The sequence below is a fragment of the Macaca thibetana genome, chromosome X (assembly GCF_024542745.1).
Source record: "Macaca thibetana thibetana isolate TM-01 chromosome X, ASM2454274v1, whole genome shotgun sequence".
Classification (NCBI taxonomy): Eukaryota; Metazoa; Chordata; class Mammalia; order Primates; family Cercopithecidae; genus Macaca; species Macaca thibetana.
In genome coordinates, this window is record NC_065598.1 from 149,435,870 (window position 1) to 150,567,835 (window position 1,131,966).

At 39.1% G+C, this 1,131,966-nt stretch overlaps 22 protein-coding genes, 2 long non-coding RNA genes, 2 other non-coding genes and 2 pseudogenes across 48 annotated transcripts; 15 read left to right on the forward strand and 13 right to left on the reverse strand.

Annotated features, from left to right (window-relative positions):
* The first annotated feature begins 693 nt into the window (after positions 1-693).
* DKC1 (dyskerin pseudouridine synthase 1) lies at positions 694-14,546 on the forward strand. The gene is made up of 15 exons (XM_050775440.1): positions 694-930; positions 2,784-2,851; positions 3,325-3,411; positions 3,789-3,880; positions 4,092-4,276; positions 4,891-4,955; positions 5,151-5,277; positions 6,070-6,200; positions 6,610-6,753; positions 8,328-8,448; positions 10,680-10,798; positions 11,454-11,557; positions 12,055-12,133; positions 13,049-13,186; positions 13,668-14,546. Exons 1-15 carry the CDS (start codon positions 915-917, stop codon positions 13,734-13,736), a joined length of 1,545 nt encoding a protein of 514 aa, XP_050631397.1. The 5' UTR covers positions 694-914; the 3' UTR covers positions 13,737-14,546.
* On the forward strand, positions 6,296-6,427 carry LOC126947022 (small nucleolar RNA SNORA36 family). The gene has a single exon (XR_007722876.1). It is a non-coding gene; the product is annotated as a small nucleolar RNA SNORA36 family (small nucleolar RNA).
* Positions 11,855-11,983, forward strand: LOC126947027 (small nucleolar RNA SNORA56). The gene has a single exon (XR_007722881.1). It is a non-coding gene; the product is annotated as a small nucleolar RNA SNORA56 (small nucleolar RNA).
* Positions 14,547-15,509: 963 nt separating the features above from the next.
* Positions 15,510-42,362, reverse strand: MPP1 (MAGUK p55 scaffold protein 1). Of its 2 annotated transcripts, XM_050775459.1 has the most exons (12): positions 42,093-42,362; positions 28,392-28,535; positions 28,041-28,119; positions 27,256-27,341; positions 26,215-26,283; positions 23,278-23,474; positions 22,190-22,296; positions 21,413-21,493; positions 20,444-20,524; positions 18,551-18,753; positions 18,154-18,228; positions 15,510-16,175 (listed from the first exon to the last, which is right to left on the reverse strand). In XM_050775459.1, the coding sequence occupies exons 1-12, from the start codon at positions 42,192-42,194 to the stop codon at positions 15,999-16,001; spliced, it is 1,401 nt and encodes a 466-aa protein (XP_050631416.1). In that variant the 5' UTR covers positions 42,195-42,362; the 3' UTR covers positions 15,510-15,998. The 2 variants fall into 2 exon arrangements, with proteins under 2 accessions (XP_050631416.1, XP_050631417.1); XM_050775460.1 differs by lacking the exon at positions 26,215-26,283 and having other exon boundaries at positions 42,093-42,331.
* Positions 42,363-68,592: 26,230 nt separating this feature from the next.
* On the reverse strand, positions 68,593-76,615 carry SMIM9 (small integral membrane protein 9). Of its 2 annotated transcripts, XM_050775521.1 has the most exons (4): positions 76,323-76,615; positions 74,449-74,689; positions 73,270-73,399; positions 68,593-68,744 (listed from the first exon to the last, which is right to left on the reverse strand). In XM_050775521.1, exons 2-4 carry the CDS (start codon positions 74,588-74,590, stop codon positions 68,717-68,719), a joined length of 300 nt encoding a protein of 99 aa, XP_050631478.1. In that variant the 5' UTR covers positions 74,591-74,689; positions 76,323-76,615; the 3' UTR covers positions 68,593-68,716. The 2 variants fall into 2 exon arrangements, with proteins under 2 accessions (XP_050631478.1, XP_050631477.1); XM_050775520.1 differs by lacking the exon at positions 76,323-76,615 and having other exon boundaries at positions 74,389-74,815.
* Positions 76,616-78,970: 2,355 nt separating this feature from the next.
* On the reverse strand, positions 78,971-277,959 carry F8 (coagulation factor VIII). Of its 7 annotated transcripts, XM_050775409.1 has the most exons (27): positions 277,805-277,959; positions 275,886-275,972; positions 246,613-246,734; positions 244,103-244,225; positions 234,625-234,837; positions 230,621-230,689; positions 228,106-228,222; positions 206,165-206,386; positions 202,832-203,093; positions 201,234-201,405; positions 194,502-194,595; positions 190,080-190,294; positions 188,134-188,284; positions 181,962-182,171; positions 152,522-155,627; positions 135,910-136,063; positions 134,299-134,511; positions 133,785-134,013; positions 133,395-133,577; positions 130,691-130,807; positions 130,013-130,084; positions 128,489-128,574; positions 124,775-124,930; positions 96,602-96,746; positions 95,249-95,397; positions 94,090-94,266; positions 78,971-81,454 (listed from the first exon to the last, which is right to left on the reverse strand). In XM_050775409.1, exons 2-27 carry the CDS (start codon positions 275,921-275,923, stop codon positions 81,299-81,301), a joined length of 6,951 nt encoding a protein of 2,316 aa, XP_050631366.1. In that variant the 5' UTR covers positions 275,924-275,972; positions 277,805-277,959; the 3' UTR covers positions 78,971-81,298. The 7 variants fall into 7 exon arrangements, 6 of the variants coding, with proteins under 6 accessions (XP_050631366.1, XP_050631365.1, XP_050631367.1 ...); XM_050775408.1 differs by lacking the exon at positions 277,805-277,959 and having other exon boundaries at positions 275,886-276,483; XM_050775410.1 differs by lacking the exon at positions 277,805-277,959 and having other exon boundaries at positions 275,908-275,961.
* On the forward strand, positions 112,823-113,525 carry LOC126945510 (histone H2A-Bbd type 2/3-like). Its single transcript, XM_050775522.1, has one exon. It carries the CDS (start codon positions 113,005-113,007, stop codon positions 113,350-113,352), a length of 348 nt encoding a protein of 115 aa, XP_050631479.1. The 5' UTR covers positions 112,823-113,004; the 3' UTR covers positions 113,353-113,525.
* On the forward strand, positions 114,395-306,493 carry FUNDC2 (FUN14 domain containing 2). Of its 2 annotated transcripts, XM_050775496.1 has the most exons (6): positions 114,395-114,687; positions 279,008-279,070; positions 285,200-285,350; positions 298,108-298,183; positions 303,483-303,614; positions 305,985-306,493. In XM_050775496.1, the coding sequence occupies exons 1-6, from the start codon at positions 114,429-114,431 to the stop codon at positions 306,060-306,062; spliced, it is 759 nt and encodes a 252-aa protein (XP_050631453.1). In that variant the 5' UTR covers positions 114,395-114,428; the 3' UTR covers positions 306,063-306,493. The 2 variants fall into 2 exon arrangements, with proteins under 2 accessions (XP_050631453.1, XP_050631454.1); XM_050775497.1 differs by lacking the exon at positions 114,395-114,687 and having other exon boundaries at positions 278,669-279,070.
* On the reverse strand, positions 236,119-239,136 carry LOC126945480 (selenide, water dikinase 1-like). Its single transcript, XM_050775481.1, has one exon. It carries the CDS (start codon positions 239,008-239,010, stop codon positions 237,832-237,834), a length of 1,179 nt encoding a protein of 392 aa, XP_050631438.1. The 5' UTR covers positions 239,011-239,136; the 3' UTR covers positions 236,119-237,831.
* Positions 306,494-312,958: 6,465 nt separating the features above from the next.
* Positions 312,959-853,714, reverse strand: CMC4 (C-X9-C motif containing 4). 4 transcript variants are annotated; one of them, XM_050775529.1, is made up of 4 exons: positions 853,705-853,714; positions 322,346-322,456; positions 315,352-315,419; positions 312,959-313,329 (listed from the first exon to the last, which is right to left on the reverse strand). In XM_050775529.1, exons 3-4 carry the CDS (start codon positions 315,407-315,409, stop codon positions 313,181-313,183), a joined length of 207 nt encoding a protein of 68 aa, XP_050631486.1. In that variant the 5' UTR covers positions 315,410-315,419; positions 322,346-322,456; positions 853,705-853,714; the 3' UTR covers positions 312,959-313,180. The 4 variants fall into 4 exon arrangements, with proteins under 4 accessions (XP_050631486.1, XP_050631483.1, XP_050631484.1 ...); XM_050775526.1 differs by lacking the exon at positions 853,705-853,714 and having other exon boundaries at positions 322,076-322,738; XM_050775527.1 differs by lacking the exon at positions 853,705-853,714 and having other exon boundaries at positions 322,346-322,674.
* MTCP1 (mature T cell proliferation 1) lies at positions 315,353-319,313 on the reverse strand. Its single transcript, XM_050775525.1, has 4 exons — positions 317,301-319,313; positions 317,014-317,184; positions 316,881-316,932; positions 315,353-316,794 (listed from the first exon to the last, which is right to left on the reverse strand). Exons 1-3 carry the CDS (start codon positions 317,403-317,405, stop codon positions 316,885-316,887), a joined length of 324 nt encoding a protein of 107 aa, XP_050631482.1. The 5' UTR covers positions 317,406-319,313; the 3' UTR covers positions 315,353-316,794; positions 316,881-316,884.
* BRCC3 (BRCA1/BRCA2-containing complex subunit 3) lies at positions 322,803-371,936 on the forward strand. Of its 2 annotated transcripts, none has more exons than XM_050775486.1 (11): positions 322,803-323,032; positions 323,708-323,724; positions 324,796-324,850; positions 328,591-328,710; positions 330,011-330,098; positions 339,364-339,452; positions 340,826-340,881; positions 364,817-364,948; positions 365,493-365,536; positions 368,838-369,007; positions 370,104-371,936. In XM_050775486.1, the coding sequence occupies exons 1-10, from the start codon at positions 322,910-322,912 to the stop codon at positions 368,987-368,989; spliced, it is 876 nt and encodes a 291-aa protein (XP_050631443.1). In that variant the 5' UTR covers positions 322,803-322,909; the 3' UTR covers positions 368,990-369,007; positions 370,104-371,936. The 2 variants fall into 2 exon arrangements, with proteins under 2 accessions (XP_050631443.1, XP_050631442.1); XM_050775485.1 differs by having other exon boundaries at positions 322,807-323,032; positions 324,793-324,850.
* On the forward strand, positions 386,335-396,635 carry LOC126945939 (phosphatidylinositol-binding clathrin assembly protein-like). Its single transcript, XM_050775888.1, has 9 exons — positions 386,335-386,413; positions 388,400-388,542; positions 389,954-390,029; positions 391,022-391,124; positions 391,283-391,376; positions 391,495-391,606; positions 392,526-392,632; positions 393,745-393,786; positions 396,462-396,635. Exons 1-9 carry the CDS (start codon positions 386,335-386,337, stop codon positions 396,633-396,635), a joined length of 930 nt encoding a protein of 309 aa, XP_050631845.1.
* LOC126945522 (uncharacterized) lies at positions 405,744-446,324 on the forward strand. Of its 2 annotated transcripts, none has more exons than XR_007722471.1 (5): positions 405,744-405,825; positions 410,568-410,698; positions 410,807-410,837; positions 443,088-443,195; positions 446,016-446,324. It is a non-coding gene; the product is annotated as an uncharacterized LOC126945522 (long non-coding RNA). The 2 variants fall into 2 exon arrangements; XR_007722470.1 differs by lacking the exon at positions 405,744-405,825 and adding an exon at positions 406,952-407,047.
* Positions 450,213-473,055, forward strand: VBP1 (VHL binding protein 1). 2 transcript variants are annotated; one of them, XM_050775501.1, is made up of 6 exons: positions 450,213-450,407; positions 453,902-454,026; positions 460,571-460,637; positions 461,716-461,814; positions 469,459-469,597; positions 472,006-473,055. In XM_050775501.1, the coding sequence occupies exons 1-6, from the start codon at positions 450,213-450,215 to the stop codon at positions 472,074-472,076; spliced, it is 696 nt and encodes a 231-aa protein (XP_050631458.1). In that variant the 3' UTR covers positions 472,077-473,055. The 2 variants fall into 2 exon arrangements, with proteins under 2 accessions (XP_050631458.1, XP_050631459.1); XM_050775502.1 differs by having other exon boundaries at positions 450,289-450,407; positions 453,906-454,026.
* Positions 493,255-498,984, reverse strand: RAB39B (RAB39B, member RAS oncogene family). The gene is made up of 2 exons (XM_050775508.1): positions 498,469-498,984; positions 493,255-495,694 (listed from the first exon to the last, which is right to left on the reverse strand). Exons 1-2 carry the CDS (start codon positions 498,681-498,683, stop codon positions 495,268-495,270), a joined length of 642 nt encoding a protein of 213 aa, XP_050631465.1. The 5' UTR covers positions 498,684-498,984; the 3' UTR covers positions 493,255-495,267.
* Positions 523,471-561,429, reverse strand: CLIC2 (chloride intracellular channel 2). Its single transcript, XM_050775498.1, has 6 exons — positions 560,978-561,429; positions 548,725-548,834; positions 548,474-548,599; positions 527,188-527,294; positions 526,405-526,586; positions 523,471-525,297 (listed from the first exon to the last, which is right to left on the reverse strand). The coding sequence occupies exons 1-6, from the start codon at positions 561,032-561,034 to the stop codon at positions 525,136-525,138; spliced, it is 744 nt and encodes a 247-aa protein (XP_050631455.1). The 5' UTR covers positions 561,035-561,429; the 3' UTR covers positions 523,471-525,135.
* On the forward strand, positions 572,195-579,264 carry LOC126945520 (uncharacterized). The gene is made up of 2 exons (XR_007722468.1): positions 572,195-573,220; positions 573,905-579,264. It is a non-coding gene; the product is annotated as an uncharacterized LOC126945520 (long non-coding RNA).
* On the forward strand, positions 601,096-601,780 carry LOC126945513 (histone H2A-Bbd type 2/3-like). Its single transcript, XM_050775524.1, has one exon. The coding sequence runs from the start codon at positions 601,257-601,259 to the stop codon at positions 601,602-601,604; it is 348 nt and encodes a 115-aa protein (XP_050631481.1). The 5' UTR covers positions 601,096-601,256; the 3' UTR covers positions 601,605-601,780.
* Positions 601,796-602,590, reverse strand: LOC126945940 (uncharacterized). Its single transcript, XM_050775889.1, has 2 exons — positions 602,432-602,590; positions 601,796-602,238 (listed from the first exon to the last, which is right to left on the reverse strand). The coding sequence occupies exons 1-2, from the start codon at positions 602,475-602,477 to the stop codon at positions 601,796-601,798; spliced, it is 489 nt and encodes a 162-aa protein (XP_050631846.1). The 5' UTR covers positions 602,478-602,590.
* On the forward strand, positions 602,697-604,398 carry LOC126945483 (40-kDa huntingtin-associated protein-like; annotated as a pseudogene). Its single transcript, XR_007722461.1, has one exon. The product of XR_007722461.1 is annotated as a 40-kDa huntingtin-associated protein-like (transcript).
* F8A3 (coagulation factor VIII associated 3) lies at positions 635,923-637,863 on the reverse strand. The gene is given in 3 exon segments (XM_050775483.1): positions 635,923-636,852; positions 636,855-637,313; positions 637,316-637,863. Coding segments are annotated over 3 exon segments (1,125 nt in total). The 5' UTR covers positions 637,628-637,863; the 3' UTR covers positions 635,923-636,498.
* Positions 638,532-639,228, reverse strand: LOC126945511 (histone H2A-Bbd type 2/3-like). The gene has a single exon (XM_050775523.1). It carries the CDS (start codon positions 639,053-639,055, stop codon positions 638,708-638,710), a length of 348 nt encoding a protein of 115 aa, XP_050631480.1. The 5' UTR covers positions 639,056-639,228; the 3' UTR covers positions 638,532-638,707.
* Positions 663,711-769,071, reverse strand: TMLHE (trimethyllysine hydroxylase, epsilon). 3 transcript variants are annotated; one of them, XM_050775477.1, is made up of 9 exons: positions 768,899-769,071; positions 767,145-767,274; positions 710,285-710,466; positions 689,508-689,684; positions 685,080-685,359; positions 683,215-683,334; positions 679,319-679,555; positions 667,055-667,193; positions 663,711-666,367 (listed from the first exon to the last, which is right to left on the reverse strand). In XM_050775477.1, the coding sequence occupies exons 3-9, from the start codon at positions 710,463-710,465 to the stop codon at positions 666,236-666,238; spliced, it is 1,266 nt and encodes a 421-aa protein (XP_050631434.1). In that variant the 5' UTR covers position 710,466; positions 767,145-767,274; positions 768,899-769,071; the 3' UTR covers positions 663,711-666,235. The 3 variants fall into 3 exon arrangements, with proteins under 3 accessions (XP_050631434.1, XP_050631433.1, XP_050631435.1); XM_050775476.1 differs by lacking the exon at positions 767,145-767,274; XM_050775478.1 differs by lacking the exons at positions 663,711-666,367; positions 667,055-667,193; positions 767,145-767,274 and adding an exon at positions 677,124-678,321.
* On the forward strand, positions 768,357-934,391 carry SPRY3 (sprouty RTK signaling antagonist 3). Of its 3 annotated transcripts, none has more exons than XM_050775488.1 (3): positions 768,357-768,754; positions 919,965-920,139; positions 925,719-934,391. In XM_050775488.1, the coding sequence occupies exon 3, from the start codon at positions 925,825-925,827 to the stop codon at positions 926,689-926,691; it is 867 nt and encodes a 288-aa protein (XP_050631445.1). In that variant the 5' UTR covers positions 768,357-768,754; positions 919,965-920,139; positions 925,719-925,824; the 3' UTR covers positions 926,692-934,391. The 3 variants fall into 3 exon arrangements, with proteins under 3 accessions (XP_050631445.1, XP_050631447.1, XP_050631446.1); XM_050775489.1 differs by lacking the exon at positions 768,357-768,754 and adding an exon at positions 921,429-921,866 and having other exon boundaries at positions 919,771-920,139; XM_050775490.1 differs by lacking the exon at positions 768,357-768,754 and having other exon boundaries at positions 919,739-920,139.
* LOC126945503 (60S ribosome subunit biogenesis protein NIP7 homolog) lies at positions 891,686-896,509 on the forward strand. The gene has a single exon (XM_050775510.1). The coding sequence runs from the start codon at positions 895,524-895,526 to the stop codon at positions 896,064-896,066; it is 543 nt and encodes a 180-aa protein (XP_050631467.1). The 5' UTR covers positions 891,686-895,523; the 3' UTR covers positions 896,067-896,509.
* Positions 934,392-972,263: 37,872 nt separating the features above from the next.
* LOC126945942 (S-adenosylmethionine decarboxylase proenzyme-like) lies at positions 972,264-978,958 on the reverse strand (annotated as a pseudogene).
* Positions 978,959-1,057,461: 78,503 nt separating this feature from the next.
* Positions 1,057,462-1,116,949, forward strand: VAMP7 (vesicle associated membrane protein 7). 3 transcript variants are annotated; one of them, XM_050775506.1, is made up of 7 exons: positions 1,057,462-1,057,612; positions 1,071,664-1,071,721; positions 1,074,138-1,074,275; positions 1,076,496-1,076,586; positions 1,091,990-1,092,057; positions 1,112,936-1,113,028; positions 1,115,085-1,116,949. In XM_050775506.1, exons 1-7 carry the CDS (start codon positions 1,057,482-1,057,484, stop codon positions 1,115,151-1,115,153), a joined length of 648 nt encoding a protein of 215 aa, XP_050631463.1. In that variant the 5' UTR covers positions 1,057,462-1,057,481; the 3' UTR covers positions 1,115,154-1,116,949. The 3 variants fall into 3 exon arrangements, with proteins under 3 accessions (XP_050631463.1, XP_050631462.1, XP_050631464.1); XM_050775505.1 differs by lacking the exon at positions 1,057,462-1,057,612 and adding an exon at positions 1,065,591-1,065,744; XM_050775507.1 differs by lacking the exon at positions 1,057,462-1,057,612 and adding an exon at positions 1,065,684-1,065,765.
* The last annotated feature ends 15,017 nt before the right edge of the window (positions 1,116,950-1,131,966 follow it).

Sequence of the window (1,131,966 nt, forward strand, 5' to 3'; positions counted from 1 at the left end):
TTGGTTCCAGCTTCCAGCCCTGCTGCCTATCATGATACCCAGGCTCATCCTGTTTCTATGAGATTTAGTGCCAGTGCTTTGTCTCTGCTGTTTGGCGTGAAGCCCGGTCGTGGAGTTCGAATTGAAGTGTGCCGTGAGCATAAACGCACACTCCGGAAAGTCTTCGTGAGGGGACAAAAAAAAAATGTAAAATATCCTATTCATACTGTTGTGTTTTGCCTATATGTGGAAATGATAATATTTCGGATACGCTGGGTTAAAAAAATTCATTATAAAAATCATTTTCACCTTTTTCTTTTTACTCTTCTTTCATGTTGCTGCTGGAAAATTTAAAAGTCAACATGCAGCACGCACTCTACTCCTATTGGCCATCTGCTCTAGCTGGATGGGAACTGCAAGCAGCAAAGGGCTTTCAACCTCTCCGAGCTTTAACATGTTCACTTATTAATCAGGACTGATCCAACACCAACCTGAAAGGGTCGGTGTGAGAAAGCAAAGAAAGAAGTACTGTTTACGGAGCGTTCAGCCGTGAGCCCAGGCGCAGGCGCGGAGCTAAAACCGGAGGTGAACCAGTTACAGCTGAGGCCACGCCCACCGACTCCAGGCTGCCGGGGCGGGCGGCAGTCGCGCTTCCAGCCTGGGCCAACCGGGCTGGTTGAGGCTCGATGCGCACGCGCGGTCGCGCCCTCCGTACTGGCCAAGCCAACAAATCGCATTGCGCGGACTACCAGCGCGCGCCTCGGATTCCGCCCCCGGGATGGCCCCGCCCCCTCCCGCCCCGCGGCAAGGCACGCACAGGGCGGTGCGCGGGTGGGTGGGTCCTAGCAGCGCGGCCTGACGGGACCGAGGCGGCGGGAGTCTGCGGTCGGTCTCTCAGCTGTGGTCCGGGCTGCACGCACGCGGTGCAGGATAACATGGCGGATGCGGAAGGTAAGGGCTGCAGGCGTCCGGGCCGTGCTAACTCCGGGCGACTCGGGGAGCTGGGGGTGGGGGGATGGTATCGGGGCCCGCGCACGCCTCCTTCTGGTTCCCGCCGGCGTGTCGGCCTCTTCTTCGCCAGGCTTTAAGCCGGCCTTGTCGCTCGGTACTGGCTCCATGGCAAGGGCGCGAGAGTGGAAGCCCCTCGTGGTGACTTAGTATGATGGGGCTCGGCTCTCTCACCTCTCTGGGGTCCGGGTCGCCGTCGAAGGACCTCTGCCGTGCTGCCCACCCTGTGGTGGTGGGGGACGTGGCAGTGTCTGTGCTGCTGCCAGCCCGGACAGCGCCGTTACAGCTCCATGCGACTAGGGGGGCAAGGGTAGTGGAAAGGGGCCGAGAAGAAAAGGAGCCGAGGGACCTCGGAGCAGGGATAGAGCTCCAAGTTGCAAGAAAGTTCTAGAGGCCACAAGCCCGTGGGGACAGTCGAGTGGTCGCTTGTGGAACTTTCCGGCCCGCTGCCTGAGTGCTTCTGTTGGGTATTTAAGCCCTGCCATAGCCACGTGGTGAACCGGAAGGGAAGCAGACACGTGCAGTAGCCTGCAGTCAGTTACCCAGCCGTGCGACCCATTTATTTGGCCTTACACACTTTGTTTTCTCGCTTACCTACGGATATACGTTCTGAGAAATGGGTCGTTAGGCGATTTCATCATTGTATGAACATCAGAGGACTCTTACACAAACCTTGATGGCACAGGCTACTACACACCTGGGCTGTATATGGTGTAGCGTATGGCTCCTAGGCTACAAACCTGGACAGCATTGTACTGTGCGGAATGCTGTAGGCAGTTGGAACACAGCATCGAGAGTTTGTGTATTTAAACATGTCTAAGCAGAAAAAGGACAGTGAAAATATAGCACAGGGCTGGGCGCGGTGGCTCAGGCCTGTAATCCCAGCACTTTGGCAAGCCCAGGCGGGCGGATCACCTGAGGTCAGGAGTTCAAGACCAGCCTGGCTAACATGGTGAAACCCCGTCTCTACTAAAATTACAAAAAAATTAGGTGGGCGTGGTGGTACACGCCTGTAATCCCAGCTACTTGGGAGGCTGAGGCAGGAGAATTGCTTAAGAACCGGGAGACCGAGCCTGGGGAAAGAGGGTCCCCCCACTCAAAAAAAAAAAAAAAAAAATATATATATATATATATACACACACATATATATAGTACACAAGGTTATAAGTGGTGCACCGGAGGGCACTTACCATGAATAGAGCTTGCTGGGCTGGAAGTTGCCCTGGCTGAGTCGGTGACTGAATGTGAAGGCCTCAGACTGAAGACTACTGAAGACTTTGTAATCTGTATACCTAGGCTACACCAAATTTATAAAAATATATTTTTCTTCAGAATAAATCAACCTTAGCTTACTGTAACTTCATAAACTTTTTACTTCGACTATTGTAATAGTACTTAGCTTAAAACAAACACATTATTCAGCTGTACATAAATATTTTCTGTTTATATCCTTATAAGTTTTCTATTTAAATATTTTTTAATTTTTTTCTTAAAAAAAAATTTTTTTTGTTGTTAACTAAGGCACAAACACACACAACACACACAGTAGCCTTGACCTACACAGGGTCAGGATCATCAAGACATCACTAGGAGATAGGAATTTTTCAGCTCTGTTATAATCTTATAGAGGCCACTGTCACATACGCAGTCTGTCCTTGCAAAACATTATGTGACATGTAACTGTAATCGTAGACCTAAAATACATTTCCTGCCTGACCTAATTTCGGTCTTTATTTTAAACTCTTGTTTCATTTATTCTTGGGGAAAATTCCCGAATCCTGTGTTTGTTTTTTTAGTAATTATTTTGCCAAAGAAACATAAGAAGAAAAAGGAGCGGAAGTCATTGCCAGAAGAAGATGTAGCTGTGAGTAGTAATGTGTTTGACTTCACTTTGACTAAAAAGGTTTACTTAAATAACAAACTAAAAGAAAGAGGTGTTTTTAAAGGTTTCCAAGGAATGGGCCAGCATTGGTGGTCATTGTGTAGATTTGAAAAAGCATTGAAATGAGAGCCCCAGACAGTCCAAGTGTCCTTCAGGCATAGCTTACTAAGTGATGCCGGCCTTAACCAACTGCTCTCTCTGAATTTCTCTTCTTTATGCCACCCACAGACCCACCATCCCCCTTTCTCTTTAAATGTTTGGACCTATCTTAGTGGCATTTCACTTCCCCTCTGTACTCCTGGTTCATTTCTTCTCTCTCTTTCCCTTGGAGGTCCCAGTGAAAATACATAGGAAGCCTTATTTTCTATTTAAAAGGCATACATTTCCATGGCAGTAATGGAATTGTTCAAAATCGGGTGGGAAGTTTAATAGGTTATGTTTCTGTCCTGTCGAAGGAAATACAACACGCTGAAGAATTTCTTATCAAACCCGAATCCAAAGTTGCTAAGTTGGACACGTCTCAGTGGCCCCTTCTGCTAAAGGTATGTGGTTAAAATCGTGCATCAGGTGAATGCCTGCTTTTATGTTATTTCCAAGTGTTAAGCAATTGATTGAGAATGCTTACTGCTGGCATCCTTGACTTTAGGAAATGCCCACTGATACAGTTTAAAGCAGGATTCCTTAAGGTATCTGAAATGAAGAACCAAGTTTTTTAAAAAATTTGCAGTGCACTTGACACTGTTGTAGAATAAATATCCCCACAATGTTAAATTGCTAAGTTTGTAAACAGTTCTCAGTTTTTGTACTTAGTCCATCCTGCAGACCTATGCCAGTTTGTGGGCCACATAGTGGTACTGACTCTTTTTTTACATGTGCTCACGACATGGTATTTTGTTTTGTTTGTGTCGTTGCTTTGTAGAATTTTGATAAGCTGAATGTAAGGACAACACACTATACACCTCTTGCATGTGGTTCAAATCCTCTGAAGAGAGAGATTGGGGACTATATCAGGTAAGTGTTGGGAGGAGGCACTGTGCAAACTTACTTTCTTTTGAAAATGCTTTCACACTAGCTATTCAAGAAGGCAGTGACATGCCAGAATAGCTTTGTCTTGAATATATAACCTGTACCCACAGTGAATTCTTTTTCTTTTAACTCTAGATGTGTTGTTTCATTGGCGCACAGGAGTGGGTTATACATTAATTTTTTTTTTTCATTCTAGGACAGGTTTCATTAATCTTGACAAGCCCTCTAACCCCTCTTCCCATGAGGTGGTAGCCTGGATTCGACGGATACTTAGGGTGGAGAAGACAGGGCACAGTGGTACTCTGGATCCCAAGGTGACTGGTTGTTTAATCGTGTGCATAGAACGAGCCACTCGCTTGGTGAAGTCACAACAGAGTGCAGGTATTTGGGAGAGGGAGGGAAGGACTGGCTAGAGTGGAAAGCTTTCTGTATTTCCCTTCTATGTTTTGTCTGCTGGAAACTATTTCTTCGTTAGGGAAAAAAAAAATCCTAAAGCAGAGATACTGTTGGTTTCTGTGTACCTTCTGTCCCCTGCCAGATCTTGGTGGTCCACCCTTTTTGGAATTCCACATACTAAGCATGTATTCATCAAGCTGATGGGATCCATTTGTAGCCTGGAGGCAGAACTCTGTCCAGGTTCAGCTCTCAGCTTGTCACTCTAGGCTTCTCACTCTGTGCCACTGCTTCTGCCTAAAGTATCCTTCCTTCATTTTTATCTGAGAAAAGCCTGCTGATCTTGCAAGGCTTTTTCCAGGCAGGTTCTACACTGGGTACTCCCAACTGTCCCTGTCAGTACATTGAATTCCCAGTGAGAGAGTATCTTCATTCTTTCCTACATCATCACCATGAAATCTGTCTTCATGCAGATTTTATAGAAACACAAGGTCAAGCTGCCTGCTTTTCCTGTTGTGCAAAATGGGAGTGACTGAGCATATAAGAAATATGAAAAACAGAAAACTCAGTGGCCAAACCTGACTACTCTTGTCATTTTTCAGGCAAAGAGTATGTGGGGATTGTCCGGCTGCACAATGCTATTGAAGGGGGGACCCAGCTTTCTAGGGTAAGTCTGCAATTGTAGGGAGGACACCCTTTGTTGATTTGGATCTCTGAGCCCCTAAACATCTGGAGATGGGTTAGCTGTCCTGGCTGACTCCTTTTGTGCCCTTTTCAGTCAGCTGCCACAGCCAGCCTGGACCAGTGACTGCACATTTACATTCTGATGAGGGTGTTTGTTTTGCTTTGTGTTTGTTCTTAGGCCCTAGAAACTCTGACAGGTGCCCTATTCCAGCGACCCCCACTTATTGCTGCAGTAAAGAGGCAGCTCCGAGTGAGGACCATCTACGAGAGCAAAATGATTGAATACGATCCTGAAAGAAGATTAGGTGGGTCATTAGGTCTGTGAGTGGGTATGAACACATTCTTCAGGATTCTGTTCTCTTGTTAAAAGTAGATGCCCTCGAAGTTGAAGACTTTCTGAAACCTGCGCTACAGCTGGGATATTGTCTGTGGGCAATAGTTTTTATTATCTTTTGTTAAACAGTGAACAGTGCCTAGTAAAGTGAGATGGCTTTTGTACTTTTTATGATGACTGCTTCTGCTGGAATTGAAATATTTTCATTCTGCATTTGTGTAGTTCGGTGCTTTGTTCAAAGGTGTTTTCAGCAAAGTATGTTTTGCATGTGTTTTTTACTTGTTGCAATTTTGACTGCTTAGAAGTTTCTGTTGTACAAAACATCATTTAAAAGGTTTTTCTGTTGAATCCAGAGTATTCTCCAGATTGAAGCCTACGTGTAAAATGCTACCAAATGGCAAAAAGCAACAATAAACAGTTGTATTGTACTTTTCTTTTAAACATAGCAATACTTAGCAGGGCTGGTCAGATTAAGTTGTCAGAAGTAAATTTAAGACAATGCCTATTTTCCGCCCATCCATGAAACATACCATGCTGAATATACCTGCAACTAAGTGTTAAAAATTCTGTTAATATCAGAATTACAGATCTTTAAATACAACAAATGCTTATATTTTAAGAAGTGGTTGCCCTTGGCATATTGTGTTAGTCATGCCCTCTGTCTGTCACCTCTAGTCTTGATGGCTCAGATGAAGGATAACCATTTCTCAACCAGTGATGTATTTATAGTAGGTGCTGCTTTTCTTTTGTGTGTATATCTTAGGAATCTTTTGGGTGAGTTGTGAGGCCGGCACCTACATTCGGACATTATGTGTGCACCTTGGTTTGTTATTGGGAGTTGGTGGTCAGATGCAGGAGCTTCGGAGGGTTCGTTCTGGAGTCATGAGTGAAAAGGTATGTGTTACGGGGCTAGAAGTTTTAGAGCTTGTTCTTAACATCTGCCAGCCTTTGGTGGCACTCCACTTGCTTCATGTTGTGGGAAAGGCGCTTTCCAAAGTGTTGAGTTCAGTCCAGGGCAGCTTCCCTGTTCTGTTAATTAAACTTTGGGACATTAAAATGGACTAAGGGAGATGATTGGGTAGGAAGTATTATTCTATTCATTTGCCTCCCAGCCTACAAAAATGCCTGCTTGGGATCTAATACGTCAGTGGTTAAAGATGCCTGGAAGAGCCAGGACTGAAGAGGCTGAAGACATAATGAGCTTGGACTAGTAGACAAGTTACATTCAGTTTTAGGAAGTTTGGGATCTGATGGGCCGAGATGCAAAAAAACTGAATTATTTTCATACATGGCTGCTTTTCAGGACCACATGGTGACAATGCACGATGTGCTTGATGCTCAGTGGCTATATGATAACCACAAGGATGAGAGTTACCTGCGGCGAGTTGTTTACCCTTTGGAAAAGTTGTTGACATCTCATAAACGGCTGGTTATGAAAGACAGTGCAGTAAGTTCCGGGTTAGGAGTTTATATTTGGACAGAACATACTCCAAAGATGAGGCTTGCTCTTTTTATTGTTTTCCTTGGGTTTTATTTATTTATTTTTTCAAGTCCAAACCAAGTATACTAATTTAAAGTAAAAGTTTAATGGTAGGAATACTTAAAAATAAGGCACATTAGGCTGGGCACAGTGGCTGATGCCTGTAATCCCAGCACTTTGGCAGGCTAAGACAAGAGGATCACTTGAGCCCAGGAAGGAGTTTGAGACCAGCCTGAGCAACATAGTAAGACCCTGTCGTCACAAAAATAAAAAATAGCCAGGTGTAGTGGCACATGTCTATATTCCCATCTACTTGGGAGGCTGAAGTGGGAGAATCGCTTGAGCCCAGGAGATCAAGGCTGTGAGCTGTGTTTTTATGATGATCAGAGAGTTGGCCTTTTATAAATTAAAGCATACTCTCTTTTCTCTAACTTGAGGGATAAAAATTTCTGGATATTTAAAATGTTTGTAGTTGGTAATTATTTATATTCAAATCTTGTACAGATGTTTGCATATTTTGTATGTGTATACGCTGTAATAAATACTGAAAGATGGCACCATAATAGTTGAAAAAACTCAGTCACAAAACAGTGGACAACATAAATGTGATAACCTCTCCTTATCAAACCATTGGCTTCTGGGTGAATGTAAAGGGAGGGTCAAATGTGATCAGCAAAAGAGATCTAGGTGAGTGGAGATGGCATGAGGCAGATGGGTGCCTTGGGCACCATTGAACTTCTGGAGAGGAAGCCTTAAGTTGTACCTACTGATCTATAAATTCTGCACCAAGACTTTTGTGTGATTGGTTCAACAGGCCTCAGTAATCTTGTTTTCAAGTTCTTTAGGAGCCTGTTATTGCCTGGATCTCTAGTAAATCTATTCTTTCTCCTGATAAGGAGGAGAGAGGAGCAGTTAAGGAATGCCAAGGCTATTTTTATGTTTAAAATGAAAATACCGACCAGGTGCAGTGACTCACACTTGTAATCCCAGCACTTTGGGAGGCCAGGCCAGGCAAATTGCTTGAGCTCAGGAGTTTGAGACCAGCCTGGGCAATATGGTGAAACCCCGTCTCTATTAAAAATACAAAAATTAGCTGGGCGTGGTGGCGCATGCCTGTAATCCCAGCTACTTGGGAGGCTGAGGCACGAGAATCACTTGAACTCTGTAGGTGGAGGTTGCAGTGAGCTGAGAACGTGCCACTCCACTCCACCCTGGACGACAGAGGGAGGTTCTGCCAGAAAACAAAAAATAAAAAAATAAAATGAAAATACCTGTGAGTCTCTAGAACCTGAAAACCTGAAAGTCTTCTTTACGACTTTTAAGTCGTGTGTGTAAAGTGCAGAGAGTGGTGCCTAGCACAGTGAGGTGGCTGTTGCTCTTCTGAGTCCCTTCATGCCCCTTGCAGCTAGTGGGCTATCAGTCAGTGCCATCCCTGTTTCATGGAGTCAGACCCCACCCCCTTGTTGTCTTCCTTTACTGTGGTGTGGGAGTGGGGTGGAAGGCAGCAGCTGGGCCCCTCACACATGGTGCCATCTCTGCAGGTAAATGCTATCTGCTATGGGGCCAAGATCATGCTTCCAGGTGTTCTTCGATATGAGGATGGCATTGAGGTCAATCAGGAGATTGTGGTTATCACCACCAAAGGAGAAGCAATCTGCATGGGTAAGAGGGGATGTTTATTTTTTAAATTGTAAATGTTTGTGGTTACATAGTAGGTGTATATATTTATGGGGTTCATGAGATGTTTTGACACAGGCATGCAATACATAATAATCACATCGTGGAGAATGGGGCGTCCATCTTAAGCATTTCTCCTTTGTGTTACTAACAATCCTATTTTACTGTTAGTTATTTATCTATCACCTTAGTTATTTTAAAATATACACTTAAGCTATTGATTATAGTCACCCTGTGACTATAATCTATCAAATAGTAGGCTATCAAATAGTAGGTCTTACTCGTCTTGTTCATTCATTTGATTTTTTTGTTTTTGTTGTTGGTGTTTTGTTTTTGTTTTTGCTTTTTAAGAAGACAAGAGTCTTGCTCTTTCACCCAGACTGGAGTGCAGTGACGTGACTTTGGCTCGCTGCAACCTCTGCTTCCCAGGTTCAAGCAATTCTCGTGACTCAGCCTTCCGAGTAGCTAGGATTACAGGTGCACACCATGACACTTGGCTAATTTTTTGTATTTTTAGTAGAAATGGGGTTTTGCCATGTTGGTCAGGCTGGTCTTGAACTCCTGACCTCAGGTGATCTGCCTTTATTTTTTTTTTTGTACCCATTAACCATCCCTACCTCCCTGCCAGCCTCCAACTACCCTCCCAGTCTCTGGTAACCATTCTTTTACTCTTCTCTGTCCATGAGTTCAATTGTTTCGATTCTTAGCTCCCACAAATAAGTGAGAACATGCAATGTTTGTCTTTCTATGCCTGACTGATTACACTTAACATGATCTTCAGTTCCATCCATGTTATTGGAAATGACAGGATCTCATTTTTTTTTTAAGGCTGAATAGTATTCCATCGTGTATATGTACCACATTTTCTTTATCCATTTATCTGTTGATGGGCACCTCGGTTGCTTCCAAATCTTGGCTATTGTGATCTCTTTGATAACACTAATTTCCTTTATTTGGGGTATATACCCAGCAGTGGGATTGCTGGATCCTATGGTAGCTCAGTTTAGTTTTTCGAGGAACCTCCTAACTGTTCTCCATAGTGGTTGTATCAATTTACCTTCCCACCAACAATGTACAAAGGTTCCCTTTTCTCCACATCCTTTCCAGCATTTGTCATTGTCTGTCTTTTGGATATAAACCATTTTAACTGGAGTGAAATGATATTTCATTGTAGTTTTGATTTGCATTTCTCTGGTGATCAGCGTTGAGCACCTTTTCATATGCCTGTTTGCCATTTATTTATCTTCTTTTGAGAAGTGTCTATTCAAATATTTTGCCTGTTTTTTGATTGGATTATTAGATTTTTTTCCTATAGCGCCGAGTTCGTTATATATTCTGGTTATAAATCCTTTGTCAGATGGGTAGTTTGCGGATATTTTGTCCCGTTCTTATGCATATGGATATCTAGTTTTCCCAGCACCATTTATTGAAGAGACTGGTTTTTACCCAGTGTATGTTGTTGGTACCTTTGTCAAAAATGAGTTCAATGTGGCTGTGTGGATTTGTTTCTGGGTTCCCTATTCTGTTCCATTGGTTTATGTGCCTGTTTTTATGCCAGTACCATACTATTGTGGTTACTGTAGCTCTATAGTATAATGTGAAGTGAGGTAATGTGATTCCTCTAGGTTTGTTCTTTTTGCTTAGGATCACTTTGGCTAGTTTGAGTCTTTTGTGGTTCCATGTAAAGTACCAGTGTTTTTTAACTCGTGAAAGCTTAGCTACTGTTGGATTGTCTCTTAAGACTTTAAATGCTCTGCACCCTCTTAGCGAATGAACCTTAGAGCTATTCATTTAATGGGTCCAATATGTACCAGAAGTAAGCATGTCATCAGGATTCCTTAGCTCTGTGAGCAGGCAGGCCAGCCATGGCCTATGGACAGCAGCAGAAAAGGAATCCTTAAAACTTCAAAGGTTCTGTGGCCGCAAAGGGAGTGTGCATGCCATTCCTATAGATGTCTTGAGCTGCAAGCCTGTTATGTGTATCGTTAGGTGCTTTGGTTAGGTGTTTTTTAACTTGAGAAGTTTAACATCATTTCAGAAGCCTCCTTCTCATAATGGGGGATTTCTTCCATATGCATATCCTGAGCAAAGGAAACCCCAATTAAAGTAGTAGAGCTCAGAGTTTTAAAAGTGGCATACAACAGTAGAGTTGGGGCTCATCAATTATCAATTCTTTCCCCCTTCAAATAATTCTTTTCTTTATTCAATGCCTGTAGCTATTGCGTTAATGACCACAGCGGTCATCTCTACCTGCGATCATGGTATAGTAGCAAAGATCAAGAGAGTGATCATGGAGAGAGACACTTACCCTCGGAAGTGGGGTTTAGGTCCAAAGGTAAGTGGTACTGGGTTGCGTGCTCTGCCAGGTTCTTTTGTTTGGCATTGTTGAATACTTGGGCAGCTATTGGTGTATTTCACCACCACAGCCTTGTATTGTGCTGGGCTCTGGATTGTTGATGAGTGGAAACAGGCCCTGTCTTGGGCCTTAGAGATTTCAGTCTGAGGGGAAACAGTTGGGCATTACTTACGTAATCACACAGTGGAATGGCAAATTTCATTCATGTTAGTGGCTACCAAGAAGTGCAGAGAGGTGGCTGTCACCTGGAGTGTCCACAGTGCTCAAGGAGTCTGGGCAAGAGATCATCTGTTAAGCCACACCAGTGTGAAGAGTGGATTAGGTGTTGATGAAGTGAAGAGGGGAGGGGAGAGTTCAGGGCAGTGGGAGGCAGCAAGCAGCATGTGCAAAAGCAAAAGAGTAGAGTGGCTGTGGTGGGGACATATGTCTGCAGAGGCTCTCACTAATAAGCTTTGTGACCTTCAACAAGTCCTGTGTGTGTTGGAGTTAGTGGGCGAATTCTGAATGCTCTGGAGAGGAGTTTGAGGCCCTGCTGAGAATACACCAGGGAGGAACCTTGTTCTATTCTTTGCAGTCACCATGCCCGCTTCCGCATTGACACCATTCTAATGTTGACACCTTGATGTTCCACCAGGCAAGTCAGAAGAAGCTGATGATCAAGCAGGGCCTTCTGGACAAGTACGGGAAGCCCACAGAGAGTACGCCTGCCACCTGGAAGCAGGAGTATGTTGACTACAGGTGAGGGCAGGATGTTTCAGAGCCAGGGGTGGGTAGAGACAGCACACATGCTGCCTTGATGCAGGAGTACGTCAACAACAGGTGAGGATGGGAGGGTAGAGAGTGCCCACTTGCCATTTGGATGCAGGAGTACATAGACGACAGGTGAGGGACAGGTGAGCACGGAGGTTGTAGAGCCCAGGGGAGGGGGAGTCACTTGGTTTGGGGCAAACTTGCTAAATGCAGGACCACAGGAACCAGCTCTTTGGCTCCCATGAAGTCTTGGCTGCCCAGGCCAGTTAGGGGTGTGGGCCTGCACGGCAGACAGTTACCCCTTTCTAGTCTGGCTCGTGGGACTCTAGAGGGAGTCAGTCTGCAACAGTAAGTGGTGAGTTCTTCTGTCCAGCGTCAGTATTTTGATGGTGGTTTGAGACTTGCCAGATAACACTACATAACATCAGTACTGCCGTGGAAAGCCATTCAGTGAATTTGACCTATTGCTACCTCTTCTCTTTCAGTGAGACTGCCAAAAAAGAGGTGGTTGCTGAAGTGGTAAAAGCCCCGCAGGTAGTTGCCGAAGCAGCAAAAACTGCGAAGGTGAGTGGCATATGCTGTAATCAGTTTGGAATGTGCTTAGGGAGATAATCCTAAGAGGCACTGGCATTCGTCTTACTTTGTGACTGTCTGCAGTCTAGCCATATACCCTGGCGTCAGAGGTGTAGTGCATACACAGGTAATGCTGCCTTATACCCTGGGGTGCTTGTTTGGGCTCTGCAGGCTCCTCTGATTTGTATTCCCTGTCGTATCTGCTGGGAGGAGGAATGTGGGCTCAGGAATCAGATCGGCCTCGACTCCTACCTCAGCTATGGCAGCAACACAGGGATAGAATGGGTGCTGGTGTGTGTGTCATTCTGGCCCCCACCCTGGGTCAAATGGTAGGACACATGTGTTGAAATCAGAGGCCATGGCTGTTGGACACTCGAGGCCATACGAAATTCAGCAGAGAACAGAATTGCATTTTAACTCGGCACCACCTGGTGTTGAAAGAGTCAGTCAAGCATGGGGTGGCAACTCCACCCCATGTTGCTGCTGGCATTAGCGCACAGAATGACAGGTCTGTACTCAGAAACGGGGGGCGGTACTGAGTATCCTGCACAAGACTGTGTGGGAGGAGCTTCTGACTTGTCAGATGTGAATTCCTGCTTTGCCTGCTTTCTGTGAGAGGTCCTTGCAGTCGTGAAAGAAACAGCTTCTCTGGGCCTTTCCATCCCCAAGCCCCATGCTGCTGCTGTGCTGCTCCTCTCTGCCTGCCTCAAGGCTTCTTGGATTTGGGGGATGAGACTGTCTTCAAATCCTCAGTAAACTAAAGCCCTGTCCGGGTTTGTAGTCACAAAACGTCCTGTTGGATTCAGTTGGGATCTTTCTCGGTGCCTCACTACCTTTTGACTCACTGAACCTTTCTTGTCCATTATTGCCCAATATCTAACACTTAACCAATTGCTTTCATCTCAGCGGAAGCGAGAGAGTGAGAGTGAAAGTGACGAGACCCCTCCAGCAGCTCCTCAGTTGATCAAGAAGGAAAAGAAGAAGAGTAAGAAGGACAAGAAGGCCAAGGCTGGTCTGGAGAGCGGGGCCGAGCCTGGAGATGGGGTGTGTGGAGATATGTTCAGGTTCCTTGGGCTGGCTTAGTCCCTCCATGGGGAAAGAATTACCCAGGTGGTACCAGCTTTGTTACTCTTCTTGGAGGAGCTGTGGCCTGGGGGTGGCATGCGACTGAGTGCCTTTAGTGCTTCCCCATGTTCCTGGACTGCTTTTGCCCTCCCTGTGGAATGGACAGATAGAGGTACTCGGCATCTACCACTTACACTTACAGCTCTATTGATGGTGGGGTGGAGAGGATGTGTAGGATGGTGATCTGAATGTTTCTACTTCCAAAAGTAGACCACTAGGGTGTCACTGAAAGGTTCGCAGAACTTTGTGTCACATGTAGTATTTAACCCAAAATATCCTTACAGGTCCTGAAAAAAGGCTTGCTTGACTGTGGACCTTTACCAGATTTCCTTCTGGGAGAGTGATAGCTTTGTTAGTGGATCCCACGGTATCTATAAGCTTTCATTCTCTTTCTTTCTAGGACAGTGATACCACCAAGAAGAAGAAGAAGAAGAAGAAAGCAAAAGAGGTGGAATTGGTTTCTGAGTAGTGAAGGCCACTTGAAGCATTGTGTCCAGCTGGAGGAGAAACTAAAGCCTTATTAAGAAAACATGTTATAGATCCTTTTGTTGCTGAGAGAGTGGAACATAGGTCCTAGACAGGGTGAAGATTTCCGGCACATTTTAGCTGCTACTTTGAGACCTCGGTGATGTTACCTGGTGTGGTCATCCCATCTTGTCCTGTTTTAAGGATATGGGTGATGAAAGAGGCAGAGTTTATCCCAATGACTTCTCGGTTTGAGCCTCACCTTCAGACCCAGTAACTGTCCGCAGCTGTCTGCTAGTGGTTGTCTTAACATCATAGTCCTAGTTTGCATTTTTTTATCCCCTCTGTTTATAAGGTTTGTAAAACAAAACAAAACAAAAAACTAAGTCTGCTCAGTGAAATGGTGTAGAACCAACCGTAAATAAGTGATAGAAGAGTGTCACTGAATTTTGTCTCTGAATTCAGTATAACTGAGTTTTGTCCATGCTGGTGTCTGACGGGCCTGGTAGTTTTCCATCTTGTTCTGGCCTAGAGGTCAGTCCTTTGCACTTCCTCAAAGCTTCTGTACAGTGTTCACCTAAATCCATCTGACTACTTGTTCCTGTGCCGTCTTGTTTTAGGCCTCGTTTACTTTTAAAGAATGAAATTGTTCATTGCTGGGAGAAGAATGTTGTAATTTTTACTTATTAAAGTCAATTTGTTAAGTTTTTAATGTATTCCTGTTGGGTTTTCTTGTTGGTGATCTCATGCTAGCAGAGCAAAAATTGTAAAATATTTTGATTAAAAATCTAGGGACCTTTATGTTCTATTTGAAGTGTGATGCTTTTATGTTTTCTGGTTTTTACATTTTCGTTCTGTATCTTACACAGTTCACCTTGGGCCCTGTCATCTGATGTGAGTACTCAGAGGCAGTGATTACCACAAAACCAGTGATCTGTAGAAGAACAGAGGAGAGGGTTGATGTATTTATACATAGTGGGCCTGGCAGGAGGGAGGCAGGGTGAGTCGGGAGAAGGAAGCTGAAAGTTAGGGACATTCAGGAATCTGAAGGCCTTGGTGACAGATTAGTGGAAGAAAGGTCTAGGGTTGCTTCCAATTTGGTATTAAGAGCCAAGAAAGAGGCCGGGTGTGGTGGCTTACACCTGTAATCCCATCAACTTTGGGAGGCTGAGGCGGGCAGATCACCTGAGGTCAGGAGTTTGAGACCAGCCTGGTTAACATGGCAAAACCCATCTCTACTAAAAATACAAAAATTAGCCAGGTGTGGTGGTGGGCACCTGTAATCCCAGCTACTTGGGAGGCTGAGGCAGGAGAGTCCCTTGAACCTGGGAGGTGGAGGTTGCAGTGAGCCGAGATCCTGCCACTGCACTCCAGCCTGGGCAAAGCAGTGAGACTGTCTCAAAAAAAAAAAAAGTGTCGCTTCCTGGGGGAGTCCTTGGATGCAGTGAGGAGAGGCCCTGAGCTGTAGCCACATTATGAGCCAGGCGTGCAGAGTGGACCCCAGCCCTGGCTCAGTGACCAGCCTCCACTGTACCACGGGACCCCAGGCTAGGATTTTCTCTAAATATGTGCCCACAATGGGCTTTCCTCCAGATATGACAACCTTAGGGTGTTTTTCTACATGGGCACTAGCCAGTAGAGACCTGCAGTGGGGGCACAGAGAATGGGGATTCTTCAAGGGCACTGGTGTTTATCATCTTGTGTTAATGCCGTTGTCCAGGAGCTTAAGTGAAATGGACCACATTTCTTTGTGTGGAAACCCAGAGTTACAAGGTCATTGGCATTTTAACACAGCATTTTTATTGCTTTTGAAGGTTTCCCTAGAGCAGACGTCATTCTGTTGCACAGATGTGTCATTTTGGCATTATAGAAAGTTGCAGTTAAAAACGCTTTCTCCAAAATAAAAAGACAAACGAGATACAGTTGAAGGCAAAGGAGGGCAGGCTTTAGAGGGATGGGGTTGTTGCTTTTGCTGTGCATCATCCTTGATCTAGCAGTTACGTTTTGGTAGTACTGCTTACCCCCAATTTGTAGAAATCCTTTTGAAATCCAGATTACTGGGGCCCCATCTATCAGGAAAATCAAATCCCAACCCTTCAGGAGCCTGAGCAAGAAGACTGAACCCTACTGGCTTAATTAGGATAGCTGCAGAGAGCTGGAAGCTGACACAAAACTAGTTGGAGCAGCCCTGTTTGTCTTAAAGCAAGGGGGGTGGAGTTCCAAATGCTGGAGAGGGGCATACAGTGGGTTCCCCCATTCTATGAGCTTAGTAAACCCAGGAGACAGGCACCCACTGTGGAGAACTGCACGCTTGGTCGAAGGCTTCTTGTAATTTCTTAAGGGTTTCATCAACACTATTATTGACCAGTGAGAGGTCAAAGTAGTGAGCGTACTGGCTGCGGATGGCCTCAGAGTCCTTCTGCAGCTGCTGCAGGGCTTCTGTCTGCAAAGAAGAAAGCCACAGATGAAGCAAGCTGCACCACCCCCAGCCCAGAGAGGCCAGTGACAGATTTTAAAGAGCAATTGTTAGCGCTGCTCAGCTGTGCATCATACTTGAAGAGTCAAACTTGGAAGACATTGTGAAAGAATGTTAATATAGGGCATGAAGAGGCAATCTCAAAAGACCATGGCAATTCTCAGAGGATCTCAAGCTAACCCTGACCAATCAGAGCCCTCTGGAGAACCAATAGCTATGCAGAGACAGCATGGACTTCACCAGCATCTCCTATTAATGCCCTTTGAACATGGAAGAGCCATTTCAACGAGCACCAGAGCTGCAATACTAAAACAAAGATAAAGGTGATTTTGTTTTGTTTTGTTTTGAGATAGAGTCTTGCTCTGTGGCCCAGGCTGGAGTACAGTGGCACAATCTTGGCTCACTGCAACCTCTGCCTGCTGGGTTCAAGCAATTCTCGTGCCTCAGTCTCCCGAGTAGCTGGGATTACAGGCATGTGCCACCACATCTGGCTAATTTTTGTATTTTTAGTAGAGACAGGGTTTTGCCATGTTGGCCAGGCTGGTCTCGAACTTCGGACCTCAGGTGATCCACCCACCTCGGCCTCTTAAAGTGCTGGGATTACAGGCGTGAGCCACTGCACCCAGTCAGATAAAGGCGATTTCTAATCCCAGAGCACACCTGTAATCCCAGCACTTCGGAAGGCCGAGGCAAGATGATTGCTTGAGCACAGGAGTTCAAGACCAGCCTGGACAACACAGTGAGACCCCATTTCTACAAAAAACAAACAAAATTTAAAAATGTGTGTGTATATATCTCACGACTCTTTCTTTGACCTAAAACCAAGCAGCCATGAAAGACAAATCATGTAACTACATAAAAGTAAAAATGTCTGCATAGCAAAAAGACATGCCAAATTGGGAAAAAAAAAATTACAGCTGATATTACAAAGGGCTAATTACCCTAATACAGACTTCCTATACATCAAAGGCCAATAACTCAGCAGAAAAATGAGCTAAGGACATGACCAGATAATTCTCAGAAAAGGCAATACAAATTGCTCTTCATATGAAAAAGTACCCAATCATCTCTTTTAGTAAAAAAAAATGAGATACCATTTTTCCCGCCAGTAGCCTGGCAAAAAAAGAAAAGACAACATGCTACAGGCAAAGAGAAACAAGCACTCTCACAGGTGGTTGGAGGGACTACAAATCCTGAAGGAGTGTAGTTTGGCAGTCCCTGTCCAAATTCTAAGTGCATGTGCTCTTGGACCCAGTGATCCTACTTGGGAGTTTTTCCTACAGATATATTTGCACACATATGCTATATGCACGGGCTACTGATTGCAGTATTCTTTATAATCAGTGTTTGAAAGCAACCCAAATGGCCATCAACAGGTGAATGGTTAAGTAATTACACATGCATGCAGTAGAAGACCATGCAGCTATTGAGAAAAATAGTTCCTCACACCCTGATAGGGAAAGGTGTCCATTGTTCAATGAAAAAGCACAGTGTAGCAAAGTGCATGGGTAGGGCTGGGCAGAGGAGCAGGGTAGGCTTTTCAATATATTCCTGGCCCCTCTGTCTTTCCTCACAGCCATACTGCACCCCAGGGCAGGTTCAGTGCCACCTCTGTCCATCACAGCTTCCCCTGCCAGAGCCTGCATCCCACCAGTATCAGGATCTGCTCAACTGTCCATCTCTACCCCTGGAACTGTGTGCCTCTGGGACAATGACTGGGTCTGGTTTGTTTTGTCCCCATTACCCGTCATGGGCACCGGCCTAGGTAGTGGTTTAAGAGCTCGAATGAATGTGCATGCCCTTTGGCTTCTTGGCCCTGGAGAAGAAGCCCAGCTGGAGCTGTGACCTCCAGCCAGCACTCTGGCCAATGACCTGGACTGAGGTCCTCGTCTGGGCAGGCCCGGAGAAAGTGAATTCCTACCCAACCCGCACAACCTCTCCTCACCTGAGTGCCCTGGTCAGTAGGTGCAATGAATACAATGAAAGGTGAAAGTTCTGCTGTCCGAACAATTTTCAGGGTCTAGGAAAAAAAAAAAAAAAAAAAAAAAAGAAGGGGAGGAAGGAAGAAAAGGAAAGTGAAAACAAAAAACAAAACAAAACAAAAAACCTACATAGCTGTCGTAATGGATTCCTTCTAAATAAGCAGCTTTGAGCTTTACCCCAATACTACTTTCCAGCTTTCCCAGTACTACTGTTCTTGTTCCAGGCTGACCCCATTAAAAGTGCTGAAGCAATCCTGAGCCCCCAGAAGATTCCCAAGGAGCACTATCTTTTTCAGCACTCTGTTTGCCATCCCTTGTGTGGCTGAGCCCATCCGTCCCTGCCCTTCCATGCCTACCCACCTGGGGCTCAATGTCAAGGATGGCAATCTTGTCTTGCTTATGAATCTGGTGCACTGTTTCAAATTTGGTGCCAAACATGTTGCCTTGGTAGCTGCCAAACTCCAAGAACTCATTGGCAGAGATGTTCCTTGTCATCTCCTCTGTTGAGATAAAGTGGTACTCCTTCCCATCTTCCTCACTCTTCCTTGGCGGCCGTGTTGTATCTGTGTACAAGAGCCCAGATCCCTGACAAACTCCAGGTCCTCACCCTTTCATGAGGGCTTGGACCATGGTTGTCTGTATTGAAACCCTAGCTGCCTTTGGTGCATTGACTTTAATACAGGGGTTCCTGAAGAGCTGATGCTCGAAAGTGATGTACACCAGGAAATCCCTCCATCTGCCCAGGACACATTCAATTTTTAAGGGGCAAAGCCTAACATAGAAAATTCCTATTATCATTTTCCCTAGATGAAGTTACATCTCTCACACTTCCAAATCTAGGAATATTGAAACTCAGAAATGAAAACAGCAGAAAATATTTTTAAAACAGATCTATAGACTATGCTCAGGATCTCTTGGAAATATATTTAAGGTTTCCTTTTCATGACTTGGAAAGAAGAGTACTTTGGTTTACTCTCAGCTCATGTTGTTAAAAATTGGACTATTTTCTATTACTCGTATAAATTGTCTAATCAGTAAAATATGCTCCAGATATTGTAGTTTGAAACACAATCCTCCCAACCTCCCCTCTTTCCATCTTCCATTGACTGTCTACTTTGCCTCCCAGATCACACTTGTCTCTCACCTGGCCCCTTCTCCTCAATCTACAACCACGTGTGATTCTCTTGAAGGAGGAGCCTGTACTGGTTATTTCTGCTTCCCCACTCACTCCTGGGGCCATTTGCTTTCTGCTCCTAATGCGAACCTGGAATAAGTCTACGTCCCTCCGGCAAGGAGACAACTTTCAATGATCCATGTGTAAAAAAGCAAAATGAAGAAAGAATAATAAAAAAAAAACCTAATATGAGGTTTAGAATCTGGTTTTCTATTTTGCTTAGCAGTACAGTAATTCCTCACTTAATATTATTATCAGTAGGTTCTTAGAAAATGTGAGTTTAAGTGAAATCACATGCAGTTGGTCCTTGAATAACACGGTTTAGTTCAACTTCATTTCATTGTATTGTTGATGAGTAAAAAAACTGTTTCTTGTTATATGTCATTTCACTTAAAGTCACAGTCTTCGAAGAGCCTATTGACAATATTAAGCGAGGAATGACTGTATTTCTTTCTGGGAACATACACAACTATACCATGCAGCATCACTTCTGGGAATGGAAGAGTTATCAAATTCACCTGATCACTGGCGCTACTCTTCTCCATATCTAGGACTGCTGTTGAGATAGTTTGGGCCTTTCCTAGGCACTGCTTTGATTTAGAAGACATTCCATGAAAATGAGAGGCAGCCTGAATATGAAGAGTGGGATAGCCAAGGAAATCTACCAAGGACATCCACTCAGTGGACTATAAAACCATTCTCAAAGAGAATTAGGCAAATTGCAGGGGAACATGAGAAAATGTTTAAAAAGTAAAATGACAAAGTTATATGTATAAACTTTAATACTTAGTAATTTTTAAGGCGGTATAAAATGTTTACTACAGCTTCTGTTATGTAGACAAACAGCACGAATAACAATAAGAAAACAGTTATTCTGTTAGGTGGAGGAATTGTGGGCACAAATTTTTATCTTTCCATATTTTGTTTAGTTTTAATAATCAAACATTTAAAATAAAATAATTTTAAAAAATAAAATAACACTATGGTATTTCAGATGGAGAGTGGTACTGTGATAAAAAGTGCTACTGATGCCCTGTCCGCCTGTCACCTCCCCTCCACAGTGCCTATGAGCTACTTACATGGGGCAGGGTACACAAACTTCTCCGGATTCTGGCTGAGCAGGGCATTCTTAATGTGGCTGCGACCCACCCCACTGGCTCCTGTGTAGAGAGAGAACATCTTTTGGAAAGCGGGGAGAGGAGCAGGGATCGGGGATAAGATACAGATTTTCCTCTCTCGGCACTCAAAGCTGCCAACAGGTGAACATGAGTTCGGGTTCCATGTGGGCTGGAGTCAGGGCCTTTAAGCTGTCAGAAGATTTGGGGCCACCAAGGGGCTTCAGGTCCTTTTTTCCATTTCGGGGAGAAGGCTCTTTCTGAGGACTAAGGGTTGGGACTCAGAATGTAACTGTCACTTCTGCAGAGGAGCCAGCGAACACAGGAGGCTTTCTGGTTATTTTCTAAAATTTCTTCAAAATTAATGGAACTGAATTTAAGCCAGTGTTTTTACTAGAAATTTTACCAAAACCTTAATGTAGATCCTCTAACCAACTAAAGTTTCAACTCTAAAGACAGGAAGGTGAGCAGCCCGCCAGAGGCAAAGCCTACATACCTGGGTTTGAAGCAAGGACTTACTCTGTTTCAGGTCAGAGTCACTGCTTGGGGGAAGCTTCCAAGGCTTATATGGGTGACTGACAGTTCAGAATACTAACAAAATGCTAGCGAAGCTCTCCAACATATTTGCTTTAAAAAGCATATCACTGCCAGTGGACAGATGAACAAAGAGCAAAACCTTGTTTCGGACCTGCCAGCATGAAACCTAACCAAAGAGAATTCGTTGCTAAATAGTAGAGAAACTTATAAGGTTTAGTTTCACTTGTGAGGTGGACCCAGATGGGGTGCATGTGAGGATTCAGAAAATTCCTTACACCTGCTCTATGTGGAGAACCCAAGAGACCTCACTTATTTTCTTCCTCACTGCCTTTTTCTGGGGTGGGCACATGATGCAGGCAGGAAAATAAAGACAGAAATGTGCAAATGAGAAGATACCGATCAGCACCAGGGTCTTCCTCTTGAATGCAGGGAGCCGAACGACTTCCTCGTAGGAAACAACATCCAACTGATCAAAAACTAGAGACAAAGAAAACCAAGCAGTGTTCATTTCCAGAGCTGAGAAGAACAGTGTTCCACACTCTGAAGTGGGAAAGAACCTCACGATATCTCAACAAGCAGGGAGGAAGTGACTAGAGATGAGGCTATTGACCCAGCTGCTCAAGATGGAGACCTGGTGTCATCCTGACTCTCCACCCCCTCACCTGCTCACAACCCAAGACTGCCATGATCATTCCCTGGCTGGTGGTGTGCATGTGACATCTCAGAAAGAGAAATGCAGATGGAAAGCTGACCGTGTGAATTCTCTGCTCAAAACCCTTCACTAGCTCCACAGTCTGTAGTACAAAATTGAAAACGCTAGGGAGGGTGCACGAAGCTCCTATGACCTGGTCCTGGCCTCTCCCTCTGGCCTGTGTTCTTGCCCCACTTCTCCTCTCCCACCACAGATGTTCTGGCCACATCTACTTCTGTGTGAGGGGTGGGGTGATGAGTAGGTGTAGGCAGACCACTAGTCCTCCTTTACCTCCACTGGTCTGACTGCGGCAAGCTTGTGAAGATGGATTCAATAAAAAGAAACCAGAAGAAATTATATGCTTTATGTAGAATGTGCCTTCCGCTGCACACTGCACCACCTCCCCTTTTCTGCTGGTTACAGAGACTGGGAAACACACGAATGCTGGAGGAGCCTGGGGCAAGAAGGCTCAGAAAGCTTACTCGAGCTGTGCTTGGCCAGATATTTGTCTTTGTACTTCTTCTTCTTCCCAAAGGGACTGCAGCTCGGGGCTTCGCTAGGAGCTGACTGAGCTATACTTGCCACTCGCCTGGTAGGAAAAGACAATCAAGGGGTCAGCTTTCCTCCCCCTCCCCTCATAACCCCCTAGTCACTCATTCCCTAATGCCCTTCACTCTCTGAGTGTCCGTTACAGTGGGACATAATGTGTGCAAAGCGCCCCATACGCTGTTTGGTGCATCTTGCACTGTGCCCTGCCCTCAGTCAGGGACCTGGCCCCTTGAGTCTGTGTCATCCAGTACCTGTCAGCACATTCTGGACACAACGCACAAACAACGTGCTTTCTTTGGTCTAGACCATCAAGGTCTCAAACCTTTATGACCCTAAGAAATACACTGTACATTGCAAGCCAGTATTATACATACATCTATAAACAAAACACATACACACACCCCACATATATATATCTAAAACAACTGCTTCACAAAACAATAACTTGTATTACTACATGTAATAGATTCTAATATTTCTATTCAATGTCAACCCCACAAGGGTTGTAATCTTTACACTGGGGTAATTTTGCACAGGCAGAGGGAGGCTCAGTGTTGGATATGTTATAGGTTGGAACTGTTTTGTGAATTTTTTTGGGAGCAATCTGACTCAGGGACAGGAATTATTTTTTCTATGTACCAGAAATGTGCCTAAAGGACACATACTTAAATGTGACTGTTTTCTGCAGGACTCCAAGGAAATCCCAGAAACAGTATGGCTGGTAGAAGTGCACTAGCTTGGGAGATAGGAGACCAGGGAGGGCTCCGTCCCAGCACTGTCACGTGCTTTGTAACTATGGGGAAAACGTTTAAGGAAGCAAGAGGCCCACATAGGAATGAAGAGCTATTTGGGCTCCCTTGCCTGTAGTTGCCTCTTTAACCCTCCCCCACCCATTATGCCAGGAAATCTAGGAGGTCTCCTTGGTCAAGAAACAGAAACTACAAACAAAATGACAGATTTTCTGAAGCTAAGTTATTTGTGGCAGGCACATGGCCCTTCCGCCTGCACAAAAATGGCTCACCATTCCTGTAGTTCAGGGGAAGGGATCAATCCTGCTGACTCCTTGGAGGAGCCTTCCACCCGTCCCTGCCACCAATTGCTGTCATCCTTGTTGATAATCTGGATAATGTCCCCAGTAGCAAACTTCAGTCCCGCCTCCTTGCAAGGGATCAGGTTGTCCTTTTTGGGATCATAGTCAAACTGCGCTCTCATGAACACCTAAAAAGAAGGCAAAAGGAACTGCAGGCGGCAGCTTCAAAAGAAACACCAGCATCAGAGCATGTCCTGCTGTAAACAAATTGGGTCAAGATACACAAATCTGACAAGAATCTTACAATTTCTCTCTGCAACAGAGATGTAAAAACGCCAAACAAAATATTAGCAAGTCAAATTTAGCTATGTATAAAAAGTATAATAAATCACACCCAAACAGGATCTAGTTCAGCAATATAAGAAGGTTTACTACCTGAAGGCCAATAAATTCACCACATTAACATAAAAATGGAAAAAGATCATATGATCCCCTCAACAGATGCAGAAAAAGCCTATGATAACATTCAAAACCCATTCAAGATTAAAATTCTTAGCAAACTTGGAATAGAAGGGAAGTTCTTTATTGTGAGAAAGAATACCTACAAAAACCCTACATCCAGCGTCATACTTCTCAGTGAAAGATTAAAAGCTTTACCCCCTTTTTTTTTTAAAGGACATGGGTCTTGCTATGTTACCCAGGTTGGTCTCGAACTCCTGGGCTCAAGCAATCCACCCGCCTTGGCCTCCCAAAGTGCTAGGATTACAGGCGTGAGCCACCACACCTGGCCAGCTTTCCTTTTAAGATGGAAAAATAAACAAAAATGCCTGCTATCATCACTTCCACTGAGATATGGTGCAGATGCCTCTTTTATCCAAATTGACATGCAGGTTTGGCATAGGGATAAACAAACAGTACAATGGAAAAGAATAAATAGGCCTGTAAATATCACTCATGACAAAAGTGATGGTGTACAGTAAATGATACTGGTTCAATTGGTATCCATATGGAAAAACTGGAATCTTGACCTCTTACCTTACAATATGTATAACAATGAATCCCAGATGGGTTGTGGATCCAAATGTGAAAAATCAAACAAGTAAGCATTTAGAAGAAAACATAGGAGAATATCTTAACCTTGTAGTAAGTACAAACTTTTAAAACAAGACGTAAAAAGTGCTAATCAGAAAAAAGTGGTAGATTGGATTTCATTAAAATTGAGAGTTTCTAGTCATTAACAGGAACCATGAAGAAAATAAGCCACAGAAGAAGAGAACATACTTGGGATGCATATGACAAAGGACTCTTATCCAGAATATATGAGGAACTCCTACAAATCAGTGAAAAGCCTTGAATTGGCATCTTACAAAAGAGGATACCCAAGTGGAAAAAAAACATATAAAAAGGAGTTTACCCTCACTAGTCATTAGAGAATTTTTAGAATCACAATGTGATACCACCATCAGGATGGCCAAAGGGCGAAAAAAAAAACCAAACAAATCAGACAATGGTAAGTATTGGTGAGAATATAGAATAACCAGAACTGTCATACTATGCAGCTGGGGATGTCACATGGTTCAGCTACTATTTGGCAATATCATCTAAAGATGAAGACACACATATACTACAACCTGGCAATTCTACTCTCAAAAGAAAGGCATTTTTCTCCATTTTTCTGTTAACGTGGTGAATTCATTGCCCTTCAGGCAGTAAATCTTCTCGTATTGCTGAATTAGATCCTGTTTGGTTAATGGCAGCACTACGTAAGACCAAAAAAGCTGACTGAATAAATTGTAGCATGTTCATACAATGAATGAATGAGAATGAAGCAATATAGGCGATTCTCATAAACATAATACTAAGTGAATAAAATGAGACACCAAAGAATTCATACTGCATAATTCAATGTTAATACATTTCAAAAAGGGGCAAAACTCATCCCTGCTGTTAGAAGTCAGGGTTATGGTGGGCCTTGAGGAAACAGGCATGGTGGGGCTGGGGGCGGTGGTCTTAGGCTGCTGGCATATTCTGTCTCTTGAGCTGGGTGCTGGTTGCATGGGTGTGTTCAGTTTGTGAAAAATTCATCCAGTTTTATACTTGTGATGTGTGCCCTTTGTTGAATATATACCCATATATGCCAAAACTTCAATTTAAAAGTTTACTTAAGAAAATTATACCATCATACTACAAGTAACCTGCAATAGAAACTTCAGATGTATTCTTTTAAATATCTCCTTCTTCCACATTGACTTGCCATGGCCCTGTCCAATCTATTCCTCTACTGGCTGATGAGCTGTGTGCAAACTGGGAACCATTTCTCTTTATGTCACCTCCATGTTCTAGCACAGTACTTTGTACATGGTAGATCCTCAATAAATTGTCAATGAGTGCTCAACAGATTCTATCTTCTTTCTTTCTTTACTTCGCCACTATCAATCACAGGGCTTTATTATTGCTATTTTAAAAGTTATTTGCCAATTTGCTTGGTGAAAACTGGTGTCCCATGCATATTTCAATTTGCATTTCTTTGATGACAGGTAAGATAAAATATTTTTTTCATATGTTCAACGCTCATTTGTAGTTTTCGTCCTGTGAATGATCTCTTCATTCCCTTTACCCATTTTCCTCTTGGAGTTGTATTGATTCCTTACCATCTGTAGAATAAGATTACCCTCTCCCTTCCTACCTGATCACTAGCAGCAAAGGCTCATTCATTCTCTACTACTGTCGTCACTATGTTCTCCCTTGAGGAAAGGGGAATGAGCTCCTGTATTTTATACCAGGCAGGGAATAATGGGACCCTGAGCCAAGCAGCTACACACTTGTGAGATACTTAGAACTTATCCCTTATAATCAAATTTCAAAGAATACAAGACAAATGGCCCAACTCCTGCCATCATGACAACAGAGAAAATGGTGCCCACCCACCTGTAGTGCAGGAAGACGGCTTTGCTGGTTGGGAATTACTTTTAATGAGATCATTCCTTTGGTTTCTTTCTATTTAAAAAAATGGACATAAAATTGTACAGAAAACTCAGTTGAATGATGTGATCATTCATTCAAAGTCCCAGGTTTTTTTCCCCAACAACCATCTTTATATTTTGAGATTCTGTAGGACAATTCCTCCTTTAATACAAAAGTATCATGTGCCCCATAAAGCAGCATAACAATATGAAGACATGCAAAGAGTAACAAAGAAAAGCTAACTAAAGACTTTTCCGAGCTGGGCACGGTGGCTTACGCCTGTTGTAATCCCAGCTCTTTGGGAGGCTGAGGTGGGTGCATCGTCTAAGATCAGGAGTTCGAGACTAGCCTGGCCAACATGGTGAAACCCCGTCTCTACTAAAAATGCAAAAATTAGCCAGGCGTGATGGTGGGTACCTGTAATCCCAGCTACTCGGGAGGATGAGGCAGGAGAATCGCTTGAACCCAGGAAGCGGAGGTTGCAGTGAGCCGAGATCGCGCCATTGCACTCCAGCCTGGGTGACAGAGCGAAACTCCATCTCAAAAAAAAAAAAAATAAATAAATAAATAAATAAAAACTTTTCCTCCCCAAAAAGTCCCGAAGAAGTTCCTAAAAATGAACTATGGCACATATATATCCAAGCCTTTCCCTATACCAATAAAAGCATTACAAATATTTATATACATTATACATATACATACATATGTATTGTTTGTTTTTAACAAAATGGGATTCTACTATACACATGATAACTTGCTTTACTTCATTTGGCATTACTTCATGGAATACCAGATTGATGCTCCGGGTTATTTGCCCTGCTTTAGAATTTTATGAAATAAAGGCAGAAAATTATCATTTCTTACACAAAATAAAGACTAGCAGTGAAAAGAGCCCCCTCAAGAAGGTACAAATACTTTGACAGAAAGACAAGGTCACTGATACCAATGTGGATCAGCACTTATGGAGACAATGGAAGGTCTTCATCTAGCATAGAAAATACCCACCATCGCCTTCTGCAGCTGATCCACTGAATGATTAGTCACATTTGTGCCATTGATTTCTAGGATCTCATCCCCCACGTGAAGAGAGCCTGCCATGAAATGAAAAATCAATCCACAAAAGAACAAAGGTTCAAACAGGAGCTGTTGATGTAACTCAAGATACCACAGAAGAGAAACCAGGATTTACAGCATGTTATGAAACAGATTGCGTCAAATACTCAGGATTGAAAACATTTGACTTGACAGTTTAAGATGGTCTCATCCTCCTTGGCCTCAGTAGTCCAACAGCACAGTAAAACACCTTGTCCTCAAATTCCTGGAACTAGAGTGGCTACTGACTCCAGACTATGATACAGATGTATATACTAAAAAGAATAACAAAGCAAGGCAAAGAACTCAGTACTCCTCTTTCACCAGCAAGCTCCGTGTTTCTTTGTTGTTTAGCTCAAACCCCAAAATGCTACCAAATGGTACTGCTGTCCTTTCCGAGTCTAATGCAATGGGTGGCATGTGGCAATTGTTCAAATATTAACTACTAGAAAAATATTGGTATAAATAGGTGTGAAAGAAGGCTCAGATAGAGAGATGGTCGCACTGGGCAATTCACATAGAGATCTTATCATGTAGTGATTCTACAGAGCCAGTTATTAAGCCACAAAAAGTCTCTTGGCACACTCACAAAAATGCTACCAGTTTGGAGGATTGTAAGCTTCATGCCCCACACCACTGAACAGGGAGTAAATTATTAATCCCTGAATAAAACCCCACCCAGAGCTCCCACAGAGCACCTTGTCTATGGATCATGCCACCGTGAAGAATTCTGGCCACTGTACAGGACTGTTTTTCATTCAGCTTCAGAGTGATTCCCTGAAATAAAGATAATGGCATGATAAGCTTTATTTTAAGGTCTTTCTGAGGTTACTTTAGAAATAACTTATGGCAATTTCGCAGGAAAAGCATTTTCTATTTATACTCAGGATAGTCCTCAGCTAGAACAGGCATGAAGCCTGCTTTGAGGAGGAATTTGAGATGAGGATGAAAAGACAATATTGGGGTTGGCCAATTCCCTAACTCCATGAGCAGCCTCCTTCACTGGGCCAGAAGAGTCACTGGTGGGCAACAATAGGACGAGGGATTACCATGGGCTCCTCTGTGACCTTCTCAATCTGTATGAGTCGCACTTTCCGCACCTCCTGTCCCTTGACTTGGGCAGGGCTACCTGGGGCAGGAGACCCGTTGGTGTACATGTCCTCGGTCACAGTATTCAATGGATGCGATACAGCCTGTCAAGTCAAAACAACAAAGCAATGTATGAAATCAGGAGCAAGGCCCACAGTCAGTCCACAATCTGCAATTCTAACATTCAAGAGGCTCTGAAAACTTATTTCATAAGTTTGGCCTCATTCTTATTTGAATTAACATGAAGCTGTTTGTAAGCTTTATTTCTCCAACTTAATAGACATGTTAGCCAAGTGTGGTAGTATGCACCTGTAGTCCCAGCTATAGTCCCAGGGCAACAGAGCGAGACCCTGTCTCTAAAAATAAGTAAAACAGACATGTTTATCTAGGTTGCTGCAGAAATATTAATGTGCCTTGATTTACATGGTGCTCCCCTGGATCCTACTTGGGAGATTACATAATATATAACAAAATTAGAAAGATTCTGAATCCTGCAGCACCTCAGGCTCCAAGGGTTTCTGGCATGTCCCCTTCTCCTCTGTATTTCCTTGAACAACCTGATGCTCTCAGTCACACAGCAGCAAAGGTAATTCAGGTTAACATCAGTTTCTCATGAATCACCTCTTAGGCTACAAAGAACTTCTACCTGTAGAATTAGGTGCTTAGGACTGGGCCCCAAACCACGGTGATGACAATAATACATTGCCACTGTGACTCCTTCCCCTAATCTCAAAGACAGCAAAGCTAAATGAGTTACTCTACCAGGCAGCAAGACCTCTTCATTATAAATCTAAAGTGATTTAAGGCACTGTGGTAAGAAGAAAGATAAAAGACCAATGTAACAGAACAGAAAGTGCAAAAACAGAGCCACACATTTATAGTCAGGTGACTCTGCAGTGAACTCAAGCCAATGACGTGCATGCTGAAGCTTTCAGGGGTAAAGTGCTCTGATATCTGAAAATTATTTGAAATACCAGGAAAAAAAGGTGGACAGATGGGCAGTTTTTGGATAGAAATGTGATAAAGCAAACATAGCAACATGTTAATTGTAGAATCTAGGAGGTGTGGCTATATGGGTGTTACTATAAAATTCTTTCATCTTTTTGGCGCCATTCCAAGAGCAGCCAGTACCCTTTAAAAATGTTATAAAATTCAATTTTGAACCATTTGAGCTTAATCTGAAGACTTTATTTTCCTTTACCCATAAGTGTCTCTACATGTTAGGAATGAGCATTTTCAAAACTGAAAATTTAACATTGACACAATATTGTCATCTGGTCCTCAGTTCATATTTAAATTTTGCCAACCCTTTCAAGAATGTCCTTTATAGCTATATATTTCTTCCCCAGTACAGAATCCAATCTAGGACTTTTTGGTCCCAGAATCCAATCTAGGACCAGAATCCAATCATGCATTTTTCACATTTCCTTACTCTTCCTTAATTTGGAAAATTTCTTCTTTCATGACCTTGACATTCTTGCAGAGTACACACCTGTTATTTTGTAGATGTCTCTCAGTTTGGGTTTATCATCTGATGTTTTTTTAAAGATTAGATTGGGATTTTGCATTTTTGGCAGGAATTCCAGGAAAGTAGTGGTGTGCCCTTTCCAGAACAACACTATTCTTAAAAGCCCAAACCTGAAAATACCCCAAAAGTCCATCACCAGTAGAATGGATAAACTGTGGCATATCCAGTGGATATCCCACATCAATGGGAATGAATGGCTACTGCTCCACCACAACATGGTGGATCACCTGTGGATCACTCACAGGTGATTGCTCTCTTCTCCTTAAAACACTCCTTCTCAGTTTGCTTTGCTGGTCTTTCCTCATCTTACTGATCTGTTAATGTCTAAGAAGCCCAGGGCCTGGGGTAAGAGCAATCACAATGGGGAAAAACTATGGAAACCTCTGAAAACGCTCCCTTCCCACCCCAGATAAAATATTAAATCAAAAATAATATAGCCACCTGGAGGAGGAGGAGGAGGAGGAGGAGGAGGAGGAGGAGGAGGTATATGCCTGAAGTGGGCTTATGGAAGGATCTGCTGAAAATAGAGGATAGCTGCATTCCAGTCATACCCAGAGGTGACCCTCAAAACAGTAAGGAGGGAAGATCTTCCCAATAGGCAGAACTGTGAGGAGTGTGCCATTCACTGTGTGGGGAAGGAGAAGGGTCCCTAGAAGGGAATACATGTATTCCTGAGCAGTGTCCACTGGCCTGCCCAAAGCCTAGAAAAGGACTAGAAGACGAGAGACAAGGAAGTCTGGAGTAGAGGCTTACATCATTTCTAAGGGACTCTGATTTCTAAGTAGAAACTTTGATAAGATAGTGAGGTTTGGGCCAGGTGCAGTGGTTAACACCTGTAATCCCAGCACTTTGGGAGGCCAAGGTGGGGAGATCGCTTAAGCCCAGGAGTTTGAGACCAGCCTGGGCAACATGGTGAAACTCCTGCCTCTATAAGAAATTTTAAAATTAGCCGGGTGTAGTGGTGCAAGCCTGTGGTCCCAGCTACTCGGGAGGCTGACGCAGGAGGATTGCTTGAGCTCAGGAGTTGAAGGCAGCAGTGAGCCACGATCATACCACTACACTCCAACCTGGGCAACAGAGGAAGACCCTGTCTCAGAAAAAAAAAAAACAAAAACAAACAAACAAAAAAAACACAACATGGTGAGGTTTGAAGTAATGTTCACTATCAGGTGACCTCAATGAGGGAAGTACTGAGAAAGAGAAACTGCCTTGTCTAGCAACTAGAAACTGCCTTGTCTAGCAACTAGAACTTCAAAAAACTCACATGACACCAAGTCATATGGCATTGCTGTTATAACAAAATTGTCTAAGATAGGCTTATATTAAAAAATTGACTTATGATACCTGGGATACACCATGCAGGTATGAAAAGGAGGTTCTGAGGGTAATCTTGAAGATTTATTGTTAAGCAAAAAATAATAATAATGTGATGAAGGGTATATTAGCTTCATCATAAAGAGTGAAAGAATGATTATATTCATATTTGCTTAAAAATTCATAAACTGGCCAGGCGCAGTGGCTCACACCTGTAATCCCAGCACTTTGGGAGGCTGAGGTGGGAGGATCACTTGAGCCCAGGAGTTTGAGACAAGCCTAGGCAACATAGTAAAACCTTGTCTCTACAAAAAATAAAAAAATTAGCCGGGCATGGTGGTGTGCACCTGTAATCCTAGCTACTCGGGAAGCTGAGGCGGAAGGATTGCTTGAGCCCAGGAGGTCAAGGCTGCAGTGAGCTGTGATTATGCCACTGCACTCTAGCCCGGGTGACAGAGTGAGACCCTGTCTCAAAAAATAAAATAAATAAAATAAAATAAATGAAAATACATAAACTATGTCTGGAAGGAGACATAAGAAACAGTGGTTACTTCTAGGGAGAGGAACTGGGTGGCTATAAGATGGGGTGAGAAGGAAATTGTTTTCACTGTGTATCAAGTTATACCTTTCAAATTATGTATTATGTGCTTGTGTTACTTTAATAAAAGAAATTAGTAAAAGAAGTTTCCAAAGTGATTGGGACTCAGGTTCAAGTACTTGTATGGATCTTGTCCTGCCTCAGCCTTGACCCTGTTTAAGGTGAGGAGGGAAATAGAAACCCACAAAAAGTCATCAGGGTTGAAGGATTTCTTTCTCTTCTTTACTTTTCTTTCTTTCTTTTCTTTTTTATTTTTTTTGAGAAAGAGTCTCACTCTGTCGCCCAGGCTGGAGTGCAGTGGCGTGATCTTGGCTCACTGCAACCTCCACCTTCCGGGTTCAAGCGATTCTCCTGCCTCAGCCTCCAGAGTAGCTGGGATCACAGGCATGTACCACCATACCTGGCTAATTATTGTATTTTTAGTAGAGATGGGGTTTCACCATGTTGGCCAGGCTGGTCTCCAACTCCTGACCTCAGGTAATCTGCCTGCCTCGGCCTCCCAAATCTACTGGGGTTACAGGCATGAGCCACCGCGCCTGGCCAGGATTTCAATAGCTTTCTAGAAGACAGAAAGCAGATGGAGGAACGACCAAGGAGAGTTGAGACAGCTAGAGCCTAGAATGTGCATACCGGAGGCACCAGCCAAGGGGATAACTGTGCCCTCTGCAGAATACAACAGATTCAGGGCTCAGAGACCCCCAAAAGAAGTGAGGCTTGTGGTTCTTGTCTCATTGGCCAGAACTGTGGAACACGGCCGTCCCAGCTAAAAAAGAGGCTGGGAAGATTAGTTTAGTTGAGCATCTTGCCATCCCAAACAAGATCAGGGATCTATAAGTGAGAAGTGGGATGTTGGATCGGCAACCAGTTATAACAATATAAAAACCACTTACTGATTTTTACTTTTTAGAACTCACTTAGAAACAAATCATGAAACAAATAACAGACTGTAAATATCACCACCATGACAATATTAAGGTACATATGTACATGATAGGAAGTTGGCAGGTAAAAAGGGGAGAAAAAAATGAAGGGAAGAGACCTGTAATCTTGTTCTGTTACAAAGTGGGGATTCAAGAAGTAGTATCTGCATTGGTTGGACAATAAATGAAGGAATGAATGCATAATTTAAAGTTCCAAGCCAGGTGTGGTGGCGTGTGCCTGTAGTCCTAGTTACTTGTGAGGCTGAAGCAGCAGGATTGTTTGAGCCCAGGAGGTCAAGGCTGCAGTGAGCTATGATAGCACCACTGCACTCTAGCCTGGGCAACAGAGTGAGACCCTATTTCCAGAAAAAGAAAAGAAAAAGCTCCAAGGGTAACCACCAAAGCAGAAGTTGCAAACTGTTTTATTTCAACCACATGTCTCTGTTTTGTTTAGTAAAAATCAGGGGACTATAACTTCTTTTTTTTTTTTTTTTTTTTTTGTTGAGACAGAGTCTTGCTTTGTCGCCCAGCCTGGAGTGCAGTGGCCGGATCTCAGCTCACTGCAAGCTCCGCCTCCCGGGTTCACGCCATTCTCCTGCCTCAGCCTCCTGAGTAGCTGGGACTACAGGCGCCCGCCACCTCGCCCGGCTAGGTTTTTGTATTTTTTAGTAGAGACGGGGTTTCACCATGTTAGCCAGGATGGTCTCGATCTCCTGACCTTGTGATCCGCCCGTCTCGGCCTCCCAAAGTGCTGGGATTACAGGCTTGAGCCACCGCGCCCGGCCAACTTCTTTTTAAAGTACCGGAAAATCTGGCACCGCTCTCCAGGTGGCCCCAGCTCTCACATTCCCTACTGATGCCTCATCCAGAAGCCAGTGTTGGCTACCGATCATCCTACACTTGGGGTGTTATTTTTCTTATACATAAGAGTTTTCACTCACTTGGTCCATGTAGGTTACACTAAAAGCACGTCTAGACTTGCCCCTTTAAAAATCATATACATGATGGAAAGGTACAGGCCCATGAAAAGCTAAAACAATTTTGAAAAACAAGACAGTAGGAAGACCCAGTCTGCACAGTTTTGAAACTGACTGTAGTATAGTCTCAATAAAGACTACATGGTATAGACACGCAGATCAATGGAACAGGACAGGGAACCCAGAAACAGATCCACAGAGATATGCCCAGTTGATTTTTAACAAAGATGCAAAAGCAACTCAATGGTGCTGCAGCAATTGGAAACTCACTGCCAAAAAGGGAAATGCTGACCTGAACCCTACCTTCTAAAATGGATATGGACTTACATGTAAAGTGCAAAACTAGAAAATATTTTTGGAAAAAATAGAAGAAACTTGTCAGGATCCAGAGCTAGGCAAACAGTTCCTATACATGACACCAAAAGCAAGATCCATAAAAGGGAAAATTGGTAAATTGGACCGCATCAAAATGAAAAACTCTTGTTCTGTGAAAGCCCATGTGAAGATTATGAAAATACAACAAGCTACAGACTGGCAGAAACATTTACAAAGCACATATCCAATAAAAGACCGGTATATAGAATATAAAAAGAGAGTACTCAATACTCAACAGTAAAAACAATCTAATTAGAAAATGGGCAAAAAACATGAACAGATATTTCACCAAAGAGGATATATAAAGATGGCAAATGAGGATATAAAAAGATATTCAACATCATTAGCCATCAGGGAGAAATGCAAATTAAAAAAACAATGATATGTCACTACACATCTATCAGAACAGCTGAAATAAAAAATAGTGACAATACTCATAACTGGTGAAGCTGAGGGGAAATTGGGCATCTCATACATTGCTGGTGGGAATGTAAGTGATATGGCTTCCTTAGAAAATAGTTGAACACTTTATTAAAAAACCAAACACGGCCGGGCGCGGTGGCTCAAGCCTGTAATCCCAGCACTTTGGGAGGCCGAGACGGGCGGATCACGAGGTCAGGAGATCGAGACCATCCTGGTGAACACGGTGAAACCCCGTCTCTACTAAAAAATACAAAAAACTAGCCGGGCGAGGCGGCGGGCGCCTGTAGTCCCAGCTACTCGGGAGGCTGAGGCAGGAGAATGGCGTAAACCCGGGGGGCGGAGCTTGCAGTGAGCTGAGATCCGGCCACTGCACTCTAGCCCGGGCGACAGAGCCAGACTCCGTCTCAAAAAAAAAAAAAAAAAAAAAAAAAAAAAAAACCAAACACATAACTACCATACAACCCAGGGATGGCACCTAGAGAAATGGAAATTCATGTCCGCTCAAAAGCCTATACATGAATGCTCATAACAGCTTTATTTACAACAGCCAAAACCTATAAAGAACCAAAATATAGGTGAACAGTTAAACTGTAGTACATCCATACCATAGAACACCTCTCAGCAATTAAAACAAAAAACACTATTGATAGTAAAACAACTTGGGATCCATCTCAAAGGCATTATCCTGACTGAAAGCAAGCTAATCTATCTCAAAACATCACATACTATATGATTCCACTTATATAACAGTCCTGAAATGACAAAATCATAGAGACATTGAACAGAGTAGTGGCTGCAAGGGGTTGCGGGGATGGAGTAGGGAGGAGGACAAGTGTGAGTATGAAGCGACAGCAGGAGGGAGGTCTTTGTGGTGATAGAACAGTTCTGTATCTTCATTGTGGTGGTGGGTAGAGGAATTTTATTTTATTTTATTTTATTTATTTTTTGAGGCAGAGTCTTGCTTTTGTTGCCCAGGCTGGAGGGCAATGGCACGATCTCAGCTCACTGTAACCTCAGCTCACTGTAACTAGTTGAACTCCTTCAACTAGTCCCCACGTCTCCTCATTACTGACGTATCATAGGAGAAAAGATATGCAGAATTCAATCAATTCTCCTGCCTCAGCCTCCCGAGTAGCTGGGATTACAGGCATGCACCACCACACCCAGTTAATTCTGTATTTTTAGTAGAGACGGGGTTTCTCCATGTTGGTCAGGCTGGTCTCAAACTCCCAACCTCAGGTGATCCACCCGCCTCAGCCTCCCAAAGTGCTGAGATTACAGGTGTGAGCCACCATGCCCAGCTATGTTATATTCTTCTTATCCAGCTTTATTACAGTGATTGCTTTTTACATGTCAGCCTTTAAATTAAATTAAAGACTCAGCAAAGCTTAGTAAAGGCAGAACACATTCCAGCTAGAAAAGTTCAAGAGTTGCTATCCCAAAGGTTGGTCTTTCAGATGTGCTTATCCATCAAGATGTTCCTCTTTGCGATGACTAAGAGTCATTATCACGCTTACCCAGAAGTTGCAAATGATGACTAAGAAAAACGGAAACTTTCAACGTGGTAACTAAAGTACACACTTGCAACAATAAGTTTTCCAAAAGCAAAGCACAATTTTCTCCCCCATCAACTTGTCCCTGAGCCACCCTGTCTTCATGAGACTCTCAGAAAGGGAGGGTCAGCTTCTCTGAGACCTCATCTTACAGAACTCCTTCAACTAGTCCCCACGTCTCCTCATTACTGACGTATCATAGGAGAAAAGATATGCAGACATATACTGTAAGTGACATGAGTAATGCTGAACAAATAATAAAGGTCAAAGGTACTAGATTCTATTTCTCAGAGGTCACTTCACAACCTCCACATCATCCCCTCAAAGCAGCCACCATCATCTCTACTGGATACAGGAGGCCACAGAGCTATGGCAGGCCTGCCCCTGACCAGTGACAAGGCAGGGCGGAAGTGGCTCTGTTAAGGATGACTGCTGGGATTCAGGAGGAGCCAGGGAATAAACACCCACCCATGACTCCATGTCTGGCCTTTGTTCTGCCGCATCTGGCCTTTAATCAGACAAAGTGCTGGAGTGGCAATGCCTGCCGCTCTGAAAGCCCCTGCGGAGGAAACATCTGCAGGGTTCAAAGGGCAGAGGCAGTTGCTCAAAGGAAGTTGGAATTTAAAAAGAGATGAAAAACAAACTGGGTGGGGGCAGGTGGTAGTGGGGGTAAATAGAGCAGGGGCAACTGAAGTTGGCTTTCTAATCCAAACAATTAGATTAAGTGACAGTGAACATAGGAAAGAACAAACATTTGCTCAGCCTACTGTTAGGCTTTTTGCCAACTGCTCCCACGTGGAGACTTAGAAAGCCAAGTCCAAGACGGCGAGAGGATGCCAGACAGCTGCCCAGCAAGCCCTGGCCCCAGGTGCCCGCAAATTCCCTCTCTTTGCATGGGCAGTATCCTATTCCACTTTGGGAAAAAAACAAGAGAAACTGAGAAAGCCAAGGGTATTCTGAAGTATTAGAAAAGGATTAGCAATGTTTAACCACAAATGAGAGGAATTAGGGAGAGAGGAAGGCCTAAGAGCCAGGATATTCTTGCAGGTACTGTAAAATCATACATTAACCAGGTGCTTTGCTTCTCAGGTACTAAATCCATCTGGGAACACACACATCAACCTAAAGGCCAAGTCTCTAGAGATCCCTTTCCAACGAGCTTTATCTACCCCATGCTTTCAGTACACATGCAAAGGCTTTTGCTTTCACTGGGCCGGGACGGAGGTGGGGAAACAACAGGAAACTCAAGTAGCACCGGTCCACACAGAAGAAACACAAGGCTGCAGATACCTGGTGCTGAGTCCGCCATTAAACCAGTGCCAGAGCTGTGTGCAAATAACAACACTCGTTAAATCAAATGCTCATCCCCATTCTATGGTCAATATTTGAAGACATGAAATGGTTCAGAAACCTGTCTGAGCTTAAAGGATGAGTAAGCCTCAGACTCCAGAAGTTAAACTATAAGCATGGACTTTGGAGTTTGTGCAGGTACAAGGAGAGAATGCAGGTGCTGTGTCGCTCACATAAAGGCTGCCTCTGCACTGTGCAGAATATTCAGAGATGATGACAGGTGCTAAGGAGGAAAATAAAGCAGAAAAGGCCTCGCAAGGAAGATAACTTTTGAGGGAAAACCTATTATGAGTTTTGTTCATGTATATTTCTTCATATGAAAGAAAAAAAGAAAAGCAAAACTCTATGTTATGAAAGTTCCTCTTCCCCTCCTCTGGCGTCACTTCCCCTACCCCAGCCAATCTTGGAAATATGGCTATTTATTTTTGCCTTTCTACACTCCACACTCAGAGTTCTTTTTTAGCAACGTTGAAAGGTTAGAGGCAATTCACTGCTTCTGAGAAAACTCTCTGCATCGACTAATTTTGTCTCCCCTCCTGACACTGTCTCAGGACATTTTTGATGGTCACAACTTAGCGGCGAGATATTACTTTTTACAACAGAATTATCAGACCCAAAATGTTAACAGTGCCCAGGTTGGCAAACTCCAATTTAAGGGAATTGATCTTAACCTGAAATATCTGTTCCTGATATTCTATTATACTTCAGTGTCTTGAGTAGGGAGAACAAATGAGTTAGAAAAGAATAGAACGTTCATGATGAAACTCGAATCTACTTAGCCACAATAAAAGCAGATTCTTATCTACAAGGTATCCTAAGCCCTTCTGGTGTTGAAAAAAAAGTCATGAAAGGCCAGGGATGCTGGCTTATACCTGTAATCCCAGCACTTTGGGAGGCCAAGGCAGGCGGATCACCTGAGATCAGAAGTTTGTGACCAGCCCGGCCAACATGGCGAAAACCCATCTCTACCAAAAATCAAAAATTAGCTGGGTGTGCTGGCAGGTACCTGTAATCCCAGCTAGCTGGGAGACTGAGGCAGGAGAATCGTTTGAAAGTAGGAGACAGAGGTTGCAGTGAGCCAAGACCACGTCACTACACTCCAGCCTGGGTGACAGAGCAAGGCTGTGTCTCAAAAAAGAAAAAAGAAAAAAAAAAAAAAAAAAAAAGAACAGAAGAAAAGTCATGAAGTTCCTGGAACTGAAGGATAGGAAAGGCAGACTGGCTGAGACCACACCACATACTGGGGAAACTGGGCAGAGGATTGCATAATTTGAAAATTACACTTTACTTTCTAGTATCAGGTCTGTGAAAAGAGAAACCTTGAACAGAAACATTTCCTTTGCAAATGAAACAGCAAGATCCAAGTCTGGAGCAAAAGTTCTTTCTCAGGTGAAATTATAACTAGTCAGAAGCAGAGTCAGTGATCATGCACACCATAGACTCGACCTCCTCCCATCGCAGAAGGTGCCACACCTGGCATGCACCTTGGTGTCTGTGCACAGGCTATTCCCTCTGCCCGAGTGCTACTTGCCAGTTACAGCCTAGGTACTGGGAAATGCAAGAGCCCCACCGTGCTGGGTGCCCCTCCTTGCTCCACAGCGCTCCACGCCTGCCTCTATCACATCACCACCACACTACTCTGTATTTGTTTCTATGTCTGTGTCCTTCCTTATTTGCCTCCTAGCTCCAGCAGCAGACCTGGAGTAGGCAACAAACAACACTGCGTCACACTCAATGACCACCAGCAGGGAGTAATGCTGCATGTGATGGCCCTAAGAGCCAAGAAACAGGTTTTCTTAGTGGAAATTTGCCTGGAGCCTGACTTATCTGTTAGGTGATTTTTTTGATGTGGGATAGGCCTAAGTGAATTTTCAGGGATTCGCAACCTATTGCTTCAGGTCCTGGGGAAAGTGTTGCTTCAAACAGGCCCAAAGAGGAAAGCAGTAACAGGAATTTTACAACTACTTTTATGTGCATTAATGGGTGCTACTGTGAAGAACAAGGCCAGAGAGAGCTAATAAAATTAGTTTCTCCATCAACCTGCCTAGACCACATTGAAAAAAAAATAGTTTATCTAAGGAAGGAGATATACTTAAATAGGGGAGACAGGCTACATTCAAACCTATTGCAAAATTATCTTTAGACAATATTTTTTCAGTATTAAATGTGGATTATAATTGGAAGTGAAACTTTGTGTTTTGAATTGGTAGCCTTTTTCCATAAAGTGACACCTTTAATGAAACTTTCAGCAAAATAATTTTATAATTTCTATTGAAGCCAACAACTTCCTCACAGGTTTTCCTGCTTCAACTCTTGCCACTATAGAAAACCTTTCTGACTGCTACTACTGGGCAGGCAGCTCCTAGGGGATACTGAGTCATTATCCTGGATGTCCCAGTGTGGCTCAAGGTCCTTGTCAAGTATTACCTCACGTAAATGTTGCCACAACCTTCCAGACTTGCCAGTTTCATAAAGGAGAGAAACCTAAGGTACAGAGAGCTTCAGCAGCTTGCCCAAAGCCACGTAGCAAGTGAAAGGCAGAGCTTGGTGCTGCAGCAAAGACTGGTAAGAGCCCCAAAGGGAAGGTGAACCTAAAGAAATAAGAAGCTGCAGGTTTGTGGAGTCAAGCCACACTTCATCATGTGAAGATTCTCCCTCAGATGCTCACTTTGGCACAGCTGGATGCTATTTCATTCAGGGATTTAGTAAGTTTTCTTATTTGATCTTCTTCAAATCCTTTAATAAAGACCAAACAAATTAGCTAACTGGTAGACTATCTCCAATATTATAGTATAAACTCAAAGCCCCACAAAACATGCTGTTTACTCAGGGGGTGTGCCCACAACATAACACTGGTGGTGACAGGGCCTCTTTTCGAAAAGGCAATCTTTCAAGCATGCCCATAAGAGAACACATAGGTTTACATAAGAACCCCGACACAAAATACATCATACTGTAGGATTCTATTTATATAAAATTCCAGAAAAGGCAAATCTATAGTGATAGATCAGTGGTTGCCAGGTTCCAGGTGGAGGAAAGTGACTGACTGCCAAGGCCCACAGGCGAACTTTCTGGAACCCTGAAAATGTTTATTCTTTGTCATGATTGTGATTGTCGTTACATGACTGTATACATTTGTGAAATGTCATCAAACTGCACAATTAAATTTCATGAATTCTACTGTATGCTAACTGTACCTCAATAAGACTTCCAAAAATAAATAAAGAGATTTTAAAAAAATAGTTGAGGCTCAGCCAAGTGAGTACTGACTGTGGGGAAGAAAAAAAATTACAAGTCCAAGTTCATGGGGAATCAGGTAACAGAACTTGTAATTTTGTCTTGTCATCTGTATAACAATAGCATCTTTCACGTCTGTATTATTTCTGCACTCATGTAAATCCAGGCTGTTGCAATCCGGATTTGAAATGACAGGCAGGTGTGAATGCCTCACTCCGAGTGGAATATAAAGGGAAAGGCAATGCGGCGCAGCAGAAAGTACACTGACCTTTGACTCCGCAGACACAAAATCTAGCCTCAGTTCTGATGCCCATTACTTGTTTCCTTGAGTTAATGCCACTCAGCCCAAAGAGTCTACAGCTCTACTGTTTGCCTTACGTTGCAGGGATCTTCAGTTTTCTCATCTGTGAAATTGGAGGGTTACTCTAAATCCCAAATGTCCACCTCTTCAGTCATTTAGTAATTGAGGCCTTGCAGTCTAGGAAGGATGTTCATGCTGTGACTTCTAAGCTTCTGCCTGGCTCTCTGGTTCTCTCTGGACATTTTCCCCTTGGGACCTGGCCAGCATGCTGTGAGGAAGGCCAAGCCACAGGGAGAGGCTGCTGGTTGATTTTCCGGCTCATGGCTCCAAATGAGAGCCAGCATCAACCTCCAGATGAGTAAGTGAGCCGTGTCCCCACCTGACAGACCCTGAATGACGACCACCTTGCTGGGCCCAACCAAAACGAACTATGAGAGACAAGAAAATGCTCAGTGTTGTAAACCAGCGAGTTTGGGAGAGATTTGCCAGCAACAGATAAGCACAACCTACCCTTAGGGCATCTTTGAGGACACAGGTTAATAGCTATTTACCAGCCATCCATCCCTGGAATCTGGATTCCTTGTTCCACCCGCAAATACACACTGGCCACCCTCTTTGCACCACAGCACAAGGGGACCTGCCTAAATGAAGAGGAACAGTGAGTGAGCTGTTTAGAACCAGAAGCTGGCTTTTACAATCATTTGTGCGGATCCAAACACAAGTACTTCAACAACAACCAGGCAGACCTACTCCTTGATGTGTTCCTTAAAGACTTTCTGTTACTCTGACTTCCGTCCACGAGGAAGTTTTCCTTGACCTTAATAAGCTCATTGTCCAGGCCGCTGTCTCTCCTGATTTCCAACTAGAAGGACTGCTGGGGGCAAGGATCCACTGCACCAGCAGCCCGGTAGGAACCCGGCCGCGCGCTGGCCTTGTCCCCACCCCGCTGGCTATCGCGGCCTCCGGCCTATGGCCAGGATCCGCAAGGTCAGGCCCCCCGAGGACACGGCCCCAGACAGGGAAAGTCCCGAGATGAATAGCCGAGCCCCGGCCCAGTACCCTTGAGACTCGCGGAGCCCGCTCACCTCTGGCCGACTACGCTTCTGCAGCAAGTGCTCCAGGTAGAGGTCGGAGAGCGCCGTGTGCATGCTGCCCCCACTCTCGCCCTCGCTCGCCTTGAGCGTCATCTCGCAGAAGCTGGAACACTGGAACCCAAGACAGGGCAGCGCTGAGAATGAGAGGGCCCGGGGCCTGCCGGGCTGCAGAGACCGCGGGAGACGCGGTGCGGCTGGGCCAGTCACCGCCCAGCAGGCGGTGCGCCGGGCGGGCGTGGACGGAGCTCCGCCCACGCTCCACCCACTCCTGCCCTCGCTCCGCCCATGGAACCCTCCCACGCCCCGGACTGCGCAGCGCCCTGCGCTCTGGGAAGCGGCCCTTAAAGGGCCTGAGGAAGTCGTAGCTGTAAGTGGCCGCGTGAGACGAATCCCCGAAAGATAAGAACGGGGAGGGGGCCCCCAGTTTCTGGCTGGTTGAGCACACGGCCCACGCCCCGTTGGGCCTGAGCCGCCCGGGTGCCCGGCCAAATTCGTGGGGATTGCAGAAAGGCAACAAGGGAAGTCGGAATCGGCCGGCTTAGAGGAGTCTGAAGGATGTAGGTGAACTCTAGACTCTTCCCATAAATTGATGCGGGCGCAGCATTACCCTTTGAGATCTGGACATTGCGAAAATGCCTTTAAGGCTCCTGTGCTGCTGCACCCTGTCATTTAATTGCTGTATGCTGTTCGATGATGAAACATCTTACTGCCTTCAAAACCAAACTGTTTTTACTTAGGGCAGATCTCCTGCTGTAAATGCCACAAAATTTTTCCGGCTCAGCGAAAGCAAAGGGAGCAAACATTCCTTAGGAACCGTAGAGGAGAATTCCTTAGCATCCTAACGCGTTGGAGACATTCAAACACCAGTCACAGTGATGGAAGGCTTTCTGAACAAAACAAACATGTAATGGACTTGTAGGGCTCTTGGTCCCCTACCCCAAGCTAGTAGCCTCACAGTATTAGAAGCAGTTCATCACTACATGTAATCTTATTCTGACCTTCCTCAAAGCTTCCTGGGAAGGAGGAGCTCATAGCCAAGAGGAGAAAATCCAAGGGCAACAGTTTAGAGCTGCATTGCCCAGTTTTCTCTACAAAGAGGCTGAACTCATGTGAATGACGGTTCCCTTCCACAAGATCACGCTAAACGAACGAGGCGGGGGCGGGGTAGAGATTGAAGTTAACACTGTGATATTGATGCACGGATAGACTAACTGAGCAATGGCGTAGAATAGAGAACCCAGAAACCCATCCATGCCAGTATAGAAATGCGGTATATGATAGAAGTGGCATGTTAGGTAAGTAAACAGGGACATTTTATTAACTGATGGTGGAAAATGGTTATTTATATTGGAAAAGATGAAATTCGAACCCTCATTCATGTGATATGGAAAATAATAATAATCTATTCCAGATGGATTAAGGAATTAAATGTCAAAAACATACCCTTAAAGCTCTTGACAGGAAACATAATCAAGAAACTTTTAGACTTTGGGATAAAGATTTCTAAACAATGTGGACAAACCATTGACCATAGAATGGAACAGTGGTAACTTTGACTTTAAGAATTTTAATTTATGAAGACACCATAAAGAGCAAAAAACACAGCTGTGCATTGGGGGAAAATATTTTCAATACAGATAAGTGGCAAGGAATTCCAATTGTGAATATATAAAGGACTACAAATTATTAAGAAAAACACAATCCAGTAAAGAAGTGGGCAAAACACATGAATAGACATTTCACCAACGGAGAGACACATATGGCCAATAAACATATAAAGAGATGTTCGACATCATTAGTGATCAGGAAAATGCAAAGCAAAACTACAATGAAATACCACTGTTCACCCATTCAGTTGTCAAAAATTTAAAAGTCTAACAGTATCAAGTGTTGGGGAGGATGTAAATCCATATGATTTGTTGAATATTGCTGGTGGGAGTCTAAATTGGTACCAGTTGTAAGGAAAATGGGTTTCCATTATCTCTTACAGTTGAACATACATCTACCCTCTGAGCCAGCAATTCTACTCCTAGAGGGAACAACTATTCCCAGTTTGGTCTGTAAGGTCTCCCTCTGTGCATCTGCAAAATATTCAGGACTAGAGTTGCCTTGTTTGTCCAGGTATGAAAACCATAGTATGCATGACCTTGCTCCAATTTATACTCCTTCCATATTTTCTCAGCCTTATCTACTTCCCAGGCCATCAGGCACTTGATCAATGGAAATCCCTGACTGCCACTGCCTTTTTCACATCTCCTGACATTTCTGACTCCTTCACTTTTCTAAAGTGAGGGCTGGGTTCTGAAATGTCCTCTACTGCACTCACTGCAGCAGAAGCTTCTGCACTCAAGCTCATCCTGACTAGATCCATGGAGGCTCTGATGACTCCTACCACTTTTGGACTCAGGATTGAACTGTGGTGTGTGGGATCTGGCTTTCCTACTGACTACCAGGACCAAGGTAACACAACAACTCAGAGGTGTGAGGAAACTAACAAACACCCAATAGGGTGAACTTTGACCACTGACAGAAATGAGACAAACACCTGTAGGCAGATCAATTCCTTTCCTCAACCATTTCAAGATGCTGTGATTCTATACAACTCGTCTAGAAGCATTCAGGAAGACTGTGAAACAAGGTGTGTTTTCTTGAGTAACAGTGGCGAACTCAGTAGCACACCAAAGTATATTTTATTTCCATCCTTCCCTACCTCACTTCATTTATTCCTTCACTCTTACACCCATGGGATTGCATCCTTCACTAAAGCTTTACCACATATGTTTTGCTCCAGGCTTTGCTTTCTGCTGAACATAGGCTAAGAAAACAGGTGTCAGAAATGGGGTGGCCTCAGAAAACAGACCCTCAGGATAGGACTTTTTCTATACAAATACATGGACATTAAATAATCTGCTCTTGAATGATCTTTGGGTCAACAATGAGATCAAGATGGAAATTAAAAATGTATTTGAGCTGAACAGTAACAGGGACACAACTTATCAAAACCTCTGGGATACAGCAAAAGCAGCACTAAGAGGAAGGTTCATAGCATTAAATGCCAAATCAAAAAGTCTAAAACAGCACAAATAGATAATCTAAGGTCACATTACCTGACTTCAAACTATACTACAAGGCCATAGTTACCAAAACAGCGTGGTACTGCTATAAAAATAGGCATGTAGACCAATGGAACAAAATAGAGAACCCAGAAATAAAGCCAAATACAAACAACTGATCTCTGACCTAACAAACAAAAACATAAAATGGGGAAAGGACACCCTGTTCAATGAATGGTGCTGGGAAAATTGGCAAGCCACATGTAGACAATTGAAACTGGATCCTCATCCCTTGCCTTGTACAAAAATCAACTCCAGATGGATCTAAGATTTAAATCTAACACCTGAAACCATAAAAATTCTAGGAGATAACATTGGTAAGGCTCTTCTAGACATTGGCTTAGGCAAAGAGTTCGTGACCAAGAACCCAAAAGCAAATGCAACAAAAACAAAAATAAATAGGTGGGACCTGATTAAACTGAAAAGCCTCTGCACAGCAAAAGAAATAATCAGCAGAGTAAACAGACAACCCACAGAACGAGAGAAAATATTTGCAAACAATACATCTAACGACAAAGGACTAATATCCAGAATCTACAAGGAACTCAAACAAATTAGCAAGAAAAAAATAACCCCATCAAAAAGTGGGCAAAGGAATGAATAGACAATTCTCAAAAGAAAATATACAAATGGCCAATAAACATATGAAAAACTGTTCAACATCACCAATTATCAGGGAAATGCAAATTAAAACCATAATGAGATACCACCTTACTCCTGCAAGAATGGCCATAATAAAAAAATAAAAAAAGAATAGATATTGGTGTGAATGTGGTGAAAAGAGAAGACTTTTACATTGCTGGTGGGAATGTAAACTAGTACAACCACTGTGGAAAACAGTACCAAGATTCCTTAAAGAACTAGAGGTAGAACTACCATTTAATCCAGCAGTTCCACTACTGGATATCTACCCAGAGGAAAATAAGTCATTATGTGAAAAAGACACTTGCACACGCATATTTATAGCAGCACAATTTGCAATTGCAAAGATGTGGAACCAGTCAAATGCCCATCAACCAATGAGTGGATAAAGAAAGTGTGGTATATATATATTATACTATGGAATACTATTCAGCCATAAAAAAGAACAAAATAATGGCAACCCACAGATGGAGTTGGAGACCATTATTCTAAGTGAAATAACTTGGGAATGGAAAACCAAATATCGTATGTTCTCACTTATAAGTGGGAGCTAAGCTATGAGGACAAATGGCATAAGAATTATACAATGGACTTTGGAGACTCAGGGGAAAGGATGGGAGGGAGATGAGGGACAAAAGACTACACATTGGGTGCAGTGTACACTGCTGAGGTGATGGGTGCACCAAAATCTCAGAAATTACCACTAAAGAACTTATCCATGTAACTAAAAACCACCTCTACCCAAATAATTTTGAAATAAAAAATAAAAATATTTTAAAAGAACTCTTTAAAATAAATAATGAAAAGCACCAACAGACTTATGAACAGGCAATATAAAAAATGAGAAATAGAAAAGAATACAAATAAAAGTACAGAAAAAGATACCACACTGGTAATTTGAAATACAGATTGAAATAATGCAAAACAAACAAACAAAAAAAAAAGGCAATTTCTGGCACCATGGCAGACCAGGTACCTGGATGACTTTGTTGGTGAAAACAACTGAAAATGCTAGTTAAAATATATTAACACATTCTTGAATACAGTCATGGCCAAAGGAAGTCACATGACTAAGCCCACCGTCAAGGAGTGAGAAAGTATTTTCTTTTTCTTTCTTTTTTTTTTTTTTTGAGACGGAGTCTCGCTCTGGAGTGCAGTGACCGGATCTTGGCTCACTGCAAGCTCCACCTCCCGGGTTTACGCCATTTTCCTGCCTCAACCTCCCGAGTAGCTGGGACTACAGGCACCCGCCACCTCGCCTGGCTAGTTTTTTTGTATTTTTTAGTAGAGACGGGGTTTCACTGTGTTAGCCAGGATGGTCTCGATCTCCTGACGTCGTGATCCGCCCGTCTCGGCCTCCCAAAGTGCTGGGATTACAGGCTTGAGCCACCGCGCCCGGCCGAGAAAGTATTTTCTACCTACCACGAGGCCAGGGCAAGGGTATGCACTTAAAATTCTATTACAATAGTCAAGAATTAGACCACTAGCTTTTTTTTTCCTTCTGTTCATTGAATACAGTCACTGTGCATTTTACATACTTTCATTTAGTTTTATGACAATCCTATGAAACAAGTACTTTTTAAAAAATTGAGATAACAGTTGCATACCGTGAAATTCATCCATTTAAAGTGAACAACTCGCAGGTGCAGCTAGCTCAGTCATCAGAGCATAAGACTCTTAAAGTGAAAAATTCAGTGGTTTTTAGTATATTCACAGAATTGTGCAACCATTGCTACTATCTAATTGGTCTTAGTCTGTTTGGGCTGCCATAACAAAATACCACAAATGGGATAGCTCATAAACAACAGGCATTTATGGCTCACAGTTCTAGAGGCTGGAAGTGCAAGATTAAGATGCCAGCAGATTCTGTGTCTGCTGAGGGCCTGTTCCTCATAGAAGGTGGCCTCTTGCTGAATTCTCACATGGTGGAAGGGGGAAAACAAGCTTGCGTGGGCCTCTTCAATCCCAAAGGCCCCACCTCTAAAAAGCCCCACTTCTGAATACCATTACATTGATAATTAGGTTTCGGCATAGGAATTTGGGGGAACACAAATATCCAGACTGTAGCATAATTCCAGAACAGATTCATTACCCACGGAGACCCCAGCCCCATTAGTAGTCACTCCCCATTCCTAGTCCCTGGCAACCACTAATCTACTTTCTGTGGGACCACTAACTGAATCTACCACAAGGGACTAATGAAAACCCTGCCCTGAGAATTCATAAGTACAAGTTGGCCCTTGCTCTGGTTGGCAGCTCAAAGTTGCACTACCTGAGTAACCTGACAAACCTTAAGTAGAGAATTTAACTTCAAGTGTTTTCTTGACTGATAGAGCCCCGAGGTGCCTGGCAAAGCAAAACATGTCTTTTTGAAGGAGTCCTCATTGATACCAGACCTTAAATTCCATACATATCCATAGACGAATAAATCACTAAATAATCAAGGAAACAAAGTCCTGTGAGTGAGATCCAGCAGAAACTACAGATAACCAAACTGGACCAAAAACTTCAGATACTGAAATTCAAGATTAGTTAACACTAGAAAATTTATTAATCCAATTTACCATATTTATGGAGAAACTCATATTATCTCAGTAGGTGGAAAATATTCAATGTAATTCAATATCTATTAATGATAAAAAAATCTTTTATCAAATTAGGCATAGAAAGAACCATCTTTAGTCGGGCGTGGTGGCTCACACCTGTAATCCCAGCACTTTGGGAGGCCGAGATGGGTGTATTGCTTGAGGTCAGGAGTTTGAGACAGCCTGGCCAACATGGTTAAAAACGATCTCTATGAAAAATACAAAAATTAGCTGGACGAGGTGGCAAGCACCTGTAGTCCCAGCTCTTTGGGAGACTGAGGCAAGAGAATCGCTTGAACCCAGGAGGCGGAGGTTGGAGTGAGCTGAGATCATGCCACTGTACTTCAGCCTTCAGCCTGGGTGACAGTGAGATTCTGTCTCAAAACAAACAAACAAAAATTCCCTCTTTAATCTGATTTTTAAAAACTATTTGTAAAACATCTAAAACACCTACAACAAATATAGTATTGAAAAGCTGAATGTATTTCCTTTAACATTTTGAACAAGACAAAGATGCCTCTATAACCACTTTTCTCTGTGTTGTATTATAAGTTCTATCCGGCAGAATAAGGCAAAAATAAATGTATCATGGTATAAAGACTGGGAGGGCAGAAACAAAATTGTTGTTATCAATGGATATATTATTGTCTATGTAGAATATTTAAAAATCTACAGATAAATTACTAAAATTAATAAATGCTATTACCAAGGTTGTTAGCTACAGTCATATAATCAATTGTATTTCTATACACCAATGACACACAGAAAATATAATTTTAAAAGACTCCATTTCGTTATGACATCTAAAATGATCAAATACCTAGGAACAAATCAAACCATATATAGGTACTGTATGGAGAGAATTATAAAATTCTGTCCGCATACATTGAAGAAGAGCTAAAAATTGAAAGAGAAATCATGTTCATGGTTTGGAAGGCTTAATTTTATTAAGATGTAGGTTCTCCTGAAATTGGCCTAAAGATTCAATGCAATCCTGATAAAAATCTCAATAGGTATGTTTTGTGAAACTTGACAATCTAATTTCAAAATATGTGTAGAGTTGTCAACAGTAAGACTAGCCAAAGAAGAACAAAGTGGGGGACCTGTCTTGCAGATAGCAAGACCTTAATAAAGCTATGGTAATTAAGAGTGTGGTATAGGCACAGAAATAGACCAATGGACCAGAAAGAAGAGGCTAGAAACAGAGTTATGCATATTTAGACACTTGATAATATGACAGGTAAATCAGTAGGAAAGGACAGACTTACACCAAGTGGTACTGGGCGTACTGGGTATTCATAGCATCAAAATGGAAACCGAAACTAGATAGAGGTGAAGGAAGGTAAGCACTTTACCTAAACTACTGTAGTCAGAAGAACAGAAGAGGGAGTGACTCCTTGAGCGAAACTTGGTTTTTACTGAGGCAAAGCTCAGAGTAGAAAAGTACTGCAACAGCAAGTCGGTTGCCTCAGAGGCTGGGTGGTCATACAGCTTGTCTTTTTTCAACATTCCGATGCCTTTTTATGGTCAGCCAGCTGTGGTTCAAGGTGATCATGTTCAAAATCTGATTTTGCTCCTTCGAATTTATTGCTTCTTGGAATTTATTGCAACTATCTGCTATTCACAGTTCCTAGAACTGCCTTTAGGTACAGCAGTTCAGTTCGAAGTTCATGAGTGGAAAGTTACAACTTTTCACAATATAAAAAAATGACATTGGACTCTACCTCACACCATATAAAAAATCAATTCCAAGTAGCTTAAGGAGCTAAATATAAAAGGCAATATAAAAGTTTTGTCTTCCAAAACTTTTGGAAGACAAATATAATCCTCAAACTGGAAGAAAGTATTTTCCACACACATAGCCTACAAAACATTAGTGTATCAGGTATATAAAGAATTCCTATCATCAATAAAGAATAAGCAAAACTACTAATTAGAAAAATGGGCAAAATCCATTAACATGATTTTCAGAGAAGATAGACAAATGATCTATAAACACAAGAAAAAGTCTTCAATCTCATCAGTTATCAGGGAAATACAAATTAAGAAAACAATGGGACATAATTTCTCATTCACCAGATTGACAAACAATTAAAAGGCTGATGATATTGCATATTATCAAGGATATGGGATAATGGCAACATTCACATACTGCTGGTAGGAGTGTAAATTGATGCAATGTCTTTGGGAAGCTGGCATTGTATCATAAAATGGAACATTTGCTTACCCTTTGACCCAGCTATTCAATCACAGGGTATATTCCTTGCAGAAACTTGCACATGTGCACTGTGAGACATGTGCAAGAATATTTATGGAAGCTTTACTTAGAATAGAAAAAAACCATAGGATCAATACAAATATCCTTCTGCAGTTGATAGTCTAAATGAGTAGCGTTCTCTTCATACTATGGGACATTATGCAGAATGAGTGAAAATGGACTAACTGCAACTACAAGCATCAACATGGAAGAATATCAAAACGTTATATGAATAAAGCAAGAAAATCACAGAATACATATGTATAGCTTAGTTTTTATAAAATTTTAAAATGGGAAAGGTTATGTGTTAGATGAAAGGATAAGGGCTGCTTTGGGGGTTAGGAGGGGCTGGTGACATGGAGGGGGAGGGGAGGAGGAATTTATTATCTTTGTGGTAACTCTTTGAGCTACATACATATGATCTGCATTCTTTCCTGTATGTATATTTCAAAAATAAATTTAAAAGTTCTAGGGCACCAAGCAGAGGAACACTTCAAGAATTTTTTAAAATACAGGCAAAATTAAATAATATATTGCCAAACATATTAGCAAAAAATGTAAAGAAAAACAAGGAAATAATATTAGGGACAGAGGGAGGAGGGCTGTGAGTGTGGAATGTAAATTGGTATAACCATTATGTGGAACAATATAAAAACCTTAATATGGTGATAGTCTATAACCCAACAATTCCACATTCAGCAATTTGTAGTAAGGAACAACTTGGACAAGAGTATAAAGACTATAAAGCTATGTGTAAGGTTACTCAACAAATTGCTGTGTGAGTAGCAGGGTTCCAAATGCCCCTAACACCAAAACTCAGATGTTCACAGAAAGTGCAACTCTTCTGTTTTATTATAACTTATTGACTTCCCCCACAAGCTCCCACCTGTTGGTTAGTGAAAAAGAATTTAAGTAAATATCACTCTGATTTAAAGTTTAGTGTAAATTGATAAATTAAACAGTCATTGCAGATAGTCTCTGATAAGAATGATAGTCTCTTTCTACCATCTGGATGTATGGGACAAAGGGTGTGTGGCTAATATGCTATGGGGAAATTGGTCCCCTCACATCAGCTTGCAAATGCGACCTGGCACCCACTGGTGTCCACAGGGATGTCTCTTGTTCCCCAGTCTTTCTCTCTGTTGGTCTCTAATGCGGCCCATCATATTTTGGTTTGAGCAATGCTCTCAGTAGCTCCCAACTGGCAGCAGTACCTTAAGCTTCTGTCAGGTCCTCCCCCTAACTGACCACTCCTAGTCTTTTAAAAAAAGTTTTCGCCTCCAATTTTATTGAGATATAATTGACAAAATTTTATATATATAAGGTACACATTGTGACGATTGATATACATGTATATTGTGAAATGATCATCACAACGAAGTTAGTTAACACATGCATCACCTCATATAGTTACCACATTTTTGTGGTAAGAACATTTAAGATCTTCTCTCGCCATACTCCATGCAAATGGTAACCCAAAGAGAGCAGGGTGGCTATATTTATATCAGACAAAATAGACTTTCAGTCAAAATCTGTCACAAGAGACAAAGAAGGTCTTTATATAATGATAAAGGGATTGTGAATCCCAAATATCTGAGACAGGTCTCTGTCAGTTTAGATAATTTGTTTTGCCAAGGTTAAGGAGACACCCATGACACAGTCTCAGAAGGTTCTGACGACATGTGCCCAAGGTGGTTGGGGCACAGCTTGGTTTTATACATTTTAGGGAGACAGGAGACATCAATCAATATATGTAAGATGTACATTGGTTTCATCCAGCAAGGTGGGACAACTGCAATAGAGGAGGGAGCTTCCAGGTCATAGGTAGATAAGAGAAAAATGGTTGCATTCTTTTGAGTTTCTGATTAGCCTTTCACTGGATACACAATTTACAGGAATAGTCAATTATGCCTTATGCACTGAGTCTGGCTCAGTGCAACAGTAGGGCAAAAGAAGTAATCAGATATGCATTTGTATCATGTGAGTAGAGGGATGACTTTGAGTCCTGCCTGCCATTTGTTTCACAAGGAATTTCCTTGTGGGCAAATTGTGAGGGAGGCATGTAGCTTATTTATTTGTTTGTTTGTTTGTTTATTTATTTATTTATCTTTATAGCTATCTTATTTAGGAATAGAATGGGGGGGGGGACATTTACCTAATGCAGTTCCCTGCTTGACTTTTCCCTTTGGCTTGGTGATTTTGGAGAGATTTATTTTCCTTTCATATTCTCCCCTTTTCCTTTTAAAATCTTTCAGAGAAAGCATTTTAGAAGAAAATGAGTCTCTGGTCTCAGCTTTTGTCTGATCTGTCATGGCTAGGATGCTTTATTCCCAGACAGATAGATCCCACATTATTAGGAAAGCTCATTTTTAGCAGGTTGTGAAGTCTCATGTCCTACAAAGGGAAAATAGGGGTAGGAAGGGAGAAAAACAACAACAAACAGACATAAATTGAAGAACAATCCTGGAAAATCGATATAGGCCATATTCCTCTGAAGTCCATACATCAGTAGGCAGGTATGAAATTGGTTTATGTATAATATGTAAATAGGTTGCTGTTATTTTCTTTCTTCTGAAGTTTAAGTTGTCTAGCTTTAGTTTACAGAGCTTTAAGAAAGCACAGCTTAATTTTTAAATTTCAAATCAGGAAAAATGGGAAAAAAGGAGACTTGTAGCCAGAAAAAATTTTAGAATTCAGCCCAAACTGCAGAAAATAATAAAAAATGAAAAATGTTAGGCAAGACCAGAATCTAATTAATAATTATTTGCCATATAGGCTCCTCTTTTTTTAAATTGGCTTTGCTGGAACTTTATTCCATAAGCAATCTCGGATTTGAATTTAATGTCTTAAGCCCAGCCTATGTCTGCAAATACCTGTGTTAATTGGGTGAATTCCTTACCTTGAGGTTCCAAGAAAACTTGGGGATCCTGGGCCAGTCAGAAAGTGACATTTTTTACTTACCACAAGTCAGGAACCTGTATAGGGACTGCACAGACAAGGTGTGAGGCCAGTTTTCCCAAGGGGCTTTTATTGGCTCTATAAGTCAACTTTGATTACATGAAGGAATCTGTATTTGAAAGCATGTTATTCCAGTCAAAACCTTGCTAAAAGAACCAGTGTGTCTCCAATTGTGTCCTGTTACAAAAGAAAGCAGGTTCTTATTATACTTAGGCAAATAACAATATTGCCATAAGTTGAGAATACTCACAACTACTTTCCAAATTTTGGAGAAATCAGGTAGAGAGAAATGTGCTCCAAATTTTCTTTATAGGAATATATTTTACTCAATTGTCAAAAGCTTCAAAAAGTGTCTTTGGCTCTGAAAAACAAACAAAAGATCAGCAATGTTTTAAGCAAAAAGTCATAAAAGGATTTATTTCAGTCTTCTATTAGTTTAGTCCATGCAGTTAACTCCTGTTCTGCTTGATATTCGTGAATATTTCAGCTCTCTATGGGAGTCTTGGGAAGTTTTTCCTCTATTGTAGTGTCACTATCTCCAATGTTATCAGAAACCTGCACTCAAGAGCACCTGTCAGAGTCCTATGTTGATTATAAAACCACCTTTTGAAAAGGATAAAAATAAAACAACTGTGGATAACAAAAGTCTTAGAATAGTCATAGTTAAACACACAATTGACAAGAAAATTTGGTTATTTCTGTGGCATACAACAGTTTTACATAATAAACATAATTACTGCTGATAACATATGCTAAGACATCAGAATCACAGGAATTTCATACAATTCTGGAACATTCACTAATAACACAGTTATATAAACATAATCCAAAGAAGCTTAAACACTGTTTCATATTTGACAATACTTCCTGTTTGATTTTATTATATCAAATAAGCTGAATATGTCTCTTCTGAACTTCAGAGGACTAACATAAAACATTAATGAGTACTGAAGTTAAAATTTGATTTGGGAAAGTCTGTCAAATATAAAAAGTTTAAAACACTTGATATCACAAAATAGGATCACAGGTCATTGTAAAATAAGTCATTCATTTAGCCAAAGTGATAACTCAAAGTTTTTTTTTAAAGGTAAAAATCTTTAGTCTTTGAGAGAGGAGACTTAATTTTCCAAACAATAAGCCCTAATAAAGACAGCATGAGGCCAATTAAATTTTTTTCAAAATTTTATAAACAATCTATAAAATGTTAACCATCTTGACCCTAAGATATAATTTCCATAGCCTTTTTATAACCTTTATAATCTTTTATTAAGGAGTGGTTTAATGCTCCAAGAAAACCTTGTTAATCTGACACAGGGACCCATACACTACATCAGTGTGCCTTCAACATTAATGGTTAATTTATAGAGAAACTGAACTTACTTTATCTCTCAAAATCAGCCCTTAGAATCTCATGTGCTCACCTCTTCCACGATAGTCCCTGGACCTTGAGGAGTTAAATAGCTTTAATTTCTGGCCATGTGTCTCATGAACAAAGTTTATTTTGATTGGCATCTTCTATGGGGTCTGGAGATGAGGATTTAATTGCTGTCAGTGTTTAATATTTAGCAGGACTTGGGGTTCTTTTTAGACCCAGTAGTCATAGCCCTGTAACTTAGTGGCACAAGAATTTTAAAAGCACATATAGAAAGTCATATGGATGTAATAACCTTAATTTTAAAAAAAGTTTTAATCTCAGTTTTTTCCCTAAGCAAATCAAAACTTAGTAATAATGACATAGAAATTATTTTGATAAAGCGTAAAATCTGTTTATCAGGCCAGTTACCCAAAGGCAAAAGACATCTTCTGCAGTGTGACTGCTGTTCCCTATGGGGAGTTTCATTTAGATAACTTCAAGTCAAAACTAATGAAATGGGTACTTGAATTAGTTAGACATAGGAAGAATGTTTTCTGGATCATAAATGCAAATTTTCAGATTCATAAAACAATTTAAAGCCAAGAGCACTGAATATTATGTTGGAAGGAAACATTTTCTTTAGACCTTTAAGATAAAACACTTTTAGCATCAGACCACAACAAACAGAAACCAAAGGAGGGAAAAAAAAGAAATGTACAGGAGCTGAAAATGAGTTGAAGGAGAGTTATTATTTCAGACTTTTAAAAGGGGAGAGAAAGCTGAAAAAGTGAGACACAATTAAAGTTGAACTCTGCATTAAAAAAATCATAATGTCTTATGATTTTATTAAGGGTAAAGCAAATACCTTAAGAAAATACCATTTTTCTAATCGATCCTTTAGTGTATAAGTGTTTTTTCTTTAAATATCAAAACCCGATCTCTAGCAAGACCATTATAAATGATTTCCCTTTAATTATAGACAACTTGATCATACAAGATTTGATCCCACATTTTTTTTTTCTTAAAAGGAGGAACTGAGCTGTGGCCAGACCATTCATGATATGCTTGGACTTTCTGGTTTGTCTTGACCTTCCCTCTTTCTTAAATAACCAATCATTTTATTCTGGCACACAAAAAAATACCATATAAGATTCTTTATCATATAAAATTATTTTTAAGCTGTTTTACCAAAAATACTTCTTTATTTCTATACCTTTCTTTACGTATCTCTTATTTCCCCATTCTTTTTACTTGTTTTATACATAACCTTTAAATAAGCTTTGAATTAGACAAAAATTATTCACCTTTTAATAAGAACACACATGTTTTTTAGAAAAAATGTTTTCCTACAATATATATTTTTTAATTAGAAAATACCCATTTAATGAAGTATCTATTATTTAACTTTAGATTCTAAATTATGGCAAGTTTATCTACAAGTATTTATCCCATCACATTTACCTAATTATTTTATTTTAATAGTTTACCTAGATTATTTATGAGAACTGCAATAGTCACCAAAGTTATTTTCCTGTCAACCATTTTATAGCTTGTGAATTTCAGGCATTTATCTGAGTTAGAATCTTAAGATTGAATATATGGTTATTTTATCAAATAATTCAGGATATAGCTGTTTTCATTAAACCAATAATAATGTCTTTTTTGTGAAAGATTACACAGGCAAAGATCATTCTGTTTTGGGTTCGGTTTATTGTTTAATAACCTTTATGACGGCTGGGCACAGTGGCTCAGGCCTGTAATCCCAGGACTTTGGGAGGCTTAGGCGGGCGGATCACGAGGTCAGGAGATGAGACAATCCTGGCTAACACGGTGAAACCCCGTCTCTACTAAAAATGCAAAAAATTAGCTGGGTGGGTGGTGGGCACCTGTAGTCCCAGCTACTCGGGAGGCTGAGGCAGGAGAATGGCGGGAACCTGGGAGGCAGAGCTTGCAGTGAGCCGAGATGGCGCCACTCACTCCAGCCTGGGCGACAGAGCGAGACTCCGCCTCAAAAAAAAAAAAAGTAAAATAAACTTTACGACAAGTTTTTTTTTCTTTTTTTCTTTTTTTTTAAAAATTAATTAATTAATTAATTATTATTATTATACTTTAAGTTCTAGGGTACATGTGCATAATGTGCAGGTTTGTTACATATGTATACTTGTGCCATGTTGGTGTGCTGCACCCATCAACTCGTCAGCACCCATCAACTCGTCATTTACATCAGGTATAACTCCCAATGCAATCCCTCCCCCCTCCCTCCTCCCCATGATAGGCCCCGGTGTGTGATGTTCCCCTTCCTGAGTCCAAGTGATCTCATTGTTCAGTTCCCACCTATGAGTGAGAACATGCGGTGTTTGGTTTTCTGTTCCTGTGATAGTTTGCTAAGAATGATGGTTTCCAGCTGCATCCATGTCCCTACAAAGGACACAAACTCATCCTTTTTTATGGCTGCATAGTATTCCATGGTGTATATGTGCCACGTTTTCTTAATCCAGTCTGTCACTGATGGACATTTGGGTTGATTCCAAGTCTTTGCTATTGTGAATAGTGCCACAATAAACATACGTGTGCATGTGTCTTTATAACAGCATGATTTATAATCCTTTGGGTATATACCCAGTAATGGGATGGCTGGGTCATATGGTACATCTAGTTCTAGATCCTTGAGGAATCGCCATACTGTTTTCCATAATGGTTGAACTAGTTTACAATCCCACCAACAGTGTAAAAGTGTTCCTATTTCTCCACATCCTCTCCAGCACCTGTTGTTTCCTGACTTTTTAATGATCGCCATTCTAACTGGTGTGAGATGGTATCTCATTGTGGTTTTGATTTGCATTTCTCTGATGGCCAGTGATGATGAGCATTTTTTCATGTGTCTGTTGGCTGTATGAATGTCTTCTTTTGAGAAATGTCTGTTCATATCCTTTGCCCACTTTTTGATGGGGTTGTTTGTTTTTTTCTTGTAAATTTGTTTGCGTTCTTTGTAGGTTCTGGATATTAGCCCTTTGTCAGATGAGTAGATTGCAAAAATTTTCTCCCATTCTGTAGGTTGCCTGTTCACTCTGATGGTAGTTTTCTTTTGCTGTGCAGAAGCTCTTTAGTTTAATTAGATCCCATTTGTCAATTTTGGCTTTTGCTGCCATTGCTTTTGGTGTTTTAGACATGAAGTCTTTGCCCATGCCTATGTCCTGAATGGTACTACCTAGGTTTTCCTCTAGGGTTTTTATGGTATTAGGTCTAACATTTAAGTCTCTAATCCATCTTGAATTAATTTTCGTATAAGGAGTAAGGAAATGATCCAGTTTCAGCTTTCTACTTATGGCTAGCCAATTTTCCCAGCACCATTTATTAAATAGGGAATCCTTTCCCCATTTCTTGTTTCTCTCAGGTTTGTCAAAAATCAGATGGCTGTAGATGTGTGGTATTATTTCTGAGGACTCTGTTCTGTTCCATTGGTCTATATCTCTGTTTTGGTACCAGTACCATGCTATTTTGGTTACTGTAGCCTTGTAGTATAGTTTGAAGTCAGGTAGCGTGATGCCTCCAGCTTTGTTCTTTTGACTTAGGATTGTCTTGGAGATGTGGGCTCTTTTTTGGTTCCATATGAACTTTAAAGCAGTTTTTTCCAATTCTGTGAAGAAACTCGTTGGTAGCTTGATGGGAATGGCATTGAATCTATAAATAACCTTGGGCAGTATGGCCATTTTCACAATATTGATTCTTCCTATCCATGAGCATGGTATGTTCTTCCATTTGTTTGTGTCCTCTTTTATTTCACTGAGCAGTGGTTTGTAGTTCTCCTTGAAGAGGTCCTTTACATCCCTTGTAAGTTGGATTCCTAGGTATTTTATTCTCTTTGAAGCAATTGTGAATGGAAGTTCATTCCTGATTTGGCTCTCTGTTTGTCTGTTACTGGTGTATAAGAATGCTTGTGATTTTTGCACATTAATTTTGTATACTGAGACTTTGCTGAAGTTGCTTATCAGCTTAAGGAGATTTTGGGCTGAGACAATGGGATTTTCTAAATATACAATCATGTCATCTGCAAAGAGGGACAATTTGACTTCTTCTTTTCCTAACTGAATACCCTTGATTTCTTTCTCTTGCCTGATTGCCCTGGCCAGAACTTCCAACACTATGTTGAATAGGAGTGGTGAGAGAGGGCATCCCTGTCTTGTGCCGGTTTCCAAAGGGAATTTTTCCAGTTTTTGCCCATTCGGTATGATATTGGCTGTGGGTTTGTCATAAATAGCTCTTATTATTTTGAGATACGTTCCATCAATACCGAATTTTTTGAGCGTTTTTAGCATGAAGGGCTGTTGAATTTTGTCAAAAGCCTTTTCTGCATCTATTGAGATAATCATGTGGTTCTTGTCTTTGGTTCTGTTTATATGCTGGATTATGTTTATTGATTTGCGAATGTTGAACCAGCCTTGCATCCCAGGGATGAAGCCCACTTGATCATGGTGGATAAGCTTTTTGATGTGCTGCTGAATCCGGTTTGCCAGTATTTTATTGAGGATTTTTGCATCGATGTTCATCAGGGATATTGGTCTAAAATTCTCTTTTTTTGTTGTGTCTCTGCCAGGCTTTGGTATCAGGATGATGTTGGCTTCATAAAATGAGTTAGGGAGGATTCCCTCTTTTTCTATTGATTGGAATAGTTTCAGAAGGAATGGTACCAGCTCCTCCTTGTACCTCTGGTAGAATTCAGCTGTGAATCCATCTGGTCCTGGACTTTTTTTGGTTGGTAGGCTATTAATTATTGCCTCAATTTCAGAGCCTGCTATTGGTCTATTCAGGGATTCAACTTCTTCCTGGTTTAGTCTTGGAAGAGTGTAAGTGTCCAGGAAATTATCCATTTCTTCTAGATTTTCTAGTTTATTTGCATAGAGTTGTTTATAGTATTCTCTGATGGTAGTTTGTATTTCTGTGGGGTCAGTGGTGATATCCCCTTTATCATTTTTTATTGCGTCTATTTGATTCTTCTCTCTTTTCTTCTTTATTAGTCTTGCTAGCGGTCTGTCAATTTTGTTGATCTTTTCAAAAAACCAACTCCTGGATTCATTGATTTTTTTTGGAGGGTTTTTTGTGTCTCTATCTCCTTCAGTTCTGCTCTGATCTTAGTTATTTCTTGCCTTCTGCTAGCTTTTGAATGCGTTTGCTCTTGCTTCTCTAGTTCTTTTAATTGTGATGTTAGAGTGTCAATTTTAGATCTTTCCTGCTTTCTCTTGTGGGCATTTAGTGCTATAAATTCCCCTCTACACACTGCTTTAAATGTGTCCCAGAGATTCTGGTATGTTGTATCTTTGTTCTCATTGGTTTCAAAGAACATCTTTATTTCTGCCTTCATTTCATTATGTACCCAGTAGTCATTCAGGAGCAGGTTGTTCAGTTTCCATGTAATTGAGCGGTTTTGATTGAGTTTCTTAGTCCTGAGTTCTAGTTTGATTGCACTGTGGTCTGAGAGACAGTTTGTTACAATTTCTGTTCTTGTACATTTGCTGAGGAGTGCTTTACTTCCAATTATGTGGTCAATTTTGGAATAAGTGCGATGTGGTGCTGAGAAGAATGTATATTCTGTTGATTTGGGGTAGAGAGTTCTATAGATGTCTATTAGGTCTGCTTGCTGCAGAGATGAGTTCAATTCCTGGATATCCTTGTTAACTTTCTATCTCGTTGATCTGTCTAATGTTGACAGTGGAGTGTTGAAGTCTCCCATTATTATTGTATGGGAGTCTAAGTCTCTTTGTAAGTCTCTAAGGACTTGCTTTATGAATCTGGGTGCTCCTGTATTGGGTGCATATATATTTAGGATAGTTAGCTCTTCCTGTTGAATTGATCCCTTTACCATTATGTAATGGCCTTCTTTGTCTCTTTTGATCTTTGATGGTTTAAAGTCTGTTTTATCAGAGACTAGTATTGCAACCCCTGCTTTTTTTTGTTCTCCATTTGCTTGGTAGATCTTCCTCCGTCCCTTTATTTTGAGCCTATGTATGTCTCTGCGTGTGAGATGGGTCTCCTGAATACAGCAGACTGATGGGTCTTGACTCTTTATCCAGTTTGCCAGTCTGTGTCTTTTAATTGGAGCATTTAGTCTATTGACATTTAAGGTTAATATTGTTATGTGTGAACTTGATCCTGCCATTATGATATTAACTGGTTATTTTGCTCGTTAGTTGATGCAGTTTCTTCCTAGCCTAAATAGTCTTTACATTTTGGCATGTTTTTGCAATGGCTGGTACCGGTTGTTCCTTTCCACGTTTAGTGCTTCCTTCAGGGTCTCTTGTAAGGCAGGCCTAGTGGTGACAATATCTCTAAGCATTTGCTTATCTGTAAAGGATTTTATTTCTCCTTCACTTATGAAACTTAGTTTGGCTGGATATGAAATTCTGGGTTTAAAATTCTTTTCTTTAAGAATGTTGAATATTGGCCCCCACTCTCTTGTGGCTTGCAGAGTTTCTGCCGAGAGATCTGCTGTTAGTCTGATGGGCTTCCCTTTGTGGGTAACCCGACCTTTCTCTCTGGCTGCCCTTAAGATTTTTTCCTTCATTTCAACTTTGGTGAATCTGGCAATTATGTGTCTTGGAGTTGCTCTTCTCGAGGAGTATCTTTGTGGCGTTCTCTGTATTTCCTGGATTTGAATGTTGGCCTGCCCTACTAGGTTGGGGAAGTTCTCCTGGATGATATCCTGAAGAGTGTTTTCCAACTTGGTTCCATTTTCCCCCTCACTTTCAGGCACCCCAATCAGACATAGATTTGGTCTTTTTACATAATCCCATACTTCTTGCAGGCTTTGTTCATTTCTTTTTCTTCTTTTTTCTTTTGGTTTCTCTTCTCGCTTCATTTCATTCATTTGATCCTCAATCGCTGATACTCTTTCTTCCAGTTGATCGAGTCGGTTACTGAAGCTTGTGCATTTGTCACGTATTTCTCGTGTCATGGTTTTCATCTCTTTCATTTCGTTTATGACCTTCTCTGCATTAATTACTCTAGCCATCAATTCTTCCACTTTTTTTTTCAAGATTTTTAGTTTCTTTGCGCTGGGTACGTAATTCCTCCTTTAGCTCTGAGAAGTTTGATGGACTGAAGCCTTCTTCTCTCATCTCGTCAAAGTCATTCTCCATCAAGCTTTGATCCGTTGCTGGCAATGAGCTGCGCTCCTTTGCCGGGGGAGATGTGCTCTTATTTTTTGAATTTCCAGCTTTTCTGCCCTGCTTTTTCCCCATCTTTGTGGTTTTATCTGCCTCTGGTCTTTGATGATGATGGTGACGTACTGATGGGGTTTTGGTGTAGGTGTCCTTCCTGTTTGATAGTTTTCCTTCTAACAGTCAGGGCCCTCAGCTGTAGGTCTGTTGGAGATTGTTTGAGGTCCACTCCAGACCCTGTTTGCCTGGGTATCAGCAGCAGAGGCTGCAGAAGATAGAATATTGCTGAACAGCCAGTGTACCTGTCTGATTCTTGCTTTGGAAGCTTCCTCTCAGGGGTGTACTCCACCCTGTGAGGTGTGGGGTGTCAGACTGCCCCTAGTGGGGGATGTCTCCCAGTTAGGCTACTCAGGGGTCAGGGACCCACTTGAGCAGGCAGTCTGTCCCTTCTCAGATCTCAACCTCCATGTTGGGAGATCCACTGCTCTCTTCAAAGCTGTCAGACAGAGTCGTTTGCGTCTGCAGAGGTTTCTGCTGCTTCTGTTGTTGTTTACTGTGCCCTGTCCCCAGAGGTGGAGTCTACAGAGACAGGCAGGTTCCCTTGAGCTGCTGTGAGCTCCACCCAGTTCGAGCTTCCCAGCAGCTTTGTTTACCTACTTAAGCCTCAGCAATGGTGGGCGCCCCTCCCCCAGCCTCGCTGCTGCCTTGCCGGGAGATCGCAGACTGCTGTGCTAGCAATGAGGGAGGCTCCGTGGGCGTGGGACCCTCCTGGCCAGGTGTGGGATATAATCTCCTGGTGTGCCTGTTTGCTTAAAGCGCAGTATTGGGGTGGGAGTTACCCGATTTTCCAGGTGTTGTGTGTCTCAGTTCCCCTGGCTAGGAAAAGGGATTCCCTTTCCCCTTGCGCTTCCCAGGTGAGGCAATGCCTCGCCCTGCTTCAGCTCTCGCTGGTCGGGCTGCAGCAGCTGACCAGCACCGATTGTCCGGCACTCCCTAGTGAGATTAACCCAGTACCTCAGTTGAAAATGCAGAAATCACCGGTCTTCTGTGTCACTCACGCTGGGAGTTGGAGACTGGAGCTGTTCCTATTCGGACATCTTGCTGCGCCCCTCCTTCCGACAAGTTTTGACACCTTATAATATTTGGCAGGGGTAAGTATGAAATCTCTTGATCAATAAGTGCAAACAAAAATGTATGCTGACATTTCTGAAGATATTTGTAATATTACTCTACCAATAATTTCAAAGCTAGCTTATTAAAAGTTCTACTTAAGTCATCTGAGCTTGAAAAGCATTTGGGCTTATTATTTAATTTATGAGTACTCTTTAAGCCAAATTTGGTACCTTGTGGCAGAAAACATATAACAAAATACGTCTACATACACATAAACACACACATACACACTCATATAAACAAATATCCTAGAGCATTTACTTCAGAACTCTAGCCATGAGATATTAATAACAACTCATTGGTTTGCAAACCCTAGGCCACAGCTCAGTTCCTCCTTTTAAGAAAAAAAAAATGGGGAAACACATCATCTAAGAATGAGGAAAGGCAAGGAGAACAACCCCCCCCCCTTGGAACCCCATTTGGTTTTATGGCTCCTCGACTTGCAAGTAGCTGTGTAAATAGAAGGGCATGCCAGACTTAAGTCTGTTGTTACTTTTCTACTGAGATAAAATCCACTGTTTGCACCTAACCATTTCTAATACTCCAGCTGGTTACATGTTAGGTCTGTTCTTGTGCACATTTTAAACTGACAAGCAAATTACATCAAGGAAAATTCAGAGCCTGAAGGTCGATTGCAACTATAAAGCTCCTAAGTTCTCTATCTCTTTTGCAAACCAATGAGTATGTAGACGTATTTAATGTGGTGGGTCAAAGTGTGCTGGTTGTGGACAGGACTCCCCAGTGCATCACCTCTGAATCGCTTCGGTCCTCTTCTGTGTCTCAGTTTCTCTCTCCAGAGGTCTAGCACCCCTGGGAGGGCTCAAAGCTTGGGGTGAGCAGCTCCTATATGTGCTCCCTGGATGAACCTTTTAAAACTAATTTTTTTTTTTTTTTGAGACGGAGTCTCTCTCTGTCACCCAGGCCGGAGTGCAGTGGCGCGATCTCGGCTCACTGCAAGCTCCGCCTCCCGGGTTCCCGCCGTTCTCCTGCCTCAGCCTCCGGAGTAGCTGGGACCACAGGCGCCGCCACCACGCCCGGCTAGTTTTTTGTGTATTTTTAGTAGAGACGGGGTTTCACCGTGTTAGCCGGGATGGTCTCGATCTCCTGACCTCGTGATCCGCCCTTCCTAAAACTAATTTTGTTGGCAGTTCCCTGTAGGTCTACTGCACATCAAAGGGAGGCAACCCCCAGACACTCCCACTTGGCCTCCAGTCACTGAGGAGCACCTTTTTTGACTGGGAGGAGCAAAATGCCCTTTCTCTTTGGAGTTGAGGAAACTCAGTCTCATTTATCTATGAAAGTGACAGTGCAGTTCCTCATGCAAATATGCAGACAAGCCAATGGACATTAATTTGGGGAGGAAAGGCAACAGAGAAGACTCTTTAGAATGTACCTCTGAATTAGAATTGAGATCCTAAACAACTTCCTAGGAGGAAAAAAACCCAGCCAAGACCACCTTCTGTAAACTGTCCTCGGCCACCTTTAACTGTAGCTCTTGTCTGCTATTACACATGCCAAGGTCAAATCCTCTCACAGCACAAGGTAATCTCTGGTACCCCTGATACAGGACTTAAGAAGAAATCACTTGGGCAGATAGTAAGGGTATGGGGTAAGGTTTTTGTGTTTAATGAAAAGCAGCCCCAAATAATTTTCTAACAAAGAGCAGCCTGTAAAGTCCAGCTGCAGACATAGAGAGGCAAGATGGCTCTAATCAACTGGAAAGTCTATTTGCATAATAATATTCAGCTGGGGCCACCAGCCTTCCCCATGCACCATGTAAACATCATACCTGATCGAACCAATCTGTGAGCCCTATGTAAATCAGACACCGCCTCCTCAAACCTGACTAAAATTTGGCGCATCCACCACCTGCTGGTCCTTTCCACTGGGAGACCCCTTTCTGTATAGAGAAAGCTGCTCTCTTTCTCTTCTCTTTTGCTCATTAAACCTCTGCTCCTAAACTCCTTGTGTGTGTCCATGTCCTAAATTTTCCTGGTGCATGACAACGAACCCCAGGGTGTATACCCCAGACAACGTAGCCACTTCACCCCCAAAAGCCGAAGAGATCAGGTAATGCAATACAGGAGAGGAGAGCTTTAGACCTAACAAGACTCTGCCCATGACTCTTGAAACTCCACAAAGAAAACAGAACACCCCCAGAGGAGTGAATGGTGTCTTTGTCCTGAGTTCTTTAAAGGGTTAAAGTCATTAGATGCCTTCTTTAGATTCTTCTTGGTACCAAAGATGGCGAGAGGAGAAGGAGGAATAGGGTGGAAGAAAAGTAAATGAAAGAACAATTATTTTTTTAAGACAGGGAGCAAACACACAAAGCAAGTGCATGTTTGGTCATTTTTTTCTCTTTTGCAGCTGCAAGGAATTTTAGCCAATTCAGAGATACCTTGTTACCCATTATTTGGAATTCTCATTCGGATTTTACCAAGTCCAGTAGAATTGGCCAAATGTGATGGGAGAAATACTGGAACAAACAACAAAAGAACCCCAACAATATGATTACTGAGTCCTCTAATGGTAAGGAGAAATTAAGACCAGCTGACTGTTAACCATAACTTTAGCCAAGACAAAACTCCAATTCAGCTTCTTACCTAGGAGTGGGTCTCAGGCTGAAGACTGCTCTCTACCATCCCAGAAGCAGGAAAAAACTCTAACTCACCTTCCCTGTTGGAAGTGAGCTCAAATTCCAGAATGCAGTTATCTGCCTTTCATTGTCATGGAAGCAGGAAAACTTGCCTTCCTTGTTGGAAGCAAGCAAAACTCCAGAAAAGTAGTTGTACAGCAAAATGAACTTTAGATCTCAACCAAATTTTGGGAGATGAGGGATTCTCTGGAGGGAGAGGAGCTCCCAGGCCTCAGCAAATTGTTCTATTGGTTTGAGCTCAAGTTGGTACCAAGTACTGATAGGAGATTTGTCAAAGGTCAGGGCCACCTCCACTCAGTCTCTTTGTGGTCACCAAATGTGTACCTCGAATATCTGAGACACGTCTCAGTGAATTTAGAAAGTTTATTTTGCCAAGGTTAAGGACATGCACATGACACAGCCTCAGGAGGTCCTGATGCCATGTGCCTAAGGCTTGGTTTTATACATTTTAGGGAGACATGAGACATCAATCAGTATATGTAAGATATGCAATGGTTTGGTCCAGAAAGGTAGGACAACTTGAAGTGGGGAGGGGGCTTCCAGGTCATAGGTAGATAAGAAACAAATGGTTGCATTCTTTTGAGTTTCTGATTAGCCTTTCACTGAATACACAATTTACATGTGAGAGCAGGAATAGTCACTTATGTTTTAGTCTGACTTTGTGAAACAATAGGGCAAAGGAAGCAATCAGATATGCATTTGTCTCATGTGAGCAGAGGGATAACTTTGAGTTCTGCCTGTCCTTTGTTTACAAGGAATTTCTTCATGGGCAAATTGTGAGGAAGGTATGTAGCTTTAAAAAAATATATTTGTAGTTATTTTATATAGGAGGCAGGTTTGCCTAATGCACTTCCCAGCTTGACTTTTCCCTTTGGCTTGGTCATTTGGGGGAGATTTATTTTCCTTTCAATCCATCAAGAAGACATAACAACTGTAAATATATATATGTGTGTATATATATATATATATGTATGCACCCAACATTGGAGTAGCTAAATATATAAATATATAAATATATAAAGCAAATATTTACAGAACCCAAGGGAGAAATTGACAGCAACACGGAGACTTCAACACCCCACTCTCAACAGTGGACACATCATCCAGAAAGACAGTCAATAAGGAAACATTGGACTTAAACAAAACTCGAAGTCTTTTCTGAGTTCACCTTGGCTTTCTCTGTAGTAAATTCCTAACCTCCTGCAGTTTTCTCTAGCTCAACAAATGACAACCCCATTCTTTCATTTGCTCAGGCCAAAAACCTGGGAGGCATCCTTGAAGCCTCACTCTCTCTCTCTCATCTCATCCAAATCCTAATCAAATCCCATCTGCTCTCCCTTCACATCCCTCCTCTGATCTAAACCTTCTGTTGGCCCCTGCTATGGCCCCCAGGAAGAGCCTAAATCCTTTCAATGGCTCACAATATCTGCTCTGCCCCTCGCTTAATCTGGTTTTTCTGCTACCACTCAAATATGCTAGGGATGCTCTTGCCTCAGCACCATGTGGCTGTTTGAAGGATCTGAATCCTCACATTAGCATGGTGGCTCCACAAGAGCTGGGCAGAGGGGGGAGGGGGGGTTAGATAGTGCCATTGCACTCCAGCCTGGGTGACAGAGCAAGACCCCATCTGTTTGTTACCTGTCCAGTATCTGTCTCACAGTAGGTGATCAACAAGTGTCTGTTGAATGAATGATTTCAAACTCAGAACAGCAAAAAGGAAAAGCAAATTAATATATCTATTTTTTGAGACACGGTCTTGCTCTGTCACCCAGGCTGCAGTGCAATGGCAGTATCTCAGCTCACCGCAGCCTCCACCTCCCAGGTTCAAGCAAGTCTCCCACCTCAGCCTCCTGGGTAGCTGGGATCACAGGGGCGCGCCACCACGGCCAGCTAATTTTTGCATTTTTAGTAGAGATGGGGTTTCACCATGTTGGCCAGGCTGGTCTCCAACTCCTGACCTCAGGTGATCCACCCGCCTCAGCCTTCCAAAGTGCTGGGATTACAGGCGTGAGCCACTGCACCTGGCCAATAATTTTTAATAATATTACCTGTATTACATTTATAATACTGAATAAATAGAAACACCTTAAATAATTATTACATAGGGAGGTGGTTAAATGACTCATGTCATATCCACTACATTAAAAAAAATTTCATGTTTAAATTAGTTTGGGAACTGCTATATATTATACTCACTTGTGGAGATTAATATTAGCCTGTTAAAAGTTCTTAGAAGTCCTGGAGCAAAGAAAAATAGGTTTAATGTGTTTAAATGTGTTTAATCCAGCATTTCCCAAACATAACTGACCACAGGGCCCTCACTGTTTTGTGACTTTTATTAAAACGAACTATTGTTTCACAGAACAGACTTTGGAAAACTTGTAATACATATATAGAAAAAAATTGAAGGGAGGTACATCAAGATGTTAATGATGTTTATTTCTGGGTGCTAGAATTATGAAAACTTACTCTTTTCTCTGTATTTCTCAACTTTTTTTTGCAATAAATATGTGTTACTATTATAATCAAAACAGTAATAAGGATATTCACATTTTAAAATTGCAACTTTTGAAGGAGAAAATGAAGGCAAAGATAATTCAAGTTGGAAGACAATTTAATTTTAACTGATAGATACTTCCTCATTTTAAGCAGATAGCAAATGCCCCACTCTTTTGGAGTCCAACCGGAGAGACCACATGTGCCCTGTTGAATCTTCTAGTTCTTCACTGGACTGGGTCAACTACAAGAATGCTGGGAAAAGAAGATAAAATGGTAAATGCTCTGCACAGAGTTACTATGTAATTATATCCCTTTTTCAAAGATTGGATTTTTCACCACTTTTTCTCTTAATATGAACCAAATAATTCCATACAAACAAAATGCTTTGATGAAAAAGCAGAATGTGTTTCCAGTACAGTGGGGCTTGGAGGTAGTGGTATAAGTATGGTTAGGTAGTTTTTCTTCTTTTGTTTTTAAAGTATCTTTTAAAAAATGAACTGACCAAACAAGATAGCTCGTTGTAGAAAGATCAGAAAGTGCAATTAGATGGGGAAAAAAAAGTTAACACCACCACCAATAATAATAAAACAATCTACTCACTACCACAAGGAGATAACCAATGTCTAATACTTCGGTAAGGTTCTTAGAGGCTTTCCCCCTATATGATTAGTTTTTAAAAAGAAATTAGACTAAACTATGTATCTTCTGTTATAATCTGTTTTTTCCACTCAATGATATTTCATGAATATCTTTCCGTGTAATTATTCTTAGTACTCATTGTATGAATGTGCAATGCTTTCTTTAGCCAGCCCCAGACTGATGGACATTTAAGTTTTCATTTCTTCACTATTGAAAACCATACTAAAAATTCCTTGTACACATATCTTTGTGGACTTGTTAGAGCCTGTCAGTCCTCCTGATTGCCACCTCTGCTTCTGGAATGCTGGGAGATTAGCCAAGCTTTCATGTGCCTCAGGTAATAAGCAGCTTGCTTAAGCCTTCATTACAGCTGCAGCTAATGGTATATACAGGTGAGTATAGAGGAGGAAGAATGAGGCACAGAAAGACTGCAATCCTCACTGTGAAATGTCTTAATTAAAAATCAACAAGTATTACTGAGAGTCTACTATGTGCCCAGTACCAAGTCCCAATTTTTCCTGGGAATTGATGTGTCCTTTATGACCACAGACTTCAGTCTTCTTTAATTCCTGCAACACTTAAAAAATTATAACTTGACCAGACTCTGTGACTCACGCCTGTAATCCCAGCACTATGGGAGGCTGAGGCGGGTGGATCACGAGGTCAGGAGTTGGAGACCAGCCTGACCAACATGGTGAAACCCCATCTCTACAAAAAAGACAAAAATTAGCCAGGCGTGGTGGCGCGTGCCTGTAATCCCAGCTACTCAGGAGGCTGAGGCAGGAGAATCGCTTGAACTCGGGAGGCAGAGGTTGCAGTGAGCTGAGATGGCGCCACTGCACTCCAGCATGTGTGACACACTGAGACTTAATCTCAAAAAAAAAAAAAAAAAGAAAAAGAAAAAATTATAACTTTTTCTTCTGTTGGATTATTTTGGTTCTCTTAATCAAAGAAATCATTCTGTGCCTCCTATATCTACCATTTCTTCTCTAATCTTACTTTCACCAAACTGTTTAATACTGCTTGCCTATGTAATCCTGTTTTGCATATTTTCTTTCATATTTTGTACCAATGTCTCTCTTTCTTCATGGTTCCTCATTTTGGTGATAGTTTTACTTTTTGTCTTTTACATTTTTCTTGGGATTTTCCATCTAATTTTCATCTTCTCCTTTTGTTTTAGTATACCTTATCTGCCCTGTTTTATTTCTGCATATAGCTTTTATTATTATTATTATTATTATTATTATTATTGAGATGAGGTCTTGCTGTGTTCCCAGGCTGGTCTCGAACTCCTGGCCTTAAGCAATCCTCCCGCCTCAGCCTCTCAAAGTGCTGGGATTACAGGCATGTGCCACCATGCCCGACCTTAGCTATTATTTTATATTTTGTATCAAATGTTTTGAATTTATGGCAATATGTTAGTACACAGTTTTTATCTGCCCTGAGATATTTTTCTAGTGAGTATTCCTCATCTGCCATTTCTTGCTTATATGTTTCTTGTCTTTTCCATACAGTAACTCAGTATAGATCTGGTGCTGTTTCCTGTTGAATGAGATAAACTCTTACTGGACCAGTTATTTACAGGAGATTTGCACAAGTCACCAGCGCTATACTTTAGACTAACAAATTACCTTCATGATGCTGAGGTATGTGTAAGCTCTTATAGCCTTTACTTCTTTCCAGCCAAGTGAGAGCAGCAGCTGTAGGTCTGAGCATAAAGAAGTTTCAGACTTCACCTTCTTGCCTCAACAGACTGCTTCTTAAAAATATGGCTTGCCTATATGCTTATTCATTCAAATTTATCTGTTAGGCTTCTACTTGGTGCCCAGTTGGGTCCAGAAATGTTTCTTTCACTAGTTAGCTTGCTTGTTCCCAGTAAGGGCTTATTGGCTTTTCTCTTCAGGTTAAGCCATCTACTTCAAAGAAGGAATTATTTTTGTTGGCATATAGTCTGCCTTATCTTCACAGAAGTCCCTCTGAATGTGCATGGTTAACCAATACTTCTGATGCTTTTGATACCGCTTACCTGCCGACCACAGTTTGAGTAACAGTGACTTCAAAGATGTGGAACCAGACATATCTTATTTGAGTTCCAGCTTCCTTGGTTGGTTACTAGGTATGCTATTCAGGGATATTCAGGTGCTATAACCGTCCTGAGGTCTTAGTAGCTTAACACAATAAAATTGATCCTTCACTCATGACTCATTCTGATGTAGGTTAAGTTCTCCTCCATGAGGTGATTCAGGGATCCCAGCTCCTTCCATCATGTGACTTCACCACCTTAGAGTCCTTCAGTTGAAGCCATGCATATGCGAAAGAGAGAGGTAGCATGGACACATGTGCAAGACATTTTATGTCATACATTCCTTTTGCTCATATTTTACTGGCCAAATCTCAGTACTGTGGTCCCAGCCTAGTTGGAAGGAAGGTTGGGAATATAATGTTACTCTGTGCTTGGGGAAGAAGGAACAGGATTGCTGAACAAATAGCCAGTCTCTGTTACAGTCTGTCTTTCTGATCATCCAGTATCTGTTTCACTTTTCTTTTCATATGTGGAACACAGCCACCCTGTCATGCATATGGAAATATTCCACCCATATTTCTGCTTGAGAAAGGCCTTATTTCCCTAGCTGCTGAGAGTGTTGTCAGCAGAGAGCCTCTACCTGTTAGCTCATTCAGAGGCTGCCTCAGCTGCAGAGAGCTTCCATGTACTTTCTGGGAACAGCCCACATCCAGTGAATGATCTAGGTGGGGTTAGAGAGGTCCAGCCATTTCAGCCATGTGGGACAACTCTGATGGGGCTGACTGAGTCTTTGTTGGGCTTGCAAGACAGTTTGATTTCTCCCTTCCACCCCATATCTTCCACAGGCGTTGATCATTAATAATACCCTGAATGCCAAATTCTGGTCTCCCTGTCTACTTTCAGAATACCTGACTTGTGGCAAACCCTTTCCTCAGGACTAAATCTCATTTATCACTGTGTCCAGCTCAAAGTCCAGAGTATCTGGTGATGCTGAGTTCTCTCAAGTCTGGGGGTGGCTCTGCTTGGTTAAGTGATCTGCTCCTGATCTCTACAACCCAGAATAACGATGGAACAGGAAGAGGATAAGCACCATAAACATTCCTATTTGAAAAGAGGAAGAACGAGAGACACACAGCAGTCATTGCTCTGTGGCAATCCTGGAGTCCTGGTGGGTAGGCATCGATTAGACCCAAATCCTGCTTTCAAAGGGTGGCTCTGTGGCCCTTTGTCCGTTCTCTGGGAGGCTCTTCTGATCCATTATTCTTCTGAAGCAAATGTTGGGACCTTCAAAGCTGGTGTCCTTCTTTTTCATGGAAGGTTGGAGGCCTAACTATTGTTCACAACTGATGGCTCATTTAGTTCTGGCTTATGGTTTCTCTGGCAATAAGCTTCTCTCAAAAGCTTAGCTGATATCTAATCTATTTGCCTCCAATCAGTTCCATGTGCCAGTAACCACATCCAAGGTTGCTTCCTAGACACAGTTCTTGATCCTGTGATCATTTCGAGGTTACAGGAGCCATAGGTGATGCCACACCCTTGATCTGATCTTTATCCTCAGCCACTTTCCTTAGATTTTTGAGCTCTTTTAATTGCTTTCTTTCTCTGTCTTTCTAGCAACCAGCACACAGACAGGCAAGTAGTCATTTGTCGGTAAATACTGACTGAATTAACAAAATTTAGCTCAACTATTTTGTTTTCCTCAGGATTCTTTTGGCTTCATATGATTTATGTAGATAAATATTATGGTAAATTTTGAGGAAATTGAGAGCACAGCTAATTATATATTTTCTATGTATAGTTCTTGAGCCACAGGGAAGAAAAATTAGGAGTTAATAAAGTTGATAAAAGAAATGACCAGTTGTAAACACTGGTCATTAAATGTGACCTGTCAGTCATTGGTAACAAATGGAGCAAGTTGGAGGAAATAAAAGAGAAAGTAGAGAAGACATTTTAAAAAGGGGTTGCATGACCTTTCACAGTTTTCCTCCCAGAATTGAATTTCTTAAAACTTTCCCTTAATTACAGATATGCAGGCTGGTGAGCAACCTGTTTCTGTTCCCGCCCCCCTTCATGTTCCCTCTCTCCTCCTCGTCTCTTCTTCCCGCAGAAGCTTACGTGAAGCAGCAGAGGATCCCCATTAGTGCTGAGGTGAGAAGAAAAGCAACAATGGCTGCTGGAGGTAAGGCACTCTTGATAAGTTGCCATAAGTAATCCCTGAAGTTGTTCAGCCAGGACCTGTCATTACCTGCAGAAAGAGCATAGATGTTCATTGAGGAGAGGTCAAGTAAATGATAGGGCTGGCGTTTGAATCCAAATTCAAGTTCAAATAGTTGTCCCAGATATCATGTTCTTATAGTTGTCCAGAGCCCATATCCTAAACTACTTTGCTGTGCTGGCTGTAAGATGTTCAAAGGGCAAACATTTTGTTTTTAAAGTATCCTTAGATGGATATAATTTTTTGCCTCCTTGTAAGTCAAATAGGATCAATAATTGTTGTTTCAGATACCTTAAGGGTTGTTTCGAGTATATTGGGTACTTTTTGAAAGAGAAGCATGAATTGATAACAAGAAAGTCTTTACTAAAGTGTTGCTGCCTAGAGTATATCTCTGGGAGTCCTGCAGGAGGCTAAGGGGAGGGAGTATCCCAGGAAGAGAAAGGAGAAGGCCACCAGCCCTAAGAGCAGAGGAGGAAGGGGCCAGGGAAACTGGAATAAGGACCTCTAGGGGGAGTTTGCTGATCAATGTAAGGCTCGGGCTGTTGGGTCTTTTCATTAGCAACTGGGGGAGGAAAGTACAGTGCTTTGACCCTAAAGAAAGAAGTAGGGGAAAATGAAAGTGTCTGCAGCATGGAGTTGAGAGGATTCACCACTAACCAGCAAGACACTTGAATAGCATGTTGGAACCTAGATTGTGGATCAGTGGACCATCAGGTTTATTGTCAATTTCACCACCTTTGTCAAGTCTTTCCTGACCCCTCCCCAAAAACAGTTTAAATGATCCCCTTGTCCGCTGGGACATTGATCATGCTCCATGGAAGGTTGGCATCTATGGCTTTGTCTGCCTATCCGTGAGCTCCTTCATAACAGAGGCTGTTCAATTCCTAATCCATGTAGTTCAGAAAAGGACTTGGTACATAGTAGGTAGGTTAATGCTTGTTGAACTAAATTGAACCAAACCAGAATAGTTTGCTTTCCTATGAACATTCTTTTTAAACATGAAATTCATTTTACCTGACCTGAAACATGAATCTTAAGTCCTATGAAGAAAGGAACATTCATCCTAACAGCAAACACACCCCCTGAGCGTGGTTTCGATCCTGTTTTTTCTTGTATTCCCAAGGCAGACAAAGGCGAAGGAGAGGAAGCTACTGTCTCCAACAAGAGGCAAGTTAGAGAGCATAGCAGAAATCCAGTTAGCAGCAGCTTCTGGGGTTCCATGGATGCCCGCCTTCAGCTGCGGCTGAAGAGATGGTAATCCTAGCTCACTCCGCCAAGGAGAGATGTCTTTGTCCGTAGCTCTTTCCACAGAAACTTTGTCTGAAAAGTTAGACAATGATGGTTTAGTTCATATTCCAAAAATCTTCTCACCATTATGAACATAAGGATAATTGACCGACTTACACAGGTGACTCCTGAAAATGGTCAGTTTCCAAAGCAAAATGTATCCCCTCCAAGAAAACAAAACAAAACCTCTATCAGGTCAGATACCTGACATTCCCTCCCACCCCTGATACCTTTTCAATCGTCCCCAAGTCAATTAGTAGAAACTGTTTCATCTGTTCAGGCCAAAAAAAGTATATTCACATTGTTGTGCAACAGATCTCTAGAACTTTTTCAACTTGGAAAACTGAAACTGTAAACAGCTCCTCATTAACCCCTCCCCTTCAGGTCCTGGTAACCACATTCTACTTTTTGTTTCTATGAATTTGACTACTTTAGATACCAAATATAATAAATTTCTATATATCCATATATTTTTAACTCCATAATATATTTTATATATTCAAGTAACAAACTTTTATATTGCTTTAAAAAGTAAATGTTTGTTTAGGTTTACATATAATGACTCTTCTTTTTCTTTCATACACTTTATCCATCAGAAGTGTCTAGTCACCTTTACTCACAAAACGTATCCAGAATCCTGCCACTTCACACCACCTCCACTGCTACCTACCATCATCTCTGTCTTTCTGCTTCCATCCTTGCCTCCCTTAAGCCTCTTCTCCAGTGAGTGGTCAAAGAGATCTTGGTAAGTTGTAGGTCAGATTATGTCCTAGTTACTGCTGACCACATATCCTACCAGTCTCCTCTTGATCATCACTCCAACTTAGCCTCATTTCATTTTGAACAAGCTAGGCGTGTTCCTACCTTGGGGCTTTTTCACTTGCTTTTCCCTTTCCAGGGAATGCCTTTCCCCCAGGTATTCTCAGAATTTATTCCCTCACCTCCTTTGATTACTCAAATATCACCTTCTCAATGAGGATTTTCCTTAGATCCCATTGTTAAAATTGTACCACCCTCCTACAAACTTCCTAATTGTCTTACCTGCTTGATTTTTCTCCAAAACCTCATTAGAACCTAGTAGAATATATTTTACTTTACTTTATTATATGTATCTCCTGAATATAATGTAAGCTGTATGAGTGCAGGGATTTTTGTCTGTTTTGTTCACTGCTAAACAGTACCTAGCACATAGGGTATCCAGGTGCTCAATAAATATTTTTTGAATGAATGGTGACTTTTGGCGGATATTGTTCCCACCCGTTTTTCATTTACTACGTCCAACTAGATAAGCTGAAAAAGCTGAATCCTCCCGTTCTCAGCCATCCTTGAAGTTAGGCTTGGCTATGTGACATAGCTCTAGATAATGAAACATAAGGGCAATCTGATGGGTAGCTTTTGGGAAGGCTTTTTGCTGTCTTGATAAAAGAGATGATGCTGCCTTGAATGTTGTTTAAGAAATGTTGCCTGAAGTTGCTCTGACAATTTCAAGCCAATAAACTAACACCTGTAGCTCCTCACCTCTGGACTACATGGTATGAGAAAAATATACTCTTATTTGAGCCATTATAATTTGGGCCTCCTATTACTTAAGACATTTATAACTGATACACTCACCTACTGTTTGCTAGGGCTTAAAGAGACCCACATCCAGTGGGAAACCACTTACCTGAAAATGGACTTAGCACCACGGAATTCAAAGAAACCAGTGGAATTAGGCCTTAGTCTTTAGAGAGCAGGTCTTCAGAAGAAGCTGGTCAGTCTTCTCCTTAGGTCTCTGAAGTTCCAAATAGAATTCCACGACTCCTTATGATATCATCGATTACATTTAACTCTCCCCCAGTCTCCTTATTCGACAGCTAAGCACACAGACATCAATTTCTGTCTATGTATAAACATCTGTGTTATACCAAAACCCATCCTTACAGTAGTTGTATCCTCTTAGGCTTGAAGAATTCTAAGATATTTTATTCACCACATGGTATCTAACTATGCCTTATAATAACATATATATAGAACTTCAATAGATGGTAAATATGGCATTTCATATTGGGGAAAAAGACATTATTTAATGTGATGTTGGGTGTGAGCCCTTTGCCATGCTATGCAAAATAGAAATTCTAGATGGATCAAGGACTAAACAAAAATAAAATCATATATAAAATATGACATTTTCTGTCATACTTTTATGATAGAAAATTCTATGAGTGGATATTTTTATAATCTTGGTGCAGAATAAGCTACTCTAAGCATGTCATAAAACCCAAAGCCATAAATGAAAATACTGATAAATTTATAACATAAAAATGTAAAGCTTTCATATAGCAAAACATTGTTTAAAAAAGATAAAAGATTAATGACAAATTAAGTAATTTCACAGCATATACGACAGACATTCAATTAAGATTGTTAATGTACAAAGAACTCTTATAAACTAATTTAAAAAAAAATAGTTCTGGCTGACGCCTGTCATCCCAGCACTTTGGGAGGCTGAGGCAGAAGGATAGCTTGAGCTCAGGAGTTTGAGACCAGCCTGAGCAACATAGCGAGATCCTGTCTCTACAAGACATTTAAAAATTAGCCAGGTGTGGTGGTGCACGCCTGTAGTCCCAGTTACTCTGGAGGCTGAGGCAGTAGCCTGCCTTGAGCCTGGGAGATTGAGGCTGCAGTGAGCTATGATCATGCCACTGCACTCCAGCCTGGGTGACATGTGGGGCTTATAACCTAGATGACGGGTTGATGGGTGCACCCAACCATCATGGCATATGTATACCTATGTAACAAACCTGCATGTTCTGCACATGTATCCCAGAACTTAAAGTTTAAAAAAATGCAAATCAAGTCTAGGCAACATAGCAGGAGCCTGTCTCTACAAAATATAAAATATTTTAAAAATTTAAAAAAAATAGTTATCCATAGAAGAACGGCAAAAATGGTATCTCAGTTAGGGGTCTATCAGAAAACAGGGCTCCCAGGAAATACATAAAATGAAAGTTTTTGTAGAGTCCTCCAGTCTCTCCCAGTTTCTTGCTATGTCATGATAGAAAATCATGGAGTGGCTTGACCATTCTGTGACCCAGCCAGCAGGCCTGAATGAAAATTGGGACCTTGAACATTCCCAGGCACTGATAAAGGTATCTAGGTTGTGACCCAAAACACTGAAAGAAACTGGAGGATCTACTTCCAAGATGGTGCACTCACATGACTATTGCTAGATGACCAAAAGTCCCAGCTTGCCTGGGACTCAGGATTGGCTTCATGGGAGTTTGATCTATGCCGGTCCACAGGGCCTCACACCCTGAGGGGCCCTATGTTTTGTTTGCTCTGATGTCACTGTCTTGAAATTCTTAATAATTTTATCTTTGATCTTGTGTTTTGTAAGGGAAGTTTAATGAGACTGCCTATTTCATCACATTCGTTTTCCCCTCCCCACTAACTTTGTTAACATTCTTCTCCCTTTGAGTCTCACTGAACTCCAATGCATTGTGGGTCCACTGGAATGTTATGCTCATGGGCATCGTGTACATTCTTTGCTATTCTATTTGCACATAGTGTTTACAATGCATTTTTACATTGTGGTAAAATTGTAGTAAGAACACAACATGGTAACTGCTCTCTTGACACATTTTTCAGTGCCCAGTATGGTATTGTTAGCTATATGCACAATGTTGTACATTAGATCTGTAGAACTTATTTCATCTTGCATAACTGAAACTTTTTTTTTTTTTTTTGAGATGGAGTCTCACTCTGTTGCCCAGGCTGATGGAATGCAATGGCATGATCTCGGCTCACTGCAACCTCCACCCGCCTCCTGGGTTCAAGCAATTCTTGTGCCTCAACCTCCCAAGTAGCTGGGACTACAGGCGTGTGCCACAATGCCCAGCTAATTTTTATATTTTTAGTAGAGATGGGATTTTGCCATGTTGGCTAGGCTGGTCCCGAACTCCTGACCTCAGGTGATCCGCCTGCCTTGGCCTCCCAAAATGCTGGGATTACAGGTGTGAGCCACCATGCCCAGCAGCATAACTGAAATGTTATGCCCATTGAACAGAAACTCCCATTTCTCTCTCAGTCTCTTTCTCTCTCCATATAAGCTGTTCGCCTGGATTGAGACTCCATTTCTGATTTATTTTATTCAGCCTCTCATGAATTAAATCATTTTTACTCTGAGTTCAATTTAATCTGGTTTTCTAACTCACTAATTTGGTTTTCTAGAGTGTCCATCTTGCTATTCAGTGCCCCTATTTGTTTTACAAATATCAGTGCTCACATTTTTATTTCCAGTGTAAAAACACAATTCTCAAAGGCATTTGTTTATATGTGTCAATGTTTTATTTAACTCATTACTGAAGAAACCAGCAGGAAAATAAAAGAACTAGTTCCATTAACATTTGAGAAATAGAGATGTATATAGTCAATGGGAAAAGAATGCCAAAACAAGATTGCCAAGTTAAACATAACAGGAAATAAAACCATATCACCTTTGGGGTTAACTCTTCTACCGGGCTATAAAACAAAACAACTTATTCATTTCTGTAAGTTAGCCTCTAAATGTTAAGAACTTCACAGGGCTATAAACCATTTTCACCTTTATCATTTGTGGATTGTGACTATACTGTGACAGCTATGTTATAGTTTCCAAAGCGGTCAGCTCAGAATCAAGCAGGATTATTAGAAAATACTCCAGCATAGAAAATAAGTAGCCATTCTTTTGCCTTTTCTCAGATTGGGATCCATTTTTCTTTCATATTAGGATCTCCTATTTTCAAATTGCCCTGGGTTGCAATCTTCAGATGCTTCCTCCAACTGCTCTATAACTTATCCTTGCCTCCAGTCCCCTTTACTAAATCAGGAGATTCTGTGTAGTCTTAGTGAAGGGGTCAGGCAGATGGAAGGAGCAGTAAACCCTTCGCAATATTATTGGGGTGGAGGGCAAGATGGGGAATCCTACTGTGTGGTGACATGGCAGGCTGGAGTGTTTTTTCAGTTTTCACCAGTCCAATTTTCTTCTGACCTCCTTGATACTTCAACTATGTAAGTGGGACTCTAGTTTTCAGTCATGGTATAAAATTTCCCATTACATTTTTGTTGTGTTATTTTCAGCAGGAAATTAGTAGAGGGAGAGAGTAAACTGAGTGCATTATTATAGCACAGTAAGCACTCATAGGGCAGACTATGCTGTTGTTGTGTTGTGTCACAGGGCGAACCTCAAAGCTGGGGTTCAACTTGAGAAGTCACATAGGTTATTGGCTTTGCACAGGAAGGAATTCAAGAGCGAGCTGACAGACTTAAGTGACAGCAAATTATTAAGACATAAAAGAATGAAAGGTTGGCTACTCCATAGGCTGGTTTGCTATTTTTATGATTATTTCTTGATCACCTGCTAGACAAGGGGTGGATTATTTATGAGTTTTCCAGGAATGGGGTATGGAATTCCTGGAACTGAGGGTTCCTCTTCCTTTCAGACCATGTACAGTAACTTCTGGATGTTGCCATGGCATTTGTAAACTGTCGTGGTGCTGGTGGTAATGTCTTTTAGCATGCTAATGCGTTATGATTAGTGTATAACGAGCAGTGAGGACCACCAGAGGAAGCTTTTGCTGCCATCTTGGTTTTGGCAGGTTTGGCCAGCTTCTTTACTGCATCCTGTTTTATCTGCAGAGTCTGTTGAACTCCTATCTCAGGGCATGTGCCTCTTAGTACAGCAGATGTCAACAAAATTTTGAACTGTTTGCTATCAGTTCCTTTTCTTCCTGTCCCCCCAGGATTCATTATGGAAATTTATGATTTTTCAAAGAATTTGCTAGATCTTTAGGACTTTATGTGGCACTACCTCAAAGATTTAAAAAATCCATCTGCATTTATTACAAAGTAGGCCAAATACAAAATACAAAGTTTGTATCTCCTATCCCAGATAACCATGGATTTTCCTCATATTTTAACAGAAATATTAAATATATGTCCTTAGAAGCCTATTATCATCATCATTTTCTTTCTTGGCCATCACAAATTTCAAGAAGACATAGTTATTTTGTTTCAAAGCTTTCAACAATTCCATCCTCCTGACTTATTTTTTATTGGTCAGAGTTAAGACCAAATGGTTTTATGTCTACATCTTTCTGAGATTAAATCTATGGACACTCGTCAGAAAAATGCACATTTGCATTTATACAGAATGTCCCATATAATTTCAGGAAACTTAGGGATTCTTGAACCCTATCTATAATTCTCAGTTTAAGACTGCTAGTTTTGGAGATAAGAATGTGCCCCTCATGACTAAATAACATAATTATGTCTATGTGTAAGGAAGCAAAAACAACTTTTTGCCTAGTTACATTGGAAGGAAGGAATAATCTGGGAGCAGCTGCAGAAAATAGGTAAGAGTTAAGTTAAATTGGATGCACCCTCCTGGCCCCCCACCAAATAAATGCAGGATTAATGATAGTTAATTCAGGAGGCTTCAAGGCAGTGTCTGCTAGGACTGTATAGTTTAAATACATAGCAAAATAATGGGGCCATGGACAATGTGGGGCAGGAAGTAAACCGAAGGTCAGCACAAAGGTAGAAGGCAAGCCAGGAAGGGACACTGCCCTGGAGCTGAGGAGGGAGGGGTGCGGGCACTGGCAGGTGCTGCTGTGGCCACTCTCAGTAGAGCTCCTGTGCCTCGCAGCCCAGAACCTCTATCCTCAGGGCAATCTGGTGCACCCAACTCTGGGGATGAATTCGAAGGTAGCGAGTCAGTAACGGTGAGTCTAGAGAGTTCACCACAGGTGTGAAGGAGTCTTGATTTCCCTGAAAAACCTGAAAGAGGAAAGATAGCATTTATTGATTGTCTGACAGGACAGTGGTCACTGCAAAGCACAGATGCTTTTCTCACTTCTAGTTGTTTCCAGTAGTCCAGGATTAAATCCTGGAAGATGACTAGATTACTCTGTCCCATGCATCTGGGACATCTAGAATTAAGAGCACCCTGCTTTGGAGGCCTTCACTCTAGCTAGGCTTTATATCTAGAATGTTCTCACCCACTTTCCAAACCTCGGTGATATTAAGTGCTTTGTCCCGGGTCACACACAGCACCTGTGTTGGATCATCTGGAGATGAGAGTCAGGCTTTGGCCAGCAGACTCCCTTGTCAATGCATTTGCTGTGGCAAGAAGAGTATACAGTAAGAGCTCAGAAAATGGTAGCTATCATTACTAGTTAGATAAACTGGTTTCCCACATGTTGGTGACAACTTTAGAATGATAACGAATGCAACACAGCAAGGCATGCAATTTAATGTGGCTGGGCAACCTTGGCAGGAGGGGATACAGAGAGAAAGAAGTGGGAAGACAGTCTAAGACTCAAGGCATCTTGCTACTCCAGGACTTTGGAGCAAAGGCCACCTATAACTGGGTGGATGTTTGGGAAAATGAAGATCTGAATGTTCAAGTGTGTAATTCAAGGCAACTCTAAAACCCTGTGGGTTTTGTGTGGATTCTGAGGTAAACCTACAGAAGAAAGTCCAGCCAAATGGTGAGAATACGCAAGAGTCTTGGAGAAAAAGGAACAGAATGAAGGTAATGTCCTACCATAGTGCATGCTCTTGCAAGGACAGACACCATGATATCCTTAGGATCTCCTGAGGCAGTTTGTGTGTAAGGAGGCAACTTGCCGCCATACCGGAAAGAAGTGGTTAAATAGCAACAAAAGGGCTCCTGCTTCCTGGGACTATTGGGTGACATTTTCCTCTAACAATCCTGGCATCTTCAAGTGTGGTGTCGGTTTAACTTCAGATTCCAAATGGGAAGAGACTTTTCCTGGCGAATGCACTGTAAAGTAGCACTGTGTTCCTACAGAGAGTTTAGGTATCAGAACAAAAGAAGTTTGGGCCATCTTCATTAATCTAGCTACATGTCCCCCCTAGGTTCCCAACCCTGGCTGCTTATTGGAATCGCCTTTGGAGCTTTTAAAAAATGATGCATGGGCTAGCTCCCTGCCCCCCACCCCCCGGGGAGAAATGCCAATTTAATTGGTTTGTTCCCACCTTGGCCCCCTTATTCTGGTCTCCAAGCTCTGCCTAATATAGCCCCAGCCCAAGTCTCTGATCTATTCTCCCACTGCATTCCTCCTATTCTACTGCATCGCAGATAAACTAATCTTTTAGTTTCTCAACAATGTCAACTCTTGTTTTATTTAACATGAGAGCCTTTGTATATGTGATTCCCTCTGCTTGGAAGGCTCTTACCCCTTCTGTTTCTTCTTTTATCCATGTTTTTTTACCCTTCGGGTCTCAGTTTAAATACTACCTCTTAAACTAGGCATAGTGGCATGCCCCTATAGTCTCAGCTACTCAGGAGGCTGAGGCAGGAGGATTGCTTGAGCCCAGTAGTTTGAGACAAGCCCAGGCAACATAGCGAAATTCTGCCTCAATTTTTTTTTCTTTTTTTGAGATGGAGTCTCGCTGTGTCGCCCAGGCTGGAGTGCAGTGGCACAATCTCAGCTCACTGCGAGCTCCGCCCCCCCGGGTTCACACCATTCTCCTGCCTCAGCTTCCCGAGTAGCTGGGACTACAGGTGCCCCCCACCAGGCCCTGCTAATTTTTTTTTTTTTTTGTATTTTTAGTAGAGACGGGGTTTCACTGTGTTAGCCAGGATGGTCTCAATCTCCTGACTTTTCCTAACAATTTGTGGAGTGAGACTTTGTGATCATGCAAATATTCTGTTTCACAACAAGCTTTTATCCAATGGTATTAGCAACCCTTAAAGTTCTTTACAAGTATTCAATAGTATATTGATGGTTGCAAACTGATTTTCCGATTATGATCCATTACCCTCATTATTCCTTTTGATGCTCAAATTGTCTCAAATCTAGCCAACAGGAAGCCCTTCGGGCCAGTTGCTGTGTTCTTTTCCCATGATCCCATTTATCTTCTGGCACATCAAGATCACCAAGATCATCTAAGATCACCTGGCAGTTTCCTTGATCCAGCCTTGAAAAAGTCATTTCTCTAGGGAGCTCAGATTCTTTTGAATGGAAAATGGCAGTTAGAGACCAAGATTTGGGCATGCGATGGGCTTGTTATTACTGCAGTGTAATTACTTCTAGATTTCTTCAGTGAACAGTGCTAAGAATATGCTTTTTTAATTCCTAAGTTCTCACTGACACTTCTAATTCAACTCTAATATTGTTTTTGCTAGTATTAGATTTCTAGGGCTACTGTAACAAATTCACTACACACTTGGTGCCTTTAAAACAAAATAAATTTATTCACTCATCATTCTAGAGGCTCAAAGTCTGGAGCCTGGAGCAGTGGCACAAGAGTGTCAAACACAAAATCACATTTAAAGCTTCTGTTTGGAAGTGGTATATGTCATGTCCAATCACATTCTATTGATCAAAATGAGTCACATGGCCATGCCTAAAGTTGATGAGGTTTTCAAGGAAAGAGGGAATAAAAACTCAAGAACATTAATACCATCTGCCTCATGTGCTATTTTCTATTCATTTAGAAATTCCTTACATTTTCTTGTTTCAGCAAAAGAGGTGATTTATGTAGGCAGACATGAGGGCTGGGTGCCTTACTAGGTTTCTGAGCCAGGAGTACGCTCTACTGTTGATAAATGGAAGTGCAATTTATTTAACAGATGGGACCAAAGAGGTCTGTGGGTCTTGTGATTTCGTGATTCACTTTTGTTTTTATAGGACAGTTAAGTTCCAACATTTGCTTTCTTCTTTCTTCCTTTTTTTTTTTTTTTTTTTTTTTTGAGACAGGGTTTCTCTCTGGAGCAAGGTTGTCTAGATTTGTAGATTTATTTTCTACTTGTAAATATAAACTTTCAGTACTTTTTATCTTCTGGTTATTCTGTAGATGGGTTATGGGTGGTTTTAGTCATAATTTAAAATTGTGTGTGTGTATGTGTATGTATGGTTTTTGAAGACTGTGTGGAGAGATTTAGGCAGCTGCCATTATCTGACAGGAATGTGTGACTCGTGCTTGGAATTTTAAAATGCTATTTAAAACTATTTTCCCAACTGTTTCTGGTATACAGAAATACAATTAATTTTGGTATTTATTTTGTTTTCAGCAAGCTTGAAAAATTTTTTAAATTCTAATAATTTATATATAAATTCCTTTGGATTTTCTATCTATGCCATCATATCTTCCATATACAATGAGTTTTCCCCTTTGATCATATTAAATCCTTACATATTTTCCTTCTTTTTCTCATCTTATTGCACTGTTTAGGATATCCAATATGTATAATCCTTCAGTCTATCACTGTGATAAATTATATCAGTTTTCTAATGTATAAGCCAACCTTACATTCCTAACATAAATCCAATTTGGATCCATATTGCTAACATTTTGTTTGGGATTTATATTTATGAATAAAATGGGCCTATTATCTTCCTTTCTAATACTGTTCATGTTGGGTTTGGTTGTCAATGTTATGCTATTATTATAAGAGAATTGAATAACATACCATCTTTTTCCATTTTCTGGAAGAAGTTTTGTAAGGTTAATATTATTTCTCCCTTGAAAAACTGGTAGAATGTAGTTAGTGTAGCCATCTGGATCTGGATTTTTTTTTTGCGGGAAGATTTTTGAATACAAATTCAGTTTCTCAAAGGTTTTAGGAGTTTCAAGGTTTTTATTCATTCTTGTTGTATTTACCAGGGATTAATCCATTTTACCTAATTTTCCAAACTTACTGTTAAAAGATTAATAAGTATTCTCATTTTTTATATTGGCAGAAATTTTTGTGGGATCTTTATTGATGTCCAATTTTTTAAAGTTTCTGATATCATTTGTGCCTTCTTTTCATCTTGATTGCTCTTGCCAGAAGTTTGTCAATTTCAAGGAACCAACTTTTGGTTTTGTTTATTCTCTCTATTGTATGTTTCTTTTTTACTTCATTTACTTCATATCTTTATTATTTCCTTGCTTCTACTTCCTTTTGGTTTATTTTGCTGTTCCCCTAGCTTCTTGAGACATACCTTAGCTCATGAATTTTCAGGCTTTCTTCTTTTCTAATATATGTTTTTAAGGCTATACATTTCCTTCTAAGTATTGCTTTAGCTGATTCCCACATTTTAATATGTCATGCCTTGTTATCATTCAGTTTAAAATATTTTCTAATTTATGATTTCTTCTTTGACATATGGGTTTAAAAGTATATTTCTTGATTTCTAACATAGGAAGATTTTATAGTTATCTCTTTCTTACTTATATCTACTTTAATTGTATTGTGACCAGAAAACATGTTTTATATTATCTGAAATTTGAGACTACTTTATTTGTAGCTTAAAATGGAAAATTTTAACATGTTTCCTTTGTGTACTTCCAAAGAATGTGTAATTCTGCAATTTCAAGGTGCTATTTTCTAAATATGTCTATAAGATCAAACTTGTGAATTGTTAACTGTTCTATTTCTATACATTGTTCCATCACTTGATGAGAAATGTGTTAAAATCTAGCACTCTAAATTGTGAATTTGTCCATTTTCCTTTTTCTATCAGTTTCTGCTTTAAATATTTTGAAGCTATGTAATTACATAATATAAATTCAAATTTTATTTTCTCAGAGACCTTTGATTATTATGAAATCACTTTTCTTTTTTTTTTTTTTTTTTGAGACGGAGTCTCACTCTGTCGCCCAGGCTGGAGTGTAGTGGCGTCATCTCTGCTCACTGCAAGCTCCACCTCCTGGGTTCATGCCATTCTCTTGCCTCAGCCTCCTGAGTAGCTGGGACTACAGGCACCCGCCACCATGCCCGGCTAATTTTTTGTATTTTTTTTTTTTAGTACAGATGGGGTTTCACCTTGTTAGCCAGGATGGTCTTGATCTCCTGACCTCGTGATCTGCCCGCGTTGGGCTCCCAAAGTGCTGGGATTACAGGCGTGAGCCACCACATCTGGCCATGAAATCACATTCTTAATCTCTAGTAATACTTTCTTGCTTTAAAGTCTATTTTTCTGCTATCAATAGAGCTGCAATCGATATCTTTTAGATATTTGCATAACTTCTTTTCCTATCTTTGTCTTGCAACTTTTCTGTATCTAATGTTTTAGATATGCCTTTTATAAAATGCACACGATTTGCTTTTGCTTTTTTTTTTTTTTTAAATAGGATACAATTTTATTTTTATTTTTTAGAAATGGAGTCTCACTCTGTCAACCAGAGGTTGAAACACAATAATAAAGACAAAAAAGAGGTTACTATGTGTGTAAATCTAAACAAACATTTACCTTTTAAACAATATAAAAGTTTGTTACTTGAATATATAAAATATATATTATATATAATATATATAAAAAAATATATATATTATGGAGTTAAAAATATATAGATATATAGAAATTTATTATATTTGGTATCTAAAGTAGTCAAATTCATAGAAACAAAAAGTAGAATGTGGTTACCAGGGCCTGGAGGGGAGCGGGTAATGAGGAGCTGTTTAGAGTTTCAGGTCTTCCTTTTTATATTTGCTCATTATTCACCTCTCTCTGCTATGATTTCAGCTCATTATTTTAAAATGGAAGTTTGTGGGGTTTTTTTTGATGAGGGGGCTGGAGATTCCCCTTTCTTTGCCAAATACAACAATGTATTGTCAGTGATATAGCCTTTTTTGTTGTTGTACAATATACATAAAATTTACCATTTTAATCATTTTAAGTGTACAATTTAGTGGTATTAAGTATATTCACAATATTGTGCACCCATTACCACTATCCATTTCCAGAACTTTTTCATCACCCCAAACAGAAACTCTGTACTCATTAAAAATAACTCTCCATTTCCTCCCCATTCCAAGCCCCTGGTAACCTCTTTTCTACTTTCTGTCTTTATGAATTTGCCTACTCTAGATACCTCATTATGGTGGTTAATTTTATGTGTCAACTTGACTGGGTCATGGGGTGCCCATATATTTGATTAAACTTTATTTTATGTGTGTCTGTGAGAGTGTTTTGTGGTGAGATTAACATTTGAGTTGATAGACTAAGTAAAGCAGATTGTCCTCCCCAGTGTAGGTGGAACTTATCCAATCAGTTGAAGGGCTAAATATAACAAAAAGGCTGACTGTCCTCTTAGTAAGAGACAGTTCCTTCTATTTGACTACCTTTAAACTGGGACTTCGGTTTTGTTTTTTTTCTGCCTTTGGCCTCAAACTAAAACATTTTAACTCTTTCTAGGTCTGCAGCCTGCTGATCTTTGAACTGGAACTACAAATCAGCTCTCAGGGGTCTCTAGGTTGCCAACTCATCCTGCAGATCTTGAGACTTGTCAGACTCCATAATCACATGAGCTAATTCCTTATAAGTGTGTGTGTGTGTGCGCGCGCGCGTGCGCGCGTGTGTCTCCTCTTGGTTCTGTTTCTTTGGGAACCATGACTAATATAGATTTTCACACCAAGAGTGATTCTAAAGGAACAGAACTTCAAGGATAAATTTTATACATTTGTTATTGGATTTCTGGAATTGGTTCTGTAATCTGATGAAATTAAAGACACTACTGACTATTTTCAGTAGTAAAAATTGTCCACGGCATGATCTGGTAATAGAAATATGCAGGCCAGGCTGGGCGCAGTGGCTCACGCCTGTAATCCCAGCACTTTGGGAGGCCGAGGCGGATGGATCACCTGAGGTCAGGAGTTCGAGAGCAGCCTGGCCAACATGACAAAACCCTGTCTCTACTAAAAACACAAAAATTAGGCAGGTGCCTGTAATCCCAGCTACTCGGGAGGCTGAGGCATGAGAATCCCTTGAACCTGGTAGATGGAGGTTGTAGTGAGCTGAGATCACGCCACTGCACTCTGGCCTGGGCGACAGAGTGAGACTCCATCTCAAAATATATGTATATGCAAAATATCTCCATTGGATACTCCTAATAACTACTTATAAGAAGCAAGGGTCTTGGTGACTATGTATATTGACATTTATGAACATATTTGTCAAACTAATGAAATGATGAGATTAGTCGGTTGCTGCTAATGTTGCTGGAAAAAGTGATGAAAGAAAAGGAGGAGCTCAGAAATTTGAATTCCCAGCTCAAGAGCTGCATAAATGACCTGACAGATTCTATGTATGCCCTGAAGGAGACCCTTATCTACTGTAGCCACAGAGCTGAGATTGCTGAAAATCAAATGCCAAATCTCATCCCGTGACTAACTGAATTACAAAGCAAGTCAAACTTCCAGCTTTGCAGGGTTTCTACTGTTAAAGCAAGGGCATTGATTGGGAAAGAATGGGGCACTATAAGTTGGATTAGGTATGTGTGGAAGACCCTGATTAAGCTGGGGACATTGAGCTCCTAAATATTGATGAGTCTTCTTTGCCAGTGAAAGTTGTCTCTCCATCCCTGTGGTGGCAGTGTCTCCACTCCAGTCTAAGTGGATTAACCCTGCACTGCCTGCGGAAACTGTAATGGCCTCCCCTGAGGCAACTGCCATGCAAGATAATGCTGATTGCCTTCAGGACCCACCCTACCACCCCTCTTTGTTATTAGATCTCTAACTACACTCAAGTCCCAGCAGGCGAGGTGAGGTATGAAGGTGACCCATGACAAGATGCACTACACTCCAAAAGAATGACTTGAGTTTTCTAATTTACACAAACAGGAATCCAGAGGATATGTATAGGAATGGGTACTAAGGATGTGAGATAATAGTGGAAGGCACATAAAGTTGGATTAGGCCAAATTTATTGACATGGGCCCACTAAGCAGACATTCTGGATTTAATGTTGCATCTCAGGGAATTAGGAAGGCCTCTAACGGTTTAATTGGTTGACTGAAACACAGACCAAAAGATGGCCCACAGTGAGCAAACTAGAAATTTCAAACTTGCCCTGGTTTAACGTAGAAGAAAGGAGATTGAAATGCTTGAGTTAATTTGTCATTTAAGACCTACTCACCAACACTGGGAGAGTTCAGAAGACACAGATCTCACCATTACTTTGAGAAATAAATTTGTCAGAGGAACCTCAGCATCCTCGAAGGGCTCTGTGATCACTCTTCTCTGTAGGTGACACCTTACAGCAGGACTTGCATTCACTGAATTAGAAAACCTAAATACGATGGGAATAATTGGATCCTGGGGTGACAGGGGAAAAGGGGCAGCACTCAACTGCCAAAGGCAAGGTAAGTGTGGTTACCATAAGGGATAGCAGAGTCAAAGCAGCAATTAGAATAGTATGACTATGGTGTTGGCTAGTAGATTATAGTGTTCCTAGATGAGATATAGATAGAATGCCTACCAAATACTTGATCTGTATAAGCGGAAAAGTTCTAGGTCAAGTGAACAAAAGTCTAACTTGAATAATAAAAACAGAGTTACGGCCTCTCAATCAATTCCCAGACTTGAGCAAGTTTACAGATCCAGCACTACTTGAATGAAGGGGAGGCTCAGTCTCCTTGAGGAAGGACTCTGGTACACTGCCAAGAATACTGTTACTTTCTCTCAGCCTTCCCCAAAGGGACATATGGCCTTTCTATCAGAATAACTGTGCATTGAAGAAAAATACTTAATCAGACCTTTTAGGGACTACTGGACAATGGCTCTGAACTGGCACTAATTTCTGGAGACCCAAAATGTCACTGTGGTCCACCAGTCAAGAGTATGGGCTTATGGAGGGTCAAATGATCAATGGAATTTTAGCTCAAGTCCATCTCAAAGTGGATGCAGAGGATCTGTGAGCCTATCTTGTGGTTATTTCCCCAGTCCTGGAACGCGTAATTGGAACAGATACATTGAGCAGCTAGCAGGATCTTCACATTGGTTCCCTGACTTATGGAGCAGGGGCTATTATAGTGAGAAATCCTCCTGTAATCCTCTGTGAATAGCTATTCTCCTTTTGTGAGTAGCTCTTGGCCTACAACTGGGCCTTAGTAGATACTGAATGCTTAGCCACAGACCACCAAGTTGCCATGTGACCTGAACTGCCCATCATGAACTAGGTGTTATCTGATCTACCAAGCCATAAAGTTCGGTATGAATAATGGCACTCCATCATCAAATGGAAGTGGTATATACATGGTTAGGTCTGAGCAGGTCCTGAAGGCACATGTAAATTACATTAAGAAGTAGCCCAAATGTCCATGGTGCCTGTTTCTGCTACCCTGCCTTCTCTCTCCCAGCCTGCACTTATGGCCTCATTGGGAGTTCCCTATGATCAGTTTACAGAGGAAGAGGAGTCTTGGACCTGGTTTACCAATGGTTTTGCATGATATGCAGGTACTACACAAAAGTGGACAGTCTGTATCTGAGATATCCATGAAGGACAGTGGGCAGAATTTTAGGCAGTGTACCTGGTTGTGGACTTTGCTTAGAAGAAGAAATGGCCAGGTGTGCAATTACATGTCAAATTATGGGCTGTAGTCAGTGCTTTGTCCAGATATGGACTTGGAAGGAACATGATTAGAAAACAGGTGACAAAGAAATTTGGGGAAGAGGTATGCAGACAGATCTCTCTGAATGGGCGAAGGATGTGAAGATATTTATGTCCCATGTGAGTGCTCAACAAAGGGTGACCTCAGCAGATAAAGATTTCAGTAATCAAGTAAATATGATGAGCCGGGTGCAATGGCTCACACCTGTAATCCCAGCACTTTAGGAAGCAAAGGCAGGAAGATCACCTGAGGTCAGGAGTTCAAGACCAGCCTGGCCAACATGGTGAAACTCTGTCTCTACTAAAAATACAAAAATTAGCCAGGTGTGGTGATGTGCACCTGTAGTCCCAGCTACTTGGGAGGCTGAGGCATGAGAAATGCTTGAACCCGGGAGGCAGAGGTTGCAGTGAGCCGAGATCGTGCCATTGCACTCCAGCCTGGGTGACAGAGCAAGACTCCATCTCAAAAAAAAAAAAAAAAAAAAAAAAAGTAGATATGATGACCTGTTCTGTGGATACCAGTCATCCTCTTTACTCAGCCACCTATGTCACTGCCTGATGGGCTCATGAACAAAGTAGCCATGGTGGCAGGGATAGAGGTTATGCGTGGGCTCAGCAACATGGACTTCTATTCAACAAGGCTGACCTGTCTATGGCCACTGCTAAGGGCCCAATCTGATAGCAGTAGAGACAAACACAGAGTCCCCAGTATGGCAGTATTTCCCAGGATGATCAGCCAGCTATCTGGCAGCAGGCTGATTACACTAGAATATGTTAATCATGGAAGGGGCAGCGTTTTGTCCTTCCTGGAAGGAAACTGGACTACTACTTCACAATGGAGGTATGGAAGAGTGTGTCTAGAATATAATAGATCCCTTAGAGTATCTCTTACTATTACCACACCCTATGATTCTGGTCAATGGGAAACTACAGCAACCCAATCCATGCAGGACTACTAATGGCCCACGCTCTTCAGGAATAAAGGTTCGGGTCACCCCATCAGGTAAAGAACCACAATCAGCTGAGATGCTTGCTGAAGGCAAAGTCAACACAGAATGGGTAGTAGAAGAAGGTAGTTATCAATACCAGTCAAGTTTTGTCATATCATGTTAGGTGGAATTAGGACCTCATTTCTGTCTCTATTTAGAGATAAAGGAGATGTGTATGGTGGGTGCTACATTGACAAGGGGTGGACTTGTGATGGTTATTTTTATGTATCTACTTTACTTGGTTATAAGGTGCCCAGATATTTACTCAAACATTATTCTGAGTATTTCTCCGAGGGTGTTTTTGAATTAGATTAACACTGAAGTCAGTAGACTGAGTAAAGCAGATTGCCCTCCCTAATGTGGACAGGCATCATCCAATTAGTTGAAGGCCTGAATAGAACAAAAAGGCTGAGTCTTCCCCAAGTAAGAAAGTATTTTTGCTGCCTGACTGCCTTTGGACTGGAACATCTGCTTTTTCCTGCTTTCAGTCTTGAACTGAAAGAGTTTAGCTCATCCAGAGAGAGAAGGCAGACAGACAGACAGAATCTCCTATTGGTTCTGTTTCTTTGGATATCCCTGACTAACACACTCATATAAGTAGAATCATACAATATCTATATCCTTTTATGTCTGGCCTATTCACTTAGCATATTGTCTTCTTTTTTTTTTAGACTGAGTTTCACTCTGTGGCCCAGGTTGGAGTGCAGTGGCGCAATCTCAGCTCACTGCAAGCTCCGCCTCCCGGGTTCACGCCATTCTCCTGCCTCAGCCTCCTGAGTACCTGGGACTACAGGCGCCCGCCACCACGCCCGGCTAATTTTTTGTATTTTTAGAAGAGACAGGGTTGTACTGTGTTAGCCAGGATGGTCTCGATCTCCTGACCTCGTGATCCACCCTCCTCGGCTTCCCAAAGTGCTGGGATTACAGGCATGAGCCACCGCGCCCGGCCTTCGCTTAGCATATTTTCAAAGTTCGTCATGTTGTGGCACTAATCAGAGATATAACCTTTTTTAAATGGGAATTTCTTCTAGAATGTCCAATGTCTAGACTTTAGTTCACCAAACTGCCAGTTTGGTGAAGTCTTTAATCCAGCCTTGATGGATAAGGGAATTCTTCTTGAACATGATGTTTATCTGAGACTTAAAGAATGAGTCAGGTGAAAGTGGCAGTAGTGCGCAGCTAGAAAAATGTTCCAGGTAGAAGAAATAGTATCTATTTAAAAGCCTGATATGAGATACAATGTGCTGTGTTTAGTGACCTGAGAATTTCTTTTTTTCTTTTTTTTTTTGAGACAGAGTCTCGCTCTGTCGCCCAGGCTGGAGTGCAGTGGCCGGATCTCAGCTCACTGTAAGCTCCGCCCCCCGGGTTCCCGCCATTCTCCTGCCTCAGCCTCCCGAGTAGCTGGGACTACAGGCGCCGCCACCTCGCCCGGCTCATTTTTTGTATTTTTTAGTAGAGACGGGGTTTCACCACGTTAGCCAGGATGGTCTCGATCTCCTGACCTCGTGATCCGCCCGTCTCGGCCTCCCAAAGTGCTGGGATTACAGGCCTGAGCCACCGCGCCCGGCCGAACTTCTTAGTATGGATGGAGCTTAAAGAGCCAAGTGGCAAGAGACGATATTAGAGAGATTGGTAAGGACCACATCATGGTTAACTCTTAGTGAACAAAGAATATAGAAAATACCAAAGAGAGGAACTATTCCTTCCCCCATTACTCATGGGATGATAAGAGTTTATGTCATGTCTTTTCATCAGCACAATTTGTTGAATTATCCAGTAAACCCAGATTAAGAATGAAGACTTCCTGGACCACTAAAGTTAAAGGTCAAAAAGGCTTGGGAATCAAGGTGCTGATGAGGAGAATCAACTCTTGGATCTACTCTGCCCTTTTCTCAGTACTTTACCTTTTTCTTAAAGTCACCGTGTTCTCTCAGAATGCCTTTTACAATGTCTTGCTACCTTAGGTACTTAATAAATGTTGCCCTGAAAGTTTGGTCATATATCAACCTTGTTATGTTATGCTAAGCTCTAGGAGAGGTGGTTTTTTTTTTTTCCTTTCTTTCCAAGGAGACCAGCATACCTTTACTTTGCCATTCTGAAAGAAGAGAGTCCAGTGATGGCCATCTTGACTGCTGGAGATGAGGAACTCCTTCACATACATGCTGGTAAGTAGAGATTTTACTCCCTGAGTAGTTATTCCTGTGACTTTCATTGTCTTCTGGAAGTCCACTTGCAGCCACTCTTTTGGATTATTCACCTGAGGGCAATAGAGTTGGATTAGTAGCCTCTTGGTAACCATTTACTCCCAGAAATTCCCAAATCCCTCTTAACCATACCACAGCATTTCTCACTCTACTTTCTTTTTTGGAGATGGAGTCTCGCTTTGTCACCCGGGCGGGAGTGCAATGGCACGATCTCAGCTCACTGAACCTCTGCCTCCCAAGTTCAAGCGATTCTCCTGCCTCAGCCTCCCGAGTACCTGTGGTTACAGGTACCCACCACCATGCCCGGATAATTTTCTATTTTTAGTAGAGATGAGGTTTCACCAGGTTGGCCAGGCTGGTCTTGAACTCCTGACTTCAGGTGATCTGCCACCTAGGCCTCCCAAAGTGCTAGGATTACAGGAGTGAGCCACTGTGCCCAGCCTCACTCTTTCTTTCTTTCTTTTTTTTTGAGACGGAGTCAGGCACGGTCGCCTGGGCCAGAGTACAATAGCGTGATCTCAGCTCACTGCAACGTCCGCCTCCCAGGTTCATGTGATTATCCTGCCTCAGCAAAAGACTGGTCTCGAACTCCTGACCTTGTGATCAGCCCGCCTCAGCCTCCCAAAGTGCTGGGATTACAGGCATGAGCCACCGCGCTGCCAGGCCTCTACTTTCTATTGGCTAATCAGTCTCTCTTATTCAACTCTAAGCAACTTCAGGGCCAAAATTTTTCACAATTCACCTTTGTATCCCTAGACGCATCCTGGGGATACTAAGATGCACAGTAAATGTTTACTTTCCATTGATGTAATGAGAAACCTGGAAAGAAAGCTAATTGTTGATATTTATATGTAAAATGGACTTTAGCTTCTACAATTCTTTGACAGATATTAGCCCATAATCAAACTTCCTTGACACTCTTTTTAGGACTAACAGTTGACAGAAATACCTCGGAAGAAACAGTCAAGGGCTTCCCCCATTTTTTCCCCAACCACTGCTTTGAGTCAGTTACAGAGTAAATCTGTTGCCTCTTACCTGAGGTCTCCAGGCATTACTCCTTCCTTGGAGGTTAAGTCGAGCTTTTGAAGGAGACCAGGTGGCAAACATATTGGTGAAGTAGGATGAAGCAGTAATCTGTGCATCTGATATTGCTTTACTCTCCATTCCCAACGGCATGCTGCAACCTCAAAGAAAAGAAAAAAGAAGGTTATCACAAGGACATGCTTCAGCATCAGTTATACTGAGCAGCCTCCACTGATATTCTAGGGCTACTGTCATCATAATATCATTTCTCAGGTGTTAACTTTTGCATAGATTCTGTTATTGGTTTTTTGTTTTGTTTTGTTTTTTGAGATGGAGTCTCGCTTTGTTACCCAGGCTGGAGTGCAGTGGCGTGATCTCGGCTCACTGCAACCTCCACCTCCCGGGTTCAAGTGATTCTCTTGCCTCAGCCTCCAGAGTAGCTGGGACTACAGGCGCACGCCACCATGACCAGCTAATTTTTTGTATTTTTAGTACAGATGGGGTTTCACCGTGTTAGCCAGGATGGTCTTGATCTCCTGACCTCGTGATCTGCCCACCTTGGCCTCCCAAAGTGCTGGGATTACAGGTGCGAGCCACCACGCCCAGCCAATTCTGTTATTGTTATCTGTTTTCTGGCCAGCTCTTCCCACTTTGTGTGACTCTTTAATTTTCCTTGTTTCTTTTCTTCTTCTACTTTTATTTTAGGTTCTAGGGGGTATATGGGTAGGTTTGTTGCATGGGTAAATTGCATGTCACTGAGGCTTGGTGTATGAATGATCCCCTCACCCAGGTAGTGAGTGTAGTACCCAATACGTAACCTTCGAACCCACACCCCCCTCCCAACCTCTCCCTGCCTGAGTTTCCATTATTGTGTCCATGTGCATTTAATGTTTAGCTCCCATTTATGAGAACAGGTGATATTTGGTTTTCTGTTCTTGCATTAGTTCATTTATGATAATGGCCTCTAGCTGCATCTATGTTGCTGAAAAGGACATGAACTCATTCTTTTTTATGGCTGCATAGTATTCCATGGTATGTATGTACCACATTTTCTTTATCCAGTCTGTTGTTGATGGGCATTTAGGTTGATTCCATGCCTTTGCTATTGTGAATCGTGCGGAAATGAATATATGTATACATGTGTCTTTATGACAGAATGATTTATATTCCTTTGAGTATACACCCAGTTATGGCGTTGCTGGGTTGAATGGTATTTCTGGGTTTGCCCAGGACTGCGCTGGTTTTAGCACTGACAATTTTGTGTCCTGATACTGGGAACCCTCCCCCAGTCTCAGGATAACTAGAACAGTTAGTCGCCCTACCCACAGTTGAGGGAAGAAGGATATAGGATGACTTGGCACTTACTATTTAAATCACAGCCCATCAACTCCATGCGAAGAGTGCTGCGAATGCTATAATGAGTTGGGTGCAAACGGATGTATCGAGCAATAATTGGAGGGTTAAAAATATTGTGTTTTATCCCAGATGAATCCACATTGCCAAAGAAGACCTGTATGGAGAGATTAGCACAAATACATGGAAAGTGAATACACAGTAAAAAACAATTTCTGTCAATCACATCTTCCTTCTAATTTGCTTTGTGCATTTCTCAACAGCAACCAACATCTACGTAAGACAACTATGGTTAGATGAGTGTTACGATGGTAGACACAAAGGAGGAAAGCACCAAGAAGAAGTGGGAACAAGGGAAATTATTAGGTCTGGGGCAAGTGAAGTCATTTTCTACTGCAAACTGAACAACCTGCTCCTGAATGACTACCAGGTAAATAATGAAATGAAGGCAGATGTAAAGCTGTTCTTTGAAACCAAGGAGAACGAAGACACAACGTACCAGAATCTCTAGGGCACATTTAAACCAGTGTTTAGAGGGAAATTTATAGCACTAAATGCCCACAAGAGAAAGCAGGAAATATTGAAAATTGACACCCTAACATCAAAATTAAAGAATTAGAGAAGTAACAGCAAACAAATTCAAAAGCTAGCAGAAGACATGAAATAACTAAGATCAGAGCAGAACTGAAAGAGATAGAGACACGAAAAACTCTTCAAAAAATCAATGAATCCAGGATCGTGATCTGCCTGCCTTGGCCTCCCAAAGTGCTGGGATTACAGGCGTGAGCCACCGCGCCTGGCCTTCACTTAGCATATTTTCAAAGTTCATCATGTTGTGGCACTAATCAGAGATAAAACCTTTTTTAAATGGGAATTTCTTCAACAAAATAGATAGACTGCTAGCCAGACTAATAAAGAAGAAAAGAATCAAGTAGATGCAATAAAAAATGATATTGGTGATATCACCACTGATCCCACAGAAATACAAACTACCATCAGAGAATACTATAAACACATCTATGAAAATAAACTAGAAAATCCAGAAGAAATAGATAAATTCCTGGACACATACACTCTCCCAAGTCTTAGCCAGGAAGAAGTCAAATCACTGAATAGACCTATAACAAGTTCTGAAATTGAGGCAGTAATTAATAGCCTACCAACCAAAAAAAAAAAAAATCCAGGACCAGACAGATTCACAGCTGAATTCTACCAGAGGTACAAAGAGGAGGTGGTACCATTCCTTCTGAAACTATTCCAAACAATAGAAAAAGAGGGAATCCTCCCTAACTCATTTTATGAGGCCAGCATAATCCTGATACCAAAACCTGGCAGAGACACAACAAAAAAAGAAAATTTCAGGCCAATATCCCTGATGAACATCAGTGCGAAAATCCTCAATAAAATACTGGTTAACTGAATTCAGCAGCACATCAAAAAGCTTATCCTCCACAATCAAGTTGGCTTCATCCCTGGGATGCAAGGCTGGTTCAACATATGCAAATCAATAAACATAATCCATCACATAAAGAGACCCAAAGACAAAAACCACATGATTATCTCAATAGATGCAGAAAAGGCCTTCGATAAAATTCAATACCTCTTCATGCTAAACACTCTCAATAAACTAGGTATCGATGGAACATACCTCAAAATAATAAGAGCTATTTATGACAAACCCACAGCCAATATCACATGGAATGGGCAAAAACTGGAAAAATTCCCTTTGAAAACTGGCACAAGACAATGATGCCCTCTCATACCACTCCTATTCAACATAGTATTGGAAGTTCTGGCCAGGGCAATCAGGCAAGAGAAAGCAATAAAGCGTACTCAAATAGGAAAAAAGAAAGTCAAATTGTCTCTCTTTGCAGATGACATGATTGTATATTTAGAAAATCCCATCATCTCAGCCAAAAACCTCCTTAAGCTGATAAGCAACTTCAGCAAATTCTCAGGATACAAAGTCAATGTGCAAAAATCACAAGCATTCCTACACACCAATAACAGACAAACGGATAGCCAAATCATGAGTGAACTCCCATTCACAATTGCTACAGAGAATAAAATAGCTAGGAATACAACTTACAAGGGATGTGAAGGACCTCTTCAAGGAGAACTACACACCACTGCTCAACGAAATAAAAGAGGACACAAACAAATGGAAGAGCATTCCATACTCATGGATAGGAAGAATCAATATCGTGAAAATGGCCATACTGCCCAAAGTAATTTATAGATTCAATGCTATCTCCATCAAGCTACCACTGACTTTCTTCACAAAATTGGAAAAAACTACTTTAAACTTCAGATGGAACCAAAAAAGAGCCCACATAGCCAAGACAATCCTGGGCAAGAAGGACAAAGCTGGAGGCATCATGCTACCTGACTTCAAACTACAGTACAAGACTACAGTAACCAAAACAGCATGGTACTGGTACCAAAACAGAGATATAGACCAATGGAACAGAACGGAGGCCTCAGAAATAACACCACACAGCTACAACCATCTTTTCTTTGACAAACCTGACACAAACAAGCAATGGGGAAAAGATTCCCTATTTAATAAATGGTGTTGGAAAAACTGGCTAGCCATATGCAGAAAACTGAAACTGGACCCCTTCCTTACACCTTTTACAAAAATCAACTCAAGATGGATCAAAGACTTAAATGTAAGACCTAGGACCATAAAAATCCTAGAGGGAAACCTGGGTAATACCATTCAGGACATAGGCATGGGCAAAGACTTCATATCTACAACACCAAAAGCAATGACAACAAAAGCCAGAATTGACAAATGGGATCTAATCAAACTAAGGAGCTTCTGCACAGCAAAAGAAACTATCATCAGAGTGAACAGGCAACCTACAGAATGGGAGAAAATTTTTGCAATCTATCCATCTGACAAAGGGCTAATATCCAGAATCTACAAAGAACTTAAAACAAATTTACAAGAAAAAAACAACCCCATCAAAAATGGGCAAAGGATATGAATAGACACTTCTCAAAAGAAGACATTTATGCAGCCAACAGACATATGAAAAAATGCTCATCATGACTGGGTATTAGAGAAATGCAAATCAAAACCACAATGAGATACCATTTCGTGCAGGTTTGTTACATATGTATACTTGTGCCATGTTGGTGTGCTGCACCCATCAACTCGTCATTTACATCAGGTATAACTCCCAATGCAATCCCTCCCCCCTCCCCCCTCCCCATGATAGGCCCCGGTGTGTGATGTTCCCCTTCCTGAGTCCAAGTGATCTCATTGTTCAGTTCCCACCTATGAGTGAGAACATGCGGTGTTTGGTTTTCTGTTCTTGCGATAGTTTGCTGAGAATGATGGTTTCCAGCTGCATCCATGTCCCTACAAAGGACACGAACTCATCCTTTTTTTTTGGCTGCATAGCATTCCATGGTGTATATGTGCCACATTTTCTTAATCCAGTCTGTCACTGATGGATATTTGGGTTGATTCCAAGTCTTTGCTATTGTGAATAGTGCCGCAATAAACATACGTGTACATGTGTCTTTATAGCAGCATGATTTATAATTCTTTGGGTATATACCCAGTAATGGGATGGCTGGGTCATATGGTACTTCTAGCTCTAGATCCTTGAGGAATCACCACACTGTTTTCCATAATGGTTGAACTAGTTTACAATCCCACCAACAGTGTAAAAGTGTTCCTATTTCTCCACATCCTCTCTAGCACCTGCTGTTTCCTGACTTTTTAATGATTGCCATTCTAACTGGTGTGAGATGGTATCTCATTGTGGTTTTGATTTGCATTTCTCTGATGGCCAGTGATGATGAGCATTTTTTCATGTGTCTGTTGGCTGTATGAATGTCTTCTTTTGAGAAATGTCTGTTCATATCCTTTGCCCACTTTTTGATGGGGTTGTTTGTTTTTTTCTTGTAAATTTGTTTGAGTTCTTTGTAGGTTCTGGATATTAGCCAACATGGCACAAGTATACATATGTAACAAACCTGCACGTTATGCACATGTACCCTAGAACTTAAAGTATTAAAAAAAAAGTTATGTTAAAAGAAAGACTGAAATGAAAGCAATAGTTGCTTGGAATTAGGGGTGGTAGTGGGAATTTACTGCATATGGGCTGAGGGAAGTTTTTGAGATGATGAAAATGCTCTAAAACCATAAATTTACTAAAAAATAATGTATACAGTTACAATGGGCACATTTTATGATATGTAAATTATACCACAATAAAGCTTTATGTACCATTAAAAAAAAAAAAAAAGAGATACCATTTCATGCCAGTTAGAATGGTGATCATTAAAAAGTCAGGAAACAACAGATGCTAGAGAGGTTGTGGAAAAATAGCAACGCTTTTACACTGTTGATGGGAGTGTAAATTAATTCAACCATTGAGGAAGACAGTTTGGCGATTCCTAAAGGATCTAGAACTGGAAATACCATTTGACCCAGCAATCCCATTACTGGGCATATGCCCAAAGGATTATAAATCATTCTACGATAAAGACACATGCACATGTATGTTTATTGTGGCACTATTCACAATAGCAGAAGACTTGGAACCAACCCAAATGTCCATCAATGATAGACTGGATTAAGAAAATGTAGCACATATACACCATGGAATACTATACCGCCATTAAAAAGGATGAGTTCATGTCCTTTGCAGGGACATGGATGAAGCTGGAAACCATCATTCTCAGCAAACTATCACAAAATCAGAAAACCAAACACTGCATGTTCTCACTCATAAGTGGGAGTTGAACAATAAGAACATATAGAAGCAGGGAGGGGAACATCGCACACCAGGGCCTGTTGGGGGGTGGGGGGTTAGGAGAGGGATAACATTAGAAGAAATACCTGATGTAGGTGACGGGTTGATGGGTGCACCAAACCACCAGGGCACATGTATACCTATGTAACAAAACTGCACGTTCTGCACATGTACCCCAGAACTTCAAATATAATTTAAAAAAATAAATAAATAAAATAAGCATCCAAATAGGAGAGAATAGTAAAATCATCTCTTTTTGCAGATGACACGATCGTACATGTAGAAAACTCTAAAGACTCAACAAAAAATTATTAGAACTAATACACGAATTCTGTAAAGTTGCAGGATACAAAATCAACATACAGAAGTCAGTGGTGTTTCTATACACTATAAACTATCCCAAAGGAAATTAGAAAATAATCTTATTTACAATAGCAACAAAAGAATAAAATACTTATGAATAGACTTAACCAAAGAAATGAAAGACTTGTACAATGAAAATATAGAAAACATTTATGAAGGAAATTAAAGAAGACACAGATAAATAGAAGATATTCCATATTCCTAGATTGAAAGAATTAGTATTGTTAAAATGTCCACAATACCCAAAGTAATCTATAGATTTGATGTGATCTGTATCAAAATCTCAAAATCTCAATGGTGTTCTTCACAGAAATAAAAAAAAAATTTAAATTAATATGAAATCACAAAAGACCCCAAGAGGGCAAAGCAATTTTTTTTTTTTTGAGACAGAGTATTGCTCTGTCACCCAGGCTGGAGTGCAGTGGTACAATCTCGGCTCACCACAACCTCTGCCTCCCAGGTTCAAGTGATTCTCCTGCCTCAGCTACCACACCTGGCTAATTTTTGTATTTTTTCAGTAGAGACGGGGTTTTACCATGTTAGTGAGGCTGCTCTTAAACTCCTGACCTCAAGTGATCAACCCATCTCAGCCTCCCAAAGTGCTGGGATTACAGGTGTGAGCCACCACATGCAGCCAGGCAAAGCAATCTTAAGAAGAACAAAGCTAGAGGAATCATACTTCCTGATTTCAAAATATACTACAAGTCTCCAGTAATCAAAATAGTATGGTGCTGGCATAAAAATAGACACATCAACCAAGGGAACAGAATAGAAAAGCCCAGAAATAAATTCACACATTTACTGTCAACAGATTTTTGACAAGGGTGCCAAGAACACACAACAGGAAAAAGAGAGTCTCTTCAATAAATGATATTGGGAAAACTGAATTTCCACATGCAGAAGAAAGAAATTGGGCCCTTTTCTCAAACTATACATAAAATTCAACTCTAAATTGATTAAACACTTGTATATAAGACCTGAAACTATAAAACTCCTAGAAGAAAACAGGAAAAAAACTTCCTGATATTGATTTGGGCAATACTTTTTTTATATGACACCAAAATCACAGGCAACAAAAACAAAAACAGACAACTGGGATTGCATCAAACTAAAAACTTTCTACACAGCAAAAGAAATAATCAACAGAGTGAAAAGGCAACCTATGGAATGGATGAAAATATTTGCAAACTGTATATCTGATAATGGGTAAGAAACTCAAACAACTCATTAGTAAGAAACAAACTACAGACACTTCTCAAAAGAAGACATTCATAACAGCCAACAGACACATGAAAAAATGCTCATCATCACTCGCCATCAGAGAAATGCAAATCAAAACCACAATGAGATACCATCTCACATCAGTTAGAATGGCAATCATTAAAAAATCAGGAAACAACAGGTGCTGGAGAGGATGTGGAGAAATAGGAACAGTTTTACACTGTTGGTGGGACTGTAAACTAGTTCAACCATTGTGGAAAACAGTGTGGCGATTCCTCAAGGATCTAGAACTAGAAATACCATTTGACCCAGCCATCCCATTACTGGGGATATACCCAAAGGATTATATGTCATGCTGCTATAAAGACACATGCACACGTATGTTTATTGCGGCACTATTCACAATAGCAAAGACTTGGAATCAACCCAAATGTCCATCAGTGACAGACTGGATTAAGAAAATGTGGCACATATACACCATGGAATACTATGCAGCCATAAAAAGGATGAGTTCGTGTCCTTTGTAGGGACATGGATGCAGCTGGAAACCATCATTCTCAGCAAACTATTGCAAGAACAGAAAACCAAATACCTCGTGTTCTCATTTATAGGTGGGAATTGAACAATGAGATCACCTGGACACAGGAAAGGGAGCATCACACACCGGGTCCTATTGTGGGGAGGGGGGAGGGAGGAGGGATAGCATTAGGAGATATACCTAATGTAAATGATGAGGTAATGGGTACAGCACACCAACATGGCACATGTATACATATGTAACAAACCTGCATGTTGTGCACATGTACCCTAGAACTTAAAGTATAATAATAAAAAAAAAAGAAACAAACAACCCAATTAAAAATGGGCAAAGGACCCAAATAGAATTTTTCAAAAGAAGAAATATAAAAGGCCAACAGATAAATGATGCTCAGCATCACTAACCCACAGGGAAATGCAAATCAAAACACAATGAGATATTCCCTCACATCTATTAGAATAGTGTCTTAGTCTGTTATTATGGACTATAACTTATTATGGACTATAATTTATTATGCTGATATGACAGAATACCACAGACTGAGTAATTTGTAGTGAACAGAAATGTATTTGGCTCACAGTTCTGGAGGCTGGGCAGTCCAAGATCAAGAGGCCAACATCTGGCAGAGGCTTTCTTTCTGTATCATAACATGGCAGAAGGGCAAAAAGAGGGCAAGAGACAGCAAGAGTTCAAATTCACAGCCTTAGGTGCTTTTGTAACTGGCATTAATCCATTCATGAGGGTGGAGTCCTCATAACCTAAACACCTCCCATTCGGCCCTACCTCCCAACACTGTTGCATTGGGAATTAAGTTTCCAACACATGTTTTTTTGGGGAAAACACTCAAACCAGAGCAAATAGCTATTATCAAAATGATAAAAAGATGACAAATGGTGGTAATGTGAAGAAAAGGAAACCCTTGTATGCTGTTGCTGCAAAAATAAATTGGTACAGCCATTATGAAAAACATCATAGAGTTTCCTCAAAAAACTAAAACTAGAATACCATATGATCTGGCAATCTCACTTCTGGTATATATCCAAAGGATATAAAATCAGTATGTTGAATATCTGCACTCCCATGTTCACTGTAACAGTATTCACAATAGCCAAGATATGCAAACAACCTAAGTGTGTTCATTGATGGATAGAGGGATAAAGAAAATCTGATATATATCATATATCATATATATATATCATATATATATATCATATATATATCATATATATATCATATATATATCATATATATATCATATATATATCATATATATCATATATATTATATATATCATATATATCATATATATCATATATATATATATATCTGATGGAATATGCCCACAATTATAAAATATTATTCAGACTTAAAATAGAAGAAAATCCTGCCACTTGTGATAACATGGATGAAGCTGGAAAATATTATGCTAAGTGTAATAAGCCAGACACAGAAAGAAAAATACTTCATGACCTCATATGTGGAATCTAAGATGGTCAAACTCCTAAAAGCAGACAGTAGAATGTTAGGTGCTAGGGACCGTGGTGTGGGGGAAACAGGAAGATGTTGATCAAAGGGTACAAAATTTCACTTATGCAAGATAAATTAGTTCTGGAGATCTAATGTACGATATAGTAACTATAGTAAACAATACTGTATTGTATACTTGAAATTTGCTAAAACAGAAAGTCATAAATGTTCTCACCACAAAAAAGGTAGCTAGGCAAAGAGATAGATATATCTTAATTAGCTTGCTTGTGGTGACCATTTCACAATGTATCAAACATCATATATCAAAAACAACATAAATCGAAACATCTTAAATATATGTACCTCTTAAATATATGCAACTTTTATTTGTCAATTATATCTAAGTAAAGATTTTTAAAAAGAGATGCAGTTTCTTGGGCACCAAGTCAGGTCTACTGAATCAGAATCTAAATTTTAATAAGATCCTTAGGTGTTTCATGAGCACACTAAAGTTTGAAAAACACTGGCAGAGGACAGAGACAGCTGTGAAAGAGTACTGGGAATGCACAGCCTATCCTCCACACTGGTCTCAGAATGATCTTCTAAGAATGTAGTGTGTACGTGTGTGTGTGTGTAGAGAGACAGAGAGAGAGTCTACAATGTGGGCATTAATGAATGATCCCACTGTATGAATTAATGAGACACATATTAGTATCCAAAACATAGGATTTCGTACCTTGACATGTCTGGGTTCTGGACAAAATTATATAACATATTCAAGGGAAAGGGAATACAGTTTGAGAAATATGGTAGTAATGCCAATTTGAAAGGCCTAGATTTAAACCATGGCATACAGCATAAGAAATACTGAAAATGATATAACTCGCAGAACACTTGGGATTTTTTTATCTGCTTGAATACACTAAAATAGGAATCAATGTAAGTCTATTATATGATCACACATCAGAGTTTAGTATCATGGGAAATTTTTAAAAATTATTCTGCCATGTAGCATTTTTTCTTCCCATGGAATAGAAAATATTAATAAATTTGTGGCTTTGTTCCTAAACAAGTTACACCAGAAATCACAACATTCTTTTTTATAAATATGTCTGTATTGGGGGGTTAAAATAGAATGAATAAAATATTCAAATCATAGAACTTTATTTAAAGATTTACCAAGGATTTTGTTTTCTCTGCTGCTCTCCTCTCTATATAGGAGAAGATTTGACCTTCTATTTTATGGCCTTGCAAGAGCTTGCAAGACTTGGCTCTTGCAAGAGCTAGTATAATTAAATCCCAGGTAATAAGTAAACACTCCAACCCACCTCTCTGGGGTGGGATGGTGCAAAATTATTTGTAGAAAGCCACCTGTTTCGTCTAGCTACCTCCTGCATAAGTGGGTACTGGCAGCTCTTGGGGGCCTGAATTTTATGTCTCATTTTGACTAAAATAATGAATGTGTAGTCTGACTCCAAAAGGGGATAGTCATCTTTGATTTGAGATAGGTCTCGTTGTGTTTCCAAATTTCTGATTTAAAAGAAATTTGTTGCTACAGAATAATCATTGAGAAGTAGAAAAAGTTTTGAAATGAAGTATATATCAATGTAAAATGCCATTCCGTTTTATCAGCATCTGAAAAGTTTATGTTGAACTTAAGAGTATTATATAGCTAATAAATGTTGATCATTAACTTGTGACTAAACTGTATGTGCTAGGAAGAATATGATCTCCCAGTGATGTCCACATTTTAATCCCCAGAACATTTGACTATGTTATGTTGCATGGCAAGAGGGACTTAAGGTTGCAGATGGAATTAAGTTTGCCAATTAGCTGATGTCAAAATAGGGAGAATATCCTGGATTATCCAGGTCTGCCCAATGTAATCACAAGAGGCCTTGAAAGTGAAAGAGAGAGGTAGAAGAGGAGAGTCGAAGGGAGATGTGACTACTTAAGAATAGTCAGAAAGGTGCAATGTTACTGGCTTCGAAGATGGAGGAAGGAGACCATGAGTTAATGAATGTGTGTGGCCTCTAGAAGCTGGAAAAGAAAGGAAAAAGGATTCTTTCTTTTTTGAGACAGAGTCTCACTCTGTCGCCCAGGCTGGAGTGCAGTGGTGCGATCTTGGCTCACTGCAAGCTCTGCCTCCCAGGTTCACACCATTCTCCTGACTCAGCCTCCCAAGTAGCTGGGACTACAGGCTCCCGAAAAAGGATCCTTTCCTAGAGCTTCCAGAAAGAAATGCAGCCCTGATGACACCTTGATTTTAGCCCACTGAGACTTGGGTCAGTCTTCTGCCCTATAGAACTGTAAGATAATAAACTTGTGTTGTTTTAAGCCATAGTAAGTTTGTGGTAATTTGCCACCCCAGTATTAGAAAACTAATACCCTACATACATTGACTTTGCTTTCATTCATTACTCAATCTTTGTGCCTTGATTAGAAACCTGCTTGGGGAGACAATTTATTAATTCAACAAATAGTTAATGACTGACTACATAAATCCTAGATTCCATATATTATGTACCAGGCATTGTGCTAGAAGGCCTCACTGGTAAATTCTACTAAATGTTTGAGGAAGGATTAACATTAATCCTTCTTAAACTCTTCCAAGAGATAGAAAAGGAGAGTAAACTTTACAACTCATACTATGAGGCCACCATTATCTTGACATCAAAGCCAGACAAATATATCACAAGAAAAGAAAATTACAAATTGCATGCAATTGAATATGTGAATATAATATTCCCTTAGGCATATAGATGCAAAAATCTTCAACAAAATATTAGCAAACCAAATCCAGCAGCATGTTATAAAGGTTATATCCCATGCTCAAGTGGAAATTATCCCAATAATGCAAGAGTGGTTCAGCATAAGACAATCAATCCACCAGTCAACTCCACATTAATAAAATATAGGGGAAAAAAATCCTGCAAGTTTATTCTGGTTGATGCAGAAAAATCACTTGATAAAGCTGAACACTTTTTCATGACAAGAAAAAAAAAAAACCAGTAAGCAAACTAGAAATAGAAGAGAAAATCCACAACATGATAAAGAGCATTCATAAAATACCCAAAACTAACATCACACTCAATGGTAGAAGACTGAAAGATATTTCCCTAACATCAGAAATGAGACAAGAATGCCTGCTGTTATGACTTCTATTCAAAATTGTATTGGAAGTCTTAGCCAGAGCAATTAGGAAAAAAAGAAATAAAAGCCTTCCAAATTGAAAAGGAATAAGTAAAGCTATCTTATTCTCAGATGAACATGAGCTTATATATGGAAAACCCCAAAGAATCCACAAAACACTATAGAGCTAATAAATGAATTCAGCAAAGTTGCAGGATATAAGATCAACACGCAAAAATCAGTTGTATTTCTACACACTAGCAATGAACAATCTGTGATGAAATTAACAAAATAAAAAATAATTCTATTTAAAATAGCATCAAAAAGAAGAAAATACTTAGGAATAAATTCGGCCAAGGAGGTACAAGACTTGTACATTGAAAACTACAAAACATTGCTGAAAGATATTAGAGACAGCATAAAGAAGTGGAAATATATCCTGTGTTCATGAATTAGAAGACAATATTATTATGATGATGGTACTACCCAAAGTGATCTACAGATTTAATACAATCTGCATCAAAATCCCAGTGACCTTTTTTTTTTTGGCAGAAATGGAAAAGCCAGTCTTAAAATTCATGTGTGATTGTGTGGGACCTCAAATAGCCAAAATAATCTTGGAAAATAACAAAGCTGGAGAACTCACATTTCCCAAATTCAAAACTTCTTATAAGGCTACAGTTATCAACACTTTGTGGTACAGGTGTAAGGACAGACATATATATATATAAATGGAATAGAATTAGGAAGCAAGAAATAAACCCGTAAATGTATTCATGGGTATGTACCTCAAATATGAATGGTTTCCAGCTTATAATGGTTGGACTTACAATGTTTTGACTTTATGATGGTATGAAAGCAACATGCATTCAGTAGAATGTATACACATAAAAGTACTTAAAATACACATACAACCACATACAACCATTCTGTATTTCACTTTCAGTGCAATGTTTAATAAATTACATGAGATAGTCAATACTTCATTATAAATTTGACTTTGTGTTATATGATTTTGCCCAACTGTAGCCTAATTGTAAGTGTTCTGAGCATGTTTAAGGTAGGCTGGGCTAAACTATGATGATTGGTAGGTTAGCTGTTGATATGGTTTGACTCTGTATCCCCACCCAAATCTCATGTCAAATTGTAATCCCCATGTGTCAGAGGAGAGGCCTGGTGGGATGTCATTGGATCATGGGGGTGGATTTCCCCTTGCTGTTCTTGAGACAGTGAGTGAGTTCTCATGAGATCTGATGGTTTAAAAGTGTATGACATTTCCCCACTTCACTCACTCTCTCTTCTGCTCCACCATAGTAAGGCGTGCTTGCTTCCCCTTCACCTGCTGCTGTGACTGTAAGTTTCCTGACGCCTTGCAGTTATGCTTCCTGTTAAGCCTGCAGAACTGTGAGTCCATTAATAAATGCTTCATAAATTACCAAGTCTCAGGTAGTTATTTATAGCAGTGTGAGAATGGACTAATATAGCTGTATTAAATGAATTTACACTAATAATGGTTTTAACTAACAATGGGTTTATCAGGATGTAATACCATTCCAAGTTGAGGAGCATCTGTAATTTAAAACAGCTGTTCAAACACTTGTACAGGAGCGTTCATGGCAACACTATTCACACTATCCAATCAGTAATGTAGGGGATCAAATGCCACCTCAAAATATGCCACTTTGGCATATTGATTATTTTGAGTTTAAAGGCACTTGAAAATAGCAGATGCAAGAAGAGCATGCTGACCTTCCTTTTTTTTTCATGAAAGGAAGAGATGAAACTCTGATGTGAAAGGTATTATCTGTATACCAGGAAGAAGAAACACATTCTTATTGCCCCAGATGGGGAGTCCAGGTTTGAGGGAAAGCTGCTCCAAAAAAACCTTGTTAAACAACTCTTACCTTCTTAGTGACTTTTCCACAATTAACTCTCCTAGCCCAAACCCCATTGTCTTGTTATGTTTTCACAATTTAACACACTTTTTCCACCCTAGTATGTAAGTATTCAGCTGTAATTGCTCATTTGAGTCTTCGTATTTCTTACGAGGGCTCCCATGTACATGTAAAAAAATTTTGTATGCTTTTCTTTTGTTAATCTGTCTTATTTAAGTCCTAGCTGGAGAATCTAAGAAGATAGAGGGCAACATTTACCTCCTCTGCCATGGAAATCACTTAATGAACTGTTCATCAACTGATGAGTAGATAAACAAAATCTGGCCTATTTAAACAACAGAGTATTTCTCACTGGTGTTGTCTCAATGCTTAACACAGTATGCCTGGCGCTACCCTTCAATATTTTTTGAAGAATGAGACAATGAATTATCATGTCTCCAGCTAGGTTCGCCAGTATGAGTAATATGTAGTGAGTGCCTACTGTGTGCCATTTTACTACCTAAACTTTGCATGGACTCTGTCCCCTAATCTTATCTACCAATGCCATTGTCTTAGTTGAGATATCTGTCATTTCTAGACTGGTATAATACAGCAGCTTTCTAATTCCAATCTCAGTCCTCTCTGTTCTATTCTCCACACACAATCCTCTCTGTTCAATTCTCCATGCAGCTTCCAGAGTGATCCTTCTAGAGGCAAATCAGACCATGTCACTCCCAAGCTGAAAGACCACAGTGGGTTCAGTGTAGCCTACAGGGTATTCTAAACCCTGAGCATGGTATAATAGAGCCTCCATGTCTTGGCTCCTGCCTACCTCTTTCCCAGCCACATCAACCACTACTACTCCACTGGCATCCTACTCTCCAGCCTTAATGAATTGGTTGCAACTCCCCTCCTCCCACCAGTGCCTTGGCTTCTCATCATGCTACAGACTCTTTAACACACGCACTGTCCTCCAAGAAGCTTGCCAGATCCACTCCTATTCTTTCAACGAAATGTTTATTGACCACTCTTTATACACTATGACCAAACAGGATTTATCCCACAAATGTAAGGTTGGTTCAACATGTGAAAATCGGTTTATATAATACACCATATTAATGGTTGGTTCAACATGTGAAAATCAACTTATATAATACACCGTATTAACAGAATGCATGGTGGAGCGGCGGGGGGCGCGGGGTGGGGGAGACTCATGGTCATCTTAATCATGTACAAAAAGGATCATCTGACAAAACGCAATACCCTTTCATGAAAGTACATTCAACAAACCAGGAATAGAAAGAAACTTCTTCAACCTGGTAGAGGGCATCCATGAAAAACCCAGAGATAATATCATACTTAATGGTGAAAGACTGGTTGACTTCCCCCTAAGATCAGGAATGAGAAAAGGATGTCTTCTCTTGCCACTTCTAATTCAACATCGTACTCAAAGTTCTAGTCTGGGCAATTAGTCGAGAAAAAGAAATAAAAGGCATCCAGATTGGAAAGGAACAAGTAAAACCATCTCTATTCATACGTGCGTAGATGGCATGTTCTTATATAGAGGACACTAAAGAGTCCATCAAAAGGAAAAAAAAGAAAAACCCGAGATGGTTTGGCTCTGCGTCCCCACCCAAATCTCATGTCGAATTGTAATCCCCACCTGTTGAAGGAGGGGCCTGGTGGGAGGTGACAGAATCACGGGGGCGGACTTCCCCCTTGCCATTCTTGTGATAGAGTTCTCACAAGATCTGATCGTTTGAAAATGTGCAGCCCTTCCCCCTTCGCGCACGTTCTCTCTCTCTTCCTCCTGCTCCAATATGTGAAGAAGGTGCTTGCTTCCCCTTCGCCTTCCGCCATGATTGCACGTTTCCTGAGGCCTGCCCAGAAGCAGAAGCCTGTACAGCCTGCAGAACCATGAGGCAATTCAACCTCTTTTCTTTATGAATTACTCATTCTCAGGCAGTTCTTTATAGCAGTGTAGAAACGGACTAATACGCCAACCCTATCTGAGTATGCTCAGCAAAGCTGCAGTACCCAAGATCAATCTGCAACAATCAGTGGTATTTCCATACTCTAGCAGTGAATAACATGGATGAACCCTGATGAAACCATTATGCTAAGTGAAAGCAGCCAGACACACAAGGCCTCACATTTGGTCGTACGATTCCATCTATAGGAAATCTCCAAAACAGGCTAACCTCTACCGACAGAAAGCAGATTGACAAGTGGTTGCCAGGGACTATCGGGAACGTGCGTATGGGCAGGGGGGGGGAGAGGGCTGTGTGTGGCGGGGTGTGGGGGTTGGTAGTGGCGGTGTGGAAGGAGGCGTGTGGCAAGTGACTGCTTATAGGTGCAGGGGTTTCAGTTTCTTTTGAGGGTGTTGAAAATGTTTTGGAACTAGGTGGTTGTGACGGATGTGCAACATTGTGAAGGCGTGGTACCCACTCTCCCCTCGCCCACCCCTCTGTCTTTCCCACAATGTTCCCATCCAGTAGAAAGGGAGAGTCCCCACTGGCAGAGAGAGGGTCACGAGCGGGATTCCCCTCCCCAAACCATGGCCCTCCAGTCACTTCTAGGCCCAGGCCTGCTCCCTCGAGGCCAATGGGAAAGCGCTCAGGTCACCTGATGGACGTGTCCCTTGTGAGGCCGTCACCGCGTGCGTGCCCGTCACCGCGTGCGTGCCCGTCACCGCGTGCGTGCCCCTCACCGCGTGCGTGCCCGTCACCGCGTGCGTGCCCCTCACCGGACGTGCGTGCCCCTCACCGGACGTGCGTGCCCCTCACCGCGTGCGTGCCCCTCACCGCGTGCGTGCCCCTCACCGCGTGCGTGCCCCTCACCGCGTGCGTGCCCCTCACCGCGTGCGTGCCCCTCACCGCGTGCGTGCCCCTCACCGGACGTGCGTGCCCATTGGTTTCGGCTCCCCAGCCAATGAGGGGCTGGGCCCTGGTCGCTAGGATACACAGTACTGGACGCGGTAACTGTCATCTTGAGAGCCATCTTGTCTAGCTAGGGCAAGCCGAGATAGCACACTCAACGCCCAGCATGTCGGAGAGGAGGAGCCATCGCCGGTCCTCCAGGGCTGGTGGCCGGGGGCGGACCCGCTCTCGCACCGTCCGAGCGGAGCTTTCGTTTTCGGTGAGCCAGGTGGAGCGCGGTCTACGGGAGGGCCACTACGCTCAGCGCCTGAGTCCCACGGCGCCGGTCTACCTCGCTGCGGTTATCGAGTACCTGACGGCCAAGGTCCTGGAGCTGGCGGGCAACGAGGCCCAGAACAACGGAGAGAGGAACATCACTCCACTGCTGCTGGACATGGCGGTTCACAACAACAGGCTGCTGAGCACCCTTTTTGACACAACCACCATCTCTCAAGTGGCTCCCGGCGGCGACTAGCTTCTGACGCCCGGCCCCTGGGACCTGGCAGGTCCACTCGTCCACCCACCCAGCCCCAAACTCCCCGGCCTCAAATCCCCCCGCCCGAACCCCCGGCCTTAAATCAACCCCCACCACCCGGGCCCCAAAGTCTTGGGTCTTCATTAATTCTGTCAATAAAATGTTTAAAGGAACCCACCTGCCTGCTTCAGTCACTTTGCCTTGGGGTGGGGGGGGGCGTGGGCGGTGAGATCGGTGGGGGGGGTGGGTGGTGACATGGGGTGGGGGGCTGGGCGGTGACATGGGGTGTGTTGGGGGCGTGGGCGGTGAGTGGGGTGGGGGGTTGTGAGACCTCCACAGCTGGAGGGATGGAGAGGTGGTGGGGGTCTGGGGTTGGGTGGGAGTCGGGGATGGCACAGAGGAGCGGTCCCTCCCGGTGACAGTGCAGGGGACTGGCCCTGGGTGGGAAGGGGACACCCCCGCTGGTTCTGAGCAAGTCAGGGCCTGCCCGGGAAAGTCCTCAGCATGATGGCGTTCGTTGGGGCGGGTGGGCCTCAAGACCATGACTGCAGCGTTGCGACAGGATGGACTCCTAAAGGCAACCGGGCTGGGGACGGAGAGGTGGACCCGGCGCTTGGCAAGGGGCCCTGGACAGGAAGATGGAGGAGTGAGCGGTGGGGGGAAAACAGTCGAGAAATGCACGGACACGGAATTAGGGTCACGAGTTTAGTTTGGGTCATGTTCAGATGGAGAGGCTGTGGGAGGCCTTCAGCAAGCGAGACCATCTGCATTGCAGCCGAGCTAGCAGCAGCTGGCGCCCGGCCAGGCCCCGCGTACCTTCCCAGGGTCTTGGCTCCGCATCCCCGAGACCCTGGATTTGCATGCGCCGCTCACAGCCCGGCCAGGCCCCGCCTCCGATCCCGCTCTTTGCACATCACCAGGGCAAGGGGCACGCTCGGGCTGGGGAGCGGGCGCCGGCACGCCTGCAGCCCGCCAAGGGGGACGCAGGGCACGTCGCCCCGCCCCGCCCCGCCCCGCCCCGCCCCGCCCGTCCGCCAGCTGCCGCAGCGCGTCCGGAAGTGCCTGGGGCGGCGAGCATGGCGGCGGCGGCGGCCGGCCTGGGCGGCGGCGGCGGCGCCGGCCCGGGACCCGAGGCCGGGGACTTCCTGGCCCGCTACCGGCTGGTATCGAACAAGTTGAAGAAGCGGTTCCTGCGGAAGCCGAACGTGGCGGAGGCCGGCGAGCAGTTCGGACAGCTGGGCCGGGAGCTGCGCGCCCAGGAGTGTCTGCCGTACGCGGCCTGGTGCCAGCTGGCGGTGGCGCGCTGCCAGCAGGCGCTCTTCCACGGGCCCGGGGAGGCGCTGGCCCTCACCGAGGCCGCCCGCCCTCTTCCTGCGGCAGGAGCGCGACGCGCGCCAGCGCCTGGTCTGCCCCGCCGCCTACGGGGAGCCGCTGCAGGCCGCCGCCAGCGCCCTGGGCGCCGCGGTGCGTCTGCACCTCGAGCTGGGCCAGCCGGCCGCCGCCGCCGCCCTCTGCCTCGAGCTGGCCGCCGCCCTGCGCGACCTGGGCCAGCCGGCCGCCGCCGCCGGTCACTTCCAGCGCGCCGCCCAGCTCCAGCTGCCCCAGCTGCCCCTGGCCGCGCTGCAGGCGCTGGGCGAGGCCGCCTCCTGCCAGCTGCTGGCGCGCGACTACACCGGCGCCCTGGCGGTCTTCACGCGCATGCAGCGCCTGGCGCGGGAGCACGGCAGCCACCCGGTGCAGTCACTGCCGCCGCCCCCGCCGCCGGGGCCCCAGCCCGGGCCCGGGACCGGGGCGACCCCCGCCCTACCGGCCGCGCTGCTTCCTCCAAACTCCGGCTCGGCGGCGCCCTCTCCCGCCGCCCTGGGCGCCTTCTCGGACGTGCTGGTCCGCTGCGAGGTGTCCCGCGTGCTGCTGCTGCTCCTCCTACAACCACCGCCGGCCAAGCTGCTGCCGGAGCACGCCCAGACCCTGGAGAAGTACTCCTGGGAGGCTTTTGACAGCCACGGGCAGGAGAGCAGCGGCCAGCTTCCCGAGGAGCTCTTTCTGCTGCTCCAGTCTTTGGTCATGGCTGCCCACGAAAAGGACACGGAAGCCATCAAGTCGCTGCAGGTGGAGATGTGGCCACTGTTGACTGCTGAGCAGAACCACCTCCTTCACCTCGTTCTGCAAGAAACCGTCTCCCCCTCAGGACAGGGAGTCTGATCCATCCCATTCACCCAGTGACTTTTTGCCCAGACCGGCAGGGGATTCCCATCAGTCACGTGAACCAGATGACTTTGCCTGTTACCAAACCTCACACATCCACGTTTGCATCTGGGGAGGAATAAAAAAGACATCGTTCCCGCTTCTGCGTTTTGTTATTCCTGTTGCCGCCATAGGAATTATTTCGTTGGCTGAACGTTACCTGCATCCCAAGAACACACTTTGATAGAATCAGAGTAGAGGACACCGCCGTCTTCTAAAAAGCCACGACATGAAAATGACAGTCCCTTTCGTCTCCTTCCTCTGCTTCTTCCACCCAACGCAGCCTCCTGCCTCCGCCTTTGTTTCATAGTGAGGATTTTATTTTGCACGGCACTCTCCCTCTAAATACCTACCCTAGATGATTTCATCCTGCCCCTCATTTCTGAACGTATTTCTGTGTCTTTGTAATGGCCACATTTCTCCTTCCACTCGTCCGCACAGTACGTCTTCGTGGCAGGGGAGTCATTTTATTCCTTACAGCTTCCTTGTAACCACAGCCCTAAATCCATGATAAAGCTACTCTTGCACTCCTCATGTGTGGTTTTGGTGTCCCTCGTCTATAAAATGTGACTCTCTTCCCTACTTGTCAGGAGGCCAGAAGCAGAACCAGATAGCTCTTTGGGCTCCAGGATGTGTTCCTTCCTTTGAAATTTGCACTATGCCTGCCTCCTATGTGGGCAACGAACCTGCCTCAGGGCAACGAACCTGCAGAGATCATCTGTGATGTGCTCCGTACTGGGGTGACTGCAATGCAAACGTGTCCAATGCAGCGGGTCCGGTGCCCATGCATCAATTTGCATTGGAATTCACGGTTCCGGTTCTTTTCCCAGAGGTATATGCAGTGTGGATCACAACAGCTTTTATTTGTAATAGGGATTCCCCCCGCCCCCCATCCCCGAGATGGAGTCTCACTCTGTCACCCAGGCTGGAGCACAGTGGCGTGATCTCGGCTCACTGCAACCTCCGCCTCCTGGGTTCAAGCGATTCTCCTACCTCGGCCTCCAGAGTACCTGGGATTACAGGCGCGCACCACCATGCTAGGCTAATTTTTGTATTTTTAATAGAGACGGGGGTCTCACCATGTTGGCCAAGCTGGTCTCCAACTCCTGACCTCAAATGAGCCACCCTCCTCGGGGTCCCAAAGTGCTGGGATTACAGGCATGAGCCACCACGCCTGGCCTGTAATAGGGATTTTGCTGCAACTTTTAGTTAAGTGGGTGAAATCAGAGTGCGTGGCCCTTTGGTGGTGTGCGATCATGTGACTGCAAGGCAGCCTCCGTGTTCCCCAAAAGCAGGATGGCGTTCCATTTGAAAACACTTAAGTTTCCAAGGCTTACTGGCTCAAATGGAGCATGCAACCCAACTAAGCTGTTTTTTCTTATTTATTGCGTCTTTTTGATCCTTTTGATGGTGACAACAAGAACCCTTTGGAATATAGCCTCTTTCTCAGACTTTCAACCCTGGGGAAATGCATCCTTTGGGCCGAAGTGGCACACAATACTGATCTTCAGGGCTGAGATATAAGGACACAGTTTGGAGTAGGTGTTTTTGTTATGCGTCTTTTTGCGGGGGAGAGGTGTGGAGGGTTGTCACTGTGAGTTGAGTGCCTCAAAATGGGTGGGACTTGTAGGGTGTTCTTTTCTGCTTCTACTTCTATTTCAACAGTGTGGAAGTAACGGGAAGCACCGTCATTCCTCTTTCTCTCACTCTCACTTGGCTGCCAGGAAGGGTCCTACGGAGCCCTGAACGCCTAGCCCAAATTATTGTAAAAGCGGTTGAAGGGCTCATGGTCCTTTGCTCTTTGGCTGTTTCCTGGTATGCTCCTCTTAACCCGGGCTGCAGACCTGGCCGGCTGGCTTATTGTCAGGTTTAGGAGTTACGGAGCATGACTGGTGACCAGTTTGGGATTTGGGCTTCAGGAGAAGCCCCCTTAGGCCTCTGGTCCAAACTCCTTGCATCAGGGAGGTGAAGGGAAGGATAACCAGACAGTCAGGTACTGGGTAGCTGAGCATAATTCTAGGAAACACTGAAACTCCTCATTTTCCATTTGCCGTGGGCTCATTCATGTATCTCCCTCAGAAACTTAAGAGCAGTGATAACTGGGCCGGGGCCAGATTTCAGCATTTTTGAGAATTCCCTCCTAATGTACCACATCAGTATCAAAAGTCAACACTGATTTATAGCATGCCAAAAGCAAATATTTTCAGAGGACATGATTCCTTTGCTTTTTAACTTGAAAACAATTCCAGATCCACATTTAAAACAGTGTAAACCGTCGGAAATGGTGGCAGCGAAGCAGTGAACCCTTAAAGGGTGTTGGGGTTCCCCTTCTCCCCATTATGAGGCACTCCTAAAAGGAGAAGTGTTGCTTATGAAAGAATATTTTATACGCGAATAGCACAAAGACAAAGACGTTTGAGAACCGCTACGCCGGAGGAAGGTGATCAAGACTGAAATTAGTGTATTAGGCAAGATCTGGTTCCTAGGTGCTGAGGATTCTGGTGCCAAGGATTAATGTTAACCGTGTAGGCATCTCTACCACCGTTAGAGGAGACCAGCAGCCCACAGACTCTTTCTGTCAAGGGCCAGATAGAAATGTGTTAGTCTTTACAGACCGCAGATGATCTCTGTTGCACAGTCTTCTTTGTTTCTTTGTATGTTTGTCTTTGCAATCCTTTAAACGTGTAAAAACTATTCTTAACTCTCAGTCCGTACAAAAGCAGGCTGTGGGCCAAATTCTGGGGCTATAGTTTGCCCACCCCTGAATTAGAACCCAGAACATAGTAGTTGCTCAGTGGCTGTTCAAGGAATGAACCTCATGAGAGTAGTTAATAACTATAACTAATTTATCCTTATCATTAAAGGACAAAGATTGAAGAATAAGTGAACTAAGCATTCACCTCCAGATTGTAGAGAACAAACAAAATAAACCAAAAGAAAGGAAAATAGAATTTTTAAAGTTTTGAACAGAGATTGATGAACTAGAAACACCTCTTTCAAAACCAGGTTTGAGTTTAAAACTGAGCTGATTCTTTGACAAATTAATAGAATAGACAAACACTTGCCAACTCTTGCTACAGAGGGGAAAAAAGGAGAAAAGACATATGTATGTATACAGATATAGATGTATGGCACAGGAAGGGATATATGACTCTAATGTGCACATTTGCAGACATTAACTCAAGGCAACACAAATGAGAATAGCAATAATCACATAAGGATTGGAAAATATAGCCTAGTATCTCTCACTAAATAAAGCACATGGCTCACATGGCTTTTTCATTTACTCTCATTAAATACTGGATTCCTACATTAAATAAGCTATTCTAGAGCAATAGTTTCATGGAAAAAATGGAAGCTTTCCCATTTTATTTTCAAGTTTAATATAACTCTCATGCCAAAACCTGATAAGTAGAGCTACTGAAGAAGTTAAACCCATTTCATCCATGAATATAGATATAGAAATTATAAATAAAATGTTGGCAAATTGGATCCAGCTAAGTTTTAAATGACTAACACACTATGACTGATGAAAGTTTTCCCAGGAATGGAGCACAGTAGTTCTCTTGCACTGGTCTGTGAGAGCCAATTGTAAGTAAGCATCTCTTCCCACCCCTGGGGCCAGGCATGATGGGAGTATTATTTATGTCAGGGATATCTGCCAATGCTATAAATCAAGGCCTTTACTTCCTAACCTCCTCTCACTTTGCTCCCCTGTGGGTTGCTAATTTATTGTCAGCACACTACTGAATGTTAAGTATAATCTGACAATACAAAAGAGAAATGTGACCATGTCAAAGATGCTGGAAAAGCATTTGATAAAATTCAGTTGCCACTGCAAATAGGAATAGAAGAAAACTTTTTAGACGTCATAAAAAGTATTTGAAACTAACAGTGAACATTATATTAAACAATGAAACACAGGTTACATTCTCATTAAAGTCAGGAACAAGATAGGCTTATTTGTTATGTTTACCAGGTCCTGTCAGTGTAATGTCATCAGTGTAATGGACAGGCATGGTGCTTGTGGGATGTAAAGATGTTTGAGGTCACTTGAGTCTATATTATGATAGAAAACAAAAGAGCTAACATTGCCCTGATGCATGGACAGTAAACTTAATACTCTTGTTCCTACTTGGTAAATTCAAATGTATTCTGATTTTACTAATGCATGGAAATGAAGAAAAAGCATTTTCTAGGTAAATACTTCTATATCAGGCTCCTGGGCCTGTGTAAATTTGCTTCAACAGAGATATGATATCTGGAATTGCAATTTTTTTTTGGCATCACCACCTGATTAAATTTGTGATGCTCTGCTGTCATATTCCGTGACTCGCCTGGCTTTTGTAGTGGCCAAACAGGCTCTCTAAGGAGAACAGTCACTGGTTTGTGAGGCACCTATCCCAGTTATAGCCACTGAAAGGCTTTTATGCAAAAGAGGGATGACTGCTTCAGAGACTGGTGAGTGGTTGCCTCCTCAGGCAAAGGAGGTTCAGGGGAATTTGGAGGTTTGCAATTCTCAGCCTCATCCATGTCTGCCTAAATGCCTCCATCTCAAATGGAGGTGGAGTTTCAATGGAGGCCTCAGAGTTTCACTCCTTCCCACCAGTACTCTTACCACAGCACAGTAGATCTGGTAGAGTTGAGCATTTAATTGTCACTGCAGCTCTGCAACTTATGCTCAGCCCTTAAGTCGTATCTGCCTACAACCACAGGATGTGGAGGATTCCTCAAAAGCTCTATGTATGCATCCTGATTTTCCATGTATGTTCATCAGTGTTCTTATTTTGTATTGAAAGGACACAAAGATAGATGTGTACCCGCTCCCCCCCGCTACACCCTTTGTTCTGCTCTCTAATCTTTGCACATACCAGAGATTTCGTAAGTTCTGTGAGTACCTGTTTTTCTGCACGTACCAGAGATTTTGTTTTGCACATACCAGAGATTTCGTAAGTTCTGTGAGTACCTGTTTTTCTGCACGTTCTGAGATTTTGTAAGTTCTGAGGCAAGGTCACAAGACGTGTTTAAGTAAGATAAACTCTTGCTGCCATAAACCTGCTCTCCCGCCTCAAAGGTTGAACCGAAATATCAGAAATGGCGGGAACCAATCATAGTTAGCCAAATCGCCTTGTTCAAACACTAGCCAATCATATATCTGATTTGTGTAATAACTCTATGCCCACTTTTCTTAGACTGTATAACACTGCTCGGAGCTCAGTGGGGGAGCTCTCCTGCCCGTCTCGTTTTGCGAGTGAGTGAGAGTTCCAGGTTCGAACCTGTAATAAAGATCATTGCTGCTTAGCTTTGACTCTGGACTCTGGTGGTCTTCTTTGGGGAATAAACGGTCTGGGCATAACAGTATATAGTCACATTTCATTTCTTTTTCCATGTGTATGTCCTCTAGGGCTGTAAGAAGACAGACCATTCTACAATCAGGTAATGGCTATGTTTGTTGCCACAGTGACTAAATGCCACTGTCATTTAATCTCCCCAGTGTCTTACTTGCCATCTGCAACTCATCCCATAGTATCACTGGTGATAATCTGAGAAACTATAATACTAACACATGTCATGGATTCCCTAACTGCTTATTTTCTTCCTAGGCAAATATGTTATCTCTGTGTTTCTTGAATATATTAGCAATGTAACCTTAGAATTGCATTTTGAAAATCTGTTTCCTGGGGTTTCTTCTAGCACCAATTACTGTATGAAACAAGGGATCCAGCAAGGAACAGAAAACATGGAAATTAGGATAATTTGTGGAAGATTTAATAAATATACTAGTTAGGAGGGTGGGAACAGAGTATTACCATCCCGTAAACCCAAAATAAAATTCTAATCCCCCCAACCATCTGAATGAACCCTTCCTTTCAGCAAAGGGCATTCCAAAGTTAACCTGAAAAACTAGTTCAGGCCATGATGAGAAGGTGGGGATCAAACATGCCTCATTATACCCTCCTCCCTTTTGGAATTCAGAAAAATCTGACCAGCATTAACATCAACACAGACCTTAAGACGGATAGAAAAGACTCTTTAAGTCTGATAAGAAACATTTACAATGTATTCTCTCTGAAGCCTGCTACCCGGAGGCTTCATCTGCATGACAAAACCTTGGTCTTCACAATCCCTTATCTTAACCCAGATGTTCCTCTCTATTGATTCTAAGTCTTTACACAATAACTTAACTCTTTCAACTAATTGCCAATCAGAAAATCTTTGAATCTACCTACGACCTGGAAGCCCCACCTCGCTTCCAGTTGTCCTGCCTTTCCAAACTCAATGAATATACATCTTACATCTATTGATTTATGTCTTATGTCTCCCTAAAATGTGTAAAACCAAGTTGTAGCCAGACCACGTTGAGTACGTGTTCTCAGGATCTCCTGAGGGCTGTGTCACAGGCCACTGGTCTCTCATATTTGGCTCATAATAAATCTCTTCAGGTATTTTACAGGGTTTAACTTTTTGTTTGTTGACAATCCCTAAACCTGAAAGGATCAGAAGAGACAGAAACATCCTGAAAGAGAGAATTGGATAGATTATTGTAGTGGCTTTTAAAAATGACCATCAATTATTTAACATTTCTCCCATTAAAAATTAGGGTCTATGTCTCTTCCCCTTGAATCTAGGTGGATATGTGATTTGCTTATAACCAATAGAATGTATTGAAAGTGAGGACTAAACTCTGATTTTTTTTTATCTTGCCCAAATTCCTATCTAAGGGGCCTGGGGAGTCATGCCCTACAAATCATAAATTCTCATCAGATGGGTTTTATTTAACCTTTATATATCATGATTTACTTTCCAACCTGACTCTGGAATAACATTGTGAGACAAGGAAGAAAATAAAAATATTTTGCCCCATAACATGTTTCTTTGCCATATTTTTAAATGGCCCTGCAAAGCTGTTCTTTGTAGGGGGAAATTTGCATCTGTAAAGAATCTCTATTAACATAGCTAGATCTTTTTCTTCCAGCCCCTCCCAATCCTAAAGAGATTAACTAAGATCTGAATACAAAACATTTGTCATCTATTGTCTCTAAGGGCAGCCACTATAAGACTTCAAAAGAACTTTGGTCTCCACAATGTTTATCTTAACCTGAACATTCCCTTTCTATCAATCCCAGGTCTTTAGACAAACTCAACCAATTGTCAACTAGAAAATGTTTAAATTCACCTGTAGCCCGGAAGCCCCCAGATTGAGTTGTCCCGCCTTCTGGACCAAATCAATGTATTTCTTAAATGTATTTGATTGATGTCTCAAGCCTCTCTAAAATGTATAAAACCAAGCTGTGCCCCGACCATCTTGGGCACATGTTCTTAGGACCTCCTGAGGGCCGTGTCATGGGCCATACTCACTCATATTTGGCTCAGAATAAATCTCTTAAAATATTTTACAGAGTTCAACTCTTTTTGTTGACAAAAGTGATGCTACATAACTTAAAGACTAGGGCAGAAAAGGTTATGTAGTCTTCACCTTGTTAACTGTAACACTCACACTTGGAGGCCCTAAAATGGTGTATAAGAAGTCCAACTACAGGCTGGGCACGGTGGCTCACGCCTGTAATCCCAGCACTTTGGGAGGCTGAGGCAGGCGGATCACCTGAGGTCAGGAGTTCAAGACCAGCCTGGTCAACATGGCAAAACCCGTCTCTACTAAAAATACAAAAATTAGCTGGGTGTGGTGGCATGAACCTGTAGTCCCAGCTACTCAGGAGGCTGAGGCAGGAGAATCACTTGAACCCGGGAGGCAGAGACTGCAGTGAGCCGAGATCACACCACTGCACTCCAGCCTGGGCAACAAAGTGAGACTCTGTCCTCCTCCCACCCTCCCTGCCCCACAAAAAAGAAGTCCAACTACCTTGAAACACGCTGTAAGGAAGCCCAGGCCTCAGGGAAAATCCATGTAAAGTTACATCAGTCAATAACCCCAGATTCTGTCCTAGCTGACAGTCAGCACCAACCACCAGAAAAGCAAGAGAAGGAACTTCCAGATGATTCTAGCACCCAGCTGTTAAATATTCCTAACTGAGGCTCCAGAAACCACCCATCCCCACTGTGTCCCAAAGTCTTGATCTACAGAATCTGTGAGTAAAACATAATGGTTTTTGTTATGACACTAAGTTTTGAAGTGGGTTGGTACACAGCAATAGTAACTAGTACAGGTTGAAAAAGCCACTCTGAGGGAAACAGTGACCTTAAGTGGAGAGAGAGAGTGAACTCCTCTACAAGGGGAAAGTCGGAAGAATAAATATGCCAATCTTTTGCCAGTGCTCCCTGTTGGTGAAATCCAACCAAAAGCTGGAGGACAAGGTAGCCTGTTGATGTATTCTATACAAGCTCACCTCACAGAACAAGAAGCAGGATAGAGAAGCAGGAAAATGGATCTAAAGGGGCAAACAAAAGTTATCTTGCTTGGGGTCATTTGAAGACTTTGAACTTTATTCTGAAGACAATGGGAAGATATTGAAAAGTTTTAGACAGGCAACTGATGCTTATCCTGAAAATGATGTGCAGCCTTTGTTGGAGAATAGATTAGAAACAGGGGAAGACTAGTTAGGAATGTAAAACAATAGATCAAGTGTGAGGTGATGGGACCCTGGGCTGTGGCAACAGTGGTATAAATGGAAACAGAAGAAAGATGTGAGAGGCATTACAAATAAAGGATTGACCAGATTTGTGGGCATAAAAATGAGGGAAGAGTAGACAATAACGCTGAGGTTTTAAGCCTTTAAGGGTCTTGAGCTCACCTCTAGAGAATTCATCAATTCCCAAAGTTTCACCCATCCTTTTATGTGGAAGTCATAAATCTTCATCTCCATCCATGGTTTTGCCCCCTAAACTTGTCTTTCACCTACTGCCTGCTGGACATTTCAACCTGATTGTCCTACTATAACCTCAAACCTAGGATATCAATAAGCAAGCTCACAATCATCAATCCACACAATCCTGAATCACATAATTCTGTCAATACAGCATCTTTTCATTTCTATCATCTATGAGCCTTGACACTACTACATTTTTGCTGATATGTCCGTAATAACTCCTATTGTTTATAAGTGAAAAAGTATTTTTTGGAGTTAAGTTTGTAGAAGCTAAGAGTGTTTGTCCAATATCTGAAATCTGCCAAAATTCTTTAAAGTATTCAGGCATTCCTTTTACATGACTAATTACATACCATTAAGGTTCCAGTGGAATTTCCTCGATAAGTCTGCCACTTTTTCCCATCAAGACTATACATGATGATAAACTGAGAGATGTAGAGGCTGGAGAACTTCTGACGGGCACCCTGGGTCTTGATGCCGTGAATAATCATTGGTGCCAACAGATCCACCTACCAATTAAAACAATACTTTATTTCAACCTATTTTTAAATGTATGTACTACCTCCTGAAACTAATTATTAGCTTAGGAAGAATCTACATTGCTACAGATGTGTCCATCATTACCTGACATGTGCAAGTGAAGCAGTCACCAATGTTGAAATGTGCATGTGTGTGTGAAGCTGTGGGATAAACAATAGAAATGAATAGAAAAATGCTTATTGAGTTCCCAGCCTGCTTCTTGACAAACCAAACCACTACCAAATCATTGAGTCCCCATTTCCTACACACACACACACACACACACACACACACACACACACACCCCTTTTGTGGACTCACATAAGCTAATGGACCCACATAAGCTAATGCTTTGCCCACACCTCAGTCTCAGACTAAAGCCAATTTCCTGCCCTCTTCCCAAACCAGACCCAGCCCAACATCACTGTCAGTGATGAACTGCTACACCTCCTTTGAGTGTTAGTTCAGAAACTATTTTTCCTGGTTAGCCTGCTCTGACTCACCCAGACAAATTTAGTGCTGCTTCTTCTATGCTTCTACTTCACTTTGTATATAACTTTATTATAGCAAATTATTGCACCATATTATAAGGTTGCTTTGCTTTTCTGCTTTTCTTATTAGACTGAGATCCTTAAGGCAATGAACCTAAACTTTCTGTGTCTCAATTTATCTGTAAAGTGAAGATAATATTAGTTTTTATCTCAAAGGGCTGCCATAAGGGTTAAAGAGTTAATACATGTAATGTGCTGAGTTCAGTGCCTAGTGCATACTAAACACTCGATCAATGTTAGCTTTTATATTCTCTCTAGCCCCAGCACCTAATATGGTATCTGGTGTAATACTGCTATATAGCAAATGCTTTGGAATGAATGAGTGAATAATGGAAAAGTAGTATAGAATGGACACTTCTTAAAGAAGAGGTCGTGGACTACAAGAACATTAGAAGTATCAGTTACTGTCCTAACAAGCAAGTCAAATTTAGCATGTTTTCACAGATGCCTGACACACACAAATTGGACTGGTCATGACTCTTGTGCTTAATAACTGCCTCCTTCAGCTCACTGTAAGTTCCATTCATACACTCATCCAAAGAATATTTTTTTAGCACTTGCTATGTGCCAAGCACTGTTTTAGGTACAGGGAATAGAGTAGTAAACAAGAAACAAGGCCCTGCCCTCATGGAACTTACAGTTGAGTAGGGGAAATAGACCTTATATCATATATGTTTTTATTTGTTTATAGCCTCAAGTAGTGATAAATGCAGGAGAAAAATGAAGCAGGGTAACAGGACAGAGTGTCAAGGTCTTCAGAAGTTGCAGCACTGTCTTTTTCCAGATTAGATGGTATTCCCATTCAAAGACACTTCATTTTAACATCTTGGTATTATGGCATAAAAAAGTGAAAGCAACAGGCACAAAAATCATGATTTTTACTGAATTGACTTTTACTGTTTCTTCATATAGATAGAGTATAAGAGTTTTTTCTTGGACCAGTGATTATTGTATTTTCTAGCAGCCTTGCTAGAATAAAGCTGCAATAGAACCAGGCTACAATAAAGCCTTGGCAGCCTACCTACATTCTGCAACTGACGAATGCTTGGCAACTGATGAATGCTTGACAAACTGCCAGGCTTATCTACTTCATCTTCTTGTGCCTCTTCTACATTATAATTGACACCTGGGAGCAGTTTGACAATTACAGACTCAATAGCTTCACCTATGTGCACCAGCTGGGTGTTTCAGTGTAACTACAAGACACATCTGTCTACTAGGAAGTAAGCAAGGGGGTAATGAGTTTCATTGTATAAAAGTACAAATATTGCAGCTGCGTATCTCCATGGAGCCTGCTGACTTCCCCCTGTGCATTGCCTGGTCTTGGTCACCTGGTGCTCCTCAAGCCAGCCCAGTGCTCTTGTGGCCAGGCTGTTGTGCACTCTTCAGGCCTTCTCACGAGAATAGATGCCTTCTCCAACTCCCTTCCTTGTCAGCACGCCTTTCAACTCCATCTCCATGGTTTATTTTAAAGTTACAAGATATATAAAAAGTCTAGCTGGACCTTAGTAGGACAGATGGCAAAAACCACCTTGAAGATAAGGTGATTTAATAGTGGTAGATGATAACATAACTAGGTGGATTTGTAACTGGTTTAATTTCCATAAGTAAACAGTGACAGTTAATAGATGGTTATCAACTTAAAGGGAGCATTCTGGAAACAGTGTAGTACAATGGTTACCAACTAGGGTTCTGGAGCCCAACCATCAGAATTTGAATTTTGGCTCAGTCACTTACTAGCCATGTGACTTGGGCCTCTCTATGCTTCAATGTGACTTGGACCTCTCTATGCTTCAATTTCATTATCTGAAATGAAGATGATAGTAACATCTAGCTTGCTTAGTATTGTGCACATACTAAGGAAGTCTTATCTACTTCAATACTTTGATCATGACTTTGCTGCAGTATTACAAAGTTTACTGATCAAATCAGTAACTGGAAAAACTAGGAAACACTTTGGGATACTGAAGATTGGCAAACTGAAACAATGGGCCAAATCTAGTAAGTGGAAACAACAGGGTATATTGTTCAGGGTTCATTGGCTAGGCACAGACAGGACACTCTATTTACTAGTCTTATCAGGTTGTATCTAGGGAGGAAGATATAATTCCCCCCTCCCAAATAAGAATGTTATTACAAAAAATTAAATAGCACAGACACAGGGCGGCCAAATAGATAAATATGTCCTCTATATAGGGATACATTTAAGGTTGAAAATAACCATAGAAATACAAGGTGAAGAACATAACATGTTGTTTGGCAGAAGCACAAACAAACAAAAAATACTTAGGGATTAGTGAACAGCAGCTCAGATTGAGTCAAAATTGGCAGTGTCTACAAAACAATGCTGTGGCATTAATAGACATGCTATTTACAAAGATGGAAACCAAAATGTTTTCTCCATTTCCTGTTTAGGTGGAGAGGCTGAGTAGGCACTGCCAAGCTGCCCTCAGCTTTTGTGAGGCATGGAAGAGACCCAGAAGTTTCCATCATCTGTCTGCCTGTGAAGGGGCCCGATTGATCAAATGTTGAAATGATAGTATTTTCAGATATGTTGAGTTAAATAAAATGTATTATTAAAGTGAATTTCACATTTTTGAAAACGTGGCTGCTAGAAAATGTAAAATTACACATGTGGTTTGCATTTGTGAACCATTGTTTTATGTTAAAATAAAGGGGATTGGAGTACTTAAGGACACCTGGGCGGTTGGCAGCATCTAATAATAACATATACTGTATTGAGAGATGATGAGTTCAATATTATAGAAAATATTCAGAAAATATTCAGTAGAAGGACTAAAATACAGAAATACAACATATCAGTATACTCAATTCTATCCCCATATCTCTTTGTTCATGACTGCTTTCATACAAATCATAAGGCATTCTGTTCTTTAGTTTTCTCATATTCATAGAATCCTTTGAGCTTACAGGAGGAATAAGTAATGCAATTGACTGAATGTGATACATTTCCCACCATTGATTAAATTTTCTAACCTTGATCCAAGAAAAGGGCTCCTTGGTGCTCCAGGCATTGATTGATCCGGAATAATGAAGTCTGGCCAGCTTTGGGGCCCACTGTCCTTTGCCGAAGTAAAGAAACAGAGATTAAATCAGCTGGGTTGGTCCTAGACACTTGAGAATAAAATTATTGTCTTGAGAAAGATTAATCTAAGCTGTGGTGAAAATAGAGAAAAACATAAAGGCTTTATGGCATACCAGTATCAATTACTATCTAAGGATACTGCTTATCCTTGTTGTCCATTTTATTTTCTAAAATTTATAATTTTGTTAATTGTTAGCACCGCTAATTAGCTGATACTGCAATTTGTTACCGACACTACCAAATAATAATATTATTATTTCTTTTCTTTTCTTTTTTTTCTTTTTTTGAGATAGAGTCTTGCTCTGTTGCTTAGTCTCGCTCAGGCTGGAATGCAATGGCGTGATCTTGGCTCACTGCAACCTCCACCTCCTGAGTTCAAGCAATTCTCCTGCCTCAGTCTCCCGGATAGCTGGGACTACAATTGCGCACCACCATGCCCGACTAATTTTTGTATTTTTAGTAGAGATAGGGTTTCACTATGTTGGCCAGGCTGGTCTTGAACTCCTGACCTCAGGTGATCTGCCTGCCTCAGCCTCGCAAAGTGCTGGGATTACAGGCGTGAGCCAACATGCCTGGCCTATTATTTATTATACAATTTATATTCATTGTAGAAAAATCAGAAAATGAAAAGTAAAAATAAAAATAAGTAAAAATACAAATAAAAGAAATTTTAAAATGTAACCCTTCCACCTAGTGAAAAATGTTACTATTTTGGTATACAACTCTTAAGCCTCTTTTTCAAGGGGATTTTTTACCCCACAAAAACATAGGTTGGCAAACTTTTTTTGTAAAGGGCCAGATAGTAAATCATTTAGGCTTTGCATATTATATGGTCTCTGTTGCAACTATGTTACTGCTGCTGTAGCCATAGATGTAAATTAATGGACATGGCTGTGTTCCAAAATAAGACTTTATTATGGATGCTGAAATTTGAATTTTATAATTTCACGTCGTAAAATAGTCTTCATCTTTTTGTCAATTATTTAAAAATGGAAAATCTGTTCATAGCTCACATGCCATACAAAAACAGGCAGTGTGCTGCATTTTGCCTGTGGGCAGTAGTGCTCTAAAACAATTTTTGAGAATTCTCTATAGACCCTAGTCAAACGTTACCATTACTGCTCACAGGAAAGTGTAGCTTCCTGCTACAGTGAAAAGAATTGACTCAAGGAAGGAATAGTGAAGGTAGGGAGGATATTTAAGGAGGCAGTGTCATTGCCCAGGTAAGAAATGATAGTGACCAGAGTTAAGATGGCCACAGTGGGAAGTGGAGAGGAGGAGATGTATTTGAGAGGCACTTATGGAATAGAGCAAATAGAAGCATGGAGATGGATTCATTATCTGAGATTCTCCAACAGATTATTAAAAAAGATATAATCAGCCCAGGTTCTTGGAGCAAAAATAATAGTATTTACCATATTGTCCTGAAGCTGTAATCTGAAAATCTCTAATGCGTCCAGAAGCCATTCCCAGGGGAGTCTGACACTCTGAAATGAAACAGGTGGAACACAGTAACTAGAAGTGCACAAAATTCAGCTTCTCAAATGTAAGTCAATGAAAATGGGAGAATGTCAACAAATGCTAATATTTTTTAGTGTTTAAATGTGCCAAGAACTGTACTAAATGTTTTACTGTATTAGTTCATTTAATTAATCCTAACGGGTGCTAGAATGATTCACATTTTACAGCTGAAAAAACTGGGGTCCATACATAAATAGACCAGTGGTTCTCTTACTTGTTTAGGGTTAAATCTCCAAACTCTTCCAAGTAATATTTCTAAATTATCTGGTAACTAAATCAACATTAAATTCCAAAATCTGCTAGTGGAGATCTTAGAGCTTTACCAAGTTGTGAAAATGAGGTGTTTTTCTGGTCAATTATTTAGAGCTTCAGGTTCAAAGTGTTCAAAGCTTCAAGTATATCTGCCCTCCTCTGAGAACTCTGATGATTTCTACCAGCAATATTCTTTTTAAATTTGATAATGATGTAAGCTTGTATTTATTTCCTGACACAAGCAACCATTCGAGAAAGGAGGAAAGCTGTAAAGAAGTAGGCTGAGTGGGTAGGGAACCTCTGCCCACATGGCTACTCACTGTTGCTGTACACCAGAAAAAGTGTGCTCATCCCAGCATGTAGGTGCTCGCCAATAAGGCATTCCACCCGCCAAATTCCAGCTTTGGATGGTAACATTTCAACTGTCTCAAAAACACCTTATAAAAACCAAAAGGAACACAAATTATTTCTTTTCACTAAAAAATGAGCATAAGATACATTGGTTTATGTGAAATATCAGGGTAGACCTACCAAATTTGGTAGTTCCACTATTCTTGGACCCCTCAAACCCAAAGTGCTTGCTAGGTGACCCTTACAGTTGGGAGTCATGGAGATTGAGTTCTGACTACTCCCCTCCCCCCAGGAAATGAGAAACAGGGTGACTGAATTCTTTGATGATAGGGACAGGAGAATGCTACTGCATTATGATTGACCTACATCCCCAGGGTTTTTCCAAGCAAAAGGTGTGTTTCCCATTGGCCAGATGTGGACTCTGTGAAAGAGATAAGTCAGGGTGAGTTCCCACTGGATCCAGTCCACTAGGGCTGCCTACAAGGGTAAAGTTACCCCAGCAACAAGAAGCTGCAGGTGAACACTGAGGGCTGAGAAATCAGTCACAAGTGACCACCCAGAATAAAGGTGGAAGAAACCATGTCAAGGGGATTTCATGACAGTCATGTAAGGGAGTCTCTAAAGAGTTCCCTGAAAGTGCCCTGCAGGAGAAAGAGTCAACTTTAAGTATTGCCAGGCACAAACAGTGTTAAGCTAGTTTACAACAATGGTGCCAGCTGTAAATAGGTAAGAACTATCTTATCCCCTTACCTTTAACCTATCCATGTTGGAGTTCAAAACAGCAGCTATAAAGGGGCTGTTGCAAAGCATGATCATCACAAGGTACAGACACAGAGGACTCAACCATGTCTCCCTTTTCCAGTGCAGACTTCCAGCCTGATGCAGGCTCAAGTTGGAGGGGAGATTGAAGTTAAATCAAGTTCAGAACTTTGATTAATATCTTGAGATGGACATTGTAATTTCTGATTCGAACTGTATTTGTGATATAAAGTGACTTTAGTCCTGTTTATTACTTAAGGGCGAGGAGAAAGTTACAGGGCTTATCAGAATTTTTATGAAGAAATAGGGTAAGTTTACCCCCACTCTTAAACCAGATTTTTTTTTTTTTAGAGACAGGGTCTAAATCCAGTCTGTCATTGATGGACATTTGGGTTGGTTCCAAGTCTTTGCTATTGTGAATAGTGCTACAGTAAACATATGTGTGCATGTGTGTTTATAGCAGCATGATTTATAATCCTTTGGGTATATACCCAGTAATGGGATGGCTGGGTCATATGGTACTTCTAGTTCTAGATCCTTAAGGAATGGCCACACTGTCTTCCACAATGGTTGAACTAAAAAATGTGGCACATATATACCATTGAATACTATGCAGCCATAAAAAGGATGAGTTCATGTCCTTTGTAGGGACATGGATGCAGCTGGAAACCATCATTCTCAGCAAACTATCGCAAGAACAGAAAACCAAACACTGCATGTTCTCACTCATAGGTGGGAACTGAACAATGAGAACACTTGGACACAGGAAGGGAAACATCACACACCAGGGCCTGTCGTGGGGTGGGGGTAGCAGGGAGGAATAGCATTAGGAGATATACCTAATGTAAATGACGAGTTAATGGGTGCATGCAGCATGCCAACATATGTAACAAACCTGCATGTTGTGCACATGTACCCTAGAACTTAAAGTATAATAAAAAATTTAAAATAAAATAAAATAAAATAAAAATTCAATAATTGTTAGTATATACATAGAGTTGTGTAGTCATCTGTGATCAACCTTACCTAGTAGTGTTAAGGGGCAAAGTAAGATGAAAACTGTGGCCTGTGACTTTAGATAGTGGTATGGTAGAATTTAGAGTCAGATTGCAATGGATTAAGGAGAAAGTAGAAAGTGAACAAGCAAAGAAAACAAATGTGGACTATTCTTTATTACAAAGATGAAGAGAGACATAGCTCTGGGGGATGTGAGATCACAAAGTTTTGATTGATTTTTATGATTTAAAATATGTCAATACTTTTCTAAACTGAGAGGAAGGAGCCATTTCATCCAATTGCATTGGAAAAGGGAGACATGGCTGAGTCCTCTGTTTCTGTACCTTGTGATGATCATGCTTCCCCAAAGCCCCTTTATAGATGCTGTCTTTCATAGCTCACTGCAGCAATCCTCCCACCTTGGCCTCCCAAAGTGCTGGGATTACAAGTGTGAGCCACTGCACCTGGCCAAACCTATTTTAAAGGGACAGTGGAGAACCAAAATAGAATTGTGTTGTGATCAACATTATGAGTAGTGCTTAATCAATATATTGGTTACATACATAAACAAATCACTCTTTGGATGACTACTGGTGCCCTATGGGATTTGAGATGGTAAATGATAAAGGAATAAATTCCTTTTCCCTAGGAAAGTACTATGACATTAATTATCCATTTATTATGTTCTATTTCCTTTTTAGCAATTTTTCTATATGTGAAATTATCTTGTTCATTTGCTAATTTATTTATCTCCCTGTAGGTTTGAAAAAGTGTTACTTGAGAGCATGAAGAAGTGTTACCTGAGAGCATGGAGCTTGTCTGCTTTGTTCACTGATTGTGTTCCCAGTGCCTAGACCATTTAAAGTAAGTACTCAACAAATAGAGTAGGTAGAAGAAAGAACGCAAACGAGCTCATACCTGGATAGAGATTGTACACTGCCATTTTATACTCCTCTTTTTTTCGTACAGTGAACACATGTCCACTAAAATGAATAGAATGGATGTTTTCATTGCTGCCCATGCTGAGCAGATACCATCGAATCCTTTGATCCTGAGCCATTACTAAGCCAGGTAGTGTATCCATTATGTAGCCATTGATTGCTGGAGAAGGACACAGAGAAGCCTGTTAAAATCTATTATATAAGTTTCTTTCCCTCCACTCCACCAAAAAAACTGACATCTATCAGGATTCCACTCCCACAGATATACTCTAAATAAATACAATGTTTAAGGCACTGGATCAAGTCTCATTTGTCAAAGTGCAATCTGCATTTCACAGTGATAATGTTTGGATGTGGGATATATTACCATGGAAGCGATAATTCTCTTTAAAAGTGGGATCTTCCATCTGGATATTGCAGGGAGCCCTGCAGTTTCTTTCTGTGTTTTCAGTGAAGTACCAGCTTTTGGTCTCATCAAAGATAGTGAAAAACAGAGCAAATTCCTGTACTGTCACTTGTCTCCCATGAGCAGGGTTCAGTGTGTTAGTGTGGCAGACCAGAAGGGGTCCAATCAGGCCTGAGTGCACATCTTTTTCCTAGGGAGGGAAGACATCAATCCCATGAGTATAAGCTCTCTCACCTATGAACCAGAGTGGATTTCTCATCAATTTTTATGCCACTCCAACCTGCCTCCCATCTTCCAAAAATATAATCCATCCTCTTCAGTAGATTCCAGAATGACATTTCTAAAACACAAATATAGTGATCAACTCCCTATTTAAAGCTTCTCATTGCATGTAGGATAAAAACCAAAATTCTTAGCACACAAAGACCATTTCTTTTAAACCAAAAAGTGGTCAGTACAATAGACACCTGCTTACCAGGTCAACATCAGAGAAATAAGCCCAGGCTTTGCAGTCAAACTCATCTTTAGTGGGCGCCATATGATGTTGCACTTTCCAAAAGTAAGTTTTGGTTTCATTAGGCTTGACAAAATTTTTTCTAGGTTCTGCTCCTTGCCTCTGATCTTCCTCATAAGAAATAAGGCTAGAATAGAAGGAATAGGGACGAGAGGCCTGATTTTTGAAAGTTACCTGCAGAACAATAACGACAAAAAAAAAAAAAGCAAGAATAATCTTCTAGGATCTTAAAGTCCTTAGGGTTTACATCCCTAAAAGAAATACCTGTCTTTTGGTCTTTATCAAAGTTTTTAATACCCTGGAAGAAGTGGTACAGATGGATGCTGTTAGAACCCAAACCTAATCCTGAGGAGGTTTTGTATTCTAAATTTAAGGCATGAACTCAAAGTTGCAAAGGAGAAAACTCCTAAACACTTAAAGGCAATTCCAGAGTAAAAGGGAAAATGTCACTGCAGGGGTTATAAGAGACCATAACGCCAGTAGTTGATATGTAAGTTAAGGTTCTTCATGACAAATTCTAGAATGAATGCATATTATCTTTTTAAAAAGGTTTATTTTCCAGATTAAAAATTATACATATTTATCATAGAATATATGGAAAGTCAAATAAAATGTAAGGCAAAAATTGCCCACAATTCCATAATTTTAGATCCTTCTACATCCTTAATATAAACAATCAATTAATTGAAACAATGAATAGATATTTTCAGGAAAAAATAAAACTACTTTGATCTTTGGTTCACACAATGCACCAAAATAAATTTTAGTCTACAGGAAGTATTAAAAAGTTAAATGTAAAAAATTAAACTGTAAGAGAAAAACTGAAGAAAGTATAGCTGTTTTTAAAAAAGTCTCTGGATAGGCATGAATTTTTATAAACATAAAAGCAATCAAAGTGTCAAAAAGTAAAAATTGATGGGTTATTATCTAAAAATTAAAACTTGTTTTATTTCAAAAACCATCGTTTATAAAATTAAGAGAAAACAAAAACTTGAAAAAGTACTTTTCATTAAAATGTTCAGTGGTTTACTATCTAATATATAAGGCAACGTAATTAATAAGAAAAGCACTTCCTCCACGAAAGACAAATGTGCAAGGGACGTTACCAAATAATTAATAAGAAAAACTCTTAAGATGCTCAAATACATTGCACTTCTGGAATTTTAATCTTAGAAAAACTGTTGTGATTACAGCGTTATTTATATAGTGAAAAAAGAAACTGTCTAAAAGGTTGTTCAAATAAATGGTTACATAAACTATGGTTCCAAAAATTCATATAATAGACTATTATGCAGTATTTTAAAAACATACATAGGAAGTGTTTTTAATGACATAAGAAATGTTTATGATGTGATATTTAGTTAAAAAACAAGAATCAGAATTCTGTATGGTATAATTTGAATATATAAGGAGAAAAATACACAGGAAAAATATAAGAACATATACAAACATGATAATTATGGAATTATTTTTCTATACTTAAACATTTCAAAAAGTGGGAATACATTATAGTCAGCAAGAAAATAAATATATAAAATTAATTTTCTTGTAATTCCATTATCCTTAACTCACCATGATATTATCTTCAACTTCTGCTCTTATATATGGCCCCAGGAGTCCCAAATGTTCATTTAGTTCTCCACGGTATAAGGGCTGAGTAAAGGAGCCATCAGTAAATTCCTGGAAAACAACTTTCTTGAACTGAGGGACACTGCCACTCTGAGCCCTGGAGAAAAGAAAGCAGAGGAAAAGCAATAATTTTATGTACCAAGTGGGTAGAAATGCCTCACATCCTCATTTTCCTAGGTGTCTGAGAAGCATTTTGCATAGTTAACCACTTTATCTTCCTTGAAATATACTTTTGCCAAGCTTTATTAGTATGTAAGTTCCATGAAAACTGGGGTTTTGTCTATTTTGTTCACTGTTGTATTCCCAGCACCTGTAATGGTGCTTGGCACAAAGTAGTAGCTCAAAAAATATTTGTTGAATGTTGAATGAATGTAGAGTTTATAAACATACTCCAAATATAAGAGAGTCCCATGGTCAAGCCCTTGGACCTCTTTTCTTTTTACTTTTAAAAATCCTATTAAAATTGTGAACTAAAAAAAATTGTGAACTAAAACATGTACAATAAAGTGCATAAAACACAAATGCCTTTGGTACAAAAATGCAATCATCACCCAGATCAGTAACATTGTCAGTAACCCACAAGACTCACTGAATGTCCCTTTTCAATCATACTTTCTCCCTTCCCACTGAAGGTATCCACCATTCTGATCTTTATGATAATCGTACATCCTTTAAAAATATAGTTTAGTTTTGCCTGTTTTGAAGTGTGTAAATAAAACATACTACATATATTCTTTTGTTTCTTCTTTCACTTAGCATTCTGGTTGTGAGATTCATCTATATTATTGTATGTAGCTATAGTTTGTTCATTCCTATTGTTGTATAGTATTATATGAATATACCCTAATCACGGACATTTGAGTCGTTATAATCTTTGGTGCTTTCAAATGGGCCTGCTAGAACCTTCTGGTGCATATCTTTTGGTGAACATATATGTGCATTTCTGTTGGGCACATACACAGTGGTGGAATTGCTAGGTATGCATGTGTTCGACTTTGGTAGGTATTGCCACACTGTTTTCCAAAGCAGCTGCACCATTTTCCATTTTCATTAGCAATGTATGAGAGTTCCATTTGCTCCAAATTATTACAAATACCTGGTATTGACTGTGTTTTTACATTTTTTGATGTTCTGTCAGGTTGAGCATCTTTTCTTATGAGTAGCAGTCATTTGGATTTCCTCTTTTGCGGAGCACCTATCCAAGTTTTTTTCTGCTAAGTTTTCTCTTGAATAATCTGCTTTTTTCTTTTTGAATCAAAATAGTACCCTATATATCCTTGATTGCTGGAGAAGGAGGACACAGAGAATCCTGTTAAAATCTATTATATAAGTTTCCTTTGTGTGTTCTTTGTGTTATGTATTGCAAACATTTACCATTCTGTGGCTACTCTTTCCTTCTTTTTATGTTATCTTTTGATGAGCATAAGTTTGTAATTTTAATGTGTGGAATTTATTTTAAAAATCCTTATTGGCTAGTGCTTTTGTATCTTGATGTCAATTCTCTTTCTTTCCCTACCCTGTGGTTATTAATATATTCTTTTACTTTTTCTTTCTAAAATGTTTATGATTTTATATTTCACTTTTAGACTTGTAATGCAACATGAATGGATTTTTGTGTATGGTGTGAGTTAGGAATCCAGTGTAATGTTTTGTCTATATAGATACCAACATTTTTCAGCATCTTTTATTGAAACTCTTCTTCTGTGACACCTTTGTCATAAATTAAGTGTCTATGTGCGTTAGACTAGTTTTGAATTTTCTATTCAATTTCATTTACCTGTTTGATTATCCCTATACCAATTGCTACACTGTTTTAATTATTATAGTTTTAAAATAAGTCTCAAGATATTATACAACAATTACTCTCATCTTATTCTTCCTCTTCAAGAAGGACTTGGCTATTCATAAACCTTTACATTGTCATATTAATTTTAGAATCAGCTTGTTGAGCTCTACAAAAGGAAAGGCTTGGGATTTTCATTCAGGTTGCACTGAATCTATAAATCAGTTTGGGAATAACTGACAGTTTCAAATATCATGTTTTCCAATTCATGTATGTGGTGTATCTTGAAAGTTATTTAGGTACTCTTTAAAGTTTCTCAGTAAATTTCCATAGTTTTTTTTCCATAGACATCTTGCATATTTTTAGCTAGACTTATTTCTAGGTACTTGTTAGTATTTTATTCCACTGTTTATTTTGTTTTTACTTCATCATTGTGTCTCACCTAGCTGACACACTCAAACTTAACCTTCCCCCTGGTCAGGACTCTCCTAGAAAGTGGCTATCTTGGCTTATGACCATTCTCAAGGGAGAGACCTCAAGACTAAACTAGAAAGAAACCATAGAAATAAAAATCACAATGGGGGTCATCTTCCAGCTTCTAACCAGAAGGAAATCAACCACCTTCAGCTCAGCAAACCTGCAAGCAATGTGAGCTGTGTGACAATCCAACACAGGTGGAGAGCCAGCACTGATTTGGCCTGGATGGTTCAGGATAATCACTTGAGCAGTGAAGCCAGCTACTTCCGTTGGTGAGTCATTTTTGCTGTCACAAGCCATATTGCCATGATGAACATCTTGGCAATGTGGGCTTCAGAGAAAGCATAGGTGTTTTTTTAAAAAAACCTCTGGATAGGCAGGAATTTTTACAAACAATATACTACAATTCAAGATGAGACTTGGGTGGGGACACAGAGCCAAACCATATCATTCCACCCATAGTCCCTCCAAAATCTCATGTCCTCACATTTAAAAACAGAATCATGCCTTTCCAACAGTTCCCCAAAGTGTTAGCTCATTCCAGCATTAACCCAAAAGTCCAAGTCCAAAGTCTCATCTGAGACAAGGTAAGTCCCTTCCGCTTATAAGACTGTAAAATCAAAAGCAAGTTAGTTACTTCCTAGATACAATAGGGGTACAGGTGTTGGGTAAATACAGTCATTCCAAATGAGAGGAATTGGCCAAAACAAAGGGGCTACAGGCCCCATGCAAATCTGAAATCCAATAGGGCAGTCATTAAACCTGAAAGTTGCAAAATATTCTCCTTTGACTCCATGTCTCACATTTAGGTCACCCTGATACAAAAGGCAGGCTCCCACAGCCTTGGGCAGCTCTGCCCCTGTAGCTTTGCAGGGTACAGCCCTGCTCCTGGCTGCTTTCATGGGCTGGCATTGAGTGCCTATGGCTTTTCCAGGTGCATGGTGCAAGCTGTCAGTGGATCTACCATTCTGGGGTCTGGAGGACAGTGGCCCTCTTCTCACAGCTCCACTAGGCAGTGCCCCAGTGGCGACTGTTGGGGGCTCCCACCCCACATTTCTTTTCCTCGCTGCCCTAGGAGAGGTTCTCCATGAGGGCTCTGCCTCTGCAGCACACCTCCGCCTGGATATCCAGGCGTTTCCACACATCCTCTGAAATCTAGGCGGATGTTCCCAAACCTCAATTTTTGTCTTCTGTGCACCCACAGAACAAAGGCTGGGGGCTTGCACCCTCTGAAGCCATAGCCCAAGCTGTACTTTGGCCTCTTTTAACTGGGGTGGCTAGGACACAGGGCACCAAGTCCCAGGCTGAACACTGCAGGGGGGCCCTGGACTCATCCCACGGAAGCATTTTTCCCTCCTAGGCCGCCAGGCTTGTGACGGGAGGGTCTGCTGCGAAGATCTCTAACATGCCCTGGACACATTTTCCCCATTATCTTGGCGAATAACATTTGGCTCCTTGTTACTTATACAAATTCTTGTAGCTGGATTGAATTTCTCCCCAGAAAATGGGTTTGTCTTTTCCACTGCATCATCAGGCTATTTGTTGAATAGCTTTCACCAAAATGCTGATAGTGATATGGACAATGAAACTGCCCCCATGACCCAATCACTTCCCACTGGGTCCCTCCCATGACATGTGGGGATTATGGGAACTACAATTCAAGATGAGATTTGGGTGGGGACACAGCCAAACCATATCTGGGTCTTTTGTGGTTCTGTACAAATTTTAAGATTGCTTTTTCTATTTCTGTGAAAAATGTTATTGGCATTTTGATAGGTAATACATTAAATCTGGTAGTACTGATATTTTAACAATATGAATTCTTCCATTCTATGAACATGGGATAGATACCTTTTCATTTTGTGTGTGTCTTCTTCAATTCCTTTCATCGATGTTTTACAGTTGTCAGGATACAGATATTTCACCTCTTTGGTTAAATTTATTCCTAGATATTTATTTTTATTGTAGCTATTATAAATGAAAATGCTTTTATGATTTCTCTCTCAGATTGTTAGCTCTTGGTATATAGAAATGCTACTGATTTTTATATGTTGGTTTTGCATCTTGCAACTTTACTGAATTTGTTATCAGTTCTAACAGTTTTTTGGTGGAGTGTTTAGGTTTTTCTAAATATAACATTGTATCTTCTGCAAACAAGGGGAATTTGATTTCTTTTTTTCTAATTTGAAGGCCTTTTGCTTAATTCCTGCATCTTGGACTTCTAGGACTACATTTAATAGAATTGATAAAAGTGGGCATACTTGTCTTGTTCCAGATATTAGAGGAAAGGCTTTCAATTTTTTCCCATTCAGTATAATGTTAGCTGTGCGTTTGTCATATATAACATTTACTGTTTTGAGATATGCTCCTTTTAAATCAAGTTTGTTGAGAGTTTTTATCATGAAGGGATGTTGAATTTTATTCGATGCTTTCTTGACATTTATTGAAATAAAGATATGGTTTTTGTCTTTCCTTCTGTTAATGTGGTATATCACATTTATTGATTTCCATATGTTGAACTATCTTTGTATTCCTAGGATGAATCCCCCTTGAGCATGACAAATACTCATTTTAATGTGTTGTTGAATTTAGTTTGCTAGTAGTTTGTTGAGGATTTTTGCATCTATATTCATCAGTGATGTTGGCCTGTAGTTTTCTTTTTCAGGTACACTGAGAATACATACGCTGTTCCATTTGATGGTGTCCCATAAGTCTCTTAAGCTATCTTTGCTCTTTTGTTCTTTGTTTCTTTTGATCTTTGGATTAAATGATTTTCAGTGACCTGTCTTTGAGTTAACTGATCCTTTCTTCTGCTTGATCTAGTCTGCTTTGAACCTCTCTACTGAATTTTTCTGTTTAGTTATAGTATTCTTTAACTCTGTGATTTCTGTTTGGTACTTTTTAATACTTTTTATCTTTTTGATGAAATTCTAAATTTTTTTCTTGCATTTCTCTCCTGATTTTAGGGAACATCTTTATGACCATTGTTTCAAATTCCCTTTTGGGTAAATCACATATCCCTACTTCACTCGGGTAGGTTTTTGTAGGTTTATCTTGTTTTCATTTTGAATGTATTTATTTGTTTCTTCATTTTCCTTGGCTCCCTGTGTTGGTGTCTGCACATAAGATAAGAAAACTGCCTCTCCCAGTCGTGTCAGACATGCCTCATGTAGGAGAAGGATCTCACCAGTTGGTCCAGCTGGAGACTTTAAGGTGCCTCACAAATCTTTGTGTTTGGCCAAAGTGCTGTCTCTGTTTTTGGTGGTCCCCTGGAGATTAGAATTTGCCACGTCCTGTCAGTACCCTGTGACCAGTAAAGTAGAAGGCAGACCCTCTAGATGTGACTGGAAAGGCCGGGGCATTGGATATGTATTCCAGTTCCTTCTATCCTCATGGTGAAGCTGAGTGCAGGGTTTATCTCCAACTCTCTGTACTAAGATGGAGAGAAAATCTGTGGCAAATGCCTGTATATTCAGGCTGTACCTTCTGATCCTGGGGAGATGGCTGCTGGAATTTGGCCTGTTGTATGTTCACCTCTTTTTTTTTCTGTGGTCTATGGCCACTTGGGAGCACAAAGCCTCATTGACTCCCAGAGCTTGGTTGTATAGGAGACAGTCTTTTGGGTGGAAGCTATAGAAGTTGTGCTTGTGCATGGACAAATTTCTTCCAGGTAGAATGAGGACTTTAATTTATCACTGGGGTGAGCCAGAGGAAAGGCTCAGGAATTGCTGAGTTTCTGCTCAGGCTGCCTGAGGGCTACTGTTCTTCTGCCCTTTTAGCTCCCTGATGCAATTTCATTAGAATCTAGGTTGTCAAGTAGTCACCGGAATAGTGTGAAGTAAACCCCTTCTGGAAAGAAAATGGGAGTTGTGTTTTCCAGCCTCTTTTCTGCACAGTTCTCAGTGGGTATAGCCTCTGGAAGTGTTTGCATGCCCATTTAAAACCATCTCTTTCTGTGATCTAGGAAGACTTGCATATGCCTAGTCCTTTTCCCTCCCAGAGCCAGATTTAGGATGCATTCCTCAGGTAATAGCTGTAAACGTTTGGGTGCTCAACATGTGCCATAAACCCCTTCCAGGGAAAAATAGGAAGTTGTATTTTTATACACTACTCCCAGGGGATGAAGCCCCTGGAAGTACTGGTGAGTCTGTATAAAATTGCTGCTTTTTTCCCCTGTGGTATTGAGAAAGTCATGTTTGCCTAGTCTCTTCTGCTCTCAAAGCTAGGAGAGTTAGGATGCAGTCCCTCAGGTGGAAGCTGTAAAGCAAAAGTTCGGACACTGGATGTATGGACAAATTCTTTCAGGAGGGATTAACAGATCTGGAGTTATCATTGGGATGAGCTGAAGGAGAAGGTTTGGGAAGTACCAATTTGCTCCTCAGGCTGCCAGCAGGCTACTATTTGTCTGTCTTCAGCTCCTTGATGCAAGTTAATTAGAAGCCAGGCCACAAAGTAGCTACTGGAAGAATGTGTCATAAACTCTTTCTGGACAAAAATAGGGAGCCACATTTTTTTTCTATGGCCCTTCTCTGTACTGCTCCCTGGGGATGAGGCCCCTGGGAGTGCTTACAGACTCACACAAAACCACCACATTTTTCTTATAGTATAGAGATAATTGTATATGCTTAATATCCTCTGTTCTCAGAGTTGGTGATTTAAGAGCCAAACCGTGGGTAGCCTCAGAGTTAGGGACTTATATGTAATGTCCAAACCCTCCTCTCCACAGAGGGAATCTGGGTGCTGGGGATTCTTTTCCCAATTGTATGGTGCAGTGCCTGGGGCAGGGCTCATGCCTCAGCTTTTCCTACCCATTTGATGTAGAATTTTGCTCAGTTGCCCAGTGGGTAGAAGTCCCTTGACTGATTTCTGACTTTCCCTCAGAAGGAAATGATCTGTGAATAGATGTTTATTTGGTACATCCGTGGGTGGAGGGAGAGTCAGGAGCCTTCTATTCCACCATGTTCTTCTATCTTTCTTTTTTTTTTCTTTTCTTCTTCTTCTTTTTTTTTTTTTTTGAGATGGGACCTTGCTATGTTGCCCAGGCTGGTCTTGAATTCCTGGGCTCAAACAATCCTCCTGTCTCAGCCTTCCAAATAGCTGGGAATACAAGCATGTGCCACTGCACCCAGCTTCTATCTTTAATTAGTACTATTGAAAACTTGCCTGTCTGCATCTCATTTGAGAGTGTGTCTTTTTTCTTTGGTTACTTTGAAGAGTTTTCTCTTGGGTTTCTGCAGTTTCACTCTGATGGAATATGCCTTTGTGTTTATTTTTTATTTATCCTGGTTGGGATTTGTTGAGCTCCCTGAACCTGTGTATTGATATATTTTTTAAATTCTGGAAAATATTAAGCCATTGCCTCTGCAAATATTGCTTCTTTTCTAATCCCTCTTTCCTTTCCTCCTGAGATTTCAATTAAACACAGTTTAGTCCTCCTCACTCTGTCCTCCATGTGTCTCTTCTGGTTATCTGTTGCTGTATCAAAAACTACCTCTAAATGTTAGTTGCTTAAAACAGCAACCATTTTATTATAGTACTGATTTTTTGTGAGTCAGGAATTCCAACAGGGGTTGGCTAGGTAATAGTTTTGCTCCTCATGGTGTGAAATGAAGTCACTCAGTAATATAGAGCTGGCATCTGGGCTAGTATGGAGGGTCTAAAATGGCTTCATTCACATGTCTGGTGTCTTAGTAGAGAATGCTAGAAAGCTGGGCTCAGCTGGGACTCTTGACCAAAGGGCCTACATGTGAACTGTGGCACCAGGGTCAGACTTTTTATGTGGTGGCTACATTTTTCCAGAGAGAAAATCCCAAGAGAACCAGGTATAGGCTGCATGGTATTTTCTGGCCTAGCTTCAGGGATCACACAACATCACTTCCACCACATCCACAGGTTGCAATTTTTTGTTCCATTCTATTGGTCACACAGGAGTTGTAATGCCAGGCCAGATCAAGGGGAGGAGAATTATACTCTACTCCTTGAATGACAGAGTGGCAAGGTCACATTGTACAAGAGCATGTAGGACAGGCTTTATTGCCACATCAATTTTTAGAAAATACAATTAGCCATAGTATCTCATTATATCTTTTGTATTTTTCCACTTAAAAAACTCTACATGCTGTATTTCACAGTATTTCTTTTTTACTTACCTACCAACCCACCAATTCTTTCTTCATGTTTTAATAATGGTATCTGATGATTCCAAGATCTTAGGTCTGTGAGTTTATTTTGGTTCTCTGTTGTTTCTGTTATGTCTTGCTTATTTTTTCTTATTTGTTTTTGTACCTAATATCGTTCTGTTCTGGGTATTGTATTTGAAACATTTATGAAAATAATTTGAGTTCTAGAAAGTTGATTTCTTCTTTAAATTTTATATTTTCTTCTGCCAGATGCCTGGGAACACTGCCAATCAGAAATTGGCTTAAATTATGATCAAGAATAGAGGTTTCAAATTCCACATGTTCTCACTTATAAGTGGGAGCTAAATGATGCGAACACATGGACACATAGAGGGGAACAACACATATTGGGGCCTGTTGGAAGGTGGAGGGTGCAAGGAGGGAGAGGATCAGGAAAAATAACTGATGGGCACTAGGCTTAATTCCTGGGTAATGAATAATCTGTTCAACAAACCCCCATGATGTAAGTTTACCTATGTAAGAAACCTGCACTTGTACCTCTGAACTTAAAATAAAAGTTCGAAAAAAATTCCCAGACCTTAGCGACTTCCTGATCATATGCTCCACTTGGGGAAAATTCAGATCAGTATTATAAACTGCCAACAGACACCAGTTCCCAAACACATGGACCATTCTTGCCTCTGAGAATCACAGAATGAAATAAAATGATTGAGAAGAAGCTCAGGAAGTATTCCACCAGCCCAGACAATAGTTGTATCAGACAACTATTGTCCAGAACATCAGCCCTGCAATTCAATCTAAGGGTCTGACACCCCTTTAGAGAGGGCCAGAAAAATTTGGAAAGGCCAGAAGGGCAAGAAAGCAAAACAAAACAAAAGGTCCAGTGAGCAAGATTTGAAGGAATAGGAGCTATTTTGCTGGGACAGAAGAGTTACCTAAGATAGAAGTATCTGAAAAGCTGTTATGTGGAGGAGATATTGGGTCTGTGCTGTGTAGGATGTGGGGCGGGTGCAGGGGGGCGGGTACGTCCAGGGATCCACAATTAGCACAATCCAAAAAATAAAGTGAGCTGTTTTGGAAAGTCACCATAGTGGCTGGAATAACCACACACAAAAAAAGAATAGAGGTTTAACAGACAACACAGATGATAGAAAACTGGACTGTAAGTTAACGAAGTGAAAGTTAACTGATTCACCATTATCTTGAGGATATTTCTCTTTAGGGACTGATATGGTTTAGCTGTGTCCCCACCCAAATCTCATCTTGAATTGTAACTCCCACAATTCCCACGTGTCTTGGGAGGGACCCGTTGGGAGGTAATTGAATCACGGGGGCAGATCTTTCCCGTGCTGTTCTCATGATAGTGGATAAGTGGAGACTTATCCACTATCATGAGATCTGATGGTTTTATAAGGGAGACTTTCCTTGCACAAGCTCTCTTCTTGCCTGCTGCCATCCATGTAAGATGTGACTTGCTCCTCCTTGCCTTCCAGCATGATTGTGAGGCTTTCCCAGCCATGTGGAACTGTAAGTCCATTAAACCTCTTTCTCTGGTAAATTGCCCAGTCTTGGGTATGTCTTTATCAGCAGTGTGAAAACGAACTAATACAGGGACCAAGCTTAAAGTTAGAGTGGTTTACATCTATTTGTATTTCCTTGCTTACCCCATTAAGTGTTATTTGAATGCTATCTATGTGCTTATGACTCCTAAATTTATATCTTTAGCACAGACCTCTTCCTTAACTATCCAGACTCATACATCAAGCTACCTACTAAACATCTCAATTTAGATATCTAATTGGCATCTCAAACCTAATATGCAAAAAACAGACCCTTCAGTGTTTCCTCAAATAAATCTGTTCTACCTCAAGCCTTCCATATCTCACTAAATGACACCATCATTCACCTACTTGCTCAGGACAAAACTTAAAAATGTTCTTTACATCCTCTCTCCTCATTCTTCCCATACTCAATTAACAGCCAGTCTCATATGCTTATCTTAAATTATACCCAACATCCTTCCATTTCTTTCCATTTCTATCACCACCACACTGGTCTAAATAACTGTCTTCTTTTATCTGTATGACTGCAATAGCATCTTAACTGGTATCTCTGCCTCCATTCTTGCCCATGGATGCTGTGTTCCATATAATTGGTCTTTCCTAGAGTCCTAGAGTTTGGACATAAATGGGAGACCTGCTTTTGTCTCCCTACATTTATCATTTACTAATTCATTCAACATACATTTATTTGAACATCTACCATGTGCCAGGCACTGTTCAAAGTTCTGGGGACACACTATTAAACAATACCTCCAAAGTTTGTGTTCTTAATGAGCTTAACTTATAGTCAGAGAAGATAGACAATAAAGAAATAAATATATAATATTTCAGGCACTGTTAAGTGCATTGAAAAAAAATGATGGGAGTAATATTTACACACAGTGTTTAGGGAAAGCCTCACTGATAAAATGAAATTTGAGCAGCGTCTTGAAGGAAGTAAGAGAACTAGCATTAGAGTATCAGGGGACATAATTTTAAATATAGATAACAGAAATTGTAATGGTCTAGAGACAGGAGCATATCTGGTCCATTTGAGAAGAACAAGGAGGTCAGTGTGGCTGGGGCAGGATTAACAGGAGACAATGGTAACAGATGAGGGCAGAGAGGTTGCAGAGGGTCAAATTTCACAGGGTCTTGAAGGCCATGGTGAAGTCTTTGGAATTTACTGAGTGAGATGAAAATCCACTGGAGGATTTGAAGCAGAGAACAGTGATCAGAATTGCAATTTGAAAAACTACTTTAGATGCAATGTTGGGAAAAGACTATATGAGGGTAAGGTTGGAAGCAGGAAGGCTTTCTATCAACTCTCATCTGGATTACTGCAATGGCTTCCTGCAATAATTCAGATGAGAGTTGATGATAGTTTAGATCTGGATGGTAGTCACTGAGGTGTAGAGAAGAGGCTGGGGTGTGTGTGTGTGTGTGTGTGTGTGTGTGTGTGTGATTTATAGACTTGATTATTTTAGTACCCTTTTATTATTACAGAAGCAGTGCATATGCAGTGTAGATAATTTGAAAATATAGGCAAATAACATTCAAAAAATAAAAACATCACTTTTATGGCATCCGAAGTGACACTGTATCCTCTCTTGGCTTGTAACCTGCTTTCCCTGGTCAATTATCTTCATCGTTCCATTTCGGTACATTTTCATCTTATTCAATACTAAGTCCATAATCAACCCTGATTATTTTTTGAAATTATAGCCAACAGGATCTGATATGGTTTGGCTGTGTCCCCACCCAAATCTCATCTTGAATTCCCATGTGTTGTGGGAGGGACCTGGTGGGAGGTAATTGAATCATGGGGGCAGGTCTTTCCTGTGCTGTTCTTGTGATAGTGAATACGTTTCATGAGAGCTGATGGTTTTAAAAATAAGAGTTTTTGGCCGGGCACGGTGGTTCTCACCTGTAATCCCAGCACTTTGTGAGGCTAAGGTGGGTGGATCATAAGGTCAGGAGTTAGAGACCAGTCTGGCCAATATGGTGAAACCCCATCTCTACTAAAAATACAAAAATTAGCTGGGCATGGTGGCACATGCCTGTAGTACCAATTACTTGGAAGGCTGAGGCAGGAGAATCACTTGAACCCGGGAGGTGGAGGTTGCAGTGAGCTGAGATCACGCCACTGACTCCAGCCTGGGTGACAGAGCAAGACTCCATTTAAAAAGAAAAAAAAAAAAAAAAAAGAGGAGTTTTCCTGCACAAGTGTTCTCTCTTTGCCTGCTGCCATCCATGTAAGACATGACTTGCTCCTCCTTGCCATCTGCCATAATTTTGAGGCCTCCCCAGCCATGTGGAACAGTAAGTCCATAAAACCTCTTTCCTTTGTAAATTTCCCAGTCTCAGGCATATTTTTATCAGCAGTGTGAGGACAGACTAATACAGTAAGTTGGTACCAGTAGAGTGGGGTGCTGCTGAAAAGATACCTGAAAATGTGGAAGCGACTTTGGAACTGGGTAACAGGCAGAGGTTGGAACAGTTTGGAGGGCTCAGAAGAAGACAGGAAAATGTGGGAAAGTTTGGAACTCCCTAGAGACTTGTTGAATGGCTTTGACCAAAATGCTGATAATAATATGGACAATGAAATCCAGGCTGAGATGGTCTCAGATAGAGATGAAGAAGTTCTTGGGAACTGGAGCAAAGGTAACTCTTGTCATGTTTTAGCAAAGAGACTGGTGGCATTTTGCCCCTGCCCTAGAGATTTGTGGAACTTCAAATTTGAAAGAGATGATTTAGGTTATCTGGTAGAAGAAATTTTTAAGCAGCAAAGCATTCAAGAGGCAACTTGGGTGCTATTAAGGGCATTCATTTTCATAAGGGAAGCAGAGCACAAAAGTCTGGAAAATTTGCAGCCTGACAATGTTATAGAAAAAAAAAATTCCATTTTCTGAGGAGAAATTCAAGCCGGCTGCAGAAATTTGCATAAGCAATGAGGAGCTGAATGTTAATCCCCAAGACAATGGGGAAAATGTCTCCAGGGCATGTCAGAGGTCTTCACAGCAGCCCCTCCCATCACAGGCCCAGAGGCCTAAGAGGAAAAAGTTGTTTCACGGGCCAGGCCCAGGGTCCCTGTGCTGTGTGCAGCCTAGGGACTTGGTGCCCTGTGTCCCACCTGCTACAGCCATGGCTGAAAGGGGCCAATGCAGAGCTCCAGCCATGGCTTCAGAGGCTGCAAGTCCCAAGCCTTGGCAGCTTCCACATGATGTTGAGCCTGTGAGTGCACAGAAGTCAAGAATTAGGGTTTGGGAACGTCTGCCTAGATTTCAGAAGATGTATGAAAATGCCTGGATGCCTAAGCAGAAGTTTGCTGTGGGGGTTGGCCCTCATGTAGAACCTCTGCTAGGGCAGTGCTGAAGGGAAATGTGGGCTCAGAGCACCCACACAGAGTCCCTACTGGGGTGGAGCTGTGAGAAGAGGGCCACCGTCCTCCAGACGCCAGAACGGTAGATCCACCAAAAGCTTGCACCAGCATCCGGAAAAGCTACAGACAATGCTAGCCCATGAAGGCAGACACGAGGGAGGCTGTACCCTGCAAAGCCACAGGGGTGGAGCTGCCCAAGACCATGGGCACCCACCTCTTGCATCAGCATGACCCAGATGCAAGACATGGAGTCAAAGGAGATCATTTTAGAGATTTAAGATTTGACTGCCCCATAGAATTTCAGACTTACATGGGGCCTGTAGGCCCTTTGTTTTGGCAAATTTCTCCCATTTGGAATGGCTGTATTTACCCAATGCCTATACCCCATTGTATCTAGGAAGTAACTAACTTGCTTTTGACTTTACATGCTCGTAGGTGGAAGGGACTTGCCTTGTCTCAGATGAGACACTGGACTGTGGACTTTTGAGTTAATGCTGAAATGAGTTATGACTTTGGGGGACTGTTGGGAAGGCATGATTCATTTTGAAATGTGAGGACATGAGATTTGGGAGGGGACAGGGTGGAATGATATGGTTTGGCTGTGTCCCTACCCAAATCTCATCTTAAATTCCCACGTTTTGTCGGGGGGACCTGATAAGAGGTAATTGAATCATGGCAGCTGGTCTTTCCCTTGCTGTTCTTGTGATAGTGAATAAGTCTCACAAGATCTGATGGTTTTAAAAAGAGGAGTTTCCCTGCACAAGCTCTCTCTCTTTGCCTGTGCCATCCGTGTAAGACATGACTTGCTCCTCCCTGCCTTCTGCCATGATTGTGAGGCCTCCCCAGCCATGTGGAACTGTGAGTCCATTAAACTTTTTTCTTTTGTAAATTGCCCAGTCTCAGGTAAGTCTTTATCAGCAGTGTGAAAATGGACTAATACAGGATCCTTTACAGATTAGATGTTAATGTAAGAAAAAAAAAAGTTGGAGAACTTCAAGGTCTGTGAACTGAATAACTGAAATAGGAAATGGTTTTATTTATTTATTTATTTATTTATTTATTTGAGACCAAGTCTGACTCTGTCGCCCAGGCTGGAGTGCAGTGAGGCCATCTCAGCTCACTGCAACCTCCGCCTCCCCAGTTCAAGCGATTCTCGTGCCTCAGCCTCCCGAGTAGCTGGGACTACAGGTGTGCACCACCATGCCTGGCTAATTTTTGTATTTTTAATAGAGATGAGGTTTCACCATGTTGCCCAGGCTGATCTTGAACTCCCGGGCTCAACCAATCCACTTGCCTCAGCTTCCCCAACTGCTGGGATTACAGGAATGAGCCACTATGCCTAGCCAGGAATGGTTTTTGATTGCCATGGAGAAGGCTGGGCAATCAGCAGGTTTGGGGAAGGGGTAGGAATTAAGAGTCTAATTGTGTACATGTTAAGGTAGGGAGTTGATATGTAAATTTTGACTTCAGGAGAGAGATCTGAGAATATCTCCAGATATTCAACTGGAATTATCTGCAGATAGATAGTACTTAAAATCATGAGGCTAAACAATATCATCACAGAGTGAGTAAAAACACAATAAAGGAGAAGTTGGACAACTAATCCCTGGAGCACTCTAACCTTTAAAGATTAGGGGGATGAAGAAGGACTCACAAAGTTGACAAAGATTGGCAGTGAGTTTAGTAGAAAAGTGAAGAAAAGTGGTGTTAGAGAAACCAAGTGAGAACCTGTATCAAGGATGGAGTAATCCCCTCTCAAATACTACTGAGAATTCAAATAAGATGAGGACTAGGAATTAGTAATGTAAAGATCAATAATGACCTTGAAAATGTAGTTCTTATAAAATAATAGCGATAACAGCTTCTTTGGGGTGGGTTAAAGAGGAGAGAATGGCAGGAAAAGATGCAAAGGCTGCAAGCAGGGACAATTATTTTAAGATGGTTTCTGTAAAGATAGGGGAGGAAATAATAGCATAATTGATGTTGATGAGATTAATCTAGTGGAGAGAGAAATTGATGATGTAAGGGAGAAACGGAGAAATTGCTGGAGCAACATTTTTTATGAAGGGAGAAGAGATGGGAATCAAGTACAAAACTGGAGAGGTTGGCCTTAGGAGCACATATATTCTATTTATTGTAATAAGTGTGCAGGCAGAGTATATGGGTACAAATGCCAGTAAATGTGATGCTGGGAGTCTATGGAGGTTCATTGCACAGCATCAGCTAAGAGTGAAAATGGGCATTGGAGAATGGAAAAAAGGTGTTTTAGATGTAAGGAAAACAGAAAATCTAAGATAGAGGTCCAGGAGAATGAGAAAGTCAGTGGACTAAGGAAATATTCTATGGTTGCTGTGCAGCAATAAGGGCTTAGTTGAGCTAGAAAGCAAGGTGGGAAAGTGACAAGTCATGCTTGTCCCTTCTTGTTCCTCAAACATGCTAAACTTTTTCCATTCTCAGGGCCTTTGCATTTTCTGTTCCCTCTGTCTGGAAACGTCTTCTCTCAGAGCTCCATCAGCTGGCCTCTTATCATCATTTAGGTCTCAACTCCTCAAAGATTATTTCTGTGACCACCACAGCTAATGTAACACTCTACCATATTACTCCATCATATTATTCTCTCTACCATATTATTCTATTCTATCTTCTGAATAACACCATTGAGATTGCCTTATTTAGTTTTGTACTAACTTGTCTCTTGCTCTTTCCAACAGAATATAAGCTCCTGCTGTGCTGCACTCCAATGTGTACAAAAGTGTCTGGCATGTAGCAGGTGCTCCATAAATATTTGCTGACTGACTGACTCTCCTTATGTTTATATTCCACATTTCTCTGTGGTACTTGACCGCTCAACCTCCCTCTACTCACCTAAAAATAAAATCCTCCTACTTTGCCCTCTGGATCCCCAGTATCATGAAAACCAATCCTCCACAAGTCCTTAACCTCTTTAACATGAACTCACTTCTTCTGCCTCGCTTAAAGTTCTCTGATGAGACTAAGATCTCCCCTGCAGCTCATAAGGTTGATAGGTGAGGTTGACTTTCTTCCTGCTCCACATTGCTCCTTCTTGACCCTGATTCCTCTACCCTCTTGTAAACCTCTCTTCTATCTCACCAGAGTTAAGAGTTTCAAGCCACCTTGATTTTTCATCCTCTAACTCTCATTGTTGGTATCATCATCTGGTAAAGTCAAATGTCACAAGAGCAGAGCAAAGGAGTAACCAATGAATTCATACCTGTTTCTTAGAACATGCGGGGAACTACTCATCCCATAATCCCAGAGCCGCTCCACTGCAGCAATAAAATAGTGTCGTGTTTTCTTTTGAAAGCTGCGGGGGCTCTGATTTTCATCCTCACCATAAATGTCAAAATCTTCCTTCTTCATTTCAACTGAGATGGTATCATCATAGTCAATTTCCTCTTGATCTGACTGAAGAGTATTAAGAGTTATTTCCCTTTGATGACGTTTCAAGACTGGTGGGTTTTGAGAGCACAGCCTTTCAGTCCCACCTTGCTTTGCCCAGGTGACTTCTATTTGGGGCTCATTTTGTTCCTCATTTACTGCTGCTATTGTATGATTGCTTTCACAAGGGTTCAGGGGCAAAATGGTATCCTTTTTCTTAAAAGCTGTGTTTTCTGGTGACTTCTCTTGGGATTTCCACTCTTCTTTTGGTATCTGAGTACCATAGTGGTTATCCCAAGCAAGAGGATCCAATAGCTTGGAAGGAGTCTTTGCAGAGCTTTCTGTTGCTCCTCTCAGAAAGGGAATTTTTCCAGGTCTATTTGCTTCCTTCCACTTAATTGCTCCCTCTGTTTCCTGAAGAAGGCTCCCTTCCATGAGATCCAGATGGCCAGGAGACCCACTGCTAGTTTCTGTAGGGAAAAGGTCCTTCTGATAAATGCGAACTTTTGGAAGCAATTCAACTTTGCCAGATGTTTCGGGCAAGCCTGGTTTCAAGAAAGCAGTGTTCTCAACTTTCTTGTACGTGACTGAATTTGTAGCACTTGTCACCAGGGAGCCAACCTCTCTTTGATCACCAATCATCTCCAAGGTTAGAATGGCTAAAGAAAGGTTATTTTTTTTGACTCCTTGTAAGAAATGACTGCTTTCTTGGACCCCAGAATCTTTCTTTCTGTAAGATGGTGCTGGAAGATGAGAAAAGTTGTCTTGGAATAGGACCCTGGTCAGATCCATAGGTCTAATAGATGGAAATGATGATACCTTTGCAATGGGTAATGGAGATCTATTTGCTTGAGTGATGCTATGACTCCTCGTAAGACAATCTGATAAGGGAGACTGAGTAATGGCTCCTTTCTCCTTCTCATTGTAGTCTATCTGTGTGAGGGTGCTGGGGGTCAAATGTTTTATGTTTTTGGACCACTGGGTTGAGGTCTCCTCCACAATTAGCCTTTTTTCAAGTTCTGTTTCTTCTAGTGGGAGTCTGAATTGTTTCAAAGCTCTCTTACCACGTTGCGTGACAAAATTTTGCTGGTTTGGATTAGGAGATATCCTTGTGGTGTGTGGATATTTCTCTACAATTTGCTTGGTTTGATTTCCCAAACCTTCCAAGTTTTCTTCCTCCCCTTTTTCTGAGAAATGAGCCATGTGGTTCTTTGTTCTATTTGTTGAATCACTTAATGACCTAAAATCTTGAAGTACTGGAGCATATGCCCCCTCATATGAACCTTCTACATTTTGCCTAGTGCTCAGTAAGAAAAGGTTCTTCATGAAATTCTTAGTGCCAGTCACTGTATGTATCTGAGGCAAAACTATATTATCTTGGATTAATGTTTCCTTTCTTTCTATTTCTTCCTGAATTTTTTTTTCTTGATTGTGTGTATTATTTTCATGTAAATTATCCAAGTTAGTAAGAAATAGGTTTCTGCTGCTTGGAAAAACTATCTCTTTGAGTCCTATATCCTTTGTAAGTTCACCCTTTCCTACTACCACTTTATTTTTCTCAGACAAGAAATTCTGACCTTCCACAGAGTTTTCTGGTCCTAAGGATATGAATAGTTTTGCACTGGGGCCTTGCCCCGAGTTCAGGGAGTTCTTTCCATGAGTCCTTTGTATCCAATTTGCTGATTCTGGTAAGAATAGCATCTTAAAGAATGACATATCTGGATTTTCTGCATCTGGTAGTATGGGGCCCTCTATTTTTTGTTGGACCATTTCCATGTTTTTCGATGAAGTAGTTTTATTTGACATATGATTTAGCCTCAAAGCTGTAGTATTTTTGTCTGTAAGCATTCTGTCATGAATCAAAGGTGTCACTTTTTGAAACTCAGTATCACTTTCTAATATATTTTGCCAGACTGATGGACTATTCTCAACTAATAATGATGGGCCATCAATGTGAGTCTTTCTATTAGTTGCTGAATTATTGGAAGTTTTGTTTATCTTTAACAAAGAGATGCTAACTTTGAATAAGGCATTATCTTTAGTCAACAAAGCAGGTCCATGAGCTCTTTTCTCTTTAAATAACCTACCACTCTCTGTTGACCATACATTTTTTCCCCATGAACTTTCTTGGCTATTCATTAAACCTGATTCTAACAACTTTGAATCATTATTTTCTTCACTCAAACTCAGAGGTCCACCAGACTCAATAAGGGGAGATGACTTTTTGCCAGACAGAGTGGTATCTAATTGACTCTCATAATGAACTGGTATATTTGGGGGTCCTAAGGAACTTGTATTATCATTACCTGCTGCCAAATTGTCTGACGGAATTGTTGAAATCAGACTATTTGATGAACTAGAAACTTTAAAATCAAATTTTTTCAACTCTGTTGCTACAGTTGTCCCCAGTTTCTCATTTAATCTTAATTGGAGGTCTGGCTCAGGGGTAAATACCATGTCCCCACTGTGATGGGGCTGTGGCCTGAGGTGTGTCATTTTAGAAAGGTTGTTATTAGTGTCTATTGCTCCAGGTGATGGATCATCAGAAAAAGTCTCATATTCGGCTTCTTGGAGATCAGATAAGGATAGCCCATGTGGAGTAGGACTCTGTCGCAAGAGCATCAGCAAATCACTAGAGGAGACATTCTGTACTTTAGGCATTGGTGTTCTGTGTGCAAACCAAGGGTCAGTCTTCTCTATGTCATTTTTGGGAATTGTGGTGGCATTAAATTGCTTTTGCCTAGGGCTAGGGTGTCTTGAATTCTGGGAGAAACTTCTTGGCTCAATGGCATTGTTTTTACTCAGCAAGTATGTTGAAATATCTTCATAACTGTCCTCGTAATAATCACCAGTGTTCTTGTCACAACTAGAAACCTTCAGTAAGGCGGTCATGCCTCTGTTCCGAAAGTCTGAGTTGTGGCACCCCAGAATCCATAGGCCTGGAGATGAGGAAGAATAAGACTCTGGTTACTCATAACACAGATTCTAAAACGTTCTGTTAGAGGTTCTCTCCCATTCCCAGATAAATGAAAAAAATACTAGTCAGTATCATTATATCACAGGTCATTGGGTTAAATCCCTGGAACATGTAATATAAAAGTGGTTTTTGCATTGCTGCTGTTGTTCTATGCCTATTTCTGACCATAAGAAAAGACTGTGATAAAAATGAATAGATATTGGGATTAAAATGGGGAAATGTAATTAATATACACAATAGTGGAGGGTCTTAATAGTGACACAGAACTCTGAATATGACAGTGATTTAATTCAGGAAAGTATATTAGCTAGATGTTATTGCTATATCACATAGTGGCACAGGTTCCTCTTGAATCCATCAGATTGCCTGGATTCAAATCCCAGTTCTACCATTCACCAGCCATGTGACTTTGAGAAAGTTACTTAAGCTTTCTGAACAATAGGTTTCTAATTTGCAAATGAGGCTAATAGTATCTACCCCATCATATAATACAATGAAATCACATTACACAATACCTAGCATCCACCGTCACCTACTTGCAGAATACGTAAGCACAAGGAAGAAGCATTTAGGTCTAGGATCCAGCTAATATAAAATTCTACCATGATACTAGCAATACTAATTTCTACCATGGCTGGGCATGGTGGCTCACGCCTGTAATCCCAGCACTTTGGGAGGCTGAGGCGGGTGGTCAGGAGATGGAGACCATCCTGGCTAATGCAGTGAAACCCTGTCTCTACTAAAAATACAAAACATTAGCAGGGCATGGTGGTGCATGCCTGTAGTCCCAGCTACTTGGGTGGCTGAGGCAGGAGAATGGCGTGAACCCAGAGGCGGAGCTTGCAGTGAGCCCAGATTGCACGCCACTGCACTCCAGCCTGGGTGACAGAGCAAGACTCCGTCTCAAAAAATAAAATAAAATAAAAATAAAAATAAAAAATAAAATATAAAATTTCTACCATGAACAAGATTAGCTGACTGAAGGAATGCAATAAATTATAATAGGCTAATTCCATGGTGGTAAAGTAGATGCATAAACGTAAGAGACAAGATATACCTTTACCAAGCTACCCGTTGGGTACCTCAACAGCCTTGTCATTTCACACAGTCTTTGCTGGGAAGATCTTAACTGTATCTATCTTCTCCTCAAGGGAAGCTGCTCCCAAAAGCCCTGTGAATGCCTACATTCTATGTGCAGCCAAATTATCAATCAAGTGGCAAAGGAGAATAAAAACATATTCTAACATATAAAGACTCAGAAAATCTACCTCAAATGTCACCATTCTCAGGAAGTGATTACGGAATGTTTGCCACCAAAATAAAGGAGTATATCAAACAAGAGAAAGACCTGGTATCCAAGAACCAGGTACCTATCCTGAGGGAGGATAAATAAAAGTCCCAAGTTGATAACTGAGCCTCAGGCCTAGAGAGAACCAGCTCAGACTGGAGTAGGGGGATGCATGCCTCTAGGAGGTCAATCTGTAAGCAAAAAGGAATACATCATATGATGGAACTCTTGAAAAAAAGAGGATAATTCAAAGGAAGACATTATAAGAAAAACAGGGAAACAATGAAAGATTCTGGTTAAACTAGTTACCAAAATGGACTTTTACTTACCCTCCCCTCTGAGAAGGGCCTGGTATTAGGAATGGTGATCAAGCTGGAGTTTAGTTTTAACTGCTTGGGTTAAAATTTTGTAATGAAAATATCTTTTTGTATTGTATGTGTGACTAATGGTAAATTTAAAACAATATAATTAATTAACACATTTCAATCCAAGTGCTTAAAGAAGAGTTGGTTGTTTGATGAAGAAGTCAATAAAATAAATAGCCAAACAAAAATTAAGAAATTTCACATATACAAAATTTGAATAAAAGGGATATAATTACAGACACAAAGAAAATGAAAATAATTGTAATTCCCTTGGAGACACCTCAGCTGTCAATCTCCTCCTCCAACTTTTGACACAGGTACAAGCTACCTGGCCAAGTTTGGGGTCTAGTCAGCACTACAAATATAGCTCAGTCTCTGCCTCTGTGATCAAACCAGGGCTTTCACTGAACTAATTAATTCTGTAAGCTATTATCTGATCTTGAAACTAGTAATACTACCAAAGCAACTCAGAGAGACAGAGCCCAGCTGATCACATCCTGCACAGACAGTAAAGGAAGTAAGAGGAGAGAAGCCACCATAGAAGACATATAAAAGTCCAGTAGAAACTAGATATTGGACTGGGGTTAGTTTATCTTAACCTTTCTTCTAGTTGTTGAGTTGAGAAGGGAATTCAACATCCATTAAGTAGACAGAGAGTTAAGCTAAGAGCAAGCCACTTATCCTCTCTGCTAGCAAACCTTGATCAGAACATTTTTGTACCTTGTTTAAGGATAAGAGAAGACATGCAATCTATAAAGATACTACAGAACAGGGAGAAGGAAACAGAAGTCAGGAAACTTAGAAGCAATACCTACTTTTGAAAGTAATCCACTGCAGATTCTAGAGGAAAAATAAGAACAAATATCTTGCCATGCTAAAACACAAGAAGACACAGCTTCCATAATTTAAAACCACAAAGACATAGCTTCTATAATTTAAGACTGGAAAGGGCATACACAAGATGAAATGGTAGTTCAACTAGACAAAATAGAAAAGAATAATTATAAGAAAACTTAACACAAAACAAGAGATGATCAGTTTATGTGTGTATGGGTTCCAATAAAGCCTTACAAAAATAGACAGGAGACCAGACTACCCAAGGCCCATAGTTTGCCCACTCCTGAGGTAGATGGTCACCCACTGTGCCTTTCATGGGGTTTCAAAAGATGACCAGTTTTTAAAGTGGCAAAGAAAGGTCTGGTCTTTCTTCTTGCTCCTTTCAGAAATTGCTGCAAATAATTAAAGACAGAGCACAATTAAGCTGGAAGATATCTGAAGCCATGAAACCACAAAATAGAAGTATAGTTAATATAAAATGGGTATCAAAAGATACAAAGAGTGGAGGCTCATGGCTGGCAGATTTCAGAAAAGTCCAAGAAGACATCCTTCTTCATATCTTATACCTCCATATCTTCCCCATTTTTTATATCAAAGTCTAATTATTCCTCCTACTTCAGCCTCCCAAAGTGCTGGAATTACAGGCGTGAGCCACTGCTCCAGGCCTTGTTTCTTTCTTCTGTCAAGGTGTAAGTATGACACTTTGATATGAAAAACAGTTAGTCATTCATTATAACAATGGGACGGGTCTACAAGCTGGCATCGGTGGTTTTACTGGACTCCTTTCAACACAAGTCTCAAAAGGTAGGAAAGATGGGACCAGAACAAATAATCACACTGACAAGCCATTTTTGCAGTGAAAGTCTGTTTTGTAAGGTGGGGAGGGGAGGAAAGAAATTCTGAAGTGTAAACAACTCTGCAGCTTTGATCTTGATGGGCTAGAGAGAAGTAAAGGCTGAAAACTCACACATACAATCAATACCTTTCATAAGAGAATTCCTGCTAATCTAAAACTCACTCCTAATGCCTCATTAATATTAATATATCCACATAAACTTTCCGCAAAAAGTTTATTTAGGACAAACTCACCTCAATGATAAATAATAAGCAAAAAGGATCAACATACTACAAGATAAAAGGAAGAAAGGAACAACAAGGCCAGGTGCAGTAGCTCATACTGGTAATCCCAGCACTTTGGGAAGCTGAGGTTGGAGGATTGCTTGAGCCCAGGAGTTCAAGACCAGCCCAGGCAACAAAGCAAGACCCTGTCTCTACAAAAAATAAAAAACTTAGCCTGGCATGATGGTGCATGCCTGTAGTCCCACTACGTGGGAGGCTGAGGTGGGAGGATTGCTTGAGCTCAGGAGATTGAGGCTACAGTGAGCCATGATGATACCACTTACTCCACCCTGGGCAACAGAGTAAGACCTTGTCTCAAAAAAAGAGAAAGTAACAACAAAAACAAATAAAAGAAGAGCAGTAATCAAAAAAATGTTGCCAAGGAGAAGATAAAACTTGTAACCAAACATGTCACCATAATCTAATGAGATTACCACATCTGAAAACCAAAGTCTAATGTAGAATTAGCTATAAGAATTTATAGAAGACATATGGGTCACTGGAACAGAATGGAGAGTTCAGAAACAAGTTCTCACATTTATGGTCAATTGATTTTCAACAAGGGTGTCAAGATGACTTAATGGGAAAAGAATCATATTTTCAACAAATGGTGCCAGGACAACTGGATATTTACATGCAAAAGATAAAAAAGAGGTTAGACCTCTTCTTCACACCATACACAAAAATTTATTCAAACTAGATCATAGACATATATGTAACAGCTAAAACTGTCAAACTCTTAGAAGAAAATATGGAAGTAAATGTGGCCTTGGGCGAGGCAAAGCCTTCCTAGATGTGACATCAAAAGTACAAGTGACACAAGAATAAAAAGATAAATCGTATGCCATCTATGAGTTCATCAGTTAACTCAACAACCCAGGAAACAATTATTGAAGTAAAAATAGGTCAATAAATGGGAACAAAACTGAACAACTAGAAGGAAAAATAGTGAGAAAACAAACTAGAACAGTGTACTCAAGAACTGTGTGACAAATTGAACAGTATAACATATGTAAATGCGATACCAGAAGAAGAGAAAAAATTAGAAACAATATTTGAAGACACAGATGATAAATATTTTTCAAAATTAATGAGATACCAAATCACAGATTGAAGAAGCCTAGAGAATGCCAAAGTAGAACACACACACACACACACACGAAAATCAAAGTAAAGAGCTTGAAGGCATCCAGATTTTTAAAAACAGATACATTATATACAGTTGAACACAAATGGGAATTACAGCAAACTTATTGTGAAAAACTATGCAAGCAGAAACAATGGAGTGGCATTTTTAAAGTGCTGAGGGAAAACCAATAAAACAAAATGTAATAAAACAAAAACAACAACCACAAACCCAGAATTCTATACAAGGCAAATATATAATTCAAAAACATAAATAAAGACTTTTCAGAGAAGCAAAACCTGACAAAATTAATTAACCAACAGACTTGCACTACAGAAAATGTTAAAAAAAAAGACACACTGTAAATATAAGGATACAGATAGGTTGAAAAGAAAAGAATGGGAAACATATACCACACAAACATTAACCAAAATAAAGATGATAGTGCAGGTGCATAAATTTTAGACAATGCAGACATTTAAGGCAACAAGTAGTACTTCAGACAAAAAGGACATTTCACAAAGATGAAAGAATTGATCTAATAAGAATACAATCTTAAATTTGTAAGCACCTGATTTTATTTTGCCTTATTTATTTTGAAACATCTTACTAACAAATACAAACAGCAAAATAACAAACTCAACAATCATAGAGATGTCACAGTTTCCTCCATGTCTGTCAGAAACGACAAAATATCAGGAAGTTTATAAGGATTTTAAAAACATGATAAAGCAACTTGACATAATAGACAAATATATGACACTCTACCCAACAACAGCAGAGACATATTTGTTTCAAATGCAGTGGGCCATTTATCAAATTAAATTATTTACTGGGCATACAGCAAGTCTCAACAAATTTCAAACGATTGAGATAATACAGAGTATGTTATGTGATCACAGTAAAACAAGTAAATCAGCAACAGAGAGAGAGTCAGAAAATCTCCATATGTTGGGAAATTAAAACACTGTAAAATAACTGTGAATAAAACAAGAAATAACGTAAAAATTATAAAATATTTTAAACTCAATGATACTAAAAATATGACTCATCAAAATTTGTGATATGGGGTTAGAGCAGTATATAAAGATAAATGTATAGCACTTTTAACAAGTAAGAAATGTTGAAAATCGATGAACCAAGTTTTAATCTGAAGAAGTCAAGAAGAAAAAGAAAACTGAATCCAAAGAAAGTATTGGAATAATAACAAAAGACCAGAAATAAATGAAATGAAAAGCAAAATAAAAATAAAAATTCAACATAGAAAATAAACAAAGTAAAAAAATGTTTTAAAATTCCATGACCTGCTGAACAAAGCAAAAATTTGATCCTATGGTAGGATTAGTAAATTTGATGAACCTATAACAAAGCTGATAAACTTAAAATAGTTAAAATATAAATTAAAATATCAGGTATGAAAAGGGAGGCATCAGCACAGACATTATAAGGATGACAAAAGAACATTACAAATAACTTACTTCAAGTAAATTAAACAACTTAGTTGAAATGGACATATTTCTAGAAAAACACAACTGATAAAAACTGATACCAGAAGAAATAGAAAATAACATTAAATACGAAAGAATAAATTTTACAAAAATGTGCAAGACCTGTACACTAAAATTTTACAAAAATATTGCCAAGAGAAAATTTAAAAGATCTAAATAAATAAATAAATAAATAAATAAATAAATAAACAAACAAACAAACTATGCTCATGGACAGGAATGCTCAATATTGTTTAGATGTATGCTCCCCCAAATGGATCTATAGAGTCAATGTAATTCCTATCAAAACCTCAGAAGATATTTTTGTTGATAAAATTAACAAGATGATTCTAAAATTTATATAAAAATCAAAGAGAGAAAAGTTGGAGGAATTATACTAACAAATATTAAAACTTACTATAAAGTAATACGTTACTGGTACAAAGACAGACCAATAAGTCAATGGAATATAAGAGATCAGGGGTTGGCAAACTTTTTCTGTAAAAAGCAACATAGTAAATATTTTAGGTTTGTAGATACATATGGTCCATGATACATATTATTTGTTTTTTTGCTGTCTTTTTGTTTTGTGTGACAATTCTTTAAAAATGTAAAAAAATTCTTAGCTCAATGCCATATAAAAACAGGCTGCAAATTTGGCTTGTGGAACATAACCTACCCCTAAAATAGAGTACAGAAACAAAGCTATAGTGATATGGTCATCAGATTCATGGCAAAGACAACAGTGCAATTCAGTGAGGAAATTATTTTTTTCCAACAATTGGTGCTAAAGCAATTGAATATCCATATGGAAAAATGAACTTTTATCTGCATCGCTCCATCAAAATTCATTAAAAATGAATCATAAACTTAATTGTGAACAATAGAACAATCAGACTTCTAGAAGAAAATATTTAAAATATGTAGAAAGAATATATAGAAGGATGGCATCATGTTCTTAGGATAGGCAAAAATTTCTGAAACAGAATACAAAACGCACTAACCATAAAAAACTGAAAAATAAGAATTAATTAAATGTAAGAACTTCTATTAACCATAATGCACCCTTAAAGGAGTGAAAAGACAAACCACAGACTGGGAGAAAACATTCACAATACATAAATCCAACCAAGGACTTGTATCTAGGCAAAATAAAGACCCATTCTGACCAAAAACTGACAGGGAAATTTTACCAGCCAACCCACACTGAAGGAAGTTCCAAAGAAGTTTCTTCAGACAAAAAGAAAATGATCATAGATGGAAGCAAGAAATGCAGAAAAGAATGAAAGAAATGAAAGGTGTAAATATATATATATATACACACACACACACACACACACACAAATGATATTGATTACATAAAACAATAATAATGTCTTATGGGGTTTAAAATAGATATAGAATTCAAATAAATGACAAGAGTACAAAAGGTAGGAGTAAGAAATGGCGTCATGTTGTTTGAAAGTCTTTGCATTGTCTGGGAAGTGGTAACAAATTAAATTAGACTTTAGTAAGTCAAGAATGCATGCCGTAACCTTTAAGATATCCCATATGAAACAGTAGAAGAATGTAAACTAACAAATGAATAGAGTGAAAATGAAATAATAAAATAATAATAAATAATAATAAAGACTCAATTCCAAAGGAAAGAAAGCAGAGAAAAACGATAATAAAACAGGTGGGACAACTAGAAAGCAAATAAGATGCGAGATTTAAATCCAAATATATCAGTAAATCCACTGAGCGTAAAGGATCAATTACATCAACTAAAAGATCAATATTATCAGACTGGATAATAAAATAAAAACCAATTATTTGTTGTTTACAAGAGACGCATGCAACTGTAAGAATGGGGAAAGACTGCAAATAAAAGTAAGGAAAAAAGAAATACTGTACACAAACTAAAATAAAGCATATGTAATAATATCAGACAAAGTAGATTTTAAGATGATGAACATTAGTAGATTTAAAGAGGAGGATTTTATAATGACAAAAGGGGCATACCCCAAAGGATATAACAATTATACATTTGTACATACTAGTAATACAGTCTCAAAATATATTTTAAAATTGACAGAATTAGATAGACAAAATCACAATATAGTAGGAGATATTAACACATCACTCTAACTGATAGAAGAAACAAAACTTAATTGGAATTTTTATGTAGAAAATCACTGTCTTTGGTTCTCCTTTCTTACTGAACCAAAGACAGTGATTTTCTAGAAGTCAAGTGAAGAAAGTTTCAAGAAGAAAGTGACCAACTCCATCAACTGATGCTGAGAGGTCTGGTAGGTCAAGGTTTGGGAATTGTTGAAATTGGCAAGTTAGAGGTCAATTTTGACTTATTCCTTGAAAAGAACTTGTTCAGTGGAATGGTGCAAATGAAAGCCTCAACTGTACCCTCAAGTACACTAGGACATAAAATTATGATTTTTATTTTATTTTATTTTGAGATGGAGTCTTGCTCTTGTCGCCCAGGTTGGAGGGCAATGGCATGATATCAGCTCACTGCAACCTCTGCCTCCCGGGTTCAAGTGATTCTCCTGCCTCAGCCTCCAGAATAGCTGGGATTACAGGCACACACCACCACGCCCAGCTAATTTTGTATTTTTAGTAGAGACTGGGTTTCTCCATGTTGGTCAAGCTGGTCTCGAACTCCTGACCTCAGGTGATTCGCCTGCCTTGGCCTCCCAAAGTGCTGGGATTACAGGTGTGAGCCACCATGCCTGGCCAAAATTATGATTCTTATGGGCAAGTTTTCTCAAACCTTCAAGAAATCCATGGTTCCTGGATTATTTAAACTGTTTTGGAACATAGAAAAAATGGTATGCTTGTGATTTCTGTACAAAGCTAGTATAATTCTAATATTAAAAATATTAAAATGGCACAAAAAGGCAAAGGAGTTAATCTCATTTATTAATATAGATGTACATTATTCTAAATAAAATATAAAAATAGTGCTTAACAATATATTAAAAGAGTAATATACCCTTAGCTCATATTCTAAGATAATTCTCAGAAGACAAGGTTTGATTTGCTTTTTTAGAAAGGAGAAATATTGTTAAATATATATACCTCTCTTCCACCCATTCTCTCAATATTATATCACAAGTTTTGGTTAAATCAATTTCTGGTATTCATATCATTATAACTATGTAAACATTTGTTCACAGATGAGCCATGTAGTGTACTATGCTTAAATATTTTTCTTGTAAAATTTTGTTTATACTGGGGTTAATAATTGGCTCATTTTTTGTTTTACTAGTTTTTCTGTATACTTATTACTACTTCACCCTTAAACTGACAGAACCATGAAACTCCTTTCAACACAATTATCTTATCATCTGCCAAATCAGCTCAATGTCTCCTGTATTTTCATCACCTTTAGACTTTGTTTTGCTTCTCCCATATAGACTGGTTGTTCAATTAAGCCTGCTACACAGGTGTTAGTCTGGGATCTTCATTGACCCTCCTCCTGGGAATTCGCTTTGCCTGTCTATTGTGTTGCATACCCTGAATCCTGGATCCCAAGATTTTCCTTTTCATTGATTCGCTTTATCATCTTGGTAGAGTACATCCTCTAGTATTTTCCCAAGAATATAAAAATTGCACAGGAGATAAATTTTTCAGAGTTTGCTGACAAGTTTTGTAGAGAAGTGGCATTTTGTAGAGAAGTGGCAGGCAATGATCATCCCAGAACAAAAAGGGGGAAGAGAAAAAAGCAGAACTCTAAATAGTTTTTTCTAATCCATTTTCTCATTGTTGCATACAATGCCCTGCTCTTCATTTTGCAGCCACCCACCTCCCCTACATACATATCATTTCAATACAACCATAAAAAGGGGCAGCTGTTGTGGAAAACATTCTGGCAGTTAGTTCCTGAAAAAGTTAAACATAGAATTGCCATGTGACTCAGAAATTCTACTCCTGAGTACATACCTCAAATAATTGAAAACAAGTGTTTAAACAAATACTTGTACATGAATTTTCATAATAGCACTACTCACAATAGCCGAAAGGTGAAAATGACCCAACTATTCATCAATAGATGAGTGGATAAGCAAAATGTTTTCTATCCATACAATGGACTACTATTCATCCATAAAAAGAATGATGTACTGATACATGCTACAGTGTGAATGAATCTTGAAAACAATATGCTAAGTGAAATAAATCAGATACAGAGGGCAAATATTGTATGGTTCCATTTATATGAAATGTCCAGAATAGAGAAATCTACAGACAGAAAGTAGATCAGCAGTTGCCAGGGGCTGGGAGAGGAGGAAATAGGGAGTGACTTCATAATGGGTATGGGGTTTCAATAAAATAAACAAATAAAAGGGACCAGACTTTACCATATTAAACACAGGAAATCTTCCTTAGGCATTTTGTTTAGTTTGAGCTTTGTAATCAATGATACTATATTAAAATTTCCCATCAAAGAATATAAAACAGAGTTTTAATTTGTCTTTAGAAGTAAGTGATCACCAAAGTAGCTTAAATGTTTCTCAAATTATTGATATCTAATATTTTTCTCTGCCTACACAAACACACACACATTTTCTCTCTTTGTTTTAGACAATTACAACCATATTATACATATCATTCTATAATAGGTTTATTATATTGTATATATGTTTTTCCACCTAGTTGTGAATATTTTCAATGTCATTAGATATTCTTCCATTTAATCATTTTTAATGGCTTCACAGGATTCTTACAATATGGACAAGCCACACTTAACTAATCCCCTATTGTTGGACATTTACATTTCCTCCAAGTGTTTACTAGTCCCTTTATAGGTAGTTCTGCCATATATACCCTTGTATACAATCTTTTTGCATTTATTTATTTGTTTATTTATTTAGAGACAAAGTCTCACTCTGTCGCCCAGGCTGGAGTGCAGTGGCATGATCTCAGCTCACTGCAACCTCCGTCTCCTGGGCTCAAGCAATTCTCCTGCCTCAGCCTCCTGAGTAGCTGGGATTACAGGCGCCTGCCACCTCGCCAAGCTAATTTTTTTTGTATTTTTAGTAGAGACAGGGTTCTCCCATGTTGGCCAGGCTGGTCTCAAACTCCTGACCTCAGGTGACCCGCTCACCTCGGCCTCCCAAAGTGCTGGGATTATAGGCGTGAGCCACTGTGTCCGGCCCATTCATTTATTTTTACATATTTTTAAAGTATCTACTATATGCCAGGCACCATAGATATTGGGGATATGGTGATTAACAAGATAGACTAGGTCTCTGCTCTCAGAGAGCTTACAACTTAGTTGGGAGACAGATAAAGACATAAACACACAAACATAAATAAGCAAGATACTTTCAGAGATGTTACTGGGGTTCTTCCAGGTTCCTCACTCACTTCCCACAAAAATATATCACTTGAAGTAATATAAGTTTCCAGGTATGAAAGTAAATGTGTGATTATGTATGATGACATTAGTTTTTATTCTCTAGAAACTTCCCCATGAGCACTTATCTCCAGAAATGCTGTAAGAGTAAGACAGTAACTACAATCTGCAGGTAGTTCTATGTTCTTCCCTCTGTAGATGGTGGGGGTTGGAGGGGCCAGGAAGCATGCACTGGCCTAGTGCTTGTTAGTAAGCTGCGTGAACATAGAAGTCTGTGTTGGACTTAGGGTTGATAGTCTCAAAAGCCTTGCAGTGGTTATTGAGGGAGAGAGAGAAAGAGATGCTGAAAGCCACATTTGTTCTGGAGGCCTCACAGTGGTTTGGGGATATATGTGCAGAAGATTACTATGCATTTCCCAAGGTCTTCTAGGTGGTATTTATCCAGCAATACCAATGTTCACAAGGCACATACAAATATTCACAAGCCTTGTGAAAATGAGGTTCACATGTTCATTGCATATTTAAATATATGTTTACAACTATAGTTTAGCAAACACATTTGAAAATTAGGCTTTTCAGTGGGCTTGAGGTATACTCCAGTGTGACACCAGCTGTAGTGGCCATGGGAGTGCCTGTGCCACTCCTTCCTGAACTCCAGGTGATGCAGTGCAGGGAAACACAGCTTCCACTTGGGAGAAGGAGAGGGAAGAATACAGAGGACTTTGTCTCGCAACTTGGGTACCAGCTCAACTACAGTAAAATAAAGCACCAGGCAGATTTTTGAACCCCCCAATCCTAGGCCTTTGCTTCTGGATGGCATTTCTAGACCCACCCTGGGCCAGAAGGGGATTCACTGCCCTGGAGGGATAGACCAAGTCCAGGCAAGATTTACCACCTGATAGCTAAAGTGGCCTTGGGCCTTGAATAAACAGCAGCAGTAACTGGGCAGTAGCAGTCATGGGCCTTGGGGAGCCTAGGTATTGCACTGGCCTGAGAGACTATGGGATTCAGGTGCAACCCACCACAATGCCAGCTGTGGTGACCATGGGAATGCTTGCATCACCCCTCCCCCAACTTCAGGCAAGCCAGCATGGAGAGAGACTCCTGCCTGGAGGAAAGTGAGGGAAGAGAGTAAGAGACTTTTCCTGGGAATCCAAGGAATTCTCCCTTATCTTCCCCAAGTCCACCAAGTCTGTATATCTAGGAGTCTGCAAAAGTTGCAGCATTCCTGGGCTTAGAGTACCCCCAAGTGCTGAAATGACCATAGTCATCTAAATAACAACACTCAATCCCCTTTGAATTTTTGGAAAGCCCTCTCAAGGATGGGTACAAATAAGCCCAGCCTGTGAAGTTTGGAATAAATACATAACTCTTCAATGACCAGACATGAATGAACACCCACAAGTATAAAAAACAACAAAGAAAATATGACCTCACCAAATGGACTAAATAAGGCACCAATGACCAATCCTGGAGTGATGGAGATATGTGACCTGTCAGACAGGGAATTCAAAGTAGCTGTCTTGGCTGGGCATGGTGGCTCATGCCTGTAATCCCAAAACTTTGGGAGGCCAAGACAGGTGGATCACTTGAGCCCAGGAGTTTGAAACCAGCCTGAACAATAGGGCAAAACCCTGTCTCTACTATTTTCTATCTATCTATCTATCTATCTATCTATCTATCTATCTATCTATCTATCTATCCATCCATCCATATACTGGGTGTGGTGGCACACACCTATAGTCCCAACTACCTGGGAGGCCGAGGTGAGAGAATCACCAAATCACCTGAGCCAGGGAAGTCGCGGCTGCAGGTTACAGAGTAAGACATATATATATGTGTATATATAGTAAGACATATATATAGTAAGACATATATATATGTGTGTGTATATATATATATAGCTGTCTTGAGGAAGTTCAATGAACTTCAAGATAACACAAAGGAGGAATTCAGAAATCTACCACAGAAACTTAACAAAGACATTGAAATGATTTTAAAAATCAAGAAGAAATTCTAGAGCTGAAACATTTACTAGACAAACTGAAAAATGAATGAGTCTCTCAACAGCAGAATTGATCAAGCAGAAGAAAGAATTAGTGAGTTTGAAGACAGGCTATATGAAAATACATAGAGGAGAAAAAAGAAAAAAAGTTAAAAAAGAAGAAAGCATGCCTACGAGATCTAGAAAATAGCCCACAAGGGCAAATCTAAGAGCTATTGGCCTTAAAGAGGATGTAGAGAAAAAGATCATGGTAGAAAGTTTATTAAAAGAAATAATAATAGAGCTCTTCCAAGATGGCCAACTAGATATAGTCAGGAAGAGGATCTCCCAACAAGAAACCAGATTATCGAGAAGACACTCCAAGCAGATCTATGGGAAGGAAGGCATTGAGAGTGGACTGAGGGAGGATACAGACCCTGGGCTGAAGGGGAAGGAATCTTGGAACCCTGCATGGGGGCTGCCAAGCACCAGGACTCATTCCTGGCCCCAAGTAGCTCCTGGTGAATGGATGAGTTAAATAGGCAAGGAGTGGCTCATTCTCACCACGGACCCCCAGAATCCTAGCTGAAGAAGACTCCTTGACCCCCATGGGCATTTCAACTGACAGGGAGAGCTGCTTGGAGAGGTGGACAGGACAGAATTCCAGCCTTTGCGGAGCCTAGAGGGTTTGGCATGGGAAGGGTTGCAGTGGAGCACGGCCAGGGATGCCCATCCCCCAAGGCTCACCATGTTCTTCTAGGTGGCTTCGGCCTTTGTTGACTATCAGACCTGGACAGAGCAGGGCAGTCTTGCCTGTGGGATGGGGCCAGTCTGATCTGAGCACCCTCTGTCTGCCAGCCTCTGTTGGGGTCCCTACGTGGCTGCACCCACTTGCAGTGCAGCCTTGGATGCTCAACCAGGGCACTTCCTGGTGGCCACCACCATAGCTCCTTTACTGGCAGACCCTGCCTAATCATTGGAGAGCTTCAGTAGATGGGCCTCTGCCAACTCACACCCACTCACCTGCAGCCTCCCCTCACCACTTTGCCGGCATAAACTCGGCCACAGCCTCCCTCCACTGCTTTGCTGATGCGCAGGGCATGTGGACCTTATCATCCTGTTGCCACCAGTGCACGTGCATGTGAATGTTGCTACCACTCCTTTTCCCTCACCAGCATGTGCACACACACACCCTGCTGTGATTGGCACACATGCACCCTGCCACACTACCATCAGAATACACACAAGCATATAGCCCACTGCCACTGCCCCAATGAAGCAATTTGGCTGGCACCGTCCCCCTCCCCCCCCACCATTGGAGTGTTCTCGCCAGTGGACTGGGAACACCTCAACTCCTCCAGTGCAGCAGGTGCTTAACCTCAAAGGGCCAGAGAACAAAGCTGTGGGCCTGGTACCAGCACCCCTGGGATAGAGCACATAGCCCAGGTGTGCTGAACTGAGCCTTGGCCCCCTGAAATTTTCCAGAAACGAAGCCAGTCAGCTGAACCCAATTTATATCACAGTCAAACCCTCACTGGCCTCAAAGAATATGAAAGCAAAAACAGAAACTTCAAAGATTAAAGGAACATTAGCCCACACAGATGAGAAAAAAACCTGTTCAGTAATTCTGGCAACTAAAAAAGCCAGAATGTCTTCTTATATCCAAATAACTGCACTAGCTCCCCAGCAATGGCTCTTAACCAGGCTGAAATGGCTGAAATGACAGGCATAGAATTCAGAACCTGGATAGGAACAAAGATCATCAAGATTCAGGAGAAAGTGGAAACCTAATGCAAGGAATCTAAGGAATCCAATAAAACGATACAAGAGATGAAAGATGAAATAGCAATTTAAAAAAGAACCAAACCGATCTGATAGAGTTGAAAAACTCACTACAAGAATTCCAGTAATAAAATCAGAAGTATTAACAGCAGAATAGATGAAGCTGACGAAAGAATCTCAGAACTCGAAGACTGGTTTATTGAATCAACTCAGTCAAACAAAAATTTTAAAAAGAATGAACAAAACCTCTGAGAAATATAGGATAACTGAAGCAATCCCAAGAAAAAGAACAAAGCCAGAAGCATCGTGCTACCCAACTTCAAACTACACTACAAGACTACAGTAACCAAAACAGTATGGTACTGGTACAAAAACAGATGCATAGACCAATGGAACAGATTAGAGAACCCAGAAATAAAGCTACACACCTACAACCATCTTATCTTTGACAAAGTCAACAAAAACAAGCAATGGGGAAAGGACTTTCTATGCAATAAGTGATGCTAGGATAAATGGCTAGTTGTATGCAGAAGATTGAAACTGGACCTCTTCCTTATACCATATACAAAAATCAACTCCAGATGGATTAAAGACTTAAATGTAAAACCTAAAACTATAAAAATCCTAGAAGAAAGCCTAGAAAATACCATTCTGGGCAAAGTCCCTGACAAAGATTTCATGGCAAAGACCCCAGAAGCAATTGCAACAAAACCAAAAATTGAAAAGTGGGGCCTAATTAAACTACAGAACTTCTGCACAGTAAAAGAAATTATCAATATCAACAGAATAAACAACAAACCAATAGAATGGGAGAAAATATTTGCAAACTAAGTATCTGATAAAGGTCGAATATCCAGAATCTATGAAAAACTTAAATTAACAAGCAAACAAAAATTTTTACAAAGGGCATAGGACATGAACAGACACTTCTCAAAGAAGATAACGCATGTGGCCAACAAATATATGTAAAATTGCTCAACATCACTAATCATTTGAGAAATGCAAATGAAAACCACAATGAGATACCATCTACCAGTCAGAATGCCTGTTATTACAAAGTCAAAAAATAACAGATGCTGGTCAGGTTTTGGAGAAAGGGAACACTTACACACCGCTGGTGGGAATGTAGATTAATTCAGCCACTGTAGAAAGCAGTCTGGAGATTTCTCAAAGAACTTATAAGAGAATTACCATTTGACTGAGCAATCTCATTACTCATTACATACCCAGAAGAATATAAATCATTCTACTATAAAGACACATGCATGTATATGTTCATTGCAGCACTATTCACACTACCAAAGACATGGTTTCAACCTAAATTCCCATCAATGGTGAACTAGATAAAGATATTGTGGTACATATACACCATGGAATATTACACAGCCACAAAAAACAAGATCATGTCCTTTACAGCAACATGGATGGAGTTGGAGGCCATTATCCTAAGCGAATTAATGCAGGAACAGAAAACCAAATACTGCATGATCTCACTTATAAGTGGATGCTAAACATTGAGTACACATGGACACAAAGAAGAGAACAATAAGATGCTGGGGTCTACTTGAGGGTTGAGGGGTGAGGATGAAAAAACTACCTATTCAGTACTATGCTTGTTACCTGGGTGACAAAATAATCGGGCCACCAAACCCCCATGAAATGCAATTTACCCATGTAACAAACCTGCAGGTGTACCCCCTGAAGCTAAAATAAAGTTGGAAAGAAAAAAAAGAAAGAATGACAGAACTTTCCAAACCTAGAGAAAGATATGAATATCCAGGCACAAGAAGTTCAAAGAACATCAAGAAGATTCAACCCAAATAAGACTACCTCAAGGCATATAGTAATGAAATCTTAGAGGTCAAAAAAAGTATCTAAATGCAGTAAGGGAAAAGAAGCAAATACCATGTAAAGGAACTCCAATATGTCTAGCAACAGTCATAATAACAGAAACCTTATAGGCCAGGGGTAAATGGGATAACCTATTCAAAATGTTGAAGGTAAAAGACTTCCAAACTAGAATATTATATCCAGAAAAGTAATTCTTCAAACATTAAGGAGAAATAAAGACTATTCCAGACAAATAAAAGCTAAGGAATTTAATCAACACTGGACCTATCTTATAAGAAATGGTAAAGAGAGTTCTTCAATCTGAAAGAAAAGGATGGCAAAGAGTAAGAAGAAAGGATCTGAAGGCACAAAACTCACTGGCAATAGTAAGTACACAGACAAATACAGAATACGCTAGCACTGTAATTGCAGTGTGTAAACTACTCATATCTTTAGTATGAAGACTAAAAGAAAAGCCTAACAAAAATAAGAGTAACTATAATACAAAATTTTGTTAAGAGACAATGTAAAAAGACATAAATTGAGACAACAAAAAGTCAAAAAGAGGCAGGGGATGGACTTAGATAAAACTAAAAACTATCTTTTTAAGTCCATCCAACTATCTTTTTATGTTTTTTTTTCTTTGAATTGTGACTCAGAGTTAAGTTGTCAGCAGTTTAAAATAGTTGGTTATAAAATGTTACAAGCCTCATGATAACTACAAAGCAGAAACCTATAATAGATACACACACAAAAAATAAGAGATTAAAACATACTACTAGAGGAAATCACTTTTATAGAAAGACAGACAGGAAAGGAAGAAGAGAGGACTAATAAAACAACCATGAATCAAATAACCAAGTGGCACTAGTAACTGCTTACCTAACAATAGTAACATTGAGTGTAAATGAACTAAATTATTGAATGAAAAGACAAAGAGTGGCTGAATGGATGAAAACAAGATTCAACCGTATGCTGCCTGCAAGAAACTCACTTTACCTTATAAAGAAATGCAGACTGAAAATGAAGGCATGGAAAAAGATATTCCATGCAAATAGAAACAAAAAAGCAGGAGTAGCTATATCAGATAAAATAGACTTCAATCCAAAAACAGTGAAAAGAGACAAAGAAGGTCATTATATAATGATAAAGGGGTCAATTCAGCAAGATGAGATAATAATTCTAAATGTATATGCACCCAACACTGGAGCACTGAGATACATAAAGCAAATATTATTAGAACTAAAAAGAGAGATAGACCCCATTACAATAATTGGGCATTTCAATACCCACTTTCAGCACTAGACAGATTACTAGATAGAAAATCAACAAAGAAACATCACACTTAATATGCACTATACACCAAATGGACCTAATAGACACTTACAGAATATTTCATCCAATAGCCACAGAATACACATTTTTTTTCTCCTCAGCATATGAAACATTCTCAAAGACAGATTACATATTAGGCCACAAAACAATTAAAAATATTCCCCCAAAATGAAATCATATCTAGTATCTTTACTGATCTTAATGGAATAAAACTAGAAATCAATAACAAGAGGAACTTTGGAAACTATACGAATACATGGAAATTAACAACATGATTCTGAATGACCATTGGGTCAATGAAGAAATTAGGAAGAAAATTGGCCAGGAGCGGTAGCTCATGCCTGTAATTCCAGCATTTTGGGAGGCCGAAGCGGGTGGATCATGAGGTCAGGAGATCGAGGCCATCTTGGCTAACATGGTGAAACCCCATCTCCACTAAAATACAAAAAATTAGCTGGGTGTGGTGGCAGGCGCCTATAGTCCTAGCTACTCGGGAGGCTGAGGCAGGAGAATGGCGTGAACCTGGGAGGTGGAGCTTGAAGTGAGCCAAGATCGCGCCACTGCACTCGAGCCTGGGCGAGAGTGAGACTCCATCTCAAAAAAAACAAACAAACAAAAAACAAAAAACAAAACAAAACAAAAAAACAAAACAGAAATTAGGAAGAAAATTAAAAAAATTTTTAAACAAGTGAAAATGGAAATACAACATATCAAAACCTATGAAATATAGTAAAAGCAGGACTAAAGGAAAATTGTTAACAATAAATGCCTACATCAAAAAAGTAAAAGAACCTCAAATAAACAGCACAATGATATATTTTAAAGAACTAGAAAAGCAAGAGCAAACCAAACCCACAATTAGTAGAAGGAAAGAAATAATAAAAATGAGAGCAGAAATAAATGAAATTGAAACTAAAATAACAGTAAAAAGATCGGTGAAATGAAAAGTTGGTTTTTAGAAAAGATAAACAAAATTGAGAAACCTCTAGCTAGACTAAGAAAAGAAAAAGATAAGACAGAAATAATTAAAATCATAGACAAAAAAGTAGACATTACAAATGATATCACGGAAATTCAAAGGATCATTAGAAGCTACTATGAGGAAATATATGCCAATAAATTGGAAAACATAGACGAAATGGATAAATTACTATACATATACAACTTACCAAGATTGAACATAAGAAATACAAAACTTGGGCCAGGCACAATGGCTCATGCCTGTAATCTCAGTACTTTGGGAGGCCAAGGAGGGTGGATCGCTTGAGGCCAGGAGTTCGAGACCAGCCTGGCCATCATGGCAAAACCCCATCTCTACTAAAAATACAAAAATTAGCCAGGTGTGGTGGTGCACACCTGTAATCCCAGCTACGTGGGAAGCTCAGGCACAAGAATAACTTGAACCTGGGAGGCAGAGGTTGCAGTGAGCTTAGATTGAATGCACTCCAGCCTGGGTGAAGAACAAGATTTTTAAAAAAAAGAAAAGAGAAGAAAAGAAAAGAAAAGAAAAGAAAGGAAAAGAAAAGAAGAGAGAGAGAGAGAGAGAAAGAAAGAAAGAAAGAAAGAAAGAAAGAAAGAAAGAAAGAAAGAAAGAAGGAAGGAAGGAACTTGAATAGATTAATAACAGTGATGAGCTAGAAATAGTAAAAAAAAAAGTCTCCCAACAAAGAAAAGCTCAGGACCTGATGGCTTCATTGCTGAATTCTACTGAACATTTTTTTTTTTAAAAGAACAAATACCAACTCTCCACAAACTATCCCAAAAATCAAGGAGGAGTAAATACTTCCAAACTGATTCTACAGGCCAGTATTACCCTGAAACCAAACCAGACAAAGACACACACATACACAAAAAGAAACTACAGGCCAATATCTCTGATGAACATTGATGCAAAAATCCTCAACGAAATACTAACAAACCATATTCAACAACACAGTAAAAGATCATTCATCATGATCAAGGGGGATTCATCCCAGGGATGCAAGGATGGTTCAACATATGGAAATGAATCAATGTGATACATCATATCAACAGAATGAAGGACAAAAAACATATGATCATTTCAATTGATGCCAAAAAGATTAAATTCAACATCCCTTCAGGATAAAACTCTCAACAAACCAGGTACAGAAAGCATACCTCAAAACAATAAAGGCCATACATGACAAACTATGGCTAATATCATACCAAATGTGGAAAACTGAAAGCCTTTTCTCTAAGATCTGAAACAAGATAAGGATGCCCACTTTCACCAATTCTATTAAACGTAGTCCTGGAAGTCCAAGCCAGAGCAAGTAATCAAGATAAAGAAATAAAGGGTATCCAAATTGGAAAGGAAGAAGTAAAATTCTCCTTGTTTATAGATGACATAATCTTGTATTTCACATAAAAAAACTAAAGACTCCATCAAAAAGCTATTAGAACTGATAAGCAAATTCAGTAAAGTTGCAGGATACAAAACCAACATGCAAAAGCAGTAGCATTTCTATATATCAAGAGCTAACAACCTGAAAAAGAAATTTTTAAAAAATCACAGAAATACAAACTACCATCAGAGAATACTATAAACACCTCTGTGCAAATAAACTGGAAAATCTAGAAGAAATGGATAATTTCCTGGACACTTACACTCTTCCAAGACTAAACCAGGAAGAAGTTGAATCCCTGAATAGACCAATAGCAGGCTCTGAAATTGAGGCAACAATTAATAGCCTACCAACCAAAAAAAGTCCAGGACCAGATGGATTCACAGCTGAATTCTACCAGAGGTACAAGGAGGAGTTGGTACCATTCCTTCTGAAACTATTCCAATCAATAGAAAAAGAGGGAATCCTCCCTAACTCATTTTATGAGGCCAACATCATCCTGATACCAAAGCCTGGCAGAGACACAACAAAAAAAAGAGAATTTTAGACCAATATCCCTGATGAACATCGATGCAAAAATCCTCAATAAAATACTGGCAAACCGGATTCAGCAACACATCAAAAAGCTTATCCACCATGATCAAGTGGGCTTCATCCCTGGGATGCAAGGCTGGTTCAACATTCGCAAATCAATAAACATAATCCAGCATATAAACAGAACCAAAGACAAGAACCACATGATTATCTCAATAGATGCAGAAAAGGCTTTTGACAAAATTCAACAGCCCTTCATGCTAAAAACGCTCAATAAATTCGGTATTGATGGAACGTACGTCAAAATAATAAGAGCTATTTATGACAAACCCACAGCCAATATCATACTCAATGGGCAAAAACTGGAAAAATTCCCTTGAAAACTGGCACAAGACAGGGATGCCCTCTCTCACCACTCCTATTCAACATAGTGTTGGAAGTTCTGGCCAGGGCAATCAGGCAAGAGAAAGAAATCAAGGGTATTCAGTTAGGAAAAGAAGAAGTCAAATTGTCCCTGTTTGCAGATGACATGATTGTATATTTAGAAAACCCCATTGTCTCAGCCCAAAATCTCCTTAAGCTGATAAGCAACTTCAGCAAAGTCTCAGGATACAAAATTAATGTGCAAAAATCACAAGCATTCTTATACACCAGTAACAGACAAACAGAGAGCCAAATCAGGAATGAACTTCCATTCACAATTGCTTCAAAGAGAATAAAATACCTAGGAATCCAACTTACAAGGGATGTAAAGGACCTCTTCAAGGAGAACTACAAACCACTGCTCAGTGAAATAAAAGAGGACACAAACAAATGGAAGAACATACCATGCTCATGGATAGGAAGAATCAATATCGTGAAAATGGCCATACTGCCCAAGGTTATTTATAGATTCAATGCCATCCCCATCAAGCTACCAATGAGTTTCTTCACAGAATTGGAAAAAACTGCTTTAAAGTTCATATGGAACCAAAAAAGAGCCCGCATCTCCAAGACAATCCTAAGTCAAAAGAACAAAGCTGGAGGCATCACGCTACCTGACTTCAAACTATACTACAAGGCTACAGTAACCAAAACAGCATGGTACTGGTACCAAAACAGAGATATAGACCAATGGAACAGAACAGAGTCCTCAGAAATAATACCACACATCTACAGCCATTTGATCTTTGACAAACCTGAGAGAAACAAGAAATGGGGAAAGGATTCCCTATTTAATAAATGGTGCTGGGAAAATTGGCTAGCCATAAGTAGAAAGCTGAAACTGGATCCTTTCCTTACTCCTTATACGAAAATTAATTCAAGATGGATTAGAGACTTAAATGTTAGACCTAATACCATAAAAATCCTAGAGGAAAACCTAGGTAGTACCATTCAGGACATAGGCATGGGCAAAGACTTCATGTCTAAAACACCAAAAGCAACGGCAGCAAAAGCCAAAATTGACAAATGGGATCTCATTAAACTAAAGAGCTTCTGCACAGCAAAAGAAACTACCATCAGAGTGAACAGGCAACCTACAGAATGGGAGAAAATTTTTGCAATCTACTCATCTGACAAAGGGCTAATATCCAGAACCAACAAAGAACTCAAACAAATTTACAAGAAAAAAACAAACAACCCCATCAAAAAGTGGGCAAAGGATATGAACAGACATTTCTCAAAAGAAGACATTCATACAGCCAACAGACACATGAAAAAATGCTCATCATCACTGGCCATCAGAGAAATGCAAATCAAAACCACAATGAGATACCATCTCACAGCAGTTAGAATGGCAATCATTAAAAAGTCAGGAAACAACAGGTGCTGGAGAGGATGTGGAGAAATAGGAACACTTTTACACTGTTGGTGGGATTGTAAACTAGTTCAACCATTATAGAAAACAGTATGGCGATTCCTCAAGGATCTAGAACTAGATGTACCATATGACCCAGCCATCCCATTACTGGGGGTATATACCCAAAGGATTATAAATTATGCTGCTATAAAGACACATGCACACGTATGTTTATTGCAGCACTATTCACAATAGCAAAGACTTGGAATCAACCCAAATGTCCATCAGTGACAGATTGGATTAAGAAAATATGGCACATATACACCATGGAATACTATGCAGCCATAAAAAAGGATGAGTTTGAGTCCTTTGTAGGGACTTGGATGCAGCTGGAATCCATCATTCTTAGCAAACTATCACAAGAACAGAAAACCAAACACCGCATGTTCTCACTCATAGGTGGGAACTGAACAATGAGATCACTCGGACTCAGGAAGGGGAACATCACACACCGGGGCCTATCATGGGGAGGGGGGAGGGGGGAGGGATTGCATTGGGAGTTATACCTGATGTAAATGACGAGTTGATGGGTGCAGCACAGCAACATGGCACAAGTATACATATGTAACAAACCTGCACGTTATGCACATGTACCCTACAACTTAAAGTATAATAATAATAAATAAATTAAAAAAATAATAATAAAAAAATAAAAATAAATAAAAAATCATTTACAATAGCTACAATAAAACTAGATATCTCTATAATGAAAACTAAAATACTGATAAAGGGAATTGAAGAACACACAAAAAAATGAAAAGGTATCTATCCCATGTTAATGGGCTGGAAAAACTCATATTGTTAAAGTAGCAATGCTACCACACTTAATGTAATACCTATCCAAATACCAATGAAGTTTTTCACAGAAATAGAAAAAAGAATCTTAAAATTTGTATGGAACCACAAAAGACTCCAAACAGCCAAAGCAAACCTGAGCAAAATGAACAAAGCTGGAGGCACGACACTACTTGACTTCAAACTATACTACAAAGCTGTAGTAACTAAAACAGCATGGTACTGGCATAAAACCAGAAACATATGCCAGTGGAACACAACAGAGAACCTAGAAATAAATCCACACATTTATAGCCAAACTCATTTTTGACAAAGTACCAAAAACATGCACCAGTGAAAGAGTAGTCTCTTCAATAAATGGTGTGGGAAAACTGGATATACACATGCAGAAGAATGAAACTAGACCCCTATTTCTCACTATATACAAAAATAAAATAAAAATGGCTTAGAGACTTAAATATAAAACCTGAAAGTATGAGACTACTGGAAGAAAACATTGGGGGCATGTGCCAGGACATTGGTGTGGGAAAGATTTTGCAGGTAAGACCTCAAAAGCACAGGGAACTAAAGCAAAAGTAGACAAATGGGATTATATCAAGCCATAAGCTTCTACACAGCAAAAGAAACAATTAACAAAGTGAAGAGATAATCTTAGGATGGGATGAAATATTTGCAAACTATACAACTGAGAGGACGTTAATAACCACAATATATAAGAAACTCTAGTCAACAGCAAAAAAACAAAGAACCCTATTAAAAATGGACAACGATCTGAATAGACATTTCTCAAAAGAAGACATACAGGCCGGGCACAGTGGCTCACGCCTGTAATCCCAGCACTTTGGGAGACTGAGGCCGGTGGATCACGAGGTCAGGAAATCGAGACCATCCTGGCTAACACGGTGAAACCCCGTCTCTACTAAAAATATAAAAAATTAGCTGGGTGTAGTGGTGGGCACCTGTAGTCTCAGGTACTCGGGAGGCTGAGGCAGGAGAATGGCGTGAACCCGGGAGGTGGAGCTTGCAGTGAGCCGAGATCGCACCACTGCACTCCAGCCTGGGCAACAGAGTGAGATTCCATCTCAAAACAAAACAAAAAAAAAAACAAGAAGAAGACATACACATGGTCAACAGGTATATGAAAAAGTGCTCAACATCAATAATTACCAGAGAAATGCAAACCAAAGGCACAATGAGATATTTCACTTCAGTTAAATGGCTTTTATCAAAAAGACAAAAAAATTAATGAATGCTGCTGAGGATGTGGCAAAAGGGGAATGCTTGTACACTGTTGGTGGGAGTGTAAATAAGTACAAATACTGTGGAAAAGAGTAAGGAATTTCCTCAAAAAACTAAAAACTAAAAATAGAACTACTATGTGATCCAGCAATCCCACTGCTGGATATATATCCAAAGACAGGAAATCAAGGTATCAAAGAGAGAGCTGCACACCAACACTTACTACAGCACCATTCACAATAGCTAGGATATAAAATCAACCTAAGTATACATCAACAGATGAATGGATAAAGACAGTGTGGTATATGTACACAATAGAATATTACTCAGCCATTAAAAAGAATGAAATCCTGTCATTTGTGGCAACATGTGTGAGCTTGGATGTCATTATATTAAGTGAAATAAGCCAGGCATAGAAAGACAAATATCACATGTTTTCACTTACATATGAGAGCTTAAAAAGTGGATCTCACAGAGATAGAGAGTAGAATGGTGCTTAACAGAGTTTGGGAAGGGTACGTTGGATGGGGTAGAATGAAGAGAGGTTGATTAATAGGTATAAAATTACACTTAAATAGAAGGAATAAGTTGTAGTGTTCGATATTACAGTAGGGTGACTATAGTTAACAATAATTTATTGTGTAATTCAAAATAACTAGAAGAGTGGAATTGGAATGTTCCTAACAGAAATAATAAGTTTTTGAGGTGATGAATATCCCAGTTACCCTAATTTGATCATTACACATTGTATGCTTGTATGAAAATATCACATGTACCCCCTAAATAGGCACAACTATTATGTATCCATAAAAATTGTAAAAATTAGCCCTTGGCATGTGAAGGCACTTTTTAGAGCAAAGACTCTTAAGTTAAGTACTTGAGTGGGTGCTGTCATTAAAATGCCTGGCAATTACCAGAATCACTTGAACATGTGAGTTACTGGGCAAAAGAGCATATGAATGACTAGTGAAGCATTCACAGCTGTTGGTACAAGAATAATATACATAACTAACCTGGGTTTTCCATCGACATGAAGACAGTTTCTCCTGAGAATGGGAATAGGGTAAGTGTGTCTTCATAGACCATTTTGTGTTTGAAGGTATATCCAGAGAAGAAGACAGAAAGGAAGTCAGTCTGTGCTCCAATGCTTAGAATGTACCAGTATGCCACCTCATGCAAACAAACTGACAACTGCAGACTATCAAAAACATAGCCATTGATGCCTGCAAAAACAATGGGGAAAAAGAGATTTAGTCATATCACAGATTTAGTATTTTGGATTGTGATTGTCATGATACAATTAGGAATTATTGTATGTTATGCCCATTATCTTATTCCCAGGAAGAGATATTATGTCTTCAAAAAAAGTAGATTGTTAATAATCAGTTGGGCCACAATCCCAATGTGAGGAGATAGTCATAAACCATCATGATAAAGATTAATTTGGATGTTTTATGGGAGGCATTTTGATGAGTAGCAGGATGTTTGCATGGTCTTAAAGTATATCCCTTCAAACCATTTATTAATTGCAAGGGTGAAAATGGTAACTACACAGAGGAGAAACCAGAAAAAAAACCTTTGGGTGCTTAAAGTTACCTTAAAGTTATCAAGGTCCAGATTCAAGGAAATTAAAGAAGCAGGACAAGTAGTTACTTGTAGTAGATCCCTGTACCTCAAGGAAGAAATGCCATAAATGACAGCATTGGTTGATACAACTGGAATACCAGCTGTAAATTACAGAAATGTGTTTTATCATTTTGAAGTGTCTGTAATTTCATAACATCATTCTGTTTATGTAAAAGAATATCTTTATTCACAGGAAATGTGCATTAAAGTATCGAGAGGTAAAGGGGTGTGATGTCTGTAACCCATTTTCAAATGGAAAATAAGTAACAGAAGTGTGTATATAAAGAAAAGAAAATCAAAAACAAAATTGCAAAATGTTAAACATTTGTGAATCTGGGTAAAGGGTGTATGCAAGTTCCCTGTATTATTCTTGTAACTTTTCTGTACATTTTAAATTATTTCAAACTAAAGAGCTAAGCAAAAGTAACATTGGCCTTAGACTATAAAGGGAATTGTTTCTGAAAGCCTCTTCCACACATCCATCCATCCATCCATTCAATAAACACTTGTCTACTCTGTTACTAGGTACTGTGTAAGATGGTTGCCCACAAACCACTAAGCAATACTCAGACATTGGCTTAGTATAACTAATTAATAATTGAAGTTTTTTCCTATACAGCATTAAGAGATATTATAAAGATATTATAATTAAAGATGCAGTCTTAATGCAGAATAGATAAATATATCAAACAGAATATAGAGTCCAGAAACTGACAAGATATAAGTGGAAACTTAATATATAATAAAGGCAGCATCTCCAACCAGTACAGTAAAAAAATGAGCTATTTGGTAAATGATAATAGAACATATGACTATCCACTTGGAAAAAATAGATTCCTCTTCGTTTCACATAGCTAACAAAAATAAACTCCTTTTAAATTAATCTGAATTTGGCCTAAGGGTACCTTTGCACTTGAGTCCTTGCACAGCAAAGTTGCAGCCTGGTTTGGTTGATGAACTAACTGAAAGCCTAATTTAGGAATATGCTTTTATAACAAACAGCTCAGTCTCAACCGACTATAGCAGCTGAACTTCCATCAATTGCAGGCGACCAACACCTTCAAATAAGGCAAAAATGCCCAACTGTAATCACTTAAGATGTCTCTAAACCTCACTTCCAATTTCTATCCATACTACGTTGCTGGTTGCTGTTCTGTATTTGGTTCTGAGGGCTATCTGATTCTAGAACCATGTATAAAAGCCAATTATAATCTTTAAAGTACGTTTGTTGTATTTTTGCCTTTTGACACTCCACATGGATTAAATAATTACATGTCTTTTGTAAAATATGTACACACTACTTTTGGCTGCTGTACTAGTCTGCTAGGGCTGCCATAACAATACACCACAGACTGGGAGGCTTAAATAACAGGAATGTGTTTTCTCACAGTTTTGAACACTAAAATTCCAAGATCAAGGTGTTGGCAGGTTTGGTTTTTACTGAGGCCTCTCCTTGGCTTGGTCTTTCCTCTGTGCATATGCATCCCTGGTGTCTCTGTGTGTACACATTTCCTCCTCCTCCTCCTCCTCCTCCTCCTCCTCCTCCTCCTCCTCCTCTTCCTCCTCCTCCTCCTCCTCTTCCTCCTCCTCCTCCTCCTCCTCCTCCTTCTTTTTTGAGATGGAGTCTTGGTCAGTCCACCAGGCTGGAGTGCAGTGGCGTGATCTCAGCTCACTGCAACCTCTGCCTCCTGGGTTCAAGCGATCTCCTGCCTCAGTCTCTCGAGTAGCTGGGACTACAGGAGCTTGCCACCATGTCCAGCTAATTTTTGTATTTTCAGTAGAGACGGGGTTTCACTGTGTTAGCCAGGATGGTCTTGATCTCTTTACCTCGTGATCTGCCCGCCTTGGCCTCCCAAAGTGCTGGGATTACAGGCGTGAGCCACCGCGCCTGGCCCACATTTCCTCTTCTTATAAGGGCCACTAGTCATATTGGATTGGGGCCCATCATAACAACCTCATTTTAACTTAATAAACCCCTTAAAGACCCTATCTCCAAATACAGTCACATTCTGAAATATCAGTGTTAGGGCTTCAGCATATGAATTCTAGGGGACATGATTCAGGTATATACTAGGAGTAGATTTCCTGAGTCAATAGGGTATGCCTATGTTTGGCTTTAGATACTCCCAAAGTAAGTGCACAAATTTCCATCCTGACCAGAAATGTATGAGAGTTCTGATTACTCCACATCTTTACCAATACTTGGTATGGACAGTCTTTTTAATTTTAGCCATTCTGATGTATCTCATTGGTGGTTTTGTTTTTTTTAATATCATACTATCCAGTTTATTCTTTAACTTGCATAATGGTTATCTGAAATCAGGCTTAATTACTAGAATGGCTGATTCTTCTCTATCCAATCTTTTTAAATTTATTTTTTAATTGACAGGGAAAAATAGAATATGTTATGATGTACATCACAATGTTTATATATTTATATATTGGAATGGGTAACTTATTAACTGTAGTCACCATAGTGTACAATAGATGTCTTTAATTTATTCCTCTTGTCTAACTGGAAATGTGTGGCAAAGTCTTTATCTCTCTGCATTTCTGAAGGACACATTTTCTGAATAAAGTTTTCTCAATACTTGGAATATATCATCCCACCCTCTTCTGACCTGTAAAATTTCTGCCTTATTGGAATTTCCTTATATGTGGTTTGCTCCTTTTTTGTTGTTGCTTTCAGGATTCTCTCTTTGTCTTTGATATTTGACAGTTTGATTGTAATGTGTCCTCATATAGTCTTGTTTGAATCTAATCTGACTAGCGATCCTTGATCTTCTTGTACGTGGATATATACATCTTTCCCCAGATTTGGAAAGTTTTTTGCTATCATTTCTTTAAATACACTTTCTTCCATTTTGTCTGTCTCTTCTCCTAGTTACCCACATCAGAAATTTGGTAATCATCCTTGAATCCTCTTAGTCCTTTACCAAACATAGCTAATTATTTACCAAATCATGTGCATTCTATCTTCTAAACTTGTCCCTTCCTCTTCATTCCTACTGAAATTTCCCTATCATTTGTAGGATCCATCTACAAAATAAATCCTACAATTTTTTTAAAACACAAAATTATAAAACAAACGTCTAGGTCATGAAATACAATATTACTGGTATCCCCACAAAACACATGTGTTTATTCTCAAATGAACTCTTCTAAGAGGTAGCCACTATCCCATCTTTTATGATAATCATGTCCTTACTAACCTTTATACTTTTCTTCCTCTGTATCCCTAAACTATGTAAGTTCATTTTGCCCATTGTTGAACTTTATGTAAATAATATAATACTGTATATATTCTTTTGAGACTTACCATTTTACTAAAAATTGTCTTTGTGATACTTATTCATATTGTTGTGTATAGCTTTATTTTTGTGAATCTTCATTGTCACATAGTATTTCATTGTATGAAAATAGATTATCCATTTTACTGCTAATGGAAATAGGAGTGGTTTATGGTTTGGGTCTCTCTCCTCCTGGTCCTTTTTTTGTTCTTCTTTTCTTATACCTCTGTCTTAGCATCTTTCTCCCTGGACTCTTCCTCTGAAGATCCTTCCCCCGTGTCTCTTGGTCTCTGCCTTTGTGTCTCTCCCTGTGCTTTCCCAGACTCTTTTTCTCAACTCCAATCTCTTCTCTCTCGATTTCAGACTCTTATCTCCACCAAAAGCTATATTAGAAATCCCAGAGGAAAAAAAATTTGTTTTCTCCCAATACCTATATATCATTTTCAGTGAAAATGTTTTTTGGCTCTACTTATGTCACTATATCTCTTTTGTTTTAACCACTGTCTCCATGAAAATGAGATGGTTTAACTGTCTAGATACTGTGACAGGTGCACATCCTACTTGGAAAAATATGTGGTGGGAAAGGGAGCAATTATGAATAGAAAAAATAAAATAAAATAAAAGAACAATACCCTGCACTATGTAAAAAATAAAAATGCAACTCAAAGGACTAAACAACCTTAAAATTTTTAGAATAATGGATAGTAAAGTACTTTAACTCTGGAGAATAATATATCACTATTACTAGAAATTCAAACTAAATATGAGGCTCAACCCAAAGTTAAAGGGCTAAAGCTTTGAGATGAGGGGAATAGAATTGTAACATATGCCACATTCTGGTAGGTGAGTATAACCCACATTACAACTTTTCAAGGTTCCCATGCATTTTGTTCAGGATTTTTTTTTTTTTTTTTTTTTTTTTTTTTTTTTTTTTTTTTTTGAGACAGTCTCGCTCTGTCGCCCAGGCTGGAGTGCAGTGGCACAGTCTCAGCTCATTGCAAGCTCCACCTCCCGGGTTCACGCCATTCTCCTGCCTCAGCCTCCCGAGTAGCTGGGACTACAGGCGCCCGCCACCACACCTGGATAATTTTTTGTATTTTTAGTAGACACAGGGTTTCACTGTGTTAGCCAGGATGGTCTTGATCTCCTGACCTCATGATCCGCCCGCCTCGGCCTCCCAAAGTGCTGGGATTACAGGAGTGAGCCACTGCGCCTGGCCTCTTCAGGATTTTTAGTTGCATCCAGTGGGACACACAGGGAAATGTGTGCTCACTCCATCTTAAACATCTTAATAATCAGAATTTCGAAAGGCATATATTGGTTTTGAAAAGACTATACTACTTATCCACTAATATAGCATGAGAACATTCTTTTATCCACAAGCCCACTAGTAATTATAATTTTGGCAGTTTGATGGGTATAAAGTGCTATCTCATTGTTATCCTATTTCGCATTTCCCTGTAGCATATAGTGCAATTGGAATTTTTCACTATATTTTTGACCATTCAGATTTGTGGGTATATATAAACATATACACATGTGTATGTACACAATGGGCTGAATTGTGTTCCCCCATCCCATACTTATACCTTGCAGTCCTAAACCCCAGTACCGCAGCATGTGACTATACTTGGAGATAGTGTCTTTAAATAGGTAGTTAGTTAAAATAAGGTCATTACGGGGGGCACTAGCCCAACATTACGGGCATCTTTATTAGAAGAGGAGATTAGGACAAAGATATATAAAGGAGAAACCATGTGAAGACAAGGGAGAAAGCCATCTACAAGACAAGGAGAGAAGCCTCAGAAGAAACCAATGCTGCCCACATCCTGATCTCAAGCCTCCAGAGTTGTAAGACAATAGATATCTGCTGGTTAAGCCACCCAGTCTGCAGTACTTTGTTATGGCAGCATTAGAAGACTAATACAATGTATGTATGTGTTTATATATGATTATATAATTATAGAGAAAATATGTCTTAAAATATTACCTGGGCATGGAATGGTTGGTGAAAAGACATAATATAGAAGGAGATGGGGAATTAAAAGGGAGGGGAAACCAAGTAAACATTGAAAGGAAAAAATGGTGACTGGATTTTTAAAATATGGATTATATGATCACGTGTATTTGAGTAAAAATTACAATTTATAGGTAACACAATTGTTAAATTTATATACACATACAATTCATTCATTATCTGGACATCACTTTGATTACATCGATTTTTCTTTATTCACCACCCACTGGACTTAAGTGCTGCTTTACTCACTGTGCATGATGTTGGAGGCTTGGAACTCTGGATCCTCAAGCTGCACTCCAACTGGATTGGGGAGAAAGCGTTGTATATTCTCTGTGAGGTACCAGCTTTGGTTCTCATCAAAAACAGAAAACAGGATGACATTCCTCTTGTCTGACATTATCTGTTAATTACATATATTGAAAAGGGTAAAGAAATGCTGCTGATGTTGTCACGTAGGAGCTAGCAGTCTATGATGAAAGCGATGGCATGCATGTGATATATCTAATCCGTTGGTTTAATTCCATTTCCTCTTAGGCATGTACCAGGGCTTGGGAGTTGGGGGTGGGTGCTATGAGCAGTGAGTATATGCTTACAACAAATGTGTCCCCAGGACAAAAGGGTGACTGACCCACTGAACTTAGTTTTTCTGCACCCAAGGACATATGCTGCTTGATTTTTTTGGTACAGTCTGTAGCCTTATTCTCCTCATGTTCAGATTAGAAGATTTAACTCCTTAAAGAATCAAGTGATTATTCAGTGCCTTTCTTAAGTTAGTTAAGTCCAATGAGATACTGATTTTCCTAAACTTCCATCTAGCAACTGACCTTCCACAAGGCTATAAAAAATTAAAAATAGAAAAACAGAAATCAAATAAGAAAGATAAGGTGAACCACAAAAATGTCGAACAACACTAATACCTTAAATTTTCTGTTTAAAACATTCAAATTTTTTTCAGAAGAGCAGTTTGTATATGAACCAGATTTATGAATTAGATTTATGAATTGCTAATTGGATCTGCTAAGATTTCATATGTAAACCTCACTAATACGTATAAACTTTATTTTTTATAACCTATAGCTATATAAACCAAAATACTGAAGAGAGGAGATTGGAGAATATAGAATAATATTTCAGTTATCTTCCCAAAAGTGATGAAAAAACTAAAATTAGGAAAAATTGGTCAGGACAAGTACTTGGCAAAATTTATACTTCTCTGAGTTTATGTGCCACGTGTTTTATTGGCACCAAAGTTCATATACTTTACTCTCTAAACAAATGAAATGTTTTCAGACTAGTAGGGATCTTATGTATCATAAATATAATCAAATGGACACATAGTCAAGCCTCAGCAATATGGCAACGAGTTATTCTGGGGCCAAGCAATGAGTTTTTGTGAAGAACTAAGTTTTTCTTGTTCAGAGAATGTAGTTTTATTTTTTAAAGCAGTAGAAATGATCCAAATTCTAGCCATATTTTGAAATATTTTATATCTTTCCTGATGTTTTGCCCAAAAGTATTTATTAAGCTTTTTTTTTTTTTTCTGAGACAGGGTGTGGCTTTGTCACCCAGGCTCACTGCAGCCTTGACCTCCTGGGCTCAAGCTATCTTCCCACCTCAGCCTCCTGAGTAGGTGGGACTACAGGCACATGCCACTATGCCCAGCTAAATTTTTTTTTTGTAGAGACAAAGTCTAGGATGGTCTCCAAATCCTGAGCTCAAGCAATTCTCCCGCCTCGGCCTCCCAAAGTGCTGAGATTACAGGCGTGAGCCACTGTACCTAGCCTATTAGGCTCTTACTAAGTGCCATACACTGTGCTACATGCTGCAGACATGTTAATTTTGAGGTGCTTTTGAATCACCCATAATGAGATGCCCATGGAAGAAATCTAGGCTGTAGATACAAATTTGTGGGTCATCTGAAAGTAGACATGTAAAAATGGGGAGGATCACCTAGAGAGAGCTAAATCCCAGACTAGGAAAAATCTAGGGCCTACATTCTATGGCCTATCCATCCAGCAGGCATGTTTACTACACCAAACTCAAATTCAGTAAAAGCTAAGCTCATTTCTTTTACTGACCTATATTGCAAACCATTATATTTTCTTCAGGTTATAAGGGGACATACACTGAGAATTTATGTGCATCTCGCCTCATTTTTAGCTTCAAATCCAGCACTTGGAAAGGCAAGAACTCACCTGGTTTCCTCTTTGATCTACAGATTCTTTGTAGCAGATGAGGAGAGGGCCAATGAGTCCTGAAGCTAGATCTCTCTCCATATTAATGAAACTAGAGTAATAACGGGTCAGGCACCGAGGATCTGATTTAGTTGGCCCATCTTCTACAGTCACTGTCCATTTATATTTGAATATTTCTCCTGGCAGAATTGGAAAATCCTTCAAATGTTTTACACCTATCCACAAGCAAACCCAGAAATAGCTCAATTAGAGTACAACAAGCCACATATCGGTAATCATGTTGTTGTTGCAAGAGTTCTACAAATCTGTATGTACATATGAAGTTTCTCAGGAAGTGGAAGCTAAAGTTGCGCCTATTATAATTTTAAGATTCACACAATTTTTCAGAAAAGTAAAAAAGCTATAATTGATTATCCAGTCGACTGTGAAAGTTTCAGGCCTGAATATATGTCAAAGAGCTTGGCACTGGAGTTTTAGGACACAGTCTCTGACTTCTATGAGGAAAGGGAGCAAGAACTGAGATCTGCCCTCAGGGCAATGGGTCCTCAGGACAAGAACTAATTTTAGTAATTAAGTCTCATTCTGGGTATGTTTAATACCTGAAGATCCAATCTAAATCAAAATTTTAATTTTATATTCATTCTAAGCTCTTCCTCACCTCACTAAGTTATGCCTGACCTATGGTTAGAGAACCCATAGAAAGGGAACGGTGTTGAGGTCAGGAGTTTGAGACCAGCCTGGTCAACATGGTGAAACCCCATCTCTACTGAAAATACAAAAATTAGCCAGGTGTGGTGGCAGGCACTTGTAATCCCAGCTACTTGGGAGGCTGAGGCATGAGAATCGCTTGAAACCGGGAGACAGAGGTTGCAGTGAGCCGATATCACACCAATGCACTCCAGCCTGTGGGATAGAGTGAGACCCTGTCTCGAAAAAAAAAAAAAAAAAAGGAAAGAGAATGGTGTAGTATGTTCTTTCAATATTTCTCAGCCTTCTCTTCCCTTTTTCAGGAGCTGGGGGTGAGGGAGGGTAGGTAATAAAAGAAAGGGCAAACAGACTCTTGTTTAACAGGTCCTGCTGCTCTATCTTTGATAACACTATTTGGTCATCAAAGTTCTCTGTGTGGGAGGTGCCCAAATGCTGGTCTTTTCATAGGACCCATGTATGGTTTCTTTAGAGTTACCATGGGGACCTCAGCACTACATAGTTCCATGACATGAGAGATGTTTCTTTCAGCTATCCTTCTGCAACTCTCCTTTCCCCATCAGCTCTTCTTACTTCCAGGGATACATCCAATACTCTATTGGTTCTGCTATCCCTTTAGCATGCCTAACTGCCTTCTTGGGCAGAATATCTTCAAAAAGGGTAAAGCCCAGCTACTTTCAACAGCATTCACTTGTTACAGAAGAAACTCATGTCAAACAGCAGAAAGGTAAACTGCTCCACTCTTGCCCTCTCTTCTTGCCCACTATTATGGGCATTACAGCCTTCAAAATTCTCCATGGAAAAAGCAGTTTACCAGTAACTGTATCCATGTATGCCTCCAAATTTCAGGATACACATTCAAAATCTCCCCAGTACTCTGTACTATGCCTTCTTCTATAAAGAAATGCAAATAAAGAATTCTTATCAGCAATAAGGAATATTAGAAAACAGGGGAAGGATTTTTTTTTTTTTTTTGAGATGCAGTCTTGCTCTGTTGCCCAGGCTAGAGTGCAATGGTATGATCTTGGCTCACTGCAACCTTTACCTCCCAGTTTCAAGCAATTCTCCTGCCTCAGCCTCCTGAGTATCTGGGATTACAGGCACACGCCACAGTACCCGACTAATTTTTTTTTTTGTATTTTTAGTAGAGATGGGTTTTCACCATATTGGCCAGGCTGGTCTTGAACTCCTGACCTCAAGTGATCCACCCACCTTGGCCTCCCAAAGTGCTGGGATTACAGGCATGAGCCACTGCACCCAGCGGGAAAATTTTTATAACCAGTCTTTCTGCCCATGATGTGATACTGAAGGATTCAGAAAGTTCACCCTCTGTGTACCACATATTTAGAAGTTACTTGAGAATATACTTCCAGAAAAACAAAAGAAGAAATCAAAAAATAGAAATGTACAAGAGAAAAGAAGTTAATGCTATTAACTGCAAGAATGTCTTTAAAAAGAAAAATATTTGGTTCCAGCACTTTGGGAGGCTAAGGTAGGCAGATCACTCGAGCTCAGGAGTTCGAGACCAGCCTGGGCAACAAGGTAACACCCCATTTCTACAAAAAATTTAAAAAAAATTAAAAAATTAGCTGGGCATGGTGGTGTGTGCCTATGGTCCCAGCTACTCAGGAGGCTGAGGTGGGAGGATAGCCTGAGCCTGGGAGGTGGAGGTTGCAGTGAGCCAAGATCGTGTCACTGTACTCCAGCCTGGGTGACAGAGCGAGACCCTGTCTCAAAAAAAAAAAATAAAAGATTTGGATACTAAGCAATAAACAGAATGATTAAGAAGCTGAAGGGCCTAAGAAATAGGGTTGAAGAAGCATACATTTCTTTTCCTAATAAAAGGAAACAAAGTCTTACTTCAGGATACAGACACAAAAATTATAAGATCAATATGGTCCTAATACAAAAGCTAAAATTGAGCATGATATCAAACTACTGATGAGGAATAATGAAGGAGAATCTATTTGATCTTTTTATTTTTAAATTGACACATGATAATTGCACATATTTATGGGGTACAGAGTAATATTTCAATACATGTATACATGTGTAATGATTAAACCAGGGTAATTAGTACATACCCATCATCTTAAACATTTATCATTTCTTTGTGTTGGGAACATTCCAAATCCTCTCATCTAGCTATCTGAAAATATATGTCATTGTTGACTACAGTCACCCTACAGTGCTATAGAACATTAAGACTTACGCCTCCTATCTAGCTGGAATTTAGCATTCATTAACCAATGTCTCCTTATTTCCCCCTCCCCTTCCCCTCTTTAGCCTCTAGTAACCACTATTTTATCTCTACTTCTGTGAGATCAACTTTTTTCCTTCCACATATTATTTTATCTTAATAGTAAAATCACTTGAGCTGTAGAAAAGAGAGCAATCATAGCATATTACCTAGTTCTGCAGTTAACATTTATAAAAAGAAACTTGCATACTAAAATAATACAATGCTGTTTTTTAATTTTTTAAGCTTTAGAAAAAATATATAGACAAAGCAAGGAAGAGTTATTTCAAATTACGGTATAAAATGTAAATGTTATCAAGTTTAGTTTTGTAAAAGTAAAGGAATGGCTAGCAGCAGTGGAGAAAAGAAAGGTTTGGGGAAAGGAAAAGTGAGGGGTACAGTTTTTAATATCCTTAATTTATGAAGTATGGAGTCAAAAGATATTTTCCAATCATGATTGGAAAAATCCAATCATGGATTGAAAATATATTACTAAAAGTTGATGTTTAGTATATTTTTAAAGTTCTAATGATAGCCAATGGAACTGAAAACACTGATAAAACTGAAATAACTTGAATGGAAAGAAGCACAAAACAAAGTAACTATATAGTGTCTAAAGTTGAAAAACAAAGAGTTAGCAGTATAAGTAACTTTTTAGAGATGTAGAGATAACCACCAAAAATCAAAACAGAAATTCTTAAAAATGGAATCCTCTAGGGAGGCAGTCCTTTTGTAGTTTTAAGCATACACATCTATTATTTTGATAAATATTCATCCAAAATTAAATAATAGAAAGAATACATATAACATCCAATCTACTAAAAGAAAAAATAAATCTTTAAACAACAAACAATATAGTAAATAAAAACTGGAGTTGTGAACTATTTAGAAATGAATATGCGAAGAACCCTGAAAATATCAAACTAGATACCAAAAGTGAGAGTGAAACCCTGTCGAGAGAGAGAAAGAGAGTGAGAGAGAGAGAGAGAACAAGGAAGAGCAATAACATGGAAGTTGCAGCAAAGAATCCTGAAAATATCAAACTAGATACCCAAAGTGTGGAATACCACACTAGATACCAAAAGTGTGGAATACCACACTAGATACCAAAAGTGTGGAATGTAGCTGAAAACTGTACTCAGAAAAAAAAAATTATCTTAAGTGCCAGAAGAATCAGCTTCAAGATTTTAGGGCATTTATAGTAGTTGCAGTGGAAAAGAGACAATCTAATTGGCTGTGCAATATTTGAACATCACCACTAGGTAATAGGAAAAACACATCAGGTGACTCTTCACTAATTTACATGAAACATCACCTGAGGATTCCTATAATTGATTTTTATAACTTTAGACTGGAGCTTGAGGTCCAGCCAACAGTTGGAGAAAGGACCAACATGATTTTAGCTGTTATTGATGATATTGATTTAATCTGTATCTACAGGTAAAAAAGAGCTATAAATTGAGGGAATACTTACTTACCTTTTGGTAATCTCCTTGAATACAAAGGACGGACATCAGTGATTCCGTGAGGGTAGATGTTATATGGTCTGCTTGCTTGATTCTTAAATATAATCTGAAAGTATAAGTGAGATCTAAGATCAAATCCTAAAACAACTAGGATCAACAAGAAAACTGTGGTCTAACTCCAGATAAATAAAAGCGGCCTCTATCTACATTATAGTAATTTGAGGCTAGATAAAACTCAAAATATTTGGTCTTTTCATGAAATTGTCCCTTGGCATGCATGGGGGATTGGTTCCAGGACCCCCGCAGATACCAAACTCTGTGATGCTCAAGTCTCTAATATAAAATGATGTAGTATTTGCATATAACCTATGCACATCCTCTCATGCACTTTAACTCATGTCTAGATTTCTTATAGTACATAATATAATGTAAATGCTATGTAAATAGTTGTTATACTGTATTGTTTCTTTGTATTATTATTTATTGTTGTATTATTATCTTTTATTGTTTTGGGTTGTTTTTTGAATACTTTCAATTGATGGTTGTTTGAATATGAGACTAGAAACCCAATGATACTGAAAAATAAAAATAAAATCTTAAACATCCCCAAACAACTGAAGAGACCCCTTTCTTGACCGAGGAGACCCCAGAGATGGCTTAAAAACTGAGTTTCTGACCATGATGGGATGGGAGATCAGGCATGCCTTGTTACATTCCCTCCCTCCCTAATCTGCTGTTAGACTTTCTTTCTTAAGGGTTAAACATAAACCAGTCCTTTCTAAAGACGTGCTGGATTCCCCTCCCTTTGTGCAGTTTTGACACAACGACTGACCAGCATTCCTTCCTGATGCGAGACCACTGACCATGGACTGGCTCTGGCCAGTTTACAGAGGCTGCCTCTGTGTCCTCTGTTTCATCTTTTGACATATACAGCCTAATTTTCATGCAACTAAATGTTAAGTCTCCACCCCAAAGTGAACATGGAATGTATGTAATATGCATGTTTGCATGTGCCCCATCATAAATATTCACAGCTCTTCCTGGAACCTGTTAAATATGTATACTTAGCCAACTCATTCAGCATAAATCCCTAACTCATCCTTCCTTCTTCAAAGTGCTTGCTTCCAGTTGCTGCCAGAGGCTACACTTCCCAGCCTGCAACCCTTTCCACTCCAAATTTACAAACTTATGATTCTTCAGTTGACAATGTGGAGGGCGACAGTACTTAGGTTTCTCTCTAAAGGCCCCTTTCCATTTCTTTAAAAATTGTTTCAATTGCTTCAGGAAGTGTTCTCTGCACCTTCTCACACTAATTGAAATTTGGATGTCTGCTGAGGACACTGCTTCCTTTCAGCCTTTTTCACTATTTGGGCATTAAATTCACTGATAATAGAGAAAGAGACAGTGTTTCAGGAGATAAAATCTTCAGTGAATGAGCAGGCATGACCAAGAGGACAGTTGATTACAGTATTAAGCAAGGGTGGCAGGTGGTATTGCCTGATTGCACCAGCTGTAAAAGAAAACAAAGGCCTACGTGCAGTGGCTTGTGCCAGTACTTTGGGAGGCTAAGGCAGGAGGATCGTTTGAGCCCAGGATTTCAAGACCAGCCTGGGTAACATAGTGAGATCTCATCTCTACCAAAAAATTTAAAAATTAGCTGGGCATGGTGGTGCATGCTTGTAGTCCCAGCAATTTGGGAGGCTGAGGTGGGAGGATCACTTGAGCCCAGGAAGTCGAGGCTGCAGTAGTGAGCTGTGATCACACCACAGCACTCCAGCCTGGGTGACAGAATGAGACCCTATCGAGAGAGAGAGAGAGAGAGGAAAGCTGCAGTGAAGAACCCTTAAAATATCAATCCCACCTCCAGATCTGAGCTGTGTGATATGAGGATAAAAATACAACTTCCACTTCTGCTCTTGTCTTAAAACCCAGTCATTTGTTAAGCCCACGAAGCAGCTGATTCCTTACCTGCATCTAAGCAGCAGAATGATACTTCGAATAACAGCAGTTTTGCTTCTTTCCAATATTAAAATGCTTTTTTTCCATTTTTTTCGCCCTAAGAATACTCACTAGGATTTCCAATATAATATTAAGTAGAGATGGTGATATCTGTCACCTGTGTCTTGTCCTGATCTTAAACAGAAGGATTTCTGACTGTCACCACCAAGTACAATGGTTACAAGTTTTTTGCAGATCTTTATCAGGATAATGATAATTATTTCCTTGTAATCCCAATTTCCCGTGAGTTTTTATTATGAATGGATGTTGAATTTTGACAAATGCTTTTTCAGAAGCTATTGGAATTATCAAATTATATTTTTCCTTTTATGTGTTAATATGGTAGATTGCCACATTTGATTTTCTAATGTTAATCTAGTACTCCTGGGATAAGTCAACTTCATAATATGTATTATCTTTTTAATATATTGCTGTATTAGGTTTATAAAATTTTGTTTAGGATTTTTTGAACCCATGTTTATAATGAAATTGGTCTGTAATTTTTAATTTTCCTTTCTCATGGTGACATAGTCAGGTTTATAACCAAATGTTATACTAGCCTAATAAAAATAATTGATCTTTCATTTTTTATACTCTACATTTTAAATTTTAATATAAAGTTATTTATTTATTGAATATTGATATAAATTGCCAATAAAATGGCAATTCTTGCTAGGTTGATATTTTCTTTTAACACATGAAAGATATGATTTAATTGTCTTCTTACTTTCTTTTTTGCTCTAGAGAAGTAAGCTATCAGTCTATGTGGCAATTTAAAACATGGTCTGCAATTCTTTGGCTCTTCTCTCATCAAGAAGTAGATCAAATTTTCCCTCTTCTTGATTCGAGGTGGGTTTTGGCTGCTTTCAACTAACAGATTATGGCATAAAGTGCTGTGTGACTTCTGATGCTGATTGCAAAAAGTGAGGCATTTTCTGCTTTATTAACTAGAATACACAGTTAGAGCCTTGAGTCACCATATAAGAAGTCCCACTACCCTGAGGCTGCCACAGTGTGAAGAAGCCAAACAACATGGACAGACAACATGTAGGTGCTCTGGTTGGTAGTTCTAATTGTCAAGTCATTGCTACTCAGGTACCAGATATATGAGTGAAGCGGTCTTGGTCCCTCAAGATCCACTGATCAACATCAAGTGACCTTGGTCAATGATAAATAACTGCCCAGCTGAGCCTGAACTCCTGACACAAATAATCTATAAGAATAATAAAACAGCTGTTGTTTTAACCATTAAATGTAGAGGTAATTAAGTATACTACATTAATAATCATAACAGTTTAATTATCATTTCTTTGAATATAGTCTGCTTTTTCTGTCTGATTATTTGTCCACTTAAAATATGTTTATTGAAGAATAATTTATATGCTGCAAAATTCACACATTATAAGTATACAATTAAATGGTTTTTAGTAAACGTATGGAGTTGTGCAATCATTGCCACAATCCAGAATTAGAATATTTCCATCACCCCAGGAAGATTCTGCATGCTGGCTTGCAGGCATTCCCTGCTTCCACTCCCAGCCCCTGGCAATCACTGAAGAGATTTCTGCTCTATAAATTGGTCTTTTCTGTATATTTTATATAAGTTACATCATGCAATATGTAAGTCTTTTGTCTGACTTCTTTAACTTACAATGTTTTGAGTTTCATCTATATTTATCGTGTATAATTAGTTCTTTTCTTTTAATTGCTGAATAGAATTCCAATTATATGTATATACCATATTTTATTTATCCATTCACCATTTGGTGAATGTTTGAATGGTTTTCAGTGTGGGGCTATGAACATTTGCATACAAGTCTTTGTGGGTACCTATGTTTCCATTTCCCTTAGGTATATCTCTAGGAGTGGAAGTGCCAGGTCATATAATAACTCCATTTTGAACATTTTGAGGAATAGCCAAGCTGTTTTCCAAAGTGGCTTTACTATTTTGCATTCCCTTCATAAATTGATGAAGGCTACAATTTCTCCATGTCCTCACCAACACTTAACATCTGTCTTCTTGATTATACTTATTCTAGTGGTCGTGAAGTAGTATTGCACTGTGGTTTGAATTTTCATTTCCCTGACATGCAGCATTTTTTCAACTGCTTATTGGACACTTTGTATATAACCTTTGGAGAAATGTCTGTATAAACCCTTTGCTCATTTTTCCATTTGGGTCATTTGCCTATTTATTATTGAGTTGAAAGAGTCCTTTATATATTTTGAATACTACATCCTTATCAGATAAAAAATTTGCAAGCATTTTCTCCAGTTCTATGCATTGTCTTTGCATTTTCTGGGCGTCCTTTGAAGCACAAAAGTTTTTGAGTATGATGAAGCACAATTATCTATGTTTTTCTTTTGTTGCTTGTTGGTTTTGGTGTCATATCCAATAAACCATTGTCTAATTCAGGATCACAAAGATTTATTTTGTTATTTTCTTATAATTTTGTAGTTTTAGCTCTTACATTTTATCTTGGATCCATTTTGAGTTAATGTTTAAGTGTAGGATTCAGCAAGGTATCCAGAGCATAACCTGAATAAATCAAAGAATGAGGTAGATCTTTATATGTTGACATGAAATGATATCCAAAATATATTGTTACTTTTTATTATTACTATTATTTTTAGACAGAGTCTTGCTCTGTTGCCCAGGGTGGAGTGCAGTGGTGTGATCTCAGCTCAATGCAACCTCCGCCTCCCAGATTCAAGCGATTCTCCTGCCTCAGCCTCCAGAGTAGCTGGGACTACAGGCATGCACCACCATGCCCGGCTAATTCAAAATATATTGTTACTTTTTAAAAATCAAGGTACAGACTAATTTACACTGCTCTTGTTTTTGTGTGAAACACCCTCACACACACACACACACACACACACACACACATTCATACATGTATGCACTATTTCTGGAGGGGAGTATACAAACCCACAGCAATGACTGTCTGTCAGACTATGGGGTTGGAAGTCCAAGAGGGAGGAAAATTTACATTTTATTGTATGCTCTTGTTTACCCATTTTTAAATTAGCCAGTAAAAGTAACTCAAAATACACACCTATAAGTATGTACAATTATTGTGTCATTATGCATTTTTAAAATTAATGAATAAAAATAAAAGTATACAATCTTCAAAAACATCAATAAAAGAAAAATATGTAAACAAAATTTATGAAGAAAAATTGTACAAGAATAGCTAATAAAATTTTTGAAGAAGTACAATGAAAGAAGATGTCATACAGATATCAAACATATTACAAAGTTGAAGTCATTAAAACAGTGTGGCAACAGATTAGTTAAGGAGAATTAAAAATCCCAGATTTTAGCAATTTAGTATATGATAAAGAAGACATTTTCAAATTAATGAAAAAAGGATTGGCTATGTGAGCTGCCATTTGGGAAAATTTCTATTTGAATTATGCACTATATCCAAAAGTAACTTCCAGGGCAATTAGATTGTTCACTGTAAAAATAAAGCTATATAAGTAAGAGAATAAAATAGAGACTATTTTTATAATTTCTTGGAGCTGGCAAAGACATTCTTAGGCAGAAAATAAAAGTGAAAAAGATCCAGAGAAAGTTAAATGAAAAGATTGATAAAAGACAGGAGGTTTTGACTATATAAAGATAAAAAATCTTTGAAGGACAAAAAAATATCATAAAGGAGTGACAAAAAGTACAAGTGACAATGTGAGGAAACCATTTGAAAGATAAATCACAATGTGTCAATATCCGTAATCTATAAAGGCCTTTTACAAATACATAAGCAAAAGATGACTACCCAAATAGAAAACTGGACAAAATTTACAAGCAGGCAATTCACAGAGGGAGTTATACAAATAGCCAACAAACATGAAACAATATACAATTTGACTACTAACCAGGGAAATGCAAATGAAGACAACATATAAACATTTTGCTCATCAAATTGAAAACTTTTTCTGAAGGTTTATAATATATGTTGTTGGCAATGGTGTGGGGAAAAGGGCAGTCATATACTTATGGTAGGGGATATAAATTGGTACAAAATTGCTGAAAGTCAGTTTGGCAGTATCTAAAAAAACTCCACATCTAAAAACCAGTGTTCTTCATGACATTCTTGAGCAACTGAATTTATGCAACCGACGACCTATCTTCAAATTTCTTGTGAAGAAAATAAACCCTTATTTATTTAAACCACTGTCCATTGAGTATTCTGTTACTTACACCATACTCATTCTTAATATCCTAGATCAGGCGCAAGCAAGCATTTTTTGGAAAAGGCTGGATAGTAAATACTCTAAAATTGTGAGCCCTATTTAGCCTCTGTCACATATTCTCTTCCTCCTCCACCTTCTCCTCCCCTTCCTCCCATGCTCATTTCTTTTCTTTACAATATTTCAAAAATGTAAAATCTTACCTAAGCTCATAGACTATTCAAAAGCAGACCACAAGCCAAATTTGGTTCATAGGCCATAGTCTGCTGACTCCTATACGACATAATTAATGGGGAAAGATCTGGAAGGATATGTATCAAAGTCTAAGCAGTATTTCAAAGGAGTGTCGAGTTTAATGGGTGACATTAAATTTTTATTCTATATACTCATACTTCAAATATGTGCAATCAGCTATTATTTGTGTAACATTTACAGCTTTTAAAAGATCATGTCCATTGGAGACAAGGCTGAATTATGAAGTATTTTAGAAACTCAAAACTCTCTAGACTTTTTCTTCTTACCAGACCTTAAATCTTTTCCTCAACTTACCAACAGTGTGTCTCCAACTTCCCCATAAAGTAAAGGTCCCAAGATTCCTGATTCATACTGAATAGCTTCACGAGTCTTAAAGGTTTCATCTGTGTATGCCATAAATCGGACTTTTTTGTACTTCCTACCAATCCGCTGAGAGCCATTGTTCAAATATTGACTTTTATAACTTCTGTATAAGAGAAAAAAAAGATGCGAGGTTGGGAAGAAAAATTCTAGGTATGCTCAAATCCAACTCTAAAACAGCTTATATGATTCAATCAAGGCAAGGAATGAGAAAAATACAAGCTTCTCTGATGCTCTGCTATGTTAGTTTCCAAATGCAGACCTAATGCCGTAAAAACCCTAGAAGAAAACCTAGGTAATACCATTCAGGACATAGGCATGGGCAAGGACTTCATGTCTAAAACAACAAAAGCAATGGCAACAAAAGCCAAAATTGACAAATGGGATCTAATTAAACTAAAGAGCTTCTGCACAGCAAAAGAAACTACCATCAGAGTGAGCAGGCAACCTACAGAATGGGAGATAATTTTTGCAATCTATCCATCTGACAAAGGGCTAATATCCAGAATCTACAAGGAACTCAAACAAATTTACAAGAAAATAACAAACAACCCCATCAAAAAGTGGGCAAAGGATATGAACAGACATTTCTCAAAAGAAGACATGCATACAGCCAACAGACACATGAAAAAATGCTCGTCATCACTGGCCATCAGAGAAATGCAAATCAAAACCACAATGAGATACCATCTCACACCAGTTAGAATGGCAATCATTAAAAAGTCAGGAAACAACAGGTGCTGGAGAGGATGTGGAGAAATAGGAACACTTTTACACTGTTGGTGGGATTGTAAACTAGTTCAACCATTATGGAAAACAGTATGGCAATTCCTCAAGGATCTAGATCTAGAAGTACCATATGACCCAGCCATCCCATTACTGGGTATATATCCAAAGGATTATAAATCATGCTGCTATGAAGACACATGCACACGTATGTTCATTGCGGCACTCTTCACAATAGCAAAGACTTGGAATCAACCCAAATGTCCATCAGTGACAGACTGGATTAAGAAAATGTGGCACATATACACCATGGAATACTATGCAGCCATAAAAAAGGATGAGTTTGTGTTCTTTGTAGGGACATGGATGCAGCTGGAAACCATCATTCTCAGCAAACTATTGCAAGAACAGAAAACCAAACATCGCATGTTCTCACTCATAGGTGGGAACTGAACAATGAGATCACTTGGACTCGGGAAGGGTAACATCACACACCGGGGCCTATTATGGGGAGGGGGGAGGGATTGCACTGGAGTTATACCTGATGTAAATGACGAGTTGATGGGTGCTGATGAGTTGATGGGTGCAGCACACCAACATGGCACAAGTATACATATGTAACAAACCTGCACGTTGTGCACATGTACCCTAGAACTTAAAGTATAATAAAAAAAAATACTCTTGCCATTTGATTCCATACCCATACCTAACCTTAAACATGGCTTCAGGATTTGTTGGTTTGAATAACTGGTAAGAACTTTTTGAGTATGGGGAAGAGAGAGTACCAATAGTCAAAAAATGCTTACCTGTCATCAGGGGCGAGGACTGAGGGAGCATAGTCCCAGACCTCCTCTTCAGCAGCAATGTAATGTACCCAAGTTTTAGGATGCTTCTTGGCAACTGAGCGAATTTGGATAAAGGAAGGAGAGTTGTCATCATCAAACCTGACCACATCCATTTCAGAATCAGCAAGATCATCATCATAGTCTTCCGCTTCTTCACTATTTTTCATTCGTAGTTGGGGTTCCTCTGGGCAACTGTCTACTTTGACATAAGCTTCCATGCCATCTGGAGTCAGACAAACCAAACAATGTCAGAGTGTCCCGCTGTATTAGGCTGTTCTTGCATTGCTATAAAGAAATACCAGAGACTGGGTAATTTATAAAGAAGAGATTGAATTGGCTCATAGTTCTGCAGGCTATATGGGAAGCATGGTGCTGGCATCTGCTTGACTTCAGGGAGGTCTCAGGAAGCTTATAATCATGGGGGTAGGTGAAGGGGGAGGAGACATGTCACATGGTGAAAGCAGGAGCAAGACAGAGAGTGCAAGTTGTCACACATTTCTGAATGACCAAATATCATGAGAACTCACTATTATGAAGACAGCATCAAGCCATGAGGGATTCACCCCCATGATCCAAACATCTGCCACCAGACCCCACCTCCAGCACTGGAAATTACAATTCAACATGAGATTTCAGTGAAGACAAATATCCAAACTATATCACTTACCTTAACTTTTAGGACTCTTTCTCTCTTATTAGGCCTTCCAGGCTCTCCCCTAAGCACCCCCCTTTCCACATCACTTTCCCTTCTTGCCACTTTCCTATATATACTTATTTCTATATGGATTATCTGGTACTTGCTTGTTTCTTCCTCTGGTCTTTGCACTCACCATTTCCCTTCTGCCTGATCCTTCTCTATATATGTTTTACCTCCTTTTCAAAAGTTATTCATTTGCTCTTATAATATGTATTACTATTTCCCTTCTGGAACTGGTTTTGAGCCTATCATTGCCCTACAGCCAAATGATAAACAAAGAGACTTGAAGAACTGCGTATTTTCAGCATTTCGAAGCCTAGACCAGACCAGCTCCCCATCCCCATAGTCACCTAATGATTTCTATATTTACCCTATTGGATTATAATACAAATCATTGATTTAATAACAGCTTATTGGGAAAAATGTTAGTGTAGATATAAACTTTAAGACATGTTCCAAGTTCATAAAAACATGACAAGATACAACTTAAAATCAAGGAGATATGTATTTTAAGAGCATGTCTGCCTGTGACTAGTTGTAAACCCTACAGCAAATCTATTCAACATTCTCAGTCTCATCTTTATGGTTTGTAAAATGGATAATAATAATTCCTGCTGTATTTATAACATAGGGCAATTTTGAAGATCAAATACTTCTAAGAAGGGAGACCTGTTTACTTGATTATGAGGAACAGGGCAGGTTTTAGGAGCAGCAAACAACTAGTCTGAGGTTCATGTAGCCTTAAACATAATTCAGTTTGCATCTAAAAACGAAGTGTTTTGTCTGAGGTTCAATAAGATAAAGCATTATTTTTCTGAAAAATAAAGATTAAAATCAGTGGATAGAATCTGTGAAAGTAAAAAAACAAAACAAAAAACAAACTGTTAAACTGAATCAGGCTCCAACTGGACAATGATTGATTGACAATGATCATATACAAGTAAATGACCTATTCCTCTGTGCCTGCAAGAATTTTGTTTGTGCATCAACTTCCTGTTACTCATTCAGTATGACACTTTTTGTCCACTAAGGTCTTGTCAAAATTCCATAAATATTATGTGATGGATGGGGAAAAGAGATTTCTATTCTTAATCACTACAGAGGACTATAAACAAGGTCACTAATAGAACATAAGGAGGAAAATGGTGGATACATGGCAAGATCAAATCTCTTTTCTAAGTCAACCAACGAACCTGAGGAGAATGTTAATATGAGAGTACTAGGAAGAAAGAAATGCTGTTAAATATAAAAGATTAGGCCTCTCTGACATTTTTCTCCAACAGCTCTTGCTATGGTTTGAATGTCTGTCCCCTCCAAAACTCACATTGAAATTTAATTATCATTGTGATGGTGTTGAGAGGTGAACATATAAAGGTGTTTAGGTCACAAGGGTTCCACTCTCATGAATGGACTAATGCAGTTATCTGGGGAAAGGGTTCATGGGAGTGGATTCATTATCACAGGAGTGAGTTCACCCTCCTTTTGCTCTCTCTCTCTCTCACCCTTTCTTTGCCGTTTTGTCATGTAATGCCTTCCACCATGTTAAGACGCAGCAAGAAGGCCTTTGCTAGTTGCTGGCAACTTGATATTGGACCTCCCAGCCCCCAGAACTGTGAGCCAATAAGTTTCTGTCCATTATAAATTACTCATTCTGTGGTATTCTGTTATTGCAGCACAAACTGACTAAGCCTTCAATGGCCACAAGAGGGGTAGAGAAAGAGGGTTATTAGGTTGATCCAAGATTAAGAGTTAGCAGAATAAATACAAAAGTAAGGAAAATTGGGGTGAAATGATGATGCAATCTGAATTTGCACAACTAGCAGTTACAAATAAAGTTACATTAACAATAATTTAAAACTGTAGTTACCATCATCCTAATTTGCTTACACAGAACCTTTGACCCTTTGCAAAGTTCCCACCCAATAGTCCTTGAAAACCTCATGTGGTGCTTCACATATGCTGACCAGCTTTCAATCCCATGTTACTTGTCCTAAAAATCACTAGCTCCTTACCTGCCCTCAGTTTCACAGGTGTCTCTCATATACTGCCAGGTATCTACAGAGTGCCTCTAGCTGTCTGGTGCCTGAAGTCAAGCTTGCTCTACAATAGCCTGTCATATTTGCTATTTACTGCTCTGGGCATTACTACTGATATACTGGAGCCCTTACAGTTGCAACCTGGGCAATGCCTTTCTTCCATTTCCCTAGATTTCTCAAAAAAAAAAAAAAAATCTCTTCAGCTACAACCTGCAGTTCCTCTCTCAATATTGGAGCGTAGTTAATGGGAGAAGGCTGAGAAACCAAGGGCATACTATTCTCCTCATTTTCCCACCTCAGTCATCCATAAGCCATCTTTTCTCCATCACAGACATTTAACTAAAAATCCATGAGTCCTACTAATACTCAAGCCCTTTTATAGTCAAGGTAAAAACTTTACACTGGAAGCTAGAAACTAGGGGATCTTAGTTGAGGTCTAACACAGTAACTCTAAAATGCCCCCTTCAGCAACACACTATATTCCTGTACATTGTCCAGTAAATTCTATTAAAAGTAGGACTGGATATTTATAATACTCATTTTAAAGATCCAAGATATTACCATGTTGGTGGGAAGAGATATGACAAAACAGTAGAAACTGTCCAAGGTCCATCAAGAGTGTTTGAGCAGTAAGGAAAGTTATTGGTGAGATTTCCAAGGAGGCCTGGCGATGGTTCCTCACAAGAAATGTGTGACCTTCGAGGAATATTGAGTGCACTTCAGGAGTGGTGCCCATTCCAATCACATGCCAATAGACTGACTTCCTGTGGCATCCAATCAGACCTGTAAAGTAGGAATAAGACACGTATGGCTAAGAAGTAGAGAATTTGAAATGGAAAACACTTGCTAGGACAGAATGGACAAATTGATTTTAGACACTTGATTGCTACCTTGACTTGTAAACAAATTTATCTAGAATATTGGGCTACTATCAAACCAACAGCTCTTGCCAAGGTCATCAATCACTATCATGCTGCTAAATCCAATGGACATTTTTCAGTCTTTATTTGCATCTGTTGACCATTCATTCCTTCTTAAAACTCTCTCTTCCCTTGGCCTCTGTGCCAACATCTTTCTGGGTTTTTTTCTCCTACTTCTCAGACTGCTCCTTCTGTCTCCTCTCCTGAACTCTTCTGGAACTTCAGGCTCATACAGCCAATCACTTTCTCAACATCTCCACCTAGATATCTCAAAAAACCCACATGTTCAAAACTAAATTTACACTTTTCATCACTTCCTTCTCTTCCAGAGTTTTTTATAACAGTGAATGGCAGCATCCTGCATTCGAATATGCAAGCAAGAATTATCCTTTTTACCATTCTCATCTCCCATATGCAATTTGACACTGACCAGGGCAATATAATCAATAATAGCTAATATTTATTGAGCACTTGTTTAATGTCAAGCACTGTCCGAAGTATTTTACAAGTTTTAATTCATTCATTCCTCATAACAACCCTATGAATGTAGAAACCATTATCATCCATGTCTTGCAGGAGAAGAAATGGATGCCCAGAGAGGTTGATTAATTTTCTCAGTATTTGAACCTAAGTGTTCAGATCCCACACTGGTAACTACAAGGGCACAGCTGCCTCCTACTTTGGCTCTAAAAGCTTTCAAATGTATCTATTTTTTCACTATTACTACTACCACTATCTTAATCCAACTTACCATTATCTCGTCTGAGCTACTGATAAACTTGTTTTACAGTTCTCCCTGTAACTGGTCATATTCCCCTCTAAGACTTTTACCCACAAAGAAACTGGTGTAATATTTCTGCATTCCAGATCTGATTGTAGTATCCACCAGCCTAAAACCCATCGCAGGCTGTCATTTCACATAGAATAAAGTCCAGACTGCCTACTAAGGACTAGAAGGCCCCAGTAGGTTTGATTCCTAATACCTCTAACAGCTTCATCTCACATTGCCTCATTTTCCCAGTTTCAAAGCTAAATTCAAGGGGTACTTGCTTAGGGAAGCCTTCTCTGATTCCCCAGTCTAGGTCAGATTCTTTTATTATAGGCTTATATAGAATTATGTAATTTTCCTTCAGAGTAATGGTCAGTTTGTAATTTTGCATGTATTATTATGCTTATTTGACTACAACCCGTCTCTCCACTATAAGGTATGTGAGAACAGGAACTTGCATGTTGTCAAAACTAATTTCTTTTTTAATTATAAAATTATGCATGTTTATTATCAAATTACTGGAAAATACAGTAAAGAACTAAGGAGAAAACATCCCTCTCATACTTCATTATTCTCTTGGGTTGCTGAATCTCCCAAATTCCTCCTTTCTGTAGTTTCTGGTTTTACTATAGTACACATTCAGTGACTATTAAGGCCCTCTATATCTGAAAATGTCTTTTTTCTTCCCCCAAAATTGATTCAAAGTTTGACTAAAAATTCTAGGTTCAAAATAATTTTTCCCTTAGATCTTTTACAATATTGCTTAATTATATTGTCAGTCTAATTCCCATTCTTTTGTATGCATCCTGTTTCTCTCAGAAGAAGCTTTTTTTGTTGTTTGTTTGTTTGTTTTTTTGAGACGGAGTCTTGCTCTGTCGCCCAGGCTGGAGTGCAGTGGCACGATCTTGGCTCACTGCAAGCTCTGCCTCCCGGGTTCACGCCATTCTCCTGCCTCAGCCTTCCGAGTAGCTGGGGCTACAGGAGCCGCCACCATGCCCGGCTAGTTTTTTGTATTTTTAGTAGAGACGGGGTTTCACTGTGTTAGCCGGAATGGTCTCCATCTCCCGACCTCGTGATCCTCCCGTCTCAGCCTCCCAAAGTGCTGGGATTACAGGCCTGAGCCACCGCACCTGGCCACAAGAAGCTTTAAGTATCTTCTCTTTGTGCTCTGAAATGCTACAATGATAATTTTGTGTGGGGGTCTTTTTATTTATCCTAATGGGAAATTTTATTTTTTAAACTGTATTACTTTTTATTGACACATAAATAATTGTACACATTTATGGGTACAATGTGATGTTTTGATACATGTATACATTGTGTAATTATTCAAATTAGGGTAATTATCATATCCATCACCTTAAATGTTTGTCATTTCTTTGTTGTGAGAACATTCAAAATCCTCTCTTCTATTTGAAATATACAATATATTATTGTTGGCTATTGTCACCCTACTGTGCAATAGAGTACCAGAACTTATTCCTTCTATCTACCTGTAACATTGTACCCATTGACCAACCTCTCCCCATCTCCCACTTCCCCCTAATCTTCCCAGAATCACTAATTTCAACTACTATGAGATCAAATTTTAAAGATTGTACATAGGAGTGATATCATGCAATATTTGTCATTCTCTGTCTGACTTATTTCACTTAACATAATGTCCTTCAGGCTCATCCACATTGTTGCAAATGACAGGATTTCATCTTTTTTAAATGGATGAATAGTATTCCATTGTGTATATATACCACAGTTTCTTTATCCATTCATCCATTGATGGGCATTTAAGTTGATTTTATATCTTGACTATTGTGAATAATGCTGTCATAAACATGGGGATGCAGATGTTTTTTCAACATACTGATTTCATTTCTTTTTGGTATATACCTACTAGTGGGATTGCTAGAAAATATGATAGATCTATTTTTAATTTTTGAGGCATCTCTATACCGTTATCTCTAATGGCTTAACTAATTTATATTCCCACCAACAGTGTATAGGAGTTTCTTTGTCTCCACATCCTTGCTAGCATTTGTTATTTTGTTGTCTTTTTTATAATAGTCATTCTAACAGAGGTAAGTGATATCTCATTGTAGTTTTGATTTTAATTTTCCTGATGGTTAGTGATGTTGAGCATTTTTCATATACCTGTTGGCCATTTGTATGTCTCCTTTGGAGAAATGTCTATTCAGGTCTTTTGCTCATTTTTAGTAGGATTATTTGGATTTTTGCTATTGAGTTGTTTGAGTTCCTTATACATTATAGATATAAATCCCTTGTCAGATGTATAATCTGCAAATATTTTCTCCCATTCTATAGGTTGTCTCTTCACTCTGTTGATTGTTTCCTTTGCTGTGCAGAAGCTTTCTAGTTTGATGTAATCCAATTTATTTTTGCTTTTGTTACTCATGATTTTGAGGTCTTGTCTAACAAATTCTTGCCCAAATTGTCTAACACATTCTTGCCCAAAGTGATGTCATGAAATGTTTACACTATGTTTCAAATTTAACTCCTTAATCTATTTTCCTTTCCTTCCCTCCCCTCCCCTCCTGTCTTGTTCCCTTCCCTTCCCTTCCCTTCTCTCCCTTCCCCTGTCTTGTTCCCTCTCCTCTCCTCCCCTCTCTTGTCTCTCTTCTCTTCTCTTTTCTTCTTTTGAGACAGAGTCTCACTCCGTTACCCAGGCTGGAGTGCAATAGCACGATCTAGGCTCACTGCAACTTCCACCTCCAGGGTTCAAGTGATTCTCCTGCCTCAGCCTCCCAAGTTGCTGGGACTGTAGGCATGCCACCACACCTGGCTACTTTCGTATTTTTAGTAAAGATGGGGTTTCACCATGTTGGCCAGGCTGGTCTCAAACTCCTGACCTCAAGTGATCTGCCCGCCTTGGCCTCCCAAAGTGCTGGGATTACAGGCATGAGCCACTGTGCCTGGCCTATTTGATTTTCATACATGTTGAGAGATAGGGGGTCTAGGTTCATTCTTTTGCATATGGATATCCAGTTTTCCCAGCACCATTTATTGAAAAGACTGCCCTTTACCCATCATGTGTTCTTGTCAACTATGTAGAATATCAGTTGGCTTTAAATGTGTGGGTGTATTTCTGGGCTCTCTATTTTGTTCTATTGGTCTATATGTCTGTTTTTAAGTCAACACAATGCTGTTTTGGTTACTATAGCTTTGTAGTATAATTTGAAATCAGGTAGTGTGATGCCTCCAGGCTTATTCTTTTTGCTCAAGACTACTTTGGCTATTTGGGATTTTTTGTGGTTCCACACAAATCTTAGGATTGTTTTTGTATTGCTGTGAAGAATGACATTGGAATTTTGATAGGAATTGTATTGAATCTGTAGATTGCTTTGGCTTTAATAATATTAATTCTTCAATCGATGAACATGAAATATCTTTTCATTTATTTGTGTCTTATTCAATTTCTTTCATCAATATTTTATAGTTTTCATTATAGAGATATTTCACTTCCTTGGTTAATTTATTTCCGGATATTTTTTGTAGCTATTGTAAACGTGATTGCTTTCTTGATTGCTTTTTCAGATTGTTCACTGTCGGCATACAGACACGCTATCAATTATTGTATGTTGATTTTGTAGACTACAACTTTACTACATCCATTTATTAGCTCTAACAGTTTTTTGGTGTAGTTTTGGCGGTTTTCTATATATAAGATCATGTCATCTGTAAACAGGGACAATTTTTTTTTTTTTTTTTGAGACGGAGTCTCGCTCTGTTACCCAGGCTGGAGTGCAGTGGCAGGATCTCCCCTCACTGCAAGCTCCGCCTTCCGGGTTCACGCCATTCTCCTGCCTCAGCCTCCCGAGTAGCTGGGACTACAGGCGCCCGCCACCTCGCCCGGCTAGTTTTTTGCATTTTTTTAGTAGAGACGGGGTTTCACCGTGTTAGCCAGGATGGTCTCGATCTCTTGACCTCGTGATCCGCCCGTCTCGGCTTGTTTTTGTTTTGAGACAGTGTTTCACTCTGTTGCCCAGGTTGGAGTGCAATCTTGGCTCACCACAACCTCCGCCTCCGGGGTTCTAGTGATTCCCCTGCCTCAGCCTCCCGAGTAGCTGGGACTACAGGAGTGCACCACCATGCCTGGCTAATCTCTGTGTGTGTGTGTGTGTGTGTGTGTGTGTGTGTGTGTGTGTATGTGTATTTTTAGTAGAGACGGGGTTTCACCATATTGGCCAGGCTGGTCTCGAACTCTGGACATCAAGTGATCTGCCTGCCTTGGCCTCCCAAAGTGCTGGGATTACAGGCATGCGCCATTGAGCCTGGCCAAACAGGGACAATTTGACTTCCTTCTTTCCAATTTGGATGTCTTACCTAATTGCTCTGGCTAGGACTTCCAGTACTGTGTTGAATAGAAGTGGTGAGAGTGGATATCCTTGTCTTATTCCAGTTCTTAAAGGGAAAGCTTTCAACTTTTCCTCACTCAGTATCATTTTGTTTGCAGGTTTATCATACAGGTATGTTCCTTCTATACTTTGTTGAGAATTTTTATCATGAAGGGATATTGAATTTTATCAAATGCTTTTACTGTGTCTATTAAAATGATAATATAATTTTTATCCTTCATTTTTAATTTGCATATGTTAAACCATCCTTACATCACTGGGATAAATCCCACCTGATCATGGTAAATGATCTTTTTAATGTGCTGTTGAATTCTATTTCTAGTATTTTGTTGAGGATATTGGCCTGTAGTTGTTTGTTGTTATTGCGCCCTTGTCTGGTTTTGGGATCAGGATAATGATGGCCTCCTAAAATAATTTTGGAAGAGTTTCTTCCATTTCAATTTTTTGAATAGTTTGTGAAGAATTGGTATTAGTTCTTTAGATGTTTGGTAGAATTCAGCAGTGAAGCCATCAGGTAGTGAACTTTTCTTTGATGGGAGACTTTTTATTTTTGCTTCAATCTCGTTACTCATTGTTGATTTGTTCAAATTTTCCATTTTTTCTTGATTCAACCTTGGTAGGTTGTATGTGTCCAGGAGTTTATCCATTTCTTCAAGGCTTTTCAATTGGTTGGCATATAGTTGTTCATAGCAGTTTCTTATAGTTCCTTGTATTTCTGTGTTATCAGTTGTAATGTCTCCTTTTTCATGTCTGATTTATTTCTGTTTTTCTTCTTTATAATCACTTAATCTGGCTAGAAGTTTACTGACTTTGTTTATCCTTTCAAAGAACTAAGTAACTCATTATACTGATCTTTTGTATTTTTTAGTTTCTATTTTGATTATTTGTGCTCTCATCTGTATTCATTCATTTCTTCTAATAATTTGGAGTTTTGTTTGTTCTTGTTTTTCTAGTTCCATGAGATGCATCATTAGGTTGTTTATTTGATTTTTTTTGGATGCAGACATTTATTGCCATAAACTTTTCTTTAAGGACTACTTTTGCTGTATCCCATAGGTTCTGGCATGTTATGTTTCCATTTTCATTTGTCTCAAGAAATTTTTTAATTTCTCCTTTAATTTCTTCATTGACCCATTGTTTGTTTAGGGGCATGTTCTTTAATTTCCATGTATTTGTACAGTTGTTCCTCCTGTTGTTGATTTATAGTTTTATTCCATTATTGGCAGGAAAAAAATACTTATTTTTAAAAAGTTAGTTAAGACTTGCTTTGTGGCCTAATGTATCATCTCCTGGACAATGTTCCATGTGCAGTTGAAAAGAATGTGAATTGTGTAGCTGTTGGAAGGAATGTTCTGTGTCTGTTTGCTCCATTTGGTCTACAGTGCAGCTTAAGTCCAGTGTGTGTTTGTTGATATTTTGTCTGGATGATCTGTCCGTTGGTGAAAGTGGGGTGTTAAAGTCTCCTACTATTATTTCATTGCTGTCTTCATTTCCCCCTTGGTCTATTAATGTTTGCTTTATATTAGGTCAGTGCAAAAGTAATTGTAGTTTTTGCCGTTATTTTTAATGAGACTAGAAAATACAAAGATCAAACATTAATATATTTAGATGCTCCAATGTTGAGTGTATATATATTTATGCTTGTTACATTCTCCTGTTGTATTAATTTCTTTACTATTATATAATGGCCTTGTCTGTCATTTTTTTTTTTTTTTGATGGAGTCTCGCTCTGTTGCCCAGGCTGGAGTGCAGTGGTGCAATCTTGGCTCACTGCAAGCTTTGCCACCCGGGTTCAAATGATTCTCCTGCCTCAGCCTCCTGAGTAGCTGGGACTACAGGCACCTGCCACCATGCTCGCCTAATTTTTGTATTTTTAGTAGAGATGAGGTTTCACCATGTTGGCCAGGTTGGTCTCGAACTCCTGACTTCAGGTGATCCACCCACCTCAGCCTCCCAAAGTGCTGAAATTACAGGCATGAGCCACCACGTCTGGCCGTTTGTCTCTTTTTATAGTTTCTGACGTGAAGTCTATTTTATCAGATATAAGTATAGCTATTCCTGCTTTCTTTTTGTTTACATTTGCATGGAATATCTGTTTCTATCCCTTCACTTTCAGTCTATGTGTGTCCTTACAGGTAAAGTCTTTCTCGTAGGCAGTATATAGTTAGATCTTCTTTTAAAAAAAAATCATTCAGCCACTCTATGTCTTTTAGTTGGAGAATTTAACCCATTTGTATTCAAGGTAATTTTTGATAGGTAAGAACTTGGTAGTACCATGTTTTTACTTGTTTTCTAGTTGTGTAGATCCTTTGTTCCTTTCTTCCTCTCTTAATATCTTCCCTTGTGGTTAAGTGATTTTTCTATCAGTATGTTTTAATCCCTTGCTTTTTATTTTTAGTGTATCTATTATAAATTTTTTTTGCTTTGTAATTACCATGAGGCTTACACAGAATACCTTATAGTTACAACAAGTTAGTTTGAACTGATAACAACTTAATTTTGATTGCAAGAAAATTTTTTTTTAAAATCTACTCCCAAATTTTGTGTTTTTGATGTCATCATTTACATCTTTTTATATTGCTTATTCTTTAACAGGTTATGGTAATTATTTTTATATGTTTTGTTTTTTAATCTTCCTACTAAGGATATAAGTGATTTATGTTCTACAATTACTGTGTTAGAGAATTCTGAATTTGTTGGGATACTTACTTTTACCCGTGGGTTTTATACCTTCATATGTTTTCATGTTACACATTAGGACCTTTTTCTTTCAGTTTGAAAAACTCCCTTTAGCATTTCCTGTAAAGCAGATCAGGTTGCAATGAATTTCCTCAGTTTTTTTCTTTTTTTTTTTGTCTGAAAATGTTTTTATCTCTCTTTCATTTATGAAGGATAATTTTGCTGTGTACAGTATCCTTGGCTGTCAGGTGTTTTTTTTTTCTCTCATTCTCTCCTGGCTTATAAAGTTTCTGCTGAGAAATTCACTGTTAGTCTGATAGCAGCTCCTTTATAGGTGACTATATGCTTTTCTCTTGCTGTTTTTAAATTTTTCTCTTTGACTTTTGATAGTTTGACTATAATGTGCCCTGCAGAAGACCTTTTTGCATTGTATTTATTTGGGTATTTTTGAGCCTTCTTTATCTGGATGTGTAAATCTCTTGGTAGACTTGGAAATTTTTTCATCTAATATTTCATTAAATAGGATTTCTAACCTCTTCATTTTCTCTTTATAGTGCCTAACATGTCATGAAATCTTTGGTCATTATTTTTTATTCTTTTTTTTTTTTATTTTTGTCTGATTGGGCTATTTCAAAAGATCTGTATTTCAGTTCTGATATTCTTCTGCTTGGTTCAGTCTATTGTTGAACCTTTCAAATGTATTTTATATTTCATTCAATGAATTCTTTGGTTCCAGAATTTTGTTTGGTTCTTTTTTGATATCTATGTCTTTGGTAAATTTCCGTTTCATATCCTTAATTGTTTTTCTGTGTTCTTTGTATTTTTTTTTTGTTCAAAATTCTCTTGTATCTCACTGAGTTTCTTTAGTATCAAATTTTGGAATTATTTTTCCAGGATTTCATAAATTTTTAAAGAGATGTTGGCCAGTTTACTTAAAAACCAAAGGTCACATATACTGTTCTGTTTGTAAACTATGATTTTTTTATTTTGTGGATACATAGTAGGTGTATATATTTAGGGAACACATGAGATGTTTTGATACAGGCATGTGATGTGAAACAAACACATTATGGAGAATGAGGTATCTACACCCTCAAGCACTTATCCTTTGAGTTATTAACAATCCAATTACACTCTTTAAGTTATTTTAAAATGTACAATTAAGTTATTATTAACTATAGTCACTGTGTTGCGCTATAAAATAGCAGGTCTTATTCATTCTTTCTAACTATTTTTTTGCACCCATCTTAAAATTTTTTTATTTGGATCTATTGCTACAGAATTATTGTGCTCCTTTGGAGTGTCATATTTCCTTGATTTTTCATGTTTTCTGTGTCCTTACATTGATATCTGCACATCTGGTATAATAATCACTTTTTCCAATTTTTAAAATTTGCTTTTATAGGAAAGAACTTTTTCCTGAAGATGTATCTATAGTGTTGCTTGGGTAGAGCACTTTGGTTTTGATTCTGAGTGAATGCAGTAGTCTCTGTATAAGACTCTAAACAGCATTAGTGATATTTGTGATTTTCTCAATGGCTTAGGGTGTGGTTATTAGTGGAGGCTGTGGTGAAGTTTTACTGAGAACTGGGATGCCAGGTAGGCCTGTCTTCAGGCCCCAGTGGTGGCAGCGGTGGGCTGAGCGTGCTTTTCTTTGGTGTACCATGGTGGCATATGATTGCACTGGTTTTAGGTCCAGGCAGGTTGATTTGTGGGTCTCCCAGTGGTTTACTTGGGTGCCAGAAATGGTATTGATGGATCACGTGGGTGGGTGGGTTCTCAAGTTCCTGGGCAGCAAAGTGGCATGGTTGATGGCAATCATAGTAATGAAACAACCTTCTGAATCTCAAGTGGTCTGTGCTGGCATTGGTGGTGGCTGCTATGGATTGCATGGGCCAGTCCCCAGGCCCTCAAGTGGTGCATGCAATGAGTGCTAACTGTGGCAGTAGTGGCAGGTTGGGTGGGCCTGGCCTCAGACCCCAGGAGGTTCTCAGAAGCTACCAGTGGTGGACAGGGCTAAGTGATCCCTAGGCCCCTGGATGATATGCTTGGGTACTAGGGGCAGGAAGAGCTGGGCTAGGTGAACCTGCCCTCAGGCTCCTTGGTGGTGTGTGAGGTGCTGGTTGTGCTATGCAGGGGTGGGGTGATACCCAGGTCACGAGCAAAATGCTCAGGTTGGCATGCAGCAGCAGCTGTGCTATGGCCCTGCTCTTGGTGAAGGTAGGGTTGCTTTCTCTGGGAGCAGCTGTAGGCAGGCAGCTTGGAAGCACAAGCTTCACTGGTGTTTTGGCCCCACAACAGCCTGCAGCAGCAGTGTTGTAGGTAGTGGAATGTGTTCTTGGAATATGTGAAAATGCATGGGCACTCCTCTGCTGGGTGGGGCAGGATCACTGCTCAGGGCTCCTGCCTAAGTCACGGCCATTATAGCAGGGCAGGATGTGTGGGCTGTGCTCTCAAAATGGTGCTGTGCTGCAGCTGCTTGGGAGATTTGCAGAACCCAGCGTGAGCTCTCTGTTGCAATGCCTTCACATGGTCTTTAGGCAACTTCCTATGCTAGTCTCTGCGCTGTCAAGGAATAAGGGGCTCTCCTGCGGCTAGGACTGCAAGAGTCCTTGGTGAAAATGAGGAACACTAAGGGTCTCTTACCCTTTTCCCACATTAGGAAGCTGTTCCAGACTCCCAGCCAATCCCAGGCAAACAGGCCGTATTTCTCTCTCCTCCCTTGCTTTCAATGCTTCCTATCTCTGTTGAATTCCAGTGTTCTCTCTTAGATGACCTATTCAAAGTATAATTATCTACTTGCTACTTTGGTTCCTCTCCATGGAAGGGATGAACACTAGATGCATCTAGTCAACCATCCTGGAGCCCCTCCTGATTGTATTTTTGGATAGCCTGTCTTTGAGCTTGCTGATTCTTTCTTCTGCCTGATCAATTCTGTTGTTGATGTCCTGTATTGCGTGTGTCATTTTTTATTATACTTTTCAGTTCCAGGATTTCTCTCTTACTTTTTTTATTCCTTCAATTTCTCTGTTAAATTTCTTTGACAAATTTCTGAATTGTTTCTCTGTGTTTTATTAAAGTTTGTTGAGTTTTCTTAAAATAGCTATTTTGAATTCTTTGTCTACAAGATCATTCACTTGCATGTCTTTAGGATTAGTCACTGGCACGATTTTTTGTTCATTTGGTGAGGCCATCTTTCTTAGGTTATTCTTATTCTTTGTAGACGTGTGTCCCTGTCTACACATTGAAGAATTAGGTATTTATTCTCATGTTCATTCTGGGTTTGTTTGTGACTGCTCTATTTCAGTAAGCTCGTTTAGAAATTGAGTGGGGCTGACTGTGGTGGCTCATACTTGTAATCTAGCACTTTAGGAGGCTGAGGCTGGAGGATTGCTTTAGGTCAGGAGTTCAAGACCAGCCTGAGCAACACAGCAATACCCCAATCTCCATACACACACACACACACACAACCAAAATTTAGCTAGGCATAGTGGCACACACCTGTAGTCCCACTCTGGAGGCTGAGGTGGGGAGACCGCGTGAGCCCAGGAGTTCGAGACTGCAGTGAGCTATGATCGCACCACTGCACTTCAACCTAGGCAACAGACTGAGACCATATCAAAAAGAAAGTGGACTGGCTGTTGTATTTCCTTTTAGCACTAGACACTAGAGGGCACTCTAAGCCCAGGTTAGACGCAAGTCTCATGCTGGCTTTGCTACTAATGCAGTGTCCAGCCTGGATGGGCCCATGGGAATCCACAGAGGGCACCCAGGCCATACCGGAGAGCCCGTCAGGCTCTCAAGTCCAGAGGATCTGGGAACCATGCTTCCCATGGCCTGGTATGGTATCTCCTCTGGCAGGGATGGAGAGCCACTGCCAAGTTCTGCTTGCTTGCTACCACTAGCCCCGCCCCCTTTCTTTGTACATAGCTGGTCTCAGGTGGTTCAACCCAGTTGATACTCGCAGTGCTCCCCATGAACTGGTGCAGGAGTGAGTCTCCTACAGAAGGACCTAGGATGGTGGAGAAGCCAAATGTCTGCCTCCGGCTCACTTTTTTTCCGGTGTAAAAACCATGGGTCCATGGTGACTTTCCGCCTGTGGTACTGCAGTGGCTTGGGGGTGGGGTCTCAGTCATAAAGAACCAATCCCCTTAACTTCCAACTATGGTTTTGCTCGTCTTTGCAGTCCAAAAGGGCTTCACAGTCTTGCTCATGGGTTCGGGTTTTCTTAACTCTTCTGATGGTAATTTCACGCATCAAGTTGTTAACTTGATGTTTCTGTGAGGAGATGATTGCTGAAGAGTCCTACTCCACCACTTTGCTCTACCCAGCATGCATTATTTACTTTAGACATCTGGAGATGAAGTCCTGGAAAGAAGACAATAGAAGCCCAAACCCCTCTCCCCAACCTTTATCTAGTAGACCACAGTGTCCTTATAATTCAGTAGTCAGCACCTTTTCTGATAAACGCCAAATGGAAGAGATGCATATATAAGGAAGGGTATGTGGGAAGGGGCGTGGGACCAGCCACTCTCCAGGAACCTCCATGTGTTCAGCTACTCAGAAGCTCCTGATGGGCAATTTTAATATGAATATCTTTAAATTCTTATCATTTTTCTATATTTCTTGATGTTAAAATCTGCTTTAAAATATACAGTTGACTCCTGAACAACACAGGTTTGAACTGCATGAGTCCACTTATATGCAGTTTTTTTTCAATAAATATACTGAAATTTTTTTTGGAAATTTGTGATAATTTGAAAAAACTTTCAGATGAACCACATAGGGGAAAAATATCAAAAAAATTAAGAAAAAGGTATGTTATGAATGCAAAAAATATATGTAGATGGCCGGTTGAGGTGGCTCACACTTATAATCCCAGCACCTTGGGAGGCCGAGATGGGTGGATCATGAGGTCAGGAATTCAAGACCGGCCTGGCAAACGTGGTGAAACCCCATCTCTACTAAAACTACAAAAATTAGGTGGGCGTGATGGTGCATACCTGTAATCCCAGCTACTTGGGAGGCTGGGGCAGGAGAATCACTTGAACCCAGGAGGTGGAGGTTGCAGCGAGCTGAGATCATGCCACTGCACTCCAGCCTGGGCAACAGAGCAAGACTCCGTCTCAAATATATATATATATGTATGTATATATATATGTTGATACTGGACTATTTTATCATTTATTACCATAAAATATATAAAAATCTATTATAAAAAGTCAAAATTTATAAAAACTTACATACACAAACCCTTACAACCATACATGGCACCATTCCCAGTTGGGACAAATGTAAACAAATGTAAAGATCCAGTATTAAATCATAACTGCATAAAATTAACAGTAGTAGCCATCTCCTACTGTTATTGTGGTGAGCTCAAGTGTTGCAGGCATCCACTTAAAACTCTGCATGATGCTAATAATCTCTCCATAAACTTTGAATGATACTTGGGACCCATATAAAGTGCCACTAGTGATGCTGGAAGTGCTCCCAAGAAGCAGAGAAAGGTCATGACCGTACAAGAAAACACTGACTTGCTTGATATGTACCATAGATTGAGGTCTGCAGCTGTGGTTGCCCACCATTTCAGACTAATGATTCAACTTATAGATGATAAACTTACGTTGTCTACAAATACAGTACAGTATTGTAAATGTATTTTCCCCATGCTTTTTAAAATAACATTGTCTTTTCTCTAGCTTACTTTATTGAAAAAATACAGTATATAATACATATACAAAATATTTGTTGTTTATGTTATTGATAAGGCTTCTGATCAACAATAGGTCATTAGTACTTGAATTTGGGGGGAATCAAAAGTTATACATGGGGCCGGGCGCGGTGGCTCAAGCCTGTAATCCCAGCACTTTGGGAGGCCAAGACGGGCGGATCATGAGGTCAGGAGATCGAGACCATCCTGGCTGACACAGTGAAACCCCGTCTCTACTAAAAAATACAAAAAAACTAGCCGGGCGAGGTGGCGGGCGCCTGTAGTCCCAGCTACTCGGGAGGCTGAGGCAGGAGAATGGCGTAAACCCGGAAGGCGGAGCTTGCAGTGAGCCAAGATCACGCCACTGCACTCCAGCCTGGGCGGCAGAGCGAGACTCTGTCTCAAAAAAAAAAAAAAAAAAAAAAAAAAAAAGTTATACATGGATTTTTGACTGTGCAGGGGGTCAGTACCCCAACCCCCACATTGTTCAAGGGTCAACTATATTGTTACTTTATTTTTAAATTTCTTTTTATTGATGTAAAATATACATATATAATTTGCCATCTTTACCATTTTTAAGTGTACAGTTCAGTGGTAATAAATACATTTATATTCTCTTTTTCCCTTCATCATCCCCACCCTCCCCACCCCAGACTATGGTAACCATGATTCTACTCTCTATTTTCGTGAGATCCACTCTTTTAGCTCCCACATATGAGTGAGAACATGTGGTATTGCCCTCCAGTGCCACCTATGTTGATGCAAATGAAAATATTTCATTCTTTTTTATGGCCAAATAGTATTCCATTGTGTATATATACCATGTTTTCTTTATCCAGTCATCCATTGATTACTTAGTTTGATTCCATATTTTGGCTATTGTAAATAGTGCTGCAATAAACATGGGAGTGAAGATATCTCTTTGATATATTGATATCATTTCTTTTGAATATATACCCGGTAGTGGAATTGCTGGATCATATGGTAGTTCTCTTTTTTTTGGAACCTCAATACTATTGTCTATAGTATTGAGTACGGCATTAGTGACTATACTGATTTATATTCCCATTAACTGTGTACGAGGGTTCCCCTTTCTCCACATCCTTACCAGCATCTGTTATTGCCTGTCTTTTTGATGCAAGCCATTTTAACTGAGATGAGATGATATCGAATTGTGGTTTTGGTTTGTATTTCTTTGATGGTTAATGATGTTGAGCATGTTTTCATATACCTGTTGGCCATTAGTATATCTCTTTTGAAACATATCTGTTTAGATCTTTTACCCATTTTTAATCAGAGTATTTGTTGTATTGCCATTGAGTTGTTTGAGCTCTTCATATATTCTGGTTATTAATCCCTTGTCAGATAGATGGTTTGAAAATATTTTTCCCATTCTGTGGGTTGTCTCTTTACTTTGTTCATTGTTTCTTTTACTGTGCAGAAGATTTTTAGCTTGATATAATTCCAATATTTGCTTTGATTGTCCGTGCTTTTGAGGTCTTACCCAAAAAAATCCTTGGCCAGGTCAGTGGCCTAGAGCATTTCCCCAGTGTTTTCTTCTAATAGTTTCATGTCTTAGATTTAAGTCTTTAATCCATTTTTATTTGATTTTGTGTATGGTAAGATATAAAGGTCTAGTTTTATTCTGCATATAGTTATTCAATTTTTCCAGCACTATTTATTGAAAAGATTGTTCTTTCCTTAATATATGTTCTTTGCGCCTTTGTTGAACATGAGTTAGTTGTAAATGTGTGGACTTATATCTGTGTTCTCTATTCTGTTCCACTGGTCTATGTATCTATTTTTATGCCAATACCATGCTATTTTGATTACCATAGCTGAGTAGTAAATTTTGATATCAGGTAGTGTGATACGTCCAGCTTCGCTCTTTTTGCTCAGGATTGCTTTAGCTATTTGGGGTCTTTTGTGGTTCCATATAAGTCTTAGGATCTTTTTTTCTATGAAGAATGTCATTGGTATTTTGACAAGGATTGCACTGAATCTGTAAATTGCTTTGGGTAGTATTGTCATTTTAACAATATTAATTATTCCAATCCATGAGCATGGAATATATTTAAATTTTGTGTATGTCCTCTTCTATTTCTTTCATCAGAGCTTTGTAGTTTTCCTTGAATAGATCTTTTATGTCTTTGGTTAGATTGATTCCCAGGTATTTTATATTTTTATAGCCAATAAATAGTTTTATTGATTTCTTTTTCAGATATTGGCTGCTGGCATATATAAATGCTACTGATTTTGGTGTATTGATTTTGTATCCTGCAACTTTACTAAATTTATCATTTTGAACAGTTTTTTGGTGGAGTCTTTAGGTTTTTCTAGATCATGTTGTCTGCAAGCAAGGCTAATTTGACTTCTTCCTTTCCAATTCGGATGCCCTTTATTTCTTTCTCTTGCCTAACTGCTCTGTCCAGGACTTCCACTATTATGCTGAGTATGGTGAAAGTAGGCATCCTTCTGTTGTACGAGTCTTTAGAGGAAAGGCTTTTGATTTTTTCCACATTCAGTATGTTAGCCATGGGTCTGTCATTAATGGCCTTTATTATTTTGAGGTGTGTTCCCTCTATATCCATGTTGATGAAGGTTTTTATCATAAAGGGATATTGAATTTTATCAAATGGCTTTTTAGAATCGAATGAAATAATCAGCTTGTAATCCCAACACTTAGGGAGGTAGAGGCGGGTGGATCACTTGAGGTCAGGAGTTCAAGACCAGCCTGGCCAACATGGTGAAACCCTGTCTCTACTAAAAATACAAAAATTAGCTGGGCATGGTGGCTCACACACCTGTAATTCCAGCTACTCGGGAGGCTGAGGTACGAGAATATCCCTGATGAACAGCGAAGTGAAAATTCTCAATAAAATACTGGCAAACCGAATCCAGCAGCACATCAAAAAGCTTATCCACAACAATCAAGTCTGCTTCATCCATGGAATACAAGACTGGTTCAACATACGCAAATCAATAAATGTAATCCATCACATAAAGAGAACAAATGACAAAAACCACATGATTATCTCAATAGATGCAGAAAAGGCCTTCGATAAAATTCAACACCCCTTCATGCTAAAAACTCTCAATAAACTAGGTATCGATGGAACATACCTCAAAATAATAAGAGCTGTTTATGACAAACTCACAGCCAATATCATGCTGAATGGGCAAAAACTGGAAGCATTCTCTTTGAAAACCAGCACCAGACAAGGATGCCCTCTCTCACCACTCCTATTCAACATAGTATTAGAAGTTCTGGCCAGGGCAATCAGGTAAGAGAAAGAAATAAAGGGTATTTAAATGGGAAAAGAGGAAGTCAAATTGTCTCTCTTTGCAGATGACACGATTGTATATTTAGAAAACCCCATCATCTCAGCCCAAAATCTCCTTAAGCTGATAAGAAACTTCAGCAAAGTCTCAGGATACAAAATCAATGTGCAAAAATCATAAGCATCCCTATACACCAATAACAGACAAACAGAGAGCCAAATCATGAGTGAACTCCCATTCACAATTGCTACAAAGACAATAAAATACCTAGGAATACAACTTACAAGGGATGTGAAGGACCTCTTCAAGGAGAACTACAAACCACTGCTCAATGAAATAAAAGAGGACACAAGCAAATGGAAGAGCATTCTATGCTCATGGATAGGAAGAATCAGTATCATGAAAATGGCCATACTGCCCAAAGTAATTTATAGATTCAATGCTATCCCCATCAAGCTACCACTGACTTTCTTCACAGAATTGGAAAAAACTACTTTAAACTTCAGATGGAACCAAAAAAGAGCCCACATAGCCAAGACAATCCTGGGCAAGAAGGACAAAGCTGGAGGCATCATGCTACCTGACTTCAAACTACAGTACAAGACTACAGTAACCAAAACAGCATGGTACTGGTACCAAAACAGAGATATAGACCAATGGAACAGAACGGAGGCCTCAGAAACAACACCACACAGCTACAACCATCTTTTCTTTGACAAACCTGACACAAACAAGCAATGGGGAAAAGATTCCCTATTTAATAAATGGTGTTGGAAAAACTGGCTAGCCATATGCAGAAAACTGAAACTGGACCCTTTCCTTATACCTTATACAAAAATCAACTCAAGATGGATCAAATATTTAAATGTAAGACCTAGGACCATAAAAATCCTAGAAGGAAACCTGGGTAATACCATTCAGGACATAGGCATGGGCAAAGACTTCATGTCTAAAACAACAAAACTAATGGCAACAAAAGCTAAAATTGACAAATGGGATCTAATCAAACTAAGGAGCTTCTGCACAGCAAAAGAAACCATCATCAGAGTGAACAGGCAACCTACAGAATGGGAGAAAATTTTTGCAATCTACTCATCTGACAAAGGGCTAATATCCAGAATCTACAAAGAACTTAAACAACCTTTACAAGAAAAAAAAAAAAACAACCCCATCAAAAAATGGGCAAAAGATATGAACAGACACTTCTCAAAAGAAGACATTTATGCAGCCAACAGACATATGAAAAAATGCTCATCATCACTGGTCATTAGAGAAATGCAAATCAAAACCACAATGAGATACCATCTCACACCAGTTAGAATGGCAATTGCTAAAAAGTCAGGAAACAACAGATGCTAGAGAGGTTGTGGAAAAATAGGAACACTTTTATACTGTTGGTGGGAGTGTAAATTAATTCAACCATTGTGGGAGACAGTGTGGCAATTCCTCAAGGATCCAGAACTAGAAATACCATTTGACCCAGTAATCCCATTACTGGGCATATACCCAAAGGATTAGAAATCATTCTACAATAAAGACACATGCACACGTATGTTTATTGTGGCACTATTCACAATAGCAAAGACTTGGAACCAACCCAAATGACCATCAATGATAGACTGGATTAAGAAAATGTGACACATATACACCATGGAATACTATACAGCCATAAAAAAGGATGAGTTCATGTCCTTTGCAGGGACATGGATGAAGCTGGAAACCATCATTCTCAGCAAACTATCACAAGATCAGAAAACCAAACACTGCATTTTCTAACTCATAAGTGGGAGTTGAACAATAAGAACACATGGACACAGGGAGGGGAAGAGCATACACTGGGGTCTGTGGATGTTGGGGGGCTAGGGGAGGGATAACATTAGGAGAAATACCTAATGTAGGTGACAGGTTGATGGGTGCAGGAAACCACCATGACACGTGTATACCTATGTAACAAAATTGCACATTCTGCACATGTAACCCAGAACTTTAAGTATTATAATAATAATAATAATAATAAAATTTACTTCTTAATTTCTTCATTGACCCATTGGCCGTTTAAGAGCATGTTGTTTAATTTCTGTGTTTTTATGTATTTTCTGAGGTTCCTCTTGTTATTAATTTTTAGTTTTATTCCATTGTGGTCAGAAAAGATACTTGATACAATTTCTGTTTTTTGAATTTGTACAGACTTGTTTTGGGGCCTTGGGTATGGTGTATTCTGGAAAATGTTTTATGTCCTGATGAAAAGAATGTGTATTCTGCAGCAGTTAAGTAAAATGTTCAGTAAATGTCAGTTAGGACTATTAGATCTAGTGTGTAGTTTAACTCCATTGTTTCTTTATTGATTTTCTGTACGGATGATCTGCCCATTAGTGAGACTGGGGTGTTAAAGTCCCATACTATTATTGTATTGCAATCTGTCTCTCCCTTTAGATCTATTAATGATTGCTTTATATACTTGGGAGTTCCTGTTTTGGGTGTATAGATATTTATAACTATTATATCCTCTTGGCCGGACGTGGTGGCTCATGCCTGTAATTCCAGCACTTTGGGAGGCTGAGGCGGACAGATCACAAGGTCAGGAGATCGAGACCATCCTGGCTAATACGGTGAAACCCCATCTCTACTAAAAATACAAAAATTTACATATTTTTATATTACCTATATCCTAACAGGCTGCTGTAGCTATTACAGTTGTTGATAGATGTGTACTTTGGGCTTCATACTACAGTTATGAGTGGATTGCACACCACAAATACAGTAATAGAGTATTCTGAGTGTGCCCATGTATTTAATTTTACTAGTTGGTAAAATTAAATTAAACCAGGTTTTATACTTGAAAAGTTTTCTTTTGCACATTAGTATTCTTTTTTTTTCAGATTGTAGAACTCTCTAGCATTTCTTGCAAGATGAGTCCAGTGTTTGAGTTCACTGATTCTTTCCTCTGCTTGATCCTCTAATGATCTACTCAGTTCATCAAATGCAGTCATCAGTTTCAAGATGTGTTTTTTTTATTGTTTCAATCTCTATGTTAAATTTCTCTGAGAAATTTTTGAATCAATTTTCTGTGTTATCTTAGGTATCTTTGAATTTCCTTAAAATTGCTACTTTGAATTATTGATCAGAGAGTTCACAAATCGCCATCTCATTAGGGTTAGTCACTGGGTTTTTGCTTTGTCTTTTTGGGAAGCTCATGGTTGCCTGTTTGCTATTGTTTCTTGTGGATATACATCTATGTGTTTACATTGAAGAATTAGCTATTTATTTCAGTTTTCTCTGACTTGTTTTTGTTTTATTGGATACATTTGCTTAGTGAATCTTCACTGCTAGTTCACTGTCCTTTATTTTGGCTCTAGGTGGCACCTAAGTCCAGGTTCACCTCAGCTCTAGTTTTTTTTTTTTTTTTTTTTTTTTTTTTTTTTTTTTGAGATGGAGTCTGGCTCTGTCGCCCAGGCTGGAGTGCAGTGGCCTGATCTGGGCTCACTGCAAGCTCCGCCTCCTGGGTTCACGCCATTCTCCTGCCTCAGCCTCCTGAGTAGCTGGGACTACAGGCTCCTGCCACCACGCCCGGCTAATTTTTTGTAGTTTTGGTAGAGACAGGGTTTCACCGTGTTAGCTAGGATGGTCTTGATCTCCTGACCTCGTGATCCACCCGCCTCGGCCTCGCAAATGTGCTGGGATTACAGGCGTGAGCCACCGCGCCTGGCCACCTCAGCTCTAGTAAGTGGTCAGAGCCCTGCTTGTCCCAAGTGGGTGAGGTCCCAAAGGTATTATCTTAGCAGTATTGGAAGGTCGGCTAGGCATTCATGCCAAGGTGACCTGCAGGATAAACCTGCTACAGCATGGTGCTGCTGAACGGCCATTCTGAATTTGCATGTCCTTTGGTCAAGTTATAGAGTAGAATTTCCAGGGCTGGGGATGGTAGTCCTTCCTTCCTCATTTGTCTCTGCCTGTACTCTGGGATATTTCTGCCTTCAGACAGTCATGATGCTTTCTGTGGGTTAAGGCAAGGACAAATCTCCTCCCAGGGAACCCAAGAAGGTGGAGAAGCTGGTTGAACACCTCAATGTCACTTTTTCCAGTGTAGAAACCATGAGTTGGGGGAGATTTTCTATACACTTGGTGCCAGGCAGAATAGGAAGACGGAGAGTCATGGATGTGGAAGTCTGATTGTCAAAGTTTTTGAATTTCTCTGTAGTTCCGGGAACTGTCTCATCCTCACATGTGAGCTCTGGGTTGTTGTTGGTGTAGATATTGGTACTGTACGTTTGGTTTTGGTTTTCTCTGGGAGGGAGTAAAGCGAGCCTGCCTCTATGCCCCTATTTTAAAACTGGAAATCATTTTATTGTTACTTTATTGATGCAGTATCTTCTTGAATCATGAAAATAGTAATAAGAGCTTCTGATGAGTTCTGTTCTGAGCAATAGCTCTTTTTATTCTGGGATTATTGTTTTCTTTGTTCATCTTTGCATATCCCTTCAATATTTTAGGCTCTTTTTGAATGTCTGTTCATCCTTGGTTGCCCACTCACATTTAAGAAAAGGAAAGAAAAATCTGACTGTGGGCTGTATGTACATGGGTAAGCCTTCATTTTCAGGTGACCAAAAGAGGAATTGCCTACTATACATTAAGATCCCCAGAGGCCAGAGATCTTAAAGTATTCAGTGGGTTATATCCTCTGGGATGCAGAGCTGTTTGTGAACTGAAGTACAGAACTCTGGTGCTGAATATGGAAGACCCTGAGGATTGTTGAGCAGATGTGTACATACCTGGTAGAGACCTGTTTACATAACCATTGACTGTGTGCATTTTAGGCCAGGCCCGAGCAGATGCATCATCCCTATCCTGCATCAAGGAGTTCTTTGTTTCTGAGTGCCAACTTTTCCCTGATGAGAGAGAAGGCAAAAATAAAGTCAGCTAAGCATGTGTCTCATGAATGACGCCCCTCCCCTTTCTCCTTCCCCACTCCCAGTGTGCTCACACCTTAAGCATTTTTGTCAGCAAAGTAGGCACAGAGCACTTATCCTCACAAAGTCAGTGTGAGGGAGGGAGAAGATAATTATCTAAAGGCAGACATCTCTTGCTCGAACTGATTTTCTCTCCCTCTATTTGTCCATGACAATAAGTGGGAACAGACAATAATAGAAGACAGAATATTAGTTAGCTTGAGGCATAAGGATTCGATTCTTTTTATTAGCTGACTTATCTAAAAGGAATCTTATGAAAATCATCCTAGGGGCTGGGCGCGGTGGCTCATGCCTGTAATCCTAGCACTTTGGGAGGCTGAGGCAGGTGGATCACTTCAGGTCAGGCATTTGAGAGTACCCTGGCCAACATAGTGAAACCCGATCTCTACTAAAAATACACAGATTAGGTGGGCACGGTGGCATGTGCCTGTAATCTCAGCTACTCAGGAGGCTGAGGCAGGAGAATCACTTGAACCTGGAAGGTGGACGTTGCAGTGAGCCGAGATTCTGCCACTGCACTCCAGCCTGGGCAACATAGTGAGACTCGATCTCAAAAAAAAAAAAAGAAAAAAGAAAATTGTCCTAGGAAAAAGGCTGTCTGTTGGTCCCTGTCTCTGTTATAATTGTCTCATCCCAGCTTATATTTATGAAACCACAGGAACCTGAAAGCTCCCTAACACTGTCTCTGAAATTGATAAGGGCTGAAGCACTGGAAATACTATTGAAACTTTATGAGGCAGCCATTCATTTGTTCAGTCATTCAAACACATATTTATTGAGCACTACTGATTGTAGGCACTGATGATAGAGAGGAAGATACAGCCTGTGCTTTCAAGGTGCTTACACTCTAGCTGGAATAGTCAGAGAACCTGATAATTATAATAAAGAGTAAAGAGTGATATAATAAAGATGAGAGTAGGGTGTTATAGGGAGCAGAGAGAAGAAATTTCATTTTGCTTGAAGGGAAAAAGATATGAGATCAAAGAAGATAAATATTAAATAAATAAAGTAGAAAATACTGATATAGTATGATAAGGAGTAAGCTCAAGATGCTGTGGAAATATAAGCAGGCATCTAATCCAGACTAGAGGTCATTCTGGGAGAAGGAGTTAAGGAAGGGGATAACCGAAGTAAGTCAGACTTAAAGAAAAAGGAGAAGCTTGCTTAGTGTAAAGAGGGAGACAGATTTTTCTAGGCAGAGGGAACTGCATAAGCAGAGGTCTCATGTAAGAAAAAGCATTACATGTTTGGGTGACATGGAAGATAAGGCAGGAAATGGAACACAACAAGGCTGGAAACGTCACCAGGGAATAAATAATGCATTTTGCACTTTACCTTGAAATTGAATTATTTTATTTGTTTTGTTGTTTTGTTTTGTTTTGTTTTTTGAGATAGGGTCTGGCTTTATCACCCAGGCTGGAGTGCAGTAGTGCAATCACAGTTCACTGCAACCTTCACCTCCTGGGCTCAAGTGATCCTCCCACCTCAGCCTCCCAAGTAGCTGGAGTACAGGTACCTGCCACCATGACCAGCTGATTTTTAAATTTTTTTGTAGAGATGTGGTTTCACCCTGTTGCCCAGGCTGGTCTCAAACTCCTGGGCTCAAGCAATCCACCCACCTCAGCCTCCCAAAGTGCTGGGATTACAGACATGAGCCACCACACTTGGCAAACTGAAGTATTTTAGAGGCTGGAGTGACAAGATCAGATACTCACTTCAGTAAACTTCCTTTGGGAGTTACGAGACAGATCATAAGGGTCTCAATTAAGAAGATGGCAATGTAAATTGATAAGGGGGTAAGAAGAAGATTATGTTATTGTTATTGATTACATAATGATTACATTAGGAGGAGGTGGAGGCGGAGGTACTAACACTATCGAGGGCCTACTCTATGCCACACATTGCTCTAGGTTACTTAAGTGAAAACACTCAGCGCTCACAACAATCTTATGAAAGACGTACTATTATTTCAATTTAGGAAACCGAGACACAGAGAGGTTAAATAACTTGCCAAACGTTGCGCACTTAATAATAGATGAAGATAAGAGAAAGCATTTAGAAAGTAGAGCCCAAAGTATTTGTTGATGGTCTTAATGAGGCGGATGAGGTCAATCCATTATCCAACTCCTCTATCTTCTTACCTCATAGCTGCCAATGGAACTGAGGTTACATTTTGTTTTCTTGGAATTCATTTTTAACCCCATCTCCTTCATTCCTGAACAGTAATGTAATTTATGACCTTTCTATAATCACCTCCTCTTAATAGTAGCAGAAGATTTCTTTCAGGAATCCAAAATTCAGATTAAGACTCACTAACCTTCATCAAATACAGCAAAAAGTAGTACAAATTTGTGCAAGGTCTGTGTCTTTTCCTTGGCCAGACTCCCTGGAAAAGAAGTGAGAACATTTATCTTCTATTTTAAAATCTCATGTAGGAAATTGTCACTAGCAGGAGACATTTCTTCATCAGTTACTTGAGAGTAAGAACAAATGTAGTCTTCTGTCTCTTGTTAACTTTGCTTTGTTGTTAGGTCTCCTACACCAGTATTTCTAAAACTATCTGGAACAAAGAGTTTTTTTATTTCAACTTTGATGAAGACCACTACTTGCGTAAAATATGATAAAAATGAATTACTAAAGAAAAAAATTTAAAACATTTACAAAATACAAGCCCTCATACACACACATCACAGAGAAAAAGAAAAATTACAGCAACAGTACACATTGCTTCTGAAAAAAGGTGTGTATAAGCAATTAATATACATAATTTCTGTTACTCTTATAACTTTTTATATTTCTGCAATTGTAAATTAAAAGTTTTGAGTAAAATAATAATTGTCCATATTAAACATCTATACTCATATTTTTTTCAATAGCCCACAGTGCTTTTAATTATACTCACATTTTAAATGAATACCGTGTATATCAATAGCTAAAGTTTTTAATGGAACAAACTAGCTTGTTTCATGCTTTAACTGTTGAGCTTGTTGGCTATCTTTCTTAGCCTTATATATTTTTTAAATTTGGGAACTTTTGTTTGCAGGCTTATTTTGAGTAGAAAGATTTTTGTTTATGACATTTTGCCTTTCTTTCTCTCTCTTGCACCCTTAATGCTTAGAAATAAAAATTAGCTTGAACTAAGAAGGTAACAGTATGTGTGCTGCTACTCATCAGGCTGGGTAAAAGACATAGGTAAAGCTAACTACAGAGTTAACAACACCATTTCTCCCAAGGACACATTGCCACTGTACAAACTCACTGAATACCAACTATTTGCTTTGATTATCTCTTGATTTCTTACTCAATTGAATTGTTTGTTCTTGGAATTCACAGCCTACCAGAAATGTCTGAACTAATAGCAATAAGAATGAAACATCTCATTCTTTCCTAGGTCATCTAAATTACTTTGACATGAAGCAGCAGCTCAATTTAAAGCTCAAGCTTCAGGTAAGGGATGCCTTGACTTAACATTTCATGTCTATGTTAACTTTTTACTTAACCAGGACACTTCACAGTCTAGACCTCATGGTTATTTCTTTACACACAACTCTACTGTGCTTCATCTAAATATTACCTAACCTCCACCCTTCCCCCAAATTCTTTACTAACTCTATATAGTATTTTCCTTTGTTTAGGGAGGTGTCCACAGTCTCTTGTTGCCATGAGCCAATAAATCTGACTTTGTTGAACTATAGTGATCTTTGCTGTCCCTTGTGATCATTGGTTGATTAAACAAAGGATGTGTTCACTATTCTCTATCTAGCAAATCACACCCTAGAATGGAATTTTGGAGATACTGGCTAATGGAAATCTTGGGGATATTTCAGATTCCCCCACTGAACCGAGAAAACTTAGTTCCTATTCTAGGACTGGGTTTGCCAGTTATGTCATTGGCAAATATTTTCTCCCACTCTATAGTTTGTTGTTTCCTTTCTTCTGCTTGATTTGGGTTTGCTTTGCTCTTCTTTTTCTAGTGTCCTGGGGTGGAAATTTAGATTATCGAGTTGATATTTTTCTAATACAAGTGTTTAATTCTATAAAATTCCCTCTAAGCCCTGCTTCAGATATAAACCAAACATTTATTATTATTATGTGGTCTGTGGTTTCAGTGTCAGATCAGTTTTAAACCCTTTGCTGTGCCATTGACTCCAACACAGTGGCCAGTCTGGTACGTGAGGGGAAATCTCAGTTTCACAGTCTTCAGCATGCTAATTAGGATTCCATCCAGATATGTGTAGGTTGGGGGTAAATCCAGGAGTTAATGCACAACTTTATGGGTTTACTTTCCTGGGATCTTTTCTCTCTGTCATCTATAAACTTTCCAGTTCTGTGAGCTCCTTTTTTTGGTTTTCTAACCAGAAGCTTCCAACTTCCACAACTACATCATAGCTAAGGTCAAGCAACGGAAGGGGAAAGACAGAGAGAAAAGTAATGTGCTTTTGCCCCAGGGTCTTAGATCTGTAGCTGTACTGAATGAAGGATAATGTTCCCCTCCCTAAGTTTTTACTCGTGCAGGCTTCTGTTGCCAGCCACTGTCACTGGCACAGGCAACCTTGGACTGAAGCTTGAGAGAATGGTGGAAAAGAGGACAAAAACCCTAGGGGATTTCCCCTTCCATGCTCTTTGTGCATTTAGAGTTACCTTTCCCACTCCTTGAAACCCTAGAGGGTTTCTCCTGGAGCTCTCTTTGCAACATAGTACTCACTTCCAAGTCTCCAGTTATGTTTTAATTCAGGTTAAGGAATACTAGAGTGGGGAAAAACGTATACTCCCCCACAAGTTTGGTAACACTTTGAATTTTAGTGCCTTTTCTCTATTTACTTGTTCTATTTGCCTTTTAGAAATTTTTAAATATCTGGGCTTTGCATTTTGTCAAGGTTTTATAGATAAGTTCAATGGGAAATAAAGGGTGGAGTGTGTTTATCCATTTTACCCGGAGCTAGAACCTCTGTTGACTCTTTAATTCAACTCTGTGTCAAAGAATTATTTGGGTTTTTAACTTATTTCTTTATATGTCATATGTAAACACTAATGTTTTGATTATGTCCTTGTTCAATTAGCCTTTACATCTCATAAATAACACACTGTGGTTTTGGCACTTTCTCATTAATTATGACTATGAAACTGAACTTAGTATATGAAAAATCATACTTTCATCTGAAACTATTATAAACTACAAACCTTTCTCATGTTCTCCACTCCCCACTCCCATCTTTTTTTTGAATCACATTCATCACCATTCAGAAAGACTATGGTGATTCCTGTTAATAAATTCTTTGCCTATTCCCCATCAAAAGGTGGAGTCCCCCTCTATAGACTGGTCTTAGTGATGCATTCTAACTAATAGAATGTATGTTATGTGAGTGATTTCCAAGGTTACATTAGAAAACATGAAACAGTTTCTAATGGGCTCTCTCAGGACCATATAAGAAGTCTGGCTACCCTGTAAGACCCATGTGAGAGAGACCATGTGGACAGTACCATCAAGCCAAGGTTAAAGACATGTGAATAAAGTCAACTCTGGGATGATTTCAGCTCTGGCCACTGTTTGACTATAGCCCTCATGAGACACACTTAGATAGACCAAGTCAAAACACTCCCAAATTCCATGAGACCCACAGAAACCATGAGCAATAATAAGTGATTGTTGTTGTTTTAAGCCACTAAATTGTGGAGTTATGCAGTAAAAGATAACTGGAATAAGAAAAAGGTACAGTGAAGCTGATTTCACCATAAAAAAATAGGGTGAAAAACAAATTATGCAAAATTTACTTCCCTAATTTAATTTATGCTAAGGTATAAATTAAAAACAGGTTTGATTAGAATTATTTTAGAATATATTAATTCAATCCAAATTAATTAATTTTCAATAACATATATAAATAAATGCTGACTTTTCTTAGATTTTTATATACTTTTGGTCTGCAAATGACAAACTAACCACCTGAACCAGTCTATATGTGTTCACCTTCATGAAGCTTTCAAGGAACATAGCTCAATGTTTGCAAAAGGCAGAGGACGGTAGAAATCACTACTGATAAAGCCCACAGATTTGAAGAGGGAAACAGCAATGCTTTGAGGAGAGAGATTTAAGTCTGGAACTCAGCTGCTCCTGATCCCAGCTTAGAATTTATTGTGGTTATATAGGATGCATATCTGCTTCTCTCAGAAACTGGATTATTCTCCTTTCTATGAGCATGATGCTAGAGTAAAGAAGCCTCTTTCAGGTTAAGGAACACAAATGCTAACTGTTATGGATAGATTCAGTTGTTTGTACTTCTCTGCTTATTTCATCTCAATCATACACTTTCATACACTTACCTTCTCTACATACTAGTAGGGCTCCAATGAGGCCCGAATTCAAGTCTTTTACCAGGTCCACATGAGAAAGATACGAGTAGGTAAGGCACAGCGGGTCAGAGGCCATTGGACCATTCTCTTTCAGGACCTGCCAGACATATGTATGGCTTCCACCAGGAAAGACTTTATCATCTTCTTTCTCCCTTTGACTGGTCTGATCATCATATTCAGCTCCTATAGCAGGAAGAAATAAAATTGTCCTTTCTATACCCATTGTCCACTTAAAGAAACATGTCAAGTTTACTGTCACCAATAGGTTCTACATAAGAAACAGACTTTTTGCATCTTTGTTGTTGTTGTTGTTTTGAGACGGAGTCTCACTCTGTTGCCCAGGATGGAGTGCTGTGGCACGATCTCGGCTCACAGCAACCTCCGCCTCCCAGATTCAAGTGATTCTCCTGCCTCAGACTCCTGAGTAGCTAGGATTACAGGCACACACTACCATGCCTGGTTAATTTTGTATTTTTAGTAGAGACAGAATTTCATCATATTGGTCAGGCTGGTCTTGAACTCCTGACCTTGTGATCCACCCACTTCAGCCTCCCAAAGTGCTGGGATTACAGGTGTGAGCCGCCACCTCTGGCCTACTTTCTGCATCTTAATTTGAAAAACTAACAAGTAGCAGCCACAAATGGGGAGAAGCCTCATATATTCCAGAGGATCTTGAGATCACTAACCGTAGTATGAGTAGTAAAAACTAGGTTCTGGTTGAGATCTCCACATTCTGTTAAATAATAAAATTGCTTCCATTATCGCATCTTTTTGCCTAATTCAATTCAACAACAAATACACTTTGTCACAGACTCTTTGGTAGGCACTAGTGAGGGTCAGGAAAGGGTAAGAAAGAGAGATTTAAGAAAATTTCTTAAACTTTGTTCTTTCCTAGTGGTACAACACTATGTTTGGTGGGGGACATAGACATATAAAGATATAATTATAATACCATGTGGAAATATTCACCTATTTATTCACAAATATTTATTGAGTTCTTATTCTTTACCAGACTCAGTTACAAGCTGAAAATATAAAGATCGAGATAGAAGTCTCTGCTTATGGAGCGAGCAACCCAGTGGATAAAAAAAGCAGTAAACAACTTCCTACTCTTCAGTAATGCTTGATGGAGGTGGAATTTGAGATGAATCTTAAAAGATAGATATATTTGCGTTATTTTTCATGTGTTTAATATAAAGAATTTAATGTTTTTGTGAGTGGATATTAGAAAATTATTCTTGGAATTGCATTGCTACTTTCACTTTTTTCTTTCAACACACTTTTTATGATGATGCATTTTAATGTACATTACAAATTTCATGACAGTCCACTCCTATATACTTTAGAAGTCATCTTTAAAAAAAATTTTCCCACATACACAAAATGACACTAGCACACCCGATCCAGTTAATATCACCTAATATCAATGCAATATTCAAAATTTTTTTTTTTTTTTTACTCAGAGGTTTCCAACACATTTTATTTTGCAGACCACTGGTTTGTAGCTTTTGAGGACCAACATCTGTATATCAATTCCTATAAAATGTCCAACCAATTTCAGTTCCATAGCAGGCTCTTCCAAACTGCACACTATGCTTATGGGTGGAGGTCCAGTTACACATGCATAAAGGCTGCCCTGCCCGCTGGTTCCCAGAGGAGGTCGCGTCGGAGTTAAAGCCCCTTCCAGGAGCTTGATCTTCCCAGGGGTCATTTCCTTTGGCAAGAAGTCAGTTTACACGTGCGGCTTTGATGCCTGTGAGCTAGAAGCACCAGAAACATGCAGGATGTGCTGCTTTTTCTCTCATGAAGGTGGGCACTCGAGGATCCAGTGCCCTCGTGCTTAGTGACAGGAATCCCTCCTCTTTGCTCAGTAGGTTAAAATATAAGGAAGCCTCCACTTTACGAAACACAGATAACACCTTTTTAGGTTGCCTATTTATTCTAGAACTACAAAATTTAATTCAAGAAAATATAGGTCCCATGAAAGACTTAAAAGTTTTATAAAACTAAAATCTAGTTTTTCCCGATAAATTGTACTTCAGGCAAAACCCTCCCAATGCTTCTAAAATAATACTAAAAGGGGCATCTGATTATACAAGAGCAATTTAAAAAATTAAATATTTATTTGAATAACAAGTTTTAAGTTTGAGCTGCAACGTTGGCAGTGCAGGTTTTTAACACAGATCACGAAAAGGGTGCACAAAAAAGTACTGGTGCAAAGGACAAAATAATGCTAAGAATTAGGCTAAACAGCTGCTGATTTTAAGAAAACAAAAGGCCTGAAATCACTATACAAAATATAAAATGTATTAAACACTACCATCCACAGAACAGTCTTTATTATTGATTATATTTAAAAATTATTTGCGTAATTATATATTGAATTATAAATGAGTATTATACATCAACCTCCATTCGGAAGGCAATTCCTTGTAGCACTATAGAACATCTAATTACATTGCAAAAAGTATCCTTTTTTGCTATTGATAAAACAGTTAATATTACTGTAAATATCAGGAAGGCTACAAAAAAAGAAGTAAGATTTCTTTTTTGTCTTCAAAGGGTTTTCCATGCAGTGAAGCACTTGCCATGTTGAACTGAATGCACTACTGGAGAATGTTCTGGGTTCAAGATGCTCTTGAGAGACAAGACTAGGCTTTTCAAATCAAACACTCAAAGGAATCATGCAACCCTCCTATGACTGGGATATGACTGGGATACCATCATGTGCCACTTACCAGTGCTGGCTCTCCAGAAAACCATTCAAGACGCTTAAAAAAAAAAAATCAGACTTATATGATAAATATACATAAAATGAAGACACCAACTGCTATTTGACATGACTACTGGTAATGTCTGTGCTATGTGAAAGCACCTTTAAAAAGAGCCTATGCGGCAAGAGATAAGTGTCTAAAGATTCAAAATGAATCAACAGTATTGGATAACAATATAATTCTCAACTCAGAGGCTGCCTCAAGATTAGGTGCATCTTCAGTTAATGTAACAGGAAAAAAGGCAATGGATTTTATTTTATTAATTGTATCCACTTACAAACAGACCTAAGGTCACCCCGATGTGTAGACACAATGAGATTTTTGTTGTTTATAGTCTTTAATTGAAGTGGTAAGGGAAACAGATCTATTTAAAATCAAAACCAAACAACTATTTCTGTCTAGATTAAGAGGTGGCCCCAGGTGTGGGATTCACCTTTTGAGTGGCCACTTGTGGTGCGACCTCGATGATCCGGGGTTTGTCTATCATTCTTGTTGTGCGGTTGTCCTTGTCTACAATCCCAATAATCCATGCTTGGTGGCCTTCACCATATTTGGGGGACTTTATCTCTGCATAGAACCGAGCTGCTTGCTCACGTGGTAAACAGATCAGAAGGCCGCCTGAGGTCGCTGGGCAGGTCCCGTGCATGAGGCCGAACATGTTTCCACAGGCTTTGCTCACCGCAGCCATCTTGGCCAGCACCGGGAGGCTGTGAATTACAAACGACACCTCGTTCCTCTGCTGCTTGACCAGGTTCTGCACATGGCCCCAAATCCCGAAGCCCGTGATGTCAGTGGCCGGGTGGGCACTGAACGTGTGCATAAGTCCTGCAGCTGTCTTGTTGAGCCTCGCCATGTTCATCATTGCCTCCTGGTAGGCCAGCTCTACATCTTCTTGGGTGATCACTAGTTTAATCTCATTCCATTTCTCAGGAATATCCAGCCACTGGTGCACAGCCACTGCCACCTGTGTCCCCAGGGGTTTTGTCAACACCAACACGTCCCCTGGCACTGCATTGTCTGGCATGATAAATTCATTGGGCTGACAGACAGTGGTAGCAACTCCTCCCAGGACAATCCAGGGGTTTAGTACTGTTTGGCCACCTGTTACAGACGTTTCTGTTTCCTCAGCTGCGTCTTTAAAACCTTCGATAATCAGAGGCATCACTTTATCCCTTTCCCTGTCGGTCATTTTATTACCGACTCCAAGGAGCATCAGCATATTGTCACATTCCGTGACCCCCGTTGTGTAGAGGTCACTGAGGACATTGGCACATGCTATCCTGCCCATCATGTAAGGGTCGTCTACGATCGGGTAAATGTAATCTGTGGTTTGAACCAAGGAAAGCCCACCGTGCCTCAAAGGAATTACACAAGTATCCATTCCAATGCCAAGCCTTGGCATAACGGCTCCCAGAAACTGCTCATCTTCTTGGAAGTGGTTCTCTTGTAAAGATTCCAGCAATTTTTGCAGGACATCTTGGGGCACTTTGCAGCCTGTGCCCTTCAGTTCAGTGAATCTGGTTAGCCGGAAGCTTTTGTCCAATTCGTAACTTTTCGGGTTAAACGACTCCCGCATAGACATGGTTCTTGGGCCCCGCTCTCCTCACAGCTCAGCCCCTCCCCTACCTCTGCGGGTTGGCTGGGTTCTTTATGGATCCACCGGCTCGCTTTGCGCCCTCCGCCGCCTCCCGAAAACGGGCCGCGGGCCGCTCCCACAATGCACCGGGCGCGGCCGGGCTCCCTTAAGCGTCGCCGGAATAAAAATGCCGCGCCCCGCGGCTGCGGCGCAGGCCCGCGCCTGAGCGCCCCAGGGGCTCGCCTGACTCGGCGCGGCCCTGCGGGAGCCGGGCCGCCGCGCTCCCGCCGGCTGGGCGCGCCTCAAATTTTCTTAATTGCTTCAAAGGCATCCTTTGTAGCTAGTTGGTCCAAATCAGAATTCAACCTAAGACTGCACATTGCATCTGGTTGTTTAGGCCCACACTCTCTTTTAGTACGGAGTAGTCCCTTTTTTCCTGACACTCATTTAGTGAAAGAAAGTTGGCTTGCAGTCCTGTAGAATATCTCATGCTATTGAATATACCTAAGTTCCGATTAGATTCAAGTTAAGTAAGTTTTTTGGCTAAAATACATCAAAGATGATGCTGAGTCCTTCATATTGTGCCATATCGGGGCAGATAATATCTGGCCATCCCATCCTTAGTGACACTAAATTTGACCCGTGGATTAGCCTGATACCTCCATTCTAAAGTTAACATTTCCAGTAGCAATCAAAAAGAAATCTCTGAGATATTATTTTGGCACCATACAAATGTCAAATTCCACATCAGCAATTCACCCAATGATTGTAACATCAGCTGGATGTGTTTGAAGTCAATCCTAGATAGGATGTCATTTCATTTATGAGTATTTCAATATATATCTCTATTATATAAGGGCTCCTTTTAATGCGATCATTATTTTTTCAATGATCAATTACTTTGAACTTTGACAATGAGAACCCTTTCCTGCCAGCCCCATGGAGGGTTACAGACTGTATGTAAAATGTTTAATTTTGTAAAATACATTAAGCAAAGATGACAAAATGTTAACATCTGGCAAAGTGAGGTGATGGGCACATGTTTGTTTGTTATATTATTTTCTGTATCTATCTTTGTTTGAAATATTTCATTAGGAAAAAAATACCCTTTGTCCTAAGGCTCAGACTGTGGTGGGGGCAGGGGCGGGAGCGCATGCTGGAGGTTCGATGAGAAGCTAAGAATGTGTGAAAGCTAAGAAGCTAAGAATGTGTGGATTAGGGGAAATGTAGCAGTAGAATGAAATGTAGCAGTAGAATGCTTCAATGCTGAAGGCCCACCTGAGGTGAGACATCATTCAGTGTGATTGCATGATTTTATTTCAGCTATGTCCATCTGTTTGGTTGTTGGTAGAATAGGTGGAGAACAGATGTAACCAAGGTAAGTGACCCAGCTCAGAAAGATTTGAGTCTCTTCCTCTCCAGGAATGGGTTGAACCTAGTTTTCCTTGGACAGAAGAACTTGGCCATATCTGAGATGAGCCACTGCATCAGGAGCAGTAACTTCAACATATGCTAAACATTTCACTGGAAATGTACAGATGAGTGCTGTTCAATAGAAATATAATGCAAACCACATATGTAATTTTAAATTTTCTGGTAGTCACATCAAGAAAAGTAAAAAGAAATAGGTGAAATTATTTTAATAATGTATTTCATTTAACCTAGTATATCCAAATATAAGCATTTCAACTCGTATTTATAAACAGTGAATGAGATATTTTTCATCTTTTTTGTACTTAGCCTTTGAAATCTGGTGTGTATTTTACAGTATGTCTCAAGTAGGACTCACCACATTTCAAGTGCCTGATAGCTCGTGGCTACCATTTGAAGTGTGCAGTATAGACTCTATGGCTGGTGTCTCCTCATTGGATAAGATGTGGCCATTTGGGGGTCCTGAAAGGTGTTACCTTTTCTGATGGGTTTAACTTGAGCTAGACTTTAAAATATTATTTCCCCATAATTATGATTTTAAAAGCTCTTATCTCTCTCCCTGATGTCAGCAGAAAAGAGAAAGATAAAATTGCATTGGCCACTCTTTCCTCCACCAATTTTTGGAAAATTTCACCAATGTTGAACCACGATTATATGTAACTCTTTTTTTTTTTTTCTTTATTGTGATACTTTCTTTTATTTATTTATTTATTTATTATTATTATACTTTAAGTTGTAGGGTACATGTGCATAACGTGCAGGTTTGTTACATATGTATACTTGTGCCATATTGGTGTGCTGCACCCATCAACTTGTCATTTACATCAGGTATAACTCCCAATGCAATCCCTCCCCTCCCCCCCCCCTCCCCCCTCCCCATGACAGGCCCCTGTGTGTGATGTTCCCCTTCCTGAGTCCAAGTGATCTCATTGTTCAGTTCCCACCTATGAGTGAGAACATGCGGTGTTTGGTTTTCTGTTCTTGTGATAGATTGCTAAGAATGATGGTTTCCAGCTGCATCCATGTCCCTACAAAGGACACAAACTCATCCTTTTTGATGGCTGCATAGTATTCCATGGTGTATATGTGCCACATTTTCTTAATCCAATCTGTCACTGATGGACATTTGGGTTGATTCCAAGTCTTTGCTATTGTGAATAGTGCTGCAATAAACATACGAGTGCATGTGTCTTTATAGCAGCATAATTTATAATCCTTTGGGTATATACCCAGTAATGGGATGGCTGGGTCATATGGTACATCTAGTTCTAGATCCTTGAGGAATCGCCATACTGTTTTCCATAATGGTTGAACTAGTTTACAATCCCACCAACAGTGTAAAAGTGTTCCTATTTCTCCATAACTCTTTAAGATATAGCCAAGTCCAGACCCTCCAGATTTGCCATGGCTTCCTGTCTCTGATTATACACCTACATGTTTAGGGTAGGATCAGTAGTATAGAAGGAGCAGATAAAGGTAGGTTGTCCTGCCTTTGCACCATGCCTGCAACTATGAAAAGGACAAGACCAACACCCCCTTAAGACTCCTATAAGATCCATGGCCCACAAGATATGAAGTAGTAGAATCTTGGTTTTATTATATATTTGGGCTCCATCCACTAAGTATAGGATTACCTGGTAATAGTAGGTCCTTTTTCTCACAAATTTCAAAATGCTGGCGGAAGTACTCTCATTGGCCTAGTTTGGGTAAGGTGCCCATCTCTGGACCGATCAACTGTGGCCAAGGAGGTGGGATACCAGTGTCAACTGCTCACCCCTAGATTAATTGCTATGGTCAGGGAGGCATGGGCTTTAAGAAAATGGCAGGTTCTGTTTGAAGTACATTCAGAAAAGCAATTCTGAGGGGGTACACAGGTGAGAAATGTTTAATTTTAGGAAGAAAAAGTGACTGGTGCCCACTGCACCCTCATTCTTGCATTGAGTATCCACTATAGGGTAGGCAGTATGTTATATGCTAAGGACACAGCAATAAATAAGACGAATTTCCCTATCTTGAGATATTTATGATCTAGTAAATGTTAAGAAACACACATAATGTTCAGTTAGGACCTTAAAAGAGTTGAAAGAATTTGGTTCCAAGTCTTTGCTATTGTGAATAGTGCCGCAATAAACATACGTGTGCATGTGTTTTTATAGCAGCATGATTTATAATCCTTTGGGTATATACCCAGTAATGGGATGGCTGGGTCAAATGGTATTTCTAGTTTTAGATCCTTGAGGAATCGCCACACTGTCTTCCACAATGGTTGAACTAGTTTACAGTCCTACCAACAGTGTAAAAGCGTTCCTATTTCTCCACATCCTCTCCAGCACCTGTTGTTTCCTGATTTTTTTAATGATCGCCATTCTAACTGGTGTGAGATGGTATCTCATTGTGGTTTTGATTTGCATTTCTCTGATGACCAGTGATGATGAGCATTTTTTCATGTGTCTGTTGGCTGCATAAATGTCTTCTTTTGAGAAGTGTCTGTTCATTTCCTTTGCCCACTTTTTGCACTCTAGCTTGCCCACATCAATCTCCAGACCATGTTCATTTGTATCAAAGAGGTCTGTGTGACCAGGTAAAGCAGAAAATTTGGAGATTTGGAAATTCAGGGAGATATTTTCATAGAGGTGGAAAATATAGTTGTCTGTCTCAAATCAAGATGCCCTACAAGCAAATTAACTTTAACTACCTCTCAAATAACTAACACTGCAACTCTATTGGGCTTCGTAAAACAATATGTCCTTGGTGTGGAGACTACTAGGTCTCTCAGTTTGTTACACATGTATACGTGTGTCATGTTGGTGTGCTACATCCATTAACTTGTCATTTACATTAGTTATATCTCCTAATGCTATCCCTCCCCCAACTCCACCACAGTCCCCGGTGCGTGATGTTCCCCTTCCTGTGTCCAAGTGTTCTCATTGTTCAATTCCCACCTATGAGTGAGAACATGGGGTGTTTGGTTTTCTGTTCTTGCGATAGTTTGCTGAGAATTATGGTTTTCAGCTCCTTCTATCAGAACCCTTTCTCAAGAGAGAGCTGAAGAACTCCATCATCCTGGCCATTGTCATTGGACTGGGTGAGACTGATGCTGCCTCTTGCTTTCTAACTCTTCCATACCACTCAACATCAAGAAATACTGGGATAGAGGCTTGCTTCCCACTCCTGGATCACAATCTGTAAGAATGAGATAAGCCTTGAGCTCCCAGTGGCTATCTTTGCCATCATATTAGAAAAGCCTGCCTTAGAATGAAAACAAAAAGGACAGCCCAGCTGAGATGGTGGGAGAAAAATGGTCACAATGCTGAAAGTATCACTTGAATCCTTGGATCCAGCCATACTTGACTGACTCCATGGAACTTTTCAGTTACATGAACCAAATTCAACATTATTTATATGAATGCTTGCACTGTAGCACAGTGGTTCCAAGTATAAGTTCTGGAGTTAGATGGAGTTAGGTTTGAATCCTGATTCCACCACTTATTAGCTGTACAACCTTCAACTCAATACATATTAGTCATTATTGTTGTTATTATTATTTTTCAGTAAGTTTGTATTTAAGAGAATGGATCCAACTCCAGGTGTGCCACCATTACAAAGCACACACATCTCACTGTTCTATTCCTAGAATGACAGGACAATAGGAGGGTATTTAACTCACCCTCAGAAGCTTTCCAGTAGGATACACCAACAGCATGAAGACTGACAGGATGGGAAGCCATGTTCTTAAGTGTAATGACCACTGTGTCATAAACCTCAGCCTGGATAGTAGGACCCAGCAGACCTGTAAGAATGAGATGTCCAGCAAAGGTCACTTGGGGATAGTACTCCAGAAAACCTGTTATCACAAAAGTTAAAGTCAAGGTCACAGTGGAGAAGCATGCCCCTGTAATTATTGATAAAAGGTAGTATTTGCTTGCCAACATCAGCCTAACCTTATGGTTGCTCTGAGGAAAGATTTCTGGCAATCATTCAATTCATTCATTCATTCATTCATTCATTCATTCATCTAGAGTTCCTACTATATTCTAGGAACTGTCTTATGCACTGGAGGTGCAGTAGCAAACAGGACAGATCATGGAGATCATATTCTCAAGATATTAATCATATAAAAAAATGAAAAAGAAAAATTCAAGTTGTTATAAATATTATAAAAGATAGTGGTCTGCTAGAAAATGATGAGGCAGGAGGTAGAGGATACTTTCAGTGTAGTAGTCAGGAAGGGCATCTCTGAGGAGGTGACATTTGAGTAGAGATCTGACTAATGAAAAAGAAGTAAGATTTTCAAAGATTTAGTGGAAGAGCATTGCAAGCAGATAAAACAAATGCAAAAGTCCAGAGGCAGAAATAAGCTTGGTCTAGTCGAGTAAAATGTGGCTGAAGCACAGTGAATCAGCAGGGGAGTAACAGAAAATATGGTCAAAAAGGAAACATAACATGTAGGACCTTGCAGGCCACAGGAATTTGGATGAATTTGGATTTTACAAGAAGTGAAATAAGAAGACTTGGAACTTGTTTTGGAGTAACAGTCAACAGGACTTGCTCATAAATATGATGCTGGAGATAGAAAAAAAGAGAGAGTAGTCAAAGAAAACTCCTATGATTTTGGCTTGTGCAACTGGGTTGTTAGTAAGGCCATGACAGAAAATCAAGAGGAAAATTAAGAGCTCCACTTTATGAATACACTAAATATAAAATGCCTATAAACAGTGTATTGAATGAACTGGATTTAGTGGGATAAAAACATAAAATAGCCTTATTTTTCTTAGACCACTGTTTTTAATTACATTATGTGAGGTCTCCCTTTTCCTGCACTTTGGCTGATCCCAGATCTTTTCCAGTAACCTTCAGATATTAACCAACAGTATCACTTTTAGGTTCTAACAAGTCCAGTCCAGTCTAATACCAAAGTTTTGATGTCTTCTGCAATTGCAAGTCCCCTTCCTTCTGCAGCTACGTTCTGACAGCCCCAGAAATTTGCAATATGTAAAATTAATTTTTTTGGCAGCTTCGCTGCTTTCCCATCTTCCGCCCCAACTCACCTTTCTGCCTCTGGACCCTCCATGGTAGGAGCAAGTGGGAAGGATGGCTGGACGGAGGGTGGGGGGAGGTAAAAAAAAAATAGGCACAACAACAAACTCTTTCTTGATAATGTGGCATTAGTACTCCCTAGTTGTGACACATACCAAAATTCTGCCTTTCTTTCTTAGGGAACTTATGAGTTCTTTGGAGACCTCTCCCTGCCAACATGGAGACACCCCACTGCACCTGATCTTAGCATGGGATATACCTTCTCCTGCTGGTCACTTGTATCTCTCCTCTCAGATTCTGCTTCTGGCAGTACAACCCACACAGGCTTTTTCTGTTGAGGTTATCTAACCCCGGCAGGAAGACCTCTCAGACAGAGTCTTTGTAAGACAAGTCCCATTCAGTGGCCTTCCTGGCCTTACACCTAACAGTGGTAGTGCAGTTAGCTCCCACTACAGCCCACTCCCCCTGCTATTCCATCAGAAGCCCTTTTGGCCTCTGACCTTGAAAATTTGTCCAGATAAAAACCAGGCAGTAGTCAGTGTCTCCCAAGTTCCATAGGTACCTTGTCCAGTCTTCTAAGTGGTTCTCCCGAGGTCTCCTTGATTATAACTTGACATGAGGGACAGGCCTCCCATCCCCCATGGGGTAAGCAACACATAAAACACCAAAGAGGCTCTCCAAAGAAATATTCAAATCTAAAGTTTTTCATAAGTTCCCAGCCTTTTTTTAAATACAAGGTTGGAGGTGAGTCAGGGGCTAAGGGTTGCAGAACCAATTGTGGACTGTTACCTGAACAAGTTCTAAATCGATAGGCTGATACCTCTCTTTAGAATAAGGGGATACTTCCCACCTGTAATTCTCAGCAACAATTCTAGGACAGAAAATATCCTATCATAACATGTTGTTACATATTTTATTTGACATCTAAGTAGAGGTAAGCAGTTGGCATAGACCAAGCAGAGGAAGATGGCCCAGTAAAAAGACAGAAAATGCAGTCAGTGTATTTCCCTATAGGTAGCAGTTAGGGAAACATTCTCTTTGGCAGCTGCACTTTTTAACTGCAACCTCAAGATTGGGGAATCTGTGATAGAAAATAAGATACCCAATTTCATAATTAGCATTCAACATTGTTTTTATTACCCATCCAAGGTGGCCTTGGCTTAGCGATGTTGAAAAGGTGATCCGTGAATTCTACAAACACAGTCTTTTTGTACATGACTGAGGTGTTGAATGGAAAAGATCTTGGCACTCTAGGAGGAAATCTGTGAAGAAAGGAAAAAGTCGTTCATTTTGGTGGACGCTTCAAAAAGCAGCTGGAAGTAATGCTTCCATACTACTCTTTTCTACTATTAACAAGGAGGTAAATTTGAAGTTGTATATAAATCCCTAACATCCATTAAACTGAAACACTGTTTTCACAAGTCAACTGACACATTAGGTGTCATGTGATAAGAATCATAAAATCAGTAACCATACACTGCATCAGCCAAAAATCCTTTGCCAAAGCAATAGCTACTGCATCCTTCAATTTAATCTCTAAAACAGGCTATAACTTTCATCTAAGTACTCTGTATTCAAATTTTGTCAGTATGTACCTAAAATTATACTTCCCTCCTTAGGGATACCAGGAATATCACAGAGAGAATTACCTTTCAGCAGACTATGTATATTGAAACCTACTAGTGCCAGGAGCTGTAATTCAGAATCAGTCCTACATTAATGCTCATTCTTGTCTCCACTCAGATACTCCCAATTACTCATTTATTCATGAACCAGCTACTGAATCAGAAATTATATAATTACTTATATAAATGTTCCCAAAATGTTATTATTTGCCTCCATTGTCAAAGCCGTTTTAAGTGAAAGCTGGTTCCCAACTTTTCCTCTCTCCCTGTGTGACAGTTTAGCATGTCGGGGGCCTCCTCAAGCCAAATAATCAAAAGGACCAATGTGAATCTTGGTGAATAAGGGACACTGGCCCCAAGTGAATTGGTAGAAATTACAAAGTGGTTGAAGGTGACTATCTCCACTCACTAGTTTCATGTGCTGATGAGTTTTGCACACCATGGAGCAGTTCTGCAGCTTTCTCTATGCCACAAAGAGCCTCTCTTCCTGACTTTTATGCTTCTGGACATCTGACTTTTATCTCCCATCGGATTTTACCAATTGGTATCATTTCAACAAGCCAAAGGCACAACACACGGGCATTTGGGTAATTAAGGGCTTAGTCGGAGAAAGCAAGGCTCCTGCCCTGGAAAAAAAGCTTTCATGTATAGATCTAAAATTGAGCATTCGCCCTCCACAGATGTACATTGATTCACTTATGAACCACATACTACATGCCACTGTGCCATAACAAAACACATCAGACATAAATATGGAAAAGGAGAGATTTTTAAAGACATACACTTAGATGTGAAGCAGTTGTTTTGAGTCTCGTGTCTTACTGACTCTCAGGGGCTTTTGAAAAGTGGTAGATGTGAAAGATGGAGAACAGCACAAATAAACGCTCGGTATGGTGGACTACTGAAGAAAGAACCCCAAATATCATCCAGCGAGACACTCCCTCCATTGTCATAAATGACGGCAATAATGATAAAGTGAGGGAAAGGAGAGGGAGTTTCTGATTGTAAGTATTCACATGCTTGGAATAAAAGCCATACCATGCCTCAGATCATCAGGATGTGAAATGAGTAAGAAGGGGTGTGGGCATTTATCACTCGTTTATTTCTTTCTCAGTCTTGTGGTGAAATAACAAAAGTCTCATTGTTCCTTTCAGGAGCAGCCACACTGGAGAATCATTCATTCTTGTAAGAAAGTTTGCTTTTCCTTTAGTCAGAATGCTGAGATAGAGAAGGAAAATACAATCTAAAAATGGTGAAAATAGCTAAATTGGTAAATCAGTGACCCATGGGGATTTCAGTTTCAATAATCGTGGTAAAATACACATAAAATTTACTATCTTAATCTTTTTTTTTTTTTTTTTTTGACAGGGTCTCACTTGGTCGCTCAGGCTGGAGTGCAGTGGCGAGATCCGCCTCCCAGGTTCGAGCGATCCTCCCGCCTCAGCCGCCAGAGTAGCTGGGACTACAGGCGTGCGCCACCATGCCTAGCTAATTTTTTTGTAGAGACAGGGTTTCACCATGTTGCCCAGGCTGGTGTCAAACTCCTGGGCTCAAGCAATTCACCCTCCTTGGCCTCCCAAAGTGCTGGGATTGTAGGCGTGAGGCACCACGCCCAGCCTAACCATGTTTAAATGTACAGTTCAGTAGTATTAAATATTCTGGCCAGGTGTGGTGGCACACACCTGTAATCCCAGTACTTTGGGAGGCCAGGGCAGAAGGATCACTTGAGCCCAGGAGTTCAACACCAGCCTGGGCAACATAGCAATACCTGGCCTCTACAAATAATAATAATTAGCCAGGCGTGGTGGTGTGCACCTGTGGTCTTAGCTACTTTGGCGCCTGTGGTGGGAGGATCACTTGAGCTCAGATGGTTGAGGCTGCAGTGAGCTATGATCGCAAAACTGTACTCCAGCCTGGGCAACAGAGTGAGATCCCATCTCAAAAAAGAAAACATGTGTAATATTCTCCCATTCACCTCCAGAATTAATTTTATGTTGCAAACTGAAACTGTATAAACATTAAATAATAACTCTCGCCTCCCCCAGTCTCTGGCATCTACCATTCTACTTTCTGTATGATTGTGACTACTCAAAGTACCCAATATAAGTGGAATCATACAGCATTTGTCTTTTTGTGACTGGCTTATTTCACTTAGCATAATATACTCAAGGTTCATCTATGTCGTAGCATGTGTCAGAATTTCCTTCTTTTGTAATGCTTTGTGTGTATCCATTCATCTGTCAATAGACACTTGCAGGACTTCTACATTTTAGCTATTGTGAATAATGCTGCTTATGAACATGGATATGATGGTTAATTTTATATGTCAACTTGACTGGGCTAAGACATGCTCAGATACATGGTAAAACAGTATTTCTAGGTATGTCTGTGACGATGTTTCCAGAAGAGAATAGCATTTGAATTTGTAAAGAAGATCACTCTCACCAATGTGGGTGGGCATTATCCATTCCACTGAGGGCCTGAATAGAACAAAAAGACAGAGGAAGGGCAAATTCACTTTCCCTGTTTGAACTGGGACATCTATCTTCTGCCCTTGGACATAAGCATTCTTGGTTCTGCCTTCTGACTTAAACCCTGTATTTTTACCACACACACACACAGACACACACACACACACATATATATACACACACACACCCACACACACACTCTTGGATCTGTTTCATTGAAGAACCCTAATACAATTGATGTATAAATATCTCTTTAAGACCCCGTTTCAGTTCTTTTGCATATATAGCCAGAAGTCGAGTTGCTGGATCATATGGTAATTCTGTTTAATTTTTTGAGAAACTGCCCTATTGTTTTCCACAGCAGCTGTACCATTTTTACATTCCCAACAGTGCACAAAGGTTCCAATTTCTCCACATCCTCACCAACACTCATTATTTTCTGTTTTAGTTTTGATAGTAGCCATCCTAATGGGTGTGAGGCGGTATCTCTTTGTAGTTTTAATTTATATTTCTCTAATGATTGGTGATGTTGAGCATCTTTTCATGTACTTATTGGCCATTTGTATATCTTCTTTGGAGGAATGCCTACTCAAGTCCTTTGCCCATTTTTAAATCAGGTTGTCTGCTTTCTTGTTGTTGAGTTTTAGGAGTTCTCCATATATTCTGGATAGTAATCTCTTATATGATTTGCAAAGATTTTCTCCATTCTATGGGTTGTCTTTTAACTCTGCTGATGGTGTCTTTTGATGAACAAATTTAAAATTTTTTCATGAAGTCCAATTTGTGTTTTTCTTTCATTGCCTATGCCTTTGGTGTCATATCCAAACAGTCATTGCCAAATCCAATGTCACAAAGTTTTGCCCTATGTTTTCTCCTGACAGTTTTATAATTTTAGGTCTTACATTTAGGTAATGGATCCATTTTGAGTTAATTTTTATATGGTGTTAGATAAGGGTTCAACTTCATTCTTTTTCATGTAGATAACCAGTTTTCCCAGCACTGTTTGTTGAAGACTATTGTTTTCCTATTGAATGGTCTTGGCACCCTTGTAGAAGATCATTTGGCCATATACAAAAGGGCTTATTTCTGGACTCCTTATTCTATTCCATTGGTCTATATGTCTATCTTTATGCCAGTACCACACTGTTTTGATTACTGTAGCTTTGTAGTAAGTTTTGAAATCAAGAAATATAAGTCCTTTAACTTTGTTCTTTTTAGAGTTATTTTGGCTATTCAGTGTCCTTTGAGATTTTTTTCTTTTGTTTTTTTTTTTTTTTTTTGAGACAGAGTCTTGCTCTGTCACCCAGGTTGGAGTGCAATGGCATGATCTCGGCTCACTGCAAGCTCCACCTCCTGGGTTCATGCCCTTCTCCTGCCTCAGCCTCCTCCCACCACCACACCCGGCTAATGTTTTGTGTTTTTAGTAGAGACAGGGTTTCACTGTGTTAGCCAGGATGGTTTCGATCTCCTGACCTCGTGATCCACCCGCCTTGGCCTCCGAAAGTGCTAGGATTATAGGCATGAACCACCATGCCCGGCCCCTTGAGATTCTATATGAATTTTTGCGTGAGTTTTTCTATTTCTGCAAGAAATGTCACAGGAATTTTGATAGAGATTGCATTAAATCTATAAATTGACATCTTAACAATATTGACACCTTAACAATATTGTCTTCCAATCCATTAACATAGGATGTCTTTCAATTCATTTATGTTTCCTTTAATTTCCTTCAGGAATATTTTGTTGTTTTCATTGCACAAGTGTTTCACCTCCTTGGTTAGGTTAATTCCTAAGTATTTTATTCTTTTATATGCTATTGTAGGTGGAATTATTTCCTTAATTTCCTTTGAAGTGTTCATTTTTGGTGCATATAAATGCAACTGATGTTTTAAATTTTTATTTACTTTTTTTAGGATAGAGGGTCATGGTCTGTCACTGGAGTGCAGTGGCACAATCATAGCTTTACTGCAGCCTTGAACTCTTGAGCTCAAGTGATCCTCCCACCTTAGCCTCCCAAGTAACTGGGACTACAGACTTGCACCACCACCTCTGGCTAATCTTTTTTTAAATTTTTTGAGACAGGGTCTTGCTATGTTGCCCAGGCTGATCTCCAACTCTTGGCCTCAAACAAACTTCCTGCCTTGACCTCCCAAAGTGCAGGATTACAGGTGTGAGCCACCATGCCCAGCCACAATTTATTTTTTTGTGTTGACTTTGTATCCTGCTACTCTGTTGAATTGATTGACTAGTTCTAACAGTGGTATGTGTGTATGTGTGTGTTTCTGTCTGTATGTGTGATTGTTAGGGTTTTCTACAAAAATGATTACATCATCTGTGAACAGAGATAATTTTGCTTCTTCCTTTCCAGTTTGGATGTATTTTATTTCTTTTTCTTCCCTAATTGCTCTGACTAGGACTTCCAGCACTATGTTGAGTAGAAGTGGTGAAAGGGGTCATCCTTGTCTTGTTCCTGATCTTAGAGGAAAAGCTTTCAGTTTTTCACCATTGAGTATGGTGTTCGCTGTGGGTTTTTCACATATGGTTCGTACTATGTTGATATAGTTTCCTTTTATTCCTAGTTTGTTGAGTGTTATCATCATGAAAGGGTATTGAATTTTGTCAAAAGATTTTTCTGCATCAATTGAGATAATCACATTTTGTCCTTCGTTCTGTTAATGTGGTAGATCACATTGACTGATTTTTGTATATTAAAACATCCTTGCATTCCAGGAGTAAATCCCATGTAGTCATGCTGCATAATCCTTTTAATATGCTCCTGGACTTGATTTGCTAGTATTTTGTTGAGGATTTTTGCATGATAAGAGATACCGGCCTGTAGTTTTTGTTTGTTTGTTTTGTTTTTGTTTTTGTTTTCTCATAATGTCTCTGTCTGGCTTTGGGATCAGGGTAGTGCTGACCTCATAGAACGAGTTGAGAGATGTTCCCTCTTACATTTTTTGGAAAAGTTTGAGAACGATTGGTGTGAGTAATTTTTAATTTTGAAAAGGCAACATACTTAAAAAGTAGACAATCAGACTTCTGGTTTCCAGTCTGGCATGTAAGGAGCTTAGAAGGTGCTACTCCGTCTTAACAAGTAAAAAGCTGAATAAACTGAAAAATCAACAACTCTTCTTCAGATAAGCCAGAGAAGTGAGGTCACAGGTCAATCTGCTGCCCCCACACATTGGAAAGACAGGTGAATACAGAGAATCACAACTTACTGAAGCCAAAACCTAAGCACAGAAACTTCCATGGGAACCAGCATCAGGGTAGGAAAACCTGAACTGTAATTGACAAATTGCTGCAAGCTCAGTGTGGACAAGTCTGAGAGTTTAAAACTCCATTGAGGAGGGGGGCGGGCATGGTGGCTCATGCCTGTAATCCCGGCACTTTAGGAGGCAGCTCAATCACTTGAGGTCAGGAGTTCAAGACCAGCCTGGCCAACATGGTGATACCCTGTCTCCACCAAAAGTACAAAAATTAGTGGGGGGTGGTGGCATGTGTTTATAATCCCAGCTATTTGGGAGTCTGAGGCAGGAGAATTGCTTGAGCCTGGGAGGCAGAGGTTGTAGTGAGCTGAGATCACACAACTGCACTCCAGCCTGGGTGACAGAGCAAGAATCCATTTAAAAAAAAAAAGAAAGAAAGAAAAGGTTCCAAGATGGCCAAATAGGAACAGCTCCTGGCTACAGCTCCCAGTGTGAGCAACACAGAAGACAGGCGATTTCTGCATTTCCAACTGAGGTACCAGGTTCATCTCACTGGGGTGTGTCGGACAGTGGGTGCAGGACAGTGGGTGCAGCCCAACGAGTGAGAGCCGAAGCAGGGCAAGGCATAGCCTCACCCAGCAATCGCAAGGGGGAAGGGAATTCCCTTTCCTAGCCAACAGAAACCGTGACACACAGCACCTGGAAAATCGGGTCACTCCCACCCTAATACTGTGCTTTTCCAAGGGTCTTAGCAAATGGCACACCAGGAGATTATATCCTGCGCCTGGCTCGGAGGGTCCCATGCCCATGGAGCCTCCCTCATTGCTAGCACAGCAGTCTGAGATCTAACAGCAAGGCGGCAGGGATGTTGGGGGAGGGGTGCCCGCCATTTCTGAGGCTTAAGTAGGTAAACAAAGCGGCCTGGAAGCTCGATCTGGGTGGAGCCCACCACAGCTCAAGGAGGCCTGCCTGCCTCTGTAGACTCCATCTCTGGGGACAGGGCATAGCCAAACAAAAGGCAGCAGAAACCTCTGCAGATGTAAATGTTCCTGTCTAACAGCTTTGAAGAGAGTAGTGGTTCTTCCAGCACAGAGTCTGAGATCTGAGAATGGACAGACTGCCTGCTCAAGTGGGTCCCTGACACCCAAGTAGCCTAACTGGGAGACACCCCCAATTAGGGGCAGACGGACACAACACACCTCAAATGGCCGGATACCCCTCTGAGATGAAGCTTCCAGAGGAATGATCAGGCAGCAACAATTGCTGTTCAGCAATATTCCCTCTTCTGCAGCCTCCACCGATACCCAGGCAAACAGGGTCTGGAGTGGACCTCAAGAAAACTCCAACAGACCTGCAGCTGACGCTCCTGACTGTTAGAAGGAAACCTAACAAACAGAAAGGACATCCACACCAAAACCCCATCTGTATGTCACCATCATCAAAGACCAAAGGCGGATAAAACCACAAAGATAGGGAAAAAGCAGTGCAGAAAAGCCTAAAATTCTAAAAATCAGAGTGCCTCTGTCCCTCCAAAGGAATGCCGCTCCTCGCCAGCAATGGAACAAAGCTGGATGGAGAATGACTTTGACCAGTTGAGAGAAGAAAGCTTCAGACAATCAAACTTCTCCGAGCTAAAGGAGGAAGTTCAAACCCATTGCAAAGAAGCTAAAAACCTTGAAAAAAGATTAGATAAATGGCTAACTAGAATAACCAATGTAGAGAAGTCCTTAAATGACCTGACAGAGCTGAAAACCATGGCATGAGAACTATATGACAAATGCACAAGCTTCAGCAACCAATGCTAGGAAGAAACTGCGTCAACTAACAAGCAAAATAACCAGCTAACATCATAATGATGGGACCAAATTCAGACATAACAATATTAAACTTAAAAGTAAATGGGCTAAATGCTCCAATTAAAAGACACAGACTGGCAAATTGGATAAAGAATCAAGACCCATCAGTGTGCTGTATTCAGGAGACCCATCTCACATGCAGAGACACACATAGGCTCAAGGGATAGAGGAAGATCTACCAAGCAAATGGAAAACAAAAAAAGGCACAGGTTGCAATCCTAGTCTCTGATAAAACAGACTTTAAACCAACAAAGATCAAAAGAGACAAAGAAGGCCATTACATAAGGGTAAAGGGATCAATTCCACAAGAAGAGCTAACTATCCTAAATATATATGCACCCAATACAGGAGCACCCCGATTCATAAAGCAAGTCCTTAGAGACTTACAAAGCGACTTAGACTCCCACACAATAATAAGGGGAGACTTTAACACCCCACTGTTAACATTAGACAGATCAACGAGACAGAATGTTAAAAAGGATATCCAGGAATTGAACTCAGCTCTGCACCAAGCAGACCTAATAGACATCTACAGAACTCTCCACCCCAAATCAACAGAACATACATTCTTCTCAGCACCACATCGCACTTATTCCAAAATTGACCACATAGTTGGAAGTAAAGCACTCCTCAGCAAATGTAAAGAACAGAAATTATAACAAACTGTCTCTCAGGCCACAGTGCAATCAAACTAGAACTCAGGATTTAAAAACTCACTCAAAACCACTCAACTACATGGAAACTGAACAACCTGCTCGTGAATTGACTACTGGGTACATAACAAAATGAAGGCAGAAATAAAGATGTTCTTTGAAACCAAGGAGAACAGAGATACAACATACCAGAATCTCTGGGACACACTTAAAGCAATGTGTCGAGGGAAATTTACAGCACTAAACGCCCACAAGAGAAAGCAGGAAAGATCTAAAACTGACACCCTAACATCACAATTAAAAGAACTAGGGAAGCAAGAGCAAACACATTCAAAAGCTAGCAGAAGGCAAGAAATAACTAAGATCAGAGCAGAACTGAAGGAGATAGAGACACAAAAACTCTTCAAAAAAATCAATGAATCCAGGAGCTGGTTTTTTGAAAAGATCAACAAAATTGATAGACCGCTAGCAAGACTAATAAAGAAGAAAAGAGAGAAGAATCAAATAGACGCAATAAAAAATGATAAACGGGATATCACCACCAACCCCACAGAAATACAAACTACCATCAGAGAATACTATAAACACCTCTACGCAAATAAACTAGAAAATCTAGAAGAAACGGATAAATTCCTGGACACTTACACTCTCCCAAGACTAAACCAGGAAGAAGTTGAATCCCTGAATAGACCAATAGCAGGCTCTGAAATTGAGGCAATAATTAATAGTCTACCAACCAAAAAAAGTCCAGGACCAGACAGATTCACAGCCGAATTCTACCAGAGGTACAAGGAGGAGCTGGTACCATTCCTTCTGAAACTATTCCAATCAATAGAAAAAGAGGGAATCCTCCCTAACTCATTTTATGAGGCCAACATCATCCTGATACCAAAGTCTGGCAAAGATAAAACAAAAAAGAGAATATCCCTGATGATCATTGATGCAAAAATCCTCAATAAAATACTGGCAAACCGAATCCAGCAGCACATCAAAAAGCTTATCCACCACGATCAAGTGGGCTTCATCTCTGGGATGCAAGGTTGGTTCAACATATGCAAATCAATAAACAAAATGCAGCATAAACAGAACCAAAGACAAAAACCACATGATTATCTCAATAGATGCAGAAAAGGCCTTTGAAAAAATTCAACAGGCCTTCATGCTAAAAACTCTCAATAAATTTGGTATTGATGGAACGTATCTCAAAATAATAAGAGCTATTTATGACAAACCCACAGCCAATATCATACTGAATGGGCAAAAACTGGAAGCATTCCCTTTGAAAACTGGCACAAGACAGGGATGCCCTCTCTCACCACTCCTATTCAACATAGTGTTGAAAGTTCTGCCCAGGGCAATCAGGCAGGAGAAAGAAATAAAGAATATTCAATTAGGAAAAGAGGAAGTCAAATTTTCCCTCTTTGCAGATGACATGATTGTATATTTACAATCGTCTCAGTCCAAAATCTCCTTAATCTGATAAGCAACTTCAGCAAAGTCTCAGGATACAAAATTAATGTGCAAAATACACAAGCATTCTTATACACCAATAACAGACAAACAGAGAGTCAAATCATGAGTGAACTCCCATTCACAATTGCTTCAAAGAGAATAAAATACTAGGAATCCAACTTACAAGGGATGTGAAGGACCTCTTCAAGGAGAACTACAAACCCCTGCTCAATGAAATAAAAGAGGACACAAACAAATGGAAGAACATTCCATGCTCATGAATAGGAAGAATCAATATCGTGAAAATGGCCATACTGTCCAAGGTAATTTATAGATTCAATGCCATCCCCATTAAGCTACCAATGACTTTCTTCACAGAATTGGAAAAAACTACTTTAAAGTTCATATGGAACCAAAAAAGAGCCTACATTGCCAAGACAATCCTAATCCAAAAGAATAAAGCTGGAGGTATCACACTACCTGACTTCAAACTATACTACAAGGCTACAGTAATCAAATCAGCATGGTACTGGTACCAAAACAGAGATATAGGCCAATGGAACAGAACAGAGCCCTCAGAAATAATACCACACATCTACAGTCATCTGATCTTTGACAAACCTGACAAAAACAAGAAATGGGGAAAGGATTTCCTATTTAATAAATGGTGCTGGGAAAACTGGCTAGTCATATGTAGATAGCTCAAATTGGATCCCTTCTTTACACCTTATACAAAAATTAATTCAAGATGGATTAGAGACTTAAATGTTAGACCTAAAACCATAAAAACCCTAGAAGAAAACCTAGGCAATATACCATTCAGGACATAGGCATGAGCAAGGACTTCATGTCTAAAACACCAAAAGCAATGGCAACAAAAGCCAAAATTGACAAATGGGATCTAATTAAACTAAAGAGTTTGTGCACAGCAAAAGAAACTACCATCAGAGTGAACAGACAACCTACAGAATGGGAGAAAATTTTTGCAATCTACTAATCTGACAAAGGGCTAATATCCAGAACCTACAAAGAACTCAAATAAATTTACAAGAAAAAAACAACCCCATCAAAAAGTGGGCAAAGGATATGAACAGACACTTCTCAAAAGAAGACATTTATGCAGCCAACAGACACATAAAAAAATGCTCACATCACTGGTCATTAGAGAAATGCAAATCAAAACCACAATGAGATACTATCTCACACCAGTTAGAATGGCGGTCATTAAAAAGTCAGGAAACAACAGGTGCTGGAGAGGATGTGGAGAAATAGGAACACTGTTGGTGGGACTGTAAACCAGTTCAAGCATTGTGGAAGACAGTGTGGCGATTCCTCAAGGATCTAGAACTAGAAATACCATTTGACCCAGCCATCCCATTACTGGGTATATACCCAAAGGATTATAAATCATGCTGCTATAAAAACACATGCACACGTATGTTTATTGCAGCACTATTCACAATAGCAAAGACTTGGAACCAGCCCAAATGTCCATCAATGATAGACTGGATTAAGAAAATGTGGCACATATACACCATGGAATACTATGCAGCCATAAAAAAGGATGAGTTCATGTCCTTTGTAGGGAGGGACATGGATGCAGCTGGAAACCATCATTCTCAGCAAACTATCACAAGGACAGAAAACCACACACCACATGTTCTCACTCATAGGCGGGAAGTGAACAATGAGATCACTTGGACATAGGAAGGGGAACATCACACACCAGGGCCTGTTGTGGGGTGGGGAGAGCGGGGAGGGATAGCATTAGGAGATATACCTAATGTAAATGACAAGTTAATGGGTGCAGCACACCAACATGGCACATGTATACATACATAACAAACCTGCACGTTGTGCACATATACCCTAGAGTTTAAAGTATAATTTAAAAAAAAAGAAAAGAAAGAAAGAAAAAAACTCTAGAAAAATGCACAGGGAATCCATAACAGTGGTTATATTTTGGGGTCTGACAACATAACAACAGGAACAGGAGCTGGGAGGAGCTTATCACTAGACTCCTTCTGTATGTTTTTCTACTTTTAAACCATGGAAGTGTATTACCTATTCAACAACTAAACCAGCTGCTATGGACTGAAAAAAAAAAAAAAAAACCCTCAGGGGACCCAGTAATAGATGGGTTCCCATGCTGTTGTGAGTTTTACCTCTAGGAGCTCTACCAGGTCCTCATAATAAATATTGAAGAAAAATCCCTGTGTTTCTGGCAGGAACAAGGGAGAAGTAACCATTTGAAATATGCCAAAACATTCTGCTCTTATATCAGAGCCTAACCTACTTAGGGAAAAGCAAATATCCAACTCCATCCCCTTCTAGCTATCTTGTACAACCTACGGGGGTTTGGGAAATCAGAGAAGCACCGATGAAGGGCATAGTTCAGGGGCACAGGCTCACCCAAAGACTGAAACCTAATCCATAGGATTATAGAACACTTTCCCTCCCACTACAATACCACCACATCACTACAGGCCTATTTACTGAAGTTCTTCTTACCCAGCACATCATGTCCACCTTTTAACAAGAAATTACATGGCATACTAAAGGGCAAAACCTACAAAATTTGAAGAGACTGAACAAGCAAGCATCAGAACCAGAGTCAAATATGGCAGGAATGTCATAATTATCAGACCAGGAATTTTTTAAACTATGATTAATATGCTAAGGGTTTTAATGTAAAAAGTAGACAATGTGCAATGACAGATGTATATTGTAAGGAAAAAGATGGAAATTCTAAGACAGAATAAAAAAGAAAGGCTACAGATCAAAAACACTGCAACAGAGATGAAGAATGTCTTTGATGGGCTCATTGGTAGACAAGACATGACTGAGGAAAGAATCTCTGAGCTTGAGGATATGACAATAGAAACTTCCAAAACTGAAAAGCAAAGAGAATAAGACTGAAAAAACAAAAACAAAAACGAAAACACACCAAAACAAACAAACAAACAAACAAAAACCCATGGAAGAGGCTATGCATGGGTCCAGAATGTCCAAAAACTGTGGAACAGCAACTACAAAAGTTGTAACATACACATGTTACAAATGGAAACGCCAGAAGAAGAATGCAGAAATGAATACAAGCAAATTTTTAAAGCAGTAATGACTGAGAAGTTCCCCCAAATTAATGGCAGACACAAGACACCATACCACAGATTCAGGAAGCTCAGAGAATACCAAAGAATATGGATGCAGCTGGGCGCAGTGGCTCATGTCTGTAATCTCAGCACTTTGGGAGGCCGAGGTGGGTGGATCACGAGGTCAGGAGATCGAGACCATCCTGGCTAACACAGTGAAACCCCGTCTCTACTAAAAAATCCAAAAAAAGTTAGCCGGACGTGGTAGCAGGTGCCTGTAGTCCCAGCTATTTGGGAGGCTGAGGCAGGAGAATGGTGTGAACCCGGAAGACGGAGATTGCAGTGAGCCGAGTTCGTGCCACTGCACTCCAGCCTGGGCAAGAGAGTGAGGCTCCGTCTCAAAAAAAAAAAAAAAAAAAAAAAAAGATGGATGCAAATGAACAAACAAATAAAAAACCCCTACACCTAGGCATATTATATTCGAACTCCAGAAAATCAAAGACAAAACATGTTGTAAGAAACCAGATGGGGAAAAATACTTTATCTACAGAGGAGCAAAGATAAAAATTACATCCAACTTCGCCTCAGAAACCGTAAAAACAAAAAGAGTGCAGTGACACATTAAAGTGTTGAGGGAAAGAAAAAAACAACCAACCTAACATTCTGAACTCTGTGAAAGTATCCTTCAAAAATGAAGGAGAAATAAAAACTTTCTCAGACAACAAAAATTGAAGGAATTTATGGCCAGTAGACCTGCCTTTCAATAAATATCCAAAGAAGTTGTTCAGAGAGAAGGAAATTGAATCTACAAAGGACATGCATTACAGAATGAATAAAGAACATCAGCCACAGAAACAGCACTAAACAACCAAGTAGACTGAATGACTTAGCCACTTGATGCTCACCAGCCTCTGCTGTTGGTACCCCAATTATTGCAAAATGGATGTATGAATGGAGGAGCCATGGCAGAGGCTATGCATGGGCCCAACATCATGGACTCATCAATACAGATCTAGCTACTGATGTTAACATTCAACTTGTCAGTAACAGAGACCAAAGCTAAGACTCTGATATGTCACCATTTCTCAAGAAAATCATTCAGTCGCTTGGTGAGCCTCAATAAACACCACCATTCAAGGCCTCACAGAATATTTCATCTTACATAACATTGCATCACACCAAGAGAACTACTTTAAAGCAAGAAGATACATGACCATGGAATCCACTACCCAGAAGCTACCCACCTGATAGAGTAGTAGGACAGCTTGTTGAGGGCACAGCTGAGGCACTAGCTTAGACATAATACCCTTAAGAATAAGGCACCATCCTCCAGGATGCAGTATATACTCTACATCAACGGCCATCATTTAGTGCCATGTGTTCCTAAGTAAAATATATGGTTTTGGGAAACAAGGACTGGAAGTAGGACAAGCCTCACACTACCATCACTCCCAGTGACCCAATTAGGGAAACTATGCCTCTTATCCCAACTCTGGGCTCTGAGAGTTTAGAAGTACTGGTTCTTAAAAGGGGAATACGCCCACCAATGGACACATCAAGAGTCTCATTAAACTTGAAACTATGGTTTCCATCATATTACTTCAGATCACTATTAAGAGACCAAGAGGTAAGGAAAAGAGTCACTATTCTGGCAAGAGTAACCAACCCTGATCATCAGGAGGAAGGGCTGACATTACACAATGGAGACAGAGGAGAATATATTTGGCAGCCAGGTCATCTGCTTGGGTATCTCTTAGTATTCCCTTGTTCAATGTTGATGATAAATGGACAAGTACAGTCATGGCTTACAAAGGGCATGATGACCAGGTACCTTATCTGGTAACCTATTTGGACCAGCAGAAGTACATATTGAGAGGGTGGTGGGGGGAGGGATCTAGAATGGGGAGTAGAAGGGGAAGATGATGAGTACCAGCTGCAGACTCAAGAAAAGCTAAAGCAGCAGGAGTTGTGCTCTGTTCCAAACCTTTCTCTTTTGTTTCCCCAGGAAATGGAGTCCATCAGAATCCTGAAGGAACCATTCCAGAACTTATGAAGCAAAAGAATCTGAGCAGCAGAAAGGGTGGACCATAGTGGAGGCTGGTGTCCAGATTCACTGCTTCAGGACTAAAGCACTTATTCCCTAAGCTGCTGGGTGTGCTGACAGCTGACAACTCTAATCTGAATTCCTCTCCGGGAACCAATTTTGGCTGAAGTCAGTCACCACACCCAAACTCATGCCTTATTCCTGGTAAATGTGGGACTATATAGGTTCAGACAACTTGCCTCAATAGAGAACATCTCTGCAGAGCCATCCTAGCTTGAGCTGCCTGTTGGATTGACCTTTGTTCAGACTGTATCACCTCAACTTCTTTTACCCAATGCTGCTTCCTTCACTCCCCCATGGGTGTTGATTCAGAGGATCCCCCTCCTATAAACTTTCTGTATGCAAGAAAAAAAAGAAAGAAAAAGGAGAAAGAAGCAGACAATAATTTTTATTCGTGTGTTTAAAAAGTTGTAAAATCGCCCAAGGAAGCACATAAGTTGTCAGCATTTGAACAATGTTGGAAATATCTTATTCTGTCTGATTTGCTTTGGGACAATTCACTGCCAGCTATAAATTTGTGGAAACACTGCCCCACAATCTTAGCAGACAAGATTGGCAGAAAATCGCTTAGAAACACTGAAAACATGTGACAAAGGGCTTTCCGTGAAAAGGGTGGATGTAAAGCAGTAAGGACCCCCTTCGTGAAGCACGCAGTCACCCTCCAGCCACCAGAACCACAGGAACGAGGTGGTAACTGAGGGAAAACACATCTAGGCACACGTCACGGTGGCACCTTCCAGCAGGTCCCCAGGGTTGTGCCCCTGGAGCTCTGACAAAGAGTGTGGCCCAGAAATGTCATGTTTGGACTGCGAGTTTTGGTGAAAAATAACAATGCATCAGGTTGCAGACAAAGCAGACCCTGCTATGTGCGTTTATGGGAGCCACGCCCAACAGGAACCACAGGGAATGATCCAGAGGAGAGCGATGGACAGACACAAAGAGACACACCAGAGAGAGGCTCTCAGGAGGAGGCTCTGTGGCCTCCAGACCATGTCAAAGCCAAGGCAGAAAGGATGAACTGAGGAAAGGAGGAAAATTTCCTCTTAAGGAAGGTAAAATCCAGAAGGGATCCCTAAAATGGTGAGCAGTTTAAACCTAGCAGTTTTGCATTAATTCACATAAAGTGTAATGAAAACTGTTAAGACACACAAGGAGAGACTGGCCAATCTACAGTCACAGAGGAAGACCCTTCACACCCCTTCACAGGATCTCGCAGCAGATTGGCTGAAAAGTATCCTTGAAACTGCAAACCTCTCTCAAGGAGACCCACTGAGTTGGGCAAAGGTGGGGCTGACTTAATTCTCGCCTCCCTGCTCTCCCACGTAGCCCTGCATTTCACTCCATTCCAGGGTTTCTGGGACACCCGAGAAAGCGTGTAGTCCAGGGAGCACGTCTGCCAACTGAAGGCCTTGACAAATGACTTTCTGTACTGGCTGAAGGCCAGGGCCCAGCGTACTGATAAGGAAGCTCTTCCAGTAAAAAGTTGGGACAAAAAGCATATTAGTGAGTGGACACAAACTAGAAAAGTCTCCACGTAATATGTTAATGCCAACAGAAAGCATCCACCATGAAGGAAGCACTAACCAACAACACAGATAAAAATGACTCTGGCAATTAACATCAGCCAGCCTCTGCATAGGCCATCCCAGTACTGGCAAGATGTGAGCTAAGTGGCTATAGCATCAGGGAGAGAATTTATGCACGGACCCAAAAGTGTGGCTTCCCACTGACTAAAACTGATTTAGCTACTGTTGCCACCAAAGTCCAACCTGCCAGCAACAAAAACCAATGCTGAGCTCCCAATATGCCATATTGGGCCCAACCCCTGGGCCGCTGACCCGTACTAGTCCGTGGTCTGTTAGGAATGGGGCCACATAGCAGGAGGTGAGCAACAGGCAGGGAGCAAAGCTTCATCTGTATTTACAGCGGCTCCTGATCACTTGCATTAGCACCTGGGCTCTGCCTCCTGTGAGATCAGCTGCCGCATTAGATTCTCATAGGAGTGCGAATGCTACTGTGAACTGCATATGCAAGGGATCTAGGTTTTGTGCTCCTTATGAGAACCTAACTGATGCCTGATGATCTGAGGTGGACAGTTTCATCCCGAAAACATTCCCAACCCCCCCACCAGTCTCTGGAAAAATTGTCTTCCACGAAACCAGTCCCTGGTGCCAAAAAGGTTGGGGACTTCTGCAATATGGTATTGTCCATCACAGAGACAAACCAGCTTTTCGGTGGCCAGACACACTGGACTCCTTCCCTCCTAGAAAGGACAGGACTTCATTGACATACCTAATCTTGGCATAGCTTAGCCTTTCCTCCCTGCAGGGCCTTAGCCAGCACCACTATCTGAAATCTTACAGAGGATTTGATTCACTGATGTGGAATTCCATATAACACCGTGTAGACCTGGGGAATCACTGTACAGCAAAAGAGATGAGGGAGTGGGTCCTCAACTAGGCACAGGTAAAACTCCAGCTTGGAGGCAGGTCTCTGTGAGGATGGAGGGCCAGCCTCCAAGGTGCTGTATATGTATGAATTCAAAGATGATTCTGTGTCCCCAGTAAGAAGATTACATAGGGTTTGGGTATCAAAGAGTGGCAGCAAAAGAACTCTGATTACCACCATCCCTAATGAGCCACGTGGGGAGTCTGTGCCGCCCCTCCCTGCAGCTCTGGGACCGGCGGTTTAGAGTGTATGGTGGGGAGCCACCTGGCACCCCTGGGCTAACCCAGGGCAATGCAGAGCAATGGTGGGGAGAGGAGGCGAGGGGGAAGAATGGCAGGGGCTAGGGGTGCCATCACGCCCAGGGCGCGGGCAGGAGCGTGCAGCTGAGCCCTGAACCCACGACGACCTGGAGCTGAGCAGCACCGAGGGTGAGGGGCGCCCAGATGGCAGCCTAGGAGAGAACTCCCCAGTCCCAGCCGCTGAATGTGGGAAGTCAGCCTTCACCTCCGCTGAGGTGTGCGCAGGGACTGCCCCAGAGGAATGTTGCCTGTGGGGGCCGCACACCTTCCTTCCCAAGACAGACCACGCCCCTCTACCAGGGCATGCCCCGCCCATTTCCAGGACAGGCCCCACCCCCTCTCTGGGCAGACCACGCCTCTTCCCAGGGCCGACTCTGCCCTGTCCCAGGATGGACAGTACTTCACGAGTGCTCAGTGCAGGGACACAGAGGCCTGGACATGTTGGTCCAACCTGGAAGGTTCATTCCAGCTCCAGAGCTCCCTGTAAGGTCCAACAAGGCTGTCCTGGAGCCTACCGGGCAGCGTGCTTCTCCCTCTGCCTATCCCTGATTCCTCAGGTGTTGATCCCAAGAACACTCCAAATAAAATTCCTGCATGTTAATCTTCATCTCAGAGTCTACATCTAGGGAACACAATCTGTAACATTAATTTATATTTAAACACACTTTAATGTCATCTACTTCTAAACATTTCCACGGCACTAGTCTTAACATAAGCCTATGTAGTTTTTAGTCATTTAACATTATTATGCCCTTTCACATTCACCAACTCATCCCTAGTTTGCTACCTTTCTCCTTTTTCCACATTATATCCTTGGTTCCACTGAGTCTATCCTACCCCCTCTCTGTGCAGTTTCCATTGGTTTCTAAGGTATTTCAACATAAGTTACCACAGTGCTTTCACTTTAAATGTTTCTGATTAAAGGCCAGACGCAATGGCTCACATCTGTAAACCTAACACTTTGGAAGGCCAAGGCAGGAGTATCACATGAGGTCAGGAGTTCGACACCAGCCTGAGCAACATGATGAAACCCTGTCTACTAAAAATACAAAAATCAGCCGGGCGTGGTGGGGCGTGCCTGTAATCCCAGCTACTCAGGAGGCTGAGGCAGGAGAATCGCTTGAACCCAGGAGGCAGAGGTTGCAGTCAGCCAAGATCACACCACTGCACTCCAGCCTGGGGGACAGAGTGAGACTCTGTCTCAAAAAAATAATAAATGAATAAATAAATAAATAAATAAATAAATAAATAAATAAAATGCTTCTGACTAAAATGAAGATATAAGATACATATAAAATATGTTCTAGAGCAAGAGATTGGAAGATCAGAAAGGGAACAGGATCAAGAGCACACAGAAACACTTTTTCCCTCTCTGAGGGAAGAGTGAAAACACATAATTGATAGAGAAACAAGATTGTGAGACAGTATGTGATTCAGGACAGGACTCTATTCAAACGGAATTACTAGACGTTCCTAAGAGCATTAACACCCTCCAAGTGTGTGGTTCAGTTCTGAGATGAAACTATTACAGGACAATATCCAGCTCCCCAGCCTGAGACCTTTGCCATCTGAGTGAATATTTTCCACTGTGGCAGAAACATGTGATTTATTTGCCTGTCTCACACTTTCAGGCTAATCTGCATAGTAAGCGACAAAATGTTCCAGGATTCCTGGGTTTTACTCCTTCCTAACTTTTGTGGGGTTTTGTTTGTGTATTTCCCTTGGGATTCAATATAGAAATCCTGCCAAATATATTTGGCAACCATTGTCCTTGACATGAACTGTTCTTTTACATTTTATCTAAAACTAATCAGAAAACCTATTATATTCCCTGACCCATGGTTAGAAGAAACTGAGCAGCTGCAGGAACAGATAATATAAAACTGAATTTTCCCAGCTGTTTATTTCAAACCTTGGCAGAGGCTGTCAGGATGTGTCCAGAGTCAGCTTATCCTGTTAATCAGTATCAAAATAATCTAAAGTGTAAAAGGGTTTCATCAAAATAAAAATTCTATCAACTTTTTTCTGGTAAATACATGTGACTGCCTATACAACAATAGAAAGCTAGATAATAAATTAATGATGTATTCTATTCAATTCAACTCAAACTATTATTCTCTGGCCTCAGGCTGCATGCTAGATGGACATTAAAATATACACAGTGTATGAAGTAAAATTATCTCAATATTAATTGTTAACAAGACTAACTTTAATGGATAAATGGTTGTTTAGTTAGATGCCAGGCTACTGATAATCTGGGCCTCTACTTCATAGAATTACCATGTGACCTAGCAATTATATTCCTAAGTATATTCTGAAGAGAAATAAAAGCACATGTACACAAAGACTTGTACATGAATGTTCTATAGCATCATCATTCATAATTGCCAAAAGGGGAAACAATCCAAAAGTCCATCAACAGATGAATGGATAAACAAAATGTGGTCTATCCATACAATGGAGTATTATTCAGCCATAAAAAGGAGTTAAATTCTGATACATACTACAACATGGAAGATTTTTTTAATTAAAAAATGAAAATAGTTTCATTCTTACTATATCTTTCTTTTCTTATTTTAACTCCTCTGTCATTCTGCAAAAATGGAAGAATCCTGAAAACATGCTAAGCAAAAGATGCCAGACATAAAAGGCCACATATTTTATCCCTTCATTTACATGAAATATTCAGAATAGGCAAAACCACAGTAAAGATTTAGGAAAGGAAAAAAATCTCCACACTGAAAATAGGTGATTTTTACAGTACGTAAATCATACCTCGAAGGAGTGAAAAAATGATAAGGAAATATTCTGAACTTTATACTATTAAATTCAACAGCTCAGATGGAATTTATTCCCATGCTGTTCACATGATAGTGAATAAGTCTCAAGAGATCTGATGGTTTTATAAAGGGCAGTTCCCTTGTACAATGCTCTTTTGTCTGCCACCATGCCACATAAGATGTGCCTTTGCTCCTCCTTTGCCTTCAACCATGTTTGTGAGGCCTCCCCAGCTATATGGAAATGTGAGTCCATTAAATCTCTTTCATTTATAAATTACCCAGTCTCGGGTATGTTCTTATAGCAGCATTAGAACGGACTAATACCACTCTTACACCAAAACCAGACAATGACATTATAAGAAAATCACAGTCAAATATCCATCATGAACACAGACGCAAAAACTAAAAAACCACCATCACCACCACCAAAACTCTTAACAAAACAGTTTTAGTTGGCCAGGTCTTCCATAACAAAATACCAGAGATTGGGTGACTTAAATAACAGAAACTTATTTTCTCACAGTTCTGGAGGCTGGAAATCCAACATCAGGGTGCCAGCATGGTCAGTTTCTAGTGAGAGCCCTCTTCCCAGCTGGTAGATGGTTGCCTTCTTGCTGTATGTTCACATGGCTTTTCCTCAGTGCATGAGTATGGAGACAGAACTTTCTCTCTTCTTATAAGGCCACCAATCCTATCAGATTAGGACTCCATCCTTATGACCTCATTTAACCTTGTTTACCTCCTAAAAGCCCTATCTCCAAATATAGTTACATCAAGAGTTAGGACTTCAACATATGAATTTGGGGCGGGAGGAGGTGGAGACAATTCAGTCCATAGCGAAAATATTACCAATATAATATGTCACAACCAGGTGGATTTTTTCCCTGGGAATATATACCTGGTTCCTCATTAAAAAATCAATCAAGGTAATTCACCGTAACAGAATAAACAAGATAAACCATATGACCATTTGAATAGATGCAGAAAAAGCATTTGACAAAATCCAACATCAAATCTTGATAAAAACTCTCACACCAAGAATAGAAGGAAACGTCCTCAATGTGACAAAGAGCATCTGTGAAAAAATTACAAGTAACTGTACTTAATGGTAAAATAATATTTTCCCTCTGAAATCAGGAACAAGACAAGGATTCTGCTATCATCAGTTCTATCTAACATTGTACTGGAAGCTCTTGCCAGTGCAGTAAGGCATGAAAAAAATAAAAATAAAAAGCATCCAGTTTGGAAAGGAAGAAGCAAACTGTCTTCATTTGCAGACAACGTTATTGTATATGTAGAAATTCTAAAAGAAGTGCAAAATGCTACTAGAGCTGAAATGCAAATTAACAAGATTAGAGTGAACAAGGTCAATATACAAAAATCAACTGAATTTCTACATTTTAGTAACAAATGATTGAAAAATGAAAACAAATAAAAATGATACAATTAACAATAGCATCAAATCCCTCAAAATACTTAGGGATACAATTAATAAAATTCTTCCAAGAAGTACTCTGTAGGCTACAAAATATCCTAGAGGGAAATTAAAGAAAATTTAAAGAAACAAAGCACAGACACACACATCTATGGAACTAGAGAATCCACAAACAGATTTGCCTATATACAGTCATTTAATTTTCTACAAAGGTGCCAATGGAATTCAACAGAGAAAGAAAAGCTTTTCACACCATACCGAAAATTTAACTCAAAATGTATTATAAACCTAAATACTAATCCTAAAATGATAAAAGTTCTAGAAGAAAACAGAAGAAAGGCTTTGTGAACTTGAGGTAGGCAAAGATTTCCTAGGACAGGGGAAAAAAAGCATGAAACATAGAAGAAAAAAAGCTAAATTGGACTTAACTACAACTATAAATTTCCACTATTTGAAAGACACCATTTGGAAAATGAAAATGCAAGCCATAGATTAGAAAAAAATATTCAAAACAAGTACATCTGAAAAGTATATATATAAAGAATTATATATAAAGAATTATCAAAACTCAACAATAACAAGACAGACAACCCAATTAAAAACTGGCCAAACCATTATCCTAAGTGATTTAACACAGGAATTGAAAACTAAATACCATATGTTCTCACTTATAAGTGGGAGCTAAATGATGAGAACACATGGACATAGAATCATAGACACTGGGGACTACTAGAGGAAAGAGGGAAGAGGAAGGGTAGCAAGGAGTGAAAAACCACCTATTGGGTACTATGTTCACTACCTCGGTGACAGGATCATTCATTCGTAACCCAAACTTCAGCATCACGCAACATACTCATGTAACAAACCTGCACATGTACCTCTTCGGTCTAAAATAAAAGTTGAAACTACGTTTAAAAAAAAGGATGAAAGATTTGAATAGACACTTCCAAGAAGATATAGGAGTGGCTAATTAGCACATGCAACATCTTTAGTCATCAGAGATATGCAAATTAAAACTATAACCAGGCACGGTGACTCAAGCCTGTGATCCCAGCACTTTGGGAGGCTGAGGCGGGTGGATCACTTGAGGCGAGGAGTTTGAGACCAGCTTGGCCAACATGGCAAAACCCCCTCTTTACTAAAAATACAAAAATTAGCTGGGCGTGGTGGCGTGTGACCGTAGTCCTAGCTACTCAGGAGGCTGAGGCATGAGAATTGCTTGAGTTTAGGAGGCAGATGTTGAGCTGACATTGCGCCACTGCACTCCAGCCTGTGTGATGGAATGAGACTCCATCTCAAAAAAAAGTATAGTGAGATACCACTATGCAGTCATTAAGTACTGGCAACATCAAATGTCGTCCAGGATATATTGCAACTAGAACTCTCATGCATTGCAGGTGGAAGTATAAAATGGTACATTCAAGAAATCTGTCTGGCAGTTTCTTTTAAAGTTAAACATGCACTTACCATATGATCCAGCAATTCCACTCCTAGATAGTTAACTAAGATAAATGAAAATAGATGTTCACACAAAACAGGTGGAACACTGTTCACAGCAGGTTTATTTGTATTTGCCCCTAACTGGAAATAACGCCAAATTGTGATATAATCCCATAATGGAGCAGTAATCAGCAATAAAAAGGATAGAAATACTTTATACAACAACCTGCATGAATTTCCAAATCATGATGCTGAAGAAAAAAAGCCATAGAAGAATGCATACCGTATGATTCCACTGATGTAAAATTCTAGAACATGTGAAAACAAATCGGTAATTTCCAGATAGCAGTTTATTGCCTGAGGCCAGGTCAGTGGGAGAGACTCATTAAAAAGTTGCAGGAGGGTTGATGTAAATGCATGTTGATTAGGGTGGTGGTTATGCAAGTGTATGCATTTGTCAAAACTCATCAAACTGCACATTTAAAACTGATGTGCTGCATTGTATGTAAACTATACCTGTGGCAGGTAAAAATTTGGCCCACATCACCTTTGCTCCTTGGTGTGATGACCAAAAATACATTATGTGGCGAACTAAAACTTTGAAGATGGAATTAAGGGTGCTGATCAGCTGACCTTGAGATGGGGAGAGTAATCTGAATTATCCAGGTCAGCCCAATGTAATCACATGTGTCCTTAAAAGTAAAAGAGAGAGGCAAAAAAGGCCAGAGATATGCACGGAAAATTGAAGTCAGAGCAATTCCAAGCATGAGAGAGTGCTGATGCACCATTGCTGGTTTCCACTACATGGAATAGTTTGCTGAGGATGGGGCCTAGGAATCTAAATTTTAATAAGCTTCTCGAGTGATTCATGAACTAGTTTGACAACAAGTGCCTTCATGAACTTCAGCTTTGGGATGAACTTTAGGAAAGTTGGGGTCCAGTTAATGTATATGAGAGATATTGCTTTTTTTTTTTTTTGAAATGGAGTCTCACTGTGTTGCCCAGGCTGGAGTGCAGTGGTGTGATCTTAGCTCACTGCAACCTCCGCCTCCTGGGTTCAAGTGATTCTCCTGCCTCAGCCTCCTGAGTAGCTGGGATTACAGGCGAGCACCACCATGCCCAGCTAATTTTTTTTTTTTTTTTTGGTAGAGATGGGGTTTCACCATGTTGGCTAGGCTGGTGTCGAACTCCCGACCTCAGGTGATCTGCCCACCTCGGCCTCCCAAAGTGCTGGGATTACAGGCATGAGCCACCATACTTGGCCGATTGCTTATTTATATCTCCAAGCTCCACTGATCAGAAAATACTTTTCCTGAAAAGTTATCCAGCAGAGGTCAGATCATGTTGAGAGGACAAGTCTCTGGAATGTTAATAAAAGTATATGGAGTTAGTGTAGTTGAGCTGTTCACTTTTTGCATAAGAAATCTCACTGTTCATGTTTTCCCATCGGACAAAATAAAACAGACTGAGGAGTTATATATTAATGTGTGAACAGTGCATAGCTACATGCCAATAAAGCAACGCGGTTAATGAATCAATAGCTTTTTTTCCTGCTCAGTGAAAATAAAAACGCTTTATACCAACTAGATAAAAAAATAAATCCAAAAGCTCATTCTTCGAAAAGAGCACCACCAGCAACAAAATAGACAAATCACTGGCAAACTTATTCAAGGAGAAAAGATAAATAGCAAAGATAGAGGAATTTAGGAATAAGAAAGGGCACATAACTACAAATAATGTGGAGTAAAAGAATCATGAGTGAGTGCTACATGCAACACTGTCACAACAAAATTGAAAAAATAAATAAAGTTACTTCCTAGAAAGGTATATAATTATTAGAAGTTGAAACTTGAATTGACTGATTATCATAGAAGAGCCTGGAGGGGTGATTAAAGACATTGCAAATGTCACTAGGACCAAATGGATTCATAAGTGAGTCTCGTCTAACTTTTAGACAATGGATAATTCTAATGTTACTTAAGCTATTCTAAGCAATAGAAAAAGATGGAGTACTCATCAATTCATTTGATAAAGCCAACAAAACTTTGTTTACTATTATTAGTAGGCTGAGCAGTGAAAATCCACTAATAATAGTAAAAAAAGAAAAAAGTTATAGATCAATCCCACATTCAAAGGCACACAGTGTCTAAAGAAATAGTAGCACATAGAACCCACTAATAATCAAATTACATGAATAGCAGATTTTACTCCAAGAATGTAAGTGTATTTAGTGTCAGGACATCTATTAACATAATTTATCAACATATCAAAGAAGACAGTTCAGATGATACCAGCTACTGAAAAGTTATTTATGATAAATATTTTGTGGCAAATGAGAATAGAAGTAACAAGCACCATTTGCAAAAACCAAAACAGCAAATGTTACTCTAAATAGCAAAATACAAAAATTATTTCAAGTAAACATAGAGTAGAAGGAATGTTCACTTTCATTGTTATTATTTAACATTTTCTCCTGTTTTCTAATAAATTCAGTAAGATAAGAAAATGAAATAACTGGCTATAAACATTGGAAATGAGCTAAAATCTGTCTCATTTCACTGATGATATGATTCAATACTCATAGAGACTTTAGGGTAAAATTACTAGAGTTAATAGGCGAATTTGGCAAGGTAGCTAGATTTAAGATGAATATACAATGGCTGGGTGCAGTGGCTCAAACCTGTAATCCTAGCTTTCTGGGAGGCTGAGGTGGGCAGATTGCTTGAGCTCAGGAGCTGAAAACCAGCCTGGGTAACATGGCAAAAACCCATCTCTAAAAAATATACAAAAATTTTCCGGCCATGGTGGCCTGCTCCTGTAATCCCAGCTACTTGCGGGGCTGAGACAGGAGAATTGCTTGAATCCAGGAGGTCAAGGCTGCAGTAAGGTGAGATCACTCCACTGCACTTCAGCCTGGGTGACAAAATGAGACCCTGCCTCAAAAGAAAAAGCTGAATAAACACAAACCAATAGCTTATCTCTATTCTGGTACTAAGCACTCATAAATGGAAACAGGAGAAAACTATCTTATTAACAATAGCATCACACTTATAAAATACATAGAGATAAATGTAATAAGAAAAATATTTAAATTTATTATATTAATAAAATTAAGGTATGAGTTTAATGAAATTTCAGTTAGAATCACAACAGGGCTTGGATCTTTTTAATTTGAAAAATATCTTAACAGTTTTATGTGGAAGAATAAAGTGTCTAAGAATAGCTAAGAAGGGTACAAAAAGAATAGTGAAGATTGCTTTCACCCACTAGATATCAGAAGATATCATAGGCTCACTGTAATCAAATCACTATGGTATTGGCATAGCAAGATAATACTAGATTAGTGAAACAGCCTAATGAATCCAGAAATATATGCTAATATATATGAGAACTTTATATGATGAATGTGTTGATTCAAATCAGTGGCAAAAGGTGCCATCATAATAGGCTATTGATCTGGATGGAAATAAAACTAGACAAATCCCTCTCTCATGCCATATGACAAAAGTAATTAGCAGATAATTGAAGCAATGCATATAAAAAGCAAAACAGTAAACATTTTGCCAAGAAAATCTGGGAGACTACACGTACAATCTTGAGGTGTGGGAAACATTTTTAACCAACCTTGCCAACTCTGAAGACATGAAAGAAAATATATTTCTGCTTATAAAAATTAAAAACTGTTTTGGTAAAAGTTATAACAAAGTCAACAGACAAACAATAGATCTTGGGGGAAACTGCAATATACATGACAAAGAGTTAATACTTGTAATAATAAAAGAGTTCTCCTAATTTTCTTTTAAATGAAAGAGTCCAAAGAATAATGGGCAAAGCATATGACTAATTAAATCCCCCAAATAAATTCAATAGCCAACAAGCATTTAAAAAGATGCTCAAGTTACTAGAAATAAAAATAACACAATGAAAGTAATGATGTAATATCACTCCACACCTGTAAAATTGGCAAATTTTAAAAACAGGATAAAACTTATCACTACGTGAGTGCAGAGAGAAGGCCATTTTCATACTTCGATGGTAGAAATGTGTGAAAAGTTCTGGCTTCTTTGGAAATTAAAACTTAGAAGGAAACATTCCCTTCGTTCCATTAATATTCCTCTTGCAAATTAGTTCGACAGAAGTAAAAGCACCAGTATGCAATGATATAGGATATAGTAGCCAAAAACTGGAATAAAGTGAATGTAGATACAGCCATACCATAGAATCTTATATAGCCAATAAATATAATGAATTAAGGCTATGCCAATTGACTTACAGTTCTAGCAGGTGTTAATGAGTGAGAAATGTGTGTACAATGTCCTAATTTTATAAAACAAATAGTGTCCAAGAAAACCTCTGTCTGTGTGTATGTGTATGTGAATATATATGATCATACCGGGGTTACCCAGTTGAGGTGGGGGAAAAGGGGACTGATGTGGAAAGAGGGTGGGGAGCCAAACAGAAAGAACCAAAAAGACTATAAAGTATGTACAATATGACCACATTTAATGTTTACGTAGCCACTATGTATTATATTTAAATCTTTATAATACACATTTAAAGAAGACAAAACAAAATATAAAATAAATGATTTCAACATTCAACTCAATAAGCAAAAATTGAACAACAAAATGAACCAAAGGAAATTAGAAGGAAGGAATGAACTAATGAAAGTAGAAGCAGAAACTGATGCAACACAAAGAAAAAAGAGATTTGATAAATCAAACCAAAAGAAAATTCTTGACAAGACCAATAAAATCAAGAAAACTCCTGGAAATATTATTTTTAAAAGAGAGAAGAGAACATATACAACATAAGAAATGAAAAAGGAAATATAACTACAGACACAGAACAGTTTAACAAAATCACAAGAGACTCACATGTAACTTGATACCAATACATTATCAAATCTAGGGATAGTAGATTTCTTTCTATGAAAATATAGACCAAAATATAGACAAAAATATACCAATATTTACTGAAGAGGTGGAAAAATCTGAATCAACTGATGACCATAGACAATATTGATAGTTATTTAGTACTCTCCCTAAATGCACCAGAAAAACCCCAAACATGAAAAGCTTCTGAACTCATGGCTCATATTATCCTTACACCCAAAGTAGAAAAGATATTTAAAAAACACACATCGCATGTACACACAAGAGAACCAGACATGAAACTCGTGTGTGATATTGATTGGATTTCATTGCCTTCTCTCTATGGAAGCTTGGGCAGGCAGAGGGAAGTTTTGTCTTTGTCTCTTCAACCTCCCTATACCCCAGTCTCTAGATTCTGGAGGAGCAGCATGTGACAAAGAGGAGCAATGGACAAAACAGAACAAAATATCAACAAATAGGTCAGACCTATGAAAAGAACTGGCAATTAGCATTTGTGCTAATAACACAGATGTGAGCACAACTTACTCAGAAATGTTTCTTTGGGGCCCAGGTAGCATCACAACCATCCTAACCCGATGTCTGCACCTTCTTCCAAGCAGACTTACACCCCCACAATCCTGGCCCCTCATCAGACCCCACAGAACATGCCTTTACCTTGTGTCCACAGGTAGCTCACCGAGATCACTTTGCATATAGTCCCATGACAGTTCCACTGCACCCAGGTAGTATCTTCTGGTGGCACTAAAGCAGAATCGGAAAAGGCACAGAAAGAAGTAGGTGGAGAGCTCTATTTGCATGACTTATTGCCACAAATGTTCAACTGAAGAAGCAAAAGGTTAATTCTTCTTTAAAATATCTTTAGCTCTCAGGAGGGGAAAAAAGTAAAATTTCTGATTTAATGAAAAGTGCCAATTTCTTTGCAGAGCATTTTAAGGAACTTTACACACTGGATGTGCTTAGCACTAAGCAGTAACCGACAGGATTGCTTCCTTTTTATCAGTGGGAAGTAGCCACAGGCAGAACTGAAGTAGGAAAAGGGAGGCTGCTAAACTTAACCCATTCACTTCTGAGAGCAGTAGGGGCATGAGAAGTCTGCTTTAATCAGAACCTTTAAGGAAAGGTGGAGAGGGATGGATAAGTCAAAGTGAACAGGAGCTTTAATTTGTGCTCCTATTCCTAGCCTACTACAACCCTCTTCCTGATTGGCAGCAGCAAGAGAAGTTCTGGATGTTGTCGAAGATTCTAGAATTCACTTGCACTAGCAAGAGTAACCAGCAACCTGTTAGTCTCTCTGCTTCTGCACTTGCCCCCCACACTGCTGCTAGTGTGAGTAATTTATAGTTTTTAAAACTATAGTTTTACATAAAACATGAGGTTAGGCAACTATTGTTTTAAAAACTATAATTTATAGTTATAATTTAAAACTATAAAGCAAATCCTACCACTCCTCTTCTCAGAATCCTCCAATGGCTTCTGACCTCCATCAGGGTAAAACCCTACATCTTTACCGTGGCCTAAGTACTAGAGCATCCCACATGGTTGGCATGCCCTTTCTCCTGACCTCTGTAGTCTCATCTCACTCTGGTTATACTGGTCTCCTTACTCTTCCCTAAAATACCAAGCACACTCATGCCCCTGGACCTCAATACTTGCTATTTCTTTTCCCCTAGATTTCCACGTAGTTCCTCTCCCACAACTCCTTCGCATTTCAGCTCAAATCTTGCCTGTTGAATGAGGTTTAAATATGGAACACCACATTTATGTTGTAAGCTCTTTACCCTACCTGCATTACTGATATTTTTCTCAATAGCACTCATAACCACCTGGCATTTATTCATTTATTTATTTTGTCTTGTTTTTAACCTAACACTTTTCCGGGTTGTTTACATTTGGCCCAGGTATAGAATCTTTACATCAGAATGTAGCCATGGTGGGCCGGGCGCGGTGGCTCAAGCCTGTAATCCCAGCACTTTGGGAGGCCGAGACGGGCGGATCACGAGGTCAGGAGATCGAGACCATCCTGGCTAACACGGTGAAACCCCGTCTCTACTAAAAAAAATACAAAAAACTAGCCGGGCGAGGTGGCGGGCGCCTGTGGTCCCAGCTACTCGGGAGGCTGAGGCAGGAGAATGGCGTGAACCCAGGAGGCGGAGCTTGCAGTGAGCTGAGATCCGGCCACTGCACTCCAGCCTGGGCGACAGAGCGAGACTCCGTCTCAAAAAAAAAAAAAAACCAAAAAACACAGAATGTAGCCATGGTGAGCTCAAACACCCTACGCAGGTTAATGTGTATTAGGGAGAGTGAGGTCTCCCACAGGGGCCTCAAAGTGTAAAAGCTTATGAGAAGAAACTTGATCAGGGTTGCTATAAAAACGTTATCATTGAGCTCAGTTCTGCACAAACAAGAATGTGTTCAGGAGCATTTGGTATACTGTTGACTGGTTTGGAAACAGGCGGCAAGAAGTCCCTTTGATAAACACTCCTCTCCAACAGGTACAAGGATGCAGAGATGACAGCTGATACTACATGCCAGGAACTATTCTAGGTGCTTTTAAATACAGGTACTACTCTTACCTTCATTTTAACTGAAGCACGGAGAGGTTAGGCAACTTCCTCGTGGTCACACAGCTTGTGAGTGGTAGCATTCAAACCCATGTACTCTGGCTCCAGAAGTCATGCTCCTAACCACTATGCTATACTTCTATGCCTCAGAACTGAAGAAATCCCAGTTCCCAATCCTCTGGGAATAACAGTGCAATGGAGGAGACAGAAAAGTAGACAGTTACAGTACAGGGTGATAAATTCTCTGCCAGGTGCTACATAGGCTATCTGATTTAATCCTCATGACAACACGGCAATGTGGATACAGATAAGGTAACTGAGGTACAGAGAGGTTAAATGGCTTGCCTACGCCACACAACTACCGATTTATTTTTACTCAACTCCTATGGTGCTACAAAATCCTATATTAAGCAGTATAATTGAAAAGAAAAAGAAAACAATAGCACAGTGATTATAAAGAAAATAGCTTGATTGTGTCTCTCCTAAAGTAGTGGATCAGATATCACTGTTTATTATCATTCACTAATTACATTTATGAATAATTTTTAAAAGTAAAGGAAAAGACTGGCTGTTTTAACTAACATAATAGAAACTTGCTGAATTTTCTGTTGAAGATATATTTTGAAGTCAGTTTTATTAAGTATAACTCACATGTAAAATTCAAAAGAAAAATTAAATACATAAATAAAATGTGTCTGCCTCCACTAAAAGAGTAGGGCACATCGCAGGAGCCGATAAATATTTGTTCAATGTTTACATGAGCAAACACGGTCACTCAGCCGCCTTTATTTTCAGTGAGTCATAGGTAAAATATTCTTCACCAGGTGAGGATTGAGTCGCAGTCGCGTCAGGAACTCGCCTCCACGTACTTAGCGAGCGAGCCCCGACGGCCGCGGTTGGTGGAGGGGGGAAAATGGGGGACAGTGAGGGGTGGTTTGGGGAGACTGAGGTGGGGAGTAGGGGGAGAACTAGGGAGGGAGCCTCACCCCCGGGAAGCTTTCTGCGCACGCGCATCTCGGTGCATCTGTTGGGCGGGGCTGCGGGGCCTGTGACACCGCCCGCTGAGCTCTGTGATGTAGCCGCCTGCGGAGACTGGAAGCAGGAGCGGCGCGCCCGGCCCGCCCTCTTCCGCTGCCGCTGTGGGAATGGAAACATCTGCCCCACGTGCCGGAAGCCAAGTGGTGGCGACAACTGAGCGCCACTCCGCGGCCTGCCGCGCAGATCCTCTGCGTGTGTCCTCGCGAGACAAGCTCACCGAAATGGCCGCGTCCACTCAAGGTAAGGGCGGGCGCGCGCGCGGCCGGCGCCGCGGGGAGCCGCCTTCCTGGGCTCCGGAAGGGGAAGGGCTCAGCGCCCGCCAGTCCCGACCGAGCTCCCCCGGGAGCCAAAGCGGCGCGGGGACGGGGAGGGCGCTTGGGGCTCGCCCCTGGCCCATCCGCTCCCAGGGTCCAGCCAAGGTCACGCGCGTGTCTGGGGCCTAACCACCCCGGTGTGTCGTCTCCAGTGGAGCTCACCCAGCCTTCCGGCGCCGCCCCCGGCAGCTGAAGCACGGAAACGTTCTGTCCCTGTTCTCGGAAGCGGTCTGGCTTCTTTGTCCCTTTGGACGTTCATCTCAAATGCCTCATGGCGTCGTTCCGTGTACAAGGCACCTCCCCAATTGCTTTATTGTTGGTTTTGAAAAACTAGCACATATGGGATGGTACTTAAGAATAGCCTTCTATTTAGTCGGCGTAGTCAAAGATTCCGTGTAATTCGCAGTGGAGCACGTCTTTAAGTTATACTTCTTACCCTATTTTGAATGCTTAGGTTGTATTTAATTTAGTACTGACTCACAGGATCCCATTGCTAAACAGAGCCATGATCGAAAACTCAATTATATAAAAGTAAAATTACATAAAGTATGTTAAAGGCAGTGGAAATACTAAAAACTCATCACTTTTATTATTTACCATCTTTTATTGTTACTTTGCTTTTGGGGTTATTTATACATCTATTGTATCTCTGTGGAGGAGATACTATACTATGGTGCTCTACTGTGCATCTCTTCCAAACTCTGGGTTCAGTGGTGTCACAATTCAGTAATGTCATGCTCACGATGAATGAATACACAATGGAAATTGGCTACACTACAAATCAGCCCTTGCCTAAAGCCAACTGTTAAACATTTTACCAGCGCACCGCTAAATTTTAGATGACTCTGGGAAGGTGGAATGTGCAATGTGATAATTATGTATTTACCTGCAGAGCAGACTTCTCTTATTGACTTTAAACGTATAGGTCGATTAGGTATTTGCACCTAGGAAATTGTTGTGAGAAATTTTGAGGTTAAGATGAATTTTAATTGTTATCACAGTGATGATCACATAATACTGTGATCATTGATTTTGTGGGCTCATAAACGTGGCTAGTGGCTGACTTTGTCTCTCATAGTGCTTAGCAGTGTTTGACCAATGACTGACCAAATATCTCGCATTTAATCCACCTTCCCCCCTACTCTCTTTTTTAGGGACTAGATCTGTCATTCAGGCTACAGCACAGTGGCACAATCATAGCTCACTGCAGCCACAACTGGGCTCAAGCGATCCTCCCACCTCAGCCTCTAATTCCCCCTTTTGACTGGAGCCACCTGTTGATCTAAGGGGCTTGGTCAAATTACATTAAAACAAAACTGTAATGTTTTGCTGTTACATTAGAAAAATTATTTTTTTAGAAAACTATTTTTAGAAAAATAAATTATTTAACTACTTGTGAGGCCATGGGGTACTCAAACATCCATATTTTGTCTGCTAAATGGGCATCTGTGATGTATCCTGAATGAATTCTTGAATATTTTGTGTATACTTTAAGGTAGAGGTTGAGAGTAGTTTTTTTTTTTTTTTTTAAATATGTAGTAGTTGTAACATCACTCGTTGTTTCCTTCATTGAATTACCTTGCTGCTGTGTTATTAAAAATCAAATGACTATATGTGTGGATCTATTTCTGGATTCTTGATTCTCTTCCATTGCTATATTTGGGTATCCTTGGGTCAGTTTGACAGTATTGAATGTCATCGCTTTATAAGTCTTGAAATTAAGGTAGTTGTATATTATACTGTAGCTTTATAATAAGCCTTGAAATTCCTTGAACCCTCCTCTTTCCCCTGCCCGCCCCCGCCCCCAGGATTATTCTGGCCGTTTGTGGCAGTTTGTATTTTCCTGATTGCAGCAATATTTACGATTCCTCGTGGTCTTTTTCCTAGTGACTTTGACACTCCTCCCACCCAGGGGTGGGGTCTATATTCCCTCTTCATGAATCTGGATGGGAGCTTGTGACTGACTGCCTGTTCCTACAGAATGTAGTGGAAGTAATAACTGCATTTGCTCTCTCCCTTTCTTGGGACTTTCACCTCCTGAACTCTGCTCCTATGCTGTGAGGAAGCCTAGACTGATTCACAAAGAGTAGCTGCCTGTCTATCTGAATAAGTGTAGAGTCTTCAGACCCAGCCTGTAAATCTTCTGGCTAAAGCCTCAGACATCATGAAACAAAGACAAACCACAGTGCCGTGACTGAATTCCTGATAGAATCTGAGAGCATAATATATGATTGTTTTGCTTCATGAAGTTTTGGAGTAATTGGTTGTACAGCCGAAGTAACTGGAACACAGCTGGGTTTTTTTGTATCTTCATATGAATTTTAGAACCAGTTTGTCAATTACATAAAACTTACTTTTTTGTTGGGTGCGGTGGCTCATGCCTGTAATCCCAGCACTTTGGGAGGCCGAGGCAGGTGTATCAGCTGAGGTCGGGAGTTCGAGACCAGCCTAACCAACATGGAGAAACCCTGTCTCTACTGAAAATACAAAAAATTAGCTGGGCGTGGTGGTGCATGCCTGTAATCCCAGCTACTTGGGAGGCTGAGGCAGGAGAATCACTTGAACCTGGGAGGAGGAGGTTGCGGTGAGCCGAGATTGCGCCATTGCACTCCAGCCTGGGCAAAAAGAGCAAAACTCCATCTCAAAAACAAAAAACAAAAAAACAAGAAAAAAATCTACTTTTTAATTGGGATTGTATTGAATATATAGATCAATATATGGAGAGAATGAACATCTTAAAAATATTGAGTCTTGCAAAACATAAACATAGTATATCCCTGTTATTTTAGGTCATCTTCAATTTCTTTGCAGTGTTTTGTAGTTTACAGTGAAGAGGTCTTGTGCATCTTTCATTGAATTTATTCCAACATAATTTTTGCAATTAAAATTATTTTGTTTTCCAGTTCATCATTTCTAATATGTAAAAATTCAAATGACTTTTTAATATTGGTCTTATAATCTGTGACCTTGCTTCTGGTACCTTTTTGTAGATTTTTCTGGGTTTTCTATATACACAGTTATATTATCTGCCAATGAAGACAGAATTATTATTGTACCTCCTTTCTAATCTCTTTGACTTTTATTTCTTTTCTTCTATTGTACTGGCTAGGAACTCCAGTACAGTGCTGGGCGAGGTGGCTCACACCTGTAATCCCAGCACTTTGGGAGGCTGAGGAGGGAGGATCACTCGGGGCCAGGAGTTCCAGACCAGCTTAGGCAACAAAGTGAGACCTCCTGTCTACAAAAAAAAAAAAAAAAAATCAGTTGGTCACAGTGGTGCACAGCTGTAGTCCAGCTACTGGGGAGGCTGAGGTGGGAGGATTGCTTGAGCCCAGAAGTTTGAAATTGCAGTAATCTGTGATAGTGCCACTGCACTCCGATGTGGGTGATAGAGTGACACCCTGTCTCAAAACAAAACAAAACAAAAAGCAGTTGAATAAATTTTAGGGAAAGGAAAGTGTTCCATATTTCACCATCAAGTATGATGTTAGTTGTATATTTTTCATAGATGTCCTATATCAGATTGAAGAAATTCCCTTCTATTCCTGTGTTCTACTTTTTATTCTGTTTTTTTCTTTGATTTTGAAGTATAAAATTTCTGTAATTATTATTTTGTACAGTAAGTATTCATTTAGATTTATCCAGCTATTTACCCATTCCAGTGTCCGTCATTCCTTTCTGCATTTCCAGACTTCCATGTGGCATCATTTGTTGTCAGGCCGAATGTTACTTCTATCCCATTCTTTCTAATCTTCTGGAACTCCGATTACATATATGTTTAATCTTTTGAGCAGTTTTCGAACATTGTTATTTGCTTACTTCAGCATCTTGATCGTCACTGTTCTATTTCTTTTTTTTTTTTTGAGGCTGGGTCTCGCTGTGTGTAATCTTGGCTCATTACAACCTTCGCTACCTGCGTTCAAGTGATTTTCCTGTCTCAGCCTCCCGGGTAGCTGGGACTACAGGCGCGCACCACCACGCCCAGCTAATTTTTGTATTTTTAGTAGAAACAGGGTTTCACTATGTTGGCCAGGCTGGTCTTGAACTCCTGACTTCGAGTGATCCGCCTCCTGGGCTTTCCAAAGTGCTGGGATACAGGTGTGAGCCACCATGCCTGGCCTGCTTCTATTTCGTTTATTTAAACAAATTTTGTTTCTTTATATGGCTTTGCCTTTGCATGGGTAGTAGTAATTTTCTATTGTTTATTGTATTATGTGTGAAAAGATTGTACAGACTCCATGCCAGATGAAGTTGATCATTTGAGGTCAATTTTACAGTAAACAGCTTTGAATAGTACATTGCTGACATTTCATATCAGACGTTTCTTAGTGCGGTGTTTCCAGGGAAACAGGGCTGGGTATAGTAGGGGAGCCTGACATTATCTTCCCACAGAGAAAGGGATTGACATTTTGTTAATTCTTTCTCCAAGCTTGGGCAAATCACTTAACTTTGGAACCTTCATTTCATTTTTTTTTTTTTTTTTCTGACACAGAGTTTCACTCTTGTTGCCCAGGCTGGGGTGAAATGGCGCAATCTCACCTCACTGCAACCTCTGCCTCCCCGGTTCCAGTGATTCTCCTGCCTCAGCCTCCCGAATAGCTGTGATTACAGGCGCGTGCCACCACGCCCAGCTAATTTTTGTAGTTTTAGTAGAGACGGGGTTTCGCAGTGTTGGCCAGGCTGGTCTTGAACTCCTGACCTCAGGTGATCTGCCCACCTCGGCTTCCCAAGGTGCTGGGATTACAGGCGTAAGCCACTGTGCCCGGCGCCTTTTTTTTTTTTTTTTTTTTTTTTAGGTGGAGTCTCATTCTTGTTGCCCAAGCTAGAGTGCAATGGTGTGATCTTGGCTCACCACAACCTCCACCCCTCAGGTTCAAGAGATTCTCCTGCCTCAGCCTCCCGAGTAGCTAGGATTACAGGCGTGTGCCACCACCTCTGGCTAATTATGTATTTTTAATAGAGGTGGGGTTTCTCCATGTTAGTCAGACTGGTCTTGAACTCCTGACCTCAGGTGATCTGTCTGCCTCCAGCCTCCCAAAGTGCTGGGATTACAGGCGTGTGCCACCACCTCTGGCTAATTATGTATTTTTAATAGAGGTGGGGTTTCTCCATGTTAGTCAGACTGGTCTTGAACTCCTGACCTCAGGTGATCTGTCTGCCTCCAGCCTCCCAAAGTGCTGGGATTACAGGCGTGAGCCACCGTTCCTGGCTTTCATTTCTTAATTATAAAATTGAGTTAATAAGTAGTACCTACCTTATTCTTTGGATTTAATTAGATATACATGATTAATGTTTAGCACATTGCCTAGTAAATAGTAAGAGCTCAATTACACATTACCTCTCATCTTCATTATCACTGGAGATCTACGTAGTACTTAGAAAATTTGTGGATTACTGAATAGCATTGAGTTACTCCTGAAGAGAAGGGGCAAATTTGTTTCATTTGGGATGCATTACTGGCAGTTTTTTGTAGGTCTTCTTGGATTGATTTATTTATTTGAGATGGAGTCTTGCTCTGTTGCCCAGACTGGAGTGTAGCGGCGCTATCTCGGCTCACTGCAACCTTTGCTTCCTGGGTTCAAGCAATTCTCGTGCGTCAGCCTCCCGAGTAGCTGGGATTACAGGCACCCGCCACCACGCCTGGCTAATTTTTGTATTTTTAGTAGAGATGGGGTTTCGCCATTTTGGCCAGACTGGTTTCGAACTCCAGACCACAGGTGATTCGCCCACCTCGGCCTCCCAAAGCGCTGGGATTACAGGCGTGAGCCACCATTCCCAGCCTTTTTTGTTATTTTTAAATTTGAGAGGACAAACTAGAGGACTAATTCTAGATTTTCTAGGTTTTTCCCTCTAATATAGACATTAGCATTTGCTGATTTTAGTCTGATTTTCCAAAATTGTAACTTAGAATAAATTTACTATTTAAAATACAATATTTGGAGGTTTCGTATTATATCTATCTCTGTTTCTTTAAATATATTTTAATCTAGTTAGGTATGGTAGTGATTTCTTATAAAAGTAAATATTTTCTTATTTAACATGTTATTTCTTGTAGGAAACTTTGACGGAAATTTTGAGTCACTGGACCTTGCGGAATTTGCTAAGAAGCAGCCATGGTGGCGTAAGCTATTCGGGCAGGAATCTGGACCTTCAGCAGAAAAGTATAGCGTGGCAACCCAGCTGTTCATTGGAGGTGTCACTGGATGGTAAGTGATGTGAAAGATGTCCATTGTCTTTTGTGCATGATTTAGTATTGCAGTTATAGGTACCATCATCTCCTTTAACCAATGAAAACACATTGGCTTTTGTGAAATTGGTCACTTAATGTGTAGCGTGTGTCTAAACATCATCTTAAAGTGCCATTTAATGGTTATACATAATGATTGTTTGCTATATGCCAGGTTCTGTTTGAAGTATTTACATAGATATCTCATTTCCTTCTCATAACTCTGGAATTAGTACTGTTATTTTCTATCCTCATTTTATAGAAACTGAGGCTCAGAAAGATTAGTTTGCCCAAGGTCACATAGCTGGTAACTGGTAGAATAAAGAGCTAACTACTTATTAGCTATGTCAGATGATAACTTAATATGATACAGCTTATGGTTTCATTTGTAATAAATTCAAAAAATGTTAATAGCAAATTTCATAGGTGAATATTGAATCCATTAATCTCATAGACTCTTTACATTTGAAAAATTTTATAGCACCATATAGCAAATATAGAACAGCGCATATAACAGATGTACATTTTAGCAAATACTTAGAGTGAACACCTATGTAACAACTGCTCAGGTTAAAAAAAATGTGGTGCACCCTAGAAACTCAAGAGGTTGTTATGCAGTTATTTCATTGCTTTTCTTTGTAGTTTTAACACCAGTTATGTCACTAAATAACATACTGTGGTTTACCTGGTTTCCAGATTAAAGTAAATGCAATCAGTATGTATTCTTTTGAGTCTTGCTTTTTTTGCTCAACCTGATGTTTCATATGTTCAACTACTTTGTGTATAGTTGTAGTTTCTTCACTTTCATTTGTATTTTGAGTTCCATTATATGACTATACCATAGTATATTGATCGAGTTGATGACTGATATTTGAGTTGCTTCCATTTTTGGCTAATACTATGCTGATATGAGTATTAGATTTCCCGGTGTATATATGCATACATTTCTGTAGGGTCTGTACCTAGAAATTGCCAGGTAATGGGTATAGGTATCTTTAGCTTCACTAAATAATGTCAAACCACCTTCCAAAACTGTTTTTAACAGTTTACAGTCCCAACAAGGACTGAATGAACCTGTTGTTGTACATGGCGGCACTTGATTTTGCCAGGTTATTAAATTTTTAAAAAATTAGTTAATTTTTCCTTAGCAAGGTAATCCAATTAAATCCAGACTGTTAACATTTTGCCAAGTCTGGTAGTTAGGTAGTAGTATTTCATGGTGGCTTCATTTACATTTCCCTGAGTAGGAGTGACATTGATCAACTTTTACGTATGTTTGTGACCATTTGGATCTCCTCTTTCAGTTCCACTCTAGTCTTTTTCCTCTGAAGTTGTCACTCTTTCCCTTGTTAAGCTGTAAGAGTTCTTTATATATTCTGAATATTCTCAGTCCTGTGTTAGTTGTGTGTATTACAGATATTTTCACTCATTCTGTGGTTATCTTTTCATTTTATGGTATCTTTTGATGAACTGAAGATCTTATTTTTAATATAGTCAATTTTATCAATCTTAACCTTAATGGTTAGTGATTTTTATGACTTATTTAAGTAATCTTTGCCTACCCCATGTTTCAGAACTTTTATTATTTGACCTTTCACATTTAGATTTATTATCCACCTGGAATTGTTTTTGTGCTCGGTATGTGGTAGATTCCTCTTTTCTTCCCCATGTGGAATACCCATTTGTCCCAACTTAATTTATTGCAAAAGCTATCCCTTTCCCCGTTGCGTTATGTGAGTGTGTGTGTGCATGCATATTTGTGTGTCTGCTATCTTATTCTTTAGGAACATCTTGGCTATTTTCTTTATCTCTTAGTTTTTAAGTTTAATAAATAGGTATATTATAAGTTGCACATATTTAAAGTATACAATTTGATACATTTTTACATATGTACATGCCCATAAAACCATCACCACAGTCAAGATAATGAACATATCTATCACTTCAAAAGCTGCTTTATACCTCTTTGTAATCCCACGCTCTTTCCTTCATGCCATGCTCCCACCACTGATCTGCTTTCTATTACTATAGATTACTTGACGTTTTCTAGATTCTTTTTAGAAGTGGAATTACATAGTATATATCCTTTTTTGCCTGGCTTCTTTTATTCACCATAATAATACATTTTTTTGTTTTGAGATGGAGTCTTGCTTTGTTGCCCAGACTGGAGTGCAGTGGCGCGATCTTGGCTCACTGCCTCCTGGGTTCAAGCAATTCTCCTGCGTCAGCCTTCGCCATAATAATTTTGAGATAATCTGTACTTTTCTGTTTATCAATAGTTCATTCCTTTTTATTGCTAAGTAGTACTCTGTTGTATGGATGTACAACAATCTGTTTCTCCATCCACCTTTGATGCACATTTGAGTATTTTTTTTTTCATTGTTTGGCTATTACAAATAAAACTTCAAGTTTGTGTCCGAGTCTTTGTATGAACATATGCTTTCATTTCTTTTTGGTAAATATCTAGGAATAGTATGGCTGAGTCACGTAGTAAGTGAATGTTCTAAATTTACAAGTACCTGCCAGTTTTTAAAGTGCCTGTATCATCTTACATCTCCACCAGCAATGTGTGAGGGTTCCAGTTCCTCTGCATCCTCACTAACACTTGGTATTATCTTTTTGATTACAGCCATCTTAGTGGGTATGAAGTTGGATCTCATTGTGGTTTGAATTTGCATTTCTCTAATGACTAATGATGTTGAACATTTTCATGGGCTTATTTTTTGCCATTCGTATATCTTTGGTGACTTATTTGTTCAAATCTTTTCCACATATTTTTATTGGGTTGTTGGTTTTCTTTCATTGCTGAATTGTGAGAGTTCTTTAAATATTCTAGATAGAAGTCTTACATATGTGATTTGCAAATACATTACTTCTGTGTAGCTTTTCATTATCTGAACTGTACCTTTAAAAGAGCAGAAGTTCTTAATCTTGAAGTGCAACTCTTTTGTAGCTCCAGCTTTTGGTGTCATGTCTGAGAATATTTGCTTAATCCAGGGTCACCAAGATTTTCTCTCGCTTTTTCTAGATGGTATATAGGTTCAGATTTTATATTTAGTTCTGTGATCAATTTTGATTTACTTTTTGTATATGGTATAAGGTAGGAATCCAAGCTTTTTTTGCATATGGATATCTAGTTGTGCCCACATTTGTAAAAAAGACTATCTTTTTCTCCACTGAATTGCCTTTACACCTATGTTGAAAATCAGTTGACTGTATGTTTTTGAGCTCTTTGTACTGCCAAATTGTTTTTCATCAAAGCTATTTTGAGTATTCTAGGTATTTAGCATTTCCATGTGAATTTTAGAATTAGCTTGGTGCCAGTTTCTGCCAGACACCTGATGAGATTTTGACTGGGATTGCGTTGATCCATAAACATTGGTGTCTCTCTCCAGTTTGTTTAGGTTTTCTTTAATTTCTCTCAGCAATGCTTATAGATCTTACACATCTTATATCAGATTTATCCCTAAGTATTTCATATTTTAAAAATTTTTTAACAGTAAAAAGATACAAATTAACTCAGCCAAGGGAAGAGGCACATGGAATAGGGTCCTGTGGAGTCTTTATATTTCTTTCTTTCTTTTTTTTTTTGAGACATAGTCTTGCTCTCTCACCCAGGCTAGAGTGCAGTGGTGTGATCTCGGCTTACTGCAACCTCTGCCCTCTGGGTTCAAGCAATTCTCCTGCTTCAGCCTCCCAAGTAGCTGGGACTACAGGTGTGAACTGTCACCCCAGGCTAATTTTTGTATTTTTAGTAGAGTCAGGGTTTTGCCATATTGTCCAAGCTGGTCTCGAACTCCTGACCTCAAATGATCTGCCTGTCTTGGCCTTCCAAAGTGTTGGGATTACAGGCATAAGCCTCCACACCCAGCTGAGTCTTTACATGTAAAGTAGGTTTCTTGTAGTTTCCATATAGGTGGTTGTTAATTTTTTAGAATCCAATTTGACAATCTCTTCCTTTAAATTAGGGTGCTTAGACTATTTACATTTAAGTTTATTTTAAAAATTCTTTTAATTGACTAGTAAAAATTTAGGCTGTGTGCAGTGGCTCACACCTTTAATATCAGCACTTTGGGAGGCCGAGGCGGGTGGATCGTTTGAGCTCGGGAGTTTGAGACTAGCCTGGGCAACATGGTGAAACCCCATCTCTACAAAAAATACAAAAATTACCTGGGCGTGGTGGTGTGCACCTGTGGTGCTAGCTACTTGGGAGGCTGAAGTGGGAGGACGGCTTGAACCTGGGAGGCAGAGGTTATAGTAAGCCAAGATCGTGCCACTGCACTCCATCCAGCCTGGGTGACAGAATGAGACCCAGTCTCAAAAAGGAAACAAAACAACACAAAAATTGTATATAATTGTATATACATGATGTTTTGATATATGTATACATTGTGGAATGGCTAAATCAAGCGATTTAACATGTATTACCTCACATACTTACCATGTTTTTGTGGTGAGAACACTTAAAATCTACTCTTGTACCTATTTTCAAATATATAATATGTTGCTATTAACTGTAGTCACCACGATATACAGTAGATATCCTACACTTCTTTCTCCTAACTGGAATTTTTGTGTCCTTGACCAACATTTCCCCAACCGCCCACCCCACAACCTTTGGTCACCACCATTCTCTATTTCAATGAATTTGACATTTTTAGATTCCACATATAAGTGAGACCATTTGGTATTTGTCTTTCTTTGCCTGACTTATTTTACTTAGCATAATGTCCTACAGGTTAATCCATGTTGTCACAATGTCAAGATTTCCTTTTTAAGGGTCGAACAGTATTCCATTATGTAATATACCACATTTTCATTATCCATCTGTTGATGGACGCTTAAGTTGTATGTATCTTGGATATTGTGAATAGTTGCAGTGAACATGGGAATGCAGATACCTCTTTAATGTACTGACTTCATATCCTTTGGCTGTATACCCAGTAGTGTGATTGCTGAATCATATGTTATTAGTTCTACTATTTTTAATTTATTGAGGAGTGTCCATACAGTTTTCCGTAATGGCTCTACTAATTCACATTCCTACCAACAGTGTACAAAAATTTCCTTTTCTCTGCATCCTCACCAACACTTGCTATCTCTTGTCTTTTTGATGATAGCCATCCTAACAGGTGTGAGGTGATATCTCATTGTGGTTTGCATTTTTCTCATGATTAGTGATGTTGAGCATTTTTTTCATATACCTTATTTATTGGCCATTTGTATGTTTGTATGTCTTCTTTTGAGAAATGTCTATTCAGGTCCTTTGCCCATTTTTTAATCAGGTTATATTTTTACAATTGAGTTGTTTAATCCCTTGTATATCTTTTATATTAACCTCTTATCAGATGTATGGTTTGCAAATATTTTCTTCCATTCTTTAGGCTGTCTCTTCACTCTGTTGATTCCTTTGCTGTACAGAAGCTTTTTAGTTTGATGTAATCCCATTTGTCTATTTTTGCCTTTTGTTGCCTTTGCTTTTTGGGTCATATCCAAAAAATCTTTGTGCAGACCAGTGTCATGGAGTTTTCTCCCTGGTTTCTTCTAGTAGTTTTACAGTTTCAGGTCTTATATTTAAGTATTTAACCTGTTTCCAGTTGATTTTTGCAACGGTTTGAGATGAGGGTCTCTTTTGCGTGTGGATAAACAGTTTGCCTAGGACCATTTTTTGAAGAGACTGTCCTTTCCCTGTTGTGTGTTCTTGGCATCTTTGTCAAAAATCAGTTGGCTGTAAATACATGGATTTATTTCTGGGCTCTCTATTCTGATCCGTTGGTCTATGTGTTTGTTTTTAATGCCAGGACCATGTTGTTTTGGTTACTATAGCTTTGTAGTATATTTTGAGATCAGGTAGTATGATGATGCCTCCAACTTTGTTCTTTTTACTGAAGATTGCTTTGGCTATTAGGGGTCTTTTGTACTTCCCTGTGAATTTTAGGATTTTTTTTCTCTTTCTGTGAAAAGTATCATTGGAATTTTGATGTGGATTGCATTGAATCTGTAGATTGCAAGTGGGATGTTTGTTTTTGTTATTATTGGGTTCAAAATTACCATCTTGGTATTTAATCTGTTCTTTGTTTTCATTTTTTGGTTTCTTTTGGATCAAGTATTTGTGTGTGTGTATGTGCATAATATAAGTATATATGTTATATATGTGTGTACATATATACTGAGATGAAATTCACATAACATAAAACTAACCATTTTAAAGTTTATAGTTCAGTACAACTTAGTACATTCACAATATTGTACGACCACTATCTCTATATAGTTTTAAAATGCTTTTATCACCTCCAAATAAAACTGAGTACCCATTGAGCAGTTACTCCTAATTCTTCCCTCCTTCAACTCCTGGCAACCACAGTGTGCTTCCTGTCCTTATGGACTGACCTATTCTGAACATTTCATATAGATTGAATTATGCAACGGGTGAACTTTTGTATTTGGCTTCTTTCACTTAGCATAATGCTTTTGAGGTTCATCCATGTTATAGTGTATATATATTGCTACTTCATTCCTTTTTATAGCTCAGTAGGATTCCACTGTATGTATATGCCACAATTTGTTCATCCATTCATCTGTTGGTGGACATTTGGGGTGTTTCCACCTTTTTTGACTGTTGTGAATAATGCTGCTATGAACATTGGGTAGAAGTATTTTTTGAATACCTATTTTTAGGTCTTCTTTTTTTTTGTATTTACCCAGGAGTGGAATTGTTGGGTCATACGATAATTCTATGTTTACTTTTTTGATGACTCACCTAACTTTTGGGCATCTTTTCATGTACTTGCTGGCCATTTGTATATCTTCTCCGTATAAATGTCAACTCAAGTCCTTTGCCCATTTTTAATTGGATTTGTCTTTTTGTTATTGAGTTGTAAGAGTTCTTTATATGTTCTGGATTCTAGACCCTTACCAGACACGATTTGCAAATATTTTGTCCTGTTCTCTAACTTGTTTTTTCACTGTTTTGATAATGTTCTTTGATACAAGAAAGTTTTTAATTTTGATGAAGTCCAATTTATTTTTAATTTTGATTAGGTCCAATTTATTTATTTTGTTGCTTCAATCAAATATTTTCAATTCCATTTTCATAATTTCATTTTCATGGATATTTTCATAATTACATTTACATCCTTTGTTAGCTTATTCGCTACAATTGTTCATTGTGTAATTTTAGTGGTTGCTTTAGGGTTTATAGGAGACATCTTCTACTTATAGTCTGCCTTCAAGAAATCTACCGCTTCATATATGATATAACAGTATGCTTCCATTTTCCCCTTCCCCCTTTGTTTTCATTGCTATAGATCTTACTTTTACATGTCTTATAAATCCATAATACATTCTTATTATTTTTGCATTAAATACTGAATTTTTATAGTTTTTAATAACAAGAAGGAAGCCTTTCATATTTCTCTCCATAATTTCCATTTCTTGTGCTCTTCATGCCTTTGTGTGGATCCTGATTTCTATATGATATCATTTTCCCCTGCCTGAAAACTTCCTTTAACATTTCTTGTATTGCTGGTCTGCTGGGGATATTTTTTTTTCCAGTTTTTGTATCTGTGAAAAAGGTCTTTATTTCATCTCTGTTTTTGCAAGATCACTTAGTATAGAATTCTAGAGTGACAAGGTTTTTTTTTTTTTTTTTCAGTACATTGAAAATATTACTTCATTGTCTTTTAGCTTTGTATTATTTTCTGTGGGAAATGTGTTTACTCCAAACTTTATTCCTCTTTACCTAATACCTCTTTTTTCCCCCTGCAGGCTCCTTTTAAGATGTTCTCTAGGCCGGGCGCGGTGGCTTACGCCTGTAATCCCAGCACTTTGGGAGGCCAAGGCGGGCAGATCACGAGGTCAGGAGATCGAGACCATCCTGACTAACACAGTGAAACCCCGTCTCTACTAAAAATACAAAAAATTAGCTGAGCTTGGTGGTAGGCGCCTGTAGTCCCAGCTACTCGAGAGGCTGAGGCAGGAGAATGGCGTGAACCCGGGAGGCAGAGCTTGCAGTGAGCCGAAATCCGCCACTGCACTCCAGCCTGGGTGACAGAGCGAGACTCCATCTCCAAAAAAAAATAAAAAGTAAAAAATAAAAAAATAAAAAAAAAGATTTTCTCTTTACCATTTATTTTAAGCAGTTTGATTAGGTTGTACCTTGCTATAGTTTTCTCTTTCTTTCCTTTCTTTCCTTCCTTTCCTTTCCTTTCCTTTCCTTTTTCCTTTTTCCTTTTTCCTTTCCTTTCTCCTTTCCTTTCCTTTCCTTTTTCCTTTCCTTTTTCCTTTCCTTTCCTTTCCTTTTCTTCTTTCTTTCCAGACTCTTTCTCTGTCACCCAGGCTGGAGTACAGTGGCATGATCTCAGCTCACTGCAACCTCCACCTCCGAGGTTCAGGTGATTCTCCTGCCTCAGCCTCCAGAGTAGCTGGGATTACAGACATGCGCCACTGCACCTGGCTAAGTTTTGTATTTTTAGTAGAGATGAGGTTTCACCATGTTGGCCAGGCTGGTCTCAAACTCCTGACCTCAGGTGATCCTCTTGCCTCAACCTTCCAAAGTGCTGCGATTACAGGTGTGAGCCACCATGCCTGGCCTTCTTTGTCTCTTTTGCTTAGATTTCATTGAGCTTTTTGGATCTGTAGATATATAGTTTTCTTGAAGCTTGGAATATTTTCTGTCCTCCTTCAAATATTTTTTTCTGTCCTCCTTCAGTGATTCCAATTACACATTTATTAGGCTGTGTGAAGTTTTTCCACAATTCATTAATACTGTTTACTTTTTTAAAACTTTATTTTGAGATAATTGTAGATTCACATGCAGTTAGAAATAATCCAGAGAGGTCTTATGCCCATTCCCCAATTCCCCCCATGGTAACATCTTGTATAACTATAGTTCAGTATCATAACCACTTTCATTTTTTTATCTCTTTTCTATTTCATTTTTGATAGTTTTTATTGCTATTTCATGAAGTTTATTAATCTTCTACAGTGTCTAAACTGCTATATATTTCATCTCAGACATTGTAGTTTTTATTTCTAGAAGTTTGATCTGCATCTTTTTTTTGAGACTGTCTTGCTCTGTTGCTTAGGCTGGAGTGCAGTGGCACAATCACAGCTCATTGCAACTTCTACCTCCTGGGCTCAAGAGATCCTCCCACCTCAGCCTCCCGAATGGTGGAACTGCAGGTGCATGCCACCATGCCTGGCTAATTAAAAAAAGTTATTTTTAGAGAGATGAGGACTCACTATGTTGCCCAGGCTGGCCTTAAACACCTGGGCTCAAGCAATCCTCTTGCCTTGGCCTCCTAAAGTACTGGGATTACAGGCATGAGCCACTGTACCCAGCCAAGATTTGCATGTTTTTAAAAGAGCTTCCTTGCCTCTACTTATTATGTGCAGTCTTTTCTCTAGCTTCTTGAACATATTGAATATAATTATAATAACTTTTAATGCTTTTGTCTACTAATTTTGTCATCAGTATCATTTCTGGGTTTCTTTTAGTTGATTTTTTTTTTTATCATGGTTCATATTTTTCTGCCTTGCAAGCCTGGTAGTTTTTAATTAGATGGTAGATATTATGAATTTTATTTCATTGGGTGCTAGATATTTTTTATTCTTATAGATGTGCTTGATTCTTGTTCTTGGATCCAGTTACTTAGAAATTGCTTGATCTTTTTGGGTCTAGCTTTATTATTAGGCTTTATTAAAAATGCATGTTTTGTTTTAAAAAGAGAAAAAGCCAGGTGTTATAAACAGTGCAACATTTTTTGTAACAGCAAAAATCTGTAACCATTCTAAATATGTATCAGTGACTCTGATTATACTTTAGTAAGTCTGAACAGTGGAACGCTCTTAAAATGGACCCTTATGATTTATTTACTGGTCCTACCAACCTTCCAATTTCAGAGTTGCTTCAGAAATATACTGCCTGACATCTAACTTTTGTTTAAAAAAGATTAAGTCTTATGAGGTTCTCCATGCATTGTTGTATTTGTAGTTCTTTCTCTTACTGAGCTGAAATGTAATAAGGGGAGAACAGTAGACAATGAGGGTAGTGAGGTAATGGGAGACAAGATGTTAAGTGTAAGGCTTTAACTTTCTCTCTTAGTGAGGAGGGAAGCTACTGGAAGGTTATGAGCAGAAGTGTACCTTGATCTTACATTTTAGAGCAGGGGTCAGCGAAATTTTTCTGAAAAGAGCCCATATGGTAAATATTGTAGGCTTTATGGGTCACACAGTCTCCGTTGCAACTTGATTTACAAAGAGATGTCTGGCAGGATTTGGCTCCCAGGCTGCGGTTTGTCGTCCCTTGTTTTAGGATTGTATGGTCTGCTATATTGAGAATAGATTCTAGGGGGAAAAGTGGAGGTAAGGAGTCCAGATGAGGAGCTGTAACAGTAACCTACATCAGAGATCATGGTATACACCCAGCAGATAGAAAGTGAATACACAGAGCAAACAGGTTCTAGGACTGAGTCTTGGGACAACCTAACATTCAAAAGTCAGAAAGAGGAAGCAAAATTGTCTGATAAGGAATGGCCAGTGATATATGAGGAAAACCAAGAGAGAATGGTATTCCAGAGCAGAAAGATGTCAAGAAGGAGAGTACAATAGCAGAATAACAAATAACCTGATAAAACATGGGCAAAAGACCTGAACAGACATTTCCCCAAGGAAGGCATGGAAATGGCCACCAGAGGTATATGATGCTTAGCATCACCAGTGATCAGGGAAATGCCAATTAAAACCACAATGAGATATCACCTGACACCTGTTAGAATGGCTGTTATCAAAAAGAAAGATAATTGTTGATGAGGGTGTGGAGAAAAAGGAACCCTAGTACACTGTTGGCGGTAATGTAAATTGCTACAACCATTATGGAAAACAGTATGGAGGTTCCTAAAGAAATTAAAATTAGAACTACCATGCAACCCAGCAATTCCTCTTCTGAGTATATACCCCAAGGAAATGAAATCACCACCTCATAAAGATATCTGCCCTCTCATGTTCAGTGCAGCATTAGTTTACGGTAGCCAAGATAAGGAAACATCCTAAGTGTCCATCAATGGATGAATGGATAGAGAAAATGTGTATACAATGGGATACTATTTAGCCTTAAAAAAGGAGATTGTGCTGTTTGCCATAGCATAGATTTGGGAGGACATTATGCTAAGTGAAATAAGACACAGAAAGACAAAATACTGCACGATCTCATATGTGTGGGGAAAAAGTCGTATATACAGACAGTGCTATAATGTAATAAATATAAATATAAAGAAATAAAACTGGTTACCAGGGATAGGATGGGAGGAAATGGGAAGATGTAGGTCAAAGGATACAAAGTAGCAAATATGTAAGAGGAGCAAGTCTAGAGATCCAATGTACAGCATGAGGACTGCAGCTAATACAATTTTATTGTATTCTTTTTTTTTAAGAAGGGGAGAGTAATCGACTGTCCCTTTTCTCTGCTCTCCTGTACAGCAAAACTACTTTGAGGCCATCTCTTTTGTCCTGTGTCCATATTCTCTCACACCTACTCCATTCAGGCAATTGTATTGCCTTAGGGATTTCCATGAAATAAGTGGATTTTAGCTGCTCTTACCACAAAAAAGTAACTGTGAGATGATAGATATATTAATCTGCTTCATTATAGTAACCACTTTACTTGTCTATATGTATCCCATAACATCATGTTGTAAACCTCAAATATACACAATAAAATTTCTTTTTTTTAAGAAGGGGAGAGTAATTGACTGTGTCAAAAGCTGTTGTAGGTCAGATGAGATTAAAGCTGAGAAGTGAACACTAGCATTTTGTGAGGTCAAGATCAGTGGTAACCTTGATAGGAATGGTTTCATTGAAGTCATGGGACAAAAGCCTGAATGGAGTAGGTGTGAGAGAATATGGACACAGGACAAAAGAGATGGCCTCAAAGTAGTTTTGCTGTACAGGAGAGCAGAGAAAAGGGAAGGTGGCTGGATAATTGGAGTCTAGGGAGGATTTTTTCAACAGTGGTTAATGATTACAGCTGATACGTGTTCAGCAATGAACACAACAAATCTCTGCCTTCATGAAGCTATGTATCGGGTGGGGGCAGGAAGATAGACAATAATAAAGAAACGCATAATTATATTAAACTGGCTACGAGATGTTGCCACTCAGATATCATGTGGACATTTTGCATTCAACACATTCAAAATGACATTATCTCTTCCCCTCCCTTCCCCCACCATTTCCTCTGTTTCTCTTCCTTGTTTTTATATTGTAAAAAATGCCACATTCAGGACAGAATCTTGTGACTTATCCCTTGCAACTGTCCTGTCCTCAAACTCAGGCGTGTTTTATTTTTTTCTTCACAAACAGTTCTCAGGTCTCCTCCCTCCTTGCAATCTCTACCTCGGCCCATGGCATTCATTTCTCTTCTGGATTGCTACTTTACCCTCTTAACTAGAGTCTCTGACTTCATCCTCCCCGTTTAATCATTTCTCCACAATGTAGCCAGAGTCGTCTTTTAAAAATATAACCTGAGAGTTTTAAGGGACTTACTCAAGACCACAACATTCATAGAGCCAAGATTTGATTTCCTTATGGCATGCTCCTCTTGGGGCTGGGCTTTATGTAGGGGATAGGAAGGAGCTAGATCATCTTAAGCTACATAAGATATGAACATTGCCAGAAATGCATTGTTTATGCAAAACTGACAGCTCATCAATTTGTCTGATGTTGATTTGTTTTTGTAGGTGCACGGGTTTCATATTCCAGAAGGTTGGAAAGTTGGCTGCAACAGCTGTGGGAGGTGGATTTTTTCTCCTTCAGGTCTGTATGTGAAATGTTCTCAGATGTTTGGAAATTCCACCTGCCCATTAAGGAATGTGGTGTGGGGAGTTGTAATACAGTCCTGGCTGTGTACTATTTTAAATGCTAGTGACCGTTTGAGTCAGATTTTATCCATTGTACTAGTAAATGTTATTTACCCAGTCACATTTTATTTCCTCATGTGGGGACAGAAGTGCAAATTCCTTATCATAGCTCCCTTGAAAGAGTTTTTAAGACCAGCTCAAATATTAAGCAGATGTGATTTCAAAAATATAAGTGTGCTGTGATGATTTAGTCTCATATGCTAATATAGCTAGCTTTTACAGAGGGGACGTGGAGCATGTGATGAGAAATGGGAGCTAAGTGACAGTACACTCAGATGTTGTCTGCTGTCTCCTTGACCCATAGTTTCAGAACCAGTGGTTGCCAGTTCTTTTGAGACTGCTTAGGAGAGACTTACAAGCAAGACTTGAAAAAGAAAAGGGGAGCAGTTTCTCCAAAAACAAAAGAAAACTGACGTTTGATTGTATTAAGCATACATTTCTTAGCTCTGCGGCATTGATATTCAAACCTGGCTCCGCATTGGAATCACCTAGGAGTTTTTAAAAGAGCCAACCTGTGCCACCCCTGACCCACAGTGTGATTTCATTGGAAAACTTAAAACTCCTGACGTGATTCTGTCATGCAGCGGTGCATAGAGCTGCTGTGTTGTGGGAGCCATAACTTGCTGAATCATGCCAGAGTCTCTGAATTCACAGCCCTTTGTCTCTTCCCACAGTTGGCAACCCTCACTTTTGCAAGGTAAGTTCTGCATTAGCACCATGATTGGAGTGAGTTTTGCAGATAGGTCAGGTGAAAATCAAATGTATTGAAGAGGGAAGCTGGTAATTGGCTGTATCTGGGTTGAGTGTGGTATTGCTGCATGACAAATTCCCCCAAACCTAATGGCTTCAAATAATGATCACTTTATTCTCTCTCATGGTTACAGGAGTTTGGGGAGGGTTAAGGTAGGGGCTTGTGGATCAGAGTCTCATGTGGTTACAGGCCAGATGATCAGAGGATTGGGGTAGGTCTGGACTTGTGGGGCCTCTTTGTCTCTCTGTCTCTGTTTGTCTTCCCTCCTCCTCTCCTTACTTCCCCCATGTCCATAGTCTCAGTGCTCTTCCATGTGGTCCCTGTGCCGGCATAGGCTTCCTCACACCACCTTGACCTCAGGACTCCCAAGCACAGTGCTCCAGAAACGTGGTGCAAATTGCATCTCCTTTGTTGCCCAAGCCTCAAAAGTCATGTAGCCTCACTTTTGTTGGCTGCTTCCCTGTAGGCTTGTTAGGTGCTGGCTCTGTTGCTGGACAGGTCAGACGCCCTGCAAGGTGGGGCCTCTCCTTACACCTCTCTCTCCTTCCCCTTGACCCTTCAGGTGGAAGTGCAGTAACATCTCTATCCCTGTTGTTTCCCTTATATGCTGCCCCAAACTTCATAAACATCTTAATATTGCTTTGAAATGTCTTAATTTGAGTGTGTCCTCTCTTTCTTTTTGGGGCCCTGACAGAAATAATTGGTATTGAAAGTGTCTCCAGAAAGGCACCTCAAAATGAGATTTTGGTGTTGGATAATTCCAATATTCAGGGGGTACAGGGACACTGCTTTGCTGCAGAGGTGTAACGTGGAGAATTGGTGGCAGGCACTCATGTTATCTGTCACCAGAGGAGTGAGAGCAGGAGGCAAGCATAATGTTGGGAGATCAGTTATATCACGAGTTATAGTTTGACATAGGGATACAGTTTCCTTTTTTCCATACTGATAATTGAGCAGAATTTAGTGAATAATTCTTCCCATTCCCAACATTTGCAGCATTGTCTCTTTCATATATCAAAATCCATGTATGTGTGGCTGTGACTCTGGTTTCTGTGTTCTATTCCACTAGTCAACTTTCTATCTTTATGACAGTACTAAAGCTTAATATTTGGTAATGCAAATTTTTCCACCTTATTCTTCAGGAGTGTTGCAGCTACTTTTGTGTTCCTGCTTGTTCATCTAAATTTTAGATCAGACTTGTCAGTTATTTTCAAAAATCGTGTTGAAATTTTTATTGGAATTGCATTGGAACCATGTAGATATCTCTTATGATATTGAGTATTCTATCTGTGAACATGGGTTTTCTCTCCAATTATTTAGGTTTTCTTTAATGCCTTTGAATAGACTTTTATTATTTTTCCATATAGATCTTGTACATCTGTGATTCAGTTTTATTACTGGATACCTTATAACTTTAGTTGCTCTTGTGGATGATACAGTTTTTAAAACTACACATTCTGATTCATGCTAATGTGTTGAAATACAGTTGATATTTTATGATGTTGTTTCAGCCAGCCACCTTGTTAAAAAAGTCTCTTATTTCTGACTTGTCTGGGATTCTTTTGGGTTTTGTCTATAAAATCTTTTTATGCCATCTGTGAACAGTGAAATTTTTCCTTCACGTCTTTATGAATATAGTTGCTTTTGCTTACCAAGCTGTAGATCATTTCCAGCACTTTTTGCAGCTTTCAGAGCCCAGCAACAACGCTTGCCAGTTGTCAGTTTATTCGGCTCCCTCTACTTGTTGTGCTGCAATGGAAGTAGGATGTTGAGCTTTGTCAGTAGAGGACGCTGGAGGGACCTTGCAGCGGGAGAGGCTGCTTTTCCCAGTTCTGGTGTTGCTTTGCCCCTGCAGTGCAGTCCCCCAGTAATGCCAAGGAGAGCAGGAAGTCACCTTGCAGTCCTGGTCTGGGCCACCTAGGGGACTTCACCACCACCATTACTACTTTTGCACCCTTGTAAAAAATCAGTTGTAGTTGTCCAAGTCTGCTTCTGTACTTTTTATTCTGTTCATTGGTCTGTGTCTGTCTTCTTCAGTATCACATGCTGTCTTGACTGCTGTAGCATTATAGTAAATCTTAAATCAGGTAGTGTGATTCCCCCAACTCTGTGCTTTTTCAGAATCATTTTGGTGATTCCAGTTCCTTTGCCTTTCCATATAAATTTTAGAACCAGCTTATTTATGTATCTATAAGAAATCCTGCTGGGATCTATAGACAATTTGGAGAGAATTGGGCATCTCATTTCTGTGTTGAGCATTCCATTCCATGTACATGTCATCTCTCCATTTTTTTTTTTTTTTTTTTTTTTTTTTGAGATGGAGTTTCGCTCTGTCGCCCAGGCTGGAGTGCAGTGGCCGGATCTCAGCTCACTGCAAGCTCCGCCTCCTGGGTTCACGCCATTCTCCTGCCTCAGCCTCCCGAGTAGCTGGGACTACAGGCGCCCGCCACCTCGCCCGGCTAACTTTTTGTATTTTTTAGTAGAGACGGGGTTTCACCGTGTTAGCCAGCATGGTCTCGATCTCCTGACCTCGTGATCCGCCCATCTCGGCCTCCCAAAGTGCTGGGATTACAGGCTTGAGCCACCGTGCCCGGCCCATCTCTCCATTTATTTAGGTTGTCTTTGAGTTCTTTCTTCAGCGTTTTGTAGTTCTCAGTATACAGATCCTGTATGTTTTATTTGATTTGTACCCAATATTTAATTATTTTTAGCACCTATTGTTGTAAATCATTTAAACATTTTTCATTTCCAGTTCAAATTGCTAGCATTTAGAAATTCAGTTGGTTTTGTGTGAATTTGTATCCTGTGACCCTGCTAAACTCACTTTTTTAGTCTAGGAGTTTTTGTTTTTTTGTTGAAGTCTATGAAATTTTCTATGTAGACAAAGATGTCTATGATTGGAGACAGTTTGACCTCTTCCTTGTCAATCAGGATGCCTCCTAATTCTTTTTCTTGCCATGTTGTGCTGACTCTGAGTTCACTGCAGGGTTTTTTTTGGTAGATGTTCTTTATCAAATTGAGGAAGTTCCCCTCTAATCCTCTTTCTCTGAGAGTTTTATCATGAATTTGCGTTGAATTTCGTCAGATGTTTCTTGAGTCCTGCCTTGAGGTTAAGCCAGGCGATACTGCAGGAAAAGCAGGAAACACGCCACCAGTTTGGTGGTGCTTTGGTTTTCTGGTCTTTTCCAATCTGCATGCTGCTGTTTTTATGTAAGAGCCTTCAAATAGCTAGTCCATGTATTCTCTCAGTTTAATAGCAGGATTTTGTGGGATAAACAGAGTAAATGAACCAGAACCACCTTTTAGATACAAACATTGATACTCAACTATGTGGTTGCTATAAGTAATTTGTTCTTTTTAGTACTAAGTAATATTCTATTGTGTAAACATGATACAATTTGTTTATCCATTCATGTATTGATAGACTTTTGTGAATTTCTAGTTATAAACTCATAAGTAGAGCTACTATGGCTTGATTACTTGTGAGGTTGAACTTTTTCCTTTTCGTGGACACCTTCCTCTGTGAATTGCCCTTACCCATTTTTAAAGTGAATTTTCTTTCTTACTGATCTCTATAAGAAGTTCACTTTTTTTGAGTCTCAATGTTTTGTTTATGATACACATCACAAGTATTTTCTGTAGTCTGTTTGGGTGACTGGTGGTGCCATTAGCTAAAATAGGGACTAGAGGAAGAGCAACAATGCAGGAGGAGACTCTAGCAAAGTGACGACTTTTAGTTTGGGATATTTTGAGATATCCAGGTAGAGAGAAGTGATATTGATAGGCCATTGATTGGTCGGCTATAGTCATTCTCTTCATTCCTTGGATGATATTAATCCGTCATCAAAAAACTACATGCTTGAATCAGATTTACACTGAGTTTTAGTGTTTCTGCCTGCTGTTTTTTTATCAAGGGAAATAGGTATATGCTGTAGGTGTCTTTGGATGTGCTTCTCTTAATACCCGTTTATATGAAGTTGCTCATGAGAAATCTCTGTGGGGCTGGATGCTATATTTCTTCCTGTTAAGCAACAGTAATTACTGCCTGAATGCTTTATTCTGTTCACGTTGTCAGGAAACTGACACTCATGGGCACATTGTCAGGGTCATTCTCTGGAAACATTTGTATTGGCTGTAAGGTCCATCTCTTCACCCTACATCTTGATCCCCCACCTTGATTTTCATCTTACATAACTCTTTGTAAAAGGGTTGTAAGAGTATAAATAAAAGAATTGCCAGTAGTTATTTCTAGTGCCAGGCATATGGCTTCACATATTGGGGGGATGCTGAGTAGATGTCATCATGATACAAATAATCAAATGGCAGATGTCTCCAAAAATGGAAAGTCAGAGGGTTTCGAGAGTCTACTTCAGGATTTATCCTGATGAAAAGAAATAACAAATCTGTTTCTCATTTCTTGTTGTCATTATTGTTGATACTGTAGCTTGCAAACCATACTGGGTACATCAAAGTTGACTGGCAACGAGTGGAGAAGGACATGAAGAAAGCCAAAGAGCAGCTGAAGATCCGTAAGAGCAATCAGATACCTACTGAGGTCAGGAGCAAAGCTGAGGAGGTGAGACTCGCATTGTTCATGTGTAGTGTGTGAACAGTGCAGACAATTTTGTGTGTACAAAAACAAGGCTTAACCCTGTTGCACCATATCTCAGTGATGGACAGGGCTTAAGCATTACAAAGAACTTAGAGTAATGAGACAAAACTAACTTGGAATATCATCACTTCAGAGCATTTTTAAAAGCTGGATAATTAAAGTGTTTGGTAACCTTTGTCTGTGTACATTTGTGGAGTGATTATCCCTTTAACCAGTTCTTGTAGGAATGTAGGGCAGCATAGTATGATTTTGTCCCCATACACACGTATCTCTGAAACATTTATACTCCGCTTGTTCTGCATATAACTAGTGGAAATGTCACAAGTATTCAGCTCCACTGTATATCATGAAAATAGCCATAGATGATATGTTAAATAAGTGGATGTGGCTGTGTTGCAATAAAACTTTATCTAAAAAGAGGTTCATATTGGATTTGGCCCATGGGCTGTAGTTTGCTAACCCCTGATCTTGTTCATTAAAGCCAAGTTAGATTATAACCTGGCACTGTAGGGACAGGAGAAGTTCTTACTTTTTAAAAGGATATTTTTTGCTGCTTCGTTATTACCTTTAGAAATATGTCAGATGTCCCAAATAAATAAGTACACTGAACTGGGGAGAAATAAGCAAGGATCAGGGTGTCAAGAAGATAGCTGGTACTTTCTATAGCCTGGAGTGATGAGAGATTCTCCCATTATCTCACTCTAGCCTCACAGGGAAAACAGACAGATTGAGTGCAGGGCAGAAGAAATACCCTGTGTGTGCCTCAGGCTTCTCATGTTGTGAGTGGCTCTTCATCCTGGTGATTGGCAAGTGGCTGGTCAAAGCTGGTGCCTTTACCCAGAGTGGGAGGGTGACAGAGGTGGGTATCTACAGGAGCCCAGAGCCCAGATGGTTCCTCTTTCCTTTCTTCCTTCTGTCTCTCCTCAAAGTTATGAAAGTTATACTTTATTTCATGAAAACTTTATTATTCAAATGTTTATAAAAATAATACATGGCTGGGCACAGTGACTCACCACAGTGAGTAAAAAAAAAATTTTTTAAGAGAGGTCTCACTGTCACCCAGGCTGGAGTGCAGTGGCACAGTCATGGCTCACTGTAGTCTCAACCAAGCGATCCTCTGACCTCAGCCTTCTGAGTAGCTGGGTCTATAGGTGTGTACCACCACACCCGGTGAAGTTTTAAATTTTTTGGAGAGACAGGGTCTCCCTGTGTTGTCCTGGCTGGTCTCAAACTTCTGGGCTCAAGCAGTATTCCCACCTCGGCCTCCCAAAGTGCATTACAGGTGTGAGCCACGGCGCCGTGCTGAAAACTTCTAAAATAATACTGGAAGTGTATATAATAAAAAGTATAAAGTTAATATTTGATTGGAACCAACTGTTGACTCACAGAGGGAGTTTGTTATAAAGTAACCAGATGATTTGGAATTTCACAAATTTGTGTGTTCCTGTTCCTGGCCTGGCACTGTCACAGGCCCTGGGGATGTAGTGGCTGGTTTTCTTACTCATAGAGCTGGTGGTCTGATTTGAGAAATAGGATGAAGATTTAGTTCAGTATTTAGCAACAAGATGACTTCAGTGAGAACAGCTTAGTGGGGTGGTGCAGTTGAAAGCCAAATTAGCAAGGTTGAAGAAAGAGTAGTAAAAATAATAAACTAAACCAATTTTTTCAGGAAGTTGTATGATTTTTTTTCTTTACCCCAATGGCAGATGACAAAAGTGCTTCATTTAAGGAAATGTAGAGGTCCAGGAGAGTTGGGGCAGGAAGACATAGGCATAGTTGGAGTAAGGGCTTACTGGAGGGTTAGGAGACAGTGGTCCTAGGAGGATGGGGTGGTAGTGTGAAAAATGTTAGGGGAATGTCAGGGTGTGAGTAGCTTAGTTGGTTTGGAGATGAAGTCACTGTATTTGAGTTCAAGAAATGATCAGGCCAGGATGTTGGATGTCTTGTTCATATGAACACTTTCTAAGGTGGTGATCATACTTAGGAGAAAGAGGAAGTCTGAGCCAGTTACCAAAATTGTCTCTGAATTTGGAAGGGTGGGGAGTGGTCAGGAGATTGGTAGAAGACAGACTAAGGAGCCGTAAAGAGTGTCTGAATGTATGCACTGAGTCTCAGATGACTGGGAGCTTTTCCAGAAGGGTAGAGGGGAGGTGGGAAGCTTTGGGAACTTAAGGAAATAAGAACCTCACCTGTTAATCATCTTAGATGTGGTGAAGTGTGAGAATGAGGATTTATAGCATCTACCTGGGAGCAGGCATAGGTATAATAGAGATGATTCTTAATATTATTAACATCCTTAGCAAAACAACCCATTGTACTATCTTCTGTTTTCAGGTGGTGTCATTTGTGAAGAAGAATGTTCTAGTGACTGGGGGATTTTTCGGAGGCTTTCTGCTTGGCATGGCATCCTAAGGAAGATGACTTCATGTTCATTGTTCCTGTTTTTTTCCAGCCAGCAACCTCTACACTCCATCATAGGACATCGAGTCCCTCCTCCTCTTCTCCTTCCTCCCTGCCATGGCAAATCCGAGTGGCTTCTATAAGCGTCTGCTGGTACAAGTTAATGTGGCACCATGAGCCTGATGGTGGCAGAAGAGACAATAGTCCTTAGCTCTCCTCCCAGTACACCCCCTACTTGGTCAGTCTGTAGGTCAACAAGAAAGTTCCTTTACCCCCATGCAAGACACTTATGAGAACACGTTGCAAGATGGCTGACTGTGGAGGATGAGTAGATCCTGAAAGGTTGTCCCGAACTGTTGATTTGGAAAAGAAATAAGCACATAGATAACCTTATTGTGTGCTGCATGGAAAGGAACTGAATACATTTGCCTTTAAGCATGAAAGATTTTGGTATCTTGGTGTCTACTTTCTTTTTTAGTTGGCTTTACATTACAGAAAGAGCTATTTAAATCTGTTATAATTATGCCGACAAAATTGGCAGCATAATTATTATAATTGAAAAATCCGATGTTGTCCAGGAATGTTTTCTACCATACAGGATAATGTATCTCATGGCTGTTTCCAAAGGGTTTATTTATTGTAAAACGAGTGATTTAGGTGGGAAAGGGAAGATCTTGGATTTTTATTTCGTAGAAAAGGTTTTAAGCTTTGAAATGTGAATGAAGTATTCTTATCAAAACATTTTAGGGGTGGCCATAACTCCTCTGTGCCACTTCTATTTTTTTTTTTTATCTAGTTAGTTTGAAATATAACATTTAAACCAGAATTTTAAAGAAGTAGCTTTCCAGGGATTCCGAATTAAGAAAGATACATATTGTATCTTTCTTGTGATACATGTGAAATAAATTTCCGTCAAGTGTAATCTACCATCTCATGACGACCACAACCTCTAGAATTCTTTAAAAGCTTACACATGCACACACACGCACACACACACATGCACACACACAGAATCTTAGCATATTTTGCTGTAGTGGCATGTTACCATGTCTACAGTCCCAACCAGAATATCAGTCAGCTTTCAGAGGGTAAGACTTCTGTCTTCACCATTATACTCACAGGGCTTAGCACTTAATAGGTGCTGAGTATTTGTGGAATGTATGAATAATGACTTTATAGAAAGAAAACTCACTATTAAAGGTTAGTTTTACTCAGAATTAATCATTAATCTTGGAGATGATCTCTTGTGAAATATGAGTGTGTTTCTAAGGCCATACATTTAAAAATGTTTGCATTTTAACCCGTCTTGAGAATGATGTATTGAATTTGAAAATCAAAACTACCAGTGGATGTGTGGAACTTTACAGAAATCACCTATTTGTGTTTTTCTCCTTACATTTAAGGAAACATAAGCCATTTTGTTTGCAATATGTATGAATCATCTCAAAACCATTATGGTATGAGCCTCTTTGCTGCGTATTTTTCTATAAGAACTTATTTTTTTTCACTTTTTATTATGGATGCTTTCAGGAATATATAAAAGTAGAGAATATAGTGCAATAATCCCCCCATGTATCTATCACTCACCTACAACAAAATTATAGCTATGCTCATTTTTACCAATTATTGTGAAACAAATATCAAAATGTCATTTGATCATATTTCAGTATGTATCTCTAAAAGGTAAAAATTATTTCTAAAAATCATAAATATAGTACCTCATCATATCAAACATTAACAGTAATTACATAATATCCAAAATCTGATCAGTGTTCAAAATTTCCTTGTCTCAAGTATTTTACATTTAGTTTGTTTGAATCAAAATTCATGCAAGGTTCACATTGTATTTGCATGATTTGAATAAGTCTCTTAACCTTATATATCCTCCTCTAAATTTTTGTTTGCTATATATCTATATATATTGATATGGATATATGTAGTGACACTGAGTCATCTGTTTCCTGCTTCCCCATACTCTGCCTCTCCTGACATCTGGGTCTCTTGGGTTATGCCATATATGGTGATAGTAACTGCAGCCACTTTAGCTGTGTGACTTACCCACAGCAATGGGATGGTAACAGCAAAGCTAACCAAAATGCTCTGTGCCCCTTTGGGTTGCATGTGGGGAGACTGGCCACCCAGTGCCTCTCCAGTGGGGTAGGGGTTGTCTTTTGGTGCATCTGTTTTTCCTGTGATTATTGGTGAGTACAGCAAAGATTAGCAGGTGGTTCTAAATTACCCTGAGTAGGTTGTAATAGTCTGGCCTCAGACTCTATCCTGATTGTCTGAATTAAGATCTGTAGGTAGGTCTCTCCTGAAGTTTTTTCCCAGCTGGTTGTCTCTAGGACTGTGAGGGTCATGGTTGAGGTCAGTATTGCAGGTTGGCCTCATCCTGCTAGTATGAGAATGGCTGTGAGTTCTGCCCACCATGTGAGTCCACAGCGCCCACTTGGAATTGTACAGAGCTGGCATGGAGGTTGAACACGCACAGCTGCACACCTTGTTTTCAGTTTAGCTGAACCATCAGTGAAGTAGGCTCAGGCATTTAGGGGTACCTGTGAATCAAGGCCCTATTGTGCCAGCATCTTTGTTTCAGGTGGTGAAGTGGGAGTTAAGGTTTCCCCCAAAGGAACAGCTACCACTCCTCCATGCAAAACCGAGATGATTCAAGGACCAGGCAGCTCCACCTTTCAGTGCACTATTTTCATTTGACTGGAGAGGCCTGCTGAGCTAGGCACGTATTTTCTCCAGTAGCAGAGTCCAATAACGTTCCTAATTAGTGGTGGTGGGGCAGAAGTTTTTCCTTGGGAAGAGCGTTGTCGCTGTGTATGGCCCCCAGAGAAACTTGACTTGGAATGTGTTCGGAGTTTCATCGCCCCCTTGTGGCGGCGACGTGGTAACACCGCACTCAAGGCTTCCAACTTGTCAACCAATAGGATGGCATCAGGGACCCCTTCTGTCCCCCTTCCAGGCTACTGTGGGTCCGCCCTGCGTCCTCGCCACTTTGAGCCACCCTTTGACCCAGCGTCTCTCCTGCAATGGGACCTGGTGGGATGGGGACTTGGAGTATGCTACAGGAGAGGTAGAACGTTTGAGTCTCTTCTTTCCAAGGTTCTTCCCAGAGTTGGAGAGCAGAGACAGATCCAGGGGCACTTCCTGGCGGCTGCCTGCTCGGACTCAACAGATGGAGTCCAATGTTTCAGTCTCCCCCAAGGATGTGTATCCTCATTGCTGACACGGGAGCTGGGTCGGGGGAGGGATGTGGTGGTGGGGACCCTTGCCTGAGCAGCCCATTGTTGTGTTACTGTCATTGTGATAATCTATTAGCATGACTCTCCTCCCAAATGGCCACTTGTTTGCTGCCATCTCCTGCCATTCAGCCTCCAGATATTCATTAACAGGACAGTGGGGTTCTTGACTCCCCCACCACTGGGATGACAGTCCTTGCTACTGGATCTGGGCAGTTACTGTCTCATGGATGCTGGCAGAAGACGATTCAAGTTGGAGGACCAGATTCTACAAGGAATGAACTCTTGCATAATTCTAGCCAACATACTCTTGGGGTGGGTGCTTCTGGTTTTGGAAAGCAGAGTTATTGTGTGGTTAACTATTGTAAGAATAGTCTCTCCATCATTCTTTCGTTTGATGGTTGCCAGAAAGATGGGCATAACTAATGGCTGGGCTCTTATTTGGAACAGTTTGGGAATCTGCTTGAAAAAAAAAATGGTACACTGATGGATTTGAAATTTCTGAGTATCATCAATGTTTCATGATGATGTCAATTTCATCTCAGAGGGAAGCTCACAGCCAGTTTTGGACCCCAGATAAAAATTTGACTGCTGCCCTCTGCTCCCTCCACCAAATTATCAGCTTCATTTATCTGTCATGAAATCCAGTATGATTTCTCGGAAATCAGGCCCAGAACTAAAATACATTTTCTGCCCAATTCTCTAAGAGGTCACACTAACATTTGAGTAATTGGGCAGAAAACCTATTTTAGTTCTGAGCCTGATTTTTCTAGAAGTCATATGGTGTAGCTTATATTTCTGATGCTTGTATTCTTTTTAAGGGTCATGAATCTTAATACTTCTTTTTAAAAAGAAAACAGTGTTGCACTTTTTCACATTTGTATAAAGCTTTAAAGTCAGCTTATTGACTTGTCAAAACTGTCTTTTTAAATTTTAAGATGGTAAGAAATGACATTATTGAGAGCAGTGGTTTTCATCCTTGCTTGCACTTGGCAATCACCTGTGAAATTTTAAAAACTACTAATGCCTGGCTCTCATCCTACAGATTCTGATTTCACTGGTCTGGGGTGCTGTTCAGGCATCCCAAGGTTTTAAAGTCTTAGCTTTTTCTAATGAGCAGCTGAGACTGAGAACCACTGAAGTACAGAGTTGGAAGCTGGTGCTGAAAAAATGAAGAGTTTTGCTTAACAGGGCTTTAAGGCCTTTTATATTAAGTGCCATACAACTTCAGATGCCTTCTGAACACTGAACACAAGTGTAATATTATAGTTCATTAAATGTCTTAGGAATCGTATGGAGTGAATGCAAGGAAAGGAGTTGTTGCACTGTGGCAAAGTGGAAGAGCAAGGGCTTTTTCTAGCTAAAAGGTCAGTCACTAACCAAGTGATTAAATGTAGCATCACTAATAGCCAACTTAACGGTTGTTTTTTTTTTTGGGGGGGGGGGGCGGTTTCTAAACTGGGAGATCATAGTTTTCACCTTCCTAGAGTTCTTTCCTTAAGACTGACATTCAGTGTCAATGTTGGTCCCTAGCAATAAGAAGCACTCAGTAAATGTTAAGCCTTTTATGATGGCTATTTTATTTTTTTGTATATCATAATAGTAGCTAAGAATAATAAGAGTTAAATTAATGTCTTCAAATAGATTTGTTGACTTACACTGAGACAATCCTTTAAAGGAAAGAACTGATTTGAACCTTTCAAAACCGAAAGAAAGTAGTATACTGATACAGTTTGGATCCACTGAGTCTCATGTTGAACTGTGTTCCCTAATGGAGGTGCATCCTGGTGACAGGTGATTGGATCATGGGGGTGGGTTTCTCATGGATGGTTTAGCACCATCCCCTCTTGGTACTTTACTCATGATAGTGAGTTCTCATGAGATCTGGTCATTTAAAAGTGTGTGGCACTTCACCCCTCACTCTCTCTTGCTCCTGCTTTGGCCATGTGGAGTGCTCACTCCCCTTTTGCCTTCTGCCATGACTGTTAAGTTTCCTTGCACTTGCATCCCTAGAAGCCCATCAGATACCAGTGCAATGCTTCCTGTACAGCCCATGGAACTGTGAGCCAACTAAACCCCTTCTTTATAAATTATCCAGTCTCAGGCATTTTTTATAGCAATGCAACAATGGACTAATACATATACTTTAGCGTAAAAACATTTAAAAGAGTCTGAAACTGGAGTAGTTAACTCAGTAAAAATAAGCAATAAAACACAGAAAAACAATCTATTTGATCATGCAGTGATTCCTAAAGTAAATCCTAGTACCACTATCAACTGATAATTTTAAATGTAATTTAGATTTGTAGATGGTGTAACATTAAAGTTGTATAATGTTTTATTGTTTTATTATTAACACAAGACTTCATTTAAATTTCATGGGGATTTAGCTCTGTTACTCTGGTTTGTGAACCAAACGTCTCTAAGGCAGCATTTTTCTAAGTCTCTCTGGAGAGCATTCACACACACAGATGCAAAACAGGTTCACTTAGGCTTTTTGAAAGCTCTGAAGTCTGACAGGAAATTAACCTGTTTACTTGTATGCAACCTAGCATTCCCCAAACTTACCTGAACACAGAAGCTTTTTTTTTTCTTCTGGTTACAGCAATTCCTAGAAACACTCTGAGGAATGCTGCTTTAAGGAAAACAGTTGGTCTCAAATAATCATGGTATTTTAACATCAGGAACCTAGCAGAAATTGTTCCTGCTTTTAGTCATCTTTTTCTTTTTTAGAGGACGGACTTTGGTGGTTCAAGCATCCATTTGAGGAAAGCAAATGGCCTGTTGCATGCTGCCTCCTCCTACTTCATAAAGTGACTGACAACTGTCAATAGGCTTCATTCAGCAGCTTTGTATTAATATTGTCTGGATCCTCTGTAACAGGTTTTTATTATTACGATATGAAGAATAGATAAACCAACTAAGTTTGAATTATCTTGCTGCCTACCTGACTTCCAATGAAAATTTTTTCTTCAGTTCCTTCATGATAAATTAAGGATCATTAAACATTACAAGCATCATTTCTATGCCTTTCTTACCACTGACTGAATATTAAGCACTTCTGGTTAGTTGCTGGGGTGGGGATGCAAAAGCAGAAAGAAATGCTCTTACTGGCATCTGGAAAGACACTTTTTGCTCTGTATTTTTGGAAGTGCAAAAGGTAATGAGTTAGTTTAAAGGAAACTTTGAATTAATTTAGCATGTAATCTATAAAAGGTATCAACATTGGCTCACACCTGTAATCCCAGCACTTTGGGAGGCTGAGGTGGGCAGATCATGAGGTCAGGAGTTCAAGACCAGCCTGACCAACATGGTGAAACCCCATCTACTAAAAACACAAAAATTAGCCAGGCGTGGTGGTGCATGCCTATAATCCCAGCTACTCGGGAGGCTGAGGCAGGAGAATGGCTTGAACCCGGTAGGCCGAGGTTGCGGTGGGCTGAGATTGCACCATTGCACTCTAGCCTGGGTGACAGAGTGAGACTCCATCTCAAGAAAAAAAAAGGCATCAAAATTGTGATGCTGGAAGTGAGTCCTTTCACCTAACATACCTCACAGGACTTAAGTTTGATGAATGGCACTAGTGGTCTGAACTTCAAGAGAATTCATTAATACCCTATATCTAATAGTCTTAAAATACATTTAGTACAAAACCAAACATTTTCTCTTAAACAGGTTTATTTTAGCAGCTCAGTATATTACATTCTACATATTTGTCTTTTAATGTGTTTATATTTCTGCCTGTTCTGCATAGATGGCATATTCATTAACTTTTATAACTGACTTTTTCATTTGCTATTTGCTGCTACCTGACCTGAAGAAAGTCAGGAGGATAAAAAAAATTCATTTGGTGGAAACATGGAGCAGCACTTCAGCAGAACTTTACTTTGATGCAGACTTCAGTGTTAGGTTTTCTTCCTCTTCTTTTTCAAATCCTGAACAGACGACAGATCTTCCCTTGGGATACTGAGCACAACACTTACGCAGTTCTTGGATGACAGCCTGACACTTTGATTCCATGTAGTTGTTGGCTGAAAAACATACAGGCAGAGTCTAGTCATGATCTCATAGAACTAAGGTACAGGGAAGTTTAGATCAGTGCTTCCACCCCTTTTCACTGAAGATATACCAAAATCCACTGAATTCTTTCAAATTTAGAGACCTGTCAACAGGTTCATTAGGAAGAAAAGTATGATTTACAAAGTGGTTGAAAGCGATTTTAATATATAATTTCCTTCAAGGTTGAGTTGATAGCATGCATCTTTTTCCAGGACATTGGTTTTTAACATCATTATTATTACTGGTCACTAATTTGATGAATTAGGAAAATGCACCTAAACCACACATTATTTTGCATACAGTTTAAGCTGATTGTTAGACCTCCCCTACTAAGGCTGTGCATCAGGAATTGGCAAACTGCAGCCTTAGGGTCAAATTCAGCCCGTTTTTACAGCTGGGAGCTAAGAATGGATTTTAGATTTTTAAAGGGTTGTAAACACACAACACATACACAATATATACTACAAAGGCCTTTGGCCTCCAAAGCCTAAAATATTACTTGTTTGGCCTTTTTCATAAAACATTTACAGATCCCTACCATACATAAACACTAAGTTAAGAAGGACCTGACCTAAAAGCTCTAGGTCAGCTGAAGTTAATGAGTCCCCCAGTACTAAAATGGGGTACATAGTAGTTAGCTCAGGATAGGAAAGACAATTCTGATTAGAAAGGCAGTATAGCAGGGTGGGTAACAGTCCAGATTTGGAGCTAGACCAAGGGTGGGGCTGTGGGATGTTCAAATTGTCACCATACCTCTTACTAGCTATGTGACCCTAGTCAAATTACATAACTTCTGTGTCTGTTTTCCCCTTTATGAAATGGGGGTCATAGTAGCACCTACCTCATGGATGAAAGGCTTAATATGTATAATGTCCTTATAACGGTGCTTGTCATCTAGTGAGTGCTTAATGCTAACTCTTAGTCTTTCCAGTTCTCAATCCTCCCACACTGTGCTAAGGGGGTGTCACCAGCTCTTTTTAATTTATTTTTTCCCTTAGCCATGGGTTATTTCAAACAAGGTAAGGATTTATTTGGGAGAAGGAATTCAATGCAAAAAACTTTTTCCTTTTCCTTAAAGTTGGAGGGAAGAAAAGTTTAACTAAAATGGCATTATTATACATCCAGATTTTTATCTAAAAGATTTTATAAAATATTGCTTACATCAAAAAATGAAAAGTCCAAGAATGAAAGCTAAAAGTCCAAGGAAATACACAAAGGATTTCTTTGGTGGTGAATCTTTGGGGGAACTCTGAACATTTTTCCTTCATACCTTTCTATATTTTCATGACTGTCCATCTCTATTACTTTACTAGTGGGGAAAACTTACTAAAAATTTTTCAAATTCAGATAGCCTTATAGCTTTTTCTATTTGCTCTTCTGGCAATAATCATTTACTGATGAGAAAACTAAAATCCTCCAACATTTGGTCAAACTTAGTAGTTGGACAAATGGACAAATCACCTCAAATATGCTTTAGTTGAGATTCACTTCTGCCTTTAAGAGTTAGCTGATGGCTTTGGCAGCCTGAATTCCAATTGTTATTTCAACCCCACCTCTTCCAGATTGCTTTTAAAAAGTGAATTGTCAGCTGCAGTGAAGTATAACCAACCAATTTAAAACTAGCCTTTTAGTAAAAACAAACAAAAAAACCCTTTTGCTTAGCTCAGTAATTCTCAACTCTGGCTGTGCATTAAAATCACCTGGTTAGTTTTCTCGCCTGATTCCCAGCCAGACCCTAGCCCCAGGAAGTCTGAATTGTTCTAGGTAAGTTTTTAAAGATCTCCAGGTGATGCTAATCACCTGGAGTGAAAACCCCTAGCTTTGATCACATTTTTATTTTCTCCATCTTTGATGATACAATGAAGAGAATCTTCAGGATAATTACATATATGTTACATTCTTAAAAAAGAGTTAATACAGATAAAAGAATAATTGGTCTCTTATAGTTAGTTCACAGTGGAAAAATATTTTTAAAGCATTTTACAATGTACTACCTTGTAAACATTTCTGTATCTCACAGGCTTGCTTCTGGCACGGATCCTTCTGCGGCATATCCAGAAAACTAAAACAAGAAAAATGATTTTTATTTTCCTTTTTTCCATAAAGACTTTAAAGCCCCTCTACGTGGAATTTTCTTCTGAGACAAGCAGTATGCCCTTACAATTGCTGGAAAATAATTACACTAAAAATACTCTTCCCAAACACAGGATGAATCAACTGTATTTTTATAATATCCATTTCATTAGGCTTGGAAGATATAAATAGCTTTACATGGAAGAAAAAAACCTTGAATTCAATCAACTCTTTCTGAATACTGTAAACCAACGTTAGGCTAGAGGAGCCGACGGCGCAGCCTGGCTCTATCATTCGCAGAAGAAACCCTTGATAAATGATTAAACTCCTTGAGCTTTTTTTATTACTCATATATAAAATGGGAATCATACCTACCTCAAAGCATTGACAGGAGGATTAAATGTGATAAAGTATATAAGGTACATACAATAGTGCCTGGAAGGCAGAAAGGACTCAATACATGGTAGCTATTATTCCCAAGACTTTTTTTTTTTTAAAGTAAAACCTTACTTTTAATGTATATAAACTGTTATGACTACTTTAACTCAGGAAATTTTTTTACAAGTAGTAAATGTTTTCCTAGGAATCAGCAATATTTGGTGTTATTACTTCCTGAGAAAGGTGCCAGTTAAGCAGCTAAAATGGTTTTTCTTGAAGTTCTTATAGAAACCAGCTTATTTAAAATATCTGTAATCAGAGAATGAATTTAAGAACCCACAATTTTGATCAGCAACTTCCAGTAATTTGAAGACACGATTTCAGATAGAAAAAAAGGCCCAGAAGCCTTTGTAGCTAATTTCATCAATGCATATCTCTTTTCAGAGCCCTCTAAATACTCAGTAGATCCAAATTAGGTCAGTACTGGGATGGGAAACACTGGAGCAAAACCTAGGATATTTACAGGATGGGAGAAGGAAAGGCAGGTGAATTGCTGCAGGGCAAATAAGCGACAAATAGATGTTGATGCTGCTAGGAGCTGCTCTCTTCTCTCTAAATCAGTACCAAGTCCTTGGTGATCAGGGCATCTGTTCTGTAGAAGGTGCTGACTTTTGTGGGATTCATCAGATCCCAGGTCCAGCCGATGATGTCCATTAAGGGTTCTATGGCAATTTCCAAAGGAGTCAATTTCAAGTTACGGATCCTGACTAAGTGCTTTTGTTGACTTGCTTTCTGCCTACGTAACCTCTCTCTGCAGTTTCACTTGCAGTATTCTTCATGACCCTTCCTAAACTTCTGTTTCTTGAGCAGTTTTTCAACCCACTCCCTCCCCCCAGGCCCAAGGGTGGGTGCACTGCAGTAGTGGATGAAGTGATTGCCAAATACTGAACAGAACAAAGGAGCATATCTTCGTAGAATCCCAGCACCTGGAAAAAAAAATCATTAAAATCACCACAACTGAATAGAGCCAAAACAAAGAGGGGGAGGACGGAGGAGAAATAGAAATACATACCAGGTTAGTCATCAGGCAAAAGCTTAAGCAACAGCTCCTGTACTCCCCTGACCTGTCAGAAAAAGAAAAATTTATGGAGTACTCTGTTACGAGAGTCTCAATACAATGGAAAATAATTAAGCAACATGTGTACCATTAAATGATGCTGTATCTGCCACAAGCGAGAGTTGTTATCCATGTAGCGCTCCTCCGGGTAGAGTTGCCACATGAGAGGTAGCTGGGAGGTAAGAAGGTGACTTGGCCTAGCTGCGTCACCTAAGGGAACCTGAATTTGCTGGACTCGTGCCCTTAGGAAACTCGTCTCCTAATGGAAAGGAATGATCAAAAATAAAACCAAAGACTTCAGAATATTGAGACTGGAATAGAAACCAAGTTACTTGAAAGCAAAATCAAAGAAATAAGCAAAATGTAAACAGTTACCTCTTCCACGACGGCCACCCACGTGCGCTGGTATTCGTCGCGGTAGATACCCTCTTGGTGAACCCAGAGGTGATCGGGTGGAGCCCCCACATCCTCTCCTGCCATTCTGGGCTTTGGGTTCCAATTCTAGCCCTGCTTTTCTCCACCTAAGCCTGCAGCACCCGCGCACAGGACACAGGTGTGACTTTTTGGGTTTGAATGAACTCACCAGTAAGCAAGGTGATCTGGTAGTAGCAACCACTAACCAGAACCAAACCTCATATATGTCTATTTGCACAACCTAAATAGAACCAAGGACATCTGAAGCTTTCTGCAAGACAACTGAAGTGACACTCAGGCAGAGCCTCAGGTAGTGCTGCTGACTGCAAAGCGCTCAAGAATTTGGCTAGGTGAGGAGTTCTGTGGAAATGTAGGACTAGCACTACAGGAAGCGGGGCAGTGGTCTCACACGTACTGCATTCACAAGCGGTGTCTGGCAAAATGTAGTTAGCAATAGAATATGCAAAGAGCGTGCCTAAGGACACACTTATTTTGGCAGGAAGGCAGTATAACAGACACATGCATGCCATATTCCCCAGGTAAAAGCCACTTCCAAGCAGTTTCCATTTTAAAAGGTAAGATTCTGAAGGACATATATGCATGGCTTTCAGAGTTGAAATTGAAAGTTTGTTTTAAGGGCAAAGGATCTATTTATCAGTGTACTAAGAAAGTTTACAAATAGCGGATGGGCATTTCTAGAAGGGGATTTTCTTGTTAGGAAAAGTAAGCTAGCTTCATGGAATTTCTGAGCTGCAAGAGATTTTGGGGATCACAGTGATTTGGAGCTGAGTGAGTGCAAATGAAAGTTATCCATCTAGGTCCTTGTTTTATTTTACTAATTCTGCAGGATGTTACAGGAGCCCATGTTTCCATAGAGGACTAGGTTTAAATTTTGACTTCCTAAGCCAGAAGACCAGAAGCACATTTGAGAGGTGTAAAGGAAGCATACCTCCTGAAGCATTTGAGTGGTAGGGCAAACTCTCTCTATAATGATCCTCTGCCCAAGCCCCAGATCTCATTTTAGGACCTCACAATAACTTGATGTGCATTTGCATGAGTGAATCTTCTAGACTTTACTCACAGCATTATAGCGCAGTTGTACTGTATTTCTACCTTTGGCCAGAGTATAGATACGGCATTGGGGGAGCTGCCCCACAAAACATTAGGTGGGAAAGGAAATGCAGCGTGGGAGGGTGGTTGTTAGAGTCCTCAAAGTGAGACTGTCAAGAGCAACCAGATGCTTCACCCATTATACCCTGAGTGCATCTGACTCTGAGCCTGGTGCAAGCTCCTGTCTTAGTTTTCATACATATGTGCTCTCTCATTTCAAACTCATCTAAACTTTCTCCTTAACCAAATCCTGATTTCTCTCAATGGCAACACCACCATTCCTGATCCTGCAGACTCAAAACTTTTGAGTTATCTTGGATTTCTCCCTCTTATTCAGTTGCTACATCCTATATGTCACCAATTCCAGCAGGCACTACAACTACCACTGCAGTTGAGATCAACTTTCCCCAAATACCAGGCTCATTTCTTAGCTCCATACCCTTGCTATTGCTTTCCATTTGCCTAAAATGCCTCCCTGGGCCTCTCTGCCTATCTTAAGTGCTATTATAGCAGAGTCCAGGTGCCTGCCTCCTCTATGAAAACTTTAGAAAATTCTTGCCTCTTTTGACTACTGTAACATTTATATTTAAACAAAACCACCTTACACATTTGCTTTGCTTATTTCGCAAGTCCTGTCTTCCCGAAAGCACAGTACTGTATACTGCTCAACAGCAGGAATGACACAGTTCTGGGCACCCCAAGTCTCAGATACTGGTCAAGCAATGTTTCTGTGAACAGGTGTATATGTATGGTGGGTAGGGAAGGGAAACAAAGGAACGCCACAGTGGTTGTCATGATTGGCTACGTATATGTGGGTAGAGATTGATTCTCTAGGCATAAGCCTCTGGCTATACATAATTTTTTTCCAAAGCCCCCCCCTTTTTTCCCATTTGCAGATACAGTTGTTTTGCCTCTCCTCCTTCCCAGAGCTTTGGAAAAGAGAAATACAAACAAAAACCTGGTAAATACTAACGTCAAAATAAAATATATTAAATTCAGATTTCAAGCACAAAAGACTTAAATGTGGCCAATAACTGTTTTAAAAAAGTGGAAACCATGTGTTAAGGGTTTCAGGACCATCTCAACTTCATAGATAAGTCCTAGCAACAACCAACATGTTGACATTTAAATTTGTTTTGAATGGAAAGCAAAATTGCATTGGTTATACTGACATTAAAAGGAAATAATGCCAGTGGAATAGAGGGCAAAGAAATTGGAGATGATGGTCTGAGTTACTGAGTCACTACAAAGAGGCCTATGAGTTACTACAAAATATTATCAGAAGAAAGGCAGTGTGATGTGCTGCTGTGACCCGAAGGTCAATATGCTGGGCATCAGAGGGATGAGCCTGGGAACCACCTCTCAGCAGTATCCTGGATTTGTGTGTGCTACCATTCAGAGGGCATGCAGGCCCAGAGAAAGACAACTGCAGTGACCAAGGGACAGAGAAGTCACCATATGAGCACGAACAAAATCCTCAGCACAGAAATGCAAAGGCTGAGGGAGAGGGATTCAGATCAAAGCCTATAAAATCACAGGTTTTATGAGTGGAAAAATGTGATTCTTAGAAAACTTGCTCCCAACATTTTCCTTGGTCAAATAAGTTTGGGAATCTTGGAGAGTCATAAAGCACATTAGTGTAGTAACTGTTCTGGCAAGTTATGCAGTAAAGAAACTTTATGTTAACATTTCCCAAATTTATTTGACTAGAGAACATTTTATTTGCACATGATACTTGTTTACAAAATTCAGGACTTCTCGAACTAAGACGAATCTTTTAAAACCTCAACATAGACTTAGGTACAAGGTGCAATACAATACATGGAATATAAACTTGTGCAACTCAACTCAAGGAATACTGCCAGCTGCAAATACAAATGAGTTCCAAAAATGTTTAGATAACTGCATAACTTTATCATCCACTAGAAGAGATTGTCCCCATGAGGGTCACCTTGATTTCGGGGCCAGAGAGCACACTGGCCCAGACAGACAATTTCTTAGTAAGGCATTTTGTAAGTTAGGTTTTAAATGGGTGACATACAAGATAGAAGGGCTCTTAGGTAGTAATCTAAGTAAAACTATCATTTTTCCTTTACAGAATAAATTCTTTTGTGTCTTTTTAAAATAAGTATAGTTTGCTTTAATTGCCAGGTTGATGAACAGTTTTTAAACATTGATCAGTTGAATACGCTTATTTTATTAGAAGTCAATTAATAAACTCGTCCAATTACAATGAGTGAAATTACCAAGACCACAGGCCCAGGCCTGTGTACGAGTCCTGAGTCTGTCACTTACTAGCTTTGTGACCTTGGACAAGTTAACGTCTCTCCACCTCAGTTTCCTGAGGTGTAAAATGAGAATTAAAGAACATATTAATCACGATAGTCTTTATTTAGCATTCCTATATGTTTACATATATTGACTCATTTAATTTTCACAATCTTCATAGGGCGCTATGAGGTGGGCAGTATTATTATCATCCCCACTTAAAGGTGAGGAAAAGTAAGGCACAGAGAAGTTAGGTAACTTGCTCAAGGTCACACAGTGGGGAAGTTGTTGAGCTTGACTTCAACTGGGGCAGTTTACATGTACCAGGCATATAAATGCTTAGTATGTAGCATATAATAAGCTTGCCATAAATGTTAATAATTTTGGTCTACTCCAATTAAATGCCTGGAGCTGTAAAAGGCAGCCATGAGCATTAGAAAAGTTAGTGAACCTCATTCTGGAATATGAGATTGACTACCGCCGATAACAAACAAAAGGTATTTTTCTTCTTGAAAGTGCCTAAAGGCACTATATCCCATCACCAAATATTAATATCATAATAATAAGAACAGCCGTTCCTGCTCCATCAGGACGGGGCATACTAGCCACAAACAGTAACTGAAAATAACATATGATATAAAATTGAAACAAGAGAAAATTTAGACAGGTCCAATGTAACTGCACACGAAAATTTTCCAACCTTCATCATGATCAAATTAATTATAGAAAGATGTGCCACGTGATCCTTACAGATCGTTAGGTAAAAACGGAGGCTGCTGGCGTGCACATTACAGATCGTTGCACTGGATGGGGACCCTATGTGTGGGGAGACTTGGGTTGGAACTGACTTGGGAGAAAAGAGCAAAGCATCAACACTTGAAGTAGCACCTTGGGAATGTTCCCTTTCCAGTACTGCCATACCTGCCTGGCTTCAAAACTACACAAAGTAGAAAACCAAATCAAAGACACGAACACGGACGGGCTGTGGAGGCGGCACGGCATATATTGTGCTTTGATTTAGAATCGCTTCCAAAATCCACGTGTGATTCCTAGACTTGTGAGTTGGAAGATCTGTACTTTTATCCTTGGCACGTTTGACAAACCTCGAAATAAAATTACTTTTACATATATTTTCACTGTCTGATATCATCGAGACAAGGAGACCCGAGGAAACTTGCATTCTGGATACCTAATGTGATACATCCGAACTTGAATAAAAACTGAAGTTCTCCATTTCCCCTTCCCTGTATCCAACAAATAGCTACCTAAAAGCCTTTGTAGAAAGTAGCAGCAGCCAAGCTTAAGAGTGATACTTTTTCAGATACAGTATAACACTGTTTCTGCAAAAGGTTACTCACATGAATATAATGTTTCTTGGGCTAATTAATCCGCCTTGAGAACAGCTAGGCTAAAACTTCCAGGTCTCCCACCCTGGGCCACTCAAGCCAGGATCGCGACGTGAGCCCGGGGTGAGCCGAGGGGCATCCCGGGCCGAGGTCACTCGAACCGAAGTTATGAGGCGCGGGCCGGCAACCGGAAGTGGTCCAGGGAGAGTTGTACGAGATTCGGGGGCTGTGACTTGGAAATAAAACAAAATAAAATAAAACCTTAACTGTTTTGGGACTGACTTTCAAAAGAGCGTCCCCCTGGCTCAAGAGGCCGGCGTTCGCGGAGATGTCGTCTTAAAGGGCTGTCCCCCAAGCGTGTAGGCCGCGCACGGGTCTCCTTAGCGGGCGGGCAAAATGGGCGCCGGTACTCGGGAGGCGCCTGCCCAGGCGCCCGGGCGCGGCTCACAGAGTACGTCCGCCTGCGGCCCCAGAGCGCCGCCTCCCTGCCGCCCCCGCCGCCCGGCCTGACGCCCGGACCGCGGCCGGCCACCGCCCTCCGCCCCGACGGCCACGCCTGCCCCAAACCCCGCGGGCGTTTCCCAGGTGCTGCTGGGCGGGCCCCGCCCCCGCGCGCCAAGGCCCGCCCCCGCGCGCCAGCCTCGCGCCCGCTACCCCCTCCTCGCCCCCACAGCCCCGCCCCCACAGCCCCGCCCGCTCCCTAAGCCCCGCCCCCGAGGAACCCGCGCGCCGAAGGCCAGGCCTGGGCGGAGCGCAGAGCGCGGGGCGCTGGGGAGGCTGCGCCGCAGCACCCGGTTGGTCAGGACTAAGTGGGCCCGAGGCGGACGTGAGAAGGGTCGGGCCAAGATGGCGGTGCAGGTGGTGCAGGCGGTGCAGGCGGTTCATCTCGAGTCTGACGCTTTCCTCGTTTGTCTCAACCACGCTCTGAGCACAGAGAAGGAGGAAGTGATGGGGCTGTGCATAGGGGAGGTGAGTAGCTCTGTTAGCCTGTCCGGAACCCTGCTAAGCAGTCCCAGTGTGTCCCAGCGGTGGGTGCCAGCAGCTGCCAGGGCTGCGGAGGCCACAGGCATACTCGATTTAGATCCTTGGACACCCTTTACATAGCTCTGTCGCGGGGATCCCCGTTTCTTCTGGCCGCCTGACACTTGTTTAGTCTCCTGCGAGTCCCCGGCGGTATGTACAGGCCCCGGGAGCCTTGCCCTTTCTCCTGTAGCCTGGGGCTTCTCTTTAGATCTGCGCTTTTCGCCCCGTTGACCAAAACTGCAAGGCAAGTCAGAAAGACACTGGAGTATATTAAGGACGTCCGGGTATTACGATGCAGCAGCTGACCACGGTTAGAGCCCCTTGCCTCGCCTAGTCTTCCGTCTAGGGAGCAGAGATAACAACCAAAGCATTTGAAGGGTATCGAAGAGCCTAACAGAAGGTGCGGGGCTTGAAGGAAGCAAAAGTTTCCGCTGCATTGTGTTGAGGAGGGGCCAAAGAGGATGAGGAAATACAGTTTAGCTGTTTACGGGTCTAAAGTAATTCTCCAGTCTTTCATACCGTGTGCATGAACACATGACCTAATTGTCATATAATCTGCATATATATACGTCAAACAAACGTAATGTGATCAATAATGTTTTCTGCTTTTTCCCACTCTAGTTGAACGATGATCCAAGGTAAGACCGTATCTGTTTACTCATATCTTATAATCTCTAAGTCATTGTTAACTCAAAATTGTGGCGACTTTGACAGTATTGTGTCCGGATCGTGTCTTAAATTAATTACCATTATCGCTCCGGGGCTCTCTCGATGCAATTTGAGTTCCACCCCAACCTTGAACTTTGGTTTCTGCCTTACCTCCTATTGAGTTGAGATATGGGATAAACATCTTAATAAGCATTATCATAATTGTTGGGTTTTAGGGATGAGACAGGGTCTCGCTCTGTCGCCCAGGCTGGAGTGCAATGGCGTGATCTCGGCTCACTGCAACCTCTGCCTCCCAGGTTCAGGCGATTCTCATGCCTCAGCCTCTAGAATAGCTGAGATTACAGGTGCCCGCCACCACACCCGGCTTTTTTTTTTTTTTTTTTTTTTTTTTTTTTTTTACAGACGGGGTTTCACCATGTTGACCAGGCTGGCCTCGAACTCCTGGGCTCAAGCAATCTGCCCACCTCGACCTCCCAAAGTGCTGGGATTACAGGCGTGAGCCACCTCGCCTGGCCTTGCTCAGTGTATTTCATGTTCTGTCTCCCGTTAAATGCCAGTGAGATATCAGGAATTTTCTTTGTGACAGAGAGCATATACGTTTAGAGGCATTTCCCCCTGTTGATCCATTCCTTCACGTAAATTGACAGTTACATTGCCTTTCCTCCTGATGGACCTCAGTGATCTCAGAGATCCCCAGTAGCTTCAATGCTTGACGTGGTGAAACCTTTTGGTAACGTTTTAATTTAAACTTCACATCATAACATAGTGTACTTCTCAAGCCCACCTCCTTAATTCCCAGGATTCCAGGAATTTAGCTTTGTCTATGATAACTTTATATACTCAGCCACTTGTGCATGTGTCCCAGATTGCTTCTAACAGATATAGAGTGCAGCTCTAGTCTCAATTCAGTTTCCCTCCTCTTCTTTGGTCTCTGCTAAGATTTCATTGCGAAAACAGTTAATCCTGTTTTTTGCTTTAATTCCTTTTTATATTCCAAACCCCACTTCCTTTTTTTTTTTTTTCTAATTTATTCCCAGTAGGAGTGACTCCAAATTTGCATATACTGGAACTGAAATGCGCACAGTTGCTGAAAAGGTATGTGTGCTAAAATTTTGCATGATGGAAACTTGCAGTTGGGGAAGGATTTCTGTAATCCAGTGATCTCAGCCAGAGTATGTGGTTTCTGGCTGGATGAGATATTCTTTCTAGTAAAATCAGAATCTGCTCACTAGGAATGGGACCTAATTTTCTGTTCTTTGTAGCAAATTGTCTCTACTTGATCAAGATTAATAATCACTGTCAGTACCACCCTCTTGCTGCTCTCCTTGCTGTCACTGCCTGTTTTCTGGCCCTTCTTCCACTTTCCTTGAGACTTTGGCATGTGGTTCACATCACTATTACCTCTTTATCCCGAATTCCAACATCTACTCATGCAACCCTCTCTTCTTAAACAGGCAAACTAACCATAGCATCATAGTTCTTAGTCTACCTTGACTTTTTTCTTGTCTGCACTCCTACACCACCTTTTTTGGCATGCTCTAGCCTTGATGGTCTAGCGTAATGCTTCTCACTTAATCGTGGTATAGGACTGGTTATTGTTTTCCCCAATCTGTCACAGACTGATGCTTTTGTAAAATACAATAAAAATGAATTATTTCCCCCTCCTCCCACCAGGTTATCAGGCCACAGCTTCATCTACTTATACAAACTTCACCTTAATCACTTTGCATCTCTTCGCATATCAAAGAAATAAGTCCTCTTCCTATCCAAAGCTGCAGCTTCTTCAGAGACCCTGTTTATCAATGTTCTGTCTCTTTTCTGGGTCTTTTCCCTGTCACCTGGTTCTTTTAGGATAAAAATATGCTTAAATTACTCTCGTTTTCAGAAAGGAAAGCTACTTCTTAATCCTGTATCTTCCTGTAGTCACTACTCTTATATCCTTCCTTTAATAGCCAGACTTCTTAAAAGAATGGGCTACAATTACTACTCCTTCACCTTCCCCAGTCAAACCCACTGAGGTTTGGTTTCTAATTCTACCTTCGGTGGATTATTTCCTGGTGCTTATCTTAGTCTTTCTCCTTGAATCTCTGAACTTTCATGGGTTTCTGTTGGTTTTGCTGTATTCCTTTTATTCCTGTTTCCCCCTTCCCACAATCATTTGTGGACTTCTCTTCCTCCTCTGTCTATGCATTAAATATTACTCATTCCTCTTAGGCACTGAAATCTCTGACTAAAGTAAGAAAGAGAGAAAGAAACAATTCACCCTAGGCATCAGTTACTATGATACATTCCAAATCTTAATAATGTAATTTTATTATTCAAGATTTCATGCCCTCGTCTTGAGTTTTATGTCAGTTTTTACTGTCTAAATTAGATATTAAACTTTATTAGTTAAGCTGCCTTTTTAGTATTGCATAGTGTATTTTTTATCCTTTTATTTGTAGCCTTTCTATGTACTAATATATAAAATGTGTCTTATTAGCGGTAAAAACTTTAAAAAAAAATCCAGTGTGATCATCTTTTTAAGTGGAGTATTTAGTTGAAAAGCAAAACAAAAATAAACCACAAAAAAAAAGAAATATAATGTGAGCCTTGAATGTGAGCCATATGCATAATTTTAAATTTTTTAGTAATCACAGTAAAAAGGAATAAATGAAATTAATTTGAAGGGTGTATTTTATTTAACCTAAGTATGTGAAGGATTATTATTTTAATATGTAGTGAATATTAAGAAATGTTGAGATATTTTATATTCCTTTTTTCTCTTTTGTGTTGTCTTTGAAGTCCATGTGTATTTCATACTTGCTGCACATCTGAAATCAGACCTGTTGCACAGTGAAAATCTATAGCTGATTTCAAAGGCCTCCTCTCAGATTTCACCCTTGTCCCTTCAACATCTGATAATGTTAAGCCCACTCTTTCCCCTGAAACTCTTGTACCATTTCATTGTTCTGGTTTTGCCTTCTTTGTCTTCTTCCCTGGCCCTTCTTGTTCTTCCCCACACTAAATGTGGCCACTCCCCTTGATTCAGGCCAAGACCTCCGCTCCCTGACTCCACACCTTTTTTGTCCACTCATAAACGCTTTATTGATTTCTGCATTGATTCTGTTTGAGTCTAAGCTATAATCCCACTTGCCTGCTAAAAATTGCCATATTGTATATCTCTCATCCCAGATTATCTCATCTGAAAACAAGCTCTTCTTTCCTTCCTGACCCTTTCTAAACTTAGATCTGCCTCACATCTTCTACCTAGTTTCAACCTTGAAACTTTAGAATCATCTTTGACCGTTTCCTGTCTACCATCACCCATGGTCCATAAGCTACCAAATGTTGTAGATTCATTCTTTTTAATGGGTCTCAAATCTGTTTCTTCCATCTCTGCCATCTGCTTAGCCCAGTACTTCATTGTTACTTCATCTACAGTTTATCTGAAATAATTTTTTTCCTTTGAGTTCATCCTGCAAATTATGGCTTGGCATTTCAGGTCTTGTACATTCTCACTCCAACTTTCTTAGCCTTGCCATCTGCCATTTCACCTCAAGCTCTGTGTCTAAATCAGTTGGCCAAGTTGTCTCCCAGACACCTCATTCACACTTTACTACTTCCATTTGGCACCTGTAGAAATGTGTTCCCCCCACTTCCCACAGTAATCAAGGAATAGATACACTTGTCTGCCTTTTCTGTGAAGATTTTTTTCTTTTTTAGATTCATATCCTGCTTATGTAAAAGATTACTTTTCTAATGTAAGTGAGTTCTTTCCTCTGAGCTCCTGTATTAGTCTGTTATCACACTATAAAGAACTCTCTGAGGCCGGGTGCGGTGGGTTATGCTTGTAAGGTCCTGAGGTCGAGGCGGGCCTGAAGTCAGGTGTTTGAGACCAGCCTAGCCAATTTGGCTACCAAAAAATACAAAAAGCCAGGCGTGGTGGCATGTGCCTGTAATCCCAGCTGCTGGGGAGGCTGAGGTGGGAGAATCGCTTGAACCCAGGAGGCAGATGTTCCAGTGAGCTGAGATTGCACTGCTGCACTCCGGCCTGGGCAACAGAGTGAGACTGTGTCAAAAAACAAACAAACAAACAAAAACTCCCTGAGACTGGGAATTTATAAAGAAAAGAGGTTTAATTGATTCACAGTTCCACATGGCTGGGGACGCTTCAAGAAACTTATAATCATGGCGGAAGGTGAAGGAGAAGCAAGGCACATCTTACATGGTGGTAGGAGAGAGAGAGAGAGAGTAAAGGGGGGAAGTGCCACACTTTTAAACCATCAGATCTCCTGAGAACTCACTCTCACACTATTATGAGAACAGTGTGAGGGAAATCTAACCCTACAGTCCAATCACCTTTCACCAGGTGTCTTCTGTGATATGTGGGGTTTACAATTTGAGGTGAAATTTGGGTGGGGACATAGAGCCCAGCCATATCAGCTCCTATGGCATTGACTTACTACATTATCTTAGTGGACTTTCATGAATGACAACTTGCCACTCAACCATGTTGTTAGCACATTGAACCCTTTGTCAGCACCCTGATTTATATTCCTTTGTGTGACACAGTGTTTTGTACATAGTTGTAAGTCAAATAATTACTGGTTGATCATTCCAAAAGTCCTTCCTTGATCTAAATATTAGCATATATATTTTAAATTTTTGTGTCTGAAATGTGTATATTGAGGTTGGGTGTCTTTTATTTGAAACATTTCATTCATGAGAAAAGTGTCAGTTTTCTAAAATGGAATATTTTATCTGATATTATAATAAAATGAAATCCTATAGTTGAAGGGGGATGTGTTATTGGAGAGAGCCATAAGTAACCATTTCTGTGGATTTTCCTTTAGGTTGATGCCGTCAGAATTGTTCACATTCATTCTGTCATCATCTTACGACGTTCTGATAAGAGGAAGGACCGAGTAGAAATTTCTCCAGAGCAGCTGTCTGCAGCTTCAACAGAGGCAGAGATATCCTTACTGGTCGATAGAAGCTTTTATGTGCTCTGGGGTTCCTGGGCCACATTGCTGCTTGCTTGCTGCAATCATCCTACTTTAGGTGGTTTCACAAATTTTCTTCCCTTAGATCCAATTGTTTGGTTATTAGAATTTCTCTTTCTTCTTTTGAGTGGGTTTTATTGGAAGAATTAGAAATTTTCTGACATTCCTGCTCCTAAGTGCCAAAAGATGTCAGGGTCCATCACTGTGACAATGAACTCTGTGTGGAGTCCCCTCCATCTTCCTCCCTAGTCTTCTCTCCATTCCTCCCTGCCCCTCCTTCCAGTTTTCCTAGTATCATTTAATTTCTAGGCCATTTGCTACCTTGGTCTCTATCCTCTTGAGAGATTCTCCTTTGTGACTTCCTTTCAAAAAATGCAATGCTAGGAACTGAATGCAATGTTTCATGTTAAATATAACCCCAAAATGATCAAATGGGGCATTTGTTTCCTGTGATTTGTTTCAGTATGTTACTGAGTGCCCTGACTGGCGCCTCGTGAGTGTATATGAAGCTGATCCCCATCCCGCTTTTGTTTTCTTGAGGAATGCCGTCAGAAGTTCTGGTAGTTTCCTCACATCCTTCCGCTTCAGTGATCTGCTGAATGCTCAAGTGGGACCCTCAAGTGCGGATATGCAGGCTGTCTCTGCAGCTCTCCTCTGTGGTCCTCTGCCCTGCAAACTTCAGCTGCAATTACTATTTGTTAAGCACTTACTAGGTGTTTGCCAGGCACTACGCTAAACACCGTGTGTGGATTATTGCATTTACTCTTCACTGCTCTGAAACATTATTCCCCTGCCTCAGTCTGCAGCTGAAGAAATGGGCTAAGAGAAGTTAAGTAGTTTCTCTTGTCATTTGAAAACTTGAAAATATATCTTAGAAATATGTATAAAAAGGATTATTTTAATATAAATAATTTGCAGGAAAACTAATCAGCATTTTACAGGATAACAGCAGCAGTCTTGAAAGTGACAACTTCTGACGATTTAGAAAAGCTTTTCAGATAGCACATTGGTAATGATTCGAGTGATCAAACATCAGCTAAATGAAACTTGAGGATGTAACTATATACGGCATTGGAAACCATATGGTTTCTAGTTTAAAAAATTTTGGCTTTAAATGGGCGTTATGGGAAACTCAGCATTAACCTTATTTCATTCTTTTGTTGCCATTAAATTGCAATAAGCTTATTTTAAACTTCAGGGTGCTTTCTGAGCCCTTATAGGCATTAGAAAATTTTGTTCCCACATTTTGAAAGTACCTTGACAGACACACAGGTTGGCTGAACTGACAGGCCGCCCCATGAGAGTTGTGGGCTGGTATCATTCCCATCCTCATATAACTGTTTGGCCTTCACATGTTGGTGAGTATCATGGGGTTGCAATGTTTATTGTTCTCAGAAATTAATATCATGTTTCCTTCTCCATTACATAGGGTATGGTTATTTTAAACCAAAATTCGACTGTCCTTAAGCAGACGTCACTATTTTGATTTATTTTGTTATGTATTAAAAGTAATTATTTATGTCATATTGATTGTTTTTAATAAGTCTGTCAGTTGATATAAAAAAATTAAACTGTTAACTGAAAATTGCTGATTGCTGAATATCATTACTGTCCAGGATACTCCCATTCTGCAGACTTAAAGGGCAAAATTTGCAAAATTGATTTTTACAGTTGCTGTTTACGTATAGTCCATTGGAGCTCTCAATATACATCTTTACCCTTCTAATCGGTGTAATGTAACTAAATTGCTTTCTCTCTACCTTTACCCCTTTTTGAGAATCATGATTTTTTTTTTTGTCCGTATCTTCCTCTCCAGAAAGGAGAAAAGTAACTTGGGGAGAGTGAACTAATATTCACGAGCACTTAACTATGTGCTAATGGTTTACAAATGTTTTCTTCTCCAATCCTTGTGGCAACCTGTGAGTTAGAGATCTTACCCCCATTGTACAGAAAGGTAAACAAAGACTCACATGAATTAAGTGGCAGAGCTGAGGTTAGAACCCAGGTCTGACTGCCCAGCCTGCTCTTCCCACTGTGCTAGTACTAGTCATATGGGTTTGACTTGATAGCAAGTTCTAAATTCGTTTATGCTGTGATACGAATGGCAAAAAATCATCAGTGGTACAGTCCCAGACTTTAATGAAACATGAGTGGTCCTAAGAAATACAGTATTAATTCTCAGTCTTGGGTGGGTGAGGATGTTTCTCAGAATCACCTGAGAAAGCTTTTATAAAATGTACCTGCCCCAAATTAATCTTTCCTAGACCGTAACTCAGACCTACTGTGACAACCTCTGGGAGTAGGTGTTAGGTGGGGATATTGTTGAACACCCCCAGTTAAATACTGATTTAGAATAAGGGAGATGACAGATCTACCTTCTCCCAGAATTGCCAAATTTTAACATTTTGCAACATTTGCTGTATCATTCTCTTTTACATATATGTATATACATATATGTATATTCCTGAAGTATTAGACTAAGTTGCAGACATGGTACCTTTTACCCCTACTCTGCACTATGAATTTCCTAAACACAAAGAAATTCTCTTACATAACCATGGTACATTTATAAAAACTGGGAAATTAACATTCATATAATACTATTATTTAAATTACAGACGTTATTCAGATTCTTTAATTGGCTCACTGATGTCCCAATAAAGTTGTTTTTATAGCTATTAATATGTTCCTGTAAAGCCTTAATGTCACTGAAAAAATTCAGTGTCTGATTTGTTTTCCTGTCACTGTCAACACTGAAATCAGATTGGCCTAAAATTTTTCCCATGGTAGTGCCATCAGCCAGAAAGAATGAAGTACCAACCACTAATGAAGAAAAGTTTGACACATATATTACTGAACAATTATTTTCACTATAGTAATAAGTTACAGTGGGAAATAAATACATAAAATTTGGTGGTAAAAAGAAATTCCCTACGAATTTAAGGAAAAAAACCTTATAAGTATCTGAAGCAGAGCACCCAGAAAGTTTCAGAGTTCAGAGAACAATTGAATTCTCTCAGGGGAGAAGATCTGAGCCATTAAACAAGAACCCAGGTAGGTGTTTGTAATGCAGCAGTAGTGGGAACATTTCAATCTTTATAGCAGTTAGGAAAAAAAAAAAGGATATTGCAGAACGTAACTGAAAAAAATCAACTCTAAATTATGAAATGATTAAGGAGCCATGTGCTCCATAATTTAAGACAAAATAGATTTGGAGTCCAGAGTGTAGAGATCCTACCTGAACAAGTATTAGAATATGCAATAAAGGCTATGTGTATAGAAAATTTAGAGAGTTACCACAGCATGAGGGTTGGGAATACCAGCTTTGATTTAGTTGGGGACTAGGTCTGTGTTAGCATCTTGTTTCAGTCACTTACCAGTTGAGAAAATATTTTAACTTGTCTGTGCCTCTCTAGTTTCCTCTCTGTCAGAAAAGAACATAGTCTCAGAGTTGTTAGGAGCAGTGTATGAAATCATGTATATGACACCTTGTCCAACACTTACCATGGTAGCTGTTCACCTATAAAATGAACAAGAAAAGAAAGATGCCAAAACATTTATTTGTAAAACTCTCAAGGACATGGAGAGAGTGTATGAAATATCTATATTGAAGGGCAGACAATATTCAAAGGATTAACAATGAGGACACATCAGGTCTCTCACCTGAGATCTCAAAAATATTTACAGGCTGGGCATAGTGGTTCATGCCTGTAATCCCAGCACTTTGGCAGGATGAGGTAGGAAGATCACTTGAGGTCAGAAGTTGGAGACCAGCCTGGCCAACAAGGTGAAACCCTATTTCTATTAAAAATGTAAAAATTAGCCAGGCATGGTGGCAGGTGCTTGTAATCTAAGTTACTGGGGAGGCTAAGGCAGGAGAATTCACTTGAACCTGGGAGATGGAGGTTGCAGTGAGCTGAGATTGTACAACTGCACTCCAGCCTGGGCGACAGAGCGAGATTCTGTCTCAAAAAAAAAAAGTACAGTAATGAAACTATGGGTACAACTAAAGAAAAAAAATTGCCCAACTGAGCTGGCATTCACACTCATCTCCAAACAGCCTTTTAAGAAGTAGTACCTTATAAATGTATGCAATTATGATTTGTCAATTAAAACTAATATTTAAGAAAGTAAACAAATGGGAATAAAAAGAATTGAGTCTAACAGAGCCACTGTATTGCAAACCTCAGAAAAAGTGAGCAATGAATAAAAACTTTAACTACCTTTAACAGGAAAAGAATTCCAAGCTGTGGTAAAGAATGGCAACTGAGAAAGAGTGAAATCTTTTTTTCTGTTAAAAGAAAGGTATAATTTTAGTTGGCGAGGGAGAGTGATGTGACCATTTCAGTGCTTTTTATGATAAGGTAATTAGTGCAATTAGGTTAAGTTCCAGTGGGCTAGGTAACACTGCTTTGAACATAATTTAAAGGGATCATTCCATAAAACGATTCTTCAGGAAATTTACTGGATACTTGTATGGAATAATAAGGTCATGGCTCCTGCTGTCCTAGACCTTAATGATTTTGTTGAGGGGAAAACAATGAGTAACATGATAAAGAAGAAATGAGATGTCGTCCATATAGAACATTAGTGCTTGTAAGTATTAACAGGGGAAGCACCTATAAAAATAAAGCCTTGGGATTAGGAAAAAAGAATAAGATTGTCTTTTATTAAAGACAAGCTGCAAACCTAAAGACTTGAAGAGAAACTAACAAGCTAGGTTAAGCCATATGGGGAAAATAAAGACCTGCCATCATAAGCTAAAGGGTAAGTGAGAGAAGATAGGTTATTCATTCTATAACAAAAGGCACAGTAGCTAAGGAAACTAATGAGACTGAATTATGTGCCTTACCATAGCAACACTCATGTACACAGGATAAAGTTTTACATGTAAGGAAGGGAAACTAGTTGAAATAGAAGAACTTGATAATCCACTTTCAGAATGTATTCATTCCTTCAAAAGAACATAAAGTGAGTTGGCCTTGGGTTGAGGTTGGCAGCGGAGGGGAGAATGAACAAAAGCAAGGGTAAGGTAGGACAAGCACACATACAAAGACTTTAAAATTTCATATTAAAAGAATTTTAGTCTTACAGAAAAATTTCAAGAATAGTATGAAGAACTAGATGCAACAGTTGTTAACCTTTGGTCGCATTTGCTTGATTATATTCTCCCTCCCTCTCCAGCATACACACATGCACATGTGCACACGTGCTATTTGAGAGTGAGTTGCAGACATGATGCTCCTTTACCTTTAAATACTTGATTGTGTATTTCTCAAGATTAAGGTTATTTATTTCCATAACCACAGTGCAATTGTCAAAATAAGCACATTTAATAAATACAATCTTATTGTGCAGACTACACAGAGCTTATTCACATTTTGCCAGTTAACTCAATATTGTCCTTTATGGCAGTTTTTTTCTTTCCGATCCAGGATCCAATCTCAGATCATGCATGACATTTAGCCTTCATGTCACTTTAGTCTCCTTTCCTCTGGACCAGCTCCTTAGACTTGTTTTCCTCTTTCATGACATAGACATTTTAGGAGATGGACTATTGCTCCATGTCTGCTGTTTGCTTATGACTAGGATAGGTTACACACTTTTGGCATGTGGTGCTAGGCCTTTCTCAGCGTCTCCCATCAGGACATGTGTGATTTCTCTGCCTCACACTAACATTTTCATGCCGCTGATGAGGCAGAATTAACAAATGTGAGTCAAATGGGAAGAGGTGATAACAAGCCTCTTCTCAGCTTGTCCATTTGTTGAACAGATACTGAGGACTTGCCCATGCCAATTGGTAATAATATCTGCAAAGCCAATTCCACAATTGGGAAGCTGTGCATGTTCCATGATGTCTCTGATCAGTATGCTCCTACTTTCTGCATTTCAAACCTCCGAATTCCCCATTTCTGCTTTCACGTTCAGCAATGTTATCTAACATTGCTTCCCACTTTAATAGAGAAAACAGGAAGTTGTTTTTTTGTTTTTGTTTTTGTTTTGAGATGGAGTCTCGCTCTGCTGCCCAGGCTGGAATGCAGTGGCGCGATCTCGGCTCACTACAAGCTCCACCTCCCGGGTTCACACCGTTCTCCTGCCTCAGCCTCCCGAGTAGCTGGGACTACAGGCACTCGCCACCACACCTGGCTAATTTTTTGCATTTTTAGTAGAGATGGGGTTTCACCTTGTTAGCTAGGATGGTCTTGATCTCTTGACCTTGTGATCCACCCGCCTCAGCCTTCCAAAGTGCTGGGATTACAGGTGTGAACCACCACGCCAGGCCCTAAAAAGTTTTTTTAAAGTAGGATAGGCCAGGTGTGGTGGCTCATGCCTATAATTGCAGCACTTTGGGAGGTTGAGCTGGGAGGATTGCTTCAGCCTGGGAGTTCAAGTCCATCCTGGGCAAGATGGTGAGCCTCTGTCACTTAAATTTTTTGTTTTAATTAGCCAGGTGTAGTAATGCATGCATGTATTTCCACCTACTCAGGAGGCTAAGGTGGGAGGAACCCTTGAGCTCAGGAGTTGGAGGTGGCAGTGAGCTGTGATTGCACCACCATGAGCCAGCCTGAACGACAAAGCAAGACCTTGTCTCTTAAACATTTTCACCACGTAGCTCCTAAAAGGAAATGAGAAGGCCTATTTCTGAAATGTTTCCATGTCCCCTTGGGGACATTAAAGAGACATTAAAAGAGAATGTCTATTTCAGGCAAGAATAATAAAATGGGTTTTTAATACTACATATGGTTATTTCATCATATTTCTTAGGAATGGTGCTGTGTAATATCACAGTGCACAAAATCACAGATTCTTCAAGAAAACTGGTTCTTAAATACCCACAAAGGGGCCCAGTACAACCTGCAGCCTGCTGCATGCCTGTGACATTTAGTCTAACAGCTTAACTAGCCCTCTGCTGTACTTGCCATACAGAAAAGCTGAAACCGCTGGTTTGCGGGTCAGTTTACGTGGTCTAATCCCTGACCTACTTTCTTCCTGAGAGACCCAACCAGAGGAAACTCTGACCAAAAGAGCATCTCTTGTGTACCAGGCTGGAGTTCAACAGAAAACAGATAAACAACCTCCAACTTGTTGTCCCTGGGTCTGAAGTCACATCCTGAAGGGTTTGGTTACACCAGTAATGAAACATACATGGTTTCCTATTGCTTTCCCTTCTTGATCTCCCTTCTTAATTTCCGGTGAGGATAATGTCACCAGAAGGTTCCATCTCCCTCTCTCAGTAACAGGGAGAAGTGAAACAGGCAATCGGATCTCATGCAGGGTCTTGGCTTGAGCCTTGGGGCAGTTTACAGAGTTTCAGTCTTGACCACGGAGATCTTTACCAATTTGCTGGGTAGGTCCATGGCTGCCTGGTTCCCCCAAGACTGCTTTGCCATGACTCTGAGGAACTGCTCTTTGGTAATTTCAGGAGGTTCTTTCCATTTAAGGGTTCTTCAGACAAAATGTCTGAAGTGCTGTCAATATGAGTTTTGGTAGCGGCCAGCCTGGGTCTGGGAGCAGAGGGATAGGACGTACCCTGCGTGGTCATGCCCAAGGGATTCTGATTATTCATCCACAACACACCTTGGGAATCATGAACCTCCCATCTGTGGTCACAGCTGTCTGTCTAGTGCTGGCTGATGTCCAAGCTAACAGCTGCCCCACTGGGAAACTTCATGCTGGTCACAATGGCATCTGCATCCTTTAAGGAGGCCATATCTGGTCAGAAGGCATGTCCGAGAGAAAACAGTGTCTGGAGTGACTTTTCCCAGCAACATGCATGGGATGTCCGCATTGTGTACCCAATCTTGTAGAGAACCCCACCTGCCCGCCTGCCCTCCCTTCCTTCCTCCACTCCTCCCTCTCTCCCTTCCCTCCCTCTCTTCCCTCCCTCCCTTCCTTGCCCAGGCTGGAGTGCAGTGGCGTGATCTCAGGTTACTGCAACCTCCGTCTCCTGGGCTCAAGCAATTCTCCTGTCTCAGCCTCCCAAATAGCTGGGATTACAGGCGCATGCCACCATGCCCGGCTAATTTTTGTTCATTTTGAGTAGAGATGGGGTTTCACCACATTGGCCAGGCTGGTCTCAAACTCGTGACCTCAGGTGATCCGCCCGCCTTGGCCTCCCAAAGTGCTGGGATTACAGGCATGAACCACCGCACCTGGCCGGCCCCTTCTTTAGGAAACCGAGAGAAGCCCCTGCTCACAGCACCATCTGGTGGATCCTTGTGTAAGAACTGGATTAAAGCTCTTGTAAAGTCCAGAGGAAAGGCGTTCCCAGTCTCTCGGCTTCCTCTCTGAATGGGCCTGCCCCCTTGAATAGGCGGTCGTCTATTCAAACCAGGCAGCCTCTTGCAAAGCACGCCCATCCCTGTTCTCGAATTACCCTAGTGTTGGCCAAATAATCGGCTCTGAAGGTTCAGTCCACTTTATATAGCCGATCCTCAAAAACATACAGCAAGCAGCAGCTGTTCTCATCTAGTATATCCCAAAGATGGCCAGGCGAATGCTCCGATGTCATTAAAGCATCTCATACCTCTGTTGGAGGCTTCTGAAATAAGTCTTTGGCTGTTCTGAGAGCACCAATAGGCCTTTCACTCAGAGAACAGAAGTAGATTTGCGTCTGGACCGGAAGCAGAATGCCTGAGAGAATATCTGAGCGGATACTGAGGGGCAAGGGTGAGTGGTGCAGGGTCCGAGGCTGCTGAGATGAGAATGAGCGTCCATAGGATGACAGCTCTTCAGGGGCAGCAGTGGCTGGAGTGGGTCCCTCTGAGCTCAGGTGGTCTCCCAAGGGGTAGCCAATGCTCAGAGCGGGTACATCCATTACGATGGGGTGCCAGAACGATCCCTCCCGGAGAAGGTTCGCCGGCGAGAAGAGTATGCTTTCCCACGGGGGAAGATGGCGGTACAAGGGTCATCCCTGGGAGGGTGACCAAGGCCAGTCTGAGCCTCTGGGGGCCCAAGGTCGGGGACTCTTGGTAGCCAGTGGACGGGCAGGGCTGACTCGCTTTGGCAGACTCCGTCTCAAAAAAAAAAAAAAAAACACACACACAACCAAGTTGAAGCGTCAGGGTAGACAACTATAGTTCTGGAGTTCAGAGTGGAAGTCTGGGACTGGAGATTGTTGGGCAGGAGTTGAGAGTGGCTTCAAAGCCACGAAACTAGATGAAATCCCCCAAAGAGTGACGGTAGAGAGACAAAAGGACTGAACACTGACCCTGGGCCACACGAATATTTGGAGACTGGGAACATGAGAAGGATCCAGCAACAGAGACAGGAAGTTAGAGACAAGTAGAAAGAGTGAGAACGTGAGGCAAAGTGAAGACTGTTTCAAGAAGGGAGTGATCAGCTGAGATCAGGTAAATTGAAGACCAAGAATAAATCATTGGTGACCTTCACAAAAAGCAGTTTGGGTGACATGATGGGGACACTAGTTGTTTTCAGTGGTTATAGATAAAATTGAATGGAAGTGACGTTTATGAAGCACCTTTGATGTGTGTTAAAAATTTTGCAATTTAAAAATTACAGAAACCCTATGAGAGAAGGCATGATGTTTATTCTCATTTAACTGATAAGGGAATAGGCTTAACAGTACCAAGAATTTTACCAAGGTCATATAGCAGTACAGAGACCATTTTTACAACGCTATGCATGTTTAGCAGTATTTTCAGCCAATTCCCTTTGTACTCATTGCTGAGTACTGTTTGGTGTCAGTCTTTACTTAGGAAGACACTGGGGAGAAGTCAAAATCCAGATCAAAAAGGTATACACACAAAGAATGTTGAATGTAAGCCATTGGGCAAAACTGTAATCGGCAGTGTTTCATGGTGACATGTGATCTTTTGTATCCTTTATAAACAATGGTCTGAAGACTAAATTTAGCCTTTGGAGTTTCACTCTCATTGCCCAGGCTGGAGTGCAATGGCACGATCTTGGCTCACTGCAACCTCTGCCTCCTAGGTTCAAGCGATTTTCCTGCCTCAGCCTCCCAAGTACCTGGGATTACAGGCATGCACCACCATGCCCAGCTAATTTTGAATTTTTAGTAGAGAAGGGGTTTCTCCATATTGGTCAGGCTGGTCTCAAACTCCCGACCTTAGGTGATCTGCCTGCTTCAGACTCCCAAAGTGCTAGGATTACAGGCATGAGTCACCATGCCTGGCCATTTTTGGCATTTAATATTTTAATCCTTTCTAATGTTGTTCTTTGGTGCAAGCCTAATAAATATGTTCACTTTCCTAGAAGCTGTCCATCAAAAGGCTTTTTCTAGGAAATACTTTCTCTCCTTCCAGGGCCTTTCTTTGAGTCTCCATGGAGGAAATTATCAAGTTTTGGGGTAACTGAAATTTTTAACTTCTCTTTCTATACCACATTCCATAGCAGAGCTACTCTTGGGCTAGGCAGGCTAGAGTTATTAATGAGTTTTATTATTTAATGGCAGACTTTTCGATAGTATTACCCTAACCTAGCAAAATATTTATACTTTGACATTGTCCTTAGGATATATTCCTGTTTTGCCTATACAATCTGAATCCTACGGAGATTATATGTCACTGTTATCTTTAAATCGTCAAGTCTGTGAGACACAGTTTATTGACAGAAGATTTTTAAATTTTCATTTATTTTCAGATGTTCGCACACAAGCCATGTACCAGATGATGGATCAAGGCTTTGTAGGACTTATTTTTTCCTGTTTCATAGAAGATAAGAACACGAAGGTATTGTGTGTGCGTGTGTGTGTGTGTGTGTGTGTGTGTGTGTGTACACATAGAGTAGAGAAAAATCTCTTTGCAATTTTAATAGGATGGCCAGGAAAGGTTTCAATGAAAAGGGTCATTGAGTCAGGACCTGAAGAAGGTGAGGGAACAAGTCTGGTGGATTTCTTAGGGAAAGAACGTTCCAGGCAGAGGAAATAGCCAGTGCAAAGACCCTAAGGTGAGTGTGGCATGTTCAGGAAACATCAAGGAAGTTGGTGTGGCTGCAGCAGAGTGAGGAAGACCATGACCATACATCCCAGTTTGCCTCTGTCAGTCCCAGTTTTACCCTATTATCCTACTGTCCTTCCCTCTTGGAAGTGTCCCAGTTTGAATGATAACTCATTTAGTTGTCCTAAACGAGGTCCAGATCTTGTAAGGCCTTGACTTTGACTCTGACTTGGGAAGTAACTGGAGGATGACTTTATGTTTTAATGGGATCTCTCTGGCTTCTGTGTAGACTGAACAGTGGGCAGAGGGTGGGGGTGGAATCCATGGCATCAGTGAAACCTGTTAGGAAGATATTGCTGTAATCTAGACAAGAGATGATGGAGGTTTGGTTATGGTGGTAAGAGTGAAGATAATGAGAAGTGGTTGGATGCTGAATGTAGTTTGATGACTAGTAATAGTAACAACTACCATTTATCACCTATTGTATGGCATGTACTTATTAGGTGCTTTATATAAATATGCTGTAACCCTGACAACCCAGAAGCTCATAGAGCTTAAGCAGTTTGATCAGTGGCCAGTCTTGCCATTCTGTATTTGAATTCTGTTTGAATTTTATGTTCAAGAGGTTATAATATGTGTCAGTTCAAACAAAAAGAAAATTACTACTTAACATTGTAGGTATGAATTCTGCTAAGAATACCAATAGTGTCTTATTTAGTGCATTAGTTATATTCTCAGAATCTGTGTTAATAATGAATATTTTCCATAAAATCAGTTTTCCAGAAACACTACAGTTCAGTACTTTGAACTTTATACATCATTTGATATGCTTTCAACTTTGTAATCATACATTTATTTATTTATTGTCATCATAAGTAGTTGTTGAATAAGTTTGTCAGCTTTCAGTATAGCAGTTTGAATGTTCAGGTTCTTAGGTTCCTGGTTCTTGTATTTGTTAACAATTCCCTGCTGTTACATGAGCAGATGTTTGGTTGTGACCATCTTATGTTGACTGAGCATATGATCCTTTTTCAGAAATTGATTTATGGCATATTCCATCTTAGGAATCTCTTTTAACCTTCTACTTCTAGAGGGGCTTTTGGGGTCTTTCTCAATATTAATCTTTCTTTCTGTGATATTTCTTTCTTTCTTTTTTCCTTTGATAGACTGGCCGGGTACTCTACACTTGCTTCCAATCCATACAGGCCCAAAAGAGTTCAGAGTAAGTATTAGAGAGACTTATGTGTGTATTGGAGGGCTGTATCTTGTCTTTGCTGTGTCATAAACTTGATTTAAATGTTTGCATAGATCCATTTCCTTATTGAAATCTAACTTAATCTAAATTAGCAAATCTTTTTTTTTTTTTTTTTTTTTTTGTTTGAGACAGAGTCTCACTCTGTCACCCAGGCTGGACTGCAGTGGTGTGATCTCGGCTCAGTGTAACCTCCACCTCCCGGGTTCATGCAGTTCTCCTGCCTCAGCCTCCTGAGTAGCTGGGACTACAGGCATGTGCCACCATACGCGGCTAATTTTTGTATTTTTAAGAGAGATGGGGTTTCACCATGTTGGCCAGGATGGTCTCGAACTCCTGACCTCAGGTGATCCGCCCGCCTCGGCCTCCCAAATACTGGGATTACAGGTGTCAGCCACTGCACCTGGCCACTAGCAAATCTTAATTGAGTACCTACTATATGCCATGTTAATTCATTGTCTAATTGGGAGATAGAAGCAAATACTGTTACCTTTTTTCTTGTAATATTTATCAATTTATTATTATAGCATTGTTTGAAATGTCAAAGAATTGGGAAAAATCAGATGCTCATCAGTACAGAACTGATTAACTCAATTATAATACATTCATATAATGGAATAAAGTGCAGCCATTAAAAAAACAAAAACAAAAATGAGGAAGCTTGATAGTAGTACATAAATATCTCCAAGATATTTTGTTAAATGGAAAATGCAGGGTAGAAGAACAGTATGCTACGATTTGTGTAAAGATGTGGAAGAGAAATAGATAAATACCTAGTCAAGAAATATTAATTTAAAAAATTTAAAAATTTTCACCACACTATTACATGCATATGCGTAAAAATATTGAATGGTACAGAAGTGCTTATAATAAATAGTTTCACTCCTCAAATGGAACCACTTCTTTCTCCTAATTTTCCTTTTAGTTCTTCTGTTACTTTGATATCTCCAAATAATATACTTATGATGTTCTTTCTTGATTTACCAATTTTGGGTGTTTTCTATTCTTCTTTATTATTGTGTTATATTGCTCTCACAAATGAGGATTTAGCTCACTTACACTACCCCATCTCCATTCTCCTCAATGTAGTTATGTTACTATTTTTTGTTCTTCTGTTGGTTACTTTTCTAATCTTAAAGTTTGCTTATTTCTTCTATTAACAATTGACAGTAGACAATATTTTTTGGCTCCCTGCCGCCACTTGTAGTTTTACCCTAAGCATTTGTATTTTCACAGTTGTAAGCATCTGTGTTCTGTGTTGTAACCATAATTGCATTTTCTGTGCTTTGTCTATGGTTGATTCTGAGAGTAGAAAATAAAGTGTTTATATTGTTATTATTATGTAAAGATTATTCCCTGTACAGCCAAGCAGTGTAGTGTACTATGATTCCACTTCCTTTCTTATATAGCTTTTTGTTTTTTACATGGGGTTTCGAGTGGCTTTTTCCCCTTATTTTTCTGCCTTTATCATCTCCCAGAGCTCTACATCCTCAGAAGTAATATTAAAATATTTGGAATCCTTGCTTTTCCTAGGATTGCTCCCTTGAAACCCACTATCCTCTTACCCTAATCTGGTATCTTCTCTAGGCTTACTGCACAGCTGACATCCTGGGACTTTCCTTCATTATTCTCCTGGATTGGATCCATTGTGGTCTGGATTTTGTGTTACCTTTCTTGGTTCACTGTGTCATTTTGCTGGAAAAGACTCTCTAGTAACTTCCTAAGTTTTTAAACATCCAGTGTTACTGATGATAAGCCTTTGTAGGGCATTTTTTTCCCCTCTCTCTCTGACAGCTTTTAGATATCTCTCTTTATTCTTGATGTGAAATTTTCTATGATTTTCTAACTATGATATAGTTAGAATGTGGATATTTTATTCAAACTGCTGTACACTTCAATCAGAAAGTACTTGTCTTTCAGCTCTGGGCAATTCTCTATTGTTTTTTGTTTGTTTGTTTGTTTGTGTGTTTTGTATCCCCAGATAAAACAATCCACAACCTACCTAGTTCCTGGAGAGAGGAAATCTTATTTGTAACTCAGTCCAATTCCATAATTTAAACAGTTTCTTCAAGTTTATATTGGTCTTTGGGGAATGACTTCTCATTCCTTCAGTTACTTCCGTTACTCCCCATGTTCACTCTAAGATGGCATCAGAAGTATTGGGAAGATGACTTAAATAAACCTACACTGTAAGGAAAGGAGGCTTTCTGGTCTCATGCTGGTTATGGTGGTCCTTGTTCTCATGGTCAGTGTTCTCCTTAATTTATCCAATATAATCCTGTCTCATGGACTTGAATTCCTAGCAGAAGGAGATGTATCACCAGCTTCCTCTCTCACAGCTCTCTCCTTCCTTTTCCCACTAAGTTAATAGGACAGAGATATCATAACCTTTTCTCTATTCTTTGATAATTCCTCCCTATTGTTTTCCCTTTTTCTTTCTAGAACTCTCCTATCAGTCACAATTTAAAGGTCCTAAATTGACCTAATGACTCTTTTTACCCAAATTTTCTGTGTCTTTTATTTTGTTCTAGTTTCGGATTTTTAAAATTTTATCTTCCAACTGTTTTTTTTGGCAATTTTATATTTTTAATTTTCAAGAATTTTTTCTACATTTGGTGGTTATTCCCATTTGACAGTATCCCTTTTTATTTTATCGATATGATATTGAAATGTTAGATTGTCTTCTGTTTTTTACAGTTACCTGCTTCCTCTGATAATTTTTTTTTGGCTTAGTTTTTAAAATCTTTCTTGTCTATCCCTTTTTAAGAATAAAGCAACAAACAGTGAAGTGGTAGCTCATTATTTGTGGCCTTGGCTTGTCAACATGAGGCTTCACTTTAGGGTGAATAGGTTGGGAGCCAGCTGTTTTGTTCAGGTATCACTCAGTGCTAGACCTGAGATATCTTGCTCTGGGACACGAGTCTTAGCAATTGCTGTCATACTTCCTCCCAGACAGTTTATCATTATTATTGTTATTATTAACTATTAAGTAGAAGAATTCTTGATGCTGCTGTTACTGCAAATGATAATGGTTATTATTATTATTATTTTGATGTAAGAATGAAAGCTTGGTTATTAAACATTTGGTGTATACACAGGCCAAATCATGGAGGAAAACAAGAGAGGAGTAGCTAGAGTCTCATGTTTCTGATAGGAGGAACAAAAGGGGTCCAAGAAATCACATAAAGGGAGGAACATGATAAAGCAACTTCATAAAGTTGTTTATAAATTTCTGGGCTAATTCTTGAGCAATGTATGCATGGATCTGATCCTAATTAGCATAATTTAGAACAGAATTAACCAATAGACCACCGCATATATCCTATACTGACCACTAGGTGGTGCACATGCAGGTATGAACCGAAGACCACTACAAAGGCTCTGAAAAATTAGAACCACTGCCTACAGAAGGCTGTGGAAAATTGAACTTGACTCTAACTAGGTGGATTGTGTGCTGAAACAAAAGTAACAACATTCTCCATAGAATATAAACAAGATCCAGTGTGTCAACATAATATTCCAAATACTGGGAATCCAATTCAGAATTACTTGGTATGTGAAGAACTGAGAAAATTTCAACTTGCATAGAAAAGGACATTAACAGATGCCAACAATGAGCTGACACCCATGTAGGAATTGTGTAATAAAGACTTTAAAGCAAACACAGGTTGAGTATCCTTTATATGAAATACTTTCAGATTTTAGATTTTTTAAGATTTTAGAATATTTGCATTATATTTACTGGTTCAGCATCCCTAATCTGAAATATGAATTCCACAGTGCTCCAATGATCATTTTCTTTGAGTGTAATGTTGATTCTTACAGAATGAGAATATTTTTGTATAGCTGTACAGTGTGTTTTAAGCTAAGTGTTATCAGAGTCAAAATATTAAAAAGTTTATAAAGTAAAAAAGTTACAGTAAGCTAAGGTTAATTATTGAAGAAAGAAAAAATTTTGTTTTTATTTTTATGTATTTATTTTTTGAGATGGAGTTTTGCTCTTATCACCCAGACTGGAGTGCAACAGCAGGATCTTGGCTCACTTCAACCTCTGCCTCCTGGGTTCAAGCAATTCTCCTGCCTCAGCCTCCCAAGTAGCTGGGATTACAGGTGTGTGCCACCACGCCTGGATAATTTTTGTATTTTTAGTAGAGATGGAGTTTCACCATGTTGACCAGGCTGGTCTTGAACTCCTGACCTAAGGGGATCCACCCGCCTCGGCCTCCCAAAGCACTGGGATTATAGGCATGAGCCATGGTGCCCAGCCAAGAAAGAAACAATTTTAAATATACTGTAGCCTAAGTGTTCAGTGTTGTAAAGTCTCCATTAGTGTACAGTAATATCTTAGGCCTTAACATTCCCTCACCACACACTCAATTACTCACCCAGAGCAACTTCTGGTCCTGCAAACTCCATTCATGGTAAGTGCCCTATACAGGTGTACTTTTTTTTTTGGTTTTTTATTCTGTATTTCTACTGTACCTTTTCTGTGTTTAGATACACAAATACTTGTCATGCATCATTAGGCAATTTCATTGTCATGCAAACATCATAGAGTGTACTTATACCAAACTAGATGGTACAGCCTACTGCATGCCCAGGCTATATGGTATAGCCTATTGCTCCTATGCTATAAACCTATAGAGCATGTTACCATATGGAATACTATAGGCAGCTATAACACAATGGGCTGGTGGGAAGGAAGAATGTCAAGTAACTGTTTAATGGGTACAGGGTTTTATTTTGGAGTGATGAAAATGTTTTTGAACCAGATAGAGGTGGTAGTTGTACAATATTGTGAAGGTACTAAATGCCGCTGAATTGTTCACTTTAAAATGGTTAATTTTATGTTATGTGAATTTCACCTAAATTTTAAAAAAGATGTAAAAGGATTTGAATGGATGCTTTTTCAAGGAAGATATACAAGTGATCAATAAACATGTGAAAAATTGCCCCAAATCATTAGTCTTTAGGGAAATGCAAATAAAAACCACAATGAGACACTACTTCCCACCCACTACTACCCAATGTTGTCTACAGATCCAATGCAATCCCTATCAAAATTCCAATAACATTTTTCACAGAAATAGAAATAAAATCATAAAATTCATATGAAACTACAAAAGTTCCTGAATAGCCGAAGCAATCTTGAGAAAGAAGAACAAAGTTGGAGAAATCACACTATGTGATTTCACAGTATATTATAAAGCTATAATAATCAATGCAATTTGGTACTGGCATAAAAATAGACACATAGACTAATAGGACAATAGAGAGCCCAGAAATAAACCCATGCTTATGCAGTCAAGTAACCTTCAACAAAGATGTCAGGAATATTCAACAGGAAAAGGATAGTCTCTTCAATAAATAGTGTTGGGGAAACAAGATACCCACATGCGAAAGAATGAAAGTGGATCCTTATCACACATATATATAAAAATCAACTTAAAATGAATTAAAGACTTAAACATAAGACCTGAAAGTGTAAAACTACTAGTGGAAAGCAGAGGAAACACTCCTTGACATTGGTCTTGGCAAAGATTTTATGAATATGACTCCAAAAGCACAGGCAACAAAGGAAAAAATAAACGGGTGGGACTACATCAAACTAAAATGTCTACACAGCAAAAGAAACTGAACAAAATGAGAAGGCCACCTACAGAATGGGAGAAAAATATTTGCAACCCATATATCTGATAAGGGGGCTGACATCCAAAATAATACGAAGAACTCATATAGCTCAATAGCAAAAAACCCAAATAATATGATTTATAAATGGGCAAAGATCCTGAATAGACATTTTTCCAAAGAAGACATATAAATGGCCAGTAAGTACATGTAAAGTTACTCAACATCACTAATCCGAGAAATGCAAATAAAAGCCATGATGAGTTAGGATGGCTATTATCAAAAAGTAAAAGAAAACAGTATAGAGATTCCTCAAAAAACAAAAAATAGAACTCTCATATGATTCAGCAGTCCTATTTCCAGGAGCATATCCAATAAAATTGAAATCCGTATCTCAAAAAGGTGTTTTAAAAAACAGAAAATAACAAGTGTTGGCAAAGACACGGAGAAGTTGGAACCCTTGTACACCGTTGGTAGAAATGTAAAATGGTACAGCCACTGTGGAAAATGGTATGGTAGTTTCTCAAATCAAGAATATTATTACCACGTGATTCAGCAGTTCTACTTTTTGGTATATACCCAAATGAATTGAAAGCAGGGTCTCTCCATCCTGGCTAACACGGTGAAACCCTGTCTCTACTAAAAATACAAAACATTAGCCTGGCGTGGTGGTGGCACCTGTAGTCCCAGCTACTCGGGAGGCTGAGGCAGGAGAATGACGGGAACCCGGGAGGCAGAGCTTGCAGTGAGCCGAGATCGCTCCAGTGCGAAACTCCATCTCAAAAACAAACAAAAAAAGGAAGCAGGGTCTTTAAGAGCTAGTTGTGCACCCATGCTCACAGCAGCATTATTTACACTCAGTTTCTTAGCCTTTAAAAAAAATTCTGCATTTCTCTTTATTAATTTGTTCTATTTTCTTTGCATTTTATTGTTGTATTGTTCTCAATTCTTGAGATGAAAACCAGGTTTATTTTCTATCTTCCTGGTTTTCTAATAAATACATTTGAGGTCAGAAATTTTCCTCTTCACTTTGGGCCCACAGGTTTTGATGTATATATAGTACAGTAGTTCTGATGTTTTTTGTTTGTTTACTTGTAAATAATTTATACTTTCCATTTTTATTTTCTCTTCAACCCTAGGATTATTTAGAAGTGCATTTAAAAATTTAAAATTTTGAAATTTCCAGTTGTTTAGATTTGAGGGAGGGACTAGTATGTTAATTTTTTTTTTTTTTTTGAGACGGAGTCTTGCTCTGTGGCCCAGGCTGGAGTGCAGTGGCGCAATCTCAGCTCCCTGCAAGCTCCGCCTCCCGGGTTCCTGCCATTCTCCCGCCTCAGCCTCCCGAGTCGCTGGGACTACAGGCGCCGCCACCACGCCCGGATGATTTTTTGTATTTTTAGTAGAGACGGGGTTTCACCATGTTAACCAGGAGGGTCTCGATCTCCTGACCTCGTGATCCGCCCGTCTCGGCCTCCCAAAGTGCTGGGATTACAGGTGTGAGCCACTGCGCCAGGCCTAGTATGTTAATTTTTAACACTACGTTATGCTAACTGATTGTGGCCTGTGTGATATCAGCCTTATGGATTTTTAAAATATTTCCTCTGTTACCTAGAACAGGGGTCCACAAACTATAACTTGTAGGCCAGGTTGGCCTGGGGCCTATATTTGTAAATCAAGTTTTATTGGAATATAGCCACATCCCTTTATTTACATATTGTCTATGACCCCTTTCCAGCTATGATTGTAGAGGTGAGTGTTGTAATAGAGACCCTGTGGCCCACACAGCTTAAAATATGTCTTTACTTCAAGAGTTTGCTGATCCCTGACTTAAAACATAGTCAGTTTTCACAGCTTTTTCATTTCGGTTGAAAATATGTATATTTTCTCTTGGATATAAGTTCCTTATATCCCTGTTAGAATAAGCTTAAGCTGTGTTATACCAATCCTTATATCCTTCATTGTGGTTTTGATTATCGATATCTGAGAGAGATGTGTTAGCCAGGATGGTCTCCATGACGAGGGATCCTCCCTTGTCAGCTTCCCAAGTAGCTGGGACTACAGGCATGTGCCACCAGGCTTGGCTTTTTTTTTTTTTAATACAGAGGTGGGGTTTCGCCATGTTGCCCAGGCTGGTCTCAAACTCCTGGGCTCAAGCGATCTGCCCATCTCAGCCTCCCAAACTACTGGGACTACAGGTATGCACCAGTGCACCCAGCCTGTATGAGGTATTATAAATAATCTAGAGATGACAAGTAATCTAGAGAGAATTTAAAGTATATAGGAGGATGAGGTTATATGCAAATACTGCACCCTTTTATATCAGGGACATGAACATCTATGGATTTCAGTGTCCGTGGGAGGTCCTGGAACCAGTCCCCAACAGATACAAAGGGATGACTATATCTTGTGTGGAGTTTTAGCATTCATCAATTAGTATTTCCTAAATTATGTATTACTAAGATGTTTGTCACATGGCAGTGTTCTAATTCCATCATTCCTTCAACATTTACTAGTTGGTATTCTACTCTAAGAAACAGTTTTCTCTTCTGCCAATTTCATTGTTCATTTATTTATTTATATTAATGTAAACACCTGGATCCTTATTTTATTCAATGGGATTTAATCCATTACTGTCATTAGTTATTTTGAGGCACCCAATGTTTCAGAATTGGCTAGTGGAAGCTTTTCCTGTGTTATTTTGACCTACTCCAATCTTTCTTTGATTTTCTAGCACAAGTAGATGTTCTAGGTTTGTCTCATTCTTTCCTCTATCCAGCCTGGATTCATTATTTCTCCAAGGAGCCTTGGTTCTTTGTAATTCTTTTCTTCCATCACGCCTTATCACTTCTCTAACCATGGAAAACCCTGATCTACTATTACTACAGATTGGTCTTCATTTTCTAGAATTTTTTGTATATGGAATCATAGAGTATGTACTTTTTTGTCTGTCTCTTTTCATATATCATAATTATTCTGAGATTCAGCCATGTCGTAGCATGTATCAGTAGTTTGTCCCTTTTATTACAGAATAATATTAAATTGTGTAAATATTACCACAATATGTTTATCCATTCACCTGTTGATGGATATTTGAGTTATTTATAGTTTTTCTCTATTACAAATAAAGCTGCTTAGAACATTTGTATATAGGTCTTGGTGTGGATATATGCCTTTTCTTTCCTTGGGGAAATACCTAGGTTCACACTGGCTGAACATATGGTAGATGTGTGTTTGATTTCTTTTAAGAAACTGATAGGCTGTTTCCCAAAACTGCCTGCAAGGATTTTAATTGGGATTTTGTTGAATCTATAGATTCATTTTGGGGAGAACTAACATCTTAATAATATTGAGTCTTCCAAAGTATGGACATGGTATATCTCTCCATTTATTTAGGTCTATAATTATCTCAGTAATGGCTTGTGGTTTTCAATATACAGGTCTTCCATATCTTTTGTCATATTTATCCCTATACATTTCATGTATTTATATTATTGTAAATGTGATTGTATTTCAATTTCCTATTCATTGCTACTATATAAAAATATAATTCATTTTTGTATATTGAGTTTATATCCTACAACCTTGCTAAATTCAATTAATTTTAATAGCTTTTTTGAAGGGTCCATTGGATTATCTACAGGCGATTATGTCATCTGTGAATAAAGGTAGTTTCACTTCTTTCTTTCCAATGTGGATGCCTTCTGTTTATTTATTTATTTATTTATTTATTTTTGCCTTATTGCATTGTTAGAACCTCTAATAAACTGTTGAATACAGCTGGTAAGAGCGGTCATGGTAACTTTGTTCCTAATCTTTGGAGAAATCATTTACTCTCTTACCATTAAGTATGATGTTACCTGAAGATTTTTTATAGATTCCCTTAATCAGTTTGAGGAAGTTTCTTCAATTCCTAGATTGATAAGAAAATGTTTTCAACAAAAATAGATGTTGTATTTTGTCAAATGTTTATCTCTTTTATAGACTAATTAGCTGTAGTCTTTTGTTATTTCGGTGATTGCCTTAGGGTTTTTCACAGGGTCTGTCAACATTGGCACTATTGACATTTTGGGTCACATAGTTTTGTGTGTGTGTGTGTGTGTGTGTGTGGTGGGGGGTGGTGGCATTCTGTGCATTGTCGAATGTTTAGCAGCATCTCCGACCTCCACCTGCTAAATGCCAATAGCACCTCTTCAGTTGTCATAATCAGAAACATCTCCAGACACAGCCAAATGTTTTCTGCAGGGAAAAATTACCCCTGGTTGAAAACCACTAGTTTATAGTATACATGTTTTACGTATCACAGTCTGTCTTTGAGTGACATTTTATTAGTTCATATGTAGTATAAGAATCTTGCAACATCATACTTTCATTTCTCCCCTCCTGGCCTTTGTGCTATTGTGGTCATACATTTTACTTGTATGTATAAGTTTTACTTTAAACAGTTTATTATCTTTTTAGGAAATTTAAGTAAGAAAAGTCTTTGTATTTAACCATATGGTTAGCCATTTCTAGTGCTCTTAGTTTCTTTGTTTACATCTGGCATCATTTTTTCTCTTCTTGAAAGACATCCTTTAATGTGTCTTGTAGTGTAGGTAGCTCTGCTGGTGCTATATTCTTTTGACTTTGGTATGTCTGAAAAAAGTCTTTGCCTTCATTTTTTGAAAGATATTTTCAATGGATAAAGAACTCTAGGTTGCCTTTTTTACATTTAGAACTATAAAGATATTTCTCCACCGTTCAACAAGAAAGTGGCTGACATTTTTACCTTTGCCCACTCTACTTAATGTATCCCTTTTTAAGACTTCTTTTAAGATTTTGTTTTTATCATTGGCTTTTTAAACCATTTGAGTATCAGTGTATCATAGTGTAATTGTTTCCATGTGCCCTATGCTTGGGTTTCATTGGGCTGCTTGGATCTGTGGATTTATGTATTTTTTTCATCAAATTTAGAAAAACTTCAGCCATTATTTCCACTAGTTTTTTATGTCCCACTTTCTCCTCTCCTTTAGGTATTTCAACTAACCATATTTTTGGCCACTTAACGTTACCTCACAGTTCACCGACGCTCTATTCATTGTTTTTCAGTCTTTTTTTTCTATCTGTGATTTGTTCTGTATAGTTTCTATTACTGTCTTCTAGTTTACTCATCTTTCTTTCTGCAATGTTGAGTTTACCATTAATCCTGTCCACTGTACATTTTAATTTTTATTTATTATTTTTTTTTAGAGACAAGGTCTCGCTCTGTCACCTAGGCTGGAGTGCAGTGGCATGATCTCAGCTCACTGCAGCCATCAACTTCTGGGCTCAAGTGATCCTCTTGCCTCAGCCTCCCAAGTAGCTGGAACTATGGGCATGTGCCAGTACTCTACTGTACTTTATATCTGAGGCATTGTAATATTCATGTCTAAAAGTCTCATTTGGATCTTTAAAATTTTTTCTTTTCTATACTTAACATGTTTAATCTTCTAGCTTCTTGAACATACAAAATAGTTATAATATTCATTTTAATGTTTTGTCCTCCAATTTTGTCACTAAATCAGCATCATTCTGGGCCAATTCCAATTGATTTCCTCTCCTTATAGGTTGGACTCTTCTGCTGCTTTTCATGCCTGATAATTTTTGATTGGATACAGACATTGTGAATTTTACCTTATTGGGTACTAGATATATTTGTATTCATAAAAATATTCTTGAGTTTTGTTTCAAGATACTGTTAAAGTTATTAGGAAACAGTCCTATCCCTTTGGATCTTGCTTTTAAGCTTTGTTAGGCAGAAACAAAGCAGTGTTTAATATAAGGTTCATTTTTTCCCCACTACTGAGGCAAGACCCTTTTTAATACTCTGATGCCTCTAATATTATGAGATTTTCCATTCGGACTGTTGGAAATAGATGCTATTCCTGGCCCTGTGTATACTTTGGAGTTCGCTCCCTTTAATCCCTTTAGGTTGTTGTTTCTCTGACTGGGTAGTTTGCTCACACACATGTCCAGACCAGTCATCAACTGAACACTTGAAGAGGACCCTCCAAAGATCTCTAGAGTTCTCTTCCTGTGCCAGCTCTTTCCTCCACAGTACTTTACCTTGCAAACACAAGCTGTCTTGGCCTTCCCAGAGTCTCAGCTATATTTTCTCAACTTGGCATCTGTCAAGCTCTACCTGGGGATTCTCCCTGAGCTTCGGCTTGGAAACTTTCTCCAGCTTACCTCTGAGTTCAACCTGATAACTCCAATTCTATTTCCATACTTTAAGGTTCATTCCAGCGTTCTCCTTTTCCATGTTTGCAACTTTTTCCTTCAAAAGAGAGATGCCTTGCTTCTGCTAGCCACAATTTGTTTGTTACTCATCCCTAGAATATACAGAAAGTAGTTTCAGAATTGCTAATCTGTATCACTGTGAAAGACAAACCTGCTAACTAGAGATCAAAATTTGTTTACAGTTCTTTTTATTAAGCTTTATTGAGGTATAATTAACATGCAGAATTGTACATATTTAATGTACACATTTTGATGAGTTTGGACATATGCCTAAGAGTATATACTCAAAATACTTAGTTGGATTCAGTCTATTTCCCCCCCTGACCACTTCAGTGAGGTTATATGATTTATTTGAAAGACAGGTTTTTCTTGTTTGCTTGTTTTCCATTTTAGGATTTTCTTTTAACCCATACTATTTTCCCTTTTAGAGTATATGAAACATCAACATTGTTCAAAAAGTCAAAAGTCAGAACTATATAGAGTTAATTTTGTATAGACTAAGATATGAATCTAATTTTATCTCTTTCTAAATGGCAATCCACCTGTTCCAAAACTATTGTTTAAGAAGTTTATGTTAGGTGGGCACAGTGGCTCATGTCTGTAATCCCAGCACTTTGGGAGGCCGAGGCACGCGGATCACTTGAGGTCAGGAGTTTGAGAGCAGCCTAGCCAACATGGTGAAACCGCATCTCTACTAAAAATAAAAAAATTAGCCAGGCATGGTTTACCTGTAATCCCAGCTACTTGGGAGGCTGAGGCAGTAGAATTGCTTGAACCTGGGAGGTGTAGGTTGCAGTGAGCCGAGATCGTGCCACTGCCCTTCAGCCTGGGCGACAGAGCGAGGAAAAATAATAATAATAATAAAAAAAGCTTATCTTCATGTCAGCAATTTTACATGGCACCTTTTACCATATAGGAAAGCTCCCTATTCACTTGGATCTGTTTCTTAACTTTCTATTCTGTCTGTCCGTTTAGTTACCATCGCATTAATTATAGTGGCTTTATTGTATGTTTTATTATCCGTAAGGCTAGTCTCCATTGTAGCTTTTCTTTTCTCAGTGTTTCAGTGTTTCCCTGACTATTCTTTTTTTTATTTTTATTTTTTATTTTTTATTTTTATTTATTTTTTTGAGACAGCGTCTCGTCCAGTCGTCCAGGCTGGAGTGCAGTGGTGCGATCTTGGCTCACAGCAGCCCCTGCCTCTCGGGATCAAGCTATTCTGTCTCAGACTCCTGAGTAGCTGGGATTACAGGCACGCGCCATCATGCCTGGCTAATTTTTGTATTTTTAGTGGAGACAGGGTTTCACCATGTTGCCCAAGCTGGTCTTGAACTCCCAAGCTGGTCTCAAACTCCCAGCCTTGGGTGATCTGCCCATCTCGGCCTCCCAAAGTGCTAGGATTACAGGCGTGAGCCCAGGCTTGAGCCACCACGCCCGTCTAAGACCCTGACTATTCTTACATGTTTGGTTTTTCATGTGAACCTTACTATCAACTTGTCTAGCTCCAAATAAAATCTTTTTGATATTTCCATTGAGATTGTGTTAAATTTATAAATTAATTGTGATGTTGCATCATCCTATCCAAGAGCACTGGCTGTCTTTCTATTTGCTGTAGTCTACTTTTGTGTCTTTCAGGAGTGTTGTTTTTCTCATATAGGTTTTGCATATGTCTTACTGAAATTTATTCTTAAGCATTTATCTTCTTTTTTGCTTTGTGAATGGTTTTTTTTTCTATTACATCCTCTGTTTTTTGCTTGTATATTTGAAGGCTATTATTTCTGTATGTAAATTTTTATCTTCCTGAATTCTTTTGTTCTTTGAGTTAATTATACCTTTATTTCCCTAGAGCTTTCCAGATAAGTATCACACCCCATCTACAAAAAGTTTTACTTATTTCCCAATTCCTAAACCTCTAATTGATTCCTTAAATATAACTGCATTGCCTAATATTTCTTTAGAACATTAAATAGTAGTGGAAATAGTAGATAATCTTGTTTTGTTTCTGATCCTTATGGAAATTCCTGTAGCATTTCTTCATTAAGAAAGATTCTGTATTCAGGAATAAAGTATATATCCTTTTCATATTAAGAAAGTATACATAAATTCCTACTTTTGCCCTTGTATTCTGTTTTCATCAGGAATAGGTATTAGATTTTGTCAAGTTTTTCAGTATCTACAGAGGCAATTATGGTTTTCCTTAGTCCTATTAATATGGTATGTTATATTTATAGATTTCCTACTATTTAACCAACTTTGTGTTCCTCAAAAAGACAGGATTATGTTTGCTAATATTTTGTTTAGTACTTTTTCATCAAAAATCATAAGTGCTATCAGAAATATTAATTTTTTGTACTGTCTTTATCAGGTTTAGGTATGTATATTACACTTGCTTCAGAGGAATTGTTTGGAGTTTTCTTTCATTGTGTAGGCTATGACAGAAATGTATGTAGCAGTGAGACCATCAGTTCTTTGACAATTCCTCTATGAAATCAACTAGGCCTTTCTCTGTGGGATAGTTCCTTGATAAATTTCTCTTTCTCCTCTGAGAATTCATCTGTTTATGCTTTCTTTCTGTAATGGGGTCAATTTTGGTACAGTTTCCTAAGAAATTATTCATTTTGTATGGTTTGCAAATTTATTTACACAGAGATCTCTCTGCCGGATAGTCTGTCATATTTTAAATGTCTTGTATTTCAGTAGTTATCTCCCCCTTGTCATTTCATATTTTGTATATTTGTACTATTTCTTTTTTCCCTTGGTTATGTTAGCCAGTGGTGTGTCAATTTTGTTATTTTTCCCTGAAACACTGATTTTTATTTAGTTATTTGTTTTCTATTCCCAACCTTACTACTTTTGCTTTTATGTTCATTATTTCCTTCCTTATGTTTCATTTTGGTCATTTTGTTGTGCTTTATCTTAGCATTTGGAGTTTGGAATTTAATGAGTATATTTTTTTATCTTTCATTATTATTGATATAAATGCTTAAGGCTATGAATTTTCCACTGATCTTTGCTTTAAATATATCCCATAGATGCTAAGTAGTATTTTCATTTTTATTATTTTTTTAAAAGTTATTTAATTTTAGCACTCACCCATTTTGCTTCCTTTCAATTTGGTATCATGGTGTAGCTATTCTAAAATGATCCTGCTCCCTAATGCCCTCAGAATAAAGCCCTCACCCTGCAGCCCTTCATGGTTTGCTTATTTCTCCAGCCATGTTCTCTCTCTGTCATATGCTCACTCTACCTACAGTTTCCTTTTTCCTTATACCACCTGGCCAATGTCTAGTCATTTTTGAAGATGAAGATCAAATTTAGGAATCCTTCTCTGATAATTCTCAACTCCCGATACCATCCCAGTTAAGCATTCCTCCTGGAAACTTAATAAAATCATATACTTCCTTTTTGTAATACATATTATATTTTAATATTTTGTTCTTCTACTAACATTGTAAGATCCTTGAAAGAAGGTATGGCTTTTTATTACTTTTCCTGTGGTGTTCAGTAAATATTTGTTTAGTGTCCCTTCAGCTGTAGATTTCAAAACTAGTATTTTTTTTTTAATTTATTTATTATTATTATACTTTAAGTTGTAGGGTACATGTGCATAACGTGCAGGTTTGTTACATATGTATACTTGTGCCATGTTGCTGTGCTGCACCCATCAACTCGTCATTTACATCAGGTATAACTCCCAATGTAATCCCTCCCCCCTCCCCCCTCCCCCCTCCCCATGATAGGCCCTGGTGTGTGATGTTCCCCTTCCTGAGTCCGAGTGATCTCATTGTTCAGTTCCCACCTATGAGTGAGAACATGCGGTGTTTGGTTTTCTGTTCTTGTGATAGTTTGCTAAGAATGATGGATTCCAGTTGCATCCAAGTCCCTACAAAGGACTCAAACTCATCCTTTTTGATGGCTGCATAGTATTCCATGGTGTATATGTGCCACATTTTCTTAATCCAATCTGTCACTGATGGACATTTGGGTTGATTCCAAGTCTTTGCTATTGTGAATAGTGCTGCAAACAGAACAGAGTCCTCAGAAATAATATCACACATCTACAGCCATTTGATCTTTGACAAACCTGAGAGAAACAAGAAATGGGGAAAGGATTCCCTATTTAATAAATGGTGCTGGGAAAATTGGCTAGCCATAAGTAGAAAGCTGAAACTGGATCCTTTCCTTACTCCTTATACGAAAATTAATTCAAGATGGATTAGAGACTTAAATGTTAGACCTAATACCATAAAAATCCTAGAGGAAAACCTAGGTAGTACCATTCAGGACATAGGCATGGGCAAAGACTTCATGTCTAAAACACCAAAAGCAACGGCAGCAAAAGCCAAAATTGACAAATGGGATCTCATTAAACTAAAGAGCTTCTGCACAGCAAAAGAAACTACCATCAGAGTGAACAGGCAACCTACAGAATGGGAGAAAATTTTTGCAATCTACTCATCTGACAAAGGGCTAATATCCAGAACCTACAAAGAACTCAAACAAATTTACAAGAAAAAAACAAACAACCCCATCCAAAAGTGGGCAAAGGATATGAACAGACATTTCTCAAAAGAAGACATTCATACAGCCAACAGACACATGAAAAAATGCTCATCATCACTGGCCATCAGAGAAATGCAAATCAAAACCACAATGAGATACCATCTCACACCAGTTAGAATGGCGATTATTAAAAAGTCAGGAAACAACAGGTGCTGGAGAGGATGTGGAGAAATAGGAACACTTTTACACTGTTGGTGGGATTGTAAACTAGTTCAACCATTATAGAAAACAGTATGGCGATTCCTCAAGGATCTAGAACTAGATGTACCATAAAACTAGTATTTTAATACATACATTCTGACCTGTGAGCTCTAGCATACTCTAGAACTTCTTTGTCATAAACTTTGGTTGGTTGGTTGGTGTTAGCTTTTCAATTGAAATGTAACACACAGAAAAGTACACAAATTACAAGTGTCCAGCTCAATCAATTTATTGCTGCCCTGCCACTTTGCCTTAAACCGATTGTCCATATATATATGGTTATGTTTCTGAACTCTAGGCAATTCTGTTTTGTCTATGTGTCTATCCTTGTGTCAGTAACACACTTTATTAATTGCTGTAGCTTTATAATAAGTCTTGATGATATGTGGTAATGTTTGTTCTCCCCTTTGTTGTTATTCTTCAAGACCATCTTGGCTATTCTTGGCCCTTTGTAAACCCATATAAATTTTAAAATCGGCTTGTTGATTTCCACAAGAAAACTTGCTGAAACATGTCAGCTGAGATTTGATTGGAATAGAATTGAATCCGTTCATCCATTTGATGTATTCCTCCATTTATTTAGATTTTAATTTCTCTATCTTTTGTATTTTTCTGTGAAACATCTGAAAAGATTGTGCACATTTTTCATTTAAATTATTCTTGGGAATTTGGTGTTTTATGTTATTGTAATTAGTATCTTTTCATAATTTTGCAGTTGGTACTGGTTATTTAGATAGCAAATTGATACATGTATATTGGCTTTATATCCAGCAGCCTTATGGATATAAATGTACTTATTAATTCTAATGATTTATCTGCAGATTTTATTTCCTTGGGATTTTCTGTGTAAACAGTCATGTCTTACATAAACAAGGGCAATTTAATTTCACCCTTTCCAATCTTTACACATTTTTATTTCTCTTTCATGCCTTATTATACTGGCTCAGTCTTCCAGTAAAATTTATACATAAAATGTAAAGAGAATGCTTCAAAATTTCCCAGTTATCGCTGGTGTTTAATTTAGCTTTTCTGTAGTTAGCCTCTATTATATTAAGGAAGTTCCCTTGTATTCCTAGTATTCTAAGCCTCTTTTTTATGACTGAATGTTGAATTTTATCAAATGCTTCTTCTGCATTTATTAAGATAATCATGTGATTATTTGCCTTAATGTGGTAAGTCTCATAAACTGATTTCTGAATCTTAACCCAGCTTTGCATTTGTTAGTCACTGTATATTATCTCTTTAGTGTATTCACTAGGCTACCCTTTTTAGGAATTCTATATCTTTGTTCATAAATAAGATTGATCCATAATTTTCTTTTCTTTAAACACCTTTGCTAGATTTTGATATCATGGTTATGCTGGCTGCATAGTACAAAGTAGAAAATGTTCCCACATCTCGATTTTCTGAAATGTTTTGTGTAAGTTTGGATTTTTTCTTTAAATGTTTGATAGAATGTAACAGATTAGCAATGTCAGTGTGGAGTTTTCTTTGTGAAAAGTTTTAAATTATAAGTTCAGTTTCTTTAAAATATGTAGGATTATTCTGATTTTCTGTATCTTTTTAGTTTTGGCAAGTTGTGCTTTTCTAGGAATTTATCCTAGAACTTTAGTTTACATGGTTCACAATATCTTCTTACTATCCTTTTAAAGTTTGTAGGATCCGAAGTGATTTCCCCTTTTTTATTCCTTATATTAGTAATTTTTGTGTTCTCTGTTTTTACCTTGATCAGTCTTGGTGGGGGTTTATTAATAAACGTATCAGTCTTTTCAAAAGAGCCATAAATATCCCTTTAAGCACTGCTTTGGGTACATCCATAATTTTTATTTTTTAAAAGAACTATCCTTCAGTTCAAAGTATTTCCCTTGTGATATTATTACCTTTGATTTACTTTGATGCAGGTGTTACTTAGAAATATATTATTAAATTTCAAAGCATTGGATGATTTCACACATAAGATGACATCAGCACATGCTGCCCCTATATCTCACTGAACTCAACTATATACTCTGGAAAGAATGCCAAGCCTAGCTATTTGTGAACTCTGGAATGTAAATAACAGGCAGTTTGGAGAAGGGCCCCAAAGCTTAAAATACCACAGAAGTGGGGATATAAACAAGATCCAAAGTCTCATAACTTAATATCCAAAATAACCAGGACATAAACCAAAATTATTTAACATATTAAGAACCACAGAAATCTCATTTTGTATGGGAGAAGATAATCAACAGATACAAAAGGCAAGATGACACTTATACTGGAAATATCTGACAAGACTTTAAAAGCTGCCATTATGAAAATGTTCAAGCTATCAGTCACAAAAATGTTGCAACAAATATTTAAAAAGAAAGCATCAGATAAGAAATAGAAGATAAAAAAGAAGCAAATGTAAATTTTACAACTGAAAAAATATAATAACCAAAATTTTTAAACTCTAGATTAAAAGTGAGAATGTAATGGAAATGCCAGAGGAAAGAGTCAGTAACTTGAAGATAGATCAACAGAATTATCCAAGCTGGATAACAGATAGAAAAGACTGGAAAAAAAGGGACAGAGTTTCAGAAAGGATAGATATAAAAATCAGTGCAGTAGAACTGTGAGTCCATAAGTCAACCTGTACATTTCTCGTCAGTTGATCTTCAACAACTGTGCCATGATAATTCAACAGGGAAAGAAGAGGCAATTCAACAAATGGTGCTGGGACAGCTAGATAACCACATGCAAAAAGAATAAAGCTGGACCACTATCCTCACCCAATATACAAAAATTAAAATGGATCAAAGATCTAAATAGAAGAGCTAAAACAATAAAACTTTAGAAGAAAACGTAGGGGTACATCTTCATGACCTTCAATTTGGCACTAGTTTCTTAAATATGACATCAAATGCACAAGGGAGAAAGGAAGAAAAAACCAGATAAATTGGATTTGATAAAAATTAAAAACTTTAGTGCATCACAGCACATTATCAAGAAGGTGAAAAAAACAACCTACAGAATCAGAAAAATAGTGACAAATTACAAAAAGCAGTCTCTCCTTATCTTTGGGGAATATGTTCCAAGAACCCCAGTGGAGGCCTGAAACCACAGATAGTACCAACCCCTATTACCCCATGTTTTCTTATACATACACACCTGTGATAAAGTTTAGTATAATTAGGCACAGTATGAGATTAACAACACCAATAATAAAATGGAACAATTATAACAATATATTGTTCACAATTTCAAAGATAGAAGATTTGTTCTTACTATAGGTCTTAGCAGCATTAGCATATGATGTTTTTGCTTTTTTTTTTAAGTTGTATACTTTCATCATTTCACTTAAAGGAAGCACTTTAGGGCTTCTCTTTGGCATAGCAGAACTGCTAACATTGCTACTCATATGTTCTGGGGCCATTATTAAGTAAAATAAGGGTTATTTGAATGTAAGAACTACAATACCATGACAGTCAATCTGAAACCAAGATGGTTACCAAGTCACTAATGGGCAGGTAGCATATACAAGGTGGATCAGATGGATAAAGGGCTGATTCATATCCTGGGCAGGTTAGAGCAGGATGGTGTAAGATTTCATCATGCTACTCAGAAAGGTCTGTAACTTAAAGCTTATGAATTGTTTATTTCTAGAATTTTTCATCTAATATTTTTGGACTGTGGTTGACCACAGATAACTGAAACCATAGAAAGTAAAACAAAGGATAAGGGAGGACTACACATATGATAATGGTATAGCATCCAGAATAGGTAAATAATTCTTACAACTCAAAAATAAAAGGGCATACACTTCAATTTAAAAATAAGCATTCAACACAGGACTGGAATTCCTAGCCAAAACGATTAGGCAAGAACAAGAAATAAAAGGCATCCACATTGGAAAGGAAGATGTAAGTTTATCTCTCTGTTCACACATGAAATATATGTGAAAAACTCACAAAACTGTTAGAACTAATAAGCAAAAAGAAAGTCGCAGGATACAAAAATCAACAAACCAAAATCTATTTTATTTGCATATACTAACAGCAAATAATCCGAAAAGGAAATTTAGAAAGTCTCATTTACAATAATGTCAAAAAGAATAAAATAATTAGGCATAAACTTAACCAAGGAGGTGAAAGACTTATATATTCAAAACTACAAAATGTTGCTGAAAGAAGTTACAGATACAAATAAATGGAGAGACATCTCACGTTCATGGATTGGATAATGATATTGTTAAGATATCATACTACTCAAAGTGATTTATAGATTTAATGCAATCACTGTAAACATCCCAATGGTTTGCTTTTTTTTTTTTTTAAGGAGTCTCACTCTGTCACCCAGGCTGGCCATTTTAAAAACAGAAGAATCTATCCTAAAGTTGACATGGACTCTCAGGGGACCTTGAATAGCCAAAACAATTTCAAAAAAGAACAAATTTGGACAATTCACGCTGCCTGATTTCAAAAGTAACTACAAAGCTACAGTAATCAAAACAGTGTGCTATCAGTGAAACAGAATGGTGAGCCCAGATTTAAACCCTTGCATATATGGTCAAGCAAACTTCAACAAGGATGCCAACACCACTAAATTGGAAAAAGACAGTCTCTTTAATAAATGATATTGGAAAAATGGAATATTCACATGCAAAAGAAAAAAGCTGGACCCTTATCTTACACCATATATAAAACTTAAATGAATTAAAGACCAAAACATAAGACCCCAAACTACAAAACTAGCAGAAAACATAGGGAAAAAGCTTCATGACACTGGATTTGACAATAATTTCTTGAATATGACACCAAAAGCACAGCTAACAAAAGCAAAAATAGACAAATGGACTACATCAAACTTTAAAACTTCTGTGCATAAAAAGAAACAATGAAATGAGTGAAAAGGCAACCTATGGAATGGGAGAAAATATTTGCAAATCGTATATTTAATAAGTGGTTTAATATCTAGAATATATAGAAAACTCCAACACTCAACAACAAAAAAAACCTGACTTTAAAATGGGCAAAGGACTTAAAGTGATATTTCTCTTGGCCAATAAGCATATGAAAGAGTGCTCAATATCACTAATTGTCAGAGAAATGCAAATCAAAACCACAATGAGATATCACCTCACACCCATTATGACAGCAACTATCTAACAAAATCAGAAAATAACAAGTGTTGGGAATATGGAGGAGTTGGAACCCTTGCACATTATTGCTGAGATTGTAAAGTGGTGCAATAAGCATGTGGTTTCTTTAAAAACTAAAAAATAGATCTACTATATGATCCACCAGTCTCACTTCTTGGGTGTATATCCAAAAGAATTAAAAGCAAGACCTCAAATAGCTATTTACATACCTATGTTCACAGCATTATTCATAATAGTCTAGAGGTAAAAGCAACCCACATGTCCATTAATGGATGAATGGACCAACAAAATGCAATGTAACATATAATGGAATGCTATCCAAACTTAAAAATAAAGGAAAACCTGTTACAACCTGCAGCATGAAGGAACCCTGAGAATATTATGCTAAGTGAAATAAGTTATTCACAAAAGAACAAATGCAGCATTTTTCTATTTATATAAGGTGTCTAATGATCATAGATATACGAAGTAGAATGGTGGTCACTAGGGGCTGGGAGAAGGGAGAAAGGGGAAGTTGTTTAATGGGTATAGAGTTTCAGTTCTGCAAGATGAGAATGTTTTGAAGATCTGTTTCATAACAATGTTAATATACTTACATTACTGAACTGTATACTTAAAATGGTTAAGATAGTAAATTTTATTTTTTAAGCACAATTAAATTAAAAAGAAAAAAAAACCCAAATGGACATTGTAAAAGTAGAAAATACCTAAAATTAAGAAATCATCGTAGGGACTAGCAGCAGACTCAGGTATAGCAGAAGGGATCAGTGAGCACAAATGTTGATAAAATATACCCTAAGTGAAGCAAAGAGTTAAAAAAAAAAAAAAAAAAGAGAATGAAATAGCAGAATGGTGTGTGACAGAACTGTGAGGCAGTATGAACCATTTTAATTTACATGTAATTGGAGCACCAGAAGTAGACAAAGAATGCCTGAAGAGATAGTGGCTAAGAATTCTCTAAAAACTGATTCATACCCATAGATTCATGAATCTCAGCCAATCAAAAGCAATATGAATACAAGCAAACTAAAATAGGTACATTATAGCAGCTAAAGGAATAACAGATATATTACAAATAGTGGAGCAATAAAATGATAAGAATGATGACTGACTTCTCGTCAGAACCCTGGGAGGCTGGAAGATGATGGGGTGACATCTTTAATGTGCATGAAGAAAAAAGCTATCAATCCCAGAATTTTATATTAAGACAAACCGGACATTTTTATGGAAAAAAGCAGGCAGAATCTGGAGAATTCACTACAAGAAATATTAAAAGTTCTTCAGACTGAAAATATATGATTTTAGATGGAAGCATACCCTGACTACTTGGGTGTGGGGAGGGGAGGGCTTGTAATGCCCCATCATTTGTGTGCCATCTAGGTTGTGGTCTGGGGACTAGGCATGTTCTGCTGGGATGGGGAAGCTAGATCTTAAGCTGCCTTACCACCATGTGCCAGTGCGGCCTCACAGTGCCAGGGGCCTTCAACCTGAATTCTCCACTGAACCCGCTGGTAGGTAGAGTTTAGGTGTATTTGGGGTGATAAGTGGGTAGAGGTAGACTGGTTGGCCTTAGTAACAAACATTTCTGTTTCTCCCACTCTAGCATGAACATGTGAATATTTGTGAATTTCTTACCTATTTCCCCCCAGGGGAGAAAATGGGAAGTGAGGGCCACTGGTAAACACTGAGTTAGAACAAGTGAGTAATCCCACCTACATAATGAATGTGATGGAGCCATTGAAGAGTCTGTAGTTCCTCTTCTCCAGACTTTTGTGATTAATTTGTTCAACCTCACTGGCAACTTCTTGACTGAAAACAGTATTAATTAGCTATTTCCCCTGACTGCGGAGCAGACCTAAGGACCTTGAGCTCTCAAGGCTTCTCTTAAATTTATAGAAGTGGCCTTACATTCTCTATGGGACTAGGGAATACTGGCTCTGCAAACGGGCTTTTAGTTTGTTCTCCAGACAAACCCGGTTTGAACTCTATCCACTTTGAAGTTGCGTCACTAAACGAATTACACAATGCTTAATCTTTGAAGTATGCCATATTCCAAACTTTCAATTAAAACTGTAGAGAACTTCTGATTATGACAACTCAGGGTTTAAAAACTGACCTGAACTGATTGCCTCACAGGTATGAGAGAATCGAAATCCCAATCCATATTGTACCTCATGTCACTATCGGGAAAGTGTGCCTTGAATCAGCAGTAGAGCTGCCCAAGATCCTGTGCCAGGAGGAGCAGGATGCGTATAGGAGGATCCACAGGTAGAGACCCTCTTCACTCCTCTTCTCTACTTCTCAGGACCTAGTCTCTCTTTTCTTCTTCTGTCCTTTTGTCTTTAGCAGCTCAACTCTTGAGGCCCCTTTCCTTTTGCCTCTCTGGGAAAGCTTTCTAGCAGTCTCCAATCATAATGTTTCTCATATTGTATGATAATTTCTTCAACATTTGTTTTTCTCCTGCTTACTTTGGATGTTTCAAGGGCAAGGATACTTTCTTTTTTGGTTAAGAAAAGAAGATAATCCACAACATCTTAATCCTGTTGCCAAGCACTAGGTTTTGCCCAATAAATTTGTATTAAGTCAGAGCTTTGGTGAGAGACAGCAATTTCAAAATTATCACTTTGAATTATCTTTGAATAAAATCACATCCCCCAAATCGTCAGGAAGTTAATATTGGGGATTTAAATACTACATATTCATCTAATACAGTTGGCAACGGTGTGATGCAGTTTATGGTTGGTATAGTCCATGACCATTTTGCTTTCCCTTCAGTGCTGCTTTGCCACTAAACTACTCTATTTTCTTTTAGCCTTACACATCTGGACTCAGTAACCAAGATCCATAATGGCTCGGGTAAGAATTTTTTCTTGAGTACTCAGCATTTTTTCTGAGTATTTCCCTGAAATACTCAGCTGACAGAAGCAAATTTAGTTTAAGTGAGTGGAGTGATGGGTACAAGTTGTCCTCAGATTTCCTTTCCCAAGGGTTTTCCTGATCCTGATCCCAACATTTCTTTTGAACTCTGGGGATCCATGAATACTATAAATACAGCTTAGAGTAAGACAGGAGGAAAGACAGGAAAGAGCTTTATGATAGACCTACTCAGTGATATACTGGCACACGTTTAACAACCAGTTCTCAAGGAGCAGGAGGTTTGTTCCTGGTTTGTTGTGTTTGGCGGTTTCTGTGGTGTAATGCCCCTGGCATGGCTGGTTTCAAGCAACTAACATGGCATCAACTAGCTTACAAACTTCTTGGAATTTTAATAGTTGGCTTTTGTGAGCTGGCATGAATTGGTTCCAGCATAACACTACCAGGGCCTGTCATGGTGGGAATTGAAAGAGATGGATGGATAGACAGATAGACAGATAAAAGGGAAGGCATGAGGGAGAAAATCTTTTGATGTCAATAAATATAAAAGTAATTTTTATACAAGGCAAAGGAACAAAAAGCTGAATACAATATTTATACTAATTCACTTGTCCCTAACATACACATTTCCCCAGCCTCACTTTCTGTCTGAGTAACCCTGACTTCTGGGTCATTCTGTGCACTCTTCCCCAGTTACTTGCAAAGTCACCAGTGAGGAAGAAAGGGAGGCTTTTGAGTGTTATAGGCAGTTACTTTTCAAAGAAAAGGAGAAATGGCTTGGTCTATCTGTCCCATAATTTTGGTCTCAGGATAAAACATGACAAAGTTAAAAGTTGGTAATGTATGATATATAACCATATTCTAAAGCCACAGTAATTTAAAAAGTATAAATAATAGCTCAAAATAAACAAATAGATCAGTGGAACGGAACAGAGTCCAGAGATAGGCCTATGTATATATAAGAATTTATATTTAACAAAGATATTACTTTAAATAAATGAAAAAAGCATGAATTATTTATTAAATAGGATTGGGACAGTTCACTTCTTTGTTCATTCAGGAAACATTTGAGTGCTATTCTAGGCACTGAGGCACAGTGCTGAACAAAAGAGACAGTCTTAACCTTCATGGAGTTAACATTCTTTTATTTCCATTTGGGGGAAAATGGATTCCTACCTAATACCCTACACAAAAAATAAATTCCAGATATATTTAAACTTTTACTATTGTGGTACAACCACTTTAGAAAAGAGGTTGGCAATTATATTTGCCATATGTCATACTAGTTCCTTTCCTAGGTATATACCTCAAAGAATTGAAAACAGCTGCTCAAAGAAAAACCTGTACACAAATGTTTACAGCAGCATTATTCACAATAGCCAAAAGGTAGAAACAACACAAATGTGCATCAGTGGGTGAATGGATAAACTGTGATATATCCGTGTAATGGAGTACAACTCAACAATAAAAAGAACAAACTACTGAAACATGAACAAACAGGATGAGTCTCAAGAACATTGTGCCAGGTGAAGGAAGCATTACATGAAAGGCTACATACTCTATGGTTCCAAATTCAAGAATAAGCAAAACTAATCCATGATGTGGTAGCTGCCTGGGCCCAGGGATGAAGGGGCATTGGATGCAAAGGGAACTGCAGAGGGGATTGTTTGAGGGTGGTGGAAATGGTATATATCTTGACTAGCACTGGTTACATGGGATGTCTTAGTTCATTTTGTGTTGTTATGAAGGAATACCTGAGGCTGGGTAATTTATAAAGAAAAGAGGTTTATTTGGCTTTACAGTTTTGCAGACTGAACAAGAAGCATGGTGCTGGCACCTGCATTTGGTGAGGGCTTCAGGCTGCTTCTACTCATTACAGAAGGCAAAGGGGAGCCTATGTATTTAGATACCATGTGGCAACAGAGGAAACAAGAGAATGGGAGAAGGGCCAGGCTCTTTTTAACAGCCAGTTCTTGTGGGAACCAACAGAGAAAGAACTCACCCCTGAGGGAGGGCATTAATCTATTAATGAAGGACCCACCCCCATGACCCAAACACCTCACATGAGGCCCCGCCTCCAACATTGGGGGTCAAATTTTAACATGAGGTTTGGGGGGCCAAATATCCAAATTATAGCATGGGGTATACATTTGTCAAAACTCATAGAACTGTATACTTTAAATTGTTTCATTTTACTGTCTGTAAATTATACCCACAAAAGCTCATTTTATAAGTTAAAGAAATATAGGAGGAAAATATAAGAATTTTTTTCAGACTCTAGGAAGATGATGGCCTAAGTATAATGTGAAAACCTGAACTCACAAAAGGAAAGACTGACTAAATAAAAATTAAAGACTTTTATGGGCCCCTACAAAAATAAAAATGTTAATTATTATCTTTAAAAGAAGTACGGATTAAGATAAGATGATCAGTTTTTCACCTTTCAAAGATTAAATTGAGAGACTATTAGGTGAGGATGTGAGGGAAGTGAACAGTCTCACTGTTCTTGGAGATATAATTTGGTACAATCTGGAAAATACTGGATAATTAGTTTTAAAGTGTACGTGTACTTAGATCTAGCAATTTCACTTAACTGCAGTCTTTAAAATAGCAAAAAACTGGACAGTGGTCATTTCAGTGACAGTCACATATTATGAGAGAGAAAAAGATACTTACATTAGATGGAATTTGTTTTAAAAGAGTACCTTAGAATCTTTGTCTTACCATGAAGCTGAACATTTACAGTAAAGCATAAAAGATGGTAACTCCCTTACTCTTCATTCCTCTGTTCTTCATTTTAAAAGAGGAGCTCTCAGGCGTATTCAATTAATGTACATTTCTGCAATATACATAACAGTTTATATGCCTACAGGGCGCTCTGGAAACGTAAGTTGCAGAAGGCAGACTTCTGGCCCATTAGGAGGTTTTGATGGTTTATAGCAAGGGAAGGTCTGAAAGGCTGGGGAAAGGAACCCTTTCGTGGCTCTTAGCCCTTTTGCCTAAGGGAGTAAAGAGCTGGCCATCTTTCTGCCAGGCTTCCGTCTGGCTTATGGATTCAAGATAGCCTCAGAATGGGTATTTTCTATGCTCAGCTCTTCTGTTTTTCCCCTGGCTGGGCCCAGAAAAATTGTTTACCAGTCCTACTTATTACACTTTTTCTACTTCCTTCTCCAACCCCTTCTTTCTGTGCTCATGGTTGGGGGTCTGCTGGTGATGGAGTGGGGACATGCTAGTGGATGGTGCTTTTCCACAATTATTCTCATCTTTATTTTTCCTATTGAAGTGTTTACCAAGAATCTGTGCAGTCAGATGTCAGCAGTCAGCGGGCCTCTCCTACAGTGGCTGGAGGACAGACTGGAGCAAAACCAACAGCATTTGCAGGAATTGCAACAAGAAAAGGAAGAGCTTATGCAAGAACTTTCTTCTCTAGAATAAATCAGGAGACAAAATGGGGTAAAAAACTTCTTTTTCAATTTGTGTACTAAACACAGTCTGAAAATGCACACAGCTCACATCCAGGCAGACAATAGAGTAGTTCTTTTTATATCCCAGTAGATAAGTTTTCACATGCAATCAGCACAGGATGTCTTCCTGACAGTTTAATTAGAGTTCACTGAACCCTCCTACCTATAACTGACCTATAAGGAGCTTATGCAAGAGAATTTAAGTAGAATATGAAAGTTATTTTTAAAAAGGCTATAGGTGGTACATCGGCAAGGAATATCTTAGAATAAAATGTCTGGGGAGTATATTTTAAACATATTCCCTTTCTTTTAACTTGGAAGTCTTTATTTTCATTTTCAAATACATTCACTCGCTAGAATATTTTATGTTTCAATTTTGTAGGTATGATGCTTATGTTGGACAAGCAAATAATAAATCTAGTGTCAGTGGAAGGAAGCACCCCACCTCTATGCCCTCATTGAGAGGGCAGTGTCTTCCTTCTTAATTTCTAAAATATATGTTCCGAGATACCTATCAAACATTGAATCTCTGAAGGTACTCTTTAAACAAACATGAGTTCTAGCATATTTGACTCTGAAGTAAATTCCTACTGAGCAGATTCTATCTGCCTAGGAATTTCCATTATGGTATAAATGTGTTTCTCCAGAAACATTTAGGATTTAGGATGTAATAAAAATCATGCTTTTAAAAAGTTTGGTTGCATTACTCTTATCATGTAAAAGCACAAATGATAAATGTGTCTTCAGAAAAGACATACTTTTCTGTGTGCTTGTTGCATACTGGAAACAAAGTATGCTTGTTGGATACTGGAAGTTAAGTGATAAAGGCTGATTTTGGTTTTTGTTTATCCTTCTTATTTTTCAAATTTCAAAGTGTTGTCCAGAAGCACCTGCATCAGAATCACTTGAAGGTCAAACCCTATCTCTAGGGATAAAACCCAGAAATCTGCATGAACTCCTTAGCTGATTCTGGGGCATACTCACATTTGAAAACCACTAGCCTTGAGCATATGGAATGTATATACTATATTGTCCCTAATTTCCCACAGCCACTGTTCTTCTCTATTCTTTTTATTTCCCTATAGGAAAGATGAAAATATCCAGTATAAAGTTACTTAAGCTAAATCAATTTTGAAGAAGAAAAACTTGGAGGACTCACATTACCTGACTTCAAGACTTACTAAAAAGCTATAGTAATCAAGATAGATGGTATTGGCAGAGGAACAGACACATAAATCAATGGAACAGATGAGAGAACCCAGAAATAAACCCATATAAATATGCTCAACTGATTTTGAAAAAGTGCAAAAGCAATTCAATGGAGGAAGAATAGCCTTTCTGACAAATTATGCTGGAGCAATTAGACACCCATAGCGAGGAGAAAAAAGAACCTCTACTTAAACCTCACATCTTATATAAAATTTAACTCAAAATGTATAATGGACTTAAATGTAATACATAAAACTATATAACTTGGAAAAAAGCCACGGGAGAAAAAGCTTCAGGATCTTGGGCTAGGTGACAAGTTCTTGGACTTTGCCCCAAAAGCACATCCATAAAAGACAAAAACTGATATATTGGACTTCTTAAAAATTTAAAAACTTGTGATTTAAGAAGAGGAAAAGATAAGCTACAGATTGAGATGAATTTGCAAACCATATATCTGATCAATTTGGCACATATAAAGTGTGCTAAAAACTCAACTGTAGTCAGGCATGGTAGCCCATGCTTATAATCTCACCACTTTAGGAGGCGTGCTTGAGGTCAGGGGTTCCAGACCAGCCTGGGCAAGACAGTGAGACTCTGTCTCTACAAAAAAATTTTTTTTTTAAATTAGCTGGGCACCATGACACACACCAGTAGTCCCAGCTACTAGGGAGACAGGAGGATCACTTGAGCCCAGGAGTTTGAGGCTGCATTGAGCTATGATCACACCACCACACTCCAACCTGTATAACAGAGTGAGGCCTTGTCTCAAAAAAAGCCACAAAAGCTCAACAATAAAAACAAGCAGTCCAATTAGAAAATGGGCAAAAGACATGAATAGATGTTTCACTGAAGAGGATCTATAGATGGCAAGTAAGCATATGAAAAGCTGTTAAACTCCATAAGTCATGAGGGAATGCAAATTGAAACCACAGTGAGGCTATGACTTACTTATCTGAATGGCTAAAGAAACAATAGTGAAAATACCAAATACCAATGAGGATACAAACTGAATATTTTATACATTGCTAACAGGAATGTAAAATGGTACAGCCACTCTGGAAAAGAGTTTATAAATTTCTTATCAAGTTAAACATAATTTTTTAATCAAGTTAAACATAAGACCCCGCAGTTGTGCTCCTGGACATTCATTCCAGAGAAATGAAAATCTATATTGTACTTGTACCCAAACATTCATAGGAGCTTTATTTGTAATTACCCCAAACTGGAAACAACCCAGATGTCCTACAACAGGTACATGGTTAAACAAACCATCCATAACTTGCAATACTACTCTGGAATGAAAAGGAACTAACTGTTGATACAAGAACATGGTTGTACCTCAGGGGTATTATGGTGAACAAAAAAGCCAGTCTCAAATGGTCACATACTGTATGATTGCATTTATATAATATTCTTGAGGTGACAAAATTATTGAAATGAAGAACAGATTAATGGTTGCCAGGGATAGGAATTGGAGGGGGTGTGGGATATGTATGACTGTAAAGAGATGACACAAGGAGTTCCTTTGTGCTGATGGAACAGTTCTGTGTGATTATGATGATTGTGATGATGATTATAGCATTTGATTATGAAGTTAAGCACATGAATCTATACCTGTGCTGAAGTTGTATGGACCTACATACACACAAATGAATGCATGTAAAATCTGGTGATACTGAATAAAGTCTGTAGTCTAGATAGCAGTATAATATCATTGTCAATATCTTGGATATGAAGTTGTGCTATAGTTACAAAACTGTACCACTGGAGGAAACTGGGTAACGGATACGTGGGACTCTGTACTATTTTTGCAACTATAAGTATATAATTATTGCAAAATGAAAAGTTGTAAGTTTTAAGTAAGAAACTGGGACGTATGGTACCTATTTTATGAAGTAAGAAAAGGGTAATAGAAAATTTGAGGGGAATAAAACAATTGGAATATTTTTACAGGCCAACCTTTCGCACAAGTCCTTTTCCTTTTCTGGGTTTCATTTTCTTTAGGAATAGAATGAGATTAGAGTAGTTGACCACCAAGGTTTCTTTTAGCTCAGTGTCCAGTCTTTAAAAGTGTTGAGCATCACAAAAAACAGTGGTGTGAACAAGATGTATCATTATTTTCCCAGCTGCACCGATCTGGCTTACCTTTACACAACCCTGTATCCCCTTATGAACACTAGATTCTCTATATTCAATCACATCCAAGGGTCTCATGGTAAAAGCATATACTTGTTCTCTCTGTTTTCTTATCTCCTATAATTTCAGCTCATTGCCTTGTGACCTCTGCCCACAGCACTTCACTGAAACTACTCCTGCCAAAGTCACCAATGATCTCTACACAGTGAAAGTCAATAGTTGCTTCTCCCATCCTTAATGAACCTCTCAGTATTGACACAGTTGGTTACTCCTCCCTGAAATCTACTTCCTTGGCTTCTCTTATTTTCTTCTCTGGCTAGTCTTCCTGTTGTTCTTTTCTTCTCTAGCTGTTCCTTCTCAAATTCATTCATAGACTTCTCTATCTTTGCTTACCTATATGCAGTTGACATACAAATCTGTATTTGTCCACGCCTCTATCTGAACTCCAGACCTACATTTCCACCTCTCTACTGGACATTTCACTTGGTTGTGTTTTTAAATTTCTAAATTTTTTTTTTTTTTGAGGCAGGGTCTCACTCTGTTGCCCAGGCTAGAGTGCAGTGGCATGATCATGGCTCACTGCAGCCTCGACCTCCTGACCTCAGCCTCCCAAGTAGCTGGGACTACAGGCATGCACCACCATGCCTCACTCATTTTTTTTTGTATTTTTTTGAAGTGACAGGGTTCCACCACATTGCCCAGGCTGGTGGCAAACTACTGGGCTCAAGCAATCCACCTGCCTTGGCCTCCCAAAGTGCTAGGATTACAGGCACGAGCACGTGCCTGGCCTCCACTTGGCTGCCTTAATGGCACATAAAAATTAATATATCTAAATCTGAAATTATAGTTTTCAATCTAAACTATATTCCCTTCCAACATTTCTTACCTCAGTGAATAGTGAATGTAACATCTATTTGCACAAACCGGAAACCAAATAGACATTCTTAACACCTCTCTCCATTACCTTCTAAACTACTTATATTGATAGAGTTATAGCAATTTGAAATTCTTTTTCTAACCTAGTAATCTGAGTAATTTGTAGGATAAGCATGTCAGGGGAGGGGCAGGTACATGGAGGTGTCAGTGCCTGATGGCTGAGGAAGCAGGCTGGGATTACTGCGTGGAGGTATCAAAGTTTCCAGCTTTGTGGCTCCGTGGTCGGGTGGAGGGGCAGGGGGAGAGATCCAGTGGAAGCCATGTTGTGCCAGTGCCCTCAGGGTGAGGAGGCAGCCAGCAATGTGCTACATTAGGCAAATAACTAAATTGATTGAGCGAAGAAGTAAATCTGTTGAGGAAAATGGGAGCTAGGTTTCTCAGTGTCAGAGAAATTATTTGAAAACATGGAAAGGCCAGGTGCAGTGGATCATGCCTGTAATCCCAGCACTTTGGGAGGCCGAGACGGGTGGATCGCGAGGTCGGGAGATCGAGACCATCCTGGCTAACACAGTGAAACCCTGTCTCTACTAAAAATACAAAAAAAAAAAAAAATTAGCTGGGCGTGGTGGTGGGCGCATGTAGTCCCAGCTACTTGGGAAGCTGAGGCAGGAGCATGGCATGAACCCGGGAGGCGCAGCTCGCAGTGAGCCAAGATCTCACCACTACACTCCAGCCTGGGCGACAGAGCGAGACTGTCTCAAAAAAAAAAAAAAAAGAAAGAAAGCATGGAAAAGAGGAAGGGTAAAATGAATCTCATGGTATTGGATTAAAATTGGAAAAGAGTTCATTAATATGAACTATTTTTCAAAGGAAAAAGAGTATGTGTGTATGTGTGTGTGTATGTGTGTGTGTGTATATATATATATACACACATATACGTGTGTGTGTATATATATATGCACACAAACCCTATACATATATATCTCAGAGCTGAGAAAGGTATGTGTATGTGTATTTGTGCATACCTTTCTCAGCTGTGTCCACCAAGACAAACTAAAAGTGACACCCAGTGTCTTTGAGCACACCTAGCACCAAGATGCTGATTTTCAAATCCTCCACTAAAAATGGAATTGAATTGAGAGTCCAGAAATAAGCCCACACATCTACAGTCAACTGATTTTCAACAAGGGTACAAGACTATAGGAGAGAATAGTCTTCAACAACTGGTGAGTGGACAAGTGGATATCCACCTGCAAAATAATGAAGTTGGACCGAGACCCCACACAATATATGAATATTAACTCAAAATGTATTGAAGACTTCAATTCAAGAGCCTAAACAATAAAAACTTTATAAGAAAACAGTAGCAAATCTTTATGATCTTGGTTTTTGCAATGGATTCTTAGATATGACACCAAAAGTGCAATCAACAAATAAAAAATAGGCAAATTGGAATTTATGAAAGTTAGAAAATTTTGTGCATCCAAAGACATCAGGACAATGGCAGAAAATATTTGCAAATCCTATGTATAAGAGTCTAGTATGCAAAATATATAAAGAACACTGAAAACAACAAAAACCAAACAGCACAATTCAAAAATGGGCAAAGGACCGAAATAGAAATTTTCCAAAGAAGACCTACAAATTGCGAAGCAGCACATGAAAAGATGCTTGACATTACTAGTCACCAGGGAAATAAAAATCATGGGATACAACTTTATACTAACCAGAATAAAAATGTAAGAGAATAACAAGTGTTGGTGAGGGTGTGGAGAAATTGGAACTCTTGTACACTACAGGTAGGAATATAAAATGGTATAGTCAATTTGGAAAATTGGCTGATGATTCCTCCAAAAGTTAAACAGAGAATTACCATAAGACCTAGCAATTGCATTTCTAGGTGTATATCCCACAGAACTGAAGACAGAAATTTAAATAAAAACTAGACAACCCAAATGTCTATCAACCAATGAATGGGTAAACAAAATGTGGTCTGTTCTTTAATGGAATTTTATTTGGCCATAAAAAGGAATGAGGGGTAGGAGGAGCAGGAATAGAGGGTTGATGGCTAAGAGGGATGAGATTTCTTTTTGAGGTGTTGAAAATATTCTAAGTTGAGTGCAGCGATGGTTGTACAGGTCAATGACTATACTAAAAGCCATTAAATTGTTCACTTTAAATGGGCGAATTGTGTTGTATGTAAATTATGTCTCAATAAAACTTTTTTTTTTAAAAGACACAAAAGAAACTTTCCTGCAGCTCCAGCTGACCCTGCAGGCTGGCCTCTTCCACTCTGACCTGTGCTCCCTAAGCTCCCTGCGAAGGAGATAAAATGAGCTCCTGGTCTGCAACAGCTATTGGTTATTGTAATGTCTGCTTTTGTTTAAAAGGAAAAAAGACTCAACTCCTTATACAGTTTGAATTGTATCTATTTGGGGATCTCTGAGTTTCCTGTATCTGGATGTCTAAATCTCTTACTAGACTTAGGAAGTTTTCAGGAAGATGACTGGATGATCATGTTTCAGCCTCTGTGAGACAAACGTTACAGCAGCAGATGGCACAAGACCCAGGAGCCTGGGGATGAACGTCACTGGAATCCACACACTCATCAGATCTGTGCTGCCCAGGCAGCAGGCACTATTGAAAGATGGCATGGACTCAAAGGAAAAACTGAAAGGACAGTTGGATGGCCAAGGCTCAGCCTCCAGTGTAACACACACGTATGACAGTCAGTTTGGGCTATAAATGTGACAGAAGGATACCTATCAAAATGTAATGTTTAATTATGAAGTGGGGAAGGAGGAAGAAGCTTAGATGGCTGTAAGAGACCAAATGAAACAAGTGTAATTAGCACTGCATAATTAATCCTTCTCACTCTACCTTTGTTCCTTCCTGCCTACCTCTAGGACCATGGACCACTGGGATTTGGGGTAGCAAAAAGGAGCCAGGGGTTAGTGATTCTAACCTGGTACTCCTTTTACCACCTGGGTATGCTTGCTGGATTTGGATACTTACAGACATTGACGATAATGATCCTGAGATGATGGTGCTCCATGCATCAGAGATTAGAGATGTTACAGGTACAAGGGATACAAAGAAAGAACTGCTGGGCCATCAGGGACAAGTTGATATGGTTTGCATGTGTGTCCCCTCCAAATCTCATGTTGAAATGTGATCTCCAGTGTTGAAGGTGGGCCTAGTGAGAAGCATTTGGGTCATCAGGGCGGATCCCTCATGGATACCTTGGTGCTGTCCTCACGATGATGAGTGAGTTCTTGCTCTGAGTTCATGTGAGATCTGGTTGTTTAAAAGAGTAGCACATCCTTGCCGCTTTGCTCCCACTCATGATGTAATACATCAGTTCCCCCTTTGCCTTCCACCATGATTGTAAGCCTCCTGAGGCCTTCATCAGATGCAGATGCTGATGCCATGTTTCCTGTACAGCCTGCAGAACTGTGAGCCATTTAAACCTCTTTATAAATTATCCACCCTCAGGTATTCCTTTGTAGCAATGCAAAAATGGACTAATACACAATTTAGGAGCAAGGTGTAGGTAAGACAAGGAGAGGACTGGAAAAGGGTGAAGTGACTGCTGCAAGGACTGATAACATCAATCACATGGCTGTGAAAGGAGGGCAACAGTCCTGACGGTTGGAGAGAGCACACTTTAAACTCTGTGAAGGCAGAGGTGGAGGGAGGGGCCGCTAACATCTCAGCTACTTGTCTGCAGAGCCTCTGGACAATTTAGCCCAGACTGCCATCACCACTTTCAACTCAATGGCTGGCCAACAAATCTTAATCTAAGGACTCTCAGAAACTTCCCAGGAACTTCTGACTCAAGTAGCCTCAATTCAAAATGATAGAATGAGATTAACTTTCTGGAAACTGACAAAACTCTTTTGTACAAGAGCTTAATAGAATTGGACCCTGATCCCAACTTAGCACAATGGCACTACTGAGGTCACTACAACTTCTTATGTGAATAAGAAGCTACCTATAGTAGCGTGCCACACACAAACTGGTCTGTTTTCTCTAATGTACATGGTAATGGGACAATAACACATTACCCAGGACTTCCTGCTGGTCAGTCAAGGCAGGATATGTGCAACTGTCAGCATCCCTTACTGCACCTGGGTTAATGAAATATTTAACTGGCTTGGCTCCAGTTGCGGAGCCTAGCTTCAGTGTATCCTCCAAGTGGGCCTAATTAGAGAAGCATTCTTGTATATGTTGCCCAAAATGATCAGAATTTGGTTAAAGCCCCTATAAGCATGATTAATTAGAGTATATTTGATGGGGTGGCCTGTGCTCCTGAGAATTCTTAACTAGCTATTTGAAAAGTGAAGGATGGAGTTGTAGAGAGTGGATCTGCCATGGTGCCCTTGTGACCTGGCATGCGTATATCTATGCAAGCTAGGCTTGAATTGCAAGTTATCTGAGTCTTGGCAGGATGTATTGTGGTCCTCCCAGAACACAAGAGGATGGGAGGGTGATGAGGTGCTGTTTCAAGGCTATCTCTAACCTCCTAAACTCACTGAGACAGACAATTTCTCATCTCCTGAGTACTGTTGAGGTCTGAGGCTATCTGCCCTGCCCCATTCAGGGTATAGCTACAGAATATAAAACTGCTAGCTGCAGTCTAAAAGGGGCTCCTCAGCAATGGGGTGTCCCATAACTGGTGCAGCAACTTTCAGAAGTTGTCCTGTTTGGTGCAGGGAACAAGGATATGGGGAGCTGGCACCTTTGGCCCATCTTCCTCTTGCTGTCTATGTAGGTAACAATCTTAAAAGGACATGTCATTACTTTAGAAGCCAAATCGATCACTCTTGGGCTTGGCCTTTTTTTGACAATGTGGTAGTTATGTACAAGAGTGTCTTTGTTTTTGAGACTTGCACACTGGAGTGTTTAGGAGTGATGGAACATGTCTGCAACTTGGTCTCAAATGGTTAAGAAAAAGCCATATGATAATGGTGGTACACACACGTAGGCATGCACACTGCAGAAATGTGAAGTGTTATCAATTGAACAATCTGGATGAAGTGAACATGGGAGTTCTTTGTACTATTCCTCCAACTTTTTGGTAAGTTCATAACAAGTTACTTTTTAAAATCTACATATAATGTACAATGTCTGAAAGGCTACATGAGAAAATGCTAACTAGCTCATTACCCCTGGTGACTGAGCTTAAGGCCAGGGGGGAGTCTTATTTTTCACTTTGAACTCTTCTGTAAATTGTTTTTTGAATTTCTACAATGACTATTTATTACTTTCTTAATATAAAATTAAAATGTCCAATTTTTAAAATCACAAAATATAATAAAGGAAACTTGAAAAATGTGAAGAGAAACCTATAATTTCCTCAAAATAACTATCATTTTTAATAGTCCTTTTGCTTTTCTCTTATTTTATTTGTTATTCATTTCTAGTATTAATGCATCTTATAGTTTTGCATGTGGATTTCTTCATTTAACATAATTCTAAAAATTTAATATGTTGTATAGGTTTCATAATTTATAATTGTAGCTTACTCTCCTATCTGGTGGCAATACCATGATTTAATGATTCACTAAATCAACAACAACAGCAGCAAACCCTGGGGAGAGGGACATCTTATTTCCAGAGCCACCACATTATAACAAAATGTCCAGTTTTAAACAAAAAATTACGAGGCATGCAAGGAAACAAAGTATGGCCTACTGACAGGAAAAAGAAAAAGTAGAAACTGTCCCAGACAAAGCCCAGGTCTTGGATTTACCAGACAAATAATTTAAGTCAACAGTTGTAAATATGCTCAAAGAGCAAAAGGAAACCATGAATAAACAGTTAAATCAGGAAAAGGATATCTCACCAAATAGAGATAACAAAGATAAAAATTTTAAAAGGACCAAAATAGAAATTCAGGAGCTAAAAACTATAATAACTGAAATGAATGATTCATGAGAGAGACTTAACAGATTTGAGCAGACAGAAGAAAGAATCAGTGAACTTGAAGATAGGTCAATTATCAGAGACCCAAGTCTCAAAGAAAAAAGAATGAAGAAAAACAAACATCCTCAGAGACCTGTGGGACACCATTAAGCATAACAATGCACCCACAATGGGAGTTCTAACTAAAGAAGGGGAGTAAAGAAGTAATGGTCAAAAACTCCCCAAATTTGATGAAAGCTATGAATCTACATATTCAAGAAACTCTAAGTATTCTGAGTGGGATAAACCCACACCTAGACACTTCATAGTCAAAATGTCTAAAGCCGGGGGCGGAGCAAGATGGCCGAATAGGAACAGCTCCAGTCTCCAACTCCCAGCACGAGCGACACAGAAGACCGGTGATTTCTGCATTTTCAACTGAGGTACTGGGTTAATCTCACTAGGGAGTGCCGGACAATCGGTGCTGGCCAGCTGCTGCAGCCCGACCAGCCAGAGCTGAAGCAGGGCGAGGCATCGCCTCACCTGGGAAGCGCAAGGGGAAAGGGAATCCCTTTTCCTAGCCAGGGGAACTGAGACACAAAACACCTGGAAAATTGGGTAACTCCCACCCCAATACTGCGCTTTAAGCAAACAGGCACACCAGGAGATTATATCCCACACCGGGAGGGTCCCACGCCCACGGAGCCTCCCTCATTGCTAGCACAGCAGTCTGTGATCTCGCTGCAAGGCAGCAGCGAGGCTGGGGGAGGGGCGCCCGCCATTGCTGAGGCTTAAGTAGGTAAACAAAGCTGCTGGGAAGCTCGAACTGGGTGAGCTCACAGCAGCTCAAGGGAACCTGCCTGTCTCTGTAGACTCCACCTCTGGGGACAGGGCATAGTAAACAACCACAAAAGCAGCAGAAACCTCTGCAGATGCAAACGACTCTGACAGCTTTGAAGAGAGCAGTGGATCTCCCAACACGGAGGTTGAGATCTGAGAAGGGACTGCCTGCTCAAGTGGGTCCCTGACCCCTGAGTAGCCTAACTGGGAGACATCCCCCACTAGGGGCAGTCTGACACCCCACACCTCACAGGGTGGAGTACACCCCTGAGAGGAAGCCTCCAAAGCAAGAATCAGACAGGTACACTCGCTGTTCAGCAATATTCTATCTTCTGCAGCCTCTGCTGCTGACACCCAGGCAAACAGGGTCTGGAGTGGACCTCAAGCAATCTCCAACAGACCTACAGCTGAGGGTCCTGACTGTTAGAAGGAAAACTATCAAACAGGAAGGACACCTACACCAAAACCCCATCAGTACGTCACCATCATCATCAAAGACCAGAGGCAGATAAAACCACAAAGATGGGGAAAAAGCAGGGCAGAAAAGCTGGAAATTCAAAAAATAAGAGCACATCTCCCCCGGCAAAGGAGCGCAGCTCGTCGCCAGAAACGGATCAAAGCTTGACGGAGAATAACTTTGACGAGATGAGAGAAGAAGGCTTCAGTCCATCAAACTTCTCAGAGCTAAAGGAGGAATTACGTACCCAGCACAAAGAAACTAAAAATCTTGAAAAAAAAGTGGAAGAATTGATGGCTAGAGTAATTAATGCAGAGAAGGTCCTAAACGAAATGAAAGAAATGAAAACCATGACATGAGAAATACGTGACAAATGCACAAGCTTCAGTACCCGACTCGATCAACTGGAAGAAAGAGTATCAGCGATTGAGGATCAAATGAATGAAATGAAGCGAGAAGAGAAACCAAAAGAAAAAAGAAGAAAAAGAAATGAACAAAGCCTGCAAGAAGTATGGGATTATGTAAAAAGACCAAATCTACATCTGATTGGGGTGCCTGAAAGTGAGGGGGAAAATGGAACCAAGTTGGAAAACACTCTTCAGGATATCATCCAGGAGAACTTCCCCAACCTAGTAGGGCAGGCCAACATTCAAATCCAGGAAATACAGAGAACGCCACAAAGATACTCCTCGAGAAGAGCAACTCCAAGACACATAATTGCCAGATTCACCAAAGTTGAAATGAAGGAAAAAATCTTAAGGGCAGCCAGAGAGAAAGGTCGGGTTACCCACAAAGGGAAGCCCATCAGACTAACAGCAGATCTCTCAGCAGAAACTCTCCAAGCCAGAAGAGAGTGGGGGCCAATATTCAACATTCTTAAAGAAAAGAATTTTAAACCCAGAATTTCATATCCAGCCAAACTAAGTTTCATAAGTGAAGGAGAAATAAAATCCTTTACAGATAAGCAAATGCTTAGAGATTTTGTCACCACTAGGCCTGCCTTACAAGAGACCCTGAAGGAAGCACTAAACATGGAAAGGAACAACCGGTACCAGCCATTGAAAAAACATGCCAAAATGTAAAGACCGTCAATGCTAGGAAGAAACTGCATCAACTAACGAGCAAAATAACCAGTTAATATCATAAATGGCAGGATCAAGTTCACACATAACAATATTAACCTTAAATGTAAATGGACTAAATGCTCCAATTAAAAGACACAGACTGGCAAACTGGATAAAGAGTCAAGACCCATCAGTCTGCTGTATTCAGGAGACCCATCTCACACGCAGAGACATACGTAGGCTCAAAATAAAGGGATGGAGGAAGATTTACCAAGCAAATGGAGAACAAAAAAAAGCAGGGGTTGCAATACTAGTCTCTGATAAAACAGACTTTAAACCTACAAAGATCAAAAGAGACAAAGAAGGCCATTACATAATGGTAAAGGGATCAATTCAACAGGAAGAGCTAACTATCCTAAATATATATGCACCCAATACAGGAGCACCCAGATTCATAAAGCAAGTCCTTAGAGACTTACAAAGAGACTTAGACTCCCATACAATAATAATGGGAGACTTCAACACTCCACTGTCAACATTAGACAGATCAACGAGATAGAAAGTTAACAAGGATATCCAGGAATTGAACTCATCTCTGCAGCAAGCAGACCTAATAGACATCTATAGAACTCTCCACCCCAAATCAACAGAATATACATTCTTCTCAGCACCACATCATACTTACTCCAAAATCGACCACGTAATTGGAAGTAAGGCACTCCTCAGCAAATGTACAAGAACAGAAATTATAACAAACTGTCTCTCAGACCACAGTGCAATCAAACTAGAACTCAGGACTAAGAAACTCAATCAAAACCGCTCAACTACATGGAAACTGAACAACCTGCTCCTGAATGACTACTGGGTACATAACGAAATGAAGCAGAAATAAAGATGTTCTTTGAAACCAATGAGAACAAAGAGACAACATACCAGAATCTCTGGGACACATTTAAAGCAGTGTGTAGAGAGAAATTTATAGCACTAAATGCCCACAAGAGAAAGCAGGAAAGATCTAAAATTGACACTCTAACATCGCAATTAAAAGAACTAGAGAAGCAAGAGCAAACACATTCGAAAGCTAGCAGAAGGCAAGAAATAACTAAGATCAGAGCAGAACTGAAGGAGATAGAGACACAAAAAACCCTCCAAAAAATCAATGAATCCAGGAGTTGGTTTTTTGAAAAGATCAACAAAATTGACAGACCACTAGCCAGACTAATAAAGAAGAAAAGAGAGAAGAATCAAATCGACACAATTAAAAATGATAAAGGGGATATCACCACCAACCCCACAGAAATACAAACTACCATCAGAGAATACTATAAACACCTCTACGCAAATAAACTGGAAAATCTAGAAGAAATGGATAATTTCCTGGACACTTACACTCTTCCAAGACTAAACCAGGAAGAAGTTGAATCCCTGAATAGACCAATAGCAGGCTCTGAAATTGAGGCAACAATTAATAGCCTACCAACCAAAAAAAGTCCAGGACCAGATGGATTCACAGCTGAATTCTACCAGAGGTACAAGGAGGAGTTGGTACCATTCCTTCTGAAACTATTCCAATCAATAGAAAAAGAGGGAATCCTCCCTAACTCATTTTATGAGGCCAACATCATCCTGATACCAAAGCCTGGCAGAGACACAACAAAAAAAGAGAATTTTAGACCAATATCCCTGATGAACATCGATGCAAAAATCCTCAATAAAATACTGGCAAACCGGATTCAGCAACACATCAAAAAGCTTATCCACCATGATCAAGTGGGCTTCATCCCTGGGATGCAAGGCTGGTTCAACATTCGCAAATCAATAAACATAATCCAGCATATAAACAGAACCAAAGACAAGAACCACATGATTATCTCAATAGATGCAGAAAAGGCTTTTGACAAAATTCAACAGCCCTTCATGCTAAAAACGCTCAATAAATTCGGTATTGATGGAACGTATGTCAAAATAATAAGAGCTATTTATGACAAACCCACAGCCAATATCATACTCAATGGGCAAAAACTGGAAAAATTCCCTTTGAAAACTGGCACAAGACAGGGATGCCCTCTCTCACCACTCCTATTCAACATAGTGTTGGAAGTTCTGGCTAGGGCAATCAGGCAAGAGAAAGAAATCAAGGGTATTCAGTTAGGAAAAGAAGAAGTCAAATTGTCCCTGTTTGCAGATGACATGATTGTATATTTAGAAAACCCCATTGTCTCAGCCCAAAATCTCCTTAAGCTGATAAGGAACTTCAGCAAAGTCTCAGGATACAAAATTAATGTGCAAAAATCACAAGCATTCTTATACACCAGTAACAGACAAACAGAGAGCCAAATCAGGAATGAACTTCCATTCACAATTGCTTCAAAGAGAATAAAATACCTAGGAATCCAACTTACAAGGGATGTAAAGGACCTCTTCAAGGAGAACTACAAGCCACTGCTCAATGAAATAAAAGAGGACACAAACAAATGGAAGAACATACCATGCTCATGGATAGGAAGAATCAATTTCGTGAAAATGGCCATACTGCCCAAGGTTATTTATAGATTCAATGCCATTCCCATCAAGCTAGGTAAACCTAGGTAGTACCATTCAGGACATAGGCATGGGCAAAGACTTCATGTCTAAAACACCAAAAGCAACGGCAGCAAAAGCCAAAATTGACAAATGGGATCTCATTAAACTAAAGAGCTTCTGCACAGCAAAAGAAACTACCATCAGAGTGAACAGGCAACCTACAGAATGGGAGAAAATTTTTGCAATCTACTCATCTGACAAAGGGCTAATATCCAGAACCTACAAAGAACTCAAACAAATTTACAAGAAAAAAACAAACAACCCCATCCAAAAGTGGGCAAAGGATATGAACAGACATTTCTCAAAAGAAGACATTCATACAGCCAACAGACACATGAAAAAATGCTCATCGTCACTGGCCTTCAGAGAAATGCAAATCAAAACCACAATGAGATACCATCTCACACCAGTTAGAATGGCGATCATTAAAAAGTCAGGAAACAACAGGTGCTGGAGAGGATGTGGAGAAATAGGAACACTTTTACACTGCTGGTGGGATTGTAAACTAGTTCAACCATTATGGAAAACAGTATGGCGATTCCTCAAGGATCTAGAACTAGATGTACCATATGACCCAGCCATCCCATTACTGGGTATATACCCAAAGGATTATAAATTATGCTGCTATAAAGACACATGCACACGTATGTTTATTGCAGCACTATTCACAATAGCAAAGACTTGGAATCAACCCAAATGTCCATCAGTGACAGATTGGATTAAGAAAATGTGGCACATATACACCATGGAATACTATGCAGCCATAAAAAAGGATGAGTTTGAGTCCTTTGTAGTGACTTGGATGCAGCTGGAATCCATCATTCTTAGCAAACTATCACAAGAACAGAAAACCAAACACCGCATGTTCTCACTCATAGGTGGGAACTGAACAATGAGATCACTCGGACTCAGGAAGGGGAACATCACACACCGGGGCCTATCATGGGGAGAGGGGAGGGGGGAGGGATTGCATTGGGAGTTATACCAGATGTAAATGACGAGTTGATGGGTGCAGCACAGTAACATGGCACAAGTATACATATGTAACAAACCTGCACGTTATGCACATGTACCCTACAACTTAAAGTATAATAATAATAAATAAATTAAAAATAAATAAATAAATAAATAAAAATCTTTCTATATATATAAAAAAATCACGAGTTAATGAAATAGAAACAGAAAACAGAGAAACCTCATGAAACCAAAAGTTGGTTTATTTATTTATTTATTCATTTTTTTGAGACAGTTTTACTCTGTGGCCCAGGCTGGAGTGAGTGGCGCGATCGCGGCTCCCTGCAAGCTCCGCCTCCCGGGTTCCCGCCATTCTCCTGCCTCAGCCTCCCGAGGAGCTGGGACCACAGGTGCCGCCACCTCGCCCGGCTCATTTTTTGTATTTTTAGTAGAGACGGGGTTTCACCGTGTTAGCCAGGATGGTCTCCATCTCCTGACCTCGTGATCTGCCCATCTCGGCCTCCCAAAGCACAATTAACTCTTTAGGCAGACCAATCAAGAGAAAAAAAAGACATACATTACCAATATGAAGAGTGAGAGAAGTAACATCACTAAAGAGTCTACAGATGTTAAAAGGATAATAAAGAAATACTATGAACAACTCTATGGACTTGTGGATTTGATGCTGCCTGAAGAGTAGGAAGACATGACCTCATGTAGGCTACAGCCCTGATAATGTGTGACTGAAGCTTCCCTAACAATGCCATATCAAGAATTTCCAAGGTATTGTCACAGGATCACCTAACTTTCCAAGACCTGAAGATCTCGTGACCTTGCATGTGGAGTCCCCAACATGTCCCCCTTCCTCATAATGTTCATTAATGGTTGTTGTTTATTTTGTTACTGTGCCATGTAGTATGCAAAGTGCCCTAGCTCCTCTAGAGATGCCCTGCCCCAAACCTGGACTTGCCCTCAGAAACCAAGCAAGTTCGTGGTACATGCCTTCTTGGGCCGGGCAGCCATCTTTCCCAGCATTCTTGCAGAGCCCGAGCTCCTCGTAAGTTCAAATCCCACCTCATAATGCTGGATGTCTGCGTCAGGCTGCATGAAGTAAGGTCGCCTGGTGAGGGCTCCCTGCAGGGTCAGGCATTTCTTCCATCACCTGGGGCTCCTCGTCCAACACCAGGGGTGCCAGTACCCTGCTCAGGGATGCGGTCCTCTGTGGTCTGGAAGAGGTGGGGCTGGACTCTGTCGCCATCACCCTTGTGACTGGCAGTCTGCGACTCGCCCATGGGGTTATCTGCATCCAAGGCTGCCCTCAGGGCAACCAACGATGAGCCCACGGAGCCTGAGCCGAAACAACTGGCTGGTGAGTAGGAGGCCGGGTATGGGCAGCCCATGCCGCTAGTGCAGTCTGAGTGGGGAAGAACCTCCTAATGGCGGCACCTTGTTCCCCTCCCCTTCCGCTACTCCCCTCCCACTCACCTCAATGCCCTCCCCTTTTCCACGTCCCTGCAGGAGGGGGAGTTTGAACTGTCATTTCTAGTAATCTTTGAGCACAGAAGGGAACCTCTGGTGGTTTTCTTTTTTTATTTGAGACAGAGTCTAGCTGTGTTGCCCAGGCTGGAGTGCAGTGGTGATCTCTGCTCACTGTAACCTCTGCCTCCCGGATTCGAGCGATTCTCCTGCCTCAGCCTCGCGATTAGCTGGGACTACAGGAGCCCGCCACCACACCCAGCTAATTTGGTATTTTCAGTAGAGACGGGGTTTCTCCACGTTGGTCAGGCTGGTCTTGAACTCCTGACCTCAGGTGATCCGCCCGCCTCGGCCTCCCAAAGCGACCTCTGGTGTTTTTAACTCCAAATTCCAAAATATTTAGAAATTATTCAACTAAGATAGGAGACAAAGAGGGTGGAATAATAACCCAGGCTTCTTAGAAAGGTTTCTTTTCCCAAGTTCACCCCAGTGCTCTTATAAATTATAACATTCAGCGAGTCTTCTGAAGGAAAGTCTATTGAATAGATTCTCCCTTAGGTATTCCTAACCTAACGTCCATGAATAGGCTTTAGAGTGTCCATGGCATAATTTTTGTGCCCTGTGTATGTTTCTAGGAGGAAGATTTTTGATTCCTGGAGTGACCCGTTGCTCAAAGGATAGACTCCCAATCTATCCAGTCTAGCCCCACTCCCTGTTGTTTGAGCTTATAGTGAGCAGTGACTTCACAAACAATGTGTGTTATTGGTAATATAATTAAATTTTACTGCTATTGAAACCTGCATAGCTAACTCATTCTTTTGATCACCTCTTTATTTTGGTATTTTGCTTAAACTATTCATTGACTTAATCTGTATTTGCCTTCTGAAGTTTTATCTTCTTATCATCATGATAATGTGCATGTGTTACAGCAAGTTACTAAGTTAAACAGAGATTAATTTCATATATATATGTTTGCTAAGCATTATTCTCAGCAGGTCACATACTAGAGTCTCTGTATATATTACACAGTCCTGGATACTTATGTAATATATGCCAGAATTGGCTTCTGAAAACCTAAAGAAATGCTCATTAATTAATAAGTACCATGGATGAAGTTGTTGCATAATGATAGTTTGTAGACAGTTTTGAAAGCAAAGAAGATTTTGAACTGGTAAAAAGGAGGGAATCATTGCGTGTTCTTGAATGTGAAAATCGAATTATGAAACTTAACTTTTGAGGGGCTGTATGAAATGAATTCATGAATGGTTATAGGCATGAGACCAGAAATTTAAAAGCTGTCACAATAAACTAGGTACAAAGCTATGAGCTACTGAACTCAAGAAATAGAAGCAATAAATAAAAGGATACAGGATGCAGATAAAAGGGTCAGAGATGGGGTGACAGTACAAAGAAAGTTCCTAACTGAACCTTCATGGAATGACAGTTTTCTTGAGAGAAGCAGTGACAGTGGTTAATAGCTTGATCTCTAGGGTCAAACAAATCTAATTTCAAATCCCAGCCCTGCCATTTAACTACCTGTATGATCTTGGGTATGTCATCTTCTTCAGTACTGTTCATTCATTTAATAAGTATTGACCAGAACCTGTTATGTGCCATCTGCTTTGCTGGGCCTTGAGGACCAAAATGGATTCATTCCCTGCCCTCATCAAGTATGCAAGATAATTAAAAGCATTAAATATCATGTAACATATAACAGTGCAAATTGTAATACATGTAATGAAGAAAATATTTTTGAGGGTTCCCTATGTCATTTCTCCAACATTTGATTGCATCTGTACTTAAGTTAAAATTACCAATTTTGGTTTTGAAAAGTATTTCTCAGTCTGTATTCTAATGCTTATCATTGTCTCTCATTTAGATCTAATACAGTACATCAATGAAACTAACATGAGTGTTGAACATCTGGCTAATATTCTTTCTGAAAAAACTAGGAGCAGTAGCTGGGTGGTGGTGTTCAAAGCCCTGGTTACTGTACACCACCTCATGGTGCATGGAAATGAGGTGAGCATGATGTATATTCCAATGGTAGTCGTTTCCTTCCTTAGTACAAAGGACTGTAAGCATGTGGGGAAAAGTATGGGGGAAAGAATTTAAAATAAAGCCTATTGGCACAAACAACATCCCTATGGAAAAAATAGAATGAGATGCTTATATTACTCCATATACAAAAATAAATTCCACGTGGATGAAATATCTAAATTCAAAAAATAGATAAAATTGAAGAAAATGTAGGAGAATATGCTTATGACATTTGGGTAGCAAAGGCACCATAGTTAAAAGAAGACATTTGCAACATATATACTATAGACCAAAGGTTAATATTCAGAATACATAATTAGTAAGAAAAAGGCACTACAATAGACTAATGAGCAAAAGAAATGAACAGAGGATTTATACAAAAGGAAACCAGAATGTCTAATAACCATCTGCAAACATGCTCATATTAGCAAAAATTAAAATTTCTGACAGTATGAATAGTTGGGAGGACATTGAGGTAATGGGAATTCACATACTCTGTGGATACATGTAGCTGCTGCAGTTTATCACTGTGGAGAGGAGAACATTGAGACACATTTAAAAAGTTGAAAATGCCCATCCCAGTGACTCAGCAAATCCACTTCTCACATCATGTTTATAATAATGAAAAACTAGAAATCACCTAAATTTCCATCAGTAGAGAACAGATAAAATTTAGTGTGGTTATACAATGAAATGCTGTATTACATTAAATGGGATTGTATACCAACAAGGCTAGATCTCAAAAACAATGCTAATAGAGGAAGCAAATTGTAGAATGACAGAGTGCAAAACTACTTATGTAAAAAATTTTAAAATACACACAGTACTTGTCCATGGAACAAATACATGTGAAACTATAAGGAAAATAGACTGTAAAGATAACACATTAAAATTATGATACCAGTTACTTCTAGGTAGAAGCAGGAAATGGATCTTGGGGATGCGGCTTTATCTGTAACCATTTATTTTCTCTTATTTTAAAAATAGACTTGAAGCAGGTATGTCAGAAAGTTAGCAGTTATCATTTCTAGGTAGTGGGGTCCACAGATGTATCATATTATTATTTGCATACTTCTGTAACTTAAAATTACTCAAAATCAAGCGTGGGGCATGGCTAGATAGAAAGTCTTAGAGGGAAACAGTGTGTATTCACATGAGCTTTAATGTTTAACTCCTTGTTTATTTGGGGAGTATATAAACAGAGGAGAGTTGGCAGCACTGCAAATCCTTATGTTGGCCAGCACAGGATATGATTGTGTGCAACTTAATCAATGCTCCTGAAATAGATACAAGGTGTGTGATAGAATTAAGTATACGTTCATAATGACAATCATTAATGAACTTTTTGTGTGTACAGAAACTAATTTTAGAATTTGACACATTTGTTTGACAGCGTTTCATTAAACATGTTTCATGTCGGAACTCTTTGTTCACTTTACACAATTTCCTGGATAAAAGTGTCATAGAAGGTAAGATGATTCTTTGATGGAAATATTTCCATATGCCAAGGAGGGAAAAATTCTGAAAATCATGCCTAGTTAAAAAAAGGTTCTAAATTATGAAGGCTGCGATGTGTTATACATTTTAAGAATGTAAATAATCCCCAAATTCATTGATACAACATATATTTTGGAGCTTACTAAGAATAACAGAATATGTCATGTGCTAGAGACAGAAAAGTTAATGAGAGCTACAGGTCTTTACTCAGCGAAGCCTTGTCCAGCCTACCAAAAATTGCAGCACCTTTACACCAGTTCTCTGACTGGGTTTATTATTTCCCCTTCTCACTGACTGTCTCTGTGTTCCCTTTTTTTTTTTTTTTTTTTTTTTTAACGTAATTGTCTGTCATTTCCCATTGAAATGTAAGCCCTATGAGGGCAGGAATATTTGTCTGTTGTTTTTCACTGCTGAACTTCCCGCACTTAGTACATCGCCTGGCTTATAGTAGGCACTCAGTGATTGTTTAATGAATGAATAAATTGAAGGGGAATCAGCATACATTTGGAGGTTGAGTAGAGATTAGTTGAGTTTCTACCATGGCCTTCTTCTCCTTTTTCTCTATGAAGTAGGCGGCAGGTCATTTGCTGAGTGGAGGGAGAGAGGAGGTGGGATGGTGGCAGTGGGATGAGGAGAGTAAGGAAAATGCTAACAATTTATAATAGTTTCTGTGAAAATGTCAAAGGAGCTGATACAGTTCAATTATTTCATCTGTTCAGGAATATCACCATCAATACCCCATTAAGGGATGATATCTAGGCTCTAAGGAAATAAAAATTAAACTTTAACAGAAAGCTTGAAGAATGTTGGAATAGGTGATTAATAAAGGCCATTCTAGCTTTTGTGCTTCAAAGATATTATTGAGGTATACAGGTGAATATGGAATAAGTCTTTGCATTTATTGACGTATTGTAAAAAGCTACTGTTGGTTTAATTGGAAATAATAAAAATATCTCATTTTTAGGCTATACTATGTCAACCTTCATCAGACGATACAGCAGGTACTTGAATGAAAAGTCACTTGCATATAGAATGATCTCATCTGACATCACAAAAACCAAGAGAGGGTCAGTAAATATCATTAGTTTGTAAGCAAGAAGTACTGGACTTACATGTGGTCTGCTTTGTAGTTTGTCAAAAACAGCCCTATTTCAAGATGCTGATGTCACAGTGCTCCTCAAACTCTTAGTTATTGAGGTTCATGATTTTCTTTTATCTTTTATAGGACAGATGGTGTGATAAGAACTATGAATACTGAAGAACTGCTAAACACACTTCCAGTTATTCAAACCCAGTTTAATGCTCTTCTTAGTTTTAACGTAAGAGCTTTATAAATTTTGTTTAAAAATATAGTAAATAGCATCCTGTAACTCCAGGTGGGAGAAATAATTTTCTAGCTGTGGTGTTAATTGGTTACTCTTTTTATTTAATTTTCAGGCAAATCCTGATGAACTCACTAATGGTATAATACATGCTGCTTTTATGCTCCTCTTTAAAGATTCTCTTCGTCTCTTTGCAGCTTATAATGAAGGGATCCTTAATCTGCTAGGTAGGATAAAGAATAAACTTTTTAAATGATTACTTTTTAAAGCGTAAGATGGTAAAATAATTTATTTGTAAAAATCCCTTATCTCTACATTTAGACTCACATTTGCTTTAGATACAAAATAGAAAATCTTTGCAGGGTCATGTATACTTTTAAATACAGATATCATATTGCTTCATTGGTTAAACATTATTTGGCTAGTTAGCCACAAAACTTTTCCACTTTTATGTAAGTGCTAACTGATATTTCTGGGAAATTTGTCAGGGAATCAACCTAGGTTGTCATGTTTATTCATTATATGTTAATAAGGTCCATTTCCACCAAGGTCAAATAACACAGTTTTGACTTTCCTAAGAAGGTAAAGCCTATAACATAAGTAATTGTTATTGATGATATACAAGCATATATTTTTAGACTTTTCAGGAAATTGCTGTCATCATTTAGCCCTAATGAATGATTCATTTAGCTGCAATTATTCTCTAAACTTTATTGACGGGAATTTGATAACTTTTCTTATACTGAAGAAATACATAGTATTATACGTTTGTAGAGTTATAAGAGAGTAGGAAACACAGCCCTTTCCCTCAGAGGGTTGCAGAGCTTTGTATTAATCAAAAAGACTATAGACTAGAAGTCGTTGAAATTAAAATCTAAACTATCTGTGCATGCTATTAAATTCCACACACCCAGCACCAGTATTTGGTATACGGTAGTTACTCCATAAAAATTTGTTGATTATGGGGATTGAGCAGTGCTATTTCTTTGTTATTAAAACAGAAAATAACTTGATTAAAATTATAATTGTTTTGAACAGGTTAAATTCATATCCAGAATTAGCTTAAAATAGAATAATCAGAATGGAGTAAAACTTGAAAATTGCTAAGATATTGGCTCCTTTATGGTAATTTTTTTCTATTTTTAGACAAATATTTTGACATGAGGAAGAACCAATGCAGGGAAAGTTTGGATATTTACATCAAGTTCCTTGGAGGAACAACCAAATTGACACAGTTTCTGAAAGTTGCAGAGGTACAGAAATCCATTTCTACTTACGGTGTTTCTTTTTTTGCAATAATTTAGTATCAGTTGAAACTATACCTCTTCCCTCCACCACCATAACCACACAAACACACAGTAATTGGTAGTTGTTTTAACTACTTTGTAAACAGTAAAACTAAAGCTAAAGTTAGGTACTTCAAATGTATTATCCAATGGACTTGCACTCAAAAGCAATCTTACAAGGACTTCTGTTTGCAGCCATAAAGATAACCAGTACCAAGCTTACCCTCCCATCAGAAACAACTCTAAAAGTAGACCAAAATATATATGACATAAGTCTTTTTAGGTAGTGAACAATAGGTAGGTTTGTGGTCAGTGAGAGAAACACTTGAGGTGAGCCCTATGTTCTCTCTGACACTCAGAGGAACCCAAGCAGGATAAATACAAGAAGAACCACACGGAGGCGAGTGATAGTCAAGCTTCTGAAAACCAAAGAGAACAAAGACATATTATCCATGGGAGAATGACAATATGAATAACGGCTGACTTCTGACTACTTGAAAAATCAGAACACATTTGTATGATATCCAAAATACAGCTTAGCTCTTCTCAAATCAGCAAAAACTCAGTAAGCTGGAAACCATCATTCTCAGCAAACTAACACAAGAAGAGAAAACCAAACACCGCATATTCTCACTCATAAGTGGGAGTTGAACAATGAGAACACATGGACACAGGGAGGGGGACATCACATGCTGGGGCCTGTCAGGGTGTGAGGGGTTAGGGGAGGGACAGCATTAGGAGAAATACCTAATGTAGATGACGGGTTGATGGGTGCAACAAACCACCATGGCACGTGTATACCTATGTAACAAACCTGCACTTTCTGCACATGTATCCCAGAGCTTAAAGTAAAATAATAATAATAAAATAATAATAATATCAAAGTCTATCCTTAGGACAAATATAAGGGTGTACTTAAGTATGCAAGGCATACTTTAGCCTGGCAAAGTACCAGCCCAGGAAGACATCATACTCTTGGGGTATTTTCTCTTTCATGCACACAATGGTCTCTCAGTTACATTTTTGTTGTTGCCACTCTCTGCTGTAATGTGTACTTTCACCCGCATTTTTTATTTCAGCAAGTTGGAATTGACCAGAGCAACATTCCATGTATTACTCAGGTCAGTGTATCTCTCCTATGTATTTAAGTGATGTTTTTGTCTTTGTTTATGTGTTTATTATATTAATCATCATCTGAGACTCTCCATCCTTTGCGATATACTTATGTGTGTGCATTTTCATTTCTCCATAAGTAACATATATATGTGTGCTTATTGTGTGTGTGTGTGTGTGTGTGTGTGTGTGTATAACTACTAGACCATGCTTGTAATATTATCAGTAGAAACAGCAGGGTATTTGGAATAATGAACTTAGGTTTGATGGCTGCCTTGTCCACCTTTCAGGTATATGGTCTCAAGCAACTCATTTCCATTCTCTGTTCCTCATTTCTGCAACTGCAAAATGGGTGTGATGCACCACCTGGCTCATAGTAGTGTTGTAAGAATCAAATGAGCTCAGGCTTTTTTCTTCCTCAGCAACTAGTTCTCAGGGATCCCCTCAGGGGCACAGGTGTGACCTGAGGTAGAAGTGGCAGTGCTGGAGGTGTGGACAAGATGGGCCTCAGGCAACCTGCTTGTGCATCCTACTTAGCCCTCTGGACCTGCCTGTGCTCCAACCCAGACGTACCATGGGGCCTGAGCAGCAGGGCTTCTGACCCAGCCTGGACCTACTACAGAGCGCTTTCCTGCTCTGGGCCCCCAAATTTAGGTGGCAGGTCTAAAATTTAGGCCACCTGGGGTATGGGTGAGAGTTGTTTTCCCTCCTTTGGGAATATGCTGTCTCCAGAGCCCAAAGAAGCCTACGAGGTATCATGTATCCTTTTTTGTTGTGGGAGGTACAAGATACAATACTTTATCTTTTATTTTGATGTGATGTCCTGGTATGCCTCTGACCACTGGAACCCCCCAAATTTTATCAGTGTGAAAAGAATGTAGACTGCATGTATCTTTCACTATATTGCCTACTGCCTGCTCATCTGATCCTGTGAGCGTGACATCATGGATACGGTGGATCAATTTCATGTTCTGAGGAGTGACCAGATGGTCTAGACTTCTAACTTTATTATGACAGAAGATGAGAGAGTTAACACAGCTATGGGTACAAAACTGAAAATATAAAGTGCTGTTCATTCCATGTGCCTGTGTACTCTTTCTGAGTCACACTTCTGATGGTGATAGAAAGCAATACAGTCACCAAACCAGCAGCCACATACCATGTACCTAAAGCTGCATTAACTCTACCTCTACCAAAGAAACTATCATGGCTGGCATAGTGGCTACAATTGGGCTACTACTTGATTGATTTTGCTGTAATTGTTAATCTCCAGAACCCAACTGGTTTTGATGGGGAATGGGGACTATCACCACTAATATAATCCTTTCTACTATTTAGATTTGTGCTAATTTCTGCCATCCTCTTGGGAGGTAGTCCTGTGGTTTTTTTTGTTGTTGTTGTTGTTTGTTTTTTTTGTTTTGTTTTGTTTTGTTTTTGAATCTACTATTTTGCTTGGAGGGTGATTGGGGGCTATATCAGAGGCATGCCCCTAGCTGAGTTTTGCTGTGACTTAACTATAGTCATAGGCCTAGAGGACAGGAATGGAGGTGGGAGCAGATCCTGATGGGGCTTGTAACTTGTGGAGTAGAGGCCTCTGTATCATCTGCAACAAAGGAGGCTCAGAGGTTTCTGGAAAATCTGGAGACTCAGGACTTTCACAGCCATCCCCCAGCTGTCCCCATCCTATATATCAGGGACTGGTGTGGCAGACCTGTCTTGGTTGGGACTAGAAGAATGAAGGATTATCTGAGATAACACATGTGGAATGCTCAGACAGTCTGGTTCATGTGGCAGTCATGTGTATGTGAAGAAGCCTGTGAAGAGAGAGAAGATGAAGATGTAGGGGAGAGAGGATGGTTGCAGATGCAAATAAAATGTTAAGTTTAGTGGCAGAGAAAGAGGGAGGTTTTGGCTGATGGCTTATAAGTCTTTGAAGGAAAGGAATGTGTTCTCTCAAGTATACACAGCACAAATATTCCTTCATGTGCAGACAAGTACAAAGGCAGCTTGCACGTAGCCCTGAAATCCCACAAAGTGGTCCACAATGGGAACCACTGTTGGGTGAAATAATGCATGGCTTCCTGAATGAGAAGTTTCAGATGACCAGTGGTGGGAAGAGAGAGAGACAATGAGAATATCTGGGTTAGTAGGTGAGTAGAGTTTCATTGCCTCATGGCGACATAACCAGTTGATTTCAATCAACATGCATTCATAAACATGCTTGACTCCTTTTCAGTTATAATGAATGAGACACAATTCCGGCCCCTGAGTTCCCGAAAAAGACTGAACAAAAATTACACATGAAGAATCACTAGATATCTACATTATATGTAGCCCTCTGATTTTTTTCTACATTGACATTTCTTCCCTAAGGGAAGTGGTGGGGGCAGCGAGGGGACCTTTGCTAGGAACCACAGTCTCAGCCTTTGTCAGGATACAGATGAGCATTAATTGACCAGCACCTGTGGCTTGCGCTGTAAGGGACATTTGCCAGGAGGAGTACCTGAGTGGAGGGCCACATTTCCCACCAGTCCACCCTCCTCCTTACCTCAGCTCTGGTCTCCCTGAGATCAAAAATGAAGTAGATGGGGCTGCAGGAGAGCCTGCAAAAGGCAGGCAGGGATCTTGTTGGTAAACTTTCATGCAGATTCACTCCTCTGTAAATCAACTCTTTTTCTGGAAGAGCTTCCTTATCAGTACGCTGGGCCCTGGCCTTCAGCCAGTACAGAAAGTCATTTGTCAAGGCCTTCAGTTGGCAGACGTGCTCCCTGGACTACACGCTTTCTCGGGTGTCCCAGAAACCCTGGAATGGAGTGAAATGCAGGGCTACGTGGGAGAGCAGGGAGGCGAGAATTAAGTCAGCCCCACCTTTGCCCAACTCAGTGGGTCTCCTTGAGAGAGGTTTGCAGTTTCAAGGATACTTTTCAGCCAATCTGCTGCGAGATCCTGTGAAGGGGTGTGAAGGGTCTTCCTCTGTGACTGTAGATTGGCCAGTCTCTCCTTGTGTGTCTTAACAGTTTTCATTACACTTTATGTGAATTAATGCAAAACTGCTAGGTTTAAACTGCTCACCATTTTAGGGATCCCTTCTGGATTTTACCTTCCTTAAGAGGAAATTTTCCTCCTTTCCTCAGTTCATCCTTTCTGCCTTGGCTTTGACATGGTCTGGAGGCCACAGAGCCTCCTCCTGAGAGCCTCTCTCTGGTGTGTCTCTTTGTGTCTGTCCATCGCTCTCCTCTGGATCATTCCCTGTGGTTCCTGTTGGGCGTGGCTCCCATAAACGCACATAGCAGGGTCTGCTTTGTCTGCAACCTGATGCATTGTTATTTTTCACCAAAACTCGCAGTCCAAACATGACATTTCTGGGCCACACTCTTTGTCAGAGCTCCAGGGGCACAACCCTGGGGACCTGCTGGAAGGTGCCACCGTGACGTGTGCCTAGATGTGTTTTCCCTCAGTTACCACCTCGTTCCTGTGGTTCTGGTGGCTGGAGGGTGACTGCGTGCTTCACGAAGGGGGTCCTTACTGCTTTACATCCACCCTTTTCACGGAAAGCCCTTTGTCACATGTTTTCAGTGTTTCTAAGCGATTTTCTGCCCATCTTGTCTGCTAAGATTGTGGGGCAGTGTTTCCACAAATTTATAGCTGGCAGTGAATTGTCCCAAAGCAAATCAGACGGAATAAAATGTTTCCAACATTATTCAAATACTGACACCTTTTGTTATTTATTCTCTCAGAATTGTTCCTTAGCTCTGTCCACACCTCTGTAAGTAGTTCATTAAAAGCTTCTCCCACTGCTAGCTCAGCAGTTTATATCACCCATCTTCCCCCCAGATCTGCTTCTCATTCTGTGTACCCTTCTCATCCTTGATACTCTCTCCCTCAACTCCCCTTACAATCCAACACTGAATCCTAACGACTTTGTCTGCAATGCCTCCTCTTTTCTGCATTTTAGCTTCAACTTCCATCCTCTCTCACCTTCCAACCAGTCTGTCTCCATATACTCTGCCCCTGCTGTTTGTTTTACGCAGTGCATCCAGAATGCAGATCTGATAACATCCAAAATAGAGATCTAGTCATTTCACTTCTCACTTAAAAGCCCTCGAAGGTCTCCCAGGATTCTTAGGACAAAGTGCAAGCTCCTCACCATTGCTTTTAATTTAAGCTCCTGCATTGTTGAATCCTTGCCTACTCTCCAGCTTCATCTCCCTTACTCTCCCCTCTGCTCTTTCTGCTCTAGCAACAGGGTTCATCTGTGCCATATGCCTTCCCCAGGGCCTTTGCACATGTTATTCCTCTGTCTACAATGCTCTTTCTTTCCATACTGACCTACTACTTATTCCTGAACTATCCTTCATAAGGATAAGTATACACAGCACAAACTATTACTTTCTTCAGGAGGGCTTGCTTCCCGGGCTTCCCTGACTTGGTTAGATTCCCCTGCTTCAACACTGAGTATTGTGTACCTCTCTTTCATGCTACCGTTTATAACTTAAAATGACTTTACATTTATTTGTGTGATTGTTTGATATATCTTCTCCTTATCTGTAGACTGTAATCTTATGAAGCTTGGGATCAAGTTGTTTGTGCTTATGGTTATATCCCAATTTCTTATGGTAAATTATCATAAATATTTCTTGAACAAAGAATCAGTGAATGGTTCACAGAAGTTGGTGGAATATAGAATCCTGGTGAGGAATTGGTCTTATATAAGAGGGAGTCTACTGTTTCTATTTAAAAATTTTTTTTTCCTCATAGGTTTTTGGGGAAGAGGTGGTATTTGGTTACATGAGTAAGTTCTTTAGTGGTGATTTGTGAGATTTTAGTGCACCTCTCTCCCAAGCAGTATACACTGAACCCAGTTTGTAGTCTTTTATCCCTCACCTCCTTCCCACCCTTTCTCTCAAGTCCCCAAAGTCCACTGTATCATTTTTATGCCTTTGCATCCTGATAGCTTAACTCCACTTGTTAGTGAGAACATACGATGTTTGGTTTTACATTCCTGAGTTGCTTCACTTAGAATAATGGTCTCCAATCCCATCCAGGTCACTGCAAATGCTGTTAATTTATTCCTTTTTATGGCTGAGTAGTATTCCATCGTATATCTATACCACAGTTTCTTTATCCGCTTGTTGATTGATGGGCATTTGGGTTGGATCCACATTTTTGCAGTTGCGAATTGTGCTGCTATAAACATGCATGAGCAAGTATCTTTTTCGTATAATGACTTCTTTTCCTCTGGGTAGATGCCCCGTAGTGGGATTGCTGGATCAGATGATAGTTCTGCTTTTAGTTCATTAAGGAATCTCCACACTGTTTTCCATAGTGGTTGTACTAGTTTACGTTCCCACCAGCAGTGTAGAAGTGTTCCCTTTTCACCGCATCCATGCCAACATCTATTATTTTTTTATTATGGCCATTCTTACAGGAGTAAGGTGGTTTTTCATTATGGTTTTGATGGACATTTCCCTGATAATTAGTGATGTTGAGCATTTTTCCATATGTTTGTTGTCCATTTGTATATCTTCTTTTGAGAATTGTTTATTCATGTCCCTAGACAACTTTTTGATGGGATTGTTTTTTTTTTTTTTTTCTTGATAATTCGTTTGAGTTCATTGCAGATTCTGGATATTAGTCCTTTGCCAGATGTATAGATTGTGAAGATTTTCTCCCACTCTGTGGGTTGTCTGTTTACTCTGCTGACTGTTCCTTTTACCGTTACCGTTCGAAAGCTCTTTCATTTGATTAAGTCCCAGATATTTATCTTTGTTTTTATTGCATTTGCTTTTGGGTTCTTGGTCATGAAATCCTTGCTTAAGCCGATGTCTAGAAGGGTTTTTCTGACGTTATCTTCTAGAATTTTTATAGACTCAGGTCCTAGGTGTAAGTCTTTGATCCATCTTGCATTGATTTTTATATAAGGTGAGAGAGGAGCATCCGGTTTCATTCTCCTACATGTGGCTAGCCAGTTATCCCAGCACCATTTTTTGAAAAGGGTGTCCTTTCCCCACTTTATGCTTTTGTTTGCTTTGTCAAAGATCAGTTGACTGTAAGCATTTGGCTTTATTTCTGGGTTCTCTATTCTGTTCCATTGGTCTATGCGTGTATTTTTATACCGGTACCATACTGTTTTGGTGACTATGGCCTTATAGTATAGTTTGAAGTCAGGTAATGTGATGCCTCCAGATTTGTTCTTTTTGCTTGGTCTTGTTTTGGCTATGCAGGCTCTTTTTTGGTTCCATATGAATTTTAGGATTTTTTTTTTCTAGTTCTCTGAAGAATGATGGTAGCATTTTGATGGGAATTGTATTGAACTTGTAGATTGCTTTTGGCAGTATGGTCATTTTCACAATATTGATTATACCCATCCATGAGCATGAGATGTGTTTCCATTTGTTTGTGTCATCTGTGATTTCTTTCAGGAGTGTTTTGTAGTTTTCCTTGCAGAGGTCTTTCACCTGCTTGGTTAGGTATATTCCTAAGTATTTTATATTTTTGCAGCTATTATAAAAGGAGTTGAGTTCTTGATTTGATTCTCAGCTTCGTCACTGTTGGTGTATGGGGGAGCTACTGATTTGTGTACATTAATTTTGTATCCTGAAACTTTGCTGAATTCTTTTATCAGTTCTAGGAGCTTTTTGGAGGAGTTTTAGGGTTTTCTCATTATACCAACATATCATTAGCAGATAGCAACAGTTCGACTTCCTCTTTACCAATTTGGATGCTCTTTATTTTTTTCTCTTGTCTGATTGCTCTGGCTAGAACTTCCAGTACTATGTTGAATAGAAGTGGTGAGAGTGGGCATCCTTGTCTTGTTCTGGTTCTCAGAGGGAGTGCTTTCAGCTTTTCCCCATTCAGTACTATGTTGGCTGTGGGTTTGTCATAGATGGCTTTTATTACATTGAGGTGTGTCCCTTGTTTGCCGATTTTGCTGAGGGTTTTTATCATAAAGTGATGCTGGATTTTGTCAAATGCTTTTTCTGCATCTATTGAGATGATCATATGATTTTTGTTTTTAATTCTGTTTATGTGCTGTATCACATTTATTGACTTACATATGTTAAACCATCCCTGCATCCCTGGTATGAAACCCACTTGATCATGGTAGATTATCTTTTTGATATGTTGTTGGATTCAGTTGGCTAGTATTTTGCTAATGATTTTTGCATCTATGTTCATCAAGGATATTGGTGTGTAGTTTTCTTTTTTGGTTATGTCCTTTCTTGGTTTTGGTATTAAGGTGATACTGGCTTCATAGAATGATTTAGGGAGGATTCCCTCTTTCTCTATCTTGTGGAATAGTGTCAATAGCATTGGTACCAATTCTTTTTTGAGTGTCTAGTAGAATTCAGCTGTGAATTCATCTGGTCCTGGACTTTTTTTGTTGGTAATTTTTAAAAATTACCGTTTCAATCTTGCTGCTTGTTATTGGTCTGTTCAGGGTATCTAATTCTTCCTGATTTAAGCAAGGAGGGTTGTATCTTTCCAGGAATTTATCCATCTTCTCTATGTTTTCTAGTTTATAAGTGTAAAGGTGTTCATAGTAGCCTTGAATTATCTTTTGTATTTCTGTGGTGTCAGTTGTAATGTCTCCCATTTTGTTTCTAATTGAGCTTATTTGGATTTTCTTTCTTGTTTTCTTGGTTAGTCTTGCTAATGGTCTATCAATTTTATTTATCTTTTCCAGAACAAGCTTTTTGTTTCATTTATCTTTTGCATTTTTTTGGTGTCAATTTCATTTAGCTCTGCTCTGATCTTGGTTATTTCCTTTCTGCTGCTGGAGTTGGGTTTGGATTGTTCTTGTTTCTCTAGTTCCTTAAGGTGTGACCTTAGATTGTCTATTTGTGCTCTTTCGGGCTTTTTGATGCAGGCATTTAGGTCTATGAACTTTCCTCTTAGCACTGCATTTGCTGTATCCCAGAGGTTTGGATAGGTTGTGTCGCTGTTGTCTTTCAGTTCAAAGAATTTTTAAATTTCAATCTTGATTTCGTTGTTGACTCAATGATCATTCAGGAACAGGTTATTTAATTTTCACGTATTTGCATGATTTTGAAGGTTCATTTTTGGAGTTGATTTCCAGCTTTATTCCACTGTGGCCTGAGAGACTACTTGATCTAATTTCAATTTTCTTAAATTTATTGAGACTTGTTTTGTGGCATATCATATGGTCTATCTTGGAGAATGTTCCATGAGCTGATGAATAGAATGTATATTCTGCAGTTGTTGGGTAGAATGTTCTGTAAATATCTGTTAAGTCCGTTTGTTCCAGGGTATAGTTTAAACCTCTTGTTTCTTTGTTGACTTTCTGTCTTGATGACCTGTCTAGTGCTGTTAGTGGAATATTGAAGTCCCCCACTATTATTGTGTTGCTACCTATCTCATTTCTTAGGTTTAGTGGTAATTGTTTTCTAAATTTGGGAGCTCCAGTGTCAGGTGCATATATATGTAGGATTGTGATATTTTCCTGTTGAACTAGTCCTTTTATCATTATATAATGTCCCTCTTTGTCTTTTTTAACTGCTCTTGCTTTAAAGTTTGTTTTGTTTTTTATAAGAATAGCTACTCCTGCTTGCTTTTGGTGTCCATTTGCATGGAATGTCTTTTTCCACCCCTTTACCTTAAGTTTATGTGAGTCCTTACGTGTTAGGTGGGTCTCTTGAAGGCAGCAGATAGGTGGTTGGTGAATTCTTATTCACTCTGCAATTCTGTATCTTTTAAGTGGAACATTTAGGCCATTTACATTTAACGTTAGTATTGAGATGCAAGGTACTATTCTACTCATCGTGCTATTTGTTGTGTGTATATGTTTTTTTTAATTGCATTTTTGTTTTATAGGTCCTGTGGGATTTATGCTTTAAAGAAGTTCTGTTTTGAGGTGTTCCCAGGATTCGTTTCAAGATTTAGAGCTCCTTTTAGCAGTTCTTGTAGTGCTGGCTTAGTAGTGGCAAATTCTCTCAGCATTTGTTTGTCTGAAAATAACTGTATTTTTCTTTCATTTATGAAGCTTAGTTTCACTGGATACAAAATTCTTGGTTGATAATTGTTTTGTTTAAGGAGACTGAATATAGGGCCCCAATCCCTTTTAGCTTGTAGGGTTTCTGCCAAGAAATCTGCTGTTGATCTGACAAGTTTTCCTTTCTATGTTACCTGGTGCTTTTGCCTCACAGCTCTTAAGATTGTTTCCTTCATCTTAACTTTAGATAACCTGATGATAATGTGCCTAGGCGATTATCTTTTTGTGATGAATTTCCCAGGTGTTCTTTGAGCTTTTTGTATTTGGATGTCTAGGTCTCTAGCAAGGTCAGAGACCTTGCTAGAGACCCCCCAAATACATTTTCCAAACTTTTAGATTTCTCTTCTTCCTCATGAATGCCAATTATTCTTAGGTTTGGTTATTTAACATAATCCCAGACTTCTTGGAGGCTTTGTTCATATTTTCTTATTCTTTTTTTCTTTGTCTTTGTTGGATTGGGTTAATTTGAAAACCTTGTCTTTGAGCTCTGAAGTTCTTTCTTCTGCTTATTCAATTCTGTTGCTGAGACTTTCCAGAGCATTTTGTATTTCTCTAAGTGCATTCATTATTTCCTGAAGTTTTGATTATTTTTTATTTATGCTATCTATTTCACTGAAGATTTCTCCCCTCATTTCTTGTAGCATTTTTTGATTTCCTTAAATTGGACTTCACCTTTCTCTGGTGCCTCCCTAATTAGCTTAATAACTGACCTTCTGAATTCTTTTTCAAGTAAATCAGGGATTTCTTCTTGGTTTGGATCCATTGCTGGTGAACTAGTGTGATTTTTTTTAGGGGGTGTTGAAGGACCTTGTTTTGTCATATTACCAGAATTGTTTTTCTGGTTTCTTCTCATTTGGGTAGGCTATGTCAGAGGGGCTCAAGGCTACTGTTAAGATTCTTTTGTCCCACGGGGTGTTCCCTTGATGTAGTTAGTACTCCCCCTCTTTTCTTAGGGATGTGGCTTCCTGAGAGCCAGGCTATAGTGATTGTTCTCTCTTCTGGATCTAGCCACCCAGCATGTCTACCAGACTCTGGGCTGGTACTGGGGGTTGTCTGCACAGAGTCCTGTGATGTGAACTGTCTGCAGGTCTCTCAGCTGTGGATACCAGCGCCTGCTCCAGTGGAGGTGGCAGCGGGGAAAAATGGACTCTGTGGGGGTCCTTAATTTTGGTTGTTTCATGCACTGTTTTTGTGCTGGTTGGCCTTCTGCCAGGAAGTGGTGCTTTTAAGAGTGCATCAGCTGTGGTAGTATAGGGAGGAATAGGTGGTGGGCGAGGACCTAGGACTCCCAAGAGAATATGACCTTTGTCTTCAGCTACCAGGGTGGGTAGGGAAGGACTATCAGTTGGGGGCAGGATTAGGTGTGTCTAAGCTCAGACTCTCCTTGGGCGAGTCTTGCTGCGGCTATGTGGGGGATGGGGGTGTGGTTCTCAGGTCAATGGAGTTATCTTCCCAGGAGGATTATGGCTGCCTCTGCTGTGTCATGTAGGTTGTCAGGGAAGTGGGGGAGAGCTGGCAGTCACAGACCTTACCCAGCTCCCAAACAACCCCAAACGCCCATCTAACTCCCACTGTGCCCCCACCAAAGGCACCAAGTCTGTTTCCAGGGAGTGGGTGAGCAGGGCTGAGAACTTGCCCCAGGCTACCAGCCTCCCAGCTACGACAGCAAGGATGGCTTTTGTGCCTTCCCGCCTGTGGAGTGTGTACACTGGATTTATGCCCTCCCCTGAGTTCTGGCCAGGAGACTTCACGATCAGTTGGAATTTTTACAAAGTTCAGCTGGAGGTTTCCTTTTCCCAGTACCTCTGCTAGTCCTCCCCAAGGATCCATATGAGACAAAGCAGAAATGGTTTCCCAGGGAACCCAGTGAGCTCGTAGGGTTTTTTTCTGCTGTTTCCTCTACCCCTGTATTTTGTTCAGCTCTCTAAATTGACTCAGCTTCCAGTAAAGTCAGAATCTTCTCCTGTGATCTAGACCTTCAGGTTCCCCAGTGAGGGTGTGTGTTCAGCTTGGGCAGTCACAGTATTCAGGGTGTCTCCTGGGTCCTGCAGGAGCAATCCACTTCCTTCAGAGGGTCTGCGGGTTCTCTCGGCTTTCCTAATTGATTCCTTCAGTAGTTCTGGAGCAAAAGTTCACAATGCAGAGTCTCACACTGCTCTGTCTGTCCACCTGGGAGCTGCAATCTAGTCCTCTAGTCTATTTTTAATGGAAACAGAATAAAAATATACATCCACATTCATTCAGCAAATATTAATTAAGCACTTACTATGTGCCAGGCACTTAAGATTCATCAGTGGACAAAACAGACAAAATCCCTGTCTTCATGGAGCTTGTAGTCTATTGCAGGGAAACAGACATAAACATATACAGGAATGAAATCCGTAATGTTAATGAAAATTAGTGCCTTGGTGAAAATAAAGCTTATTGTTAATGAGATCGTTGGAAGCCCAATGCCTTCTGAGGAGATAAATATTTTAGCAGTTTTTTGATCATTTTAAGAAACTTTTTTTTTGTGTTTTTAAAAACGTATTTTATTTTTTTGAGAGAGGGTTTCACTCAGTGGCCCAGGCTACAGTGCAGTGGATCAATCACAGCTCACTGCAACCTTGACTTCTGCGGACTTAGGTGATTCTCCCACCTCAGCCTTCCAAGTAGTTGGGACTACAGGTGTGCGTCATCATGCCCGGATAATTTTTCTATTTTTTGTAGAGATGAGGTCTCACTGTTGCCCAGACTAGTCTCAAACTCCTGGACTCAAACAATCCTCCTGCCTTGGCCTCCCAAAGTGTTGGGATTACAAGTGTGAACCACTGCACCTAGCCTAACAATGTGTTTTAGATCATAGTTTGAAAATCTGATTTGATACCAAGATGCTACTTTTAATAATGAATTTACATGTAGCAATTTTAGCTTTAATGAGGCACCTTAATTTTTGCTCATAATAACTTTTTTAGGTACCCCATGGTTTACTTGAAGTACTAAAACAACATTTAGCTTCTTTGGAAGAGAAAAATGACACTTTACCTCCTTACTGGTAAGTTAATAATGTCTTAATGTAGGTTAATTTTGTTTCCCTCTAGATAATTTTCTGCATCTTAAATAATATGTGATCAACTAAATAAATTATGGGCTATGAATATGATGGAATACTATTCAGCTATTTTAAATGATGATATGGGACCGAAGTTTTCAGTCTTTCGTGGGATTCCACATTCTTCACAAAGGAACATCTTTTATTACACTGAATGATTTGCAAAGTCAGAGATTGGGATGGGAATATTCAAGAATTTGATTCCTTCCCCTAGGGGCTCCTCTAGTGAGAATAACTATTATTGTAGAAAATTATTTAATGACATGTCAAAGTGCTCATTCATGAAATAGAACACATAGTAACATTCAAGACGTGTATAGATACACGCATCTATCTACACATACACATACATGTACTCTGCTATATGTGCATATACATATAAACTGAATAATACAAAATTTGAAGTATGTCACCCCAAACTGTTGACATTAGCTATTTCTTTTTTCTTTTTCTTTCTTTTTTTTTTAGACAGAGTCTCACTCTGTCGCCCAGGCTGTAGTGGAGTGGCGTGATCTCGGCTCACTGCAATCTCCACCACCTGGGTTCAAGTGATTCTCCTGCCTCAGCCTCCCCAGTAAGCTGGAATTACAGGCACACGCCACCACACCCTGCTAATTTTTGTATTTTTAGTAGAGACGGGGTTTCACCATGTTGGTCAGGCTGGTCTCAAACTCCTGATCTCAGGTGATCCGCTGCCCTCAGCCTCACAAAGTGCTGGGATTGCAGGCGTGAACCACTGCACCCAGGCTTAGCTATTTGTGAGTGTAACAATTATGGCTGATTTCAGTTTTCTTGTTTGTATTTTTCTATATTGTCCACAATCACTACAAAGGTCATGTAATATTAATTCATTAGACTTTTTAAGGTTGTATTGATTGTAATCTATTTATATTATCACCTTCTCTTAGACCACAAGCCCATTGACTATTTCTTAATTATCTTTATCACAGATAGACATATAGTTAGTATATAGTTGGAGAGATGGATGGATAGATGGATAAATCAAAGAAATGTAAGTTTAGCTAGGTAGAATATATGTAATTCTATTTGTTCTCCAGTGTGCCTCATATTTATTGTGATCTTTTAAGTCTCCAACCTGCATTGACTCCATCCTTCCCAAATAGTCCAGTTGTGACAGCTTCAGCAAGCAGAGCTTGGTTTGCAGGTAATATGGCATTATTACATAATTATGTCAGTAATAACTGAAGATAGGATTAGAATCTTTAATTTTTTTCACTGCTAAACTACCAACTGTGTCTACTGCCTCTTCCTGAAGCAGTATTTGACTCAGCATTTTCATTCCTAGGAATTTATTCCACATATATATTCACAATTGTGAAATGATATATGATCAAGAATATTCATTGCAACATTATAATGGCAATGGCACAATTAATAAGAGGCTTGTTTTTCTATACTGAAATGGAACAATCTCCAAGTTATATTGTTAAATGACAAATGAGCAAGATGTGAAACAAAGTATAGTATACTATCATTTTTGTTTTTTAAGATAGTAAAAAGAAAGAATATGTATGTAATGTCTTAAAGAATATTCCTGGAAGGATATATAAGAAATGAGTTAAAATGGGCTGCTTCCAAAAAGAGTGTGGTGGTTCATGGAAAGAGATGGGTGGGTGAGTCTCCACCATATACCATTTTCTAACTTTTGAAATTATACCATGAAAATAATTACCTATTATTAATATATAAAGTTTACAAAGGAACAAAAATATACATACATTCAGTGTGATACTTTGTGATGCTTAAGGTGGAAATCCTTTGTAATTTCTTACATTTAGTTTGCCTCATACTTAAGTGGTGTTCTGGAGCCAGCTCCTACTAGCTTAGAGGAGCCATAAATTTCCAGGAATTTTTCTAGCTGGTTGATGTCACATTGGCAACTTGAAATTGGTCACGATGGGAGTATTTACACTACAGAAATGGGCAAACACTACAAATTAAGCCTTTTTTTTTTGATGGAGTCTCTTGCTCTGTCACCAGGCTGGAGTGCAGTGCAACCTCTGCCTCCCAGGTTCGAGCAATTATCCTGCCTCAGCCTCCGGAGTAGCTGGGACTACAGACACGCCACCACGCCCAGCTAATTTTTGTATTTTTAGTGGAGATGGGGTTTCACCATGTTGGCCAGGATGGTCTCGATCTCTTGACCTTGTGATCTGCCTGCCTTGGCCTTCCAAAGTGCTGGGATTACAGGTATGAGCCACTAAACCCAGCCTTTTCCTTGAGAGCTGTTTGTTATACATTTACTGGCACACAACTGCTCATAGGCAGCCATATTTTGGTTATCTCTACTCTAGACACAAATCCATGTAATAATGAGCAATATTATCATAGGGCTTATATAGCAATATTATCGTAGGGTTTATATGCATTTGAATTAAATTTTGTTCGTATTTTAACTTAAATATTTAGACTGTATTTTAAATGTTTTTATTTTTCTGATATATATATTTTTTCAATGGACAAATCTTCTGCATTTTTAATGGTGAGTTCAACCAAAGCTATGATGAACATAAGTTCTTTGAGTAAAACAATGTGTATAGAAAAACTATACACTTGATTTATTTCCAAAAGAATAACTACTATCACTTTTCTGAGTCCCTGTGCTTTGGGAATTATTAGTGCTTACAACAGATGTTACAAGACAGTTTAATACGGTGGTTAAGAAAATAAGCTATGGATTCAGTTCGATGTGCATGTATTCTAAAGGCCTATAGGCGTGATTACCAACAGACCAATACTGACTACTAGTGATCTCCACAGTAGTGTCACCCTCATTGCTTCAACCAATTCTGTTGACAATCCTGTGACCAGTTGAAACCACTTTTTCTCTTAAATTACTGTAATTTTAAAATGCTGGCCATGGAGCCAGAGTGCTTGGATTCCAATTTCACTCTGCCATTCATAGATTGTGTTTTTGGGCAGATCATTTAGCCTCTCTGTACCTCAGCTTCCTTATCCTTTTAAGATTGCTGGCAAAATTAAATGAGTTGATATACGTAGAGTGATTAGAACAGTGCCTGGCCCATAGTAAGTGCTGTTATTGTTGTTTTTGTACTTCTATCCTTCTATCACTCTTACCAACTTATTCCATGGTAAACCAAAAGCTCTATCCTTGGCAGTTTAACTGAATGATTTTTCTCTATCTCTGGCCTTGGTTGGAGATACTTCCCTTAGGGTTTTAATTACTATTTATATTCTGGAGAGAGAGAGACAGAGAGAGAGAGACAGAGAGAGAGAGAGAAAGAGATTATATTTCTGTTTACATTTATGTCTACAGCTCCAAACTTATATATCCAGCTGTCTACTGGACTTTTCCGCTTGCATGTTCTACAATTATCTCAAACTCAATTTATACAAAACGAAATGGCTCACTTACCATCTCCCAAACCTTGCTCCTTTGCCTTTGGCGTGTGCTTAGTAAATGGCACTGTTGTCCATTCAGGCGCTCAGTTGATACCAGGGAATTATTTTTGACACTTCCTTCTCGCTCACTTCCATATGCAACCCATTACCAAATCCTATTCATTCGACTGCTCAATGATGTGTCAGTTCTCTCCACTTCTATCTGTCCAAACTGCCTCAACCTTAGCTAAAACCACTGTCATTTTTCTCCTGGATTACTATAATAGCTACATAACTGGCCCCCCTACATCCATTTGCCCTCCTATAACCCATTCTGAATATGGCAATCAGAGTGATATTTTAGAAAGTCAAATATAATCATGCTGTTCCCTTGATCAAAACCCTTAAGAGAATTTCAGTTATCCAAGGATATAGCCTACAAGCTTCATTTTGTGTTGTTCTTGCTCAACTTTCTGGGATACTGGAGTTGTTTCACTTATTTACACATCCCCTAGGGTCTTTCTAATTCTCAGGCTGGAATCCTTTTCTCTCCTTCCCTTGGCCCTAATCCTCATGGCTTATATAATTTATATTTTATCCTTTAAGTCACAGATTAACTAACACAGAAGACTAATTCTTGACTCCCTAGATGAAGTTAAATTTCCTTGATACATTCATGTAATATTCTGTACTTCTTCTTTTATAATATTCAACAAATTATAATTTTACTCAGATCTTTTACTCATACTTCTCCTGCAGGATCACCATGGTTCACTTTCTCACATCCTTTAGGTCATTACTTAAAAGCACCCTTCTTGGTGAGCCATTCCTATTTAAAATTTAAATTACTGCATGTGCCAAGCTAAATACATGAAGCAGAAACTATTAGAAATACATGGAGAACTTGAGAAAAATACTGTTATAATGGGCAATTTCAAACCATCTCTTTCATTATTGGACATATCTCTCCCACTGACATGTCATGTCTCTTTCCCTGATGTTTTATCCTTAGCATTTATCAGTATCTGACATAGCATATACTTCATCTTTGTTGTTTACTGTCTCCATTAGAATGTAAATCACATGAAGGCAGGGATTTTTATCTTTTTTTCCTCACTGCTGTATGTTTAGCACCTAGTACAATGTCTGGCACATAACGAGGGCTTAATTAAAATTTATTCGATAAATAACTTAAAATCACTCCTCTTTTACCTAATAATTTGAGGTCCTGTTAGTTTGTAATGGGAGGGTACGCATATGTCATTACTGTATTGACATAAACTAGGTTTATGTTTTCATCTCATTTTGTCTCTTATTTTTAGATTATTTTGACTACATGATACATTACAACCATCATTATCTTCGCAAGCCCACGAACCTGTTGGAACCAGACAGCAAGGTGGAACGATTATAGCAAACAACCTAAATGGCTCACCTGCTAGCCTTGTAGGAAGTAAACATCTATTTTTAAATTAATATTTTAAATATATTTTAAAATGCATTTTAAGAAAAAGCATTTACACAAAAATAATGTAAAACTTGTGTTTGTTTTATGAAACAGATTTTAACTTTGAAGAAATCCCAGTCAACAGGTAAGTTTTTATTATTTAAGAAAAGACAGAGAGGGATGGCTGGGCAGGAAAGAAAAAAAAAAAGGACAACCAATAAATATATGCCAGAGGAAAGGGCTTGTAAGAGTAAGAACTAGAAAATAATTTTCAAATTAGATATCATAACTACTTGTTATGAAACTCTATAATGTGGACTTTTTAAACTTAAATAATTAAAGTGGAAAATTTATTTATTATGCACTATCCTAACTTTTGTAGGTAAAGTTCTTGGTTAAAGTATACTGTATTACGATTCTCCATGGTTAACCAATGTCAACTTCAATGAGTTAACTCCTAAAATTTCAGCCAAAAAAATAACAGGGAAATGGAAACCAAAGGAAGGCAGAAGTGATAATATTAACAACAAATAATATAGAATGTAAGGCTAAAAGCCAGGTAAAGAGGGTAAGGATAAGGATTTTTAGGCCTTATCTGACAAAAAGGGCATGATCTGATATTAATCAGCTGGGGGAAACAGCATGGCCTGTTTCTTCAGATTCTTCTCTGTGACCTTTTGCCTTCAGACATAAGGATGTTTCTTACCTGGAGTTTTAGGCCTACCTAAAACTTCCTCCTTTAAGGATGAGGAGGGAGATCATATAATGATAAAAGGCACTATTTATTAAGACATAACAGTATTAATGCTGTAGCACTAAGCTAAATATAGAAAGCAAAAGTTATTAGAAATACATGGAGAACTTGAGAAAAATATAATTATAATGGCATTTTCAAATCACTTCTTTCATTATTAGACAGGTCTAGTAGATAAAACATAAGTAAAGACAAAGGAATTCAAATAAAACGTAACAAATAAATAACAGTAATAAACCAGAACACACACACACACACACACACACACACACACACACACACAGAGAGAACGTTCATTTTCTTTAAAGCAGTAATATACTTGGCCATAAAGAAAACCGTAACAAAATTTTGAAGAATTTTACAGTCTATATTTTCTCGTAATTCAATAAAATTAGAACTAATTAATAAAAATTTGACCATGAAAATTTTAACTCTTTAGAAATTTAAAAATATAGTTCTTTTGCCCAAGAGGAAATCAAAGGAAAATTATTAACTATCTAAGGCAATGAAGAAGAAAACTTCATACCAATGCTAATAGGGCACTGTGAGAGCTAAAACTTAAATAAAAATGTGTGGCTTTAAATATCATTATTGTTTAAAAAAGATAAATTTTAAGAAAATTTCATTTTTATCTTAAGAAAGTAGAAAATAAAATAATTAGGAAGATAAAATTTTTAAAGATAAAAACTTAAATTAATAACACTACCAACAAAAACAGATACAAAATTCCTTGTAAAGTCTAATAAAATAAGCTCCTCTGATTAAATAGAAAAGAGAATGCAAAAGTTTACAACATTGGGAATAAAAGAGCTGACAGCTAGAAGGGAGATTAAAATAATTATGATTGTGCAACCATTTGGCAACAGCCTATTTGAAAATCTAGAGGAAATGGATGATTTCCAAGCAAAATATAAATTACTATATACCATCCAAGAAGAAGCAGAAAGATGCATAGACCAATTACCACATAAGTCTTTGAAAATTAACAAAGAAAGGAAGCTGCTGACTGGTCTCATGTAGTCATTATATTTGGCAGAATCCTACAAAAAATATTAACACAGCAACATGGCACAAGTATACATATGTAACAAACCTGCACGTTATGCACATGTACCCTACAACTTAAAGTATAATAATAATAAATTAATTAAAAAAAAAAAAAATATTAACAAATAAAATCCAAGAATATATTTTAAAAATTCACTACTTATACAGACTGCTTCTTTGATATTGGAGCCTACTGTATGAAACCCTGCCTGGGATGATACATTTATAGTTTTATAATCTTAAGTATCTAGTAAAGATAATATAAACTTGATTGACTAGTAAACCTGGGTATAAAAAATTGTATGCCTGTATTACATTTAATGCTGACAACTCTGAAGATATTCCAGTTTTTATTTTACCAATGACAACCTTTCTTTTAAAAATGTGTCTTGAACATTTATTTATTTTTAATTGACAAAATTTATATATTTATGTTGTACAACAGGTGTTTTAATATACATTGTGGAATGATTAAATGAATTAACATGTCAGTTCCCTCATATTTTTAATCTTTTTTTTTTTTTTTTTTTTTTGAGACGGAGTGTCGCTCTTGTTGCCCAGGCTAGAGTGCAATGGCACAATCTCGGCTCACTGCAACCTCTGCCTGCCAGGTTCAAGTGATTCTCCTGCCTCAGCCTCCCAAGTAGCTGGGATTACAGACATGCGCCACCACACCTGGCTAACTTTTTTTTTTTTTTTTTTTAATTTAGTAGAGATGGCGTTTCACCATGTTGGTCAGGTTGGTCTCGAACTCCTGACCTCAGGTGATCCACCCACCTCAGCCTCCCAAGGTGCTGGGATTACAGGCGTGGGCCACCACCCCCGGCCATTTTAAACCATTTTTTGTGGTGTGAACATGTAAAATCTACTTTCAGCAATTTTGAATATTCAATACACTCTTATTAACTACAATCAACGTGTTGTACAATAGATCTCCTGAACTTACTCCTCTGTCTAGCCAAAGCTTTGTATCTTTTGATCAACATCTCCCCAATCCCTTTTCTCCCCAAGCCTCACTGCCCCTGGTAACCACAATTTTACTCTCTGCTTCTATGAGTTCAACTTTTTTTAGATTCCACATATAAGTGATATCATACAGTATTTATCTTTCTGTGTCTGGCTTATTTCACTTAGCATAATGTCCTCCAGTTTCATCTAGGTTGTTGCAAATGTCCACTGTCACTATTCTAGACCAGGCCACTTGAGACCTCTTGCTTGGATGACTTGAAAAGACTTTCTAACTGACTTCTTCACTCTATCTTACTTGCCCACTGTTCATGTTCCATACTCCTCCCAGACTAATCTTTCAAAAATGTAAACATGATCATGTTATAGCTTCAGTTCCCCACTGAAGGGGAAGGATTTCTTTATTTTTATAATGAAATAGTATTTCATTATGTGTATACCACAGTTTCTTTATCAGTTCATCCACTGATGGACACTTAGGTTGATTCTGTATCTTGACTATTGTGAATAGCGACGCAATGAACATGGGAATGCAGAGATCTCCTCAATATACTAATTTCAAGTCTTTTGGATATATACCCAGAAGTAGGATTGCTGGATCATATGGCAGTTCTATTCTTAGCTTTTTGAGGAAAACCACAGTTTTCCATAATGGCTGTACTAATTTATATTCCCACCAACAGTGTACAAAGGTTTTCTTGTCTCCACATCCTTGCCAACACTTACCTTTCATCTTTTTGATAATAGCCATTCTGACAGATATGAGCTGATATCTTGTTGTGGTTTTAATTTGCACTTCCCTAATGATAAGTGATGTTGAGCATTTTTTCATATATCTGTTGGTCATTTGTATGTCTTTATTTGAAAAATGACTGTTCAGGTCCTTTGCCCATAATTGGGTTATCTCTTTTCTTGTTATTGAGTTGTCTGAGTTCCTTATGTATTTTGGATATTAACCCCTTTTCAGATGTATTGCTTTCAGATATTTTCTCCCAATCTATAGGTTTTGTCTTTACTCTGTTAATTGTTTCCTTTGCTATGCAGAAGCTTTTTAGTCTGATTTAATCCTATTTGTTTATTTTAGCTTTTGTTGCCTGTGCTTTTGGGGTCAAATCCAAAAAATTATTGCCCCAACTAATGTCATATAGTTTTTCCTCTGTGTTTTATTCCAGTAGTTTTACAATTTCAAGTCTTATGTTTAAGTCTTTAATGCATTTTGAGTTGATTTTTGTATATGGTGTGAGATAAGGGTTTGATTTCATTCTTCTGCATGTGAATATTACGTTTTCCCAGCACCGTTTATTGAAGAGAGTGTTCTTTTCCCATTACATCTGACATGAAGTGGTGTCAGCCTTCAGAGATGGAAATTAATGATGGAATAAACTGGCAGTTGAATACCTTCACCTGCACATCAACCATATGGAATTCCATTGCTGCTCCTCTTCCCTACATAGTAACATTTGTGCTGTATTATTACTCTAGTTTTTTGATATATGCATATAACATAGAAAATTGTATTAAGGATGTAAGTAGAGCAAGAAATGTTTTCTTTTTAATCATTTTTAATGTATTGCACTAATACTTATAAGTATATTAAACTATTTCATAAATTGAAATGTGAAAATTCACATTAGGACCTCTATAAGGCCTACAGTTCTCTTCTCATCACAGAATCTACACTTCCACTATTTTGCTCTACTTTTATTGTGCACCTATTAGGTACCATGCACTGTGCTAAGTGGTAAAGACACAGAATCAAATAGGAACTAGGTTCTACTCTCAAGGAGCTACTGTAAGGGTAGATGAAATAAAGACATTGAATATTTTAAGTGCTAAGATGGAACACTTCAGAGGGTATATTGATTAATTTTACAAGGAAACTGAACATGAGGTAAAAGGAGATGAGGTGAATCTATTGTATATTTCAAAATAGCTAGAAAATAATAATTTGAGTGGTTCTAAGATAAAGAAAAGACAAATATTTAAGGTGATGGATATCCCAATTGCCCTGATTTGATCTTTACAAATTACATGAATGTGTTATCACATGTATTCCCGAAATATGTACATTTGTTATGTATCAATAAAAATTTTTTTCAGAAAGGGGATGAGGTAAATTGATAGTCACCATGTAGCAGGATTGATAAGGAATTAGACAGACCAATGGGGTTGAGGAGGATATTTATTATTTAGGTGCACCAGCCCAGTTTGGATTAACATCCAAAGGACTGAGCCCTGAACAAAGAGTTAAGTTACCTTTTAAGCATTTTGTGGGGATGGAGAGAGATCTGGGCAGGGGGAAGCATATTACAGAGCAAGAAACAATGACAGTTATTCAATTAATTGAGACATGCTTTACATCATTTCTTACTTTTTAAGGAAAAAAATGTTTTACTACTCGAGTTTATCTTTTTAGTGACCTTGCAGCTGCACAGCTAGAGAAACAGGGTGTTTACAATGCCTGGGAAAGGAGGAGAGATAAGGCTCACTAGCCACAGAAAAACAGGCAGCAGTTAATTTTTAAAGGACTCCAGCTCTTTCTCTTTCTTAAGGGGAATTGGGTTTTCTTACATACAACTGAGTTTCTGCTTACAAATTCTTTAATTTCTTTTTTTTTCTTTTCTTTTTTTTTTTTTTTTTTTTTGTTTTTGAGACAGAGTCTCACTCTGTCACCCAGGCTGGAATGCAGCGGCGCCATCTCGGCTCACTGCAACCTCTGCCTCTCCAGGTTTAAGCAGTTCTCTGCCTCAGCCTCTGGAGTAGCTGGGATTACAGGTGCGTGCCACCATGCCTGGCTAATTTTTTGTATTTTTAGTAGAGACGGGGTTTCACCATCTTGGCCAGGCTGGTCTTGAACTCCTGACCTCGTGATCCACCCGCCTCGGCCTCCCAAAGTGCTGGGATTACAGGCGTGAGCCACTGCGCTTGGCCAATTTCTTTTAATTCCTTTTCCAACCAGTTGACAAATAGGGCAAGCGCATCACAAGCAGAGGGAGCAGAAAACCAAATGGGCTATTCAGAAAAGTGTAAATAGCTTAACATGGCTGTAGCATAATATATGACAGATGCAATAAGAGATAAAGGTAGAGAGGTTAATAGAGGCCAGAACTCGTAGGAACTTGTATAAAAGTTTATTTATTGGCAGTGGGGAGCCAAAGCTATAACATGATCATATTTACATTTTTGAAAGATTAGTCTGGGAAGAGTATGGAAGATGGATAGTAGGCAAGTAAGACAGAGCGAAGAAGTCAATTAGAAAGTCTTTTCAAGTTGTCCAAGCAGGAGGTCTCAAATGGCCCGGTTTCGAGTAGTGACAGTGGACATTGAAAGAAAGATTTCAGAGATACACAGATAGAATTAATGGGACTTGCTAGTAGATTGAAAGTTGAAAGCTAGGTCTCCTATAAATTATGCAATTTTAAAATCCAAAAAGTTCTGGACAACAAGTTTAATTACTTAGTTAAGGTTTGTGATAAACTCTTTTGGCTGCAAAATGTTACCTGAACTGTAATGAGTCTATAGTCATTATTTATGATCTTGTTTGCATTTTGCTGCATAAATATTAATGCATTCGATTATAGGGTACTATCCCACCCCCCCTGAGGTGTTACATCATATGTTTTATATGTATTTTCCAAATTGTCTTTCTAATATACAGAACATTGTGAATTTCAAAACACTTTTGCTCCCAAGGATTTAAAATATAGGATTGTGGACCTGTGCTATTTTTTTGTATGATTTTGCTTTAAAACTTCCTTGTTCCATAGATATAACAAACTGTACATTAACTATTGAGTAGATAGTGACTTTGTTTTTCTAATATCCAACTGAGATGTGTCTAGGAATGAAAATTTTGGTAGGGTTTGGGAAGAAGGAAGGAGTAACTTTGAAACATACTGAGGAAAGGTGTGGCTGTGCTACTGCAATAGATTTGAAAATAAGGTAAGGCAGTTTGAGGGAAATGGATGCTTAGAAAATAGAGGACACAGATGACTAAGAAATACTAGAAAAGCTATAGCAAAGAAATGTGTTTTCAGTAAAGAAGATGAAATATAGAAATAACATAAAAATTTGGTTTAAATTTATATGCATAGAACTGTTAATAGTATTCCCTTATTTTCCTTTTAATCAATGTCTATGTGATCTGTAGTGTTCTCTACTCTTTCATTTCTTGATATTAGTGATTTATGTCTTCTCCCTCTTTTTTTTCTTTGCCTTGCTTAGAGGATTGATATGGTGTGGCTGGGTCTCCACCTAAATCCCATCTTGAATTGTAGCTCCCATAATTGCCACGTGTTGTGGGAGGGACCTGGTGGGAGATAACTGAATCATGGAGATGGTTTCCCCCATGCTGTTCTCACAGTAGTGAATAAGTCTCATGAGATCTGATGATTTTATAAGAGGAAACTCCTCTTGCTTGGTTCAGATTCTCTCTTATCTGCCTCTATGTAAGACTTGCCATTTGCCTTCCACCATGATTGTGAGGCCTCCCCAGCCACGTGGAACTGTGAGTCCATTAAACCTCTTTTTCTTTGCAGATTACCCAGTTTCAGGTATGTCTTTATCAGCAGCACGAGAACAGACTAATACAAGGATTATACATTTTAGTTTCAGTGAATTTTCTCTATTGATTTTTTTGTTTTCAATTTTATTGATTTCTACTCTTTGTTGTTTCCTTTCTTCTGCTTGATTTGGGTTTGCTTTGCTCTTCTTTTTCTAGTTTCCTGGGGTGGAGATTTAGATTATCGGGTTGATATTTTTCTAATACAAGTGTTTAACTCTATAAAATTCCCTCTAAGCCCTGCTTTAGGTATAAACCAAACATTTTATTATATTTTCATTTTCACTTAGTTCAAAATATTTTCTAATTTCTCTTTGACCCATTATTTAGACATGTGTTGTGTAATTTCTTTTTTTCTTTTTTCTTTTTCTTTTTTTTTTTTTTTTTTGAGACAGAGTTTTGCTCTTGTCACCCAGGCTGGAGTGCAATGGCATGATCTCAGCTCACTGCAACCTCTGCCTCCCGGGCTCAAGCAATTCTCCTGCCTCAGCCTCCTGAGTAGCTGGGATTACAGGTGCCCACCACCATGCCCGGCTAGTTTTTGTATTTTTAGTAAAGATGGGGTTTCACCATGTTGGCCAGGCTGGTCTGGAACTCCTGACCTCAAGTGATCCACTTGCCTTGGCCTCCCAAAGTGCTGGGATTACAGGTGTGAGCCACAGCGCCTGGCTGTGTTGTGTAATTTCTAAGTGTTGGACAATTTTCTTATCTTTCTATTATTGATTTCTAGTTTAATTCATTTGTGGCCAGAGAGAATATTTTGTATGCTTTAAATTATTTTAAATTGGTAAGTTTTGATTTATGACACAGGAGATGGTCTGTTTTTGTGAACATTTCATGGGCACTTGAAAACAATTATATTCTGCTATTGTTGGGTGAAATGTTAGGTAAGCATCAATTAGATTCTGTAGGTTGACTGCATTGTTCTCTTTTTTTTTTGCTGATTTCTGCAGAGTCCTTCTATACATCAGAATAGAGTATTAAGTACCCAGTTATTGTGGATTTGTTCATTTCTCCTTTCAGTCTGGTCAGTTTTTGCTTCATATAATTTGAAGCTGTGTTATTTGGTGTATACACATTCAGGATTATTATGTATTCTTGGTGGATTGATCCTTTTACCAATAAGTAATGTTCCCCTTTATTCCTGGCAATTTTCTTTGCTCTGAAGTCTACTTTGATATTAATGTAACAGCTTTCTTTTGAATAGTGTTTGTGTGTTATATCTTCTCTCCATTCTTTTAAGCTGCCTATATCATTGTATTTGAAGTGAGTCTTGTCTATAGTGCAGAGTTGGGTTATTTAAAAAATCCATTCTAACAACCTCTGTCTTTTATTTGGTGTATTTAGAGCAATTGCACTTAATTTCATTATTGATGTTTGTATTTAGGTCTACCATTTTATTATTTTCTGTTTATCCTCTCTATTTTTGTTGTTGTTCCTCTGTTTCCTTTTTCCTGCCTTCTGGTTCTTTGAACATTTGTTTTGTCCCACAGGACCTGTGGCTGGAGTCACCTCAAAAGCAGGAGCAGTTGTGTTGGATAACAACCTAGGTGCCTTTGGACTGATCACCCTGGCACTTAGTACTTCTTTCTTTGGAATCCCAAACAGCCCCATCTCAGGACAGTTTGGGACACTCCATTGTGGGAACTCCTCTGCTCCTGTTCAAGGCCCCAGTTTTTGTTCAGGCCTCCTGGCAAAAACCTGGAGTGGCCTGGGTCACAGAGTGATCAAGCCACTCTGTGATTTTCTGTCAAGACTCAGAAAGAAAGTTGCGGGGAACTGGGGAAGCCCACAATATTTTTCAGTATTTCATTTTAATTTATACATTGTGATTTGAATTATATCTTCATGTAGTTTCCTTTAGTGCTTACTCTGGCCATTACCAAACACATTTCACAGTGAGTTTAGAATCAATATTTGACCACTTCAGTTGGAATGTAGAAACATTAGCACCATATGGGTCCAGCTTACCTTTTTCTCTTTATGTTATAGCTGTCTATTGATTACATCTACATACATTGAAAAACCATGCAGACAATCTTACACTTTTTGTTATCAACCATCAAACATGTTTTATAGAACTCAAGAGTGGCCAGGCGCGATGGCTCACGTTTGTAATCCCAGCACTTTGGAAGTCCAAGGTGGGCGGATCACTTGAGGTCATAAGTTCAGACCAGCCTGGCCAACGTGGCAAAACCCCGTCTCTAACAAAAATACAAAAATTAGCTGGACATGGTGGTGGGTGCCTGTAATCCCAGCTACTTGGGAGACTGAGGCAGGAGAATCACTTGAACCCGGGAGGCACAGGTTGCAGTGAGCCGAGATTGTGCCACTGCATTCCAGCCTGGGCGACACAGCAAGACTTCATCTCAAAAAAAAAAGAGTGGACAAATAGTCTGGTATAATTACCCAGGTAATTGACATTTCTGTTGCTCTTCCTTTTTCTTGATATTTCAAGTTTCCTTCTGGTATAATTTCCCTTGCTACCTGAAGAGCTTAGCAATGGAAGTTCTGGTGTTAGCAATTCTAGCTATGACTTCTCTTATTTTTCTTTCACTTGAGGATGGCTTTACTTCACCTTTATTCCTAAAGCAAATTTTCACTGGATATAGAATTCTGGATTGATAATTCTTTTCTTTCAGCGCTTGAAAAATGTGCCACTTTATTCTGGCCTCTGTGGTTTCTGATGAAAAATTTACAATCATTTGAATCATTGTTCTTCTATAGCCTATATCATTTTTTTCTGGGGCTGATTTCAAGATGTTTTTCTTTTTCTTTGTCTCTCGTTTTCAGAAGTTTGGCGATGAGGTCTGGGCATGTGTTTTGGGGGGGCATATGCTGTTTGGAGTCTATTCAGCTTGAATCTTCATTTCTGTGTCTTTTGCCACACTTGGGAATAACTGGGAAATTTTCTACTGTTATGTCTTCAAATACTTTTTCAGCACTGTGCTTATTCACTCCTTATTCTCAGACTCCAATAACACAAATACTAGACGTTTAAATGTTGTAACAGTGGTCCCTGAAGCTCTGTATGGTTCTTTCAAATCTTTTTTTCTGTCCTTCAGTATGAATGATTTCTGCTGGTCTGTCTTTAAGTTCACCGAATCTTTGCTCTGCCATCTCCATTCTGTTATTGAGTCCTTCCATGGAATATTTTAATTGTGTTATTGTATTTCCAGTTCTAAACTTTCCATTTGGTTTTTCTCTATATCTTCCATTTATTTGATAATGCTTTCTTTCTTTCTTTCTTTCTTTCTTTTTTTTTTTTTGAGATGGAGTTTCGCCTTGTTGCCCAGGGTGGAGTTCAATGGCGCGATCTCAGCTCACCACAACCTCCGCTTCCCAGGTTCAAGCGATTCTCCTGCCACAGCCTCCTGAGTAGCTAGGGTTACAGGCATACACAACCAAGCCAGGCTAATTTTGTAATTTTTTTTTAGTAGAGACGGGGTTTCTCCATGTTGATCAGGCTGGTCTCGAACTCCTGACCTCAGGTGATCCACCCGCCTCAGCCTCCCAAAGTGCTGGGATTACAGGCGTGAGCCACCGTGTCTGGCCAATGCTTTCTATTTTAACTTTTGTTGCAAAAGTGTTCATGATTGCTCATTCAATTATTTTTATAACAACCACTTTAATGTCTTTGTCAGATAATTCCAATATTTGTGTCATCTCATCATTGGCATCTGTTGATTGTTTTTTTCTGTGCAAATTGAGATTTTTGTGGCTCTTCATGTGCCAAGTAATTTTGGATTGCATCTTGTACATATTGACGTTATTTTGTAAGACTCTATCTTTTATTAAATTTTATGGAAAATATTGATATCTGTGTTTTAACAGGTGTTTCACCTGATTAGGTCTGAGCAGCAAGTTTTAGCTGCTTCTCTGGTCCCTGGTTCTAATGTCAGCTCAGTTTCCACAGCCTCTTGCTGTTCTTCAGGTCTGTCCTGCATGTGCACTACTCAGTGGTCAGCTGGGGACCTGCACATTGGTTTCTTCACTGGTTTAGTAATCAGAGTCTTTGCTATGCTCAAGATTAAATCCACCCATGCATGGGGGCAATGATAGTGAGCCAAGGAGTCGTAAAGTTTCCCTTTGGTATTTTTCAGTTTCCTGGTCAGAAACCACCTACTTCTGTGATAAAGACAAGTCAAGCTTTTGAGGGGTGTTAGGACAGAGATAGATTTATTAAGAGAAGTTTTCTGTCCCTGCCCTTATGGAGCCATAGCGCCACCTAATGGAAATGAATATTTCTCTCCCTCAGAACAGTGTTTGTCCTTTTGTTTCTTTTACTCAGCATTATATCTTCAAGGTTTATCCATGTTGTAGCATGTATTAGAATTTCATTTTTCAAAATTAATTAATTAAATTGACTATAATTGTATATATTTATGGAGTACGATGTGATGTTTTGATGTATGTACACATTGTGAAAAGATTCAATCAAGCTAATTAGCATATTCATCACTTCACCTCTTTAACTTTTTTTGCAGTGAGAACATTTGAAATATATCCTTTTAACAATTTTGGAGTATATAATACATTATTAACTATGCTCACCATGCAGTGCAGTAGATCACTAAAACTTATTCCTCTTGTCTAACTCAAAATTTGTACCCTTTGACCGACATATCTCCTTTCCCTTCCCTCCCCACCCTTCATCTCTGGAAACCAGTGTTCTACTCTCTGTTTCTATGAGATTGACAAATTTTTAGATTCCACGTGTAAGTGAGATCATACAGTGTTTGTCTTTCTGTGCCTGGCTTATTTAGCTTAACCTAATGTCTTCCAGGTTCATCCAGGTTGTGCAGTTGACAAGATTTTGAGATAATGGTCCAGTTTTATTCTTCTGCATGTGGATATCTAGTTTTCCCAGCACCATGTATTGAAAGCACTGTCCTTTCCCCATTGTATGTTTGTATTAGTCCATTCCCACAGTTCTGTAAAGAAATACCTGAGGCTGGGTAATTTATAAAGATAAGAGACTTAATTGGCTCATAGTTCTGCAGGCTGTACAGGTAGCATGGCTGGGGAGGCCTCAGGAAACTTACGATCATGTTGGAAGGTGAAGGGGAAGCAGATACGTCTTACGTGGCCGGAGCCAGAGGAAGAGAGTGAGGGGGAGGTGCTACACACTTTTAAACAACCAGATCTCGTGAAAACTCACTCACTATCATGAGAACAGCAAGGGGGAGATCCATCTCCATGATCCAGTCACCTCCCACTAAGCCCTTCCTCCAACACTGGAGATTATAATTTGACATGAGATTTGAGTGGTAACACAAATCCAAACCACATCAATGTTCTTGGCACCTTTGTTGAAAATCAATTGACTGTAAATGCATGGGTTTATTTGTAGACTTTTTATCCTGTTCCATTGGTCAATGTGTCTACTTCTATGCCAGTACCATGCTGTTTTGATTATCATAGCTTTATAATATAGTTTGAAATCAGACAGGGTGATGATTCCAGCTTTGTTCTTTTTGCACAAGATTGCTTTGGATATTTGAGTTTTAAACAATGGTTCCATAATATTCTCTCTATATATAATATATAATATTATATATATAATATTCTATTATATAATATTCTATTGTATATAATATTCTTTATATATAATTGAATATTATATAATTGTGATATATATAATTGTGATATATATATATATATCTCACATTTGTTTATCCATTCATCTGCTGAAGAACATCTGGGTTGTTTCAACCTTTTGGCAATTGTGAATAATGCTGCTATGAATATTAGTGAGCAAATACCTGTTTGAATCTTTCAATTCTTTTGATTCTGTATCCTGAGGTGGAATTGCTGGATCCTCTGGTAATTTCATATTTAATTTTTTGAGGAACCACCATACCATTTATCACAGCAACTGTACCATTGTACATTTCCACCAGCAACATATGAAAGTTCAAACTTCTCCACATCCTCAATACTTGTTATATTCTGTGTTTTTTGGGAGTGGGTGTTTGTTTGATGACAGCTATCTTAGTCAGTTTGAGCTGGTATAATAAATTGCCGTAGACTAGGTGGCTTAAACAAGAAAAATTTATTTCTCACAGTTCTAGAGGCTAGAAAGTCCAATATTAAGGCACTAGTAGATTTGTTGTCTGGTGAAGGTCCTCTTCTTGGTTTCCAGACTTCTTGCTGTATCCATCACATGGCAGAAAGAAAGCAAGAGTGCTCTCTGGGGTCCTTTTTATTCCACTCATGAGGGTCCCACCCTCATAACCTAATTACCTCCCAAAGGCCCCATCTCCTATTACCATCACATTAGGGGTTAGGATTTCAACATATGAATTTGGGGGAGTGGACAGGAATATTCAGTCCATAACAATAGTCATATTAATGGGTGTGAAGTGGTATCTTATTTTGGTTTTGATTTGTATTACCCTAAAGATTAATGATGAGCATCTTTGCATGTGCTTATTTGCCATTTGTATGTCTTCTTTGGAGAAAGTTTTATTCAAATCCTTTGGTCATTTTTTAATGTGGTTGCTTTGGTGTTGTCGACTTGTAGAAGTTCTTTGTGTATTTTGGATATTAACCCTATATCAGATATATAATCAGCAAATATTTTCTCCTATTTTATGAGTTACCTTTTTACTCTCTTAATAGTGTCCTTTGATGCACAAAGGTTTTTAATTTTGATATAAAGTCCAATTTATCTATTTTTCCTTTTGTTACCTGTACTTTTGGTCTCAAATCCAAGAATTCATTGCCAAATCCAGTGTCATCAAAGTTTTCCCCTTTGTTTTCTTAGAAAATTTTTTGTAGTTTTAGTTCTTAAGTTTAGATCTTTGATTCCTTTTTAGTTAACTTTTGTCCCTGGTATGAGGTAAGGGCCCAACTTTATTCTTTTGTATGTCGATATTCAGTTGTCCCAGCACTATTTACTGAGAATACTGTCCTTTCCCTTATTGAATGGACTTGGTCAAAAATCAATTGACTGTACATGTGAGGGTTTATTTCTGGGCTCTCTGTTCTATTTCACTGGACTATATGTCTGTCCTTATGCCAGTACCACACTATTTTGATTATTGTTGCTTTGTAGTAACTTTTTTTTTTTCTTTTGACAGTGTCTCATTCTGTTGCCCGGGCTGGGCATACTACAAGCATACACTGCTATACCTGGGTAGTTTTTTTCTTTTGTTTTGTTTTGTTTTTGTTTGTTTGTTTTTTTAGTGTTGCCTAGGCTGGTCTCAAACTCCTGGCCTGAAGTGATCCTCCCACCTCAGCTTCTCAAAGTGTTGGGATTACAGGTGTAAGCTACTGTGCCCAGCCTGTAGTAAATTTTGAAATCAGAAAGTGTGAGTTTTCCAATTTTGTTCATGTTTTTCAAGATTATTTTGACAAATTGGGGTTCCTTAATAGTCCACATGCATTTTAAGATGGTTTCTTCTATTTCTACAAAAAAACCACTTTAAGGATTTTGATAGAAATTGCATTGCATCTGTAGATCACTTTGGGTAGTAAAGGTATATTAACAATACTAAGTCTTATCATCCATGAACATAGGATGCCTTTCCATTGACTTAAGCCTTCCTTAAGTTTCTCTAGCAGTGTTTTATAGTTTTCAGTATACAAGTCTTTCATCTTTTTGGTTAAATTTATTTCTAAGTATTTTATTATTTTTGGTGCTATTTTAAATGTGATTGTTTTCTTAATTTCTTCTTGGACTGTTCATCGCTAGTATATAGCAATGCAACTGATTTTTTTGTGTTAAATTTGTATCCTGCAACTTTGCCTAATTTCTTTATTAGCTCTAACAGGTTTTTGTGTGTGTGATTTTTAGGGTTTCTACATATAAGATCATGTCATCTGCAAACAGATAATTTTACTTCTTCCTTTCTGATTTGGATGCCTTTAATTTCTTTCTCTTGCCTAATTGTACTAGCTAGGACTTTCAATATTGTGTTCAATATAAGTTGTGAAAGTAGGCATCCTTGTCTTGTTCCTGATATTAGGAGGAAATGTTTCAGTTTTTAACCATTAACTATGATGTTAGCTGTGGTCTTTTCATATATGGCCTTTTTTATACTGAGGAAGTTCCCTTCTATTCTCAATTTATTGAGTGCTTTTATCATTAAAGGGCATTGAGTTTTGTCAAATGCTTTTTCTGCATTAATTGATATATCAAATGTTTTTCCCCTCATGCTATTAATGTCATGTATTGCATTGATTGAGTTTTGTATGTTGAGTCATCATTGCATTCCAGGAATAAATCCTACTTGGTCATGGTGTATAATCCTTTTAATAAGCTGCTGGATTCAGTTTGCTAGTGTTTTTTGAGGATTTTTGCATTAATGTTCATAAAGAATATTGCTCTACAGTTTTCTTCTATTGTCTTTGGCTTTGGTATCAAAATATAGTAGTTTCATAGAATAAGTTAGGACATGTTTTCTACGCTTCAGTTTTTTGGAAGACTTTGAGAAGATTTGATATTAATTTTTCTTTTGATGTTTGTTAGAATTCGACAAACATCAAATTCAAAATTCATCTGGTCCCAGGCTTTTCTCTTTGGGAAGTTTTTGTTTACAGATTCAACCTCTTTATTAATTATAGATCTATTCAGATTTTCTATTTCTTCATGAGTCAGTATCTTATTTTTTTGATCACCACAAATTAGACATAAATATCATTGTTTTATATAGTCAGTGTTTGTTTAGATTTAAACACATTATTTACCATTTTGTTTCTCATCATTCCTTCTTCTATCTTAGACCTTCTGGATGGGATCACCTGAAGTACATCCTTAAAATTTCCACTGAGAAGAGTGTATTGGTGGTCAACTCAATTTTCATTTGTTTCTGTATACTCTTCCAGTTTGACAGTTATTTTCTATTAGTACTCTGAAGATATCATTCTACTATATTCTGGCTTCTACCACCACCATTGATAAGACAGCTTTCAGTCTAATTATATTAGCTTTGTAAGCAGAATAATGCCCCCCCTCCCGCCCCAGAAGTCAATGCCCTAATCCATGGAATCTGTGAATATGCTTGGTTACATGGCAAAGGGGTCTTGAGGTTGCAGGTGGAATTAAGTTTGCTAATCAAATGACCTTAAAATCGGGAGATTATCTTGGCCGGCCCAATATAATCACAAAAGTCCTTAAAAGTGAGAGGGGGACAAGAGGGACATAAAAACAGATGTGATAATGGAAGCAAGATTAATGCTGCAGTTGCTGACTTTGAAGATAGAGCAAGGGGGACACAAGCCAAGGGATATGGGTGACCTCCAGAAGCTGGAAGGAGCAAAGAAACTGATTCTCCCCTGGAGCTTCTAGAAGGAATGAAGCCCTGCCAATACTTTGGTTTTAGCCCAATGAGATCCATGTCAGACTTCTGAGCTCCAGAACTGTGAGATAATACATTTGTATCATTTAAGCCCATAAGTTTCAGGTAATTTGCTATGGCAGCAGTAGAAAACTAATGTAGTGATTCTGATTTTTTTTTTTTTTGCTGCTTTTAACGTTTTGCCTTTTTAATAAGTAGGTTTATCTTGATATTTCTACAGGTAGATTGGTTTATTGATAGATTGATTGACTGATTTAACTTGCTTAAAATTTATTGGGGATTCTGGAATCTGAGAATTATGATTTTTCTCAGTTCTAAAAATTCTTAGCTGTTATACCTGTAAATATTGGCTTTCTTCCTTGTGCTCTAGTGCCTTCACTGGCAAGCCAATTAGACTTCTTTTATGTCTTTTCACTCTCCTTTTTATCTCTTAAGACTTCTCTCATGTATTCTATCTCTTTACTTCTATGTGCTTCATTTTGGATATTATCTCCAAATTTATATTCTGCTTTATGAATTCTGTCTCCATCTATGTCTAATTTGCAATTTAGCCCATCCATTGAAGGTTTGTGTTCTTGTAATTCAATCCTTCCATTAAAGTTTTAATTTCATTAGTTATGCTTTTAATTTCCAAGAATATATTCTTATGATCTGTTCTTTTTCGTAACATCCTGTTCAGTTTCATAATAACCTTATTTGTCTCTTTTTACAGTTTTTTACTTAAAGTCTGTTTTCTCTGATATAAGTGTAGCTACTCTTGCTCACTTTTGTTTTCCATTTGTGTGAAATATCTTTTTCCATCCCTTCACTTTCAGTCTGTATGTGTCTTTACAGATGAAGTCAGTTTCATCAAGATTATTATTGATAAATGAGGACTTACTCCTGTCATTTTGTTGTCTTCTGGTTGTTTTGTATATCCTTTGTTTCTTTCTTCCCTTCTTACTGCTTGTCATTCTGGTTTGGTGGTTTTCTATAGTAATAAGGTTGATTATTCTTTGTTTCTTTTTATATCTGCTCTACTAATGAGTTTTAATACTTCTGTGTGTTTTCATAATGCTGATTGTCTTTTCACTTCCAGATTCAGGACTTCCTTGAGCATTTCTTGTAAGGCCAGTCTGTTGGTGACAAATTCCCTCAGTTTTTGCTCATCTAGGAAAAACAAAACATCTGTTTGAGCATCTTTTCGTATATTTATTAACCACTAAGTTCGCTTTTTAATGAAATACCTACTTAAGTTTTCACCTGTTTTTTGTTGGGTTATTTGTCATTCTCTTATTGCTTTATGAGTTCTCTACAAATTCTGGATACTATTCCTTTGTCAGCTATTTCTATGTCCCATATTTTTTTCTCTTTGTGACATTTCTTTTTCAAGAAAGTATTAATTAGTGGTTTAGGAGCATTTTTGATTAATCATGTTTCCTGCTATGAGTTCTCAGAAATTTAAGAAATACACAAAGGAGCCAGGTGGGAGTTAAAATTCAGATCTAGCTTTATGACCTAAAATATAGAACTTTGCAGTAAAGCTAGATTAGAGAAGATAGCAAGGGCTTCTACCTACCACTTCAAATTGAACTGACTCCCCCAGTCACTCTTGTGAAAACTGTAGAACTGGATGATGGAGACTTCAAAGGAACAGGAAGTTCTGCAAAGATGAGCCAACCTCTTAAGAAGGAGGTAGTAACAATGCATGCTACTGGCTAGTAGGCGTTAGACTAGGAGGACTTTATGTAATACTGTAGCATAGTGGTTAAGAGTACAGGCTTTGGCACCAGACTGCCTGACTTGGAAACCAGGTAGAGCCTACTTAATATCTGTGCAACCTTGGACAAAGTACAGAACCTCTCCATGCCTCAGTTTTCTTACCTGTAAGATGGGGATTAATATGTCACCCATCTTATAGGTTGTTACGAGGATTAAATGAGGTAACACATGTAAAATGCTCAGAATAGTGTCTAGGTCACAGTTAGTGCTCAAAAAATTTTAGTGATATGATGATGATGATGATGATGATGATGATGATAATGATGATGGAGATTGTGTGGCACAGTCCTCCTGCCCACTAAAATATGAGACATAAACCATTAAATTAAATCCCCTCAGTCCTCAGGGAGGGATATGGAAATAAGAGGGCAAGGAGAATAACCATTTCCCCTAACAACAATTAAGAAGCTCTGTTGGTATTGAGAACACACTGGGTATAGTTCTCCCTTGACAGAATTTTCTAGAACCTTGCTATCCTTTATTATTCTCAAGCTTTAAAATTCTTATGGTTCACCTAGAATTCTTAAAATGAAGCGGGTTTGGGATGGAGATTGAGATTCTGCATTTCTTTTTTTGAAAAAACTTTTAAATTTAGTTTTAAATGTTTATTTTATTTTAAGTTCTGGGATACGTGTGCAGGATGTGCAGGCTCATTACATAGGTAAACGTGTGCAATGGTGGTTTGCTGCACCTATCAACCCATCACCTAGGTATTAAGCCCCTCATGCACTAGCCATTTATCCTGATGCTCTCCCTCCCCTAACACCTCCTGCAGGCCCCAGTATGTGTTGTTCCCCTCTCTGTGTCCATGTGTCCTCATTGTTCAGCTCCCACTTATAAGTGAGAACATGTGGTGTTTGGTTTTCTGTTCCTGTATTAGTTTGCTGAGGATAATGGCTTCCAGCTCCATCCATGTCCCTGCAAAGGACATGATCTCATTCCTTTTTGTGGCCACATAATATTTTGTGGTGTATATACACCACATTTTCTTTATCCAGTCTATTATTGATGGGCATTTGGGTTGATTCCATGTCTTTGCTATTGTGAATAGTGCTGCAGTGAACATACGTGTGCATGTATCTTTATAACATAATGATTTATATTCCTTTGAGTATATACCCAGTAATGGGATTGCTGGGTCAAATGGTATTTGTGGTTCTTGGTCTTTGAGGAATCACCACACTGTCTTCCACAATGGTTGAACTAATTTGCATTCTCAGAAACAGCGTGAAAGCATTCCTATCTCTCCACAGCCTTGCCAGCATCTGTTGTTTCTTGACTTTTTAATCTCCATTCTGACTGGGGTGACATGGTATTTCATTGTGGTTTTGATTTGCATTTCTCTAACAATCAGTGATGGTGAGCTTTTTTTTTTATATGTTCTCCACATAAATGTCTTCTTTTGAGAAGTGTCTGTTCATGTCCTTTGCACAGTTTTTTATGGGGTTGTTTTTTTCTTGTAAATTTAAGTTCCTTGTAGATTCTGGATATTAGACCTTTGTCAAATGGATAGCTTGCAAAAATTTTCTCCCATTCTGTAGGTGGTCTGTTCATTCTGATGATAGTTTCTTTTGCTGTGCAGAAGTTCTTAAGTTTAATTAGACCCCATTTGTCAATTTTGGCTTTTGTTGCAATTGCTTTTGACATTTTTGTCATGAAATCTTTGCCCATGCCTATGTCCTGAATGGTATTGCCTAGATTTTCTTCTAGGGTTTTTATAGTTTTGGGTTTTATATTTAAGTATTTTATCCATTTTGAGTTAATTTTTGTATAAAGTATAAGAAAGGGTCCAGTTTCGATTTTCTGCATATGGCTCGCCAGTTTTCCCAACACCATTTATTAAATAGGGAACCCTTTCCCCATTGCTTGTTTTTGTCAGGTTTGTCAAAGATCAGATGGTTGTGGATGTGCAGTTTTATTTCTGAGATCTCTATTCTGTTCCATTGGTCTATGTATCTGTTTTGGTACCAGTACCATGCTGTTTTGGTTACTGTAAACTTGTACTGTAGTTGGAAGTCAGGTAGTATGATGCCTCCAGCTTTGTATTTTTGCTTAGGATTGTCTTGGCTATATGGGCTCTTTTTAAATTCCATACGAATTTTAAAATAGTTTTTTCTAATTCTGTGAAGAATGTCAATGGTAGCATAATGGGAATAGCATCAAATCTATAAATTACTTTGGGCAGTATGGCCATTTTCACGATATTGATTCCTCCTATCCATAAGCATGGAATGTTTTTCCATCTGCTTGTGTCCTCTTTAACTTCCTTGAACAGTGGTTTGTAGTTCTCCTTGAAGAGGTCCTTCACTTCCCTTGTTAGCTGTATTCCTGGGTATTTTATTCTCTTTGTAGCAATTGCAAATGGGAATTTATTCACATGATTTGGCTCTCTGCTTGTCTGTTGTTGGTGTATAGGAATACTTGTGATTTTGGCATATTGATTTTGTATCCTGAGACTTTGCTGAAGTTGCTTATCAGCTTAATGAAGCTTTTAGGCCAAGATGATGGGGTTTTCTAGATATAGGATCATGTCATCTGCAAACAGAAACAGTTTGACTTCCTCTATTCCTACTTGAATAGGCTTTATTTCTTTCTCTTGCCTGATTGGCCTGGCCAGAACTTCTAATACTGTGTTGAATAGAAGTGCTGAGAGAGGGCATCCTTGTCTTGTGCTGGTTTTCAAGGGAAATGCTTCCAGCTTTTTGCCCATAAAGTATGATATTGGCTGTGGGTTTGTCATAAATGACTCTTATTATTTTGAGGTATGTTCCATCAATACCTAGTTTATTCAGCTTTTAACATGAAGGGATGTTGAATTTTATCAAAAGACTTTTCTGTGTCTATTGAGATAATCATGTGTTTTTTGTCTTTAGTTCTGTTTATGTGATGAATTACATTTATTGATTTGTATATGTTGAACCAGGCTTGTGTCCTGGGGATGAAGTGAACTTGATTGTGGTGGATATGCTTTTTGATGTGCTGCTGGATTCTGTTTGCCAGTATTTTACTGAGGATTTTTGCATTGATGTTCATCAGGGATGTTGGCCTGATGTTTTCTTTTTTGTTGTTGTATCTCTGCCAGGTTTCGGTATCAGGATGATGCTGGCCTCCTAAAACGAGTTAGGGAGAAGTCCCTCCTTTTCAATTATTTGCAATAGTTTCAGAAGAAATGGTACCAGCTCCTCTTTGTACCTCTGGTAGAGTTCAGCTGGTAGGCTATTTAATACTGCCTCAATTTCAGAACTTGTTGTTGATCTATTCATGAATTTAACTTCTTCCTGGTTCGGTCTTGGGAGGGCATATGTGTCTAGGAATTTATCCATTTCTTCTAGGTTTTCTCATTTATTTGCATAGAGATGTCTATAAATAACAAATAATATGTCTATAAATAATACTGTAAGGTATTCTCTGATGGTTGTTTGTATTTCTGTGGGGCCAGTGGTGATATCCCCTTTGTCATTTTTTATTGTGTCTATTTGATTCTTCTCCCTTTTATCCTTTATTAGTTTAGCTAGTAGTCTATTTTATTAACTTTTGAAAAAACAGCTCCTGGATTTGTTGATTTTCTAAAGTTTTTTGGTATGTGTATCTATCTCCTTCAGTTCCAGCTCCTTGGTTATTTCTTGTTTTCTGCTAGCTTTGGGATTTGTTTGCTCTTGGTTCTCTAGTTCTTTTAGTTGTGATATTAGGGTGTCAATTTGAGATCTTTCTGGCTTTTTGATGTGGGCATTTAGTGCTATAAATTTCCCTCTTAACACTGCTTTAGCTGTGTCCCAGATATTCTGGCTCATTGTCTCTTTTTTCTCACTGGTTTCAAAGAACTTCTTGATTTCTACCTTAATTTCATGATTTGCCCAGGAGTCATTGAGGAGCACATTGTTCAGTTTCCATGTAGTTGCTGTGGTTTTGAGTGAGTTTCTTAATCTTGAGTTCTTATTTGATTGTGCTGTGATCTGAGAGACTGTTGGTTGTGATTTCAGTTCTTTTGCCTTTGCTGAGGACTGTTTTACTTCCAGTTATGTGATTGATTTTAGAGTAAGTGCCATGTGGCACTGAGAAGAATGTGTATTCTGTTGTTTATGGGTGGAGAGTTCTGTAGATATCTATCAGATTCACTTGATCCAGAGCTGAGTTCAAGTCCTAAATATCCTTGTTAATTTTCTGTCTCAATGATCTATCTAATATTGACAGTGGGTGATAAAGTCTCCCACTATTATTGTCTGGGAATCTAAATCTCTTTGTAGGTCTCTAAGAACTTGTTTTATGAATCTGGGTGCTCTGGTACTGGGTGCATATATATTTAGGATAGTTAGCTCTTCTTGTTGAATTGATCCTTTTACCATTATATAATGTCCTTCTTTGTATTTTTTGATGTTTGTTGGTTTAAAGTCTGTTTTGTTAAAAATTGCGGCCAGGCGCGGTGGCTCACGCATGTAATCCCAACACTTTGGGAGGCTGAGGCGGGCGGATCACGAGGTCAAGAGATTGAGACCATCCTAGCTAACATTGTGAAACCCCGTCTCTACTAAAAATACCAAAAATTAGCCAGGCATGGTGGTGGGTGCCTGCAGTTCCAACTACTCTGGAGGCTGAGGCAGGAGAATGGTGTGAACCTAGGAGGCAGAGCTTGCAGTGAGCCAAGATCACGCCACTGCACTCCAGCCTGGGCGACAGAGTGAGACTCCATATCAAAAAAATAAAATAAAATGCAACCCCTGCTTTTTACTGCTTTCCATTGCTTGGTAAGTTTTCTTCCATCCCTTTATTTTGAGCCTATATGTGCCTTTGCACATGAGATGGTTCTCTTGAATACAGCACACCACTGGCTCTTGACTGTTTATCCAGCTTGCCGTTCTGTGTCTTTTAATCGGGGCATTTAGCTCATTTACGTTTAAAGTTAATATTTTTAGGTGTGAATTTGATTCTGTCATCATGATGCTAGCTGGTTATTTCACAGACTTGTTTATGTCATTGCTTCATAGTGTCATTGGTCTTTGTACTTCAGTGTGTTTTTGTAGTGGCTGTTAACAGTTTTTCCTTTCCATATTTAGTGCTTCCTTCAGGAGCTCTTGCAAGGCAGGCCTGGTAGTGACAAATTCCTTCAGTATTTGCTTGTCTGAAAAGGATCTTATTTCTCCTTCACTTATGAAGTTTAGTTTGGCCAGATAGGAAATTCTGGGTTGCAAATGCTTTTCTTTTTTCTTTTTTTTTTTTTGAGATGGAGTCTCGCTCTGTCACCCAGGCTGGAGTGCAGTGGCCGGATCTCAGCTCACTGCAAGCTCCACCTCCCGGGTTTACGCCATTCTCCTGCCTCAGCCTCCCGAGTAGCTGGGACTACAGGTGCCTGCCACCTCGCCCGGCTAGTTTTTTTTGTATTTTTTTTTAGTAGAGACGGGGTTTCACGGTATTAGCCAGGATAGTCTTGATCTCCTGACCTCGTGATCCGCCCGTCTCAGCCTCCCAAAGTGCTGGGATTACAGGCTTGAGCCACCGCGCCCGGCCGCAAATGCTTTTCTTTAAGAATGTTGAATATTGGCCCCCAATCTCTTGTGGCTTGTAGGGTTTCTGCAAAGAGGTCTGCTGTTAGTCTGATGGGCTTCCCTTTGTAGGTGACCTGGCCTTTGTCTCTGGCTGCCCTTAACATTTTTTCCTTCATTTTGACCTTGGAGAATCAGATGGTTATGTGTCTTGGGGTTGATCTTTTCATGGAGTATTTTACTGGGGTTCTCTGGATTTCCTGAATTTGAATGTTGGGCCTATCTTGTTAGGCTGGGGTAGTTCTGTTGGATGATATCTTGAAGTATGTTTTTTCAACTTGGTTCCATTGTCCCCCTCTCTTTCAGGTATCACAGTTATTCATTAGTTTAGTCTTTTTACATAATCCCATAGTTCTTGGAGCTTTTGTTTGTTCCTTTCATTGTTTTTGCTCTAATCTTGTCTGTCTGTCTTATTTCAGCAAGATAGTCTTCAAGTTCTGAAATTCTTTCCTCTGCTTGGTCTATTTGGTTATTGGTACTTGTGGTTGCATTGTGAAGTTCTCATGTTGTGTTTTTCAACTCCATCAGTATGGGGGGAACCTGCCCCCAATATTTCAACGTAGATTCTTTCTATTTTCCATAAGTGTTGGCGAGCTGAGAAATAAAGAAAGACAGTACAAAGAGAGGAATTTTACAGCTGGGCCTGAGGGGGTGACATCACATATCAGTAGGACCGTGATGCCCGCCTGAGTCTCAGACCAGCAAGTTTTTATTAAGGGTTTCAAAAGGGGAGGGGGTGTAAGAACAGGGAGTAGGTACAAAGATCACATGCTTCAAAGGGCAAAAAGCAGAACTACTAATAAGGGTCTAACAAAGATCACAAGGCAAAGGGCAAAAGCAGAACTACTGATAAGAGTTCAACAAAGATCACAAGGCAAAGGGCAAAAGCAGAACCACTGATGAGGATCTATTTTCAGCAGTGCACATATTGTCTTGATAAACATCTTAAACAACAGAAAACAGAGTTCGAGAACAGAGAACCGGTCCGACCACAAATTTACCAGGGCAGTTTTCCCAATCCTAGTAAGCCTGAGGGTACTGCAGGAGACCAGGGCATATCTCAGTCCTTATCTCAACTGCACAAGACAGATATTCCCAGAGCGGCCATTTATAGACCTCCCCCTAGGAATGCATTCCTTTCCCAGGGTATTAATATTAATATTCCTTGCTAGGAAAAGAATTTAGCGATATCTCTCCTACTTGCATGTCCATTTATAGGCTGTCTACAAGAAGAAAAATATGGCTCTTTTTGCCTGACCCCACAGGCAGTCAGACCTTATGGTTGTCTTCCCTTGTTCCCCAAAAATCGCTGTTATTCTGTTCTTTTTCAAGGTGCACTGATTTCATATTGTTCAAACACACATGTTTTACAATCAATTTGTACAGTTAACACAATTATTACAGTGGTCCTGAGGTGATGTACATCCTCAGCTTACAAAGATAACAGGATTAGGAGATTAAATTAAAGACAGGCATAAGAAATTATAAAAGTATTATTTGGGAACTGATAAATGTCCATATTAAAATGAAATCTTCACAATTTATGTTCCTCTGCTGCGGGTCCAGCTGGTTCCTCCGTTTGGGGTCCCTGACTTCCCATAACACATCAGGTCGTTTATGTTCCTCTCTAACGTGGTTATTCTGGTAAACAGCTCCTGTAATGTTTTATCATGGTTCTTAGCTTCTTTGCATTGGGTTAGAACATGGTTCTTTAGCTCAGTGAAGTTCATCATTACCCACATTCTGAAGCCTACTTCTGTCAATTCATCCATCTTGGCCTCCGCCCAGTTCTGTGCCCTTGCTGAAGAGGTGTTGTAATCACTTGGAGGAGAAGAGGCACTCTGGCTTTTTGAGCTTTCAGCATTTTTTTGTTGATTCTTTCTCATCTTAATGAGTTTATCAACTTTGATCTTTGAGGCTGCTGACCTTTAGATGGGGTTTTTATGGGGACTTTTTTGTTGATGCTGTTGTTGCTGTTGCTTCCTGTTTGTTTTTCTTTTAACAGTCAGGGTACTCTTCCATAGGGCTGCTGCAGTTTGCTTGGGGTCCACTCCAGATCCTAGTCACCTGGGTCCCTCCTGCACATGGAGGTATCACCAATGGAGGCTGCAGAACAGCAAAGATGGCTGCCTGCCCCTTCCTCTGGGAGCTCTGTCCCAGAGGGGCACCAACCTGATGTCAGTGGGAACGCTCTCATATATTAGACTTTCAATAGCAATGTCTAATGGCAACTGCCCAGTATGCACAGGACACCAGCACCAAGAACAGAAATTATTCAGCTGGCTGCAGCGGCTCACACTTGCAATCCCAGCACTTTGGGAGGCTGAGGCGGGTGGATCACCTGAGGTCGGGAGTTCGAGACCAGCGTGACCAACATGGCGAAACCCTGTCTCTACTAAAAATACAAAATTAGCTGGGTGTGATGCTGCACATTCAATTTTAGCTCACATGATATATATAAAGAATGAACGAATTTCTTATAGCAGAATTGGAAGCAAGGGTGTAAGAATACTTTGGGAAGGATCAGAAGGACTGATATTAAAAATGTATATCTGCCTCTTTATTCGAGTCCCTGTAGCTGATCACTAGCTCTCTGGAGTACTTCTAAAGTCAGAAGTCACTGTGTCTCATGTTGTATCACCTAGTAATGGACAAAGAAACTAAGACAGGGATTAAAGTTATGACTGGTATTACTCCGCTTTTCATCTGCTGTGTTGAAAGCCAACTTATCATTTTTCACATTATTGTATACATCTAAAACATGTTATAAACGAAGACTGGAAGTGAACACTGAAAAACTGAGAAAGTTTTAGTTGTTGCAGGTAATGCAATTATGGTTCAAATTTTTCTTTATTTTTGTCTATTGTTATTGTTTTGTTTATGCAGTACAGAAAAGAGTCACAACTCTTTCTTTCTTAGCTAAGTTCACATTACTCTCTGATGTGGAATGTTTTCCAAGCAAATTCCTGTTCCTCAGGAAATTTGAGCTATTGTGAACTCTGCTCTGCCTTCTAAAACAACATAGCAATAATTAGATGTCTTTAAACCTCTTAAGGAAGGATAATTGCTTAAGGAATGATCACTGTCTTGGCTATAGAAAGTTCACTATGAATTTGTTCTCAGTGTTAAACATACAGCAGAATATTTTCTGTATCTTTTAATATTGCTTATTAAATACTAGTAGAAAATTTACTATATGGTCACTGACACGTTTTGTCAAGGTTCTACCTCCAGTGACTCCCCAGCAAATGCCTATGTATAGGAAGAAAAAACGCTCTTTCTTTTTATATCATTCATATGAGTTTATTAGAAAATTTTGAATCAATTACACCCAATTGCAATTAAATTTCTCCAATTTATCATGCTATACCTTGCTTGAGTAGTCAAAGAGGACATAGTATACAAAATATATAACACAAGGATAGTTTGAGTAATATAGTGGAAAGACTATATCACAAGATTGGAAACACCCTGGGATCAAGATCAAATTCGAATGATTTGCAAAGCTATGGGACCTTGTGGTGTAACACATGGATTATGCATTATGTTAGAAATGGTTTGTGAAGGAATTTGTCAATTTTGTAGCTTGTTTTATTTAGGCTCTGCACAGAGCATCTATACTGTATGATTATTCACTTTGTTTATCTTGTGCAGCTGTTTGCTAGAGAACCATAAGGAAGGGTTTTGAAAACAATTAATTTTTTTTTTGAGATGGAGTTTCACTCTGTTGCCCAGGCTGAAGTGAAGTGGCACAATCTCGGTTCACTGCAATCTCCGCCCCCCGAGTTCAAGTGAATCTCTTGCCTCAGCCTCCCAGGTAGCTGGGATTATAGGTGTTTGCCACCATGCCTGGCTAATTTTTGCATTTTTCATAGAGATGGGGTTTTGCCATGTTGGCCAGGCTGGTCTCGAACTCCTGACCTCAGGTGATCCGCCCGCCTCAGCCTCCCAAAGTGCTAGAATTACAGGTGTGAGCCACCGCACCTGGCCAGAAAAGCCTCTTTTAAGATATCAAGAGTTGGATATATGGTTACAACTACTAACAGAAAAAAAAATTATACAGTTATTTTTAAATGGAAAGTAATCCATCCACATTCTTTTCTTGCATTGGAAAAAATGGCAGCTGTCTGAGAAATAATAAGCACATGCCTTGTGAGATGGCTAACAGGAATAGAGAAAAGAACCCTGGAAATGGGGATAAAAAGAGATGTACAGAAGTGGAATAGTCAAGAGAAAGCTGTTTCAGAATTAATAGATAATCCAAAATAGGAATTACCAACATTCACATAATAGAGATTCAAGTATTAATATAATTTAGTTTAGGTTACATTCTTGGTTTATCCCAAGAGTTATGAACTACTGTTTGCTGCTGGTTTTTTTCCCCTTCTGCAAGGATTTTATTGTTGTTTCATTTTGTTTTGTTTTATTTGCTATTTTGCTGTTTGGGATCACTTCTAGTCTATATCAATCAGGTTTAAAAACTTGAACTGATTTTGCTGTTATCATATAAAACTTCTAATGGGAGAAATTGTTAATACAGATAGAATATCTGGAATTTTTCTGATTCTAACCTTCTTTTAACTCATTTTTAGTTTATTATTTATATTCTGCCTATTTGGCAATATTTTCATGGTTTAAAATTTTTCTTAGTTAAAATATTTTTGTAATCACTACTTCTATTTATAGCTTCAGTGCACTGCATATATTTTATGCAATACAATACAGGTAATGGAAACTCTGAAGACATTTAGTTGCTCCAGCCATACACCAATTTGCTCATGTTGTTTTTACTGTTGGTCCATTCCAGAAAATGGTAAATATACAGGAACATGCAGAGGATAACAAATATCCATGTTTCTGACACATCTCAAATTGCACGTGTCCAAAACTGTACCCTTGATCTCCCCAAAGCTGTTCTACTTGCAGCCTTCCCAATCACAGCTGATGACATCTCCATCCTTCCAGTTGCTCAGGCCAAAAGCCTTGGAATCCTCCTTAATACATCTTTCTCTCACTCCACATACAATTCATGAGCAAATGCAATGGCCTTTATTTTCAGAATGCATCCTAACTTTTTCCTAATCCATTTTCTCTCACCTGGTTCACTGCAGTAGCCTTCTACCTGGGCTCCCTGCTTCTGCCCTTGCTCCCTACAGTTTTCTTCACACTGCAGCCAGAGTGATTGGCTTACAGTGTAAGTCAGATCAACCAACTTCATTGCAATTGCCCCCATTTCTCCCAGAGCAAAAGCCAAGATCCTCCATGCTGCCTCTCTGCTCCCATCTCCTGACACTCTTGCCTTGCTTAGTTCTTTCTAGGCATAGGGCTACTCAGTATATATTCTTGAAGTAAGGCAGGAACAACCCATGTTTGTATTAAAGGACATTGAGGTTGTCTCCCCAGTTCACTTTTCAACTCACTTTAATGTGACTTCTATCCTCACTGTTCCACTAAACTGCTAACATAAAGGTCTCTAATGACTTTCATGTGACCTAATCGAATAGCTACTTCTCTGTCCTTGTCTTACTCAGTCCTTCTCTCCTATCACTCAACTAGCACATATTCTGATTCTAGAAATATGGAAATAATTAAAAGAAAGAAAAACCTACGTCTCTGCGGGATGTACATTCTAGTGGGGGGAAGAAATAAATAAACAAGGTGACAAGTACTATGCAGAAAATTGCAGCAGGGAAGAAGAATTAAGGGTATTGGAGTAGGTTTCCATTTTAAATAGGCTGATCTGTGGGAACTCTATTGAAAAGGTGACTCAGTCTTGAGTAGATTTTTTTTTTTTTTTTTTTTTTTTTTTTTTTTTTTTTTTTTTTTTTTTTTTTTTTTTGAGACAGAGTGTTGCTCTGTCACCCAGGCTGGAGTGCAGTGGCGCGATCTCGGCTTACTGCAAGCTCCGCGTCTTGAGTTCACGCCATTCTCCTGCCTCAGCCTCCCGAGTAGCTGGGACTACAGGCACCTGCCACCATGCCCGGCTAATTTTTTTTATACTTTTAATAGAGACGGGGTTTCACCATGTTAGCCAGGATGGTCTCGATTTCCTGACCTTGTGATCCGCCTGCCTCAGCCTCCCAAAGTGCAGGATTACAGGTGTGAGCCACCGCGCCCAGCCTTGAGTAGAAATTTTAAAGAGGAGAAGGAGCAAGTCAAGTGGAAGAGCATTCCAGGAGAGGGAATAATCAGTGCAAATGCCTTGAAGTAAGAATGTGCTGAGAGAAAGAATGGATGAAATCACCTAGGGGTGACTGGAGACTGAGCCCAAGGGTCATCTGTCATTGGGGCAGGGAAATGAGAAGGAACCTGCAAAAGAGGTAGAACAGGAGTGGCCAGTGAGAGAGGAGGAAACACTCTCCCTTCCTAGAGTTAGAAACACCATTTTCTCTTGGTTTTCCTCCTACCTCATATCTCTTTTGAGTCCTGTTTGTGGACTTCTCTACATCCTCTATAATAATATACTGTATGTGCCAGTTAATTTCCAGAAGAGGATTAGAGTATAATATGACACTAGGTGTGCATATATGCTAGAACTACGAGTGAACCCAAGCCCAGAAAAAATAGACTTAGTAGGAATTTAAGGTAGAAGGAGTAGAACTGAGATACTCCACAGGTCAGGGTCCAAGTGCCAAAGGAGTGTGGTAGATTCCAGGTTAGGCATCAGTAACCAAAGTCTATTTATTAGTATAACAGGGCTTGAGGCAAAAAGTATGGGTTGCAGAGAAAACTATGAAGGGCTACGTAAAGAGCCAGGTTATTTCAGATTCTTTCCAAATAATGGTGAACAGAACAGGGCCCATTTCCCAGGGAGAGAAGCTGACAGGAATCAGGTATAAAGTAGACCCTAGCATTGACTTGACTACAGAATGAGACTCCCACTCTTCTGGCATGAATAACTGTGGACCCAGGTGAATTGAAGGAGGCATATTCACCTAGGTTTCCTAAAAGGACTAGGTGCTCGGTCTAGTCACCACATGGGGCTATTCCAGGGTGTACTATCTGATAACATCACAGAAGTGGACCAAGATCTTCATCCTCAGGCAAGAGCAATTTCAAGGATTTCTAGGCAGCACTGGTTTGTAAGGCAAGAGGTCTTGGTACCTTGCTCACTTAGGCCCTTTGTTTGATACTGCAGAAGTGGCATCCCTGCACACTGCAGATAGCTAGGAACTGCTTCCAAATTGCTGGGATGGGGCTAAGACAGGAGGAAGGACTGGAAAACTTAAATGTTACTATCAACTAAAATTCTTTTAACTTCATTTTCACTTCTCACCCATTCTATATATATATGTGGGTATTTTTTTTAAGATCCAAGTGCAAGACTCTGTTAACCTTCATCTTATTCATTTGGGACTCTATCTCTAGTCTGTCAAGAAAATTAATGTTTCTGATTATATTTAATGTATTCATTATCCTTTCCAATGGGTATGTTATTCACGTGCTCAGTGAACATGTCCTCTACAACATTTCCATTGATAGATAAAGATGAACAAGAAGATTAAGAATATAACCCTGCAGCGTATCACCAGAAGCCTCCCAGCAGGTCAACACATTAATCCTTAGCCTTTGGTTATGAGTCATTCGAACAGTTTCTAATTTACCCAGTTGTTCTTACGTAAGCCCATATTTCCTCAATAAGTGAGGGAGAAGTGAGGGAAAAGATCAAGATGAGAAAGAAGTAGGCTTGGTAAGCCATGCCAAGGAGTTTACACACTATGTATAGTCAATGAGGGTCCATTTAATGGTTTTAAACAGTGGAGGGAGATGGTCACAGTCTTATATTAATGGGTCTGTGCAACCTCCTTAGTTTGTTCTTCATTAATTGCCATTCTTTCATCTTTTGAATATAATTTAAAATGTGAGCTCATAAAGTAACTAGAAAAGTAAAACAAACTAAAGAGATGTCACATGCCTTTCTAGTTCCACCTACCTCCTTGACTTGATGTGCTTGCCCTTTCTTCACTACTTTCATCTGGCAAATTTCTATACATCCTTCACATTTAACCTGTAGATCGCCATATCAAGTCATATGTTCATACTAAAGTATTTCATGAAAGATACATACATACCAGTATATATTTAACACGTTCCATGTCCACCTACAAACTTCCTTTCTTTTTCCTATGAGTATTATTGGCCTTGAGATGTTGAAGTTCTGTCTTGTAAAGAGTCCTTTGTAGGCCTTACTTTGTGGCTAATTCATCCCTGCTTTTCAATAACTGTTCTTTAGGTTTTCCACACTCTTTGGTCTGTCATACTTTATCACTAGCAGCCCCTTCACAAATACATTTTCCTCTTTTTCTTTGCATCTGGCATTTCGCATTCCTTTCAGGTGATGCTTATTAAATATTAATATAATATTTACTTTAGGGGGCTACTTGTTCTCATGGTACTATTATGTTAGGAGAGCAATTAAATACTAATTAATTTTTAACTGTTTATTTTCTTTTAAAATTCATAGGTTCCAACTCCATTGGGAGCTTCTTCTCTAATGGCACCTCAACCCATTGTTCATACCCAGCAAGGCCTAAGGACCAGTAGTCCTTCCACTCCATCCCCAGAACATCAGGTACATTTGGGTTGTTGTTGCTAAGCGCCTTGGCAAAGATAGGCAATCAGTGGAGGCAGGATCAGTGTTATAATGGAGTTTTGCAACATAGCCATCTTTTGTGTACTGTTGGTCTCTCATAGAAGAAAGCCTAATTGTAACATTTTCATCATCATAGAAAGACACAGAACTGTGCAGACCTGGTACAGACCTTTATAAACTTGTGTTGTTAAGCCTCAACTGCTTCTTATATTTATTCAGCCATCCTTTTATTCATTCATTTGTTTATTCATTCGACAAACCCAACTGTAATTAGTATTGGAGAAATGGCTAACCCAGTCTGGAGATTTCAAGGATGACTTACCAGAGAACTGATACTTAAGTTTAATGATAATATTTAAAAATAGACAGAGTTAACAGAGTGAGAAAGGATGCTCCAGATAAACATATACGCAGAGAGGGAAGTACAAAGCACCATGGGAACTCAAAGAAGAGAACGATTAATTTAGTAAAGGAAGCTTGCAAGTACTAAATGATAAAGAAGATTTCAAATAGTAGATGTATAGTGGATAGAAGAAGTTTGGCATTACAGGCAGGAAGAATAGGTTGAACAAAGAAGTGGAAGTAGGCAGTGGTAATGTGAGGGAGTATAGCTGAAGTGTATGGGAGAGTGTCATGATCCAGGTGTCCACTGTCTCAGAGTATTGTATTCTAGAAGACTTTACAAGGTTTCTTCTTTCAGTCTTCAACTGATGTGCTGAGCCCCCTGATACCTGAACATTTGTTTTAGGAGGACTGACGAAGCTTCAGGTGTTAGATAATGAGAAAAATGGAGTGACAATTTACTTCCTTCCTGTTCTCATAGCAAGGCTGGTGGCATCATTTTTTTTCATTTTAAGTTTATTATTATTATTATTATACTTTAAGTTCTAGGGTACACGTGCACAACGTGCAGGTTTGTTACATATGTATACTTGTGCCATGTTGCTGTGCTGCACCCAGTAACTCGTCATTTACATTAGGTATGTCTCCTAATGCTATCCCCTCCCCCACTCCCCACAATAGGACCTGGTGTGTGATGACCCCTTCCTGTGTCCAAGTGATCTCATTATTCAATTCCCACCTATGAGTGAGAACATGCGGTGGTTTTCTGTTCTTGCGATAGTTTGCTGAGAATGATGGTTTCCAGCTGCATCCATGTCCCTACAAAGGACACGAACTCATCCTTTTTTATGGCTGCATAGTATTCCATGGTGTATATGTGCCACATTTTCTTAATCCAGTCTGTCACTGATGGACATTTGGGTTGATTCCAAGTCTTTGCTATTGTGAATAGTGCCACAATGAACATACATGTGCATGTGTCTTTATAGCAGCATGATTTATAATCCTTTGGGTGGCATCATTTTGCCAAAATGGATTTCCTGAGCAGAGTCTCCAGACTCCCACCATGTAATTGCTGTAGCTGCTCTCTAGGCAACAGCAAGAGCAATGGTTGCCTATGATTTCTTGTCTTGGGCGGGGAGGGTGATCCCTGAGTAACATAAGCTCACCTTGGCATGGGAAATTTCATCAAATATTCTGGTCTCTGCTGGCTTGGCTTTCTTGAAACTATAATGTGCCCACACACCGTTATTTTTGAGCCATCATCTGTAAACAGAGACTACAATATGTGAAAGGTGATGAATTTTTTTAGAGATTAGCAATTCCAAAATCCTCTTTAGGAAGAGGAAATGGAGGCCCTAAGAGAGATGACTTCCAAGGTTTCTTGGCTTCAAATCCATAATTTTTTGCAATGTGTGGGCAAAAGCAGGCCTTCCATGCAAGGTGGATTCCCACTACACTTAGTGTCTCTGGCACTTAGCATTGACTGTCTTGCCCAGCTAGGTGGTTTTTCATGTGAGTGTCTTAGTTTCTTAACTAGATTTATTATCTCCAGTTATACACTGCATCGAATTCTTCTAGTGTAACTTATCTTCACTACCTCAATGTTGAGCACATTGTACATGCTCCACAAACATTTGTTGCTTGATTGATTCACACAGTCAATAAATAATGACGAAGCTGCTATGTATCAGGCTCAGTGTGAGGCCCAGAGAAACAAAGGCAAGAGAAACAAGTCCCTACCCCTAATAATTTATAGGCTGATAGAGGCACTCATCTCAGCTTCTCTTTTTCTTTGGTACTGACATCAGACATTTTAGAGTCAAGTTGAAAAGAGTTGGTCATATTTTTGGGCTTTCATATTTCAAGGCATTTCAACATATCCACAAATAGCAGGCCCAGTGAGCTGTGCAATATCATGGGGCTCCAATGTTTTAGGAGCTTTGGTCCTGAGCCAGACTGAATGCCCTCTCTTATCTATATATGTGAAGAATAGCCCTTCTTCCTCCCCAGGAGGCTGTGAGGGATTTAAAACAGATGTCTATCTGAGGGATCCTGCAGATCTCCCATGCTATCAGGAGGCTGTGTGATTTCTCTCCATCATGAGGCCTTTATCATGACATGTTATGGCTCATGTCTCAAACCCCTGAGTTTCTTATTCTGTGCCATATCCATGCCTTTCAATTATCAGGACAGTAGCTGAAATTTATTGAGGGCTTACTAGGTACTAGGCACAGTATCAAGTATGTTATATGTGTAATTCCATTCAATCTACTTAATAATATGTGCCCAAAGCCCCATTATTATGGTTATTTTACAATGGAGAAAACTGAGACACTGTTAAAGTAACTAACCTAATATCCCAAAGCCAATAAATAATCAAGCTTGACTGCAAAGTTCATGCTCTTAGCCTTAACCATTATGCTGAATGCACCATCTCTCCCAATTATTATCCAGGAAACCTTGTGACTGGGAATTTACCATGGCTTATACTGAAGGTCTTCGTGTAGCCTGAGGAGTCTGGCCCAAAGAAGATTCAGGAACATGAAAGCAGAGTTCAAACCTTTTTACATCCATGCTTTTTATTGGGTTTGGTGGGAAAGGAAGAGCTTGGGTGGACATAGGGGCAGAGGTATTTGGAGGGGTGTAATTACTCACCTTGGGGCCCAAGATCAGGTTTTCTAAATTGAGAACTGCATAGTTACGGAAGGAACCCGGAGGACCCAGTGGGATTTAGTGACAACCATGGGATGCAGAATTAATACTAGTGCCCTGATGACTCACCAGAGGTCGTAGTCAAAATGTATTAGCACTAGAAGTGAGTCTGGAGATCCTCTAGTCCAAAGCTCACATTTCACATGTGAGGACACTGAGCTAGATAGGTGAAGACACTTGTCTAATGAGGCACAGCCTGTTAATGACAGGGTTAAACTAGAACCCAGGTTCTAGGGCCTATTACGCAGTGGCAAGCCTAGGAATGGATTCTGGAAATAAAGCAGGGTAATGTCTGGGAGTCCCCAGGGCCATCATTCTGGCTGATGAGGTGGTGGGGTCAGGTTGCAGAAGGGTTAGTTGCCTGGAACAAAGGACCTCTCCACATCACCTTGGATAAATAACGTCAGTCCCAGGAAAAAGGAAATCACATTGCCACATTTTACCTTGTCTAGGAAAATCCTACCTTGTCCTCTCTTGTATAAACAGAACAAAAACACGGAAGATACAATAATAATACACAGTGAGAACACCACCAGCACATTCAGAACCCAGGGTAGTGAGTATGGAGGCCCATTGGCATGTCTGGAAATAGAAGAAACATGTATTCTGACTTACTAGGAAATAGCCCCAAGAGGCTGGGACAGCTTAGCATGCAGGAGCACTATCACAATTGAGAGCCCTCCAGGGGAGTTCCAAAGCACCTAGGGGAAACTGCACTTTCTGCTCTCAGAAGTCAGGATTAGAAACTGAATCAGAAGGTCGAGCAGAGGCTGTCTCAGAACATCCTGAAATGCTTGGCATCTCTCTGAAGGCCTTGGGCTCTTTCCCAGTGGGCTTCCTGAGAGGAAATGACCCCAGTGACCAGGCTCAGGAAAAAGGAGACGCATTCCCCCAGCCTCAGGATTTGCAGCTCTTCGGAGTAATTTCAGAGGCTTGTGGAGATTGGGACAGAACCTGTTACCTGCACAGAGCAAACATGGAGTGAGAGTTGTGGGTTCCCAGCTGTACAAATTTAAGTCAGCTCTTGGTCCTCTGAGTTATGGAAGTTGCTAAGGATATCACCCTCTTCTTCCAGGGAACTCCGATTGCATATCACATCATTTTCTTCCTTCTCTGCAGAGCACATTAGTGTGACATTTGCAGGTACTATTCGCTGAAGTCATTAAACTCTGGCTTCCCAAAATATGAGCCAGTGGTGCACTAGAGCTGGCTTGTATCAGCTTGTGAGAACCAATTGTTAAATTTCTAGAAATTCTGCAAGATGGTTGTTAAACACAGTCATCATTCAAAATTAAATTATAAAAATTTACAATTAAATTATTTTAAAAGCAAAGGTAATAAATATTCAAAATTTATCACCTTCTAATTATTTTTTGACATTTGAATGTTACCTGTGCTCTTGAGGTTATTTACGTCGATTTTATCTGTATGCTACTGGGCATGTCTTCCCAACTCGACATGGATTGAAATCAGCCATTGTGAGAGTATCTACGCAACAGAAATTGGTAGATGCTACAAACTACGGCTTGATCTATGTTTGTAACTCTAGACTTGAAAGCAATGGAGAAAATGTTACTAATGCAGATTCAGCTTAAAAGTGAGTTGTGTCTGTAGCCATTATTGTGAATAGCACCAAAAAATGAGGCAATATTTTTCTGGTATTTGAAAACCATTATCCAATTCAGCAAGTAAGTCACTCACATTGTTGACGAATGATCCAAGTACCAATATAAAAATAATTGTTGAATTACTTTTTTTATTACTTAACATAAATGAATATATCAACCAACATTTATGTCAGAACTACACTAGTTCATCAATTGCAACTATAGGTTGTCTAGGGAGATATGTATTTGGCAAAAATCAAAAGCATCCTGCCAGAATTGGTTATACGGAATTTATGATAAAGAGTATTGTATATTTTATTATCATTTATGAAATTGTGTGCTATACACCTTTTATATCAATACAATTTATAATAAATACCTACCCCCTTTCTAAAGAGAATTAGTTGAACATTTATCAGCACAACACTATGTGAAATGATTTTTTTAAAGTTGTTCTGTTTCCTGCTGTATGCATATTTTCTTTACATTTTGTTTTGTTTTGTTTCAAAAGTGTCCATGGTGAAAAACTACAACCTTTTAAAGTCTGTTTTAAAAAATGCTTTTACTAAAGCAATCTAAAGATAAGCTGTAAAAAGTGTGGCCTACTGAAGGGTTACTAAAGATCAATCATATTTAAGATCAGGTAATAGCTAGATTTGGATCTGGCAAAAGAAATTTCTTTTCTTTTCTTTTCTTTTCTTTCTTTCTTTTTTTTTTTGCCAAGAGATAAGAAAATGACCACCTATAGAGTTGATAAGCTTAGTGTACTCTTGGAAAAGCTGCTGTAGCCATGGCAGGAAGGAAATAGAGGAGTTAGAAAGAATTGGTATACAACTTTCTAATTAAGAGAAGACTAGAAAGGAAATACATTCAGCAGTATAAATAAGGGAATCTTCTGTTTGTACCTGTAAGGGAGTAAAACACGAGTGATAAGTTGATAAGGCTTTTGGCTCCAAAAGAAAAACCTGGCCCGAAGTGTCAAATCATATATCTCTTAGAGGGATTTATTCCAGATTAGAATTAGTGATAATTTGGAGAACTATTTCCTAAAGTTTGAAGTAAGTCCTTGATTAGTTTTAATAATGATTAATATAGATAGGGATCAGTGAAGTTGAACCAAATTTGCATGTGTGTCTGATATTTCAATGTTTTTCTGTAGAAACATTACCTACTTTTCAAAAACAAAAAAATTTTTTGGAAGGCATTGAGGTGGGGGACAGTGGTGAAGAATAGAGTTCCCATATACTTTTCTCTCCAGGAACAGAGACATTATCTCACAAAGCTGCTGACCAGAAAAAGTCAGAGTCATGGTTAGCTAACATGTCTTCATCCTCCCAAGCCAAATCGCATAGAAGCCACTGGAGAACTAGTTTGGAATTCCGGCTTCACTACTATGTAGTTGTAGGATTTTGGAGAAGCTGTACAGGTTCACTGAGCTTTAGTTTCCTCATTCACAATATGACGATACCAATTTCTTCCTCATATTATATATAAGGACATATCTATGTCTATATGCTTGATCGTACATTATCTGTGTAGATAAACCGGTAACAGTGATTGCCTCTGAGAAGAGAGACTTACTTTCCGTTGCATAATTCTTAGGCTCATGGTAGAATTTGTGCAAGTGGATGAAGCACTGCCTCACTGGAAAACACTCCAGTGAAAGAAGAGAAAGGACAGAAAACAGCCCGAGGAATAATTACTTGGTTCTGTATGACACATGTGCTTTTAAAGGGTTGTAGTGTAGGATGACATTGGGTAAGTCCATGGTCCTAGAAGCCTAGGTGGAGTTCTTAGGATTTTGTATGTAGACTATGAAGTTTTGGAAACGTTTGAGCTGGAGAGAAGACATTCTGTTCAAAGGTGGCTTTCAGGAAAGGCTGGTGCGACAGGCAGGGTATTTATTAGAATGAGGCCAGTGACCACTCTGAAACAGACACAAAGTAAGTTCCCTTCAAGGGGCAGAAAGCTCCCTGGGATGGTGAGACCAGAAAGGCACAGAGGCTGAACCCTCGTGATGGCGCTAGGTCCCAGGTTCGCTAGCATCCGAGAGGGGGATTGGGTCGCTCCAGAGGCCATTGTGAAGGCTGCTGCCAGTTCTAGGGTCGGGGTGGGGTCGGGCTAGGTCCCTATTCCTAGGGCTTTAGCACCGCTCACTCACAAATCCCCTTTTCCCAGGAGGGCGTAAGGGTTTTTCCTGTCGCTCTAGCTTCTCTTCCGCGGCCCTTCCACGCTTGTCACTTACCTGAGGGCAGCCAATGAGCACCTACAGGTTGGGCTACTTTCGGCCATAGGAGAACGGGGGCTTATGGGGGACCCTCCCTGCGCACCAATGAATGTGCATGGAGAGGCGGGCCTGCAAGGGCTAACAAGCCAATCACGGAATCCCGGCGGCCGGCGGCCCGGGAGGCAGTCGCGCGCTCGCATCCCCAAGATGGCGGCCGCTAAGGACAGTTGTGGCAAAGGAGAAATGGCCACAGGGAATGGGCGGCGGCTCCACCTGGGGATTCCTGAGGCAGTCTTTGTGGTAAGAGGCACGCTGTTACCTGGCATCTTGGCTTGAGGCCGCGGACTGCCCCTTTCTTCCCGGCTCCCACCCAGGCCTCGATTGTTGGAAGGAGCTGAGCTAAATGTTCAGGGAGGGGGCGCTCGGTCTGCTCTCACTCTTCGCACCTGGATAGATTGAGCTCTGCTGGGGCCCGCCCGGAAGAAACGTAGCTCGAGAAGGCCCTAGAAGAGAACGGGGTGTGGGGCCGGAGCGAGGGGCGAGGGGCGGAGGGCGGCGGGTCAGGGCGGCCTGAGGGACCTCCGGGCTGCCGCCGGTTTTCGTCCCCCTGCTGGTTGGAAAAGGGGAGGTGGTGAGGAGCTCGACTCAGCATGGATGCTGGAGAGACAGTACAATGAATAGGCAGAACAGCCAATGCTAAGATGTGAAAACGGAATATCACCTTGTCTGTTGAAGGAATGCAGTGGTCTGTTGCCTCGGGGAAAATGGAAGAAGAGACCGATGGGAAAGTAGGATGATAGGGTGAGAGTGTAAAGTCCTTCTGTGTTTTGCTTAAAGAATTGAGGTTTTTCCGGTAGGCAACGGGCTGTCATCAGAAGGCCTTTCGTTTTAGGTACATCATTCTGACAACTTAGTGGAGAATGAATTGTTGAGAGAGGAGACTGAACCCTCGTGATGGCGCTAGGTCCCAGGTTCGCTAGCGTCCGAGAGGGGATCGGGTCGCTCCAGAGGCCGTTCTGGAGGGCGCTGCCTGTTCTGGGTGGCTTTAAAAATTTTTCGTTTTGTTTATTTAATTTAGAAATAGTAGTTGAAAACTATCTGACTAATGAGAGAAAACGTCTGACTGGCCCTCCAGGCCAGGTCATCTGTCTGTCCCCACTTAGCTACTATAAAATCTTCATGGAAGTTTCTCAACCGTTTGTTTTGTACCTTACCTTACCTCTGCCTTTTTCACTAACCACGTCTTATATCCTAAAGACTCATTTATTTATACCACACTTGATATTGTATATTTGCATTTGCTGATTGAATTTCGTAATTGTTTGGTTATTGTTTTGTGTTTTTATGAGCTGTGTCATTTATTTCTCTACATTGACCTATTATCTAATCATAACAAAGAATAAAATTTGTTGAGTGCCGGGCACTTTCTTAATGATTTTACAAAACTCGAGGTGGTAGCTACTGTTATGCCCGTTTTTTAGATGATAAAACTGAGGTACGGGGCCCTTGGCCCTTGAGTAACTTGCCCAGGCCACACAGGATATAAGTGAGGAATCCAGGATTTGAACTTGGGCAATCTGTGGAGGTCCAGACCGGCGGCTTACCCCTCATGCTCTGCTACTGGGTAGTGTAAGTAGCAGAGAGTTCTCATGCATCGCCCCACTCCTCCTGGTCATAGCACAGTGCCTGACACATAGTATAAGTTCAAACTGGGTGTCTAATTGAATTTCCATAGTGCCTTAAATGTTACATTCATAGTGCTCAGCTAGAGATGGCCTCAGAAATCTAACTTGGGAGGAGACACTTTATCTGAGGGCTTTATAATGTCTTAAAATGCTTTTTCCCTACAATGTCATGGTTATTTTTTTCTAGACCTTAAAATTTCTACCTGCATAATGTAATAAGCAACCCAAATTTTATATAACTGTTTTTGTTTCTAAACTATTAATAATTGAAGTGACATGGTATTGTAGAAATATTATCGGCCCTGAGTTTCTTTAACTGAAATAGGGATGACAATACTTAGAGAGTTGTTATGGGAAACAGAGGACATGCTTGCAGTATTGCAGTGTAGTAGGTGTCAAATAGATATTAATGTTCATGGTGATAGGAGGCAATGTACCATAGTGGTTAGAAGTCAGACCTAGTCCATTCCCCAACCCCACTGAGGCGGTAATTTGTTTTCTTTCTCTGCTTGAATTGTTCTTTCACCCTTGTCCATTTCATGACCTCTTCATCTTTCCACATCTAGTTCAGCTATCATCCCCCTGTAGTTTTTGCTGACCTCTACCCCAAAACAAAATCCCTGGCACTTTGTGTTCCTGTGGCACATTATGCTATAGATAGGTGTCACGTACTCTTATAGGCATCTCACCTATGCTAATTTCTGGTAATGAAAAGGTACTTGTACAGATGATGAGGAGATTGAGGCAAAGAGAGGTTAATTAACTTCCCTAAGGTCAACTCATCCAGTGAGTGGTGAAGCCAGGATTCAAACCAGGCACCTCCTGTCTCTTAACCACAGCCTATGCTGCTATAGTTAATTCTTGCTGAACTCCAGCACCTAATAACATGTATCATGTGCTAGAAACTTATACTTCTTTCTCTTCCCTCCAGTGACCCTTCTAGGAAGATGGCATCTCTCTTTTACATACAGAACTCAGCCTCACCTTTTCAATTTCCTTTACTGTCTCTAGTTTGATGGCTTCGTAGTTCACTCCCTTGCTGTGTTTCTCTTCCTTTTTCTTCCTTATTTCAGCTAAGATATTCTCTGGTAGCTAATAAATATGGATAAGAATAATGATTTGAAGATCTTAAAAGCTATAAGATAATTGAAGTTACTTATAATAAAGAACTAGATAGACTTCTGTAAAGTACTAGACAGCTCTTGTAGCATCTTTTTAAGTTTCCATATATTTTCATCTTGTTTCTGATTCTTATCTAATTAACTAGCCTTTCTTCAAGGATCAGCATGTGGTATAAAAATATTTTAACGTCAGTTTTACTGCTTTTCTTTTGATCAGTTATTTCTGTTACAAAAGATTATTCTGTTTGCCTTTTAGATTTACTTTGTTTCAGTTATTTGATACTGAAGGAAGCATTTGTGGATTGCCTTGGGAACCCAGTAACCATATTTAGTATGATTTCTATGGCAAAACTTGTTGAATTAAAAATAAGTAATAAAATTGATAATCTTGACATACAACCTGTAAAATCATTTTGTGAATAGGATGCATGAATAGGCAATGTATTTGATTGTTAGTATTTTCATATTTACTACTAGGGATGCATGGGAAATGCATAAATGGTGGGCAAAGTCATTCTTCTTTTCCTATTTATAAATAAAAAATGAAGAGGAAAGTGAAAGAATAAGTTAGCTATATAATATATATATACGGTCTGAAATTGTCTCTAACTTTTTATAACTACAAGTTGAGCATCCTAAATCTGAAAATCTGAAATCCAGAATGCTCTAAAATCCAAAACTTTTTGAACACCAATATAATGCTCAAAGGAAATGCTCATTGGAGCATGTTTGACTTTGGATGTTTGGCTTGGGGATGCTCAACTGGTATAATGTAAATATTCCAAAATCAAAAAAAAAAAATCTAAAATCCAAAACAATTCTGGTCCCAGGCATTTTAGATAAGGATGCTTAACCTGTACTTTTAGTTAAAAACAAACCTTTGGAGGAAAAGCTGTTTTTCTTTTATGTTTTAAAAACAAAGCAGTCAAAAAATCTGATGAGTGGCATGAATTCTAAAATTTGTAAAGTATTATTTCTGATATTAAAGGAAGATGTAGATTCCTTCATGAAACAGCCTGGGAATGAGACTGCAGATACAGTATTAAAGAAGTTGGATGAACAGTACCAGAAGTATAAGTTTATGGAACTCAACCTTGCTCAAAAGAAAAGAAGGTAAGTGTAAAACTTTCTAAGTTTTGAAAATCGTATATGGCTTGAACTTTAAAAAAATTGAGATATAATTTACATATGATAAAATATTCAGATGTCAAGTCCTCCAAGGTGGCTGTACCATATGAAATTCCCACCAGCAATGTACAAGAGTTCCAGTTGTTCCATATCCTTGCCAACACTTGGTATTGCCAGTCTAAATGTGGTTTTGAAAACATAATAGAATGGTTATTAAAGACTGTATTCCAAAGCTTTCAAAATCATAACATCTTATATGTCTAGTTCATCCTTCTAATTTTGCCAACAAGATTAGAGACCCACAGGGTCTGGGGCACAAGACTTAATTAGTTATGAAATCCCAAGATTTCATAACTAATAGGCATAGGAAAAAAGGTATCCTTACTCTCAACTCTTTATTTCCCTACATAATTTTATATAGCTTATAAAGTCAATTCACTGTAATAAATATTTATAGATCTCTGTTTTGTACATGTGCCAGCATTCTTCTGTGAGATAAATATTTATGGAATGCCAGCTAGATGCCACATACTGTTTTGGGTGAAATAACATCCAGTATCTGCTTTCAACAAGGACACAGGACTGGGCATGGTGGCTCAAACCTGTAATTCCAGCACTTTGGGAGGCTGAGGTGAGAGGATCTCTTGAGTCCAGGAGTTCAAGACTAGCCTGGGCAACTTAGGGAGACCCTGTCTCTACAAATAATTAAAAAATAATTAGGCTGGGCGCGGTGGCTTGTGCCTGTAATCCCAGCACTTTGGGAGGCTGAAGTGGGCGGATTGCCTGAGCTCAGGAGTTTGAAACCACCCTGGGCAACATGGTGAAACCCCCGTCTCTACTAAAATACAAAAAAATTAGCCGGGCATGGTGGCACGGGCTTGTAATCCCAGCTACTCGGGAGGCTGGGTTGGGAGAATCCCTTGAGCCCGGGAGGTGGAGGTTGCAGTGAGCCGAGATTGCGCCACTGCACTCCATCTTGGGCAACAGAGTGAGACTCTGTCTCAAAAATAATAATAATAATAATAATTAGCTGGGTATGGTGGCATGCACCTGTGGTCACAGCTACTCTGGAGGCTAAGGTGGGAGGATCACCTGAACCCAGGACGTTGAGGCTGCAGTGAGATGTGATCATGCCCCTGCACTCCAGCCTGGGCAACAGTGCGAGATCCAGTCTAAAAAGCAAACAAACCACACAAAAAACCAGGGACACAGGTTGGGGGAAATTATAGGTATATAAATAAAATTAGCGTACAAAGTAGAGCAGTGGAGGTACTTCGGTACAAAGTAATGAGTTACAGGGGATGGTAACTCATTACTTTGTACCAAAACACCTCATTAATCTGGAGGGGCCAAGGAGGTTCAGAGGAAGCTTCTAAGAGGAACAGATACCTGTGTAGAATTTCAAAGATTAGTTATGAGTTTGGAGGCAGACTAAAGTGAGGAAGGGTGGTCTGGGCATAAGGCACCATTTATGCAAAGGTACAGAAGTTTGTAGATGTATTTTCTCATTTGATTTTGGTGACAGTTGTAGAAATTTGAATATGTACTTTGTATTAGATGAGATGAAAAGTCATTGACATGGAAAGATGGAGGGTGTTAATGGACAGAAGCAAGATAGAAATCATTAAGAACAGTATACTCTTATTTTGGAAAAAAATGTATATATGCACAGGAGTATCTGGAGAAGTCCACACTAAAGGCATATTAACAGTGGTAATCTCTGGGTAGTTAGAATATGGCATTTTTCTTGTTTTTGCTTATCTGTATTCTTAATTTTTTACAATGTACATGTACTGCTTTTGTGATAGTAAAAGTTTATTTGAAAAAGAAAAAGCCATTGGATTTGAGATCATCTACAGGGAGGTTACAGATAGAGAAGAAAATGTGCCTTGGGGTGGGGTGCAGTGGTTCATGCCTGTAATCCCAGCACTTTGGGAGGCTGAGGTGGGCAGATCACTTGAGCCCAGGAGTTCAAGACCAGTGTGGACAACGTGGCAAAACCCTATATCTACAAAAATTAGCTAGGTGTGGTGGTGCATGCCTATAGTTCCAGCTACTAGGGAAGCTGAGGTGAGAGTATTTCTTAAGCCAGGGAGGTTGAGGCTGCAGTCAGCTGTGAGTGTGCTACTGCACTCCAGCCTGGGCAACAGAGTGATACCCTGTCTCAAGATAAAAAAAAAAAAGGAAAAGAAAATGAGCCTTGGTACCGAGTCCTGGGAGAGGGGGAAATTTGTGTATCAAAGTTACATTGCTCTTCTAACTAGTAAATTAATGATAGACGAAACAAAAAAAAAAAGAAAAAAGTTATATTGCTAACTCTACAACTGTGGTATATAGCAGGATACTCACTCTAGCTTAACATATGGTCTAGGCCTAAATGTGGGGAGAAGGGGTAAAAATTCGAAGCACTGAGGAAGCATCAGTGAACATTGGTGTTCTGGATGAGAACAGTGTTTGTCTAGTGTTTTAAAAGAGAATGGTAGAGTTGGAGATAGTGAGTTAGGAAAACTTTCTTGAGTTTTACCTATTTTAATAGTGGGTTGGTTATTTTTTTGAGACAGGCTTTCTCTCTGTTGCCCAGGCCAGAGTGCAGTGGTATGATCACAGCTCACTGTAGCCTTGACCTCCTGAGTTCAAGCAGTTCTTCCACCTCAGCCTCCCAAGTAGTTGGAGGGCTATTTTTCTCTTTTTATTTTTCTGGAATTTCTCTCATCCCTATGATGTCAGCTGTGCAACAAAACTATTTTTGTGCCATGATCTAGTTGTTTTGCAGCAGATGGCTCTGTAGTTTAGATGCTAACCTTTTTATATATGTTTTAAATCTTTTCTTGCAGCCTGTCATGTAACTTTACCTTCAAGCTGTGTAAAAGTTCCTTAGTATTTCATGTGTTAATCTCTTTTTTGACACTTGAATCTGAGATCTTTTATCTTTCTTTAATTGGAAATTTTGTGATTATCACTTCTTTTTTTTATCATCTGTTAATTTTTTTTCCTCTTTCTGAGATACCTGTTTACAGATGTTGACACTTCTAATTCTGCCTTCCATTTCTTTATATTATTTCCCTTTTTTCTGTCTTTGTCATTTATCTTTTGGCAATTAGATGGATAGCCATGAGTTCTTTGTTTCAGCTGTTACAATTTTTATACCTAATAGTTCTGGTTGGTTCTTCTTCATATTACCAATATTCTTTCTTTTCTCCTTGTGGTATCTTTAAGTATTTAATGTATAATTTTATCTTTTGGTATTTATTAATTTTGTTTCATATCGTAGAGTCTGTTGAATTTATTGTCTTTATTTATTATAATGATCAAATTCTAATTTATTTTCCCTGTCAGCTTAGATTCCCTCAGGGATATCAGCTACTTTGGCCAGTAATGTGTGTGGAGGTGGGGGTAATTTAAGTCACTCCTGGTGGGTAGGGGTGGGAGGAATGCTGCTGGTATCCCAGTCTAAGGGCATAGCCATCAGACAAATACTTCTCCCCAACCAGATAATTCCACCTCTGGGGGATTCTTTCCATTTCTGCTGTCTTCATTATCATCACAGGAGGGAAAGGGAGTCGGGAGAGGTGGGCTGCTGGGGACTAGTACTTGTAATTCTTAGCTTCCTAACTTGGCCTTCCCCCTGCCAGTAGCCAATTCTGCCATTTTTCTGCCGTGTAGCAGTGATGAGGTAGGTAATGTAGGACTCCCTGGGGGCAGTTCAGAGGGAGAAAAGGAACACAGCTAGAACATTTTCTTTTAGCTTTATTCCTCTTTTGAAGGCTTGATTCACTTTCCTTCTAAGCTACTGTCTCCCCTTTCACAGCTCTAGCCCCTCCTAGAACCTGGAGGTTTCCATTGTTGTTACAGTAACAATGACCTGGAGCTGGCAGAAGTGCCCTTTGACAGAAGAGTAGATAAAGAAGTTGTGTTTGTTATATTTGTAATGGAATAGTACACAGCAGTGAAAATGAATGAACAAATCTTAGGATCTTGATTGAGTTTAAAAAGCAAACCCCAGCCGGGCGCAGTGGCTCACACCTGTAATCCCAGCACTTTGGGAGGCAGAGGTGGGCAGATCACCTGAGGTCGGGAGTTCGAGACCAGCCTGATCAACATGGAGAGACCACCCCCCCCCCATCTCTACTAAAAATACAAAATCAGCCGGGCCTGGTGGTGCATGCTTGTAATCCCAGCTACTCGGGAAACTGAGGCAGGAGAATTGCTTGAACCCAGAAGGCGGAGGTTGCAGTGAGCGAGATCACGCCATTGCACTCTAGCCTGGGCAACAAGAGCGAAACTCCATCTCAAAAAAATAAAATAATAATAATATAAAAGCAAACCCCAGAAAAATGCATACAGCATGAGACCATTTGAATTAAGGTCAGAAGCCACCAATGTTAAAGAATATTTTGTTTAGGGATACACACGAATAGGGCGAAACTAATTGAAAAAGAAAAAACAGGACTGTAAACACACAGTTCAGGCAAGCTACTTTCTCTTTGGTTTTTATTTGTTTTTTATTTTTGAGATGGAGTGTCGCTCTGGCACTCCAAGCTGGAGTGCAATGGCACTATCTCGGATCACTGTAACCTCCACCTCCTGGGTTCAAGGGATCCTCACGCCTCAGCTTCCCAAGTAGCTGGGATTACAAGTATGCACCACCATGCCCAGCTAATTTTTTTGTATTTTTTTTAGTAGAGGCTGGTTTTCACCATGTTGGCCAGGCTGGTCTGGAACTCCTGGCCTCAGGTGATGCACCTGCTTCAGCCTCCTAAAGTGCCAGGATTACAGGCGTGAATCACTCTGCCCAGCCAAGCTACTTTCTCTTCAGGTGAAGCAGGGTAGGGAGGAGTGTATTGCTTGGGCACGTACAATGTCATTGGTTGTCTGGTTCCTAAGTTAGCTAGGGCTGCAGCTGCTTGATTGATTAATATGCTTTATAATGTATTACATATAATATTTATATATACAAAATGCATCTTAAAAGTCATTTACATGACCAAAAAATCTTGATCTGAACATACTCCTTATGTTGTATGTGTATCACATATTTTACAAATGTATAACATCTTTGTGGTGTTTACCTATATGAACATATCATACAAAAATAAGCAAACTTGAGCAATCTATGGCATCCAGATTGAATTGTAGTGAAAAAATGAATGCCAGGTGTTTCTAGGTTATTCACTGGACTGTATTATCAAATGATGACACTATTTTTTTTTTTAAGCAGCAGGCTCATTTAACACATTTCTTGCCAGGTCAGTAGCACAGGGTGTAGTAAATTTGCCCTGCCAACCTCCTCCTGCACACATGGAGTGACTTCCTTTATGTGACGCAATAAGTTCATTTTCATTGTTGTGTTTAAATTTTGTTTACATTCTGGTCTCTAATAATATTTAGTAAATTTACCTAGAAAGAACCAGAGCTTTGTTATTATATCCTTAGTCTGTTTTGCTAGAAATTACATTGTGATTTGACAGAGACCCTATAACTGTTTTGCATATATCGCCATGCAAAACACATGCATCTAATCACCATAAAGAACTAAACCCCAGTGACAAAAAAGGTGTCATTGTTTTCTCTCTTTAATTGACTGAATGTTTTTAGCATACTATGTTTTTCTTTTATGTTCTTGTCAGTGAGGTTGATTGCATTTGGGAGTCACTTACTAGCCGTTTACTAGTAGCCATCATATAACTTATCCATTAAGTCGAATCAGTCGGATCATGTCCATCATTGTTTTTTTTAATTTATTATGTTTAAATCAGTGATCTATTTATAATTTTAAGAATGATTGTTACCTAATTTGAAAAGAAGAGCATTTAAGGAAGAAGTACCCAAAGCTTAAAAAGAATCACCAAATTATACTGTATCATAATGTGGTGTGTTTGGCATTCAGATGATGGTGTACATTTTTCACAGTGTGACAAGTGCACATACTGAGAAGGTGTCACTGTGCTTTGCCTGGCATTTAGCTGACTGTGATGTGCATGTGTGTATACCGAATGCACACACCAGGAGCAGCTATGTGCATCACTGGTTAGGGGATTGGTGTCTTCAATTTTAGAATATAACTTTTGAATCCATGTTATTTTTAAATTTAGTTTTTAAATTAATCTATTTAAAATGTCATTCTAATCAAATGCAGAACCTATGAATCACCTCTGTGGAATATAGTCTGCTCTAGAAATGTTAAATAACAATGGGGTATTTGACATAATAGAACAGAGCTTTGTCTTCATGGAATAGGCATTCCATAAACATTTGCTTGTATATCTTAAATATTTTTATTAAGTATTTATACTTTAAATATTTTATGAATATTTTACTAAATGTATTTTCTTTAAGTAAATATTTCATTAAATATTTTATTTTTATAAATATATCTTATTTTATCTCATATCTAAAAACATCTTAAGTATTTTATATCTGTACATAGTCCTCAAGAACACATTAGTAGAAAATGCAAAGTTAGTAAGACCGTGCCCTGTTGTTTATTTTTGCCTGCAAAATACTAAGTTAGTCTTTTTCTTGTTCACAGGCTAAAAGGTCAGATTCCTGAAATTAAACAGACTTTGGAAATTCTAAAATACATGCAGAAGAAAAAAGTAAGTGCATTTTTATTTGTAAATATGAACAAACTAGGATATGTCAGCAGAAACTCGTCTTCTTTGACTCTTTGGTCACTGATATTTGATCTGTGCTGTGGAATCCAGTCTGCCTTCTTAAGCACATACACTAATGTTATGATGTGATTCTGTAGCAAATGTGGCTTTGCAGCCTTCCCCCAAAAGTCAGGTTTAATTCTAGGGCCCACACTTGGATTATTTTGCTTATCTTTAGTACTTGTGAAACTTAAATGCAATTTGAAATTGTTTTAGGTGTACAAAGAAAATGTCTTATTCTGTGCTAGCAGCATCTAGGGTTTTTTCTTTGTTGTTGTCTTTCTCCCTAAGAATAAGGAGTTAGTCCAAGATTTATAGAACTGGGAAAAATCTTAGAGATCATCAGTTTCAGATTCTCATTTCATAGTTGAGGAAATGCTTACGGAGAGGTTATACTTGACCAGTGTCTATGTAGTTAGTTACTGGCAGAACTGAATTTGAGAGTCTTCTAAGTCTTAATCCAGTATTCATTAAATAAAAGCAGGTTGTAAAGATTAAATCTCATAAGCATATTGTATTTAAAAGATTGTGTGTGCGCTTACAATTTTGCTTGACTGTTAGAATAACTATTTCTAGTATATTTTAATATGTGGTGAACTTTGTAAGACTTCAGCAACTGATTGATTGGGCATGAAGCACCAGTGAAATAATAGAAGAATGGCTAATTCTTATAATAACGCTTTCTCTGTATGTCAGGCACTCGATGGGGTGTGTGTGTACGTGTTACTCAGTGCTTATCACTGACTTCATAGGTGTAGGGACTGTTATAATCCTAATTTTACAGATGAAGAACCTGAGACACAAAAGTTAAGTGAGGTGCCAGATTTGTACAGCTAGTGAGTAGCTGAGCCAGAGTCCATACCCAGCCACCTGGGTCTAGCATTCATTTCTTCTACCACTACACTTAACCTGCATGATGGTACTGTTTTAAATGTCCTAGGTTCAACTGTGTGATCTCTCTTTTATAACCTTGATATCAAACTGACCTGTTTATGGTAGTGTCATTTTTTTTGTTTTGAAGGAGTCTACCAACTCAATGGAGACCAGATTCTTACTGGCAGATAACTTGTATTGCAAAGCTTCAGTTCCTCCTACTGATAAAGTGTGTCTGTGGTTGGGGGTAAGTAAATGTTATAGCCACAGCTGATATATTTGTAAACCAGTGTGTTTTCTCCAGCAAGCACACTGGTTTTGCTAGTATTTGCTAGTATTTTAATAGTATTGCTCGAGATGTGAAAGTGTTCATCTCCTTTTGATTGTGGAAGGGACACAGGGGCAGAGTTCAAGTGGTTCATATTAGAAACTGACTAGAATCAGGAGTGCGATGAAGATCGCAGCAAAAACATACTGAAGTCTCTCCCAATCAAGATAAAACTGATCAAACAAACCTTGCTTCTCTTCCAATTAATGCTTTATCTCTCTTAAATATAATGGAGGAAGAGCAAGAGAAGTAAAATAGAAGGTACTGCTGAACTTTGGATAAATGCTTCTTCCCATAAGAGTTTAATAATTCTAGAAAGGTCCCTCTGAATTTAAGGGGAAAAAGAGTATTACAAAAAGCTTGAGGTTAGAGTTTATTTTTTAAAACCATATATTTCAGTTTTCAATGATTTCATTGAGCTTATCTGTGATTTACCTGTCTTGCTCTTCTCAGTCCTCTGACTATCCAGCTACCTGTCCATGGATCTTGTTACCTCAGGCGAGTTCTCATACAAAGTAGCAAGCCGAGTGTACTTCTACCATCTGTCCTACTGGGAGGATTTCCCCTAGCTGCTGTCCTGTAGAATCACTCCGGAGAGGCACTCTAGATTAGCCCAAGGAGGTTTGCTCAAAGTTTGTACAACGTTTACATTTCACTCTACAATCATAATTTCTACACTTAGTTCTGTATTGAAAGGAAGGATTCAGTGTTTATCACTAAGGCTTTTTAAAAAATAACTTTGAAGCATAGCAACTATACCTGAGTGTCTAAGGGTTGAATGATTTTTCTGTATTCAGTTTTTTTGTAGAAATTGCATGACTTTTTGATTCACAAATTCAAGTGCTACTTTATTTCAGGAAAGATAATTTCTGTTGTGTACTTGAATGTGACTTTTGCCCCATTTCTTTTATTATCTTTTGGGAATAATAAATATGCATATGTTGGATCTCCTTTATCTATTTTCAGTACCTATCGTGTTCTCTGTTTTCAGTTATTTGATCTGTTTCATTTTGTGTGATTTCCTCTGGCTGCTTCCCCATGACTTTGTGTTTTCCCTTTTAGTTATTCTATTTTGTTGCTTTTACTCTGTCTTTCGTAACTGTTCTTCTGTTTCTCTTTCTCTTCATTTTCTTTGCTGAGCTCTTCTTGCTCTTTTCATGTTTTTCTTCTTTTATTCCTCTTGAATGCTTAAATCCTTATTTTATCACTCATAGACTGGCACTTCCCACTTCCCGCAATCTTCCCCATCTCAGTAAATGGCAGAATCTTTTGCCTGGTTGCTCAGAACAAAAATCTTTGAGTCTTCTTTGACTCTTCTCTATTTTATATCTCTCAACCAGTTCTTCAGCAAACCCCACTGGTTCCTTCTTCTGAATAGATTGAGAAACCAACTATCTCTCACTTCCTTACCGCTATTACCATGGTCCAGGCCACCTTTGTCTCTTGCCAGGACTGTGGGAATAATGTTTGTATTCGTTTTCTAGGGATGCCATAATAAAAGTACCACAAACTGGGTGGCTTTAACAACTGAAATGGATTGTCTCACAGTTCTGGAGGCCAGAAGTCTGTGATCAGCCCCAGAATCAGGGTCAATTCCTTCTGAGGGCTGTGAGGGAAAATCTGTTCTAGCCTTCTCTCTTAGCTTCGGTGTTCGCGGACAGTCTTTGGCATGTTGATGTGTAGAAGCATCACTGTGATCTGTGCCTTCATCTTCACATGTGTGCATGCATGTGTCCAAATTTTTCTTTTTGAAAGACCCTATTTCCAAATAAAGTCACATGCTGAGCTATTGGGGGTTAGGAGTCCAACTTACTTTTTGTTGGGGAGACAGAATTCAATCCATAATACCTTACTTCCACATAAGGTCACATTCACTAGTATAAGGGGTTGAAACTTAAATGTATCTTTTTTGGCGACACTCTTTAACCTGTAATAATACCCTAATTCACTGTCTTGCTTCTGCCCTTGCTGGAATTCCCAAAGCCTTTCCAGCACAGTGGTCAGATTAATCCTTTGAAATCTCAATCAGGTCATTCCATTATTCTGCCCAAAATCTTTGAATGGTTTCTTATCATGTTCCAAGGAAAAGTCCAAGTTCTTTGAGTGGCTGACAAGTTCCTGCACATCCTGGTACTCTCTGTTACTTCTCTCTCTGTTTTTTTTTTTTTTTTTTTTTTTTTTTTGAGACAGAGTCTCACTCTGTGACCCAGGCTGGAGTGCAGTGGTGTGATCTCAGCTCACTGCAACCTCTGTCTCCTGGGCTCAAGCAATTCTTGTGCCTCAGCTTCCTGAGCAGCTGGGATCACAGGCATGTGCCACCACGCCCAGCTAAATTTTTTGGTAGAGACAAGGTTTCGCCATTTTGGCTAGATTGATCTCGAACTCCTGGCCTCAGGTGATCTGCCCACCTTGGCCTCCCAAAGTGCTGGGATTGCAGGTATGAGCCACCGTGTCCAGTCTCTCTGTTCTTCTCTTACCTAATGCCCTACTTCCTTGCTTGACCACACTTGGACTTCTTGCCGGACTTAGAGCATGCTGGGAATGGCTCTGCTTCAGAACCTTTATTCTAGCTCTTTCCTCTGCTTAAGCTGCCAGAGTAATGCTTTTAAAACATGTCGGATCATTCCACTTTGCTCAAGACCCCAGTGGTTTCCCTGTCACCAAGGGTGGAATACAGAGGTATCCTTTCCACAGGACGGCCCTACTCCCTCTCAGCACTCATTTGTGCTCATTCTTTTGCTCATTCTGCTGTAGCCATGGTGGCCCCCTAACTGTTCCTGGAACCTGCCAGTGTGGCCCCACATTTCTACTTCTGTGCTCTTCACACTCAATCCTTTGAGTTCTCAGTTCCAATTGTTAGCTCCCCCAGGGACCTGCTATGGCTTGTCTGTCAGCATTCCTTGGTTTCACCCTGTTTATCTTGTACTGTTTTCCTTCAAAGTACTTAGCACTCCCTGATATGTTATTGATTGGTGTATTTACCAGTTCCCTGACACATAATAAGTGCTCAGTAAAAATTTTTCTTGGGTGAATGACATTTTTGTTGGTTTTTTATCAGAGTTCATACATGCTAATGGTTAAAAGAGCAAATAGGACAAAAAGTTTTACAATAGAAAGCAGCAGGCTACTCCTCCATCCCCAGATGTACCCACTTTTAATCAAGTCTGTACATCTGTACGTACATAAATATTGGGGATTTTGTTAATTGTTTTTACAAAAATGGGATATATATTGTTCAGCACCTGACTTTTCACTTAATAGCACAGATGTCTTTATTTGTGAGTAGACACAGAGTTTGCCTTCTTGGTTTTGTTGGCTTACTATTCTGTGGTAGGGCTATGTGATAATATTCCCAAGTCAAGGGGTGTTTAGATTGTTTTAAAGTTTCTTGTAGAGTGAGCAGTGCTGTAGTAAATATTTTTGCACATCTAGACTTGTACACAAAGGCATATTTTTGTATGCTGCTTTGAAATGGAATTGTTGTGTCTAAGAGTATGCACATTTAACATGTTGATGAATACTATCAAATTGCTCTCCAGAAAAGACTACCAATTTTCATTTTCTCCAACAGTATATAAAAATACCCTTTTATTAACAGTCTCACCCACATATGTAGATTTTTGCTAGTTTTATAGGTGAAAATATTATCATCTTACAGGTTTTTGTATGACAAAAATGCTCATTTGTATTTCCTCTTCTGTTTGCCTTCCTGATTGTGTTGTTGCTCCATTTTTCTGTTGGATTCTTTATATAGATAGATAGATAGATAGATAGATAGACAGACAGACAGACAGACAGACATTTAGGTCTTCTTTACATATTATGTATTTTGGATGCAGAGTCTTCTCTTAATATTGCTGATACTTTTTCTCATCTGTCACTTGTCTTTTGTGGTACCTCTTGGAAGTTTTAAATTTTACTGTAATCAACTTTATCAGATATTTATACTTTTATCTTAACAATATACTCCTTTCACCAAATCTGCAAACATTTTATTTTTCCTAATATTTATATACTTAAATTTTTTAGAAAACTTTTTTGTTAAGGATAACATGGAAAAAGATAAGTAACTCTTCAGGATAATGGGTGAGTGACTTCCAAAAAGAGGGCCTCCCAATGGCCAGTAAACATATGAAAAGTTGTCCCACTTCATTAGTAAACAGGGAAATGCAAATTAAAAGCACAATGTGATCTCACTGTGTACCCACCAAGGTAGGGTGATACTAAGTGATGGTAGGACATGGAATAGTGAAAACACTGATTTACTGTTGGTGAAGGTGTAAATGGACACAGCTGCTGGGGAAACTGGCAGTGTCTGTTAAAGCAGAAGATATGCATTGCCTACGCCATAGCAGTTCCATGCCTGTCTCCATCTCTTTCTGCCTCTTGCTATATATAAGAAATGTATAAATATTAACTAAGAGAAAGGTGTAAGAATGTTCATATCAACTCTGTAGTAACCAAAACCTGGAAACAACCCAAATGTTCATCACAGTCAAATGGATGACTAAATCATGATGTGTTCAGACCATGGAATACTATACAGTACAGGCGAGGAATGAACTTCTGCTACACACCAGCACTGCAAGGGTGATTTTCACAAACAAGGTTGAGTGAAAGAAACTGCATAGCAAATTACCACAAACTTAGAGGCTTAAAACAATATCCATTATCTCCTAGCTGTATAGGTCAGAAATCCAGATGGGCTTGGCTGGGTCCTCTGTTCAGGGTCCCACAAAGCCAGAATTAAATTGTCAACAGGGCTGTACTCCTTACTAGCAGCTCTGGGGGACAATTAGATTTCAGCCTTATTCACGTTGTTGGCAAAATCCGGTTCTCTGTGATTGAGGTCCCTGTTTCCTTGCTGCCTGTTGTCCAGGAGTCAGTCTCAGCTTCTAGAGGCCACTTGCAATCCTTGGCTTGTGGTCCTTTCTATTTTCAAAGCAGTGATATGACTAGTCTTTCTTACACTTCAGATCTTTCAAACTTCTCATTCTGCTTCCAGCCAGAAAAAGTTCTCTGCTCTTAAGTGCTCATATAACTAAATTAGGCCTACCTAGGCAGTCTGTATATTAAGTTCAACTCTGACAAATGATGTAAATATCTCATCAGAGTCACAGATTCCAGAGATTAGAATGGGACAACTGTTATGGGAGCCATAATTCTTGCCTACTATAGAAGTCAGTCACAAAAGAGCGCATATACTGTGTCATTCTGTTTATGTAAAGTTGTAATGCAGGCAAAACTATGCTCTAAGGATAATGGTTACCTTTGGGGTGGGGTTGCTGGTGGTAACTGGAAGCGTTCACAAGGAAGCTTTGGGGTGTTGGTGATAACCTGTCCTTGATCTCGATGCTGGTTCCATGAATGTGTTAAGTTTGTGAAAATACATCAAACTATATATTTATGATATGAATACTTTTCTATATGTATATAATGTTAAATATAAACAAAAAAATCAGAAAACTGCATAAAGCAAAGTGTAAGTGAACGAATCTGTTATCAGTCAGGGTTCAACCAGAGAAATAGAACCAGTAGGATATAGCTAGCCTGCATAAACTTGTGTACAAAGGTGCAGGTTACTATGTGTGTACCTCATGAAATCATACTGTTACCTCCAATTCAAATTCAGGACAATAGAGTTTTCACTTTAGTTGTTCCTCTGTTTTTTTTGTTTTTTTGTTTTTGTTTTTTTTTTTTGAGACGGAGTCTTGTTCTGTCGCCCAGGCTGGAGCGCAGTTACACGATCTCAGCCTGCCAAGTGCTGGGATTACAGGCATGAGCCACCGCGCCCGGGCCCCCTGTTTCTTCTATATCAAGAATCCTGGTTTTCAGAAATACCAAGGGTGATAGAATTGAACTAGACAACATTACTATTCACACACAAAGCATTCTTAGAATAACACCACCCAACACTGTTACCACTGACAGTTTTGCTTATGTTCTTCCTGTCCTTACCCATTCTTTATAAGGTTGTTCCCATATTGTTGGAGCGCAGAGCCATTATATACCGTTTGCTCTCTCTCGTGTCTTTCATTTATCTTTGTTCTTCGTGTAAATATTGAATGCACATCATAGTCTTATGTTGATGTCCCCCCAGTCATTTTGATTGTATGTTACTCATTCGTCTGATAAGTAGATTGCCTTAAGATTTATGGGAATGATATTCCCTGAGTTATCTCATGTTGCTGACAACTTGTCTGTGGCCTTTGTACTTGAGATTCAGTTTTGCTGGATATAATATCTTAAACTCACATTTTATTTCCTTCAGCATCTTATACAGTGCTCCGTTTTCTTTTATTGTAAAGCATCACTGTCAAAAAGTGTAATGGCAAACTGATTTCTTTCCGAGTGATGTGTTCTTTTTGCCTGGATGCTCAAAGACTTTTGGGTCAATTTCCCCAAGGTATACAGTGTACCCTTTCATTTCATTTTGTGTGTCATTTCACCCAGTGTGTGTGTGCGTGTGTGTGTGTGTGTGTAGTATGTGCATGTGTCACATTTCAGGAACATTTTATTGAAATGAAGGATTTAGAAATTTTTGTGTCCCCTGCTTTGGTTTTTTTCTTTGTGGATTCTTATTATATTTATGTTCAGTCTTTGCTTATGTTGAATATTTTTGTCCTATCTGAACTTTAATACAGTTTTCTAATTATGGATTGGATTATTCAGTCAATAAGTATTTATTTGGCATTTACTTTGTGCCATATACTTTCATGTTGTCCTGTTTAATCTTTACAACAATCCTTTGAGTAATTTTAAGATTGCATTTGTGAGATGAGGAAAGTGGTTTAGCAAATGCCCAGTGGTCAGTCAGGTGATGGGGGAGTTCAAAGCTGTAAAAGGTATGGCTTCCCAATTCCAGGGTACATGCATCCCTGAATATTGGCAGTAACACTAGATCTTCAGAATGACAGACACATTACCTTGCCTTAATCCCTAATATCTGTCGGAAGTAGTAGGAAGGGACAAGTAAAAGCTAGCTGTCTTTCTTACCTTGTCAAATATAGATGATAAAAAATGTCTTTGAAAAATTTTAAATTAATACCGTATCTGAAGCTCAGAATTTATTTAAATTGATACAAACTTAACACTGTTTAGTGTCATGATGGAGGTAGTAGAAAGATAGAATTTTGTATCTAAACATACTGGTTTCTTATCCTGATTCTCCCATTTTCTCACTAGCTATGCCAGCCAAGGCAACCTGAGCTTTCATTTCTTTAACTGTGAAGAAGACAACTTTGGCCTCAGCAGGGTTGAGGATTAAATGATACAATGTATGTAAATATATTCTTTAACCAAGGGATCAGCAAACTTTCTGTAAAAGGTCAAATAGTAAATATTTTTGGTTTTGTAGATCACATGGTTTCTGTCTCAACCACTCAGTTTTGCCACTGTGGTGTGAAAGCCTGAGTAGAGAATAGCTGGGCTCCAGTGAAACTTAACTTGCAACAAAAGGCAGCAGGCTAGATTTGACCTGAGGGCTGTAGTTTGCCCACACTTACTCTAACCTATAAAGCTCTGTGTAAATATTGAGTAATTGTCATGACTTTCTCTCTTCAGGCTAATGTAATGCTTGAATATGATATTGATGAAGCTCAGGCATTGTTGGAAAAGAATTTATCGACTGCCACAAAGAATCTTGATTCCCTTGAGGAAGACCTTGACTTTCTTCGAGATCAATTTACTACCACAGAAGTCAGTATCCTTCTTAAAACAAAAAGCAAGGGAAAAAAAGGAGAAAGATTTTTTTAAAAAAACATTCTTTCGTGGGCAGAGGGAGAGCATTAGGAAAAATAGCTGATGCATGCTGGGCTTAATACCTAGGTGATGGGTTGATAGGTGCAGCAAACCACACAGCACACGTTTACCTTTGTAACAAACCTGCACATCCTGCACATGTACCCTAGAACTAAAAAAAATTAGAATGCAAAAAACCTCCCACATTCTTTCTTACATTGCTTTAGTGGGAAGAATTTCCTTATTAGGCTAACATAAGGTTATAGATTTTATAAGATAATAAATAAGATATTTGGAACTAGTACTTAAATAAGTTTGTAGATAGATTAGTGACTTTGAAATGTGATGTGGAAACAGCAAATTCACATAGGTGAATGAGTATTTTTCTTCCAAATATTTTCCCAAGACAACTTTGTAACTGGTTAAGTAGTTTAATTTTACAAGCATTTGTTGAGGGTCTCCTATGTTCCTGCAACTGTGTTAAGCCATATGGGGCATGAAAATCAATTTTAGAAAAGAGCGGCAGTGTCTTTCTCTGTTTGTTAGAATCGTACATGTAAAACAGCTGAATGATAATTCATAGCAAACTATAAGTAAGTTAACATATGCAACACCAAGGCAATTTAAACTTTGGGAAAGATAGATGTAGGCTGGAGTTAGTTCAAAGAAGGCTTTGTTGAGAAGATAAAAGTTAGGCTGCTTTTTTAAAGGCAGCGTAGGATTTAAAGATCAGCAGAGAGAAGAGATGGGAGTGGGGTATTCTGGTCAAGAGGGAAGGCAAGCTCTTTGCCTTTCTTCTCTGGCCTGTGTTTTCCTCCTACTTCCTGTCACAGTCACCCAAGACAAAATCACGGGAGTCACCTTTCACACTTCTCTCTTCTTCGCTACCAATAACAAATCGATCACCAGATTCACATCAAATTTCCCTCATAAATCTCTCTGACCATTACTGTTCCCGTTCTGGGACTCCAAAACCTGCACTCAGTAGCTTTTTAGGTTCCTTTCATTCCATCTGTCCTGCCCACTATCTCTAGTATGAATTTACTAAGTCACTCATTTTTATTCCTCTGGTTACAATATTTCAACAGTTCCTTGTTACTTACAAGATATACATATAGGCACTCTTGTGAAGTGACCCCAGCCTGTCTCACCTCATGCCACTGACCTCCTCTTGACTTTCCTCAGTGCATTCCAGGTTCCAGATAACTCCAATCAGTTATTGTACACACTCCCCAAATGTGCCACACCCTTTGTATTTCTACCCTTTGTTCCTCCTAACTGGAATGGCTTTCACATATTTACAGGAGGTGCTCTTTTTTTACCCTTTTACTCTAAATATCTCAGTTCAAGCATCAGAGCATTCCTGAACATTTTCTGATCCTCAGAGTGTTTCTTGTGTGCTTGCTTAACACATACTGCTTAGTTTTTCCTTGCCAAACCATGAGCTCTTCAAATGTAGGAGCTGCACTTTCTCTTCTTTTCCAGTGTGCAGCATGTGGCAGGTGTTCATGGTTGGCTGAGGGAAGGCAGGCCTGTTGGGGCCTAGTGCACTAATCATCATCATCTGACGGGTAGTGTGGAAACTTCATCCAGCTGTGAGATGATGAGGGTCTAGGACGGTGGTGCTTGTGGAAAGGAAAAGATATTAAACGTTAGAGAAAAAACAGGATCCAGTGACTTAGATGGGTACAGGAGCCAAAAGAGAGGAAATCCTCTCAGATGAGTCCTACAAGTTTAGTTAAATGCCATTTGTTATTGTTAGTACTGCAAAAGGTAGGAAAGGAAGGTGTACAGACAAGTGAGGGAGCTAGGGCGAACAGTCTCTGTCATATTGACTATTCTACTGGAGTCTAAGCTCCATGAGGGAAAGGACTTCACCTGTCTTATTCAGGGCTTTGTACAGCGCATAGTCAGAAACACAGTAGATGCTTAACAAACTTATTAAGCCAAAGGGAGGGTAAGAGATAAAATTGTTGATAATTGTACTAATACAAATATTACATGGCAGGATATAGGTTGAGCAATCTTTGAAATTTCTTGGATGAGGGACTGTCTTTAAAACTATTGAGAGTGTCTAGTACATATTTGTTAAATATATCATAGTTGACTAGTTGACAGTTGACTAATACCGTAGTAAACAGTTGGTTAACAGTTGTTGATTTGAGTCCTTAGTTTTGGTAGAGTTTAATTACAGTATTTTCCTAGCAATTGACGTTATAGCAGGATGTCTTAACAATACTATTTGTTACCAGTATTTGTGTATGTGTGATTTCTGTTTCTTTGATTCATTGTGCAAGTGGAGTGAATAGTTAGTCATTGCATGCATTATCTTTAGAACTGCATTTGCATTTTCTTTGACAATTCTTGCAGATATGGCCAGGGTTTATAATTGGGATGTAAAAAGAAGAAACAAGGATGATTCTACCAAGAATAAAGCATAATGCTGGCAATTAAAAATGTGGTTCAGTTTTCCAAACATGTTATCTTAAATACCCCTTTATCCTTACAGGTTGACATAACTTTGAATGTTTTAACAGCAAGAATTTTAAGAAAAGATAAACACCATTTTATTTATTTATAAAAACAAAATTAGTTTCAAATATTTTTGACATTGTGGTTTTTTTTTTTTTTTTTCACATTTCTCAGCAAAGCTAATGGTATTTTAATCATTATTTTTGCCTGTTATAAGAAAACTCTTAGCTGAAATGGCCGAAAACTGTGAGACATGCTATGGAAGCTGAATGTCGGACACTAGCACAGTTTGCTATTTCCCTTTCTAATTGGCTTATGTTACTCTCACTTGATGGTTAAACCGTTTTAGATGTAGAGAAGACAGACAGTTGGAATATTTGTAAACTTGTTTTTCTTTGGTGTGTTTAGGACTTAGTGGTCCTCTGTTGCTGTTGTCTTCTGTAAGTGGGGTTTCATGACTCACTGCTTAACAAATAACTATCTACTCTGATATTCTGGACATTTCAGGAAATGGTAATTTGCCTTGTTACACAGTAAGGGGGCTATTAAGACAACATTTTTTCTAACCTCAGATAAGTGCAGTGTCTTTGCAATGCCAACATAAGGGAGATTTGGCCAACGTGAAATAAAATTACTCATTCAAAACTCTTCCTAAGGTGATTTTGTAGTTCTTAACAGTTCTCCAAAGCATCTTAAACAGGAATATTAAGATAAATGTAAATCTGCAATGGCTGAAAAGAGTTGTGAGCTTTTTTATTCATGATAAAACCTTATATGAATAGTAAAAAAAAAAAAAATCCCTGTGGAAAGCTCCTAGTACATTGGTCAGTGCTGGGTGATATAGATTCTGATAAAAACATAAATGTATTAGTTCATCTCCGTGTAGTAAAAAGTATACAATGTTTTGTACTTGTATTTCATGATATTAAAACAGTGATGCTAAAACTATGGCAGAGCACTTTTTTCATGTTACTCTTTGTCTAACTATGTTTGGGCTGCTATAACAGAATACCACAGACTGGGGAGCTTATAAACAGCAGAAATTTATCTCTCCCAGTTCTGGAGGCTGGGTAGTCAAAGATCAAGGTGCTGGCAGATTTGGTATCTGGTAAGGGCTGTGTCCTGGTTCATAAATGGCACCTTTTCACTATGCCCTCACGTGGCAGAAGAGGCAAGGAGCTCCCTTGGGCCTCTTTAATATGGCACTAATCTCATCGTGATGAGACTCACCTCCCAAAGGCCCCAGCTCCTAATACCATCACCTAGGGGGTTAAGATTTTAACATAACAATTTTGGGGTGACACGGAGATTCAGACAATACACCTTTTTAAAGTTATCATGGGTCTTTTCACATTTTTGTAAAGTTTACTTGTACATATACTAGCATGTTCCAATAACTTCTTATATTTCTAGAAACAACCTAAAATCCCTTTGGAAGGAGTACAGATCTGCAAACAATTGAGAAGTTCATTGAAAATATAACAAAAGTTCCTTGATTGAATTTTTCTTTCATAATTTTAAATTCTCGTATTTTAGAATTTGAGGTTTGTAAGCATCTTGAGATATTGTATGTGCTCATTTCCCCCAAACTTTATTATGGTAAGTATATATTGGTATGAAATGTTCCTGTTAATATTAGAACAGGAATGGTTTGCTCTGAAGATCTTCATTTTGTCTTTGAAAGTATGAATATGGATTTTTAGGTAATTACAAGGACTATGAAGAAACAAAACTCTTTTGAGATATGAATTACAGGCCAAAAATTAAGGTAATTATTTAACAGGTATTTAAAAACACCCATTATGTGTCAGGAACTGTGTTAGGCTCTGTTAATTAAATGAAAGATATTTAAATCTTACCTCTGCCAGATAATTTCTGTTAGAGTGGTTTACATTTTCAGAATAACATAACCATCCTGATTTGACATATTTTGAAGTTTAATATTAGTATAGCGTACTAGGAGAGGATATGGGCAAAAGATTGACTACAGAACTTGATGCTGAGAAATGTGTTGGAAATGCAACTTAAATTGAACTGTTTTTCATTATAAAATGGATGTTCATTTAAGAAAATTTAGAAAACTGGAAAAAAAGATGTTCTATTTGCAGTCCCCCCTTCACATTTCTATGTATTCTGTTTCTTTTTATGTGCATAGGTTTTTTGAAAACATAGCTGAAATGATTTTGTCTTTATTTAATCCTACTTTCTTAGCATGAAATTTGTGGGTTGTTTTTGAAACTTTTTCCCTATTGTAAGTAAAGAACTGAGCAGTTTATGTTTACATAAGACTTCTTCCTATATTTAAGGTTTTTCCTGAGACTAGATTACCAATGGAATTATGGAGTCAATGATCATAGCATTTCATTACCTGGGGTTAACTGAAAGTACTGTTTAGTTAGATAGAACTTGTTTGACATAGAGGCTGTGAGGCTGATGAGTTTTCGAACGGGTATGTTGAGAATTGAATGAAGCATTATTAACTAAGACCAACAGGCAAAAACTTAAGAAGTTGTTTTTGTTCTCGCTTTAAAAGCCCAGAATCATAGGTGTTTGTTTGCAGGTTTTACAATTTAAAACACACAAGCCAAATTTGTGTTTTCTTTGTTCCAGCTGTTATTAATGTAACATTTTTCTAAATTCATGTTTTTCCCATACTTCAATTGTGCTTTCCTTCATCCCCTGCTCCCACTACCCATCCTCTTCCATATAAAGGCACTGACATCTGTAGGGAGAAGCACCTTATTCAAGGCCATACAGCGGCTATGTGCACAGTCAGAATGAGAGCCACATTTCCTTGCTTCTGGGAAAATTTCCCCCTCTATACCATGATGCCTTGCTCCTTTACTTAGTGATAGCTAAGCTTGGGGAAAATGTTAAGTTCCATTTTTTAATGAATGAACAATCTGCCTTTCTCTGTATATTTGCTATTCTCAGCCTTAAACTTCAGTGATGTCTTTAAAGATCTTAAACCATTTTTTAAAGGTTTGCCTTCATTGGTTAATCCCATACTCTTGTGATAGTCATGGCTGCCCTAGCACTCAGGAGTGTCTTAAGAGGCAACCCCATCCCACATTAGCACCAAATTGTCATAGCCATGACATAGAGCTGGTGTTGGGTTCAACTACACAAACTCCCATGACATGGAAGGGCCTCCTCTGTTACCAGTTTGCTCTGAAGGACATTGGGCAGGCAAGACAGCATGCCAGAGGATGGCTTTAGGCAGAGTTCTATGGGAATTATCTTGGCCGTCCCCACAGACTGCACAAAAGGACATAGGAGTCACCTTGACTTTAGAAGCCATAAGGGACCACCCTCTTTTTAACAGTTCCCTGTGCATATAGCATCCTTGGGTTCTGGCTAGGGACAAGGCCCAGGAAGAAGTTGTACACTGCACTCTTGGAGCCCAAGCTGTGATTCCTAGCAGGTGTTTACATTCATTTGCAGCCTTCCTAGCTTGGACAGAGGATGCTTCGCTGAGCGTTTTACCAGAAGCAGTCTCTTGTCACACAGCTGGTGGTCTACCTTCATCAGGTTTCCAGGGGAACCAAGCTAGAAAGCTATCCAACGTCAGTGCCAAATCTCAGAGGAGAAAGGGATTTGAAACACCTCAGTCATAACCTGTTGAATCTTGCATAATCATGGCCCAGTTTTTGTCATTGGCCTGCTTCCCTTTTCAGTTCCTTTTGTAAGGCCTCTTAGCTAATAGCTGCGGAAAATGTAGTAATACTGTCTTTAGTAAATTTTAAGGGTCAGATGGAAACATTTCTGTCTGGGTTAGGTGAAAGACAGCCAGGCGGTCCAAGTAGTTAATCTCCAAAGTTCCTTAATAAATGGATCTGAAAACGTTTTTCTCAACTCAAAACCAAGTGATGTTATAAATTTAGTGAACCTATGAAGTTAATGCAGAGTGCAAGCTTTTAAGGCTTGTGGCCCAAACTAGGCAATAACTAAAATTTTCATTTTCACACTTTTTATTTTGAAATTTTGTAACTATGACCAGTGTCATCGTTAGGCCTGCTAATTAACCATATTTCCTATATATTAATACTCTTTTCTGTACTCAGGGAGAACTGCTTGTATGACCAGTTGTGAGAAGGTACCAGTTTGAGATTGGAAGTGTCCAAGGATGGAGAAATTGATTCACGTATTATGTGCACAGAGTTACTTTTCTTGTTTGGTTAGGAGAAGATGGCCCAGGATCTCATCTGCACATGAAAAATCATGGATTGTGCTCTGAAGTTTAACTAGAGGATATACTTGTATTTGTGTTCCTCTCTTGTCTGATGTCAGATTTAGGTGTAGCCATGTCAAAAAGGATAGACCTGGTATGCATGGTATTTTTGAGCAGTTTCTTTATAAAGGATCATGCTTCTTGATTATGGTTTTCAAATAATTTTATGTGTTAGTTGATTGTGTGACAACTCTGTTTGCCTTCCGTGGATATTTGATATACAGGTAGGCAATGACCAAATAGGATTTTTTTTCCAGATTTTCCAAGTACACCCATCTTAGACTGAATCAGTTTATTTTCCCTAGACCAAAGCTGTGGATTCTAGAGTAAAAGTAAAAAATTTAAAAGTAAAAGGTCAGTGGATAACAATCTCTTGCATTTGTCTATTTTTGCTTGTATTATCTGTGCTTTTAGAGTCACATCCCCAAAAATCGTTGCCCAGATGAATGTTATCAAGGTTTTCCCCTATGTTTTCTTCCAGTAGTTTTTACAGGTTCAGGCCTTACGATTAAGTCTAATCCATTTTGAGTTGATTATCATATGTGGAATGAGATAGGAGTCTAGTATCATTCTTCTGTATGTGAATATCCAGTTCCCCGAGCATCATTAATTGAAGAACGTTCCCTTTCCCCATTTTGTGTTCTTGGCACCTTTGTTGAAAATGAGTTAGCTGTAATGTGTAGATTTACTTCCGGGCTCTCTATTCTGTTCCATTGGTCTACATGTCTGTTTTTATACCAGTACCATGCTGTTTTGATTACTATAGCTTTGTAGTTGATTTTGAAATCAGAGAGTGTGATTTTATGAGTTTTAGGATTGTTTTCTATTTCTGTGCAAAATGTCATTGGAATTTTGATAGGGATTGTATTGATTCTATGGATTGCTTTGGGAAGTATGAACAGTTTGACAGTTTTAATTATTCAGTCCATGCACATGGGGTATCTATCCATTTATTTGTGTCTTCTTCAATTTCTTTCATTGGTATTTTACAGTTTTCAGTGTATAGACTTTTACCTTCTTGGTTCAATTTATTTCCAAGTACTTTTTGGCTATTGTAGATGTGATTGTTTTCTTGATATCTTTTTCACATAGTTCATTGTTAGCATATAGAAGTAGTACTGATTTTGTATGTTGATTTTGTATCCTGCAGCTTTCCTGAGCTTATTTATTAGTTCTAACAGTTTTTGGTGGGATCTTTACAGTTTCAATATGTAAGATCATGTCATCTGTAAACAGAGACAGTTTAACTTCTTCCTTTCTGATTTGGATGCCTTTTATTTGTTTTACTTTACTAATTGCTTTATCTAGCACTTCTGCCACAATGTTGAATGGAAGTGGGGTGAATGGGCATCCTTGTCTTGTTCCTGATCTTAGAGGAAAAGCTTTCAGCTTTTCACTTGAACATAATGTTATCTGTGGGCTTATTGAATATGGCCTCTATTGTGTTGAGATGCATTCCATCTTAATTTGTTGAGAATTTTAATGATGAAAGGATGTTGAATTTTGTCAGATGCCTTTTCCGCATTCATTGAGATGATCATAGGGTTTTGTCCTTCATTCTGTGAATGTGGTATATCATATTTGTTGATGTGCATATGTTAAACCATCCTTGTCATCCCAGAGATAACCTCACTTGATAATGGTGTCAGTTTGCTAGTATTTTCTTGAGAAGGGTAATGCTGGCCTCATACAGTGAGTGTGGAAATATACTCTTCAGTATTTTTGGAAGAATTTGAGACGGATTGGTTTTAGTTCTTTAAATGTTTGGTAGAATTCAGCCCATGAAATCATAAGGTCTGGAGCTTTCCTTTGATGGGAGACTTTGTTTTTTTAACTTGATGTGATCCTATTTGTCCATTTTTGCTTTGGTTGCCTGTACTTTTGGGGTATTGCTCAAGAAATTTGACTGCATTGTAGGTGTGTGGGTTTGTTTCTGGGTTCTCTATTCTACTCCCAATTATTGGTGTATGTGTCTGTTTTTTATGGCAGTGCCATGCTGTTTGGCTACTATAGCTCTGTAATATAATTTGAAGTCAGATAATGTTATTTTTCTAGGTTTGTTCTTTTTAGTTAGGATAGCTTGGCTATTCTGGGTCTTTTGTGGTTCCATATAAATTTTAGGATTATTTTTTCTATTTCTATGAAGAATGTCATTGGTTTTTTTCTTTTTGATTTGAGTTCCTCATAGATTCTGGATATTAGTCTTGTTGGATGCATAATTCACTAATATTTTCTCTCATTCTGTAGGTTGTCTGTTTACTCTGTTGATTATTTCTTCTATGCAGATACTTTTTACTTAAGCTGCATTTGTCTATTTTTGTTTTTGATGCATTTGATTTTGAAGTCTTAGTGATAAATTCTTTGCCTAGGCCAATGTCCAGAAGAGTTTTTCCTAGGTTTTCTTTGAGGATTTTTATAGTTTCAGGTCTTACATTTAAGTCTTTAATCTATCTTGAGTTAATTTTTGTTTATGGTAAGAGAGAGGGCTTCATTTTCATTCTTCTGCATATGGTTAGCCATTTTCCATAGCACTTGTTGAAGATCAACTGGTTGTAGGCATGTGGCTTTATTTCTGGGTTCTCTGTTCTGTTTTACTGTTCTATGTGTCTATTTTTCTACCAGTAGCATGCTCGTTTGGTTACTGTAGCCTTGTATAACTTGAAGTCAGGTAATGTGATGCCTCCAACTTTGTTCTTTTGCTTAGGATTGCTTTGGCTATTTAGGCTCTTTTTTGGTTGTATATGAATTTTAGGAGTCTTTCCTAATTCTGTGAAAAATGATGTTGGTAGTTTGATAAGAATTGCATTGAAACTGTGAATTGCTTTGGGCAGTATCGTCATTTTAATGATATTTATCCTGATCCATGAGCATGGGATGTTTTTTCATTTGTTTGTGTCTTCTCTGATTTCTTTCATCAGTGTTTTGTAGTTTCCTTGTAGAGATCGTTCACTTCCTTGCTTAAATGTATTCTTAGGTATTTAAATTTTCATTGGTGTTAGATTTTTAACCAATTTTCAACTTTACTGTAGCTATTGGTTGCAATACCAGAGTAAAATGGCTGTGCTGCCTTTTTTTTTATTTCGAGTCACACTGAGACACTGATACCAGTGATGCATTAAACAGTGTGGTGCACAGGTATCACCAGTATGCAATATATTTATGTAACAAACCTGCACGTGTACCCTCTGAACCTTTAAAAATAAAAATAAAAAGTGGACTGCAGTTGCCTTTTTCTTCTCCACTTGGTCCTCAGCCACCAGATCCCAAACTGATTCTGGGAGAAATCCAGGTAATTAGCAACTATAGGGAAATCTGATTACTCATACTAATGACCAAGGAAAGGGTCATTACTCTGGTTATTTGAGAGATGACCATGGTCTAGGACTTTCTCTTTTAACTTTTCTGGCTAGAGTTTGTGCAGGTCAGATGTTGGGGGAAGAAGGTCCAGAGAAAATAAATTTTATCCTAGGGAAGGAGTGGGCAAGTCCCAAAACAAAGATGACTCTGGAAGACAAAAGGCAAGCAGAGATGGGAGTCTGGCCCTGAAAATAGGTAGAGGCAGGAAAGCTGGAAACTAAGGACTGAGCCCCTTCCCTTCTTCTCTGGTCCCTACCACACCCGCCTCCTTATATATCCAATGGCACATCTCTCTACCCCAGCCCCTAACCTCCACCTGTCCCATTTCTCCTTGGTGAAAAGTTAGTTACATCAGGAATTTTTGAAAGTAGATGGGGCCCAAATTAGTTCTGGGAGAAATCCAGTAACCGTAGGGAAAATGGATTACTGATACTAATGACCAAGGAAAGGATCATTTAAAAAGCTGATAATAAGAATACACCTTCAAAAGTTTTTTTTTTTTTTAAGGGGGAGGAATATGATCAGAGTACTGGGCAGCTCAAACTTTTCATGCATGACTACATATGTGATGAGACAAAATTATTCAGATTATTACTGAATAATGGCAAATAGATACCAGTATTTTAGTACTTAAAAGTGGCAGGCTGTACTGAATTACTGAACACTGCTTATGGCAATTATCAACCATATTAAATATTATAAACATGATTTAATATGACTTTTGTTAACCTGCCCCCTTCAGGGAAGTCTCCTTCCAACCCCAGAAAATATTTCTACAGAATTACAATTAGTATATGTGAAGTATTTCAGAGCAGCATACATTTTAAAAAATGTTTTCAAAACTTCAGATGAGATGGCAATTGGATATTTTGGAAAATCAAGCAATCTTTGGGTCTTCTATTAAAGTGTAGAGCTTGCCAGCTTTCATTCTGTTGTGGGTTCCAAAGTGCCAGGTCACCTGAGAATTTGTGGTAGAAGTTCAAGTTGCTGTTTTCTTAAGGTAATTTTTCTTTTTCCTTTCATATATTTATTTGCATTGGTAAAGGCTACCGTTTATGACAAAGATGAAATCTTCGTGAACATGTATCTGGTGAATAACATTATGTGAAAATGTATAAAGTGTTAGAAATGCAAGGAAAATGGACAGAAATATTAATAGGAGTCCTAATATATTAATCGCAGTCATTTACAGGTTAATTAGGCAAGACTGCTAGTAATGCTAATTTAATAAATGTTGGCACCTACAAACCCAGTTCTCAAAAATCATTTACAAAAAGTGAGCACATATTAAGCTAATAAAAAAGGCCAAATTTCCAAAAGTGCAAATCATCTGGGCCACATTTTCTGACTATAATGCAGATAAAATTGGAATGAATAATAGTTTAAATGAGAAAAATATGAAACATTTCAAAATTAAGCACTATGTTAAAGAACTTTTAGGTCAAAATAAAAGTATAATTACAAAATTATTTAGAATTTGGTGCAATGAGAACACTAAAAAGCTTAAGAACAGGGGATTCAGATTAAAATATAAGCCTTTGTTGCTAAACTCAAAAGAATAAAAAGCAAATCAAGTGACCAACACTAACATTTGCTGCCTCCATCATTAAAAGTAAGGATAATCTGTCTCTTAGGATAATACTGTGTGTCTTCTGTCTTAAGTCTGTCGTATTTATGTGAATCCTTGTCATTACCAACCACTGCAGCTCCTTCCTAATTTCAGCCTCAAGTCATTCTGCTCCCTGACCACCACCTCCTATCTTTTCAGGTTTTCACTGCCCTGCACATCCTTACTTCTCTTCCTTTTGTGTTTCATTCTTTGTACATGTTGTCAATGTTCTTGTCATCCAGCTTTGCTATACTGACTTAGCTGAGTCACTGTCTTGGTTCAGACCAACTGTGCCAATTCCCAGGCAGCTTAATGTAACTAAAAAAGGTCACCACTGCAAGTCGCAAGAGGGCAGTGATGCTGTGCAGTGATCCATTCATTCCCTTACTCTACAAGATAGTTTCATACCCTCTCTCCTGGTCTCAAACCCTGACACTCCCTCTCTGGTTGTTGCTCACAGCTGATGTTCCTGCTTTCTAGCTGGCCAAGAAGACTGAAGCAACCAGAGGACTCTTCATGCACTCCACCCCACATCTACCCACCATCTGCCCATATTCATAAACCTTTGCTTCATCCTCATCTCAGCCCCCAGTCTTGCCCTAACCAAAGCATTATAAACATTTCCAGGGCAATGTATGGTGTATTTTTAACATTGCCTGGCGCAGCCTCCAGTTAGAGGAGCTCTGGCTTGGCAGTGCACATGTTGTTTCCTAAGTACCAATGACTTTTTCTGTTGAGTGCTCTGGCCACAAAATTGTATTGATTTTAAGTGATACACCCCAAACCTATTTTTCCCTTAGGCCTTGTTACTGTTAGTATATTAGTTTGCTAGAGCTGCTGTTACGTAGTATGATAAACAATAAACAGAAATTTATCACCTCATAGTTCTGGAGAATTGAAGTTTGAGGTCAAGTGTTCGCAGAGCCCTGCTCCCTCTGAAGGCTCTATGGAAAGATTTGTTCCAAGCCTCTCTCCTAACTTCTGGTAGTTCTTGGCTTGTGGTAGCAGAACTCCAATTTTCACCTGGTGTTTTTCCTGTGCGCACATTTCCCCTTTTTATAAAGACACCAGTCATTGGATTGGGGCCCACCTTACTCCAGTATGACCTCATTTTAACTAATGACATCTACAATTTGACTGCCCCACACCCCCACAATAGGATCACATTTACAGGTACTGAGGGCAAGGACTTTGACATCTTTGGGGGACACAATTCAACTTATGCAGATAAAATTGGAATGAATAATAGTTTAAATGAGAAAAATTGAAGCATTTCAAAATTAAGCACTATGTTAAAGAACTTTTAGTTCAGAATAAAAGTATAATTACAAAGTTATTTAGAATTTGTAATTCTAAATAATTGAATTCATTCTTTGTACATGTTGAATTTTTATAATTCAATATATAATTCAAGAATACAAATAAGGTAATTCAAAATTACTTAGCTGCTGTGCAATTTTGCAGAATTTTAAAGTTTTAGGAGCACATGCATTGCACTATAGTACACAGTGGAACACTCTGTACTTTACTTTTTGTTTGCATTGATAAAGTGTCCCTGCAATCTTAAAGAGAAGAAAGATTCTCCCATGAACTTGTCTCTCCTGAATCCTCAGTCTTTCTCCACTGAATCTTTCTTATCTTAAAAACAAAAAACAAACAACAACAACAAAACTCTCTTGGCCTGACATCCCCTCAAGCTGTCATCCTTCCTTGTCTTCTTCACAGAAAATTCCTTGGAAGTATTCTGTACTCACTTTCCTTTTTTTCCTTCCTGTTCTAACCAGGGTTTTCTATGCTATACTCCACAGAAACTGCTCTTGTCAGGGTCTCCAGACATGCACATTGTGAGATCCAATGGTCAGTCTTCATCTTCATCTTATTAGATCTATCAGCAGCATTTGACACAGTTGATTGTTCTCTCCTTTTAACTCTGCCTCCTTGGTTTCTAGTATATTGCCTGGTTTTCCTCCCACCTCCCCGCCTGCTCCTTCTCAGTTTCATGTAGGAGTTCTATCTTCTATGACCTCTAAATTTTAGTGTTCCCAAAGGTTTACTCCTCAGACCTCTTTTCTGTGTATTTGAGGAACTCATCCGATCTCATGTAAATGATTGTCCTCCCTGCACTGATAATGCCCAGATTTTTATCTCCAGCTTGGACCTCTAAACCTCAGAATTTTAGACTCTCATTTCCTACTGCTTACTTGACATCTCCATATGTGAAACTTAATAGGCATCTCAAACTGAATGTGTTGAAAACTAAACTGATTCTTCCTCCTTCCTCCCCTCACCTCAAATCCCACCCATGCTCTTATACGTCATATTCAGTTCATCAGCAATTCCTGACTAAATTCATGGTGTATCCAAAATTTGACCACCTCTCATCACCTCTTCAGCTACCATCCTGGTCCAAGTCACCAACATCTCTCATGTGGATCACTGCAACAGCCTCCTGATTTGGCCTGCTTCCACAGTTGCTCCTCTTCAGTCTCTACAAGAAGCCAGAGGAATTCTGATATTGTAAGTCAGATCAAGTGTCTCTTTGCTTAAAACCTTTCAGTGACTTCTGTCTTACTCAGAGCAAAGCCAGAGTCCTTACAATGATGTACAAGCCCTACCTGATCTGGGTCCCACACCCCCTCTCTAAATTAATTTACATGACTCAGCCCCCTGCCCCCACTCTCTCTCTCTCTTCATTTATCCCCCTTTCATTCTTCCCTGGCTCATTCTGCTCTAGCACACCAGTTCCTTTGCTGTTTTTGAAACATACTTGTTTTGCTCCTGCCACAGAACTTTTCTACTTGTTACTCTCTTTTCCTGGAATGTACAGATATCTACACGGTTTACGCCTTAACACTTTCAGGTCTTCACTGAAATATAACTTCAAATATGAGCTTCATTACTACCCCCCTCCCTCACACAAATGCATATCATTATCCTTCTTCCTTGCTTTGTTTTCCCTTTAGTGCTTAACTCTAGGGTAATTGTATGCCATGGGACAGTCTGGTTTATTTGTGTTGTTCACAACTATTAATTATTTTTAGCTCCTCTTTGTACTTTCAGTAGAAGCCCAGCTTGGATGATAAACTATGTGGTTAGTCTCCTCATCACTATTTTACATGGTATATATTTATATTACTCATTGTCTGTGTCCCTACCCTAGAACTTGAAGTTGTATAAGGGCAGAAATTTTTGTTCTAATCTTCACCTATCCCTAGTATCTACAGCAGTGCTTTGCATACAGTGAGGATTCATATATTGCATGCATCTTATTAGTATGCTTATTACTAATAAAGCATACTAATTTGAAACATTGTTTAAAAATCTGTTCTTTTTTTTTTCTTTGGAGACAGAGTCTTCCTCTGTCACCTAGGCTGGTGCAATTTTGGCCCACTGCAACCTCCATCTCCTGGGTTTAAGTGATCCTCTTGCCTCAGCCTACCAAGTAGCTGGGACCATAGGCACATGCCACCATGCCCAGCTAATTTTTGTATGTTTTGTGGAGATAGGGGTTTCATCATATTGCTCAGGCTGGTCTTGAACTCCTGAGCTCAAGCAATCTGTCCACCTCAGCCTTGTAAAGTGCTAGGATTATAGGTGTGAACCACCACCCCCAGCAAAATCTGTTCTTTCATGATAAAATATGCTCAGATGTTTAAAAATAAGTCTGACCTCTTTAAGAAGAGTTTATGAGGACAGATGTCTTCGAAAGTGCTATTGGTGTGAAAAAAAATATTTGTGAAATTGCTGTTGGAAACTAGTGGAGATTTAAAGTGCAGAAGTTCAATAATTGGTCTGAGATGTGATGCTTCATTGATACTACATTATGTCCCAAGGAAAAGGTGAGACTTCTTAAAAATCAAAATTAATTATTTCCATTGTGGTTTGTCAGTGCCTCTTTGAAATCAGATGTATTTTCAGGTTTCAGCTCTATTACTTCCCCAATTGAGAGTAAGATTCTACCTTCAAGGAACTTGTGTTTTTGTAAGAAAATCAGATGTATAGTAGATGCGATTGTAAAAAAATGTGATATTTGCTTTAACAGAGAAATATGTGTTTGTATCTCCACAAAGCAGAGACCTTTTAATGTTACTTAAATCAGGTGGATAAATTTTCTAAGAAGGTGGTGCTTGAATTGAGTATTATAGTTTGAATAGCAATTTGCTTAAAATGTTAGAAAGGGAAAAGCATTTGATGGCATAGGGAGTGCTATATATATATTAATATAGCTGTGAAAGAAAATTGCATTTTTAGTGAATGGCAAGAAGTATACCTGTCTCTTCTATGGCCTTCCTATTAATACTCATCATGTACTGTGATTGGGTTGTTTATCTTTGTATTATTGAGTTTTGAGAGTTCTTCAGATAATCTAGACATATAAGTCTTTTATCAGATATTGCAGATTCTTCCTCCAGGTCAGTGGCTTGACTTTTCATTTTCTTAACCGTCATTTGAAAAGCAAAACGTTTCCAATTTTGATGAAATCATATTATCAGTTTTAAAAACTTTTAAAGTTTTCATCCTAAATTTCTAGAAGTTTAGTTTTAGTACTGCATGTTGTCATTCATAAGTGGGAGTTGAACAATGAGAATACATGGATACAGGGAGGGGAACAACACACACCAGGGCCTGTGGGGTGGGGGCAGGGGAGGGAGAGCATCAGGGCAAATAGCTAATGCATGTAGGCCTTAAAACCCAGGTGATAGGTGCAGCAAACCACCATGGCACAAGTATACCTATGTAAAAAACCTGCACGTTCTGCACATATATTTACTGCTGTTTGCTTATCTTGTTTATCATTATAACTAACCCTATGAGGCATACACAATAAGGCAGTCCAATTTTTTTATTAGTATGCTTATTACTTTATTAAAGTAAAATAAAAATTAAAAAAAGTTTTAGCCCCCATATTTAGGTGTGTGATTTACTTTTAGTTTATTTTTGTGTATGGTGTGAAGTAAGGGTTCAGATTCATTTATTTGCATATGTATGTCCAATTCTTTCAACACTGTTTGTTAAAAATATTATCTTTTCCCCATTAAATTAATAAATACCTTGGCACCTTTGTAAAAATGCATTGAGTAAAATTTGACTTGTGGATAGGATAGAGGGAGCACACTTCACTGCAGAATGCATGGAACAGCTATTTAAAGACAGGGAAAATAAAATACTAGTAGGCTATCAGGAAAGAACAACTGAATTTGGAGTACCAATGAACCCACAGTGAGTTAACCGGTAAGTTTTTCCTTTAGTTTTCCTGCCGCATGGCCCCTGACACAGCATAGCAGAGCAGGATAGCTAAAGCCCAAGATTTCTGCCTAGAGCACCCAAAAGGGGATTTTCAGGGAAGTGGAAAGTGCTGGAGATGGAGGACAAGGAGAGGGAGGAGCTCTGAAAAGCAACCCCATAGCTGCACAAGCTTGGATGTGTTCCTAATTAGTATATTGAAGACTAAGAAGTGAACAAAAGGATAGACCACTGCAGGCTGGAACGTATGACTTGAATTTACTCAGGTCGATTGCCTGCTAAAGCAAAAAATCAAAATCCTACATAGGACTTAAACAAGACCCAGAATCTCATAATATTCAAAATGTTCAGAGTACAGTAAAAAATTAGTTGGCATATGAAGAACCAGGGAAATATTCATTCACACAGAAAAGGACAAAGTATGACTTTATGTAGATAACATTAAAAATCAATAAACTAGAATGCAGAGAAAGTAAAATTGATAAAACTAAGTGCTGGTTATTTGAAAATACCGATCAAAATAAGCAATAGAAAGAGAAAACACACAAGACTACAAATGATAGAGAGGTTTCTATCCACCATTACAGAAATTTTTAAATTATACTAAGTACAACTGTATGTCAATGCATTCGAAAATCTACATGAAATAGATAATTTTCAAGGAAAACATAAATTACCAAAATTTACTCATGAGGATATATGCGGTGTTTTTGTTTTTGTTTTTGTTTTTGTAGAGACAGGGTTTCACTATGTTGCCCAGGCTGGTCTCGAACTCCTGGCCTCAAACCATCCTCCTGCCTTGGCCTCCCAAAGTGCTGAGATTACAGGTTCGAGCCACCACACCCAGCCAGATGTGGGTGTTAATCTAGATAGGCTATGACATGCTGTGGTAGTCATTCCCAGTCCTGGTGGCTACATGTCTATTATAGGTCAAGGATTGCTCTGCTCCATGTTGACTTTACTCCTGAATCCAAACTAGTAGAAAAACCTCTAGCTGAGACATTGCCAGTCACATGGCCAAACCTACATCATTAGAGGGAAATATAATCCTGTTTCAGGGAAGGGCAATGAACATATATGAAAACAGTCAATATTATGGTTGAAAACGGAATCTAGCCATAACCATGAAATAAATGGAAAGGATTGTCAAAGATCTATATCCCTTTCCACACACACACAAAAAAGGAATGCTGGAGCAAAAAGCTCTTATGAGTGAATTCTATCAAACCTTCAAGAAACAGACCACTCCACGTTATTTAAAATATTCTAGGGTATAGAAGAAGACAGATTTCTAATCATTTCATCATTTCATGAGGCCAGCATAACCATGATACCAAAACCTGACAGAAAGCACAAAAGATCAACATTTGCCAATGTGTTTTTCACTGAAATGTCTGTTAAGATACTTCAGAAAGTGAGTTATTTTGTCATATAAGTTGAGGAGATGCTGTATAAAATTACCTCCCAATGGAGAGTCCCAATATACCATAGTATTCAGTAGTCCTACAGAATACTATTTTTCTTTGTTTAATCCACAATTTTCTGAATTTGTTTGACTGTAGGTGCCCCAACACACACCTAGATTCTTTGTAATCCCCATGGAATACATTTCTGGAAATGGTATTATGAACCAGTCTGAAACATGAATTTAAATGCAAAGATCCTAAATAAAATGTTAGTAAATTAAATTAAGCAGTATTTAAAAAATACACTATGAACAAGTAGAGTTTATTCCAAGAATGTAAATAAATATGGTTTAACATAAACAGATTTACTAATATAATTAATTACATTAACAGGTTAAGGGAAGAAAACCATTTGATTTCCTCAATGGGTACCAGAAAGACATTTGAAAAAGTCAATATGCATTCTTTCTAAAAGCACCTAGTAAAATAATAATGCAGTGAAAAGTTCCATAGCCTATTAAAGGTAATTTAAGGTCAAAATGCCAGAAACATATAACAGCAGGAAAAAGACAAAGATTGAATGACATACTCTTGGGCAAATATTGTAAAGACACTTGTTCCTGCCATATATCAGTGTCAGATGGTGGAGGGACAAATAGCTAGTCATTTGGGAAAATAGTTCTTATCCCTATCTCTACTTCCTATACCTAAGTCAATTCCAAATTCATTATAAGAAATCATAGGAAAACCATTTTCTAATTTTGAGTGGGGAAGGCCTATCTCAACCTAACACTATTGCCAAAAAACATTAAGACAACATACTATACAAGAAAGAGAACATAAGTTACATGGCACAAAAATCAAAAGATACAAATGTCATCCAATGGAAATTAAGTCTTCCTCACAGCTTGTCTTCCAGGCATCAGTTCCCCAATTCTGAGACAAAGACTGTTTCCAGTTTATTGTAGACAACAGATTTAATCACCTATTTATGAGAGACTTCTGTATTAACAACCACCAGAAAGTTTAAGAAATCAGAAAAACCTAAAAAAATTTGCAACATATGTGATGAATAAAAAACTAATTTACATATATAAGGAGATCATACTAATAAATAGGACTGCTTCAGCTGCAAGCCACAGAAAACCAGTAACCAAGATATGCACATTTAAAAATACTGATCTAATCAATATATCAAAATTTTAAATGTATATTTTCTTTGATTCATAAATTCTACTTCTAGGATTTTGACTTGAGGACATAATTAGAATTGCTTTATAACAGCAAAATTTGCACATAACCTGAGGATTGATTAAATAACTTGTATATCCATACAGTGGAATACTTTCGTTTCAGGAGACTTTCAGCTATAGGTGGAAAAAAAATTGCACAAACTAAAATGGGATTATTTCTTATGTAACAAGGAATGTTAATATAGGGTGACTCTAGGGTAGTTAAATCTGTAGCTCAATGACATTATCAAGGACCCAGTTTTCGTCTGTCTTTGCTCTGTCATCTTTAGTATGTCAACTAACTCTTGATCACATTCAGCAAATGTGTACAGGTACTGATAAACTGTAAAGATATAATGGTTAGCAAAAACAGACATAGCTTCTGTCCTTGTGTATTTGAAGAGAATATGCAATATGTGAAAAAGGTAATGGCATAGTATGTGTTACATGATACCCTTTATGAAAAAGATTCATTTAGGTGCAAACATATTATAGTACGTAACCTTTTCTGAGTAAGATTGTTATGTGATGTTCACCAAATGCCAGAGCCTGTGATAAGTACTTTATATGGATTATCTCATTTCATCCTCACAACAACTCTATGAATTAAATACTGTTATTATCCAATTTGATATATGTGTAAACTGGGACTCAGAGAGATTGAATCACACATAACTGGCAGCCAGAAATTGAACTCAATGTCTGTTTTATTCCAAAATCCATACTCTTAACCACTATGTTAAACAACCTTTTGAAAATTGAAATAAAAATATATAGAAAGAAATAGACCAAGCTTTAAGCAGTCATTTTCTTTAGGAACTTATGGTTGAATGCTGTTGGCTACAAGAGCCAGGAAAACGGGGGAGGAAAACAAAATCAAGGGGTACTTTAATAGTCTGGCAATGGGGACTGGTTGATTGCCTAAAACGTCCTAAAGACATTTAAAGGCAGGGCTCATAGGAGACAGTGAGCAACCAGAACTTATAATCAGAACTCTAGAGGCTGTATAAAATTTGGTAATGCTTCAAGATAGGGACATGTGTGTATTTTACTGATGTGAAGTAAGACTCAAGGTCATTGGATTAAAGTAGAGCAAGAAAACAATCATTCATTCAAGTATGTATAGATTATTCAAGCACCTAACTTGCAACAAGTTGGAGAAATACTGGTGAACAAGATGAGTAAGATTCCTGCTTTTGTAGACCTCAGAGTTGGAGAGGTAGACCCAGGCCAGATCATGCAGGGCCTTATAGCCATGTTAAGAAATGTAGGGTTTATTTGGATTTTGTTCTAAATGTGACAATAAACCACCAGTGAGTTTTAAGCAGAGGAATTACTTGATCTGACTTATGTTGTAAAAAGATCACTCTGGCTGTTATGTTGAGAATGTATCATGGGAATGGGAACAAGGAGTAGGGAGACTAGTTAGGAAGATAATGAAGTAGTTCAGGTAAGAGTTGATAGTGGCCTGGACAAACGTGATATCAGTGGAGATGGAGAAAAAATGGCAGACATATATATACACATATATATATGCACAGATTATATATATATGCACAGATTATATATATATATATATATATATATATTTGAGACAGGGTCTTGCTCTGTCACCCAGGCTGGAGTCCAGTGGTGTGATCAGAGCTCACTGAAGTGATCCTCCCACCTCACCCTCCCTTGTAGCTGGGACTACAGGCATGTGCTACCATGCTGGGCTAATTTTTTTTTTTTTTAGTAGAGATGGAGTCTCACTATGTTGCCCAGGGTCAGACACATATTTTGAAGTTAGAGTTGACAGTGCTAGATGATGGATTTGATATGAGAAGTGAGGGGGAGTGAGGACTTAAGAATAACTCCCAATTTCTGTGAATGGTGGTGTCAGGTGGTGTCATTTATAGAGCTGAGGAAGACTGGGGTGGTTGGAGCACATTTTGATAGACACTGATTTTAGTATTGGATATGTTGAGTTTGAGAAATTTGTGGCTGTGTTTAGTAGGCAAGTTGGCTGTATTGGTATAACGTGCAGAAAAGTGAGCTAGAGTTCCTGATTTTGGAATCAGCAATGCAAAGATGGTAACTGAAGTCACAAGAGTAGGTAAGATTGTCTAGGGAGAGGAGAGGATAGAGAGAAGAAAGAGAGAAGAGAATTGGTCCTCTGACAGAACTGAGAACACCAAGTTCCTGAGAGGCTTGATATAGGCAGCAATCATCCCACCAATACTGTACTGGCAAAGGCCACTCATGACTTCCTGTTCTCTCAAATCCTGGGGATTCATTTTAGTTTTTATCTTTCTGAATCCGCTGCTGCATTTTGATACTACTGTTCATGCCATCCTGTAAAACTATACTCTCCAGGATTTCATTGTCTCCTTGTACGTTTCCTTTCCCTTTTCTGTGTGCCCTACACTTTATTGTTACCCAGGGAAGACTAAAGAGTAAGACTCTAGGTTGAGCTGTCAGCAATGACTTTTGGAGCCACGTCTTCCCTAAGATGAGGAAACTGCTTCCAACTCTTGGAAGCTGCTGGCTCCAGAACTTGATGAAGGTGAGAGAGCAATCCATGCAGATATCTCAGGAAAAAGAATTCTAGACAGAGGGAAAAGGAAATACAAAGTCCCTGAGGTGGGAATGTGCTTAGTGTGTTTGAAGAACAGGAAAGGAACCCATGCAACTGGAGTAAAATAAAGAGGGTTACAGAGGTGATGAGATGGAGATAGAATTTATTTCCAAGGGTTCTTCTGCAGGCCATTGGAAGGACTTTGGGTTTTAAGCTGAGTAAAATGTGTAACCACTGGAGAATTATGAGGAGATGATTGCTTATAACTAATGTTTTATCAGGCTCCTTCTAGCTGCTATGTAGAGAATAGACTGCAAGCATGGCAGGGGTGGGGAAGGGGAGATGACAAGAGTGGCAGCAGGGAGACCAGCTATCACAATAATTCAGAAAAATGATAGTGGACAGCACCAGTGCGTTAGCATTGAGAATGGTGAAAAGCTGTCATATTCTGGTTATACTTTTAAGGTAAAGCCAGCATAATTTCCCGATAGATCAGATGTGGACTATGAAAGAAAGGAGTCAAGGGTGATACCAAGATTTTTGACAAAGGTAGATGAAAGGACAAAGTTGCCATTTACTGAGGAGGGGAAGACTATGAGAGGGACATATTTGGGGAGGAAGATTAGGAGCCTGATTTGGGACATGTTAAATTTGTGATGCCTGATAGACATTCAAGTGGGGATGTCAGGCAAGCAGTTGGTTATAAGGGTCTGGAGTCCATGGGAAATAGACAAGTTGAAGATAAAAATCCAGGACTCATTGGCTTATAGATTTAATTTATAGCCATGGGACTGAATGAAGCCACCAAGAGAATTAATATAAATGAAGAAAAAATGATCAAGCCCTGGGGAGCATTTTAAGACAGGGATATTACATTGTTGTTTTTTCCTTTCTTCTTTCCTTGTTCTCCCCTTCCCTCCCTTCCATTCCCTCTTAACTATAAAAGTGATAAAGCTGTACAGAACTTAGCCTACCTATCTATATGCCCAGACTCAGAATCTATTATCTTTCCTTTTTTTCTTACCCTCCCCCCACCCACATGTGTACTATCAGTCCACCAGGGAAATGTGCTAAACTATTGTGTTCTTATGTTGGTGCCACACTGTAAGTGATCCTGGCATAAAAAGTATGCCGTAGTAGGATTTGAAAAAGCTGAGGTAACTTAGCCTGGAAAAAAGACGACTTTCCAGGGAATATAATAGTTGTAATCAACTACCTGGCAACAGAATTAAGACTCTTGATTTAAAATCACTACGATGAAGATTTAGGCTTGACGGAACCAACTTTTCTCAAAGTTGCCTAGGCTCACCAGGAAGTACTGAGGTCCCAGTGACTTTTGATATAATGATCAGATAACTTTCAAAAATCATTCTCTTTCTGACTTTAAGATAATGGTGAATACGATTGTGTATGGTATATGTTACATCTTATTGATATCCTTGGTAGTAGAGTTGCTACACTGTAGTAACAGATTCTGGAAATAGCTATAACACACACTTGGAATCTCACAGTCACATAATCAATCATTTTACTAAATACAAGCATATTTTCATTCACATACAGCTAAATAAAGCATTGTTCACATTTCATTACAGTGCACAACAAAGTGAGGAAAAGTATACAGTACATTTTATTCTGAAATATGAGACAATCTAATCCAACATGCAGTTGTGGTCTTTGTTACAAGTTAGTTTATCTTTTCTTTACCTATGTAGTAAAATAGCTTCTAAAGCTTTATCCTTAGTATTATATTAACACCTGATTTTTTTCACACTTATTTTCTAAAACCCACTTATTGCAGTGACAATGGTACTGAATTCTACTAAAATGATTTTTAAATTTTCTAGAACTTATTTAAGCAATTAAGCTCAGCCACCTCTGCTGGATTTATGCTGAATATTTTTAAACCTGCCAAAAAATGCCAGGAGTGGGAATAGTGTACATACAATAAATTTTAGTCAAGAAAATTGTAGAGAAGTTTTGTTTCTTTCCTTTTTTGAACTGACAGAATCCACTCAACTCTCATTTACCCACTGGATAATCTTGCTTTCAGAATCTTCTAAACATACTTAAGTATAGCAGTTGATGAAATTTTGTGTTAATCAAATTTGCCATGTTTTATTTGTCTTTTACAACCATAAAGGTGGCAATTTAATTACCCCACCTAAGCCAGCTCTTGTGAAATGAATATAGAGAAGATGATCAGTTCACTTGTAATTAATGCTGTGAATTGATCCAAAGTGGTTTGCTCATCCAACTTGGGGCACAGGTGGCAGAACAGTCTTCCATAATTTTCATGATTTGGCTTCTTTATTCTGGCTGAAGCAAATTCCCAAACTTTCAGATTCAGTCACATTCATACAGAAGTTCAATATTATATCTCAAAGCGATTTGCCATTCTTAGGCCTTCCTATCACAATGGATATGAGAAACCTGACTCTAATCAGAATAGTTTTTTTTAATTGTGAAAAGTATGGCTTTTGCCTAGCTGAACTGGCTACAATCCAAAAAGTAATTTAAAGCATCACCTCTCTTCAAGAAAATAATGGAAACTTCAAGCCAGCCATTCCAATTTGCTGATGCAGTTAGCTGTTTGTTCACCTGAGAATTAAGGGCTGACTCTGTTGGGTAGACAGGAGCTCAGTGTACGTATATGGCAGACAGGTGGCCAAGGTCATTTTGGGGTGAGTATTTTATCCCTATCCCACTCCCCATTGCCATTGCTGTATGTGGTTCCTTTCAATAAAAATCCAGTGTCTCGGTGATAAGAACACTTATAGCCCACACAGTTCTAATGTCTTTTTAGTTGTGCAATTATTCACTTGTTTAAAGCCCTCTTGTCAATAATACCTGAATGGGCTTTACCTTTGTCCCTTTCCTAGTTATAGGGTAATTTGCACGGGACAATTTGTTTCATACAGCTGGTAATTCTACCACAAGTGTTCAAATGTGCTAATAACTGTGTAGATAGCCTTTCTTTCATATTCACATCATTTTTACTTGAACACCAGACCTTTTGGTCTATGTTCCTCATTTTACAGATGAGCTGTTAAAAGCTAATTGGTACCTTTTAACCAAACCCAGCAAACACCTTTGGTGCAGGGTATTCTCATGGAATAAGTAGAGCTCATAATCTTTGTCCCCAATGTGATACTTTTTTCCCCTTTATGTGTTTCTTTATGTTCATGGCCTATAAGTGAGCTCAAATACCAAGTAATAGTTGTCCTGTCTGTAGGTATGCTTTCCTGGGACTTAGCTTTCTAAACCCCAGGCCCTTAACATGTGGTCCACAAAGGGCTCATGGAGCAGCCACTGCCTAGCATGGGCCACAGTTCAGTCCCTTGGTCACAGCACTCAGGCACCCCCATCCACCCGCACATGAGTCTGTCAGAGTCCCCCTGAGAAGGAGGCTCACTTGGTATCCAAATGGAGGTTGAGTTCTCGTCAGTTACACAAAGATTCTATTTATTTCTCTTACTTTTCAGTTCAAGTAGGAGAGCATGTTTTGGAAATAAAAGAGCTGACTAGCACAAACATCTCCTCTCTGATTTGACAACCTCTTCTGAAGAGTGAACCACATTTGGTACAAATCCACTCTTCACCCCTTCCCAGCCCTCCTGGATTGTAATCTCCCCCCTTTTAACCAGCTCATATATGTCTCTTGTCAGGTCTGTGAAGGCTTTCTCCACATTAATGGCATCTCGGGCTGACGTTTCAATGTACTTCATGCCGTATGCAGCAGCCAGTTTCTCGGCCTCGTGGCGAGTCACTTGCCTCTGTGTATCCAGGTCACACTTGTGACCCACCAGAACAAATACAATTTGGTAGGGCTGAACGTGTACTTTGGTCTCTTCTAACCACTCATGGACATTCTGGAAGGACCTGCGGTTGGTAATGTCAAATAAGAGAAGACCACCTACTGAGTTCCTGTAGTAGGCGCGAGTGATGGATCTAAAACACAAGAAAGAAGTAAAGAATAAAGGCCGTGCCCAAACTTCTGCATGTCAATGAACTCAGTACATTCAAGTGTTCCTGGTTATTGACACAGTCCTTTGATAAAAGTGATTTTCTTTTTTTTTTTAAACAAGGGAATACAAATGGCACTCAATAGTAATACTAATATGTGAGTTTCCAATTGGGCAAAACTTTGAGATGGGTATCTTCTAGAAATGAATGCTCATGAACTTTTAGGCATTTTCCATGGATTCAGCACTGGAGAGTGACCCTGGGACATAATTTAGTTCTATTTCTTGCCTTCAGGTAAAACTACAACTAACTCTCCCACCCCCCAAATCTGAATAACTGACAGAGACTTCCTTTTCTGCAAAATAGGATACCTAAGTCACAGTGTCACCATGAGGCAAAATGAAACAATGGATATTAAAGTGTTCTGTGACGTGGAGAGTTCATTACAAATGCTAGTAGTTGAAACAGGATTTTTAAAACATAGAAATGAATTTATGATAGTTAACAAAATATTTAAAGTAGGTATCTTGCTATATACTCCATTTTTTCCATTTATCATTACCATGTTTTTCTCTTTCCATTATTATTATTATTAATTATTATTATTATTAGCTAACAGGGATCCTCAATCTCTTCTGTGAGGAGAAACACAATTTTATTTTTTATTTTCCAGGCCTGTGGGAATGGAAAAAGAAAGATGGTGAAGGGTTCAGGCAAAGTGCCTCCCAGCCCTATTTCCTGACACATTTCAGAGAGGCCAACTCAGGAGCCATCAGATGAAACTTCACATGTTTTAACTTCTTGACTTGAGGAGCCTCGTTATAAATATACATTATGGCACTTTGCTTACAGTGTATTAAAGCTTATTACAGGGTATAGACCTATTTGTCTCTGCAATCACTTGCTTTAGACTACTGTGATTTTTAAAATCTATGTCTATTTTTAGGTTTTCTGTCTCCTCAGATAAAGAAGATAGACAATGAAGGACTCAATAGCTTAGGGAAAATGGCCCAGTGTTAACAGAACAAGCATTGTCCAGGGACCTACAGTCCAAGCTAGATGATGGTAAAAGTAAAACTTACAAATGAGTTTAAGTCTCCAGAATCAGGCAAATCAGCCCTGGGGACTGAAAGCATTTCTTGTCTCTTAGGTTTGAATATTCATGGAGAGTGGTAGATTTACCAGAAAATTAGACATGAACAAACAAAGGTTTTGATTTGTGAAAAGCTTGATTCAAGAAATCAATTGTTTGTGAGTACTTAGCAAAGAAAGTGACAAAGGCCTTCTAAGCATGGACATAAGGCTACATAAACCTTAAATTCCTCCCTACATTAAAAAATCTTAAATAATGTGAAAAGACAAATGATAAACTAGGAATATATGTTACAACATACATGACAGGAAAGCGTTAATATTCTTAATCTATAAAGTACTCTTACAAGTCCATACTGCCCAATAAATAATAAGCAGTGGATGTGAACAGGCTGTTCATATAGAAAGAAATTCCAACAAACGCATAAAAGATACCTTTCTTTGCTTAGGAGAAATGTAATCACAAGTTCAAAGTGAACCTGTACAAGGATATTTTCCACAGTGTTGTTTGTGGAAGTGAGGAGCTGGAGGCAACTTAAGTTTGTAATTATTTCTCCTTACCACTCTTCAATTATCCAACCCGTATCTTCTATGGTTAGTTAGTTTTCAATAGATAAATGAGCAAATGATCATAAACTTGGGCTATTGAGTTTTCTTGATCTGGTTCCTGCTGCTCTACTTTAGTTCAAATTGTTCCCTGCAAAGTTTTCTGTGTACACTCTGTTCCCTCTCACTTCTGTCTTTATTCATCCTGTTTCCTATCCCTGGGCGTTTCCTGTCTTTGCTTGGGCAGTCATACTCATCCGGTCTCATCTTCTCCAGTTAACCTTTCCTCCTCTGTGTTCATACATATAATTACAAATAATACATGCTACAAAAGAAAAGCAAAGGGTTTTGAGTGAAAGTAAACATATTCATTGATTATTCAATGAATTCATTGAAATTAAGCATATTCATTATGTGCCAAGTGTTACAGTAGGGAGTGGGCATACAAATATGAGCAAGACACATTTTTGTAATTGCTGATTATCTATTATTTCCCTCAACTATGTTAGCACAGAAGTTCCAAGAGTGAAGGGGCTTTGTCTGTTTTGATTACATGGCATCCCCTTGTATGAGTTTCCTCACACTGTTTTCCCAGAAACAAGCCCGGAGTCTGGCACATAGTAGATGATCACTGAATGTGTGCTGGTTGCAAGAAGGAATCAATCTTATGTATTTCCTTTATGTTAGAACATATGTTAGCATATATATGTGCACACACACAGATATGGAAATAAAACATAATACACATGTATTTATGTATCTAAATCTCTGTCAGTTATGTTAGGATGACCTGGGAACATTTTTGAAAGTACGTAACATAGGGACTGAGATTGATGAATTACAGATACAGAAATCAATTCCAGCTAGTTTATTAGCCACCAAGGGGCAGGTTGGTGGAGTTGTGGTGCAAGCAATATGTGTTATTGACCGGCCTTCCCTGCCAGGGCGCTTCTTTCCTTGCACTGCTCCGGGTTAGCCAAAGGTGGGCTTCGGTAGACTCCCCAAGACCCTTAGTGTTGCCCTCCTGGACCGCGACTAGGACCAGGAAGTTCTCTCTCCCCAGAGGCTGTGCAAACCCCGAAGACCCTCCCACTGCTTGCGGGCCCGGACTGCGCTCCCACCTGAACCTCTCTTGACCCGCGGTATCCCAGATCTGGAGCTTGATGCGTTTTCCCGGCTCGATCTCCACCAAGCGGGAGAAAAAATCCACCCCCACGGTGGGGTCAGAAACCTGGGCAAAGCGACCCTCGGTGAAGCGGCGGATCAGGCAGGACTTGCCCACTGTGGAATCCCCGATGACAATGAGCCGGAACTGGTACAGCCAGATGGCCTCCATGGCCGCGGCTCTGCAGGTCTCCTTGGCTCGGACCGGGGACGGCGGGAGGGGGCGCCCCGCCGACGCCTCAGAGAGCGCGGCTCGGCAGGATCTAGCTCAGCCGCGAGCGCATCGCTGACCTGGGAACCCGAAGCTGGGTAGGCCCAGGCGCCCGGATAGCGGAGGGATGGATGCTGCGCTTGCAAAGGTGATGAAATGGCAGCAGCATCAGCACCACGCACTCTGACTCATCACTGACAACCGGGTTACTGTAATCCCCAGCGTAGACGCGACGCCTGGGCCGCCGCACTGTCTGTAAGAGGAGCGCACACAAAATGGCTGCAAAATTAGCGCGTTCCCTCCCTTTCTAATTACCCCACCCACCCTCTGTTAATTAAAAATGTTTTCTGTCGTTCAAACTGCAAATGTCATACCTTTTCATTGAAACTAGCAAAGCAATACAAAACTACTCAAGAAAGGGAAGGTACATAATTATATATTAGTCTACAAGTGTTTCCATGCTCACGTAAACACACAAATATTATATGTGTTTGTATTCCCATATACATTTATTGCTGTTTGTTTTTACAAAAATTAAACTGAGGCCTTACTTTCAATTAATAATTGCTTTCTGCAGTTAATAAAGCATCATAAATATCTTTCCATTTCCACCTAATTTCCCTTTTGTCATAACAATGCTGCAGTAAAGATTCTTTAAAGTGTAGTCACACGTATTTTATTTCTATGAGCTAGAGTCTTAAAAGAGAGGCCATGAATTCAAAGAGTATGAGTACTTTAAATTTAATGGACATGGCCATTCTACCTTTCAAAACTAGCAGTTTAAACTCTACCCAACAATGTGTGAAAAGGTCATTGCTCTGCATTATTTCAAGCATCATATGTATGTTTTATTCTTTCTTAATTCTTGTCAATAGAATGTAGTTAAATAAAAATACGTCTCATTGCTTTATTTTACATTTCTCTGACTACTGATGAGGTCAATAACAAGTCTTGTGTATTGACCACTTCATTTCCTCTTCTGGGAATTGTCTCTTCATATCCTTTGTATTTTTTGTGTGTAATCTTTTATCGTTGCCTTACTCTTTAAAAAACTCAGCCTTATTAACATGGAAATTCACATACTGTACAATTCACCCATTTAAAGTGAAAAATTCTTAGCACAGATTTTTAATATACTCACAGATATGTACAACTATCACCACGGTTAATTTTAGAACATTTTTATCACTTCAAAAAATAACCCAGAACCTTTTAGCTATCGTCTCTCTATCCCATGTTCCTCCAGCCTTTGGCAACCATTAATGTACTTTCTGTCTCTATAAATTTCCCTATTCTGAACATTTCATATACGTGGAATCACATAATATGTGCATTTTTGTGACTGGCTGCTTTCACTTAGCATAATGTTTTCAAGGTTCATTCACACTATAGCTAGTATCAGTACTTCATTCCTTTTTGTGGCTGAATACTATTCCATTGTATGGATAGACCACATCTTGTTTATCCATTCATTCATTGAGGGACATTTGGGTTGTTCCCACCTTTTGGCTATTCTAAATAATCCTACCGTTGAACATTCATGTACAAGCTTTTTAAAAAATATCTGTTTTCAGTTTTTTGGGATTTATACCTAAGAGTGGAATTCCTCAGTCCTGTGGCAACTCTATGTCTAACCCTTTGATGAAATGCCTGACTTTTTCACAGTGGCTGTACCATATTACATCCCACTGGCAGCGTATGTGGTTCCAATTTCTCCACATTCTATCTAACACAGATGTGAAGTGGTACCTTATTCTAGTTTGATTTGCATTTCCCTAATGACTGGTGACTTCAAGCATATTTTTACATTCTTATTGGCCATTTGTGTATTTTCCTTGGAAAAATATTCTTAGATCTTTTGCCCATTTTTAAACTGGATTACTAGTCTTTGTATTACTGAGTTGTAAGAGTTCTTTATATATGCTAGATACAAGTCCTTTATCAGATATATGATTTGTAAATATTTTCTCCAATTTGGTGTGTTCTTTTTTTTTTTTCACTTTCTTGAGGGTGTCCAAACAAAGTTTTAGATTTTTAAGAAGTACAATTTATCGAGTTTCCATTTTGTTGCTCATGCTTCTGGTGTCATGTCTAAGAATACTTTGCCAAATCCAAGGTCATGAAGATTTACTCATGCTTTCTTCTAAGAGTTTTATAGTTTTCGTTCATTCATTTAGGTTTATGATCTATTTTTTGTTTATTTTTATGCATGGTGTGAGGAAGGGGTTCAAATTCATTCCTTTGCATGTGGATATCCAGCTATCCCAGCACTCTATTGAGGATACTATTCTTTCTCTATGGAATGATTTTGACACTCTGGAAAATCAATTGACCATGGACGTATGGATGTATTTTTGGACTTTCTATTTCTATGTTAATAAAGCTGATTTTTTGAAAAAACAGTAAGGCAGTGATAAAAGATTACATATAAAAAATACAAAGTATGTAAAGAGACAATTCCCAGAAGAGGAAATGAAATGGCCAATACACATTGGTCTATATGTCTCCCTTATGCCAGTATGACACTGTCTTGACTGTTGTAGCTTTGTAGAAAGTTCTGAAATCAGAAAGTGTGAGTCCTCCTACTGTGGAGGATCCAATCTTTTCAAAGATTGTTTTGGTTATTTGGAGCCCTCTGCAATTTCATATGAATTTTAAGAACAGCTTATCAGTTTCTGCAAATAAAGCAGTTGGAATGTTGGTAGGTATTGATTTGACTCTGTAGATCAATTTGGAGAGTATTGCTGTCTTAACAAAATTAAGTGTTTCCATCCATGAGCACAAGATGGATATCATTCCATTTATTTAGGTTTTTAAAAATTGTTTTAACAATGCTTCATAGTGTTCAGTGTATAAGTTTTGTACTTCAAGTGTTTTGTTATTTATGATGCTATTGTGAATGGAATTGTTTTCTTATTTTCATTTTTAGATTGCTCCTCACAAGTTTATAAAATGCAATTAATTTTTGTATATTGATTTTATATCCTCCAACCTTGCCGAACTTGCTTATTAGTCCTAATAGTTTTTATTTATTTATTTTAAATAGTAAGTTCTGGGATACATGTGCAGAACGTGCAGGTTTGTTGCATAGGTATACACATGCCATGGTGATTTGCTGCACCCATCAACCTGTTATCTACATTAGGTATTTTTTCTAATGCTATCCCTCCCCTACACCCCCACTCCCCAACAGGCCCTGGTGTATGATGTTCCTCTCCCTGTGTCCATGTATTCTCATTGTTCAATTCCACTTATGAATGAGAACATGCGGTGTTTGGTTTTCTGTTCCTGTGTTAGTTTGCTGAGAATGATGGTTTCCAGCTTCATTCATGTCCCTGCAAAGGACATGCACTCAACCTTCTTTATGGCTGCATAGTATTCCATGGTGTATATGTGCCACATTTTCTTTATCCAGTCTGTCATTGATGGGCATTTGGGTTGGTTCCAAGTCTTTGTTATTGTGAACAGTGTTGCAATAAACATATGTGTGTATGTGTCTTTATAGTAGAATGATTTATGATTCTTTGGGTATATACCCAGGAATAGGATTGCTGGGTCAAATGGTATTTCTGATTCAAGATCTTTGAGGAATCACCACACTGTCTTCCACAATGGATGAACTAATTTACACACCCACCAACAGTGTAAAAGTGTTCCTATTTCTCCACATCCTCTCTAGTATCTGTTGTTTCCTTTTTTTTTTTTTTTTGAGACAGAGTCTTGCTCCATGGGCCAGGCTGAAGTGCAGTGGCATGATCTCAGCTCACTGCAACCTCCATCTCCTGGGCTCAAGCAGTTATCCTGCCTCAGCCTCCCAAGTAGCTGGGATTACAGGCACGTGCCACTGTTTCCTGACTTTTTATTTTTTTTATTTTTTTTACTTTTTATTTTTTTATTATACTTTAAGTTGTAGGGTACATGTGCATAACGTGCAGGTTTGTTACATATGTATACTTGTGCCATGTTGCTGTGCTGCACCCATCAACTCGTCATTTACATCAGGTATAACTCCCAATGCAATCCCTACCCCCGCCCCCCTCCCCATGATAGGCCCCGGTGTGTGATGTTCCCCTTCCCAAGTCCAAGTGATCTCATTGTTCAGTTCCCACCTATGAGTGAGAACATGCGGTGTTTGGTTTTGTGTTCTTGTGATAGTTTGCTAAGAATGATGGTTTCCAGCTGCATCCATGTTCCTACAAAGGACACAAACTCATCCTTTTTGATGGCTGCATAGTATTCCATGGTGTATATGTGCCACATTTTCTTAATCCAATCTGTCACTGATGGACATTTGGGTTGATTCCAAGTCTTTGCTATTGTGAATAGTGCTGCAATAAACATACGTGTGCATGTGTCTTTGTAGCAGCATAATTTATAATCCTTTGGGTATATACCCAGTAATGGGATGGCTGGGTCATATGGTACATCTAGTTCTAGATCCTTGAGGAATCGCCATACTGTTTTCCATAATGGTTGAACTAGTTTACAATCCCTAGGTAGTACCATTCAGGACATAGGCATGGGCAAAGACTTCATGTCTAAAACACCAAAAGCAACGGCAGCAAAAGCCAAAATTGACAAATGGGATCTCGTTAAACTAAAGAGCTTCTGCACAGCAAAAGAAACTACCATCAGAGTGAACAGGCAACCTACAGAATGGGAGAAAATTTTTGCAATCTACTCATCTGACAAAGGGCTAATATCCAGAACCTACAAAGAACTCAAACAAATTTACAAGAAAAAAACAAACAACCCCATCAAAAAGTGGGCAAAGGATATGAACAGATATTTCTCAAAAGAAGACATTCATACAGCCAACAGACACATGAAAAAATGCTCATCATCACTGGCCATCAGAGAAATGCAAATCAAAACCACAATGAGATACCATCTCACGCCAGTTAGAATGGCAATCATTAAAAAGATCGCAACCATAAAAAATGGCGATCACTTTTTAATGATCGCCATTCTAACTGGTGTGAGATGGTATGTCATTGTGGTTTTGATTTGCATTTCTCTAATGACCAGTCAGGCTACCATTGATTTTCTTCACAGAATTAGAAAAAACTACCTTAAATTTCACATGGAACCAAAAAAGAGGTTTGACAGTTTTGTTGTTCTTTTCAAAGAACCAACTTTTGGTTTCATTGATTCTATTGTTAATCTATTCCCTTTGTTTCATTTATCTCTGCCCTAATATTTATTATTTCCTTCCTTTTGCTTGATTTTCTTTTAGTTAGCTCATCTTTTTCCAGTTTCTTAAGTTGTAAGGTTGAGTTATTGATTTGAGATTTTTTTTCTTAATACAGGCACTTACAGCTATACATTTCCCTCTGAGCACTGCTTTATCTGAACCCCATAAGTTTTGGTATCTTTCTTGTGTCATTTTCATTTATCTGAAACTATTTTCTGATTTTCCTTTTGATCTCTTCTTTGACCCATTTGTTATTTATGAGTGTTTTGTTTGATTCTCACATATTTGTGAGTTTCTCATATCTTTTTCCTACTATTGATTTCTAGTTTCATTCCATGTGGTCAGAAAACATACTTTGTATTATTTCTATCCTTTTAAATTTCTTGAGATTTGTTTTTTTGGCATAGTGTATCATCTATTCTGGCAATGCTCCATGTGCACTTGAAAAGAATATATCTTCTGCTGTTTTATATATATATAATATATATTAATATATAATATTATTATATTATATATTAATATATGTTATAATATATATAACATATATTATATATTTAATATATTATATATATAACATATATTATATATATATGTTATGTCTAGTTGGTTTATAAAGACTTAGACGTAAGTCTGCTGTTTCCTTGTTGATCTTCAGTATGGTTGTTCTACATATTATTGGAAATGGAGAATGAAGCCTCCAACTATTCTTGTAGAATGATTTTTCACTTTAGCTGTCAGTTATTGCTTCATATATTTTGGAGCTCTATTGTTAGATGCATATGTTTGTAATTGTTGTATCTTTCTGATAGATTGACCCTTTTATCATTATGAAATGTCCTTTTTTAGTAGCTGTTTTTGTTTTGAGGTCTATTTTTTCTGATATTAGTGTAGTCACTTCAGCTTTCTTGTGGTTGGTGATTGCATGATATATATTTTTCCATCATTTTACTTTCAATCACTTTGTATCTTTGAATATAAAGTGTCTGCTGTAGACAGCATATAGTTGTATCATTCGAAATATCTAGCCATATAATCTTTGTCTTTCTTTAAACCGATTGTTTAATCTGTTCACATTTAATGTTATTTATTGATATAGTGGGATTTATGTCAGCCATTTATTTGTTTTTCTGTATGTCTTAATATTTTTGTTCCTCTAGTCTTCTCTTATTGCTTTCTTTTGCACTAAGCAAATATTTTTTGATGTACCATTTGAGTTTCTTTTTTTTAAATTTATTTTTTATTATTATTATACTTTAAGTTCTAGGGTACATGTGCATAACGTGCAGGTTTGTTACATATGTATACTTGTGCCATGTTGCTGTGCTGCACCCATCAACTCGTCAGCACCCATCAACTCGTCATTTACATCAGGTATAACTCCCAATGCAATCCCTCCCCCCTCCCCCCTCCCCATGATAGGCCCCCGGTGTGTGATGTTCCCCTTCCTGAGTCCAAGTGATCTCATTGTTTAGTTCCCACCTATGAGTGAGAACATGCGGTGTTTGGTTTTGTGTTCTTGTGATAGTTTGCTAAGAATGATGGTTTCCAGCTGCATCCATGTCCCTACAAAGGACACAAACTCACCCTTTTTTATGGCTGCATAGTATTCCATGGTGTATATGTGCCACATTTTCTTAATCCAGTCTGTCACTGATGGACATTTGGGTTGATTCCAAGTCTTTGCTATTGTGAATAGTGCCGCGATAAACATATGTGTGCATGTGTCTTTATAGCAGCATGATTTATAATCCTTTGGGTATATCCCCAGTAATGGGATGGCTGGGTCATATGGTACATCTAGTTCTAGATCCTTGAGGAATCGCCATACTGTTTTTCATAATGGTTGAACTAGTTTACAATCCCACCAACAGTGTAAAAGTGTTCCTATTTCTCTACATCCTCTCCAGCACCTGTTGTTTCCTGACTTTTTAATGATCGCCATTCTAACTGGTGTGAGATGGTATCTCATTGTGGTTTTGATTTGCATTTCTCTGATGACCAGTGATGACGAGCATTTTTTCATGTGTCTGTTGGCTGTATGAATGTCTTCTTTTGAGAAATGTCTGTTCATATCCTTTGCCCACTTTTTGATGGGGTTGTTTTTTTCTTGTAAATTTGTTTGAGTTCTTTGTAGGTTCTGGATATTAGCCCTTTGTCAGACGAGTAGATTGCAAAAATTTTCTCCCATTCTGTATGATTGTATATTTAGAAAATCCCATTGTCTCAGCCCAAAATCTCCTTAAGCTGATAAGCAACTTCAGCAAAGTCTCAGGATACAAAATTAATGTGCAAAAATCACAAGCATTCATATACACCAGTAACAGACAAACAGAGAGCCAAATCAGGAATGAACTTCCATTCACAATTGCTTCAAAGAGAATAAAATACCTAGGAATCCAACTTACAAGGGATGTAAAGGACCTCTTCAAGGAGAACTACAAACCACTGCTCAGTGAAATAAAAGAGGACACAAACAAATGGAAGAACATACCATGCTCATGGATAGGAAGAATCAATATCGTGAAAATGGCCATACTGCCCAAGGTCATTTATAGATTCAATGCCATTCCCATCAAGCTACCAACGAGTTTCTTCACAGAATTGGAAAAAACTGCTTTAAAGTTCATATGGAACCAAAAAAGAGCCCGCATCTCCAAGACAATCCTAAGTCAAAAGAACAAAGCTGGAGGCATCACGCTACCTGACTTCAAACTATACTACAAGGCTACAATAACCAAAACAGCATGGTACTGGTACCAAAACAGAGATATAGACCAATGGAACAGAACAGAGTCCTCAGAAATAATACCACACATCTACAGCCATCTGATCTTTGACAAACCTGAGAGAAACAAGAAATGGGGAAAGGATTCCCTATTTAATAAATGGTGCTGGGAAAATTGGCTAGCCATAAGTAGAAAGCTGAAACTGGATCCTTTCCTTACTCCTTATATGAAAATTAATTCAAGATGGATTAGAGACTTAAATGTTAGACCTAATACCATAAAAACCCTAGAGGAAAACCTAGTTAGTACCATTCAGGACATAGGCATGGGCAAAGACTTCATGTCTAAAACACCAAAAGCAACGGCAGCAAAAGCCAAAATTGACAAATGGGATCTAATTAAACTAAAGAGCTTCTGCACAGCAAAAGAAACTACCATCAGAGTGAACAGGCAACCATTTGAGTTTCTTAATTCTTGATTAAGATTTTTTCACTATATTTTGAAGTATTTTTTAGTGGTTGCTTTAGAGCTTACCATATATATCCTGACTTATCAGAATCACCTTCAGATTTACACTAGCTTTATTGTAGTGACATATAGAAACATTATTCCTATATAGTTCTTTTATTTATTTATTTATTTTGAGATGGAGTCTAGCTTTGTCACCCACGCTGGAGTGCAGTGGTGCAATCTTAGCTTACTGCGACCTCCAGATCCCAGGTTCAAGCAATTCTCCTGCCTCAGTCTCCCAAGTAGCTGGGACTACTGGCGTGCGCCACCACACCTGGCCAATTTTTGCAGTTTTAGTAGAGACAGGGCTTTACCATGTTGGCCAGGCTACTCCTGACCTCAAATGATCCGCTTGCCTGGGCCTACCAAAGTGCTGGGATTACAGGCATGAGCCACCATGCCCAGACTCGTATATAGTTTGATTGTCTTTTCTGTCTTTTTATGGTACTATTATTATGCATATTATGTCTATTAATGTTACAAACCTATCAATACATTGTTATAATTATTGCTTTATCATCTATATTTCCTTATCCCAATATAGCTTTGCTCTCAGCCACCTCTTTTGTGTTGCTTTTGGCAAATATACTGCATTCTATGTTATGGACTGAATAATACATTATATACATATGTTATGGAATTGCTTTGTTAATCAATTAATGGAAAAATATACGTTTATGCAGTCTTTTATAATTACATAATTACTGGTGTTCTGGTTTTTTATTTGTTTCTGTGGATTTGAATGATCATCTGAGATCACTTGCTTTCAGTCTGAATAACTTCCTTCAGTATTTCTTGTAAGGTGGATATGCCAGCAACAAATTCTTCAGTTTCTGTTTGTTTATCTGGGAATGTCTTTACTTGTTTTCTTTTTCTGAATGATAGCTTTGTTGGATATAAAATTCTTGGGTGACTTTTTTTCTTTGATCACTTTGAATATGTTACCTCATTGTTTTTGGCCTCCATCGTTTCTGCTGAGAAGTCATTTGTTAATCTTATTAGGGTTCCCTTGTAAGTGATAAATCATTTTTTCCCAATTTTCATTTTTTATTTTTAAGTATTATGGGTACAAAATAGTTGTATATATTTATGGGTTACATGTGGTGTTTTGATACAGGCATCCAATGTGTAATGATTGAATCAGGGTAATTGGGGTATCCAACACCTCAAGGCCGTATCATTTCTTTGTGATAGGAACATTAGAATTCTACTATTTTAGTTATTTTGAAATACATAATAAATTAGTGTTAACTGTAGTCACCCTATTGTGCTACTGAAGAATAGATGTTATTCATTCTATCTAACCATCCCCACTTTATTCTTTTCCCACTACCCTTCCCACCCTCTGGAAAACATCATTCCACTCTCTATCTCCATTAGTTCAATTTTGTTTTAGTGCTCACATAGGAGTGAGAACATGAGATTTTTGTCTTTCTGTGCCTGGCTTATTTCACTTAATATAATATACTCCAGTTCTATTCATGTTGTTGCAAATGACAAGATTTCATTCTTTCTTATAACCAAATAATATTTCATTGTGTACCTGTCAGATATTTTAAAAATTCATTCATCTGTTGATGAACACTTAGGTTGCTTCTGTATCTTGGCTATTGTGAATAGTGTTGCAATAAACATGGGAGTGCAGATATTTCCTCAATATATTGATTTTCTTTCTTTTGGATATATACCTAACAGTGAGACTGCTGGATCATATGGTAGTTCTATTTTTATTTTTTTAGGAACCACCATACTGTTCTCCATAGTGGTTGTATTAATTTATATTCCTATCAACAGTGTAGAAGGCTCCCCCTTTTTCACCATCTTCACCAGCATTTGTTATTGCCCATCTTTTGCATAAAAGCCATTTTAACTGGCGTTAGATGATATCTCATTGTAGTTTTGATTTGCATTTCTCTGATGATTAGTGATGTTGAACACTTTTTTTCATATACCTGTTTGCCATTTATATGTCTTCTTTTGAGAAACATTTATTCAGATCTTTTACCCATTTTTAAATTGGACTATTTGTTTTTTTCCTATTGAATTGTTTGAGCTCCTTATATATTCTGGTTGTTAATCTCTTGTCAAATGAGTATTCTTAAATACTTTCTCCCATTCTATGTCACTTTGCTGATTGTTTCCTTTGCTGTGCAGAAGCTCGTTAGTTCGATGTGATCCCATTTGTCCATTTTTGCTTTGCTTGCCTGTGCTTTTGAGGTCTTAACTCAAGAAATCTTTGCCCAGACCAATGCCCTGGTATGTTTCCCCAATGTCTTCTTGTAGTAGTTTCATAATTTCAGGTCTCAGATTTAATTATTTAACCTATTTTGATTTGATTCTTGTATATGGGGTAGTTTCATTTTTCTGCAAATGGATATCCAGTTTTCCCAACACCATTTATTGAAGAGACTGTCCTTTTCCCAATGTATGTTATTGGCACTTTTATCAAAAATGAGTTGACTGTAAATGCATGGATTTATTTCTGGATTTTCTTTTCTGTTCTGTTGGTCAGTGTGTCTGCTTTTATGACAGTACCTTGCTATTTTGGTTACTATAGCTCTGCAGTATAATTTGAAGTCAGGTACTGTGATTCCTCCAGTTTTGTTCTTTTTCCCAGGATGGCTTTTGTTATTCTGGGTCTTTTATGGTTTAACATAAATTTTAGAATTATTTTTTCTATTTCTGTGAAGATGTTACTGGAATTTTGATAGTGATTGCATTGAATCTGTAGATTGCTTTGGGTAGTATGGATATCTTAACAATATTTATTCTTCCAAACCATGAATATGCAATATCCTTTCTTTTTTTCTTTCTTTCATCAATGTTTTGTCAATGTTTTACAGTTTTCATAGTAGATATTTTTCACTTCTTTGGTCAAGTTTATTCCTTTGGTCAAGTTTATTATTTTATTTTTAGCTATTATAAATGGGATTACTGCTTTGGTTTCTTTTTCAGGTTGTTTGCTCTTGGCATATGCTACTGACTTTTGTATGTATTATTTTGTATTCTGCAACTTTACTGAATTTGCTTATTAGTTCTAACAGTTTTTGTGGACTCATTAGGTTTTTGTAAATATAAGATTATATCATCTGCAAACAAGGATAATTTGACTTCTTCTTTCCCAATTTGAATATCTTTTATTGCCTTCTCTTGTCTAATTGCTTTGGCTAGGATTTTTAGCACTGTGTTGAATAACAGTGGTGAAAGTGGGTATCCTTGTCTTGTTCCCAATCTTAGGAAGAAAGGCTTTTAGTTTTCCCCTGTTCAATATACTAGCTATGAGTTTGTTGTATAAGGCATTATCATATTGAGGTATGTTCCTTGTACACCCAGTTTTTTGAGAGTTTTTATTATAAAGTGATGTTAAATTTCATTGAATGTGTTTTCAGTGTCAATTGAAATGATCAGATGGTTTTTGATCTTTCATTCTGTTGATATGATGTATCACATTTATTTATTTGCATATGTTGAATCATCCTTGCATTCCTCGTCTTTTGTATTTGCATATTCAGCTATCACCTTCAACTTACTATGTCCAAAACTGGTCTCTATATTCTATCCCTCTCTGCCACCAACAAAACTAGCCAGAAGTCAATCTGCTTTCCCAATATCTGTTATTGTTCAAGTTATCCCTCTGGTTCAGCAAAATAAGTAAGTACAATTACAGGGTATATTGAGGAATGGATGAGTAATGCTATGTGAGGATACAGGTACATTTATAACAGGGCAACTTCTGATCTGAGTTTTGAAGAATAAGAGGGGTGGCACAGCAAAAATATCATAGACTAGTGATCAAAAGCATAGACTGTGGAGTCAGATTGCCTAGATTCAAATATCAGCTATACTGATATCACTTACTAACTGAATGACCTTGAATCGTTTGTTAACCTCTCTTTGCCTCAATTTTATCATCTACAAATAGCTTTTCTCTTGTCTCAGCACCATTTCTTAAAAGGCCCATATTTGCTCCAGAGATTGAAGATGCTGTCTATCCTAAACTAAATTTTCATACCAAATGACCTACTTAGGAACTTTCTATTTATTTCACGAGTCTATTTGTCTATTTGTACACTAGCACTACACTGTTTTACTTAAAGACACTTTATTGTATATTTTAATGTCTGGTAGGGCTAATTCCTCCTCATGATTTTTCTTTTTTAGTGTTTTCCTGGCTATTCTTTCATGTTTCTTTTTTCATATGAACTTAGTTTTGGCATATATAAGTCCATAAAGAAGCTTGTTGGTATTTTTGTTGTGTTTGCAATACATTTATAAGTTAACTTATGGAGAACTGATGTATTATGTAGTTGAGTCATCCTGTCCAAGAACCAAAGGAGGCCTTTCCATATGCTTAAGTTTTAATGTGTGCCTTTCAGGAGTGTTTAAGCTTCTTTTTGTATAGGTTTTATATATTTCCTGTTTTTTATTTTTAAATATTTTATCTTCTTTGCTGTTATTGTAAGTGGTGTTTTCTCTACTATACATCCTCTAACTGGTTACATATATATAGTACCATTAGTCTATGTGTCTGTTTTTGTATCAGTACCATGCTGTTTTGGTTGCTGTTGCCTTATAGTATAGTTTGAAGTCTCCGTGATCTTTTAAAAACCCAGACCCCAGTCTAATCCTAACCACTCTAAACATGAGAAAAAATCAGAATAATCCGAATTGAGAGATATTCTACAAAATCATTGACCAGTACTTCTGAAAATAGTCAAGATCATTAAAAATATGGAACATTTGAGAAAGTGTCACAAACCAGAGAAGGCTAAGGAAACACGATGACTAAAAATAATGTGGTACCTAGATGGTGTCCCAGAGCAAAGAATTAGGGAAAAAGTAGTTAAATTTGATTAAAGTAGAGACTTTAGTTAATAGTAATGTACCAATGTTGTTTCCTTAGTTTTTACAAATGTGCCAAGATTATATAAGATGTTAACAATAAAAGAAACTGGGTGAGGGAGATACAGAACTCTCTGTACTATCTTTGCAACTTTTTGTAAATGTAAAAATATTACAAAATAAAGTTTATTTTAATAAAAATGATGTGTTTGTGGATTTATGTCAGTATTTGACAGTACCCATTCATTAAGGAATATATTTTGAAAAATGAAATCTGTGAAATCTCATTATAGATCAGCATTAACAGATAAACATTTGAATTGATTTTGAAGATAGGAAACACTAACTTAATGTTTTCCCAAGAAAGAATTGTAGCTTTCTCATTAGTAGACCCATATTATAAAAGATTGTGTTTGATTGTTATTATATTTTGAATTTCATCAATAAGAATTTTGTGGAATTTTAAAACTTTCTTATGATATAGGCATCTACATAATATTCTTAATTTTGTCTCTTGACCCATCAAGTTAAAAATATTATTCTTTATTTCTCTGTAGAAGATTGCCAACTCCTGCAGAGTTGCCAATCCCTAAAGAATGATAAACGTCTCTCAAAAAATAACAAATATATATATATATATGCTGGCATGGATGCAGTGAAAAGGGAGGACTTAATACACTATTGGTGGGAATGTAAACTAGTACAATCACTACAGAAGACCGTATGGAGATTTCTCAGAGAACTAAAAGTAGATCTGCCAGTGAGTCCAGTAATCCTGCTACTGGGTATCTACCCAAAGGAAAAGAAGTCACTATATAAAAAGATACCTGCATTTTTATGTTTATCACAGCATAATTTACAATTAAAAAGATGTGGAATCAACCTAAGTTCCTAAGTGTCTATCAGCTGATGAGTAGATAAGGAAAATAGTATATATATATTATATGTGATATATATATGTGAGATTCTATCTATCTATCTATCTATCTATCTATCTATCTATCTATCATCTATCTATCACCATGGAATACTACTCAGCCATAAAAAAATGAAATAATGTGTTTTGCAACAACTTGGATTAAACTGGAGGCAATTATCCTAAGTGAAGTAACTCAGGAATGGAAAATCAAATACTACATGTTCTCACTTGCAAGTGTGGGCTAAGTGATGGGTATGTAAAGGTTTACACAATGGTATAACGGACATTGGAGTCTCAGAAGTGAGGGAGGGCTGGAGGGAGGTGAAGGATAAAAAATACCAGCTGTTGGGTACAATGCACACTACTCAAGTGACAGATACACTTAAAGCCCAGACTTCACTGCTATACAATTCACCCATGTAACCAAAAACCATTTGTATCCCTAAAGCTATTGAAATATAAATAAATTAATGAGAGATTAAACAGATGACCTACAGAATTGAAGAAAATATTTTCAAACTATCTCATAATGGTCTCATATCTGTAATCTATAAGGAACTTACATGATTCAACAAGCAAAAACCAAATAACCAAATTAAAAAGTGGGCAAACGATATGAACAGACACTTCTCAAAAGAAGACATACGGTTGGGCGCAGTGGCTCATGCCTGTAATCCCAGCACTTTGTGAGGCTAAGGCAAGTAGATCGCGAGGTCAGGAGTTTGAGACCAGCCTGGCCAATATGGTGAAACCCCATCTCTCCTAAAAATACAAAAGTTAGCCGGGCATGGTGGCATGCTCCTATAGTCCCAGCTACTTGGGAGGCTGAGGCAGAAGAATCGCTTGAACCCAGGAAGTGGAGGTTGCAGTGAGCTGAGATTGCACCATTGCACTCCAGCCTGGGTAATAGAGCAAGACTCTGTCTCAAAAAAAAAAAAAAAAAAAAAAAAAAAAAAAAGGATACATATGGCCAACAATCATATGAAAAAAAGCTCAACATCACTGATCATTAGAGAAAAATCAAAACCACAATGAGATACCATCTCACACCAGTCAGAATGGCTATTACTAAAAAGTCAAATAACAGATGCTGGCAAGGCTGTGGAAAAAAGGGAATGTTTATACACTGCTGATGGGAATGTAAATTAGTTCAGCCACAGTGGAAAGCAGCTTAAAGATTTATCAAAGAACTAAAACAAGCTACCATTCGACCCAGCAAACCCATTACTGGGTATCTACCCAAAGGAAAATTAATCATTTTACCAAAAAGATACTGCACTTGTATATTCACGATAGTACTATCTACAATAGTAAAGACATGAAATCAACCTAAGTATCCATCAACAGAGGATTGGATAAATAAAATGTGGTACGTATATACCTACATCAAATACTATGCTGCCACAAAAAAGAATGAAATCATGTCCTTTGCAGCAACATGGATGCAGCTGGAGACTGTTATCGTACGTGAATTAACGCAGAAACAGAAAACAAAATACCACATGTTCTCACTTATAAGTGGGAGCTAAATAGTGGGTACACATGGACACAATGAAGGGAACAATAGACACTGGGACCCACTGGAGTGGGCAGGAAGGAAGGGAGGCAAGGGTTGAAAAACTACCTATTGGCTACTATGCTCACTACCTGGTGATGGGATCATTCATACTTAAAAACAGAGCATCATGCATATACCCATATAACAAACATGCACATGTAACCACTGAATTGAAAATAAAAGTTGAAATTATAAAAAATGGAACCTGAGGCTTAGATTGGTCAAGTCACTTGCCCAATGTTACCACGATTTTAAGCAGATGTTTTGACACCTTCTCTACTAGTGTTTCATCATGTCAAAAGGACAAGAACAAAGTCTCAACATTTTCTGGTTTCCTTCACAACATTACATCACATCTCATTCATAATATGTGTTCGATTAATTTTGCCAGTTAATTAAAAAGTATATGACACTTGAACATTGGGTAATTTTAGAAGTATTCTAGATCAGAATTTGAACATTTCAACAGTAAGGAGAAAGGAATAAACTCACGATGAACACGAATCTTAGTTTCTACTTCTTTTTTTTTTTCTTTGCCAGCCTTCTGATATTGATTAGAAAGTTTTAATTAGCAGGAACATGGCCACAAAACAAACAATATGATGGTAACAGTGAAGAATAATTCATTGGAGGTACTGTGCTGTAAATAACTGAGAATTGACTACAAAGAAGAAAGTATTTCTTTAAAACCTGTCCTTTGGGATAAGAATTCTCAAATCACTTTGTTTTTCTCGTAAAGATCAGAGGTAAACTGCTATTTTCATCACATATATCAAGGATACAAACTATCAATGTGGCTTGTCTGTTGATATTGACTTTGATCATGTGTTTTGAGGTAGTGTTTGCCAGGTTTCTCTACTGCAAAGTTACTCATCCCCATACAAATTGTCATACTCTACTCTTTAGAAGCAAGTCATTAAGTACAGCTCATACTCTAAGCTTAAGAACTGAAGCTCCACCAGCTTGAGTGGGAAAGATCTACATACACTATTTGGAAGTCCTCTGTAATGGGAGATTTACCTCTTTTCCTCCATTTATTTATTTAGTCATTTGTTTCCCTATGGACTTATCTATTTTATACTTTGTGTTATAATCTAATACTGCAATACAGACAAACCTCAGCTTATGACCATTTGGCTTACTTACAAATTTTCAAGTTTATGGTGGGTTTATTGGGATGTAATTGCATGGTAAGCTGAGGAGCATCTGGACTTATGGTTTGACTTATGATTTTTTGACTTTATGTTGGGTTTGTTGGGGTATTAAATGCCTTTTCAACTTATAATATTTCTAACTTATGATGGGTTTATCAAGTCATAGCCCCATCAGAAGGTGAGGAGTATCTATATCTTATTGCTGGAATTTTTCCAAATTTGGCAATCTTTCAGGATGACTCCTCTATCCCTTTGCCATGCCCTCATCTTTTTTTTTTTTTTTAATTCCTTACTTTCTGGTACTATGAGATTCTCCAGGTCCATCTCATATTTCCCCTGTCCTGGTCGTAGAATCAGTTATTTCTCCAAGGAGCTCTAGTTCCTTTTATTGGAGAATGATATTAGAATCCAAGGTCTTAGCACTGGGTGTGCTAGTTGCTACTAGGGTACTATTGCTTCCAGGCCCTCTCAGGACACAGGGCTAGGAAATATACATATGTATACTGCCTCATGTACATACACATGTGTAATTATTTTTGTATCTATTCACTTCTGTCAATATTAAGTTAAATGTGAGTACATACTGATGTCTCTGAATCGAATCCAGTACCACATAGTTCATCCTAGCCTTCTTTTCTTGATTATTTGTACTTCCCACCTATAGATCATTTACTTATTTTTTCAATCTTAGTATACATGTATGGCTGTTTCAGAATTGTCTACACCTATCTCCTTGAGAAACAACTTTGCCAATTAGAGTGTAATGTTTATGTATAGTTTCTTTATATTTTGTTTTATATTTTCCAGAAGAAACACTGTTTCACAAAGTTACTTTGAGACTATATGGTCTTTTAAAGTTTGGTAGAATTTCCCTGTGAAACTCTCTTCTTTGATACTTTTTAAAAAATGTTCTCTGTTTCTTCTATGAAGATTGATCTCTTTAATTTTTATATCTCTAATAAAGTTGTTTGTGGTAATCATTACTTTCCTAGGAAATTATCTCTATTATCTAGATTTTCAAATTTATTTGCATAGAGGTGTGCAAAGTAGTCTCTTATAAAGTCTTAAATTTCTTCTTCTTTTTTTTTTTTTTAAATTTATTTATTATTATTATACTTTAAGTTGTAGGGTACATGTGCATAACGTGCAGGTTTGTTACATATGTATACTTGTGCCTTGTTGGTGTGCTGCACCCATCAACTCGTCATTTACATCAGGTATAACTCCCAATGCAATCCCTCCCCCCTCCCCCCCCCCCCCCTCCCCATGATAGGCCCCGGTGTGTGATGTTCCCCTTCCTGAGTCCGAGTGATCTCATTGTTCAGTTCCCACCTATGAGTGAGAACATGCGGTGTTTGGTTTTCTGTTCTTGTGATAGTTTGCTAAGAATGATGGTTTCCAGCTGCATCCATGTCCCTACAAAGGACACAAACTCATCCTTTTTGATGGCTGCATAGTATTCCATGGTGTATATGTGCCACATTTTCTTAATCCAATCTGTCACTGATGGACATTTGGGTTGATTCCAAGTCTTTGCTATTGTGAATAGTGCCGCAATAAACATACATGTGCATGTGTCTTTCTGGCAGCATAATTTATAATCCTTTGGGTATATACCCAGTAATGGGATGGCTGGGTCATATGGTACATCTAGTTCTAGATCCTTGAGGAATCGCCATACTGTTTTTCCATAATGGTTGAACTAGTTTACAATCCCACCAACAGTGTAAAAGAGTTCCTATTTCTCCACATCCTCTCCAGCACCTGTTGTTTCCTGACTTATTAATGATTGCCATTCTAACTGGTGTGAGATGGTATCTCATTGTGGTTTTGATTTGCATTTCTCTGATGGCCAGTGATGATGAGCATTTTTTCATGTGTCTGTTGGCTGTATGAATGTCTTCTTTTGAGAAATGTCTGTTCATATCCTTTGCCCACTTTTTGATGGGGTTGTTTGTTTTTTTCTTGAAAATTTGTTTGAGTTCTTTGTAGGTTCTGGATATTAGCCCTTTGTCAGATGAGTAGATTGCAAAAATTTTCTCCCATTCTGTAGGTTGCCTGTTCACTCTGATGGTAGTTTCTTTTGCTGTGCAGAAGCTCTTTAGTTTAATTAGATCCCATTTGTCAATTTTGGCTTTTGCTGCTGTTGCTTTTGGTGTTTTAGACATGAAGTCTTTGCCCATGCCTATGTCCTGAATGGTACTACCTAGGTTTTCCTCTAGGATTTTTATGGTATTAGGTCTAACATTTAAGTCTCTAATCCATCTTGAATTAATTTTCGTATAAGGAGTAAGGAAAGGATCCAGTTTCAGCTTTCTACTTATGGCTAGCCAATTTTCCCAGCACCATTTATTAAATAGGGAATCCTTTCCCCATTTCTTGTTTCTCTCAGGTTTGTCAAAGATCAGATGGCTGTAGATGTGTGGTATTATTTCTGAGGACTCTGTTCTGTTCCATTGGTCTATATCTCTGTTTTGGTACCAGTACCATGCTGTTTTGGTTACTGTAGCCTTGTAGTATAGTTTGAAGTCAGGTAGCGTGATGCCTCCAGCTTTGTTCTTTTGACTTAGGATTGTCTTGGAGATGCGGGCTCTTTTTTGGTTCCATATGAACTTTAAAGCAGTTTTTTTTCCAATTCTGTGAAGAAACTCGTTGGTAGCTTGATGGGAATGGCATTGAATCTATAAATGACCTTGGGCAGTATGGCCATTTTCACGATATTGATTCTTCCTATCCATGAGCATGGTATGTTCTTCCATTTGTTTGTGTCCTCTTTTATTTCACTGAGCAGTGGTTTGTAGTTCTCCTTGAAGAGGTCCTTTACATCCCTTGTAAGTTGGATTCCTAGGTATTTTATTCTCTTTGAAGCAATTGTGAATGGAAGTTCATTCCTGATTTGGCTCTCTGTTTGTCTGTTACTGGTGTATAAGAATGCTTGTGATTTTTGCACATTAATTTTGTATCCTGAGACTTTGCTGAAGTTGCTTATCAGCTTAAGGAGATTTTGGGCTGAGACAATGGGGTTTTCTAAATATACAATCATGTCATCTGCAAACAGGGACAATTTGACTTCTTCTTTTCCTAACTGAATACCCTTGATTTCTTTCTCTTGCCTGATTGCCCTAGCCAGAACTTCCAACACTATGTTGAATAGGAGTGGTGAGAGAGGGCATCCCTGTCTTGTGCCAGTTTTCAAAGGGAATTTTTCCAGTTTTTGCCCATTGAGTATGATATTGGCTGTGGGTTTGTCATAAATAGCTCTTATTATTTTGACGTACGTTCCATCAATACCGAATTTATTGAGCGTTTTTAGCATGAAGGGCTGTTGAATTTTGTCAAAAGCCTTTTCTGCATCTATTGAGATAATCATGTGGTTCTTGTCTTTGGTTCTGTTTATATGCTGGATTATGTTTATTGATTTGCGAATGTTGAACCAGCCTTGCATCCCAGGGATGAAGCCCACTTGATCATGGTGGATAAGCTTTTTGATGTGTTGCTGAATCCGGTTTGCCAGTATTTTATTGAGGATTTTTGCATCGATGTTCATCAGGGATATTGGTCTAAAATTCTCTTTTTTTGTTGTGTCTCTGCCAGGCTTTGGTATCAGGATGATGTTGGCCTCATAAAATGAGTTAGGGAGGATTCCCTCTTTTTCTATTGATTGGAATAGTTTCAGAAGGAATGGTACCAACTCCTCCTTGTACCTCTGGTAGAATTCAGCTGTGAATCCATCTGGTCCTGGACTTTTTTTTTGGTTGCTAGGCTATTAATTATTGCCTCAATTTCAGAGCCTGCTATTGGTCTATTCAGGGATTCAACTTCTTCCTGGTTTAGTCTTGGAAGAGTGTAAGTGTCCAGGAAATTATCCATTTCTTCTAGATTTTCCAGTTTATTTGCGTAGAGGTGTTTATAGTATTCTCTGATGGTAGTTTGTATTTCTGTGGGGTCGGTGGTGATATCCCCTTTATCATTTTTAATTGCGTCGATTTGATTCTTCTCTCTTTTCTTCTTTATTAGTCTTGCTAGTGGTCTGTCAATTTTGTTGATCTTTTCAAAAAACCAACTCCTGGATTCATTGATTTTTTGGAGGGTTTTTTGTGTTTCTATCTCCTTCAGTTCTGCTCTGATCTTAGTTATTTCTTGCCTTCTGCTAGCTTTCGAATGTGTTTGCTCTTGCTTCTCTAGTTCTTTTAATTGCGATGTTAGAGTGTCAATTTTTAGATCTTTCCTGCTTTCTCTTGTGGGCATTTAGTGCTATAAATTTCTCTCTACACACTGCTTTAAATGTGTCCCAGAGATTCTGGTATGTTGTCTCTTTGTTCTCATTGGTTTCAAAGAACATCTTTATTTCTGCCTTCATTTCGTTATGTACCCAGTAGTCATTCAGGAGCAGGTTGTTCAGTTTCCATGTAGTTGAGCGGTTTTGATTGAGTTTCTTAGTCCTGAGTTCTAGTTTGATTGCACTGTGGTCTGAGAGACAGTTTGTTATAATTTCTGTTCTTGTACATTTGCTGAGGAGTGCTTTACTTCCAATTACGTGGTCAATTTTGGAGTAAGTACGATGTGGTGCTGAGAAGAATGTATATTCTGTTGATTTGGGGTGGACAGTTCTGTAGATGTCTATTAGGTCTGCTTGCTGCAGAGATGAGTTCAATTCCTGGATATCCTTGTTAACTTTCTGTCTCGTTGATCTGTCTAATGTTGACAGTGGAGTGTTGAAGTCTCCCATTATTATTGTATGGGAGTCTAAGTCTCTTTGTAAGTCTCTAAGGACTTGCTTGATGAATCTGGGTGCTCCTGTATTGGGTGCATATATATTTAGGATAGTTAGCTCTTCCTGTTGAATTGATCCCTTTACCATTATGTAATGGCCTTCTTTGTCTCTTTTGATCTTTGATGGTTTAAAGTCTGTTTTATCAGAGACTAGTATTGCAACCCCTGCTTTTTTTTGTTCTCCATTTGCTTGGTAAATCTTCCTCCATCCCTTTATTTTGAGCCTATGTATGTCTCTGCGTGTGAGATGGGTCTCCTGAATACAGCAGACTGATGGGTCTTGACTCTTTATCCAGTTTGCCAGTCTGTGTCTTTTAATTGGAGCATTTAGTCCATTTACATTTAAGGTTAAGATTGTTATGTGTGAACTTGATCCTGCCATTATGATATTAACTGGTTATTTTGCTCGTTAGTTGATGCAGTTTCTTCCTAGCCTCGATGGTCTTTACATTTTGGCATGTTTTTGCAATGGCTGGTACCGGTTGTTCCTTTCCATGTTTAGTGCTTCCTTCAGGATCTCTTGTAAGGCAGGCCTAGTGGTGACAAAATCTCTAAGCATTTGCTTATCTGTAAAGGATTTTATTTCTCCTTCACTTATGAAACTTAGTTTGGCTGGATATGAAATTCTGGGTTTAAAATTCTTTTCTTTAAGAATGTTGAATATTGGCCCCCACTCTCTTCTGGCTTGTAGAGTTTCTGCCGAGAGATCTGCTGTTAGTCTGATGGGCTTCCCTTTGTGGGTAACCCGACCTTTCTCTCTGGCTGCCCTTAAGATTTTTTCCTTCATTTCAACTTTGGTGAATCTGGCAATTATGTGTCTTGGAGTTGCTCTTCTCGAGGAGTATCTTTGTGGCGTTCTCTGTATTTCCTGGATTTGAATGTTGGCCTGCCCTACTAGGTTGGGGAAGTTCTCCTGGATGATATCCTGAAGAGTGTTTTCCAACTTGGTTCCATTTTCCCCCTCACTTTCAGGCACCCCAATCAGACGTAGATTTGGTCTTTTTACATAATCCCATACTTCTTGCAGGCTTTGTTCATTTCTTTTTCTTCTTTTCTCTTTTGGTTTCTCTTCTCGCTTCATTTCATTCATTTGATCCTCAATCGCTGATACTCTTTCTTCCAGTTGATCGAGTCGGTTACTGAAGCTTGTGCATTTGTCACGTATTTCTCGTGTCATGGTTTTCATCTCTTTCATTTCGTTTATGACCTTCTCTGCATTAATTACTCTAGCCATCAATTCTTCCACTTTTTTTTCAAGATTTTAGTTTCTTTACGCTGGGTATGTAATTCCTCCTTTAGCTCTGAGAAATTTGATGGACTGAAGCCTTCTTCTCTCATCTCGTCAAAGTCATTCTCCGTCCAGCTTTGATCCGTTGCTGGTGATGAGCTGCGCTCCTTTGCCAGGGGAGATGCGCTCTTATTTTTTGAATTTCCAGCTTTTCTGCCCTGCTTTTTCCCCATCTTTGTGGTTTTATCTGCCTCTGGTCTTTGATGATGGTGATGTACTGATGGGGTTTTGGTGTAGGTGTCCTTCCTGTTTGATAGTTTTCCTTCTAACAGTCAGGACCCTCAGCTGTAGGTCTGTTGGAGATTGCTTGAGGTCCACTCCAGACCCTGTTTGCCTGGGTGTCAGCAGCAGAGGCTGCAGAAGATAGAATATTGCTGAACAGCGAGTGTACCTGTCTGATTCTTGCTTTGGAGGCTTCCTCTCAGGGGTGTACTCCACCCTGTGAGGTGTGGGGTGTCAGACTGCCCCTAGTGGGGGATGTCTCCCAGTTAGGCTACTCAGGGGTCAGGGACCCACTTGAGCAGGCAGTCCCTTCTCAGATCTCAACCTCCGTGTTGGGAGATCCACTGCTCTCTTCAAAGCTGTCAGAGTCGTTTGCATCTGCAGAGGTTTCTGCTGCTTTTGTTGTTGTATAGTTGTGCCCTGTCCCCAGAGGTGGAGTCTACAGAGACAGGCAGGTTTCCTTGAGCTGCTGTGAGCTCCACCCAGTTCGAGCTTCCCAGCGGCTATGTTTACCTACTTAAGCCTCAGCAATGGCGGGCGCCCCTCCTCCGGCCTCGCTGCTGCCTTGCCGGTAGATCACAGACTGCTGTGCTAGCGATGAGGGAGGCTCCGTGGGTGTGGGACCCTCCCGGTCAGGCGTGGGATATGATCTCCTGGTGTGCCTGTTTGCTTAAAGCGCAGTATTGGGGTGGGAGTTACCCGATTTTCCAGGTGTTGTGTGTCTCAGTTCCCCTGGCTAGGAAAAGGGATTCCCTTCCCCCTTGCGCTTCCCAGGTGAGGCAATGCCTCGCCCTGCTTCAGCTCTCGCTGGTCGGGCTGCAGCAGCTGACCAGCACCGATCGTCCGGCACTCCCCAGTGAGATGAACCCAGTACCTCAGTTGAAAATGCAGAAATCACCGGTCTTCTGTGTCGCTCGCGCTGGGAGTTGGAGACTGGAGCTGTTCCTATTCGGCCATCTTGCTCCGCCCCCTTAAATTTCTTCTAATAGCTATTTCCCCATTCTTTATTTGCATATTTTTGCTTTCTCTGTTTTATTTTGATTAATGTAGCTAGTGGTTTGTCTATATTATCAATCTTTTAAAAAATAAGGATTTTGATTCATTAACTAGGTGTATGCTATTTCGATTCTCTTTTGTTAATTCTTACTTTTTTTGTTAATTTCTTGTGTTCTTTTACTTAATTTGTTGTACTTATTATAATTTTCTTTTTGTTTTTTGCTGGTGCTCTACCAACATCCCTTTGGACATTTTTTTAAAGTTGTGTTAAAAACACACAGCTTAAAACTCATCATCTTAACTATTTTGAAGCAGAGAGTTGAGAAGTGTTAAGTATATTCACATTGTTGTGCACATTTTAAATATTTTTGTTAGCTCAATATTTAATCAATTTATTTTCAATCTTTTATTTTTACTAATAGCAGTGTTTAGTGTTATAAAATTTCCTCTGATCACTGCTTTATATTTATCCCATGGATTCTGATATGAAGTGTTTACATCATCATTATTTGTTTTAGAGGTACTGTAGTTTTGGTTTATATTTTTCCTTTAAACCAAGAGTTGTTTAATTGAAGGTTTCTAAAATTTATTTTAAAATGTATAATGGGCACATAATTGTACATATATATGGGATACAATGTGGTGTTTCAATGCATGTATACACAGTATCATGATCAAATAGGTGTGATGACCATATCCATCATAATAAACATTTGTTATTTCTTTGTGGTGACAACACTTAAAATCTGCTTTTCTAGCCATCTTGAAATATATGCTACATTATTATTTGCTATAGTCACCCAACTGTGGTGAATACCAAAATTTATTCTTCCTAAGTGTAACTTTATACCCATTGACCAACATCTTTCAGTGCCTCTGCCTTCTTTCTCTGCCCAGCCCCTGGTAACCACGATTCTACCCTCTACTTGTGTGACATCAACTTTTTAAAATTCCACATATGAGTGAGATCATGTGGTGTTTGTCTTTCTGTGCCTGGCTTATTTCATTTAACATTTCAAATGTATTCTATCAATTGTAACTTGCTAGTATATTGCATGTATTCTGAAATATGCTGATGAGAGGATGTATCTCAAAGGTTATCAACATGATTGCATTTCTCTGCCACCTAACCATACACTATACATTTATCTTGACTCTGTGGTTTTCAAGGACAGTACTTTGAACTTGCTCATTGCCTTACTTTTCTTTGAACCTATTAAAACGCTACTTCATTTAAATTTTATCTAAACTCCACCTTTCCACCAAAACCTAAAATAACCCCATATTTTCCTTTTTAGATGCTGCACTTATGCTTGTGTTTCTCCTTTGAGGGAGCAGTAGTTTAGTTCAGCTTTTGTTTCCAGATTTGAATGATTTAAGAGTACTTTAACAAGTGAATCTGAATATGTATAGTAATGTAACATTTTAACTTTTGCAGAAAGTTTTATAATTATCTAAAGACTGTTTACCTTATCCTTTTATGGACAACAACAAGACCTTTTGGTCAGTCACATTTCTTATTTTCCTTTTCATTTTTATGAATAAAAGATTCAGTTGACTTTGTTTCTGGTTTTTTAAAATTATGTTTTATTTAATGAGTGCTTCTTCATTTAAAAATAATATAATCTGGTCACAAAGGCTACATTCTCATCTCTGGCCATGAGATGGTCATAGTTCTAGGCGTCAAATGCTGTTCTACGACCAATTGATCTTGATCTCTTCCTAGAGCTGATTTTAAAAATCATTCTTTTAGAATCTGCCTCTCTGATATGCTCACTCTGAATTTGTTATTTGTATCAGAAATAAACTCATGTATATATTAAACTAGCAAAAATGTGGAATTATTTTAGCAATTTGTATGGAAATGTTTCTAAGGAGCAGGGTGAGATTGTACCTCTACTTATGACATTTATAACTGCAGACATCTATTTAGCTTATATGTATGCATTCCAGGAATTCAAGCAAAGGGCAAAAGATCATGATGCTTTCCATGTCATTCAGGATTGCAGTGGTTTGCCATACAAATAAAGAAAATTAAGTAAAAGTGGGAAGACCTGTAAAATACAGTGGACAGATTGTTTATGGCTAACAGAAAATACAGAGTTCCTTTTCATAAGAGAGTTGGACAGAAGAAACAGTATTTTTCATATTCTTATTTGCAAAAACTTTTCTAATATGTCATTAAGTAAAATCTGATCACAAATACAGCCTTTTCTCCTGTAAGAGCTGTCCTAACTCTTCTGTTTAGCTACACTTGCATAAGTATTTTCAATTTCTTTGTCTTCAGGACACGTGTGGGTAAATTCTTCACGGGCATAGGCATTGTGGAGATAACGCCAGACTCCTGAGAATTCTGCTGGAATGTCAAAGTCACGATATTTCTTGGCAGCAACCTAGAATTTTGCAAAAAAAAAAGAGGAAAAAGAAAGGCATCAGTAATATGTCTACTATGTAGAAATATATCTTAGAAGTCAAGATTATCAAAGGCATCTTATCGACACAAAAAGCACTATAAAATAAACTATGAAGTAGACTCGAATCTTGGACTATTTTGATGTTTTGTCTACAAATGTTGACAAAACCATATGCTTACAATCATGTTTATATTGATTCCATATTTAATTATGACTATATTTAGTGGAAGGAAGCACAGAAAATGAGCACATATCCACCACCACTAGACTAAGAGTTTATTTAGAGTCCTGTCTTATTTCTTTACGTATTCTCTGTGTTTGGCATAGGACTCAGAGAGTAAATTCTGCATAAGTCTGTGCAATAAATATTTGTTAAATTTATGATTAATTCATCATAATATGAATAGCCCAAATTGGTTATTCCCTATTATGATCTAGGCACTGTTCTAAGCATTTTAAATGCTTTAATTTATTTAATTCTCTTAACAATTCTGTAAAATAGGTAATATTATTATCCTTTATAAAATAAAGACAAGACAGTGGAAAATACCTTCTGATTTAGAAAGAAAGAAACAAGTTTTGGCCGGGCGCGGTGGCTCATGCCTGTAATTCTAGCACTTTGGGAGGCCAAGGCAGGCGGATCACTTGAGCCCAGGAGTTCAAGACCAGCCTGCGCAACATGGTGAAACCCTGTCTCTACAAAAAGTACAAAAAATTAGCCAGGTGTAGTGGCATGCACCTGTAGTCTCAGCTACTCAAGAGGCTGGGGTGGGAAGACTGCTTGAGCCTTGGAGGTGGGGGTTGCAATAAGCCTTGATCATGCCACTGCACTCCAACCTGGGTGACAGAGCAAGATCCTATCTCAAAAAAGAAAAAAAAAAAGAAACAAATTTTAATACTTCCCAGAAGAGATCATTATGGATTTTCTGTCTAAAGAGAAAAAAGAGATGTAGATACTACACATGATGATGATGATGATAATGACAAAGCTATAATATAATAATACTGCACTGGAAGGTCACTGTGCTTTGTGCTGGCAACTGGCAAACCCCTCCCACCCATTCAGCCTGCCCTATAAAGACTTACTTTAATAATGTTCAGCTTGGGTAACAAGCTACAATCAGCCAGTGTTAGCTGATCCCCATCCAAGAATTGTCTTCTGGAAACTGTGGGTTCCTCAGCACTGTCTGGATCAATTTCATCCAGAAGTGGGGTGTTTAAGTAGTCATCCAGACGCTTGAATTCTTTGAGCAGAGATTTTTCAAAATCTGAGGCAATGAAGGACTTGTAAATGTATTGTCTTTTGACTAAATACAGTCTAAATATGCTTTCCTCACATTTAGACACCTCTATCTATACATACTGCTTACACTGGCTCTTCAACATCTAGTTAACTATTTAGAATGCTCAACTACTCACTGATACGACAAAGTAAGATCAAATAGTGAGTGTAAATCTTTTGGGCTTTTCTTAGGGAGGTGCATTGTCAGGAGAGTAAAAGAAAGAAAAGTGATACGTGTTATCCAACTCAGAAGAGTTAGAAAGTGAAAGAAAAAACACAGTTCTTGTGACTCAGAGGACAATAAACCTATTTAAGAATGTTCATGGGAAATGGTAGGTGCTACAGTTTAAGAAACCTTAAAGGTACACCGTCTTGCAGTTAGTTCACATCTGGTAATTGCTATATTGAATCTTGAGTTCTAAATCTAATAAAACTTCATGCAAGGGAATTTCAGAGGAGAGAACAGACAATGAGGGGAAGACTAGGCTAGTCCCCCAAATATACTATATATTCAGGAAAATTCTATTTTTGCTGAGTAAGAGTATGAAAAGTGAGGAAAAATGGAGATTTAAAGAAAGGTATCTTACTCTTATTTGCCTCCTTTTGTGTATTCTTAATGTATGCAGAAAACTTGGCAAAGAGGTTACAGCCCACATCAAAAGACTCCTTGTACTTGGGACTCAGGTGAGGGTACCTTAAAAAGAAACACGAGTCAACTATCATTTGCACATAACATGACAGAGACCAGGTGCCCTAGCTTGCACTATACTGAAAATGGAAGTTCTGGAAAATTGCGCTGGAAACTAAACACCCTTAGAAGTCTCTCAGTAGAAGTTTATATTTTTTTCCAATCTCAGAACACTTTAGTTTCTAAAGTTCACAGGGAAATCAGTTGTCTGGAATCCAAAGCTCATTTATCTATTTCGGCTGGGCGCAGTGGCTCACGCCTGTAATCCCAGCACTTTGGGAGGCTGAGGTGGCTGGATCACCTGAGGTCAGGAGTTTGAGACCAGTCTGGCTAACATGGTGAAACCCCGCCTCTACTAAAAACACAAACATTAGCTGGGCGTGGTAGTGGGCGCCTGTAGTCCCAGCTACTCAGGGGGCTGAGGTAGGAGAACTGCTTGAAGTTGGCAGGTGGAGGTTGCAGTGAGCTGAGATCGCGCCATTGCACTCCAGCCTGGGGGACAAAAGTGAAACTCAGTCTCAATAAAAAAGAAAAGAAAAAGAAAAATATGATTTCAAATATTGCAACTTATAAAACAAATGATGGAATAAATTGGATGGAGAAAATGGGAAAAAAGTAGCCAAGATATCCTCTCTTAGTAATACAAAGCTCAGTTAGCATAATTAAATAAAATAATGTAATAATATAATTCGCCACACTAACAAATACAATAAGAAAACCTATATGATAATGACTAGATGTGGAAAAGTATTCAAGAAAAAATCAGCACCTCATGGAGATATCTGTGCTCCCATGTTCACTGCAGCGTTACTCACAAAAGTCAACATATAGAAACAACCTAAGTTCCCATCAATACATGAATGGATATAGAAATTGTGATATATATATGTATACTAGAATATGAATCAGCCTTAAAAATAATGAAATCCTGTCATTTGCAACAACATGGATGAACCTGGATGACATTGTGGTAAGTGAAATAAGCCAGGCACAGAAAGACAAATACTCTATGATCTCACTTACGTGTGGCTTCTTTAAAAGGTCAAATATATAGAAAAAAGAATAGAGCAGTGATTACCACGGACAGTGGGGGGAGGAAATAGGGAGATGTAGGTCGAAGGGTACAAAGTTACAGTTATGTAGAATGAGTAAGTCTAGAGATGTAATGTATAATATGAAGACTAATAATATTGCATACTGAAAATTTGCAAAGGATAGATTTTCGGTGCTCTTACCATATAAAAAGGGTAACTATATGAAGCGATGGATATGTTAATTTGCTTGACTGTAGTAATCATTGCACTATGTATATGTATATCAAGACATCATGTGATATACCTTAAATATACACAATACAAACAAAGGCTAAAACACTCAATTCCTTTTCATAACACAAAAAACTCACTGCAAGCTAGAAGTGGTCAGGTCAAAAACTTAGGTATCTAACCTGATTCCTCTCTTTCCCTCTAACTTGACATTTGATCTATCAGCAACTCTGGTCAGCTTACCTTTCAAAATGTATCCAGAATCTGTCCACCTCCCCTGCCCCTGCCCAGTTCAAAGCCTATATTACTGTAACATCCTCCTGACTATTATCCCTACTCCCATACTTGTCCCTCATACACCTGGAATATTCTCCACCCATAGACAGAGCAATCATGTTAAAATGTAAGTCATATCATGCCTTTCCCCTACTCATTATCCTGCAATGTCCTCATCTCAGAGTTAGAGCCCAAGTACTCATAGTGGTCTACAAGAACCCACATGATATGAGCCACCTTCTTTCCCACCCAATTAACCACCCAGAAGCCAGAGTGATGGCTTTCCCCTACTCAGTACTCTGCAATTGTCTTATCTTATTGAGTCACAGCCTAATTCATTACAGTAGCCTATAAGGACCCACATGATATGATCCCACCTTACCTCTCTTCTCTCATATCCCTCACTCGCTCAATTATGACACAGACTTTCTTGCTATCATTCAAATAGGCCTGGAAAGCTCCTGCCCCAGAGCCTTTTAACTTGGTCTGCCCTTAGATGAGGGAGACATATGCATTTTCTCTCACATATGTGCATGCCTTGCTCCCACTTTTCCTTCAGGTCTTTTTCATGGGTATCTCTTTCTAGTGAAGCCTTTCTCTGGACGCTCAATGTAACACTGCAACGTCACTCCTTTCCATAATATCACTACTTCTCTCTTTTGCTTTATTTTTCTCTTTAGCAGGACAGTTTTAAATTACCTGTGTTATGCCTTCCCCAACCCCAGGCAACACAGTATGGAGAGAGATGCCCTTTCTTTGGGAGAAGAAGAAGTAAGTGAACACCAGACTTTGCCTTAGACCCAAACACTGAGCCCAAAAAGTCTAGCCCTGGACAGGCCATGATTACCCCAGACTTTAGGCTGGTCCCCACAGACTTGGGCACTAGGCCAGCCCTTGTAGCCCCAATGTCCAGGCCATCCCTGCAGATGTAGTCTCCCATCCTTGGGCCAGTAGCCCCAGACTCCAGACTTCCTTCAGCAGCAGGTCATACCTCCAGGCTTGCACCCCTCCAAGACAGCCCCTTCACTTCAGGACAGCCACTGTACCCCCAGATTCAGCTTTCAGGCCCTCTCCATCACAAGACTAGCATGTTTGGACCCCAGTTTAAGGCAAATACCCACAGACCCAGTATCCAGACCAACTCAGCTCCAGGCTGGCCTTCACACTCCCAGGCTTTGAGTCTGTCCCAGTGCCACATTGACACCCATGGACCTCAGCTCCAGGCTGGCCCCCATGGCCTCAGGTACCAGGTCAGCACCCAAAGATTCAGCCTCCAATATAGCCCTTATGGGTACAGACTCCAGGCCATCCCTGGTGGCCCCAGATTTCAGGCTGGCCCATTCAAGCTCAGGCTTCAGGCCCAGACCAGGCTCCAACCCAGCCCAAAAAAGGCTGGCCCACACAGCCCTAGGCTTCAGGTCCAACCCAGTACTAAGCTGGCCTCTTCAACCCCAGACTTTGAGCAACAGTAGCAGAATACACATTATTTTCAAGTGCATACAGAATATTCACCAGGATAGATCATATGTTAGGCCACAAAACAATTCTTAACCACTTAAGAAGATTGAAATTATATCAATTATTTTTTCCAACCACAATGAACATCCTTGTCTTGTTTCTGATCTTAAGGGGAAAAACTTCAGTCCTTCACTATTGAGTACAATGTCAGCTGTGGGTTTTTCTTTTTTTTTTGTTGTTTTATTGGGTATTTTATTATGTCAGGAAATGTGCTAAGTGCTATAAATGCATGATCATATTTCATCTGTGCAATGTATTTTTTTCATTTCTTTTTTTATTATACTTTAAGTTCTAGGGTACATGTGCACAACATGCAGGTTTGTTACATATGTACACATGTGCCATGTTGGTGTGCTGCACCCATTAACTCATCATTTACATTAGGTATATCTCCTAATGCTATCCCTCCCCCTTCACCCCACCCCACAACAGGCCCCCGTGTGTGGTGTTCCCCTTCCTGTGTCCAAGTGTTCTCATTGTTCAATTCCTACCTATGAGTGAGAACATGCAGTGTTTGGTTTTTTGTCCTTGTGATAGTTTGCTGAGAATGATGGTTTCCAGCTGCATTCATGTCCCTACAAAGGACATGAACTCATCCTTTTTTATGGCTGCATAGTATTCCATGGTGTATATGTGCCACATTTTCTTAATCCAGTCTATCATTGATGGACATTTGGGTTGGTTCCAAGTCTTTGCTATTGTGAAGAGTGCCGCCATAAACATACGTGTGCATGTTTCTTTATAGCAGCATGATTTATAATCCTTTGGGTATATACCCAGTAATGGGATGGCTGGGTCAAATGGTATTTCTAGTTCTAGATCCTTGAGGAATCACCACACTGTCTTCCACAATGGTTGAACTAGTTTACAGTCCCACGAACAGTGTAAAAGTGTTCCTATTTCTGAACAACCTCTCCAGCACCTGTTGTTTCCTGACTTTTTAATGATTGCCATTCTAACTGGTATGAGATGGTATCTCATTGTAGTTTTGATTTGCATTTCTCTGATGGTGAGTGATGATGAGCATTTTTTCATGTGTCTGTTGGCTGCATAAATGTCTTCTTTTGAGAAGTGTCTGTTCATATCCTTTGCCCACTTTTTGATGGGGTTGTTTGATTTTTTCTTGTAAATTTGTTTGAGTTCTTTGTAGATTCTGGATATTAGCCCTTTGTCAGATGGGTAGATTGTAAAAATTTTCTCCGATTCTGTAGGTTGCCTGTTCACTCTGATGGTAGTTTCTTTTGCTGTGCAGAAGCTCTTTAGTTTAATTAGATCTGGTTTGTCAATTTTGGCTTTTGTTGACATTGCTTTTGGTGTTTTAGTCATGAAGTTCTTGCCCATGCCTATGTTCTGAATGGTATTGCCTAGGCTTTCTTCTAGGGTTTTTATGGTTTTAGGTCTAATATTTAAGTCTTTAATCATCTTGAATTAATTTTTGTATTAATTAATTAATTAGGTGTAAGGAAGGGATCCAGTTTCAGCTTTCTACATATGGCTATCCAGTTTTCCTAGCACCATTTATTAAATAGGGAATCCTTTCCCCAAATCTTGTTTTTGTCAGGTTTGTCAAAGATCAGATGGTTGTAGATGTGTGGTATTATTTCTGAGGGCTCTGTTCTGTTCCATTGGTCTATATCTCTGTTTTGGTACCAGTACCATGCTGTTTTGGTTACTGTAGCCTTGTAGTATAGTTTGAAGTCAGGTAGCATGATGCTTCCGGCTTTGTTCTTTTGACTTAGGATTGTCTTGGCAATGCAGGCTTTTCATATATGGCCTTTATCAGATTGTAGAAGCTATTTTCTATTCCTAGTTTGTTAAGTACTTTTATCATGAAACGGTGTTAGAGTTTGTCAAATGCTTTTTTATGCATCAATTGAGATAATCATGTACTTTTTGTCTTTTACTGGTATTATTTATTTCTTCATATGGCTTCACATTTCTGTCTGGTGTCCTCTCATTTCTGTCTAGAGGACTCTCTATAGCACCTTGTAGGGCAGGTCTACTAGCAATAAATTTCCTCAATTTTTGTTCATGTAGAGTGTCTTAATTTCTCCTTTATTTTTGAAGGATCATTTTTGCCAAATAGAGAATTATTGGTTGACAAGTTTTTTTTTCTTTTAGCACTTTAAATATGTCTTCTCTCTGCTTCTGGCCACCATGGTTTCTGATGAGAAATCCTCTGTTAATCTCATTGAAGATCCCTTCTATGTGATGAATTACCTCTTCCTTGATGCTTTTAAAATCCTTTCTTTGGCTTTGGCTTTATATAATTTGATTATAGTGCATCTTGTTGTGGATCAGTTTGAGTTTATTCTACTTGGAGTTCATTGAGTTTCTTGGATGTGTAGAGCAAGTTCCTTCGTCAAATTGTCAGCCATTATTTTTTTCAAATATTCTTTCTACCTCTTTCTCCTCATCCCTTCCCTCTGGGACTCTCATTATGTACAGCTTGGTAAATTTGGTGGTGCTCCACAGGTTTTAAGTTCTATTCTTTATCTTCCCTTTCTGCAGACTAAATAATTTCAACTGACCTATGTTTCATTTTGCTGATTTTTTTTTCTCTGTTCAAGTTTGTTGTAGAAAACCTCTAGTAATCTCCGATTTCTTTGAGCAGTGGTTTGCAGTTCTCCTTGTAGAGATCTTTCACCTCCTAGTTAGCTGTATTCTTGGGTATTTTATTCTTTTTGTGGCAATTGTGAATGGTTTTTTTTTTTTCCTGATTTGGCTCTTGGCTTGACTGTTTTTGGTTTATGGGAATGCTAGTGATTTTTGCATATTGATTTTGTATCCCGAGACTTTAGTGAAGATGTTTATCAGCTTAATAAGCTTTTGTGCTGAGACCGCGGCGTTTTCTACATATAGGATCATGTGACCTGCAAACAGGGATACTTTCATTTCCTCTCTTCCTATTTGAATGCTCTTTATTTCTTTCTTTTGCCTGATTGCCCTGGGCAGGCCTTCCAATACTACGTTGAATAGGAGTGGTGGGAAAGGGCATACTTGTCTTGTGCTCATCTTTAAGGGGAATGCTTCCAGCTTTTGCCCATTCAGTATAATGTTGGGTGTAGGATTTTCATATATGGCTCTTATTATTTTGAGGTATGTTTCTTCAATACCTAGTTTATTGAGAGTTTTTTTAAATGAATGGATGTTGAACTTTAACAAAAGCCTTTTCTGCATGTATTGAGGTAGTCATGAGGTTTTTGTCTTTAGTTCTGTTTATGTGACGAATCACATATATTGATTTTTGTATGTTGAACCAACCTTGCATTCCAGGGATAAAGTCTACTTGGCACAAACAAATGGAAAAACATTCCATGCTCATGGATAAGAAGAATCAATGTTGTTAAAATGGCCATACTACCCAAAGCAATTTATAGATCCAATACTATTCCTATTAAGCTCCCATTGAGATTCTTCACAGAACTAGAAAAAACTATTTTAAAATTCATATGGAACCAAAAAAGAGCCCAAATAGCCAAAGCAATTGTAAGCAAAAAGCACAAAGCTGGAGACATCACACTACCTGACTTCAAACTATACTACAGGGTTATAGTAACCAAAATAGCATGGCACTGGTACAAAAACAGGCACAGAGACCAATGAAACAGAAGAGAACCCAGAAATAACACCACATACATAAAACTATCTTATCTTTGAAAAACCTGACAGCAACCAACAAGCAATGGGGAAAGGATTCCCTGTTCAATAAATGGTACTGGGATAACAGGCTAGCCATATGCAGATGATTGAAACTGGACCCCTTCCTCACATCATATACAAAAATTAACACAAGATGGATTAAAAACTTAAGTGTACAACCCAAAACTATGAAAACCCTAGAAGACAACATAGGCAATACCATTCAGGACATAGGAATAGGCAAAGATTTCATGACAAAGATGCCAAAAGCAATTGCCCAACTAAAGCAAAAATTGACAAATGGGTTTTAATTAAACAAAAGAGCTTCTACACAGCAAAAGAAACTCAACAGAGTAAACAGACAACCTACAGAATGGGAGAAAATTTTTCCAAACTACGCATCTGACAAAGGTCTAACATCCAGCATCTATAAGGAACTTAAACAAATTTACAAGAAAAAAATCACATTAAAAAGTGGGCAAAGGATATGCACAGACACTTTTCAAAAGAAGACATACATGCGACAAATAAGCATGTGAAAAAAGTGCATTACTGATCATTGGAGAAATGCAAATCAAAACCACAATGAGATGCCATCTGACACCAGTTAGAATGGCTGTCACTAAAAAGTCAAGAAATAACAGATGCTTGCAAGGTTGTGGAGAAAAGCAAACACTTATACACTGTCGGTGGGAGTGTAAATTAGTTCAACCATTGTGGAAGACAGTATGATGGTTCATCAAAGATCTAAAAACAAATACAGTTTGACCCAGCAATCCCATAACTGGGTATATACTCAAAGGAATATAAATCATTCTATTATAATGACAGAGGCACATGTATGTTCACTGTAGCACTGTTCACAATAGCAAAGACATGGATTCAGCTGAAATGCTCAACAATGATAGACTGGATAAAAGAAAAGGTGGTACATATACACTAGGAAATACTATGCAGCCATAAAACAGAACAAGATCATGTCCTTTGCAGGGACATGGATGGAGCTGGAAGCTGTTATCCTTAGCAAACTAATGCAGAAAGATAAATCCAAATAATAATGCATATTCTCACTTATAAATGGGAGTTAAATGATGAGAAAACACGGACACATAGAGGGGAACTACACATACTGGGGCCTATCAGAGGGTGGAGAGTGGGAGAAGGGAGAGAATAAGGAAAAATAACTAATGAGTACTAGGCTTAATACCAAAGTGATGAAATAATCTGTGCAACAAACCCTTATGATACAAGTTTACCTATGTAACAAACCTGTACAAATACCCCTGAACTTAAAATAAAATTAAAAAAAAGAAAACTTCTAGTGAACTTTTTGAACATTATTACACTTTTCAGCTTCAGAATTTCTATTTGGCTTATTTTTATAATTTCTATATTTTTATTGATATTCTTTATTTGTTGAGACTTTTTTTCTGGCTTTCTATAGCTTTTAAAACATAGTCAAGACAGTTGATTGACGAGTTGATGGGTGCAGCACACCAACATGGCACAAGTATACATATGTAACAAACCTGCACGTTATGCACATGTACCCTACAACTTAAAGTATAATAAAAAAAAAAAAAGTCGTTGTCTATTAATTCACATGTCCGTGTCTCCTCAGGGACAATTTCTATTAATTTATTTTTCCCCTTGAGAATGGGCCATACTTTCTTGTTTCCTCACATGCCTCAGTTTTTTTTCTTGAAAACCAGATGTTTTGAATGTTATAATGTAGAAACTCTGGAAATCTGATTGATTCTCCCACTCCCCTGGTCTTGTTGTTGCTGCTTATTGTGGTTGTTGTTGGTTTAGTGCATTTTCTTAACTAATTTTGTAAAGCCTATATTTTTTTTGGTATGCGTGGCCTCTGAAATCTTTATTCCATCAGCTTTAGTTAGCTATCGATTTTACAGAGATTTTATTAAACTCCTGGAAGCAAAACAAAGAAACAAACTATGAAAAGAAAAAGCTTTCTTAGTTTTTAAAAAAATTATTATTATACTTTAAGTTCTAGGGTACAAGTGCATAACTTGCAGGTTTGTTACATATGTATACTTGTGCCATGTTGGCGTGCTGCACCCATCAACTCGTCAGCACCCATCAACTCGTCATTTACCTCAGGTATAACTCCCAATGCAATCCCTCCCCCCCACCCCCATGATAGGCCCCGGTGTATGATGTTCCCCTTCCCGAGTCCAAGTGATCTCATTGTTCAGTTCCCACCTATGAGTGAGAACATGCGGTGTTTGGTTTTCTGTCCTTACGATAGTTTGCTGAGAATGATGGTTTCCAGCTGCATCCATGTCTCTACAAAGGACACAAACTCATCCTTTTTTATGTTTTTGAGGGTTGGTTCTGTGTTGGGGCTCTCCTTCATTGCTTAGCTACACAGTTTAAAGTTCTGCCTTAGCCTTCATTTTCTGCTTGTGCGGTACCTGAAGTTTAGCCAGAATCAAGAGCCTAGAATCTTGTCAGTTCTTTTGTGAGCACACATCTAGAAATGGGTCCATGCATAGTCTTCTATAGTCCTCAGAATACATAAAACGTTTTGAAGCCATTATTTCCCTAAGCATCCCCCAAGTATCCCAGCCTCTTTCTTCCTGGGATTTTTTTTTTTTTTTTAATTGAGATGGAGTTTTGCTTTTGCTGTCCATGCCCAGGCTGGAGTGCAATGGCGCGATCTCGGCTCACCACAACCTCGGCCTCCTGCGTTCAAGTGATTCTCCTTTCTCAGCCTCCCGAGTAGCTGGGATTACAGGCATGCACCACCATGCCCAGCTAATTTTGTGTTTTTTGTAGAGACGGGATTTCTCTATGTTGGTCAGGCAGGTGGTGAACTCCTGACTTCAGGTGACCTGCCTGCCTCGGCCTGCCAACGTGCTAGGATTACAGGCATGAGCCACTGCGCCTGGCCCTTCCTGGGATTTTTCAATTTGCCTATTGCTTTTCCCAAATGTTATTCCTTGTCCTGTGTAGCTGTGACTAATATATTTGCTTTAAAATGCTTTCCACAAACACCACCAGGGAAGGTGACTCAGCCCTGGGGAAGCTCTAGTGCAGGTGACAAAAAGGTAAACCATTGAAGTAATCCTTCAGGGAACCACCAGATAGGTCAAACCACACAATCACAGTTCATTGAAAGTAAGGTCAATATCACTTCCTCTGGTACCAGTAACCTGCACCCGCAATATAAGCTGCCATTTTTAAGGCTATTGATGGACTGAGGGTTGGAGGATGGTATCAAGGTAACCAAAAATGCCACAGAACTCTCACTGAAATTTAGATTTTTTTATTCATTAAGTGTTCTCCTGGCTGCTGTAATTTTTGCTTAGATTTCAGAGTGCTGAAAAAGTTGTTTCTGACCGTTTTTGCCAGCCTATTCATTGCTTTTATGAAAGAATGGAGTTCTGGAGTTCCCTACTCCACCATTTCCATTAATGTGGGTGTTTACAAGGTTTTAAAAAGTAGATAAAACAAAGTTCATATGGAAGAGTTCCCATATCCAGCAATATGGAAGACCAACCGCTGTGGAGGGCCTTGTAAATAGACAATTCCTTTTAGCAGTGTTTGTAACAATAAAACTGAGAAACAATATTTAGTCCTTTTTGACTTAGAAACAATATTTTAGTCCTTTTTCAAGTCATGGTAACTATTATGAAGTATTATGAACCAGTGGTTGTTGTGTGTTATCGAATCTTCACTTTTAAAAATGGATGTGTCAAAGAGTGTGTGGAGATAATTTTTAATATATTTGACTGCTTGACCATTAGTATCTAATGGAGATATCGCACATCATCCAAAGGTCCTGGACTTTGAGCTGACTGTAGTAACTGTGTGTTCCATATATGAGAAGAAGGATACATACGTTTATTTAGGTGGTCAGAGGGGCAAACTATGGCAGATAACACACTTATATACCACTCCTTAGATATGACCACATGAATTACCTCTGGACAATGAGATGTAAATGGAAATTTTTGGGTGTGGCTTCTGTGAAAAATCCTTAGAGCTGGCTTGTATATTAGATCTGTTGCCTGGAGTTCCAGCAGACATATTGTCACCATGAGTTAACTTTGAGACTGGAAGCCTCACTTAAAGGATGGCAGAGAAGAAAGATTAGGAGTTGAAATCCCTAATGAAATTACGGAGCTATCATCCCAGGTTCATTCTGAGTTTCTTATGTGAGAAAAACAAAAACCATATTTCTTTCTCTCTTTTTTTCTTTGTTTTTTTTTGGCTTTAAGGAGCCGAGAATTTAATAGGCAAGAAGGAAGGGAGAAGACAGAAGGAAGAAGCTCCCCCGTACAGAGACAGAGGGAGGAGGGCTCCAAAGCCGAAAGAGGAGGCCCCTCAAAATTCATTAAAAAAATTTATTTTAGGTTTCGGATACATGTGAAGGTTTGTTACATAGGTGAACTCATGTCATGGGAATTTGTTGTACAGATTATTTCATCACCAAGGTACTAAGTTCAGTACCCAATTGTTATCTCTTCTGCTCCTTTCCCTCCTCCAACCCTCCACCCTCAAGTAGACCCCAGTGTGTATTGTTCCCTTCTTTGTGTTCATGAGTTCTCATCATTTAGCTCCCACTTATATGTGCAAACATGCAGTATTTGGATTTCTGTTCCTGTGTTAGTTTGCTAAGAATAATAGCCTGTAGCTCCATCCATGTTCCTGCAAAAGACACGATCTCATTCTTTTTATGGCTGCATACTATTCCATGGTATATATGTACCACCTTTTCTTTATTCAGTCTGTCATTGATGGGCATTTGGGTTGATTCCATGTTTTTGTTATTGTGAATAGTGCTGCAATGAACATTCTCATGCATGTGTCTTTATGGTAGAATGATTTATATTCCTCTGGGCATATATCCAGTAATGAGATTGCTGGATTAAATGGTAGTTCTGCTGTTAGCTCTATGAAGAATCACTACACTATCTTCAACAATGGTTGAACTAGTTTACACACCCACCAACAGTGTATAAGTGTTTGCTTTTCTCCACAACCTTGCCAGCATCTGTTATTTCTTGACTTTTTATTTTTAGCCATTCTGACTCATGTGAGATGGTATCTCATTGTGGTTTTGATTTGCATTTCTCCAATGATCAGTAATGAGCTTTTTTTTCATATGCTTGTTTGCCCCATGTGTGTCTGTTCATCTGTTCACGTCCTTTGCCCACTTTTGAATGCGATTTTTTTCTTGTAAGTTTGTTTAAGCTCCTTATAGATGCTGGATATTAGACCTTTGTTAGACGCATAGTTTGTAAAAATCTTCTTCCATTCTGTAGGTTGTCTGTTTACTTTGTTGATTGTTTCTTTTGCTGTGTAGAAGCTCTTTTGTTTAATTAAAACCCATTTGTCAATTTTTGCTTTTGTTGGGCAATTGCTTTTGACATCTTTGTCATGAAATCTTTGCCTGTTCCTATGTCCAGGATGGCATTGCCTAGGTTGTCTTCTAGGTTTTTGTAGTTTTGGATTTTACACTTAAGTCTTTAATCCATCTTGATTTTTGTATATGGTATAAGGAACAGGTCCAGCTTCAATCGTCTGCATAGGGCTAGCCAGCCTAGCATCATTTATTGACTACGGAGTGCTTTCCCCATTGCTTGTGTTTGTCAACTTTGTCAAAAATCACACGGTTGTAGGTGTGCGGCCTTATTACTGGGCTCTCTACTATGTCCCATTGGTCTATGTGCCTGTTTTTTCCTTTTCTTTTCTTTTTTTGAGATGGAGTTTCACTCTGTTGCCCAGGCTGGAGTGCAATGACATGATCTTGGCTCACTGCAACCTCCATCTCTCAGGTTCAAGCAATTCTCCTGCCTTAGTCTCCCAAGTAGGTGGGATTACAGGCATGTGCCACCAAGCCTGGCCAACTTTTGTATTTTTAGTAAAGATGGGGTTTCACCATGTTGGCCAGGCTGTTCTGGAATGGCTGACCTCAGGTGATCCACCTGCCTCGGCCTCCAAAAGTGCAGGGATTACAGGTGTTGTATCAGTACCATTCTGTGTTTTGCTTACGGTAGCCCTGCAGTAAAGTTAAAAGTTGGCTAATGCGATACCTCTAGCTTTGTTCTTTCTGCTTAGAATTGCCTTGGCTATTCGGGCTATTTTTTGGTTTCATATGAATTTTAAAATAGTTTTTTCTAGTTCTGTGAAGAATGTCATTGTTAGTTTTTAGAAATAACATTAAATCTTTAGATTGCTTTGGGCAGTGTGGTCATTTTGTTGATATTGATTCTTCCTATTCATGAGCATGGGACATTTTTCCATTTGTTTGTGTCTTCTTTTATTTCTTTGACCTGTGTTTTGTAATTCTCATTGTAGATATCCTTCACCTCCTGGGTTAGCTGTATTCTCAGGTTTTAAATTTTTTTGTGTGGCAATTTTGAATGGGATTGCCTTCCCAATTGGGCTCTCAGCTTGGCTGTTGTTGATGTATAGAAATGCTAGTGATTTTTGTACATTGATTTTGCATCCTGAAACTTTGCCAAAGTTGTTTTATCAGCTGAAGGACCTGTTGGGTTGGGAGTATGGGGTTTTCTTTGAGAAAAAATTTTTATTGTGATGTAAAATGCACTTATAAAATGTCCACCAGAAGGCATGTAATTCTTCACTGCTATATAAATCTATTGGGAATATGTTATTCACTGTCTAGGTATGATAATGCCACCTAAAACATATTGTAAATGATGAGTTATTCTCTATAACAAATGTATCACTGATTTTCAGCAATCATAGGTTTAATAATAATTAGTTTAAGACTATAATCACATCTATATTCTGGAATGTCCATTTACTTTAATGTAGTGTAGTGGAATTTAGAGTATAATTGCACATAGATGGTACAGAAAAACATTCACTTCTAAATTATTTTATACCTTCATGACAGGTAGTCTTTCTGACTGAAAATAACTACTTCAGCTATGGTCTGCAACACAGCTCCAGGATGCTTAATGCAATAATTTGGGTGTATGTGTGTCTGTCTCTGTGTGTACCCATGGAACAACTTATACCTTTAATAAACAAGTGCAACATTATTGTCAATTATTTTGCATGTTTAAATACTATAGTCTGATTATTTGTAAACAAACAAAACCTCACAAAAATACTCTAAATTCTATATAAAAAGTCTGTTAACCCATAATTATTCTAATATGCTTTACTTACTTGAACACAAATTTCTGAAGGGTACATATATTACCTTAGATAATAAGGTTTAGAAATGAGTGCTTTGGCCAGGCGCAGTGGCTCATGCCTGTAATCCCAGCACTTTGGGAGGCAGAGGCAGGCGCATCACCTGAGGTCAGGAGTTCGAGACCAGCCCGACCAACATGGAGAAACCCCATCTCTACTAAAAATACAAAATTAGCCGGGCATGTGGCACATGCCTGTAAATCCCAGCTACTTGGGAGGCTGAGGCATGAGAATCACTTGAACCCAGGAGGCAGAGGTTGCAGTGAGCTGAGATTGTGCCATTGCTTTCCAGCCTGGGCAACAAGAGCAAAACTCCATCTCAAAAAAAAAAAAAAAAAAAAAAAAAAAAGTGTGCTTCACCCTTTGAAATATGCATTTCTGATAACTGATTTACATAGCATAAAGTTTAGATCAATAAATTACAAATCCTGGATCCCCACAGTTCATTTAGAAAATGCCTCAAAGTTATGGTTCTTGTAGCAGGTTTAACAGAGTAAACACTAACTGTTCTAGCTTCCTCTATTTCAAGCGTCAAAGAAATATGAGGCTCAAAATCTCTCTAGGTTGTAACTGAAAATGCAAAGCATTAGAAGACAGTTAAATGTGGTTTGAAATACAGTATTAATTGAAAGGAGATTATTAAGGTATTTATCTGTGTTAGCCTGTTAAGCACTAGGACTTTAATTTTAAATCTGAATATTTATTCAGAAGTGACAAAGAACACAATTTGCCTATAAAAGTATGGTTTTGGAGAAAAAAGTCAATCCTGATTTTTAAAACTCTTTCAACATTTTTTGTTTCCTTTTGGATGATATTATTTTAAATTTCAATCTGAACATAAATGTTTGGCTTCACAGAGCCTTAGATAATTTACTAAGGCTGTTAAAGTTGCTCTTGTTGCTGCATACAACCTTTTTTGACGAACATGAGAATGATCTGGAAACCATGCAATGAATATTCATTCATGTCCCTGGGCATTCTGAGAATCTTACCTGAATAATATATAGCACGGTTGTTTGTCCTCCAACAGGGGTAAAACAAAGGAATCATAATCCTTATCCCAGGAATCTGAAGCCTGACTATATGACCCAATCACAAGTTACTCATTTTCAATAGATATTTTCAGAAGTCTGTACTTTCCATTTCTGGCTCTGGCAAGATCTCTTTAACATCTTCACTTGCTTGGATGCGGGTCTGGTGGGACATGGCGGCGGCCACTAGCTCCTGGCTCCGATGCCGAGTGCAGCCGAGTATGCGGTTTTCTAGATATAGAATCATGTCGTCTGCAAACAGGGATAGTTTGACTTCCTATGTTCGTATTTGGATGCCCTTTCTTTCTTTCTCTTGCTTGATTGCTCTGGCTAGAACTTCCAATACTGTTTTAAATAAGAGTGGTAAGAAGGGCATCCTTGTCTTGTGCCTCTTTTAAAGGGGAATGCTGGCTAACACGGTGAAACCCCGTCTCCACTAAAAATACAAAAACAATCAGCCGGGCGTGATGGCGCTGCCTGTAGTCCCAGCTACTCGGGAGGCTGAGGCAGGAGAATGGCGGGAACCCGGGAGGCGGAGCTTGCAGTGAGCCGAGATCGCGCCACTGCACTCCAGCCTGGGCGACAGACCGAGACTCTGTCTCAATAAATAAATAAATAAATAAATAAGAAAGAAAGCTGCCAAAAAAAAAAAAAAAGCAGCAACTTAAACCAGGAACGCATGGAAGAAAGAAGAGCTTATTTTGACTTGCATACACGTTATCCAGTTGCCTCAAGGGAAGTAGGAAATTTTGCCAACAGGGCGAACAAACGTCAGTTCTTACCCAGCGGCTCTCATCCCCGGACAGTTCCAGGAATATTTTAAAAGGTACTCGCCAGATGCGCTGCGGTATCTGCCATTAAACACAGCCCTGCACGAGGCCACTCTGGATCCCAAGCTCCCTGCTCTAGACAGTGACGGTGATTCAGATGATGGCGAAGATGGTTGAGGTGATGAGAAACAGAAAAATAAAGGCACTTCGGACAGCTCCTCTGGCAATGAATCTGAAGGGGAAAGCTCTCCTGACAGCCAGGAGGACTCTTTCCAGGGAAGGCAGAAATCAAAAGACACAGCTGCCACTCCAAGAAAAGATGGTCCCAAACATTCTGTACTGCCCAAGTCAGTTCCTGGGTACAAGCCAAAGGTCATTCCAAATGCTATATGTAGAATTTCTCTGAAGGGTAAGGAGTCCAACAAGAAAGGAAAGGCTGAATCACTTACACACTGCTCCCAATGTGAGAATAGTGGCCATCCTTCTTGCCTGGATATAAAGAAAATAAAGGACTCAAATGTTACCAGTACACAAAACCACCAAACTGTAATGATAAATGATAAGAGAGAAAGAAAAAAAAAAGAATATACAAAGCAATCAGAAAAAAAATGACAAAATGACAGAAATAAGTCTTCACATATAAACATAAACAGATTAAATATTCCACTTAAAAGACATACACTGGATGACTAAACTTAAAAAACATAATCCAACTGCATATTACTTACAAGAGACTCACCTCACTAGTAAAGACACATACAGACTGAAAGGGGTTGATAAAGATATTTCACACAAATGGAAACCAAAAGTGAGCAGGATTAGCTATAATCATATAAGGTAAAACAGACATTAAATCAAAAAAAGTGGAAACAAGGACTAAGACTATCATTATATAATGACAAAGAGATCAACCCAGCAAAAAAGATATAACAATCCTAAATATATATGCACCCAATACTGGAGCATCCAGATTCATAAAGCAAGCATTACTAGATCTAAAGGTAGAGACAGACTGCACTGCAATAATAGGCAGAAACTTTAACATCCCACTGTCACCATTAGATAGATAATCTAGACAGAAAATCAGCTAATAAACATTAGACTTAAACTGGACTTTAGACCAAATGAATGAAACAGACATTTACAGAACACTCTATCCAACAACTAAAGAATATACATTCATCAGCACATGGAATATTCTCCAGGATGGACCACATGTTAGTCCACAAAATGTCTCAATAAATTTAACAAAATCAAAATCATAGCAAGGATATTCTAGGGCCACAATGAAATCAACTATAAATAAACACCAAGAGGAACTTTAGAAACTGCATAAATACATAAAAATTAACCAACATGCTCCTGAACAACCAGTGACCAATAAAGAATTTAAGAAGAAAAAAAATTCTTGAAACAAACAAAAATTGAAACACAACATACGTAAACCTGTGGGATACAGCAAAAGCAGCATTAAGAGGGAAGTTTATAGCAATAAATGCCTACATCAAAAAAGTAGGAAATGACAAATTAATCTAATAATATATGTGAAGCTGCTAGAAAAGCAAGAACAAACCAAACACCAAATTAGCAGAAAAAAGAAGTAATAAAGAACAGAACTAAATGAAATGCGGACTAAAAACTACAAAGCATTACGAATCAAAAAGTTGGTTTTTGTTAAATTGATAAACTGCCAGATAGACTAACCAAAAAAGTAGAAGACCCAAACAAACAAATTAGAAATGAAAAATGACACATTAAGTCATACATGTAAGAAACACAAAAGATCACCAGAGACCATTATGAACAACTGTATGCTGACAAACTGATAAACCTAGAGGAAATGGATAAATTCCAGGAAATGTACAATGTATTGAGACTGAATTGAGAAGAAATGGAAAACATGAACAGACCAATAATGAGTAGCAAGATTGAGTCAGTAATAAAGTCTCTCAAATGAAGAAAAGCACAGGACTGGATGAATTCACTGACAAATTCTACCAGAAGAACTAATACCAATTCTCCTGAAACTATTCTAAAAAATGGAAGAGGAGAGAACTCTCCTTAACTCATTCTATGAAGCCAGCACCATCCTGATACAAAAACCAGACAAGAACACACACATAGAAGAAAACTACAGGCCAATATTTCTGATGAACATAGATACAAAAACTCTCGACAAAATACTAGCAAACTGAATCCAATAGCATATCAGAAAGATAATACACCATGATCAAGTGGGATTTATACCAGTGATACAAGAATGGTTCAACATGTGCAAATCAATAACCTCAATATATGACATCAATAGACTAAAGAACAAAAAACATATCATCATCTCAATAGATACAGAAAAAGCATTTGATCAAATTCAATACCCCTTCATAATAAAACCTCTCAACAAATGGGGCATAGAAGGAAAATATGTCAAAATAATAAAGGCTATATATGATAAACCCACAGCTGATATCATGCTGAATAGGGAAAAGTTGAAAGCCTTTCCTCCAAGAAATGGAAAAAAACAAGGATGCCCACTTTCACCACTCCTATTCAACATAGTATTGGAAGTCCTAGGTATTGCAATCAGCCAAGAGAAAGAAATAAAAGGCATCCAAATTGGAAAAAAGGAAGTAAAACTGTTTCTTTTTACTGGTGCCATTATCTTGTATCTGGTAAAACCTAAAAACTCCATCAAAAAATTCTTACATTTGATAAGTAAATTCAGTAAAGTTCCAGGTTAAAAACATCAACACTAAAAAACATGTAGCATCTATACACCAATAATGATCTACCCACAAAAGAAATGAAGACGGCAATTCCATTTACAATAGCTAAAAATTAAAATAGCTGGGAATAATTTTAATCAAGGAGGTAGAAGATCTTTACAATGAAAACTACAAAATGCTAATGAAAGAAATTGAAAATGGAAAATATATGGAAAAACATCTCATGCTCATGGTTCAGAAAAATTAATATTGTTAACATTGTAATTTTCCCAAAGTAACCTGCAGATTCAATGCAATCCCTGTCAAAATACCAATGTCATTTTTCACAGAATTAGAAAAAAAGAATACTAAAATTCACATGTAACCAAAAAAGATTCCATATAGCCAAAGCAATTCTAAGCCAAAAGAACAAAGCTGGAGGCATCACAGTACCTGACTTTGAACTATATTACAAGGCTATAGTAACCAAAATAGCATGTTATTGGTATAAAAACAGACACATAGACCAATGGTCAGAATAGAGAACCTAGCAATAAATTCACATATTTAATGCCAGCTTATCTTTGACAAATTTCACAAGAACATTGGGGAACGGACACCTTTTTCAATAAATGGTACTGGGAAAATTGGATAGCCATATGCAGAAGAATGAAACTTGATCCTTATCTCTCACTATATACAAAAATCAACTCAAAATGGACTGAAGACTTAAACATAATACTCAAAACTATAAAAATAAAAAGAGAAAACCTAGAGAAAACTCTTCTGGACATTGGTCTAGACAAATAATTTATGATTGTCAAAAGCACACGCAATAGAAACAAAAATAGACAAATAGGACTCAATTAAACTAAAAAGCTTCTGCCCGGCAAAAGAAATGAGTGAAGAGACAACCTTTTGAATGAGCGGAAATGTTTGCAAACTATTCAACAGGGGACTAATATCCAGAATATACAAGGAAATCAAACAACTCAACAATAAAACAAATCTCATAAAATATGGGCAAAGGGCATGGCCAAAATGTACACAAAGAAATGCTCAACTTTACTAATCAACAGAGAAATGCAAACCAAAACCAAAATGAGATATCATCTCACCTCAGTCAGAATCGCTATTATTAAAAAGACGAAAAAATTAACAGACGTTGGCAAGGATGTGGAGAAAAAGGAACTCTTATACACTGTTTTTGGGAATATAAATATAGCCACTATGGAAAACAGCATGGAGATTTCTGAAAAAACCAAAAGTTGCACTACCCTAAGATCCAAAAATCTCACTAATTAGCATTTACCCAAAGCATGAGAAATCAGTATGTCAAAGGGATACCTGCACTCTCATGTTTATTGTTGCATTATTCACAATAGACAAGGTATGGAATCAACCTAAGTGTCCATCAACAGATAAATGGATAAAGAAAGTGTGGCACACATACACAATGAAATAGCATTCAGCCATAAAAGAGAATGAAATCTTGTCATTTGGAACAACATGGATGGAACTGGAATTGTTATGTCAACTGAAATAAGCCAGGCACAAAAAGAAAAAAATAGCATGTTCTCACCTATATGTCGGAGTTAAAAAAGTTGATCACATGAAGATAGAGAATGGAGAGATAGATAACAGAGGCTGGGGAAGGTGATTGGGAGGAGAAGGGAAGATGAAGAGAAGTGTGTTAAAAAGTACACACATAAATAAGATAGAAGGAATTAATTCAATGTTTGATAGAAGAGTAGGGTGACTATAGTTACAAAAATGTATTGTACTTGCGTCATGGACACCATAGATACCCTGACTTTATCACTATGCATTACATACACATAATAGAATTTCATATGTGTCCCATAATTTGTGCTGATAAAAACATTTTAAAAGAAGGTGAACCATCAGAGAGACATTCTCCCGTGGGTTTTAGAGGAAGAGAACAATCAGCTATGTTGTGAAATGCCTATACAGAGGGGTAGCCTCTAGTAACTGAATGCCAACCCCAACAAACAGCTACCCAATAACCTAAGACTTCAGTCATATAGCTTCAAGGAACTGAATTCGGCCAAAAACTTGAATGAAGATGGAAGAGTCACCTGGGCCCCAAATGATAACTGTGTTCCTGACCAACACTTTGAATGCAGCTTTTTGATACCCTGAGCAGAGGACCTCAGCAGGTCATACCCAGACAACTGACCAATGGAAGCTGTGAGATAATAAATAGATGTTATTTTAAGATACTAAGTTTGTGGTAATTTGTTACACAGCAATAGAAAATTAATACAGCATGCTTCTTGTTTCTAGACCTATCCTGGGTAGACAGAGATGTGCGGTTGTCATTCAAGTGTAGGCAGTACAGTTCTGGCCTCTGGTTAACTGCTTGAAGTCTATTTCCTGGCCACTAACCCTTGTGTTGGGTATGTTCTTTCATTTCATCAGTGGTGTTAAGGACCAGTCATGACCAATCCTTATGCATAACATAGTGTTAGTACCCCACTCCCTACTCCTATCTTACTATATGTTCCTACTCTATTTCTAGACCACCGAGAACTTACCTTCTTGTGTTATGTATGTTATGCAGCTTTTAAACATTATTTGGAATATTATACATATCATCCTTTTGTATTTGAAGTTGGAGGGGGATGTTTATGCATGTGTGTCATTTGACATGTAGGCCCAGAAATCCAAAAGTACTTAAATTGGTAAGAATACTCAATCTGCAATAAACAAGCCAGTAAAATAGATTATCTTCAGCAAAATAGTATCCTGTAAGTGCTGTACCTTGGAGGAGCCAGGGTCTGTTCTAGAAACTCCTCAATTTTAATGAAGTCTGTTTTCAACTCCTTGTTATACACCAGGAATGGAGGATTGGTACCTGGGGCTAAGTCCTTCAGTTCTTCAGGCTTTCTATGATTATTAAAAATAAGCAGAGTTAGGTCTCTAGATAAAGTACACATTAAATAAACACCAATATTTTATTGGTATGTACCAATCTCAATTCCTAGAATTTAACATGTCCTGATTTCTCTTACCTGGTCATGTCAACCGTTGTCACATTAAATTTAACTCCTTTAAGCCAGAGGATCATGAAAAGGCGTTGGCAAAAGGGACAGTTTCCAATACTCTCTCCATCACTTCCAGCCTATTAAGATAAAGAGAGACCACAGTTTATTTGTTTGTTCAATAAGTATGTATTGAGTGCCTACTAGGAAATGAGCTCGTTGCTAGAGACAAACATGGACATTCTCAATCTCAAGAACTCCATCATCTATGGACAGAGAGATATACAGAAGCAAATAATTTCATTATATGTAAAGTTACAACTGTGATGGGTACATAATAATAATAAATTTTATATATTATCAGAATTTATATAATTTTCCTATTGATAGACATTTAAGATATTCCAAAATTTTTACTAATCTAAGTACTTCAGAAACAAACATTTCTGGGCATATAGCTTCTTCCACTTCTGAGATTATATCTTTAAGGTTAATCTTTAAAATGAAAATGGTGAGTAAAATGTATGCACATTTCCCATTTTGATAGCTCTTACCAAATTTCCTTTCTGAAAGGTATCTTTCCATATGGCCATTGACCGTTTCCTTATTTTGCTAATTGTTTGTTCATGACAGTTTTTAATTTTTTTATGAAGGTAATGACTTTTTCTTATTGTTTGGAAAAATTATTTGTATATTAAAGACATTAACTCTTTGTGATACATGTTACATGTAATTTTAAAAACATGGATTATATAAAATTTAAATTTACATGAGATCTACCATTCTTTCCCAAAAACTCCTTAAGCTGATAAGCAACTTCAGCAAAGTCTCAGGACACAAAATCAATGTGCAAAAAGCATTTCTATACACCAATAATAGACAGTCAAATCATGAGTGAACTCCTGTTCACAATTGCTACAAAGAGAATAAAATACCTAGGAATACAACTTACAAGGGACGTGAAGGACTTCTTCGAGGAGAACTACAAACTACTGCTCAAGGAAATAAGAGAGGACACAACAAATGGAAAAACATTCCATGCTCATGGATAGGAAGAATCAATATCGTGAAAATGGCCATACTGCCCAAAGTAATTTATAGATTCAATGCTATTCCCATCAAGCTACCATTGCCTTTCTTCACAGAATTCGAAAAAATCTACTTTAAATTTCATATGGAACCAATAAAGAGCTTGTATAGCCAAGACAATCTGAAGCAAAAACAAAAACAAACAAACAAAAAACCCAAGCTGGAGACATCACGCTACCTGACTTCAAACTATACTACAAGGCTACAGTAACCAAAGCAGCATGGTACTGGTACCAAAACACATATATAGACCAATGGAACAGAACAGAGGCCTCAGATATAACACCACACATCTACAACCATCTGACCTTTGACAAACCTGACAAAAACAAGAAATGGGGAAAGAGTCCCTATTTAATAAATGGTGGTGGGAAAAGTGGCTAGCCATATGCAGAAAACGGAATCTGGACCCCTTCCTTACACCTTATACAAAACTTAACTAAGATGGATTAAAAACTTAAACGTAAGACCTAAAACCATAAAAACCCTAGAAGAAAACCTAGGCAATACCATTCAGGACATAGGCATGGGCAAAGACTTCATGACTAAAACACCAAAAGCAATGGCAACAAAAGCCAAAATTGACAAATGGGATCTAATTAAACTAAAGAGCTTCTGCACAGCAAAAGAAACTGTCATCAGAGTGAGCAGGCAACCTACAGAATAGGAGAAAAATTTTGCAGTCTATCCATCTGACAAAGTGCTAATATCCAGAATCTACAAGGAACTTAAACAAATTTACAAGAAAAAAACAACCCCATCAAAAAGTGGGCAAAGAATATGAACTTCTCAAAAGAAGACATTTATGCGGCCAACAACCATAGGAATAAAAGCTCATCATCACTGGTCATTAGAGAAATGCAAATCAAAACCACAATGAGACAACATCTCACACCAGTTAAAATGGCAATCATTAAAAAGTCAGGAAACAACAGATGCTGTAGAGGATGTGGAGAAATAGGAACGCTTTTACACTATTGGTGGGAAGGTAAATTAGTTCAATCATTGTGGAAGACAGTGTGACAATTCCTCAAGGATCTAGAATCAGAAATACCATTTGACCCAGCAATCCCATTACTGGGTATATACCCAAGGGATTATAAATCATTCTACTATAAAGGCACATGCACACATATGTTTACTGCAGCACTATTTACAATAGCAAAGAGTTGGAACCAACCCAAATGGCATCAGTGATAGAGTGGACAAAGAAAATGTGGCACATATACACTATGGAATACTATGTAGCCATAAAAGAGAATGAGCTCATGTCCTTTGCAGAGACATGGATGAAGATGGAAACCATCATTCTCAGCAAACTAACAGAAAACCAAACATCACAAGTTCTCACTCATAAGTGGGAGTTGAACAATGAGAACACATGGACACAGGGAGGGGAACATCACACAATGGAGCCTTTTGTGGAGTCGGGGGAAATGAGAGGGAGAGCATTACCTAACGCATGTGGAGCCCAAAACCTAGATGACGGGTTGATGGGTGCAGCAAACCACCATGGGACATGTATACCTAGGTAACAAACCTGTATGTTCTGCACATGCATCCAAGAACTGAAAGCATAATAAAAAAAGAAAATGTGATATATATACACACACATATATGTGTATATATACACACACACATATGTGTATATATATACACACACATACATATGTGTGTACACACACACACACACACCATGGAATACTACTCAGCCATAAAAAGGAACTAAATAATGGCATTTGCAGCAATCTGGAAGGAATTGGAGACTATTATTCTAAGTGAAGTAACTCAGGAATGGAAAACCAAACATGGTATGTTCTCACTCATAATTGGGAGCTAAGCTATGAGGACGCAAAGGCATAAGAATGATACGATGGACTTTGAAGACTCAGAGAAAGGGGTGGGGGAGTGAGGGATAAAAGACTACACATTGGGTACAGTGTACACTGCTTGGGTGATGGGTGCACCAATATCTCTTAAGTCACTACTATATATCTTATTCACGTAACCAAACATCACCTATTCCCCAAAAACCCATTGAAAAATAAATATTTTTTTTTAAAAAAGAAACGAAATCATTGTGTTGTATACATTGAATATATACAATTTTTATTTGCCAATTAAATACTCTAAAATAAAAAAGGAAAAAAGAAAATGAGCAAATGACATGAACAGACATTGCACATACAGATGACAAATAAGCACATAAAATGTTCAATTTTATTAGCCTTTAGGGAAATGCAAATTTAAACAATAAAATGTCACTACACACCTTTCAAAATAGTTAAGATAAAAATAGTGACAACACAAAACGCTGGTGAGAATGCACAGAAATATTGCTGGGTTTAATGTAAAATAGTATGACCACACTGGAAAGCACTTTGGCAATTTCTTACAAATCTAAACATGCAGCTGCTACGCAACCAAACAACTAGACCCTTTGGCATTTATCTCAGAGAAATGAAAACTTATGTCCATAAAGAAACCTGTAAAAGAGGATTTATACAGCCTTGTTTGTAATAACCCCAAACTGGTGACAACCAAAATGTCCTTCAACAGCTGAATAATTAAGCCAATTGTGGCCTATCAGTATCATGGAGCAGTACTCAGCAATTAAAAGGATCGAACTGTTGATACACACAACAACTTGGATGAAGTTCCAGGGAATTATGCTGAGTGGGGAAAAAAGACAACCCCAAAAGGTGATATACTGTATTATTCCATCCACATAGCATTCTTGACATGATAAAATTATCAAAGCGGAAGAGATTAATGGTTGAGGGATTGGGTGAGACACAAGCGGATGTGGCTTTAAAAGGGCAACACGGATCTGTGTAGTGATGAAAATCTTCTGTATCTGACTGCATCAATGTCAATAATGTCCTGGTTTTCTTATCGTACTATAGTTTTACAAGATGTTATCATTAAGGGAAACTTGGTAAGGGGCACACAGAATCTCTCTGTATTATTTATTAAAATGGCAGGTGAATCTTCAACCATCTCAACATAACACCTTAATTTTAAAAAATTTTAGTCATAAGAAACAAGACACACATACACACAGAGAATATATTTAATGTCATAGAAATAAATTCATAATACATTGTTAAATAAAAATAGCTTACAAAACAATATATTAAAAGCAATGGCAAAAAGCGCAATTAATTTTGTACCAACCTAATATATGAAATAACCTCTTTTTGATGAATATATTTATCTATATGAGTGAAGAAATAGAGCATAAAAAGCTATACACATAAATGTTAAAGTGGGTGGTATCATGGATGATTTTTATTGATTTTATTTTCACTTAGCGATATTTTGTAATTTATGTAACTAAAATAAAATAAAGTCACTTAAAAAAAAAAGAATGAGATCATGTCCTTTATAGGAACATGAATGGCGCTAGAAGCCATTATCCCTAGCAAATTAATGCAGCAACAGAAAACCAAATACCACACATTCTCACTTAAGTGGCAGCTAAAAGAAGAGAATACATGGACTCATAAAAGGAAACAGCAGACACTAGGGCCTATTGGAGGGTGGAGGGTGGAGGGTGGGAGGAAGGAACAGATCAGAAAAAAAATAAAACCTAATGGGTACTAGGCTTAATATCTGGGTGATGAAATAATTTGTACAACAAACCCCCATGACACAAGTTAACCTATATATCAAATCTGCACATGTACCCCTGTACTTAAAAGTGGAAACAAAACCAAAATGGAAGACCATTTATCATGACCAAGTGCAATTTATTCCAGTGATGCAAGAATGGTTCAACATACACACATCAATTAATGAGACACATCAACAGAATGAAGAACAAAAACCTTATGATCATTTTAATTGTGCTGAAAAAGCATTTGATAATATTAAACATCCCTTTATGACAAAAAACCCTCAAAAACACGGGTATAGAAGGAACATACCTCAACAGAATAAAAGCCATATATGACAAACCCATAGCTAGTATTATACTGAATGGAGAAAAACTGAAAGCCTGTCCTCTAAGATCAGAACATAACAAGGATGCCCACTTTCACCACTATTATTCAACATAGTACTGGAAGTCCTAGCCAGAACAAACAGACAAGATAAAGAAATAAAAAGGCATCCAAATTGGAAAGGAGGAAGTCAAATTATCTTGTTTGCAGATGATATGACCTTATATTTGGAGAAACCTAAACACTCCAATGAAAACTCTTAAAGTTGATAAATTCAGTAAAGTTGCAGGTTACAAAATCAATGTACAAAAATCAGTGACATTTCTATATGCCAACAGTGAACAATCTGAAAAAAATCAAGAAAGTAATTCCATTTACAATAGCTACAAATGAAATAAAGTACCTAGTAATTAACAAAAGTACTAAAAGATTGCTACATGAAAACTATAAAACATTGATACAAGAAATTGAAAAAGACACACAAAAATGGAAAGATATTCTATATGAATTGGAAGAATAAATATAGTTGAAATGTCCATAGTACCCAAAGCAATCTATAGATTCAATGCAATCCCTATCAAAATGACAAAGACATTATTCACAGAAATTTTAAAAAATCCTAATATTTATATGGAACCAGGAAAGACCCAGAATAGCCAAAGCTATCTCCTAAGGAATACCTGACTTCAAATTATACTACAGAGCTATAGTAACCAAAATGGCATGGTCCTGGCATAAAAAAGACACATAGATCAGTGGAAAAGAATAGAGAACCCGGAGATAAGTCCATACATTTACAGTGAACTCATTTTCAGGAAAGGTGCCAAGAACATATACTGGGGAAAGGACAATCTCTTCAATAAATGGTGCTGGGAAAACTGGATATCCATATGCAAAAGAATGAAACTAGACCCCTATCTCTCACTATATACAAAAAATCAAATTCAAATGGATTAAAGACTTAAATCTAAAACTTGAAACTGTGAAACTACTAAAAGAAAACATTAGGGAAACTCTTCAAGACATCAGAGTGGGCAGAGATTTCTTGAATAATATGCCATAAATACAGGCAAGCAAAGCAAAAATGGACAAATGGCATCACATCAAGTTAACAAGCTTCTGCACAGCAAAGGAATCAACAATATGAAAAGACGACCCACAGAATGGGAGAAAGTATTTGCAAACCACCTACCTGACAAGAGACTAAATAACCAGAATATATAACGAGCTCAAATAACTCTATAGGAAAAAATCTAATACTGTGTTTGACAAATGGGCAAAAGATGTGAATAGACATTCCTCAAAAGAAGATATACAAATGGTGAAGAGCCATATGAAAAGGTGCTCAATGTCATTGATAATCAGAGAAATTCGAATCAAAACTACAATGAGATATCAACTCAGCTCAGTTATTAGGTTGGTAAAAAAGTAATTGCAGTTTTGCCATCACTTTCAGTTGCAAAAACCGCAATTACTTTTGCACCAACCTAATAAAATGGCCTTTATCCAAAAGACAGGAAATAACAAATGCTGGTGAGGATATGGAGAAAAGGAAATCCTCATACACTGTTGGTGGGAATGTAAATTAGTACAACCACTATGGAGAACAGTTTGGAGGTTCCTCAAAAAAATAAAAATAGAGCTACCTTATGATCCAGCAATCCCACCTCTAGGTATCTACCTAAAAGAAAGGAAATCAGCATATCGTGGAGATCTCTGCACTCCCACATTCATTGCAGTACTATTCACAATAGCCAAGATTTGGAAGCAACCTAAATATCCCATCAACAGATGAATGGAGCCGGGCGCGGTGGCTCAAGCCTGTAATCCCAGCACTTTGGGAGGCTGAGACGGGCGGATCACGAGGTCAGGAGATCAAGACCATCCTGGCTAACACGGTGAAACCCCGTCTCTACTAAAAATACAAAAAACTAGCCGGGCGAGGTGGCGGGCGCCTGTAGTCCCAGCTACTCGGGAGGCTGAGGCAGGAGAATGGCGTGAACCTGGGAGGCGGAGCTTGCAGTGAGCTGAGATCCGGCCACTGCACTCCAGCCCGGGCGACAGAGCGAGACTCCGTCTCAAAAAAAAAAAAAAAAAAAAAACAGATGAATGGATAAAGAAAATGTGGTGCATATACACAACAGAGTACTATTCGACCACAAAAAAGAATGAGATTTAGTCATTTGCGATAACATGGAAGGAACTGGACATCATATGTTACAGAAAATAAGCTAGGCACAGAAAGACACTCTTCACATGTTCTCACTTATTTGTGAGAGCTAAAAATGAAAACAATATAACTCAGAGAGAGAGAGAGTAGAAGGATGGCTACTAGAGGCTGGGAAGGGTAGTGAGGGCGTGTGTGTGGGGAAGTGAAGAGTGTTAATGGGTACAAAAAATAGCTAGGAAGGATGAATAACACCTAGTATTTACTAGCACAATAAGGTGACTGCAGTGAAAAATAATTTAATTGTACATTTAAAAATAACTAAAACAGTTTAATTGAATTGTTTGTAAACCAAAAGATAAATGCTTGAGGGGATGGATACCCCATTTACCTGATGTGATTATTACATGTTGTATGCCTGTATCAAAATATTCTGTGTAATCCATAGATATATATCATAAATATATATACCTACTGTGTACTCACAAAAATTAAAAATTAAAGTTAAAAACCAATTAAAATGGGGAAGAGATTTGAGCACGTTAAAAAGGAAGATATACAGATGATAAATAAGGACATGAAAAGATGCCCAATATCATTAGACATGTGGGAAAGGCAAATTAAAACCACAACGAGCTAACATGATAAACACATTAGAATAACTGAAATGAAAAAGAATGACCATACCAAGTGTGGACAAGAAAGTGGAGCAAGTGGAACTCTCACATAATGAAGTGAAGTGTAAAATGGTATAACTGCTTTTTAAAATATTTTGTCAAAGTTAAATATGTACCTATTATATGACCCAGCAATTCCAATCTTAGGTCTTTACCCAAGAGAAATGAAAGCATATGGCCATAGAAATATGTAAGTGAATACTTATAACAATATTCACAATAGCCCCAAACTGGAAACAACCCAAATGTCTTTCAATGGGTGAATGAATAAACACATTATGGTATATCCATACAATGGAATGCTTCAGTAATAAAAAGGAATGAGATATTGAAACACACAACAACATGGGTGCATCTTAAAATAATTATGCTGAGTGAAAGATAGGAGGCACAAAAGCATACATACCATATAATTTTATCTACAGAAAATTCTAGAAAATGTAAGGCTAACAGAAAGCAGATCAATGGTTGGCTGTGGCGGAGAGAGGTAAAAGGTAGGGTAGGGAAGACTGACTGCAAAGAGACACAAGGGAACTTTCTGAGGTGATGGACGTATTCTACATTTTGATTGGAATGGTGGTTATATGTGCATATACATTTGTCAAGTTATTGAACTGTACACTTAATGCATGCATTTTATTTTATGTAAATTTTACCTTGATAAAATATATGAATATAGAGAAATTCAAAAAGAAGAACAAAAAACACCCCCAAATAAATGATATTATGCAGAGGTTGCAGACATTGCAATGACAAAGGTAAGGATATGACTATGGGAAGAAGCACCTGAGAGATGATAAGGACTAAGATCCCTGGAGGAGGGAAAGTCAGGGATCTGAGGGGCTAGAGTGTTGGAAAAATCATCTGTGTAGATATTAAAATCACCAAGAATTATGACAAGAAAGACTAGAGAGAGTAGCCTATACAAGGAAATAAAAGGTACTTAATCTTACGGCTGCTCTGATCTATTATGCGTAGCATTATTAAGGTCCAGAAACACTGGACAAAATTTCAATTTTTTGACAAAATTTTCTTTCTGTGATAGTGGATGTGACAAAGAAAATGATATTGTTGATCTTTGTGATGGCGGGGTGTGAAGAGGTATGGGAAGAGACAACCAACCTTAGCAGCTGCATTTGTTTTGTAATGGAAGTCAGACTAAGGATCCAATCAAAACTAGGTTTAGTGAGGGGAAACATGATTAAGGGTGGGAGGCAGGAAGAAGAATGGAGTCTGATAATAGACACAGCAGGAAGGGTGGATTGCCTTTGGCAAAAGGAGAATAAAACACTGAGGTGTGGGGGAAATGCAGTAAAGTTTTACAGGAAAACAGAAGATTGTTTTTTTTTTTTCTGTTATGTTATGCTGATTTAAAGTGCCATCACATAAAATTTTAGGATATAAATTCACTAGCCTGATTGATGAATTACCGACCTCTTAATTATCTTCAGCTGGCAAAGACAGGCTGTGGCCATTCACCAAAACAATTTTTTTTCTCTTTGTGTTTGTGATCTAAGTTTTTAAACATGAAAAATAATAATGGCAATGATAGTTAACATTTATATAGTATTTACTACATTGCCAACTACTGTGCTTTATACACTTGTTTTATTTAATGCTTACAAATAGGATGATGCTATGAGGTAGGCTCTGTTATTACTCTTGTTTTACAGGTGAGGAAACTGAGGCTCAGAGAGGCTAATTTGCTCAAGTACAGTCGGCTAATCAAGAGTTGATGACATACATCCTCTTCTCACTTAGCAAATTCAGGACTAGGACTATATCCTCCATACACCATACTCTTAAACACTGCCTTCTCTCATTTAATAGTTTCGTCGAATTTTTATATTAATCAGTCTTTATGAGTATTTATAATAGCTATAAGATACTTTGAAATGGTCTGAACACTCAGAGAAGAGTATCATCTCTTCCCTCTTTCTCCCACACATTAAAAAAGTTTTTGACAAAATTATTACATTCAGAATTTTGGTCCAAATATTAGATTCCATAATTTTATGTACAAATATACTAAAACTTAATTTTAGAGTCTTTGGTACAGAATGCAAACATTCCATATAACAACAAACAACAAACCATTAAGATTATTTCATCCCTGCACTTAGAGAAAATAAAATGTGTGTTATCAAATCCTTTGTTCTTAGTTATTAGATAGAAACCTTGCTCAAATCATTCAGAGCTAAAAGACAATGTTTTTATTGACTACACAGAACACATAGATATTGTGGTATAAATTCTTAATTGTGACAGGAGAATGCTTAATCTCTTGTAGTAATGCCTTTTAAAAATTACTCATTAGCACTTTTAGTCCTTCTCAACCCCTATTTCCCCTCCCAATATCTTCCATGAAACTTCTAGAGACCTGTGGAACGCAGCTTAAAATAAAACAAAAACCTGGACCAGATGATATTTGAGGTTCTTCCAGAAAATCTGTAGTTTGTATCAATGTCATCAGATAAGCTTACATCTATCTAGAGCACTCCACCTGATAAAATTCTGGAATAGTTTACTAAAAAGTTCACACAACTGAAAACAATTGAATAATATTAGACATAGTTATTTTAAAGTATTGGAATTCTAACTCTGCTACTAACTAGCTATGTGACCTTGGGCAAAGTTACTTAGCTGCTCTTTGCTTTAATTTCTGTATTCATAAAAGAGGGTTAATAATAAACCACTTAGCACAGTGCCTACCATATAGTAAGTACTCAATAAATTATTGGTTACTTTGAAAGTTATTATTTAATTCAACATTTTCTCATCCATGTGTGACTTGCTAAAGTTTCCTGTCCAGATTACCACCCAAATATAAAAAGTCTATGAAGATAAACACATACATCAAAGCCAACAATTGATTTAAGGAGTCTAATTGAGTTGAATTAACAGTTCGTACAAAGGGAACACTTTAGTTACCCAGTGAAGAGACATTACTTCTGATTTGGAATTGGTAAATGTAAAAAGCTAGCTAGGAAATTACAGCTCATTTATATCCTATCTGAGCAGTTATATGTTTTGCTACAACCCAGAGATAGGAGAAGTCGCTCTTATGCCCGATAGTTTAGCAAACACTTAATCGCATTACCTAGCACTGCAGGAATTCAAGGGTCTTTCTCTCACAATTTTGAAAAGACAGGTTGGTGATGTCCTTAGTGTATATATGTGACAAACTGTTAAATAATCTAAATGGCTGTAAACACATACTTTTGCCAATAGGTATTTAACTTAACATTTGGTGAGTATATCTCATTTTATGTCTTTGTAAGCCATCAGGAAGTTGTATAGTTTTAGAGGCAAGTTACTTAAACTTTATTGCCTTAGTTTACCTATCTAGAAATGATGAGAACAACATTATAATATTGTAATAACTAAAAGTTGTAATGAAGTAGTAATAACTACTACTATCACTACTACTACTGATGATGCTAGTAATATATAAGCACCGTTAATAACAACCTCTCTCCTAAGTTGTTAGGACTAAATTAGGTAACATATGTAAAGTGTTTAGAAAAGAGCCAGGCACAATATGAGTTTGTTATTGTTCTTATTATCCGGAATACTTCCAATAGTCAATGAAAATAAAGGGAAAAGCTAAACAGTTAATGCAAGCAAGGATTTAGTAACTAATTTTTACTGGGAATAACCCATATAAGTTTTTCTTCCTTGATGAGCTAATTTGGAAACACATGTTCCTTTCTCTTGATTTAGGGGTTTTCCAAAGTGCTTTTCTGAAAAGTTAAGACATGTTAAAAAAAAAACCAAAAAACTCCATGGCAGACCAAAAAGAAGAAGCAGAGCATTCTAAAATGTCCCCCTCCTCACATAACAAGCACATAGACTCCTGGTTTTTTTCTCCCACAGTGTCCATGTGACCCTGCTGTGATGTTTGTCCATTGTAGAAGTTTAGAAAGTTCTGTCTGGGCTATGTGTGGGAATGGAGTTCTCAGGTCATTCTCCACCCTCCCCTCCACCCAGTCAGGCCTTTCAAAACCTATCTCATAAAACACAGATTCTGAGACTTGGAAAGCCCTTAAGGATCATCTTGTCATGCTCCTTCATTGTATAGATGGAGAAACAAAGGTCTGGAGAGAGGGAGGGATTTTTCTAAGGTTATATAGGAAGCCATTGCGAATATAAGTTAGTTGCTCACTACAAACCAGTCTAGTGCTTTTCCACCATATCACCTTGCCTTTTTCAGAAGAGTTCTCTTTTCCTGTTGTCATCTAAGAACAGTCACATACCCGGGCATTTTTCTAGAACTCAGAGTAGGAAAATAATCACAACATTTTTTCCTATCTCTAGCCCAAATGTGGAGAATTTTTAAAAACATTGGACTTCAGTGTCAAAAACTAATATATTCTACATGCAGTTATTATAGCTGGAAAACTTACCTTTACAAAAAGCTCAATCTCAGGGTCCACTTGAGTGCTGGGCCTCAGGCCTGACATCTCTGTCTTTACTGCCAGTTGTTAGCCTCCTGCCTCCTGTAGAGTCCACAATACTTGTAGACTCTTTTCTCAATTTTATCCAAAGACTCAAGTAATGTTGGTGCTTTAAGAAGAGAGTCTAGTTTGTAGTGGACTGAATCAGACCTGGAGCCAGTCTCTTCTCTCAAGAGGTGTGACGCAGAAAATTCTAGATGCTTAAGTGCAGCTCTTGAATTCGTTTTCCTTCTTCCTCCTGACCTAACATTTAAATCAAGGAGGAGCCAAAGGGCTGTGTATAAACTGGCTGGCTAGAAGGGTGGGGGTGTTTCCAGAGAGGCTTCAATGCCATGAGTCAGCATAGGAGAAACACATGCACACAAACACACACATGCAGTGCTAGCTTCTATATATCAAGCAGACCAGATGTTCTCTAGAGCCTCCCTTTGAGTCCTGGGCTCCATGCCCAGAAAAGGGCCTCTTATTGGTGTTCCTGTAACTTGAAAGCATTTCCAGGAAAAGGGCCAGAAATGACTTGGATTTTTATTATTGAAAAGGATGTTTATCCAATGATACTGTCTAAAAGAGGGTTAAAAAATTGTACTTTATTAAATGTTTCCACCCCCAATTCTACTGCTCACACAGCCAGATTTCTGTTCTGGGTTGCAAATTTCACTTCTCTCTACAACCAGGGAATGTTCACTGGGGTGGTTGAGTCTGGGGGCTTGTTTAGCGTGCCCCACCTAGTTCTTTATTTCTTGGAAGCTTGGACTGGAACAGATCACTTCCTTGTTTTGGCGTCTGTTTCAGGAACCACCATTTGTTCTGTATTTCTGCTTGTCAACCCTGGGAACAGCAGCAAAACCAGTCAAATGGATCACTCTGTGTCTGCAATGTTTCTGACAGCTGTATCTGATGCCTCCAGGGTCTGGGAGTAGGACCCCGGGATCAACAAACCTCTTTGTTGGGAAGAGTCTCTTCCCGCTTGGAGCAAAACAGAACGCAGATCCATCAGTTGGGCACCACTGTGGTGCCCTTTCTATAACACTAAGCATCCCCCATGCTCATATGGGCTGTACATGCACCTGCCATTGCCCTGTGTAAAGATTTACAGGATAAGAAACCCTTGAAAGAACTCAGCCTGCTCCATACCTGTAGGTTCTAGGGAAGGAGTGACTGATATGTAGGTGAGCGTTCTTCTGGACGAGAGAAAGACCTCATGATTCCCCAAATGGTTTGAAAAGTGAGAAGAAAATTGTGCTGGACATCTACTGAGCCAACCTTAAGGGTGAGTTTTCTACTGGCTATTTGGCAGGACCTGATGTCTGCCTCGTTTAGCCATATTTTTACTCTATTCATCATACTCTATTCGTTCACTCCAAAGGCAATCAATGAATGTCAACTCTGTGCCAGGATGCTGATCCATTCACTGAGATTGGCAGCACGGGAGGACAGCCAGTTCGGGAGGACAACAGGAATTCAACTTTAAGCATACTCAGTCTGAGGCCTCCTCACCTTTCCCCACTCCCTATATCTAACCACTACAAAATCTTGTCACTTCTACATCTTGAATATTTAAAAAATCCATCCACTTCTCTTTGCCCCTATGGCCACTCCAGATTTCAAGCCAGCAACACTTTTTTAATTGATTTTAAAATTTTTATTTTAAAAGACCAAATGGTTGCTTGACCTTCGACTCTCATGAGAAAACCACAACCCTTACTGTCACCACCACCACCACCACCACAGCAACAACAACAAACAGCCTAATGACCTCTGTGTGATCCCTAATAAATTGGCAAAGTAAAGAGATGAATGTTCTCTTTTGTTTTCTTGATGCTGAATGTGTTTAAAAACATGTTTAGGATAATTAGCGTGCACTAAAATTCATGTATTTAAAGTGATTTTATAAATTTATTGGGTGGTGCAACCATCACTGCAATCTAATTTTAGAACACTTGCATCACGTCAGTGACATCTTCCTTGACCATTTGCAGTCAGTCTTCATTACCACTCCCAGCATCAGACAACCAGTAATCTACATTCTGTGCCTACGGATTTGCCTATTCTAGATATTTCATATAAATGTTGTGTTAGTCCATTTTTGCTTTGTTATAAAGAAATACTTGAGGCTGAGTAATTTATAGAGAAAAGAGGTTTAATTGGCTCATGATTCCGCAGGCTGTACAGAAAGCATGGTGCCAGCATCTGCTTCAGGTTAGAGCCTCAGGATGCTTCCAATCATGGCAGAAGGTAGAGTGGGAGCATGCATCTCACATGATGAAAGTGGGAGGAAGAGAGAAAGTGGTGGGGGGACATGCCACAGTCTTTTAAACAACCAGCTCTTGCATGAATTCAGAGGGAGAACTCACTCATTACTATGAGAGCGGCACCAAACCACCCATGAGGGACCTGCCCCAATGATGAAAACACCTCCCACCAGGGCCCTACGAAAACTTGCTTGCTCTTTGCTTTGTTTGCTTATAATAGTCATTCCAGCGGCTATGAAGTGGTATCCTACGGCGATTTTTTTTCCATTTTAAAAATGGATTTAGAGGGTACAAGTGCAGATTTCTTACATGCATATATTGCATCGTAGTGGAGTCTGGGCTTTTAGTGTACCATTCACCTGAATAGTGAACATTGCACCGAATAGGTAATTTTTCAACCCTTGTCAACTTCCCACCCTCCACCTTTTGTAGTCTCCAATGTCTATTATTCTATATGTCCATGTGTACCCATTGTTAAGCTCTCACTTACAAGTGAGAATACGTGATATTTGACTTTCTGTTTCTGAATTACTTTACTTAAGATAATGTACTCCAGTTCCACTCATGTTACTGTGGAACACATGACTTCATTATTTTTTATGGCTGCATAGTATTCCATGTATATGTAAAATGTAGATGGGTAGATGCCCAGTAGTGAGATTGCTGGATCAAATGGTAGTTCTATTTTTAGTTCTTTGCGAAATCTCCATACTTTTTTCCATAAATGTTGTGATAATTTACATTCCCACTAACAGTGCATAAGCGTTACTTTTTTCTCCACATCCTCACCAACATCTGTTGCTTTTTGATTTTTAAATAATAGCTATTCTGACTGGTGTAAGATAGTATTGTGTGGTTTTAATTTGCATTTCTCTGATAATTAGTGATATTGAGCATCTTTTACATGTTTGTTGGCCACTTGTATGTCTTTCAAAAAAACACCCATTCATGGCCCTTTGCCTACTTTTTAATGGCGTTACTTGTTTTTTTTTTTGTTTTTTCTTTTTTTTCTTGTTGAGTTGTTGGAGTTTCTTGCAGATTCTGGATATTAGCCTTTGTTAGATACATAATTTGGAAATATTTTTTCTCATTAGGTAGGTTTACTCTGTTGATTGTTTCTTTTGCGGTGTGGAAGGTTTTTAGCTTAACTGAGTCCCATCTGTTTATTTTTGTTTGTGTTGCATTTGCTTTGGAGGACCTGGTCATAAATTCTTTGCCTAAGCCAGGCCAATGTCCAGAAGAATTTTTCCTACAGGAAAAATTTCTTACAGGATTTTACAGTTTCATGTCTAAAATATAAATCTTTAATCCATCTTGAGTTAATTCATGTATATGGTGAGAGATAGGGGTCCAGTTTCATTCTTCTGCATATGGCTAGCCCGTTTTCCTAGCACCATATATTGAATAGGGTATTCTTTCCCTATTGTTTAATTTCGTCGATGTTACAGGAGATCAGTTGTTAATAGGTACTTTATTTCTGGGTTCACTATTCTGTTCCATTGGTCTATATGTCTATTTTTATACCAATATCATGATGTTTTGGTTGCTATAGCCTTGTAGTATAATTCAAAGTCAGAATGTAATACTTCAAGCTTTGTTCTTTTTGCTTAGGATTGGTTTGGCTATTCAGTCTCTTCTTTGGGTTTCATATGAATTTTACGTTTTTTTAATTATGTGAAAAAATGTGTTGGTAATTTGATAGAGATTGCATTAAATCTGTAAATTGCTGTGAGCGGTGTGGTCATTTTAATAATATTGATTCTTTTGATCCATGAGCATGGGATGCTTTTTCATTTATTTGTGTCATACACAATCTTTTCATCAGTGTTTTGTAGTTCCTCTTGTAGAGATCTTTCACCTCCTCGATTAAACGTATTCCCAGGTGTTTTATTTTTTGTGGCTGTTGTAAATGGGTTCTTCATTTGGTTGTTAGCTTGAATGATATTGGTGTAGAGAAATGCTACTGTGCTTTGTACATTGATTTTGTGTCCTGAAACTTTACTGAAGTTCTTTATCAAGTCTAGGAGTCTTCTGGAAGGGTCTTTAGGAGTTTTATTGTACATTATTTGGGGTTTTCAACATAATGGGGTATTTTTTCTCCCTTATAATATGTATGCCTTTCACTTCTGTCTCTCTCTGCTTGCGTGTGTGTGTGTGTGTGTGTGTGTGTGCACGTGTTATTGCACTAGCTGGGACTTCCAGGACTAACAGTGAATAGTAGTGGCGAGAAAGGACATCCTTGACTTATTTTTGATTTTAGGGGAAAATTACTCAGTGGTTCACTGTAGGTTTTCCATGGATACCCTTTTTTAGAATAAGGAAATTTCCTTCTATTCCTAACATGTTGGGAATTTTATCATTAATTAATATTGAATTTTGTTGAATGCCTTTTCTGCACTTATTCATACGATCATCTGATGTTTCTTATTTAGTATGACAATATAATAAAATACATTGATTGATTTTTGAATGTTGAACCAACTTTGAATACCTGGGATAAACTCCACTTGATCTTGATGTATTATTATCTTTTTGATACATTGCTAGAGGTGATTGGCTAATATCTTAGTAAGAATATTTGTACCTATGTTTATGTGAGATATTGCTATTTAGTTTTTTTCTTGTAATATCTTTGTCTGAGTTTGGTATTAGGATGATGCTATCCTCATAATATGAGTGGGGTCATTTTCTCTCCTTAATTTTCTGAAAGAGACTGTAAAATTTGTATTACATCTTACTTAAATGTTGGATAGAATTCATGAGTGAAATTGTCTCTGGCCTGGAGTTCTCTTTTTTGAAAAGTTTTAAATTACAGATTCAGTTTCTTTAATAGATGTCAGGCTATTCAGATTATCTACTTTTCTTTGAATTAGTTTTTTTTTATCATGTGTGTTTAAGAAATTGGTTCATATAAGTTATCAAATATATAGGCATAGATTGATTGTAGTATTCCCCCTCTTATTCTTTTAGTGAGAACATTCAAAATCATCTCTTCTAGCTATTTTGAACTATACAGCATATTATTGTTGACTATTGTCACCCTCCTCCTATCTAACTATAACTGTAACTTTGTACCCAATGACCAACCTCTTCCCATCTCTCCTTCCCTCCTCCCCTCCCCTGCCTCTGGTAACCACTGTTCTAATTTCTACCTCTATAACATCAGCTTTTAAATTTATATTTATTTTATTTTTTTATTTTTGTGGTTACATAATAGGTGTATATATTTATGGGTTACACGAGATGTTCTAATATAGGTATGCAGTATGTAATAATCACATCAGGGTAAATGGGGTATCCATCACCTCAAGCATTTATCTTTGTATTACAAACAACCAAATTATGCTCTTTTGGTTATTTTAGAAGTACGATTAAATTATTTTTTTACTGTAGTCTCCCTGTTGTGCTAGCAAATACTAGGCCTTATTCATTCTTTCTGTTTTTTGTACCCATTAACCTTCCCCATTTCCTCCCCACATTCCCACTAACCTTCCCAGCCTCCCTTCTACTCTCTATCTTCATTTCAATTACTTAATTTTTAGCTCACACAAATAAGTGAGAACATGCAAAGTTTGTCTTTCTGTGCCTGGCTTAGTTCCCCTAATGTAATGTCCTACAGGCTTATCCATGTTGTCACACATGACAGGATCTCATTATTTTTTATGGCTGAATAGTACTCCATTGTGCATATGCACCACATTTTCTTTATCCATTCATCTGTTGATGGACACTTAGGTTGATTCCATATCTTGGCTATTGTGAATAGTGCTGCAATAAACATGGGTGTGTTAGTCAAGGTTCTCCAGAGAGACAGAACCGATAGGATGTATGAGAGAGGATTTATGAGGTGTAATTGGTTCAGCTGATTATAGAGGTGGAGAAGTCCCACAATAGGCAATCTGCAAGCTGGAGAACCGAAGAAGCTGGTAGCATGATTCACTCCAAGTCTGGAAGCCTCAGAACTAGGGAAGCTGACAGTACAGACCCCAGTCTGAGGCCAAAGGCCTAAGAGCCCACAGGAGGCTGTTGATGCAAGTCCCAGAGTGCAAAAGTGGAAGAAACTGCAGTCTGATGCCCAAGGGCAGGAGGAGGAAAGGCATCTGGCTCCAGAAGGGAGATAGAATGAGCAGACACAGAGAGTTCTTCCTCTTCTGCCTATTTGTCCCAACCAGGCTCCCAGCTAATAGGACAGTGCCTGCCCACATTGAAAGTGGATCTTAAGTGTTGCAGTCCACTGTCTCACACACCAAGCTCCCCTGGAAGCACCCTCACAGACACACCCAGGGAACAATGCTTCAACAGCCATGTTGGCATCCCTCAGTCCAGTCAAGCTGACCCGTAAACTGAACCATCACAATGAGAGTGCAGGTATCTCTCCAACATACTGATTTCATTTCCTTTTAATATACCCAGTAGTGAGTGCTTTGGATCATATGCTAGTTCTATTTTTAGTTTTTTGAGGAACCTCAGTACTGTTGTCCATATTGCCTATACTAGTTTACTTTCCCATCAACAATGTATAAGGTTTCCCTTCTACACATCTTCACCAGCATTTGTTGTTTCTTTAACATAAAGAGTATAAAATCACTTTATTGGAAAGTTTAATCGGTCACAAATGAACAGCATTTTTGAGCACTAAACAGAGGATTAAAATTATTTCCAAACACTAGAGAAAATTATTGAAAATTCTAATGTTTTAGGCTTAAAGTATCATTACCTTCATGAAAGCAAAAATCCTATAGATGATATTTTCTAATATATATATATTCTAAGTACTATGAAATTATAATAGAAATCATCAATTAAAGTGTAACAAATAAGTAATATCTAACCACGGGCAAATTTATTTTAAGATCACTTTATTATATTTTATTTTATTGAATTTTAATTTAAAAATTTTTAATTATTATGGGTAAATAATAGTTGCATATATTTATGGAGTGCATGTGATGTTTTGATACAGGCATACAATATGTAATGATCAAATCAGGATAATTGGGGTATCTATCATTTCAAGCCTTTATTATTTCTTTGTGTTGGGAACACTCCAATTCTACTCTCTTAGTTATTTTTAAATATACAATAAGTTATTGTTAACTATAGTTGCCCTATTGTGCTGCCAAATACTAGATCTTATTCATTCTCTCTGTGTTTGTACATATTCGCCATCCTGACTTTCAGCCTATTTTTTGTCTTTTTAATGATAGCCTTTGTAACTGGGGTGAGGTGATATTGTGGTTTTGATTTGCATTTCCCTAACGATTAGTGATACGGAGCGTTTAAAAATATACCCATTTGCCATTTGTCTGCCTGCTTTTGAGAAATGTCTATTCAGAACTTTTGTCCATTTTTAAGGGATTATGTCTTTTTTGGTTATTGAGTTTGAGCTCCTTATATATTCTGGGCATTAATCTCTTGTAGATGCATAGTTTGCAAACATTTTCTCACATTCTGCGAGTTACCTCTTCACTCCATTGATTGATTGTTTCTTAGAAATTTTCAAATTACAATACACTGTTATTAACTATAGTCACCATGTTGAAAAATAGATCACTTGAACTTATTCCTCTGATCTAAAATTATGTATCCTTTGAGCAGCATATCCCCAACCACTACTCCACAACCCACCAGCCTCTGGTACCCACCATTCTGCTCTCTATTTCTATGATATCAACTTTTTTTTTCATTACACATATGAGTGAGATCATGCAGTACTGATATTTCTGTGCCTGGCTTATTTTCACTTAATGTTCTCCAGGTTCATCCATGTTGTCACAAATGACAGGACTTTCTTCTTTTTCAAGGATGAATAGTATTCCACTTTTTATACATACCACATTTTCTGTATATACTCTCCCATGTATTCTGCCTAGATTGATTTTATATCTTGGCTACTGTGAATATTTCTGCAAAGAACGTGGAATATATCTCTCAGACATACTGATTTCATTTCCTTTGGGTATACACCCAGTGGTGAGATTGCCAGATGATGTAGTAGTTCTGCTTTTAGTTTTTTTTTTTTTTTTTTTTTTAGAAACCTCCATATTGTTTTCCATAATGGCTGTACTAATTCACATTCCCACCAACAGTGTGCAAGGGTTCACTTATCTCCACATCCTCATCAACATTGTTATCTTTTGTCCTTTTAATAATAGCCATCCTAAGGAGTATGAGGTGATATCTCGTGGTGGTTTTAATTTGAATTTATCTGATTATTAGTGATGTTGAGCACTTTTTCATATACCTGTTGGCCATTTGTATGTCTTCTTTTGAGAAATGTCGATCCAGATCCTTTTCCCATTTTTAAATCACGTTATTTGTTTTCTTACTATTGAGTTGTTTGAGTTCCTCAAATATTTTAGATATTAACCCCTTATCAGACGTATAGTTTGCAAATACTTTCTCCCATTCTGCAGGTTGTCTCTTCATTCTTTTGTTTCCTTTGCTGTGCCAGAAGCTTTTCAGTTTGATGTAATTTCATTTACCTATTTTTTCTTCCGTTGCTTATACTTTTGGATCATATCCAAAAAGTAATTGTATAGACGAATATCATAGAGTTATACCATATGTTTTCTTCTAGTAGATTTATGGTGTCAGGTCTTACATGTAAGTGTTTAATCCATTTTTAGTTGATTTTTGTATATGTTGTAATAAAAGGGTCTAATTTCATTCTTCTGCATGCGGACATCCAGTTTTCCCAGCACTGTTTATTGAATGTATAAGAGTTCTTTTCTCTCCACATACTTGCCAACATCTGTTATTTTTGGTCTTTGTAATAACAGCCATTCTACAATGGCCATATTCCCATACTGTGGGTTGTTTCTTCACTCTGTTGAGTGTTTCCCTTGCCTCACAGAAACTCTTTAGTTTAATCTAGTCTCATTTATCTATTTTTGGGTTTTGTTTCCTGTGCTTTTGGGGTCTTAGCAATAAAATCTTTTCCCAGAGCATTATCCTGGAGAGTCATCCCGAGGTTTTCTTCTAGCATTTTTATAATTTCTATAGCTCCTCCAAGATCACACGTCTGAACTGAGATTGTAACGGTGATCTATCTGAAAGCCCATTTATCTACCTATCTGAAAGCCCATCAGCTGTCACTTACACCACAATACACAAACCCATCAAATGCATTGTCCACTCAATTATGGAGCTGTCTTGGGAAATACTTGTCTGTCAGCTAAGAAGAAGGATAACCTTGTTAAATCTTCCTAGCTTTTCTTGTCAGATAAATGCCTGCTTTATTTGCTTGCCCCTGCTCCCAGGTCTCTCTTGCTTCATATCAAAGCAGGAAAGAAAGGAAAAACTGCACAATAATATGATGGCATCACTTTGTGCCAAAGTCCAGAAATAGTCTTATTCTAATCCAGAGAATATTGCACAACCATTTTGCTTATGTGTAATAGACTTTTCCTGATACTTTCTCTGTTGGCTTTAGAAAACACCGCCATCTAATATAAACAGTGAATAACAAATTCCATGTAAACTTGGACAAATCACAGGGCCTTATCATTATTTTCCTTATCTATAAAGTAAGATAATAACAGCTGTACTACTTACCACACGGGGTTATCATACAGAGGGTCAATGAGATACTGTATATGGAAACATTTCTAAACTGTAAATCTCAATTTGAAGTCAAAAGATTACAAGTGTTATCTGTAAAAATGTTGCTCTCATGAACAAGAGTACACAGGAATTACGATCATTTTTCTGTTCTCTGGCATAAATAATGAGTTAAAGAATTAAGGAGACCAGATTTCAAAACCTCTCTGCTACTTATAAACTTTGTGGCAGGTGTCTAAGTTTCAGTTGCCTTAAATGTAAAAGGTGGTTAATAACACTTTTCCTTCTGGGATGATGAAATAAGTAAATTTAAAAATATTTTTGCAAATGCCTAACCCAGCACTAGAAGTTTCTGGAAATGACAATGGGTGGTGAAGACTGTGCGTCCTCACTCCATTCTCCCTCCAGGCATGGCTCCTTGAAGCCTGGGAGGATGGACTATTATATTCTTTTTCTTTTTTCTTTCTATTTTTTTTTTTTTTTTTTTTTCCTTTGAGACAGAGTCTCGTTCTGTTGCCCAGGCTGGAGTGCAGTGGCACAATCTTGGCTCACTGCAGCCTCCGCTGCCCGGGTTCAAGTGATTCTCCTGCCTCAGTCTCCCAAGTAGCTGGGACTACAGACTACAGGCGTGTGCCACCGCGCCTGGCTAATGTTTTTTTGTTGTTGTTGTTGTTGTTGTTGTTTTTTGTATTTTTAGTAGCGATGGGGTTTCGCCATGTTGGCCAGGCTGGTCTTGAACTCCTGACCTCAGGTGATCTGCCCACTTCGGCCTCCCAAAGTACTGGGATTACAGGCGTGAGCCATCACACCTGGCCTATTTTTTCATTTGATTCTTGCAGTAGCCCTGTGAGATCAGCTAGGCAGATGTTATTATGCTCATTTTATATGCAACAAAACTAAGAATATTGGCTCTGATTGTGCCATGTACTATATAACACTAAGGAATATTGCCTGAGATGTCCAAAAATGACACCATTGGATGTTAATTTATCTTTGGAAAGAATATATTTGGCAGTATCTAGTAAATCTGAGCATACACATACCTTATGATCCATAAGTTCCATTCTTAAGTTTATTTCAAACAGGAGTGAATATATTTGTTCACCAAAGACATGTAATAGAATGTTCATAACAGCACTGTTTGTAGTAGTTCCAAACTGGAAATTACTCATATGTCCATCAACGGTAGAATGGATAAATAAATTGTGGTGTGATCACGCAATCAACTTCTGTATAGCACCAATAAACTATTGCTAAACAATGATGAAACTCCTAAACATAATATTAAATGAAAAAGCAGCCAGACACAAATGAATACATATTGTGATTGCATTTATATAAAGTTTTTTATATAAACAGGCAAAACTAATCTTTGGTGATAGAAGTCAGGATGGTAGTTACCCTTGGGTTGGGGGAGTGGCGTTACTGGAAAGGAGCATAAGGAAGGGTTCTGGGGTTCTGGTAATGATCTGTTTATTGACCTGGGTGCTAGTGATATGGATGCGATTACATCATGAAAATTCATCAAGCTTACGATTTGTGTACTTTCCCGTAATGTATAGTATACTTCAGTAAAAAGTTAATTTGCCTTAGGCAAAACAGAAACCCATTATCTTAGGCAAGGTTTTTCAGTGGCTTCCCATGGTACTCAGAATAAAATCCAAAATCCTTACCATGGCCTGCATGGCAATATATACATGATCTAGCCCCTGGCTACCTCCTCCACATGTAGCCGGTGCGCCTATAAATGTTAGGGTTGAATGAATGATTGAAGATCCCTGGGTGAATGGTCCACTAGGCTATAGCTGGGATTCCTCCCACAAAGGGAGACACCTGAGAAGTTGTAAGTCATCCTGTTAAAAGGAAAGCTTTGTTAGTATAACCTCTCTTGTCCACCCCACCTCAGTTTGGTGAGGAGAAAGCTCAGAGCTTTCCCCAGTGCTTCCATGAACTTTGGCCAGTAAAGACTTAAAATATCATATCATAAGATGAGAGAAACCAGTTGGAACTTAACTTCTATCCCGTATCCTTCGATTATTCAAAGAAAAACAAAATACGGTCAGCAGGCAGTGGAACTCCTCACTCCAATGTGATATTCCTGAGAGAATATTGACTTATTGTCACTTCGTCTCTGGGACAAGTATTGAACATAGGGGAAGCCTTATATAAAATTGTTCAATAAACAAAAGATGTCTTTAACATGTGTTTGAGATCTTTCTTCTCATGATTCCATGTTAGGTACAACAACTATGACCGGGCTGTCATCAATACCGTTCCTTATGATGTCGTCCATCGCTGGTATACAGCACACCGGACTCTAACGATAGAGTTGAGGAGACCTGAGAATGAGTTTTGGGTTAAACTAAAGCCTGGCAGGGTGGGTCCTAATCTCTAAAGATGTCAAGCAAGCTTGTAATAATGAAGCAGTGAAGAACGGGTACTTACTTAATATGTGAGTCACAATGTTGCAAAGGAAAAAGAGAAAAGAGTCCTTGGTGTTGGTCATGGTCCTGCGGCTCACTCACTGAATGCCCTGGAAGCAAGCCTCATCCCATCTCTAAGGCATCAGTAACTCTATTTGTATGGTGAGGGGGTTTAACTGGATGACCCCCAAGGGTCCTTCCAGCTTCATGATTCCATAGTTTTTATTTTGGTATTTCCTCTGGATGAAAAATACCTTCAGCTTAGCAAAAAATGTCATGAGATAATTTAACCCTTTGAGAAAGGGTAGAATAAGAATTAAAGAAAAAGAAAGAAACCAATTATCTGATTTGCTTTGATAAGAGAACAATTACTTGAGAAACAGAAGCTCTTCCACTGCAGGGCCTATTACCTACTGTTGCCTCTGTAACTTCCATTTAGCCTACTACAGGGCTATACACATCTTAGTTTCCAAACGTTTGTTTAATTTCAAAAGAAAAATACCTCATTTAATGTAACCAGAGAACAACCTAAAGCTTGTCTTTTAAATGATCTCTTCTGACTTAGGGTTCCTTTGGTCTGTCCTTCTTCTGATAGTGTTTTCTCTTTTTTTTTTTTTTTTTTTTTTGCCCATTCACAGGTCCTATTTATAGACAACTGGCGTGTCCTACATGGCAGGGAATGCTTCACTGGCTACCGCCAACTCTGTGGCTGCTATTTAACAAGGGATGACGTATTAAACACTGCTCGCCTCTTGGGGCTTCAGGCTTAAAATTGACAGCATTGGGATTATGAATACACCTGGCACCCCGGCTACCAGAATTTCATATGCGCAGAATAATATTTAATATTGTGTCAAACTCTACTTCAGATTGTCTCCTTATCCCATCCCACAAAACAGAAGCTGTCCCTTTCTCTAGCAGGGGAGACTTGTTAGAGAGGGGGGACTCTGAGCTATCTAATGTCAGACTTCTAGTGGGGCAGCTCTCTTCCTCATGTTATAACATGGATCCACTTGTTTTATTTAAACCTTTTAATATAATTTTGGTCAATCTCCTTCAGAAATATAATCTCCATATTGATAGGAAAGCAATAATTGCCATGAGGTAGTGATTTTTTTTTCCCCAAGTAGATCAGTTAGAAAGAAATGCATTCTAGAAATAACAAAAATCCTGATAAAGCAACAATTTGCAAAATTTTTGGTCTTAGGACACCTTAACACTCTTAAAAGTTATTGAAGGCCCCAAGGAGTTCTTGGGTGTGGGTTCTATCTATTGATACTAATTGTTTTAGGTATTAAGACTGGGAAATATTTAAAACTCAAGAACGCAGAAGCACACATCCCTCAGCTATCAGAGAGATGACATAACCATATGTCATGTAGCCTCTGGAAAAGTCCTCTGTCTCCTCACGAGATAATGAGAGGGGGAGAAAAAGCTACTATTGTCTTTGTAACTTCCACTTAGCCTACTACAGGGCTATGCACATCTGGGTTTCCAAAAGTCTGCTTAATTTCAAAAGAAAAATGCTTAATTGAATGTAACTCATCTTGGTGTTATTATACAAAATAATTTTTAATCTGCAGACCCACTAAAAAGGCCTCAGGGACTCCTCCAGGGGTCTTCAGACCATATTTTGAGAACCCATGGGCTAGCGACTACCTTGAGACAGTCCTTTACATAGGCCTGGGGATTAAAGGGTTTAGCTGAAACCCTAGATTTTTCTCTATAGCCTAATAGAACTCCAAACATTATAAGAATTGCTGGTAGCATAAGCTCAGGGATAAGGTGGGAATTGAGTTCAAATATAGTGTTTTATCTTCGATACAAATCATCTCTATAGGAGTTAAATTAGGAAGTCACAACAGCTCCTGTTGAACAAACTCATCAGTGTGGTAATCCTATGAGGGATAATTGCAGAAAGGTTTTAGAGACTTGTGAGGTTCCATATGATAATTCTTTACACACACACACACACACCACCACCACCACCACCAAGAGAAGTACACAGGGCTATCCTGTAATATTATTCAGGGAAATCAGCATGATAGATGCCGTGCCTCCAGAGAGTTCTCTGGAGATTACTACCCAAATGTGTATTTTGGCAATTTGGTGGTATTTAGGATGTAATATGTTTTCCTCCATTTCTGCTAATTTTTTTCTTTCTCTCTCTGTCTCTCTCATAAAATACTATACATGTTAATTACCAAGATTTGAATGAGTCAAATTTAGTAGCTTGCTGCTTTTATTTTTTAAATAGCTTCTTTTATGTATGGGGGGAGGGCAGGTTATGAAGCTTCTTTTCCCTCAGCTTTCATTGAAAGTGAAGCTGTACAATAACCACATTGACCACTGTAGAATGATGAAAGAGAATATAGGCTAGGATGCACACAAGAGGGGGGAAAAGGCATTATTAGTGAAGACAGGAGTTACAAAGCAAAGCAAAGTCAGTATTCAGATAGAGAATAGAGCCTAATCTGATGTTTGCAGGGAGTTCCTAGATCACATTTGGCAATTTACACATTATTTTATTGATACATCCAGTGCTCCAAAATGTGTTCCCAAAATATTTTGGCATTTTATTTGTACTATATAGGAATCTTTAGGGGAGTCCATGAAATTTGTTTTCCTCATAGGTCAAAGGACTGATAATTAACTTTGGTTCTTAAGGAGTATGCCCTTTAGCAAGAAGAACAGCAATAACATTTTACCCTGAAGTTTTTTCTCTATACCTACTATTATGCACTCCTAAAATATGTCATCATTAGTCTTCATGAGGATGTTTACCATTTTTGAAGTTTTGCGTAAATTAGCCTTGAAGATTACACTATAACTGAGGTCAGCATTGGTTTACGGCCAGCAAAGGACATGATCATGGCCCTGGAGAGATGAGGACACAAAACAAATCAATTTCCCCACTTACTGAAGGACTCCCCTTACCTTCTGTCTCTCCTGACACCTTGACTCGTTAATTATTTTACCCTCCTTTTTGGAAATTTGCAACCAATCCTTCTCAACAATGTACTCCCTTTGGTACATTGAAGAAAAAGAGAAGGGAATTATTTGAGTCCTGATCCTGATGCATTGAAAACTTCCTATGTGAGATGTTTCTTTTTTTTACATCTCTTCCAGGTGTCCCTGAGTATATAAGCATGGGTCTATGTCTACCAAGCTCACTGTAGAGTCACTTTTACCTTTTGCTATGGTGGAATGGGATCTGTAGGGTCAGGAACACAGCACCTAACACAGTGCCTTATGGACAGTAGTATTATAATACAGATGTATTGAAAGAATAAATGAATGAGTCCTTTTCAAACAAATTCACCAGAAGTTACCACATTCTCTGTATGTATGTCCTTTTTTGTTTGGCATTTAGCTGACACTGACTTTTGTTCGCTTTCATCTACAGTGACCAACCATCCTCTTGTGCCCAGAACTACAGGATTTTCCATTTTAAAACTAGGAGAGTCCCACACGAACCAGGACTGTTGGTCAGTCACCGTACCTTCTTGCTGCTAGCTATGTAGTTTTCTTTGGTTTTCATCACTGGTTCCCATTTCTTTGAAAGTGTTTGTAGGTCACAGACTGTGTAGTCCATGATGAAAAGAACAAAAGATGTACGAATTATGGTGTGTTGTGGTGATTCCCAAAGTAGGGTCCCCAGACCACCAGCAGCGGCATCATTTGAGAACTTCTTAGAAATGCACATTTTCAAGGCCCACCCCATGCCTACTAAGTAAGAAACTCTGGGCAGGGGTACCAGCAGTTTGTTTTAGCAAGTCCTCTGCAGGATTCTAACACATGACAAAGTTTGAGAACTACTGACAGGAAGAGTCCTGCTGCTGAGTTCTAGGCCCAGTTCTGGCACTGGCTCACTAAATGACTTGAGGCATGTACCTCTCCTATTTTGAACTTCAATTTTCTCTTCTGCGAAATGAAAGCCTTGGACTAGGCAGCATCTAAAGGCTCTGTCACTCTGTAATTGTGCGACTTTGGTAACTTTGTTTGACTTCTCATTGCTTAAGTGTTCTCATATGGGTATGGTAAGGAAAATATCTACCTCACAGGATTTTCTAACAATTTTGTGATTATTAAGTAAGATGACTGATGACTAATAATGACAGCCAACTCCTACACAGTGCTTTGTATATCCTGGACTGTTCTAAGTGCTTTTAATCCCTGCAACAATCCCATCTCCATTTTACAAATGAAAAATAGAGGTCACACAACTAATACATGTCAGAGTTTGGATTAAAACCCAGAAAAATCTGTCCCCAGAGACAACAATGATTTTAACTAGCATGCCCTTTTGCTCAATAAATGTTAATTCCCTCACCCTTTCCAAACACACACAGTCTAGCTGACCATTCATAGACAATAATCCCACTTTCACAGTCCATCCAACAAGATCTTAAAAGAACCATGAGAATCTCTAGGTTTCTTTTGCAAACAGTTTTCAAGCATTTTTTTAAAAAAAAGGAGGGGGGGGTGGGGAGGGAGTGGCCAAGATGGCTGACTAGAAGCAGCCAGGGTGAGTGGTTCTCACGGAGAGGAAGGAAAGGGGCAAGTAAATACAGCACCTTCAACTGAAACATCCAGGTACCTGCATTGGGTCTAATCAAGGAAACAACTCGATCCACAGAGAATGAAGAAAAGCAAGGCAGGATGACAGCCCACCCAGGAGCAACATGGAGACAGAGGAACCTCCCCCACCCAGGGAAGTAGTGAGTGAATGTACGATCCTGGGAAACCACGCTCCTCCCATGGATCCTTGCAACCGTTGGGTCAGGAGATCCCCTCGTGAACCCACTCCACCAGGGCCTTCAGTCTGACAGACAGAGATACCTGGAGTCTCAGCAGAGCAGCCGCTTCAGCACGTGCAGAGACCCAGGAGCTTTACATACTCCAGCTCTGGGTTTCCCAGCAAAAGTAACTGCAACTCCTGCAAAGCGGGAGATTAGACCCCTGTACATACCCCTAGGAAAGAGGCTGAATCCAGGGGGCCAAGCAGCAACAATCTGCGGGCCCCACTTCCACTGCACCTCACAGGATAAGACCCACTGGTTTGGAGTTCCAGCCAGCCACCAGCAGCAGTGTTGCACCTACCTGGGACAGAGGTCCCAGGGGGAGGGGCAGGCTGCTCTCTGGGACAGAGCTCACAGAAGTGGTACCCCAGAACAGCACAGCACAGCTGCTCTTCAGAAGCATGGCCAGACTGCTTCTTTAAGCAGGTGCCCAATCTGTTCCTCCTCACTGGGTGGGACTTTTCAACCAAGGCCTCCAGCAACCCCTACTGGTGTTCTCTGGCTGACAGAGATTTGAATTCTCCCTGCGACAGAGCTCCGGGAGGGAGGGGCCACCGTCTTTGCTGTTTGGGCGACTTAGCTGTTCCAGCCTCCAGGCTTTGGAGAGCCCACACCAACCAGGGGTGGAAGCAGTGCCCCAGCACAGCACAGCTGATCTGCGAAAGCATGGCCAGACTGCTTCTTTAAGCAGTTCCCTGATCCCATTCCTCCTGATTGGGTGAGACCTCCCAACCAGGGTCTCCAGCCTCATCCTACAGGTGCGTTTGGGCTGGCAACAGGTCTGTACCTCCCTGGGTTGGAGCTCCCAGAGGAAGAGGCAGGCTGACATCTTTGCTGTTTCACAGCCTTCACTGGTGATAGCTCCAGGTACTGGAAAATCCAAGGCAACTAGGAACTGGGGAAGAAGCCCAGCAAACTACAGCAGCCCTACAGAAACATGGCCAGACTGTTAAAAGAAAAAAAAAAAAAAATCAAAAGGTCAGCAACCTCAAAGATTGAAGGTAGATAAGCCCACAAAGATGAGAAAGAATCAGTGCAAGAATGCTGAAAACTCAAGAAGCCAGAGTGCCCTGTTTCCTCCAAATGACTTCATCACCTCTCTAGCAAGGGTTTGGAATTGGGCTGAGGCTGAGATGGCTGAAATGACATAAGTAGAATTCACAATATGGATAGGAATGAACTTCACTGAGTTAAAAGAGTACATTGTAACCCATTGCAAGCAAGCTAAAAGTCATGATAAAACACTGCAGGAGCTGACAGACAAAATAGCCCATATAGAGAAGAATGTAACCAACCTGATGGAACTGAAAAAACACACTACAAGAATTTCATAATGCAATCACAAGTACTAATAGCAGAATAGACAAAGCAGAGGAAAGAATTTCAGAGCTTGAAGACTGGCTTTCTGAAATAAGACTGGCAGACAAGAATAGAGAAGAAAGAATGAAAAGCAATGAACAAAACCTCCGAGAAATATGGGCTCATGTAAAGAGAGCAAATCTAAGACTGATTGGTGCCCCTGAAAGAGATGGGGGAAATGGAACCAATTTGGAAAACGTATTTCAGGATATCATCTACGAGAAATTCCCTAACCTAGCTAGAGAGGCCAACATTCAAATTCAGGAAATCCAGAGAACTCCAGGAAGATACTCCACGAGAGGAACATCCCCAAGACAGATAATCATCAGATTCTCCAAGGTTGAAATGAAAGAAAAAATGTTAAAGGCAGCTAGAGAGAAAGGCCAGGTCACCTACAAGGGGAAGCCCTTCAGACTAACAGCGGATGTCTCAGTGGAAAACCTACAAGCCAGAAGAGACTGGGGGTCAATATTCAACATTCTTAAAGAAACTCCAACCCAGAATTTCATATCAGGCCAAAGTAAGCTTCATAAGTGAAGAAGAAATAAGATCATTTTCAGACAAGCAAATGTCGAGGGAATTTGTTACCACCAGACCTGCCCTACAAGAGCTCCTGAAGGAAGCACTAAATGTGGAAAGGAAAGATGGTTACCAGCCACTCCAAAAACACACTGAAGCACTCAGACCAGTGACACTATAGAGCAAACATGTAAGCAAGTCTGCAAAATAACCAGCTAGCATCATGATGAAAGGATCAAATCCAAACATACCAACACTAACCTTAAATGTAAATGGGCTAAATGCCCCAATTAAAAGACACAGAGTAGCAAGCTGGATAAGGAACTGAGATCCAATGGTATGCTGTCTTCAAGAGAACCATCGCACATGCAATGACACACATAGGCTCAAAATAAAAAGATGGAGGAAAATCTACCAAGCAAACGGAAAACATAAAAAAGCAGCAGTTGCAATCCTAGTTACTGACAAAACAGACTTTAAATCAACAAAGATTAAAACACACACACACACACACACACACACACACACACACACACACACACACACAAAGAAGGGCATTACATAATGGTAAACGGTTCAATTCAACAAGAAAATCTAACTATCCTAAATACATATGGACCCAACACAGGAGCACCCAGATTTATAAAGCAAGTTCTTAGAGGCCTTCACACAGACTTAGACTGCCACGCAATGATAGTGGGAGACTTTTTTAACACCCCACTGACAATATTAGACAGCTCATTGAGAGAGACAATTAACAAAGATATTCAGGACCTGAACTCAGCACTGGATCAAATGGACCTGGTGGATATCTACAGAACTCTCCACCCCAAAACAACAGAATATACATTCTTCTGATCACCACATGGCACTTACTCTAAAATCGACCACATAATCAGAAGTAAAACACTCCTCAAAAAATGCAAAAGAACTGAAATCATGACAAACAGTCTCTTGGGCCACAGAAGAATCAAATTTGAAATCAAGACTAAGAAATTCACTAAAAACCATGCAATTACATGGAAACTGAATAACCTGCTCCTGAATGACTTTTGGGTAAATAATGAAATTTAGGCAGAAATCAAGAAGTTCTATGAAACTAATGAGAACAAAGATACAAAGTACCAGAATCTCTGGGACACAGCGAAGGCAGTGTTAAAAAGGAAATTTACAGCACTAAATGCGCACATCAAAAAGTTAGAAAGATCTCAAGTTAATAACCTAACATCACTACTAAAAGAACTAGAGAAGCAAGAGCAAACAAATCCCAAAACCAGCAGAAGACAAGAAATAACAAAAATCAGAGCTGAACTGAAGGAGATAGAGACATGAAAAACTCTTCAAAAAATGAAAGAATCCAGAAGCTGTTTTTCTTCTTTGAAAAAAAGTAATAAAATAGACAGACCACTAGCTAGACTAATAAAGAAGGAAAGACAGAAGATTCAGATAAACACAATCAGAAATGATAAGGGGAATATTTACCACTGACCCCACAGAAATACCAACAACCATCAGAGGATATTGTGAACACCTCTGTGCACATAAACTAGGAAGTCTAGAAGAAATGGACAAATCCCTGGACACACACACCTCCCCAAGGCTGAATCAGGAAGAAACTGAATCCCTGAACAGACCAGTAATGAGTTCAGAAATTGAGGCAGTAATAAATAGCCTACCAACCAAAAAAATCCCAGGACCAGATGGATTCACAGCTGAATTCTACCAGATGTACAAAGAGGAACTGGTAGCATTCCTACTGAAACTATTTCAAAAAATTGAGAAGGAGGGACTCCTCCCTAACTCATTCTATGAGGCCAGGCCAGCATCATCCTGAAACCAAAACCTGGCAGAGATTCAACAACAGAAGAAAACTTCAGGCCAGTATCCTTCATGAACATCCATGCAAAAATCCTCAACAAAATGCTGGCAAACTGAATCCAGCAGCACATCAAAAAGCTTATCCACCACGATCAAGTTGGCTTCATCCCCGGGATGCAAGGTTGGTTCAACTTATGTGGATCAATAAATGTGACTCATCACATAAACAGAACTAAAGACAAAACCCACGTGATTATCTCAATAGATGCAGAAAACGCTTTTGATAAAATTCAACATCCCTTCATGTTAAAAACTCCCAATAAACTAGGTATTGAAGGACCATGCCTCAAAATAATAAGAGCCATCTGTGACAAAGGCACAGCCAACATCATACTGAATGGACAACAGCTGGAAGCATTCCCCTTGAAAACCAGCACAAGACAAGGATGCCCTCTCTCACCACTCCTATTCAACGTAATATTGGAAGTTCTGGCCAGGGCAATCAGGCAAGAGAAAGAAATAAACGGCATCCAAATTGGAAGAGAGGAAGTCAACCTATCCCTGCTTGCAGATGACATGATCCTATATCTAGAAAACCCCATTGTCTCAGCCCAAAGGCTTCTTAAGCTGATAAACAACTTCAGCAAAATCTCAGGGTACAGAATCAATGTGCAAAAATCACTAGCATTCCTATACACCAGCAACAGTAAAGCCGAGAGCCAAATCAGGAATGAACTCCCATTCACAATTCCTACAAAAAGAATAAAATACCCAGGAATACAGCTAACTAGGGAGGTGAAAGATCTCTACAAGGAGAACTAAAACCACTGCTCAAAGAAATCAGAGATGACACACACAAAAAATGGAAAAACATTTCATGCTCATGGATAGGAAGAATCAGTATTAAAATGGGCATACTGCCCAAAGCAATTTATAGAGTCAATGCTATTCCCATTAAACTATCACTGACAGTCTTCACAGAACAAGAAAAAAAAAATCTATTTTAAAATTCATATAGAACAAAAAAAAAAAAAAAAAAAAAAAAGCCTGAATAGCGAAGGCAATCCTAAGCAAAAAGGACAAAGCTGGAGGCATCACGCTACCTGACTTCAAACTATACTACAAGGCTACAGTAACCCAAACAGCATGGTACTGGTACAAGAACAGACACATAGACAAATGGAACAGAATAGAGAACCCAGAAATGAGACCACACGCCTACAACTATCTGATCTTCGACAAACCTGACAAAAACAAGCAATGGGGAAAGGATTCCCGGTTCAATAAATGGTGCTGGGATAGCTGGCTAGTCATATGCAGAAGATTAAAACCGGCTCCCTTGCTTACACTAGATACAAAGATTAACTCAAGATGGATTAAAGACTGAAATGTAAAACCCCAAACTATGAAAACTCTAATACCATTCAGGGCATAGGCATGGGCAAAGACTTCATGATGAAGACGCCAAAAGCAATTGCAACAAAAGCAAAAAATTGACAGATGGGGTCTAATAAAACTAAAGAGCTGCACACAGTGAAAGAAACTATCAAACAGAGTAAACAGACAACCTACAGAATGGGAGAAAAATATTTGCAAACTACGCATCTGACAAAGGTCTAACATCCAGCATCTATAAGGAACTTAAACAAATTTACAGGAAAACAAACAACCCCATACAAAAGTGGGAAAAGCACATGAACAGACACTTTTCAAAAGGAGACATACATGCGGCCAACAGTCATATGAAGAAAAAAAGGTCAACATCACTGATCATTAGAGAAATGCAAATCAAAACTACAATGAGATACCAACTAATATTAGCCAAAATGGCCATTATTAAAAAGTCAAAAAATAACAGATGCTGGCAAGGCTGTGGAGAAAAAGGAATGCTTATACACTGTGGGATTGTAAACAAGTTCAGCCACTGTGGAAGACAGTGTGGTGATTCCTCAAAGACCTAAAGTCAGAAATACCATTCAACCCAGTAATCCCATTACTGGGTCTACACCCAAAGGACTAAAAATCATTCTATTACAAAGACACATGCACGTGTATGTTCATTGCAGCACTATTCACAATAGCAAAGACACGGAATCAGCCAAAATCCCCATCAGTGACGGACTGGAGAAAGATAATGTGGTACATATACACCATGGAATACTATGCAGCCATAAAAAAGGAATGAGATAATGTTCTTTGCAGGGACATGGAGGGAGCTGGAGGCCATTATCCTTAGCAGACTAACACAGGAACAGAAAACCAAATACTGCATGTTCTCACTTATAAGTGAGAGCTAAATGATGAGAACACATGGACACATAGAGGGGGACAACACACACTGGGGCCTTTTGGAGGACAGAGGGTGGGAGGAGGGAGAGGATCAAGAAAAACAACTAATGGGTACTAAGCTTAATGCCTGGGTGATGAAATCATCTATGCAACAAATCCCCTATGACACAAGTTTACCTATGTAACAAACCTGCACTTGTACCCCTGAACTTAAAAGTTAAAAAAAAAAAGAGAGATATTTAGTGGTTAATAAACTCTAAATGAAGCATTTCAAACTTAAAAACAAAATCTGGCCAGGTGCCAGGGCTCACGCCTGTAATCCCAGCACTTTTGGAGGCCAAGGCAGGAGGATCGCTTGAGGTCAGGAGTTTGAAACCAGCCTGGGCAGCAAAGTGAGACCCCGTTTCTACAAAAAGTAGAATTAAAAGAAAAATTAGTTAGGTGGAGTCACGAGTGCCTGCCGTCCCAACTACTCGGGAAGCTGAGGTGGGAGGCTCTCTTGAGCCCAGAAGTTCGAGGCTACTGTGAGCTATGATCACGCCACTGCACTCCAGCCTGGGTAACAGAGCAAGACCATGTCTCGAAAACAAAAACAAAACAAAACAAAACAAAAAAATCATCATTTCTCATTTTGCCTCTTCCAAGAATGGAAGGAAATTAACCTATTCAGTACTTTTTTTTTCTCTTGCAAAATACCAGTCAGTTGATAGGCTCAAAACCCTTTGATAGAACATATCCATATCACTGGCCCCAGGGTGCTCTTGGGAATATTGGAAATCCACTCACTTAGCTCAGCTGTGGATTAGCTCAACTCTTAGTTACGAGGCCAGAGCATGTCTGCATCCTCACCTCCCTAAGCCTGCAGCTCATCAGAACCAAAGACCCTGGCAGAGTTTGGCGGTGGTTCTTTTTTGTCAGACTTACAGTCAGGGGTTGGTGGGTTTGTGGGTAGCTCCATTCTAGTCCTTGGCTTTAATCCGTGAGCCTGGCTTTTGTCTTCCATCTTGCTCAGGGTACTTTGGAAACGCTATACATTGCAGGAGCTTAGCTTCTGGCTACCATGGTTTGCTTCCAGAGCAACAAGTGTAGTACTTCAACATGGAGACAATTATCTTTTGTTTTTGTTTTGTTTTGTTTGTTTTGTCTTGGCTATGCCTTTTTGAGTTTACCTTTTTATATTTTGTCCATCATTGCCATGTGTTTGGAGCAGTGAGCGTTCCATAACATGAACTCACTGTACCATCATGAATGGGAAGTCAGGGGAAACCTTTTCCATGTGGATTTTACTCTTCCCTGATTCCCTCAGTTGGGTTGGCAAAATACGACTGTGCACTTTCTTGATGATTCGGGCTTATCTTTATGACTGTCTGTTTCTGTGTCAGACTGTAAAGCAGTATAAAAAAGTCTTTAGCTTGATTAACGCAATCCACACTTCCTTTCTGGAAAAAAATGGGGGGGGGGGGCATTTTTTACAGTTGCAATAAATCATCTTAAGCCATGTTGGTGTATATCATATAGATTAGTGGTGGTGTTCTAGCTTACTTTCTGTGTGGGCAGACAGGCATGGTGATTCGTGCCCTGCACAACTGAAGATCACAAGGGCTAATGCTGTGTAAACCTGTGAACTCAGTGAAGGGTTTTCTCTGTTAGCCTCATCTTTCTCCATCGTCTACCCACTGATGGTGGCCACTCCCTCCAATTCAGGTACTCAGTATCCTCTCACCATCTGCTTTCTAGCTTCCTCTCTGATGCCTTGACTGAGGCAGTGTCATGTCATAGGAAGGGCACAAACTTGGAATGATCTGGGCTTGAATTCTGTCTCTGACTTTGGGAAGCTGCTTTCCTTCCTTGAGCCTGTGTTTCTACCTATGCAAAGTGGGGCTAATAAATGCCAGCTACCTGAAAAATCTATGATGAAGAATGAATCTATACATGTGTATAAAGTGTGAGCAGCACATAAAAAACCCTCAGTACATAGTAGTTGTTTATCATTGTTGACAATATCAGTATTTGAGAGAAGAGGAGGAATCAGGGCTGTGTGATCCCTATGTGTTTGACAGGAATCAACATTCTACTTAGAGGGAAGCAGCAAATTTATGACAGTCAGAATTGGAAAAGTATGTGAAAATGGTAGGGGTCAGAGAGAGTAGGTAAGTTGTGGAGCACAGATATATTGGCAAGACAGCTGAACTTCTAGGCCTGAGGGTTCCTGGATAGGAAGTTAGTTTGGGGTTTTGGCAGTCCAAAGGCTGACAGCTGAAAGAACAGAATGGTCAGAGAGCAGGTCAGAGAGCCAGATGAGAAAAGCTGAGTCTGGAGAGTTTTAGGGAGAGTGGTGTGGTAACAAAGGCATGTAGAATCAATGAGACAGGCAGGCAGACACCCATGCAGGGGATGATGCATAGTTAAGGTGGAGCACATACTTCCACATCTAACTTCACCATCTCCCAATACCCCACTGGAACTGCTGCAAATATGATTTTTGAAAGGATCAGAAGGATAGGATTGAAGATGAAATAAAAAGGGTTGAAGAACAGGAAAGGAGGCAACAACTAAATTTTGGATGCTGAAGAACAGACGATGAGTGGCAACTGACTTAGCAGATCCAAGAAGGCCACAAACTAGGAATTCTGAGACCTTAGTGGGAAAAGCAAAAAGCCAACTCGATTTACTCCCCACCTCCAGAAATCCTCAAAGGCTGTAACAAGGTAACTCTGGAAGTGGAGTTCCCTCTGGAAGTGAAGGGGGATGGGAATCAAAATAATGAAGGCTGTTTGAAAACTCCTTTAAGAAGTAGATTCATTGCCAAATCCCCTCCTGCTGTCAATGCCAGTGAGGGGCTGGCCCTCCCGTGCTCTGACAGAAGTCTGGTGTGTTAGTCCCTAGAGAGGGTAAAGCAGAGGGTCTCTGGATGGGGAGTTCCCAGACTTAGTTGAGGGCTGGGGTTCTGTACTGAAAACAGGGGTGTTGAGTGGAAGCATGTGTCCTGAAAGCTGTGAACCCCCAGTCTTCTTCCCTGCCCCTGCCTCTAAAATTCTCGCAGCTGGAAGAGTCTTCTGTGAGCCATCTGACCAACCTGAGAGAAAAAGATCTAAGGAGACTGACACTGAAGGCTCCCCAGTAAAGGGCTCACTCAGCTGGGTTACTCCCCAATGAGGTACATAGTTTGATACTGTGAGGAAGAAGACACCCATTCAGTTGAGGGTACTCATTTTTGGAGTAGGAGGAGAGACCTGAGCATTTTAGTTACTGCAAGGAAAGGAGCCAGGCACAGAAGACGGAGAGATTAGAGATTCTTGAGAGAAGAGGTAATTGATGGAGTGAGGCACCTGGGGAGGCAGGATAGGATGGAACCCAGAGCGGGAGTGGAAGTGACAGCCTGAGTCAGAATAAAGAACCTTCATCTCGCACTGAGATAGGATGAAAAGAAATGAGATCTGGTTATAGACTCAATTCAATCCATTATTATTTTGCAGCTACTCTATCCAAGGCGTTGTGTGGGGTAGTGTTCATTCATCCATCCGCTCATTCATCCAACATTTTTTGGAGCAACTACTGTGTTCCAGGCCCTGTGCTGGGTGCTGGAGATACCGAGATGAATCAGACAAGGTTCCAGTCCTCAAGGAGCTCACAGTCACAGGGCGAAAGCAGGCTCACAACATACGGCAATATGTGCCGTGAAAACTGAGCACAGAGGGCTGTGAGAACACAGAGCAAGGGACACTGTAGAGAAGGGAATGAAGCAGATATGGAAATGGATATAGAACAAGACATGGACTGCTCTGTGTGTTCAAGGGCAGAGAGATCTCATCCAGCAGGGCCCATCTGCAGAGGTTTCATGAAGTTAGGTGGTCTTTGAGTTGAAACCAAGAGGATGCCTAGGATTTCTTTCAACCTGCAGTGACATGGGGGTGGGGAGGGGGTGCCCACCAAGAGGTGAAGACAGATGCAAAGATCCAGTGGCAGGAAATTGCAAGAAGACATGTTCAGGGTAGAGGGAGAGGCCCTGGTTGAGCACCTGAGAAGCCCCGATTGAGAGTATGCTGAGGCAAGTAGTAGGAGGTGCAGTTGCGAAGCAGGAATAGGATGAGATGCAAAAAATATCACTGAAGCTACATTACAAAATGCAACCAGGCTGAACAAATGGATTGCGTAAAGAACACCAGACTGTGAAATGAGAAACCCGATTCTGTTTTAGGCCCAGCTCTGAAACAAACTTGCTCTTGATATGGTATGTAGTGACTCAATTAACGTCTCTGAACATTGGTTTCTTCATCCATCAAGTGGTAGCAGGAACACCTTTCCTGCCTATGTCATGGGGTTCTTGTGAGGAGCATATGAGTCAGTGTACACGAAAACACCTTAAAAAACAAAACAAAACAAAACAAAACAAAAACAAAACAAACAAACAAAAAACCTCTTTAAAGTACTGGTGCACACACGTAAAGGCTTATTACTGAGGAGATGCTTGTGCTGGGAACACAACCCTAACCCTAACCCTAACCCTAACCAGGGGAGCAAATGTACTGAAATCTCCTCCTAAAGGGATCTAACAACTTTCCAAAAGTAGTTGTTAGGTAACATGGGGAGCGAATCAACTCCTGTTAATTTGGAATATCTATATGTCAAATTTACATACAATAAAAATAGATTTGTACTATCCTGGTAGCCTACCGATGATAGTAAAACAGGAATTATACACACAAAAACACGCAAATGTCCAATTGTTCTTCCTTCACTCAACCAACATTCATTGACCGCCGCTCTGCTGTGTACTGAGGGCAGGCACAGTGGAGGCCAGACAAATAGAATTTCTGCCCTCAAGATCTCCTTGTACCATGGGAGACAGATGTATTAACAGCCAATGTTAACACCAGGTAAGCACAAGGAGTCTGTGAGAGCTCAGAACAAGGGTGCCTAAACCAGTCTTTTGCAGCTGCAGTTGTATTGATATGAAGTAGTACCATTGCCCCGATTTTAAAGATGAGGAAACTGAGAGTTAGAGAGCAAGTGACAGAGCCAGGACTCTAACCCAGCTGTTTTAATTCTGAATCCCGGGATTTTTCTGCCTTGCCACAGCTGCCTCTCTTGCTTTGTAAATACTTTAGGCCTAATGCATATGGCAAAAGATAAGTTGTCTTGTGTGTCCCTGCCCATCCTAGACTGCCTGCTCCTTTCCAGAGACAAACAGGAATTTGGGGGTTAGAGCACCTCCATGTGTCTAAAATGTTATATTTCAGATATAAGTAATAATAATAATAATTAATACATAATAATAAAAGTCCTCACCCTATCTATAAGTTCCTTTTGAAAGTTTCTCAAGAGTCCAGGAGTGTGTGTGCACACACGCATGTACGTGTGGGTGTATATGTGTGTACGTGTACGTGCACGCATGCAAGTGGGTGCGTGTGCATAGGCGTTTGGAGTAGGGAAGGTTGGGAAGCACTCGCTCCTGCATTTTCAACAAACCTAGATAGACAGAAAAATGGAAAATGAGCCCAAACAAAAAGGAACCTGCAGAAGAAGGCAGGTGAAAATAACCAATGGGAGAAAAGAGTTCTCAGGAGACACCAGGAAAGTGGCGTCTTCTGGCCACATCTACTGCTTCACTGGCAGTTCCATTAAAATATGTATATATAGGGAAAGTGGTTTCCTCCATCATGTTCTTCTTCTGGGAATTTTGTGGAAATTTCCTGATGTTGTGTGAGTCATAAAAGGAAAAAGAAATAATTTCCATTCCTGGAAATATTGCAGGTTACATAACCCGAAATCCCTCCTTGCTACACAACACCTAAAATAGCTGGGCAACTAGTGGTCTGTGGTTGCCAAAAATGACATCCTGTGAACATCCAGGAGCCTCAAGCAATCCCAACACTACGGCAACTGAAAAAAAACGAAGGGATTGCACTAAGTAGCTCGTAAGATCCCTTTCATCCATTTCTTTGCACCATATCATTCTTTAGTTCTTGTATTCACTCATTCACTGGAACATTTACTGAGCACTGATTCTATATCAGGTATTGGCTGTGTTGTGTTTTGATGAACACAAGTTGAAAGGCACAGTCCCTGTATTCAAATAGCTCACCACGTTGTGCAGTGGCTCTTGACCGGAGCTGCACATCAGAATCACTTGAGAAGGTTTGCAACAATGCATATGCCTGCCTTCCTTGCTGCCCTCAAGACTCTAACTTCATCCTGGAGGGAAACAAATAGCCTGGATTCTTTCTGTGTTGATTTCTGAAACCCAGAGCCTGAAGGGAATTCAAAGTGTTAGACAGCATTCTATAGAAATACGGAAGGGAAAGGATTTCCTCTGGACAGGATAGTTCCTCAAGCTCGGGGGAAGGTACAGAAGAGGCGAGACCTCTGTCATTTCCAAGAGGAGTGGGAACCTGGGCCCTGCTGCCCAACAGCAATGCCAAGGAGAGACGTGGATTGATTTGAGAGGCATTTTGAAGGTAGAGTCCACTGAACTTGGTGTCCGATTAATTGCGAGAGAGGGGTTGAGGGAGAGGAAGGTGACAAGATGACTCCCAGGTTACTGGTTTGGTCAACTGGGCACACCTTATTCACACAGGGCATATATTAGAAGAGGAGAGAGCTTGGAGAGAAGATGTTTTCAGTCTTGGATATATTTGAGTTTGAGGTACACGTGGAACAGAACATCCAGGCAGGGAAGTCCAAGAGGCAACTGGATACTCTTATCTGAAGTTTAGCAGAGTGTTCAATCTTATATATCATTTTAAAGTGACTGCATCACTCCCAACCCTCTTAAAAATGTTCTGAGTAAAGCATAATACCAACTTTATACATTTCCTTTCAAAGAGTACACAAAAATCAGTTCTTTGTGCCTCAGGGAAGAGCCACACCCAGTTACCTATATAATCATGTTTTGAGTACCACCTTGTGACTCTTCCACAGCCTTCAGTACCTGCTTTTAAATGGTCACATATAATAAATGCACTAAAAGCAGCCATGTCTCACCACCATTTGCTTAGGGAAGGATTCCCATCAGCAATGGATCTTCATATTTTTCCACTTCTGAGCCTAGGGAAGAAAAATCCATGAAGGTAACCAGCTCATAAAGTGGCTCTTCTTCCCCAAATTTCTTGTGACATGTGGCTTTGAGCGATTAGGGCTCTTTCAACTCCTAGCCCTTCCTCACTTGTCTTAAGCTGTCATTGAGTGTCTAGCACCCCAAAGCACCAATCTTTCTTTGAGGCTACATATTCATGAAAAGTCTTCCCCACCATCACATTCCTCTTCCAGAAAATTTGTGGGAGCTTCTTAGTGCTCTGGGAGTTTTAAAGGGGAAATTAATTTCCATTTCTGAAAACAGGGCACACTAGATAACCTGAAAACCCTCCTGTTACAAAGCACCTTTTAAAAGGCAGGATAAAATTTAATAAATATTCCTTTGAATGCACATATGATGAACTTACGGTGGAAATTGACCCTCAGGTGTCAAAAAACAAAGAGGAACCTAAAGAGCAGCTCAACGGGCATTTGAATTTATGTTAGGCTGGTAGGGGAATGGATTCGATAACCACCAGGGAGAGGAGAAAAGCCTTGGTGCCTCACAAGGGCTACACAGTCAATGAAAGGATGGACTAGGAAAAAAAAGTCTTCCCACCACCATGGTGAGATGACAAGAGAGTTTGTTTCTTCATGGGTTCTGGTGGGAGAAAATAAAATGCTTCCCCTGGTCATTTGTAACTCTAAGGCTATTGTCATGTAGGGCTAGGGTTGGAATTAATACCTCTTATTTAGGTCTTGAAAACTCCAAGCTTACAAATTAACATCAAAAAGATAACAGCCAGAGATACACCCCCAGTCAAACCTCACTGAAGTCACAGAGATGAAGTCATCTGAACAAATCCCTGAACTCACGAACAAAATTATAAAACACCTGAGGGAAAAAAAAGTTGCCTGTGATTGAGTATCAGCAAACACAATGATGAGCAGGATTAGACTACCAAAAACTTCAGAAAATAGAGCCAACCGAGAGTATAAAATAAGCTTGTGTAAGATACTTAGAAATAATAAGTAATCCAAACATATGAGAAAGATCAAGATTCTATGGAAAAAGAAGAGGCCGGTTTCTTTCTTTAAAGAACCAAGTAGAACTTCCAAAAATGAAATACATTATTTCCAGTGACAGCAAAAGCTCAGAGGATGGGTTTAAAAGCAGATTCATCTGCTTTAGTGAACTGGAAGATAGAAGCAAGGAAATTGTTCAGAAGGCAGCAAGAAAAGATAGCAAATGTATAAACGGTTAAGAGATACAGAGAAATGATGCAAAGGTCCAAAAAACCTCTAATAGGAATGACAGAATCAGAGAATAAAGAGAATAGGGGTAAACTGATAATCAAAAGGATACTGGCTGGAAATTTTCAGATTTGAAAACAGACATAGTTCCTCATATTCTAAAAGCACGAGCCACAGCAAGAAACAATAAAACTGAATCACAGGGAAACCGTGCAGGTCAACAAAGAAAAGGGGAAAGATCTTAAAATCAACTAGAAAGAAAAGTGACAGTGCTATCAAAGGGATAGTAAACTGACAGCAGACTTTTCACCAGCTGCAATAAAAATGGAATCATATCACTAATGCATTCGGGGAATGGGGGGAAATGTCATACCCAACTAAACTACAGTTCAAGAATGAGTGAAGTAAAGATATTCTTTTTGATATATTTTTAAATATTTATTTATTTATTTATTTATTGAGACAAGGTCTCACTCTGTCGACCAGGTTGGGGTACAGTGGTGCGATCTCCTGGGCTCAAGGGATCCTCCCGCCTCAGCCTCCCTAGTAGCTAGGACTACAGGTGTGCACTTCCATGCCTGGCTAATTTTTTTTTCCCCCCTGAGTAGCTGGGACTACAGGTGAGCACCACCACTCCCAGCTATTTATTTATTTATTTATTTATTTATTTATTTATTATTTTGTAGAGACAAAGTCTCAGTATGTTGCCCAGGCTGGTCTCGAACTCCTGAGCTCACGTGATCTTCCCGCCTCGGTCTCCCAAAATGCTGGGATTATAGGTGTGAGCCACCGCACCCAGCCAGTAAAGGTATTCTTCAACAAAGGTTGAGAGGGCTGACCACTCACAAACCCTCACTGAAAGAATGACTTAAAGATGTTCTTCCATTAAAAGGAAATTGAACGAAAAGAACAAAGCAAGATGCAACAGAGGAACGGTAAACAAAGAAACTAGTAACCATGGCTATGAGTCAAAAAAAAAAAAAAAATAGACTGCATGAAAACCATATAACTGACCAAATTATAACTAAATACTGGACAGCATTGACTTGTAAGACAAGGTCCTTGTATTGTCTGTGGTGAAATTGGAGACGATTAAGATTTGATAAAATGAAGTGTTTGCGATTAAAAATAAAAAGACCTTGAAAATTTCATATCCCTTAGTGTGGATTCAGATCCATTAGAAAGCTTACATTTATCTAAAACTAACTCCAAGTCAGCCAGAATATATCCCAGGAATAAAAAAATAACCCTCCAAAACCAGAGATTTTGTAACTGAATTCCGGTCCAGGCCATTCATCACCTGAAGGCCAAAAACTCAAAGAGAGGAGCTTTGATGAAAGGAAAGTTAGCTTTATTTGAGAAGTCAGCAACCCGGAGGAGTCAGTGAACTAGAGTTCAGTGATCACCTCTCTGAGTTGTGCCTCTGGATTAGGGGTTTTTCAGGGAAAGTAGGGGAAATAATGATCAAAACATTCTTCTAAAACATATTCAGTCTCAGGTGGGCAGTTAATCACTGCTTTCTTGGTCAATGTTTTGTGACCTTCTACAGGCACCGTCAGCCTATTCTTACCAGGCTGGTCAGCCCCTTCCCAGAGTTGCTGGTTGGCGTGTTTTCTTTTATCTCTGTTGAAGGTCCTGTTTTCCTGAGGCTATTTTTAGTGAATAATCTACAAACTCAAGCAAAGCAATAATCATATTCAAGCACGCAAGCTTTTATCTAACTTGGAGTCAGTACTGTTACAATTTATTTGTAAAAGATGGTAGAGTGAAGAAAGATAAAAGAATCTCCCTTCCCCTCTCGTACTAAATAAAAAATAAATAAATAAATAAATAATGGTAAAAAGCAGAATGAGAAGAAGAGAAGAATAAGGAGGAGAAGCAGGAGAAGGAAGGAGAGAGGGAGGAAAGTGGCTTCCCAGGAATGTGTGTGTGTGTGTGTATACACACACACACACACACACTAGTGGGGAGGATGGCTGGTTTAGCACACTTCTGATTCTGTCCCCACCCCCTGGAAGCAATACTGAGGAAAAACAATGTGAGCCAGTTAGATCCTGAGAATGGGATGTAAGGCTCTCTGACTTGAGGAGAAATGGACTGAGAGAATAAGCAGAAAAAAAATTAGGTAAATACCTTTGTGAATAGAAGCCCTCAATTGCCACTCCTAGATTTCACCAGCGGTAGGAAGGCTCCCAATTATTTCCATTTTCCAAGACACTGTGCTGAGTTGGGCAAACAAAACAAAACCCTCAGAGTAAGACACACCCTTGCATGGATGGAGTGGAGCATGATAGACGATATTTAGCAAGATCTTAGAAAAAAAGGTAGATTGAAATCAACATCCCGCCTGCCCTCAAATTAGCACCCTCAGAATGTTAGAGCAAATAGAAAGTCTGACAGTTTTCCATAATTGAAATAAAAATAAATGGTTTAGCAATGATGCTAACAATCTACAGGGATAGAGAGGGAGAGGGAAAAAGGAGAGAGAGAGGGAGGGAGGGAGGAAGGAAGGAAAAAAGAAGGAAGAAAGGAGGGAAAAAGAGAAGAGGGGAGGAGGGAAGGAAGAAAAAGAAGAAAAGAAATAAGGAAAGAGAGAGAATGAGAGAGAGAGAGAAAGAAAGAAAGAAAGAAAGAAAGAAAGAAAGAAAGAAAGAAGAAAGAAAGAAAGAAAGAAAGAAAGAAAGAAAGAAAGAAAGAAAGAAAGAAAGAAAGAAAGAAAGAAAAAAGAAGAGTAGGAAAGAAATCATCATAGTATACAAAAGACAGATAACCATCACAGACTGGAAGAATGCATAAAACAAGGAACAGATGCAACTAACCCTAGACTTCTCTAAGCCATGTAAAATACGATTTCAACTTAACAAAGTTTCAAAGACCAGATGATTGGTAACCAAATTTGATTTTTTTTTAAAAAAAGGAGATTACTGAGCTCAGAAAAGAAACCGAGAACCCAAAGAACCACATGGTGGATCAAAGAAGTAAATTAGGAAGAGCAAGATGCAGAAGAGATATGCATACAAATCAAAACAAGCGCATGGAGGAAGAATTTTAGGTGGTCACGCTAATGCTTATCCAACATTACGATAATTTACATGCCTTAAGTAAAGAGCCTAATAAATGGAATAGAAAAATATCCACAGATGCCGTATGTGAAAAGTTTCCAGAAATAAAGGAAGAATTGAACCTGCTCCTCAAAAGGACAAAGTCTCTACCAGGAAAAATTGATGCAGGACAATCAATATTGAGATATATTCTAGTTGTGTTATGGTACTTCAAAATCAAAGAATTTTTTTCTGCACCTAAGCGTGCGCGCGCGCGCACACACACACACACACACACACACAATCAGTTACTTACAAGGGAACAAATTTGTTCCACTTAAATATAAAAGTAAAATGTAACATCTCCAGAATGTTTCTGCTCCTGGGCGAGATGAAGCATGCACACTCTACTGAATGCAGCTATAAAATGTGGACACAGTGCATGGGCCAGCTATTTGAAGACTCTGAAAAGTATATGGAAGGAGGCAGACTGGGGAAAGACTACATACAACTTGAAGCACCACTGAAAGAGCAGTGAATTTGACATTTTCCCCCTTTAGTATCCTTGGCTCAATGTAGCCTGCAAGTTAGAAGTAGACAGTGGTGTGAACAGAGAGAGCTCTGGTTCTGACTTGAGAAGAGGGAAAAGGGAATACCAACCCTCAGCGATAGTTAAGGGGATCCCCGGTTTTTCTTTCTTCTTTTCTTCGTACTTTCATGTTCTAGCCCACAGGTAATCCTGTGGCAGCAGTGGTGGTGTCAGAGGTAGAGACAGTGACAGTGGCAGCCGCCAGGGCCTTCAGGTGATTAAAACTCTGAAGGAAAGTAACCTTCCTCCCTGATTGTAGGTCCCAAGAGGGTGCCCATGCCTTCTTTTTTCTCTCTTTGGTCTTCCTGCTGAATGACACCAGAGGAAGGCAAAGGCACAGGAAGTGTGTGGCAGAGAAGAGTACCTAAAGCAATAGCAACAGCTTTCTGGCTAGAAGGTTAAAAAGGGGAAGCTGAGGGAACCAGAAAGTGCTGGGGAGATTGCAGGGAGGGAGGAAGTGCTTGGGAAAGTAAACCCATGAAGCTGTGTATGAACTTCTGGGCTTACCCCCAAGCTGTGTATGTACAGATGTGATCCTATACAACATACAAAGGACTTCGAGAACTGTACTGAGTAAGGGATATAGACTTCGCCAGCTCCAAGACTGCTGATCATGCTTAACAGAACCAAATACCATTGGAAAGGCTTTGAAGTGGAACTAACATTAAAACCCCCAGTCAGAACATGTGGCCTGAGCCTAAGTGACTGGGGGAAAAAATGAGTGGAAACTTGGGGATCTGTGGGAATATGACAAAAGAGCTAACTTTTGTGTCATCGTAGTGCCAGAAGGAAAGGAGGAAGGGGGTGGGACTGAAAAAGTATTCAAATAAATAATGGCTGGAAGATTCTAAATATGGCAAAAGACACACACCTATACATTTAAGAAGCTGAGTGAACCCCAAACAGAATAATCTTAGAGGAACTTACACTAAGAAGCATCCCAGTCAAACTTCTGAAAACTAAAGACCTAGGAAAAATGTCTCAAAAGCAGAGAGAGAGAGAGAGAAAGGAAACCTCACCTATATGGCAAAAGCAAGTAGAATGGCAATATATTTCTCATTAGAAACCATGGAGGCCAGAGGAAGCGGCATAACACTTCTCAGTGGCGAAACAAAAGAACTGCAACCCTGTCTACAAAGTGAAATTACCTTCAGGAATGCAGGGGAAATCAAGACATTCGCAGACGAAGGAAAAGTAAGTGAGATTGTTGCCATCAGACCTACCCTTACCTCTACGCTTGGAGAAGGTTTCTACGCAAGATTCCATTAGGCATGTAAAATGCCTTGGCTGGGCATGGCCTGCTCACCAGTTCTCTCTAATGTGGACATTTATCATGCTGCCCAGTATTGGGAAGATATGTCTTGGAATTTCTCACGAGCTCCTAGTACAAGTCTGGTCTAGTTTCTGCCTCCAACCCCTCCATTGAAATTGCTCTTGCCAAGGCCCCCAGCAACACTTGCATTGCTTAATTCAGTGAACAGGTTTTAATGCTTATCATTTTGGAACTCAGCAAGTGTTTCTGAGTTTGTCACTTCTTGTTCAGTTCCTCTGGCTTCCTTCTGAACCTTTGCTCTCATCTCTTTCTGGCTTGATTATCTTTCAGCATGCCCCCCCCTCCACCCACCCCACACCAACTTTATCTGTGGAGACACTCCTCTAGTCTTCTTCCAATGATGTTCCTCTTTTGCTTGCCCCTTAAAAGAAGTTGTCCTTGGTCCCCTTATATATTCTATGTGCTCTCTCTGAATGGTCTCAACTACATTCATGGCTTCAAGAACTACCCTGATGAGTCGCAAATCTATATTTTCAGTATTAACTTCACTCCTGAACTCCTAAGCCAAATATCCTTCATCTCCATATGGATATCCCACAAGCATTTGAAATTTCACATGCTCAAGACTGAACTCATCTTCCTACCCATACGCAGACCTCCTCCTTCATCCCATTTGTCCAGGAATGACTCCAAAGTCTGTAGTCAGCTCACTCTACCCCTGTGGAGTCATACTAGAGCTTTTTCACTTCCCCATCGCCATGCCCCTTCCCTGCCAACCAATGCCCCACTTTTCCAATTGGCTAACTTGTACTCATTCTTCAAGCTTCATATTGGACACCATTTCTCCAGGAACATTTCCCCAATCCCAAAAGTCTGTGTAAATTACTCCTCTTATGTGTTCCTACAGCAATTTCTTAGTCCATCAGTGTTGCTATAAAGAAATACCTGAGGGGCTGGGTAATTTATAAAGAAAAGAGGTTTATCTGGCTCATGATTCTGCAGGCTGTATAGGAAACATGGTGCTGGCATCTGCTTGGTTTCTGGTGAGGGTCTCAGGCTGCTTCCACTCGTGGCAGAAGGTGAAGGGGAGCCGACAAGTGCAGAGATCACATGGTGAGAGAGGAATCAAGGTTGCGGGGGGAGGGGGAGGTGCTACACTCTTTTTAACAACCAGCTCTTGTGGGAATGAATCAAGTGAGAATTCACTCATTACTGTGAGGCTGGCACCAAGCCATTCATGAAGGATCCACCCCGTGACCCAAACACCTTCCATTAGACCGCACCTTCCAACACTGGTTTCAAATTTCCACATGAGATTTGGAGGGGTCAAACAAACCAAACTATAACCAGCACCTTGAACTTCCCCTCTCATAGCACTTATCACAGTATAGTGTTATAATTATACACTGGTTCCTTGTCTGTATGTTCCACCAGACTGCATGCAGGGATCTGATCTATATTTCTCGTTGGTGTTGTCTCAATGCTTAACACAGTATGCCTGGCACTACCCTTTAATATTTTTTGAAGAATGAGACAATGAATTATCATGTCTCCAGCTAGGTTCGCCAGTATGAGTAATATGTAGTGAGTGCCTACTGTGTGCCATTTTACTACCTAAACTTTGCATGGACTCTGTCCCCTAATCTTATCTACCAATGCCATTGTCTTAGTTGAGATATCTGTCATTTCTAGACTGGTATAATACAGCAGCTTTCTAATTCCAATCTCAGTCCTCTCTGTTCTATTCTCCACACACAATCCTCTCTGTTCAATTCTCCATGCAGCTTCCAGAGTGATCCTTCTAGAGGCAAATCAGACCATGTCACTCCCAAGCTGAAAGACCACAGTGGGTTCAGTGTAGCCTACAGGGTATTCTAAACCCTGAGCATGGTATAATAGAGCCTCCATGTCTTGGCTCCTGCCTACCTCTTTCCCAGCCACATCAACCACTACTACTCCACTGGCATCCTACTCTCCAGCCTTAATGAATTGGTTGCAACTCCCCTCCTCCCACCAGTGCCTTGGCTTCTCATCATGCTACAGACTCTTTAACACACGCACTGTCCTCCAAGAAGCTTGCCAGATCCACTCCTATTCTTTCAACGAAATGTTTATTGACCACTCTTTATACACTATGACCAAACAGGATTTATCCCACAAATGTAAGGTTGGTTCAACATGTGAAAATCGGTTTATATAATACACCATATTAATGGTTGGTTCAACATGTGAAAATCAACTTATATAATACACCGTATTAACAGAATGCATGGTGGAGCGGCGGGGGGGCGCGGGGGTGGGGGAGACTCATGGTCATCTTAATCATGTACAAAAAGGATCATCTGACAAAACGCAATACCCTTTCATGAAAGTACATTCAACAAACCAGGAATAGAAAGAAACTTCTTCAACCTGGTAGAGGGCATCCATGAAAAACCCAGAGATAATATCATACTTAATGGTGAAAGACTGGTTGACTTCCCCCTAAGATCAGGAATGAGAAAAGGATGTCTTCTCTTGCCACTTCTAATTCAACATCGTACTCAAAGTTCTAGTCTGGGCAATTAGTCGAGAAAAAAGAAATAAAAGGCATCCAGATTGGAAAGGAACAAGTAAAACCATCTCTATTCATACGTGCGTAGATGGCATGTTCTTATATAGAGGACACTAAAGAGTCCATCAAAAGGAAAAAAAAGAAAAACCCGAGATGGTTTGGCTCTGCGTCCCCACCCAAATCTCATGTCGAATTGTAATCCCCACCTGTTGAAGGAGGGGCCTGGTGGGAGGTGACAGAATCACGGGGGCGGACTTCCCCCTTGCCATTCTTGTGATAGAGTTCTCACAAGATCTGATCGTTTGAAAATGTGCAGCCCTTCCCCCTTCGCGCACGTTCTCTCTCTCTTCCTCCTGCTCCAATATGTGAAGAAGGTGCTTGCTTCCCCTTCGCCTTCCGCCATGATTGCACGTTTCCTGAGGCCTGCCCAGAAGCAGAAGCCTGTACAGCCTGCAGAACCATGAGGCAATTCAACCTCTTTTCTTTATGAATTACTCATTCTCAGGCAGTTCTTTATAGCAGTGTAGAAACGGACTAATACGCCAACCCTATCTGAGTATGCTCAGCAAAGCTGCAGTACCCAAGATCAATCTGCAACAATCAGTGGTATTTCCATACTCTAGCAGTGAATAACATGGATGAACCCTGATGAAACCATTATGCTAAGTGAAAGCAGCCAGACACACAAGGCCTCACATTTGGTCGTACGATTCCATCTATAGGAAATCTCCAAAACAGGCTAACCTCTACCGACAGAAAGCAGATTGACAAGTGGTTGCCAGGGACTATCGGGAACGTGCGTATGGGCGGGGGGAGAGGGCTGTGTGTGGCGGGGTGTGGGGGTTGGTAGTGGCGGTGTGGAAGGAGGCGTGTGGCAAGTGACTGCTTATAGGTGCAGGGGTTTCAGTTTCTTTTGAGGGTGTTGAAAATGTTTTGGAACTAGGTGGTTGTGACGGATGTGCAACATTGTGAAGGCGTGGTACCCACTCTCCCCTCGCACCCCCACCCCTCTGTCTTTCCCACAATGTTCCCATCCAGTAGAAAGGGAGAGTCCCCACTGGCAGAGAGAGGGTCACGAGCGGGATTCCCCTCCCCAAACCATGGCCCTCCAGTCACTTCTAGGCCCAGGCCTGCTCCCTCGAGGCCAATGGGAAAGCGCTCAGGTCACCTGATGGACGTGTCCCTTGTGAGGCCGTCACCGCGTGCGTGCCCGTCACCGCGTGCGTGCCCGTCACCGCGTGCGTGCCCCTCACCGGACGTGCGTGCCCCTCACCGCGTGCGTGCCCCTCACCGCGTGCGTGCCCCTCACCGCGTGCGTGCCCCTCACCGGACGTGCGTGCCCATTGGTTTCGGCTCCCCAGCCAATGAGGGGCTGGGCCCTGGTCGCTAGGATACACAGTACTGGACGCGGTAACTGTCATCTTGAGAGCCATCTTGTCTAGCTAGGGCAAGCCGAGATAGCACACTCAACGCCCAGCATGTCGGAGAGGAGGAGCCATCGCCGGTCCTCCAGGGCTGGTGGCCGGGGGCGGACCCGCTCTCGCACCGTCCGAGCGGAGCTTTCGTTTTCGGTGAGCCAGGTGGAGCGCGGTCTACGGGAGGGCCACTACGCTCAGCGCCTGAGTCCCACGGCGCCGGTCTACCTCGCTGCGGTTATCGAGTACCTGACGGCCAAGGTCCTGGAGCTGGCGGGCAACGAGGCCCAGAACAACGGAGAGAGGAACATCACTCCACTGCTGCTGGACATGGCGGTTCACAACAACAGGCTGCTGAGCACCCTTTTTGACACAACCACCATCTCTCAAGTGGCTCCCGGCGGCGACTAGCTTCTGACGCCCGGCCCCTGGGACCTGGCAGGTCCACTCGTCCACCCACCCAGCCCCAAACTCCCCGGCCTCAAATCCCCCCGCCCGAACCCCCGGCCTTAAATCAACCCCCACCACCCGGGCCCCAAAGTCTTGGGTCTTCATTAATTCTGTCAATAAAATGTTTAAAGGAACCCACCTGCCTGCTTCAGTCACTTTGCCTTGGGGTGGGGGGGGGGGGGGCGCGTGGGCGGTGAGATCGGTGGGGGGGGTGGGTGGTGACATGGGGTGGGGGGCTGGGCGGTGACATGGGGTGTGTTGGGGGCGTGGGCGGTGAGTGGGGTGGGGGGTTGTGAGACCTCCACAGCTGGAGGGATGGAGAGGGTGGTGGGGGTCTGGGGTTGGGTGGGAGTCAGGGATGGCACAGAGGAGCGGTCCCTCCCGGTGACAGTGCAGGGGACTGGCCCTGGGTGGGAAGGGGACACCCCCGCTGGTTCTGAGCAAGTCAGGGCCTGCCCGGGAAAGTCCTCAGCATGATGGCGTTCGTTGGGGCGGGTGGGCCTCAAGACCATGACTGCAGCGTTGCGACAGGATGGACTCCTAAAGGCAACCGGGCTGGGGACGGAGAGGTGGACCCGGCGCTTGGCAAGGGGCCCTGGACAGGAAGATGGAGGAGTGAGCGGTGGGGGGGGGAAAACAGTCGAGAAATGCACGGACACGGAATTAGGGTCACGAGTTTAGTTTGGGTCATGTTCAGATGGAGAGGCTGTGGGAGGCCTTCAGCAAGCGAGACCATCTGCATTGCAGCCGAGCTAGCAGCAGCTGGCGCCCGGCCAGGCCCCGCGTACCTTCCCAGGGTCTTGGCTCCGCATCCCCGAGACCCTGGATTTGCATGCGCCGCTCACAGCCCGGCCAGGCCCCGCCTCCGATCCCGCTCTTTGCACATCACCAGGGCAAGGGGCACGCTCGGGCTGGGGAGCGGGCGCCGGCACGCCTGCAGCCCGCCAAGGGGGACGCAGGGCACGTCGCCCCGCCCCGCCCCGCCCCGCCCCGCCCCGCCCCGCCCGTCCGCCAGCTGCCGCAGCGCGTCCGGAAGTGCCTGGGGCGGCGAGCATGGCGGCGGCGGCGGCCGGCCTGGGCGGCGGCGGCGGCGCCGGCCCGGGACCGAGGCCGGGGACTTCCTGGCCCGCTACCGGCTGGTATCGAACAAGTTGAAGAAGCGGTTCCTGCGGAAGCCGAACGTGGCGGAGGCCGGCGAGCAGTTCGGACAGCTGGGCCGGGAGCTGCGCGCCCAGGAGTGTCTGCCGTACGCGGCCTGGTGCCAGCTGGCGGTGGCGCGCTGCCAGCAGGCGCTCTTCCACGGGCCCGGGGAGGCGCTGGCCCTCACCGAGGCCGCCCGCCTCTTCCTGCGGCAGGAGCGCGACGCGCGCCAGCGCCTGGTCTGCCCCGCCGCCTACGGGGAGCCGCTGCAGGCCGCCGCCAGCGCCCTGGGCGCCGCGGTGCGTCTGCACCTCGAGCTGGGCCAGCCGGCCGCCGCCGCCGCCCTCTGCCTCGAGCTGGCCGCCGCCCTGCGCGACCTGGGCCAGCCGGCCGCCGCCGCCGGTCACTTCCAGCGCGCCGCCCAGCTCCAGCTGCCCCAGCTGCCCCTGGCCGCGCTGCAGGCGCTGGGCGAGGCCGCCTCCTGCCAGCTGCTGGCGCGCGACTACACCGGCGCCCTGGAGGTCTTCACGCGCATGCAGCGCCTGGCGCGGGGAGCACGGCAGCCACCCGGTGCAGTCACTGCCGCCGCCCCCGCCGCCGGGGCCCCAGCCCGGGCCCGGGACCGGGGCGACCCCCGCCCTACCGGCCGCGCTGCTTCCTCCAAACTCCGGCTCGGCGGCGCCCTCTCCCGCCGCCCTGGGCGCCTTCTCGGACGTGCTGGTCCGCTGCGAGGGTGTCCCGCGTGCTGCTGCTGCTCCTCCTACAACCACCGCCGGCCAAGCTGCTGCCGGAGCACGCCCAGACCCTGGAGAAGTACTCCTGGGAGGCTTTTGACAGCCACGGGCAGGAGAGCAGCGGCCAGCTTCCCGAGGAGCTCTTTCTGCTGCTCCAGTCTTTGGTCATGGCTGCCCACGAAAAGGACACGGAAGCCATCAAGTCGCTGCAGGTGGAGATGTGGCCACTGTTGACTGCTGAGCAGAACCACCTCCTTCACCTCGTTCTGCAAGAAACCGTCTCCCCCTCAGGACAGGGAGTCTGATCCATCCCATTCACCCAGTGACTTTTTGCCCAGACCGGCAGGGGATTCCCATCAGTCACGTGAACCAGATGACTTTGCCTGTTACCAAACCTCACACATCCACGTTTGCATCTGGGGAGGAATAAAAAAGACATCGTTCCCGCTTCTGCGTTTTGTTATTCCTGTTGCCGCCATAGGAATTATTTCGTTGGCTGAACGTTACCTGCATCCCAAGAACACACTTTGATAGAATCAGAGTAGAGGACACCGCCGTCTTCTAAAAAGCCACGACATGAAAATGACAGTCCCTTTCGTCTCCTTCCTCTGCTTCTTCCACCCAACGCAGCCTCCTGCCTCCGCCTTTGTTTCATAGTGAGGATTTTATTTTGCACGGCACTCTCCCTCTAAATACCTACCCTAGATGATTTCATCCTGCCCCTCATTTCTGAACGTATTTCTGTGTCTTTGTAATGGCCACATTTCTCCTTCCACTCGTCCGCACAGTACGTCTTCGTGGCAGGGGAGTCATTTTATTCCTTACAGCTTCCTTGTAACCACAGCCCTAAATCCATGATAAAGCTACTCTTGCACTCCTCATGTGTGGTTTTGGTGTCCCTCGTCTATAAAATGTGACTCTCTTCCCTACTTGTCAGGAGGCCAGAAGCAGAACCAGATAGCTCTTTGGGCTCCAGGATGTGTTCCTTCCTTTGAAATTTGCACTATGCCTGCCTCCTATGTGGGCAACGAACCTGCCTCAGGGCAACGAACCTGCAGAGATCATCTGTGATGTGCTCCGTACTGGGGTGACTGCAATGCAAACGTGTCCAATGCAGCGGGTCCGGTGCCCATGCATCAATTTGCATTGGAATTCACGGTTCCGGTTCTTTTCCCAGAGGTATATGCAGTGTGGATCACAACAGCTTTTATTTGTAATAGGGATTCCCCCCGCCCCCCATCCCCGAGATGGAGTCTCACTCTGTCACCCAGGCTGGAGCACAGTGGCGTGATCTCGGCTCACTGCAACCTCCGCCTCCTGGGTTCAAGCGATTCTCCTACCTCGGCCTCCAGAGTACCTGGGATTACAGGCGCGCACCACCATGCTAGGCTAATTTTTGTATTTTTAATAGAGACGGGGTCTCACCATGTTGGCCAAGCTGGTCTCCAACTCCTGACCTCAAATGAGCCACCCTCCTCAGGGTCCCAAAGTGCTGGGATTACAGGCATGAGCCACCACGCCTGGCCTGTAATAGGGATTTTGCTGCAACTTTTAGTTAAGTGGGTGAAATCAGAGTGCGTGGCCCTTTGGTGGTGTGCGATCATGTGACTGCAAGGCAGCCTCCGTGTTCCCCAAAAGCAGGATGGCGTTCCATTTGAAAACACTTAAGTTTCCAAGGCTTACTGGCTCAAATGGAGCATGCAACCCAACTAAGCTGTTTTCTTATTTATTGCGTCTTTTTGATCCTTTTGATGGTGACAACAAGAACGCTTTGGAATATAGCCTCTTTCTCAGACTTTCAACCCTGGGGAAATGCATCCTTTGGGCCGAAGTGGCACACAATACTGATCTTCAGGGCTGAGATATAAGGACACAGTTTGGAGTAGGTGTTTTTGTTATGCGTCTTTTTGCGGGGGAGAGGTGTGGAGGGTTGTCACTGTGAGTTGAGTGCCTCAAAATGGGTGGGACTTGTAGGGTGTTCTTTTCTGCTTCTACTTCTATTTCAACAGTGTGGAAGTAACGGGAAGCACCGTCATTCCTCTTTCTCTCACTCTCACTTGGCTGCCAGGAAGGGTCCTACGGAGCCCTGAACGCCTAGCCCAAATTATTGTAAAAGCGGTTGAAGGGCTCATGGTCCTTTGCTCTTTGGCTGTTTCCTGGTATGCTCCTCTTAACCCGGGCTGCAGACCTGGCCGGCTGGCTTATTGTCAGGTTTAGGAGTTACGGAGCATGACTGGTGACCAGTTTGGGATTTGGGCTTCAGGAGAAGCCCCCTTAGGCCTCTGGTCCAAACTCCTTGCATCAGGGAGGTGAAGGGAAGGATAACCAGACAGTCAGGTACTGGGTAGCTGAGCATAATTCTAGGAAACACTGAAACTCCTCATTTTCCATTTGCCGTGGGCTCATTCATGTATCTCCCTCAGAAACTTAAGAGCAGTGATAACTGGGCCGGGGCCAGATTTCAGCATTTTTGAGAATTCCCTCCTAATGTACCACATCAGTATCAAAAGTCAACACTGATTTATAGCATGCCAAAAGCAAATATTTTCAGAGGACATGATTCCTTTGCTTTTTAACTTGAAAACAATTCCAGATCCACATTTAAAACAGTGTAAACCGTCGGAAATGGTGGCAGCGAAGCAGTGAACCCTTAAAGGGTGTTGGGGTTCCCCTTCTCCCCATTATGAGGCACTCCTAAAAGGAGAAGTGTTGCTTATGAAAGAATATTTTATACGCGAATAGCACAAAGACAAAGACGTTTGAGAACCGCTATGCCGGAGGAAGGTGATCAAGACTGAAATTAGTGTATTAGGCAAGATCTGGTTCCTAGGTGCTGAGGATTCTGGTGCCAAGGATTAATGTTAACCGTGTAGGCATCTCTACCACCGTTAGAGGAGACCAGCAGCCCACAGACTCTTTCTGTCAAGGGCCAGATAGAAATGTGTTAGTCTTTACAGACCGCAGATGATCTCTGTTGCACAGTCTTCTTTGTTTCTTTGTATGTTTGTCTTTGCAATCCTTTAAACGTGTAAAAACTATTCTTAACTCTCAGTCCGTACAAAAGCAGGCTGTGGGCCAAATTCTGGGGCTATAGTTTGCCCACCCCTGAATTAGAACCCAGAACATAGTAGTTGCTCAATAACTGTTTAATTTTTTTTTTTTTTTAATTTCAATAACTTTTGTCTTACAAGTGGTTTTTGGTTAAATGGATGAATTCTATAGTGGTAAATTCTGAGATTTTAGTGCACTCATCACCCGAGTAGTGTACATTGTACCCAATATGTAGTTTTTTTAATCCCATACCCTCACACTCTCCCCCTTCTGTGTTTCCAGAGTCCGTTATTTCACTCTCTATGTCTTTGCATTCTCATAGCTTAGCTCCCACTTACGGGTGAGAACATAGGGTAATTTGGTCTTCCATTCCTGAGTTCCTCCGCTTAGAATAATGGTCTCCAGCTCCATCCGAGTTGCTGCAAATGACATTATTCTGTTCCTCTTTATGGCTGAGTAGTTCTCCACGGTGTATACATACCACATTTTCTGTATCTACTCATTGGTTGATTGGTGCTTAGGTTCGTTCCATATCTTTGCATTTGTGAATTGTGCTGAAATAAACACATGTGTGCATGTGTCTTTTTCATATAATGACTTTTTTTCCTTTGGGCAGATACCCGGTAGTGGGATTGCTGGATCACGTGGTAGATCTACTTTTAGTTCTTTAAGGAATCTCCATACTATTTCCCATAGAGGTTATACATTCCCACCTAGCAGTGTATGCACCGTCCCTTTTCACCAAATCCACGCCAACGTCTACTGCTTTTTGACTTTTTAATAATGGCCATTCTTGCAGGAGTAAGGTGGTATCTCATTGTGGTTTTAATGCGCATTTCCCTGATGATTAGTGATGTTGAGTATTTTTTCATATGTTTTGTGGCCATTTGTGTATCTTCTTTTGATGAATGTTTATTCATGTTATTTGCTTACTCTTTGATGGGATTATTTTCATTTTTTCTTGCTGATTTGTTGCATTCATTATAGATTCTATATACTAGTCCTTTGTTGGCTGCATAATTTGCAAATATTTCCTCCCATTCTGTGGGTTATCTGTTTACTCTGATGATTATTTCTTTTGCTGTGCATAGTGTTTTAGTTTAATTAGGTCCCATTTATTTTTGTTTCTGTTGCATTTGCTTTTGGGGTTTTAGTCGTGAATTCTTTCTCTAGGCCAATATCCAGAGACATTTTTTAAGGTTATCTTTTATAATTTGTATGGTTACAGGTCTTAAATTTAAGTCTTTGTTCCATCTTGAATTGATTTTTGTATAAGGTGAAAAATACAGATCCAGTTTCATCCTTCTACATGTGGCTAGCCAGTTTTCCTAGCACCATGTATTAAATTGAGTGTCCTTTCCCCAATTTATGTTTTTGTATGCTTTTTTGAGGATTAGCTCGTTGTAAATATTTGGCTTTATTTCTGGGTTCTCTGTTCTGTCCCATTGTTCTATGTGCCTACTTTTATACCAGTTCCATACTGTTTTAGTAACTATAGCCTTGTATTATAAATTGAAGTCCAGGAATGTCATGCCTCCATATTTTTATTTTTAATTATGATTGCTCTGGCTATTTGGGCTCTTTTTTGGTTCCATATGAATTTTAGGATTGTTTTTTTCTAAATCTTTGAAAAGCAATGTTAGCATTTTGATGGGAATTGTACTGAATCTCTAGATTCCTTCGGGCAGTATGGTCATTTTCACAATATTGATTCTTCAAATCCATGAGCATAGGATGTGTTTCCATTTGTTTGTGTCATCTGTGATTTCTTTCACCAGTGTTTTGTAATTCTCCTGGTAGAGATTTTTCACCTCTTTGGTTAAGTATATTCCTAGGTATTAAATGGTTAAGTATATTCCTAGGTATTAAATGTTTTGCAGCTGTTGTAAAAGAGATTGAGTTTTTTATTTGATTTTCAGCTTGGTAATTGTTGGTGTATAGTAGTGCTACCAATTTTTGTACATTGATTTTGTAACCTGAGACTTTACTGAACTTGTTTATCAAATCTAGGTGTCTTTTGGAGGAGTCTTCTAGGTATATGGCCGTATCATTAAGAAACAGTGATAATTTGACTTTTACTTTTTAAATTTGGATGACCTTTATTTCTCTCTCTTGCTTGATTGCTCTGACTAGGACTTCCAGTACTATGTTGAATAGAAGTGGTGAAAGTGGGCATGTTCCACTTCTCAGGGGGCATGCTTTCACCTTTTCCTATTCAGTTTGATATTGGCTATGGGTTTGTCATATATAGCTGTTTTTTGTTTTGTTTTGTTTTGTTTTGTTTTTTAAACAAATCCCTTCTATGCCTATTTTGCTGGGGGGGTTTTATCATAAAGGGATGCTGGATTTCATCAAATGCTTTTTGTGCCTCTATTGAGATGATCATATGGTTTTTGTTTTTCATTCTGTTTATGTTGTGTATCACATTTATTGACTTGTGTATGTTAAACCTTCCCTGCATCCTTGGGAAACCCAGTTGATCATGGTGTATTGTGTTTTTGATGTGCTGTTGGATTTGTTTAGCTGGTATTTTGTTGAGGATTTTTCCATCTGTGTTCATCAGGGATATTGGTCTGTAATTTTATTTTTTTGTTATGTTCTTTGCTGGTTTTGGTATTAGAATGATACGGACATCACAGAATAATTTAGGGAGGATCCCCTTTTCTCTATCTTTTGCAATAGTTTCAGTGGGATTGGTACCAATTCTTCTTTGAATGTCTGGTAAAATTCAGCTGTGAATCTATCTGGACCTGGGCGTTTTTGGTTGGCAATATACTTTTTATTACTGATTCAGTCTTTCTGCTTGTGATTGGTCTGTTCAGGGTTTCTATGTATTCCTTATTTTGAGACAGAGTTTCACTCTTGTTGCCCAGGCTGGAGTGCAATGGCACGATCTCAGCTCACTGCGACCTCCGTCTCCCAGGTTCAATCAATTCTCCTGCCACAGCCTCCCAAGTAGCTGGGATTACAGGCACCTGCCACCATGCCTGGTTAATTTTTTTGTATTTTTAGTAGAGATGGGGTTTCACCATGTTGGCCAGGCTGGTCTTGATCTCCTGACCTCAGGTGATCTGCCCGCCTCGGCCTCCCAAAGTGCTGGGATTACAGGCATGAGCCACCGCTCCCATCCAGCTTCCAGTTTAATGGAATCATTGTTGTGTCTCCTGGTGGCAGCATTCCTCCCTCTGGGACTAAGACTTCTAGGCCAGCAGTGATGTTGTGGGAACAGGAAGCAAAAATTTTGCTTCACTTGGGGTGATGGTGAGTGGTGCCACTTCCACTTCCACCCCTTGATTCCTGGACCTGTGAATCCTGGCTATGGGAGAAACAGTACCATATATTGGATGCTGATTCAGAGCATACATGACCTTCTGGAGAACTTTGCCCCAGCCCTGCAAGGTATTCTCACCTAGTTGATGTTGTATTTTTATTTTCATTTGTTTCAATGATTTTTAATTCCCATCTTAATTTCTTGATTGACCCAATGATCTCTCTGAAGCATGTTGTTTAATTTCCATGTATCGTATGGTTTCCAAAGTTGTTTTCTATTGATTTCTAATTTTTTTCCACTGTGATCTGACAAGAAGCTTGATATGACTTAATTATTTTAAAGTTTAAGACTTGTTTTTTGTCATAATATATTGCCTATTCTATAGAATGTTTCATGTGCTTTTGAGAAGAATGTGTATTCTACAACTATTGGATGACATATTTTGCAAATGTCCGTTAGATCCATTTGGTTTAAAGCCTGATTTAATTCCGGTGTTTCAGCCAGGCATGGTGGCTCGCACCTGTAATCCCAGAACTTTGGGAGGCCAAGGCAGGTGGATCACATGAGCCCAGGAGCTCAGTGCTAGCCTGGGCAAATGGTAAAACCCTGTCTCTATCAAAAATACAAAAATTTACCAGTCTTATAACCTGGTCTCAAAATAAATAAATATATAAATCCAGTGTTTTAGATGATCTGTCTACTAAGAGTACGGTGTTGAAATCCCTCACTATTATTACATTGACCCATGCTCTTTAGATCTAGTAATATTTGCTTCATGAATCTGAGTTCTCTAATATTGGGTGCATGTATATTTATAATTGTTACATCCTCTCCATGGATTGATCTCTTTTTCATGATACAATAATATTGGGGTTTGTTTTCTGTTTGTTTGTTTTTCTTTTAATGGTCTAGCCAGTCTTCTGTAGGGCTGCTGCCATTTGCTGGGGGTTCACTCCAGACCCTACTTGCCTCAGTTATTCCCATACCTGGAGGTATCACCAGTGAAGACTGTGAAACAGCAAAGATGGCATCCTGCCCCTTTCTCTGGAAGCTCCATCCCAGAGGACTACTGATTTATTGCTGGTTCCAACAGGCCTGTAGGAGGTGGCTGGAGACTCCAGTTGGAAGTTCTCACCCAGTCAGGAGGAACATGATCAGGGACCCAGTTAAAGAAGCAGTCTGGCTGCTTTGTGGTAGAGCAGCTGTGCTGTGTTGGGGATCCTTTCAGCCCCTGTCTGGTTTGGGCTTTCCAAGACCCAGAAGCTGGACTGGCTGAGAAGCCTGAATGGCTCAAGTGGTAACCTGCCTTGCCCCTCAGGCACTCTGTCTCAGGGAGAATTTAGAGCTCTGTTGGCCCCATAGAACATGGGTGGGGGTGGCCAGAGGCTCTGACTTGAAGGACCCTGCTGGGAGGATCTGCCCCACGAGGAGGAGTGGATTGGAGTCCCACTTAAAGAAGCAGTCTGACCACACCTCAACAGAACAGCTGTGTCATGGTGGGGAACCACCTCTGTCCCCGTTGGCTTGGACTCTCCAAAGCTTGCAGGCTGGAACGGCTGAATCATCCTAACCTAGGTGGCAGCCCTCCCCTCCTCAGGGCACTCCATCCTAGAGAGAGTTCAGAGCTCTGTTCATAATATGTGCAAGCAGGCATGGCCAGAAGTCCCAGCTGGGAGGTCCTGCCCAGTGAGGAGGAATGGATTGGGCCCACTTAAAGAAGCAGTTTGGCCACAGCATGGCAATGGAGGGACCCTTCCTGTCTGCACCATTTGGACTCTCCAAAGCCCAGAGGCTGGAACAGCTGAGTTGACCAAACAGCAGAGATGGTGCCCACCCCTCCCCCTGCCCACAGGGGGCTCTGTCCAGCCTCAGGCAGGCTTCACCCACCTTGTTGCTGGTAGCTGGCTGGAATTCCAAGCCAGTGGGTCTTATCTTGTGAGGTGCCATGAAAGTGTGGCCCACAGAACAATGCTGTTCAGCTCCCTGGGTTCCACCCCCTTCCTAGGGGTATGTGCAGTTCTTGCCCTGCATGAGTTGCAGACATGTATGTTGGGGATCCTGAGGCTGGAGTATGTAAAGCTACTGGGTCTCTTTGTGTGCCTGAGCATCTGCTCTGCCAAGACTCCACACAACTCTGTGTGTCAGCCCGAAGGCCCTGATGGGCTCACAAGGGGGTCTCCTGATCAGCAGATTGCAAAGATACATGGGAAGAGCGTGGTTTCCAGGGGTTGCACAATCACTCACTGCTTCCATTGGCTGGGGGTGAGGGTTCCCTTGGCTCAGTGTCACTCCTGAGTGAGCCATTTCCCCACCCTGCTTATCTTCGTGCTCCATGGGTCGAGTTGTCCTAATCAGTCCCACTGCAAGAACCTGGATATTTCAGTTGAAGGTGCTGTATTCACTTGCCTCTTTCATTCCTCTCTCTGAGCGCTGCAGGCCACAGCTGCTTCTAATTAGCCTTCTTGGCCCCTTTGACAAAGGACTCTTAGTAAGAGGACCTCAGGGCAGGGGTTAAAAACATGTTGAACTATGTTTAAATAGTAGCTTTACTACTTACTCTCTAGTATCTTCACCTTTCTGATACTCATTGCTTTTCTTTTGAAAAATGTGGATAATAATTTTACTGAGCTCATAGGGTATTTTTGAGGATTAAATAAGATAAGTTTGGCAATAAGCTTAGAATAGTAGGCTGCCTATATACTTCCTCAGTCAGAATTGGATGAGAAATTTGGGTAGAATGGATTTTGCTAGTAGAAGTTCAGGAAGAGAGAGGAATATTAATAGATTCACTTGGAGGGAAGACGAGAGGCAGAAGCAAAAGATAAGGATTTATAGTAACTTTTGCGATATCATAGCATGCGAAAGGTAGATATCTGTGTCACATGGCTGTCCCTAGCTTAAAAAGAGCCTGAAAAAGCAAGCGTCTCAACTGGGGTTGAGTACATTATTACCACAAACAAAATTAAGGCTCCTATTAGTAAAGAAAGGTAGAAATAAATACTGGGTAGTCAATAAAGTGTCTGACACAGTCTCATAAGATAGGCAATAATAGTATAGTGTGCTTGTTTTCAAAGTAGAAGTAAAAGGTGACTTCCAGAAATCACATTGTTCTCTATTTCATTCAGACTCTACTTGGTGTTGTTTCTAATACTTTAAGAAATTTATTGTCAAGCTAGACATGGTTCACATGAGATTTTAAAGTATGGTGAGAAGTTTGGAAATTACTTAGGAAGTTTCTCAATTTAGGTTGAGAAAATTTGTTTGTAGTGCAAGAAAGTCACTGTCCTTAAATATCTCATAGATTATTATGAAAAAGAGGACTCAGACTTGGTTTTTTTATAACTCCTAGTGATAGAAGTAGAATTAATAGGCAGAAGTTACAACAGGGAGACCAGGAATTCATTCAACATGAGGAAACACATTTAATCAATATAACTATTCAACAGCCACATAACAAATACCCTATTATTAAAAGTGTTTAGGAAGATTCTAGATGACTGATTACTGGGAATCTATAAAAGATATTTAGGCACTGTATGGGGATTTAGCAGAGTTGAAATTTGAGGTCCTTTATAAGAACCTAGAAGTACTTTGAGAGTTATACAGTATTTTTCTCCATTATCTACCTCCAACATTCCCCGAGCCTAACTAAAGAAGGTCCTGAAGAAAGATATAGCTCATGCATGCTATGGAGAGCAACTGGGGATCATCTACCCACAAAAGGCATCTATCATTATCCCTTCTGGTTTTTATGGTCGTAAAGTCTCCAAGGAAAACTTTTGCCCAACTCGAATTGGTAGGACCAGTGAAAATGCCAACTGTGTGTCAGTCACAACCAGACAGGTAAGATGCAACTTCTCAGAGAGTAAGAGTCTAGATAACTCTACATTCAAAAGTAAAATACCCTGATTTTATTTGAGAAAGGAACTGATTGGATCTGTAACTACCAGGACAAGGTAAATAAAATAAAAAAGAAAGAAATTAGTCCTAGATGGTTTTCTTACAACATTTGGATTAGAATTTTGATCTTAGTTACATGATCTTAATTTGGCCAATTTCTTTCCTCTCTTATAATAATGGCTGACATTTATTGAATAGCTAATATGTGCCAGGTATGTTGCTTGGCACAGCATAAGCATTCTAGCCATTAATCTACATAATAACTCTATGAAGTAGGTACTATTTTTTAAACCATTTTAAGGATGAGGAAACAGAATCAGGTGGATGAACTGATTCTCCTATAGCTCCACAGCTAGTAAGTGACAGAGGTCATTAGTGACCTAGATGGGAGCTGGACTAAGGGATCTACCAGTTGGAAAGCTTTCTGACTGACCTATTATTTTGTCTTATTCTGTTTAAAAAAACACACTCTCCATCTTTACTTTCTCAATAGAAATTCACTCAGTCTTATTTCTGATACCACCAGCTTCACTGAGGTCATTAATGATCTCCATGTTGTTAAATCTGATGGACACTTTGATGTCATTATCTGACCTAACTCCTTAGGTTTATTTGACACATCCTACCAGTCTACCTTTTTTTAAACACTCAATTCCCTTGGCTTCCATGTTACCATGCTCTCTTGATTTTCTTCTTGCCATTCAGTGTGCCCTCTCCCATTTTAATCAGCCACAAATATTATTGAGCTATGTGGTATTCCTAATCATTTCCAGAGCCAGAGTACTCAGCTTGTCCATATAGAAAAATCTTTAATTTCTGTAGTAATTGGATTTGAACATTGTTTTTTACTTAACTTGTGCTGGGAATTACTATCTCCATGAAATACAAAGAAATAAAATTTTATGGATATAATTTGTTAATAGTCATAGAGCAAGTAAATGACAGAGCTATAATTCACAGTTTTAATTTTCATGTCTGATCTATCTAGCTATCATCTATCTGTCTATATCTTTTCAGTGTTCATTGAATAGAACTTCTAGATGTCAGAGTAAAAAGAAACATGTTATTGAAAAGTAATTGTAAAATTCAGTGTTGGAAATGATAACATTATTGTGCACATCACAGTTTTATTTCATAATTTCTCTTCTCTTCGTAAGAAACTCATGGATGAGTGCCAGGACCAACGCTGGTATCTGATATCTGTGAATAGTTGAGTATTTGGACCAGATCCATGTCCTGAGACATATAAGTAGCTTCTTGTGTCTTATAAGTGTAGACCAGGCAAGTTTCACAGAGGTATTTAAAATTAAGAGGGGATTTATCAAAAAAGACTGTAGTCCTGCATAGTTTGTGGACTCATTTCTAAGTGCTATGTCTGTGTTTTAATGTTTAGTAATTTTTAAATCAATGCATAATACCTTAAGCTGTATAACCCACAGACACAAAATACTTCTTGGTTACAGAGATATTTTATATTTTATAATTAGGGAAAGATCTGAAATCTATCCAAAAGTAACAGCCACTTTCACTGTAATATCTCATTTTGTAATGTTTGGATTGTAATCCTTCTGAAAATTGATTTCTGCAAGTTCAACTGACTCTATATTTATCCTCATTTTAAGGAAATGTAAACTGTCAATGCTTCCAGACAGCTTAAAAATATACATGTTAGAATATAGAGTTGAATTTGAAAGGGAAGCTAAAGTATCAGCCTTGTTTCCTAGAGAACTACCAAATAAAGACAATGTGTGAGAATGGCACGCTGAGGCTTCAGTACAGAAATACATCTGTCCTGGCAATTTTCTCTGCAAGTTATGGCAAATTCTTAGGGGAAAACAAAAATGTGATATAATGAATAAAAATGGACCAGTCACAGGTATGTTGGAAATGGGAGACATGCAAAACCTGCAATAAAGTTGTTCAAATTATTTGTTTAATGTTAGTGGTTTACTGAGCTTTAAATAAGGGACTAATATTGTCCAGATCACCATGATACTCAATATATGGGCAATGTAATGGGACTAGCATTGTTTTGGTGTATAATGATATATACATTCTTAACTAGTTAAAATTATATTCTGAGTAAGAATATAATCTTGATCAGCTAGTTCATGGCCAAATAAATGTTGTTTTTGAAAGCTACACCTGATACGTATTTCTGGGCTGTTTCCCAGGACAGTGTGGGTAGAAAATACTGCTTGGTTCTTAAGCGTGCAAACTCAGTAGCTTCTTCCCAGTCCAGCTTATCCTAAAGTGTGTTCCACAGAAAAAAATTAACATTCTTAAGAATTCCATTGGAAAACCCAGTTATATTGACTTATTTTCAATTAATAATGCAACACTATATCACAGCATTATTGCTGTAGTGTGCTTCAGCATTAGCTATCATATACAGGGTCTGTATGGAATTCTCAGTGATGTAATTTCTGTCTGTGGCCTAAATCCTTCTCATTTTTGGCAATGCTGCCCTGTAATTGTTATTGCATTGTATTAGTTCCTGCTTGTGGTATATTCATGATCTGTAGGATACAAATCTCTTGAATGCTTAGGCCACAAAGTTTTGAATAACCCTTATTGATTTGCCTCAACCTCAGTATAAAGAGGAAATCTTCATAAATATTTTTCATAATGCACAGGATTTTGTAGCTTTACCTCTAGTCCAGTAGTTCTCAACCAGCAGTGATTTATACACCCTCCCCAAGTCGTTGGCTATGTCTGAAGATATATGTGATTGTCACAACTGAGGGGTAGGGAATGCTATAGGCATCTAGTAGGTAGAGTCCAGAAATGACTCTAAACATCCTACAATGCACAGAACAACACCCTGTAACTAAGAGTTATTTGGCCCCAAATGGCCCCTGAGGTTGAGAAATTCTGTCCCAGTGATAAGAGCATAGCAGATACCTCCAATCTAGCTCCTTCACCTACATTTCAATTACTTCTTCCATAACCAACAGAAGGAATTAAGCACTAAAATTCAAAATATTTCTTTTTTATTTTAGTCATCGTATTTTTCAAAGTCGCTTGGTAGCACTAATATCTTTAATTGCTAAATTTGTATGGTTACCGAAAATCTAAAACAACGCATTTTAAACTCTATATTTAGAGCAGTAAAAAACTGAGCTATTGGAACTTGGAGAAAATTGGCAATTTTTAAAACATTCATAAATAAAAATTGTACTGTACTTTTTCAAGTACAAAAAACTGCGAGAACTTGTTTTACTCATTTCAGAAGACAAAAACCCAATACTCATCATTATTTGATATTTGCCAATAACCTTGGAGGTGCTGTGGCATTGCTTTCTAAGGAAGATAAATTATGATGCCAGTCTCTCTGCACCAAAAAACAATTCTGAACCTGGCATAGCACTAAAGCCTGGCAGTATGACATGGTAGAAAAAAACAAGATTACTCTTTCCATTTCACAATCATGTGCATTTGTTGTTGCTGTCAGCATGTGTTTTTCTGTCATCCCCACACCCTCAATTTCTTTGTAGAGAATTATCTCCTTTGGATATGGTCTAAAGGAACCAGGCCCTCTCCTAGCCAAAGAGCAGGTGTGCTAGCCAAGTCAGGCCAATCCAGTACATATTTCTTCCATGATATTTGCATCTCAAGCAAAGTGACAAAAATGTTAACAATATCCTGATTCATTTGCTTCAGTGGTGGCAACCTGAATAGACTGTTTTTACTGCAAGATCCTCTTTTTAGTTCTATTTCCTTGAGACCTCAAAGTGTTTTGCATCAGTTTCTTTTTTATGTCTCTCGAGCCTGCATTACAGAAATATCAGTTATCGTTCTGCTATCTATTTTACCTCCCTTTCAAGTTCCCAACCCTCAAATTATTTTGTTTGTTCAAATCATTACCAACAGAGTGCTTCGTTCCTGGTGCTCTACAAGGACTATTGAGGCCACGTCAAAAGAAATAAAACCCTCCATTGTTTGCAGATACAGCTATTTTGGGGAAACCTTGTTTCCCAGGAGTAAAGAAACAGTTACAAGCCTCCCACACATGTGGTAAGAAAAACAAGGTACCACTACCATTTAATAAATTACTGTAGAATAAACTATAATAGTATAAATTATATTTTACAATACTGTATTGCATTATTCAGTTTACAAGTTTTGACACCTAAGTTTCTCACTTGACCATTACAATAATCCTGTGAGGTAGGTATTAATATAATTCTCATTTTATACAAGAGCAAAGGTTCAGAAAGAAGTAATCTGCTCAAGGTTACACAGCTAGTAAGTGGTTTGGCTCCATAACTGTGAGATATCAGGTGTAGAGCCAAACCACTGTGAGATATCCTATATGGAACCTGTGAGATATGTGAGATATGATATCTTATATCTCAGAGTGAGGGCAGGGCCAGAGGTAAATATTAGGAGCTGTATCAATTGGGGTTGTTAGGTGCAAGCAGTAGAGGCCAATCCTAGCTGACTGAACAGAAAGGGAGTTTATTAAAAGGACAGTAGAGATCTCATAGAAGTTGTTTAAGGGAATGTAGAACCTGGCTCAGCTATACCTAAGAAAAATGCCTCAAATCACACCTTAGAATTCTCTGATTAGATACAAAAATTAGCTGGGCATGGTGGCGCATACCTGTACTACCAGCTACTCAGGAGGCTGAGGCAGGAGGATCACTTGAACCAGGTGGAGCTTGCAGTGAGCCGAGATCGTGCCACTGCACTCCAGCCTGGCAACAGAGCGAGACTCTGTCTCAAAAAAAAAAAAAAAAAAAGTCTGATTAGAAAAATGATTACACCACTGCCACCAGAAAGAGAAATCTTCTTATATCTTTAGTTTCCAAGTCAATCTGGCACAGACACATCTGATTGAGGGAGCTTAGGTTATGTGGCCACTGCCTAGCTGTAATGCAGATTAGGCAAGTTAGCATCTAGAATTTTCATCCCTTGTAGTAGGAGGTACATTTTGCTTCCCACCAAAACCCATGAGGTGGGGTAATTTTGCATTCATAGAAAGGGATTAATATTTTGGGCAGCCAAAACAGTTGGCAATATCCAAAATAATCTAAGCTGTGATGTCTCAATTTCAAAATACACCCTTCACTGACTTAAAATGTTAAAGTCCCACCTAACCCAACATAGCTATCCCTTACATTTTTTTCCAGCATTATTGAGGTATAATTGACAAATCAAATCATATATATCCAAGGTATACAGATTTGATATATGTATACTTTGTGCAATAATTACCACAATCAAATTTATTAACATATCTGTCATCATCATAGTTACCATGTTGTGTGTGCATGTGCTAAGTGCATTTAAGTGTGTAAGGACACTTATAATCTGTTCTCTTACCAAATTTCAAATATTAACTGCAGCCACCATGCTGTACATTAGATCATCAGAACTTATTCATCCTGTAACTGAAAGAGAAATACCTGGCTGGGCGCGGTGGCTCACGCCTGTAATCCCAGCACTTTGGGAGGCCGAGGCGGGCGGATCACAAGGTCAGGAGATCGAGACCACGGTGAAACCCTGTCTCTACTAAAAATACAAAAAATTAGCCAGGCGCGGTTGTGGGCGCCTGTAGTCCCAGCTACTCGGGAGGCTGAGGCAGGAGAATGGCGTGAACCCGGGAGGCGGAGCTTGCAGTGAGCCGAGATCGCGCCACTGCACTCCAGCCTGGGCGACAGAGCCAGACTCCGTCTCAAAAAAAAAAAAAAAAAAAAAGAGAAATACCATATGATCTCATGTGTGGCATCTCACCATTTCCCCCACTCTCCAGTCCCTGGCAAACACTATTCTATTCTCTGCTTCTATAAGTTCATCCTTTCTAGATTCCACATGTGAGATCATATGGTATTTCTCTTTCTGTGCCTGAATTACTCATTTAGCCTAGTGCCCTCTAGGTTCATCCATGTTGTCACAAAGAGCCATAAACTTGTGTCAACATTAAGGTGGTTTCCTTATTTTGGCTATTGTGAAAAATGGAGCAAGGAACATGGGAATGTAGATATCTCCTTGAGATTCTGGTTTTATTTTCTTTGGATGTATACCCAGCAGTGGGATTGCTGGATCATATGGTAGTTCTGTTTTTAATATTTTGAGGAAACCCCTTACTGTTTTCCACAGAGACTATATCAATTTATGTTTCTATCATTTGTACAAGGACTCCCGTTTCTCTGCATCCTCACCAACACTTGTCTTTTGATAATAGTCATTGTAATGCGTATGATCTCATTGTGGTTTTAATTTGAGTTTTTCTGATGATTACTGATTTTGTGCATTTTTCATATACCTGTTGGCTATTTTACATCTTATTTGGAAAAATGTCTATGAAGTCTTTTGCCCATTGTTTAATTGGGTTATTAGTTTATTGTGGGGTTTCTGTTATTGAGTTATGTGAGTACCTTACATATTTTGGATATTAACCCCTTATCAGATACATAGTTCACAAATATTTTCTCCCATTCTGTAGGTTGCCTTTTAATTTTATTGATTTTTTTCCTTTGCTGTGCAGAAGCATTTTAGATAAAGTCTCATTTGTTCATTTTTGCTTTTGTTACCTGTGCTTTTGATGTCAAATCTACCTTTAATATATCTTAAAATATGCTAACATTTGCCCTAAAAAGTAGATTATATTTATCCCACTAATATTCATAGAATAGGGGAAATCCCCAAACAATAGGTTGATATAGGATGGTGATAACTGTTGTGTATAGTTGGAAAAGAAGAGGGAATAGGACAAAATCCTAAGGAATATTATCACTGAAGGGACTTGCAGAGAAAAAGAAACTTTCAAAGGGGACTAAGGAGAGATAAGTGAAGCAGGAAGAAAATGAGAAGAATGTGGTGTGATAGCATAGAGAAAGAAGACAATTACGTATTTAAATTATGGAGTTAATATAATAGCAGAGAGTCTAGGGTAATTCACTTAACCTTCATTAATCTTCTTTACTCAATCTCAAACAGCAAACTTTCTCCAACAATTTTTTATTGTATTTCATTTTTATATATTTTGGAGATATAATTTTTGTACCCTAAAACATCAATTTTAAAATAAAAATAACAGGGGGCGGTTCCAAGATGGCCAAATAGGAACAGCTCCAGGCTACAGCTCCCAGCATGAGTGACAGAAGATGAGCAATTTCTGCATTTCCAACTGAGGTACCGGGTTCATCTCACTGGGGCATGTCAGACAGTGGGTGCAGGACAGTGGGGGCAGCCCAGCAAGCCAGAGCTGAAGCAGTGTGAGGCATTGCCTCACCCAGGAAGTGCAAGGGGTAAGGGAATTCCCTTTCCTAGGCAAGGGAAACCATGACACACAGCACCTGGAAAATCAGGTCACTCCCATCCTAATACTGTGCTTTTCCAAGGGTCTTAGCAAACGACACACCAGGAGATTATATCCCGTGCCTGGCTCAGAGGGTCCCACGCCCATGGGGCCTCCCTCATTGCTAGCACAGCAGTCTGAGATCTAACTGCAAGGTGGAAGTGAGACTGGGGGAGGGGAGCCCACCATTACTGAGGCTTGAGTAAGTAAACAAAGCGGCAGGGAAGCTCGAACTGGGTGGAGCCCACCACACCTCAAGGAGGCCTGCCTGCCTCTGTAGACTCCACCTCTGGGGACAGGGCATAGCCAAACAAAAGGCAGCAGAAACCTCTGCAGATTTAAATGTCCCTGTCTGACAGCTTTGAAGAGAGTAGTGGTTCTCTGAGCATGGAGTTTGAGATCTGAGAACGGAAAGACTGCCTCCTCAAGTGGGTCCCTGACCCCCGAGTAGCCTAACTGGGAGGCACCCCCCAGTAGGGGCAGACTGACACCTCACACGGTCGGGTACCCTTCTGAGACAAAGCTTCCAGAGGAACGATCAGGCAGCAACATTTGCTCTTCAGCAATATTCTATCTTCTGCAGCCTCCACTGCTGATACCCAGGCAAACAGGGTCTGGAGTGGACCTGCAGTAAACTCCAACACACCTGCAGCTGAGGGTCCTGACTGTTAGAAGGAAAACTAACAAACAGAAAGGACATCCACACCAAAACCCCATCTGTACATCACCATCATCAAAGACCAAAGGTAGATAAAACCACAGAGATGGGGAAAAAATAGAGCAGAAAAGCTCAAAATTCTAAAAATCAGAGTGCCTCTCCCCCTCCAAAGGAATGCAGCTCCTCGCCAGCAATGGAACAAAGCTGGATGGAGAATGATTTTGACGAGTTGAGAGAAGGCTTCAGATGACCAAACTTCTCTGAGCTAAAGGAGGAAGTTCAAACCCATCGCAAAGAAGCTAAAAACCTTGAAAAAAGATTAGACGAATGGCTAACTAGAATAACCAATGCAGAGAAGTCCTTAAATGACCTGATAGAGCTGAAAACCATGGTGTGAGAAATATGTGACAAATGCACAAGCTTCAGTAAACGATTTGATCAACTGGAAGAAAGAATATAAGTGATTGAAGATCAAATGAATGAAATGAAGTGAGAAGAGAAGTTCAGAGAAAAGAGAGTAAAAAGAAATGAACAAAACCTCCAAGAAATATGGGATTATGTGAAAAGACCAAATCTATGTCTGATTGGTGTACCTGAAAGTGATGAGGAGAACAGAACCAAGTTGGAAAACACTCTGCAGGATATTATCCAGGAGAACTTCCCCAACCTAGCAAGGCAGGCCAACATTCAAACTCAGGAAATACAGACAATGCCACAAAGATACTCCTCGAAAAGAGCAACTCCAAGACACATAATTGTCAGATTCACCAAAGTTGAAATGAAGGAAAAAATGTTAAAGGCAGCCAGAGAGAAAGGTCGGGTTGTCCACAAAGGGAAGCCCATCAGACTAATAGCAGATCTCTTCACAGAAACTCTACAAGCCAGAAGAGAGTGGGGGCCAATATTCAACATTCTTAAAGAAAAGAATTTTCAACCCAGAATTTCATATCCAGCCAAACTAAGTTTCATAAGTGAAGGAGAAATAAAATCCTTTACAGACAAGCAAATACTGAAAGATTTTGTCACCACCAGGCCTGCCCTACAAGAGCTCCTGAAGGAAGCACTAAACATGGAAAGGAACAATCAGCACCAGCCACTGCAAAAACATGCCAAATTGTAAAGACCATCAATGCTAGGAAGAAACTGCATCAACTGATGAGCAAAATAACCAGCTAACATCATAATGACAGGATCAAATTCACACATAACAATAATAACCTTAAAAGTAAATGGGCTAAATGATCCAATTAAAAGACACAGACTGGCAAATTGGATAAAGAGTCAAGACCTACCAATGTGCTGTATTCAGGAGACCCATCTCACATGCAGAGACACACATAGGCTCAAAATAAAGGGATGGAGGAAGATCTACCAAGCAAATGGAAAACAAAAAAAGGCAGGGGTTGCAATCCTAGTCTCTGATAAAACAGACTTTAAACTAACAAAGATCAAAAGAGACAAAGAAGGCCATTACATAATGGTAAAGGAATCAACAAGAAGAGCGAACTATCTTAAATATATATGTACCCAATACAGGAGCACCCAGATTCATAAAGGAACTCCTTAGAGACCTGCAAAGAGACTTAGACTCCCACACAATAATAGTGGGAGACTTTAACACCCCACTGTCAACATTAGACAGATCAACGAGACAGAAAGTTAACAAGGATATCCAGGAATTGAACTCAGCTCTGCACCAAGCAGACCTAATAGACATCTACAGAACTGTCCACCCCAAATCAACAGAATATACATTCTTCTCAGCACCACATCGCACTTATTCCAAAATTGACCACATAGTTGGAAGTAAAGCACTCCTCAGCAAATGTAAAAGAAAAGAACAGAAATTATAACAAACTGTCTCTCAGACCACAGTGCAATCAAACTAGAACTCAGGATTAAGAAACTCACTCAAAACCGCTCAACTACATGGAAACTGAACAACCTGCTCCTAAATGACTACTGGGTACATAACAAAATGAAGGCAGAAATAAAGATGTTCTTTGAAACCAATGAGAACAAAGATACAACATCCCAGAATCTCTGGGACACATTTAAAGCAATGTGTAGAGGGAAATTTATAGCACTAAATGCCCACAAGAGAAAGCAGGAAAGATCTAAAATTGACACCCTAACATCACAATTAAAAGAACTAGAGAAGCAAGAGTAAACACATTCAAAAGTTAGCAGAAGGCAAGTAATAACTAAGATCAGAGCAGAACTGAAGGAGATAGAGACACAAAAAACCCTTCAAAAAATCAATGAATCCAGGAGCTGGTTTTTTGAAAAGATCAACAAAATTGACAGACTGCTAGCAAGACTAATAAAGAAGAAAAGAGAGAAGAATCAAATAGATGCAATAAAAAATGATAAAGGGGATATCACCACCGACCCCACAGAAATACAAACTACCTTCAGAGAACACTATAAACACTTCTATGCAAATAAACTAGAAAACCTAGAAGAAATGGATAAATTCCTGGACATGTACACTCTCCCAAGACTAAACCAGGAAGAAGTTGAATCCCTGAATAGACCAGTAAGAGGCCCTGAAATTGAGGTAACAATCAATAGCCTACCAACCAAAGAAAGTCCAGGACCAGATGGATTCACAGCCGAATTCTACCAGAGGTACAAGAAGGAGCTGGTACCATTCCTTCTGAAACTATTCCAATCAATAGAAAAAGAGGGTATCCTCCCTAAGTCATTTTATGAGGCCAATGTCATCCTGATACCAAATCCTGGCAGAGACACACACACAAAAAGAGAATTTTAGACCAATATCCCTGATGAACCTTGATGCAAAAATCCTCAATAAAATACTGGCAAACTGAATCCAGTAGCACATCAAAAAGTGTATCCACCATGATCTCTGGGATGCAAGGTTGGTTCAACATACACAAATCAATAAACATAATCCAGCCTATAAAAAGAACTAAAGACAAAAACCACATGATTATCTCAATAGTGCAGAAAAGGCCTTCAACAAAATTCAACAGCCCTTCATGCTAAAAACTCTCAATAAATTCGGTATTGATGGAACGTATCTCAAAACAATAGCTATTTATGACAAACCCACAGCCAATATCATACCGAATGGGTAAAAACTGGAAAAATTCCCTTTGAAAACTGGCACAAGACAGGAATGCCCTCTCTCACCACTCCTATTCAACATAGTGTTGGAAGTTCTGGCCAGGGTAATCAGGCACGAGAGAGAAATAAAGGGTATACATTTAAGTCTTTAATTCATCTTGAGTTATTTTTTGTGTATGGTGTAAGGAAGGGGTTCAGTTTCAATCTTTTGCATGTGGTTAGCCAGTTATCTTAACACCATTTATTGAATAGGAAATCCTTTCCCTGTTGCTTGTTTTTGTCAGGTTTGTCAAAGATCAGATGATTGTAGGTGTGTGACCTTATTTCTGGGCTCTCTATTTTGTTCCATTTGTCTATGTGTCTGTTTTTGTATGAGTACCATGCTGTTTTGGTTACTGTAGCTCTATAGTATAGTTTGAAGTCAGGTAACGTGATGCCTCTAGCTTTGTTCTTTTTGCTTAGGATTGCCTTGGCTATTTGGGCTCCTTTTTTATTCCACTTGAATTTTAAAACAGTATTTTCTAGTTCTTTGGAGAATGTCACTGGTAGTTTGATAAGAATAGCATTGGATTTATAAATTGCTTTGAGCAGTATGGCCATTTTAACTATATTAATTCTTCCTATCTATGAGCATGGAATGTTTTTCAATGTTTTGTTTGTGTCATCTCTGATTTATTTGAGCAGTGTTTTGTAATTCTCATTGTAGAACTCTTTTCACCTCCCTAGTTAGCTGTATCCCTAGGTATTTTATTATTTTTGTGGCAACTGTGAATGGATTTGTATTCCTGATTTGGCTCTTGGCTTGGCTGCTGTTAGTATATAGGAATGCTATTGATTTTTGTACATTGATTTTGTATCCTGATACTTTGCCAAAGTTATCACCTGAAGGAGCTTTGGGGCTGAGACTATGAGGTTTTCTAGATATAGAATCATGTCGTCTACCAACAGGGATAGTTTGACTTCCTCTCTTCCAATTTTCTTTATTTCTTTCTCCTGCCTGATTGCTCTGGCCAGGACTTCCAATACTATGTGAATAAGAGTGGTGAGAGAGGGCATACTTGTCTTGTGCCAGTTTCTCAAGGGGAATGTTTTCAGCTTTTGCCCATTCAGTATAATGTTGGCTGTGGGTTTGTCATAGATAGATATTATTTTGAGATATTTTCCTTCAATACCTAGTTTATTGATAGTTTTTTTTTTAACATAAAGGGTGTTGAATGTTATCAAAAGCCTTTTCTGCATCTATTGAGATAATCATGTGGTTTTTGTCTTTAGTTTGGTTTATGTGATGAATCACATTTGTTGATTTATATATGTTGAATTAACCTTGCATCCCAAGGATAAAGCCTGCTTGATGGATTAACTTCTTTGATGTGTTGCTGGATTTGGTTTGAAGTATTTTGTTGAGGATTTTTGCATCGATGTTCATCAAAGATATTGACCTGAAGTGATTAGTGACTCAATTTCTTAATTCATTATTGGTACGTTCAGATTTCCAACTTCTTCATGATTCAATCTTGGTTGGTTATATGTTTCTAAGAATTTATCCATTTTTTCTAGATTATCCAATTTGTTGAAATATAGTTGTTTCTTGTAGTCTCTTATGATCCTTTGAATTTCTGTGTGATTACTTGTAATATCTCCTTTTTCATTTCTGATTTCATTTATTTGAGTCTTCTCTCATTTTTTAGTTAGCCTATGTGATGGTTAATACTGATTGTCTACTTGATTGGATTGAAAGATGCCAAGTATTGATCCTGGGTGTGTCTGTGTGGGTATTGCCAAAGGAGACTAACATTTGAGTCAGTGGACTGGGAAAGACAGACCCACCCTTAATCTGGGTGGGCACCATCTAATCAGTTGCCAGCGTGGCTAGAAAATAAAGCAGGCAGAAAAACGTGAAAAAAAAAAAAGAGAATGGCCAAGCCCCCCAGTCTACAGCTTTCTCCCATGCTGGATGCTTCCTGCCCTTGAACATTGGACTCCAAGTTCTTCAGTTTCAGGACTGAGACTGGCTCTCCTTTCTCTTCAGCTTGCAGACAGCCTATTGTGGGACCTTGTGATTGTGTGAGTTAATACCTAATAAACTTATACACACACACACACACACACACACACTATTAGTTCTGTCCCTCTAGAGAACCCTGAGAGATTTCGGTACCAGGAGTGGTTCCAGAGGAAGAGAATATTAAGGATGGAGTTCTTTCGTTGGTTTTGGGGTTTCTGGAGTTGGCTGCTTAATATGATTAGACTCAAAAATGCTAAGGACTCTACTTCTAATAGTATTGGGAACACTGATAGTCCTTGTCATAGACTGTTTAGAGAGTTATGCAAAATAAATGCATTTAACACTCCTGATTCACCGCTTGTGAGAGGCAAGGAATTTAGTGACTCTATACATCATACCTTTGGTCTTATATGGGGAACCAAGGAATATAATGAAGCCGGGTGGTTGCTCCTAAGTTCAGCGGACAATGTGATGAAAGAAAATGATGAACTCGGGGATTTTATCTCCTGGCTTCAAAAACAGATACTGAGCCTCAAATCTGCTAAGACTGCCCTGAGTGAGAGTCTTATCTCTTGTAGAGAAAGAGCTGAAATTGTGGAAAAACAGACACAGGCTCTTATCACGTGAGTGGCTGACCTGCAACCAAAGGTGCATGCATAGCCTTACCAGGCATCTACTGTTAAACTGAGGGCATTAATTGGAAAAGAATGGGACCCTATGACTTAGAATGGGGATGTGTGGGAGGACACTGATGAAGCTGGGGACACTGAGTATGTAAACTCTGATGAACCTTTTTTGCCAGAAGAAACAGCTTCCCCATCCCCAGTAGTGGCAACATCCCCTCCCTAACCCATGCTGCCATCAGCCTTTCCACCTTTGCCTGAAGAGATAAACCCTGCGCTGCCTGAGGCAACAGTGATGGCCTCCCCTGAGGCAGTTGCCAGGCAAGATACTGTTGATTCTCCTCAGCAGCCAATCCCAATACCCCTATTTGCTTCTAGACCTATAACTAGACTAAAGTTGCAGTGGGCCTCTAGAGGTGAGGTTGAGAGTGTGACCTATGAGGAGGTGCACTATGCTCAAAAAGAACTGCTTGACTTTTCTAATGTATATAAACAGAAATCTGGAGAACAGGCATGGGAATGGATATTAAGGGTGTGGGATAATGGTGGAAGGAACATAGAGTTGGATCAGGCTGGATTTATTGATTTGAGCCCACTAACTAGGGACTCTGCAGTTAATGTTGCAGCTCAGGTAGTTAAAAAAGGTTCTAATAGGCCGGGCGCGGTGGCTCAAGCCTGTAATCCCAGCACTTTGGGAGGCCGAGACGGGCGGATCACGAGGTCAGGAGATTGAGACCATCCTGGCTAACACAGTGAAACCCCGTCTCTACTAAAAATACAAAAACTTAGCCGGGCGAGGTGGCAGGCGCCTGTAGTCCCAGCTACTCGGGAGGCTGAGGCAGGAGAATGGCGTGAACCCGGGAGGCGGAGCTTGCAGTGAGCTGAGATCCGGCCACTGCACTCCAGCCTGGGTGACAGAGCGAGACTCCGTCTCAAAAAAAAAAAAAAAAAAAAGGTTCTAATAGTTTATTTGCTTGGTTAACTGAAATATGGATTAAAAGATAGCCCACTGTGAGTGAGCTGAAATGCCTGATCTCCCTTGGTTTAATGTAGAGGAAGAGATCCAAAGGCTTAGGGAGATTGGGATAGTGGAGTGAATTAGTTAATTTAGACCTACTCATCCCACCTTGGAGGGTCCAGAAGATATACCCTTGACCAATGCCTTGAGAAATAGATTTGTGAGGGCAGCACCTGTATCTTTGAAGCGCCCTGTAATTGCCCTTCTCTGTATGTCAGATCTAACAGTGGACCTATTTGGATTTTGGAGGCAATACATTCCTCATTCAGGTGTGTTACTCTGACCCATTTATCGAGTGACCCAAAAGGCTACCAGTTTTGAGTGGGGTCCAGAACAGGAAAAGGCTCTGCAACAGGTCCAGGCTGCTGTGCAAGATGCTCTGTCACTTGGGCCATGTGACCCAGAAGATCCAGTGGTGCTTGAGGTGTCAGTGGCAGATAAGGTTGCTGTCTGAAGCCTTTGGCAGGCCCCCATAGGTGAATCACAGCAGAGGTCTCTAGTATTTTGGAGCAAGGCCCTGTCATCTTCTGCAGATAACTACTCTCCTTTTGAGACAGCTCCTGGCCTGTTACTGGGCTTTGGTGGAAACTGAACATTTGACTATGGGTCACCAAGTCACCATACCGCCTCAACTGCCTGTCATGAACTGGGTGCTTTCTGACCCATCTAGCCATAAAGTGGGTCATGCACAGCAGCATTCCATCATCAAATGGAAGCGGTATATATGCGATCGGGCTCAAGCAAGTCTTGAAGGCACAAGTAAGTTACATAAGGAAATGGCTCAAATGTCCATGGTCTCTACTCCTGCCACCCTGCCTTCTCTCCCCCAACCTTGCACCTGTGGCCTCATGGGGAGTTCCCTATGAGCAGTTGATAGAGGAAGAGAAGACTAGGGCTTGGTTCACAGATGGTTCTGCACAATATGCAGGCACCACCCAAAAGTGAACAGCTACAGCACTACAGCCCCTTTCTAGGACATCCCTGAAGGACAGTGGTGAAGGGAAATCTTCCCAGTGGACATAACTTTGAGCAGTGCACCTGGTCGTGCACTTTTCATGGAAGGAGAAGGGGCCTGAAGTGTGATTATATACTGATTCATGGACTGTAGCCAATGGTTTGGCTGGATGGTCAGGGTCTTTGAAGAAGCATGATTGGAAAATTGGTGACAAAGAAATTTGGGGAAGCGGTATGTGGATGGACCTTTCTGAATAATCAAAAACTATGAAGATATTTGCACCCAATGTGAGTGCTCACCAATGGGTAAACTCAGCAGAGGAGGATTTCAATAATCAAGTGGATAGGATGACCCGTTCTGTGGACCCCACTCAGCCTCTTTCCCCAGCCACCCCGTCATAGCCCAATGGGCCCATGAACAAAGTGGCCATGGTGCCAGGGATGGAGGTTACGCATGGGTTCAGCAACATGGACTTCCACTTATCAAGGCTGACCTGGCCACGGCCACTGCTGAGTGCCCAATTTTCCAGCAGCAGAGACCAACACTGAGCCCTCAATATGGTACCATTCTTTGGGATGATCAGCCAGCTACCTGGTGACAGGTTGATTATATTGGACCTCTTCCATCATGGAAGGGGCAGACGTTTGTCCTCACCAGAATAGACATTTACTCCGGATATGGGTTTGCCTATCGGCACTCAATGCTTCTACCAAGACTACCATCTGTGGACTCACGGAATGCCTTATCCATCATCATGGTATTCCACACAACATTGCCTCTGACCAAGGCATTCACTTTACAGCTAAAGAAGTGTAGCAGTAGGCTCATGTTCATGGAATTCACTGGTCTTACCATGTCCCCCATCATCCTGAAGCAGCTGGATTGATAGAATGGTGGAATGGCCTTTTGAAGTCACAGTTACAACATCAACTAGGTGAGAATACCTTGCAGGGCTGGGGCAAAGTTCTCCAGAAGGTCATGTATGCTCTGAATCAGCATCCAATATATGGTACTGTTTCTCCCATAGCCAGGATTCACAGGTCCAGGAATCAAGGGGTGGAAGTGGAAGTGGCACCACTCACCATCACCCCAAGTGAAGCAAAATTTTTGCTTCCTGTTCCCACAACATCACATTCTGCTGGCCTAGAAGTCTTAGTCCCAGAGGGAGGAATGCTGCCACCAGGAGACACAACAATGATTCCATTAAACTGGAAGCTGGATGGGAGCGGTGGCTCATGCCTGTAATCCCAGCACTTTGGGAGGCCGAGGCGGGCAGATCACCTGAGGTCAGGAGATCAAGACCAGCCTGGCCAACATGGTGAAACCCCATCTCTACTAAAAATACAAAAAAATTAACCAGGCATGGTGGCAGGTGCCTGTAATCCCAGCTACTTGGGAGGCTGTGGCAGGAGAATTGATTGAACCTGGGAGACGGAGGTCGCAGTGAGCTGAGATCGTGCCATTGCACTCCAGCCTGGGCAACAAGAGTGAAACTCTGTCTCAAAATAAGGAATACATAGAAACCCTGAACAGACCAATCACAAGCAGAAAGACTGAATCAGTAATAAAAAGTATATTGCCAACCAAAAACGCCCAGGTCCAGATAGATTCACAGCTGAATTTTACCAGACATTCAAAGAAGAATTGGTACCAATCCCACTGAAACTATTGCAAAAGATAGAGAAAAGGGGATCCTCCCTAAATTATTCTGTGATGTCCGTATCATTCTAATACCAAAACCAGCAAAGAACATAACAAAAAAATAAAATTACAGACCAATATCCCTGATGAACACAGATGGAAAAATCCTCAACAAAATACCAGCTAAACAAATCCAACAGCACATCAAAAACACAATACACCATGATCAACTGGGTTTCCCAAGGATGCAGGGAAGGTTTAACATACACAAGTCAATAAATGTGATACACAACATAAACAGAATGAAAAACAAAAACCATATGATCATCTCAATAGAGGCACAAAAAGCATTTGATGAAATCCAGCATCCCTTTATGATAAAACCCCCCCAGCAAAATAGGCATAGAAGGGATTTGTTTAAAAAACAAAACAAAACAAAACAAAACAAAAAACAGCTATATATGACAAACCCATAGCCAATATCAAACTGAATAGGAAAAGGTGAAAGCATGCCCCCTGAGAAGTGGAACATGCCCACTTTCACCACTTCTATTCAACATAGTACTGGAAGTCCTAGTCAGAGCAATCAAGCAAGAGAGAGAAATAAAGGTCATCCAAATTTAAAAAGTAAAAGTCAAATTATCACTGTTTCTTAATGATACGGCCATATACCTAGAAGACTCCTCCAAAAGACACCTAGATTTGATAAACAAGTTCAGTAAAGTCTCAGGTTACAAAATCAATGTACAAAAATTGGTAGCACTACTATACACACCAACAATTACCAAGCTGAAAATCAAATAAAAAACTCAATCTCTTTTACAACAGCTGCAAAACATTTAATACCTAGGAATATACTTAACCATTTAATACCTAGGAATATACTTAACCAAAGAGGTGAAAAATCTCTACCAGGAGAATTACAAAACACTGGTGAAAGAAATCACAGATGACACAAACAAATGGAAACACATCCTATGCTCATGGATTTGAAGAATCAATATTGTGAAAATGACCATACTGCCCGAAGGAATCTAGAGATTCAGTACAATTCCCATCAAAATGCTAACATTGCTTTTCAAAGATTTAGAAAAAAAACAATCCTAAAATTCATATGGAACCAAAAAAGAGCCCAAATAGCCAGAGCAATCATAATTAAAAATAAAAATATGGAGGCATGACATTCCTGGACTTCAATTTATAATACAAGGCTATAGTTACTAAAACAGTATGGAACTGGTATAAAAGTAGGCACATAGAACAATGGGACAGAACAGAGAACCCAGAAATAAAGCCAAATATTTACAACGAGCTAATCCTCAAAAAAGCATACAAAAACATAAATTGGGGAAAGGACACTCAATTTAATACATGGTGCTAGGAAAACTGGCTAGCCACATGTAGAAGGATGAAACTGGATCTGTATTTTTCACCTTATACAAAAATCAATTCAAGATGGAACAAAGACTTAAATTTAAGACCTGTAACCATACAAATTATAAAAGATAACCTTAAAAAATGTCTCTGGATATTGGCCTAGAGAAAGAATTCACGACTAAAACCCCAAAAGCAAATGCAACAGAAACAAAAATAAATGGGACCTAATTAAACTAAAACACTATGCACAGCAAAAGAAATAATCATCAGAGTAAACAGATAACCCACAGAATGGGAGGAAATATTTGCAAATTATGCAGCCAACAAAGGACTAGTATATAGAATCTATAATGAATGCAACAAATCAGCAAGAAAAAATGAAAATAATCCCATCAAAGAGTAAGCAAATAACATGAATAAACATTCATCAAAAGAAGATACACAAATGGCCACAAAACATATGAAAAAATACTCAACATCACTAATCATCAGGGAAATGCGCATTAAAACCACAATGAGATACCACCTTACTCCTGCAAGAATGGCCATTATTAAAAAGTCAAAAAGCAGTAGACGTTGGCGTGGATTTGGTGAAAAGGGACGGTGCATACACTGCTAGGTGGGAATGTATAACCTCTATGGGAAATAGTATGGAGATTCCTTAAAGAACTAAAAGTAGATCTACCACGTGATCCAGCAATCCCACTACCGGGTATCTGCCCAAAGGAAAAAAAGTCATTATATGAAAAAGACACATGCACACATGTGTTTATTTCAGCACAATTCACAAATGCAAAGATATGGAACGAACCTAAGCACCAATCAACCAATGAGTAGATACAGAAAATGTGGTATGTATACACCGTGGAGAACTACTCAGCCATAAAGAGGAACAGAATAATGTCATTTGCAGCAACTCGGATGGAGCTGGAGACCATTATTCTAAGCGGAGGAACTCAGGAATGGAAGACCAAATTACCCTATGTTCTCACCCGTAAGTGGGAGCTAAGCTATGAGAATGCAAAGACATAGAGAGTGAAATAACGGACTCTGGAAACACAGAAGGGGGAGAGTGTGAGGGTATGGGATTAAAAAAACTACATATTGGGTACAATGTACACTACTCGGGTGATGAGTGCACTAAAATCTCAGAATTTACCACTATAGAATTCATCCATTTAACCAAAAACCACTTGTAAGACAAAAGTTATTGAAATTAAAAAAAAAAAAAAAAAAATTAAACAGTTATTGAGCAACTACTATGTTCTGGGTTCTAATTCAGGGGTGGGCAAACTATAGCCCCAGAATTTGGCCCACAGCCTGCTTTTGTACGGACTGAGAGTTAAGAATAGTTTTTACACGTTTAAAGGATTGCAAAGACAAACATACAAAGAAACAAAGAAGACTGTGCAACAGAGATCATCTGCGGTCTGTAAAGACTAACACATTTCTATCTGGCCCTTGACAGAAAGAGTCTGTGGGCTGCTGGTCTCCTCTAACGGTGGTAGAGATGCCTACACGGTTAACATTAATCCTTGGCACCAGAATCCTCAGCACCTAGGAACCAGATCTTGCCTAATACACTAATTTCAGTCTTGATCACCTTCCTCCGGCATAGCGGTTCTCAAACGTCTTTGTCTTTGTGCTATTCGCGTATAAAATATTCTTTCATAAGCAACACTTCTCCTTTTAGGAGTGCCTCATAATGGGGAGAAGGGGAACCCCAACACCCTTTAAGGGTTCACTGCTTCGCTGCCACCATTTCCGACGGTTTACACTGTTTTAAATGTGGATCTGGAATTGTTTTCAAGTTAAAAAGCAAAGGAATCATGTCCTCTGAAAATATTTGCTTTTGGCATGCTATAAATCAGTGTTGACTTTTGATACTGATGTGGTACATTAGGAGGGAATTCTCAAAAATGCTGAAATCTGGCCCCGGCCCAGTTATCACTGCTCTTAAGTTTCTGAGGGAGATACATGAATGAGCCCACGGCAAATGGAAAATGAGGAGTTTCAGTGTTTCCTAGAATTATGCTCAGCTACCCAGTACCTGACTGTCTGGTTATCCTTCCCTTCACCTCCCTGATGCAAGGAGTTTGGACCAGAGGCCTAAGGGGGCTTCTCCTGAAGCCCAAATCCCAAACTGGTCACCAGTCATGCTCCGTAACTCCTAAACCTGACAATAAGCCAGCCGGCCAGGTCTGCAGCCCGGGTTAAGAGGAGCATACCAGGAAACAGCCAAAGAGCAAAGGACCATGAGCCCTTCAACCGCTTTTACAATAATTTGGGCTAGGCGTTCAGGGCTCCGTAGGACCCTTCCTGGCAGCCAAGTGAGAGTGAGAGAAAGAGGAATGACGGTGCTTCCCGTTACTTCCACACTGTTGAAATAGAAGTAGAAGCAGAAAAGAACACCCTACAAGTCCCACCCATTTTGAGGCACTCAACTCACAGTGACAACCCTCCACACCTCTCCCCCGCAAAAAGACGCATAACAAAAACACCTACTCCAAACTGTGTCCTTATATCTCAGCCCTGAAGATCAGTATTGTGTGCCACTTCGGCCCAAAGGATGCATTTCCCCAGGGTTGAAAGTCTGAGAAAGAGGCTATATTCCAAAGCGTTCTTGTTGTCACCATCAAAAGGATCAAAAAGACGCAATAAATAAGAAAACAGCTTAGTTGGGTTGCATGCTCCATTTGAGCCAGTAAGCCTTGGAAACTTAAGTGTTTTCAAATGGAACGCCATCCTGCTTTTGGGGAACACGGAGGCTGCCTTGCAGTCACATGATCGCACACCACCAAAGGGCCACGCACTCTGATTTCACCCACTTAACTAAAAGTTGCAGCAAAATCCCTATTACAGGCCAGGCGTGGTGGCTCATGCCTGTAATCCCAGCACTTTGGGACCCTGAGGAGGGTGGCTCATTTGAGGTCAGGAGTTGGAGACCAGCTTGGCCAACATGGTGAGACCCCGTCTCTATTAAAAATACAAAAATTAGCCTAGCATGGGTGGTGCGCGCCTGTAATCCCAGGTACTCTGGAGGCCGAGGTAGGAGAATCGCTTGAACCCAGGAGGCGGAGGTTGCAGTGAGCCGAGATCACGCCACTGTGCTCCAGCCTGGGTGACAGAGTGAGACTCCATCTCGGGGATGGGGGGCGGGGGGAATCCCTATTACAAATAAAAGCTGTTGTGATCCACACTGCATATACCTCTGGGAAAAGAACCGGAACCGTGAATTCCAATGCAAATTGATGCATGGGCACCGGACCCGCTGCATTGGACACGTTTGCATTGCAGTCACCCCAGTACGGAGCACATCACAGATGATCTCTGCAGGTTCGTTGCCCTGAGGCAGGTTCGTTGCCCACATAGGAGGCAGGCATAGTGCAAATTTCAAAGGAAGGAACACATCCTGGAGCCCAAAGAGCTATCTGGTTCTGCTTCTGGCCTCCTGACAAGTAGGGAAGAGAGTCACATTTTATAGACGAGGGACACCAAAACCACACATGAGGAGTGCAAGAGTAGCTTTATCATGGATTTAGGGCTGTGGTTACAAGGAAGCTGTAAGGAATAAAATGACTCCCCTGCCACGAAGACGTACTGTGCGGACGAGTGGAAGGAGAAATGTGGCCATTACAAAGACACAGAAATACGTTCAGAAATGAGGGGCAGGATGAAATCATCTAGGGTAGGTATTTAGAGGGAGAGTGCCGTGCAAAATAAAATCCTCACTATGAAACAAAGGCGGAGGCAGGAGGCTGCGTTGGGTGGAAGAAGCAGAGGAAGGAGACGAAAGGGACTGTCATTTTCATGTCGTGGCTTTTTAGAAGACGGCGGTGTCCTCTACTCTGATTCTATCAAAGTGTGTTCTTGGGATGCAGGTAACGTTCAGCCAACGAAATAATTCCTATGGCGGCAACAGGAATAACAAAACGCAGAAGCGGGAACGATGTCTTTTTTATTCCTCCCCAGATGCAAACGTGGATGTGTGAGGTTTGGTAACAGGCAAAGTCATCTGGTTCACGTGACTGATGGGAATCCCCTGCCGGTCTGGGCAAAAAGTCACTGGGTGAATGGGATGGATCAGACTCCCTGTCCTGAGGGGGAGACGGTTTCTTGCAGAACGAGGTGAAGGAGGTGGTTCTGCTCAGCAGTCAACAGTGGCCACATCTCCACCTGCAGCGACTTGATGGCTTCCGTGTCCTTTTCGTGGGCAGCCATGACCAAAGACTGGAGCAGCAGAAAGAGCTCCTCGGGAAGCTGGCCGCTGCTCTCCTGCCCGTGGCTGTCAAAAGCCTCCCAGGAGTACTTCTCCAGGGTCTGGGCGTGCTCCGGCAGCAGCTTGGCCGGCGGTGGTTGTAGGAGGAGCAGCAGCAGCACGCGGGACACCTCGCAGCGGACCAGCACGTCCGAGAAGGCGCCCAGGGCGGCGGGGGAGAGGGCGCCGCCGAGCCGGAGTTTGGAGGAAGCAGCGCGGCCGGTAGGGCGGGGGTCGCCCCGGTCCCGGGCCCGGGCTGGGGCCCCGGCGGCGGGGGCGGCGGCAGTGACTGCACCGGGTGGCTGCCGTGCTCCCGCGCCAGGCGCTGCATGCGCGTGAAGACCGCCAGGGCGCCGGTGTAGTCGCGCGCCAGCAGCTGGCAGGAGGCGGCCTCGCCCAGCGCCTGCAGCGCGGCCAGGGGCAGCTGGGGCAGCTGGAGCTGGGCGGCGCGCTGGAAGTGACCGGCGGCGGCGGCCGGCTGGCCCAGGTCGCGCAGGGCGGCGGCCAGCTCGAGGCAGAGGGCGGCGGCGGCGGCCGGCTGGCCCAGCTCGAGGTGCAGACGCACCGCGGCGCCCAGGGCGCTGGCGGCGGCCTGCAGCGGCTCCCCGTAGGCGGCGGGGCAGACCAGGCGCTGGCGCGCGCGTCGCGCTCCTGCCGCAGGAAGAGGCGGGCGGCCTCGGTGAGGGCCAGCGCCTCCCCGGGCCCGTGGAAGAGCGCCTGCTGGCAGCGCGCCACCGCCAGCTGGCACCAGGCCGCGTACGGCAGACACTCCTGGGCGCGCAGCTCCCGGCCCAGCTGTCCGAACTGCTCGCCGGCCTCCGCCACGTTCGGCTTCCGCAGGAACCGCTTCTTCAACTTGTTCGATACCAGCCGGTAGCGGGCCAGGAAGTCCCCGGCCTCGGGTCCCGGGCCGGCGCCGCCGCCGCCGCCCAGGCCGGCCGCCGCCGCCGCCATGCTCGCCGCCCCAGGCACTTCCGGACGCGCTGCGGCAGCTGGCGGACGGGCGGGGCGGGGCGGGGCGGGGCGGGGCGGGGCGGGGCGACGTGCCCTGCGTCCCCCTTGGCGGGCTGCAGGCGTGCCGGCGCCCGCTCCCCAGCCCGAGCGTGCCCCTTGCCCTGGTGATGTGCAAAGAGCGGGATCGGAGGCGGGGCCTGGCCGGGCTGTGAGCGGCGCATGCAAATCCAGGGTCTCGGGGATGCGGAGCCAAGACCCTGGGAAGGTACGCGGGGCCTGGCCGGGCGCCAGCTGCTGCTAGCTCGGCTGCAATGCAGATGGTCTCGCTTGCTGAAGGCCTCCCACAGCCTCTCCATCTGAACATGACCCAAACTAAACTCGTGACCCTAATTCCGTGTCCGTGCATTTCTCGACTGTTTTCCCCCCACCGCTCACTCCTCCATCTTCCTGTCCAGGGCCCCTTGCCAAGCGCCGGGTCCACCTCTCCGTCCCCAGCCCGGTTGCCTTTAGGAGTCCATCCTGTCGCAACGCTGCAGTCATGGTCTTGAGGCCCACCCGCCCCAACGAACGCCATCATGCTGAGGACTTTCCCGGGCAGGCCCTGACTTGCTCAGAACCAGCGGGGGTGTCCCCTTCCCACCCAGGGCCAGTCCCCTGCACTGTCACCGGGAGGGACCGCTCCTCTGTGCCATCCCCGACTCCCACCCAACCCCCGACCCCCACCACCTCTCCATCCCTCCAGCTGTGGAGGTCTCACAACCCCCCACCCCACTCACCGCCCACGCCCCCAACACACCCCATGTCACCGCCCAGCCCCCCACCCCATGTCACCACCCACCCCCCCCACCGATCTCACCGCCCACGCCCCCCCCACCCCAAGGCAAAGTGACTGAAGCAGGCAGGTGGGTTCCTTTAAACATTTTATTGACAGAATTAATGAAGACCCAAGACTTTGGGGCCCGGGTGGTGGGGGTTGATTTAAGGCCGGGGGTTCGGGCGGGGGGATTTGAGGCCGGGGAGTTTGGGGCTGGGTGGGTGGACGAGTGGACCTGCCAGGTCCCAGGGGCCGGGCGTCAGAAGCTAGTCGCCGCCGGGAGCCACTTGAGAGATGGTGGTTGTGTCAAAAAGGGTGCTCAGCAGCCTGTTGTTGTGAACCGCCATGTCCAGCAGCAGTGGAGTGATGTTCCTCTCTCCGTTGTTCTGGGCCTCGTTGCCCGCCAGCTCCAGGACCTTGGCCGTCAGGTACTCGATAACCGCAGCGAGGTAGACCGGCGCCGTGGGACTCAGGCGCTGAGCGTAGTGGCCCTCCCGTAGACCGCGCTCCACCTGGCTCACCGAAAACGAAAGCTCCGCTCGGACGGTGCGAGAGCGGGTCCGCCCCCGGCCACCAGCCCTGGAGGACCGGCGATGGCTCCTCCTCTCCGACATGCTGGGCGTTGAGTGTGCTATCTCGGCTTGCCCTAGCTAGACAAGATGGCTCTCAAGATGACAGTTACCGCGTCCAGTACTGTGTATCCTAGCGACCAGGGCCCAGCCCCTCATTGGCTGGGGAGCCGAAACCAATGGGCACGCACGTCCGGTGAGGGGCACGCACGCGGTGAGGGGCACGCACGCGGTGAGGGGCACGCACGCGGTGACGGGCACGCACGCACGCGGTGACGGCCTCACAAGGGACACGTCCACGTCCATCAGGTGACCTGAGCGCTTTCCCATTGGCCTCGAGGGAGCAGGCCTGGGCCTAGAAGTGACTGGAGGGCCATGGTTTGGGGAGGGGAATCCCGCTCGTGACCCTCTCTCTGCCAGTGGGGACTCTCCCTTTCTACTGGATGGGAACATTGTGGGAAAGACAGAGGGGTGGGCGAGGGGAGAGTGGGTACCACGCCTTCACAATGTTGCACATCCGTCACAACCACCTAGTTCCAAAACATTTTCAACACCCTCAAAAGAAACTGAAACCCCTGCACCTATAAGCAGTCACTTGCCACACGCCTCCTTCCACACCGCCACTACCAACCCCCACACCCCGCCACACACAGCCCTCTCCCCCCGCCCATACGCACGTTCCCGATAGTCCCTGGCAACCACTTGTCAATCTGCTTTCTGTCGGTAGAGGTTAGCCTGTTTTGGAGATTTCCTATAGATGGAATCGTACGACCAAATGTGAGGCCTTGTGTGTCTGGCTGCTTTCACTTAGCATAATGGTTTCATCAGGGTTCATCCATGTTATTCACTGCTAGAGTATGGAAATACCACTGATTGTTGCAGATTGATCTTGGGTACTGCAGCTTTGCTGAGCATACTCAGATAGGGTTGGCGTATTAGTCCGTTTCTACACTGCTATAAAGAACTGCCTGAGAATGAGTAATTCATAAAGAAAAGAGGTTGAATTGCCTCATGGTTCTGCAGGCTGTACAGGCTTCTGCTTCTGGGCAGGCCTCAGGAAACGTGCAATCATGGCGGAAGGCGAAGGGGAAGCAAGCACCTTCTTCACATATTGGAGCAGGAGGAAGAGAGAGAGAACGTGCGCGAAGGGGGAAGGGCTGCACATTTTCAAACGATCAGATCTTGTGAGAACTCTATCACAAGAATGGCAAGGGGGAAGTCCGCCCCCGTGATTCTGTCACCTCCCACCAGGCCCCTCCTTCAACAGGTGGGGATTACAATTCGACATGAGATTTGGGTGGGGACGCAGAGCCAAACCATCTCGGGTTTTTCTTTTTTTTCCTTTTGATGGACTCTTTAGTGTCCTCTATATAAGAACATGCCATCTACGCACGTATGAATAGAGATGGTTTTACTTGTTCCTTTCCAATCTGGATGCCTTTTATTTCTTTTTCTCGACTAATTGCCCAGACTAGAACTTTGAGTACGATGTTGAATTAGAAGTGGCAAGAGAAGACATCCTTTTCTCATTCCTGATCTTAGGGGGAAGTCAACCAGTCTTTCACCATTAAGTATGATATTATCTCTGGGTTTTTCATGGATGCCCTCTACCAGGTTGAAGAAGTTTCTTTCTATTCCTGGTTTGTTGAATGTACTTTCATGAAAGGGTATTGCGTTTTGTCAGATGATCCTTTTTGTACATGATTAAGATGACCATGAGTCTCCCCCACCCCGCGCCCCCCGCCGCTCCACCATGCATTCTGTTAATACGGTGTATTATATAAGTTGATTTTCACATGTTGAACCAACCATTAATATGGTGTATTATATAAACCGATTTTCACATGTTGAACCAACCTTACATTTGTGGGATAAATCCTGTTTGGTCATAGTGTATAAAGAGTGGTCAATAAACATTTCGTTGAAAGAATAGGAGTGGATCTGGCAAGCTTCTTGGAGGACAGTGCGTGTGTTAAAGAGTCTGTAGCATGATGAGAAGCCAAGGCACTGGTGGGAGGAGGGGAGTTGCAACCAATTCATTAAGGCTGGAGAGTAGGATGCCAGTGGAGTAGTAGTGGTTGATGTGGCTGGGAAAGAGGTAGGCAGGAGCCAAGACATGGAGGCTCTATTATACCATGCTCAGGGTTTAGAATACCCTGTAGGCTACACTGAACCCACTGTGGTCTTTCAGCTTGGGAGTGACATGGTCTGATTTGCCTCTAGAAGGATCACTCTGGAAGCTGCATGGAGAATTGAACAGAGAGGATTGTGTGTGGAGAATAGAACAGAGAGGACTGAGATTGGAATTAGAAAGCTGCTGTATTATACCAGTCTAGAAATGACAGATATCTCAACTAAGACAATGGCATTGGTAGATAAGATTAGGGGACAGAGTCCATGCAAAGTTTAGGTAGTAAAATGGCACACAGTAGGCACTCACTACATATTACTCATACTGGCGAACCTAGCTGGAGACATGATAATTCATTGTCTCATTCTTCAAAAAATATTAAAGGGTAGTGCCAGGCATACTGTGTTAAGCATTGAGACAACACCAACGAGAAATATAGATCAGATCCCTGCATGCAGTCTGGTGGAACATACAGACAAGGAACCAGTGTATAATTATAACACTATACTGTGATAAGTGCTATGAGAGGGGAAGTTCAAGGTGCTGGTTATAGTTTGGTTTGTTTGACCCCTCCAAATCTCATGTGGAAATTTGAAACCAGTGTTGGAAGGTGCGGTCTAATGGAAGGTGTTTGGGTCACGGGGTGGATCCTTCATGAATGGCTTGGTGCCAGCCTCACAGTAATGAGTGAATTCTCACTTGATTCATTCCCACAAGAGCTGGTTGTTAAAAAGAGTGTAGCACCTCCCCCTCCCCCCGCAACCTTGATTCCTCTCTCACCATGTGATCTCTGCACTTGTCGGCTCCCCTTCACCTTCTGCCACGAGTGGAAGCAGCCTGAGACCCTCACCAGAAACCAAGCAGATGCCAGCACCATGTTTCCTATACAGCCTGCAGAATCATGAGCCAGATAAACCTCTTTTCTTTATAAATTACCCAGCCCCTCAGGTATTTCTTTATAGCAACACTGATGGACTAAGAAATTGCTGTAGGAACACATAAGAGGAGTAATTTACACAGACTTTTGGGATTGGGGAAATGTTCCTGGAGAAATGGTGTCCAATATGAAGCTTGAAGAATGAGTACAAGTTAGCCAATTGGAAAAGTGGGGCATTGGTTGGCAGGGAAGGGGCATGGCGATGGGGAAGTGAAAAAGCTCTAGTATGACTCCACAGGGGTAGAGTGAGCTGACTACAGACTTTGGAGTCATTCCTGGACAAATGGGATGAAGGAGGAGGTCTGCGTATGGGTAGGAAGATGAGTTCAGTCTTGAGCATGTGAAATTTCAAATGCTTGTGGGATATCCATATGGAGATGAAGGATATTTGGCTTAGGAGTTCAGGAGTGAAGTTAATACTGAAAATATAGATTTGCGACTCATCAGGGTAGTTCTTGAAGCCATGAATGTAGTTGAGACCATTCAGAGAGAGCACATAGAATATATAAGGGGACCAAGGACAACTTCTTTTAAGGGGCAAGCAAAAGAGGAACATCATTGGAAGAAGACTAGAGGAGTGTCTCCACAGATAAAGTTGGTGTGGGGTGGGTGGAGGGGGGGGGCATGCTGAAAGATAATCAAGCCAGAAAGAGATGAGAGCAAAGGTTCAGAAGGAAGCCAGAGGAACTGAACAAGAAGTGACAAACTCAGAAACACTTGCTGAGTTCCAAAATGATAAGCATTAAAACCTGTTCACTGAATTAAGCAATGCAAGTGTTGCTGGGGGCCTTGGCAAGAGCAATTTCAATGGAGGGGTTGGAGGCAGAAACTAGACCAGACTTGTACTAGGAGCTCGTGAGAAATTCCAAGACATATCTTCCCAATACTGGGCAGCATGATAAATGTCCACATTAGAGAGAACTGGTGAGCAGGCCATGCCCAGCCAAGGCATTTTACATGCCTAATGGAATCTTGCGTAGAAACCTTCTCCAAGCGTAGAGGTAAGGGTAGGTCTGATGGCAACAATCTCACTTACTTTTCCTTCGTCTGCGAATGTCTTGATTTCCCCTGCATTCCTGAAGGTAATTTCACTTTGTAGACAGGGTTGCAGTTCTTTTGTTTCGCCACTGAGAAGTGTTATGCCGCTTCCTCTGGCCTCCATGGTTTCTAATGAGAAATATATTGCCATTCTACTTGCTTTTGCCATATAGGTGAGGTTTCCTTTCTCTCTCTCTCTCTCTGCTTTTGAGACATTTTTCCTAGGTCTTTAGTTTTCAGAAGTTTGACTGGGATGCTTCTTAGTGTAAGTTCCTCTAAGATTATTCTGTTTGGGGTTCACTCAGCTTCTTAAATGTATAGGTGTGTGTCTTTTGCCATATTTAGAATCTTCCAGCCATTATTTATTTGAATACTTTTTCAGTCCCACCCCCTTCCTCCTTTCCTTCTGGCACTACGATGACACAAAAGTTAGCTCTTTTGTCATATTCCCACAGATCCCCAAGTTTCCACTCATTTTTTCCCCCAGTCACTTAGGCTCAGGCCACATGTTCTGACTGGGGGTTTTAATGTTAGTTCCACTTCAAAGCCTTTCCAATGGTATTTGGTTCTGTTAAGCATGATCAGCAGTCTTGGAGCTGGCGAAGTCTATATCCCTTACTCAGTACAGTTCTCGAAGTCCTTTGTATGTTGTATAGGATCACATCTGTACATACACAGCTTGGGGGTAAGCCCAGAAGTTCATACACAGCTTCATGGGTTTACTTTCCCAAGCACTTCCTCCCTCCCTGCAATCTCCCCAGCACTTTCTGGTTCCCTCAGCTTCCCCTTTTTAACCTTCTAGCCAGAAAGCTGTTGCTATTGCTTTAGGTACTCTTCTCTGCCACACACTTCCTGTGCCTTTGCCTTCCTCTGGTGTCATTCAGCAGGAAGACCAAAGAGAGAAAAAAGAAGGCATGGGCACCCTCTTGGGACCTACAATCAGGGAGGAAGGTTACTTTCCTTCAGAGTTTTAATCACCTGAAGGCCCTGGCGGCTGCCACTGTCACTGTCTCTACCTCTGACACCACCACTGCTGCCACAGGATTACCTGTGGGCTAGAACATGAAAGTACGAAGAAAAGAAGAAAGAAAAACCGGGGATCCCCTTAACTATCGCTGAGGGTTGGTATTCCCTTTTCCCTCTTCTCAAGTCAGAACCAGAGCTCTCTCTGTTCACACCACTGTCTACTTCTAACTTGCAGGCTACATTGAGCCAAGGATACTAAAGGGGGAAAATGTCAAATTCACTGCTCTTTCAGTGGTGCTTCAAGTTGTATGTAGTCTTTCCCCAGTCTGCCTCCTTCCATATACTTTTCAGAGTCTTCAAATAGCTGGCCCATGCACTGTGTCCACATTTTATAGCTGCATTCAGTAGAGTGTGCATGCTTCATCTCGCCCAGGAGCAGAAACATTCTGGAGATGTTACATTTTACTTTTATATTTAAGTGGAACAAATTTGTTCCCTTGTAAGTAACTGATTGTGTGTGTGTGTGTGTGTGTGTGTGTGTGCGCGCGCGCACGCTTAGGTGCAGAAAAAAATTCTTTGATTTTGAAGTACCATAACACAACTAGAATATATCTCAATATTGATTGTCCTGCATCAATTTTTCCTGGTAGAGACTTTGTCCTTTTGAGGAGCAGGTTCAATTCTTCCTTTATTTCTGGAAACTTTTCACATACGGCATCTGTGGATATTTTTCTATTCCATTTATTAGGCTCTTTACTTAAGGCATGTAAATTATCGTAATGTTGGATAAGCATTAGCGTGACCACCTAAAATTCTTCCTCCATGCGCTTGTTTTGATTTGTATGCATATCTCTTCTGCATCTTGCTCTTCCTAATTTACTTCTTTGATCCACCATGTGGTTCTTTGGGTTCTCGGTTTCTTTTCTGAGCTCAGTAATCTCCTTTTTTTAAAAAAAAATCAAATTTGGTTACCAATCATCTGGTCTTTGAAACTTTGTTAAGTTGAAATCGTATTTTACATGGCTTAGAGAAGTCTAGGGTTAGTTGCATCTGTTCCTTGTTTTATGCATTCTTCCAGTCTGTGATGGTTATCTGTCTTTTGTATACTATGATGATTTCTTTCCTACTCTTCTTTCTTTCTTTCTTTCTTTCTTTCTTTCTTTCTTTCTTTCTTTCTTTCTTTCTTTCTTTCTTTCTTTCTTTCTTTCTTTCTTTCTTTCTTTCTTTCTTTCTTTCTTTCTCTCTCTCTCTCATTCTCTCTCTTTCCTTATTTCTTTTCTTCTTTTTCTTCCTTCCCTCCTCCCCTCTTCTCTTTTTCCCTCCTTTCTTCCTTCTTTTTTCCTTCCTTCCTCCCTCCCTCCCTCTCTCTCTCCTTTTCCCTCTCCCTCTCTATCCCTGTAGATTGTTAGCATCATTGCTAAACCATTTATTTTTATTTCAATTATGGAAAACTGTCAGACTTTCTATTTGCTCTAACATTCTGAGGGTGCTAATTTGAGGGCAGGCGGGATGTTGATTTCAATCTACCTTTTTTTCTAAGATCTTGCTAAATATCGTCTATCATGCTCCACTCCATCCATGCAAGGGTGTGTCTTACTCTGAGGGTTTTGTTTTGTTTGCCCAACTCAGCACAGTGTCTTGGAAAATGGAAATAATTGGGAGCCTTCCTACCGCTGGTGAAATCTAGGAGTGGCAATTGAGGGCTTCTATTCACAAAGGTATTTACCTAATTTTTTTTCTGCTTATTCTCTCAGTCCATTTCTCCTCAAGTCAGAGAGCCTTACATCCCATTCTCAGGATCTAACTGGCTCACATTGTTTTTCCTCAGTATTGCTTCCAGGGGGTGGGGACAGAATCAGAAGTGTGCTAAACCAGCCATCCTCCCCACTAGTGTGTGTGTGTGTGTGTGTATACACACACACACACACATTCCTGGGAAGCCACTTTCCTCCCTCTCTCCTTCCTTCTCCTGCTTCTCCTCCTTATTCTTCTCTTCTTCTCATTCTGCTTTTTACCATTATTTATTTATTTATTTATTTTTTATTTAGTACGAGAGGGGAAGGGAGATTCTTTTATCTTTCTTCACTCTACCATCTTTTACAAATAAATTGTAACAGTACTGACTCCAAGTTAGATAAAAGCTTGCGTGCTTGAATATGATTATTGCTTTGCTTGAGTTTGTAGATTATTCACTAAAAATAGCCTCAGGAAAACAGGACCTTCAACAGAGATAAAAGAAAACACGCCAACCAGCAACTCTGGGAAGGGGCTGACCAGCCTGGTAAGAATAGGCTGACGGTGCCTGTAGAAGGTCACAAAACATTGACCAAGAAAGCAGTGATTAACTGCCCACCTGAGACTGAATATGTTTTAGAAGAATGTTTTGATCATTATTTCCCCTACTTTCCCTGAAAAAAACCCCTAATCCAGAGGCACAACTCAGAGAGGTGATCACTGAACTCTAGTTCACTGACTCCTCCGGGTTGCTGACTTCTCAAATAAAGCTAACTTTCCTTTCATCAAAGCTCCTCTCTTTGAGTTTTTGGCCTTCAGGTGATGAATGGCCTGGACCGGAATTCAGTTACAAAATCTCTGGTTTTGGAGGGTTATTTTTTTATTCCTGGGATATATTCTGGCTGACTTGGAGTTAGTTTTAGATAAATGTAAGCTTTCTAATGGATCTGAATCCACACTAAGGGATATGAAATTTTCAAGGTCTTTTTATTTTTAATCGCAAACACTTCATTTTATCAAATCTTAATCGTCTCCAATTTCACCACAGACAATACAAGGACCTTGTCTTACAAGTCAATGCTGTCCAGTATTTAGTTATAATTTGGTCAGTTATATGGTTTTCATGCAGTCTATTTTTTTTTTTTTTTTTTTGACTCATAGCCATGGTTACTAGTTTCTTTGTTTACCGTTCCTCTGTTGCATCTTGCTTTGTTCTTTTCGTTCAATTTCCTTTTAATGGAAGAACATCTTTAAGTCATTCTTTCAGTGAGGGTTTGTGAGTGGTCAGCCCTCTCAACCTTTGTTGAAGAATACCTTTACTGGCTGGGTGCGGTGGCTCACACCTATAATCCCAGCATTTTGGGAGACCGAGGCGGGAAGATCACGTGAGCTCAGGAGTTCGAGACCAGCCTGGGCAACATACTGAGACTTTGTCTCTACAAAAATAATAAATAAATAAATAAATAAATAAATAAATAAATAAATAAATAGCTGGGAGTGGTGGTGCTCACCTGTAGTCCCAGCTACTCAGGGGGGAAAAAAAAATTAGCCAGGCATGGAAGTGCACACCTGTAGTCCTAGCTACTAGGGAGGCTGAGGCGGGAGGATCCCTTGAGCCCAGGAGATCGCACCACTGTACCCCAACCTGGTCGACAGAGTGAGACCTTGTCTCAATAAATAAATAAATAAATAAATATTTAAAAATATATCAAAAAGAATATCTTTACTTCACTCATTCTTGAACTGTAGTTTAGTTGGGTATGACATTTCCCCCCATTCCCCGAATGCATTAGTGATATGATTCCATTTTTATTGCAGCTGGTGAAAAGTCTGCTGTCAGTTTACTATCCCTTTGATAGCACTGTCACTTTTCTTTCTAGTTGATTTTAAGATCTTTCCCCTTTTCTTTGTTGACCTGCACGGTTTCCCTGTGATTCAGTTTTATTGTTTCTTGCTGTGGCTCGTGCTTTTAGAATATGAGGAACTATGTCTGTTTTCAAATCTGAAAATTTCCAGCCAGTATCCTTTTGATTATCAGTTTACCCCTATTCTCTTTATTCTCTGATTCTGTCATTCCTATTAGAGGTTTTTTGGACCTTTGCATCATTTCTCTGTATCTCTTAACCGTTTATACATTTGCTATCTTTTCTTGCTGCCTTCTGAACAATTTCCTTGCTTCTATCTTCCAGTTCACTAAAGCAGATGAATCTGCTTTTAAACCCATCCTCTGAGCTTTTGCTGTCACTGGAAATAATGTATTTCATTTTTGGAAGTTCTACTTGGTTCTTTAAAGAAAGAAACCGGCCTCTTCTTTTTCCATAGAATCTTGATCTTTCTCATATGTTTGGATTACTTATTATTTCTAAGTATCTTACACAAGCTTATTTTATACTCTCGGTTGGCTCTATTTTCTGAAGTTTTTGGTAGTCTAATCCTGCTCATCATTGTGTTTGCTGATACTCAATCACAGGCAACTTTTTTTTCCCTCAGGTGTTTTATAATTTTGTTCGTGAGTTCAGGGATTTGTTCAGATGACTTCATCTCTGTGACTTCAGTGAGGTTTGACTGGGGGTGTATCTCTGGCTGTTATCTTTTTGATGTTAATTTGTAAGCTTGGAGTTTTCAAGACCTAAATAAGAGGTATTAATTCCAACCCTAGCCCTACATGACAATAGCCTTAGAGTTACAAATGACCAGGGGAAGCATTTTATTTTCTCCCACCAGAACCCATGAAGAAACAAACTCTCTTGTCATCTCACCATGGTGGTGGGAAGACTTTTTTTTCCTAGTCCATCCTTTCATTGACTGTGTAGCCCTTGTGAGGCACCAAGGCTTTTCTCCTCTCCCTGGTGGTTATCGAATCCATTCCCCTACCAGCCTAACATAAATTCAAATGCCCGTTGAGCTGCTCTTTAGGTTCCTCTTTGTTTTTTGACACCTGAGGGTCAATTTCCACCGTAAGTTCATCATATGTGCATTCAAAGGAATATTTATTAAATTTTATCCTGCCTTTTAAAAGGTGCTTTGTAACAGGAGGGTTTTCAGGTTATCTAGTGTGCCCTGTTTTCAGAAATGGAAATTAATTTCCCCTTTAAAACTCCCAGAGCACTAAGAAGCTCCCACAAATTTTCTGGAAGAGGAATGTGATGGTGGGGAAGACTTTTCATGAATATGTAGCCTCAAAGAAAGATTGGTGCTTTGGGGTGCTAGACACTCAATGACAGCTTAAGACAAGTGAGGAAGGGCCTAGGAGTTGAAAGAGCCCTAATCGCTCAAAGCCACATGTCACAAGAAATTTGGGGAAGAAGAGCCACTTTATGAGCTGGTTACCTTCATGGATTTTTCTTCCCTAGGCTCAGAAGTGGAAAAATATGAAGATCCATTGCTGATGGGAATCCTTCCCTAAGCAAATGGTGGTGAGACATGGCTGCTTTTAGTGCATTTATTATATGTGACCATTTAAAAGCAGGTACTGAAGGCTGTGGAAGAGTCACAAGGTGGTACTCAAAACATGATTATATAGGTAACTGGGTGTGGCTCTTCCCTGAGGCACAAAGAACTGATTTTTGTGTACTCTTTGAAAGGAAATGTATAAAGTTGGTATTATGCTTTACTCAGAACATTTTTAAGAGGGTTGGGAGTGATGCAGTCACTTTAAAATGATATATAAGATTGAACACTCTGCTAAACTTCAGATAAGAGTATCCAGTTGCCTCTTGGACTTCCCTGCCTGGATGTTCTGTTCCACGTGTACCTCAAACTCAAATATATCCAAGACTGAAAACATCTTCTCTCCAAGCTCTCTCCTCTTCTAATATATGCCCTGTGTGAATAAGGTGTGCCCAGTTGACCAAACCAGTAACCTGGGAGTCATCTTGTCACCTTCCTCTCCCTCAACCCCTCTCTCGCAATTAATCGGACACCAAGTTCAGTGGACTCTACCTTCAAAATGCCTCTCAAATCAATCCACGTCTCTCCTTGGCATTGCTGTTGGGCAGCAGGGCCCAGGTTCCCACTCCTCTTGGAAATGACAGAGGTCTCGCCTCTTCTGTACCTTCCCCCGAGCTTGAGGAACTATCCTGTCCAGAGGAAATCCTTTCCCTTCCGTATTTCTATAGAATGCTGTCTAACACTTTGAATTCCCTTCAGGCTCTGGGTTTCAGAAATCAACACAGAAAGAATCCAGGCTATTTGTTTCCCTCCAGGATGAAGTTAGAGTCTTGAGGGCAGCAAGGAAGGCAGGCATATGCATTGTTGCAAACCTTCTCAAGTGATTCTGATGTGCAGCTCCGGTCAAGAGCCACTGCACAACGTGGTGAGCTATTTGAATACAGGGACTGTGCCTTTCAACTTGTGTTCATCAAAACACAACACAGCCAATACCTGATATAGAATCAGTGCTCAGTAAATGTTCCAGTGAATGAGTGAATACAAGAACTAAAGAATGATATGGTGCAAAGAAATGGATGAAAGGGATCTTACGAGCTACTTAGTGCAATCCCTTCGTTTTTTTCAGTTGCCGTAGTGTTGGGATTGCTTGAGGCTCCTGGATGTTCACAGGATGTCATTTTTGGCAACCACAGACCACTAGTTGCCCAGCTATTTTAGGTGTTGTGTAGCAAGGAGGGATTTCGGGTTATGTAACCTGCAATATTTCCAGGAATGGAAATTATTTCTTTTTCCTTTTATGACTCACACAACATCAGGAAATTTCCACAAAATTCCCAGAAGAAGAACATGATGGAGGAAACCACTTTCCCTATATATACATATTTTAATGGAACTGCCAGTGAAGCAGTAGATGTGGCCAGAAGACGCCACTTTCCTGGTGTCTCCTGAGAACTCTTTTCTCCCATTGGTTATTTTCACCTGCCTTCTTCTGCAGGTTCCTTTTTGTTTGGGCTCATTTTCCATTTTTCTGTCTATCTAGGTTTGTTGAAAATGCAGGAGCGAGTGCTTCCCAACCTTCCCTACTCCAAACGCCTATGCACACGCACCCACTTGCATGCGTGCACGTACACGTACACACATATACACCCACACGTACATGCGTGTGTGCACACACACTCCTGGACTCTTGAGAAACTTTCAAAAGGAACTTATAGATAGGGTGAGGACTTTTATTATTATGTATTAATTATTATTATTATTACTTATATCTGAAATATAACATTTTAGACACATGGAGGTGCTCTAACCCCCAAATTCCTGTTTGTCTCTGGAAAGGAGCAGGCAGTCTAGGATGGGCAGGGACACACAAGACAACTTATCTTTTGCCATATGCATTAGGCCTAAAGTATTTACAAAGCAAGAGAGGCAGCTGTGGCAAGGCAGAAAAATCCCGGGATTCAGAATTAAAACAGCTGGGTTAGAGTCCTGGCTCTGTCACTTGCTCTCTAACTCTCAGTTTCCTCATCTTTAAAATCGGGGCAATGGTACTACTTCATATCAATACAACTGCAGCTGCAAAAGACTGGTTTAGGCACCCTTGTTCTGAGCTCTCACAGACTCCTTGTGCTTACCTGGTGTTAACATTGGCTGTTAATACATCTGTCTCCCATGGTACAAGGAGATCTTGAGGGCAGAAATTCTATTTGTCTGGCCTCCACTGTGCCTGCCCTCAGTACACAGCAGAGCGGTCAATGAATGTTGGTTGAGTGAAGGAAGAACAATTGGACATTTGCGTGTTTTTGTGTGTATAATTCCTGTTTTACTATCATCGGTAGGCTACCAGGATAGTACAAATCTATTTTTATTGTATGTAAATTTGACATATAGATATTCCAAATTAACAGGAGTTGATTCGCTCCCCATGTTACCTAACAACTACTTTTGGAAAGTTGTTAGATCCCTTTAGGAGGAGATTTCAGTACATTTGCTCCCCTGGTTAGGGTTAGGGTTAGGGTTAGGGTTGTGTTCCCAGCACAAGCATCTCCTCAGTAATAAGCCTTTACGTGTGTGCACCAGTACTTTAAAGAGGTTTTTTGTTTGTTTGTTTTGTTTTTGTTTTGTTTTGTTTTGTTTTGTTTTTTAAGGTGTTTTCGTGTACACTGACTCATATGCTCCTCACAAGAACCCCATGACATAGGCAGGAAAGGTGTTCCTGCTACCACTTGATGGATGAAGAAACCAATGTTCAGAGACGTTAATTGAGTCACTACATACCATATCAAGAGCAAGTTTGTTTCAGAGCTGGGCCTAAAACAGAATCGGGTTTCTCATTTCACAGTCTGGTGTTCTTTACGCAATCCATTTGTTCAGCCTGGTTGCATTTTGTAATGTAGCTTCAGTGATATTTTTTGCATCTCATCCTATTCCTGCTTCGCAACTGCACCTCCTACTACTTGCCTCAGCATACTCTCAATCGGGGCTTCTCAGGTGCTCAACCAGGGCCTCTCCCTCTACCCTGAACATGTCTTCTTGCAATTTCCTGCCACTGGATCTTTGCATCTGTCTTCACCTCTTGGTGGGCACCCCCTCCCCACCCCCATGTCACTGCAGGTTGAAAGAAATCCTAGGCATCCTCTTGGTTTCAACTCAAAGACCACCTAACTTCATGAAACCTCTGCAGATGGGCCCTGCTGGATGAGATCTCTCTGCCCTTGAACACACAGAGCAGTCCATGTCTTGTTCTATATCCATTTCCATATCTGCTTCATTCCCTTCTCTACAGTGTCCCTTGCTCTGTGTTCTCACAGCCCTCTGTGCTCAGTTTTCACGGCACATATTGCCGTATGTTGTGAGCCTGCTTTCGCCCTGTGACTGTGAGCTCCTTGAGGACTGGAACCTTGTCTGATTCATCTCGGTATCTCCAGCACCCAGCACAGGGCCTGGAACACAGTAGTTGCTCCAAAAAATGTTGGATGAATGAGCGGATGGATGAATGAACACTACCCCACACAACGCCTTGGATAGAGTAGCTGCAAAATAATAATGGATTGAATTGAGTCTATAACCAGATCTCATTTCTTTTCATCCTATCTCAGTGCGAGATGAAGGTTCTTTATTCTGACTCAGGCTGTCACTTCCACTCCCGCTCTGGGTTCCATCCTATCCTGCCTCCCCAGGTGCCTCACTCCATCAATTACCTCTTCTCTCAAGAATCTCTAATCTCTCCGTCTTCTGTGCCTGGCTCCTTTCCTTGCAGTAACTAAAATGCTCAGGTCTCTCCTCCTACTCCAAAAATGAGTACCCTCAACTGAATGGGTGTCTTCTTCCTCACAGTATCAAACTATGTACCTCATTGGGGAGTAACCCAGCTGAGTGAGCCCTTTACTGGGGAGCCTTCAGTGTCAGTCTCCTTAGATCTTTTTCTCTCAGGTTGGTCAGATGGCTCACAGAAGACTCTTCCAGCTGCGAGAATTTTAGAGGCAGGGGCAGGGAAGAAGACTGGGGGTTCACAGCTTTCAGGACACATGCTTCCACTCAACACCCCTGTTTTCAGTACAGAACCCCAGCCCTCAACTAAGTCTGGGAACTCCCCATCCAGAGACCCTCTGCTTTACCCTCTCTAGGGACTAACACACCAGACTTCTGTCAGAGCACGGGAGGGCCAGCCCCTCACTGGCATTGACAGCAGGAGGGGATTTGGCAATGAATCTACTTCTTAAAGGAGTTTTCAAACAGCCTTCATTATTTTGATTCCCATCCCCCTTCACTTCCAGAGGGAACTCCACTTCCAGAGTTACCTTGTTACAGCCTTTGAGGATTTCTGGAGGTGGGGAGTAAATCGAGTTGGCTTTTTGCTTTTCCCACTAAGGTCTCAGAATTCCTAGTTTGTGGCCTTCTTGGATCTGCTAAGTCAGTTGCCACTCATCGTCTGTTCTTCAGCATCCAAAATTTAGTTGTTGCCTCCTTTCCTGTTCTTCAACCCTTTTTATTTCATCTTCAATCCTATCCTTCTGATCCTTTCAAAAATCATATTTGCAGCAGTTCCAGTGGGGTATTGGGAGATGGTGAAGTTAGATGTGGAAGTATGTGCTCCACCTTAACTATGCATCATCCCCTGCATGGGTGTCTGCCTGCCTGTCTCATTGATTCTACATGCCTTTGTTACCACACCACTCTCCCTAAAACTCTCCAGACTCAGCTTTTCTCATCTGGCTCTCTGACCTGCTCTCTGACCATTCTGTTCTTTCAGCTGTCAGCCTTTGGACTGCCAAAACCCCAAACTAACTTCCTATCCAGGAACCCTCAGGCCTAGAAGTTCAGCTGTCTTGCCAATATATCTGTGCTCCACAACTTACCTACTCTCTCTGACCCCTACCATTTTCACATACTTTTCCAATTCTGACTGTCATAAATTTGCTGCTTCCCTCTAAGTAGAATGTTGATTCCTGTCAAACACATAGGGATCACACAGCCCTGATTCCTCCTCTTCTCTCAAATACTGATATTGTCAACAATGATAAACAACTACTATGTACTGAGGGTTTTTTATGTGCTGCTCACACTTTATACACATGTATAGATTCATTCTTCATCATAGATTTTTCAGGTAGCTGGCATTTATTAGCCCCACTTTGCATAGGTAGAAACACAGGCTCAAGGAAGGAAAGCAGCTTCCCAAAGTCAGAGACAGAATTCAAGCCCAGATCATTCCAAGTTTGTGCCCTTCCTATGACATGACACTGCCTCAGTCAAGGCATCAGAGAGGAAGCTAGAAAGCAGATGGTGAGAGGATACTGAGTACCTGAATTGGAGGGAGTGGCCACCATCAGTGGGTAGACGATGGAGAAAGATGAGGCTAACAGAGAAAACCCTTCACTGAGTTCACAGGTTTACACAGCATTAGCCCTTGTGATCTTCAGTTGTGCAGGGCACGAATCACCATGCCTGTCTGCCCACACAGAAAGTAAGCTAGAACACCACCACTAATCTATATGATATACACCAACATGGCTTAAGATGATTTATTGCAACTGTAAAAAATGCCCCCCCCCCCATTTTTTCCAGAAAGGAAGTGTGGATTGCGTTAATCAAGCTAAAGACTTTTTTATACTGCTTTACAGTCTGACACAGAAACAGACAGTCATAAAGATAAGCCCGAATCATCAAGAAAGTGCACAGTCGTATTTTGCCAACCCAACTGAGGGAATCAGGGAAGAGTAAAATCCACATGGAAAAGGTTTCCCCTGACTTCCCATTCATGATGGTACAGTGAGTTCATGTTATGGAACGCTCACTGCTCCAAACACATGGCAATGATGGACAAAATATAAAAAGGTAAACTCAAAAAGGCATAGCCAAGACAAAACAAACAAAACAAAACAAAAACAAAAGATAATTGTCTCCATGTTGAAGTACTACACTTGTTGCTCTGGAAGCAAACCATGGTAGCCAGAAGCTAAGCTCCTGCAATGTATAGCGTTTCCAAAGTACCCTGAGCAAGATGGAAGACAAAAGCCAGGCTCACGGATTAAAGCCAAGGACTAGAATGGAGCTACCCACAAACCCACCAACCCCTGACTGTAAGTCTGACAAAAAAGAAAACCACCGCCAAACTCTGCCAGGGTCTTTGGTTCTGATGAGCTGCAGGCTTAGGGAGGTGAGGATGCAGACATGCTCTGGCCTCGTAACTAAGAGTTGAGCTAATCCACAGCTGAGCTAAGTGAGTGGATTTCCAATATTCCCAAGAGCACCCTGGGGCCAGTGATATGGATATGTTCTATCAAAGGGTTTTGAGCCTATCAACTGACTGGTATTTTGCAAGAGAAAAAAAAAAGTACTGAATAGGTTAATTTCCTTCCATTCTTGGAAGAGGCAAAATGAGAAATGATGATTTTTTTGTTTTGTTTTGTTTTGTTTTTGTTTTCGAGACATGGTCTTGCTCTGTTACCCAGGCTGGAGTGCAGTGGCGTGATCATAGCTCACAGTAGCCTCGAACTTCTGGGCTCAAGAGAGCCTCCCACCTCAGCTTCCCGAGTAGTTGGGACGGCAGGCACTCGTGACTCCACCTAACTAATTTTTCTTTTAATTCTACTTTTTGTAGAAACGGGGTCTCACTTTGCTGCCCAGGCTGGTTTCAAACTCCTGACCTCAAGCGATCCTCCTGCCTTGGCCTCCAAAAGTGCTGGGATTACAGGCGTGAGCCCTGGCACCTGGCCAGATTTTGTTTTTAAGTTTGAAATGCTTCATTTAGAGTTTATTAACCACTAAATATCTCTCTTTTTTTTTTTAACTTTTAAGTTCAGGGGTACAAGTGCAGGTTTGTTACATAGGTAAACTTGTGTCATAGGGGATTTGTTGCATAGATGATTTCATCACCCAGGCATTAAGCTTAGTACCCATTAGTTGTTTTTCTTGATCCTCTCCCTCCTCCCACCCTCTGTCCTCCAAAAGGCCCCAGTGTGTGTTGTCCCCCTCTATGTGTCCATGTGTTCTCATCATTTAGCTCTCACTTATAAGTGAGAACATGCAGTATTTGGTTTTCTGTTCCTGTGTTAGTCTGCTAAGGATAATGGCCTCCAGCTCCCTCCATGTCCCTGCAAAGAACATTATCTCATTCCTTTTTTATGGCTGCATAGTATTCCATGGTGTATATGTACCACATTATCTTTCTCCAGTCCGTCACTGATGGGGATTTTGGCTGATTCCGTGTCTTTGCTATTGTGAATAGTGCTGCAATGAACATACACGTGCATGTGTCTTTGTAATAGAATGATTTTTAGTCCTTTGGGTGTAGACCCAGTAATGGGATTACTGGGTTGAATGGTATTTCTGACTTTAGGTCTTTGAGGAATCACCACACTGTCTTCCACAGTGGCTGAACTTGTTTACAATCCCACAGTGTATAAGCATTCCTTTTTCTCCACAGCCTTGCCAGCATCTGTTATTTTTTGACTTTTTAATAATGGCCATTTTGGCTAATATTAGTTGGTATCTCATTGTAGTTTTGATTTGCATTTCTCTAATGATCAGTGATGTTGACCTTTTTTTCTTCATATGACTGTTGGCCGCATGTATGTCTCCTTTTGAAAAGTGTCTGTTCATGTGCTTTTCCCACTTTTGTATGGGGTTGTTTGTTTTCCTGTAAATTTGTTTAAGTTCCTTATAGATGCTGGATGTTAGACCTTTGTCAGATGCGTAGTTTGCAAATATTTTTCTCCCATTCTGTAGGTTGTCTGTTTACTCTGTTGATAGTTTCTTTCACTGTGTGCAGCTCTTTAGTTTTATTAGACCCCATCTGTCAATTTTTTGCTTTTGTTGCAATTGCTTTTGGCGTCTTCATCATGAAGTCTTTGCCCATGCCTATGCCCTGAATGGTATTAGAGTTTTCATAGTTTGGGGTTTTACATTTCAGTCTTTAATCCATCTTGAGTTAATCTTTGTATCTAGTGTAAGCAAGGGAGCCGGTTTTAATCTTCTGCATATGACTAGCCAGCTATCCCAGCACCATTTATTGAACCGGGAATCCTTTCCCCATTGCTTGTTTTTGTCAGGTTTGTCGAAGATCAGATAGTTGTAGGCGTGTGGTCTCATTTCTGGGTTCTCTATTCTGTTCCATTTGTCTATGTGTCTGTTCTTGTACCAGTACCATGCTGTTTGGGTTACTGTAGCCTTGTAGTATAGTTTGAAGTCAGGTAGCGTGATGCCTCCAGCTTTGTCCTTTTTGCTTAGGATTGCCTTCGCTATTCAGGCTTTTTTTTTTTTTTTTTTTTTTTTTGTTCTATATGAATTTTAAAATAGATTTTTTTTTTCTTGTTCTGTGAAGACTGTCAGTGATAGTTTAATGGGAATAGCATTGACTCTATAAATTGCTTTGGGCAGTATGCCCATTTTAATACTGATTCTTCCTATCCATGAGCATGAAATGTTTTTCCATTTTTTGTGTGTGTCATCTCTGATTTCTTTGAGCAGTGGTTTTAGTTCTCCTTGTAGAGATCTTTCACCTCCCTAGTTAGCTGTATTCCTGGGTATTTTATTCTTTTTGTAGGAATTGTGAATGGGAGTTCATTCCTGATTTGGCTCTCGGCTTTACTGTTGCTGGTGTATAGGAATGCTAGTGATTTTTGCACATTGATTCTGTACCCTGAGATTTTGCTGAAGTTGTTTATCAGCTTAAGAAGCCTTTGGGCTGAGACAATGGGGTTTTCTAGATATAGGATCATGTCATCTGCAAGCAGGGATAGGTTGACTTCCTCTCTTCCAATTTGGATGCCGTTTATTTCTTTCTCTTGCCTGATTGCCCTGGCCAGAACTTCCAATATTACGTTGAATAGGAGTGGTGAGAGAGGGCATCCTTGTCTTGTGCTGGTTTTCAAGGGGAATGCTTCCAGCTGTTGTCCATTCAGTATGATGTTGGCTGTGCCTTTGTCACAGATGGCTCTTATTATTTTGAGGCATGGTCCTTCAATACCTAGTTTATTGGGAGTTTTTAACATGAAGGGATGTTGAATTTTATCAAAAGCGTTTTCTGCATCTATTGAGATAATCACGTGGGTTTTGTCTTTAGTTCTGTTTATGTGATGAGTCACATTTATTGATCCACATAAGTTGAACCAACCTTGCATCCCGGGGATGAAGCCAACTTGATCGTGGTGGATAAGCTTTTTGATGTGCTGCTGGATTCAGTTTGCCAGCATTTTGTTGAGGATTTTTGCATGGATGTTCATGAAGGATACTGGCCTGAAGTTTTCTTCTGTTGTTGAATCTCTGCCAGGTTTTGGTTTCAGGATGATGCTGGCCTGGCCTCATAGAATGAGTTAGGGAGGAGTCCCTCCTTCTCAATTTTTTGAAATAGTTTCAGTAGGAATGCTACCAGTTCCTCTTTGTACATCTGGTAGAATTCAGCTGTGAATCCATCTGGTCCTGGGATTTTTTTGGTTGGTAGGCTATTTATTACTGCCTCAATTTCTGAACTCATTACTGGTCTGTTCAGGGATTCAGTTTCTTCCTGATTCAGCCTTGGGGAGGTGTGTGTGTCCAGGGATTTGTCCATTTCTTCTAGACTTCCTAGTTTATGTGCACAGAGGTGTTCACAATATCCTCTGATGGTTGTTGGTATTTCTGTGGGGTCAGTGGTAAATATTCCCCTTATCATTTCTGATTGTGTTTATCTGAATCTTCTGTCTTTCCTTCTTTATTAGTCTAGCTAGTGGTCTGTCTATTTTATTACTTTTTTTCAAAGAAGAAAAACAGCTTCTGGATTCTTTCATTTTTTGAAGAGTTTTTCATGTCTCTATCTCCTTCAGTTCAGCTCTGATTTTTGTTATTTCTTGTCTTCTGCTGGTTTTGGGATTTGTTTGCTCTTGCTTCTCTAGTTCTTTTAGTAGTGATGTTAGGTTATTAACTTGAGATCTTTCTAACTTTTTGATGTGCGCATTTAGTGCTGTAAATTTCCTTTTTAACACTGCCTTCGCTGTGTCCCAGAGATTCTGGTACTTTGTATCTTTGTTCTCATTAGTTTCATAGAACTTCTTGATTTCTGCCTAAATTTCATTATTTACCCAAAAGTCATTCAGGAGCAGGTTATTCAGTTTCCATGTAATTGCATGGTTTTTAGTGAATTTCTTAGTCTTGATTTCAAATTTGATTCTTCTGTGGCCCAAGAGACTGTTTGTCATGATTTCAGTTCTTTTGCATTTTTTGAGGAGTGTTTTACTTCTGATTATGTGGTCGATTTTAGAGTAAGTGCCATGTGGTGATCAGAAGAATGTATATTCTGTTGTTTTGGGGTGGAGAGTTCTGTAGATATCCACCAGGTCCATTTGATCCAGTGCTGAGTTCAGGTCCTGAATATCTTTGTTAATTGTCTCTCTCAATGAGCTGTCTAATATTGTCAGTGGGGTGTTAAAAAGTCTCCCACTATCATTGCGTGGCAGTCTAAGTCTGTGTGAAGGCCTCTAAGAACTTGCTTTATAAATCTGGGTGCTCCTGTGTTGGGTCCATATGTATTTAGGATAGTTAGATTTTCTTGTTGAATTGAACCGTTTACCATTATGTAATGCCCTTCTTTGTGTGTGTGTGTGTGTGTGTGTGTGTGTGTGTGTGTGTGTGTGTGTGTGTTTTAATCTTTGTTGATTTAAAGTCTGTTTTGTCAGTAACTAGGATTGCAACTGCTGCTTTTTTATGTTTTCCGTTTGCTTGGTAGATTTTCCTCCATCTTTTTATTTTGAGCCTATGTGTGTCATTGCATGTGCGATGGTTCTCTTGAAGACAGCATACCATTGGATCTCAGTTCCTTATCCAGCTTGCTACTCTGTGTCTTTTAATTGGGGCATTTAGCCCATTTACATTTAAGGTTAGTGTTGGTATGTTTGGATTTGATCCTTTCATCATGATGCTAGCTGGTTATTTTGCAGACTTGCTTACATGTTTGCTCTATAGTGTCACTGGTCTGAGTGCTTCAGTGTGTTTTTGGAGTGGCTGGTAACCATCTTTCCTTTCCACATTTAGTGCTTCCTTCAGGAGCTCTTGTAGGGCAGGTCTGGTGGTAACAAATTCCCTCGACATTTGCTTGTCTGAAAATGATCTTATTTCTTCTTCACTTATGAAGCTTACTTTGGCCTGATATGAAATTCTGGGTTGGAGTTTCTTTAAGAATGTTGAATATTGACCCCCAGTCTCTTCTGGCTTGTAGGTTTTCCACTGAGACATCCGCTGTTAGTCTGAAGGGCTTCCCCTTGTAGGTGACCTGGCCTTTCTCTCTAGCTGCCTTTAACATTTTTTCTTTCATTTCAACCTTGGAGAATCTGATGATTATCTGTCTTGGGGATGTTCCTCTCGTGGAGTATCTTCCTGGAGTTCTCTGGATTTCCTGAATTTGAATGTTGGCCTCTCTAGCTAGGTTAGGGAATTTCTCGTAGATGATATCCTGAAATACGTTTTCCAAATTGGTTCCATTTCCCCCATCTCTTTCAGGGGCACCAATCAGTCTTAGATTTGCTCTCTTTACATGAGCCCATATTTCTCGGAGGTTTTGTTCATTGCTTTTCATTCTTTCTTCTCTATTCTTGTCTGCCAGTCTTATTTCAGAAAGCCAGTCTTCAAGCTCTCTGAAATTCTTTCCTCTGCTTTGTCTATTCTGCTATTAGTACTTGTGATTGCATTATGAAATTCTTGTAGTGTGTTTTTTCAGTTCCATCAGGTTGGTTACATTCTTCTCTATATGGGCTATTTTGTCTGTCAGCTCCTGCAGTGTTTTATCATGACTTTTAGCTTGCTTGCAATGGGTTACAATGTACTCTTTTAACTCAGTGAAGTTCATTCCTATCCATATTGTGAATTCTACTTATGTCATTTCAGCCATCTCAGCCTCAGCCCAATTCCAAACCCTTGCTAGAGAGGTGATGAAGTCATTTGGAGGAAACAGGGCACTCTGGCTTCTTGAGTTTTCAGCATTCTTGCACTGATTCTTTCTCATCTTTGTGGGCTTATCTACCTTCAATCTTTGAGGTTGCTGACCTTTTGATTTTTTTTTTTTTTTTCTTTTAACAGTCTGGCCATGTTTCTGTAGGGCTGCTGTAGTTTGCTGGGCTTCTTCCCCAGTTCCTAGTTGCCTTGGATTTTCCAGTACCTGGAGCTATCACCAGTGAAGGCTGTGAAACAGCAAAGATGTCAGCCTGCCTCTTCCTCTGGGAGCTCCAACCCAGGGAGGTACAGACCTGTTGCCAGCCCAAACGCACCTGTAGGATGAGGCTGGAGACCCTGGTTGGGAGGTCTCACCCAATCAGGAGGAATGGGATCAGGGAACTGCTTAAAGAAGCAGTCTGGCCATGCTTTCGCAGATCAGCTGTGCTGTGCTGGGGCACTGCTTCCACCCCTGGTTGGTGTGGGCTCTCCAAAGCCTGGAGGCTGGAACAGCTAAGTCGCCCAAACAGCAAAGACGGTGGCCCCTCCCTCCCGGAGCTCTGTTGCAGGGAGAATTCAAATCTCTGTCAGCCAGAGAACACCAGTAGGGGTTGCTGGAGGCCTTGGTTGAAAAGTCCCACCCAGTGAGGAGGAACAGATTGGGCACCTGCTTAAAGAAGCAGTCTGGCCATGCTTCTGAAGAGCAGCTGTGCTGTGCTGTTCTGGGGTACCACTTCTGTGAGCTCTGTCCCAGAGAGCAGCCTGCCCCTCCCCCTGGGACCTCTGTCCCAGGTAGGTGCAACACTGCTGCTGGTGGCTGGCTGGAACTCCAAACCAGTGGGTCTTATCCTGTGAGGTGCAGTGGAAGTGGGGCCCGCAGATTGTTGCTGCTTGGCCCCCTGGATTCAGCCTCTTTCCTAGGGGTATGTACAGGGGTCTAATCTCCCGCTTTGCAGGAGTTGCAGTTACTTTTGCTGGGAAACCCAGAGCTGGAGTATGTAAAGCTCCTGGGTCTCTGCACGTGCTGAAGCGGCTGCTCTGCTGAGACTCCAGGTATCTCTGTCTGTCAGACTGAAGGCCCTGGTGGAGTGGGTTCACGAGGGGATCTCCTGACCCAACGGTTGCAAGGATCCATGGGAGGAGCGTGGTTTCCCAGGATCGTACATTCACTCACTACTTCCCTGGGTGGGGGAGGTTCCTCTGTCTCCATGTTGCTCCTGGGTGGGCTGTCATCCTGCCTTGCTTTTCTTCATTCTCTGTGGATCGAGTTGTTTCCTTGATTAGACCCAATGCAGGTACCTGGATGTTTCAGTTGAAGGTGCTGTATTTACTTGCCCCTTTCCTTCCTCTCCGTGAGAACCACTCACCCTGGCTGCTTCTAGTCAGCCATCTTGGCCACTCCCTCCCCACCCCCCCTCCTTTTTTTAAAAAAATGCTTGAAAACTGTTTGCAAAAGAAACCTAGAGATTCTCATGGTTCTTTTAAGATCTTGTTGGATGGACTGTGAAAGTGGGATTATTGTCTATGAATGGTCAGCTAGACTGTGTGTGTTTGGAAAGGGTGAGGGAATTAACATTTATTGAGCAAAAGGGCATGCTAGTTAAAATCATTGTTGTCTCTGGGGACAGATTTTTCTGGGTTTTAATCCAAACTCTGACATGTATTAGTTGTGTGACCTCTATTTTTCATTTGTAAAATGGAGATGAATGGGATTGTTGCAGGGATTAAAAGCACTTAGAACAGTCCAGGATATACAAAGCACTGTGTAGGAGTTGGCTGTCATTATTAGTCATCAGTCATCTTACTTAATAATCACAAAATTGTTAGAAAATCCTGTGAGGTAGATATTTTCCTTACCATACCCATATGAGAACACTTAAGCAATGAGAAGTCAAACAAAGTTACCAAAGTCGCACAATTACAGAGTGACAGAGCCTTTAGATGCTGCCTAGTCCAAGGCTTTCATTTCGCAGAAGAGAAAATTGAAGTTCAAAATAGGAGAGGTACATGCCTCAAGTCATTTAGTGAGCCAGTGCCAGAACTGGGCCTAGAACTCAGCAGCAGGACTCTTCCTGTCAGTAGTTCTCAAACTTTGTCATGTGTTAGAATCCTGCAGAGGACTTGCTAAAACAAACTGCTGGTACCCCTGCCCAGAGTTTCTTACTTAGTAGGCATGGGGTGGGCCTTGAAAATGTGCATTTCTAAGAAGTTCTCAAATGATGCCGCTGCTGGTGGTCTGGGGACCCTACTTTGGGAATCACCACAACACACCATAATTCGTACATCTTTTGTTCTTTTCATCATGGACTACACAGTCTGTGACCTACAAACACTTTCAAAGAAATGGGAACCAGTGATGAAAACCAAAGAAAACTACATAGCTAGCAGCAAGAAGGTACGGTGACTGACCAACAGTCCTGGTTCGTGTGGGACTCTCCTAGTTTTAAAATGGAAAATCCTGTAGTTCTGGGCACAAGAGGATGGTTGGTCACTGTAGATGAAAGCGAACAAAAGTCAGTGTCAGCTAAATGCCAAACAAAAAAGGACATACATACAGAGAATGTGGTAACTTCTGGTGAATTTGTTTGAAAAGGACTCATTCATTTATTCTTTCAATACATCTGTATTATAATACTACTGTCCATAAGGCACTGTGTTAGGTGCTGTGTTCCTGACCCTACAGATCCCATTCCACCATAGCAAAAGGTAAAAGTGACTCTACAGTGAGCTTGGTAGACATAGACCCATGCTTATATACTCAGGGACACCTGGAAGAGATGTAAAAAAAAGAAACATCTCACATAGGAAGTTTTCAATGCATCAGGATCAGGACTCAAATAATTCCCTTCTCTTTTTCTTCAATGTACCAAAGGGAGTACATTGTTGAGAAGGATTGGTTGCAAATTTCCAAAAAGGAGGGTAAAATAATTAACGAGTCAAGGTGTCAGGAGAGACAGAAGGTAAGGGGAGTCCTTCAGTAAGTGGGGAAATTGATTTGTTTTGTGTCCTCATCTCTCCAGGGCCATGATCATGTCCTTTGCTGGCCGTAAACCAATGCTGACCTCAGTTATAGTGTAATCTTCAAGGCTAATTTACGCAAAACTTCAAAAATGGTAAACATCCTCATGAAGACTAATGATGACATATTTTAGGAGTGCATAATAGTAGGTATAGAGAAAAAACTTCAGGGTAAAATGTTATTGCTGTTCTTCTTGCTAAAGGGCATACTCCTTAAGAACCAAAGTTAATTATCAGTCCTTTGACCTATGAGGAAAACAAATTTCATGGACTCCCCTAAAGATTCCTATATAGTACAAATAAAATGCCAAAATATTTTGGGAACACATTTTGGAGCACTGGATGTATCAATAAAATAATGTGTAAATTGCCAAATGTGATCTAGGAACTCCCTGCAAACATCAGATTAGGCTCTATTCTCTATCTGAATACTGACTTTGCTTTGCTTTGTAACTCCTGTCTTCACTAATAATGCCTTTTCCCCCCTCTTGTGTGCATCCTAGCCTATATTCTCTTTCATCATTCTACAGTGGTCAATGTGGTTATTGTACAGCTTCACTTTCAATGAAAGCTGAGGGAAAAGAAGCTTCATAACCTGCCCTCCCCCCATACATAAAAGAAGCTATTTAAAAAATAAAAGCAGCAAGCTACTAAATTTGACTCATTCAAATCTTGGTAATTAACATGTATAGTATTTTATGAGAGAGACAGAGAGAGAAAGAAAAAAATTAGCAGAAATGGAGGAAAACATATTACATCCTAAATACCACCAAATTGCCAAAATACACATTTGGGTAGTAATCTCCAGAGAACTCTCTGGAGGCACGGCATCTATCATGCTGATTTCCCTGAATAATATTACAGGATAGCCCTGTGTACTTCTCTTGGTGGTGGTGGTGGTGGTGTGTGTGTGTGTGTGTAAAGAATTATCATATGGAACCTCACAAGTCTCTAAAACCTTTCTGCAATTATCCCTCATAGGATTACCACACTGATGAGTTTGTTCAACAGGAGCTGTTGTGACTTCCTAATTTAACTCCTATAGAGATGATTTGTATCGAAGATAAAACACTATATTTGAACTCAATTCCCACCTTATCCCTGAGCTTATGCTACCAGCAATTCTTATAATGTTTGGAGTTCTATTAGGCTATAGAGAAAAATCTAGGGTTTCAGCTAAACCCTTTAATCCCCAGGCCTATGTAAAGGACTGTCTCAAGGTAGTCGCTAGCCCATGGGTTCTCAAAATATGGTCTGAAGACCCCTGGAGGAGTCCCTGAGGCCTTTTTAGTGGGTCTGCAGATTAAAAATTATTTTGTATAATAACACCAAGATGAGTTACATTCAATTAAGCATTTTTCTTTTGAAATTAAGCAGACTTTTGGAAACCCAGATGTGCATAGCCCTGTAGTAGGCTAAGTGGAAGTTACAAAGACAATAGTAGCTTTTTCTCCCCCTCTCATTATCTCGTGAGGAGACAGAGGACTTTTCCAGAGGCTACATGACATATGGTTATGTCATCTCTCTGATAGCTGAGGGATGTGTGCTTCTGCGTTCTTGAGTTTTAAATATTTCCCAGTCTTAATACCTAAAACAATTAGTATCAATAGATAGAACCCACACCCAAGAACTCCTTGGGGCCTTCAATAACTTTTAAGAGTGTTAAGGTGTCCTAAGACCAAAAATTTTGCAAATTGTTGCTTTATCAGGATTTTTGTTATTTCTAGAATGCATTTCTTTCTAACTGATCTACTTGGGGAAAAAAAAAATCACTACCTCATGGCAATTATTGCTTTCCTATCAATATGGAGATTATATTTCTGAAGGAGATTGACCAAAATTATATTAAAAGGTTTAAATAAAACAAGTGGATCCATGTTATAACATGAGGAAGAGAGCTGCCCCACTAGAAGTCTGACATTAGATAGCTCAGAGTCCCCCCTCTCTAACAAGTCTCCCCTGCTAGAGAAAGGGACAGCTTCTGTTTTGTGGGATGGGATAAGGAGACAATCTGAAGTAGAGTTTGACACAATATTAAATATTATTCTGCGCATATGAAATTCTGGTAGCCGGGGTGCCAGGTGTATTCATAATCCCAATGCTGTCAATTTTAAGCCTGAAGCCCCAAGAGGCGAGCAGTGTTTAATACGTCATCCCTTGTTAAATAGCAGCCACAGAGTTGGCGGTAGCCAGTGAAGCATTCCCTGCCATGTAGGACACGCCAGTTGTCTATAAATAGGACCTGTGAATGGGCAAAAAAAAAAAAAAAAAAAAAAAAAGAGAAAACACTATCAGAAGAAGGACAGACCAAAGGAACCCTAAGTCAGAAGAGATCATTTAAAAGACAAGCTTTAGGTTGTTCTCTGGTTACATTAAATGAGGTATTTTTCTTTTGAAATTAAACAAACGTTTGGAAACTAAGATGTGTATAGCCCTGTAGTAGGCTAAATGGAAGTTACAGAGGCAACAGTAGGTAATAGGCCCTGCAGTGGAAGAGCTTCTGTTTCTCAAGTAATTGTTCTCTTATCAAAGCAAATCAGATAATTGGTTTCTTTCTTTTTCTTTAATTCTTATTCTACCCTTTCTCAAAGGGTTAAATTATCTCATGACATTTTTTGCTAAGCTGAAGGTATTTTTCATCCAGAGGAAATACCAAAATAAAAACTATGGAATCATGAAGCTGGAAGGACCCTTGGGGGTCATCCAGTTAAACCCCCTCACCATACAAATAGAGTTACTGATGCCTTAGAGATGGGATGAGGCTTGCTTCCAGGGCATTCAGTGAGTGAGCCGCAGGACCATGACCAACACCAAGGACTCTTTTCTCTTTTTCCTTTGCAACATTGTGACTCACATATTAAGTAAGTACCCGTTCTTCACTGCTTCATTATTACAAGCTTGCTTGACATCTTTAGAGATTAGGACCCACCCTGCCAGGCTTTAGTTTAACCCAAAACTCATTCTCAGGTCTCCTCAACTCTATCGTTAGAGTCCGGTGTGCTGTATACCAGCGATGGACGACATCATAAGGAACGGTATTGATGACAGCCCGGTCATAGTTGTTGTACCTAACATGGAATCATGAGAAGAAAGATCTCAAACACATGTTAAAGACATCTTTTGTTTATTGAACAATTTTATATAAGGCTTCCCCTATGTTCAATACTTGTCCCAGAGACGAAGTGACAATAAGTCAATATTCTCTCAGGAATATCACATTGGAGTGAGGAGTTCCACTGCCTGCTGACCGTATTTTGTTTTTCTTTGAATAATCGAAGGATACGGGATAGAAGTTAAGTTCCAACTGGTTTCTCTCATCTTATGATATGATATTTTAAGTCTTTACTGGCCAAAGTTCATGGAAGCACTGGGGAAAGCTCTGAGCTTTCTCCTCACCAAACTGAGGTGGGGTGGACAAGAGAGGTTATACTAACAAAGCTTTCCTTTTAACAGGATGACTTACAACTTCTCAGGTGTCTCCCTTTGTGGGAGGAATCCCAGCTATAGCCTAGTGGACCATTCACCCAGGGATCTTCAATCATTCATTCAACCCTAACATTTATAGGCGCACCGGCTACATGTGGAGGAGGTAGCCAGGGGCTAGATCATGTATATATTGCCATGCAGGCCATGGTAAGGATTTTGGATTTTATTCTGAGTACCATGGGAAGCCACTGAAAAACCTTGCCTAAGATAATGGGTTTCTGTTTTGCCTAAGGCAAATTAACTTTTTACTGAAGTATACTATACATTACGGGAAAGTACACAAATCGTAAGCTTGATGAATTTTCATGATGTAATCGCATCCATATCACTAGCACCCAGGTCAATAAACAGATCATTACCAGAACCCCAGAACCCTTCCTTATGCTCCTTTCCAGTAACGCCACTCCCCCAACCCAAGGGTAACTACCATCCTGACTTCTATCACCAAAGATTAGTTTTGCCTGTTTATATAAAACTTTATATAAATGCAATCACAATATGTATTCATTTGTGTCTGGCTGCTTTTTCATTTAATATTATGTTTAGGAGTTTCATCATTGTTTAGCAATAGTTTATTGGTGCTATACAGAAGTTGATTGCGTGATCACACCACAATTTATTTATCCATTCTACCGTTGATGGACATATGAGTAATTTCCAGTTTGGAACTACTACAAACAGTGCTGTTATGAACATTCTATTACATGTCTTTGGTGAACAAATATATTCACTCCTGTTTGAAATAAACTTAAGAATGGAACTTATGGATCATAAGGTATGTGTATGCTCAGATTTACTAGATACTGCCAAATATATTCTTTCCAAAGATAAATTAACATCCAATGGTGTCATTTTTGGACATCTCAGGCAATATTCCTTAGTGTTATATAGTACATGGCACAATCAGAGCCAATATTCTTAGTTTTGTTGCATATAAAATGAGCATAATAACATCTGCCTAGCTGATCTCACAGGGCTACTGCAAGAATCAAATGAAAAAATAGGCCAGGTGTGATGGCTCACGCCTGTAATCCCAGTACTTTGGGAGGCCGAAGTGGGCAGATCACCTGAGGTCAGGAGTTCAAGACCAGCCTGGCCAACATGGCGAAACCCCATCGCTACTAAAAATACAAAAAACAACAACAACAACAACAACAACAAAAAAACATTAGCCAGGCGCGGTGGCACACGCCTGTAGTCTGTAGTCCCAGCTACTTGGGAGACTGAGGCAGGAGAATCACTTGAACCCGGGCAGCGGAGGCTGCAGTGAGCCAAGATTGTGCCACTGCACTCCAGCCTGGGCAACAGAACGAGACTCTGTCTCAAAGGAAAAAAAAAAAAAAAATAGAAAGAAAAAGAAAAAGAATATAATAGTCCATCCTCCCAGGCTTCAAGGAGCCATGCCTGGAGGGAGAATGGAGTGAGGACGCACAGTCTTCACCACCCATTGTCATTTCCAGAAACTTCTAGTGCTGGGTTAGGCATTTGCAAAAATATTTTTAAATTTACTTATTTCATCATCCCAGAAGGAAAAGTGTTATTAACCACCTTTTACATTTAAGGCAACTGAAACTTAGACACCTGCCACAAAGTTTATAAGTAGCAGAGAGGTTTTGAAATCTGGTCTCCTTAATTCTTTAACTCATTATTTATGCCAGAGAACAGAAAAATGATCGTAATTCCTGTGTACTCTTGTTCATGAGAGCAACATTTTTACAGATAACACTTGTAATCTTTTGACTTCAAATTGAGATTTACAGTTTAGAAATGTTTCCATATACAGTATCTCATTGACCCTCTGTATGATAACCCCGTGTGGTAAGTAGTACAGCTGTTATTATCTTACTTTATAGATAAGGAAAATAATGATAAGGCCCTGTGATTTGTCCAAGTTTACATGGAATTTGTTATTCACTGTTTATATTAGATGGCGGTGTTTTCTCTAAAGCCAACAGAGAAAGTATCAGGAAAAGTCTATTACACATAAGCAAAATGGTTGTGCAATATTCTCTGGATTAGAATAAGACTATTTCTGGACTTTGGCACAAAGTGATGCCATCATATTATTGTGCAGTTTTTCCTTTCTTTCCTGCTTTGATATGAAGCAAGAGAGACCTGGGAGCAGGGGCAAGCAAATAAAGCAGGCATTTATCTGACAAGAAAAGCTAGGAAGATTTAACAAGGTTATCCTTCTTCTTAGCTGACAGACAAGTATTTCCCAAGACAGCTCCATAATTGAGTGGACAATGCATTTGATGGGTTTGTGTATTGTGGTGTAAGTGACAGCTGATGGGCTTTCAGATAGGTAGATAAATGGGCTTTCAGATAGATCACCGTTACAATCTCAGTTCAGACGTGTGATCTTGGAGGAGCTATAGAAATTATAAAAATGCTAGAAGAAAACCTCGGGATGACTCTCCAGGATAATGCTCTGGGAAAAGATTTTATTGCTAAGACCCCAAAAGCACAGGAAACAAAACCCAAAAATAGATAAATGAGACTAGATTAAACTAAAGAGTTTCTGTGAGGCAAGGGAAACACTCAACAGAGTGAAGAAACAACCCACAGTATGGGAATATGGCCATTGTAGAATGGCTGTTATTACAAAGACCAAAAATAACAGATGTTGGCAAGTATGTGGAGAGAAAAGAACTCTTATACATTCAATAAACAGTGCTGGGAAAACTGGATGTCCGCATGCAGAAGAATGAAATTAGACCCTTTTATTACAACATATACAAAAATCAACTAAAAATGGATTAAACACTTACATGTAAGACCTGACACCATAAATCTACTAGAAGAAAACATATGGTATAACTCTATGATATTCGTCTATACAATTACTTTTTGGATATGATCCAAAAGTATAAGCAACGGAAGAAAAAATAGGTAAATGAAATTACATCAAACTGAAAAGCTTCTGGCACAGCAAAGGAAACAAAAGAATGAAGAGACAACCTGCAGAATGGGAGAAAGTATTTGCAAACTATACGTCTGATAAGGGGTTAATATCTAAAATATTTGAGGAACTCAAACAACTCAATAGTAAGAAAACAAATAACGTGATTTAAAAATGGGAAAAGGATCTGGATCGACATTTCTCAAAAGAAGACATACAAATGGCCAACAGGTATATGAAAAAGTGCTCAACATCACTAATAATCAGATAAATTCAAATTAAAACCACCACGAGATATCACCTCATACTCCTTAGGATGGCTATTATTAAAAGGACAAAAGATAACAATGTTGATGAGGATGTGGAGATAAGTGAACCCTTGCACACTGTTGGTGGGAATGTGAATTAGTACAGCCATTATGGAAAACAATATGGAGGTTTCTAAAAAAAAAAAAACTAAAAGCAGAACTACTACATCATCTGGCAATCTCACCACTGGGTGTATACCCAAAGGAAATGAAATCAGTATGTCTGAGAGATATATTCCACGTTCTTTGCAGAAATATTCACAGTAGCCAAGATATAAAATCAATCTAGGCAGAATACATGGGAGAGTATATACAGAAAATGTGGTATGTATAAAAAGTGGAATACTATTCATCCTTGAAAAAGAAGAAAGTCCTGTCATTTGTGACAACATGGATGAACCTGGAGAACATTAAGTGAAAATAAGCCAGGCACAGAAATATCAGTACTGCATGATCTCACTCATATGTGTAATGAAAAAAAAAGTTGATATCATAGAAATAGAGAGCAGAATGGTGGGTACCAGAGGCTGGTGGGTTGTGGAGTAGTGGTTGGGGATATGCTGCTCAAAGGATACATAATTTTAGATCAGAGGAATAAGTTCAAGTGATCTATTTTTCAACATGGTGACTATAGTTAATAACAGTGTATTGTAATTTGAAAATTTCTAAGAAACAATCAATCAATGGAGTGAAGAGGTAACTCGCAGAATGTGAGAAAATGTTTGCAAACTATGCATCTACAAGAGATTAATGCCCAGAATATATAAGGAGCTCAAACTCAATAACCAAAAAAGACATAATCCCTTAAAAATGGACAAAAGTTCTGAATAGACATTTCTCAAAAGCAGGCAGACAAATGGCAAATGGGTATATTTTTAAACGCTCCGTATCACTAATCGTTAGGGAAATGCAAATCAAAACCACAATATCACCTCACCCCAGTTACAAAGGCTATCATTAAAAAGACAAAAAATAGGCTGAAAGTCAGGATGGCGAATATGTACAAACACAGAGAGAATGAATAAGATCTAGTATTTGGCAGCACAATAGGGCAACTATAGTTAACAATAACTTATTGTATATTTAAAAATAACTAAGAGAGTAGAATTGGAGTGTTCCCAACACAAAGAAATAATAAAGGCTTGAAATGATAGATACCCCAATTATCCTGATTTGATCATTACATATTGTATGCCTGTATCAAAACATCACATGCACTCCATAAATATATGCAACTATTATTTACCCATAATAATTAAAAATTTTTAAATTAAAATTCAATAAAATAAAATATAATAAAGTGATCTTAAAATAAATTTGCCCGTGGTTAGATATTACTTATTTGTTACACTTTAATTGATGATTTCTATTATAATTTCATAGTACTTAGAATATATATATATATTAGAAAATATCATCTATAGGATTTTTGCTTTCATGAAGGTAATGATACTTTAAGCCTAAAACATTAGAATTTTCAATAATTTTCTCTAGTGTTTGGAAATAATTTTAATCCTCTGTTTAGTGCTCAAAAATGCTGTTCATTTGTGACCGATTAAACTTTCCAATAAAGTGATTTTATACTCTTTATGTTAAAGAAACAACAAATGCTGGTGAAGATGTGTAGAAGGGGAAACCTTATACATTGTTGATGGGAAAGTAAACTAGTATAGGCAATATGGACAACAGTACTGAGGTTCCTCAAAAAACTAAAAATAGAACTAGCATATGATCCAAAGCACTCACTACTGGGTATATTAAAAGGAAATGAAATCAGTATGTTGGAGAGATACCTGCACTCTCATTGTGATGGTTCAGTTTACGGGTCAGCTTGACTGGACTGAGGGATGCCAACATGGCTGTTGAAGCATTGTTCCCTGGGTGTGTCTGTGAGGGTGCTTCCAGGGGAGCTTGGTGTGTGAGACAGTGGACTGCAACACTTAAGATCCACTTTCAATGTGGGCAGGCACTGTCCTATTAGCTGGGAGCCTGGTTGGGACAAATAGGCAGAAGAGGAAGAACTCTCTGTGTCTGCTCATTCTATCTCCCTTCTGGAGCCAGATGCCTTTCCTCCTCCTGCCCTTGGGCATCAGACTGCAGTTTCTTCCACTTTTGCACTCTGGGACTTGCATCAACAGCCTCCTGTGGGCTCTTAGGCCTTTGGCCTCAGACTGGGGTCTGTACTGTCAGCTTCCCTAGTTCTGAGGCTTCCAGACTTGGAGTGAATCATGCTACCAGCTTCTTCGGTTCTCCAGCTTGCAGATTGCCTATTGTGGGACTTCTCCACCTCTATAATCAGCTGAACCAATTACACCTCATAAATCCTCTCTCATACATCCTATCGGTTCTGTCTCTCTGGAGAACCTTGACTAACACACCCATGTTTATTGCAGCACTATTCACAATAGCCAAGATATGGAATCAACCTAAGTGTCCATCAACAGATGAATGGATAAAGAAAATGTGGTGCATATGCACAATGGAGTACTATTCAGCCATAAAAAATAATGAGATCCTGTCATGTGTGACAACATGGATAAGCCTGTAGGACATTACATTAGGGGAACTAAGCCAGGCACAGAAAGACAAACTTTGCATGTTCTCACTTATTTGTGTGAGCTAAAAATTAAGTAATTGAAATGAAGATAGAGAGTAGAAGGGAGGCTGGGAAGGTTAGTGGGAATGTGGGGAGGAAATGGGGAAGGTTAATGGGTACAAAAAACAGAAAGAATGAATAAGGCCTAGTATTTGCTAGCACAACAGGGAGACTACAGTAAAAAAATAATTTAATCGTACTTCTAAAATAACCAAAAGAGCATAATTTGGTTGTTTGTAATACAAAGATAAATGCTTGAGGTGATGGATACCCCATTTACCCTGATGTGATTATTACATACTGCATACCTATATTAGAACATCTCGTGTAACCCATAAATATATACACCTATTATGTAACCACAAAAAAAAAAAATAAAATAAATATAAATTTAAAAGCTGATGTTATAGAGGTAGAAATTAGAACAGTGGTTACCAGAGGCAGGGGAGGGGAGGAGGGAAGGAGAGATGGGAAGAGGTTGGTCATTGGGTACAAAGTTACAGTTATAGTTAGATAGGAGGAGGGTGACAATAGTCAACAATAATATGCTGTATAGTTCAAAATAGCTAGAAGAGATGATTTTGAATGTTCTCACTAAAAGAATAAGAGGGGGAATACTACAATCAATCTATGCCTATATATTTGATAACTTATATGAACCAATTTCTTAAACACACATGATAAAAAAAACTAATTCAAAGAAAAGTAGATAATCTGAATAGCCTGACATCTATTAAAGAAACTGAATCTGTAATTTAAAACTTTTCAAAAAAGAGAACTCCAGGCCAGAGACAATTTCACTCATGAATTCTATCCAACATTTAAGTAAGATGTAATACAAATTTTACAGTCTCTTTCAGAAAATTAAGGAGAGAAAATGACCCCACTCATATTATGAGGATAGCATCATCCTAATACCAAACTCAGACAAAGATATTACAAGAAAAAAACTAAATAGCAATATCTCACATAAACATAGGTACAAATATTCTTACTAAGATATTAGCCAATCACCTCTAGCAATGTATCAAAAAGATAATAATACATCAAGATCAAGTGGAGTTTATCCCAGGTATTCAAAGTTGGTTCAACATTCAAAAATCAATCAATGTATTTTATTATATTGTCATACTAAATAAGAAACATCAGATGATCGTATGAATAAGTGCAGAAAAGGCATTCAACAAAATTCAATATTAATTAATGATAAAATTCCCAACATGTTAGGAATAGAAGGAAATTTCCTTATTCTAAAAAAGGGTATCCATGGAAAACCTACAGTGAACCACTGAGTAATTTTCCCCTAAAATCAAAAATAAGTCAAGGATGTCCTTTCTCGCCACTACTATTCACTGTTAGTCCTGGAAGTCCCAGCTAGTGCAATAACACGTGCACACACACACACACACACACACACACACACGCAAGCAGAGAGAGACAGAAGTGAAAGGCATACATATTATAAGGGGAGAAAAAATACCCCATTATGTTGAAAACCCCAAATAATGTACAATAAAACTCCTAAAGACCCTTCCAGAAGACTCCTAGACTTGATAAAGAACTTCAGTAAAGTTTCAGGACACAAAATCAATGTACAAAGCACAGTAGCATTTCTCTACACCAATATCATTCAAGCTAACAACCAAATGAAGAACCCATTTACAACAGCCACAAAAAATAAAACACCTGGGAATACGTTTAATCGAGGAGGTGAAAGATCTCTACAAGAGGAACTACAAAACACTGATGAAAAGATTGTGTATGACACAAATAAATGAAAAAGCATCCCATGCTCATGGATCAAAAGAATCAATATTATTAAAATGACCACACCGCTCACAGCAATTTACAGATTTAATGCAATCTCTATCAAAATTACCAACACATTTTTTCACATAATTAAAAAAACGTAAAATTCATATGAAACCCAAAGAAGAGACTGAATAGCCAAACCAATCCTAAGCAAAAAGAACAAAGCTTGAAGTATTACATTCTGACTTTGAATTATACTACAAGGCTATAGCAACCAAAACATCATGATATTGGTATAAAAATAGACATATAGACCAATGGAACAGAATAGTGAACCCAGAAATAAAGTACCTATTAACAACTGATCTCCTGTAACATCGACGAAATTAAACAATAGGGAAAGAATACCCTATTCAATATATGGTGCTAGGAAAACGGGCTAGCCATATGCAGAAGAATGAAACTGGACCCCTATCTCTCACCATATACATGAATTAACTCGAGATGGATTAAAGATTTATATTTTAGACATGAAACTGTAAAATCCTGTAAGAAATTTTTCCTGTAGGAAAAATTCTTCTGGACATTGGCCTGGCTTAGGCAAAGAATTTATGACCAGGTCCTCCAAAGCAAATGCAACACAAACAAAAATAAACAGATGGGACTCAGTTAAGCTAAAAACCTTCCACACCGCAAAAGAAACAATCAACAGAGTAAACCTACCTAATGAGAAAAAATATTTCCAAATTATGTATCTAACAAAGGCTAATATCCAGAATCTGCAAGAAACTCCAACAACCCAACAAGAAAAAAAAGAAAAAACAAAAAAACAAGTAACGCCATTAAAAAGTAGGCAAAGGGCCATGAATGGGTGTTTTTTGAAAGACATACAAGTGGCCAACAAACATGTAAAAGATGCTCAATATCACTAATTATCAGAGAAATGCAAATTAAAACCACACAATACTATCTTACACCAGTCAGAATAGCTATTATTTAAAAATCAAAAAGCAACAGATGTTGGTGAGGATGTGGAGAAAAAAGTAACGCTTATGCACTGTTAGTGGGAATGTAAATTATCACAACATTTATGGAAAAAAGTATGGAGATTTCGCAAAGAACTAAAAATAGAACTACCATTTGATCCAGCAATCTCACTACTGGGCATCTACCCATCTACATTTTACATATACATGGAATACTATGCAGCCATAAAAAATAATGAAGTCATGTGTTCCACAGTAACATGAGTGGAACTGGAGTACATTATCTTAAGTAAAGTAATTCAGAAACAGAAAGTCAAATATCACGTATTCTCACTTGTAAGTGAGAGCTTAACAATGGGTACACATGGACATATAGAATAATAGACATTGGAGACTACAAAAGGTGGAGGGTGGGAAGTTGACAAGGGTTGAAAAATTACCTATTCGGTGCAATGTTCACTATTCAGGTGAATGGTACACTAAAAGCCCAGACTCCACTACGATGCAATATATGCATGTAAGAAATCTGCACTTGTACCCTCTAAATCCATTTTTAAAATGGAAAAAAAAAATCGCCGTAGGATACCACTTCATAGCCGCTGGAATGACTATTATAAGCAAACAAAGCAAAGAGCAAGCAAGTTTTCGTAGGGCCCTGGTGGGAGGTGTTTTCATCATTGGGGCAGGTCCCTCATGGGTGGTTTGGTGCCGCTCTCATAGTAATGAGTGAGTTCTCCCTCTGAATTCATGCAAGAGCTGGTTGTTTAAAAGGCTGTGGCATGTCCTTTGAGCAGCTACAATTCATACATTGTTGATGACGGTGTAAAATAGTACAACTACTTTGGTAAAACTTGTTGCAGTTGTTTATGAAACTAAGCACTCACCTACTCTATGACCCAGCAGTTCCACTCCTAGGTATCTACCTTAGTGAAATGAAAATGAAAACATACCAAAAAAACACTTTTACATGAATGTTCATAGGAACTTTATTCATAATTACCTGAAACTGGAAAGAGTCCAGGTGTCTATTCATAAAAGAAGAAATAAACAGAACAGGCAAAAATCTAATCTATAGTGGTAAAAAAATAATTCAAACTATGGGTTCCTCTGAGATGTATGTGCAGGAGTATAAGAGTACTTTCTGTAGTGATAGTAATATTTTATATCTTGATAAGGGTTTGGGTTACATAGGTATATGTATTTGTCAAAACTCAGTGAGTGTATATTTAATATTTTAAACATCAGTACATATATATTGTAACTTTAAAAAAGCTGTAAGCAAATATTGTACGCTACTTAATGATACAAATGTTGAAGTATTTTAGGGAGATATGTACTGATATCTGCAGTGTATTATACTTTAAAATTCACTGAAAATAAGATTAACTGATGAATGGATAGATGGGAAGATTGGTGATAAAGCAAGTATAGAAATATCCTAATGGTAGAATCTAGATATAAGTCTATGGGTTTTCTATGTTAAATGTTTTCAACTTTTCTATATGTTTAGAAATATTCATAATAAAATATTGGGAAAATAATGAGTTACTACTCATTGTTTTAGGCACTTAGATATATGAGACGTAACAGAGCGAGAGTTTCCCAGAGGAACTTATCCGAGGGAAGTAAATTAATATTTACACAGTTCCTACTACAAGCCAGGGGTAAAGGTAAGGATAACAATTTATTTTTATCTTCACAACAAGTGGGCACAGAAGGTATTATTATTGTAACTGGAAACTCATGACTAGCAGGTTAAGTGACTTGTCCAAGGCCAAAATCAATAAGTGGCAGTCAGGATTTCACACTGAACTCCTTCTGATTACAAAGCCTGTACTCTTTGTAGTATGTCAAGTTTTGCTGCTATCTTCACCCTGCCTCTTCACCCCGTATCTCTTTCCCTGCTCTTTTGTTTTTCCCTAGTACTTATCACCATTTGATATATTACATATTTGCTTATTTATTTTTAATTACTCTCTCTTGTCACTATAATGAGAATTCCAAGAGGGCCAGGAATTTTTGTCTGTTGTGCTTACAGTTTCATCTCCAGTGTCAAGAACAGAGCATCACTCTTGGTAGATGCTCATGGAATATTTGCTGAGTAAACTGAATTAATGCACAGTAACAGTTTGCTTGGAATAAGCAGAAGCAGGAGGGGTAATCCATCTGCAAAAAAAAGCATAGTAAAAAGCTTGGCTGCAAGATGCAAAATAATTGGCTCCAGAAACCCAAAGTAGTTTGGTATAGCTAGGGCAGAATGTATGGAAAACATGAATCATATGCTAGAAGAGGAAGAAGGGATCAGATCATACAGAACCTTAAAAGCCATAAGGAAGGACTCTAGTCTTTCTCTGAAAGACACTGGGGAGGTTTAGAAGGATCTTAAAATGGGAGCAAAAGATAAGACTTGTATTTCAGAAAGGATGTTCTAGCTACAGCATGAGAAATTAATAGAAGAGGGCTCATGGTGGAAGCAAGGACATCAGTTATAACTTTAGCCATGGGACAGAAGAGTAGTCTCACTGCAAGAAGAGGCATTGTAGATAGAAAGCAGGGGATAGTTGGAGAAAAATATAGGAGGTTGAGTTGATAAGACTGGTTATGTAATATAAGGGAGAGGGAAAAATTAAATATGATGTTTATGGCTTGGGAAACTTAGTGGATGGTGGTGCCATTCAATGAAAATGGGAAAACAAGTGGAGAAGTAGGTTTAAAATGAGTAGAAGTGATGAATTCAGGTTTGAATATGATATGTTTTATATTCTACAAAATATGCAAGTTGTGATATCAGTAGTCAATTGAATACACTGGTGAAGAGCTTTGCATAAATCTGGGCTAGAGACATAAATGTTGTTGGGAAACCTAGCTGTTTGGTCACTGAGGATAATTTAATAACTGTTTTTCATTTTAATAATGTTTCATTTAAAAAATACTACCTCTAATATTTGACCCCAACTCCAAAATAAATCTAGTATTCTTTGGTTGATGGCTATTTATTATTCCATGGGAATTATAAGAAGAATACAAACTGTTTGATAATAAAAAGCTATGGAATAGCAAGATTAAAATGTAGCAGATATAAGAATCTTAGGGATTTTTGTTACATTAGAAGGCTAACCTTTGGCAAACATATTAGAATTGGGGATAGTTCTTTGATACTTACCTGATCAAATACAGCTCTTTATTCCATGGGTAGATATTTAACACTGGACCAACCCCAATCATGTGGTTGTGACATTCTCCAACATCTTCAATATATTCATGCTTCAATGGCACTTTACTGAGGAGTTCAAATTCCTCAGGTGCCTTTTGAAGTACCTGTTCTGCTGCATAGAATCCATCTACTAGCAGTGTCCTGCCACCAGTTCCTTCATGTTTAAGACAATGAAACACTTGAATGCTAAAGAGAGAAAAGAAAATTCTTCTGTTCAGTGGAAGAGAGAACATATCAAAATTCTAGAAATTATATATAAAATGATTACTGAACCTACTTGTCCTTTTCTTTTCATTTCCTAATTGGAAATCTCATTTCCTAATTGTTTTCCCCTCATAGGCAGTTGTACCTTTTTGTGTTTTGAAATATTAATGCCACTAGAGGTTTCTTCTAAACATATCTAACATATATTGAAGCTTATATGTGCTGGGCCCTGGGAATACAGGCATGAATAATATATAACCTATATTTTCAAGAAGCTCATAGTCTAGTAAGAAGAGATAAAGTAAATAAATACCAAATAAAATATGATAGGTACTATAATAAAGTTGCATACAAGATATAGTGGGGTCATAAACAAAGGAGCGATCTGTTCTAGTGGGGTGTTGTATAAAGAAATGTTTTGGAGAATGGAAATTGTTTTGACTAATCTTAAAGAATGAGCAAAAATTGGAGAAGAAGGAGATTTGAGATGAGGAGAAGGCATTCCAGGCAGAGAGAAAGCATGACCAAAGATACCAATGTAAAACAAGGTATATTTAAGGAAGAGAGTAAGAAGTTCCTATTGGCATAGCACAGAGTACCACAAAATGATTTTAAACTGTGAAACTCTACGACCATATCAATATTTTAAAGAGTCCATTTTGTTGATAGTGTGGAACATGGACTGGTGAGAAGCAGTGTGACAAAAAAACTTGGAAGACAACTTGAATAACTGAAATAGTAAAGAAAAATATTGAGAGCTTGAACTCAGAAAGGGGCATTATAGAGAAGAAGACACGCCTGAGAGATACTGAGGTAGAAGTAGCAGAACTTGATAACTGAAGGACAGGCAAGAATCTAGAATAACTCCAGGTTTCTTGCTTGGGCACCTGAAAAATGATAATGTTGTTCACTAAGACTGAGATTACAGGCAAATATGCTATTGAATGATAATGAGGAAGTATGAGAGGTTGAGGAAGGAGTCCAGTTTAGAGGCATGTTAGAACAGCTAATCATATATGTCTGAATATGTTAACAGGGAAAGGTAAGGTGACTATTAATTGACCGGAAAACTAAGGTAGAATTTTCAAATTAATGAGGGGAAATAAAATTAATAGTAATTTAGTCAAATAAGCAAAACTAAGAAAAAGTAAACAGCAAATTAAAATAATAAACAAAAAGATAGAGTAAAATCAAGGACAATCTAATGTAATATAAATACAATTAAAAAGAGAAAGGTAAGCCTGGCTATATTGAAATTTCTGTGAAACTTCTATGTCAGGGTTTTTTAGTTACCAGTTAAGATGTTTAAGGAAGAGAGGTGGATTTTGTTACAAGTGATAGCTAAAGCCAAGAGCATGGAAGAGGTCATTTGGGGAGATCATTTCAGGTAAGAAAAGAGGGATAAGGAGAAAACCTTGAGGAAGGATAATATTTAGGAAATAGACAAAAGAAGTCAGCAAAGGAGGCTAAGGAAAAATGGTCAGATATATAGGAGGGAAACTAGGAAAGAAGGAATATTTAAGAAACTTAGTAGTGGTTAACAGTATGTCTCAGGAGTCAAGTAAGATGACAGTACACACTGGATATCACAATTAGTTAGTTGCTGCTGATGTTAGAGAGAGTAACTTTAATTGCGGTGAGGGGTGGGTTGGGAAAACTAGATGCCTATGGGTTTGAGGAGTAAATGGGAAGTGAGAATGAAAATATATTGAATGTAGCTATTATTCTTTTAATAATCTTAGCCATGAAGTGGAAGAGAAAAACATGGCTGTAGCTAGACAGAGGTAGAGTCCAAGGAAGTACAAAAATAGAGAATTAAGATATGGGAGGCTGATAGGAAGGAGTCAATAGGTATGGAAAGGCTGAAGATAGAGGAGAGAGAAATCCCCAGGAAGCTGGAAAGGATGAGATCCAGAGCACAGGTAGCTTTAGAGAGAGCAAAGCATATAACAATGAAGATGGTGATTAAAATGAATAAAATGATGAAAATTATACCTAATATTTATTGAACACTTAGTTTGTGTCAGGCAGTATGATCATATAATTTAATTCCTTAGCAATGCTAATGGATAGGTTTTATTACTAGTCCCATTTTACAGATGAGGAAACTGAAGCACAGAGAAATTAAGTTACTTGTCCAAGATCACAAATTTAATACATGTTCAGGCTGGGATGCAAATCTGGGTCTGGTTGATGACATAGCCTGAACTCTTAACTGCTATTACCACACTGCTAATCTACTTGGTCCTTGCCATTGATTACAAACAATTAAATTGAAGCCACCAACAGTTGTTTATCTCTGGTGTTGGTCATAAAGGGAAGAGCTAGTCAGTATTTGAACCTCAACCCCTGTACAGCTGCTTCTTATCCCATTTCCTCTTTTTTCCTTCTGTATCCACTAGAATGAGGATGCAGGGCTGTTGATCTCTCCATATATTGGTAACATTGAGCAGGATATCTAAAAGCTGCTTTGTTCTTCCTTCCCTGAATCAAACATTCTTAAGTTACAAACCCTTAAAGGAAATCAGTGTAACCATGAGCGATTGCATATTATCATCCTCATATAGTCTCCATAAATCTATGTGCACTCATTTTACTCATATCTTTGTGTCTCAAGCTTCTCATCTATATGCAGAAGCGAGATGAACAACAACAGAATAACCACAGAGGTGCCTCTACTGAGGAGCAAATGGTAGGAAAATTGAGTATAGTATGTATCATCTTTGGCTCAAAAGCATCTTATTCCATGTGAAAAAGTTATTCTTCCATCATTCCTCCTCTCCAACTTCTTGTAAATCAGATTCAAATTCTTCTTAATGCCATACTCAAAGCAGCTGTGTTTGCATGACGACACTTTTCCAATATGTTAATAACTAAATGCAAGAAATCTGTACAAATTTCAAAACTAATGGTTAGGCAATACTTTTTTGGGGGATAATTTATAATTACTTTGAAAAATGTAAAATTACATTTTAATAATTAACAAAATTAGGACTCCATTTATATAGTAAGATGAATTTTCCATCACTTAAAAATATTTTATTCCTAGGAGTCTGATATAGTTTGAATATTTATCCCCACCAAAATCTCATGTTGAATTGTAATCTCCAATGCTGGAAGTAAGGCCTGGTGGGAAGTGTTTGGGTCATAGAGGTGGATCCCTCATGGCTTGATGCTGTCTTCAGATAGTGAGTGAGTTCCTGTGACAGCTGGCTGTTTAAAAGTGTGTGGCACCTCCTCCATGACTCTCTCTCACTTGCTCCTGTTTTTGCCATGTGAACTGTTTGCTCCCCACTCACCTTCCACCATGATTGGAAGTTCCCTGAGGCCTCCCCAGAAGCAGATGCTGTTATGCTTTCTGTATAGCTTGCAGAACCATGAGACAATTAAATCTCTTTTTTTAATAAATTACCCAGTCTCAGGTATTTATTTATAGCAATGCAAGAATGGCCTAATACAGAATCTAAAATCTGAGTTAAGGTATTTCAAAATGATCATGTTTCTAGGGGAAGAGAAAGAAAGTCATACAAATCCCCAGCAGCAGATACGATCTTGGTTCAAATAGAATGGAAAATAATTAAGAAACCACTCAAGACTATCACATATAAAGACCTTACACTGTAAAAATCTAATCCACCTACCCACAGGGCTCTTGAAAATAGGTAGTGTCAGTGTGCCGATCCAGAGCTAGCTTGGTGTATGCAGTGTCACCTCTGGAGAAGTCTGAAGTGAAATACCACATCCTCCCATAAATGGTTTCTCTGTTAGATGAAATAAAGAAAGACCTGTTAGCTATTTGAAATGTTCATTCTTGTCTTTCAAAACTCTTTCCAATACCTTCTTTAGTTACTCACAAATAACAATAGATTTTTTTGGTTCCAGAATTTCATCCATAAGGTGAAATTAAACTGTTTCATAAGGTGGAACAGTTGAACACGCTAGTCTTGACAATTCTGTCATTTATTAACATTCTAGAAAATTGGGGAGAAAACTGTGGAAGTATCATATTGTATTATGAAAGCTTAAAGAATTATCTCACTCTGATTATGTGCCCAGTTTTCATAGCCTTCATGAATTCAAGGTTCTTTTCTAGGCTCACCATTCTTTCACAGAAAAAGATGATGTAGCTGCTTCTAGAAGTGATTTTTTTAACTTTATTTACTATTTTTATAGCTGTTGTCTTTCATTAGTACCATTTTTTCAATAATGGTGGTCATTTCCTAGTATTTGGTATAATCCAATTTGCAAGGATGACTGAAGAGTTCTCATATTCTTTATAAGACACAGAAGTGATTAATGTAGATCCTCACTCATCTTTTGGACATGGAGGAATAAGGAAAAGAGAACAGGATAGTTTCTGTTAGCAAGTATTTGGTGAGACTTGCTGTACCATTGTTGTTGTGCCTCTCCTTGAAGTATACATCATATATTTTGATTTTGTAATTATTTTCCTGGTGGGCTCAAATGTGACTAAAGGTCACTTTAATTCTTTAGCTTTCAAAGTTCATCTTATTTTCTGAACCCTTGAAATTCAAATAGGAAATGCTCTTCCTTTTGAACTATCATCCCTAAAGCTCTCTCAATTTATTGCTTACCAGCACAGTTTCTTTCACTTGAAAATTCTCAAACTGTGATTCAAACTGAGGGCTCACAGATGCTGTTAATTATGCTCTACCAGCATAGGGCAGAAGACCCAGCATACTATCTACTACAAAATGAGCTATATCTGGATCTTATTAAGTAAAAGGAAAGTACCAATTATAATAAAGTAGGTTGACATCACACTTAATACTATAGAAGATTAATCTATATACCACCCAGAAGTGTGGAATGGTAATGAAAAGAACAATGTATTTAAGATTAGGAAACCTGGGCTATTTGAATTCAAGTTCTATTGTTTACTAGTAGAGTGCTCCTGGGCAAGACACTTGGTATATTTGAGTGTCAGTGCCTCATCAGCAAAACGGGGACAAAACACACTGATCAGGATTACTAATAATGCATGGGAATGTGCTGGCTGAATGCTATATAGCCTTCTAAGGCAGTGTTATTAACAGTCAGTCTCTGAATCAAGCCATAGGAATCCCAGAAGGTCAAATTGAACAGATGGGAAAATAGAGGACAGCGGGGGTCGAGTGTGTGTGTGTGTAATGGATATGCCTATGGTCACACAACTACTTGATGGTAGAACTCAGACTACTATCCAGTTCTCCTTACAGTCAGTGTTTTTTTCCAGTGTACAATAATACCTGTCACTTGGGATCACTGGATTAGAAACATATTACCAACGACTCTGTAGTCATCATTATATTTTACATGTAAGTGTATTTAGAGATTAGAAATCCAGACTTCAAATAAAGCACTGCAAGTGGGAGTCCCCTTATTCATGCTACAAAATATTCTGGATTGAAAACAAGGGTGACCATACCTGTTATATTTATTTATTGGTGCTCATGCTCTGGAAATTAATTATAGTACTGTGGATTTTTGGAAAGAAATGAATTACCTGATTAAGCTGATCCTTTCTGCCAACTTCTCTGTGTGCTCTTGAGTGGGAGGGACATTTTCTACAAATGCAATTCCATAGAGCAGAAAGTTTTGCAGAAACTTCTTCAGTCCCTCGTTGGTTTCTAAGAAGCTCTGGCAATCTACAGATGGAACTTGGGCTTGCTGGTAGATTTCAGCATTCCATAGTATTCTAGGCTGGATGACTTTTTGTTTCTGCCCTTCATAGCTGTTTTTCACCAGCCAATTCAAATCATATTTAGTCACATGACCATCTGGCCCTTTTAAGGGGAAAAATAAAAGGCACTGAAATAATAATTACAAATAATGTCAATATTTGTAATTGGTTACAAATTATAATTGGTTACAACTAGTTAAGAATCTTTTTCTTAGCAATCAGTTATCCAGTACTATATTGTTTATGAAACCAAATTAAAATGAGTGCCTAGAATGTTTCTGAGACAGAAATATGTATGGTTTGAGTGGTATGCATGAATAAATGAATGAACAAATAAATCTTCCCAGAGGCTAAATAAATTTACAGAATTATAGTTACATAGTAAAAGACCTTCTGGAAATTTCATCAAGTCATCAAAGAATGATAATCCAAGTAGGCTTTTACAAATCTACTTGGCACTCTCTCCCCTTGCCCCAATCCCTGTCTTCCATCTATATAGGAACTGAGAATGTTTGAGGTAGAAGGGGCTAATCTTTATTTTAAAGATGGAGAAAAAGTCAGTGACTCACTCAGGATCACACAATTAAGTACTATAGGTGGTACTAGAACCTCAACTTCTTGCTGCTAGAAGTTCAATACTGCCTTCCTCTTCTACATGATATAGGACATTGCTGTCTAATTATATGACATCAACACAATACAGTAAAATGACTTTGTAAGTGGCTTCACCTGCTGTGCACCCCCCACCCCAAAAAAGTTGAAAACCAACCCCAAAATGCTTTAGAAAATCTTCAGGATAAGCAAAGGAAGCAGCAGAAGGAGTGAAAGGCTATGTTGACAACTTGTCTCTCCTTTTTACTTCTCTCTCTCTTTTCCTCCCTCCCCTTGATAAAAAAAAGTATCACACTTTGGATAATTTGGAAAGCATAAAAAAGTATGAGGAAATTAAAAGTCACCATGTTTATCATTCTATCACCCAGATGAAACTATGATTGACATCCTGGCATCATTCCTTCCAGTTTTTCTATATATTCTCCTATTTTATGTAATTTATATATATATAAATATAGTTTATGTAATTTACATATATATAAAATTTGGGACTCTGCCATTGTCGCTTAACATTTTAACAATTTTTAAAATTAAATTTTATCATTTTAAAAATTCAACCTTCATTAAAATTAATTTTTAAAGCTTACAAAATGTACACTACCAAGATTTACCTAACCAATCTATTCTTCTGCGTATGTACATTTATTTTTAAAATTTTCCTATTATTTATTAGTGATCATCTTTAACCATATTTCTAATAATTTAGAAATAGAACGTGTATTACATTTCTTCAAAGTTTGTATCTTTGTATTTAGAAATTTCAAAGATATAAACTTTTAAGAGTTCTGATACACATAATCAAATTACTTTCTAGCAAGTCTACTTACCTTCATTCCCTCCAACAGCACATATTGTGTCCATCAAAATGGAGTATTCTTATACTTAAAATATATTTTTTTCTAATTGGGTAACTAAAGTAGAACTGCTATCTTGTAATAATTTTAACTTATTTGCTTACTAATAAGGCTAATAAGAATACTTTTTATATTCTTTAGACATCTATGTTTCTTTAATGCAGGGGCTACCAAACTATGGTTTATGAGTCAAATCTGGTGCTTGGTTTTGTAATGCCTGTTTCAGAACACATCTGTCCATTTTGTTACATATTGTTTATAGCTCCATTCACTCACATAGCCCACAAAGTTTAAAAATATTTACCATCTGGCTCTTTACAGAAAATGTTTGCTGACTCCTGCTTTAATGATTTGTCCGTTCAGTCCTTTCTCACATTTTTCTATTGGAATACTTGTACTTTTCTTACAATTTAGCAATAGCACCTTACATATTAAGGATTTTTAGTCTTTGGCATACATTTTGCTAATATTTTGCCTGTTTTTAAATAAACCTTTCTATGGCATTTTTTTCTATCGTACATAAATTAGTAGTCAATGCATGCATTGTAAGCATGTTTTTCCTCCAATGCTTTTTCTTTTAACTTTTTTATTTGGAGATAATAGATTCATAGGATGTTGAAAAGAAATGTGTAGGAAAGTCCCATGAGCTCTTCCCCAAGACTTCCTTGATGTTAACATGTTATACAGCCACACTACAATACCCAAACCAAGAAAGTGGTATTGGTACAATCCATTGGGCTTATTCAGATTTAACCAGTTAAACATATGTTCATTTGTGTGCATAGCTCTTTGCAGTGTAATTACATGTGTAACTTTGTGTAACCACTACCACAATCAAGATACTCAACCATGACTCCTTCGTGTTACCCTTTTATAGCTACATCTGCCACCTCCTACCCCTGCATCTCTAACTTCTGGCAACCAATAATCTGTTCCCTATAATTATGTTATTTCATGACTGTTACATAAATGAAATAATGCAGATTGGCTTTTTCACTTCAGCATAATTTAACTGAGGTTCTTCCAAGTTATGTGTCATTAGTTCGTTCCTTTTCATTGCTGTAAGTAGCATTTTATTATATGGATGGTTTATTTAACCATTCAACCATTGGGTAGTTTCCAGTTCTTGGTTGTTACAAATAATGCTGATGTAAACATTAATGTACAGGGTTTTATGTGAACATAAGTTTTCATTTATTTGGGATAAATGCCCAGAAGTGTGATTTCTGGGTTGCATGTCTGGTTTTTTTGTAAGAAATTACCAAACTGTTTTCTAGAGTGTACCATTTTACATTCCTATAAGCAATGTATGAGTGATAGAATTTCTCTGCATCTTCTCTAGTATTTGGTGTAGTTGCTGTTTTTTAATTTAGTCATTCTGATAGGTATGTAGTGCAATCTCATTGTGATATTAACTTTCATTTCTCTAACAGCTAATAATGTTGAACATCTTTTCATACGTTTATTTGCCATCTGTATATCCTATTCAGGAAAATGTCTGAGCATATCTTTTATCCATTTTAAAATTGCATTGCTTGTTTTCTATGCTGAGTTTTAAGAGTTTAGTCCTAGTGCAAGTCAGGACCTTAAGATGTTCTCATATGTTCTTTTCTTGAAGTTTTATAGGTTTATGTTTTACATTTACGTCCACAATCTACTATGAGTTGGTTTTTATATAAGGTGTGAGACTTGGGTTGAGGTTCTTTTATTTTTTGATTATGGACATCCAATTGCTCCGGCACCAATTATTGAAAAGACTATCCTTCCTCCATTGAATGGCTTTTGCACTTTTGCCAAAGATAAGTTGACTATATTTCTGTGGATCTATTTCTGGGTTCTCTATTCTATTCCATTGATCTATGTATCTGTCCCTCCACCAATACCACATTGTCTTGATTACTGCAGTCTTAACATCAGGAAGTGATTTCTTCCCACTTAATTCTTCATTTTAAAAATTGTGTTGGCTTTCCTAGGGCCTGTATATTTCCATTTAAATTTTAGAGGAAGCTTGTTTATAATTATTAAAAAATCTTGCTTATGTTTTGACAGGAATTACATTAAAACTATACATCAATTTGGAGAAAACTGACATCATTATTATGTTGAGTCTTCCAATCCATGAACATGATTTGCTTCTCCATGTATTTATGTCTTCTTTGATTTCTTTCATCAGCATTTAATAATTTTTATAATATAGATCCTATACATATTTTGTTAGATGATACCTAAATATTTAAATTTATTTGAAGCTACTGAAATGGTCATTTTTCATTTCAGTTTCTGCATGTTTAAGTATATAGAAATATGATTGATTTCTGTGTGTTGATCTTGTGTCCTGTGACCTTACTGAACTTATTTATTAGTTTTCATAGTTTTATTACAGATTACTTGAGGTAGTCTATGTTAGGCTATCATGTATCTGCAAATAAAGAGTTTTGTGTACAAATTTTATTAATTTTTCTTGACTTACTGTAATATAATTTTCAGTACTATGATAAATAAGAGTGGTGAGAGCAGATGTTAAATAATAGTGGTAAGAGTGGGCATCCTTGCCATGTTCCCTGTCTTAGAGGGAAAGCATTCAGTCTCACCATTAAGTATAATGTTAGCTGTGGATTGTAATAATTTTATATGAAGAGAAAAATGTTTCAAAAAATCCTTCCAAAACAAGAAAAAAAGAAAAATAACTATTAACCTATTTTTGAAAGGAACAAACCATTTTCCACAAAATAACTGTCCTTCAGAAGAGTACCCCCAAAGAAGATCAAGTCTCCTGTCCACTCACAAGTAAAGAAGAGTGTGGTCTCGTCCAGACGAATGTTCTTTGGCTTGATACATAAATCCACACTGGCAGTATCCAGGCTGCGCTGGTGAGTCTTAGAGTTGTAGCACGATGCTGAGCGGCAGTGGTCTCGAAGCCAGACATAATCAAAGCGCATCACGGTATTAGCATATTTCAGCTCTAGGGAAAAGATCATGTTCATCAGAAATCAGCATCCAGAAAACTTCCTTCTAAAAGTCTTCTACCAAGAAATAAGCAAGAGCAATAAGGGTTGAGGGGAGGGACTTGCCCCTTACCAGATATTAAAATATACTGTAGAACTTCTATAATTAAAATGGTGTAATGTTGTATTTAAATAGATAAAATGATGGAAGAGTATAAAAAGCCCAGAAATATACCCAAATGCATATGGAAATCTGATATGTAATAAAGTGACAGCAAAAGTCATTGAGGAAAAGATGAATTTTTAAATAAATGGTGTTGGGACAACTAGATAGAACTTGGGAAAAGATAAATTTGTGTCTATATGTCATGTTGTCAGAAGGTCATCAAGATAAACTCAAAATATATAAGTACTAAATTTAGAATATGAAACCATTCAAGTATCAAAAGAAGGAAGCATAGGTGTGTAGAGGATATATAGGAGGTGATATGGTTTGGCTCTGTGTCCCCACCCAAATCTTATGTTGAATTATAATCCCCAATGTTAGGGGAGGGACCTAGTGGGAGGTGATCGGATCATGGGGGTGAATTCCCCTTTGCTGTTCTCCTGAAAGTGACTGAGCTCTCACAAGATCTGGTTGTTTAAAAGTGTGTGGCACTTTCGCCTTCACTTTCTCCTGCTTTGCCATGGTAAGATGTGCTTGCTTCCCCTCACTTTCCACCATGATTGTAAGTTTCCTGAGGCCTCCCAGCCATGCTTCCTGTACAGCCTGCAGAACTGTGAGTCAATTAAACCTCTTTTCTTCATAAAGTACCCAGTTTCAGGTAGTTCTTTATAGCCAAGTGAGAACAAACAAACACAGAAAATTGTTGCCAGGGAAGTGGGGCATTGCTATAAAGATACATGAAAATGTGGAAGCAACTTTGGAACTGGGTAACAGGCAGAGATTGGAACAGTTTGGAGGGCTCAGAAGAAGACAGAAAGGTGAGGGAAAGTTAGGAACTTCCTAGAGACTTCTTGAATAGTTTTGACCAAAATGCTGATAGCGATGTGAACAGTGAAGTCCATACTGAGGTGGTCTCAGATGGAGATGAGGAACTTATTGGGAACTGGAGTAATGGTCACTCTCGCTATGCTTTATCAGAGACTGGCAGCATTGTGGCCCTGCTCTAGGGATTTGTGGAACTTTCAACTTGAGAGAGATGATTTAGGGTATCTGGCAGAAGAAATGTCTAATCAGCAAAGTGTTCAAGATGTGGCCTGGCTGCTTCTAACAGTGTACGCTCATATGCATTTGCAAAGAGATGGTCTGAAATTGGAACTTATAGTTAAAAGGGAAACAGTATAAAAGGTTGGAAAATTTGCAGTGAGACCATGTGGTGGGAAACAAACCATTTTCTGGAAGGAATTCAAGGCTGCAGAAATTTCCATAAGCAAAGAGAAGCCAAATGTTAATATCCAAGACAATGGGGGGAAATGTCTCCAGGGCATGTCAGAGACCTTTGCAGCAGCCCCTCCCATTACAGGCCCTGAGGCCAAGAGGGAAAAAAGAGTTTTGTGGGCCATGCCTAGGGCCCTACTGCTCTATGTAGCCTTGGGACACGGCCCCCATGTCCCTTGGCTCTATGTCTCAGCTGCTTCAGCTCTAGCCATGGCTAAAAGGGACCAAGGAACAGCTTGGGCCATTGCTTCAGAGGATGCAAGCCCCAAGCCTTGGTGGCTTCCATGTATTATTGGGCCTATGGGTGCCCAGAAGACAAGAGTTGAGGCTTGGGAGCCTCTGCATAGATTTCAGAGGATGGATGGAAATGCCTGGATATCCAGGCAGAAGTCTACTGCAGGGGCAGAGCCCTCATGAAGAACCTCTCCTAGGGCAGTGTGGAGGAGAAATGTGGGGTTGGAGGCCCCACACAGAGTCCCCACTAGGGCACTGCCTAGTGGAACTATGAGAAGAGGGCCACCGTCCTCCAGACCCCAGAATGGTAGATCCACCAATAACTTGCACTGTGCACCTGGAAAAGCCACAGCCACTCAATGCCAGCCTGTGAAAGCACTCCCAGATGCTGTACCCTGCAAAGCCAGAGGGGCATAGCTGCCCAAGGCCATGGGAACCCACCCCTTGAATCAGCATGACCTGGATGTGAGACATGGTATCAAAGGAGATTATTTTGGAGCTTTAAGATTTAATGACTGCCCTGTTGGGTTTTGAACTTTCATGGGGCCTGTAGCCCCTTGGCTTTGGCCAATTTCTCCCATTTGGAATGGGAGCATTTACCCAATGCCTGTACCCCCATTGTATCTTGGAAGTAACAAACTTGTTTTTGATTTTACAAGCTCATAGGTGGAAGAGACTAGCCCTGTCTCAGATGAGACTTTGAACTTGAACTTCTGAGTTAGTGCTGGAGTGAGTTAAGACTTTAGGAGACTGTTGGAAGGTGTGATTGGTTTTGAAATGTGAAAAGACATAAGATTTGGGAGGGGCTAGGAGTGAAATGGTGGAATGATATGGTTTGTCTCTTTGTCCTCACCCAAATCTCATGTTGAATTGTAATCCCCAATGTTGGGGGAGGGACCTGGTGGGAGGTGATTGGATCATGGGGGCAAATTCCCCCCTTGCTGCTCTCATGATAGTGAGTTCTCATGAGATCTGGTTGTTTAAAAGTGTGTAGCACTTCCCCCTTTGCTGTCTCTCTCCCCTGCTCCACCATGCTTGCTTCCCCTTTACCGTCTACCAAGATTTTAAGTTTCCTGAGGCCTCCTAGCCATGCTTCCTGTACAGCCTATGGAACTGTGAGTTAATTAAATTTCTTTTCTTCATAAATTAACCATTCTCTGGGAGTTCTTTATGGCAGTGTGAGAACAGACTAATACAGGAGGTCCTTGTACTATTTTAGCAACTAACCTTCTGTTAATTTGAAGTTATAGCAAAATTAAAAAATTACAAAAAAACAAAGACTTTCTATACATTAGGTTACTCATTTAGAAAAGGTAAATAAAGTGTGTGACCCAATTTACAAAAGAAAAGAAAAAATAAGTTATGTCTTCATATAATTCAAAAAAATAAATTTCTGATGGATTAAAGTACAAAAAATTAAAACTGTGAAACATTAAATATTGACAACCTTGAGGTAAGAAAGGTTGTTTTAATATGACACAAAAGGCATAGAGATAAATTTGTCTATATTAAAATAAATACCTTCTGTTCTGCAAACAATATAAAAGCAAAGTTAAAAGACAAGTAACAGGAAAAAATATTTGTAACATAAAAGGATTAATACCCAGCATATAGAATAAACCTCTGAGATCATTAAAGATAAAAACCCAACAGAAAAATAGGTAAAGGATATCACTAAGGAAAGTCACCAGAAGTGACCGGTATACATATGAACTGCCCCCAGCCTTGTTAATAATCAAAGAAATGGGTATTTAAACCAAAATGTGATACCATTTTATACCAATCAGAGCAACAAAAATTTTAAAGGCTGATTAAAATGTGTTTTAAAGGATGTGGGGAGAAATGCATACTTGCAAACATTGGTAGTAGGAGTAAATATTGTTAAAGTTATACTATATGGCATCAGCAAGTTTCTATGAAAATAATTTAAAATGTGCATATTTGACCTAGAAATTCACCTCTCAGTATTTATCTTTTTTACTCTTGTACTTTATTTATTTATTTTATCTTTTAATATATATTTTTTTATTTCATAGCTTCTGGGGCTCAAGTGGTTTTTGGTTACATGGATGAATTGTATATTAGCGAAGTCAGAGATTTCAGTGCACCCATCACCTGAGTAGTAGTGTACACTGAAACTGATATGTAGTTTTTTATTCCTTATCCCCCTCCTTCCCTCTCCCCTTCTGAGTCTCCAATGTCCATTATACCACTCTGTATGCCTTTGCATAACATAGCTTAGCTCCCACTTATAAGTAAGAACATACTGTATTTGGTTTTTTATTCCTGAGTTACTTCACTTAGAATAATGGTCTCAAGCTCCATCCAAGTTGCTGCAAAATACATTATTTCATTCTTTATTATGGCTGAGTAGTATTCCAAGGTGTATATATACATTTTCTTTATCTACTTATTGGTTGATGGGTACTGAGGTTGGTTCCATATCTTTGCCATTGTAAATTGTGCTGTGATGAACATACACATACAGGTGTCTTTTTGATATAATGACTTATTTTCCTTTGGGCAAATAGTAGTTCACCTCTCAGTATTTATCTTATAGAAAGTGTCACACATGTGGAGCAGCATATAAGGATATTCATAATAGTGATGGTTATAATAGTAAAAATAATTAGAAAAAAGACTAAATGTCTATCAGTGGGGAAGTGGAAGAATCGCTGAATAAACTGTGGTTTATCCACATTTTAAGATATTAAGCAATAGTTTTTAAAAACTGCTATACCTGTACCTCTCACATTCACTTTCATTGGTATTATCATTCTCATTTTAAGGACAACTAATTAAAGCTCAGAGATGCTAAGTAACTTTGTAAGAATATAATCATTAGGTGGTAGAGCTAGGACATGAACCCAAGTCGTGCAACCCCACAGCCTAGTACACTAATGTGTCTCAAAGTACAGCCTTGGGAGTCTGGAGGTGAGACTTCTTTTAGAAAAACACAATGAGGAGCTTGGCAAATTCTCTCCCCCAAAAGTATTGATAAAACTGGCCAAAATTTAAAAAGAACCATTTTAAGACTCTGGAAATTGTCCAAAGGTATACAGCAAATTGAGAAGTATTTATTCTATTTTTAATTTCTTTAGTAATAATACTGTTTCCTATAATTGCTATACCAATCTACATTCCCACCAACAGTGTACAAAAGTTCCTTTTTCTCCACACCCTTTCCAACACCCGTTATCTCTTGTCTTTTTGACAATAGGTATTCTAATGGGTGTCAGGTGGTATATCAGAGTAGTTTTGATTTGTATTTCTCTTATAATTAGTGATGTTGAGCATCTTATCATATAGGTGTTGGTCATTTGTATGTCTTCTTTGGGGAAATGTCTATTCAGATTCATTGACCATTTTTTAATTGGGTTATGTGTTCTGTTGCTATTGAGTTGTATGAATTCTTTATAAATTTTTGGATATTAATCCCTTATCACAAATACAGTTTGCAAATATTTTTTCCTAATCCCCAGGATATCTTTTCATTTTGTTGATTGTTTTCCTTTGCTGTGCATAAGCTGGTTAGTTTGATGCTGTCTCATTTATTTATTTTGGTTTCTGTAGCCTAAGCAGTTGGTGTGAGATCCAAAAAAATAATTGCTAAGGCCAATGTCAAGGAGCTTTACAACATGTTTTCTTCTAGGAGTTTTATGGTTTCAGGTCTTATCCTTGTTTAAGTCTTTATCCATTTTGAGCTGATTTGTGTGTAGGATGATAAAGGTCCAATTTCATTCTTTTGCCTTCTGAGTATATGCCCAAAGGAAATGAAAGTACTACCTCATAAAGATACCTGCACTTCCATGTTCATTGCAGCATTATTCATGAAAGCCAAGGTATGGAAACAACCTAAATGTCTGTTGATGGATGAATGTAAAAAAAACTGTGGTATATATAGACAATGGAATATTATTCAGCTTTTTAAAAAGGAGATCTTGCCATTTGTCATAATATGGATGAACCTGGAGGACATTATGCTAAGTGAAATAAACCAGATACAGAAAAAAAATTTGCATGATCTCATTTGTATCTGGAATCTTAAAAAAAAGTCAATTAAATATATAGAGAGAATAAAACAGTGGTTACCAGGGCCAAGGGTAGGGGCATGGGTGAGGAAATGGGAGATGTATGGCTAAGGACACAAAGTAGCAGATATGTAGAATGAACAGATCTAGATATCTGTTACACAACAACATGAAGACTATAGTTTATAATAGTGCAATGTGTTTTGGATTTTTTCTAAATGAGTTAATTGTAGCTGTTCTTGCCACAAAAAATGGGTAACTATGTGAGATGATTGATATGTTAATTGCTTCATTATAGTAACAATTTTACTATCTATATGTATCTCATAATATCATGTCATGTATTTTAAACATACATAATGCAATTTCTTTTAAAAAGCAAGTATTTATTTACAAAAAACTACTGAACCTTGGGTAAAAATAGTGGGAATCTGTGGTGTATTTTAGCATGGGGTGCTCCCACTCCTATTCCTCCACCCCTAGCTCCAATCAGCAGTAGTTCCACGAAGGTGGGCTAAACCAAGAAAACCGGCAGCTTTGCTGTCAAAGATGACTAACGTGATTTGGAGCAGAGCATTCATAAAACCCCTATGCACCTGGGTGTTATCAAAAACAATTACGGAAGCCATACTGGTTGGAGCAAACAACAGACCCGAAGAACAGCCAGAAATCTAACCAGGCTATATAGGGAGTGAGAAAGCTATAATGGGCCTTGAAAAGCTCCCACACATCCCTAGTATTTGGAAGGTTGCATATGCATGCACTGCTGTGTGCACACTGAAGAGAGACTGGAAATGGCCCTAGTTATTTACATGTCTCTGGATGAAAATGAGGGTTTTTGTAGGAAACATGAGAATGACAGAAAGTAAAAACCAGGACAAACTTCTTGGGTTAGTCTGTTTGCATCATTATAGAGAAGTATCTGGGGCTAGGTAACTCGTAAAGAAAAGAGGTTTATTTGGCTCATGGTTCTGCAGGCTGTACAGAAAGCACAGTGCTGGCATCTGCTTCTGGTGAGGGCCTCAGGAAGCTCATAATCATGGCAGAAGGTGAAGGGGAGCTAGCACGACACATAGTGAGAGAGGGAGCGAGAGAGAGGGAAGAAGTGCCAGGCTCTTTTAAACAATTGGATCTTGTCTGAACTCATTACTGAGGGGTAGGCACCAAGCCATTCATGAGGGATTTGCCCTCATGACCCAAATAACTCCCATCAGGCCCCATTTCCAACACTGGAGATCACATTTCAACATGAGATTTGGAGGAGACAAACATCCAAACCATATTACTTGTAAATAGCTCAAACTTTGAGTGTATGCCTCAAACAACACACAGATCCTCTGGCAAAGGGTGGAAGCCTTATTAGATTAAGTTTTTTAAGCATAACCTCTGATCAATAGTTGGCTGGCCTCTAAACTATATCAGGAATTCTCAACCTGATGCTTCAAGTAGGCCTATGGACATCTGGGCCAGATAGTCTTTTTGTCACCAGGTGTCAGCAGCGTCTTCCTCTCCAGTTGTGACAACAAAAAATGTCTCCAGACAATGCCAAAGGTCCCCTGGGGGGCAAAATAGACCCCAATTGAGAGCCACTGGGCTATGGTGATCCCAGTGCAATGCTTAGGAAACCACAGTTAAAAATAAAAATAAGAAGTAAAAATAAAACCTGAGCAGAGACATCAGTGGCTACACACTGCAGGGGACAAAGATTCCACAGAATTACCACAGACAACAAAAAATACACAAAACAAACAAATACACAAAATACAAACAAATACACAAAAATATGCAACAATTACACTGCAGGGGACAAAGACTCCACAGAATTACCACAGACAACAAAAAAATACACAAAACAAACAAATACATAAAATACAAACAAATACACAAAAATATGCAACAATTACTCTGGGGACGTCAGAACTCAGTTTCCACAAAATGTTATCTAAAATGTTCCAGATTTTCAACAACAAGAAAAGATCATGAGATATGTGTAGAAACAGAAGGGTTACCTACACACAGAAAAAAACCCTCTGAGAATATTACAGAAAATCTTATTGCCTAAGTCAAATATGCAGATAGAAGGCAACTTATCTTCTGCAGAAAATGTCTTTCCCTTCTAATAGTCTTGAGCTTTACAGGAGAGAAGCAGAATGGACTATTGGGGCATCACCTCCATGTACCTATATTATTTCCTCATTATAAGCCAACACTTGTCTGTGATGGCAGGTATGCCTTATACAAGTGCTTTCAAGGTATACCCCAACTGGATGCTTGAAAATCCATAGCTACTGAACTTAATTGAAAGACTGTCTGATACAACTGATACTCTGAAATAGGGCTATTCATTTGGTGGTGCCCTACAGTTGGAGTTCTTGTCCTAGGGTGTGTGGAATAATATGCAAAATTTGTGTGTGTGTGTGTGTGTGTGTGTGTGTGTAGAATTCTATAGGGTCTATAACCTAAAAACATTGAGAACGCTTTCCTTACAGTGACAAAAGTGAGTACCACTAACCCTTATTCAGTTTGGTCATTGCAGTGAGATGATGCACAGTTCAACAAACTATAGCTTATGGGTCAAATATAGTGTGTGACCTATTTTGTTTGGCTTGCAAGATAAAAAATGGATTTTACACTTTAAAAGTGTAATAAAACAAAAACAAAACAAAGAAAATCACTGTAATGGTTAACTCTACGTGTCAATTTGACTGTACCATGGGGTGCCCAGATACGGGGCTAAACATTAATTCTGGGTGTATCTGTGAGAGTGTTTCTGGAAGAAATTATCATTTAAATCAATAAACTGAGTAGAGTACATTGCCTTCTGCAATGCGGGGATAATTCTGTCTGCCTGCTTGAGCTGGGATATTGGTCTTTTCCTGTACTTGGACTGAAACTTACATCATCAACCTTCCATTTTAGGCCTTTGAACTTCGACTAGAACTTAGATTGATTCTCCTGGTTCTTTTTTTAAAAATGTTTTTATTATACTTTAAGTTCTAGGGTACATGTGTACAACGTGCAGATTTGTTACATCTGTATACATGTGCCATGTTGTTTCTCTGGAGAATACTGACTAATATAGATATTGGTACTGAGAAGTAGGGTACTGCTCTAACAAATACCTAAAACTGTGGAAGCAGCTTTGGAAATGAGTAATGGGGGAGACACTGTAAGAGTTTTGAGGTACATGTTAGAAAAAAGCCTAGATTACTGTGAAGGGATTGCTAATGGTATTTCTGGTAAGAGGTCAGAAAAAAAAGAGGACAGCTGGAGAGAAAGCCTCCATGTTCCTAGAGAATATAAATAATTGTAAACAGAATGCTGGTAGAAATATGAATGGTAAAGGCCATTCTGATGAGGTCTCAGATGGAAAAGAGGAACATGCTACTGGACAATGGAAAAAAAAAGTGACACTTTTTATAAAGTGGCAAAAAACTTAGCTGCAAAGTGATGAGAGAGCAGTTGGTTCCTTCTGACTGCTTATAGTAAAATGTGAGAAGAGATAAATGAATTGAAGAAGGAACTGTTAAACAAAAAGGAACCAGGACTTAAGAGATTTAGAAAACTCTCAGTTTATCCATATTGCAAAGAATGAGAGAGTATGTTTGAAAGGGAATACTAAGGGTGCGGCTGATCCACATTTGATAAGGAGATAAGTGTGTGCATGAACCATGGTCCTACTCAGCCATCTCAACAGAAGCCATAAACAGAGATGGGATTATACCAGCAGAAAAACTGCCAGCTGGGACCAAAAAGAACAGAGAAAATGGGACAAAATTGAGAGAGTTGTGCATATGCTATTTATTCCTCAAGAAAAGGGAAGAGTGAGGCTAAAGGCAATTTAGAGATCATTAGGGCACCATTCCCACCACAGGCCCAAGGGGCAGGGCTAGTTCTCCCTCAGTTTCAAAAGGCGTAGTCACCTCAAAGAGTCTCAAGGGCAGGGCTGCTGCTAAATTTTGGGCTTAGCTGGGACCCATCACTTTTTCCTTCCTTCTCATTTCTCCCCCATCCCTGCCCGTTTTTTTTTTGTTTTGTTTTGTTTTTTTGAGACAGAGTCTCACTCTGTCGCCTAGGCTAGAGTGCAGTGGTATGATCTCAGCTTACTGCAGCCTCCACCTCCTGGGTTCAAGTGATTCTCCTGCCTCCACCTCCCTGGTAGCTAGGACTACAGGTGCCCACCACCACGCCCAGCTAATTTTTGTATTTTTAGTAGAAACGAGGTTTTGCTGTGGTGGTCAGGCTGGTCTTGAACTCCTGACCTCAAGTGATCTGCCTGCCTCAGCCTTCCAAAGTGCTGGTATTACAGGCATGAGCCACCTGGCACCCGGCCTTATTTCTCTCTGTTTGGAATGGGAATGTCTCTATTGTGCCTGTCCCACCATCCTATTTTGGAAGCACATACTTATCTGGTTTCACAGGAGAAGAAATTTTGCCTCAGGATAAATTGTACCTCAAGTCTCACCCATATCTAATTTAGATGAGATTTAGTTGAGACTTTGGAATTTTCATCTTTAGAGTGGATGCTGGAATGAGTTAAGACTTGGGGTTGTTGGGATGGAATGTATATATTTTATGTGAGAAGAATATGAATTTGGGGAATCTAGGGGTGGAATGTAATAGACTGAATTGAGTCTCCCCTAAGTCCACATGTTAAAGTTCTAATCCCCAATGTGATGGTATCTGGAGATGGAGACTTTAGGAGATAATTAGGCCATGAGGGTAGATTCCTAATGATGGTATTAGTGCTCTTATAACAAGGGATGAGATGGAGCCCTTTATCTCTCCACCATGTGAAGATACAGCAAGAAGGCAGAAGGCAGCCATCTGCAAGCCAGGAAGAGAGTCCTCACCAGAACTTGACTATGCTGGTGCCCTGATGTTGGATTTCATAGCCTCCAGAACTGTGAGAAATAAATGTCTGTTGTTTAAGCCACCTAGGCTATGGTATTTTATTAAAACAGCCTGAGCCAACTAAGACAACCATGGGACAGAGATTGTACATGGCCCCAGAAAAGCCTAAAATATTTACTATCTGGCTGTGTTAGTCAGTTCAGGCTGCTATAACAAAATTACAATAGACTGGGTAGCTTAAACAACAGATATTTATTTCTCACTGTCTGGAAGCTGGGAAGTCTAAGATGACGGTTCCAGGCCATTTGGTTCCTGGTGAGGGCCCTCTTCTCGGTTTGCAGATGGCTATCTTGTTGCTATATCCTCAAATGATAGAGAGAGAATGTGCTCTCTCTTATAATGGCACTAATTCCATCATGAGGACTCCACCCTAATAACCTAATTAGCTCCCAAAGGTTGCATCTTCAAGTACCATCACATTGGGAGTTAGGGCTTCAACATATAAATTTGTAGAAAACACATTCAGTCCATAGCACTGGTCCTTTACAGATAAAAGTCTGCTGACCTCTGAGATAATCTGTAGCAGAAACTCTTTTGTTCATCCTCTCCTCCACTTCTAGTGAGCTGGCAAGAGTAGCTAATACTACCACCTTAATAGCATTTGAAACCTAACTAACACCTGTCTCCATTTAAGCGCCATATATCAGTCAAAATACTCTTTCCAATGAAATTTAGCTTAGAATCTCTTAAGTAGTTCCCCATTACAATAGGGTAAAGACCAATCTCCTCAAGATTGCCTACAAGGGTCTGCACAATGTGGCCCTGGCTAACCTCTGTAGCCTCTTTTATCAACCCTTCCTTGCACTTGACATAGCAGTCCATGTAGGCCAATATGACATATTCTCTGTAGCCCAACTCTTATACATATAGTTCCCTCTAACTGAAACATTCTTATTCACTGCCTCATCCCTCTTCCCCTGCCTAGTTCATATTCAATACTCATGACTTAGCTTACTAGTTGTGCCCTGCAGGCAGTCATTCATAACTCTCCAGGTTGGATTAAGTACCTTTCCTCTTTGTTCTTACAGCACCCTATGCATTGCCTAAAAGAATTTCTCATGTTGTCTTATGCTTGTTTATCATTGCCACAAGACTGTGAGTATCTTGAGGATAGGGAATGTGTCTTCATCTCAGCATGCTTTGCACTTAGGACAATGTCTGAATCCTGGTAGGTATACATTAAATGTTTGTTGAATAAATCAATGGTAAATCAAGCAGTGGTGCAGCTGCCTTACTGGTAACTCCAACACAGGTCACATATCTACAAATGATCTTCTCCTGCTCTACTAGATACCTAGTAATCCTGACTATATGCTATATTCCATTTTCATGTTAAGAGTTGCTAGTTATCTAAGCAGTATAGTAGTGGAATAAACTACTGTGTGGCTAGACTTGCCTTTTAGTAGGCTTCAATATATCCCTTCATTTTAGTTAAGTTGGTATGCTTACTGTCCTTTTGCTGACTGGAGTCCATTCTTGCCTTTTCACTTGTAATTTTTCTCCTTGAAATCACAGGAGAAATTAATTAAAGGACCATCTGATTAAATGACTACCTTCTCCTTCAAAATATAGCTAAAAATTCATTTATTCAAGGCAGCTTCTTTGAATAATCTATTTCCTCTTTGAAATTAAATATTTGGTAGGTATCAACTCAATTTACATTTGTGTCTGGCATAAGCTAATTATGCTTCTCATATTTATTTACTTATTTTATTCATTTCAGGGACTCTACATCTTACACTAAGAAAAGGAATCTTCCATCTTTGGTTCTCTAACAGTTCTCAGCTCAGTTAATAAAATTAACACTCAGCAAATGCTTATTAATTAGATCTTATCAAAATTTTAATACAGAAAAGAAACTTGAAACTCACCTCGATTCATCTTTTATAACTCACATTTAATCAATCACCAAGGTCTGTTGATTCCACTTCCTAAATCTTTCTGAAATACATATAACCTCTCCATTTACACTCCTTTCTCCTGACACATTCAGGTATTCATCATCTATAGACAGTGGGACTCTATAAAACGATTTTAAAAATCAAGGTAGTAAAATCAGATTGTAGTTTAGAAAGAGCACTCTAGTTTCAGGATGGATAATGGATCATCAGGAGAGCAAGACAAGGCTGCAGTAATCCTGTTAAGATAGTTACCTCCTTGCTTCTCAATGTTGTTTTTGGACCACTTTTTCTACCTCCTTCCTCTAAAACCCAAGCTTCTTTGAAGATCATGCTTTCTTAATTATTCTAATCAAATACCTCTTGAGTCACTCTCCATTTTTAATGAAGTCCAGTTTACTGTTGTCCACTTTACCCTTTCCCTGTCATCCTTGGCAACTTCATCATCATTAATTACAGTACTCCCAACATTTTCATTTAAAACATTCCATACTCTAGCCACCTCTTATTACCATTCCAGTTCAATTATTCTGGCACTCCTCACTACAATAATCCTTCCACCCCATAAAGAGCTCCAATCCATTGACCCTAAGCTCCTTTTCACTCTCTGTCATCTTGTTTCCTTTAATGTCCTCACTTCCCTCCTTACAGAGCCCATATTCCATGGTCCATCATTTTAATCGATTCCTTGCAAACAGTCTTAACTTCCTTGTCCCCTCTCTCTGTGCCATACTTCCCTGACAAAGCCCCAACCATGGTAAACTCAAATTCCTACTTCCTGTGCAGCCAAGCAGCTGAACATTGCTGGAGAAAAAATTTTCTTTTATGTTTTATTTTTTTAATTGACAAAAAATGTGTGTTGTTATCTTGTAAACATGATGTTTTAAAGTATATATACATTTTGGAATGGCTAAATCTAACCAATTAATAAATGGAACACTTCACATAGTTATTATTTTTGTGGTGCTAATATGTAACATCAACTCTGTTTTTCTTTTTTTTTTTTTTAATTATACTTTTAAGTTCTAGGGTACATGTGCACAACGTGCAGGTTTGTTACATATGTATACTTGTGCCATGTTGGTGTGCTGCACCCAAGAATATAGTATCATCATTAACTATAGTCATTTTGCTATATGATAGATCTCTTGAAATTTATTTCTCCTATCTAACTCTAATTATGTATCCTCTGACCAACATGTCTCTATCTTCCCTCCCCGCAATCACCCTAGCCTCTGATAACCACCATTCTACTCACTTCTATGAGATCAAATTTTTTAGATTCCACGTATGAGTGAGATAATGCAGTATTTGTCTTCCTGTGCCTGGCTTATTTCCTTTAACATAAATTCCTCCAGGCTCATTCATGTTGCTGTAAATGACAGGATTTGATTCTTTTTATGGCTGAGTAGTGTTACATTGTGTATGTATACTTCACTTTCTTCATCCATTCATCCATTGATGGACACTTACGATAGAGAAAATTTTAAAAACTGCACTACCTAGTATCATTTTAAACTCATCATGAAAAATCTCAAATTAGTACTCAATACAGCCAAACAATTCTTGCATAATTTCCTAGTAAAATCACTCACTCTCTAAGAAGACTGTGTCATACCATCTCCCCTATCCTCAAACTGCCAACACCTCCTCACCCTTCACACTTTCAACTGACGACCTTGCTTCTTCCTTCAAAGAAAATGTAGAAGCAGTAAGAGAATCTTCACAAACTGATGCCCCATATCCAATCACTTACCTGCATCTGTGCCCACATATCCCACCTTTCTTTCTGTTATAATCGTTGAAATAATTTGTGTAAATATTCAAGGTCAATACTACCATTTATGAACTAGATTCTATCTCTTCTTTCCTACTTAGGGACTATGCTCCTGAAGCAGTTCTATTCTTCTCTTTTGCATCACCAAATTTTCCTTCCCTATTGGATCATCCTCATTTAGCAAACATGTAATATCTCCCATATTAAAATAATATTCCAGGAGTGCCATCGGCAAGATGGCGAATAGAAAACAAAAGACCCTCTGAATAACAATTTATGGAACAATTGCCTTTATGACAAATTCAGAAATGAGTTAAAAGGTTGCTGCACTCCAAGCAAGGGCAAAGTCAACCTCACCAAAACCCAGTAGGAAAATTCATGGCATTTCTTCACCAGAGACACTTCTCCCAGCTTGGTACATTGTAACTGAGAGGAAACCCCTACCTCTTGACTTACCCTAGTGGGGAAAAGAAGCTGAATGTCCAACATTCTAACTTTTCAGGGTGTTATCTAAAAGACTGGTTTCTGTCTTGCCTGAATCTAAGAACTGACAGCAATGGGATGCCAGGTTGGGGGCTTGCTGAGAACAAAAGTGATCTATGTGGCTTGGCTTGGCACCAGAGTCTGTAGACTATAGACAGACATTATGTGGAGCTCCAATACCCTAGTTTACTACAGAAACAGAGAGATGGCAGTATCAAGGGGAACTCCTGAATGGAAACTGATAAATCTCTTCAATTAGATGTTTATATGCACAATCCCAGAAGAGTATGCATTCCCAGGAAAGGATTAGGAGGTCTCTAGAGTCTTTAACTGGGCTAACTGGAGAATGTCCTCCTTGTATGCAACCAGACCACAAAGACTGAGAAAGGTAGCTGAGCTTTCAAATGTTAGTCTCAACAAGATATAATAAGACATATGAAGAAACAAAGAAATATGGACTATTCAAAGGAATAATTTAAACCTCCAGAAAGCACCCCTAAAGACATATATAAATTACCAGACAAAAACTCAAAATAAGCATCACCAGAATAATTGAAGAATTTAAAAAGAACACAGGCAACTAAACAAAATTAGGAAACCAACATATAAACAAAATGAGAATATCAACAAATAAATAAAACTATAAAAATGAATCAAACAAATTCTGGAACTGAAGTATCTAATAATTGAATTGGAGAAATTCACTGGAGGGATTCAATAGCAGAATTGACCAGGCAGAAAAAAGAATTAGTAAACTCAATGATAGGACTTTGAAATTATTGAGAAAGAGAAGAAAAAAAAAACAAAGTGAAGAAAAATGAGGAGAACCTAAGGGATTTATGGGGCACCAACAAGCAGAACAACATATGCATGATGGAAATCACAAAAGGAGAAAAGAGAAATGAGTAGAGAGCTTATTTGAAGAAATGATGGCTGAAAACTCTCCAAATTTGATGAGAGAAAAGGACACACAAATTCAATAAACAACTCCAGTTGGAATAAATCTAAAGAGACCTACACTGAGACCCATCAAAATCAAACTGTCAAAAGTCACACAGACAGAATCTTGAAAGTGGCAGGAAAAAATGACTCATCACATACAAGGGAGCTTCTATTAAACTATCAGCTGGTTTCTTAGCAAAACCTTGCAGGCTAGAAAGGAGTGAAATAATATATTCAATTACTGAAGAACAAAACCTGCCCACGAAGAACATTATATTTTATAAAACTGTCCTTCTAAAATGAAGGAGAGATTAAGACTTCCCAGATAAACAAAAGGAGAGGAAGTTGATCGCCACTCAATTTGCCCCACAAGAAATGCTGAAGGGATCCTTCAACCTGAAGAAAAAGGATGATAAATAGCAACACAAAATCATATGAAAATATAAACCTTCTGGTAAAGGTTTATTGTGTAGTATTGTAATATAAGTGTGTAAATCACTTTTAAATATGGTATAAATTTTAAACACAAAAGTAACAAATAATTATAGATCTATGTTAATGGATGCACACTATAAGGAAAGGATGCCCACCCTCAATATTACTATTGTTGAAGTACTGGGATTCCTAGCTAGAAAAATTAGACAAGAAAGAGAAGTAACAGAAATCTAAACTGGAAAAGATGAAGTAAAATTGTTTCTATTCACAGATGACATGATCTTATATGTAGAAAACCCTAAAGATTCCATATGCAATAAAAAGTATTATAACTAATAAATGATGTCAGAAAATTTGCAGGATTTCCAAAAGCAATACATAAAATCCATTGCATTTCTACACATTAATGGTGACCAATCTAAGAAGAAAATTTAAGAAAAAAATTCCATTTATTTATTTTATTTTTTATTATACTTTAAGTTCTGGGATACATGTGTAGAATATGCAGGTTTGTTACATAGGTATACATGTGCCATGGTGGTTTGCTGCACCCATCAACCTGTCATCTACATTAGGTATTTCTCCTAATGCTATCCCTCCCCTAGACTCCACTCCCCGACAGGCCCTGGTGTGTGATATTCCCCTCCTTGTGTTCATGTGTCCTCATTGTTCAACTCCCACTTATGAGTGAGAACATGCGGTGTTTGGTTTTCTATTCTTGTGTTAGTTTGCTGAGAATGATGGTCTCCAGCATCATCCATGTCCCTGCAAAGGACATGAACTCATCCTTTTTTATGGCTGCATAGTATTCCATGGTGTATATGTGCCACATTTTCTTTATCCAGTCTATTATTGATTGGCATTTGGGTTGTTTCCAAGTCTTTGCAATTGTGAACAGTGCTGCAATAAACATAAGTGTGCATGTGTCTTTATCATAGAATGATTTATAATCCTCTGGGTATATACCCAGTAATGGGATTGCTAGGTCAAATGGTATTTCTAGTTTTAGATCCTTGAGGAATCGCCACACTGTCTTCCATAATGGTTGAACTAATTTACACTCCCACCAACAGTGTAAAAGCGTTACTATTTCTCCACATCCTCTCCAGCATCTGTTGTTTCCTGACTTCTTAATGATTGACATTCTAATTGGTATGAGATGATTTTGATTTGCATTTCTCTGATGACCAGTGACGATGAGCTTTTTTCATATGTTTGTTGCCTGCATAAATGTCTTCTTTGAGAAGTGTCTGTTCATATCCTTTGCCCACTTTTTGATGGGGTTGTTTTGTTTTCATGTAAATTTAAGTTCTTTGTAGATTCTGAATATTAGCCCTTTGTCAGATGGATAGATTGCAAAACTTTTCTCCCATTCTGTAGGTTGCCTATTCACTCTGATGGTAGTTTCTTTTGCTGTGGAGAAGCTATTTCGTTTAATCAGATCCCGTTTCTCTATTTTGGCTTTTGTTGCCATTGCTTTTGGTGTTTTAGTCATGAAGTGTTTGCCCATGCCTATGTCCTGAATGGTATTGCCTAGGTTTTCTTCTAGGGTTTTTATGGTTTTAGGTCTTATGTTTAAGTCTTTAATCTATCTTGAGTTAATTTTTGTATAAGGTGTAAGGAAGGGATCCAGTTTCAGCTTTCTGCATATGGCATCAAAAAGGATGAAATACTTAGGAATAAACTTAACCAAGTTAGAGAAACACTTTTACAGTGAAAACTACAAAATGTTGCTAAGAGAAATCAAAGAAAGGTACAAATAAATGGAAAGGCATCTCATGCTCATGGATTGGAAGGCTTAGTGTTGTTAAAATGCCCATACTACCCAATGTGATCTACAGATTAAATGCAATACCTATCAAAACTCCAATGGAATTTGTTGTAGAAACAGAAAAAAACCTTCCTAAAAGTCATAGGGAATCTCAAGGGACCCCGAATAGTCAAAATAATCTTGAAAAATGAGAACAAAATTGGAGGTCTTACAAAGCGACAGTAATCAAAATAGTATTGATGTATGAAAAAGTCTTTATCTTTCACTTTTGAAGGATCATTTTGCTGGATATATAATTCTACATTGGTAGTTTTCCCCCCTTTATCACTTCAGTTTGTCATTCCATTGTGTTCTGGCTTGCACAGTTCCTGATGAGAAGTCCACTGCAATTCTTATCTTTGTTTCTCTGTAGGTAAGGTGTTTTTCTCCCCACTAGGCTGCCTCCAAGAATGTCTCTTTGTCTTTGGTTTTCTGCAGTTTTAATATAATATGCCTACGTGTGAGGTCTTGCTTGTTTATTTTAATATGTGTATGTATGTTTATTTATAATGAATTTGTTAATGTGTCTATTTTTATGCCAGTACTATATTGTTTTGATTACTATTGCTTTGTAATATATTTTGAAATCACGTAGTATGATGCCTCCAGCTTTGTTCTTTTTGCTTAAGATTGCTTTAGCCATTCGGTGTCTTAAGTTGAAAACTTTTCCTTTCAGATCAGGAACAAGACAATGATGCTTACTCTTCCCACTCTTACTCTACATAGTACTGAAAGTCATAGCCAGAGTAATTAGGCAAGGAAAAGAAATAAAAGACATGCTAATAGGAAAGAAAGAGATGAATTTGTCTCTGTTCACTGATGAAATAATCTTATATATAGAAAACCCTAAAGAGACCACCAAAAAACTGTTAGACTTAATGAATTCAGTAAAACCAACATACAAAAATCAGTAATGCTTCTATACCCTAACAATGAACTAACTGAAAAAGAAATCAAGAAAACAATCCTATTTATAATAGTTGCAAAAAATACTTAGGAAGAAATTTAACCAAGGAGATTAATAATCTCTACACTCAAAACTATAAAATATTGATTAAATAAATTGGAGAACACATAAATAAATGAAAAAATATTCTATCTTCATGGATTGGAAGAATTAATATTGTCAAAATATCTATACTATTCAAAGTGATCTACAGATTCAATGCAGCTCCTGTCAAAATTTCAATTACATTTTTCACAGAAATACAAAAAAGTCCTAAAATTCTGACTGATAATTTCAACACCTGTGTCATATGTAAGTCTGGTTCTGATATTGCTTTGCCTCTTCAAATTGTGTTATTTCTTGCCTTAGCAAGTTTTGTAATTCTGTTATTGTTAAAAGCCAGACATCTTGTATAGAGCAATAGCTACTGAGGTAAATAGGATTTTACCATGAATATCTATATTAATCTGGCCCAGAGTTAGGTTGTGTTTGATGTTTGTTGTCTCTGTGGGTACCAGAAGCATTAAATTTCTCTAGTGATTTTGCTTTTGTCTTCTCTCTTGGCCTTGGCTCTTCCCTTTGTGCTGTACCTCAGAGACAGGTTGTCTCTTGCAGCTCTTCCAGCTGTAATCCATTGTCATTTTAACTGGAGGCTTATTAGCTTGTTGTAGGGTGTTGGGGGATGAGGGCATTCTACAATCTTCAGATTCTCAGTCTCTGGAGTGCATAGTGGGCCTGTGTCTTGGAAGTGTGACTTTCACAATTGTTTTTGTTTCTCTTCCAGGGTGTGGTAGATTGAACTGTAACCCCCAAAAAGATATGTTGAAGTCCGAATCCCTGGTACCTGTGAACGTGACCTTATTTAGAAAGCGTCTTTGCAGATGTAATCAAGTTAAAATGAGGTCACACTGGATTAGGGTGGGCTCTAAATCCAATGACTGCTATCTTTATAAAGAGAGAAATATTTGAAGACAGAGATTAGGCATTGTGAAGAAGGCCCTGTGAATATGAAAGCAGAGATTGGAGTAATGCTGGCACAAGCAAAGTAATGCCAAGGATTGCCAGCAACCATAAGAAACTAGAAAAGGCAAGGAAAAACTCTCTCCCAAAGCCTTTGGAGGGAGCATGGCCTTACCAACCCTCCAAGACTATTAGAAAATAAACTGTTGTTTTAAACCACCTAGTTTGTGTAATTTGTTATGGCAGCCTTAGGAGACTCATACACATAGGTAAAGTATTCCCTCCTGCCAACTAATACTTTCTGTGGTTGTAACATTCCTAGTCTATGTCTTTGAAACCCGCTCCCTTGTATATTAAGGCTTTCTTTTCTTTCTTTTTTTTTCCCTTAGGTAAGACAGGGAGATGGAGTGGGGCTGGAACAGGCTGAGTTGCCTTCCCCTAGTTGAGAAGGGATTTTGCTATTGCCTTCTGTTATTTTTGTCTTTCTCCCAACTTGTAGGCTAATCTTAAAAATAAATGGCTAGAGGTCCTGTCAACTCCACAAAAAGTATTTTCAGACCACACAGAAGGTATTTATCATTGCATAACAATGTGAATTGTACACTTAAAATGGTTAAGAGAATAAATTTTATACTGTGTGTTTTCTTACCACAATTTTATCATTCCAATTTTTGATATATGTGCTGCCAAAGCAAATATTTCTTACCACAAGTTTTAAAAAGTATCTGTCTTCACACATCTCTTACCAAAATGATCTTCATGTTGCTGCCAAGCACAAGTCAGAGACTTGGAGACTGTATGGTGCCAATGGACAGCTAAAGGAAGTAAGCTTTTGAAGTTGGGCTGTGAAAGGGCTGGATATATGACTCCTCCCTTCAGCAAGTCCTGAAGCCTGCTTTGTAGGTGGGACAATCTGTGGTACCACATCCTAGAAGATTGGATAATAACAAGTTAGTAGTAATATAAAACAACTTTTATGAGGCTGTAGGAATAACACTACAGATATAATTATGTAAAATGATAGATTTAATGATCTCAATACAGAGGATTAAACAAAGGAGAAATTGTGAAAAGCTAAGCATAAGTGATCTATAACCATTACTTACATTTTCTCATTAGCCACTCTTATTGTATGTCATACAGTATTCAGTACAGTCACATGCTATGCAGGTTTGTAGCCTAGGAGCAACAGGCTATATATATAGATATATATATATCTGGGTTTGTTTACACTCTAAGATGTTCATACAACCATGAAATTGCTGAATGAGGCATTTCTCAGAATGTATCCATCATCATCCTGTCAACTGACCCATAATTGTAAAAGGATTATTTTTCATGTCTCATCCTTCTGGGTCTCTCTGCTTGTGATACTATTAATCACCCCTATTCTGACTATGTGAAAGTTTCTTCTCCGCTGTGGGCAAGTTGCTTAAACCCTCAGTGACTCTATTTCTTCCTTTGTAAAATGAAGTTGATAATAGTATTTATCTCATGGCTTTCCTGTGAGGACTAAAATACTTAGAATTATATGTTCCATACTAAGCCCTACATATGTATTGCTGCTATTATTATCATTATTATGGCTGTTAGGAATAAACTGTATCTGTTGAGAAAATGCCTGGATAAACCTGCTTGGAGGTGGTGATGCTGAGTAGCATAGTTTTAGAAAAATTAATAAAACAACACCATTTGCATAAGGTCTTAAGAGGAATTAATTTGTCCTGTGGTGGAAGACTGAGAGAGCTATGTGATTACAGATAGGCTGTGTGGTTCTCAATGTGAACCTTCTCAATTACACCCTCAAATATGCAGTAATGTAACTAAATCCACAAAATGCTTCTCTTGAGTGAACTAGTGAGTCCCTGTGTGTGTGTGTGTGTGTGCACGTGCATATGTGTGGGTATGTGAGTTGTAAGCTGATGAAAGGACTGAACTTCATGTTGATATGGGATGAAAGCAATCATATACACTAAAGCCACAGCTAGAGATATAGTAGAATTTACTAATCACTAGGGAGCAGTCTGTAATTACAGGATAGAGAATGGAAGGCTAAAGTCAACTTTATTGAGATTTTGTGGCTGAGGGCAAGGAGGAGAGCACAGAAAGTCCTCTGCTGATATCTGGGTTACATTTATTTCTTCACTGTCTCTTGTTTCCAACCTCCTACCTATAGGTACTGTCTAAAACAGGGGTTGGCAATCTGTGACCCACAAACTGAAATGGATTTTGTATTTTTTAAGGACTTGTAAAGAAAAACAAAGATGAGTATAAGACCAAGACTCCAGACGAAAACCAGACTAGAATTTCTCATTTGTAGTCTATGAAGTCTACAACACATGCTATCTGGATCTTGAAAGAAAAAAAATTTCCAACTCCTAGTCAAATATTCAATTCTTAATCAAATAGTCTTCTCCCACTACATCGAATAATCTCCCCAAAATCTGCTCTTAATCAAATATATTCACTCACTTCATGATTTCACAAAATAAATATTACTAAGCAGGTTTATAATAGGTACTTTATTTTTTATTTTTTTTGAGACGGAGTCTGGCTCTGTCGCCCAGGCTGGAGTGCAGTGGCCGGATCTCAGCTCACTGCAAGCTCCGCCTCCCGGGTTCACGCCATTCTCCGGCCTCAGCCTCCCGAGTAGCTGGGACTACAGGCGCTGCCACCTCGCCCGGCTATTTTTTGTATTTCTTAGTAGAGACGGGGTTTCACCGTGTTAGCCAGGATGGTCTCGATCTCCTGACCTTGTGATCCGCCCATCTCGGCCTCCCAAAGTGCTGGGATTACAGGCTTGAGCCACCGTGCCCGGCCCTAACAAGGGATTATTAATCAAGCAATTTGCAAACTGGCAGCAGGTATCTGAAATTCATACAACTGACAAAGTATTAATATCAAGAATATTTAAAGACATCCTACAGGCTGGGCATGGTGGCTCACGCCTGAAATCCCAGCACTTTGGGAGGCCGAGGCGGGTGGATCATATTGTCAGGAGTTCGAGACCAGCCTGACCAACATGGTGAAACCCCATCTCTACTAAAAAATACAAAAATTAGCTGGGTGTGGTGGCAGGCACCTGTAATCCCAGCTACTCAGGAGGCTGAGGCAAGAGAATCACTTGAACCCAGGAGGTGAAGTTTGCAGTGAGCTGAGATTGTGCCACTGCACTCCAGTCTGGTGACAGAGTGAGACTCTGTCTCAGAAAAAAAAAAAAAAAGGACATCCTACAAATCAATGGGAAAAGCAAACAATATGTGAGCAAATAGTATGAACAGACATTTCTAAGAGAAAACACATATGGTCAATATGGTCAATAAATTCATGAAGAGATGTTCAACATCATTAATGATTAGGGAATTGTAATCTAGCCACAGTAAGATATGATATAACCATTTGATCGGCAAAAATGAAGATGTCTGACAATAACAAGTATAGAGGTCTTGCACATCTTTCATTGAATTCATTCCTAAGTGATTTATTGTGCTATTACAAGCAGCATTTTAAAATTTCAATTTGCAATTGCTAACAGTATACACAATGCAACTGATCTTTATATTCTGACCTGGAATGCTGTAATCTTATTAAAAACAATTATTACTTCCAGTAAGTGTTTTGGAAATTTCTCAGGATTTTTTTGCTGCATTGCACTCACTAGTTAGGAGGAGTGAGCATGGACAACCTTGCTTTGTTCCTGATCTTAGGAGAAAACATTCTAGTTTCATGATTAAGTATGTTGTTAGCCATGTTTTTTGATTTTTTTGTTACTGTTATTAATGGCCTTTTTCTGGTTGGGGAGGTTTCCTTCAATTCCTAGTTTTCTGAGAGTATTTATCAGGAATATGAGTTGAATTTTAGTAAATGTACTTTCTACATCTATTGAGATTATTTTATGGCTTGTTGCTTTATTCTAGTAAAGTGGTTAATAATTCTGATTGACTTCCTATGTCAAAACAACCTTGCATTTCTGAAATAAACCCCATTTGATTATGTGATATATTATCCTTTTTATACATTGTTGGATTCAATATGCTGAAATTTTGTCACAGTATTTTGCATCTAGATACATGAGAAATACATGGTCTGGTGTGTGTAGGTGTGTGTGTGACATCTTTATCAGGTATTTTATCTGATTTATGCTGGGTTTTTTAAATTGTATTTTAAGTTCTGGGATACATGTGCAGAACGTGCAGGTTTGTTACATAGGTACACACGTGCCATGGTGGTGTGCTGCACCCATCAACCTGTCACCTACATTAGGTATTTCTCCTAATGCTATCTCTCACCTAGCCCCCACCCCCCAACAGGCCCCAGTGGGTGATGTTCCCCTCCCTGTGCCCATGTGTTCTCATTGTTCAACTCCCACTTACGAGTGAGAACACGCGGTGTTTGGTTTTCTGTTCCTGTGTTAGTTTGCTGAGAATGATGGTTTCCAGCTTCATCCACGCCCCTACAAAGGACATGAACTCATCCTTTTTATGGCTACATAGTATTCCATGGTGTATATGTGCCACATTTTCTTTATCCAGTCTCACACTGATGGGCATTTGGGTTGTTTCCAAGTCTTTGCTATTGTGAATAGTGCCGCAATAAACATAAGTGCTCATGTGTCTTTATCATAGAATGATTTATAATCTTTTGGTTATATACCCAGTAATGGGATTGCTGGGTCAAATGGTATTTCTAGTTCTGGATCCTTGAGGAATCGCCAAACTGTCTTCCACAATGGTTGAACTAATTTACACTCCCACCAACAGTGTAAAAGTGTTTCTATTTCTCCACATCCTCTCCAGCATCTGTTGTTTCTTGACTTTTTAATGATCACAAAATAAGTTAGGAAATGTTACCTCCACTTTACTCTTCAGTTCTAGTATTTCCACTTGGTCCTTATTTAGAAATTCTGTTTATCCTCTAAAGTTTTCCATCTGTTCCTTCATTTCACTCATTTGCTCCTGTAAGTTCTCTAATATATTTACAGTAACAGTTTTAATGTCCTGGTCAGAAAACACCAATATCTGGGTTATCTGTGAGTCTGCCTTTATTGACTATTGTCCTCCCTCCTTACTATGACTATTTACCCATTTTGTTATATATGTAGTATTTTTTTGAATGTTGGATATTGTGGGTGGCATGTTGTAGATGGTTTTGTAAATAACCTTTATCAGAAGTTACTTTTTATTCCTAGTTTGCTAAAATATTTTTTTCTCTCATAAATGGATGTTGAATTTTAGGGTTTTTTTTTTGCATTTATTGATTTGACTATATGATTTTTCTCCTTTGTTTCTGTGGTGAGTTACCTTGATTCACTTTCAAAATGTAAACCAACTTTGCAACGTTGGCATAAACCAAACTACAATAGGGTATATTATCCTTTTAATACACCACTGGTTACAATTTTCTAATAGTTTGTTAGAAATTTTGCATCTATATTAATGTCTAAAATTAGCCCCAAATTTTCCTTTCTCATATGTTCCTTATAATATTTTAGTTACAGGGTTATTCTAACTTTATAAAAAGAGTTGTAAAGACCTCCACTTTCTTCTGTTCTCTGGAAAATGTCATGCGAGATTGGTATTATTTCTTTCTTAAATTTTGATAGAATTACTCAGTGAAGGCATCTGAGTCTTGGCTTTACTTTGTGAGATGGGTTTGAGTTACTTAATAGTTATAGATCAGTGCAGAAATTTGTCTTCTTGTGTTCTTTTTGGTAAGTTATGTTTCCTAGGAATCTATGTATTTTATTTAAATTTTTAGTACACTGACTTAAAATTATTTACCATGTCCAACTGTAACTGTTCTGTTTTATGATATACAATGATAGCTCGTCTCATTCCTAATATTGGTTATTTATGCTTTCTCTCTCTCCTTTTGTTTCTTTATCCATATTTCTAGTGGTATTATCAATTTTATTAGTCTTTTCATAAAAGAAACTTTCGGTTTCGATAATGCTGTCTATCAAATATGTCTTTTTTACAGGAAATTCTGTTCTTATCTTTGCTTTCTTCTACATTCTTTAGGATTAATTTTCTATTGTTTTTCCAATTTCCTGAGATGGATCCATATGTCATTGATTTTTAGCTTTTCCTCTTTTGTGGAATAGGCCACAAATTTCCCTTACAGTAAGGGTTTAACAGTATCCCTTTGAATTTTGATATGCTATATTTCCATTTCTCAGTCAGCTCAACATACTTTCTATTTTCCATTACAATTTTTAAAAATTTGGCCCACAGGTTATTTTAAAGTATACTACTAATTTTAGGGAGATTTTCTAATTTGTTTCTTGTTTTCTAACTTAATGTCAGTGTGGCCAAAAGATACTATAATTGTTTAAAGTTTTTGAGATTTGCTTTATGAGTCAACACATCACGTATTATTCTATGTGCAGAAAAGAATATGTATTCTGCAATTGTTGCATGTGGTTGTCTATATATGTCAATTAGGTCAAGTTTGTTAATATTACTGTCCAACTCTTCTATATAGTTACTGATTTTCTCTTTTTTGTCTGATATTCTATCAGTTACTGAGGGATATATTTTAAGATCTCTGATTGTGATTATGAATTTATTTATTGGGCATCAGAAAATTTTTGCTTTGCCTATTTTGAGTGTTAAGTATATACAAATCAGAATAATTGTATCTTCTTGGTGGATTGCCCCTGTTATCATTATAAAATAGCTCTATATTTAGTAAATATTTCTACCTTAAAGTCACCTTTGTCTGGTATTAATATAGCTATATCAGTTTTCTTTTGGGTAGTATCTGCATCTATACTTCTTCCATCCTCTTACTTTCAACCTTCCTATATCTTTACATTTTATATATGTCTCATAAACAAGATGTAGATTTTGTATTTTTTAACCATTCTAATAATCTTTGTCATTTAACTGAGGTATTCAGTCCATTTACATTTACTATAATTACTGATATATTTAACTCCACTATATCACTATTTACTTTCTGTTTGTCTTGCCTATTCTGTTATCTTTTCTCTTCTTGCTTTGTTTTGTACTAATATGGTAATTTGTATTATTCAATTTACTCCTTGTCTAATTGTTACACATTCTTTTACTGTTTTTAGTGATTATTCTATGAATAATAACATATATATTTGACTTACTAAAGTATAACACAAATTAGAGGGTTTATGTTAACTCCATTTATCTTCCTCCCTCAATTGCTATTATTATGTATTTTAATTGCATACACACACACGCCACATGACATTGCTATTTTTATTTATTTATTCATTCATTCATTCATTTATAGATTCAAGCCTCGCTCTGTCACCCAGGCTGGAGTGCAGTGGCATGATCATGGCACACTGCAGCCTCAAACTCCTGGGCTCAAGATCCTCACCTCAGCCTCTCGAGTAGCTGGGACTACAGGTATACACTACCTTGCTTTGCCAATACATTACTATTTTTTAAAATATGATCAATGGACATTCAGATCCACCCACATATTTAACCTCCCCCCTGCACTTCATTCATTATATATTTCCAAGATTTCATTTAGGATCAGTTTATTTCTGCCTGAAGATCCTTAATATTTCCTTTGATTTTTGGTGACAGGTTCCCTAAGTTATGGACCATCTAAAAACATCTATTTTACTTCCATTTTAAAAGGCTGGATATAGAATTCACCAGATACAATTTTAGGTTGACAGCTACTTTTGTCAGCATTTTAAAAATGTAATTCTATTATCTTCATGTTGTTTTTGTTGAAAACTCAAAGCCAATCTAATTGCTATTCCTTGTAAGGTAATACTTTTTTTTTTTCTCCAAATGCTTTTAAGACTTTTTTTTTCTTTATTTTTTTTTTTGGCAGTTCTTACTAAAATACACCTAGATGAGGGTTTTTTATTTATTTATTCTGCTTTGGGTTATGGTACTTTTTGAATCCACGAACTGATGCTTGTGACAGGCAGATTTCTAAGATGACCTCTAGTTGTCCTTGCTGTTGTAAAATCCTTTCCCCTGGAGTGTGAGAGGGATTATGAATATGATAAGGTTTCACTTGCATTATTAGGTAATGTATATGGGACAGCTGACTTTAAGAAAGGGGAATAGCCCTTCGTTGGGATGACCTAATCCAGCAATCCTTTAAAAGAGGCTGGTCTCTCTCTCTTTTTTTTTTTTTTTTTAATTATACTTTAAGTTCTGGGGTACATGTGCACAACGTGCAGGTTTGATACATATGTATACATGTGCCATGTTGGTTTGCTGCACCCATCAACTCATCATTTACATTAGGTATTTCTCTTAATGCTATCCCTCCCCCAGCCTCCCACCCCACGACAGGCCCCAGTGTGTGATGTTCCCCTTCTTGTGTACAAGTATTCTCATTGTTCAATTCCCACCTATGAGTGAGAACGTGCGGTGTTGATTTTCTGTCCTTTTGATAGTTTGCTGAGAATGATGGTTTCCAGCTTCATCCATGTCCCTACAAAGGACATGAACTCATCCTTTTTTATGGCTGCATAGTATTCCATGGTGTATATGTGCCACATTTTCTTAACCCAGTCTGTCACTGATGGACATCTGGGTTGGTTCCAAGTCTTTGCTATTGTGAATAGTTCCACAATAAACATGTATACATGTGTCTTTATAGCAGCATGACTTATAATCCTCTGGGTATATACCCAGTAATGAGATTGCTGGGTCAAATGGTAATTCTAGTTCTAGATCCTTAAGGAATCGCCACACTGTCTTTCACAATGGTTGAACTAATTTACACTCCCACCAACAGTGTAAAAGCATTCCTATCTCTCCACATCCTCTCCAGCATCTGTTGCTTCCTGACTTTTTAATGATTGCCATTCTAACTGGCGTGAGATGGTATCTCATTGTGGTTTTGGTTTGCATTTCTCTGATGACCAGTGATGATGAGTATTTTTTCACAGGTCTGTTGGCTGCATAAATGTCTTCTTTTGAGAAGTGTCTGTTATATCCTTTGCCCACTTTTTGATGGGGTTGTTTTTTTCTTGTAAATTTGTTTGAGTTCTTTGTAGATTCTAGATATCAGCCCTTTGTCAGATGGGTAGATTGCAAAAATTTTCTCCCATTCTGTAGGTTGCCTGTTCACTCTGATGGTAGTTTCCTTTGCTGTGCAGAAGCTCTTTAGTTTAATTAGATCCCATTTGTCAATTTTGGCTTTTGTTGCCATTGCTTTTGGTGTTTTAGTCATGAAGTCCTTGCCCATACCTATGTCCTGAATGGTACTGCCTAGGTTTTCTTCTAGGGTTTTTATGCTTTTAGGTCTAACATTTAAGTCTTTAATCCATCTTGAATTGGTCTCTTCTTAGTGAAAGAGACTTGAAGCAAGAAACGGAGTTGATGCCAGGAAGATTTTTCATTGGCTTTGAAGATGGAGATAACTACGTGGCAAGTAAGACAGGCAGTCTCTAGAAGATGAGAGTGAGTCACAGCTGACATGTGGCAATGAAACAGGGACTTCAGTCCTATGGCTACAAGGAACTGAATTCAGCCAACCTGAATGAGGCTACATGTGGATTGTTAGCCATAGCTTCCAGAAAGGAATATAGCCTGGCCAACATTGGGATTTCAGCCTTTAATACCATGACCAGAGAACTCTGTCATGCCACACCTGGACTTCTGATCTATAGAACTGTTAGCTAATAAATGGATGTTGTTTTAAACCACTAAGTTTGTGGTAATTTGATATGCAGCTATAGAAAAGTAATGCAAAGCTTTTATTACTTTTCAAAAATTCCTCATCATCATATCTTTAAATATTGCTTCTGTACCATTCTCTCTCCTTTTGTTCTAGGACTCCTATTGCAAATATATCAGACCTTTATACATACTAGGTGCCAGACACTGTTAAAGGTGCTGAAAATATATCAGCAATCAAAAATATTCCTATCCTTATGAAGCACCTTTTAATGACATCCTGATCTCCCCTACACCTAAACTGTCTCCTCCCACAGAGTTCCTCCTCACAGTAAATTCTAGTCTCATTCAACCAGTTGAGTAACTCAAAAATCAGTGCCTCAAACTCGATACCTCGTTAAAAAAAGTTTTCCCCCCTAGCCAATTATCAAGTCATGATAAATTTTATCCCCTAAATGATTCTCAAACTTCACCCACCGTAGTGTCTCTCTACTTGCCAACATGCCTGTCCAGGCCCATCATTATTTCTCACTTAAAGACTGCAAGAGCCTTCTAATTGACCTATCTACTCTTGCCCTCCCTTCAAACTTTTTGCACATGGTAGGAAGAGTTAACTAAAATGTGTCAGTTTGTCACTCCATTTGAATGTCTCCCTAGGCTTTTCAATGTAAAATCCAATGTCCTTAATGTAATGCCTTCTACTACCTGGTTCTGAGCTACCTCTCAGCCTAACTTCCTGCTACTTGCTTCCTTGTACATTATTGACTGGGTCAATCCAAAGGTAGAGTATACAGCAGATCATCAAAAAATTCATCCTTTGCCTATGATCTGTTAATCAGCACTCTTTGAATATGGTGATTTAATTAATTAATACATAATTATATTAATTTTATAACCCATATTATCTTGTCCAGAAGGTTATCATAAATGACTTGTTAGTCTTGCTGAAATTTCATTCATTCATTTAAGATATGTAATTATGTCTGCCATATTTCCATAAACGACCTCTAATAGCCTTGTCAGAAATAAGAACCAGGTTTCTGTTGAATGGCTTTGTTGACAACTGTAATTTTTTAAGTACTCACTTATTTGAAAATTTGTTTTAGAAGCTAACTTAAGAGACATTTAGCTCACTGATTAGAAGATTGAAGAGACCCCCTTTTTCTTTGTTAGACTCAGTAATATATTCATATAAATCCAATCTTAAAGCACCTTTCCTATTTTCCTTAATGCCTTTGATTACTGAGAGTAGTTTAGTAATATCAAGTGAGTTATAATTTACCCATTCCAGGACACATGTACTTTTTCTTTCTGAGAGTATAGTTAAAATATTGTTCTTGATGTCTTTACAAATATGCATTTCTACAAGCCTGAGGTAATTTTGGACCTTATCCTTCCAATACTAACCCTTTAGGCACGTGTCACCAGTTATATTTATCCTTGCGTATGTGCCCTTTTTCCTATTTCTTATATATTATCTTTTTAAAAAAAGAAAGTATGAGCTCATTGTAAAACTTCCTACATGGCCCGATGGTTTTCCTCTTTTCTCCTTTAATAGAATAATTTGCTGTTTCATAGTCAAAATTATGTTTTTGAGAGCTTCCCAACCTTTAGAGTCTAAAGCCATCTTAATGTAAATTAAGGTCCAACAAGTATCAATCATAATAACAGAAACTTTTGGAGAACAGCCATAGCTAGAAATTCTAGTCAGAGTAGGCAATTACATAATAGGTCAATCTGAATCTTTTCATGGTTATTACTAAGGAAGAAGCATTACCTCCTGAAAGGCTTAAAGCCAAGAGTGCATTTAGCTCCTGTCAATTTTTCCTTCCAAATGTCTTTCAGATTTGTCCTTCTCTTTCCATTCCTATAGATTCCTTCATCACCTCATACCTGGCCTATTGCCATAGACTAGATGATTTCCTTGCCTTCAGTCCATCCATATTCCAATCCATTGTCCATACTATTGCCAGATTAATCTTCTTAAAACACTTTCATCATGCCACTCTCCTGCCTGAGACTTAGCTCAAATGTCACCTTCTTTGTAAAATATTCCCAGCTCCCTTAGGAAGAGTTAGTAACTGCCTACTCAGTGTTTTCACAGGTCTCTGTGCATAACCTTATTAGTGCACTTAAAACATGTATGACAATCATTTCTTTAATTATTTTTCTTACCTCACTTGCTATGAGCTCCTTGAGGGGAGGCAAAGGTTTGAGCAGTCTCTTTACAATTGTACTCAGAGCGTTACATAATCTATCTTGCCCCACCCACGTCAGGACCATCACATATATTGCCTTCTGTGCTTACCATGCTCTCCCCTTTGTTCTTCCTGCTTATTCCTTGGGTCTCAGATTAAATATCAATTCATTGAGAAACCTTCACTCACACTCTTATTAACTAATTAATTAGTTAATCATTTGAACAAATATTTGTCGGGTATCTACTTTGTGCTAGACATTGTTTTAGGCACTAGGTATATACCAGTGAACAAAGAAGACAAAAAGTCTTGCTTTCAAGTTTATCTTCTAGTGGGAGAAGGTAGATAACTAAACATAATAAGTTATATATAGTAAGCTATAAAAAATAGCAGGATAAAGCAGTGTGCTGGAAGTTGGACTTTGAAACATGGTGGTCAGGGTAGGCCTCATTAAGAAAGATGACATTTGATCAAAGTAGAAGTTAGTCATAAGGATATCTGGGGTAAAGTAGGCTAGGCAGAGGGGATAGCCAATGTAAAGGTTCTAAGTTGTGATTATATCTGTTGTGGCCAAAAGAAAAAAAAGCAGCAAAAAAAGAAAAAAAAGAAAAAAAAAACATTGTAGCTGGAGTTCACTAAGCAAGAAGTAAAATAATAGGAGATGAAGTGAGAAAGGTAGGAATAAATAGATCAGGTCAAATCATGTAGGGCCTTATAAGCTAATATATAAAAACTTTAGTTTTTAGTCTGATAGAAATGATGAACCATTGTAGGGTTTTAAAACTAACAGGTAACATGATGACACATTTTAAATGAACTGTTCTGGCTTCTGTATTGAGAATAAACTGTAAATGGGCCAAGGAAAGGAGGGATACCTGTTAGTAGGCTATTACAGTACTGGATTTATTGAAGTAATCCAGGCAAGAAATGATCGTGACTTAGACTAAGGAAGTAGCAGTGAAGGTAGTGAGAAAGGGTCAGAGTCTGTTTTTTTGAAGGCACAAACAACAGATTTGCTGATGAATTGAATATGGGGTGTGAGATAAAGAGGAATGTATTAGTCCATTTTCACACTGCTATAAAGGACTACCTGAAACTGGGTAATTTATAAAGAAAAGACATTTAATTGACTCACAGTTCTACATGGTTGGAGAGGCCTCAGGAATGTTACAATCATAGCAGAAGGTGAAGGGAAAGCAAGGCATGTCTTACATGATGGCAGGAGTCAGGGGGAACTGCCACACTTTTAAACCATCAGATCTCATGAGAACTCACTCACAATAATGAGAACAGCAAGGGGGAAATCCACCACTATGATTCAATCACTTCCCACCAGGCCCCTCCTCCAACATTGGGGATTACAATTAAACATGAGATTTGGGTGGGGACACAGAGCCAAACCATATTATTCCACCCCTGGTCCCTCACAAATCTCATGTCCTTTTCACATTTCAAATCCAATCATGCCTTCCCAACAGCCCCCAAAGTCTTAACTCATTTCAGCACTAACTAAAAATTCCAAGTCCAAAGTCTTATCTGACACAAGGCAAGTTCCTTCTGCTGTGATCTCATAAAATCAAAAACAAGTTAGTCACTTCCAAGATACAACGGGGGTAAAGGCATTGGATAAATGCTCCCATTCCAAATGGGAGAAATTGGCCAAAATGAAGGGGCTACAGGCCCCACACACGTTCAAAATCCAACAGGGGAGCCTTTAAATCTTAAAGCTCCAAAATAATCTCCTTTGACTCCATTTTCATATCCACAGCATGCTGATGCAAGGGATGGGCTCCCACAGCTTTGAGCAGTTCTGCCCCTGTGGCTCAGCAGGGTACAGCCACTGAGGCTGCGTTCATAAGCTGGCATTGAGTGCCTGTGGCTTTTCCAGGTGCACAGTGCAAGCTGTTAGTGGATCTACCATTCTGGGGTCTGGAGGATGGTGACCCTCTTCTCACGGCTCCACTAGGCAGTACTCCAGTGTGGACTCTGTGTGGGGCCTCTAATACCACATTTCCCCTCTGCACTGCCCTAGTACAGGTTCTCCATGAGGGTTCTGCCCCTGCAACAGACTTCTGCCTGGACATCCAGGTGTTTCCATACATCCTCTGAAATCTAGGCAGAGATTCCCAAACCTCAATTCTTGCCTTCTGTGCACCCACAGGCCCAACACCACATGGAAGCTACCAAGGCTTGGGGCTCACATCCTCTGAAGCAATGTACCATGGCCCCTTTAAGCCACAGTTGGAGCTGGAGTGGCTGGGATGCAGGGCACCATTTCCCAAGGCTGCACAGAGCAGGGAGGCCCTGAGCTTGGCCCATGAAACCTTTTTTTTTCTCCTAGGCCTCTGGGCCTGTGGTGGGAGGGGCTGCCGCAAAGGTCTCAGACATACCCTGGAGACATTTTCTCCATTGTTTTGACTATTAACATTTGGCTTCTCTTTACTTATGCAAATTTCTGCAGCAGGCTTAAATTTCTCCCCAGAAAATGGGTTTTTTGGTTTTTTCTTTTCTATCACATATTCAGGCTGCAAATTTGCCAAACTTCTATGCTCTGCTTCCCTTTTACATATAAGTTCCAATTTCAGACCATTTCTTTGTGAATGCACATGACAGTATGCTGTTAGGAACAGTCAGATTACTTCTTGAACACTTTGCTGCTTAGAAATTTCTTCCACCAGATACCCTAAATCATCTCCCTCAAGTTCAAAGTTCCACAGACCTCTAGGGCAGGAGCACAATGCTGCCAGTCTCTTTGCTAAAGCATAGCAAAAGTGGCCTTTACTCCAGTTCCCATTAAGTTCCTCAGTTTCATCTGAGATCATCTCAGCCTGGATTTCATTGTCCAAATCACTATCAGCATTTTGGTCAAAACCCTTCAACAAGTCTCTAGGAAGTTCCAAACTTTCCCACATCTTCCTGTCTGTTTCTGAACCCTCTAAACTGTTCCAACCTCTGCCCATTAGCCAGTTTCAAAGTCACTTCCACATTTTCAGTTATCTTTATAGCAATGCCCCACTCAACTGGTACCAATTTTCTGTATTAGTCCATTTTCACACTGCTATAAAGAACTACCTGAGACTGGGTGATTTGTAAAACAAAGAGGTTTAATTGACTCACAGTTCTGCATGGCTGCAAGGCCTCATGAAACTTAAAATTATGGCAGAAGGTAAAGGGGAAGCAATGCACACCTTACATGGTAGCAGGAGACAGAGCAAAAGGGGAAGTTCCACACTTTTAGGCCATCAGATCTCCTGAGAATTCACTCACAATCATGAGAACAGCAAGGAGGAAGTCCACCCCCATGATTCAATCACTTTCCATCAGGCCCCTCCACTGACACGTGGGGATTACAATTCAAGATGAGATTGCAGGAGGGGGGAACAGAGCCAAACTATATCAAGGAATGAATGATAACCCAAGGTATTTGAACTGAAAAACTGAAAGGATGCGGAAGACTGCTGGAGGATGTTTGGAAAAACAGATTAGAACTTTAGTTTTGGATCTGTTAAATTTGAAATGTCTATTAGATTTTTAGGTGGAAGTATCAGAGAGGCAGCTGGATACATGAGTCTTGAGTTCAGGGGAGAGATATGAGCTGGAGATACAAATTTGGTAGTTGTTCCAAAGTTCGTATTTAAAGTCAGGAGACTGGATGAGACTACCAAAGGAACTGGTGTAGGCACGGAAAAGAAGATTAACATTTGTTAGTTTCTCATAGATCCTTTTATTCTTCAGTGCACTTATTACAACTTGTAATTATTGTTTATTTGTTTTTATTTCTGTGATTGTTTAGCCAATGTCTGGTTGCCTTATTACAAGAAAAAGTTCCAATGAGAGAAAGGTCTATACCATTTTCTCCATCACAATCAGCAAAATAATATGTTGGACTGCATGAATTAAAAGAATGTTTCTTTTTTTCAAGGACTCAAAATTGAATGCTCACAAGGGCTAGGCAAGTAACATAAATAAGTCGAGCATAAGAGACAATGTGTTGTAGAGATAGGGGTGAACTGAAGTGTCCAAAAATCATAGCCACTACTTAGTTCCAGCTGATTATGGACAGATAGGCCTAGTGTTGTAATCTTCAGAATTTTTGAAATGAGCCAGATATACAGATTATATATGAAATCTCCCAAATTGTAATACCAACAACTGTATCAATTCAGGTCTTCTAAAAAAGCAGATGCCATGATAAAAATAGATGTGCAAGTAATTTACTGGGGAAAATACATGTGAGGGGAAGTGGGAAGAGTGTCTAAACTTGGAGGGTCATCAGACCATGGTACAGGTCCTATTCCTGTGGAAGACAGAAGGAAGGAAGCGCAGTCTCAGACTGCAATGCAGATCTAAGAAAATTTCAGGAAGGCTACTGGGGAATACTCAAGCCAAAGGTGGCCATTAAAGGAGTCCGGGTCTCCAAGGAATGGGCTTTCATCAGTATTCTTGCCATGGTCATTCAGTAGTTTGGAACAGTGTATGGGAAGTGTAGCCTTGGCAGAAAGAAACAATGATGGATGATAGAACACAGCAGCTGGGCCCTCAGTAGGTGATACGAGTGGCACATTGTAGTGGGCATCACAATGACTAAATTCAACAATGCCTCAACAGTATGAGCCAAAAACACATCTTCAAGCCATATTCATCCCCAGTGTGGACAGCTGTCAACCTCTGCTCTAGTCGCTAACATATACTTCACCGTCAATGGGCTACTTATGTATAGATCCTAACACAGGCCAAAATGGATTGCCAATAGCATCTAGGTAGTACAGTTTAAGGTACCAGGTGAGAACATGAAAAGCATTAGCCAAGGTGGGTTTAAAATGTGCTGCCAGAATAGAGGTAGTTTCAGAGTATGGAGGAGCAAAAACTACAATCCAAAAGGAAAAGGTATGAGTTAAAGCAAAGTGTCTACAAGCATTATAGGAACATAAACAGTGAAGAAAAAAGGCAGAAATAGTTTATAGTAATTGACCAAGCAGAGCATTTCAGACCTTTTGTATGTGAAAGGAGAATAAGCACTGTTATATGTATTTAGTGTCAACAGTATGCTGTGAGAGGAAAGGAAAGACCTTAAAGAATTTGGAGTCTGAAAGGCAGTGAAAACTGTGGCCTTTGGTGAGAGACAGTAATATCAGGCAGAGCACAGCCAATTACATCAGTGTATCTACCATAATGGGTATGGCTTGTGGTACTGAAAAGCAGGGCAGGACAAGGTTGAGATAAAGTTTATGACAAACAAGGGTGGTCTAGGGTCAAGAGTAGGTGAAACTATCCCTTGGGTTTCCTGGTACATCCTTCGTTCCAGTGCATGGACTTCATGTTTCCATTTACCACAAGACATTATATCAGATGCACTGCCATGAAAGGTCTTAAAAGGACTTCTAGGGGCCGCAGAGGCATGGGGTGGCATTATAATATGGGCAGAAAACTACGGCTTGGACTTAGCCCATCAAGACTTACAAATGGCAGTGAAAGTTCAGTTCCTCCAATCCATAGTCACACACACACCTCATTCACACATTTCTTTGCCAGGTGCTAAGTAAGGTTTTTCTGAATGTCCACCACGCTCTGCTGAGCACAGGTGTTGGTATGCTGTTGCTTCTGAATGAAATCTATTGATTCTACTGCTAGGTGGAAGAGGTACCTCGATACTCTGGAGATACTGACTTGAAAATGGGGACCACCAACTTGCCCTTTGTGGGTAGCCTTTGGCTGCTGTGAGTTTGTAGTGAAAGTATGGGCAGGGCACCCCATCATCCCTGTGGGGGTCTCCTGCATTGCTCTGTTGGAAAAGTCCCTTTCTCAGATGCATAGATGATGTGGGATAAGATACGGTATAAATGAAGAGCCCCCTGAATGCCTTCGGTTGCTTTGAAAACCTAGGGACCATTATGAATCTGAGACACTATGATGAATAGCTAGAAAAAAAATGTTCCAACAGAAGCAATGCTGTATGGTTAACACCTTTAAAGTAAAACCTGAACCAAGGCTATGTGCATGTGTGTGTTTTCCAGGGAGAGTAGATGGAGCAAAGTGACTTCAAGGTTAGTGATTATACTCCTGGATTCTGTTATCTGGCCAGTTAGCATTCTTAATTTGAAGAAATACAGTTTCTTTTCTCTGGGCCATACTTTCCAGCTATATTGTCTACTGGGGCACCATTGTCTCCTCCAAGGGTATACTATGTTGCCACTAGAATCATTGTGTCAAGGTTATATTTTTCTAAGAGGCAGATGTCACAATCCAAGAAGGATTTCTTCCAGTCTAAGCAGTAAAATTGTGAGCAATGTTAAAACCAGGAAATAAACCATCAAGGACTGTCCAAGGATGACCTACTAACATGGCAATATAAGATTGTAGTCAGGAAGAACAGAAGGTAACAATGAGTGTTCAACATGAAGGATAAGGCAGATATACAACAGAAGAACAGATGGCAAAGTTGGTTTCTGGGAGAGTCAAGTAAGAGATGGGCCAATGTTAGATTGAATGGTTCATGATTTCCCTGTGAATGGCCACTTAAGGTACCAGAATTCCCTTTTTATGGGTTGAGAGAGTAGGTATATGTGACTAAAAGAGAAACACTAACCTAGTCAGGAGATGTCAATGGTCCTGATCATGGTGTTGCTCATAATACTTCAACCTGGGATCCTCTCTTCACTCTTGGTGGGACTGTAAACTAGTTCAACCATTGTGGAAGACAGTGTGACGATTCCTCAAGGATCTAGAACTAGAAATACCATTTGACCCAGCCATCCCATTACTGGGTATATACCCAAAGGATTATAAATCATGCTGCTATAAAGACTCATGCACACGTATGTTTATTGCGGCACTATTCACAATAGCAAAGACTTGGAATCAACCCAAATGTCCATCAGTGACAGACTGCATTAAGAAAATGGGGCACATATACACCATGGAATACTATGCAGCCATAAAAAGGATGAGTTTGTGTCCTTTGTAGGGACATGGATACAGCTGGAAACCATCATTCTCAGCAAACTATCGCAAGAACAGAAAACCAAACACCGCATGTTCTCACTCATAGGTGGGAATTGAACAATGAGATCACTTGGACACAGGAAGGGAAACATCACACACCAGGGCCTACTGTGGGGAGGGGGGAGGGGGGAGGGATTGCACTGGGAGTTATACCTGATGTAAATGATGAGTTGATGGGTGCTGACGAGTTGATGGGTGCAGCACACCAACATGGCACATGTATACATATGTAACAAACCTGCACGTTGTGCACATGTACCCTACAACTTAAAGTATAATTAAAGAAAAGAACATAAAAAAAATCTCTTCCTTCTTCAAAGACCATTTCAAAATCTGTTCATTCAAATAACTCTTCCTCACTTCCTTTGGATTACACAGATTTCTATCTTTCCTGATGGCCAGTGATGCATACTATTTGAACCAAACGTGCTGGTGTTGTCTTGATTTTAACTGTCCTCCTAATTGATTCATCAAGTCTGTAATCTTTGATTCTCTAGCTAGGCTGCAAATCCCATGAATTTAGAGAATAAATTTACTTGTAACCTCCACAGTGTCAAACATATACTAAGGACTTAATACATTTTTATGTGAATTAACAAATCAAGATCCAACAATCTTTGGTTGCAGAATAATCAGAAATTTCTGGGGAATGGCCGCAGTTAGAAATTCTAGTCAGAGCAGCAACTGCATATGGGCCAACTTCGATATCTTTATGGTTACTACAAAGAAAGAAACAGTATCTCCTGAAAGGCTGCAAGCCAACAGCTAGAGCATTTTACTTCTTGAATGACTGGCAGTTACATCTGGACATAATGACTGCATTAGGAATTGAAATAAAAATAATTTTTCCTATACTTTTTGTGCAGTACAAGAATCAATCTAAGAACTTGAAATCCCAAATGTCTATTTCTCTCAAATTACAAAATAAAACAAAACAAGCTATCCAATTGGAAAAAATAAATCACCCATAATAGATGCCTAAAATAAATACAGGGGACACAGGAATAGCTGAGTGAGGAGTTCAGTAAAGTTATTTAAAATGCAAAAATAAACTGGACAAAGTTGTCAAAAACAACCACATCATGACTCTGGAAACCGACAAAAATCATACAACAAATTGAGAAGTATTAATTCAAGAAAAACTATTGAATCTTGAGTACGAATGGTAGAAATCTATGGCATTTTAACCCGGGGTCATTCCCATTCCTTCCACCAGTTCTGTGGCATTGTCACTTTAAATATGCTCTGGAAGCCCTAAGAACTGAAAGCTCCACTGATGGAGGGTGCTGCCATCATTTGTAGAAAATCACAATAAAACCCATATCCAGTGGCATTGATGAAAACAATAGCAAAATCAGTGGCAAGCAATCAAGGAAGGCCAATATCACAGCTAGCCTAAAGCCTCCATAATGGTTGTAGAGAGACACAGGCCAGAAGGCTGGCCAGCAAGCAATTTAACAGGGATATCCACGTAATGAGACAGCCAAAGTAGGCCTTGAAAAGTTCTCACATATCACTGGGGGTTTGGTAGACTATGTATATTTACAAACTGCACACTTGCTTACGAAAGGTCAAAGGGGATCCTAGATATGTGCTTGTGCCTGGGAGAACATGAGTCCTTGTCCACACAAAAAGTAAGAGTGAGACAGGCTTGTAAACAGCCTGAACTTTGAATTTGTTTCCCATCCCACATGCAGATCCGCTTTTCAAAGGGTAGAAACTTAGCCTTACTGGTTAAAGATTTTAACTGCAATCTCTGACCAACCATTAACTGACCACTAAGCTATGCTGATACAGAGGTAATATTATCTAAAATGTCTAATTTTCCTTAAAAAAATTAGACATGAGAATAGAAAAGAATGTGTAATCCATACATGGGGTGAAAATAGCAGTCAACAAAAACCATTTCTAGGGGCTCAGATGTTGCACACAGCAGACAAGGACAAAAAAATATGCTCAAAGAACAAAAGAACAAAATAAACAATTTTTAATGAATTAAAGGAAATTAGGAGAACAATTACTTAGCACACAGAACATCAACGAAGAGACAGAAATTATATTAAAAAAAAGAATCAAGTGGAAACTCTGGAATTGAAAGGTATAATAACTAAAATGAGAAATTCACTAGGGAGACCACACAGCTTGATCTGACAGAAGACGGAATCAACAAGCTTCAAGATAGATTAATAGAGATGACTTGATCTGTAGAACAGAAAGAAAAAAACTAAGAAAAATTAACAGAGCTACAGAGACCTGGGGGATAGCACCGAACACAACAACCTGTATACAAACTGGGTGGCTTAACCATCAGAAACATATAATCTCATAGTTCTGGAGGCCAGAAGTCTGAGACCATGCGTTGGTAATGTTGGTTCCTTCTAAGGGCTATGAGGGAAAGATATGTTCCAGACCTCTTTCCTTGGCTTGTGGATAGCCATCTTCTCCCTGTGTCTTCACATCATTTCCCCTCTACATGTATCTGTCTCCAAATTTTCCCTTTTTATAAGAATATAAGTTAAATAATCTCATTTTAATTTGATTACCTCTGTAAAGACCTTATCTTCAAATAAGGTTACATTCTCAGATATAGAGGGTTATGACTTCAACATATGAATTTTAGAGGGACAAAATTCAATGCATATCATAACATATGAGTCATTGGAGTCCAAGAAAAAGCAGAGAGACAAAAAGGGACAGACAAAATATTTGAAAATATGATTATCAGAAATTTCCCAAACTTGATGAAAAATATTAACCTACACATCCAAGGATCTCAAAGAACCCTAAGTATGATAAACACAAAGAAATCTACGTACTGAAAAATCACAATAGGCTGTTGAAAGCCAAAGAAAATAAGCAAGTTTCAAAGAAACAAAAGAAAAAATGAGCAAACCAAATCCAGCAGCACAATAAAAAGCTAATCCACTGCAATCAAATAGACTTTAACCCTGGGATGCAAGTTTGGTTCAACATATGCAAATCAATAAATGTGATTCATCACATAAACAGAACTAAAAACAAAAACTACATGATCATTTCAATAGAAGCAGAAAAGGCTTTTGATAAAATTCACCATCTGTTCATGTTAAAACAAACTAGGCACTGGAGGAACATGCCTCAAAATAGTTAACAGCCATCTATGACAAACCCACAGCCAACATCATACTGAATGAGCAAAAGCTGGAAGCATTCCCCTTAAGAACCAGAACAAGACAAGGATGTCCAGTCTCACCACTCCTATTCAACATAGTACTGGGAGTCTTGGTCAGAGCAGTGAGGCAAGAGTAAGAGATAAAAGGCATCCAAATAGGAAGAGAGGAAGTCAAACTATCTCTGTTTGCAGATTATGTAATTCTATACCTAGAAAACCCCATTGTCTCTGCCAAAACCTCCTAGATCTGATTTTAAAATATCAGCACTTCAGCAAAGTTTCAGGATACAAAACTCAATGCACAAAATACAGTAGCATTTCTATACACCAACAACATCTAAGCTGAGAGCCAAATCAAGAGTGCAGTCCCACTCACAATAGCCATAAGAAGAATAAAATACCTGGGAATACAGCTAGCCAGGAAGGTAAAAAATATCTACAATGAGAATTACAAAACGCTGCTCAAAGAAATCATAGATGACACCAACAAATGGGAAAACATTCCATGTTCATGGATAAGAAGAGTCAATATTGTTAAAATGGCCATACGACCCAAAGCATTTTACAGATTCAATGCTATTCCTATCAAAATACCAATGACATTCCTCACATAATTAGAAAAAAAATCTAAAATGCATATGAAACCAAAAAGTAGCCTGACTAGCCAAAACAATCATAAGGAAAAAGATCAAAGCTGGAGGAATCACATTAATTGACTTTATACTTCAAGGCTACTGTAAGCAAAGGAGCATGGTACTGGTACGAAAACAGAGATATAGACCAATGGAACAGAATGGAGAGCTCAGAAATAAAGTTGTGCACCTACAACCATCTGATCTTCAATGAAGTTGACAAAAACAAGCAATGGAGAAAGGATTCCCTATTCAATAAATGGTGCTGGGATAACTGCTAGCCATATACAGAAGATTAAAACTGGACCCCTTCCTCATACCATATACAAAAATCAACTCAAGATGGTTTCAAGACTCATAAATATAAAGCCTAAAACTACAAAACCCCTGGAAGATAACCTAAGAAACACCATTCTGGACACAAGCCCAGTGAAAGATTTCATAATGAAGACATCAAAAGCAATTGCAATGACAACAAAATTTGACAAATGGGACCTAATTAAACTAAAGAGCTTTTGCACAGCAAAAGAAACTATCAACAGAGTAAACAGACAACACACAGAATGGGAGCAAATATTTGCAAGCTATGCATCTGACAAAGGTCTAATATCCGGAAGCTATAAGGCACTTAAATTAACAAGCAAAAACCAAACAACCCCATTAAAGAGTGGGCAAAAGACATGAACAGACAGTTTTCAAAAGAAGACATACACGTGGCCAACAAGCACATTAAAAAATGCTAAAGATCACCAAATCATTAGAAAAATGTAAATTAAGGCCGGGGGCAGTGGCTCACACCTATAATCCTAGCACTTATGGGAGAACGAGGCGGGTGGATTGCCTGAGCTCAGGAGTTTGAGACCAGGCTGGGCAATATGGTGAAACCCCATCTCTACTAAAAATAAAAAAAATTAGTTGGCCATGGTGGTGTGCACCTGTAGTCCCAGATACTCAGGGAGGCTGAGGCACAAGAGTTGCTTAAACCAAGGAGGCAGAGACTGCAGTGAGCTGAGATCGCACCACGGTGCTCCAACCTGGGCAACAAAGCGAGACTCTGTCTCAAAAAAGAAAAATGACTCAACATATATTAAAAAACTACAATAAGATTAAAATTTTACTTCTCATCAGAAACAATGGAGGCCAGAGGCAGTGGAATACTATAACCAAAATGCTGAAATAAAAATAAACTGTCAAGTTGAGTGCTGGCTGCTGAGAACTGGGTTCATAATGGCTTAGATGTAGCTAGTATATGCCCCTTAAATGGAGAGGAACCAAAACAGCAAGTAGATATTCACACTGTTACTAGATTGTCTAAGAGAGAACATTGGGATTCAACCAAGAAGTGATGGGAAGCACCAAAAGCAATTAACAAGATGGAAGCAAGGCAACCTGCTTGGCCAGGATCAGCTGGGAGCCAGGAGAAGCTCCCAGACATGAGGGAAAGGTAAGTGAGAGACCCCAAGAGACCCACCATAGACTTTTAAAATCCTAGCCACAGGAGAGCTCTCTGACCCTTGCAAGCCTTGAGACTAACATAGGGAGCTGCCTAAAGACTGTGCAGAGTCATTGCTTCAGAGAGGGCGCACATGCTGTGACTCATAGGCTCCTGAGCCATGAACAGCTACAGCATGGCATAATACTGACAGCCCAGCTCTCAAAGAATTATCAGGTTGGTGCAAAAGTAATTGCAGTTTTTGCCTTAACACATCCAGCCCTGGTGCCACTGCCACTGATGCCACCACTGGCCAAGGAGGGAAAGAAGAGATCAGGCACTTTCACACACCCCGAGGACGAATCCCATTCCTGCTGCTGCTGCAGGCTGCTGTGAAATGAAAGCGAAAGAAAACCAGGTACCACACAGGTGCCTGCCTATGTTGCTCCCACTGATAGTGGTCCCACCCTATAAGGTGACAGGACTACAGCTAGCACCATTGAGAGTCCAGCCCCCAAAGAACTGCACCCTGCCCTGGGGCTAATGCTGCCACTGCCACCATCAGGCCCACAAGAGAGATGGGGGAGGCCTGGCACTTTTACATGCCCCCAAGGAAAAGTTATACTGCTGCTGCTGTAGACCTCTTCCCAGGGTCTGAAGTTGGGCTGACCCAACATAACAATACCACCACTGCTGGCAAACACCAATACACATCACCTGTGTGCCAGGGGATTGGCCCACCCAACCCATTGCTGCCACGGCAAAGACGAGCTTCAACCAATTAGTTGTAGGAGGATGCCCCATCAATGCTATTGCCATTGCCCACATCATGCCCACTGCACAGGGGCCTGAGAACCTGCCTATAAACCCGGCCCAACATTGTCACTGCTGACTTCTGAACAAGCCACCCAGAGGCCCAAGAATTCGCCTGCCTTCACCTGTTAACACCAGAGCCAGAATACATGGCTCTGGGGTTCAAGGACAGGCAAGCTCAGCCCACTGCTGCCACCACTGGGGCCCCAAAACGGGCATACTTCACATCCCAGCCCTAGAAAAACTTCACCCTAGAAAACCCTAAAGACTTTCTCCAAAAAACTTGTAGATTTGATTTCAGTAAACTTTCAGGAAACAAAATCAATATAAATAAATTAGTAGCATTTCTATGTGCCAATAATGATCCAGCTGAGAAACAAATTAAGAAGGAAATCCCATTTACAATAGCTACAAAAAATAAAATACTAAGGAATATATTTAACCAAGAATCTCTACAAGGAAAACTACAAAACACTGGTGAAAGAAATTGTAGATGACACAAATGGAAAAACATCCCATACTCATGGGTCAAAAGAATCAATATTTTTTAAATGACCATACTGCTCAAAGCAACCTACAGATTAATTGCAATCCCTATCAAGATACCCATATCATTTCTCACAGAATTAGAAAAAAAATTATAAAATTCATATGTAAACAAAAAAGAGCCTGAATAGCCAAAGGAATCCTAAGCAAAAAGAACAAAGATGGAGGTATTTCATTACCTGACTTCAAATTATACTACAAAGCTGTAGGAACCAAACAGCATGATACTGGTATAAAAACAGGCACACAAATCAATGGAACAGAATAGAGAACCCAGAAATAAAACCACATATCTACAACTAACTGGTCCTTGACAAAGGTGACAAAAAAACACAATGGGGAAAAGACACCCTTTTTTTTTTCTTTTTCAACTTTTGTTTTAGAATCAGGGGTTACACATGCAGGCTTGTTACAAAGGTACATTACATAATGCTGAAGTTTGGGGTATGACTAAATCTGTCACTCTGGTAGTGAATATAGTACCCAATAGGTAGTTTTTCAGCGTTTAGCCCCCTCTTTCTCTCCCACCTCTAGCAGTCCCCAGTGTCTGTCTATTGTTCCCATCTTTATAGGATATCATTTTCAATAAATGGTCTTGGGAAAATTGGATTGTCACATGCAGAAGAATGAAACTGGACTCCTATCTCTCACCACATAAAAAAATCAACTTAAGATGGAGTAAATACTTCAATGTAAAACCAGAAACTATACAAATACTAGCAGAAAACCTAGGGAAACTCCTGGATATTGGTCTAGGCAAAGAATTTATAACTAAGATCTCACAATCACAAGCAAAAATACAAAAATAGAAAAATGGGACTTCATTAAAAAGCTATTATACAGCAAAATAATTAATCAACCCAGTGAACAGACAAACTGCAGAATGGGGGAAAATATTTGCAAACTATGCATTCAACATGAACCTAGTTCTCAGCAGCCAGCACTCAAATTCACAAGGAACATGAACAACTCAACGACAACAAAGAAAACAAATAACTCCATTAAAAAATGGGTAAAGAACATAAATAGACATTTTTCAAAAAAGACATACAAATGACCAACAGACATATGGAAAAATGCTCAGCATCACTAATCACTGGAGAAATGAAAATTAAAACCACAATGAGATATCATCTTACACCAGTCAGAATGGCTATTATTAAAAAGTAAAAAAATAAGAGACGTTGGTGAGGACGCTAAAAGGGAATGCTTATACACTGTTGATGGGAATGTAAATTAATATAACCTCTATGGAAAATAGTATGGCGATTTCTCAAGTAAGAAAAAATAGAACTACCATTTGATCCAGCAATCCCACTAATGGTTATCTACCCAAAAGTAAAAAAGCCATTATATAAAAAGTATACATGTACTTGTATGTTTATTGCAGCACTATATTAGTCCGTTTTCACACTGCTGATAAAGACATACCTGAGACTGGACAATTTACAAAAGAAATAGGTTTAATGGACTCACAGTTCCACATGGCTGGGGAAGCCTCACAATGATAGCAGAAGGTGAAAGGCACATCTCACGTGACAGCAGACAAGAGAAGAGGGCTTATGCAGGGAAACTACTCTCTATAAAACCATCAGCTCTCCTGGTACAACTCCTTCTGAAACTATTCCAAACAATAGAAAAAGAGGGAATCCTCCCTAACTCATTTTATGAGGCCAGCATCATCCTGATACCAAAGCCTGGCAGAGACAAAAAAAGAGAATTCTAGATCAATATCCCTGATGAACATCGATGCAAAAATCCTCAATAAAATACTGGCAAACCAAATCCAGCAGCACATCAAAAAGCTTATCCACCACAATCAAGTGGGCTTCACCCCTGGGATGCAAGGCTGGTTCAACATATGCAAATCAATAAACATAATCAATCATATAAACAGAACCGAAGACAAAAACCACATGATTATCTCAATAGATGCAGAAAAGGCCTTTGACAAAATTCAACAGCCCTTCATGCTAAAAACTCTCAATAAACTAGGTATTGATGGGATGTATCTCAAAATAATAAGAGCTATTTATGACAAACCCACAGCCAATATCATACTGAATGGGCAAAAACTGGAAGCATTCCCTTTGAAAACTGGCACAAGACAGGGATGCCCTCTCTCACCACTCCTATTCAACATAGTGTTGGACATTCTGGCTAGGGCAATCAGGCAAGACAAAGAAATCAAGGGTATTCAGTTAGGAAAAGAAGAAGTCAAATTGTCCCTGTTTGCAGATGACATGATTGTATATTTAGAAAACCCCATCATCTCAGCCCAAAATCTCCTTAAGCTGATAAGCGACTTCAGCAAAGTCTCAGGATACAAAATCAATGTGCAAAAATCACAAGCATTCTTATACACCAATAACAAACAGAGAGCCAAATCATGAGTGAACTGCCATTCACAATTGCTTCAAACAGAATAAAATACCTAGGAATCCGACTTACAAGGGATATGAAGGACCTCTTCAGGAGAACTACAAACCACTGCTCAACGAAATAAAAAAGGAAACAAACAAATGGAAGAACATTCCATGCCCATGGAATCAATATCGTGAAAATGGCCATATTGCCCAAGGTAATTTATAGATTCAATGCCATCCCCATCAAGCTACCAATGACTTTCTTCACAGAATTGGAAAAAACTACTTTAAAGTCCATACAGAAGCAAAACAGACCCCACATTGCCAAGACAATCCTAAGCCAAAAGAACAAAGCTGGAGGCATTACGCTACCTGACTTCAAATTATGCTACAAGACTACAGTAACCAAAATAGCATGGTAACTGGTACCAAAACAGAGATATAGACCAATGGAACAGAACCGAGTCCTCAGAAATAATACCACACATCTACAGCCATCTGATCTTTGACAAACCTGACAAAAACAAGAAATGGGGAAAGGATTCCCTATTTAATAAGTGGTGCTGGGAAAACTGGCTAGCCATATGTAGAAAGCTGAAACTGGATCGCTTCCTTACACCTTATACAAAAATTAATTCAAGATGGACTAAAGACTTAAATGTTAGACCTAAAACCATAAAAACCCTAGAAGAAAACCTGGGCAATACCATTCAGGACACAGGCATGGGCAAGAACTTCATGACTAAAACACCAAAAGCAATGGCAACAAAAGCCAAAATTGACAAATGGGATCTAATTAAACTAAAGAGCTTCTGCACAGCCAAAGAAACTACCATCAGAGTAAACAGGCAACCTACAGAATGGGAGAAAATTTTTGCAATCTACTCATCTGACAAAGGGCTAATATCCAGAATCTACAAATAACTTAAACAAATTTACAGCAAAACAAAACAACCCCATCAAAAAGTGGGCAAAGGATATGAACAGACAATTCTCAAAAGAAGACATTTATGCAGCCAACAGACACATGAAAAAATGCTCATCATCACTCGCCATCAGAGAAATGCAAATCAAAACCACAATGAGATACCATCTCATGCCAGTTAGAATGGCAATCATTAAAAAGTCAGGAAACAACAGATGCTGGAGAGGATGTGGAGAAATAGGAATGCTTTTACACTGTTGGTGTGAGTGTAAATTATTTCAGCCATTGTGGAAGACAGTGTGACGATTCCTCAAGGATCTAGAACTAGAAATACCATTTGAACCAGTCATCCCATTACTGGGTATATACCCAAAAGATTATAAATCATGCTGCTATAAAGACACATGCACACGTATGTTTATTGTGGAACTATTCACAATAGCAAAGACTTGGAACCAACCCAAATGTCCATCAATGACAGACTGGATTAAGAAAATATGGCACATATACACCATGGAATACTATGCAGCCATAAAAAAAGATGAGTTCATATCCTTTGTGGGGACATGGATGCAGCTGGAAACCATCATTCTAAGCAAACTATCGCAAGGACAGAAAACCAAACACCGCATGTTCTCACTCATAGATGGGAATTGAACAATGAGAACACTTGGCCACAGGGTGGGGAACATCACACACTGGGGCCTGTCGTGGGGTTGGGGGAGGGGCAGGATAGCATTAGGAGATATACCTACAGTAAATGATGAGTTACTGGGTGCAGCACACCAACATGGCACATGTATACATATGTAACAAACCTGCATGTTGTACACATGTACCCTAGAACTTAAAGCACAATAAAAAAAGAATGTTTGCCAGGCTCACGCCTGTAATCCCAGCACTTTGGGAGGCCGAGGTGGCCGGATTACGAGGTCAAGAGATCAAGGCTATCCTGGCTAACAAGGTGAAATCCTGTCTCTACTAAAAATACAAAACATTAGCCGGGCATGGTGGCACACGCCTGTACTCCCAGCTACTCGGGAGGCTGAGGCAGGAGAATGGTGTGAACCCAGGAGGTAGAGGTTGCAGTGAGCCGAGATTGGGTGCCACTGCACTCCAGCCTGCGTGACAGAGTATGAGATTCCGTCTAAAAAAAAAAAAAAAAAGAAAGAAAATAAAAGAAGAAAGACCATCAAAAAAATAAATAAATAAAACCATCAGCTCTCGTCAGACTTCTTCACTATCATGACAACAGCATGGGAAAGACCCACTCCCATGATTCAATTACCTCCCACAAGGTTCCTCCCACCCTCCCACAACATGTAGGAATTCAAGATGAGATTTGGATGGGGACACAGCCAAACCATATCAAGCACTATTCACAAAGGCAAAGATATGGAATGTCCATTAAAGGATGACTAAAGAAAATGTAGTACATATGCAAAATGGAATACTATTCAGCCATAAAAAATTAAAAAATTGTCTTTTGCAGCAACATGGATGTAGCTGAATGCCATTATCTTAAGTGAAACAACACAGAAACGGAAAAGAAAATGCCACACGTTCTCACTTATAAGTGGGAACTAAGTAATGGACATAGAGTGAGGAATGATAAATATTAGAGACTTGGAAGGGTAGGAGGGGAGTGAGGGATGAGAAATTATTTAATGAGTACAACACACATTATTCAGGTGATGGTTACCCTAAAATCCCAGACTTCATTACTAGGCAATATATCCACGTAACAAAACTACACTTGTACCCCATAAATTTATACAAATAAAAAGAGGGAAAGAAAAAAATTTACAATGACTTCCCAGCAACAGATCCCAATCAAAAAGATATTCACAAAATCCCAGATAACAAATTGAAAATACAAATTTTAAAGAAGCTTGGCAAGATAAATGAGAAATCTGAAAAACAAAAATAAATCAGAAAAACAATTCAAGATATGAATTAGAAATTTTCCAAATAGATAATTTTTTAATAAAAGAACCAAACAAAAATTCTGAAACTGAAGAATTCATTGAATAAAATATAAAATACATTTGAAAGCTACAACAATAGATTAGGTCAAGCAGAAGAAAGAATTTCAGAACTTGAAGACAGGTCTTTTGAAATAATCCAGTCAGAAAAAATAAATAAATAAAAACTAATTAAAAAGAATGAGCAAAGCCTTCATGACATTTGGGACACCATAAAGTGATGAAATCTTTGAATTATTAGTGTTCTCAAGACTGAAGAGAGAACAAAATGATAGAAACCTGTTTAATGAAATAATAGGTGAAAACTTCCCAAGTCTAGCAAGAGACTTAGACATCCATATGTCTATATGGGGCTCAAACATCCTCAGAAATACAATGCATAAAGGTTTTCTCCCCACCACATTATAGTCAGTCTCTCTAAAGTCAAAGATAAAAAAAACAGGATTCTAAATATAACAAGAGAAAAACGTCTTGCCACCAATAAAGAACTCTCATCAGACTAACAGCAGATTTCTTAGCAGAAATCTTACAGGACAGGAAAGAATGAGATGATGAATTCAATGTCCGGAAAGAAAAAAACCTGCCAGCCAAGGATACTATCCCCAGCAACGTTTTCCTTCATAAATGAAGGGAAATTTATGATTTCCCTCATAAATGAAGTATTTTTCAGAGAAGCAAATGCTGAGAGAATTTTCGCCACTAGATGAGTCCTACAAGAAATGCTCGAGTCTTAAACCTGAAAGCAAAATGACAGTATTTACCATCATGAAAACAAACAAAAGTATAAAACTCACTAGTAAACCCTACACACAAAAGAGGAAGAGAACAGATTCAAATGATACCACTACAGAAAATCACCACACCAAAATAACAAACGATAAGAGAAAACAAAAGGAACAAAAAATATACAAAACAACCAGAAAACAATTAACAATATGATAAGAACAAAACCTCACATATCAGTGATAACCTTAAATGCAAATGGACTCAATTCTCCTCTTAAACATACAGACTGGCTGAATGGATTTTAAAAACATGGTCCAACTGTATGCTGCCTCCAAGAAGAGCACTTTACCCGCAAGGATACATGTAGACAAAGTAAAGGGGGATAATAAAGACATTATATGCAAATGGAAACTAAAAGTAAACAGGAGTAGCTATACTTAGATAAAACAGACTTTAGGTGAAAAACAGTAAAAAGACAAGGTCATTACATAAGGGTAAATTAATCAGTCTAGCAAGAGGATGTAAATTATACACACACACACACACACACACACACACACACATATATATATGCTTTATGAATCTGTGTGTTCCATGAAAATAAACAAAATTTTTTGTATGTTTGGAGTGCATATATGCACTCAATCCTGGAGCACAGATTTGTAAAGCAAATATTACTAGACATAAAGGGAGAGAAAGATTCCAACACAATAATAATGGGGAACTTTAACACCCCACTCTCAGCATTAGACAGATCATCTAGACAGAAATTCAACACAGAAACATTGAATTTAAACTGTTAAACTGGTCCTTAGACCAAATGGAACTAACAGATATTAAAGAATATTTCATCCAACAGTTACAGAATGCACATTCTTCCCACAGGCACATGAGACACTCTTCAGGATAGACCATATGCTGGCTAAAAAACAAGTCTCAACAACTTTTAAAAAACTGAAGTCATATCAAGTATCATTTCAGACCAAAATGGAAAAAAACTAGAAATCAATAGCAAGAAAAACTTTAGAAACTGTAAAATTCCATCGTTATTGGGCCAGGCACAGTGGCACACACCTGTAATCCCAGCACTTTGGGAAGTTGAGGTGGGCGGTTCACCTAAGGTTGCGAGTTCAAGACCAGCCTGACCAACATGGAGAAACCCCGTCTCTACTAAAAATACAAAACAATTAGCCGAGCATGGTGGTGCATGCCTGTAATCCCAGCTACTCGGGAGGCTGAGGCAGAAGAATCGCTTGAACCTGGGAGGCGGAGGTTGCAGTGAGTGAGATTATGCCATTGCACTCCAGCCTGGGCAATAAGAATGAAACTTCGTCTCAAAAAAAAAAAAAAAAAAAAAAATCCATGGTTATTAAACAGAAAGCTCCTAGATGGCATTGAGTCAACAAATAAATTACGGAGAGCAAAAAATTTCTTGAAACAAGTGAAAATGAAAACAACACATACGCAAAACTATAGGATACAGCAAAAGCAGTGCTAAGAGGAAAGTTTATAGCAATAAATGGCTACATGAAGAAAGTATATAGTGTTGTCTAAGTCTTTTACAGAATATAATTCCCCATAAATTTAAAACACTGAAATCATAAAGCATGTTCTGTAATCACAATGGAATTAAATTAGAATCAATAGTAGAAAGAAATTTGGGAAATCCGCAAATATTTAAAAATTAAGCAAAACATATAAATAATCCATGAGCTAGAAAAGAAACCAAGGGGAAATTTTTTTAACTGAATGAAAATAAAACTAATATATCAAAATTTATGGAATACTTCACACCTGTTAGAATGGCTATTATCAAAAAGACTAAAGATAACAAGTACGGTAAGGATGTAGAGAAAAGGGAACCCTTGTACACTTTTGGTGGGAATGTCAATTAGGATAGCCATTATGGAAAACAGCATGATCGTTCCTAAAAAAAATTAAAAATGGAATTACCATTTGATCCAGCAATCTCACGTACTGGTATAGCCAAAGCATATAAAATCAGTCTATTGAAGAGATATCTGCACCCCCATGCTCACTGCAACATTATTCATAATAACCAAGATATGAAATCAACCTAAGTATCCATCAATAGGTGAAAGTGTAAAGAAAATGTGGTATGTATACACAGTGGGATACTATTCAGCGTTAAGAAAGAGGAAAATCTTGTCATTTGCAACAACATGGATGAACCTGGAGGATGTTATGTTAAGGGAACTAAGCCAGGTACAAAATGACAAATACCACCTTATCTGACTTATATGTGTAATCTAAATAACTTGAACTCATACAAGCAGAGAATAAACTGGTGCTTCTGAGGGGTTGGGTGCAGGGGAGGGGACTGGGGAGATGTTGGTCAAATGATATACAATTTCAGTTTGACAGTAGAAAGGAGTTCAAGACACATGGCGACTATATTTGATAACAATGTACTGTTATCAGCAAGATGCCAAAATAGGAGATTCCAGGCTTTACTTTTCCCCACAGAAAGTGCAACTAGCAACTATCAACAGACCAAAACATCTTTGCGAAAACCCCAAAACTTGGGAAAAGCCTGAGACACCCATGTGGACCACAGAACTAAATAAAAACCCATTAAAAAGATAAGAAGAATGATCCCACTTTGACTTCATGGCGTCTCCTACTCCCCTAAGTTGGTACAGTGCCATACAGAGACAGTTCTCCTGGGTTTACAGTTTCTACAGTGGGAAAAGAGAACCAGAGGCAGACAACTAGATTTCTAGCATTCCAAGATACTCCCCAGGAAGCCCACTCTAGTCTCACCTCATGGGGAACAGAAAGGATAATGACACAGCTAGATTGCCTGGGGTCAGGTAGAAACAAAGAAAGGAGGCAGAGCTCATAACCACCAGTGTGTGAATCTTGGTGATAGCTCTGTGCTCCTGCTAGCAGTGGTGCCCTCAGACATACCAGCCAATGGCATAGCCCACCCACAAAGTAGAGCTGATTGCTCCCAAAGGCACAGTGGGAAGTTCAATCTGGCTTAAGTCTCTAGGATGGCCAGCCTCCATGCCCAGCCTCAGCCTCCCCAAGGCCCCTTCCAGGGAGAGAGTTGCCCATCACAGCACATTTTGGCAAAGCACAGAGGCTAGACCTGCCCCCATCGGAAGAACAAACAGCAGCTTGGCTCAGCCACAAACCCCATCCGAAAACTCCACCCAGAAAGGGAGGCAAACCTCAACTATGCATTTCTACTGAGCATAGAAGATACTCCCAACCATCCCAAGCAGCAAACTGCCTAATCTTGGAGACCAGCCTGCACCCCTGGCCCAATCACAGAAATCAAATGGTGGTAAAGGCCAGCCAGGGAATACACCCTGTGTTCCAGCCTCATCAGAGGTGATTGCAAAGCCCAGCCAACAACTGGGCCTGATTTCAGAGCTCAGTCAGTGATGCCACAAGATATTGAAGCCCAGCCAGCAGCCTCATATGACCTCAGAGCAAAGGCAGCAGCCCACCAAGCTAGAAAATACAATAGCAAGCTCTGACTTCCCAGGCTTGTTCTCAGATGGCCCCGTCCAGTATCACATGCTAGACAATAGTGAAGGTCCATCCCTGCCAAAGAACACCTGTAAAGGTTTGAAGAGGTGGTTGCCTCCTCAAATGTAAAGACACCAACATAAAGAAAAAAGAATTAAGAAGAATCAAGGAATCATTACATCTCCAAAAGAAACTAATAAACTCCAACAATAGGCCCTACAGAAATGGAGATCTATGTAATGACTGACAAAGAATTCAGAATAATCCTCTTTTAAAAGTTCAGTGAACTACAATAATATATGGATAAAAAATTAAATGAAATTTGGAAAACAATACATGAACAAAATAAGAAGCCTGACAAAGAAATAGAAACAATTTTTTAAAAATAAAAATCTTAGAGATGAAGAACTCAGTGAATGAACTGAAAAATTCAATAGAATATATCAGTAGCAGGCTCTACAAACTGAAAAAAAAAAAGAATCAGTGAGCTCAAAGACAGAGCATCTGAAATAATGCAGTCAGAGAGCAAAAAGAAAAAAGAATGCAGAAAGCATATGAGAATTATGGAATACCATCAAGAGACTTAACATTTGTATAATAATAATACATGAAGAAGAACAGAGGGAAAGGCTATTTAAGGAAATAATGGCTAAAACCTTTCTAAATCTGGGGAAAGATGCCAAAAGCCTGGCAAAGGAAGCATACAGACCTGCAATCAAATTAAACCCAAAGAGGAGCTCACCAAGAACTTTCAAAAGTTCTGAAAGCATCAAGATATAAGAAACACATCACATACAAGGGAATATCAATATGGCTATCAGCATATCAGATGTTTTAGCAGAAACTCTGCAGGTCAGGAGAAAATGGGATGATAAATTCAACGTGCCAAAGTGGGGATGGGGAAACCCAGCAACCAAGATTACTTTAACTGGCAAAGCTGTCCTTCAAAAATGAGGAAGAAATTTTTTAAAAAAAGAAAATAATGAGGGAGAAGGAAAAGCTTTCTCAAACAAAAGCTAAGAGAGTTCATCACCATTAGGCCTGCCCTACAGGAATTACTAAAGGGAGTTATTCAAGCTAAAACAAAAGGCTACTAATTAATAACATAAAACATATGAAAATGCAAAACTTAATGGTATAAGTAATACAGTTACATATAGAATACTTTAGGAGTATAATGATGGTGTGTAAAGCAATTTACCTCAAGTACAATGGCTAAAAGTCAAAACTATGAAAAATAACCATAATTAAAATAAATTATCAAGGGATATAAATTACAAAATGCTGTAAATTTTGACACCAAAACCAAAATGTGTGTGTTCAGGGGAATAAAAGTGTAGAGTTGTATGCGATAAAAATTAAGTTGTTATCAGCTTAAATTAACCTATTATAAGATGTTTTATGTAAGCCTTATGATAACAACAAAGTGAAAAATCTATAGTACAGTTGACTGTTGAGCAACATGGCTTGAAATGCATGGGTCCACTTATACACAGAAATTTTTCAACATATTTGAAAACTTTTTTGAAATATGCAGCAATCTGCAAAAACTTACAAACCATGTGGCCTAAAAATATAAAACATTTAAGAAAAGGGTATGTCACGAATGCATAAAGTATATTTAGATGATAGTCCATTTTATGATTTACTACTATAAAATATGTACAAATATATTATAAAAAGTTAAAATTTGTCAAAATTTACACACACAGACTGTACATGATGCCATTCATGGTCAAGATAAATGTAAACAAATATAAAGATGCAGTATTAAATCATAACTGCATAAAATTTACTATAGTTATACTACTGTAATAATTTCATAGATACCTCTCATTGCCACTGTGGGTGGGCTCAGGTATTATGAGTATCCACTTAGAAAACTGTGTGATGCTAATCATCTCCACAAGAGCAGTTCATGTCTGCAGTAAATTGTATATCATAGTAAGAAGTGATCTCTCATGATTCTCACATATTTTGCATTGTATTTAGTGCAATGCCAGAAACCGTAAACACCATGGGATCCATACAAAGTGCCACTAGTGATGTTGGAAGTGCTCCCAAGAAGCAGAGAAAAGTCATGATATTATAAGGAAATGTTTAATTACTTCATATATACTGTAGATTGAGGTCTGCAACTGTGGTTGTCCACCATTTCAAGATAAATAAACCCAGTTAAGGACCATTGTAAATAAAGAAAATTCATGAAACTGTGGCTGCAGCTATGCCAGCAAGCACAAAAACCTTGTAGTACCTTTTGTGAAATACCTTTTTATCTCATATTGAAAATACAGTTTTTATATGGGTACAGGATTTCTATAAGAAAGGCATACCTATAGAATCTAATATGATTTGAGGAAAATTGAAGTGATTATATGACAAGAAATAGCAAACGAAAGGTGAAGGATCTAAACCTGGAAAATTTAATGCCAGCAAAGGATGGTTTGACAATTTCAGAAAGGTTTGGCATTAAAAATGTTAAGAGAAGCAGCTTCTACTGACTAAGAGGCAGCAGATGATTTCTGAGATACCATTAAGAAAATCACTGAGGAGAAAGGCTATCTACAGGAGGAGGGTTTTAATGTAAATAAATGTGCCCTATACTGGAAAAAAAAATATCACAAAGGACATTTATTAGTAAGGAAGATACTTAAGTGAGTATCAAGATTTAAGGCAGGAATGGATAGGCTAACTCTACTGTCTTGTGCAAATGCAGTCAGGTTTATGATCAGGATTTTCCTTATCTATAAAGCTGCTAATCTCCGAGCTTTGAAGGGAAAAGATAAACACCAGTTGTGAGTATTTTGACTGTACAACAAAGCCTGGACAACAAGAAACCTTTTTCTGGATTGGTGCCATTGATGCTTTCTCCTTGCAGTCAGAAAGTACCTTGTCAGTAAGATACTGACTTTTACAGTTCTTTTGATATTGGACAACGTTCCTGGACACCCAGAACCCCATGAGTTCAACACCAAAGGTGTTTAAGGGGTCTACTTGCCTCCAAATACAATGTCTGTAATTCAGTCCCTAGATCAGAGGGTCATAAGGGCCTTTAAGGCTCATTACACCCAGTACTCTATAGAAAGAATTGTCAATGCTATGAAAGAGAACCCCAATAAACAGAACATCATGAAAGTCTGGAAGGATTACACCATTAAAGAATTCCCCCATTTGTATCAAAAGAAAGAAATGAGGCTATTTTGACATGACTTATTCTTAGGAACCTCAGTCAGTTGCCCAATACACTGTCCCCTAAATGCTAACATTATCTAATACTTTCAAGGGTTGTCCAACTTCTCAGAATTTACTCTTCAAAATATGTTTGTCAATCCCCCAATCTTTTGGTGCGTCTTATGTTTTCTGTAGTTTCCCTAATTCCTGACAGTGACTATAATCAGGAATACATTGATTCTACGTATATGAACTCATTGAAATAGGCTGTGTTTCTTGTTTTTTTAAATATATATTTTAATGTCTAGGGTACATGTGCACAACGTGCAGGTTTGTTACATATGTGTACATGTGCCATGTTGGTGTGCTGCACCCATTAACTTGTCATTTAAATTAGGTATATCTCCTAATGCTATCCCACCCCCCTCCTCCCTCCCCACAATAGGCCCCGATGTGTGATGTTCCCCATCCTGTGTCCAAGTGATCTCATTGTTCAGTTCCCACCTATGAGTGAGGACATACGGTGTTTGGTTTCCTGTTCTTCTGATAGTTTGCTAAGAATGATGGTTTCCAGCTGCATCCATGTCTCTACAAAGGACACAAACTCATCCTTTTTTATGGCTGCATAGTATTCCATGGTGTATATGTGCCACATTTTCTTAATCCAGTCTGTCACCAATAGACATTTGGGTTGATTCCAAGTCTGTGCTATTGTGAATAGTGCCGCAATAAATATATGTGTGCATGTGTCTTTATAGCAGCATGATTTATAATCCTTTGGGTATATACCCAGTAATGGGATGGCTGAGTCAAATGATATTTCTGGTTCTAGATCCTTGAGGAATTGCCACACTGTTTTCCACAATGGTTGAACTAGTTTACAGTCCCACCAACAGTGTAAAAGTGTTCCTATTTCTCCACATCCTCACCAGCACCTGCTGTTTCCTGACTTTTTAATGACTGCCATTCTAACTGGTGTGAGATGGTATCTCATTGTGGTTTTGATTTGCATTTCCCTGATGGCGAGTGATGATGAGCATTTTTTCATGTGTCTGTTGGCTGTATGAATGTCTTCTTTTGAGAAATGTCTGTTCATAACTTTTGCCCACATTTTGATGGGGTTGTTTCTTTCTTGTAAATTTGCTTGAGTTCTTTGTAGGTTCTGGATATTAGCCCTTTGTCAGACGAGTAGATTGCAAAAATTTTCTCCCATTCTGTAGGTTGCCTGTTCACTCTGATGGCAGTTTATTTTGCTGTGCAGAAGCTCTTTAGTTAAATTAGATCCGATTTGCCAATTTTGGCTTCTGTTGCCGTTGCTTTTGGTGTTTTAGACACGAAGTCCTTGCCCATGCCTATGTCCTGAATGGTATTACCTAGGTTTTCTTGTAGGGCTTTTATGGTTTTAGGTCTAACATTTAAGTCTCTAATCCATCTTGAATTGATTTTCATATAAGGAGTAAGGAAAGGATCCAGTTTCAGCTTTCTACTCATGGCTAGCCAATTTTCCCAGCACCATATATTAAATAGGGAATCCTTTCCCCATTTCTTGTTTTTGTCAGGTTTGTCAAAGGTCAGATGGCTGTACATGTGTGGTATTATTTCAGAGGGCTCTGTTCTGTTCCATTGGTCTATATCTCTGTTTTGGTACCAGTACCATGCTGTTTTGGTTACTGTAGCCTTGTACTGTAGTTTGAAGTCAGGTAGCGTGATGCCTCCAGCTTTGTTCTTTTGGCTTAGGATTGTCTTGGCAATGAGGGCTCTTTTTTGGCTCCATATGAACTTTAGAGCAGTTTTTTCCAATTCTGTGAAGAAAGTCATTGGTAGCTTAATGGGGATGGCACTGAATCTATAAATTACCTTGGGTAGTATGGCCATTTTCACAATATTGATTCTTCCTATCCATGAGCATGGTATGTTCTTCCATTTATTTGTTTCCTCTTATATTTCACTGAGCAGTGGTTTGTAGTTCTCCTTGAAGAGGTCCTTCACATCCCTTGTAAGTTGGATTCCTAGGTATTTTATTCCATGTGAAGCAATTGCAAATGGGAGTTCACTCATGATTTGGCTCTCTCTTTGTCTGCTATTGGTGTATAAGAATGCTTGTGATTTTTGCACATTGATTTTGTATCCTGAGACTTTGCTGAAGTTGCTTATCAGCTTAAGGAGATTTTGGGCTGAGACAATGAGGTTTTCTAAATATGCAATCACGTCATCTGCAAACAGGGACAATTTGACTTCTTCTTTTCCTAATTGGATACCCTTGATTTCTTTCTCTTGCCTGATTGCCCTAGCCAGAATGTCCAACACTATGTTGAATAGGAGTGATGAGAGAGGGCATCCCTGTCTTGTGCCAGTTTTCAAAGGGAATGCTTCCAGTCTTTGTCCATTCAGTATGATATTGGCTGTGGGTTTGTCATAAATAGCTCTCAGTATTTTGAGATACGTTCCATCAATACCGAATTTATTGTGAGTTTTTAGCATGAAGGGCTGTTGAATTTTGTCAAAGGCCTTTTCTGCATCTATTGAGATAATCATGTGGTTTTTGTCTTTGGTTCTGCTTATATGCTGGATTACATTTATTGATTTGCGTATGTTGAACCAGCCTTGCATCCCAGGGGTGAAGCCCACTTGGTCGTGATGGATAAGCTTTTTGATGTGCTGCTGGATTCAGTTTGCCAGTATTTTACTGAGGATTTTTGCATCGATGTTCATTAGGGATACTGGTCTAGAATTCTCTTTTTCTGTTGTTGTCTCTCTGCCAGGCTTTGGTATCAGGATGATGTTGGCCTCATAAAATGAGTTAGGGAGGACTCCTTTTTCTATTGATTGGAATAGTTTCAGAAGGAATGGTACCAGCTCCTCCTTGTACCTTTGGTAGAATCTGGCTGTGAATCCATCTGGTCCTAGAGTTTTTTTTGTTGGTAGGCTATTAATTATTGCCTCAATTTCAGCGCCTGCTATTGGTCTATTCAGAGATTCAACTTCTTCCTGGTTTAGTCTTGGGAGAGTGTAAGTGTCCAGGAAATTATCCCTTTCTTCTAGGTTTTCTAGTTTATTTGCGTAGAGGTGTTTATAGTATTCTCTGATGGTAGTTTGTATTTCTGTGGGGTCGGTGGTGATATCGCCTTTATCATTTTTTATTGTGTCTATTTGATTCTTCTCTCTTTTCTTCTTTATTAATCTTGCTAGCAGTCTATCAATTTTGTTGATCTTTTCAAAAAACCAGCTCCTGGATTCGTTGATTTTTTGGAGGGATTTTTGTGTCTCTATCTCCTTCAGTTCTGCTCTGATCTTAGTTATTTTTTGCCTTCTGCTAGCTTTTGATGTGTTTGATCTTGCTTCTCTAGTTCTTTTAATTGTGATGTTAGGGTGTCGATTTTAGATCTTTCCTGCTTTCACTTGTGGGCATTTAGTGCTATAAATTTCCCTCTACACACTGCTTTAAATGTGTCCCAGAGATTCTGGTATGTTGTATCTTTGTTCTCCTTGGTTTCAAAGAACATCTTTATTTCTGCCTTCATTTCGTTATGTACCCAGTAGTCATTCAGGAACAGGTTGTTCAGTTTCCATGTAGTTGAGCGTTTTTGAATGAGTTTCTTAGTTCTGACTTCTAGTTTGATTGCACTGTGGTCTGAGAGACAGGTTGTTATAATTTCTGTTCTTTTACATTTGCTGAGGAGTGCTTTACTTCCAACGATGTGGTCAATTTTGGAATAAGTGCGATGTGGTGTTGATTTGGGGTGGAGAGTTCTATAGATGTCTATTAGGTTTGCTTGGTGCAGAGTTGAGTTCAATTCCTGGATATCTTTGTTAACTTTCTGTCTCGTTGATGTGTCTAATGTTATTGTTGTTATTTCTTTCTCTTGCTTCATTGCCCTAGCCAGAACTACCAACACTATGTTGAATAGGAGTGATGAGAGAGGGCATCCCTGTCTTGTTCCAGTTTTCAAAGGGAATGCTTCCAGTTTTTGCCCATTCAGTATGATATTGGCTGTGGGTTTGTCATAAAGAGTGGGGTGTTAAAGTCTCCCATTATTATTGTATGGGAGTCCAAGTCTCTTTGTAAGTCTCTAAGGACTTGGTTTATGAATCTGGGTGCTCCTGTATTGGCTGCATATATATTTAGGATAGTTATGTCCTCCTGTTGAATTGATCCCTTTACCATTATGTAATGGCCTCATTTGTCTCTTTTGATCTTTGTTAGTTTAAAGTCTGTTTTATCAGAGACTAGGATTGCAACCCCTGCCTTTTTCTGTTTTCCATTTGCTTAGTAGATCTTCCTCCATCCCTTTATTTTGAGCCTATGTTTGTCTCTGTATGTGAGATGGATCTCCCGAATATAGCAAACTGATGGGTCTTGACTCTTTATCCAATTTGCCAGTCTGTGTCTTTTAATTGGAGCATTTAGTCCATTTACAATTAAGGTTAATATTGTTATGTGTGAACTTGATCCTGTCATTGTGATATTAGCTGGTTATTTTGCTCGTTAGTTGATGCAGTTTCTTCCTAGCATTGATGGTCTTTACATTTTGGCATGTTTTTGCAATGGCTGGTACTGGTTGTTCCTTTCCAGGTATAGGGTTTCCTTCAAGATCTCTTGTAGGGCAGGCCTGTTGGTGACAAAATCTCTAAGCATTTGCTTGTCTGTAAAGGATTTTATTTCTCCTTCACTTATGAAACTTAGTTTGGCTCGACATGAAATTCTGGGTTGAAAATTCTTTTCTTTAAGAATGTTGAATATTGGCCCCCACTCTCTTCTGGCTTGTAGAGTTTCTGCCGAGAGATCTGCTGTTAGTCTGATGGGCTTCCCTTTGTGGGTAAGCCAACCTTTCTCTCTGGCTGCCCTTAAGTTTTTTTCCTTCATTTCAACTTTGGTGAATCTGACAATTATGCGTCTTAGAGTTGCTCTTCTCGAGGAGTATCTTTGTGGCGTTCTCTGTATTTCCTGAATTTGCATGTTGGCCTGCCTTACTAGGTTGGGGAAGTTCTCCTGGATAATATCCTGTAGAGTGTTTTCCAACTTGGTTCCATTCTCCCTGTCACTTTCAGGCACACCAATCAGATGCAGATTTAGTCTTTTCACATAATCCCATATTTCTTGGAGGCTTTGTTCATTTCCTTTTACTCTTCTTTCTCTAGACTTCTCTTCTTGCTTCATTTCATTCATTTGATCTTCAATTACTGATAATCTTTTTTCCAGTTGATTTGAGTCGGTTACTGAAGCCTGTGCATTTGTAACATAGTTCTCGTGTCATGGTTTTCATCTCTATCCATTCGTTTATGGACTTCTCTGCATTGCTTATTCTAGTTATCCATTCTTCCATTCTTTTTTCAAGGTTTTTAGTTTCTTTGCACTGGGTACGTAGTTCCTCCTTTAGCTCTGAGAAATTTGATTGACTGAAGCCTTCTTCTCTCAACTCGTCAAAGTCATTCTCCGTCCAGCTTTGTTCTGTTGCTGGCGATGAGCTGCATTCCTTTGGAGGGGGAGATGTGCTCTGTTTTTTTGAATTTCCAGTTTTTCTGCACTGCTTTTTCCCCATCTTTGTGGTTTTATCTGCCTTTGGTCTTTGATGATGGTGAGGTACTGTTGGGGTTTTGGTGTGGGTGTCCTTTCTGTTTGTTAGTTTTCCTTCTAACATTCAGGACCCTCAGCTGCAGGTCTGTTGGAGTTTGCTTGAGGTCCACTCCAGACCCTGTTTCCCTGGGTATCAGCAGCGGAGGTTGCAGAAGATAGAATATTGCTGAACAGCAAGTGTTGCTGTATGATTCTTGCTCTGGAAGCTTTGTCTCAGAGGTGTACCCAGCCGTGCGAGGTGCAAGGTGTCAGTCTGCACCTAGTGGGGGATGTCTCCCAGTTAGGCTACTCAGGGGTCAGGGACCCACTTGAGCAGGCAGTCTGTCCGTTCTCAGATGTCAACCTCTGTGCTGGGAGAACCACTGCTCTCTTCAAAGCTGTCAGACAGGGACATTTACATCTGCAGAGGTTTCTGCTGCTTTTTGTTTAGCTATGCCCTGTCCCCAAAGGTGGAGTCTACAGAGGCAGGCCGGCCTCCTTGAGCTGTGGTAGGCTCCACTCAGTTCGAGCTTCTGGGTGGCTTTGTTTACCTACTTAAGCCTCAGCAATGGTGCATGCCCCTCCCACAGCCTCGCTTCCGCCTTGCAGTTAGATCTCAGATTGCTGTGCTAGCAATGAGGGAGCTCAGTGGGCGTGGGACCCTCCGGACCAGGAGTGGGATATAATCTCCTGGTGGGCTGTTTGCTAAGACCCTTGGTAAAGTGCAGTATTAGGGTGGCAGTTACCCAATTTTCCAGGTGTTGTGTGTTTCAGTTTCCCTTGGCTAGGAAAAGGAATTCCCTTCCCCTTGCACTTCCCAGGTGAAGAGATGCCTCACACTGCTTCAGCTCTCGCTGGTTAGGCTGTACCCACTGACCAGCACCGACTATCTGACACACCCCAGTGAGATGAACTCGGTACCTCAGTTGAAAATACAGAAATCACCCATCTTCTGTGTCACTCATGCTGGGACCTGGAGGCTGGAGCTGTTCCTATTTGGCCATCTTGGGCACCCCCGGCTCAGTGTTTCTTAAGCATTTTTTACCTAAGCTAATACAAGTTGAGTATCCCAAATTCAAAAATCCAAAATCTGAAACTTTTTGAGCACTGACAGATGCTCAAAGGACATACTCACTGGAGAATTTTAGATTTTGGATTTTGGGATTAAAGATGCTCAACTGGTAAGTATATAATGCAAATATTCCAAAAAAAACTATCTGAAACACTTCTGGTGCCAAGCATTTCAGATAAGGAATACTCAACCTGTACATTCTTCAAAATAAAATCCTTTTCAAAAAAAAAAAAAGATGCCATCATTGTTATAGAAAAAGGCATGAAAGCCATAAAGCCCCAAACAATAAACTTCTGTTGCAGAAAACTGTGTCCAGATGTTGTACATGACTTCATAGACTTATGACAGAGCCAATCAAGTTAATCATGAAATAGATTGCACATATGGCAAAAACAGGTGGAAGAGTCAAGAGTTTCAAGACAGGAATATTGGAAAAGTCCAAGAACTAATAGATACCATGCCACAGGAATTTAAAAATTTTTAAATGACGACTTGATGGAGATGAGTGCTTCCGAAACAGTGCCAGATGATGAGGAAGAAGATGTAGATGAAGCAGTGCCAGACAAGAAATTGACACTAGACAATACGGAAGAAGGGTTCTGATTATTCAAGACTGCTTTTTTATTTTTTACAAGATGGACTTTTCTATGATATGGGCACTGAAACTAAAGCAAATGGTAGAAGAATTGGTACCATACAGGAAAATTTTTAGAGAAATGATAAACAAAAAAGACAGACAGAAATTATGATGTTTTTCTGTAGTTACAATGAGTGTTCCTGTCTCTCCTGCCTTCCATTCCACCTCCTCCACCCCTCCCACCTCTGCCACTCCTGAGACAGTGAGGTCAACTCCTCCTAGTCCTCCTTCTCAGCCTTCTCATCTTCACATAAGAATACAGTATATAATACATATAACATAAAAGCATGTGTTAATTGACTGTTTATGTTATCAGTGAGGCTTCCAGTCAATATTAGGCTATTAGTAGTTAAGTTTGGGGGAATAAAAAATTACACATGGATTTTCGACTGTGCAAGAGTCAGAAGCCCTAACCCCCACACTGTTCAAGAGTTAACTGTACTTCCATATTATACAAACTCTTCCTGAGAACAAATAAAGAGAAAACACTCCCATACTCATGTTTAAGGCAAGTATAATGTTTAAATCAAAATCAAACCAAGACAACACAATTACAGACCAATCTCACTCACAAACATGCTTGTCAAGAACACAAACAAAATATATTAGCAGAGCAAATCCAAGAAAAAAATTAAAGACATGAATCATCATGTTCAAGGTTGCTTAAATTTTAGAAAATATATTATAGAATTCAACAAATTAATAGGTGATACAGGCAAAATACACTAACTTCAATATGTACAGAAAAAAAATAGATAATATATCCATTCACAATATTTAAAAAGTCTCTTAGTAAATTAGGCATAGAATGGAACTTCCTTAGCCTGTTAAGGGGTATGGAAACATAACAAACATACTTAAAAATAAGATATAAAAGTATTTCCATTTATATATTGACAGTGAGACAAAAATTGATACAACCATGTTGAAAATGAGTTTGATGTTTTTTTATCTAGTAGAGTTGAGGATATGCATACACTTTATCCTAAAGTAGTGGTTTTCAACAGGCATCTTGCCACCATCAACAGGCATCTTGCCATGTCTAGGGAGTGTGTTGGAAATGTGTATGGGGCAGGTTGGTTATCACAATGATTGAAGGGGAATTATTGACATTGACATTTAGTGGCATCAGAGATATTAGGCATCCTGAAGTGTTCAGGACAGTCCCAGGCAATAGAGAATCCTGCCTAAACTTTTTAATATTAACCTTGACATGCCTACAAATGAAAAACCTGTTTATAATTACCAGAGGCCAGAACCTACCTCCTTTTGTTACATATAAACATGGTATTTTTGCATGAATTTACTATATACTGAATTTTCTAGGAGTAAATCTACCAAGTAGATTGAGAGAATAGTATATTTTCTTTTGTTCAGAAATTTATCCAAAATTATTGTTTTAGAAAATCATGTCACCAATGATAATTACACTTTGTGGTATTATATTTGTAGCTGTCACATTCATGGCAATCAGTGTATAGATGTAAATATTTGGCCTCTTCAGGTAGTCATGTTTCAGCATTTACACATTTAAATACATCATTATAAATCACTTGCATTTAATTTTTCCTTTAAATTCCAGTTAGGACATTGTGCTCATATTTTAAATATGTGTATAGGTAGGTTATGTTATCTATGAATTTCACTTCTTCACTTCTGGTTAATAAAGAAATTGGTACAAAATATTTGTTACAAAAAGGGAACTGGTAGAGTTTTTCAAGATGACTGACTAGAGGCACAAGACACTTGACTCCACCACAAAGAACTAATCAACTGGGAACGACCAACATCACAGCTGACAAAAGTTGCAATACTGGTTGAAGCAAACGAGAGACCAGCCTAAAATTTAACAGAGTAATCTACTGCATGAGACAGCTATACTGGGCTTTAAATAAGGTCCTACATATCCCTGGGGGTCTCCAAGTCTGTGCACATGCTCAGGAGAAACTGAAGAGTGCCTCACTTATCTACTAGACTTTGCCTAAATGTGAGGTGTTATACAGCAGGAAGTAATAGCGAAGGTAATTTCTAAACTGTGTAAATCTGGAATGCATGCCCCAGCCCACACATAGATACTTTTAGCAAACTGTGGAACCCTCCTCATTGGCAGAAGGTGTTTAAGCATAACATATGAACAATCATTGGATGACCACTAAAATATGGCCCAGCAGTTACCCCCTGGAAGCTAGCATAATAACAACAACAATCAAAAAAACTGAGTAAAAGCATCAGAGGCCACACCCTGTGGGGGAGGCCAGAAGGCAGTGGAATAGCAAAATGCTGAAAGAAAAAAACTCCAAATTTTCAACTAAGAATTCTATATCCAGCAAAATTATCCTTCAAAAGTGAATGTGAAATAAAGAAATTCCACAATACACAAAGACAGAGAATTCATTGCTAACAGACCTACCCTACAAAAAATACTAAAGTAAGTTCTTCAGCTAAAAGGAAATGACACCAGATGGTAACTTGAATCCATAGGAGGAAATAAAGAGGATTAGTAAAGGTAATTATATAAGTAAACATAAAAGAGAAAATACATACTTTTCTTACTTTCTTTTAAAGGAAAACTACATAAAACAATATTTTTAAAACTGTGTTGTTGGGCTTATAACATATTAAGATGTAAAATATACTGTATTAATAGCACAAAGAATAGGTGGAGAAAACTTCCCTGTGTTGCTGAATTAAATTATTATTAATCTAAAGTAGGTTATTTCAAGTTGACATACATATTGTAATCCCCAGAGCATTCAATAAAAAAGCTCTAGAAATTACAGTAAAAACATCAAAAAAGGATTTAAATGGTACACAAGAAATTAGCTATATAACATAAAAGAAGGTAATAAAGGAGAAACAGAGGAACGAAGAAGTCAAGAAACAATGAAATAAATGAATAAAGCCAGATGTACATCTGTAAGTATAAATGGGTTAAACAGTCTAATCAAAACATAAACATTGTGAGACGGGATGAAAAACACACTCCAAGGATATGCCAACTACAATAATGGAAAGACACACACACTTTAAATGTGAAGACATAAATAGGTTAAAAGAATAAAAGAATGAAAAAATCATATAAAACAAAGAGCAACCATAAAAGAGCTGGAGTGGTTAGACTGGTATCTAATATCAGACAAAACAGACTTTAAGAAAAAAGTGCTACAGAAAAAGATGGACATTTTATAGTGATGAAAGGGTCTATTCATCAGGAAGATATATAATTATAAACATACACACATGTGACAACAAAACTCTCCCCAACTAATTCTATGAAGCTAGTCTCTGACATCAAACAAAACAAATACATTATAAGAAAAGAAGCCTACAATTCAACTTCCCTTATGAATACAAATGCAAAATTCCTTAACAAGATGTTAGCAAATCAAATTCACCAGTATTTCAAAAAGGATTGTATATCATGACAAAAAGAGATTTATTCCAGGAAGGCAAGTTTCGTTTAACACCCCCAAATTAAGGTAATACCCTATGTTACATTAGTTAATAATGTATCGTGTAGAATAAAGAACAAAAACCACATGATCATTTCTATAGATGCAGATAAACCATCTGACAAAATCTAACACTCATTCATGATCAAACATAAAAACTCAACCAATTAGTAAAACTTCCTCAACCTGATAAAGAACATCTACAAAATATGCACAGCTAACATCACATTTAGTGATGAAGGACTGAATATTTCCCCTAAGACCAGAAAAAAAACAAAGATGTTCACTCCTGTCATTCCTATTCAACACTATACTGGAGATGCTAGCCAGGGGAATTAGGCAAGGAAAAGAAGTAAAAGGTATTCAGGCTGGGGAAAAAAAGCAAAACTGTCCTTGACATAATCCTGAATGAGAAAACCCTAAGGAATATACCCACACACTCACATGCACACGTACACATGGACACGTACATACACAATATTAAAACTAATAATTCTACTCAAAGTCACAGGATACCAAATCAATATGTACAAAGGCAATTTGTATTTCTATACACTTGCAAAAAATCATAAAGTGATATTATAAAAATAATTCACAACAGTACCAAAAAGTAAAATATTTGGGAATAAATTTAACAAAAAAAGTGAAAGATTTTTACACGGAAAACTACAAAACATTGTTGAGGAAAATTAAAGAAGATCTGAATAAATTGAGAGGTATTTCAAGTTCATGGATTGAAAAATCCAATACTGTTAGTTGGCAGTTCACCCCAAATTGATGTATAGATTCAGTGCAATCTCTACCAAAATCAAAGCAGAGGCTGGGCATGATGGTTCATGCCTATAATCCCAGTGTTTTGGGAGGCCAAGGCAGGAGGATGGCTTAAGCCCAGGAGTTTGAGACCAGCCTGGGCAAAATAGGGAGACCACATCTCTACAAAAATATTGTTAAAATAGCGAGGCATAGTGGTGCACACCTGTAGTCCCAGGCACTCAGGAGACTGAGGTGGGAGGATCATTTGAACCTGGGAGGTTGAGGCTGCAATGAGCTGCAATTGTGTCATTGCACTCCAGCCTGAGCAACAGAGCAAGACCCTGTCTAAGAAGGAAGGAAGGAAGGAAGGAAGGAAGGAAGGAAGGAAGGAAGGAAGGAAGGAAGGGGAGGGAGGGAGGGAGGGAGGGAGGGAGGGAAGGAAGGAAGGAAGAAATTGACAAGATGATCCTCATATTTATATGGAAATGGAAAGAAACCAGAATACCCAAAACAATGTTGAAAAAGAAGAACAGAATTTGAGGATTCACCCTTCTCAATTTAAATACATATTACCATGCCACAATAGTCAAGACAGTAGGGACTGGCATAAAAATAGAAATACAAACTAATGGAACACAATTGAGAGTTCAGCTATAAACCCTTATATTTATGGTCGATTGGTTTTCAAAAAAGGTTCCAAGGCAATTCAACAGGAAAAGGTTAGTTTTTCAACAAATGATGATAGTACAACTGGATATCCATATGCAAAAAGATTAATGAAGACCTTCACCTTACACCATATACAAAATAACTCAGAATGAATCAAAGACATAAATGAAAGAGGTAAAACTATAAAACTTTTAGAAATATAGGAAAACCTTCAAGATATTGGGTTAGGCAAAGAATTATTAGATACAACACCAAAAAACACAATTGACAAAAGAAAAAAGATAACTTGGATTTTATCAAAAATAAAGAACTGACAGCCCCTCTGCCACTGCCATTGTAGCAGCTCTGTCCTTGCTGCCCTCAGACTGGGGAAGGAATAAAGAGCCTGAGGGATTTACTTGCACCTCTAACATGCCACAGTTGCCATACAGAATAGAGCCAAGTCTCTCATCTCTGTGAGCCTCCAACCCCCTGGTCTTCACCAAGCAGGGCCCCTGGCTTGGGCCCACAGAACAACTGCCCTACCTGCTGGCTGAACATTCCCATTGTCAGTGGTTTTGTGTTGCTCTGGGGTAGAGCTCCCAGAGGCAAATGAAATGCCCTTTGAGACTGCCACTGCAGTGGTACTGCCCTTGCTGCCCTTGGATTGGGGAAGGAACAAACACCCTGAGTGTTGTACTCATACCTCCATCATGCCACAGCCAACCAAAGGAGAAGAGGCTAGTCTGTCTTCCCTGTGAGCTCCCTTCTCCCTCTCCCCATTCATCACCAGGCAGGGCCCCCTGGCTCAGGCCCACAATGCAGCCACTCCACCCCAGGATGAATGCTCCAAATGATAGTATCTCTGCATTTCTCTGGAGTGGAGACCCAAAAGACAAGTGAAAGGCCCTCTGCAATTGCCACTGCCAAGGTCCCTGCCCCTGCTTCTCCTAAGCTGGGGAGGGAACACAAAGTCTGAGTTCACCCAAAGGCTGCATGTGAAGCCCAAGAGTGTCAAGCCAAGCTCTGCAGCCAGCATTCAAGTGGGAGAGGAGCCCACACCCTCAGAGCACTAAGAGGGAGTACGGCTGCAAACACAAGGAAATAGAGGAGTCACATGGCTGAGCAAGAGCCTAATGGCCATTATACTTAAGTACCATCTACTGGATCACAGCCCAAATTTTGACACCAAAAATACTTAGTTAATATATCCCTCTGTGAAACCAAGGATGAGAATTCAGCTACAAATAAAGACCTGCACAAAGCACCAGCACTCTGATAATGTCCGGAAATGAGATCAACTAACTATACTCAAATTACACCACAGTTAAAGAAACATTAGCCCACACAGAGGAGAAAGAACCAGCACAAGAACGCTGACAACTCACAAAGCCAGAGTGTCTTTTTTCCTCCAAACAACACTAGTTCCCCAGCAAGGATTCTTAACCAGGCTGAAATGGCTAAAATGGCAGATACAGAATTCAGAATGTGGATAGGAATTAAGATCATTTGAGATCCATGAGAAAGTGGAAACTGAATCCAAGGAATTTAAGGATTACAGAAACACAATACAGGAGCTGAAAGATGAAATGGTCATTTTAAGAAAGAACCAAACTCATATGATAGAGCTGAAAAACATACTACTGTCCAAGAAAATTTCCCAAACCTCACTAGAAAGGCCAACATTCAAATTTAGGAAATTCAGAGAACCACTGCAATAACTATACAAGAGGACCATCCCCAAGACACATAGTCATCAGATGCTCCACCAGGCTAACAGCAGACCTTTCAGCAGAAATCTTGCAAGTCAAGAGAGATTGGGGGCCTAGATTCAGCATTCTTAAAGAAAAGAAACTACAACCAAGAATTTCATATCCAGCCAAACTAAGCTTCATAAGTAAAGGAGAAATAAGATCTTTTTTTAGACAAGCAAATGCTAAGGGAAGTCATTACCATCAGACCTGCCTTACAAGAGGTCCTTAAAGGGAGTGCTAAATATGGAAACAAAAGACCATTACTGGCCACCACAAAAAGACACTTAAATACATAGACCACTGACACTATAAAGCAACCACACGATCAAGTGTACATAATAACTAGCTAACAACAAGATGCCAGGATCAAATCTGCACATATCAATATTAATCTTAAGTGTAAATGGCTAAATGCCAAAATTAAAAGGTATCCAAGTGGCGAGTTGGATAAAGAAGCAAGACCCAGTGGTATGCTGTCTTCAAGAGTCCCATCTCACATACAATGACACCCATAGGCTCAAAGTAAATGGATGGAGAAAAACCTACAAAGCAAACAAAGAACAAAAAAAAAAGCAGGGATACTATTTTAATTTCAGACAAAATAGACATTAAACCAACAATGACGAAAAAAGGCAAAGAAGGACATTACAAATGGTAAAGAGTCAACAAGAAGACTTAACTATCCTAAATATATATGCAGCCAACACAGGAGCACCCAGATTCATAAAACCAGTTTTCAGAGACCTATGAAGAAACTTAGATAACTGTAAAATAATAGTGGGAGATTTCAATACCCCACTGACAGTATTAGACAGATCCTCGAGGCAGAAAACTAACAAAGATATTTGGGACCTGAACTCAATATTTGATCAAGTGGAGCTAACAGACATCTACACAACAATCCACCTGAAAACAACAGACTATACATTCTTCACATCTGCAAATAGCACATACTCTATCGACCACACAGTCAGCCATAAGACAATTATCAGCAAATTAAAACCAACAACAACAAAAATCATACCAGCCACATTCTCTGACCACAGCACAATAAAAATAGAAATCTATACCAAGAAGATTGGTCAAAACTGTAAAATTACACGGAAATTAAACAACCTACTCCTGAATGACTTTTGAGTAAACAATGAAATTAAGTCAGATATCAATAAATTCTTGGAAACTAATGACAACAAAGATACAACATACCAGAATCTCTGAGACACAGCTAAAACAGTATCAAGAGGAAAGATTATAACATTCAATGATTTAAAAAAATCAATGAAATCAATGAGACTGGTTTCTTTAAAGAATAAATAAGATGGACTGCTAGCTAGACTAACAAAGAAAAAAAGAGAAGACATAAGTAATCAAAAATGAAAATGATAAAGGGGACATCATCACCAACCCCACAGAAATACCAAAAAAAAAAAAAAAAAATCAGAGGCTATTATGAACACCTTTCTGCACACAAACTAGAAAACCTAGAATAAACTGATAAATTACTGGAACATACAACCTCCTAAGACTGAACCAGGAAGAAATTCAAACCCTGAGCAGACCACTAACAAGTTCCAAAATTGAATCAGTAATGAAAAGCCTACAAACCAGAAAAAAACGCAGTTACAGAAGGATTCATAGCTGAATTCTACCAGACATAAAAGAAGAGCTGGTACCATTCCTATTGAAACTATTCCAAAGAATTGAGGAGGGACTCCTTCCTAACTCCTTCTTTGAGGCCAGTAGCATGCTGATACTAAAACCTGGCAAAGACACCACAACAAAGGAAAACTTCAGGCCAATATCCGTGAAAAATGTAGCATGCCAAAAAGCTAATTCACCAAGATCAAGCAGGGTTTATCCCTGGGATGCAAGGTTGGTTCAATGTTTGCAAATCAATAAATGTTATTAATCACATAAACGAAACTAAAAACAAAAACCACATGTTCATTTCAACAGATGCAGAAAAGGCTTTTGATAAATTTCAGTATCCATTCATATTAAAAACTCTCAACAAACTAGGCACTGAAGGAACATACCTCAAAATAATAAGAGCTATCTATGACAAACCCCCAGCCAACATATACTGAATGAGCAAAACTGGAAGCATTCTCCCTGAGAACTGGAACAAGACAAGGATGCCCACTGTCAACATACTATGGGAAGTCTTGGCCAGAGCAATCAGGCAAAAGAAAGAAATAAAAGGCACTCAAATAGGAAGAAAGGAAGTCAAACTATCTCTGTTTGCAGACAATATGATTTTATGCATAGAAAACCCCATAGTCTCTGACAAAAATCTCCAAGATCATATCAACAACTTCAGCAAAGTTTCAGGCTACAAAATCAATGTGCAAAAATCAGTAGCATTTCTATACATCCATAATGTCCAAGCTGAGAACCAAATAAAGAATGCAATCCCATTCACAATAGCCATAAAAAGAATAAAATACCTGAGAATACAGCTAACCTGGGAGATGAAAGATATCTGCAATGAGAATTACAAAACACTGCTGAAAGAAATCAGAGATGATACAAACAAATGAAAAATAATTCCATGCTCGTGGATAGGAAGAATCAATATTGTTAAAATAGCCATACCGCTCAAAGCATTTTATAGATTCAATGCTATTCTTATCAAACTACCAATGACATTCTTCACATAATTAAAATAATATTATTCTAAAATTCATATGGAACCAAAAAGGAGCCCAAATAGCCAAAGAAATCTTAAGCAAAAATACATACCTGGAAGCATCACATTACTTGACTTCAAACTATACAAGGCTACAGTAACCAAAAGAGCATGGTACTGGTACAACAACAGACATATAGACCAATGGAACAAAATGGAGAGCCCAGAAATAAAGTTGTGTGCCTACAGCCATCTGATCTTTGACACTGACAAAAACAAGTAATGGGGTAAATACTCCCTATTCAACAAATGGTGCTAGGATTGCTGGTTGCTGTGTGTAGAAGATAGAAACCAGACCCCTTCTTTACACCATATACAAAAATCAACCCAAAATGGATTAGACTTAAATGTAACAACTAAAACCATAAAAACCCTTGAAGAAGACCTAGGTAATACCATTCTAGACATGGGCCCTGTCAAATATTTCATGACAAAGACATCAAAAGCAACGGCAACAATAACAAAAATTGATAAATAGCACCTAAACTGAAGGACTTCTGTACAGCAAAAGAAACTATCAATAGAGTAAATAGACAACACATAGAATGGGAGAAAATATTTGCAAACTAGGCATCTGACAAAGTGCTAATATCTAGACTCTATAAGGCACTTAAATTAACAAGCAAAAACCAAACAACCTCATTAAAAAGTGGGCAAAGGATACGAATAGACACTTTTCAAAAGAAGACATACATGTGGTCAATAAGCATATGTAAAAATGCTCAACATCACTAATCAATGAAAACCACAATGAAATACCATCTTACACCAGTCAGGATGACTATTATTAAAAAGTCAAAAATAACAGATGTTGAATGTTGCAAAGAAAAGGGAACACTTATACACTGCTGCTGGGAATGTCAGTTAGTTCAGCCACTGTGGGAAGCAGTTTGACAATTCCTCAAAGAACTTAAGACAGAACTACCATTTGACCCAGCCATCCATTATTGGGTATATACCCAAAGAAATATAAATCATTCTGCCATAAAGACACATGCATGCATATGTTCTTCACAGCACTACTGACAACAGCAACAACATGGAGTCAACCTAAATGCCCATCAATGGTATATGGGATAAAGAAAATTTGGTACATATACACCATGGAATACTAAGCAGCCATAAAAAGAATGAGATCATGTCCTTGGCAGCAACATAGATGGAGTTGGAGGCCATTATTCTAAGCAAAGTAACACAGGAACAGAAAACCAAACACTACATGTTCTCATTTATAAATGGGAGCTAATGTTGAGTACACATGGACACAAACAAGGGGACAACAGACACTGGGGTCTACTTGAGGATGGAGGTTAGGAGGAGGGTGAGGATCAAAAAACTACCTATTGGGTACTATGCTTATTGCCTGTGTGATGAAATAATATGTACGCCATACCCCTGTGACACACAATTTATCTATAGAACCAACTGGCCCTGTACCTCTGAAACTAAAATAAAAGTAAAATAAGTAAAAACCTTTGTTCTTCAACATACGATAGTAAGAAAATGAAAAGACAAACCATACACTTGGAGAAAACATTTTCAAACTACATATCTGATAAAGGACTTGTATATAAGCAACTCTTACATCTCAATAGTAAGGAAACAACCTAATCAGAAATGGGCAATATATGTGAGGAGACATTTCTCCAAAGAACATATACAAATATCTAACAATCAAATAAAAAGATGCTCAATTAGCCATTAGGGAAATGCAAATCTAAATCACAATGAGATACTACTCCACACCCACAAGAATAGCTACACATTTGAAAAAAAAAAAACGGGGAAATAACAAAAGTGGTGATGATGTGAAGAAATACATTGCTAGTAGTTCATATAAATCTAACAACTGTAAAATAGTACAGCCCCTTGGGAAAACAGTTTGGCAGAAAATTAAACATACAGTTATAATATGACCAAGTAATTCCACTCATAGGTGTTTAACCAAGAGAATTGAAAATGAACATCCACCCAAAAACTTGTACACAAATGTTTATAGCAGCTTTATTCACAATAGCCAAAAGATAGAAACAATCCAAGTGTCCATCAACTGATGACTAGATAGACAAAATGTAGTATACTGATGCAATGGAATATCACTCAGCTATAAAAAGGAATGAAGTATTTATATATGCCACAACATTAATAAACTTTGGAGACATTATTTAGATGAAATTTTCAGGATAGGCAAATCCGTAGGCACAGAATGTAGATTACTGGTTGTCTGATGCTGGGAGTGGTAATGAAGACTGACTGCAAATGGTCAAGGAAGATGTCACTGACGTGATGCAAGTGTTCTAAAATTAGATTGTAGTGATGGTTGCACCACCCAATAAATTTATAAAATCACTTTAAATACATGAATTTTAGGGCACGCTAATTATCCTAAACATGTTTTTAAACACATTCAGCATCAAGAAAACAAAAGAGAACATTCATCTCTTTACTTTGCCAATTTATTAGGGATCACACAGAGGTCATTAGGCTGTTTGTTGTTGTTGCTGTGGTGGTGGTGGTGGTGGTGACAGTAAGGGTTGTGGTTTTCTCATGAGAGTCGAAGGTCAAGCAACCATTTGGTCTTTTAAAATAAAAATTTTAAAATCAATTAAAAAAGAATGTTGCTGGCTTGAAATCTGGAGTGGCCATAGGGGCAAAGAGAAGTGGATGGATTTTTTAAATATTCAAGATGTAGAAGTGACAAGATTTTGTAGTGGTTAGATATAGGGAGTGGGGAAAGGTGAGGAGGACTCAGACTGAGTATGCTTAAAGTTGAATTCCTGTTGTCCTCCCGAACTGGCTGTCCTCCCGTGCTGCCAATCTCAGTGAATGGATCAGCATCCTGGCACAGAGTTGACATTCATTGATTGCCTTTGGAGTGAACGAACAGAGTATGATGAATAGAGTAAAAATATGGCTAAACGAGGCAGACATCAGGTCCTGCCAAATAGCCAGTAGAAAACTCACCCTTAAGGTTGGCTCAGTAGATGTCCAGCACAATTTTCTTCTCACTTTTCAAACCATTTGGGGAATCATGAGGTCTTTCTCTCGTCCAGAAGAACGCTCACCTACATATCAGTCACTCCTTCCCTAGAACCTACAGGTATGGAGCAGGCTGAGTTCTTTCAAGGGTTTCTTATCCTGTAAATCTTTACACAGGGCAATGGCAGGTGCATGTACAGCCCATATGAGCATGGGGGATGCTTAGTGTTATAGAAAGGGCACCACAGTGGTGCCCAACTGATGGATCTGCGTTCTGTTTTGCTCCAAGCAGGAAGAGACTCTTCCCAACAAAGAGGTTTATTAATCTAAGGGTCCCCCTCCCACCCCTTGGAGGCAGAAAACACAGCTGTCAGAAATATTGTAAACACCAAGTGATCTGCTTGGCTGGTTTTACTGTTGTTCCCAGGGTTGACAAGCAGAAATACAGAACAAATGGTGGTTCCTGAAACAGACGCCAAAACAAGGAAGTGATCTGTTCCAGTCCAAGCTTCCAAGAAATAAAGAACTAGGTGGGGCACACTAAACAAGCCTCCAGACTCAACCACCGCAGTAAACATTCCGTTCATCACACTGTTTATGAGATAAAGTATAAGATTTTTAAGCCTTATGATAAATAACCATACTTAATGTCTTGGGGTGGTTGTGACAATTATAGTATTTTGCATAATATATGGTCACCATTATCATTATCACCAGTTCCTTGATGAGGAGAAACCAGAAGTTGACACCAAAATGTTGATCCATAATGTTTATAGGCCTTTCTGTTTATAGTTAACTTAATGTAAAATAAAGTGTATGTAATTTTTACTACAGTGTGTCCTGAAAGGGCAAACCAAGCTACAAGCAACACTAAAAGACTACTGCATGGGAGTGGATTATGAAGGTGTTTCTTAAATATGAGAGCTCAAGTTTTTCTTTCAGCGACTGAGTTAAAGCACCCAACTTGTTTATCATGAGACTTTTGCTAGGCAGTGTACTATGTCCACTCAACACACATCATTTTAGGCAATCATCTGGTTAAAATGTTTAATAGTATGGCATTCAGAAACACATTCTTTAGAGTTGACATTCAATTAATGGTTTGAATGTCGTTTCCAGGGCAGTCAGGAGTATTTAAAGGCTTTTCCATTGTTTTCGGAAGAGAAAGAAAACTTCCTAGCCTAACTTACCCAGTGCCTTGCTTCAGAGGGGCAGACAAAGGGTAAAATCTGGGCAGAGAACATTAGTTGATATGAGAACGAAAGAAAGTGCTGCAAGATCTTGTAGACAGCTGAGTTCCACCTTCCACTCTACTGCCGAACAAAGTGAGGCAGGGAGAGGGCAGGGACTCGCTGAAAGCTAAACACCAAGTCAGTGACAGATCCAGGGCTGTAAAGTTCGACCGAGATTGAAACAATGTACACTGGGCGTCAGTCCCAACGCCAGCTTGCTCCAGCTCTTCCAGCTCTTCCTGAGCGCTGGGCCCATCTGGCCTCACGCTGATCTCCGGGCAGACTCTGTAGCGCAACTGGCACAGATCGTGACGACAGCCCTGCGGCAAGGCAGGAGTGGCCTTCTCCTCCGCCAGGGTTAAGGTGAGTACCACCGCCCTTGGGCCCAGCAGCCCGGGTGAGAGCCTCCGCCGCCCACTGCGACAGGCCTGAAAGCCAGCGCCTGGGCAAACCCACCCGCAGCACCCATCGGGACACCCCTTCCCTGACCCACGGGACGGAACCCACCTGTGCTGGAGGTCGTGACTCCTAACTTCGCAGAGTGGGCAGAATTCCAAGCAAGGAGAGCCTCGGGAGGCAGCCTTTCACCCGCCTTTTGCCTTTTCACCCCCAAAACCGTCGACCCGACGCTCCCCTCCCCCAGCCCGCTCGGGCCCAGCGGAGAGCCTCTAGGCCCCGCCCCACTCCTTCCGGCTGTGCGGGGTGGGTGCCTCTGGCGCCCGGGACTTCGCCCGGTGCTAGGGCGTCACTCTCCCATTCTGAAGGATTGGGCGGGGGCAGTCAATCGCCTTTATTAAACAGATTTGAAGCCATAGGTGCTTCTATTTATGGTGGTTTATCAAGGTTTACTAGAACTAAAATTCTACTACCTTTCCACCACTTTCTTGACTTTATGGTCGTCATATACCGCTCGTTACTCCCATCGATTCAGCTGAGCATCTTGAACCCAGGGACCAAGTGCTGGTCCAACCCAGCACTTCTAGTGCTATGTACAGTGAGCACTAGAAGGGAATACCCATTAGGAACGAAAAATGCATATATACTAAAAATGGGAAATTGTGCAGGATTATATTGATTCGAGATTAAAAGTGTTAATCTAATGTCAAAAAAGCAATAAAGGAATTGGTTTGTAGAAGTCAGGATCAACAAAAGAGGAAAAAGCCTCCACACCTTTGCTCTGGAATTCCTTCTGCCATGAATGCTCTTACCCCGCACTTGTTTATTTGGAAAACGGCTACTCGTTATTTTTGACTCAATTTAGATAGTACCTCCTCTGTGAAGCCTTCCCTATCTTTCCTAAATAAGTTTGTATTCTTCTTTTCCCTGGGTCCAGTATGCTCAATGGATCTCCTACAGACCTCATGAGTACCACTTATTCTAGATTATAATTTCTCTTTCTGCATGTCATTGTCCTCTAATGAATAAGTAGCTTCTTGAGAGTAGAAAACTTGTATTTTTCATATTTGTTCTCCAAGCACAGTCTAAAATGTCTATATATTTAATAAATATTTGTTGAAAAATTTCTGGAACCAGGGTGTAAGCAAAAGGACATATCCAGAGTATGAATGTAACATAAAGAGGAAAAATGAAATACAATAAGAATCTAGATTTAGTCTGACTGGTATTCGTTCATGCAATAAACATTAATGAGTGCCTACTGTATGCCAGGCACTGCACTAAGCTCTGGGTGTAAAATGATAAACAAAGTCCAGATATAGTCCATGCCCTTATGCCCTTATGTTTAAAGAACAAATTGGAGTTGGCCAGGCAAATGGGAAAACGAAAAAAGTTTTAGGCAGAAACAACAGCATGATCCAATGTCCTGTAATAGGAAGATCATAACTGTAGCAATTAGAGTGAATGAGCTCACTAAAGGTAAGCTGAAATCAACACAAAGTACTCAGAAAAGGCAAGAGTTTGATAGACAACACCTGTTTGTTTGAGTCAGTAAAAGAAGCAAGTTTCCTTAATAATAGTAACCAACATTTATAAAATGTTCACTATATGCTAAACACTAGGCTAAGTGTTTTATATCAAACACTTAAGGTAGATGATATTATTTCTACTTTAAGGATAAGGCAACCGAGGCACAGATAGGTTAAGCAATTTTCACCAGGATCACATGGCAGTTAAATTTTAGAGCTGAGATTCAAACCTAGGTAATCTGGTTCCAGACTCTAGGGAGCCTGGATATTTTACTTTTAATAAAATATAAATTTTGCTTGTAATAAAATAAAAGTCAGATATTTTACTGTTTCCTCTGTGTGTGTGTGTGTGTGTGTGTGTGTGTGTGTGTGTGTGTGTAGCAGGTCACATGGTGTATGACACAGAGTGGAACTTCTTAATATTTTTGGAATGAATGAATAGCTGAATAAAAGCAATAGGTACAAATGTGCTAGAAAACAAAATAGAAAAAAAACAATAGTATCTGGGTCTTTTTATGTTCCCGCCACACCAGCTATTCCTAGAACACACCAAACTTGTTCTTGTTCTGCTTCCAAAATATAATCTGCTCATGCATTTGTCCCTCACTGTACTGCTAACATTCAGGACCAGAGTTTGGCTTTTTTTTTTTTTTTTTTTTTTTTTTTGGTGAAAGGTCAGCTGGTAAATATTTTAGGCTTTTTGAGTCACATACAGTCTCTGTCTCCAAGTATTAAATTCTGCTTTCATAGAGTGAAAGAAGTCACAGACAATACCTAAATGAATGAATGTAGGTATGTTCCAATAAAAGTTTATTTACAAAAACAGGCAAGAGGCAGGATTTGCCCTGTGGACAGTAATTTTTAGACCCTTGCTCTAGGCCAAATTATCACCATCTCTTGCATAGACTACTGTATTAAATGATGTCTGAGAGTCATCATCTTTGACTAACATCTATACCTTGGTTTTATCAGCATCTCAGTGAAGCTTTAATGATCTCTAATCATATTCATAACCTTGAGTTCTTGAAATGTGGTTAAAACTATGTGTTGATTGTGATTTTGAACTTTGATTTATCAAAGATGGTCTTTAAAAGAACTAACTACTAGTGATCTTTGAAAGAGTTAAAAAAATAAGGAAGATTTATAATGAAAGTAGTGACTTTAGCCAGAAAATAAATATTCTGGACACAGTGCAATGTTGAATTTGGCTGAAACTTTGGTCTATGACAAGAATTCTGCTATGTACCCTATACAGAAACAAATAAATGCTAAAACTTTGCAGAAATCATCTAGACCATACAAAATTTTCCTCACCTACTCATGGACAAAAATTTGGTAAAGCTGAAGGGTATATTAATTTGTGTCTGGGGTTATGAACATTTCTGACTCTGGGGATATGAACATTTCTGACTCTCAACAGAAATGTGATTCAGCATAAACTTAGTAACCTATATAATTAATTTTGCAGTGAAGAAGTATTAGTTATTACTCACTAGTTAAAAGTTATCAAAACCTACCTGAAACTAACAAGCCAAAGAGAGAAATTTATGGGAAGATAATAAGGTGTTTCACAGAACTCAAGAAGGATTGGAACAATCAAAACTTTTAAAAAGGCAAGGTATAGTTAGGTCTCAAGAATTGTCAAAAACAAGGATTCCAATGACATTGACTCTATCATTCTTTTACCCCTATTCTTCCCTGCACATTTATCTGCGCTCTCTCTCTCTCTCTCTCTGTCTCTCTGTCTCTCTCTCTCTCTCTCTCGCCCTCACTCCCTCCCTTGCTTTCCTCCCCACTCCTCTCAAGCTCTTTTTGTTTCCCAAGTCCATGTAACAGTAGATATGGTTACGGACACCTTCCTAGATTTTCCTATTACAGATTCAACCACTGAAGAGAGACACTAAGCCAGATCAGGTCCTCTGAAAAGCAGATGCCGAGATGGAGTTACAAATCTAGAGATCTATCGTAGGTAATGGCTGGCAAGATAAAGAGGAGATTACAGTACAGCTCTATGGAAGTCTCAACCACCCCAACAGAGATTGCTAATTAGAGGAATCCTGCGTTAGACAGAATTCTTGTGCTCAGAGATTGGCTGCAGATGCCTGGGAAGGGAATGACCTTGGATCAAATGATGCAAAAATATCCCAAAAGTGCTCCAGCTGGAGACTGTTAGCTGACTCCACTCCTCATAGTAGGTTTTCCCTTGAAAGATCTGAGAGGCACTTCCTGGTTGCCATAGACCTTTATGGTCCTATCTCCATAAATCTATGAGGGATTTATTGGCCAAGTTTGAGTCTGGTGGCCACCCAAAACCAATCAACTGTAGCTAGGTGAGCAATGTCACATATACCAAAGGATAATTTTCTCAGTTTTCCTGGGGCTGAGGAATTCTCCTGTAATGTGCTAAAACCACAACAGTCCAGGGCAAACTAGGATGGTTAGTTATTTTAGTAGTGCCCATGTTGATAGGGGTGGGAAAGTTAAAACCGTCGCATAATATCCTACTATATAAACAATTGTACTTTACTGCATTTATGGAGGAAATTCTATGTATAGTGGTTTTATTGGATTAGGAGAATTTATAAAGGTCTCAGAAGAATCCCCTTGAAGATGACAAAAGTTTCATACTTTATTTCTTGCATGCTGATTCTCTTGTGCATCTATACATTCTTCCTCCATCTAGAATGCGCTTCTCACAGCAACCTCCCTCCCCTCACCCTTGTCCTCACTGTTAGAAATGCTTCTTGCCCATTTCTCTGGTTTCCACATGGAATTATTTATCTAAATTAAGATTAAACCACATAATAAATGTCAAGCACCTATCATAGGACATGGCATAAAATAGGGGCTTGTATCAGCCAAGGTTCTTAGTTGCATGCAACAAAAGCTGAATCTGACTGATTTAAGCGCGAAAAAAAGTTATGTTGGGAATGACACTAGACCAGCACTCCTGCCGTTAGAAAAATCATAAAACTGCATAAAATGTGCAAGGAAACTGTTTAAAGATATTGAGCAATAGTCAGCACATGATTATGATCCCCAGGAAAAGAGAAACTCACAAATTAAGCCCCAAGACTGCCTCAGCTCTTTGCCTGGTGACTATTTTCTGATCCCAGCATCAAGAGCTAGATTCCAAGCTGAGCTTGCAGTCTCATTGAATGAAGGAGGCAAAGATCAGAGCGCAGGGTAGTGGAAGCAGCTGAAATCTATGGAGCAAGGCATTAGAGAAGATAAGCTGTGCAGATGTTGGGATGAGTAAACATATGTCTTAGGGTTTCCAGCAAAACTTTAAAAAGAGGAGGAGTTATAGAACTTCTTGGTTTCAAGACTTACTATGAAACTACACTTATCAAAACAGTGTGGTACTAGAGTAAGAAATAACAAATAAGTCAATAAAATAGCTCAGAATCCAGTAATAAACCTACATATATTATGGTCATATATTTCTTTGGTTTTAACCTTCTATTTTGAAATAATTATCAATTCACAGGAAGTTTCCAAAAAAATACAGGGAGGACCTCGTGTACCCTTTACACAATTTCCTCCAATGGTAAAATCTTGCCTAACTCTGGTACAGTATCAATCCAGGAAACCGACATTGGTAAAATCCACAGAGCATATTTGAATTTTACCAGTTACACGTGCATATGTGTGTGTGTAGTTCTACAAAATATTATCATATGTGTAACTTTGTATAATGACCATCACAATTAAAATATAGAACATTTCCATTGCCACAAGCTTTCTCATTGTTGCACTTTTATAGCCACACTCACTTCCCTTTCTCCTTCTCAACACCTGGCAACCATTAATATGTTCTCCATCTCTATAACTTTGTCATTTCAAGAATGCTATGTTAATGGAGTTAGGCAATATGTAACCTTTTGGGAGTGGCTTTTTTCTACTCAGCTTAACTCCCTTTAGATCCAGCTAAGTTGTGTGTGTCGATAGTTGATTCTTTTTTATTGTTGAGTGATATTTCATGGTATGTATGTATCAGAGTTTGTTCAACCAATAACCCACTGAAGAACATTTGAGCTGTTTTCAGTATTTTTCTATTGTCAGTGAAGCTTCTATGAGCATTCCTGTACACATGGGTTTTGTGGGAATACCAGTTTTAATTTTTCTGACCTAAATGCCCAGAAATACAATTCCTGGGTTATATGCTAGTTGCATATTTAATACTTTAAGAAACTACAAAACTGTCTTCCAGAGTGGCTGTACCATTTTATATTCCCACTGTCAATGTATGAGAGATCCAGCTTCCATGCAACCTTTCCAGCATTTTGTATTGTATTTTTTATCTTAGCTATTTTTTATGTCAGGTATTCTGACAGGTCTGTGGTGATATCTAATTGTGATTTTAATTTGCCTTTCTCTGATGATGAATGATATTGAACATATTTACATGTGCTTATTTTCTATCTGTATATAATCTTTGGTGAAAGGTTTCTTCATGTCTTTTGCCCATTTTCTACTTGGATTGTTCAGCATTTTTTATGGTTGAGTTTTGAGAACTTTATATATTTAACATACTAATTCTTTGTTAGATATGTGGTTTACAAGTATTTTCTCCCACTCTGTTGCTTGTCTTTTCATCCTCGTAAGACAATATTCTGCAGAGTAAAAGTTTTGAATTTTGATGAATCCAATCTACCAAGTTTTTTATGGATTGTGCTTTAGATGTCAAGTCTTGGAGGAGTTCTCTCCTCTTCCATTTTTTAGAATAGTTTCAGGAGAATTGGTATTAGTTCTTCTGGTAGAATTTGTCAGTGAATTCATCCAGTCCTGTGCTTTTCTTCATTGGGAAGAAATGGAAAACATGAACAGACCAATAATGAGTAGCAAGATTGAGTCAGTAATAAAGTCTCCAAAGATTCCGAAGATTTTTATCATGTTTTTAAAAAAGTTTTATAGTTTTGTGGTTTACATTTAAGTCTATTATCCATTTTCAGTGACTTTTTTTTGGTAAAGTATGAAATTTAGGTTGAAGTTACAGAAATACACTATATATCTATTTACCTATCTATATAATCTATATTTACATCTATCATCTATTTATCTATCAATCATCTATTTATCTATCTATCTATCATCTATACATCTATTTGTGGCTACAGCAACACTACAAAATCCCTTTTAAAAGGGATCAGTTTGCCTCTGGCAAGAGATTTCATAATGTAGTATTTTTACTGATTAGTTTCATATGTTATTTAGCAGGCCTGATAACAGTATATAATATCAAATACATTTTAATGAAGTAGACAATTTAAATTGTGCATTGACAGTAATTTAATAGTCAAGGATAATGAACTTAATAGACTAAGCAGAGTATTTCTTCCTTTTTGTTTTGTTCATTCAACAAATGTTTATTAAACACCTATTATATGCCTATTCTGAGAATAGAACAGGGAATAACAGATAGAAATGGCTACTGGCAAGAAAGTTACATTCTAGTACAAAAGTAAATTTCTTCTCTTAATACAATGTGATGCAATGCAAAAATGAAACACAGAGTAGTTGAGTCAATTTATTTAAGTCCCTAAACTATAAAAGGAAACAGGAAAATAAAAGGAGCTATTCACTTTATTCCACATTTCACAGCTTTGAGGCATCTTTTTAAAACATTTTTTTGATCAAATTTTTTTTAAATTTTAATTGACAAATAATTGTGTATATTTACGAAGTACAATGTGATGCTTTTACTTATGTATGCATTGTAGAAAGATTCAATCAAGCTAATTAAAATGGAAAATTCTAAACCTGTACTAGAGAGAATGATATGATCCCCCATATACCTATCATTCAGCTTCAACTATTCAATTCATGGCAAATATCCAGATTATTTTGAAGCAAGCCCCTCATCTGTAAATGTTTAGTTAGTATGTACCTATAAAAGATAAAAACTGTTTTATTCAACATAACCACGTGCAATTATTACAACAATTTTCCCCTGATATCAAATATCTAGATATCAGTATCCCAATTGGGCATTATGTTTTTTAACTTAGTTTGAATAGATATTTCCTCTCCTTCCTTACTTTTTTTTCTTGTTATTTATTTGTCGAAGGTTTTTTTTTGTTTCCCACAGTCAGTTTTGCCTGTGAGAATGTTTTTAAACAACTTTGTTGAGATATAATTCACTTTCAGTAAATCCAGTATATCCACAGAGTTGTGTATCCACCATCACAATCAAGTTTAGAACATTTTCATTACCCCAAAAACAAACACTGCATCCCTTAGCCATGACACCCCAACATCACCCCCTACCACTGGCAACCACTAATTCATTTTCTATTATTCCAGACATTTTATATAAATCAAATAATACAATGTGGTCCTTTGTAACTGTATTATTTCACTGAGCATAATGTTTTCAAGGTCAATTCATGTTTCACTTCATTTCTTTTCATGGCTGAAGAGTATTTCATCATATGGATAAACCACATTTTGTTTATCTTTTTATTGGTTGATATACATTTGTGTTGTTTCTACTTTTGGCTTTTGTGAGTAATTCTATTATGAACATTCATATACAAGATATTTTGTGTAAATACATTCTCATTTTTCTGGAATGGAATTGCTGGATTATATGGTAATTCTATGTTTAACCAATTGAGGAACTGCCAGACTATTTTCCACAATGGCTACACAATTTTACATTCTTACTGGCAATGTATGAGGTCTCCAATTTATCCATATCCTCTCCAAGTCTCATTTTAGTTGATTTCCTTATTATTATTTACTATCCTAGAGGAGGTGAAGTGGTATCACATTATGGTTTGGATTTTTATTTCTCTAGGGACTAATGATGTTGAGCATCTTTTTATTTGCTTATTGTCCGTTTGTATATGTTATTTGGAGGAATACCTATGCAAATCCTTAGCCCATTTTTAAATTGGCTTATTCTTCATTTTATTGTTGAGTTGTAAGAGCACTTTACATACTCTAGATACAAGATTTTGTCAAATATATGATTTGCAGAATATTTTACCATCTGTGAGTAGTCTTTTCACTGTCCTGATGGTGTCTTTTGAAGCATAGTAGTTTTTAATTTTGATGTTGTTGAGTTTATCTATTTTCGCCTTTTGTTTCTTGTGCTTTTGATGTTATATCTAAGAAACTACTGCCTAAGCTATAGTCATAAGGAGTTACATCTGTGTTTCTTCTATGAGTTTTATATTTTAGCTCTTACATTTTTATATTTGATATGTTTTTAGTTAATTTTTGTATATGATGAGATGTAAATTCATTCTTTCATATTGTCGGCATGTTTTCAGTGTCCTGTTTTTTAGCCAAAAATTACCACGTAAGTAAGTGTCCCCTCAGTTCAATTATCTCAACTCAATATGACCTGAGAAAGCATTAGAATTTGATAGGGAGCAAAGGTTTCAAATCATTCTACCCCAAAGCTCCTTCATCTGAAGCCAGAGCTGGTATATCTTTCTTTTGTTAAATTGACAGATAAAATTATATGTATTTATTGTGTATAGTATGATGTTTTGAAAGATATATACATTGTGGAATGGTAAAATCTACATAATTAACAAAAGTGCATTATCACACATAGTTATATTTGTAGTGAGAATGCAACATCCACTCTATTAGCAATTTTTCAAGAATACAACATATTGTTATTAACTGTAGTCACCATACTGTACAATAGAACTTATTCCTCCTATTTAACTGTAATTTTCTATTCTTTAAACAACATCTCTCCACCTGCTCCCTGTAACCAACCACCCTGCCCTCTAGGTAACCATCATTCTGTTCTACTTTTACGAGATTAACTTGTGGATTTCACATGCATGAGATCATGCAGGATTTGTCTTTCTGTGCCTGGCTTATGTCCTCCAGGTTCATCCATGCTGTCACAAATAACATGATTTCCTTTTTTATGGCTAAATAATATTCCAAAGTGGTACTGGAATAATATTTCAAGTGATGTATATACCACTTTTTAAATCCATGCACTCATTAATGGACACTTAGTTTTATTCCATATCTTGGCTATTGTGAATAGTGCTGCGATAAACATGGGTATGCAGATATCTCTTTGACACACTGATTATGTTTTCTTTGGATGTATACCCAATAGTGGGATTGCTGGATCATATGCTAGTTCTTTTTAAAATTTTTAAATTTAATTTAATTTTAAGTTCTGAGATACATGTGCAGAACGTGAGGGTTTGTTACATAGATAAACATGTGCCATGGTGGTTTGCTGCACCTATCAACCTATCATCTAGGTACTAAGCCCCACATGCATTAGCTATTTATCCTGATGCTCTCCCTCCCTCCCCCCAACGGCCCATTATGTGTTGTTCCCTTCCCTGTGTCCATGTGTTCTCATTGTTCAGCTCCCACTTACAAGTGAGAACATGCAGTGTTTGATTTTCTGTTCCTGTATTAGTTGGCTGAAGATGATGACTTCCAGCTTCATCCATGTCCCTGCAAAGGACATGATCTCATTCTTTTTTATGGATGCATAGTATTCCATGGTGTATATGTATCACATTTTCTTTATCCAGTCTATCATTGATGGGCATTTGGGTTGATTCTATGTGTTTGCTATTGTGAATAGTGCTGCAATGAACATACACGTGCATGTATGTTTATAATAGAATTATTTATATTCCTTTGGGTATATACCCAGTAATGGGATTACTGGGTCAAATGGTATTTCTGGTTCTGGCTCTTTGAGGAATTGCCACACTGTCTTCCACAATAGTTGAACTAATTAACATTCCCACCAACAGTGTAAAAGTGTTCCTATTTCTCCAAGCAATTGCAACAAAAGCAAAAATTGACAAATGGGATCTAATTAAACTAAAGAGCTTCTGCACAGGAAAAGAAACTATCATCAGAGCAAACAGGCAACCTTCAGAATGGGAGAAAACTTTTGCAATCTACCCATCTGACAAAGGTCTAATATCTAGAATTTACAAGGAACGTAAACAAATTTACAAGAAAAAAAATCAAAAAGTGGTCAAAGGAAATGAAGAGACACTTCTCAAAAGAAGATATTTATGTGGCCAACAAACATATGAAAAAAATCTCAACATCATTGATCATTAGAGAAATGCAAACCAAAACCACAATGAAATACCATCCCACTCCAGTCAGAATGTTGATTATTAAAGGGTCAAGAAACAACAGATGCTGGCAAAGCTTTTTAAAATTTTTTGAGGAACCTCCATGTTATTTCCCATAGTTAGTATAATAATTTACCTTTCCACCAACAGTGTGCAGGGGTTTCCTTTTTTCCACATCCTCACCAACACTTGTTATCTTTTGTCTTTTTGGTAATAGCCATCCTAATTGGAATGAGGCAATATCTTATTGTGGTTTTGCTTTGCATTTCCCTGATGGTAATGATGTTGAGTATTTTTTCATATACTTGTTGACCATTTGTATGTCTTTTTTTGAGAAACGTTGATTCAGGTCTTTTGCCCATTTTTTTGTCTTTTATTTGTTTTTTTTTTGTTGTTGTTGTTCTTGTTGTTTTTTATTATTCTTTAAGTTCTAGGGTACATGTGCACAACGTGCAGGTTTGTTACATATGTATACATGTGCCATGTTGGTGTGCCGCACCCATTAACTCATCATTTACATTAGTTATTCCTCCTAATGCTATCCCCCCCCACCCCATGACAGGTGCTGGTGTGTGATGTTCCCCCACCCTGTGTCCAAGTGTTCTCATTGTTCAATTCCCATCTATGAGTGGGAACATGCAGTGTTTGGTTTTCTGTCCTTGTGATAGTTTGCTCGGAATAATGGTTTCCAGCTTCATCCATTTCCCTAAAGAGGACATGAACTCATCCTTTTTTATGGCTGCATAGTACTCTGTGGTGTATATGTGCCACATTTTCTTAATCCAGTCTATCATTGATGGACATTTGGTTGGTTGCAAGTCTTTGCTGTTGTAAATAGTGCCGCAATAAACATACGTGTGCATGTGTCTTTGTAGTAGCATGATTTATAATCCTTTGGGTATATACCCAATAATGGGATCACTGGGTCAAATGGTATTTCTAGTTCTAGATCCTTGATGAATCCCCACACTGTCTTACACAATGGTGAACTAGTTTACAATCCCACCAACAATGTAAAAGTGTTCCTATTTCTCCACATCCTCTCCGGCACCTGTTGTTTCCTGACTTTTTAATGATTGCCATTCTAACTGTTGTGAGATGGTTTTGATTTGCATTTCTCTGATGTTTTGCCCATTTTTAAATCAAGTTATTTGTTCTCTTGCTATTGACTTGTGTGAGTTCCTTACTCCCTTATTAGATACATAGTTTGCAAATACTTTCTCTCATTCTCTTCACTCTGCTTATTTCCTTTGCTGTACAGAACCTTTTTAGTTTGATGTAATCCCATTTGTTTATTTTCACTTTTGTTGCCTGCACTTTTGAGGCCACTGTGTAGCTTTTCCCATATGTTTTCTTCTAGTAGTTTCATAGTTTCATTCTGTTAGGCTTACAGAAAACATCATATAGTTATAACAGGTTGTTTTAAGCTGACAGCAACTTAACTTTGATAGCCAAAAAAAAAAAACCTAGAATTGTACCCCATTCTACACTCCCACATTTTGAATTTTTGATGTCACCATTTGCATATTTTAATATTGCGTATCCCTTAACAAGTTATCATAGTTATTATTATATTTGATAATTTTGTCTTTTAATCTTCATACTAAACATATAAGTGATTTACATGCCACCATTACCGTATTATTCTGAATTTGACTATGTCCTCAATTTTACTACAGTTTTATACTTTCAAATGTTTTCATGTTACTCATTAGAGTTCTTTCTTTTGCAGCTTGAATAACTCCCTTTAACATTTCTTCTATGACAAGTCTGATGGTGCTAAACTCCCTCAGCTTTTGTTTGTCTGAGAAAGTCTTTATCTTTCCTTCATTTCTGAAGGATAGTTTTGCTGGTATAGTATTCTTGGTTGACAGTGGGTTTTGTTTTTTTTTTTTTCTTTTCAGCACTTTGAATATATCATCCCATTCTATGCTGGCCTACAAAGTTTATTCTGAAAAGTTCACTGCTAGGCATATTGGAACTCCCTTATATAGTATTTGCTTTATTTCTCTTGCTGCTGATTTCAGGATCATTTTTTGTCTTTGATTTTTGATAGTTTCATCATATTATTCTTATTTGGATTGAATCTGATTGGAGACTTTTGACCTTCCTGTACCTGGAGATTTATATCTTTCTCCAGATTTGGAAATTTTTCTATTATTTCTTTGAATAAGCTTCAATCCCTTTCCCTTTCTCTTTCTCTTCCCCTTCATGAACCCCTATAATCTGAACGTTTGCTCTTTTGATGCTATCCCATAAATCTCAGAAGCTTTCTTTATTCCTTTTTATTCTTTTTGTTTTTTCTCTTTTGAGTGTATTTTTTAAATTTCAACTTTTATTTTAGATATGGGGGTACACGTGCAGGCTTGTCACATGGAGATTTGTGTGATGCTGAGACTTGGGGTACAGATCCTGTCACCTAGGTAGTGAGCACAGTACCCAGTAGGTAGCTTTTCAACCCTCACCCCTCCTTCTCTCCCCACTCTAGTAGTCCACAGGGTCTATTGCTCTCATATTTATGTCCATGTGTGCTCAGTGTTTGTCTCCCACTTTTAAATGAGAATATGCTGTATTTGGATTTCTGTTTCTGTGTTAATTTGCTTAGAATTGTGGCCTCCAACTATATCCATATTTCTCCAAAGGACATGATTTCATTCTTCAATATGGCTGCATAGTATTCCATGTAGTATATGTACTGTATTTTCTTTATCCAATTTGCCATTGATGGGCAGCTGGGTTGATTCCACATCTTGGCTATTGTGAATAGTGCTATGATGAACATATGAGTGCATGTGTCTTTTCGGTTTATTATTTATTTTCCTCTGGATATATACCCAGTAATGGAATTGCTGGATCAAATGGTAGCTCTGTTTTTTAAGTTTTTTGAGAAGTCTCTAGACTGCTTTCCACAGAGCTGGACTAATCTACATTCCCATCAATGGTGTATAAGCATTCCCTTTTCTCTGCAGCCTTACTAGCATCTGCTGTTTTTTTTGACTTTTTATTAATAGCCATTCTGACTACATATTTTTGAATAATCTTTCTTCAAATTCACATTCTTTCTTCTGTTTGATCAATTCAGCTGTTGATTCTATTGCATTTTTATTTTATTAATTGCATTTTTAGTTATAGAATTTATTTTTTATTGTTAATTTTAATTTTTGTGGGTATATAGTTGGTATATATATTTATGGGGTGCATGAGATATCTTGATACAGGCATGCAATGTGTAATAATCACAACAGGGTAAATGGGCTATCCATCTTCTCAAGCATTTGTCCTTTGTGTTATAAACAATATGATTACACTGTTTTAGTTATTTTTAAATGTTCAACAATTATTATTGATAAAGTTGTTAATATAGGTACACTTATTAGAGATTATGGATTTAGTGCATTAGCTTGTACAGAAGGAAGTAACTCTAACAGCTTCATTGGCTAGTTGGCTAAAATTTGGACTACATTTAAATCAGTTGAGATGTTAGAACTTTCATGACATAATATAGAGGAAGGAACATAAAAGCTTAGGGAGATAGGAATGATGGAGTGAATCAATCATATGTGATTTTCACAGCCACCACACACACACACACACACACACACACACACACACACACACACACACTGTATCCCCCATGATGACCCAGAAAATATTCCTTTCACTAAGGTTTTGAGAAATATATTAGTGAGAAGAGCACCACTGTATTAGTCGCCTAGTGCTACATTAACAAACCATCCTCAAACTTGGAAGATTAAAAAAACATTTATTTAAATCACAAGTTTACAGATTGACCTACTGGTTCTGCTGTCCTGCACCAGGCTCAGCTGACTTTGACAAGACTCATTCATGCTTATGACATCAGCCAGCAGGTCATCTGAGGGCTGGCTGGTCTTGAAAGAACTCAGTTTAAATGGCTCATCTCTATTCCACATTGTTTTCTCATCTTCCAGCAGGCTAGCTTAGGGTTATTTATATGACTGTGAATAAGGTTCCAAAAGAGAAAGTGAAAGTGTGCAAGGCTCTTGAGGCGTGGGCTCAAAACTAGTACAATGTCACTCTATCACATTCTATTGGTCAAAGCATGTTACAAGGCTAGACTAGATTCAAGGTATGGGGAAATATATTCCACTTCTTGATAGGAGGTTATTTGCCACAGAGCAAAGGGGCATGGATACAGGGAGGAGTAAAGAATTGTGGCCATCTATTCAATCTACTACAACCAGTGCCCTTGTAAAGTTCTGTGATGGTTGTCTTATATAGGCCAGGTATGACAGTGGAAAGTTACAACACTGAGATGAGTGCCCTGATATCAGTCAGTATGATGGTATCCCTGAGTACCTGAGGCCAACTGTCAGCCCTTAACTACAAGAGATGAGAGTAAGTACTTTAGTTGGAAATAAGGACAAAGTGATTATCACAGTGTTTTGGTCCTCAACAATTTTTGATGGCAGCTAATTCATCACAGTGTCCTTAGGAATGAAATAGACGGGTAGATTACTAAAATGATACTTGAGCTAAACAACAAGACTCTAGATTTGATAGAAACTTGACTTGAATCACTAAAATGGAAATTCATGGCTCCTCAAACCCAGTTCTAAACACCTAAAAAGTTCATAGACCTAGAGCTCTGTGATTGAAGGAGAGGATAGATCCCCTTGATGAAACACCCCAGGGCACTGCCATAAATATATTTGTAAACCATATCCCAAACCTTCTCCAAATGGATCTATAGCCATTTACCGTGGGGACAGCATAGGGAAAAGGAAATAGCCAGATCTTTTGGGGGATATTAGACACTAGCTCTGAATTGATGTTAATTTGTGAGAACCCACATTATTACACTGGTTCACAAGCTTAAATGTGGGCTTATGGAAGTAAGATGATAGTGGATTTTTCACCTATGTTTGTGACAAGTAAATCAGATTACCCACCCTGTGGTTATTCCCCCAAGCTCTTGAATATATAATTGGAGTAGACACATTCAGACAGTGGCAGAATCTTCACATTTGCTATCTGATCCATGAAATGAGAGTTATTATTGTAGGAGGAGGCAAGTATAAGCCTCAAGAACTTCCCATTAGTAACAGAATAGTAAACCACCATGGTGAAACCCCGTCTCTACTAAAAATACAAAAATTAGCTGGGCATGGTGGCGTGCACCCGTAGTTCCAGCTACTCGGGAGGCTGAGGCAGGAGAATCGCTTGAACCCAGGAGGAGGAGGTTGCAGTGAGCCGAGATCATGCCACTGCAGTCCAGCCTGGCGACAGAGTGAGCCTCCATCAAAAAAAAAAAAAAAAAATCAGAACCTATCACTTCAGTGAAGTTTTCTTGGGATCCAATGGTCAGGAGCATTTTGATTTATCTTCTCACACGCCTTACCTGGATATTGTTACTGTTGAGTGCCTAACCTGCCAAGGTAGGAGAGGAACACTTGGAGGGAACAAACCATCCACCTGGTGACAAGTTGACTACATAGGATAGCCTCTATCAAGGAGTAGTAAATGATCTTTCCTTACTGAAATAGACATACGCTCTGAATATGGATTTACCATAATATTTATTCTTGCTTTATCATGTGTGGACCTGTGAAATGTCTTATGTACCATCATGATATTCTAATGACAATGATTCTTAATAAGAAACTCAATTCACAGCAAATGAAGCACAGAAATGGGCTTATACCGTGGAATTCATTTGACTCACCCTATACGAAATCACCCAAAGGCAGCTGAACTGACTGAACAATGGTTAGGCTGCTGAAGATCCAGTTGTGACATGAGTTGGGAGACAACTCCTAAATTTTGTTGGGTTTTGTTTTGTTTTGTTGTATTATACTTGGCTACATTATTTGTATAAAGTGCAGCAAAAATAATTATTTTTTACATAGGTGTTTTAAATTGGCTTTGATGGAACTTTGTTCCATAGAAGGATCCTCAGATAATACTTTTTTAAAGCTGAGCCCCGCCATGGATTTGTATTATCAAATACCTGTGAGTTGGATAAATTCCTCTCCTCTTGAGGTCCCAAGATAACTTTGGGCTCCTGGGCCTGTCGGAAAGTGAAATTGTTTATTTACCACAGGTCAGGAACCCTGTTCAGGGACTGTGTACACAAGGTATGAGGCCAATTTTCCCAAGGGGCTCATATATATATATATATACACACACACATATATATACACACACACACACACATATATATACTTTAAGTTCTGGAGTACATGTGCAGAATATGCAGATTTGTTACATAGGTATACATGTGCCCTGGTGGTTTGCTGCACTCATCAACCCCTTCATCTCCATTAGGTATTTCTCCTAATGCTATCCCTCCCCCAGCCCCCCACCTCCCACGAGGCCCCAGTGTGTGATGCCCTCCTCCCACGTCCTTGTGTTCTCATTGTTCCACTCCCACTTATGAGTGAGAACATGTTGTGTTTGGTTTTCTGTTTTTGTGTTAGTTTGCTGAGAATGATGGTTTCCAGCTTCATCCATGTCCCTGAAAAGGACATGAACTCATCCTTTTTATGGCTGCATAGTATTCCATGGTGTCTATGTGCCACATTTATCTTTATCCAGTCTATCGTTGATGAGCATTTGGGTTGCTTCCAAGTCTTTGCTGTTGTGAACAGTGCCACAATAGACATATGTGTGCATGTGTCTTTATAGAAGAATGATTTATAATCCATTGGGTACATACCCAGTAATGGGATTGCTGGGTCAAACAGTATTTCCAGTTCTAGATCCTTGAGGAATCTATTCATCTGACAAAGGGCTAAATATCCAGAATCTACAAAGAACTTAAACAAATTTACAAGAAAAAAACAACCCCATCAAAAAGTGGGCAAAGGATATGAACAGACCCTTCTCAAAAAAAGACATTTATGCAGCCAACAAATATATGAAAAATCTCATCATCACTGGTCATCAGAGAAATGCATATCAAAACCATAATGAGATATCATCTCATACCGGTTAGAATGGCGATCATTAAAAAGTCAGGAAACAACAGATGCTGGAGAGAATGTGGAGAAATAGGAACACTTTTACATTGTTGGTGGGAGTGTAAATTAGTTCAACCATTGTGGAAGACAGTGTAGCGATTCCTCAAGGATCTAAAACTAGAAATGAAAGTAGAAGTGACTCCATACCATGGAATTAATTTGACTTACCATATGCCACGTCACCCAGAAGCAGCTGGACTTAATGAACAATGGATAGATTGCTAAAGATCCACTGTGACATGAGTTAGGAGACAACACTTAAATTCTGTTTTTAACAACCAAGAAATCAAAGTGGAAGTGGCTTCTCAATAACTCACTTACAGAATTTTGGTTCTTGTTCTGGTAACTTTGAGCACTGCTGGCTTAGAGGTTTTACTTACCAGAGGAGGAATGCTTTAATCGGGGACATAATGATTCCATTGAATTGGAAGTTGAGACTGCCACCTGCTATTAGCTATTTGGAAGTTCTTATGCCACTGAACCAACAATCAGGAAAGGCTACTCTACAGGCTGGAGTGATTGATCCAGATCTCCAAAGAAATTAAGTTGCTGTCCCACAGTGGGGTCAGAGAGGACTATACTTGCACTTGGGAAATTCCCTGGGGAACCTCTTTGTATTTCTATGCTGAATAGTGAAGGTTAATAGAAAACTACATCAAACAGGAAATAGGCAAGATTTTTAAGGATTCAGACCGTTCGGGAATAAAGCTGTGCGTCTCCCTACCAGGTAACACAAAATGGGTCAAGGATATATGAATTACTTGAAGAAGGATGTTTTAGATATTAACTATAATCCAAAACCATATGGTGTATATATATGTATTAATGAGACAGTGTCTTCCTTGTTTGTATGTATGTATGTATGTATTATGTATAAACTGTATGCATATATTGACTAATTTATTTTTATTTCTCTTCCCTTATTATTTGATATAAAATCATTTTTGGAAGTTAACTTTACAGCTTAGTATTTATGTAAAAATTTTCAGATGGGACTGATTTGAAGAGAAATCAACATAGTTGATTTTGCCTTCATAGAGGCAAATACAATAACTATTGTGACTTTGTCACTTCTCATTTTGGGGAGATTGTGAGAGTGCTTTTGTATGAAGGATAGTGACTGTCATGCGCATCCCTGTGAAGAGACCACCAAACAGGCTTTGTGTGAGCAACATGGCTGTTTATTTCACCTGGGTGCAGGCGGGCTGAGTCCGAAAAGAGAGTCAGCAAAGGGAGATAAGGGTGGGGCCGTTTTATAGGATTTGGGTAGGTAATGGAAAATTACAGTCAAAGGGGGGTTGTTCTCTGGCGGGCAGGAGTGGGGGTCACAAGGTGCTCAGTGGGGGAGTTTTTGAGCCAGGATGAGCCAGGAAAAGGAATTTCACAAGATAATATCGCTTAAGGCAAGGACCGGCCATTTTCTCTTCTTTTGTGGTGGAATGTCATCGGTTAAGTCGAGGCAGGGCATTTGCACTTCTTTTGTGATTCTTCAGTTACTTCAGGCCATCTAGGTGTATACGTGCAGGTCACAGGAGATGCGATGGCTTGTTTTGGGCTCAGACGCCTGACAGTGACAACTTATTAATTAAAATTAATAATATTAAAATACAAAGAGCTAGTTTTGTTGGTGTATAGAAGTGAAGATACATGTGGAAGGATATATATGAATACTTAGTAGCTAAATTGGTATGCTGTGCTGGTTATTAATAGTCTCTGAGACTCAGGCCACACTGTGTTATGCTCTGTGATGTTGGGGCTCAGATTTTGTAAACCACATTTATGCTCTGCCTGCTAGCTCCCTGGTAGTCTTTGCCAAAAGAAGGTGCTATGGCAGTATCAGTTCCTGCTGGTAGCAGCAGCTTAATCCAGTTTGCAGTTTCCCCAACATTTCCAGAATTAGCCTTATTGCACTTCCTCAGATACTCCACCACCAGCTGGCATTACCTGCTCCCCAGAAGTGTTCCACTGGAAGACCCTCCTCAGGTGCACTCAGATGAGCATCATCAGGCTTATGCTCCCTCCTGAGAAGTCTGCATTTCACTTTTGCAAAGCCTTTCCTCCAAATTTCTAGGATTTAGTAATTTCAAACTCTTCCCTTTGTTCCACCCTAGGAGTGGTAGCTGCTTCCTGCTGTTATCATATCCATGGTAACTTATTGTTTTCTTTTTGCATTTTTATTTTTCCAATGCCTAGTAATTCCTTATGTTAGTTTCCTCTGCTAAAACAATTGGTGTGTTTTCTGTCTCCTGCCTGGAACCTGATTGACACAAGCAATTTACAGGCACACCAGCAATGTAAAAGCATGTCCTTTGTTCCACAGTCCTTACAACAGAAGGAATTGTTAGTAATTCTCAGGTGTCCTTTTTTTAAATTTAGCCATTTTCATGGGTGTGTAAGGTAACCCCATTGGGTTTTAATTTAAAATTTCCAGAAAATTTATAAAGTCAAGAATCTTTTTGATTTTTAGTGGAGTGTCTGAGTTTCTTATTGGGTTGCCTTTTTTCCCAAGTGGATATCCCAGCCAGCACCACTTATTGAAAAGATCCCCTGGCTGGGCGTAATAGCTCATGCCTGCAATCCCAACAGGTTGGGAGGCCGAGGCGGGAGGATTGCTTGAGCCCAGAAGTTCAAGACCAGCCTGGGCAACATGGCGAGCCCCTACCTCTAAAATATATGTGTATATATATACACATATATATACATTTTTTTTAAAGGAAGAAAGAAAATATCACCCTTTCTGTACTGCTCTTCAGTGCCACCTTTGTAATAAATCCAGTATCCATATGTGTATGGGCCTGTTTCTGAACTCTCCATCCCATTCTAACGGATTTTTTTGGTCTATTCTTGCACTATACATCAAGTCCTAATTAAACTAGCTTCATCATCTTTCCTGCTATTCCATATTACATCTTCTTCTTCAAGGATGATTTGGCCATGTGCATTTCTACATTAAAAAATCAGCTTGTCAAGTCACAAAATAAATCTGTGGAAATTTTGGTTGTGACTAAATCTTTAGAACAATTTGGGGAGAACATCTTTGTCATATTATGTCTTTAAGCCCACCAATACAATAGTGCTAGATATCTTCTCATCCAGACCCATCATCCTTTTGCACCCAGGAATATGGACTACATTAATGAAATGCCTTGCCCTATGGCTTCTGGTTAGATTTGGCCAGTACCCCAGAAGGAAATCAGAATGAGAGAGGAGGGTGAGGTCGAAGTATTTATTTCTCTGGGTCTCTTCTTGAAAGATTGTCTTGGGTTAGCCTCAACTGAAGCTCACTGCTTAATAAAAGCATCCATCTCTACAGGACTCACTCCTTTTGGGTTCTGACAATTGCTTCCTCCTTTTGTCCCTACTGAACTAAGCTTGGTAACTGCTACTCTACTGCTATTATCCCTAGGTCCTACATTACCCTTTGTGTTTCCTCTACAATATATCCATACATTTGTGAATACTTACTTTGAAAACAAACCCTCCAGAATTATTCTAATTTTAACAACAGCTTTATTAAAACATAATTGATATACAAAGAACTGCACATATTTAATGTGTATAATTTGATGTTTGAGTACATACAAATATCCATTATACCATCACCACAATCAATGTAATAAATGCATCAAACACCTTCAGTTTCCTTGTGTCCCTTCGGGTTTTTTGGCTTGTTTGTGGTAATAACACTTAACATGGGATCTACCCTCTTAACAAATTTTGAAGTTGTAGTTAACAATACAGTATTAACAATGTAGTAACAATACAGTTAACTACAGGCACTATATTGCACAACAGATTTATAAAAGTTATTCATCTAGCATAACTAAAACTTTATGCTCATTGAACAAGTCCCCATTTCCCCCACCTCCCTAGCCCTTGGCAACGACTATTATGTTCTCTGCTTCTATGAGTTTGATTATTATATATTTCTCATATAGGAGTATTTGTCCTTATGTGACTGGCTTTCTTCATTTAACATAATACCATCCGGGTTCAACCATGTTGTCACATACGGTAAGATTTTCTTCCTCTTTAAGGCTGAATAATATTCTGCTGTATGTATCCACCACATTTTCTTTATCCATTCATCTGTAGATGGACATTTGAATTGTTTCCATATTTTGGCTATTATGAATACTGCTGCAATGAATGTGTGAGTGCAGATATCTTTTCAAGGTCCTTATTTCAATTATTTTGGGTATATACTCAGAAGTGGGATTGTTGGATCACATGATAGTTTTATTTTTAAGTTTTTGAGGAAACTCTTTAGTATTTTCTATAGCTGCTGCATAATTTCATTTTCCCACTAACATATGCTATGTTTGGGTTTTTGATAATAGCCATCCTAATAAATATGAGGTGATATCTCATTGTAGTTTTGATTTGTATTTCACTGATAATTAATTATGTTGGGCATCTTTTCATTATCTGTTGGCCATTTGTATGTCTTCTTTGGAGAAATGTCTGTCCAAGTCCTTTGCCCACTTTTTAATTGAGTTATTTGTTTTTTGCTATCGAGTTGCAGGAGTTTCTTGTACACAGTAACTTTCGAACAACACAGGAGTTGGGGCACCAACTCTCTGCACAGTTGAAAATCTACATATAACTTTTGACTCTCCAAAAACTTAACTTCTAATAGCTCCCTGTTGACTGGAAGCCTTTGCAATAACAAAGACTTGAATAACACATATGTTGTATGTTAATGTATTATATACTGTATTCTTACAATAAAATAAGCTAGAGAAAAAGTGTTATTAAGAAAATCATAAGGAAGAGAAAATACATTTATAGTACTTTACTGTATTTGTCAATACCATAAGTGTACATCATCTATTTGCAAGAATAATTGTCTGTTTGAAATGGTGGGCAGACACAACTGCAGACCTCAATCTATAGAAAATATCAAGCAACGCAACTTTTTTTTGATAGGGATTGCATTAAATCTGTAGATGCTTTGGGTAGTATGAACATATTAACAATACTCTTTTTTCCAATCTGTGAATATGGAATATCTTTCCATTTTTTTTGCATCCTCTTAAAGTTCTTTCATCAGTGTTTTATAGTTTTCATGGTAAAGATCTTTAATTTCTTTGGTTAAGTTAATTCCTAGGTGTTTAATTTTATTTGTAGCTATTGTAAATGGGATTACTTTCTTAATTTCTTTTTCAGATTTTTCACTGGGCATATAGAAATGGTACTGATTTTTGCATGTTGATATTGTATCCTGAAACTTTACTGAATTTGTTTTCCAGTTGTAACAGTTTTTTAGTAAAGTCTTTAGGTTTTTCCAAGTTTAATATCATATCATTTGCAAACAAGGATAATTTGACTTCTTCCTTTCCATTTTTGATGCGTTTTATTTCTTTCTCTTGTCTGATTGCTCTAGCTAGGACTTGCAGTAATATACTGAATAACAGTGATTAAAGTGGGCATCCTTGTGTTCCTGATCTTAGAGGAAAGGCTTTCAGTTTTAGCCATTCAGTATGATACTAGCTGTGGGTATGTTGTATATGGCTTTTATTTTGTTGAGATATATTCCATCTATACCCAATCTTTTGAGGATTTTAATTATGAAGAAATTTAATTTTATCAAGTGCCTTTTCAGTATCAATTGAAATGATCATATGGTTTTTCTGTTGATATGATGTACTGCATTAGTTGATTTGCATATATTAAACCATCTTTGCATCCGTGTGATAAATCCCACTTGGTCATGATAAATGATCTTTTTAATGTTTTATAGAATTTGGTTTTCTAGTATTTGGTTGAAAAATTTTGAGTCAATATTCATTAGTGATATTGGCCTATAGTTTTCTTTTGTGGTGTTGTAACACCAAAGATTCTTGCCTTAGCCACGCCAAAGAATTGGTGTCGCGGTAGCCCGCGGTGGGAGAGACACGGATCGGACCGAGAGAAAAAAGCTGTAGGCTTTATTGAGCAGAGTGGCAGTACAAAGTTTCCACAGCGTGGAAGGGGTCCTCAGCGGGTAGCCAGTGTTAGATTTTTTGACCACCTTTTAAACTCTTTAAGGCGGGAAATACGTGCGGCAGGAAGATGTTACCAGAGCCGGAAACAAAGACAATTAACATGTCTCAGATCTTGAGGAAAACTGGAATTGTAACTTAAGTTTGATGACTTTATAACCTTGCAGCGGCAGGGCAAAGGAGACAGGATCTCACAGGATTTTACAAACTGTGTTTACAAGGAATCGGAATTGGGAGCATAGATAAGGTCCGCTGGTCACAGGAAAACAGGCTTTTAACATTCCTTTTAGTTTCAGGGGAGGGGGAAGGGAGAGAGGACACAGGGAAGCTTACAGCAAAAGTTTAGCTGTTTGTAGCTTTCTTGGGGAAGAAAACACATGCACAAATTCTGATGTTAGGAATATTTTAAGCACATATCTTCAATATTATTCATCCAGGACCGAAGTAAATCCTGTTGCAGAAAATGAGTGAGTTTCACAGCTTTCTGAGCCCCAACTAGACCCAGGAAGCCCAGTTGGAACCTCCTCTCAATGTGTCTTTGTCTGGTTTTGATATCAGGGGTAATATGGCCTCAGAGAATGAGTTCCTCCTCCTCTATTATTTGGAATAGTTTGAATAGGATCGGTATTAGCTCTTCTTTAAATGTTTGGTAGAATTTACCAGTGAAGCCATCGGGTCCTGGCCTTTTCTTTGCAGGGAGACTTTTTATTATGGCTTTCATCTTATTAGTTGTTATTGGTCTGTTCGGGTTTTGGATTTCCTTATCACTCAATCTTAGTAGGTTGTATATGTCTAGGAATTTATCCATTTCTTCAAGATTTTTCAATTTATTGGCATATAGTTGCTTATAGTAGCCACTAACGATCCTTTGAACTTCTGTGGTATCAGTTGTAATATCTCCTTTTTATCTCTTATTTTATTTATTTGGGTCTGCTCTCTTTTTTTCTTAATTAGTCTGCCTAAAGGTTTGTGAATTTTGTTTATCTTTCCAAAAAACCATTTTTTGTTTCTTTTTTTTATATTGTTTTCTTCATTTCAAATTTGTTTCTTTATTCTCAGATTTTTATTATTTTCTTCGACTAATTTGGGGTATGGTTTACTCTTGCTTTTCTAGTTGTTTAAGATTTATTATTAGGTTGTTTATTTGAAGTTCTTCTTTCTTAATGTAGGCACTTATAGCTATTAACTTCCCATTTAGGACTGCTTTTACTGTATCTTCTAGGTTTTAGTATGCTGTGTTTCCATTATCATTTGTTTCAAGAAATTTTTCAATTTCCTTCTTAATTTCTTCATTGACTCACTGGTCATTCAAGAGCATATTTTTAAATTTCCATGGGTGTGTATAGTTTCCAAAATTCTTCTTGCTGTTGATATCTAGTTTTATTCCACTGTGGTCAGGGAAGATGCTTGATATTATTTCAATTCTTTGCATCTTTTAAGATTTATTTTGTGACCTAAGATATGGTTTATCTTTGATAATGTCCCTTGTGCTGAGGAGAGGAATGTGTATTCTGCAGCTTTTGGATGAAATGTTCTGTACAAATCTATTAGGTCCATTTGGTCTATAGTGCAGATTAAGTCTGATGTTTCTTTGTTGATTTTCTGTCTGGAAGCTCTGTCCAATGCTGCAAGTTGTGTGTTGAAGTCTCCAGCTATTATTGTATTGGGATCTATCTCTCTTTAGCTCTAAAATTTTTTTTATTATATTATATTATATTATATTATATTATATATTATATATATTCCTTGTCTCTTCATATAGTTTTTGTCTTGAAATTAATTTTGTCTGATATAAGTGTAACTACCCCTGCTCTTTTTTTGGCATGGAATGTCTTTCTATCCCTTTATTTTTAGTCTACGTGTGTCTATAAGTGAAGCGTGTTTCTTGTAGGCACCATATTATTGGGTGTTGTTTTTATTCATTCAGCTACTCTGTGTCTTTTGATTGGAGAGTTTAGTCTGTCTACACTCACCATTATTATTGATAAGTAAGGACTTACTACTGCCATATTGTTATTTGTTTTCTAGTTGTTTTGTAGTCTTTTCTCTCACCTTCCTTCGTTTCTTTCTTTTAGTGAAGGTGATTTTTTTTTCTGCTGGTATTATTTAATTTCTCACTTTTTAATGTGTCCATTGTATGGTTTTCTATTTGAGGTTACCATGAGGCTTGAAAATACTATCTTATAATCCATTTTTTAAGCTAATAACAACTTAATATTGTTTGCATAAACAAACAAAAAAGTGAAAGGAAAACTAATAAAAGCTCTACACTTTAACTTTATTCCCCTGCTTTAAAATTTTTTTCTATTTCTATAGAAAATTTTGTTTCTATTTCTATCTTATTGTACTGTTTATACCTTTAAAATTGTTGCAGTTATTATTTTCCATTGGTTCATCTTTTGGTCTTTCTACTTAAGATAGGACTTGTTTACATACCACAGTTACAGTGTTGTAATATTTTGTGTGTTTTCTGTGTACTTACTATTATCAATGAGTTTTGAACCTTCCAATGATTTCTTATTGCTCACTAATGTCCTTTTCTTTCTGCTTGAAGTACTCCCTTTAACATTTCTTGTCGGACAAGTCTGATGTGGATGAAATCCCCGAGCTTTTGTTTGTCTGGGAAAGTTGTTATTTCTCTTTCAAGCTTGAAGGATATTTTTGCCAGATATACTATTCTAGGTGAAAGTATTTTTTCCTTCTCACACAAATGAAGTCTCCCTTTCTGTTCTGAGTCACCTGGATCTGGGGATGGCATCACATGAGCACCCCTGTGGTCACCACCATAGGGACTGCACTGGATCAGACCTGAAGCCAGTACAGCAATGGGTCTTGCCCAAGGCCTGCTGTAATCACTACCTGGCTACTGTGTATGTTCAAGGCCCTGGGGCTCCACAATCAGCAGATGGCAAAGACAGCCAGACCTGTGTTTTTCCTTTCAGGGCAGTGAGTTCCACCAGGCCCCAGGCAGGTCCTAAGGTACCATCCAGGAACCAGGGATTGGCATCAAAGTCTGTACAATTCTACCTGGTGTTCTATTGTACTGTGTCTGACCCGGCACTCAACCCATAAGTCACAGTGCTTCCTGCTCTTTCCTCTCCTTTCCATAGGCAGAGGAGCCTCACCTTATGGCCACCACCACAGGCTCACAGGGAGTACTGCCAGGCTACTACTGATGTTCCATTAAGTACCAAGGGCTCTTCAGTCAGCTTGTGGTGAGTGCTGTCTCACCTTAGAGTCACCCTTCAGGAATGTGGGCTCCCCTCTGACCCAGGGCAGGTCCAGAAATACATCCAAGAGCCAAGGCCTAGAATCAGGGACCCCAAGAGTCCACTTGGTGCACTATCGTTCTGTGGCTGAACTGATACCTAAGGTGCAAGACAAACTCCCCTTTACTTTTCTCTCCACTTTTCTCAAGCAGAAGAATCACTCCCCATAGCCACCACAGCTGAAAATGTGCTGAGTCTTACTTGAAGCCCACAAGTCTCAGAGTCTCTCCCAGTGCCCATATACTACCTAGGTATCGCTGCTGGTTATTCAGGACCCAAGGGCTCTTCAGTCATCAGGTGATGGATCCTGCCAGCACTGGGTCCTTCTCTTCAATGCAGCAAGTTCCCTTCTGTCCTAGGGTTTGTCTAGAAATGTCATCTGGAGGTTAGGGCCTCACAACTCTGACTGGTGCCCTATCCTACTGTGGCTGAACTGGTATTCAAGATGCAAGACAATGTCCTCTTTACTTTCCCTCTCTTCTTCTCAAAGGAGGCACAAACTCTATTGCCTCGGGTTGCAAACACTCACTTAGCTGCCCCAGCTGGTATCTCACTAGGTTGTGTGTCCACAAGTACAGTGTCTCTGAGCCCAGTTCAACACTAGGAGTCACCTAGGAGTTAACAGTCCTTGTGGCCTAGGTGACCTTTCAGGTTTATTTATGTTTCCCAGAGCACTTCAGCCCATGGTGGTGAGGCTTTCCAATACTCAAGTTCTCACTACTGGAATGGGTGATTCCTTTCTAGCTAGGCCTGGTTTAAGTACTCTCTCCATGGGCGGGCATCAGCTGAATTCAGCCCAGTTTCGCTTTCTGCTGTGACAGGGCAGCACTGAGTTCAATGCAATGTCTCCCAGTTGTTGCACTTTTCTTCTCCCAAATGCACAGATTCTTTCTCTGCACCACATGGCCACTGCCAGGGGATTGGGGGAAGGGTGGTGCCAGTGACTCAAGACTGTCTTTCCTATTCTCTTCAGTGCGTCTTTCAGTGATTCAAAGTTAAAGGCAAGTACTATGAGTGCTCACCTGATTTTTGGTTCTTTCTTTTTTGTGTATAGGTAATTGTTAAATTGGTGTCCTTGTGGAGGGGATGATACGTGGGGCCTTCTGTTTAGCCATCTTGTCCCTCTGCTCTCCAGATTCACTCTTCTGTTTAAGTTTTTAATCCATTTTTAATTGACCTTCGTGTTTCATGTAAGATAAGGGTCCAATTTTATTTTTTCTCTATATGGCTATCCAGTTTTCCCACCACCATTTGTTGAAGAAACTATTCTTCCCTTATTAGGTTATTTTGGCACACTTTTCAAACATCAGTTAATCGACTGTATGTGCATGTGTTTATTTCTGGGCTTCCTATACTGTTGCATTGGGCTATATGTCTGTTCCTATGCCAGTACCATACTCTCTAGTTACTGTAGCTTTGTAACATGTCTTGAAATCAGAAAGTTTGATGCATCTAGATTTGTTCTTTCTGAAGATTTCTTGGGCGATTCCAGGTATTTTTGTGTTCTCATCTAAACTTTAGGATTGTTTGTTCTATTTCTGTAAATATTATTGTGATTTTCATGGGGATAGCATTAAATCTGTAGATAGCTTTGCATAGTATAGATATTTTAACAATATTAAAATAGAGGTGGAGAAAAAAATGTACCTTCACATAATAAAGGCTATATATGACAAACCCACAGATGGTAGTTTGTATTTCTGTGGGGTTTTTTATTGCATCTATTTGATTCTTCTCTCTTTTCTTCTTTATTAGTCTTGCTAGCAGTCTATCAATTTTGTTTATCTTTATTTCTGCCTTCATTTCGTTATGTACCCAGTAGTCATTCAGGAGCAGGTTGTTCAGTTTCCATGTAATTGAGTGGTTTTGATTGAGTTTCTTAATCCTGAGTTCTAGTTTGATTGCACTGTGGTCTGAGAGACAGTTTGTTATAATTTCTGTTCTTTTACATTTGCTGAGGAGTGCTTTACTTTCAACTATGTGGTCAATTTTGGAAAAATACAATGTAAAAAATTATTATTATACTTTAAGTTCTGGAATACATGTGCAGAACATGCAGGTTTGTTACATAGGTATACATCTGCCATGGTGGTTTTCTGTGCCAATCAGCATGTCATCTACATTAGGTATTTATCCAAATGCTATCCCTCCCCTTGCCCCCCACACCCGACAGGCCCCAGTGTGTGGTATTCCCCACCCTGTGCCCATGTGGTCTCATTGTTGAACTCCCACTTATGAGTGAGAACATGTGGTGTTTGGTTTTCTGTTCCTATGTTACTTTGCTGAGAGTGATGGTTTCCAGCTTCATCCCTGTCCCTGGAAAGGACATGAACTCATTCTTTTTTATGGCTGCATACTATTCCATGGTGTACATGTGCCACATTTTCTTAATCCAGTCTATCATTGATGGGCGTTTGGGTTGGTTCCAACTCTTTGCTATTGTGAATAGTGCTGCATTAAACGTATGTGTGCATGTGTCTTTATAGTAGAATGATTTATAATCTTTTGGGTATATACCCATTAATAGGATTGCTGGTTCAAATGGTATTTCCGGTTCTAGATCCTTGAGGAATCACCACACTGTCTTCCACAATGGTTGAATTAATTTATCCTCCCACCAACAGTGCAAAAGTGTTCCTACTTCTCCACATCCTCTCCAGCACCTGTTGTTTCCTGACTTTTTAATGATTGCCATTCTAACTGGTATGAGATGGTATCTCATTGTGGTTTTGATATGTATTTCTCTAATGATAGTGATGATGAGCTTTTTTATTATATGTTTGTTAGCTTCATAAATGTCTTCTTTTGTAAAGTGTCTGTTCATATCCTTTGCCCAATTTTGATGGGGTTGTTTGTTTTTTTCATTTTTTTTTTTTTTTTTTTTGAGACGGAGTCTTGCTCTGCCGCCCAGGCTGGGGTGCAGTGGCCGGATCTCAGCTCACTGCAAGCTCCGCCTCCCAGGTTTACGCCATTCTCCTGCCTCAGCCTCCCGAGTAGCTGGGACTACAGGCGCCCGCCACCTCACCCGGCTACTTTTTTGTATTTTTTAGTAGAGAGGGGTTTCACTGTGTTAGCCAGGATGGTCTCGATCTCCTGACCTCGTGATCCGCCCGTCTCGGCCTCCCAAAGTGCTGTGTTTTTTTTCTTATAAATTTGTTTAAGTTCCTTGTAGGTTCTGGATTTTAGCCCTTTATCAGATGAATAGATTACAAAAATTTGCTCTCATTCTGTAGGTTGCCAGTTCACTCTGATGATAGTTTCTTTTGCTATGCAGAAGCTCTTTAGTTTAATTATATCCCATTTGTCAATTTTGGCTTTTGTTGCCATTGCTTTTGGTGTTTTAGACATGAAGTCTTTGCCCATGCCTATGTCCTGAATGGCATTGCCTAGGTTTTCTTCTAGAGTTTTTATGGTTTTAGTCTTATGTTTAAATCTTTAATCCATCTTGAGTTAATTTTTGTATAAGGTGTAAGGAAGGGGTTCAGTTTCAGTTTTCTGCATATGGCTAGCCAGTTTTCCCAGCACGATTTATTAAATAGGGAATCCTTTCCCCATTGCTTGTTTTTGTCAGGTTTGTCAAAGATCAGATGGTTGTAGATGTGTGGTGTCATTTCTGAGGCCTCTGTTCTACTCCATTGGTCTATATATCTGTTTTGGTACAAGTACCATGCTGTTGTGGTTACTGTAGCCTTCTAGTACAGTTTGAAGTCAGGTAGCGTCATGCCTCCAGCTTTAGAAGATAAGAAGTAACTAAGATCAGAGTAGAACTGAAGGATATAGAGACATGAAAAAGCCTTCAAAAAATCAATGAATACAGGAGCTGGTTTTTTTAAAAGATTAACAAAATAGACTACTAGTCAGACTAATAAAGAAGAAAAGAGAGAAGAATCAAATAGACAAAATGAAAAATGATAAAGGGGAGATCACCACTGATCCGACAGACATATAAACTACCATCAGAGAATACTATAAACACCTCTACACAAATAAACTAGAAAATCTAGAAGAAATGGATACATTCCTGAACAGATACACCTTCCCAAGACTAAACCAGGAAGAAGTCGAATCCCTGAATAGACCAATAACAAGTTCTGAAATTCAGGCAGTAATTAATAGCCTACTAACCAAAAAAAGCCCAGAACCAGACAGATTCACAGCCGAATTCTACCAGAGGTACAAAGAGGAGCTGGTACCATTCCTTCTGAAACTATTCCAAACAATAGAAAAAGAGGAAATCCTCCCTTTCATTTTATGAGTCCAGCATCATCTTGATACCAAAACCTGGCAGAGACACAACAACAACAACGACAACAACAAAATTTCAGGCCAATGTCTTTGATGAACATTGATATAAAAATCCTCAATAAAATACTGGCAAACTGAATCCAGAAGCATGTCAAAAAGCTTATCCACCACAATCAAGTAGGCTTCATCCCTGGGATGCAAGACTGGTTCAACATACACAAATCAATAAACATAATCCATCACATAAACGGAACCAGTTACAAAAACCACATGATTATCTCAATAGATGCAGAAAAGGCCTTCAATAAAATTCAACACCCCTTCATGCTAAAAACCATCAATAAACTAGGTATTGATGGAACATATCTCAAAATAATAAAAGCTATTTATGACAAACCCACAGCCAATATCATACTAAATGGGCAAAAGCTGGAAGCATTCCCTTTGAAAACCAGTATAAGACAAGGATGCCCTCTCTCACCACTCCTATTCAACATAGTATTGGAAGTTCTGTCCAGGGCAATCAGGCAAGAGAAATAAATAAAGGGTATACATATAGGAAGAGAGGAAGTCAAATTGTCTCTATTTGCAGATGACATGTTTTTATATTTAGAAAACTCCATCATCTCAGCCCAAAAACTCCTTAAGCTGATAAGCAACTTCAGCAGGCTCAGGATACAACATCGATGTGCAAAAATCACAAGCGTTCCTATATACCAATAATAGCGAGCCAAATCATGAGTGAACTCCCATTCACAATTGCTACAAAGAGAATAAAATACCTAGGAATACACCTTACAAGGGACGCGAAGGACCTCTCCAAGGAGAACTACAAACCACTGCTCAAGGAAATAAGAGAGGACACAAACAAATGGAAAAATATTCCATGCTCATGGATAGGAAGAATCAATATCATGAAAATGGCCATGCTGCTCATAGTAATTTATAGATTCAATGCTATCCTTGTCAAGCTACCATTGAATTTCCTCACAGAATTAGAAAAAACTAATTGAAATTTCATATGGAGTCAAAATAGAGGCCGTATAGCCAAGACAATCCTAAGCAAAAAGAACTATGATATATTGTTATAGTCTTTTAGTTCAGTGTGTTAAGTAATTGTGGTTATTTCTTTTTTAATTTTTTAATTACTTTGGAAGCTTCTTGCTTAAATTTCAAATGTGGATTTTTAGCGATTTTTAATTTTGAGCTTAATAGAATTATAAATTGATTTATGACCCAGCATATGCTCAGCTTTTATAGATTTTTTTATACATATCTGAAAGCTATATGTATTCTGCAGTAGTTGGATGCAGTGTTTTATTATAGGTCAATTAGGTCAAGTTTATTAATTGGGTTTTTCAAATCCTCTACATGCTGAATTTTTTTGTACATTTGTGCAGCAGCCATGTGGTGTGCCACTTCGCTCTCCCTTCAGGTAAGTACCTCCACAGTAGGTGCATTTAGCTGAAAGCCTTCAGCTGCAACAATCTGGGGATCTGACACACGGTTTGATGGAATGCCAAATTCTCACTGGAAAGTTCCCAGACAAAAACTGAGCACTATGAAGATACTAGACCTTGACTATTGCTACCCAATGCAACATTCTTCTACAGTCACTTATGTACAGAATTCTTCAAGAGCATCATTTTTCATTTCTCTGAGATAAATTCCCAAGAGCACAGTTTCAGGGGCATGTGGTAATTACATTTTTATTTTTATAAGAAAACACAAAGCTGTTTTCCATAGAGAATGTATCATTTTATATTCCCACCAGCAATGTATCAGTGATCCAGTTTCTCTGCATCCTAACCACCATTGATGTTATCACTTTTTTTTTTTTTTGAGACAGAGTTTTACTATGTTTTCTGGGATGGAGTGCAGTGGTGCAATCTTGGCTTATGGCAGCCTCCACCTCCTGGGTTCAAGTGATCCTAGTGCCTCAGCCTCCTGGGATTATAGGCATACACTACTACACCCAGCAAATTTTTGTAATTTTAGTAGAGATGGGGTTTCACCAGGCTGATCACTTGGTTTCAAGTGATCTGCCCACCTCAGCCTCCCAAAGTACTGGGATTACAGGCATGAGCCAGCTCACCCAGCCCACATTTTTTTAAGTCTAGACATTCTGGTAGGTTTATAAGGATATCTCATTGTGCTTTTAATTTGCAGTTCCCTCTGATGGCTAATGATGTATTTTCTCTTTTCATGCCCTTATTTGCAATTTGCATACTCCTTTCAATGAAATGTCTATATCTTTTGTCCATTTCCTAATTATTGAATTTTGAATTTTAAAAATATGTTCTAGATACTAGTCCTAGATTTACAAATATCCCAGTCTGTTGCTTGTCATTTTATCCTTATAACAGAGTTTTTGCAGAGCAAAAGGTTTTAAAATTCTGATGAGGTCTAAGTTATCAATTTTCATTTTATGTATCGTGCTTTAAAAATTTTTATTTTAATTTTGTGGGTATGTAGTAGATGTATGTATTTATGGGGTACATGAGATGTTTTGATATAGGCATGCAATGCATAATAATCATATCATGTAAAATGGGGTATCCATTCCCTCAAGCATTTATCCTTTGTGTCCGTATTAGTCCATTTTTGCATTGTTATAAAGAACTACCTGAGACTGTAAAGAAAAGAAGTTTAAAATTGGCTCACAGTTCCACAGGCTGTACAGGAAGCATGGCTGGGGAAGCCTCAGGAAACTTACAAGCATGGCAGAAGGCAGAGAGGAAGCAGGAATGTCCTACCTGGCTGGAGCAGAAGGAAGAGAGCAAACGGGGAGGTGCTACACACTTTTAAACAACCAGATCTCATGAGAACTCACCATCAGAACAGCAAGGAGGAAATCCACCCCCATGATCCAATAACCTCCCACTAGGCCCCTCCTCAAACGTTGGGGATTACAATTTGACATGAGATTTGGGTGGGGACATAAATCCAAACCATATCAGTGTTATAAACAATCCAATTACACTTTTTTAGTTATTTTAAAATGTACAATTAAATTATTATTGACTATAGTGACACTGTTGTGCTATCAAATACTAGGTCTGATTCATTCTTTCTGACTATTTTTTTTGTATCCATTAACTATCCCCACCTTCCTTCACTCCAGCCCCTTACATCCTTTCCCAGTCTCTGGTAGCCATCCTTCTACTCTCTATCTCCATGAATTCAGTTGTTTTGACTTTTAGATCCCACAAATAAGTAAGAACACAAAATGTGTCTTTCTTGCCTGCCTTATTTCATGTTGCAAATGACAGGATCTCTTTTATTTCTTTTTGTGGCTGAATAATACATTTCATTTATACATTTATCTATTAATGGACACTCAGGTTGTTACCACTGTTGGGCTACTGTGAATAGTGTTTCTGTGAACATGTGTGTGCATATTTTTGTTGGATATTTGGTTTTGAGTCTCTTGAGTAAATATCTTGGAGTGGAATTGCTGGATGATATAGTAACTTTATGTGTAAGCTTTTGAGTAACTTCCAGAATGTTTTTTGCCATGATTGCACAATTTTAAATTCCCGTTGATAGTTCAGTTTATCTACATTCTCACCAACGTTTGTTATTTTCTGCCATTATTGTTATTATTAGCATCCTAGTGGGTGTGAAGTGATATCTAATTGTTGTTTTGATTTGCATTTCCCTAATGTTTAATATGGAGCCTCTTTTCATGTGCTTACTGGCCATTTGCATATCTCCTTTAGAGAAATGTCTATTCAAGTCTTTTGCTTATTTTTAAATTGGGTTGCTTTTCTCATTGAGTTGGAGGAGTTACTCATATATTCTGAACACTAGATCCTTATCTAGTTATCAGATATATGGACCCTTATCTAGTTATCGGATATATGATTTACAAATATGTTCTCTTATTCTATGGATTGTCTTTTCACTCTCTTAATAATGTCTTTTGATGCACTAAGGTTTTTAATTTTGATGAAGTCCATTTTATGGTTTTTAAAATTTTGTTACTTGTGCTTTTGGTGCCATATCTGAGAAACCATTACCTGATTCAACATCATGAAGATTTATTCCCAGGTTTTCTTCTAATATTTGTACAGTTTTAGCTCTTATATTTAGGTCTTTGATCTATTTTGAGTTAATTTTTGTACATAATATTAGGTAAAGGTCCAACTTCATTCTTTTGCATCCGGATATCCAGTTTTCCCAGAACCATTTGTTGATGAGACTGTTCTTTCCCCGTTATATGGTCTTGGTATCCTGGTTGAAAATCAATTACACATAGATGTTTGGGTTTATTTCTGGATTCTCAACTCCATTTCAGTGATTCATAGATGTGATTGTCTATCCTTATGCCAGTGCCACATTGTTTGGATTACTGTAGTGTTATAATAAGTTTTGAAATTGGAAAGTGTGAGTCTTCCAACTTTTTATTTTCTTTTCTAAATTGATTTGGCTATTTGGACTCATTGCAATTCTATATGAATGTTAGTATTGTCATTTCCATATCTATAGAAAAGGTTATTGGGAGTTTACATATAATAGGAAAGCCAACTGTTTTTCCTACTCTCATGCTTAGCACAGACCACTTCTGGTCACCAAATTACATATGAGGATTTCTCCACACCAACAATCTACTCTCCTGTGGACACCCACTTGGTGTCCTATAATTAAATTAAATTATGATACCATCTGCCTGGAAACAATGTCAGATCCCACAGGTTAAGGGCTCAACCCTGCAATACTGTGTATACTTCAGATACCAGTTATAAGTAGTAGTTTGTCACCTATACTTCTGACAACTAGCTATAAATCAGGATTCCCTTGACCTTTCCCTCAGTTTAGATTAATTTGCTAATATGGCTCATAAAACCGAGTCTATGTATTTAAAGTGGGTTTGTTGTAGACAGCATGTAGTTGGATTTTATTAAAAACCTACGTTGGCAATCTTTCTTTGAATTGGTGCATTTAGATCATTTATATTTAAAGTGGTTATTGATTTTTAAAATATATATCTATCATATTTGGTAACTATTTTCTGTTGCTTTTACATTTTTAAAATTTTTATAGATTTAGGAGATAGAAGCCAATTTTTGGCATGTGGATATATTACATAATGATAAAGTCTGGATTTTTGGTTTACTCATCACCTGAATAGTGACTATTGTACCCTTAGGTAATTTTTCAACCCTCACCCCCTCCTACTATTCCCACCTTTTAGAATCTCCAATGTCTATTATTTCACTCTGTATATCCATGTGTACTCATTTTTACTTCCCACTTACAAGTGAGAACATGCAGTTTTCAACTTTCTGTTTCCGAGCTATTTCACTTAGGATATGGCCTCCAGTTCCATCCATGCAACTGCAAAAGACATGATTTCATTCTTTCTTATGGCTGCATAGTATTCCATGGCGTGTGTATATATATATAAAATCTTCTTTATCTAATCATCTGTTTATGCACACTTAGGTTGATTCCATGACTTTGCTATTGTGAATAATGCTGCAATAAACATATGAGTGCAAGTATCCTTTTAATTAATGATTTCTTTTCCATTGGGTAGATAATAGTGAGATCGCTAGATTGAATGGTAGTTCTATTTTTAGTTCTTTGAGAAATCCCCACACTGTTTTCTGTAGAGGTTGTATTAATTTGCATTTCCATCAACTATGTATAAGCATACCCTTTTCTCTAAATCCTTGCCAACATCTGTTGATTTTTTGACTTTTTAGTAATAGCCATTCTGACTGGTATACAATGATATCTCATTGGGGTTTTAATTTGCATTTCTCTGATGATTAGTGATGTTGAGCATGATTTCATATATTTGTTGACTGTATGTCTTGTTTTGAAAAATGTCTGTTGTGTCCTTTGGCCATTTTTAATGGCGTTATTTGGGATTTTTTTCTTGTTGAGTTGAGTTTCGTGTAGATTCTGGATATTAGCCTTTTGTTAGATGCATAGTTTGAAAATATTTTCTTCCATTCTATAGGTTTTCTGTTTGCTCTGCTGATTCTTTTGCTGTGCAGAAGCCTTTTAGTTTCATTCCCATTTGTCTATTTTTTGTTTTGTTGCATTTGATTTTGGGGACTTAGTCATAAATTCTTTGCCTAAGCCAAAGTCCAAAGAGTTTTTCCTAGGTGTTCTTCTAGGATTTTTTATAGTTTAAGGTCTTAAATTTAAGTATTTACTCCATTTTGAGTTAATTTTTGTATATGGTGAGAGATACGGGTCCAGGTTCATTCTTCTGCATATGATGATTAAATAGTCCCAGCACCACATATTGAATAGACTGACCTTTCCCCAGTGTGTATTTTTGTTGGTTGTGGATATGTGGCTTTATTTCTGGATTCTCAATTCTCTTCCATTGACCTATGTGTCTATTTTTATACCACTACCATGATACTTTTGCAGTGGCTGGTACCGGTTTTTCCTTTCCATATTTAGTGCTTCCTTCCAGAGCTCTTGTAAGGCAGGCCTGGTGGTGACAGAATCCCTCAGCATTTCCTTGTCTGTAAAGGATTTTATTTCTGCTTCACTTATGAAACTTAGTTTGACTGGATGTGAAATTCTGGGTTGAAAATTCTTTTCTTTAAGAATGTTGAATATTGGCCCCCACTCTCTTCTGGCTTGTTGCGTTTCTCCAAAGACATCCACTGATGGTCTTCCCTGTGTAGGTAACCTGACCTTTCTCCCTGGCTACCCTTAACATTTTTTCCTGTGTTTCAACCTTGGAGAATCTGACAATTATGTGTCTTGGGGTTGTTCTTCTTGAGGAGTATCTTAGTGGTGTTCTCTGTATTTCCTGAATTTGATGTTGGTCTATCTTGCTAGTTTGGGGAAGTTCTCCTGGATAATACCCTGAAGCGTGTTTTCCAACTTGGCTCCATTCTCCCTGTCACTTTTAGGGACCCCGATCAATCATAGGTTTCATCTTTTCACATAGTCCCATATTTCTTGGAGGCTTTGTTTGTTCCTTTTTAATCTTTTTTCTCTAATCTTGTCTTCATGCCTCATTTAGTAAGTTGATCTTCAGTCTCTGATATTCTTTCTTCCACGTGATTGATTCGGCTGTTGATACTTGTGTATGCTTCACGAAGTTCTTGTGCTGTGTTTTTCAGCTCTATCAGGTCATTTATATTCTTCTTTAAACTGGTTATTCTAGTTAGCAGTTCCTGTAACCTTTTTTCAACATTCTTAGCTTCCTTACATTGGGTTAGAACATGCTCCTTTAGCTCAGAGGCGTTTGTTATTACCCACCTTCTGAAGCCTACTTCTGTCAATTCATCAAACTCATTCTCTGTCCAGTTTTGTGCACTTGCTGGAGAGGAGTTGCAATCATTTGGAGGAGAAGAGGCATCTGGTTTTTGGAATTTTCAGCCTCTTTACACTGGTTTTTTCTCATCTTCGTGGATTTATCTACCTTTGATCTTTGAGGTTGATGACCTTTGGATGGAGTTTCTGTGTGGGGGTCCTTTTTGTTGATGTTGATGTTATTGCTTTCTGTTTGTTCGTTTTTCTTCTAACAGTCAGGCCCCTCTGCTGCAGGTCTGCTGGAGTTTGCTGGAGGTCCACTCCAGACCCTGTTTGCCTGGGTATCACCAGCAGAGGCTGCAGAACAGCAAAGATTGCTGCCTGTTCCTTCCTCTGGAAGCTTCGTCCCAGAGGGTCACCGGCCTAATGCCAGCCAGAGCTCTCCTGTATGAGGTGTCTGTCAACCCCTGTTGGGAGGTCTCTCCCAGTCAGGAGGCACGTGGGTCAGGGACCCACATGAGGAGGCAGTCTGTCCCTTAGCAGAGCTCAAGTACTGTGCTGGGAGAATCCTCCTTGTCAGGATCTGCTGCTCTCTTCAGAGCTGGCAGGTAGGTATGTTTAAGTCTGCTGAAGCTACACCCACTGCCACCCCTTCCCCCAGGTGCTCTGCCTCAGGGAGATGGGAGTTTTATCTATAAGCCCCTGACTGGGGCTGCTGCCTTTCTTTCAGAGATGCCCTGCCCATTGAAGAGGAATCCAGAGAGACAGTCTGGCCACAGCCGCTTTGCCGTGCTGTGTTGAGTTCCGCCTAGTCTGAACTTCTAAGCCTTTTTAGTGTGGTCAGGGGAAAACCGCCTACTCAAGCCTCAGTAATGGCAGAAGCCCCCCCGCCACCAAGCTCGATCTTCCCAGGTCAACTTCAGACTGCTGTGCTGGCAGCAAGAATTTCAAGTCATTAGTTCTTAGCTCTCTAGGCTCCACGGAAGTGGGACCTGCTGAGTGAGACCACTTGGCTCCCTGGCTTCAGCTCCCTTTCCAGGACAGTGAACGGTTCTGTCTCCCTGGGGTTTCAGGTGCCACTGCGGGGGTGAGAGGGGTGGGAAACTCCTGCAGCTAGCTCAGCGTCTGCCTGAACAGCCGCCCAGTTTTGTGCTTGAATCCCAGGGCCCTGATGGTGTAGGCACATGAGGGAATCGCCTGGTCTGTGGATTGCAAAAACCGTGGGAAAAGCATAGTATCTGGGCCTGATATAACAGTCCCTCATGGCTTCCCTTGGCTACGAGAGGGAGTTCCCCAGCCCTTTGCACTTCCCAGGTGAAGTGACGCCCCACCCTCGTTCTGCTCACCCTCCGTGGGCTGCACCTACTGCCTAACCAGTCCCAATGAGATGAACAGGGTACCTCAGTTGGAAATGCAGAAATCACCTGCCTTCTGCATTGGTCTCCCTGGGAGCTGCAGACTGGAGCTGTTCCTATTTGACTTTCTTGCCAGCAGAATCTACTGTGCCGTTTTGGTACCTATAGCCTTGTAGCATAATTTTCATTTGGATAATGTGATACCTTCAGCTGGGTTCTTTTTGCTTAGGATTGCTTTGGCTATTTGGGCTCTTTTTTGGTTCCATATGTGCTTTATGATTTTTTTTTTCTAATTCTGTGGTGACATTGGTAACTTGATAGGAATTACATTGAATCTGTAGATTGGGCAGTATAGTCATTTTAACAATATTGATTCTTTCAATTCATGTGCATGAGTTATTTTCCATTTGTTTGTGTCATCTATGATTTCTTTCATCAGTGTTTTGTAGTTAGCTTTGTAAGGATCTTTCACCTCCTTGGTTAAATACATTCTTAGGTATTTTATAGTTTGTAGCTATTGCAAATGACATTGAGTTCTTGATTTAGTGCTCTGCTTGATACTGTTTGGTGTATAGAAATGTTACTAATTTTTGTATATTGATTTTGTAGCCTTAAACTTTACTGAAGTCATCTTTAAATCTAGGAGTCTCTTGGAAGAGTCTTTAGTGTTTTCTACGTATGAGATCATATCATCAGTAAACAGAGATAATTTGACTTCCTCTCTTCCAATCTGGATGCCTTTTATTCATTTCTCTTGCCTTTTTGCTCTAGCTAAGACTTCCAGTAGTATGCTCAATAGGGAGTGGTAAAAATGGGCATCCTTGACTTCTTCCTGTTCTTAGGTGGAATACTTTCAACTTTTTACCCATTCAGTATGATGTTGGCTGTGGGTTTATTATATATGGCTTTTATTATTTTGAGGTATGTTCCTTTGATGCCTAGCTTGTTGAGGGTTTTATAATGAAAGGGTACTAAATTTTATCAAACACTTTTTTGCATCTATCTAGATGATCATATGGTTATTGTTTTTAATTCTATATACGTGGTGAATCACATTTATTAATTTGCATGTGTTGAACCACCCTTGCATCCCTGGAATAAGGACCACTTGATTGTGATGTATTATCTTTGTGAAGTGCTGTTGGATTCCTTTTGCTAGGGTTCCTTTTCTTTATTTATTTTTTGAAGATTTTTGTACCTATGTTCATTAGGGATATTGGCTTGTAGTTTTCTCTTTTCATTGTGTCCTTACTCTCCTTTGGTGTCAAGGTGATGATGGCTTTATAGAATGAATTAGGGAGGATTTCTTCCTCTTTGATTTTTGGAAACTATTTCAGTAATATTGGTGTCATTCCTTCTTTGTGCACCTAGTAGAATTTAGCTGTGAATCCAGCCTCTTTTGAGAGAAAGATTTTTATGACTGATTCATCTTCACTACTGGTTATTGGTCTGTTCAGGTTTTCTACTTCTTTGTAGTTCAATCTTGGGAGGTTGTACGTTTCCAGAAATATATCCATTTTCTCTAGGTTTTCTAGTTTGTATGCATAGAGATGTTTATAGTAGTCTCTGATGACCTTTTGTATTTAACTGATATCAATTGTAATGTCACTTTTATCATTTCTGATTGTCCTTATTTGACTCTTCTCTCTTTTTTTTTCCTGGATAATCTAGCTAGCAGTCTATCAATTTTGCTTATTTTGTTAAAGAACCGACTTTTAATTTTATTGATTCTTTGTATATTTTTTTGGTTTCAATTTCATTTAGTTCTGCATTGATCTCTGTTATTTCTTTTCTTCTGCAGCTTTGGATTTGGTTTGGTGTTTATCTAGTTTCTTGAGGTGTGACATTAAGTTGTTAATTAGAGGCCTTTCTATCTTTTGAATGTAGGCATTTAATACTATAAACTCTCCTCTTAGCACTGTTTTTGCCGTATCCCAGGATCTTGGGTTCATTGTGTCTGTATTTTCATTTGTTTCAAAAATTTCAAATTTCCACCTTAATATCATCATCCACCCACAGATTATTCAGGAGCAGATTGTTTAATTTTCACGTACTTGAATAGTTTTGAGACTTCCTCATGGTGTTGATTTTTACTTGTATTCCATTGTGGTCTGAGAAGATATTTAATAGGATTTTGATTTTTCAAATTTATTGAGACTAGTTTTGTGGTCTAGCATATGGTCTATTTGGGAGAAAGTTCTAGACATAGATAAGAAGAATGTATATACTGCTGTTGTTAGGTGGAATGTTCTATAAATGTCTATTGGGTCTATTTTATCTTGAGCCCAATTTAATTCCAGAGTTTCTTTGTTGATTTTCTGCCTCAATGATCTGTCTAGTGCTTTCAATGAGGTGTTGAATTGCTGTCTGTTGCATTTCTGTCTATCTCTTCTCTTAGGTCTAGTAGTATTCATTTTTATAAACCTGAGTGCTCCAGCATTGTGTGCATATCAGTCTAGGATTGCCATATCTTCTTGTTGATTTGATTCCTTTATCATATATATACTGACCTTCTTTGTCTTTTTTTTTTTTTTTTTTTTTTTTTTTTTTTACTGTTGCTAGTTAAAAGTCTGTTTTATCTGACATAAGTACAGGTGCTCCTGCTCGCTTTTGGTCCTGTTTGAATGGAGTATCTTTTTCCACTTCTTTTCTTCAAGTCTATAAATTTCTTACCAGTTAAGTGGATTTTTTTGTAAGCAGCATATTTTTGGATCTCGTTTTTTAAAATCCATTCCACTAGTCAATATCTTTTAAGTGGAGAGCATTTATTCCATTTACTTTCAAGATTAATATTGATACATAAGGTTTTGTTTCTGTAATAATTTTAATTGTTATATAGGTGTTTTGTAGTCTCAATTGTGTAATTGCTTTATAAGAACTGTGTGTTTTATGCTTTTTGTGTGTTCTTATGATGGTATCATTCTTTTGTTTCCTTGTTGAAAATTCCTTTCAGCATTTCTTGTAGGACTGGTCTAGCGGTGACAAATTTCTTTAGCCTTTACTTGTCTGGGAAAGACTTTATTTCTTCTTCATTTATGAAGCTTAGTTTAACGGGATACAAAATTCTTGACTGGCAGTTTTCTCTTTAAGAAGACTGAAAACAGGACCCCAATGGCTTATAAGGGTTCTGCTGAGAAGTCTGGCATTAGTCTGATAGGATTTCCTTCATAGGTGATTAGATGCTTCTCCCTTGCTGCTTTTATTATTTTTTCTTTCACTTTGACTTTGGCTAGTCTGAAGACTATATGGTTTGGTGAAGGTCATCTTGTAATCTATCTTCCAGGAATTCTTTGAGATTATTGTATCTGGATGTATAAATCTCTAACAAGGCCAGGCATTTTTTTCTGAATTATTTCCTCAAATAGGTTTTCCAAACTTTTTACTTTTTCTGCTTCTCCCTCAGGAATATCTATGACTTGTATGGTTGGTCACTTTACATAATGCCATATATTTCAAAGGCTTTCTTCATTTTTAAAAACTTTTTTTTATTTCTGTCTAAGTAGGTTAATTCAAAAGACCTGTCTTCAAGCTCTGAAATTCTTTCATCTGCTTTGTTTAGTCTATTGTTAAAGCTTTCAACTATATTTTGGAACTTCTTCGATGAATTTTTCATTTCCAGAAGTTCTGTATGATTTTTTTTTTAAAACATTGTCTATCTCTTTAGTAAATTTCCATTTATATCCTGAATTATTTTTCTGATTTCTTTCTGTTCTTTTCAACTTTCTCTTGGTTTCCGTTGAGTTTCCTTAAAATCCATACTTTTAATTCTTTATTTGCCATTGCAGAATTTTCATTTTGGCTAGAATTCATTGCTAGAGAGCTAGTGTGATTCTTTGGGGTTGTTGAAACACTTCATTTTTTTACTACCAGAGTTCTTACACTGGTTCCTTCTTATCTGGATAAGCTGTCACTTCTTATTTTTGAATTTATTTTCATTTGGATGAGACTTTTTGTTTCCCCCCACCTCCTTCAGTGTGTGACTGTAATGTATGTTCAGTAGAGTCATTTGACATGTTTTCTGAGTGCTTTCAGTGGGCCAGGACTCTGTACGAATGCCAGGATTATAAATAGCTTTAATGTGGTGGTTTTCTCAAATGCTGATTATCTGATTATAGTAGTGGTGTACTAGGGATGTGAACAGGCTCACTGACTCCTGTAGAGACAGGGACTTGGAGGTCTCAGGAAGCTTATCTAATTCCCCAGCACAAGCATTTTGTCAACAGGCATTGTATTGGGTTGTGCAGCTTTACCTCAGGCCAGTAGGTAGTTCTTGCAGATAAAAGCCAGCTGAACAATGTGCATTTGTGTTAGCTGAAGTTGTTAACGGTCTGTACAAGTTGACTAGAAATAAGGCCTTGGACCTTTGGAAGGCATATAATTGGATTTCTAAAAGGCCTGCATGCCATGTGAAAGTGTAGTTTGGCAAAAACAAAAACAAACAAAAACTCTACCACCAACAGAATAGTTATGCATTCAAAGGAAATTTTCTGGCCATGGACTATAAATGGGCCTTAACTAGGATGTGGGTTCAAATGCCTGTAAGGGAGATCAAAAGTGGATATAAACGTGGAAAAGTGGAAGAAGTACAGCACAGGGTACACTGGTGACATCACCTAATTCCCCAAGAAATGTTCAGTTCTGAAAAGCTCTGGATAGAAGTGGCCATTGCAGCTGGCCACTACTGCACTTCTTTTGCCAAGGAGCTGCTTACCTATGAGCACCAGATTTCTGAGTATACATAAAAAGACTATTTGTATTTGTCTAATGTAGTATTAGAGTTCTTCCAGAAGAAAGGCTTCAGGAAAAATTTGCTCAGAGAAATCTGCAAAGATCGTGATGCAGGAAAACTACTTATAAATCAGATGGATAAGCAACAGCATACCAAAGATTTTACATCCAACCAAGTTAAAAGACGAGCTGTAATGAATATGCAAGAACTCAAGAAATATTGTCGTTATTCCTTCCTAAGGGATTTAATAGAGAACAAGCTTCAGATAAGCAAGAAACTATAGGAGAAGCTTGGGACATTTCTAATGATGAGCAGTAACTATATTTACCTGTAAAGTTAAGAATAAATAATGGGGATGGAATGACAGAATAGAGTTAAATATTATATGCTGTGAAATATAAATATACTACAAATAATAATAATGGGTATAGAAAGAGGATTGCCTTGTAAATATTAACTGGGAGCAAAAGAACATAGGTTTAAATCAGAGGCTAGGTCAGAAAGAGAGGAAACGCAAAAAGAGGTTACCAGCAAATTTCATTATGACTCATGAGGGGAACCAATAGACAGTTTCTTTAAAATGGACCTAAAAGCATTATATAAATATATTAGTATAAAATAATAACTCTTCAAATGTTGTACTAGACCAGTACCATCAGTATCTCTTGGAAAGTTGTTAGAAATACAAATTCTCATACCCTACCCCAGAACTGTTGAATCAGAAATTTTGGAATTGGGGCCCAGCAATGTGTTGTAACAGCTCTCTAGGAGATTCTGAGGTATGCTAAAAGTTTGAAAACCACTAGAATCAAGATATCCTTAGAGCAAAAATAAAATTTTTCTAAATGGCAAAAGATAGACCAAAATTAAAAACCAAGGCAAACATAGTGAAATATTTATGGGTATAAGACACATACACATACAATATGCAAGAATGGACACTCCCTCCTCCCATAGCTACTATTTTTTTAATTTTTAATTTTTGAAGGTATATAGTAGGGGATTTATATTTATGGGGTACATAAGATGTTTGGATACAGGCACGCAATGCAAAATAATCACATCATGGAAGATGGAGTATCCATCCCCTCAAGCATCTATGAGGGCAACAAAAATTACAAGGTATATAGAAATAACTCTTATAAAATGCAATAATTTAAAAGTGTTTCCTCTTGAAGAAGAAAATGATAAAACTTTGATTACAATATATTTTAAAGGGCTAAATGAATGTAGAGTTATACTGTGTTCCTGAGGGAAAGACTTGTGAACATAAATGATTATTCTTAAGTTATTCCATACATTAAATGAAAGTTTAGTCAAGATATCAATAATAAATATGGATTAAGGATATTATTCTTACAGAACTTGACATACTGATACTGAAATTCATATAAAATTGAAAATAGACAATAATGATCATGACTATTTTGAGGAATAAGCATGAAGAACTGACATTGCTAGATAGTGAAACTTATCAAGCCATAATGTTTTTAAAAAGTGTAATATTATAGCATTAATAGACAAATAAATGGTGGAGAAATACAATGAACTTACAAATAGACTTAAGAATACATGATGGACTTTCCAATAAATGGTATTAGGATATTTGGTTACGCTTATGGAAACAGATAAAATTAGATCAATACTTTACACCATTTATAAAAATTTAATAATTTAATTCCTGGCAGGTTTAAACCCTAAGTAAAAATAAGAATAAGAGTAGAATACATACGTTTGCAGGGGTGGTGTGCTTGTGTATTAGTAAGAAGAAAGTAAGAAAAAAGAGAACAGTAGGAAGTCTTTATGATATCTGGATGGGGAGGAGTTCTTTAATAAAACGTAAAAACACAAACCATAAAGGGAAAGATAAATTTAAATGTATTAAAATTTAAAATATTTCAGTATAAGCAAAGGTAAAGGCAAGTTACAGACTGACAGAAGATATTTACAATGCACAAATGACAAATGTTTAAAATTCTGAATATATAAAGAATTTCTATAAACAAAAAAAGACAACCAAATCAAAAAATATAGATATAATATGAATCAGCAATTACTAGAGGAAGGATCTTGAATGACCAGTAAACCTGTTAAAAGAAAACCAACCTCACAGAGGTTGCATCACAACGAGATATTATTTAATATTCACTGGATTGACAAAATTTACTCTGATAACACCAACTTTGGGAGAAATGAGGAGAAGTAGGAACTTCTCATTGTTATTAATTGTAAATTGTTATAACTGCTTTGGAAAGAATTTAGCAATATCTAATAAATATAGAGATATACATACCCACTTCTAGGCATATAGTCTTGAAAACTGTACATATGCATTAGGAGATATGGTGAAGGATGTTCATTGCAAACAATTTGTATAGAAAAAGATTGGAATGTACTTAACTACCCATCATCAGAGAAATGAAGAAAAGAGCTAGCATGGTTCATTTATTCAGTGGAATACTATGAAGTAGTTATGTGGATGAACTAGATCAATGTGTACCAATATAGATAAATCTTAAAATCATAACATTGAGTGGGGGAAAAAGCAAGATGCAAAAGGTATGTACAGTATGAAACACTTCATCCCTAAATTTTAAGCATGAAATCAATTGAATACATTTTAGTTGATATGTACACATTTAGTGAAAGTACAAAAGCAAGTATTGGGATGATACATGCCAACTTCAGGATAGCGGTCATCTATCAGTGAGAAGTGGGGGAATGAAGGAATGGAGGTAGGGTTTATCTCTATCTGTAATGTTTTATTTTTTTAAGTGATATAAAGTAAAATTAACAAAAAATTGGTGTCTGTTTAATCTCAATAGTGGATACATAGGTGCCTTTTAAATTTTCTGTATGTTTGAAATGTTTCATAATTACAATTTTAAAATTTAAAAATCACTGTGATATTACAAATGTGCAAATTGATTATATGGTGGTGTAAATCCTTGGACAATTGAAGAAGGCTTCCCTAATAAAATACACGTAAGCTGAGTCCTGAAATGTGAGTAAAATCCATCTGAAGGTTGGTGGGGTACACTGTTTCCAGCTGAAGGATCAGCAAGTGCAAAGGCTCTGAGGTATGAACATGATTGGGGTGTTCAAGGAGCATCAAGGAGGGAAATGTAACTGGAGGAGACTGATCAATGACATGAACAATTGGAGATTAGAGCACAGAAGTAGCAGGGAGCCAGGTCATGCAAATATTTTGTTGTTTTAAATTATTTTATTTATTTTTAATTGATAAATAATAATTGTGTATATTTATGGGATAGATCATGCAAATATTTAAACCAGGGTAAGAACCGAATTAACCTGAATTTGATGGAGCCATTTGAGGGTTTTAAATAAAATAATGACTTGAACTGGGTTGTGTTTTTAAAACACTGTTCTGACTACAACACTGAGAGTGGACTATTGGACATAAGAGTGAAAGAAAGGAGGCCAGTTAGGAGCTATAATCCAAAAAAGAGATAATATGGGCTTAGACCAAGTTGATAACAATGGGGAAGCAGAAGCGTAAACAGATTTTGGAATGTTTATGAGATATTATTATTGGCGAGGAGTGAAAGAGAGTGCTAAGAATCAAAGAAGACTCCCAGGTTACAATGGTAACAATGGAGGTAAAATATATTTGTGTTGAATGTGTGGGATGAAAATGATGAGCTTATTTTGGATTTATACATGTTTAAAGCTTAGGAGAAAAGACTGGAATGGAAATATGGACCTGGAAGACTTTGCAATTTGGATGATTAAAGCCTTGGGAGTGGGTGAAATTACTTAGGAACTAATGGAAGTTAGGAGAGAGGCTGGAATAGAGCTTTGAGGAGGTTCAATATTTAATGGCTTGGTGGAAGTGGAGTAGCCAGCAAAGGATACTGATAAGGAGCTGCAAGATAAGCAGAAGGAAAACCAAGAGACTGTGGTGTACTATACTTAAAGATAGAGTGTTTTGTATACCATGTGGTGGTCAAGTCTGTCAACTACCATTAAGAAATCCAACAAAACGAGATTTTGTAAGTGTAAATTACATTTAGTGATATTGAAGTCATTAGTGATCTTTGTAGAGAGATGGGGTGGAAATCAGACTTGAGAGGGTTAAGTAGTGAGCAGGAATAAAGAAAAGAACAGACAAAATGAACAAAACAAAGTAAGGACAATCCTTTTGAAAAAATTGGCTGTGAATGGGGTAGGAAGGGATACAGCAGGAGGATGAGAAGTGAAGGGGGCATTTTGTTTGTTGTTTTCTTAAAAATGGGAGAAAAATGGAAATGCTTAAATGCTGATGTGATGGAGCCATTCAATTAACATATGAAAAGACACAAAACGGCCGGGCTCGGTGGCTCAAGCCTGTAATCCCAGTACTTTGGGAGGCCGAGGCGGGTGGATCACGAAGTCAGGAGATCGAGACCATCCTGGCTAACACGGTGAAACCCCGTCTCTACTAAAAATACAAAAAACTAGCCGGGCGTGGTGGCGGGCGCCTGTAGTCCCAGCTACTCGGAGGCTGAGGCAGGAGAATGGCGTAAACCCGGGAGGCGGAGCTTGCAGTGAGCCGAGATCCTGCCACTGCACTCCAGCCTGGGTGACAGAGCGAGACTCCGTCTCAAAAAAAAAAAAAAAAAAAGAAAAGACACAAAACATAATTATTCATCAAGAAATGCACATTAAATCCACAATGTGCCCTCTCTACATCCACAATAATGACTAAAATTAAACAATCGACCCCAAGTGTTGCCAAGGTTGTTGAACATTTGGAATCTTATACATTGCTGGTGGGAGTATTAATTGGAACAACTTTAAAAAAAATTGACAGTATCTACTACAGCTGAAAGTATGAATACCTACAACCTAGCAAGTTCACTCCTAAATGCATAACCAACAAAAACAAATGTGCATGTTCACCCAAAAACATGGATATTAATGATCCAAAAACATCATTTGTAATAGCCCCAAACTGGAAACAACCCAACGTTTACACACTACTGACATGTGCAATAATATGAATAAATCTCAAAAACATTACGCTGAGTGAAAGAGTAAGACAAAAGAGTACATACTGTATTATTCTATTTATATAAATTTCTAGAAAAGGCAAATTTAATCTATGGTAAGAAAAAGTCTGAATAGGGGTTACCTCTTGGGAAGAGATTAATAGAATATAGAATCAGAAAGGGCCAGAGGGAACTTTCTAGGGTGCTGGATGTGTTCTATATCTTGATCTATATAGGGTTACACAGGCTTATATCCAGATATACATTTTATTTAGCTTTACACTAAAGATTATTGCTCTTTATGCATTTTATGTACTTTATATCTTAATTTAAAAATTTAAAGCTCCTGATATTCTTATATTCTTATATTACATTTCTCCTTTGTTTTGAGCCTGCTTTAAACCATGAAATTCAACACCATCCTCAGATTGCTAGAGAAACTTCCTCTCCTTGGGGCCCATATTGTCCCTATGTCTTTCCTGTTCTATTGCTGATCCTTTTTCCACTTTCTTTTTTGTGTAGGCTAATCTTATAGGAATATTTCAGTCACTATGTTCCAAGCCATAACTATTGGCTCTTAGGATATTCTATTTCTGCCCTCTTCCCTGTTCTATGATTTAGAATTGTTCATGTTATAAAAGTCCAAGGGCTCAGGAGTACTTACTGAGGATTGTTCTTTCAGTGTCTTTCAAAAAAAAAAAAAAAAAAAGGCAAACATAGACAGTGAGCCATTAGTAATCCTAATGCAATACTGGCTCCATTCCAATGATATGCTTTTGGAGATAAACAACCTAGAGCGGACAAGTAATAAAGAGATTCTGGGGCTCAAAGTATCTACTGAATACTTTCTAATGTGTCTCTAAATAATCATTAATGACTTTTTTAAGGGTTACCTTTAAGCTAATTCTCCTTTGCCCTCTTTTCTCATCCTTCCTTTATCTTTATGTACCTATTCCTTTACATCATCTTTAAATACTTATACTATTGTATTCCTCAGTCATCTCCCGTAAAGCCTTTTAAAATTTGTCCTTGACTTCTCATTTCTGAGTTTTTAAACATTGACCTATTTATGATGTACAAGGTCTTTAAGTCAAATCATTCTATCATATTATTACCTGGATCTCTAAGAAACTGAGCTCAAATGGAAAATTTCACACCTTCCAGAAAGATGATTCATAAGCATGTTTATTATTCCTATGCTGATACATCATCTGCTAGTCATAACACAAAATACAGTACAGTTTCAGTTAACGACTAAACATGTTAAGATAGACATGTTTAGCATTGCAAACATTTTTCTAAGTAAAATTCGACAGACAATGCCTAAATTTATAGTGATGATATCTAGACATTCCTCAATAAGTTCCACTGAAATGTGAATGCCAATATGTAAATTATCATTCTAAATGAATTAGGCACTCTATGCTTATATGCTCATCTTTACACTTATCGTAACTACCATAACTACCCATTTGATGGCTACAATAATAATGAAATTCATGTCTAAGAACTTTCTTCACCCAAACTGATGCTATCACGTAAATAAAGTCCTAAACCATTCAAGATTAACAATCAAAATTATAATACTATACCACATTCATATTTTCCAAATGTATAATTACTTCCACCTTAAAAGTGTTACCATTCAGAAGTTATAGAGTTGTCAACATTTTCTGTTTTATATTATTTAAGTGTATTTGAATTGTATTTATTTTATATATAGCCACCTTAGTAATTCTCTTATTAGTTTTAATAGTTTTACCGTTAATTTTGCCAAATAAATCATTCCTTCTTACCCTTCCCCTGACTCGTAGTGTTCATTTCTAGAACACAGAGAAAAAACATTGAGTTTCCCAAATCATTCTGTGAGGATAGTATAATATTGATAGCAAAGTCAGCTAGTATAAAATAAAGCAAAACAGAGCAATAAAAACCCTGTAGATCAATCTCACTAACAGATTTTTTCAAAATTAATAAAACATTAGAGAATTGAATCAAGTGATGTATTAGAAAATAATCTATAATGAGTAAGTATGGCATATTCAACATTAGGGAATGTAATTTATTGTATTAACCAATTTAAGGTGAAAAATTATAGGATCATCTCAATAAATGGCAAAAAGCACTTGATGAAACTAAATATCTGTTCATGATAAACATTTCTTATACCTTTCCCTCTGGGGAAGCTTCTTGCAGTGTCTTGGAGCAACAAGACAATTGAGTTCTCACATATACCAAGTTAGCGAAGAAGACAAACTGTCTATTTTCACTCCTTTAAGGAAGTAATCGTGTGGCCGGTCTGAGGTTGTCCATTCTGTCTCTGGCATTTTAAATGGCACTGATACTTCTATGGGCCATGTGGTGATAGGCATGACTATGGCCATCTCTCAACCTCAGACCGGCCACACGATTACTTCGTTAAAGGAATGAAAATAGTTTCCTGCCAATTCCAAGAAAGAGCCACATTCCAGAGCATTTATGTGATCTCACTTTTATAGTGCACTTTTCATAAATAATAGAGGCCACACTGGTAACTGTTATTCCTTTGAAGTTTTAGGGCTGAATAAGAATAAGAACAACACCAAAATGAATGATAAGAATAGCTAATTTATTGAGGACTTAAGTACTAGGCATCATGTTAAAACACCTGATATGGTTTATCTCATTTATTTCTAACAGCTACCTAATGAATAGTTTTTCTTACTATCCCCATTGATGGCTAGGGGAGCAAAAGTAATAAAGTCACTTGCTCAAAGTCATACAGCTAGTAAATAATATATCCAATATTTGAACCCAGGTCTATCTCTAGATCTAGAACTTGTGCTCATAGCCTTTATTCCAGTGTGGCCTCTATTATTTATGAAAAGTGCACTATAAAAAGTGAATGTGGCTCTTTCTTTCTTTTTTTTTTGAGACGGAGTCTCGCTCTGTGGCCCAGGCTGGAGTGCAGTGGTGCGATCTCGGCTCACTGCAAGCTCCGCCTCCCGGGTTCCCGCCATTCTCCTGCCTCAGCCTCCCGAGTAGCTGGGACTACAGGCGCCCACAACCGCGCCCGGCTAATTTTTTGTATTTTTAGTAGAGACGGGGTTTCACCGTGGTCTCGATCTCCTGACCTTGTGATCCGCCCGCCTCGGCCTCCCAAAGTGCTGGGATTACAGGCGTGAGCCACCGCGCCCGGCCGTGGCTCTTTCTTTCTAAGCCTATCAGTATCAGTACTTCTTAGTATCCACTCAAGTTGTTGGGCCTTGTCCGATTCTTTCCCTCTGGGGAAGCTTCTTGCGGTGTCTTGGAGCAACAAGTCAATTGAGTTCATCATAACAATCTGTGGGGTAGGCAAAGCAGGTATTGTTTTCTATTTTACAAATTAGGCCAGAAGAGCAAAGGGGACTTGTCCAAGTTCACATAAGGCAGAATGAGGGCTACAAGCCTTTTATTGCAATGTTCTTCTCATACTACAATAGTGGCCTTTAAAAACCCTCTAGGAGCCAAATACACTGGTCATCCTAAACAGTATTCCTTGAGGAAATCTGTACCAATTACTATAGTCCATAATCTTTGCATGCAAATACATTTGCCATACAATGTGACGTTTATCTCCATCGACCTCCGCTGGACCACTGTAATCCCACCTTCTGAGGCTTTAGAAGGTGCTGAGACAATCTACTGAGGTGTGATACTTTATTTTAGAGATGATGAGGAAGTTGGGGACTGGGGATGTAGAACTATGTGAGATGAGAGAATGATTGGTTGTGAAAAGTAAAATAGTTACTTATTCTGAACTGGTCTTCTCCTAAGACGCTTATGATTTAAACAGTAACCTTTTAGCCTGATAACATTTTTTTAATCTCTCTCTCTCCCTCTGAGTCATTCTGATCTCTGAGACAAGGAACCAGTTTTCTTCTGCAGGAAGGTTATTGCTTCTTCCAATGTCCAGGGGATGGGGGTATCTTGAGAGTTGGTATTTGGGTTTGGTGAGGAAGCAGGAATGATCTGCCAAGGGCTAGGGCAAAATCTTTCTCTGTCTTTTATGGGTCTCATTCCAAGTCCTAATAATTATCCAACTATTTCACTTGAACATTTGTTTTGAGCAGATAGCCATAGTGTCTCCATTTTGTATGTATGTATATATCTATGTATTTATATATGTATGTATGTATGTATCGATCTATCACATGATCCATGCTGTGCTCTGTTAGGCATCAGAATGCAAATATAAAACCTTAAGACAGTTTCTGCCTTTAAAGTCTTCATGTCATGAGAACAACACATGACAATGAGCATGATATGCTTTTAAGCTGTCATTTGTATAGAACAGTGTTTTCTTCTTTGTTTGTTCACTAAATATGAAGTAGATTTGAAAAGCGCTAATATTGCTTCTGTGAAAGGCATCTGTTGGTTTTTGTAAATCTTGCCTGATATTCTCAAAAGGGGACATTGCAATGGGAGATATTTCTGGCTGAAGTTTGTCAGAAATGCTGCCAAAGTGTGAAATCAGCCAAGGTTTCTTTGGTGCCCTTCCAGCTTCCCTGACTACTGGTTCTCAAATCTTCAATGCCTTCAGACTGTTCCAAGCTTACAAGCCCCCCTCTTACAGCATCTCATCCATTTCTGCCTTGCTTGGGCAGTTCCTTCTTGGAGTTTTTCTATTTAGTCTTTTGCTAGTCAAAATTTATCTATGCTCTTTTTCAAAAGGCCCTGGAATTGGAAAGGCTAATTCTCTGCATATAGGCACTGATTCAGGATACACTTAAGAGAGGGCAGCCCTCTCTCAAGGAAGGAAGTCTGTTCTATTGTTGGCTAAATCTAATGGTTATACAGTTCTACTTATTATCAAACTAAAATTTGCCTCTCAGAACAGACTACATTCTTTCAGATGAGATTTTGTCAGGGCAAATTTAAATATGAATTTTATACCTTCCTTCCTTTGCATATTATACTTTAATTAATGAGGACTGAGATTTTACCAACTTTTTCAGTAACTACACGCTGTTGACTCAAGCTTGCTGTCAACTAAGTCCTTAAATTCTTTTTTTTCACATATGAAGCTCTTAAGCCAAGCCTGCTTTATCCTGTGTGTTTGAAAGATTTTTCCATTGATCATTACACATTTTTAACAAATATTGGGTCCATTTCAGCTCTCTTCATCCATGTCCAAGTCATCAACAAAAATATTGAACAAGGCAAGGACTACAGATCTTTCTATGTTTGATAACTTTTATCCCTTCACTTAACTATTTCTTAACCATCTTTTATTTGATGATCTTAATACCTGTAGTTCATGCCCTTATGGAGCTTATAATTATTATAATTAATCCAGTGAGCAGAAACGTTTGGGTATAATTGTTCAATTAATTGTGAACCTATATAATTGTATTGCTGTCTACATTTTTATGATGAAAAATATAATATGTTTCAATATAATGTTTGACAATGTTTCAGTCCAGCTAGATACACTATATATACAACATTCATCTTATCTACTAACCTACTAACCCTGTGAAGGAACTACAATACATCCTTAAATAAGTGTGAAAAAATAAGTTGGAAGCTTAACTATAGCTTGCCAGTAAGTACACAAATATAATTTGTGGAAATGTGTCTGTGGATTATTTGAGGGGAAAGGCTCCAAGGGAAGCCAGAAGTGTGTCTCTGCATGGAAAGAGAGGAGGAAAATTTGGAGGGGGCGGTCATATAATGAGAGGAAGTGTGATACATGAAAGTAATTGAGAGTGGCCAGCACATAGCTTAAAGCTATGCCAGAAATGTCAGAGTTAAGTAAAGCAGTCCGTTGAGCCCCACAAAGGTAGGAGGAACATGATTTTCGGTGTCAGGAGACACGATGCAAAGATGGTGGTTCCCCAGCTGGAATATTTTCCACAATTCTGGTCATTATAAATGAGACAAAGGACATCTAAATGACTATGAATTAGCCAGTGTGGAAAGGTATAGCTAGCCAGCTGCCTATGCCAGCTATTGACAATGTTGTTGTATATTGTTTTTTATTAATTGAACTTAGTGTAACATTGTGCCAAGAGTGCATAAAATGCAAAATATTATGCTTAGGAGAAAAGAAAGCTGTTTGTCTCAGTATAACAGATATTTCTAGATGTACCACATACCAAGATTTGTTATTTACAGTAACAATTTGGATCCTTTGTTGTATCAAAAATAAGCATGGAGTTTTCAGTAGGTAATTAGATTATTTCACCAAAACTAGCTGTTGGTCATACATGTTCATTCCTGGTAATCAACACTTCTTTCTTTTTTTTTTTTAAATTTTATTTTTTATTATTATTATACTTTAAGTTCTAGGGCACATTTCTGCTCATCAGTAATTCTTTTTTGGTAATCAGTTCTAAGCCTTGACTAAATTTTACATCAAAGTCACATTTTTTAAGCTCTGAAAATTTCTCTTTTTTTTTTTTTTGAAACGAAGAAATACATTTTCTAGGCTCATTTTAGAGTGCGTTTCTCTTTCTCCATGAGTCTTCAAAGATCACCAAGAAGGATCTAATTCATAATTTTTCTCAATATGAATATGATTCATCTGGTCATAAGACTTGAACTTACTGAGTAAACTATATACTTTCTTCTATTTTTTTCATCTATCTTGGGTTATAATCTCCCTTTTAAATGTTCTAATATATCCAGTGTAAGTAACATTATCTTTGACAAAGAAGATGGTGGCAAAATGGTAGTTGAGTAATTATGATCTAAGGATAAATATTGGTGTTATATTTTGTAATGGAAATCAGAAGACCTAAATTTTAATCTCACTTCCCTCCCTGTGCTCATATTTGCTGTTATGATTTTTGGCAAGTCCCTTCCCCTCTCTGGACCTTAGTGGCAAATGAAGTGGGTCAAGTGATGCCTAAGCTCTTCTACAGACTTTGTGATTCTAAGCATCTATTAGAATATTAAATTTCTATAATCATAGATGCCCGCTATGTTAGTCTGTTTTGTGCTGCTATAACAAAATTGCTGAGACTGGGTAATTTATTAAAAAACAGAAATGTATTTCCTCACAATTCTGGAGTTTGGGAAGTTCAAGATCACAACACTGGCATTTTGTGAGGGCCTTCTTGTTGTGTCCTCACATGGTGAGGACATAGAATTCATGTTTTTATGTTATCTATTTTCCCTACAGACATCTTGGGCCTCTTTTGTGTTATTCCTGTGTTTTTCTTTCATCCTTTCCATTTCTAGATGTATTCTTTTAGTCAGTTCAGATCGGCTATGGAAGATATTAATTAAATCATATAATTGTATATTTGCATTTCTCCCAGAATGTTCACAGTGAGAAACACTAACAAATCAAAAAGAGTCATTTGCAAATGTACCATAAAGTTATCTGTAACATCAATTTAAAGATATATACTTATCAATAAAAAGATACTGATGCAAAGTTTGGAATAGTCTTATTACTTGGAGATATAGACTTATAGAATGTTAGATGTTGCATGTGAAAACTGATGTTCTGGGAGATGGGAATCTGGGTTCCACCAGGAAACATTTTCCTTACACTCTCCTGGCATCTGTCTGTTTTCTCACCTACTAATTCTGATGACTTAACCCAGTTGGTGAATTTAGGAGCATGAAATGTGCAAGTGTAACTCACTCTCTTTCCTCTCCATTTTCTTTGGAGCCAGTTGCCCATCGGAAGTGTGCATTCTTGTCTGCTCCTTTATTCCTTAAGTTTTACAGGGAGAGACTTTCCCATGAGGACACCTATGGTTATATAGCATTACCTATGGTGCAATATTAGGAAAGCCACATCCTCCAATATTAGCTTTATCAGTAATAAAGCTAATGATTTGACCTCCATGTGTATCACTTCTCTATCTTTCAATTGGTCCCAAACTCAGGCAAAGACAGAGTGAATTATATTGTGCCATCCTTAAAACCCTTAAACCAGAAAGTAGAAGTCCTACAAACCTAGAAGGAACATGCAACGTCTGTGGACTTCAGTCCCATTGTGTATCTTGGGACTCATTCCAATAAACGTTTATCAGAGCAGAAAGATTATCTATTTTCCTGGCCAACATTTTGATGAAATAGTCTTTCACTACCCCCACTGAGAGACCGAAATGCCTACTGTGTGACAATTTGGTACTAGACACCCTAGTAACCTTGGAAAACTTCCACAAGGAAGGCAACACACCAGATCTTGTTCTTGTGGAAAAAACTAATACCTGTGTTTTGCTTTACTGGCCCCTTCCACACAAGCTTGTGCAGGTTTGAAAAAGACATAGATATTTCCAGGGATATCTCAATACTGTCTTCTTGAATGAGATCACCTGGACTGAAATGTAGGGAATCCTACAGACCCTAATAGAGTAGTATTTCTAGACTGAATGGGCTTGTTGTCAAAAGGGATTTCTCCTTATGTAATAGAAATTCTTCTCTCCTTACCTTAATCATCTGTGCTCTGAATTTATGAGAAACCATTCTACCTCCAAAAATAGTTAGGAAGAAGTTCCTATAATATTATCAGGATGGAAAAAAGTCTCTAATGTTTGCAATAGAATGACTCCAGTACCCTTCAAAAGGGACAGTAAAAACCATGCTGAGTAAGACACTGGCCTATCTACTTGTGATTCTGTTATGTTAATATATAAAGTATCCAATTCGAATGTCCTTTCTTTTCTGGCTGGAGAAACCCCTTAGCAAATACTTAGCGAATTAACAGTCTGTGTTTCTTCGCCAGAGCTCCCAAATCAGCCCTTTCCCTTGGAGTAAAAAAGAGACCCAAAAGAAGAGGGGAGGAATAACCATATTGTTAAAGAACTGAAAAGAGTGGCTTTGTATGGCTTTTTTTTTCTTATTATACTTTAAGTTCTAGGGTACATGTGCACAACGTGCAGGTTTGTTACATATGTATACATGTGCCATGTTGGTGTGCTGCACCCATTAACTCGTCATTTACATTAGGTATATCTCCTAATACTATCCCTCCCCCTTCACCCCACCCCACGAGAGGCCCCGGTGTGTGATGTTCCCCTTCCTGTGTCCAAGTGTTCTCATTGTTCAATTCCCACCTATGAGTGAGAACATGCGGTGTTTGGTTTCCTGTCCTTGCGATAGTTTGCTGAGAATGATGGTTTCCAGCTGCATCCACGTCCATACTTGGTTGAAGTGAGGGAAAGAAACAGAAAACTGTGATGCCTTGCAAACTGTGCAAGTGAAGTCAATCTGGGCTAGATTTTATATAAATGTGAATGACAAACCTGTAATCTATCATCTCATTTATGACTGTGCATTTTATTTTCTCAGAAACTTTTAATTTTGAAAACTTGTATGTTTGTTCAACGAAAATTAGAGTATAATGAGTTCTTTTACACTCTGACCGTCTTGAGAGGACAGATTCATTCAACAAATATTCTTGAGCTCGTACTCTGTACCAGGCACCTTCATGTCTTAAGAATAACACCACATGTTCTCACTCATAAGTGGGAATTGAACAATGAGAACGCATAGACACACGGAGAGGAACATCACACACGGGGGCCTGTTGGCGGGTGGGGGGAGTAGGGAGGGATAGCATTAGGAGAAATACCCAATGTAAATGATGAGTTAATGGGTGCAGCACACCAACATGGCACATGTATATCTGTGTATCAAATCTGCATGTTCTGCACATGTACCCTAGAACTTAAAGTATAATAAATAAAAATAAAAAATAAAAAACATGAATACAAATTTTTTAAAAAAGAATAAGACTATCTTAATCTATTCATGATGCTATAACAAAATATCTGAGGCTAGGTAACTTATAAATAACAGAAATGTATTGCTCACAGAATGTTGGGAAGTCCGAGATCAAGACACCAGCAGATTTGGTGTCTGATGAAGGCTGCTCTCTGCTCAAAGATGGTGCCTCTTGCTGCTCTCTCATATGGCAGAAGAAAGGCCAAAAAGGGTGGGGGTGGGAGTAGCTAGTTCCTTCCAGCCCTCTTGTAATGTCATGACTTAATCACCTCCTAAAGGTCTCACCTCTTAATACTATCACATTGGGGTTTAAATTCTAACATATGAATTTTGGAGGGACACATGCATTCAAACCATAGCAATGAGTAAACAATAGATATGATTCTTGTCCTCATGGAACTTTCAAATATAGTGAGGGGAGATAATCATTAAATAATTACATACTAGCAGTCTGTACTAGCCTTTATAAATGAAAGGAAGACATTCAAGGCAATGGAAACAGTATATGAAGAGGACCAGAGTCATGAGTGTCTGCTATTATAGAATAATTAAGAGCTAGAAAGTGTGGCTAGAAAGTAGAAACCAAGGGAGTGAATCAAAAAGTGAAACCACAATGGGAGATATAGGAGAGTTCTTGCAGGGTTCAAGATTTTAAACATTGGACTTTATTTTAATAGCAATGAGGAGCCACTGAAAGATAAGATTTTAAGCAATGCTGGTGTGTGTGTGTTAGAGAGAGAGAGAGAGAGAGAGAAGAGAAGACAAGAGAAGAGAAGAGAAGGAGTCAAATTGGTATTTTATAGAGATACTACTACTGACGAGAAGAAAAGAGAAGAGAAGAGGAGGGACAAGAAGGGAAAGGAAGGGAAGGGAAGGGAAGGGAAGGGAAGGGAAGAGAAGAGAAGAGGAGTCAAACTGGTATTTGTAGATGCTACTACTACTCTGGCCCTAGTATGGAGACTAGTATATAGGAGGCCAAGAAAGGTAACAGGGGAACCAGTCTTAAGATTACTAAAATCACCATGAGAAAATGGTGAAGACTTAAGGTAGAAATGGGAAATTATGGGCATGGGGAATAAGTCATCTAACTTGAGAGACTTTTAGGAGGTAAAATACACATGACTTAGTTCTAGATTGAATGTGGGATATTCCCCACAGTCATTTTGACTTGGCTGACTGGATGGATGGCAGGATTGTTTGCTGAGATACAAAATACTAGAATAGTGGAATTTACTTATTTATTTTTTGGCAGGAGAGAGATGATCAGTTCCTTTTGAACACTGAGTTTCAGATAACTGTGAAATATTCAAATAGAGATACAGGCATACTTAATTTTATTGTGCTTTGCTCTATTGTGCTTCACAGATACTGCATTTTTTACAAATTAAAGTTTTGTGGAAATCCTACGTCAAGCAATAGCCACATTGTAAATGCAAAGAAAACCTCTTGAAAAAATTAAAAGTGCCACTTTCCTGAACACATGAATGATAAGAAAGTGAGATAACCTTATATTACTCATCTGGAGAAAGTTTGTGTGCTCAGGATAGAAGATCAGACCAACCACAAAATTCCCTTAAGCTGAAGCCTAATCCAGAGCAAGGGCTTAACTCTGTTCAACTCAATGAAGGCTGAGAGAGGCAAGAAAGCTGCAGAAGAAAAGTCTGAAGCTAGCAGAGGTTGGTTCATGAAATTTAAGGAAAGAAGCCATTTCCATAACAAAAGTGGAAGGTGAAGCAGCAAGTGCTGATGGGGAAGGTGCAGTAAGTTATCCAGAAGATCTAGCTCAGAAAACTGATAAAAGTGGTTACACTAAGCAGTAGATTTTCAATGTTAATGAAACAGTCTTCTATTGGAAGAATATGCCATCTAGAACTTTCATAGCTAGAGAGAAGTCAATGCGTGATTTCAAAGCTTCTAAGGACAGGCTGACTCTCTTGTTAGGGGCTAATGCAGCTGGTGATTTTAAGTTGAAGCCAATGGTCATTTATCATTCTGAAAATCCTTGGGCCCTGAAGAATTATGCTACATCTACTCTACTTTTGCTCTGTGAATGGAACAACAAAGTCTGGAAGGCAGCACACCTTTTATGTTTACAGCATAGTTTACTGAATATTTAAAGCCCATTGTGGATACCTACTGCTAAGAAAAAAATGTTTTCTTTCAAAATATTACTGCCCATTGACAATGCACCTGCTAGGTCAAGAGCTCTGATGGAGATGTACAAGAAGATTAATGTTGTTTTCATGCCTGCTAGCACAACATCCATTCTGTGGCCCATGGATCAAGGAGTAATTTTGACTTTCAAGTTTTTTGTGTGGATCCTTCTCTGGTACAAAGAGTTTCAAGCCTTGTTAATTTTTTTAAGCATTTTTTGAGGCAGAGTATCACCTGGATGCTCCAGACAGAGTATCAGGCTGGAATGCAATGGCACAATCATTGCTCATTGCAGCCTCAGCCTGCTGGGCTCAAGTGATCCTCCTGCCTCAGCCTCCTGAGTATCTGGGACTACAGATGTGTGCCATCGCACCTGGTTAATTTTTAATTTTTTTGTAAAGATAAGGTCTTACTGTGTCACTCAGGCTAAAAAAATACATTTTTAATGCTACCGCTGCTATACATAGTGATTACACTGAAGTATCTGGGAAAAGTACATTGAAAACCTTTTGGAAAGATTCAGCAGTCTAGATGGCATAAAGAATATTTATGATTCATGAGTTGAAGTCAAAATATTAACGTTAGCAGGAGTTTGGAAGAAGTTGATTCCAATCCTCATGATGACTTTGAAGGGTTCAAGACTTCAGTGGAGGAAGTAACTGCAGATGTGGTAAAAACAGAAAAATTAGAAGTGCAGCCGGAAGATGTGACTAAGCTGCTGCAATATCATGATAAAACTTTAACATGATGAGGAGTTGCTTCTAATGGATGAAAATAGAAAGTGGTTTCTTGAGATGGAGTCTACTCCTGGTAAGGATGCTGTGAACATTGTTGAAATGGCAACAAAGGATTTAGAATATTCCAGTTGATAAAGCAGTGGTATGGTTTGAAAGGATTGACTCCAATTTTGGAAGAAGTTCTGCTGTGGGTAAAATGCTATCAAACCGCATTGCATGCTACAGAGAAATCTTTGTGAAAGGAAGAGTCAGTCAAGTGGGCAAATGTCATTGTTGTCTTATTTTAAGGAATTGCCACAGCCACTCCAACCTTCAGCAACCACCACCCTGATCAGTCAGCAGACACCAACATTGAGGCAAGACCTTCTACCAGCAAAAAGGTTAGGACTTACTGTAGGCTCGGATGATTGTTAGCATTTTTTAGCAATAAAGTATCCTTTATTAAGGTATGTACATTACTTTTTAGACATAATTTTACAATTAATATACTGCAATTTGGTGTAAACATAACCTTTACATGTCCTGGGAAACCAAGAAATTCATGTGACTATTTTTATTGTGATATGAGCTTTACTGTGGTGGTCTGAACATGAACCCACAATATCTCTGAGATATGCTTGTATTAAAGTGGCAGTTGGATATATAGTTCTGGCTAAGGAAAGATGACTGGGCCAGAGATGTAAATTTAGGAGCCATTGGCATATAGACAGTAATAATAATTTTGACCATACAAATGGATGAGATGATTCAGAAAGAATATATAGAAGGAGATGAGAGGACAGCCTGGGACAGAAGCCTGGGAAAGTCCAGCTTTTAAGAGGAGAGTAGGGGAAAATGATCTACTTAGGAGAATGAAGAATGTCTGGAGAGTTCGAATCAGGAGTGTGCTATCCTGAGAGGTCAAGGAAGATGGGGGCCGACAGGTGGCCAGGGGTGGTGACACCATAAAGGTCATTGGCGGCCTCGACAACAAGCTGGGGTCGTGGAGGCCAGGCCAGACTGGAGTAGACTGAGAGAGAGCAAGAAGTGAGATGATGGAGTGTTTGAGGGGGTTGATAGGAAAGAGGAAGGTTAAGGGAGAGAGGAGGGGATGTAGTTTTGAAGGAGACTGTTTTCCTTTTTGCTTCCTGAACATTGGAGATGTTGAAAATACAGGAGAAAGAGTGAGCTAGAGAGAGTGATCACTATTGTAAGAAATCAGAGAAGGCCAGGGAGCTTAGGATCTAGCTTGCAGCAGGTGAAGGGACTGGTCTTAAGGAGTAGGAACCCTTCTCCGTCAGAGCAGAAGGAAAGGAGGGACAGGTGAGTGGTTGCTTTAGGGTTTTCCAAATGTATGCTTTTCACAATTCATTTAGAATCAATAAATCTATTTAGAATCAATATTTTACTAATTCAATTGGAATGTAGAAACCTTACTACCATATAGATTCTTTTACCTTCCACATCTTTGTGCTATAGTTGTCTTACATATTATATCTACATACATTGAACATCCTATCAGACATTTTCTTTGTTTTTGTTTTAGCTTTCCATCATGAAATGTGTTGTAAGGAACTCAAGAGGAGAAAAGTCTATTATTTTTACCCAGATATTTACCATTTCTATTGCTTTTCCTTCATTCTTGATGATCCAGATTTTCTTCTGGCATCATTTCCTCTCTGTCAGAAAACTTTTTAAAGCAGTTCTCTGAAAGCAGGTTTGCTGGTTTTGAATTATCTTTTTCTTAATCTTAAAATGTATTTATTTCACCATTATTAAGGATATTTTCACTGGATTTAGGATTCTAGGTTGACAGCCTTTCATTTTGGTACTTGAAAAATGTTGTGGACTTACTTCTGGATGCCATTCTTTCGAATGAGAAATTCGTTTTCCCTATAGAATACATTGTTTTTCTACGGCTGATTTCAAGACTTTTTTCTTTCTCATTATCTTTCAGCAATTTGATTATGATGTATCTGGGCATGAATTTCTTTGGGTTTATCCTGAATGAGATTGGCTCATCATTGTAAATCTGTAGATTTGTCCTTTGTCAAACCTGATAAGTTTTCAACCATTATTTCTTCAAATATTTTTTCAACTTGGCACTCTTTCTTGTCTCCTTCTTGGACTCCAATTTTGTGAATTATAGAACTTTGGTTATTGTTCCACAGGTCTCTGAGGTTCATTTTTTCAATCTTTTTTTCTGTGTTCAGATTGGATAATTTTTATTGCTCTATCTTCAAGTTCACTGACTCTTTTCTCTATAATCTCTATTTTTCCAGTAAGTCCGTGCAATAATATTTGTTTGTCTGTGGGGATTTCTTCTTTTTTTTTTTTTTTTAGTTTTTATTTTCAGTTCAGGGGTACAAGTACAGGTTTGTTACATAGGTAAACTTGTGTCATAGGGGTTTGTTGTACAGATTATTTCCTCACCCAGGTATTAAGCCTACTACTCATGAGTTATTTTTCCTGATCCTCTCCCTCTTCCCACTCTCCACCCTCCAGTAGATTGCACTGTGTGTTATTCCTCTCCATGTGTCTATGTGTTCTCATCATTTAGTTCCCACTTATAAATGAGAACATGTGGTATTTCATTTTCTTTTCCTATGTTAGTTTGCTAAGGATAACGACCTCCAGCTCCATCCATGTCCCTGTAAAGGACACGATCTTGTTCTTTTTTATAGCTGCATAGTATTCCTTTTTTTTTTTTTTTTAGATGGAGTCTTGCTCTGTCACCAGGCTGGAGTGCAGTGGCACAATCTCAGCTCACTGCAAACTCCACCTCCTGACTGCAAGCGATTCTCCTGTGTCAGCCTCCCCAGTAGCTGGGACTACAGGTGCATGCCATTACACCCAGCTAATTTTTGTATTCTTTTAGTAGAGACGGGGATTTAGTAGAGACCGTGTTGGCCAGGATGGTCTTTATCTCTTGACCTCATAATCCACCTCCCTCAGCCTCCCAAAGTGCTGGGATTACAGGCGTGCACCACCACGCCTGGCCGTATTCCATTTTTATTTCACTGATTATTTCAGTTTTAAAATTTCTATTGGGTTCTCCTTTATATTTTTTATTTCTTCGTTGATACTTTCTATTTTAATATTTATTTCAAAAGTGTTCACAATTGCCCACTAGATAATTTTCATAGTAATTTCTTTAAAGTTTTTGTCAGATAATTATTGTTGGCATCTATTGTCTTTTCTCATGCAAGCTGAGATTTTCATGCTTCTTTGTATGCCAACTAGTTTTTGGTCTGTATCCTGAACATTTTGAATATTACATTTTAAGACTTTCAATCTGATTTAAATCCTAAGAAAATATTGATATTTTTATTTTAGTCTTCTTCGGGCTGTGGATTCCAATGTAAGTTTAGTTTTCAAAGTTTTTGCAGTGCTGTTTGGGTCTGTGCCACCCAGTGGTCAGTCTGAGCATAGGTGAAGATCTACTTGTTAACTTAGTTTTCAAAGTCTTTAGTATATTAGTTAGTATCAAATCCATGAATAAATGAGTCAGGGTAACATCAGGAGTTCAACAGCTTTATGGAGTCACTTCCCCAAGTTTCTGTCTCTGTTATTTCCCTGTATTTTGCTGTTCCTAAGTAACTTCTTTTCAGCCTTCCAGCCCAAAACTGCCCCTTCCATAATTATACTGTGTCCAGCAGAAGGACAAAGAAAGGGTTAAAAGCAGTGGGATTTGGCCCTGCCTTCTTGGAGCTATATCTACATCCAATAGAGAAGAATGTTCCCTTCTCTCAGAGTTTTGGCTCCTGCATACTTTAATTGCCAGGCTATATTGCTGCCACAATATAATCTGGAGACTGGGAACATGAGAATGAAGAAAAAGGAGAGAAGAAATGGGATATTCTTCCACCCCTGAGCTTTAGATATTACCTTTCCCCTGAATCTCTCTTTGCACTACAGTGTTAACTTCTGAGATTTGGGTTACATTGAGTTGAGGCCAGGGGCTGCCAGAAGAAAAAAAAAACATGGTGCTGGTTTGTTGGTACTTTGAATTCTGATGTTTTTTCACAATATATCTGCTATTTACTTTTTAGCATTCTCAAATAGCTGTTCATGCATTCTGTCCACATTTTGAAGTTCAGTTCAATGGGAGAGAAAGGAAGGTATACATTATTATTCCACCTGTGCAAGAACTGAAAGTTTTTCCACATAAGTCCTTGCACATTACCCAGAACAGGGAGTTTGCAACAAAGCATCATTTATAAATTGACTTGGCTTAGGCTTTGAGCCTGACTGACATGCTTACTTTCCCTTCTCAGTATAGACCAGGATACCCCCATTTGACAAAAAATAGTTGTCTATACTCACAAGACTAATATTTCAGTTAGAACTAATATTTGCAACTGGTCAGGAACTTAATCCAAATTGACTTTATCAAAAGGGAAATATATTGGCTCATGTAACAGAATAGCCCAGGGATAGAGCTAGTTTTAGATAACATGATTGAATCCAGGAACTCAAATAATGTCAAGGCATGAGCTCTATCCATTTCTGTTATGCTTTCCTTGGCATTATATCCATTTCTTACAGGTTCTTCTCTCATTGTGGCAGGGTAGTTGCCAATAACTCCTGGTTTACAATTTCATGACTTTAAGTCCAGCAGAATAGAGAACACCTCTTTGTCTATTACTTGAACAAGATTACTGGCACTATCTCTGATCAGATCAGAATAGTTTACTTGAGTAACATGCTCATATCTTAACCACATATTGTGGCTTACAAGAGTGATCGGCCAGACCTGTGTGGCATGTGAATTCTTGGAACTAGAAATAGAGAGCTTTACCCAAAGCACAGAAAGTGAATGGATACAGAGGGAGAGCATTAGGACAAATACCTAATGCATGCAGGGCTTAAAACCTGGATGATGAGTTGATAAGTGCAGCAAACCACCAGGCACATGCATACCTATGTAATAAGCCTGCACGTTCAGCACATGTATCCCAGAATTTAAAGTAAAATCTTTTTAAAAAGAAAACGAAAATGTGGTATACAATGTTTAATGATCAAATCAGGGTAATTAGCATATTAATCACCTCAAACATTTATCATTCATATTCAATTCTTCGTAAGGAAATATATTTTCATTTCTCTTTGGTAAATACTTAGAAGTGGGATTGCTGGCTCTTATGGTAAGTGTATTTTGTGGGGAGAAGCCACTTTCTTCTTTTTTGCTTCAACTTTTAAGTTCAGGGATACATGTGCAAGATGTGCAGGTTTGCTACAAAGGTAAATGTATGCCATGGTGGTTTGCTGCACAGGTCATCCCATCACCAAGGTATTAAGCATAGCATCCATTAGCTATTCTTCCTGATGCTCTTCCTCCCCCACCCCTCCCCTGACAGGCCCCAGTGAGTGTTGTTCCCCTCCCTGTGTCCATGTGTTGTCATCATTCAGCCCCCACTTATAAGTGAGAACATGCAGTGTCTGCTTTTCTGTTCCTGAGTTAGTTCGCTGAGGATAATGGCTTCCATTCGCGTCCCTGAAGAGGACGTGATCTTGTTCCTTTTTATAGCTGCAGAGTATTCCATGATGTATATGGACCACATTTTCTTTATCCAGTCCATCATTGATGGGCATTTAGGTTGATTCCATGTCTTTGCTATTGGGAATAGTGCTGCAGTGAAAATACGCATGCATATGTCTTTATAATAGAATGATTTATATTCCTTTGGGTACATATCCGGTAATGGAATCACTGGGTCAAATAGTGTTTCTGTCTTTAGCTCTTTGAGTAATTGCCACACTGTCTTCCACAATTCTTGAACTGATTTACACTCCCACCAACAGTGTAAAAGCATTTTTTTCCTTCACAACCTTTCTAGCCTGTTATTTTTTGACTTTTTAATAATAGCCATTCTGCGGGGCGCGGTGGCTCAGGCCTGTAATCCCAGCACTTTGGGAGGCCGAGACGGGCGGATCACGAGGTCAGGAGATCGAGACCATCCTGGCTAACACGGTGAAACCCCGTCTCTACTAAAAAATACAAAAAAACTAGCCGGGCGAGGTGGCGGGCGCCTGTAGTCCCAGCTACTCAGGAGGCTGAGGCAGGAGAATGGCGGGAACCCAGGGGGCAGAGCTTGCAGTGAGAGCTGAGATCGCGCCATTGCACTCCAGCCCGGGCGACAGAGCCAGATTCCCTCTCAAAAAAAAAAATAATAATAATAGCCATTCTAACGGATGTGACATGGTATTTCATTGTGGTTTTGATTTGCATTTCTCTAATGATCAGTGATGTTGAGCTTTTTTTCCATATGATTGTTGGCAGCATATATGTCTTTTTTTAAATTGTTTTTTTTTTAAGTTCTGGGTTACATGTGCAGGATGTACAAGTTTGTTACACAGGTAAACGTGTGCCATGGTGGTTTGCTGCACTTATCAACCCATCACCTAGCTATTAAGCCCAGCATGCATCAGCTATTTTCGTAATGCTCTCCCCACCATTGCCCTCCTCCAACAGGCCCCAGTGTGTGTTGTTCCCTTCTCTGTGTCCATGTGTTCTCATTGTTCAGCTACCACTTATAAGTGAGAACATGCAGTGTCTGTTCATATCCTTTGCCCACTTTTTAATGAGGTTGCTTGGCTTTTTCTTGTAAATTTGTTTAAGTTTCTGATAGATGTTGGATATTAGACCTTTGTCAAATGCATAGTTTGCATAAATTTTCTCCCATTTTGTAGGTTGTCTGTTTGTTGATAGTTTCTTTTGCTGTGCAGAAGCTCTTTAGCATAATTAGATCACATATGACAATTTTGGCTTTTGTTGCATTTGCTTTTGGTGTTTTCATCATGAAATCTTTGCCCATGCCTATGTTCTGAATGGTACTGCCTAGGTTTTCTTCCAGTTTTCATAGTTTGGGATTTTACATTTAAGTATTTAATCCATCCTGAGTTAATTTTTGTATATGGTGTAAGGAAGGGGTCCAGTTTTGATCTTCTGCATATGGCTAGCCAGTTATCCCAGCACCATTTATTGAATAGGGAATCCTTTCTGCAATGCTTGTTTTTGTCAGGTTTGTTGAGGATCAGATAGTTGTAGGTGTGCAGTCTTATTTCTGAGTTCTCTACTCTGTTCCATTGGTCTATGCATCTGTTTTTGTACCACATGCTGTTTTGGTTACTATAGTATAGTTTGACATCAGGTAGTGTTATACCTCCAGCTTTGTTCTTAAATCACATTTATTGATTTGTGTATGTTGAACCAACTTTGCCTCCCAGGGATAAAGCCTACTTGATTTAGTGAATAAGCTTTTTGATGTGCTGCTGGATTTGATTTGCCAGGATCTTGTTGAGGATTTTTGCATCAGTGTTCATCAAGAATATTGGCGTGAAGTGTTGTTGTTGTTGTTGTTGTTGTGCCTCTTAGGGAGGGGTTCCTCCTCCTCATTTTTTTGGAAGAGTTTCATTATAAATGGTCCCAGATCTTCTTTGTACATGTGATAGAATTTGGCTATGAATCCAACTGGTCCTGGGCTTTTTCTGGTTGGTAGGCTATTTATTACTGATTCAATTTCAGAGTCTGTTGTTGGTCTTGGGAGAGGGTATGTGTCCAGGAATTTCTTCCTGGACAGAGAAGAAATGTGTCATTTCTTCGTTGAATGTGAAAGGAAAAGAATGTGTCATCATTTCTTCCAGATTTTCTAGTTTATGTGTATAGAGGTGTCCATAATATCCCAATGATTCTTTGTTTTTCTGTGGGGTTAGTGGTAATATCCCCTTTGTCATTTTTAATTGTGTTTATTTAGGTCTTCTTTCCTTTTTTTCTTTATTAGTCTAGCTGGCAGTCTGTCTATTTTATTGATTTTTTAAAAAAAAAAAACAACTCCTGGATTCATTTATCTTTTGAATGGTTTCTTATATCTCAATCATCTTCAGTTCAGCTCTGATTTGGGTTATTTCTTATCTTCTGCTAGCCTTGGGGTTGGTTTGCTCTTGGTTCTCTAGTTCATTTAATTGTGATGTTAGTTTGTTAAATTGAGATCTTTATAACTTTTTGATGTGGGCATTTAGTGCTATAAATTTTCCTCTTAATACTGCCTTAGCTGTGTTCCAGAGATTCTGGTATGTTGTGTCTTTGTTCTCATCAGTTTCAAAGAGCTTCTTGATTTCTGCCTTAATTTCATTATTTACCCAAAAGTTGTTCAGGAACAGGTTATTTAATTTCCATGTAACTGTAAGGTTTTGAACAAATTTCTTAGTCTTGATTTCTAATTTGATTGTGCTGTGGTCCAAGAGAGTGGTTGTTATGATTTCACTTCTTTTGCATTTGCTTGGGAGTGTTTTGTGTCCAATTATATGGTCAATTTTAGAGCATGTGCCATGTGGCAATGAAAAGAATGTATATTCTATTGTTTTTGGGTAGAGAGTTCTGTAGATGTCTGTCACGTTAATTACACATATCAATAACAACCATGAATATAAACAGGCTAAATGCCCCAATTGAAGGGCACAAAGTGGCAATCTAGATAAAGAACCAAGACCCATTGGTATACTGTCTTCGAGAGACTCATCTCACATCTACCAAGCAAATAGAAAATAGAAAAAGGCAGGAGTTTCAATCCTAATTTCAGACAAAACAGGTTTAAACCAACAAAGTTTTAAAAAGACAAAGAAGGGCATTACATAATGGTAAAGGGTTCAATTCGACAAGAAGACCTAACTCTCCTAAATATATATGCACCCAATACAGGAGTACCCAGATTCATAAAGCAAATTCTTAGAGACCTTCAAAAAGACTTAGACTCCCACACAATAATAGTGGGAGACTTCAATACCCCACTGATAGTATTAGGCAAATCATCAAAGCAGAAAATTAACAAAGACATTTACCTGAACTCAGCACTGAATCAATTGGACCTGAAAAAGTTATTTTTCTATTCTGGATGAACTTATATCAGTTCTGGATATACCTTTATCAATATATGCGTGATGAATTTTTTTTTCATTCTAGCTTGCTTTTTCATTTTCTTACCAATTTTTTTCAAAGAGTAAAAGGTTTTAATTTTAAGTTAAATTTTTGTAATATTTTTATTATATCATATATGATTTGTGTCCTATCTAAGGAGTATTGCCTTCCTACAAATTTGAAAATATTTTTCCTATGTTTTCTCCTAGAATTATTACGGTTTTATCTATTTAATTTTTCGTTTTTAACCCTGTTCTTGTTTGCCCCAAGAATATTCATCAGTGGCACCTGCAGCTGCAGCATTTACCCTGACATAACTTTGCCACAACATATTTCACTTTTATTATTATTTTTGCATTGGTCAATTATATCAGCTTTGGAAACAAAAGGCATTATTCTATTTATAGCATTCTGTTTTTAGTGGCGGTATTTACATTTACAAAATATAGTAATTCTTGATTGCTGAAAATTTCAAATTCTAGAATACATAGCATTCCTACACATGATGTTAACATTGTTCTCAAACAGTTGTTGGCCAAAGATTCATTTGATGAATTCAGTTTTTCTGAAGTAGATGATTCTGATGATTCAGATGGTTCTGATGTTAGTTCTGTTTAGAAATAATTCCAAGAACAGTTTTTATATTTTATTTTCACATTGAAAATCAGTCAGATTTGCTCCAGCCTCAAAGAGTGTGTTTATGTAAAATTAAAAGAGTGCTGGCAGTGAGCTGCACTTTTTTTTCTAAATAGGAAAAGGATTAACTATTATGGATATTAATTGTACATACTTATAGGGTACATGTGGTATTTTTATACAAGCATACAATGTGCAATAATCAAATCACAGTAACTGGGATATCCATCACCTCAACCATTTATTATTTCTTCATGTTAGGAACATTACAATTCCACTCTTTTAGTTATTTAGAAATATGCAATAAATTATTGTTAACTATAGTTGCCCTATCGTGATACTGTATTCTAGATTTTTTTTACTTCCATCTAACTATAAGTTTTTTCAAGATGGGGTATTACTATGTTGCCCAGGCTAGCCTCAAACTCCTGGGCTCAAGCAATCTTCCCACATCAACTTCCACAAATAGTAACTGTATTTTTGTACCCATTTTGTTAAGTGAAATAAGCCAGGCTCAAAAAGATAACTATTACATATTCTTACTCATATTGGGAGCTTTAAAAAATGAACTCATGGAGATAGAGAGTAGAATGATGGCTACCAGAGACTGGGAAGGTTAGTAGGGAGGAGGGATAAAGAGGGAATAGTAAATGGGTACAGCTTTATATTTTACCTTTAGCTCCCTGGTTAATTTTGAGTTAAATTTTGTGTATACTGTGAGGCAAAAGTCAATGTTCATTTTTTCCGTATGAATATCCAGTTGTTCTAGCACTATTTTGATGAAAAGACATTTTACTCCTTTGAATCTTTGTAGCAAATGAATTGAACATGTCTGAGTCTATTACGTTTCAGTGACCTAGATGTCTATGCTTTCACCAATGTCTAACTCTTTTGATTACTGTAACTATAATAAGGCTAACTTAAGCACTGTAATTTCTCTAATATTGTTTATATTTTAAGAAATTGATTTGCATTTTCTAGGTTATTTGTGTTTCCATAGAAATTATACTATCAACTTGTCAATGTCTATAGAAAAAAAGTCTGCTGAGGTTTTTATTGTTATTGCATTAAATCTATATGTCACTTTGCTGGTATTTTTTTCTGTTGAATGTCTGATAGACTTCAGTGAAGCCATCTGGACCTGGAATTTCTAGATGTTTAGTAACAAATTAAATTTCTTTACTATATATAATGTTTTTCATATTTTCTGTTTTAGCTTCTGTCCATTTTTGTAGGTTATATTTTTCAAGGAATTTGTTCACGTAAATTGTCAAGTATTCTAGCATAAAATTGTTCACAATACTTACTTATTACCTTTTAATGACTTAATGATATATACTGATGTGCTCTTTGCTATTTCTGATATTGTTTGTTTTCTCTTTTATTTTCTTGATCTGTCTATCTGGATGTTTGTTGATTTTGATCTTTAGTTGATCTTTAATTTATTTATTAGGTTTTTCTTCTATTTTATTGTTTTTTCCTCTTTATTTTTTCTTTCTTCTACTCGCTTACCTCAGTTGTACTTTGTTCTTTTTCTAGCTTCTTAATCATTGATTTAAGGCCTTTTTCCTTTTCAAAAAACATTCAAAGCTTTGATTTTCTTTGTAAGTACTGTATCATCTTAATCCAACAAAGTTTTGTTGCATATTCATTATCATTCATCTCAAAATATTATCTAACACCTCTTGTAATTTATTCTTTGACTCATGATTTATTTAGAAGTGTATTTTTAAATTTGCAAATATTTGGAGTTTCTGATATATATTATTGATATTTATTTCTAATTTAATTCCACTGTGGTCAGAGAACATCCTTTGCATAATTTCAATCATTTTATATTTATTGAAACTTGTTTTATGACCCAGAATATAGTCCACCTTAGTAAATGCATCATGTGTACTTGACAATAATGATGTGTATTCTGCAATTGCCTGGTGTAGTATTTTATGAATATTAAGTCACAGTAGTTGATAGAGTTGTTCATGTCATGTATATCTTTACTGACTTTTTTGTTTAGTTGCTGTTTCAATTGCTAAAGCATAGGTGTTAAAATCTCCTACAACAATTTTAGGGTTGTTTATTTCTCTCTGTCAATTTTTGTCTCATGCACTTTGAGGCTGTATTATAGGCATGTACATACATATCATTCTTATATCCTCATGATCAACAGTCTCTTTGTATCTTTGTGTTTAAAGTGTGCCATTTTGAGGCAGGATATAATTGTATTTTTATACATACTGATAATCTCTGTATTTTCATTAGAATGTTTAATTCTTTTTTCTTTTTCTTAGAGACAGGGTCTTGCTATGTTGCTCAGGCTGGAGTACAATGGCACAATCATAGCTCCCTGAAGCCTCCAACTCGTGGGCTCAAGTGATTCTCTGGCCTCAGCCTTCTGAGTAGCTAGGAGTGACTACAGGTGCACACCACCGCACCTCGCTAATTTTTATTTTTTGTAGAGACAAGGTCTGGCTATGTTGCCCAGGCTGGTCTAAAACTCCTGACCTCAAGTGATCCTCCTGCTTTGGCCTCCCAAAGCAGTGAGATTATAGGCATGAGCCACCATGCTTGTCCATAGACCATTAATTCTTAATGTAATTTTTATGTAATTGGACCTAGCTCTACCATTTTATTATTTTATCTTTGTTCCCTCTATTTTATTGTTCCTCCATTTCACATTTCCTGTCTTCTTTCAGATTATTGTAATGTTTTTATTATTCAGTTTTATCTGTGACCTTTTAAGATAATATGTTTGTGTGTCTGTGTGTGTATGTGTTTGTGATTTTAGTGGCTTCTCTAAGGATTGAAATATGCATCATCTTTACAGTCCATTTACAGTTAATATTGTATCACTTCGTAGAAAATTTGGACACGTTGGAAATATACAGATCTCTTTACACATCTTGATTATTCTTTATATCAGTGGTCCCAATCCTTTTGGCACCAGGGACCAGTTTCATGGAAGACAATTTTTCCATGAACCGGGGTGAGTGAGGAACAATGGTTTGGGGATGATTCAAGTGCATTACATTTATTGTACACTTTATTTCTATTAGTATTACATTGTAATATATAATGAAATAATTATACAACTCACCATAATGTGGAATCAGTGGGAGCCTGAGCATGTTTTCCTGCAACTAGATGGTCCCATCTGGGAGTGTTGGAAGACAGTGAGAGACCACCAGGCATTAGATTCTAACCTAGATCCCTTACAGGGTTCCTAACAGGCCACAGACTGGTACTGCTTTGTGGCCCAGGGGTTGGGGACCCTTGCTTTATGTTATAGTTCTCATACATATTAAAACTATATGTATTAACAATTTCACAATATAATGCTATAATTTTTGCTTTAAAAGGGCATATGCATTTTAAAGAAATTATGAGGGAAAAATAATCTTTCATATTTACTATCTCTGATGCATTTTTTGGTTCATTTTTTGGACCCATGTTTCCCTCTGGTATAATTCTCCTTCAGCCTATGTACTTCTTTTAGCATTTCTTCTAATGCAGGCTTGCTCTGCATGAATTTTCTTGGTTTTCCTTTTCTAAAAATGTTGTTATTTTATCTCCATAATTGAAGAATGTTTTCACAGTTTATAAAACTAGATTGATCATTTTTTCCTTCCATATATTAAAGAATCATTTCATTGTCTCTATGAGTTATGATGAGAAGTCTGCAGTCACTCAAATTATTGTTTTCTTCTATGTAATGTGTCATTGTTCTCGATGCTTTTAAGATTTTCTTTTTTTTGTTTGTTTGTTTTCAGTAGTTTGGTTATAATGTGCCTAGGAATGATTTTTTTAATGTATTCTGATTGAAATCTCTAGATATGTACACTTATGACTTACCTCAAATTTGGAAAACTTTCAGCCATAATTTCTTTACATATTTTTTCTGCCCCATTTTCTCCCTGTTTCTTCTTTGACTCTAATTATACATATACTGAACATTTTGATATTGTCCTACATATATCTGATAATCTGTTCATTTTAAGATATTTTTTCCTTATCGTTTTCAGGTAGTATAATTTCCATGAATCTATATTTACATTCGTTTTCTTTTTCCTCTGTCACCTCTATTCTTCTCTTAAGTCCATCTAATGAAGTTTTAATTTCAGCTATTGCATTTTTCATCTCCAAAATTTTCTTTCCTGTGTTTTCTATTTTTCTGCTGATTTTTCCTATATTTTCAATTCACTTCTAGTGTAATTTCTTTAATTCATTTAATATAGTTATAGTAGCTGCTTTAAAGTCCTTGTATGACAATTTTAGCATCTAGGTCATCTCAGAGTTGGCCTGTTCTGATTATATTTTCTCTTGAGAATTGGTCACATTTTCCTGGCTCTTTGTGTTTCCAGTAATTTTGGATTATACTCTGAATATTGTGGACATTATGTTATGGAGGCTCTGGGTTCTGTTATATTTGTCTGATGAATGCTGATGTTTTGTTGTCTCAGAAAATTTAAGAGGGAACTTGCCCTCTTGACAGTTTTGACTACCTTACCCTATCTTCCTTCTTTTGTTTATACTTCAGAATTCTCAAGTGTTTATTACATACACACACACACGCACATTATATATGTATATATAATATATATGTGTATATATATATCTTTTATATATATATTTAGAGAGAGAGAGAGTCTGGAGTTAATAGTAGTTGCTGTTTGTGGGATAATTGGTCTGTACCGCACTTATCATGTCATATCTGAGGCAGCACCACCTTCTTGATTGTTTATAGGTAAATTTGATATTTTGAAGTGTCCTTTTATATACCCCTAAGACTTTGATAACTGAGTTTAGTTAAAACAAATAGATTCACACGGACCCCAAAAATATACACAGCAATATGCTAAATTTTAAAAATCATCTTCCCAGAAGTCATGCATTGAAATCATTTTTCTCCTTCCATTTGCATAATCTTTTCTCTTCTTGCAATTAATAGCACTCAACAAAATTAAGCCTAATGTAGTTGGGCAGAGAATAATTTCAAGACCTCCGTGTCTAGGCCCCTTTGTATTGACCTTGAGAATAACTTGGTCATAAAATAAGGTTTAAGATGACAAATAAACACAGCCACCACTAGCCACCACTAACAAAACCAGAACCTTCATTCCAGGGTTTTACCCCATAATTCAGTATGGACAATCCAACTGAGTTTCTGGTTTAGATAAATGATTTCACTCCTCAAAGACATGAGTATTGGAAACTTCTGGGTTGGTGATTGTGACATGTATCCTCAAAACAACTAGAACTTTTCCCTAAAAAACAAAAACAAAAACAACAAAAAAAAACCAACTAGAACTTTTATAGTTATTCCTTTTTAAATGTCAAGATTAAATCTGTGATCAAGGGCCTTTTAAGTATATCTTAAGAATCAGGATAGTACAACCTAGTAATGGGTACTTACAATGTACTGCCAGGCACTATTCTAAGTGCTTTATGCATATCATCTCATTTAATCCTCACAATAGTCCTGTGAAGTAAGAACTATTATTGTACCCCTGTGATGGTTAATTTTATGTGTCAACTTGACTGGGCCATGGAAGGAACAGATATCAAGCTAAACATTATTTTTGGTTGTGTCTGTGAGGGTGTTTTGACATGAGGTTAGCATTAGAATTGTTAGACTGAATAAAAATATTGCCCTTCCCAGTGTAGGTGGGCATCATCCAATCCATTCAGGACCTGAATAGAACAAAAGGTAGAGGAAAGGTGGATTCTTTCTCTGTCTGACTGCTTAAGCTTGGACATTGGTCTTCCTCTGCCTTTGAATTTAGACGGGAAGTTATAGCTTCATTTCTCCTGGTTCTCAGTCCTTCAGATTCAGACTAGAACTATACCATTGGCATTTCTGCATATCCAGCTTGCAAATGGAAGACTGTGAGACTTCTGAGCCTCCACAAACACACGAGCCAATGAGCCAATTTTTTTATTACACACACACACACACACACACATATGCATATATACATATATATCTGATTATGGGACAATGTGAGGATTAAATGAGATTATATGCATAAAGCACTTAGAATAGTGCCTGGTTGTGCATTGTAGGGGTGTGCGTGTGTGTGTGTGTGTGTATAAATTTGTTCTGTTTTTCTGGAGAACACTGACTAATACAACCCATTTCTCGTATAAGGAAACTTAGACATGGATTTGAGTTTGAGTCCCGGTTTCTCTTTGGGCAGGAAGAGTAGATGAGGTAAGACTGAATCTACATAATCCTGAATCCCTAGGGAAATTCCATTATAATACTATCTGTATCAGTTAGAAATTTTTGGTTATAAATAACAGAAACCTAATTCAATCTTTCTCAAAAAAATAGTGAATATACGGTTCATATATTAGTAAAGCATGCCTTATAGCGGCTTACTCAAAGAAGAATGTATTATTACCATATATCAAGAAGTCTCTAAATAGGCTGCTTCATGGGTTTGTTTAGCAGCCTGACAATGTCACAATTTTTTACAATTATCTTTGCACTTCCCTCATGCTTGTCACTTCATGGCTACAAAGTAGTGCTGCAGCTCCAGAGATCAAATCTTCATTCAATGCAAGAAATAAAGATGGATGAGTAGTACCATTCATTTATGTCCCCTTTATCAAGAAAAAAACAAAAATTTATTGGAACTTCCTCAGCAAAATTTCACTTATATCTCCTTGGCAAACTGTCATATGGCCACATCTAGTTACAAAGGAGGATGATAAAGTGAATATTCAGATTTTTCTGCCTTTAGAGTGGCAGACCACATAAAAATGGATTTGGGAATGGACGTTGTGTCAGCTAATTGGCAGTGTCTACCACACTCCATTTCTCTGCATCTCTTAGTTCTTCTTTCTTTGGTATATAAACTTCATCTTCAGGCTAGCCCTGATATGGTGGCAAGATGTTTTCTGCTTATCTAAAGCTCACATCCTCATGCCATCAATTCCCAGGGAAGAGAAAGAACTCCTCTTTGGCCAGTACTTTTTTTTTCATCTTATTGGCTTCAATGAATTGTGTGCCAATCCCTGTATCAATTACTTTGACCAAGATGGTTGAGAATGTGAGAAGGGTAGTTTCAAAAAGGGAATTCAAGGTATTGTTAGCAGAAGTAGGGAGTAATGGATACTGAGAAGCAAGCAAGTAATCAACTACCTATCCCTATTTCACCATCCACTTTAATATTTTGTGACTCTTTCCTTCCCCATTTGCACTAGAGACAATCTGGTTAGACTGTGCTGATTAATACAGAATGGCTATCAACATGTAGTTGGCTATTACATGTGAAAATTAATGGTGTAGAGATTTCCCCAGTCAATGAATGTCCTATATCAAAATTTAACCTAGTAAGTGGCATCCACATAGGACTATAACTAGCATCATAATAATGAAAGACTGAATTCTTGTTTCCACTAAGATTGAAAAGAAGGCAAAGATATTCACTAACACCACTCATAATCAACATTGTATTGGAATCCGTAGCCAGCGCTAAGATTAAGTAAGGAAAAAGAAATATAAGACAAACAGATTGGAAAGTAAGAAAGATAACTCTATTCACAGACAACAACAGTGTCTCTACAGATAATCCCAAAGAGTCTACAGAAAAACTTCTAGAACTCATAGCTTTTTTGAACCCATCAAGGAGCTTGGGTTTCAGAGCAAACAAATGGCCCATATCTAAGGGAGAAAGGATGGTGCATGTGACAAATGAGAAGACAAAAGTACATACTCATATAAGACACAAGAACCTTCTAAGAAGCATTGAGCTAGAATAGTTAACAACGTGGTGAAGGCTGAGAGTAATCTGACAAGATAGTGTAAAACCCCTATGTGCCAAGAACTTGGAGGGGTCAGTGTCACCTTGCACGGTCCTCCATGAACCTCAATGGGTGCTCATAGAAAATATCAGAGAGCATTCTAGAAGTGTATGCTGTGATGCAGATTTGGAGTAAGATATCAGTACCTATGTTGGAGGAACAAGAAACTCCCCCTGGATATTTCTCCTCTACTTCTAATACAGAAAATAAAGCCTTGAACTTTGGAGGGAAGGGCAACCAGAACCTCTGGCATTATGGCATTGATGAGGACTTATTGCATCTGGGGAAAGGGAACAGGAGGAAAGCTTTACTTCTGAGGAAGGAGTAGGATTACATGTTGAGCCTACAACTACAGCTGGGGAGAGTCAGGAGAACCTATCAGATCATACACCTAAGATGCAAGGACCTAGTACATGCCTATAACTAAGTCTTAATCATAACAACAGAGGCCACACCTCACACTACCATCAAGCTAAAAAGCTTAAAATAGTAAACAACAGAATTCTGCTTGGAGATGAATGAGAAAGGAACAAAGACACATTCTCTGGGGCACAGCACAAATGGAAACCCTGAATCTCATAATTGAACAGATATTGTTCTGGTCGACCATTCTCCATGATAGACACAAATTCTCTATAAAAATTTGAAGCCTGTGGTGGTTCACTGATGGTTACCATAGCAGCAATATATCTCAAATTGAGCCTAACTACTAACTGCAATAATGCAAACCCTCACACTAAAGGCCTACTAGAAGGAAAGGCATGTGCATTTCAAGGCATAAAATCTATTTACCTTGGTCTCTATTTCCTACCCAACTTGTTCAACTTTCCACAAAATATTATGAGGCATGTGAAAAGGCAAAAAGAAAAGCAACACATTCCCAAAGAGACAAGAAATCTTCAAAATCAAAATTAGATATGACACAAATTTGGAAACTCTGACAGGTAACTTAAAATAACTATGAGTAGTTAGTTAAATGTTCCACCAGAAAAAGTGGACAACACACAAGATAGATGGGTAATTTCTGCAGAGAGATCAAAACTATAATAAAGAATCAAATATAAATGCTAGAAATGAAAAACAAAATAATGGAGATGAAGAATACCTTTGAGGGGCCCATCAGAACTGACACCTCTGAGGACAAAATCCATAGACCTTAAAATATATTAAATTGAAACAAAAATTTAGATGAGCAAATTGATTACATTGAGACAAAAAAAGAATGAGGAAAAGAAAACATTCAAGAGCTGTGTGACAATATCATATGTTCTAACATTCATGTAATTAGAATCACCAAAGGAAAAGAGAGAGAAAGAACGGGGCAGAAAAAGTATTTTAAAAAACAATGACTGATAATTTTTTTTGAAAATTAATGACAAACACCAAATTGCATACCCAAGCTCAGAGTGCACCAAACATGACTTTTTAAAAACCAAACAAACTAGGCATATTTTATTCAAACTGCTGGAAAACAAAAGACAAAGAGAAAATCCTGAAGGCAGAGAAAAGGAAATATCAAACACAGAGAAAAAAGATAAGAACCGCAGACTATTTGTCACAAGCCATACAAGTCAGGACACAATGAAATGATCATTTTAACGTGTAGAAAGAATAATTTATCAACCCAGGATTCTATATCCAGAAAAAAAGTCTTTTTAAAATGAAGGTGAAATAAAAATTGTATCACACAAGTAAAAACTGAGATAATTCATTGTCAGAAGACTCATTCTACAAGATAAAGGAAAGTTTTTCAGGCAGAAAGAGTATCACATCAGACTAAAATGTGGGACTACACAAGGAAATAAAGAGTGCTAGAAATGAAACAGGAAGGTAAAGTTAAATTATTTTTCTTATTTGTATTGTTCTAAATGATAACTCACTGTCTAAAGAAAAAATATAGTAACAATTTATTTATATTTATAACATATATAAACTTAGAAGTTGTGCTAACAAAAACACAATGGATGGAAGGGAGCAATTGGGAATGTACAGTTATAAAAGCCTTACACTTCATGTGAAGTAGGAGAATAATAATTGCTGGTAGACCGTGATTTTTTAAATGTGTATCATAAACTCTGGGAAGGCACTAAATTTTTATTTAAAATGTCATTAAGAGAAGATAAAACAGAATTTTTAAATGCTCAAATAACACAAGAGAAGGCAGAAAAGGAAGAATAACGAAACACAGATGAAATAGAACAAATAGAAAACATCTAAGAAAATGGTAGATTTTAATCCAACCATATCAATAATCAGTAAGTGTAAATATTCTGAACACACCAGTTTAAAGGCAGTATCCGATTGGATTTAGAAATTATCCAAACCCAACTACATGTTGTCTACAAGAAACTCACTTTAACTGTAAAGGTATAGATATGTTGAAAGTAAAAGAGTGGAGAAATATATATAATGCAAACACTAACTGAAACAAAACTAGAATAGCTATGCTAATATTAGGCAAAAATAAACTTCAGAAAAGGAATATTAACAGGGATATAGAGAGACATACATGATGATGAAGGGATCAACTCTCCAAAAGACATAATCCAAAACACATAATGCTCTTTACAACATAGTACTATGTACATAGCACATAGTATATGAAGCATTTTAAATTACTGAAATTGAAGAATGCAGAAATCCATAATTATAGCTGAACACTTTGACACTTCTCTCAACAGCTGGTAGAACAAATAAACAGAAAATTAACAACGATATAGAAGATCTGAACAGCACTATCAAACAACAAGACCTAATTGACATTTATAAAAACATTCCACCCAACAAAAGCAGAATACAATTTCTTTTCAAATGTGTATGGAATATTCGCCAATGTAGACCACACTTTGGGTTGTAAGACAAACCTCAACAAATTTAAAAGAATATTAATCGTATAAAGTATGTCTTCAGATTGCAGTGGAATTAAACTGGAAATCAGTAACAGAAACATAATCTGGAAAAATTCCCAACTTTTTTGTAAATTGAACAACATCCATCTAAGTAACCCAGTGATCAGAGAAGAAATATGAAAGGGAATTTTAAAATATTTTGAGCTGAATGAAGATGAAAATACCACAGATAAAACTTTGTATGGTGTAGCTACATTAGTGCTTAGAGGGAAATTTATATTTTTAAATTCTTATATTGGAAAAGAAGTCTTCTATAAATAATCTCAGCTTCCACCTAAGAAGTTCAAAATAAACCCACAGTAAGCAGAAGAAAGGAAATAATAAAGCTGAGAAAATAATCTATAAAGTTTAAAAGAGAAAATTAATAGATATCAATGGAACAAAAGTTGGCTTTTTAAAAATATCAACAAAATTGATAGACCTTTACCCAGAATGACCAAGAAAAAAAAAAATCAAGAAGACAATTACCAATATCAGGAAAGAATAATTCCCATTTAACAAAAGACCACACATACATTAAAAGGATGAAGAAATATTAAGAACAACTTTATATTCACAAATGGAACAATTTAGATGAAATGGGCTAAATCCCTGGGAGGCATAAACTACAAAAACTCATCTGAGAAGAAATAAATAACCATAGCAATAGTACATCTATTTTAAAATTTTAATCTGTAGTTAAAATTTTCCATAAAAGAATACTGTAGGCCCATATTATTTCATTGGTGCATTCTCCCAAATACTAATGGGATGATCTTTTCAAAGAAACAATGTATGGTTTAATTGATTTTCTTCTACTTCTATTACATTTTTTCTTTTCTATTTCATTGATTTGTGCTCTGATTTTATTTCTTTTCTTTCCTTTCTTTAGGTTTAATTTGCTCTTGTTTTTCTAGTTTCTGAAGGTGAAAGTTTAGATTATTGATTTGCAGTGTTTCTTCATTATGATAAAGAGTTTAAAGTACAAATTTTTTTCCCAAGCACTGCTTAAGGGGAATACCATAAATTTCGATATGTTTTGTTGTCATTTTCCTCCAGTTAAAATGCATTATAATTTTCCTTGTGATTTCTTTTATTTATGGACCCTTTGGAAGTGTGTTGTTGAATTTCTGAATATTCGGGGAGCTCTAAATTTCTTTCTGTTGCTTATTTCTAATCTAATTAGTTGTCAGAGAACATAGATTTGTTTTGAACCTTTTGAATTTATTGAGACTTGGTTTGTGGCCTATTATATGGTCTATACCGTAGAATGTTTCATGTTTGCTTGAATAAAATGTGTGTTATGTTGTTATTGTGTAAAATGTTCTAAAATGTCAGTTTACACTGGTGTTGTTCAAGTTTTCTTTATATTTTTACTAATATCTATTTGTCCTAGCAATTATTAAGATTTTTGAAATCTCTGCTTCTTTTTTCAATTCTTTCAGATTTTGCTTTATGTTTATTGGGGCTCTGTTGTTAGCTGGGAATGCATTTATAATTGTTACATATTTATGATTATAAACTGGTTCGTTTATTTCTAATACTATTTCTTGCCTTAAAGTCTATGTACTCATATCAATATAGCCATTTCAACCCCTTATGTTTATAATATGCATGGTATGTATTTTTCCATCCTTTTACTTTCAAACTCCTTGTATCTTTAATCTAAAATATGTCTCCAGTAGACAGCATATAGTTGGAGTTTGCTTTTTCACCTAGTTTGATAATATCCCCCTTTTGATTAGAGTATATCATTTATTCACATTTAATTTAATATAGATATGATTAGATTTACATGTGATCTTTGCTAATATTTTCTACATGTCTCATATCTTTTTTGTTCCTCTTCTACTAGCTCCTTTTTAGTTGAATATTTTATAATATACAATTTTAATTCTTCTGTTGAGTTTTTAATTCTATTCTTGAGCTATTTTGTTAATGGCTGCTCCAGGGATTACAATATGGCTCTTAATTTATCAGACTCTACTTTGAGTAGTCATCTGGTATGTGTTTCCTTCAGCTTGAAGAGTTCCTTTCAAACTTCTTATAGGGCTGATCTCTTAGCAATGAATTTTCTCAGTCTTTGTTTATGTGACACTGTATTTATTTTGCCTTAACTTTTGAAAGATAATTCTGCATAATATAGTATTCTTGCTCAACAGATTTTTTTTTTTCTTTCAGCACTTTGAATATATAATCCCACTGCCTCTGGCCTCCATTGATTCTGATGAAATACAAGCCATTAACAGTCATTCCCTTATACATGATGAGTTATCTCCTGCTGCTTCCAAAATTATTTTCTTTGCCTTTGTTATTTAGCATCTTGACTAGGATGTGTCTAGGTGTGGCTGTTTGTATTTATCTTATATGGCATTTGCTGAGCTTCTTTGATGTGTAGATTAATGCTTCTCATCAAATTTGAGAAGTTATTTTTGTTTCAATCTTTTTTCATATTTTTTATTTTTAATTTTTGTACATAGCAGATATATATTTATGGGGTACATGAGATATTTTGGTACAGGTAACCAATGCGTAATAATCACATCATGGAAAATCAGTATTCACCCCATCAAGCATTTATCCTTTGTGTTACAATCTAATTATACTCTTTTAGTTATTTTAAAATGTACAATTAAGTTATTATTGACTCTAGTTCCCCCACCGTTATGCTATCAAATACTAGAAGTTATTCATTCTATTTTTTTGGTACCCATTAACCATCCTCACCACCTCCCTATTAACCACTACAATTTGAGGCTCTGGTATCCATTCTTCTTTACTCTATCTCCATTAGTTCAATGACTGATGACTGCTAGTTCCATCCATGTTGTTGCAAATGACAGGATCTCATTTTTTTTATGACTGAATAGTACCTCATTGTGTATATGTACATTTTCTTTATCCATTTATTGGTTGAGGGACACTTAGGTTGCTTCCAAATCTTGGCTATTGTGAACAGTGCTGCAAAAAACATGAGGGTGCAGATGTCTTTTTGATATACTGATTTCTTGTCTTTTGGGCATATACCCAGCAATGGGATTGCTGGATTGTATGGTAGCTCTATTTTTAGATTTTGGAGGAACCTCCAAACTGTTCTCCATAGTTGTTGTACTAATTTACATTCCCACCAACAACGTATAAAGGTTCCCTTTTCTCCACACCCTCACCAGCATTTGTTATTGTCTGTCTTCGGAATAAAAGCCATTTTAAGTGGGGCGAGAGGAGAATGTAGTTTAGATTTGCATTTATCCAATGATCAATGATGCTGAGCCCTTTTTCATATTCCTGTTTGCATTTGTATGCCTTCTTTTGAGAAATGTCTCCAAATCTTTTGCCCATTTTTAAATCACATTTTTATATTTTCTTCTATAGAGTTGTTTGAGCTCCTTATTTATTCTGATTATCAATTCCTTGTCAGATGAGTAGTTTGCAAATATTTTCTTCCATTCTGTGGGTAGTCTCTTCACTTTGTTGATTGTATTCTTTGCTGTGCAGAAGCTCTTTAACTTGATGTGATCCCATTTTTCCATTTTTGCGTTGGTTGCCTGTGCTTGCAAGGTAATTCTCGAGAAATTTTTGCCTAGACCAATGTCCTGGAGAATTCTCCCAATGTTTTCTTGTAGTAGTTTCATAAGTTTAGTCTTAGATTTAAGTATTTATTCCATTTGGATTTGGTTTTGTATAAAGTGAGAGATGGGTTCTAGGTTCATTCTTCTGCTTATGTATATCCACTATTCCCCTCAGCATTTATTGAAGAGACTTCCTTTTCCCCAATGTATGTTCTTGGCACCTTTACAGAAAGTGAGTTCACTGTAGGTATGTGGATTTGTTTCTGGATTCTCTATTCTATTCCATTGGCCTATGTGTATATTCTTATGCCAGTACCATGCTGTTTTGGTTACCATAGCTCTGTAGTATAATTTGAAGTCAGGTAACATAATTTCTCCAGTTTTCTTCTTTTTGCTCAGAATAGTTTAGGCTACTTTGGGTCTTTTATGGTTCTATATAAATTTTAGAATTGCTTTTTTTGATTTCTGTGAAGAATATCATTGGTATTTTGATACGGATTGCATTGAATCTGTAGATTGCTTTGGGTAGTATGAACATTTTGACAACATTGATTCTTCCAATCCATAAACATAGAATATCTTTCCATTTTTTGTGTGTGTACTCTTCAATTTCCTTCATCAGTGTTTTACAACTTTCATTGTAGAGATCTTTAACTTCTTTGGTTAAGTTAATTTCTAGGTATTTAAATTTTTGTGTGGCTATTATAAATGGGATTACTTTTTGATTTTTTTCAGATTGTTTGCTGTTGGAATATAGTAATGCCATTGAGTTTTGTATGTTGATTTTGTATCCTGCAACATTCCTGAATTTGTTTTATCAGTTCCAATAGGTTTCTTGTGGAGTCTTTAGGTTTTTCCAAATATAAGATCATATCATCTACAAACAGGGATAATTTAACTTCTTCCTTTCCAATTTGGAGGTCCTTTATTTCTTTCTCTTGTCTGATTGCTCTAGCTAGGACTTCCAATACCATGTTGAATAACAGTGGCAAAAATAAGCATCCTTGTCATGTTCTGATCTTAGAGGAAAAGCTTTCAACTTTTCCCCATTCACTATGATACTAGCTGTGGGTCTGTCATATATGGTTTTTATTATGTTGAAGTATGTTCCATCTATATACCTAGGTTTTTTTAGGGTTTTTCTTTATCATGAAACGATGTTGAACTTTATCAAATCTTTATTAAGCATTTATTTTAATGATCATATGGTTTTTGTCCTTCATTCTGTTGCTATAGCACATTGATTGACTTGCATATGGTGAGCCATTCTTGCATTCCTGGGATAAATCCCACTTGGTCATGATGAATGATCTTCTCAATGTGTTGTGCAACTGGGTTTGCTAATATTTTGTTGAAGAATTTGCATCAATATTCATCAGGGAATGCTGGCCTGTAGTTTTCTTTTATTGGTGCATATTTGTCTAGTTTTGATATCAGAGTAACACTGGCATCATAAAATGAGTTTAGAAGTATTCCCTCTTTATCTATTTTTCTAAATAGTTTGAGTAGGATTGGTATTAGTTCTTTGAATGTTTGGTAGAATTCAGCAGTGAAGCGCATGGGTCCCAGGCTTTTCTTTACTGAGAGACTTTTTATTACAGATTCTTCTAGTTACTTGTTATTGTTCTGTTCAGGTTTTGGATTTCTTCATGATTCAATCTTGGTAGGTTGTATATATCCAGGAATTTCTCCATTTATTCTAAATTTTCCAATTTATTGGCATATAGTTGCTCATAGTAGCTGCTAGTGATCCTTTGAATTTCTGTGGTATCAGTTGCAATGTCTTCTGTTTTATCTCTGATTTTATTTATTTGGGCCTTCTCTCTTTTTTTCTTATTTAGTCTGGCTAAAAGTTTGTGAATTTTATCTTTTTTAAAATCAACTTTTGTTTCATTGACCTTTTGTATTGTTTTGTTCATTTCAAATTAATTTATTTCTGTTCTTATCTTTATTATTTCTTTTCTTTTACTAATTTTGGGTTCAGTTTGTTCTTGGCTTTCTAGCTCTTTAAGATGCATCTTTAGGGTTTTTTTTTTTTTTTTGGAAGTTTTTCTTCTTTTTTGATGTGGGGACTTATAGCTATAAATTTTTCTCTAGTAGTGCTTTTGCTGTATCCCATAGGTTTTGGTATGTTGTGTTTCCATTATCATTTGTTTCAAAAACTTTTTGAATTTTCTTCTTACTTTCATCATTGACCAACTGATCATTCAGGAGCATATTGTTTAATTTCTGTATGTTTATATAGTTTCCAAAATTTCTTTTGTTATTTATTTATAGTTTTATTCCATTGTGATGCTTGATATGATTTCAATTTTTTGCATGTTTTAAGATTTGTTTTGTTACCTAACATATGATCTATCCTTGTGAATGATTTATGTTTTGAGGAGAAAAATGTGCATTCTGCAGTTGTTGGATGAAATGTTTTGTAAATATCCATTAGGTTCATTTGTTCTATAGAGCATAATTAGTCCATGTTTCTTTGTTGATTTTCTGTCTGGGAGATCTGTCCAATGCTTAAAGTGGGGTGTTGAAGCCTTCAGCTATTATCGTATTGGGGTCTGTCTCTCTTTAGCTCTAATAATATTTGCTTCGTATATCTGGGTGCCCCAATATCAGGTACATACGTATTTACAATCATGTTCTCTTGCTGAATTGGCCCCATAATCATTATATGATGACCTTTCTCTCTTCTTACAATTTTTGTCATGAGGTCTACTTTGTCTGATGTATGTATAGCTACTTCTGCTCTTTTTGGTTTCATTGGCATGGAATATCATTTTCCATTTCTTTGTTTCCAGTCTATATGTATCTTTATAGGTGAAGTGTGTTAATTGTAGGCAACAGGTCATTGGGTCTTGTTTTTTAATTTATGCAGCCATTCTGTTTTTTAATTGGAGAGTTTAGTCTATTTACATTCAATGTCCTTATTAATAAGTAGAGACTTACACCTGCCATTTTGTTATTTGTTTTCTGGTTGTTTTGTGATCTCTTCCTTCTTTCATTCCTTCCTGTCTTGAAAAGGTGATTTTTTCTGGTGGTATAATTTAATTTCTTGTTTTTTATTTTTTGTGTCTGTTATATATTTTTCAATTTGAGGTTACCATGAGGCCTGCAGATACTATCTTATATCCCATGATTTTAAACTGCTGACAATTTAACACTGATTGCATAAACAAACATACATGCAGAAAGAAAACTAATACAAACTGTACACTTTAACTTCATCCCCTTGCTTTTTAATTTTTTGTTGTTTCCCTTTATGTCTTACTGTACTGTCTATGTCTTGAAAAGTTGTTTTGGTTATTATTTTTGATTCATTTTGGTTCATCATTTAATCTTTCTTTTTTAATTTTACTTTAAGTTCTGGGATACATGTGCAGAACGTGCAGGTTTGATACATAGGTATACATGTGCCATGGTGGTCTGCTGCACCTATCAACCTCTCATTATTTAATCTTTTTATGTAAGTTAAGAGAAGCTTACACACCTCTTACAGTGTTGTACTATTCTGTATTTTTCTGTGTGCATACTATTACCAGTGAGTTTTGTACCTTTAAATAATTTCTCATTAATGCCCATTAATGTCCTTTCAGATTGAAGTACTCCCTTTAGCATTTTTTTGTAGGACAGGTCTGGAGTTGATTAAATCTCTCAGCTTTTGTTTGTCAGGGAATGTCTTTATTTCTCCTTCATGCTGTAAGGATATTTTCACTGGATATACTATTCTAGGGTAAAAGGTTTATTGTTTCAACACTTACATCATGCCACTCCCTCCTTGCCTGTAAGGATTCCACTGAAAAGTCTGCTGCCAGACATATTGAAGCTCTATCATATGTTATTTCTTTTCTCTTGCTGCCTTTAGGATACTTTCTTTATCCTTGACCTTTGAGAGTTTGATTGTTAAATGCCTTAAGATAGTCTTTGGGTTATATCTGCTTAGTGTTGTATAAGCTTCTTGTACTTGAATGTTATCTCTCTCTATGTTTGGGACATTCTGTCATATTATGTCTTTGAAAAAAACTTTCTACTCATATCTCTTTCCCCACCTTCTCTTTAAGGCCAGTAACTCTTAGATTTGCCTTTTTGAGACTCTTTTCCACATCTGTAGGCATACTTCATTTTTTTAATTCTTTTTTATTTTGTCTCCTCTGACTTAGCCTGTCTTCAAGCTCACTCATTCTTTCTTCTGCTTGATCAATTCTGCTATGAAGAGATTCTGATGCATTCTTCAGCATGTCAATTGCATTTTTAACTCTAGAATTTTTGCTTGATTCTTTTTAAGTTTTTAAATCTTTGTGTTAAATTTATCTGATAGAATTCTGAGGTTCTTCTTTGTGTTTTCTTGAATTTCTTTGAGTTTCCTCAAAACAACTATTTGGAATTCCCTGTCTGAAAGCCAGATATCTCTGTTTCTCCAGGATTGATCCCTGATGCCTTATTTACTTCATTTGATGAGATTATGTTTTCCTTTCCTGGATGGTGTTGATGCTTGTAGATGTTCTTCAGTGTCTGGGCATTGAAGTGTTAGGTATTTATTGTAGTCTTCAAAATATGGGCTTGCTTCTGTCTGTCCTTCTTAGGAAGATTTTCCAGGTATTCAAAGGGATTTGGACCCCAAGCCCAATAATGCTGTCATTTTCGCAGATCATAGAGGTACCACTGTGGTGGTCTTCGATAAGATCTGGAAGAATTATCTGTACTACCAGGCAGAGACTCTTACTCTTTTTTCTTACTTTCTCCCAAACATATGGCATCTCTTTCTCTCTGTGTTGAGCCACCTGGAACTGGGAGTGTGGTGATGGAAGCATCCCTGTGGCCACCACCAGAGGAACTGTGCTGGGTCAGACCTGAAGCCAGAATAGCACTGGGCCTTACCCAAGGCCCTTCCCTTCAGGATGGCAAGTTTTTTCAGGCCCAAGGCATGTCTAGAGATGCTGTTTGGGAGCCAGAGATTGGAGTCGAAAAACGTAGCAATTTACCTGATGTTCTATTGTACTGTGGCTAAGTTGGCACTCAAACCACAATACAAAGTACTCCCTGCTCTTCCCCCCACTTTTCCCAAGGAGAGGAGCCTCTCCCTGTGGCCACCACCACCACCCGTCCACTGGGCATTCTGCCAGCCCACCACCAATGTTTGCATAAAGCCCAAGGACTCGTCCATCAGCTTATGGTGAATGCTGACATTCCTGGGACTCATCTTTCATGGCAGTGAACTCCTCTCTGGCCCAGAGCAGGTCCAGAAATGCTGTCTAAGAGCCTAGGCCAGTACTCAGGGACTCCAACAGTGTGATTGTTGCTCTACCCTGACTGTGGCTGAGCTAGTACCTGGGGTGCAAGACAAAGTTCCTGTTACTTTTTCCTCTGCTTTTCTCAAACAGAAGCAGTCTTTCACTGTAGCCACCACAGCTGGGAATGTGCTCCCCATGCTGTGCACCCACTGATGTCTCTGTTCATTTTTTTAAAAATCATACCTTTATTTTTTATCCTGTTTTTCTATGAATTGCCCCTGCAGCCAGCATATCTCAGAGCCCAGCATATCTCAGAGCAAAGGTCCATGGCATACTTCCTGGGTATCACTGGTGGTTGTTCGGAGCCCAAGGGCTTTTTAGTTAGCAGGTGATAAATCCTGCCAGGACTGGGTCCTTCCCTTAAAGATGGCAGATTTCCTTTTGGCTCAGGGTGTGTCTAGAAATGTTGTCTGGGAGGTAGGGCCTGGAATGGGTGCCTCACAACTCTGCCTGGTGTCTTATCTTGATGTAGCTGAGCTAGTATCTAAGTTGCAAGACAAAGTCCTCTTTACTCTTCCCTCTCTTGTCTTCAAATGGAAGGAAGGAGTCTCTTTTTGAGCTGTGAGCTGCACTGCCTGTGATTGGATGAGAAGTAATGCAAGAACTCCCCAAACTGCCCCAGCTGGTATCTCACTAGATTGTGTGCCCCCTAAGTCCACTGGCTGTGAGCCCAGTTCAGCACTAGGACTCACCTAGGAGATACAGTCTTTATGTCCTAGACTGCCTTTCAAGTTTACCTAGGACCCTAATGCACTTCAGCCAGTGGTGACAAAGCTTGACAAGAAACCCAAGTTCCAATTGCTGGGATGCACGATACTGCTCTAGCTAAGGCTAGTCCAAGTGTTCCCTCCACGCATGGGAGCTGGCTGAGCCCAGCATGTCTTTATTCTCCATTGTGACAGGGCAGCACTGAGTTCAATGTAAATTCCCCCAGTCGCTGTGCTTGCCCTCCCCAAAGTGCAAAGATTCACTGTGACACATGGCCACTGCCAGGGGATGGAGAAGGGGTGGCATCAGTGATTCAAGACTGTCTCTCTTGCCCTCCTCAATGCCTCTTTCCATAATATGAAGTTAAAACCAGGTACCGTGATTGCTCACCTGATTTTTTGGTTCTTGTGATGGTGTTTTTGTATGTGAAGAAAATTGTTAAAATTTGGTGTTCCAGCAGGGGGGATGAACAGTGTAGCCTTCTATTCCGCAATCTTTCTTGCCCCTGCTTTAATCTTTTTCTCTCCATTCTTCATATTAGATAATTTCTATTACTCTGTCTTTAGGTTCACTGATTCTTTCCTTTGCCATCCCAAAGATGTTGTGGAACTCATTTACTGCAGTTTCTCTTTTGGGAATCATACTCTTCAACCCTATAGTTTTTATTTTGTTCTTTACGTTTGATTTCTTTATTGATATTTTCTATCTGTTGGATCATTGTCATTTAGTTTCATCCAGTTCTTTAAAGATTGCTTCCTTCAATTCTTTGAACATACTTGTAATAGCTTCTTTGAAGTCATTGTCTGCTAAATCCAATATTTGGGCCCACTCATAGATTCTGTTAACTGCTTTAACTCCTGATTATGGGCTGCATTTTGCTGTTTTCCCACACATCTCTTAATTTTTCTTGAAACCTAGCTTTTTTAGGTAATACATTTCATCAACTCAATTCTGGCTCTTTCCCTCAATGTTATGTTTTCTTTTTACTTTTTTGTTTTGTTTTTGTTTTCGTATTTTAATAATTTGCCTGGACTTAATCTGCAGAATCTGTCTTCCCTATGCTGTGCACCCACTGATGTCTCTGTTCATTTTTTAAAAATCATACCTTTATTTTTTATCCTGTTTTTCTATGAATTGTCCCTGCGATTGCACAGCTCAGTGGTCAGCAAATGATTCGACAAAATATATGTTCAAATAACTCTAGTCCATAAGTCTTCCACTCTCTTTCAATGGAAATTTTTAAGATATCATCAGCCAGGCACGGTGGCTCACACCTATAATCCCAGCACTTTGGGAGGCCGAGGCTGGTGGATTGCCTGAGCTCAGAAGTTCAAGACCAGCCTGGGCAACATGGTGAAACCCTGTTTCTACTAAAATGCAAAAAAAAAAAAAAAAAAAAAATAGCAAGGTGTGGCAGCAAAAAAAAAAAAAAAAAAAAAAAAAAAAAAGATATCATCAACTTTTATTTTTTTTGCTGGGCCTTCTCAGATTTACCCAGCAAAAAAAAAAAAAAAAAAAAAAAAAAGTGAAATGTTGGTTTTCTCAGCCAAAATACCCTAATAAAACTACCATGCTGATTGAGCTGAATGGGAGTGACCTCAGGAAGAAAGCTGCAGACTCCCACTGTTTTTACTGGAATGTATAGCAGATTTTCATAAATAATTGCTTCTCTATTTTTTGTTTTCCTTTTTTCAATTTCCAGAGTTCTGTAATGTCCAGTTAATACTTGTTTTGTCGGGAGAGGATTTGCTGAAGGCTTCACTCTGCCACAGCTGAAAGTCTTATGATCTAAAAAGTTTTTAAATACAATTTGATAAAAATTCATTTGGGAGTATAAATGTGTAAGAATATCCAAGAAAAACCTTGGCAAAAAAAGATTGTGTTCGGAAAAATACCACCCTCCTGGATATCACTGTGCCCCATAACTATGTATAATTTTTATGTTAATTATAAATAAAATAAAACTTTAAAAATTATAAAACTACAATAATAGAAAACATATGAGCCTGACACAGATATAAACAAATTAATCAAATAAAATAGTTTCTAGAAACATACCTATATGCCTGTGGGAATTTAATATGCAATAAATATGGCATATAAAATCAATGAGACAAAAGGGTGTTTGAACAATTAACTGGGCATTTCGAATACAAAATAAAGACACACCACAGATATAATAATATTAATAAATATGACATTTCAAATCAATGGATAAAGGAGTGTTTGAATAATTGGCTATTTATTTAGAATTTTTATAAAGATACCAAATAGAAACCAACAAACTCAGATGTATTAAATATTTAAATGTAAAATATAAGATCATTTTAAAAATAAATTGAGATAGGAAAGGCTTTCTGAAGCCAAACACGAAATCTGGAAACCACATAGGAAAATATTGACAGATGTAAAAATGAAACATGATAGGTAGGTTATAAAATAAGCAATGAGGATTTCTAGGAGCAAGATGGTGAAATAAAAGTCTCCACCAATCATCCACCCCACAAGGACACCAATTTAAAAACTATCTACACAGAAAAAGCACCTTCATAAGAACCAAAAATCAGGTGAGCACTTACAGTACCTGGTTTAGCTGAAGAGGTAGAAAAAAGTCTTGAATCACTGATGCTACCACCCCCCAACGTGCCCTGGCAGCTATTAATAGCTGCAGCATGGTGCAGAGAGCATTTCTGTGCATTGGGGGAGGGAGAGCCCAGTAACTGTGAAGCATTGAGTTTTGTGCTGTCCTGTTATAGCAGAAAACAAACCAAATCAAATTCAGCTGATTCCTGCCCATGGCGAGAGCATTTAAACCAGCCCTTGCCAGAGGGTAATCACCAACCCTAATGGTCTAAACTTGAGTTCTGCAAGCCTTGCTACCACGGGCTATAGTGCTCTGGGGCTCTAAATAAACTTGAAAGGCAGTCAAGGCCACAAGGACAGCAACCCCTTGGCGAGTCCTAGTGCTGAACTGGGCCCAGAGACAATGTACTGGGGAGCATGTGACCTATTGAGACACCAGCTTGGGCAGCTGAGGGAGTGCTGGTATCACCCCTCCCCTAACCCCTAACCCCTGGCTGCACAGTTGACAGCTCCAAAAGAGACCTCTTCCTTCCACCTAAGGAAAGGATAGGAAATAGTGGGGAGGACTTTGTCTTGCATCTTGGATATCAGCTCAGCCACAGCAGGACAGGACATTGGTCAGAGAAATGAGACCCTTTTTCAGAGCCTAGCTCCCAGACGACAATACTAGACATACCCTGGGCGAGAAGGAAGGTCACTGCCTTCAAGGGAAGGACCCAGTCCTGGCAGCATTCATCACCTGCTAATTAAAGAGCCCTGAATAATCAGCAGTGATACCCAGGTACTACACCGAGGGATTTGGCTTCAGGTGAGATTCAAGACATTCCCAGCTGTGGTGGCTATGGGGCAACTCCTTCTGCTTGAGAAGAGCAGAGGGAAAAGTAAAGGGGAGTTTCCCTTGCTCCTGAGGTACCAGCTCAGCCACAAGGGGTGGAGCACCATGTGGGGTCTTGGGGTCCCCAGTTCCAGGACTTGGCTCTTTGATGGCATTTCTGGACCTGCCCTGGGTCAGAAGGGAGCCCCATTGCTCCTGAAGGGTAAGTCCCAGGCCAGGGAGCATTTACCACAAGCTGACAGAAGAGCCCTTGGGCTCTAAGTGAACATTGACAGTAGTCTGACACTACTCCTCAGGGACCTGTGATCGTGTTGGCCACAGGGTGGGGCTCGTTTGAATTTGGAAATGGGAGGGAAGAGTGGGAAGGACTATGTCTAGTTGACTGTGTACAGCTCAGTCGCAGTACAATAGAACACCAGGTAGACTTCCAAGGTTTTTTAATCCAGTCCCTGGCTGCCAGACAGCATCTCCGGAGCTGCCTGGGGCATGGGGGATCTCACCCCACCTTGAAGGAAAGGACACAGGCCTGTCTGGCTTTGCCACCTACTGATTGTAGAGACCCATGTTCTTGAGCAAAGATAGGCAGTAGCCAGGTAGTAGTTACAGAAGGCCTTGGTCAAGACCCCATGCTACAGGGGTGCTTGTGTCATGCCACCCCCAGCTTCAGGTGGTTCAGAACAGAGAGAGAGAAAAAGAGAGAGAGAGAGAGACTCTATTTGAGAAAGTAAGGGAGGAGAACAGGAGTCTCTGCCTAGTAATCTAGAGAATTCTTCCGGATCTTGTCCAAGACCATCAAGGCAGTACATCTAAAAGTCCGCAAGAACCACAGTGTTCCTGCTGCCCCCTAAAGTGGATACAGCTTAGATCACAACACCCAAGTCTTACAAATATCTGGAAAGCCTTCCTAAAAAGGTTGGGTACAAAGAAGCTCAGATTGTGAAGACTACAATAAATACCCAATTCTTCAATGCCCAGACACAGACAAACATCTACAAGTATCAAGACAATCCAGGAAAACATGACCTCACCAAATGAGCTAAATAAGGCACCAGGGACCAATCCTGGAGAAACAGAGATATCTGACTTTTCAGACGGATATTCAAAATTGCTGTTTTGAGGACTCTCAAAGAAATTTGAGATAACACAGAGAAGGAATTCAGAATTATATCAGATAAACTTAACACAGATATTGAAATAATTTAAAAGAATCAAGAGAAAATTCTGGAGCTGAAAAATGCAATAGGCATACTGAAGAATGCACCAGAGTCTTTCCATAACAGAATTAATCAGGCAGAAGAAAGAATTAGTAGTGAGCTTGAAGACAGGCTATTTGAAAATGCACAGTCAGAGGAAACAAAATTTAAAAAAGAATAAAAACAGGATCTATAAAATAGCCTGAAAAAGGCAAATGTAAGAGTTATTGATCTTAAAGAGGAGGTACAGGGGTAGGGGAGGGTAGAAAGTTCATTGAAAGGGATAGTAACAGAGAACCTCCCAAACCTAGAGAAAGATATCAATATCCAAGTACAAGAAAGTTATAAAACACCCAGCAGATTTAACCCAAAGAAGACTACCTCAATGCATTTAATAATCAAACTCCCAAAGAGGTCAAGGATAAAGAAAGGATCCTAAAAGTAGCAAGAGAAAACAAGCAAATAACATACTATGGAGCTCCAATACACCTGGCAGCAGAATTTTCAGTGGAAAGTTTACAGGTTAGGAGAGAGTGGCATGATATATTTAAAGAGCTGAAGGAAAAAAACCTTTATCCTAGAATAGTGTATCTGGAAAAAAATATCCTTCAAACATGAAGGAGAAATAAAGACCTTCCAAGACAAACAGAAACTAAGGAACTTCATCAACACCAGACCTATGCTAAACAGGGTAATTCAATCAGAAAGAGAAGGATGTTAATGAGCAATAGGTAATCACCTGAAGGTACAAAACTCACTAGTAATAGTAGGTACACAGAAAAACACGGAATATTATAACACTGTAACTGTGGTGTGTAAACTACCCTTGTCCTAAGTAGAAAGACTAAATGATGGACCAATCAAAAACAATAACTGCAACAACTCTTCAGGTCATAGACAGTACAACAAGATATAAATAGGAACAAAAAATTAAAAAGCAGGGGAATAAAGTTAAGGTATAGAGTTTTTATTAGTTTTCTCTTTGCTTGTAGGTTCATTTATACAATCAGTGTTTAGTTGTTATCAGCTTAAATTAATGGGATATAAGCTAGTATTTACAAGTCTCATGGTAACCTGAAATCAAAAGACATATAACAAATACACTAAAAATAAAAGCATGGCCAGGCACGGTGGCTCACGCCTATAATCTCAGCACTTTGGGAGGTTGAAACGGGCAGATCACCTGAGGTCAGGGATTCAAGACCAGCCTGGCCACAGGGTGAAACCCCATCTCTACTAAAAATAGAAAACTTAGCTGGGTGTGGTGGCACATGCCTGTGGTTCCAGTTACTCAGGAGGCTGAGGCAGGAGAATCACTTGAACCCAGGAGGTGGAGGTCGCAGTGAGCCAAGATCATGCCACTGCACTCCAGCCTGGGTGACAGAATGAGACTCTATCTCAAAAATAAATAAATTAATTAATTAAAGCAAGAAATTAAATCATATTAACTGAGAAAATTAACCTTCACATGAACACACGAAGGAAAGAAAGAAGGATGAGAATATTGCAAAACAACCAGAAAACAAATAACAAAATGACAGGAGTAAGTCCTTACTTATCAAAAATAACATTGAAAATAAATGGACTAAACTCTCCAATTAAAAGACATAGAGTGACTGAATGGATAAAAAAGTAATATCCTTTGATTTATTGCCTACAAGAGAAACACTTCACCGTGTGTGTGTGTGCGTGTATATACACACACACACACACACACACACACACACATCTATATATATATTTATATATATATAAAGTTGTAGGGTACATGTGCACAACGTGCAGGTTTGTTACACAGGTATACATGTGCCATGTTGGTTTGCTGCACCCATCAACTCGTCATTTACATTAGGTATTTCTCCTAATGCTATCCCTCCCCCAGCCCCCTACCTCCCAACAGATGTGGTGTTCCCCACCCTGTGTCCAAGTGTTTTCATTGTTCAATTCCCACCTATGAGTGAGAACATGCAGTGTTTGGTTTTCTGTCCTTGTGATAGTTTGCTGAGAATGATGGTTTCCAGCTTCATCCATGTCCCTGCAAAGGACATGAACTCATCTTTTTTATGGCTGCATAGTATTCAACAGTGTATATGTGCCACATTCTCTTAATTGAGTCTATCATTGATGGATTTTGGGTTAGTTCCAAGTATTTGCTATTGTGAATAGTGCCGCAATAAACATACGTGTGCATGTGTCCTTATACTAGTATGATTTATAATCCTTTGGGTATATACCCAGTAATGGGATGACTGGTTCAAATGGTATTTCTAGTTCTAGATCCTTGAGGAATCGTCACACTGTCTTCCACAATGGCTGAAATAATTTACACTCACACCAACAGTGTAAAAGCATTCCTATTTCTCCACATCCTCTCCAGCATCTGTTGTTTCCTGACTTTTTACTGGTCGCCATTCTAACTGGCGTGAGATGGTATCTCGTTGTGGTTTTGATTTGCATTTCTCTGATGACCAGTGATGATGAGCATTTTTTCATGTGTCTGTTGGCTGCATAAATGTCTTCTTTTGAGAAATGTCTGTTCATATCCTTTGCCCACTTTTTGATGGGGTTGTTTGTTTTTTTCTTGTGAATTTGTTTAAGTTCCTTGTAGATTCTGGATCTTAGCCCTTTTTCAGATGGGTAGATTGCAAAAATATTCTCCCATTCTGTAGGTTGCCTGTTCACTCTGATGGTAGTTTATTTTGCTGTGCAGAAGCTCTTTAGTTTAATTATATCCCATTTGTCTGTTTTGGCTTTTGTTGCCATTGCTTTTGATGTTTTGGTCATGAAGTCCTTGCCCATGCCTATATCCTGAATGGTATTGCCTAGGTTTTCTTGCAGGGTTTTTATGGATTTAGGTCTAACATTTAAGTCTTTAATCCATCTTGAATTAATTTTTGTATAAGGTGTAAGGAAGGGTTCCAGTTTCAGCTTTCTACGTATGGCTAGCCAGTTTTCCCAGCACCATTTGTTAAATAGGGAATCCTTTCCCCATTTCTTGTTTTTGTCAGGTTTGTCAAAGATCAGATGGTTGTAGATGTGTGGTGTTATTTCTGAGGCCTCTGTTCTGTTCCATTGGTCTATATCTCTGTTTTGGTACCAGTACCATGCTGTTTTGGTTACTGTAGCCTTGTAGTATAGTTTGAAGTCAGGTAGCATGATGCCTCAAGCTTTGTTCTTTTGACTTAGGATTGTCTTGGAGATGCGGGCTCTTTTTTGGTTCCATATGAACCTTAAAGCAGTTTTTTCCAATTATGTGAAGAAAGTCATTGATAGCTTGATGGGGATGACATCGAATCTATAAACTACCTTGGGCAGTATGGCCATTTTCACGATATTGATTCTTCCAATCCATGAGCATGGAATGTTCTTCCATTTGTTTGTGTCCTCTTTTATTTCATTGAGCAGGGGTTTGTAGTTCTCCTTGAAGAGGTCCTTCACATCCCTTGTAAGTTGGATTCCTAGGTATTTTATTCTCTTTGTAGCAATTGTGAATGGGAGTTCACTCATGATTTGACTCTCTGTTTGTCTGTTATTGGTGTATAAGAATGCTTGTGATTTTTGCACTTTGATTTTGTATCCTGAGACTTTGCTGAAGTTGCTTATCAGCTTAAGGAGATTTTGGGCTAAGACGATGGGGTTTTCTAAATATACAATCATGTCATCTGCAAAGAGGGACAATTTGACTTCTTCTTTTCCTAACTGAATACCCTTGATTTCTTTCTCTTGCCTTATTGCTCTGGCCAAAACTTCCAACACTATGTTGAATAGGAATGGTGAGAGAGGGCATCCTTTTCTTGTGCCAGTATTCAAAGGGAATGCTTCCAATTTTTACCCATTCAGTATGATATTTGCTGTGGGTTTGTCATAAATAGCTCTTATTATTTTGAGATACGTTCCATCAATACCTAGTTTATTGAGAGTTTTTAGCATGAAGGGCTGTTGAATTTTGTCAAAGGCCTTTTCTGCATCTATTGAGATAATCGTGTGTTTTTTGTCATTGGTTCCGTTTATGTGATGGATTACATTTATTGATTTGCATATGTTGAACCAGCCTTGCATCCCAGGTATGAAGCCGACTTGATTGTGGTGCATAAGCTTTTTTTTTTTTTTTTTTTTTTTTTTTTTTTTTTTTTTTTTGAGACGGAGTCTTGCTCTGTCACCCAGGCTGGAGTGCAGTGGCCGGATCTCAGCTCACTGCAAGCTCCGCCTCCCGGTTTTACGCCATTCTCCTGCCTCAGCCTCCCGAGTAGCTGGGACTACAGGCGCCCGCCACCTCGCCCAGCTATTTTTTTGTATTTTTTAGTAGAGACGGGGTTTCACCGTGTTAGCCGGGATCGTCTCTCGATCTCCTGACCTCGTGATCCGCCCGTCTCAGCCTCCCAAAGTGCTGGGATTACAGGTGCATAAGCTTTTTGATGTGCTGCTGATTTCGGTTTGCCAGTATTTTATTGAGGATTTTTGCATCAATGTTCATCAGCGATATTGATCTAAAATTCTCTTTTTTTGTTGTATCTCTGCCAGGCTTTGGTATCAGGATGATGCTGGCCTCATAAAATGAGTTAGGGAGGATTCCCTCTGTTTCTACTGATTGGAATAGCTTCAGAAGGAATGGTACCAGCTCCTCTTTGTACCTCTGGTAGAATTCAGCTGTGAATCCATCTGGTCCTGGACATTTTTGGTTGGTAGGCTATTAATTATTGCCTCAATTTCAGCAACTGCTAGTGGTCTATTCAGAGATTCAACGTCTTCCTGGTTTAGTCTTGGGAGGGTTTATGTGTCCAGTAATTTATCCATTTCTTCTAGATTTAATAGATTATTTGTGTAGAGGTGTTTATAGTATTCTCTGATGGTAGTTTGTATTTCTGTGGAATTGGTGGTGATATCCCCTTTATCATTTTTTATTGCGTCTATTTGATTCTTCTTTCTTTTCTTCTTTATTAGTCTTGCCAGCGGTCTATCAATTTTGTCGATCTTTTCAAAACCCCAGCTCCTGGATTCATTGATTTTTGAAGGGATTTTTGTATCTCTATCTCCTTCAGTTCTGCTCTAATCTTAGTTATTTCTTGCCTTCTACTAGCTTTTGAATTTGTTTGCTCTTGCTTCTTTAGTTCTTTTAATTGTGATGTTAGGATGTTGATTTTAGATCTTTCCTGCTTTCTCTTGTGGGCATTTAGTGCTATAAATTTCCCTCTACACACTGCTTTAAATGTGTCCCAGAGATTCTGGTATGTTGTGTCTTTGTTCTGATTAGTTTCAAAGAACATCTTTATTTCTGCCTTCCTTTCATTATTTACCCAATAGCCATTCAGGAGCAGGTTGTTCAGTTTCCACGTAGTTGTGTGGTTTTGAGTGAGTTTCTTAATCCTGAGTTATAATTTGATTGCACTGTGGTCTGAGAGACAGTTTGTTGTGATTTCTGTTATTTTACAATTGCTGAGGAGTGTTTTACTACCAATTACATGGTCAACTTTAGAATAACTGCGATGTCGTGCTGAGAAGAATGTATATTCTGTTGATTTGGGGTGGAGAGTTTTGTAGATGTCTATTAGGTCTGCTTGGTGCAGAGCTGAGTTCAAGTCCTGGATATCCTTGTTAACATTCTTTTTTGTTTATCTGTCTAATATTGACAGTAGGGTGTTAAAGTCTCCCATTATTATTGTGTGGGAGTCTAAGTCTCTTTGTAGGTCTCTAAGGACTTGCTTTATGAATCTGGGTGCTCCTGTATTGGGTGCATATATATTTAGGATAGTTAGCTCTTCTTGTTGAATTGATCCCTCTACCATTATGTAATGGCCTTCTTTGTCTCTTTTGATCTTTGTTGGTTTAAAGTCTGTTTTATGAGAGACTAGGATTGCAACCCCTGCTATTTTTTGTTTTCCATTTTCTTGGTAGATCTTCCTCCATCCCTTTATTTTGAGCCTATGTGTGTTTCTGCATGTGAGATGGGTCTTCTGAATACAGCACACTGATGGGTCTTGACTCTTTATCCAATTTGCCAGTCTGTGTTGTTTAATTGGATCATTTAGCCCATTTACATTTAAGGTTCATATTGTTATATGTGAATTTGATCCTGTCATTATTATGATGTTAGCTGGTTATTTTGCCCATTAGTTGGTGCAGTTTCTTCATAGCATCAATGGTCGTTACAATTTGGCATGTTTTTGCAGTGACTGGTACCGGTTGCTCTTTTCCATTTTTAGTGCTTCCTTCAGGAGCTCTTGTAAGGCAGGCCTGGTGGTGACAAATCTCGTGGCATTTGCTTGTCTGTAAAGGAGTTTATTTCTCCTTCACTTATGAAGCTTAGTTTGGCTGGATAAGAAATTCCGGCTTGAAGATTATTTTCTTTAAGAATGTTGAATACTGGCCCCCACTCTCTTCTGACTTGTAGGGTTTCTGCCAAGAGATCCACTGTTAGTCTGATGGGCTTCCCTTTTTGGGTAACCCGACCTTTCTCTCTGGCTGCCCTTAACATTTTTTCCTTCTTTTCAACCTTGGTGAATCTGACAATTATGTCTTGGGGTTGCGCTTCTTGAGGAGTATCTTTGTAGTGTTCTCTCTATTTCCTGAATTTGCATGTTGCCCTGCCTTAGTAGGTTGGGGAAGTTCTCCTGGATAATATCCTGCAGAGTGTTTTCCAACTTGATTCCATTCTCCCCGTCATTTTCAGGTACCCCAATCAAATATAGATTTGGTCTTTTCACATAGTTCCATATTTCTTGGAGGCTTTGTTCATTTCTTTTTATTCTTTTTTCTCTAATCTTGTCTTCTCACTTAATTTCATTAATTTTATCTTCAATCACTGATATCCTTTCTTCCACTTGATTGAATCAGCTGTTGAAGCTTGTGCATGCATCACGAAGTTCTCGTGCCATGGTTTTCAGTTCCATCAGGTCATTTAAGGTCTTCTCTACACTGTTTATTCTAGTTAGCCATTCATCTAACCTTTTTTCAAGGCTTTTAGTTTCCTTGCAATGGGTTAGAACATGCTCCTTTAGCTCAGAGAAGTTTGTTATTACCAACCTTCTGATACCTCTGTCAACTCGTCAAAGTCATTCTTCATGCAGCTTTGTTCTGTTGCTGGCAAGGAGCTGCAATCCTTTGGAGGAGAAGAGTCTCTCTGGTTTTTAGAATTTACAGCTTTTCTGCTCTGATTTCTCCACATCTTTATAGTTTTATCTACCTTTGGTCTTTGAGGTTGATGACCTACAGATGGGGTTTTGGTGTGGATGTCCTTTTCATTCATGCTGATGTTATTCCTTTCTGTTTGTTAGTTTTCCTCTTAACAGTCAGGTCCCTCAGCTTCCAGTCTGTTGGAGTTTGCTGGGGGTTCACTCCAGACACTGTTTGCCTGGGTATCACCAGTGGAGGCTGCAGAACAGCAAATATTGCTGCCTGATCCTTCCTCTGGAAGCTTTGTCCCAGAGGGGAACCCACCTGTATGAAGTGTCTGTCGGCCCCTGCTGGGAGATGTCTCCCAGTTAGGCTACCCGGGCATCAGGGACCCACTTGAGGAGGCGGTCTGTCTGTTTCAGAGCTGAAATGCCATACTGGGAGAACCACTGCTCTCTTCAGAGTTGTCAGACAGGGACGTTTAAGTCTGCAGAAGTTTCTGCTGCCTTTTGTTCAGCTATGCCCTGCCCATAGAGGTGGAGTCTACATAGGCAGTAGGCCTTGCTGAGCTACAGTGGGCTCTGCCCAGTTCGAACTTACTAGTCACTTTGTTTACCTACTCAAGCCTCAGCAATGGCAGATGCCCCTCCCCCCGCCAGGCTGCTGCCTCGCAGGTTGATCTCAGACTGCTGCACTAGCAGTGAGCAAGGCTCCATGGGCATGGAACCTGCCAAGCCAGGTATGGGAGAGAATCTCCTGGTCTGCCAGTTGCTAAGACTGTGGGTAAAGCACAGTAGTTGGGCGGAAGTGTTTCATTTTTCCAGGTATGGTCTGTCATGGCTTCCCTTGGCTATGAAAGGGAAATCCCCTGACCCCTTGTGCTTCCCAGGTGAGGCAACGCTCTGCCCTGCTTCGACATGCCCTCTGTGGGCTGCACCCACTGAAACACTTCACCTTTAAACTCACACATAGGTTAAAAGTAAAGGAATGGAAAAGGATATTCTATGCCAATGGAAACCAAAAAATTAACAGAAGTAGCTATACATATACAGACAAACTAGATTTCAAGACAACAGCTATAAGAAGAGACAAAGAAAGACACTACATAATGAAAATAGGGTCAATTCTGCAAGAAGATATAACAATTTTAAATATATACACAATCAACACTGGAAAACCCAGATATATAAAGCAAATATTATTCGAGCTAAAGAGAGAGACCCAAATACAATAATAGCTGGAGACTTCAACACCCCACTTTTAGCATTGGACAGATATCCAACAAAAAATCAACAAAGAAATTCAGACTTAGTCTGTACTATAAACTAAATGAATCTAATAGATATTTACAGAACGTTTGATTCAACAGCTGCAGAATACACATTCTTTTCCTGAGCACGTGGATCATTCTCTAAGATAGATTATATTTTGGTGTAACAAGAAAAGGCTTAAAATATTCAAAAACTTGAAACAATATCAAGCATCTTTTCTGACCACAATGGAATAAAACTAGAAATCAATAACAAAAGGAATTCTGGAAACTATACAAATACATGGAAATTAAACGATATGCTCCTGAATGAACAGTGGGTCAATGAAGAAATTAAGAAAAAAATTGAAAAATTTCTTGAAACAAATGATAATGGGAACACAACATATGAAAACCTATGAGATACAGCAAAAGCACTAAGAGTGAAGTTTATAGCTATAAGCACCTATGTTAAAAAAGAATAAAATCTTCAAATAAATAACTGTATGATGCCTCTTACAGAACTAGAAAAGCAAGAGCAAAACAAACCAAAAGTTAGTAGAGAAAATAAAGATCAGAACAAAAATAAATGAAATTTAAATGAAGAAAATAATAGAAAATACAAAAAAAAGAAAAAGTCGGGTTTTTAAAAAGATAAACAAAATTCACAAAACTTTAGACAGACTCACTAAGAAAAAAAGATAGAAGATGAAAATAAGTAAAATCAGATGAAAAAGGAAATATCACAACCAATACCACAAAAAATTCAAAGGATCAATAGTGGCTACTATGGGCAACTATGTGCCAATAAATTGGAAAATCTAGAATAAATAGATAAATTCCTGGACACATACAACCTACTAAGATTGAACCATGAAGAAATTTTAACCCGAACAGACCAGTAGCAAGTAACAGGATCAAAGTCTTCCAGCAACACAGAAATGCCTGAGACCCAATGGCTTCACTGTTGAAATCTAAAAAACATTTAAAGAAGAACTAATACCAATCCTACTTAAACTATTCCAAGAAACAAAGGAGGAGGGAATAATTCCAGACTCATTCTATGAGGCTATATTGCTCTGATACCAAAGCCAGAGACACATCAAGAAAAGAAAACTACAGGCCAACATCCCTGATGAACATAGATGCAAAAATCCTCAACAAAATATTAGCAAACCGAGTTGCACAACACATTGAGAAGATCATTCATCATGACCAAGTGGGATTTATTCCAGGGATGCGAGGATGGTTCAACATACACAGATTGGTCAATACGATACATCATATCAACAGAATGGAGGACAAAAATCATATGATCATTTCAATAGATGCTGAAAAAGCGTTTGATAAAATTTGACATTGCTTCATTATAAAATCCCTTTAAAAACTGGGTATATAGATGGAACATACCTCAACATAATAAAAGACATATATGACAGACCCACAGCTAGTATCATGCTGAATGGGGATCAGAACATGACGAGGATACCTATTTACACCACTGTTACTAACATAGCATTAGAAGTCCTAGCTAGAGCAATCAGACAAGAGAAAGAAATAAAGGGCCTCCTAATTGGAAAGGAAGAAGTTAAATTATCCTTGCTTGCAGATGATATGATCTTATATTTGGAAAAACCTAAAGACTCCACCAGAAACCTATTGGAACTGATCAAACAAATTCAGTAACATTGCAGGATACAAAATCAAGATACAAAAATCAGTAGCATTACTATATGCCAACAGTGAACCATCTGAAAAAGAAATCAAGAGAATAATCCCATTTACAATAGCTACAAATAAATTCAAATACCTGAGATTTAGCCAAGGAAGTGAAAGATCTCTACAATGAAAACTATAAAATATTGATGAAAGAAATTGCAGAGGACATACAAAAAAAGAAAAGATATTCTATGTCCATGGATTGGAAGAATCAATATTGTAAAAATGTCCATACTACCCAAAGCAATCTACAGATTCATAGCAATCCCTATCAAAATACCAATGACATTCTTCACAGAAACAGAAAAAAACATTTCTAAAATTTATGTGGAACCACAAAAGACCCAGAATAGCCAAAGCTATCCTGAGCCAAAAGAACAAAACTGGAGGATCACGTTACCTGATTTCAAATTATACTACAGAGCTATAGTAAAGAAAACAGCATGATACTGGCATAAAAGCAGATACATAAACCAAAGGAACAAAATAGAAAAGTCAGAAACAAATCCATACATCTATAGTGAGCTCATTTTTGACAAAGATGCCAAGAACATACATTAGGGAAAAGACAAACTCTTCAATAAATGATGCTGGGAAAACTGGATATCTATATGCAGAATGAAACTAAATCTCTATCTCTTGTCTTGTACAAAAATAAAATCCAAATTGATTAAAGACTTAAATCTAATATCTCAAACTATGAAACTACTACAAGAAAACATTGAGGAATCTTTCTAGGAAATTGGACTGGACAAAGATTTCTTAAGTCGTATCCCACAAGCACAGGAAACCAAAGCAAAATTGGACAAATGGGATCACATCAAGTTAACAAGCTTCTGCACAGCAAAGGAAACAATCAACAAAATGAAGAGACAACCCACAGAATGGGAGAAAATATTTGCAAACTACCCACCTGACAAGAGATTAATAATCAGAATATATAAAGAGCTCTAACAACTCTATATGAAAAAACCTAACAATCTTATTAGCCCTTTTCCCATTGGCCTTAGGAACACTTGCCAACAGTGCTTGCAAGTATTAACCAAGGAAATGAAAGTAAGATAAGTATTATTTTTGCATTGCTCCAGTACATTGACTTTGAAAACAAAACACATCATTCTATTTATAGCATTCTGTTTTTAGTAATGGTATTTCCATTTACAAAATATAGTAAATCTCAATTGATAAAAAATGTCAAATCTTAGAAAATGTAGCCTTCCTAGATGTCACATTATCATTGTTCTTGTACAGTTTTTGGCTGAGGATTCATTTGAAGAATCCGAGTTTTCCAAAATAGACGATTCTGATGAGTTAGATGAGTCTGATGTTAGTTCTGTTTAGAAAAAAACTCCAAGAACAGTTTTTATGTTTTATTTTTACATTGAAAATCAGTCAGATTTGCTCCAGCCTCAAAGAGTGTGTTTATGTAAAATTAAATGAGTGCTGGTAGTGAGCTGCACTTTTCTTTTACTAAAAAGGAAAAGGGTTAAAAAATGTGCAAAAGACCTGAATAGATGTTTCTGAAAGGAAGAGATACAAATGGCAGTCATATGAAAAGGTGCTCAACCTCATTGATCATTAGATAAATGCAAATCAAAACTACAATGAGATATCTCAGCCCAGTTAAAATTGATTTTATACAAAAGACAAGCAATAACAAATAGTGCCAAGTATGTGGAGAAAAGGGAAGCCTCATACTGTCAGTGGGAATACAAATTAATACAACCATTATGGAGATCAGTTTGAGGTTCCTCAAAACATCTAAAAATATAGTTACCATATGATCCAGCAATCCCACTGTTGGGTATATACCCAAAGGAAAAGAAATCAGTATACTGAAGAGATATCTACACTCCCATGTTTATTGCAGCACTATTCACAATAGTCAAGATTTGGAAGGAACCCAAAATGTTTATCAACAGATGAATGAATAAAGAAAATGCGGTTCATATACACACTTGAGCACTGTTCAGCCATATAAAATATGAGATCCTGTCATTTGCAACAACGTGGATGGCACTGGAGGTCATTGTGTTGAGTGAAATAAGCCAGGCACAGAAGGACAATCTTTGCTTTCATTTTTTATTTTCACTTAGTCATGGGAGCTAAAAATTGAAACAACTGGGCTCAATGGAGACAGAGAGCAGAATGATGGTTACCAGAGACTGAAAGTGTAGTGGGGAGAGAGAAGGGGAATGGTTAGTGGGTACAAAAAAGTAAAAAGAATGAATAAGTTCCAGTATTTGATAGTACAACAGGGTGACTATATTTAATAATAATTTAGTTGTATGTTTTAAAATAACTAAAAGAGTATGTTTGGATTGTTTGTAACACAAAGGATAAATGCTTGAGATTATGGATATCTCATTTACCCTGATGTAATTATTACACATTGTATGTCTGTATCATCAAAATATCCCATATACCCTATATATATATACACACACACACACACACACTATATATACACATAGTAGGTGAGTATGTGTATATATATACATATATATGCTGATATATATACATATACATATATATGCTGAATAAAAATATATATGTATGTATATTGATCAGTTAACTTTGCTGCAGTATGTGGCACCCTGAAAGAACTGTAATAGTAACGTCAAAGATAATTGATTATAGATCACCATAACAAATATAATAGTAATGAAAAAGTTTGAAATATTGTAAGAATTACCAAAATGTGACACTGAGACAAGAAGTGAGTACATGCTGTTAGAAAAATGGTGCAGAGTGTCCACAAACCTTCAATTTGAAAAAAAAAAAAATCTGCAAAGCACATTAATTCAAGGCACGATAAAATGAAGTATGCCTGTATTAATAATTTCTATCTTCTCTCTTTTTTTTTTTTGATTAGCCTGGCTAGAGATTTATTAATTTTATTGATCTTTTCAAAGAACTAGATTTGGGTTTCATTGCTTTTCTCTCTTAATTTCCTGTTTTCAATTTCTTTGATTTCTGCCCTAATTTTACTATTTTATTTCTTCTACTTAATTTGGACTTAACTTGTCTTTCTTTTCTAGTTTCCTCAGGTAAAATTTTATATTATTGATTTTATATCTTTCTTTCTTATATATCCATTAAATACTATAAATAGCCTTCTAAGCACTGCTTTTGCTGCATTCTGAAAATTTCAATAAATTATACTTTTATTCTCATTTAGTTAAAAAAAATTTTTAACTTTTCTGAGATTTCGTTTTTGACCAATGTGTTATTTATATGTATGTTGTTTAATCTCCAAATGTTTTGGGGGTTTTCTTCCTATTTTTCTGTTACTGATGACTAGTTTAATTCCAATGTGGTCTAAGAGAATACTTTGTATGATTTTAATTATTTTAAATTTGTTAAGGTGTGTTTTAAAGCCCAAGATATGATTTATCTTGATTAATGTTCCACATTTATAGAATTTATAGAATTGACATTCTATGTCAATCAGGTCCAGTTAATTAACAGTGCTTTCAGTCCAATTATATCCTGATTTTCTGCCTGCTGAATCTGTTGATTTTTGAGAGAAGTATGTTGAAATTTCCAACTATAAAAGTGGATTATTTCTTGTAGTTCTATCAGTTGGTTCTTTGTTTTTTATCCACTTGATAATCTGTGTTTTAACTGGTGTATTTAGACCATTCACATTTGAAGTCATTATTGATATAGTTTGATTAATACATACCTTTTTATAATTGTTCTCTTTTTCCCCTGGTTCTTTATCTTTTTCTATCTTCCACTCTTTTTTTTCTTTCCTGGTTTAAGTGGAACATTTTATATGATTCAGTGTTCTCTTTTCTCTTAGCATATTGTTTGTTTCTTTTGAAACATTTTAAGTGGTTGTACTAGAGTTTGCAGTATGCATTTACAACTAATCTAAATCCACTTTCAAATAACACCATACTGATTCACCGAAAGTGCAGGTACTTTATAAAAAATATTCCTGGTTTCTCTCTCCCATCCCTTAAACATTTCTGTCATACATTTCACTTATTCATAAGCAATATCCAATGTATCATTGCTCTTATTATTTTGAACAAACTTTTACCTGGTAGGCCACTGAAACATAAGAAAAATAAAATATTTTATTTTACCTTCATTTATGTGTTTTTGAACACTTTTCCTTTGTAATCCAGATCCATGTTTCTGACATATATCATTTTCCTTCTCCCTGAAGGAGAAGACCTTCTTTTAACATTTTTTGCAAGACAAGCTTACTGGTGACACATTTCCTCAATTTTTGTTTGTATGAGAAAGTCTTTATTTCTCCTTCACTTTGAAGGACAGTTTAATTGGATATAGAACTCTAGGTTGGTGGTTTTTTTTTTTTCTTTCAACACTTTAAATACTTAATTCCACTTTCTTCTTGCTTTCATGGTATCTGATAAGTTTCTGTAATTCTTACCCTTGTTCTTCTAATGATAAGGTGTTTTTCCCCCTCTGGTTTCCTTCAAGATTTTCTCTTTATCTTTGCTTTCCTGTGGTTTAAATATGATGTGCTTAAGTGTAGTTTTTTGTTTGTTTATTTTGTTATTTCTCGTGCTTGGTATTCACTGAGCTTCCTTGCATCTGTGGTTTGGTATCTGTTAATAATTTTGGAATATTCTCAGCCATTATTTTTTTTTTATTGTGAGTTAAAACTTTATTAGACTTATGTATAAGAGGTGGTGTTGAAATACAGAAATGATTTTGACATTATTCTTTTTTTTTTCTTATGAGGTATTTATTTATTTATTTATTATTATTATTATTATTATACTTTGAGTTCTAGGGTACATGTGCATAACGTGCAGGTTTGTTACATATGTATACTTGTGCCATGTTGCTGTGCTGCACCCATCAACTCGTCAGCACCCATCAACTCGTCATTTACATCAGGTACAACTCCCAATGCAATCCCTCCCCCCTCCCCCCTCCCATGATAGGCCCCGGTGTGTGATGTTCCCCTTCCCGAGTCCAAGTGATCTCATTGTTCAGTTCCCACCTATGAGTGAGAACATGCGGTGTTTGGTTTTCTGTTCTTGTGATAGTTTGCTAAGAATGATGGTTTCCAGCTGCATCCATGTCCCTACAAAGGACACAAACTCATCCTTTTTTATGGCTGCATAGTATTCCATGGTGTATATGTGCCATATTTTCTTAATCCAGTCTGTCACTGATGGACATTTGGGTTGATTCCAAGTCTTTGCTATTGTGAATAGTGCCGCAATAAACATACGTGTGCATGTGTCTTTATAGCAGCATGATTTATAATCCTTTGGGTATATACCCAGTAATGGGATGGCTGGGTCATATGGTACATCTAGTTCTAGATCCTTGAGGAATCGCCATACTGTTTTCCATAATGGTCGAACTAGTTTACAATCCCACCAACAGTGTAAAAGTGTTCCTATTTCTCCACATCCTCTCCAGCACCTGTTGTTTCCTGACTTTTTAATGATCGCCATTCTAACTGGTGTGAGATGGTATCTCATTGTGGTTTTGATTTGCATTTCTCTGATGGCCAGTGATGATGAGCATTTTTTCATGTGTCTGTTGGCTGTATGAATGTCTTCTTTTGAGAAATGTCTGTTCATATCCTTTGCCCACTTTTTGATGGGGTTGTTTTGTTTTTTTTCTTGTAAATTTGTTTGAGTTCTTTGTAGGTTCTGGATATTAGCCCTTTGTCAGATGAGTAGATTGCAAAAATTTTCTCCCATTCTGTAGGTTGCCTGTTCACTCTGATGGTAGTTTCTTTTGCTGTGCAGAAGCTCTTTAGTTTAATGAGATCCCATTTGTCAATTTTGGCTTTTGCTGCCGTTGCTTTTGGTGTTTTAGACATGAAGTCTTTGCCCATGCCTATGTCCTGAATGGTACTACCTAGGTTTTCCTCTAGGGTTTTTATGGTATTAGGTCTAACATTTAAGTCTCTAATCCATCTTGAATTAATTTTCGTATAAGGAGTAAGGAAAGGATCCAGTTTCAGCTTTCTACTTATGGCTAGCCAATTTTCCCAGCACCATTTATTAAACAGGGAATCCTTTCCCCATTTCTTGTTTCTCTCAGGTTTGTCAAAGATCAGATGGCTGTAGATGTGTGGTATTATTTCTGAGGACTCGGTTCTGTTCCATTGGTCTATATCTCTGTTTTGGTACCAGTACCATGCTGTTTTGGTTACTGTAGACTTGTAGTATAGTTTGAAGTCAGGTAGCGTGATGCCTCCAGCTTTGTTCTTTTGACTTAGGATTGTCTTGGAGATGCGGGCTCTTTTTTGGTTCCATATGAACTTTAGAGCAGTTTTTTCCAATTCTGTGAAGAAACTCATTGGTAGCTTGATGGGGATGGCATTGAATCTATAAATTACCTTGGGCAGTATGGCCATTTTCACGATATTGATTCTTCCTATCCATGAGCATGGTATGTTCTTCCATTTGTTTGTGTCCTCTTTGATTTCACTGAGCAGTGGTTTGTAGTTCTCCTTGAAGAGGTCCTTTACATCCCTTGTAAGTTGGATTCCTAGGTATTTTATTCTCTTTGAAGCAATTGTGAATGGAAGTTCATTCATGATTTGGCTCTCTGTTTGTCTGTTACTGGTGTATAAGAATGCTTGTGATTTTTGCACATTAATTTTGTATCCTGAGACTTTGCTGAAGTTGCTTATCAGCTTAAGGAGATTTTGGGCTGAGACAATGGGGTTTTCTAAATATACAATCATGTCATCTGTAAAGAGGGACAATTTGACTTCCTCTTTTCCTAACTGGATACCCTTGATTTCTTTCTCTTGCCTGATTGCCCTAGCCAGAACTTCCAACACTATGTTGAATAGGAGTGGTGAGACAGGGCATCCCTGTCTTGTGCCAGTTTTCAAAGGGAATTTTTCCAGTTTTTGCCCATTCAGTATGATATTGGCTGTGGGTTTGTCATAAATACCTCTTATTATTTTGAGGTACGTTCCATCAATACCGAATTTATTGAGCGTTTTTAGCATGAAGGGCTGTTGAATGTTGTCAAAAGCCTTTTCTGCATCTATTGAGATAATCGTGTTGTTCTTGTCTTTGGTGCTGTTTATATTCTGCATTATGTTTATTGATTTGTGAATGTTGAACCAGCCTTGCATCCCAGGGATGAAGCCCACTTGATCATGGTGGATAAGCTTTTTGATGTGCTGCTGAATCCGGTTTGCCAGTATTTTATTGAGGATTTTTGCATCGATGTTCATCAGGGATATTGGTCTAAAATTCTCTTTTTTTGTTGTGTCTCTGCCAGGCTTTGGTATCAGGATGATGTTGGCCTCATAAAATGAGTTAGGGAGGATTCCCTCTTTTCCTATTGATTGGAATAGTTTCAGAAGGAATGGTACCAGCTCCTCCTTGCTCCTCCTTGTACCTCTGGTAGAATTCAGCTGTGAATCCATCTGGTCCTGGATTTTTTTGGTTGGTAGGCTATTAATTATTGCCTCAATTTCAGAGCCTGCTATTGGTCTATTCAGGGATTCAACTTCTCCCTGGTTTAGTCTTGGAAGAGTGTAAGTGTCCAGGAAATTATCCATTTCTTCTAGATTTTCTAGTTTATTTGCATAGAGGTGTTTAGAGTATTCTCTGATGGTAGTTTGTATTTCTGTGGGGTCGGTGGTGATATCCCCTTTATCATTTTTTATTGCGTCTATTTGATTCTTCTCTCTTTTCTTCTTTATTAGTCTTGCTAGTGGTCTGTCAATTTTGTTGATCTTTTCAAAAAACCAACTCCTGGATTCATTGATTTTTTGGAGGGTTTTTTGTGTCTCTATCTCCTTCAGTTCTGCCCTGATCTTAGTTATTTCTTGCCTTCTGCTAGCTTTTGAATGCGTTTGCTCTTGCTTCTCTAGTTCTTTTAATTGTGATGTTAGAGTGTCAATTTTAGATCTTTCCTGCTTTCTCTTGTGGGCATTTAGCGCTATAAATTTCCCTCTACACACTGCTTTAATTGTGTCCCAGAGATTCTGGTATGTTGTATCTTTGTTCTCATTGGTTTCAAAGAACATCTTTATTTCTGCCTTCATTTCGTTATGTACCCAGTAGTCATTCAGGAGCAGGTTGTTCAGTTTCCATGTAGTTGAGAGGTTTTGATTGAGTTTCTTAGTCCTGAGTTCTAGTTTGATTGCACTGTGGTCTGAGAGACAGTTTGTTATAATTTCTGTTCTTGTACATTTGCTGAGGAGTGCTTTACTTCCAATTACGTGGTCAATTTTGGAGTAAGTATGATGTGGTGCTGAGAAGAATGTATATTCTATTGATTTGGGGTGGAGAGTTCTATAGATGTCTATTAGGTCTGCTTGCTGCAGAGATGAGTTCAATTCCTGGCAAAGATATCCTTGTTAACTTTCTGTCCCGTTGATCTGTCTAATGTTGACAGTGGAGTGTTGAAGTCTCCCATTATTATTGTATGGGAGTCTAAGTCTCTTTGTAAGTCTCTAAGGACTTGCTTTATGAATCTGGGTGCTCCTGTATTGGGTGCATATATATTTAGGATAGTTAGCTCTTCCTGTTGAATTGATCCTTTTACCGTTATGTAATGGCCTTCTTTGTCTCTTTTGATCTTTGATGGTTTAAAGTCTGTTTTATCAGAGACTAGTATTGCAACCCCTGCTTTTTTTTTTGTTCTCCATTTGCTTGGTAAATCTTCCTCCATCCCTTTATTTTGAGCCTATGTATGTCTCTCCATGTGAGATGGGTCTCCTGAATACAGCAGACTGATGGGTCTTGACTCTTTATCTAGTTTGCCAGTCTGTGTCTTTTAATTGGAGCATTTAGTCCATTGACATTTAAGGTTAATATTGTTATGTGTGAACTTGATCCTGCCATTATGATATTAACTGGTTATTTTGCTCGTTAGTTGATGCAGTTTCTTCCTAGCCTAAATGGTCTTTACATTTTGGCATGTTTTTGAAATGGCTGGTACCGGTTGTTCCTTTCCATGTTTAGTGCTTCCTTCAGGGTCTCTTGTAAGGCAGGCCTAGTGGTGACAAAATCTCTAAGCATTTGCTTATCTGTAAAGGATTTTATTTCTCCTTCACTTATGAAACTTAGTTTGGCTGGATATGAAATTCTGGGTTTAAAATTCTTTTCTTTAAGAATGTTGAATATTGGCCCCCACTCTCTTCTGGCTTGGAGAGTTTCTGCCGAGAGATCTGCTGTTAGTCTGATGGGCTTCCCTTTGTGGGTAACCCGACCTTTCTCTCTGGCTGCCCTTAAGTTTTTTTCCTTCATTTCAACTTTGGTGAATCTGACAATTATGTGTCTTGGAGTTGCTCTTCTCGAGGAGTATCTTTGTGGCGTTCTCTGTATTTCCTGGATTTGAATATTGGCCTGCCCTACTAGGTTGGGGAAGTTCTCCTGGATGATATCCTGAAGAGTGTTTTCCAACTTGGTTCCATTTTCCCCCCTCACTTTCAGGCACCCCAATCAGACGTAGATTTGGTCTTTTTACATAATCCCATACTTCTTGCAGGCTTTGTTCATTTCTTTTTCTTCTTTTTTCTTTTGGTTTCTCTTCTTGCTTCATTTCATTCATTTGATTCTCAATCGCTGATACTCTTTCTTCCAGTTGATCGAGTCGGTTACTGAACCTTGTGCATTTGTCACGTATTTCTCGTGTCATGGTTTTCATCTCTTTCATTTCGTTTATGACCTTCTCTGCATTAATTACTCTAGCCATCGATTCTTCCACTTTTTTTTCAAGATTTTTAGTTTCTTTGCGCTGGGTACGTAATTCCTCCTTTAGCTCTGAGAAGTTTGATGGACTGAAGTCTTCTTCTCTCATCTTGTCAAAGTCATTCTCCGTCCAGCTTTGATCCATTGCTGGTGATGAGCTGCGCTCCTTTGCCGGGGGAGATGTGCTCTTATTTTTTGAATTTCCAGCTTTTCTGCCCTGCTTTTTCCCCATCTTTGTGGTTTTATCTGCCTCTGGTCTTTGATGATGATGGTGACGTACTGTTGGGGTTTTGGTGTAGGTGTCCTTCCTGTTTGATAGTTTTCCTTCTAACAGTCAGGACCCTCAGCTGTAGGTCTGTTGGAGATTGCTTGAGGTCCACTCCAGACCCTGTTTGCCTGGGTATCAGCAGCACAGGCTGCAGAAGATAGAATATTGCTGAACAGCGAGTGTACCTGTCTGATTCTTGCTTTGGAGGCTTCCTCTCAGCCTGTGAGGTGTGGGGTGTCAGACTGCCCTTAGTGGGGGATGTCTCCCAGTTAGGCTACTCAGGGGTCAGGGACCCACTTGAGCAGGCAGTCTGTCCCTTCTCAGATCTCAACCTCCATATTGGGAGATCCACTGCTCTCTTCAAAGCTGTCAGACAGAGTCGTTTGCGTCTGCAGAGGTTTCTGCTGCTTTTGTTGTTTACTGTGCCCTGTCCCCAGAGGTGGAGTCTACAGAGACAGGCAGGTTTCCTTGAGCTGCTGTGAGCTCCACCCAGTTCGAGCTTCCCAGTGGCTTTGTTTACCTACTTAAGCCTCAGCAATGGCGGGCGCCCCTCCCCCAGCCTCGCTGCTGCCTTGCCAGGAGATCGCAGACTGCTGTGCTAGCAATGAGGGAGGCTCCGTGGGCGTGGGACCCTCCCGGCCAGGTGTGGGATATAAACTCCTGGTGTGCCTGTTTGCTTAAAGCGCAGTATTGGGGTGGGAGTTACCCGATTTTCCAGGTGTTGTGTGTCTCAGTTCCCCTGGCTAGGAAAAGGGATTCCCTTTCCCCTTGCGCTTCCCAGGTGAGGCGATGCCTCGCCCTGCTTCAGCTCTCGCTGGTCCAGCTGCAGCAGCTGAGCAGCACCGATTGTCCGGCACTCCCTAGTGAGATGAACCCAGTACCTCAGTTGAAAATGCAGAAATCACCGGTCTTCTGTGTCGCTTGCACTGGGAGTTGGAGACTGGAGCTGTTCCTATTCGGCCATCTTGCTTCGCCCCCCTCAGCCATTATTATTTCAAATATTTCTTTTGTTTCTTTCTCTCTTTCTTCTTCTGGGATTCCTATTACATGTACATTACATCTTCTGTAGTTGTCACACAGTTCTTGAATATTCTATTTTTTCAGTAATTTTTCTCTTGGATTATCAGCTTGGGAAGCTAATATTACCATATCTCCAGTTTCACTGATTTTTTTCCTGAACCATGTCTAGTCTACTGGTGAGCCCGTCAAAGACATTATGTATATAATAGTGTTTTTTGTTTCTAGCATTTGCTTATTTGCTTTTGATTCTTTCTTAGAATTTTCATCTATCTGCTTGTATTATCTGTCTATTTTTGAATGTTGTTCACTTTTTCCATTACAGCCCTTAACATATTAGTTATAGCTATTTTAAATTTCTGGTCTTGTAATTCCTAAATTTCTGCTGCATCCAAGTCTGGTTCTGATGCTTGCCTTGTCTCTTCAGACTGGTTGTTTTTTTGTTCTTTGGTTTTGGGTTTGTTTGTTTGTTTGTTTTGTCTTTTAGCATGTCTTGTAATTGTTGTAAAATGGACATAATAAAAGGTCAAAGGAACTGAGGTAAATAGGTCTTTATGCGAGGTTTTATGTTCATCTATCTATGAGTTAGGCTTGTTTACTGTTTGCTGTAGCTGTAGGCATCGGGGCTAAACTTCCTCTAGTATCCTTGTTTTTGTCTCTGTGAGTTTTCCTAGAGACTTCTTTTTAAATAGAGTCTGATACTTGCAGTTGTTTTCAGCTATTTCAGTTGTTTTCAGTTATTATACAGGAGTTAGACTGATGTATTGGTAAGGTAGAAGGAAGGAAAGCATTCTATAGTTCTCTAATGATGTCTGTCTTTTAGTGAGTCTGTGCCTCTGGGCTGTGACCTTCCCGAGTGCTTCAGAGTAGAACTGGGCATTTCTCTTCTCCAACTGGAAGGCTAGAGAAGTCTGGAGTTGGGTATTTCCCTTTCCTCAAGTTGTTCTGATAAAATCCACATTGGTTAGGCTCTGTAAAGTAGTCTCTCTTGAGGGCAAGAATTTGTTAAGGAGACTAGAACACTTTGGGTGTATTTCAAAGTGGTTACTTTCCCTCTCCCCTTGCCAGAAGCATAAGGGGTTTTTCTTCAGCCTTCACCCTGAGAACCTGGTGGGGATCCTGTAGGTAAAATTCACAAAAGTTTGGGGAGTTCCCCTAAGGCTGGGCCTTCAGGAGTTTTTATCTCTCAAGCTGCTCTGCACTCAGTCTCCAATAATTAGCCAGTTTCCCTTTAAGTATTTCTATCCCATGCTGGCTTCAGTGTGGTTTCTGTTCCGAGTAAGCTGTGATTCTCTGTATCTACCTATATGTGTCTCCAGTTTTTATGGCAATGGCTTGTCCTGTGACGTCGATTCTTTGATGGATCTAAGAAGAGTTGTTGATTTTTAGTTTTTCAGCTTTTTTCTTATTGTGAAGATAAGAGAATGACTTCCAAGCTCTTTACATGTCAGACCAAATCCCAAAGTCAATTTAGTTTAATTTTTAAGATTTCTTAAGAGTTACTGCATTTTAAGAATTGTCTCTGCCCAATATATTTAAGGTGAAGTTTAAAAATTTCTAATTGTTTGCATTTTGTTTACTTAATTTTTATTTTAATTGTATTTTAATTATATTACGGTCAACTTGTCCTCTGTTTCTTATTTTTTTTAATTTGAATTTTCTTCGTAGTACATTATACAATGAATTCTATAACCTTTTTATAGATATTTAAAAACTATTTCTAACAATATGCTAAGTGTAGCGTCAACATTGTTGATTACATTATTTAAATATTCTATGTCCATTGTATTTATTCAACGAATACTTGTGTGTGTTTTTTGGTCTATAAGAAAATGTTTTATTATTTTATCTGTAATAATTACAACTGTAATTTTAGATTCAGTGTACATTTGTTACATGAGTATATTGAGTGACACTGAGATTTGGGGTATGAATGATCCTGTCACTCAGATAATGAGGATAGTACCCAATAGGTTATTTTTCAGCACTTATCCCCTTTCTCCCTCCCCTCTTTTGGGGCCTCCAGTATCTATTGTTGCCATCTTTATGTCCATGTGCACCCAAGGCTTAACTCCCACTTGGAAGTGAGAATATGCAGTATTTGGTTTTCTGTTCCTGCATTAATTTGCTTAGTATGATGGCTTCCAGCTGCATCCATGTTGCTGCAAAAGGCATGATTTCATTCTTTTTCATGGCTACACAGTATTCCATGGAGCATATGTACCACATTTTCTTATCCAATCCACCACTGATAGGCATCTAGATTGATTCCATGTCTTTGCTAGCAAATATTTGTTGCACATCAATATGATTCAGGTGGCATGTTAGTTATCTGTGAAACAATGGTGAGCACAATAGAACAATCCTTGTCATTATGAGACTCATAATCTAGAGGTAAGATGCAGACAAGTAAACAGACAACTGTAATACAATGAAAAAAATGCTGTAATGAGGATCATACAGAGTACTATGTAAGAACATAGAAAGGGCAATATAACGCAGATGGGGAGTTAGGGAAGGCTTTCTAGGAAGAAGTTATGATCAAGCTGAGACCTAAAGGATAAATAGGAGCTAACCAAGTAAAGAATGAATAAAAAATGTTCCAAACATGTTTGAAGACCTGGATGTGATAGTTAGGAAACTGAAGTTCACTGTGGCTGGATTGTGAATGTGACTGGGGGATAGAGAGCAGGGATGCAAAAATAAGACTGGAGAGGACCCAAATCATGTGAAGCCTTTTGCTCATAGTAAGGAGTTTAGAATTTATCCTAAGGTAAGTGAGGAGGTATTGAAAGAATTTAAGCAAGTGAGTGATACAATATGAATTGTACTTTAGGAAGATTCTATACCTTCAAAATGGAGTATGAATTGGAATGTGGGAATATAAGAGTGTATTTAACCTTACACTATTACCACACCTGATTTCTATTTTTAATTAAATTTGAGTTACCCGAGTATATTTGAATGCATTCACCTTTTAAAAATAATTAGGACCTAATTCTCACACCTTGTACAAAAATCCATGCAAAATAGATCATGGATTTAAATGTAAACTGTAAAACATTTTTGGAAGTAAGCATAGGATAAAATCTTTGGGAACTACAGGTGGATAAAGAGTTCTTATGCCTGAGACCAAAAGCACAAATCTTTAAAAGAAAACAATTGCTAAATTAGACTTTATCAAAATGAAAAAAATGCACTGGGAAAAGATGTTAAGAGGATGAAAAAACAAGGTGCAGATTGGGGAAAAAAATGCTTGCAACTCACAACTGCAACAGAGAATATGTTTCCACAATATATATAAAGTGTGCTCAGAACTCAGCAGTAAAAAAAAAAAAATCAAACAATCCAATTAGAAAATGGTCAAAAACATGAACAGACATTGAACTAAAGAAAACAAATAGGACAGACTAAGATGGTAGATTAGAAGCAGCTTCATTCAGTCCATGGCTTTCATGGAGAGGAATGAAAATGGTGAGTGAATTCTGCACCTTCAACTGAGGTATCCAGGTTCTCATACTGGGACTGACTAGGCAGATGACTTGACCCGTGGACAGCAAGGAAAGCAGGGTGGAGCGATGGCCTACCCGGGAGTGGTACAGAGCCAGGATAGCCCCACCCCCAGCCAAGGGAGGTGGTGAGTGATTGTGCAACCCTTCCTGAGAAACCACGCTTTTCCCACAGATCTTTGCAACCTGCAGATCAGGAGATCCCCTCGTGAACCCACACCACCAGGGCCTTGGGTCTGAAGCACAGGGTTGTATAGAGTCTCAGCAAAGTAGCTGATCAGGCACACATGGAGACACAGGAGCTTTGCATACTCCACCCCTGGAAATTCCAATTGAGGTGGGATATCATTTGTACATTCCCCTAGGAAGGGGGTTGAATAAAGGGAGCCAACTGGCATTGTTCTATGGGCCCTACTTCCATGGCACCTCACAAGTTACAACCCACTGGGTTAGAATTCCAGCTGGCCAGAGGCAGCAGGCTGGAGACTGCCTGAGATGGACTGAGTTCCTGGGGGGAGGGGCAGATGCCATCTCTGTGGTTCAAGTCAGCCGTTCTAGCCTGCTGGCTCCAGAGAGTCCAGGTGGTCCAGACCGGCAGGAGTTCTCCACAAGGAAGCACAGCTGCTGCTGTGCCAGATCATGGCCAGACTGCTTCTTTAAGTGGAATCCCAACCCATCTCTCCTCACTGAGGTGTGGGGGGAGGGACTCCCTGTGGGAATTTCAACAATTCTGGCCAGGGTTATATGGACATAACTCTGATCTCCCTGAGATGGAGCCCCCAGGGGGAGGGGCAACCACTGTCTCTGCAGTTCAGCTGACAGCATTTCCAGCCTGCTGGCTCTGGAGAGTCTGGGTGGTTTGGACAAGGTGGTGGGGTTCCCCCTAGTGCAGCACATTTGCTTAGTCAAAGGGCAGCCAGACTGCTTCTTTAAGTTGGCCCCTGATCCCATTCCTCCTGACTGGGTGAGACCTCTCAACAGGGGTCTCCAGACACCTCCTAGAGGAGTGTTCAGACCAGCATCAGATTGGTGACCACTGGGGACGGAGCTTTCAGAAGAAGGAGCCAGCTGCCATCTTTTCTGTTTTGCAGCCTTCACTGGTGATATATCCAGGTGAGGGAGGGACCAAGGTGACTAGGGCCTGGAGTGGACCCCCAGCAAACTGCAGCAGTCTGTGGAAGAGTGGCCTGACTGTTAAAAGATAAACAAACAAACAGGAAGCAACAGCAACAACAACAAAAAAAGACCCCACAAAAACCCGTATTCAAAGGTTAGCAACCTCAAGGATCAAAGATGAACCCACAAAGATGAGAAAGAATCAGTGCAAAAACACTGAAAACTCAAAATGCCACAGTGTCTCTTCTCCTCCAAATGACCACAGCACCTTTCCATCAAGGGCACAGAACTGGGCCAAGGCTGAGATGGCTAGATTGACAGAAGTGGGCTTCATAAGGTGAGTAATAATGTGTTGCAGGAAGTCAGGGACCCCGAATGGAGGGACCGGCTGGAGCCACAGCAGAAGAACATAAATTACAAAGATTTCATTTTAATATGGACATATATCAGTTCCCAAAATTAATACTTTTATAATTTCTTACACCTGTTTTACTTTAATCTCTTAATCTTGTTATCTTCACAAGCTGAGGATGTACATCACCTCAGGACCACTATTGTGTTAACTGTATTAATTGATTGTAAAACGTGTGTTTTAACAATATGAAATCAGTGCACCTTGAAAAAGAACAGAATAACAGCAATTTTAGGGAACAAGGGAAGACAACCATCTGACTGCCTGCAGGGTTGGGCAGAATAGAGCCATATTTTTCTTCTTGCAGAGAGCCTATAAATGGATGTGCAAGTAGGGAAGATATCACTAAATTATTTTCCTAGCAAGCAATATTAATAATTAAGACCCTGGGAAAGGAATGCATTCCTGCGGGGGAGGTCTATAAACAGCCACTCTGGGAGTGTCTGTCTTCTGTGGTTGAGATAAGGACTGAAATACGCCCTGGTCTCCTGCAGTATCCTCAGGCTTACTAGGGTGGGGAAAAACCCCACCCTGGTAAATTTGAGGTCAGACCGGTTCTCTCCTCTTGAACCCTGTTTTCTGTTGTTTAAGATATTTATCAAGACAATACATGCACAGCTGAACATAGACCCTTATCAGTAGTTCTGTTTTGCCTTTTGTCCTGTTTCCTTGGAAGGATGTGATCTTTGTTCTCTTTTTTGCCCTTTGAATCATATGATCTTTGTGACCTACTCACCATTCACACACCCCTTCCCCTTTTGAAACCCTTAATAAAAATCTGCTGGTTTTGCGGCTCAGGTGGGTATCACAGTCCTACCAATATGTGATGTCACTCCCGGAGGCCCAGCTGTAAAATTCTTCTCTTTGTACTCTTTCTTTTTATTTCTCAGCTGGCCAACACTTATGGAAAATAGAAAGAACCTACGTTGAAATATTGGGGGCAGGTTCCCCTGATAATAATGAACTTTGCTAAGCTAAAGGAACGTGTTTTAACCCAGTGCAAAAAAAGCTAAGAATCATGAAAAAAATGATACAGGAACTGATAACCAGAATAGCCAGTTAAGAGAGGAACATAAATGACCCAATGGAGCCAAAAACCACAGCAGGAGAACATCACAAAGCAATCACAAGTATCAATGGCAGAATAGACCAAGTAAAGGAAAGACTCTCAGAGCTTGAAGGCTATTTTTCTGAAACAAGACAGGTGGACAAGAAAAGAGAAAAAGGAATGAAAGGGAACAAACAAAACCTCCAAGAACTATGGGATTATGTAAAAAGACTGAACCTACGACTGATTGGGGTACCTGAAAGATATGGGGAGAACAGAAACAAGTTGGAAAACATACTTCACGATATCATCCAGAAGAAATTCCCCAACCTAGCAAGACAGGCCAACATTCAAATTCAGGAAATCCAGAGAACCCTGGTAAGATGCTCCATGAGAAGATCAACCCCAAGACATATAATTGTCAGATTCTCCAAGGTCGAAATGAGAGAAAAAATGTAAAGGACAGCCAGAGAGAAAGGCCAGGTCACCTACAAAGGGAAGCTCATCAGACTAACAGCAGGCCTCTCAGCAGAAACCCTACAAGCCAGAAGAGATTGGGAGCCAGTATTCAACATTCTTAAAAAAAGAGTTTCCAACCCAGAACATCTGGCCAAACTGAGCTTCATAAGCAAAAGAGAAATAAGATCCTTTTCAGAAAAACAAATGCTGAGGGAATCTATCACCACCAGGCCTCCCTTGCAAGAGCTCCTGAAGGAAGCACTAAATATTGAAAGGAAAAATCTTTGCCAGCCACTACTAAGACACACTGAAGTACAGAGACCAGTGACACTATGAAGTAACCACATCAACAAGTCTGCAAAATAACCAGCTAGCATCATGATGACAGGATCAAATTTACACATAACAATATTAACCTTAAATGTAAATTAGCTAAATGCCCCAATTAAAAGACATCAAATGGCAAGCTGGATAAAGAGTGAAGACCCATCAGTATGCTATCTTCAAGAGACCCATCTTATGTGCAAAGACACATGTAGGCACAAAATAAAGGGATGGAGGAAAATTTACCAAGCAAATGGAAAGCAGAAAAAAGCAGGGGTCACAATTATGGTGTCTGACAAAACAGATTTTAGATCAACAAAGATCAAAAAAGACAAAAAAGGGCATTGCATAATGGTAGAGTTCAATTCAACAAGAAGAGCTAACTATCCTAAATATATATGTGCCCAATACAGAAGCACCCAGATTCATAAAGCAAGTTCTTAGAGACCTATAAAGAGACTAAGACTCCCACACAATAATACTAGGAGACTTTATCACTCCACTGTCAATATTAGACAGATCATTAAAATGGAAAATTAAGAAAAATATACAGGACCTGAACCCTGCTCTGAATCAAGCAGACCTGATAGATATCTACTGAACTCTCCACCCAAAAACAATAGAATATGCATTCCTTTCAATGCCACGTGGCACTTACTCTAAAATTGATCACATAATTGTAAGTAAAACACTCCTCAGCAAATGCACAAGAGCTGAAATCATAACAGTCTCTCAGACCACAGCACAATCAAATTGGACCTCAAGATTAAGAAACTCACTCAAAATCACACATCCACATGGAAATTGAACAACCTGCTCCTGAATGACTCCTGAGTAAATAATGAAATTAAGGTGGAAATCAAGATGTTCTTCGAAACTAATGAGAACAAAGAGGCAATGTGCCAGAATCCCTGGGACACAGCTAAAGCAGTGTTAAGAGGGATATTCATAGCATTAAATGCCCACATCAAAAAGCTAGAAAGATCTCAAATCAGCAAGCTAACATCACAACTAAAAGAATTAAAAGAACCCCAAAGCTAGCAGAAGACAAGAAATAACCAACATCAGAGCAGAATTGAAGGAGATACAGACACAAAAACCCTCCAAAAATCAACAAAACCAGGAGCTGTTTTTTTGAAAAAATTAATAAAATAGACTGCTAGCTAGACTAATAAAGAAGAAAAGAGAGAAGAATCAAATAGACACAATCAGAAATGGTAAGGGGGATATCACCGCTGACCCCACAGAAATACAAACAACCATTGGAGAATGCTATGAACACCTCTGTGCAAATAAACTAGAAAATCTAGAAGAAATGGATAAATCCCTGGACACATACACCCTCCCAAGTCTAAACCAGGAAGAAGCTGAATCCCTGATTAGACCAATAACAAGTTCTGAAATTGAGGCAGCATTAAATAGCCTGCCAATGAAAAAAAGCCCTGGACCAGATGGATTTACAGCTGAATTCTACCAGAGGTACAAAGAGGAGCTGGTACCATTTTCTTCTGAAACTATTCCAAACAATTGAAAAGGAGGGACTCCTCCCCAACTCATTTTATGAGGCCAGTATCATGCTGATAACCAAAACCTGGCAGAGATACAACAAAAAAAGAAAACTTCAGGCCAATATCCCTGATGAACCTCGATGCAAAAATCCTTAATAAAATCACAGACATGGCCTGAGACACAGCAAGCCTAACCAGTGTGTCAGAGATCTAGGGGAATTGGCTCCCCATGGCAGTACTCTGAATTAGTTCTGGGGATGTGCACATGGTCATGCCAAGTGTCCCTCCTCCAAGAGCTTCTGTTAGACTAGAGGTATAAATGATGCTGAATAAGGGCCCCTGGACTTAATACCAGATAAAGCATGGAGATACGTGGACAACCTGGGCATGTTACTTGTTCTTCCTGGGTCACAGTTTCTTTATGTTTGAAATAGGGATGGCAGCACCTGCTTTCTTAGTAACACTGTGAGGGTAAAATCTACGTATAAAAATGCCTTAGAAATGTAAAGACCTGAGAGTCTTTGAGCAAACCAGAAAGTTATCAAGAACTTTTCTTTTTGTGCAATTCAGTATATTTTGGGGGATAAATTTTAAACACCAAATAATCCTCAACAAACGAATGTACACATAGTTCCTGAAATGAGGCAAATATACTCCTCCTGGAACATAAAACAATTAAAAATTCCAACAAATTTATCAAGTATGTAAATAAGTGTTGATAACTTGAAAAATAAAAAAAGAATAAAATCATGATACATCAACATGAATGAACCTTGAAAACATTATGCTAAGAAGCTAGACATAAATGGACAATTTTAAATAATTCCATTTATATATTTATATTATATTAAGAGATAGGAGGATCCGTTGTTCCAACCCAGGGAGAAAATGCGGCCTTTGACTGAAGAAGAGACCCGTGTCATGTTTGAGAAGATCGCGAAATACATCGGGGAGAATCTTCAGCTGCTAGTGGACCAGCCCGATGGCACCTACTGTTTCCATCTGCACAACGACCGGGTGTACTATGTGAGTGAAAAGATTATGAAGTTGGCCGCTAATATCTCTGGGGACAAGCTGGTGTCGCTGGGGTCCTGCTTTGGAAAAGTCACTAAGACCCACAAGTTTTGGTTGCACGTCACAGCCCTGGATTACCTTGCACCTTATGCCAAGTATAAAGTGTGGATAAAGCCTGGTGCAGAGCAGTCGTTCCTGTGTGGGAACCATGTGTTGAAATGTGGTCTGGGTCGAACCACTGAAAATACTTCTCAGTACCAGGGCGTGGTGGTGTACTCCATGGCAGACATCCCTTTGCGTTTTGGGGTGGCAGCAAAATCTACACAAGACTGCAGAAAAGTAGACCCCATGGCGATTGTGGTATTTCATCAGGCAGACATTGGGGAATATGTGCGGCATGAAGAGAGGCTGACTTAAAACGAAGTCATTGCAAGGACAGGCGGCTGTATGGAAGGGCCAGCTTTGTTTCCTGTGTTTGTGTGGACTCCACCATCATGTTGAATTTTGTCAACACTCTGACCTCTTCAGGGACTTCTTATTTACTGTACTCTCTATCATTGACAAATGCAGGCTGGATTCTTATTGTATACAGAGATGGCTCAAAAATGGGGTTTCAGATCTTTGTGTTTGTGATGAAATAGAATACTCTGTTTCATATTTGAATCAGAGGGCTTCTTGTTCTGAGAAATAGGTTCAAAATCATTGGAACTAGGAACAAGAATAGCTTATTGTTATCTGTGATAACACTTTTTTTTTCTAAACTCATGATAAGAACACAGGGATTGTCTTTTTTATTAATATGCAAGTTAGTCATTTCCATAACAGAATAATAAACCACATGTGGGGTTTTAAAAATGAAATTTGTCTAAAATAATAAGAGCAATTCAGCTATTTTTCTATACAGTAATTGGTGTGTGGTATGGAAGAAAAACAGATTCAAACCCCACTTCTGCCATCTACCAGCTATATGGCCTTGAGTGAGTCATTCAGCTTTAATAAAGTTCACTTTCTTCTCTTTAAAAAGACATGAAACTTAAAAAAGTAGCTTTGGCCATCTACCTGAGAATTAGAAATTCTGATTTTTGGAATTAGAAATCATGATTGTAGGCTGGGCACAGTGACTCACGCCTGTAATCCCAGCACTTTGGGAGGCCAAGGCAGGTAGATCACTTGAGGTCAGGAGTTTGAGACCAGCCTGGCCAACATGGTGAAACCCCATCTCTACTAAAAATAAAAAAATTAGCCAGGTGTGGTGGCACATGGCTGTGGTCCTAGTTACTTGGGAGGCTGAGGCAGGAGAATGGCTTGAACCAGGGAAGCAGAGGTTGCAGTGAGCCAAGATCGTGCCATTGCAATCTAGCCTGGGCGAAAGAGTGAGACTCCGTCTCAAAAATAAATAAATAAATTTTTACAAGCTGTTTTCTCAGTATTTTTCTTGGATGAGATGATCCTAGGCTGATTGTACAGTGTACAGTGCCTGGGGAATGATAGGTGTGGAATAAATGGTAAGAATTATTTTTATATTATGTATATTATGTATTCCTGTTATTAAGTGTAGAGTTTTATGAGGAGTATAATTTGATTATATTACCTTCTTTTTTACAAGCTGTTTTCTCAGTATTTTTCTTGGATGAGATGATCCTAGGCTAGAATGTTTTTTTCATCACTATGATTTTATAAAACATAATTTTTTCTATGAACCTTTACTTACTTGACTGGATTGGACTAAAAGCACTGATCAGAGACTGCGACATAAAAATTCAGGCCCTTTGTCCTTCCCCGTGCCTCCCAAAGTTATTTTAAGATTGTTAGAATATTTCTTTAATAACATTTTGTAGACAAAAAATTTAAAGACTACCTGTATATTTAATGAATTTAATATATTTAATGAATATACTGCTTATTTTAAGTTCCAAACGTGAAGTCTTTAAGAATAAAACATTACCAACTCCTGCTTTTATAAGAAAAAAAAGAGATAAATGCATTTTCATATCCCAGTTTTATCCTCATCTATTCATAAAAGTCAGGCTGCCCAAAGGAAGCATGCAACACTGCAAGGAATGCAATTTAGTGTGGCTGGGCAACTTTGGCCAGAGGGGGTGCAGAAGGGAGAAAGAAGACGGAAGACAGTCTAAGACTCAAGGCATCTTGCAACTCTGAGACTTCAGAGGTGAGGCTACCTATGAACTGGGTGGATGTTTGGGAAAACATGTAATTCAAGGCAGTTCTAAAACCCTGTGGGTTTTGTGTGGATTCTGAGGTAATCCTACAGTAGGAAGTCCAGCCAAATGGTGAGAATAAGCAAGAGTATTGGAGAAAAAGGAACAGAATGAAGGCAATGTCCTACCATAATGCATGCTCTTGCAAGGACAGACAGACACCGTGATCTCCTCAGGATCTTCTGAGGCAGTTTGTGTGTAAGGAGGCAAGTTGCCACCAAAATGGGAAAGAAGTGGTTAAACAGCAACAATAGGGCTCCTGCTTCCTGGAGCTATTGGGTGACATTTCCCTGCAACAATCCTAGAATCTTAAAGTGTGGTGTCGGTTTCACTTAGGATTCCAAATGGGAAGTGACTTTTCCTGGCAAACGCAGTTTAAAGTGTTTCTTTCAGTGTCATGCTGTACAGAAAAATACTAGTCCCACAGAGAAAATTAGTCACAAAAACAGAAGGAAAAAAATACAACATGAATGCAGACCCAGGACACTAAAGTCAGAGAGACAGAACCACAGCCTCACACAACCATTGCTCACATTATGTAGAGCATTCCTGGAAGGAAACAAAGTCTTCAACAGAAACCTGCTGCACCACTCTTAGCAAACTCCTTTGTTTGGCCTGGGGCCACTTTACCTGTGTATTGTTTTGTAGCAGATTTTCCAGGTAATGCTTAGATTTTTCATGCTCCCCCAGTTCATTGGATTGGGCTTCAGGGGCTCTTTCTGGTGTGTGTCTGATTCAAATTGTATTTTAGGAATACTTAGAATTGAGGAAGAATAGGATGTTAAGCTACTGAGTGCAAAGCCTCTTTACTAACTTCCAATAATATCTGAACTCATGTCTAAGGAACATAGAAGCATCTTTCAGTTCCTAGTCTCATTTTCCCACCATCCAAATGTTCCTTAGGGAGAATAGAGCTCCTATGCAAGGAATTGCTCTAGAGAAAACCATCTTTCTTCAAGTTTGAGAAACTTATCCCAGACCAACTTTCATTCCCCAAATTTTGTTTAAATTAAAAATAGGCAACTAGAGGGGGTCAGCTAGTTGATGTTCCATAGACTCTTTCCTTGAAGCAGGGGTAAAGATCTTTGATTTATTTCTTAATTGTTTCTGTCATTTAAGGGTGCATCAGAGACCCTGTTGTAATATTAAGTTATATCACTATTGAGGAGCCCATAAGGCTGGGACTGATACAAGGATCATCATGAAGAGCAGCTATTGAGAGCTACTGACAACTTCTTAGAGGTGTGGCTGAAAGCAACTAGCAAGAATAAGAGACAAAATCTTGTGTTGAGGGAAGTCACCTGTGAGGGCGGCAGCTAGATATTGAGGCTTGGGAGACCTTATTGTTCTAAGATACCTGGCCTTGTCTTCCAAACAAAAATCATCCTTGACATGCAGAAAAACTACTGATTTCTCAACAGATTTATAATGGAACAGATATAATGATGTGACCTAGAGCAATTTCTTTAACCTCATACAGAATCAAATTCCCCATCTGAACATAAACGTATTTACCTCATAGGTTTATTGTGAAACTTAAAATAAAATATATAATTTACCTTGCATAATGCTTAGCATATAGTAAGCACCAAATATACATTAGTTATTAATATTGTTATTTTCATGAGCAAACTTAGTAGGGATAAAAGCTCAGAAACACTGGGTAGGAGCTTGAGCGAGCCATAGAGACCTTGAATTGTAACCTGGCCTTCAGATTCCTCATCAGAAGGGTGGGACCAGGAATAAGAGCGTTACACTTGGCACAAGTCCAAACTGCATGACTGCACAAACACTGTAACTGCTCTGTATTCAGACACATTTGAAAGGATTTTTCCAGCATAAATTTCTAAATGTGCTGCTTGTTTTGTAATTCAATCTAGGGCAGCAGCAGCAGTGCTATCATTATTTACATTTCTACCTTTTGGTCTTGGATCCAAGATATTTGCAGCAGTATGAATTGGCTCATAAGAAAATTCTTCTCTTTTCTTTAAAAAGTTTCATGTTACTTTCTTTTATACCTGTAAGCAAGTAATTATTAATAATCTTTTACATTGATTTGTTTCTGAGACATTTGGTCAGAAATAATTTGCAGAAATAAATTGATTCAGATACTGTAGCTAATTTAACATTAATTTTTTCCTATTTATTTGATTTTTAGAAATTATTCCAGTAGAGGAGAACCTCATTAGCAACATATTAGCTTTCTAATATTGTTAATACAATTTTTTCATTTTAATGAACAAAAGGCAATAAAAAGACCTTGTAAACAATTAGAAAATCATCTTGCCCTCAATTAAATTTTCTATTCTCCAAGATTTGAATCTTCAACAGTAACCTAAATAGCTGTTAACCCTCTATTTATGAATGTAAAGGGGAGAAAACATTTTGTTTATGTCAAGTCTTAAGATTGTTTCAATAGTGACCAGTTCCTTTTCACTCTTTCCTTTATCTTGGTTGTGTTTGAGTCGTTAAGTTGTAAGTTCTCGGACATTAATAACTGCACATTCTGGAAGGACTTTCTTTAAATCTTTTATTGTCTCCTCTTGGCTCCAAACTGTGGATCTGGGACCACGTACAACTCCAAGTAAACTTTTAGCCTTCAAATGACCTCAGTATTACATCCTTCCTGAAGTATTGCAGAATTTTTCTCTAAATTAAAGGAGAATCACAGGACGTCACACTTAGTGACTCCTGATTCAAAGTTAATTTTCCTTCCTTTGATGCCTAAATCTACTTCAGCACCTAATTATATAATTCTGCTTTGGAAGGGACCCTAGAGCTTAATCTAATTTTCAACTAACTGCAGGATTCATTATTAGAGAACCAATGATAGTTTGTAAATCAGTCTTTGAGCATTTACCTAATAAAACTATTCCATCAGTAGTTAGAAACGTATTTCTTAAAATGAGCTAAGACCCACCTCCTTAAAACTTCCTTTGAGCAAAGGTTCATGGCCCCACATAAGAAGAGATTTTCCTATTTTCATTTAAAGTATCATCTTATTAAATTATCTCTAAATGGATCAAATATAGCATATTTTAACAGGAAGTATTCCTAGTGGTTCTATCTCCATTAATACATACTCCAAAATATTGCCCACTCTTTTAAGCTACCAGCCCTGATGCAGTATCCCAAATATCAGTGCCAAAACCAGAAGTGCATTCTCCTATTACATTAGTAATAATTTTACAGTATGGTGGCAGGAAATGCACTTTCAGTTCACTGGCTATAGCTATTAAACTATGCGGAAATGACTGCCTGGAAGGCAGCCAGGTCCCTTGGCTTTAAGGCCAGCTCTGAGGAAGACAAAGGTAATACAAGAAGGGAAACTATGCCACCTGACCAAAAGCATTATTGAGACACTCTAAAGCAGTGCTTCTCAACTCTTTGTGGTGAAGGAACTTTTTTTTTTTTTTAATTTCCAATCGGCCATGGACTTTTGTAAAATAGAAAATTATGCACTTGGATAAACCAGCAATGTGAAATGCTCTAAAAATTTCTAAATACTTACCATTTGTATACTTGATCAGTATAACTATATACTTTCATGATTTATATACTTATTATACTTATCTCATAAGGGACTGGTAACAGTTTTGGAACTGGTATGTGGAATACATGCTGGATAGCACTGCTCCAGAAAGGGAGAAAGGATGAGAATTACATTTGCCATCCTATTCTTTTAGAATGGTTCAAGTGACATGCTAGAAAGGAACTATTCCTGCTGCTGGTAAGTACCAGAGATGTGTGTATGTTAAATATAAGATTGGTGGCCATGCTTAACAAGATAGTAAACACTTGGCTATAAAGATAGTATCAATGAAAACAATTGCCATTTATAAACCATGTTTAAAGTAGTTTAATGATGAAATCTTGGTTAATCATATGAATATGGGGAAAAGTATGTTTGCCCAGAAGTAGGTTGTATCAAAAAGCATTTTCTCACAGTTACGTAATTACCAAGAATAGAGTTTAGGGAGTGACACTGCCAAGCAGGCAAAAGAGAAGACTTCCAAAAGAGAAATTTTGCCAGTAGAAACCTGGAATAACCCCAAGGTCAGAGGTAGTAAGGAGAGAAAGGGAGTTGACAATAGGATGATACGTGGTATATTTCATTAAAGAAATGAGGAATAGTTACATGAATTCTTCCTCTATCAGTGATGTTTGCTCCAGGATGAAGACTTCTAAAGGAATAATTGTGACACTGAAGGCTATCATATTGGGAATCAGGGCCAAAGAACAGGGCAATACCTCATGGAATGTCTGACTACTACATGGAATCAGAAGACAAGCTAACCATCCACCATGAAGGGGAAATACTGGCTTTTCTCTCTTCCCATGTACAATAAACCAGAGATATGGCAATCAGATTCTGCATTAATTGTCAAGGGAACAAGGATTTTTCACATGTACAGAAAATATGAATTCCAGCTAAAAACACTTTTTAATCCAGGTCTTCATATGTAAATATAAACAGGCAACTGAGAATCATCAAATTGAGTGAAAACCAAAAACATTAGAGCCACCAGACTCAACCAACACAATAACTAATGTTTAAAGAAACAGTATGTGGAGAAAACAGAAGTGAACCACAAATGTGGATAAATAGGATTTAGAGAAAAATTTTTCACACTCAGTCACACAATGCCCAATACATCATTAAATACCTTGGATCCATAAAATAAAAATAAGCTTTTACAAAAAAGAAAGTAATCAGAGTTCCTAGCTATAAGCAATATAATCCACTTGGGCTTGTCTAAAACTAAACAAATATCTAATGAGTGGTAACTATGTGTTGGTTATTCTTTTAGGCACTGGGAATACAGCAGTGAGTAAAATAGACATTCCCTGTCCTTAAAGAGCTTATATTCCAGTCAGAGGCTAGAGATTATAAGGAAATAAACATATAATTCAGGTAGTAATGGCAAGCAGAGTAAGGGAGACAGCAAGCGACGGGGTGTGTGTAAGTGTGTCTGTGTATGCATGTATGTATTATAGATAGAGTGGTAAGAGAAGGCCTCTCTGATAAAGTAACATTTGAACTAGGAATCAAAGGAAGTGATGAGGTGAATCAAGAGCAAGAGAAAAAATATTCTGAGCAAAAGGAACACAAAATAAAAAAGATTTGAGGTGGAAGTATCTGGGAGTTTTGACTAATAGCAAGGACACCAGTTTGGCTTCAGTGGGCTATGTGAGAAAGAGTGATAGAAATTTAGGTGAGGGCAATAAGAATAGGCCAAATTATATAGGACCTTGTAGACTATTGTGTTTTGGCTTTCACTATGAGATGTATGAAAAGCCATTGTAGATTTTATGAGGAAAAGACTGTGATAATTTACTTACACTTTAACAGTATAACTCTAGTAGCTATATAGATAATAGGCTAGAGGTGGCAAGGGTAAAAGCAGGGACATCAGTTAGCAGGCTATTACAATGATATAGGAATGTGATGATTGTGGCTTGGATCAGGGTATTAGCAGTGGGGATGGGAATATATGGTCAGACTCTGGATATATTTTTTAAAATATGGACAGTATTTCCTGATGGATTGAATTTGGAATATAAGAGAAGGACAGAATGACTCCAAGATTTTTTCCTGGGGAACTAGAATAACTAAGGTACTATTTATTATAATGGAGAAAATTATAGGAGAATCAGTTAATTTTTGTTGGAGAATGAAGAGCTATAGTTTTGGACATGTTAACTAGGAGATGTATATTAAACATTCAATTGGAGATTTTGAATACCCAGTGGGATACATTTTTCTGGAGTTCAGGGGAGGCATCGAGTCTATAGATATTAATTTGAGAGTTCTCTTTATATAGAAGGCATTTAAAGTCATGAGACTGCATGAGGTCAGCTAAGGAATGAATGTAGATAAAGAAGAGAAGAGGACCAAGGATTGAGTCTTACATTACTTCAGTATTTTACAGTTGGGAATTAAAATATCACCAGAATACATATACACCATAGAATACTACACAGTCATAAAAAAGAGTGAAATCATGTCCTTTGCAGCAACATGGATGCAGCTAGAGGCCATTATCCCAAGTGAACTAATGCAGGAACAGAAAACAAAATACTATATGTTCTCACTTATAAGTGGAAGCTAAACATTGGGTACACACAAACATAAAGATGGCAACGATAGGCACTACAGACTACAGCGCAGGGAAGGGAGGAGTGCAAGGGTTGAAAAACTAACTATTGGGTACTATGCTCATTACCTGGGTGACGGGATCAGTTGTACCCCAAACCTCAGCATCACACAATATACTCATGTAACAAACCTGCACATATACCCTCTGAACCTAAAAGTTGAAATCATTTTAAAAAAAGAATTTACAAATATCACCAGAGGAAATTGAGATGAAATAAATAGTGAGATAGGAGAAGTATGAAGAGGCTACCTGAAAGCCAAGTAAAGAAAGTGCTTCAAGAAGGAGAGAATAATCAACCATGTAAATGATACCAATAGGTTAAGTAAGATGTAGACTGGTAATTAACCTTTGAATTTAGCAATATGGAGATCAATGGTAATATCAACAAGGGTAGCTTGTAAAACAATGTCATCAGTTAAGAGTGAGAATGGAGTACTTGATATGGGAGGTTTAAGGAGAGAGTAGATGGTATAAAATAGACAGCTAGTGGGTTATAAAAATGTCACAGCATTGCCAAGCTCTAAAAGCTCACTTGAGGTTAATGGTCATGAATGAAGGAGCATAATATTAAATGTTAAATTAAATATTAAATTAATAAATAATATTAAATATTAAATGAATAACAAACCAGTTAACATGGAAACAGAAAAGGTGGAAAGTGTGAGGGCGAACATAAGTCATATTCCTACATTGTAGTTTCAACACAGAAGTTTGAGTTTTGACTTCTACACTTAAGAGGTAAATACTATAATGTAAGAATTTTTTCCAAATATAGAAAGGCTATACATGATATGTTGGTCAGACATAAATATGACAAATGTTTACTATATCGATTTTTTAAATTAAAAATACAATTGCCAGGACTGGCGCAGTGGCTCACGCCTGTAATCCCAGCACTTTGGGAGGCCGAGACGGGCGGATCACGAGGTCAGGAGATGGAGACCATCCTGGCTAACACGGTGAAACCCCGTCTCTACTAAAAATACAAAAAATGAGCCGGGCGTGGTGGCGGCGCCTGTGGTCCCAGCTCCTCGGGAGGCTGAGGCAGGAGAATGGCGGGAACCCGGGGGGCGGAGCTTGCAGGGAGCTGAGATGGCGCCACTGCACTCCAGCCTGGGCGACAGAGCCAGACTCCGTCTCGAAATAATAATAATATAATAATAATAGTAAGAATGACATATGCCTAGACAGATTCTTGTAAAAATTTTAAACTCTAAAGTCAAAGTGAATATCCTCTTCCAAGCACCTTGGTGTAGCACATAAGCTACATATCCCTATGGGGTAGCTCTACTGGATCGCTAACTCACCTGTTCACCAAAATTAACTGAAATGGATCAAAGAGCTATCAAAAAATATGAAATCATCAAAAGATAAGAACTACTACTAAAAAAAAAAAAAAAAAAAAAAAAAAAAAAAAAAAAAAAAAAAAGCATGAGAATTAGCCGGGCGAGGTGGTAGGCACCTGTAATCCCAGCTATTCGGGAGGCTGAGGCAGGAGAATCGCTTGAACCTGGGAGGCGGAGCTTGCAGTGAGCCGAGATCACGCCACTGCGCTCCAGACTGGGCGACGGAAAAAAAAAAGCACGAGGAGATAAGGCACAAAACCTAGATGCTATAATTCCATATGGAAAAGATGATCTATGAGTTTGACTGCATAACAATTTAAAACATTTGCAAAGCATGGAGTATTATAAGTTAATTAAAAAGACCAATGGCAAAGTGATAAGAAAGTAATGTTTATGCTAGAGGTTTAATGCCTTGATGTTTATATATTACTATTGATATTTAAATGTACCTATTGAGTTCTTACAGATCCATAATAAGAAAAATTCAATAGAAAAAATGGACAAAGAACAAGAAAATAGTTCTCAAAATGAAACATATAAATAGCCAATATTTATATTTAAAAGTATTGAATCTCACTCAAATTTTTTAAAACTCAAGATATCAGTTTTTACTTCTCAGATAGAAAAAGGTTGAGAAATTTGATAATATACTTGGTTGCCAAGAGTGTGAGAAAATGAGCATTCTCCTAAACTCCTGGAGTAAATTGGCGTAAGCTTTTTGGAAAGCAATTTGGCAATATTGATCAAAATTTCAAAACATGTATTTGTCCCAGCATTTTTACTTTAGAAATTTGTGCTATAGATACATTAGCACAAATATCCAAAATACATGTAAAACATATTTATTGCAGCATTTTTGTGATACCAAAAGTCTGAAAACAATCTAAATGTTTATTAGTTAGAAACTGGTACTTCTGGAAAAGAGAAGAGTCAAATATAACAGGAGTCTGTTTGCATGAGGACTAAACAGTCTCCCAACTGTATTCTTTAAAAAACAGTTTTATGGAAATGTAATTCACATGCAATAAGTCACCCATGTAATGTGCACAATTTAATAGTTTTTAGTATATTATCAACATTGTGCAACTATCACCACTATCTAATACCATAATATTTTCATCAACCCAAAAAGAAACCTGTACCAATTAGAAGTCACTCGCAATTTCTCCTTTCCCTCAGCCCCTGAAACCACAAATTGACTTTTCCTTATGGATTTGCATTTTCTGGATATTTCACATAAATTGAATATTATAATATGTGACCTTTTGTGTCTGGCTTCTTTCATTTATTGTGATGTTTTCAAGGTTCATTCATATTGTAGGATGTATCAGTGATTCATTCTTTTTGAATCTAGAAAATATTCCATTGTATGGATAGGTCACGTTTTGTTTAGCCAGTCCTGCTGAACAATCTTTCAACAATTATTCTTAATAATCCTATTGAACATTCATATACATGTTTTTGTATAGACACATGTTTTCAACTTTTTTGGTTATGTATCTAGGGATGGAATTACTAGATCATATGATAACTTCATGTTTAACATTTCAAGAAAATTCCAAACTGTCTTCCAAAGTGGCTGCACTACTCACAAAGTGCTGGGAGATTTACAATCTCACCAGCAATGTATGAGGCTTCCAGTTTCTTCACATCCTCACTACCACGTGTGATTGTCTGTTGTTTTGATTTTGGCCATTCTAGTGGGTGTTAGGTTGTATCTAATTTTGTTTCTGCTTTGCATTCACCTAATGACTGATGTTATTGAGCATGTTTTCATGCACATATTGGCCATTTGTGTGTCTTTGAAGAGATGTCTATTCAAATCCTTTGCCCATTTTTCGATTTGGTTCTTTGTTTTTGTTGTTGAGTTGAAGATCTTTATCTATTGTGGATACAAATTCCTTATCAGATATATGACTGGCAAACACTTTCTCCTATTCTGTGGGCTGCATTTTCACATTATTGATTATATTTTTGGCAGGAAAAAAAGGTTTTGATTTTGAAGAAACGTAATTTATCTATTTCTTCTTTTGTCACTTGTGCTTTTCTTGTTGCATCTAGGAATACTTTGCCTAATCGAAGGTCACAAATATTTACTCCTATGTTTTATTCTAAGAGTTTTGTAGTTTTGGCTCATGCATTTATGTCTATGATTTTGAGTTAATTTTTTGTACAGCATATGATTTGAAGTAGGAGTCCGACTTCAATATTTTGCATGTGGCTATTCAGTTGTTCCAGCACCATTTGTTGAAAAGACTATTCTTTTTCTTAATTGCATTTTCAGGTTGTTCATGGCTAGTATATAGATATACAACTACTTTTGTATATTGAACTTGTGTGTGTGTATCTGTGTGTGTGTATTTTAAATAGATAATTTGCTCTGGAAGTTTGTTACAAATAGATATATACATAATTGCAAAAATAATTTTGTGTGCATACACACACACGCGTGCACGTGCACGTGCGCGCGCGCGTGCGCACACACACACACACACACACCCTGCAGGCTGTTGGGTAACAGCAGTGGAAAAAATTAGTCATTTGTTGAGTAGTAATCCATTGTATCAATATAACCACTCTACCATTTGCCCCTATAACAGTGCAGAATTTGCAATATATCTACAAAAAATGTAAAAATTGTTTGAGTCCTGGTGAACTCACATAGTCTAAATGGAGAGCAATGAGATTACTAGTGCCTAAATCTCAGAATTCTAATTCAAAACTTGCAGTAAAAAGTGAAAGTGAACACATCCCAGTTTAATCTTTTACCCCAATGTCTTTAAATTTCTTCACATTTTACTTTATTAAAACCAAAGTTAATCTTCTTTATCAGCTCAGAGCTATTTTAGATGCTTCCCAATCTTCAATCTTCCTTCCCCTGTAACTACTCCCTCTTTATTTAGAAGGCATACAATAGACATTAACCCTAATGTAGAGAAGTAGTGTGGCATGGGAGTTGAGGGTATGGGCTCTGGAGTTAAACTGCTTGGGTTCAAATCTCATTTACGCTATATATTTGCTGTTTTGCCTAAAACATACCTTTACCTCTCTTGGCCTCAGCTGCCCCATTCTAAAATGTGAGTTATTTTAGCACCTTCCTTAGAGGATTTTTGTGAGAATATGTATATAAAATTCCTGAAACAATACACTGTAAATGCTCAATAAATGCAAGGACATCATTAATATTACATGTCAACCTGTTGGCATATAAGGAGATCTGTCTCCAGCCTGGGAAGATTTTAAAATAAGCAAACAAAACATCTTATTTTTAGCCTTTGGGCATCTGCATTTTCTTAACTTGTTGGAGAGAGTGTTCCTAAGGGATTCCCTTTTTAAAAGTTGGGGGCATGAAGAGGAAAGTGCCAGAGGGAGATAGTGAAAGACTCCAAGAAAGCAGAGAAGACGAATGGAAAAGAGAAGAACGTCAGAAGGAGGAGAAACCAAAGAGGCCAGGGAGAGGAAAGTAGGTGCCTGGGGAGAGAGAGTATAACAGGAATAAAGTTCATGAAGGTAGGATGGTTGGGGGAGACCTTGTAATACAGAGCTAAGAGCTGTATTGAAGTTTAACAGAAAAGAAACTCTTGTTTGAAAGGAAGAGATTGGCTATATTTAGTACCGGGTAGGATGTCAGTTCTGAAAATAAACTGCTCCCAGAACTGAAAGCAATCCTCTGCACTGTTGTCACCTGCAGCATGCTGGCCTTCCTTATAGAGGAGAGTGGAACATGGTCATATCAGCTACCTCAGAGTTTCTGACATTCACAAGGACTTGCCCCACTTTATCTCCTTGTCCCATTCCTAAGTTTTAAAACTTCTTATTAATGAGAAAATAAGTTATACAACTGAGAAAATTGAAGTATATGTTGGTGTGTATGTGGAGCAGGGAAGTATCCTGCTAACTTAATACCAGAATCTAAATACCATGTAGCCAGATGCTTGATGCAATATTCACCACATCCATGGTACACATCTGGCATACCACTGTAGACATAGGGACCTAGTCAGAAGTATGACAGGCCATATATAAAGATATATTTGAAGCATCTGATAAGTGTCATAGAGGTAAGTTCTCTGTGGAGATGTCATGCTTGTGTGACTTAGGGAACTCACATAGGGCATGCAGACAGGCACAGGTTAGGATACATTAGGAAAAGACAGAGAATTCATGATTTGAGCCATCAAAAACAGAATGCATGTGGAGGAGGATGGAAATGAGGAGAAAGTTTTCCTTTTCCAATAGGAATAAATATACTTGTATTCATAAGTACAATGCCATCTACTGCTCCTTTACAAGACAAAGAGACTTACAGGTACATTTAGATATACACACACACAAATACAAACAACATATATTGTGTTGGGAAAATATAGATGATGCCTTTCACTGAATGAGAAAAAAAAACTAGAAAATGGGTATTTTGATGGAACAAAATATAACCAGAATTTTAACTTCTAACTTTAATTCATCACTTCCACTATTACCATTCTCTCATCTAGACAGTTGCAATAGCTCCCTAATTGTTTTCCTGCTTCCAACATAAACCCCTCTTCTGAATATATATTCTACAGGGCAGCCAGAGAGATCTTTTTAAAATCGTAAGTCATATTCATCATTCCTCTGCACAAAACCCTACAATATCTTCTCAGCCCACCCTGAGTAAAATGAAAAATATTAACATGGTCTGCAAGACTCCACGTGATATAGCGCTCTGCTACCTCTCTGGTTTCATTTGCTACCAATCTTCCCTCACCCTTTCCACTCTAGGCATAGGCATGCTGATCTCTTTGCTTCTCCTAGAACACATCAAGCGCATTCTGACCTCAGGGATTTGCATTTACTGTTTCCTCTCTATGGGAAAAGCCTTCCCCATATAGCTGGATGGCTTGCTCCCTCACTGTGACACTCACCTCAATGTCACTTAGTGAGAGAGACTTTTCATAACCATCGTATATAAAATAATGAGTACAGCTGCTTGATAGGTAGTTGGATATGTGGGTCTAGAGTTCAACTAGAGGTCTGAGCTAGAGTATGTAGCTTGATAAAGTTCCTATGTAATTCTGATGTGCAGCCCTGCCTGAGAATCACACTCTAAAAAGAAGCACGCACCTCCACCAAATTTAGTAGTAATCTCCAATTGCCAAATCTAGTAGATACTTTATATATCTCATATGACCACTCTCTTGGAATTAATAGTTAATCATTCTTAACTTCAAATATTCTACTTCCTTGGCTTCCAGGTACCACACACATGATTCTCCTGCCAGCTTTCTTCCTGTTCCTTCTCAGTATATTTTATGGGCTTTTTTCCTGCCAACTCCTTAAATATAGGTGCTCTCCAAAGTTTCAACCTCTACCTTTCTATCACTGTAACATTTTACACACTCTCTCTGGCTAGGGTCATCCATTCACATGGCTTAAATATGTACCCTACTGATGTCCATATTTCTATTCCTGATCCAGATCCTCTTCTAAGCTCAGAACCCATGTATAATATTACCTATATTACCATCTAGACATTACGTGGGCACCTGAAACCCAATGTACCCAAAGCTTTCTTATATTTCCTCCATATCTCAGTTAATGGAACTACTAACACCCCACATAAGTCATTAGATCTTGTTTATTCTGCCTTCTACCAATCATCAACTTTTCTTCATCCACACAGTCCCTACAATGATTCAGTCCACAGTCATCTCTGACTTGATTTATTGACAGATTCTATTGCAGTTTATATGTTATATAACTGTATTTCTCTTCAGTATTAGGCCATTTTGGCTAGCCCATCATTATTTAACCCCTCTGCTCTTCTGTCCTTTTGTTTTAGCAGACTGTGAGTAATAAGAGGATAAAACTATTCATTTATACATTCAACCAATATGTATTGATAACCTACTACATGGCATACCGTGTCATATTCATTTCCGTATCTCACATATCAAGTATATTGCCTTACCTTAAGTATGTACTGCATATATGTTTGTTTTATATTCAAACTTACTGTGTCACAGATAAGGAAAATAGAGATGAAGAATGACTTGCCAAAGCCACACAGCAGGTAGGTCCAGTTTTCTCCACACAGAAGCACTTTGTCCCTCCCTCACACACTTCCATTATTGGTAATATTGCTCCTAAACTATTTGTCAGCTTCTGTGACAAGAAAATAGTTATTTCCACCCCCATAGGCTTTTCAGTTAAGAATCTATGTTCCCTTGGCATTGCTTACAATTCTGGTGTCACCACTGCTGAATCAGGATGTCCACAGATCAGCTTTTTATCTGGCACTTCTAAAGAGCTCCTGCTGACTTCAATAGAATATGGATAGAGCTGGCCTCCTATAGGAACTTTCAGGCTCTCGAATGGATTTGGGATGTGTCCTGGGAGAAAGAGAATGAGGAAAGACTTTCAGAATTTGTGTGGAAGCCTGTGTTTTATAAAACAAAACAAGAGAAAATGAGTTATAAGAGAGAATTGATTGGATTAATGGATGAAGTTCCTGATAATGATTACTTTTAACACTATATTGGACTGTCACATAAAGTTGGTTCTTTATGTCTATTTCCACTTGCTACAATTTAGTAAAATCCTAAATAAGTTCAGTACATTCTAGGAATATAAATAAATCATGCAATGTGTAACCTTCTAGGAAAATGTCTGCTTCTAGTTTGCTCAAGCAGAGTGTAGGGGACCCTCTTAGAATGGTTTAGAAATATGTCATTTTGACATCTTTATATCTTTGTGCATGCCATTTCTCTGCTGTCAATGGACCTTATTAATTCTTTTTTTTCTTTTTTTGAGTCTTACTCTGTCACCCAGGTTGGAGCGCAGTGGCACAATCTCACTGCAGTCTCCGCCTGCCGAGTAGCTGGGATTACAGGCGCCCACCACCACGCCCGGCTAATTTGTGTATTTTTAGTAGAGACTGGGTTTTGCCATGTTGGCCAGGCTGCTGAAACTCCTGACCTCAAGTGATCCACCCGCCTCAACCTCCCAAAATGCTGGGATTACAGGCATGAACCACCACACCTGGCCAAATTTATATTTAAATATCACTTTTTCTTGTAAGCATTTTATAACCTCCTCAATACTGGATTAGGTATATTTCCTCTCTGCTCCTTTCCAAAACACTTGTCACCTTTTATTACATTTGTCTATTGGCTAGCTTTCCTACTAAATTATGAGATTTGACATTTTACCCCACCACCAAAACCATTTTCAATAAGTCACCAATAGCCCTTTGGGGCTAAATTCATTGAATACTTTAAATTACTTATCCTAATTTCTCTTCACCATTAGCCCATTTTGACTACCCCATCTTTATTGAAACTCTCTCTACTCTTCTGTGACAATGTGCTATCCTGATTCCTTTCTAACATCTGCTTACTCCTTCTCTTGTTTCTTCACTGATTCCTCTTAATTTCAACTTTCATTTTAGATTCAAGGGGTACTTGTGCAAGTTTGTTACATTGGCATATTGCGTGATGCTGAGGTTTGGGGTATGATTGATCCTGTCACCTAGGTAGTGAGCGTAGTGCCCAATAGGTAGTTTTTCAACCCTTGTCCTCCTATCTGTCTCCTCTCTTTTGGAGTCCCTAGTGTCTATTGTTCCCATCTTTCTGTCCACCAAATGTTTATTCCCACTTATAAGTGAGAACATGAGGTATATGGTTCTGTGTTACTGATTTAATTTGCTCAGGATAATGGCTTCCAGCTGCATCCATGTTGCTGCCCAAAAAAAACAAAACAAAAAAAAAACAACAAAAAAACAGATTTTGTTCTTTTTCATGGCTGCATAGTATTCCATGGTGTATATGTGCCTTATTTTATTTATCCAGTCTACCACTAATGGGCACCTAGGTTGATTCCATGTCTTTGCTATTGTGAATAGTACTCTGATGAACAGGCACATGCATGTGTCTTTTTGGTAGAACAATTTATTTCCCTTTGGTTATATACTCAATAGTGGGATTGCTGGGTTGAATGGTAGTTCTATTTTAAGCTTTTTGAGAAATCTCCAGAGTGCTTTCTACAGTGGTTGAACTAATTTACATTCTCAATAACAGTGCATAAGTGTTCCCTTTTCTCTGTAGTCTTGCCAGCACCTGTTTTTTTTTTTTTTTTTTTTTTTTTGACTTTTTAATAGTAGCCATTCTGACTGGTGTGAGATGGTATCTCATTGTGGTTTTGATTTACATTCTTCTGATGATTAGTGATATGGAGCATTTTTTCATATGTTTGTTGGCTATATGATTCTTCTTTATCCTTTTGTTCTCTAACTGTTCCATATGGTAACACAGTCCTTTTCATTCTCCCTTTCCTCTACCTCAGCAATTTCATCCATTTTCAAAACTCCAATGATCTCTTTCATGTTAACAAGCCTTAAAGTTCCTCAAGTTCCTCTCCTGTCTTATCACTCAAACTCTAGTACCATATCTCTAACTTTGTACCAAATATTCCTACTTGAAAATGTCTCATCTTTACCTCAAATTCAACACTTCTGACGAATAACTCAAAGATCTCATTATATTCCCTATTTATGGTATAGTGAAAGGAATACTAGACCAAGTGTCAGGAGACTTGGATTCTACTCCTGGCTCTGCCACTAACTTGGTATTTCCTGGTTTTTCTCAACAAGTGTTTATCTTATGAAAATCACAGTAAACAGTACCTTGAAGGGGTCATATACAAATCTTCAAGTAACTAATTATAGTTGGAAAGATAAGACATATACATAAGTTACTACAGTACAAATTAGAAAGTGATAAATACCATAAGAGAAGTATAACTACATTGTCATGAGAGTTCAGAGGTATTTCTGGATGATGAGACAATGAATTATATTGTAGAGAAAATAGTATTTGATGTAGTCTTTGGACTATTTGGAGGCAGAAACAATAATACCTGATTCATTTATGAGTGGAGGCTAACAGAGAGAAAGGTTAAATAGATGCTAAAGTTTCAAACTTGTGTAACTAAAGCATTTGTGATGTCATCTCAAATAAAAGAGAAATCAGGATAAGCAGGTAGCTTGTGGTTTTGAATACAATTTTATAATTGAGGTTGGTCTCACACCAGTCAGAATGGCTATTATTAAGAAGTCAAAAATCAACAGATGTTAGCAAGGCTGCAGATAAAGGAGTATACTTATATACTGTCAGTGGAAATATAAATATTAATTAGTTCAACCACTGTAGAAAGCAGTTTGGAGGTTTCTGAAAAAAAACTTAAAACAGAACCACCATTCAACCCAGCAATCCTATTATTGGGTATATATCCAAAGGAAAATAAATTCTACCAGAAAGACACATGCACTCATATGTTCTTTGTAGCACTATTCACAATGGCAAAGACATGGAATCAATCAACCTGGGTGCCCATCAGCAGTGGATTGGATAAAGAAAATATGGTACACCATGGACTACTATGCAACCACAAAAAAAAAAAAAGAACAAAATCATGTTCTTTGCTGTAACATGGATGCAGCTGGAGGCCATTTTCCTAAGTGAAATAATACAGGAACAACAAAAAAACCCCTCATGTTCTCACTTATAAGTGGGATCTTAACATTGGGTACTCATGGACACAAAGATTGCAACAGCAGACAATGGGAACTGCTAGAGGAGGGAGGGAGGGAAAGGATAAAGGGTTGAAAAACTAACTATTGGATAGCCTGCTTACTACCTGGGTGACAGGATTAATCATACCCCAACCAAAGTTCTTTACAACCTTAATATCATATATATATATATATAATATATATATAATATATATATATAATATATATAATATCATATTCCTTTAAACTGACTCTCCCTTCCAACTTCTGAGTATGGCAATGGTATCATTGCCATTACCATATTCAACTGAAAACATCTCATCCTTACTTCCCATTCTCACTGTCAATTCCCTAACCAGGCCCTTATCATTTTCTGTTTAGATTACTCCAAAATACCCCAATTTGGCTGATCTGACGCTAGTATCTCCCCACTTCTATATATCATGCCCAGTGTATCTTTCTTAAATGTGGCTTATTTTCATACTTTATTCCTTTGTTCTAAAATGTATTTCTAATTCCCAGAGCAGTAAGTCTAAATTGCCTGTCATTCGAGTTATTCTCCAACATTATATATTCCAATCCTCTCTTCAATATACCTCTTACATAAGACAGTCTGAATGTTTCACTCTTCGCAGAATCCATGCACATTGCTACCACTCCAGCTTTCCACATGTACCCTTCATGTGAATTATATATGGTTATTCATTTTCTGCCCAGATCTCAATTCCTCTTTGAATCCTTACCTATCTAATTTATTGCAACATTTGTAACTCCTTCATCACTTTCACCCATGCCCTAGTCTCTTTTTCAGTATGCTCTGTTAGATATACTCTCCCTTCTTTCAATATGTTTTTGAGTTAACTCTCGTATCAGAAATGATCTGAACAACCAGTTACTACAAAGCGTGGAAAGATGTATTTTATTCATTACAAAATCATGACTCAGAGATTTCTAAAACAGACTTAGTAAAGAAGATATTTCCAAGGCAGGGTGACTTTTCTGGTGTCCTTCAAGGTTACTTATTTATTTATTGAAAATCAATGGCTTTCAGAAATAGATATGTTGATCTGTGCTGAGACAACATATCCAAATTCAACTGGAATTGAATTAATGTCAGCAAGGTGCCTTAAAAAGAGAAAGAAGGCATTGGATTGGGAAACAGGAGACTTGTGTTCACTTCTAGGCCCAACACTGTCACTAGCTGCATGATCTTGGACAACTCAGTGAATCTGTCAAAATATGTTTTCTGAAGAGTATACCATTAACTAAGGAGCTAAGAAAACAAATTTTCTGAAGTGCACTGTACAAGAATGTAACAAGTTTGTAAAAGAAGTTGTCAGGCAATACATAGTGAGCTTTGTAATGTCTCACCATCAAATTTCTGTATATAATTGTACTATAGTGATAGCCTATCAAAAATCATGGAACTTCAATTTGTCTTTTAGAAACAAAACAGCTTAAAGAACAAATAAAGATATTCATGTAGATTTCCAAAAACTGGTTATCCATTCATTCAATAAGTATTAATTTAGTGATCAGTATGCTAGGCTTTGGGGATGTGCAGTGAAGACAAATATAATAAATATTATATCTGCCCTCAAAGAGATCACTGTCTAAATTGGGAGACAGACAATTATAATAAAGGGTGATAAGTTCTGCAATGGTGGTAAGCACAAAGGGGGCCTCTGGAGCACAAAGAAGAGGACAAATCTGTTCTAAACTAGTCTTTTGAACAGACAGTTGATTAGGCAAGGCTTTTCCTGCAATAAGTGACTGCTAGGCCTATAAAATATCCAGGAATATTATCTTAGTCTTACTGGGCTACTGTAACAAAACACCTTTGACAAGATAACTTATAAACAACAGAAATGTATTTCTTACAGTTGTAAAGGCTGGGAAGTCCAAGATTAAGGTGTTAGCAATGTCTGGGGGAGTCGTACTTCCTCATAGACAGTGCCTTCTCGCTGTGTCCTCACGTGATGGAAATGGCAAGGCAGGTGTTTGGGGCCTCTTTTATAAGAGAACTAATCCCATTCATGAGGGCTCCATGTACATTATTTAATCACCTCCCAAAGGCCCCACCTCCTAATATTATCATATTGGTGGAGAGGTTTCAACATAGGAATTTTGGAGAGACACAAATATTCAGACCATAGCATTTACCAAATAATTTTAAAAAGTTAGAACAAAAATCCCTGAAGGGATTTGCAGATGTTTTGATACTGTGGTATAGTGGTTAAAAGTACAAGCTCTGGAGTGTCAGCCTGAGTTAAAATCCTAGATCTGCAAATTGCAAATTAACTTGGACAAGTTACTTGAGGTCTTTGGACCTTGGTTTCTCATTTTAAAAATCAGTACAATTCATAAATGTACCTCACAGGTTTGTTGTGAGAATTAAATAGGTTAAAACATGTAAAATTCATAGAACAGCACCTGGCAAAGAGTAAACATGTCACCCTGCACACTTGAATGTCAATTCCAGGAGTGCAGGAAATCTAACTGTTGAATTACTAGCCTTTAGTAAGTGGCCCATACCAGGCATGGCTGAATGAATGAATGATCATCAATTTAACTTTTTTTTTTGTCATGGGTATAATCCTAAGAGGTAAGAAGGTTGAATAATCCCAATTGTTTTCATTGTTGCCTTAATATAGGCCCACAGAGTAAAGGAGGGAAAGGAATTAGGCAACCCAGCTATTCTACTTTAAAGTTAGACTTTAAAAAATAAAAGGGCTTCAAATTGAAATCATCTGTTGCCTCTCCTATGGGTTACATTAGAGCAAGAACAATTTCTTAACATTCATAGCTACTATTCATGGGGTGCTTGCTATATGCCAGAGAGGTGAATTGAATTGCCTAAAGTGAGGTAGCTCCCAGGTTGAGGAGCAAAAATTTGAACCCTGATCTGTTTGGCCTGAATCTAGTTAGTACAGTGCTTGACACATAGTTAATGTGCAATAAATATTTGTTGAATAAGTGGGTGAATAAATATATCAGCAAGTATATTTTCTTCTGTAGATGAACCTACAGTTTAGCTTTAAGGGTTTTCATGATCTTGATAAGCTCAAGCCAACGTTAAGAGTAAGGAAAAGGTATGAGCCACAAAAGAGAATTTACGTAGGAAAATCTCTTGACTAGAAATTCCAAATGGAAAAAGAGAGCTGGATTTGTTTAGAAGTTACACACACACACATACACAGGCATGCACGCACGCACACACACATATACATATATACATCATCACAACTGTTTGGAGCACCTTAAACACATACATACACACAGGAGCATGCAGACCCACACCACAACTGTACTTTTTTTAATCTCATGCTTTCTTTTGTCTTCTTAACACATCTGAGAGAGGGTAAATGACAGAGTGTCAGAGTTAGAAAGGACGTTAGCAATTACCTAATCAGATCCTCTCATGTTAATGTAAAAATTGACACTCTAGAGGGGAAGTAAATTGCTAAGGTCACACAAGGAGTCAGAATAAGATTAAGAATCTCAGTTTCCTGACTCACAGTTTGTTTTACTCTGAACTGTCACCATTTACCATCTCAATTTTATAGATGAGGTAACCAAAGCATCCTAAGAATGTTGATGGCCAAGCTCCTGCCACTTGTCCGTTGAAATAGGACTTGAAATCAGATCTCCTTTATTTTAAATATAAAGCTTGCTGTCATCCAAGTGCTTCTGTCTGGATGCCCAGAAGAAAGATCCTTTCCTATTGAATTAAACAGTGGACTGAGGGTAATTTACAGAAAGCTTTGTCCTTGGCTTTAAGAGAAAATGTCCAAGGCTGCTTTATTTTCAGTCCCAGGGAGGCTCCATGAAGGCAGGAATGCTGTCTGTCTTCCTAATTGAATTCACAACACCTAGCACAAAGGAAGGCAGTTAATAAATATTTGTTGTTGAATGCATGCCATGCTAAAGGGAAAGTAGGTTGGGTAATGGTTTCCCAGTGGCAATGGATGGACAATCATTAGAGCTGGAAAAAGTGGGAACAGATGAGGAAAAGAGGTGGGAGGAACTCTTAAACAAAGGAGAAGCTCTTTCTCTTCATCTTATTGAAGCTGCAATCACTGCGCACAGGCTGAGTAGATTGGTAGAAATGTGATTGGCAAACATATTTAAATGAGACCTCCTTAAAATTGTTACTCTCCACCCCACCCCCACGTTCCTTTACATTTTGTTTCAGTCATTACCCAGGGACCGGATACAGAGATTCCTATGGGGAGTTTTAATGGGTCGATTCAATTTCATCTGGATGACGCCACTTAGCCAAGCATTAAGAGCTACAGCTCCGGGAAAGCAAACGACACCGGGGCGGGGGCGAGGGGAAGAGAAAGAAATTATAACAAGGAGCAATAAATCCCTTCTTTCCCATCCTCTGCTATAACCCATTCACAAGACCTCCAGAAATCATCTACATTCACAAAACAGCCAGCTAGCTAAGCTGAACACACTGCAACCTCACTCCCTGCCCCCACTGCAGATTATATACCAACACACCCTGAGCCATATAAATAATCACACACTGGCGGTATCTATTGCTCCGTTGAGATACCCTGTGTCTACAACTGCAGTTTCTGCTGCTTCGGTTCATCTGTCAGATTGGAGGAGAGGGAGGCCGAGGTGGAGGCGGAGGCGAAGGCAAAAGAGAAGGAGGGGGAGGAGGTAAAGGAGGAAGAAGGGGAGGAGGGAAAGGGGAGGGCAAGAGGAGGGGAAGGAAAATACTGGAGGAGGAGGGGGAAAAGAAACAGGAGGAGGAGGAGAAGGGGGAGGAGAAAGAGGCGGAGGAGGAGGAGAAAGAAGAGGCGGAGGAGGAGGAGAAAGAGGAGGAGGAGGAGAAAGAGGAGGAGGTGAACAACTTACCCTGCTGAGCTTTCTTTGGGGAATACGTGCATCAAGATTTAGATCTGCCTGTAAAATCTATACAAAGCATATGCCACTACAGGTTTGACTCTCCCCTCCCCCGTTTTTTTGTTTTTGTTTTGTTTTGTTTCGTTTTATTTTCTGTTTTCTCTGCTGTGTCAAAGAACAAGACAGAACTATCTCTGTTTCTGGCTCCACTGTCTGCCAGTGAAGGAGTTTTCATTCAGACTTTCGGAAGAGAGGTGGAGAAACCTAAAGACTGAGGAGAAGAGATCCTTTCAGCCAGATGGGGCATTAGTTCTTCTGCTTTTCTCAGCATGGATAAGCCCTTTCCTCAAGGTAAGCCATAGAAATTAGCTCTTTAAAAACCCAGAATTCTTTCTATGCAATGCACAGATTGCCATTCATTCCAGCCATCCTGTGCTGTCTCTGTGTGTGCGTGTGTGTACGCGCGCTTGCGCGCGCGCGCGCAAGCGCATGGATAAAATAAAATGAAAACCCTTTAAATGATATTTAAATAAACCAGCTCTTGCAGAAAACTATCCATATTAGAAATGTGTAAATCAAAATAGAACTTCAAAATAATATTTTTGTAGGCGAATGTCAATTTAATTTCTAGCCTGTTAACCTTTAAATGCATTTTGGTACTTGCCTAAACCCTTCAAAACGCAGCCTAACCACCCAAGCTGAGGACAGAGAAAGAGCCCGTGCTAAGGCCAGTCTGGCTGCCCAGCGGGCATCCTGTCAGCATGGGGCTAGCCTGCTATTGGCTCACAAGTCTGGGCTGTGCATCGTTCAGATTTCATCACATCACCTTGCCCTGGGTAGACATGGCGCAAGCTGACACGGCATAACCCCCCACTTACATTGAGTCAGAGCAGTGATTTAGAAATCTCTGGATCCGTGCCTGGGTACGTGTGCACACGTCGCTGTGTGGCATATGGAAATGTTGTCAAAAGTGAGAACCTGTGAGCACGTCTACTTAGCCAATAGGCATTTGATACGACCTAGGGCAATGGTTTACTGCACACTCACTTCCATGAAGCTAACTAATTATAATTATCATTCACCTCTGCATGCTGCAAACCAAGTTGGATGAACAGAAAACAGACCTTGAACTCTTAAGCAGAAACTCTATTTTGAAATGGAAACTATTGTTGCTTTTCTGGGAATATTAAAACCTCACTGTATCATGAAGTGTTATCACATGAATTTGGATATACCAGGTGTTAAATCATGTTTCCAAAAAGTCGACTGCATTCATAAATACAAGTAAGGCACAGGCTAGCATTTTATCCACAATGAAATATTGGTCTTGCTCTCCTTGCCTGTAAACAAACATGTACAAATACATTACTATAACATTCTATATATTTGTCTCTTTGTGTTCTGTTTTTAGGTCTCTCTAGCTGTGAAACAGTCTAGATAGTGATCTGAGTGACTTAGATTTGAAGATATTTTTTAAGAGTTGAGGAGTTGAGTAGTGAGGAAGTAAAGAACCAAAAGGAAAGAAGACTAATTCTTCCTTAAAGACTATTGAAACAGAGAAATGCAACCAACACACCCAACTTAAAATTTAGAGCATCTGGACAAGAAAGGCCTTTAAAAACCCTCCTTTTATTTTGCAGATGAAGAAACAGGACCAGAACGGAGATCATTTGCCTACAGCCACACAGCAAAGTAGAGCTAGCATTAGGACTAGAACTTAAATTTCTTGTGTCATGTAAAAGGATTTGAGTTTTTTTAAAAAATTCCTACTTCTTAAATGAACAACCAGCTTCTTCTTAGACTTTTCCTCAGGATTAGAAGTATGTGAATTCATTTGGTATTACAACTTTTCCCTGTATCATTCATCACTAAAAGACCTATATCTTTTAAAATTCAAGGTCTTAAAACTGCAAGACTCCCTGGTTTGAAATAAACTGCTATGAGTCTTAATGAAACCATTAAAGTAATGAATAGGACTAGGGTAGCAAAGTGACAAGTTAAGAGTTAAATGTGGTGAGAACCTGGCAGCTCCAACAAGATGTATGCGGTAGGAGGGAGGCCCAGTCAGTGGCAGAGAGGTTAGTAATGTAAACTATATACAACTTGGTATTTGTAAGGGGGGAGTGCTTTGATAGAGATGCAAATGCTTTTGCACAGAGAGGGATTTTTAGAGAGCAGACTTTGGTACAGTAGAACTAAGAAAACATATAAAGCCAAAGCAGAAATTCTCCCTATGTTTGCTTTCAGTTATTCTGAGAAGGAGTGTATATAACAGCAGAGCATAGAAAAAAGCAACACACCTAAGAGCCGTTACACAGTAAGGTACAAAACAGCATTGAACCCACGGGAGTGGGAGAAAACAAGAGCCAGGATCTCCTCTTCCCCACTCTTCTTTGAAATCAACATTGAGTCATACTGTATCAGAAAGGATTTACCATAGAAATCAGAACTGTCTTAAGGTGTTAGCGTAGAAGGGCTTTCGATAGGAAAGTTTTCAACTTTATTCTCAACATGGCAGATTTTAGGTTCCAGGGAGAAAATACATTTTCTTTCATTAACAAACATTAGCATTTCTTGAATGGGCTTAGCTTTCTAGTCCCTAAATTGGCATAAGAAAAGAAAATTTTTTTAGGTTGAACATGGCAAATTCAGGGCTACAGAAAAACTGTTTAGAAAGCTATGAGCACCTGGCCAGAGAGACTGTGATGGGAGTGGGTTTACAATGCATCATTCATTACTGCAGAGGCACTACGTGACAAAAATCACTAGATCCCATCAATGTGCAGCCAAGACCTGTAATCACCTTTGCTCTTATTTAATAATATGTGATGTGTACATTCTCTCTCTCTCTCTCTCTCTCTCTCTCTCATTCGATAGAATATGGAATTGGCCAACTGCACAGTCAGTTTCTTAACTGTTGCTACTCACAATGAATGGCTCTTTAGTGGGTGGATTTCTGAATCATAAACATTCATGTAGTGGTAGTTTTTCATCTAGCCTATGTGCTACAGCAGTGTCTTGCCTGTTCCTTTCTCAACATATTTTTCTCTCTTACCTTCCTGTACAGTATCTATTTCAGTTCATCCTGTTAGCCAGATCAGATTCAGCACATCCTGAGTGGCAACCAATTTATTGTCATTCAATCCTTAAATCCTACTCAACACTCTGATTTTATTCAGGTCCTACTGTCCACTTATTGCAGGTCTCCCACATTAGATCCCAGAGTCCATTTGAATAAAAGATTCTACAGAGCAGGAAGAAACCTTCTAAGTTCATCCTGTCAGTCCCCTTACTTGTAGGCAAGACAGTACATCATTATTTCAGACTGATGCCCACAGCTTCCTTTAATCATCCAACCAAGCATCTCAATTTATCAGTCTTGCAGAAATATAATCAATATTGAAATACAACTTTTCAACCTAAACACCATGTACCCTTCTGGTCCCCTTTGAACATAATTCTCATTATTGTTTCTGAGTCATTTATATTATGACCTAGATTCCTCACAGATTAACTCTCAACCTTTTGGGCATGTCCCTGAGGTACCTAGTGACATCCCTAGAATCCTGTCTTTGGAATCTCACCTGTTTATCTCCTGTAACTTTAAGACCTTGTATACCTTCCTTTAAATTATTGCTTCCTGGAATTTTCAATATGTTTTGAATCTAGTTTCTTTTGGGAAATCAATTAGTCTAAACCGCATTCAGCATGTATATTATTGTTCTTACAGTACAAAGGATTTGCAGGGCTCTACATATTCTTTAGCTGATCAATGGGACATAAATATATTTCTCATAAATTTGTCAAAAGACTCTTCCCAGTCCCAAGTTCCTACATCTACATACCCTCCAAGCCAAATGAACAATGTGTCCTTTTTTATTTGGGTGTCTACATGAAAGTTGCCAGTTCCTTTCCAATGCTGAGACTATGAATCTATAAAGATACAGCAAAGGTAGAGGTGGCAGGTTGCATGAGCCTTTGAGTGCAAGTAAATAAAGGAAACATACATTTTGCTTTTGAATACCCAAATAAATAAGGGCACATTGCCCACCTTACCCTCAAGGACTTGAAGATATAGAAGATATGAATGAAAAGAAATAGTTTAGGAAATTGTATAGTTATAGAAAGAAATACAGACCATAATGGCTCAAGGTCCTTCAAGATCACCTTGTTCACTTGACATATCCTTCAGTTTCACATAGATAGTGAAACTGAGGTCCAAAGAAAGCAAGTGATTTGACAAAAGTGACATAAATATTTGAGTCTGAGAGTTTCCATAATATTTATTTGCATTCTGTTATGATGCATTTATTTAACACCAAAACAACTAGTTAAAACGTGAAATTTTTGTCAGACTGGTTCTTTGATGTGATATGCCAAAAAAAGGTTATTTTTAACCAAATTAAATCTTTTCAAATAATGAACAGATGTAAATTCAGCTAATCAGGTTTGCATGAGGATATAGCCTCAAAAGTCAACTGAGTCTGGTCATATTATTAGCCACTGAGTCGTTTTTCCTGTTACTGAGCTTTGGGCCCATTTCAGTGTCATGTTTGCTTGCTTATGGAAACCTAATCAAGCACCATCCTCTCTCACTTGTTCATTTCTATTACTCATTCAAGCTATCCATCACATACAGTAGTGTGAGTAATTGATTTATTTTGAGGAGGCCTGAAATCTGATGGATCTCAAATATATACTTTATTCATGCTAGTGTTTTGCTAGGTCCTAATGCCTCCAGGATGTTTCCTGGATTTGTGTTTAGGTTTCCTCATTTACACCTCTTTGGCTCTTCAGTCTTCTAAGTGGTGTGATACAGCAGTCTACTATTTGTACAATATTTTCCCCATGGTCATCATCATCAGTTCTAGGGATGGTAAAATCCTTCAGGGAATGACCAACCACCTCTTCCTGACTACGGTACAAAGGAAATACAAGCATATACTTTCTAGATATTCAACTTAGCTTAAAGATGGTATAAGAATGCCACTGTCCTTTAAGAAAGTCAGTTTATTGTGTAAGGTAGTGATACAGAAAAGAAGTCCAAGCAGATTCTGCTTGGTAAATCCCATCAATATGGAGTTGACTTAGGATAGTAATAGGTATAATTACAGATGATTTTTGAAATAATTCATGACTTGTCTTCTATAGTTCCTTGATCCCCAGTATTAACCCCATGTGTACGAAAGCTTGATTCTAGAGCCTCCATTCTATTTAAAAAGAATCACTTCCTTAGTAAGTTAAAGCAGCCAGTAAGGTGAGGAGAACTGCAAGATGATTAGTCTTGGCTTCCTTATACTCTTGGGAAGCCTTTTTTTTTTCTCCTACACTGCAGACAGCTTAATTCCTACCCTCTGTGTGTTTGCTGTATCTCTGCCTTTATTGCATTTTCCTTGCTTGCCTGTATTCACTGAATAAAGTAATGTCCTTTCTTATCTGTGTATTACTGCTTATCATAAATTCACACTGAAAAGATAATTTTGATTGGTTATATATATATATATATATGCAACTTCTCATGGGAGACTTTTGAGGCTTTCTCTTTTCCTTCAGCATTGCTTCAGAAAATAGCCTTTGCATGTAATACTAGGTTCCATTTGTATTAAAATTCTGATACCCAAGGCTTGGATGTCTCTGCTAGCAAATACCTGAATGAGCTAGCTGCTCCTATGAAACTAGGCATTTGATGGAATACAAAAAGAATCAACTACCTGATCTTTGTTCCCAAACTTCTTTATAGTCTGGATGGGATGATCAGATTGGCCTATAAAGAAGTAAGTGAGGTTAATTACAGAATAAATGTGTAGCATGAAGATTACTATAAAGCAATTGAAGGTAGCGGTGGTGATAGGGCCTGAGCTTTGTTGGTTTCTTGCAAAGTACTTATGCCTGTGTGTTCTCATTTACTGTTTTTATGCCTTCTCTCCTAGGATTTTCTCATGTGCCCTGAGATCCATGTAACTACAAGGGCTCCTTTTTATCACCATAAGTGCCACCCTGGCTTAAAACCACTCAGAGCTTAAAAATCAAGGCAAAATGGATGCTGCGGTGACAGATGATTTTCAACAAATTCTGCCTATTGAACAGCTGCGCTCTACTCATGCTAGCAATGACTATGTGGAACGGCCTCCAGCCCCCTGTAAACAGGCCCTCTCAAGCCCTTCCCTTATTGTGCAAACCCACAAGTCTGATTGGTCTCTGGCTACCATGCCTACTTCTCTCCCCCGTAGTCTCAGCCAGTGCCATCAACTGCAGCCCTTGCCTCAGCATCTGAGCCAATCTAGCATTGCCAGCTCAATGTCTCATAGCACCACTGCCTCTGATCAAAGGCTCTTGGCCAGCATTACACCCTCACCTTCAGGCCAATCCATCATCCGAACCCAGCCTGGAGCAGGGGTCCACCCAAAAGCTGATGGTGCTCTGAAGGGAGAAGCTGAGCAATCTGCAGGGCACCCTAGTGAGCACCTCTTCATCTGTGAGGAGTGTGGGCGCTGCAAGTGTGTCCCCTGCACAGCAGCTCGCCCTCTCCCCTCCTGCTGGCTGTGCAACCAGCGTTGCCTTTGCTCTGCTGAGAGCCTCCTCGATTATGGCACTTGTCTCTGCTGTGTCAAGGGCCTCTTCTACCACTGCTCCACTGATGATGAAGACAACTGTGCTGATGAGCCCTGCTCTTGTGGGCCTAGTTCTTGCTTCGTCCGCTGGGCAGCCATGAGCCTCATCTCCCTCTTCCTACCCTGCCTGTGCTGCTACCTGCCTACCCGTGGATGCCTCCATCTGTGCCAACGGGGCTACGATAGCCTCCGGCGACCAGGCTGCCGCTGCAAGAGGCACACCAACACTGTGTGCAGAAAGATCTCTTCTGGTAGTGCACCCTTCCCCAAGGCCCAGGAAAAGTCTGTATGACCTTCCAGCAAGGTGGATCCAGAGCTTTTCTCCTTCTAGCCCCCATCAGTAATGCATAGGCCTCATCTTTGGAGAGGGAAGGAGTGACAAACTAGCCAAAGTTAGGGCCTCTCCTCTTTTGTTCCGGCAGTGTCAGGGGAATGACCAAGTACATCCTGGTGCAGGATGCCTTGTTCTTTCTCACAGTATCTATCCCACTCTTCTTCAGTCTTTACACCCTGCCAGCTCAGCCCTTATGGCTGTCATGGCAAATTCAGGTGATATATGGGTATGAGGTTTGAACACTGAGGACTGACAGGGCCAGCAACGTGGAGGTTTAGGGGCTCCCCAGTGTAATACCTCTCGATGCAGGCTCTGATCGTCACTGTTTTCTGCTGTGCCTTTGGAAGCTTTCTTCTAAGATGGTTTTCACAGGTACATGTGGAACAGCGTTCAACCTTCCAGGGAATATGACCCCTTCTCCCTGTTACTGCCCTTCTTTATTCCTCTCTCCTCTTTCATTATTCTGTTCTGTATTCTTTTCACCTTCATTCTCACCCTCTCTTTTACTTTTTCTCTTTCTTCCTCCCTTTCTCCTTCTCCCTTCGTTCTTTTTCAGACTGATCCTTTCTCTGCCTGTTTTTCTATCTCATTTGATCTGTATTTGTCTACCTTCCCTCTTTCTCTAACATGTCCAAAAGTGCTGTTTTTCCATAGATGTTTCCTTAGACGCCAAACTTTGCTATGCTATAGTATTTACTAATTTTTATTAAGGGAAATGGATTACTGTAATGAACTGATCACTAGCAATAGTCTGTATCCCGATGTGTGTGTGTGCTCACAGTCACTCTCACCTGTTTGTGAGCACATGCGGCAAAGTTATCTTATATTTCCAGGTTTAACTAGTTGGAGTTTTTCTCCCTTTCTCAATAATCAACTTATAGTACTGACAGATTCCACTAGCATGCTGAGTAGGACAGTAAATCAGGATGCTCATAACTTTGTATGTCTGACCCAAGTGCCAAAGGCAGACGTGCTTTATAGCTAAATGAACAAAGCAAAGGATACAGAGGTATGTTCTCTCTTAGAAGCTAACTTCCCTGAGACTGCATGGCTCAGGCGTTAATAATGGACATAAAAAGTCATAAAATGTTAGAGCTGGAAGGAATCTTAACTATTAATCTAGTTCAATGCCCATATTTTACAGATGGGAAAACTGAGGCCTGGAGATAGGAAGGGACTTGCCCAAGGCCACACACTAAGTTAACAGCAGAATTGGGACTGGAATATAGGCTATCTGACTCCTAGTTCGGTATTCTTACCCCTGTACCACATTGAGTCATGGGACTTTTTCCTAGGGCTCTATTAACAGTGACAGAAAGCCATTCCCATTCAATTACTTTTCAGAAACCATGCCAAGTTAGTGTGGTGGTCTTTCTCCAGTGCATGGTGGGTAGCTAATTAACTATCAGACGTTGAGGCTGCCCCCAGTGGACATCACCTTTGGCTCTGTCACCTTGTAGAAGCTCAAGTGTGGAAAAGAAAAGCTTAAAGAAGCCCTAACCAAGCTGTATCTTTGCCATTGCATCTACTCTTTGCTGCACACACTGTGCTTGCTCCTGGCTTGTCTGCACTGGCAGCTGCCTGAGAACTTAAATTTCAGCAACAGTGAAAAACTGAGATGAAAGATGTATAATTCAGAGAACTGACTTCTCTCTTAAAAAATACAGAGAGCCTGTGCTGTGAACCCCCTTCAATGGGAAAAAGCTGCAGTGGTGATGGCAGGCTCCTAAAGACTGCTGCTTAAAGACACAAGAATTATACAGTTTCCCTCTATAAGTGAATCCAGAATTCACTGAGGAATTCAGAGATTGAGGGCACTTGCTTGAAATCAAGGTGCTCCAACTTAGTTTAAGACCTCCAGACTCTAACTTGATAGATCATCTCTTTTAGAGTGTGCATGGATGTGTGTTGCAGGGTGGAGAAGTGGGGACAAGTGTATAGTCGTACACAGGGGAAGAGGAGACATCCATGTCCCTTTGTTGGATACTCAGTTTCTGTTGGTTCTGAATCTTCCTGAAGTGTACTGACATTTGGGCTGCACAGAGCCCCACACCTCCACTTACACCTCCACTTCTAGAATTGCTTTGCTCTATTTTTGTATATATAAATATGTTATGATGATTATTAATAATGTTAATGATATTGCTGCAAATGGTGCCATATATAAGGTTAGGCTTCTTGGAACATTTATAAACCCAAACCAATACCTGTAACCTCTTATGTTGCTTTCAGATCCTTCAATTTTAAGTAACTTTTTAATCTTACAAGTCTGCTTGATTGTACTTTACACTTATCTACCCCTAAAAGCTCTGCCCAGTTCTCTGGGTCAAGCTGGATGGTGATGAGTAGCAACCACACTTCTCTGCTTCTGCCTGAAATGTGCTTAGAGCTCAGTTATCTAAGGATTCTCTGACACTAGTGCATTGTTCCTGGAGCTAAAGTTATTATATGGATGTTTGCTTATTCGTTTCAGGCCCCAAAATAACATGAGCCCCTCCTCCTTGATAGCTCCTTGATATCCCAATCTTGCAGTCCTAACTCAGGCAAATTGTGCACTGCCAGAGGGGCCCTGGGTTCTGCCATATACCCAGAGGAGCCTTTCTCAGTGTGTTTCTAAATGGCCTTACACTTGGTAGAAGAAATTGAAGGGTTACTCAAATACAGTTGCAATCTGCAATCTGCTGTTGAGTCAGGGCTTTCACTTGTGTCCAAGTTGGCCTGATATGGACTGCATCTGGTTTACATATAGATGGGTCCTGTTGGGGTATGCGCATGGACGTGTGAGTGAGTGTGCATATGTATCCCTTCTGTGATTTTATATATATATATATATGTAAATATATATTCACACATCTCTATATATTTTAATGTATTGCACATGTATATTTAAAATATATATGAAAGAACTCTAAATCCTGCAGGGAGGCTCTGTTTTCATTATTTTTCTACTTTGTGTCATGTCCTGTATAAACAGGAATATTTAGAGGGTGTTTCCTGCTTAGCATTTTTTTGCAGTTAAATCATCTGTTAGTCCCTAACTCTATTGCTTTCCACGTATTGGTTCCTTGATACATTTCATATGGCATCAGCCAAGAGTTTTCCTGTGGTTCCAGCCCATCTTCCCTAATCACAATTACAATAATAAATATAGTGAACACTTACATAGTGTTTACTATATGCTAAGTGCTATTTTTAGCATATTATTTATATTAGCTCATTCATTCCTCACAATTCTACAACATAGGTATAATTCCAATCTCTATTTTACAGATGAGAAAACTGAAGCACAGAGAGGTTAAGTGACTTGCCAAAGGTGACAATTGTAAACGGTAGAGCTAAGATTTGAACATAGGGTGTCTGACTCCCAGGTCCACGCTCCAGAATCAGATATAGAAGGCTGGAGCACAATGTAAACCATTCTGGAGTAACAAGCCTCAAGTGGTGAATAATTCTTTACCTAACTCTGGTCCACCTGCAACCTAGGAGTTAAAATAAGTATGCTGCTATGTTAAGGGTAAAGCAACAGTTACAGGCATTATGTATTAGCTGTCTTGCTCCCAAAATGGTGGCATTACAAATTTTTCCAGTATTCACTTTGAAAACATGCTTGCAGCCAGTTACCATTTCTTAGCTTATGACGTAGAGCTATTAAGGGAGTAGTTTCACTTGTGCCAAAGAGGGTAAGAGTTTATTAGTCTTATCTTTATTGGCCAGGGAAAACTAATTCAATTTTTTTCTGAACAAAGTAGAACTGAGACTGTTTTTGGAGCTTAAGATTTGCTACAGCTGTTAACACTCAAACTTATTGATTATATTGAGAGCAGTTTTCTGAGTCAAATGACCACTGATCCATATAACACCTTTTACCGACAGCTCCTTCACACTGAATCCTTTAACTTTGCCAAAGGACCTTTAAATAACATCTAGTCCAATGTCAACATTTTATAGGTGGAGAAAGGGATGCACAGAGAGGGAAAATAACCTGTCCAAAGTCACACAGTTCTGAAAATTGAGTGGAATTATGACTTTATGCCAGAGTTCCTAATTTCCAGGTATCTTAGCCTCGGTTTCTTAGAAAATAGAATTTGAAGCAAAAGCTATGTACAATCCAGGGTAGTATGAGTAAGGAAAGGGCTAATAAGGGAGAGAAGAAAGAAGAACAAATAAAAAGTATGTCACTGAGTTGGCCACAATCTGTTCCTTGGCAAGCTAATTTCACAATTTTTTATGACAGACCATGTGAAACTACTACATCTCCATACAGCCCACCTGGCGGAGGAAAGGAGGTGAATTCATCTGCTAGCTCTCATCTCATTAGTCAAATTCTTCCCCATGTGATATTAACCCTTCTACACTTTTGGGTAGTGCGTGGTGGCACTTAAGTATGTACCTTGGCATTTCATGCTTCAGCAGTAATGGGAAGGATTGTAGCTCCACTACAAACAGTAAGGCAAGTATATGAATATAGGGAGATTAAATTTAAAGTGATAAACTAGGGTGGTGCTTTTACCTTATGTCTTTAATCACATTCCTTCAAAGTAAGTTAGAGATAACCTACCACCTTTAAAGTAAATAAGGCTTTATTGTGGCTCTTAGAACTGCACTATGTTTGCCTTCCTGACCCTGTTTATTCCCTAGCTTGCTTTAAAGGGCTTCTTTTTTATATGGAAATTAATTCCCTGTTCAATTAAAGGAGTAACAAACTCTCAAAATATCTTTCTTCTTAATATAAAAAGGAATTTCATATTATTGAACTCCTCAAAAAGCATGTCTAAGTGAAAATATGTATGTGAATGCACATATGTTCTTTTAGGTTCCATGAGCATAATAGCAGGAAAACTGGTCAAGTCAATAAATGCTGGGGAAAAAAATGGCTAAACAAGGTATTCTGTAACATGAAAAAAGCAATGAGTTGGTTGACTGGCTTTTTAAAAAATATTTCAGCCACTAATTATGACATGACACAGACACATTCTAAGAATTATACTAGCTTTTATTCACATATATAATAGTTCCCTGTGTCCTATAGATCATTGTCACATAAAGCAAAAGCATTAGTGCCCCATTTGGACCTTTGGCCTAAGGTTTGATAAGATTTTGTAGAACTGAAATTCTTGGTCCCTTTATCCTAGTTTAGGCCCATATCCTCATTTTGACCCTCAAAGATAAGATCATAACACTACCAGTGTTGTTGCTATTAAAGGCCAGGATGGACAAGATAAGGAAAGGCATTTTGGGAATGACACTGACTATTGCTAGGAATCTTGCTGTCATTACAATCCAAGTTATATATGTTTGCTCCCATATGTATTTGTTGGCCCATCTCCTGAAAAAGAAGACAGTAATTCTAACTCACACATTGTCATTCCCAAACTAACCTTTTGACCATTCCAGGTAATAGTCATGTCTCTGATGGTAAAAGACAGAGATGTCAAGGCTCTGGAAGCTCCCAGGTCCTTGAAGAACTAACTAAACTGCTGAAAACAGAAGTGGTAATGTAGGCAAATACCCTGGCTTTATTAATATAAGGCTTTAACATCAAGTCACAGGCATGTTCTCTTACTGTAACAAGATGGGGCTGACCATTTGTGAACCCTGAAGAGTCATTTTGAACCTATGTCCTAAGGCCTAAAGTACTTTGATCCTCATCTTCAAAGTCTTACCACTCTAATAACAAAAAGAAACACTACAAAGAAACTGCAAGGAAAGGGACACTCATTTTTTTAATGTCTACCAATTATTTAGTTATTCATATATGCATTTCTTTATATAGAAAAATATATGAAGTTTCCAAAAGACTCTGATATTCAGCTTTATAGTCTTGGATAGAAAATCATGTGTCCTTGGTTGGGGATTCACACACCAAGGCTTAACAGAATTAGTTTGGGAAATACTCATTTTTATACCAGAGATTAGTTGGCTTAAACAACTTTACTCTGTGAATATTTTTCTTAATGATCCCCTTCCAATGGAGGTGAAGGCCTCCCAAGTAGGTGAAGGCCCCAGGCCTTTCTTAATACATAAACCATATTGAAAGAAAGAAAGAAAGAAAAAAGTAATGGGAAGTAATAGTAAATGTAGATCCAGAAAGAAAAACAAAGGTTAAGAAAATGAGATATGTGAAAGAAAAAAGCTCTGTAATCAGTGTGTTTCTCTCACCTAAAACACTATTTACTAACTACTTGGTTCAGTTGTACCCTTGAATTCCATTTTGTCTTTGACTTATATCAACATTCTTCTTTTCCAAACTCCTATAGCTCTTCATCTGGAATGATTCTATAGGGTGGAAGGGAGGAGAAAGGGAGAGAGCGGGAGAAAGAAAGAGAGAGAGAGAGAGAGATGGGTGGAGACTCGGCCTGTCTCCTACAGGTTCAAAGAATATGCCACTGACACTATGTGCCTTTCAAACTCCCTTCTAGGACATGCTCTGTAGTACTTAGATCTTATATTAAATGACAAGGTTTCTCTCCTTCAGAGAGAAATACCAGACTGGGTTTGTGGTTTTCCCTGGATTGGTTTTTTCTGAGTCAAAGTGGTGTTGTAGAAATCACATTACCCTGAGACCAATTAAATCAGAATCTTTGGGGGTGTTGAGAAATGGATTTTTAAAGTTCCCAGATGATTATAATATGCAAACAGATTTGAGAAAATCCACTCATCACTTTATTCTATAAACGCAAATAGTGAGGCTAAGAGAGGGAAAGTGACTTACTTATAACCACGCAGTGAGTTAGTGACGAAGTCAGGATAAGAATCCAGGTCTGCAGACTCCTAGGCCAGAATTCTTGTCTTTATGCTATACTGCTTCTAACTCTACCGTATTCCTCCTCTGAGCCTTTGCTTTTCTCATCTGTAAAATGAAGATAATAAAGCCTAGAGAGTGTATGAGAATCATTAAAGCAGGAGCATTTTTCTTAATGTACAAGGTTCTATACAAATGCAAGGGAATTAATGTATAACATATATGTGGGGCTGAGTCTCTAAAACAACATAATAAAAGTTGTTTTTATTTTAGTCGATCATTTCGGTATTATGTCTACCTGATAGCATGTAACAAGATTGAACACTTGTGTAGGTTGTATGTGCCTTTAAACTGAACTTGGCCTCAGTGACAATCAAAATTAGCAGTTGAAGAAAGAGGTCATACATTTTTCTCTTGCCCTTGCTGGAATAGGGATCAAGAGGAATATAAAAGCAATGAAATACCTGGATTTCTTATATGCAGTCAATCACAACATGGCCTTAGTGCTGAACTAGCCCAGGGTTTCTATGGAATTTGTAGATCCCATTCCTGAGGCTGGTCCTGGTTGAAGGATGTCTCTTTTGAAAGGCAGTATCCAGGGAAAGCCAAGGGGGAGGGTTGCCCACTAGGAGGAGCTTCTTTAGTAGAAGCCAGAATGGAGGAAAGGGGCTTTCTGACTTGGCGCATCTGAAGAAATAGATTATTTGAGGATCTAGTACTCCCAGAATAATCTGTAACCATAAGAAACACATTTCCTGAACTCCAGAGCCCCAGAACATGGTATCCATATCCAATTCCATCCTATCCATCCTGGATATTATGAATTTCCGGAAAGGGCCACTTCTACTCCCCTAGGAGTCATACATCTGGCTACTTGTTTATTTGTTAAAAATAAAATTCTGTGCCATTTATAAAATGGGCCTCTTATGTCTTCCTTATTTTGAAATTATAATATACATTCCTAATTCATCATTCATTTTTGCCAATGATTTTAAAGTATTTATTTGAAAGTTATTTTTAAATACAAAAATATGTGTATTTAATAAAGCACTTCTTTATCCTCTTATCTGAACCATACTAAAAAATGTAAAACATGCCATGATTAAACTAGATAATTCTATATGTCACATTACAAGTAAGTTTTAAAAATCTATTTGGTAAATATATTCTCATTTCATCTTGAAATACCTGCCTTTTAAGGGGAGGGTAGAGAGACAAGGAATTAGTGTAAATCAAGAGGCCTAAAAGTATAATGACAAATATTTATAATTCAGATTCATCTCAGGGGTTTCCTTTCAGGTAATTAAGAGGTGATGACCTATGTTTAGGAAAAATTGGGTTGTTTAGAGGCCATGTAGGGGCCTGTGATTTCCTAGCAAATATAGACCCAAAGAGCTCCTTGCTAGTAATTACACTGCCGAAGAAGTTCTTGTACTTTGCCGCACAACAATTAACACAAGAGCCTAGGTATGAGCTGCATAAAGTGCAGGTGGACAGAATGAAAAATCAGACTCAATCTGTAGTTCTGAAGGAAGGGTCAAATTTGGTTGGGGTAGGTGTTAATAGTTGAAGAAACTGAAATGTATTTCAAGAGCACTTCAGATAAACAAGATGGAGACTGAAGCCAAGAAGGAGAATAAAGAGTAATTACTGCATAAGAGGCACTGAATTTAGAATCAGAAGATACAAATAATACACAAGAGAGGGTGCAATGCAGGGAACCATGCTTGATGGGTTTCATCTAAAGGATTGTAGCTGGCTCCACCTTTGACAAGTTAGCTTTTCTGTGCCTGGTTTTGAACCCAGGAACCATGACTCTAAAGATTTTGTGCTCTTAACTACTGCAATCTCCTTTTCAGTATAAAAATGGCTATGTTAATAGGATTGTAATACGTCCCGATTTGCCCAAGACTATCTCAGCTAATATCTGTTTCTAAAATATTTTTAATAGTGCCTCCTTATACTCTGAGAGCATATCTTAACATGACTTATATATAATTTTCAACATTATGTTTAATCCCCAATTGTTTATTATCCATCAGGCCCCCCAAACTCTGACCTCCCTTGTTACCCAGATTACATTCCCTCTCTCCCTCTAGCATACTTGCCTGACAAAATCTGAAACTTAAATATAATCACTTGTTCCACATTTTCATCTAAACAGATGAATGTGATTGGAGAAAAACATAAAACGGTAAATTCAAGGGTGCCCTCAGTACCACCAGGTATTTCTACTTTATTTCTCTCTTCAGTTTATTTTCAAATCGACTCTTTAAAAGGACTGCTTCACACTTCTCTCTCATCACACCTCCAATACCCCACTTCCTCCATGCCTCCACTCCTATCCTACAACCTTGCAATATATCACTGGGAAAATAGCCTTTTCTTTTGAACTCACTCTAGCCAAGCTTTTAAACCAACCCTCCACCAAAATAGCTCTTTTCAATGTCACCAGTGATCCTACCTTGCTAAATCCAATGGTCAGTTCTCAGTCATCTCATTCAGTTTATCACTAGCATTTGTCCCAGTCCATTTACATTAACAGCTTCCCCCACCTGAGACAATGACCTGCATGCAGTTAGTTTATTTGAGAGAAGTGATTCAGAAAATAGGAGACGGGACTGAGAATGGTGAGCCAGGAAAGGAAGGAGCATCAATCCAAGGGCATGTTATTGATCTGTTTACTACTATAGGCAACTGAGGATTATTGCCACTGAGGACTCTCTAAGGAGCCATGTAGAATGCACCCCAGAATTTTCCACCAGACATAGAAGAGGAGAGTGTTTTTCTATCAAATCTCATCTCCCATTAATTAAGTGTAATCCTAGAGGGTATTTACTTGCAAGTTGGCACATGATTTGGAATCACTGAGCAGGGTCCTTCAAGTGATTCACATGGTGGTGGCAAAGAAGCCCCCGCAGGAAGCAATAGTATGAGATAAAGCTGAATGAGGTAGCATCAAGCTACACCTGCATGTAGTTACTGCAGCATGGCCTGAACAAAATAAATTTATTTGGCTTCCAGCACACCACACTCTGCTGATTCTCCTCTCACCCCATTGATCACTCCCTCTCCAAGTCCTTTGATAGTTCTTCCTCATTTTCCTGAACTGTAAATATTAGTGTACCTGAAGTTTCAGTTCTTAGTCCTCTTCTCCATCTACACTTACTCTCATGGTGATCTCATCTAGTATCCTGGATTTAAACACCATTTGTGTACTCACAACTCCAAAACTTATAGCTCTAGCCCCAATCTCTCCCCTGAATTCCAGACTGCTCACTTAAAATCTCTACCTACAAGCTTAATAATAATATAAAACAACATATTTAACAGATAAATTTTGATTTCTATGTCATTCAGTTTTCCCCCACCTCAGTAAATGATGATTCTATTCTTCAGAGACTCAAGCTGACCATTTGGAGGTATCCTTCACTTCTATCTTTTTCTCATGTCAATTGGTCAGCAAATCCTGTTGGCTCTACCCTCAAAATATATCCAGAATTTGACTATTTCTCAGTATCATTACTGCTACTACCTGTTCTGATCTACCATTATCTCCTCCCTCGATAATTGCAGCAGCTCCCTGATTCCACTAATCCCAAAGTCTAATCCCAACAGAGAAACCACGATGATTGTTCTGAAGATGAAGGCCAGATCTTGTCACTCTTCTGCATAAAATCTTCCAGTGATATTCCAATTAACTTAGAACCAGACTCATCTAGTTACGACTATAAGGCCCTACATACTCTTCCCCTCCTATTTACATGGCCAGCTCTCTCATTTAATTCAGGAGTTCACTCAAATGTCACTTCCTCAAGGAGGCTTTCCCTGAATACCCTAAATCAGCATTGCTCATCATTTTATCCTCTTGTTTTGGTTCATTTTCCTTCATAGGAATTCTTACTACCTGATTATATTATATGTTACTGTTGAATAAATAAATGAATATGTGGGAGTTTAAATTGGAACAGTCTTTCTTGAAGTCATCAGATATTGATCCAATGTTTCTTATGTGCCAGACAGACATTGCTCTATGTACTGCTCCACTCTGTTCCTTCCCAAAACTCTTCTCTTGCCCCTGGAACCTCTGCTTCTTTCATTTCTCCACTTTTGGAATTAACTGGGATTACAATGCTTCCCCTTCAGTACTCTCCCATGGAGACTGTTCATTCTCCCATATATGGCTTCATTTCATTCCCAATGCAGCCTAGACTCCAGAGAGATGAAGATTTGAGTATCATCTTCATAGGAAGTGTTGGTTGAAATTGGAAATGTGTGATAGCTCTCTCTGGCAGAAAGTATAAACTGGAGAAAAAGAAAACACCAGCAGAATCTTTCCTCTAAAGTGATGCCTATCATGATTAGAAACCATACAGTTATGCTAGCAAGAATTATTATTATTATGCTAGCAAGAATGCCAATTATATAAAAAAGGCAGGTTCACTGGGTCTCTTTACTGTAAAAAATACCTCTAGAAGAATACATTTGGAAACAACTACCATATGAACATAAGAGATAACAATTATTGAGTTCCTACTATGTTTCAGGCATAAAATTAACATTTAATCCTCATGACAACTTTATGATATAAATATTTTATCACTATTGACAATGGATGTGGAAACAGAGGCTTTGGAAAGTTAAGTTACTTGCATAAGGCAATTAAACTAACAAGTGAAAAGAAGTTCTAGGATTTAAAACCAGGTTTGTCTCAAACACCGTGTTCTTTGCACTCTTCAATACCACCTTGTTTGCTAATTATATCAATTTAGAATGTGTGCATGAAAATTAAACATGCATTTTTAAAATTTTTACTAGGTCCATCAGCAGCTTTCAACATAATTGACCCTTCCCTCCTTTAAGTTCTTCCCTTTTGTGGCTTCAATTAAACTACATTTTCCTGTTTTCCCTCCTAATTATGTGGTTACTTCCCAGTCTCTTTTTCTAGGTTTTTTTCCTCTATCTGGCCTTTAAATATTGAAGTACTCAGGACTCTTCCTATCCCTTTTGTTTTACAAGTCTACACACTTTTCCCAAGAAATGTCATCCCAAAACTCTTCCCTGACCCCCAAGAACCATTTCTTCATTTCTCTACTTCTGGAATTTACACTCTTATGACTTCAACTATACTGATGACTCCCACATTTGTATCTCCAGCGCACACCATTTTTCTAAGCTCAGTGCTATATCCAGTTGCATACTCTATATCTACATATATTATAGATACCTCAAGTTCAACATATTCAAAATTGAACTAATTAACTTTGTTCCTCAAGTCGGCTCATCTTTGATGGTTCCCAAACTCAATAAATGTTATTACTATCTACTCAAATGCTCAAGCCATAAGCTTGTGAATCTTCCTATCTTCATTCTCTTCATCTCCTATATGCAATGAATCAAAAAGTGCTGACAATTCTTCTTTCGTAAGAATCTCTCTAATTAATTAGCTTTTCTACATCTCCACAATCATAATTAACCAAAAAGCTATTAACAATGCCTTATTGTATTGCTCCAATAGCTCCTTAACTAGTTTCCTTATAAAACCTTTTATCCCCACTCCAATATTTTCTCCACATAGCAAAGAATAATATTTTTAAATGTAAATTTTTTTATGTAATTGTCTTACTCTCTATTGCTCTTTGTAGTTCCCTAATTATTAAATCAAACTTCTTAATATTGCCAGGCCTCTGTCTACTTCTCTCCTACCTCATATTCTACCTTCTCCCCCTCACTGTAGTCCAAGTATACTATCCTTTTCTCATTTTCTTAAACATGCAAAGTTTTATCCTGCTTCAGGTAATTTGCCTATATTGGTCTATCAGAGCAAACCCCTTTACATAGCTTACCTCTGCTCATTCTTTACATCGCTTACCCATCACTCGCTCAGGAAAACCTTTTGTTTTGGTCCCTTGAAGACTAGATTATGTCCTTCATTATACACTTCTACAGCACTTGGTGCTATCTCTGACTACACCACTAATTATTTAATTACAGATTTATTTCTGTCTTCTGCTAAAATATAAACTTTATAAGGGCAGGAATAATTATTGTGTTGTTAATTCCTGTATGTTCACTACCTGGCATATCATATAAAACTATTAGCGGGGTGGAGGGGGGAAGCACGTATTGATGTACTACAGTGTATTCTACTGAGAAAAGTAAGTTTCAGATTATTTTTCATTATGAATCATCAATGTAATTGCTCCTTTATACTGACTTAAAAATTGAGAGATGTATTTTAATTATGTCTATGACTTAAGCCTATACTTCACTCTCTATTGCAATTGTATTATAAAATGTGCCTGAGCTGTTGGCTAGAAATTTTTAAATTTATGTTATATACCACTTGAAAGTCATGCATTTTTTCAGTCAATGCCAAAATACTCAGAAATACTGTTAATTCTTCCTTACTGCCTACCTTTGTCACATCATGCTGGGTCAGGCAGGGTTGACTCATCTTGGAAAATATATTCATTTGACTTCATTTACTTTTACTTTCAAATAGGAGATCCTTACGTTACAAAAAAAATTTTCTTCTCCTCTCCTCTCTTGGATGCAAAAGTAAGACTCAATTTTATTTATAATTTCATTATAAAGACATAGATAAGTTAGAAGGAAATATGTGGAAAGTGACATACAATACAAAAAGTAATCCAAAGAAAGCTACAGTGACTATATTAATATCACATAAAGTAGACTTCTGAATAAGAAATATTTTTCAAGAATAAAGAGGAACATCTCATAATGATAAGTCAATTCTCCAAGAAGACATGGAAATTCTAAATGTGCATACGCCCACCAGATTGAATATGCATGAAGCAAAAACTGACAGAAAAGAAAGCAGAAATAAATAAAATGTGATTAGACTTGGATATTTCAACACCTTTCTCAGTAATTGATAGAACAAATAGACAGAACATCAGTAAGAATATGAAAGATTTGAAGAACCTTATTGACCGACATGTCTTAATTGACATTTATAGAAAACTCCACCCAACAGCAGCAAAACACACATTATTTTCAAACGCACATGGAACATTCACCAAAATAGACCATATTCTGGATGACAAAACAAGTCTCATAAACTTAAAAAGAGCAAAATCACACAAGGTATATTCTCTGGCCACAATGGAATTAAATTAAGATTCTATAATATAGCTGAAAAATCTCTAAATATTTGAAAATTAACAACATATTTGTACATAACACATGGGCCAAAAAGGAAATCACTAGTTAATTCAGAAAATATTTTGAACGGAATGAAAATGAAAACATGGCATATCAAAACTTGTGGGAGGGCTGGGCACAGTGGCTCATTCCTGTAATCCCAGCACTTTGAGAGGCCAAAGTGGGAGGATCAATTGAGCTCAGGAGTTCAATACCAGCCTGGGCAATATAGTGAGACCCCATCTCTTTAAAAAAAAGTGTGAGAGAATGGCTACCCAGACTTCATCAGTACACGATGTATCCATGTTAACAAAATTGTACTTTTTTCTTATAATCACAAAGTAGTGAATAAGAGGATAAAATAAAGGAATTGACATGGTAGATATCTAAAGAGGTAATTGAGTCAAATATAACTCAGAGGCTTGAGCCTAAGTCACTAGAAGTATGAAATTAGAAAAGTTAGAAATGAGAGATTTTGGTTAAATTTACAGGAAAAAACCTTGTGAGGTATAGCTAAAGCAGTGCCTTTAGAAGGAAATGTATGGTATTAAGTGCTTATATTAGAAATCAACAATGTAAGTTTCTACTTTAATAATTACAAATATAAGAGCAAAATCAACCCAAAGTGTAGAAGGAAGAAACTAATAACAAAGAGAATAAATGAAACTGAAAATAGAAAAACAACAGAGAAAATCAGTGAAACCAAGACCTATTTGGAAAGATGCATAAGACTTAACTAATCTGATCAAGAAAAAAAGAGAGAAGACACAACATATGTATGTTAGAAATGAAGGCGTGAACATCACTATGGGTCCTGCGTATATTAAAAGTATAATAAGGAAATAACATGAACAATTTTATGCCAAGAGATTTTACAACTTAAATGAAATTGGCAATTGCCTTGAAACACCAAATGACCAAAATTTACTCAAAAAATAGAAAATCCAAATAGCATATTTTGTAAAGACATTGAATTCATAATCAATTAAAAATACCATTAAGCCAGATAGTTTTCGCTGGTGAATTCTATAAAACATTTAAGGAAAAAGTAACATCAATCTTATACAAATTATTTCAGAAATTAGAGAAGAAAGAGACAGTTCTCAATTTTTAGGCCAGTTTTCAATTTTTAGGCCAGTTTTACTCTGATTTAAAAACTAAGTTATTACAACAAAAGAAGGCTACAGAGTAACATCCCTTATGAACAAAAATACAAAAGTATTTAATAAAATATTAACAAATTTTATCCAGCAAGATATGTAAAGGATAATGCATCACAACCAAGAGAGGTTTATCCTGGAAATGCAAGGGACAAAGACATTAACATTTGAAAATAAATTGTTGAAATTCACCATATCATCAGAATAAGGGGGGAAACAATATGATCATCTTAATAGATGCAGAAACAGCATCTGCAAAAAATGTCAAGGCCGATTTATAATAATAATTTTTTTAAACCCTTAGCAAACTAGAAATTTAAGGGAACTTCCTCAACCTGATAAAGGGCACCTACAACAAAAGCCCTACTGCTTTACCCTTAAGATTAGGAATAAATGGACATAGAGAGAAGGATGACTACCAGTGGCTGGGAAGGGTAATTGGGGGTTGGGAGGAGGCAGGGATAGTTAATGGGTAAAAAAAAAATAGGAAGAATGAATAAGACCTACTATTTGATGGCACAATAGGGTGATTATAGTCAATAATAATTATATATTTTTAAATAAATAATGTAGTTGGATTATTTGTAACTCAAAGGATAAATGCTTGACAGGACAGCTACCCCATTCTCTATGATGTACTTATTTCACATTGCATGCCTATATCAAAATATCTCATATACCCCATAAATATATACACCTATGTACCCACAAAAAAAAAATTTTAATTAAAAATATATTAGGAACAAGGCAAGTATGTCCACTCTTGTCATTTCTAGCCAATATTGTACTGGAAGACCTAGCCATTGCAATAAGGTCCATATAAGAAATAAAAGACATTAAGATTGGAAAGGAAGAACCAAAACTATATCCACAAGTGACATTATTGTGTACATGGAATACCCTAATGAATCTCCCAAAGGGCTATTAAAATTGTAAGTGAGCAAGGTCACAAGATACAAGATCAATATATAAAAGTCTATTGCATTTCCATAAACTAGCACATAACAATTGAATATTGAAATAAAAAGCAATTACTTTTAAAATAACAATCAAAAAACACAAATTACTTAAGCTTATATTTAACAAAATACATTGAAAACCTGTACATTTAAAACTGTAAACTTTGCTGCAGAAATTGAAGAAAAATAAGTGGAGGCATACATCATATTCATAGATTGGAAGACTCAGTAGTGTCAATCTTCCCAATATTAATTCATAAATTTAGCTTGAAAGATACTGACAAGCCGGTACTAAAATTTATATAGAAATACAAAGGATCTAGATGTCAAAATGAATTTTCTAAAATAACAAATTGGTAATACACTACTTGAGATCAAAACTTACTATTAAACACAGAGGAAGGTGTCAGGATAATTGCACAGGAAGAATGGTATATATGAAAATAAATATATGAGAGCAAAATGCACTGATCAAGTAAATGAGATGCTCTATCTGGAGAGAAGAGTTTAAAATATATTTTTGGACTAGGAAAATGAATTGGACCCAAAATGAAGATAATTTTAAATGTCCTGATGAAAGTTGTTAGAAAACTAGTTGTCCTAGACTGGATTAGGAAAACGAAATGTGGCAAATATACACCATGGAATACTATGCAGCCATAAAAAAGGATGAGTTCATGTCCTTTGTAGGGACATGGATGTAGCTGGAAACCATCATTCTCAGCAAACTATTGCAAGAACAGGAAACCAAACACCGCATGTTCTCACTCATAGGTGGGAACTGAACAATGAAAACACTTGGATACAGGAAGGGGAACATCACACACCAGGGCCTGTGTGGAGTAGGGGGAGGGGGGAGGGATAGCATTAGGAGATATACCTAATGTAAATGATGAGTTAATGGGTGCAGCACACCAACATGGCACATGTATACGTATGTAACAAACCTGCACGTTGTGCACATGTACCCTAGAACATAAAGTATAATAAAAAAATAAAATAAAATAAAATTAGTTGTCCTATAATATATAGAATGATACTTGAAAAAGGCAGGGATACAAGTTAATATTGTTTTCATGAACCCATACAAAAAGTAGTGAATATGAGGATAAAGAAAAAAATAGGCATGGTAAATACAAAAAGAGATAATTTAGTCAAATATAATTCAGAGGTTGGAGTTTAAGTCACTAGAATTATGAAATTGGAAAAAAATAGAAGTGAGAGATTTTAGTTAAAAAATGAATTCCATTTATAAATGTTTAATTTTATATCATTACAGTATCAATCTGTTAATATAGAACAAGTGCTTTTCAAATATAGATAGAAAGAATGGATTTGAGATATAGACTTGGAAATCATGCACATAAAGAAGATAGTTGATGCTGTGAGAAGGGAAAGTATAAAGAGAGATGAGAACAGAAGTACTTGGACTAAGGTTCAAAAAATACCAACTTCTGACAGCAAGAACAGAAAGAATGAATCAAGTAGAAAGGAAGGAACTTACACTGCTCTATGTTTCCAGGACTGGGAAAACTGGAAATGAGCAGTTGAAAGTCAGAAAACTAAAATAAATTACTTGTTTCTTTCTAAAATGTCTAGTCAACCTTCATCTGTTTTCCTTGACGTAATATTTACAGAGATGCTCAGTAAGTTCTAGTACTCAATGTATATGGTCTAAGGTTTTTCTTGGTCTAAGGACATGAAATATGGATGAATGTAAGCCAAGGGCTTTACAAGGCATATGGTTGTTTGTTCATCATAAGTTACAATAAAACTAAACAAAAAAAATGTTTGAAAGACTATAAAGCTACAGAAATAAAGATAGTTTGGTGTTGGCAAAAAGATAGTCATATAGGTTAATGGCGGAGAATAAGGTATCTAGAAAGAGACCCATATATTCATGGTCAATTGATTTTTTATGAAGGTGCCAAGGCAACTAAATGGAAAAAAGAGAATTTTTACAGCAGGTGGTGCAGGAACAACTAGATATTCATATGAAAAAAAGAAAGAAGCTTGACAACTTGACACTTCATGCAAATAAAAATTAACTTGAAATGGAAAATAGAAAAAAAAAGAGAAAATCTTTACAACCTTTGGGTAAGTAGATTTCTTAGGACACAAAAAGCATAAGCCATAAAAGAAAAAACACTGATAAATTGGATTTCATCAAAATGTAAAAGTTTTATTCTTCAAAACATACTGTCAAAATAAAAAGACAAGTCTCAGATTGTGAGAAAATGTTTACAAAACAGTTATCTGACAAAGGATTTATATCGAAAGTATACTCAATAGTAGTAATAACAGTAAGAATAGGAATAAGAATAAAAGAAAAACAACCAGAAGAAAAGGTGGGCTAAAAATTTGAATGGGCCCTCTGTGTAATTGCCATTTGTATATTTTCTTGTTTGTATAAAAGATGTACATTCAGTATTGCTGTCATCGGAAGAAGAAAAAAGAAGAAGATATACAAGTAACAAATAGGTACATGAAAACACCCTCTACAAAACAGTAGAATAGATAAAATAAAGGATGGATGTAATGATACCCTCTATTGCTAAGGATGTGGAGAAGCCAAAACTCTCTCATCGTATCTGTGAGAATATTAAATAGTACAACCACTTTGGAAAATATTTCAGCAGTTTGTGTGTGTGTGTGTGTGTTTTGTTTTTTGTTTGTTTGTTTGTTTTTGAGATGGAGTTTCACTCTTGTTGCCCAGCCTGGAGTGCAACGGAGTGATCTCGGTTCACTGCAACCTCCACCTCCCGGGTTCAAACGATTCTCCTGCCTCAGCCTCCCAAGTAGCTGGGATTACAGGTGTGCGCCACCACACCCAACTAACTTTTGTATTTTTAGTAGAGATGGGGTGTCACCATGTTGACCAGGCTGGTCTCAAACTCCTGACCTCAGGTGATCCACCCACCTCGGCCTCCCGAAGTGCTGGGATTACAGGTGTGAGCCACCATGCCCAGCCAGCAGTTTGTTATAAAAACTAAACATATGCTTTTCATATGACCTCGTGATTCCACTCCTAGGTATTTATCCCAGATAAATACATAGTTCCATAAGAAGATTTGTACTTGAACATTTATATCAGCTTTATCTATACTAGCCCTAACTTGGAAACAACCCAAGTTTCCAGCAACAGATAAAATGGATAAACAGGCCAGGTGCGGTGGCTCACACCTGTAATTCCAGCAATTTGGGAGGCCAAGAAGGTGCGAATCACTTGACATCAGGAGCTCAAGACCAGCCTGGCCAAGATGGTGAAACCCTGTCTCTACTAAAAATACAAAAATTAACTGGGTGTGGTGGCGGGTGCCTATAATCCGTTACTTGGGAGGCTGAGGCAGGAGAATCACTTGAACCCGGGAGGTAGAGCTTGCAGTGAGCTGAGATCTCACCACTGCACTCCAGCCTAGGTGACAGAGTGAGACTCTGTCTCCAAAAAAACAAATAAATGGATGAACAAATTGTAGCATATACATACAATGAAATAGCACCCAGTAGTAAAAATCCTGCCTATGTAATTAAGTCTCCATAAAAAGTGAAAAGGACTGAGTTTAGAGAGCTTCTAGATTGCTGAACACCTGGAGGTTCCTGGAGGATGACAATCCCAGAGAGGGCAGGAAGCTCCGTGCCTCTTCCCCAATACCTTGCCCTAGGCATCTCTTCGTTGGTATCCTTTGTAATAAACCAGCAAAAGAGTAAGTGTTATCTTGAGTGCTGTGAACCACACCAGCAAATTACTCAAACCCAAAGAGAGTGTCATGAGAACTCCCGATTTATAGCTGATCATTTGCAGGTCACAACTTGGGGTTTGCAATTGGCATCCAAAGTAGAAGAGCAGTCTTGTGAGATTGAGCCTTTAACCTGTGGGATCTGATGCTAACTCCAGGTAGATAGCATCAGAATTGAATCAAATTGTAGGACACCCAGCTAGTGTCCACCGGAGAATTGCTTGGTGTGTAGGGAAAACCCCACACACATCTGGTGTCAGAAGTTTTATGTTAAATGACTGTGTGTGAGTAGAGAGAAACTTTTTTCTTCAGATTATCACCTGGAGAAAGTCACTTTAAAATGCTCTCCTTCTTTGTATGAGAAAATTATTTTCAATGATAATTATGTATGTAATCTGTACCTAATTTGTAAAAAATATTATTTTTTGTTTTTTTCTTTAGTTTTAAACCAAAAATTAATTTTAAAAGACTAAATTTCAATCTTAAACATATTCAAGAAGTAAAATATATCATGTGTGAACTAAAAATTACACTTATCAAGCAAACAGTCTTTCTCACAGCTCATACTCTGTTCTATTGCTTTGATTTTTTAATGCTTTCACATTTTTTTTATTTCAATAGCTTTTGGGATACACAGGTTTTTGGTACATGGATGAATTGTATAGTAGCAAACTCTGAGATTTTAGTGCACTCATCACCCGAGTAGTGCACATTGTACCCAATATGTAGTTTTTTTAATCCCTCATCCCCTTCCCCTCTCCCCCTTCCTGAGTCTTCAATGTCCATTATACCACTCTATGCCTTTGCATACCCATAGCTTAACTCCCACTTATAAGTGTGAATATATGGTATTTGGTTTTCCATTCCTGAGTTATCTCACTTAGAATAATGACCTCCAACTTCCTCCAAGTTGCTGCAAAAGACATTATTTCGCTCTTTTTTTCTGGCTAAGTAGTATTCCATGGTGTATATATACCACATTTTCTTTATCCACTCACCAGTTGATGGGTACTTAAGTTGGTTCTATATCTTTGCAATTGTGCTGTGATAAACATACAAGTACAGGTGTATTTGATACAATGATTTCTTTCCCTTCGAGTAGATACCCAGTAGTGGGATTGTTGGACTGAATGGTAGACCTACTTTTAATTCTTTGAGAAATCTCCATACTGTTTTCCATAGAGGTTGTACTAATTTACATTCCTACCAACAGTGTGTAAGCCTTTTCTTTTCACCATATCCACACCAACATCTATTGTATTTTGACTGTAAACTGACTCCCTGTATTAGGAAGTTCTTGCATTGCTATAAAGAAATACCTAGGACTAGGTAATTTATAGAGAAAAGAGGTTTAATTTGCTCATGGTTGTGCAGACTTTATAGGAAGTGTGGTGCTGACATCTGTTTGGCTTCTGGGGAGGCCTCAGGAAGATTTACAATCATGGTATAAGGTGAAGCAGGAACAGGCACATCACAGTGTGAAAGCAGGAGCAAGAGCAAAATGCCCAGATCTTGTGAGAACTCACTCACTATCACTAGCACAGTACCAAGGGGATGGTACTAAACCATTCATGAGAAAACCACCTCCAAGATCCAATCATCTCCCACCAGGCCCAACCTCCAACATTGGAGATTACAATTCAACATGAGATGTGGGTGGGGACACAGATCCAAACCGTATCACTCCCCAAATGAATGTGTGTAGCTGAGTCTACATATGTCATGGACTTACTGCAGAATTGGACTTACTCTGAATTAATTTTTATCTAGAATTAAAGGTTAAATGATCAAAATATGCTAACTTGAAGATTACATTTAAATTGTTAAAAGTCAACAATAACAGTATCAAATGTTCAAAACTTAGCCCAACGAATTTTAACCAACAAAAGGATAGGAAAGAATCATATTAAGCAAATATTAGGAAAAGAAAACTGGTATACCTACATTAATTTCAGATAAAATATACTTTTATACAAAAATACTATTAGGTATAGAGAGGATCACTACCTAATGGTAAATGTTCAATTCACTGCAAAGTTAGAGAAATTTTAAACATATCAGTACCTAACAAATAACCTTGAAAATATGAAGCAAAAACTTGATAGAATAACTGGGTAACTCTATTACCCCGTATAATGAACAAACATACTACATAGAGAGAAATATTAATACCCCTCTTTCAATTAGGTCAAGGCGACAAAAAATTCAGAAGAACATATAAGATATCTTTATTGCAACTAAGAAGTTGAACCTAAACTTACTAATGCTGACCCCCAACATATAAAGAGTTTGAATAGTCTTTGAAACATAAAATGAATTAAAGCAGTATTTTTAAATATTCCTAGAAAGAAAACACCTTTTTTGTACAGGCAAGTTCAACTACATTTTAAGGAGAAGATCATCTAAATTTTAATCAAACTCTTCTAGCAACAGAAAAGAAGGAAAGCTTCTAACTTATTATTTTAAAGCACCATAATCATGATATGAAAACCAAAGACATTACCTAGAAGGAAAATGACATGTCTGCTTTATTTATGAATATAAATGCACAAGTTCTACATGAAATATTACTAACTGAATTTAATGGTTCATTTTATGCTAGGGACGTAAACGTAGCTTAATATTAGAAGGCATATAAAGGTAATTGACCAAACTAACAGATTAAAAGAAAAAATTGCATGATAATTTATTATAGAAAAAGTCTATGATAACAGTTTGTGGAAAACAATGCAGTTTATTTTCCATTGGTCAGGAACAAGAAAAATATAGTCCTGATGAGTGCCAGCAGCCATCCTATGACTTTAAAGGCAGCCATTCTTAAAATGATTCTGACTCTCTGGATGGCAGAATTCAAGGGAGAGATTTAAACAAGAGATATACATTTTGTATTATCAGCATATAGATGGTATTTAGAGCTACAAGACTGATTGAGGGAGGGGAAGTGAATGTAGATAAAGAAGAATAGAGATGCAAGGATGGAACCCCAATGTTTGTAAGTTACTCAGTGAGCCTTATGGGAATCGGCTGAAACCTATCTTAAAGGGCCAGAGTGAAAAAAGAGAATAAATTCAGTGACCCTAACAAACAAGCAAATCCCAGGTTCTCTGGGAGTCAGAACCGTATAAACCAAAGGGTTCATGAATGCCTAAAGATACATGCTCAGGCATGCTCAGGTATTGGATTTCTGTAATCCAGGGGAGGATGCTATTTCTAAGAAAGACTAGACTGTTTTCCTCCAGTGGAGGAGAATATCTGTCACCTAGGTTCCAAGGGATAAATTGGGTAGGTCTGAGGATGGGGTTAAAGTAAAAATGGTCACGTCATTTTATAGATTTAATTTTCAGTATTGCCTATACCTAAGGTTAGAGGTGGAAGAATAAATAGATACAAGAAAATTTTCCCTAGGTATTACCAGAAGTGCTGATTGAAAGTAAATTAAAGAAAAAATGAACTGCATTTTCTATCATATGTGTTTCCAAAATTAACTGCCCTATGGATATCTTATGTAAAATGGTAGCCAGAGGACAAAGATGAATTAGAACAGTTCCACAGGGAAACATAGGGACTCTGATATATGTTAATTTTTAATTACACACCACAAGGGTTAATTATATGGGGTCATTAGAAAAATAACCGCTCCAGATTATCTCTCCGGTATGTGCAAAAGTGATGAGCCACAATAGCAGATGTACTTTCCCAGCAACAAAAATACTAAACCCTACAGTTTAAGTAGAACACCACTAAACAGGAATTGGTCCAGAATATAAGGAAAGTGATAGGATAGGAAATCAAATAGGTGTAGGATTTTTTAGCCTAAAGAAAGAAATGATTCCAGGGTAGCAGGATCATTGTCTACAAATATTCAAAAAGTTGCCATGTAAAAGATGAGAGACAATTGATTTGTGTCTCTTTAGTAGCAAAAGGAACCAGTTGAAGTTGTGAAGTTGATGATCTAAGATCAACATAAGGTACAGTTCTAGTTGTCCAATAATTGAGTAGTCTGCCTCATTAAGTAATGAGCCCCCATTCAAACAACAATTAAGAATGATTCTTACTTGGGATGCTGGGGAGCGTTTTACAGCATTGAGTAGCTGTTGGATGAGAGAAACTTTAAGATCTAATTTCAGACTCTTTTACTTCATGAAAAAATACTCTTTCATTTTATTGAATTCAATCCCACATGTCATCAATGGAATTTGTATTCCCTTGAAGATTTATGTCATTGCAGTTTTCTTTCCTTTCTTTCAAATAATTAACAAAACCATTGAAAGACACAATATGGCTTTTCAGACATTTAGTAATCTATGAAGGAAAACAATTTGGACACAATTACACATGATAAGTATGCAAAGTGTTTAGTGAATTAATCTGCTATGACTTTCTTTAAAAATACCATTTACCTGGGCACGGTGGCTCATGCCTGTAATCCCAGCACTTTGGGAGGCCGAGGCAGGTGGATCACCTGAGTTTGAGACTAGCCTGGCCAACATGGTGAAACCCCATCTCTACTAAAAATACAAAAATTAGCCAGGTGTGGTGGTGGGTGCTTGTAATCCCAGCTACTTGGGAGGCTGAAGCAGGAGAATCGCTTGAACCCGGGAGGCAGAGGTTGCAGTGAGCCAAGATCGTGCCATTGCACTCCAGTCTGGGCGACAGAGCATCTCTCCATCTCAATAAAAACAACAACAACAACAACAAATTAACCTCAACTCCAGAGTCACAGAAACAATACAACAATAAATTTGTGTTAAGTCCTGAAATTTGTTTTAATTTATTACACAATAATAGAAAACTAACACAATATCTATAAAATATTCAGTCTTCCAATACATGACCATGGTATATCTTTCATTTATTTACATCTTCTTTTATTTCTCTCAACAAAGTATTGTATTTTTACACATATTTAATTTACCCATCCATGCTTAATGATTTTGTATGCTTCTGTAAATGGTATTCTAAAATTTTAATTCCCAATTGTTCATTGCTTAGTACACATAAATACAATTGATATTTTATCTTGTGACCTTATTCACTGAAATAGCTTTTCATGTAGATTTTTGAAGACCTTTTACATAGATGATAATGTCATTCGTGAATAAGAACCATTTTATTTCTACTTTTGCAATCAGTATGCCCAGTATTTCTTTATTTCCCCCACCACACTGGCTAGGATTTCCAGTACTATGTTGAACAGAAATTGTAGGAATAGGCAGCCTACCTTGTTCATGATCTTAGGGAAAAAGCATTCACTTTTTCACGCTTAGATATGATGTACAATGTAAGATTTTTGTCCATACTTTTTGTAAGGCTGAGTTGCAGGAAGGCTTTTAGTTTTTCTCCTTTGGTTTCTTGACCCAGAGTTGATGCTGTCTCTTCCCCATATACCTCCTGGAGACCAGCAAGGGCCCAGACCCAGGGACCCATTTTCTGCCCACACACACTGCTGTAGCTTTACCCTGCAGTCCTCAATGTTTTGAGCCACATCTACAAGATCAAGTAAGATGGTGACTTGGAAACACTATGCATTTTGGGGATACTGAGCAAGAAGTTGAAAGGATGCTCAAGGCCCATCACAAATTGCTTATATCCAACATAGCTATAAAAATTTTGAGTCCCTCCTCTTCCCACAATTTCCCAGCATATTTCGTTTTTTCTTAAAATACTTAAGATCAGAGTACAGGGGAAAAGAATAATCATGAAGTGCAGTGAGAACTAAGTATTAACTCATTCATGAGCATATATAAATGTATACAACTATTCTTTTGTTACTTTAAAATTCAAATGGTATAAGAGAATATGGTTCTGCATATAAATCTACATTGTACATTTTTATTTCTTATGGTCTATTTACTTCGGGTTTCCAGTGAACACCTGCTCAGGTCTAACAAATGAACTTCTAATGTTTTGCTCTGCCCAAAGCTCTATATCCTCACTGCTGATGGTATTTTAGCATTGTGGGTTATTTGATTCAGCATTCACACCATATCTTGCCTTTTGGCTGGAACCCCAGGGCTTACCACCCCATTGTCATCACAACATGCCTTCATCCTCCCACCTAGAGGTAAATGAACAATAATCAAAGCACCATTGGGTTTTTTTTTTTTTTTCAATTCTTAGCCTCATTAACAGCTAGAGAAGTGGAGGGCCCTTATTCACACCCTGGTCTGTCCACCACTGGGTAGAAAGCGTTTACTATTAGATTCCGAGCAGTCTTCTCATATTGACTAACACAGCCTGCACCTATACTCATTTTCAAAACTGTCAAGAACTGCGAAATATCTGCAATTTTACCCTACTTACAAGATAATGAGATAGCCTATTACTGTTCAATGGATGCTGGCAGAAAATATGAGGCTCCTCGATTGATATTTGCACATGTAATGGGTTGCATTATAGGAGAGAAACACTACAACTGGGGTATTCACTTTTGCAGTGAACCCCTGCATTTTGTGCAAAGGAGAGACATAATATCATCACTCTGGGTTGCTCACTGCAAACACAACCCTGAGAAACAACACAGGTAAAAATTATTCAGGACTGGCCAAGCACAGTGGCTCATGCCTATAATCCCAGCACTTTGGGAGTCCAAGGTGGGTGGATCACCTGAGGTCGGGAGTTTGAGACCAGCCTGACCAACATGGAGAAACCCTGTCTCTACTAAAAATACAAAATTAACCAGGCATGGTGGCACATGCCTGTAATCCCAGCTACTCAGGAGGCTGAGGCAGGAGAATCTCTTGAACCCAGGAGGCGGAGGTTGTGGCAACCCGAGATCATGCCATTGCACTCCAGCTTGGGCAACAAGAGCAAAATTCCGTCTCAAAAAAAAGTATTCAGGACTTTGCATTTTTGGCATACCTAGCAAGAAGTTGAAAGGATGCTCAGGACCCATCACAAATGTTAGTTTGCTAAGGATAATGGCTTCTGGCTCCATCCATGTCCTAGCAAAGGACATAGTCTCATTCTTTTTATGGCTGCATAACATTCCACGGTATATATGAACCACATTTTCTTTATTTAGTCTATCATCGATGGGCATTTAGATTGATTCCATGTCTTTGCTATTGTGAATGGTGCTTCAATAAACATACGTATGCATGTGTCTTTATAACAGAACAATTTATATTCCTTTGGGTATATACTCAGTAATGGGATTGCTGGGTCAAATGGTATTTCTGACTCTTTGAGGAATGACTACATTATCTTCCACAATGGTTGAAATAATTTACACTCCTACCTACAGCTGTATAAGCATTCTTTTTTCTCTATACCCTTGCCAGCATCTGTTATTTTTTGTCTTTTAATAATGGCCATTCTGACTGTTATTAGATGGTATCTCATTGTAGTTTTGATTTGCATTTCTCTAATGATCAGTGATATTAAGCTTTTAAAAATATGATTGCTGGCCACATGTATGTCTTCTTTTGAAAAATGTTAGTGTCCTTTGCCCATTTTTTATGAGGTTTTTTTTTCTTGTAAATTTGCTTAAGTTCCTTGTAGATGCTGGATATTAGACCTTTGTCAGATGCATAGTTTGCAAAAATGTTCTCCCTTTCTGTAGGTTGGCTTTTTACTCTGTTGATAGTTTCTTTTGCTGTGTGGAAGCTCTTTAGTTTAATTAGATCCCATTTGTCAATTTTTGCTGTTGTTGCAATAGCTTTTGGTGTTTTCATCATAAAATCTTTGCCCGTGCCTATGTCCTGAATGGTATTGCCTAGGTTGTCTTCCAGGGTTTTTATAGTTTGGGGTTTTACATTTAAGTCTTTAATCCATCTCTAGTTAATTTGTGTACATAGTGTAAGGAAGGGGTCCAGTTTTAATATTCTTCATATAGCTAGACAGTTATTCCAGTGCCATTTATTGAACAGGGCATCCTTTCTCCATTGCTTGTTTTTGTCAGCTTTGTCAAAGATCAGATAATTGTAGGTATCCTGTCTTATTTCTGAGTTCTCTATTCTGTTCTGTGGGTCTATGTGTCTGTTTCTGTACGAGTATCATGCTGTGTTGGTTACTCTATCCCTGTAGTATAACTTGAAGTTGGATAGCATGATGTCTCCAGCTTTGTTCCTTTTGCTTAGGATTGCCTTGACTATTCCGGCTCCTTTTGATTTCACGTGAATTTTAAAATAGTTTTTTTCTAGTTCTGTGAAGAATCTCAATGCATATACTACCTTATTTTAAGAATGACTGGGGTCCATTCCAGGATGGCCGAATGTGGTTCATCTCATTGGGACTAGTAGGACAGTGGGCACAGCCCACGGAGGGTGAGTGGAAGCAGGGTGGGGCATTGCCTCACCCAGGAAGTGCAAGGGGTCAGGGGATTTCCCTTTCCTAGCCAAGGGAAGCCATGACAGACTGTACAGGGAAAATTGGGACACTGCCACCTAAACACTGTGCCTTTCCAATGGTCTTAGCAAATGGCACACCAGGAGATTACATCCTGTGCCTGGCTCAGTGATTACCACTCCCACAGAGCCTTGCTTACTGCTATTCTGAGACCGAACTGCAAGGTGGCAAGCCTGGCTGGCAGAGGGGCATCTGCTTTTGCTGAGGCTTGAGTAGATAAACAAAGCAGCCAAGAAGCTCGACCTGGGTGGAGCCCACCTCAGCTCTACGAGGCCTGCCTGCCTCTGTACACTCCACCTCTTGGGGCAGGGCATAGCTGAACAAAAAGCAGCAGAAACTTCTGCAGACTGAAACGTCCCTGTCTGAGAACTCTGAAGAGAGCAGTGGTTCTCCTAGCATGGTGTTTGAGCTCTGAGTATGGACAAACTATCTCCTCAAGTGGGTCCCTGACCCCCGTGTAGCCTAACTTGGAGGCACCTCCCAGTAGAGGAGGACTGACAACTCATACAGCCAGGTGCCCCTCTGAGATGAAGCTTCCAGAGGAAGGATCAGGCAGCAATATTTGCTGTTCTGCAATATCTGCTGTTCTGCAGCCTCCGCTGGTGATACCCAGGCAAACAGGGTCTGGAGTGGATCTTGAGAAAATTCCAACAGACCTGCAGCTGAGGGACCTGACTGTTAGAAGGAAAACTAACAAACAGAAAGGAATAACATCAACAAAAAGGACATCCACAACAAAACCCCCTCTGTAGGTCACCATCAAAGACCAAAGGTAGATAAAACCACAAAGATGGGGAAAAAGCAGAGCAGAAAAGCTGAAAATTCTAAAAACCAGAATGCCCCTTCTCCTACAAAGGATCACAGCTACTTGCCAGCAATGGAACAAAGCTGGACGGAGAATAACTTTGACAAATTGACAGAAGCAGGCTTCAGAAAGTTGGTAATAACTTCTCCAAGCTAAAGGAGGATGTTCAAACTCATCGCAAGGAAGCTAAAAACCTTGAAAAGAGATTAGACAAATGGCTAACTAGAAAAAGCAGCATAGAGAAGACCTTAAATGACCTGATAGAGCTGAAAACCATGGCACAAGAACTACGTGACAAATGCACAAGCTTCAGTAGCCGATTCAATCTGGTGGAAGAAAGGGTATTAGTGATTGAAGATCACATTACTGAAATGAAGTGAGAAGAGAAGTTTGGAGAAAAAAAAATAAAAAGAAACAAATAAAGCTTCCAAGAAATATGGGACTATGTAAAAAGCCCAAATCTATGTTTGATTGGTGTACCTGAAAGTGATGGGGAGAATGGAACCAAGTTGGAAAACACTCTTCAGAATATTATCCAGGAGAACTTCCCCAACCTAGCAAGGCAGGCCAACATGCAAATTCAGGAAATACAGAGAACACCACAAAGATACTCCTCGAGAAGAGCAACTCCAATACACATAATTGTCAGATTCACCAAAGTTGAAATGAAGGAAAAAATGTTAAGGGCAGCCAGAGAGAAAGGTCGGGTTACTCACAAAGGGAAGCCCATCAGACTAACAATGGATCTCTTCGCAGAAACTCTACAAGCCAGAAGAGAGTGGGGGCCAATATTCAACATCTTTAAAGAAAGAATTTTCAACCCAGAATTTCATATCCAGCCAAACTGAGCTTCATAAGTAAAGGAATCCTTTGTCTGTAAAATCCTTTACAGACAAGCAAATGCTGAGAGATTTTATTACCACGAGGCCTGCCTTACAAGAGCTCCTGAAGGAAGCACAAAACATGGAAAGGAATAACTGGTACCAACCACTGCAAAAACATGCCAAATTGTAAAGACCATAAATGCTAGGAAGAAACTGCATCAACTATTGGGCAAAATAACCAGCTAACATTATAATGACAGGATCAAATTCACACATAACAATATTAACCTTAAATGTAAATGGGCTAAATGCTCCAATTAAAAGACACAGACTGGGAAATTGGATAAAGAGTCAAGACCCATTAGTGTGCCGTATTCAGGAGACCCATCTCACATGCAGAGACATACCTAGGCTCAAAATAAAGGGATGGAGGAAGATCTACCAAGACAATGGAAAACAAAAAAAGGCAGGGGTTGCAATCCTAGTCTCTCATAAAACAGACTTTAAACCAACAAAGATCAAAAGAGACAAAGAAGGCCATTACATAATGGTAAAGGGATCAATTCAACAAGAAGAGCTAACTATTCTAAACATATACGCACCCAATACAGGAGAACCCAGATTCATAAAGCAAGTCCTTAGAGACTTACAAAGAGACTTAGACTCCCACACAATAATAATGGGAGACTTTAACACCCCACTGTCAACATTAGACAGATCAACAAGACAGAAAGTTAACAAGGATATTCAGGGATTGAACTCAGCTCTGCACCAAGCAGACCTAATAGACATCTACAGAAATCTCCACCCCAAATCAACAGAATATACATTCTTCTCAGCACCACATCGCACTTATTCCAAAATTGACCACATAGTGTTGAAGTAAAGCCCTCTCAGCAAATGTAAAAGAACATAAATCACAACAAACTGTCTCTCAGACCACAGTGCAATCAAATTATAACTCAGGATTAAGAAACTCACTCAGAACTGCACAACTACATGGAAACTGAACAACCTGCTCCTGAATGACTACTGGGTACATAATGAAATGAAGGCAGAAATAAAGATGTTCTTTGAAACCAATGAGAACAAAGACACAACATACCAGAATCTCTGGGACACATTTAAAGCAGTGTGTAGAGGGAAATTTAAATACCCACAAGTGAAAGCAAGAAAGATCTAAAATAGACACCCTAACATCACAATTAAAAGAACTAGAGAAACAAGAGCAAACACATTCGAAAGATAGCAGAAGGTAAGAAATAACTAAGATCAGAGCAGAACTGAAGGAGATAGAGACACAAAAAACCCTTCAAAAAATCAGTGAATCCAGGAGCTGGTTTTTTGACAAGATCAACAAAATTGATAGACTGCTAGCAAGACTAATAAAGAAGAAAAGAGAGAAGAATCAAATAGACACAATAAAAAATGATAAACAGGATATCACCACCCATTACACAGAAATACAAACTACCATCAGAGAACACTATAAACATCTTTACACAAACAAACTAGAAAATCTAGAAGATATGGATAAATTCCTGGACACATACACCCTCCCAAGACTAAACCAAGAAGACGTTGAATTGCTGAATAGACCAATAACAGGCTCTGAAATTGAGACAATAATTAATAGCCTACTAATCAAAAAAAACCTCCAGGACCAGATGGATTCATAGCTGAGTTCTACCAGAGGTACAAAGAGGAGCTGGTACCATTCCTTCAGAAGCTATTCCAATCAATAGAAAAAGAGGGAATCCCCCCTAACTCATTTTATGAAGGCAACATCATGCTGATATCAAAGCATGGCAGAGACACAACAAAAAAAGAGAATTTTAGACCAATATCCCTGATGAACATTCATGTGAAAATCCTCAGTAAAATACTGGCAAACTGAATCCAGCAGCACACCAAAAAGCTTATCCACCAAGATCAAGTTGGCTTTATCCCTGGGATGCAAGGCTAGTTCAACATACGCAAATCACTAAATGTAGTCCAGCATATAAACAGAACCAAAGACAAAAACCACATGATTATCTCAATAGATGCAGAAAAGGCCTTTGACAAAATTCAACAGCCCTTCATGCTAAAAATTGTCAATAAACTAGGTATTGATGGAACGTATCTCAAAATAATAATAGCTATTTCTGACAAACCCACAGCCAATATCATATTGAATGGGCAAAAACTGAAAGCATTCCCTTTGAAAACTGGCGCAAGACAGGGATGCCCTCTCTCACCACTCTTATTCAACATAGTATTGGAAGTTCTGGCCAGGGCAATCAGGCAGAAGAAAGAAATAAAGGGTATTCAATTAGAAAAAGAGGAAGTCAAATTGTCCTTGTTTGCAGATGACATAATTGTATATTTAGAAAACCCCATTGTTGGCCGGGCATGGTGGCTCACGCCTGTAATCCCAGCACTTTGGGAGGCCAAGGTGGGCTGATCACGAGGTCAGGAGATCGAGACCATCCTGGCTAACATGGTGAAACCCTGTCTCTACTAAAAATAGAAAAAAATTAGCCCGGCATGGTGGCGGGCGCCTGTAGTCCTAGCTACTCGGGAGGCTTAGGCAGGAGAATGGCGTGAACCTGGGAGGCAGAGCTTGCGGTGAGCCGAGATTGTGCCACTGCACTCCAGCCTGGGCAACAGAGCAAGACTCCATCTAAAAAAAAACAAAAAACAAAAAACAAAAAACCATCGTCTCAGCCCCAAGTCTCCTTAAGCTGATAAGCAACTTCAGCAAAGTCTCAGGATACAAAATCAATGTGCAAATATCACAAGCATTCCTATACACAAGTAACAGACAAACAGAGAGCCAAATCATGAATGAACTTCCATTCACAATTGCTTCAAAGAGAATAAAATACCTAGGAATCCAACTTACAAGGGATGTAAAGGACCTCTTCAAGGAGAACTACAAACCACTGCTCAGTGAAATAAAAGAGGACACAAACAAATGGAAGAACATACCATGCTCATGGATAGGAAGAATCAATATCGTGAAAATGGCCATACTGCCCAAGGTAATTTCCAGTGCCCATGGAGGGAGCATTTAAACTAGCCCCAGCCAAAAGGGAATTCTCTGCACCAGTGATAAAAACCCAAGTTTTGGCTAGCTCCACCACTGGCCAATTAAAGTACCCTTGGCTCCCAAATAAATTTAAAAGGCAGTCAAGCTGCAAGAACTGCAGTCCTTGGGGAAGTTCAGGTGTTGCACTGTGCTCAGAGCCAGTGGAATGGGAGTGCATGTGAACCAGTGAGACATCAGCTGTGGCAGCCAAGGGAGTGCTTGTGTCACCCCTCCCCCAACTCCAGGCAGTGTGACTCAGGGAGTGACTCCTTCTGCTTGCAATAAGGAGAGGGAAGAGCACAGAGGACTTCATCTTGCAACATGGGTACCAGCAAAGCCACAGTTAAATAAAGCACAAAGCAGATTCCTGAAGCCCCTGATTCCAGGCCCTAGTTCCTGGATAGCATTTCTAGACCCACCCTGGGCCAGAAGGGAACCTACTGCGCTGAAGAGAAAGACCCAGTCCTGGCAGGATTCACCACCTGTGGAAAAATGAGCCCTTGGGCCTCGGTAGCCAGGCAGTATCATCATGGTCTTTCCGCGAGATCCAGTACTATGCTGACTTCAGGTGTGATCCAGCGCGGTCTCAGCTGTGGTGGCCACAGTATTGCTTGCATCACCTCTTTCCCGACTCCAGGCATTCCAGCATGGAGAGAGAGAGAGAGAGAGAGAGAGAGAGAGAGAGAGAGAGAGAGAGAATCCTTCTGTTGGGAGAAAGTGAGGGAAGAGAACTAGAGACTGCCTGGAGAAATCCGGATCTCGTCCAAGTGCACCAAGGCAGTAAGAACCTGCAAACGTTGCAGCATTGTTGGGGTTAGGGAGCCCCCTAGTGCAGATATGGTTGCAATGACCAAAGACTTAGATCAAAACCCTTTGAATTCCTGGAAAGCCTTAAGAAGGACCAGTACATACAAGGCCAGACTGTGAAGACTAGAATAAATATATAATTGATAAATATCCACAAGCATCAAGAAAATGTAGGAAAACATGACCTCACCAAACAAAATAAGCCACCAGTGACAAATCCCAGAATAACAGATATGTGACATTTCAGCAAAGGATTCAAAATAGCTGCTTTTTTTTTTTAGTGGGGGGCAGGGGGATTGCTCTGTTGCCTAGGCTGGAGTACAGTGGTGTGATCATAGTTCACTGCAGTCTCAAACTCCTGGGCTCAAATGATCCTCCCACCTCACTCTCCCGAGTAGCTGAGACTAGAGGTACACACCACCATGCCTGGCTAACATTTTTTTTAAATTTTGTAGACATAAGGTCTTGCTATGTTGCCCAGACTGGCCTCAAACTCCAGTTCTCAGGCAACCTTCCCATCTTGGCCTCCCATAACACTGGGATTACAAGCATGAGTCACTGCATCCAACCCAAAATAACTGTTTTGAGGAAATTCAAGAAACTTCAAGAGAACATAGAGAAGGAATTCAGAATCCTATCGAAGAAATTTAACAAAGAGATTGAAATAATTTTTGAAAATCAAGCAAAATTCTAGAGCAGAAATATTCAATTGACACACTGAAAAATGCACTGGAGTCTCTCCACAGCAGAATTGATCGAGCAGAAGAAAGAATTAGTAAGCTCAAACAGAGGCTGTATGAAAACACAGAGAAGAAAAAAAATTTTTTTAAAGCGAAGCATGGCTACAAGATGTAGAAAATAACTTCAAAAGGGCAAATTTAAGATGTACTGGTCTTAGAGAGGAGTTAGAGAGAGAAACCGGGGTAAAAAGTTAATTCAAAGAAATAATAACAAAGAGCATTCCAAACCTAGAGAAAGATATCAGTGTTCAGGTACAAGAAGGTCATATAACACCAGGCAGGGTTAAACTAAATGAGACGACCTCTAGACATTTAGTAATTAAGCTCCCAAAGGTCAAAGATGGAAACATAATCTTAAAAGCAACAATAGAAAAGAAACAAATATAACACAAAGAAGTAGCAATATGTCTGGCAGCAGATGTCTCAGTGGAAACCTTGCAGGCTACAAGAGACTGCCATTACATATTCAAAGTGCTGAAGGAAAAAAACTTTTATCCTAGAATATTATATCCAGCAAAATATCCTTCAAACACAAAGGAGAAAGGAAGACTTTCCCAAACCAAAAAAAAAAAAAAAAAAAAAAAAAAAAAAGCTAAGGGAATTCATCAAGTACACACATGTCCCACAAAAAAATGCTAAATAGAGTTTTTCAATCTTAAAGAAAAGGATGCTGATAAGCAATAAGAAGTCATATGAACATACAAAACTCACTGATAGCAGTCAGTACACAGATGAATATTGAATAATCTAACACTGTAATGGTGTGTAAAGCACTCACATCTTGAGTAGGAAGACTAAAAGACAAACCTATTAAAATAATAACTACAACAATGTTTTAAGAGATAATATTAAAAGTCACAACTATAAACAACAAAAATTAAAAATCTGGGAGGGGATGGTGTTATAGTTTTTATTAGTGTTCACTTTCCTTCTTTGTTTATTTGTTGTGCTTTTCTGTAATCACAGTTTAGTTGTCATCAGTTTAAAATGATTCGTTATAAGATGTTATTTGCAAGACTCATGATACCTCAAACCAAAAAAGTCTACAGATACACAATAAATAAAAAGCAAGAAGTTAAAACCTACTACCAGGGAAAATCACTTTTACACAAAGGAGGAAGGAAGGAAGGAAGGAAGGAAGGAAGGAAGGAAGGAAGGAAGGAAGGAAGGAAAGAAGGAAGGAAAAGGAAAAGGAAAAGGAAAAGGAAAAGGAGAAGGAGAAGGAGAAGGAGACGGAGAAGGAGGGGAAGGGGAAGGAGAAGGGGAAGGGGAGGAGGGAGGGAAGGAGGGAGGGAGGGAGAGAGGAACACTAAACAGCCAGAAAACAAATAACAAAATAGAAATAGTAAGTCTTTACTTATCAATAGCATTGAATGTAAATGAACTAAAATCTTGAATGAATTGTCTTCTTAAAAGACCCAACTATATAGTACCTACAAGAAACTCATTTTACCTATATAGATACACACAGACTGAAAATAAAGGGCTGGAAAAAGATATTCTATGCCAATAAAAACCAAAAAAGGAGCACAAATACCTATACTTTTGTATCAGATAAAATAGATTTCAAGACAAAAACTATAAAAACAGACTAAAAAGGTCATTATATAATGATAAAGAGGTCACTTCAGCAAGAGAATATAATAACTGTAAATATATATGCACCCAACACTGGGGCACTCTGACACAGAAAGCAAATTTTATTAGAGTTTTAAGAAAGAGATAGACTCCTCCAATACAATAATAGCTGGAGACCTTAACACTTAGCTTTCAGCATTGGACAGATCATCCAGATAGAAAATCAACAAAGAAATATCAAATTTAATCTGCATGATAAGTCAGATGGATCTCATAAATCTTTACACAACGTTTTATCCAAGAGCTGCAGAATACACTTTCTTCTGAGAACATGGATCATTCTCAAGGACAGACCTATGTTAGGCCACAAAACAAGTCTTAAAAACCTTAGTAAAACTAAGATAGTATCAAGTATCTGACCACAATAAAATAAAACTAGTAAAAACTTAGTAAAACTAAGATAGTATCAGTATCTGACCACAATAAAATAAAACTAGACGTCAATAACAAGAAGAACTTTAGGAACCATGCAAACACATGGAAATAAAACAATATGCGCTTCGATTACCAGTGGGTCAATGAAAAAGTTGTAATGAAATTTTAAAATGTATTGAAGCAAATGAAAATGCAAACATAACAAACCAAAATCTATGTGACACAGCAAAAGCAGTACTAAAAGGAAAGTTTATAGCAATAAGTCCTATGTCAAATAAGTAGAAAAACAACAAATAACCAATTTTAAAATGCATTTTAAGGAATTATAAAAGCAAGAGCAAATCATATGCAAAATATGTAGAAGAAAGGAAATCATAATGATCGGAGCAAAAATAAATGAAATTGAAACCAAAAAGCAATACAAAAGATCAACAAAACAAAAAGCTGGCTTTTTACAAAGATAAACAAAATTGACAAAACTTTAGCCAGACTAAGAAAAAGAGATAAGATTCAAATAAGTAAAGTAAGAAATTAAAAGAAGACTTTATAACTGATACTGCAGTAATTCAAAGGATCATTAGAGACCATTTTGCGCAATTATACGCCAATAAATTGGAAAACCTAGAAGAAATTGATAAATTCCTACACACATACAACCTAGCAAGATAGAACTATGAAGAAATCCAGAACCTGAATAGACCAATAACAAGTAATGAGATCAAAGCATAATAAAACGTCTCTCATCAAAGAAAAGCTCAGGACCCAATGGTTTAACTGTTGAATTCTACCAAACATTTAAAGAAGAACTAATACCAAACATAATCAAACTATTCCAAAAAATTGAGGAGGAGAGATTACTTTCAAACTCATGCTATGAGGCCAGCATTACCCTGATACTAAAACCAAAGACACAACCAAAAAAGAAAACTACAGGCCAGTATATCTCTGATGAACATAGATGCAAATATCCTCAACAAAATCCCAGTAAAACAAATTCAACAACACATTAAAAAGATTATTCACTATAACAAAGTGGGATCAACCCAGGGATAAAGAATGTTTCAACATATGCAAATCAATCAGTGTGATACATTATATCAACAGAATGAAGAACAAAAACCATATGATCTTTCCAACTGACGCTGAAAATGTATTTGATAAAATTCAACATCCCTTCATCATAAAAACTCTCAAAAAACTGGGCACAAAATGAACACACCTCAACATGGTGAAGGCCATATATGATAGACCCAAGTATCATACTAAATGGGGAAAAACTGATACCACAAAAAATTATTAGAGTTGATAAACAAATTCAGTAAAGTTGCAGGATATAAAATCAGTAGCATTTCCATATACTAACTGTAAATGATATACAAAAGAAATCAATAAATAATCCCATCTATAATAGCTACAAATAAAATAAAATACCTAGGGATATACTTAACCAAAGAAGTGAAAGGGCTTTACAATTAAAACTATAAAACATTGATAAAAGAAATTGAAGAGAACAAAAATTGTAATATATTCCATGCTCATAGATTAGAAAAATCAATATTGTTAAAATGCCCATACTACCCAAAGCAATCTACAAATTCAAGGCAATCCCTATGAAAATACCAACGACATTCTTCAAAGAAATAGAAAAAAAAATTCTAAAATTTATATGGAGCCACAAAAGACCTAGACTAGCCAAAATCATCCTAAGGAAAAAGAGCAAAACTGGAGGAATCACATTACCAGACTTCAAATGATACTACAGAGATTTAGTTACCAAAACAACATGGTGCTGGCATAAAAACAGATACGTAGACCAATGGAACAGAAAGCAGAACCCAGAACTTAATCCACACATTTACAGTAAACTCCTTTTTAACGAAAGTGTCAAGAACATATATTGGGGGAAAGACCGTCTCTTGAACAAATGGTGCTGGGAAAACTAGATATCTCTATGTAGAAGAAAGAAACTAGATCCTTATCTTTTGCCATGTATAAAAATCAAATCAAAATGGATTAAATACTTAAATCTAAGCCCTGCAATTATGAAACTACTAAAAGAAAACATTGAGGAAACCTACCAGGACATAGATCTGGACAAAGATTTCTTGAGTAATACCTTAGAAGCACAGGCAACCACAGCAAAAATAGACAAGTGGGATTAAATCAAGCGAAAATGCTTCTTCACAGCCAAGGAAACAGTCAACAAAGTGAAGAGAAACCCACAGAATGGGAGAAAGTATTTGCAAGTAACATATCTGACAAAGGAGTAATAACTAGACTATACAAGGAGCTCAAACAACTCATAGGAAAAAATCAAATAACCCAGCTTTGAAATGGGCAAATGACCTGAATAGACAAGTCTCAAAAGAAGCCATACAAATGGCTAAGAAGTATATGGAAAAAATGCTCAATTTCATCAATAATCAGAGAAATCCTAATCAAAACTACAATGAAATATCATCACACCCAGGTAAAATGCCTTTTTTCCAAAAGACAGGCGGTAACAAATGTTGGCAAGGATGTGAAGAAAGTGAAACCCACATACACTGTTGGCAGGGATGTAAATTAGGACAGCCACTATCGAGAACAGTATGGACGTTTCTCAGAAAAACTTAAAATAGAACTACCATATGATCCAGCATTTCCACTGCTAAGTATATATCTAAAAAGAGGTAATCAGGATATTGAAGAGATGTCTACACTCCCATATTCATTGCAGCCCTATTCACAATATGTAAGATTTGGAATCAACATAAGTGTACATATATGAATAAATGGACAAAGAAAGTGTGGTACATGTATACAAAATAGAATATTAGTCAGCTGTGAAAAAGAATAAAATCCTGTCATTTGCAACATGTATGGAACTGGAGGACGTTTTGTTAAGTGAAATAAGCCAGGCACAGAAAGACTAATTTCACAAGTTCTCACTCACATGTAGCTAAAAATTAAAACAGTTGAACTCGTAGACACAGAGAGTAGAATAATGATTATCAGAGGCTGGGAAGGGTAATGGAGGGGAAATGAGGATGGTTAATGGGTGCACAAAAATAGAAAGAATGAATAACATCTAACATTTGATAGCTAAACAGGGTGATAATAGTAAAAAATAATTTACTCTATATTTTAGAATAATTAAAAGAGTGGGATTGGAATGTTCCTAACACAAAGAAATGATCAGGGCTTAGGGTGATGGATATTCCAACTACCCTGGTGTGATTATTATACATTATATGCCTATTTCAGAATGTCACATGTACCCCATGAATGTTTATGCCTATTAAACCAAAACTACTAAAATGTAAACATTTTCATAAAAAAGATATTTCACATAAATGAAAATGAAAAGCAAGCAGTAGTAGCTATAATTTTATCAGAAAAGTAAATATCAAATCAAAGATGAAAAAGAGACAAAGAAGAATCCTAGTCTCTGATAAAACAGACTTTAAACCATCAAAGATCAAAAGAGACAAAGATGGTCATTACATAATGGTAAAGGGATCAATTCAACAGGAAGAGCTAACTATCCTAAATATATATGCACCCAATACAGGAGCACCCAGATTCATAAAGCAAGTCCTTAGAGACTTACAAAGAGACTTAGACTCCCATTCAATAATAATGGGATACTTTAACGCCCCATTGTCAACATTAGACAGATCAATGAGACAGAAAGTTAACAAGGATATCCAGGAATTGAACTCAGCTCTGTACCAAGCAGACCTAATAGACATCTACAGAACTCTCTACCCCAAATCAACAAAATATACATTCTTCTCAGCATCACATCACACTTATTCCAAAATTGACCACATAGTTGGAAATAAAGCACTCCTCAGCAAATGTAGAAGAACAGAAATTATAACAAACTGTCTCTCAGACCACAGTGCAATCAAACTAGAACTCAGGACTAAGAAACTCAATCAAAAATGCTCAACTACATGGAAACTGAACAATCGGCTCCTGAATGACTACTGGGTACATAACGAAATGAAGGCAGAAATAAAGATGTTCTTTGAAACCAATGAGAACAAAGATACAACATACCAGAATGTCTGGGACACATTTAAAGCAGTGTGTAGAGGGAAATTTATAGCACTAAACGCCCACAAGAGAAAACTGGAAAGATCTAAAATTGACACCCTGGCATCACAATTAAAAGAACTAGAGAAGCAAGATCAAACACATTCAAAAGCTAGCAGAAGGCAAGAAATAACTAAGATCAGAGTAGAACTGAAGGAGATAGAGACACAAAAAACCCTTCAAAAAATCACTGAATCCAGGAGCTGGTTTTTTGAAACGATCAACAAAATTGATAGACCACTAGCAAGACTAATAAAGAAGAAAAGAGAGAAGAATCAAATAGATGCAATAAAAAATGATAAAGGGGATATCACCACTGACCCCACAGAAATACAAACTACCATCAGAGAATACTATAAACACCTCTATGCAAGTAAACTAGAAAAACTAGAAGAAATGGATAAATTCCTGGACACATACACTCTCTCAAGACTAAATCAGGAAGAAGTTGAATCCCTGAATAGACCAATAGCAGGCTCTGAAATTGAGGCAATAATTAATAGCCTATCAATCAAAGAAATCCAGGACCAGATGGAGTCACAGCTGAATTCTACCACAGGTACAAGAAGGAGCTGGTACCATACATTCTGAAACTATTCCGATCAATAGAAAAAGAAGGAATCTTCTCTAATTCATTTTATGAGGCCAACATCATCCTGATACCAAAGCCTGGCAGAGACACAACAAAAAAAGGGAATTTTAGACCAATATCCCGATGAACATCGATGCAAAAATCCTGAATAAAACACTGGCAAACCAAATCCAGCAGCACATCAAAAAGCTTATCCACCAGGATCAAGTGGGCTTCCTCCCTGGGATGCAAGGCTGGTTCAACATACACAAATCAATAAACATAATCCAGCATATAAACAGAACCAAAGACAAAAACCACATGATTATCTCAATAGATGCAGAAAAGGCCTTTGACAAAATTCAACAGCCCTTCATGCTAAAAACTCTCAATAAATTGGGGATTGATGGAACATATCTCAAAATAATAAGAGCTATTTCTGACAAACCCACAGCCAATATCATACTGAATGGGCAAAAACTGGAAGCATTCCCCTTAAAAACTGGCACAAGACAGGGATGCCCTCTCTCATCACTCCTATTCAGCATAGTGTTGGAAGTTCTGGCCAGTGCAATCAGGCAGGAGAAAGAAATAAAGGGTATTCAATTAGGAAAAGAAGAAGTCAAATTGTCCCTGTTTGCAGATGACATGATTGTCTATTTAGAAAACCCTATTGTCACCGAAGGAAGGGGAACATCACACACCGGGGCCTATCATGGGAAGGGGGGAGGGGGGAGGGATGGCATTGGGAGTTATACCTGATGTAAATGACGAGTTGAGGGGTGCTGACGAGTTGATGGGTGCAGCACACCAACATGGCACAAGTATACATATGTAACAAACCTGCACGTTATCCACATGTACCCTAGAACTTAAAGTATAATAATAATAAATAAATAAATTTTAAAAAAAAAGAATACCCTATTGTCGCAGCCCAAAATCTCCTCAAGCTGATAAGCAACTTCAACAAAGTCTCAGGATACAAAATCAACGTGTGAAAATCACAAGCATTCTTATACACCAATAACAGACAAACAGAGAGCCAAATAATGAATGAACTCCCATTCACAATTGCTTCAAATAGAAGAAAATACCTAGGAATCCAACTTACAAGGGATGTGAAGGACCTCTTCAAGGAGAACTAAAAACCACTGCTCAATGAAATGAAAGAGGACACAAACAAATGGAAGAACATTCCATGCTCATGGATAGGAAGAATCTATATCGTGATAATGGCCATACTGCCCAAGGTAATTCATAGATTCAAGGTCATCCCCATTAAGCTGCCAATGACTTTCTTCACAGAATTGGAAAAAACGGCTTTAAAGTTCATATGGAACCAAAAAAGAGCCCGCATCTCCAAGACAATCCTAAGTCAAAAGAGCAAAGCTGGAGGCATCATGCTACCTGACTTCAAACTATACTACAAGACTACAGTAACCAAAACAGCATGGTACTGGTACCAAAACAGAGATATAGACCAATGGAATAGAGCAGAGCCCTCAGAAATAATACCACACATCTACAACTATCTGATCTTTGACAAACCTGACAAAAACAAGAAATGGGGAAAGGATTCCCTATTTAATAAATGGTGCTGGGAAAACTGGCTAGTCATAAGTAGAAAGCTGAAACTGGATCCTTTCCTTACACCTTACACAAAAATTAATTCAAGATGGATTAGAGACTTAAATGTTAGACCTAAAACCATAAAAATCCTACAAGAAAACCTAGGCAATACCATTTAGGACATAGGCATGGGCAAGGACTTCACATTTAAAACACCAAAAGCAATGGCAATAAAAGCTAAAATTGACAAATGGGTTCTAATTAAACTAAAGAGCTTCTACACAGCAAAAGAAACTACCATCAGAATGAGCAGGCAACCTACAGAATGGGAGAAAATTTTTGCAAACTACTCATCTAACAAAGGGCTAATATGCAGAACCTACAAAGAACTCAAACAAATTTACAAGAAAAAAACAAACAACCCCATCAAAAGTGGGCAAAGGATATGAACAGACATTTCTCAAAAGAAGACATTTATGCAGCCAACAGAGACATAAAAAAATGCTCATCATCACTCACCATCAGAGAAATGCAAATCAAAATTGCAATGAGATACCATCTCACACCAGTTAGAATGGCAATCATTAAAAAGTCAGGAAACAACAGGTGCTGGAGAGGATGTGGAGAAATAGGAACACTTTTACACTGTTGGTGGGACTGTAAACTAGTTTAACCATTGTGGAAGACAGTGTGGCGATTCCTCAAGGGTCTAGAACTAGAAATACCATTTGACCCAGCCATTCCATTACTGGGTATATACCCAAAGGATTATAAATTACGCTGCTATAAAGACACGTGTACATGTATGTTTATTGTGGCACTATTCACAATAGCAAAGACTTGGAACCAACCCAAATGTCCATCAATGACAGACTGGATTAAGAAAATGTGACACATATACACCATGGAATACTATGCAGTCATAAAAAAGGATGAGTTCGTGTCCTTTGTAGGGACATGGATGCAGCTGGAAATCATCATTCTCAGCAAACTATCACAAGAACACAAAACCAAACACCGCATGTTCTCACTCATAGGTGGGAATTGAACAATGAGATCACTTGGACACAGGAAGGGGAACATCACACACTGGGGCCTGTTGTGGTGTTGGGGGAGAGATGGCATTAGGGGATATACCTACAGTAAATGATGAGTTACTGGGTGCAGCACACCAACATGGCACATGTATACATATGTAACAAACCTGCATGTTGTGCACATGTACCCTAGAACGTAAAGTATTAAAAAAAACTAGAAATCAATAGCAAGAGGAACATTTGAAAATATATAAACACATGGAAATTAAACAACAGGCTCTTGAACAACCAATGGGTGGAGGAAGCAATTAACAATAAAAATTTAAAATTCCTTGAAACAAATGAAATTAGAAACACATACCAAAACCAATGAACAGCAAAAACAGTTTTAAGACGCACATTTATAGCAATAATAACTTACCTCAAAAAACTAAAAACAATTTAGCAATGTATGTCAAGGAACCAGAAAATCAAAACTTAGCAATGTATGTCAAGGAACCAGAAAATCAAAGCAAAAAAACTCAGAATTAGTAAAAGTAAAGAAACAATAAAGATCAGATTAGATATAAACAAAATTGAGACTATAAAAAATACAAAACACCAACAAAATGAAAACATTTTTAAAAGAGAGAAACAAAATCAACAATACAGTAGCCTAAGAAAAAAAGAGAGAAGACTCAAATAAATAAAACATAACACAGAAATACAAAGGATCATAGACTACTATGAACTACTACTACTAGGCTAAGAAATAGGAAAACCTAGAAGAAAATTGATTGATTATTCTTGGGTACATACAATCTACAATGATGTGAATGAAGGAGAAGTAGAAAACCTGAACAGACCAATAAAAAGTTGTGAGATTTAATCAATAATAAGTCTCTCAACAAAGAAAAGTTCAGAAGCAAATGACTTCACCACTGAATTGCACCAAATCTTTAAAGAAGAATTAATACCAATTCTTTCAAACTATTCTAAAAATTGAAATAGAGGACACTTTTTCTAATTCATTCTACAAGGCCAGTGTAACCAAAAACCAGAGAAGGACACAATAAAAACAGAAAACTACAGGCCGATATCCTTGATGAACATAGATTTTTAAATCCTCAACAGAATACTAATAAACTGAATCCAACAATATATCAGAAAGATAATATACTGTAATCCCACCACTTTGAGAGGCCGAGGCGGGTGGATTGCTTGATCCCAGGAGTTTGAGACTAGCCTGGACAACATGACAAAACCACATCTCTACTAAAAATATAAAAATTAACTGGGCATGGTGGTGCACATCTGTAATCCCAGCTCCTCGGGAGGCTGAGGCATGAGAATCGTTTGAACATGGGAGGTGGAGGTTGCAGTGAGCTAAGATCGCACCACTGCACTCCAGCCTGGGTGACGGAGTGAGACTTTGTTTGAAAAAAAAAAATGCATTCTAGAAAGTGGAGGTAACTGAATGTAAAATTCTCACAGTAATTTAATAGAACTGTCCAGATGGTTAGCTGAGGCCAATACCTAATGAGGACAAAAGCCTTGTCTGTGAGGAATTTTGGATGATACCTGGAGAAATATTATGCTATGCATAAACCAAATTTAATTGCTTTCATGAGTGTTGTAAAGTTTCGTATAATAAAAGTTTTTTTCTACATGCATTTGAATTTCACAGCAAGAGTGGCAGAGAATACCTAAACACAGAAGAAAGCATTCATTCAAGACATCTAATTCCTTGATATAATGCATACAGTTCAAAATGATTACACTATCATTACATCTAGGGCTTTCTGTAAGTACAAGGTGGTGGCTGTGGAAAGCACTGCCCCCAGTATCAACATCTAGAAAGTATCCACCACCCTCTACGTGTGTTCTCTTTTTGTGTTTTTTTCTTCATTTTTTTTTAACTTTGCTGTTGCTAATTTTTAGCAAAGTGGGTAAAAATAGAATTGTAATCATTGAACATAGCACTCTGACAATCAAGACACTTAACACCTTAAATCTTCTGGGGCAAAGAAAGCACTGTGCAACATTTAGAAATCTGATTAACAAACAAGATCATCACAAATTTTCCTTGCTTAAAGACTTCCACAACTTTCCTAATCAGGTCATCATAGGAGGTCTGACTTGTTTGTTTCAAAGCTAACATAAGAAGATTCTGGTTCTGGGGTGATGTGAATAATAAGTTCCATCTGATTTCATTCCATTCATCAAATATTCAAAAGGATTAAATATTGTGTCATCAGTGACAGAACCTGGAATCAGGTCACAGATTCCACTCTTACGAGTGACATTCTTTGCAGTAACACCATCTTTCATGTAGAACTGGTCCATAACTGCTGGGTCAAGTTCACTTCATCAGAATTTCCAGGGTTTGATCTGGCTGACTGATTACCCAACTCTCTGGGAACTCCAGAGTACATAAGTACTACCAGTCAGAATTCATATATCCCATACGATATGCTGCTCCATTTGGGAAAATTGCATTAAGAAACTCTATGTCTTCCTGGAAATTCTGGTTAGGGTACCCTTGGTGAGAAGGCTTAATGAACTTCTTATAAGAATAAAAGAAGCTTTGAATAGAGTCAAACCCACTGTAATACCCAGCAAGCTTTGACAGAGGAACCAGTGCTTTAAGCAAGAGGGTGGTATCACATGTCTTCAAAATGAAACGTCTCTTGGAGACAAATATGCTACTCTCACTGAGTACATAAGCTTCCTGCTTGTCAGTTTTTGCCACACTTGATTGAACATTACACATTCTTCAAAAATATGTCCCACTCAGATCTTGGAGTACTGCTAAGATTCCCACATCCTTCGTTTGTATCAGGCTGCTACCAGGAGAACCAAACCTTCAGCAGCTTCTTGGTCCCTTCAAAAAAATTTTGCAGCTTCCATCACCATGAGACTAGCAAACAACCAATAACCACAGAAAATCAACTAAATTAAAGCTTTTCTCCTGCTGCTGCCACTGCTGCTGCAACTTGTTCTATCTGTGTTACTAAAGTCCGGGTTCCTTTCTTTGCTATAATTTTGTGATTGAAAGTTCAATGTGAGTCCATCGGAAATAAAGGCAGATACAGTTCAGTCTCTTGTATTTCACTGCTTCCCCATTAGAGAGAGTAGAGCAAGTGCCAGCTAATGTTGCCAGTGAAAGTCTAAACCTCTTTTCTTTATAAATTACCCAGTCTCAAGTGTTTCTTCATGACAATGCAAGAACAGCCTAACACAGTATTACATAATAATAAAGGGTGCAATACAACAAGAAGATTTAACTATCCTAAATATATATGCACCTAACATTGAGCACCCATATTCATAAAACAAGTTCTTCTTGGCCTATGAAAATAATTAGACAACCGCACAATCATAGAAGGTTCAATACCCCACTGACAGTGTTAGACAGATCACCAACACAGAAAACTAACAAAGAAACTGGACTTAAACTCAACCCTTGACTAATTGGAACTAATAGCTATCTACAGAACACTCCACCCAACAACCACAGAATATACATTCTTCTCATCGGCACACAGAACATATTCTAAGATCAACCACATGTTCAGTCATAAAGCAAGTCTCAATAAATAAAAAAATAAAATTGTACAAAGCATACTCTGAGACCACAGTGCAATAAAAATAGAAATCAATATAAAGAAGATCTCTAAAAACTACACAAATGCATGAAAATTAAACAACTTGCTCCTGAATGGCTCCTGAGTGAAGATCAAAATTAAGACAAAAAAATTCTTTGACATTAATGAAAATAGGGACACAACTTACCAAAATCTCTGGGATGCAGCTAAAGCTGTGTTAAGAGAAAATGTTATAGCCCTAAACACCTTCATCAAGAAGTTAAGATGGGCCGGGTGCGGTGGCTCACGCCTGTAATCCCAGCATTTTGGGAGGCCAAGGTGGGCAGATCACTTCAGGTCAGGAGTTCAAGACCAGCATGATCAACACGGTGAAACCCAGTCTCTGCTAAAAATACAAAAATTAGCCAGGCGTGGTAGCGCATGCCTGTAATCCCAACTACTAGGGAGGCTGAGGCAGGAGAATTGCTTGAACCCAGGGGGTGGAGGTTGCAGTGAGCTGTGATAGTGCCACTGCTCTCCAGCCTGGGCAACAGAGCCAGACTCCATCTCAAAAAAGAAGAAGAGGAAGAAGAAGAAGAAGAAGAAGAAGAAGAAGAAGAAGAAGAAGAAGAAGAAGAAGAAGAAGAAGAAGAAGAAGAAGAAGAAGAAGAAGAAGAAGGAGAAGAAGGAGGAGGAGGAGAAGAAGAAGAAGAAGAAGAAGAAGAAGAAGAAGAAGAAGAAGAAGAAGAAGAAGAAGAAGAAGAAGAAGAAGAAGAAGTTGTTGTTGTTAGAATGATCTTGCGTTAGGCTGTTCTTGCATTGCTATAAAGGAATACCTGAGACTGGGTAATTGATAAGAAAACAGGTCTAATTAGCTCACAGTTTTTCAGGCTGTATCAGAAGTATAGAACTGGCATCTGCTTCTGGGGAGGCCTCAGGAAACTTCCAATCATGGTGGAAGGGAAAGGGGGAGCAGGCAAGTCACATGGTGGGAGTAGAATCAAAAGATGGAGTGAGTGAGAAGGTGCTACATCTCACAAGATTCACTATTGTGAGGACAGCACCAAGCCATGAGAGATCCATCCCTATTACCCAAACACCTCTTACCAGGCCCCACCTCCAACATTGGAAATTACAATTCAACATGAGATTTGGTGAGGATACATGTTCAAACTATGTCAGATCCCAAATTAACAATCTAACTTTATACCTAAAGAAACTAAGACAAAAAAGAACAAATAAACCCCAAAGCTAGCAGAAGAAAATAAATAACTAAAATTAGAGAACTTAATGAAACTGAGATGCAAAAATCCATACCGAAAAAATCAATAAAACAAATAATTGGCTCTTTGAAAAAATAAATAAGATTGATAGACTGCTAGCTAGATTAATAAAGAAAAAAGAAAATTCAAATAAATACAATCAGAAATGATAAAGCTGACATTACAACTGATCTCACAGAAATACACAAGACCCTCAGAGAATACTATGAACAACTCTATGTAGGCAAATTAGAAAATCTAGAGGAAATGGATAAATTCCTGGAAACACACAGTCTTCCAAGATTGAATCAGGAAGTTATTAAAAGCCTGAATAGATGAGTATCAAACTCAGAAATTGAATCAACAATTAAAAAAACCTATCAACAAATAAAAGCCCTGGACTAAATGGATTCACAGCCAAATTCTACCAGATGTGTAAAGAACTGGTATCAATACTACTGAAACTGTTCCAAAAAATAGAGGAAGAGAGATATCTCCCTAACTCACTCTGTGAGGTCAGCATCAGCCTAATACCAAAATCTGGCAGACATGTTGAAGAAAGAAAACTTCAGGCCAACATCCCTGATGAACACAGATGCAAAACTCTTCCACAAACAGTGGCAAACCAAATCCAGCAGCACATCAAAAAGTTAATTCATCATGATTGATTAGACTTTGTTCCTGGGATGCAAGGTTGGTTCAACATATGCAAATCAATAAATGTGATTCACCATGTAAATAGAATTAAAAGCCAAAACCATATGATCATCTCAATAGACACAGAAAAGATTTTCAATAAAATCCAACATGCCTTCATGATTAAAAAAAAAACCCTCAACAGACTAGGCATCGAAAAAACATACCTCAAAATAATAAGAGCTATATATGACAAACCCACAGCCAATATCATACTAAACAGTCAAAAGCTGGACCTATTCCCCTTGAGAAGTGGAACAAGACAAGGATGTCCACTCTCACCACTTCTATTCAACATAGTACTGAAAGTCTTAGCGAGAGCAATTAGGCAAGAGAAAGAAATAAAAGGCATCCAAATAAGAAAAGAAGTCAAATTATCTCTCTTCATTGACAATATGATTCTATACTTAGAAAACCCTAAAGACTCTGCCAAAAGGCTACTAGAACTGATACATGATTTTAGCAAGGTTTCAGGATACAAAATAAATGTGCAAACTCAGTAGCATTTCTATAAACCAATAACACCCAGGCTGACAGTAAAACCAAAAGCACAATCCCATTTACAACACCCACAAATAAAATGAAATACCAAGGAATACAGCTAACCAAGGAGATGAAAGATCTTTACAAGGAGAACTACAAACCACTGCTGAAATAAATCAGAAATGGCACAAATAAGTGTAAAAACATTCCATGCTCATGGATTGGAAGAATCAATATTGTTAAAATGACCATACTGCCCAAAGCAATTTACAGATTCAACACTATTCCTATCAAACTATTGACATCATTATTCACAGAATTAAGGGAAAGAACTATTCTAAAATTCATATGGAACTAAAAAAGAGCATGAATAACCAAAGCCAAAGTAATCTGAAGCAAAAAGAACATCACACTACCCAACTTTGTGCTACAGGGCTACAGTAACCAAAACACCATGGTACTGGCACAAAAACAGACACATAAAACAATGGAACAGAATAGAAAACTTATAAATAAAGCCACACACCTACAACCACCAGATCTTCAAAAAGGCCAACAAAAATAAGCAATGGAGAAAGGGCTCCCTATTAAACAAATGGCACTGGGATTACAGGATACCCGTCTGCAGAAGAATGAAAATTATACCCTTAACTTTCATCATATCCAAAAATTAACTTGAGGAATTAAAGATTTAAATGTAAGACCTCAAAGTATAAAAATCCTAGAAAACCTAGGAAATACCCTTCTCAGCCTTGGCAAAGAATTTATGGCTGATATGGTTCAGCCATGTCCCCACCCAAATCTCACCTTGAATTGTAATAATCCCCACATGTGAAAGACAGGGCCAGGTGGAGATAATTGAATCATAGTCCCCCATACTGTTCTTGTGGTAGTGAATAAGTGTCATGAAATCTGATGGTTTTATAAATGGGAGTTCCCCTGCACAAGCTATCTTGCCTGCCACCATGTAAGATGTGACTTAGCTCTTCATTCACCTTCTGCCATGATTGTGAGGCCTCCCCAGTCATGTGGAACTGTGAGTAAATTAAACATCTTTCCTTTATAAATTACCTAGTCTCAGAATGTCTTTATTAGCATGAGAATAGACTGATACAGTAAATTGGTACTGGTAGAGTGGAATGCAGCTGTAAAGATACACGAAAATGTAAGTGACTTTGGAACCAGGTAACAGGCAGAGGTTGGAACAGTTTTGAGGGTTCAGAATAAGACAGAAAAATGTGGGAAAGTTTATAACTTCCTAGAGACTGGGAGGGCTCAGAAGAAGACAGAAAGATGAAGGAAAGTTTGCAACTTCCTAGAGACTTGTTGAATGATTTTGACCAAAATGCTGATAATGATATGGACAATAATGCCCAGGCTGAGGTGGTCTCAGATGGAGATGAGGAATTCATTGGAAACTGGAGAAAAGGTGATTCTTGCTATGTTTTAGCAAAGAGCTTGGCAGTACTTTGTCCCTGCCCTAGAGATCTGTGGAACTTTCAACCTGAAAGAGATGATTTAGGGTACCTGGTGGAATAAATTTCTAAGGAGCAAAGCATTCAAGAGGTGACTTGGGTGCTGTTAAAAGCATTCAGTTTTATGCATTCACAAAGATATGGTTTGGAATAGGAACGTGTGTTTAAAGCGGAAGCAGAGCATAAAAGTTTGGAAAATTTGCAGCTAGAAGATCCCGATAGAAAAGAAAAACACATTTTCTGAAGAGAAATTCAAGCCAGCTGCAGAAATTTGCATAAGTAACAAGGAGTCAAATGTTAATCACCAATGGAATGTGGAAAATGTCTCCAGGGCATATCAGAGGTCTTCACAGCAGTCCCTCCCATCACAGGCCTGGAGGCCTAGGAGCAAAAATGGTTTAATGGGCAGGGCCCAGGGCCTTGCCGCTTCGTGCAGTCTCAGGACTTGGTGCCCTGCATCCCAGCCATGGCTAAAAGGGGCCAATGTAGAGCTTCGGCCATTGCTTCAGAGGATGCAAGCCCCAAGTCTTGGTGGCTTCCATGTGGTGTTGGGCCTGTGGGTGAACAAAAGTCAAGAATAGAGGTTTGGAAACCCCCACTTAGATTTTAGAGGACGTATGGAAATATCTGGATGTCCAAGCAGAAGTCTGCTGCAGGGACAGAGCCCTCATGGAGAACCTCTGTTAAGGCAGTGTGGGAGGGAAATATATGGGTGGAGCCCCCACACAGCATTTCCACTGGGGCACTGCCTAGTAGAGCTGTGAGAAGAGGGCCACCATCCTCCAGACCCCAGAATGGTAGATTCACTGACAGCTTGCACCAGGTGCCTGGAAAAACTGCAGACACTCAATGCCAGCCTGTGAAAGCAGCTGGGAAGGAGGCTCTACCCTGCAAAGCCACAGGGGCGTAACTGCCCAAGGCCATGGGAGCCCATCTCTTGCATTGGCATGACCTGGATGTGAGACGTGGAGTCAAGAGTGATCATTTCAGGGCTCTGAGATTTGACTTCCCCATTGGATTTTGGACTTGCATGGGGCCTGTAGCCTCTTCGTTTTGGCCAATTTCTCCCATTTGGAATGCGTATTTACACAACGCCCATACCTCCATTATATCCAGGATGTAACTAACTTGCTTTTGATTTTACAGGCTCATAGGCAGAAGGGACCTGCCTTGTCTCAAATGAGACTTTGGACTGTGGACTTTTGAGTTGATGCTGAAATGAGTTAAGACTTTGGGGGCTGTTGCGAAAGCATGATTTGTTTTGAATTGTGAAGATATGAGATTTTGGAGAGGCCAGAGGTGGAATGATATGGTTTAGCTATGTCCCCACCCAAATCTCACCTCGATTTGTAATAATCCCCCTGTGTCAAGGGTGGGGCCAGGTGGAGATAATTGAATCATGGGGCCAGTTTCCCTGTGGGGAAAAGAAAGAGAGATCAGACTGTTACTGTGTCTATATAGAAAGAAGTAGACATAAGAGACTCCATTTTGTTCTGTATTTGAGATGATGTTAGTCTGTGACCCTACTCCCAACCTTGTCTGGTCCCCTGGGCCCACTTTTTCTTTCTCTATATTTTGTCTCTGTGTCTCATTTCTCAAGTCTCTCATTCCACCTAACAAGAAACGCCCACAGGTGTGGAGGGGAAGGCCACCCCTTCATTTCCCCAATACCACTCTCATGGTAGTGAATAAGTCTCAGGAGATCTGATGGTTTTATAATTGGGAGTTCCCTTGCACGAGCTCTCTTGCCTGCTACCATGTAAGATGTGACTTTTCTCCTCATTCACCTTCCACCATGATTGTGAGGCCTTCCCAGCCATGTGGGATTATGAGTCAATTAAACCTCTTTCATTTATAAATTACCCAGTCTCAGGTATGTCTTTATTAGCAGCATGAGAACAGACTAATACAATGGCTAAGTGCCCAAAAACAATTGCTACAAAAACAAAAAATTGAAAAATGGGACCTAATTAATAAAGAGCTTCTGCACAGCAAAAGAAAGCATCAACAGAGTAAACAGACAACCTACAGAATGGGAGAAAATATTCACAGACTATATATCCAACAAAGGTCTAATATCCAGAATATACAAGGAATTGAAACAAATCAACAAGCAAAAAGCAATCCCATTTTTTAAAATGGACATTTCTCTAATTATCAGTGATGTTGAGCTTTTCTCATATGTTTGTTAGCTGCATGAATGTCTTCTTTTGGGAAGTGTCTGTTCATGTCCTTTGCCCACTTTTTCATGGTGTTGTTTGTTTTTCTTGTAAATTTGTTTAAGTGCCTTGTAGACTCTAGATATTAGACCTTTGTCAGATAAATGGATTGCAAAAATTTTGTCCCATTCTGTAGGTTTTCTGTTCACTTTGATTATAGTTTCTTCTGCTGTGCAGATGCTCTTTAGTTTAATTAGATTTCATTTGTCAATTTTTGCTTTTGCTGCAATTGCTTTTGGTGTTTTCATCACGAAATCTTTGCTCGTGTCTATGTCCTGAATGGTACAGCCTAGATTTTCTTCTAGGGTTTTTACAGTATCAGGCTTTACATTTAAGTCTTTAATCCATCTTGAGTTAATTTTTGTATAAGGTGTAATCAAAACCACAATGAGATACCATCTCACGCCAATCAGAATGGCAATTATTACAAAGTCAAGAAACAACAGATGTTGGCAAGGTTGTGGAGGAAAAGGAACAGTTTTACACTGTAGGTGGGAATGTAAATTAGTTTAACCATTGTGGAAGATAATGTAGTGATTCCTCAAAGAGATAAAGACAGAAAGACTATTTACCAAGCAATTCCATTACTGGGTATATACCCAAAGGAATATAAATCATTTTATTATAAAGATACCTGTATGCATATGTTCATTGCAACACTATTCACAATAGCAAAGACATGGAATCGACCTAAATGCCTATCAATGATAGACTGGATAAAGAAAATGTGGTACATATATACCATGGAATACTATGCAGCCATAAAAAGTAAAAAAGAGCATGTCCTCTGCAGGGACATGGATGGACTGGAAGCCATTATCCTCAGCAAACTAATGCAGGAACAGAAAACAAAATACCAAAAGTTATTGTTTATAAGTGTGAGCTAAATGGTGAGAACACATGGACACATAAAGGGGAGCAACACACATTGGGGCCTATTGGAGGGTGGAGGGTTGGAGCACATCAGGAATAATAGCTAATGGACGCTGCACTTAATACCTAGGTGATGGGTTGATCTGTGCAGCAAACCACCATGGCACACATTTACCTATGTAAAAAACCTGCACATCCTGCACCTGTACCCTGGCATTTAAAATAAAAGTTGATGAAAAAAATGGGCAAAGGACATGAACAGACAATTCTCAAAAGAACACATACATGCAGCCAATAAGCATAGGAAAAAAGCTCAATATTACTCATTATTAGAGAAATGCAAAGCAAAACCACAATGATGTAGCATTTCACACCAGTCAGAATGACTATTATTAAAAAGTTGAAAAGCAACAGATGCTAGTGAAGCTGCAGAGAAAAAGGAACACTAATATACTGTTGCTGGAAATGAAAATTAATTCAGCCACTGTAGAGAGCAATTTGAAGATTTCTCAAAGAACTAAGAATTAAACTATCATTTGACCCAGCAATCCCGATACTGCGTGTATACCCAAAGGGAAATAAGTCATTCTACCAAAAAGACACATGCACCCATATGTTCATTGCAATGCTATATTCAAAATCAAGGCGGGTGGATTGCCTGAGGTCAGGAGTTTGAGACCAGCCTGACCAACATGGCGAAATCCCGTCTCTACTAAAAATACAAAAATTAGCCAGAGATGGTGGTGGGCGCCTGTAATTCCAGCTACTGGGGAGACTGAGGCAGGAGAATCACTTGAACCTAGGAGGTGGAGGTTGCAGTGAGCTGAGATAATGCCACTGCACTCCAGCCTGGGCGACAGAGAGAGACTCCGTCTCAAAAAAAGAAAAAAAATAGAAAAGACATGGAATCACCTATATGCCCACAAATGGTAGATTTGATAAAGAAAATGTGGTACATATACACCATGGAATACTATGCAGCCATAAAAAGAATGAAATCATGTCCTTTGCAGCAACATGGATGGAACTGGAGGCCATAATCCCAAGAGAATTAACACAGAAACAGAAAACCAAATACCATGTTCTCGCAAGTGAGAGCTAAAGATTGAGCACACATAGATATAAAGATGGGAACAATAGACACTGTGGACTACTAGAGGTGGGAGGAGGCGAGGGAGAGTGGATTTGAAAAACTTCCTATTGGGTACTAGACTCACTATAATATACCCATGTAACAAACCTGCACATGTACCCTCTATATCTAAAATAAAAGTTGAAGTTTTTTTTTTTTAATGAGACAGAGATATTGGATCCTGAAAAGAAAAGAAATCAAGACTGGGCACCGTGGCTCATGCCTGTAATCCTAGCACTTTGGGAGGCCAAGGAGGTCGTATCACGAAGTCAGGAGTTCAAGACCAGCCTGGCCAACATGGTGAAACTAAAATACAAAAATTAGCCAGGTGTGGTGGCATGCGCCTGTAATCCCATCTACTCGGGTGGCTGAGACAGGAGAATTGCTTGAACCCAGGAGGTGGAAGTTACAGTGAGCCAAAATTGCACTACTGCGCTCTAGCCTGGGCAATAGAGCAAGACTCTGTCTCTGAAAAAAAAAAAAAAAAAAAAAAAAAAAAAAAGGAAAGAAAGAAAAAGAAATCAAAAGGCAATCCCATTTACAATAGATGCCAAAAAAAAAAAAAAAAAAAAAAAACCAACCAAACAAACAAAAAAAAAACCCCTAGAAATAAATTTAACCAGGGTGGTGAGAAACCTCTACAAGGAAAACTACAAAACACTGTTGAAAGGAGATGAAGCGAACACAAACAAATGGAAAGACATCCCATGCTCATGGATTGAAATAGTTAATATTGTTAAAATGACCATAATACCCAAAGCAATCTACAGATTCAAGGCAATCCCTATCAAAATGCCAATGACATTCTTCACAGAATAGGAAAAAATATTTTAAATTTGTATGGGGCCACAAAAGAACCCCAAATAGCCAAAGCAATCCTGAACATAAAGAACAAAGCTGAAGGCACTACACTACCAGACTTCCAAATATACTACAAAGCTATAGTAACCAAAAACAGCATGGTACTGGCATAAAACCACACAAATAGGCCAATGAAACAGAATAAAGAAACCATAAATTTCTTCACATATCTACAGCCAAATGATTTTTGACAAAGTCATCAAGAACACTCAGTGGTGAAAGGACAGTCTCTTTAGTAAATGACGCTGGGAAAACTAAATATCCATGTGCAGAAGAATGAAATTAGACTTCCACCTCTTACCCTATACAAAAATCAACTCAAAATGGATCAAAGACCTAAATGTAAGACTTGACACTGTAAACTACTAGAAAAAACAATAGGAGAAATACTTCAGGACATTGGTCTGGAAAATGACTTTATGTATAAGACCTAAAAAGCATAGGCAACAAATGCAAAAATGAACTAATGGGATTATATCAAACTAAAATCTCTGCACAGCAAAAGAAACAAGAGAGTGAAAAGACAACCTACAGAACAGAATAAAATATCCACAGACTATTGATCAGATAGGATATTAATATCGAGCCCATACAAGGAATGCAAGCATCTCAATAGCAAAAATATGAACAGTCTGATTTTAAAATGGGCCAATGATCTGAGCAGACATTTCTCAAAAGAAGACATACAAATGGCCGATAAATAAATGAAAAAATGTTCAACCTCACTCATCATCAGGAAAATCCAAACAAAACCATAATAAGGTAGTGTCTCACCCTCTTTAGAATGACCATTATCAAAAAGACAAAAATAACAAATGCTGGCAAGGATGCAGAGGAAAGGAAACTTTTATACACTATTAGTGGGAATGTAAATTAGTATAGCCACTATGGAGAACAGTATGGAGGTTCCTCAAAAAACTAAAAATAGAGCTACCATATGACCTAGCAACCCCACCACTGGGAATTTATCCAAAGGAAAGGAAAGCAGTATATCAAAGAGACACCTGCACCTCCATATTTACTGCAGCACTATTCACAATAGCCAAGATATGAAATCAATATGTGTCCAACAACAGATGAATGGATAAAGCAAATGTGGTATATGTCATGGAATACTATTCAGTTATAAAAAGAATGAAATCCTGTCATTTGCAGCAACATGGAGGGAACTGGAGGACATTCTGTTAAGTAAAGTAAGCCAGGAACAGAAAGTAAAACATTGCATATTCTCACTCATATGTGGAAGCTAATAACAGTTGAGCTCACAGAAGTAAAAAGTAGAACAGAGACTACTAGAGGCTGGGAAGGGTTGGGGAAAAGGGGGAATAGGCAGAGATTTGTTAAAGGTTACAAAATTACAGCTAGATAGAAAGAATAAGTTCTAGTGTTCTTTCTATAGCACTGTAGGATGACTATAGTTAACAATGATGTATAGTTTCAAATAGTTAGAAGGAGGAAATTGAATGCTTCCAACACAAACAAATAATAAATGTTTGAGGTGATAGATATGCTACATACTGATGAGATCCTAATCTGATCACTATACAGTATATGTATTGAAACATCACTATGTACCCCATAAATATGTACAAATATTACAAGTCAATTTAAAAAAATAAATACCAAAAAATGAAGTCACCATTTTGTTTTTCATTCAAAACCTTGCCATCCTTTTTTTTTTTTTTTTTTTTTTTTTTTTTTTTTTTTTTTTTTTTTTTTTTTTGAGATGGAGTTTTGCTCTTGTTGCCCAGGCTGGAGTGCAATGGCACAATCTTGGCTCACTGCAACCTCCGCCTCCCAGGTTCAAGCAATTCTCCTGCCTCAGCCTCCCAAGTAGCTGGGATTAATGACATGTGCCACCACGCCTGGATAATTTTGTATTTTTAGTAGAGACAGGGTTTCTCCATGTTGGTCAGGCTTGTTTTGAACTCCCAGCCTCAGGTGATCCACCTGCCTTGGCCTCCCAAAGTGCTGGGATTACAGTCATGAACCACCATGCCTGGCCGCTTGTCATCCTTTTGTATGCACTATTATGTCTCCCTTGGCATAGCTTAACCTAGTACTCTATACTTTTATTTCCTAATACTTTATCACAGTTTAGAACTATATTTATTGATTTTATTTATATTATGTTTCCCCCACTAGACTTGTCCAATAAATGTAAACAAGAACTGTGTCTGTTTGGCTTACTATCCTATTTCCAGAACCTGGCACATAGTAGGCACTCAATAAATTTGTGTTGAATGACTACACGACACCATAATCCTTCCAATCACCCAATCTAGAAACTTGGGAGTTATCCTCCCTCATTTGCCATGTTGTCACTCCCCAATGAGTCATCAATTCTTATAGATTTTACCTCCTCAACAACTCATATCTATCACCAGTGCTCATATCATTTCTTAAAGCATTTAATAGTTTCCTGTTTTTTGTTTTTTGTTTTGTTTTGTTTTTTTTTTTTTGAGATGACGTCTCACTCTGTCACCGAGGCTGGGGTGCAGTGGGATAACCTTGGCTCACTGCAACATCCGCCTCCTAGGTTCAAGTGATTCTCCTGCCTCAAAGGCCTATTTTCATCATATTAAATTATTAAACAGGGACATTCTCAGTTACCTCTGTTATCATGGTAGTTTTGTTCACAGTATATTTTGAGATGGGTTTTTTGAGCTCTCATTACCCTTATAGTTTATAACATAGTTGCCTACTGCAGTGTATTTATTTTGTAATAAAGGCTACCATTATCAAATTATATGGTTTGGCTCTGTCCCCACCCAAATGTCATCTTGAATTTCCACATGTTGGAGGGGCCCAGTGGGAGATCATTGAATCATGGGGGCAGGTCTTTCTCATGCTGTTCTCATGATAGTGAATAAGTCTCACAAGATCTGATGGCTCTAAAAAGGGGAGTTCCCCTGCACAAGCTCTCCTCTCTTGTCTGCCACCATGCGAGATGTACCTTTCACCTTCCACCATGATTGTGAGGCCTCACCAGCCATGTGGAACTGTAAGTCCAATAAGCCTCTTTCTTTTGTAAATTGCACAATCTTGGGTATGTCTTTATCAGCAGCATGAAAACGGACTAATACAGTAAATTGGTACCAGTAGAGTGCAGTGCTGCTGAAAAGATACCCAAAAATGTGGAAGTGACTTTGGAACTTGATAACAGGCAGAGGTTGGAACAGTTTGGAGGGCTCAGAAGGAGACAGGAAAATGTGGGAAAGTTTGGAACTTCCTAGAGACTTGTTGAATGGCTTTGACAAAAATGCTGATAGTGATGTGGACAATGAAATCCAAGCTGAGGTTATCTCAGATGGAGATGAGGAACTTGTTGGAAACTGGAGTGAGGGTGACTCTTGCTATGTTTTAGCAAAGATACTGGCAGCATTTTGCTTCTGTCCTAGAGATTTGTGGAACTTTGAACTTGAGAGAGATGATTTAGGGTATCTGGTAGAAGAAATTTCTAAGCAGCAAAGCATTCAAGAGGTGACTTGGGTGTTGTTAAAGACATTCAGTTTTAAAAGGGAAACAGAGCATAAAAGTTTGGAAAACTTGCAGCCTGATAGTGCAATAGAAAAGAAAATCCCATTTTTCTGAGGAGAAATTCAAGCTGGCTGCAGAAATTTGCATAAGTAACAAGGAGCTGAATGTTAATCACCAAGACAATGGGGAAAATATCTCCAGGGCATGTCAGAGACATTTTTGGCAGCCTCTCCCATCACAGGCCCAGAGGTTTAGGAGGATAAAATGGTTTTGTGGGCTGAGCAAAGTGTCCCTCTGCTGTGTGCAGTCTAGAGACTTGGCGCCCTGCATCCCAACCACTCCAGCTGTAACCAGAGAACCCCAGCCTAGATTTCAGAAGATGCATGGAAAAGGCTGGATGTCCAGGCAGAAGCTTGCTGCAGGGGTGGACCCCCATGAAGAACCTCTGCTAGGGCAGTGCAGAAGGGAAATGGGGTCTGAGCCCCCACACAGAGTCCCTACTGGGGCACTGTCTAGTGGAGTTATGAGAAGAGGACCACTATTCTCCAGATCTCAGAATGGTAGATCCATTGACAGTTTGCACCATGCACCTGGAAATGCCACAGGCACTCAATGCCAGCCTGTGAAAGCAGCCAGAAGGGAGGCTACATCCTGCAAAGCCACAGGGGCAGAGCTGCCCAAGATCATAGGAAACCACCTCTTGCATCGGTGTTACCTGGATGTGAGACATGGAGTCAAAACAGATCATTTTGGAGCTTTAAGAAATGACTGCCCTGCTGGATTTCAGACTTGCATGGGGCCTATAGCCCTTTGTTTTGGACAACTTCTCCCATTTGAAATGGCTGTATTTATACAATGCCTATACCTCCATTGTATCTAGGAAGTAACTAACTTGCTTTTGATTTTACAGGCTCCTAGGTGGAAGGGACTTGCCTTGTCTTGAATGAGATTTTGGACTGCAGACTTTTGAGTTAATGCTGAAATGAATTAAGACTTTAGGGGACTGTTGGGAAAGCATGATTGGTTTTGAATTGTGAGGACATGAGATTTGGGAGAGGCCAGGGGTGGAATCATATGGTTTGGCTGTGCCCCAACCCAAATGTCATCTTGAATTTCCATGTGTTGTGAGAGGGACCCAGTGGGAGGTAATTGAATCATGGGGGCAGGTCTTTCCCATGCTGTTCTCATGATAGTGAAGAAGTCTCACAATATCTGATGGTTTTATAAATGGGAGTTCCCCTGCACAAGCTCTCTTCTCTTGTCTGCTTCCATGTGAGACATGCCTTTCACCTTCCACCATGACTGTGAGGCCTCCTAAGCCACGTGGAACTGTAAGTCCAATAAACCTCTTTCTTTTGTAAATTGCTCAATCTTGGGTATGTCTTTATCAGCAGTGTGAAAATGGACTAATACGCCAAATATCTACTATGTGACAGATAATAATATTATGAGGTAAGTATTTATTGTTGTTATCATTATCTGAATTTAAGTGTGGTACTAAAGGCTTGGAGAGGTTAAGTAATGTCCCCAAAGCCACACAGATGTGGCAAAGGCAAGATTCAAACCCTGGGTTGTTTGATTATTAGAGTCTCTTCTCTTTTTACCACATCACTATTATCTCCAGTCATTAGAACCTGTATTGTCATTGCTCACGTTACTAGCTCTTCATAATTTTTGAAGTACTCTGATACATTATCTCATTGAATCTTATTACAATGGTCTGAGAATGTGAGGGTCAGAGAGAAGTCCTTTGACCTAGGTCACAGAGTGAGCTAATGGAATCCAAGGCTTCTGACTCTGTCTGTATCACTTTCCATTATATCATGCTGTCTTTGGCAGTACTCTCAGACAGGAAACTCATTTCTTTCTCATATTAGCTGTCAGCACAGAATTGAGCACAAAGTTGCTGCTTAATATGTTTCTTGGTTTTAAAACTTGATTTAACATAATGCTCAGGATTTTTACAAGTACAGCTTCCTAACAACTTGAGTGATGATATCTATCCCTTTAGTTTCTCAGAAAACAGAAATTTTCCTAAATTAATCTACTCATACTTACTTGGTATATAACCAACCCTTAATTACTTCTTGCTTTCAAATCTTCAGTAACAACATTCTCTACAGTCTTCTAAATAGAATCAAATTATCTTTATGATTTTTTTTTTGACAAGGTCTCACTCTGTCACTCAGGTTGGAGTGCAATGGTGTGATCAGGGCTTACTGCAGCCTCAACCTCCTTGGGATCAGGTGATCCTCCCACGTCAGCCTCCTGAGTAGCTGGGACTACAACCATGTGCCACCATGCCCAGCTAATTTTTGCATTTTCTGCAGAGACAGAGTCTCACTATATTGCCGAGCTGGTCTCAAACTCCTGGGTTCAACAAATCTGCCCGCCTCAGCCTCCCAAACTGCTAGGATTACAGGTGTGATCCACCGCCCCTAGCCTATGATCTCTTTTTCTAAGCAACATCCTTTTTACTTTAATCTAGTCCTCCACTTAATACCAGTTCGCCGAAACAACAGAGAACTTTTCTACATACCTAAGAACTATCACCATTGCCCTCCTTTACAATATTCTTGTGTTCAAATACACAGTGAATTAAAGATGATTCTTAACTTCTTAACTACTCACATATCATGTGGGAATTTTCTTTTTTATTATTATTATACTTTAAGTTCTAGGGCACATGTGAACAACGTGCAGGTTTGTTACATATATATACATGTGCCATGTTGGTGTGCTGCACCCATCGACTCGTCAGCACCTATCAACTCTTCATTTACATCAGGTATAACTCCCAATGCAATCCCTCCCCTCTCCCCCGTCCCCACAATAAGCCCCAGTGTGTGATGTTCCCCTTCTCGTGTCCAAGTGATCTCATTGTTCAATTCCCACCTATGAGTGAGAACATGCAGCGTTTGGTTTTCTGTTCTTGTGATAGTTTGCTGAGAATGATGGTTTCCAGCTGCATCCATGTCCCTACAAAGGACACAAACTCACCCTTTTTTATGGCTGCATAGTATTCCATGGTGTATATGTGCCACACTTTCTTAATCCAGTTTGTCACTGATGGACATTTGGGTTGATTCCAAGTCTTTGCTATTGTGAGTAGTGCCGCAATAAACATATGTGTGCATGTGTCTTTATAGCAGAATGATTTATAATCCTTTGGGTATATACCCAGTAATGGGATGGCTGGGTCAAATAGTATTTCTAGTTCTAGACCCTTGAGGAATCATCACACTGTTTTCCACAATGGTTGAACTAGTTTACAATCCCACCAACAGTGTAAAAGTGTTCCTATTTCTCCACATCCTCTCCAGCACCTGTTGTTTCCTGACTTTTTAATGATTGCCATTCTAACTGGTGTGAGATGGTATCTCATTGTGGTTTTGATTTGCATTTCTCTGAAAGCCAGTGATGACGAGCATTTTTTCATGTGTCTGTTGGCTGTATGAATGTCTTCTTTTGAGAAATGTCTGTTCATATCCTTTGCCCACTTTTTGATGGGGTTGTTTGTTTTTTTCTTGTAAATTTCTTTGAGTTCTTTGTAAGTTCTGGATATTAGCCCTTTGTCAGATGAGTATATTGCAAAAGTTTTTGCCCATTCTGTAGGTTGTCTATTCATTCTGATGGTAGTTTCTTTTGCTGTGCAGAAGCTCTTTAGTTTAATTAGAGCCCATTTGTCAATTTTGGCTTTTGTTGCCATTGCTTTTGGTGTTTTAGACATGAAGTCCTTACCCATGCCTATGTCCTGAATGGTATTACCTAGGTTTTCTTCTAGGGTTTTTATAGTATTAGGTCTAACATTTAAGTCTCTAATCCATCTTGAATTAATTTTCGTATAAGGAGTAAGGAAAGGATCCAGTTTCAACTTTCTACTTATGGCTAGCCAATTTTCCCAGCACCATTTATTAAATAGGGAATCCTTTCCCCATTTGTCAGGTTTGTCAAAGATCAGATGGCTGTAGATGTGTGGTATTATTTCTGAGGGCTCTGCTCTATTCCATTGTCTATATCTCTGTTTTGGTACCAGTACCATGCTGTTTTGGTTACTGTAGCCTTGTAGTATAGTTTGAAGTCAGGTAGCGTAATGCCTCCAGCTTTGTTCTTTTGACTTAGGATTGTCTTGGAGATGCAGGATCTTTTTTGCTTCCATGTGAATGTTAAAGCACTTTTTTCCAATTCTGTGAAGAAAGTCATTGGTAGCTTGATGGGGATGGCATTGAATCTATAAATTACCTTGGGCAGTATGGCCATTTTCACGATATTGATTCTTCCTATCCATGAGCATGGAATGTTCTTCCATTTGTTTGTGTCCTCTTTCATTTCACTGAACAGTGGTTTGTAGTTTTCCTTGAAGAGGTCCTTCATATCCCTTGTAAGTTGGATTCCTAGGTATTTTATTCTCTTTGAAGCAATTGTGAATGGGAGTTCATTCATGATTTGGCTCTCTGTTTGTTACTGGTGTATAAGAATGTTTGTGATATTTGCACATTGGTTTTGTATCCTGAGACCTTGCTGAATTTGCTTATCAGCTTAAGGAGATTTGGGGGTGAGATCATGGGGTTTTCTAAATATACAATCATGTCATCTGCAAACAGGGACAATTTGACTTCTTCTTTTCCTAACTAAATACCCTTTATTTCTTTGTCTTGCCCGATTGCCCTAGCCAGAACTTCCAACACTATGTTGAATAGGAGTGGTGAGAGAGGGCATCCCTGTCTTGTGCCAGTTTTCAAAGGGAATGTTTCTAGTTTTTGCCCATTCAGTATGATATTGGCTGTGGGTTTGTCAGAAATAGCTCTTATTATTTTGAGATATGTTCCATCAATACCGAATTTATTGAGAGTTCTTAGCTTGAAGGGCTGTTGAATTTTGTCAAAGGCCTTTTCTGCATCTATTGAGATAATCATGTGGTTTTTGTCTTTGGTTCTGTTTATATGCTGGATTACGTTTATTGATTCGTGTATGTTGAACCAGCCTTGCATCGCAGGGATGAAGCCCACTTGATCATGGTGGATAAGCTTTTTGATGTGCTGCTGGATTTGGTTTGCCAGTGTTTTATTGAGGATTTTTGCATCGATATTCATCAGGGATACTGGTCTAAAATTCTCTTATTTTGTTGTGTCTCTTTCAGGCTTTGATATCAGGATGATGTTGGCCTCATAAAATGAATTAGGGAAGATTGTCTCTTTTTCTATTGATTGGAATAGTTTCAGAAGGAATGGTACCAGCTCCTCCTTGTACCTCTGGTAGAATTCGGCTATGAATCCATCTGGTCCTGGACTTTTTTTGGTTGGTAGGCTATTAATTATTGCCTCAATTTCAGAGCCTGCTATTGGTCTATTCAGGGATTCAACTTCTTCCTGGTTTAGTCTTGGGAGAGTGTAAGTGTCCAGGAAATTATCCATTCCTTCTAGGTTTTCTAGTTTATTTGTATAGAGGTGTTTATAGTATTCTCTGATGGTAGTTTGTATTTCTGTGGGGTCGGTGGTGATATACCCTTTATCGTTTTTTATTGCATCTATTTGATTCTTCTCTCTTTTCTTCTTTATTAGTCTTGCTAGCAGTCTATCAATTTTGTTTATCTTTTTAAAAAACCAGCTCCTGGATTCATTGATTTTTTGGAGGGTTTTTTGTGTCTCTATCTCCTTCAGTTCTACTCTGATCTTAGTTATTTCTTGCCTTCTGCTAGCTTTTGAATGTGTTTGATCTTGCTTCTCTAGTTCTTTTAGTTGTGATGTTACGGTGTCAATTTTAGATCTTTCCTGCTTTCTCTTGAGGGCATTTGGTGCTATAAATTTCCCTCTACACACTGCTTTAAATGTGTCCCAGAGATTCTGGTATGTTGTATCTTTGTTCTCATTGGTTTCAAAGAACATCTTTATTTCTGCCTTCATTTCGTTATGTACCCAGTAGTCATTCAGGAGCAGGTTGTTCAGTTTCCATGTAGTTGAGAGGTTTTGATTGAGTTTCTTAGTCCTGAGTTCTAGTTTGACTGCACTGTGGTCTGAGAGACAGTTTGTTATAATTTCTGTTCTTGTACATTTGCTGAGGAGTGCTTTACTTTCAACTATGTGGTCAATTTTGGAAAAATGGAAAAAGTGCGATGTGGTGCTGAGAAGAATGTATATTCTGTTGATTTGGGGTAGAGAGTTCTGTAGATGTCTATTAGGTCTACTTGGTGCAGAGTTGAGTTCAATTCCTGGATATCCTTGTTAACTTTCTGTCTCGTTGATCTGTCTAATGTTGACAGTGGAGTGTTGAAGTCTCCCATTATTATTTTGTGGGAGTCTAAGTCTCATTATAAGTCTCTAAGGAGTTGCTTTATGAATCTGGGTTCTCCTGTATTGGGTGCATATATATTTAAGATAGTTAGCTCTTCTTGTTGAATTGATCCGTTTACCATTATATAATGGCCATCTTTGTCTCTTTTGATCTTTGATGGTTTAAAGTCTGTTTTATCAGAGACTAGGATTGCAACCCCTGCTTTTTTCTGTTTTCCATTTTCTTGGTAGATCTTCTCCATCCCTTTATTTTGAGCCTATGTGTGTATCTGCATGTGAGATGAGTCTCCTGAATACAGCAAACTGATGAGTCTTCACTCTTTATCCAATTTGCCAGTCTGTGTCTTTTAATTGGACCATTTAGTCCATTTACTTTTAAGGTTAATATTGTTATGTGTGAACTTGATCCTGTCATTGTGATATTAGCTGGTTATTTTGCTCGTTAGTTGATGCAGTTTCTTCCTAGCATCGATGGCCTTTACATTTTGGCATGTTTTTGCAATGACTGGTACCAGTTGTTCCTTTCCATGTTTAGTGCTTCCTTCAGGGTCTCTTGTAGGGCAGGCCTGGTGGTGACAAAATCTCTAAGCATTTGCTTGTCTGTGAAGGATTTTATTTCTCCTTCACTTATGAAACTTAGTTTGGTTGGATTTGAAATTTGGGGTTGAAAGTGCTTTTCTTTAAGAATGTTGAATATTGGCCCCCACTCACTTCTGGCTTGTAGAGTTTCTGCCAAGAGATCTGCCATTAGTCTGATGGGCTTCCCTTTGTGGGTAACCAGACCTTTCTCTCTGGCTGCCCTTAACATCTTTTCCTTCATTTCAACTTTGGTGAATCTGGCAATTATGTGTCTTGGAGTTGCTCTTCTCAAGGAGTATCTTTGTGGCGTTCTCTGTATTTCCTGGATTTGAATGTTGGCCTGCCCTACTAGGTTGGGGAAGTTCTCCTGGATGATATCCTGTAAGTGTTTTCCAACTTAGTTCCATTTTCCCTCTCACTTTCAGGCACACCAATCAGACGTAGATTTGGTCTTTTCACATAATCCCATATTTCTTGGAGGCTCTGTTCATTTCTTTTTCCTCTTTTTTCTCTAGACTTCTCTTCTCACTCATTTCATTCATTTGATCTTCAATCATTGATACTCTTTCTTCCAGTTGATCGAGTCGGTTACTGAAGCTTGTGCATTTGTCACGTAATTCTCGTGTCGTGGTTTTCATCTCTATCAGTTTGTTTATGGCCTTCTCTGCATTGATTATTCTAGTTATGCATTCTTCCATTCTTTTTTCAAGATTTTTTGTTTCTTTGCACTGGGTACGTAGTTCCTCCTTTAGTTCTGAGAAGTCTGATCGACTGAAGCCTTCTCTCAACTCATCAAAGTCATTCTCCATCCAGCTTTGATCCGTTGCTGGTGATGAGCTGTGTTCCTTTGGAGGGGGAGATGTGCTCTGATTTTTTGAATTTCCAGCTTTTCTGCCCTGCTTTTTCCCCATCTTTGTGGTTTTATCTGCCTTTGGTCTTTGATGATGGTGATGTACTGATGGGGTTTTGGTGTGGGTGTCCTTTCTGTTTGTTAGTTTTCCTTCTAACATTCAGGATCCTCAGTTGCAAGTCTGTTGGAGTTTGCTTAAGGTCCACTCCAGACCCTGTTTGCCTGGGTATCAGCAGTAGAGGCTGCAGAAGATAGAATATTGGTGAACAGCGAGTGTTGCTGTATGATTCTTGCTCTGGAAACTTCGTCTCAGAGGTGTACCCTGCCGTGTGAGGTGTGAGGTGTCAGTCTGCACCTAGTGGGGGATGTCTCCCAATTAGGTTACTCAAGGGTCAGGGACCCACTTGAGCATGCAGTCTGTCCATTCTCAGATCTCAATCTCCATGCTGGGAGACCCACTGCTCTCTTCAAAGCTGTCAGACAGGGTCATTTACATCTGCAGAGGTTTCTGCTGCTTTTTGTTTAACTATGCCCTGTCCCCAGAGGTGGCGTCTACAGAGGCAAGCACGCCTCCTTGAGCTGCAGTGGGCTCCAACCAATTTGAGCTTCCCGGCGGCTTTGTTTGCCTACTTAAGCCTCAGTAACGGTGGGTGCCCCTGCCCCAGCCTCACTGCTGCCTTGCAGTTAGATCTCAGACTGCTGTGCTAGCAATGAGGGAGGCTCCATGGGCATGGGACCCTCCGGGCCAGGTGTGGGATATAATCTCCTGGTGTGCCATTTGCTAAGACCCTTAGTAAAGTGCAGTATTAGGGTGGGAGTTACCCGATTTTCCAGGTGCTGTGTGTCTCAGTTTCCCTTGGCTAGGAAAAGGGATTCCCTTCCCCCTTGTGCTTCCCAGGGGAGGCAATGCCTTGCCCTGCTTCAGCTCTCGCTGGTTGGGCTGCACCAGCTGACCAGCACTGATTGTCTGGCACTCCCCAGTGAGATGAACCCAGTACCTCAGTTGAAAATGCAGAAATCACCTGTCTTCTGTGTCGCTCGCACTGGGAGCTGGAGGCTGGAGCTGTTCCTATTTGGCCATCTTGCTCCTCCCCTCCGGGAATTTTCTTTTAATCTGTGGACACTAACACAAACAATCATTGCTGCAGATTAAGCAATACTGTGCATTTTGGGGGGAAGAGTTCAGTCTTGGGTGAAAGGGTATAGTGACAATGAATCAGGAGCTTGAAAATGACCCACCCTGCTGCCAGCACTGCTACAGAATATCTTGGTGGAGAGCCCAGATCCCTTCCAGTATGCTGCTTATTGTGTTTGCTTCCATTTTTTATTTGGTTGCCAATTTATTAAGTGGTTAACCTTGGACTGCATTTATCAAGCATTTAATTAATTAAGGCTAGTTTGAAATACTTTTTGAAACCTTACTAATTTCAATACACCAGGCTGGCACATTTTTAAGAATCCAGCAATGGCTAAAATACTAAATCATCTTCACTAAGATGCAATAGTTGCCAGAAAAGCACTAATCAAGAGCTAATTGTTATGATGAAAGAGTAAAAGCAATACAACATATTCTCTTTCCCCACAGTCTGAAAGGAGGAAGGTGGTGATAATTACAGTTTTATGTAAGTTCAGAGCTAGAAAGCTTCCAAGCGACTATTTAATCTATTCTCTTTATTGTAAAATGGGGAAAGTGAAACACAGTATACTAAGTTAGTAGCAAAGTCAGGATTAGATTCCATGGCTCTAGTATATAACTATCCCCCATTTCCAGAATGACTTTTATTATGGAAAATTATTTTATTTTATTTCACTACTCACCCATTCTATACTTCTATAGAGAATACTAGGGTGAGTTTGTGATGGTGCTAAATAGCATTGTGCATGTCATAAAAAAACTGCTGACCCACATTGTCGTTTTATCCTGTATCATGTTGGTGCAGAAACCCAGGGAATGGTTTCAAAAGTCCAATTCCAAAGCCATTTCTTTCTCCTAAAATGAGAAGCACTCATTTTTCTAATTGTCTTTACTTATCTACCACAGGTGCATTATTGACATCTGGAATATCAGGCCACAGTGATGCCTGTAGCCATTGAATTACACACAGTGGTTTAGGCAAAAAGTATTTATATTTGGCATTGAACATCAGGACATGAGTTTATGGAAGCACTAAACCTCATTAATATTATGCAAAGTCAAACAGAATGACAGTCTCAATTTTTTGAGTCCACAGCAGCTGAATGCATGGCTCTGCATATGGTAATATTAGCAGAAAAATTAAAAAGGGGGTCAGATGCGAAGTAACCCTGCACTAGGCAACAATAACAAGCATATCAGTGGTACTCAAATTGTACTGTGTGTAAAAACCACCTGGGAAAAAAATTGCTAAAAATAAACTGAATGCAGATAGGGGTAGTAGTGGTTCCTAAATTAGGCTATGTGTGAATATGACTGAATTATAAGATATAATTATCTGAGATCCAGTACTGGATATTCTGATTCAGTCACTTTTAGGTGGAGCCTAAGCATTTGAACATTTATAAAACTATACCATTTAATCTGATATGCTGCCAGGTTTGGGAACCCTTGGAATAAGGGACTCAGAGATGGTTTCATTCATTCCATTTCTCCCAGCAAAACCATACATAAACAACCTTGAAACTAAGGTATATCTCTATTTTTAAAGGCTATGGGCCTCACTATTCTTCAGGAAAATGAAAACTAAAAACTGAGATAACTACAAAGGCTAAATTTTAAAAGATGGCAGAGTAGGAGGTTCCAGTCCTCACAGCCCCACAGAAACACTGATTTTAAAACCATCAACTGATTAAAGTACCTTCAAGAGACCTCAGAAATCCAGGTAAGAGGTTGCAGTGTCCAGATGGAGCACAGAAATAGAAATGACACATTTAAGACAGTGAAAAGAACAGTTTCATTTTACCCACATCTTATTCAAGACAAAAAAAAAAAAAATGGAAACATAACCTACCAAAAACCTGTGGCATGCAACAAAAGCACTACTAAGAGGGAAGTTTATAGAGATAACTGCTTACATTTAAAAAGAGATATCTGAAATAAACAACTTAATTTTACACCTCAAGAACAAGAAAAAGTGACAATTACAAAGAAGTATATCTTAACAAATTAGGCAACCTAGAAGAAATGGATAAATTCCTAGACTCATACAGCCTACCCATGCTGAATATGAAATAAATTAAAAGTCTGAACAGACCAATAACAAATATGGAAATTCAAGCAGTAATCCAAAAGTCCCAACAAAGAAACATTCAAGACCAGATGTCTTCACTGGTAAATTCTACCAAACATTTAAAGAAAATTTAGTTCCAATCCTTCTTAAATTCTTCCAAAAAATATCAAAATATGGAGGACTGCCAAATTAATTCTGTGAGGCCCACATCACCCTAATACCAAAGCCAAAGATACCACAAGAAAGGAAACTGCAGACCAATATCCCTGATAAACATAGATGCAAAAATCCTCAACAAACTACTAGCAAAATGAATTCAAGAGCACATTAAAAGCATCATAAACAAGGATCAAGTAGAATTTACCCCTAGAATGTGAGAATGGTTTAACATACACAGATCAATCAATGTGATACACCGCATTAACAGAATGAAGGTTAAAAGTCAAATGATCATTTCAATAAATGAATAGCATTTGACAAAATTCAACATGCTTTTATAATAAAAACTCTTTAAAAATTAGGAATAGAAGGAACTAACCTCAACACAATAAAGGCCATTTATGAGCAGCCCAAAACTAACATCACACTCAATAGTAAAAAATCAAGCGCTTTCTTTAAGATCCAGAACAGGCAAGGATGCCCACTCTCACCTCTCCTATTCAACTTAGTACTTAAAGTCCTAACAAGAGCAAATAGGCAATAAAAACAAATAAAAAATAATCCAAATAAGAAAGGAAGAAATGAAATTATCTGTTTGCTGATGACATGATATTATATGTAGAAAATCCTAAGAGGGGGCTACACATACACACAAACTATTAGAATAATAAATGAATTCAGGCCAGGCATTGTGGCTCATGCCTGTAATCCCAGCACTTTGGGAGGCCAAAGCGGGAGGATCACCTGAGATCAGGAGTTCAAGACCAATCTGGCCAACATGGTGAAACCCCGTCTCTAATAAAAATACAAAAATTAGTCAGGTGTGATGTTGGGTGCCTGTAATCCCAGCTACTTGGGAGGCTGAGGCAGGAGAATCGCTTGAACCCAGGAGGTAGAGGTTGCAGTAAACCAAGATCATGCCACTGCACTCCAGTGTGGGTGACAGAGTGAGACTCTGTCTCAAAACACACAATAAAAGGAATAATAAATAATTCAGTAAAGTTTCAGGATACAAAATCAACATATAAAAATGAGTTGCATTTTTATACACCAAAACAAATTATCTGAAAACGAAATTAAGAAAAAAATTTCACTTATAATAGCATCTGCTATAATTTGGATGTTTTCCTCCACAAACATCATGTTGAAATTCGATCCCCAATGTTGGAGATGGGGTATAATGGGAGGTGTTTGAGTAGTGGTGACAGTCCCTTATGAAAGGCTTGGTGCCATCCTCAGGGCAATGAGTTCTTATTCTATTAGTTCCTGGAAGAGCTGGTTGCTAAAAAGAGCCTGGCATCTCCCTGCTCTCTCTCTATTGCTTCCTCTCTCATCATCTGAACTCTGCAGAAGCTGCCCCCTCTTCATCTTTCCAAGCAGCCTGAGGCTTTCACTAGATGCCCAATCTTACAGTCAGCAGAATTGTGAACCAAATAAACCTCTTTTCTTTATAAATTATGCAGCCTCAGGTATTCCTTTATAGCAACAGAAAATAGAATAAGAAAGCATTTAAAAGAATAAGATGCTCATGAATAAATGTAACCAAGGAGGTAAGAGACTGGTACACTGAAAACTGTAAAACAGTGTTCAAAGAAATTAAAATAGACACAAATAACTGGAAAGACATTTCATGTTTATGGATTGATATAACTCGTACTGTTAAAATGTCCATACTACCCAAAGTGATCTATGAATTCAATACAATTGCTATCAAAGCCACAATAATATTTTACATAAAATAGAAAAACAATTCTAAAATTCATATGAAACCACAAAGACCCCAAATAACCAAAGCAAGAAGAACAAATCCAGAAGTATCATGCTCCCTGATTTCATCATACATTACAAAGCTCCAGTAATCAAAACAGTATGGTCTGGCATAAAAACAGACGTATAGACCAATGAAAAAGAATAGAGAACCCAGAAATAAACCATACACAGTCAATTTATGATTAACAAGGGTGCCAATAAAACACAATGATGAAAAGATAGTTTCCTCAATAAATACTTTTGGGAAAATTGTATTTCCACATACAGCAGAATGAAATTGGACTCTTATCTTACACCATACACAAAAATAAATTCAAAATTGATCAAAGACTTACACATAAGTCCTGGAACTGTAAAACTCCTAGAAGAAAACAGGGGAAAAGTTTCTAGAAATTCGGCTTGGTAATGATTTCTTGTATATGTCACCAAAAGCACAGGCCACAAAAGCAAAAATGGATAATTGGGCAACCTACAGAATGGGAGAAAATATTTGCAAAGCACATATCTAAAGGGTCAACATTCAATGTATATGAGGAACTCCTACAACTCAACAGGAAAACAATAGTTTGACTTAAAAATAGGTTAAAAAGGGGCGGAGCAAGATGGCCGAATAGGAGCAGCTCCAGTCTCCAACTCCCAGTGCGAGCGACACAGAAGACCGGTGATTTCTGCATTTTCAACTGAGGTACTGGGTTCATCTCACTGGGGAGTGCCGGACGATCGGTGCTGGTCAGCTGCTGCAGCCCGACCAGCGAGAGCTGAAGCAGGGCGAGGCATTGCCTCACCTGGGAAGTGCAAGGGGGAAGGGAGTCCCTTTTCCTAGCCAGGGGAACTGAGACACACAACACCTGGAAAATCAGGTAACTCCCACCCCAATACTGCGCTTTAAGCAAACAGGCACACCAGGAGATCATATCCCACACCTGGCCGGGAGGGTCTCACACCCACGGAGCCTCCCTCATTGCTAGCGCAGCAGTCTGTGATCTACCGGCAAGGCAGCAGCGAGGCTGGGGGAGGGGCGCCCGCCAGTGCTGAGGCTTAAGTAGGTAAACAAAGCTGCTGGGAAGCTCGAACTGGGTGGAGCTCACAGCAGCTCAAGGAAACCTGCCTATCTCTGTAGACTCCACCTCTGGGGACAGGGCACAGTAAACTAAACAAACGCAGCAGACACCTCTGCAGACGCAAACGACTCTGTCTGACAGCTTTGAAGAGAGCAGTGGATCTCCCAACACGGAGGTTGAGATCTGAGAAGGTACAGACTCCCTGCTCAAGTGGGTCCCTGACCCCTGAGTAGCCTAACTGGGAGACATCCCCCACTAGGGGCAGTCTGACACCCCACACCTCACAGGGAGGAGTACACCCCTGAGAGGAAGCTTCCAAAGCAAGAATCAGACAGGTACACTCGCTGTTCAGAAATATTCTATCTTCTGCAGCCTCTGCTGCTGATACCCAGGCAAACAGGGTCTGGAGTGGACCACAAGCAATCTCCAACAGACCTACAGCTGAGGGTCCTGACTGTTAGAAGGAAAACTATCAAACAGGAAGGACACCTACACCAAAACCCCATCAGTACGTCACCATCATCAAAGACCAGAGGCAGATAAAACCACAAAGATGGGGAAAAAGCAGGGCAGAAAAGCTGGAAATTCAAAAAATAAGAGCGCATCTCCCCCAGCAAAGGAGTGCACCTCATCGCCAGCAACGGATCAAAGCTGGACAGAGAATGACTTTGACGAGATGAGAGAAGAAGGCTTCAGTCCATCAAATTTCTCAGAGCTAAAGGAGGAATTACGTACCCAGCGCAAAGAAACTAAAAATCTTGAAAAAAAAGTGGAAGAATTGATGGCTAGAGTAATTAATGCAGAGAAGATCCTAAACGAAATGAAAGAGATGAAAACCATGACACGAGAAATATGTGACAAATGCACAAGCTTCAGTAACCGACTCGATCAACTGGAAGAAAGAGTATCTGCGATTGAGGATCAAATGATTGAAATGAAGTGAGAAGAGAAACCAAAAGAAAAAAGAAGAAAAAGAAATGAACAAAGCCTGCAAGAAGTATGGGATTATGTAAAAAGACCAAATCTACGTCTGATTGGGGTGCCTGAAAGTGAGGGGGAAAATGGAACCAAGTTGGAAAACACTCTTCAGGATATAATCCAGGAGAACTTCCCCAACCTAGTAGGGCAGGCCAACATTCAAATCCAGGAAATACAGAGAACGCCACAAAGATACTCCTCGAGAAGAGCAACTCCAAGACACATAATTGCCAGATTCACCAAAGTTGAAATGAAGGAAAAGATGTTAAGGGCAGCCAGAGAGAAAGGTTGGGTTACCCACAAAGGGAAGCCCATCAGACTAACAGCAGATCTCTCGGCAGAATCTCTCCAAGCCAGAAGAGAGTGGGGGCCAATATTCAACATTCTTAAAGAAAAGAATTTTAAACCCAGAATTTCATATCCAGCCAAACTAAGTTTCATAAGTGAAGGAGAAATAAAATCCTTTACAGATAAGCAAATGCTTAGAGATTTTGTCACCACTAGGCCTGCCTTACAAGAGAACCTGAAGGAAGCAATAAATATGGAAAGGAACAACCGGTACCAGCCATTTCAAAAACATGCCAAAATGTAAAGACCATCGAGGCTAGGAAGAAACTGCATCAACTAACGACCAAAATAACCAGTTAATATCATAATGGCAGGATCAAGTTCACACATAACAATATTAACCTTAAATGTCAATGGACTAAATGCTCCAATTAAAAGACACAGACTGGCAAACTGGATAAAGAGTCAAGACCCATCAGTCTGCTGTATTCAGGAGACCCATCTCACACGCAGAGACATACATAGGCTCAAAATAAAGGGATGGAGGAAGATTTACCAAGCAAATGGAGAACAAAAAAAAGCAGGGGTTGCAATACTAGTCTCTGATAAAACAGACTTTAAACCATCAAAGATCAAAAGAGACAAAGGAGGCCATTACATAATGGTAAAGGGATCAATTCAACAGGAAGAGCTAACTATCCTAAATATATATGCACCCAATACAGGAGCACCCAGATTCATCAAGCAAGTCCTTAGAGACTTACAAAGAGACTTAGACTCCCATACAATAATAATGGGAGACTTCAACACTCCACTGTCAACATTAGACAGATCAACGGGACAGAAAGTTAACAAGGATATCCAGGAATTGAACTCAGCTCTGCAGCAAGCAGACCTAATAGACATCTATAGAACTCTCCACCCCAAATCAACAGAATATACATTCTTCTCAGCACCACATCATACTTACTCCAAAATTGACCACGTAATTGGAAGTAAAGCACTCCTCAGCAAATGTACAAGAACAGAAATTATAACAAACTGTCTCTCAGACCACAGTGCAATCAAACTAGAACTCAGGACTAAGAAACTCAATCAAAACCTCTCAACTACATGGAAACTGAACAACCTGCTCCTGAATGACTACTGGGTACATAACGAAATGAAGGCAGAAATAAAGATGTTCTTTGAAACCAATGAGAACAAAGATACAACATACCAGAATCTCTGGGACACATTTAAAGCAGTGTGTAGAGGGAAATTTATAGCACTAAATGCCCACAAGAGAAAGCAGGAAAGATCTAAAATTGACACTCTAACATCGCAATTAAAAGAACTAGAGAAGCAAGAGCAAACACATTTGAAAGCTAGCAGAAGGCAAGAAATAACTAAGGTCAGAGCAGAACTGAAGGAGATAGAGACACAAAAAACCCTCCAAAAAATCAATGAATCCAGGAGTTGGTCTTTTGAAAAGATCAACAAAATTGACAGACCACTAGCCAGACTAATAAAGAAGAAAAGAGAGAAGAATCAAATCGACACAATTAAAAATGATAAAGGGGATATCACCACCGACCCCATAGAAATACAAACTACCATCAGAGAATACTATAAACACCTCTACGCAAATAAACTGGAAAATCTAGAAGAAATGGATAATTTCCTGGACACTTACACTCTTCCAAGACTAAACCAGGAAGAAGTTGAATCCCTGAATAGACCAATAGCAGGCTCTGAAATTGAGGCAACAATTAATAGCCTACCAACCAAAAAAAGTCCAGGACCAGAAGGATTCACAGCTGAATTCTACCAGAGGTACAAGGAGGAGTTGGTACCATTCCTTCTGAAACTATTCCAATCAATAGAAAAAGAGGGAATCCTCCCTAACTCATTTTATGAGGCCAACATCATCCTGATACCAAAGCCTGGTAGAGAGACACAACAAAAAAAGAGAATTTTAGACCAATATCCCTGATGAACATCGATGCAAAATCCTCAATAAAATACTGGCAAACCAGATTCAGCAACACATCAAAAAGCTTATCCACCATGATCAAGTGGGCTTCATCCCTGGGATGCAAGGCTGGTTCAACATTCGCAAATCAATAAACATAATCCAGCATATAAACAGAACCAAAGACAAGAACCACATGATTATCTCAATTGATGCAGAAAAGGCTTTTGACAAAATTCAACAGCCCTTCATGCTAAAAACGCTCAATAAATTCGGTATTGATGGAACGTACCTCAAAATAATAAGAGGTATTTATGACAAACCCACAGCCAATATCATACTGAATGGGCAAAAACTGGAAAAATTCCCTTTGAAAACTGGCACAAGACAGGGATGCCCTCTCTCACCACTCCTATTCAACATAGTGTTGGAAGTTCTGGCTAGGGCAATCAGGCAAGAGAAAGAAATCAAGGGTATTCAGTTAGGAAAAGAAGAAGTCAAATTGTCCCTCTTTAGAGATGACATGATTGTATATTTAGAAAACCCCATTGTCTCAGCCCAAAATCTCCTTAAGCTGATAAGCAACTTCAGCAAAGTCTCAGGATACAAAATTAATGTGCAAAAATCACAAGCATTCTTATACACCAGTAACAGACAAACAGAGAGCCAAATCAGGAATGAACTTCCATTCACAATTGCTTCAAAGAGAATAAAATACCTAGGAATCCAACTTACAAGGGATGTAAAGGACCTCTTCAAGGAGAACTACAAACCACTGCTCAGTGAAATAAAAGAGGACACAAACAAATGGAAGAACATACCATGCTCATGGATAGGAAGAATCAATATCGTGAAAATGGCCATACTGCCCAAGGTTATTTATAGATTCAATGCCATCCCCATCAAGCTACCAATGAGTTTCTTCACAGAATTGGAAAAAACTGCTTTAAAGTTCATATGGAACCAAAAAAGAGCCCGCATCTCCAAGACAATCCTAAGTCAAAAGAACAAAGCTGGAGGCATCACGCTACCTGACTTCAAACTATACTACAAGGCTACAGCAACCAAAACAGCATGGTACTGGTACCAAAACAGAGATATAGACCAATGGAACAGAACAGAGTCCTCAGAAATAATACCACACATCTACAGCCATGTGATCTTTGACAAACCTGAGAGAAACAAGAAATGGGGAAAGGATTCCCTATTTAATAAATGGTGCTGGGAAAATTGGCTAGCCATAAGTAGAAAGCTGAAACTGGATCCTTTCCTTACTCCTTATACGAAAATTAATTCAAGATGGATTAGAGACTTAAATGTTAGACCTAATACCATAAAAATCCTAGAGGAAAACCTAGGTAGTACCATTCAGGACATAGGCATGGGCAAAGACTTCATGTCTAAAACACCAAAAGCAACGGCAGCAAAAGCCAAAATTGACAAATGGGATCTCATTAAACTAAAGAGCTTCTGCACAGCAAAAGACACTACCATCAGAGTGAACAGGCAACCTACAGAATGGGAGAAAATTTTTGCAATCTACTCATCTGACAAAGGGCTAATATCCAGAACCTACAAAGAACTCAAACAAATTTACAAGAAAAAAAAACAAACAACCCCATCAAAAAGTGGGCAAAGGATATGAACAGACATTTCTCAAAAGAAGACATTCATACAGCCAACAGACACATGAAAAAATGCTCATCATCACTGGCCATCAGAGAAATGCAAATCAAAACCACAATGAGATACCATCTCACACCAGTTAGAATGGCGATCATTAAAAAGTCAGGAAACAACAGGTGCTGGAGAGGATGTGGAGAAATAGGAACACTTTTACACTGTTGGTGGGATTGTAAACTAGTTCGACCATTATGGAAAACAGTATGGCGATTCCTCAAGGATCTAGAACTAGATGTACCATATGACCCAGCCATCCCATTACTGGGTATATACCCAAAGGATTATAAATTATGCTGCTATAAAGACACATGCACACGTATGTTTATTGCAGCACTATTCACAATAGCAAAGACTTGGAATCAACCCAAATGTCCATCAGTGACAGATTGGATTAAGAAAATGTGGCACATATACACCATGGAATACTATGCAGCCATAAAAAAGGATGAGTTTGAGTCCTTTGTAGGGACTTGGATGCAGCTGGAAACCATCATTCTTAGCAAACTATCACAAGAACAGAAAACCAAACACCGCATGTTCTCACTCATAGGTGGGAACTGAACAATGAGATCACTCGGACTCAGGAAGGGGAACATCACACACCGGGGCCTATCATGGGGAGCGGGGAGGGGGGAGGGATTGCATTGGGAGTTATACCTGATGTAAATGACGAGTTGATGGGTGCAGCACAGCAACATGGCACAAGTATACATATGTAACAAACCTGCACGTTATGCACATGTACCCTACAACTTAAAGTATAATAATAACAAATAAATTTAAAAAAAAATAGGTTAAAAAAAGCTTGATTAGTAACTTCACCAAAGATATACAAATCATCAACAGATATATAAAAATGGGCTCAGCATCACAAATCATCATGGAAATGCAAATCAAAACCAGGATGATATATTATTTCACACCTGTTAGGATGGCTATTATACTTTTTAAAAAAATAACAGGATATCCATATGAAAAAGACTGAATGGATCCCATCTCACACCATTAACAAAAATTAAATTAAAATGGATTAAAGACTTAAATATAAGACCTCAGATTATGAAATTACTACAAGAAAACATTGGGAGAAATATCCAGGACAAATATACAATTGGTATGGGCAAAAATTTCTTGAGAAATACCCCACAAACACAGGCAACTAGGCAAAAATGGACAAATGGGATCACATCAAGTTAAAAAGCTTCTACACATCAAAGAATACAATCAACAAAGTGAAGAGACAACCCACAGAATGGGAGAAAATATTTGCAAACTACTCATTTGACAAGGGATTAATAACCAGAATATATCAGGAGCTCAAACAACTCTACAGGGAAAAAAATCTAATAATCCAATCAAAAAATAGGCAAAAGATTTGAATAGACATTTCTCAAAAGAAGACATGCAAATGAAACAGGCATATGAAAAGGTGCTCAACAGCATTGATCATCAGAGAAATACAAGTCAAAACTACAATGAGATATAGTCTCACCCCAGTTAAAACGACTTATGGGGAGGGGTGCCAAGATGGCTGAATAGGAACAGCTCCAGCCTCCAGCTCCCAGTGTGAGCGACACAGAAGATGGGTGATTTTTGCATTTCCAACTGAGGTACCAGGTTCATCTCACTAGGGCGCATCGGACAGTCAGTGCAGGACAGTGGATGCAGCCCAATGAGCGAGAGCTGAAGTAGGGTGAGGCATTGACTCACCCAGGAAGCACAAGGGGGAAGGGAATTCCTTTTCCTAGCCAAGGGAAACCCTGACACACAACAACTGGAAAATCGGGTCACTCTCACCCTAATACTGTGCTTTTCCAAGGGTCTTAGCAAATGGCACACCAGGAGATTATATCCCACACCTGGCCCGGAGGGTCCCAAGCCCACAGAGCCTCCCTCATTGCTAGCACAGCAGTCTGAGATCTAACTGCAAGGCAGCAGTGAGGCTGGGGGAGGGGCACTCACCATTGCTGAGGCTTAAGTAGGTAAACAAAGCTGCCTGGAAGCTAGAAATGGGTGGAGCCCACAGCTCAAGGAGGCCTGCCTTCCTCTGTTGACTCCACCTCTGGGGACAGGGCATAGCTAAACAAAAAGCAGCAGAAACCTCTGCAGATGTAAATGTCTCTGTCTGACAGCTTTGAAGAGAGTAGTGATTCTCCTAGCACGGAGGATGAGATCTGAGAACAGACAGACTGCCTGCTCAAGTGGGTCCCTGACCCCCGAGGAGCCTAACTGGGAGACAACCCCCACTAGGGGCAGACTGACACCTCACACCTCACACGGCAGGTAAACCTCTGAGACGAAGCTTCCAGAGGCACAATCAGACAGCAACACTTGCTGTTCAGCAATATTCTCTCTTCTGCAGCCTTCGTTACTGATACCCAGGCAAGCAGGGTCTGGAGTGGACCTCAAGCAAACTCCAACAGACCTGCAGCTGCAGCTGACTGTTAGAAGGAAAACTAACAAACAGAAAGGACATCCACAACAAAACTGCATCTGTACATCACCATCATCAAAGACCAAAGGTGGGGAAAAAGCAGGGCAGAAAAGCTGGAAATTCAAAAAATCAGAGTGCATCTCCCCCTCCAAAGCAATGCAGCTCCTCGCCAGCAATGGAACAAAGCTGGATGGAGAATGACTTTGACGAGTTGAGAGAAGAAGGTTTCAGTCAATCAAAATTCTCAGACCTAAAGGAGGAACTGCAAACCCAGTGCAAAGAAACTAAAAACCTTGAAAAAAGATTTGATGAACGGATAACTAGAATAACCAATGCAGAGAAGTCCATAAACGACCTGATAGAGATGAAAACCATGACACAAGAACTATGTGAAAAATGCACAAGCTTCAGTAACCGATTCAATCAACTGGAAGAAAGGGTATCAGTGATTGAAGATCAAATGAATGAAATTAAGTGAGAAGAGAAGTTTAGAGAAAAAAAGATAAAAAGAAATGAACAAAGTCTCCAAGAAATATGGGACAATGTGAAAAGACCAAATCTACGCCTGATTGGTGTACGTGAAAGTGATGGGGAGAATGGAATCAAGTTGGAAAACACTCTGCAGGATATTATCCAGGAGAACTTCCCCAACCTAGTAAGGCAGGCCAACATTCAAACTCAGGAAATAAAGAGAACACCACAAAGATACTTCTCGAGAAGAGCAACCCTAAGACACATAATTGTCAGATTCACCAAAGTTGAAATGAAGGAAAAGATGTTAAGGGCAGCCAGAGAGAAAGATCGGGTTACCCACAAAGGGAAGTCCATCAGACTAACAGCAGATCTTTTCAAAGAAACTCTACAAGCCAGAAGAGAGTGGGGGCCAATATTCAACATTCTTAAAGAAAAGAATTTTCAACCCAAAATTTCAAATCCAGCCAAACTAAGTTTCATAAGTGAAGGAGAAATAAAATCCTTTACAGACAAGCAAATGCTTAGAGATTTTGTCACCACTAGGCCAGCCCTGCAAGAGCTCCTAAGGGAAGCACTAAACATGGAAAGGAACAACTGGTACCAGCCATTGCAAAAACATGCCAAAATGTAAAGACCATCGATGCTAGGAAGAAACTGCATCAACTAACGAGCAAAATAACCAGCTAACATCATAATGACAGGATCAAGTTCACACATAACAATATTAACCTTAAAAGTAAATGGACTAAATGGTCCAATTAAAAGACACAGACTGGCAAATTGGATAAAGAGTGAAGACTCATCAATTTGCTGTATTCAGGAGACCCATCTCACATGCAGATACACACATAAGCTCAAAATAAAGGGATGGAGAAGATCTACCAAGAAAATGGAAAACAAAGAAAGGCAGGGGTTGCAATCCTAGTCTCAGATAAAACAGACTTTAAACCTACAAAGATCAAAAGAGACAAAGAAGGCCATTATAAAATGGTAAATGGATCAATTCAACAAGAAGAGCTAACTATCCTAAATATATATGCACCCAATACAGGAGCACCCAGATTCATGAAGCAACTCCTTAGAGACTTACAAACAGACTTAGACTCCCATACAATAATAATGGGAGACTTTAACACCCCACTGTCAACATTAGATAGATCAACGAGACAGAAAGTTAACAAGGATATCCAGGAATTGAACTCAGCTCTGCACCAAGTAGACCCAATAGACATCTACAGAACTCTCTACCCCAAATCAACAGAATACACATTCTTCTCAGCACCACATCACACTTATTCCAAAATTGACCACATAGCTGGAAGTAAAGCACTCCTCAGCAAATGTACAAGAACAGAAATTATAACAAACTGTCTCACAGAACACAGTGCAATCAAACTAGAACTCAGGATTAAGAAACTCACTCAAAACCACTCAACGACATGGAAACTGAACAACCTGCTCCTGAATGACTACTGGGTACATAACGAAATGAAGGCAGAAATAAAGATGTTCTTTGAAACCAATGAGAACAAAGATACAACATACCAGAATCTCTGGTACAGATTTAAAACAGTGTGTAGAGGGAAATTTATAGCACTAAATGCCCACAAGAGAAAGCAGGAAAGATCTAAAAATGACACCCTAACATCACAATTAAAAGAACTAGAGAAGCAAGATCAAACACATTCAAAAGCTAGCAGAAGGCAAGAAATAACTAAGAACAGAGTGGAATTGAAGGAGATAGAGACACAAAAAAAAACCTTCAAAACCTCAGTGAATCCAGGAACTGGTTTTTTGAAAAGATCAATAAAATTGATAGACCACTAGCAAGACTAAGAAAGAACAAAAGAGAGAAGAATCAAATAGATGCAATAAAAAACGATAAAGGGTATATCACCACCGACCCCACAGAAATACAAACTACCCTCAGAGAATACTATAAGCACCTCTACAAAAATGAACTAGAAAATCTAGAAGAAGTGGATAAATTCCTGGACACATACACTCTCCCAAGACTAAACCAGGAAGAAGTTGAATCCCTGAATAGACCAATAGCAGGCTCTGAAATTGAGGCAATAATTAATAGCCTACCAACCAAAAAAAGTCCAGGACCAGACGGATTCACAGCCAAATTCTACCAGAGGTACAAGGAGGAGCGGGTACCATTCCTTCTGAAACTATTCCAATCAATAAAGAGGTAATCCTCCCTAACTCATTTTATGAGGCCAACATCATCCTAATACCAAAGCCTGGCAGAGATTCAACAACAACAACAACAAAAAAAAAAAAAAAAAAAAAAAAAAAAAAAAAAAAATTTAGACCAATATCCCTAATGAACATCGATGCAAAAATCCTCAATAAAATACTGGCAAACCGAATCCAGCAGCACATCAAAAACATTATCCACCATGATCAAGTGGGCTTCATCCCTGGGATGCAAGGTTGGTTCAATATATGCAAATCAATAAGTGTAATCCAGCATATAAACAGAACCAAAGACAAAAAACACATGATTATCTCAACAGATGCAGAAAAACCCTTTGACAAAATTCAACAGCCCTTCAAGCTAAGAACTCTCAATAAATTCGGTATTGATGGAACGTATCACAAAATAATAAGAGCTATTTCTGACAAACCCACAGCCAGTATCATACTGAATGGGCAAAAACTTGAAGCATTCCCTTTGAAAACTTGCACAAGACAGGGATGCCCTCTTTCGCCACTCCTATTCAACATAGTGTTAGAAGTTCTGGCCAGGGCAATCAGGCAGGAGAAAGAAATAAAGAGCATTAAATTAGGAAAAGAAGAAGTCAGATTGTTCCTGTTTGCAGATGACATGATTGTATATTTAGAAAACCCCATGATCTCACCCCCAAATCTCCTTAAGCTGATAAGCAACTTCAACAAAGTCTCAGGATAAAAAATCAATGTGCAAAAATCACAAGCATTCTTATACACCAGTAACAGACAAACAGAGAGCCAAATTAGGAATGAACTTCCATTCACAATTGCTTCAAATAGAAGAAAATACCTAGGAATCCAACTTACAAGGGATGTGAAGGACCTCTTCAAGGAGAATTACAAACCGCTGCTCAATGAAATAAAAGAGGACACAAACAAATGGAAGAACATTCCATGCTCACGGATAAGAAGAATCAATATCGTGATAACAGCCATACTGCCCAAGGTAATTTACAGATTCAATGCCATCCCCATTAAGCTACCAATGACTTTCTTCACAGAATTGGAAAAAACTACTTTAAAGTTCATATGGAACCAAAAAAGAGCCCACATTGCCAAGACAATCCTAAGCCAAAAGAACAAAGCTGGAGGCATCACGCTACCTGACTTCGAACTTTACTACAAGGTTACAGCAACCAAAACAGCATGGTACTGGTACCAAAACAGAGATGTAGACCAATGGAACAGAACAGAGCCCTCTGAAATAATACCATACATCTACAGCCATCTGATCTTTGACAAACCTGACAAAAACAAGAAATGGGGAAAGGATTCCCTATTTAATAAATGGTCCTGGGAAAACTGGCTAGCCATATGTAGGAAGCTGAAACTGGATCCCTTCCTTACACCTTATACAAAATTTAATTAAAGATGGATTAGAGACTTAATGTTAGACCTAAAACCTAGGCAATACCATTCAGGACATAGGCATGGGCAAGGACTTTATGTCTAAAACACTTTATGTCTAAAGCAATGGCAACAAAAGCCAAAATTTACAAATCGGATCTAATTAAACTAAAGAGCTTCTGCACAGCAAAGGAAACTACCATCAGAGTGAACAGGCAACCTACAGAATGGGAGAAAATTTTTGCAATCTACTCATCTGACAAAGGGCTAATATGCAGAACCTACAAAGAACTCAAAGAAATTTACAAGAAAAAAAACAAACAACCCCATCAAAAAGTGGGCGAGGGTTATGAACAGACACTTCTCAAAAGAAGACATTTATGCAGTCAACAGACACATGAAAAAATGCTCATCATCACTGGTCATCAGAGAAATGCAAATCAAAACCACAATGAGATATCATCTCACACCAGTTAGAATGGTGATTAAAAAGTCAGGAAACAACAGGTGTTGGAGAGGATGTGGAGAAATAGGAACACTTTTACACTGTTGGTGGGACTGTAAACTAGTTCAACCATTGTGGAAGACAGTGTGGGGATTCCTCAAGGATCTAGACTAGAAATACCATTTGACCCAGCCATTCCATTACTAGGTATATACCCAAAGGATTATAAATCATGCTGCTATAAAGACACATGCACATGTATGTTTATTGTGGCACTCTTCACAATAGCAAAGACTTGGAACCAACCCAAATGTCCATCAATGACAGACTGGATTAAGAAAATATTGCACATATACACCATGGAATACTATGCAGCCATAAAAAAGGATGAGTTCATGTCCTTTGTAGGGACATGGATGCTGGTGGAAACCATCATTCTCAGCAAACTATAACAAGAACGGAAAACCAAACATTGCATGTTCTCACTCATAGGTGGGAATTGAACAATGAGAACACTTGGACATCACACACCATGGGAACATCACACACCGTGGCCTGTTGTGTAGTGGGGGGAGGGGAAAGGGGGGAGGGATAGCATAAAAAAACACAGTAGTCTCTTTCCCTTCTAACTGAGTAAATTTGAGCAAGATATTAAAAAAAAATGACATGATACCCTAACAGAATAATAAGATAAACGGAAGACTTCTAAAGGCCTTTGACAAGCTTGTATGCATAGTTATCTGTTGAGATAGGAGGAGGAGACACTGGTAGTTTGAAGAGAGAGAAGATGTAAAATTGTTATCTAAAAGTGTCAGCTTACTGACAAAATAATGTAGGATTTCTGGATTGCAAAAACATAAGCGAATGCAAACAAAGAAAAGCAGTAGTAGTAACTTCGTGCTTCACAAGCTGAAAATTAATATGCACTGATAAGAATAAATGAAAACACTATGTAATGATTTTTAAAAACTAAGAAAATGATCAATGAATACACATAGCAGCTAAAGATTTAAAACAAAATAGTTATACATGCAAGGACATGTTGCTAACACAATTAGAGCAGTAGATTTCAATATAACTCCTTAAGGATTGAACAGATAAAACAAGTCAGAAAATTGGAATTTAATACATTCAAGAAATTGATTTAAAAGATGTACATAGAAACTTACATCTCTCAAACACAGGATAGGCAATCTTTATGCCCACAGAAAACCATAAAAAGTCAATCACTTCTTTAAGCCAGGAAGTAAAGTTTCAAAACTGTTTTAAAGTATAAATTTTAAAGTAACATTTTCTGATCATAATTCAATAAAATAAGAAATAATTTTAAAATGGTTGAAAAATCATAAATGTTTAGAAAATGACCCTCCCAATGAAAATAACTTTACAAAGATATTTTTAAAAAGGTGTTTTAAGATATAAAAGCATATTTTTAATGAATCACCAAGCTGGAGAAAAAGAAATCCATAGAGACAGAAATATAAAGTAAATGTGGGGACCTAGAGAGGTAAGTTAGCACTGAAGTTAACATTTACCCAGAAAATATGTGCCAAGCCTGAGTGACCTTGAGCTTCTGTTTTGACGAATGCACACGGAGACAGGCTATAAATCCTATAGGCTATCCAAAATGACAAGTCTAATAGAACAGCTACATTTAGCTGGAACTTCAAAAGTCTTCGCTATCAGTATAAAAGGGAACACAAATGAATAGCAAAGAAACATGCTTAATTTTGACTCTGGAACTGGAGAAGTGGGGGGAAAAAAGTCTCCCCTAAGAATTTCTAACCAAAAAGTGGCCCTCACTGCAGGTTTGTGGCCCAAAATACACACGACGTTTGAGGTCCCTCAAACCACAAGTCTCAACCAAAAATTTAAAGTTGTCCCAGGTTGGTAGTGCCCCCAGGCGACCAGCAGAAGCAAATGCAAACCCTTTCTGGAGAAGTACAAAGTTTCAAGGAACATGAGCTGAAAGTCAAAACTCACAAAATGCTGAAGGAAATAAGGCACCAGGATTCTGAGTCAGGGGAAAAAAAAGTTAAAAATATATAGCAGAATCACCTCCAAAGGGCTTCAGATATTGGAATTATCAGACACCAAATATTTTAAAATTATGCTAATGTTTTTTCAAGAAACAAAAATACTTAAAAATACAAGCAAGGGCCAGGCGCGTTGGCTCAAGCCTGTAATCCCAGCACTTTGGGAGGCTGAGGTGGGTGAATCACGAGGTCAGGAGTTTGAGTACAGCCTGGCCAACATGGTGAAACCCCGTCTCTACTAAAAACACAAAAACTATCCAGGCATGGTGGCGGGTGCCTGTAATCCAAGCTACTTGGGAGGCTGAGGCAGGAGAATTGCTTGAACCTGGGAGGCGGAGGTTACAGTGAGCTGAAATCACACCATTGCACTCCAGTCTAGGCAACAAGAGCAAAACTCCATCTCAAAGAAAAAAAAAAAGAAAAAGCAAGAAACAAGAGATTATTTTTTAAATTATCCAGCATATTTAAACTTCTACAAATCAAAAAAAAAAGTTTCACTTTTAACTTTTTATTTTGACAATTTCAGATATACATAAATATCACAAGAACATTACAAAGAATTCATACATACCCTTCACCCATATCCTCCAAATGTTAAAATTTTACATTACTTTATGTCTGCCTGTCCCTTCCATGCTCGTTCTCTCTCCTCCTCTCCACGTATATAAAAAATATTATGAAATAAATATCATTAATTACATATTATTTATGGCATAGTATTTATTTTTATGTATGTATTTTTAGTTTCTGAAGCATTAAAGAGTAAGTTGCAGACATGATATCCACATACCACTAAATAACTTTACATGCTTCCTAAAAACAAGGGTGTCCTCATACATGATTACAGTAAAATTAACACAATCAGAAACTTAACATTGATAAATGCTGTCATCTAATCTACAGACCTTACTCATATTTTTCCAGTTGATCCCGTAATGTCCTTTACAACACAATAAAACCTAGATTTTGCATTACATTTAGTTTTCATGTCACTTTAGTCTTCTTTAACAAGAAACTGTTCCTCAGTCTGTCTTTGCCTTTCATGACGTACCTTTTTGAAGACCACAGGCCAGCTGATGTGTAAAATGTCCCTCGATTTGGATTTCTCTGTTGTTTCTTTATTATTGTAATTCAGATTGAGTTTCTTTGGGCAGGAATGCTACAGGACAGTTGTGTGTCATATTAAAAAGTACTGAATATTCCAATATTTGTATAGATTCCTTTTTGTTATCAGCATGAAAATATTAGGTCCAAGTGCGGTGCTCAAAAATTACTTAGACAACAAATGTCAGCAAAACGGCATAGTAGGCAGCTCCAAACACCCATTCCTCTATAGAAATATCAAAAAGCAAGCACACAAGAGGTCCAGATGTCAGCAAGATGGTGGAATAGGACATTCCAGTGCTCATGCCCCTACAGAAACATCAATTTGAACAACTATCCACAAATAAAAATATCTTCACAAGACTAAGAAAACCGGGTAAGAGTTTCTAACACCTGGGTGTAGCACAGAAATGAGAAAAAACATGTTAAAGAGGGTAGGAAGAACAGTTTTACGTTACCTGTGTCACCCCTTTCCCAACCCCAGGCAGCACAGTATGGAAAGAGACACCCACTGTTTGGGAGAAGAAGAGGGAAGTGAGTACCAGATTTTGCCTCAGACCCACCCAGAAAAATCCAGCACTGGGTAGGCCATGATGGCCCCAGACTCCAAGCTGGCAGCCACAGACTGAGCCTCCAGGCCCACTCCAGCATCAGGCAGGATTGGCAACCCTGGCCTCAGGCACTAGACTTCCACCATTGACGTAGGCTCCAGGCCTTCCCAGAGTCAAGCAGGCCCCTGCAACCACATACTCCAGCAGACCCAAGGTCCAGGTCCATCCCAGTATATGCCAGTGCTGGTCCTCATGGACCCAGGCTCCAGGACTACAGCTGTGAACCCTGGTTCCAAACTGGTCCCTGCAGCCCCCAGGACCCAAGCCAGCTCTCATGGAACTACCCTCCAAGCCAACATCCACATACTCAGCAACCAGGCTGGCCCCTACATACCCAGGATCTAGACCAGGCCTCATGGTTTCAGGCAACCAGGCCAGCATCCATGATCCCAGGCTCCAGAATGGATTTTATAGACACACACTACATTCCTGCCCCAGTACTACACTAGCCCCAAGCTCTAGTGGAACAAGGGTGCAGACCTCTTCCAGCAGATGCAGGGGCCAGACCCATGCCAGTAGACCTTAGTGCCAGGTAAGACCCTATAGAGCAAGATTCCAAAACTACCCCTGTAGACTCCAGGATAGCCTTCATAGAACTAGGTCCAGGCCCATCCACACAGACTCAAGCTCCAGGTTTACTCCAGTGCCAGACCTGCACCCATGAACGCCGGCTCCAGGTATGGCCCACTGGACCCATGGAGCAGGACCATCCCAGCACCTGGCCAGCCTTCAACACAAGGGGATTACAATTTGAGATGAGATTTGGGTGGGGACACACAGACAAACCATATCATCCTGCCCCTAGCCCCTCCAAAATCTCATGTCTTTTCACATTTCAAAACCAATAATGCCTTCCCAATAGTCCCCCAAAATCTTAACTCGTTTCAGCATGAACCCAAAAGTCCACAGTCCAAGGGACAAGACAAGTCCCTTCCACCTATGAGCCTGTGTATTAGTCCATTTTCATACTGCTATAAAGAACTGTCCAACACTGGGTAATTTATAGACAAAGGAGGCTTAATTGACTCACAGTTCAGCATGGCTGGGGAGGCTCCAGCAAACTTACAATCATGGTGGAAGGTGAAGAGGAAGCAAGTACCTTCTTCACAGGGTGGCAGGATGGAGTGTGCAAGCAGGGGAAATGCCAGATCCTTATAAAACAATCAGATATCACCAGACCTTCTCATTATCATGAGAACAGCATGGGGGAAACTATCCCCATGATCCAATTACCTCCACCTGATCCTGCCCTTGACATATGGGGATTATGGGGATTATAATTCAATGTGAGATTTGGGTGCGGACACAGAGCCAAACAATATCAGCCTGTAAAATAAAAAACAAGTTAGTTCCTTCAAGATACAATGGGGGTACAGGCATTAGGTAAATACACCCACTCCAAATGGGAGAAATTTGCCAAAACAAAGGGCATACAGGCCCCATGCAAGTCTGAAATCCAGCAGGGCAGTCATTAAACCTTAAAGATCCAAAATGATCTCCTTTGACTCCATGTCTCACATCCAGGGCACAATGATGCAAGGGGTGGGTTCCCATGGCCTTTGGCAGCTCCTTGCTGTGATGGCATTGAGTACCTGTGGTTTTTCCAGGTGCATGGTGCAAGCTGTCAGCAGATCTACTATTCTAGAGTCTGGAGGATGGTGGCCCTCTTCTCACAGCTCCACTAGGCAGTGCCCCAATAGGGACTATGCATTAGGGCTTCCACCCCACATTTCCCTTTCCACTGTCCTAGCAGAGGTTCGCCATGAGGGCTCCACTCCATAGCAGACTTCTGCCTGGACATCCAAGGATTTCCATACATCCTCTGAAATCTAGGCAGAGGTTCCCAAACCTCAATTCTTGACTTCTGTGCACCTGCAGGCCCAACACCATGTGGAAGCCTTGGGGCTTGCACCCTATGAAGCAACAGCCCAAGCTGTACCTTGGCTCTATTTAGCCACAACTGGAGTGGAAGCAGCTGGGACACAGGGTGCCATGTCTCAAGGCTGCACAGAGTAGCAGGCACCCTGGGCCTGGCCATGAAACCATTTTTTCTCCCAGGCCTCAGGACCTGTGATGGGAAGGGCTGCCACCAGGATCTCTGACATGCCCTGAAGACATTTTACCCATTGTCTTGTTGATTAACATTTTGTTCCTCGTTACTGATGCAAATTTCTGCAGTTGGCTTGAATTCCTCCCCAGAAAATGGGGTTTCTTTTCTATTGCATCATCAGGCTGCAAATTTTCCAAACTTTTATGCTCTGCTTCCCTTTTAAACATAAGTTCCAATTTCAGATCATCTCTCTCGAGTTCAAAGTTTTACAGGTCTCTAGGGTAGGGGCAAAATGCCACCTATCTCTTTGCTAAAGCAAAGCAAGGGCGACCTTTGCTCCAGTTCCCAAGAAGTTCCTCATCTCCATCTGAGACCACCTCAGCCTGGACTTCATTGTCTATGTCATTATCAACATTTTGGTCAAAACCATTCTACAAGTCTCTAGGAAGTTCCAGACTTTCCCACATCTTCCTGTCTTCTTCTGAGCCCTCCAGACTGTTCCAACCTCTGCCTCTTACCCAGTTTCAAAGTTGCTTCCACATTTTGTGTATCTTTATAGCAGTATCCCACTCTCCAAAGTTACAATTTACTGTATTCACACTGCTATAAAGAATACTACTGAAGACTTGGTAATTATAAAGGAAAAAGGTTTAATTAACTTACAGTTCCACTGGCTTAACAGGAAGCATGGGTAGGAGGCCTCAGGAAGCTTACAATCATGGAAGAAGATGAAGGGGAAGTAGGCACTTCCTCCACAGGGTGGCAGGAAGGAGTGTGTAAAGCAGAAACTATCAAACACTTACAAAACCATCAGATGTCATGAGAACTTACTATCACAAGAACAGGTTGGGGAAAACCACTCTCATGATCCAATCACCTCCCTCCCTGGACATATGGGGATTACAGGTCCCTCCTTCAATACGTGGGGATTACAATTTGAGAAAAGATTTGGGTGAGGACACAGAGTCAAAGCATATCACGAGGACTTACAACTTAGAGTCAATACAGTCCTGACCACTGCTGAGACCCCAGGTCACTGGAACAGTACACCTGGCTCAAGGGGCAACATACCCTCAAGTAGTGGCCCACTGTTTAGGGATCCAATCCCAGGAAGGGTGACTGATGCCACACAGGAAGACACACTCTCCTTACACTGGGACCTTTTCTCCTGTGGCTTCAGGGAAGTCCAATGGCTCTGAGCATTATCTATAGTCACCACAGTTTCAGGAGAATCCCCAAGGCAACATGTGACAACAGCAATACACAGCTACAAAAAGCAGCTACAGACTGCAAGCAATCAGTGGTTCATTCTCAAAGGGAGGAGGCCATTTGGGAGAGGCAGTTAGTAAGCCATTTGTAGACAGTAGGCATTATGTGAACCACCTCATCCTCATCATGAATTGTTTGGAGAGCCCCAGTTAAATTGGAGTTTCAGTACCAGAGAAGCTAGCAACTCTTCCCTAACAGGAAATGAAGGGGAGCTGGAGATAGTGTTTACAGTGTACCTTTCATGGGATACTTTTAACTGTTGGCTGGCCTAATGCCTTTTTTTCCAACCTGTGACCAGGAGGGTCCCTCATGGGGGAAACGTTTATATTTGCAGATGCCCTTGTGGTTCTTGTCTGACCCATGTCCAGTTTACACCTGCCTGACCATTGCTCTGGCACTGGGAGCCCAACTTTGTGTCCTCCTCAGCAACCCAGGGAAAACCCAGCCTGGAGTAGCCCCTGGCATTTCCAATGGAAGGTGCAAATTCAGTATACCACGATAGGAAATGAGTTCAAAAATTTCTACTGACAGATCATGGGCAGGGAGGGTGCCAGTTAGGAGGTCAGTCCTCCACCCCCAGGTAATGCAAGGCTGGAATAAAGAGTCAGGCAGAGAGAAAGAGAGAGAGCATGTGGCAACTAGACATTAATATAAGGGAATAAGATGTGGGTCACTTTAAGTTCATCAGCAAATGCTTGGGTGATCTGTTTAAAAGGAGCAGTGGGAAAGTGGGAAGCCCAGGCTGCTAGGCAGAAGAGATATCTCTAAGTTCTTATCTCTGACCAACAGCTTGGGCCTGCTTCTGGTATGAGAAAGTAAAACTTGTATTCAAAATGGATGCTGATGCTACATAAAATTATAACAATTCTCTACATTGTCCTTCATAAATGAAGGAGTGATAAAGACTTTCCCATATGTGTTAGTCTGTTCTCACCACATTGCTATAAAGAAATACCTGAGGCTGGGTAATTTATTAAGAAAAGAGGTTTAATTGGCTCACGGTTCTGCAGGCTGTACAGGAAGTGTGGCTGGGGAGGCCTCAGGAAACTTATTTTGGCAGAAGGCGAAGGGGAAGCAGGCATATCTTACATGGCCAGAGCAGAAGGAAGAGAGAGAACGGGGAGGTGCTACACACTTTAAAACAACCAGATCTCATGAGAACTCACTATTACGAGAACAGCAAGGGGGAAATCCACCCCCACGAGCCAATCACCTCCTACCAGGCCCCTCCTCCAACACTGGGGATTACAATTTGACATGAGATTTGGGTGGGGACACAAATCCAAACCATATCACCATAGGAACAAAAGATGGGGAGTTCATCACCACCAGGCCAGTCTTAAAAGAAATGCTACAGGAAGTTCTTCCAGCTGAAAGAAAAAGATCCTAATTAGGAAAGCCAAAACATCTGGAAGTATAAAACTCACTGCCAAAAGTAAATAAGCAGTCAAATTCAGAATATTCTAATACTGTAATGGTACTTTGTAAAGGACTTACATTTTTAATATGAAGGTTAAAAGGCAAAATTATAAAAAATGGTGATAGCTACAATTATTTATTAAGGGATATGCAATATAAAAAGATGCAAATTGTGACAACAAAATTCAAAATGAAAAGGGAGTGCAGTAAAAGTGTAGAGTAGTTTTTTTGTGGTCAAAGTTAAGTTTTATTAGCCTAAAATAGCCTGTTATAACTATAAGATGTTTTATGTAAGTCTCATGATAGCCACAAAGCAAAAACCTATAGTAAATACACAAAAAATAAATAAAAGTTAGGAATCAAAGCACTAGAGAAAATCACCTAACCACAAACTCTTGTTTGGATTGAATATGATTAGAGATATTTGACCTTCCTATGTCTAGATACTTATGTCTTTCTCCATATTTGGAAAGTCCTCTGCTATTATTTAATTAAATAAGCTTTCTACCCCTTTGTCTCTCTCTTTTCCTTCTTAAACTCCTATAACTTGGACATTTGTTCTTTTGATGCTGTCCTATAAATTCCATAAGCTTTATTCATTTATTATTCTTATTTTTTATGTTTTCTCCTTTAACTGTATATTTTCATATAACCTGTCTTTGAATTCACAGATTCTTTCTTCCGTTTGGTCAATTCTGCTGTCGATATTCTCTATTGCCTACTTCATTTCATTCATTGTGTTGACAAAAAGGAGTCAAATTCTAAAATATTTGAAGATATTTATTCTGAGCCAAATATAAGTGACCATGGCCCATAATGCAGCCCTCAGGAGGTCCTGAGAACATGTGGCTAAGGTGGTCGGGGTGCAGGTTGGTTTTATACATTTTACGGAGCCATGAGACTTCAATCAGATACATTTAAGAAATACATTGGTTTGGTACAGAAAGGCGGGACAACTTGAAGTTGGGGGGACTTCCAACTTATGGGTAGATTTTTAAATTTTCTGGTTGACAATTGGTTGAGTTTATTCCAAGATCTGGAATCAACAGAAAGGAATGTCTGGGTCACAATAAGAAGTTATGGAGACCGGGCCGGGCGCAGTGGCTCACGCCTGTAATTCCAGCACTTTGGGAGGCCGAGGCGGGCGGATCACAAGGTCAGGAGATCGAGACCACAGTGAAACCCCGTCTCTACTAAAAATACAAAAAATTAGCCGGGCGCGGTTGTGGGCGCCTGTAGTCCCAGCTACTCGGGAGGCTGAGGCAGGAGAATGGCGTGAACCCGGGAGGTGGAGGTTGCAGTGAGCCGAGATCGCGCCACTGCACTCCAGCCTGGGCGACAGAGCGAGACTCCGTCTCAAAAAAAAAAAAAAAAAAAAAAAAAAAGAAGTTATGGAGACCAAAGTTTTATCATGCAGATAAAACTGTGTGTCCCAGGTACCAGGTTTCAGAGATAATAGGTTGTAAAATGTTTCTCATCAGATTTAAAGTCTGTGTTGATGTTAATGCCAGAGAGGTATAATGAGGCATGTCCCACCCCTACTTCCTGTCATAGCCTGAAACAGTCTCGCAGGCTAGATTTTAAAAGAGTCCTGGCTTGAGGAGAAAGTCCATTCAGATGGTTAGGGGGCTTCGAATTTTATTTTTGGTTTACGATTGTGACTTCGAATTTTATTTTTGGTTTACAATTGTATTTTTCAGCTCCAGAATTGCTGTTTTTAAAAAATTTTCCTGTTTTGGTCATTTGTTGTTTTTCTAATTTTATTGAATTGTTTATCTGTATTTTCTTGAAGTTCACTGAGTTTCCTTAAAATAGTTACTTTGGATTCTTTTTCAGACACTTCATACATCTTCATTTCTTTATGGTTGGTCACTGGTGCTTTATGTTGCCCTTTTGGTATAGTCACATTTCCCTGATTGTTCTTTCTCCTTGTGACCATGCATTGGTGTCTGCACATTTGAAAAAAATAGGTACTTATTCCGGTGTTAGCAGTCTGGCTTTGCTTAAAGGTAAATTCCTTTAACAGTCAGCCCATCCAGAGATTCTGGGCAGGCCTTCTGGTATAGCCCATGGTGGGCTTGCTGTTGGAGTCCTCAGGCTGGCTGGCCTGGTGCCTAGGTTAGCAGGTGGATGGGCCTGCATCCTGTATCCACTTAGTTGGACCTGTTGCTTACGTCTACTGGGGTGGTTCTACAACCTGTATTCCCAAGGGCTGGACTAAAGACTGTGTCCTCAGGGCCTGGCCTGGCATTGGTACAGGCTGAATCCCAGGGCTACTGGAGCCAGCCTGGTATTGGGGTAGGCTTGATGCCCAGCACTGCTGAAGTCAGCCCAGTGGTGGTACAGACTGGAGATACAATCCACTATGCATTCCTGAAGCCTGGGTCTATGGGGTCCAGCCTGGTGCCAGGGCAGGCCTGGGGGTTCAATTCATGGGTACTTGCCTAGAGTCTGGGGCCATAGGGCCTGCCAAGTGTTGAGTTTTACTGAAGCAGACCAAGTTTTGGTTTCCACGGGAAAGTTCTCTGCCCACTTTTCTCCCTTTCTCCCAAATAGGGGGTGTCTTTCTCCATACTGTGCTGCCTGGGGTTGGAGAAGGGGTCATGTAAAACCGTCCTTCTTATCTTCTTCAATGCATCCACTATGATTTGAATGTTTGTGACCTTCAAAGCTTGTGTTTTTTTTGTTGTTGTTGTTTTTTGGCAGGCGGGGATGGAGTCTTGCTCTGTCGCTCAGGCTGGAGTGCGGTGGCATGATCTAGGCTCACTGCAACCTCCACCTCCCGGGTACAAGTGATTCTTCTGTCTCAGCCTCCCCAGTAGCTGGGATTACAGGCGTGTGCCTCCACGCCTGACTAATTTTTGTATTTTTAGTAGAGACGGGATTTCTCCATGTTGTCCAGGCTGGTCTCAAACTCCTGACCTCCAGTGATCCACCCACCTTGGCCTCCCAAAGTGCTGGGATTACAGGTGTGAGCCGCTGCGCCCGGCCAACTTACACTGAAATTTAATTGCCGTTGTAACAGTATTAAGAGGTGAGACAAGAGGTGATTAGGCCATGAGAGCTTTGCCCTCATGAATAAATCAATGCTGTTATCACAGCATTGATGTATTGGTTGATTTATTGGTTAGTTATAAATGGTGAGTTAAGCCTCTCTCTCCCTCGCCCTTCTACCTTCTGCCATGGGATGACACAGCAAGAAGTCCCCATCAGATGCTGTCCCCTTAATCTTGGACTTCCCAGCCTTCAGAATTAAGAGCAATAAATTTCTGTTCAATTGTGTTAAGTGAAATAAGCCAGGCACAGAAAGATAAATACCACATATTCTCAATCGCATGTGGAAGTGAAGTAAGTTGATCTCATAGAAGTAGAAAGTAGAATAGCAGTAACTAGAAACTGGGAAGGGTAGGGAGAATGGGAGATGAGTGAGGCTGGTTAATGGATACAAAATTACATCAAGATAGGAGAAATAAGTTCTGGTGTTCTAGAGCACTGTAGAGTGACTATAGTTAACAACAATTTCCTCTGTATTTTCAAATAACTAAAGAAAAGGTTTTGAATGATCCCAACATGAAGAAATGATCGTTGTTTAAGGTTATGGATATGCTAATTACCCTGATTTGATCATTTTGCATTGTATACAGGTAATGGAATACCACAATGTAACCCATAAACATGTACAATCATTATGTGTCAACTGAAAAGAAAAAAAGGTAAAACATTTTTGACAAAATTTTGATCATTAAATTACCCAGTCTGTGGTAATTATATGTGTTATAATAGCACCAAATGGACTAAAAACAATTGGTACTAGAAGTGGGGTGTTGCTATACAAATATCTGAAAATGTGAAAGTGGCTTTGTAACTAGGTAATGGATAGAGGTTTGAAGAATCTGGAGGTGCAGGCTAGATAAAGCCTAGATTTCTGTAAATGGAACATTAAGAATGATTTTGGTGAAGGCTCAGGAGAGAAGAATTATAAGGAAAAACTGAAACTTCTTACAGGTTAGTTACATGGTCACGATCAAAATGTTGATAGAAATATGAATGAGGTCTCAGGTAGAAATGAGAAACAAAGTGCTATAAACTGGAGAAAAGGCCAATCTCGTTATAAAGTGGCAATGAACTTGACTGAATTGAATTGTGTCCATGCCCAAGGGCTTTGTGGAAGGCACTATTTAAGGGCAATGAACTAGGCTATCTTGTGGAAAAAATACCTGTGCAGTAAAACTTTCAGGGTACCATGTGGATTCTTTTAATCACATATACTAAAATGCAAGAAGAAATAAATGATTTAAAGGCTAAATTTATAATCAAAAGGGAAACAGAACAGGATTTGAAGGATTCTTACCCTGGCCATGTGGTAGAAAATAAAAAAGCATTTTCTGGAAAGAAAACCAAGGGTGTGGCCAATCAATGTTTGATAAGGAGACTATTATGGATAGAGTGAAGCCAGAGGCTATTCATTAGGACAATGAGAGAATGACCCCAATTGCACCTTAAAGATTACTGATGCCACCCCTTCCATCACAGGTAAAAAGTGCCAAGGCCTGGAGGAAGGAAATATGTCCATAGAGAGGCCTAGGGTGCCCATGATACCTTAGGGTAACCCTAACCCTGCATTCCAGGACAGCGCTCCTCAGCTGCACCAGCCATGGCTCAAGCAGACCTTAGTGTGGCTCAGCCCTCCACTCTGGAAGACACAAGCCATAAACCATGGTAGCATTAACATGGTGCTAATTCTGCAGGTGCACAGAAATGCAAGAGATGTGGGGGCATGTATTCCTCCACTGAGATCTCAAAGAATGTCATGGACCATCTGAGAACCCAGGGAGAGACTTTTCACAGAAGTGAAGTCACTGCAGACAGCCCTCAGTAGTGCAATGCCCGTGGAACTGAGGTCAGAGTGACAGCAGAGTGTCCCCGCTCTGATAGGTGAGAAATGCCATCTCTGTACCTTTAACATTCATTTATCTTATGAGTGAGATTTAACATCAGTTCATATGTTTAAATGTCATTTTCACATCTTCCATGTGACATCTCAGGGTTTTGTTCATTTTTCTGTCAGGATGTCTCTTGAATTTTAAGAGTTCTTTATATGTCAGGGATCTGTATCTTGATATATGTTCCCAGGTTTTTTCCAGTTTTTTTTTTTTACATTGTCTGTGGTGTTTCCTACTATGCAGAAGTTAACTTAGTTTTTGTGTAGTCAAATTTGTGAATTTTTCTTCTTTTATCTGGATTTTGAGTCATAGTCAGAAAGTCTTCATTTACCTTTATGTTAATATAATTCACCTGATTCCTTCTAGTACTTGTATGGTATTAAATATTGCTGAATAGAAAATTAGCGTACTGGCACTTTGGTCTAAAGAAATTCAAAATAAGGTACAGAAAGACAGCAAGACAGAAAATATGAAAGAGAGACCAAGAGACATGAAGGAGAGTGTGAGAATGTCTAATGTAAGATTAGTTAGAATTTCACAGTAAGATTACAGAGGGAAAAAAAAGGCAATATTCAAAGAGATAATGACTAAGAATTTTTCAAAATTGTGGAAATATACCATTTCTCAGATCAAGTAATCCCAATGTGCCCTAAGCAAGATAAATGAAAAGAAATCCTCACCTACATATTAAAACTGCACCAAACCAAAGACAAAATCTTCAGAGCAGCTAGAAAGAAAAGACAAAATAGAACTCTGCAATGAGATGGATGTTAGATTGCTGACTTCTCAAAAGCAATAATTGAAGTCATAAGACAGTGAAACAACATTTTCAATGTGCTGAGAGAAAATCCCTGCCCGACAGCTAGAATTTATACAGAGCCAAAACTATCTTTCAAGATTGATGGAGATATAGAGACATTTAAGACACATTCAACTGAGACAGTTTATCATCAATAGGCTGTCAGCAAAGGAAATTCTAAAGTATTTACTTTAGTTCAAAGGAATGTGATCCCAGATGGGCGATCTGAAATGCAACAAAAAATAGTGAGCAAAGATATTAGTAAATATGTGAGAAAATGAATAAAATAAATATCAACCATATAAAACAATAACGACAAAGTCTAATTTGTCTCACTAAAAATTGCATATAACTAAAATACTGGATAAAATAGAATATAAGCAGGAAGGAAGTAATCACAGTTGAAGTTTTCTAAGATTTTTATTTTGTTCAAGAGGGTAAATATGTTGACTTTAAAATCCCCTGAGTATTCTTAAATAAACATTCATACAACCATGCAGAGGTTAATATCTAAATATACAAAGACCTCTTACAAACTGACAGTAAGAAAACTAATTTTAATAGTCACAAGTTGGTTCAACCACACATAACAGAAAATCCAGATTTACAGTGATTTAAACAGAATAGACATTTTTGCCTCATATAAAAGAAGTCTGGAGTTAGGCAATCAAAGACTCGAGCTCCTTCTTTCTGTTCAATCATCTTAGCATAGGACTTCCATCTTCAAGTTCACTTTATGATCCGAGTTTTCTGCTAGAACTCCAGACATCATATCTGCATTCTAAGAAGCAGGAAGAATTAAGAAAGAAGAGGCGACAGCAGTAAGGCAGGAGGTAAAAGGGGTAAGTCAGCTAAATCGGCTTCTTTTAAGGGACCTTACCTGAAGTCCCACAGAACACTTCCACTATATATTATCATCCAGAATTTAGGCACATAATTCTAGCTAAAACTTGGGATGCTATAACAAAAGAAAAAGAGAAGATGGATATTTGATGGGCAGCTAGTATTCTCTGAAACAACAGGAAATGAGCTGAAGATGTACAAAGGCAATTTATAGTTTAAGAAATTCCGAATGGTTAAAAAATATGTAATAGGATATAGAAACTGACTTACTGGTTGTCAGCAAAATGCAACTTTATTTCTTTTTGCCAGATAGGAATAAATTAACAGGATTAATAATATCTTTTGTTGGTAGAGTCGTATAGAAAAGAATACTCTCATGTGTTGCTGGTAGAAATGTAAATTTTGACTGCCTTTTGAAAAAAATTTGGCAACATCATGTATAATTAAAATACATATACCTTTGGCCAGGCCTGGTGGCTCATGCCTGTAATCCCAGCACTTTGGGAGGCTGAGGCAGGCCCACCACCTGAGGTCAGGAGTTTGAGACCAGTCTGGGCAACATGGCAAAACCCCATCTCTACTAAAAATACAAAAATTAGCTGGGCGTGGTGGTGCGTGCCTGTAGTCCCAGCTACTTGGGAGGCTGAGGCAGGAGAATCACTTGAACCCGGGAGGCAGAGGTTGCAGAGAGCCAAGATCATGCCACTGCACTCCAGCCTGGGCAACAGAGCAAGATCCCATCTCAAAAATAGATAAAATAAATAAATAATAAAATATATATACCTTGATTCATGAACCTTACTCCTGGAAAGCTAGTCCATCAAAATAAAAGCATTAGTACAAAAATATAAACATAGACACACAGACATATTTATTTCAGCATCATTCACAGTGGAAAAATATAAAACTGGAAACTAAATTAATGCTTATCAATAGGAGGATGAATGAATTATGATATATTCACACCATCAAATATTGTGCATCCATAGCAAAGGATGAAATAGTTTTCTACCAGGTGACTTGGAAGGATTGTTATGAGGTATTAAGTTAGAGAAGTAAGAGACAGAAAAATGCATTTAATAGGATTCTATTTTTCTGAGTTTTAGCTGTTTGTGTATGATTATAAAAGCATGAATAAAAATGTGAAAGAATACACAGTATTTTGTCACATGATTTCTAGGGTGGGAAACAATGTTGGGAAGAGTAGGTGTGTGAAGTCAAACTGAGCAAAAAACTTTAAAGGATGACAAAATGAAAAAAGAATGTATGATATAATCACATATGTGTTTATTTAAAAATTATGAGTCCTTCCCCATAGAAATTGTGAACTAATTCCCAGGATTTTCAGCAAATTGAGATGAAAACTCCCCCTTCTTTAAGGTGGTGCCTTATTTCTGCTTCTACCTCATTAGAGAGGAAAAATGGGGTGGGGGATGAATAAGGGAAGAAGATTTTCCTCCACTAGATGGCAACAAGTCACAGGATTCGTACAGGAGCCCATTTATTATAGATGGGACACAAACTTACAGCAGGATCAGGAAGCAAACTGCCTTAACTATCACGTGATAGTTATTATGCAATGAAATCTCCTAAAGAACTTTTTTTTACATGCTAATTTCCACAATGCTTTCAATAAACTCTAGTTTGAGTCTTCTTAAATCATTTCTGCTTACAGTCAGAATTGGGCCTACAAAGGAAGTTCTGTCTCTTTGTCAGAAGCGAGTATTTTTAAAACATTGATACTTCCATCCTGGCACTTCCAGTCAGAATCTCCAAGGTTCCAATTACTGTCTCTCAACTGAATTACAAAGTGGAGAAGCAACTATTAATGGTGTACCAGAAATCAATTCTCCTTCCTATGCTTCTGGAAAAGTTACATGTAAAACTTCAAGCCATGGTTATTGAAAAGTCTAGTGTAGAAAAGACTATTGCCAGTCAGTGCAATTTTCAGACCAAACAACAGGGACTGGTTATGACATAAATGTTCTGCTGGCATAGCATTTTCTCCTGGAGGCACTCCTAACTCTTTACATATGGTATTTCACTAAGACTTACACAAGCCCTGAGAGATGAGTGCAGGGAGGAGTGGAGAAGGAAGAGAACATCTGTTCAACAGTTGTGGAAGCCGACACATTTATTCAAGGTCAGTAATAACTAAGACATTTTTAAAAGCAAACACTTACTGGATTGTCTCTCACTGCATAGCTTCAAAATTAGTTCTCTGCTTCTTTCAAAGAAATCAATATGCACACAGGAAATCAAATTGGCCATTTTACTTTCATTTTCAGAACAACATAAGCACAAGTTCTCAGGGAAGTTTCAAATTGTCCATCCTTTAGTTAAGAGAGTTCACATTCTTAATACTGAAGGATAGGATTGCTACAGACAGAACTATGAAAGTTGATTTCACTTATTTCAATGAGTGAAAATTTATTGAGGAGTCCAATCAAAAACTCCACAGAAAATGAATACAGGAGGCTGGGCATGGTGGCTTACACCGGTAATCCCTGCACTTTGGGAGGCCAAGGTGGGCAGATCATGAGGTCAGTAGTTCAAGACCAGCCTGACCAACATGGTGAAATCCTGTCTCTACTAAAAATACAAAATTAGCTGAGTGTGGTGGCACGCACCTCTACTTCCAGCTACTCAAGAGGCTGAGGCAGGTGAATCACCTGAACCCGGGAGGCAGAGGTTGCAGTGAGCCGAGATCACGCCATTGCATTCCAGCCTGGGCAACAGAGCAAGACTCCATCTCAAAAAAAAAAAGAATAATGAATACAGGAAATACACACACACACACACACACACACACACACACACACACACAGAGGACAATGTCTCCCTCTTGTGGTTCCACAAATTCACTGCTTTACCCTTTCATATGAATAGGACAGTAAGCATACAAAATAACGAGCAGATAATCACACATTGAATATAGCATCTAAGAGCACTGGAATTCAGCAGATAAATGATAAGAAATACCTAAAGCAGGAAGAAAGGGGAAATAAGGCATCCTGCTTGGTGGGGATCAGTCCAGAGAGGCTTTCCAATGCAAGAAAAGGGCAAGTGAGTGACCCCAGTGATCCCACATTCCCACTGTAGACCCCTGCATCCTAGCCATGGAAAAGTCCCTAGGCCATCATGGGCCCTGAGACTAACAGAGGGATCTGCCTGTAGACCTTGTGAAGACATTGCTCCAGAAAGGAACCTTAAGCTGTGTTCCATACACTACCTGAGCACTAAGTAGCTACAGCAAGGCACCATTTTGAGAGCCCAGCCCTGCTGCATCTTGCCCCAGGGCCCAACAGACCCTACATCTCCACATCTCTGGGGCTGCATTGACATTCCTCACCTGCAGCTACTGTCACAGCTAGCTGCTGCCTCCAGGGGAGGCATGAGTCACTAGCAAGCATAAGCCACTAACAAAGACCCCACTGTCCCCAGCAGAAAAGCTGCCGCAGATTTTAACATGCCACGAGGACAAACATCCCTGTCTATAGCAGCAGCCACTATAAACTGCCACACCTAGAGCCAAAGTGCAGAGTATATGTTCTCCATCTGCCTGCACATGGCTCCTGTCACTGAAAGCAACCCTGTCATCCCTAGTATCAGGACTGTAGCACAGTCACTGTCACCACCACCCAAGCATTTTGCCTTGGGCCTGGCATCACCCTCCCCATCCAGTGCCTGAGCTTGCCATTAGGGGATGGACCACCAGGCCCAGTCCACAGCTATAGACACATTAGCAGTCTATCCAGGGGCCAGAGGTCAGGCCCACCCAACCTGCCACTGCTACCACAATGGGCACCCACCTGCATGTGTCAGCTACAGGCCTAGGGACTGGCCTACCTAGCATGTTACAACCACTGCCAACACCAGTGTGGATTGTTAGGACCCAGAGATTAGTCACACCACCACTACTAGTGCCATTGTCCACACCACACCCACTTCCCAGGGGTCCAAGAGTCCATCCACCTGCCTGGCCTACCACTGCCACTACTGGGACCCTAGCAAGTGACCTGGAGGCCAAAGAATCAGTCCACTTGGACATGACATCACTGGTGTAAGCATACTCCATCCTTGGACCCAAGAACAGGCACACCACTGCCACCACCAGAACATGAGGACAAGCCCATCTGGGATCCCCATGCATAGCAAAACTTCACCACAGCCTCCACTAACAATCACACCCTAAGCCACTGAAGAAATCACAGACCCTACTGACACTGTTCATAACCAAAGAAATTATATAGAAACTGAACTACTGTATGTACCCAGAATCTGTCAAAGTGCTCTACTCAACCAACACTATAGACATATCTTCAGGAAAAAAATCCTCCCGTCTGCAAGAAAATGCAAAAAATTGAAATAAGTGACTAATACACCAGATGTGCAGATATCAATGCAAGGATACAGGAAACATGAAAAGGCAAGGAAATATGACACTTTCAAATGAACAAAATAATTATTCAGCAACAGATTCCAATTAAAAATACTGGAAATAATGATATTAAAGAAGCTCAGTGAGATATAAGAGAATATAGAAAAACAACACAAAGAAATGAGAAAAAAATTTAAGATTTGAATGAGAAAATTTCCAAGAGGTAGATATCATAAGAACCAAACAGGAATTCTGGAATTGAAAAATTCATTAAATGAAATATAAAATATATTCAAACGTTTCAACAATAGATCGAGCAGAAGAATTTTAGAACTTGAAGATGGGTATTTCAAAATAACACAGGCAGATTAAAATAAACAAACAAGAATAAAAGAAGCCTATGTGACATATGGGACACTACAAAAGAACCAAATATTCAAATTTTTGGTATACCAGAAGGTGAAAAGAAAACAAAACCGTTAGAAAAGCTCTTTAATAAAATAATAGCTGAACACTTCCCAAATCTAGCAAGACATTTAGACACCCTGATACAAGAAGCTCACAAATCTCCAAATAGATCCAACCCAAAAAGTTCTTTTTCACAGCACATTATAGTCAAATTGTCAAAAGTCAAAGACACAGATGCTAAAAGCAGCATGAGAAAAGCATCTAGCCCTTTATAAGTGAACCCTTATCAGACTTACAGCAGATTTCTCAAAAGAAACCTTACAGACCAGGAGAGACTGGAATTATATATTCAAAAGACTGAAAGAAAAAAGCACCAGCCAAGGATACTATACTGAATGAAGTTATTCTTCACAAATGAAAGAGAAATAAAGTCTTTTCCAGAAAAGCAAAAGCTGAGAAAATTCATCACCACTAAACCAGCCTTGTGAGAAATGCTTAAGGGAATCTTACACTTGGAAGCAAAACAATAATATCATTAAAATGGCCATAAGTCCAAAGCAATCTAAAGGTTCAATGCAATCTCTATCAAAGTACCAATGTCATTTTTAATCCTAAATTACATATGGAACTAAAAAAAAGCCTGCGTAGCCAAAGCAATCCTAATCAAAAAGAACAAAGCTGAAGAAATCACACTACCTGACCTCAAAATATATCACAATGCTATAGTAACCAAAACAGCATGACTTGGTAGAAAAACAGACACTGGAATAGACTAGAAAAGCCAGACATTGATCCACAAATGTGTAGCCAACTGATTTTTCAACAAAGGTGCCAAGAATGTACACTAGAGAAAGAACACCTCTTCAATAAATGGTGCCAGGATTTTGGGAGGCCAAGGTGGGTGGATCTCGAGGTCAGGAGATCAAGACTATCCTGGTTAACATAGTGAAACCCCGTCTCTACTAAAAAAAATACCAAAAAAAATTAGCCACGTGTGGTGGCGGGCACCTGTAGTCCCAGCTACTCAGGAGGCTGAGGCGGGAAAATGGCATGAACCTGGGAGGCGGATCTTGCAGTGAGCCAAAATCACATCACTGCACTCCAGCCTGGGCAACAGAGAGAGACTCTGTCTCTAAATAAATAAATAAATAAATAAATAAATAAATAAATAAATAAAATGGTTCCAGGAAAACTGGATATCCATATGTGGAAGAATAAAACTGGACCTCTGTCTCTCATCGTATTCAAAACTCAACCAAGATAGATTAAAGACTTAAATGTAAGACCCAGAAGTATAAACTTACTAGAAGAAAACACAAGGGAAACACTTCAAAACATTGGTCTAGGAAAAGATTTTATGGCTAACACCTCAAAAAGACAGGTAACAAAAAGAAAAATAGACAAATAGGACTACATTAAACAAACAAGTTTTTGCACAGCAAAGGAAATAATCAACCGAGTGAAGAGACAACCTGTTGAAAATAGTGGCAAAACTATTCATTTGCCAAGGCAATAATATCCAGAATATACAAGGAACTCAACTCAACAGGAAATAAATAATCCCCTAAAAGTAGACAAAGGACATGAATAGACATTTTTCAAAAGAAGACATACAATTGGCTAAGAGGTATATGAAAAAAATGCTCAACATCATGGAAATGCAAATAAAGGCCTCAATGAGATATCATATTACCCCAGTTAAAATGGCTATTATTAAAAATAAAATAATAGACACTGGCTAGGATGAGGGGAAAAATGCTGTTGGTAGGAATGCAAACTAGTGCAGCTACTATGGAAACCAGTGTAGAGATTTCCCAGAAAACTAAAAATAGAACTACTACAATTTGACACAGCAATCTTACTGCTGGGTATCTATTCCAAAGAAGAGACATCCTTATATCAAATACCTACACTTACATATTTATTGCATTACTATTCAAATCAGCCTAAGTGACCATCAACAGGTGATGGATAAAGAAATGTGATATATCTACCCAACAGAATACTACGTGGCCATAAAAAATAATAAAATCATGTCATTTTCAGCAACATGAATGAAACAACTGTGAAATAAGTCAGGCAAAAAGACCAATATTGCATGTTCTCACTAATGTGGAAGATAAAAAATTTTGATCACATAGAGGTAGATAGTGAAATGATAGATACAGAGACTGGGAACGGTGAGTGGAGTGGAAGGGAGAAGATAAAGATAAGTTGGTAAAAAGAGTACACACATAAAGTAAGATGGAAGGAATAAATTTAATGTTTGATAGCAAAGTAGGGTGACTAGAGTTAACAAAAATGTACCGTACTCAGGTGATGGACACACTAAATACCCTGTCTTCTTTTTTGTGTTTAGTTTGATTTTTTCTTTTTTTAGTGAACTGTTTTTTTCTTTCTCATTTCTTTTTGTGTACATGTTTTAGGTATTTTTTTTTTTGTAATTACCATGGGGGTTGCATTTAACATTCTAAAGTTATAACACTCTATACATTTTTACTTTTACCAGCTTAACTTCAGTAACATAGAACTATGGTCCTAAATTTTTTATTATTTCAGTTACTGTACTTTTCAGTTCCAGAATTTATTTCTGGTTTTTTAGGTTTTCTTTCTCTTTATTAATATTTCCATTTTGTTCATATATAATTTTTTTGACTTATTCTATGTTTTCCTTCAGTTCTTTGAGCATCTTTAAGACAGTTCTTTTAGTCTTTGTGTAGCAGATCTGCTATCAGGTCTTTTTCAGGGATAGTTTCTGTTGGTTTATTTTTTCTTTGAATGGGCCATACTTTTCCAGTTCTTTGTATGCTTTGTGATCTTTTACTTATTGAAAATTGGACATTTGAATCTAATAATGTGGTAATTCTGGAAATCAGATTCTCCCCCTTCTCCAGAATTTTCCAGCTTTTCTTTTTGTTTTTTTATCATTATAGGCTGTACCTGTGCAAGGACAGCTATAGGCTAATACTAAAAACGAGGATTAGCCTGAGGTGTAAATTGCAGGTCTTCTCAGACCTTTTCTGAGCCCACGCCTTCCTTTGTGTATGTTCTGTGACTTTCCAATTTGCTCCGTATATGCAGTTGCTTTTATATATCTAGTCTTCAATATCTGCTTCCCAAAAAGGGAAGCAGAGAAAAAGGAAGGGAGGAAAATGGCATTGGCCCTTTAAATCACCTGGAAGTCATTTCAGCCCAAGGCAGAGGGACTTGCAACAATGTGGGGAGGTGCAACAAAAATGTTTGCCACCATTTTTGTCTGCATCTCCATGACCAGAAGCAGCAACTCAGAATCACAGCATAGATCCTTGATATTTGGAGGATGGGGTCCTTTTTACCTACCCTGCCTTCTACAAGCTGTGTACATTCTGCTTCAGGAATATGTGCACAGTTGCCTGCCATGGGGCTGAGGGGTGGGAGTTGGGTTGAAATTGACTAAAATCAACTGAAAGTTACCATCTAAGGCAGGGGTCCCCAACCCCCGGACTGCGGACCAGTACCAGTCCGTGGCTTAGGAACCGGGCCGCACAGCAGGAGGTGAGCAACGGGCAAGTGAGCATTACCACCTGAGCTCTGCCTCCTGTCAGATCAGGGGAATCATTAAATTCTCATAGGAGCCCAAATGCTATTGTGAACCGCGCATGCAAGAGACCTAGAGAATCTAGCTGTAGTTTCACCCCGAAACCATCCTCCACCCCACACTGTGGAAAAATTGTCTTCCATGAAACCAGTCCCTGGTGCCAAAAAGATTGGGGACCACTGATCTAAGGCCTCCCTTGGAAGTTGCAAGCTTTCAATAGACTCCAGAGTTCCAAAATGGAGTCATGCATTGCATAACAATGTTTTAATCAATGATGGACTGCATATATGATAGTGGTCTCATGATATTATAACATTGTGTTTTTACTATAACTCTTCTGTTTAAGATACACAAACAGTTACCCTTGCGCTATAGCTGCCTACAGTATTCAGTACAGTATGCAGTACAACTTTGAAGCCTAGGAGCAATAAACTATACCATATAGCCTAGGTTTGTAGTTGGCTGTACCATGTAGGTTTGTGTAAGTACACTCTATGATGTTTACACAATGATGAAATTGCCTAACAATGTGTTTCTCAGAATCTACCCCTGTTGTTAAATGACACACAACTGTAGTTAAATCAGATTATGCCAGTGCAATTGTATCTAGGTGGAGAGACAGATTTTAGATGCTTCCTACTCCACCATCTACCCAGAATCATGAATAGTGTCTTTAAAAGAAATTTTTTTTATGTTTGACAAAGTATACTTAATCAATTATTTTCATTAAGGACTGTGCTTTTTGTGTAATATCATATAAAGCTGTCTAACTGAAGAAGCTTGGCATTTTCCCCAGCTTCTCTACTGTAGTACTCCAATATAGGAAGTGGGAAGCTTTGTAATTATAATGAAGGAAAATTGTAATTTATATCTGCCTTGTAGGAACTATAGATATTGTCAAGTAAAAGGAAATATGATTTTTTTCCTAACTTCATTGCTAGGTTTCAATATGCTAAAGCAGGCACAGAGTGGACTCTAGGAGTAAAGCTAGGGATCTCTAAGAAAGGTACTCACATATGGACGAATAAATTGTTGTTAGGGATATGTGACCATGTAAAAATCTAAGAGATTCTATCCAATCATATGGTTGGAGTGAGAAGGGAAATTTCCAGAAGAAAGGTGGTGCTGGGCAAACAAAACCATAGATGTTCACTTCAGCTGAATTGCTTGCTCCCATTCTTGACTTTAACTTTTTTTAAAACTGAGGTATCTGTCTAATTCAATTATAAGAACACTTTATATATATTTAGGACCATAACCTTTTGTCTGGCATATATATTGCAAACATATTTAAGATATTGTTAGTACTTTATTTTAATTACAGTATTTTAAAGAAATTTTAAATTTTATATAATCAGATATGTAACTGTTTTTATTATTTCTGCCTTTTCTTTGTTGCTTAGGGAAAAGGGCCTACATAAAGACTCTCCTATATTTTTCTCCACTTCTTTTGTTTAATTAATTAATTAATTAACTTTATTTTTTGAGACAGAGCTTCACTCTTGTTGTCCAGACTGGAGTGCTATGGCGTGATCTTGGCTCACTGAAACCTCCACCTCCCGGGTTCAAGTGATTCCCCTGCCTCAGCCTCCCAACTAGCTGGGATTATTGGCATATGCCACGATGCCCGGCTAATTTTTTGTATTTTTAGTAGAGATGAGTTTTCACCATGTTGGCCAGGCTGGTCTTGAACTCCTGACCTCAGGTGACCCACCCGCCTCGGCCTCCCAAAGTGCTAGGATCACAGGCGTGAGCCACCACGGCCGGCCTCCTTTGCTTTCTTTTTTTATGTTTAACTATTTTTTCCACCTGTAGTGTATTTTGATGTATGCTTATGAAGAATGATCAAATTTAGTTTTTTACTGTAATTGATAAAACAACCCATTCTTTTCTAACTAATTTGAAATGATATACTTTTTTATATAGCAAATATTTATGCATAGTTGCACTTATTTTTTCCATTCTGTTTTTTGTTTCTATTATTTTACTGCTAACAAATGTTTTAATTATTGTAGCTTTATGATGTTTTATAAAAGTGAAAATTACTCCCTGGTATTTTTTTCAGAATGCTATTGGCTATTCTTGTACATAACTTTTCCATATGAACTTAGGGATCACTCCCACAAATAATCCTATTTGGATACCTATAGAAATTGAATTAAACCTAAAAACTAAATTGGGGGCCGGGCATGGTGGCTCACGCCTATAATCCCAGCACTTTGGGAGGCTGAGACAGACGGATCACCTGAGATCAGGAGTTCGAGACCAGCCTGGCCAACGTGGTGAAACCCCATCTCTAATAAAAATACAAAAATTAGCTGGGCATGGTGGCAGCCACCTGTAATCTCAGCTACTTGGGAGGCTGAGGCAGGAGAATCTCTTGAACCTGGGAGGCAGAGGTTGCAGTGAGCCAAGATCATGCCATTGCCCTCCAGCCTGGGCGACAAGAGTGAGACCTCCTCTCAAAAAAAAAAAAAAAAAATCCTAAATTCGGACGAAATAAACACCTCATGACATTGAAATCTTATGACATTTCCCCTTCTAGGAACATAGTAAGTTTGTCCAATTATGAAAGTATTCTTTTAAGTACTTCAGTAAGGTTTTAAAGTATCGTACATATCCTACTATTACACAGATTTTTATTGTATTGTTTTGTTTCTGTAGGTGTTACTTTTTCAGCCTATCTTGTAAACCGTTATTTTTTTGTTTATTGGAATAGAAAGCTATAGATTTTAAATTACATTTATAATGCCATACTGAATCTTCTTATGAGCTCTAACGGTTTTTCAGTCAGTTGCCTTGAAATTTTTAAAGTACAAGTAGGTAATAGTGAATTTTACAAATAAAAATAATTGTTTTTACTGCTGCTGTTTTGTTCTTACTTATTGAATTCAATATATAGTACATTCATTTTCAGTCTTGTTTAGTAACCAAGGTACTTAAGGATTTATAAGTTCCTCAACAACAGTTTTTACTACAACCCATAAATTTTGAAAAGTAGTACTCTCTTTGACCATATTTTTAAATAGTCTGTAGTTGTAATTTGTATTTCTTATTTGATCCAGGATTTATTTGCAGGATGTTTTTTTTAAAATGTCCCAGTAATTGTGATTTTATACAAACACTGAATAATTTCCAGTTTTTAAATACAATTGTGACCATTGTGTTTAGCTTATATGATCTCTATTTTGAGACTCAGATGAGATTTTGTGACATAGTACCAGCCCAAATTTCCATAGTGCTGAAAAAGAAAACTTCTTTTCTTGTATAAATGTGAATATTTAACCACATTTATTAATGTTTATTTCCTTGTTTATTTTTATCTACATGATATGTCAAAAACTGTCATGAGAATGTATGAAAGATTGTTAAATAGGCAAAAATGATTGGGTGTCCATTTAGTGGAATACTGGGCAATGGAATTCCAGGTGATCTGATTTTGTAGAGTTGTGTGTCTTTGTCTTTGACATGGCTATTTTACAACTCTAAAAGTTGTAGAAAACTAATGGCAGTATAAATGATTTTTGTCCCTAGAAACACAAATGTGCAAAGTCCAGTAGAGACACAAGTGATTTGCATACTATATAGAAAACATGATTCTGAACAATTTTTTATCTGTTAAAAAATTCATTTCAGTATTCTAAACTGTGTGTGTGTGTATATATATACAGTCTGCTCTTCAGATTTTACTTTTATTTTTAATAATTACAGGTGCATAATAGGTGTATATGTTCATGAAGTACATGTAATGTTCTAATATAGGCATACAATGAGTAATATACACATCAGGGTAATTGGGGTAGCCATCATTTCAAGCATTTATCATGTATTTGTGTTAGGGGCATTCCAATTCTACTGTTTTAGTTGTTTTAAAATATATATTATTGTTGACTACAGTTACCCTGTTGTGCTATAAAATATCTTATTCATTCCATCTAACTATATTTTGGCACCTATTAGCCACCCCCACTCCCCACTACCCTTTCAGCCTCTGGTAACCATTATTCTACTGTCTATCTCCATGAGTTTAATTATCTTACTTTTTAGCTACTACACTTGAATGAGAACTTGTGAAACTTGTCTTTCTGTGCCTGGCTTATTTCACTTAATATAATATCCTCCAGTTCCATCCATGTTGTTGCAAATGACAGAATTTCATTTTTTATGGCTGAAAAATATTCTATTGTGTATATGTACCACATGTCCTTTATCCATTCATCTGTTGATGGACTCTTAGGTTCATTCCGTTTGGTTCTTTTTTGTAGTTTCTATCCCTTTGTTGATTTTATCATTTGGTTCAGGAATCGCTTTCCTGATTTTGTTTGCTTACCTATCTGTGTTCTCTGTTAGCTCACGGAACATCTGTAAGATGGTTATTTTGACTTAATGGTCAGATAATTCCTAGATCATGTCTCTAGAGTTAGTTTCTGGAACTTTATTTTGTTCAATTCAGCCATGTTTCCCTGTTTTGTTTTGTTTTCTTTTCTTTTTCTGTATGCCTTGTGATCTTTTATTGTGATTTGGGTATTTAAAAAGATAGCCACCCCTCCCAGTCTTAAAGGAATGGCTTCGTAAAGGAGAAGACCTTCACCAATCAGCTTGGCTAGAGAATCTGTGGACCTCTTAACCTCTTCTGTGAGCTTGTGCATGTAATTTCCCAGTGAAAAAGGTTTGCCCCTGTTTTCTTCTCAGGAGTTCATATTCTATTATTCCCCTTGGTGTCTATCTGTGGTACTGCAGAATGAGTTGTAGAAGAAAGTGATAATGGCAGGGAGATCAGTTGGAGTCTACTGAAATAGTCCAGAAGAGATATCAAGAGCTGAACTCAAGTACTCACAGTGAAAATGATAAGTTAATAAATTTGGCAGCCTTTACAGAACTTGGAGATTGATTTGATATGAGGGAGAAGACAAAAGACTGGGTTGGGAATAATTCTTAGTTTTTTACTTAAGTTGCTGTAAGAATGGTGTTATTAACCATGACTGTGGGGAGAATGATGGAAAAATATCCCTTAAATTGATAAGATGTAAAATGAAAATAAACATTGGTGCTACACACACAGAAATATGACAAAAGTTTACATCACAGATGAGAATACATTAGGGTTTAGCACTTGGTAGAAAAACAGGCATTTTGGCTTCTAACTCTAGAAGCAAGTGATTATCTGTTACCCTTGTGTCACTCAAATCTATATTCACAAGTGGGTTTCTGTATATCCTGCAGTATCACAGTAGTGCTACTGGATTTGGTGTCTTTTTTTATCAAGAGACAGAGTCGTGCTCTGTTGCCCAAGTTGTAGTGCAGTGGCACAACACAGCTCACTGTAACCTCAAGCTCTGATGTCAGCATCTTATTGTTCCTGAAAGGTTAGAAAGACAATAGCTGGCATAAACTGTACAAGTGTAGAAAAATATAAACACATTCTTAGCTAGGAAGGTACCAGGAAGCCTAAGTATTATCAAGTTATTTGCTGGACAAGATTAAATAAATATATGTGTGAATAGTTTCTTTATTCTCTTTGTTTCCTCAAGCAAACAAGCTTTATTACATATATATTTATATATATATACATAAATATAATATGTGTGTATAAATATATATAAATAAACTTTATTTATATACATAAACAAGCTTTATTACATATATTTATATATGTAATATGTAATATATATGTCATATATGTAATAAAGCTTGTTTATGTATATAAATAAAGTTTATTTATATATATTTTTATATATATTTATACACACACACACATATATGTAACAAATGGCAGAAACAGGGAGGCAGGGAGAAGATGAAGGCAACCACATCGACCTTTATTGGTGTTAAAAGACATGGTGCTAAAAACAAAAGGTGGGGAATGAACAAAGTTCAAAAATCATAGTAAACTGAAGACCAAAAGATGGATTAGATTTGTAGTTCTTCCTGAATATCCAATATTATTACAAATTTTTATTGTGTATATCTGGCCATCACATACTTATAACATACTGTCTTAAGTTTGAAGTACATTTTCCTACTTAAAAGCTTTGGTCTGACAATATGAAATGGGAAGATTATTTTTTCATCAGCCAACTTGGAAAAGAATTTCATATAACATACTAGGAATAGCATGGAATTAATTTCTTTTCCTTAGGGAAGAAAGAGAAATCACCTTTTAATAGTTTGTTCATCTTAAATACTTTATCCAAATATAGAACTACTTCTATCCACAAAGTACATACCTAGAAAAGTTCAAGAATAGAACTATCCCAGTAATATGGAGGCCAGGTTTCAGGCAACCTCAACTACTTGAAATACCACCCAGAACCTGAAAGCAAAACAGGCCTTTGAAGTACTGAACTAGCTGTCAAGTATGAACTTGCATACTTCATTTTCAAAAAGTATTCTTGCAAACCATCATTCAGATAATATAATAGTTAATATTGTGAGTACTTATTATGCATTCATTGTTATTGTTTTCTGTATAAGAGACCATGAAATAAACTCCCAGATTCCAATGTTGGGGAAAATTTTGCCTATCAAGATAAATACATTCCGTCAGATAATGATAATTAAAAAAAAACCCCAAAAATATGTACTTCTCTTTTCTATTGGCTGCTATGAAGCACAGAGATAAATTTAGCACTCATAAAAAATAAATATTTATCCTAGATTCCTCAGTTTATCTTCTTAATTTCTAATTTCCTTTCCAATCTATTTTTAAACTATCCTACCTTATGTTTTAATACTATAGGGTATCTTAAATCATTTTGTTAAGTTGATAAACTATGTCATAAATATTTATAATATTTATTTATGGAATAAAAACAGTAAGAAAATGGATAGCAATTTAAGAGACGTCAAATATATCTCAGAAAATAATTAGTGGAGGGAGAAATTGTGGCATTAAGAATTAATATCTAAAGATACTTCTCTAATTTGAAGATCTCTCTAGTAATATGGTATAGATAGGAAAACTCAGCAACAGCTGCAACCCAAATTTAGAGAATATCATTTCTTTTGACGGGTTGATATTTGGCCAGAATACACCATTATAGCTACACCAATACTTACAATATTGAGATAAAGGTACTTAAGTACCCATTTTTAATCTCTGCCTTGAGCCTTCTGAGTGTTTCCCTGTTGTCCCTGCCCATTGGTCATCTTTGAGATTCAGCAACACAGCAGGGGTTTCCCGTTCTGCTGGGTTTCTGTATATCCTGCAGTATACCAGGTGTTAAATCTTTTTAATATTATCCCTCTCTCCATCTATTCTCTCCCCTCTAGTTTTTATGTGGAAATTAATTTTGCTTTCTGAAGAATGGATGATGTTATAACCATAAAATTCCACTTTCTGAACTGGAAAGGAAAAAAAAAACAAACAAAAGAACACTGGAATAAAACTGAAGCATCTCATTATACTCTATAATTCAAAAGTATTAAAACTTAGAACAACTGGAACATAATCATCTCATTTTAATCCTTTCCTTTAAAATAGGCTCTAACAAATGACAAACTGGGAACTATCTGCAACAGACCAAGAGTTAATGTCTTTACCCTATAAAGAATCTTTGCAAATATATAAGAAAATCATACCAATAGAAAAACAAAACAAAGCAGAACAAGTATTCACAAAATAATTAAAAACAAACAGCAATAAAAATAATTTTAAAGCAAAAACACCTTTACAAAGGTTTAAGTTCATTAGTAATTAATAAATGCAAGTGAAAATGAGTTAGTTATAATTTATTGCCTATGAAACATCCACAGATAAGATAGAATGAAAATAGCAGCACTGACTACAGTATGAAAAAGTTATTTTCATCACTTAATGTCCAGGTGTTTTTTCATCACTTAATGTCCAGGTGTTGGAAATAAATTTTTGGTGCCACAAAAGAAATAGCACTTGAACATAAATTTTCTCAGCAAGGCAATTTTACTTCTATAGAAGGGTGCCTCTTGTGGATGGAGCAATGGCGAGAACACGCCTGAACAAGGGAGGGGAAGGGATTCTTATCCTTGACGTAGGTAGCCCCTACTGCTGTGTCATTTCCCTATTGGCTAGGGTTGGACTGCACAGTCTAAACTAATTCTGATTGGCTATTTTAAAGAGAGCAGGGGTACAAGCCAGAGAGGCAGGGTGAGCAGTTTCGGCAGGAAAGACAGTTATGGAACAGGTGACTAAAGGAGACTCAGGTCAGAGCAGGTGACCAGGGGTGATTCAGGATGGAGCAGGTGACCAGGGGAACAGATGTGAACTACTGATTAGAGCTGGCAGGAAGGTTGTTTACTGAAAATAGGGGCAAGGAGATGAAGAGAATGAGAAAGTTAAACTTTCAAATTGAGAACAAAGACCTGAACATACTGACATATTGATTATTTGAACAGAAACTTAGAACTCACTGTATTTAACACAGGGAAAGAGTAAATCAACTGGTATAATCTTTTCTGAAAAAAAATCTGACAATATACGACAATAGTTTTTAAGATTTGTATGTCCTTTGACTCAGAGATTCCAATTACAGAGACTTATCTGTGGCTGACTGCCACGGTTACCACTTGAGACCGTCATTACAACAGTTACTAGTGTCACTACTTGAGACCGTCATTACAAGACTGAATGAAGGGACGAATGTAGAAATGAAAACTTAAGACAAAAGAAACTGTTTTAAAGAAGGGTCCAGGGGAAGAAGAAGAGAGTTCCCTGTGTCTAGTGAGCAAAGGCAGCCCCTGAACTTCCACAGCCTTTCATATTTATTGAGTAGCAAGAGCAGGGAGGAGGAGGTAATGATTGGTCAGTTGCTTAATTGATAACAGGTTCATATTATTACTAACAAACAGGCTTCAGATGTACGTAATCACAAGAAACACTGCGCTTGGGTCATGACTGCCCCCAGCATTCCTTATGGGCAGCAGATGCAGCCTGTCAGTTTACCAACATTCTGCATTTATGAGAACAGTTTGCTGCTTACTCATATAGCCTCCAGTGGTATACTGAGTTGATCAAGACCCTCATTCTTTCGGTCTGTAACATTTATCCTAAGGAAATATTTAAGTTTGTAGATAAAGCTTTGATTACAAGGTATTTTATCACATTATATACAACATAGGTAAGCCAGAAATCTAATTGTTCAACGGTAGGTGTAAGTACTGTAACACACTTACATAATAGAATACTATGTAGTACTTAAGGTGATCTGTAAAACTATACTCAACATGGAAAGAGGTTCATAATACATTACTGAGTGAAATAAATATATTACAAAATATTATGAATGGTATCATCCTGTATTTGTCTTCTCTGTGCCTGCCCTAGTTTTGCTGAATATCAGAGGAAAAAATAACCCCACCATGTATTATAATAAATTCATGTTCACAAACCTCAAATCAACATATTATCTGACAATCTTACCACTTTTCCCCAAGTTTACTCTTCCCACTCTTTGAGCTGATTAGTCCATAATTATTTCTCTTTCCTCAAACTGCCAATACCACCTCTCCCAACTTATTCTGAGCCAATGAACTTGCTTTCCTTCTGTCATATTCTTAAAATGAAGGAACTATCCTTTGCTTAAAGCTCAATGCCTTCTTACCATCCCCTCTTACCTTCTCTTCTCCTTTAGTCTTTCTCCCCTCCCCACGCCGCCCTCCCTTGCTCGCATCACCAATTTTCCCATCTCTTTTAGATCTTTCTTGCATGCAAATTTGTTCTGGGATCTCCTAGCTTAAATAAAATCCTTTCCTGGACCTTATATCTCCATCTAGCTACTAAATTTCTTCCTCCCTTCAGGGGGAAACTTCTCAAAAGAGTTATCTACACAAGCTATCTCTACCTCATCACCTCTTTGATGTGGCTTTTGTGAACCCAAAAAGTGTCATCCAGGTTGAGGATGCATGCCTGACACAGCCTCAGGAAGTCCTAAGGACATGTGCCCAAGCGTGTAGCTTGGTTTTACACATTTTAGGGAAGCATGAAACATCAATCAAGTACATTTAAGAAATACATTGGTTTGGTCCAGAAATGTGGGACAACTCAAAGAAGGGGGTAGGGGGTCCAGGCTATAGGTAAATTTAAACATTTGCTGGTTGACAATTGGTTGATTTTGTCTAAAGACTTGGGATCAATAGAAAGGAATGCTTGGGTTGTGATGAGAAGTTGCAGAAACCAAAAAGTTTTATCATGCAGGCTTCAGAAAGAACAGGCTGTAAAATGTTTCTTATCAGACTTAAAGTCTGTGTTGATTTTAATGCCAGAGAGGTATAATGAGGCGTGTCCAACCCCCACTTCCCTTCATGGTCTGAACCAGTCAGGGTAAATTTTAAGAGCCCTGGCTGAGGAGGATTTACACTTTCATCCCCACAATTCCAATAAAATGACACTTGAAAGTATCAACAATAATATGATTCATGGTCCCAAGTCAACATTTTCCATCTTACTGTTACTCAACCTTTTAGCAGCATATGTGTATCTGACCAAGCCCCTCTTGAAACACTCTCCTATTTCAGCCTCTGTGAGGCCACTTTCACCTGTTTTTTCTCCTACCTCTCTACACACTTTATTGACTTGTCCTGTTCTGGTTGTTATTCCTCTATAAGACCTTTGAAAATCAAAGTTCCTGCGGGCTAGATGCTGCACCCTCTCCTATACATTTCTACCTTGGATGATCTCATTCCTTTTCATGGTTTTATATACCAACTATATGCTCATAACATCCAAATTTATATCAGTAACTCTGACATTTATGAGTTCTAGCATCTAATTAACAAATGTTTGTTTTTAAAAATGTCACACACACACACACACAAAGTTCCCATTATCCCAGGACAGCTGGCACTGAAAATGCCACCAGAAGGGAATCAACTTAATAGGGGAACAAAATTGCATCACAAATGATAGAAAAGAGCTTTTATTTGGGACTTTAGAAAAATAAAACCAAAAATCATTAAAATAAGCTTATTTAATCCCATTTAAAATATTTTAAATTTTAATTGCAGCTAAGTAATAATTTATAGAATGGACAAAGAATGAAATAAGAACTATTTGAGGGATTCGGGGTAGTTCTCTGATAAAAGTATTGAATGATACAGTATCCTTTACCTCATAAACAGGGTTATTTTTACCAAAATGTTTGAACAATTCACTGTTTTCTCCAAAGGTCTCTCATTAATTGGATATTCAAAATACCCATCACTCATCATCCAAGTAGATTTTTTTCACTTCAACTTAACTGATTTAAATCATTTTTCATGGGCTTTGATGTATTGAAATAGTTATCCAATACCACTTTCAACTTTATGAAATCCTGTGTCTTTTCCAAGATTTATAATTCTACATTGCAATTAATTTCTCTTTTTTTTTTTTCACTGTTAGCATTCAATAGTCAACAGAGGACCAGTGATATGATGGAGAATAATACATGCTATTGTTTAGCAGAAAGGGGTTTTTTGAGGAGGACTAATTTTATAAGTGGTTAATTTACTGGTGAAAATTTCTATGGTATAAGGGATTTTTCTTTACTATACATCATAACTTATAAGCACTCAGAAAAAAATTTAAAATAATTGTATATACACATACACACATGCACATGTCTACATATGTATATATAAAGTCTTGTGAGATATATGCCCCAAATGGCAGGATTAAGGTTGATTTTTATATTTTTCTTATTTCCTGTTAATATTTTCTGATTTTTCTATTACTGGTCATGCATTACTTGTATAAATAAACTATCATGACTTATTAAATGAAAGTAAGCTTTGAATAGTGTTTGAAAACAATGTGGTTTATAGTCCCTGTCTGGTGACAGCTTTCATTTGCATTTGTATTACAAACTGGCAACTGAAATTAGACCTTGGAAAAAAACAAACAATCCCATCGAAAAGTGGGCAAAGGATATGAACAGACAGTTCTCAAAAGAAGATATTCATACAGCCAACAGACACATGAAAAAATGCTCATCATCACTGGCCATCAGAGAAATGCAAATCAAAACCACAATGAGATACCATCTCACACCAGTTAGAATGGCAATCATTAAAAAGTCAGGAAACAACAGGTGCTGGAGAGGATGTGGAGAAATAGGAACACTTTTACACTGTTGGTGGGATTGTAAACTAGTTCAACCATTATGGAAAACAGTATGGCGATTCCTCAAGGATCTAGAACTAGATGTACCATATGACCCAGCCATCCCATTACTGGGTATATACCCAAAGGATTATAAATCATGCTGCTATAAAGACACATGCACATGTATGTTTATTGCGGCACTATTCACAATAGCAGACTTGGAATCAACCCAAATGTCCATCAGTGACAGACTGGATTAAGAAAATGTGGCACATATACACCATGGAATACTATGCAGCCATAAAAAAGATGAGTTTGTGTCCTTTGTAGGGACATGGATGCAGCTGGAAACCATCATTCTTAGCAAACTATCACAAGAACACAAAACCAAACACCGCATGTTCTCACTCATAGGTGGGAACTGAACAATGAGATCACTTGGACTCGGGAAGGGGAACATCACACACCGGGGCCTATCATGGGGAGGGGGGGGGGAGGGATTGCATTGGGAGTTATACCTGATGTAAATGACGAGTTGATGGGTGCTGACGAGTTGATGGGTGCAGCACGCCAACATGGCACAGGTATACATATGTAACAAAGCTGCACGTTATCCACTTGTACCCTAGAACTTAAAGTATAATAAAAATAAATAAATAAATAAAATAAATAAATTTAAAAAAAAAAGAAAAAAGAAATTAGACCTTGGTAGTCGTGTATTCTAGAGTCATTAAGTCCAAAATTACAGGGTACCAGTTGCTAGGGACAATAAACAGACTTGAAACTACAAAATGAGAGATTAAGGTTATATTTACTAAAGAATACTCTGACAGTTCATGTTGTTAATTCTGGAAGCATGACTGCAAATTGAAAAATCTGACCGCAGTTTAGAATTAAACTGAATCCCATTTTGAGATTTGGGGATTAAATAAATAGGTTGTCATAGTCTCTGCTTTTCCAGCATTTTCTAAACCACGTTGCTTATCAGAATCATCTGGGTCTCTTGCTACAAATGCATGTTGCACCCTCAAAAACGTGACTTTGTAGGCCAGGAATCTATGTTAGTAGCTAACCGTAGGTGATTCTGAAGTAGCTCATCGATAAACCGTGTTTAGGAATCAATGTTTTAGGCCAATGGTTCTAGGAAGAAATCACCAAGCCCTTGGTGAATGAACATTTACACTCACTTCATGATCACATAACAGAGAGCTTCCTAGGGTATGGTCCTCTTTGGGCAATACAAATTGTGATACAATTTCTACTTGTATCAACTGCCTATCCTTCCCAACCAAAAGAAAGTGAGAATCAACAGTGTTACTCCTCAGTATCAAGTACCAAAAAATAGAATGCAGCAAAATTTGAAAGGGAAAAGCAATCACTTAAAGCAAACCTTTTGTCAGACTCCAAAAATCCAGATCATAAAAAATTTAAAACTGAAAGAATTCTTAGACCAGCTAAGTCAACCTCATAATTTTACAGATGAGAGTCAGAAAAATGAAGTCGTATGATAGTGGCAGTTGTTACAAAAACCAGGACACAAGTACTCTTATACTTGTATGTTTTTCCACTTTACCATGTATTTAATGAACCAATGATGAGTATTATTGGAGTTCCTTGAGAGCATGTATCTCTCACACTTCCTGGCACATGATACCTGGGTTAAAGTTTGTTGAATTGAACGCTCTGTTTAAACTCCAAGCAGTAAAAATTAAAGTCATGGTGATACCTTCTAAACATACTTACCTAGAATGTTGGCCTTTCTAATTTGTCAGGTAAAGCTGTATGAATAACTTTCTCAATAAATCTGGGACAAGTGAATTATGTTGCCTTAATGACTGAAAAAAAGAGAAGTCCCTTTTGTGGGATTTACTACATAAGTAGTAACGTTTTCCCTATTATATCTCTGCCCCCACTCATCCTTGAAGATGCAGTTCGGCTGTGAAGTCAGCTTGTGCTTGGCCACAGAGGAAGCTGCATTGCATTAATATAAAGGGTAGTTTGGAGTCAAAACAGAGTTGCATTTTATTTTCAGCTTTGCTATTAAGGTACTTAACCTCTTTAAATCTAAGTTTTCTCACCATTGTTCACTATATCCTGAGATATATCTACACCATGGAGATGTTTATGGGTTGTTTTTAAAATTCTACTTGTTGCTGAAATTTCAAGAAATGAATTTCAAGATGATACTACCCAGGACTGTTGGAATATTCATTGAAACCATGTATATTTTTCAAAAACAGAATGTAAGAAATCTTGCCTAACGTATAAGGGGAACTCAACAATTGCAGTCTCCAAGACGACAGGAACTTCGTTTTGTGTACTGTTGTATTAGTGCCTTGGACATAGCAGAAACTCAGCAAATAATGCTCATGTGTTTCCCTTCCTTCCTCTGCCTACTTTGTTAATAAAATATATCTCATATCAACTATCATTGTATCATGCATAAATATTCTACACTTCTCTTAAATTTGTGTGACTTTCCATTATACTTAGAAATTTACTGTCTTCTTACAAAAAGTATTTCCATCTCTCAACAAAGTTAGTGATCTGCACAGCTGTGCCAAGAAGATGTAGTAATCTTTAATGTAGGAAGATGAACAATTTGAAAAACACACACACATTCCCTGATTTCATTCGTGTTACATATGGACTCATGGCTTTCAAACACTCAAACATAACATGAAAACCATTGCCTTCGCATTCGAGCTACCTGAAGTTTTTGTTCTTTTCCTTACAGGGAACCACCGCAAGTCACAGATTTGAAATAAAATTGAGGGCAGTAGTATCAGGAGAAAAATCGTTGGGAATGTGTTGGAGAGAGTAAAAGGGTCCAGCAGGCAGCTGCGTTCTGTCTGGACTTGCACTCCTACCTCCGTGGCTCCAAACTCGGGGGTGGGGGTGGGGTGGGGCGGGGGATGATTTAGAGCAACACCTTTCGGCCTTACTGTATTAGACTATGGGGGTGCACTCCAGCAGTGGTTTTTCCCCATTATTTTAACCGCAGTTTCCTTTCTTTCACAGAAGTGCTTCGTGTGAATCTCCAGCTGGGTGGGGAGGAGACAAAAGAAAACCAAAGCCAATCTGGTCTCCTCGCATCTTGAAAAAGGTCGCACGGTCAGTCGGCTTGCCGCCGCTCTCCCGAGTCCCGGGCCACGACCTCGACCTCGCATTCAGAAGCCACGTTCAGCATCCAAAGGTAGCGGTCCACTCCCCGTTGGAGTGAAGAGAACCGGGAGAACGCCTTCCCAGAGCAGCTGCCGCCGGTCCCTGTCCCCGGCTCGCTTCAAGCTTTGCAGCCGCTGGGGCATTTCTGATGAGGGCCCTGGGAAGGCCCTCCGAAACATTCCGCCCCTCGCTAGTATTTACTCACTGTCTTCCAACCTTTTTGCTGTGGAATGTGTGCTCCCTGTCCCCATCTTGGGAGAAGGCAGGAACCGCAATGAGGGAGGAGCGCAGAAGCAGACACTTTACGTGCCCAGCTGGAACTGTTCGCTTTGGTCGACCAACACTGATTGCCCATTCCCCTGTGTTCCCTCTTAAAGAACTTCTGAAAATTGCTCCAGAGGGGCGGAGTCGGGAAGCCAAGAGCGTGGGAGGCAAACCTCAGCCCCCTCGCTGTCTGTGAGGCTAGAAGCCTCGGTTTTCCTTATCTGGAAAAGGGGGTTGATAATAATAATAATTACTTCACACCATTACTGCGATGATTAAATGCAGTAATATGGATCTATCTTAGAATACTGTTTGGTACTGAGGAGTGTTAGCCCTTGTCATTAGTATGCATTCTTTCAACAAACTGTAATTGAGCACAAGCTCTGTGCTACCCTGAGAAGAGTGGTGAACAAGACTAATAATGTTCCTGCCCATATGAAATGTATATCCTAATGATGGTAAATGGAAAATAAGCTAGTAAACAGTAAAAATATAATTATTTTAATTATCATAAGAAAATAAAACGAGAAAATACGTACAGAGGGAACATGTGGCACGTGGCTAATGAGAAGCCAGTGCTCATCGAAACTCCATCTGAGGAGGTGCCTGAATAACAAGAAAGACATGCACACAGATCTGGAGGTTCAGCATTCAGTGCAGAGTAAACAGCTGAGGCAAAAACTCAAAGGTGAGCACATGCTTGGTCTGTTCTGAGGTGGAAATCAAGCACTTATTATATGTGACTTAAAGATGTCTTAAAGATGTATTTCTACCCCTGCACGTGTAAGGATAATTTATATGGGCATCTTCATTCTCGCCAAGAGTTGGAGAATGGGAAAGATATGGGAACCTGTCCCAGCTGTTTTCTCATTATTAAAGTGATTGATGACAAAGATCAGTATATGTGCAGAGAAACAGATCCAGCACCTTTCACCAACAGAAAATTCATTAAATACTGAAGGATTTTTAGCTAAAATTCTGACAAGTGGAAATAAGTCAAGGTGGAAAAAAATCTAATGCCAAGTTACAGACCTTTTTCATGAGGACACCAGTTTTGTGGTTTACTATTCCCTTAGAGTATGGATTCTTTTTTAAAAAAACATTTATTTATTTAATTTTTAAATTTTAGATTCAGGTGGTATGTGTGCAGGTTTGTTACAAGGGTATATTGCATAATGCTGAGGTTTGAGCTCCTAGTGAACCCATTGCCCAAATAGTGAACATAGTACCCAATAGGTAATTTTTCAGGGGAAAGAAGCTGTTCTATTAAAAAGAAACCTTGCACTCATATGTTTATTGCAGCACTATTCACAATAGTAAAGTCATGGAATCAACCTAAGTGCCTATCAATGGTGGATTGGATACAGAAAATGTGGAACATATACACCAGAGAATATTAGGCAGTCATAATAAAGAATGAAATCATGTCCTTGGCAGCAACATGGATGCAGCTGGAGGCCATTATTCTAAGTGAATTAACATAGAAATAGAAAACATAGGCCATTATTCTAAGTGAATTAACAAAGAAAGTGAAATTAACATAGAAATAGAAAATCAAATACCACATGTTCTCACTTATAAGTGAGAGTTAAAGAGTGGGTACACATGGACATTAAGATTGAAATAAGAGTATGGATTATTTACATCAAATCAAAGAAGAGAGCCAACAGATGGGTCATACCCTCATTTTATGCTTAGAACTTTGAACTGGAATTGTTCTTAATTTTCCATCAAAATTTTAAGAGAAGATAATTTCAAAAACAGTGCTGTCCTTCAGTTTCATCATTTTATGTCTTAAAACTAATCATTCAATATCTGATAGCAATAGCATCTATCTCAAAGTCATTAGTATACCTTGGTTATTAACATAATTCAAATTAACTCTTCCAGTGAAGCTGACATCACCTTTGCTATTTTTAGAAACTTTGAAACTTAAGAAAATGAGTTGCCTCCTCACTGCTACACTTCCACCTTCTTCACCAAGCCTTAGGCTTGCCCTTAGGGTTTCCTTTTTAGAATGTTCATTTGCTGTGAAGCAGGCCTTTTCTGTTATTCTCCATGCAGTGTGTTAGTTGTGGCTTTAAAGAGAAAAATTAGCTCCCAATTTCTCCAGAGCTACAAGTTAGTCGGTAAGAAAGAAAAGTCAAAAAGTGAAATAGTCTCAGGATTTGGAGTTTCTATATGAATATTCCATAGGTTTCTTAAACATTAGGAAAAGATAAAAAGACAAGCAGCCAGGGGAGTTGAAATTGGTAACAGAATGGAGGAGCAAAACATGGTAACTTAGTAAATAAAACACTTGAATAACTTTGCCAAATCAAAGCAGGTATTTCTATATCTGCATGCTCACGAGTTTCTAGAAAGGCTAATGAAATTGCTCTCCAGATGGGAGTTGATGTCAAGTCTTATAGCAAATGACAATGCTTTCAGCATTATCACAATATCACATCACTTCACCTAAAAGTTGAAGAATCTACAATAACTCTGTTTGCTGAAGATCTTGAAAGTAGGAAGCAAAATCTGAATGGATGTATCCATGGGCACATCTACTACACCTCTGTAATCTGCAACCAAACCAGAGTCATTCTCTGACAGAAAAATATTTCTCTGGACAAAAATAAATATATAAAGAGAGTTGGGTCATCAGCCTTCTTTTGTCAGAGTGTTGAGAACAAGAAATTTAAATCACCTCTATGAAGAATTTAAAATTTCCTTTATATACACAATTTAACTGTGTGCATATAAAATTAACAAAAATGCACTGATATCTAGCAGGTTGTTTAGGGAATGGTTCCTATAATTAGAGAGAAAAATGGCTTGCCAGAACGTGAACACTCTATTACCAATAGCTGCACATAGTCATTGAAGGTTTAAATCAGACACATCTGTGGCCTTAAAATTTTTTTTTTGTCTGCCAGCACCATGGCTACAAGTAGCTAATAAACTGAGATATAATAAATAATCAAAATGTGGATGCTGGAAGCGCTTGACACATTATGAGAAGCAGTGTTCCTATCACAGATATAAAGAAATGGCATATTCTTGATGTAATGAGATATCTTACTACTATGTGGAACACAGACACCTCAGAAGTAATTAGCTGGGGGTAGTCGCACGTGTCTGTAGTCCCAGCTACTAGGGAGGTTGAGGCTGGAGGATCTCTTGAGTCCAGGAGTTCAAGACTGCAGTGAGCTGTGATCTCGCCACTGCACTCCAGCCTAGGCAACAGAGCCAGACCCCGTCTCAAAAAAAAAAAAAAAAGATAATAATTATTCACAACTGCTTTGCAAAAGCTCTTGTTAGAACCACAGATGGCTCAGATAAACAGAGGAAGATACGTGATGACTCTAACTGGAATAAGCTGCAGTGAAAAATATATCCCATACTCAAATGTCAATTACTTTATAGCTATTGATAATGTGTTAGCGCCCTCTACTGATTGTGAATTTCAAACGAGAACAGGTATCCTTGATGTAGGTCTGTTTTGAGCATAACATAAGAGGAGGAAAAGTTGCCTAAGTTGAAACATCCAAGAGAAAAGAAGCATGAACAGCAATGGCGATCAGTGATACACTGGAATCGTGTGAATTATTTTGATTCAAAAGCAACAGAATCACTAGATGTGTTTGTAAACCACAAAATAACACATCACGTGAAGCTGGAAGCCATTATCCTCACCAAACTAATGCAGGAACAGAAAACCAAACACTGCATGTTCTCACTTATAAGTGGGAGCTAAACAATGCGAACACAAAGACACAGGGAAGAGAACAACACACACTGGGGCCTGTCGGGGTGGGGTTGGGGGAGGGAGAGCATCAGGAAAAATAGTTAATGCATGCTGGGCTTAATACCTAGGTGATGGGTTGATAGGTGCAGCAAATTACCATGGCAGACTTTTACCTGTGTAACAAACCTGCACATCCTGCACATGTACCCCAGAACTTACAATAAAATAAAATTAAGTAGGATAGAGGACAATCTGCTAAATCTAAGATGCATATTTGCAGCACTGCCCAGCATAGTAATAATTTAGAACATCTGGCAGCCCTTTAAAAGTCAACAGACTGCTTTCATCTCTGTTATCTCATGTGATCGTCCTAGGACTTGGTGGACAGAATTATCTCCATTTTACAGGGGAGAAAACTAAGGCTCCAAGATTTAGTAACTTACTTCAGTCCCATCAAGGGAGGACTGGATCAGATTCCTGATCCAATTGCCAGGAGGCAAAACCTGATCCAATTGCCAGGATCCAATCCTGATCCAATTGCCAGGAGGCAAATATTTCTGCTGTCCCACTGGAATATAGGGCTCCCCTAGCCTGCCCTTCTAGGGTCTGCATTTGCCAGCTCTAGGATGAACACTTATACAGGAGCTATTTCTAAATATCTAGATATCCCTGTTTATCAGTGCCCCACCATTCACTATGGTAACCCTACATGCTGAAAATAACCATATTAAGGAAATTAGGCTGTGTACATTCACTCTCGTCGCCATCTTGGTTTTGGTGGGTTTTGGCTGGCTTCTTTACTGCAATCTGTTTTATCAGCAAGGTCTTTATGACCTGTATCTTGTGCTGACCTCCTATCTCATCCAGCGACTTAGAATGCCTTAACTGTCTGGGAATGCAGCCCAGTAGGTCTCGGCCTTATTTTACCCAGCTCCTATTCAAGATAAAGTTGCTCTGGTTCACATGCCTCTGACAGGGAGGCCTCAGGAAACTTACAATCATGGTGGAAGGCAAAGGGGAAGCAGGCACATCTTACATGGCCAGATAATTCATTACAGATTTTAGGGTATAGATAAGATTACTTTAGGAGAGAATATGGAGTAAGAGGGGGCTTTGCTAGAGTCCTAAAAGCTCTAAAGAGAGGCAATATTTAGAGTTCACACAGCTTAGTAACTCAGATCTCTCTGACTCTAAAACTCATTCTTTTTCTAAGATACTATGCTGCCTCTTAAAGAATAGATATTGAATACAATATAATTAAGTTAATATTAATATGAAATGTGAACCTTTGCAAAGGGGAGATAAAACAAGGGGAATGATTAAGATCGCCAGGAAGAGTGTGAAGAGTAAGAAGAGAAGATGGCGTAGGGCAGAACCCTATGGAATGTGAACATTTCAAAAGAAAATGAAGAGCTGCCACAGAGGTGGGAGGAGAACCAGGAGGGTGTAGTGTCTTGGAAAGAGCTAAGAGAATAAAGGGGTTCAAAAAGGAGGGAATAAGGGCCTTGTGCGGTGGCTCATGCCTGTAATCCCAGTACTTTGGAAGACTGAGGCGGGTGGATCACGAGGTCAGGTGTTGGAGACCAGCCTGGCCAATATGGTGAAACCCCGTCTCTACTAAAAATATAAAAAATTAGCCGCATGTGGTGGCACGCGCCTGTAATCCCAGCTACTCAAGAGGCTGAGGCAGGAGAATCACTTGAACCCGGGAGGCAGAGCTTGCAGTGAGCCAAGATCATGGCACTGCACTCCAGCCTGGGCAACAGAGTGAGATTCTGTCTCAAAAAAAAAAAAAAAAAAAAAAAAAAAAAAAAAAAGGAATAATCAAAGTAAAATCCTGCAGAGTTGAAATATGGTAATGGCTGAAAATTATCTATTTGTTTTAGCAACACTGTTGAGAATTTTGTCTGTAAAGGAGAGGTAGGAGAAAGACCACTAGCTTTTCTGTGTTTGGTGAGGGGGCATAGGGTATGGGGTTAAGAAAGGTGACTTTGGAATGTTTTAGATGAGAGAAATTTTGACAGCCTTTAAGTCCTGATAGTAAAGAGCCAGTTAGCAGAGAGCCGTCGAGGAGTCATGCAACAGCAGGGTTCATCAGAGGAGCTTGACTCTGAGTCAGCAACAGGGAATAGGGATGGAAGAGGGCTGGCTTAGATCAAAGGAGAGTAGTCGTTTATTATTATTATTATTATTATTATTATTAGTGCAAAAAGAACAGGAGAAAGGATTGGTGAGAGGTACAAGAAAATTAGAAAATTTCATGGCGAAAGTAGAGGCAGCTCCTGTCAGATGAACTCTATTTTGTCTGTGAAGAAACAGGCGACGCTGCCTACAGAGACTAAGCAGGAGAGACGGGGCCAGCTTGGTTCTTCATTTATGCCGCCCACCATTGCTGGTAGATTCTTTATCTAGCCTGCATCCTCTCATTTTCCCGGATCCCTATACGGCATTTGACGCTGTTTACCACAAGAAATGTCGAACGAACGTGAGACACTCAGGGATACTCCAGTCGGAACTACTACTCCCAGAATGCAGTACGGCTCCTGGGAAGTGCGGGCAGCTGGGAACGCAGCAGGCCTAGCCCTGTCGCCTGCTGCCATTGGAGGAGCGCTCCCACTCCCAAGAGGCCACGCGTAGGCGGGGCGCTTCATGCGGAAGTCGGCGGCGTCCGGTCCCGGCGTCCGGTCCCAGCCTGCTCTGGGAGCTGGCAGTTGGCGACACTTCGCTGACCCGCGCCCCTCGGTCCCGAGCCCACGCGCCCTTAGAGGGTGCCCGGACAGGTAAATGGAGTGGGGCGCGCTCTGCGGGAGGCGAGGAGAGAACTGCGGGGAGAGGGCAGAGGCGTAGACGGAAAGGTGCTGGGGTGGAGCGAGGAGGCAGTGCAAGGGTGGCTTGGGCTTCTCTGGTGTCGACAGTTTCAGTTGTCGGGCAGGACCAGTTTTGGCGTCTTATGCCACTGGAAAGGCTTCGAGTTAGAGTGTCAGAATGCGTCACTTAAGCTGTCATTACAGGAGGGAAAAAATGTTAACTTTTTCTCAGTTTGCATTCTACAAGACCTTTCTGTAGCATTTAAATCTCTTGAGATCCCCTGAGTCTTCCAAAAACTCTCTACGTCCTTGTTCCATGACGTCACTTTCTGCTTCACCTTCTACTTCTGGCTGTTTATGCTCCTTCGTGGGTTCCTAGCCCCTTATTCGCCCTTCCTCCACTGCTCAGTATTGACAGTCCCCTTCTTCGTCTGTTCAGGAACTGTATTTCTGACCGACCCGTTTCCTCAGCTTCAGACCTGTTTGGTGTTTTTATTAGTGGCCAATGTTTGTCAAATTCTGACCGCGTACTTTGGTAAATGCTTTACATCTCCCCCTCCCATAACTCTCACAATCAACTGTCTTCATTCGGCCTCATTAATTGCTTTCAACTACCTGTATCTCCATTCTCCCTCCATTGATCCCAGAGGATACAGTCATGTTTGGGATATTAATTCCCTTTGAATACCTGTGGCTGAGTGCAGATCCATTCATATATTTAACAAATATTTATTGAACGGCTGGTATATGCTTGACACTTTTAAGTGCAGGGGATACAGCTGTAAATAAGACTTAAGAGGTTGCTACTCTCAGGAACTTACATGTTTGTGTCTAGAGGGGAAAACAGGAATAATCGGGATTATGTTATATATTGGTTAATGCGAAATAAAACAGGTGGTTGACTTGAAAGGGTAGGATCCTATCCTAAGAAAGTCAGAGGGATCGGACTGGGTCTCAGAGCATCGTCCAGAAAGAATAGTTGTAATACCAACAGGAATAATCTTGATCTGTAACATGACTTTTCATAAACACCTCTTCTTTTCCCCTGTCTAAGCAGTGTTTATTCTTCATTCTTCTATCTCCTCCAAGGTTGTTGCATCAGAATTCATGGTTTATCTATAGTTGGTTTATTCCTTATAAGACCCAGAGAGAAGAGTGGGGGATTGAATTACTATTAGCTCAACTGCTTTATCTTACTGAGAAAGATAGTTTGGTTGTGAAAATATTATTCTTACCAGGTCCTTCTGAATATAAAGTTATCTACCATTTATAGTATATTTAAAACCAAAATATGCTCAATGTTCACTCATTTATTCAACAAATATTTGAGGAAATATTAGATGGTAGGCACTGTGCTGAGCACTGGGAAAATAGGGTAAAATAGACACTTTGAGCTCTCTTCCAAGGATAAATAATCCTAACAGTATACTGAGGAAATTCCTAAGGCATAGGCTGACACCTACATTCCTGTTCTTCATCCAAGGTGAGATCATCACAAAACATTAAGACATTTTCTGAGCAATTGTGGACATTCTGAGATTATTCACTTATTATTCTTTATCGCGTTTATTTATATGTCTTTCCCCATTGTTCTATGGCTCCCTCAAGTATTGGAATCCCTTCTTCCTTAACTTTATACCTCTAGTGTCTACTTTGACTGTCATATAGTAACCTGCCAGTACATACGTGTTGGATTGAGATAGAAAGACTCCCTATTTGATCAAATTTAAATGACATGATTTATACAAGGCCTTCTTTATGTAAGGCCATCAGCCATATTCCTCAACCTTCTCATTCACCAAAGGTGGACCATTTCATCTTATCAGGCTAACTTATGTACCTTCTTTACTTTGTTCTCACCTCTATGCTTTCTCGTTCCATCCATCCCTCCTAAAATGATCTCCTGTCTCTTCCCAGGCACCTTGTGTACCTCCCTCCATTAATTTAGTGGGCCAGTTAGTTTAATAATCTGCTCATGATATAAAGGTGGAAAAAAATTAATTTCCTTTTTATATTTCCTATGAAACATTCTGCCAATGAACTCTTGCAAGAATTAACATAATAGGTCCTCCTGCAATAATATAAATAATGATACAGAATACTTTTTAAAAATTTTGCATTGCCTATCACCATGTGCTATGTAATGAGTTAATTGTACTACTTTATTTGAACAGTTGTATAACCTCTGTTCACACAGCATGTTTTGGTATCATTTGGTTTCTACTTGGTAGAAACACATCTTTTTTTGTTTGTTTTGTTTTTTGAGACGGAATCTTGCTCTGTCACCTGGACTGGAGTGCAGTGGCGCGATCTCGGCTAACAGCAACCTCCACCTCCCAGGTTCAAGCAATTCTCCTGCCTCAGCCCCCTGAATAGCTGGGATTACAGGTGCGCACCACCACGCCCAGCTAATTGTTTTTTGTATTTTTAGTAGAGATGGGGTTTCACCATTTTTGGTCAGGCTGGTCTCGCCACGCACCTCGGCCTCCCCAAGTGCTGGGATTACAGGCATGAGCCACCGTGCCTGGCCAAGAAACACATCTTTGAGTATTACTTTCTCCTTCGCCTGAGATAATTTAAGTGGTAATGTTATTCTGCCACATTGTTATTTTCAGGATGTCATTTAAAGTCTTAAGTATTAAAGTTTTTTGGGTTTTTTTTTTTTTTTTTTTTGAGGCAGAGTTTTGCTCTTGTTGCCTAGGCTGAAGTGCAATGGCATGATCTTGGCTCACCTCAACCTCCATCTCCTGGGTTCAAGCGATTCTCCTGCCTCAGCCTCCCAAGTAGCTGGAATTACAGGCCTGCGCCACCACGCCTGGCTAATTTTGTATTTTTAGTAGAAACAGGGTTTCTCCATGTTGATCAGGCTGGTCTCGAACTCCTGACCTTGGGTGATCCACCTGCCTCGGCCTCCCAAAGTGCTGGGATTACAGGCATGAGCCACTGCGCCCAGCCAAAACTGAAGTCTTATTCCATGCAGATATCTTTCAATTGTAAATCATTACTGCAAAAGACAAATTTTGTCTTTATAACGGATTAAAAACAACAGCAGTACAAGAGTGCTTGAGTCATGACTGTCATGAATTTAGGATGTGCCAACCTAAGATCAGCCAGATGCTTCTAAGATGTAAACATTAAGCATTGTCATTTTAGGTGATTTATTGACACCTATTTCTTTATAGACAGGAATGCAAGTGCAGCACTGAATTGTGTGCCATTGCTCATTTATAAGACACACATGTAGATGATCCAGAATATTGTTATACATTTTTCAGCGTTGTCAAAATACAAATGCAGAATTAAAAGATTTCTCAAAACACATGGACTTGGCCTTTCCCCTTAGTTACCTGAAACTGTCTTCAGCCTCTACTTGAAGATGCTTTTGCTGAGAAGGAGCAGTTTCATCATTGCTGTTCTATTTTATTACCAAATTTTTTTATACAGGCAATTCCTTACTTACAAATGTATATATTTTAAAAGTACTGTTGTAAGCTTGTTGTTTGGAACGCTGGATGTATTTTCTTCTATAAATAATGCTATCCATGACATTTACATTGTTATGCCAACCAGTATCATTTTAACTTTTAATTTAGTGGACTTGAAGACCTTCCCCACAATTTACAATAACTCCTCTATTAAAAGACTGCATTTATAATTCTCATTTGAATTCCCTTATAGCATATCTTTTTTTTGAAACCCAACAACTAGAACAAAAATATCATTTCTTTAGTCCCTTAACATAGTAAAAACAGACTTTTCTAACTCTAAGCTGTTGTGGGTGACCCTTCTAGCCCTTAGCTCTAAGGACAGTCCTCCAATATGAGCAAGGAAAAAGAAGGGATAGAGGTTTTAGAGAGGGAGGCAAGTTGGGCAATATGAGTATCTGGAAAGGGAAGAGTAGGATTTGTTTGGGTGAACAGTGAGTTTCTAAAATGGAAGTCTGCATTGCTTGTCAGCTTTTTGGCTAAGATCAGGTGTAGTATCAGTTTAAAATGGGGGCTTGTTGTGGGTTGAATTGTGTCCTCCAGAAAGCTGTGTTGAAGTCCTAACCCGTGGTACCTGTGAATGGGACCTTATTTAGAAATAGGATCTTTGCAGATGTAATTAAGATGTAATTGAAAATGAGGTCACACTGGAGTAGAGTGGGCCCTTGATCCAATATGACTGGCATCCATATAATAAAAGAGAAGAGACACAGAGAATGCAGTGTGAAGACACAGATACAGAGTGCACCATGTGACTACAGAGGTAAAGATTGAAGTGCTGCATCTCCAAGCCAAGGAACATCAAGGATTGCCACCAAACTATCAGAAGCTAGAAAGAGATAAGGAAAGATTCTCTCCTACAGGTTTCAGAGGGAGCATAGCCCTGCCAACACCTTGATTTTGGACTTTTAATCCTCAGAACTGGTAGGCAATACATTTCTGTTGTTTTAAGCAACCAAGTTTTTGGTACTTTATTACTGCAGCTACAAGAAACTAATACAGGGTTCTTAGCAGGAATGAAGTAGAATTGGGATGATGGCTGTGGGACCAAGTGAGGAGTGAATAGGAGAACAAAGAGGAACAGAGTTGATATGGGGCTTTCCTTTATGTTGCATTATCTTTTTTTCTTCCCTTCTCTCTCTGGCTTATCTTTTCATTCTTTTTCTTCTTGGATCTTATCTTTATATAGCACTTCATGGTTTAGTAGGCATTTATATACTGCTAATAATTAGCAGAGCCAGGTTTTCTAACTTCAAATGCAGTGTTCATTGTACCACAGTTGTTTCTGTTATCCCAATACTCATCAAGACGTTATGGATTCTATTACAAGACGTTTACAGTGGGGGCAGGTAAGACTTCATAGGTGGGATTTTTAGCAGTATAGGAGAGAGGAAGGAATTCCCATTAGTGACATCTGGAAGGAAAGTAAAATTTCTGTTGCTATGTACCCACTGTTTAACAGTCATTTTTAAGTTGGGGACTGTTTTTATTGAATGAAACACTACTTGCCTATAACTTATATCCATTGTTCCTAGTTATATTCCGAATAATGTGCTCCCTGTTCCAGGTGACTGTACTTTATATAAACTCAAAAACTATTGTAATGTTCCTTCTAAGTCCTCTTTCTCATGTTACATATCTCTGGTTCCTCCAGCCAGTCTTCAGATGACATAATCTCCATGTCTCTCACCCATATTGTCTCCCTTTTGTCCAATCATTAAATATTCTACCCAGAATTGAATTCAGTATTTCACATATGTTCTAACCAGCACAGAGTGTAATGGGACTAGTACTTAAACAGGTCAAGACACCCTGTTTCTTAATGTACTTTGAGATTATGTAAGCATTTTTAAGCAATATCTCATACTGTTGGTTCATAATGAACTTACAGTCCACTGAAACACTAGATCTTTTTGTATTAATTGTTGCCAAGCTCAGTTTTCTTCTTGAACCTGCACAGGGACTGAGGCTCCTACTTTTTCATCTCTCTGTTCCAGGGACCATATGATTTCTTATCTCTGTTTCTCTTTGCGTTTTTGTTCCTCTCTACTGTATGTCTCTTTGACCCTAAGCAATGACCTCCTTCCTTGTTATAAAATTTCATTGATGGTTTTACAGTCTTCATTCTCTTTCTTTCCTTTTGGCTTCTGGGCCACCACACTTTTGGCTTTCCCATTTGGTCCTCCTTAGTCTTTGTGAGTCTCTATCTACCTTTCCCTCAACTGTTGGTTGTGCTTTGGGTTTTTTCCTCAGCACTCTTCCTTTTTTCTGTATGCAATTTATCTTCAGCAAATAAATCATGTTTAAAATGGCAGATCTAACTGAGCTCATCTGGGAATAAAAGGGCACAGAATCAGTCCCGGAGGAAAGTCAACATTTAGAGGTCAGGTAGAGGAGGAAGAGTCAGCAAGAAGACAGAAAGAGCAGCCAGAGACGTAGGAGCATTTCAAGGAGGGTTGGTCAGCAGTGTTGACTGCCTGAGAGGTCAAATAAGGTAAGAATAGAGAAGCAACCACTGTATTTTGCAACACAAAGGCTGTTGGTGACCTTAGGAAGCGTGGTTTTTTGGAGTGTTAAGGGCAACAGCCAGATTATAGTAAGTAGAAGAATTAAAAGGAGGCAGAGGAGCAGAGATAATGTGTAGCAATGCTTTGAAGAAACAGAACAGGGCCAGGCATGGTGGCTCATGCCTGTAATCCCAACACTTTGGGAGGCCAAGGCAGATGGATCTCTTGAGCCCAGGAGTTCAAGACCAGCCTGGGTGACATAGTGAAACCCTGTCTCTACAACAAAATACAAAAATAGCTGGGTATGGTGGCACACACCTGTAGTCCCAGATACTACGAAGGCTGAGTTAGGAGGATCACTTGAGCCTGGGAAGTGGAGGCTGCAGTGAGCCGAGATTGTGCCACTGCACTCTTGCCTGGAGCTTGGGTGACAGAGCAAGATCCTGTCTCAAAAAAAAAAGAAAAGAAACAGAACAGTAGGATCCACAGTTAGGGAGGCTTTAGGATCAAGGGAAATTAAAGTATAAGACAGCAATTTGGAAACTATAACTTGCTACCTATGTGTAAGGAGAATTCTAGAAAGAAGATGGTCGAGATCACAACCCTGAGGAACAACTTCAATTCAAGAGTAGGAATGAAACAGAGACCCCCAAGAGACATTCAGCCCAAGAGACAGATGAGCACCTTCTGCTCTGTGTGCTGTCCTTCCATGCTGGGATTGCAATAAGGAATCTGCATATTCCCTATTCTCAAGCAGTTTGTAGTTTGCTGTTGTGTTTCACAAAGTATATTTGTGTGAATCACCTGCATCCAGACAGACTTGTGTTAAATACAGATTCCAGGGCCCTACCTCAGGCCTACGGAATCAGAATTTCAGGAAGTGATGCGAAGAGTTTGAATTTTTAGCAAGTGACTCATACTCTGCCACACAAGATGATTCGTATTCCCACTACAGTTTGAGAACCACTGGTATGTTGGGTGCTGAGCGTTAACAAATAAGAGTAGGTTTAACAGTTAATCGAAGACTAGTAAAGCATTTGTTCATCTCTTTTTATGTTTACGTCATTAAATAAGAGAAGCTGGGCTTGTTAGGTGGGAAATAATAGCACATATTCATAGGCAGACTTAAGGAAAATAATCTTAAACTCATGCCATATTGTTTTAGTAATGTTTTGTTTATGAAGGGTCTTACCATTCCTTTCTTGTGGAAGCTTTGAGTTATTTTCACTTTGTTTCTATTATGGATAATGACTTTATACTGGCAGTGTACAGTAAAAGGATAAGATTATGGGCTCTAGAACCGTACTGCCTAGGTTTAAATTGCAGCTCCACACTTACTAGCTCTGTAATTTGGGGGAAATTATTTAAGTCATTTGTGCTTCAGTTTTCTCATCTATAATAGAAGTATCATAATAGTGTATAATCTCATTGAGTTGTGAGGACTAAATGGATTAATAATTATAAAGTACTTAAAATGGTACCTGGCACATAGTAAACAATAAATATAGGCTATTTTTATTGTTAATAGTTATCTTTATGAATCTAGAGTCTTCTGTTGAACTATTTCTCTAGGATAAATTTTCAGGATGAAATTTCTACATTAAAGAATGAAGACATCTTTATGTACCTTTGCTATCTATAGTCATTGCTTTTCAAAAGGGTGAAATCTGTTTGTGCTGTAATAATTTGTAAATGAAATCTATCAATGGGGTGTGTGTGTGTGTGTATATGTGTTTTGTATGTCTCTTTATATGCATACAAGCATGGCTTAGGTTGTAAGTTTGTAGGAAACTTTGACCTTTTGTTAAAGCCTGCTGTTAAGTCTGTTGTTAAGTTTCATGTTATAGTACCTTGTTAGATATTATCTCCAGGTAGTATGTTGGCAAATGATAGTAAGTTACTTTTGAAAGATTATGTCAAATAAATATTCTAAATCTGTGTCTTTTTCCTTTTGATAGACTGAAGCCATGGCGATTCTTTTTGCTGTTGTTGCCAGGGGGACCACTATCCTTGCCAAACATGCTTGGTGTGGAGGAAACTTCCTGGAGGTGACAGAGCAGATTCTGGCCAAGATACCTTCAGAAAATAACAAACTAACATACTCACATGGCAAGTGAGTTCTGTTCTGCATGTGGTAAGGGATGAAAGAAGGGAATTCTGTTACTGTAATCAGAATGGTAGAAAAGTAGAAAACAAGCTTCTAGGTACATAATTTGAATAAGCTGACAGAATAGTAACCTTCAACAACTTAGAAAATATCTGGTTTTGTTACTTATAAATTTAACTTGTAATTATTTTATTCTGTTATTGAAGTGATATTATTTTATTTTGAAGAAAGATATGGAAATGTTAAATATAAAAATGACTTTGCTCTAGAGCTGTGTGATATGTGAAATGATTCAGATAAGATAGATAATGTTCCTTTGTTCGTTCTTTCAGTAAATATTTACTGAGCGCTTAACTATTGCCAGGCACTTTGCTTGGTGCTGGGGATATAACAAGAAATGTAGTATTTGCCTCATAAGGGTTATAGTTTAATGAGGGAGGCAGTCAAATCCATGATGTCAAGGGTGGGAGGGTGGGAAGTAGTAGATAGGATGATGGTATTCCAAGTAGAAGGAACAGCAGGTAGAGAAGTATGGAGGCATGAGATCATAGGGCGGGCATATTTAGGGAATTGCAGACTGTTCTCTGTGACTGGTGCCCAGGATGGTGAAAATAAAGCTAAAGAGAGATGGGTAGAAGAAAAGTCATGTAGAGCCTTGTAGGCCATATTAAGAGCTTGGACTTTACCCTGTGGGCAGTGGGAAGGCATTGAAGGTTTTCAGCCAGGATGTGACACAGTCAGGTTTTATTTATTTATTTATTTATTTAGAGACAGAGTCTCACTCTGTCACCCAGGCTGGAGTGCAGTGGTGCGGTCTTGGCTCACTGCAACCTCCATCTCCCAGGTTCAGATGATTCTCGTGCCTTAGCCTCCTGAGTAGCTGGGATTACAGGTGTGTACCACCATGCCCAGCTAATTTTTGTATTTTTAGTGGAGACGGGGTTTCACCATCTTGGCCAGGCTGGTCTCAAGCTCCTGACCTCAAGTGATTCACCTGCCTTGGCCTCCCAAAGTGTTGGGATTACAAGCGTGAGCCACCGCGCCTGGCCTTCAGTCAGTTTTTGCTTTAGAAAGATCACTCTGGTGACTGTTAGAGTGGCCATAGATGGGAAATCTTAGTAGTTAGTTTTAAAAAGTGCCTCAACCTTCCCCATTGGCACTTGAAAATCTTTTCTTACTTAACCCAGCCTTACTTCCTTAGTTCTTATCTCAGAATGAGGTCCTTATTACTTTCTATGGCTAACCCCTTATACAGTTTAAGGTCCACTCTAAGCTACTGTGAGAGAGACCCCCGAGATACAGTATTAATTTTAGTGAGATAGTCCAGAGATGAGTGGTTTGGGATGTTGGGGTGGCTCTGCCATTTCCAATTCCCTAATTCCCACCTCTGGCCAAGGCAGCTCCTTTGGTGCTTGTTATATCCCAGTGCTTGCCCAGTAATTTTAAAGGCAGGACCCAGAAGTGGCCTGATATTGTTGAGAAGTTTCTACTTACATCTTATTGTTCACTACACAGTCATGTAGCTAACATAGCTAGAAGGGAGGCCAGGAATTTTCTTCTGGCTATCCAGTCGTAGGCTCAACTAAAACTCTGTTACTCTGGAGGAAGTTATAGGATATCAGGGGATGACTTGCAGTCTTCCAGTCTGCTCTTCTGGCCACCCAGATATTTCAGTGAACCTTTCTTCCCAAACATAGAATACGCCTCTTCTCTGAGAAAGGTAGCTCAAAAGACCTATCTAGTCACTGTGTTTGGCTCCAAGTCCAGCATGTCCATCAGGCCCTGGTGTGGCTCCTGTGGTCTACTGACCATAAACTAAAAGATAAGTCATATGTTTTCCCTGCTCTCCCAGCCTAACCCAGTAGACAACGGTGAAATAAGGATCATCATAGTGAGAGTTACAAACTCCCATTTGGAAAAGGGAAGAATGAGAAACATGTAGAAGTCATTGCTTTCCAGTAATGATCAAATAATTGCCTCACACAATTTCAAAGACCCCTATTCTGACCAGGTAGTGGTTAGTGGTTCTGCTTTCTTGGAGGAACTCCCTCACCTTTTTTCCCTGACTCCTGGCTTTGTTCTACAAGAAGTTCTTCCTTTCTGGCCACATCCAAAATGGGAGTTAGAGAGTATATCATCTTTGGGAATTGTACACATTTTGTAGCCCTCTTCCTGCCAGCATAGGTTTGTGGGCCTAGAGGTTAAGGGTTAAATAATCCTAGCCTCTTATGATTTGGGCTTTATACTTTCCCTAAAAATGTATTAGACTTACAAACTGTGTTTCTAGGTAGCTCCTGGGAAAATGTCCAGGGAAAGCACATGTAGTCCTTTTAGAGGCAAGACTGGGAAATAGGGCATATATCTTCTGCTCATGTATTATGAGCCAGAATTTAGTCACAGCCATATGTAGCTTTAAGAGAGTATAGAATATGTAATCCAATTAAAATGCACTTATAGTAGAAGGAGATGTTATCTGTCTGCCATGCCTCTCTACCTGTGCCTCTGATCTAGCTGTGTTATTTTGAGCTTTGGTACCTTTTTTCATGCTTTTGTTATCTTCTAGGAATGTTGTTCTCCTCTTAAGCCTCCATGTAAACTTTTGCTCACTTTACAGGTCCCAAGCGAAATACTTTCTTAATTTGTAGTTTAATGCCTCTAAAAGGGCAGTTCTGATCATGTTCAACAGATACTGTCTGCCCTCAAGGTAAAATTCCTTAACAGGACTTGGAATATTCTTCAAGATCTGCCACTTTTTCCTTCTCTGGGCTCATCTTTTACTACTTTAGTCCTCAGTTTTGCTTTCCAGCCATACGTAGCCATTTGCAGTTCAATGCTAGGTTCTTTCTCTCTTCCTAGCCTTTGCAATAGCTGTTACCTTTTACTGGAATATATTTATCTGCTTACTTTTTAAAAAATCTCACTTCGGGTTCCTGAACTTAGATGTTTCCTTTTCCAGAAACCCCTGAACACTAACACTGAGTCAGTCACCCCAATCAGACACTCTTTTTATGTGTCTACATAGCATCTAATTTGTTCATATTGTAACACTTATCACACTGTATTGTTATTATTATTATTATTATTATTTTATGTTTTATTTTTTTTTGAGATGGAGTTTCACTCTTGTTGCCCAGGCTGGAGTGCAGTGGCGCAATCTCAGCTCACCACAACCTTCACTTCCTGGGTTCAAGTGATTCTCCCACCTCAGCCTCCTGAGTAACTGGGATGGCAGGTGCGCGCCAGCATGCCTGGCTAATTTTTGTATTTTTAGTAGAGATGGGGTTTCACCACGTTGGCCAGGCTGGTCTCAAACTCCTGACCTCAGTTGATCCACCCGCTTCAGCCTCCCAAAGTGCTGGGATTACAGGCATGAGCCACCGTGTCCGGCCTCAGACTGTATTATAATTGAAATGATTGTTTATCTCTGTACCCTGACTGTAGGCTTCTTGATGGCAGGGATCATACCTTGCTACCTTTTGTGGCCTGTGCACCAAGTGACTCACAAGTCTGGTTTAGGAGAAACAAATTTTATGGGTAAAGTGATGACTTTCATTTTGGGCATGTCATGTTTAAGCTGTCTATGGTATGTCTAGTTGGATATGTCTAGTAGACAGTAGTGTAGGTCGTCCTGGAGCTCAGGAGATAGGTCAGATCTAGATTTGGGAATCATTAGCACAATTGTGGTAGCTGAAAACAACAACAAAACATGAGAATGCGTGCTGCCCTCCAGGGAGTAAGTGTGAAAAAAGCAGGAGGCTAATGAAGCTAGAAAACGTTAGTGTAGAGGGAAAGGGACTATGATATAAACCAGGTATATTAGCCTGCTTGGGCTGCTGTAACAAAATACCATAGACTGAGTGGCTTAAACAACAGATACTTGTTTCTCACAGTTCTGGAGTCTGGGTGAGGTGCCCACCGATTCAGTTCTTGATGAGGGCCTTCTTCCTGGCTGGCAGATGGCTACCTTCTTGCTGTGTTCTCAGGTGGTGGAGAGTGATCTCTTTCTTCCTCTTTTTCAAAGCCACTAATCCCATCATGAGGACCCCACCCTCATGACCTCATCTGATCTTAAGTGCCTCCCTAAGGCCTTGTCTCCAAATATAGTCACACTATAACATATGAATTTTGAAAGGGCACAGTTCAGTCTATAGCACCAGGCAAACCTTATGTCAAGAAATCTAGTGAAGAGAAAACACTTTCCAAAAGAAAGTGGTCAACACTATCATATGTTTCAGAGAGAGCCACTGGATATGGCAATGTGGAAGTCATTGGTGGAAATGGTGCAAATAGTTTTAGAGTGTTAGAGGAAAAGATTTTGCCTGAGTTCCTGTATCTCCTTGTAATTCATGTCAGTCCTCTGTGAACATTAATATAATTCAACAGGTACTCCTATCTATCCACTTGCCCAAGGTATAAATCTGGGAGGCAAAATTTAGTTAACCTGTCTCATGCCAGTCACCAAGTTCTATAAATGCTGCCTTCTATCTGCTCTGTCCCTTTTTCTTTATTACCCATTCTACTTTAGTTTATTTCCCTCCTCATTTCTTACCCGGTATACTGCAGTAGTCTCCTGTCTGGTCCTCCTTTGAGTCAGTTTTCCACACTCTAGCCACTGTGTCCTTTTTAAAGTGCAAATCTGATCACAGCCTCCCTAGGCTAAAACCTTTGGATGCTTGTTCATTATTCTTAGGATAATGCACAGTGTGGTTTATAAAGTCTTGTATAACCTGGTTTTTGCTGACTTGTCCAGCCTCGTCTGTCCAGATAATTTACCTTTTCTTCACATTCTGTACTCTAGTCATGTGAGCCGATTTTACTTTCCTAAATCTATTATGTGCTATTTTATCTCTAGGCCCTTATGCTTGCTGCTTCCTCTCTGGAAAAACTCTTCGCTGACTTTTTTTTTTTGTTGTTGTTTTTGAAACAGGGTCTCACTTTGTTACCCAGGCTGGAATGCAGTGGCGCAGTCTCGGCTTACTACAGCCTCAACTTCCTGGGTTCCAGTGATCCTCCTGCCTCAGCCTCCCGAGTAGCTGGGACTATAGGCATGAGCCACCATGCCTGGCTAATTTTTGTATTTTCTGTAGAGATGGGATTTTGCCATGTTGCCCAGGCTGGTCTTGAATTCCTGAGCTCAAGCAATCTGCCTGCCTCAGCCTCCCAAAGTGCTAGGATTACAGGCATGAACCACCACACCTGGCATTTCACTCACTCTTTACCTTGCCGTCTGTTACTTATTCTTCAGGTCTTAAATCAGACATCACTTGTTTCAGGAAGTCTTTCTGGTTACCCTTTGGCAAATCTCCATTTCGTGCCTCATCTATTAATATGTCCCCAGAGCACCATGTACTGCCTTTAACTTTCCTGTCATCCTGTTTGCCATGCTGCACTGTAATTTCTTATACTGTGATCCCTGTGAAGACTGGGAGTTGGTGGTTTTGCTTTTTTGTATCGTCAACTTCCAGCACAGTAACTAACTCAAAGTAGGTACTCAAATGTTGAGAATTTGGTAGAAAAGATGTTTGCTTTAAGAACTTAGGAAAAAGCAAAGAAAACCATATGGCAAAGAAAACCATATGGCCTATTGGGGGTTAATCTTAATTACATGCTCCTCCTAAGATGTCATCTCTTGTTCATGCTTTGAGAGTCCAATTATGCTTTTGCAGCTGTGGTTCTAATGGGTAATACACATGCTGTTGTGCTATGTAGCTAGAATAGAGATCTTCTTTTTATTTCTTATTTACTTCTCTCAGTTTGACTTGAAAGAAACAGGTATATTGGGAAGGGGAAGAGGGAGAATAGACTGTATCTGTAAGTAATGTGGTGACATTGGCAGTACTGAACTTGCTTATACATAGATAGAAGATAGAAGTAAAAGTGATGTTGCTTATAACCACAGTAAGTTTTATATCTTTTATTCTACAGTTATTTGTTTCATTACATCTGCCAAGACAGGATTGTATATCTTTGTATCACTGATGATGTAAGTAACTTGAAGACATATTGCTATTTAACTATGTGTACTATTAATACAGCCAGTTCTTTATTATCTACACCAGGGGTCCCCAACCCCCAGGCTGCAGACTGGTACAGGTCTGTGGCTTGTTAGGAACCAGGCCACATAGCAGGAGGTGAGTGGCCTATGAGCATTACCACCTGAGTTCCACCTCCTATCAGATCAGCAGCAGCATTAGATTCTCATATGAGTGCGAACCCTGTGATGAACTATACATCCGAGGGATCTAGGTTGCATGCTCCTTATGAGAATCTAACTAATGCCTGATGATCTGAGGTGGAACAGTTTCATCCCGAAAACATTCCCCCTCCCCCAGTCCTTGGAAAAATTGTCTTCTACAAAACTGGTCCCTGGTGCCAAAAAGGTTGGGGACTGCTGATCTGTACCTATGGTGGGCAAAGGTGATGCGAACTTTACATAGCTGGAATTGTTAATATTTTGCATTTGTCATATAGAGCAGCAAATGATAAGAAAACTTGATACTGGGGTATGTGCAAATCAATTCGATTTTGGTAGAGTTTTAGCTTAGCCTGTTGCAACTTCTATATTCTATTTTGTAGTGAGAATTGGTGTTCATAATTATAATTCTTTGATATCAAAACCTCTCAAAAATTGTTTACCTGGAATGTTAAATTAGATAACGTCATTCCTTCTATCAGTAGTTAATGAATTCTTTCATGTGTGTGAACTTTGGAAAAACAAAATTACAGTACATTATGATCAGCTATATAAACCTGTAGTTTACATTGGCTAGGTATGACTGTCGGCTCTCAGCCCAAAATTCTCAGTAACTTAATGATGTCATTAAGGTCCTTTCTCTTCTCTGCTTTCCTCCGTGTCTCCTTCTTCCCAGACAGGTTGCCATTATGGTTATGTAGAGCTACATACTTATTTATTCATGTCCAGAGAAGAGGGACTGTGTCTTCTTGAGTGTCTTATTGTAGGAATGAGGAAGCTTTTCCCAGCTGCATGCCCTCCCCTCCCCCTTCTTTCAAAGTGAACTTCTTTCATGTCTTATTGGCTGCATGCTCATTTCTAAACTGTCTACTGACAAAGAGACATGGAATTGGCATGGTTGCCATAGATCAGGGTTCCTAATCTTTGTTGTATCACAGACTCGTCACTTGTGGAACACTCCCAGAATGTTTTTGTTTTCTTTTTTTAATTTTCCTTTTCCAGAATGCTTTTAAATGTATAAAACACACACAATTCTAACAAAGCCAGTTGTATTGAAATATATATATATGTAGTTTTCAAAATATTTTAAAAACTTGATGTAGTCATATATATGCTTCTTTATTAACTCATTAACAAGGTCTAGTCGTGGGTCTAATAACTAATAATCTTGATGTGATGGGTGTTAACAATATTTTGGGGTATCTATAACTGTGATGGTATATGAAAAAAGATTTCTGTTGGTGATAGTTACAGGTACTGTTAATACTACCTTGGTTATGAATATACTACCTATATTCACAATTGAAATATAAGTTAACAATTGATAAAAATAATGATGTGATTATCTTTTTTTCTATCCAAGTACAAGGGCCCCTTGAATTTGGACCATTGACCCCAATTTAAGAACCCTCGGCTTAGACTAAGCATCTTGGGTGAAAGGGAAATGACTGTCAACCATAGTGATCATCACAATGATTTTTATCTCTGGCTTCACAATATTTTCCAAAAGTAGAAAAAAATCCAGCTATATGTGAAATGACTGATGTGAAAGAGCTTGGAGTAGATAAAAAATAATAATGAAATCTGGGATAGAGTCGAGCCTCGTATTTCTTGAGCTGTAATTTGATACACACATACACATACATACATAAACACACATACACACATTCATTTTTTTCCTCTAAGGTATTCTTCTAGAGAACACACATAATTTTTGGCTGGCTGAGATTAGACATGAGTATGTCACTTGATCTTTTCAAATGTACCACCACTATTGAAAAAATTCAATTTGAAGTTAATATCAGTAGTATTATCTGTGTGTATGAAAGACTGTATGATTATTATGGGATTTATTAAACATATTCTTGTGCTGGGCCTTCTAATAGATCCTGTAAAATATATGGAGGAAGTAAAACCCAATTCCTGATGTCAAGAAGTTGATAATTATCATTATCTTCAGTTGTCAATGACCGGATATATCTGGATTCACTCTCAGCTCTTTCATTTACTAGTTGTTGGACCTTTGGACAAGTTAGTTACTTTTTCAGGGCCTTCCTTTACTTATCTTTAAGATAGGATCATTGCTAGTTCCTCCTCATAGAATCATTGCTCAATCAATGTTAGCTATTTTTTATTGTTGTTCTTAATCACTCACATCATCTTTGTTTACTTTCTAAATGTGAGTTCTGTGTTGATCTCTTTTCAGGATTTTGAACGTTCTCGAGCCTTTAATTTTCTGAATGAGATAAAGAAGAGGTTCCAGACTACTTATGGTTCAAGAGCACAGACAGCACTTCCGTATGCCATGAATAGCGAGTTCTCCAGTGTCTTGGCTGCACAGCTGGTAAGATCTTTCTCAGGATAAGGTATTTTGATTTTTATCTTCTTTATTACCTTCAAACGCTATGAATCTAGGGGGCCCTGACCTGCAATATAGTTTTCTGATTGTGTTACTGTAAGTCAACATAATAAAACTTCCCTGATTAAAAAAAATGTAAAGGGGCAATTTTAGGGTAGAAAACAGTGATATTCTTTATTATCTCTGTATTCTCTATTAATAGTGGTCATAGTGTCTCATGATCGGAAGAGCATTAAAGATCATCTAGTTCAACTACCCATCTGATGCTTAAATGTGTTCAACATGCCAAATGATCTTTTAACCTGTACATAAACCTTCTACCCTTCCATGAGGCAAATTTAATTTTCTAACAACCCAAATTAATAATTTGAAACTCTCTTCATCTGTATGAGTCCATAATTATCAGCTTCGTGAGGTTTTACATGTGTTTATACCTGTGAAATACCACTGTACTCAAGACAGCATTTTAATCTCCCTAAAAATTCCCTTATGTCGGTCCCCTCCCCCACACTCTGCCCCAGGCAACCACTGATCTGTTTTCTATCACTATAAAATTAATTTTGTCTTTTATAGAACTTTCTGTAAATAGAATCATACAGTATGTACTTTTTTGTGTCTTGATTGTTTCACTCAGTGTAAGGCTTTTGATATTCTTCCATGTTGTATAAATCAGTAGTTTGTCGCCCTTTTTGCTAAGTAGTAGTATATGCATATACCACAATTTGTTTATCCGTTTACCTGTTGCTGGATATTTGGGTTGCTTCCAGTTTTCAGCTATCATGAATAAAGCTGCTGTGAATCTCCATGTATGTCTTTGTGTAGACATATGTTTTTATTTCTCTTTGATAAATAGCTAGGAATGGAATTGCTGGGTCATATGGTAGGTGGTGTGTAATTAAAAAAAAAAAATCATCACTTTTTTTTTCCAAAGTGGTTGTACCATTTTATATTCTCACCAGCAGTTCCAGTGTCTCTGCATCCTTGCCAATACTTGATGTGGTCTTAAGTTTTGCCATTCCAGTTGATGCGTAATGGTATCTCATTGTGGTTTTAATTTATATTTTCATGATGTCAGACACCTTTCAAAATGCTTCCCTTTTATCCACGAAACTATTTGAGTATAAAGACCTAAGCTCTAGGTATGATTTTGTTGTGAGTTAAAAAAAATGATGTATTGTAATTGAATACTTTCACTTCTCTTGTGTTTTTAATACTGAGTATTACATTTCTAAATTTTATACACACAGGCACACACATACACACACACACACATACTCTTCTGGCAATAAAGGCTTTTTAAATTGGTTACTTATAAACCTTTATTATTCAAGCAGTTGGTTTGTTTCATACTCCCCACTAGGAAATGTTCATCTATGTATAACTGTATAAAACACTACCAACAACAAAAATACCAGTGCTTAGTCAAAAGTAAATAGGGTCAGCTAGAAACAATACTTTCAAATTAACCAATTTGTCATTAGCTCCAGATCTGTGTGACCTTCTGAACAAAATCTCTACCTGTTCCTTCATCTGTAAATAGAGATAATAATAGCATCGTTTCATAGAGTTTTGGGGTGGATTAAGTAATATCCCGTTTGAAGCACTTAACACAATGAAATGACTGGAACATTGTGTATTAAGCATCCCGTAATTGCTAGCTATGGATAATAATTTCAAAATATAAATTATCAGTGTCTTAGATTCTAGATCCTGTGAGAAGCCAATACAAATAGTTTATATGTTGTGATCCTGGCAGATACAAGAACAGATGCTAAGAAGCTGGGCCAGCCCCTACCTCATCATACTCAAGAAGTGGGGAACGATTTTGCAGCATTCTTTCCCCCACTGCCCCAACTACAGTCTTTTTTCTCCTTTCTTCCTTGTCTGAGCACAGATTATATATGCCCCCAAATCTCTGCCCCATAAGTCACATGTATATTTGATATAATATTTATTTTTATTTTATTTAAAATAAGGTAATTTTTAGACTATATACTTATAGTTTGTATAGAAGCATTTTTTTATGCTGCCCGTATTTTTTCCTGGGTATTGTAACATTTTTCCAGTGAAGTGACATGTATCTTTTATATCAATAGAGACATAATTTTATAGCATTCCTCAGTGTAAATTGTCATTCCCTTTATTTATGTTTTCCTATTGTAAATAATGTCTGGGTACCGTAAGTTAAAACTTATTTTCTTATAGAAGCATCACTCTGAGAATAAGGGCCTAGACAAAGTGATGGAGACTCAAGCCCAAGTGGATGAACTGAAAGGAATCATGGTCAGAAACATAGGTATGTTTCATGGCATAGTTTCATACATGTGGGCAAAAATAATAAAGATTACTTGACTGGGGTCAAATTATTCTAGAGAAGCCAAAATAGCACTTCCTTATTCTTACCATTGGGAGTTAATTGTCAGCTGAGACACCTATGATACTGTCTGCTTGTGCAAATGGTTTCTTCTTTGTCCTTGCAACTATTCTTCATTCTAAATTTATTACTTTGCTTAGCGAGACTAATTTCTAAGAACCTTATGATAATTCAGCAGTTTAGAATAATTTGGTCAGTTTGGTCATACAGTATTTCGCTGAGTTAATGTATCACAGGTTACCTAACCTTGCCTGAATTTTGGATGCATGGGTTCTTTAGCACAGTGTTACTCAGAGTGCTGTTTTGCAACCAGATAAGGAGCTTGCTGAAGAATGTCAATCAATGTTGTGCTTCCTTCATTGAGGCCCTCTTGCTATGAAAATAATGTCAATTAGCCTGAACAGTATGCTTAGAGACTTAGTCAACCAGTTGCAAACATTGTTAAGTAGGACTGATGTAGAAGTTTATGCTATAGTAACAGTACTGTTATGTCTTTGTGCCTATTATGTTTTTCTTATTTTCTTGAGATTAATTATCAGGAATGGAATTAACAATCAAAATGCGGAAACATTTTCGTGGTTCTTGATATGTATGTCTCAGCTATTTAAAGTGATTTCCTTTGATTTTAGTTTTAATTATATATCTAGATAGAGACTAGAGAATCTGTTGAGACAACTACTATTTGTTTTACTCTTTTTTTTGGTCACCAAATGTATTTATTTTGCCTGAAAGTGGAGGCAGACAATTGCTACAATATTATTTATTGCAGTTGCATAAAGTGTCCAGAAAAATCAACATTTTTAATCAACTCCTTTTAAATGACTTATTTATTTTTAGAGTTACAGAAACAGCAAATTTAAAATGTGACAAGAACATTCCCAGTTAATTCCTTTTCATTTTTTTAACAGCTTAATTGAAATATAATTCACATATCATATAATTCACCCATTTCAAGTATAGTCAGTGGTTACTATATTCACAGAATTGTGCAACCATTGGTGCAATCAATTTTGTAACGTTTTTATCATCCCTAAATGAAACCTGTACTCATTTGCAGTTACTCCTCATTTCTCCTCAACTCTCAGACCTAAGCAACAATTAATTCCCTTTTCATCTTCATAAATTTGCCTATTCTTGACATTTTGTATAAATGGAATCTTGTAACATGTGGCCTTTTGTGTCTTCGTTCACTTAGCATAATGATTGTGAGGTTCATTCATGTCATAGCATAAATCAGTACTTCTCTTGTATGACTAATAATTCCATTGCATTAATGTATTTTATGTATCTAGTCATTAGTTCATGGTCTAGTGATTATAAATAATGCTGCTATGAACATTTGTGTACAAGTTTTTGTGTGAGCATATATATATATATGTTTTTGGTTCTCTTGTTTACATACCTAGGAATAAAATTGCTGGATCACATGGCAACTCTTCAACATTTTGAGGAAGGGCCAAACTTTCTTAAAGTGACTGTACCATTATACATTCCTAATAGCAATGTATGAGGATTCTGATTTCTCCACATCGTTGCCAAAATGTATCTTTTTTGATTATACCCAGTCTAATGAAATGGTATTTTATTGTGATTTTGATTTGCATTTCCCTGGTGACTAATGATGTTGAGCATTTTTTCATGTGCTTATGGCCCATTTGTATATTTTCTTTACCTTTGGAGAAATGTCTATTTAAAAATACTTTGTTGTTTTTAAGTGGGTGATTTGTCTTTTTATGGTTGAGCTATAAGAGTACTTTATATATTCTGGATACTAGACCCTTATCAGATACATGATTTTCAAATATTTTGCTCTATTCTGTGGGTTGTATTTTCATTTTCTTGATGGTGTTCTTTGAAGCACAACAGTTTTTATGAGGTTCGATTTATTTTTTTCTTTAGTTGTTTGTGCTTTGAATATCATATCTAAGAAACCATTGCCTAAACCAAGATCATGGAGATTTACTCCTTTGTTTTCTTCTAAGACTAGTTTTAACTCTTACATTTAGGTCTGTGATCTATTTTGAGTTAATGTTTATGTATGGAATACAGAAGAGATCCAACTTAACTATCTTGAGTATGTATATACAGTTGTTCCAGAACCATTTGCTGAAAAGACTTTTCTTTCCCTGTTGAATGATCTTAGCATTCTTATAAAAAATTAGTTATCAATGGATGTATGGCTTTATTTCTGGACCTTCAATTCTGTTCAATTTATCTTTATGCCAGTACCAGGCTGTCATGATTATTATAGCTTTGTAGTTTTAAAATCAGGAAATATTAGTCTTCAAACTTTATTCTTTCTCAAAATTACCTTGACTATTCTGGGTACCTTTCATTTTCCTGAACTTTAGGATGAGCTTGTCAATTTCTGCAAAAAAAAAGCTATCTGGGATTTTGATAGGGATTGTGTTGAATCTATAGATCAATTAGGGGAGCCATTTTAACAATATTAAACTTTTGATCCATGAACATGGGCTTTCTTCCTATTCATTTAGATTTTCTTTAATTTTTTCCAACAATGTTTTATAGTTTTCAGTATGCAAGTCTTACATGACAAAGACTCTGCTTCACCAAGTTTTAGACAAGCTCCTCTGAGCACTCTTTTAAACTAGGTCTCATCCTTGGGCTCTATCCTTGGCCTGCCTAAGGAAGTCTTAGCAAAGAATCCTGCTAATACCCCACCCTTGATCAAGTTCCTCATCCCCTATATTTGATGTATAAGTCCAGCCAGCTTTTAGCAGGAATCCTGTTAGGCCAGTTTAGAGAGAATGCCCTTGCCCTTGATGTCTCCTCTTAGTAATTTTCCATCTTCTGACCCCCTCACTCTGTTCATAGGCCACAAATCCCCACTGGTCTTGGTTGCATTAGGAGTTGAGCTCAATCTCTCCCCTCCATTGTGATAGCCTTGACCTCTATTGCAGTAATCTCAAAATCTGCCTTACCATTTTTTAACAAGTATCAGAATAATGTTTCTTTAACAATATCTCTTCTAACATCCTTCTTGCCTTGTTCCTAAGTATTTTTTTTTATGCTATTGTAAATGGAATTTTTCTGTTTCATTTTTGGATTGTTCAGTACCAATGTATAGAAATTTTATTGATTTTTATAAATTGGTCTTCTATCATACAACCTTGTTGTTCTCATTTATTAGTTCTAATAACTTTTTAATAGTTTCCTTAGGATTTTCTCTATATAGAATCATGCTACTTGCGAATAGAGATAGTTTTAATTGTTCCTTTTCAATCTGGATGCTTTTCATTTCTTTTTATTGCTTAATTGCCCTAGCTAGAACCTCCAGTATAATGTTGAATAGAAGTGGTAAGAGTGGACATCATTGTCTTATTCCTGCTCTTAGGGAGATCTTGAAGAGTCTTTCACAATTAAGTATGAGGTTTTTCATAGATGTCCTTTATCAGGTTGAGGAAGTTTCTTTTTCTTGTTTGTTGAGTGATTTTATCATTAAACAGTGTTGGATTTTGTCAACTTTTTTTACATCTGTTGAAATGATGGTTTTGTTCTTTATTAATATGATATATTATAATAATTGATTTTCAGATATTAAACCAACCTTGTGTTTCTGAAATAAATCACACTGCATCATGGTGTATAGTCCTTTTTGCATATTATTGGATTCATACTGCTAGTAGTCTGTTGAGGATTTGTTAAATGTCTGTATTTTTAAGAGCTGTTGGTCTGTCGTTTTCTTTTCTTGTGATGTCTTTGTTTGGTTTTGATACCAGGGTAATGCTGGGCTCATAGAATGAGTCAAGAAGTGTTCCCGTTTTCTTCTATTTTGGAAAGAGTTTGTGAAAGTTTTGTATTAATTCTTCTTGAAATGTTTGGTAGAATTCACCTCTGAAGCCACCTGGGCTTGGGCTTTTCTTTGTGTGAAGTTTTTTTGGTTTTGTTTTTGTTTCCTGAGGCGGGGTCTCGCTGTCACCCAGACTGGAGTGCAGTGACACAATCCTCTCTAATTCCTCTTTCATTCCCTTGGTGGGAGAGTTACCTGCAGTCTTGACCTCCTAGACTCAGGTAATCTTCCCACCTAAGCCTCACGAGCAGCTGGGACTGCAGGCATGTGGCACCACGCCCGGCTAATTTTTGTTTTTTGTTTTTTGTGTAGAGACAAGGTCTTGCCATGTTGCCCAGGCTAGTCTCAAACTCCTGGGCTCAAGCAATCCACTTGCCTCAGCCTACCAAAGTGCTAGGATTACAGGCATGAGCCTCCGTGCCCAGCCTGAGGTTTTAAAATTACTGATTTAGTCTCTATACTTGCTGTAGCTCTATTCAGATTTTTTTATTTCTTGAGTCTGTTTAGCGGTTTGTATCTTTCTAGGAATTTGTGCATTTCATCTAAGTTACCTAATTTATTTACATACTCCTGTTCATAGAATTTCCCTAAGATCCTTTTCATTTTGTAAGTTTGGTGGTGATGTCTCCTTTTTCATTCCTGATTTTAGTAATTTGAGTTTTCTCTCTGTTTTACTTGGTCATTCTATGTAAAGGTTTGTCCATTTTATTGATCTTTCTAAAGAACCAACTTCTGGTTTCATACATTTTTTTCTATAGTTTTTCTGTTTAATTTTTTCACCCTAATATTTATTTCCTTCCCACTGCTAGCTTTGGATTTAGTTTACCCTTCTTTTCTAGATCCGTAAGGTGGAAAGTTAAGTTGTTAGGTTATTAATTGAGATCATTTGTCTTAGCTCTGGCTGCCATAACAAAATTCCATAGACATAGTGGCTTAAACAACAGAAATTTATTTTCTCACATTTCTGGAGGCTAGAAGTACAAGATCACGGTGCCAGTACGGTCAGGTTCTGGTAAGGGCTCTCTTTCTGGCTTGCAGACTGCATTTTCTCTCTCTGTTCTCCCACAGGGCAAGGAAAAGAGAGCTAGCTGTCTAGTGTCTTTTATTTACTTGATACATAATATTTGTACACATTTATGGGGTATGTGTGATATTTTGTTACATGTAAAGACTGATCAAGTCAGGATATTTGGGGTGTCCATCAGCTCAATAATTTATAATTTCTGTGTGATGGGAACGTTTCAAATTCTCTCTCTAGCTATTTTGAAATATATAATACACTGTTGTTAACTTCAGTGAACCCTACTCTGCTGTCAAACATTAGAACTTATTCCTTCTATTTAACTGTATGTTTGTACCTATTAACCAACCTCTCATATTCCCTGCTCTGCCCCGCATACCCACACCCTTCGTAGCCTCTGGTATCTATTACACTATTGGCTACCTCCATGAGATCAACTGTTTTAATTCCCACATGTGAGTAAGAACATGTGATATTTATCTTTCCATGCCTGCCTTATATCACTTAACATAATAACCTCCAGTTACATCCATGTTGCTGTAAATGACATGACTTCATTCTTTTTCATGGTCAAATAGTATTCCATTGTGTTTATATACTACATTTTCTTTATGTATTCATGCATTCATGGACACTTAGGTTGACTCCATATCTTTGCTATTGTGAATAGGGATGCAATAAATATGCAAGTGCAGATCCCTTTTATACACTGGTTTCTTTTCCTTTGCATAAATACCCAGTAGTAGGATTGCTGGATCATATGGTAGTTTAATTTTTAGTTTTTGGAGAAATCTCCACACTAGTTTCCATAGTAGCTACACTAGTTTTCTTTCTCACCAACAGTGTGTAAGTGTTTTTTGTTTTTTTTTTTCTTCATCCTAGCCAACATCTGTTATTTTGTGTCTTTTTAGTAACCATTCTAACTGCTGTGGTAACATGATATCTCATTTTGGCTTTTATTTGCATTTCTATGATGTTGAACATTTTTTTCATATACCTTTTGGCCATTTGTATGTCTTCTTTTGAGAAGTGGTTATTCATGTCGTCTGCCCACTTTTTAAGGGGATTATTTGTATATCTCCTGTTGAGTTCGTTGTGTATTCTGGATATTATTCCCATATCAAATGAATAGTTTGCAACTATTTTCTCCCATTCAACTGGTTGTCTCTTCACTCTGTTGATTATTTCCTTCGCTGTGCAAAAGATTTTTTTGTTTAATATAGTCCTATTTGTCTATTTTTCTTTTCGTTACCTGTCCTTTTGAGGTGTGTTAGCCACAAAATCATTTCCTAGACCAGTGTTCTGAAGTGTTTTCCCTGTGTTTTCTTCTAGTAGGTTTATAGTTCTGGGTCTTAAATTTAAGTCTTTAATCTATCTTGGTTGATTTTTGTATGTGATGAGAGACAGAGGTCCAGTAATTCTTCCACATATGGATATCCAGTTTTCCCAATACCATGTATTGAAGGGAGTATCCTTTCCCCAGTGTACATTCTTTTTTTTTTTTTTTTTTTTTTGAGACGGAGTCTTGCTCTGTAGCCCGGGCTGGAGTGCAGTGGCCGGATCTCAGCTCACTGCAAGCTCCGCCTCTCGGGTTTAGGCCATTCTCCTGCCTCAGCCTCCGGAGTAGCTGGGACTACAGGCGCCCGCCACCTCGCCCGGCTAGTTTTTTGTATTTTTAGTAGAGACGGGGTTTCACGGTGTTAGCCAGGATGGTCTCGATCTCCTGACCTCGTGATCCGCCCGTCTCAGCCTCCCAAAGTGCTGGGATTACAGGCTTGAGCCACCGCGCCCGGCCCCCAGTGTACATTCTTGGCACCCTTGTTGAAAATCAGTTGCCTATATATGTGTGGCTATACTATGTGGATCAATGTCTGACTTTCACTATTCTATTCCATCGACCTTGTATCTGTTTTTATACCAAACCTTGCTGTTTTGGTTACTGTAGCCTTGTAATATGTTTTGAAGTCAGGTAGTGTGATGCCTCCAGCTTTGTCCATTTTGCTCAGGATTGCTTTGGCTATTTGGACTCTTTTTTGGTTCCTGAAATACTAATTTTAGGATTGTTTTTTCTGTTTCTGTGAAAAATGACATTGGTACTTTGATAGAGATTGCATTGAATCTGTAGATTGCTTTGGGCTTATGGTCATTTTAATAATATACATTCTTATGATCCATGACCATAAGATGTCTTTCTGTATCTTTGTGTCATCTTCAGTTTTTTTCATCACTGTTTTGTAGTTTTACTTGTAGGAGTCTTTCACCTCCTTGTTAAATTTATTCTTCGATATTTTGTATTTTCATAACTATTATAAATGGGATTGCCTTCTTGATTTCATAAAGTTTTATTTCACCAAGTTCATTATTGGTGCGTAGAAACATTACGGATTTTTGTATGTTGATTCTCTATTCTGCAACTTTACTGAATATATTTATCATATCTGGGAGTTTTTTGGTGGAGTCTTTAGGGTCTTTTAGATATAAGATCATGTCATCTGCAAAGAGAGATAATTTAACTTCCTCTTTTTCAATTGGGATGCCCTTATTTCTTTCTCTTGCGTGATTGCTCTGGCTAGGACTTGCAGTATTGTGTTGAATAGGAGTGGTGAAACTGGGCATCCTTCCAGTACTATGTTGAATAGGAGTGGTGAGAGTTTTCCAGTTCTTAGAGGAAAGGCTTTTAGTTTTTCCCATTCAGTATGATGATAGCTGTGAGTTTGTCATAAATAGCCTTTATCATGTTGAGGGATGTTCCTTCTATGCCTAGTTTTTTGAGAGTTTTTATCATGGAGAGATGTTGAATTTTTTTTGATACCTTGAACTATATATTTTTATTTGAATAGATAAAAGTAGAATATCCTATTTTCCTTTTGAGCTATGTCATCATATGGCTACAATTAGGGATGAAAATGGAAATGTTTCACCCTGACCCATTGCAATTTCTATGTTACACATTTGCTCTTTTTTTTTATTATTATGCTTTAAGTTTTGGGATACATGTGTAGAATGTGTAGGTTTGTTACATAGGTGTACACATGCCATGGTGGTTTGCTGCACCCAGAAATACATTAGGTATTTCTCCTAATGCTATTTCTCCCCAGCCCCCCACCCCCACCCCACAACAGGCCCCTGTGTCCATGTGTTCTCATTGTTGAACTCCCACTTATGAGTGAGAACATGCGGTGTTTGGTTTTCTGTTCCTTTGTTACTTTGCTGAGAATGATGGTTTCTGGCTTCATTCATGTCCCTGCAAAGGACATGAACTCATCCTTTTTTATGGATGCATAGTTGCATAGTATTCCATTGTGTATATGTGCCACATTTTCTTTATCCAGTCTATCATTGGTGGGCATTTGGGTTGGTTTGAAGTCTTTGCTATTGTGAATAGTGCTGCAATAAACATAAGTGTGCATGTGTCTTTATAGTAAAATGATTTATAATCCTTTGAGTATATACCCAGCAATGGGATTGCTGGGTCAAATGGTATTTCCAGTTCTAGATCCTTGAGGAATCGCCACACTTTGACAATGGTTGAACTAATGTACACTTCTACCAACAGTGTAAAAGTGTTCCTGTTGCTCCACATCCTCTCCAACATCTGTTGTTTCCTGACTTTTTAATGATTGCCATTTAATGATCGCCATTGTAACTGGTGTGAGAGGGTATCTCATTGTGGTTTTGATTTGCATTTCTCTAATGACCAGTGATGACGAGCTTTTATTAATATGTTGGCCACATAAATGTCTTCTTTTGAGAAGTGTCTTTTCATATCCTTCACACACTTTTTGATGGGGTTGTTTTTTTCTTGTAAATTTGTTTAAGTTCCTTGTAGATTCTGGATATTAGCCCTTTGTCAGATGGATAGATTGCAAAAATTTTCTCCCATTCTGTAGGTTGCCTGTTCACTCTGATGATAGTTTCTTTTGCTGTGCAGAAGCTCTTTAGTTTAATTAGATCCCATTTGTCAATTTTGGCTTTTGTTGTCATTGCTTTTGGTGTTTTAGTCATGAAGTCTTTGCCCATGCCTATGTCCTCAATGGTATTGCCTAGGTTTTCTTCTAGGGATTTTATGGTTTTAGGTCTTACGTTTAAGTCTTTAATCCATCTTGAGTTAATTTTTGTATAAGGTGTAAGGAAGGGGTCCAGTTTCAGTTTTCTGCATATGGCTAGCCAGTTTTCCCAACACTGTTTATTAAATAGGGAATCCTTTCCCCATTTCTTTTTTTTGTCAGGTTTGTCAAAGATCAGATGGTTGTAGATGTGTGGTATTATTTCTGAGGCCTCTGTTCTGTTCCATTGGTCTACATCTCTGTTTTGGTACCAGTACCATGCTGTTTGGGTTACTGTAACCTTGTAGTATAGTTGGTAGTCAGGTAGCGTGATGTCTCCAGCTTTGTTCTTCTTGCTTAGGATTGTCTTGGCTATATGGACTCTTTTTTGGTTCCAAATGAAATTTAAAGTAGTTTTTTCTAAATCTGTGAAGAAAGTCAATGGTAGCTGGATGGGGATAGCATTGAAACTATAAATTACATTGGACAATATGGCCATTTTCACTATACTGATTCTTCCTCTCCATGAACATGGAATGTTTTTACATTCATTCGTGTCCTCTCTTATTTCCTTGAGCAGTGGTTTGTAGTTATCCTTGAAGAGGTCCTTCACATCCCTTGTAAGTTGTATTTCTAGGTATTTTATTCTCTTTGTAGCAATTGTGAATGGGAATTCACTCATAATTTGGCCCTCTGTTTGTCTTTTATTGGTGTATAGGAATGCTTGTGATTTTTGCACATTGATTTTGCATTCTGATACTTTGCTGAAGTTGCTTATCAGCTTAAGGAGGTTTTGGACTGAGACGATGGGGTTTTCTAAATATACAATCATGTCATCTGCAAAGAGAGACAATTTGACTTCCTCTCTTCCTATTTGAATACCCTTTATTTCTTTCTCTTGCCTGATTGCCCTGGGCAGAACTTCCAATACTATGTTGAATAGGAGTGGTGAGAGAGGGCTCCTTGCCTTGTGCTGGTTTTCAAAGGGAATGCTTCCAGCTTTTGCCCATTCAGTATGATATTGGCTGTGGGTTTGTCATAAGTAGTTCTTATTATTTTGTGATACGTTCCGTCAATAGCTAATTTATTGAGAGTTTTTAGCATAAAGCGGTGTTGAATTTTATCAGAGGCCTTTTCCGCATCTGTTGAGATAATCATGTGGTTTTTGTCGTTGGTTCTTTTTATGTGATGGATTACATTTATTGATTTGCATATGTTGAATCAGTCTTGCATTCCGGGGATGAAGCCCGCTTGATCGTGGTGGATAAGCTTTTTGATGTGCTGCTGGATTCGTTTTGCCAGTATTTTATTGAGGATTTTCACATCGATGTTCATCAGGGATATTGGCCTGAAATTTTCTTTTTTTGTTGTGTCTCTGCCAGGTTTTGGTATCAGGATGATGCTGGCCTCATAAAATGAGTTAGGGAGGAGTCCCTCTTTCCCTATTGTTTGAAATAGTTTCAGAAGGAATCGTACCAGCTCCTCTTTATAACCTCTGGTAGAATTCGGCTGTGAATCCTTCTGGTCCTGGACTTTTTTTGCTTCATAAGCTATTACTGCCTCAAGTTCAGAACTTGTTATTGTTCTATTCAGGGATTTGACTTCTTCCTGGTTTAGTCTTGGGAGGGTGTATGTGTCCAGGAATTTATGCATTTCTTCCAGATTTTCTAGTTTACTTGCGTAGAGGTGTTTATTGTATTCTCTGATGGTAGTTTGTATTTCTCTGGGATCAATGGTGATATCCCGTTTATCATTTTTTATTGTGTCTATTTGATTCTTTTCTCTTTTCTTCTTTATTAGTCTCCTAGCAGTCTATTTTGTTAATCTTTTCAAAAAACAGCTCCTGGATTCATTGATTCTTTTTGGAGGGTTTTTCATGTCTCTGTCTCCTTCAGTTCTGCTCTGATCTTAGTTATTTCTTGTCTTCTGCTAGCTTTGAATTTGTTTGCCCTTACTTCTCTAGTTCTTTTAATTGTGATGTTAGGGTGTTGATTTTAAGTCTTTCCCAGTTTCTGCTGTGAGCGTTTAGTGCTATAAATTTCCTTCTCAATACTGCCCTAGCTCTGTCCCAGAGATTCTGGCATGTTGTATCTTTGTTCTCATTGGTTTCAAAAAACTTATTTATTTCTGCCTTAATTTCATTATTTACCCAGTAGTCATTCAGGAACAGGTTGTTCATTTTCCATGTAGTTGTGCAGTTTTGAATGCGTTTCTTAATCCTGAGTTCTAATTTGATTGCACTGTGGTCTGAGAGACTGTTGGTTATGATTTCCATTTTTTGCATTTGCTGAGGAGTGTTTTACTTCCAATTATGTGATCAATTTTAGAATAAGTGTGATGTGGTGCTGAGAAGAATGTATATTCTGTTGATTTGGCTTGGAGAGTTCTGTAGATGTCTATTAGGTCCTCTTGGTCCAGAGCTGAGTTCAAGTCCTTAATATCCTTGTTAATTTTCTGTCTCGATCTGATATTGACAGTGGGGTGTTAAAGTCTCCTACTGTTATTCTGTGATAGTCTGAGTCTCTTTGTAGGTCTCTAAGGACTTGCTTTATGAATCTGGGTGCCCCTGTATTGGGTGCATATATATTTAGGATAGTTAGTTCTTCTTCTTGTTACATTGATCTCTTTACCATTATGTAATGGTCTTCTTTGTCTCTTTTGATCTTTGTTGGTTTAAAGTCTGTTTTATCAGAGACTAGGATTGCAACCCCTGCTTTTTATGTTTGTTTGTTTTTTGCTTTCCATTTGCTTAGTAAATATTCCTCTATTCCTTTATTTTGAGTCTATGTGTGTCTCTGCACGTGATATGGGTCTCCTGAATACAGCACACAGATGGGTCTTGATTGTTTATTCACTTTGCCAGTCTGTGTCTTTTATTTGGGGCATTTAGCCCATTTACATTTAAGGTTAATATTGTTATGTGTGAATTTGATCCTGTCATTATAATGCTAGTTGGCAATTTTGCTCGTTAGTTGATGCAGTTTCTTCATAGTGTCGATGGTCTTTACAGATTGGTATGCTTTTGCAGTGGCTGGTACTGGTTTTTCCTTTCCATATTTAATGCTTCCTTCAGGACTTCTTGTAAGGCAGGCCTGGTGGTGACAAAATCTGTCACCATTTGCTTGTCTGTAAAGGATTTTATTTCTCCTTCGTTTATGAAGCTTAGTTTGGTTGGATATGAATTTCTGGGTTGAAAATTCTTTTCTCTAAGAATGTTGAATATTGGCCCCCACTCTCTTCTGGCTTGTGGGGTTTCTGCTGAGAGATCCGCTGTTAGTCTGATGGGCTTCCCTTTGTGGGTAACCCAACCTTTCTCTCTGGCTGCCCTTAACATTTTTTCCTTCATTTCATCCTTGGTGAATCTGACGATATGTGTCTTGGGGTTGCTCTTCTCGAGGGGTATCTTTGTGGTGTTCTCTGTATTTCCCAAATTTGAATGTTGTCCTGTCTTGCTAGGTTGGGAAAGTTCTCCTGGATAATATCCTGAAGAATGTTTTCCAACTTGGTTCCATTCTCCCTGTGACTTTCAAGTACAGCAACCAAACATAGGTTTGGTCTTTTCATATAGTCCCATATTTCTTGGAGCCTTTGTTCATTCATTTTCATTATCTTTTCTCTAATCTGGTCTTCATGCTTCATTTCATTAAGTTGATCTTCAATCTCTGATATCCTTTCTTCCACTTGATCAGTTCAGCTGTTGATACTTGTGTATGTTTCACAAAGTTCTTGTGCTGTGTTTTTCAGCTCCATCAGGTCATTTATGTTCTTCTCTAAACTGGTTATTCTAGTTAGCAATTCCTCTAACCTTTTTTCAAGATTCTTAGTTTCCTTGCACTGGGTTAGAACATGCTCCTTTAGCTCAGAGGAGTTTGTTATCATCCACCTTCTGAAGCCTACTTCTGTCAATTCATCAAAGTCATTCTCCATCCAGTTTTTTCTCTTGAAATTGTCAGCCTTTTTGCACTGGTTTTTCTTCATCTTCATGAATTTATCTACCTTTGGTCTTTGATGTTGGTGACCTGCGGATGGGGTTTCTGTGTGGACGTCCTTTTTGTGGATGTTGATGCTATTCTTTTCTGTTTGTTAGTTTTCCTTCTAACAGGCCCTTCTGCTGCAGATCTGTTGGAGTTTGCTGGAGGTCCACTCCAGACCCTGTTTGCCTGGGTATCACCAGCGGAGGCTGCAGAACAGCAAAGATTGCTGCCCGTTCCTTCCTCTGGAAGCTTCGTCCCAGAGGGGCACCTGCCAGATGCCAGCCGGAGCACTCCCATATGAGATGTCTGTCGACCCCTGCTGGGAGATACCTCCCATTCAGGAGGCACGGAACTCAGGGACCCACTTCAGGAGGCAGTCTGTCCTTAGCAGAGCTCAAGCGCTGTGCTGGGAGAGCCGCTGCTCTCTTCAGAGCTGGCAGGCAGGAACGTTTAAGTCTGCTGAAGCTGAGCCCACAACCACCCCTTCCCCCAGGTGCTCTGTCCCAAGGAGATGGGAGTTTTATCTATAAGCCCCTGGCTGGGGCTGCTGCCTTTCTTTCAGAGATGCCCTGCCCAGAGAGGAGGAATCCAGAGCGACAGTCTGGCCACAGCGACTTTGGGGAACTGTGGTGGGCTCTGCCCAGTTCAAACTTTCTGGCCGCTTTGTTTATACAGTGAGGGGAAAACTGCCTACTGAAGCCTCAGTAATGGCAGACGCCCCTCCCTTCACCAAGCTCGAGTATCCCATGTCGACTTCAGACTGCTGTGCTGGCAGCAAGAATTTCAAGCCAGTAGATCTTAGCTTGCTGGGCTCCGTGGGTGTGGAATATGCCGAGCTAGACCACTTGCCTCCCTGGCTTCAGCCACCTTTCCAGGGGAGTGAACAGTTATGCCTCGCTGGCGTTCCAGGCAACACTGGGGTATGAAAAAAATCTTCCGCACCTAGCTCAGTGTCTGCCCAAATGACCACCCAGTTTTGTGCTTGAAACCCAGGGCCCTGGTGGCATAGGCACCCAAGGGAATCTCCTGGTCTGCAGATTGCGAAGACTGTGGGAAAAGCGTAGTATCTGGGCCGGAGTGCACCATTCCTCATGGCACAGTCCCTCACGGCTTCCCTTGGCTAGGTGAGGGAGTTCCCGACCCCTTGTGCTTCTTGGATGAGGCAACACCCCACCCTGCTTTGGTTTGCCCTCTGTGGGCTGCACCCACTGTCTAACCAGTCCCAATGAGATGCACCGGGTACCTCAGTTGGAAATGCAGAAATCACCCACCTTCTTCATTGATCTCACTGGGAGCTGCAGACCAGCGCTGTTCCTATTCGGTCATCTTGCCACCCTGAGATGTTGAATTTTATCACATGCTTTTTTTTTATCAGATGCTTTCTCTGCATCTATTAAGGTGATCATGTGGCTTTTGTAGTTCATTCTGTTGATGGAATGTTTCATATTTATTGATTCGCATGCATTGAATCATCATTGCATCCCTGGGATAAATCCCACTTGATCATGGTGTATTATCTTTCTGATGTGATGTTTGATTTGGTTTGCTAGTATTTCATTGAGGATTTTTGCATCTGTGATCGTCAGGGATGTTGGCCTGCAGTTTTGTTTTTTTGTTGAGTCCTTGTCAGGTTTTGGTATCAGGGTAATGCTGGTCTTATAGAATGAGTTAGAGAGAATTACCTTCTCTTGAACTTTTTGGCATAGTTTGAGAAGTGATGTTAGTTCTTCTCTGTAAGTTGCATGGAGTTCTGCAGTGAAGCCAGCTGATTCTGGGCATTGTTTTGGTTTTGTTGGGAGACTTCATTACTGATTCAATCGCATTACTCATTTCTGGCCTGTTCAGGTTTTCTATTTCTTCCTGATTCAGTCTTGGTAGGTTGCATGTGTCCTGGGATTTATCCATTTCTTCTAGGTTTTCCAGTTTATTAGCGTGTAGTTGTTAATAATATTTCTATGGTCACTTCTTCCAATTTTTAGATTTGCTTTAATATGCAAGGACTTTTTCCTGAGGGTGTATCTATGGTGTTGGTTGGGCAGGGCACTTTGACTTTGATTATGGGTACATTCAGTAGTGTAGTCTGTATAATTTCTTCAGCTATAAACAGCATCAACCATGTCTGTATTTTTCTTAGTGGCTCAGGGTGTAGTTGTTACGGAGGCTGTGGTGAAGTTTTGCTGGGTATGGGGACTCCAGGTGGGCTAGTCCTTGTTTTCAAGTGGTGTCACCAGTGGGTGAAGCATGCCTGTCCTTTGGCCCCAAGACAGTGTATTCATTAAGTTATATTACTTTTTTAAAAAAAATTATTTTATTCTGCATGCATATACTTAAAGGCGTAAGTACTTCTGTAGTAAATATGAGCTGTCAAGAATACCAGTTTTGTAAGTTATATCAGATGTGAATTAAAACAAAGATAACGATAGCACATATGTAATGTAAAACTTGACCTTTTCTATTTTTCCAATATTTTCAGATCTGGTAGCTCAGCGAGGAGAAAGATTGGAATTATTGATTGACAAAACAGAAAATCTCGTGGATTCTGTAAGTGTGGAATCTGATAATATTTTTCAGGATGTAAAGTGGAGAAAGTATGGATGATGGCTAACATAATTGGGAAATGCCTTGAATTAAAAAATTTGATGGGTTTTTTTTTTCCTTTCTCATTTCCATTATGTGATTACTTTGTAATAATGAGGATAACAGTGAGGCACAGAAAAAAAAACATCATCCCCTAATAGCCATTAAGGTAGCTTTGGTTTGGAAAACATACTTAGTATACAGAAACAATTTTCTAAAGCTTTGGATTGAGGCCTATATAATTTAGCACCTCAACTGCATGTACCAGTCTGTTCACTGTACAAATTTGTAAAACATGAAACAAATGTGCAAGACATTTGTGACCCAATATGAATCCTGAAAACTGGACAATTCACTTTCTTGCTTACACTGATAGTTTCATCTTGCCTTGTATCAATCAAGAGACATGAATTGGAAAGGGCCAATAAATAAGCCTTAAAGGAGACAGTGTGTCCTTGTGAGCTGCTTATACTATGGTTCCATATGTCCTCACATTTTCAATGCAGTTACTGTGAATGAAAGTTTTAAGGAAAGATGACAGTTGTATGGTGAACAGAAGGAGGACAGAGATCAGCTACGATTTGGGTCTACACAATTATAAATTTAAATGTACAGTACAGGTTTACACCTTGAAACAAAACAGTGATTGATTATGTTCGTTGTGACTGACAGCTGGATTGTAGTGGTTAAGAACACAAGCTCTAGTATCAGGTTGCCTGGATTTGAATCCACCTCTGCTACTTACTAGTTGTGTGACCTTAGGCAAATGACTTAACCTATTTGTGCCTCAGTCATCATCTTCTGTAAAATGAAGATGCACCCACTTCAGAGCATTTTAAGGATTAAATCAGATAATGCATGTAGAGTGCCTAACACAGTATTTGATACATAGTAAGAGCTATTTAAATGTTCGTCATTATTGTTAATTTTACAGAGACATCTATTAGCAGCAGGTTTTAGAATATACAGTCTACTATCAGGTTTTCTAGGAGTTTATAAACAGTTTTTTCATCAAAGCATGTGGTAATTGGAGGAAGGATGGTACCATACAGGAAGTCAAAACACCTGGATTCTAGATCTCACTTTTTGACCCATTGCTGGGGGGAAAGAAAACAGAGAAGTATCTGATTCCAGATCTGCAGAACAATATCTTTGATACTTCCAGACTGTCTCTTAGTTACTCTTAATTCTTGAGGATTACCCTGCTTAGCTGGAATAGTCTGTCTTTGACCAATACTAGTATAATCTGTACTTTCCAAATAAAAGTCTTAATTTTGTTGACTTCATGACTGAAAACAACAGAGGGTACTAATGAACTAACAGGTATCTCTCTTTATGGTAGAATAATATACATGCAGCAAATTGTATCAAGTATACTACTTTTAAGTTATAGCTCAATTATTTTTCATGTGTATCTATACCCTGTAACCACCACCCAGAACTAGATAGAAAACATTTCCAGCACCCCAGAAGGCTGCCTCATACCCCTTCCAGTTAATAATCCCCAATAGATTTAATTATGTTTCTGACTTATATCACCATAGATAGTGTTTTGCCTGTTCTTAAAATTTATTTGTCTCTGGCCACTTTCACTCACCATTATGCCTGTGAGATTCATCCACTTTTTAAATTATAGTTATCACATATTTTTTGTTGTTTTGTATTATTCCATTATACAAATCTACCACAATTTGTTTATCCGTTCTTCTCTGTGGGGCTTTATTTCTGGATTCTCTTATTTTGTTCCGTTGGTCAGTTTGTCTACCTTTATGCCAGTGCCACGCTGTGTTGATTACTATAACTTTATGGAATTCTTGAAATTAAGTAATGTAAGTCTTCCAACTATATTCTTGTCCAATATTGTCTTCACTCTTTTAGGTGCTTTGCATTTCCATATATGTTTTAGAATAAGCTTGTTTTCCATCTCTCAACCCCACAACAATGTGTATCTTTGTGACTGCATTTAATATATAGGTCAATTTAGGGAACATTGGTATCTTGACAGTATAGAGTTTTTTGGTCTGTGAACATGACATATCTCTGCTTTTGCTTAGGATTTAAAAAATTTTTCTCATCAGTATTTTTTAGTTTTTGATGTACTGGTCTTGCACATATTTGTTAAATTTGCCCTTGATAATATCATGCTTTTGTATTGTGTAACACATTTTTAAATTTTGTTTTTAAGTCTTTATTGCTAGTATATGGAAAGAAAGTTGGTTATTTTATATTGACCTTGTTTTTATCCTGCAATCTTAGAAAAATTCATTTACCAGTTCTGGTTACTGTTTTGTACATTGCTGCCTTTTATTTTCTTTGCCTTATTCTGGCTAGAACCTTCTACCCAATACTGAATACAAATGATAACAGTGAACATCCTTGCCTGTTGATCATCTAGTGGGGAAAAATTCTATATTTTTTGAAAAAAATAAATTCAGTGTTAAGTTTGTGGTTTACTGTGGATTTTTTTGTAGGTACCCTTTAATAGGTGGAAGGATTCCCTTTAATTCCTCATTTGAGAGTTATATTCATGATTTTATCAAATGCTTTTTCTCCATTTATTGAGATTTTTGTTTGGTTTTTCTCCTTTATTCAGTTACTGTGGCAAATTACATTGCTTTTTGAATGTTAAACCAACTTTGCATTTCTGCAAGGTCATGACTTATTATCCTTCTTATATAACACTTTATTGGATTTGCTATTGTATTGTTCAGGAATTTGGCATCTATGTTTATAAGAGATAGTGGTCTGTAATTTATTTTTGTTTTTAGGTTTTGGTATCAGGAATATGGCTGGCCTCATTAAACAAGTTGGGAAATGTTAACCTCTCTGTCTTCTGAGTTTAGGTGCTATTGGTATTATCTGTCGTAGATGTTTGGAAGAATTTACTAGTAAAGCAGATTGGGCCTCGAGGTTTCTTCGTTAGAAAATTTAAAATCTGCCATCTTGCTGTTTGTTTCCTATTTGTCCCACCTAGTCTTTGTGCCCTTTTTTTTCTGCCTTCCATTGGATTTAGTATATTGTTATTCCATTATGTCTCCTTTGTCAGTTTATTGGCTATAGCTCCATTTTGTCATTTTCTGATTGCTTTAGGGTTTACAGTATGTCTTTGATTTATAATCTCCCTTAAAGTGGCATTTTTCCACTTCATGAAGAGATAAGAACATTATAATAGTTTACTTCTGTTTCTTCTTGGCCTTTATGCTATTGTTGACATATTTTTATTTACACATATATTAAAAACTTCAGAATACATTGTTAACTTTTTTGTTTAAAGAGTTATCTTTTAAAGAGATTTAAATAATAAGGGAAGTCTCTTCTATTTACCTATGTATCTACCATTCCAGTGCTCTTAATTCTTTTGTGTAGGCCGAGTTTCTATCTGATGTTATTTTCTTTCTGCCTGTATGCTTTAATTTAACATATAATCTTCCATTGTAGTTCAAGTGTGTAGGTCTACTGGAAATGAATTTCAGGTTTGGTATGTCTGAAAAGTTTTTATTTCACTTCCTTTTCTTTCGAAAGATATTTTCACTGAGTATAGAATTCTAGGTCAGTGATTTTTCTTTTCCTTTAATACTTGACGAACAGTGGTTCATCACTGTCTTTTACATTGTTTCTGACAAGAATTTTGCTGTCATTCTTACATACATAAAGTGTATTTTTTTTTTCTTCTGGATGCTTTAAAGATTTTCTCTTTATCATTGGTTTTAAGAAATTTGATTACAATATATATGCCTTGATATATATTTCTTTATGTTTCTTTGGCTTTGAGTTTGTTGTAGTTTTTATGAAATTATGAAAATCTTTAGCTCTTTCTACGCTTCCAGTTACATCTATATTAAGCCACTTGAAGCTGTCCCACAGCTCACTGATGCTTTGTTCATTTTTCAGTCTTGTTTCCACTGTGTTTCATTTAGAATAGTTTCTATGGCTATGTCTTCAAGTTTACTTATCTTTTCTTCTGCAGTTTGCAATCTGCTGTTTCTGTCCTGTGTATGTTTCATCTTTACAAGTTTGTTTTGGATCTTTTTTATATCTTCCATGTGTCTCCTTAACATGTGCATACTTTCCTCTACCTTCTTGAGTATACGAAGTGTATTTATAATTGAAGTGCTTATTCTACTTACATGTAATGCAAATTTTGATAGTTAGGTGTATCTTGCTCTTTGTTTTTTATTTGCCCCATCCCCATCCTCTTCTTTTTTATTTTGATTGCTCAGGTATTTTTAAATTGTTTTTTTTTAAATCATCTCTATTTGTTTTTTAACACCTCTATTGAGAAATAATTCACAGACCATACAAACTGCCCATTTAAAGGGTACACTTCAGTGGAATTTAGTATATTACATTATTAAAACTATGGTAAAATATGTATAACATAAAATTTTGCCATTTTAACCTTTTTAAAGTGCACAATTCAGTGGTGTTAATTACATCCACAGTGTTGTGTAACCATCACTACTACCTATTTCCAAAACTTTTTTATCACCCCCTAACAAAAACTCTGTAACCACTAAGTAATAATAACTCCCCATTCTCCTTACTCTCAGTCCCTGGTAATTCTAATCTACTTTCTGTCTCTGTGAATTTGCCTATTCTAGATATGTCATATAAGTGGGATCATACAAAATTTGCCCTTTTGTGTCTGGCTTATTTCACTAAGCATAATACTTTATTGCTTTAAAAAAAAAATGCTAACAATCACCTGAGCATTCAGTGAGTCTTAATCTTTTTGCTGGGTGGAGGGTCTCACCTTGATGTTAATGGCTACTGACTGATCGATCAGGCTGGTGGTTGCTGAAGGTTGTGGTGGCTGTGGCAATTTCTTAAAATAAGACAATAGTAAAGTTTACCACATTGATTGACTCTTTCACAAAAGATTTCTCTGTAGTATGTGTTGCTGTTTGATAGCAATTTACCGACAATAGGACTTCTTTCAGAATTGAAGTCAGTCCTCTCAAATCAGCTACAGTTGATGTAATTTTCTAAATTTTTGTTGTCATTTCAACAGTGTTCACAGCATCTTCACCAGGAGTAGTTGCCATCTCAAGAAACCACTTTCCTTGCCCATGCATAAGAAACAACTCCTCATTCATTAAAGTTTTATAAGAAACTGCAGCAGTTCAGTCATGTCTTCAGGCTCCAGTTCTAATTCTAGTTCTCTTCTGTTTCTACCACATGTGCAGTTACTTGCTCCACTGAAGTCTTGAACCCCTCAAAATCATTTGTGAGGGTTGTAATCAGCTTCTTCCAAACACCTGTTAATGTTTATATTTTGACTTCCTCCCACGAATCATGAATGTTCTTAATGGCATCTAGAATGACGAATCCTTTCTAGAAGGTCTTCACTTTACTTTGCCCAGATCTATCAGAGGAATCATTATCTATGGCAGCTATACTAAATGTTTTTCTTAAATAATAAGACTCGAAAGTTGAAATCACTCCTTGATTCATGGGCAGCAGAATGGATGTTGTATTAGCAGGTGTGAACCCCGAAAGTCTGAGACAGGTCTCAGTCGATTTAGAAAGTTTGTTTTGCCAAAGTTGAGAGTGCACACCCATGACACAGCCTCAGGAAGTCCTGACAACATGTGCCCAAGGTGGTCAGAGCCCAGTTTGGTTTTATGCATTCTAGGGAGACATGACACATCAGTCAACATATGCAAGATGAACATTGGTTCAGCCTGGAAAGCCGGGACAACTCGAAGCAAAGGCAGGAAGACTCGAAGTGGGGAGGGGGCTTCCAGGTCTTAGATAGGTAAGAGACAAATGGTTGTATTCTTTTTTTTTTTATTAATTTATTTTTTATTATTATTATACTTTAAGTTCTAGGGTACATGTGCATAACGTGCAGGTTTGTTACATATGTATACTTGTGCCATGTTGCTGTGCTGCACCCATCAACTCGTCAGCACCTATCAACTCGTCATTTACATCAGGTATAACTACCAAAGCATTCCCTCCCCCCTCCCCCCTCCCCTTGATAGGCCCCGGTCTGTGATGTTCCCCTTCCCAAGTCCAAGTGATCTCATTGTTCAGTTCCCACCTATGAGTGAGAACATGCGGTGTTTGGTTTTCTGTTCTTGTGATAGTTTGCTAAGAATGATGGTTTCCAGCTGCATCCATGTCCCTACAAAGGACACAAACTCATCCTTTTTTATGGCTGCATAGTATTCCATGGTGTATATGTGCCACATTTTCTTAATCCAGTCTGTCACTGATGGACATTTGGGTTGATTCCAAGTCTTTGCTATTGTGAATAGTGCTGCAATAAACATACATGTGCATGTGTCTTTATAGCAGCATGATTTATAATCCTTTGGGTATGTACCCAGTAATGGGATGGCTGGGTCATATGGTACATCTAGTTCTAGATCCTTGAGGAATCGCCATACTGTTTTCCACAGTGGTTGAACTAGTTTACAATCCCACCAACTGTGTAAAAGTGTTCCTATTTCTCCACATCCTCTCCAGCACCTGTTGTTTCCTGACTTTTTTTATTTTATTTTTTTTTAATTTTTTTTATTATTATTATACTTTGAGTTCTAGGGTACATGTGCATAATGTGCAGGTTTGTTACATATGTATACTTGTGCCATGTTGGTGTGCTGCAACCATCAACTCGTCAGCACCTATCAACTCGTCATTTACATCAGGTACAACTCCCAATGCAATCCCTCCCCCCTCCCCCCTCCCAATGATAGGCCCCGGTGTGTGATGTTCCCCTTCCCGAGTCCAAGTGATCTCATTGTTCAGTTCCCACCTATGAGTGAGAACATGCGGTGTTTGGTTTTGTGTTCTTGTGATAGTTTGCTAAGAATGATGGTTTCCAGCTGCATCCATGTCCCTACAAAGGACACAAACTCATCTTTTTTATGGCTGCATAGTATTCCATGGTGTATATGTGCCACATTTTCTTAATCCAGTCTGTCACTGATGGACATTTGGGTTGATTCCAAGTCTTTGCTATTGTGAATAGTGCCGCAATAAACATACGTGTGCATGTGTCTTTATAGCAGCATGATTTATAATCCTTTGGGTATGTACCCAGTAATGGGATGGCTGGGTCATATGGTACATCTAGTTCTAGATCCTTGAGGAATCGCCATACTGTTTTCCATAATGGTTGAACTAGTTTACAATCCCACCAACTGTGTAAAAGTGTTCCTATTTCTCCACATCCTCTCCAGCACCTGTTGTTTCCTGACTTTTTAATGATCGCCATTCTAACTGGTGTGAGATGGTATCTCATTGTGGTTTTGATTTGCATTTCTCTGATGGCCAGTGATGATGAGCATTTTTTCATGTGTCTGTTGGCTGTATGAATGTCTTCTTTTGAGAAATGTCTGTTCATATCCTTTGCCCACTTTTTGATGGGGTTGTTTGTTTTTTTCTTGTAAATTTGTTTGAGTTCTTTGTAGGTTCTGGATATTAGCCCTTTGTCAGATGAGTAGATTGCAAAAATTTTCTCCCATTCTGTAGGTTGCCTGTTCACTCTGATGGTAGTTTCTTTTGCTGTGCAGAAGCTCTTTAGTTTAATTAGATTCCATTTGTCAATTTTGGCTTTTGCTGCCGTTGCTTTTGGTATTTTAGACATAAAGTCTTTGCCCATGCCTATGTCCTGAATGGTACTACCTAGGTTTTCCTCTAGGGTTTTTATGGTATTAGGTCTAACATTTAAGTCTCTAATCCATCTTGAATTAATTTTCGTATAAGGAGTAAGGAAAGGATTCAGTTTCAGCTTTCTACTTATGGCTAGCCAGTTTTCCCAGCACCATTTATTAAATAGGGAATCCTTTCCCCATTTTTTGTTTCTCTCAGGTTTGTCAAAGATCAGATGGCTGTAGATGTGTGGTATTATTTCTGAGGACTCTGTTCTGTTCCATTGGTCTATATCTCTGTTTTGGTACCAGTACCATGCTTTTTGGTTACTGTAGCCTTGTAGTATAGTTTGAAGTCAGGTAGCGTGATGCCTCCAGCTTTGTTCTTTTGACTTAGGATTGTCTTGGAGATGCGGGCTCTTTTTTGGTTCCATATGAACTTTAAAGCAGTTTTTTCCAATTCTGTGAAGAAACTCATTGGTAGCTTGATGGGGATGGCATTGAATCTATAAATAACCTTGGGCAGTATGGCCATTTTCACAATATTGATTCTTCCTATCCATGAGCATGGTATGTTCTTCCATTTGTTTGTGTCCTCTTTTATTTCACTGAGCAGTGGTTTGTAGTTCTCCTTGAAGAGGTCCTTTACATCCCTTGTAAGTTGGATTCCTAGGTATTTTATTCTCTTTGAAGCAATTGTGAATGGAAGTTCATTCCTGATTTGGCTCTCTGTTTGTCTGTTACTGGTGTATAAGAATGCTTGTGATTTTTGCACATTAATTTTGTATCCTGAGACTTTGCTGAAGTTGCTTATCAGCTTAAGGAGATTTTGGGCTGAGACAATGGGATTTTCTAAATATACAATCATGTCATCTGCAAACAGGGACAATTTGACTTCTTTCCCTAACTGAATACCCTTGATTTCTTTCTCTTGCCTGATTGCCCTAGCCAGAACTTCCAACACTATGTTGAATAGGAGTGGTGAGAGAGGGCATCCCTGTCTTGTGCCAGTTTTCAAAGGGAATTTTTCCAGTTTTTGCCCATTCAGTATGATATTGGCTGTGGGTTTGTCATAAATAGCTCTTATTATTTTGAGGTAGGTTCCATCAATACCGAATTTATTGAGCGTTTTTAGCATGAAGGGCTGTTGAATTTTGTCAAAAGCCTTTTCTGCGTCTATTGAGATAATCATATGGTTTTTATCTTTGGTTCTGTTTATATGCTGGATTATGTTTATTGATTTGCGAATGTTGAAGCAGCCTTGCATCCCAGGGATGAAGCCCACTTGATCATGGTGGATAAGCTTTTTGATATGCTGCTGGATTCGGTTTGCCAGTATTTTACTGCGGATTTTTGCATCGATGTTCATCAGGGATATTGGTCTAAAATTCTCTTTTTTTGTTGTGTCTCTGCCAGGCTTTGGTATCCGGATGATGTTGGCCTCATAGAATGAGTTAGGGAGGATTCCCTCTTTTTCTATTGATTGAAATAGTTTCAGAAGGAATGGTACCAGCTCCTCCTTGTACCTCTGGTAGAATTCGGCCGTGAATCCATCTGGTCCTGGACTTTTTTTGGTTGGTAGGCTATTATTGCCTCAATTTCAGAGCCTGCTATTGGTCTATTCAGGGATTCAACTTCTTCCTGGTTTAGTCTTGGAAGAGTGTACGTGTCCAGGAAATTATCCATTTCTTCTAGATTTTCCCGTTTATTTGCGTAGAGGTGTTTATAGTACTCTCTGATGGTAGTTTGTATTTCTGTGGGGTCGGTGGTGATATCCCCTTTATCATTTTTTATTGCATCAATTTGATTCTTCTCTCTTTTCTTCTTTATTAGTCTTGCTAGCGGTCTGTCAATGTTGTTGATCTTTTCAAAAAACCAACTCCTGGATTCATTGATTTTTTGGAGGGTTTTTTGTGTCTCTATCTCCTTCAGTTCTACTCTGATCTTAGTTATTGCTTGCCTTCTGCTAGCTTTCGAATGTGTTTGCTCTTGCTTCTCTAGTTCTTTTAATTGCGATGTTAGAGTGTCAATTTTAGATTTTTCCTGCTTTCTCTTGTGGGCATTTAGTGCTATAAATTTCCCTCTACACACTGTTTTAAATGAGTCCCAGAGATTCTGGTATGTTGTATCTTTGTTCTCATTGGTTTCAAAGAACTTCTTTATTTCTGCCTTCATTTTGTTATGTACCCAGTAGTCATTCAGGAGCAGGTTGTTCAGTTTCCATGTAGTTGAGCGGTTTTGATTGAGTTTCTTAGTCCTGAGTTCTAGTTTGATTGCACTGTGGTCTGAGAGACAGTTTGTTATAATTTCTGTTCTTGTACATTTGCTGAGGAGTGCTTTACTTCCAATTATGTGGTCAATTTTGGAGTAAGTGCGATGTGGTGCTGAGAAGAATGTATATTCTATTGATTTGGGGTGGAGAGTTCTATAGATGTCTATTAGGTCTGCTTGGTGCAGAGCTGAGTTCAATTCCTGGATATCCTTGTTAACTTTCTGTCTCGTTGATCTGTCTAATGTTGACAGTGGGGTGTTGAAGTCTCCCATTATTATTGTATGGGAGTCTAAGTCTCTTTGTAAGTCTCTAAGGACTTGCTTTATGAATCTGGGTGCTTTTGTATTGGGTGCATATATATTTAGGATAGTTAGCTCTTCCTGTTGAATTGATCCCTTTACCATTATGTAATGGCCTTCTTTGTCTCTTTTGATCTTTGATGGTTTAAAGTCTGTTTTATCAGAGACTAGTATTGCAACCCCTGCTTTTTTTTGTTCTCCATTTGCTTGGTAAATCTTCCTCCATCCCTTTATTTTGAGCCTATGTATGTCTCTGCGTGTGAGATGGGTCTCCTGAATACAGCAGACTGATGGGTCTTGACTCTTTATCCAGTTTGCCAGTCTGTGTCTTTTAATTGGAGCATTTAGTCCATTGACATTTAAGGTTAATATTGTTATGTGTGAACTTGATCCTGCCATTATGATATTAACTGGTTATTTTGCTCGTTAGTTGATGCAGTTTCTTCCTAGCCTCGATGGTCGTTACATTTTGGCATATTTTTGCAATGGCTGGTACCGGTGTTCCTTTCCATGTTTAGTGCTTCCTTCAGGGTCTCTTGTAAGGCAGGCCTAGTGGTGACAAAATCTCTAAGCATTTGCTTATCTGTAAAGGATTTTATTTCTCCTTCACTTATGAAACTTAGTTTGGCTGGATATGAAATTCTGGGTTTAAAATTCTTTTCTTTAAGAATGTTGAATATTGGCCCCCACTCTCTTCTGGCTTGGAGAGTTTCTGCCGAGAGATCTGCTGTTAGTCTGATGGGCTTCCCTTTGTGGGTAACCCGACCTTTCTCTCTGGCTGCCCTTAACATTTTTTCCTTCATTTCAACTTTGGTGAATCTGGCAATTATGTGTCTTGGAGTTGCTCTTCTCAAGGAGTATCTTTGTGGCGTTCTCTGTATTTCCTGGATTTGAATGTTGGCCTGCCCTACTAGGTTGGGGAAGTTCTCCTGGATGATATCCTGAAGAGTGTTTTCCAACTTGGTTCCATTTTCCCTCTCACTTTCAGGCACCCCAATCAGACGTAGATTTGGTCTTTTTACATAATCCCATACTTCTTGCAGGCTTTGTTCATTTCTTTTTCTTCTTTTTTCTTTTGGTTTCTCTTCTCGCTTCATTTCATTCATTTGATCCTCAATCGCTGATACTCTTTCTTCCAGTTGATGGAGTCGGTTACTGAAGCTTGTGCATTTGTCACGTATTTCTCCTGTCATGGTTTTCATCTCTTTCATTTCGTTTATGACCTTCTCTGCATTAATTACTCTAGCCATCAATTCTTCCACTTTTTTTTCAAGATTTTTAGTTTCTTTGCGCTGGGTACGTAATTCCGCCTTTAGCTCTGAGAAGTTTGATGGACTGAAGCCTTCCTCTCTCATCTCGTCAAAGTCATTCTCCGTCCAGCTTTGATCCGTTGCTGGCGATGGGCTGCGCTCCTTTGCCGGGGGAGATGTGCTCTTATTTTTTGAATTTCCAGCTTTTCTGCCCTGCTTTTTCCCCATCTTTGTGGTTTTATCTGCCTCTGGTCTTTGATGATGGTGACGTACTGATGGGGTTTTGGTGTAGGTGTCCTTCCTGTTTGATAGTTTTCCTTCTAACAGTCAGGACCCTCAGCTGTAGGTCTGTTGGAGATTGCTTGAGGTCCACTCCAGACCCTGTTTGCCTGGGTATCAGCAGCAGAGGCTGCAGAAGATAGAATATTTCTGAACAGCGAGTGTACCTGTCTGATTCTTGCTTTGGAAGCTTCCTCTCAGGGGTGTACTCCAGCCTGTGAGGTGTGGGGGTGTCAGACTGCCCCTAGTGGGGGGATGTCTCCCAGTTAGGCTACTCAGGGGTCAGGGACCCACTTGAGCAGGCAGTCTGTCCCTTCTCAGATCTCAACCTCCGTGTTGGGAGATCCACTGCTCTCTTCAAAGCTGTCAGACAGAGTCGTTTGCATCTGCAGAGGTTTCTGCTGTGTTTGTTATTGTTTACTGTGCCCTGTCCCCAGAGGTGGAGTCTACAGAGACAGGCAGGTTTCCTTGAGCTGCTGTGAGCTCCACCCAGTTCGAGCTTCCCAGCGGCTTTGTTTACCTACTTAAGCCTCAGCAATGGCGGGCGCCCCATCCCCCAGCCTTGCTGCTGCCTTGCCAGGAGATCGCAGACTGCTGTGCTAGCAATGAGGGAGGCTCCGTGGGCGTGGGACCCTCCCGGCCAGGTGTGGGATATAATCTCCTGGTGTGCCTGTTTGCTTAAAGCTCAGTATTGGGGTGGGAGTTACCCGATTTTCCAGGTGTTGTGTGTCTCAGTTCCCCTGGCTAGGAAAAGGGATTCCCTTTCCCCTTGTGCTTCCCAGGTGAGGCGATGCCTCGCCCTGCTTCAGCTCTCGCTGGTCGGGCTGCAGCAGCTGACCAGCACCGATTGTCCGGCACTCCCTAGTGAGATGAACCCAGTACCTCAGTTGAAAATGCAGAAATCACCGGTCTTCTGTGTCGCTCGCGCTGGGAGTTGGAGACTGGAACTGTTCCTATTCAGCCATCTTGCTCCACCTCCCGTTTCCTGACTTTTTAATGATCGCCATTCTAACTGGTGTGAGATGGTATCTCATTGTGGTTGTATTCTTTTGAGTTTCTGATGAGCCTCTCCAAAGGAGGCAATCAGGTACGCATTTATCTCAACGAGCAGAAAGGTGACTTTGAATAGAATGGGAGGCAGGTTGGCCATAAACAGTTCCCAGCTTGACTTTTCCCTTTAGCTTAGTGATTTGGGGGCCCCAAGATTTATTTTCCTTTCACACAGGCATGAAACCAACATTTGTCTCCTCATACGTCTCCATCAGAGCTCTTGAGTGACTAGGTTCATTGTCAATGAGCAGTAATACTTTGAAAGGAATCTTTTCTTTTTGAGCAGCAGATCTCCACAGATCTTCTGTACACCATCCTGTAAACAGATGTGCTATCTTCCAGGTTTGTTGTTCCATTTCAAGAGCACAGGCAGAGTAGATTTAGCATAATTCTTAAGGGCCCTAGATTTTCAGAATGTAAATTACCATTGGCTTCAACTTAGTCATCAGCTGCATTGGTCCCTAATAAAAGTCAGCTTATCCTTTGAAGCTTTGAAGCCAGGTATTGGCTTCTCTCTATGAAAGTCCTAGATGGCATCTTCTTCCAAAAGAACGGTGTTTTGTTTGCACTGAAAACAATCTGTTGTTTAGTATAGCCACCTCTATCAATCTTAGCTAGGTCTCCTGGATAACTTACTGTGGCTTCTCTGTCAGCACTTGCTGTTTCACCTTGTACTTTCATGTTATAGAGGTGGCTTCTTTCCTTAAACCTCATGAACCAACTTCTGCTAGCTTTAAACTTTTCTTCTGCACCTTCCTCGCCTCTCTCAGCCTTCATAGAGTTGAAGAGTTAGGGCCTTGCTCTGGATTAGGCTTTGGCCTAAGGAAATGTTATGGCTGGTTTAATCTTCTATCCAGACCCCTGAAACATTCTCCATGTCAGCAGTAAGGCTGTTTTGCCTTCTTATGTGTGTGTTCACTAGAGTAGCACTCCTAATTTCCTTCAAGAACTGTTCCTTTACATTCACAACTTGGTTAACTGTTTGTCACAGGACACCAAACTTTAGACCCATCTCAGCTTTGAACATGCCTTACTCACTAAGCTTAATTATTTTTATCTTTTGATTTAAAGCAAGGGATGTATGACTGTTCCTTTCACTTGAATTCATAGATGCCATTGTAAGGTTATTAATTGGCCAAATTTCAATATTGTGTCTCGGCAAATAGGGAGGCCTGAGACGGAGAGAGATAAGAGAATAGCTGGTCAGTGGAACAGTTAGAACACACAACATTTATCAGTTAGCTCCATCATCTTATATAGGCATAGTTTATGGCACCCTAAAACAATCACAATAGTAACATCAAAGGTCACAGATCGTCATAACAGATAGAATGAAAATAATGAAGTTTGAAATGTTATAAGAAGTACCAAAACGCAGACATGAAGTGACCACATGCTGTCAGAAAAATGGTGCTGCCGCATGTTCTCACTCATAAGTGGGAGTCGAACAGTGAGAACACATGGACACACGGAGGGCAACATCACACACTGGGGCCTGTTGGGGAGTTGGGGCTAGGGGAGGGAGAGCATTAGGAGAAATACCTAATGTAGATGACAGGTTGATGCATGCAGCAAAGTACCATGGCACATATATACCTATATAAGAAACCTGCACGTTCTGCACATGTATCCCAGAACTTAAAGTATAATAATAATAATAAAAAGAAACAAAAAGTACAGGCCAAGCAGAAAAAAAACACCAGAAAAATGGTGCTGATAGTCTCATCATGGGGTTTCCACAGACCTTTGATTTGAAAAAAAAAAAAAACAAAAAAACACCAGTATCCATGAAGTGCGATAACATGAAGTACAATAAAAGGAGATATGCCTGCAATTCTTTCTGTTGTTCTTTATTGTTTTCTGCAGTTCTGTTTCCATGTACGATTTTTTTGCTTCAAACTGAAGTTCTTTTATTGTTTGTTACAATGTTGATCCTGATGGGAGATTCTCTAAGCTTTTGTCTGAAAATCTGGTGTCATCATTTTGTTGAAGAATACTTTATAGTTTTTTAGTTTTTCACAATGTCAATTTAAAAAAAAAAAATTTAGTGCTTTAAAAATGCCATTCCATTTTTCTTTGGCTTTCACATGTTCTTGGAGAGATTGTCATCTCTCTTAGTCTTACTTGAAAAATAGTGATTCTTACCCCACCTTTGGCTGTTTTTATTGTTGTTGTTTGTTTTGTTTTTTTTAAGACAGAGTCTCTCTCTGTCACCCAGGCTGGAGTGCAGGGGCATGATCATGGCTTACTGCTGCCTCCACCTCCCGGGCTCAAGTGATCCTCCTGCCTTGCCTCAGCCTCCCAAGTAGGACCACAGGCATGCGCCATCACACTTAGCTAATTTTTAAAATTTTTCTTAGAGATAGGGGTCTCCCTATGTTGCTCTGGCTGGTCTCAAACTCCCAGGCTCACGTGATCCTCCCACCTTGGCTTCCCAAAGTGCTGGAAAGATAGGCATGAGCCACCACACCTGGCCCCCTTTGGCTGGTTTTAAGAGTGTCTTTTTATATTTGGTTTTCAACTTTTTATATATGGTTATTAGCTTTCTGTGGCTGCTATCACAAATTATCACAAATCTGGTGGCTTAAAACAACAAAAATTTATTTTCTCCCACCGCTGGATTTCAGAAGTTCAAAATTAGCTTAACTGGGCTGAAATTAAGGTGTTAGCAGGGCTACACTCCTTCCAGAGGCTCTAGGAGAGAATCTGTTCCGTGCCTCTTCCAACTTCAGGTGGCTGCCAGTATTTCTTGACTTGTGGCTGTATCATTGTAGTCTCTGCCTCCATATTCACATTACCTTCTCCTTTGCATGTGTGTCAAGTCTCCATCTACTTTCCTTCTCTAGAGACATTTGTGATGTCATTTAGGGCTCGTATGTATAATCCAGGATACGCTCTTCATCTCAAGATTCTTGACATAATCACATCTGTAAAGACTCCTTTTCCAGATAATATCACATATGTCACATTCACAGGGATTAGGACACAGGCATATCTTAGGGCAACATCTAACAATTGTTCTTTATAGGTGAACTTGTTTTAACAGGTGGTTTGTCAGTGTTCAGGTGTTGACCTGAGGATGGTGGAGGAATCTCCATTACAACCTGTTGAATCACACAACTATGTTCGGATTTATTAGTTTCATTCCTCACTGCTTTTTCTCATCTACATCATCTTCCTGTTTCTTGAATTATGTATTGTGAATTAGTCTTTGTAGTATATCCTCACACATCATCTTCATATGAGTTTGTGGGTGATAATCCCTTCAAGAACAAAAGTGTTATTTTGGTCTCATATTTGAACAATGTTGACTAGTGTAGAAGTCTAGGGTTAAGATCATTTTCTCTCAAAATTCTCTGAATATTGCCACGTTTCAGTGCATGAAGAGTTTAGGCATCTAAGAAGCTCAACAACTATATAGCTTACACGTTTTTTATTTGGGCCAAGTTTGAGGACTGCAACCCAGAAGCGTAGATTCAAGTTGCTCTGAATATGTGTTCTAATTAGCAGCCGTTACAAGTAGGTTTTTAAAGGAAAAAAGGAGAGGCAGTATCTAATTTGTTTACCAAGAATTTACATTAAAAATAACAAGTTATTGATTGGCTATACATTGTCCTTTGTATCACAGATTCCAGGAACATGAAGATAATGGTCGAGGGAGCTAGTCAGCAACAAAATGCCTTTAAACAGTTGCCCCTCTGGGTATTGTGTGGGGGGTGTGACTGAAGTCCCCATACTCATGTCTTCTGGGCCTGATAAATTTTATATACCTCACATAGCTCAGGCTGCTCTGAGCTGTTTTTCTTTTCTCATTTCCCCCTTTTGATCAAAATTTTTCTCTTCTGAAAGCATTGATGATTAGCATTTTAGATGTAAGTTTATCCCATGTCACTGGGGAGACTTATTCCCAGATATTCTTGTCCCATGTTGGATGGAAAGAGGTAAAAAAGGTACTGTGGCTTAAAGAACTTAATGAGGTCTCCAGGCTAAATTGATTGGCAACACAGAGGGGCAGAGCAACAGGATCTCAGTCAAGCCATCCACTCATGATGGAGCCATGGCATGAACAACTATACAGTTTACTCAAGTCCACCCCCACTTATGACACCAACTGCAAGTTTGGGGATTCCCCAAACCACCCTCAGATTTGATAGTTCATTAGAAGGATTTATAATACTCCATAAACACTGTTATACTCACAGTTATGGTTTATTACAGGCAAATTATGCATAGTAAGACCAGCCAAGGGAAAAAGTGTATAGGGTGGAGTTTGGGAAGATACCAAATGTAGAGCTTCTGTTGTCCTCTTCCCATGGAGTCAGGACACATTACTCTCTTGGCATCAATGTGTGACAAAATGTACAGAGCATTGCCCAACAGGGAAGCTTACCCAAGCCTTAGTGTTCAGAGTTTTTATTGGGGTTTTATTATGTAGGCATTATTGACTGACTGCCCTCTGGCTTGATCTCAATCTCCAGCTCCACTGGCTGTGATCCACAGCCTCCTAAATCACACAGTTATTTTTTTCTGGAGTGTCTTTTCCCCACCCTAAATCACACTGTTACTATCTAGATTACAATCTATTAGAAAAATAAATCAAGGCTGTGCATGGTGGCTCATACCTATAATCCTAATATGTCGGGAGACCAAAGCCAAAAGATCTCTAAAATCCAGAAGTTCAAGACCAGCCTGGGCAACAAAGTGAGACCTTATCTCTACAAAACAAAACAAAAAAAAAAAACAAAAAGAAAAAATTAGGTATGATGGGGTGCACCTGTAGTCCTAGCTACTTGGGAGGCTGAAGATGGAGAATTGCTTGAACCCAGGAATTCAGAGTTGCAGAGAGCTATGATCACACCACTGCACTCCAGGCTGGGTTACAGAGGGGTAACCTCCATCTCAAAAAAAAAAAAAATTTTTTTTTAAAGCCCATTTATGATAGCATCAAAAAGAGTAAAATATGAATATATTTTTTTTTTTTTTTTTTTTTTTTTTTTTTTTTTTTTTTGAGACGGAGTCTCGCTCTGTCGCCCGGGCTGGAGTGCAGTGGCCAGATCTCAGCTCACTGCAAGCTCCGCCTCCCGGGTTTACGCCATTCTCCTGCCTCAGCCTCCCAAGTAGCTGGGACTACAGGCGCCCGCCACCTCGCCCGGCTAGTTTTTTGTATTTTTTAGTAGAGACGGGGTTTCACCGTGTTAGCCAGGATGGTCTCGATCTCCTGACCTCGTGATCCGCCCGTCTCGGCCTCCCAAAGTGCTGGGATTACAGGCTTGAGCCACCGCGCCCGGCCAATATGAATATATTTTAAACAAGGATGTAAAAAATGTGCACACTGATGAAAGAAATTGAAGAAGACACAAATCAATGGAAAGATATTCTATGTTTGAATCAATATTATTAAAATGTTCATGCTGCCCAAAGCAATACACAGATTCAACACAATCCCTATTGAAATTCCAATGGCATTTTTCACAGAATAGAAAAAACAATTCTAAAATGTGGATGAAACTAGAAGACATTATATTAAGTGAAATATACCAGATACAAATGGACAAATACTGTATGATTTCACTTATATATGGGATCTAAGAAAATTGTTGATTTCAGAAAAGCAGAGAGAGAACAGTGGTTGCCAGGGGGTGGGAGACATGGAGAGATGTTGGTCAAAGTGTATAAACTTACAGTTATAAGATGAATAAGTTCTGGATATTGGACATACAGCATGGCAACTATACTTAATAATAATGTATTGAATATTTGAAATATGCTATAAGAATAGATCTTAAGCATTCTCACCACACACCCAAACAAGTAACTATGTGAGGTGATGGATATTTTACTTAGCTTGATTGTGGTAATCATTTCATGATGTATACATATATCAGAATATCACATTGTATACCTTGAATATATACCATTTTTATTTGCCAATTATACTTCAAGGCAGAAAAAAATAAAATGAGTAGAAACAAAAGGTTGGAGTTCTGAAATGTTACTAAAAGTAACATTTGCCTTTTTTCAATATTCTTGCCACATGGTAGGTAGGTCCTTTTAGTCTGAAGATTCAAGTATTTCTTATTTGGGGGATATTTTCTTCAGTTAGTCCTTTGATTATTGATCTTTCTCTTTTGGTTGTATTCTCTCCTGTGACTGCTAATAGGTGCCTAAATCAGTACCAGGCACATAATAAGCACATGTTAAGTATCTGTTGATTTTATAAATCGATCCTGGATTTGCTTGATCAGTTTTCCATGTATCTTACATCTTCTTTCATAATTTACAACCTAGACATTTTGCTCTGTTTTCAGAGCAATTTTTTTTGAATTGTTACTGCAGAAGCTGCTTTTGCTCATTTATGTTCTGCTTTTAAAAAATTATGCCAGTCATTTTATTAAAATACAGTTTTTGGAATATTGTCTTATGTTATCTAATTTTTTATGTCCTCTGATGACTTTGTGTGAAACTAGTGCAATTATGTCTTGTATCTGAGGATACTTATTAGACATTTTTTATTACTATTATTCTATCTTGTTTCCCATATTAACTTAGTTCCATTAAGGACTGTTTGCCCCCATTGCTTTTTTTGTCTCCACACTTTAAGCACTATTTCTTCTCAAAAGTTCTAGTCCATATGTATATTCTATTCAACATATATATTTAGCTCTAGATGTAACCAGTTTTGGTCTGTGCCTCCAGGTGGCATCCTGTGCACTCTTCATCAAGTGAAACCCAAAGGCTGGTGCCCCTGTCAGTTGTTCTACCGCAGAGACTTTGTGGAGTATGTGGTTGGAGATTAATCTATGGTTAAGGGAGTGGTTTTTTTTAAAACCAGTATGTTGAAGTATGATATACATAAGTGCGTCAACTGTGAGCATACAACTTGTTTTTTCACAAAGTGAACATACCATGTAGAACCAACACCCAGATTAAGAACTATAGCATGAACAGGACCCCAGAAGCTCCCTTTTGCCTTCTGTTAGTCGCTGCTCCCCTCCAAAGGTGGCCGCTGTCCTGATTTCTCCACATAGATTAATAAAATACAGCAGGGGCCTAGAGTGGTGGCACACAACTATAGTCCCAGCTACTCGGGAGGCTGAGGTGGGAGGATCGTTGGAGCCCAGGAGGTCGAAGCTGCAGTGAGTCGTAATTGTGCCACGGCACTCCAGCTGGGGCGACAGAGCAAGACCCTGTCTCAAAATAAATAATAAAATATAGCAGGTACTCTGTTTATGTCAAGTTTCTATTGCTCAAAATGATGTTTATAAGATTCATCTGTGGTAAATTGGGTAAATGTAGTAGTAGATTGTGAATTGTCATTGCTGTATTGTATACCATGTTATGACTCTCCTACAATTTATTTATGCATTGTACAGTTGATGGGCATTTGGGTGGTTTCCAGTTTAAGGTATGAAAAGTAGTGCTATCCAGAACATTTTTGTATATGTCTTTTGGTGAATTTGTGCATAAATCTGTTGGGTACATACCCAGAGTGGAATTGCTGGATTATTAGGAGATTTCGTTGGTTGGTTGGTTGGTTGCCTTTTTGTTTTAAACTCCTTGTATCCTGGTGGGAATCGTTCAGTAGATACTGAGAAATTGATGAGGCAAAAGAAAATGGATAGCAGAAGGAATGAAGTTCTATGGGTTTTGGCCCTCACTAAAGTAAATACATATCTTCCTATGGAAATCAAACAGGTTTTTATGGCTCAAAGCCCCAGAATTTTACTGGGCAGAATAGGCAAATGTGCTTGCAGTCAGCTGGCTTTAAAGGAGCCTTTCTTATTGGAAGTATAGAGAGGAAAATGCTTTTCCACTAGGGGAAGAACCACTTCTGGTGCTCAACATCATGTGCATTGCTGCAGTGGAGAAGAAAAAAGAGGGAAGCCTTTTAATTGGGCTCATACTGCTTATGATACGCCTGGCAGAGTCTTGCTTTTGGCAGCTATTAAGTATGAATGGCCAGTCTCTACTTGTAAAGAGAGATCATTGGACTTAAACAGAATTAATGGAAGTAAAATGTTCGCATGTTGTTATTGCAAATCATTCATGTAGTCAGTGCCAGGGGTTAAACAATTCTTGTCTCTTTTCTAGTCTGTCACCTTCAAAACTACCAGCAGAAATCTTGCTCGAGCCATGTGTATGAAGAACCTCAAGCTCACGATCATTGTCATCATCGTATCAATTGTAAGTTTTTGTCCTTTTAGTGTACGGCTTTATTTTTCAGTCTCTAAGAAATTAGGTACTAGAATTATTTCTCAGTGATTAACACTCTGAAATGAGCTACGTATGTCTTTTAATAGTGAAACACATGACCAGGCAGTGGCTTTCCTATGAAGTCACATAGGAAATATCTCTACTTAAACCCCTCCTTCCTATTGAGAATTATTATATATAAAGAGACATATAAAACTGACATCACAGAAATGTAGTTATTTTAAATAAAGATATTTCTGTTTATATGTAATGGGTTTATTGTTTTTATTTGTATATTAATTATGTATTTTTAAAGTTTTAATTTCTAATATGGCAAATGCTGATAATTATAATCCCCCTTAAACAAGAACTCTTTGAAGTCCTCAGTAATTTTTGAGTGTGTAAAGAGGTCCTAAACCACAACTTTAAAAACTATTGCTAACGGGTGGGGGGTGCTTCACCCTGTTCATGGTCAGATAAAGTTGCCTTTCCTCCCCATCCTCCAGTCATGTCCAGAAGCCCAAAGTTACCTCCAAGCAGATACCTCTGACCCTGCATCTCCTCGACCACAGTTTAAGGGTCCTCTGCCTTAGACAGTTGGATTTATCTAAAAGAGAAGAGCAGTCATAGAGCTGTAGATTTTATACTGGAAGTAATTGTCATGGCCTTGAATGGTTCCTTGCTCAGGCTTCTCTTTCTAACATCACATTTTAGGCTCCTGAGCTTAGCTTCTTACTGTTTGGTCTGGGAGTTTAGGTTGATTTGTGCAGCTGAATTTTTGTTAAATTCAGAATATATTTACTGATTACTTACTACATGCAGAGCACAGCTCTAAATGCAATATCAATCTTTGCCAAAAGGTGTTGTCACCTAACGAGATGTACTTCAGCTTCAAAAATCCTTATATTACAGCTGTGACAAATAGTCAACTTTACATCAAGTTGGTAAACTTTACATTTGTTTCTTGTGTATGTGTGAATATGATGTCAGAAGTTCAACCTATTCATTAATAAACAGAATTTGCTGTAATCTGCCTCCCAACCCTGACCATATTTACAGTTCCCTACAAGGCAAATGCTTTGCTCACTTTTGGAGCAAAGGGTATGCAATTCATAAATGCATCCTTTTCCAAGCTTGCAAGTAATGAAATCAGTCACTTAAAGATCTCAAGAAGTTGCAATTTAAAGCAAAATAAAGCCAGGCATAGTGGCTTATTCCTGTAATCCCAGAACTTTGGGAAGCTGAGGTGGGAGGATAGCTTGAGGCCAGGAGTTTGAAGCCATCCTGGTCAACATAGTGACACCCTATCTCTACAAAAATAAAAAATAAAAATAAAGCAAAATAAAGTGACTAATGCAGTGAACCTAATGTTTAAAATCTGTTTTTTTGTAATATAATAATGTGAACAAGTAGTGACTATTTTATAATTTAAAATTAAAATCTAAAATTAAAAAGCAAACACATCTGTAATAGCACCAGTATTTTTGCAGTGTTACTTACATCATCTGCTTTTCTTTGTTTTGGTCATCGTAATTATTGTGTCATTATCCACTGAACAGTTCATAGCAGTATTCTTTCCCATAAGTGGTACAGATGAAAGCCTTCTACTCAGGCTTTTAAAATACATTCTTATATTAATCACAAATTAAATTCATGTGCAAAACCTAAAACTATAATTAATGAAATCATAGTTCAGGAGAATTATGCTTATTTGTGATTTTTTTATGACTTGTTAATCACACGTCAGTAAGAGTTGCTCATTTAGCCTTGATTCTGCCGAGTTACCAGTGAAGAGCAACAACCCCACTGCTTTCTCTCCCACTGAAGGAAACGCTAGAATTCAAGCGGGTGTGAGTTATACCAAAAAGGACAATTTTAACTACACTTCTGTCTTGGAAAATACTTGATTAGTGTGTTCCATTACTACATAACTGCTACTCTAATGGAATCAGAAGTATTTCTTAATAAGGCTCTACTTTCCTATATATATTATTTAGAATAACATGATTGATTCAAGAAAATAAAATTGCCCTCCTCCTCCCTCCAGGTATTCATCTATATCATTGTCTCACCTCTCTGTGGTGGATTTACATGGCCAAGCTGTGTGAAGAAATAAGAAAAAGTTATCATTAACCAAGGATATGAGAGAACAAGGAGTTAAAAGCAATCCATGTGACTCAAGCCTTTCACATACTGACAGATGGTATCTGCCAGTCTCTTCAACCCTCTTCTCACTTTTTAAAATCTTGTTCCATGCCTCCAGGTTTACCTTTGTCTTATCAACCAGTTTATTTCCGTGAACTTCAGATTGAACCATTCATTGCAGCAGTAGCCTTAAAATGGCTTTTGTTTATTTCTTTGGTTTGTTTACTAGTGTCATCTATTTAGAGCAACATTTTTGTTTTTAATTGCACAAAGCTGTCGCCACTAGTCTTATGAGCTATCTACTAAAACTGTGGAGAAATTTTGTATGTGCACACAGAAGTATTCAAGAGACAGTATTGCTAACATCTCATTTTAATGTCTTTTGTTAATGAGAAGTTTTAGGTGCTTCAAAACAATATAAATGGATAATAGTTGTGATTTGGGGAATTGTAATGACGTTGGTGCTGCTTCCTTCTAAGAGCTCAAAGTATGAAACATTCTTATTTCAGTTAGAAATGTTCAGATGGGGAGCATTTTGCTAGGCCATTAGAAGCACACAGATTATCCTTGTTCTCCTAGTATTCCCTTTCAGGAATAAAGTTCACAATACAGTGGATAGCTTGATATCTTCTGTTTTCCCATTGCAGTTGATTTGAGAAGATGAAGGTTTAAATATTGTTGAAGGTTGCAGTTTTTTAATTGTGTTCCTTCTTCTTCTGTGAATATTTAGGGAAATCATGTCACTAATAGAATATGTAGTAGAGGGAGCGGGGAGGTAAATTCCTCTGACTTGCCAAAGAAAAAGAAGGGAACCACAATGGATGTGTTAGCATTTTAGCTGTGCAAAGGGGAGGTAGTGTGGGAAAAGTGTTTCCATTCTGGGAAAAGGCCAAACCTAGTACGGTCAGCAGTCAACTCTAGGGTTTGGGCTTGACTCCTGTTGAATAATAGTTTGAGCATTCTTTGTGGTTTAATAAATTCTTAAATCTGCCTAGTTTTGATGAATTCTTTTGTGAAACTTGAAAGAGAATAGACAGTATGACATATAGAATTAATACAAAACAGTTTAACCATTTAACTGCAGTGTAAGAAAATTGGACTGTAATCATATCGCTACTGGCATCTGTTATCTAGTATGCATTTCTGGTGTGTATCTGAAGGGAAGACATTTTCTACCCTAGATCCAATTGCATTTATTTATCAATAAGTGCCATTAAATTGAAATTATATTACATTTTACACTTTCTCAATGAATGAACAAATGAGTCTGTAGAATCTAGCCACCTGTTTAGCCTAGTCATGTGCCTTGAACATATATGTGTCCCATAATCTAGCTCATGGTACCTGTTCTTCCATCCAAACCTTTCAATTCATGCTATCTGATTCATTTATTTGACATATATCTTAGGCCCACTTGAACTCTTTTCTTGTTTATCTAGCATAGCACAAAGGTTTTTCCAGTCTTCTTTATCAACACTAATGCCTCTTAATTGCATCAGCATTTCCTATTGGAAAATACATCTGTCCCAGAAAAACATTTGGCATTCCTGAATAATTTCCAAATGTTTTTAATCCAAAGAAAAAGGTTTCAAGTTTATTTCCCTTTCTTATACACACCTGAATAAAATTGATGTGCATGTTTTAGGGATCAATAACCTAACTGTTCCTTGGTCTATTTATGTATAAGAATGCTTTTTAAAGCACATGTCTCGTTTTAAATGACACACAAACTGAAGACGTTAATAAAATTTAAGAGTAATACAATGATTTGCTCGTTTTAGAAGTTCTTTCTGGAACCTAATTTTTTCTGATGACATTTGCCATTGTGTACAGAACAAAAGTATTTTACTTATGCCGAAAATATATTAAAAAGTGTTACCTGGAGACTTTCAGTAAAGATCTATAGCATAGTTTCAGGTGTGTAGAATTTCTTCAAAAGACACAAATGAACTTAAAAAATATATAGCCCATGGTGAAACCAATGAAAGATTCTGAAATGATCACACAGCCTTCACAACGATTGTCGTGAGCCCATGATTTAGATAGATCTGAAAAAGAACCCCAGGGATTGTCATCCAGTTCAGCACAATTCTGAAAAGTCTTTCTATCTAAAGTTAAATGACTGGTTCTGAAAGAGACTCAAAGGGAAGGCATAATGGTGGGAGGGAATAATTCATTATAGCAAACAGGGTTACCTAAACAGAAATAAAAGAAAAACGGGCACAAATCAAATATACAAATAGGTCACAACAAAATAATCAGTCACTTGGGACCTCTGAACGTAAGGTGGCTAAAGTCAGGTATAGAATATGTTTTTGTTACAGGCTGCAGTAACTTAAAAACAGCCTATTTAAGTTCTCCCTTGGCTTTATCCAGATTTCAACTGAAGTATGCATTCTCTAAAACACACTTAGAGAAAAATAAAAGATGGTTATTTATTTGGTTATGAATAAAGGAAGAAGTGACACCAACTATTTCTCTTCAAACCCGTGGCAAAAAAAAAAAAAAAGTGTCACAGTCCAAAAGTTTCCTTAATAGTGAATGTAGGTGCCTTTAGATAATAGTTTCTTGCTTGACTCTGTTGGTATCTATCTTTTCTGGCTTCAAGATAGACAAAGATACTGGGTTGCTTCCCAGGGTATCTTGATGGAAATTAATGTAACAACTATAACAGCAGCACCCTACACCCTACCAAAGTGTTCTAGAAGCAAGTCTATTTCTTGCAATGCCATCTTCTCAAGTATAATAAACAGGGTGGAAGTAGTGGTTGTGGTTGCCGTGTATATCAGTGTGAATCCAGTGAAGACAGCAGAGCCAAGACAAGTGTTTGGAAAACAGAGTTTAATATAGGATTCAAGGTTACACAAATGTGTGACAAACTGGGAAGTGAAGGTCTGGAAGGCAGGTACCAGAAGATCAGAAGAACAGTCCTAGCACTTTCACTTGAGGCATTGACATAGGCAGACAGGTCAGAACTTGCTGGAAAACCTGAGAATCCCTGTATGTCTGCTTGCTGATATGGTTTTGCTGTGTCCCCACCCAAATCTCACCTTGAATCGTAATCCCGATAATCCCCACATGTCGAGGGAGGGACCTGGTGAGAGGTGATTGGACCATAGAGGCAGTTTTCTCCATGTCGTTCTCATGATAGTGAGGGAGTTCTCATGAGATCTGATGGTTTTATAAGTGTTTGACAGTTCCTCCTTCACACTCTCACTGTCTCCTGCCGCCTTGTGAAGAAGGTGGCTGCTTCCCCTTCCACCATGATCGTAAGTTTCCTGAGGCCTCCCCAGCCATGCGAAACTGTGAGTCAAACCTCTTTCCTTTGTTAACTACCCAGTCTCGGGTAGTATCTGTACAGTAGTGTGAGAGTAGACTAATAGACTTGCCAAAGTTGGTGTGTGAAGAGAGAGACATGTGGAAAGGTTTACGGAAGCCACAGCTTCAGTAGAGCTGATGCCAAGTACCAAGTAGTAGGCTTGCAGCCCCAGCTGGTTGACTAGCAGTCCACAGAATGAGTTGGATGTGGAATGGAAAAGATTGAGGAAAATCTGGGACACACCAGGCACCTAAGCATCTTTGTGTCCTTTGAAGGGTACTGACCTCCACTTTTTTTCTGCTTTCCAAGTCTCATGTAAGTTCATCTCACTGATAAAAGCTAACCCTAAAACCATCTAGGGTAAGGGGATTCTACGAAATTCTCAGCTGCTGGCAAGAGCAATGGTGCCAGTCTAGCATAGCCCAGTTCCTTCTAGACTCATTCATAGGATTGGCTCTACTGCTTTATCAAGACAATTTTGGTAAGTTAAAGCATTCTTCTGGTCAGAATACACTGTACAAAATTATTTTGGGTTCGTGCTCTTTATTAAACCCAAACAATCTAAATCCCAAATGCTGTGACTTTCTATATCTCTTCCAAAGAGAAAGAAAATCATGGCAATATTCTGTATAAGAAAACTAACATGCACAGGCTGACACCGTGTTTTTTCTTTTTAAATCCCCATTCCCAGTTTAGAAAAGCACAAAGAAAACTTTAAAAAGACACAGGAAGGGGAACATCACACACTGGAGCCTGTCGTGGGGTGGGGTGAAGGGGGAGGGATAGCATTAGGAGATATACCTAATGTAAATGAGTTAATGGGTGCAGCACACCAACACGGCACATGTATACTTATGTAACAAACCTGCACGTTGTGCACATGTACCCTAGAACTTAAAGTATAATAAAAAAATAAATAAAAGAAGTGAAAATGGCTGGTTCCTGCTTTAACTGATGACATTCCACCATTGTGACTTGTTACTCCCCTACATTAACTGAGTGATTAACCTTGTGAAATTCCTCTCCTGGCTCAAAAGCTCCCCAACTGAGCACCTTGTGACCCCCGCCCCTGCCTGCAAGAGAACAACCCCCTTTGACTGTAATTTCCCACTACCCACCCAAATCCTATAAAACATCCCCACCCCTGTCTCCCTTCGCTGAATCTTTTCGGACTCGGCCCACCTGCACCCAGGTGAAATAAACAGCCTTGTTTCTCACACAAAGCCTGTTTGGTGGTCTTTTCACAGGGACGCGCATGACACCAATGATGACCTTAAATGATTTTTAATTAACTTCAGCTTAATAGGCCATCATTTTCAGGACCCAACTGTTAAAAGACAAAATTACAGCACATCTAGGTTTGCAGATCTTAACTGGCTTTTGTTTGAGATTCTAGAATCAGGCAGCAGTCAGGACCAAAAATGGTTCAGAATGCTCTGCCACATGACATCTGCAGGTTATATTTATAACCAGAGAAAAGAAAGTGACATACAGAAAACAGAAGTGAAATACAGAGACAGCGCCATTGGTTACAGCCTGGATTAGCCTTTATGGAACCTAGTTTGAACAGTTGGCCACCTGCCATTGGCTGACACTTGGCAGCTGTGATTGGTTTAGCCTCAGCTATTTGTTATAAACACATTTCTAAGTCAGATTTTCAGTTTGTTTATATACTTTAGGTTGTAGTTCTTTACAAGGACTTGTTGGGAGGCTTCTAAAGCCCAAATTTAGCAACTCCCCACTTTTGGTCAGCCTATTAATTTTTAGAAATTGACCAAAATTTTGGGCATTGTCATCATGACTCCACTCTCTGTCATCATTGTACTTATTTGGTCTCAGTATGGAATTCAGAAGTTCTTATTTGGTCTCAGTTCCCACTGGGCAATAGCAGAACAGTGAGTTTTGTAAGATGGAAACAAGGAAACAGAACAATGGAAAATAACAGCTGATTGGTTATGTAAACCAAATGTAAAATTCTAACGCCCCTAACAACCTGAATAGACTCCTCTCGGCCAAGGGGATTCCAGAGTTAACCAGAAAATCTAGTTCAGACCATTGTGAAAGAGGGGGTTGGACATGCCTCATTATACCCCTCCAGCATTAACATCAACACAGACCTTAGGTCTGATAAGAAACATTTATAATCTTTTTTTCTCTGAAGACTGCTACTTGAAGGCTTCATCTGCATAATAAAACCTAGGTCTCCATAACCCCTTATCCACCCAGACATTCCTTTCTACTGATAACAACTCTTTCAACTAATTCCCAGTCAGAAAATTTTAAAATCTACCTATGACCTGGAAGCCCCCACCCCTTGAGTTGTTCCACCTTTCCAGATCAAACCAGTGTAAATCTTACATGTATCGATTGATGTATTTATGTCTCCCTAAAATGTATGAAACAAGCTTTACCCTGACCAACTTGGGTAAATGTCATCAAAACCTCCTGAGACTGTGTCATGGATGTGTCCTTAACCTTGACAAAATAAACTTTCTAAATTCACTGAGACCTGTCTCAGATATTTTGGGTTCACAGTTAATATCAGGTTACTTTTTGGGTAAGGGTTAAAGCAGACTGGAATCCCTTCTTTTTCATGAAACACTGGTCTGTTTTGGGATTTATCTGCTTCCTTAAAGCTTCAGTTTGGTTGAGTGGCATTTAGCATCAGTGACTCCATTCTAGTTTGGCCTGGTCTGTTGTGGCCTAATGAAGGAGCCCAGTTCAGAACAATAGCCTGCCATAATTTGTTTAATAACTCTCCCCTTTTGGTCAGGTTCTCACCTAGGTGAGAGTGTGACCAAAACACAGGGCATTAGTAGTACTCTCAGTCACCATCGTTTTGGGTTTCTGGTTTCATTATAACCCCAAAGGTTCTTAGCCACGCCAAAGAATTGGTGTCGCGGTAGCCCGCGGTGGGAGAGACACGGATCGGACCGAGAGAAAAAAGCTGTAGGCTTTATTGAGCAGAGTGGCAGTACAAAGTTTCCACAGCGTGGAAGGGGTCCTCAGCGGGTAGCCAGTGTTAGATTTTTTGACCACCTTTTAAACTCTTTAAGGCGGGAAATACGTGCGGCAGGAAGATGTTACCAGAGCCGGAAACAAAGACAATTAACATGTCTCAGATCTTGAGGAAAACTGGAATTGTAACTTAAGTTTGATGACTTTATAACCTTGCAGCGGCAGGGCAAAGGAGACAGGATCTCACAGGATTTTACAAACTGTGTTTACAAGGAATCGGAATTGGGAGCATAGATAAGGTCCGCTGGTCACAGGAAAACAGGCTTTTAACATTCCTTTTAGTTTCAGGAAGCGGGAAGGGAGAGAGGACACAGGGAAGCTTACAGTGAAATTTTCACTGTTTATAGCTTTCCTGGGGAAGAAAACACATGCACAAATTCTGATGTTAGGAATATTTTAAGCACATATCTTCAATATTATTCATCCAGGACCGAAGTAAGTCCGGTGGCAGAAAATGAGTGAGTTTCACAGCTATGTGATAAAGCCTCCATAAAAATCCCTGAAAGAGGTGGAGGATCACTTGAGGCCAGGAATTTGAGGCCTGCCTAGGCAACACAGTGAGACTCCATCTCTACAGAAAATAAGACAGTTGGGTGTAGTAGTGTCCACATGTAGTCCCAGCTACTCAGGAAACTAAGGCAGAAGGATTGCTTGAGGGCAGGAGTTGAAGGCTGCAGTAAGCTATCATTGTACCCCTGCACTCCAGGCTTGGGATAGAGCAAGACTTTGTCCTTAAAAAATCCTAAAAGATGGGGTTTAAAGAGATTCTAAATTGTTAAATACATCCAAGTGCAGGGAGCATGGCAAACCCCAACTCCATGAGGACAGAGCTTCCGCACGTGAGACCCTTCCAAATCTTGCTTTGTGTGCCCCCTTATCTGGCTGTTCATGTGTTTTCTTTACCATGTCCTTTATAATAAACTGGGGTCTTAGTCCTTTCAGGTTGCTGTAACAAAATACCATAGACTGGGTAACTTTTAAACAACATAAATTTGTTGCATATAATTCTGAAGCCTGGAAAGTCTAAGATCAAGGCACCGGAAGATTCCATGTCTGGTGAGGGCTCATCTCTCAGAGATAGTACCTTCTAGCCATGTCCTCACATGGCAGAATGGATAAACAGGCTACCTACAGACTCTTTTATAAGGGCACTTATGCCATTCATGAGGGCAGAGCCTTGACTACTGGGGGAACCACCCCCAATATTTCTACATAGGTTGTTTCTATTTTCCGTAAGTGTCAGCTGGCTGATAAATAAAGAGAAAGAGTACAAAGAGAGGAATTTTATAGCTGGGCCGCTGGGGGTGACATCACATATTGATAGGACTGTGATGCCCACCTAAGTCTCTGACCAGCAAGTTTTTATTAAGGGTTTCAAAAGGGGAGGGGGTGTAAGAACAGGGAGTAGGTACAAAGATCACATGCTTCAAAAGGCAAAAAGCAGAACTACCAGTAAGGGTCTAACAAAGATCACATGCTTCTGAGGCAACAGGACAAAGGGCAAAAGCAGAACTACTGATAAGGGTCTATGTTCAACGGTGCACATATTGTCTTAATAAACATCTTAAATAACAGAAAACAGAGTTCGAGAGCAGAGAACTGGTCTGACCACAAATTTACCAGGGCAGAGTTAGTTTTTCCCCACCCTAGTAAGCCTGAGGGTACTGCAGGAGACCAGGGCATATCTCAGTCCTTATCTCAACTGCGCAAGACAGACATTCCTGGAGTGGCTGTTTATAGACATTCCCCAGGAATGCATTCCTTTCCCAGGGTATTAATATTAATATTCCTTCCTAGGAAAAGAATTTAGTGATATCTATCCTATTTGCACGTCCATTTATAGGCTGTCTGCAAGAATTAAAATATGGCTCTTTTTGCCTGACCCCACAGGCAGTCAGACCTTATGGTTGTCTTCCCTTGGTCCCTAAAAATCGCTGTTATTCTGTTCTTTTTCAAGGTGCACTGATTTCATATTGTTCAAACACATATGTTTTACAATCAATTTGTACACTTAACACAATTATCACAGTGGTCCTGAGGTGATGTACATCCTCAGCTTACAAAGATAACAAGATTAAAGTAAAGACAGGTATAAGAAATTATAAAAGTATTATTTGGGAACTGATAAATGTCCATGAAATCTTCACAATTTATGTTTCTCTGCCACAGCTCCAGCCAGTCCCTGTGTTTGGGGTCCCTGACTGCCCTCAACACTTGATGATGAATTACCTGTTAAAACCATACTCTTGGAGGTTAGGTTTCAACATATGAATTTTGGGGGGACACCAACATTGAGATCATATTAACCAGTAAACATAAGTAAATGTTTCTCTGAGTTCTATGAGCCATCATAGCAAATTATCAATCCTGAGGAGGAGGTGTGGGACTGTTCAATTTGCAGCCAAGTCATACAGAAGTGTGAGTAAACTGGGGATTTACTAGTTGTGATTGGCATCTGAAGTGGGGGGCAGTTTGGTGTTATTGAGCCCTTAAACTATTAGGTATGTAATAACTCCAGTTAATTTATGTCATAAATTGAATTATATGGCACCCAGCTGGTGTCCAGAAAGTCGGAGAATTGGTTGATATGGGAAAACCCCTCATATATTTGTTGTCAGAAGTGAAGTATTGAGAGTATAGATGAAAAACAGGTTTTTTTTTTCTTTTTACAGATGTAATAGTTTTAAATTAACTATTACACCTGAGGGAGAGAACTTTATAAAATAGAGTCCACTATTTATATTCAGTATATTCTGCTTTTAGTCTATAGATTCTACTCATTTCCAAAGTGACCTAGGTTAACACTTTCTGCCCATCACCTGCAGTGAGCTTTTCCATAAATTTGTAATACAGTTAGATTCTTGGTCCCATTCTGTATTTTATCCTTGGATACTACTACACCCTAAATAGTTTGATTTAATTTGTGTAGCTTGTGATTTATTCTTTGGGCTGTAAAATTCTATCAGTTTTACAAAATGCATAGTGTCAGGTATCCACCATTAAAGTACCATACAGAATACTTCAAACACCCACCCTATGTAACCACTGATTCATTTATCTCTGTAATTTTGCCTTTTCCAAAATATCATATAAAATGGGGTGAAATGGTGGGTAGCCTCTTCAGGCTGGCTTCCTTCACTTAGCAGTATACATGCAGGATTTACCCATGTCTTTGCATGTGTAGATAGTTTATTCCTTTCTATTTATGAATGGTACTGCATTGCACAGATGCACCCCAATTTGATTATGTATTCAGTTATTGAAGGAAATTCTGATTACATTTTGACATTATGAATAGAACTGTCAGCTATTGAAAGAAATTCTGATTACATTTTGACCATTATGAGTAGAACTGCTATACATAATTACATGCTGGTATATGTTTGAACATAACTTTTCAAAACAGTTAAAGACAGGCAATTTAGGGGTGCAATTGTCAGATTATAAGGTGAGAATTGTTCAGCTTTGGAAAAAAACTGCAAAAGTGTCTTCTGAAGTGGTTGTACCATTGTGCGTTCTACCAGCAATGAATGACAGTTCCTACTGTTCTTCAGCCTCCAGCAACTGGTTTGTCAGGGCTCTTTTAGAGTTCAGCAGTTCTAAAGGGTGTGCAGCTATCTCATTGTTGTTGTAACTTACGATTTCCTAATGATATGTTGAGCACCCTTCTGTATGATTATTTGCTATCTGTATATTTTATTTGATCAGGTGTCCATTTAGCTATTTACTCATTTTAATTGGGTTTTTAGTTATCTTATTGCTTCTTTTTAAGAGTTCATTTTGTGTTACCATTATTTTTAGAGACCGTGTCTTGTTATATTGCTCAGACTGTTCTCAAGCTACTAGCTTCAAGCAATCCTCTCACCTCAGCCTCCCGAGTAACTGAGATCACAGGCATGAGCCACCCCACCCAACAACTCTTTATATTTTTAATACAATTGTTTTAACCAGATATGTATTTTGTAAATACTTTCTCCCAGTCTGTGTCTTGTCTTTGTTCTCTGAATAGGCTCTTTCTCAGAGTTGAAAATTTAGCTTTATAAAGTCTGTGTTATCAGTATTTTTTCTTTTGTGATTTGGCTTTTGGTATGTGTTAAACCTCAGCACCAAATCCAAGGTCACACAGGCTTTCTTCTAGAATGTTTATAGTTTTGCATTTCAAATTTCAGCCTATGGACTATTGTGAGTGAATTTTTGTGTAAATTTTAGTTTGTATTACATTATTTTCATTCCATGTGGTTTCTAAATAATTGTTCCATCACTATTTTTGGAAAATACACGGGATAGTGAATTTCCAAAATGATGGCACTGAGTAAACGAATACTGCATTGTAGTGATTTCTCAAGAGAGCCAGGAGGGGGCCCACATCCACCGATAAACTGTGAGCAAGAGCGTCCTGTGCTGAATGCTGATGGCCACCAGATGGCACGTGAACCCGCCTCTTCTGACCATCTCCCCTCAGATGGTGGGAGCCGGGAGACAAGAACTTCATTTTCCTCAGTCTTCAGAGGATTCTGCACAGGAAGGGTTCATGTAGAAAAATATAACCCCCAAATCCCACTGTTGCCATTGCACCCTGAGATCATTCTCAACATCCAAGACATAGTGGCTACAACATATATTCACACAATGTCCTCTAGTAGTTAATATCCACTCAGCGGCCCCTACTACTGATGGAATCATGTCCACACAGTGGCCGCTAATGAAATTCACACTCTTTTGAGAGTGATTGGTTTCACAGCTTTGGCTGAAATGGAGCCTCTATAATGAAGTTTGATGTCATCTCTACTTTCCTGGTATGGTATTGATATGGTTGTTTTATAAAGTAATTTACTTTCCAGTAAATTCATACTTACAGGAAACATGCAATAGCAGTACAAAATACCTTTTATCCTTTCTCTGATTCCCCAGTGGTTACTCCAGTACCAGAATTGCAACTTCACGCAATCTGCCTACCCAGTTCACTTTACTGCCTGTGCCGACTGTGAGAAAAATGTCTCTTTCCCTTTGGATCCAGTTTCCTTTTCCTGAAACTCTTCCTGTGACTATCTCTCAGTTTCACAACCTTGGCAGATTTAAAGAATAGAGATGAATCCAAGCTGCTTCTGTCATAGTTTTGCCAATGCACTACAACATAGAAGTTTCTCATTGCCTGAGGTAGTAGCTGGAGTTCTTTGTCTCATGACCAAGAAGGTTAAGGAGTGCAGACACAAAGGGTGAGGTTGGAGTGAAAGTTTAATAAGCCAAAGTTGAAAGCTCTCCGCTATGGAGAGGGGACCCAGAAGAGGGTTGCTGTTTTTACAGTTGAATGCAAAGGCTTTTATAAGAAACCAGTGAGGACTGGGTGTCTCATTTGCATAAGGTGTGAATTTCTGGTGGCTGCACCCCATCTTCTTAGTGCACATGTGGGCTCTTAGCTTGAGTTACTACCTATTGCTTTGTTCCCCTTACTGTGCATGTGTCAGGGGATGGAATCTCATCCTGTCACTCTCCTGATTAATGTTCTCAATGAGTTTCCACTGGCCTTAGAACAAGGTCCACATGGTTTTCCATGGTTTTCTGGCCCGTGAGTGCTCCTGCCTGCTGCCCTCTCCCATTCAGTCAGCCCCAATTACCTGCAGTCCAATTTGCTTTCAATTACAGGGACATAGCAGGCTTGTGGGTGTCTCAGGAATTTTATGCATGTTCTCTTAACCCATGCACCCAGTGCCCCCAGCCTTATCAAATTTTCTAAGACTTTGTCCAGCTAATTCTGATGTAGCAGGACAAGCTGCAGACAAAACTCCTCAGACACCAAGTTAAAGAAGGAAGTTGTTTATTCGGCCAGGAGCATCGGCAAGACTCGTCTCAAGAGCCAAGCTCCCTAAGTAAGTGATTCCTGTCCCTTTTAAGGGCTCACAACCCTAAGGGGGCACGCATGAGAGGATCATGATTGATTGAGCAAGCAGTGGGTACGTGACTGGGGGCTGCATGCACTGGTAATTAGATCGGAACAAAACAGGGCAGGGATTTTCACAGTGCTTTTCTATACAATGTCTGTAATCTATAGATAACATAACCAGTTAGATCATGGGTCGATCTTTAACTACTAGGCCCAGGGTGTGGTGCCGGGCTGTCTGCTTGTGGATTTCATTTCTGCCTTTTAGTTTCTACTTGTTTCTTTTGAGGCAGAAATTGGGCATAAGACAATATGAGGGGTGGTCTCCTCCCTTATTCCCCCACCTTTGAGAATCTCACTCAATAGTGGGAGTTCTCACTTTTATTTCACTACCCATGTCTTCCTGCAAGACAGATCGATAGTGATTCCATATAGTACACTTGTGCTGAAGCATTTTGGTGAACTAAGGTAGCGATGAAGCTTTTTATCATTTGAAGAAGTACAGGAGCAAACAAGGGAGCAGTAAGCAGGTTCCTATTACTATTATAACTCTTATTATAAGAGTTTTAAATCTTTCTAGCGTTGGGAACCATTTTCCAAACATGACCCCAGAATGAAATCCATGCCACACTTGCATGGGCACATGTGCCAGTATGGTCATATCTGTAACTATGTCGTCAACTACTCATCCTTGATCATCTATGTGTAGACAGCAATTAGTAAGGTTAAATTTCCCACAGACCACCTCCTTCAGTTGCTAGCAAGTAGTCAAGAGCCAGTCTATTTTGATAGATAGCATTTCTCATCTGAGTTTCTTGCCAGGCCAGAATAGTCAAGGCTCTGCCGGTTTTATTAGTGATTATTTCTAAGACAGCTTGTAACCGTATGATTCGGTTGATCATGTACGTGGGGGTCCGGTATCCCCACGAGCCGTCTTGTGCCCAAGTAGCAGGCCCCTAATATTGTATGATTCTCTCAGGGGATCGTTCATCATCTTTCCAATTTCTTATAGCTAGTGCCAATAACACAACTACCTGCCCACTGGTCAGGTAATTTGGCATAAGCTCTATGCCCACATATCCAGTATAATCCAGTGGGGGTTGTCCAGTCCCGGTGGGACTCCGGGTGGGTCCACACAGTTTGCAACTTTGGGAATTTACTAAATGTATTCCTCTCTGTGTGATTTGAACTCCACCAAGTGACTGTTTTTGTGGTACCATTATACAGTTTCTATCCCAGACAACTAAGTCATCCTATGGGGTGAGTGAATTCTTTTCCTTCTCTAGCCATGCAATCTTGTCCAATAATTGAGGCTTTTAGGACCCAGAAATTATCAGGGTGATTCTTTGAGCTGGGAATTCATCAGGAACTGGGTCTGTAGGTACTAATTCTCAGGCTTCCCATGGCCCTTGATCTCCCATTACAGTTCTCCACATATATAATATGAAATGACATTGAGAGACTGGGCTACATGCTCAGCTAATTGCAAAAACAAATTTCTTGTTTTTCCTGGAATTTCTGGTACTGGCACATTTAGTTCATCATAAAAAGTTGGAAACACTGGCTCAGGAGAACATTTGTAAACTTCTCCTCCAACCAAGATATTTACTAGAGGATCCAGTCCGGCCCCATTGATTCCTAAAGTCACATGCTCCCCCTTTTTCCAGCAAGGATCAAGGGGATTGGTTATTACTGTCTTTAAGGGGTTACATTGTCCCTTAGTACAGGAAGGGCCATTTGTTCCTCTCTGAAGATGGACTGGATCCTTTTCATTTTTTATCTAAGTGGCCCAAATGACACAAGACCAGTATACACATTCATTTCTACACAATCTTAATTCATCACAAATGTACTTATTTTCAGTCACATAGCCTTTTTCCCAGCTAAAGGAGCCACGTCCCCTTCCTCATTGCTATTAATGACAGCACAGGCATCAAATTTCAAGATTATGCATTTGGGAGCCTCTTTTTCTTCTGTTCTGGCTAATACTTTACTTGGATCATTTATGAGGCCCCACCAGTCTTCAGTCTTTAATTTTATTTCAAAAACTGTGGACATGGGAGGCTTAGAGGGGTCATAACACACATCCAGTCGGTCGTTTCCTGGGCTACATACCTTGTACTGAGTGTCATATATACATGTTCCTGTTAAAGTTCCTAGGCATTCATTGTAACTATAGAACAAAAAGATTTTTTTAACTTGTTGCCCTACCTTGGTAACTGGATGTATACACTGAGAGCAGTCCTCCATATGGGGAAAATCAGTGGAAGTGTTTACAAGTCCAAATTATAAGGAAAATGAGTCCTATGATGATTCTCCTCATGCTTTGGCCGCGCATAGACCAGTCAGCTTCCGGGTGTGACTGGAGCAGGGCTTGTCATCCTCTTCAGAGCGCTTTGCAGGAGTTGTCCTGGCTTGGTTTTGCCTCCTAGGTTTCAGCGGCTGCAGGTTTCACACAGCTGTGGTGGATCCAGGCTGGGATTCCTTCTACCTTTACAGCCATAGGGGTGGTCAGGATTACCGTCTGAGGTCCTTTCCACCATAGCCGCAAAGGGGCTATGTTCCAGTCCTTGATCCACACGCGATCACCTGGCGAGAAAGGGTGAACTGGAGAGAATAAGCTGATGGGACACCTCTCATTTACCCAAGATGAGATTGTCTAATTTTTCCTAAAGCTTGTAGCTATTGCTGTAATTCAATTTGACCTATCTCTTGGGTAGTGCCTGGAAGCTCCCGTAGTATAGGAGGAGGCCTATGATACAGTATTTTACAAAGGGAGTATCCTGTTTTCTTAGAAGGAGTGCATCTAATTTTAAACAATACCATAGGAAGGGCCTGTATCCACTTTAATCCTGTTTCCTGACATACTTTCCCTAAACTAATTTTGAAAGTCCGATTCATTCATTCCACCTTTCTGGAACTTTGAGGTCAGTAGGCGACATGTAGCTTCCCAGTGATTGCTAACACCTTTGCTGTCTTCTGTACCAAGTCAGCCACAAACGCCGGCCCATTATCTGAGCTGATTCTTAAGGGCAGTCCAAACCTAGGAATAAGATCTTGGAGAAGCATACAGCTTACCTCGTAGGCCTTTTCAGTTTGTGTTGGATAAGCCTCCACCCACCCAGAGAAAGTACACACAATAACCAGAAAATACTTGTTACCTCCACATTTCGGCATTTCTGTGAAATCCACCTGAAGATCCTCAAAAAGAGCCGCTCCATAAGCTTGCATGCCGGGTGGAACAGTGGGGCCTTGCCTCGCATTGTGCTGTTGGCAAGTAACACACCGTTGTGCTACTGCTTTGGCAAGGGCTGGCAAGTGTGAGACGTAGAAGTACCGGCCTAACAATTTTTCAAGTGACTCTTGTCCTAGATGAGTAGTTTCGCACATGGCCAATGTGATTGTGGCTCCTAGCAACTGCGGCACAGCTACCCTCCCATCTAGCAGTCTGATCCATGCTCCTTTTATTACTTGCCCCCTTCTGCGTAGAAGAAGTCTTTTTCTTCCTTAGAATAGGTAGGTACCAGGTCAGGTGTTTGAGGGAGTAAGGGGGCTACTACTGATGCCCGGTAAGGGGTGGATGCTGCTTTTTGAGCTTCTGAATCAGCTTGAGAGTTTCCTAAGGCCGCTGAGGTGGAGGCTCGCTGGTGTCCCCTGCAGTGCATGACTGCCACCTTCTGAGGTTTCCACACTGCCTCTAATAATTGTAGAATTTCTTGTTGATATTTTACGTCCTTTTCCCCAGAGTTTAACAGACCCTTTTCCTTATAGAATGCTCCATGCACTTGGAGGGTTAGAAAGGCATATTGAGAGTCAGTGTAGATGTTTACAGTCTTACCTTCACTGAGTTCTAGAGCCCGAATTAAAGCAATGAGCTCAGCCTTCTGGGCTGAAGTGCCCTGTGGCAACGGTTTGGCTTCAATGATAGCATCCGAAGTTACCACCGCATATCCTGCACATCTTTCTCCTTGTGGGTTGATGAAGCTACTTCCAACCATGTATAACTCCCAGTCTATTGATGCCTATGGCTGGTCCTGAAGGTCAGGTCTGCTAGAATAGACTGAGTCCAACACCTCTATACAGTTATGCTCGACCCAGCTCTCTGATACTGGGAGCAGGGGGGTGGGATTTAGGGTGTTACAGACTTCAATAGTTACATGGGGATTTTCACATAGCAAGCTTTGGTACTTGGTTTATCTAGCATTTGTTAGCCAATGATGTCCTTTGGTATTTATCAAAGTTGCCACAGCATGGGGGACCTTTATATTCAGGTTTTGCCCAAGGGTCAGTTTATCTGCTTCTTGTGCTAACAGGGCTGTTGCTGCCAGGTCCCTTAGACATGGTGGCCAGCCTTTGGAAACCCCATCTAGTTGTTTTGAGAGATAGGCCACTGGCCTTGGCCAGGACCCCACAGTCTGGGTTAAAACTCCAACTGCCATTTTTTCTCTTTCTGACACATAGAGTGTAATGGGCTTTGTCAAATCTGGTAGTCCTAGGGCTGGGGCCAACACAAGTTTTTCCTTTAACTTAAAAAAGGCTTGTTATTGTAGAGACCCCCCATTCAAAAGG

Coding starts and splice junctions, on each gene's coding strand:
- LOC126945513 (XM_050775524.1), top strand. CDS start 601,257: ATGTCGGAGAGGAGGAGCCATCGCCGGTCCTCCAGGGCTGGTGGCCGG.
- F8 (XM_050775408.1), bottom strand. CDS start 276,028: ATGCAAATAGAGCTCTCCACCTACTTCTTTCTGTGCCTTTTCCGATTC. Junction 206,387..228,105: donor TGTAAACAGGTCTCTACCAG/GTATGTACACAT, acceptor CCTACTTTACAG/GTCTGATTGGATGCCACAGG. Junction 134,512..135,909: donor AAGTTGAAGATAATATCATG/GTGAGTTAAGGA, acceptor ATTGTTCTGCAG/GTAACTTTCAAAAATCAGGC.
- RAB39B (XM_050775508.1), bottom strand. CDS start 498,683: ATGGAGGCCATCTGGCTGTACCAGTTCCGGCTCATTGTCATCGGGGAT. Junction 495,695..498,468: donor GCGGGTCAAGAGAGGTTCAG/GTGGGAGCGCAG, acceptor CTTGTGTTTTAG/ATCCATCACTCGCGCCTACT.
- DKC1 (XM_050775440.1), top strand. Junction 3,881..4,091: donor GAGATTGGGGACTATATCAG/GTAAGTGTTGGG, acceptor TTTTCATTCTAG/GACAGGTTTCATTAATCTTG. Junction 12,134..13,048: donor AAGCAGCAAAAACTGCGAAG/GTGAGTGGCATA, acceptor CTTTCATCTCAG/CGGAAGCGAGAGAGTGAGAG.
- CLIC2 (XM_050775498.1), bottom strand. CDS start 561,034: ATGTCAGGCCTGAGGCCCAGCACTCAAGTGGACCCTGAGATTGAGCTT. Junction 548,835..560,977: donor AGATTGAGCTTTTTGTAAAG/GTAAGTTTTCCA, acceptor TTATCTTAATAG/GCTGGAAGTGATGGAGAGAG. Junction 525,298..526,404: donor CCAAGCTGAACATTATTAAA/GTAAGTCTTTAT, acceptor GCAAAATTCTAG/GTTGCTGCCAAGAAATATCG.
- VAMP7 (XM_050775505.1), top strand. CDS start 1,065,599: ATGGCGATTCTTTTTGCTGTTGTTGCCAGGGGGACCACTATCCTTGCC. Junction 1,071,722..1,074,137: donor ATCTTTGTATCACTGATGAT/GTAAGTAACTTG, acceptor ATCTCTTTTCAG/GATTTTGAACGTTCTCGAGC. Junction 1,074,276..1,076,495: donor GTGTCTTGGCTGCACAGCTG/GTAAGATCTTTC, acceptor ATTTTCTTATAG/AAGCATCACTCTGAGAATAA.
- TMLHE (XM_050775476.1), bottom strand. CDS start 710,465: ATGTGGTACCACAGATTGTCCCACCTACAAAGCAGGCTTCAGGACTTG. Junction 685,360..689,507: donor GACCACACTCTTCTTTACTT/GTGAGTGGACAG, acceptor TCCCCTTAAAAG/GGCCAGATGGTCATGTGACT. Junction 666,368..667,054: donor TTAAACTAAAGCCTGGCAGG/GTGGGTCCTAAT, acceptor GCCCATTCACAG/GTCCTATTTATAGACAACTG.
- CMC4 (XM_050775529.1), bottom strand. CDS start 315,409: ATGCCGCAGAAGGATCCGTGCCAGAAGCAAGCCTGTGAGATACAGAAA. Junction 313,330..315,351: donor GATACAGAAATGTTTACAAG/GTAGTACATTGT, acceptor TATGTTTTTCAG/CCAACAACTACATGGAATCA.
- LOC126945503 (XM_050775510.1), top strand. CDS start 895,524: ATGCGGCCTTTGACTGAAGAAGAGACCCGTGTCATGTTTGAGAAGATC.
- BRCC3 (XM_050775485.1), top strand. CDS start 322,910: ATGGCGGTGCAGGTGGTGCAGGCGGTGCAGGCGGTTCATCTCGAGTCT. Junction 330,099..339,363: donor TGTTTGGCCTTCACATGTTG/GTGAGTATCATG, acceptor ATTTATTTTCAG/ATGTTCGCACACAAGCCATG. Junction 340,882..364,816: donor CAGGCCCAAAAGAGTTCAGA/GTAAGTATTAGA, acceptor ATTGCCTCACAG/GTATGAGAGAATCGAAATCC.
- FUNDC2 (XM_050775496.1), top strand. CDS start 114,429: ATGGCGGCGGCGGCGGCCGGCCTGGGCGGCGGCGGCGGCGCCGGCCCG. Junction 114,688..279,007: donor GCTCTTCCACGGGCCCGGGG/AGGCGCTGGCCC, acceptor CCGCGGCCTGCC/GCGCAGATCCTCTGCGTGTG. Junction 303,615..305,984: donor TCAGGAGCAAAGCTGAGGAG/GTGAGACTCGCA, acceptor TTCTGTTTTCAG/GTGGTGTCATTTGTGAAGAA.
- SMIM9 (XM_050775520.1), bottom strand. CDS start 74,590: ATGGAACCCCAGAAGCTGCTGCTAACTGGATTTCTGCTATGCTCTCTA. Junction 73,400..74,388: donor ACTTAAGATTCATGTTTCAG/GTCAGGTAAAAT, acceptor CTCTTTCTGCAG/GTAATGACAGGTCCTGGCTG. Junction 68,745..73,269: donor GGGATCCTCTGCTGCTTCAC/GTAAGCTTCTGC, acceptor TTCTTTTCCCAG/CATTCTTGTAGTTGACCCAG.
- SPRY3 (XM_050775488.1), top strand. CDS start 925,825: ATGGATGCTGCGGTGACAGATGATTTTCAACAAATTCTGCCTATTGAA.
- LOC126945480 (XM_050775481.1), bottom strand. CDS start 239,010: ATGTCTATGCGGGAGTCGTTTAACCCGAAAAGTTACGAATTGGACAAA.
- LOC126945511 (XM_050775523.1), bottom strand. CDS start 639,055: ATGTCGGAGAGGAGGAGCCATCGCCGGTCCTCCAGGGCTGGTGGCCGG.
- LOC126945940 (XM_050775889.1), bottom strand. CDS start 602,477: ATGCAAATCCAGGGTCTCGGGGATGCGGAGCCAAGACCCTGGGAAG. Junction 602,239..602,431: donor GGAGCCAAGACCCTGGGAAG/GTACGCGGGGCC, acceptor CTTCCTGTCCAG/GGCCCCTTGCCAAGCGCCGG.
- LOC126945510 (XM_050775522.1), top strand. CDS start 113,005: ATGTCGGAGAGGAGGAGCCATCGCCGGTCCTCCAGGGCTGGTGGCCGG.
- MTCP1 (XM_050775525.1), bottom strand. CDS start 317,405: ATGGCAGGAGAGGATGTGGGGGCTCCACCCGATCACCTCTGGGTTCAC. Junction 317,185..317,300: donor GGGTGGCCGTCGTGGAAGAG/GTAACTGTTTAC, acceptor CCTTTCCATTAG/GAGACGAGTTTCCTAAGGGC. Junction 316,933..317,013: donor AGATACAGCATCATTTAATG/GTACACATGTTG, acceptor TTTTTCTGACAG/GTCAGGGGAGTACAGGAGCT.
- MPP1 (XM_050775459.1), bottom strand. CDS start 42,194: ATGACGCTCAAGGCGAGCGAGGGCGAGAGTGGGGGCAGCATGCACACG. Junction 23,475..26,214: donor GCCGTCTTCCTGCACTACAG/GTGGGTGGGCAC, acceptor CCTTCTTTTTAG/GTGTTCATGAGAGCGCAGTT. Junction 16,176..18,153: donor CTACTGACCAGGGCACTCAG/GTGAGGAGAGGT, acceptor TCTTCTTTGCAG/ACAGAAGCCCTGCAGCAGCT.
- VBP1 (XM_050775501.1), top strand. CDS start 450,213: ATGAATGTGCATGGAGAGGCGGGCCTGCAAGGGCTAACAAGCCAATCA. Junction 460,638..461,715: donor AATACATGCAGAAGAAAAAA/GTAAGTGCATTT, acceptor TTTGTTTTGAAG/GAGTCTACCAACTCAATGGA. Junction 461,815..469,458: donor AAGTGTGTCTGTGGTTGGGG/GTAAGTAAATGT, acceptor TTCTCTCTTCAG/GCTAATGTAATGCTTGAATA.
- LOC126945939 (XM_050775888.1), top strand. CDS start 386,335: ATGGGGTTATCTGCATCCAAGGCTGCCCTCAGGGCAACCAACGATGAG. Junction 391,125..391,282: donor ATCACAAAAACCAAGAGAGG/GTCAGTAAATAT, acceptor TATCTTTTATAG/GACAGATGGTGTGATAAGAA. Junction 391,377..391,494: donor ATGCTCTTCTTAGTTTTAAC/GTAAGAGCTTTA, acceptor TTTAATTTTCAG/GCAAATCCTGATGAACTCAC.